The following is a 990,319-nucleotide window of genomic DNA, read 5'->3' on the forward strand; positions in this document are numbered from 1 at the left end:
AGCGGGCAGGGGGTTCCCCGATCGATCTCCACGTGGCCTATGGCGTCGGAGGGCGAGGGCGCAAAGAATCGCTCCCCGGACTGTGTGTGCGCGTCTAGCGGGATGCGGGGGTTTTAAAGTCTGATTCGCCCTTGTTGGGTGTCAGTTTGGAGGCCGGTCAGTGTCCTGGGTCTTCCTCCGGTGCAGCGGTTTTTCCCGCCATAAACGCCCATCCCCCGCTGCTCGCCTCCGCCATCTTGGCCGGCCACGCTGCTCGGACGGCTTCTTCTTGGGCCGCCCTTGAGGTGGGAGACGTTAATGCCATGGCCACCCTTGATTTGGGCAACGGCAAAAAAGCGGCTAAAGTTAAGCGCCGTTCTTCCCGCGCAGCTCCTTCGTGGAGTGTCGCCCCGGACGCCATCTTGGATGCGCAGCATGTTTCTCCCCCGCTCTTGCGAGCGCCGGTTGAGGGTGCGTCTAGGGCTGTGGCCCAGGCTGCTGAAGTGCACAGTCTGGGGGGTTTCTCCCCCGAGTTTATTTTGCTGCTGCATCAGGCCTTCCTTATGCACATTGCCGGAGCCATGAATGTCAAGGCGGACTTTCTCAGTTGCCATACCTTGGATCCCGGAGAGTGGCAGCTATCTGCTCAGGCGTTCTTGGACATCACGAAGCGCTGGGGCCAGCCGAGCCTAGATCTGATGGCGTCATCGGCCAATTGCCAAGTGCCACGTTTTTTCAGCAGAGGACGGGACTCTCGATCCCTGGGAGTAGATGCTCTTCTCCAACAGTGGCCGACACAGGAGCTTCTCTATGTGTTCCCGCCCTGGCCCATGTTGGGCAGGGTGCTAGACCGGGTGGCAAAGCATCCGGGCCGGATAATCCTGGTGGGTCCGGACTGGCCCAGACGTCCATGGTATGCGGACTTGATCAGGCTCTCAGTGGACGATCCTCTGCGGCTGCCAGTGGAGCAGGGCCTGTTGCATCAGGGTCCCGTGGTGATGGAGGATCCCTCCTCCTTTGGTCTTACGGCCTGGCTATTGAGCGGCAGCGTCTGAGGAAGAAGGGATTCTCAGACAAGGTCATCGCCACTATGCTGAGAGCGAGGAAGCGCTCTACTTCTACTGCTTACGCCAGGGTTTGGCGTACCTTTGCAGCGTGGTGTGAAGCAGGCTCACTTTTTCCCTTCACTGCTCCAATTTCTTCAGTGTTGGCGTTCCTGCAAGAAGGTCTGGAGAAAGGCCTGTCGCTCAGTTCCCTTAAAGTCCAGGTAGCGGCTCTGGCTTGCTTCCCTGGCTTCGCAGCCAGATGTGGTGCGTTTTCTCAAGGGAGTTAATCACCTGCGCCCTCCTCTGCACTCAGTGGTGCCTGCGTGGAATCTCAACCTGGTGCTAAGAGCCTTGCAGAAGCCGCCTTTTGAACCCTTGTCGAGGGCATCTCTGAAAGACCTGACTTTGAAAGCAGTCTTTTTGGTGGCTATCACTTCAGCCAGAAGAGTTTCCGAGCTCCAGGCACTCTCATGTCGAGAGCCCTTTCTGCAGTTCACTGAGGCAGGAGTGTCTATTCGCACAGTGCCTTCCTTCCTGCCCAAGATTGTTTCTCGCTTCCATATGAATCAGCAGCTCTGTCTCCCTTCCTTTCGTAGGGAGGACTACCCAGAGGAATACTCTGCTCTCAGATATCTGGATGTGAGACGAGTCATCATCAGATACTTGGAAGTGACCAATGATTTCCGGAAGTCGGATCATCTGTTTGTCCTGTTTGCAGGTCCTCGTAAGGGTCTGCAGGCTGCTAAGCCTACAGTGGCAAGATGGGTCAAGGAAGCCATTGCAGCGGCTTATGTGGCCGCGGGGAAGGTGCCGCCTATCCAGCTGAAGGCTCATTCCACTAGAGCTCAGGCGGCCTCGATGGCAGAGGCCGGGTCCGTCTCCTTGGAAGAGATTTGCAAGGCGGCAACTTGGGCATCGGCCCATACCTTCTCCAGACATTACTGCTTGACTGTGGCTGCTCGGGCGGAGGCCCGGTTTGGAGCTTCAGTGTTGCGGTCAGGGATTTCAATGTCCCGGCCTGGGTGAGTACTGCTTCGGTACATCCCATCAGTCTATGGATTGATCAGCATGATGATATGGAAGGTAAAATTATATATCATACCTGATAATTTTCTTTCCATTAATCATAGCTGATCAATCCATAGCCCCTCCCAGATATCTGTACTGTTTATATTCCGGTTGCATTTCAGGTTCAAGTTTAGTCTTCAGTTCCTGTTCAGGAGGACTTCGTGTTCAAGTTTTTTTCAATTGGATTCTTCAAGAGTTGAGACGAGTTTGTGTTACAGTGAGCTGCTGCATTCCTCTCCCCTCCGTTTTACGGGGCTGGATTGAGACTTAAATTCTGCCGGCGCTCCCTCCCGCTTCGTGCGGCTGTAGGGCAGCTTTGTACCCCTCCCGCTTCGGCAGTGTTAGGATCAGTCAGCTCCTCCCGCGGTTGCGGTTGCAGGATTAGCCAGATCCCCCCGCATCGGCGGGTGTGGTGTCCCTCCCCCGCTCCGCGGGGATGAGCTGGACGGATTCCCCTCCCCCACTTGTGTGGAGATGAGCTGGGTTAATTCCCCTCCCCCGTTTCGGCGGTGGTGAGCTGGGCAGAGTGTCCCTTTGTGGGTGTAATTCTCTAAGTGCTGAGTCCTGCGGATGGAGCTTGGATATCGACATACTGAGGAGTTTCCGGCAGCACATGACCATATATAGGGAGGCAAAAGGATTGCTCTCTATCTTCACCTGCTGGTAGATGGACACAACCCACCACCAGTCTATGGATTGATCAGCTATGATTAATGGAAAGAAAATTATCAGGTATGATACATAATTTTACCTTATAGAGTCGGCTTAGTAGGGATGGTTCACTCTTGGCAAGCAGTGAGCTTGAAAGGCCAAAGAGTGAGGGTTTGTTTGTTTGTTTTTTCAGACAGTACATCCTACTACTTAACACTAAACATTTCTAAAGCGCTACTAGGGTTACGCAGCGCTGTACAATTTAACATAGAAGGACAGTCCCCAATCTCCAGGGTGTAAATCTAGAATGATTCAAGTGGTAGTATTAATTTGTAAATTAATTAAAGCAGCGTTAAATGATACTGGCTTTGCTTTCCAGCCTCTGAAAGAATACATCGTGAAGAGCTGAAAATGGTCTTCCACCTAGTAGTTAAAAAGTATGTAGACTGGTTTCAGAGCACATACATGGAGTAAAAGGGAAAAGAACAGAGCAAGGGGAAGCAGTAGAAAGAAAGGTGTGCTCACATGTCTTCCTACTAGTTGGACCACTTGCAGGCTTATTTTCAAAAGAGAAGGACGCCCATCTTTCGACACAAATCGCAAGATGGGCGTCCTCACAGGGTCGCCCAAATCAGTATAATGGAAAGCCGATTTTGGGCGTCCCCAACTGCTTTCTGTCATGGGGATGACCAAAGCTCCCAGGGGGCGTGTTGGAGGCATAGCGAAGGCGGGACTTGGGCGTGCCTAACACATGAGCATCCTCGACCCATAATGGAAAAAAAGGGCGTCCCTGATGCACACTTGGACGACTTTACCTAGTTCTGTTTTTCTTATGACCAAGCCACAAAAGGTGCCCAAACTGACCAGATGACCACCAGAGGGAATCGGGAATGACCTCCCCTTACTCCCCCAGTGGTCACTAACCCCCTCCCACCCTCAAAAATATTTTTTTAAATACTTTTTGCCAGCCTCAAATATCATACCCAGCTCCATGACAGCAGTATGTAGGTCCCTGGAGCAGTGTTAGTGGGTGCAGTGCACTTCAGGCAGGCGGACCCAGGCCCATCCCCCCCTACCTGTTACACTTGTGGTGGTAAATGTGAGCCCTTCAAAACCCACCACAAACCCACTGTACCCACATCGAGGTGCCCCCCTTCACCCATAAGGGCTATGGTAGTAGTGTACAGTTGTGGGTTTTGGGGGGCTCAACATACAAAGTAAGGGAGCTATGCACCTGGGAGCAATTCATGAAGTCCACTGCAGTGTCCCCTAGGGTGCCCGGTTGGTGTCCTGGCATGTCAGGGGGACCAGTGCAGTAGGAATACTGGCTCCTCTCACGACCAAAGAGCTTGCATTTGGTCATTTCTGAGATGGGCGTCCTTAGTTTCCATTATCGCCGAAAATCAAAAACGACCAAGTCTAAGGACGACCATCTCTAGGGATGACCTAAATGGCAAGATTTGGGCGTCCCAGACCGTATTATGGAAAAGAAAGATGGACACCCATCTTGTTTTGATAATACAGGTTTCCCTGTCCCTTTGCCGGGATGTCCTGCAAGGATGTCCTCAGGAAAACGTGGACGCCCCTTTCGATTATGCCCCTCTTGATTTACTTCTCTAAGGCAGTGTTTCCCAAGTCCAGTCCTGGAGTACCCCTTGCTCGTTAGGTTTTCAGGAAATGAATATGCATAAAAGAGACTTGTATATAGTAGAGGCAGTGCATGCAAATCCAGTTCATGCATATTCATTGTGGATATCCTGAAAACCTGACTGGCAAGGTGAACTCCAGGACTGGACTTGGGAAACACTGCTGTAAAGCATGCCTCTCATGAAAGCAGTGATCAAGATCTGTGCACTGGTACTGAAGCTTGGTTTTGTGAAGGGAAGTCTTGCCTCACCATCATCGCTTTGAAGCTGTGAATAAACATGTGGATAAAGGTTGATGTAGTATATCCTGATTTTCAAAAAGCTTTTGACAAAGTTCCTCATGAGAGACTCCTAAGAAAATTAAAAAGTCATGGCATAGAAGCCAATGTCCTTCTGTGGATTATGAATTGGTTATTGGAAAGAAAACAGAGGGTAGGTTTAAATGGTAATTTTTCTCAGTGGAGGAGAGTGAACAGTGGAGTGGCGCAGGGATCAGTTAGTGGGACCTGTGCTATTAAATATATGTATAAATGGAGCGGAGGAGTAGCCTAATGGTTAGTGCAGTGGGCTTTGATTGTAGCAACCTGGGTTCAAATTCCCACTGCAGCTCCTTGTGACCTTGGGCAACTCACTTAACCCTCTGTTGCCCCAGGTACAAAAAACTTACATTGTAAGCCCCCTAGGAACATAGAAAGTATCTGTATATAATGTATGCAGTGCTGTGTACATCTAGTAGCACTATAGAAATGATTAGTAGTATAAATAATCTGGAAATCGGAACAAGTGAAGTGATTAATGTGCAGATGACACAAAACTGTTCAAAGTTGTCAGAACGCGAGCGGATTGTATTGCAGGAAGATGACATTTAATGTGGACAAATGCAAAGTGATGCACATTGAGAAAAATAATCCGAATCACAGTTACCTGATGCTAGGGTCCACATTGGGGGGTCAGCACTCAAGAAAAAGATCTAGGTGTCATTGATGGGGCATTTTCGAAAGGTCGTCCAAATCTGAATTTGGACGTCCTCACGAAGTCATCCAAAATCAGGTAGGTAAAATTGAAAAATAGTATGGACGTCCTTAGACATTCCAAAATCACAGTGCGAAACGTCCAAATCAGGGACGTCCAAAGTGTAGTAAAAAGGACGTGTTTCTCGCAGAACTGTAGAAGGACGTCCATCTTATAGAACCACCATCCTTTGGCAGTTCTGCGAGAAACACGTCCTTTTTACTGTACTTTGCACTATGAATGTTATTTATATTTCCCGTACCTGGATGTTCCGCAACTACATTTACTGTACTTGCGGAACATCCAGGTACTAGAAATATAAGGAGCATTCATATTTTATTGTATATATAAAGAGGTTTGCACACTTGATAATGATCCATATAAGGAAGGCTCCGCACGTATGAACACATATTCATCCATATAAGGCCCTGCACGCGTGACGACAGTCCATGCACGTCCATGCGTGATGGTCGTCCATGTGCGGACCCATCATATATGGGCCAGGACATCCACGTGCTGACCCGTCCATATATGGAACTGTGCATGTAAGGACCAGTGGCGTAGCCAGACAGCCAATTTTGGGTGGGCCTGAGCCTAAAGTGGGTGGGCACAAAATTATCTCTGCCCCGCCAAACCTCCACCTCAAAATATAAATACTTTAGCTAATGAGGATCCTCAAGCTCTGTTAGCTGAAGACTTTCTCCGAAGGCAATTAATACCAATCGGTCCACCACTTTTCTCTCTTCCCCGCCTCTAGTCCCCGGTCTGGCACCTCTCCCTAGCTCCACCCCATTGACAATTAATACCTTTAATTAAATTTAGATATTAGATATGTATCAAATGTCAAAGAATTTTAGATATTAGAGACGTGTCATATGTCAAAGAATAAAGTGGTTGCTCAAAGCATATACTAACCACAATCGCTCAACTGCAAAACACTATGCACAAATTTGTGCAAAAACACACTCAGAACCTTACCGTATCATAAATATTACACTGGGCAGACCCTAATACACCAATATACCGAAACGGAAAATGCAGACCGTCAACAATATGAAACAAGGGATCATATCACAATTCTCACGTAGAGCCACTAAACACCTTTTTAGGGTGGATAGTGTTCACAATGAGCTCCTTTTATTAATGACCATATTTTATAACGATCCTTCAAGAGGTAGTGTGTCATGATTTAGGCTCTACACCATTTCTGATGTTTTGGTGCCACCTCAGTAAGGCCAACACACAATCTCTCCACTGCAAAACACTATACACAATCTTGTGCAAAAACACACTCATAACCTTACCAAACCATAACAGCACTAATTCTAAGGGCAGGACGAGCTACAACCTTATACGTGGAAAGGCAGCACTATAATTACACCGGGCTCTAAAACACCAGTACACAACCTAGTGAAACAAAAAACAAAACAAAAAAGGCTGCAAATACTACACGCTAGCAGAATACTGCACCTTGATTACACATGAAAAACACATGACACAGCAGTGTAGCGCTCTAGAAATGTTAAATAGTAGTAGTAGTAGTAGTAATATGAAGGCAAATTTCTGAACTGGAAAGTTACCTCAAGAAGTCAAACTCAGCATGCAGCACTACTAGAAAAATTGAAACTTACATGCAAAATATCACAGATGCACATTTCCAAAAGCTGACATATTCCAATTAATAAATTCTGAATTAAAAAAATGTTTTCTACCTTTGTTGTCTGATCATTTAGTTTTTCTATTCGCTTTGGTCCCAGTGTCTTCTGTTTTATGGAGTGTCTTCTTTCTATTTGATATTTTTTCACTCACCATGTCCACCATCCTCCTGTGTCCTTATGTTCTCTCCCCCTGCCCTCCCCTCTCCTCATCCATGTCCAGCAATTTCCTCTCTCCCCTCCATCCATCCATCCATGTCCTGATGTCCAGCAATTTCCTGTCTCCTCTCCCCTCCAGCGATCCGTTCTCTCCCCACCCCCGCCCTCCTCTTCATGTCCAGCGATCTGTTCTCTCTCTCTTCCTCCCCCTGCCGTGATGGCCAGCGATTCTCCCTGCCCTCCCTCAGCTCCCCTCTCCCTGCCCTCCCATCCCATCCATGGCCAGCGATTCTCCCTCCCATCCCATCCATTCTCCCTGCCCTCCCTCAGCCCCCCAACAGCCCTCCGAGTCCTCTCCGTTCCCCCTCCCATCCATGGCCAGTGATTCTCCCTGCCCCCCCTCTCAGCTCCCCAACAGCCCTCCGAGTCCTCTCCGTTCCCCCCTCCCCTCCCATCCATGGTCAGCGATTCTCCCTGCCCTCCCTCAGCTCCCCAACAGCCCTCTGCGTCCTCTCCGTTCCCCCCTCCCCTCTCATCCATGGCCAGTGATTCTCCCTGCCCTCCCTCAGCTCCCCAACAGCCCTCCGAGTACTCTCCGTTCCCCCTCCCCTCCCATCCATGGTCAGCAATTCTCCCTGCCCTCCCTCAGCTTCCCAACAGCCCTCCGAGTCCTCTCCGTTCACCCCTCCCCTCCCATCCATGGCCAGTGATTCTCCCTGCCCTCCCTCAGCTCCCCAACAGCCCTCCGAGTACTCTCCGTTCCCCCTCCCCTCCCCTCCCATCCATGGTCAGCAATTCTCCCTGCCCTCCCTCAGCTCCCCAACAGCCCTCCGAGTCCTCTCCGTTCACCCCTCCCCTCCCATCCATGGCCAGTGATTCTCCCTGCCCTCCCTCAGCTCCCCAACAGCCCTCCGAGTCCTCTTCCTTCCCCCCTCCCCTCCCATCCATGGCCAGTGATTCTCCCTGCCCTCCCTCAGCTCCCCAACAGCCCGAGTCCTCTCCATCCACCCCCCCCCCCCCGTGCACACGAGTGTGTTGAACCTGTCCTTTTTCTTTCAGTAGCAGCGAGCGACGTGAAGAAACTGCAAGTTCGCCAGCTTCAAGTTCTCCCTTCCCTGTCTTCACACAGTGTCCGACCCGCCTTCGTGGAAACAGGAAATACCTCATCGTAAAGGCGGGACCGACATTGTGTGAAGAGGAAAGGGAGAACTTGAAGCTACTGAAAAGAAAAAGGACAGGTTCAACGCTCTTGCGTGGGGGGGGGGAATGGAACGGAGGGGGGAACGGAATGGAGGAGGAGGAGCGGAGGAGAGCTGCCGGTCGGGCCGAGGGAGGGAAGGAGGCACGCCACGCGGGGCCTCGTAGAGCGCGAGGCCCTGTCACCCGCACCGCCCTAAGACCGGCTCGACTCGGGGTGCACCATTCCTGGGTGGGCCCTGGGCTTAAGTGGGTGGGCCTGGGCCCACCAAGGCCCACCCATGGCTACGCCCCTGGTAAGGACGTCCATCACACATGGACGTCCATATAAGGCGATGCACGTTTTCCAACGGTTATTCACTGAGAAACATGGCGTTCCGACGAGAACCCAACTTCAGCGTCGCTGAAAGCCTGGTTCTCGTCCAGCTGTGCCTGAGGCATCCTCGCTCTCTGTTTATGCACCACCACCACCTGCCCCCCAGGACTGTCTGTATTCGAGCCTGGACTCAAATAAGAGACAGGTTGGAAAGGTAACTGTTTCTCCCCCCCCCCCCCCAACCCCCCTGGTCCTGGGCTATCAGGTCCCCCTCCTGTAGCTACACATATAAGAGCTCCCTCAGCAATGTAAGCACTAACTGTAGTCTGCATGCAAGAGTAATCAGTATGTGCACACGCACATTCATTAATAGAATCAATGTACTAGAAAGGACAAACATTCCCACTTCCCAACAATACTGCACACAAACAGTACTCTCTGTCTTCATGTCCACCTCAATGACATCACCTGTACCAATGCAATGTCGTCCGCCCCCCCCCCCCCCCCCCCCCCCCCCCCATCATCAGTGTTGTGTGTCTCTACAATTTGGCTGCCAAATAAATTTATGTTGTGAAGGCAAGAAGGGCCATCCCATGACTCCTGGTGTACAATCTTGTATCTTGCAGACGTTTTGGCATATGTCGGGACCTCGAGTCCCTGAGACAAGGGTTTCTTTGCATACAGCGGGACAAACCCGACATAATTCAGAGCGTACAGTGGCACCTTAGGGCTCGACATAAGTATTATAAACAGGGCACCTGTAGATCTTTGTAAATGCATTTATTGAATAATGCAAATTTCATGTACAATATCAGTTTCCATGTGGCTAATAGGCAAATGGTAAGTCATTTTATTTATTTATTTACAGCATTTATATCCCACAATTTCCCACCCATGGGTAGGCCCAATGTGGCTTACAACAGTCTACATAAACACACAGCAAGTCAGTGGTCAAACAATTAATGTCCTTGAAGTATAATGGGGAAAAGGCAAAAGCGAGGTAAAGAGAAAGAGCAGCGGTGATTAATATGACACCGGGGTAAAGACAGATCAGAAGGGAGAGATGCCAGCCGGGAGTGGTGCATATGCTTTGCCAAATAGAAAGCTCTTGAGGCGCTTTTTTAAGGTAGGGTGATCAGTAGTAAGTTTCACCAGTTTAGACAGATCATTCCAGAGATGAGCGCTTGTGTAGGAGAAAGTTGATGCATAGGTGCTTTTGTATTTAAGTCCATTATATACTGGGTAATGGAGGTTTACGTACGATCACGCGGATCTGTGAAAGTTCCTTGGTGGCAAGTTGATTAGGGTGTCCATGTATGCTGGGGCTTCACCATAGATGATTTTATGCACCAGAGTGCAAATTTTAAAAGTGGATAGGTCCTTGACAGGAAGCCAGTGCAGTTTCTCTCGCAGAGGTCTTGTACTTTCAAATCTAGATGCACCATAAATTAGCCTGGCAGCCGTATTCTGAGCTGTCTGTAGTTTTTTCAGGAGCACATCTCTGCACCCTGAGTAGATGCCATTGCAATAATCAAGACGGCTAATGACCAGTGATTGTACTAAAGTGCGAAAGATGTCTCTAGGGAAATATGGTTTTATACGTTTAAGTTTCCAAAGAGTGAAGAACATGCTTCTGACGGTAGAAGTCGTATGTTGCTCTAGCGTTAAGTTTCGATCGACTATCCTAAGATTTTCAGGGATTTAGAGATTGAGAGGGCAAGCTCAGGAGTAATTAATGCTTGTGGTGCGTATTTGTTATAAGGGGAGGAAAGAATGAGGCAATGGGTTTTCTCAGTATTGAGCTTGAACTGAAAGGAGTTGGCCCAATCGAGCATGGTGTGTAATCCAAGTCTTATTTCCTCATTGATCTCGCTAAGGTCTGTTTTAAAAGGAATAGAGATAGTGATGTCATCAGCATAAATAAACGGGTTAAGACCAAGTTTGGATAGGGCAGTGGCCAGAGGGACCAGCATGATGTTGAAGAGAGTCGGCGAAAGTGGGGAGCCCTGTGGCACACCACTGGCTGCCTTCCAGATAGGAGATAAGCTTGAGCTGGAGTTCACTTGATAGGTTCTTGATGTTAAAAAGCCTTTCAACCATGCTAATACATTTCCACTTGTGCCAAAGTAATTGAGCAACTGTAGTAAGATGCGATGGTTCACCATGTCAAAAGCACTGGACATGTCAAATTGCAGTAGTAGAATGCTCTTCCCGACTGCTATTTCCCGCTTAAAGTTGGTCAGGAGCATGACGAGCACCTCTGTCCCAGATCAAGACCTGAGGTTGCAGCTACCCTCCCATGAGTGTGGCTGCAACTTCCAACTAACCTCCTCTGAGATAAATGAGATGACATGAGGAACATTGCAACAGCTACGGCAGGGAAGGGTGTCTCACTTCCGTATTCCCCTTTCTGGGGTGGATACTGTTTCATGGTATTCATGCTTGAGGTCCTGCTTTTAGTGGATATCATAGCATGATTTTAAAGTAATGTAAAGCAATAGTGCATACACCCCCCTCCCCCCCCCCCCCCAAAAAAAAAGGAAAAAAAATGCTGATCATCCAACCATAGTCACAACTCAAAATGATAACATGCTGCTGAGGAATAAGTGTGCCCTGCCAACACATGCTGTGTACTCTGTGTCAGACCAGCTTCCAAGGTTCCCTGTCATGTCATCTCATGCATCTCACACCCCATGTGTATAGCCCAGGGCTCAGCACCTTTCCCCATCCCTGCCTCATGCCAGCCCCAGCTCCTGCACTATGCAAGCCATGTTGAATGTGCTGATCTCAAGGACAATCCTTTTACATACACAGGGTGGTAGCAGGAGCAGGAGGAGGAGGCAGGATTGGCCGCATCGGTGGTGGAGAAGGAGGTGGCAGCGGTGGTGGAAGGGCCACAGTGCGTGGTGGTGGTGGACAAAGGGGAATGGGAGGTTCCCCCTGAAGACCCCTTCCATGATATGCCTCCCCTTGAGAGGGATGAGGAGGAGGAGGATGATATTCAGCCCCCAGCACCACCAGCCCTCTCCACACCATCACCAGTACCATCACCACAACCACCAGCACCAGCAACTGCAGCAGCCGAGCATAATGCAACTGGTTGATACCCAAAACCAGTTGCTGCAGGAGGTGGCAGCAATGCGGCAGGCTAACGAGCAGCACTTTGGGGCACAGAGGCAGCTCCTGGTGCTGCTCGTTAGCCTGCTGCAAAGGGCCATGCAGGGAGGAGGACAAGGCCTCCATTAAAATATATATATTTGTACATAGTTCTATTGTTTTTTTGTTGTTAAATACACATATTGATATTTTTGATATAACAGGGTGTGTGTCTCTACTTTGTGCACTACATATTATCAAATGCTGGGGTTGATGTGAGAGGAGGCAGCAATCTGGGTTGCATGACGTGAACTGTGACAGAGAAACTTTGGTACATATGTGTCATAAGTGTGGCCATACAGAAGGCCACCTATTCCTTCCAAACTGCATGGCTGTATGGTAAGGAGGGGGAGACTGGGTGGGCATTTCTATTGAGGAACAGAAGTGCCCATTCAGCCTCTCCCCCCTTACCATAGAGCCCCATAGCACAGAGTTGTGTAAATAATAGGTATGTTGTCTAGCACTAGTGATCTGCCAAGTAGAAACTTGCAGATAACCATAGGTAGTGCCTAGACTATGTTTGCTCTCTGATCAGCAGACACCCTTACCCACAACCAAACCACATTAGTGAGGGCCAGGAAGGAGCTACAAACGCGCCCCCTGTGAGGACGTCTTTACGGCCCTGTTTTGATTATTGGATTTGGACGACCTTCTTTCACAGGGACTTTTGTGTTGCTTTTTGGACGTCCTTCTCTTTCGAAAATGAGCCCAACTGTAGACAGTATGCTGAAATCTTCTGCCCAGTGAGTAGTGGCAGCCAAAAAATCAAACAGAATGCTAGGAATTATTAGGAAAGGGATGGTAAATAAGACCAAGAATATTATAATGCCTCTGTATCCTTCCATGGTGCAACCTCACCAAGAGTACTGCATTCAATTCTGGTGATCTTATCTCAAAAAAGATATAGCAGAATTAGAAAAGGTTCAAAGAAGAGTGACCAAAATGATAAAGGTAATGGAACACCTCTTATATGAGGAAAGGCTGAAGAGGTTAGGGCTCTTCAGCTTGAAAAAAACAGACAGCTGAGGGGGATATGATTGAGGTCTACAAAGTCTTGAGTAGTGTAGAACAAGTAGAAGTGAATATTTTTTACTCTTTCAAAAAGTACAAATACCAGGGGACACTCAATGAAATTACATGGACATAGGCGCCCGGTATAAGAGGCTTGGAGAGGCTAAGCCTCCCCTGCTGTGCTCTGAGGGGTTTAAATTGTTGATTTACCTCCATCTTCACAGCAGGAGCTGCAGTGAAAGCCCTCTAGCCTTGTCCAGTTGTAGAAATTGGTTTATGGTTTGTTTACCTTACTGCTGGGAGAGGGAGGGGGTTGGCTGGAGGTGTCCTGGGTTGCCAGGGAGATATTTAACGAGGATGACTTCCTGACCTGCACTGAGGACAGATAGCAGCAGAATCGGATACTGGACCAGCATGAGCAGAAAAAGTCACCAGACAACAAAGGTAGAAAAGATCATTTTATTTTCATTATAGTGTTTGGAATATGTCCACTTTGAGAATCAGGTGCTCAACATTAAAAGTTTATATTTATTTACTTATTTATGGCATTTTATCCCACATTAATTAGGGTGTTTTGTGGCTCTACATGAGAATTGTGATGATCTGATCCCTTGTTTCATATTGTTGACAGTCTGCATTTTCCGTATGGGTGGTATATTGGTGTATTAGGTTCTGCCCAGTGTAATATTTATGGTACAGTAAGGTTCTGAGTGTGTTTTTGCACAAAGTTGTGCATAGTGTTTTGCAGTTGAGCGATTGTGCTTAGAATATGCTTTGAGCAACCACTTTATTCTTTGACATATGATACATATCTAATATCTAAATTTAATAAAGGATATTAATTGTGACTTTTATTTTATTTATTTTTTCTGTGTGTTATCAGACAATTATGGATTTAAGTTCCACCCCCTGGCCCCACCCCTAACCCCGCCCCCTTTAGCCTCCCCAAACAGTTGGGCCACCAACCGCCTATGTACATGGAAATACTTTTAAAACAAATAAGAGGAAATATTTTTTCACTCAAAGAATAGTTAAGCTCTAGAACTCGTTCCCAGAGGATGTGGTAACAGCAGTTACCTTATGTGGATTTTAAAAAATGTTTGTACAAGTTCCTGGAGGAAATGTCCACAGGCTATTAAGATAGCCATGGGGGAAGCCACTGCTTGCCCTGGGATTCGTAGCATGGAATGTTGCTACTTTTTGGGTTTCTGCCAGGAACTTGAGAGCTGGTTTGGCCACTGTTGGAAGCAGCATACTGGGCTAGATGGACCATTGGTTTGACCTATTATCGCTATTCTTATGTTCCTATGCAATTCTGATGAGTGAGAAATAGGGCTTAAGAAGTGAGAGAGCTTTCTGAAATGAGTGTGACACACTCCTAATTAGCAAGACAGCATCTCTGCAATTCGCAGCACAGAAAAGAATGACAGACAGACAATTCCTGGCCTATGTTGATGTAGTTTTTTTTTTTTTTTCCACTTGTGCTACATGCAGTCTCTGGCTGCTTGATAACCCCACCATCACCACCATATTAAACAGTCTGGAAGCCTTGTGGTAAGCCCTGGTGTTAGAACAGTTTCAGCGTGCTTGTCTGACATTGCTGTCTGGATGTCTCAACGCCACCTGAAATTAAATATGACCAAAACCGAGCTTCTCATTTTCCCCCCCAAACCCACCTCCCCGCTCCCCCCATTTTCTATTTCTGTTGATGGCTCTCTCATTCTCCCTGTCTCCTCAGCTCGAAACCTTGGGGTCATCTTTGACTCTGCTCATATCCAGCAGATCGCCAAGACCTGTCGTTTCTTTCTTTACAACTTCCATAAAATCCGCCCCTTTCTTTCCGAGCACTCTACCAAAACCCTCATCCACACCCTTGTCACCTCTCGTTTAGACTACTGCAATCTGCTTCTTGCTGGCCTCCCACTTAGTTACCTCTCCCCTCTCCAGTCGGTTCAAAACTCTGCTGCCCATCTCGTCTTCTGCCAGGGCCGCTTTACTCATACTACCCCTCTCCTCAAGACCCTTCACTGGCTCCCTATCCGTTTTCGCATCCTGTTCAAACTTCTTCTACTAACCTATAAATGTACTCACTCTGCTGCTCCCCAGTATCTCTCCACACTCGTCCTTCCCTACACCCCTTCCCGTGCACTCCGCTCCATAGATAAATCCTTCTTATCTGTTCCCTTCTCCACTACTGCCAACTCCAGACTTCGCGCCTTATGTCTCGCTGCACCCTATGCCTGGAATAAACTTCCTGAGCCCCTACGTCTTGCCCCATCCTTGGCCACCTTTAAATCTAGACTGAAAGCCCAGCTCTTTAACATTGCTTTTGACTTGTAACCACTCGCCTCCACCTACCCTCCTCTTTTCCTTCCCGTTCACATTAATTGATTTGATTACTTTATTTATTTTTTTATTTTTTTTTTGTCTATTAGATTGTAAGCTCTTTGAGCAGGGACTGTCTTTCTTCTATGTTTGTGCAGCGCTGCGTACGCCTTGTAGCGTTATAGAAATGCTAAATAGTAGTAGTAGTAGTAGTACGCTAAGCTAATGGCACATAGCATTCTAACACAAGCTTTACTGAAAATATCCCTCTGCTTGATGACTCTAAGATAAAGATATATATAAATATCTTGGAGTGGAAAAAGGCCTGACAAGCATGATCACTAAGAAAAAAGATCAGTAAAGACTGTTACAGGAGACTAAGAGGGTTTTTTACTAAGGCGTGCTCACATTTTTGGCGCGTGCTAAACGTTAGAGACACCGATGCATTCCTATGGGCATCTCTAACGTTTAGCGCGTCCACAATTTAGCACGTGCTAAAACGTGAGCGTGCCTTTGTAAAAGACGCCCTAAAATTGATAGTGGAGAGTGCATTAATATAACAGAAGAAGATACAAACCTTTAATCAGCTCCGCTAAAAACGTGAGCGTGCCTTAGTAAAAGACGCCCTAAAATTGATAGTGGAGAGTGCATTAATATAACAGAAGAAGATACAAACCTTAATCAGCTCAAATTCCCTACTCTCATACCTCTTTTTAAACTTTCCCCTTAAAGTTCTTGAAAAACTGAATGCACAAATAAGAAAACTCCTTCATGCCCACAAGGTCCTTTAGTGTATGCCAAGACTGCACATTCCCCAAGCTGAAGAAGGAATGGGCTTCATAGAAATAGACTGTACTTATCAAGCTACTATCATAGACCTCCAGGCTTACTTAACAGCGTTATCAGATCCAAACACACAAAGGGTGTTGTAATATTAAAGCTATCATCCAGTCTCCTTCATTAAACTTTGACAAGTCGTCCGACAAATAGAAGGAATGAGTGAGAGTTCACTGGTTACCAACAGGGTTTACAAAGGAAGAGAAAAACTCTCCAAGGATTTAGACCACCAAATGGGAAAAACAACTGACACGTGAATTGGTTACAACAGAAAATAGAAAACATTACTTCAGGAACCATTAATTGATCGAACGTTCGAACCTGAACACGTGAATGGTTAAAGAGAGGTGAATTGAAAGCTAAGGATGAGTAATTGATCATTTCAGCCCAGGGCAGCAGATTATGGATGAGATAGTTTACAGCAAGCATAGAAAAAAACTGATATAACAGACAACTGTAGATTCTTTAAGAAAAAGCTGAAAACAGTCACTCGTGTCGTAGCTGGCTGTGAAGTTCTGATGGAAGAAAATTTCTGTACAAAAGGGTGGCAAATAACATAGTATATGATGGCAGATAAAGACCTGAATGATCCATCCAGCCTGCCCAACAAGATAAACTCATTTTACATGGTATGTGATACTTTATATGTATACCCCGAATTTGATTTGTCCTTGCTTTTCTCTGGGCACAGACTGTAAATGTCTGCCCAGCACTGTTCTTGTACTAAAAGTTCTGAAGCTAACATCGAAGCCCCTTAAAATTTATACTCCAGCCCATACATATCTATGCAGTTACGATCAGGGTGTAGACCATAGAAGTCTGCCCAGCACCGGTTTTGCTTCCCAATTACCGGCGTTGCCACCCAATCTTCGCTAAGATTCCGTAGATCCATTCCTTCTAAACAGGATTCCTTTGTGTTTATCCCATGCATGTTTGAATTCCATTACCTTTTTCATCTCCACCACCTCCCGCAAGAGGGCATTCCACGTATCGACCACCCTTTCCGTGAAAAAATACTTCCTGACATTACTCCGGAGTCTGCCCCCCTTCAACCTCAATTCATGTCCTCCAGTTCTACTGCCTTCCCATCTCCGGAAAAGGTTTGTTTGTGGATTAATACCTTTCAAATATTTGAACATCTGTATCATGTCACCCCTGTTTCTCCTTTCCTCCAAGGTATACATGTTCAGGTCGGCAAGTCTCTCCTTGTACGGTTTGCAATGCAAATCCATACCATTTTTGTAGCTTTTCTTTGCACCGCTTCCAGTCTTTTTACATCTTTAGCAAGATACGACTTCCAAAACTGAACACAATACTCCAAATGGGGCCTCACCAATGACTTGCAGAAGGGCATCCACACCTCCTTTCTTCTGCTGGTTATACCCCTCTCTATGCAGCCTAGCATCCTTCTGGCCACGGCTGTTGCCTTCACGCAATATTTCTTCACCTTTAGATCATCGGACACCAACACCCCAAGGTCTCTCTCCTAAGTCTCATCCACTGGTAACTTTGTAAACACTACAACTTTGTTGTACTGGAAAAGCACTTGATCATGACCCTATGAGCGTTACAGATAGTGTAGAGTTAATGATCACCTGAGTCATCCCCATTCTGACCAATGAAAAGCTAGATGCAAGGAAACTGGACATAATGGTACAAGAGAAAAAACACCAGAATGATATAAAGGTGTCAGTTCCAAATGATTGTGAATCGTGCAAAGAGAAATAAGATCAAGAAAAGCAGTCTGAGATCAAGAAAATGTGGCAGAAAGAACCAGAAATATTTCCCATTGTTTTGGTTGCCACAAGCTTGATTAAAAGAATTTTCAAGCACATATGGATAAGTTGCCTATACATTTGACATCTTATGGACTGCAGAAGAAAGCTCTCTTTGGCATGATGTAAGTATAACAGCAAGTATTACCAGTAATACAGCAAGTATTACCCTGAGCTTAGAGTGAGATGCATAACACTAACCCATATGGAGATATTGCCACCCCTCAGACACTCAATACAACTAATAGCGTGCAGATTACTGTAGTATTAAAAATGTGCACAACAGAAAAAAAAATAGCACAGAGCACTGTGGTAGCTTGACAGAGTTTGCTGCACCAGAGTGCATGAGAGAAGATTGATAAATGAATGAATGAAGATATTACAAGAACAAGGTGGGACAGACTCCCCCACTTCTAGCTGGACATTTGAGTACTTTAGTTTTCAGGAAAGAAAGGGACCGGACCATAATACTCTTCTTCATTACTGTAGTTTTCATTCCAGACATTTGAGATCAAATATCCCATGGGACAATTCTTGCAATTAAGGCAACTCTGTACTATAACCAGTGAATTTAAAACTCATGTTATATGTATTATAGATTTTTGGAACAAGGAACCCCAGGAATATAGTGAAACTAGCATACAAGAAAGCTTTGTATGTACATCAGGAATCATTGCTATAACCTCAACAAAAGAGTGAGTTGAATTCTTTAGCATGTGTACTTCCTTACTGCACACAAGCTTTTGCCATTCATAGAATTATAAAGAAACATTGGCAGATTTTACAATATCATCTGGTATTGTAGCAACAGCCTACATTTGAATGTCAAAGGGGCAAAAATTGGGAGGTATCCTGATGAAATAATATATGGATACATCACACGAGAACAAACAAGACATTAAAGATTATTTTAAATGTACTTCCTGTGTATACTGTAATTATGCATGGAAGACTTCCCAAATGCTATTAAGTATTATCAGTTGAATCAATATACAGATGGCAATATGGCACAGGTTGTAGTGTATATGCATAAAATGTCCTTGTAATTCTTTCAAAGGTCACACCAAGAGAAAAATAAAGATTGCTGAACATCTGAGAAATGTACACCTGAAGAGGAAGAAAGCACCGGTAGTTGATCACTGGCAAAGTGTTGGAGTACATACAGCTTAAAAGAGGAGGTGTTATTACTGTTACAGAAAGCACAGGGAAGGATATATATATATGTGGGAAAGTGTAGTCCCTAGAGGCTACAATAGAGAAGTGGAATGGTCAAGTTTGTAAACTAAAGAAATAATCATGTGGAGGGGCATAATCAAAAGGGACACCCAGGTTTTGTTGAGGACATCCTCGCAAAACATCCCGATGGAGGGGCAGGAAACTCGTATTATCGAAGCAAGCTGGACGTCCATCTTTCGTTTCGATAATACAGTCGGGGACGCCCAAATCTTGAAATTTAGGTCATCCTTAAAGATGGTTGTCTCTAGATTTGGTCGTTCTGATTTTCGGCGATAATGGAAACCAAGGACGCCCATCTCAGAAACGACCAAATGCAAGCCCTTTGCTCATGGAAGGAGCCAGCATTTGTAGTGCACTGGTCCCCCTGACATGCCAGGACACCAACCGGGCACCCTAGGGGGCACTGCAGTGGACTTCATAAAATGCTCACAGGAACATAGCTCCCTTACCTTGTGTGCTGAGCCCCCCAAAACCCACCTAAAACCCACTACCCACAACTGTACACCACTACCATAGCCCTTACAGGTAAAGGGAGGCACCTAGATGTGGGTACAGTGGGTTTCTGGTGGGTTTTGGAGAGCTCGCTGTTTCCTCTACAAACGTAACAGGTAGGGAGGGGGATGGGCCTGGGTCCACCTGACTGAAGTGCACTGCACCCACTAAAACTGCTCCAGGGACCTGCATACTGCTGTGATGGACCTGAGCATGACATCGGAAACTGGCAGGACATATTTTTAAAGATGTTTTTTGAGGGTGTGAAGGGGTTAGTGACCACTGGGGGAGTAAGGGGAGGTCATCCCTGATTCTCTCCAGTGGTCATCTGGTCATTTCGGCCACCTTTTTGTGCCTTGGTCATAAGAAAAAAAAAGGACCAAGTAAAGTCGTCCAAGTGCTCGTCAGAGATGCCCTTTTTTTTCCATTATGGGTCGAGGACGTCCATGTGTTAGGCACGCCCAAGTCCTGCCTTCACTACACCTCCGATCCCCTTGAACTTTGGCCGTCCCTGCGATGGAAATCAGTTGGGTACATCCAAAATCAGCTTTCGATTATACCGATTTGGACGACCCTGTGAGAAGGACGCCCATCTTGCGATTTGTGTCAAAAGATGGGCGTCCTTCTCTTTCGATAATGAACCTGATAGGATGATGCAAATATGAAAAAGAGATTCAGTATTTCTTGTCAGTTGAATCAATATGCTTGGGCGTCTTGCTGTTCCCAGTCCTACCCTCCCAGAAGTGACATCACAAGCTCTCCAGACCTCTCTCTGGCTCTGTCATAAGCATTCATTGATCTATGACCTCATTATATCAAATAGGCTAGATATTATTTTCCTTACTGAAACTTGGTTAACACACAAATGCTGCAGACATTAACCAAACAATCCCACCTGGTTATAAATACCTTCTTTGTAACCATCAAACACGTAAAAGGAGAGGCATAGCCATCATTCTTTCAGAAAGTTTAACAATTACAAATTTTTCCGTCTCCCCTAATCCACTGTTAACATCACTCAGTTTTCATATTAAAAGCTCTTCTCTGTTAGACTTTTTGTTACTTTATCATCCTCCACCCCCTTCAGCTACCTCATTCACACTTCTGCAGGCTTTGATCACCGACTTCTGCCTTAACCCAATCATTTTGGGTGATTTTTAACATTCTCTATGATGACCTAGCCCCATTCTCTAGGGATTTTTCCGAATTCTCATCTGATCTTAATGTCCAGTTTGTTGTGGGCCCTACTTACCATGGAGGTCATATCCTTGATCTCATCTTATCTATCCGTGACCCATCCATTTCTTTAACTACCCGTTCGATTCTTCCCCTGCCTTGGTCTGACCATTCTTTATACTTTCGCCTGTTCTATAAATGCTAGTCTCTTACCATCTTTATGTGATTTGAAAAGTTTCATACCAACCTCTTTGCTATCCAACTCGCATCTAGATTTGGATTCTTTTAAGGAAATCCCACTCTCAGAGCAAATCAGATCTTGGAATGAGGAACTCTTTGGGGCACTAGATATAGTGGCCCCTTTATGTACTAATAAACCGGCAGCTCATTCAAGACCACATAACCCGTGGTATACCAACATACTTCAACAACATAAACTAACATAAACTTGTCAACTAAGACAAGTGGAAAGGAGGTGAAGATGTAATCCTTCTCCTGTAACTGTCCATTTATCGGAGTACAGCCGATTCTTATAAACAGGCAATACTTGCGGCTAAAAAAAACCTATTACACTGCATTGATAACTAACATACCTAACTCCTCTATTCTTTACTGGACTTTGCGTTCTCTCATGACATATCAGCCTCATGTAGTATCTTCAGAGTTACTACCTTCTGCACAAGCTCTGGCCACTCACTTTATGACCAAAATTTCTAGTCTGCATACTAACTTCCATTCTCTGATATTGCGCCCATTTTCTTCAGATGAAACAAATTCCGCTGTCATAACTAGCACATTCAGTCAGATTAATATACCATCCCTCTCAGATCTCAGCAGAATTATTAAAAGCAAGAGAACAACCACAGCACCCACTGATCTGATACCATCTAACCCTAATCAAACGATTTCTTAGCTCACTACTTCCATTTATACATGTTATGATCACTTTTAGTCTTTCTTCAGGACTAGTCCCTGACTTTTGGAAACTGGCAACTATTCATCCCAGAGCAAAAATACCTCTGGAGCTGTTACTGATTTAAAGTATTACAGCCCAGTTGTGAACCTTTCTCATAAGACCAAAATTATTGAATACATGATAGTCCATACACAGCTTTAATGACTTCATATCCAAAAACCTATGTACTACACCCCAACGAAATGAAACTTCTTTACTTGGTTTCACAACACATATCTACGCTTTTTGTCAGTTCAAATCGGTTCTACTTTTATCATTAGACCTTTCTGCAGCTTTTGATCTGGTAAACCACTCTCTTGGAATCACAGGTACAGCTTTAGAATAGTTTATTTCTTATCTTTCTGACTGCACCTTCACGGTTCTCTTCAATGGTTCGACTTCAGCTCCATTCCACCCAGGCATAGGTGTATCTCAAGGATCTATACTTACACCGACTCTGTTCAACATCTTTCTGACCCCTCTTCTTTTTTTTTCTTATTATTTTATTTATTCATTTTATATTACATTTATGTCCAATACATAAATGGGAAAGAAAAGAGAAAATATCAATTAAAACAAACATTAAGGAAAAATATAATCTTTGTTAGTCCACATTATTGTCCACAATTGGGGGATCCAAGATCAGGAAAACAATCTCAAAGAAAATAAGAAAAACACAGAATGGTTAATCTTACAATTCATATTTTCTGATTGAGAAAGGTTAATCGGTAATTGCAGCCGGTACAGTGGTAACTTAAAGGAAGTTGCTGCAGAGGGTTCTTCATCTGTTCTTTTAACGCCACAAACTCTTATAATTTCCTGGGTTCAACAAATAAGTAATCAGGAAATAAAACACTTACAAGGGAATCGCTCTAGGAAGGTCCCACCTAGGGCAATGATTCTTGGCTTAAAAGCCAAGAGTTCACACCTCCTAGTCTGCGATTCCCTTGATATGTCAGGAAATATATCTATCTTTGAACCAAAAAAAACTATCAGCCATATGTCGGAAATACAATTTCAAAACATTGTTCCTATCTAAATCAAAGGCAAAAGTCACTAATAATATAACTCTGTATACAGGGTATTTTAGGAAAATTTATCTTTCTCAAGTTATTTTTCCTTAATTGGTTCTCCAGAAGTTCCAATTTTTTACAAGAAACATAATTGTCCTTCATTACCAGATTAACTGATTTTCGTAGAGAAACCATTTCTGAAATCAAAGTCTTTATTTTTTTTATCTTGGACTTCCACTTTGTTAGGTAAGTATTGATATAATCACATATTTATTCCTAAAAAAATTTTGACATCTGAAGAAGAGAGTTATTCACACTCTGCAGCACTTCCCTTAGTGCGTCCATTGTGACATTGTTTGGCTTCACCAGGTCCAATTTCTCCACAGAAACTGCTCCAGATATCTTCGGGGGGAAGAGCTCACTCTCCAATCCCCCAGTTGGTTTATTATCCGGAGTCAATGCTACGGCAGGACCTCCTCGGATCGCGTGAAAATCCTAACCCACTTCGGGCGTTTCCACTGTCGACCTCCATAGCGAAGCGTTACTGTTTCCAGGTCTTGGAGAGGTCATGCCAACAGGGGGACTCAAAGTCACTCCCTCTCCACTGAGATTCGGCAATAAAGCCTTGCTGTTCCCCGAAGCAGGAACCAATATCCCCGACGTTATGACCCCAAATCTCTCCAAAGTAGACTGAGAAGTGGTAGGAACCCCAGCCGTGTTCGAGGAGGACAACACCACGGCTTTGCCTTTCTTCTTCCCCATTCTCTGGGGAGCGCGCCTACTTCTTCAGGTATTCTGGTGTAAAACGGGAACTCAACTAACGTACATCCTCCCTCGACGCCATCTTGGATCCTCCAGTTTGGGACACTCTTTGTCTGGTTTCTCCTCAGAGACCTGTTTGATATGGGTAACCCTTCAGCATAGCCCTCTGAGTCATTGAAACACGGAAGCCCCTCCACCACTTACAAGGTGGTGTCCCTTCGGAGGGGACTGGCCCCTCTTCTTAAACTTGTGCAGTCTCTGGAATTAACAATGTTTGTCTACGCTGATGATATTCAGCTACTGTACACTTTAGACACCTCTACTTCTACAGAAATTGCTACACTTAACTTTAAGCTTTCAGCTATCACTAATGACCAGATGACCACCGGAAGGAATCAGGGATGACCTCCTGTTACTCCCCCAGTGGTCACTAACCCCATACCACCCTCAAAAAACATCTTTAAAAATATGTCCTGCCAGTCTCAGGTGTCATACTCAGGTCCATAACAGCAGTATGCAGGTCCCTGGAGCAGTTTTAGTGGGTGCAGTGCACTTCAGTCAGGCGGACCCAGGCCCATCCCCCTCCCTATCTGTTACGTTTGTGGAGGAAACAGCGAGCCCTCCAAAACCCACCAGAAACCCACTGTACCCACATCTAGGTTTCCCCTCTTCACCCGTAAGGGCTATGGTAGTGGTGTACAGTTGGGGGTAGTGGGGTTTGGGGGGTTTGGGGGGCTCAGCACACACTGTAAGGGATCTATGTACCTGGGAGCAATTTATGAAGTCCACTGCAGTGCCCCCTAGGGTGCCCGGTTGGTGTCCTGGCATGTCAGGGGGACCAGTGCACTACAAACGTTGGCTCCTCCCATGTCCAAATGGCTTGCATTTGGACATTTTAGACATGGACGTCATTGATTTCGAAAACCACCAAAAGTCAAAGATGTCCATGTCTAAGGACATCCAAACCCAAGGACGCCCTTGGTATTTTCAAAATGAAAGATGGACGTCCATCTTTTTTTGAAAATACGGTTTTCCCCACCCCCAGATTTGGACATTTTACAAAGATGTCCAAATCGCAACTTGGACGTTTCCTTCGAAAATGCCCCTCTATGTTGACTAGAGGTTTAAGAATCTATGTAAAAAGCTTTGTTAAATTCAGAGGTGTTTTATTTTAGACTGTATATTGTTGATTTCCAGGATTATCCTGACCATTTTTTGTTTATTGTTTTCTTTGAATGCATCTGGTTCAATAAAGAAAACATTGACAAACAGACACTTATGCTATTACTTGATTTTCAGACTGTTATTCAAGCAATAATCTTACAAAATTGTATTAGTACCACTTGCTCTACCTAGGGTTATTAAATGGCACAGAATGCCACAGTTTGTCTTTTCATGGGCTGTGGACATTTTGAAATTTCACCTTATCTTTCTATGCTATCTGGCTTCTGGTATCCTTTTGTATTAAATTTAAGGTACTGGTATTACATTATAAAGCCTTATATGATTTGTCTACAGTTTACCTGATATTAGTTCTTGCTTTGCAACACTAACTGTCATTTATGGTCATCAGCACAGAATGTTTTTGGCAGTGCTTACTGATAAAAATTTCTATGAAAGCTATAATGCAGTAACTAATCATTTTCTGAGAAAGCCTAAGCTGCGGAGCAGTTCATCAGCTGGTTTGTCACTCTGGGGGTCTTTTACTAAAGCTTAGCTCGAGTTATCTGCAGCACGGCCCATAGAAATAAAATGGGTCCTGTTGCAGATAACCTTTTAGAATATCACTTATTAAAGGCATTCCCCTAGTAATGTCCATCTCTGCTGTTGTATCACTAAGGTTTTTTTGTTTTGTATATTTTGATTATTTGTCAGTTGTGTTGTAGGTGCAGCAAAGGGCGACTAAAATGATAGCCGGGATGGGACGACTTCCCTATGAAGAAAGACTAAGGAGGCTAGGGCTTTTCAGTTTGGAGAAGAGACGGCTGAGGGGAGACATGATGGAGGTATATAAAATAATAAGTGGAGTGGAACAGGTGGATGTGACGTGTCTGTTCACACTTTCCAAAAATACTAGGACTAGGAGGCATGCGATGAAACTACAGTGTAGTAAATTTAAAACAAATTGGAGAAAATGTTTCTTCACCCAACGCATAATTAAACTCTGGAATTCGTTGCCAAAGAACATGGTGAAGGCGGTTAGCTTGGCAGAGTTTAAAAAGGGGTTAGATGGTTTCCTAAAGGACAAGTCCATAAGCCACTACTAAATGGACTTGGGAAAAATCCTCAATTTCGGGAATAACGGGTATAGAATGTTTGCACGTTTGGGAAGCTCGCCAGGTGCCCTTGGCCTGGATTGGCCGCTGTCATGGACAGGATGCTGGGCTCGATGGACCCTTGGTCTTTTCCCAGTGTGGCATTACTTATGTACTTATGTTTTTACATTTGTTTTTATGTTGAATTTATTATCTGCTTAGACTGTTAGTTGTGCAGAATAAAAACAGTTTAAATAAATAAATACATTATGCCAGAGTGAATGAAGGAGAGATGAGATGGGAATGAGAAAGGTGATGTGATTATACCAGGGAGTAGCAGATGAGGAAGGTGGATATGCTAGGGGATGGGTAGGGCACCTGACAAGGGAAAATGACTTCACAGGAAGAGTCAATGGGAGTAAAGTTGATGGTGCATACAATGAAGTGAATCTTGTACTAGGTGTGCACGACATAGGAAAAATTAGGAACCGCTGGGTTCGTTAAAAAAAGGGTTAGACTAATCATCTAGGAACTATGGAAACAAAATCTTGCAACTCTTGCTTGTCTCCCTGACACACCTTCAGGCTCATTTTCGAAAGACATGGATGTCCAAAAAGTGACATAAATCAGCACTTGGACATCCTTCTCACAGAGACGTCCAAATCGGTATAATCGAAACCCGAGTTTGGACGTCTTTGTCAGAAGTCTGTTGCAAGGACGTCCAAATCTCAAGGGGGCATATCGGACGAGTGTTCGAGGCGGGACTTGGGCGTTCCTAAGACTTGGACGTCTTTGACCCATAATGGAAAAAAGCAAAGACATCCGTGACTAAAACTTGGACGTTTTCACCTGGACCTGTTATTATTACGAATAAGGCACAAAACGGTGCCCGAAATGACCAGATGACCACTGGAGGGAATTGGGGATGACCTCCCGTTACTTCCCCAGTGGTAACTAACCACCTCCCACCCTCAAAAAACATGATTAAAAATATTACTTGCCAGCCTCTATGCCAGCCTCAGATGTCAAACTCAGGTCTATAACAGCGCATGCAGGTCCTTGGAGTAGTTTCGTAGTAGGTGCAGTGCACTTCAGACAGGTGAACCCAGGCCCATACCCCCCCCCCCCCACCTGTGACATTTGTGGAGGAAACAGTGAGCCCTCCAAAACCCACCAGAAACCCTCTGTACCCAGATATAGGTGCCCCCTTCACCCGTAAGGGCTATGGTAGTGGTGTATAGTTGGGGGTAGTGGGTTTTGGAGGGGCTCAACACACAAGGTGAGGGAGCTGTGTACCTGGGAGCATTTTATGAAGTCCACAGCAGTGCCCCCAAGGGTGACCGATTGCTGTCCTGGCATGACAGGGGGACCAGTGTACAACAAATGCTGGCTCCTCCCATGTCCAAATGGCTTGAAATTGGACGTTTTAGACTTGGACATTTTTGGTTTCAAAAATGGGCGAAATCAAAGACGTCCAAATCCAAGGATGTCCAAATCCAAGGACATCCATGGCATTTTCGAACACAAAGATGGACGTCCATCTTTTTTCGAAAATGACCTTTTTCCCACCTCTGAATTTGGGCGTTTTACAAAGACGTCCAAATTCCAACTTAGATGTTTCTTTTGAAAATGCCCCTCTTGGTCTCCCAGCATCTTGCACTTTCAGATTAAGCAATTATTTCATCAACTGAACGTTCCATATTTTGAAAATCATTCACAAGCCTTGACCTTTTCCATATCCCTGCAATTTTATGCAAGCACTGCTAGCAGTGTGTAATGATGTGGCCTATTTTTACACAATATAATGTACTTGAGCAGCCCAATCAACATGCTTTGCTATTATTGAAGCATTAGTCAAGCTAATTATTTGCAATTAAATTAATTCTTTCAAACAGTTTCTACAGGTTTTTGTTTTTTGCTGTATGTAGGAGAGATTGGATTTTTGCTGACACCATATGATTTAGAATAAGAGAGACAGAGACCTTCTTCTTGTAAAGTTTGGCGCTGTGCCATAAATATGCACAGAGATTTTTAGATACAGTGGAACAATAATGATGGTGATGACTGATATCTTCCCGGAATAAACTGTGCATTCTGAGTTAATAAATTGGGTACAGAGGCATAGAAGCTAGCTCTGTGGGTGCCAGTGGTTTCTGAGCACCTCCAACATCCTTCATTGTGTCCGGGCAGGAGTATTGTGTTTGGCACCCTAATCATTTTGAAATTTTGACACCTATGCATAGAGATATAGGATTAATGCAGCTTAAACATTTTTATAATTAGCTCTTTTGGAGGTATGCACTCCAACTCTGCAATTATACCATAAAAGTATGGTAAAAGGAAAAGGAATGTTACCAAGCATGTTCTCAACTGCTTAATGCTACTATGAAGTCACATATTTCCAGAAGTTCAGAAAGAGAACATTAGCTTATCTCTCTCACACACACAGTCCTTTAATCTGTCCTCTTCTCCTCTCATCTATACTAACACTGCCTCCAGCTGTGGCTATTCTTAAACACGTAATACTCGAAGCCCTTAAATACTCAAGAAAGGCATTCACAGTTGACATGGTACAAAACTATGAAACACATTTGTTAACACAGGGGTTATGATGCCTTGAATGGACCTTCCTCCTTTCCACCACAGAACAGCTATTTTCTTCTGCTAGCACTCCCAGGCCGACCTCATAGTCTTTCAAAACTTAAAACCACAAGACTAGTTCAGGAGTTTAGGCAACTTGCAGCTCAAACTTACTGAAACCTATGGTGCTGCACAGAAAGCAGCTATAGTGACAACCTACAAGACTAGGTGAGGGGTGGGTGTGGTTAGAAAATGACTGGAGCCACCTGGCTTCCTGGGGAAAGGAGGGAGAGATGACTCTTTTGGGAAGCTGAGGGGCCGATGATCAAATTCTCTGTGCTGTTCAGAACAGCACTGAAAAATTAGCGCTGGAAGAGCATGGGGAATTAAAGCCCCAATGATCAAAACTACTAGGCTGATGATCAGAAGCAAACGTGGGTGCTAGAGGCTATTAGCGCCATACTAGTACCCATGTTTGCTCCCGCCCCATGATCACAGCCAGCGAGTGTGTGAAACAACGCAAGTAGCATGCAAATGCATGCTAAACAGGGCATTAACTATTCCTCCCCAATGCTCAGTGGGCAGCATACCAAACAAAGACGCTGTTGCCGCAGCAAACCCTGAGGGTCTTTTACTAAGGCGCGCTCACATTTTTAGCACATGCTAGAATTGGGCATGCGCTAAATGTTAGAGACACCCATAGGAATGCACTGGCATCTCTAACGTTTAGCATGCGCCAAAAACGTGAGCATGCTTTAGTAAAAGTGGGTCCCTATGACAGCTTGGAGCTGGCGTTAGGGTTTATGGAGCATTAGGGAGGAATGGGGAGCCCTGTCCAGCATGCATTTGCATACATATAGGCCCCCACCCCCCAGGACACAGGGGCTGGAGGTCCGGTGGACTTACAGCTCCCCTAACCCCCCAGGACAAGTTTCCCTGATAGTCCAGTGGCCTTCTTCCCCCACCCCCAACCTCCTCCCCTTGAGGTTGAGGTGCCTAGAGGAGATAATATGTTTTTGTAGGAAGACCAACAGATCATGATGGATAGATGAATGTGAAGAAGAGTGCAAGAGGCCTCTCTAAATCTGACCCTTAGAGCAACAGCTGAATAGATGGAAGCGTGTGTTCTTACGGGCAGAAGCCAGGTTTTAGTAGATTTAAGGTGATGTTAACATCTTTATTTTTTAAACAGGCTTTTGATATTGATTTAGAACAGACTAATAGGATATATTAATAAGGAGTACCAGCTTTCTGCAGGACACATGAGCTATAAGAAATGTTATATTGATGTGTGGTCTCTTGGGTGTGAGTTTTTAGGCTTTCCTATTTTGATAATGGAGTTCTTATTTTATATTTTTATTGCTGTATGTTATAGTTTTTGAAAATTGTAAACCACTTTGTTCAATGTAAGTTAAACGGTAGAAATTTTTTTAATAAATAAACATAAACACTTATATCAAGAATCTAATAAAATATAATACATACTGTAGGAGTATTTACCTGCGATCTCAACTTTGCTGGTCTTGGCCTATACAAGCCGAATGATTCTGTTATAACAGTATGGATTTTACAGCCTGTGGCCTGCATGCATCTGTAACCATCAGAAACCAGCTTTGTTACAAAAAGGAAAATTACTGCTGAGCATACCATGATGACTTCATCCAAGGAGATATTATTTGTTGCATACTAGCCCAGTTATCTCCTGGGAAGAATGGAGGAGAGAGACACAGATGGCTCCAGGAGTATTGGAGTTCTGAATAGGATCACCCCCAGTCCCCACTACCTGGTAAGTTATCTGTATCTTGGTAAGTAATAAAAGAATTGCTTTTCTCATACGCATGGCCTTCCTAGTCTTTTAGCTCTCTAAATTGTGGGTGGCTGGTGAGTACTACATAAGTACATAAGCACTGCCACGCTGGGAAAAGACCAAAGGTCCATCAAGCCCAGCACTCTGTCTCCGACAGCGGCCAATCCAGGCCCCAAGAACCTGGCAAAAACACAGAATTTAATAACGATCAATGGACTTTTCCTTCAGGAATCTGTCCAGACCCCCTTTAAACTCAGAAAGGCCAGCTGCCGTCACTACCTTCTCCGGCAATGAGTTCCAGAGTCTAACCACACCCTGAGTAAAGAAAAACTTTCTCTAATTTGTTTTAAACCTACCACATTCTAATTTCATCTTCTGTCCCCTAGTTCTATTATTGTTAGAAAGCGTAAACAAACGCTTCACATCTGTCCGCTCTACCCCACTCATTATTTTGTAGACCTCTATCATATCACCCATCAGCCGCCTTTTCTCCAGGCTAAAGAGTCCTAGCCATCTTAACCTCGCCTCATAAGGTAGTCGTCCCATCCCTTTTATCATTTTCGTCACCCTTCTCGGCACCTTCTCCAATTCCTTTATATCTTTTTTGAGATGAGGCGACCAGAACTGAACACAATACTCCAGGTGCGGTCGCACCATGGAGCGATATAACGGCATTATAACATCCTCATGCTTGTTTTCCATCCCTTTTCTAATAATACTCAACATTCTGTTCGCCTTCTTAGCCACCGCAGCACATTGAGCGGAAGATTTCAACGTTCTATCCACGATGACTCCCAGATCCCTTTCTCGGTCCGTAACTCCTAAAACGGAACCTTGCATGACATAGCCGTAATTCGGGTTCCTCCTTCCCATGTGCATCACTTTGCACTTGTCAACGTTGAACTTCATCTGCCATTTAGACGCCCAATACCCCAGTCTCACGAGGTCCTCTTGTAATCTTTCACACTTCTCCCGCGACGAGACGACCCTGGATAACTTTGTGTCATCTGCGAATTTAATTACCTCACTAGTTACTCCCATCTCAAGGTCATTTATAAATATGTTAAAAAGCAGTGGTCCCAGCACAGACCCCTGAGGGACCCCACTAACTACCCTTCTCCATCGAGAATACTGACCATTCAACCCTACTCTCTGCTTCCTGTCTTTTAACCAGCTCTTAATCCATAATAATACACTGCCTCCGATCCCATGACTCTCTAGTTTCCTTTGGAGTCTTTCATGAGGCACTTTGTCAAACGCCTTCTGAAAATTTAGATATACAATATCCACCGGCTCCCCTTTGTTCACATGCTTGTTCACCCCCTTGAAAAAATGCAGTAGATTTGTGAGGCAAGACTTCCCTTCACTAAATCCGTGCTGACTTTGTCTCAGCAGCCCATGCTTTTGTACATGCTCCGTAATTTTATTCTTAATAATAGCCTCCACAATTTTTCCCGGCACCGACGTCAGACTCACCAGTTCTATAATTTCCCGGATCTCCTCTGGAACCCTTTTTAAAAATCGGCGTTACATTGGCCACCCTCCAATCTTCCGGTACCACACCTGATTTTAGGGGTAAATTGCATATTACTAACAGCAGCTCCACAAGTTCATTTTTCAGCTCCATTAATACTCTGGGATGAATACCATCCGGACCCGGCGATTTACTACTTTTTAGTTTGCAGAACTGCCCCATTACATCCTCCAAGTTTACAGAGAAATCATTTAGTCTTTCCGACTCATCCGCTTCAAATACCTTTTCCAGCACCGGTATCCCTCCCAAATCCTCCTTGGTGAAGACCGAAGCAAAGAATTCATTTAATTTCTCCGCTACAGCTTTGTCTTCCCTGATCGCCCCTTTAACACCACCATCGTCCAGCGGCCCTACCAATTCTTTAGCCAGCTTTCTGCTTTTAATATACCTAAAAAACTTTTTGCTATGTGTTTTCGCTTCTATCGCTAACTTTTTTTCAAAGTCCTCCTTAGCCCTCCTTATCTCCTTTTTGCATTTGGCTTGACATTCCTTATGCTTTATCTTATTGTCTTCCGTCGGTTCCCTTCTCCATTGTTTTTTGGCTCTAATAGCTTCCTTTACCTTACCGTTTAGCCACGCCGGCTGACGTTTGGTCTTTTTTCCTCTTTTTCTAATATGCAGAATATATTTGTCCTGTACTTCTAGGATGGTGTTTTTGAACAGCATTCACGCCTGATTCAAGTTTTTTACCCTTTCAGCCACTCCCCTCAGTCTTTTTTTCACCGTTCTCCTCATTTTATCGTGATCTCCTTTTTTAAAGTTAAACGCTAGTGTATTTGATTTCCTGAGTTCACTTACTTCGTAGCCAATATCAAAACCGATCATAATATGATCACTGTTATCAAGCAGCCCTCGCACCGTTACCCCCGAACCAGATAATGAGCCCCACTAATGATTAAGTCTAGTATTTTCCCTTCTCTCGTCGGCTCCTGAACCAGCTGTTCCATTAAGCCGTCCTTGATTTCATCAAGAAATTTCACCTCCCTTGCGTGTACCGATGTTTCATTCACCCAGTCTATATCCGGATAATTGAAGTCACCCATTAATATTACATTGCCCTTTTTATTCGCTTCCCTAATTTCCCTTGTCATTGCCGCGTCCGTCTGCTCGTCTTGGCCAGGCGGATGGTAGTACACTCCTATCACCATCCCTTTTCCCTTTTCATGTGAAATTTTAATCCACAAGGATTCCAGTCGGGGTTTTGTCTCCTGCAATATTTGCAGCCTATCTGAGTCAAGGTTCTCATTTACATACAGCGCTACTCCTCCTCCAATCCTATCCACCCTATCGCTGCGATATAATTTGTAGCCCTGTATGACTGTGTCCCATTGGTTATCTTCCTTCCACCAGGTCTCAGAGATGCCTATGATATCCAGTTTTTCATTGTGCGCAATGTACTCCAGCTTTCCCATCTTATGCCTCAGGCTCCTGGCATTTGCGTATAGACATTTCAATGTATGCTTGTTGTTCTGATTATTATAAGTTTAATACGTTTAATTTGGGGACGTGGTAAAAAGACTAGTGATTTAAAACATTGGTAACCCCCCGACGTCGATAGGAGGGATATTTGACTCCCCTCAGAGGTCAAGGTACCTATATATATATATTTTTTTTAATCAATAAAGACCATAAAAAGTAAAAAAAAATAGGAAAAAGACAATAAAAAGTGGATCCAAGTTTTTAGTTTTATACTTGGATAGAGTTGGACAGAACCTCGATCTGGGACGCTGGACGAGGTCATCCGACTAGCTGACTACGTGACGAGTAAAAATAGTCTTCAGTTTTCAAGCTGCAGGACTTCTGGAATCCTGATAGTCCATGTTAGGACGAAGAGTGGTAAGTAGAACATTTATTTTTATTATATTTTGTTCACAGTACTGAGTGTAAGATGGCCATGTCTTGTGAGATAGTAATTAAATACTTTCCACTAGATACATTTTTTTTTACTAAGACCCGTACTAAATTACTTAAATGGAACCAAAAACAAACTGATTTTTGTTGGCCAGTGCATGGATCTTTTGATCCGCCCACTTTAAACGCATTAATTGATTATAATGAAAAACATAAGAAGGGCAAATCTCATGTCAAACACTACTAAGATCAAAATTGTTCTCATTTTGACAAGGGCGAAAAAGACCACAATTTTGTTTTTTATATGAATGGCAGAGATGGACCTAGTCCGTCCCGCCACCATAACATTCAGTGCTGGCAATGTAACAACTTTGGACATTATGCCTCTGAATGCAGAGATACATGGGTTTTGGTCGGTAAATTCCCACCTCCTCCACCTGAAGCTACGGCTTCACCAGCACCTCCACCATATGATAGCCCACCTAAAGGTAATTTTCATGGGAGACAGAGATGCTTTGGTTTCTCTGGCCACAGCAGAGCTGGACAACCTAGTTCATCTCGCCGACCCAATATTCAATGTTGGCAATGCAATAATATTGGTCATTATGCTTTGGAGTGTAGGAGCGGCCCCCAGACACGAGGGAGTTCCCATAATAATTACTTTCAGTCCCGTACATAGTTTAGTTTTGGCCAACGCCCCTATGAAATTACTAAAAATAATTAAAATTATCCAATGAACATGTTACCAAAATGGGTTTTAATGGGGTCCCTACTTATATACCTACTTGAGGTTGTTAAAATTAATTTCTCTGGATAAGAAGTCATAGTTCTTTTATTGTCTGCCCTACTGTGCCCCGTATATTTACTAGGCAGAGACTTATTGACACAATTTCACTTTTAATTCATTTTGACATCCCAGAGCCAACTCAGAATAACTGTTTGATATTTGCTGTAATAATTCTTGTTAAAAATATTTTTATGTAACTTGAATTCTATTCAAATCTCATTCTTTGCATTTTCTTCTTTGTTCCTAACCATGCTTTTTTTTCTGACTCCTTGGATTACCAAAGCTACAGTGCTTGATAAAAAAGAAAAAAAAAACGGCACAGGATTCTAGAGGAAATTCTTCGTGGCCACAGGACATTTATTTACTTTCTTGTTTTTTAAAATGTTTGATTTCATGGCTCTAAAGCACTGTAACTAGGGATATATTTCATTTTAGGTGTAGGGCAGCTTCTTTTTTTTTAACACATTTTTTTCTTTTCCTGCTTAGAGGGAAAATTTCTGAGAGTATAGATGAATTGTTTATTTTGTCTGGGATGAATTAGCAATATTCCTTTGTAAATAACTTTGTCTTCAGTTAAATGATAAACTGGTTTTACCAGTCTGGTTATCAGGCTATCTCTTTGTGTGAGCTTTGAAATCCAGTACTACTGATAAGGATTAAATTACCTTTTGTTCTTAGCCTGAAGTAATTAACTGCTGCCCTGGCATTTCCTAAGTTTGTCTTACAGTTTTATTTCTCTTGGCTTAAATCTAATATTTATTAGATACAATGTTATTTCAAATTTTTCTTTTGTATACAATTCTATTTCACTGTTTTATTTTGTGTATTCTAGATAACAATTTTGTTTTTCTGCTACGAATTTTACAATTTTATTTTCAGAATATTTAACCTATTATAACTATTTCGTCTACATTTCATTATAAAAATTTATGGTATTTTTCCCCTGCTTCTTTTTATGAAACATGTACATGTGAAAAATGACATAGCTAGACCAGTGGAATATAAAGAAATATTATTTGTAATATACTCCACCGAGACTTTCTTTATTACCTGCAGAAATAAAGAAACTCCATGGATCATTTAAACAGTACTGTTGTACATTTTCCCCCCTTCCTTCTGGAGTAGCTATTTCATATTATTTCATGCACATAAGAAGTACTTCTAGCCCTAAGACACGGTTATAAAATGTTTGAGGCATTACAAGAATGCCATAGGAAGCAGTTACATACAGCCATTAAATGAATTAAAGCCCACCAAGAAACTGTGTTCTCTTATTAAATTAATGGTAATCATATGGCTGATGAGTTAGCTACAGAAGTAACTGAAATTCTCACTGGTCTGATTGATGGTACTGATGTAGCACTGTCTATGTTCGCTGATTCTCCCAGACCCTATATTTCTGAATCACTCATCAGACGATGAGTGTTTACAAGCCCAAATATCTCTGTCTTGCCTTTCCCAGGAAAACTCCAGACAGAAGGGGGGATGGTAGCAAAGCATTGTAAACAGGAGACCTAATCATGTTAACTACTTATATTCTGTCTCTTATCAACATTTCTAATGCATTAGTTACAGCTAAAGTGTAATGTTCATTCAGTACAGAATTAGGGTCTTCCTGCCTGTGTATTTCTGTTATTTCTACATGCTTTATTGTTCCCATATGTTTACATTCTTGTATCCCTGAGCAATCGGCTGTACTTTGCAAGTGGGATTAATCAACACAGGATTTGTGGCAGTCCTGCTGAAACGTTTGTTTTGCTAATAATGCAAGGTAACATTTGTATCCTGTTTTACTTAATGTGTTTAGTTCATTAATATCTGTGTTACTTTATCTCAGCTAACTGAGATTCTAGAGAAACTGCCCCACAGGAAAAGTTAATTTAGATGAATGTTTAGATTAAGAAGAAGTTAAGAAATGTTTTGTACTGCCCCAGAACAAGGACAGAACCTAGTTTGCCCCAATTGGTCTAAATTACCTTCTCTTTCACCATATTATTTCAGTAACATGAGGGATGTTTCAAAATAACATATATACAATTTTTGATGGTATGACCTTTGTTTAGTATAAATGGAGAAATTGTGCTCCTAACTACTTGATGCCCTAATCTTCTTTGTTAGAATTAGTTTTCTTAGTACACATATAGAACTTTATTTTCCCTAATTTCTACTGTTAATACTTGGATACTGATGTAATTTTTTATTTTTCCCTAATTTGTTTTTCTATTAATGACATATGCCTGTCTAATGATTTTAAAGCAAAGGCTTGTTTGTAGCAGACCTGATTACCCAGAAAACCACAATGGTAAAGATTTAAAATTATGTTTTGAATTGAATGGAGAAACCTTGTGAATAAGTTGGAAGCGATTTCCCAATCAGTTTTGGAAAATTTTATTTAGAAAGTTACAAAAATGTTTAAACAAATGAGAAGGTCTATTTGTAATGAGCTAAAATAGGCAAGTTGTGTGAACTGTTTAACAGTACATACTGTGAATAGTCACATGGGAGGAGTGCAGGCTAGTAGAACAGCATGTATAGAAAAGCTATTGCAAGTTAGCTAGAAAGAATGAGAAACGTGAATATATATGGAAGTCTTTGAACAGGGATATGTATATGAATTATGATATATTCTTTTAGTTAAGACCAGAATAGCAATTGATTTTATTCTAAATTAACTAAAACCAGAATTGCATAAAGTATAAAACCTGAAAACAGCATTGTGCTAATGGCATTTTGTTAAGGAACTGGGCAGACATTAAGTACATTGATCTATTTAATTGTTTAATTGTTTTCATTCAAAGCCCCCTTATTTACTCTAAAGTTGACACCTTTCAGAAGCATCATGTTATCATGTTGCCACTACCCTTTGGCACCTATCAACCAGTTTCAATCCCATTTCACCAATTTGGGTCCTAACTGCAGCCACTCAGCTTATTCACAAGCTTCCTGTGAGGAGCCATATCATAGGCTTTACTGAAATCCAAATATACCTCATCCAGTGCGTGTCCTTGATCCAATTCTCTGGTCTGTCAAAGAAATCAGATTCATTTGGCATGAACTTCCTTTGGTAAAACTATGTTTTCTTGGATCTTGTAACCCATTGGATTTTCTGAAGTTCACAATCCTTTCCTTCAGCAGCATCTCCATTAGTTTTTGACTACCAAAACAAGGCTTACTAAGCTGTAGTTTGCTACTTTTCCCCTGCCATCATTTTTGTGAAGGGGGTTCACATCTTCTCTTCTCCAAACCTGCAGAACTTCTCCAGTCTCTAAGGCTCTATTAAATAAAAGTGTAAAGGATTTGAGCTCTCCTTTCTGTGGTACAATCAAATCTTTAAGAGAACCCATCAGGATCTCTGAGCTCCCTCGATATCCTAGGATGTATCCCATCTGGCCTCATGGCTTTGTCCACTTTCAGTTTTTCAAGTAGTTCATAAACACTTTCTTCAAGAGTGCAATATTTACTCCATTCCAGTGGCGTAGCCACAGGTGGGCTTGGGTGGGCCAGGGCCCTCCCATTTAGGGTTCAGGCCCACCCAACAATAGTATACGTTTAGTGGTAGCTGGTGGAGATCCCAAGCTCTATCAGCTGAAGACTTCCCTTTGATGGTAAGCCAAGGTGGAAAGAAGCGTTTTCTCGCCAGATGAGATATTTTTTTGGTGGTGGTGAAGAACACTTGGTGCCCACCCACTTCTTGCCTAGGCCCACCCAGAATCTGTTGTCTGGCTACGCCCCTGCTCCATTCTCATATATATATATATATATATCCTTGCCATCCAACCATGGTCCTTCTCCAGGATTTTCCTTCATGAATACAAATATTTGTTTAGCTCATCAGCCTTTTCCTCATCATTCTCCACTTAGCGGGTGTTACAAACTTTCAACCTTACAATTCCATTTCTAGTTTTCCTCCTTTAACATATCAAATTCTATTCACCTCTCAAAATCTCTGGTTATTTTTTCTCCACCTGTACTTTTTCTAGCTATATCTCTTTTTGCTTCTTTCAATTTTAGCGAGTACACTTTTTAATGTTCTATTTGTGTTCTTGTGTAATTCTTGAACGCTACCTCTTATTTTTTTAGCCACATGCTTGGAGAACCATATTGGTTTCCTTTTTCTACTACTACTACTATTTAACATTTCTAAAGCGCTACCAGGGTTACGCAGCACTGTACAATCTAACAAAGAAGGACAGTCCCTGCTCAAAGGAGCTTACAAGCTAAAGGACAAAAAAGTGCAATCAAATTGGGGGCAGTCTAGATTTCCTGGATAGAGGTACAATGGTTAGGTGCCGAAAGCGACATTGAAGAGGTGGGCTTTGAGCAAGGATTTGAAGATGGGTAGGGAGGGGGCTTGGCGTATGGGCTCAGGGAGTTTATTCCAAGCATAGGGTGAGGCGAGGCAGAAAGGGCGGAGCCTGGAGTTGGAGGTGGTGGAGAAGGGTACTGAGAGGAGGGATTTGTCCTTTGAGCGGAGGTTACAGGTAGGAGCGTAAGGGGAGATGAGGGTAGAGAGGTAATGAGGGGCTGCAGATTGAGTGCATTTGTAGGTTAGTAGGAGAAGCTTGAACTGTATGCGGTACCTGATCGGAAGCCAGTGAAGTGACTTGAGGAGAGGGGTGATATGAGCATATCGGTCTAGGCGGAAGATAAGACGGGCAGCAGAGTTCTGAAAGGATTGAAGGGGGGATACATGTTTAAGTGGGAGGCCAGTGAGGAGTTTCTTGCGTTTGTTTGCTTCCTTACATTATTGTTACTATGGCATTTATATCCCACATTATTCTGAAAATGGGTTTGAGGTCAATGTGGCTTACAGATGGTAATTTGAGATAGAGTATTAAGTGAATCAATATTACAAATGATATTCTATAGTGATAGAGAAATTTGGCATTTGTAAATATTGATATATTCATAAATGAACAAGTAATTTAGTAAATAGTGAGTCGTGATAATATCTAAAGACTGGAATTATCAATTGTTCATTATAGTATAATCTAGTGAGATGGATCTTGAAAAGAATTTGAAAAGAAATGGGATTTCAACAATTTGCAGAATTGTGGAATAGAGTTCCAACATTTGGGTTCAATAAAAGTGAAATCTTATTACATATTTAAAAGGGAGCCTCTGATAAACAAAAATCTGTTGCCATATTTATAGCTTTCAGCTTGGATCACTGTCCTTCCACTTCTATATTTATCCACCCTGTCAGCTCTGAGCTATTTCAGACCTTGAATTCACTGGAGCAGTTTTCTTCGGCTATAATATGATTTTAACTTTTAAAATCACTTAGTACTTGCCTTGTATCTTCCAATTACCTGTGTTTAAACAACTATTATGTTTATGTTCAGTTTTTGATTAATCGCCGATTCATGACAAAGCCAAATCTCAGCTATGTACAAAGTATACAATCAGACATGAACAAACCCTCATGAAGGAAAGCCCAATGTACAAACACAGTATAAAAAGAGCCAAAGCAGAACACCACTACAGCTCATTTGTACGCCCAGAAGAGATAAACATAAAAAAAAATAAACTAATGAATAAGGTACTGAACACACAAGCTCTACTAACATCAAACCAAACACCATCAACAGCAGATAAGCTTGATCAACATTTTGCGGAAAAAATAATAAAAATTATATCAAACCTAGCTGTAACACAAACATCCTTTACAGACTTCCTACACGAATGTGAAATCAACATTGATCACATCAAGGTAGACAGAATCTGGTCCGCCTTCAAGATACCCACAACAAGCTCAGTAAAAGTTCTATTGACAAAATATGCACATGCCAATTGCCTATTAGATAGCTGCCCAAACTATATGATGAAAAATCCACCAGACTGGTTCATTACACAATTAACTGAACATGTAGAATACATGTTCTCAAAAGGTCACTTTCCTTCAAAGGCGACATCATACTTACTCCAATCCCTAAAAATGCCACCATAAGATCAATGAACTCTCAAACTATAAACCCGTGGCCTCTATATCACTACTGACTAGTAGCTCAACAACAAATGGAATATCTAATGCATTTCTGTCCTACACTGCTCTCAGTCAGGTTTCAGACCATCATACAATACTGAAACAGTCATAACCACCCTGATAACAAAATTCAGAAGAATAAGCCAAGGTCAGTCCGTACTACTACTATAATTTGATATGTTAAGCGCCTTCAACCTAGACCACACAGAGATAACTGGAACAGTAGAAGCATGGTTCAGCAGTTTTCTAAAATCCAGATCCTATATTGTCAAGATGTCCAATCAATTTCAGACTCCTGGATGTCGGAAAGTGGGGTGCCACAGAGTTCCTGATATGACCTATATTATTCAATGTCTTGATGGCTCCACTCGGCAAGAGACTGGAATAAATAGGATTTAACCCATTTATATATGCCGACGGTGTTACCATCTACCTACATTTCAACAACAGCATCACCGAGATACTGGATAAAATCAAAATAGGGATGGACCTTATGGAAAACTGGGCCACAATTGTCAAACTCAAACTAAACCGAGAGAAAACCAAACTCCTGATCTTATCCAGCTCTCACAATCCCACTACATACCAAAACCTCACAACAGACCAACAAACGTATCCTATCGAAACACAATTAAAAATACTAGGAATCATCCTCGACAAACATCTGTCTCTCGAAAACCAAGTTTCTGCAGTCATATCAAAAAGCTTCAAAACATTATAGAAATTGAGAAGAATTACAGACTATTTCCCCAGACAATCATTCATTCTTATAGTACAGATGCTGACATTGCCCCAACTAGACTATCGCAATGCAGCATAAGTAGGGTGTAAAGAAAGTGTACTAAAATCACTGCAGACTGTCCAAAACATAGCAGCAAGATTGATATTCAAAAAGTCAAAATATGAAAGAGCAGCCCCACTACTCGTAATGCTACACTGGCTCCCCATCAAAGCCAGACTATTTTTCAAAACCAGCACAATCATTTTCACATACTATTTGGCATGTCTCCAGACTACATGCTAGACCTGATTGCATTATCACCAAGAAACACAAATCCAGGAACCAGGGGTTACTTACTACTACACCTGCCCAATTGCGAAAACATATGTTACAAATCTATCTACATGGTAGGATTTAGCTACCTGGGCGCTAAATGGTGGAACTAAATTCCAAAGGTCATAAGAAGCATCACAAACTACCTCCAGTTCAGAAAAGAACTAAAGACCTACTTTTTCAGGAAATTCTCTCTCTGCGCACTAAAAAATTCTCGCTAATCACTCTGCGATAACACTGTACCATACAACCTACAACTGAAATGTACCAATGAAACCATATTGCATCAATGTAATCTCCAATCAACTGCTAACTGTAAGCCACATTGAACCGAAACTTGTTTCGGATAATTGTGGGATTACAAGCAGGAATAATAATATAAATAAATAAATAAATAAATAAATAAACTCAAAGATCTACAAACATACAGCAATAAAACACTGAATCTGAACCTGATCGCTGCTGCTGCTATAAAAGGCAGCGCTAACTCATGCCAAAAGTCAGAGATAAAAGGTAAGCTTTCAAATTAACTTTGAACTACTTTAGGGAAGACTCCAAGTGTAGCTTCAAGGGGTAACTATTTCAAAAATAGAGTGCAAGAAAATAAAATCTGAAGCATGTGTGATCTCCCAGCACGCCTGCGAAGGTGAAGAGAGTATCAGTCTATGGTCATTAAGAGATCACAAGCATCTAATTGGGATACAGGAATGGTACATCTAGAGAGGTAATCAGGGTCCCATCTCAAAAGGCCCTAAACGCTAGAACTAAGATATTAAATTGTATTCGGAACTGTTTTGGTAGCCAGTAAAGGAGTATAAAAAGAGAAGTGACTGAATCACGATGACGATGTTTTACTCTACAGAGGAAATGGGCAGCGGTATTCTGTAAGGACTGCAATTATTTAAGATTAGTTATAGATTATCTAGACATGAGGTAATGTAAGCATGATATAGTGTGTGCAGGACTGCATTATCCAGAAAAGCGCATACTAAGGAGAGTTTGTACAAGCTGCAGAATCCTGATTGGAAGACAGATGAGATATGCTGGGAGTCAATAGGTGACCTCTAAATAGCGAAAGAAAGCTACTGGTGTAACGGGTATTTCAAAAAGAACCAGACACATGAGCAGGAATTATAGCAGTTATTTTTCACCGTAGTGCAGTATTCACAAAGTCATTTGGCGTTTTGTAACTGACAGCTGTGTATCAGTTGGTACAAAGAAAAGTTATGTTCTCTAGACGTGCTGAAAACTATGCTAGCACTACCATTTCCCCAATCTGAGATAATGAATTTAGTTTTTATTATTTTTTACAGTTCCTGTACATACATTTAAGAAATAGTGTAGCTTTAGAGTGCTTCAGTGCTCTAAGCACATCAGGTTTTTGGATTTATTTTATAAGTTTTGCAACCACTGTCATGCTTCTCTTTAAACTACAAGACATAACTTTTAGCAGTGTTACCCATATTTGAGCATTACCTATGCATTCTTTATTATTTCTGTGCAATGACAAGGCAGTTTTAATATTGTAAATGCTTGAATAGCTTCTTTCATACTAGATCATTTCAGATCATTGTTGAGACACACTATAGTTATTACAGTAGGCTGCATTCTCTATCTTGCAGAGCTGAGTGTTGTTTTCATACTTATGTACAAACATTAATATTGTGCTCCAGTCTGCATTCTAACGTCAAATTGGGTGTTTTTATTTAGTTGTGCACACACTTACTATGCATGACATAGGTATTATGTTTATCATGTATCATTTTTTAATAGAGGATGTTTAATGATCGATGCATTTATTTATTCTATTATTTATTATAATTTAACAAGCTATTTTCTTAATATAAAGCGAATGCTACATACCTGTAGAAGGTATTCTCCGAGGACAGCAGGCTGATTGTTCTCACTGATGGGTTGACGTCCTCGGCAGCCCCCTCCATCGGAAAGTTTACTAGCAAAGGCCTTTGCTAGTCCTCGCGCGCCCATGCGCACCGCGCATGCGCGGCCGTCTTCCCGCCCGAAACCGGCTCGAGCCGGCCAGTCCAGTATGTAGCAAGACAATACACTTCAAGGGAAGACTCAACTCCAAAGGGGAGGCGGGCGGGTTTGTGAGAACAATCAGCCTGCTGTCCTCGGAGAATACCTTCTACAGGTATGTAGCATTCGCTTTCTCCGAGGACAAGCAGGCTGCTTGTTCTCACTGATGGGGTATCCCTAGCCCCCAGGCTCACTCAAAACAACAACCATGGTCAATTGGGCCTCGCAACGGCGAGGACATAACTGAGATTGACCTAAAAAATTTACCAACTAACTGAGAGTGTAGCCTGGAACAGAACAAACAGGGCCCTCGGGGGGTGGAGTTGGATCCTAAAGCCCAAACAGGTTCTGAAGAACTGACTGCCCGAACCGACTGTCGCGTCGGGTATCCTGCTGCAGGCAGTAATGAGATGTGAATGTGTGGACAGATGACCACGTCGCAGCTTTGCAAATTTCTTCAATGGAGGCTGACTTCAAGTGGGCTACCGACGCAGCCATGGCTCTAACATTATGAGCCGTGACATGACCCTCAAGAGCCAGCCCCGCCTGGGCGTAAGTGAAGGAAATGCAATCTGCTAGCCAATTGGATATGGTGCGTTTCCCTACAGCCACTCCCCTCCTATTGGGATCAAAAGAAACAAACAATTGGGCGGACTGTCTGTGGGGCTGTGTCCGCTCCAGGTTGAAGGCCAATGATCTCTTGCAGTCCAATGTGTGCAGCTGACGTTCAGCAGGGCAGGAATGAGGACGGGGAAAGAATGTTGGCAAGACAATTGACTGGTTCAGATGGAACTCCGACACAACCTTTGGCAAGAACTTAGGGTGAGTGCGGAGGACTACTCTGTTATGATGAAATTTGGTGTAAGGGGCCTGGGCTACCAGGGCCTGAAGCTCACTGACTCTACGAGCTGAAGTAACTGCCACCAAGAAAATGACCTTAAAGGTCAAGTACTTCAGATGGCAGGAGTTCAGTGGCTCAAAAGGAGGTTTCATCAGCTGGGTGAGAACGACATTGAGATCCCATGACACTGTAGGAGGCTTGACAGGGGGCTTTGACAAAAGCAAGCCTCTCATGAAGCGAACAACTAAAGGCTGTCCTGAGATCGGCTTACCTTCCACATGGTAATGGTAAGCACTGATTGCACTAAGGTGAACCCTTACAGAGTTGGTCTTGAGACCAGACTCAGACAAGTGCAGAAGGTATTCAAGCAGGGTCTGTGTAGGACAAGAGCGAGGATCTAGGGCCTTGCTGTCACACCAGACGGCAAACCTCCTCCAATGGAAGAAGTAACTTCTCTTAGTGGAATCTTTCCTGGAAGCAAGCAAGATGCGGGAGACACCCTCGGACAGACCCAAAGAGGCAAAGTCTACGCCCTCAACATCCAGGCCGTAAGAGCCAGCGACTGGAGGCTGGGATGCAGAAGTGCCCCTTCGTCCTGTGTGATGAGGGTCGGAAAACACTCCAATCTCCATGGTTCTTCGGAGGACAACTCCAGAAGAAGAGGGAACCAGATCTGACGCGGCCAAAAAGGAGCAATCAGAATCATGGTGCCTCGGTCTTGCTTGAGTTTCAACAAAGTCTTCCCCACCAGAGGTATGGGAGGATAAGCATACAGCAGGCCCTCCCCCCAGTCCAGGAGGAAGGCATCCGATGCCAGTCTGCCGTGGGCCTGAAGCCTGGAACAGAACTGAGGGACTTTGTGGTTCACTCGAGATGCGAAGAGATCTACCAAGGGGGTGCCCCACACCTGGAAGATCTGTCGTACCACACGGGAATTGAGCGACCACTCGTGAGGTTGCATAATCCTGCTCAACCTGTGGCCAGACTGTTGTTTACGCCTGCCAGATATGTGGCTTGGAGCCCCATGCCGTGACGGCGAGCCCAGAGCTACATGCTGACGGCTTCCTGACACAGGGGGCGAGATCCGGTGCCCCCCTGCTTGTTGACATAGTACATGGCAACCTGGTTGTCTGTCTGAATTTGGATAATTTGGTGGGACAGCCGATCTCTGAAAGCCTTCAGAGCGTTCCAGATCGCTCGTAACTCCAGGAGATTGATCTGCAGATCGCGTTCCTGGAGGGACCAGCTTCCTTGGGTGTGAAGCCCATCGACATGAGCTCCCCATCCCAGGAGGGACGCATCCGTGGTCAGCACCTTTTGTGGCTGAGGAATTTGGAAGGGACGTCCCAGAGTCAAATTGGAGCAAATCGTCCACCAATATAGGGATTTGAGAAAACTCGTGGACAGGTGGATCACGTCCTCTAGACCCCCAGCGGCCTGATACCACTGGGAGGCTAGGGTCCATTGAGCAGATCTCATGTGAAGACGGGCCATGGGCGTCACATGAACTGTGGAGGCCATGTGGCCCAGCAATCTCAACATCTGCCGAGCTGTGATCTGCTGGGACGCTCGCACCCGCGAGACGAGGGACAACAAGTTGGTGGCTCTCGTCTCTGGGAGATAGGCACGAGCCGTCCGAGAATCCAGCAGAGCTCCTATGAATTCGAGTCTCTGCACTGGGAGAAGATGGGACTTTGGATAATTTATCACAAACCCCAGTAGCTCCAGGAGGCGAATAGTCATCTGCATGGACTGCAGGGCTCCTGCCTCGGATGTGTTCTTCACCAGCCAATCGTCGAGATATGGGAACACGTGCACCCCCAGCCTGCGAAGTGCCGCTGCTACTACAGCCAAGCACTTTGTGAACACCCTGGGCGCAGAGGCGAGCCCAAAGGGTAGCACACAGTACTGGAAGTGGCGTGTGCCCAGCTGAAATCGCAGATACTGTCTGTGAGCTGGCAGTATCGGGATGTGAGTGTAGGCATCCTTCAAGTCCAGAGAGCATAGCCAATCGTTTTGCTGAATCATGGGGAGGAGGGTGCCCAGGGAAAGCATCCTGAACTTTTCTTTTACGAGATATTTGTTCAGGGCCCTTAGGTCTAGGATGGGACGCATCCCCCCTGTTTTCTTTTCCACAAGGAAGTACCTGGAATAGAATCCCAGCCCTTCCTGCCCGGATGGCACGGGCTCGACCGCATTGGCGCTGAGAAGGGCGGAGAGTTCCTCTGCAAGTACCTGCTTGTGCTGGAAGCTGTAAGACTGAGCTCCCGGTGGACAATTTGGAGGTTTTGAGGCCAAATTGAGGGTGTATCCTTGCCGGACTATTTGCAGAACCCACTGATCGGAGGTTATGAGAGGCCACCTTTGGTGAAAAGCTATCAACCTCCCCCCGACCGGCAGGTCGCCCGGCACTGACACTTGGATGTCGGCTATGCCCTGCTGGAGCCAGTCAAAAGCTCGCCCCTTGCTTTTGCTGGGGAGCTGCGGGGCCTTGCTGAGGTGCCGCTGCTGACGAGAGCGTAGCGCGCTGGGGCTTAGCCTGGGCCGCAGGCTGTCGGGAAGGAGGATTGTACCTACGCTTACCAGAAGCATAGGACCAGTCTTCCTTCCCCGAAAAATCTTCTACTGTAGAGGTAGATGCTGAAGGCTGCCGGCGGGAGAAACTTGTCGAATGCGGTGTCCCGCTGGTGGAGAGACTCTACCACCTGCTCGACTTTTTCCCCAAATGTTGTCCGCACGGCAAGGCATGTCCCGCAATCGCTGCTGGATTCTATTCTCCAGGTCGGCGGCACGCAGCCATGAGAGCCTTGCGCATCACCACACCTTGAGCAGCGGCCCTGGACGCAACATCAAAAGTGTCATAAACTCCTCTGGCCAGGAATTTTCTGCACGCCTTCAGCTGCCTGACCACCTCCTGAAAAGGCTTGGCTTGCTCAGGGGGAAGGCATCAACCAAGCCCGCCAACTGCGCACATTGTTCCGCATGTGTATGCTCGTGTAGAGCTGGTAGACTGGATCTTGGCCACGAGCATAGAAGAATGGTAGGCCTTCCTCCCAAAGGAGTCTAAGGTTCTAGGGTCTTTGCCCGGGGGCGCCGAAGCATGCTCCCTAGAACTCTTAGCCTTCTTTAGGGCCAAATCCACAACTCCAGAGTCATGAGGCAACTGAGTGCGCATCAGCTCTGGGTCCCCATGGATCCGGTACTGGGACTCGATCTTCTTGGGAATGTGGGGATTACTTAATGGCTTGGTCCAGTTCGCAAGCAATGTCTTTTTCAGGACATGGTGCAAGGGAACAGTGGACGCTTCCTTAGGTGGAGAAGGATAGTCCAGGAGCTCAAACATTTCAGCCCTGGGCTCGTCCTCCACAGCCACCGGGAAGGGGATTGCCGTAGACAATCTCCCGGACAAGGAAGCGAAAGACAGACTCTCAGGAGGAGAAAGCTGCCTTTCAGGAGAGGGAGTGGGATCAGAAGGAAGACCCCCAGACTCCTCGTCAGAGAAATATCTGGGGTCTTCTTCGTCCTCCCACGAGGCCTCACCCTCGGTGTCAGACACAAGTTCACGGACCTGTGTCTGCAACCTCGCCCGGCTCGACTCCGTGGAGCCACGTCCACGAGGGGGCGTCGAGAGGTAGACTCCCTCGCCCGCATCGGCGAAGCTCCCTCCGCCGACGTAGTCGGGGAGCCTTCCTGGGAGTGGCCGGCGGTCGGCACCGCACGCTGGTACCGACGTCGGGGACCTCAACCTGGGCGATGGACCAGCCGGCGCCACGCTCGACGGTACCGGAGGTGCAAGCACCGCCGGGACCGGAGGGGTAGGGCGCAACAGCTCTCCCAGAATCTCTGGGAGAACGGCCCGGAGGCTCTCGTTCAGAGTGGCTGCAGAAAAAGGCTGAGAGGTCGATGCAGGCGTCTGACGTCAGAACCTGTTCCGGGCGGAGGAGGCTGTTCCGGGCTGTCCAGAGTGGAGCGCATCGACACCTCCTGAACAGAGGGTGAGCGGTCCTCTCGGTGCCGATGCCTGCTGGGTGCCGACTCCCCTCGGCGACCCAGAGCTCTCGGTGCCGACACGGGGAGGAGACCGGTTGTCGATGCTTCTTCGACTTCTTCCGAAGCATGTCACCGGAGCTCCCGGCACCGCGAGGAGGACGTAGAATCCATCCGTCGCTTCCTCGGGGCCGAGACCGAAGAGGGTCGATCCCGGGGGGCTGTACCGCAGGAGCCCTCAGGGTAGGAGGAGACCCACCCGAAGGCTCAACCGCCACCAGCAGGGGAATGGACAGCCCTCACCTGCACTCCTGACGATGCACCTCCGTCCGACGACATCAGCAGACGAAGTCTCGGTACCACCGACGTCGATGCAGTCGCCCGATGCCTCGGCGCCGATGCAGAGGTCCTATGCCTCGATGCAGTCGATGGAGCGGCAGCCAAGGAAGATGGTCCGGACGCTGACGACGTCGATGCACTCGATGCCTCCGGTGCCGATGCCGACGAAGAGCCCGAGAACAAAACGTTCCACTGGGCTAATCTCGCTACCTGAGTCCGCCTTTGTAACAGGGAACACAGACTGCAGTTCTGAGGGCGGTGCTGGGCCCCCAGACACTGAAGACACGGAGAGTGCCTATCAGTGAGCGAGATTACCCGGGCGCACTGGGTGCACTTCTTGAAGCCGCTGGAAGGCTTCGATGTCATGGGCGGAAAATCACGCCGGCGAAATCAAAGGCCGAAATGGCGAAAATTGAAGCACCAAAATTTAAAGGGAGAAAAATCTCGACCGAGGCCAAACTAGGCCTACCCCGACAACGAAAGAAAACTTACGGGGCAAAAGCTGTGAAAATTACGGGAAGGGCAGAAAACCGAAAGGGTCTTCCGGAAACACTTCCGGAGCGCTTCTGAACTTTTTCAACGAAAACCAAGGAAAAAAACACGTCGAAAGGACGCGCGAGGTCGACTCTCTGGGGCACGAACGGCGTAACACGACCGTTACCGAGCGCGGACGAAGAAGACTGGCCGGCTCGAGCCGGTTTCGGGCGGGAAGACGGCCGCGCATGCGCGGTGCGCATGGGCGCGCGAGGACTAGCAAAGGCCTTTGCTAGTAAACTTTCCGATGGAGGGGGCTGCCGAGGACGTCAACCCATCAGTGAGAACAAGCAGCCTGCTTGTCCTCGGAGAAAGAATTTTTAGCATATATATATCTAAGTTTTTATTGTTTATGTATTTTTTGATGGTTCATTGTTGTAGTGCACGTGGACTTCTGATGCAGGCACCATTGACAAAACACAGCCTGTGTCGAGTTATGTATGTTTATTGAGGAAGCATTGACCACTTGTTGGATGATCTATTTGTAATAAATATAGCCTTTTACTGGATACCTTGAACTCCCTTTCTTTTGTGCCTCACTTTTTTGCTTGCTGGTAAAAGGTCTCAGCCACTGGCTCCCAAGTTTCTGAGCTGGCTCCTTCAAAGAAAGTTTTCTAGGCCTGTTTTTAAACAAAGTTATATTCTAGGTATATACTCAATAATTGGTTGCAGTTTGTCTATCATACATTATCTTCAACAACCGTTGTATTTAATTATCAATCTTTATTAAATGTTTAATTCAAATTATAATAGGCCTGTTGTTTAGATACAAATACTATACAAATTATTTTATCTATAGGTCATTCCAAGTAAAATGGTCCCCACTTCACCATTTCAGAAACTGATAATAATCTACCAGAACTGAGACCAATATATCAGATGGAAAACTGCAAAATTTCAGAACTCTTCCATGAAGTGTCCTACAAATGTGAAATTTGCAACACTTATTCAGAAATTTGTGTAGATTCAGAAATTGCAAACCACTTTCAACTGGGACACCCATGGTTTCTGAGATATCTGTCAACAATGGAATTTTATTCAGTCTATCGTAACAAAGTGCCCTCTGCTCCCACCCCCCCTCACTCTCTCCTCAATCACTAGCTGACTACTTCCGCGACAAGGTCTAGAAGATCAACCTAGAATTCACCACTAAACCTTCTCCTCCTCTTCATCCTATCACCCACTCCCTCAACCAATCAACCCAGGCCTCCTTCTCCTCTTTTCCTGATATCACCGAAGAGGAAACCGCCCATCTTCTCTCCTCCTCGAAAAATCCACCACCTGCTTCCTCAGACCCCATCCCCACCAACTTACTTATCACCATCTCTCCTACTATCACCCCCCCATTCTGTCATATCCTCACCTCTCTCTCTCCCCGCTACTGTCCCTGACACCTTCAAGCATGCTGTTGTCACACCTCTCCTCAAAAAACCTTCACGACCCCACCTGTCCCTCCAACTACTGCCCCATCTCCCTCCTATCCTTCCTCTCCAAAATACTTGAACGCGCCGTTCACAGCCGTTGCACTGATTTTCTCGCCTCTCATACCATCCTCGATCCACTTCAATCTGGCTTCGCCCACTTCACTCGACAGAAACGGCACTATCCAAAGTCTGTAATGACCTGTTCCTCGCCAAATCCAAAGGTCATTACTCCATCCTCATTCTCCTTGACTTATCCGCCGCTTTTGACACTGTCAATCACAACTTACTTCTTGACACACTGTCCTCTTTTGGGTTTCAGGGCTCTGTCATCTCCTGGTTCTCCTCTTATCTCTCCCATCGTACCTTCAGAGTACATTCTCATGGTTCTTCCTCCACCCCTATACCGCTCTCTGTCGAAGTCTCTCAGGGTTCTGTCCTTGGACCCCTTCTTTTCTCTATCTACACCTCTTCCCTGGGCTCCCTGATCTCGTTTCATGGCTTCCAGTACCATCTTTATGCTGACGACACCCAGCTTTATCTCTCCACACCTGACATCACTGCGGAAACCCAGGCCAAAGTATCGGCCTGCTTATCCGACATTGCTGCCTGGATGTCCAACCGCCACCTGCAACTGAACATGGCCAAGACCGAACTTCTTGTCTTCCCACCCAAACCCACTTTTCCTCTACCTCCACTCTCTATTTCGGTTGATAACACCCTCATCGTCCCCGTCTCATCTGCCCGCAACCTCGGTGTCATCTTCGACTCCTCCCTCTTCTTCTCTGCGCAGATCCAGCAGATAGCCAAGACCTGTCGCTTCTTCCTCTATAACATTAGCAAAATCCGCCCTTTCCTCTCTGAGCACACCACCCGTACTCTCATCCACTCTCTTGTTACCTCTCGCATTGACTACTGCAACCTACTCCTCACTGGTCTCCCACTTAGCCACCTATCCCCCCTTCAGTCGTTCAGAACTCTGCTGCACGTCTTATATTCCTCCTGAACCAATACACTCTATCACCCCTCTCCGCAAGTCACTTCATTGGCTTCCGATCAGGTACCGCATTCAATTCAAGCTTCTGCTACTAACCTACAAATGTACTCGATCTGCTGCCCCTCCTTACCTCTCTACCCTCATCCCCCCTTACGTTCCTACCCGTAACCTCCGCTCTCAAGACAAATCCCTCCTTTCAGTACCCTTCTCCACCACCGCCAACTCCAGGCTCCGCCCTTTCTGCCTTGCCTCACCACACGCGTGGAACAAACTCCCCGAGCCCATACGCCAGGCCCTCTCCCTGCCCATCTTCAAATCTCTGCTTAAAGCCCACCTCTTCAATGTCGCTTTCGGCAACTAACCTCTACACAGGAAAGCTAGACTGCCCCAAACTTGACATTTCATTCTTTAGATTTGTAAGCTCCTTTGAGCAGGGACCGTCCTTCTTTGTTTATTTTGTACAGCGCTGCGTAACCCTAGTAGCGCTCTAGAAATGTTAAGTAGTAGTAGTAGTAAAATGCCACTTCAGCAAACGCTGTGCCAAAGAAGGAAAAACTTTCATATCTTATCTGTTAGAAGAACTGGTTAAAATGAGCTGGAAGCTATAGTTTTTCTGATATGCCTCACCTGAAAATGTCATACTGTGAGTCCACTTTGGAGGCAATTTGTCACATGGGACACGTCATACAAAAACAAGCTTTACATCATTTGAAAGTGCAAAAAAAATCCCCTTCCGTTTGATGCCAGTTTAATTTTGTTTCGCTCAGGATTTATATGTTTAATCTTAAGAGCCAAAAATCATCTCATAGAAGTATATGTGCATCACGAGTAACTGTAAAAGTTATAGTATTGTGGAGTGGAAGAGTAGCAGTGCAGTGGCCTGAGAACTAGGGGAACTGGGTTCAAGTCCCACTGCAGCTCCTTGCAACTCTGGGCAAGTCACTTAAGCCTCCATTGCCCCAGGAGTACAAAATAAGTACCTGCATATAATATGTAAACCACTTTGTTTGCAACCACAGAAAAGCAGTATATCAAGTCCCATCCCCTTTCCCTTATTGGTTGCTTGAATTAAGTGAAGTTGTTTTTATATAATGTTTAGATGCAATTTTATGATAATCATAACTTAGTTAAAAAAAAAATATATATAAATCAGTCAAGTTCTCTCAGACAACCTTTTGCACAAAAGGACCACAATTAGTTTGTCTAAGTTGTACAGATCTGTCTACAGGCTCGGTAACTTCTAAATTGCCAGGTTTGCTATTTCATGTTTCTAAAGGTAAATCAATGTTACAAACAGAGAAACCATGGGTAAAAAAATTACTAGAGTCTTTGCATTTGGTTTGGCAAATAGGTCAAGCCAACAAAATTCTAGCAAATATGAAATTCTGACCAATGAGATGCTTGGCAGATTTATTTGACTGAGCATGGACACATGTCACATGATTACTTTTCAGTTAAGACTCCATATTGACACTGTTCAGTGATTTGTTATACAAGTGATCTCTGGACAATTTTTTTAAACAAATTTTATGTGATTTTTTTACACTCTTTGGCTCTGTAGTGACAATAAGGCTGACAAATTAGGGTCTTGCTCTGTTGGAATTTATTGTGAGGACAGTTGTCTCCAGAAAACTTACTGCAGGAAGGCCGGTCTGGTCAGTCTGTCTTCTTTAACTAAGACTGAGAAGGATCTACTATTTGCAAGAATCAGTGGACTAGAAGGCACATTATACTACTATCACAAAAAAGTTTACTTGGACAAGTATGAATTCAGGCACGCTGATCCACTTGCAGTTCATGCTACTATAAGTAAAGGGTGCTCTGAGAACAGTATCTAAGGATCTTGCTAGGAAAATTTCTTACAGCAACAGATGTCAACAAGAAATTAAACCTGGCTAGAACCTTTGTCCCCATGTTTAACACTAGCTTCTGCAGCAAATTATTCGGGCGACAGTGGTACTGTATCAGAATATGAAGAACAAAGAAAATCTGAAGAGACTGCTCTTTGTATGAAACCTGGAAGAGTAAGCAGAAGATACCATGTTTGCTATGGCAAAAGAAAACGTGAGCCAACAAAAGAAACTTTGAAGACAAAATTTGCTTGCGCACTGGACGTTGAAAAAGAGGATCTACAACCAGAGTCGGCACAAAATTGCAAAAAGAAGGGGATTCTATATATGGTGCCTAAAAAATCCATGTGGTAAATGTTTCCGCCCAAGTGCCTATAACCAGTGCCTAGATTTAGGGCGCAGCACATAGAATACGACTAGGTGGGAATTACAGCACCTAAAACTATGCAAACGCACTTACACCTGTCACCAAAATGTAGCAACAAATGTGTGAATCACAAGTACATTAAAACCCTTATTGCTTGACATGCAGCAGTGCACAATGCCTACTAGTCGAGTCAGCACTCTTACCAAAGCAGGATTCTCATAAGATTTTGACTCCTAATGCAGACTCGTTGGCGCTGAAACACGGGCCCATGTCAAGTCCCTTGATAATCTGCTCCTATAGAATCCTGATATTATTTGCCAGTAAAGACATTTTTTTTTAATTCTTTATAAGTTTCAATTTTACATTCATGTGTCATGCATTAAACATAAATATATGGAAATATAGAAATTTGCAAATACACCAATAAACAAAGGTAAATTATCCAATAATTAGTCCCCAACATGATCCAAGTACAAAGAAATTAATCAATAAAATAAGAAATAAAAAAGATTAGCAAAACAATGCTAGAACAGAAGCATACATTTTGAACGCAGCCAGTACATAGTGTATATTATTCAGGTATTAGGAGCTCGCTCTTTGCTACAAATAAATTCAAGTAACTTTACTGGGGTCAAAGAAAAGATAATTTGAGGAATCATATACTATCATACAGCGACAAGGGTATCTAAGCAGAAAAGTTCCACTCAAATTAAGCACTCTAGATTTAAGCTGAAGAAATTCTTTCCGTCTTTTCTGAGTATCCCTGGCCAAGTCAGGGAATATTTGAATGAATAAAGACATTTTTATTCATTTAAGTGTGCCCCTTGTATTCTACTAGAAGACCATTCGTCCATCGCTACTTTTATTTTGCCTGGATTGTTTCCATAGGGTTCTGGTGCCCTCTTTGCCAATGAAAACATGGTATAAATCCCTGCATGTAGATTTACGTGCACTGGGCTGTATTCTGTAACAGTGAACATAAATAAATTTTGGAACGCCCATGAAATGCCCATTTCTTCACCCATAACCAAGCCCCTTTTTGGCTGCATGCATTAAAAGTGCTGTTAACAACATTATTGGCTTTTTAAGCGACATTACACGTTGGTACAGAATCTGCTTGGATTTCAGCATGGAACTCTAGGCGCCCTATATAGAATCTTGGGGAAAATGTTCTGATCTGGGATGACATAATTAAAAACATGAAGGATAGTTGCTAAGTCCCCTAAAAAAAACAGGAAGATTCAGATACTGACAAAAGAGCAAACTTGTAGAATTAGTTTTGAAACATATAGTTAAAGCTCAAAAGCTATGGAAAACTACTGGTTTCATGGCTGAGCTTAAATGCAGTAAAGGCAAAGAACTGTCACCTGAAGTGATGTCTAAAGTAGCAGTATTTTATGAGGATATTTCCCACATCTGCCCTGGAAAATAAGTGTTTGTAGCGAGTGCATCCACAAGCAGAAAAGACTGCTCCTAGCAAATCTTCATAAACTATACAAAATATCTAAACAGAAGACGAACGGAATGCACAAGATTGGAATTCCTAAATTTTGTGAATTGCGATCACCTTAGTGCATTACTGTTGCCACTAAAGAAGCTCATTCAGTGTATGTTTGACAGATTCACCAAAATGTCAAACTACTGTTGTCAGCCATCAATAAAACAGACTACAAATTGCTGATGTCTTTAATTGTATGTGATATAGAAACACAAGACTGTATGGGTCATCAGTGCCAGAACTCTCCAGGCAAAGCATCTCTCCATAGTTATCTACTTCGTTGCATAGTGCTTCAACTCAGAAGAAAGCGATGAAATCTCATTCAAGCAGTGGGGTCACACAGATTGCACATTATTCACAAGTGACTGTTGAGAACTTCATCAACATACTCTGCAACCAGATCGACGATATCTCTGTGCATCACTATACAGCTGCAACTCAAGCTGCCTTTCTCAAGCAGTAAAGAAAATTTGAAAGGAGATACAGCCTTAATTCTACTAGACTGCTCCAAGAGCTGCTCATTTGTTGTGCAGGATTCTATTTAGGGGTTTTACTGGGAAAACATTCTATTGCTATTTACCACATGTCGAACACAGTCCGTTTTGTATGCATTTCAGAAAGCATTCAACATCTGAAAGAGATGCTACGTAATATTACATACATTAAATACTTCAGTGATGGTAGTGTAGCTCAGTACAAGAATTACAAATCTGTGCACATGCCAAGATTTAACTCTGCAGCAAAATGGCATTTTTTTTTACAAGCCATAGAAAGTGTGTGTGACGGCATCAGTGGCACTGTGAAGCATCTTGCCACATGAAATGGTCTACAAAATGCCAACAAGTCAGCATATTTTGACTCCTGATCTGTTCAATTGGGCAAAGAAGAATAATGAATATAAAATTCCTTTTCGTTTCTTCTGCCAATGTTGGAAAATTGATCTGCAACTGCAAAAACAATACCTGGCACAAGAGGCCACCACAGCTTCATCCCACTCAAACAAAAAAAAGTGAGCTCAAAATTGGCAGAATATCTGCAGATGCCGCAACAGTAATAGTGAAAGAAAAGAGTGGCATTTCTCTACAGTAACAAGTGTGGGCAATATGTTGCTCTTCATGATGGGATTGGTATTTGGGAACCAACATGGAACTTGCAACTGGTCATCAGTACCATCTGAACAAGGGAAATGAGATTTTTATTTTTGTTAAACCTTACACAGCTTTTAAAGTTGAACACTTTAAACCTGTCTCCAAAGATACTGCTGATGACTGTTGTTCAGAATGTTGAATTTTTGCTATTATCTTTGTTATGGATAGCTTGGGAGAAGCAAAATGAAACTGGCATCAAATGAAAGGATTTTTCTTGCACCTTCTGATGATGCAATACTAATTTTTGTACTACCTGTCTCACATGAGGAAAACTGCCTCCAAAATGGACTCACTTTCAGAATATGACAATTTTCAGTGAGGCATATCAGGGAAAACCTATAGCTTCCAGCCACACAATACATATTGCTTTTTTAACCAATGCTACTAACAGATAAAATATGAAAGCTTTTTCTTTAACATATTTAGCACAGTGGTTTCCTGAAAATGACATTTTGTTACACAAGATTAATTATCAACAATGGGAGTTTATTCAATCTCAGAAATCATGGGGCTCATTTTCAAAGCACTTAGATTTACAAAGTTCCATAGGTTACCATGGGGCTCATTTTCAAAAGAGAAAAACGTCCAAGTGTCATAAAGCATCATTTGGGTGTTTTTCTTCTAAAAATGTGCAACTGGTATTTTCAAACCCTATTTTGCAGACATTTATCTATGCATCTGCATTGCATCCAAATCACAAGGGGTGTGGTCAAGGGCATTTGAAAGCATAATTAGGGCGTGCCTAACACTTAGGACATTTTACAGCCATAACAGAAAACAGGACTAAAACTAAGACATTTTGGTCCAGACCTGTTTACCCCCCCCCCCCCCCAAAAAAAATGTGAATAAAAATATGACTTTTACCAGCCTCACTGAAAGCCTTAGAGGTTAAAGTCAGGAATATTAGAACAGCAAAGTCACCAAAACCCAACTGTAGGTGCCCCCATCACCTATATAAGGGCTATTGTAGTGGAGTACAGTAGTGTTTTGGAGGCATAAGGGACAAGGGAACAAAGGTGAGATATGCACCTGACAAAATGTTCATGAAGTGCACAGAAGTGCCCTCTAGGGCATCCCATTGCTCTCCAAGGATGTCTGGGGGACTAGTCTACTAAAAATGCTGGCTCCTCCTACATCCCAATGGCATGAATGATTTTGCAATTGTGTCCCCCCCCCCCCCCCCCCCCCCCCAAATAGAAAACATCCAAAGCACAAAACCTTGTTTGAAACAGTATTTTTGGAAAAAGACATTTTTCTTTTTGAAAATGACCTTTCCTATTTGGATTTTGGACATTTTGTGCAAAACATCCAAAGTCGGCCTTAGATGTTATATAAAAAATGCCCCTCTATGTAACTTTGTAAGTGTTTTGAAAATATGTTTCCACGTGTTGCAGATCAAAATCAATGGCAGTTTCTGAATCTACACAAAATTCTGAATACGTGGTGCAAATTTCGCAGTTGTAGGCCACTTAATGAGAGTTAGTAAGACCTAAAATGTGCCCAACCTCCTGTTAAATAAAAAGCTGATACCTGTCTGAAAGTTTGCAGTTTTTCATTGTCCATATTTGCCTCCATTCTGGTAGATTACTATCAATTTCTGAAATGGTGAGGTGGGGATGTTTCCAAATTTTGGTTGAACTGACATGGAATGACCCTATATAAATGAAATGTAGTAGTATATGGATATGGGAAAACAATTCCAATGTTATTTAGGAATTCCAACCACTAGCATACAAAATAAATAAATATTGTGTGTGTGTTTTTTTTTAATATTGCAAATTAAAGAAATTATATGCATGCAATCCAATATTGATATTCTTGGAGAATCTCTAAGCATCTATTTAATACTTTGAGGAAAGTAAGGGGGTAGTTATTATAGGCACTAAGGGAATAATGCAAGGTATTTGTCTTAAGGCACATTTAATTAGCAAAACCATGTTTATTTTACCACAATGCATTTTGGTTTACATCAATGTGTATTACATAATGCGATGTAAAGCACATCATTTTGCAAACTGAATAATGCGGCTTGCATTGAACTTTGAAACCTGTGTTATTTGTGGAAAAAATACAGCAACTGAGCTGGCATTAACATGAACTCCCTTCCCCCACCCCAAAATCATTTTAAAAAATGCCAGTTAAACCCCTCCTCCCCCAATCTCCTTTGCCAATTCCTGGTGTCTAGTGGAACAGGACAGGAGGTTCTAATGTGTACCAGCTCATCTGCATCTGGTTTCAAAATGCTCTCTCTCAACTCCTAGTGGTAGTCTTATGGTAGGGGTTGAGAGGACTATTTTGAAACCAGAGCAACTGGGGAACATTGATCATTCCTGCCATGTTCCCCTAAATACCAAAGACTGGCAAGCAAGATCGAGGGAGAGGGAGGTCTAGGGGGAGTTTGGACTGGAGGTCTCAAAAGTGTTTTTCGGGGGTGGGGGGGGGGGGGTGTCTGCGCTTCTATTACCAATATATTGGCTCCTTTAAGGAAGCTCACCAGGAGAATCAGGCCACAATAATGCTGCTTGCAAGACTGATTGTAAGTTGTGCTATTCATAAACTACAGTTTTTGATTTGTGGTACTGATGGTAAATTAAGATGCAGAAAGTGTGAGATTTTTTAGTATCTAGCCTCCTAAATCTGAATTCATGTTCTTGCTAGATGCACTATTAAAGAGATTCATACATTAAATACAGAAACCCCATTAAAGTAGCAAAGTTATTTTGAAATTACTATACACAACAAAATCACACATATTAGAAGTGTTCTTCACAAACTTCTAAGCTTTCAAATGAACCATGGCCCCGATGTCAAAATTCCATTTATTATGCAAAATTTTCATTTCATCAAAAAATTCACAATGACAATGTATTTAAACAACTTTATTAACATAGTCAAGCAGTGATTAACATTCACATCTATTATGTCACATCATACAAATGTAAATACAAAATTACTACAGTACAATATATATTCTCTGCATGATCCAAAATATTTGGTGGCCCCAAAAATCTATTTAAAATTCAGCAGCTTATCAAAAATTAAAACCATATTCTATTAAAATGAAGTTTTGTTAGCACAGAGGCAGACTTCAAGAAATATCACTATTTATACGGCTTGAGAGGTTGTAGAAATACATGTTTGACGGAAACATTCTAACATTGTGGCAGGTAAAGAAACATTAGAATTAAAGCTTCCGAGCAAAAAAACAAAAAAAAAAACCTCACCCAACCTAAGTTGTCAGCAGAAAGAGAAATCATTTTTGGAAGATTCTAAGCTGCCATACCACTGTATCCTATGTAAAAACAGGGTCAGAATTCAAAAGTTTCAGTGGCTTAGAAAGTTCTACCCATTTCTCCTGGCAACATGCCTCAGCTAAGTTAGCTTCCTGTTGCTGCATAAACCAATTATGCAATAGTGTGTAATCACAGTGCAAGATTTAAAAACATTTTCTCTTTTTTTTTTTTTACAAAATCAATAATGGCTATCTATTCCAATGTTGCTATTACCCCCCCCCCCCCCAATCTGTAGAGAAACTAACCCTATATTTAAAGATTAAACCTGTCAACTTGGCATCAAAGAAAGATGTGTACAGTATGAAAAAAATGGAGGCAAAGTGTGGCACCTAAATCTTTATTAGTATTCCCTAACTGCTGGTTTAAAAGCAGGCTTAGCTTGCTCAGAAATACATGGTCCAGCACACAGATCATGGGAGTATCTTTAATCTGCCATCTCCCCCTGAAATAACATCAGATTCTTGTAAAGTCTATTTGTTTTCACTTAACTTACAAAACAGGTCACAGTGCACCATCCTGTGGTTTTCTAATGTGACTCAAAATAGACTTGCTCAGCAGATAAGCAGAAGGAACAGAAACCTGCACTAGTATTATGGTAAATGAAACATGGAGTGTCCACATAAATAGCTATGGCAAGAACCTTTCCTTCTGATGTGCCAAAATAACTAAATTGTAATGTTTCTTATGCAAATATGTCCAGTCAGTAACGTCATGCAAAATGAAACAGCACATTTAATACAGAATCCACAAGATCTGAACATAGAACTACTAAACACCCATGCACACCTTCCTACCAGAACACAGAATAGATTATCAGTAAGTTTTACAACTTCTGCTTAGCACGTAAGGTGTTCATAGCCACTTAGTACTACATTACATAGCTATTTTTCAAAAGAACTAGTAGTTAATATCTTTTTTTTTTAAAAAAAGCATATTTTAAAGGGAAAACTCACGCTGTAATAATGTGTACATAATCTTCTCTAGGGAAGAGCATTTTTGCATCGATTTAATAATACATTCAATATGAATAAAATAGTTCTTTAATATGATGCAAAAAGTATTCCACAGTGAACATTTTATTTGACATAAGCTTTTAAGATATACTAAAAAAATATGAAAATACATCCTAAAAATGGAAATTACACATGCTTTATAAGCATGTGTTTTGAACACAATAAAGGGTCTGGAGAGGGTACACACAAGTTTAGTCACCTGAGATAAACTATGGTGTATCTGAGTATTTTATATCTGCTAGCAGGGCAATATTTCAGGAGAGCCACTTGAAGTATGATTCTGTCTCACAGTATATGCAGCTTAGGTACACAGATGGCTGCAGGAGAAGAGTCTGCCCAGTTCATGCTGGATGCTAGAAAGACCCTAATTTTACTTTTACATCACAGAATTTTTGATATTAATTTTAGATTCAGTTTTCTCAGATGAGGTAATCAGATCTTCAAACTAAGTGAAAAAGCACCAATAAATCAAATTCTCAGTTGTCTTGTATTTATATCCAAATAAGCAACCCCCATATTCATTCCAAAATAAACTCAACTGAATTAAACACTACATAGCAAAAATGAACAGACTTCTCTCCTGGTGCATAAGTAAAATGAATATGGCAAACTTTCATTTTACAAATAGTAATAAAATGTCCCTTGAACTGCCAAAGATACATTCAAATTGTTTAACTATACTTTCTGTTACCAACTTAGGTTGATTGGCAGTTTTTGTTCTTGTTAGAATCCTTCAAAGAGGGAAGCTCAAACAGGAAAATGAAGGCATATTAAAAAAACAACAACAACAACAAAAAAAAAAAACAGTAAACACAGACCTCCTGAGGTTCCTACAACATACAAATATTCAAGTAGAAAATCTACATCACTTAGCAGCGGCTATTTCTGTAGTTGAGCACACTAACAGCACTTTATTCAGTGTGTAAGGAGCAGACAAACTAAGCCGTGCATTTAGCATGCCAAGAGACAGAAACACTGGAATGTAACAAGACAACACACACAATTCTAAACACATTCAGTCAACATTCAAAACTGTCAAGACTATACCACAAGAGTTAAGACACTTTGTATATCCCATGATGCACTTAACCTATTGCAACTATTAATGCTGAATCAGAATGCTTGTTCAAATTTGATTAGACAAATAGCACAGCCTTGTTGCACTGTGCATAAAGCTATTTTTCAAAAGAAATCAAAGATGTCAAAATTCAGTGTATTCTCAGACAGCATTAATTTACTTTGCACTGTATTTTGAATGAAGTTACTGCTTTCTGAATTTAACTATGTCAATTAGCCCCCACTTAAACAAATTACAAACTTATATACAAATATTTGGATAAATACACAGAAGGATTTGATGGGGAATTCTTTAAAAATTGACTCAGTGTGCCTTCTTGTAACTATCAGTTTAAATAAACTAGCTAGACTTGAGTTAACACTGCACTATAATCATGACCATTAACCCCTTACAACATTCTACCCATATACTGCAAGTCATTTCAATGAGAAACTTTTCCCAGTGTCTTTACCTACAGAGAAATTAACGTATTAGTCAATATCCTTTTATCAAAAGCTATTAGCAATTTATAATTTTGCTTTATTTAGAAAATGACCACCTAAGAAGCACTCTCCCCTTCCCCAAATATTGACTTGGGCAGTAATTGCCAGCTTGAGTACTAATTAATGAAACTGAACAGAGATTTGAAAGCAAATGTCATATACCCTTTGGATAAGATTTAATAAAAATGACCCTCTCTTACTGCCAGCTTTAACTACATTTATGCATGCTAAAATCCACCACCCATCTAGTTAGAAAAAGGCAAAGTAAGTAGGAATGTATGAAACTTTGCATGCATTTTAAACACATGCCACAAATTAAAATTCTCATGTATGGCTCAGAAGATCACTGCAATGGTTATATAGTTCAATTTTTGAAGAATAAAACCATGCAGAGAAAAGGTTTTTTTCCTTTTTTATAAAGCTTCTTACTCAGTACTTATTCTGTAAAGCAAAAGGTGAGAAATGTAGAATGCTAAAATAATGGGGTTATGGCTTAATTTGCTTCTCATGTTAAATATGCAGCATTGGAATAATGGGAAAACATCACTTCTGACCAGCAGAGTTCTGTTCTCTCCATTTTCCTCTCTCATCATGGGATAATTTTCAGGCAATCTAAATTAAAAACTTGCATGGTTCATGTGGACACAAAATCAAGTGTACCAGTTAGGGTTTCACATTCATAGTACATAAGAAAATACACATGGAAGGAAAAGTAAAAGGTTAAATTAACATGGATTTATTCACAGGAATACAAAGAGAAAGCAACAGAAAAACTAAACAAATGAAATGAAGAGGGATCCAAACTAACTCATTTTGTAGCTTTTTACTTGCACCCGTGTGCATAGAAGAAAGGGCACAAAGGGCCACCAACATGTGCCAATACAGTGTAGGTACCCTGCTGTACATCCATTAGCAACTCTTAAGATCATGCTTTGAACAAAAAAGAAGCACAGAATGCAAATGTTGAGTGGGATTAAACACTGAAATATATCAATCTTGTTGTCATCTTCTACAATTGTCCTTACCTGCCAACTAACATTTAAGCAGCCTTTTAACTGATCTTTACCTTCTAACTTCGTCTGAGAGGTCTTGATAAAATCCAATAGTATATAACCATGCAGAAAGCACATCACATTGACAGCACAGAGGCAAAGATTTTGAACAGGTATACCAGCTTTCCACATTGTGCAGGTTACACACAATACAATATCAATCTTATTTCTAACAGATCCTAAAAAGATGTTAAGGCCTAACTGTATCTACAGTACTATATATCTATAGTCTTAAAATAAAATCCATAGTAACTTAAAAGGTATTTTAATGCAGGGCTATAGTAATTGGTAAACTGCAACACAAAACTGGCGGAACATAGGTAACATGAATACCAATCTCACTCCGTGATGCAAGCATGCTTACTTACTTACCCAACTAACTTTTGTTACTTTCAACCGCTATGAGCCTGAACACATGCCCAAACCCTGTACTGCATATTAACAAGGATGCCTTGGTCTAGAAATTAAATGTCTAATAAACTATGTCAATCAAATAATTTCCACTATATATTAATGTAGAACTAAGATGTAAATCTTTAGCTGGATATGCCAAACAAGGTAAAGACTGGCCTCTTGTTGGTTGCTTTTATTTCTAATTTGATTTTTGCAACACTTTGGGACATCTACATTACAGATTGCATGTGCCTGCTTCTACTTTGGGTAGCAAGTTGCATTTTAACTGTACTAACTTCATTTGTATAGTTCTTCATTAACATGCAGATACCTATAAATCCCATCAGAGGGAAGACACAAAGAAAACCCTTGCTTTAAAATAATGCCTTTTACTGTTTGTAACCCCCATTCTTACGGTTTCCTTTATTATGTGCTAAAGAATTTTCCCTCTCACTTTATCCCTATAGTTCAATTAGCAGTTCTTTTTAAGTACAATTCCCAGTTATTTTCCAGAATGTCTGTTTTGTGAATTGATTCTCTTTTGCATCTTCACATCCAGTGCAGAGTTGTAAGAAGACAGATTTCCACCCACAAAGGCTCCAGATGTTAAAACGTTTCCCAACATCGACTTAATACAGTGACGGCAACACCTCCCTCCCGCCCCTCCCAGTAGGGTTGGGATTGTACTGTATTCCCTACTGGTTCACCCTTCCCCCCAGTAAAGGGTAACATTTTCCCTGGGTGCAGAGGCTCCCTCGTCGTCTCCTAGACTGAAGGACCTACAAGAAGAAAAGTTAGTGTTTAGGGCTACATCAAGATCTTGATAAAACACAAAAGTAGAACATTAAGTCAAACAGCACCTAAACCTTGATATTTAATTACTGAATTTATATTCTCTCTTTTTTACCCAATTAAGCAAGAAAAAAAGGAAGAAAGATATTTCATAAGGTAATCAGAAAAAAAAGCATATTGGTTTTCTAAGGTGTAAAAAGTTGCCAAAAGATTTGGAGAAGGGACAAGAGAAGTGATGTGCCCACACGTTCTTCCACTCATTGTGTGTGTTAAAATCTATTTAGATCAGTGGTTTTAAAGGGTCGTATTGCAAATGTAATTGCTTAAAATGAGATAGTCAGAGCTGAGATAAAAGACTATTTGGCGAGAGAACACTGAATAAGTGAGAAATACTTAAGTACTGTACATTAATTTTTGCTGCTGTCAGCAACCAGCATATTTTTGGATGGATTAAAATGCTTTTGTTTGATTTCTTGCTAGCTGGGGAATCTTCTTTTGAACATATTTATGTATGAGCCTATGCTTTAAAAAAATCAATAGAGGCAAAACCATTTAAAAAATGGTGAAATGTACTTCTCATTGTTAATTTTTGCCAACACATGAAATAAGTAAAAGGGGTCTGTGTCCTTCTGGAGTCAGTATCTTATGAGAAATGAGCCTCCCCCCAAATCCCCATTGCTTTACTACAGGTTATAGAGGCTGTGTAATATTGACAGGGAGGTGGCAACACACACACCAATAAAACCCTGAAGCAGCTAGCAAAAGGATGGAATATTTCAAACCACATCAGACCACACCCCCCTCCTTCACTCCCAAACCATTTAAAGCCATATCTAAACTACTGAATTTATCTTGGTTAACATGCTTCTACATGTAGTCCACGTTTTCTGGCTTTCTAAAGTATGAATTTAAACCAGTATGTTTGTCTTAACTGAGAAAACTGGGATACTGCTTCAGTTTTGCTCCGGGTGAAGGTGATGATAAAAGGGAGTGGGATAAAGTGGCAGCAACTTTTGGAATAGCGCATTTGCCAACATTCTGCAACATACAACTGCATCCTATAAATATCACAACCCTATTTAAGGCAATAAAGACAAATACACAAGGTGTCTTCCAAACTGCTTTCATCCCCTCCCCACTAATGTCACAAGTGGAACATGCTGCTACAAATGGAAAAACCATATTAAAATACAGAGTGTACTACAATACATAATGTAAGAATACCACCTCCCCATGTTTTTCCCCTCTGCATGTTTTACACACTTAAACTTATACATAGATATATCCATCTGTTACACTGATTGCTATGAATGTGAGCAAGCACTATGCTGATCGCATGATGACAACATCAGCTGCTCAAGAAATATTTTACTGCAAGAGTAAGTTTAAAAAGTATGTAAAAAAATGTTTTTACATGGTTAATGAGAGGAAAACCAATATTTGGGTGGGGAAAGAGGGTGGGTGGTGAAGGTATGGTAGCAAGGAGCTCCAAATCAATCACACATCAGGCCGTACTTTGAGGGTTATTTTTCATCACAGTTTAAGCTAGTCCTGGAATACCCATACCCCCTGACTAGTTTGGTTTTCAGGATATGTACAATGAACATGCCCGAGAGATTTGCAAACTTGATAGCAGTACTCCAGGACTAGCTTGAACCCCCCCCTCCCCAAATACATTTAACATCTTCTACTCAAACGGTTTAAAAACTTACCCCTAATGATGGGATTGCAGCTAGACCATACAATGTTAAACTCCATAGTAAGCTGCAAGCCGTTCTTTCAGGGGAAGAGGAAACTGGTCAGAGAAACGGCTCCAATTTTCATCCCCTACTTGATTCTTAAATCCATGAAGAATCTAAATGCAAGCAAGAATATTTCAAAAGCAAATAAAAAATAGAAAAATCAGATTACACATTTCCATCTACATGCCAGACGTAGGGCTTGTGGTTAATGGTTTTTCCTCCTAGGTTTTGGGTTCTTTTTTACATTAACTGTGGGTCCTTTTGAAAATGGTCCAATGATAAGATTAGCTCCAATAATAGCGTGGCTGCTCATTTAAACATTGAGCAAAGTGTGATCTCTTTGAGACCAGTCAAGCTTGGAAGCATTGAGGTCCAACTGAATAAAAATAGTAATTCAGACATGTGTTGGGATAGCAATACTCAAGTACCAACTGGGAAATAGAGTAAGGAATTAGATTAAAACCAGCGGTTCCCGTAATTTAGATTGTGTTGAGACACAAAAAATAATGAAATATTCTTAAAAACAATCAATCTTGAGCTTTCCTTTGGTGGATTAATTGTAATTAATGAGGAAAACACACATTCTAATCCTTTACTATCAAGCGCTATATTGAGAGGCAGAGACTGAGCTATTTAATTGGTTCTTACTTGAACTCCTTGTATAATAAGCTTCAGAAGGGAATCAGTTAATTGGAGATCTGGTCCTATTTCAAGCTTTCAAAGAGCAGTTTACAATGATTTTCTTATTGAGCAAGCTCACAGTTGAAATATGAAGTACAAGAAAAACACACAGACTATTGGTGTCCTCTCTATGGAAGCGGAAAAACACTACTGCAATTCTTACCTAAAATATAAACTGTAGGCCACTTTGAACCGAAACTCGGTTTTGGATAACAGTGGAATACAAGAATGCATAAATAAATAAATATATACATAGTAGCTGGTTTCAGCTATTATCCCTCAAAAGCAGCTATAGACCCCAGACGCTGCATTGTAAAGTTTATCTTAATATTTACTTTACTTTATACTACATAAACTTCAAACGATCTCTTAGACAGTGAAGAGACACTTTATATTTATTTATTGCATTTGTACCCCACATTGATATTTTAAAGGACACTAAAAAGAGGTTCAGAACCTTTTCTAGTAAAAAGCATAAATGCGCCTCTTGGAAAATTTACTTACTGCCACCAAGGTGTCAGGCCAAAAGACGCAAGTAGGCACTGGTCAATTTCCATGCTTACAAAGCCAGAGACTTGAAGTTGGAATAATGCATGCCCTCATTCTGTGCTAAGGTTGGAAAGATTCAGAGCCTGAATGGAGGGAAAACAGTCTTTTGTGGAATGGAAATCAGTTTTGAGGTGGCCAGCACGTTACCAGAATCACTGTGCTGGTTCTTTGGAACCTGTACAGGGTTTTCACTACCACTGGATTAAGTGGATAAGCATAAAGGAGGGGCCTACACTAGTCATGAAGGGAGAACTAAACAATCATTTTCAGAATTTGAGCATAAATGCCTTTTTTTTATGAATATAAAAATGGCTTTTTTATAATTACTCCTCCAACCAAAGTGGATATTAAAGCTAATACCAAACCATCTATTGTATTACCTTACCAAAAGGGAAGAAAGGGAAAAGGCCTCAGAAGTCTGTGGTAATACAGCACCCTATGGACCGGACCGTGGAATGCTCACATAGTGTTCAGCGAAGGCTGTATCCACTAGACCTCAGTCGATCATTAGCCAAAAACTCTTTCAAAAACTTTTATTATTAATTTAACTTATAATCATATAAACATATTCAAAATCATCGAGATAAACTTTGTGTGTAGAATGCAGCGCACTTATCTGTTCCCAACAGGGCACGTTTCACCCTCAGGCTTCTTCAGGGATGCAGTGCTACAAAATGAAAACAAATTATAAAATCCTATTTCTCTCTTCTAAACTTGATTATGGTTTGATATCAGAAACTGGCACGCTCCTTACAAACCTTTAACTGACCGTCACCATTTTCATTCCCTGCTGACCTCAGCATGTCTCTGGCGGCACCCTATATCTGTGCACCAATCAAACAAGACATGAGGTCACATTATGCTAAGTATTTCACTGAATCAGCTCATGGGATGAAAAAACACACAGAAAAAAAAAAAGCCCATTCTATCATAGAATTCAAACCAGAGGTTTCCACTGATCCTAGTCTATAGTTCCAGCATTGTTCACTCTGTTTTAAAGACTTCCCTCTTTAACCCCCACATACTGATGGTAACATCTGCTCAATCACCTAACACTGAAAATCCTCAAAAGTGTGTTTAAAATGTATACAATGTGTTACCATCAGGGCTATTGTACGTTGATTCAACATGCAGGAGCGATGCTCACTCAATCAATCTTGTACTTATATTTAAGAAATGGGTATACCGAACTTAAAACCTCTTTTAAGATTTCTCCCCTTGAAAAAGCCACTCAAACTCTGCTTCTCAAACAAAGGGTGGGAATGAACAATGTCCCAATTCTTTCGAACAATATTAGCCACTACTCCCCCCCCTCCCACCCCAACTGAAGAACCTTAAAACACAGGAGTGTCATCTTCGGATTTAGGTCATTGGAAGTGTGGCTCATGTAAAGTTTGTGGCATAATGAGAGAATGCCAACAGTTTGAAAATCCCCTTAATGGTGAATGCTTCCAACTTAGACAATATAAGGATTGTCAATCCAATTTTGTTATATACGCTTTGCAATGCCCACGTAGGAACTTATACATTGGCAAACCCATCAGAAAATTAAGTACAAGACTGAGTGAGCATCGCTCCTGCATTTTGAATCAGTGTACAACAGCCCCGATGGTAACACATTCAAGCTCATTTTCAAAGCACTTAGCCTCCCAAAGTTCCATAGAAACCTATGGAACTTAGCCTCCCAAAGTGCTTTGAAAATATGCCTCAATGTATACGTTTTAAACACACTTTCGAGGATTTTCAGTGTTGAGTGACTGAGTAGATGTTACCATCAATACATGGGGGTGATAGAGGGAAGTCTTTAAAACGGAGTGAACAACGCTGGATCTATAGACTAAGATCAGTGGAAACCTCTGGTTTGAATTCTATGATAGAATGGGCTATTTTTCTTTGATTTATTTTCTGTGTGTTTTTTCATCCCATGAGCCGATTCAGTGAAATATTTAGCATAATGTGACGTCATGTCTTGAATGGTGTACAGATATATGGTGTCGCCAGAGACGTGCTGAAGTCAGCAGAGAATGAAAATGGCGGCAGTCAGTTAAAGGTCAGCAAGGAGCGTGCCAGTTTCTGATATTATTTATTACATTTGTATCCCACATTTTTCCACTTATTTGCAGGCTCAATGTAGCTTACAATAGTACCGTAGAGGCGTTCATCAATTCCGGTATGAACAGCTTAGAAGACAGAAATAGGATTTTATAATTTGTTCTTTTCATTTTGTAGCGCTGCATCCCTGAAGAAGCCTGAGGGTGAAATGGGCCCTGTTGGGAACAGATAAGTGTGCTGCACAAAGTTTGTCAATGATTTTGAATATGTTTATATAATAATAAGTTAAATTAATAATGTGGTGTACTTGGATTTCAGCAAAGCCTTTCACACAGTTCCGCACAGGCGACTGATAAATTGAGTGGCCTCTGTATGGGCCCTAGAGTAACTGATTGGGTAAAAAATTGGTTGAATGGAAGGAGACAGAGGGTAGTGGTAAATGGAACTTGCTCTGAAGAAAAGGATGTTGTCAGTGGAGTACTGCAGGGATCGGTCCTTGGGCTGGCTCTTTTTAATGTCTTTGTGAGTGATACTGCAGAAGGGCTGTCTGGTAAGGTTTGTCTCTCTGCAGATAATAGCAAACTCTGCAACAGGGTGGACAACCTGGAGGGTGTGAATGACATGAGGAAGGACCTAGCGAAGCTGGAGGAAGAGACTGATATTTGGCAACTAAGATTTAATCCCCAAAAATGAAGGATCATGCATTTGGGTCGTAAGAATCGGAGGGAACAGTACAGTGTAGGGGGTGAAGTGCTTCAGTGTATGAAGAAAGAGTGGGACTTGGGGGTGTATGTGTCTGATGACTTTAAAGCTTCCAAACAGGTAGAAAAAGCTACGGTCAAAGCCAGGATGCTTGGGTGGATAAAGCGAATGCTACATACCTGTAGAAGGTATTCTCCGAGGACAGCAGGCTGATTGTTCTCACTGATGGGTGACGTCCACGGCAGCCCCCTCCAACCGGAAACTTCACTAGCAAAGGCCTTTGCTAGTCCTCGCACGCCGATGCGCGGCCGTCTTCCCGCCCGAACCAGCTCGTGTTCGTCAGTCCCATATGTAGCAAGACAAAGACAAGGGAAGACACAACTGCAAAGGGGAGGCGGGTGGGTATGTGAGAACAATCAGCCTGCTGTCCTCAGAGAATACCTTCTACGGGTATGTAGCATTCGCTTTCTCCGAGGACAAGCAGGCTGCTTGTTCTCACTGATGGGGTATCCCTAGCCCCCAGGCTCACTCAAAACAACAAACATGGTCAATTGGGCCTCGCAACGGCGAGGACATAACTGAGATTGACCTAACAATTTATCCAACTAACTGAGAGTGTAGCCTGGAACAGATTAAACATGGGCCTAGGGGGGTGGAGTTGGATTCTAAACCCCGAACAGATTCTGAAGCACTGACTGCCCAAACCGACTGTCGCATCGGGTATCCTGCTGCAGGCAGTAATGAGATGTGAATGTGTGGACAGATGACCACGTCGCAGCTTTGCAGATCTCTTCAATAGTGGCTGACTTCAAGTGGGCCACTGACGCTGCCATGGCTCTAACATTGTGAGCCGTGACATGACCCTCAAGAGCCAGCCCAGCCTGGGCGTAAGCGAAGGAAATGCAATCTGCTAGCCAATTGGATATGGTGCGTTTCCCCACAGCCACTCCCCTCCTGTTGGGATCAAAAGAAACATTTGGGCGAACTGTCTGTTGGGCTGTGTCCGCTCCAGATAGAAGGCCAATGCTCTTTTGCAGTCCAATGTGTGCAGCTGATATTCAGCAGGGCAGGAATGAGAACGGGGAAAGAATGTTGGCAAGAAAATTGACTGGTTCAGATGGAACTCCGACACCACCTTTGGCAAGAACTTAGGGTGAGTGCGGAGGACTACTCTATTATGATGAAATTTGGTATAAGGAGCATGAGCTACTAGGGCTTGAAGCTCACTGACTCTACGAGCTGAAGTTACTGCCACCAAGAAAATGACCTTCCAGGTCAAGTACTTCAGATGGCATGAATTCAGTGGCTCAAAAGGAGGTTTCATCAGCTGGGTGAGAACAACATTGAGATCCCATGACACTGTAGGAGGCTTGACGGGGGGCTTTGACAAAAGCAAACCACTCATGAAGCGAACAACTAAAGGCTGTCCTGAGATCAGCTTACCTTCCACACAGTAATGGTATGCACTGATTGCGCTAAGGTGAACCCTTATGGAGTTGGTCTTGAGACCAGACTCAGACAAGAGCAGAAGGTATTCAAGCAGGGTCTGTGTAGGACAGGAGCGAGGATCTAAGGCCTTGCTGTCACACCAGACGGCAAACCTCCTCCATAAAAAGAAGTAACTCCTCAATGGAATCTTTTCTGGAAGCAAGCAAGACACGGGAGACACCCTCCGACAGACCCAAAGAGGCAAAGTCTATGCTCTCAACATCCAGGCCGTGAGAGCCAGAGACTGGAGGTTGGGATGCAGAAGCGCCCCTTCGTTCTGTGTGATGAGGGTCAGAAAACACTCCAATCTCCACGGTTCTTCGGAGGACAACTCCAGAAGGAGAGGGCACCAGATCTGACTTGGCCAAAAAGGAGCAATCAGGATCATGGTGCCTCGGTCTTGCTTGAGTTTCAACAAAGTCTTCCCCACCAGAGGTAAGGGAGGATAAGCATACAGCAGGCCGTCCCCCCAATCCAGGAGGAAGGCATCCGATGCCAGTCTGCCGTGGGCCTGAAGTCTGGAACAGAACTGAGGGACCTTGTGGTTGGCTCGAGATGCAAAGAGATCTACCAAGGGGGTGCCCCAAACCTGGAAGATCTGGCGCACTACTCTGGAGTTGAGCGACCACTCGTGAGGTTGCATAATCCTGCTCAACCTGTTGGCCAGACTGTTGTTTACGCCTGCCAGATATGTGGCTTGGAGTAACATGCCGTAATGGTGAGCCCACAGCCACATGCTGACAGCCTCCTGACACGGGGGCGAGATCCGGTGCCCCCCTGCTTGTTGATGTAATACATGGCAACCTGGTTGTCTGTCTGAATTTGGATAATTTGGTGGGACAGCCGATCTCTGAAAGCCTTCAGAGCGTTCCAGACCGCTCGTAACTCCAGGAGATTGATCTGCAGATCGCGTTCCTGGAGGGACCAGCTTCCCTGGGTGTGAAGCCCACCGACATGAGCTCCCCACCTCAGGAGAGACGCAACCATAGTCAGCACTTTTTGTGGCTGAGGAATTTGGAAAGGGCGTCCCAGAGTCAAATTGGACCAAATCGTCTCTGGAAGATAGGAACGAGCCGTCCGAGAATCCAGTAGAGATCCTATGAATTCGAGTCTCTGTACTGGGAGAAGATGGGACTTTGGATAATTTATCACAAACCCCAGTAGCTCCAGGAGGCGAATAGTCATCTGCATGGACTGTAGAGCTCCTGCCTTCGATGTGTTCTTCACCAGCCAATCGTCAAGATAAGGGAACACATGCACTCCCAGCCTGCGAAGCGCTGCTGCTACTACAGGTAGACACTTCGTGAACACCCTGGGCAGAGGCGAGCCCAAAGGGTAGCACACAGTACTGGAAGTGACGTGTGCCCAGCTGAAATCGCAGATACTGCCTGTGAGCTGGCAATATCGGGATGTGCGTGTAGGCATCCTTCAAGTCCAGAGAGCATAGCCAATCGTTTTCCTGAATCATGAGAAGAAGGGTGCCCAGGGAAAGCATCCTGAACTTTTCTTTTACGAGATATTTGTTCAGGGCCCTTAGGTCTAGGATGGGACGCATCCCCCCTGTTTTCTTTTCCACAAGGAAGTACCAGGAATAGAATCCCAGCCCTTCTTGCCCGGATGGCACGGGCTCGACCGCATTGGCGCTGAGAAGGGCGGAGAGTTCCTTTGCAAGTACCTGCTTGTGCTGGAAGCTTTAGGACTGAGCTCCCGGTGGGCAATTTGGAGGCTTCGAGGCCAAATAGAGGATGTATCCTTGCCTGACTATTTGAAGAACCCAACGGTTGAAGGTTACAAGAGGCCACCTTTGGTGAAAAACTTTCAACCTCCCCCCGACCGGCAGATCGCCTGGCACGGACACGTTGATGTCGGCTATGCTCTGCTGGAGCCAGTCAAAAGCTTGTCCCCTGCTTTTGCTGGGGAGCCGAGGGGCCTTGCAGAGGCGCACGCTGCTGACGAGAGCGAGCTGGGGCTTAGCCTGGGCCGCAGGCTGTCGAGAGGGAGGATTGTACCTACGCTTACCAGAAGAGTAGGGAACAGTCCTCCTTCCCCCATAAAAACATCTACCTGAGGAGGTAGATGCTGAAGGCTGCTGGCGGGAGAATTTGTCGAAAGCGTTATCCCGCTGGTGGAGCTGTTCTACCACCTGTTCGACTTTTTCTCCAAAAATGTTGTCTGCTCGGCAAGGGGAGTCCGCAATCCGCTGCTGGATCCTATTTTCCAGGTCGGAGGCACGCAGCCCTGAGAGTCTGCGCATCACCACACCTTGAGCAGCGGCCCTGGACGCAACATCAAAGGTATCATATACCCCTCTGGCCAGGAATTTTCTGCACGCCTTCAGCTGCCTGACCACCTCCTGAAACGGCTTGGCTTGCTCAGAAGGGAGCTTGTCCACCAAGCCCGCCAACTGCCGCACATTGTTCCGCATATGAATGCTTGTGTAGAGAGCTGGTAGGACTGAATCTTGGCCACGAGCATAGAGGAATGATAGGCCTTCCTCCCAAAGGAGTCTAAGGTTCTGGAGTCTTTGCCCGGGGGCGCCGAAGCATGCTCTCTAGAACTCTTAGCCTTCTTTAGGGCCAGATCCACCACATCAGAGTCGTGAGGCAACTGAGTGCGCATCAGCTCTGGGTCCCCATGGATCCGATACTGGGATTCGATCTTCTTGGGAATGTGGGGATTAGTTAGTGGCTTGGTCCAGTTCACCAGCGATGTCTTTTTTAGGACATGATGCATGGGTACTGTGGACGCCTCCTTAGGTGGAGAAGGATAGTCCAAGAGCTCAAACATTTCAGCCCTGGGCTCATCCTCCACAACCACCGGGAAGGGGATGGCCGTAGACATCTCCCGGACAAAGGCTGCGAAAGACAGACTCTCGGGAGGAGAAAGCTGCCTTTCAGGGGAGGGAGTGGGATCAGAAGGAAGGCCATCAGACTCCTTGTCAGAGAAATATCTGATGTCCTCCTCCTCCTCCCACGAGGCCTCACCATCGGTGTCAGACACAAGTTGAAGCCGTGCCCGACTCGACTCCGTGGAAACACGGCCACGGTAGGAGCGTCGAGAGGTGGACTCCCTCGCCAGCATCGGTGAAGCTCCCTCCACTGACGTCGTCGGGGAGTCCGCCTGGGAGGCGGCCGTAGCCGGTACAGCACCCCCGGTACCGGAGGGGAAGGGCGCAACTGCGTCGATGTCAGAGTCTGTTCCGGGCTGTCCAAGGGGGAGCGCATCGACACCTCCTGAACAGAGAGTGAGCGGTCCTCCCGGTGCCGATGCCTACTGGGTGCCGACTGCCTCGGCGACCCAGAGCTCTCGGTACCGAGACGGGAAGGAGACCGGTGACGATGCTTCTTTGACTTCTTCAAGCGAAGCATGTCACCGGAGCTTCCCGGTACTGACGAGGAGAACGTAGAATCCAGCCGTCGCTTCCTCGGGGCCGAGGCCGAAAAAGGTCGATCTCGGGGGGGGGGGGGGGGGGGGGGGGCTGTACCGCAGGAGCCCTCAGTTCAGGCGGAGACCCACCCGAAGGCTCACCGCCACCAGCAGGGGAATGGACAGCCCTCACCTGCACTCCAGACGAAGCACCACCGTCCGACGACATCAGCAATAGCGGAGGTCCCGGTACCACCGACGTCGACGCAGCCTTTCGATACCTCGGTACCGACGATGCCGAAGGTAGGGGCCTCGATGCAGTCGATGCCGAAGCTGTCGACATCGATGCCCGTGCTGTTGTCGTCGAAGAGCCCGAGAACAACACGTTCCACTGGGCCAATCTCGCTACCTGAGTCCTCTTTTTTAAAAGAGCACAAAGACTGCAGGCCTGCGGGCGGTGCCCAGCCCCCAGACACTGAAGACACAAAGCGTGCCTATCAGTGAGCGAGATTACCCGGGCGCACTGGGTGCACTTCTTGAAGCCGCTGGAAGACTTCGATGGCATGGGTGGAAAAATCACGCCGGTGAAATCAAAATTCACGATGATGACGAAGGGCACCAAAAAGAAGGGAAAAAAACCCGAATCGAGGCCAAATAGGCCGGTCCCGAAAGCGAAAGGAAACTTACTCGGGAAAAGCTGGAAATACGGGAAAAGGGTAAAGACCGATCGGTCTCTTTTTTTTTTTTAGCGAATATTGCGAAGACGCGCGAGGGTCAACTTGAGGGGCACGAAAAGGCGGTAAAACACGACCATCCTGAGCGCGGACAAAAGAAGACTGACGAACACGAGCCGGTTCGGGCGGGAAGACGGCTGCGCATGCGCGGTGCGCATTGGCGCGCGAGGACTAGCAAAGGCCTTTGCTAGTGAAGTTTCTGGTTGGAGGGGGCTGCCGTGGACGTCACCCATCAGTGAGAACAAGCAGCCTGCTTGTCCTCGGATAATAAGAGAGATGACTAGCAGGAAAAAGGAGGTGATAGTGCCATTGTATAAGTCTCTGGTGAGGCCATATTTAGACTACTGTGTGCAGTTCTGGAGACTGCACCTAAGAAAAGATATAAACAAGATGGAGTCAGTCCAGAGGGCAGCTACAAAATTAGTAAGCGGTCTTGAACACAAAAAATACAAGACAGGTTTATGAACCTCAACATGTATTCGCTGGAAGAGAGGAGGGAGAGAGGAGACATGATACAGACGTTTAAATATCTCAAGGGCATTTATGTACAGGAAGTGAGCCTTTTTCAACTGAAGAAGAGCTCTGGAACGAGGGGGCATATGATGAAGTTAAGAGGGAATAGGCTTCGTAGTAATCTAAGAAAGTATTATTTCACGGAAAAGGGTGGTGGAGGCGAGGAATGGCCTCCCAGTGGAGGTTGTGGAGTCGAGGACTGTGTCAGAATTTAAAAAGGCATGGGATAAGCATGTGGGATCACTTAGGAAAAGGAAGAATTAGGGGTTACAGAGGATGGGCAGACTGGATGGGCCATATGGCCTTTATCTGCCATCACGTTTCTATGCTTCTAAAAGTTTTTGAAAGGGTTTTTGGCTGATGATCAGCTGAAGTCTAGTGGACACAGCCTACTCTGAGCTCTAATTGAGTACTATGTGAGTGTTCCATGGTCCGATCCGTAGGGTGCTGTATTACCAAAGACTTCTGAAGCCTTTTCCTTTTCTTTCTTTTTGGTAAGGTAACACAATAGGTGGTTTGGTATTAGCTTTCATATCCACTTTGGTTGGAGGTTTGATCTTATTGTTTGTGGATTGTGGAATCAACTTGGTTGAAAGTATTTCTTTTATATAATCACCCCAGGAGCTACACATGAGGTATGTGTTAGTGAGTGGCTGAGAGGAAAGAAAGCAACAAAGGTATTGTATAAACAAATTTCAGCCTGAGGATAAAGGCAATACCAGTGATGTGCCGCAGGGATCAGCCCTTGGTCCAGATCTTTAACATTTTTGCAAATGGAATTATAGAAGGGCTGTTGGGTATGGTTTATCTCTGCAGATACCACCAAAATCTAAAAGGTATGAACAACATGAGGGACCTAGTAAAACTAAGAATTGTCTAAAATTTGGCAGCTAAAATGTAACGCTAAAAATTTTAGGGTTATGCATTTGGGCTGCAAAAACCCAAGGGAGTGGTACAGTATAGTGTATGAAGTACTTTGTGCATGAAAGCAGCAGCGGAACCATTGTGAAGTAGCCAAATATGGGAGATCATTTGATACACTGAGCTGAGAGCCTCCTGAGTTCCTGAACCCATTCGTGGTTCTAACCTCATGGGTCTAAGGTTGATAAGCCTTCCACAGACTTTAAAAAGACAATGAGCATCTGTTTTGTTTTTTTCCTTAAAGATTGGCTCTTGACTGAATTGCTTAAGGATGCAACCCTGGGCTTACACTGAGGTGTTGTGACGCATGGGGAAGCCACAACAACTAGGTCTTGAGTAGTCATTCCTAGAATTTTAAACTTCACACAAAGAACTTCAACTCCTTCAGTTGTGCAGATGTAGTACAACAATTCCCACATGCTTTTGTTTCAAGACTACTCAAAACCATGTTGTGGCAATATGTCGTGGCTACAGTATGGTATATGAAACACTGGCGGATCACAACATGCATTTCATACTTCCAATTTCCTGCATATTTGAGAGCATCCTATGACAGAAAATTCCATCTGCTCTCCACGAGCTAAGCAGCTCAGAAACAGGTTAAAGTGATTCCCAGGAGAAGTGCTTCACATGGTAGTTAAAGTGTCTTTGGAATGGCATGTACCAGTTGTGAAGCGAGTGTGGCCTTGCCCTTGTTTATCAAGCCCTCTGCACATAGTACAGACTATTTCAATTTCTTTTCACTTGGAAAAATCGTTCTAGCAAAAGTTTTAGCAGACACTGCTAGTATGTTGAGCTGCTAGTGCTGCTCTTGAAGTTTGGAGGTCTTGAACTGTTTTACTTATCTGCCTCCTTGGGAGATACACACAAGGCTAACCTTTGCAAGACTTACTGGCTTACTTAGAATGTTGTGTTCATGATGGCAAAGAGACCGTTCCCACAATATTAGCTGAGTGTTAGGTGAGGTGTGTGATTAATTGGGGTTGGATGAAAGGGGTTCATATTGTGCATTATGATGTGCGAGTGTGGCTCTGACATGTATGTATGGCATGTGGGGGTGTGAGGGATTCAGCAATCGGGATCTGTTTTCAACAAACTGTGGTTCCTGGTAATGATTCCTATAAATAATAGCCCTGGGGGCTTTATTTTATAAAAAGGGATTCTATGAGCTATAATCTAGATTCCATTTTTTTGAGTGATGAAAATCGTGTTTTGGAATGCTTCAGGCATAAATTCACCTATAAGTGCCTCTGAACACCAGAAATTATAGCAATTCTGGTTTGGGCAATGCTTTTATGCTTCTTCCAGCTCCAAGAAAGAAGGGGTAGCTATCTTGAATACTAAACGAGCTTCTTTCAAGATGCCAGATATGATCATAGATGGAGCTTTCAACTCCGTGTTGGATCCCTCCGCAGATACATCTGCTGGTCACTCTAGAATGCATCTGAGATCTGATCATGGACTTAAGGTTCTTTTCAAAAGCTTGTGCTTCATAGATGTGTGGAGGGTTTTATACCCATCAGAGCGGGTCTATATACATATCCAGAGTCCATAACACTATGTCCCTTAATTGATTCTCTCTTTATGACTAACTCTGTTTACAAAACTGACCGATTCTGTAATTGGACCTCTGGAGATATCAGACCACACCTTACTTTGGATGGTCTTGGAGGGGCTGGGGCACACTTGGGTCACTAGAACTCGCTGGGAATTCATAGTATAATAGTATAAAGACCTAGACTTTCACAAATATTTGACTCAAAGATGACAAAATTGTTGTTTTTATATTAAACATATGAATAAATGCCTCTCTTTTTTGAGAAATTGTAACTGTAATCATATTTATGTTAGTAAATGGAAAAAAATAGACAATCAAATCTTGGCTTTGGAAACTAAACTACATTATGGAAATGCACTTTCAACAGGTGCCATATCTGACTAATAAAAATGCTTTACTTAGAACTCAGCTAACCCTTAACCTAATTCACAAATATAAAAAAAATCCCATATTTTATCACAAGTACAAATTATTCAGGTTTAGAAATAAGTCAGGCAAATTAGCTAACCTTATGAAATCATACTTTTATTCCAACACTCAGAAATGGAGCTGGACAGCTTGTATCCCCTTCCTGATGACTTGAAAAGGGTATTTTCTAATTTTGTATAAGAAGCTTTATACTTCCGAGTAGGCTTGCTTTTCTGAAGTTGGCTCTGAAAATTGTGAGGCTGTCTATAGCTATTCTGCATGCTGTTTTAGATTCTTTACATTGGTATTTTTCAGATGGTATTTTATATTTATCTTTACTTTCCATTCTTTAATTTTAGGGCTGAACAGAGAAGGGGCAACAAAAACGATAAAGGGGATGTGATGACTTCCCTATGAGGAACGGCTAAAATGGCTAGGGCTGTTCAGCTTCTAGAATAGACGGTGGAAGGAAGATAAGATAGAGGTCTATAAAATAATGAGTGGAATGGAATGGGTAGACATGACTCGCTTGTTTACTCTTTCCAAAAATGCTAGGACTAGGGAGCTCTCAATGAAGCTTCAAGTAGTAAATTTAAGATGAACCAGAGAAAATATTTTTTCACTCAACGTGTAATTAAACTCTGGAATTCATTGCCAGAGAATGTAGTAAAAGCAGCTAGCTTAGTGGGGTTTAAAAAAGGTTTGGATAGCTTCCTTAAGAAAAGTCCATAAGCCATCATTAAAATGACTTGGGGAAAATGCACTGCTTAAAATAAACAGCACAAAATGTATTGTACTGTTTTGGGATCTTGCCAGGTACTTGTGACCTGGATTGGCTACTGTTGGAAAGAGGATACTGGGCTTGATGGACCTTCAGTCTGTCCCAGTATTTATTTATTTATTGCATTTGTACCCCACATTTTCCCACCTATTTGCAGGCTCAATGTGGCTTACATAGTACCGTCAAAGGTGTTTGCCCAGTCGGTGGATAACAAATACAAAGTTGTATAGTGATCATATGAGGTATAAGTGGAGGGTCGAAATGGATGAAGATTGTGTGTTGTTCTGTGCGATCATAGTCATGCTGTGTTGGTAGGTGAAGAGGGTTACGTGGGGTCATTGTGATTTCCTGAAGTTCAAGTGGTCGTGGATTGTTTTCACAGCTTTTGGGAGCCCATTCTATAGTTGTGCGCTTATGTAAGAGAAGCTGGCTGCATAAGTTGTTTTGTATTTCAGTCCTTTGCAATTTTGGTAGTGTAGGTTTAGGTAGGATCTTGATGATCTGACTTTGTTTCTTATTGGTAAGTCTATGAGGTCTGTCATGTATTCTGGGACTACGCCGTATATGATTTTCTGGGACTACACCGTATATGATTTTGTGGACTAAGGTGCAGATTTTGAAGATAATCCGTTCTTTGATTGGGAGCCAATGCAACTTTTCTCGGAGGGGTTTGGCACTTTCGAAGCATGTTTTGCTGAATACCAGCCTGGCTGCTGTATTTTGGGCAGTCTGGAGTTTTTTTATGAGTTGTTCTTTGCAGCCCGCATAGATTCCGTTGCAATAATCTGCATGGCTTAGGACCATTGATTGTATTAGGTATCGAAAAGTTGCTCTTGGGAAGAAAGGTTTTAATCGTTTGAGCTTCCACATTGAATAGAACATTTTCTTTGTTACAGAGTTTACTTGACTGTCGAGGGTAAGGCTGCAATCGAGTGTGACACCGAGTATTTTCAAACTGTCCGAGGTAGGGAGGGTATGTCCTGGAGTATTTATGGTTGTGGGTTTGTATTTGTTATATGGAGAGGAGAGGATGAGGCAATGTGTTTTTTTCGGTGTTCAGTTTCAGTTGGAATGAGTTTGCCCAGGAGTCCATGATGTTCAGACTATCGTTGATTTTGTTGGTTATTTCTGTCAGATCATGTCTGAAGGGGATTTATATTGTAACACCATCTGCGTAAATGAATGGGTTAAGGCCTCGGTTGGATAAGGACTGTGCCAGTGGAATCATCATCATGTTGAAGAGTATTGGTGGTAATGGTGATCCTTGAGGTACTCCACAGACTGCTTTCCACGATGGTGATATGTTTCACTTTGATTTTACTTGATAAGTTTTGGTGGTTAGAAAGCCTTTGATCCAGTTAAGTATGCTTCCTTCAATCCTGAAGTGGCCTAGTATTCTTAGTAGTATGTTGTGGTTTACTATGTCAAATGAGCGCGACATGTCGAACTGGAGGAGGAGTATGCTTTTGCCTGTGGCAATCTCTTGCTTGAATTTGGCCAGGAGGGTGACTAGGACAGTTTCGGTGCTATGGTGGGATCGGAATCCTGATTGTGAATTATGTAGTATTGAGAACGTATCCAGGTATTCCGTAAGCTGTTTAGTAACGAAGCTCTCCATCATTTTTACTACTAATGGGAATTCCAGTCGGTAACCTTATCAGGTCCAGGACCCACTGATCTGAGGTAATCTTGGTCCACTCCTTTAGAAAGAGGGAAAGACAGGAGGAAGTGACGTCAGCAGAGCGAATGGCCGCATGATCGCGGAGCTCCGTCGCACCAGAGCTAAAAAACGCATCTTTCCCCCTCCGATAGCGGCGAAATCGATAGCAAACTGTCGCGGAGTGTAGTTGAATGACAGTATAATATCGCGAAGAGATGCAGGCGAGCCAGGCGGAGCCACCTCCCGACACTCAGAGCAATGGGGAGGCAAGCACAGGAGTAGACCTCTTCCAAACGCAAGAATCGACCCCGCGAGTAAATGATTTCCCGGAACTCCAGGAGTGGATGCAGGAGATGCGATCGAACCTCAAGGCAGTCCGACAGGAGATCGCCAACTTGGGGGCAGAACTGCGGGGAGAAATAGCAGGATTAGGCCGTAGAGTAGATGTGGCGAAATCCCGAATAGATGACCAAGGAGAAGCGCTGCAATCGCTATATCTACAGGTATCTGATCTTAGACTTGGTCAACAGCAAATTAACAACAAACTAGAGGACCTTGAAAACCTTGGCAGACGCTGCAACCTACGTTTTAAGGGCCTGCCAGAGTCCCCGCTCTACCAGGATGCAGAAGCAGTGGTCCAGAAAATAGTCAGTACCTTGCTGTCCACACCGGATGCCCTGGTGGCGCCAGAGTTAATAAATCCTGAAGAGATCCCACAGGGCATTGGGCCTGATGAGAAACAATCGACCAAAAGACATTATTGCCTGTTTCTGCAATTTCAAGCTGAAGGAAAGAGTGCTGAAGGCAGCAAGGCAAACAAAAGACTTCCAATGGGATTCCTATAACATCGAAATTTATCAAGATTTAGCCGCAGCTACGTTAAAGAGGAGAGTGGATTTAAAACCTGTAACGGCGCATCTACGCGAATTGGGCATACGATACAGATGGGGCCATCCCTTTGCTTTGATTTTCTATAAGGATGGCAAGCAGCACCATGTCCAGACGGCAGCGGAAGCGCGTGCAGTGGTCCCAGATAGAGTCAGAAACAACCCCGATGCTAGAAGGGCGCCGATGAGATGGCGAGCAAGATTGCCGCCCAAAGTGGCAACGAATGGGGCGTAAGAGACTCCAGTGACAGCAATCCACGCATCGCCTCACGTGAGATCGGGAACTGCTATGACGGAAGACCCTGAGAAAATTGCGATTGGCGGCGACAAGATGAAGTCAATTAAAGGATATATCAGAGATAGACATAAGATGATGCATAGAGGGATGTTTCGTGAAGAATCTTGGCGCTGAGTTGCTCCGGCACCCAGACATGTAAGCAGTGGATATATATGTGAAGATGATGCTGAGAGAGGGGGGGGGGGGGGGGGAAGGTAATTCAAGTTGGAGAAAATGAAGGGTGCAGGATGGTCATTTCCAATCCGAGTACCATCCGCTCGAATATGGAAGCGGTGCTCAGATTTAGAGGGGGGAGGGGTAGGAGGGTAGAGGGAGTTCAGGGAGGGGGGGAGTGGGTGGCGGGTTGGAGGGGAGATGGGGGGACAGAAGGGAACACTACAGGGGGCGGCGGACAGCATAAGAGAAGACCACAGAGAAGGGTTGATGACACTTAGACTCGCGACTCTGAATGTGCGGGGCCTTAATTCACCTCAAAAGAGGAGTCAAATGTTTAGAGACATGTTACGCCTGAGGGTAGACATCATGTTTGTCCAGGAGACGCACCTGCAGCACAGATATGAGAAGTTATTAAGACACAAGCGATACCCTCAACTGTACTGTGCTTCAAGTACAGATGACAAAAAAAAAAGAGAGGAGTTCTCATCGCGCTTTCGGGTGCGTACCCGTGGATCATACAGGACAGTATAAGGGATAAGAAGGGGAGGTATTTGGTGATTGCAACTTTATATAATGTATATTATACATTGATATGTGTATACGAGGGGCAGGCCAGCTTTTTGGAGGGTCTTGAAAAAGTGATACAAGAAAAAGCAAAAGGCTCCCTATTGATTGCAGGAGACTTTAATCTTACATTAGATCCCCAGGTAGACAACTCGGGAGGCCAGGCGGGGTACGCCCAGCGGGATCGCCATAGGATATGGGGTTGGATGGGGCGCTGGGGGCTCATAGACTTGTGGGAGATTACACCCACTACTCCCCAAAATATAAGTCTTATTCTAGAATTACTGGTTAGGAGATAGAGGGGTGTGGGATAACAAAGGACATACAGATTGAGCCATGCACTTAGTCTGACCACTGCTTAATATGGATGGAGGTACTAATAGGGGGAGGGCATAAAGTGCGCAGAAATTGGAGAATGAATGAAGCTATGTTGTTAGAACCCCAAACAGTCCAAGAGATAGAAAAATATATAGTAGAGTATATTGCTATCAATGATATAGATGAGGTCCATCCTACCAGCTTGTGGGAGGGACTCAAAGCGGTACTGAGAGGAAATCTTATTGCACTGCAAACCCACATACATAAGACTAAGAAAATAAAGGAGGAGGCGCTTCGGGAGGAATTGGCACAGCTAGAAAGAGATCATAAAGCGAATATCCTAGACAATCAAAAAATAGGGGAGATTCGCCAAATCAGGGGGCAACTCAATGAGATGCAGATGGCAGATATTGCGCTGCAATTACAGGCTGCGCAACAAGAACATTTTGAATTTGGTGACAAAGCCAGCAGGCTACTGGCACTTAAACTTAGAAAGAAAGAGCAGCGTAACTATATAACAGCTATTAAGGATAGCGGGGGAGCCCATCTAACGGAAACAGACAAAATACAAGAGTCCTTTTGGGACTTTTACTATCAATTATATCAGGATGAGCACACAACAACCCAGGAGGAAAAAGAGGTATACCTGGAGGGAGTGGCGCCACAGCAGGTATCAGGGGCGGAGGCAGAGAAAATTTCAGGGGACATCATACTAGAAGAGGTGGAAGAGGCCATAGCTGACCTATCAAACAACAAGGCCCCGAGCCCCAATGGATTTCCCATTAGGTTTTATAAAGTGTTCAGTAAGATACTAGCCCCTGTCCTGTTGAAGGCGATTTCCTCCTTTGGTAATGTTCAGAAACGACCTTATTCGTGGAGAATGGCGGAGGTGGTCCTCATATTAAAACCAGGAAAGGACCCACAACAATGCAGCTCATATAGACCAATCTCGCTGCTTAATACAGATTATAAGATTTTCACAGAACTTTTGGCATGTAGGCTGCGGAGGCTGATGCCGCACCTGATTCATGAGGATCAGGTGGGCTTCATTGAAGGCCGGCAAGGCTGTGATAACATTCGATGCCTCCTACATGTGATCCAGCAGGTTAGAGATGAGACCACCCTGGTAATACTGCTCTCAGTAGACGCCGAGAAGGCGTTCGACTGGGTGGACTGGACCTTTTTGTTTAAAATGCTGCGCCAGGTGGGCTTGGGGGACAGGTTTCTCCATTGGGTGACGCTGCTGTATACTAGCCCCCTGGCGGCACTGAGAATTAATGGTTCGAGGTCTAGGCTGGTTGAGCTCCATAAAGGTACGTGGTAGGGATGCGCACTCTCTCTCTTGCTATTCGCCTTGTCTATAGAGCCCTTAGCTAAAACAATAAGGGAGCATGGGGGTATACGAGGTGTGATCAGAGGTAGGAAAGAACATAAGATTATGCTTTTTGCAGACGATGTCTTGATGACGCTGGCCAATCCAACCCGGTCCCTCCAATCTGTCATGGCAGTGTTACAACAATATAGCCGTATGTCAGGTTTTAAAATTAATGTTGCAAAATCGGAGATACTTAATATCTTGACGACCCCGCATGAGGCAGAGATGATAAAAAGGACTTACCCATTTGTGTGGGCAGCAAAGTCCATAAGATATTTAGGTGTCCAGATTACCGCCAAGGCGGAGAATCTTTTCTCTGCTAACTACCCAAAGAAGGCCCAAGAGCTATTTACAGAACTAGACAGGTGGGAGGGTCTTAATGTATCTTGGACAGGAAGGATCAACGCAGTCAAAATGATTCTTCTGCCAAAGCTACTATACCTGTTTGTGGCGCTGCCAGTGCCGAAACCACGCTCCTTTTTTAGGCAACTTAACTAAAGAATGTTCGCGTACATCTGGAAGAAAAGACCTCCCAGGGTGCAAGGTGCAGCGATGTACCAACTGCCAAAGGTGGGGGGCATGGGAGTACCCAATTTTATCTCTACTATCAGGCGGCTCAGTTAAGAGTGCTGGCTGAGTGGGAGCCGCGAAATACAAAACAAATGGCTCCATTGGGAGAGGGCATGGATGGGCATTCGTTACTTGGGTAATACGCTGTGGAGACGGAAAGAGGACATACTGGCCGCAGCACGTAGGCTCCCGATAGGAATGAATCACCCGCTCTACACCTGGCTCTCAATAAGGAAGAAGGTATTCCCCGATAGACTGTATTTGTTGCAGACAGCTATCTGTGCTGCCCCGGGTTTCTCATGGGGTGAGACTGAAAAAGCATATCAAATCTGGGCGACTAAGGGCCTATGTACACTAGGGCAAGTGTGGGAGGACGGGAGAGTAAAGGGATTTGAGGGGCTAAAAGATGACTATGACCTAGGTGAAAGAGATATGGTCTATTATCATTGCTTGAGGAGCTATATGCTTAAGAAGGCTAGCGAGGAATTGGATCTTGCAGAAACTGGGCTGGAGCGAGCACTGAGAGGGGAAGGGGGAAAGGGGAGCATAACGAGGATTTATCGGGCACTATTGCTCCTGACTGCCCCTGTAGAATCGTATACCCGTAGATGGGAAGATGTCTTACAGAAAACACCCTCGGCGGAGTGGTGGGGGAGTAGCTTCAGATACTTGTTAAAGCCGTCTATAGCCCAACCACTGATTGAGAACGAATATAAAATATTATACTGGTGGTACTATACTCCAGAGAGGTTACACAAGATCTACCCAGGGGTCCCCACAGACTGTTGGAGAGAATGTGGAAACTTTTATACATATCTGGTGGGAATGCCCAAAAGTGCAAACATTCTGGCAGCAAGTGCTGGCAAAGGTCATTAGTCTGGGTAAAGGGGTATATCCGGCCAGTGCAGAATATTGCTTGCTACATGTGCGTCCACCAGGTTGCTGTGCGCAGGACCATAAGCTCGCTATAATTATATTTGCAACAGCTAGATTAGTCCTGGCGCGAGCATGGAAGCAGGTAGAGGTTCCATCGATGCACAGGGTGGGTCTTAAGTTGGACCATATATATCAGATGACAAAATTAACAGCACTAAGGACAGGGCACATTCAGAAGTTTCAAAAAGTGTGGGAGCCTTATGAGAAGAATAAAGATGTCTTTGGCCCGCTGACTGATAGAGGGGGGAGGGTTTAGGGATTAGGGGCTTGAGAATGAGGTGATTTGCATATGCTAGGAGCAACATGTTAGATTGTTAAGACGTTTTGTATTAAATGTTGCACGGGTTTGCGCACCCAGAAAGTTGTTGCTTTTGAAAATACAATAAATTAATCTTAAAAAAAAAAAAAAGAAAGAAAAAAAAAAAGAAAGAAAGAAAGAAAGAAAGAAAGAAAGAAAGAAAGAAAGAAAGAGGGAAAGACATCCTCCTATTGCAGGCAAGGAGGAGGGGACCGGCGTCCCATCGTTGTGGAGGACCCCCTGAACTCCTGGCCTTGAACTGGCCCCTGCAGAATGTTTGTATGAGCGAAAGAAGTTCCTCTGCTGAAAACGGGCACGTTGAGAAAACCCAGCAGAGCTCCCCCGGCGATACCTGCGAGCTTCACGGAAGCGAGGTCTGGAAGAGGAGGGAAACACAGAACCCTTGGAAGAAGGCCTCAGCCTATCCTCAGGTAACTGCTGGAGTTTAGATTCCTCCAGGTCTTTCACAATCTTCTCCAAATAACAGGAGGCCCCGAAAGGGTAGCCTCACTAGCCTTTGCTTAGAAGCCATGTCAGCCGCCCAATGCATCCACTTTAGGCATCCCCAAAGGGGCCAAGTGCTCCTCACGCAGAGGGTAAAGCTGACCCATAGCCCTGGCCACTTTCACCGGGGTCAGACCATTGAGCAGAAATAAGCTCTTGGATGGAGTCATGCACCGGAAAGGCCCGAGTAGGTTTCTTAGTACTTGCCATCCTAAGATTAACAGGGGAGGCCTCGCCTTCAGCAGGATCATCAATCGAGAGCGCCTGCAAGGCGTCAGTAATGAGAACTGGCAGCTCTTCGCGGTGGAAAATCCGAACTGCATTGGGATCATCCAAATCCAGTGGCAAAAAGGCACCCTCCTCTGGATCATCCGTCCCTGAGGGCTTGCCAGATCCCTCAATAAGGAGCACGCTTTACATAGCCCTGCTGCTGATCTGCGTTTACCACAACGGGAGCAGCGCTTAACTCCTTCAGCAGCCATCGTCCAACAGGACGGGAATATAGCAATAAAATGGCAGCTTCGCGCCAAAACTTACCACAATCGGAACAGCATCCGCGGGACCTCCATGGAGGAGCTGGGCACCACTCTCACCTCAGAGGATCAAGTCAACGAACTACGATCAAGCTGCACAGAACCAGAATCACTGTAAAAAGCCTCAGAACAGCCACGCAGTAAAAGCGTGCTCTTTTTTTTTTTTTTTTTTTTTTTAACGCTGTAAGGAAAGTTGGAGGCAGGCAGCAACAGAGGGACTCCGGGAGGCGGGGGGAATAGGTAAGGCAGGGAAAGGGCGAACATATATGCCTTTAAAGTGGGCACCACCAGCCACAACACCACTGCTCAACTGGCAAAGCACAGGAGCCACCCCAGGCAGTCTGAAATCCAGGAGCTGATCAAGCTACGTCCACACCTGCTGGGAGATAGAGAAATACTGAAGGAAGTTGGGGCTAGCCGTCCAAGAGGCACTATGGTTTTTCAGTGTTCTCTATCTCCACCTGCTGGTAGGCGGATACAACCCATCAGTTAATGGATAAATCTGCTGCTGATGACAAGGAATGTACAGTATTTCATGGTCTTCTTCCCTCACTCAGACACATTAGCACCCGCTTTAGCAATACTTGCACATTGGTCCATAGTCCAGACCCCACCTCCACTTTTCGAGGGGAACTACAAAAAAGTCAATGCATCCTATTGGCGGGCCTGGAAGTTCGGAGGAATTTCTTGTTATAGGGTTTCGCCTCTACCACCACTTAGCTCTTACCCCCCAATGTTATTTCACTGTGGGGGTCAACCAGGCTACAATTTCCAGCAGCTTCCGTTTTGGGGTAATTAAGATCCAAGCATATCCAAAGGTCCCAGTCACTGCAATAGATTCCCCAGATCACCGGGGTCATTAAACTTCCTGTTGCCATAATGCCAACATAATGTCCGTCCAGCACTTTGACCCTCTTTTGAGGCAACTCCGTCAATGCTTTAGAGGTCTGCATTTAACATCAGTTTCTCATCCATATGAGTTCTGGCACTCAGACCTGACAAAGAATTCCATATAGGGTAGATTAGGGTCTTAGCCCTTTCTCCGCTGCCTGATCTTTTCTCCGATCTCAATTCCCCTTATCAAAGGAGTCATTTCCAACTTTCAAACATCCTCCATTGACATCCAATTATATCCTTGAGTTATTAGTTATTATAACCCAAAGTAAGCTGTAGTCATGTCATCGCCACTGCAACCAATAATCAAAGTTATAGCAATTAGTCACTCATCTCGGTTGCTTAAAATTTGCTTTACAAATTGTTGAGCTTCTTGAACCGAGCTGTATATTTTTGCAGTGGACTGGTAAAAAATCTTCAGCTTTGCCGGATATAATAGTGCAAACTTGATTTTGTGCTGCACCAACTGGGAACAAACCAGCGAGAAATTCCTTCTCTGTGTAGCTACCGCCATTGAATAATCTTGAAAGCAGAGGATTTTATGGTTGTTGTAGCTCAACCCTGCTCCTCCACGTATAGCTTGCATAATTGCAGTGTTGTGCACAAAACTGAGCACTCTGCAGATCACGACCCTTGGTTTTGTGGAGCTCTGTCTCAATGGACCCACACGATGTGCCCGCTCAATTATCAAGGGCCCCATATCTGCTGATAATTTGAGTTCTTTCATCAGCCACGACTCCAAAAAGGTGCGAAGCTCCTTGTCCCCTAACTCCTCGGGGAGACCAACGAAGCGCAAATTATTGCGCCTAGACCTATTTTCAAGGTCTTCTATTTTTTTCTGCTTGAGTTTCCACCATCTTAAGCATTTTGGAGTATTTATGTTCCATGACAGAAACCTGGTCCTCCAGGACCCCAGTTCGCTGTTGAAAGTTTACCATGTCCTGGCTTAATTGTGACATATTGTTTTTTAAGCCCTCCAGTTTTGAGTCCAAACCCTATAATTTTTTATCTAGAATCGCTTCCAGGGCGATTGTCACTTCCCCATAATTTCGGCCGCCCACGCTGAGCTGACCGCTGATCCTGGCTGGCTTGACGGGGCCGCCATCTTGTCCTCCACGATTTTACTTTTTTTCTTTGTCCCTTCGGATCGATTTAGCCGCCATCTTGAGTGCCAGACTCCAGCTCCAATCGTTAGTCAATCAAGGAAGGTTTACTAGCAGGTACGACTCGAGAACAGCACTCTGTATTGGGGTTTAGTATCGGGAATTGCCAGAAGGAGCATGGAGCAGAGCTTTCAGCGACCGCTCTCGTGCATCGTGTCACGTGACTCCCGAAAATTTTACACTTTAATTCAATTACAATATGTGAAAGCTGTGTCTTAAGAAGCTGGTCCTTTATGCATAAGATAAATTTACTCTTGGGTTTTAAGACACTAGATGCAGTTACTGGTCTTTGCCACATACAAATCTGCTGCAAAAAGCAGCTGAAGGCAGAACAAATAAGTCCTGAGAACCACACAAAGAATAAGCATGCACTTTTACCCAGAAAACAAAGTTTGATTTTCAAGTTAAGTGTTTTTATGGAATTGCTGTAGGATGATAATTGTAGAGTTCAATTGTCAAAATTTTAGAGGGTGGGGCCAACAGGCTAAGGACCTGAAAATTGAGGGATAGCACAGGCAGGGCACCCAATACTCTTGTTATTTTGTGGTCAGATCTGTGCAATTTGTCAAGGATGTCGATGCTTAAATCAAGAAGTATCAAAGTAGAGAACATATGGCACTTGCTTTTCACATCTGGACTCAAAGTCACTGCATAAGACTGAGGCAAGATCAGAAGAGGAACTGCCAGAGTGTTCCAACAAAACCTTGTGCTCTGCTTTCTATTCAAGTTACTTTGTGGTGAGCCTGGAGTCAGTTCAGCCTGTCTCTTCAGGCTCACAAGGCCATATGTTTATAGCACTTCATAGCACTTGCGCTCCTCCTGATTATGTTCTAAAGCCAAAAAAAAAATAGAGAGAGACATTTTGCCTTGGTGCAATCATTCACAATATTTCTTTCACATGTCATATGCACGGCCTGAAGCCTGGTTTCATTTACACTGTGGACCATTATTTCTCAAGAGAAAAGAAATACTTGAAGAACACTTTTTCTAAACTCAGTCTATCAGCAGCAATTTTCAGAAAAATAGGTAGAGGCTTTTGGACTGAGTTGAGCTTTGCATAGTGTATTCAACCCAAGGCCATTAAAGTACCATGCACTTCTGAGTTTTGACACAGGAATAAGACAGAGTAAAATGAATCTTGCCTTGAATAATTGTTTATCACATAACTCAAAACTGACAAACAATGGATGAGTTTTGGAAAAGTGCTCTTCAATTAACAGTTTAAGATTGTCTTTATTTGAAGACGTGAATAGAAAGAAAAAAAGACAAAAAAAAGTTTGAAGACTATGAAGAATGTATTCTTTGAAAAGTATCTGTAATATTTTGTTTTTAATCTATTCAGCAAAGCATAAAAAAAAAGAAAGCTGATAGGCTGAGATTACAGCATGCAAAAAGGGACACACATGCATGCTCAGGACATCACACTAGTTCTAAGCTCTGGTATAGCCGTCATTAGACAGAGCCAGGATGATCACTACCCAGCTGTATGCCCAATTCAATCCTAAATGTCAATGGAGAAAATTACTTGTAAATAGCTTTGATCTGACCCAGATAAGGCAGTATAGAAAGTTCATGAACATCTGAACTGGTGTGCAGGTGTTTCAGGGTAGGGTTAGGTAAGGGTTCACATTTATGTGCACACTTTTCAAAATATACACATAAATTATCCCAGATTTGTGCATGCTGCATACATACTTTTTCAAAAATTTGATGGCACCCACACAGAAAGGTGTGTGTAAATACTTGCTCAGTTATAAAATTACCCCCAAAGTGTCAATTTCAAATGAAATGGTCATTATATATAATTTATATTTATCCAGCTATGAAAAGTATAACTTGTGGGATTACTATCACTTTCCATCTTAAACACGAGAAAATTCAAACCTGTAGGCAGCCAGTCCATACCCCATAACATTTTGTTTCCTACAGCAGCTCTGATGGTCAACTATGCAGCAAGGATTTACAAAACTGTGCTGCAAAACAGAACTGTACATGCAAAGAATTTTGACTGAAAATCTACTTTAAACCGGTCCCTTAAAAAAAATGGAATCCAAAAGTTTTCTCTTTACTAAATTGCCTTTTTGTGCCCTCCTTTTCCTTCTCTTCCCTCTCACTGCGATCAATCCTCTCTAAGACAGGTTTTCTTTATCACTTCTCTTCCCTTTTATTTCTCTATACTTAATTCTTATGCCTCCCTTTTTAAATTTTTTTATTTTATTGAAAATCATTGAAAACATACAAACATAGTCCAGCTAGCAAAGATACACAAAAAGAACACACCAAATCCTGATCCTCCCCTCTACCCCTAAACACAACCCTGAGGTCCCTTCCAGAGAAAGTATGTCAGGATGGCAATAAGAAGATTAACAGCTGAGTAAATAAGGCTCCATTCATGCACGGTTTGATGGATTAGACCTACAAGTCTGGTAACCATCCCAGGTCCTATGGAACCAGGTTAACTGCTCAGTATTAATAGTTGTGACTTCCAACGCCACGCAAAATAATCCAATTTAATTCTTATCCCTCCCCAGTCTGTTCTGCTTACATACTCTCCCTTATGCACTTACCCTACTGCTCACATCACTGCAGTTTTGAGCTTTTACTGGTATTAGACTTGGTTTATAATTTTAACAGTATGGCGGGGAGAAAATAGCTTAGTGATAAGAGGTGAGAGAATATGCAGCCTGACCAAGAAAGAAGCATAGAGACAGGGTGGTAGTTGGGGAGAAGGGCACTAAAAAGAAAGACTGCAGAGAAAAACTGGAAAAAAAGAAAGAAAAAAGTTTGCAAGAAAAAAGGAAAAAATGCGCAACAAAGCACAGTGCTGAGAAAAACATCTGTGAACTCCAAGTATAACCACCATGATGCCCATGCAAATCTCTCTCATGAATATTCATTGTGGGTATCTTGAAAACCTGACTGGCTGGGGTGCCTCTAGGCCCAGGTTTTGGAACCACTGCATTAGGGTATAAAATTAAACAGTTATGTATATTTTGAGACAAAATAATGTATAAGACTTATTAATAATCAAAGGATGTGAAATAGTATATGAATCACTATTTTCCAGTTAATTGGTTAATCAGAATCAGCTGCCTAAACAATTGGGAAACTGTTGTCCTATCTTGAAGAAGTTCAAAAGTCTTTTTTTCAGGATTGGTAAGATGCCATGATGAAAAGAAATTCCAGAGGACCCACAAAACAGAGTAGTTACACTCATCTGTATGGACAGGGTTAGAAGATAATTTCTAAATACTTGGGACTTCAATGTTCTCCCTCTCTCTTCTCTCAAATGTCTTCCGTTCTCCAGTATACAGCTGTTAAGTTTTAACTTGGCAGCTATCACTTTGCCCATGTTTCCCCTCTATCTCCCAACACTGGCTTCTTTTCTCTGCAAATCTTAAAATTTAAGATTCACACCACTGTTTACTGAGCTCTCTTCATCAGTTAACTCCCCATCTTAATGGGCTAATGCTACGTTATACTCAGTCACTTTCCCTACATTCCTCTTGGTTTCTCTCCTTTCTTTCCCTTCTCCTTTGCTCCTCCATCTGGTCATTTCTCAGAACTCTTGTCTTTTCCTACCTGGGTCCTCCACTGTGAACTCCCTTCCACCTTATATTTGGTCGAGAAATCGTTCCACAAGTTTAAAAAAAGTTATCAAATAAGAGTCAAAGCTCTCCACTTTGTTTAGACTGTTCTATCATTTGTATCTCCAGCATACTTTACTGTTTATATAGTATTTTATAAATTAAAAACATTGAAACTAAAAAGACTATCAAGACCTGGAGGTTTAAGCATGCATTTTGCTTAATTTGTGGTGCTGAGTGGCAACACATCCTGACCATCCACCTTTGCCTTTCCCTACTTCTCATTCTTTTAACAATTGCATTTCCTTTTCCTGATTTTATATTTTGTGAACCACTTTGCTGCACTTTTTGCCTGATGGGAGGTTTAGTAATCCCTGAAAAATAAACCAACTCACACTTACAAATGAAAAAAGATTACAGCAACTCTTCCAGTTTGCTCTTTGGGTAAGCTAGGCAGAATATTTGCAGACATCGCTCGCTGTGGATGGTATGTAGGTTCATTCATCAACGGAATGGGAATGGTATTCATTGGAGCACTGAAAAGTTCTTGTACTCACAAATCCACCTCAGAATGATGTGCCTACGTAGTGCTTGTCCATGTCGTGACCTCAAACTCAGCACGAGCAACTCCCTTTGGCATCGCAACCCACAGTTTGTTAAGTGCTGCACTGGAGGATAGCTATGAAGAAACCACTGTACTCTAAGACTACTGTTTACCTTAGGTCAGCCAAAACGTTTCTGAAATAATGTGCTCTGAACAAATGAATTATATATTGAACTCTTCAGTCACAACAAAAATTGATTTATTTGGTGAAACCCAAACATTGTCTTCCAGTGTAACAACCTCATTCTACCAAGCATGGTGGTGCAGATTTAGTGAGGTGCTACTTCAAGACCTGGGTGGTTTGCCATCATTGCAAGAACCAGGATTTGTCAAAATCCTAGAGACTATTAGACAATTCATCCATGAACTGAAGCTTAACTGAAAACGGGCAATGAATAAAGACTGACTATAAACATTCAAATACAGAAACAAAGAAAACAACAGCAGATAATGACCATATGGCCTATCCAGCCTGCCCATCCATACCAACTATTAGTTTCTACATCCTTTCCTCTCCCTTAGAGATCTTCTGGGCTTGCCCCATGCTTTCTTGTATTCAGATACAGTCTTTGCCTCCCTTACCTTCACTGGGAGGCCAACCCATATATCCTCCACCATTTCCTTAAAGTATTTCCTTAGATTACTCCCAAATCTATTCCTTTTTACCTTCATCTTATGCTTGCCTATTACAGAGTGGCTGCATACAAGTTTTTGTTTTTTGGATTGGCCAGTTTCAAGCCCCAACCTAAACCTTATTCAAATGTTATGGCAAGATCTGAAGTGAGCGATTCATAGGAAGCAATCCTCAAATGTCACAGAACTGAAACATTTTGTATGAAAAGGGTCACAATTACTTAAGGCCAATGTGAGTTGGATCAGTTACAGGAAATGTTTAGTTGAAATTACTGTTCACAAAGATGCCAGCAACTACATGTTTTCACGTAAGAATACTTAGTCAACAAATATTCAACCATAACCAAAATACATACCTTTTGAGTTAATTATTCAATAGTTTTATATTTCTCTTTTATAAGGGTTTAGATTACCTAATCACATTTTGAGTATAAAATGGACTAAAATACAGACCACTCTAGAGGTTTCACTAAAATCTTCAGCATTGTACAGTATACCCTGCAGTCATAGTTTGGGACTTAATACATTCTTAATCTCTGAAGACCATGTCTATTTTCTCCCCAAACCACAAATGTGACAGATGTCAATGATTCATGTGTAATTGTTTTTATGATTCTATACTTCCATTTATTATATTGAAGATGTTTATCACACATTTTCAAAAAGCATTACAGTACCTTATAGAACATGTCTCGCAGGTCATCCTTTGGACTAATCCACGATGCAACAGCATCACAAAAAAATATAAAATCCTGAAAAATAAGTACTATATCTCAATCCCAAATGTCAAGTTTTGTCATCACATATTAAATGCCAATATAACATTTTTACAAATCACCATATTATGATCCAAAACATTTACATAGTAACGTGTTACAATCTATAAAGAAAATAGAAGTAGAAAAAGCAATGTAAACTATTTATATTTATGGAAACAAAGAGGTGATATTTTTAAAAATATATATAGTAAACTTTATAAATATTATCCAGTACCAATGATAGACTTAAAGTTCCATAGCTTACTATGGAACTTTGTAAGTCTAAGTGCTTTGAAAATACACCTCTATGTATATTAACTCATTCTAACTTTACTCATACTAGTAAATAGAAGCAACCGTCTTTGTATATTGAAATAACAGCAATTTAGTAACTGAAATTCATAATTTCTTCTATTAAAATGACAGCCTTAGGCTACTGTTAAATTCTTTGATTAGGTGATTAGAAAATAAAGGCTAATCTTTACAGCACAAATATGCTATTGTTCGATTCCCCATCCTCATAGTATACTAAAATATGGATGTCTCTTGTTATCCTAGTATGTAATTTCAAGCCAAAGAGCTGCCAAGCAACTATTACTCCAAACACACTGCCTGGCTCATACTTCAAATTTTGAGGCAGCGTTTATATTTTTTTCTTAAGTGCTCTACAATAAACTTAAGTAATTCACTGCAGCATAGCTCCTAATTGAAGGAAGAAGGAAAAAATTGTGGCTGAAGGTGACACACAACTCAATGGACTCCATTACAGCTCTGCTTCTCTCTTCAGTTCTGGTAACAGAGTTTTGACTGGAAAGAACTCCTCCAAAAATGGAAAGTGAAACTAATATCTTCATAGAACAGATGTTACAAATATATATATATATATATATATATATATATATATATATAGATAGATAGATAGATAGATACATACCTGTATCAGGTGTTCTCCGAGGACAGCAGGCTGATTGTTCTCACGACTGGGTTGACGTCCACGGCAGCCCCCACCAACCGGAAGAAAAACTTTGCGGGCGGTCCCGCACGCAGGGCACGCCCACCGCGCATGCGCGACCGTCTTCCTGCCCATGTGCGACCGTTCCCGCTCAGTTGAATGACAAGCAAAGGAATGAGTAAAACGCAACTCCAAAGGGGAGGAGGGAGGGTAGGTGAGAACAATCAGCCTGCTGTCCTCGGAGAACACCTGCTACAGGTATGTATCATTCGCTTTCTCAGAGGACAAGCAGGCTGCTTGTTCTCACGACTGGGGTATCCCTAGCTCTCAGGCTCACTCAAAACAAGAACCCAGGTCAATTGAACCTCGCAACGGCGAGGGCATAACAGAAATTGACCTACGAAGAACAACTGAGAGTGCAGCCTGAACAGAATAAATCGGGTCCTGGAGGGTGGAGTTGGATTCAAACCCCGAACAGATTCTGCAGCACCGACTGCCCGAACCGACTGTCGCGTCGGGTATCCTGCTGGAGGCAGTAATGTGATGTTAATGTGTGGACCGATGACCATGTCGCAGCCTTGCAAATCTCTTCAATAGTGGCTGACTTCAAGTGGGCCACTGACGCTGCCATGGCTCTAACACTATGAGCCGTGACATGACCCTCAAGAGCCAGCCCGGCCTGGGTGTAAGTGAAGGAAATGCAATCTGCTAGCCAATTGGAGATGGTGCGTTTCCCGACAGCGACCCCATTCCTATTGGGGTCGAAAGAAATAAACAATTGGGCGGACTGTCTGTGGGGCTGTGTCCGCTCCAGATAGAAGGCCAACGCTCGCTTGCAGTCCAATGTGTGCAACTGACGTTCAGCAGGGCGGGTATGCGGTCTGGGAAAGAATGTTGGCAAAACAATTGACTGGTTAAGATGGAACTCCGACACCACCTTTGGCAAAAGCTTAGGGTGAGTGCGGAGTACTACTCTGTTATGATGAAATTTGGTATAAGGAGCATGAGCTACCAGGGCTTGAAGCTCACTGACTCTACGAGCTGAAGTAACTGCCACCAAGAAAATAACCTTCCAGGTCAAGTACTTCAGATGGCAAGAATTCAGTGGCTCAAAAGGAGGCTTCAACAGCTGGGTGAGGACGACGTTGAGATCCCATGACACTGCAGGAGGCTTGACAGGGGGCCTTGGCAAAAGCAAGCCTCTCATGAATCGAACGACTAAAGGCTCTCCAGAGATGGCTTTACCCTCTACATGATAATGGTAAGCACTAATCGCACTAAGGTGATTCCTTACTGAGTTGGTCTTGAGACCAGACTCTGATAAGTGCAGAAGGTATTCAAGCAGGTTCTTTGCAGGACAAGAATGAGGTTCTAGGGCCTTGCTCTCACACCAAACAACAAACCTCCTCCACTTGAAGAAGTAACTCTTCTTAGTGGAATCCTTTCTAGAGGCAAGCAAGACACGGGAGACACCCTCAGACAGACCCAATGAAGCAAAATCTACGCCCTCAACATCCAGGCCGTGAGAGCCAGAGACTGAAGGTTGGGGTGCAGAAGCGCTCCGTCGTTCTGCGAAATGAGAGTCGAAAAACACTCCAATCTCCACGGTTCTTCGGAGGACAACTCCAGAAGTAGAGGGAACCAGATTTGACGGGGCCAAAAAAGCGCTATCAGAATCATGGTGCCGTGGTCTTGCTTGAGCTTCAGCAAGGTCTTCCCCACCAAAGGTATGGGAGGATAAGCATACAGGAGGCCGTTCCCCCAAGGGAGGAGAAAGGCATCCGACGCCAGTCTGCCGTGTGCCTGTAGTCTGGAACAGAACAGAGGCAGCTTGTGGTTGGTCTGAGAGGCGAAAAGGTCCACCGAGGGGGTACCCCACTCTCGGAAGATCTTGCGTACCACTCTGGAATGGAGCCACTCGTGCGGTTGCATGACTCTGCTCAGTCTGTCGGCCAGACTGTTGTTTACGCCTGCCAGGTATGTGGCTTGGAGGAGCATGCCGAACTGGCAAGCCCAACGCCACATTCCGACGGCTTCCTGACACAGGGGGCGAGATTCGGTACCCCCTGCTTCTTGATGTAATACATTGCAACCTGATTGTCTGTCCGAATTTGGATGATTTGGTAGGACAGCCGATCCCTAAAGGCCTTCAGTGCGTTCCAGACCGCTCAGAGCTCCAGGAGGTTGATCTGAAGATCTTGTTCCTGGGGGACCACACCCCCTGCGTGTGGAGCCCATTGACATGAGCTCCCCACCCCAGGCGAGATGCATCCATCGTCAGCACCTTCGTGGGCTGCGGAATTTGGAATGGATGTCCCAGGGTCAAATTGGTCCGAATTGTCCACCAGTGCAGCGAATTGCGGCAACTGACGGACAGGCGGATGACATCTTCTAGATTCCCGGTGGCTTGGCACCACTGGGAAGCTAGGGTCCATTGAGCAGATCTCATGTGAAGACGAGCCATGGGAGTCACATGGACCGTAGAGGCCATATGGCCCAGGAGTCTCAACATCTGCCGAGCTGTGACCTGCTGAGACGCTCTGGTCTGGGAAGTGAGGGATCGGGAAGAAAGGCCTGAGCCGTCTGAGAATTCAGCAGAGCTCCTATGAATTCCAGAGATTGGACTGGCTGGAGATGGGACTTCGGGTAATTTATCACAAACCCCAGCAGCTCCAGAAGGTGAATAGTGTACTGCATGGACCGAAAAGCTCCTGCTTCCGAGGTGCTCTTGACCAGCCAATCGTCGAGATATGGGAACACGTGCACCCCCAGCTTGCGTAGATATGCCGCAACCACCACAAGACACTTCGTGAACACCCGTGGTGCAGAGGCGAGCCCAAAGGGCAGCACACAATACTGAAAGTGCCGTGTCCCCAGACGGAATTGGAGATACTGTCCGTGAGCTGGCAGTATCGGGATGCGAGTGTAAGCGTCCTTTAAATCCAGGGAACATAGCCAATCGTCTTTCTGAATCATGGGGAGAAGGGTGCCCAAGGAAAGCATCCTGAACTTTTCTCGCACCAGATACCTGTTCAGGCCTCTCAGGTCTAGGATGGGGCGCATCCTCCGTTTTCTTTTCCACAAGGAAGTACCTGGAATAGAATCCCTGCCCTTCCTGCCCGGGTGGCACAGGCTCGACCGCATTGGCGCTGAGAAGGGCGGAGAGTTCCTCTGCAAGTACCTGCTTGTGATGGGAGCTGAAGGACTGGGCTCCCGGTGGGCAATTTGGTGGAGTGGAGGCCAAATTCAGGGTGTATCCACACCGCACTATTTGGAGAACCCACTGGTCGGAGGTTATGAGAGGCCACCTTTGGTGAAAAAGTTTCAACCTCCCCCGACCGGCAGGTCATCCGGCACGGATACTTTGATGGCGGCTATGTTCCCCTGGATCCAGTCAAAAGCCCGTCCCCTGCTTTTGCTGTGGAGGCGCAGGGGGCTGCTTAGGCGCACGCTGTTGACGGGAACGAGCGCGCTGGGACTGTCCCTGTGCCTGAGGAGGCCTTCGGGCCGGCTGGGTGTACCTACGCTTGTTGTAGGTGGATGCTGAAGGCGCCCGGTGGGAGAGCTTGTCCAGAGCGGTTTCCCGCTGGTGTAGGTGGTCCACCAACTGCTCGACCTTCTTGTTGAAAATGTTATCCCCTCGGCAAGGGACATCTGCCAGCCACTGCTGGGTGCGGTTCTCCAGGTCAGAGGCACGCAGCCATGAGAGTCTGCGCATCACTATACCTTGGGCCGCAGCTTGAGATGCTACATCACAGGTGTCATAGTTACTCCTGGACAGGAACTTTCTGCACGCCTTCAGCTGCCTGACCACCTCCTGAAAAGGCCTGGACAGCTCCGGAGGGAGCTTGTCGACCAGGTCCGCCAATTGCCGCACATTGTTCCGCACGTGGATGCTCGTGTAGAGCTGGTATGATTGGATGCGGGTCAAGAGCATGGAAGATTGTTAGGCCTTCCTCCCAAACGAGTCCAGAGTGCGAGACTCCCGCCCAGGGGGCGCCGAGGCGGTATCCCTCGAACTCTGTGCCCTTTTGAGAGAAGAGTCCACGACCGCCGAGTCATGACGCAATTGAGGCCGCATCAACTCTGGGTCTGAGTGGATCCTGTATTGGGTCTCCGCTTTCTTGGGGATGGTGGGATTAGATAGTGGCTTCAACCAGTTCTGAAGCAGTGTCTCCTTAAGGACATTGTGCAACGGCACCGTGGAAGACTCTCTAGGTGGTGATGGATAGTCGAGGACTTCGAGCATCTCTGCCCTCGGCTCATCCACAGTAACCACGGGACAGGGAATGCTGATGGACATATCCCTGACAAAGGAGGCAAAGGAGAGGCTCTCAGGAGGCGAGAGCTTCCTCTCCGGTGAAGGACTGGGGTCGGAGGGAAGGCCCACAGACTCCTCTGAGGAGAAATATCTGGGGTCCTCCTCCTCCCCCACAAGGTCTCCTCCTCGGTGTCGGACATGAGCTCTCTCAGCTCAGACCTCAACCGGGCCCATCTCGACTACGAGGAACCACGTCCTCGATGATAGCGTCGAGCGGTGGACTCCCGCGCCGGCGGGGACGAATCTCCCTCCATCAACGTCGACTCCACCTGCGTGGCGGTCGTCACTGGCGCCGCAAGCGGCGTCGGAGGCCTCAGCATCGGGTCAGAACACACCGGCGCTTCCATCAATGGCTTGGAGGCACTCGTCAAGGCCCGCTGTCGGGAAAGGCAGAGGGGCCGGTGCAAGAAGCTGCTCGGGTCTAGGAGACGGTACCGAGGTACCCGCGGACTCACGCAGCGACACCTCTTCGACCGAGGGGGAACGCTGCTCTCAGCACTGCCGCTTCCTGGGCGTCGAGTCGTCCCTCGATGTACCGGAGCTGGCAGTCCTGTGCGCCGTGGGCTACCGATGACGGTGCTTCTTAGCTTTCTAGCGATGCTAGTCATCTGTGCTCGGTGGAAGAGACGAGGAGGAGGTAGAACCCCCCCCGGCCTCGAGGTATCGGATCCGACAGGGTTCGGTCTCCGATGGCCCTGAGCAGAGGGAGTGGCCGGGGCAGACTGCCCGCGCGGCCGCACACCCCCGCCGTCACCGGCAGGCCAGCGAGCCAAAGGTACCTGTACTCCTGGGGTCGATGCCAGAGTTGGCGCCGACTTCGTCGAGATCGGTACCGAAGACCCGGCCGTCGACACCGATGCCGTAGAGGTCGACGTCGAAGGGCCGGCGCAAGTTCCAAAAAGACGTTCCCGCAGAACTTACCTCGCCACCTGTGTCCGCTTTCTTAAGCCGAGACACAAGGTGCACGTCTTGGAATTATGCTCCGGGCCGAGGCACTGGAGACCCCAAGCGTGAGTATCGGTCTGCGAGATCTGCCGGCCGCACCGACCACACTTTTTGAATCCGCTCGGGACCTTTGAGGACATCGACCGAAAAATCGCGTCGGCGAAGTCAAAATCGTCGATGGTGGCGGTGAAAAGCACACCCGAAAAAGAAGAAACGACCGCGCGGCCACAAGGCCGCGACGATGCGCCCTCGCGGCTAAAGAGGAAAACTCTTTTTCGCTGTGTTTTTTTTTTTTTTAAAGAAAATAAGACGCGAACGCGTACTCAAAAAGAGAAAAAACCGTGGCTAGGCCACAATCCGGTTTCCGGGGCTGACTAAGAGAGAGACGGGAACATGTCTCTCTCCAGCGCGGAATAGAAAAAAAACTGAGCGGGAACGGTCGCGCACGGGTGAGAAGAATGCCACGTATGCGCAGTGGGCATGCCCTGCGTGCGGGATCGCCCGCGAAGTTTTTCTTCCGGTTGGTGGGGGCTGCCGTGGACATCAACCCAGTCATGAGAACAAGCAGCCTGCTTGTCCTCGGAGAAATATATATATATATATATATATATATATATATATATATATATATATATATATACACACATACATACACATATAATCTTTTTAAAAAATCTAAAAAAAAAGAAAAGGAAAGCCATTGTGTTGTGATGATCTATAATAGTAAACATGGATTAGATTTTTTTTTTTTTGATATGCAGCAGTAGATTGCTTTTGTTTTTAAAATAAATAGCCAGCGGGAAACAGGAGGTGATAGTGCCTCTGGTGAGACCCCACTTTTAGAGTGCTGTGTACAATTCTAGAGACTACACCTTCAAAAGAAAGGTACAGTATGGGGTTGGTCCACAGAGTGGCTCCTAAAATGGTCAGTTGTCTTTGTCAGAAAGAGTATGGGGACACATTTAACTCCCCCCCCCCCCCAAGAGTCTCTTATAGGATTAAGGTGAAATGGGAGATTCAGGAGTAATCTAAAGAAATATTTATTTAAGAGAAGAGTGGTGGATGTGTGGAATATCCTCTTGGTGGACGTGGTAGAAACAAAGATTATCTGAGTTCAAGAAAGCATGGGCTAAGCACACTGGATCTCTAAGGGGGATGAAAGAATAGAATGGAATAGCAGACTGGATAGACAATATGTTGTACTAGTAAAAAAGGCCTGTTTCTTAGCGCAATGAAACGGGCGCTAGCAATGTAATGAGTTCCTGCCATTAATGTTTCCACGGTTGTATTCTGAATATAATTGTTGTTTACATGTGTAAGATTTCTTTATATACAATATTTTTTGTGTAAACTGTGTTACAATGTGGTAAAAATTTTCCTTGTTCAGGCCCTTCAATCAGTTTAACAATCACATCAGAAGAGCTCCTTACTCGTGAGAATGCAACATACAGTTGCCCATGTGAGAGAGAGTGACAGTGTGTTTTACAGTGTAAGAGAGAGATACACAGAGTGACTGAGTGTGTGTGTGTGTGTATGTGTTTGAGTGACAAAGTGATTAAATGTTTGTCTTCCCTTCCGTTCTGTGCACTTGCCTCCACTGATGTTCATACCTCCCTGATTGTTTGTTAGAGATTCAATCCACTCCACTTCCCCCCTCCAAGTTCCGTTCTGTCTGATTGGTTCTTCGTTCCTGTGACGTTGTGTTTGTTTGCTTGGCAACTATGCAGCGTTCCATTTCCTCGACGTGAGTGCGGGGACAGTGAGAGCCAATGAAACGCCGAACTACAGACTTATGAACCCTACACTGCAACAGTGCCACAGAGTCAGCTTCAGAATGTTGGAGGTGCTTTTTATTATATAGATTTGTCATAATTTGATATGTTTGTATGTATTTGTAGTATTCTGGAAACATAATCAGGTACTTTAACACTTGGTTCCCGAGGAGATCACGTGATGTGCTGAGGAGAGCGGAGGCAGGAAAGCTCACCTCTTAGGCCGAATCCCCCATCCCGCCGACAAAATAGCAGCCTAGCACTCCTTCGAGCCAACATTCGCTGAGGTAGGGGTCGCGCAAGTGAATGGACCCTTTTATTACGCGATTGGAATCAAAAATGCCTCCGAAATCGACAAAAAAAGAAGCGGAGAGGCCCCGCGCCGCAGACTCCAAAATGGCGATGAGCCCGCAGCCTGAGGCGCCAACCTCGATGTTCTCTCCGCCACAGCTGCAACAAATTACCGACGCAGTTAAGCAAGCCCTGGAACCGCAATTACAACAGCTCTCTGGGCAAATGAAAGCGGTGGAAAGCTTGCTGGCTGACACGACCCGACGAACCGGAGAATTAGAACAGAGAGTATCATCTGCTGAGGATGAACAGGCGGGCATGACAACGGAGCTTGAAGATCTAAGACAAACGGTGAAAAAACAATCGCAACAACTTGATGATCTAGAAAATAGATCGAGAAGGGGAAACCTTCGAATTATAGGAATACCAGAAACAGTGTCAGATCGTTCCCTGCCCTCTGTATTAGAAAAATGGCTCCAAACGGAATTTGCCTTGTCTGATAGTATTGGCGCGCTTTGCCTTGAACGAGCACACCGCGTGGGCCGCAAGATAGACAGTAACCAGAGACCTAGAATGGTAATGATAAAAATACATAACTTTATCCACAAAGCAGAAATCCTTAGAGGAGCACGAGAGAAACGCAATACACTGGCTTTTGAGGGGTCGCCAATTAAAATCTTTCAAGATTACTCTCCTGCGTTGCAAGAGCGACGGCGAGCTTATGGACCTGTTTGCCAAACACTGGTGGATGCTAATCAAAAATTTATGTTAATATACCCTGCCACACTGCGAATCAATTTCCAAGGTACATGGCGAACATTCTTAACCCCGAAAGATGCGCAGGACTGGCTGGCAGCGAATCTCAATGTCAAAGAAAATAAGATTTCCTTTACATGAAACATGGCGCCAGGCAGATCTGGAGAATGCAACTGTAAAACAAGAAAGCGATCCTGAAAATAAGGAGGTACTGGGCAAGACTGGAACATTCAAAGTAAGGGGGGGGGGAGGGAAAGCCTCACATTATTGATCCCCATATTTTTCACATTAGATAGGAGGAAGGGTAAATAGTGATGCAAGGGAAAGGGAATGGGAAGAGACAAGGGGGGTGGGTAAGGGAGGGTATAAAGGCAAGAGATAGATACTGGAGAACCAAGCAAATCAACCAGGAGGGTAGACCACAAACAAAGTCCAAATTGAGTAAGCTTTATAGGAAGTCATACATTACAGAACAAGGTGTATTTGCAACCCTGGGTGGGGCTGGGCACCCGGGGACGGTTATAGGTAGACAGAAACAGCAAATGAACACATATAGAATAACCCCACATTAAGACCACAAGATTTGCCTCATGGAACGTGGGGGGGATCTCTACACCAGTAAAGCGGGCAAAAATACTTATGTGCTTAAAGAGACACAAAGTAGATATAGGATGCCTGCAGGAGACAAAACTCACCATGGAGGAACACAATAAATTAAAGAGACAATGGGTGGGCGAGGTCCATGCAGCATCCTCCGGGGATCGTAAAGGGGGGGTAGCAGTAGTGATCCGTAAAGGGATTGCCTCAAGATCAGAACTAATAAGAGCAGACCCAAACGGACGCTATGTCTTGGTTCGCCTTTGGATCCATCAGAGGGAGCTCCTGATTCTAGGGGTGTATGGCCCCAATGTATATGATGCAAAGTTCTATACCAGCCTTGTGCAACTTTGTCTCCCATATAAATCCATACAGCTGCTGGTGATGGGAGATTTCAACTTAGTGGTGGATCCTAAAGCAGATTGTTCGAACCCCAGGGCGGCTTCTAGGGGGGGACCTAGGGCCCATGCGCTCTCATTTTTTCAACGGTCTCTAGGCCTAATAGACACATGGCGCTGCTTACACCCTGAGGAGCATGATTACACCCACTTATCAAGAGCACACGGGACTTATTCCAGACTAGACTACATATTTATCTCCCAACCGGCGTTTTCCTGGGTGCTAGCATCGGAGATAGGCCCAGAAGAGGTCTCGGACCACTCCCTAGTGTGGGTTGACATTGAAGTGCCATTATTTTACCAGCAGACACGTAACTGGCGTTTCCCAAATTACCTAGCAAAGAACAGTGAATTCCAAGACTTTCTTAAAAAAAAATGGTCAGATTACCTTTATAACAATAGTGGCCACATAGATCAACCAGAACTACTCTGGAGTGCAGCTAAGGCTGTCCTTCGAGGCGAGATCATTGCCTTTGTTCATGCCAAAAATAAGAAGCAATCCATAGCAATAACACGATTAGAGCAGAGTCTACGGAAAGCTAAGTCCCAATTTATTAAACGCCCGACCGAAGAGACTAAAGAACAATTGCGAGCAATTCAAGTAACACTGAATGCTTTATTACAGGAGAGGGGACAGAGATTTTTAGCGACTCAGCGATGTAAATTTCAAAGATTTGGGAATAGGCCAGGAACACTACTATCACACCTAGTCAATGCATGGGGACCCCGCAAGCCAATAGTGACACTCAGAGATTCGACAGGGAAGGTATATAATAAAAGTGACAAAATAGCTGAGCTTCTCTCAAAATTTTTTGCCAACCTGTACAGCTCACCTGTCGAACCAGAAGTAGGGCAGATAAACCAGTTTTTAGATAAGGCTGGGCTACCTAAATTATCAGAAAAAGAAAAACTCGAAATGGAGGCACCCCTGGAGGCAAAAGAGATTCAGGAAGTCATCAAGTCAATGCCTACAGGTTCGGCTCCAGGTCCAGATGGATATTCTGGGGAGTTTTACAGGCTATTGCCCAGCTCCTTCTACCCAGTGATACATGCATTTTATGAGCAAGTAATAGAAGCAGGCCACTTCCCACAACACGCAAACTTAGCTTTAATAACTTTAATTTTGAAACCCGGGAAGTCAGATGACCTGGCCGACTCCTATAGACCCATATCACTTATCAATGTGGACTTAAAAATCCTAGCCAAGATTCTTGCCAACCGGTTATCAGGGATACTACCCAGGGTGGTGGGAGAGGAGCAGGTGGGATTCGTCAAAACCAGACAGGCAACTAAGAATGTACGTAGGCTCTTACTGGCAATGGCAGCGGGACAGCTGACAGAGACACCAACTGCTTTATACTCACTAGATGCCGAAAAAACATTTGATAAAGTGAACTGGACATATCTGTTCGCCGTCCTGCGGTACATGGGCATTGGGGGATGGTTCTACAGTGCAATCGTAGCACTATATACAGACCCGTCAGCTGCAGTAATAGTAAATGGGATTAGAGACAAGCCTTTCGAGATAGCGAGGGGTACAAGACAGGGCTGCCCACTGTCCCCAGCATTGTTTATCCTGTCATTAGAGCCCCTGCTGAGAGCTTTGAAGAAATCAGAAGAAGTCTCAGGAGTGCAGGTGGGGAATAAAATTATCAAAACCTTAGCGTTTGCAGATGACTTGATGATTGTGACAACTCATCCTTCAGCCTCGCTAGACCAGATTATACAGAAAACTGAGGAATATGGCCGAATCTCAGGGTTTACTTTGAACAAAAAAAAATCACTGGCCATGGAGGCATATCCAGACAAAGGAGGCCCGGACCGGGAGGACTGCCCTCTGACCAAAGTAAAAGGGAAAATTAGATATCTGGGCACCAACATAACACAAGATCTGGGCAGACTATACCAAGAGAATGTTGAGCCCCTGCTGGAGACCACACGTCTAAAACTAAGAATGTGGGACTCATATCCTCTGTCGCTGTTGGGGCGCATCACTGTCTATAATATGATGATCGCGCCCAAGTGGATATATGTTTTCCAGACTCTCCCTCTGTTTCTGAAAACAGAAGATGAAAAACAGTTAAATAAGCTCATTCAGAGATTTCTATGGAGAGGACGAAAAGCAAGACTGCCGATACAATTATTGCACACCCCGCGAGAATATGGAGGCTTGGGCCTATTGAATATGCGTTATCTCACCATTGCCAGTGGCATGCGACATATCACAGATTGGTATAGGAATACCACAGAATTTTCAGACACACCCTTAGAAACTTCACTAACTCAAGGAGTTCATTTTAGCTGCTGGCTACATATGGGAATGGGCCAACAGCCTAGGCTCCTCCAACAATCATACCTACTTCCAACAGCCAGATCAGTATGGAGATGGGTATGTAAAAAGCACAACTTCTCGTGGAGAGTGACCCCATATCTATCTATTTGTGAAAACCCGCAGTTCCAGCCCGGAATCATGCATGATGGGTTCCGTATATGGAGGCGAAGCGGTCTGGCATATATTCATCAAGTGGTAACAGAAGAGGGGCAAATGAGAACTTTTGAAGAACTACAGACACAATTTACCCTCAAACCAAGGGATCGTTTTCACTACTGGCAGTTGACTCATTATGTAAAAAGTTTGCCCTGGGAGTGCCTCACAGAGGATGTGCAGGAGGAACTTTCATCGGCATACTCCCTGCAGTCCCAGGGCAGAGTGTCATTGTCCATGAATCATCGTCATCTAAAAGACAGGACAGAAGAACCGGACTACCAGTTGCTGACTGAACAGTGGAACACGGACCTAGGCACGATCTTGCCACCAAATATAATACAGGAGTATATCAACAAGGTCCAAAAAGCTTCCAAAATGGTTCAATACAGCGAAATGGAATACAAATTTGTAATGAGGGCATATATCCCTCCAAGGAGAGCCTTCCACATGGGAATATCCCCGGATGGTGCATGCCCTAAGTGTGGGGCGCACGGGGCGACACTTGGACACATGTTTTGGTCATGCCCCAGCATCCAAAAATTTTGGACAATACTTACCCAGTCGATCTCACAGATGTGGGGTGCTACCTGTAAGAAGGGACCACAGATGTTATTTGGAAAACCCATGATGGTGCACCCGATTCCGACAGGGTTTAAGGGATTTACTCATAGAGCCATAATGATTGCAAAAAAAGTTATACTTACTGAATGGATTACAAATAAAACTCCAACCTTGCAGCAGTGGCGTGGTTTGATGATAGACTACATGAAGTTTGAAAAGAAATTGGCAGACTATAAAAGTGAAAGAAGATTTACAGAAAAGGACTTCCATCGGATTTGGACTGCCTTCTGGCAAACTATCCCCTTAGGGGGAAGAGGCCGGATCCTGAATTTGTAGCAGAACTGCTTGGACAATCCAGTACAAACTGATCGGCTAAGGACATAAGAGCATAAGGGAGGGTGGACGTGGGAGGGAAGGGGGGGAGGGGGGGAGATAGGAAACAAGGTGCCTACGGGAAATATCACAGGAATATCAATAAGGACATTTGGAAAAGGTTTTAGGTCATGATAGATTAGAAGTTGATGTTAGTAAAATTGAGAGATAGTTGAAGTTATAAATAACCTGTTTATGTTAGACATGAAAATTGTTTAGAGCCTTTTCTGAATATGATATGGAATTTTCCGTGCAAATCAATAAACAAATTTAAACATAACACTTGGTTCCCAGTCAGCCCTAGCTCTCCAGTCTGGCACCTTCCTGATTGCTATGTGAACAGTGGCTTTCAGCAGCACTAACAAAAATCCTGCGACTACTGGCAATGATAAAATGTTTTGCTTAATTTTGTGTGTGTGTGTGGGGGGGGGGGGGGGGGGGGGGGGGGTAAATTGCCAAAAGGCCACTACACTTCAGATCTGCTGGCCTTTTAGGTTTTACTGTTAAGGGTTACCAAACGTTTGCAATTTTTTTTTTATTTTTATTTGGATTTTGATCATACCTTTTTACAGTAGTAGCTCAAGGTGAGTTACATTCAGGTACATGTATTATCTGTATTCCTAGTGGGGTACAGCAGCAGGCTGAGAACCAGAGAAGCCAGGTTCAAATCCCACTGCCGCTCATTGGACAAGCCATTTAAGCCTTCCCTCAGGTACAAACTTAGACAAGCCTGCTGTAGAGCTTACAATCTAAGTTCACTCCTTGAGGATTGCAAACAGGCCAGGTTTTCAGGATAGCCCTAATGAACATGCATGGGAAAGATTTGCATGTCCATCCATTGTATGCAGATCTCTCATATGCATATTCATTAGGGATAGCCTGAAAATCTGGTCTGTCCTCAAAGACAAGCAGACCAGATTTTCAGTGATGGTATGGCACACTCTGTAGGTTCTAAGTAACATTTTGTAGTGTTTGGTATTACTACTTAGCATGCCTGGGTCTTTTTGGATTTGGATATAGATCACACCCTTCTCAGTAATAGCTCAAGACAAATTCTGTTCAAGTACAGTATATATTCTCCTGATTCTGTATAGTAGGCTTGTCCAAGTTCACAGAATCCTTAAGCCGGGCAAGCCACAAGACCAGGTTGAGGAGTATAGACCCATATCGCTCCTCAACGTAGACGTTAAAATACTGTCCCGGGTGTTGGCAGAGCGACTCATGCATCATATACCTAGCCTTATCGGAGAACATCAAGTGGGATTTGTGAAGGGGCGGCAGGCCACTCAGCATATACGTAGGGTGCTTTTAAGCAGGGGCATATGGACAAGTAACGGGAGACCCACTATTAATGGTAAGCTTAGATGCTGCCAAAGCTTTTGATAAGGTGAACTGGGACTATTTGTTTCAGGTGTTGGACTACATTGGGATGGGAGGCTGGTTTCTGGAGGCGGTGAGAACGCTATACAAAGATACGCGGGCAGAGATCTTGGTAAATGGAACCAGACATGACACCTTTCGGGTGGAGCGGGGGGGGGGGTTAGGCAGGGTTGCCCTATGTCACCGCTGTTATTTTTGCTGTATCTAGAACCCCTTCTCTGCACTATTTTGTTAGATCCAGAGATACAGGGGGTAGCCCTATACAAACATAAAACCAAAATACTGGCCTTCGCAGATGACATGTTCCTCACACTCACACAACCGAGTACATCCGTAGTGAGGCTGCTGGAAGTGATAGATGAGTTCAGTTTCTTTTCTGGGCTACAGTTAAACCTACAGAAATTGTTGGCCTTACCGATCCAGTCGACGCTGTGATCGGAGTGGGGGGGAACATCCCCTTTTCAGTGGGCTACAGAGCACATTAAGTACCTGGGGATTACTGTTACGGCAGACATAGCCAATTTGTACCGAGAAAACATAGGCCCCTTGCGGAGGCAAACACAAGAACTTTTGCAGGGGTGGCAGGGGTTGCCATTATCCTTACAGGGTAGAATCACGTTATATAATATGTCTATTTTCCCAAAATGGACATATGTTTTTCAAATGATCCCGGCGACGTTGGGGTATAAAGAAGAGTGATGGCTATACAAAGCACTGAATGGGTTCTTGTGGCAGGGTAAGAGGGCCCTTATAGGGCTAAAAAAATTAATGAGAAAACATAGCAAAGGGGGCTTGGGATTGTTAGATCTGAAACTTTTCACGATAGCCAGCAACCTCCGGTACCTAACTGATTGGTTCCGCGCAAAAGAGTTCTACTCATGTACAGGGGCGGAAACATGACTAATGACACCACTAGACTTTGCTTATTGGTTACATGCCCCGTCGGTTGAGTTGCCCACGGTGGAAGCCTATGGGTATATAATAAATTCGCTGCAGAAAGTGTGGCGATGGTTGAGCAAGACTTTTACTTGGAACAGAGAGGTGTCACCCTTGCTCCCACTGAGGGGCAATTTGGCATTTCCTGAGGGGGGGGGGGTCATCAATACTGTTTCCGAGATGGACCTCCCGGGGAATCCATTACTTATTTCAGGTAGTAACAGAACAGGGGACCCCCCCAAGCCCTTTCAGAGTATCTGTGAAGAGTTTGGGCTACAGAAGGCGGACCATTTTGCCTATTTGCAGATTAGTCACTAAATCAGGTCCTTACCAGCCAGCTGTTTGACCCAAGCAATATGGGACAATCTGAATGATCTACTGGGCCTGGAAGCGCAGCTGAAAGTGCCACTGAAATATTTCCATCGCAATTTAAGAGATTTACAGGACACAAATGACTACACTATAGTGTCAAGTCTTTGGCAACAGGAGCTGCAGTGGAAGCTTGACCCAGGATAGGTTGCAGCTTGCTTGTCCACAGTACAAAGAGTAGCAGAGAATATAACCTGGAGGGAAATGCAATATAAATTCGTGATGCAAATGTATATATTGCCTCACCAAGCCTACAGAGCGACTTTGAGACTGACTGATGATTGCCCAAAATGTGGGAGTGTGGGAGCCACCTTGGGATATATGTTTTGGGCCTGCCCAACATTAAAGATTTTCTGGACAGAGCTGGGAATGCGGATCTTACAGATGTGGAAAGTCAGGTGGCGCCCATCCCCGGGACAATTGTTTGCTAAGTTCAATGTTCAAGGACGGTCATCTGAGGGGATGAGAGCCTTTCTGAGGAGGACCGTTTTGATGGGAAAACGAACAATCCTGCAGTTATGGCTACAGCAAGAGGCGCCCAGTGTACCACTGTGGCGAGGAGCCATGATGCAGTGTTGTATGTTAGAAAAGAGAGGAGTTGGGAACTTGGCCTCCCGAAGGGGGGACCAGTTTTGCAAGACCTGGTCACCACATTGGGACACTTTGACGCTGGTCGCCAGAAGTAGACTTTTGAACTGCTAATAACCCATGCTAAATATATAGGGGAATAAGATCTTTTTGGTGTCGGAAGGTTTTGTTGCAATGTTTTGCTGTACACTAGAGTTTGCTATCTCGAAGATCAAAATGATAAATTACCATAGATAAGGGGGGGGGGGCGGGTTTAGGGGGAGGGGGTAAGGGGGAAATAAGAAAAAAAAAAAGCAAATAGCAAAAGGTCGATGGTTGAACAATTAATGTGAGCTCCAATATTGTCTAACGTTGCCATCATGACTGTATGTTTGAAACGTTTTGTTAATAAACAAGATTTAAAAAAAAAAAAAAGGTGAAAAAAATCAGACAGACACTACGGGATTTTTTTTTATATAGACAATTGAAATAAAATTAAGAAAATTAGAACAAAAAAGCGAAAAAAACTCGAACACTCTTTCCTGGGCCTGAGAAGAGCGCAGATATAAACCTACCACACCTCAATGCGGAGAAAAGAAACTGACGAGACATGCTCAAGCAACGGGGGTGGGGGGGGGTGAGGGGAATCAGTGCGCGCTGCACACGCCAGAAGACTCTGGCAAAACTTTGTTTTATTTTGCGTGCAAAATGCCAATTCTTGGGCCAACGCGGATGTCGACCCACGTGAGAACAAGCACCCTGCTTGTCCTCGGAGAAAAATATTTACATTGGTATAATATATAGATCACCTTCTCGGTTGGCAGAAATGGACAGACTTAATTGAAGATATCCACAAGATAGCTAGGAAAGGGGAAGTAGGTGATTTTAATATGCCGGATGTCGATTGGGGCATCCCATCTGTGGGGTCATCTAGAAGTAAAGGGATCTTGGATTCTCTGCAGGAAGAAATGTTTCAGCAGTGGGCAACGGAACTGATGAGGGATGGAGCTATTCTTGACCTGGTGCTTAGAAATGGGGACAGTGTTTCTAAAGTTACAGTGGAAGATCACTTGGCATCTAGTGGTCACCGGTATGGTTTAATATTAAGACAAAGGAGGAGAGAGCTTATTTGAGACTGAAGGTCCTAGATTTAAAAAAAAAAAAAACAACTTTGTGGAGATGGGGGAATTTCTCAAGGAAGAGCCAGCTGGATGGGAACAGCAGAGGGCAAAACTGAAAGCTTATTGGACTCCTACTCGAGTGGCCAGAATCACTAAGAGTATCAACTTCAACTGCTGGTCTTGTCAGGAAAGAGATGGCTCACTGGCACATATGGTTTTCTACTGTAAAAATGTCAGAGCTTACTGGCAATTAATTTGGGCAAAAATGTGTCGTATCTTTCATTTGCCTGAGACCACTGCGATCTCTTATGAGGTTGTGATCTTACGAGCTTCTTGTCCTACTATCCCTCTTTTGGAGTCTGATAAGAAATTGTATAACATACTGCTAGCTGTTGCCTTACATTTAATTGTCTCCAATTGGAAAAATAATGTGTACCTGAATTATAATGAATGGTGGAGTTATGTATGCGTGATCAGAAAATATGAAATAATTTTGGCTCATAGACGCCGAAATATTAGGTCTGTTTTGAAGACCTGGGCTCGTTTAGACCTTTTTTGTCAGGAGCCACATAGCACGCCTTGAACTTGAGTAACTCTGCAATTTGTCTCCAGGTATTGCCTTTTAATAACGATTTTTTTTTTTTTTTAAGGGGGGTTTTGTTTGATTATGTGTTTACTTTTGCATTCTATGTAAGGCAAAATCTTTAATAAAAATATAATTTAAAAAAAAAGAAAACAAAAAGAAAATATCACATAAAAGTAGGAGGAAAAGAAGGCCGCTCTGGTTCTCCAATGTAGTAGCTGAAAAGGTAAGGGAAAAAAGGTTAGCCTTCAAACATTACAAGACATTGCAGAAAGAGGAAGACAGACAAAAATACCTGCAAAAGCTAAGAGAAGCTGGAAAAGCTGTCCGGAAAGCAAAAAGGCAAATGGAGGAAAAGATAGCCAATACGGTAAAATTGTGGGACAAGACGTTTTTCAGATATGTGACAGGATAAAGTGCCATAATAGCATTGTGAGGCTCAAAGCTGAGGGGGAGGAATATGTAGAGGCTGATAAGGATAAAGCTGAACTGCTTAACAATTATTTCTGTTCTGTGTTCATGGAAGAAAGGCTGGGGATAGGACCTCAGAAAACATATGCTAAGGAGGATGGATGCATGGTACACCAGGACCGATTCTCAGAAGACTGTGTTCGTGAGGAGCTAGCTAAACTAAAAGTGGACAAAGCAATGGGGCCTGATGGGATACACCCAAGGGTACTCAAGGAAATTGGAGATGTTCAGCTGGATGCACTGTCTGACCTCTTCCTTAAAGTCTGGAGGGTCCCGGAGGAGTGGAGAAGGGCGGATGTGGTCACTCTGCACAAGAGCGGAAGCAAGGAGAAGGATGGGAATTACAGACCTGTCAGTCTGACCGCTGTGGCAAGTAAACTAATGGAAACACTTCTACAGCAGAGGAGCCCAAGTCTTCACAAATCAACAGACTGCAGGACCCGAGGCAGCATGGCTTCAATAGAGGCAAGTTGTGTCAGATGAATCTGATTGATTTCTTTGACTGGGTGACCAGTTGGATGTGGGAGGGGTGCTAGATGTGGTGTACTTGGATTTTAGCAAAGCCCTTGACACAATCCTGGATAGGCGACTAACTGCCCTTGGTGTGGGAACTAAAATGACTGGGTCAAAAACTGGTTAAATGGGAGGAGACAAGAAGGTAGTGGTAAAATGGAGCTTGCTCTGAGGAAAAGGATGTTATCAGTGGTGTACTGCAGGGGTCAGTCCTTGGGCATGACATGAGGAAGGATCTAGTGAAGGCTGAAGAATGTCTGAAAATTGGCAATTAAGATTTAATACTAAGTGCAAGGTCATGCACTTGGGTTAAAAGAATCCAAGGGAATGGTACAATATAGGAGCTGAAGTGCTTCTGTGTTCGAAAGAAGAGCGGGACTTGGGGGTGATTGTGTCCGATGGCCTTAAGGTGGCCAAACAGGGTAGAAAGGGCGACGGTCAAAGCCAGAGGGATGCTTGGGTGCATAAGGAGAGGAATGACAAGCAGGAAAAAAAGAAAAAGAGGTGATATGATAGAGACATTTAAATACCTCAGTGGCGTTAATGTACAGGAGGTGAGCCATTTCCAAATGAAGGAAAACTCTGGAATGAAAAGGCAAAGGATGAAGATAAGAGGAAGCAGGCTTAGGAGGAATCCAAGGAAATACTTCTTCACAGAGAGGGTGGTGGAAGCGTGGAATGGCCTCCTGGCGAAGGTCGTGGAGACGAGGACTGTGTCTGAATTTAAGAAAGCGTGGGAGAGGCATGTGGGATCCCTTAGGAAAAGGAGGAGTTAGTTGTTGGTGAGGAACAGCAGACTGGATGGGCCTTTTGGCTCTTATCTGTTGACAGCAAGAAAGAGAGGGTCCAGAAGTGCACAAATTACAACAGTAAAAGAAAAAAAAAAAAGCACATTATTAACAAAGACTATCATCGTTCCAGCTCTGGAGGCCCATTTGTGGCTCTTATCTGCTGCCATGTTTCTAAATGGACCACTGGTCCGACCCAGTATGGCTATTCTTATGTTTTTATGTCCTTATTGTAGTCTCGGAAAGCTAGTCAAAGAAATTAGTCCAGTACAAATGCACTATTTTTCCATTTTATTTTACCTTTAGAATGCAGTAACAGCTACCATACTACTTTACCTTAAACTAACTTTATTTTCTATCTGTATCAGATGGCCATTTAATTTTTCTCTGTTTGGTCCCAGTCTCTGGTTTCTGCTTTCCTCTTATCAAGGTTTCCCATCCATTTCTCTCTCTCCTGTCTTTTTCACTTCCTCCACTACATACATCTCCAAACTGATCTTTTACTTTCAGCTTTCTTCCATTTATTTTTCTGCCTCTGTCCAGATACCATTCATTCTTACTATAGAGCATGACACCCCTCACTGACCCTTCCCATCCAGCATCTCTCCTCTCCCCCCAAACCACTGCTGCTTTCTGGGACTAGCAGCGGCAATATAACAAAAAAAGCATGGATTCTTGGGCTTTATGTACATGGCTGCTGGCTCTGCCAGTCCTGTTCCCTTCGAAACAAGAAGATGGGAGGGGTGGGACTAGCAGAGCCAACAGCCATACGCATAGAGGTTGTGGTTCCATGGCTGTTCTCTGTTTTGCTGCTGCAGGTCTCAAGTAACAGCAGAAGCTGCAGGGAAGTGGATAAGGTCATGTTTAAGGCTGGGAAGGCTTAGTCTCCACAAGCCTCTTTAGAACATAAGAGTAGCCATACTGGGTCAGACCAATGGTTCATCTAGCCCAGTATCCTGTTTCCCAAACAGTGGCCAAGCTAGGTCACAAGTAACTGGCAGAAACCCAAATTGTGACAACATTCCATGCTACAAATCCCAGGGCAAGCAGCTGCTTCCCCATGTCTGTCTCAATAGCAGACTATGGACTTTTCTTCCAGGAACTTGTCCAAACCTTTTTTAAACCCAGACGTTCCTACATCCTCCGGCGAAGACTTCCAGAGTTTCATTCATTGAGTGAAAAAAATATTTCCTCCTATTTGTTTTAAAAGTATTTCCATGTAACTTCAAGTGTCCCCTACTCTTCATACTTTTGGAATGAGTAAAAAAAAATCGATTTACTTCTACTCATTCTACACCACTCAAGATTTTGCAGACCTCAATCATATCTCTCCTCCTCCGTCTCTTTTCCAAGCTGAAGAGCCTCAACCTCTTTAGTTTTTCCTCATACAAGAGGTGTTCCATCCCCTTATCATTTTGGTTGCTCTTCTTTGAACCTTTTCTAATTCCACTATATCTTTTTTGAGTTACGGCAACTAAATGCAATACTCAAGGTGCGGTCGCACCATGGAGCGATACAAAGGCATTATAGTATTTTCGGTCTTATTCACCATCCCTTTCCTAATAATTCCTAGCATCCTGTTTGCTTTTTTTGGCCACTGTAGCACACCGAGCAGAAGATTTCAGCATTATTATCTATGACAACACCTAGATCTTTTTCTTGAGTGCTGACCACCAAGGTGGACCCTAGCATCAGGTAACTATGATAAATGTGGGTGTTAATGGCCTCTAGCACCCACGTTTACTTTTGAGCATCAGGGCCTTAGTGCAGAACTATACTTATTTTACTTATGCTGTTGGGAGCTGGTGATCAATTTTATTTCTCATGTATGCAGGATTGATATTTAGGTCTGAATTCTCGCTTTCTCAAGTTAAATTGTGAATAGGGCCAGCAAGCTATCTCCATTCAGGTTACTCCACTTCTGATTTTATCCCTGTCTATATAGACTAAAGTCCTATTTATTTTTTTATCTTGATTTTGCTCACACCTTTTTCAGTAGTAGCTCAAGGTGAGTTAAATTCAGGTATACTAGACACCTATGACAAGAAACCACAGGTCAGAAACAAACATGCAGCCAAACACTGCAATGGAAACCCTCAAGGCTGGTCTTAGCAATTGCGGAGCCCTGTGCAGACCAGTTCGGTAGGACCCCCTCCCCCGTCCCATCTAGCCCCACCCCTGTTGACAAGATGTGTTTTAAACATTTTTTTTATTTCAAATAAAGGCAAATCAAGCAAAACTTCTACAGAAAAACTAATTCAAATATGCATAATGCTATCATAGAAACCTTTGGGTTTAAAAAGCAAAACCATGTGCATGTAAGGACTGGATAAATGAACTGAAAAATTCCCTTAATATATAATACTTGGTAACAATAGTGAAACAGTGATTGAATAGTCACGTAGCAAGAAGCCTAAGCCAGCAGATCTATTTTTCACTTAACATAATTAACTTTGTATGAACTTGGCTACTAATAGTTTGCTGAACTGGACAATGTTGGCACATTTAGCCTGATTCTGGACAGTTCTGCAAGAAGGAAGCCCTTCCCTCATTAATCAATACCTTCTATGTGAAATAGTAATAATAATAATAATAATAATAATAAAAAAGGCAAGTGCATTTTTATAATATACCAATGCATTCCTCAAAGCAAAAGAAGCATGCTCCCACATGCCATTTTTTTTCTTCTGATGTAGGAACAGGAAAAAAAAGAAGATTTTAAAAGCTCCCAGGTTTCAATCTAATTCATGTTTAATGTGGGATAAAATGCCAAAAATAAGTAAATAGATAGATAGATTGAAACTCTGATTCTCATAACATGATGTCTGTTTAGTGGCCCTTCGCCAGGAGAAAAAATATCTGCCTCAACTCTACAGAAATCTCATATATATGTGCAGATATCCCAAAATCCAGACTGAGTTGGTGGGTCACAAAGGCAGTCAGAACTTACATTCCTTACCCTCTTTCTCCTGTTTGGGTTTACTGTTAAACTAGAAACCCATGCACAGCACTGGGGTCTGTGCGCGAACAGTGAAAAGAGGTCCTGTGCTCAGTGCAACTGTTGGCACCACTAAAGTCTTCATATTTTTTGGATAAAATGAAAGACAGGAGGGAAATGGAGATCTATTTTATTTTTGTTATCTGGGGTCACATGAAGTTTAAGTGTTAGAATGGGGTCATATCAGATAAAGTTCATGAAGCACCGAAATGCTTGAAACTTCTCCAGTTGCTGATAAAATTTGTGAGCAAAATATTGAGTTTATTGCCTGCCTCTGTGTACATGCTTCCACAGCAACTGGTATGATCTCCCATGTTCACGTACATTTTTTTTGCACATGACTTGGTTACAACAGTGAACACAAAAAATGTTTTACATGTGTTAGTGAGTTGTGCAGAGAGTTCAGTGCATAGCTCAACACAAGGATGAGTACATCAGCCTCAATCTCTGTTGATAGAGTCACTAGAAGTTATCAAACTAAACTTTTCATATTTTATCTAATTTAGTTGTGGAAGAAAAAATTACAAATACAACTTTGTATGTATAAAAGCCAAATTGTACCTGAACGACTCCACCAGGATTAACACTGATCATGGTGCAAATCCCACGAAATGCTGAATCCTTTTCTTCATTGTCTCTTATGTTCCGCAGAGATGTGCACCTATTAAATTGTAGAATCATATTATTAGCATAATATGTGATTTTAATTCTAAAACAAATGTTTCACCTAGCCACAGTATTTGATGGAATAAGAGCCACAATAAACCTTAACACATAAAACAGAAGTAAAGGGTTTACTAAAATGCCTAAAAGGTTTCTACAATCTGTGTAAGTACATTATGTATATGTCTCATGATATTCACAAATTCACGTACCGTGTTTAAGTATTCAACAGTATTCATATTGAACCTGGCTCGTATCCTGATTCTATACAAGTTTACTATACTTGTTTGCTCTTTGATATGTAAAACTATATGCATACTTGATTCATGGAACTGTTAAAGTGACCTGTATTCCATTAAATACCATTAACACCATTATGAGAAGAATACAGTATCACAAAAATATTTAAGACACCACTTATAAAGAATTTAACTGACAGCAGCAAGCAAATTATACAGATCAAGTCTATAAATAGAGTTTTGTAACAATTTAAATCTACTGTATCAGACTAATGCACGCTCTCTCATTTTCAATACTGGCATGCGTTGTCATTCTGATGGATTTTATAATGCTCTTTTATAATCAAGCTTTAACACAGCAAGCATGTGACAATCTTATCCCATGCATCTATTAGTCATTAGCCACAACATAAGATAAATATACATGACAGTGCTACTGAGAAACTCACAAACCTGATAGGACAAGATTAGTCACATGGTTGGCAATGATTAACGACTGATTTTGTAACCAACTGAAAATATATCTAAGTGAGATAGAAAGGAAGAAAGAAAGTGAAAATGAATTAAATAAAAGATTGAATAATACACACCAGGGTCTTATAAACTGCTGTAGCATGGGGGCCACCTCTTGAGGACAAACGTAACCAAGACGACCAATTGTTATTGCTAAGGTAACGCAATCACGGTTATACACCACCAAACGCCAATCAAGACATGAGCAAATGAGGGGGGAGGAAGGAGAAAAAATAAAGAAAAACAACAAATAACTCAGAAACAGAAACCAACAGAATCTGTGTATGATAATAAACATAAGATCTTACTAATGTTCTTTATTACCACCCCTAAAATAAGGGGCAGCAACATGTATGGCATACTCTTAGTCTAAGAGGGGATGAGGGAGGGGGGAACAAAGGAGAGAACACCCAGAACACAATTTAGACTCCTGTAATAAAATGCATGTTCAGCTATATTGTCTGCTAGTGGATAGCATGATGAAAAAATAATTGTATGATCCAAGTCAATTTAGCTTAGCAGTAAACAGAACACTTTCCACAGAAATGTATGTTATGCAAACAAAAGCTTTCCTGTTTTCTCTTTGCCTGCTTTCTTGTATTTCATCAGATTCACTTTAATTTCCACAATGATTGTTTAATTGTTAAGACAAAAAGTATTTTATATAGCATCTCTCAAAACATTTATTTTAATGTCTTCAGTCTCTGGCTACTTTTAGCAAAGACATGATGTTCTTTTCTGGTCTGAACCCACTGCAGTCAAAGCACTAACCACCAATATAAGGATGCATTCAAAATGTGTGCTATTTTCTAGATCTAAAAAGGGGGAATGTACACAACCAGTGATCATGTATCATTCAATTCAAGATATTCGATCATATAATACCTATTTTCCAAATCTGGAACACAACTCTGGAGGTTCCCAAATAGTGGGTCCCACCAATGTAGTGTCTAAAGCAGGAAAACTAAAAGCACCCGGAGAACAGAAAGTTATGAGCTCCAGGAGTTTCAAGGGTACACTTAACATTTACCACACTACAGCTATAAAAGGCAAATTTTGAACTGAACTTAAATGTTCTTTTCTATTAGACCCTCCAGGTTATCACAGCTCGAAACAGGATATTAAGCAAAACAGCTATGAATTCTTCTTTATAGCTTTTCCAAAAACATTCGTCACCATAATGCTTTTTATTCATCATCTTCTTTATGAAATACTACACTGTTACTTTTGGTACTCACAGTGTTAGTGTACTTTTCTTTTGATATCAATATCCAACAAATACAGAGTATATATTTTACTACTTTTGAATATATTCCCATTTGTAGCAACTAAATTTTGGGAAAATGGTATTGTACCTCAAAACTAACACAATCTTCTTAAAGTCACCTATCAAACATAAGATTTAAACTGTGCCTCTATGGAAGCACCTAAAAAGCAGGTTACATGTTAGGAAAGAAACATTGCCAAGAACACAACTGTGGACACCAGTTGTGTCAAGACCCCAGAAAGTCCTACTAGGGGCAGCTATAAAACTTTAAGTCCATATGAGAAGCATGCACACCACTGTGGAGGGAACCAGGATTCTGACCTCTATTACCTCTAAATCACTGGTAATACATAAGCTTGTTTTACTCTAAGGGTCCATATTCATAATATTAAGGAGGAGCATATTAACCTACTTCACACTGTTAAATCACACATTCATATTTCCTGAAAACCTTGCCTTGCTATGCCATGTTGCTAACTTGCATATGAAAGCCTTAGAGGAATGAAGTTGTAAAATAAAAAAACATTAACATATTGTTTCACATTTAAGCTGATTAAAATAGAATATTTTTTTAGAATAACTGGGAAAAAAGCTCTCAAAAGCAAGATCTTAAGGACAAATGGGATCCAACTATGTATAATAATCAATACATCTACCAGCATGAAGAATAAGTTAATGTTTCAATTTAAGTGTTAAGGAAAAATTGTGTTTTAATGGCGCTCTCTCAAACTCACAATTTATTTTTCAGAGGAAGGAAGGGTGGGAAAAGAATGTTTAAGACTTACTTAAAGCAAAGTACACAAATAAAAACAGATTTATATGAAGCAAAGAAAAATCTATGTTCAAAAGACAAACTGCAACATTCTCATTAAATCAGGCATTTATGAACAATTTGATGACACATGCAATAAAGCAGATGTTTTCAGAGAAAGTTCAGTGTAGGATATATCACATGACAAATTTGATGATCTTGTACAGTCATGTTAAGTCAAAGCAATTTTTTTGTGAATTAATGATCATTGAAAATATAACTCACAAAACAGGGGAAATAATTAATCTTCTCTTATACACTACAATTTTTTAAATTTTTTAACATATAGCTACCAACTGTTAGCATTAGTTGCTTACAGTTCTTTAAAAAGCAACTGTTCTCTAATATAAAGAAAATTTATCTTCTAATATTAATTCAGTGTCTGATGCAAAACCACAGGTTTTGGACATCCCACAACAAACTTTTGCCACAAATACATCACATTGAACATTTACAGTAATGCATACACATAAAATACTCCAATAAAAAAACTAAGATAGATTTTCATTTGATATTTCATTAACAAGCATACAAATAATGCTTGAACTCTAGATGCATGTCAGTTGCAGGTACTGGACAGTTACCCATGTGGAAGGGGAAGGGGACACACCAGTTGCATAGTATGATCACATCTGTACATACAAAAATTGTAAAGTGAGAATCTAGTCAAGTTTTTTTAATTTTTATTATTATACACAACAGTACCTGCAAGTGCCATGCAGCCAGATCCCCTTCCACAATATGTGAAATCATGGAAAAATCAGTACTAAAGAGTTACTGCAAACAGCTTTTTACTTCATAACTATTATTCTAAATCTCTCCAGGCAACGTAAATGCAATTGTACTGACCATGCCAATTACAAATTAAAATTATTTTCACATGAATCAGAACAAAATATAGGATCATGAAAAGAATCAGCTGCAGTTAGGAGAAAATATTCTTTGTTATAAGCCATAGATTACATTTTTTTTTCTTTTTAATATGGAAGGGTCACTTTAAACAATGCTTTCTAAAATGCAAAAGGTTCAAGCCTCAGTAACAAATACATATGCCACTTCAGATGCTTTCTAATTAGAAAGCCAACTACAGTATGGCAGCTAAGTTTGCAGACTATTACCACTATCATCATACATGATCAAGAGATTAGGTAAAATATGTTACAGTAATAACTACATGCTAGTTAACTGTTTAACTAGGGAATGTGATTGCATATTTGAAATAAAATTCTGAATACAACTGCAATGCTTTTATAAATATATACAAAGAAAAAAAATGAGAATATCAGACATACAGCCAACCAACCAAGAAAGGCTTACATTTATTTGCTTCACTAATAAGTACTATACACTAGAACTGAACTACCTTAACAGTAACAAGTACTGACTGCCAAACTTCTGGAGGATGGCTCTATATGGCAGAAAAAATATTTGGGATTTAGCTGGGGATCTTGAAACTTATCTGCCTAGACTTGATGGTCCTTAGTATGACATCCGTAAGACATGGCTCCAAATGTGATTTTGTCTCAAGAGGTAGCTCAAACACTTCTTGTATACTGTAGGAACAATGTAACCCTAATTCCCAGGGAATGCTAACATTGCCTCAAATCATTCAGGATTTTAGACATATTTGATGTTGACTTAATATTTTTCTCTCTTTTTAGAATTTGAAACGTTCACTTTTTTTTTTTAACACAAACAATAGACAGACGTGTGTGTGTGTGTGGGGGGGGGGGGGGGGTGTTAATTTTAGAAGTGATGCTAATTTTATACATGGAAAAGGCCTTTTGATAAATTGTGCATATATATATATATATATATATATATATATATATATATATATATATATACACGTGCCTACAAAATTGCATGGAATTATATCCATGCTGATCACAGACGTTCCCCGGGGGAGGGGGGAGAGGAGAGGAGTATAGTTTGGGCAGAAGTGGGCACACATTAGTACCAAATTTGTGTGTTGGTATTTGTGCACTACTTGCAGAGGTTCTGGAAACCTAGGGGCACATAGGTCTCTATATTGCCTCTGGAAAATAGGTATCTTTTTGCTACTTGGACATGGGGCATCCTCTTATAAAATTACGCTTATACTGAACACGTGTGAACACTAAGCTATATACAACACAACCTGGCATTATATTTAAAGCTCAATATATATAAAAAAACAAGTACTTTTTTTTTAAATACTTCCAATGTCAAAACATATTAGCCACATGCACAGGAAGTCTGAACCTTATGAACAGTAGTATCACGTTTCAATCCTAGCTACAGTGCATTCATACATATCACAAGAATTTGTGATTTCATTACCCCAAGCTAGTGTTGAAACCTTGTTGTTTGATGTATGCTAGGCATCCAAGATAAATCAAGGAGTTTATTAGTTAAATTAAAATGATGCCCAGCACAGATCTGTTTCACCTCGTATGGGCTGCTTCAGGGGCAAAAACATACTGTAGGACAAATAAAAACAAATATAAAATCATAAATAAGCATAGATAACAATTGTCTAATCTTAGCAGAATTATTTCAGACAACTGAATAAGACCATTGTAAAGCATGATATATAGAAGAACTATAATAAATGCCAAATTAAAAAGGGAACTAAATAAGTAATAAATCTAAAAACATGCAAAGTGACAGTACAATACCACCAGAAATAAGAGAACCCCAAATAAAAAGCAACGAAAATAGGTAGGAACTAATCATGTGCAAGCTTACTATATGGGGGGCATCAGTGATTAGTTAAAAATCTCTATATAAAACGCACCACCAACATTCTGAAGCCTCACTTTTCCAACGTTCTAAATGTGAGGCGCCAGAGATCAATTTTTCATCCATGACTGTCAAACGTGATGACCTCGTGGGCAGAGCAATGACACTCACAGACCGTGTCGCACGTCTGATTGGCTGAGTTGGGTGAAGCCAAGGATGACGTCGCCAGCACAGCTGCTCCACAAAAAAACAAGGAAAGGGGGAGGAGTAGGGAAACACGCTCCTACTCCTCCCCCTGCCTAGGAATTCATGCAACTCAGCAACCCCCTTCCGATACAAACACAAAACAAAACTCCCCCCCCCCCCCCAATGCATCTCATTTTACAACTACAGGCAACGCGCAAACACGAAGATCCGCCTCCTTTCCTTTCCAGGGTCACAGTTCAAATTCCTCAACTCCACCCATGGATCTCATTTCTCATCTACAGGCAACGCACAAGCACGAAGATCCGCCTCCTTTCCATCCCAGTGTCAGAGTTCAAATTCCTACAGCTCACCCACAACCCCCCCCTTCCGATACCAAAACTACTACTTATCATTTCTATAGCGCTACTACACGTACGCAGCGCTGTACACTTGAAACCCCTCCCCCCCATGCATCTCACTTTACATCTACAGGCAACGCATGAGAACGAACATCCGCCTCCTTTAAGTTATGACAGCAAGCAAGGAATCACCCTGACAGCAACAAATCACCCACTCTTTTTCCTAGCAACCTAGCATGCAGGAAGAGATTTTGCAGCCAATCAACGATGGTCTTATTGTTGGTGCTCCTGCGCTTGGGGCTGACTACTACTCTGTGCTCTGAAGAATTGTTTTTGCGAGGCGGGGTTACAAATGACACAGCTTCCCCGTGGCAGATTGGGAAACACTTAACATGATCCTTAAAGAAGCAACTCCTCCTCCCCTCTTCCAACAGCAAGCAAACCAGCCAAGCAAGCTTGCTCCTGAAGTGTTAACGTTGATGTGGCAATAAAAGGGTTAAGGGCTGCAGTCGCTGACATGGTACCATTGTGCTTCTGAGGGGGAGACGGGACAGAAAACACAGATTTCTTTTACATTCAGTGTGTATTTCTCATGTTAACATGAAAAATACTGAGGGTTTGGTTGGCTTTTTAGTTTTCCACTTCGCAATTCGCTTTGCTGCGGTTCTGCTTCCTTGGGAAGTACTGTGCATGGTAAAGCACTTTCAGCACTGCTTTTGCACTTAACCTGCAGTTCACAAAACAACATTTTTGAAAGCTTTCTTGCCTTTTACCATATACTTACAAACATTTAATTACTTGAAAGGAGTATTGACAATTCTTTTCCAAGCATTTCATTCCTGAAATACCTCAGTCAGTAATCTCTTTTCTTCACACACACTCACTATCGGTCTCACACAGTCTGTCTCTCTGTCTTACTCACACAAACACTCTGTCACAGTGACCGCCCCTGTGGTCCACACACACACACTCTCTCTGTATCTCTCTGTCACACAAACACACTCTTTCAATCCCTCTGTCTCACTCTCACACACACTCACTGTATGATTCACACAGTCTGTCTCTCTGTCTTACACACACTCACAGTCTCTATCACACACACACACACACACTTTCAATCCCTCTGTCTCACTTTCACATACACTCACTGTATGATTCACACAGTCTGTCTCTCTGTCTTACACACACTCACAGTCTCTATCACACACACATCCTCAATCCCTCTGTCTCACTTTCACACACACTCACTGTATGATTCACACAGTCGGTCTCTCTGTCTTACACACACTCTCACTCACACAAACACTCTGTCACAATGACCGCCCCTGTGGTCCTGCACACACACTCTCTCACATCAGATGGAAGGACAGCAAGGGAAGGAGGGGGTCATGGAACTCAGTTCCACACACACACACACACACACACTCTCTGTATCTCTCTGTCACACAAACACACAGTCTCTATCACACACACAGAGACACACTCTTTCAATCCCTCTGTATCACTCTCACACACTCTCGGACTCACACAGTCTGTCTCTCTGTCTTACACACACTCTCACACATACAAACACTCTGTCAAAAAGGACCGCCTCTGTGGTCCTACACAGGGCCTCCTCCTTCCTCATTAAACACCCTTCACTATTACTCCATCTCATTACAATAATTTAATATTAAATATTTGGTTAACAAAAAACAACTAATCAATATAACCTTGCTAGCGCCCGTTTCATTTGTGTCAGAAACGGGCCTTTTTTTACTAGTAAATAAAGAAGTCTAAGGACTTAACTCAGGGAGAAGACCTTTAGTGATCGTCCAGACCTAATTCACTCTCAGAGCAACATTTCATATAAAAATTTGACTTTTCAAAAGTTTAAAAAGTCAAGAAAATTTATTTTTCACATTATGGTGTTACTGTTACACATATTTCGGAGCATATGATTGTGTGCACGTGAATTAGTATGGACGATTACTAAAGGATTTGTCCCTAATTTTAATCGCTGATGCCCCCTTTATAATATAATATATAGTAAGCTTGCACATGTTTGTATTTTTGATTAGTTTCCACCTATTTCCATTGATACTACGATAAACAAAAAGTGAGTCAGGACCATAGTATCAATCGCCACCAAAAGGTAGTATTGTGAACAATTCAAAACAGATAATTAAAATTAAATGTGTGCCATCTAACAAAAATTGAAAAAAAAAAAAAAAAAGGGGTCCCGGACAAAAACAAAACTAAAATCACTTTCTATGACCTCCAGACTCCAGGGGTGTCTGTTCAGACAACATACTCAGCTGTTAGTAGAAGGTGCTTCCTTATATCACAAGACAATTATTTGTTATCTTATGTTTATTTATGATTTTATATTTGTTATTTTTTTTATCCTACAGTATCTTTTGCCCCTGAAGCAGCCCATGCCGGATGAAACATGGCTTTGTCAGGCATCATTTTAATTTAACTACTAATAAAATTCTTGTTTTATCTTCCAATTGTGTCTGCTTCAATGGATTCTTTCATCCTGGAACTAGAAGACCGCCTGCCTGTTTTGTTTGTTAGGTATCTAATACATGTGCACATATACTTCAAAACATTTAAGAATCTTAACCTTTTGGATTCTAGATACAAATGTGGAGTAGAAAACTGAGGCTTGTAAAACCTTATGCAAATAAAAAGCATGTTGTGCTATAGAAGTATGTTGGATTTAAATTGTGTTTTTGCTTCCAGAATTCAGCTACTGAAAAGAACCATTTAATTTCCTGAACAATTCTGCTGTATGATACCTGTGTTCTCTAATAATGTCTTTGGTGTGTTGGGTCGGTTAATGATTTCTACAAGCTGGTGCAAAACCATTGGGACATAAGGCTGCATTTCAATACCTGGAAAAAATTTACAGAAAAGATATTAGATGGTAATGCTTTGTTAAGCACATCTTCTGTGCCAACAAAACTTGTGTCATATTTCACTGCACTGAACAGTATTCTTTTAAACCAGCCACTGATTTAAACACACTTACCTTGAACTCTGTTTTAATGTATGGGAAACTTTATGAAAACTGTTTAAAATATGCATTTGAGTTCTGCTGACCAATATCATTTACAGCATCTTTGGCAATCTCTGACTCCAGAAAAATAAAGTCAAGAGAGTTTAGATTCAGGGATACTCAGATGATTGCATGCCATTTAAGGACCAGCTATCATCTTATTTAAGAAAACAAAATAATAAAAGACAAATACATTGTATATTGTTAAAAATCTGTTATGTGGAAATATAGACAGTGATGTAGTGTGATCACATTTTCTGAAGGTACAGAACTCTCCATTAGGATATTATATAACCTTTCAATAGATGGAACATTAATAAGTTCACTACCATGTCTCCCCAAGGGCTTGAAAATGAAATTACATATCTTTAATGCTCATTCTTTGAGAGCAACTCAATAAGTTAACTTGGTTACCAGACCATGCCAAATGCTTTGGAGAATTATATAGAGCTTTTCAAGAAAGTTTTGGATACTTGTGACAAGAAACCTGCACAACTAATGGACCAACTGCCACTCATTTTAAAGCTGAACGAAGACAACAGATCAACAACAAACTCAAAGGCTGTGGGAGTTAATGGATTGTATGACTCAGTCAAATAATGAAAAGTGAAAGTAATCAAACTCAAGCAAGCAGCATCAATGGAGGCAACACATGACTAGCTAAGTACTGTGTCTTCAAACAAATATAAGATGGGGGAGGCTGAGAAAGAACAGCTTTTACTAGTTTTACTCCTCAAATTTCTAATGGCTTTCGATTTAACTGATAGATGCAGACAATAACCCCTGAAATCAAACAAACAATAAAAGGGTGAAAAGCTGGACTTTATGCTAAAGATCTTGTAACACTACTAAGCCAAATTTTTAGTTCTGACAAGAGACAGTACAAAGGCAAATAGTACAGGATGAAATATGTGGATTGGACTCAATGTTGCAGTCCTGCAAATATTTTCTAGGTTTGAAGCCTTTCCCTCTACAATTGAACTGCTTTAAATGACATACTTAAGCATATATAGTACCTTGACAATCTAAGCTGTGATCCTTACAAGATTTATGACAATTTACATCCTGCTGGTCTCTGTTTTGTTACACACTAGCAGAAAATAACATGGACAATTAACTCAAATCACCCAAGCTCAACACTCAACATGCCCTCTAGCAATTAGTCAAAACTATTATCAATGAACTCCCTTCAAAGACTCCAACAAGTTTATCCAAAGAAAAAGGTCTTTAACTTCTTCCAGAAAAGTGAAAAATTGCATCTCTTGATGCAAAGGCAATGAATACCACGAGGCCAAACCAAGAAAGCCTGTCTCTAGTTTTCTGACAAATTATTAGTCTTGATAGAATGTGGAATGCAGTGTTCTCTAGTGTCCCTGAAAAGTAACCAGGAGCCTCATCCTGAAGGGCCTGAAAAACAAAAATAGTCAGCCAAAGAGGGAGAGATGCATCACAAGTGAGTGACTGTAGCCATCTTGAATCATCTTCAGCTGCATATCCAAATTTGAAAGTGTCTGCGAGCAGCAACTTGTGCATCACTGTATTTTTCCAACTCTTTATTAACCTTATCAAATAGGGACAGACATGTGTCTGGCATTATATCCATATTAGTCACTTACATATAAATTATTTCCATAAAACAAGAGGAGGATAGGTATCTCGAGCCACAGCGGCACAGAAACAGCAGAGGTGACACAAGTTTCTTTATTATAAATATAAAAAGACGTGACACAGGTCATGTTTCGGCCTGCTTCAGGAGACTAAGACAGAACACACCACTACATAAAAATAAATATCATAATAGAAGAGAAACGCATCAGAAAATTAATGTAAAGATGCATAATAAAAGCCCTATGGCACTTTTGCATGTTCAAAATTTGTTGGTACAAAATACATCAATATATAAAAGCGTGAAAACATAATGGAAAAATGTAAAAATATTTTCATTTTACTAAAATATAACAGACCAAAGGTACCTCCTGATAGGATCACTCAACTAGCACAATAAATACTACTAAAACAGGTACAAGACCAAAAAGGAATACAGCAATATATGAAAATAATCTAAGAATATATAATCCCCAGGATTTTGTTTTTTGAAAATATTGTTATTATCTGGAGAAACAGCAAAAAAATCAAATCAAAACAAAACAAAACAAAACACAATACATCAACAGTTGTGTACAAATACAGCATATCATACAGGGATACAATGGTACAATGATGCCCCTGTTTATACAACACAATGCGTACCCAACACCCATTATTGTGACCAGCTAGTCAGACATCATTCACAAAGGTCTGTCTCTCATTTTACTTTTCCCCCCAGAGAATAGGAAGAATACCCCCCAAGCTACCACCCTCCCTCCCCCCTGCCACTCCCCTCCCCCCTCTGGCTGAATAAGACTCTCATACAACTGAGTGGGTTGTACTTTATGTGGGAGACACCTGCAATATTTTTTCCTGGCAGTGCTGCTAAAGGCTGTTGTAAATAGTATCACGCTTATGGGCTGGATCAGGGGTCTCCCCCCTCCCACTCCACCATCTGCAGCATACTAGCATGCCATTTAACTATGGGAGGTGGAGTTTTATCTACCCACTGCTGCAAAATGACTCTTTTAGCTAGCACTATGGCCAGGAGAATGAGCTTGCAGTGATAAGCAAAAAACTCTTGGGCCACAAGATCTGAGCCTGAGCCTAGCAGCAAAATTCCATAGAACCACTCCAGCGGGGAGAGGAGGACCTCCTCCAATTTAGCACGAACTCCCCTCCAGAAATCCTGCAAGACGGGACATTCTAAGAAATGGTGTACTATGGTGCCTCTGCCCTTCAAAACTTTCCACAATCCTTGGAGTCCCAAAGGCCCATCGCCTTGCCCTTGTATCTAGTGACATATGCATTGTGTAGAATTTTAAGTTGGATTTCATGAAGCCCTGCATTAGGAGTAATCTTGAATGCCAAGAAGAAGCATTGAGAAAGTTCCTTCTCTGTCACCTCCACCTAGGGTTACCATATGTCCGGATTTACCCAGATATGTCCTCTTTTCTGGACAAACGGGTGGGCAGGCGGCGGACCTATCCTAGCCTCCCCTTACTTACTATCTACTGCCCTAGTGACCTCTTCGAGACAGGAAAGAGCCCCCTCTTTCCTGCCCGGAGCGCTGCCCTTGTACTGCATCCTGTTGCTGTGTGACGGTCTTGGGGTTCAAAATGGCTGTCGAGAGCTGAAGTGGCCTCGCGAGACTTCCACTCTCGGCGGCCATTTTGAATCCCGAGACCGTCACAGCAACAGGATGCAGGGCAAGAGCAGCACTCCGGGCAGGAAACAGGGGGCTCTTTCCTGCCCCAAAGAGGTCACTAGACCACCAGGGCAGTAGATAGTAAGGAGAGGGGAGGTGACAGGGGAATATGTGACCCGGGGGGAAGGGAATATGTGGCAGGGGCGGGGTGAGAGCGAGAAAGGGCGGGGTGAGGATGTGAAAGGGGCGTGGTGTAAACGGGGCAGGGAGGCGTGACATGTGTCCTCTTTTTCAGAGGACAAAATATGGTAACCCTACCTCCACCCCCAAGATTAAACTTCATTGCCCCACTAATTGAGCATAAAAAGGGCAAGGTCGCCAAGCCTTTCCTATCCGGTACCAATGGGATAGTTTATTGTGTTCAGTAGGTATCTGTGTTAAAAACTGTATCTAATGTAGTGAATGTAGGATATTTATTATCAGAGGTTCTCTGAGTTTGAATATAATGCACAAGTTGTAAACAAGAATAGTTTCTGTGCAAGGTGCCAATTGGCCCGGCAAACTGGAAAGGAGGGGGGCCGCCACCCCCACCCGCAACAGTCAACGGACCTACATAGCGGCACCCGAGTCTAGCCCATGCCAAGAAAGGCGATCTACCCTGCCCTGCAGAAAACCGTGGGTTATTCTGTATTTCCAAGAACGGAGAAGCACCAACCGCCCCTCCCAGCCTAGTCCGCCACCAATTCCAGGCCAATCTTAGCGGTCTCATAAGTGGTGATAACCTAACCTGCGAGCCCTTGTTATGGAGAGCAGAAAAAAAAGGAAGAGGGCGCTGCAGCAGTCTCTCACACACCTTGGGGGTGGGGGGTGGGGGGAGAAATACAAAAATCCCTGTATGTAACTCATGAATCCATCTTAAGACCGCTGCCACATTTTCCCACCTATTTGCGGGCTCAGTGTGGCTTACAATACATTGTGAATGATGGAAATACAGTTTGTTACAGTGCGATTATGGGTTACATTGTGAAGAGTTATGGTGAGACAAAGTCAAGTCAAAACATCATTAGGGGCATAGAAACTATGGAATGTAACACTGGGGAGATAATAGGGCAATCGAATAATAGCAAGAGAGCGTTAGGGTATAACAATTTTATCTGTGGGTAGATTTTTAAGTGTGGAGAAAATACAGGGGAAGAGAGTTCAGAAGAGAGTATATTGATGCATTTCTATTAGTGTGCATGGAGTTGACTCCCCCCCACCCGCCTCTCTCTCGAGTCAGTTTATTATGCCCAATTCGTGCTCTCCGTGTTCCCCATATAAAGGAAGAAATCACTCCTCTGAAAGCTCTCTCATCCTTACTTGTTATCCACAAAGGCATCATCTGGAGAAGGTACAAAGCCTTGGGGAAAAGAACCATCTTAACCAATGCCACTCTGCCTAAAAATTATATGGGGAAGTCCTTCCATTTACTACAAAGCGCCCGGATTGCATCTAACTTGTCAGGCATATTCTACATAAGGGAAAAGTCTAAATGCAAATACACTCCTAAATATTTCATAGGGCCCAAAGACCAGGTTAGGGGAAAATTAGGCAGCTGCCTATAGGCACAAGTAGTTGACAGCGCCAGAGCTTCTGATTTTTCAAAGTTGATCTTGAGACCTGAAAAAGGTCCCAAATTGCTGAATAAGGTCTATGAGAAAGGGGAGCCCTCGAGACGCATGGTCCAAAAATATCAACATGTCGTCTGCAAAGAGGTTGACTTTATATTCGTACGCTCCGTTATTCCCTGTAGCTCTAAAGATTGTCTAATTTTGCAAGCTAATGGTTCATTGGCGAGGACGAACAGAATGGGGGACAGAGGGCATCCCTGTCTGGTTAATCCGCAAACGAACCTTTTCCGGAGATGGGAGGGCGGTAGAACGAGAGGACATGATATGAGAGTGAAGGGGGGGCAGACTCAAGAAAAATGTCAGGAAGTATTTTTTCACAGAGAGAGTGGTAGATACTTAGAATGCCCTCCCGCGGGAGGTGGTGGAGATGAAAACGGTAGCAGAATTCAAGCATGCGTGGGATAAACATAAAGGAATCCTGGGCAGAAGGAATGGATCCTCAGAAGCTTAGCCAAGATTGGGAGGCGGGGCTGGTTCTGGGCAAGACTTCTACGGTCTGTGTCCTGAAAATGGCAGATACAAATCAAGGTAAGGTATACACAAGAAGTAGCACATATGAGTTTATCTTGTTGGGCAGACTAGATGGACTGTGTAGGTCTTTTTCTGCAGTCATCTACTATGTATGTTACTATGGTGCAGGTATACACAAGAAGTAGCACATATGAGTTTATCTTGTTGGGCAGACTAGATGGACTGTGTAGGTCTTTTTCTGCAGTCATCTACTATGTATGTTACTATGGTGCCCCTTTCTAATGCAAATGTGTTCGACAACTCTCCATTTATCAATATCTGTGCTGTAGGATTACTATAAAGTGCTCTCACACCAGTCAGAAATTCGTCCTATATGCCAAACTGCGGCAAAATCCAAAATAGGTGGTCCCAGAGTATTTTGTCAAAAGCTTTTTCTGCGTCTAAGCTGGCAATAATGGCATCCTCAGGTCATCCTGCCTTTACCTGTTGAGCACTTAAAGCATGCAATATATTTGTAGAAGCATTACTTCCTGGTATAAACCCCGATTGATCTCCATGAACCAGGAATAGAAGGACTTTTCCTAGTCTGGAAGCCAAGATACTGGCAAACATCTTAATATACTGATTTAATAGGGATATAGGGCGATATGACCCCAACTGCTCCTTATCCCTTCCCGGTTTGGGTAGTACTATTATTGAGGCATGGGTCAAAGTGCTCATGGACTGACCCGGGGAAAAAAACGCCTGACCCAAATCACTAAATGGACCCACTATATGGGACCCTAGAAGCTTGTAGTACTCAAGACCCAGTCCATCTGGACCAGGCACCTTCGCTAGCTTGAGCTTCTTAAGAGTAACTTGAATTTCCATACCCTGTATAGGCGCATTCAGAGTGGACAGCTGGTCTGGGGTCAGAGTCAAGATACAGAGCCCCTGAAAAAAAGCTGCTTGCTGAGCTATGTCACAATGCCTGGAGTCATACAATGATTTGTAAAACTCCACAAACGCTGCCTGAATCCCTGACTCCATTGCCAGCATCTTTCCCAACGAGGACTTAATACGGATAATCACCTGTTTCGCAGGTCTGTTGCACACTAAAGTTGCTAGTAACCTACCCACCTTATTTCTCCATCTGTGGAGTTTGTGTTTATATAGTTGGATATCTTTCAGGGCCCTTTGATTCAGGATTTCATTGATTCTACCTTTCAAAACCTTATAGATGTCCCTCTCTGCTGAATCTCCCCGTGAGACAGCCACTCTTACATCTTGCAGTTGCTTTAACAAAGTGAGGATTTCCCCATCTCACTTCTTACGCGTACGGGCCGTGTAATCTATGATTTTGGCCCTCATCACCGCCTTCTCCGTTTCCCAATATGTGACTGGGTCTGTGCCCTTAGGGTCGTTATCCCCAAGGTAATGTTGCCATTCCTCCAGTAAGTAAGATCTAAACTCAAGGTCCAGATATAACGTAGGGTTCATACGCCACCCTGACGACATCTTCCCCTTCAAAATACCCAGATCTACCCATACCATGCTGTGATCTAACACGGCACCCGCTTCAATGTCCGCAGAGTAGGCCGCCGAGAAAAGAGAGGGAGATATCAATATACAGTGGTGGAAATAAGTATTTGATCCCTTGCTGATTTTGTAAGTTTGCCCACTGACAAAGACATGAGCAGCCCATAATTGAAGGGTAGGTTATTGGTAACAGTGAGAGATAGCGCATCACAAATTAAATCCGGAAAATCACATTGTGGAAAGTATATGAATTTATTTGCATTCTGCAGAGGGAAATAAGTATTTAATCCCTCTGGCAAACAAGACCTAATACTTGGTGGCAAAACCCTTGTTGGCAAGCACAGCGGTCAGACGTCTTCTGTAGTTGATGATGAGGTTTGCACACATGTCAGGAGGAATTTTGGTCCACTCCTCTTTGCAGATCATCTCTAAATCATTAAGAGTTCTGGGCTGTCGCTTGGCAACTCGCAGCTTCAGCTCCCTCCATAAGTTTTCAATGGGATTAAGGTCTGGTGACTGGCTAGGCCACTCCATGACCCTAATGTGCTTCTTCCTGAGCCACTCCTTTGTTGCCTTGGCTGTATGTTTTGGGTCATTGTCGTGCTGGAAGACCCAGCCACGACCCATTTTTAAGGCCCTGGCGGAGGGAAGGAGGTTGTCACTCAGAATTGTACGGTACATGGCCCCATCCATTCTCCCATTGATGCGGTGAAGTAGTCCTGTGCCCTTAGCAGAGAAACACCCCCAAAACATAACATTTCCACCTCCATGCTTGACAGTGGGTACGGTGTTCTTTGGGTCATAGGCAGCATTTCTCTTCCTCCAAACACGGCGAGTTGAGTTCATGCCAAAGAGCTCAATTTTTGTCTCATCTGACCACAGCACCTTCTCCCAATCACTCTCGGCATCATCCAGGTGTTCACTGGCAAACTTCAGACGGGCCATCACATGTGCCTTCCGGAGCAGGGGGACCTTGCGGGCACTGCAGGATTGCAATCCGTTATGTCGTAATGTGTTATCAATGGTTTTTGTGGTGACAGTGGTCCCAGCTGCCTTGAGATCATTGACAAGTTCCCCCCTTGTAGTTGTAGGCTGATTTCTAACCTTCCTCATGATCAAGGATACCCCACGAGGTGAGATTTTGCGTGGAGCCCCAGATCTTTGTCGATTGACAGTCATTTTGTACTTCTTCCATTTTCTTACTATGGCACCAACAGTTGTCTCCTTCTCGCCCAGCGTCTTACTGATGGTTTTGTAGCCCATTCCAGCCTTGTGCAGGTGTATGATCTTGTCCCTGACATCCTTAGACAGCTCCTTGCTCTTGGCCATTTTGTAGAGGTTAGAGTCTGACTGATTCACTGAGTCTGTGGACAGGTGTCTTTCATACAGGTGACCATTGCCGACAGCTGTCTGTCATGCAAGTAACGAGTTGATTTGGAGCATCTACCTGGTCTGTAGGGGCCAGATCTCTTACTGGTTGGTGGGGGATCAAATACTTATTTCCCTCTGCAGAATGCAAATAAATTCATATACTTTCCACAATATGATTTTCCGGATTTAATTTGTGATGTGCTATCTCTCACTGTTACCAATAACCTACTCTTCAATTATGGGCTGCTCATGTCTTTGTCAGTGGGCAAACTTACAAAATCAGCAAGGGATCAAATACTTATTTCCACCACTGTATATAGTCTAACCTAGCTTGGACCTTGTGCACATGAGAATAAAATGTGTAGTCTCTAGTGTCCGGATGAAGCACCCTCCAAATATCCACCAATCCCAACTCATGATGCAGTAAACCTATGCCTTTTCCCTCCATCCCCTTAGTCCTCTTTTTTGGAGGGTTGCAGTCAACAAGAGGGTCTGCTGTAATATTAATGTCCCCTCCCACCACTAAGTGATAGTCGCATAAGGGTACCAACGCAGCCAGCAATGAGGGAAAACAATCTCTGAGAATACACATTAGGGGCATAGACAGAACAAAGGGCCACTCTGCTTCCCTGCAAAACTCCAGCCCATATTACAAACCGTCCGTTAGGCTCCTGTATAATCTGTCGATTAAAGTGTGAATTTGTATTTCCAAGGCTCCAATTCGATTCTCTGCTGCAGTCAACAGATCTTCCTGGTCGGAGATGCATTCTTCTGCCTGCAGAATCCGCACTGCGTGGCCCGCGACATTGTCTTTAATCGCCTCCACTCCTGCGTGAAGTTTAGCTAATTTATCATCCAAAAGCTGGGATAAATGTCTCATCAACACTTGCACAGCATCTTCTTGCAAGACCGGCGGTGTCATAGGAAGCTGTGGTGGTGGGGATGGCGACGCCATCTTTTTCAGGGCTGTGCTTGATTTCTGCTGCCCAGGCCGCAGTGATTTTACTGGCATCCTGTAACTGCTGCGTGAAAAAACACCAATTGCCTCACCACAAATGTGGCCCCCAATCCTCATGTAGCACTCACGAATATTAGGCAAGCCAAACCATGGGAAATCGTCAGTTAAGCAGGTTTAAGGCGAGAAGGAGCCGAGCCGAGCCAACAGACGTCTGTTCAGACTGCAACCACCACGTGACCCCCAATCCCCGGGATTCTATATATCACACTGAAATTTCCACGTGAAAATCAAAGCATATTCCATAACACTGTGCAGAAGCCAATTAATTTTAACAAGCTAATCAGCACTCACTAATTGGCATTAATTAGAATTTACATGCACTACTTGCTAAGTGCATTCTGTTAACATGGTGCATGTAAATTTTAAGTCGCATTGTTGAAAAAGGGGCATGGCCATGGAATGGGCAGGTCATGGGTGTATCTAAAATCTATGAGCATTGCTATAGAATACACCTGCTCCAAACTAATTTAGATGTAATTTACACCAGGTTTTACTTGACATAATTGGATGCAACTAAATTTAATCGCATGGACTGGCGCTTGGTGTCTTCCATAAACCACACTGAAATTTAGGCTTATTTTATCAAATACGCCTAAATTAAGGTGTACTTTATAAACATGCTTAAGTGAATTTCATTTTAGCGCCAAATTATAGAATCTAGTCTAATATGTTGCTGAGAAAAACTAAACCTTAATACAGGGCAGAAGTAACTACTCCTAGCATTTATTCTCCACATTATATCTGAGACCAATAAAGGACCATAAATGAAAACAAAAGTTATATATACTTATTTACTGTAATATCCATCACCACAGCTGACATTTCTAGAAGCCTAACACCAACCCTACTGAAGCCTATATTTGTTAAAACCATATAAAACTAAAAGATAATATGACTGCAAAGTTTAAAAATAATCCATTTAAAGCTGAGTTACCTTTAGTATTCCTCAACCTTACCTACATAATAACTGCTTCACTGGTATGTGTCACTGGGATAAACCTATTTAGGAGATATTTTGTGTACAGAAAAAGTACCAATGCCTGAATTATCACCAATAAAACTATTCACAGAAATTGCAATATGTGATGCAGCAACAAAACACGACAGCCTGGATTATATCATCAATAGAAACTATTCTGTAACAGAAAGTGCAATAAGTGGTGCAGCAATAAAACACAAAACCCAAAATACCATAAGAAACAATGGAATATATATATATATATATATATATATATATATATACACATAGATAAAAAAAAGAAAAACAAATCCAGCACCGATAAGCTTAGGATGTCGAAATCACATAAAAAAAAAAGCTGTCGCTATTTAAAAAATCCAAACAGTAGCACCACATAGCATTTTAAGACCCTTTAAATATTCTATAAAACATGCGGTTGAGCCTAATTGAACAAATTACGCCGCCATTATGTAAAAACAAAAAGAAGTGAACCACTGCACAAGTTGTGGCAGTGATGCAGAAAAAAATTACCAGACACTGGTTGAATCGATTGCTTGACTACCAAACCATGCCACTGTCTATGCGCTGAATGGCTGTAAAGTTTAGTGGCAACAATGGTGATTCAAAAGGTCAAATTGAAAATAGAAATAGCCACAAGACAATAAAACAAACTGACTTACCACTTAGTTCGGCCATCAAAATGCTAATCCACCAATGCAGGAATGACATGCGTACATGTATCCTTTTTTTATTGGCTGATGTTCCATTAAAAAGTGACCCAGGGGAACTTAATTCCTCCTCCCACAAGTCCAACTGACACATTTGCCAGGTCCCTCCACCAAATGACTATATGAATCCCTAACACCACCCTCCAGAAAGTTGATATATTCCATAATTACCAACTCCACTAATCTTTCTTGTGTGAGGTGTGTTCAATCAGCCACTTCTCATACGATTCCCAAACTCTTTCTCCTCCTACAGCTTATATACAATGCAATTAACCATATGATACACATTTTCTCTAAAGGAGAGGAATCCACTTGCTTCCAACATACCATACATACATACACTGATGTCAAACATCCCCTCTCTGATTTCCTCTATTATTGCATATATGTTAACAGTGAATGATTTCAGATTTTTAAACATTAGACATTAGGTAACATTAGACAACAATAACAGTTTTTGTGAAGATACTCACCTGTAGTAGGTGGTCTCCGAGGACAGCAGGCCATTCATTTTCACATACAATCATGTATTCCATTACCATGCAACCCCAAATCCTTCTGTAATACCAAATGTCTATTCTCTTCTTATTTCCACTATCTATGATGTATTGTAAGCCACATTGAGCCTGCAAAGAGGTGGGAAAATGTGGGATACAAATGCAATAAATAAATATGGGTGACATCACCTGCTTCGCCCAGTGTAGAGCATTAACAAGTTCTAAATGTCTTTAAGAGCATGCACAGTGCCCCCACTGTGCCTGTGCCTTCCTATCCGCCGCTAGATAGCAGGATCATTAGTTCAATACTCTAACTTGAAAAAGAGGAGACAATTCCAAGGGGAGGCGGGAGGGATATGAGAATGAATGGTCTGCTGTCCCTGGAGAACACCTGCTACAGAAGAGTATCTTCACTTTCTCTGAGGACAAGCAGGCCATATTCTCACATATAGAAATCCCTAGCTACCAAGCTCACTGAAAAGAAAAAACAACCCAAATAAATGACCTGGGCAACGCCGAGGGAAAACACAAATTACTGAAAATATATACATTCTTGTGAGTGTGCAGCCTGGGACAGAACAGAATAGTGGGCTAGAATGGTGGAGTTGGAACCTAGACCTGAATAAATTCTGCAGCACTGCCTGCCCAAAACGACTATCATGTCTGGTATCCTGATCAAGGCAGTAGTGGGAAGTAAGACCATGTTGCAGTCTTGAAAATTTCTTCAATGAAGGCCGAGCACAAGTGGGCTACTGACGCCGTCATAGCTCTGACTTTATAAACCATGACATGACCTGCAAGAGTCAAGCCAGCCTGGGCATAAGCGAAGGATATGTAATTTGCCAGCCAACTGGAAATAGTACATTTCCCAATAGCTACTCACATCCCGTCAGTATCAAAAGATACAAAAAGTTGAGAGGACTGCCTGTAAGGTTTAGTCCGTTCCCAATAGAAAACCAATGCTCGCCTGCAGTCCAAGGTGTGCAGTGTGCTCTCACCAGGACGAGCATGAAGCCTAGGGAAGAATGTTGGTAGAACAACTGACTGGTTGATACGAAAATCTGATACAACCTTCGGTAAGAATTTAGGGTGGGTAAGGAGGACCACCCAGTTGTGGTAAAACAGTGTAGGGTGAAGTCATCACCAAATCCAGAAGCTCACTGATTCTATAAGCTGAAGTTATAGCCACTAAAAAGGTGACCTTCCAGAACAAGAATCAAGCAGCTCAAAAGGAGGTTTCATCAGCTGGGTGAGGACAACATTGAGATGCCAAGACACAGGTGGATGTTTGAGAGGGTGCTCTGTTAACAACGCTCAGGAACCAAGCCATTAAAGGAAGTGCAGAGATAGGCTTACCTTCAACACATTGTGTAGTACATTGCCAGAATGAGAACGTGATTGGACAAACAATCCTTGAAAGCCTTCAGAGTGTTTCAGATTGTCTATAGCTCCATGAGATTGATCTGAAGCAAGGATTCCTGGGCTGACCAAGCATTCTGAGTGTGAAGCCCTCCTGTGTGAGCTCCCCACCATAAGTGGGAAGCATACATCGTGAGCACCTGTTGAGACCAAGGAGTCATAAATGGGAGCCCCAGAATCAAACTGGAAAGAAATGTCCACTAAAGCAGGGACTGGACTAATTCGGGTATCACACAGATGAGATCTACTGAGGCCTGAGAACATTGGGAAACTAAGGTCCACTGAACTGCTCGCATGTGAAGACGCGTCTAGGGAGTCACATGAAAAGTAGAGGCCATGTGACCCAAAAAGTGCAACATCTGCTGAGCAGTGACTTGCTGGCTGGCACAAATTCATGCAGCAAGAGTTACTACAGCATATGCCCTCCTCGGCAGAGGAAGAAAAACTTTCACTTGTCACGTGTCAAGCAGGGCTCCAGCGAATAACTGTTGAACAGGAAGCAGATGAGACTTGGGGTAGTTCAAGAAGAAGCCAAGAAGCTCCAGCAGTTGAATAGTCCACTGTATAGACTGCTGAGCCCCATCCCTCGACATTGTTTTCACGAGCCAGTCGTCCAGATAAGGGAAATCATAGATCCTCAGTCTGCATATTGATGTTGCGATTACCATAAGACACTTGGTGAAAACCCTGGGAGCTCAAGCCAGACCAAATGGCAGCACCAGGTACTGGTAGTGCTGCACCCCTAGAAGAAAGCGAAGATACTTCCCCTGTGTGAATGAAGTATTGGAATATGAGTATAAGCATCTTTTAAAACTAGAGAACATAGCAAATCACGTTCTTGAATCATAGGGCAAACAGAATCCAAAGAAACTACTGTGAACTTTTCTCTGACTAGATACTTGTTCAGAGCTCTTAAGTCCAGAATAGGACGCAATCTGCCACTTTTCTTCAGCACAAGAAAGTACCCTATTCTCTTGTACTGGAATGGGCTAGACTACAAGTGCTTGCAGAGGAACTCTCTGCTCTTCAATCAAATCACCACTGTCATTAGTCTGTCTAAAATCCTGACTAGTTTGACAAACTGCCTCCCTTACCTGCTTATCAACCAGCAAGGACTGTCTCCAAATTTATGCCCCAGTGACTTCCCCATCCTCTAAGCTTGGTCTAAACTGGTGCATGATTTGTAATCTGTATGTTTCCAGTGTTAGCCTCACCCATCATACTCCACATATTCTGATGGATCAGGCGACCCTCAGGGGGAGGAATGCTGGCTTCGGCCTAACCCCTGGTAAGCCTTTCCTCAGCTGAGAGGTGCCCACCTCTACCACCGGCTGCCTTTCAGGTGCTGTGGAGGACTTGCAGCTCATCTGCATATCCTTACAGCCTTCTCCGGGGTGACACCCAGGTCCACCCCGATCCACTCAGGGCCTCCGCTCTAGGTGCCGCGCACCTAACGGCGCGCGGGGCATTTTTCTCTTTGTATCTAATCTTTTTCCAGTTGCTAAAGTACCTTAATCGTTTATGGCCCCTATTCACATTCTCTTCCTAGCTCTGTCCCTTCCTAATCTTTTCCCTCACCCCCTACCTCTCCCCGCTACAGGAACTCACTTCCCATCCATTGACTTCATCACCTCACCTTCTCTCCTACCCTCTTCCTCCCTCTTGGCTTTTAATCTCCGTCTCTTTCTTCCCTCCATTTTGCCTTCCCCATTCCACCTAAATACCTCTCGCCTTCGTGGCCACACCTCTCCTACTCTCCTCCGCTCTCTTTTACTCCTTCTCTTACTCTCAGCTGGTGACATCAATCCCAATCCTGGCCCTCCTCACCAACTATTATCCCAACTCTACAGATCTCACCGTGACCTCTCTAACCTCATCTCTATTCCTCTACTCCCCTCCTCTTCTCTGCCCTTCTCTTGCGCCCTATGGAATGCCCGCTCTATCTGTAACAAACTCCCCTATATCCAGGACCTCTTTATCTCGCGTCACCTCCATCTGCTCGCCATAACAGAAACCTGGCTCTGCCCTGATGACTCTGCTTCAGTAGCAGCCCTGTGCCATGGTGGTTATCTATTTTCACATACTCCTCGCCCTGCTGGCCGTGGGGGCGGTGTTGGACTACTTCTCTCTCCCTCCTCCAGATTTCAACCCCTTCTTCCACCTCAATCTCACTGTTTTTCCTCCTTTGAAGTCCACTCTATCCGCCTTTTCTCTCCTCTGCCTCTTCGAGTAGCGGTCATTTATCGTCCCCCTGATAAGTCCCTTTCATCCTTTCTCAGTGACTTTGATGCCTGGCTTGCCTTCTTCCATGATCCTTCCTCCCCCTCTCTCATCCTTGGTGACTTTAATATTCCTGCTAATGATCCTTCCAACTCTTATATTTCCAAGTTACTCGCTTTAACGTCGTCCTTTAATCTCCAACTATGCTCCACCTCCCCCACTCATCAAAATGGTCACTGTCTTGATCTCATCTTCTCCTCCAACTGTTCACCTTCTAGTTTCCTTGCCTCTGATCATCCCTCCTCTGATCACCATCTTATAACTTTCACCCTTAAATCTCCTCCCTCCCAGTCCCGTCCTATCCTATCTAATTTATCTAGGAATCTTCACGATATTGACCCTTCATCTCTATCCTCCCATGTTTCAAACCTCCTCTCTACTGTGGCACCATCCACGTCTGTCAACGAGGCTGTTTCTTCTTACAACAATACTCTATCCTCTGCCTTAGACACTCTTGCACCTTTGATGACCCGCCCTGTAAGGCGTACAAAACCCCAACCTTGGCTGACTTCTAATATCCGCTACCTACGTTCCTGTACCCGCTCCGCCGAACGCCTCTGGCGGAAATCTCGGGCCCTTGCTGATTTCTTACACTTTAAGTTCATGCTGACCTCCTTCCAATCTGCTCTTTTACGTGCCAAACAGGATTATTATATCCAACTGACCAACTCTCTTGGCTCTAATCCTCGACTTCTCTTCACCACATTGAACTCTCTCCTCAAGGTGCCCCCTCCCCCAACTCCCCCTTCATTATCTCCTCAGACCCTTGCTGAATTCTTTCACAACAAGGTTCAAAAGATAAACCTTGCTTTCTCTACCTCACCAGCTCTCCCTCCACTAGTCCGTTCCCCTCTCTCTCCTTCCCCTCATTCCCTTTCCTCCTTTCCTGAAGTTACTATTGAGGAAACTACACTTCTCCTTTCTTCCTCAAAATGTACCACCTGTTCCTCTGATCCCATTCCCACCCACCTTCTTAATGCCATCTCTCCTACTCTTATTCCTTTTATCTGTCACATTCTCAACCTCTCACTTTCTACTGCGACTGTCCCTGTTGCCTTTAAACATGCTGTGGTCACACCTCTCCTTAAGAAGCCTTCACTTGACCCTACTTGTCCCTCTAATTACCGACCCATCTCCCTCCTTCCTTTTCTCTCCAAATTAATTGAGCGTGCTGTTCACCGCCGCTGCCTTGATTTTCTCTCCTCACATGCTATTCTTGACCCATTACAATCTGGTTTTCGCCCTCTCCACTCAACCGAAACTGCGCTTACTAAAGTCTCCAATGACCTATTACTGGCTAAATCCAGAGGTCAATATTCCATCCTCATTCTTCTTGATCTTTCCGCTGCTTTTGACACTGTCGATCACAGCATACTTCTCGATACCCTGTCCTCACTTGGATTCCAGGGCTCTGTCCTTTCCTGGTTCTCTTCCTACCTCTCCCTCCGCACCTTTAGTGTTCACTCTGGTGGATCCTCTTCTACTTCTATCCCTCTGTCGGCGTACCTCAGGGTTCTGTTCTTGGTCCCCTCCTCTTTTCTATCTACACTTCTTCCCTTGGTTCATTAATCTCATCCCATGGCTTTTCCTACCATCTCTATGCTGATGACTCCCAAATCTACCTTTCCTCCCCTGATATCTCACCTTGCATCCAAACCAAAGTTTCAGCGTGCTTGTCTGACATTGCTGCCTGGATGTCTCAACGCCACCTGAAATTAAATATGACCAAAACCGAGCTTCTCATTTCCCCCCCCCAAACCCACCTCCCCACTCCCCCCGTTTTCTATTTCTGTTGATGGCTCTCTCATTCTCCCTGTCTCCTCAGCTCAAAACCTTGGGGTCATCTTTGACTCTTCTCTCTCCTTCTCTGCTCATATCCAGCAGACCGCCAAGACCTGTCGTTTCTTTCTTTACAACATCCGTAAAATCCGCCCCTTTCTTTCCGAGCACTCTACCAAAACCCTCATCCACACCCTTGTCACCTCTCGTTTAGACTACTGCAATCTGCTTCTTGCTGGCCTCCCACTTAGTCACCTCTCCCCTCTCCAGTCGGTTCAAAACTCTGCTGCCCGTCTCGTCTTCTGCCAGGGTCGCTTTACTCATACTACCCCTCTCCTCAAGACCCTTCACTGGCTCCCTATCCGTTTTCGCATCCTGTTCAAACTTCTTCTACTAACCTATAAATGTATTCACTCTGCTGCTCCCCAGTATCTCTCCACACTCGTCCTTCCCTACACCCCTTCCCGTGCACTCCGCTCCATGGATAATCCTTCTTATCTGTTCCCTTCTCCACTACTGCCAACTCCAGACTTCGCGCCTTCTGTCTCGCTGCACCCTACGCCTGGAATAAACTTCCTGAGCCCCTACGTATTGCCCCATCCTTGGCCACCTTTAAATCTAGACTGAAAGGCCACCTCTTTAACATTGCTTTTGACTCGTAACCACTCGCATCCACCTACCCTCCTCTCTTCCTTCCCGTTCACATTAATTGATTTGATTTGCTTACTTTATTTATTTTTTGTCTATTAGATTGTAAGCTCTTTGAGCAGGGACTGTCTTTCTTCTATGTTTGTGTAGCGCTGCGTATGCCTTGTAGCGCTATAGAAATGCTAAATAGTAGTAGTAGTAGTAGGATCCAAAGCCTGTCAATACGGGCATATATTGTGTAGCATTGAGTAAACAGTATAATTTTACTGTGTTTCATGCAGTAACCTCCATCAATCAGCCACTTCTAAATCCTTCAAAAGAAGTAAAAGCTTTACGATTAGGCCCACTGTAAAGACCTCCCCCAGTGGAGTGATCCAAATGAGCATTGGGCGGTACACTGAAATTCCCACCTACCACCACCTCTCCTCGAACAAACCCCTGGATCTTCCCCAGGAAGGTCCAGAAAAGAAATCTGACAGACAGACATACATACATTCAGAGCATACAAGTTAATTAAGGTAAAATTATGTATCATACCTGTTAATTTTCTTTCCATTAATCATAGCTGATCAATCCATAGACTGGTGGGTTGTGTCCATCTACCAGCAGGTGGAGATAGAGAGCAAACTTTTGCCTCCCTATATGTGGTCATGTGCTGCCGGAAACTCCTCAGTATGTCGATATCAAAGCTCCATCCGCAGGACTCAGCACTTAGAGAATTACACCCACGAAGGGACACTCTGCCCAGCTCACCACCGCCGAAACGGGGGAGGGGAAATAACCCAGCTCATCCCCACACAAGTGGGGGAGGGGAATCCGTCCAGCTCATCCCCGCGGAGCGGGGGAGGGACACCACACCCGCCGATGCGGGGGGATCTGGCTTATCCTGCAACCGCAGTCGCGGGAGGAGCTGACTGACCCCAACACCGCCGAAGCGGGAGGGGTACAAAGCTGCCCTACAACCGCACGAAGCGGGAGGGAGTGCCGGCAGAATTTAAGTCTCAATCCAGCCCCGTAAAACGGAGGGGAGAGGAATGCAGCAGCTCACTGTAACACAAACTCGTCTCAACTCTTGAAGAATCCAAGTGAAAAAACTTGAACACGAAGTCTTTCTGAAGTAACTGAAGACTAAACTTGAACCTGAAATGCAACCAGAATAAAAACAGTACAGATATCTGGGAGGGGCTATGGATTGATCAGCTATGATTAATGGAAAGAAAATTATCAGGTATGATACATAATTTTACCTTCCATATCATCATGCTGATCAATCCATAGACTGGTGGGATGTACCGAAGCAGTACTCACCCAGGGCGGGACATTGAAATCCCTGACCTCAACACTGAAGCTCCAAACCGGGCCTCCGCCCGAGCAGCCACAGTCAAGCGGTAATGCTTGGAGAATGTATGGGCCGATGCCCAAGTTGCCGCCTTGCATATCTCTTCCAAGGAGACGGACCCGGCCTCTGCCATCGAGGCCGCCTGAGCTCTAGTGGAGTGAGCCTTCAGCTGGATAGGCGGCACCTTCCCCGCGGCCACATAAGCCGCTGCAATGGCTTCCTTGACCCATCTTGCCACTGTAGGCTTAGCAGCCTGCAGACCCTTACGAGGACCTGCAAACAGGACAAACAGATGATCCGATTTCCGGAAATCATTGGTCACTTCCAAGTATCTGATGATGACTCGTCTCACATCCAGATATTTAAGAGCAGAGTATTCCTCTGGGTAGTCCTCCCTACGAAAGGAAGGGAGACAGAGCTGCTGATTCACATGGAAGCGAGAAACAATCTTGGGCAGGAAGGAAGGCACTGTGCGAATAGTCACTCCTGCCTCAGTGAACTGCAGAAAGGGCTCTCGACATGAGAGCGCCTGGAGCTCGGAAACTCTCCTGGCTGAAGTGATAGCCACCAAAAAGACTGCTTTCAACGTCAGGTCTTTTATAGATGCCCTCGACAAGGGTTCAAAAGGCGGCTTCTGCAAAGCTCTTAGCACCAGGTTGAGATTCCATGCAGGCACCACTGAGTGCAGAGGAGGGCGCAGGTGATTAACTCCCTTGAGAAAGCGCACCACATCTGGCTGTGAAGCCAGGGAAGCACCCTTCAGGCGGCCCCTGAAGCAAGCCAGAGACGCTACCTGGACTTTAAGGGAACTGAGCGACAGGCCTTTCTCCAGACCTTCTTGCAGGAACGCCAACACTGAAGAAATTGGAGCAGTGAAGGGAGAAAGTGAGCCTGCTTCACACCACGCTGCAAATGTACGCCAAACCCTGGCGTAAGCTGTAGAAGTAGAGCGCTTCCTCGCTCTCAGCATAGTGGCGATGACCTTGTCTGAGAAGCCCTTCTTTCTCAGAAGCTGCAGCTCAATAGCCAGGCCGTAAGACCAAAGGGGGAGGGATCCTCCATCACCACAGGACCCTGATGTAACAGGCCCTGCTCCACTGGCAGCCGCAGAGGATCGTCGACTGCGAGCCTGATCAAGTCCGCATACCAGGGACGTCTGGGCCAATCCGGACCCACCAGGATTATCCGGCCCGGATGCTTTGCCACCCGGTCTAGCACCCTGCCCAACATGGGCCAGGGCGGGAACACATAGAGAAGCTCTTGTGTCGGCCACTGTTGGAGAAGAGCATCTACTCCCAGGGATCGAGGGTCCCGTCCTCTGCTGAAAAAGCGCGGCACTTGGCAATTGGCCGATGACGCCATCAGATCTAGGCTCGGCTGGCCCCAGCGCTTCGTGATGCCCAAGAACGCCTGAGCAGATAGCTGCCACTCTCCGGGCTCCAAGGTATGGCGACTGAGAAAGTCCGCCTTGACATTCATGACTCCAGCAATGTGGGCCGCTGACAGCTGTTCCAGGTTCTCTTCCGCCCACTGGCATAGAATCATGGCCTCCTTGGCTAGAGGGGCGCTCTTGGTACCTCCCTGGCGGTTGACATAGGCCACAGCCGTGGCATTGTCCGACAGGGCCCGTACTGGCTTCAACGCCAGTACCGGGATGAACTCCAAAAGCGCCAACCGAATGGCTCTGAGTTCCAGGAGGTTGATAGACCACTTTGCCTCTGCAGGAGACCAGAGCCCCTGCGCTGTCCTTCCCAAGCAGTGGGCTCCCCAGCCCGACAAAGAGGCGTCCGTCGTGACGACAATCCACTCCGGGGTCACCAGAGGCATTCCTGCAGACAACTTCTCTGTCTGCGTCCACCAGCTCAGCGCCTTGCGCGCTGCTGGGTCCAAGGGAAGGCGCACAGCATAATCCTCCGACATCGGAGTCCAGCGCTGCAGCAGAGAGTGTTGTAGTGGTCTCATATGAGCCCTGGCCCAGGGCACTACTTCCATTGTGGCCGTCATAGAGCCCAACAGCTGCACATAGTCCCAAGCCCGAAGAGGAGAGGCTACTAGGAACTGGTCCACCTGAGCCTGAAGCTTGACAATCCGATTGTCTGGCAGGAACACTCTGCCCACTTGGGTGTCGAATCGAACTCCCAGATACTCCAGGGACTGAGTTGGGCGCAGCTGGCTTTTCTCCCAGTTGATGATCCACCCCAGGGAGCTCAAAAGAGCAACCACCCGGTTCACAGCTTTGCCGCACTCTGCATAAGAGGGGGCTCGGATCAACCAGTCGTCCAGATAAGGATGGACTTGTACTCCTTCCTTCCTCAGGAAGGCCGCGATGACCACCATTACTTTGGAAAAGGTCCGCGGAGCAGTAGCTAACCCGAACGGGAGGGCTCTGAACTGGAAGTGTCGGCCCAGTACTGCAAAACGCAGAAAGCGTTGATGAGGAGGCCAGATGGGAATATGCAAGTACGCTTCCTTGATGTCCAAGGATGCCAGGAACTCTCCTGCCTTCACTGCCGCTATAACAGAGCGGAGGGTCTCCATGCGAAAGTGCCGAACTTTCAAGGCCCGATTGACCCCTTTGAGGTCGAGGATAGGCCGTACAGAACCTCCTTTCTTTGGTACCACAAAGTAAATGGAGTAACGTCCCTTGCCAAGCTGATTTTCTGGCACCGGAACGACCGCACCCAGGCGGATCAGATTATCCAAGGTCTGCTGCACTGCCACAGCTTTGACCGGAGACTTGCAGGGAGAGAGTACAAACCCGTCTTTTAAGGGTCGGCAGAACTCTAGCTTGTAGCCGTTTCTGATGACTTCCAGCACCCAAGCGTCTGAAGTTATTGTGGTCCACTCGCCCAGAAACGAGGACAGCCGCCCTCCAATCTGCACTGGGGCGTGGACCAAGGCCCCGTCATTGGGTACGAGACCCTGGGGGAGGACCGGAGGGAGCACCTCCGGGACGGCGGTCTCTGCGAAAGGAATGCTGCTTGGGGGAGAAGTTCCTCTTGAAGGAAGAGGGGGCAGAGGAGCCCGACCTGCCCGGGCGGTACCGACGGGCTTCTTGAAACCGTCCTCTGGAGGTACCGGGACGAGTACTAGCCCGAGCCCTGACCTCTGGTAACTTCTTGCCCTTAGACGTGCCGAGATCGGTCACGATTTTGTCCAGCTCGACCCCAAAGAGCAGCTTGCCTTTAAAAGGCAATCTAGCCAGGCGGGATTTAGAGGCGTGGTCCGCAGACCAATGCTTCAGCCAAAGCCACCGCCGCGCAGAGATTGTCTGAGCCATGCCTTTAGCTGAGGCCCTCAAGACATCATACAGCAAGTCTGCCAAATAGGCTAAGCCCAATTCCAGGGCCGGCCAATCAGTCCTCAAGGAATGATCCGAGGGGGAAGCCCGCTGCACCATAGTCAGGCACGCCCTGACCACATAGGAGCCGCAAACTGAGGCCTACAAACTTAAAGCAGCCGCTTCCAATATTCTGTCTTGGGCGTCCTTTAGAGCCGTGCCACCTTCCACTGGCAGCGCCGTTTTCTTAGTCACCGCAGTGATTAAAGAATCCACGGTAGGCCACAGAAAGGCCTCACGTTCACTTGCAGGCAAAGGATAGAGGCGGGACGTAGCCCTAGCCACTTTAAGGCTCGCTTCCGGGACATCCCATTGAGCCGAAATTAAGGTGTGCATGGCATCATGCACGTGGAAGGTTCTAGGCGGGCGTTTCGTCCCCAGCATAATGGCAGAGCCAACAGGGGTTGAGGGAGAGACGTCCTCCGGAGAGGAAATCTTCAAAATGCCCATGGCCTGCACTAACAGGTTGGGCAAATCCTCTGAGCTAAAGAGCCGCGCTGCAGAGGGGTCATCCGCTCCATCCGAGCGGGGATCCGTCTCCTCCAAGGAATTCGCAAAGGACCGTTGGGAGAACTCAGATACGCTGCCCTCATCTACATCGGAGGAGACAAAGTCCTCCAAGGCCTGGGAATCAACCAGAGGGCGTTTACCTCTGGGCACCTCAACCTCTTTATCAGACGAGGGAGCAGGGGCAGCGTTTTGCATAAGGAAGGCCTGATGCAGCAGCAAAACAAACTCGGGGGAGAAACCCCCCAGACTGTGCACTTCCGCAGCCTGGGCAACAGCCCTAGACGCACCCTCAACCGGCGCTCGCAAGAGCGGGGGAGAGACATGCTGCGCATCCAAAATGGCGTCCGGCGCGACACTCCGCGAAGGAGCCGCGCGGGAAGAGCGGCGCTTAACTTTAGCCGCTTTGGTGCCGTCGCCCAAATTAAGGGCGTTCATGGCATTAATGTCTCCAACCTCAGGGCGGCCCAAGAAGAAGCCGTCCGAGCCGCGTGGCCGGCCAAGATGGCGGAGGCGAGGAGCGGGGGATGGGCGTTTATGGCGGGAAAACCCGCCACGCCGGATGAAGGACCGGGACATTCATCGGTCACGAAACTGTCACCCAACAAGGGTGAATCAGGCTTTAAGACCCCCGCATCCCCTCTAGAAGCGCTCAAGCGATCCGGGGAGCGACTCTTTACGCCCTCACCCTCCGACGCCATATGCCACGTGGAGATAAATCGGGGTATCCCCTGCCCGCTATAAAAAGGTAAAAATTACCTGCTTTCCGCTCCGAGCTGTAACGACCTGGTGTCCCAGTGAGTAGCTGCAATGAACGTTTAAATAAACGTCGAAATAAACGCCTTTAAGGACGTTCAAAATTTTTTTTTTTTTTTTTAACGGAGCCAGCGGGAGGGGGGAGAAAAGGAGGGACCTGGCACCACCAGGTTTGCACTTGCTCAAAAGAGCCCTCAACCCCAGGCACTCAACAAAACCTAAAAATTAGGCTTGGAGGCCTAGCCAGAGCTGCTGCTGTGTGTGACCACCACCTGCTGAGATAGAGAACATACTGAGGAGTTTCCGCAGCACATGACCACATATAGGGAGGCAAAAGTTTGCTCTCTATCTCCACCTGCTGGTAGATGGACACAACCCACCAGTCTATGGATTGATCAGCATGATGATATGGAAAGCGAATGCTACATACCTGTAGAAGGTATTCTCCGAGGACAGCAGGCTGATTGTTCTCACTGATGGGTTGACGTCCTCGGCAGCCCCCTCCATCGGAAAGTTTACTAGCAAAGGCCTTTGCTAGTCCTCGCGCGCCCATGCGCACTGCGCATGCGCAGCCGTCTTCCCGCCCGAAACCGGCTCGAGCCGGCCAGTCCAGTATGTAGCAAGACAATACAGTTCAAGGGAAGACTCAACTCCAAAGGGGAGGCGGGCGGGTTTGTGAGAACAATCAGCCTGCTGTCCTCGGAGAATACCTTCTACAGGTATGTAGCATTCGCTTTCTCCGAGGACAAGCAGGCTGCTTGTTCTCACTGATGGGGTATCCCTAGCCCCCAGGCTCACTCAAAACAACAACCAAGGTCAATTGGGCCTCGCAACGGCGAGGACATAACAGAGATTGACCTAAAAAATTTACCAACTAACTGAGAGTGTAGCCTGGAACAGAACAAACAGGGCCCTCGGGGGGTGGAGTTGGATCCTAAAGCCCAAACAGGTTTTGAAGAACTGACTGCCCGAACCGACTGTCGCGTCGGGTATCCTGCTGCAGGCAGTAATGAGATGTGAATGTGTGGACAGATGACCACGTCGCAGCTTTGCAAATTTCTTCAATGGAGGCTGACTTCAAGTGGGCTACCGACGCAGCCATGGCTCTAACATTATGAGCCGTGACATGACCCTCAAGAGCCAGCCCCGCCTGGGCGTAAGTGAAGGAAATGCAATCTGCTAGCCAATTGGATATGGTGCGTTTCCCTACAGCCACTCCCCTCCTATTGGGATCAAAAGAAACAAACAATTGGGCGGACTGTCTGTGGGGCTGTGTCCGCTCCAGGTAGAAGGCCAATGCTCTCTTGCAGTCCAATGTGTGCAGCTGACGTTCAGCAGGGCAGGAATGAGGACGGGGAAAGAATGTTGGCAAGACAATTGACTGGTTCAGATGGAACTCCGACACGACCTTTGGCAGGAACTTAGGGTGAGTGCGGAGGACTACTCTGTTATGATGAAATTTGGTATAAGGAGCCTGGGCTACCAGGGCCTGAAGCTCACTGACTCTACGAGCTGAAGTAACTGCCACCAAGAAAATGACCTTCCAGGTCAAGTACTTCAGATGGCAGGAATTCAGTGGCTCAAAAGGAGGTTTCATCAGCTGGGTGAGAACGACATTGAGATCCCATGACACTGTAGGAGGCTTGACAGGGGGCTTTGACAAAAGCAAACCTCTCATGAAGCGAACAACTAAAGGCTGTCCCGAGATCGGCTTACCTTCCACACGGTAATGGTATGCACTGATTGCACTAAGATGAACCCTTACAGAGTTAGTCTTGAGACCAGACTCAGACAAGTGCAGAAGGTATTCAAGCAGGGTCTGTGTAGGACAAGAGCGAGGATCTAGGGCCTTGCTGTCACACCAGACGGCAAACCTCCTCCAATGAAAGAAGTAACTTTTCTTAGTGGAGTCTTTCCTGGAAGCAAGCAAGATGCGGGAGACACCCTCTGACAGACCCAAAGAGGCAAAGTCTACGCCCTCAACATCCAGGCCGTGAGAGCCAGAGACTGGAGGTTGGGATGCAGAAGAGCCCCTTCGTCCTGCGTGATGAGGGTCGGAAAACACTCCAATCTCCACGGTTCTGCGGAGGATAACTCCAGAAGAAGAGGGAACCAGATCTGACGCGGCCAAAAAGGAGCAATCAGAATCATGGTGCCTCGGTCTTGCTTGAGTTTCAACAAAGTCTTCCCCACCAGAGGGATGGGAGGATAAGCATACAGCAGGCCCTCCCCCCAATCCAGGAGGAAGGCATCCGATGCCAGTCTGCCGTGGGCCTGAAGCCTGGAACAGAACTGAGGGACTTTGTGGTTTGCTCGAGATGCAAAGAGATCCACCAAGGGGGTGCCCCACTCTTGGAAGATCTGACGCACCACTCGGGAATTGAGCGACCACTCGTGAGGTTGCATAATCCTGCTCAACCTGTCGGCCAGACTGTTGTTTACGCCTGCCAGATATGTGGCTTGGAGCACCATGCCGTTCCGGCGAGCCCAGAGCCACATGCTGACGGCTTCCTGACACAGGGGGCGAGATCCGGTGCCCCCCTGCTTGTTGACGTAGTACATGGCAACCTGGTTGTCTGTCTGAATTTGGATAATTTGGTGGGACAGCCGATCTCTGAAAGCCTTCAGAGCGTTCCAGATCGCTCGCAACTCCAGAAGATTGATCTGTAGATCGCGTTCCTGGAGTGACCAGCTTCCTTGGGTGTGAAGCCCATCGACATGAGCTCCCCATCCAGGAGGGACGCATCCGTGGTCAGCACCTTTTGTGGCTGAGGAATTTGGAAGGGACGTCCCAGAGTCAAATTGGAGCAAATCGTCCACCAATGTAGGGATTTGAGAAAACTCGTGGACAGGTGGATCACGTCCTCTAGACCCCCGGCGGCCTGATACCACTGGGAGGCTAGGGCCCATTGAGCAGATCTCATGTGAAGGCGGGCCATGGGAGTCACATGTACTGTGGAGGCCATGTGGCCCAGCAATCTCAACATCTGCCGAGCTGTGATCTGCTGGGACGCTCGCACCCGCGAGACGAGGGACAACAAGTTGTTGGCTCTCGTCTCTGGGAGATAGGCGCGAGCCGTCCGAGAATCCAGCAGAGCTCCTATGAATTCGAGTCTCTGCACTGGGAGAAGGTGGGACTTTGGATAATTGATCACAAACCCCAGTAGCTCCAGTAGGCGAATAGTCATCTGCATGGACTGCAGGGCTCCTGCCTCGGATGTGTTCTTCACCAGCCAATCGTCGAGATATGGGAACACATGCACCCCCAGCCTGCGAAGCGCCGCTGCTACCACAGCTAGGCACTTGGTGAACACCCTGGGCGCAGAGGCGAGCCCAAAGGGTAGCACACAGTACTGGAAGTGGCGTGTGCCCAACTGAAATCGCAGATACTGTCTGTGAGCTGGCAGTATCGGGATGTGTGTGTAGGCATCCTTCAAGTCCAGAGAGCATAGCCAATCGTTTTGCTGAATCATGGGGAGAAGGGTGCCCAGGGAAAGCATCCTGAACTTTTCTTTTTCGATAAATTTGTTCAGGGCCCTTAGGTCTAGGATGGGACGCATCCCCCCTGTTTTCTTTTCCACAAGGAAGTACCTGGAATAGAATCCCAGCCCTTCTTGCCCGGATGGCACGGGCTCGACCGCATTGGCGCTGAGAAGGGCGGAGAGTTCCTCTGCAAGTACCTTCTTGTGCTGGAAGCTGTAAGACTGAGCTCCCGGTGGACAATATGGAGGTTTTGAGGTCAAATTGAGGGTGTACCCCTGCCGGACTATTTGCAGAACCCACTGTTCGGAGGTTATGAGAGGCCACCTTTGGTGAAAAACTTTCAACCTCCCTCCGACTGGCAGGTCGCCCGGCACGGACACTTGGATGTCGGCTATGCTCTGCTGGAGCCAGTCAAAAGCTCGCCCCTTGCTTTTGCTGGGGAGCCGCGGGGCCTTGCTGAGGCGCACGCTGCTGACGAGAGCGAGCGCGCTGGGGCTTAGCCTGGGCCGCAGGCTGTCGGGAAGGAGGATTGTACCTACGCTTGCCAGAAGAGTAGGGAACAGTCTTCCTTCCCCCGAAAAATCGTCTACCTGTAGAGGTAGAAGCTGAAGGCTGCCGGCGGGCGAATTTGTCGAATGCGGTGTCCCGCTGGTGGAGAGACTCTACCACCTGTTCGACTTTTTCACCAAAAATATTGTCCGCACGGCAAGGCGAGTCCGCAATCCGCTGCTGGATTCTATTCTCCAGGTCGGCGGCACGCAGCCATGAGAGCCTGCGCATCACCACACCTTGAGCAGCGGCCCTGGACGCAACATCAAAAGTGTCATAAACTCCTCTGGCCAGGAATTTTCTGCACGCCTTCAGCTGCCTGACCACCTCCTGAAAAGGCTTGGCTTGCTCAGGGGAAGAGCATCAACCAAGCCCGCCAACTGCCGCACATTGTTCCGCATGTGTATGCTCGTGTAGAGCTGGTAAGACTGGATCTTGGACACGAGCATAGAGGAATGGTAGGCCTTCCTCCCAAAGGAGTCTAAGGTTCTAGCGTCCTTGCCCGGGGGCGCCGAAGCATGTTCCCTAGAACTCTTAGCCTTCTTTAGGGCCAAATCCACAACTCCAGAGTCATGAGGCAACTGAGTGCGCATCAGCTCTGGGTCCCCATGGATCCGGTACTGGGACTCGATCTTCTTGGGAATGTGGGGATTAGTTAATGGCTTGGTCCAGTTCGCAAGCAATGTCTTTTTCAGGACATGGTGCAAGGGAACAGTGGACGCTTCCTTAGGTGGAGAAGGATAGTCCAGGAGCTCAAACATTTCAGCCCTGGGCTCGTCCTCCACAACCACCGGGAAGGGGATGGCCGTAGACATCTCCCGGACAAAGGAGGCAAAAGACAGACTCTCGGGAGGAGAAAGCTGTCTCTCAGGAGAGGGAGTGGGATCAGACGGAAGACCCTCAGACTCCTCGTCAGAGAAATATCTGGGATCTTCCTCTTCCTCCCACGAGGCCTCACCCTCGGTGTCAGACACAAGTTCACGGACCTGTGTCTGCAACCTCGCCCTGCTCGACTCGGTGGAACCCCGTCCACGGTGGGGGCGTCGAGAGGTAGACTCCCTCGCCCGCATCGGCGAAGCTCCCTCCGCCGATGTAGTCGGGGAGCCTTCCTGGGAGGTGGCCGCGGTCGGCACCGCACGCGGTACCGACGTCGGAGACCTCAACCTGGGCGATGGGCCAGCCGGCGCCGCGCTCGACGGTACCGGAGGCGCAAGCACCGCCGGTACCGGAGGGGTAGGGCGCAACAGCTCTCCCAGAATCTCTGGGAGAACGGCCCGGAGGCTCTCGTTCAGAGTGGCTGCAGAAAAAGGCTGAGAGGTCGATGCAGGCGTCGACGTCAGAACCTGTTCCGGGCGAGGAGGCTGTTCCGGGCTGTCCAGAGTGGAGCGCATCGACACCTCCTGAACAGAGGGTGAGCGGTCCTCTCGGTGCCGATGTCTACTGGGTGCCGAATCCCTCGGCGACCCAGAGCTCTCGGTGCCGACACGGGGAGGAGACCGGTGTCGATGCTTCTTCGACTTCTTCCGAAGCATGTCACCGGAACTCCCCGGCACCGACGAGGAGGACGTAGAATCCATCCGTCGCTTCCTCGGGGCCGAGACCGAAGAGGGTCGATCCCGGGGGGGCTGTACCGCAGGAGCCCTCAGGGTAGGAGGAGACCCACCCGAAGGCTCACCGCCACCAGCAGGGGAATGGACAGCCCTCACCTGCACTCCTGACGATGCACCTCCGTCCGACGACATCAGCAGACGAAGTCTCGGTACCACCGACGTCGATGCAGTCGCCCGATGCCTCGATGCAGTCGATGGAGCGGCAGCCAAGGGAGATGGTCCGGACGCTGACGACGTCGATGCACTCGATGCCTCCGGTGCCGATGCCGACGAAGAGCCCGAGAACAAAACGTTCCACTGGGCTAATCTCGCTACCTGAGTCCGCCTTTGTAACAGGGAACACAGACTGCAGTTCTGAGGGCGGTGCTGGGCCCCTAGACACTGAAGACACGCAGAGTGCCTATCAGTGAGCGAGATTACCCGGGCGCACTGGGTGCACTTCTTGAAGCCGCTGGAAGGCTTCGATGTCATGGGCGGAAAAATCACGCCGGCGAAATCAAAAGCCGAAATGGCGAAAATTGAAGCACCAAATTTAGAGGGAGAAAAATCTCGACCGAGGCCAAACTAGGCCTACCCCGACAACGAAAGAAAACTTACGGGGCAAAACTTGAAAAATACGGGAAGGGCAGAAAACCCGACAGGGTCTTCCGGAACACTTCCGGAGCGCTTCCCAAACTTTTTTAGAAGAAAATACACGAAAAACACGTCGAAAAGGACGCGCGAGGTCGACTCTCTGGGGCACGAACGGCGTAACACGACCGTACCGAGCGCGGACGAAAGAAGACTGGCCGGCTCGAGCCGGTTTCGGGCGGGAAGACGGCTGCGCATGCGCAGTGCGCATGGGCGCGCGAGGACTAGCAAAGGCCTTTGCTAGTAAACTTTCCGATGGAGGGGGCTGCCGAGGACGTCAACCCATCAGTGAGAACAAGCAGCCTGCTTGTCCTCGGAGAATGTTAGTTCCTTTCCTTGTAGCATCTCTTGCAGCGCCACTCATCTACCACTCGAATCTTTAAACATCTGTTGTATACTAAAACCAAAGCTCTGCCTAAGCAGTATTGCTACCCCCCCCCCCAGTGCGCTTACCCCCTTACGCTAATTGATCACCACCTCACCAGAGGGGCGGTTAAACACATGGGCACCCCGGGAATGCAGGTGGGTTTCCTGCAAGAATATAACATCCCACTGCAATCTCCCTAGTTCTTTAAAAATCACACTGCATTTCCATGGATTATTAAGTCCATTTACATTCCAGGATCCAACTACAACCTCCCCTCCCTTCTCACCCCATCACTCTTACCCCCTGAAATTTGCAAAAGTCTTGTATAACTGCCACACAATTATTGAATGGCTCAGTTTCAGGAATACCTCTGAATTGCAAATTGCATCTTCCAGACCTGTTTGCCAGGTCTTCCACTTGTTCTCGCAATTTCTGTATAGCCAAACTATCTTTGGTGACTGAGCTTTTTAGTAAGTTCACTTCATCCTGAACCAAGCTTAACTTGTCTTCACTCTCCCCTACTCGGGTGCTGAGTTCTCCCATTTCAGCCTTGATATCTTTTAAGGTGTCTTGCACATCTCAGCGTACATCTGCCAAGTCAGCTTTCAGTTCTTGAAACCAGCCCACCACATTAGATTTTGTAATCTCAGCACGATCCGCCTGGACCTCACTCTGCTCCTCTTTCTCCAAATCGGAGAGAATCTGTGCAATCTTTTTCAAGCCCGTCCCTGACCATGCCGGGTCTGACCTCTTTTTCGCCCTGCTCTGCAGAATATTTGAATCTTTCTAGGCTTCTCTTAGGTGGCATGTCTGCTTTTATCATTCCAGCACAACTTTGCCGATTTATCTCCAAAACACCAAGGGAATTGCTTTTAGAATCAGTTGCCCTGACGGAGACTTGTGGCTATGCTGCCATCCTAGAAAGTGATGTTACTTCCTCCTACCTGCTCATCTATTATTGCTAATAGTAAACCTTTTATTTTAATTGGGGGTTGAATCTATGTTTATGTGATGTCACTAGGATTACAGACTATGATTTTTAGCTATTCCAGACCAATAATGCAGTATGTTTTTTCACTAACCTATTATACCCACTCCTGAACAATTACCTATTCCTTTAGGTTTTAAGGAAACGCACAGAATCAGTATGCGATCACTACTATATTGTCACGTCTGTGGCCATGACCCCTCTCAGACTCACCTTATTTCCAGTGGCCAGCTTCTGAGCTGGCTTCTGGCTGTTCTTTGTGAGTTAGTTCTGTCTCTGTCTTTGTGTGCAGGCTGCATTAGATTGTCTTTGTGCTGTCACCTGTTCCAGATTTCAGCCCAGTCCGGTCCGGATCTTCCAGACCTGCTTGTTTTGTTTGAACCTGCACAGCACCCTTAGTGTCCTGGTGATTGCTGCAGCTCAGTCTCAGGTGCTGCTGGGCTTATTAGCCATTTTGATACTCTCTGCCTTTGCATTGCGTCTAAGGCCCTGGTATGTTGGTGCTTTTGCACGTCAGTCTGCTTCCTTGCTCTAGTTCTTGCCTGAAGTCTTGCCTGTTCTAGGTAGTCTATGTTTAGGGTATTGCTTGTTTACTGTATTGCTTGTTTCCCAGTCTTGTGTCTTGTTTGTATGTCTTTGTCTAGTTCTGGGTTTATCTGTGTTTGTTTCCTGTTTCAGTGGCTGCTCGCAGCTTTCAGTCCTGTCCTTTAGCCTATCCTTTCCATGCCTTGCTGTCCCTGTGCTGCCTAGCTGTTATCCAGTCCTGCCCTGTCCAGTAAGTCCTGCCTGCCACCTGAAGCCTGGAGCTCAACTCTTGGTGAAAAGTGGCCAGGTGCAGGTGAAGCCTGTTTGTCAGAGATCTGCTCTGTCTCTAGCGTGGGGTGGTTTTGCCTGCCACTGCTGCTCCTCGGCAGTGGCCCAAGGGCTCACAAACCCAGTTTCCAGCTTTGAAAATGTGGCATATATAGAGGTCCTTGGAGGGATTTAAAAAGGTAAAAAAAAAAATTGTAACTGAGAAAATCACCAAGGATACAAAATTAATACACCAGTTAGCTTCTAAAATAGGTAATATAGGTAACGATTCATGATGAGATATTTTTCTTGGAAACCCACAAACTGGGAATACTGTAATAGACAGATTATTTTATTCCACTGATTGTATTAATTGGGCAGTTCCTCACTTATGCTCATGATTAGGCTCGCATGATGGGTTAAGGCAAAATTTCACCAGACCAGAAGATAACGTCTCACAACCAGACTTACAATGCTATTCCATGAAGATATTGTGAGCCATAAACTTGGGGAGTGGGAGTGACTATGTCCCTGAAGTTGCTGCAAAAAAGGAGCTGGTCTCTGGGGTAGTGAATATGATACCTGCATGACTGAAGGCCACAAAACTGCCTGGCCATGAATGGATGCCCAATGGAGTGAATGTTGGATGACCACAGACAAGCTTGATCCATGGTGAATACCTAGCAACCCAAATGTAAGGACCACAAAAAAGTTTATAATGAATGTCAACTTACAGTAGTTAATTCCTGTTAAATGACATTTACCAAGGTTCAATATCTACAATTCATCCTTTCAAAAATATCACAGCACTGAAACAACAGAAATATGTGTGTAAGCTTATAGGCATAACACCCACTTCCCCATCCCAATCACCCCACATCCCTGCCCCCCATCCCAATCCCCACCCCTCTGGTGACAGTACTAGATTATCAAGCATTCAAAACACGGCTGTGTGCTGTCGGTGTCAGAGTAGCCCAAAATAGGGACCAAGTTAGACAGAAGCAGTTGCTCTGCACTGTCGAAAGGTCCACAATACCCTTATTTCCTTTCAGAAGTACCATGGTAGATCTCCAATGTGACACAGTGGGGGCCTCCGGAGACAACCACAGGGACAGAATTGTCTTTTTCACCATCAAGAGAGTGCATCATAAAAAGGCTTGTATTCCTGCTGGGCGTGGGCTCTGAGTGGGGAAAAAAACCCAAACAGCTGAGCTGAAGATGGGGTCCAGGTCACACTCCAACGGTGTAATACATGTCTTGTCAACTGAGACCAGAACAGGACCAAAACATGTGCCACAAATACGTCTCTTGCGCAGAGTACTTGGGAATACATCATCGGAGCGAGGAGTCGCTTGAAAGGTCCTGTGGGGAGATATGTACAGCCGATGCACAAATTTAAACCAACTCCCAATGGCCAGCATTCTAAATGAGGCTGGAGATGTGGATAAAACAAGATTGGAGGTGCTGTGGTTGTATGAGGGAGGGCAATTCCAAAGATCATTTTTGCGCAAGAGCGGTGTAGGGTCAGAGATCCACTTTCGTAATTGTCCATGATAATATTTCAGTGGAATAGCGAGTTGTGTATCCAAACCCAACATGGTGTTAGAGTTCCCATGATTCTTCCGTTGGGGAAGTCGCAGGCAGGGGATCTCATGTAGTGTTGTAATTGCATATATGCAAACCGGACCTGGTTTTAATCATTCCAAATCTGTTTCCTGCCGCTGCCCAATGCCAGAAGAGGTATTTCCCACTGGGAAAGCTGCATTACCAGCAAGGGGCAATGGGAGGAGGTCTCCCTAGACAGGTCATGATATCTGCACAGCCATCTCCAAGTTCTAAGGTGCGGAGCAAAAAGAAACATAAAATGCAGGGATGTACGGGATTTACCCAGAGGTGCCTGGAACCAGTAGTTAAAGTGCTGAGGCCGCAAAAAAGAAAGTACTGCATCAGTACATGAAAAAAAAAAGATGTCCCCCAGTACCAATCAGTAAGATGGCGCATACATGCAGCAACATAAAACAATTTGATATTTAACAGGCCCAGTCCTCCTGCATGTGGGGTACCATGAGACAGGCAAGAGTGCAACGCACCCTCTTACCCTGCCAAAGAAATGAGGACAAACATTTGGCCAGAAATCTTTCATCTCTGTGCTGAAGCAAAATAGGCAAGATTTGAAAAACATGTCAATTTGGGCACAATGACCATGTTAAAAAGTGCAACTCTCCCTATCAAAGTGACTGGAAGTGCCCTCCAACTCTGCAAGACCCATTGAGATTCACGACGCAGAAGACCAGGAGGCATATTTTCAAAGCACTTAGCCTTCCAAAGTTCCACAGAAACCTATGGAACTTTGGAAGGCTAAGTGCTTTGAAAATATGCCTCCAGGGGTCCTAGGAGAGATAAATTCCCAAGTACTTCAATTAACCTGTGCCCACTGCAAAGGAAAAACTCCCCTCCAACAACTCTTTATCAAGGCCTGAATGGGAAGGGCTATCGATTTTTGATAATTTAAACAGACCCCCCCCCCCCCCCAAATTCATCCAACACACTTGGTAAGTGCGGCACGGTTAAGATGAGGATGTGCGAGTATAAGCAATGAATTGTCTGCAAAGGTGAGAGACTTTACAGAAAGGTCCCAGCAGCTTCATCCCAGTGACTTCCAGATCACAGTGGATAGTGCAGAGCAGAGGTTCAAGGTATAGCAAAATGAGGAGGGGGAAAGAGGGCAACCCTGGTGCCTCTTCCTCTGCACCAGAAGAGGTACAGATTCCATTAATCAGTAAAGCAACCCAGGGGGCTTGATACATGGCATGTACAGCTAATCCAAACTAACCCCCCTCCCCCCAGACAACAAAATCCAAAATTTGGAAGAAATAAGGCCAGTCCACCTTGTCAAACATCTTTTCAACATCCAGACTAATAGAAGAAGGACTCCCGCTGCTTGGCTCCATGCTACAGACAGCAAAGCTTTGCAGACATTCAACACAGTGGCGACCCTGCATAAAACCCACCTCGTGTTCCCCCACCAAGGTCGGAATGTGAACCGAAGTCTATTAGCCAATACTCTGGATAATATTGAGCAAAGAAATAGGGTGAAAAGGGTCGGTTGGGGGTTTCCCTGGCTTTGGAATCAGGGTAATGAGTGCTTCGCAGTGCATTTTTTCTAGCAAAAAAGGTGCTGGTACTCAAAAGCTAGGCTACCCTTTAGGGGTGGGGTGATCACTGAGGGACCTACTCCACAATAGCCAGGCTCCCTGCAACTAGTCACAGAATCTATGACAAGGCAGAATTGGTGTGTAGAGCCTGAGCTCTTTCATTAAAACTTGGAGACCATGGGTCAATTTTAGCAGACAATGGAAAAGGTGCCGGTACTCAGTACCCCCAAGTAACCCCTCAAAAAAAGCCCTGGTGCTTCGTTAGAATGGTTGGGGAAAACACCACCAGCTGTCACCGCATCATAAAAGGCTGTTAATGGGGCACAAACATGCGGAGCGAAGATAAGAACATAAGAGTAGCCATGCTGGGTCCGACCAATGATCCATCTAGCCCAGTATCCTGTTTTCCAAACAGTGGCCAAACCAGGTCACAAGTACCTGGCAGAAACCCAAACTGTGGCAAAACTCCTTACTACAAATCCCAGGGCAAGCAGTTGCTTCCCATGTCTGTCTCTATAGCAGACTATGGAATTTTTCTCCAGGAATTTGTCCAAACCTTTTTTAAACCCAGATAAGCTAACCCCTGTTATCATATCCTCTGGCAAAGAGTATTTCCATGTAATTTCCTCGAGTGTTCCCTAATCTTTAAACCCAGATATGCTAACCACTGTTATCACATCCTCTGGCAAAGAGTTTCAGAGCATAACTATTCATTGAGTGAAAAAAATATTTCCTCCTATTTGATTTAAAAGTATTTCCATGTAACTTCCTTGAGTGTCCCCTAGTCCCTGTACTTTTGCAATGAGTAAAAAAAAATCAATTTACTTCTACTCATTCTACATCACTCAGGATTTTGTAGACCTTAATCATATCTTCCCTCATCCATCCAAGCTGAAGAGACCTAACCGCTTTAGTCTTTCCTCATACGAGAGGAGTTCCATCCCCTTTATCATTTTGGTTGCTCTTCTCTGAACCTTTTCTAATTCCGCTATATCTTTTTGAGATACGGTGACCAGAACTGAATGCAATACTCAAGGTGCGGGCGCAACATGGAGAAATACAAAGGAATTATAGTATTTTTGGTCTTATTCACCATCCCTTTACTAATAATTCCCAGCATCCTGTTTGCTTTTTCGGCTGCTGCTGCTGCACACTGAACAGAAGATTTCAGCGTTTTATCTACGATGACACCCAGATCTTTTTCTTGATTGCTGACCCCCAAGGTGGACCCAAGTATCAGGATTATTCTTTCTGACGTGCATCACCTTGCATTTGTCCACATTAAATTTGGTCTGCCATTTGGACGCTCAAGTCTTTTAATTTCCTAAGGTCTTTCTAAAATATTTCACAGTCCACATGTGTTGTAACAACCTTGAATAGTTTTGTGTCATCTGCAAATTTGATCACCTCACTCCTTGCTCCGATTTCCATATGATTTATAAATATGTTAAATAGTACCAGTTCTAGTACAGATCCCTGTGGCACTCTACTGTTCACCCTCCCTCCATTGAGAGAAATGACCATTTAACCCTATCCTCTGTTTTCTGTCAAATAACCAATTTCCAATCCACACCAGAAACTTGCCTCCTATCCCATGACTCTTAAAAATTCTCATGAGCCTCTCATGAGGAACAAAAGCTTTCAGAAAAACTAGATACACTACATCAACCGGCTCACCTTTAAGCCACATGTTTATTCACGACTTCAAAGAAATGAAGCAAATTGGTAAGGCAAGACTTCCCTCAGCTGAACCCATGCTGACTGTTCCATTAAACCATGTTTGTCTACGTGTTCTGTAATTTATTCTTTATAATAGTTTCCACTATTTTGGCCAGCACCGATATGAGGCTTACCAGTATATCATTTCCTGGATCACCCCTAGAACCCTTTTAAAAAAAAATTGGTGTCACATTGGCCATCCTCTAACCTTCAGGTACTACGGATGATTTTAACGACAGGTTACATATTACTAACAGCAGATCAGCAATTTCATGCTTGAGTTCTTTGAGCACTCTTGGATGTATGCCATCCGTTCCAGGTGATTTACTACTCTTTGTCAATTTGGCTCAGTACATCTTCCAGGTTTACCAAGATTTCTTTCAGTTCCTCTGCATCATCACCCTTGAAAACCATTTCCGGTACAGGCAGAACTCTTACATCTTCTTCCGTAAAGACAGAAGCAAATAATTCATTCAGTTTCTCTGCTATGGCCTTGCCCTCCCTGAGAGCCCCTTTTGCTCCTTTGTGATCTAATGGTCCCCCATGGATTCCCTCACAAGCTTTCTGCTTCTGACGTACCTTGTTACTGTGATTTTTAGCCTCTGCAGCAAGTTTCTCTTTATATTCTCTTTTAGACTCCTTTATTAATGCTTTGCATCTGACTTGCCAGTGCTTATGCTGCTTATTTTCTTCATTTGAGTCCTTTTTCCATTCCTTGAAGGAGGACAATCTTTTGGCTCTAATAACCTCTTTTACTTCACCTTTTAACCATGCTGACTGATATTTTCTTTTCTTTCCACCTTTGCAAAATACATTGAATGCATCTGGACTGGGCTTCCAAGATGGTATTTTTGAACAACGTCCATGCCTGATTTAGTGTCCTAACCTTTGTAGCCGATCCTTTTAGTTTCTTTTTAACCATTTCCTCATTTTATTATAGTCACCCTTTCGAAAATTAAATGCTGCTACAGTAGATTTCTTTTGCGAGTTCATTCCAGATAGCACTGTTTCCCAGGGGATCCAACACCGCCACCTCTCACACTATGCCCTGCTCCCCCTCTCGTCGGTTCCTGGACCACCTGCTCCAAGAAGCAGTTGTTTATTACATATAGAAATTTTATCTCCCTGGCACTCCCCAACGTAACATTTATCCAGTCAGTATCGGGGTAACTAAAATCACCATTATAGCGTTGCTCAATTTGCCAACTTTCCAACTCTCTGTAAGCATCTGTCTGTTCGTTCTCTCCCAGTGGACGGTAGTACAGCCCTATAAGAATACTCCTTCCCTTCAAACATGGAATATCTATCCATAACGATTTTACACTGCTATCTGTGTCATGTGGAATGTTTATTTTATTTGACTCAATTCCCTCTAAGATATAGTGCAACCCCTCCCCCCCATTGGATAAGCCATCCAGGCTGAAAACAGTACCCTGGGACAGAGACTTAAATTTTTTCCCCTCCAAGGCCTATAAGGGAGCACCAAGCTGGACCCGTGCTGCCTGACAGGCACGGGAGACCAGAGAGTCTAGGACTGATGGACCCTGGTTGATGGGTGGGGCTGAATACATGCTAGAAAAGTGATCATAAAACACTTGGGCAATGGCATCAGGTTGATGAATCTGAGACCCATCTGATACCTGGATGGCTGGAATAATCTACTAGAGGATCGCTTTTTTATTAAATGAACCAAAAGCATACCCAAATTGTTACCAAAGTGGTGAAATCAGTGGTGCTTATAGAACATACTCTTTCTCCTTTTCATGTAGAAGATAATTCAGGGCTGCCAATGAAGCCATCATGGCATCTTGCTTGACCCAAGTGGGATCATGGACAGAGGACAGCTTGGCAGCTCTGTAGTCCTGTCCAAGCAAAGAGTACCCTGAGCCAGTCTTCTGGAACTAGTAGCAATCACATTCCCCAGCAGAATCACCTTAGAGGCTTCCCAGAACAGTATGGGGGGAGTTGGCATGCACCAAGTTAAAATCAGAGTATTGCACCCACTTTATTTATTTGGATTGTGCTCTTTTTTTTTTTCCAGTAGTAGCTCAAGATGAGTTACATTCAGGCACACTGGGTATTTCCCTGTTCCTGGAGGGCTCACAATCTAAGTTTGTACCTCAGGCAATGAAGGGTTAAGTGACTTGCCCAAGATCACAAGGAGCAGCAGTGGGGTTTGAACTGGGCACCTCTGGTGCTCTAATTACTAGACTACTCCTCCATGCCCACTTATTAACCAAAAACTGTTGAAATTCGGGGTACTGAGCTAAATAGGTGGGGAAGCGCCAAGCTACCCCGGGTCTTCCTCTGATCCAAAGCCAGATCTACCCACATCAAGGCATGGTCTGAAACTTCCAATGGACCTTTGCCTGCCATTAACATCTGAGCAAACAAGGGAAGGAAGAGCAGTATATAGTCAATCCTAAACCAGGAGTGTAGGACCTGGGAATACTGGGTGTAAATCTCAGGCCGTTGGGTTAAGCAGGCGCCCCTTGACTCCTCCCCTGAATACCCCTGACCCCAGCAGATCTATCCAGAGAAGGGTCAAAGAACTGCAAGGCAAACCCCCCGTACCAAAATAGCTACACCACCCTGCTTTTTGCCTGAAGTAATAGCATTTCCCCAACAATTGCTGTTGCAATTTGGCATGTTCCGCATCCGTAAGCTTGGTCTCTTGTAAGCATGCAATTGATGCCCCATGGCGTTTCAAAGCAGACAAAAGTTTTGACCGTTTAATTGGGGAACTATTATCAGACACATTCCATATAAGGAGGTGAGGCGCTGTAGGGCTAGCCAGGAGCACTCAATAAGAGTTTGAGACCATCAGAAAGTCTCCATAGCAGTGCCCCCGAGGCACCCAGCCCCAAACCGGGGAAAGAATACCCCACAGAAAAAACCCCCCATCCCAACCAGCAGTAGAACTCTCACCAGAGTGAAAAACAGGTGAAACAAAAACAACCTCCAAGGTCCAAACCCTTCCACTCCCACCCACCTTCACACCACCAAAACTTGTTAATCCTCCCCATGGGAAGGATCACAAAGGGGCGCACCCATGCTAGGGGCAGCCCCCTTCACCCCACCAACTACAGATCACACCTGAACAGAGTACTTAAGGGCAACCCCCCTCACACAACAGTACCGTGTCCAAGTTGGACTCCACTGCACCATAGAGCCATGTCCATCAGTATGTAGGCTCCTCATAACAGCTCATAATAAAGTATTCACCATTCACCTGCTACGGTGTGGTGAAGGACATCCACTTCCCTTCATGCAAATTCACAATGCAGTGGGATATTGCAAAGAATACTTCAGCTTCTTGGCACTAATGTCGTGAATGTGGCTGAAAACACCCGGCACTTTGTAGAAAGTGCTATAGAGTAGTCTTGAAAAATCCGAACAGAGTGGCCCTCAAAATGCGCCTCCTCCCTATTATTTTTGTAGTGGTGCAGGACATTGACCTTTTGAGTGGATTAGTGAAACTTGGAAAAATCACTCGAGGACTAGTATCTCCCGCATGCAGGGCCTCACATTGTGCACTCTATCAAGCCATATGATATTCAAGACCCCCGCCTGAGGGAACCGCACCTGCAGCCAGGTTTCCAAAGTTGAGAGCAGCAAGAAGTCAATAAATATTTCTGGGAACCCCACAAGCCACAAGTTCTCCCGATGGGCGCAGTTCTCAAGGTCATCAAGTTTTGGACACATTCAAACAGGGCTTCCAGGCGCACCATGTCAGCATTATGGGCCTGAATTGTGTCCTCTACATCTGATACTCAGCACTCCGACTCTCCGGGTTAACTCAGAGGTAAGCTCTGCCAGGCCAGCTATTTGCTCTGATAATTGAGCAAGGAACCAGGGCTTTCACCACCATGTCTGTCAGTTCTGGGCACTACATCTCAGGCAAATGGGATTTAGATCTAGTCACAGTGCAGAAACTACAGTTACTACTTTAATTAGTGACACACACTATCATAGAAAAAGGAGATATGGCACTTCTTGTACCAGTCAATTTGTCAGCCGCCTTTGATCTATCATCCACTTTTACTTGCTTATCAGTCTATTGAGCTCTCTAGCTGTACTTTTGCTTGGTTTAAGCCATTTCTTTTTATTCAAGGTTTTTCTGTTTCTACTTCTGGAGATCTAACCTCTAAGATATCCCTTAGCGGTGGTATGTGTCAGGGATCCTCTTCCATTACTGTTTAATATCTCTCTCAGTCCTTTGGTGCTTCTATTACAAGATCACAACATTCGAGTTTTCGTTTATGCAGAAGACATCCTACATCCCTTCCCTCATTAAATTTACTCCACTTCAGAAAACGTTGCCTGTCACTATCAGACTGGTTAGTGGCCCATAAACTCATTTTAAATCCTTCCAAAACCACTGCCTGCTGAATTTCAGGACCATTAAACACACCAACTGCACCACTTACACTCTTTGATTTATCATCTCTTCATTAAGTTCCTTTTGCTATCTAGGTATCACTGATTCTTGACTCACCCTTGATAAACAGAATTCTCAAGTAGTTAAGAACATAGACAGAGGAAACCTGTCAGATGCTATCTAGATTTTTTCCTCATTTCACACTTTAATATATGCCTTTATCATATCCCATTTAGATCATTGCAACACTGTTTATGTTGCCTGTCCCAAGTTCAATTATGCTGCCTTCAAAGTTACAAAATCTGGCAATTCGTATGCTCTGTGAGGCTAAGCGTTTTGATCCATTTACTCCACTTCTCATTAAACTATACTGCTTACTGGTCCTCTATTATATTTGGTTTAAAGCCCTGCTTCTCACACATAAGACATTACATTTAAGAAAGCCATCTTGTAAGTCTGCATTAGTTATTCCCTTCTAACCAATTAGTACTCCCCCCTCACCCCACCCCCAAACAAGCTCACTATGAATCTACCCGCACCTCAGGTTTTCTCTTCTTATCCCCTAGTCTCTGGAATGGTCTTTATCCAGATATCAGGAGTGAACCTTTCTTTACAAAATTTAAGATTAAACTTATTACTTTAAGATGGCTTTTAGGACCATTAACCTGACAGCAGATCCTGTGGCTGTGCTTTAAGGCTTTATACTTCATTTCTTTTACATCCCTTCTCCTGTTGTGAATGCATGGAAGTACTCTTCTCAAATGACATTCTATTTCCTATGATTTTATATAAATTTGAATTACTGTTTAACTGCTTTGACCTTTAAGGCGGTATATCAAGTGTTAAATAAATAAATATTCTATTATACTTATTTGTGATTCTTCACTCCAATATTAATTAATTACAACTGGTCTCAGAATATAAATACAGAAATTTACACATTTTTTGTTGCTAGCTAGAATTGACCAATAAAACTTGACCAGTGAAACTTGCCCTGCTCTGAGAAAGCAGATGATACCCTTCCTCCACTTAATGATCATATACTGGGCAGAATCTTATCAAGCACCCTGGATGTCTATTTCAGCACCTGGTCAGCTACTCTTTCATATACATAACCAGATATAACCATTTCCAACTGTCTTTACACTGCCATTGGATTACTACACCAACAGGTGACATCAGGCTAACAAGATTACAAGTGAGATTCCACTTCACATTCACTATCTGGACTTTCCACCTACACAGAGGGCAAAACATTTTCCATTCTCACACATGACCAGTGTTTTTTTTTTTTTTTTTTTTGGGGGGGGGGGGGGGGTGAACAGGGCAGCTGCTCTGGGCCCCACAGCTCCAGAGGATCCCCATGGGCCAGCATGTCTTCCCCTTCTCTCCACCCCCATCTGGTGTCTCCCTCACCTTCCCGGTCTAACTTTAAATTTTATTTTTTAATTTCACAAAGGGTTTCCGGCACAGGAGCAATTGAAACATGCTGCCTCCTTGGCACTCTTCTGCTGGGCCCACCCCACCTCTGATGCAGCTTCCTGTTTCCGTCTGGATGGACTACAGCAGCAGGAGAGTGCCAAAGAGGCTGAAGGCGCTTGTCTGAATTGCTGATGTGCCAGCAACCCTCTATGAAGAAAAAAAACATTTTAAAGTTAGACTGGGAAGGTGAGGGAGACACCAGATGGGGTGGGGGAAGGGGCCCCCTGGAACAGCTGTTTTTGAAGTAGATGGGAGAGGGGTTCTAAGAGAGGGGAAGATGCTAGAACAAGGATAGGAGGAGATGATGGGGAAGAAATAACGGATTTTGAAACAGAGGAGAGGGAAAGAGGTGGTGGACAAAAGGATGGAGGGAGGCAAGAAAAAGGGAGAAAAGCTGGACCCAGTGTGTGGAGGGAGAGGGACAGATAATGGATGGGAGGGCAGATGGGAAGAGGAAAGAAGAGATGGCGGACCTGGGGGTGGTGTGGAGAGAGGGAGAGAGATACTGGATTGGAGGGCAGTTGGGAAGAGAAAGAGAGGTGGTGGACCAGAGGTGGTGGGGAGGGAGGGAGAGAAGGGGAGGGCAGTTGAGAAGAGAAAGGGATAGCTGACAGGCGTGGTGGGTAGGGAGGGAGAGGATGCTGAATGGGAGGGGTAGTCTGGAAGAAAGAGAAAAGTTTGAACCTGGGGATGAAAGGGAGGAAGACAGAGGGAGAAATGTTGAGTCTAGGAGTGTGAGGGATAGATGTTGAACAATGGGATGGGAGGGAGGGAGGGAGGGAAGAATATTAGAGAGAGAGTAATGTAGGACCACTGGGTGGTGAGAAAGAGGAGGAGAGATAGACCCACGGGGGGGGGGGGGGGGGGCGGAGGGGCAGAAGTGAAGAGAGATGGGAGAGAAAGACTAGAGGTTGGAGGGAAAGGTACGGAGATGTCCAGCAATGAGACTAGGATGGGTTACAAGAGTGGAGAGGGAGAGAAGATTCTGGAAATGGTGGAGCTATGTGGGAGAAGTCAAACAGGGGTGGCAAGAAGATGAGCGAGAGGAGAATAGTGAGTACAGAGGTAGAAATGTGGTAATGGGAAGACGATGGAAGGAAACAGGCTGGGAAGAGCAAGATGGAAAATGGGAGAGCTAGGGACTGCGAGGAGATGGAAAACTGATAGGTAACAGAAAATTAAAAAGAAGAGTGTGAGTGAAATTTGAGTGGACAGAGGCAAAAAAGGAAAAAAAACGGGACGAAATAGCTGAAAGGGAAAATCAATATGTTATACGGGTGTAGAGAGGGAATAGAACAAGAAAGAAGAAAATAAAATTGGACAGCAGACACTGGAAAGAGAATTAGCAGAAGACAGAAAAAGAAGAAAAAGAGAAACTGAGACTAAGATGATGGAAAAACAAAATGTCCACACAACAGAAGTAGAAAAAAAGTGTTTTATTTTGAATTTATTACCTGACATATGTTAGCTTGAGATATATGCATCACAGATGGGTTTTGTATTGTATTCAGTGGAATAGCCAGATGGCTGATTTGGGGGAGGGAGGGGGCTTGAGCCCAAAATAGGCAGGCACCAAATTCTCCCTACCTGAATGCAAAATATAAATACTTAAGCTGGCAGGGATCCCCCAGGCCACGCCCAACTGAAGATGACCTCCTACAGTTTGGCAGCCATTAATCTCCAAGCTCTGAAGCTAGAAGCAACCTGAGTTGCCACTGCCACTCCCTCCCCCTACCACATGTATGGTTTTTATGAATGCATGAAAAATGAGGTGTGGGTGGGGGGCAGCAGCAGCTCTGAAATATTGCTGCTAGCTGCAGAGCTTGGAGAATTCTGGTCGCTGGACCTGAGGAGGGGAAGGTGGTGGTCATCAGTAGGTGAGGCTTGGGGAGCCCCACCAGCCACAGCAAGGGAGATACTACTTTTTTTTTTTGAGGGGGTCCTAATTTTTTTTTAGGGGGGGTCCTAAGTCCTCCTCCCCCCCTTCATGGTTATCCCACTGATTGTGTTCAGTATACAATTAAGTGCATTTCTACTTTTATTTCTCCAGTGTTGCAGTACTTGCCGAGTTTAACTTCCTGGGGTTAAACTTCAGGCCAACTTCCAGCACATTGATATTTTGTTGTCTTATTTTTTTGTGTTTTCTTATGTTTATCTACCCCTCCTTTTGTGTTGCTTAGTTTTTTTTTACTTACTATAGAACATGGTATTTTTGATTACACAATTTATTGCAACCTAGCTCCCTTAAATTTTTTTTAGCCTTCCCATTTTTTAAATTTTGGTGTAAACTGCTTTAATATTTTTTTTAATTTAGCAATACATTAAAATAAAATGAACATATAAATTTACTCTTTAGTACAGCTGTCAAAACTCTGAGTTCTGACCCCATGTTCGAGTTCCAGATATATTTCTATCTCCCTGAGGATTTGATTTTTTTACCTGACAGCAAACCTTCATTCCATCTCCAGTATTGCATACCCCACTCTTGAGCTCTTGAATATTCTCAAACCACACTGAGATATAACCTATGCAGATTACAATCTCTGTCTTATTACCTGCAGTAAGTCTGCATTTAATAACCAATGGTCGACTCTGGAATATGAAGCATGCACATCTGAGTAGAATGAGTAACTCCTATGTGGTGGTTGGGGGGGGGGGGTGTCTTTTGCCTGCAGACATCAAATTGCTTAAGTTGGCCAAGTATTCTCCTATAACTCCCCCCTGAATTGTCCAGAGACGGGTTAATCCTGACATGAAGTTACTTCCCATAAGTAGACAACCCTTTACAAGTCTTAATAATTTAGTTATCATTCAAAAAGCACTTCTTGATATTTATTAGATGCACTGATGTTCACTGAAGAGCTGTTCTTGAGTGGTGAGTTTCACAAAAAGATAACACCTTTTATTCTCAGACCATTTGATGTATCTAAGCCCTCAAGTCATATATACGCCGATGATGTAACGATCTTTATCCCATTTAAACAAGATCTAAGAGAAATCTCCAATGAAATCAACCAAAGCCTACATATTATGAATTCCTGGGCAGATGTATTTCAACTGAAACTTAATGCAGAAAAAACCCAATGCCTAGTACTCACCTTGCAATACAATAAGAATAAATTTACCACCATCAACACACCTAAACTAAGTCTACCAGTTTCGGATACCCTAAAAATTCTTGGAGTCACCATGGACCGACACCTAACACTTGAGAATCATGCGAAAAACATAACTAAAAAGATGTTTCATTCAATGTGGAAACTAAAAAGAGTCAAACCATTTTTTCCAAGGAATGTCTTCCGCAACCTGGTGCAATTATTGGTACTCTCTGGACTATTGTAACTCACTCTACGCTGGCTGCAAAGAGCAAATACTTAAAAAAACTTCAAACAGCCCAGAACATGGCAGCCAGACTAATATTCAGCAAATCAAAATACGAAAGCGCAAAACCCCTACGAGGAAAACTACACTGGCTCCCACTCAAAGAACGCATCACGTTCAAACTTTGTACACTAGTCCATAAAATCATCCATGGTGATGCCCCAGCCTACATGTCAGACCTAATAGAACTACCACCCAGAAACTCAAAATAATCTTCTTGCACATTCCTCAATCTTCATCCCCCCAAGTGTAAAGGACTGAAATACAAATTAATGCACGCATCTACCTTTTCCTTTATGAGCACGCAGCTCTGGAACGTGCTGCCACGCAACCTGAAATCGGCCCATGAATTGACTAATTTCCGCAAACTATTGAAAACCTCTCTCTTCAACACAATATATCACAAAGATCAACATGTGTAACTGTATAATCTTGAATATATCCAGAAATGTTCTATAATGTCTTTTGCTCTAACACTCAAGTCCAAACAAAAAAAAACAGCACCACGGGCCTTTAAAAATGGAACACAGTTCTTTAATGAATGAGCCTTGACAAAAAGACCCGACACGGGCCGTGTTTCGGTGACTAGCACCTGCGTCAGGGGTCTACATAGAATCCAGGTCACAAATACCTGGCAAGATCCCAAAAAAGTTCATGCTGCTTATCCCAGAAATAAGCAGTGGATTTTCCCTAAATCCTTGAATAATGGTCAATGGACTTTTCCTTCAGGAAGCTGCCCAGACCTTTTTTTAAACACCGCTAAGCTAACAGTCTTTACCACAATCTGTGGCAACAAATTCCAGAGTTTTTCTCCAATTCATATTAAATTTACTACTTTGTAGCTTCATTGCATGTCCCCTAGGCCTAGTATTTTTGGAAAGAGTAAACAAATGATTCACATCTACCTGTTCCACTCCAGTATTTTATAGACTTCTATCACATCTCCCCTCAGCCGTATCAGATGAATATAATGATCCTTTTGACTGGTGTAATTTGCAATTTATTTAGGGTTTGCTTCTTAGAACCTAATTAAATATAATTCAGACTCTAATGAAAATTCCCCTCTTGTTGTCTTAATTAGAATAACTGACTATAAATGAAGAGTTGAGCTACGGGTGGGTGGGAATGAGGACTAAACTGGGCCCTTCTGTGCCTTCTAGAGACTGTTAATGCTGTGGCAGAAACATCAAGTATTAAAACTATGGGGAAAAGGGTATAGCTAATAAAGTTTGCTTGCCTTTTTTTTATTTTAAAATTCTGTGTCCTACAATTCCTCTTTTAAACCCTAATCTTTAAGCTGTGACAGAAATTTCAAGTTTCAAAACTATGGGGAAAAGGGTATAGCTAATAAAGTTTGCTTGCCTTTTTTTTATTTTAAAATTCTGTGTCCTACAATTCCTCTTTTAAACCCTAATCTTTAAGTTACCAAGCTCAGAATAAAATAAAGCGAATGCTACATACCTGTAGAAGGTATTCTCCGAGGACAGCAGGCTGATTGTTCTCACTGATGGGTGATGTCCACGGCAGCCCCTCCAATCGGAATCTTCACTAGCAAAAGCCTTTGCTAGCCCTCGCGCGCCATGCGCGGCCGTCTTCCTGCCTGAAACCGGTTCGTGCCTGCCAGTCTCATATGTAGCAAGACAAAGAGAAGGGAAGACACAACTCCAAAAGGGGAGGCGGGCGGGTTTGTGAGAACAATCAGCCTGCTGTCCTCGGAGAATACCTTCTACAGGTATGTAGCATTCGCTTTCTCCGAGGACAAGCAGGCTGCTTATTCTCACTGATAGCCCCCAGGCTCACTCAAAACAACAAACATGGTCAATTGGGCCTCGCAACGGCGAGGACATAACTGAGATTGACCTAACAACTTATCCAACTAACAGAGAGTATAGCCTGGAACAGAATAAAACATGGGCCTAGAGGGGTGGAGTTGGATTCTAAACCCCGAACAGATTCTGAAGCACTGACTGCCCGAACCGACTGTCGCGTCGGGTATCCTGCTGCAGGCAGTAATGAGATGTGAATGTGTGGACAGAAGACCACGTCGCAGCTTTGCAAATCTGTTCAATAGTGGCTGACTTCAAGTGGGCTACCGACGCTGCCATGGCTCTAACATTATGAGCCGTGAAATGACCCTCAAGAGCCAGCCCAGCCTGGGCGTAAGTGAAGGAAATGCAATCTGCTACCCAATTGGATATGGTGCGTTTCCCCACAGCCACTCCCCTCCTGTTGGGATCAAAAGAAACAAACAATTGGGCAGACTGTCTGTTGGGCTGCGTCCGCTCCAGATAGAATGCCAATGCTCTTTTGCAGTCCAATGTGTGCAGCTGACGTTCAGCAGGGCAGGAATGCGGACGGGGAAAGAATGTTGGCAAGACAATTGACTGGTTCAGATGGAACTCCGACACAACCTTTGGCAAGAACTTAGGGTGAGTACGGAGGACTACTCTGTTATGATGAAATTTGGTGTAAGGGGCCTGGGCTACCAGGGCCTGAAGCTCACTGACTCTACGAGCTGAAGTAACTGCCACCAAGAAAATGACCTTCCAGGTCAAGTACTTCAGATGGCAGGAATTCAGTGGCTCAAAAGGAGGTTTCATCAGCTGGGTGAGAACGACATTGAGATCCCATGACACTGTAGGAGGTTTGACAGGGGGCTTTGACAAAAGCAAACCTCTCATGAAGCGAACAACTAAAGGCTGTCCTGAGATCGGCTTACCTTCCACACGGTAATGGTATGCACTGATTGCGCTAAGGTGAACCCTTACAGAGTTGGTCTTGAGACCAGACTCAGACAAGTGCAGAAGGTATTCAAGCAGGGTCTGTGTAGGACAAGAGCGAGGATTTAGGGCCTTGCTGACACACCAGACGGCAAACTTCCTCCATAGAAAGAAGTAACTCCTCCTAGTGGAATCTTTCCTGGACGCAAGCAAGATGCGGGAGACACCCTCTGACAGACCCAAAGAGGCAGTCTACGCTCTCAACATCCAGGCTGTGAGAGCCAGGGACCGGAGGCTGGGATGCAGAAGCGCCCCTTCGTTCTGTGTGATGAGGGTCGGAAAACACTCCAATCTCCACGGTTCTTCGGAGGATAACTCCAGAAGAGGGAACCAGATCTGACGCGGCCAAAAGGGAGCAATCAGAATCATGGTGCCTCGGTCTTGCTTGAGTTTCAACAAAGTCTTCCCGACCAGAGGTATGGGAGGATAAGCATACAGTACACCTTCCCCCAGTCCAGAAGGAAGGCATCCGATGCCAGTCTGCCGTGGGCCTGAAGCCTGGAACAGAACTGAAGGACCTTGTGGTTGGCTCGAGATGCGAAGACATCTACCAAAGGGGTGCCCCACACTTGGAAGATCTGGCGCACCACTCGGGAGTTGAGCGACCACTCGTGAGGTTGCATGATCCTGCTCAACCTGTCGGCCAGACTGTTGTTTACGCCTGCCAGGTATGTGGCTTGGAGCACCATGCCGTGACGGCGAGCCCAGAGCCACATGCTGACGGCTTCCTGACACAGGGGGCGAGATCCGGTGCCCCCCTGCTTGTTGATGTAATACATGGCAACCTGGTTGTCTGTCTGAATTTGGATAATTTGGTGGGACAGCCGATCTCTGAAAGCCTTCAGAGCGTTCCAGACCGCTCGTAACTCCAGGAGATTGATCTGCAGATCGCGTTCCTGGAGGGACCAGCTTCCTTGGGTGTGAAGCCCATCGACATGAGCTCCCCACCCCAGGAGAGACGCATCCGTAGTCAGCACTTTTTGTGGCTGAGGAATTTGGAAAGGACGTCCCAGAGTCAAATTGGACCAAATCGTCCACCAATACAGGGATTTGAGAAAACTTGTGGACAGGTGGATCACGTCTTCTAGATCCCCAGCAGCCTGAAACCACTGGGAAACTAGGGTCCACTGAGCAGATCTCATGTGAAGGCGGGCCATGGGAGTCACATGAACTGTGGAGGCCATGTGGCCCAGCAATCTCAACATCTGCCGAGCTGTGATCTGCTGGGACGCTCGCACCCGCGAGACGAGGGACAACAAGTTGTTGGCTCTCGCCTCTGGGAGATAGGCACGAGCCGTCCGAGAAGATGGGACTTTGGATAATTTATCACAAACCCCAGTAGCTCCAGGAGGCGAATAGTCATCTGCATGGACTGTAGAGCTCCTGCCTCGGATGTGTTCTTCACCAGCCAATCGTCGAGATAAGGGAACACATGCACTCCCAGTCTGCGAAGTGCCGCTGCTACTACAGCCAAGCACTTCGTGAACACTCTGGGCGCAGAGGCGAGCCCAAAGGGTAGCACACAGTACTGGAAGTGACGTGTGCCCAGCTGAAATCGCAGATACTGTCTGTGAGCTGGCAGTATCGGGATGTGCGTGTAGGCGTCTTTCAAGTCCAGAGAGCATAGCCAATCGTTTTCCTGAATCATGGGGAGAAGGGTGCCCAGGGAAAGCATCCTGAACTTTTCCTTAACCAGATATCTGTTCAGGGCCCTTAGGTCTAGGATGGGACGCATCCCCCCTGTTTTCTTTTCCACAAGGAAGTACCTGGAATAGAATCCCAGCCCTTCCTGCCCGGATGGCACGGGCTCGACCGCATTGGCGCTGAGAAGGGCGGAGAGTTCCTCTGCAAGTACCTGCTTGTGTTGGAAGCTGTAAGACTGAGCTCCCGGTGGGCAATTTGGAGGTTTGGAGGCCAAATTGAGGGTGTATCCTTGCCGGACTATTTGAAGAACCCACTGATCGGAGGTTATGAGAGGCCACCTTTGGTGAAAAACTTTCAACCTCCCTCCGACCGGCAGGTCGCCCGGCATTGACACTTGGATGTCGGCTATGCTCTGCTGAAGCCAGTCAAAAGCTCGTCCCTTGCTTTTGCTGGGGAGCCGAGGGGCCTTGGTGAGGCGCACACTGCTGACGAGAGTGAGCGCGCTGGGGCTTAGCCTGGACCGCAGGCTGTCGAGGAGGAGGATTGTACCTACGCTTACCAGAAGAGTAGGGAACAGTCTTCCTTCCCCCATAAAAACGTCTACCTGTAGAGGTAGAGGCTGAAGGCGGGAGAACTTGTCGAAAGCGGTATCCCGCTGGTGGAGCTGCTCTACCACCTGTTCGACCTTCTCTCCAAAAATATTATCCGCACAGCAAGGCGAGTCCGCAATCCGCTGCTGGATCCTATTCTCCAGGTCGGAGGCACGCAGCTATAACAGCCTGCGCATCACCACACCTTGAGCAGCGGCCCTGGACGCAACATCAAAGGTGTCATACACCCTTCTGGCCAGGAATTTTCTGAACGCCTTCAGCTGCCTGACCACCTCCTGAAATGGCTTGGCTTGCTCAGGAGGGAGCTTATCCACCAAGCCCGCCAGCTGCCGCACATTATTCCGCATATGTATGCTCGTGTAGAGCTGGTAGGACTGGATTTTGGCCACGAGCATAGAAGAATGGTAGGCCTTCCTCCCAAAGGAGTCTAAGGTTCTAGAGTCCTTGCCCGGGGGCGCCGAAGCATGCTCCCTAGAACTCTTAGCCTTCTTTAGGGCCAAATCCACAACTCCAGAGTCGTGAGGCAACTGAGTGCGCATCAGCTCTGGGTCCCCATGGATCCGGTACTGGGACTTGATCTTCTTGGGAATGTGGGGATTACTTAATGACTTGGTCCAGTTCGCCAGCAATGTCTTTTTGAGGACATGATGCATGGGTACTGTGGATGCTTCCTTAGGTGGAGAAGGATAGTCGAGGAGCTCAAACATTTCAGCCCTGGGCTCGTCCTCCACAACCACCGGGAAGGGGATGGCCGTAGACGTCTCCCGGACAAAGGCCGCAAAAGACAGACTCTCGGGAGGAGAAAGCTGCCTTTCAGGGGAGGGAGTGGGATCAGAAGGCAGGCCATCAGACTCCTCGTCAGAGAAATATCTGATGTCCTCCTCCTCCTCCCACGAGGCCTCACCATCGGTATCAGACACAAGCTCACGGACCTGTGTCTGAAGCCATGCCCGGCTCGACTCCGTGGAACCACGGCCACGGTGGGAGCGTCGAGAGGTAGACTCCCTCGCCCGCACCGGCGAAGCTCCCTCCGCCGACGTCATCGGGGAGCCTTCCTGGGAGGCGACCGCAGTCGGTACCGCAAGCGGCACCGATGTCGGAGACCTCACCCCGGGCAAGGGGCCAGCAGGCGCCTCACTCGACGGTACCGGTGGCGCAAGCACCCCCGGTACCGGAGGGGAAGGGCGCAACAGCTCTCCCAGGATCTCTGGGAGGACGGCCCGGAGACTCTCGTGCAGAGCGGCTGTGGAGAAAGACGTGGAAGCCGATGAAGGTGTCGATGTCAGAGTCTGTTCCGGGCGTGGAGGTTGTTCCGGGCTGTCCATAGTGGAGTGCATCGACACCTCTTGAACAGAGGGTGAGCGGTCCTCTCGGTGCCGATGCCTACTGGGTGCCGACTCCCTCGGCGACCCAGAGCTCTCGGTGCCGATACGGGAAGGGGACCGGTGTCGATGCTTCTTCGACTTTTTGGAACGAAGCATGTCACCGGAGCTTCCCGGCACAGAGGAGGACGTAGAATCCAGCCGTCGCTTCCTCGGGGCCGAGGCCGAAGAAGGTCGGTCTCGGGGGGGCTGTACCGCAGGAGCCCTCAGGGTAGGGGGAGACCCACCCGAAGGCTCACCGCCACCAGCAGGGGAATGGACAGCCCTCACCTGCACTCCAGTCGAAGCACTACCGTCCGACGACATCAGCAGAAGAGGAGGTCCCGGTACCACCGACGCCGACTTCCGATGTCTCAGCCCCGATGCAGAGGGTCGATGTCTCGATGCAGTCACGGCCGAGGACGGAGGTCTGGACGCTGTCGACGTCGATGCACTCGATACTCCCGGTGCCGATGCCGACGAAGAGCCCGAGAACAAAACATTCCACTGGGCCAATCTCGCTACCTGAGTCCGCTTTTGTAAAAGGGCACATAGACTACAGGCCTGCGGGCGGTGCCCAGCCCCCAGACACTGAAGACACGATGTGTGCCTGTCAGTGAGCGAGATTACCCGGGCGCACTGGGTGCACTTCTTGAAGCCGCTGGGAGACTTCGATGACATGGGCGGAAAAATCACGCCGGCGAGATCAAAACTCATGATTGCGTAAGGCACCAAAAAGAGGGGGAGAAAAAAATTCGACCCGAGGCCTCAAAAGGGCCTACCCCGAAGACGAAAAGAAACTTACCGGGTTAAAAACTGAAAATAGAGGAAAGGGAAAAAGACCGAAAAGGTCTTCTTCCGAAATCCTTTTTTTTTTTTTTCTGTAGCGAAAAGTCAAAAGAGACGCGCGAGGTCAACTTAAGGGGCGCGAACGGCGTAACACGACCGTACCGAGCGCGGACAAAAGAAGACTGGCCGGCACGAACCAGTTTTGGGCGGGAAGACAGCCGCGCATGCGCAGTGCGCATCGGCGCGCGAGGGCTAGCGTCACCCATCAGTGAGAACAAGCAGCCTGCTTGTCCTCGGAGAATGTCAATTACCCACAGAGATATCTTCTCTCAGAACTTCTCTATATAGTTTGGATTCTAGGGAGAATATTTCAAACAAACCCATTGAAGCCTGCCCAGTAATCAAACTGCCATTAGTAACCTTAGCAACCATTCTACTTCCTCACACCTTAACATCTAATTCAGGTCAACTGCAGTGCTACCTCTCCAGCAGGCAAGAAGTTGATTTTTTACTTGTTCCAAAAGTACAAAGACTAAGGGACACTCAAGGAAGTTACACAGAAACACTTTTAAAGCAAATAAGGAGGAAATATTTTTTCACTCAATAAATAGTTAAGTTCTGGAATTCTTTGCAGGAGGATGTGGTAACAGCGCTTAGCATATCTGGGTTTAAAAAAGGTTTTGAGAAATTCCTGGAGGAAAAATCCATAGCCTGCTATTGAGACAGACATGGTGAAGCAACTGCTTGCCCTGGGATTTGTAGCATGGAATGTTGCCACAATTTGGGTTTCTGCCAGGTATTTGTGACCACTCTGGAAGCAGGATAATGGGCTAGATGAACCACTGGTCCGACCCAGTATGGCTACTCTTATGTTCTTAACATCTCTAATGTCTGAGATGGCCACAGAAAATGCTCCCAGAAACCAAACAAGGTTTTCCACAGAAAATTCACATAAAGAAATCATATTGGAGGTAACAGAATAATCTGCAAGGTGGCAATATGGTCCTTGATCCCACCAAGAGATCTCCTTGAATGGCATGTTAGCAATCTTACCTTGTGTACCCACTCTAAAGTAGCTGCTCATGAGAGTGTATGGCCATAACAAGTGTTATTAAAATCTCAAAGTCATCATAGGCCTAACAGATCATAACCAATATTTTTCTTTTATCCCAAATATTAGTGTGTGCTGGTCTTTAGTTAAACACTAAGGAAAGGAGTTCACACATCATGAAGACCAAACTTGCTCTGCAGGCAGATGACATGGCATCTTGGCAAAACTTCCTCGTAAGACTATGTGAAACATGAAAATTTGGATACTGAGTGGCTCAAACTCACTTAGAGTACATGAAGCAGAAAGAAACAGAATAGCTCTCCCCAGGGTGGCACTGGCAGTAGGAATCTATAAAATATGAGGGAGCATTAACAAATTGAGTAGAGATGTAGCTTGGAGAGAGAGGGGACACAAATAGAGATAGCCTAAGATAGGGTTGGGACAGTGGGTACTGGGGAGACAGTTTTAGAGGAAGTGTATGTTAGGGGAGACAAGATAGACTTAGGGACAGCCAAAATGAATGCATCAATGCAGGACATCCATTTATTTCATTGCCTGATGCACTGGGCACCAGAAATTTTGTCTAGCAGTGATTCTGGTTCTCACACTGAAGTCTTTTTGGCAAGATGGCTTCTGTTTTGCCCATTCTAAAGTTGCTGGAAAACTTTCATGCTGTCTCAGTTGAAAAGTAAGGGCACTGAAGTTGAAATTATTCACTTATCCCAGAAACAGGCATTTCAAAGCAAGAAAGATGAATATGGAATTAATTTAAACTAACTTGATTCAGCAAAGTAGTTGGCTTACTGTAATCATGGAAGGACAGAGAATGGTGGAAACATACAATATCACAAACAAATCTTAAGGAATTGGCTTAGGTCATTGTACAAGAAAAAAAGGAAGAAATCTAGCTCTAGTGATCTTCAAATGCAGTTGGTCCAGCAGTCATGTGGGTTTCCTACTACTCTGCACAAAACGTTTAGAAAGCTCCACATGATTCTCCATCAATGAACACGTCAGCCTCTACTATGTTACTATGTTAAAGTTCTTTATACAGGCAGTCCAAGTAGCATAAGTTTTCAGGTATAATTAATTAGCCATCTTTGGAATACAAGAGAAGCTCCCTGTTGCCAGCAGTACAGATTTCCTCTTGTTGACAGTAGCTGCAGAACTTAATGCTGCTGGGATCAAGGAGCCTGTCACCATCTAAAGATTGTAAAATCTTTGAAAATCTGAAGTATATGCATAAAGAGATGTGCACAAACTGAACAAAATACATGGTGTATAGGTCTATACAGAATTACTCAGCAGCTTCAGAGGAAATAAGGATTTCACTTACACAGAAATAATTTTATAAAGCATTTTCATGCTAGTTTTACATAGTAGCTTAGTAAATGACAGCAGATAAAAACCTGCAGAGTCCATCCAGGCTGTCTAACAAGGTAGTCAGAGATGCATTACTGTTATGGCTGCAGCATAGTCACAATTCAGTATCAATACATGATTAAAAGCATAATATTGCTAATGTTTTGCTCGCTAATTTCAACCAGTGAATGCATACCTCGCCTGTGTATTTTCAAAACTTACACAAATACCAGGACATTTAAATGGCTGTACAGCTCAATACTATCTGCATAACAAGGGACCAAGCACGGGGCAGAATGAAATTGTCTAGAAAGTAATATTCAGCCACAATTCAATGTGTTATACATTTAGTTTGTGCCTGCGGAACAGCAGGCCTAAACTAAATGGATAATGCCAGCATAGTGACACACTATATTATGTATGTTCTGCAATACTACCTATACAAATAGCGGTATTGAAGGGAAAACTAGTTAATCACCTGATAATTTTCTTTCCTTTAGTCCCAAAGGATCAGTCCAGACAAATGGGTTGTGATCATCCACCAGCAGGTGGAGATAGAGAACTCTAATGAGTTGTGCCTTATAAGCTCCTGTGCTTAGCAACCAAGCCAGTATTCAATAAGAAAGCAGTGAAAAACAGCAACTTTCAGAGAAAAAAAACTTTAGCCTCTAGATAGAAAAAGAACTATGAAATAAAGGGCAAAACACGTGCCTTAGCAATAATGGAATCAGAATACAACACACCTGAAATTACACAGAACCCGGAAAAACCAAAACCATCGCAGAAGGGTGGGCTCTAGACTGATTCTTTGGGACTAAAGGAAAGAAAACCATCAGATAATTAACTAATTTCTCTTTCCATTACGTCCCAAGGATCAGTGAAGACAAATGGGATGTAGAAAAGTAATCCTTAAGAGAGGAGGGACTGATATTTCTGCAGTGAGAGCCGTGGCCCCAGAGGAAGCATCTGATTGAGCAGATACATCCAATTGGTATTGCTTAAAGGAATGAGAAGACCATGTCGCTGACTGACAAATCTCTGCCAACGAAATTGCCCTAGACTCCGCCAACATCGTCACCAAAGACTGGTAGAATGAGAACCAATGTGAATGGGAGCAGTGGAGGAGTGGCCTAGTGGTTAGGGTGGTGGACTCTGGTCCTGGGAAATGAGGAACTGAGTTCGATTCCCACTTCAGGCACAGCTCCTTGTGACTCTGGGCAAGTCACTTAACCCTCCATTGCCCCAGGTACAAATAAGTACCTGTATATGTAAGCCGCATTGAGCCTGCCATGAGAGGGAAAGCATGGGGTACAAATGTAACTAAAAATAAAAATAAAAATCTACCTCTCAGAACGTAAGCCAAAGAAATAGCCTCCTTAAGCCACTGAACCATTGTTGCTTTAAATGCCGGCAAACCCTTCTGGGGTCCCGCAAAGAGGACAACAAGATTAGACTGCCTGAAATAGCTGGTAGCAGTAAGATAGCGCATAGGGACGCGCTTCATATCCAACAGTTGCAGGAAAGTATATTCTGCAGAAGATGTCCCTGGGTAAGAAAGAAGAAACAGTCTGATTGACATGAAAAGGAGATACAATCTTCGGCAAAAAGAAAAAGAACGGAGCTGTCCGTATGGAAACTCCAGAGTCAGAAAATGGAGAAAGGGATCCCTGCTGGAGAGCTTGAAGCTCTCCGTGACAATGAAATAGCAACTAGAAATACTGCCTTTAAAGTGAGATCTTTGATAGTCGCTGAACTAAGGGGCTCAAAGGGGGCTGACTGAAGAGCCTTAAGACTCCACTGACAAATACTGTGGACAGGTGGACGCAGATGAGTGACTCCCTTGAGGAACTGCACTATATCAGGGTGAGCAGCCAATGAGGCATTTTGTATTTTGCCTCTATGACACGCCAACACTGCCACCTGAACCTTCAACAAATTGAGATCCAAGCCTTTTTCAAATCCCTCCTGAAGGAAGGCTAAAATCTGAGACAAGGAAGCATGAAATGGAGAAACACCATTCTGTGCAGACCAGCTCTCAAAAGTTCTCCACATTCTAGCAAAAGAAGAAGAAGTGGACCATTTTCGGGCTTGGAGAAAGGTAGTAATGACATCATTCGCTTAACCCTTCATCCTCAATCATGCTCTCTCAAGAACCAGGTTGTAAGACTAAAGCGAGAGGGATCCTCCATAAGTACAGGACCTTGGTGCAATAAGCCCGTCTGTGGAGAAAATCAACCGATGAGCGATATGAAGACAGATGTCTGCAAACCAAGGATGTTTGGGCCAGTCTAGAGCTACAAAAATCACCTTCCCAGGATGACGTAAAATCCTGTGCAACGTCCTTCCCATTAGAGGCCATGGAGAAAACACATGAGCAGGGACTGTCTTTCTTCTATGTTTGTGCAGCACTGCGTACGCCTTGTAGCGCTATAGAAATGCTAAATAGTAGTAGTAGTAGGCCATCCGACGGCCAAGGACGTACCAGTATATCCATTCCAGGGGAGTTTTTCTCCCTGAAGCAGTCGTTGAATCTGTGTACTTGCGCATTGAGTCTGGAGTGAGGCTATGACAGAACGAAGAGTCTCCATGCGCAAGTGTAACACTCTGAGAGGCTTGTTCACCCCTCTGAGATCTAGAATGGGAGATTTTGTGATCAACAGAGGCAACTACACTCTCAAAAACAGCCTAGATACAGTAGGATCATCACCCTCGTCTGCCTCTGAAATGTCCAAGTCAGGGCCATCAGCAGAACTAGGACAATCAGAATACACAGATAAAACCTCCTCTGAGTCCCGAGGAGAAACATTCTCCAAATCCTGTGAAACAGAAAGTTTCTGTTCCTTAGGAAGCTGTTTCCTCAAAAGCAATGTGAGGGCAAGGAGGAGAGGCAGCTTGAGCTGACTTTAATAAAAAGGCCTGTTGTAATAACAGAACAAATTCAGGCAAAAATGGCAGGGCAGAGAACCCCTGCAAAACCAACATCCTGGGACACGGTAACAGGCAAGGAACCCGCTGACAAAATGGTCACCAAAGCCACAATTGGATCGGGGCCCGAACTGAATTCCGAGTACTGATGGCCAAAATAGGCAAAATCGGGCATGTCCACAGAAGTAAAGCAAAGCATGCAGGAACCAGTAGCCGAGCGCTTACCCCCGGCAGCATGCACAAGACTTAATAGGCTCAGAGAATAATATACTCACAGAAAACGGCCAGACTCGTGACCTCCAAGGCACTGAAGCCCCACAATCTTCCCACAGTGCGAACGCTAAACGCAGTGGCTTTTTTTTTTAAAGATAGAGACAGGAGAAAAAGAGAAGAGAAGACTGAGGTGAGATAGCAAGTGGCAACAGGGTGAAGGGTGGGACCTAGACTACTAGGTTTACACCTGAGGCACAGGAAATTCTTAACCCCAAACTCAACTGAACCTGCAAGCAGGACAGAAGTCACCACAGCCCACAGAAGCTGTACCCCACCTGCTGGCGACAACAAATACTAGCTTGGCTGCTAAGAGCAGGAGCTTATAAGGCACAACTCATTAGAGTTCTCTATTTCCATCTGCTGACAGATGGTCACAACCCATTTCTCTGGACTAATCCTTGGGATGTAATGACATATACATTTTAGGTTAAATGCCAGCATTTAACTTAGTGGGGTTACCACTAAATACAGACCCTTATTACTTGAATTCATATGGGTAACTTTGACCTGGACTGATCACTATTGCAGAGACGATACTGGGCTTGACAGATTTTGGTCCAACCCAATATGGTACATCTTATGTTCTGAAGCACGTTCATCAACTTGCATGGTTCCCTGGATTATTATGTATAGTGTATTTTCTGTATCTTAACAAGTTTTCATGGATTAGATACTTTCTAGCCATCGCCAACCAGAATTTTACAATACTTTCCAAATATCTGAAATGTTACCCATACTCATTTAGCAATATTTATTCTTCCCTGGTTCAAATCTTTCTCCGGAGAAGGTAAAGGATGCTAATATTAGGTATAAACCCCTATACACTCAAAATTCTTGACTTTAATTTAAACTACTAATTTGAACAAAAACTTATACATCATTGCATCACATTATTAAATTTAACTTGCCCAGTTAAATAAGCATTCCATAATTTTTCTTAGACAAAATATTTCCCCATACCAGGCCAAGTATCATGAAGAATAATGTGCTTATATCAATAAGAACACTTAAATGCCAGAATTATGAACATCTTTCTGGAAGGTTTTATTACATCAGAAATGTTACAAGGATATAAAGTCTCAAATTCCAGCTAATTCAAGAGATTCCATATATAATTGATACAAAGCTTAAATAACTCAGTAGTTTTAGTTCACCTAGGTGATGATGTTTACTGATATAAAATTTTAACTTTTGTTCTTTATATACAATCTCATTGAACCGCTTATCCAGTTTAGAGTAGTGTGCAATATGTATTTTCAATAAGCAAAGGAACCAATACAATCTTCCATTTTGAGCTGTTTTCTCTCTCCCCTTCAATTTGAAATCTTGGTATTTATTGTATACTATCTTGAATAGGTTAATGAAATATTTTACTAGGAAGCTTCAGTAAAATCTTTGAATAGGAGACAAATTCTTACTCATCTGAATGGAGATCTCGCCAATTGCCCACGTAGCATTGTTACACACAGAAATGAATTCCGGGTTTAGGTTGGTTCCCAAAATTGGCATGAACTCAGCTAGGAAAAATGAAAACATTAAACCATTTTGTAAGCTGGCCAACATTTTTGTGATGCAATAATTTTGCTTTTGCCAACACTGCATATTTCCAAAATTCATTTAACAATTTAGATCAGCAGTTCTCAGTTGGGTGTTGCGAGCACCCTGAAGGTGTGTCATGGACTGGCACACAGCATTTTTATTTTGTTTTGTAAAGAGTGCAGCTCGTCTTCCTCTTCTCTCCCCTTCTACCGTGGAACCAGCACTTCCCCCATAAGCCATTCGCCCACCCCACCCCCACATCCATGAAATTGCACCTCTTTGTCAGCAGCCATAACAAGCTGCCTGGGCTGACCTAGAGTCTTTCCTCTGCTAGATCTTGTCCTTGCATAAACAGAGGTTGCAGCAGAGAAAAGGATCTGGGTTGGCCCAGGTAGCCTGTTATTGCTGCCAGTGAACAGGTGAGGTTTCATGGACTGGGGAGGGGGGCAAGGGAAGAAAAGAAAGAAAGAGGTGCTGTACCCATCTGAGGGGAGAGAGAAGTAGTGCAGAGGGAACAGTGAAAAATGCTGGACTTGTGTGCGTGTGGGGCAGCCCAATGAGAAAAACTGGAGTATGCTAAGTAAAATACGAAGCCAGAACAGCAATTGTACATTATTAAACCTCAAGCAAATCAAGTCTTGTATCGTCAAGTCTTGTATCCTCAACAGAAAAAAAAATCTAAAGCAATCATACTGTCAATCAGTTTTTAAACGGATCAAAAGAGGTCTGTTTCTGACCACACTCAAAATTTAACAGAATAGGACCAAATTTGGCACACAGGAGAAATTGGTGAAATGGGCTAGATTGGACTGGGTTCCAAAGTAATAAAGTCCCTCCTCACCCCCCCCCCCCCCCCCAGCTTTACTATGCAGACACTGATTCACTGTAACACAGCAGTTAGGGAGCTGCACCATTTAAACTTATCTCCTATCTCCTGCCCTGGACACACACACAACCAACAGATATGCACAATCATGAATATACACATGCGGAAAGGTTGGATTTTTCATTAAGAACCCTTACCCCACTGCCCTATTCCTGTTAAGCCAGCTCTTAGTGATTCAAGTGCATATTTCATTTTCTTCCTTGCAAATTATACTATGAAACCTAGCAACTGAACTATACAGTATTTCAAGAACAGTCTCTTGTATTTGTATATAGTTCTATGTATGTTTAGTATGCTACAGAAACAAGTAGTTGTAGTTGCTAGATATGGTAACACCAGTGACTGAACTGTCTAGTTTGCTATTGTGCGCTATGTATACAGCTCCTACAGGCTGTCCTTGGCCAGTGGTGCTTTGTGGTTCAATCCCAAAAAATGCAGGGTCATGCACTTGGGTCGCAAAAATCAGAGGGAACGTACAGTATAGGGGTTGTAGTGCTTCAGTGTGCGAAGGAAGAGCGGAACTTGGGGGTGATTGTGTCTGACGACCTTAAAGCTTTCAAACAAGTAGAAAAAGCGACGGCCAAAGCCAGAAGGATGCTTGGGTGCATAAAGAGAGGCATGACCAGCAGGAAAAAGGAGGGTGATAGTGCCGTTGTATAAGTCTCTGGTGAGGCCTCCTTTGGAGTACTATGTGCAAGTTCTGGAGACCGCACCTACAGAAAGATATAAACAGGATGGAGTCGGTCCAGAGGGCGGCTAAGAAATTAGTAAGTGTTCTTGAATGCAAAAATTGTAGGGACAGGCTTATGAACCTCAACATGAATATATGAACCTCAACATGTATACGCTGGGAGAGAGGAGACATGATAGAAACGTTTAAATATATCAAGGGCATTTATGTACAGGAAGAGAGCCTTTTTCAAATGAAGGAGAGTTCTGGAATGAGGGGGCATAGGACAAAGTTAAGAGGGAATAGGCTTAGGAGTAACCTGAGGAAGTATTATTTCACAGAAAGGGTGGTGGAGGCATGGAATGGCCTCCCGGTGGAGGTGGTGGAGTTGAGGACTGTTCCAGTGGGATCGCTTAGGAACAGGAAGAATTAGGGGTTACAGAGGATGGGCAGACTGGATGGGTCATATGGCCTTTATCTGCCGTCATGGTTCTAATTACAGAATCCATACTTTTAAATCTGTTGACACTGACATATAATGGTTTTATATATATATATATTATCACACATTTATTTTATTATTCTTTCTAAACTAAGGAATTATTTGGGTAGTGCTCTATTCTAATCACCCTTCTTCAACCTTGCCTTCAAGTTAGACTCACATAGACACAAAACAGACAACTGTTGTATGCACAGGACTGGAAAAAAAGATGCAGTGATACAGGGGTTTCATGTACACAAGAACAGTATCTAATATAATAAAACCCACCCTCAACGTTCTGAGGACAACGTTCTGAAGCCATCTGACGTCACTCCCAGGCTGAAGGGTTCGTGGATTCGTGGTGTGAAGCCTTCAAGCCAGCCAGCCGTCTCTGCCCCGCCCTCGCCTCAAACCAAACAAATCCGGAAGCGAAGCGTCAGGGAAGGAGGCGGCGCTCCCGACGTCTAGCCTTCCCTTCGCTGTGTTCCGCCTTCAAAAGAAGGCGGAACACAGCGAAGGGAAAGCTAGACGTCATGAGCGCCGGTTCCTTCCCTGACGCTTCGCTGCACGAACCGCCACGGAGGTAAAGTTAAAAAGAAGAAGAAAAAAAAAAGGGATGCATGGATGCGAAGGGGGGGGAGGAATGGATGCGAAGGGGGGGAGAAGAGGGCGGGCCAGGCTGGGACATGGGAGAGAGAGGAGCATGGATGCGAGGGGGGATCATGGAAGGGAGAGAGGGGACTTGCTGGAAAAGGATGAATGGAGGCGGCAGGGGACAGAGGAGCATGGATGGGCATGGATTGGGAGGGCAGGGCTCAGGGAGAGAGGGGAATTACTGGAAATGGATGAATGGAGGGGGCAGGGGACAGAGGAGCATGGATGGGCATGGATTGGGAGGGCAAAACTCAGGGAGAGAGGGAAATTGCTGGATAGGGATGAATAGAGGGGACAGATGGGCATGGATTGCAGGGCAGGCCTCAGGGAGAGAGGGCAATTGCTGGATAGGGAAAAACGGAGGGGCCGGGTGACAGATGAGCATGGATGGGCATGGATTGGAAGGGCAGGACTCAGGGAGAGGGGAATTGCTGGATAGGGATGAATGGAGGGGACAGATGGGCATGGATGGATATGGATGCAGGACAGGCCTCAGGCAGAGAGGGGAAATGCTGGATAGGGATGAATGGAGGGGGCAGGTGACAGAGAAACATGGATGGCCATGGATTGGGAGGGCAGGGCTCAGGGAGAGAGGGGAATTGCTGGAAAAGGATGAATGGAGGGGGCAGGGGACAGATGGCCATGGATTGGGAGGGCATGGCTCACACTCTCTCTCTCATATACAATGTCTTTCTGACTCTCACTCTCACACACTCTGTCTCACACTGTATCACATTCACTCTCTATGTGCCACACAGTCACTCACACACTCGCTTGGTCTCATACACTCACTCTCACAGAGAATCTGTGTCTCACACACACACTCTCTCTCTCGCCCACACACACACACTCTCACACTGTGTCTCACATACACACTTGCACACACTCTCATTCTCACACACACACTCTCTCTCACAAACACACTCACACCCAGACTCACTCTCTCTCTCACACACTCACACTTTCACTCTGACTCTCAAACAGTCACTCTCACATACACTCTCCCAAACATACACACTCCAAGGAAAACCTTGCTAGTGCCCGTTTCATTTGTGTCAGAAACGGGCCTTTTTTACTAGTATTTTTATATTTTAATTTTATATTTAAAAAACATTTATAACTATCATTCTAGGTTGCTTACATAATCAAAATACTTGAGCCATGTTCTGCAAGCTTTCCACACTTTTAATTAAATGCTAGGAAGAATCTGTTATATAGGTCTTCTATAAAAAGTAGGACAAATCAGACAACTAGGACAGAATTTTCTGAGCATGCATAAGGCTTCCTTTTCAGCTGCTACCTCATCAGTCTTCTAATGAACAGCTTAGGTGTCAACTCAATAGGAAACAAGGTGGGTGCATATCTGATTTATCCAGCAATATATGGAGAACCCTTATTACAGGGTAAGCAACTCCCGGCTATCAAGCAGAATGACTTGCCTCCTCCCCTCCATCCCAGGAAATCCTTATAGCTGAGCTTTACCCTATTTTAACTTGCTTTCAAATCCTAAAGTCAAGCAGGATATGTAGATATACATACAAGAAGAGCAAAGGAGCCCAGGCTGAGACATTAGACTGTAATGAGCTGTAAAGGTGTGCATAGACAATCATGCTGCAGCTTGTTTCTTTTCTGGAAACTGAGCAGAGACGGGCAACCGACATTACCATGGCTTATGTGCCTTCACTCGATCATTTACTTGCAAGTCCTATTCGGCTGTGCAATGTGCCTTCCATAAGTCAAATAAGAAAGTTCCTTTACCTACTGCAGTTTCTAGTTTATTAGAATGAAAAATATGGAAAGCTCAGCTGACTGATGGTACAAGCTATGCTTTTTCCACCTGGAAAACCAGGGTCCCTTTATAGTCCAGCATGTAGAGAGCCTATCTACCTTTATGTATGAGGTTATTATGGGAAAAAAGGGAAGCATTACAGACTGAACTGCAGATACGAATAAAAAAAAATAGTACTTAATTTTTCCAATTACATAGTTTTGCACAGAACTTCCGTAGGCTGAGTACGATTTGTACTGAGGTCCCACGAGTCAGTGGCTTCCTGATTAGCAGTCATGTCCTTCCACACCCCCCCCCCAAAGAAAAAAACACCAAGAAATGCAGTGATACAGGGGTTTCATGTACACAAGAACAGTATATTATTTTTATATTTTAATTTTATATTTAAAAAACATTTAAAACTATCATTCTAGGTTGCTTACAAAATCAAAATACATAATATAAAAACATACAAAAAAACCAGAAGACACATCGTACAGTCTCAATTACATTCATCTTTCAACACTTCAACCATTGCAAAATAAATTATAAATATACTATGCCATGTTATACTATTATCAAACATTTCATACTGTAATTAGTTCAGAGAGGTGGCCTTCAGAAAAAAGGTACGCCTTACACTTCTTCCAAAACACTGTGATATGAGTGACAGTTCTTAAAATCGTCAGGTAAAGAAATTCCAGAGTTTTGGTTCCTCAATAGCAAATACATAAGGCTAGGGTTTCATCACGATGCACACAATGAAAAGGGACATAGCAAAGATACTTACCCGTAGCAGGTATTCTCAGAGGATAGGAGGCCTTATATTCTCACACATGGGTAATGCGATCCCACATTGCCCAGTCTAGAGCTTATAACAAGCTAGTAAGAGCTTTGCAAAACGTGAGACACGTTCCAATGCCCATGCGCAAGTGCCATCCCGCCTGCCACGAGAGCACGGTTACTGCAGGTTAATACTACAGCAAAGAAAAAGAAAAAGGAGATGGGGCTGCCAGAATGGAGGTTGGGCTTCTCTATGTGCCTGTACACCTCCTCTATGTCTTCCTCAGCTCCTCCAAGTCTGCCACTCTAGCCTCAAGAGAACAGACTTGTTCTCTGGGAGCTAGGAGTTCTTTGCATCAAGCATATACATATAACCTCTCACCAACTGGGCAACATTCATACATGTGACACTCGATGCAAAAAATTGGATAGCATTCCTCTCTCTGCTGGACTGCATCTTAGTATTATAGAGTTGTTTAATTAAAACAAGGTACTAGGGATATTAAATGAATATAAAGAGCCTTAAGATTATAGTATAATATGCAATTTATTTAGTGTTTAATGAAAACTCTCTTGTTATCCTAATTAGAATAAACTGATTATAAATAAAGAGATTTGCCATGGGAGGGTGGTTGATGAACACTAATTGCACCGAGAACCCTTACAGAGTTGGTAAGGTCAGACTTGGAAAGGTGTAGCAGGCATTCAAGCAGGTTCTGTGTAGAGCAAAGGGGATATAGGGCTTTGCCCTCATACCAGACAGCAAACCTCCACCATTTAAAAGAGTAACACTTTTTAGTGGAATCTTTCCTGGAAGCCAGCAAGACCGAGACACCCCCTCTGGAAGACCCAAGGAAGCAAATTCAAGGCTCTCAACATCCAGGGAGGGACAGAGACTGGAGATTGTGAAGAAGAGATCCTTTGTTCTGTGAGATTAGGGTTGGAAAACACTCCAATTTCCACAGTTCTTTGTAGGATAAATCCAGAAGAGGTAACCAGATCTGTCGAGGCCAGTAAAGAGCCATCAGAATCATGGTCCCGCAGACTTGCTCGAGTTTTTGTAAAGTCTTCCCCACTAGAGGTATGGGAGGATACACATACAGAAAACCTGTCCACAATGAAGAAGGAAGGCATCCGACACTAAACTGGAGCCTGGAACAGAACTAAGGGACCTTGTGATTGATGTGAGTGGCAAAGAAATCCACTGAGGGAGTGCTCCACACTCTGAAGGTCTCTCGGGCAACACATGTTGAGAGATCACAAAACTCTGGATCATATCTGAGAACACATAAAACTAATAGAGAATTGGATCTTAGTATGGTAACCAGGAAAGTAGACTTTCTTTACCAAATGTCCAAGCTAACAGCAATGCGAAGAGGGTCTGTGCTATCTTTTAATAAGATTTGGACACTTTATGAACAATATAATGATCACAATCAGTCACCACCTGGGTAGGGAGGGAGGGTAATATATGGATGGTTAGAGGGAGGGGGAATTAACAAATGAAAAGCAAATTGTAATTGAAGTGTTGGATGTTTATATGCTGTTTATTTGATAACAATTTCAATTAAAAAAAAAAAAAAATTGGATCTTAGTTCATCGCCTTAAAATTAATAAGAGAAACCAAGTTTATGGTTGGGGGCCAGTAATGACCCTAGGTTTACATAAGATCTTATTATTAATGGTAATATTTTCTCACTGTATTTACACTAAAATTTTAGGAGTTGAAACTGGATAATTTAGCAACAATGCAACATCATGTAAATTTGATTAGAAATTGAGTTCTTGGGGGTCACAAGATACAGTGAGAGCCTGGTCAACACGAGTCAGACCAGCTCCGGGCCCCCAACCTCTTAAAACAGCTTTATTTATAGAATTTTGGTCTACCTACTGTCCCCTTGTGTGGTGGTTACAGAGGAGTTTTGCATGGACAAGTTTCACTTGCGTTCTGGCAGAGATTTGACAGCGAAATCCCCTTGACAAGACCACGGCCAACCCAGGAGGATGGCGGAGCCACTACAGACTGCAGTGTCACAGTGCACAGAGTACGCGCTGGCGGAGCAGTGGCTTTGGCTCTCGGTCGGCGGTTTGAAACCTCATCCTCCCAGATCTTGCATGTGGAGAAATTATTATCTGAGATGCAATCCCACACAGATAAGCTGGAGCAACAAGTCTTGGCTTTGGAGGATCAGTCTCAGGCAGCGACTGCTGATATCACGGCACTGAAAAAGCAGCTGCGCCAGCACGCTGACAAATTGGAGATTCTGAAAAACTGATACCGCCAAGGGAATCTACATATATTAGGTATTCCAGAGAAGCTGGTGGATGTTCAACCAGTTCCGGCCCCAAGACCTGGTTGGCAGCAGAGTTCCTGATGTGGGAAGGTTTAGGTCCTGCATGCTTGGAGCGTGCACATTGCCTAGGCCCATCAGCATCCTGAGACTTGCAATGACTGATTATTGTGAAGCTGCATAACTATATCCACAAAGTTGAAATTCTGCAATGGTACAAGGCTAAAAGAACAGAGTGGCGAGGGTATTTCAGGATTACTTTCCTGCATTATCTGAGCGACGTTAACAGTTTTATCCACTCTGTGCGGCACTTAATGCGCGGGATTTTCTCAACACTGTCTAACTGGCTGAAGACTCTGACAACACAGAATGACTTCTATGAGCCTTCTGTGAGAGTTTACTGGTCACAACACTACTTGTACATTTTGTGTGATATGGGAATGGGGGTTGCCTGTTACATTTGCAATTTGCAGGTTGGGGCCCTGTTATACATCCTATATGCTCCCCTGTGTTTTACCTGGTTGTTCCAGGTATAACGTTTTTGTTGATTGGGGGTGGGGGAAGGTTGGTTGGGAAGGGTGGGGTTGGGTAAAGCTAGTTGTTTTGTTTCTGATAGCATTTGTACTTATGCAGTTATTGCGGCTTTTTGGATCTGGGTTACCCTTGCTGTCTTCAACATTGTTTGTACTATTTCCTGGTATTTTATGCTCTCCCCTTGGGTGGAGGCTGGAACCCCAGGAGTTTTGACACAGATAGTATTGGGCCACGATTGGGTTACCATTAGGCTGCATTATGGACAGATATTGTTTCTTGGAATGTTTCGAGGATAGCCTCCCCAGTTAAGAGAAACATTTTTAAAAACTTTTTTAAAGCATTATAATGAAGACATAGCTTGTTTACAAGAAACCAAATTCACTGATCTTAAACATATGAAATTGCAGCAAGGATGGGTGGGTGAATTGTATTTTTCATCCTCGGACCGTAAAAAAGCTGGGGGTGGTGGTACTAATCTGTCAGAATCTGCCCTGTGCAATGAAATTAGTGTGCAAGGATAATCAGGGCAGATATATTTTGTTATATGTTAATTATGGTGGGGCAATTTTCCACTTATTAGTGGCTTATACTCTGAGTATGACCATGGGTATTTTGTGGAATTGACCAACCTGGGAGCTCGTGATCTGTCCACCCAGATGATTCTGGCTGGAGATCTTAACCGTGCTTTGGATTATATGCTGGACAGATCGGGTGGTAAACTGGCAGCTGCTGAAAAGTGAGTGGCTGGGGAATCCCTTATGTGTTCTACTATGAGCTTGGTGGACCCCTGACGGCTGCTGCAACCGACCAATTGACTATATTCTGTTGTCTCAGTCTCTGATTCCATGAGTGCGTGTGTGTGGGGGCGGAGATTGGGCCGGTGAAGGTATTTGATCACTCTCTCGTCTGGCTGCAGATAGATATGGGGAGTAGTTGTCAATCCCTGTTGGAGATTTCTTGCCTATTTGTGGTATGATAGAGACTTTCAATCTTATCTCAAGAATGGCAGGATTTTGTTTCCTTTAACAGGCAGCACCAGGATGACCCTCTTTTGTTTTGGGAAGCCGCCAAGGTGGTTTTGCTGGGTGACATCATTGCCTACACTGCCACTCGGAAGAGGCGTTTGGCCCAGGGTATTATTCATTTAGAGAAAAAGCTGGCTCTATTGAAGCGGGAGTCTAAACACCATCTTACCAGAGACTCAGAGGATCTAATACTAGCCACCCAGCTGAATGTGCTTATTCATGAGCGCATACGTAAGATGCTTTTTTATCTTATCAATATCACTACCGCTACGGAAATCGTCCGGGTCGTTTACTGGCACATGTGACTAAGCGCTGTCATGGCTTGTGCTATATTACCAGTTTACATAGGAATGGCTGGAACCTCACTCACGCATTGGAGATTGCGTCTCAGTTCTGTGACTATCGAGCTTTTTACACGGCACCTGCGGAGCAGGTTGATCCTTCAGTTGGGGACTATTTATAGGATTCAGGCTTACCACCTTCTTTCTCCTTCAGATCAAGCTCGTTTGCTAGCACCTTTGTGAGCTAAAGATATACAGCTGGGTATTAAACAGCTCCAGGTTCAGAAGGCTTATGAATTAAAAAAAAAAAAAAAAAAAAAAAAAAAAAGAGTTATCTACTCCTTTAGTTGGTCCTTTGCATGCTTACTACGAGGCTTGCATTGAGTGCGGATCCTTTCCCTTGGGTGCTAATGATGTTTTTATATCCCTTATACCTAAACCTAGTAAACCCAGTACACATCATGCTTCTTATAAAACCAATATCTTTACTGAATGTTGATATCAAGTTGTTGGCCCGCATTCATGCTAATTGGCTGGCACTCGTACTGCCTTTGTTAATAGGAGATCATCAGGTCGGATTTATACCTCATAGATATTCCTTGGTGAACGCTTGTAAGATCTTGTTGGCAATGTTGAGAGTACATTCAGAGGGCAAGTTAGGTGTATTGGTAGGGTTTGATACCAAAAAGGCATTCGACCAAGTGAACTGCTCTTATTTCATATTTGCGTTATGTGTGCGTCTTGAGTTGGTTTTATCAAGCTATTTCTACCCTATACTCTGATCTGTGGGCTTAGGTTCTGGTAAACGGTGTGCGTACTGAGCCCTTTGATATCAAACACAGCATGTGTCAGAGCTGTCCACTCTAGCCTTTGTTTGCTCTTTACTTGAGAGCCCCTTTTGTGCATGATATGATTAGATCTGGATATCCAGGGTCTCCATCTCGGTTCAACTTCGTTAAAGGACAGGTGGTGAGGATATTTCAGCTTTTGACAATATAGGGAATGCCTCATACCTGTAGAAGGTATTCTCCGAGGACAGCAGGCTGATTGTTCTCACTGATGGGTGACGTCCACAGCAGCCCCCTCCAATCGGAAACTTCACTAGCAAAGGCCTTTGCTAGCCCTCGCGCGCCATGCGCGGCCGTCTTCCCGCCTGAACCGGCTCGTGTTCGTCAGTCCCGTATGTAGCAAGACAAAGACAAGGGAAGACACAACTCCAAAGGGGAGGCGGGCGGGTTTGTGAGAACAATCAGCCTGCTGTTCTCAGAGAATACCTTCTACAGGTATGTAGCATTCGCTTTCTCCGAGGACAAGCAGGCTGCTTGTTCTCACTGATGGGGTATCCCTAGCCCCCAGGCTCACTCAAAACAACAAACATGGTCAAGTGGGCCTCGCAACGGCGAGGACATAACTGAGATTGACCTAACAACTTATCCAACTAACTGAGTGTGTAGCCTGGAACAGAATAAACATGGGCCTAGGGGGGTGGAGTTGGATTCTAAACCCCGAACAGATTCTGAAGCACTGACTGCCCGAACTGACTGTCGCGTCGGGTATCCTGCTGCAGGCAGTAATGAGATGTGAATGTGTGGACAGATGACCACGTCGCAGCCTTGCAAATCTCTTCAATAGTGGCTGACTTCAAGTGGGCCACTGACGCTGCCATGGCTCTAACACTATGAGCTGTGACATGACCCTCAAGAGCCAGCCCAGCCTGGGCGTAAGTGAAGGAAATACAATCTGCTAGCCAATTTGAAATGGTGCGTTTCCCCACGGCCACTCCCCTCCTGTTGGATCAAAAGAAACAAACAATTGGGCGGTCTGTCTGTTGGGCTGTGTCTGCTCCAGATAGAAGGCCAATGCTCTTTTGCAGTCCAATGTGTGCAGCTGACGTTCAGCAGGGCAGGAATGCGGACGGGGAAAGAATGTTGGCAAGACAATTGACTGGTTCAGATGGAACTCCGACACTACCTTCGGCAAGAACTTAGGGTGAGTGCGGAGGACTACTCTATTATGATGAAAACTGGTGTAAGTGGCCTGGGCTACCAGGGCCTGAGGCTCACTGACTCTACGAGCTGAAGTAACCAAGAAAATGACCTTCCAGGTCAAGTACTTCAGATGGCAGGAGTTCAGTGGCTCAAAAGGAGGTTTCATCAGCTGGGTGAGAACGACATTGAGATCCCATGACACTGTAGGAGGTTTGACGGGGGGCTTTGACAAAAGCAAACCTCTCATGAAGCGAACAACTAAAGGCTGTCCTGAGATCGGCTTACCTTCCACACGGTAATGGTATGCACTGATTGCGCTAAGGTGAACCCTTAAAGAGTTGGTCTTGAGACCAGACTCAGAAAATGCAGAAGGTATTCAAGCAGGGTCTGTGTAGGACAGGAGCGAGAATCTAAGGCCTTGCTGTCACACCAGACGGCAAACATCCTCCATAAAAAGAAGTAACTCCTCTTAGTGGAATCTTTTCTGGAAGCAAGCAAGACACGGGAGACACCCTCCGACAGACCCAAAGAGGCAAAGTCTATGCTCTCAACATCCAGGCCGTGAGAGCCAGAGACTGGAGGTTGGGATGCAGAAGCACTCCTTCGTTCTGTGTGATGAGGGTCGGAAAACACTCCAATCTCCACGGTTCTTCGGAGGACAACTCCAGAAGGAGAGGGAACCAGATCTGACGCGGCCAAAAAGGAGCAATCAGAATCATGGTGCCTCGGTCTTGCTTGAGTTTCAACAAAGTCTTCCCCATCAGAGGTATGGGAGGATAAGTATACAAGCAGGCCGTTCCCCCAATCCAGGAGGAAGGCATCCGATGCCAGTCTGCCGTGGGCCTGAAGTCTGGAACAGAACTGAGGGACCTTGTGGTTGGCTTGAGATGCGAAGAGATCTACCAAGGGGGTGCCCCACGTTTGGAAGATCCGGCGCACTACTCTGGAGTTGAGCGACCACTCGTGAGGTTGCATAATCCTGCTCCACCTGTCGGCCAGACTGTTTACGCCTGCCAGATATGTGACTTGGAGAAACATGCCGTGACGGCGAGCCCACAGCCACATGCTGACGACTTCCTGACACAGGGGGCGAGATCCGGTGCCCCCCTGCTTGTTGATGTAATACATGGCAACCTGGTTGTCTGTCTGAATTTGGTGGGACAGACGATCTCTGAAAGCCTTCAGAGCATTCCAGACCGCTCGCAACTCCAGGAGATTGATCTGCAGATCGCGTTCCTGGAGGGACCAGCTTCCCTGGGTGTGAAGCCCATTGACATAAGCTCCCCACCCCAGGAAAGACGCATCCGTAGTCAGCACTTTTTGTGGCTGAGGAATTTGGAAAAGGTGTCACAGAGTCAAATTGGACCAAATCGTCCACCAGTACAGGGATTTGAGAAAACTCGTGGACAGGTGGATCACGTCCTCTAGATCCCCAGCAGCCTGAAACCACTGGGAAGCTAGGGTCCATTGAGCAGATTGCATGTGAAGACGAGCCATGGGAGTCACATGAACTGTGGAGGCCATGTGGCCAAGCAATCTCAACATCTGCCGAGCTGTGATCTGCTGGGACGCTTGTACCCGGGAGACAAGGGACAGCAGGTTGTTGGCCCTTCTCTCCGGAAGATAGGCACGAGCCATCCGAGAATCCAGCAGAGCTCCTATGAATTCGAGTCTTGTACTGGGAGAAGATGGGACTTTGGGTAATTTATCACAAACCCCAGTAGCTCCAGGAGTCGAATAGTCGTCTGCATGGACTGTAGAGCTCCTGCCTCAGAAGTGTTCTTCACCAGCCAATCGTTGAGATAAGGGAACACGTGCACTCCCAGCCTGCGAAGCGCTGCTGCTACTACAGCCAGGCACTTCGTGAACAACCTGGGCGCAGAGGCGAGCCCAAAGGGTAGCACACAGTACTGGAAGTGACATGTGCCCAGCTGAAATCGCAGATACTGCCTGTGAGCTGGCAATATCGGGATGTGCGTGTAGGCATCCTTCAAGTCCAGAGAGCATAGCCAATCGTTTTCCTGAATCATGGGAAGAAGGGTGCCCAGGGAAAGCATCCTGAACTTTTCCTTGACCAGATATTTGTTCAGGGCCCTTAGGTCTAGGATGGGACGCATCCCCCCTGTTTTCTTTTCCACAAGGAAGTACCTGGAATAGAATCCCAGCCCTTCTTGCCCGGGCTCGACCGCATTGGCGCTGAGAAGGGCGGAGAGTTCCTCTGCAAGTACCTGCTTGTGCTGGAAGCTGTAGGACTGAGCTCCTGGTGGGCAATTTGGAAGCTTCGAGGCCAAATTGAGGGTGTATCCTTGCCGGACTATCTGAAGAACCCAATGGTCGGAGGTTATAAGAGGCCACCTTTGGTGAAAAACTTTCAACCTCCCCCCGACCGGTAGATCGCCCGGCACGGATACGTTGATGTCGGCTATGCTCTGCTGGAGCCAGTCAAAAGCTCGTCCCCTGCTTTTGCTGGGGAGCCGTAGGGCCTTGCTGAGGCACACGCTGCTGACGAGAGCACGCGCGTTGGGGCTTAGCCTGGGCCGCAGGCTGTCGAGAGGGAGGATTGTACCTACGCTTACCAGAAGAGTAGGGAACAGCCCTCCTTCCCCCATAAAAACGTCTACCTGAGGAGGTAGATGCTGAAGGCTGCCGGTGGGAGAATTTGTCGAAAGTGGTATCCCGCTGGTGGAGCTGTTCTATCACCTGTTCGACCTTTTCTCCAAAAATGTTGTCCGCTCGGCAAGGGGAGTCTGCAATCCGCTGCTGGATCCTATTCTCCAGGTCGGAGGCACGCAGCCATGAGAGTCTGCGCATCACCACACCTTGAGCAGCGGCCCTGGACGCAACATCAAAGGTGTCATACACCCCTCTGGCCAGGAATTTTCTGCACGCCTTCAGCTGCCTGACCACCTCCTGAAACGGCTTGGCTTGCTCAGGAGGGAGCTTGTCCACCAAGCCCGCCAACTGCCGCATATTGTTCCGCATATGGATGCTCGTGTAGAGCTGGTAGGACTGAATCTTGACCACGAGCATAGAGGAATGATAGGCCTTCCTCCCAAAGGAGTCTAAGGTTCTGGAGTCTTTGCCCGGGGGCGCCGAAGCATGCTCTCTAGAACTCTTAGCCTTCTTTAGGGTCAGATCCACCACACCAGAGTCGTGAGGCAACTGAGTGCGCATCAGCTCTGGGTCCCCATGGATCCGATACTGGGATTCGATCTTCTTGGGAATGTGGGGATTAGTTAGTGGCTTGGTCCAGTTCGCCAGCAATGTCTTTTTTAGGACTCCCTCGCCAGCACCGGCGAAGCTCCCTCCGCCGACGTCGTCGGGGAGTCTGCCTGGGAGGCGGCCGTAGCCGGTACCGCAAGCGGTACCGATATCGGAGACCTCACCTCAGGCAAGGGGCCAGCCGTCGCCTCACTCGACGGTACCGGTGGCACAAGCACCCGCGGTACCGGAGAAGGGCGCAACAGCTCTCCCAGAATCTCTGGAAGAACGGCCCGGAGACTCTCGTGCAGAGCGGCTGTGGAGAAAGACTTAGAAGCCGATGCAGGTGTCGAGGTCAGAGTCTGTTCCGGGCGTGGAGGCGGTTCCGGGCTGTCCAAGGGGGAGCACATCGACACCTCCTGAACAGAGGGTGAGCGGTCCTCCCGGTGCCGAGGCCTATTGGGTGCCGACTGCCTCGGTGACCCAGAGCTCTCGGTACCGAGACGGGAAGGAGACCGGTGACGATGCTTCTTTGACTTCTTCAAGCGAAGCATGTCACCAGAGCTTCCCAGTACCGACGTAGAAACCAACCGTCGCTTCCTCGGGGCCGAGGCCGAAGAAGGCCAATCTCGGGGGGGGGGGGGGGAGGGCTGTACCGCAGGAGCCCTCAGGGCAGGGGGAGACCCACCCGAAGGCTCACCGCCACCAGCAGGGGAATGGACAGCCCTCACCTGCACTCCAGACGAAGCACCACCGTCCGATGACATCAGCAATAGCGGAGGTCCTGGTACCACCTACGTCGACGCAGCCTTCCGATGTCTCGGTACCGATGATGCAGGAGGTAGAAGCCTCGATGCAGTCGATGCCGAAGACGTCGATGCACTCAATGCGTCCCGTGCTGTTGTCGTCGAAGAGCCCGAGAACAACGCGTTCCACTGGGCCAACCTCGCTACCTGAGTCCTCTTTTTCAAAAAAGCACAAAGACTGCAAGCCTGCGGGCGGTGCCCAGCCCCCAGACACTGAAGACACGAAGCGTGCCTATCAGTGAGCGAGATTACCCGGGCGCACTGGGTGCACTTTTTGAAGCCGCTGGAAGACTTCGATGACATGGGCGGAAAAATCACGCCGGCGAAATCAAAATTTGCGATGATGACGAAAGGCACCAAAAAGAAGGGAGAAAAAACCCGTACCGAGGCCAAATAGGCCGGTCCCGAAAGCGAAAGGAAACTTACGCGGGGAAAAAGCTGGAAATACCGGATCGGTCTCTTCTTTTTTTTTTTTTTGCGAAAATCGCGAAGACGCGCAAGCTCAACTTGAGGGGCATGAAACGGCGGCGAAACACGACCGTCCCGAACTCGGACAAAAGAAGACTGATGAACAAGAGTCGGTTTGGGCGGGAAGATGGCCACACATGCGCATCGGCGCTCAAGGGCTAGCAAAGGCCTTTGCTAGTGAAGTTTCCGATTGGAGGGGGCTGCCGTGGACGTCACCCATCAGTGAGAACAAGCAGCCTGGTTGTCCTCGGAGAATTCAGGATTACGCAGATGATATGCTTATTGCTCTTTAACACCCTCAGGAGTCCTTGCCCCGGCTTTTGGAAGGAGTGGATGAATTTAGTTTTTTCTCAGGATTGTCTCAATCTTTGGTCTTCCCTTTGTAAGCCATGGTTCAGCAAGATTGGGTGGTGGTGGTGGCGTCCCCTGACTTGGGTTCCTGTTATCTTTAATCTATCTTGGCTTAAAGTATCCCATGTGATCTTGCCCAGTTGTATTCTCTGAATATGCAGCCCTTGTTGGACCTGATTATGCAGAAGCTTCAGTTATGGCAACATTTTCCTCTTTCGCTGATGGGGTGTATAGCTCTTTACAATATGATGCTTGTGCCGAAATGGCTCTATGTGATTCAAATGCTCCCTTTACACCTTTCTATCGTCATACTCAGCTTTTAGCTTGGGCCCTGAGTAAATATTTACTTCAGGGTAAGCAAGCACGTATTCCGTTATCGGTTATGATGTTGCCAAACAGTAAAGGGGGTCTGAGTTTATTGAACCTTAGCTTATTTTTTCTGGCTTGCAGGATGAGGCACATATCAGATTGGTACCATGGCACCTCTCACTTTTTGGTGCCTAGCGAGGAGGTTCATTTGGGAGATCTTTTACATTTCAGTTGCTGGCTGCATGCTCCACCTTCTGCCCCAGCTTACACTCGCTCTCTATTTTATGGTCCTCTCCAGATGGTTTGGCATCGAGTAGGTACAGTTAGGCTTAAATTCGCATGTTACCCCAGTGTTGTCAATTGGGTTCGCATGTTACCCCAATGTTGTCAATTGGGTAATGAAGCCCCCCCCCCCCCCCCAGGAATGATGGAGGTTCCATTTGAGTGCTGGGCCTGGCAGGGGATATGGTATTTGTTTTATGTTCCATTTGAGCAGGGGATACGGTATTTGTTTCATTTGATGTTTATCAGTTTAATGAAGCCCTTTCAGGACTTACATGAGGAATATGGCTTGGAAGGCAATGCACTATTTTCATACTGGCAATTGCGTCATTATGTGATGTCCTTTCTGAGGGTTTCTCTTGCTATCTGTCCAGGATAAATTATTGGTTGGATGCTCAGAAGATGGTATCTTTAAAATGCTATCACAAATATTTACAAGACACACCCCCTGAGTTAGATCACTCTCCCTACATTCAACATTAGAATGCGGACTTGGGGACGCATCTTTCTTGTGACCGTTTCAAACACTGTTTATTGCACTGTGGTCAAATGACTAGAAATGTTTTACATGGAGGGGCATTTTCAATATGACGATTAAGTCTGAATTTGGATGTTTTACACAAAACGTCCAAATCCAGAACAGGAAAAAGAAAAACGTCTATTTTTTTCAAAAATACTATGGACGTTTTATTTTTTGGTCCATTTTCAAACAAAAACCGTCCAAATACAAAACGTCCAAAATAGAGGAGTGGATTAATGGTTAGTGCAGTGGGCTTTGATCCTGGCAACATGGATTTGATTCCCACTGCAGCTCCTTGTGAATTTGGGCAAGTCAAATGCACAAGGGGCATTTTTGGATACGACGTCCAAGCCTGAATCTGGACGTTTTTTGTAACAAGTCCAAAATCAGAAAAGGAAAGGTAATTTTCTACAAAAAAAACGTCTATCTTTTCCTTTTGAAAATGCTGTTTGGAAAAACATATTGTGATTTGGATGTTTTATTTTGGGGCCATTTTCAAACAAAAAACATCCAAATGCAAAACGTACAAAATACAAAAGAAAATCCACAATAGAGTGAAATCATTCACATGATCTAAGTGTGGTAAAAGCTTTGGTTGTAACATAAATCTCAAAGTGCATCAGAAAGTCCACACAGGAGAGAAACCATTTGCATGTATAGAGTCTGGTAAAAGCTTCAGTCAGAAGGTAAACCTCACAATGCACCAGAGAATAAACACAGGAGTGAAACCATTTACATGTCCTGAGTGTGGTAAAAGCTTTAGTTGGAAAGAAAGCCTCACACGGCATCAGAGAATCCACACAGGGATGAAACCTTTTACATGCATTGAGGAGGTAAAAGTTTCAGTTGTATTGGGACAGGTAATTAGGGAATGCACACTCTTACTATGAAGTATGGAAAAATAGCACTCTGGTATTTAGATATATGTAATGAGACCTCCTTTTCATCTATAGATCTGAATTCAAAGCCCAAATCTAATGATAAACAATAGACACAAGACTCAGATGTTATAAAAAAATAGAAAGCTTGGCATCAGGTAGAATAGTGGAAAAGTGACATCCCAGGAAAGCAATAGGGCATCCTTGGGGGCACTGCAGTGGACTTTATAAAATGCTCCCAGGTACACATCTCACCATTGCTCTCTTACCTTGTCTGCTGAGCCCCCCAAAACCCACTATCCCCAACTGTACATTACTACCATAGTCCTTACAGGTGAAGGGAGCACCAATATGTTGGTATAGTGGGTTTCAGGTGGGTTTTGGAGGGCTCACAGTTTCCTCCTCTTGTGTAATAAGTAGGGAGAGATAGAAGCCTGGGTCCACCTGTCTGCAGTGCACTACACCACTACGAGACTACTCTAGAGACCTGCATGCTATTCTAATGGACATGAATATAACATCTGAGGCTGGCAAGTAATATTTTTAAAAATAATATTTGAGGTGGGAGGGGGATAGTGAGCACTGGGGGAGTAAGGGGAGGTGATTTCCGATTCCCTCCAGTGGTCATCTGGTCATTTGGGGCACCTCTTGTGTGGAGTAGAGGAGTAGCCTAGTGGTTATTGCAGCAGACTTTGATCCTGGGGAAGTGGGATCAATTCCCACTGCAGCTATTCGTTATAAAAACAGGTCTAGCTCAAAACGTCTAATTTTTAGTCCTGGACGTTTTTGTTTTGTTCCATTATGGCTGAAAAACATCTAAGTCTTAGGAACGCCCAAGTCCCGCCTTGAACACCGTCTGCCCTCTCTCTCCCTTCCATCCACCATTTGCCCCAGTCTGCCCTCTTTCTCTCTCCCCCTTCCACCCACCATCTGCCCTTTCTCTCTGCCCCTTTGATTCGTCTGCCCTCCCTCTCCCATCCATCCAGGGTCTGCCCTCCCTCATGCTCCCCCCCTTCCATCCAGGGTCTGCCCCTCTCTCTGCCCCCTCTTTCCACCTGCACCTAGTTCCAGTTCCAGCCAACATCTCCTACCTGCCACCCTTTTCAGCCCCACTATCCCACCAGTCCCCAGCCCTTTTCTCCCATCAGTCCTGGGCTTCAGCCCCCAGCCACTTCTCCCTGTCCCCTTTTCAGCCCCTAGTTTCAACCCCAGCCCTTTTCTCTCACCAGTCCCGAGCTTCAGCCCCAGCCAGTTCTCCCTGTCCCCTTTAAAGCCCCCAGTCCCCACAGTTTCAGCTCCTGCCCCTTTTCAGCCCCCAGTTCCAGACCCCTTCTCCCATGAGCACTTCCCTCCCCAGTCCCCTTATCCCCTCTGAGCACCCCCACCCCTCCCCAATCCCCATTCTCCCCTCTGAGCACCCCCACCCTCCCCAATCCCCTCTGAGCATCCCTCCTCTGAACTCCCCCACCCCTCCCCAATCCCCTCTGAGCACCCCCACCCCTCCCCAATCCCCATTCTCCCCTCTGAGCACCCCCACCCTCCCCAATCCCCTTCTCACCTCTGAGCATCCCTCCTCTGAACTCCCCCACCCCTCCGCAATCCCCTTCTCACCTCTGAGTACCCTTCTGAGCTCCCCCACCCTCCCCAATCCCCTCTGATCACCCCCACCCTCCCCAATCCCCTTCTCATCTCTGAGCACCCCTCCCCAATCCCCCTTCTCCCCTCTGAGTACCCTTCTGAGCTTCCCCACCCTCCCCAATCCCCATTCTCCCCTCTGAGCACCCCACCCTCCCCAATCCCCTTCTCACCTCTGAGCTCCCCCCACCCTCCCCAATCCCCTCTGAGCACCCCCACCCCTCCCCAATCCCTTCTCACCTCTGAGCACCCCTCCCCAATCCCCTTCTCCCCTCTGAGTACCCTTCTGAGCTCCCCCACCCTCCCCAATCCCCTCTGAGCACCCCCACCCCTCCCCTCCCCAATCCCCATTCTCCCCTCTGAGCACCTCCACCGTCTCCAATCCCCTTCTCCCCTCTGAGCACCCCTCCTCTAAACTCCCCCACCCCCTCTCCAATCCCCTTCTCCCCTGAGCTCCCCCCTGACCCAGTCCCGTCCCCCCTCCATTGAGAGCCACAGAGCCCTCTTCTCCTGCCACCGCCTGCCTTTTTCTTTTTTAAATCCGTGCAGCCACGCAGGCAGTGCTTCGCGTCTGCCCTGCGTGTGCTGTGAAAGAAGTAAATCGCCAGTGCTGGCGTCGGGCCTTCCCTCGATGTCCCGCCCTCAAGAAAATAGGAAGTTACCTCACAAGAGGGCGGGACATCGAGGGAAGGCCCGACGCCAGCGCTGGCGATTTACTTCTTTCACAGCACACGCAGGGCAGACGCGAAGTGCTGCCTGCGTGGCTGCACGGATTTAAAAAAGAAAAAGGCAGGCGGTGGCAGGAGAAGAGACGCGATGGAGCACCCCCCACCCGCGGACACCCGGGGCGGACCGTCCCCACCGCCCCGCCCTTGCTACGCCACTGTCTGCAACACAGGCTATTAAGTGATCCGCCGACTATTCAACAATGGAGATTTTTTATGACACTGCAAGCATCTTTAGAACAACAGGAATTCTCTGATCTGGACTCTGTGGCAGGAAAGAGGTTTTGTATATTGTGGGAACCCTTTTGGTCTTCTCTTACTGTTTTAGCCCGCGGTCGCTTGCTTAATGCCTGACTGGATTTTGGTTGGTTGACTTATGAAGAGTGAATGGGGATGGGGGGTTCAGGGGGAGTGTTTTCATATACTGTTTTTGTTCTTGATGTTTCTCAAGCTTCTGTATATTACTGATGATGGAGACTAGCATGTTTACTTGTTGAAAAAAAAAATAAAAAAAAATAAAAGAGTACTATAAAAAAAACACTTTTCTGATTATACATTCAGGGTTTTTGTACAATTGCTTTTGTTTGCAAGCTTCGATTTTTGCAACCTTACCTTGGTAGGCTTTTCTAAAGCCTTGATAAACCAGCTGCAGATCATTCAAAATACAGCAGTAAGGTTGATTTTTGGTTTACATAAATGTCAATCCGTCAAAAGTTTTTATTCTAGGCTGCACTGGTTGCCTATTAAGGCAGGGGTGCAATTTAAGTTATGCACCATGTTTAACATTTTGGTCGGGGAAATATGATGCCTACTTGTTAAGTTCAGTCACCGCACTGAATGGCAGCCTAGCTCCTTTGGTCCTGCTCCTCACATGCGAGTAATTCCTTTATCCAGTGCCATTGGCTATTTCTTGAAATGTATCGGCTGTTGTGAACTTGCTGATCATCTAGGAGTATGAGTAAATCATCATCTTTACGGAAAAAGGACATGGAGCAGACACCGAGCTGAGCAGGGAGCAAGGCTGTGAGTTGCCATGTGTCACCAGTGCGCCTCTCTCCATCGGATTCGGACTCGGCATTATCTTTGGCAGAATCGAGGTTGCCCCCCCCCACAAAAAAAGGAATTTCTAGCGAACTGCAAAACTGCCTTTCTGGGATTCAAGCGGATATTAAATCTTCTAGAGGAAATTTTGGAACGCATAGGTACATTAAGTTCAGAGCTCCAAGAGCTGGGGAGAAGGGTGGAGGACACTGAACTGAAACTAGACGAGCAGGCAGAGTCCACTATGTCTCATACTTCAAATATTCAAGATCTTGAGAAGCAATATGCAGCTTGTCCTATAAATTAGATGATTTAGAAAATAGGGGCCGCCGAACAACCTCCGTTTTCAGGGTGTGCCTAAAGGCGGACCAACTGAGGATGTTCCGCTTATTGTAAGATCTCTCTGCCTCACCTTGCTTGGTTCCGAAATGGGAGCGGCCGCAATTGAGCTGGAAAGAGCGCATCGCTTGTCAAGCCAGCGTTTGGACAAGAAGCCGCGGGATATTGTTGCACAGTTTCTCAGATTAGCTGACAAAGACCTTATATTTACTCACGCTCATCAGAAGCCTGACCTGGAATACAATGACTCTAAGGTTTGCGTTTATCAAGACCTCTCCCAATTTACTCTACAGCAGCGACGGTTGATGAAACCTTTTCTGAATATCTTAATCAAGGAGCAAATTACATACAGATGGGGATTCCCCTTTTCTCTGAACTTTGTTCTGCAGGGTGCAACATGAGAGCATGCCCTGGCAGGCGCATGGAAGATTTTGCATGCAGCGGGTCTGGTTACTTCTGCCTTTCACCCAAATTCACTGGCCCCTGCAACAAAAGCTAAATTTCAACAATGGCAAAGAGTACCTGTGCGTCTCCCGAGAAAAAGGGGCAGAAAGCTGCGGTTCCAGTTGCAGAGCGTTGACTTGGACATCATCTGCATTTACTGTTAGCCCTTTTGTTCGCTTAATGTGATGGAGTGATTTTTCTCTATCTTAATCCCCCCTCCTCTCTCCTTTTTTTTTTCTCTCTTTCTTGCAGTTGGGGAGATTCCCTCCCTTGCTTGCCTATACTATTTCCATATGTTTGTAGAATGTGTACATGCTAACGCATAATTTCTCTGGTTGTAAGCTATTTGGTTTGGGCATATGAAGATGGGCTGGGGGAGGGGGGTTTGACTGTAATTTAATGAGGAGTGCGGGAGAAGGGCTCAGTTCGGGAGTGATTCTTCATCTTTATACTTGTGTGAGTGTATGGATGTTGTTATATGCCGGGCTGCGATAAGCAGTTGAGAAGGGATATTAATAGGTTTGTGTGTGTAGGGTTGCATGTGGGGGGTGGGAGGTGTTTGGGGGTGGGCATGTCTGAGGTGTGGTGGTTCAGTTCCTCGATATCTCATTTAGGGGTTATACACCCTCTGATTGGTGTTGACTATGTGGGTTATGGGGAGGGGGGTGGAGGGATCAATGTTAATGATTTGCGTGAATTGTTTGGTTTACTCTTTCCAAAATTACAAGGACTAGTGGCACACAATGAAGTTACTAAGTAGTAATGTAAAACAAACTGGAGAAATTATTTCTTCACTCAACACGCAATTAAACTCTGGAATTCATTGCCAGAGAACGTGGTAAAAACCGCTTAAAAAAGGTATGGATAATTTCCTAAAAGGATTTGAGGAAAATCCACTGCTTATTCCTGGGATAAGCAGCATAAAATCTGATTTATTCTTTTGGGACATTGCCAGGTACTCATGACCTGGATTTCTACTGCTGGTAATGGATACTGGAATTGACGGACCTTCGGTGTGTCCCAGTATGGCAACACTTATGTTCTTATGTAATCATCTTGTAACTAAAAAAACAACAAAAAACCATTATAGAAAGGGGGAAGACTGCTTTAGTTCTTTTCTCCTCTTTTGAAAGAATTAAAAATGTTGTTTCTCTTAGGCCATGCCACAGCTTTGTTTTTAAATAAATGACCGTAAGAGAACGGATCCAGATCAACTTGAGGGATTAACTCTTGTCATTTGGAAGCTGATCAGGAGGTAACTGGGTATGTCCTCTGAAGCATTAGAACAGACTTTCTTAAGCTTTTCCATATGGGTCATTCCATGCCAAGTGTTCTAAACCTTCCCACCATCATGTTCTCCAATTTTGTTCAAATTTTATCTGTTACGCAAGTCAGGTGTTAAACGAAGTTTCCCAAAATTTGAGGTCTCTAACTGCAATAGTTGCAGATCTAGACCCCCTTTTCTGAAAGGCTGCCAGTCCATGAGCACTTGACATTTACCAAAATGCCATTTTTGGGGTCTAATAAAATCCAAACACATTTATAAGAATGGATAAAAAATTCAAATCCTGTACAGTTTTTGATGCTAATTCCGATGAAATACATTTTAACATTATGGATGCAAAATCCAGTCAAACAAGTTGACTCAAAGTGTGCATCAAAATTGGTCGCGACTCATCGGAACATATTTGGACCAATATTCAGACCGCAACAACTTCCATGCAAACAAAGATACGGACTCGAACAAGCATTATGCTTGTGCTGGACATAATACTGCCAGATTTGCAACTAACCACATCTATAACCACCCTGCAGGATCTCTTCAAAGTTGGCACTGTCAGCGCAAATGGTAAAATGTACCAAAGTTCAAAGCCAATTATTTAAAAAGAGTCTGCCTGAATCAGCTTGTGAACAGTATCATCTGAAAGAGAAAATTGTGCTCTACAACACTGATATGTTTTTGTTTTGCAATGCCACCATTAAGTAGCCATTTTCTCAGGTCAAAGTATGTTATATTTAGTACGCTTGATGCGCTAATTTTTCTTCATTTCTAAGAAATTGAGTCTTAATAGTCGCTTAAAAGTATTGATATAATTATTCATTCATATTTTATTTGTTGATTGTCCAATCGTTTATTGTGCACTGTTATCAGTTTGGTCGTGCCATCTCAGGTGAATATTCCAGCTTAATAAATTAGTGATGCTGAACAAATAGATAAAGTCAGAAATCTTCAGCCTGGGCAGTATGTTGCTTGCATTTATGGTGGATTGGAAACGTTTGTGAAACGTCAGTTGAACAGAAAGATGCTTTCATAAGCTTTATGCATCCTCATGGTCTCGCTACTTCATTTTATTGGCCAGTAAGACGCGATACTTGCTGGATCCCAGAAAAACTTATCATTGCTGTTATTCCAGCTCCATCAGTGACATCATCTGGTCGGCAATATAGTTTCCCTGAAACTGTTCTCTTGCAGATCAATGATGCTTTCAGAATGATGAAGTAACTGAAGAAGGCAGGCTTGGGAACCTGCAGTGAAGTAACTGAAGAAGGCAGGCTTGGGAACCTGCAGTAAAGAAACACACAATCAGGCATGGGATCCTGCAGTCAAGATACCCACCCGTGGCTATTACTGCATGGCTATCGGGTGTGGCCCCTATGGCAATGGGGATGCTGGTTTCAATGTGATAACCAGTAATGGCTCAGCCATCATGGACCAACGCAATACATCACACACACAAAATATAACATACTTTGACCTGATTAAATGGCTACTAAATGGTGGCATTGCAAAACAAAAAAATATCAGTGTTGTAGAGCACAATTTTCTCTTTCAGATGATACTGTTCACAAGCTGATTCAGGCAGACTCTTTTTAAATAATTGGCTTTGAACTTTGGTACATTTTACCATTTGCACTGACAGTGCCAACTTTGAAGAGATCCTGCAGGGTGGTTATAGATGTGGTTAGTTGCAAATCTGGCAGTATTATGTCCAGCACAAGCATAATGCTTGTTCAAAATTTCGAGTCCGTATCTTTGTTTGCGTGGAAGTTGTTGCGGTCTGAATATTGGTCCAAATATGTTCCGATGAGTCGCGACCAATTTTGATGCACACTTTGAGTCAACTTGTTTGACTGGATTTTGCATTCATAATGTTAAAATGTATTTCATCGGAATTAGCATAAAAAACTGTACAGGATTTGAATTTTTTAGCCATTCTTATAAATGTGTTTGGATTTTATTAGACCCCAAAAATGGCATTTTGGTAAATGTCGAGTGCTCATGGACTGACAGCCTTTCAGAAAAGGGGGTCTAGATCTGCAACTATTGCAGTTAGAGACCTCAAATTTTGAGAAACTTCGTTTAACACATGACTTGCGTAACAGATAAAATTTGAACAAAATTGGAGAACATGATGGTGGGAACTTTTTTTAATTTTAGACCACTTGGCATGGATGGAATGACCCATATGCTCCTTTACTTAAAGCTTGTGAGCTTTTAAATTATATTTTGTCTTCCTTGTTAACCTTTAATTTGACCATTTTTGGATCCCATAGTCTTTTGGAAAGCTTAAAATGTAGACCTGTGGAATTATATATTGGATGTTGACTTGTTTATAGTTACGTTTGTATATTACTCACTGATAACTATGAATATTTCTCCTCATGTCCTCCCCGACTAAATTCAATTTATAAAAACAATTTAAATTATTTTCAGTGTAATTTGACAATCAGTACTTTTTGCAATTTCAAGACAGCAGTTTTGTTATTTTTTTTTTTTTACCTAAAAAGAGTATAGCTAAGTAGTGGTTTGGACTCATATCTGGGACTGGTTTGATACCCAAGATGTAGGTGGGTCCTCACTTAGTTGTCAGTAAGGCTCTAATCAAACAGTGATCACCCAACAGACCATGTTAAACATAATTAAGATACAACACAGACAGGAAATATATCATGGAGCTCTAGAAGAGGTAAACCTGAAGGATTAAACATTTTGAAGATTAAAATGAACAGCATACATACCAATGCAAGGCTTAACATGCTGAAAGCACGCTTTTGTTAGGTCACCTAACAAGGCAAATGAACTCTGTCGTACCTCTGGCATTTTATCCTACAAAAGAAATGGGCATAATTGCTTTTCATGCCAATATTCCACTATCTTCTAATTACACTGATGCAACTTTAATTGTCCTCACCTGCATGCACTGGTACATTAATGTAAGAATGTTGCTTCGAGCCACCAGTTGTTCAATATTACCTCCAAGGCCTTCAGCCAGGCCACTGAGCAAATCAAGAGCTACAATCATGAAATCCTTATCTGGAGACTCATATTGATCTGGCTGACCATTGTGCAGCTGAAACAAAAGAACAAAAATGTATGTGCACCTTCATTTCTTAAGAATCAGTTCTACAAACTGATGTCTCATTTTACAACACTAGCACCAATGGTTCTCAAAGTTAAAATCAAGTTTCCAGAAAGTGTTTTAATTCCAAGATTGCCTCCAACTTAATGACATCATGGCATTAATACTACAATTAAACCAACAAGAGCAGTTAAAAACATCTAATGCTACAATATATTTGCAGTGCAATTATCAATTGGAACAATGGTGGAGTGACCAAAGGTTGAGATTCAAAATAAGGCAACATGGAAATGCCCTATTAAGAAGGCTCTTCAGTCTCTGTTCTGTTCTTCCCAGGAACATATTTGTGTTTGCTTTAACTAATACAACAAACAAAATTGAGCCAGCTCAGAGGCTTAGAAGCCAAAGTCTGTGTACCACCATGAAAAATTATCCATGTAAAATATATATTCAGTTTCCCCTAGGGGATTGAATAAGGAAATTGAGTGGATCATTTAGTGGTATTGATGGAGGTCTACACCTAACAGATTTAGCATTGGGGTGTTTAGAACAGATAAAAGCCAAGTAGCATACAGCGCATGTGCCAGCATTGCAGTGAAGCAGGGAAGAGAGCAGGTTTGCGATACCACTCCCTAGGATAGCCGAAATTCAGATATTTATTTTTATATACGATTAATTTTAGTTGTAGGCAAGCCAGTAGAGTGTTATTAATATATTTTTGGATTGCAGTGCTGTTCTCCTGATGATGCCACTTTATGGCGAAATGCAATTCTGCTTCGAGAACAGTTTTGTGAGTTGGAGCTTGATTGTCATGGAATTGCACATTACACCAACCATACACCAAAAAACTCTGGGAAATTTTGATTGGAATTATGACATCAGTGAGATTCACATCTGGAGTGCCGTCTTCAGATAAGTGCTACAATCTAAGCTTTTTTTATGGTACTTGGAGCAATGAAAGGTTAAGTGACCTGCCCAGGGTCACAAGGAGCTGCAGCGGGAAGTATGGAGTATTGTGTTCAGTTTTGGAGGCCGTATCTTGCTAAGGATGTAAAAAGAATTGAAGCGGTGCAAAGAAAAGCTACAAGAATGGTATGGGATTTGCGTTATAAGATGTATGAGGAGAGACTTGCTGACCTGAACATGTATACCCTGGAGGAAAGGAGAAACGGGGGTGATATGATACAGACGTTTAAATATTTGAAAGGTATTAATCCGCAAACAAACCTTTTCCGTAGATGGGAAGGCGGTAGAACTAGAGGACATGAAATGAGATTGAAGGGGGGCAGACTCAAGAAAAATGTCAGGAAGTATTTTTTCATGGAGAGAGTGGTGGATACTTGGAATGCCCTCCCGCGGGAGGTGGTGGTGGTGATGATGAAAACGGTAACGGAATTCAAACACGCATGGGATAAACATAAAGGAATCCTGTCCAGAAGGAATGGATCCTCAGAAGTTTAGCAGAGATTGGGTGGCAGAGTCGGTGGTGGGAGGCAGGGCTAGTGCTGGGCAGACTTCTACAGTCTGTGCCCTGAAAATGGCAGATACAAATCAAGGTAAGGTATATACAAAAAGTAGCACATGTGAGTTTATCTTATTGGGCAGACTGGATGGACTACGAAGGTCTTTTTCTGTCGTCATCTACTATGCTACTATGTAGTATGTCACAAAAGAGAGAGATAGTAAAAGCTGAATAGATGAAAACATTTTGGTTATAAAAGAAAAATTTAAATTCAAAATGAAGGGCCCCAGCTGTTAGGTAGGTCACAGGCTGACAACTGTTCTACAAATGGCAAAAAATGTGCATCGGCCCAAGTCACTAAATCGAGCTGAGCTCTGGCGGTCTTCAAATCTAGATTAAAAGCCCACTTTTTTGAGGCTGTTTTTAACTCCTATTCACTTGTTCAGTATCCATGTTTGTTTTATCATTCCCACCTTAAGTAATTCCCCTATCCCTTATTTGTCCTGTTTGTCTATCTTGATTAGTCAGCTCTGTTGAGCAGGGACCTTATTAAATGTTTAGTGTGCAGCGCTGCGAACGTCTAGTAGCACTATAGAAATAAGTAGTAGTGAGTGGGGGCGTTCCAAGATGGCGGACATGTGGTGCTAAGCTCTGGGCACCATGTCTTTTTTTTTCTTCTTTTACCTTTCACCTTTATTTTACCTGATGGATAAAAAACACAAATGAGATCAGCGTCTGTTGTCGAAGGCTTCAGCCCTAGTTGTTTCCGGGCTGATGGACAGCTTCATTCACCAACCCGTGGTAGAAGGACAGAGTTCGGGCAGCTTGGGACTGTAGTGACAGAGGGGTCCGCTGACTTTCCCCTGGAGCTGGAAGTCTCACTATCCCGGATTTGCAGCTTATCCCACTTATGCCGTAGGGGAGTGCTGTGCTGCTGCTTGATTTGAAAAGCAAAGACGGAGAGGCCCCGAAGCAAGCTACAGCTGTTGGAACTACTGTGGGGTTTGAGATCAAGCTGGCACATGGGGAATCGAAGCATGTAGAGGAGCAACCCTGGGTTTTGGGCAAGATGGAAACTCAAGGTGCAGACTTTGCCTCTTTTACTTTCGTGCCAGGTATTTCTTAACCCTCTACTTCACACTGGTGAGACCTAAACTATTTACTTTTGATTAGGTGACCCTCAGGGGGAGGAATGCTGGCTTCGGACTAATCTCTGGTAAGCCTTTTCTTTGCTAGAAGGTGCATGGTGGAGGTGCCCAGTGCTCCCAACAGTTGCCTTCCAGGTGCTGTGGAGGACTTGCAGCCCATCTGCATTATCCTCACAGCCTTCTCCGGGGTGACTTCCAGGTCCACTCCTATCCACTCAGGGCCTTCGCTCCAGGTGCCCAGCGCTCCCACCAGCTGCCTTCCAGGTGCTGTGGAGGACTTGCAGCCAATCTGCTTATCTTCATAGCCTTCTCTGAGGTGACTTCCAGGTCCACCTTGATCCTCCCAGGGCCTTGGCTTCAGGTGCCCACAGTGCTCCCACCAGCTGACTTCCAGGTGCTATGGAGGACTTACAGCCCCATTTGCATACCCTCACAGCCTTCTCCAGGGTGACTCACAGGTCCACCCCGATCCTCCCAGGGCCTTCGCTCCAGGTGCCGTGCATGAAGCATTTTCTCTATACACTTTGTATTTTCTCCCAGTTACTTCTTTTGGCTCCAGTACACTTTCTCTTCCTGGTACTGTCTCTTTCCAATCTCTTTTTCCATATGAAACCACTGTATACTGCAAGAACACATTGCCAATCTTCTGCTTTCATCTCACCATCTCTTTTTTCTTCTCTCTTCTCAGCTCTCGACCTTTAACATTTTCTTCCTTCCATTCAACCATTTCCATTCCGAGTACATCTCACCTTTGTCGCTGTCGTCCTACCTCTCCTCCTCTTCTCCGTACTCTCTTGCTCATTCTTCTGCTCTCCGCTGGGGATATTGATTTCAATCCTGGTCCTCCACATCAGCTCTCATCCTATTCGTGCAGGTCACACCGTGATGTCTCCAATTTAATTTCTGATCCTCTCCTCCACCCTTCTTCCCTGCCTTTCTTATGCGTTCTGTGGAATGCCCGCTCTGTCTGCAACAAACTTTCCTACATCCACGACCTATATATCTCTCATACTCTCCCATCTGCTTGCCCTGACACTTAGCTTTGCCCTGAAGGCTCTGCTTCAGCCGTGGCTTTGTGTCATGGAGGTTATCTTTCCTCCCATACTCCTCGTCCAGTTGGCCGCAGAGGTAGTGTCGGGCTACTTACTTTCACCCTCTTGTAGATTTCAACTTCTTCCACCTCAGTCTCACTGCTTTTCTTCCTTCAAAGTCCACTCCACTCTTCTGCCTCTCCAAGTAGCAGTCATTTATCGATCCTGATAAGTCCCCTTCTTCCTTTCTCACTGACTTTGATGCCTGGTTTTCCTTCTTTCTTGAACCCTCATCTCCTTCCCTCATTCTTGGGGATTTTAACATTCATGCTAATGATCCCTCTGATTCTTATGCTTCTCAGTTTCTCGCTTTAACATGCTCTTTCAATATTCAACTGTGTTCCACTACCCCCACTCACCAGAATGGCCACTGTCTTAATCTTTTCTTCTCCAGCTGCTCACTTTCCAGTTTCTGCGCCTGTTATTTCCCTCTCCGACCAGCATCTGATAACTTTCACACTTAAACATCCTCCTCCCCAGTCCTGTCTAATCTCAATCAATGCATTTAGGAATCTTCAAGCTATTGACCCTTCTACTCTGTCCTCCAATGTTTCAGATCTCTGATCAAACACTATGTTATCCAAGGCTGTCTCTTCCTATAGTACTACTCTCGCCCCTGCTCTGGATACTCTCACTCCTCCCATTCTCCGTTCTGAAAGGTGTAGCAAATCCCAGACTTGGCTGCTCTCTAGAATCCGCTACATACGTTCCTGTGCCCGCTCTGCTGAATGCCTTTGGCTGAAATCCCGTGCTCATGTTGACATCATACATTTCAGATTCTTGATGACCTCCTGCCAGTCAGCTCTTTCACTTGCCAAACAGGACTACTACATCCAGTTGACAAATTCTATTCGCTCAAACCCTTGATGTCTTTTGCCACACTGTCTCCTCAAAGTGCCTTCACCTCCAAATCCCCCTTCACTTTCTCCCCACACTCTGGCTGAGTACTTTCATGATAAGGTTCACAAGATTACCAGGTCACCTCCACCTCTTCTTCCCTCAGTCCATTCTCTCAACCTCCTTCAAACCCTGCCTCCTTTTCTGAAATCATTGAAGAGGAAACTATACATTTTCTTTCCTCCTCCAAACTGACTACCTGTTCCCACCCATCTACTTAGCACTCTCTCTCCTACTGTCATCCCTTTTATCTATCGTATCTTCAATCTTTCACTTTCCACTGCGACTGTCCCTAATGCCCTCAAACATGCCGTAGTCACACCACTCCTCAAAAAGCCTTCATTGGACACCATCTGTTCTTCCAACTATCGCCCCATCTCCCTTCTCCCTTTCCTATCCATGATACTTCAGCGTGCTGTTCACTGCCGTTGTCTTGACTTCCTTTCATCTCAAGCTATTCTTGATCCACTTCAATCTGGCTTTCGCCCTCTTCATTCAACTGAAGCCCTTACAAAAATCTCCAATGACCTGGTTCCTGGCCAGACCCAAAGGTCTCTATTGTATCCTCATCCTTCTTGATCTGCTGCTTTTGACACTGTTGATCACTGCCTACTCCTTGATACTCTGTCATCACTTTTTTTTTAATATTTAAATTTGTTTATTGATTTTAAACATCCTAGCAAGAAGTCACTTGCTATTGAAATACAGCCATTATTCAAAATAAATTGTAGTTTTAAATATTAAACATAGGAAATAAAATAATATTACTTTCATCCTTTCACATAAAATAATTGCTTTCTTAGCCCTCATCATAAATGGAGGCGGTAGGAATTAGAGAAGATAAAACTAAGGGGCAACTAAAAACAAAGATAACATGGTGGCGTAATATTCCCACATATATATTATTCTATTTTAACTGTTTCGAATCAAGAAATGATTTTAAATGTTCCCGTGCATCAAAGGTATACTTAACCTGGCCCAATTTAACTATACATTTACATGGAAACGCTAGAAAGAAGGTCCCTCCTATATCAGATGTTTGTGATTTCAATTCCAGGAAGGCCTTCCTTCTATGTTGGGTTGATTTCATGACGTCAGGAAAAATCTGAATCTTAACTCCACCAAAGCACGTTTTAAAAATTTTAAAGTACAGTTTCATTATATTATTTAAATCTTGTTCAAAAATTAGTGAGACAATCAAAGTGGATCTTGGTGAATTTTCATCCAGTGTTTGTTCTGGGATTGCTGAAATGTTGTTTAAATCCAATTTACCGTCTCGAGGTTCTTGTGTTTCCCCCGCCTCACCCTTGGGATTAGGAATATAGTATAACTTGTTTATAGGTGGAATTGCATCCTGTGGAATTTTTAGTACTTCGATTAAATATCTTTTAAACATGTCATAAAAATTAATCCCAGGGAGGTTAGGGAAATTTAACAAGCGCAGATTTAACCTTCTATTTAAGTTTTCGATCTGATCAATTTTTTTCCGAATGTCAGTATTGTCTTTAATTACCGTTGTTTTAAAGTCTTGGAGAGAGTCTACATTTTTTTGTATTTTTTTTAGCGATTTCTTCATTAAGTCCACTTTAACATTTAATTCTTGAAATTTGGTATTGAAGGCTCTAACCTCTCCCGAAGTCTGTTGAAGCATAGCATCCATTTCATTCAGTTTTTTCCAAATCATTTCAAGATTAATCCCCGGTTCTTTCTTAGAGGCAGCTGCCTCTGCTCCTGGCGTCTTTCACGGTGCTACCTGACCCTCACTGGAAGCAGCAGTCGAAACACTTCCGGTAGACTGATGCTGTCCTTCCAGGCACGCCGTCGATGCCAGGCACGGGGTATTCAACATTGATGGAGGTAAGAGAGACACTTCCTCTCCTGGCAGGATCGCTGCTTCCTCGGATAATTCCGCAATGGGATCCGCATCTCGTCCAGCGTGGGAAATAGGCACGAAAAAGCGCTCGAGCCCCGAATTACACGATGAGGGCATCGAGGTAGTACATAAGTACATAAGTACATAAGTAGTGCCATACTGGGAAAGACCAAAGGTCCATCTAGCCCAGCATCCTGTCACCGACAGTGGCCAATCCAGGTCAAGGGCACCTGGCACGCTCCCCAAACGTAAAAACATTCCAGACAAGTTATACCTAAAAATGAGGAATTTTTCCAGTCCATTTAATAGCGGTCTATGGACTTGTCCTTTAGGAATCTATCTAACCCCTTTTTAAACTCCGTCAAGCTAACCGCCCGTACCACGTTCTCCGGCAATGAATTCCAGAGTCTAATTACACGTTGGGTGAAGAAAAATTTTCTCCGATTCGTTTTAAATTTACCACACTGTAGCTTCAACTCATGCCCTCTAGTCCTAGTATTTTTGGATAGCGTGAACAGTCGCTTCACATCCACCCGATCCATTCCACTCATTATTTTATACACTTCTATCATATCTCCCCTCAGCCGTCTCTTCTCCAAGCTGAAAAGCCCTAGCCTTCTCAGCCTCTCTTCATAGGAAAGTCGTCCCATCCCCACTATCATTTTCGTCGCCCTTCGCTGTACCTTTTCCAATTCTACTATATCTTTTTTGAGATACGGAGACCAGTACTGAACACAATACTCCAGGTGCGGTCGCACCATGGAGCGATACAACGGCATTATAACATCCGCACACCTGGACTCCATACCCTTCTTAATAACACCCAACATTCTATTCGCTTTCCTAGCCGCAGCAGCACACTGAGCAGAAGGTTTCAGCGTATCATCGACGACGACACCCAGATCCCTTTCTTGATCCGTAACTCCTAACGCGGAACCTTGCAAGACGTAGCTATAATTCGGGTTCCTCTTACCCACATGCATCACTTTGCACTTGTCAACATTGAACTTCATCTGCCACTTGCACGCCCATTCTCCCAGTCTCGCAAGGTCCTCCTGTAATCGTTCACATTCCTCCTGCGACTTGACGACCCTGAATAATTTTGTGTCATCGGCGAATTTAATTACCTCACTAGTTATTCCCATCTCTAGGTCATTTATAAATACATTAAAAAGCAACGGACCCAGCACAGACCCCTGCGGGACCCCACTAACTACCCTCCTCCACTGAGAATACTGGCCACGCAATCCTACTCTCTGCTTCCTATCTTTCAACCAGTTCTTAATCCATAATAATACCCTACCTCCGATTCCATGACTCTGCAATTTCTTCAGGAGTCTTTCGTGCGGCACTTTGTCAAACGCCTTCTGAAAATCCAGATATACAATATCAACCGGCTCCCCATTGTCCATTGTAGGTGGGGGAACTATTCTCGTTGTCCCCTTTCGTTTGGTATCAGGCATTTTGAAAGAAAGAAATTACTAGTTCCAGACGGGACCTCAGAGCTATCTCTTAACGCAACCTGCTACGCTGCCATCTTGGTTCCGCCCCCTCTGTCATCACTTCTATCCCACTATCAGTTGGCATACCTCAGGGATCTGTTCTGGGACCTCTTCTTTTCTACATCTATACTTCTTCCCTTGGTACTCTGATCTCACCTCACTGTTTTCAGGTCCACCTTTATGCTGATGACTCCCAGATCTACCGCTCCAAACCAAAAATTTCAGCAGGAATCCAGGCCAAATTATCAGCCTGCCTGTCTTGACACTGCTGCGTGGATGTCTCACTGCCGCCTGAAACTAAACATTTCTCTGGGTAACTGACGCTTCACATCTACCTGTTTCACTCCACTCATTATTTTATAGACCTCTATCATATCTCCCCTCAGCTGCCTTTTCTCCAAGCTGAAGAGCCCTAGCCGCTTTAGCCTTTCCTCATAGGGAAGTCGTCCCATCCCCTTTATCATTTTTGTCACCCTTCTCTGCACCTTTTCTAATGCCACTATATCTTTTTTGTGATACGGCGACCAGAATTGAACACAATATTCGAGGTGTGGTCGCACCATGGAGCGATACAAAGGCATTATAACATCCTCATTTTTGTTTTCCATTCCTTTCCTAATAATATCTAACATTCTATTTGCTTTCTTAGCCGCAGCAACACACTGAGAAGACGGTTTCAATGTATCATCAACGACGACACCTAGATCCCTTTCTTGGTCTGTGACTCCTAACGTGGAACCTTGCATGACGTAGCTATAATTCGGGTTCCTCTTTCCCACATGCATCACTTTGCACTTGCTCACATTAAATGTCATTTGCCATTTAGACACCCAGTCTCCCAGTCTCATAAGGTCCTCTTGTAATTTTTCACAATCCTCCCGCGATTTAATAACTTTGTGTCATGAGCAAATTTAATTACCTCACTAGTTACGCCCATCTCTAGGTCATTTATAAATATGCTAAAAAGCAGTGGTCCCAGCACAGACCCTTGGGGAAACCACTAACTACCCTTCTCCATTGAGAATAATGACCATTTAACCCTACTCTCTGTTTTCTATCTTTTAACCAGTTTTTAATCCACAATAGAACACTACCTCCTATCCCATGACTCTCCAATTTCCTCTGGAGACTTTCATGAGGTACTTTGTCAAACGCCTTCTGAAAATCCAGATACACAATATCAACCGGCTCACCTTTATCCACACGTTTGTTCACCCCTTCAAAGAAATGTAGTAGATTGGTGAGGCAAGACTTCCCTTCACTAAATCCATGTTGACTCTGTATATGTGTGCTCAATGCAAAGAGCTCCTAGCTCTTAGAGAATGAGTCCATTCTCTTGAGGCTAGAGTACAAGACTTGGAGGAGCTGAGGGAGACAGAGAGGTAGAGGAGGCCTACAGGGACATTGTAGAAGTGTCCCACCTCCAATATGGCAGCCCCTGTGCTGTCTTGGAGGAGGGGAGGCCTTCTAAAAGGACAGCATCACCATGGTGCAGCTGGAAGTAATCCTATAGACAGGATCAGCACACAAGGGGATGCAACATCCTCTCGCACAGAGGATGCGTCTCCAGGAGCTACTGCCCAGGAAGGAAGGGTCAGGACGGCTGTTCTAGTTGGTGATTCGATTATTGGGCATGTAGATAGTTGGGTGGCTTGTGGATGTGAGAATTGTCAGGTCACTTGCCTGCCTGGTGCGAAGGTGGTGGACCTCACATGTCACCTTGATAGGACTTTAGACAGTGCTGGGGAGGAGCCGGCTGTCTTGGTACATGTGGATACCAATGACATAAGAAAATGTGGGAGAGAGGCTCTGGAAGCCAAATTTAGGCTCTTAGGTAGAAAGCTCAAATCCAGAACCTCTAGGGTAGCATTTTCCGAAGTGATATCCATTCCATGCACAGGGTCCAAGAGACAGGAAGAGCTCTGGAGTTTCAATGCGTGGATGAGGCAATGGTGCAGGGAGGAGGGTTTTAGATTTGTAATAAACAGGGCATCAATCTAGGGAAGGTGGAGCCTACTCCAGAAGGATAGGCTCCACCTTAACCAAGATAGGACCAGGCTGCTAGCATCGGCATTTAAAAAGGAGATAGAACAGCTTTTAAACTAGAAACTGGGGGAAGGCAGACAGTCGTTCAAAAACACATGGTTCAGAATGAGGTATCTTTCAAAGGTATCACCAAAACAGGGACGATAAGGTATCCCAATAGCGAGGGTGCAAAAGAGACCATAGTAGATCAGATATCCTTAAATAAAAATCAGACAAAAGAGTGCAAATTAACTCCATCAGCTACTGAGCAATATGTAAATAGGCACAACAGTTTAAAATGTCTATATGCGAATGCAAGAAGCATAATAAGACGGGAGAGTTAGAATATATTGCACTAAATGAAATATTAAATATAATTGGCATCTCTGAGACCTGGTAGAAAAAGGATGTCTACATGTGAATGCCAGAAGCCTAAGAAATAAGATGGGAGAGTTAGAATATACTGCACTCAATGAAAAATTAGATATAATAGGCATCTCAGACCTGGTGGAAGGAGGATAACCAGTGGGAACTGTCATACCAGGGTACAAATTATATTGTACAGATAGGGTGGATCGAATTGGGGGAGGGGTAACATTGTATGTTAAGGAGGGCCTTGAATCAAATAGATTAAAAATTCTGCAGGAAACAAAATGCATCTTGGAATCCCTATGGATTGAAATTCCATGTGTAATGGGGAAAAAGATAGTGATAGGAGTGTACTACAGTCCACCTGGCCAGGATGAACAGACGGATATAGAAATGTCAGGTATTAGGGAGGCTAACAAACTGTGCAACACAATAAAAATGGGTGAGTTCAATTACCCCGATACTGACTGGGCAAATGTAACATTAGGGCATTCTAGAGGGGTAAAATTCACTGACGAAATCAAGGACTGCTTTATGGAGCAGCTGGTACAGAAGTCAGCGAGAAGGGAAAATTCTAGACTTAGTCCTTAGTGGAGCGTATGATCTGGTGCAGGAGGTAATGGTGCTGGGGCCGCTTGATTAACAGCAATCATAATATGATCACATTTGATATCTGCTTTGTAAGTATACACAGGAAATCCAATGTGTTAGCATTTAACTTTCAAAAAGGAGACTATGATAAAATGAGAACAGTAAAAAACCAAACCAAAACAAAAAAAAACAGAGGAGCAGATGCGAAGGTCAAAAATTTACATTAGGCGTGGATGCTGTTCAAAAATACCATCCTGGAAGCCCAAGCCAAATATATTCCGTTTATTAAAAAAAGGAAGACCAACGACAGCCTGCAAGGTTAAAAGGTGAGGTGAAGGAAGCTATTAGAGCTAAAAGAAAATCCTTCAGAAAATGGAAGGAACAGACTGAAAATAATATGAAACAGAATAAGGAATGTAGAGTCAAATGCAAAGTGCGGATAAGGAAGGCAAAGAGGGATTTAAAAAAAAAAAAATTGCATTGGAGGCAAAAAACAGAGTAAAAAAAAAGTTTTTAGGTATATTAAAAGCAAGAAGCTGGCAAAAGAATCCGTTGGACCGCTAGATGACCGAGGGGTAAAAGGGGCAATCAGGGAAGACAAAGCCATGGCGGAGAGATTATGAATTCTTTGCTTCAGTCTTCACCTAGAAAGATGTGGAAGAGATAACGGTGCCAGACATGGTATTCAAAACTGACGAGTCGGATAAACTGAATGAAATCTCTATAAACCTGGAGGATGTAATGGGGCAGTTCTACAAATTGAGTAGCAAATCTCCTGGACCGGATGGTATTCATCCCAGAGTACTGATAGAACTGAAAAGTGAACTTGCGGAGTTAAGTTAGTAATATGTAATTTATCCTTAAAATCGAGCATGGTACCGGAAGATTGGAGGATGGCCATTTTTAAAAAAGGTTCCAGAGGAGATCCAGGAAATTATAGACCAGTAGTCTGACGTCGGTGCCAGACAAAATGGTACAGACTATTAAAAAGAACAAAATTATAGAGCATATTCAAAAGCACGAATTAATGAGACAAAGTGGACATGGATTTAGTGAAGGGAAATCTTGCCTCACCAATCTACTACATTTCTTTGAAGGGGTGAACAAACGTGGATAAAGGGGAGCCGGTTGATATTTTGTATCTGGATTTTCAGAAGGCGTTTGACAAAGTACCTCATGAAAGTCTCCAGAGGAAATTGGAGAGTCATGGGATAGGAGGTAGTGTTCTATTGTGGATTAAAAACTGGTTAAAAGATAGAAAACAGAGAGTAGGGTTAAATGGTCAGTATTCTCAATGGAGAAGGGTAGTTAGTGGGGTTCCCCAGGGGTCTGTGCTGGGACTGCTGCTTTTTAACATATTTATAAATGACCTAGAGATGGGCATAACTAGTGAGGTAATTAAATTTGCTGATGACACAAAGTTATTCAAAATCGTTAAATCGCGGGAGGATTGTGAAAAATTATAAGACTGGGCGTCTAAATGGCAGACGACGTTAAATGTGCAAAGTGATGCATGTGGGAAAGAGGAACCCGAATTATAGCTATGTCATGCAAGGTTCCACGTTAGGAGTCACAGACCAAGAAAGGGATCTAGGTGTCGTCGTTGATGATACACTGAAATCTTCTGCTGAGTGTGCTGCTGTGGCTAAGAAAGCAAATACGTTAGGTATTATTAGGAAAGGAATGGAAAACAAAAATGAGGATGTTATAATGCCTTTGTATTGCACCATGGTGCAACTGCACCTCGAATATTGTGTTCAATTCTGGTCGCCGTACCTCAAAAACAGATATTGTGGAATTAGAAAAGGTGCAGAGAAGGGCGACAAAAATGGGGATGGGATGACTTCCCTATGAGGAAAGGCTAAAGCAGCTAGGGATCTTCAGCTTGAAGAAAAGGCGGCTGAGGGGAGATATGATAGAGGTCTATAAAATAATGAGTGGAGTGGAACGGGTAGATGTGAAGCATCTGTTTACACTTTCCAAAAATACTAGGACTAGGGGGCATATGATGAAGCTACAATGTAGTAAATTTAAAACAATCAGAGAATATATTTCTTCACTCAACGTGAAATTAAACTCTGGAATTCGTTGCCACAGAATGTGGTAAAGGCTTAGCGGAGTTTAAAAAATGTTTGGACAGCTTCCTAAAGAAAAAGTCCATAGACCATTACTAAATGGACTTGGGGAAAATCCACTATTTCTGGAATAAGCAGTATAGAATGTTTTGTACTTTTTGGGGATCTTGCCAGGTATTTGTGACTTGGATTTGACACTGTTGGAAACAGGATGCTGGACTTGATGGACCTTTGGTCTTTTCCAGTATGGCAATACTTATGTATTTCCTGGACAGGGTGTAGATGAGACTTTGGGTAGTTTAAAATCAACTCTAGTAGCTCGAGCACTGGAATAATCCTCTGCATGGACGCCTGAGCACCGGCCTTCGCTACCAGTCTGTGCAGCGCTGCTGCGATTACTGCTAGACATTTTAGTAAAGGCTCTGGGAGCTGACGAGAGGCCAAAGGCCGCACATGGTACTGGAAGTGCTATGTTCCCAGCCGAAATTGTGGATACTTCCTGTGAGCTGGAAGCATCGGGATGCGTGTGTAAGCATCTTTCAAGTCCAGAGAAAACCCCCCCAATCATTTTCCTGAATCACGTAGAGAAGGGTGACCAGGAAAACAGTCCTGAACTTTTATTTGACAAGGAATTTGTTCAGGGCCCTTGGTTTATGATGAGGCGCCCCCTCCAGGTTTTCTTTTGCACAAGGAAGTACCTGAAACAGAATCCCCACCCTTCTTCCCCTGGTGGAATGGGCTCGACCACATGGGCCTTCAGAAGGGCTGAGAGTTCCTCTGCAAGTATTTGCTCATGCTGAGAGCTGAAGTAATGAGCTCTCGCTGGGCAATTTAGTGGTCTTTGTTGCCAATGCAGGTTGTAACCGAGATTGACAATTTGAAGAATCCATCGGTCTGAGGTTACAAGGGGCCACCTGTCGTGAAAAATCCTCAGCCTCCTCCCAACCGGCAAGTCAGGGCTGAGAGTTCCTCTGCAAGTACTTGCTCATGCTGAGAGCTGAAGTAATGAGCTCTCGCTGGGCAATTTAGTGGTCTTTGTTGCCAATGCAGGTCTTAACCGAGATTGACTATTTGAAGAATCCATCGGTCTGAGGTTACAAGGGGCCGCCTGTCGTGGTGGGAGGCCAGAAACAGCTGGCAGTGGCAATTGTGTGAGAGGAGGCAGAGAGATGAACAGGCTGGCCATGTTCACGGAGTGGGGGGGGGGGGGGGGGGGGGAAGGAGTTGGCTATATGTGTGTGGTGGTGGGGAAGACAAATATTCTGGTTGGAGGTGTGCGTTTAGGGCAGAAAGAGGTGGCAGTGTGCATTTGGGAAAGAGAATTTATGTTGATGTTAGCAAGATTACACTGGAATCAGAAATGTTTCTGTATGGTGAGTTTTAAGGGGGAAATTTTCTAGCTCTGCACCCATTGTTGGGGGAGGGCCAGGGGGTTCTATGGATGCAGAACTTATTTGGCTATAATACCTTATAGGGGAAACCTGTGTGCTGCTGAGGGCTATGCCTCTTTGCTTCACCTATCAAGGCAGTGCTGTCACACAGCTGACAGCATGCTTTGGGAAGGGAGACTGTAGGATTCTGGGACTGATTTACTGAGGTTTCTTTGCCCACAAATAGAAAAAGAGCCTTAATAAATCAGTTTGTAGAAGAGCTACTGTTGGTCTCCTTGCCCGCCCGCCCCCCCCCAAAAAAAAACAAAAACTGCAGACAGTATTGGAGGAATGGGGACGAAGAGGCAGAAAGTTCTCGATTGATGGGTCCTAGGTTTAATAAAAATATGTCAAGGCCTGTTGTAATAGGTGCTCTCAATAAAACAGTAGAATTAATGAGGCACACAAAAGGATGTCATCGTATGCTGCTGGGATGGAACAGCTACCTAGAGAACAAATTCAGTGTAGCTCTTTCTGCACACTCCTGTCACCTTTATCCCCTCAGTTTCAAAGCTCAGGGAATAATGCTCTCTGAGAGGCAACAGGGTTTGTGCACTTGACTAATCCTTTTGAAAGGCACAGGCAAACAAGGCATGTTCCTAAGGCCCAAAGGCTTAGGGGAGCACTATCAGATGTGCTCAGGACACAAGTGGCTAGGAGTACCATCTGTCCAAATTTTTTCAGCACTCTACGGAGTTATAAATAACTGTCCCAAAGCCAGAATGATTAAAAAGTATAAATTAACTGTCCAAAAACCAGAATGATTAAAATGTATCTAGACACTTGAGTTTCTCTCTCTCCACAGTTACCCCTCACAGTGTAGAGACAGTGGTGGGATCCAGTCAAAGATAAGGCTGCTCTAGCCATAGGATGGAGGGTCTCAGCTGCAAGCTCTGTGTTGGACATAGAGTTCTGCACGGGGCCTTGGAGCCAGCCAGTGGAATTAGTGAGTGTGTTGGTAGAAGGGGGATTTAACAGAAATGGGATTAAGTATGAGGGGTGTGCTGAATTTATTTACTGGCTAAGTTGAGAAAAAAAGTTGGCAGTAAATTCAAGAACTTTACATAATAGTGGGTAGACCTGGTGTGGGTGACTAAATGAACAGTGAGCAGCAGGACAGTGCCAGGAGAGAGAGCACGCATGTGTATGTATCTGAAGGATATGTGTGCATGTGTATGTACCTAAAGAATGACAGCATGATTGTGTATGACTGAAGAGCAAGAGAGCATGTGCATATGTTGATAATACAATTGTTCCAATGGATTATTTATAGATAATTTAAGTTCCTCCATATATAAAGAAAAACAGGAAAAAACTGTACAAGTGTACAAATGTTTACTGTGTACCATATATAACAAGTTATTCAACTTACACATAACAGTACAGTGAAGATTCACTGCAATCTACTTTGTTTAGGCATTATGTAGGATAGGAGAAGCTGTTGCACCTTGAAATGTGACAGATCTTCAGGGGGTATTTTCAAGTTGACTTAGGGGGTTTTTAGGGGGTTTAGGTGGTATAGTAAACAACTGTGAATATGCACCTAAGACTATGACTAATTTCATCAGTGCCTTCTGCTTCCTAGTATTAGGCTTTTGATTTCTAAGCTTGTCCTTTGCTGCACAGTAAGATTTTTTTTTTATATTTTCCAGATAATGTAATACATACCATACCCAATTTTAGCTTGGGTAAAACATTAAAAAGTGCTCTACTAGATATGTTTTTATTTTTTAAACAACTTTATGTATTACTTTGTTAATAAATGTACAAACAGTCATGCCCATATAATTTTCTGAATATCCTCAAGGGCTGAGACACAAAGTGAGACAGAGCTGACAGAAAAACAGGCTCAGAATTTTTTAATGTATTACATTTAAAGCCATGATTTTCTGCTGGCTGAAAATTGATCACCTGGTTCCAAGCCTAGGGATTGGCATAGTTACAGCCATTTTGCTGCCTTCTCACTGCTGCTGATAGTATGCATACCAAGAAGCTTCTTTTGGTGATCTCAATGTGCTGTTTCCTACACAGCCTAAGAGGTAACAGTGCACATCAGGAAACTTTGCCACTTTAGGTCTAATCTGTCTGTAATATTTCATATTTTATTAACAGTGCATTGCTCATCATTCCTCACATCAAACCCCACCCCACCCCCAATATAAAGATACTAGATAGAAGATGGATTTGAGAGAATCCACTGATCACTCAAATTCAAAATTCTAGACTAGCTCCACAAGGAAGTTTACTCATACTATCTATATCAAATTTTCATTCAATACTTAAATTCTGCAAGTCAAAATGTCTATATAGTTAAGCTGTTATTTGGCCTAGCCAAGATGAACGTAAGTTATAGATAGCAGCTGAATTTTATCACTTTCTGTATAAAACTTTAAAACTGGTCCTCGGCTTGTCCCAAGCTGAGTTAATTTTTACCTTTTGGCTACTTGAAATGGGCAAAATGTATGTTCCCCTGTGGTCCCAAATAAACTACATAAGTGGTTTAATTATCTGCCAAAATAACAACAAAAGCCCAGGAAACAAAAACCTGCCAAAACTTGGAAACAGGTTTACCTTCTAAAGTACATCATCAATAGTGTTACTAAATAAAATATACACTATACCATGGCTTGTGCTAGAGTCTTCTGTACTAGGTTTACACAGCGTTGATATACAGGCTCACAGTATGGAAGGAAGCCAGACTGCAAAGCAGTGGCAACCGAAGACAGGCACTGAAATGTAAAGGCAAAAGTTTTAGTAGTAGAATGTTTCTTGACATCAGAGTAAATGATCTCTACATTTTTATGTTGCACATCATGTAAGCATAGTATTTAATAGGCCAGACTACTAGCAATTACGCTGAAGAAATAGATTGAAGGTCTCTATTTTAGTTAGTCTCCGTTGCTTCTCACAATTTAGCAATTCTTATCTGCGGTAAGAGGCCCAAAGAGCTACAAGTGACATGAGTCACTTATTACTTTCTAAGCATTCTTTATATATTCCAAAACCTAAGACTAAAATCATTTTTGTTACATATAATCAACTGGAAGGGTATACCTTTGAAATTGCATTAAAAAGGGTTACCCATTATACTTTAAGACAGGGAAATAGAAAGGTTTCAAAGATGGGCAACCAAATTGATATGATGGAACACCTCACATATGAAAAAAGGCTTAAAGGTTAGGGCTATTCAGCTTGAAGAGATAAGGGAGGAGGATATGATAAAAGGTCAGAGAAACTTTTTCTTCACTCAACGTGTAATTAAACTTTGGAATTCATTGCCAGAGAAGGTGGTAAAGGCGGTTAGCTTAGCCGGGTTTAAAAAAGGTTTGTTCGGCTTCCTAAAGGAAAAGTCCATAGACCATTATTAAAATGGACTTGGGGAAAATCCACTGCTTATTTCTGGGATAAGCAGCATAAAATGTTTTGTACTTTTTTGGGATCTTGCCAGGTATTTATCTGAATTGGCCACTCTTGGAAACAGGATGCTGGGCTTGATGGACCTTCGGTCTGTCCCAGTAAGGCAATACTTATGTACAACATCGTGAGAAGAGAACTGGTTTAGCGCACATGGATTGTTTAGTCTTTGTACTCTTTGAAACAATAAGGGACACACTGAACTTATATGGTAATACTTAAAACAAATAAAGTATTTTTTCTCTCAAATAATTAAAACCTAAAATAAAATTACCTGGCTATTAATTATTCCTAGCCTTGACCACATCCTGCAACAACAAATTCTAGAGTGCAATTGTGCATGAACTGGAAAAATATTAAATCTGCTACCAGTTTCATCACCACTTAGAGCTAGTACTATTTAAGAGAGAGTAAACAACTGCGTCCTATGAACTTGATCCATATCCCTTGTGCAGCCTATCTTAAAGAAACTCACCTCATCTACTTTATAAACAGGATAGAAAGATTTTCTTCTGCCTTTGTAAGAGGTTAACTCAGACCAACAAGCTAATCACTCAGAGCATGATTTTTAACCAGCACATGAGCATCTTTTCACTGCTGCCATATCTCTTGATGACAACCAGAGCTGCACATAGTACTCAAGATGTGGTCACATTTATACAACCTACAACACTTAACTACCCAACTTCTTTCTTTAGAAGAACTTTATCAAATGCCTTCTGAAAACCCAGAACCACTATATATTGGCTGGCTCCTTCTTATTTATAACCTCAAGCAGTTCTCACAGATAAGTAATATACAATATCCTTTTGCTATATGCATACTTGATTTCTCCTTAGACCAACTTTTACAAAATGGCTCCAAGGCTGATCTGGGAAAGTGAATGATACATACCTGTAGCAGGTGTTCTCCGAGGACAGCAGGCTGATTGTTCTCACGACTGGGGTGACGTCCGCGGCAGCCCCCACCAACCGGAAAGAAGCTTCGCGGGACGGTCGGCACGCAGGGCACGCCCACCGCGCATGCGCGGCCGTCTTCCCGCCCGTGCGCGACCGCTCCCGCCAGTTGAATGACTAGCAAAAAGATGAAACACACAACTCCAAAGGGGAGGAGGGAGGGTAGGTGAGAACAATCAGCCTGCTGTCCTCGGAGAACACCTGCTACAGGTATGTATCATTCACTTTCTCCGAGGACAAGCAGGCTGCTTGTTCTCACGACTGGGGTATCCCTAGCTCTCAGGCTCACTCAAAACAAGAACCCAGGTCAATTGAACCTCGCAACGGCGAGGGTATAACAGAAATTGACCTACGAAGAACAACTAACTGAGAGTGCAGCCTGACCAGAATAAATTCGGGTCCTGGAGGGTGGAGTTGGATTTACACCCCAAACAGATTCTGCAGCACCGACTGCCCGAACCGACTGTCGCGTCGGGTATCCTGCTGGAGGCAGTAATGAGATGTGAATGTGTGGACAGATGACCACGTCGCAGCCTTGCAGATCTCTTCAATAGTGGCTGACTTCAAGTGGGCCACCGACGCTGCCATGGCTCTGACACTATGAGCCGTGACATGACCCTCAAGAGTCAGCCCAGCCTGGGCGTAAGTGAAGGAAATGCAATCTGCTAGCCAATTGGAGATGGTGCGTTTCCCGACAGCGACCCCTAGCCTGTTAGGGTCGAAAGAAATAAACAATTGGGCGGACTGTCTGTTGGGCTGTGTCCGCTCCAAGTAGAAGGCCAATGCTCTCTTGCAGTCCAATGTGTGCAACTGACGTTCAGCAGGGCGGGTATGCGGCCTGGGGAAGAATGTTGGCAAGACAATTGACTGGTTAAGATGGAACTCCGACACCACCTTCGGCAGGAACTTTGGGTGGGTGCGGAGCACTACTCTGTTGTGATGAAATTTGGTATATGGAGCATGAGCTACCAGGGCTTGAAGCTCACTGACCCTACGAGCTGAAGTAACTGCCACCAAGAAAATGACCTTCCAGGTCAAGTACTTCAGATGGCAGGTATTCAGTGGCTCAAAAGGAGGTTTCATCAACTGGGTGAGGACGACGTTGAGATCCCATGACACAGTAGGAGGCTTGATAGGGGGCTTAGACAAAAGCAAGCCTCTCATGAATCGAACGACTAAAGGCTCTCCAGAGATGGCTTTACCTTCCACACGATAATGGTAAGCACTAATCGCACTAAGGTGATTCCTTACTGAGTTGGTCTTGAGGCCAGACTCTGATAAGTGCAGAAGGTATTCAAGCAGGTTCTGTGTAGGGCAAGAACGAGGTTCTAGGGCCTTGCTCTCACACCACACGACAAACCTCCTCCACTTGAAAAAGTAACTCTTTTTAGTGGAATCCTTCCTAGAGGCAAGCAAGACCCGGGAGACACCCTCAGACAGACCCAACGCAGTGAAGTCTACGCCCTCAACATCCAGGCCGTGAGAGCCAGGGACTGAAGGTTGGGGTGCAGCAACGCTCCGTCGTTCTGCGAGATGAGAGTCGGAAAACACTCCAATCTCCACGGTTCCTCGGAGGACAACTCCAGAAGAAGAGGGAACCAGATCTGACGGGGCCAAAAGGGCGCAATCAGAATCATGGTGCCGCGGTCTTGCTTGAGCTTCAGTAAGGTCTTCCCCACCAAAGGTATGGGAGGATAAGCATACAGGAGGCCGGTCCCCCAATGGAGGAGAAAAGCATCCGACGCTAGCCTGCCGTGTGCCTGAAGTCTGGAACAGAACAGAGGCAGCTTGTGGTTGGTCTGAGAGGCGAAAAGGTCCACCGAGGGGGTGCCCCACTCTCGGAAGATCTTGCGTACCACTCTGGCATGGAGCGACCACTCGTGCGGTTGCATGACTCTGCTCAGTCTGTCGGCCAGACTGTTGTTTACGCCTGCCAGGTACGTGGCTTGGAGGAGCATGCCGAACCGACACGCCCAACGCCACATCCCGACGGCCTCCTGACACAGGGGGCGAGATCCGGTGCCCCCCTGCTTGTTGACGTAATACATTGCAACCTGATTGTCTGTCCGAATTTGGATAATTTGGCAGGACAGCCGATCTCTGAAAGCCTTCAGTGCGTTCCAGATCGCTCGGAGCTCCAGGAGGTTGATCTGCAGATCCTTTTCCTGGAGGGACCACAGACCCTGGGTGTGAAGCCCATCGACATGAGCTCCCCACCCCAGGCGAGAGGCATCCGTCGTCAACACTTTCGAGGGCTGTGGAATTTGAAATGGACGTCCCAGTATCAGATTGGTCCGGATGGTCCACCAGAGCAGTGAAGTGCGGCAACTGGTGGAGAGGCGGATGACATCTTCTAGATTCCCGGTGGCTTGGAACCACTGGGAAGCTAGGGTCCATTGAGCAGATCTCATGTGAAGACGAGCCATGGGAGTCACATGAACTGTGGAGGCCATATGACCCAGAAGTCTCAACATCTGCCGAGCTGTGATCTGCTGAGACGCTCTGGCCTGCGAAGCCAGGGCCAGGAGATTGGTGGCCCTCGCTTCGGGAAGGTAGGCCTGAGCCGTCTGGGTATTCAGCAGCGCTCCTATGAATTCCAGAGACTGGGTTGGCTGGAGATGGGACTTTGGGTAATTTATCACAAACCCCAGCAGCTCCAGAAGTTGAATAGTGCACTGCATGGACCGGAGGGCTCCTGCCTCCGAGGTGTTCTTGACCAGCCAATCGTCGAGATATGGGAACACGTGCACTCCCAGCTTGCGTAGGTAGGCCGCTACCACCACGAGGCACTTGGTAAACACTCGTGGGGCAGAGGCGAGCCCAAAGGGCAGCACACAATACTGAAAGTGCCGTGCGCCCAGGCGGAATCTGAGATACTGTCTGTGAGCTGGCAGTATCGGTATGTGAGTATAAGCGTCCTTTAAATCCAGGGAACATAGCCAATCGTTTTTCTGAATCATTGGCAGAAGGGTGCCCAAGGAAAGCATCCTGAACTTTTCTTTGACCAGGAATTTGTTCAGGCCTCTCAGGTCTAGGATGGGACGTATCCCCCCTGTTTTCTTTTCCACAAGGAAGTATCTGGAATAGAATCCCTGCCCTTCCTGCCCGGGTGGTACGGGCTCGACCGCATTGGCGCTGAGAAGGGCGGAGAGTTCCTCTGCAAGTACCTGCTTGTGATGGGAGCTGAAAGACTGAGCTCCCGGAGGACAATTTGGAGGCAGGGAGGCCAAATTCAGGGCGTATCCGCACCGCACTATTTGGAGAACCCACTGGTCGGAGGTTATGAGAGGCCACCTTTGGTGAAAAAATTTTAACCTCCCTCCGACCGGCAGATCGTCCGGTACGGACACTTGTAGGGCGGCTATGTTCCCGTGGATCCAGTCAAAAGCCCGTCCCCGGCTTTTGCTGTGGAGGCGCAGGGGGCTGCTTAGGCGCACGCTGTTGACGAGAACGAGCGCGCTGGGGCTGTCCCTGTGCCTGACGAGGCCTTCGGGCCGGCTGGTTGTACCTACGCTTCGCAAAAGAATAGGGTGCAGCCTGCCGGGCCCGGGAAAAACGTCCACCTGTGGAGGTGGATGCTGAAGGCGCCCGGTGGGAGAGCTTGTCGAGAGCGGTTTCCCGCTGATGCAGTTGGTCCACCATCTGCTCGACCTTCTCACCAAAAATGTTATCCCCCCGGCAAGGGACGTCGGCCAGTCTCTGCTGGGTGCGGTTGTCCAGGTCAGAGGCACGCAGCCATGAGAGCCTGCGCATCACTATACCTTGGGCCGCAGCACGAGATGCCACGTCACAGGTGTCATAGATACCCCTGGACAGGAACTTTCTGCACGCCTTCAGCTGCCTGACCACCTCCTGATAAGGCCTGGACTGCTCCGGCGGGAGCTTCTCGACCAGGTCCGCCAGTTGTTGCACATAGGTCCGCATGTGGATGCTCATATAGAGCAGGTACGATTGGATGCGGGTCACGAGCATGGAGGATTGGTAGGCCTTCCTCCCAAACGAGTCCAGAGTGCGAGACTCCCGCCCCGGGGGCGCCGAGGCGGTATCCCTCGAACTCCGTGCCCTCTTGAGAGCAGAATCCACGACCGCTGAGTCATGGGGCAATTGGGGCCGCATTAGCTCTGGGTCAGAGTGGATCCTGTACTGGGACTCTGCTTTCTTGGGAATGGTGGGGTTAGTTAATGGTCGCACCCAGTTCCGAAGCAGCGTCTCCTTAAGGACATTGTGCAGCGGCACCGTGGAGGACTCTCTAGGTGGTGATGGATAGTCGAGGACCTCGAGCATCTCGGCCCTTGGCTCTTCCACAGAGACCACGGGGAAGGGAATGCTAATAGACATATCCCGCACAAAGGAGGCAAAGGAGAGACTCTCAGGAGGTGAGAGTTTCCTCTCCGGTGAAGGCGTGGGGTCCGAGGGAAGGCCCGTAGACTCCTCTGAGGAGATATATCTAGGGTCCTCCTCTTCCCCCCACGAGTCCTCATCCTCGGTGTCGGACATAAGCTCATGCAGCTGAGTCCTAAACCGGGCCCGGCTCGACGTCGAGGCACCAGGGTCTCGGTGTCGTCGAGCGGTGGACTCCCGCGCCGGCGGGGATGGAGCTCCCTCCATCGACGTCGACTCCACCTGCGTGGCGGTCGAGACCGGCACCGCAAGCGGCGGCGGTGTCGACGGCCCCGGCGCCGGGCTAGAGCTCGCCGGTGCCACAGTCATCGGCCCTGGCGCATCAGCCCTTCCAGGATCCCCGGAAGGATGGCTCTGAGGCACTCGTCCAGGCCCGCTGCCGGGAAAGGCGGTGGGGCCGGTAGGGGTGTCGGTGCCAGAAGCTGCTGGGGGCCAGGAGACGGCACCGAGGTGCCGGAACCCCGACGCGTCGGTACCTCCACAACCGACGGAGACCTCTCCTCTCGACGATGACGCTTCGGCGTCGCCTCCTCTCCGATATCCGGATGCACCGAGGGCGACCGGTGACGACGCTTCTTATCTTTCTTACGATGCCCGTCACCGGCGCCGGAGGGCATGGAGGAGGAGGAGGTCGATCCCCCTCGGTCTCGAGGTACCGGGTCAGACAGGGTTCGGTCCCGTGGCCCACGAGTTGAGGGAGTGACCAGGGCCGACTGCCCACGCGGCCTCTCACCCCCACTCTCACCGGAGGACCGGCGGGCCGACGGGACCTGTTCTCCTGGGGTCGCTGCCATCGGTGCCGATGTCTCGGGCATCGATACCGGTACCGAAGGACCGGGCGTCGATACCGATGCCTTCGAGGTCGACGTCGAGGGGCCGGCGCAAGTTCCAAAAAGACGGTCCCGCAGAACTTGCCTCGCAACCTGAGTCCGTTTCCGGAGACCGAGACACAGAGAACACGACTTGATATTGTGCTCCGGCCCGAGGCACTGGAGGCACCAAGCGTGGGTGTCGGTCTGCGAGATCGGCCGGCCGCAGCGACCACACTTTTTAAATCCACTCGGGACCTTCGAGGACATCGACGGAAAAATCGCGTCGGCGAAGTCAAAGTCGTCAATGGTGGCTGAAATCACACCACGAAAAGGAAAACGACCGTGCGGCCACTAGGCCGCAACGCGGCGTCCCCGCTGGAAGCGAGGGAAAAAGGGAGCGCGTGCTGCACACGCGCAAGGTTTCTTTTCTTTTTTTTTTTTCAAAAAAGAAACCGGACGGTAACTATTACCGAAATAACAAGAAAAAAAAACACGATCGGCGTAAACGCGATCGAAAATCCGGCGGCTGAATCAGAGAGAGCGGCGAGGCACGACTCTCTCCAGACGCGGAAAAAAAGGAACTGGCGGGAGCGGTCGCGCACGGGCGGGAAGACGGCCGCGCATGCGCGGTGGGCGTGCCCTGCGTGCCGACCGTCCCGCGAAGCTTCTTTCCGGTTGGTGGGGGCTGCCGCGGACGTCACCCCAGTCGTGAGAACAAGCAGCCTGCTTGTCCTCGGAGAAACTACAGAACCATGAGCTGACATTAGTAAAGGGAAAGGGGTTAAAAGGCAGAAGTTATATTAAAAAAAAAACTGCACAAAAAAAATCACAGACATGGCACAATGGGAACGAATCAGCACAGGTTTAGCAAAGTGAAGTCTTGCCATATTTTATTAGATTCTTTTTTGGAGATGTACACCAATATATGGACAAGGTAATGTGGCAGATACTGTGTGTATGGATTTTCAGAAGGCACTTGACAAAGACTCTCACAAGAGGCTTTTCAGTAGATTAAAGTAGTAAGACTGGAGACAGTGCACCAACATGAATAGATAGGAAACAGAAAGACTAAATAGTCAGTTTTCCAAATGGAAGGGGTATTGAAAGGCGTGCCCAAGGATCTGCACTGGGACCTGTATGTTTAAGGTTCAAAAATAATCTGGAAAAAGGAGCTAGGAGATGATCAAGTTTGTGGATGAGACAAAATTATTCAAAATCAGTACAACAGCAGGGAACTGAGGAATTGCAGAATGATCTTTTGAGACTAGAAGACTGGGCCTCAAAATGGAAGATTAACTTTTTCGTTACAAAGTGATGCACAAAGGGAAAAACGATCTCAACCACAGGTACAAAATGCTATATTCTGCATTAGGGGTCGCCATCCAAGAAATATTCTGAAATCATTGAGGATACTGTACTGAGATATGGATTTATTATTTTAAATCTGCCTTTGTCCAAGGAGGCTTATTAAAAGTACACACATACACACAAAATCATGTAAACACATACCAGCCCAGTGTGCTGTGGCTGCTGAAAAAAGCAAATAGAAAGTTATGGATTATTTGAAAGGGATTGGAAAACAAGGCAGAGAATATCCATCCCTCTGCAATATGTCTAAAGTGCAATTGAACCATGAGCACTGTATATTGTCCTTCTCATATCAAAAAGGATGTAGAACTAGAAACAATTCAGAGGAGAGTGACAAAAAGGGGGGGGGGGGGGGGGGAAATGAAGCACCTTCCCTTATGAAGACAGGAAAAACAGTTTAGAGATCTTCAGTTTAGAAAACTTACAAATGAGAATGGACATAAGAAGTTTATGAAAGAGTGATGTGAAACAGTTAAACTGAAAACAATCATCCCTGAAACTAATCACCAGCATACTGAAAACAAAATCATAGAAAGATTTTCCCACACATAAGAAAAGCCATACTGAGTCAGGCCAAGGTCCATCAAGCCCAGCTTCCTGCCTCAGACTGGTCAATCCAAGGTGCAAATATCCAGCAGATCCTGAAGGTAAAATTATGTATCATACCTGATAATTTTCTTTCCATTAATCATAGCTGATCAATCCATAGACTGGTGGGTTGTGTCCATCTACCAGCAGGTGGAGATAGAGAGCAATCCTTTTGCCTCCCTATATGTGGTCATGTGCTGCCGGAAACTCCTCAGTATGTCGATATCAAAGCTCCATCCGCAGGACTCAGCACTTAGAGAATTACACCCACAAAGGGACACTCTGCCCAGCTCATCACCGCTGAAACGGGGGAGGGGAATTAACCCAGCTCGTTCCCACACAAGTGGGGGAGGGGAATCCGTCCAGCTCATCCCCGCGGAGCGGGGGAGGGACACCACACCCGCCGATGCGGGGGGATCTGGCTTATCCTGCAACCGCAACCGCGGGAGGAGCTGACTGACCATAACACTGCCGAAGCGGGAGGGGTACAAAGCTGCCCTACAGCCGCACGAAGCGGGAGGGAGCGCCGGCACAATTTAGGTCTCAATCCAGCCCCGTAAAACGGAGGGGAGAGGAATGCAGCAGCTCACTGTAACACAAAATCGTCTCAACTCCTGAAGAATCCAATTGAAAAAACTTGAACACGAAGCCCTCCTGAACAGGAACTGAAGACTAAACTTGAACCTGAAATGCAACCAGAATAAAAACAGTACAGATATCTGGGAGGGGCTATGGATTGATCAGCTATGATTAATGGAAAGAAAATTAACAGGTATGATACATAATTTTACCTTCCATATCATCATGCTGATCAATCCATAGACTGGTGGGATGTACCGAAGCAGTACTCACCCAGGGCAGGACATAGAAATCCCTGACCGCAAGACTGAAGCTCCAAACCGGGCCTCCACCCGAGCAGCCACAGTCAAGCGGTAATGTCTGGAGAAGGTATAAGCCGATGCCCAAGTTGCCGCCTTGCAAATCTCTTCCAAGGAGACGGACCCGGCCTCCGCCATCGAGGCCACCTGAGCTCTAGTGGAGTGAGCCTTCAGCCGGATAGGCGGCACGTTCCCCGCGGTCACATAAGCCGCTGCAATGGCTTCCTTCACCCATCTTGCCACTGTAGGCTTAGCAGCCTGCAGACCCTTACGAGGACCTGCAAACAGGACAAACAGATGATCCGACTTCCGGAAATCATTGGTCACTTCCAAGTATCTGATGATGACTTGTCTCACATCTAGATATTTGAGAGCAGAGTACTCCTCTGGGTAGTCCTCCCTACGAAAGGATGGGAGACAGAGCTGCTGATTCACATGGAAGCGAGAAACAATCTTGGGCAGGAAGGAAGGCACTGTGCGAATAGACACTCCTGCCTCAGTGAACTGCAGAAAGGGCTCTCGACATGATAGCGCCTGGAGCTCGGAAACTCTTCTGGCTGAAGTGATAGCCACCAAAAAGACTGCTTTCAACGTCAGGTCTTTCAGAGATGCCCTCGACAAGGGTTCAAAAGGCGGCTTCTGCAAGGCTCTTAGCACCAGATTGAGATTCCATGCAGGTACCACTGAGTGCAGAGGAGGGCGCAGGTGATTAACTCCCTTGAGAAAGCGCACCACATCTGGCTGCGAAGCCAGGGAAGCACCCTTCAGGCGGCCCCTGAAGCAAGCCAGAGCCGCTACCAGGAACGCCAACACTGAAGAAATTGGAGCAGTGAAGGGAGAAAGGGAGCCTGCCTCACACCACGATGCAAAGGTACGCCAAACCCTGGCGTAAGCAGTAGAAGTAGAGCGCTTCCTCGCTCTCAGCATAGTGGTGATGACCTTGTCTGAGAAGCCTTTCTTCCTCAGACGCTTCCGCTCAATAGCCAGGCCGTAAGACCAAAGGGGGAGGGATCCTCCATCACCATGGGACCCTGAAGCAACAGGCCCTGCTCCGCTGGCAGTCGCAGAGGTCCGTCCACTGAGAGCCTGATCAAGTCCGCATACCAGGGACGTCTGGGCCAATCCGGACCCACCAGGATTACCCGGCCCGGATGCTTTGCCACCCGGTCTAGCACCCTGCCCAACATGGGCCAGGGCGGGAACACATAGAGAAGCTCCTGTGTCGGCCACTGTTGGAGAACAGCATCTACTCCCAGAGATCGAGGGTCCCGTCCTCTGCTGAAAAAGCGCGGCACTTGGCCGATGACGCCATCAGATCTAGGCTCAGCTGGCCCCAGCGCTTCGTGATGTCCAAGAACGCCTGAGCCGATAGCTGCCACTCTCCGGGATCCAAGGTATGGCGACTGAGAAAGTCCGCCTTGACATTCATGACTCCAGCAATGTGGGCCGCCGACAGCTGTTCCATGTTCGCTTCCGCCCACTGGCATAGATTCATGGCCTCCTTGGCTAGAGGGGCGCTCTTGGTACCTCCCTGGCGATTGACATAGGCCACAGCCGTGGCATTGTCCGACAGGACCCGTACTGGCTTCAACGCCAGTACCGGGAGAAACTCCAAAAGCGCCAACCGAATGGCTCTGAGTTCCAGGAGGTTGATAGACCACTTTGCCTCTGCAGGAGAGACCAGAGCCCCTGCGCTGTCCTTCCCAAGCAATGGGCTCCCCAGCCCGTCAAAGAGGCGTCCGTCATGACGACAACCTACTCCGGGGTCAAAAGAGGCATCCCTGCGGACAACTTGTCTGTCCTCAGCCACCAGCTCAGCACCTTGCGCACCGCTAGGTCCACGGGAAGGCGCATAGCTTAATCCTCCAACACTGGAGTCCTGCGCTGCAGCAGAGAGAGTTGTAGTGGTCTCATATGAGCCCTGGCCCAGGGCACTACTTCCACCGTGGCCGTCATAGAGCCCAACAGCTGCACATAGTCCCAAGCCCGAAGCGGAGAGGCTATTAGGAACTGGTCCACCTGAGCCTGAAAGCTTGACAATTCGATTGTCCGGCAGGAACACTCTGCCCACTTGGGTGTCGAAACGAACTCCCAGATATTCCAGGGACTGAGTCGGGCGCAGCTGGCTTTTCTCCCAGTTGATGATCCACCCCAGGGAGCTCAGAAGAGCAATCACCCGGTCTACAGCTCTGCCGCACTCTGCATAAGAGGGGGCTCGGATCAACCAGTCGTCCAGATAAGGATGGACTTGTACTCCTTCCTTCCGTAGGAAGGCCGCGATGACCACCATTACTTTGGAGAAGGTCCGCGGAGCAGTAGCCAACCCGAACGGGAGGGCTCTGAACTGGAAGTGTCGGCCCAGGACTGCAAAACGCAGAAAGCGTTGATGAGGAGGCCAAATGGGAATATGCAGGTAAGCTTCCTTGATGTCCAGGAACTCCCCTGCCTTCACTGCCGCTATAACAGAGCGGAGAGTCTCCATTCGGAAGTGCCGAACTTTCAAGGCCCGATTGACCCCTTTGAGGTCGAGGATAAGCCGAACAGAACCTCCTTTCTTTGGTACCACAAAGTAAATGGAGTAACGTCCCTTGCCAAACTGATCTTCTGGCACCGGAACGACCGCACCCAGGCGGATCAGATTGTCCAAAGTCTGCCGCACTGCCACAGCTTTGACCGGAGACTTGCAGGGAGAGTGTACAAACCCCTCTCTTAAGGGTCGGCAGAACTCTAGCTTGTAGCCGTCTCTCATGACTTCCAGCACCCAAGCGTCTGAAGTTACCCTGGTCCACTCGCCCAGAAACGAGGACAGGCGTCCTCCAATCTGCACTGGGCCATGGACCAGGGCCCCGTCACTGGGTACGAGACCCTGGGGGAGGACCGGAGGAAGCACCTCCGGGACGGCGGTCTCTGCGAAAGGAATGCTGCTTGGGGGAGACGTTCCTCTTGAAGGAAGAGGGGGCAGAGGAGCCCGACTTGCCCGGGCAATACCAACGGGCTTCCTGAAACTGTCCTTTGGAGGAACCGGGGCGAGCACCACTGGCCCGAGCCCTGACCTCTGGTAACCTCTTGCCCTTAGACGTGCCGAGATCGATCACAATTTTGTCCAGCTCGACCCCAAAAAGCAGCTTGCCCTTTAAAGGCAACTTAGCCAGGCGAGACTTAGAGGCGTGGTCCGCAGACCAATGCTTCAACCAAAGCCACCGCCGCGCAGAGACTGTCTGAGCCATACCTTTAGCTGAGGCTCTCAAGACATCATACAGCAAGTCTGCCAAATAAGCCAAGCCTGATTCCAGGGCCGGCCAATCAGCCCTCAAGGAAGGATCCGAGGGGGAAGCCCACTGCACAATCGTCAGGCATGCCCTGGCCACATAGGAGCCGCAAACTGAGGCCTGCAAACTTAAAGCAGCCGCCTCGAAGGACGACCTTAAGGCTGCCTCCAATCTTCTGTCTTGGGCATCCTTTAGGGCCGTGCCACCTTCCACCGGCAACGCCGTTTTCTTAGTCACCGCAGTGATTAAAGAATCTGCGGTAGGCCAAAGAAAGGCCTCCCGTTCACCTTCAGGCAGAGGATAGAGGCGGGACATAGCCCTAGCCACTTTGAGGCTCGCTTCTGGGACATCCCATTGAGCCGAAATCAAGGTGCGCATGGCCTCATGCACGTGGAAGATTCTAGGCAGGCGCTTCGTCCCCAGCATAATGGCGGAACCAACAGAGGCTGAGGGAGAGACGTCCTCCGGAGAGGAAATCTTCAAAATGCTCATGGCCTGCACTAACAGGTTGGGCAAATCCTCTGAGCGAAAGATCCGCGCTGCAGAGGGGTCATCCGCTCCATCCGAGCGGGAATCCGTCTCCTCCAAGGAATCCCCAAAGGACCGTTGGGAGAACTCAGATACGTCTGGAAATCCACCCGAGGGCGTTTGCTTCCGGAGGCCTCAACCCCTTTATCTGACAGGGGGGCAGGGGCAGCGTTTTGCATAAGAAAAGCCTGATGCAGCAGCAAAATGAACTCAGGGGAGAATCCCCCCGAACTGTGCACTTCTGCAGCTTGGGCCACGGCCCTAGCCGCACCCTCAACCGGCGCTCGTATGAGCGGGGGAGAAACGTGCTGCGCATCCAAAATGGCGTCCGGCGCGAAACTCCGAGGAGCCGCGCGGGGAAGAACGGCGCTTAACTTTGGCCGCTTTCTTACCGTCGCCCGAATCAAGGGCGACCATAGTATTAACGTCTCCCGGCTCGAGGGCGGCCTAAGAAGAAGCCGTCTGAGCAGAGTGGCCGGCCAACATGGAGTGGGCGAGCAGCGGGGGATGGGCGCTTATGGCGGGAAAAACCGCCGCACCGGAGGAAGAACCGGGACACTGACCAGACTCCAAACTGATGCTTAACAAAGGCGATTCAGGTTTTGAAATCCCCGCATCCCCGCTAGAGGCACCCACGCGTTCCGGGGAGCGAATCCTCGCGCCCTCGCCCTCCGACGCCATAAGCCACGTGGAGACCGAACGGGGAACCCCCTGCCCGCTATAAAAAGGTAAAATTACCTGCTTCTCGCTCCGAGCTGTAACAAACTGGTGTCCCAGTAAGCAGCTGAAATAAACGTTGACATAAACGTTGAAATAAACGCCCTTAAGGACATCCAAAATTTTTTTTTTTTTTTTTAACGGAGCCAGCGGGAGGGGGGAGAAAAGGAGGGACCTGGCGCCACCAGGTTTGCACTTGCTCAAGAAGGGCCCTCAACCCCAGGTACTCAACAAAACCTAAAAATTAGGCTTGGAGACCTAGCCAGAGCTGCTGCTGTGTGTGACCACCACCTGCTGAGATAGAGAACATACTGAGGAGTTTCCGGCAGCACATGACCACATATAGGGAGGCAAAAGGATTGCTCTCTATTTCCACCTGCTGGTAGATGGACACAACCCACCAGTCTATGGATTGATCAGCATGATGATATGGAAAAGTCCATTTCTCATAGCTCCAATCCAGAAAAAAAGCAATAACTCTCCTGTGATCATTTTTAATGAACTTTTCCTCTAGGAATTTATCCAACCCTCGTCCGAGCCTCGTTATGCTAATCAACTTGAACAAAATCTCCAGCCACAAATTCCTCACTAATTATACACAGCATAAAAAAAACAAACACTTTCTACAATTTGTTGTCAATCTGCTGTTTGTTACTTTCATGGGGAGTCATCTTGTTTTAAGGTCTGAACTTCCCCTATTCCAGTACTTCTCAAATCCTTAAGGAACACCCATCTAGTCAGGTTTTCGGATATCCAGAAGGAATATACATGAGATAGATTTGCATAATCAAGGAGGCAATGCATGCATATCTATCTTGTGCATATTCATTATGGATATCTTGAAAGCCTGTGTGCCATGAGGACTAGGTTAAGAAGTACTACCATATTTAATCATTTAGCTCCACTTGTGAATTTTAAAAATCCTATCATAGCTCCTTCAGTTGCCTTTCCTTCAAGCTGAAGAGTCCTAACCCTTTTAGTTCCTCTCTGAATCTTTCCTAGTTCCACTGTGCCCTTTTTGAGATAGTGACAACCAAAACTGCACACAATACTCCCAACATAGACCTACACAAAAGCATGATGACACTCACGTTTGTCATCTATTCTTTTTCAAATAACCCTTTTCGCTTTGTCAGCTATAACACACACTGGGCTGAAAATGTCAACATATTGTCCACAATGACTTCTTTTCTATGGGTGGTGATGTTTTCTCTATGTGCACTAGTTTGTACTTATTTACATTAAATTTCATCTGCCATTTAATTGCCCAATCTCCTACCTCTTACAAATTCTTCACAATACTTTACTGTTTTAATTGAATAATTTTGCGTCATCTGCAAATTCCATTAATTCACTCATCATTCCTATCTCCAGATCATTTATGAATATTAAACTGCACAGTCCCAGTACAGATCCTTGGGGTATGCTACTAATAGCTTTTTTTTCCTTTTTCAAGTGGATAAATATTTAGTCTGATTCCAAAATTCCCGTTTTCAGTCAGTTTCCAACTATGGTACCATTGTAAGGCTCACCATTTTAGTTTTCTAGAACACATCTGGAGACCTTTTTAAAAATTAATGCTTCATTGGTCTACCTCAGCAACTATAGCAATTTTAAATGATAGGTTACAAATTAACCTAAGAGATAAATCTCTGGCAGAATACTATATATATAAATGCATTCCAAGTGAAAACACCAAAGATCACTGTTACAAATGATCTGATATGGCCATAGTTTGGCTCTCTCTTGCTTCATGGGTCTAAATCACCCTCCGACCCCCCCCCCCCCCCGCATTAAGCTTACAAGGAGAAAAAAAGATATAGTAGAATTGGAAAAGGTACAGCGAAGGGCGACGAAAATGATAGTGGGGATGGGACGACTTTCCTATGAAGAGAGGCTGAGAAGGCTAGGGCTTTTCAGCTTGGAGAAGAGACGGCTGAGGGGAGATATGATAGAAGTGTATAAAATAATGAGTGGAATGGATCGGGTGGATGTGAAGCGACTGTTCACGCTATCCAAAAATACTAGGACTAGAGGGCATGAGTTGAAGCTACAGTGTGGTAAATTTAAAACGAATCGGAGAAAATTTTTCTTCACCCAACGTGTAATTAGACTCTGGAATTCGTTGCCGGAGAACGTGGTACGGGCGGTTAGCTTGACGGAGTTTAAAAAGGGGTTAGATAGATTCCTAAAGGACAAGTCCATAGACCGCTATTAAATGGACTTGGAAAAATTCCGCATTTTTAGGTATAACTTGTCTGGAATGTTTTTACGTTTGGGGAGCGTGCCAGGTGCCCTTGACCTGGATTGGCCACTGTCGGTGACAGGATGCTGGGCTAGATGGACCTTTGGTCTTTCCCAGTATGGCACTACTTATGTACTTATGTTCCATGAACATATTGCTTCCAGTTCATCAAAATGTTTTGCACATAACATGCACAAATAGCCCATAAAAGAATTATATATATACTAGTAAAAAAGGCCCGTTTCTGACACATATGAAACGGGCACTAGCAAGGCTTTCCTCATAGTGTGTATGTTTTGGAGAGTGTATGTGAGAGTGACTGTGTGTGATAGAGAGAGTGAAAGTGCGAGTGTGTGTGTGTGTGTGAGAGAGTGAGTCTGGGTGTGAGTGTGTTTGTGAGAGAGTGTGTGTGTGAGAATGAGAGTGTGTGCAATTGCGTATGGGAGACACAGTGTGATAGAAAGAGAGAGAGAGTGTGTTTCACACAGATACAGTGTGTGCGAGAGTGAGTGTGTGTGAGGCACAGATTGTCTGTGAGACTGAGTGTATGAGACCAAGCGAGTGTGTAAGTGAATGTGATACACTGTGAGACATAGAGTGTGTGAGAGTGAGAGACAGAAAGACATTGTCTGTGAGAGAGAGAGTGAGTGTGTGACAGAGATACCTCCCTCCCTCTCTCTCTATGGTGTCAGGCCCCCCTCTTTCTCTGGTGTCTGAGATTGCTGCCACTGCACCTAAGCAATTGGTGTGCTGGAGGAGAGGAAGAGAGAGAGAGAGTGTGTGTGTGTGTGTGGTGGGGGAGGGGGGTGTGGGGGGATGTGTTGGAGGGGTTCAGCTTGGAAGAAGAGGGGTGTGGGGGATTCAGGATGCGCTGCCAGATGAAAGTGAGAGTGTGAGTGTGTGTGTGTGTGTGTGGGGGGGGGGGGGGGGGTTCAGGAAGCAATGCCAGATGACAGAGTGAGGGAGTGTGTGTGTGGGGGGGGGGGGGGGGCAGGGGGTTCAGGAAGCGCTGCCAGATGAGAGAGAGAGTGAGTGTGTGTGTGTCTGTGTATGGGGTTTCATGAAGCGCTGCCAGATGAGAGAGAGTGAGTGTGTGTGTGGGGGGGTTCAGGAAGCGCTGCCAGATGAGAGATAGAGTGAGTGCGTGTGTGTGTATGGGGTTTCTGGAAGCGCTGCCAGATGAGAGAGTGTGTGTGTTTTGGGGGTGTGGGGGGTGTGTTGGGGGGGTTCAGCTTGGAAAAAGAGGGGTGTGGGTGGTTCAGGAAGTGCTGCCAGATGAGTGAGTGAGTGTGTGTGTGTGTGTGGGGGGGGGGGGGGGGGGGGGGCGGTTTTTCAAGTTTTGCCAGATGATAGTGAGTGTTTGTGGCGTGTGTTCAGGAAGCACTGGCAGATGAGAGAGTGAGTGTGTGTGTGTTGGGGGGGGGGGGGTTTCAGGAAGCGGGGCTAAATGAGAGTGAGTAAGTGTGTGTGTGTGTTGGGGGGGGGGGTTTCAGGAAGCGGGGCTAAATGAGAGTGAGTAAGTGTGTGTGTGTGTTGGCGGGGGGGGGGGGGGGGGGGGTTCAGGTACGGCTGCCAGATTAGTGAGTGACTGTGTGTGGGGGGTGGCAGGGGTTTTAGGAAGCGCTGCCAGATGAGAGAGAGAGTGTGTGTGTGTACGGGGTTTCAGGAAGCACTGCCAGATGAGACAGAGTGATTGTGTGGGGGTGGGGTGCGTGGAGGGGGGGTTCAGGAAGCGTTGGCAGATGAGATTTTGTGAGAGTGTGTATGTTGGAGGGGTGTGGGGGGTGTGTTGGGTGGTTCAGTTTGGAAGAAGAGGGGTGTGTGGGGGGTCTGGAAGCGCTGCCAGATGAGTGTGTGTGTGTGGGGGGGCGGTTTATCAAGCGTTTGCAGATGAGAGTGAGTTTGTGTTTGTGGGGGGGTGGGGGTGGTTCAGGTAGCGCTGCCAGATGAGAGTGTGTGTGTGTGTGGTGGTGGTGGGGTGGTTCAGGAAGTGTGGCTAAATGAGAGTGTGTGTGTGTGTGTGTGTGGGGGGGGGGGGGGGGTTCAGGAACGGCTGCCAGATTAGTGAGTGACTGTGTGTGGGTGTGGCAGGGGTTTTAGGAAGCGCTGCCAGATGAGAGTGAGTGTGTGTGTATATGTGTGTGTGTGTACGTGGTTTCTGGAAGTGCTGTCATATGAGACAGAGTGTGTGTGGGGGGGGGGGGGTTCAGGATGCGCTGGCAGATGAGATTTTTAGAGAGAGAGAGTGTGTGTGTGTTGGAGGGTTGTGGGGGGTGTGTTGTGGTGTTCAACTTGGAAGAAGAGGGGTGTGGGGGGGGGGGGCGGTCTGGTAGCGCTGCCAGATGAGTGAGTGAGTGTGTGTGTGGGGGCAGGGGTTTCTGGAAGCGGTGCTTTGAAGATGAGTGAAGGAAGCACTGCCAGATTTCAGGGGTTTGTTTTTTGCCGTCACTGCCTCCTCCGCACAATGTTCTCCCCCCCCCCTCCCGCCGCCATCCCACCCACCGCGATGGCCCCCCTCCGCCGCCATCCCACCCACCGTTGCGTAGTTTTGCTGGCGGGGGACCCAAAATCCCGCCAGCAGAAGTCCTGTGTTGTCTGCTGACTCAGCATGTTCTTCAGCATTGCTAGCCTCTGCTGGGCGGGGTTATGTGCGTCTGACGTCCTGCACGTGCAAGACGTCAGACGCACAGAAGCCCTGCCTGCAGAGGCTAGTAATGCTGAAGATCACGCCAGAGTCTGAAGACAGGACTTGTGCTGGTGGGGTTTCGTGTCCCCCGCCAGCAAAGCTACGCGACGGTGGGTGGCTTGGGGGGGGTGGGCGGCTTCGGGGGGGGGGGGGGTTTTGCACCTTCTGCTTTTTGTGGGATTGTCTTCTTTTCTTCTGTTGAGCTTTGTTGGTTGTTTTGGGGGGGGGCGTTGCGCGAGGGGGGCGTTGCGCGAGGGGGGGCGGGGGGTGTTGGACCTCGGTCATTCTGTTGGCGGGGCTTCATTTTATCTACGTAGCTTTCGGGTGGTTTTCGAGGTTGGTGGCCAGCGTTTCCTTGGCAGGGGGAGGAGTAGGGAAACTCCTCCCCCATCCTTGATGCGGTCCCTTCTTTCATTTTTCTGTTGGTTTTCTGCCCTCGACGTCATGACGTTTGACGCGAGGGCGGGGCAGCAAGTCGTTCAGTGGCTTCACCACCATGAACTTACGAACCGTTCTGGGAGTCTGAGTGACTTCAGAACGTTGTCCTCAGAACGTTGAGGGTGAGTTTTATTATATTAGATATATATATATATATATATATATATATATATATACAGTGGTGGAAATAAGTATTTGATCCCTTGCTGATTTTGTAAGTTTGCCCACTGACAAAGACATGAGCAGCCCATAATTGAAGGGTAGGTTATTGGTAACAGTGAGAGATAGCACATCACAAATTAAATCCGGAAAATCACATTGTGGAAAGTATATGAATTTATTTGCATTCTGCAGAGGGAAATAAGTATTTGATCCCCCACCAACCAGTAAGAGATCTGGCCCCTACAGACCAGGTAGATGCTCCAAATCAACTCGTTACCTGCATGACAGACAGCTGTCGGCAATGGTCACCTGTATGAAAGACACCTGTCCACAGACTCAGTGAATCAGTCAGACTCTAACCTCTACAAAATGGCCAAGAGCAAGGAGCTGTCTAAGGATGTCAGGGACAAGATCATACACCTGCACAAGGCTGGAATGGGCTACAAAACCATCAGTAAGACGCTGGGCGAGAAGGAGACAACTGTTGGTGCCATAGTAAGAAAATGGAAGAAGTACAAAATGACTGTCAATCGACAAAGATCTGGGGCTCCACGCAAAATCTCACCTCGTGGGGTATCCTTGATCATGAGGAAGGTTAGAAATCAGCCTACAACTACAAGGGGGGAACTTGTCAATGATCTCAAGGCAGCTGGGACCACTGTCACCACGAAAACCATTGGTAACACATTACGACATAACGGATTGCAATCCTGCAGTGCCCGCAAGGTCCCCCTGCTCCGGAAGGCACATGTGACGGCCCGTCTGAAGTTTGCCAGTGAACACCTGGATGATGCCGAGAGTGATTGGGAGAAGGTGCTGTGGTCAGATGAGACAAAAATTGAGCTCTTTGGCATGAACTCAACTCGCCGTGTTTGGAGGAAGAGAAATGCTGCCTATGACCCAAAGAACACCGTCCCCACTGTCAAGCATGGAGGTGGAAATGTTATGTTTTGGGGGTGTTTCTCTGCTAAGGGCACAGGACTACTTCACCGCATCAATGGGAGAATGGATGGGGCCATGTACCGTACAATTCTGAGTGACAACCTCCTTCCCTCCGCCAGGGCCTTAAAAATGGGTCGTGGCTGGGTCTTCCAGCACGACAATGACCCAAAACATACAGCCAAGGCAACAAAGGAGTGGCTCAGGAAGAAGCACATTAGGGTCATGGAGTGGCCTAGCCAGTCACCAGACCTTAATCCCATTGAAAACTTATGGAGGGAGCTGAAGCTGCGAGTTGCCAAGCGACAGCCCAGAACTCTTAATGATTTAGAGATGATCTGCAAAGAGGAGTGGACCAAAATTCCTCCTGACATGTGTGCAAACCTCATCATCAACTACAGAAGACGTCTGACCGCTGTGCTTGCCAACAAGGGTTTTGCCACCAAGTATTAGGTCTTGTTTGCCAGAGGGATTAAATACTTATTTCCCTCTGCAGAATGCAAATAAATTTATATACTTTCCACAATGTGATTTTCCGGATTTAATTTGTGATGTGCTATCTCTCACTGTTACCAATAACCTACCCTTCAATTATGGGCTGCTCATGTCTTTGTCAGTGGGCAAACTTACAAAATCAGCAAGGGATCAAATACTTATTTCCACCACTGTATATATATAAACATTAAAATTACATATATTCTATTTATGGTTTTTCTTATGTATTTTATCTGCGTTTATTATTTGAAATTTTTTTAGGTATGTATTCAGTTATATCTTCCTTCTGTATGCATTGTGTTCCGTGTATGTATGCATAAATCTCTTACTTGACCTATTATCTTCTCCCTTTTTAAAATTACAGTAAATTCTTTAGTTGTATGGAAGTTTGCTTTTTTCCCCTCTACTAAAGAACCCTGTTTTAATATTTATTTAACAGTGATGTGAAAAAAAAAGACTCCCCTCCCCCCATGTCACACTAAATGTTTTCTGATATTTAAACAAAATGTAATATTAGACAAAGGGAACCTCAGTAAACACAGCAGTTTTTTAATTTCTTCATTTGTTAAAGGAACAAAGATATCCAATACCCATAAGTAATGTGAAAAAGTAACTTCCCTTAATCAACCAACCAACCAAATTTAATTGATAACTAGATTCAGTTTAACACAGCCAGACTTGCAACTATCCTTGCTGAACCTAAACTTCACTATACACTGAACCTCACCATGAGTGTGAAGTGGTCACCACAAAGATTCTAAAAGAACACTACGCTAAAGTCAAAGAAAATTCCAGAAGAGATGGGGAAAAAAAATTGTTGATAGTCTGGAAAGGGTTACAAAGTCACTTCTGTCACCCCACCCCTCACCTACCCACCCCCATCCTGTTAGAATATCAATGATATGCTTTGATGTCCCCATGCATACCTCCGACCCACCCCCATCCTCCCACCCTGTCAGACTGTCATAGTAATGCTTGAATGTTTTCACTTATATACACTGTCAGCTAGCACATTTGCTTATTTCCGATCTGACGAAGAAGGGCAACCTTCGAAAGCTAATCAAGAAATGTATTAAGTTATGTCCAATAAAAAAAGGTATCATCTTATTTTCTTTTCCATGTTTTATTTTGTTTGATTTCTATTGATAAAGTCACTTCTAAAACTCTTGGACCTTCACCAAACCACAGCGAAAGCCATTATCATCAAACCGAGACAAGGGACTCGCCTCGATGTTAATACTTTTTTTTTTTATTACATTTGTACCCACACTTTCCCACTCATGGCAGGCTCAATGCGGCTTACATGGGGCAATGGAGGGTTAAGTGGCTTGCCCAGAGTCACAAGGAGCTGCTTGTGCCTGAAGTGGGAATTGAACTCAGTTTCTCACTGCTAGATTTCTCAGCAGCATTTGACACTGTGGATCATGATATCATGCTAGCACAACTGACAGAAACAGGTATCAGTGGAACAGTACTTGCCTCGTTCAGATCCTATCTATCAGACAGGCAGCAATCCATAATGTTTGGCAGCAACTCACCACCACCATGGACACTGACCTGCGGGGTACCACAAGGATCGATACTGTCACCTATTCTGTTCAATATCTACCTCAAGCCACTAGCTGAGCTGATTCGGTCAATGGACACTCAGTTCTACATCTATGTGGATAATGTGCAGCTACTCATACCCACTGAACCTGACTTACCTACAAGCCTTGAATGAATTGATTACCTGTAACATCAATTCCTAGGTCCCTAACACAAGTGGATACATACCTGACATCAAAATCCCTTTTGGGAAGTACGAACTCCCCCTCAAATCACAAATCAGGAACCTTGGAATACAGTTAGATTCAACACTTACTGATTCCCCAAATCCAAGTAACTTTCAAGAGCTGTTTCTACTATTTGCGACAGCTACGCTGCCTCTCTCCTTACATCGAGAAGGTAAATCTTATCCCAGTTGTGCATGCCATCCTAATATCAAGATTGGATTACTGCAATACACTATACAATGGTCTGACTACAAAGGGCCTGCACCAGCTCCAGTTGATTCAGAATGCAGCAGCAAGAAGGTTGCAAGTGATGCGACCACATCACACCATTTTTGCAAAAACTTCATTGGCTACCAGTACAATAGTGGACTGAGTGGAGGAGTGGCCTAGTGGTTAGGGTGGTGGACTTTGGTCCTGGGGAACTGGGATCGATTCCCACTTCAGGCACAAGCAGCTCCTTGTGACTCTGGGCAAGTCACTTAACCCTCCATTGCCCCAGGTACAAATAAGTACCTGTATATAATATGTAAGCCGCATTGAGCCTGCCATGAGTGGGAAAGCGCGGGGTACAAATGTAACAAAAAAAAAAAATACAGGGCTAAATTTAAAACTCTGTCTGATCTTCAAGGCCCTGAAAGGGAAAGGCCCCAAGAACCTGAAGAATAGGATGATCCTCCACAGACCGCCAAGGACACTTCTTCTGTTACCCTCCTGTTCTATTTTTTTGTCTTTTTTGATCTGCTTTTTTTCTTTTGATTTGCCTGTGCTCTTCAGGGCACAGACCATATAAGTCTGCCCAGCACTATCCCCGCCTCCCAAACACCAGCCCCTCCTCCCAACCACCGGCTCTGGCACAGACCGTATAAGTCTGCCCAGCACTATCCTCACCTCCCAACCACCAGCCCTGCCCCCCAACCACCGGCTCTGGCACAGACTGTACAAGTCTGTCCAGCACTATCCCCGCCTCCCAACCACCAGTCCCGCTTCCCACCACCAGCTCTGGCACAGACCGTATAAGTCTGCCCAGCACTATCCCCGCCTCCCAACCACCAGCCCCGCCTCCCGATCTTGACTAAGCTCCTGAGGATCCATTCCTTCGGCACAGGATTCCTTTATGCTTATAACCATGCACTCCACTAACTGGGAAATAATATGCCATGTATCCTTAGCACACAAATGCTCTGAAAGTGGTATCCTGCCCTGACCCGAACATACACTGCAATTCTAGTAAACAATACAAGATTGAGCATGTCACCCTAAGGATCTTCCACCCCTCCCCCCCAATAAATAAATCACTTGAGGTCTAGCTGAATAAGCATGTAGCTCCTTTGAAACTACTTGAACCCTACCATGTAAGCGGAAGGGATGGTCTCTGAGCCTCCTAGATGCTGAGACCTTTGATGCCACCTCATCCTTCCTTGGGCAACACAAATAAAACAAAAAAAGCAACTGAGCCTCCGGAAAGTGTTTGTGACTGCCAAATAGTGCGCGCAAGGAATCTACATATACAGGAAATCTGGAACATTTCACCATAATTTGGAAAGAAGTGTGAACTACTACCTAAGACTCGTGCCTCTGAAAAATAGGAAAAGCATTCCGTACAGCAGATCACCCTCAGGTTTTGAGACCCTCTTGGCCAAACAAATAATTTGAAACAACATGGGAAATGTTACGTTTTTGTCATTTCAATATATTTTCCCTACTGTTTCTAACCTGAAACAGGAATAAATCCCAAAATGATGGGTTTCTTTCCAGTCATTAAAATTTCAGCTTTTTCCTATCAGGTATCAGCCTTCTTTGAACCTGTGACCTTCAGTTTGGAAGGCTGCTGCCTTCAGGAGGAGGTACTCTGCCTCTTGAGAGCATGTTATAACCAGCCCACAACTAGCTGTCTCTTGTATTTCTAGGTATCTTAGCTCCTGTTTATTGATTAGCTCTTTGCTTTCAGTAATTCTTGTGGGCTCTTATGCTGAATGCAGTTCTTGGAGGTACAATGCTTAAGACTTTACTTGAGCAATCTTAGCTTTTGTTCCAAATAAAAAGCTGATAGAAGAATTCAGCTAAATCTGAGTCTAACTCGAAGGGACAGAACCCCCCCCCCTCCGCCTGAAATGTCAGGTTTCTTTCCAGTGTCAATAAATTTCAACTCTGCTGTCCACACCCCCCCCCCCTCGCGTCCATGTAAATAGCTAATCAGGTACAAATCAGTCCTGAACCTGTAAACTTTGGGTTAGGAAACAGCCACTTTCCAGGAGCAGCAATTCCATCTCTGCTTTGGCCAGACTGTACCTAGCTGTGCCTGGTATTTCTGCTTTAGTGCTGGTCTTGTCCGGTTCTGTCCTAAAAATGTTTTATAAAAACAAAATGAAAAGGCCTGCAAACACAAGAAACTAAGTATGTTTCACGCCTACACATCCCTACAAATCAGCACCAGAAAGATGGTTTAAGATCCTTCAAGGATACCCACTCTAAGGACTAAAAGAGGAAGGAACAAAATAACTACCACAGCACTAATTCTAAGTCTCAAGACAGAACTAATGTTCTCACCAGAAGATGAAGAAGGTGCTTTTCTCCCTTCAAGAAAAACGGAGACCAAGACGGCAGTCAGGAGTATGTACTGTGTGCTGAGCTCCATGGCTCTTTAGTCCAAATCAATATGTTTAAGCTGAAAAACCTTCTCTTTGGCTCTGCAAAGCCTCCCCTACTGAAGCAGTCTACTTTGGAATCCTTAAGGCTGGAGCCCTCTTTAGAGGCTTCTTCAGATATGGGCAGCCCAAGTGCTCGATTGGACAGAGTTTGGATGGGGTTTCATTAAGCCCAGCATTTCTTGCTGTGCCGCCACAACCCAGAAGTGGTGCGCTGAGTATTTTAGCTGTTTTTCCCATTCTAAAGGGGAGTCGAGAGGTTGTGGCATCGGAGGGCTTACTACTGAATGTGTCTTCTCTGGTGGGTCGAGAAGGAAGAAGAGACCCAAGCAGCGATGTTGCACCAGTGGCGAACCTCTCTAGAATATCACAGTTCTCAGGCGATCTGTGACAGCTAGAAAAGCCAGCAGTAATCATTTTAGACAACTTATTGGAGACTATGCAAGAAATGTAGGATTCAACGAACGTAAGAAATAAGAGTAGCCATACTGGGTCAGACCAATGGCCCATCTAGCCCATTATCCTGTTTCCAACAGTGGCAGAAACCAAAATCATGGCAACACTCCATGCTATCAATCCCAGGGCAAGCAGTTGCTTCCCATGTCTGTCTCAAAAGCACACTATAGACCTTTCCCTCCAAAAACTTGTCCAAACCTTTTTTAAACCCAGATATGCTAACCACGGTTACCACATCCTCCGGCAAAGAGTTCCAGAGCTTAACTATTTGCTGAGTTAAAAAATATTCCTCCTATTTGTTTTAAAAGTATTTCCATGTAACTTTATTGAGTGTCCCCTAGCCTTTGTTCTTTTGGAGCAAGTAGAAAACCGATTTACTTCTATTAATTGTACACAACTCAGAATTTTGAAGACCTCAATCATATCTCCCCTCATCTGTCTTTTCCAAGCTAAAGAGCCCTAACTTCTTTAGCCTTTCCTCATATGAGAAGAGCTCTGTCCCCTTTATCATTCTGGTTGCTCTTCTTTGAACCTTTTCTAATTCCTCTATATCTTTTTTTGAAATACGGCAACCAGAACTGAACATAGTACTCAAGGTGAGGTTGCACCATGGAGCGATATAGAGGCATTACAGTATTTTTGGTCTTATTCACCATCCCTTTCCTAATAATTCCTAGCATCCTGTTTGCTTTTTTGGCTGCCGCCGCACACTGAACAGAAGATTTCAGCGTTTTATCTACAATTACACCCACATCCTTTTCTTGAGTGCTGACCCCCCAAGGTGGACCCAAGCATCAGGTAATTATGATTTGGATTATTCTTTCCAATGTGCATCACATTGCATTTGTACACATTAAATTTCATCTGCCATTTGGATGCCCAGTCTTCCAATTACCTAAGGTTTTCCTGCAATATTTCACAGTCCATACATGTTTTAACGATCTTGAATAGTTTTGTGTCATCTGCAAATTTAATCACCTCGTCATTCCAATTTCCATATTATTTATAAATATGTTAAACAGCACCAGTCCCAGTACTCTCTGTGGCACTCCACCGTTCACCCTCCTCCATCGAGAGAAATGACCATTTAACCGTACCCTCTGTTTTCAGTCCAATAACCAAATCCTAATCCACACCAGAACCTTGCCTCCTACCCCATTATTCTTTAATTTTCTCAGGAAGTCTCATAAGGAACATTAACAAAAGCTTTCTGAAAATCTAGATACACTATATTAACCAGCTCACCTTTATCCAAATGTTTATTCACTCCTTCATAGAAATGAAGCAAACTAATGAGTCAAAACTTCCCTTGGTTGAACCCATGCTGTGTCCCATTAAACCATGTTTGTCCACGTGTTCCGTTATGTTATACTTTATAATAGATTCCACTATTATTCCTGGCACTGACATCAGGCTTACTGGTCTGCAATTTCCAAGATCACCCCTAGAACCCTTTTTAAACATCAGCATCACATTGGTCACCCTCCGATCTGCAGGTACTACAGAAGATTTTAACAGCTTACATATTACTAACAGATCAGAAATCTCATACTTGAGTTCTTTAATTACCCTTTGATGTATGCCATCCAGTCCAGGGATTTACTACATTGTAGTCAGATTATTAAAAGACTGGGTAACTTTACCTTCTGGTGTTCGGAACAAGCTCAAATTCAAAACTAACAAGAGGCCACAATAGACCTTCTTAAAATATAACTGTGAGAGATCCAGGATTTTAAGGCTGTTCAGATCAAGGAGAGAGACTTATTACAGAGAAGAATAGAATATCTAGATAATCAAAATAGAAAAACAATTTGCGGTTTTTTAAAATTTTCTGAAGTCTCCCTCGATTAATCTACAGATATGATAAAAAAGGTTCTTTAAAGAAATTCTGGGCATGCCTGAGTCTAAATTACCTCTGGCTTTTAGGATAGTACATTTGTGCATTTCTGATACAACCACTGGAAGGAGCAGCAGGTAGCCCAGTAGTTCAGGATTCTCTCAATTTGACTGAAGTTTTGGAAACATCTATGGAGCTTACAAAAGCTAGGGACAAAAGTACTTTTGCTTTTTAACAGGACTAACACTGTTTAGCTTTACTTTAGGCATTTAACAGAATTGTTCTTGGGAGTCTATTGTTTGAATTTTTCCTGATACAACGCATATGGCCCAATCAGGGCACTGGGCTTTCTTGGGGTTAAAACCAGGAGTTCTAGATCTAGTGACTACGTTCCTACTGAAATTTCCTTGCAGATGTTTTGTTTATGTTTGGTGGGCAAAAGTCTGTGTTTTGGCAGTAAGCAAATGCTGGCTTTTAACAGTAAGAAAATCTCCAAAATGTTGGCTAATCTTATACACTCCTTAACCAGCTGCTGAAGTATCCCGGCATTCCTTCTTTCAGTTATATTTCCTATACGTTTCTTTTTTGTGGGCTATTAAAATTTAAGAGTTGATTTTGTATTTCTTGGTTTAAGTTTATTTCCTGCTTTATATTTGAATTGCCTTCATTCACGTAGTATATTTAAACGTAAACTTTGAAATTTCATAAATAAATTTTAAACATATCCAGATATACCAATAAGATACTCTTTGAATCTAACCCCTATAACATGATATCACCACCACCTAGATTCTCAATGAGTCCAATACCAGGATGACTTAGGGGCCAGTGAACAAAGGCATCCATTAAATACAGGTGCCACGGGAAAAGTTACCGAGTCGCAGATAGCAACAAATGCATTAAGGGGATGGCATGCAAATAAGATGCAGAGATCTTCCTTTGTGCATCAGTCATTGTTTCTGACTCTAAGCTGTGAAATCCAGAGTTGCACGGGGGATCCCTCCCTCTCTTGCGCCCCCCCCCTGCAACTCTAAAGCAGGGCCGCTAAGAGACTGAGACGGGCCCGGGGCAAGGCCGCCCCTCCCCCCCCCCCCCCCCCAATCGCTACCACTGTCCCCTCCCTCTCCTGCTCTCAGGCTGCCGGCACCGCAGTCCCCAATCTCCACCCGCCCACCCCCAGCCCTGTTGACAGGCCCCCTACTTTCAAATCGGCAGCGCCTCACCTCTGTGCGAAAGTGGCAGATCGCCTCCCTTCGGGCCCTCCCTCACTGTGCCCCGCCCTTGCGGAAACAGGAAGTTACATCAGATGAGGGCGGGACACAGTGAGGGAAGGCCCGAAGGGAGGCGATCTGCCGCTTTCACACGGAGGTGAGGTGCTGCCGATTTGAATGCAGGGGGCCTGGTGGCAGACGGAGGGGGGCTGTCGATGGAGCCGAGGGCAGGCAGGTAAGACCAGGGACAGAGACCCCGGTGCCGGGTCCCCCTTGGAGGCCCAGGGAATTTTGTCCCCCCTACCCCCACCTCTCTGCGGCCCTGCTCCAAAGACTCTGTGGTGGTCTAGTGACCCCTCCACTACACCTCCAAAATCCCTGGTGGTCCCAGTGGACCCCATCCTCACACCCACAACCAGACCTAGCAGGCCTTCAGACAAACTGAGCCAGACCCCCTGGTGGTTTAGTGGGATTTCTTCCCTCTACCTCCCCACCCCTAAGATTCTTCCATATACCTTTTAAGTTGGAAGCAGAAGGACCACCTCCTCCCTCCGGGCCCGCCCAGAACAAAATGGTGACACCTAGCCCCTGCCCAGTGCATCATGGGATGCATTGGGAGGGGCCTAAGCACCATATAGAGCGTTTTGGGCACTCTGGGTCAGCTCAGGAGACAAGCAGGCAGCCTTTGCAGCTGCCCGTGTTTCCCTCCTCTCTGACAGCTCCAGAGCTGCCGTAAAATCTAGCTCGTAAAGCTAGGTGCTCTGGAGAATAAAGCGAATGCTACATACCTGTAGAAGGTATTCTCCGAGGACAGCAGGCTGATTGTTCTCACTGATGGGTTGACGTCCACGGCAGCCCCCTCCATCGGAATCTTCACTAGCAAAGGCCTTTGCTAGTCCTCGCGCGCCCATGCGCACTGCGCATGCGCGGCCGTCTTCCCGCCCGAAACTGGCTCAAGCCGGCCAGTCCCATATGTAGCAATACAAATACAAGGGAAGACACAACTCCAAAGGGGAGGCGGGCGGGTTGGTGAGAACAATCAGCCTGCTGTCCTCGGAGAATACCTTCTACAGGTATGTAGCATTCGCTTTCTCCGAGGACAAGCAGGCTGCTTGTTCTCACTGATGGGGTATCCCTAGCCCCCAGGCTCACTCAAAACAACAACCATGGTCAATTGGGCCTCGCAACGGCGAGGACATAACTGAGATTGACCTAAAAAATTTACCAACTAACTGAGAGTGCAGCCTGGAACAGAACAAACAGGGCCCTCGGGGGGTGGAGTTGGATCCTAAAGCCCAACAGGTTCTGAAGAACTGACTGCCCGAACCGACTGTCGCGTCGGGTATCCTGCTGCAGGCAGTAATGAGATGTGAATGTGTGGACAGATGACCACGTCGCAGCTTTGCAAATCTCTTCAATGGTGGCTGACTTCAAGTGGGCTACCGACGCAGCCATGGCTCTAACATTATGAGCCGTGACATGATCCTCAAGAGCCAGCCCCGCCTGGGCGTAAGTGAAGGAAATGCAGTCTGCTAGCCAATTGGATATGGTGCGTTTCCCTACAGCCATTCCCCTCCTATTGGGATCAAAAGAAATAAACAATTGGGCAGACCGTCTGTGGGGCTGTGTCCGCTCCAGATAGAAGGCCAATGCTCTCTTGCAGTCCAATGTATGCAGCTGACGTTCAGCAGGGCAGGAATGGGGACGGGGAAAGAATGTTGGAAAGACAATTGACTGGTTCAGATGGAACTCCGACACAACCTTCGGCAGAAACTTAGGGTGAGTGCGGAGGACTACTCTGTTATGATGAAATTTGGTGTAAGGGGCCTGGGCTACCAGGGCCTGAGGCTCACTGACTCTATGAGCTGAAGTAACTGCCATCAAGAAAATGACCTTCCAGGTCAAGTACTTCAGATGGCAGGAATTCAGTGGCTCAAAAGGAGGTTTCATCAGCTGGGTGAGAACGACATTGAGATCCCATGACACTGTAGGAGGCTTGACAGGGGGCTTTGACAAAAGCAAACCTCTCATGAAGCGAACAACTAAAGGCTGTCCTGAGATCGGCTTACCTTCCACACGATAATGGTATTAACTGATCGCACTAAGGTGAACCCTTACAGAGTTGGTCTTGAGACCAGACTCAGACAAGTGCAGAAGGTATTCAAGCAGGGTCTGTGTAGGACAAGAGCGAGGATCTAGGGCCTTGCTGTCACACCAGACGGCAAACCTCCTCCATTGGAAGAAGTAACTCCTCTTAGTGGAATCTTTCCTGGAAGCAAGCAAGATGCGGGAGACACCCTCTGACAGACCCAAAGAGGCAAAGTCTACACCCTCAACATCCAGGCCATGAGAGCCAGAGACTGGAGGTTGGAATGCAGAAGCGCCCCTTCGTCCTGTGTGATGAGAGTTGGAAAACACTCCAATCTCCACGGTTCTTCGGAGGACAACTCCAGAAGAAGAGGGAACCAGATCTGACGCGGCCAAAAGGGAGCAATCAGAATCATGGTGCCTCGGTCTTGCTTGAGTTTCAACAAAGTCTTCCCCACCAGAGGTATGGGAGGATAAGCATATAGCAGACCCTCCCCCCAGTCCAGAAGGAAGGCATCCGATGCCAGCCTGCCGTGGGCCTGAAGCCTGGAACAGAACTGAGGGACTTTGTGGTTGGCTCGAGATGCAAAGAGATCTACCAAGGGGGTGCCCCACACCTGGAAGATCTGCCGCACTACACGGGAATTGAGCGACCACTCGTGAGGTTGCATAATCCTGCTCAACCTGTCGGCCAGACTGTTGCTTACGCCTGCCAGGTATGTGGCTTGGAGCACCATGCCGTGACGGCGAGCCCAGAGCCACATGCTGACGGCTTCCTGACACAGGGGGCGAGATCCGGTGCCCCCCTGCTTGTTGACGTAATACATGGCAACCTGGTTGTCTGTCTGAATTTGGATAATTTGGTGGGACAGCCGATCTCTGAAAGCCTTCAGAGCGTTCCAGATCGCTCGCAACTCCAGAAGATTGATCTGCAGATCGCGTTCCTGGAGGGACCAACTTCCTTGGGTGTGAAGCCCATCCACATGAGCTCCCCACCCCAGGAGAGACGCATCCGTTGTCAGCACTTTTTGTGGCTGAGGAATTTGGAAAGGACGTCCCAGAGTCAAATTGGACCAGATTGTCCACCAATACAGGGATTTGAGAAAACTCGTGGACAGGTGGATCACGTCTTCTAGACCCCCCAGCGGCCTGATACCACTGGGAGGCTAGGGTCCATTGAGCAGATCTCATGTGAAGGCGGGCCATGGGAGTCACATGAACTGTGGAGGCCATGTGGCCCAGCAATCTCAACATCTGCCGAGCTGTGATCTGCTGGGACACTCGCACCCGCGAGACGAGGGACAACAAGTTGTTGGCCCTTGTCTCTGGAAGGTAGGCGCGAGCCGTCCGAGAATCCAGCAGAGCTCCTATGAATTTGAGTTTCTGCACTGGGAGAAGATGGGACTTTGGATAATTTATCACAAACCCCAGTAGCTCCAGGAGGCGAATAGTCATCTGCATGGACTGCAGGGCTCCTGCCTCGGATGTGTTCTTCACCAGCCAATCATCGAGATATGGGAACACGTGCACCCCCAGCCTGCGAAGTGCCGCTGCTACCACAGCCAGGCACTTTGTGAACACCCTGGGCGCAGAGGCGAGCCCAAAGGGTAGCACACAGTACTGGAAGTGGCGTGTGCCCAATTGAAATCGCAGATACTGTCTGTGAGCTGGCAGTATCGGGATGTGTGTGTAGGCATCCTTCAAGTCCAGAGAGCATAGCCAATCGTTTGCTGAATCATGGGGAGAAGGGTGCCCAGGGAAAGCATCCTGAACTTTCTTTTACGAGATATTTGTTCAGGGCCCGTAGGTCTAGGATGGGACGCATCCCCCCTGTTTTCTTTTCCACAAGGAAGTACCTGGAATAGAATCCCAGCCCTTCTTGCCCGGATGGCACGGGCTCGACCGCATTGGCGCTGAGAAGGGCGGAGAGTTCCTCTGCAAGTACCTGCTTGTGCTGGAAGCTGTAAGACTGAGCTCCCGGTGAGCAATTTGGAGGCTTTGAGGCCAAATTGAGGGTGTATCCTTGCCGGACTATTTGAAGAACCCACTGGTCGGAGGTTATGAGAGGCCACCTTTGGTGAAAAGCTTTCAACCTCCCCCCGACCGGTAGGTCGCCCGGCACTGACACTTGGATGTCGGCTATGCTCTGCTGGAGCCAGTCAAAAGCTTGCCCCTTGCTTTTGCTGGGGAGCCGAGGGGCCTTGCTGAGGCGCACGCTGCTGACGAGAGCGAGCGCGCTGGGGCTTAGCCTGGGCCGCAGGCTGTCGAGAAGGAGGATTGTACCTACGCTTACCAGAAGAGTAGGGAACAGTCTTCCTTCCCCCGAAAAATCTTCTACCTGTAGAGGTAGATGCTGAAGGCTGCCGGCGGGAGAACTTGTCGAATGCGGTGTCCCGCTGGTGGAGAGACTCTACCACCTGTTCGACTTTCTCTCCAAAAATGTTGTCCGCACGGCAAGGCGAGTCCGCAATCCGCTGCTGGATTCTATTCTCCAGGTCGGCGGCACGCAGCCATGAGAGCCTGCGCATCACCACACCTTGAGCAGCGGCCCTGGACGCAACATCAAAGGTGTCATACACCCCTCTGGCCAGGAATTTTCTGCACGCCTTCAGCTGCCTGACCACCTCCTGAAAAGGCTTGGCTTGCTCAGGGGGGAGAGCATCAACCAAGCCCGCCAACTGCCCTCACATTATTCCGCATGTGTATGCTCGTGTAGAGCTGGTAAGACCTGGATCTTGGCCACGAGCATAGAAGAATGGTAGGCCTTCCTTCCAAAGGAGTCTAAGGTTCTAGGGTCTTTGCCCGGGGGCGCCGAAGCATGCTCCCTAGAACTCTAGCCTTCTTAGGGCCAAATCCACAACTCCAGAGTCGTGAGGCAACTGGTGCGCATCAGCTCTGGGTCCCCATGGATCCGGTACTGGGACTCTTGGGGATGTGGGGATTAGTTAATGGTTTTGTCCAGTTCCGCCAGCAATGTCTTCTTGAGGACATGGTGCATGGGTACTGTGGACGCTTCCTTAGGTGGAGAAGGATAGTCCAGGAGCTCAAACATTTCAGCCCTGGGCTCGTCCTCCACAACCACCGGGAAGGGGATGGCCGTAGACATCTCCCGGACAAAGGAAGCGAAAGACAGACTCTCAGGAGGGGAAAGTTGTCTTTCAGGAGAGGGAGTGGGATCAGAAGGAAGACCCTCAGACTCCTCGTCAGAGAAATATCTGGGGTCTTCTTCTTCCTCCCCACGAGGCCTCACCCTCGGTGTCAGACACAAGTTCACGAACCTGTGTCTGCAACCTCGCCCGGCTCGACTCGGTGGAACCACGTCCACGATGGGGGCGTCGAGAGGCAGACTCCCTCGCCCGCATCGGCGAAGCTCCCTCCGCCGACGTAGCCGGGAGCCCTTCCTGGGAGGTGGTCGCAGTAAGCACCGCACGCGGTACCAACGTCGGGGACCTCACCCCGGGCGATGGGCCAGCCGGCGCCATGCTCGACGGTACTGGAGGCGCAAGCACCGCCGGTACCGGAGGGTAGGGCGCAAACAGCTCTCCCAGGATCTCTGGGAGAACGGCCCGGAGGCTCTCGTTCAGAGCGGCTGCAGAGAAAGACATGGAGGTCGATGCAGGCGTCGACGTCAGAACCTGTTTCCGGGCGTGGAGGCTGTTCCGGGCTGTCCAGAGTGGAGCGCATCGACACCTCCTGAACAGAGGGTGAGCGGTCCCTCGGTGCCGATCCCTCGGCGACCCAGAGCTCTCGGTGCCGACGCGGGGAGGAGACCGGTGTCGATGCTTCTTCGACTTCTTCCGAAGCATGTCACCGGAGCTCCCCGGCACCGACGAGGAGGACGTAGAATCCAGCCGTCCGCCTTCCTCCGTGGGCCGACGTCGAAGGAGGTCGATCTCGGGGGGGCTGTACCGCAGGAGCCCTCAGGGTAGGGGGAGACCCACCCGAAGGCTCACCGCCACCAGCAGGGAATGGACAGCCCTCACCTGCACTCCTGACGATGCACCACCGTCCGACGACATCAGCAGATGAGGTCCCGGTACCACCGACGCCGATGCAGCTATCCGATGTCTCGGCGCCGATGCAGAGGGCCGATGCCTCGATGCACTCGATGCACCGGCGGCCGAGGATGAAGGTCTGGACGCTGACGACGTCGATGCACTCGATGAGCCCGGTGCCGATGTCAACGAAGAGCCCGAGAACAAAACGTTCCACTGGGCCAATCTCGCAACCTGAGTCCGCCTTTGTAACAGGGAACACAGGCTACAATTCTGAGGACGGTGCTCGGCCCCCAGACACTGAAGACACGAAGAGTGCCTATCAGTGAGCGAGATTACCCGGGCGCACTGGGTGCACTTCTTGAAGCCGCTGGAAGGCTTCGATGTCATGGGCGGAAAAATCACGCCGGCGAAATCAAAATCCGAAATGACAAATTTGAGCACCAAAACTTTGAGGGAGAAAAAATCTCGACCGAGGCCGAAAAGAGGCCTACCCCGACGACGAAAGAAAACTTACCGGGGCAAAGACTAGAAGTACGGGAAGGGGCAAACGAAACCCAAGGGGGTTTGCGGAGCACTTTCCGAACGAAAAGAAACTTTTCCGAAGAAAAAAACACGTCTATTTTACAACAGACGCGCGAGGTCGACTCTCCGGGGCTCGACACGGCAAAAACACAGCTGTACCGAGTGCGGACGAAAGAAGACTGGCCGGCTTGAGCCGGTTTCGGGCGGGAAGACGGCCGCGCATGCGCAGTGCGCATGGGCGCGCGAGGACTAGCAAAGGCCTTTGCTAGTGAAGATTCCGATGGAGGGGGCTGCCGTGGACGTCAACCCATCAGTGAGAACAAGCAGCCTGCTTGTCCTCGGAGAATCATTATAATACATTTGCATAGGTTTCTCGGTAGCTGCAAACGGCGTATGTTAGAGTCACAAAAAACCCCTTTGTCCATTACTCATTAAGTAACATTTGCTTTAGACTGGATACAACTGGTCTAAAGCAAATGTTGAAAGCTCAGTAAGCTTTGTGCACTGGGTCCTCAGTCCTTATACCAGGACTCATTCTCCGCTCCTTGACAAATAACACAGATATGTAGGAGCAAAACACAGACAAGAGAACGCTGCCAAGGGTGTCAATGTACCAGAATAACAATGTTATCAGCACAGATGTCATGGGCAAAACTGCACGTTGTTTATGAAACCCCGGCTCATTGTCAAGGTGACCCCTTCAACGTGGCACCAGTGAGATATTGTGGCTCTTGAAGTCACAAAATTTGGGATAAACAAAGATATTTTGTGCATCAACAATGCCAGAATATACGTCATTAGCCCAGCTTCTGCTCATGATTTCTGTATAAAAGAGGCTCATATCTAAGGCAAAAACCTGCTGCTGTTTTGCATGCCATCTGAAGTGTAGCCCCTGCTTTGCGTCTGACTGACCATCAGAGGAACACACTGCCATCTGCTGCAGGTCTCCCTTCAGGTTGTATAGTTGCCATGTATAGCTGTTTTATGAGTGTTGTGGGTTTACAGTAACTATATAGGAATTTGTGTGTGTTTACTTTGAGCTGTTTGTATGATATGACAGTCAAAGAGGATAATGAAGAGTACATACCACCATCACGGAGTACCGACTGCGGAGTACCCCAGGGTTCACCTCTCTCACCCATATTATTTAATCTGATGATGATCCCCCTTGCTCATGCCCTATACAAGCAAAATCTTAATCCTTTTCTGTATGCGGATGTCGTCACCATTTACATACCGTTCAACTCTAATTCAACAGAAATCACTGTTGCAATAAAGACTAGTTTAAGCTTAATGGATGCCTGGGCATCGGCATTCAAACTCAAACTCAACAAGGAAAAAACTCACTGCCTTATTCTCTCTTCTCACCACTAAACAAACCTCCCTTCATCCTTAAAAACCCCGGAACATACTCTCCCAATATAGGACAAACTGAAGATCCTTGGAATTACTATTGACACCAACCTAACCCTGGAGAGCCAAGCCTCTGCCACCACTAAGAAATGTTCCATGCAATGTGGAAACTCAAACGGATCAAACAATGCTTCTCAAGAGAAACTTTCCGTAACATAATTCAAACAATGGTACTATCCATGTGACTATTGACAGATCTTAAGGAAACTCCAGACCGCGCAGAACACGGCAGCCAGACTCATTTTCGGAATGACAAGATTTAAAAGTGCTAAACCCCTACGTGAAATACTGCACTGGCTACCAATCAAGGAACAAATAGCCTTCAAAATTTGCACTCTGGTCCATAAAATAATCCATAGTATGGCCCCAACCTACATGACCGAAGTTATCGACTTACCAACTAGAAACATCATCGAATATCAAGAACATTTCTAAACCTGCATTACCCAAACTGTAAAGGACTAAAATATAAATCAACATATGTATCCAGCTTTTCCTACATTTGCACCCAGCTCTGGAACGCATTACCTAGAAACAGAACTGTGAACACCCATCTAAAATTCCGAAAAGACCTCAAGACTCACCTCTTCCGGAAAGCCTACCCAGCAGACCCGAACTAATTCATGAACAATGCATCACATCTATCGAACTAAGAAATGAACAATACCCCTTCCAAATAATCATATTACTTCAAACTGTACAAATTTTACCACTCCAGTTATAATTAAGTGTACTTCTACCCTTATCCTACTTTGTATTGCTCACTAGAAGCTGTAGTCCCATCCACGGAGACTTATCAGCCTCACTGGGATTACTTCTCTCTATATGCTACTATACATTCGTCCCAGAGTTGTATTCTTTTTTCCGGCTTCCTTGCACCTACTGTTACTCATTTTCCACTCTGTATATATGGCATTCATCATTGGTCTAAAAAAACCTTGTAACATTTTTTGTATTTATTTTAATGATTACTTTGTCTATTTATTTATTTTTTTTACTTTTTATTAGTCCTTTGTTAAAATATGTACTTGACTTTCAAAATAATCCTTAAAGACAGATGTAAAACAGGAAAAGTCGAGGATTTAACTGACACCTGACGGTGGCCAAACCCTGTTCACTCCAACGGCTTTCATCAGGGGTTGTTCATCGACATTTGAAATAACAAAGGATGGTATCATTCATTAAATATCACATTTCATTTTGCTGTCAGGTGTCAGTTAAATACATAGCTGCCATTGCATTGTTAAAAAGAGTATGACTTTTGTGCCAAAAGTAAAAAAGAAAAAGGTATTTTAACAAAGGACTATTAAAAAGTAAAAAATAAATAGACAAAGTAATCATTAGAATAAAATATATAAAATGTTATGAGGTTTTTCAGACCAATAATGAATGCCACAACCCCAGTCAAAGACGTCGAAATCATAGTAAGCGTTTGAGTGTTTTGAGGTCTTTTCCTCGGTTTTTTTTTTTTTTTCAAAACTAGTACCATATATATTAGTACTGGACTCTTCATTATCCTCTTTATCTTGATTTTAGAGTCGTACTTTGTCTTCACTATTTCTTGTTACCGAGTATATGATAAGACTGTCATCGTTCCTGCACATCTTTTACCGCTTTTGCTGCTATTGTAAATAAATCTATTTTTATAATACTCTTGGATGTGGAGCTGCAAGGAAGTACATTTTAAGCTCTCAACATCCAGGCCATGAGAGCCAGAAACTGGAGGTTGGGATGCAGAAGAGATCCCTCGTTCTGCGTGATGAGGATTGAAAAACACTCCAATCTCCAAGATTCTTTGAAAGATAACTTCAGAAGAGGGAACCAGATCTGCCAGGGCCAGTAAGGAGCAATCAGGATTGTGGTCCAGTGGTCTTGCACGAGTTTTAGCAAAGCCTTCCTCACAAGAAATATGGGAGGATATGCATACAGAAGACCTGTCCCCAATGAAGGAGAAAGGAATCCGATGCTAGTCAGTTGGGGGCCTGGAGCTTACAACAGAACTGAGGGACTTTATGATTGAAATGAGTGGCAAAGAGATCCACCAAGGGGATGCCCCATGCTCGGAAGATTTTGCAGGCAACGCCCATGTTGAGAGACTACTCGTGCAGTTGCATGACCCTGCTTGGTCTGTCAGCCATGTTGTTGAATTTTCCTGCCAGATAAGTGGCCCTGAGGAGAATTCCATGGCAGGCTGCCCAGTGCCATACCCGGACTACCTCCTGACAGGCCCCTCTGCTTGTTGGTGTAGTACACTGTTACTTCATTGTCCGTTTGAATGAGTTTGATTATCCAGCCGATCTTTGAAAGCCTTTAGTGTGTTCCAGATTGCCTGTAGCTACAAAAAGGCTGATGTGAAATCTGTCTCCTGGGCTGACCAAGCATCCTGAGTGTGAAGTTTGTCTAAATGAGCACCTTCCAGGGCTAAGGAAATTTGGAACGGGAGTCCCCGAGTCAAACTGAATCGAATTGTCCACCAAAGCAAAGAATGAACCAGATTCGAGGACATCCTCCAGGTTTCCCGTGACTTGACACCACTGGGAAGCTATGGTCCACAGGGCAGTTCTCACGTGAAGACGTTTCATGTGTGTCACATGGACATGGAGGCCATGTGACCCAGCAACTGCAACATCTGTCGAGCTGTGACCTGCCGACTAGCTTGAACGTTAGAAGCAAGGGAGGCAAAGGCATCTGCCCGTATTACAGAAAGAAATGCCCGAGCCCACTGGGCATCTAGCAAGGCTCCAATGAATGACAATTGTTGAACAGATCAGATGGGATTTGGGGTAGTTTAAAATGAACCCTAGTAACTAACACCAGAACAGTCCTCAGCACAGACTCTTGAGCACCGTCCTTTGACATGCTCTTCATTAGCCAATTGTCCAGATAGGGGAACACATGAATTCCCAGTTTGCATAGCAACGCTGCGACTACTGCAGCACACTTGTTGAAGACCTTGGGAGTGAACGCAAAGCCAAAAGGCAACACGTGATACTGGAAATGATGCATTTCTCAGCTAAAACAGAAGATATCTCCTGTGAGCTGGAAGTATCAGCACAGTTTATATCTAGAGAGCATAGCCAATCGTTCTCCTGAATCATGGGGAGAAGGGTGCCCAGGGAAACCATCCTGAACTTTTCTCTGATGAGGAATTTGTTCAGGGCCCTTAGGACTAGGATGGGACTTATCCCCCCGTCTTCTTTTGCATAAGTACCTGGAATAGAATCACTTCCCTTTTCCCCCTGGTGGAATGGGTTCAATCACACGGACCTCTAGAAGGGCGGAGAGTTCCTCTGCAAGTACTTACTTGTGCTGAGAGCTTAAGTGATGTGCTCCTGGTGGGCAATCTGGTAGTCTCTGCTGTCAATGCAGGGTATAAATGACTATTTGAAAAACCCACCGGTCGGAGGTTACAAGGGGCCACCTTTCTTGATAAAACTTTAGCCTCCGCCTGACAGGCAAGTCGTCCAGAACGGTCACTTTTACTGCAGCTATGCTGTGCTGGAACCAGTCAGAAACTTGCCCACTGCTTTGACTGGGGAGCTGCCTGGGTCTTAGGCACACGCTGTTGACGAGAATGAGCGCACTGGGATTGAGCCTGCTGAGGTTGGTGAGAAATGGTGTACCTACACCTATGTGAGTAGTAAGTACACATCTTTGACTTGCTGAAAAGCCTCCTGGATGAGGACGCAGTTGCAGAAGGCACCCAGCAGGAGACAGTATTGATGTTTATCAGTGTGCTTCTTGAAAAGATCAGCAACCTCCTCCACCTTCCCTCCAAAAAGATTATTCCCTGCCCCCCTAGTGTCCATCAATCTCTGCTGGACCATGGTGTCCAAGCCAGAGATAAGCAGCCATGAGAGTCTGTGTATCACTATACTCTGAGCAGAGGTCCTGGACACCACATCAAAAGTGTTGTAGGTGCCCCTAGCCAAGAACATATGACATACCTTCCGCTGCTTGACCAGCTGGCGAACATTCAGCCTAATCTGGTGGGAGAGTGTCTGCCAATTCAGACATATCGAATATACAGGCTTGTGTAGAGCTGGTACAACTGAATACGGGAGATGAGCACAGAGGCCTGATACATCTTCCACCCAAAAGAATCCAAGGTTCTAGCTTCTCTGCCAGGGGGCGCCGAAGCACAGTCCCTAGAACTCCTGACTCTTTTGAGTGCGGATTCAACAACTAGGGAATGAGGTGGCAAATCCAGGGGAAGGCTGAATCCAGTACATAGTATCGATTTTTTTTTTTTAGGGAGGACAGGGACCAACAGAGGGGACTCTTAGCTCTTCACATGAACGTCCACATAAGATCTCTTGAAATGGGACAGTCACAGCCTCTCTAGGAGAAGACAGTCCAAGACATGTAGTCTCTTAGCTCTGGTCTCGTTCTCCACTTCTAAAGGAATTGGAATAGCAGCCGCCATTTCCTTGAGAAAAGATGGGAAGAAAAGGCTCTCAGGTGGAGACTTCCTCCTTTCCTGTGGAGGGGAGGGATCATCTGGGATGCCATAGGACTCCTCCTCTGAGAAGTACCGTGGTTCCTCATCTCTCAAGAGATAGAGATTTGGTACTACACTCAGATCAAAAAAAGGATATATTCTCTTAATACAGTAACATCGTCGGGTCACATTCAGCAGACTATCAAAACCTGTCGTTTCTTTCTCTATAACATCAGCAAAATCCGTCCCTTCATCTCCGAGCACTCTACCAAAACCCTTATCCACACTCTTAACACCTCCTGTCTTGATTATTGTAACCTACTACTCATCGGCCTCCCTCTTAGCCATCTCTCTCCTCTTCAATCAATCCAAAACTCTGCTGCGCGACTCATTTTCCGCCAAAGTTGCTATGCCCACATTAGCCCTCTCCTTAAGTCACTTCACTGGCTCCCTATCCGTTTCTGTATTCTACTCAAACTTCTCCTATTGACCTATAAGTGCATTCACTCTGCCGCTCCCCAGTACCTCTCCACTCTTGTCTCCCCCTACGTTCCCCCTCAAGTGCTTCGTTCTGTTGATAAGTCTCTCTTGTCCGTCCCTTTCTCCTCTACTGCTAATTCAAGACTCCGTTCCTTTTATCTCGCTGCACCTCACGCCTGGAATGGACTTCCCGAGCCTGTACATCTAGCCCCGTCTTTAGCCGTTTTCAAGTCCAAACTCAAAACTCACCTCTTTACCACTGCTTTTGACGCCTAACTCACTTACCCTGTCCTTTGTCCTCACCTCTTTATTCCCTTACCCTTAATTGTACTGTCTGTCTTATCTAGACTGTAAGCTCTTTGAGCAGGGACTGTCTTCTGTGTATGGTGTACAGCGCTGCGTATGCCTTGTAGCGCTATAGAAATGATAAGTAGATAGATAGATTAAATCAAGGACACTTAAAAATCAGAGTTTTAAAATACAATCAACCCACGATTTAACGGACTTCAGATTTAACAGACAAATTACCAATGTTTGGTTGCATGTATTATAAAGTCAGTGCCGACGTTAATTATTTGATGGTCATGGCCAAGATTTCAGAATTCAGAAGCAGAATTTCAAAACAAATAAAATTTATGGTATGTATGTCTAGTATATATTAATGCATGACATGTAATGTTCTCTCATATAGCTAAATTTGTGGGTTTAATGTGAAAATTAATTGCATTTTAAAATATATAAACAACCACAAAAATGCTCTAATCAGTGGTTTTAGCCCAGAACATCATATATATCAGGCTTGTTGGGGGGTGGGGGGAGCATAGATAACTATATATAACAATATATAACACATCAGTTACCATATATGTTCTTTACTATGCCACTGCTGTATATTATTGCAAACCTAATGTACTGCTTGTGTTGTTGTAGTATGTCAGTAATACAGTATTCTTGCTGTAGTTCTTGTAAGCCACATTGAACCTGCATCCAGTGGGAACATGTGAGCTATAAATGCTTGAAATAAATATATAATAAATTTAAATAAAGAAAATCTCAAAAGCCCGGGGCACCTACAAAGATGGTCTTCCCCTTAAGTAGGCTCTCATCATGGGTTTCAATAAAACCTCTGAAACAAACTGCAGTGCAAAACTCCTCCCTAATGGAGAAAAAAAAAACACTGCAGCAAAAAAAAAAAAAAAAAAAAAAGAGGAAAATCTTAAATAATCATGTGTTGGGTTAATACCACAACTACTGAAAAAGATAATCATCAACTAAGTAACAAGTGCACGGGAAAAATATAATCACTTAGCTTCTCCACCCGGCAACCTTTGGCGGATTATCCTGGATAATCCAACAACCAACACTAAACCGGGATGAGCTCTGATTATATCTGCTGTAACATCATGCCATTTCCTTGACAAAGGGTCCCCTCTGTTTCACTACTGCCTCAGGAGGAGTTAACCAGAAACGAAGAATATCTTTCAGTCACAAAGTAGTAGCAAAAAAATGGTGACAAAAATAAATGCTCTAATGGGGAGCCATCCCTTATTTTGATGTCACATCCATGACCAATCAAAACACAGTCTTTAGTGTAAATCCAATCAAATCACAGTTCTGTTGTTTCAATAGAATGCTTCCAATTCTAACTGTCCATTCCACCCTCTTGGAAACATACAGTAGTTTTCAACTGAAAAATCCACTTTTGTTCCTTTTGATGGAGGCAATGGGAAATATCTCCTCTATGCCCATTATCTAACAACTGTTCAATGACCATATATCGCAGCTGGTCAAAGAAATGCTACAAAAACACACAGTATTTCACCAAAGGCATGTGCATTTTTTCAGTATTAATACCATGTTTATGATCTATCATTCTGGTTTTTAACATGCGTTTAGTTTGACCAATATATTTCAATCCACATGAGCATGTTGTAAGATATATAACAGCCCTCAAAGTGCAATTAGTAGAACATCTGATGTAAATCCATTTCTTGTTAAAATCATCCCAAACTTTAGTAGTTTCCTCCATAACATCATAAACTACACAGTGGCCACATTTAGAGAGAACCGGATTTTGAATAGATCTAGTTGACCAAACATCTGTATGATACAAGAGGTCTGCAAAGTTAGCCTGTCTCAAATAGGCAATCATCCATTTCTTCTGAGCAAAGATCTCATGGGTTGATAAAATATTCCAATGTATCTGAACAATTTTAGCTATTTGTGGCGACAAGGAAGTGTACTGTAATATGAATGGAATATCCAAGACTGAAGATTTGTGCATTTTTTCTTCTAATGGAAATTCACGATTATTAAACAAAGCTCTTTTATAAACATGTTTTATCAATTTTTAGGATACCCAGTGCCTGCAGTTTATTTTTCAGTTGTGTGGCAGCTTCTTTATACTTGCTTGAATAATTACATATCCGCCTATAGCGCAAAAACTGAGCAAAAGGAAGGCAGTTTCTTGTATGATAGGGGTGCATACTATCAAATGCCAAAAGTGTGTTACTACCTGTACTTTTAGTGTAAATATCTGTTTCTAACCGACCATTCGCTTAGTTATTTTCACATCCAAAAAGCAAATTTCCAAAGGATGTACCACACACTGAAACTTTATAGTAGGATGACAATCATTTAAAGACGGCATGAAGTGATCCAAACACTCTTCACTAGCATACCATATCATGAATACATCATCAATAAAGATCCACCAACAAAAATCGTGTTTAAAAAGGGGAAGCTTGTAAATACTTTTTGATCTTCCAAATTGGCCATAAATAAATTGGCCACTGAAGGGGTAAACCGCCCCTATATCAAGCCCAGAAAGTTGTAAGTAAAGATCTCCATTAAACAAAAAAATGGTTATTTTGCAAAGCTAATTTAGCTAATTGAAGGAGAAAAGCTGTAGGTATTAACAGGTCATTGACATTGATTTTAAAATTTCTCAAGTACTTCTTCTTCTGAGGAACGGCTGTATATAATGATTGAACATCCATAGTTACCAATAAAACTGTAGTGGGGATTAAAGTTAACCCACGAATCTTGTTAAGAAAATAAGCTGTATCTTTCATATAATAAGTAGAAAGAACCAAAGGAGCCAGAAAACAGTCAACATATTTACAAGATCTTTCCAAAAGAGAATCTCGAGCTGATACAATGGGACGTCCTGGTGGGTGCACCAAAGTTTTATGAATTTTTGGAAGAAGATAGAAAATTGGTATCTTAGCCTGTTTATAATTCAAAAAAGCATATTCATTTTTAGTTAAGAAGCCCTGTTAAACAGCTTCTGATGTAATGTGTATCACCTGTTGGAGAAGATAGTCAGTAGGATCTGTAGATAATTTCCGATATAATTTAACATCAGTCAACTGATGATTTGCTTCATCTAGATAATCTTGTCTATGCAACAGGACAACTTCTGGATCATCAATGAATGGATAGCATTTCTTTCCTGAGCAGTTAAATTCTGATGAACATATGGGCGCACTTATTCTAGATCCTTTAAATCTCTGAGAACATGTCTATAAAAGGTATAACCGGATCCATAGGTCCTGGGGGAGACCATCTGCTTTTTTGACGGAAGTTTGAAAAAGTACTTATCAGCCTTGGAAAAATAAAGTTTCAACTGTAAAGTTCTGATAAACGTAGCTAAATCCACCCTTACTTGAAAAGAATCATGATAATTAGGTGGATATAAATGTTAGTCCTTTAGCCAAGACTTGCAATTGTATAGAAGGTATTTTCCTGATAAATTAATTGCAGGGAATCGACCCTCTGTCGTCTCATCTGTGTCTTGACTTGTTTGAACGTCACTGTGGGTGTCCCCCAGTTCTTCCCGAATCCCCTGCCTAAACTTCTTATTGTCCCTTGAATAATGGGCACCTTCGATTTTTCTCCTGTATCCTCTTCTCCATTCAAGGTACTGGAGTATAAAATCACCAAAAGTTTTTTTCAATGAAACCTGCTTAGGTTCTTGAGTTCTCATCCATGTATAAACATATCCATCTGAATCATTCTTATCTTGTGCTAATTTATTTTTATGTTTAACTGTCTGAAGGTCCCTAGTAAATTTATCCAATTTTATACTGAACTCCTCAAGGGACTTCTCAAAGCCCTCAATTGAAAATAGAGCTCTTTTTTCATTTTTCGATTACTGGTTTTTCAAATGCCATTTTCTGTTGTAATGTCTGAATCAATAATAACATGAGATCTAAAGAGCATTAGTTCAGAATACTATTCCAATTTTTTTTTATTTGCATGAAGTCTTTATTGACAGTTAATACAAGTATCATCAAGAAACATAAAACAAAGTGAACCGCACATTACAGTCCAGTCCATTGCAACAGAATTCACTGGAAAAGCTAAGCTGAGGTTTCCCCAACCTGTTAGGCAGCCAATACATTTTCTAAAATATTCACAATGAATGTACAGAAAAATCTGCAATATATTCTAATTTCTCACACATTTATTGTGGACACCCTGAAAAGCTGACTGGCTACAGAGCTACCTCAACAGATTTTGGATGCCCTCTTTTTACATTCTTTTAGATGTACTATATACACATGAACACTTAGGCGCAATTTACCTCAAGTAAAGGAAAGAGATCTTTATCCTCATCCTTCAGCATGTTCCATTTCTGAATGAGTGGAGGCATAAGCATCTGAATATATTCCTGTTAAAAGAAATAAACATATAAAATTAAGGAAAAAATCAATTTCCATTCAATACATTTATTACAGTGCTTTCCAAACTTGCATTCAATATGACCCCATTTTAATAATTAAAAAAAATTTGTGACCTCAAATGATCAAAACAAAATAGCAGACCTCCACTCCACTCATTTTTCCCCTCTCTCATCCAGTTACTCTGCCCCCCCCCCTCCACACTTACCCAAAGCATTAAGCAGCAGTGGTGGCAACCACAGCAGTCAGCACAGGGTCCAGTGCTTCAGTAGGCTAACATGAAGCCTACACAGCAGGCAAAAGCTGTGAACATTCATTCATTCACAGGCCCCATGCCAACTACGACTACTGGTCACAGTTGAGATCCAGAAGGTAGGACAGCAGCCCTGTTTTTGTGACCCCCTATCACTGATGTGACCCTATTTGGGGTCCTGACCCACAGTTTGGAAATCACTCATTTATTGCTACGTGTTCAGCACCATATTGAGGGAATATTTCATGCTATTTATCATTTTAACCAAATGTAAATGTGAAATGTAATGTGCAACAGGTGATGGCCTGTACTTTGGATATAAATTACTTCCAGGAAGTAGTTACAGGTAACAGTTTCCACATTTATAGAAAAATAAAACACTAAGGGTGTTACTATGGTGCGCTGACAGATTTAGCATTCGCTAAATGCCAAACAGCTCACTAATATGGGCTGCATGGCACTAATTTGTAAGTGCACCTTAGTGGAAGGACTCCTAAGTGACCAGCAAGGTAGACTGCCACTTATTGCTCCTGTTGGAAAGAAAATTACACAATGATTTAATAAGTTCCTAAAACAAAAATAAAATTTTAGAAAATAGCATCCATTCTCTTCTTGCATGCATTTCTGCTATGAATAGCTTTTTCATCCCTTTTCTAGCTCTCTGAATTGAATGCATAGCATTCCAGTCTTGCTAAGCTAATATGAAGAGCAGAAGTACCATGTTTAAATTTGTTGGGTTACAACCATTCCAGTGTCTCAAATTGCAAAAAAATAAAATAAAATAAAAAAATAACAAAAACAAAGAAACCCTCCCTCCATGTTCCTATAGCTCCCTGAAGTCTGAAAATTGTAGCCCTGGTGTTAATGGCACTGCTAACAGAACTGAAGCTTCTATTGCTACAATGGATTCACTGAAGATAAAGTGCTTCTGATTTGGCCTTTTGTGGATTCAGTTTCACATCTACTAGAAATTTCTCTGGTTGGGGTCTGTGGATCATCCTTTTAGCAGTCTACAATTTAATACTGGCACAAACTGTTTTTGTTTTGATAAGTCAAGAAGGGTATGTGTAGAGATTGATAATATGCTTAATATGCAACCACAAATCAACTTGTTAAGAAGTCTTTTTTCTTCTTGAAAAAATTGCGGTACATTAAGAAACATTTCATCACCTCTACCTTTAGATTCTTTAGTTCTTTCTAGGATCAATTATGGTTTGCACCAAATCTTCATTGCATAGGCTGCAGATAATATAGAATACAGCGGCCAAGCTGATTTATTCTCCAAATCGATTTGATTCAGTTGCACCATATTTGTTTGATATGCACTGGCTGCCAGTGGAGTTGAGGGTGAAGTTTAAACTTGGGATTCTTGTTTTTAGGATATTGCACGGTGAGCCCCCTTTACTATCTTGTAAAAATTGTTAATATTTCCATTGGTTATAAATCTGATTAAGAGGACACTGTTGTATGTCCCGTCTGCACGTAAAGCGAATGCTACATACCTGTAGAAGGTATTCTCCGAGGACAGCAGGCTGATTGTTCTCACTGATGGGTGACGTCCACGGCAGCCCCTCCAATCTGAAACTTCACTAGCAAAGGCCTTTGCTAGTCCTCGCGCGTCCATGCGCACCGCGTATGCGCGGCTGTCTTCCCGCCCGAACCGGCTCGTGTTCGTCAGTCCCATATGTAGCAAAAACAAAGCAAGGGAAGACACACAACTCCAAAGGGGAGGCGGGCGGGTTTGTGAGAACAATCAGCCTGCTGTCCTCGGAGAATACCTTCTACAGGTATGTAGCATTCGCTTTCTCCGAGGACAAGCAGGCTGCTTGTTCTCACTGATGGGGTATCCCTAGCCCCCAGGCTCACTCAAAACAACAACCATGGTCAATTGGGCCTCGCAACGGCGAGGACATAACTGAGATTGACCAAAAAAATTTACCAACTAACTGAGAGTGCAGCCTGAAACAGAAAAAACAGGGCCCTCGGGGGGTGGAGTTGGATCCTAAAGCCCGAACAGGTTCTGAAGCACTGACTGCCCGAACCGACTGTAACGTCGGGTATCCTGCTGCAGGCAGTAATGAGATGTGAATGTGTGGACAGATGACCACGTCGCAGTTTGCAAATCTCTTCAATAGTAGCTGACTTCAAGTGGGCTACCGACGCTGCCATGGCTCTAACATTATGAGCCATGACATGACCCTCAAGAGCCAGCCCCGCCTGGGCGTAAGTGAAGGAAATGCAATCTGCTAGCCAATTGGATATGGTGCGTTTTCCTACAGCCACGCCCCTCCTGTTGGGATCAAAAGAAACAAACAATTGGGCGGACCGTCTGTGGGGCTGTGTCCGCTCCAAATAGAAGGCCAATGCTCTCTTGCAGTCCAATGTGTGCAGCTGACTTTCAGCAGGGCAGGAATGAGGACAGGGGAAGAATGTTGGCAAGACAATTGACTGGTTCAGATGGAACTCCGACACAACCTTTGGCAAAAACTTAGGGTGAGTGCGGAGGACTACTCTGTTATGATGAAATTTGGTGTAAGGGGCCTGGGCTACCAGGGCCTGAAGCTCACTGACTCTACGAGCTGAAGTAACTGCCACCAAGAAAATGACCTTCCAGGTCAAGTACTTCAGATGGCAGGAATTCAGTGGCTCAAAAAGAGGTTTCATCAGCTGGGTGAGAACGACATTGAGATCCCATGACACTGTAGGAGGCTTGACAGGGGGCTTTGACAAAAGCAAACCTCTCATGAAGCGAACAACTAAAGGCTGTCCTGAGATCGGCTTACCTTCCACACGGTAATGGTATGCACTGATTGCACTAAGGTGAACCCTTACGGAGTTGGTCTTGAGACCAGACTCAGACAAGTGCAGACGGTATTCAAGCAGGGTCTGTGTAGGACAAGAGCGAGGATCTAGGGCCTTGCTGTCACACCAGACGGCAAACCTCCTCCATAGAAAGAAGTAACTCCTCTTAGTGGAATCTTTCCTGGAAGCAAGCAAGATGCGGGAGACACCCTCTGACAGACCCAAAGAGGCAAAGTCTACGCTCTCAACATCCAGGCCGTGAGAGCCAGGGACCGGAGGTTGGGATGCAGAAGCGCCCCTTCGTCCTGTGTGATGAGGGTCGGAAAACACTCCAATCTCCACGGTTCTTCGGAGGACAACTCCAGAAGAAGAGGGAACCAGATCTGACGCGGCCAAAAAGGAGCAATCAGAATCATGGTGCCTCGGTCCTGCTTGAGTTTCAACAAAGTCTTCCCCACCAGAGGTATGGGAGGATAAGCATACAGCAGACCCTCCCCCCAATCCAGGAGGAAGGCATCCGATGCCAGTCTGCTGTGGGCCTGAAGCCTGGAACAGAACTGAGGGACTTTGTGGTTGGCTTGAGATGCAAAGAGATCTACCAAGGGGGTGCCCCACACCTGGAAGATCTGTCGCACCACACGGGAATTGAGCGACCACTCGTGAGGTTGCATAATCCTGCTCAACCTGTCGGCCAGACTGTTGTTTACGCCTGCCAGATATGTGGCTTGGAGCACCATGCCGTGACGGCGAGCCCAGAGCCACATGCTGACGGCTTCCTGACACAGGGGGCGAGATCCGGTGCCCCCCTGCTTGTTGATGTAATACATGGCAACCTGGTTGTCTGTCCGAATTTGGATAATTTGGTGGGACAGCCGACCTCTGAAAGCCTTCAGAGCGTTCCAGATCGCTCGTAACTCCAGAAGATTGATCTGTAGATCGCATTCCTGGAGGGACCAGCTTCCTTGGGTGTGAAGCCCATCGACATGAGCTCCCCATCCCAGGAGAGACGCATCCGTGGTCAGCACTTTTTGTGGCTGAGGAATTTGGAAAGGACGTCCCAGAGTCAAATTGGACCAAATCGTCCACCAATACAGGGATTCGAGAAAACTCGTGGACAGGTGGATCACGTCCTCTAGATCCCCAGCAGCCTGAAACCACTGGGAAGCTAGGGTCCATTGAGCAGATCTCATGTGAAGACGGGCCATGGGAGTCAATGAACTGTGGAGGACATGTGGCCCAGCAATCTCAACATCTGCCGAGCTGTGATCTGCTGGGACGCTCGCACTCGCGAGACGAGGGACAACAAGTTGTTGGCTCTCGTCTCCGGGAGATAGGCGCGAGCTGTCCGAGAATCCAGCAGAGCTCCTATGAATTCGAGCTTCTGCACTGGGAGAAGATGGGACTTTGGGTAATTTATCACAAACCCCAGTAGCTCCAAGAGGCGAATAGTCATCTGCATGGACTGCAGGGCTCCTGCCTCGGATGTGTTCTTCACCAGCCAATCGTCGAGATATGGGAACACGTGCACCCCCAGCCTGCGAAGTGCCGCTGCTACTACAGCTAAGCACTTTGTGAACACCCTGGGCGCAGAGGCGAGCCCAAAGGGTAGCACACAGTACTGGAAATGACGTGTGCCCAGCTGAAATCGCAGATACTGTCTGTGAGCTGGCAGTATCGGGATGTGCGTGTAGGCGTCCTTCAAGTCCAGAGAGCATAGCCAATCGTTTTGCTGAATCATGGGGAGAAGGGTGCTCAGGGAAAGCATCCTGAACTTTTCTTTGACCAGATATTTGTTCAGGGCCCTTAGGTCTAGGATGGGACGCATCCCCCGTTTTCTTTTCCACAAGGAAGTACCTGGAATAGAATCCCAGCCCTTCTTGCCCGGATGGCACGGGCTCGACCGCATTGGCGCTGAGAAGGGCGGAGAGTTCCTCTGCAAGTACCTGCTTGTGCTGGAAGCTGTAAGACTGAGCTCCCGGTGGACAATTTGGAGGTTTTGAGGCCAAATTGAGGGTGTATCCTTGCCGGACTATTTGAAGAACCCACTGGTCGGAGGTTATGAGAGGCCACCTTTGGTGAAAAGCTTTCAACCTCCCTCCGACTGGCAGGTCGCCCGGAACTGACACTTGGATTGCGGCTATGCTCTGCTGGAGCCAGTCAAAAGCTCGCCCCTTGCTTTTGCTGGGGAGCCGAGGGGCCTTGCTGAGGCGCACGCTGCTGACGAGAGTGAGCGCGCTGGGGCTTAGCCTGGGCCACAGGCTGTCGAGAAGGAGGATTGTACCTTCCCTTGCCAGAAGAGTAGGGAACAGTCTTCCTTCCCCCGAAAAATCTTCTACCTGTAGAGGTAGATGCTGAAGGCTGCCGGCGGGAGAACTTGTCGAATGCGGTGTCCCGCTGGTGGAGCTGCTCTACCACCTGTTCGACCTTCTCTCCAAAAATGTTATCCGCACGGCAAGGCGAGTCCGCAATCCGCTGCTGGAGTCTATTCTCCAGGTCGGAGGCACGCAGCCATGAGAGCCTGCGCATCACCACACCTTGAGCAGCGGCCCTGGACGCAACATCAAAGGTGTCATACACCCCTCTGGCCAGGAATTTTCTGCACGCCTTCAGCTGCCTGACCACCTCCTGAAAAGGCTTGGCTTGCTCAGGGGGGAGCGCATCCACCAAGCCCGCCAACTGCCGCACATTGTTCCGCATGTGTATGCTCGTGTAGAGCTGGTAGGACTGAATTTTGGCCACGAGCATAGAAGAATGGTAGGCCTTCCTCCCAAAGGAGTCTAAGGTTCTAGAGTCTTTGCCCGGGGGCGCCGAAGCATGCTCCCTAGAACTCTTAGCCTTCTTTAGGGCCAAATCCACAACTCCAGAGTCATGAGGCAACTGGGTGCGCATCAGCTCTGGGTCCCCATGGATCAGGTACTGGGACTCGATCTTCTTGGGAATGTGGGGATTAGTTAGAGGCTTGGTCCAGTTCGCCAGCAATGTCTTTTTTAGGACATGATGCATGGGTACTGTGGACGCTTCCTTAGGTGGAGAAGGATAGTCCAAGAGCTCAAACATTTCAGCCCTGGGCTCGTCCTCCACAACCACCGGGAAGGGGATGGCCGTAGACATCTCCCGGACAAAGGAAGCGAAAGACAGACTCTTGGGAGGAGAAAGCTGTCTTTCAGGAGAGGGAGTGGGATCAGAAGGAAGACCCTCAGACTCCTCGTCAGAGAAATATCTGATGTCTTCCTCTTCTTCCCACGAGGCCTCACCCTCGGTGTCAGACACAAGTTCACAAACCTGTGTCTGCAACCGCGCCCGGCTCGACTCCGTGGAGCCACGTCCACGATGGGGGCATCGAGAGGTAGACTCCCTCGCCCGCATCGGCGAAGCTCCCACCGCCGACGTAGTCGGGGAGCCCTCCTGGGAGGCGGCCACAGTCGGTACCGCACGCGGCACCGACGTCGGAGACCCCCCCCCCCCCGGCGATGGACCAGCAAGCGCCCAGAGGGGTAGGGCGCAGCAGCTCTCCCAGAATCTCTGGGAGAACGGCCCGGAGGCTCTCGTTCAGAGCGGCTGCAGAAAAAGGCATGGAAGTCGATGCAGGCGTCGACGTCAGAACCTGTTCCGGGCGTGGAGGCTGTTCCGGGCTGTCCAGAGTGGAGCGCATCGACACCTCTTGGACAGAGGGTGAGCGGTCCTCTCGGTACCGATGCCTACTGGGTGCCGACTCCCTCGGCGACCCAGAGCTCTCGGTGCCGACACGGGAAGGGGACCGGTGTCGATGCTTCTTCGACTTCTTGCGAAGCATGTCACCGGAGCTTCCCGGCACCGACGAGGAGGACGTAGAATCCAGCCGTCTCTTCCTCGGGGCCGAGACCGAAGGGGGTCGGTCTCGGGGGGGCTGTACCGCAGGAGCCCTCAGGGTAGGGGGAGACCCACCCGAAGGCTCACCGCCACCAGCAGGGGAATGGACAGCCCTCACCTGCACTCCAGACGAAGCACCACCGTCCGACGACATCAGCAGACGAGGTCCCGGTACCACCGACGTCGATACAGTCGTCCGATGTCTCAGCGCCGATGCAGAGGTCCGATGCCTCGATGCACTCGATGCACTGGCGGCCGAGGATGAAGGTCTGGACGCTGACGACGTCGATGCACTCGATACCCCCGGTGCCGATGCCGACGAAGAGCCCGAGAACAAAATGTTCCACTGGGCCAACCTCGCTACCTGAGTCCGTAAAAGGGAACACAGACTACAGGCCTGAGGGCGGTGCTCAGCCCCCAGACACTGAAGACACGATGCGTGCCTGTCAGTGAGCGAGATTACCTGGGCGCACTGGGTGCACTTCTTGAAGCCGCTGGGGGACTTCGATGTCATGGGCGGAAAAATCACGCCGGCGAGATCAAAAGTCGAAATGGCGGAAAAAGGCACCACAAAAACAAGGGGAAGAAAACTTCGACCCGAGGCCTAAAAGCGGCCTACCCCGACGACGAAAGAAAACTTTACCGGGGCGAAAAGCTGGAAATATCGGGGGGGGGGGGGGGGGGGGGGGGGGGGAAAGAGACCGGTGTCTCTTTCCACACACAGGATCTCTGTTTTTTTTTTTTTTAGATCACACGAAGAGAACGCGCGAGGTCGACTTTGCGGGGCACGACACGGCGAAAACACGACCGTACCGAGCGCGGACAAAAGAAGACTGACGAACACGAGCCGGTTCGGGCGGGAAGACGGCCGCGCATGCGCGGTGCGCATGGACACGCGAGGACTAGCAAAGGCCTTTGCTAGTGAAGTTTCCGATTGGAGGGGCTGCCGTGGACGTCACCCATCAGTGAGAACAAGCAGCCTGCTTGTCCTCGGAGAATGTAATACTTAAGAGATTATTGTCTACTTCTATTTCTTATAAGACAGTATCATTTTGGAACTCATTCCCATTAGAACTTAGATTGATAGGAAACTACTTATTTTTGTTAGGAAGACACAAGAGTTTTTTATTTCAGAAAGTATTTCAATATATAGAAATTGTTTTTTTTAATGTTCTTTCATTATTACTGTACTTATTAACTGAGTGATATGTAACACCTGAATATGTGGTTCACTCTTGCTTAACATGTAACCCTGCTTGGAACTATTCAGGGTATTAGTGGGATATGTCTAGTATAATGTAATGTAAATGTAATCTATTCAACAGGTCAGATAAAAATATTGCTAGTATCAGATACAGTGATATGGCAATAAGGTAGTGTTAACTAGTGAAGCTGCTTAACAGGTGTTCTCTATTAACAGTATGATTAATCATACTCCAAAGGGAATTGTGTCATTTAAAGGTGCCAGGATGAACGGCTCTTCCAGAGATCAGAATTAGTGGAAAAGTTATGAGCATGCATGGATTCAGCAGTCCTCTCAGTCTCTTCAGTTTAAAACTCATGATCAACTCTTGGGAGGGCAGATTGGAAAAGGTAAGTAATATTGCTTTCTCAGTTGCAAAGACTGGATCAGAATATAAAAGAGGTGACTCTCAAGCACAAAGTTGTTCCAGTTAGTTAAATGTCAATGTTGAGTAGGCAACAGCAAACAGCAGAGGTGGTCCAAAGAAGGAGAAGACAACCATGGACGACACATGCAATTTATTATTTAATGACCTGACTCGGCCAAAAAGTTCAACAGAACGTCTTCATCAGGTGTCAGTGTGGCAAAACAGGGGACTCATGCTTGTGACTTGTAATGTTGCATTATGACACTTTCCTCTTCAATGCATTTCCCTTGTTTGGCCAGCAGGTGGTGTTTGAGGTCTGTTTTCTTTTTAGCTTACCTTCCCCCGCAGGAGAAAGAGGAAACACCCTGGGGAAGAGTAACATAGTGCCATTAGCCAGAAACCCATTAGTGTTAGTGCTCTGGGCCTTGATTTGCCCTGAAGCCTAAGATCTAACCAGAATATGCTGCGATTTCTCCAGAGGGGGGAGTGTGGAGAATGACGATATCTGCACCGAGACCCTGTTGAAATCCTATGAGCAGTTATTTTTCCTGAACTTCCCAGGTACTACTTAGGTGCTAAGACAGTGTTTATTTAGTTTTAATGTTGATTCCTGTTATTTTACCTGTTACTATTTGCTGGCCACCTTTAAATCTAGACTGAAAGCCCACCTCTTTAACATTGCTTTTGACTCATAACCACTTGTAACCACTCGCCTCCACCTACCCTCCTCTCCTCTTTCCTGTACACATTAATTGATTTGATTACTTTATTTTTTGTCTATTAGATTGTAAGCTCTTTGAGCAGGGACTGTCTTTCTTCTATGTTTGTGCAGCGCTGTGTACGCCTTGTAGCGCTATAGAAATGCTAAATAGTAGTAGTAGTGTTTGCATCTTTTTCGTGTTCACTGTTCTACATTTTTTTATGATAATAAACCTAATAGTCTGTTAGTTCTGCTGTCCTGGACTAAGAATCCTGGTGGTTTGTGTTCTTGGTCTGTGGGTGTTTTCTAGGAACTGTGGGATCCCTGGGATTGTGGCCCCAGGGTCCTTAGAAACCATCAGAGAATAACTGGCAGGTAGGAGACTTGCCCAGAGGCAAGCAGGACCCAGTCAGTGATTGGATGGTGTGCCAGTGTAGAAGAACGTGCACAGGTACGATCGGGCCTGGGCAGTGCTGGGACAGATCTTTTAGGTGGCCGCAAGGTTATCCCAAGGTGTGGGCTGGGGTAGTGCTTAGGAATCATGTGACAAAAGTTCTTGAATGTTGAAAAAAAGCAAATGGCAAGTATAGATACATATTTTGTGAATCCGCTCAATGCACAGACTCTCACTGGGTACCCCTGGGGAAGGCACTTTATCAAAACTTGGCCAAGTCAGGTCATTAAATAATAAACTGCATGTGGCAAATCCATAGTTGTCTTTCTCTGGACCACCTCTGCTGTTTGCTGTTGCCTGTGTTGATACTGCAGAGTGTTTTCTCCTGTCTCTGTGTTACTGTTGAGTAGCCCATTCTCTTCATAACATAATTGATAATAGAACACTAACCTATTAGTGTATGCTTTGCCACTGGAATACAAAGTCTGTTAGGTGTCAAAAAAACAAACATTGCCAAGACTGATGGACTATCATTAAGATAGTAAAGGGGTGCCCATTTACAGTCCAGAGAATAGAATGTTTGCTAACACTGGTGCTTCTGATGTTTAAGAAGTGGATATTTTACAGAACTAAAAATTATAAAGATATTGAATACATCTGAAGAATAAGGAGAAACAAATTGATAAAGAAACAAAATGAGGAAATGGAGGTTTTTTGGGGCCAATGATATGTTGAGGTTCTGTTGGTTATTGTATTCATTGGAGTGAGTACCGCAGACTTGCACAGGCTTTTTCCACCGTTCCATTTTCTTCTTTTTGTCCTTTTTCTTCATTGATATTTTAACACAGGGTGTTTGAATCACAATATGTGTTTTATGAACGAAGGTAGTCAGTTCTATTTCCTTATTAGTATGAAAAGAACTGCCTCTGGCATGAATATACAATTTTATAGGACTAACTTATGATGAAATTGTAGTTAAAGGCTTTAAGTTTACTAATTCTTCTAGTCAAAGTGACTGTCTCTAAGAAAACAGTATTTTGTTAGATTCTTCAATGAGCAGTATTCCATCAGCTCAACAGTGGTTCCATGAGAGAAGGAACCTGAATGTTTCATGTATGAGGCTCCACCACTGGCCTGCACAGGTTCCACTAGGCTGGCTGTCTCAGTCTCTGTCAATGGCCGACATTTCCTCTCCGAGGCCATCATCTTCCTGTGACATTTATATTTAAACCCAGTTTTGATTTAAGCTCTCTGCCAGAGTTTGGTTGCCATTGCTTCAATATTACCTTTATTTCTATCTTTCTGTACTACAACTTCTATTTATTGGGATTCAGATTCTACTGTGATGTCCTCTTCACTCCAGTATGTGTTTTCAAGCCCGGTATTCGTTTTATTTCCGTTCCAAGACTTCCTGGTGAATACCAACTGTCCCCAATTTCAGGCCTTACAGACATGCAGTTGAAGCCTGAAAGCCACCAGCAGTACAGGGGTCAACCCAAAGGGAAAACAGACACATGACCACACCTGTACCCTGGGCTTGGAGTTGCTACATCCCATAAGCATTCTATGCCTGTAGACTTTAGCCTGCTCTTTCTCCAGTTCACCTCTTACTGACAAGAGCCATTATACCACAGGGACTGAAGGGCTTCTGCAGTAGAAAATTCACATAAGGCCTCTCATTAATTTGGATACGAGACATTGGGAAGCCAGAATTCAAACAAACTATAGCCTGCAAGAGCACAGAGATGCACTCTAATAGAAGGCACCTGAAATCCTAGCTGGTAGAGATGGGACAGGTACTGGAATATGGACTTGGTGGGCATCAAGAGCCAAATAAAAATATAACAGACATACTGGGTCAAACCAATGGTCCACCTAGCCCAATATCCTGCTTTGAACAGTGGCCAAGCCAGGTCACAAGTACCTGGCAGAATCTCAAAGAGCAGCAAGATTTCATGCTACCAATCCCAGAGATAAGTAGTAGCTTTCCCCAGGTCTATCTTAATAGCAGATTATGGCCTTTTCCTCCAGGAACTTGTCCAAACCTTCACTTAAAACTCAGGTAGTTTGATGTTTATCACATCTTCTAGCAATGAGTTTCAGGGCTAAACTATATGTTGAATGAAAATTTTTTTTGTATTTAAAAGTATGACCATGTAACTTCTTGGAGTGTCCTCTAGTCTCTGTACTTTTTAAAAGAGCAAACAAATCGATTCTCATTTAACCATTCTACTCCATTCAGGATTTTGTAGACACCTGTCATATCCCCTTCTCAGCCATCTATTCTCCAAGCTGAAGAGCCCTAACCTCTTAAGCCTTTCCTATGATAACTAATAGGAGATCAGGAGCCAATGTTATTTTTCAAGGGTGTAACATTATACTATTTTATACTTAAGAGAAGTTTAACAGATGTACTTAGGAACAACTGTAATGTCCCAATAGTTGATAACTTTGAACCTGTAAGTTACAATAGTCTAAATAGGACAGCACTACAGAGTGAAGAAAATAGAGTAAAATGATCCAAAGTGGAGTGGGTTACGCAGCTGTTTTACCACAAAAAGACCAGAGATATGTTGATCAAAAGTAAAGTTATTCCTAAACCTTTAACAGAGTGTTGAAATGGGATGATATACCAAGAAGCAGCAAATATGAATTAGGTGCACATTTTAGCCAGAGAAACCAACCACAACAGATTCAGAAGATTTTCGTTTGAGATTACTTGAGAGCCAGCAAACAATTTCCTTCAATTGCGGTGAAACAGATAAAAGGCAATAGTGGTTAGAAGCTGGATGCCATCAGTATAAATAAAAAATGCAAGACCTAGAGACTAAATTATCAAGTAAAGGGAGCCAGAAAAATACTGAAATGTATGGGGCTCAGGACTGAATCCTGGAGCACACCAAAAGATAAAATCATATAGAGTTGAGGTAGATCGTGACCAATATACCTTACAGAGACAATGACTTGGCTAAGAGAGAGCACAGCGCCCAAAATGTGAAGGTGAGAAAGTCTCTGAAGCATGGTGTGGTCCACTAGGTCAAATGCTGCAGATTACATTCTTACCTCTATCCAAATTAGTCAAACTAAAGTTAGTAAGACCAAGAAGAGAATGTTCCACATTGTGACGTTCACAGAAATCAGTTTGTCTTGAATGTTAAAGGCATTGATTTTATCTAAATAAAGTGAGGAGTGAGCAGACATTAGATTTTCAACAACTTTAGAGATAAACTGTAAATCTGAGACTGGTCAGTAATTAGGCAACTATTTGAAGATAAGCATTAGGGTATTAACCGAGGTGAATAATTGTTTCTATGATAAAGGGAATTCTCCCTCCCTTAGACAAGTGGTGACTAGAGTGGAGTAAAGAAAGAAAAGCAGTAAGAGATTGCTTTAAGAGACAAGAGTATTGGTTCCAATAATGCTGCTGAAGAATTCATAGCTAGCACTATATGCTCAACCTCAAACATTGAGGGCAGCATGAAGACAGGAAGGCAGTAGCCCCCCCCACCTTAAGACTTTTGAAGATGCTCTTAATACCTCCTCCGATTCCTCTTCTTTTCTTTCTTTCTATTGCTTCCTCTCCCTCCCCTCAAGTCCCTGTTAGTACAGGAAAAGCTAGCAATAGAAGGAAAAGAAGAATAAGAGTGGGTGTTATCTTCAAAAGTCTTAGTCAACCTGGGGAGAGTAGATTGAAAGTATGACACTATCTGTAAAAGTTGGGGCAAGGTCATTAGCAGTTAGGTTTGAAAAGTTAGCAGAGACAGAGGGAGTGTTAAATTGTAGAACACTTTTCTAAAACTCACTTAGTCCCTTTTTTTCCTGTCAGTTTTGAGCTATGCGATTAATTTTGGTCATCAAGGCAAGATTCATTTACTGTAGCTTACTCTTGTGCCAAAACTCACCACGACTTTTGGAACAGGAATAAGCTACAGTAACTGAATCTCGCCTTGATGAACAAAATTAATCGCATAGCTCAAAACTGATAAAAATGACCACCTTTTGGAAAGAGCTCTTTAATTGTTTAACCAACATAAAAAGTCTGGATGTATTGGTGTCTCTGAAATAAAGTACGATAATATTCCTGCTTAGCACTGATTGAGGTTCTGTAGAGCTTTGCTTGTTCCTCATATCTGATCAAGAAACTAAAGAATGGGACTTTGCCACTGATGATAGTAATGGCACAGCTAGAATTTAAGAGATTTTAGATCTTGCTAATACCACTGGCAGGACTGCCTTAGTGGCTACTCCTGTAGTGGAGCTACGCGACCCAGAGCAGATAGCAAAGTAGTGTTCCATTAGTCAGTTTGAGTGGACCGCAGTGGGATAGAAAAATCCTTAGGGAAGGGATCACAGGAGGACAGAAAAGGATCTACAGTGACTGTACTAATATCTCTGAATTTGCTCAAGGGAGGAGTGTGACTGATAACAGTCCATAAAGAACTAGAGGAAGGAAACTAGGAAGTGGTCTGACCAAGCTACAGGGGATATATTAATGGACTTCTGCCTTCATTATGAAGGCAGCACTATCATTAGTAATGAGGTGGTCAAGCATAATGACCTACAGAATGTGTTGGTTCAGACTTGTATTAAACTTGAAATCAATTAAGGAAAAGTCCTTAGCTATGAGGCTTGAATTATTAAGGAGATGTAAAATAAAATTCCCTAAAATGACCACTGTAGAAAATTCAAGTAGAATGGGACATAAGTTAGAGATCTTGCAAGGGGCTTAATATAGAAAACCAAACTCTCAAAAGTTGGGGTAACTTTAAGTTATAACAAGATGCACTGAGATTATTTGAGAACAGCCAAACCACTCCCACTTTTATGATTAGAAAAGAGACAATCGTATCCTTGTGGCCAGGCCTGACAGATTAAAACTGGTGGCACTATATTTAAATTTAAGGAGATAATTAAATCGGGAAACAAAAACAGACTTTAAATGTAAGGATCAAAAAAAATATGATAGTGCTACACCTCTTCTACTGAAACTGCACTGGCTCCCTATCATGGCCCGCATTACCTTCGAACTTTGTACTGTGGTCCACAAGATACTCTACGGTGCAGCCCCTGGTTATATGATTGCCCTGATTGATCTTCCAGCCAGGAATAGTATCAGATCATCTCGTACCTATATGGATCTTCATTATCCTAATTGCATTGGTCTTAAATATAAATCGTCCTACGCATCCAATTTCACCTACTTAAGTACTCAAATGTGGAATTCATTACCAAAAAGAGTGAAAACGATACATGACTATCTAGAATTCCGGCAAACTTTAAAGACCTATTTGTTTTGTAAGGTCTACCCTTCTGCATCTGCTTAGCTGCTTCATCCCTGCACTGATTTAAAAGACAATGTTATTTCTTATTTCCTTTGTCATTTATTGTTCCCATCTACCGCTACCTTCCCTTACCCTATTTCTGATTGTATTTAACATCGACCCAATACGGTGTCTTGTAAACCACATTGAGCCTGCTAGTGTGTGGGAAAATGGGGGATACAAATACTGCAAATAAATAAATAAAATAAACATTCAGTAACCCTAATTATAGGATGGATTCCCAGCAGCACAAATTAGTAGACATTGAGGAGAAACAAGTGGTGCATTTACCCCCTCAGAGGGGTACACCACTGAGAAATATAAGCAGGCAGTGACTGATTGCAAATTTTGAAGGATTCTGAAGGCCTTTCTGCTAAGTGGTTTTGTTCCTTGTGACACAAGGTAGCATAAATAATATTCAAAAAGGACTCTACAGCTCCTTGCAGACATTAAAAAAATTGCTATGATTACCTGTTCAGATTAGTACTGACTAATCCTGCAGTGAATACTTAATGGTAAAAATATCACTCAACTCTTCAACATGGAACATGTTTGGCTTTCAACAGACACCCTTTGTGAATTAAGGGCCAAAATATGCTTCCAGCAGACTAGGGAACCTGTATGGTAAACACATAATGCTTCTGAGGTGTTAAGAGGAATTCCTTGAGCAAGTTGGCTTCTGTGGTTCAACACTGCAAAACGGTTTTAACTAAGACAAACAGGTACATCTTGGAAGATGAAGGCTGGTACTTTTGATTCCAATCAAACTTGAGAAAAGGACTACGTACAATATAGAGGCTTATGGCATAGCATTTCTAAGTAAGTTCTTTCATTCTGTTACTGAAATATCCTGAATTGGTATGCCCATGGCAACAACTTAGTGAACACAAAAAAGAAGAAGGGGGTAGACCAATGTGGTTCCAACACCAAATGCTGCATTTTCTATGCTGTCAGGGTGAGTGATCCGAGATGTGGATATAGAACGAAGCATTTGTTCTGAGCTATCAGTGATGTAAACATTTGATGCCTACACTTGAAAGCACACACTCTTTGTAAGAGGGAACCAGTTTTGACAAGCCCAATATAGTGTTATGAAAATCACAGTCAAGCCATTTGAAACTTGCATGGTAAAATTATGCCTTACCTGCTGATAATTTTCTTTCCTTTAGTAGCAGCAGATGAATCTAGGAACTGGTGGGTTGTGTCCATCTACCAGCAGGTGAAGGTAGAGATTACAAACCTGAAGGCAGTGATACCAGACGGTCAGCTCCTCCTTCACTACAGTATATCTCATCACCAGGCAGAATCAGACAAGAAACCAGAAAGCCTTCTTCACCAACCAAATACAACAGAAACTCGTCAGTCCAACTTAAAGAAACCATGACCGTGATGGACTCCTTTTCAGTGGATTCTGTTCTCTCTCTTTTTTTTTTTCTTTTTTTGAATCTAAAGACCAGGACAAGAACAGACATGCAAAACAAGTGCGGCTGACAGATCCTGGATTCATCTGCTGCTATTAAAGGAAAGAAAATTATCAGCAGGTAAGGCATATACCTTCCTTAACGTATGCAGCACATGAATTCAGGAAATGGAGGGATGTACCAAAGCAATCCCTAATTAGGATGGGAAGTCGCCGCTCCCCGAGACAGAACAGCTGCTGCAAAGGAAGCATCCGAACAGCGAAAGCATACCCGTTCCACCCAAGAGGTAGTTAGCAACCTTGAGGAACAAGCCTGCAACACTACCAGCAGGATGCAACCTTCCAAAAAAATCCATGGAAACAAGTATCTGCAATCCAACGAGAAATAGCCGGATCAGAGGCTACCGTCCCCATGAAAACAACCAGCGAGAAGGACAAAGAGAAGATCAGAATGCTGAAAAACATGCGACATCTGAATATGCTGGAGAACCCTCCAAACATCCAGAAGATAAAGCGCCAAGTACTCCGTATGAAAATCCCCCTCCCGAAAGGAGGGAAGAAAGAGAGGCTGATAAAGAAGAAAAGCCAAACCACAGCCAGTAAGAAAATGAGGAACCGTATGCAAGGTCACTCCAGAGTCAGTAAATTGCAGAAAAGCAGTTTGGCACGACAGCGCTAAAAGTTCAGACATTCTGCGTGCTGAAGAATTGACAACCAAGAACACTGCTTGCGAGTAAGCTCCTAAGCGAAGCCTTCTACAAAGGATCAAAAGGAGTCTGAAGCAATGCTCAGTAGACAAGGAGCCCTAAGCTAGGCTCAGAGAACAAGAACAAGGTTTCAGGGCAAACAAGACATGAATGCACTGCCAGGCCCGAGGACTTCGCGCCCCAGGCAGACTTCGCACCTGAGTCTAAAGCTAGATCCTCCAGTCCTTGGTGAAGAAAAAAATCATACCAGAGCTGTATGGGACGCGATGAGGTGGCTCATTTGAAGGGTGACCACCCAGTCCAAGGAACAGCAAGAAGACTCAGGAAGATTAACTCTCGGTACTCGTCTAGAGCGGGGTGCACTCTGATGCCGACCTTGCAGAGAATGCTGCAATACTCCCAAATCTAGGAAAAGGTGCATGGAGCCATAGCCGTGCCTATATGAAAAGCCTGGAACTGAACATGAGGGTCCAGAACGACCAACCAGAGAAACCACATATGAGGGGGCCAAACAGGAAAGAGCAGAAATGCTTCCTAGAGGAGAAGTGCAGGGAAGAATGCTAAATTGAAGTAGCTTTGCAATATAGCTAGCTGTCCAATACAAAGAAAAAAATGCAAAAGGGCAGAGTTTAAACAGTTTCCTAAAGGACAAGTCCATAAACCACTACTAAACGGACTTGGGAAAAATCCACAATTCCAGGAATAACGTATAGAATGTTTGTACGTTTGGGAAGCTTGCCAGGTGCCCTTGGCCTGGATTGGCCGCTGTCGTGGACAGGATGCTGGGCTCGATGGGCCCTTGGTCTTTTCCCGGTGTGGTATTACTTATGTGCTTAATAAAAGCCTTCGAGACACTGCAACATACAGCTAGCTACAGGTGCCACAGATACAGTGGAAACTGGAGCTGATATGCAATAGTTTGTCCAGTGTCAGAGTGCAATATTAGAAGAACAGAACATAGTGTAAGCTGTCCCAGCTATGCAACAAACTGTTTGCAAGGCAAGCAGTATGGGAGTATGAATTAAAATATGCCCCATATGAAACGGAGCTGAGGGCCACAGCATCTAATATGATGTCCAAACCAGCCTTAAACCTGTGACCTTCAGGTTGAAAGCCAGCCATCTTCTAGAAAAAAAACTATTTGCTGACAGTATTGCACCTGGAGATAATGCCCCCATGGCAGTACTGAGGTTCCATGGTTACCAGAGCACTAGCCCCAGAAAATAAAATGTAACATTTCCCGCAGAAACCTGGAGCCAAAGGCACTAAGCCTAGAAGCTCCCTTGTAATGGTGCAGAAAAAAAGAAAACCTACAGCACCTGGTATTCCCAGGCAATCTCCCATCCAAGTAGAAATCAGGTCCAACCCTGCTGAGCTTCCAAGATCAAAGGAGACCAGGCACACTCAGGGTGGTGTGCCTGTAGGCAATACCTATACTGCCAAAATAAAGAGAGTTCCACAAAGGATGTGAAGGAAACTTTCAGGGTGTTTAAGCAACTGCTCTCAGAGAAAAAACTGAGGGGACTGAAAAATCTGTAAATAAAAAATACAAAATAGGCCCTTTCAGAGGGCCAACACACAAGGAGCCTACTCTGATGCTGTTCACTGTTTCCCACACCAGGAACAGCCTTTAGCCAACACAGGAACTATAAGAAAATCTTAACTCAGCACAGACAGTGAGGCCTACTGGAGACTGCTGCCATCAATGCACCCATTTAGGCAAACATGGCTTTCCAGCTCAGGTGATTCCTGCTGCCTCTGTGCAGAAAGGCACTGCCCTGAAAAGACTCCCTCTGAATAGAGGAAGACGGGAGCAATGGCCCCTACTGCTGAGCTGGAGAGTAAACATCCTCTCTTCGGGGCAGGGTCCATCAGTGGAGACCGAGACAAGGAACAAGCCACAAATCTCCAAAAGGCTGAACTAAAAAGGAGCTGTCAGTTCCCCTACCAAGATTCTGCAACATAAAGGCATATGGAGCAGCAGAATAAAATCGGGGTGGAAGGTCAGAAGTCTCTAGCCCAAGGGGCACCGCAGAAGGATCATCAGATTCCTTCTGGAAAACCTTGCCATCTAGAACCCATCCGCCCAAGATGGGCATAAAAACTCTCCTGAGCCCAAAGCTAACGAGGGGGAGCCAGGGAGGGGTCCCAATGACCCCACCTCCAACACGGCACCCAGCTGCCTCTCCTGGAACACAGGATCTACCGCAGAGGGTAGCAAAGCCATTACTGTATCCAAAGAAACCCTCAAAAGGGGTGGGCTATAGACAAATGCTGAGGGGCAAAAGCTACTTCAACCAGTGGACATGGAGAACAAGGACGATGAAATCTGGGCACAAAACAATTCCCCCGAATCAGCAGAGGTTGGTACAAAGCTGGAAGGGGTCCCCACAGCAGAGGCGAAGCCGCCAATACTTCCAACAGCAGAAAGCGGGAGCCACATTGGAAGGAACCAAAAGAAAATGGCGCATACACCCGATGCCTCAGAGCAGGAATCTTGTTTCAGAAAAATAAATACCTGGTGCCTGCCTGTGCCTCTGTGCACCCGGCAACACACTTCCCCGCTACCACCAATGATTGCTCAGAACATAAGCCTCCTATGGTGGCCTCCGCCACCAATACAGTGCGTCCACCAATGGCATAAAAAAATGCACTCGCCGGAGACGTGCAGCCAGACTTCCCGTGCAGGCTACACACACACAGTGACTCCAGAGAGGTTGCATCCACTTTTTTTAAACAACTGATAACAGCAGTAAACAGAGATCTGTTGTGGACTAAAGGTTTTTTTTTTTTGGTTTTTTTTTTTAAGTGAGGAAGGCTACAGTCCAAACTCTGGGAGGAAAGGGACCATGGAGTAAGGCAGGGGACCCAGGCCACCAGGTATGCCCCCAAGTTGGCACAGAGCCCAAACACCCCTTAAGTTCAACTGGCCAAAAGGCCCAGGAGCAGGCCCAAGAGACGAATCCGGGAGCTGCAGACACCCCGTCTACCACCTGCTAGAGATAGAGATATACTGAAGTGAAGAAAGAGCTGACTGTCTGGTATCACTAACTTCAGGTTTGTAATCTATATCTTCACCTGCTGGTAGATGGACACAATCCACCAGTTCCTGGATTTATCTGCTGCATATGCTAAGGAAAAAAACTTTGCTTTGAGAGGGATTGGAGGATAAGTGTAGAGAAGAGGCCAGGGTCCACATCATGGCTAGTATATCCATTACCAGCAAATCCAGAGATGTGTGCACTAGACAATAGAAGTGTAGTTTTACATTTTTACTACTTGAGAATATATCTATTTGAAAGGCTCCCCAGGCCAATAAAAGAAAATGCCCTCTGTGGTCTACTGGGCCAGAGACCACTTGTGATGTTGAACTGTGCTGAGTATCACGGCAGTGTCAAGAAAAGAAGGTGAAACAGTCCTTAATGTGTTCATCTAGACAGTCTGATGGTCTTCAGGACACAGGCTTATTTTCGAAAGAGAAGGACACCCATCTTTCGACACTAATCGGAAGATGGGCATCCTTCTCACAGGGTCACCCAAATCGGCATAATCGAACGCTGATTTTGGGCGTCCCCAACTGCTTTCCATCGTGGAGACGACCAAATTCACAGTGGCGTGTCGGACGCGTAGCAAAGGCGGGACTTGGGCGTGCCTAGCACATGAGCACCCTCAACCTATAATGGAGAAAAAAAAGGGGCATCCCTGATGAGTACTTGGACGACTTTACCTGGTCCTGTTTTCCTTATGACCAAGTCACAAAAAGGTGTCCAAACTGACCTCCGGAGACAATCGTGGATCACCTCCCCTTACTCCCCCAGTGGTCACTAACCCCCCTCCAACACTCAAAAAACCATCTTTAAAAAAATTTTGTGCCAGCCTCAAATGTTATACTCAGGTCCATCACAGCAGTATGCAGGTCCCTGGAGCAGTTTTAGTGGGTGCAGTGGACTTCAAGCAGGCGGACCCAGGCCCCCCCTACCTGTTACACTTGTGGTGGTAAATGTGAGCCCTCCAAAACCCACCCAAAACCCACTGTACCCACATCTAGGTGCCCCACTTCACCCATAAGGGCTATGGTAGTGGTGTACAGTGGTGGGCAGTGGGTTTTGGGGGGGCTCAGCACACAAGGTAAGGGAGCTATGTTCCTGGGAGCAATTTCTGAAGTCCACTGCAGTGCCCCCCTAGGGTGCCCGGTTGGTATCCTGGCATGTCAGGGGGACCAGTGCACTAGGAATACTGGCTCCTCCCACGACCAAAGGGCTTGCATTTGGTCGTTTCTGAGATGGGCGTCCTTAGTTTCCAGTATCACCGAAAATCAAAAACCGACCATCTCTAAGGATGACCTAAATGTCAAGATTTTGGAGTCCCCAACCATATTAACGAAATGAAAGATGGACGTCCATCTTGTTTCGATAATACGGGTTTCCCCCGCCCCTCCACTGGGATGTTTTGTGAGGACGTCCTCAGCAAAACTCGGGCGTCCCTTTCGATTATGCCCCTCACAGTATCTCCTAACCTTTTAACATCCATGAAGGCGGAAGTACACAGACATACAAAAATGTCTGGCAGGAACATGGGAAGCTGATATTCTGGAAGCCGTATTTATTATACCACCTGCTAAACCTATAAGATAGATTTTGACACTCATCTGTTTAGGCTATACTTGCAGTCAAATCAGACTGACTGGAGAGAGACATGCTGAATGAGAAACCGTGTACCTTGGAAAACAGTATGCATATGCTGAACCATGTAAAGTTGATGAACTTCAAATTCAAACCTTAATGTTTTCTGCATTCTGCTAAGTTTTCAAGAAACAGCTATAGAAGGCAAAGAGTATTTTGCAAATAAAAGATTGCACAGGTTCCAAACAATTCATATGGTCATAACATAGCATATGAATAGCCATATTGGGTCAGACCAATGGTCCATCTAGCCCAGTATCCTGTCACAAGTACCTGACAAAAACCCAAACAGATGCAATCCCAGGGCAAGCAGTAGCTTCCACGTGTGTCTCAATAGCAGACTATGGACTTTTCCTCCAGGAGGTTGCCAAACCTTTTTAAACCAGGATACGCTAACCACTGTTACCACATCCTCTGCAAAGAGTTCCAGAGCTTATCTATTCCTTGAGTGAAAAAAATATTTCCTCTTATTTTAAAAGTATTTCCATGTACCTTCATTGGAGTGTCCCCTAGTTTTTGTACTTTTTGAAAGAGTAAAATATCAATTCACTTTTGCTCATTCTACACCACTCAGGTTTTGTAGACTTCAATCGTATCTCCCCCTCAGCCGTCTCTTTTCCAAGCTGAAGAGCCCTAACCTCTTTAGCCTTTCCTCATGAGAGTCATTTTGGTCTCTCTTCTTTGAACCTTTTCTAATTCCGCTATATCTTTTTTGCGATATGACGACCAGAAAAATACTCAAGGTATGGTCGCACCATGGAACGATAGAGACAGCATAGTATATTTGGTCTTATTTACCATCCCTTTCCTAATAATTCCTAACATCCTGTTTGCTGTTTTGGTTACCACTGCACACAGGGCAGAAAATTTCAGCGTCCTGTCTATGAAGACACCTAGATCTTATTCTTGGGCGTTGACCCTCAAGGTGGACCCTAGCATCAGGTAACTATGATTTGGATTCTTCCTCCCAATGTGTATCACTTTGCATTTGTCCACATTAATATTTCATCTGACATTTGGATGCCCAAGGTCTTCCTGCAATGTTTCGCAGTCCATATGTGTTTTAACAACTTGAATAGTTTTGTATCTGCAAATTTAATCACCTCACTCATTGTTCTGATTTTTAGATCATTTATAAATATATTAAATAGCACCAGTCCCAGTACAGATCCCTGCGGCACTCCACTATTCACCCTCCTCCATTAAGAGAAATGGTCATTTAACCTTACTCTGTTTTCTGTCCATAACCAGCTCCTAATCCACAACACAACATTGCCTCCTAACCCAGGACTCTAATTTTCTCAGCAGTCTCTCATGAGGAACTTTGTCAAAAGCTTTCTGAAAATCTAGATACACTACAAACGGCTCAACATGTTTATTAATGCCTTCAAAGAAATGAAGCAAATTGGTGAGGCAAGACTTCCCTTGGCTGAATTCATGCTGATTCTGACCTATTAAAAACCAGGTTTATTTTCCTCAGCACCGAAGTCAGGCTTACCAGTCTGTAATTTCCCAGATCACAACAGTTTCGTGTTTAAAAATTGGCATTACTTTGACCACCCTCCAATCTTCAGGTACTATGGAGAATTTTAATTACAGGTTACAGATTAATAACAGCAGATCAGCAATTTCATGTTTGAGTTCTTTCAGTACCCTTTTGATACATGCCATCCAATACAGGTGATTTATTGCTCTTTAACTGGTTGATTTGGCTCAGTACATCTTCCAGGTTATATTTGTCAATTAACTTGCAATATGGAACCACCAGTGAACAGAAGAACTGAACCAAAGCAGAATTAGCAGAATACTTTAATAGTACAACTACTTGGTGTAAACGGGTCAAGAGCCATTAACACCACCACGTTTCTCAGTGGGAACCTTTTCCTCTTACAACCAATAAATGTAGATGTTTGCTTAAATAACATTAAAAAAAAAAAAAGACAAGGATCCAGACTGTTTCCTTTAGTCAGAAGTTGTAGCAAACACCAATGCTGCCAATTTTACCTATCATCAATGGTGTTTTACAAGATAACTGCTATCCATTTAAAAAGTAGATAATTCAGCCCTTGTACAAGATACGCAATACTAATATTGACAACTCAAATTCCGGACCTCTCAGCAGTTTCATTAAAAAATGTTACTTTCAGGCTTATTTTCGAAAGAGATAGGCGCCCATCTTTCGACACAAATCGGGAGATGGGCGTCCTCTCAGGGTCGCCCAAATTGGCATAATCAAAAGCCGATTTTGGGCGTCCCCAACTGCTTCCCGTCGCGGGGACGACCAAAGTTCCCGGGGAAGGGGGGATGTGTTGGAGGAAAAAAGAAGGGCGTCCCTGACTAGCGCTTGGCCAACTTTACCTGGTCCATTTTTTCTTACGACCAAGCCTCAAAAAGATGCCCGAACTGACCAGATGACCACTGGAGAGAATCAGGGATGACCTCCCCCGACTCCCCCAGTGGTGACTAACCCCTTCCCACCCTGAAAAAAAACCAGCTTTAAAAACCTTTTTTTGCCAGCCTCAAATATCATACTCAGGTCCATCGCAGCAGTATGCAGGTCCCGGGGGGGGGGGGGGGGGGGAAGAGGTGTGTGTGTGTGTGTGTCAGCGGAGGCATAGAGAAGGTGTGGACGTCCTTCTTTCAAACATTTTGGATGTCCTGAACTGCCCCCCCCCCCCCCCAACAGGGTCTCAGACTTGATACCGTGGGAACAGCTTCAACTTCCAGTGGCACATGGCTCCCTCAACCTCATGGCGTGCGGAAACCAGTCTCAGCAGAGAAGCAGATCCTGTAGGAGTACTTAATCAGCAGCTTCTATGGGCCACTCACAATAGGAAAGCAAGTCTCCTCACAATTAAAGATGCGCAGTACAATGCAGGGTGCTGGTTGTGCCCCCATTGAGATTTGGAATTTGCTGCAACTCCTGGTATGTCGTTACATGTTTCATGGTCACAGTGAATTTATTTAGAACTAGGTTTGTTATTAATATATTTTCTTAATTGAGATGCAATTTGTTCCAAAGTTAAAATTCATACACAAATATCCTTCAGTTTCCACTAGTATAAAAACATTTTTAAATGGTGTTGCAAATGTTAATATACCAGAAATAATTTGGAATGTACAGCCTTAAATCAGCTATATGTAGATGTACATACTGAAGCCATAGCATAAAACAAGACAACTTAAAGCAGAGGAAGAATATCAGCTCCCAAGTACACACACATTGCAACAAGTGGGTGAGCAAAATAAGCAGCCCATCAGTGTTGTATGGTATCTGGTCTGGGCTTGAAGGGGCAGGAGAGGGCTTCATTTTCTTTCTGCTCCTGGTATGTGGGTTAAAAGTATGCAGTGTGGGGCTTCTTGGGGGTTCACAAAGATGCTGGACTAGAAAGCTAAGTGTTAACATACACTTGGATATAGTTCCTGAATACTGTAAATATTGTTGCATTATTTTGATTTTTTTTTTTAATTAATTCATGGAGTATATTCAGTGAAGGCTAAGGGGGGGGAGGGGAACAAGAGAGGGAGGGTGAACCTATTTCTGCTCATTTCTTATCAAGCCACACTGTTCAATTTAAGAACTCTCTGCATTTCTTCTGATTTTTTTGTATTTTATGTTATTGTAGTGTACACCATCTAAAATGGGCATGCAAATTTTGATAAGTAAATTAATAATGTGTAATTCCAATTTTGTTCTGTGTTCTTAGGGAGTATGTGATTCTCAGAAAGAGCATTAGTGAATGCGTGTTTCAGTCCTCTGAATGTCACAAAATATAAAATGTGCTCCCCGATAGGAAAAGGTTGGACAACTGCCCTAGAGGAAAGGAGAGACAGAGGCAATATGATACAGATGTTTAAATATTTGAAAGGTATTCATATACTAATAAGCCTTTTCCAGAGACAGGGAAGTGTTAGAGCTAGGAGGGGGGAGGGGTTTGACTTAGGAATAACGACAGGAAGTACTTGAAATACTCTCCTGAGAGAGGTACAGATGAAAAACGTTAATGCAATTCAAAAATGCATGCGATAAATGCAAAGGAATCCTATATGGAAAGAGAATGGAATCAAAATAAACTAACTTAGATAGCAACTTAAGTAACTGGAAAATAATGCCAGTACCAGGCAAAGTTCTACAGTCTTGTGTCCCAAAAATAGATAGTATGCATGTGTCATATCACATCATACCATATTGCTATGAGTTTATCTTTCTGGGCAGATTGGATGGACCATACAGGTCTTTATCTGCTGTCATCTAAAAATAAAGATAAATTTATATAGTAAAAATTGATGTAGTTAAAAATCAGTGTTTCAAATTTAATGAGCTAAACAGCTTTATTTTATTATCACAAACTGATCCTTCCTAGTTATATTTTTGTTTTTTGCCATACTATGTTAAAAAAGCGAGACACTGCCTTCACAATTCTTTAAATAGTCCGGTGATTTTGCCTTAGGTAGACCAGGGGTTCTTAATCCAGTCCTCAGGACACACCTAGCCAATCGGGTTTTCAGGATACCCACAATGAATATGCATGAAGTAGATCTGCATACAAAGAAGGTATGGCATGCAAATATACCTCATGGATATTTATTGTGGGTATTCTGAAAACCCAACTGACTAGGTGTATCCCGAGGACAGACTGGAGAACCCCTTTGTTAGACGTATCAGTTTTTGACATGGACAAACCATCTGATCTTACCAGACTGCTTACAAGCCCTAAGTCTTAGTTGAAAAGTATTTAGGTGGTTTCAAATTTTGCCTCTTGCAAAAGTAGCATAGCAGAATGCCAATGTAAATTGTGGGGATGTGAGATCACGAATGCTGCAAGGCTCTTTTTGTCAGTTATGCTTTTTAATACATTTAGCAATTTGTTACTTTACTAATATTATAGGGATATAACAGGTTTTTTTTTTTTTTTTTTGCTGATATACAAATTTTATTACCCTTGGAACACACTTCCGATTTCAGTGTTTGCTACCACTTTAAAGACAGGGAGTAAAATGTGCACGGAAATCAGACTGGTTATAAAGCAAATCAATCAGATTTGAATCTTAAAAAAAAAAAAAAATTCACTTGAAATCTGGGAGGTTCAGTAGATACAATGAATGGTATATCAAAATTCTATTTCAGTGATACAAAATTTAGGTGTCAGAATGGAGAGTCAATTATTAGGTAAGTAGCAATGAAGTTGTTGTTTAAGACACTGTCAGTTGAGAATAATTTTAGAACCTCAGGATATTCAATCTGTGTTCCCGTCAATTTTGACCTTGGATTATTGTAACATTCTGTATCTGGATTTACCATCAATAAGACATATATAAAAACGGTTCTCAGGTAAGATAGATTTTATTTTTGTCTATTTGTCTTATTAGTGAAGGTTAATGTTTTTATGGATTTTCTTTTAGCTCTTATTTGCTTTTTTTTTTCTTTTAAAGGATATGATTGTTGTCCCTAGTCTAATTTTGGGGGCTGCCATTTTTGAGTAATAATCCATTTAGTTAAGTATTATTTTAAGAATAGTGTAGTGACTTATTTTGTTCTTACTTATAGTAAGGGAGAGAGGCGCTTTTGCACTTCTATATGCTCATACATCCACATCTATCTCAGTACCATCAAATCAATGACAAGGAAATCTAGTTAACTCTAGATAAGATTCTTATTTATTGGACTGTAGTATAGCGAATGCTACATACCTGTAGAAGGTATTCTCCGAGGACAGCAGGCTGATTGTTCTCACTGATGGGCTGACGTCCACGGCAGCCCCCTCCATCGGAATCTTCACTAGCAAAGGCCTTTGCTAGTCCTCGCGCGCCCATGCGCACTGCGCATGCGCGGCCGTCTTCCCGCCCGAAACCGGCTCAAGCCGGCCAGTCCCATATGTAGCAATACAAATACAAGGGAAGACACAACTCCAAAGGGGAGGCGGGCGGGTTGGTGAGAACAATCAGCCTGCTGTCCTCGGAGAATACCTTCTACAGGTATGTAGCATTCGCTTTCTCCGAGGACAAGCAGGCTGCTTGTTCTCACTGATGGGGTATCCCTAGCCCCCAGGCTCACTCAAAACAACAACCATGGTCAATTGGGCCTCGCAACGGCGAGGACATAACTGAGATTGACCAAAAAAATTTACCAACTAACTGAGAGTGCAGCCTGGAACAGAACAAACAGGGCCCTCGGGGGGTGGAGTTGGATCCTAAAGCCCAAACAGGTTCTGAAGAACTGACTGCCCGAACCGACTGTCGCGTCGGGTATCCTGCTGCAGGCAGTAATGAGATGTGAATGTGTGGACAGATGACCACGTCGCAGCTTTGCAAATCTCTTCAATGGTGGCTGACTTCAAGTGGGCTACAGACGCAGCCATGGCTCTAACATTATGAGCCGTGACATGACCCTCAAGAGCCAGCCCCGCCTGGGCGTAAGTGAAGGAAATGCAGTCTGCTAGCCAATTGGATATGGTGCGTTTCCCTACAGCCACTCCCCTCCTATTGGGATCAAAAGAAATAAACAATTGGGCGGACTGTCTGTGGGGCTGTGTCCGCTCCAGATAGAAGGCCAATGCTCTCTTGCAGTCCAATGTGTGCAGCTGACGTTCAGCAGGGCAGGAATGAGGACGGGGAAAGAATGTTGGCAAGACAATTGACTGGTTCAGATGGAACTCCGACACAACCTTTGGCAGAAACTTAGGGTGAGTGCGGAGGACTACTCTGTTATGATGAAATTTGGTGTAAGGGGCCTGGGCTACCAGGGCCTGAAGCTCACTGACTCTACGAGCTGAAGTAACTGCCACCAAGAAAATGACCTTCCAGGTCAAGTACTTCAGATGGCAGGAATTCAGTGGCTCAAAAGGAGGTTTCATCAGCTGGGTGAGAACGACATTGAGATCCCATGACACTGTAGGAGGCTTGACAGGGGGCTTTGACAAAAGCAAACCTCTCATAAAGCGAACAACTAAAGGCTGTCCTGAGATCGGCTTACCTTCCACACGGTAATGGTATGCACTGATTGCACTAAGGTGAACCCTTACAGAGTTGGTCTTGAGACCAGACTCAGACAAGTGCAGAAGGTATTCAAGCAGGGTCTGTGTAGGACAAGAGCGAGGATCTAGGGCCTTGCTGTCACACCAGACGGCAAACCTCCTCCATTGGAAGAAGTAACTCCTCTTAGTGGAATCTTTCCTGGAAGCAAGCAAGATGCGGGAGACACCCTCTGACAGACCCAAAGAGGCAAAGTCTACACCCTCAACATCCAGGCCGTGAGAGCCAGAGACTGGAGGTTGGGATGCAGAAGCGCCCCTTCGTCCTGTGTGATGAGAGTTGGAAAACACTCCAATCTCCACGGTTCTTCGGAGGACAACTCCAGAAGAAGAGGGAACCAGATCTGACGCGGCCAAAGGGAGCAATCAGAATCATGGTGCCTCGGTCTTGCTTGAGTTTCAACAAAGTCTTCCCCACCAGAGGTATGGGAGGATACGCATACAGCAGACCCTCCCCCCAGTCCAGAAGGAAGGCATCCGATGCCAGCCTGCCGTGGGCCTGAAGCCTGGAACAGAACTGAGGGACTTTGTGGTTGGCTCGAGATGCAAAGAGATCTACCAAGGGGGTGCCCCACACCTGGAAGATCTGCCGCACTACACGGGAATTGAGCGACCACTCGTGAGGTTGCATAATCCTGCTCAACCTGTCGGCCAGACTGTTGTTTACGCCTGCCAGGTATGTGGCTTGGAGCACCATGCCGTGACGGCGAGCCCAGAGCCACATGCTGACGGCTTCCTGACACAGGGGGCGAGATCCGGTGCCCCCCTGCTTGTTGACGTAATACATGGCAACCTGGTTGTCTGTCTGAATTTGGATAATTTGGTGGGACAGCCGATCTCTGAAAGCCTTCAGAGCATTCCAGATCGCTCGCAACTCCAGAAGATTGATCTGTAGATCGCGTTCCTGGAGGGACCAACTTCCTTGGGTGTGAAGCCCATCCACATGAGCTCCCCACCCCAGGAGAGACGCATCCGTTGTCAGCACTTTTTGTGGCTGAGGAATTTGGAAAGGACGTCCCAGAGTCAAATTGGACCAGATTGTCCACCAATACAGGGATTTGAGAAAACTCGTGGACAGGTGGATCACGTCTTCTAGACCCCCAGCAGCCTGATACCACTGGGAGGCTAGGGTCCATTGAGCAGATCTCATGTGAAGGCGGGCCATGGGAGTCACATGAACTGTGGAGGCCATGTGGCCCAGCAATCTCAACATCTGCCGAGCTGTGATCTGCTGGGACACTCGCACCCGCGAGACGAGGGACAACAAGTTGTTGGCCCTTGTCTCTGGAAGGTAGGCGCGAGCCGTCCGAGAATCCAGCAGAGCTCCTATGAATTTGAGTTTCTGCACTGGGAGAAGATGGGACTTTGGATAATTTATCACAAACCCCAGTAGCTCCAGGAGGCGAATAGTCATCTGCATGGACTGCAGGGCTCCTGCCTCGGATGTGTTCTTCACCAGCCACTCGTCGAGATATGGGAACACGTGCACCCCCAGCCTGCGAAGTGCCGCTGCTACCACAGCCAGGCACTTTGTGAACACCCTGGGCGCAGAGGCGAGCCCAAAGGGTAGCACACAGTACTGGAAGTGGCGTGTGCCCAATTGAAATCGCAGATACTGTCTGTGAGCTGGCAGTATCGGGATGTGTGTGTAGGCATCCTTCAAGTCCAGAGAGCATAGCCAATCGTTTTGCTGAATCATGGGGAGAAGGGTGCCCAGGGAAAGCATCCTGAACTTTTCTTTTACGAGATATTTGTTCAGGGCCCGTAGGTCTAGGATGGGACGCATCCCCCGTTTTCTTTTCCATAAGGAAGTACCTGGAATAGAATCCCAGCCCTTCTTGCCCGGATGGCACGGGCTCGACCGCATTGGCGCTGAGAAGGGCGGAGAGTTCCTCTGCAAGTACCTGCTTGTGCTGGAAGCTGTAAGACTGAGCTCCCGGTGGGCAATTTGGAGGCTTTGAGGTCAAATTGAGGGTGTATCCTTGCCGGACTATTTGGAGAACCCACTGATCGGAGGTTATGAGAGGCCACCTTTGGTGAAAAGCTTTCAACCTCCCCCCGACTGGTAGGTCGCCCGGCACTGACACTTGGATGTCGGCTATGCTCTGCTGGAGCCAGTCAAAAGCTCGCCCCTTGCTTTTGCTGGGGAGCCGAGGGGCCTTGCTGAGGCGCACGCTGCTGACGAGAGCGAGCGCGCTGGGGCTTAGCCTGGGCCGCAGGCTGTCGAGAAGGAGGATTGTACCTACGCTTACCAGAAGAGTAGGGAACAGTCTTCCTTCCCCCGAAAAATCTTCTACCTGTAGAGGTAGATGCTGAAGGCTGCCGGCGGGAGAACTTGTCGAATGCGGTGTCCCGCTGGTGGAGAGACTCTACCACCTGTTCGACTTTCTCTCCAAAAATGTTGTCCGCACGGCAAGGCGAGTCCGCAATCCGCTGCTGGAGTCTATTCTCCAGGTCGGCGGCACGCAGCCATGAGAGCCTGCGCATCACCACACCTTGAGCAGCGGCCCTGGACGCAACATCAAAGGTGTCATACACCCCTCTGGCCAGGAATTTTCTGCACGCCTTCAGCTGCCTGACCACCTCCTGAAAAGGCTTGGCTTGCTCAGGGGGAAGAGCATCAACCAAGCCCGCCAACTGCCTCACATTATTCCGCATGTGTATGCTCGTGTAGAGCTGGTAAGACTGGATCTTGGCCACGAGCATAGAGGAATGGTAGGCCTTCCTCCCAAAGGAGTCTAAGGTTCTAGGGTCTTTGCCCGGGGGCGCCGAAGCATGCTCCCTAGAACTCTTAGCCTTCTTTAGGGCCAAATCCACAACTCCAGAGTCGTGAGGCAACTGAGTGCGCATCAGCTCTGGGTCCCCATGGATCCGGTACTGGGACTCGATCTTCTTGGGGATGTGGGGATTAGTTAATGGTTTTGTCCAGTTCGCCAGCAATGTCTTCTTGAGGACATGGTGCATGGGTACTGTGGACGCTTCCTTAGGTGGAGAAGGATAGTCCAGGAGCTCAAACATTTCAGCCCTGGGCTCGTCCTCCACAACCACCGGGAAGGGGATGGCCGTAGACATTTCCCGGACAAAGGAAGCGAAAGACAGACTCTCAGGAGGGGAAAGTTGTCTTTCAGGAGAGGGAGTGGGATCAGAAGGAAGACCCTCAGACTCCTCGTCAGAGAAATATCTGGGGTCTTCTTCTTCCTCCCACGAGGCCTCACCCTCGGTGTCAGACACAAGTTCACGAACCTGTGTCTGCAACCTCGCCCGGCTCGACTCGGTGGAACCACGTCCACGATGGGGGCGTCGAGAGGCAGACTCCCTCGCCCGCATCGGCGAAGCTCCCTCCGCCGACGTAGCCGGGGAGCCCTCCTGGGAGGTGGTCGCAGACGTCGGGGACCTCACCCCGGGCGATGGGCCAGCCAGCGCCACGCTCGACGGTACCGGAGGCGCAAGCACCGCCGGTACCGGAGGGGTAGGGCGCAACAGCTCTCCCAGGATCTCTGGGAGAACGGCCCGGAGGCTCTCGTTCAGAGCGGCTGCAGAGAAAGGCATGGAGGTCGATGCAGGCGTCGACGTCAGAACCTGTTCCGGGCGTGGAGGCTGTTCCGGGCTGTCCAGAGTGGAGCGCATCGACACCTCCTGAACAGAGGGTGAGCGGTCCTCTCGGTGCCGATGCCTGCTGGGTGCCGACTCCCTCGGCGACCCAGAGCTCTCGGTGCCGACGCGGGGAGGAGACCGGTGTCGATGCTTTTTCGACTTCTTCCGAAGCATGTCACCGGAGCTCCCCGGCACCGACGAGGAGGACGTAGAATCCAGCCGTCGCTTCTTCGGGGCCGACGTCGAAGGAGGTCGATCTCGGGGGGGCTGTACCGCAGGAGCCCTCAGGGTAGGGGGAGACCCACCCGAAGGCTCATCGCCACCAGCAGGGGAATGGACAGCCCTCACCTGCACTCCTGACGATGCACCACCGTCCGACGACATCAGCAGATGAGGTCCCGGTACCACCGACGCCGATGCAGCTATCCGATGTCTCGGCGCCGATGCAGAGGGCCGATGCCTCAATGCACTCGATGCACTGGCGGCCGAGGATGAAGGTCTGGACGCTGACGACGTCGATGCACTCGATGACCCCGGTGCCGATGTCGACGCAGAGCCCGAGAACAAAACGTTCCACTGGGCCAATCTCGCCACCTGAGTCCGCCTTTGTAACAGGGAACACAGGCTACAATTCTGAGGACGGTGCTCGGCCCCCAGACACTGAAGACACGAAGAGTGCCTATCAGTGAGCGAGATTACCCGGGCGCACTGGGTGCACTTCTTGAAGCCGCTAGAAGGCTTCAATGTCATGGGCGGAAAAATCACGCCGGCGAAATCAAAATCCTAAATGACGAATTTGAGCACCAAAACTTTGAGGGAGAAAAAATCTCGACCGAGGCCGAAAAGAGGCCTACCCCGACGACGAAAGAAAACTTACCGGGGCAAAGACTAGAAGTACGGGAAGGGGCAAACGAAACCCAAGGGGGTTTGCGGAGCACTTTCCGAACGAAAAGAAACTTTTCCGAAGAAAAAAACACGTCTATTTTACAACGGACGCGCGAGGTCGACTCTCCGGGGCTCGACACGGCAAAAAACACAGCCGTACCGAGTGCGGATGAAAGAAGACTGGCCGGCTTGAGCCGGTTTCGGGCGGGAAGACGGCCGCGCATGCGCAGTGCGCGCGAGGACTAGCAAAGGCCTTTGCTAGTGAAGATTCCGATGGAGGGGGCTGCCGTGGACGTCAACCCATCAGTGAGAACAAGCAGCCTGCTTGTCCTCGGAGAAACATATTAAATGTAAGAAACAGAAACCAGAGAAGACCCGGAGTCCAGAGAAACCTTTATTGAAATAGATCAGACATGGCCACATTTCACCAAACAGACTGCATCAGGGCACTTACAAGGGGATATAGGAGTGCTTCCTCTACCTAGTAAAATAGGTATCCAAGACTGCAGATAGCAGCTCCCAAAAACCAGAGAAAAAAAGACCAATATAATGCAGAGTAGAAGCTTCCCACCTCTCTCAAAACATTGCTCTTTTTCTCTGGTTTTTGGGAGCTGTTATCTTGGATACCTGTTTTACTACCTAGGGAAAGCACTGCTCTATCCCCTTGTTAGTATAATCCCCTGATGCAGTGGCGAAATGTGGCCACGTCAGGTCTATTTCAATAAAGGTTTCTCTGGACTTCGGGTTTGCTCTGGTTTCTGTTTCTTGTTTACTGCGGACTTGGAGTCTCTTTTGGTGTTGTGTACTTATTAAAATCCCCATTATAAATCACAAGGAAGCTTCTAGAACTCTTTTTCCCTGTTTGTATATAAATTCACAATTTGCAGTAAGCAAAACTGAGATACTCCACGACTTAACAGAATCACATCAGTATGGTTTCTTCTTTTTAACTGAAACATGGTTTTCTCTTACTGACGACCTTAGAATGAAGAATATCTGTCCACTGGGTTATAAGGTTACTCACTTACCCAGAGAGGGGAAATAAGATGGTGGTCTGATGTTAATTTATAAATAATGTTTCAGGACTACCCTGCTAGATTCTATTTCTTCTCCTAATTTGGAGGTACTTGCTTGTGATATTACTGACAATGCATATCAAGGTTCTATGACTTATTTTGAGTTAGATACCTCCTGCAAAATCGTCTTCTGCAGAGGAAGAACTTTTTGAATTTGTATCTAAATATGCTACGAGATTAGATTTCACCTTATTAGTAGGGGATTTCAATCTACATCTAGACAATAGAGTTCATATTCAAATTAAGAACTTCTAAATTTCCTAGATTTGGGTTTTTGTTCTTCATTTAATATCACACATGAAAAAGGCCATCAGCTTGATCTTCTGACAGTTACTGACTTATCTTACCATTAAAGTGCCATGGTCTGATTATTTTTTGCTTAATTTTTTCCTCTGCTAGCTGGAGAAAGTTAAGAGTATATCTAAAAGGGTTAGTACTAGGCAGTTTAGAGGCAAGGAAGAACTTCCTCAATTCTGGTCAGAGGTAGATCTACAGTTGTCTGATACTTACAAGGTTGAGCATTTCCTAGATCATTGGAAACAAATTGGTACAAAACTTTTGGATAAACTGGCTTCTATTTGGAACAAGATTAAATGACAAAGAATATGAGAGAAAGTGGAGGAAAGATCTGCCTATGTCTAAGCAGTATGGCAGGAGCAGAATCACAATTACAATTTTCTCAACAGCTAAGAAGCAAGCTTTTTACTTTAAATTGGTGGGGGTGGAACAGTTGGATATTAAAAAATTATTCTTGCTTTTAAAGAATTTTAACTAATATGCATTCTGTTATGAACAATTCAAATATGTCGCTAGCAGCCTCAGAGTTAGCACTGTATTTTGTGGATTAGATCGGACAGACTAGAGTTCAACTATCAACTAGTATTGGCTGGTTTCCTAAGGAACTTTCATCTGGACAGGGCACACCTGTTGACAGACTATTGCTGAAATTTGAGGACATTGATCCGTCTTACTACAACAAGGTTCGAAAGATCTTTTTGTCAGTTGTTCATCTTGGGCCGCCTTATTCTATAAAAGGTTAAGTTCCTAAATTACAAGCATACTCTATGCTCCAAAATGGGTTATGCTCATAACTTAGGAGGGTAAGTTATGCTCATAAATTAGGAAAATAAATTTTAGCAGCATAATCTTTATAGAATAAGGCCCCTTATATGTTTAAAACTCCCTCCTCAATATTTCTGAATTTATGTGACTGGATACATTTCTAATTGGGGAAGGACTCTTCCTTCCGTCAGGAGGCTAAATAGTTCTTACACCGATTCCAAAGAATCCTAAGGTCAGTCTCTCCGAGGTCAAAAACTATAGACCTGTAGCCTCTACACTCTTATTTATTAAAGTAATAGGGTTAGTTACTGAACGCTTAACTAGCTATATTGATCATCATGAGTTTCTTTACCCCACTCAATCTGGTTTCAGGAAAGACCATAGCACCAAGACAGTGATTGGAATGCTGGTAGCATAGGATAAAAGGAAGCTGAGCAAGGGACAATGTGCTGTTTTACAGTTTGATTTAAAACCAACACGTTAGACTTGGTGGATTGGCAAATTTTAACCTCCATCTACTATCATTGTAGAATTCAGGACAGAGCCCTTTCTTGTTTACAGGAATTTCTGATGACAAGATGTTATATGGTTAGGAAGGATTGTGTCCTATCGGTAAAACGTAGTGCAACAAGTGGTGTCCCTCAGGAATCACACTACTGTTGAATTATGAGATCTTGGGTATGTTATTAGATAAATTTCACAGTTTTGCATTACATCTCTTCCTGCCATGTGCTGCATCTTGGACGGAAACACTGTCTTGTACACATAGTACTCCCTTAATTGATTCTTGGATTTCCAACCACTGCCTAAAAACTGAACAAAGAAAATCTAAGTTTCTCTGGATAGGCTCAGATCAAGATGAAAAAGTTACATCTATGTTTGTAATTCATGGAAATGAGTTTACATTAGACCTTCAGTCTAAAAATTTAGCGGTTGACCTGGAGTATTGTGTTCAATTCTGGTCGCCGCATCTCAAGAAAGATAGAGCAGAATTGGAAAATGTGCAGCGAAGGGTGACTAAAATGATAGCGGGGATGGGACAACTTCCCTATGAAGAAAGACTAAGGAGGCTAGGGCTTTTCAGCTTGGAGAAGAGACGGCTGACGGGAGACATGATAGAGGTATATAAAATAATGAGTGGAGTGGAACAGGTGGATGTGAAGCGTCTGTTCACGCTTTCCAAAAATACTAGGACTAGGGGGCATGCTATTAAACTACAGTGTAGTAAATTTAAAACAAATCGGAGAAAATGTTTCTTCACCCAATGCATAATTGAACTCTGGAATTCGTTGCCGGCGAACGTGGTGAAGGCAGTTAGCTTGACAGAGTTTAAAAAGGGGTTAGACAGTTTCCTAAAGGACAAGTCCATAAACCACTACTAAATGGACTTAGGAAAAATCCACAATTCCAGGAATAACATGTATAGAATGTTTGTACGTTTGGGAAGCTTGCCAGGTGCTCTTGGCCTGGATTGGCCGCTGTCATGGACAGGATGCTGGGCTCAATGGACCCTTGGTCTTTTCCCAGTGTGGCATTACTTATGCACTTAACAATGCAACATTATGTCTCAATGATTCTGAGAAAAACCTTTATCATCCTGCGAAAACTCAGATTAAGAGATATTTTGCGACAGACACTTGCAAACTGTTCATACAGGCGCTGTTCAAACAATTCTTGTATATCACTAATATCCCCCCCTTTCCAGGGTTCAGTGTGCTTACATTCTAAGTGCGACAAAAGAAGATAGTGTTAGTGTGAGATATGAGAAACAGCAACTGTTGGTGTAATGCATGAGACTAAAAACATTACAGGAAAGGATAATGGATAAACCTAGGAAGTAGAAGTCATAGTGGATTATTATGAAGCAGTCTTTGGGAAGAGAAAGGTTTTTAGCCTCTTCCTGAAGTTGAGGTAGCTGTTTCCTGTTCTGATGAGAATAGGTAGAGAGTTCCATATACTGACTCCAAGTATGGGGAACAGAGAGCTGAAAATCTTCTGATTTCAAATGGTGATGCTATGATTAGTTGTTGTTTCAGTCTGTTAGATTGGACCAGATATAGCAAAGCGTTCTTAGTCAGCAGTTCAGAGGTGAAGCCCTGTAAGATTTGAAAAACTAAACAAGCAGCTTTGAACCTGAGTGTCTGCTATGGGAAGTCAGTGCAGTTTGTTTAGATGAGATGAAACACTAGTATATCTATTCAATCTGTATATTAGTCTTGCAGCTGTATTCTGTATGATCTGTAGTTTTTCTGATATTGACACAATGCCAAGAAATAGAATGCTACAATAATCTAAGTGAGGCAGGACTAACATTTGGACTAGTAGTGTGATGCTTTTTGGCTGATGAACGGTCTGACTAGATGTAGCTGTCTCATTTTGAATAGTGTTTTTTTTCCATAGCTGACTAATATGAGAAGAGAAGGTGACTGAAGAATTGATCAATACCCCTAATACTCTGGTTTCAGATTTGACTGTAAAGCTTTGATCACTAGATAAAGATATTGATGGTGGGACCTCAACTCCCTGATTTCAGAAGCACAGGACCTTGGATTTTTGCGCAGTTTCAGTTTATTGGTCAGGGACCAGGAACTAACAGCAGTCATACCATTTGCTACAGACTGAGTTGGATCTTTGTTTGATGCTGTTACTGGTAAGAAAAGCAGGATGTCATCCGTGTTGGATAATAATAGTTCATTAAGTCCCAGGTGTATTGAGGAAAGGGATGATATAAAGAGGTTGAACAGGATCAGTGAGAGGGGAGATCCCTAGACCAGTAGTTGGAAAGTTGGTTGTTTAGCTCGATGGAATAGCTTTGATCGGAAAGGAATTCGCTGAACCATTTGAGCACAGTCCCTGTTATTCCAATGTGTGGTCGACCGCATCAAACGCCTGGAGAAGAATTACTTGGTCGCCTTTGAATAGATGTTGCTTGACATATGTAGTTAGAACTAGCAATAACGTTTCCATACTATATGACAATCTGAAGACAAAATGTGACTAGTGCAAAATAGAAACTTTTTCCTGAAAAAAAAAAAGAATTGTTTACTAAGTAGGTTTCTAAAGTTTTAGTAAAAAGGGGTATTTGCCACTGGACGGTAGTTTGCAGGCAATGTTACATCTAGCCCTTATCCCTTCAGTAGTGGAGCGAGAACAATTCTGCCATATCAGGAGGAAAAGAGCCAGTTCATTGAGATCAAGCAACCAGTTTACTACTTCCATAGGGATGGATTTGAGTAGGTGTTTTGGGCATTGATCCAGGCAGCAGTTGGCTCGGGAACATTTCAACAGTATTGATCTTACATCCTCAGCTGTTATTGGTTGCAAAGATTCCCAGTTTTGAGTCCTTGGGTTGTAAGATCTCTGGCGATTAAGCTTGAACCACAGAATTTGAAAACATTTCTGTTTCCATGTTTAGAGTCTTGATTGTTACATTAGTAAATATTTGATCAAATATTTAAATGTTTTATTGTCATTCCTAGAACAATTGTTTCTGGTTTTGTTTGTTTTTGTAACCCGCTTTGAACTTAAGGTATATGGTGGGTAGGAAGCATGTTATAACATAACCAAAGACTTAGATCTATTCCAACTACATAGTAACATAGTAGATGACAGCAGAAAAAGACCGGCACGGTCCATCCAGTCACTATACAGAAAGCAATGGCATGGCTGGTTTTTGGATATGTCACATCTAGAGAAGTTACATAATGAAAATACGCACAGTTTAAATTAAAACTGCCTGATTTTGCACCTTGAAACAGTAAGCCTGAACACCTTAAGGCTCTACTGAAACCAACAGCTTGCTATTAAATTTGTGGTCCAATAGAGGTTAGGCTAGGCATAGTTATTTATTTTTATTTTATTTGTTGCATTTGTATCCCACATTTTCCCACCTTTTTGCAGGCTCAATGTGGCTTACATATTACTATTAACGGCGTTAGTCGATTCTGTTCTGAACAAATACATGGTATGAATGAATACATGGTAAGATTGTAGTAGATAAGGTACATGTATGGTAGGTACAATTGGGGGGAACTTAAGAGGGAGGGGGCGAGGAAGAGTCAGGTAATGTCCTTTACAGTCTTTGGTTGCATTGTGTCGCAGGTGTCCATGTATTTTTATGTTGGGTCAGTGGGGTATGCCCTTTTGAATAGGTCTGTTTTTAGTGCTTTCCAGAAATTAAAGTGGTCTGGCATAGTTTTGACAACTTTTGGCACTGCATTCCATAGTTATGCACTTAAGTAGGAAAAGCTGGATGCATAGGTGGATTTATATTTGAGTCCTTTGTTGCTTGGGTAGTGGAGGTTTAGCCACTACCCAGGTATGATCATGCAGATTTTGTGGTGTTTCTGGTTGGCAGGTCAATAAGGTCTGTCATGTATCCAGGTACCTCGCCGTAAATAATTTTATGAACAGTCGTGCAGATTTTGAAAGTGATACGTTCTTTGATAGCCAATGCAGTTTTTCTCAGAGTGGTTTGGCGCTGTCAAAACGCGTTTTTCCAAATATAAGCCTGGCTGCTGTGTTTTGGGCGGTCTGAAGTTTGTTTTAATGATTTGATCTTTGCATTCCGCATAGATTCCATTACAGTAGTCTGCGTGGCTTAGTACCATTGATTGTATCAGGTTACAAAATATTTCCCTCGGGAAGAATGGTTTCACGTGTTTGAGTGTCCACATTGAGAAAAACATTTTCTTTATGGTGGACTTCGTTTGGGTCTCTAGTGAGAGGTTACAGTCGATTGTTACTCCAAGAATTTTCAGGCTGTCTTTCAGTGTTGTGAATTCTATTTCTTGGAATGCCTCACCAGGGGGTCCTTTTACAAAAGCATGCGTTTTTAGCATGCACTAAAAATAAGCGCATGCTAAACAGACACACCCATAGGAGTATATGGATGTCTCTAGCGCACCTTTGTAAAAGACCCCACAGGAGCACTGCACATCTGTTCTATTTTTCATTTAAAAAATTGTTGAAGAATCAGCTGTTTCAAAAGGCATATATATGTATACAAGTATGCTCATTTTAGTTGGTTCAAGTTCATGTTCCAATTTAAAGGCAATTGTCAGTAATAATTGTAAAGTACAGTCAAGCTATATTATGTGAATTGACATTTTTAGAGGACACTTTATGATGGACAATTATTACTATATGCTTGCTTGCTTGCCTACCTACTATGTATGTCCTTGGACCCTGTTGAACAAAAGTATGAAAGATTTGTTGAATAAAAGTATGAAAAATGCGGAGTGGAAGGCTCCATGATTACAACAAGCTGTTTTAACACTAACCCTCCTGAGGCATGAAAAGAATGTGGCAACACATTAGCCAAAGGCAGGCTCCAGAAAGTCTGTGGGCTAAAAGGTAGGGGGGTAATAGAAAGCAGATGTTCTGCACATGATTAACAGTTTGTGGTATTCAGAGACTTGCACAGGAATGTTGTATGAGAGAATTAGTCAGAGGCCCGGTATAAAACTAGAGGGGAACAAAGAGGTAGTAAGCATTTTTGAATTTTTCTTTGTCTGTGTATAGCATTTTGATTTGCCTTAAGCTTGCTGTAAATTGCTTGTGTGTGTAGATATGCTTTGAGTATAGAAATGCTTCCTGACTACCCCTATTGATGGTAATCAGCTTGTACACTAAACAAATGAGTAAATTTTTTATATTAAATATGAAATTCGTCTAGCCGTCTCTTCAAGTGGCGAGCCAGCCAGGAGTAGGCCGCACACGGAAAAGAGAAGGCGAGACGAAGGACAAATTAAGTTGTTGTTAATGAAGTTTTTTACAGGATTGAAAGTAAAGCAAGCGTTGTTTAAACCTGATGATTTCTGTGCTCCACTGATGTGGGATTGATCAAACTACTGACGTGGACATACAGGTGATAACTCCTGGGCTTGCTAAAAAGAGAAATAAGAAGACGCGTGAGTAAGCTTACACTGTGGCCTTATTACCGATATATTTGTTTAGCTTTGTAGTTTTCTTTTTTGTATATTTTCTTTGTTTAAGTGCATTAGTATATTTTTGTAGATTGTGGCTTTATAGGAGAAATTGTAATAGTCAGAATACAATGAAAGGGAAAGGGGCAGATAAGAAAGAAAAGCCTCCTGTGTATGCTATGTATTTAGATTTAGATAGTTCAAAAAAAATGCTCCCCTTTGCAGCATGTCATAGAATTATTCCCATTAGAAAAAAAACAGATTGAAAAAATACATGAGAAATGGGTCAAATATGAAGGAAAAGATTCTGTTTTGAGCTGGTCTCAGGATGGATCGTTTGATCGTCCAAAATTATTATCTCTCCTGAGCTATTTACAAGAAAATAAAAATAAAACTAGGCAGAAGAAAAGCTTAGAGAAGCATCTTACAATTTGGAATTTATTTTCTTTAGCAGCAGATCTGTTTCATGCTGATGTAGATAGGATACAAAAAGAGGCAGAAAGAAATAATCCCCCGTCGTATGAATCTAGCAGGGACACGTTGTGCCCCATAAGGGCGACTGATAAAATGAAGAAATCAAAGTCAAAGCGCCCTGTGCCATGCGCTGGGTATTCGGCTCTTGATGACCCCCCCAGTGAGTCAGAAAGTGAAAAGGGAGGGGATAATGAGGACAGTGATGTGGGGACTAGGGAACAGAAAAAGGAGAAAAAACGGGTGAGACAGAAAGAAAAAGGAAAATCTAGTGCAGAATCAGGCACTTACCCTGATTTGAAAACCCTAATTACATCAGAACAATATGACCTGGCAACTCAATTTGAAATTGAGGGACGACTGCGGATGTACTTCGAGCCTCCCATGACCATGTCAACCCCAACTCATAAGCGAACAAAAACTATGCCAACATCTTTAACCCCAGGGCCCCCCAGGCCAATTTTTCGAGGCACGCATGTGGCTGCAGAGCTTATGAGACTGAATAATACTAGATATGGTGAGGAATGGTGGGGGGCTACTAGACACTTGTTAGATGTAAAACGGCTCCCCTTGCCGTGCGATGAAAATGGTCCTAGTACACATGAGGACATTCAGGAATTATTAAAGGCTGTCCACAAAAATTGCCCGGGTATAGGGACTGGAACATTTGTAAAAGAGGGATTGGAATTCTGGGATAATTGGTTCCACAAAATAAAACGTGATTTGGAAGAAGAGGTGGAAGAGGAAGGTAAACAGGAGATTTGCAGCGCTTTAGATAGTAGTGCTTTACACATGCCAGTTATGACGCGCTTAGACGCAGCTGGCAATCGAATACAACAGTACAAACCATACACCCCCGTAGATGTTACAACTTTAGTTGCAAAAATTCCCAGTATAGTGAAAGGAGCTCGTATGTGGTTAGATGGGATAGAACAGGCAACTGCAGGGACTCAATTGACTATTGGAGATTTTAAAGCCCTGTGTGCAGCGTCAGGTATTAGTATTTCTCAACTGGCAGTGCAGTGTGGATATCAGCGCCTGCCATCACATACTGTGGATGGGGATGTATACGCAGGGAATAGTAAGGCTGCTCTTTCTGCAGCTCTGCATGTGATGTATCCAACACCGATTGATTTTTCAGCCATAACGGCAAATAAATGGGACCCTAAAACTGATTTTTCGGCACATTTGACAAAATGTATAAATTTGTATAAGGCTCAAACAGGGCAAGATGCAGATGTGGATCATAATGTAGCAGTATTTTTACACCTATTTATGTCCACACTGCCTGATAATATGCGTAAAAATTTAGACGCTGTCATTGCCCTGTCCTCAAAGCCATGGCCAGAAATAAGAGAGACATTGATGCATTTTAGTAATGTGCATCGTAAACTGATAGAGACCCCACAGAAAGAACAGGCTAAATTAACTTCTAAGTTAATGACTATGCAGTTAAAGGATTTGGAAAGCAAGGAACAGGATAGAAATAAAAAAACAGGAAACAATGGTAATGCCCTCTGCCTCACCTCCACAGGTCATTTACTATGTACAACCGGGATATAGCCGGCCGTACCAACCAAGGGGACGAGGCATGGTTAGAGGCAGGGGTAGGGGTCGAGGGATGCAAGGATCAGGACTATCACCTAATAGAAGGGCACATGTACAATGTTGGGGATGTCAGCAATTTGGTCACTATGCTTCAGAATGTTATCAGAATGCAGGAATGCCCCAAGTACAAATGCAGACGCAGCAAGGATTAATGCCACAAGTAGTAGGGATACCTGCGAGTGCCCCGCAGACTGCAATACAGCAGCCGGCGACGCAATCACAGGGACCAGGGGCTGCAGTACAGAGACAGGGTACTGTAAATGCTTTTCCAACTTGGCAGAATATTCCAGACCAATGCTATTGACTGGAAGCAAACCCGTGTCAGGAAGAGGGAATGATTTTCAGGTTAGACACAAGGGAACCCTTTATTACATTGACAATTGGCAAATATGGAACTCCTGTGAGATTTTTGATAGATACAGGGGCGAGTACCTCTGTGTTGTGTGCAAAACCACAGGGAGTTAAACTTTCAAATCAGTATAGAACAACAGTGGGATTTACGGGGATAGAACAAAGAAAAAGGCTAACAGAACCCACTCTGGTGCGCTTGGAATGCCAACCGCACGGTTCAAGGGAGGCTGTGGTACCCTTTTTAGTGGCACCTGATTGCCCAGTAAATTTGTGTGGTAGAGACTTATTGTCTCAATTAGGATTGTGTTTAGATTTTGGAAATAAAGAAATACCAAGTTTGCTCACCATGGTTCAACAGTTGAATAATGAAAATAAAGTAAGGGTTATGGAAGAATTACCACAACATATTTGGAGTACAAGTGATTCACCATATGGACTAGCCATAAATGCAAAACCCCATAAGATAGAATTAATAGAAGGGGCAAAGGGGCCGAAGCAAGACCCTTACCCCATATGACCTAAATTAGTATCCAAAACCTTGGAACACATTGATAAATTATTGAAATGTGGTATTATTGAACCTTCAGTATCCCCATACAATACAGGTGGACTAGGATGCCTCAAGGCTTTACTGATAGTCCATCGGTATTCTCAAAACAACTAATGATGGATTTAAAGGATTTCAGGAGTCAATTGCCTGACACGGTGTCATTGTTTGTCTATGTAGATGATATTCTACTGTCTGCTGAGACTGAAGCAGAATGCCTAGATTGGACTACAAAATTATTTTTGTTATTAGGAGAGTTAGGATATAAATGTAACAGGGAAAAATGTGTTATAGCTCAGTCTACTGTCACCTTTTTAGGACAAAATGTTTCAGCAGAACATAAGGTCATTATACCGGAAGTTATATCTATTTTAAATGAAACTCCGGTACCGCAAACAGTTACCCAGTTACGTGCTGTTTTGGGAATGTTAAATTACTGCAGACAATGGATACCAAATTATACACAAAAAGTAATGAGGCTTTATAAACATTTGAAACTGCCCGCAGCCACACCAAAGAATACACTAATTGTATTGGAAGAACAGGATAAGATGGTATTGGCTAAGATTGTGAGGGATTTATTATCTCCAGGACCCTTAGCAGTAATAGATATCCAATCACCTGTGCATTTGTGGGTAAAAGACATGGGAAACAGTTGGGCAGCTATGATTAATCAAAACAATGAAGTAAATGCACCAGTAGCTTTTTTGTCAGGCTCTTTTAATCATGTGGAAAAGGGAATGAAAGAAATACCAAAGTTACTGACAGCTATAGTGGCTGCAGTAGGTAAATGGAGAGCACAAATGCCTTTTGTTCCTATTGTAATACATACCAACCACACGATTAAAACGCTGTTGAGCCCTAGCCAAACAGCATTGACAGCCACTAGATTTGGAAAATATCAAGCAGTACTTTTAGGACAAGATATAAGAATAATACCATTAACTAAAGAACAGAGAAATAAGATAGATCTGCTTTTTCCTGTTGATCAAGAGATTGAGATTGATACTATAGAAATCCCTACATTTCACTGTCTTACTTTTGAACCCTTATCTGATGGGTTAATATGGTTTACAGATGGAGCTTGTGAAAGGACTGTTGCAGGCTTTGCCTGCGTGCAGGTAGATGAGAATCTAAGAAAGATAATGCAAGTACAATATAAAACCCCTCCTGATCATACTGCACAGCATGCTGAACTTTTAGCCGTTATTACAGCCTTACAACACACTGATATGACTCAAAATGTCACTATATATACTGATAGTGGTTACGTTGCAAGTTCACTACAGTATCATATATTAAAATGGCAGCGTAGGGGGATGATAACCAGTGCAGGTAAAAATTTACAACATTACACATATTGGAAATTGCTGTTTGAAATTTTGGCAAGAAGGGAACGTGAAGGTAGAAAAACTGCACTTGTGTGGACCCCGGCCCACACTGAAAAGCCAACCTTTGAAGCACTAGGTAATGCAATGGCTGATGCAGCAGCAACGGAGGTGGTTAAGCAAAGTGAAAAGATTTTGTATAATACTAGACAGACACAGGAAGGGCCACTTACGAATGTAGATAAGATTGAAATGTGGCAGCCAGAGGGACAGGAAAGTGAAAAATGGTTGAAGAGAGGATGTATAAAATTGGGAAGTGAATGGTTTAATGCAGAAGAAGGATTACCTTGTATGCCAATGAGCCAGGCGATTAAGGTATTGGCTGGTTGGCATGCAACCATGCATTGGAATAAGGAAACAATGAGACAACAGTTTGAACAAAGGTTTTGGACCTTGAAAATTGATAACTTGATTCAACAGGTTGTGCAAAATTGCATGGTATGCAATATTAACATACCTAAACGAGGTCCTAAAATATCACCTGGGACACTTCCAATACCAGAAGGCCCAGCAAAAGAATGGTATATCGATTTCACTGATATGATTGTTCCAGTGCAGGGAAAAAGGTATTTGTTAGTTTGGGTGGATGCTTTTTCAAGGTGGATAGAAGCATTTCCATGTAAAAGGGAGACAGCACATGAAGTGGTACAATGCCTGGTAACTCATATTATGCCAAGACATGGGTGTCCGTCTAGAATAATTTCTGATAACGGGACACATTTTAATAACAGTGTTTTGAAAGAAATGGAAACGATTATGGGTTTAACACACAGAAAAGTATCAGTGTATCGCCCCACCTCCAATGGTTTGGTGGAGCGCTACAATGGTATTTTAAAAACTAAATTGAGAGTATTACTGAAGGCTTTAAACAAGGAAACAGCAGGTAAACCATATACCTGGCTTGATTTGTTACCATTAGCTTTGATGGTTATAAGGGCCCAACCTAATGGGCGTACTAAATTGACCCCATTCCAAATTCAGACAGGACGTCATTTCTTCCCGATGCAGACAGCAAGTACTGATAGCACAGCTCAGTACTGGCAAAAGCTACAACCTATGTTGAACCTGACAAGTGATATGATCCGAACAAATGTAGCATCACAGGCAGGGACTACTAATGATGTTTGTGCTTTTAAAGTAGGTGATCTAGTACTGCGAAAGAACTTTACACATAAAACATGGAAGGATCCTGTGTATGTAGGACCTTTTGCTATCACGGCCCTTACTCAGACCGCTGCCCGTCTGGAAGGTCATACTTCTTGGATACATTTAGCAGATATTCGACGAATTAATAACATTGAACAAAATGTTGAATTTGACTGATTGTATCATATGTGCCCACTGATTGACATCATCCTTGTCCTTGCCAGCTATGATGAATGGGACTACAATGATAAAATTGAGTGGGCACCATGACTGTGATCCCAATAATACCTGTGTAAGAGATGATGAAAACCTTCATTGGACAAATGAGACTATTTATAAGCAAGCCTTGCTTATGGACAAGTACCCACAGACATCATGTTGGTGTCTGATTAATAGTATGACAACTGAACACATTCCCCCGATAAAGTGCACTTACATGCAGAATGTTGTAACAACTGATTCAATGAATGTTATGCTTTTAATTTGTGTAATTTTTAATGCCACATTAACTAATGCAATTGGGCATTATCCTTATAATTGTTCTTATATGAAACATAAGAATGACAGTGTACTTCCCTTTGATGAAACTCACTGTCTGTATTCAAAAGAAATATAAATTTTGTACCCTAGTACAATTGAATCTGTTTAATGCAACATGTATTAGCATGTTTGCAAAGATGTGCCAGGATGCTTTTAAAATAACAATGATAACTGAAATCAAGAATAAATAGAACTTTAATATCTCAGCCAAAAATATTGAAAAAGCGTGCAGAAACTGAATGCCACAAACAAGGGGGGAGGAAATTTAGAAGGGAGGTAAGGATACAGACTGGAGCTAAAACAGATGTTTGAGTCCTGGAATACCAGGCCTCAAAAGGGAGGATTTGTTGAACAAAAGTATGAAAGATTTGTTGAATAAAAGTATGAAAAATGCGGAGTGGAAGGCTCCATGATTACAACAAGCTGTTTTAACACTAACCCTCCTGAGGAATGAAAAGAATGTGGGTGATTCGATCATTAGGCATATAGATAGCTGGGTGGCTGGTGGACGTGAGGATCGCCTGGTGACTTGCCTGCCTGGTGCGAAGGTGGCGGACCTCACGTGTCACCTAGATAGGATTCTAGATAGTGCTGGGGAGGAGTCTGCTGTCTTGGTACATGTGGGTACCAACGACATAGGAAAATGTGGGAGAGAGGTTCTGGAAGCAAAATTTAGGCTCTTAGGTAGAAAGCTGAAATCCAGATCCTCCAGGGTAGCATTTTCTGAAATGCTACCTGTGCCACGCGCAGGGCCCAAGAGACAGGCAGAGCTCCAGAGTCTCAATGCGTGGATGAGACGATGGTGCAGGGAGGAGGGCTTTAGATTTGTTAGGAACTGGGCAACATTCTGGGGAAGGGGGAGCCTATTCCGAAAGGATGGGCTCCATCTTAACCAGAGTGGGACCAGGCTGCTGGCATCGGCGTTTAAGAAGGAGATAGAGCAGCTTTTAAACTAGAAATGGGGGGAAGGCCGACAGTCGCTCAAAAGAGCATGGTTCGGGATAAGGTATCTTTCAAAGATATCACCATAACAGGGAAGATAGAGTATCCTGATAGTGAGGTTGCAAAAGAGATTGTAGTAGATCGGGTATCTTTAAATAACAATAAAAATCAGACAAAAGATTGCCAATTAATACTGTCAAGTACTAAGCATGATGTACTTAGGAACAACAAACATAGTTTGAAATGTCTATATGCGAATGCCAGGAGCCTAAGAAATAAGATGGGGGAGTTAGAATATATTGCACTAAATGAAAAATTAGATATAATAGGCATCTCTGAGACCTGGTGGAAGGAGGATAACCAGTGGGACACTGTCATACCGGGGTACAAATTATATCGTAGTGATAGGGTGAATCGGATTGGTGGAGGGGTAGCATTGTATATTAACGAGAGCCTTGAATCAAATAGATTGAAAATTCTGCAGGAAGCAAAACACTCCTTGGAATCACTGTGGATTGAAATTCCATGTGCAAAGGGGAAAAGGATAGTGATAGGAGTGTACTACCGTCCGCCTGGCCAGGACGAACAGACGGATGCGGAAATGTTAAAGGAAATCAGGGACGCAAACAAACTGGGCAACACAATAATAATGGGGGATTTCAATTACCCGCATATAGACTGGGGTAATGTAACATCTGTACATGCAAGGGACATAAGATTTCTTGATGAAATCAAGGACAGCTTCATGGAACAGCTAGTTCAGGAGCCGACAAGAGAAGGAAAAATACTAGACTTAGTCCTTAGTGGTGCTCATGATCTAGTGCAGGGGGTAACGATACGAGGGCCGCTTGATAACAGTGATCATAATATGATCGGTTTTGATATTGGCATTGAAGGAAGTGAAACTAGGAAATCAAGTACGCTAGCGTTTAACTATAGAAAAGGTGATTACGACAAAATGAGAAAAATGGTGAAAAAAAGACTGAAAGGAGCAGCTCGCAGAGTAAAAAACTTGCATCAGGCGTGGATGCTGTTTAAAAACACCATCCTGGAGGTTCAGGACAAATATATTCCACGTATTAGAAAAAAGGGAAAAAAAGACTAAACGTCAGCCGGCGTGGCTAAACAGTAAGATAAAGGAAATCATTAGAGCCAAAAAACAATCCTTCAGAAAGTGGAGAAGAGAACCAACTGAAAGTAACAGGATAGATCATAAGGAATGCCAAGCCAAATGCAAAGCGGAGATAAGGAGGGCAAAAAAGGACTTTGAGAAGAAATTAGCGTTGGAAGCAAAAATACATAGTAAAAACTTTTTTAGATACATTAAAAGCAGGAAACCGGCCAAAGAGTCGGTTGGGCCGCTGGACGAAAATGGTGTTAAAGGGGCGATCAAGGAGGACAAAGCCGTAGCGGAGAAATTAAATGAATTCTTTGCTTCGGTCTTCACCGAGGAGGATTTGGGGGGGACACCGGTGCCGGAAAGAATATTTGAAGCGGGGGAGTCGGAGAAACTAAACAAATTCTCTGTAACCTTGGAGGATGTAATGGGTCAGTTCAGCAAGCTGAAGAGTAGTAAATCACCGGGACCTGATGGTATTCATCCCAGAGTATTAATAGAACTAAAAAATGAACTTGCGGAGCTACTGTTAGAAATATGCAATCTGTCCCTAAAATCGAGTGTAATACCGGAAGACTGGAGGGTAGCCAATGTTACTCCGATTTTTAAGAAAGGTTCCAGAGGAGATCCGGGAAATTATAGACCGGTGAGTCTGACGTCGGTGCCGGGCAAGATGGTGGAGGCTATTATTAAGAATAAAATTGCAGAGCATATACAAAAACATGGACTGATGAGACAAAGTCAGCACGGATTTAGTGAAGGGAAGTCTTGCCTCACCAATCTAATGCATTTTTTTGAGGGGGTAAGCAAACATGTGGACAATGGGGAGCCGGTTGATATTGTATATCTGGATTTTCAGAAGGCGTTTGACAAAGTGCCGCACGAAAGACTCCTGAAGAAATTGCAGAGTCATGGAATCGGAGGTAGGGTATTATTATGGATTAAGAACTGGTTGAAAGATAGGAAGCAGAGAGTAGGATTGCGTGGCCAGTATTCTCAGTGGAGGAGGGTAGTTAGTGGGGTCCCGCAGGGGTCTGTGCTGGGTCCGTTGCTTTTTAATGTATTTATAAATGACCTAGAGATGGGAATAACTAGTGAGGTAATTAAATTCGCCGATGACACAAAATTATTCAGGGTCGTCAAGTCGCAGGAGGAATGTGAACGATTACAGGAGGACCTTGCGAGACTGGGAGAATGGGCGTGCAAGTGGCAGATGAAGTTCAATGTTGACAAGTGCAAAGTGATGCATGTGGGTAAGAGGAACCCGAATTATAGCTACGTCTTGCAAGGTTCCGCGTTAGGAGTTACGGATCAAGAAAGGGATCTGGGTGTCGTCGTCGATGATACGCTGAAACCTTCTGCTCAGTGTGCTGCTGCGGCTAGGAAAGCGAATAGAATGTTGGGTGTTATTAAGAAGGGTATGGAGTCCAGGTGTGCGGATGTTATAATGCCGTTGTATCGCTCCATGGTGCGACCGCACCTGGAGTATTGTGTTCAGTACTGGTCTCCGTATCTCAAAAAAGATATAGTAGAATTGGAAAAGGTACAGCGAAGGGCGACGAAAATGATAGTGGGGATGGGACGACTTTCCTATGAAGAGAGGCTGAGAAGGCTAGGGCTTTTCAGCTTGGAGAAGAGACGGCTGAGGGGAGATATGATAGAAGTGTATAAAATAATGAGTGGAATGGATCGGGTGGATGTGAAGCGACTGTTCACGCTATCCAAAAATACTAGGACTAGAGGGCATGAGTTGAAGCTACAGTGTGGTAAATTTAAAACGAATCGGAGAAAATTTTTCTTCACCCAACGTGTAATTAGACTCTGGAATTCATTGCCGGAGAACGTGGTACGGGCGGTTAGCTTGACGGAGTTTAAAAAGGGGTTAGATAGATTCCTAAAGGACAAGTCCATAGACCGCTATTAAATGGACTGGAAAAATTCCTCATTTTTAGGTATAACTTGTCTGGAATGTTTTTACATTTGGGGAGCGTGCCAGGTGCCCTTGACCTGGATTGGCCACTGTCGGTGACAGGATGCTGGGCTAGATGGACCTTTGGTCTTTCCCAGTATGGCACTACTTATGTACTTATGTAGCCAAAGGCAGGCTCCAGAAAGTCTGTGGGCTAAAAGGTAGGGGGTAATAGAAAGCAGATGTTCTGCACATGATTAACAGTTTGTGGTATTCAGAGACTTGCACAGGAATGTTGTATGAGAGAATTAGTCAGAGGCCCGGTATAAAACTAGAGGGGAACAAAGAGGTAGTAAGCATTTTTTAATTTTTCTTTGTCTGTGTATAGCATTTTGATTTGCCTTAAGCTTGCTGTAAATTGCTTGTGTGTGTAGATATGCTTTGAGTATAGAAATGCTTCCTGACTACCCCTATTGATGGTAATCAGCTTGTACACTAAACAAATGAGTAAATTTTTTATATTAAATATGAAATTCGTCTAGCCGTCTCTTCAACCCCTTCTTTTTTCAATCTACACCTTTTCCCTGGGCTCCCTGATCTCGTCTCATGGTTTCCAATACCACCTTTATGCTGATGACACCCAGCTTTATCTCTCCACACCAAACATCACTGCGGAAACCCAGGCCAAAGTATCGGCCTGCTTATCCGACATTGCTACCTGGATGTCCAACCGCTACCTGAAACTGAACATGACCAAGACCGAGCTTACTGTCTTCCCACCCAAACCCATTTCTCATCTCCCTCCACTCTCTATCTCAGCTGATAACACCCCCATCGTCCCAGTCTCATCTGCCCGCAACCTCGGAGTCATCTTCGACTCCTCCCTCTCCTCTGCGCATATCCAGCAGATAACCAAGACCTGTCGCTTCTTCCTCTATAACATTAGCAAAATTCGCCCTTTCCTCTCTGAGAACACCACCCGAACTCTCGTCCACTCTCTCATTACCTCTCGCCTTGACTACTGCAACCTACTCCTCACTGGCCTCCCACTTAGCCATCTATCCCCCCTTCAGTCCGTTCAGAACTCTGCTGCACGTCTTATCTTCCGCCTGGACCGATATACTCATATCACCCCTCTCCTCAAGTCTCTTCACTGGCTTCCGATCAGGTACTGCATACAGTTCAAGCTTCTCCTACTAACCTACAAATGCACTCGATCTGCAGCCCCTCCTTACCTCTCTACCCTCATCTCCCCTTACGTTCCTTCCCGTAACCTCCGCTCTCAAGACAAATCCCTCCTTTCAGTACCCTTCTCCACCACCGCCAACTCCAGGCTCCGCCCTTTCTGCCTCGCCTCACCCCATGCCTGGAATGAACTCCCTGAGCCCATACGCCAGGCCCCCTCCCTGCCCATCTTCAAATCCTTGCTCAAGGCCCACCTCTTCAATGTCGCCTTCGGCACCTAACCACTATACCTCTATTCAGGAAATCTAGACTGCCCCAACTTGACATTTTGTCCTTTAGATTGTAAGCTCCTTTGAGCAGGGACCGTCCTTCTTTGTTAAGCTGTACAGCGCCGCGTAACCCTAGTAGCGCTCTAGAAATGTTAAGTATAAGTAGTATGTTTTTACATGAATGTAGAACTATGAATTTATGGTATGTAAGAGTAAAATATATGAAAGTGAAGTATCAAAATTCTCTGTATTGTCTCACCTCTGCCGATTCAACTTCCAAGGAATTTTAATGCTTTGAAGTTCAGTTAGTACTTGGTTTCAAGTGAACCTTTTTCCAATGCAGGATGCATTATTAGTAGGGATTGCCACATACAATGATGTTGCTGAAAGAAGTCATGGACTGCAATGGCCACTATGGCCTTTGGCACCCCAACACATTTTAGGAGGCCAAACACATCCAACCAAGGTTCTTCCTCCTGCTTCAAATAGAAGGGAACACCTCGAGAATGTGCGGAACTAATCTTATGTACGAAAATAAGGAAACTCATTTGACAGAGGAGAAAATGGACCAGAGGGGTTAACTAGCATCATAAGGCCCTGGACGAAGCAGGAGCAAAACCTGCTCCCCTCTAGACCACCAAGGAAACAACCGGTAAGGTCCAGAGGTGCTCTGCTTGATTATCAGAGATAGAAGGTGATGTGATGCCCATCACTGGCCCCTGAACAGCAGGACCACAATGTTTTTGACTGCAGCGATGCTTATTTTCAGGCGTTGAGGCGTAGTGTTCATATTTTTTTGTAGAATCACTAATCATGCTAGACATGTCGGAACATGGACACGTATCCTACTAATTTCTATAGCACTACTAGACATACGCTACGCTATACAGAATTTATGCAGGTATGTCCTCTGTCCCTAGTGGGATCACAATCTAAGGTGTTTTTTTTGTACCTGGGGCAATGGAGGGGTTAAATGACTTGCCCAAGGTCACGAGTGGGAACTGAACCCCATTTCCCAGGATCAAAGCTCACTACACTAACCATTAAGCTACTCCTCCACTCTATCCCCACACTTTTAAGCATTTTACAAAAGGCTTTATATTTGACTGAGTGTTTTGTAAATTCCTCCCTCGACATCAAACAAGTGTTATTTATCCTTATGTAAAGTTTGGTCACCTTTCAGGTCTTAGTAACTCTGCCATTCAGTTTCCTACAGTTGAATTTGCACCACTTATTCAGAATTGTGGGTAGATTCAGAAACTGCAATCCATTTTTATCTGGGACACATGGTTTCCAAGATATTATCAAAAATGGGATTTTATTCCATTTGCATAACAAAATGGCACTTTCAGCAAAGCACAGTGCCAAATATAGTAAAGGAAAAGCTTTTATATTATATCTGTTAGTAGCACTGGTTAAAAAGAGCAACGTGTGTTAATTCTGTGCAGCTGGAAGCTATAGGTTTCCCGATATGCCTCACTGAACATTGTCATACTCTGAGTCATTATTGTGATGTGATTCTTATAACCCGTCAAATCCCAACTAGTGGTTCAAAGCGAGATACAAACAAATGAAAAAAAATAAAATTGAATAAAACTAATAAATGAATATTGAATAAAAAAACCAACAGAATTTCCAAAACAAGTTTTCAAATGTTTACGAGAGCTCAAATATATTGCTGATATTCTAAGAGAAACAGGTAAAGAACACCAAAACTTAACTACTTGATAAGGAAAATAATGGCAATTTTTATTTAACATCAACTAACAAAGGAAAATAGAGAAGACGGGTCATTCCTGATCTATAGAAAACCAAGCACACAGAAAAGTAAACAATCTTACTACATAATCAGAACTATAGCCATCGGAAGCCATGCAATTTTCATACTGTGGGACAGTATAAAAATGAGTTCAATGTCAAGCCAGTTTTATTTTGCTTCTCCAAGCTATTCATAACAAAGATAATAGCAAAAATTCCAAATTCTGAACAATTGTCATCAGCAACATCTTTGCAGACAGGTTTATCAACTGCATCAATTCAAGAGTCCAGTAAGATTTAAAACGCTCAGTTTTAAAAGCTGTATATAGTTCAAAAATTTATATCCCTCATTCATATGGTACAGATGACAGGTTGCAGTCAGATCATCAACAGTCATGAGCACCTGGATAATGGGTAATCCAGCACTCATCGCTGAGGTTTGGCCAGAAAATGACAATGCAGGATTCTTAAGCTGCATCAAGGTAGCCAATATATCTGCATTTTCTTCAAAAAGTTCCAAGATGATTCCCAAATACCAACCGCAGTCATAAACAGCAACATATTGACCACACCTGAATTGTTGTACAGAAATACCACTCTTTTCTTTCACTGTTACTATTGTTGCTGCATCATCTGCAGATATTTTGCCAATTTTGAGCTCTTGTTGAGTGGGATGAAGCTGTGGTGTGGCTTCTTATGGCAGGTATAATTTTAGTATTTACAAATCAATTTTCCAACATATTGCGAGCAGAATCAACATCGGCAGAAGAAACGAAAATGAATTTTTATATTCATTATGCTTGTTTGCCCACTGGAACAGATCAACAAGAGTCAAAATATGATGACTGGTGGCATGTTGTAGACTTTTTAGCAAGACGCTTCACGGTGCCACTGATGCCATCATACACACACTTTCTGTGACTTCTGGTGGAAAAAATGCCATTCTATTGACAGGTTAAAAGCTTCTAGGTGCATACACAGATTAATAAGCACCTTCACTGAAGTATTTAATGTGTGAAATTTTAGGCAGCATTTCTTTCAGATGTTGAATGAATGCCTTCTGAAATGCATACACACAAACTATCGTACTGCATGCAATGACTGATGACACACATGGAAATAGGACCTCATTTGACATGTGGTAAATAGTAATAAGATGGAGTGTTGCTTGACTGTTTTCTCAGTAAAACCCCTGAACAGAATCCTGGACAACAAACGAGTAGTTCTCAGAGAAGTTTAGCAGAATTAAGGCTGTGTTTGCTTTCAAGTTTTCTTTACTGCTCTTGAGAAAGGCAGTTTGAGATGCAGCCGTGTAGTAATGCACAGTGAGACCATCGATCTGGTTGCAGAATGTTAACGTTCTCAATAGACTTCTCTTGTGAATATTCTGCGATCTGTGTCCCTCACTGCTTGAATGAGACTTCATCTCCATTTTCAAAGTCAAAGCAATGTGCCACTTGAAATAGATAGCTGTGGAGAGTTGCTTTGCCTGGACAGTTCTGGCACAGATGAATCATACAGTCTTGTGATTCTATATCACATACAACTAAAGACATACTATTTCATACTAATAGAAATGCATCAATACACTCCCTTCTGAACTACTCTCACCCTGCATTATCACCACACTTCAAACTCCAACCACAGATACAATGTTATACCCTATGTTCTCTTGAAATTGTTCTATCGCCTATCTTTTCCCCACTGTAACTTCACATGGTTTCCACGCCCTCATGATTTTTGACTTGACTTTGTCTTCCCATAACTCCTCACAATGTAACCCATAATCGTATTGTAACAATATATTTCCATCCTTCACAAGGTATTGTAAGCCACACTGAGCCCGCAAATAGGTGGGAAAATGTGGGATACAAACGCAATAAATAAATAAATAAATTTGTAATCTAACTTCACTTCACTGTGGCTGACAACAGTAGTTTCACATTTTGGTGAATCTGGCAAACACACACTGAATGAGCTCCTTTAGCACCAAGGTGGTTGCAATTCACAGAATTTAGAAATTCTAAACTTGTACATTCTTTTCGTCTTATGTTTAAATACTTCGTATAGTTCATGTCTTTTCTGCTTGTGGATGCACTATCATCGATCTTCACAGAGGCAGATTTTCTATGACAGATTAGGGAAATATCCTATATAATAAAACGCACCTCCAACATTCTGAAGCCGAGAAAGTGAAGCCTTCAAGCCTTGAAGCATTCCTGCAACGTTCCGGAACTACGTGTTGTCAATTGAGGAGATGGAGCCTTACAGAGCGCACAAATGCTTCAAGGCTTCACTTTCTCACACACACACACACACACTCTCTGTCTCTAACATACACTCTCTCTCACACACAGACTCACACACACACTCTGTCTCATACACTCTCTCTCTCTCTCTCTCATTCTTTCTCACATACACTCTCTCTCAAACATACACACTCCGAGGAAAGGGGGGCATGGAACACGCTGGGGAGGAGAGGGAGGGGGCATGGAACTCAGAGGGAAGGGGGGGCCTGGAACTTGGGGAGAAGAGGGAGGGAGGGAAGGAGGGGGTCATGGAACTTGGAGCCCCACACACACACACACACACACTCTCTTTCACACACACACACTCCCACACACACATACACTCTCTCTCTGACACACACACACAGTCTGTCTGTCTCTCTCACTCATTCTCTCTCACACATACACTCTCTCTCTCTCAAACATACACACTCCGAGGAAAACCTTGCTAGCGCCCGTTTCATTTGTGTCAGAAACGGGCCTGTTTTACTAGTCATGCTCATAAAATTCGGCCACTTTAGGCAACACTTCAAGATGACAGCTCTTTACCTTTACTGCACTGGAGCTCGGTCATGAAACCAGTTTTCTGTAACTTTTGAGCCTTCTTAACTATATGTTTCAAAACTCCAAGGGTGAGCTTGAGTCATCTAGAACCACCTTTGAGGTTGTCCTAGAAAGAGGGGTTCCACAACCTAAGTTTATTTATTTAATTACATTTGTATCCCACCTTTTCCCGCATAGCAGTATGCTCAATGTGGCTTACTGGTTGCAGAGAGGAGAGTACCAACTCCGGAAATATATACAGAGTGGAAAATAGAGTAACAGTAGGTGCAAGGAAGCTGATAAAGTTCCGGAAAAGAGAATGCAACTCTGGCACGAATATACAGTAGCATATAGAGAGAAGTAATCCCAATGAGGCTGATAAGTATTCGGGGATGGGACTACAGCTTCTAGTGAGCAATACAGGGTAGGATAAGGGTACAGCGCTGCGTAACCCTAGTAACGCTCGTAGTGTTAAGTAGTAAGTACACTTAATTATAACTGGAGTGGTAAAATTTGTACAGATTGAAGTAATAGGATTATTTGGAAGGGGTATTGCTCATTTCTTAGTTTGATAGATGTGATGCATTGTTCATGAATTAGTTCGGGTCTACTGGGTAGGCTTTCCGGAAGAGGCGAGTCTTGAGGTCTTTTCGGAATTTTAGATGGGTGTTCACAGTTCTAAAGTTTCTAGGTAATGCATTCCAGAGCTGGGTGCAAATGTAGGAAAAGCTGGATGCATATGTTGATTTATATTTTAGTCCTTTACAGTTTGGGTAATGCAGGTTTAGAAACGTTCTTGATGATTTGATGATGTTTCTAGTTGGTAAGTCGATAACTTTGGTCAAGTTGGTTGGGACCAGACCATGGATTATTTTATGGACCAGAGTGCAAATTTTGAACGCTATTCGTTCCTTGATTGGTAGCCAGTGTAGCATTTCGCGTAGGGGTTTAGCACTTTTGAATCGTCTTTCTGAAAATGAGTCTAGCTGCCGTATTCTGCGCGATCTGGAGTTTCCTTAAGATCTGTTCTTTGTATCCCGCATATATGGCATTACAATAGTCAACATGTGATAGTACCATTGTTTGAATTATGTTACTGAAAGATTCCCTTGGGAAGAATTGTTTGATCTGTTTGAGTTTCCACATTGCATGGAACATTTTCTTAGTGGTGGCAGAGGATTGGCTCTCCAAGGTTAGGTTGGTGTCAATAGTAATTCCAAGGATCTTCAGTTTGTCCAATATTGGGAGAGTATGTTCCGGGGTTTTTAAGGATGAAGGGAGGTTTGTTTCGTGGTGAGAAGAGAGAATAAGGCAGTGAGTTTTTTCCTTGTTGAGTTTGAGTGCCGATGCCCAGGCATCCATTAAGATTAAACTAGTCTTTACTGCAACAGTGATTTCCGTTGGATTAGAGTTGAACGGTATGTAAATGGTGACATCATCCGCATACAGAAAAGGATTAAGATTTTGCTTGTATAGGGCATGAGCAAGGGGGATCATCATCAGATTAAATAATATGGGTGAGAGAGGTGAACCCTGGGATACTCCGCAGTCGGTACTCCATGATGGTGATATGTTTGAGTTTGCTTTTACTTGATAAGATCTCGTGGTTATGTTAACATCCAAGCTTTATAACTTATTGGAATCTACGTCAGGTACCCCCCCCCCCCTTTTAATATTACTCAGTGAGAGAGAGATATGGGCAAATCACTATCTGTTAAGGTCTGGGAAGCCATCTATCAAGACACGTTTAGGCTCTCTATATCAGCTAATCTTGTGAACAAGTCATACTGTTGTATCGGTGGTATTTTTGTCCCACTATACTTAATCGTATTTCCACATACCACTACGGATTATACTGGAGAGCTGGTGGAGAAGTAAGATCCTTTGCACAAATCCAGTGTTCATACCCCATTATTCAGAAATTTTAGTCTGAGGGGCGACAAATGTTTTCCACTATTTTTCAATTACAGATTCCTCTAGATCCCAAATTGTTTCTCCTCCAGAATCACCCAGATTGCATATCCAGTGAGGTTGCATGAGTTATTTCCATGTGTTGCAATACTGAGATTGTGAAATATGGTGAAAGTTCCTTCGATGTCATCTCTGAGACCCCCATTTGTGGCAGGCCTATTATCTTAGATATTTACTGGGACACGAGAATAAGTTTGAAAGGCTTAGAAGCCTTTTCTTTGTTGGTTCAATGCGAAGAAATGCAAAGTGATGCACTTAGGAAGTAGAAATCCACGGGAGACGTATGTGTTAGGCAGGGAGAGTCTGATAGGTACGGACGGAGAGAGGGATCTTGGGGTGATAGTATCTGAGGATTTGAAGGCGACGAAACAGTGTGACAAGGCGGTGGCCGTAGCTAGAAGGTTGTTAGGTTGTATAAAGAGAGGTGTGACCAGCAGAAGAAAGGGGGTGTTGATGCCCCTGTATAAGTCGTTGGTGAGGCCCCACCTGGAGTATTGTGTTCAGTTTTGGAGGCCGTATCTTGTTAAGGATGTAAAAAGAATTGAAGCGGTGCAAAGAAAAGCTACGAGAATGGTATGGGATTTGCGTTACAAGACGTATGAGGAGAGACTTGCTGAACTAAACATGTATACTCTGGAGGAAAGGAGAAACAGGGGTGATATGATACAGACGTTCAAATATTTGAAAGGTATTAATCCGCAAACGAACCTTTTCCGGAGATGGGAAGGTGGTAGAACGAGAGGACATGAAATGAGATTGAAGGGGGCAGACTCAAGAAAAATGTCAGGAAGTATTTTTTCACGGAGAGAGTAGTGGATGCTTGGAATGCCCTCCCGCGGGAGGTGGTGGAAATGAAAACGGTAACGGAATTCAAACATGCGTGGGATAAGCATAAAGGAATCCTGTGCCGAAGGAATGGATCCTCAAGAGCTTAGTCAAGATCGGGAGGCGGGGCTGGTGGTTGGGAGACGGGGATAGGGCTGGGCAGACTTATACGGTCTGTACCAGAGCCGGTGGTGGGAGGCGGGACTGGTGGTTGGGAGGCGGGGATAGTGCTGGACAGACTTGTACGGTCTGTGCCAGAGCCGGTGGTTGGGAGGCAGGGCTGGTGGTGGGGAGGTGAGGATAGTGCTGGGCAGACTTATACGGTCTGTGCCTGTGCCAGAGCCGGTGGTTGGGAGGTGGGGCTGGTGGTTGGGAGGCGGGGATAGTGCGGGGCAGACTTATACGGTCTGTGCCCTGAAGAGCACAGGTACAAATCAAAGTAGGGTATACACAAAAAGCAGCAAATATGAGTTATCTTGCTGGTCAGACTGGATGGACCATGCAGGTCTTTTTCTGCCGTCATCTACTATGTTACTATGGTATGAATCTGGGCAGATAGCTGGTTCTTCTGCTTCAGCTGATTTATGAATGTAGATATATTATACCTTTTCTATTACAATCTGTCTTATTACAGTTGTGTTTTTGATTTAGGATGTCTTTTGGAGATATAAATACCATTATGTTCATTTGATAATTGAATTTTGTACTTTTATTTGTTAGAGGAGGTTGGATAATGGACTGCGAGCAGTTCACTGATAGGTGTTATGTTTTTTTTAATGTCGAACCTTTGGCTAGCACTTCACTGAGGGATGAGGGAGGGGGATTAGGGTATTGTATTTTCAGTAACTTTCTTGATTGTACATGGGGGTCACTTTTGGGGGTTTTGTAATATTGAAAATCTTTAATAAAAATTTTAAATGGGGAAAAAAAAAAGATAGAAGGGCTGGACATCCTGTGTATCTGCATGACGGTACATCTGGGACTTTTTTTTGTTGTTGTTGGCACTCACCTTACATTGGATAGGTAGAATTATCCCGATTTCCTGTTGGAAAATCGCTTGATTACTGTTCTTTACTGACTTGTCTTATTTCAGATACGCTTTGTATTTTATTGTCACTAGTTGGCAATTATAAAAAATGTGATTAAAACAAGGCAAGAATGTCTTTGAATTAGATTCTATTCACTATACATTTATTTATTTATTTGTAGCATTTGTATACATTCTCAGAAAGCATCTGAACAAGATGCACAGTGGCATTTTTCTAAAACGTCTGATAGTCTGATGGAATACAGAATTTCATGTTTTTATGCTGATAGAAATAACCCCATGCATTACAAATTTGTTATACATGCAGTTTTGTAAAAGACACAGGTACTTTATTGTGTTTAGTTTGGGTTTTAATATCTGGTAATAGGAAGCTCAAAAACAGTTAATGTACTGTGCTAAACAATGCATATTAATGGCTGTGTTAAAAACCTAAGGCAGAAATTCATATTAGCAGGCACAAAGTGACATGCACCTTGCTGATAAATCATGCTGAAACTTGTGACAAAGGACAGTTAATTGCACCTCTTATAATACTGTTAGTTGCATTCTGCATTAGCTGCCTCACGACAACTGGTCCACCTTAGCGGAAACTGCCTTCCCAAGTGCCAGAACACACTCAATTATCAGAAGGTTCAGAAGCTACCACTGGTTAACTTTGAACCCAGTCATAAAATATAAATATTAAAAAGCAGAACTTACTGGCTTATTTAAATGATGTCCAACAGAATCTGCTAAAGTTCCTATGGCATCGTAGAGAATAAGGAGATTTTTATGCTGGTATTTACTAAAAGCAAAGACCAGAGTATCAAGTATATAAGCAAGGTAGGGAACAAGTTCTGTACAAGCCTCCTCTTCCAGAGTAGCAAAGGCACTAGAATAAAACAAGATGTTAGTCTAGCAATACACATTCTACAAATAAACTGTTCACATTCCACACAGATATTACTTATAATATTCCAAAGTATGTTTCTATAGATATTGTATATTATTAAAAACATTGTATCCAGTTATGTTTTCCCATTATGCATAGAAAAACTCACTGAAAAAAAATGAAGACCTAAAGACCCAGATGAGAATAAATTCGTGTTCATAAAAAAAAAAAAGAAAAAAAAGTATGCTCTCCTAAAACAATTAGACAACGTGACTATGTTAAAGTCTTCACATATACCATCCACAGACTAGATAGTCTCCAAAGAGCTGGAGAGCATTATAGACAAAGTAAATATGGGCATTTAGTTTCTGTCATCAACTATAATTAAAAACTAAAAAGACTAAGCTAAGAATGATTACAAATCTCAAGACAGGCTTGGTTGACGAGCATCTTATGCTAACTCTGCAGGCATGATATTGCCAATGACCTAGAATCTGAATGCCAAGTAAGCGCTGCAAGGGATAGGGAAACAGAAGCAGGATCAGTCCCAGGAAACAAGAATGTATCTAGGATCAGGGAGAGATCACAAAAGTTCACCAGTTGCAGAAAGTCATACGAGTGACTTTCTTTGGAGTGCTACCATATCTCTGTCTTCATCCTGACTCTACAGTCCCTCCCTACCCACCACTCAGTTAACTCTCCTATATAAGAAAATCAAGAGATAGGTACCCTCAATACACCCTATATTTGTCAACCCTACTCATTCATAGCCCTTACCACAGTTCTGAATCACATCAATATGACCTTCATTCAATGCAATACATATTGTGCTTTAGTCCTTTGTCAAACCATCTGGAACCTTAAAGACTGCCCCAAACTGTCTCCAAACATCAGCTATGAAAGATGAAATCAACACCCTCAAGAAGGAATTGGCTACAATTAAGAAAGCATCCAGGATTACACAATTCCCAACCAATTTACCACCAGCACTGCCACAGAGAATAAAGCAACAGATGGGTCACAGTAGGTTCGGGTAGATTATGACCAGTGACAGAGGCATTCATCCTCCCAACCTTTGCCCCATATATAATTCCTTTACTGCACTGGATCATTACGATGCTGAGAAATGAAGTACTGATGTGGAACCAGAGGCAAGAAATGTAACACAATCCAAAAGACAACCCCAAAACAATAACAGATTGGTACAAAGCAGAACATTCTTACTGCTAGGAGACTCCATTATCAGGGGCATTAACTTAGAAACACAGTTTCAAGGGTCCCAATCTAATAAAATGCCTTCCAGGATCCTCAGCTACCAGATGTACCAACCAAATGCTGAACGCTTTAACAGAACATACCATAATGATCCATCATTTGAACTTTAGTAAAGCACCATCTCATCTGCTATTCCATAAATGTTCTCTCTATAGATGTTACTTTATACACTATATTTCCCTTGTTTCCTATGCAATTACTAATTGTATATGTTTATTCAGTCATGATGATACCATGACGGAGCAATACATGCCACATTGAGCCTGCAAATATGTGGGAAAATGCGGGATACAAATGCAATAAATAAATAAACATGATCCAAGAGGAGAGTAAGCATTCTAATACTGACGTTGCAATCCACCTAGGGACAAATGACCTAAATAAATAAATAAACTTTATATTGTTGGCTAACACATTTATATCCCACATTTTCCCACTTAGATTAGGGCTCAATGTGGCTTACACAATACCGGAGAGGCAGGTTCCGGTTCAATAAAATACAAATACACAATATATTAATCAACTTGCAAGAAACAAGTATAGAACAACAAAGAAATAAAGTTTAGGAGAACAGACAGTGTTCCAGAAACTTGGGGAGGGACTGAAGTCTTCGGTCATGTAAATATAGAAAACCACTCAAACTCACTAGCATATAGTCAGCAATGGGGACAAATGCTTGTAGTTTAAGTAAAAATGTTAAAGATTTGCAAGCCCTGATGTTTGAGGAAAACTTGGATATTGTTGCTATTACAGAGACATGGTTCAATGATTCCCATGAATGGGATGCAACCATACCAGGCTATAATCTACTTAGAAAAGGATAGGAAGAGGCTGAAGAGGTGGAGGAGTGGCACTGAATGTGAAAAAATATCAAAGCGGCTGAAATGCAGGGAACCTGGGGAAAGAAGAAGCTATATGGATAAGGATCGAAAAGAAGATATTCATAAGCTTGGTATGAAAGAGGAGGCACTATTACTGCAAAATTTCACCTTCCTGATATGGATCAGAAAGTCCCGTCGGCAGAATTGGAAAATGGAGAGATCTTGGATGCCTATCAAAACTGCTTTGCTCAGACAAATGGTGACAGAACCCATGAGGGAAAGGTCAATGCTGGATCTAGTGCTCACAAATAGAGGAAACGTTTCCAATGTCCATGTGGGTGCCCACCTAGGTAATAGTGATCACCAGACAATATGGTTTACTATCAGAGCAAAAGCAGAGTGAAGACGCACAAAACTCAAAGCAGGGGCGTAGCTACGGGTGGGCATGTGTGGGCCCAGGCCCACCCAATTTCAGCTCTGGCCCACCCACCCACCCACTTTTCCTTAAGGCCCGCGCCGGCGCCAGCCCCAGCTCCCATTGCCAGCCACTGCTGCTTTTCCTGATGAGCAGCAGGGCCGGCGCTACAAAAAGAAGAAGCGCTCAGCTGACTGAGCTGAGCATCAACGCAAACGACGACTCGACGAGAAAAAAATGTTAAAAAAAAAAACGCGGCACCGCAGGCAGCCTCGAAGCATTGGCTGCTGGCTCTGCAGGCTCCGCCCGTCTCTTACGTCACTGCCCCTGGAGCGAGGCAGGGCAGGTAAGAGACGGGCGGAGCCTGCAGAGCCAACAGCCAATGCTTCGAGGCTGCCTGCGGTGCCGCGTTTTTTTAAAAACATTTTTTCTCGTCGAGTCGTTTGCGTTGGCGCTCAGCTCAGTCAGCTGAGTGCTTCTTCTTTTTGTAGTGCCGGCCCTGCTGCTCATCAGGAAAAGCAGCAGTGGCTGGCAATGGGAGCTGGGGCTGGTGGGCCTGAATCAGGAGAGGGAAAACGGATGGCAGGATGGGGAGAGAAAGAGGGAAAATGGATGGCAGGATGGGGAGAAAGAGGGAAAATGGAAGGATGGGGAGAGAAAGAGGGAAAACAGATGGGAGGATGGGGAGAAAGAGGGAAAATGGAAGGATGGGGAGAGAAAGAGGGAAAACAGATGGGAGGATGGCAGAGAAAGAGGGAAAACAGATGGAAGGATGGGGAGAGAAAGAGGGAAAATGGAAGGATGGGGAGAGAAAGAGGGAAAACAGATGGGAGGATGGCAGAGAAAGAGGGAAAACAGATGGGAGGATGGCAGAGAAAGAGGGAAAACAGATGGAAGGATGGGGAGAGAAAGAGGGAAAACAGATGGAAGGATGGGGAGAGAAAGAGGGAAAATGGAGGGTGGGGAGAGAAAGAGGGAAAACAGATGGGAGGATGGCAGAGAAAGAGGGAAAACAGATGGGAGGATGGCAGAGAAAGAGGGAAAACAGATGGAAGGATGGGGAGAGAAAGAGGGAAAACAGATGGAAGGATGGGGAGAGAAAGAGGGAAAACAGATGGAAGGATGGCAGAGAAAGAGGGAAAACAGATGGGAGGATGGCAGAGAAAGAGGGAAAACAGATGGGAGGATGGCAGAGAAAAAGGGAAAACAGATGGAAGGATGGCAGAGAAAGAGGGAAAACAGATGGAAGGATGGCAGATAAAGAGGGGAGATGGATGAAAGGATGCAGAAAAAAAGGGGAGAGACTGGAAGGATGTGGAGAGAGAAGGGACACTGAACAGAAAAGGGTAGAGAGATAGACAATGGTTAGAAGGAGGGAAAGAGTCATTAGATGGAAGGATCAGGAGAGAGGGTAGATGGGTAGAAGGATGGGGAGAGAAAGAGGGAAGACGCTGGATGGAAGGGTAGGGAGAAAGAGGTGACACTGGATGGAAGGATGCAGAAAGAAAGAGGGGAGACTATTGGAAGGATGGGGAGAGAGAGGGGAGACACTGGAAGGATGGGGAGAGAAAGAGGAGAGCTGCTGCATGGAAAGAAGGAGTAGAGAAAGATTGGAGAATAAGAGGAAGGGGCATGGGGAGAACAAGGGTGAGAAAAAGATGAAAAGCCATAATTAGATGAAGGAAATTAAAGAATGGATAGTAAGAATGAATTAAATCTGGGCACAGAGAGAGGCAGAAAAATATTGAAGGAGAGAGGGTAGATGGGTAGAAGGATGGGGAGAGAAAGAGGGAAGACGCTGGATGGAAGGGTAGGGAGAAAGAGGTGACACTGGATGGAAGGATGCAGAAAGAAAGAGGGGAGACTATTGGAAGGATGGGGAGAGAGAGGGGAGACACTGGAAGGATGGGGAGAGAAAGAGGAGAGCTGCTGCATGGAAAGAAGGAGTAGAGAAAGATTGGAGAATAAGAGGAAGGGGCATGGGGAGAACAAGGGTGAGAAAAAGATGAAAAGCCATAATTAGATGAAGGAAATTAAAGAATGGATAGTAAGAATGAATTAAATCTGGGCACAGAGAGAGGCAGAAAAATATTGAAGAAAGCAAAGAAAAAGGAGAGAAAAATGACAAATGGCCAGGAAACCCTGGCAGAAGAGTTAAGCGAAAACGAAGGAAAGCAGAATCTAGAGACTGGGAGCAACACAATGAGAAAAAGTAAATGGCCATACAACAAAGGTAAAGAAAATAATTTTATTTTTAATTTAGGATAAAGTAATATGGTGTTAATAAAGTTTCAGAGACCAATACTTCCTTCCTTAGGTCAGGAGAGGATACCGTAACAGCATTATACTGACCTGAGGCAGGAGGTTTTGGCCTCTGAAAGCTCACTGAAAAGGATTAGGCTATTAAATAAATTGTCTGAAATCGGATGCACTGAAAAGCAGCACTTTACCCTGTGTGACAAATGCATCTGAGTGTGACTAAATTTTGCTGGGGGTGGGGGGGGGAGGTAGAGAGAAAATTTTGTGCCCACCCACTTTGGGTTCAGGCCCACCCAAAATTGGCAGTCTGGCTACGGCACTGACTCAAAGTACTAGATTTCAGAGGTACTGATTTTGATAATATGGGGGAAGACCTGAAGACGGGAGTTAATGGAGTGGGTAGCCATAGGTAACGTGGAAGTGCAGTGATCAAACTGAAAACGGCTATAAATATGGCAACTGATCTTTACACAAGGAAAGTAAACAAAAATAAGAGAAACAGCAAGCCTATATGGCAGGAAAAATAATGACGTAAATGCTGAAAGAATAGATAATAAACTTTGTAGAAGCCAACAGGTTACATGATCTGAGGCAACATGGCATTACCAAAGGAAAATCCTGTCAAATGAAATCTGATTTCTTTGACAGGGTGACCAAAGAACTGGATGAAGGGCATGCACTAGATGTAATCTACTTGGATTTCAATAAGTCTTTGATACCGTTCCTCACAGAAGACTCATGAATAAGCCAAGACAGCTGAACGTAGGACCCAAAGTGAACTGGACTAGAAACAGGTTGACTGACAGGGGACAGAAGGCGATGGTAAACGGAATCCACTCGGAGGAAAGGAAGGTGAGTAGTGGAGTGCCTCAGGGGTGGGTGCTGAGGCCGATTTTGTTTAACATATTTGTGAGAGACATTGCTGAAGGGTTAGAAGGAAAAGTTTGCCTTTTTGCAGATGACATGAAAACAGTCAATATAGTGGATGCCCTGGAGGGAGTAGAAACCATCAGAAGGGATCTCCAAATGTTGGAAGAATGGTCAAGGGTTGGCAGTTAACATTTATACCAAGAAGTGCAGTGATGCACTTAGAGATGTACCAGATAAGAGAGGAGAGATTGGTAAGCTTGGCTCAGGAGAGGGCCATTGGGGTGATGGTGTCCAAGGATCTCAAGGTGACCAAACAATGTCCGCAGTCAGAAGGATGCTAGGCTGCCTAGAGAGGGGTATAACCAGCAGAAGGTATGAAGTGTTTATGCCCCAGTACAAGCCATTGGTGAGGCCCCACTTACGTAAGTACATAAGTATTGCCATACTGGGAAAGACCAAAGGTCCATCAAGCCCAGCATCCTGTTTCTAACAGTGGCCAATCCAGGTCACAAATAACTGGCAAGATCCCAAAAAAGTACAAAACATTTTATACTGCTCATCCCAGAAATAGTGGATTTTCCCCAAGCCCATTTAATAATGGTCTATGGACTTTTTCTTTAGGAAGCCATCCAAACCTTTTTTAAACTCTGCTAAGCTAACCGCCTTTACCACATTCTCTGGCAACGAATTCCAGAGTTTAATTACACGTTGAGTGAAGAAACATTTTCTCCGATTCATTTTAAATTTACTACATTTTAGCTTCATCGCATGCCCCCTAGTCCTAGTAATTTTGGACAGCGTAAAAAGACTTTTCACATCTACCCATTCAACTCCACTCATTATTTTATAGACTTCTATCATATCTCCCATCAGCCGCCTTCAGCCCTAGCCGCTTTAGTCTTTCCTCATAGGGAAGTCGTCCCATTCCCTTTATCATTTTCGTTGCCCTTCTCTGCACCTTTTTTTAAATTCCACTATATCTTTTTTGAGACGCGGCGCCCAGAACTGAACACAATATTCGAGGTGTGGTCGCACCATGGAGCGATACAAAGGCATTATAACATCCTCATTTTTGTTTTCCATTCCTTTCCTAATAATATCTAACATTCTATTTGCTTTCTTAGCCACAGCAGCATACTGTGCAGAAGGTTTCAACGTGTCATCAACGACAACACCTAGATCCCTTTCTTGGTCCATGACTCCTAACATGGAACCTTGCATGACATAGCTATAATTCGGGTTCCTCTTTCCCACATGCATCACTTTGCACTTGCTCACATTAAACGTCATCTGCCATTTAGACACCCAGTCTCCCAGTCTCATAAGGTCATCTTGTAATTTTTCACAATCCTCTTGCGATTTAACGACTTTGAATAACTTTGTGTCATCAGCAAATTTAATTACCTCACTAGTTACTCCCATCTCTAGGTCATTTATAAATATGTTAAAAAGCAGTGGTCCCAGCACAGACCCCTGGGGAAACCACTAACTACCCTTCTCCATTGAGAATAATGACCATTTAACCCTACTCTCTGTTTTCTATCTTTTAACCAGTTTTTAATCCACAATAGAACACTACCTCCTATCCCATGACTCTCCAATTTCCTCTGGAGTCTTTCATGGGGTACTTTGTCAAACGCCTTCTGAAAATCCAGATATACAATATCAACCGGCTCACCTTTATCCACATACTTGTTCACCCCTTCAAAGAAATGTAGTAGATTGGTGAGGCAAGTTTTCCCTTCACTAAATCCATGTTGACTTTGTCTCATTAATCCATGTTTTGAATATGCTCTGTAATTTTGTTCTTAATAATAGTCTCTACCATTTTGCCCATCACCGATCCGCTACGGCTTTGTCTTCCCTGATCACCCCTTTTACTCCTCGGTCATCTAGCGGTCCAACCGATTCTTTTGCCGGCTTCCTGCTTTTAATGTACCTAAAAAAAACTTACTACTATATGTTTTTGCCTGCAACGCAATATTTTTTTCGAAGTCCCTCTTAGCCTTCCTTATCAGCGCTTTGCATTTGACTTGACATTCCTTATGCTGTTTCTTATTATTTTCAGTCGGTTCCTTCTTCCATTTTCTGAAGGATTTTCTTTTAGCTCTAATAGCTTCCTTCACCTCACTTATTAACCACACTGGCTGTCGTCTGGTCTTCCATCCTCCTTTTTTAATACGCAGAATATATTTGGCCTGGGCTTCCAGGATGGTGTTTTTGAACAGCATCCACGTCTGGTGTAAATTTTTGACCCTCACAGTCGCTCCTCTAAGTTTTTTTTCCCACCGTGCTTCTCATTTTATCATAGTCTCCTTTTTTAAAGTTAAACGCTAATGTATTTGATTTCCTATGTATACTTACTTCAAAGCTAATATCAAATCCGATCATATTATGATCACTGTTATCAAGCGGCTCCAGAACCATTGCCTCCCGCACCAGATCATGTGCTCCACTAAGGACTAGGTCTAGAATTTTTCCTTCTCTCGTCGGCTCCTGTATCAGCTGCTCCATAAAGCTGTCCTTGATTTCATCAAGGAATTTTACCTCCCTAGCGTGCCCCGGTGTTACATTTACCCAGTCAATATCGGGGTAATTGAAATCACCCATTATTATCATGTTGCCCGGTTTGTTGCGTCCCTAATTTCCTTTAACATTTCTGCATCTGTCTGTTCATCCTGGCCAGGCGGACGGTAGTACACTCCTATCACTATCCTTTCCCCCTTTACACATGGAATTTCAATCCACAGTGATTCCAAGAAGTGTTTGGAGTGTTCAGTTTTGGAGGCTGATGTAAAAAAACAAACACAAAAACAAACGCTTGAGGAGGTTCAGAGAAAAGCGACGAAAATGTTATGGGATTTGCATTTGCAAGACGTATGAGAGACTTGATGACCTGAACATGTATACCCCTGGAGGAAAGGAGAAACAGGAGCGATATGATACAGACATTCAAATATTTGAAAGATATTAATTGGGGAAAAAAAAAAAAACACTTTCCAGGGACAAGAAGGCAGTAGAACCAGAAGACATGAATTGAGGATGAAAGGGGGCCAATTCAGGAATAACGTAAGGAAGTATTTTGTTCACCGAGAGGAGATACAAGTGTTAATGGAATTCAAAAATGCCTAGGATAAACAAAAAGGAATCCTGTTTAGAAGAAATGGATCCATAGAAGCTTAGCAGAGATTAGGTAGCAATACCGGTAGCAATACCGGTAATTGGGAAACAAAGCCAGTACTGCGCAGACTTCTATGGTCTGTGCCCTGATCATGGCTGAATAGTCTTGGATGGGCTGGAGTGGAGCTTTTCAGAAACTTCAACAACAACTTCAGAAATTTTAGACAAGGACAACGCCAGGCAGACTTCTATGGCCTGAAAATGGCAAGAACAAATCAAGATTAGGTATACATATGAAGGATTACATACCATATGCAATGAGTTTATCTTGTTGGACTGGATGAATTGAACCATGCCACCATCTACTATGTTACTATAAGGGCATAGCAACAAAAGAATTTCTCTAGTGATTCTGGTAAAAATGTAGAATTCTTTGCTGTACGTTAGCAGAACTCAATAGCCCCTCTTAATCTCCAAATAGCCAAGCTTACAAAACGAGAGAACTCTTTTCGAAAACTGGATTCCTGGTTAAGAATGATCTTTATTAATAAAAAGGAATAATATGATTGTTACAACAGGCAAAAAAAGCATGCTTTTGATGAGGGAAAAAGTCCATTTTTAACAGTGACAGTAAGACAACCTGCTATAGGTCCAACAGGGGTGGGGGGGGGGGGGGGGGGGGGGGAGGGAGTGGAAGGAGTAGGGAATATAGAAACTAGAGGCTGACAATTTCAGTTTCAGTGCCAAAAATAGCCCAAAATCCTTTTTCTGCTCATTTTGGTTTGGGCTGAAACCAGACATGTGTTTTCAGTAGAAGCTAAAAATTTGTGCTTTGTGCCATTTGTCTTCCCTTCAACTCCGGAATGCCTTCTTCCGCATCCACCTGTAGGTGCCCCCACTCGGGCTATTTTATAATCCCAGGCTGTCTAGGGGTGTAGTCAGGAGTGATTACCAGTCGCCCCTGCCCATGCTGGCTCTGCTCTCAAAATGGCTGCCATGACCTCTAGTGGCATTCTCTGTGAGACTGCCTTCAGGGCCGCCGAGAGCCAGAGCCGGGCCTGGGACAAGGCCGCCCTGGGCCCCCCCACCACCCAAGGTCATCATCGTCGCCGCTGGGCCCCCCCCACCCACCACCGGGCCCTGCACTAACCTTAAACGCCTCCTTTCAGCACGTTTGCAGCAAGCAGCAGCAGGGCAGAACTTTCCTTCGTTCCGTGCCCCGCCCTCGCGGACGTTACATCAGGCGAGGGCGGGACACGGAAGGAAGGAGTGGCCTGCCCTGCTGCTGCTTACGTGGTGAAAGGAGGCATTTAAGGTTAGTGCTGGGAGCGATGGAGGGAGGGCGGGTCGGACTTCGGTGTCGCCCGGAGACTTTTGTCCCGCCGTCCCCCCCCCCTCTCAGCGGCCCTGACTGCCGTCAAGAGGTCACATGGGCAAAAGAAACTGGAGATCACTCCTGCCCCGACTACTCTCTGCATTCTTTTTTTGTGCGTAATGTGATTGCAAAGTAATGTACTTATGATCTTCCATAGTAGTTTATATGGTAAATAGAGTGCTCTAAATAAGACATTTTACAAAACAGCTGTTCCGTAAGAATACATTAACGTGAAAAAGGTATTATATTTTTTTTTGGGGGGGGGGGTCCCCCCCTAATAATCCCCTATGTTTATCTTAGGATCACATCACATGTATACTAAGGAGAAGTGTTGCTAAGGCTGACATACCTGCAGGCAGCTTCTTGTACTCTCTTGTTGCTGTCCAGGATACGTTTTAGCAACTCTGTCATTAATGGCTTCAAGTACGTGTCCGGAGGCTGGCTCACTACCCAGTGTGCATAGCGACTAAGAGTCCAGCAAGTAATAGAGCGCACGAGAGCCTTTTTATCAGACAGGCACTGAATAAGGTGAGGAATGAGTTCAGGAAGGTATGGAATCATGCCCTGCATGCATCCTGTGAGGAAAACCCATTTTGAAATGTATGAATGCATCCACTACATAACTGTATGCTGCTAAGACAGTTATCCAAATCATAAAGAGGGCAAATGCACTTGAGAAACTCTGAAAGGAAATATCAACTATGAAAACAACAAAAACCCCACAGAGTATTATCCGCATACGCAGAACCTCATACACAATATCCCAAGTCATGCTTAGTAAAAGGACTTAATATGATTATAGTGTTCTCAAATTCTGAAATGGACCACCACTGACCAAAAACTGACTTACAATAATCACAAATGACCAACATTCAACCTCGCAGTCGAGTCCCATAGGCTCCATGGTGCCCCAACTGTATATCCACTTTTGTTCTGTCTCCAAAGATGCCACAAAAAGTTGAATCCTCTAAAGTATCGGGACTTCCAACACCACAAATAAGTCCTTCAATGTGTGCTCTTGACTGATCAAATAATGTACTAATGGTGCATCCATTATGCTTCTGCATGTACAACTGAAATGCTCAGAGATCACATAAAGCTTAACACACAGACACACAATCATGTACACAACACTGCTTGTGGAGCAACTCATCCTTGATCTTAAATGGAAACATTTGGAAGTCATTGGATGTTGAATCATCTGAGTAACCATAGCAAATTAACAAATATTGCAATATCCACAACTGTGTATGAGGTTATGCATGTGGTAATACTCTGTGGGATTTTTATTGTTTTCATCTCTACCATACAGTTAGGCATTAATAATCTTGATACCATTAAGCACATTTTGTAACTGGAGTATATATTCTATTACATTTTCCACATAAACCATGAAAGATTTAATACCAAACAGGTCACTATTACCGCTGAGATAAGCAGCATATCAGATTTTTTTTTTATTTTTTAGGGGGATAGAAAAGGGATCAGGAAAAAATAGTGAAAAGCAAAGACACTTACCTGTAGCATGTACTCTCAGAGGACAGCAGGCTTCATATTCTCACAAGTGGGTAAACGCTGATCCGCGCTGCCTGGTCCAGCAAATGCCAAAGTAAAAAAAATTAAAGCTTTGCAAAGCACGAGCCACATTCCACCATGCATGCGCAAGTGTCTTCCCACCCGTCGCATGAACAAGGTCTCCTCAGTTCAATATTAAAGCAAAAACAAAATAAAAATAACCAAGGGGACAACTCCAAGGGGAGGTGGGCGGGATTGTGAGAATATAAAGCCTGCTGACCTGGAAGAATATCTACTACAGGTAAGTATCTTCACTTTATCCGAGGACAAGCAGGCTCCAATATTCTGACAAGTGGGGAATCACTAGCATCTAGGCTCACCCAAAACAACAAACATTGGTTAATTGGGCCTCGCAACGGTGAAGACATAGCACAGATTAACCTGAAACTATATACCAAACTAGATGAGCATGCAACCAGGAGCAGAATAAAATGGGCCTAGGAGGGTGGAGTTGGATTCTAGACCCCAAACAAATTCTGCAACAATGAAGACCACATCATAGCCTTGCAAATTTCTTCAAAAGAGGCTGAAGTGGGTTACCAACGCAGCCATGGCTCTGACATTATGAGCTGTGACGTGACCTCTAGGGCCAGCCCAGCCTGGGTATAAGTGAAGGAAATGCAATCCAAAAGCCCAATTGAAATGCTGCGTTTTTCGATGGCGACCTCCATCCTGTAGGGATCAAAAGAAACAAGAAGCTGGGTGGACTGTCTGTGGGGCCTTGTCCGTTCCATGTAGTAGGCCAATGCTCTCTTGCAATCCAGGGTGTGCAAGCTGCTTTCACCAGGATGGGCACGAGGTCAGGGAAAGAATGTTGGAAAGACAATCGACTGGTTTAGATTGAGCTCTGACAGCACCTTCGGCAGGAACTTTGGGTGCGTGCTGAAGACTACTCTGTTGTGATGAAACTAAGGCCTGAAGCTCACTGACCCTATGAGCTGAAGTAACAGCCAACAAGAAAATGACCTTCCAGGTCAAGCACTTCAGATGGCAGGAATTCAGTGGTTCAAATCTTTCATCAGCTGGGTGAGAACGACACTGTGATCCCATGACACAGGTGGAGGTTTGAAAGGGAGCTTTGACAAAAGCAAAACTTCTCATGAAGCGAACTAGAGTCTGTCCTGAGATGGGCTTACCCTCTACACATTGATAAGCACTAATTGCAATAATGTGAACCCTTACTGAGTTGGTCTTGAGACCAGACTCTAAGTAACATAGTAACATAGTAGATGACGGCAGAAAAAGACCTGCACGGTTCATCCAGTCTGCCCAAGAAATGTGCCACTTTTTTGTGTATACCTTACTTTGATTTGTACCTGTCTTTTTTCAGGGCACAGACCGTACAAGTCTGCCCAGCACTATCCCCGCCTCCCACCATTGGCTCTGGCACAGACCGTATAAGTCTGTAGGACAAGAGCGAGTGTAGAAGGTAGTCAAGCAGGGTCTGTGTAGTGCAAGTAAAGTGATCTAGGGCCTTGTTCTCACACCAGACGGCAAACCAGCTCCATTTAAAAGAGTAGCACCTCTGAGTTGAACCTTTTCTGGAAGCCAGCAAGACCCATGAGACACACTGCAAAAGACCCAAGGAAACAAATTCTAGGCTCTCAACATCCAAGCTGTGAAAGCCAGAAACTGGAGGTTGGGATGTAGAAGCAACCCCTCGTTCTATGTGATGAGGGTCGGAAAACACTAATCTCCATGGTTCTTCAGAGGATAAAGACCAGAAGAGGGAACCATATCTGCCACAACCAATATGGCATGATCAGAATCATGGTTCTGCGATTTTGCTTGAGTTTCAACAAAGTGTTTCCCACTAGAGGTATTGGAGGATATGCATACAGAAGGCCTGTCAGCCAATTGAGGAAGAAGGCATCTGATGCTAGCCTGCCGTGGGCCTGAAGCCTGGAACAGAACTGAGGGACCTTGTGATTGAGTTCAGAGGCAGATGCACTAAACCTTAATGAGCATTTAACGACCCGCCAACGAGGAAATTTTGATCCACTGCATGCAAAGGGCTTTTACCGACGAAGCTAGCAGCTAACGAAAACGGAATGCAGATGAGGGATTCTTCTACAAACCTACTACTACTACTACTACTATTTAGCATTTCTATAGCGCTACAAGGCATACGCAGCGCTGTACAAACATAGAAGAAAGACAGTCCCTGCTCAAAGAGCTTACAATCTAATAGACAAAAAAATAAATAAAGTAAGCAAATCAAATCAATTAATGTGAATGGGAAGGAAGAGAGGAGGGTAGGTGGAGGCGAGTGGTTACGAGTCAAAAGCAATGTTAAAGAGGTGGGTTTTCAGTCTAGATTTAAAGGTGGCCAAGGATGGGGCAAGACGTAGGGGCTCAGGAAGTTTATTCCAGGCGTAGGGTGCAGCGAGACAGAAGGCGCGAAGTCTGGAGTTGGCAGTAGTGGAGAAGGGAACAGATAAGAAGGATTTATCCATGGAGCGGAGTGCACGGGAAGGGGTGTAGGGAAGGACGAGTGTGGAGAGATACTGGGGAGCAGCAGAGTGAATACATTTATAGGTTAGTAGAATAAGTTTGAACAGGATGCGAAAACGGATAGGGAGCCAGTGAAGGGTCTTGAGGAGAGGGGTAGTATGAGTAATGCGACCCTGGCGGAAGATGAGACGGGCAGCAGAGTTTTGAACCGACTGGAGAGGGGAGAGGTGACTAAGTGGGAGGCCAGCAAGAAGCAGATTGCAGTAGTCTAAACGAGAGGTGACAAGGGTGTGGATGAGGGTTTTGGTAGAGTGCTCGGAAAGAAAGGGGCGGATTTTACGGATGTTGTAAAGAAAGAAACGACAGGTCTTGGCGGTCTGCTGGATATGAGCAGAGAAGGAGAGAGAAGAGTCAAAGATGACCCCAAGGTTTCGAGCTGAGGAGACAGGGAGAATGAGAGAGCCATCAACAGAAATAGAAAACGGGGGGAGCGGGGAGGTGGGTTTGGGGGGGGAAAATGAGGAAGCTCGGTTTTGGTCATATTTAATTTCAGGTGGCGTTGAGACATCCAGGCAGCAATGTCAGACAAGCACGCTGAAACTTTGGTTTGGATGCAAGGTGAGATATCAGGGGTAGAAAGGTAGATTTGGGAGTCATCAGCATAGAGGTGGTAGGAAAAGCCATGGGATGAGATTAATGAACCAAGGGAAGAAGTGTAGATAGAAAAGAGGAGGGGACCAAGAACAGAACCCTGAGGTACGCCGACAGGCAGAGGGATAGAAGTAGAAGAGGATCCACCAGAGTGAACACTAAAGGTGCGGAGGGAGAGGTAGGAAGAGAACCAGGAAAGGACAGAGCCCTGGAATCCAAGTGAGGACAGGGTATCGAGAAGTATGCTGTGATCGACAGTGTCAAAAGCAGCGGAAAGATCAAGAAGAATGAGGATGGAATATTGACCTCTGGATTTAGCCAGTAATAGGTCATTGGAGACTTTAGTAAGCGCAGTTTCGGTTGAGTGGAGAGGGCGAAAACCAGATTGTAATGGGTCAAGAATAGCATGTGAGGAGAGAAAATCAAGGCAGCGGCGGTGAACAGCACGCTCAAGTAATTTGGAGAGAAAAGGAAGGAGGGAGATGGGTCGGTAATTAGAGGGACAAGTAGGGTCAAGTGAAGGCTTCTTAAGGAGAGGTGTGACCACAGCATGTTTAAAGGCAGCAGGGACAGTCGCAGTGGAAAGTGAGAGGTTGAGAATGTGACAGATAAAAGGAATAAGAGTAGGAGAGATGGCATTTAGAAAGTGGGTGGGAATGGGATCAGAGGTGGTACATTTTGAGGAAGAAAGGAGAAGTGTAGTTTCCTCAATAGTAACTTCAGGAAAGGAGGAAAGGGAATGAGGGGAAGGAGAGAGAGGGGAACGGACTAGTGGAGGGAGAGCTGGTGAGGTAGAGAAAGCAAGGTTTATCTTTTGAACCTTGTTGTGAAAGAATTCAGCAAGGGTCTGAGGAGATAATGAAGGTGGAGTTGGGGGAGGGGGCACCTTGAGGAGATGACATTGAAATGACATGCACTAACCTTTTTCGATTCGTTTAACGCACGAAAACACTGTGAAATCTAACGAGAGGTCTGTACCTCTCGTTAGGGCTGTCTGCTACAAGTTTACAAGTGAAATCTATTAAAAAAAATAACTAGGGGGGCGAAAACGCGCGTCAGGGGCGTCCTTTATTGACGCCCCAGGTCGCCGCTGCGCCCCTCTCCCTCAGCACCAAAAAAGAAAAAAAAAAATCGGGAGGGGGCAAGAGCGCTCGTCATGAGCATCCTGTATGGACGCCTTGCCTGCCCCCCGCTTCCCCCCCACCCCACGAAAAATCTCCAATTTTAGCAGCCCCGGGCCGGCCCTCCTCCCTTCCTGTGTATTCTCCCACACTAGCTCCGCCTCCCGCCATGCTCCGGTCCCGTGCCCCGTCCCCGCCGCCCCCCCCTTAGGTCGTCACCGACGCTCCCCCCCTCCAACGACCCCCCCTTTGCCTTACCGGCCCGTGCAGCGCCTCGCACCTCTGCTGTAATCTCCCACACTTGCTCCGCCTCCTGCCATGCTCCGGTCCCGTGCCCCGCCCCGCCGCCCCCCCCCTTAGGTCGTCGCCGCCGCTCCCCCCTCCAACGACCCCCCCCTTTGCTTTACCGGCCCGTGCAGCGCCTCTCACCTCTGCTGCACGGGCAATAACAGCTGATCGGTGATTCAACAGGCCTCCTCAGACGTCTCTTTCTTCCTGGGCCCGCCCTCCTCTGACGTAGGCGGGGGACAGGACCGGAGCATGGCGGGAGGCGGAGCAAGTGTGGGAGATTACACAGGAAGGGAGGAGGGCCGGCCCGGGGCTGCTAAAATTGGAGTTTTTTCGTGTGTGTGTGGGGGGGGGGGGGGGGGGGGAGCGTGGAGCAGCGGGGGGCGGGGGGGCAAGGCGTACATTCAGGACGCTCATGACGAGCGCCCTTGCCCCCTCCCGAAACACACGTGTTTTGTGGGGGTTTTTTGTTTTGACATCTGTGACATCTTTGTGGCATGCACAGAGCAGCCAGCATAACGCTCGGCTGCTCTGCGCATGCTTTTGGCTCTGATCAACGACGGGTTTAACGATTCTGTGATAAATCCTACTTTGCAATACCGATCCGAACATTTCTGGAGCGTTTTTGTACTGCATTCCTCGTTTTTTAAAAATCCTTAAGCACTTTTACGTTTTTTATTTTTTAACATTTGATTGACGCATCTCCCCCTGAGTGACAAAAAAGATCCACCAAAAGGGTGCCTCATGCTTGGAAGATCTTGCGGGCGACGCCTATATTGAGAGTCCACTTGTGCGGTTACATTATCCTGCTCAGCCTGTTGGCCAAGGTGTTGTCTGCGCCCACCAGATGTGGCATGAAGAAACATGCTGTGTTAGCGAGCCTAATGCCACATACGGCCTGCCTGCTGACACAAAGGGTGAGATTCGCTACAAATGGCAACATCCTTTTGCACTGGTATTCTACAAGGAGGGCAAGCTGCATCAAGTTGGCTCGTTAGAGTAGGCACAAGAATTTCTACCTGCATACAAATGAGGATGAACCCTCTGCAAAGGCCTCCATGCCTGACTGTAAGACACCTCATCACCCAAAATGGCAACGAGTATCCCAGGGAAAGGGTTGAATTCAGAGAGAAATATCTGGGAAGCAGCTACCATCCCCGCAACGACCAGGATGAAGCACCTGTTCTATGGAAGTTTGGCATTTTGCATACCTTGGACAACTGGACGATTTTTACCAGCACTAATCCTGGATGGCTAAAGGAAAGACTTGCAGAAGCTATTATCTGGAACAGACTGAAAGACAGCAGGGAGACCTACTTCCTTCTCTTATAGGCATGACATGGTTAAAAATACTGCCATGACTTAGTTGGTTTGGGGGGGGAGGGGGGATCTGGGGTTATGGTTTGGGAATCGGTGGTTGCTGATTAGGCACTTTCGATGGTATAAGTTACATGTCTGAATTTAAATGTGTTACTCTAAATGTCCACGGTCTCAATTCTCCTGTGAGGCGTAAACTGAAGTTTAAAGAAATGCAACACCTGCGGGCCAATGTAATGGTTATTCAGAAGACACATTTGAAGCCACAACATGAATACTGATAAGGCATAAACAATATCCCAGTATCGTGTTTGTTTCAAATCGCTCCAACATGAAATCCAGAAGGATTCTTATAGCCCTATCCTCTGCCCTCCTATGGCAAGTGCATCAGGTTATCCCAGATAAGGAGGGTAGATATCTGTTAGTTAAAGTGACTTTGAAAAGCACTCTCTATATCTTACTATCGATCTATGCCCCTAATGAAGACCAAGGGGACTTTTTAGAAGACCTAGAACAGGTTTTGCAGTGCTATGGAGATCAGATAAGTTTGGAAAAACTACACAAGGCTGACCCCTCTGATTCCACGAGAGCTGATACCCTGCATCAGCTTCGGGTGCAACTCAATGAAGTCCAGATGGCTGGGCTCTCTGCCCAATTGTAACAGGTGCAACAGGAATACTTTGAATTTGGCGATCGGGGTTGGTTGTTTGCTGGCCTCCAAGCTTAAAAACCAGGCCCAATGCAATCATATCTTTAATATCTTGACTGACTCTGGGGCGTTGTGTTCCTCACAAGAGCAGATAAAGGCAGAATTTTATAAATTTTATGAAAAGCTATATACACCAGAGCGGGTGCCCACCCAGGCAGATACTGAGAGGTATCTCAGTGAGGTCAATCTTCCCCAGGTGTCACAGGGAGAGGCAGAACAACTATCTAAAATTATAACCCTGGAGGAATTGGGCTATAAAAACTCTCCCTCATAAGGCAGCCCCGGGCCCCGATGGATTTCCCAAGTTTTTAAAAAACATTTTGCTAAGCATCTGGCACCCCTATTGTTGAGAGCTTTTGAGACCTTTGATACTGCACAGGGATTACCCTATTGCTGGCGGTTGGCAGCTGTCACATTGCTGCTAAAACTGGGTAAGGATCCCCAAACCTGTAGTTCCTACGACTGATTTCTCTTTTGAACTCTGATTAAAAAATATTCACAAAAATACTGGCCAAGAGGGTCTCTGTGCTGTTTTTCTACGATATGCCTAAACGGAGAAGCTGGGCCGCTGCTACTACCCCCAACGCCAGGATTTACCGACCCGACCTGAATCTATTCTTCAATATTTTCACAGGACTCCAGATTTAGAACCGTCGGGAGCAAGCCCGCTTGTTCCCCCCGGGGAAAGTGGAGACACGGAGTGAAACTATGGCCTCAAGGTCACCTTAAGCCCCGACATTAGAGTTCCTCCCCTACAACCGCGAGGAAGTAGTTCCCCTGTTGTGGCGCCCTCAACCCTGGAGTTTACAGAAGCTGTGGGACGGGAGGTACGTCAGGAACAGTCAGGGGAGCCGGGGAGTTTTCGGACTCCTCGAGATACTACGGAGACGGAGTCGTCAGCTGAATCTCAGACCTCCAGTTCAGGGGCCAAACTATCTTCTCAACAATCCGAGGTACAGACCAATCAACTTGCTGTTTTCTTTAATAAACCTACAGAAGTGACTTTAGAAAGCCTTTGGTTATTAATTGCAGACTTTGCCAAAGTAATATGCCCAAGATATTGAATCTTTAAAAGGGAATTTAAAAGAGACTGAAGGAGAAGTAAAAGCTTTAACTCAAAAAAAACTTGTAAACAAGAAAAGGATATACAGAGTATTTAACAAATTCAGAATAATATGCTTAAAGATTTATCGAACCTTAGAAGAAAAACTAAAATTTTTTAAAATTATTCAAAAAGTAACAACCTACACTTACAGCAGTCAATCTCTCCTAGAGAAATGCTAAGACTGAAAGCCCACCTCTTTACCATTGCTTTTGACTCGTAACCACTTGTAACCACTCGCCTCCACCTACTCTCCTGTCTTCCTTCCCGTACACATTAATTGATTTGATTACTTTATTTTTTGTCTATTAGATTGTAAGCTCTTGAGCAGGGACTGTCTTTCTTCTATGTTTGTGCAGCGCTGTGTACGCCTTGTAGCGCTATAGAAATGCTAAATAGTAGTAGTAGTAGTAGTAATCTATTTTAAAGAGTCTTTGGGAATTGGGGAAGACACTATCCCCCCAATTACCCAGGCATATTATCTTCCTATTAAAGAATTAGAGAAACAGCAATCTCAGAAAAATCAAGCATTAGATGTTTCAGCTTTGCTGGAAATATCAGAAATGGATCAACAATGGCTACCTTAGTGGCTACTTTGGCTTTTCCTCCGGATAAAATCTGGATTATACGACTTTTCTTTAGAAATAGAGAAAAGATATTTAAAGGTGCCAAAGTCCGGATTTATCCAGATCTTGCGAGGGATACTCAAAAAAGACGCAAGCAATTTCTACAATTAAAAACACAAACACTTCAAATAGGAGCAACATTTTTCTTAAAATATCCCTGCAAGTGCTTGATCGGATACCAATCACAGAAATATGTATATTAGGAGCCCTCTCAACTGGAAGCCTTTATATCAGGATTTCCATCTAGAACTCTTAAATATATAGTTAAATCTGTACATGTCCAAATTTTCTATTGGATTTGATGTTGAATTCTTTTCCTTTTTTTTTTCTCTCTTTTATTCTCCACTTATTTAGGCACTCTTGGATCTTCATAGGGCCTTTTGTGAAGTTAAAAGATATAAATTTCCTCATAAATCTCAGTTTTTCTTTTTTTTTTTTTAATTCTTTTTTAGAGAATATTGTTACTTAACTGAACAAGTAACATAGTAGATGACGGCAGAAAAAGACCGGCACGGTCCATCCAGTCTGCCCAACAAGATAACTCATATGTGCTAATTTTGTGTATACCCTACTTTGATTTGTACCTGTGTTTTTCAGGGCACAGATCGTATAAGTCTGCCCAGCACTATCCCCACCTCCCATCTCCCAACCACCAGCCCCGCCTCCCAACCACCGGCTCTGGCACAGACCGTATAAGTCTGCCCAGTACCTCCAGGTCCTCAAAATGAGCCCCGAATTCACGCATATCCTTATGCATAGTGTCAATGTGTGATGACAGTTCCCCACACATCTCTTTCAGCTCTGACCGTAATTCTGTGAAACACTTAACTTCCTGGGTAATACTCTTCAAGTTAATAGGCTCCACATCCTCCTCATCCTCTGAGCCATTATGAGAAAACCCCAGTTGTGGCTTTTCAGGAGAAACAGGCTGCGAGGCCTGTGTCAAAACATCACCAGATTCAGTCCGCCGAAATTGACGGAGTCTCTAATATCCACAGGTTTTGATTTTTGGGCCATCCTGAATAATCAGCAAGACAGACCCATGTAAAATTGTGCCTTACAACTGCAGATTTTTATTTATTGCATTTGTATCCCACCTCTTTGCAGGCTCAAATAGTTAGAGGTGTAAGCTTATTTTGGGAGGAAGGGCTAGAGACTTGGGGTAGTCTAAAATGAACCCTAGTAGCTCTAGCACCCAAATAGTAATCCGCATTGACTCCTGAGCACCGACCCTCTGAGGTGCTCTTCACCAGCCAATTGTTGAGATATGGGAACACATGGACTCCCAGTCTGTGTACTGATGCTACAACTACCACTAGATACTTGGTGAAAACCCTGGGAGCTGACGTTCTGCCAAAATGCAACACGTAATACTGAAAGTGATGTGTTCCCAGCCAAAATTGAAGATACTTCTGGTGGTCTGGAAGTATCGGGATGCAAGATATGCTTCCTTTAAGTCCAAATAGCATAGCCAATTGTGTTCTGAAACACTGGGATAATGGTGCCCAGAGAAACCATCCTGAACTTTTCTCGGACTAAAAGTTTGTTCAGGGCCCCCAGGTCTAGGATGGGACGCATCCCCCTCCCCTAGGAATAGAATCCATGCCCTTCTTCCCCTGGTGGAACTAGTTTGACCACACGGGTCTTTAAAAGGGCGGAGTTCCTCTTAAAGTACCTGCCTGTGCTGAGAGCTGAATGAACAAGTTCTCAGTGGACAATCTGGAGGATTGGAGAGCCAATTGACGGCGTACCTGAGATGGACTATTTCAAGAACCAACTGGTCAGAGGTTAGACAAGGCCACCTTTGGTGAAAAAATTTGAGCCTCACCCAACCAGCAAGTTGTCCAGGACGGACACTTTTACTGTGGCTATGCTCTGCTGGAGAACCAAATGTTCTAAGTCAGAAACACGCAGCCATGAGAGTCTGCACATTGCTATACTTTGAGCAGAGATCCTGGCTGCCATATCAAAAGTGTCTAAGTGCCCCTGGCCAAGAACATTTGACACTCTTGCTCTTGACCAACTGGCAAAAATGCTCAGCCTGCTCTGGATGGAGTGTACTGACCAAGTCTAACAGCTGTATCACAGAGTTTCGCAACTAAACGCTCATGAAGAGCTGGTATGACTGTATATGGGAGATCAGCATTGAACGGTGGTACATCTTCCTCCTAAAAGAATCCAGGGTTCCAGCTTCTCTGCCTGGGGGTGCCAAGGCATAGTCCCTAGTACTCCTGACTCTTTTGAGAGCGGATTCTACCACCAAAGAACCGTGAGGAAATTGAAACCTTACAAACCCAGGTTCACTGGGGATCCGATACTGGGTGTCAATCTTCTTGGGACAACATGGACCAACAGAGGGGACGCCCAGTTCCTGACGAGGACTTTGAGTAGCTTGAGGAGAGGTGCCATCACAGCCTCCTTAGGAGGAGATGCGTAGTCCAGGACCTCGAGAATTTTGGACTTGGGCTCCTCCTCAACCTCTAAAGGAAACGGAATGGACTCAGCCATTTCCTTGACAAAAGATGGGAAAGAAAGGCTCTCCAATGGAGACCATCTCCTTTCAGGTGGTGGGGATCTTCCTCCAATTTCCATGAGTGCTCATCCTCGGTGTTGGACAGGATCTCCCTATGGGATATTAGAGACCAAACCTGCCTCGATGCCGAGAAGCAATGTCCTCGAGAGCAGCGTCGAAAAACCGGCTCCCGCCTTCACTCCGGCGAAGCTTCCTCCATCGATGTTGAGGGGGTACTGGCTTGGGTGGTAGTCGATACCGGAGCCGCAAGTGGTGCCAGAGGCCACACCGCAGGCTGAGGGCCTGGTAGGGCTGCAGTGGAAGGTATGGCAGGCACAAGAACCCCCGATACCGATGTGCATTGCAGTGTAAGGCCATCCAATAGCTCAGGGACCAATGTCCGGATGCGTTCATCGACGGCCAACACCGGGAAAAGCTGAGGTGCCTGTTAGGACTCAAGTTGCAGAACCGCTGGGGTCGATATGGAGCAGGATCTCGGCTATTTGGAGACAGTCACATCTGCACCTCCTGTATGGAGGGAGAGTGGTCCTCCCAGCGCCAACGCTTCTCGGGTGCCGAATCCATTGATGCCCTGGAACTCCTGGCACCATGTATCGAGGTTTGACCGAAGACGATGCTTATTGGACTTATCCCAAAGCACGTCACCCAGACTCCTCGGTGCCAAAGAGGACAACGTTGAATCCTCACATCACCTCGAGGTCGGGTCAGATGATGGATGGTCCCGGGAGGCCTGCACAGCAGGATGCCTCCAGACAGGTGGAGACCCATTCGACACCTCACTGCTCCCAATGTCTAAAAGGTATCAAAGCAGCCATGCTTACCAAGGCTCCCAATGCCAGTGTGATGCTCAACGCTGATGCCATTGTTGAGGAAGTGGACTTGGTTGCAGAAATCTTCTCTCATTGGGAAACCTGGGTCCTCTAGAACACAGTTAAGCAGGGCTATGGTGGGCCCAAGACACTGCAGACAAGAATGGGTGTCTTTTCCCGAGAAAGTCTGACTGCACCAGGTATAGCGCTTGAAGCCACTGGGAGTCTTCGTGGACATGGACGGGAAAACCTCGTCGGTCAAATTAAATGACTTGATGGTGCTTAAAAAGGGGCAATGGCACAAAAAAAAGGGGGGGGGGAGGAGAATCCGACCGAGTCACGGCCTAAAAACGGCCCGTGACGTCAAAAAAAAAAAAAAAAAAAAAAACTCAGGCAAAACTTGCTAAAAGGCCAGGTTTTAAAGGGTTAAAAAAAAAAACCACAATGAAAATAGGGTGAGTGAGGAGAGTACAGACACAAAGAACTGAGACCGCGTTCACGTGAAAAGCAGGAAGCCACTTGCGCATGCGCGGTGGAGCGTGGGTCATGCTTCACAAAGCTCTTTTTTTTTTTTTTTTAAATACTTTGGCATAAAAGCCGGACCGTGCGACGCGGATCGGCATCTACCAACTTGTGACAATATTGGAGCCTGCTTGTCCTTAGAGAATGTATACTATTTTACTAGCAAATGTAAGAAAATATTCATCCAGCTTTAAACAACCTTGTTTACAGTTTGTTGTTTTTTTTGTTAGGCATTTAACAATACATAGAACAAAAATAAAATAAAATAAAAAATAAACCACATATTCTTATATGACACATGAGACTCAAAATTTCTTTCAGATATTTAAGTGCCAATGGTAGCATACTTGAAGCGATAAGGAAGCAGGTCATGAAGTCTGAACATCATTCTGAACATATAACATTTAAATTATATATCTAACTTCTTAATATAAACTATACTAATGTTTTTGTCTAATCTAGTAAGCCTTAGGTTATGGTTAAAGAAAACATTTCAAGCAACATTAAGTTTATATAAAGAACTGTTTCTTTAGGCTGAGGCTAGTTAGATGCTCTGTTAGGAAAGTTAATACCTGTAAAACAAATTATGGCATTACATATTCTTTCCTATTAATGCTTTTTAAGTACTGCTTAATATGCATAGAATCATATCTGAATCTACTGTAAAGTGATTTCCCTTGGCAGAAAATATAAAATGTTCTCTTCAAGTCACACCATAAGAATATATTTTTTCTAAGACTGTAGTATTCTTATATATTGTATTGAACATTTATAACCCGCGCTTTCCCACTTGTTAGCAGGCTCAATGCAGCTTACATAATATAACAAATTTACAAGATAACACAAAATGGAAAAAACATCTAATGAAATTATGAGTCAGAAAGCAGATCTTAAGAAAAAAAAATTAAAATGAATAGCTTGTCTTTCAGCAGTTATAGTAATATAGCATATCATCAGATAAACTGAAATGACCAATCTAATCTTCCTAATAAGGCAGTTATAACCCTAACTGCTGTTCCATGCACATTAACCCTTCACACTCATCTTAGAAGCTCAAGTCATAGCTCTGCTGTTTTGACCTGCCGCACCTAATGCTTGGTTCCCATCATGCTACTAAAGGGATCTTCTATTTAGTCCACACTATTGAATTCCATCACTGTTGCCTCTACCATCTCTTCCAGGAGGGAATTTCAAGCATTACACTGCCCTAACATGAAAAAAATTCTTCCTGAGGTTGCTGGTCTACTTCCTTCAGTCTGTAGTTTCACAGTGGGGGAAACAAATTCCAAATGGCTTCAATCAGCCCAGCACCAACATTAACATTATTACTTAATATATAGCGGGTATACTGATCTCAGCAGTGACTCTTTTCACACTGAGACATCGCTCAATGATTCACTGTGATCGTCATCAGTCCACCCGAATCTTTAATTATTTTTATGAACTATTTATACTTTTTTATATATTTCCGTTACTTAGCTTTCTCAGCCGTTTCAACTTAATTCTGATGGACCCAAACTGATATGGTCCATATTTCGAGAACCTGCTTCAGGGTCTGGTTCTACAAAAACATACCAGTAGTAATCACTTAAGAATTGTGCTACAAATCATTTTTACATTTCCTTGCTAACTAATGCTTACCAATATTGCCTCAGCACGTTCTTCTAATACATATTGCTTTTCAAAGATGGCAACCGGGTTCAAACTGCAGCTATATTCTGTCATTCCATCACCACCCATAGCTCCACCTATGCAAATGTCCTACCGCAGAATTAAACAATGCCTTGTCCTGGATGCAGCCTGGGCCCTAGTGGAATGTGTTTTCCAAGGCTGAGGGCACCAGGTGCCCCAATTGATGTATGCCAATACTATGGCCTTATAAATCCACCATACCACTGTTGGTTACTGGTCACTTCTCCCTTCCTAGCTGCTCCAAACACAAACAGATGTTCCAAACATAGAAAATTCAGTTTTCAGCAACATCCTATGAACAGCCAATCAACGCAAGTGTCTGCTGCATTTCCTACCTCCACAACACTGAAATCCAAATTATCTAGTTAACATGGAGGGGAGACATTACCTTAGGCACAAGAAAGCGAATGATACATACCTGTAGCAGGTGTTCTCCGAGGACAGCAGGCTGATTGTTCTCACGACTGGGTTGACGTCCACGGCAGCCCCCACCAACTGGAAGAAAACTTTGCGGGCGGTCCCGCACATAGGGCACGCCCACCGCGCATGCGCGGCCGCCTTCCCGCCCGTGCGCGACCGTTCCCACTCAGTTGAATGACAAGCAAATGATCAAAACGCAACTCCAAAGGGGAGGAGGGAGGGTAGGTGAGAACAATCAGCCTGCTGTCCTCGGAGAACACCTGCTACTGGTATGTATCATTCGCTTTCTCCGAGGACAAGCAGGCTGCTTGTTCTCACGACTGGGGTATCCCTAGCTCTCAGGCTCACTCAAAACAAGAACCCAGGTCAATTGAACCTCGCAACGGCGAGGGTATAACAGAAATTGACCTACGAAGAACAATAACTGAGAGTGCAGCCTGACCAGAATAAATTCAGGTCCTTGGCGGTGGAGTTGGATTTAAACCCCAAACAGATTCTGCAGCACCGACTGCCCGAACCGACTGTCGCGTCGGGTATCCTGCTGGAGGCAGTAATGTCATGTGAATGTGTGGACAGATGACCACGTCGCAGCCTTGCAAATCTCTTCAATAGTGGCTGACTTCAAGTGGGCCACCGACGCTGCCATGGCTCTGACACTATGAGCCGTGACATGACCCTCAACAGTCAGCCCAGCCTGGGGATAAGTGAAGGAAATGCAATCTGCTAGCCAATTGGAGATGGTGCGTTTCCCGACAGCGACCCCTTTCCTATTGGGGTCGAAAGAAACAAACAAATGGGCGGACTGTCTGTGGGGCTGTGTCCGCTCCAAGTAGAAGGCCAATGCTCTTTTGCAGTCCAATGTGTGCAACTGACATTCAGCAGGGCGGGTATGCGGTCTGGGAAAGAATGTTGGCAAGACAATTGACTGGTTAAGATGGAACTCCGACACCACCTTTGGCAGGAACTTAGGGTGAGTGCGGAGGACTACTCTGTTGTGATGAAATTTAGTATATGGAGCATGAGCTACTAGGGCTTGAAGCTCACTGACCCTACGAGCTGAAGTAACTGCCACCAAGAAAATGATCTTCCAGGTCAAGTACTTCAGATGGCATGAATTCAGTGGCTCAAAAGGAGGTTTCATCAGCTGGGTGAGGACGACGTTGAGATCCCATGACACTGCAGGAGGCTTGACAGGGGGTTTTGACAGAAGCAAGCCTCTCATGAATCGAACGACTAAAGGCTCTCCAGAGATGGCTTTACCCTCTACACGAAGATGGTAAGCACTAATCGTACTAAGGTGATTCCTTACTGAGTTGGTCTTGAGGCCAGACTCCGATAAGTGCAGAAGGTATTCAAGCAGGTTCTGTGCAGGACAAGAGCGAGGTTCTAGGGCCTTGCTCTCACACCAAACGACAAACCTTCTCCACTTGAAAAAGTAACTCTTTTTAGTGGAATCCTTCCTAGAGGCAATCAAGACACGGGAGACACCCTCAGACAGACCCAACGAAGCGAAGTCTACGCCCTCAACATCCAGGCCATGAGAGCCAGAGACTGAAGGTTGGGGTGCAGCAACGCTCCGTCGTTCTGCGAATTGAGAGTCGGAAAACACTCCAATCTCCATGGTTCTTCGGAGGACAACTCCAGAAGAAGAGGGAACCAGATCTGACGGGGCCAAAAAGGCGCTATCAGAATCATGGTGCCGTGGTCTTGCTTGAGCTTCAGTAAGGTCTTCCCCACCAAAGGTATGGGAGGATAAGCATACAGGAGGCCGGTCCCCCAATGGAGGAGAAAGGCATCCGACGCTAGCCTGCCGTGTGCCTGAAGTCTGGAACAGAACAGAGGCAGCTTGTGGTTGGTCTGAGAGGCGAAAAGGTCCACCGAGGGGGTGCCCCACTCTCGGAAGATCTTGCGTACCACTGTGGAATGGAGCGACCACTCGTGCGGTTGCATGACTCTGCTCAGTCTGTCGGCCAGACTGTTGTTTACGCCTGCCAGGTATGTGGCTTGGAGGAGCATGCCAAACTGGCAAGCCCAACGCCACATCCCGACGGCTTCCTGACACAGGGGGCGAGATCCGGTGCCCCCCTGCTTGTTGATGTAATACATTGCAACCTGATTGTCTGTCCAAATTTGGATAATTTGACAGGACAGCCGATCTCTGAAAGCCTTCAGTGCGTTCCAGACCACTCGGAGCTCCAGGAGGTTGATCTGAAGATCCTTTTCCTGGAGGGACCACAGTCCCTGGGTGTGAAGCCCATTGACATGAGCTCCCCACCCCAGGCGAGATGCATCCGTCGTTAGCACTTTCGTGGGCTGTGGAATTTGGAATGGACGTCCCAGGGTCAAATTGGTCCGAATGGTCCACCAGCGCAGTGAAGTGCGGCAACTGGTGGAGAGGCGGATGACATTTTCTAGATTCCCGGTGGCTTGAAACCACTGGGAAGCTAGGGCCCATTGAGCAGATTTCATGTGAAGACGAGCCATGGGAGTCACATGAACTGTGGAGGCCATATGACCCAGGAGTCTCAACATCTGCCGAGCTGTGATCTGCTGAGACGCTCTGGTCTGGGAAGCCAGGGACAGGAGGTTGTTGGCCCTCGCTTCGGGAAGGAAGGCCTGAGCCGTCTAAGTATTCAGCAGAGCTCCTATAAATTCCAGAGACTGGACTGGCTGGAGATGGGACTTTGGGTAATTTATCACAAACCCCAACAGCTCCAGGAGGTGAATAGTGCACTGCATGGACCGGAGAGCTCCTGCCTCCGAGGTGTTCTTGATCAGCCAATCGTTGAGATATGGAAACACGTGCACTCTCAGCTTGCGTAGATACGCCGCAACCACCACGAGGCACTTGGTGAACACCCGTGGGGCAGAGGGGAGCCCAAAGGGCAGCACACAATACTGAAAGTGCCGTGTGCCCAGACGGAATCTGAGATACTGTCTGTGAGCTGGCAGTATCGGGATGTGAGTATATGCGTCCTTTAAATCCAGGGAACATAGCCAATCGCTTTTCTGAATCATTGGCAGAAGGGTGCCCAAGGAAAGCATCCTGAACTTTTCTTTGACCAGGAATTTGTTCAGGTCTCTCAGGTCTAGGATGGGGCGCATCCCCCCTGTTTTCCACAAGGAAGTACCTGGAATAGAATCCCTGCCCTTCCTGCCCGGGTGACACGGGCTCGACCGCATTGGCGCTGAGAAGGGCGGAGAGCTCCTCTGCAAGTACCTGCTTGTGATGGGAGCTGAAAGATTGAGCGCCCGGAGGACAATTTGGTGGAGGGGATGCCAAATTCAGGGCGTATCCGCACCGCACTATTTGGAGAACCCACTGGTCGGAGGTTATAAGAGGCCACCTTTGGTGAAAAAGTTTTAACCTCCCCCCGACTCGCAGATCGTCCGGTACGGACACTTTGATGGCGGCTATGTTCCCATGGATCCAGTCAAAAGCCCGTCCCCGGCTTTTGCTGTGGAGGCGCAGGGGGCTGCTTAGGCGCACGCTGTTGATGGGAACGAGCGCGCTGGGACTGTCCCTGTGCTTGATGAGGCCTTCGGGCCGGCTGGGTGTACCTACGCTTGTTGAAGGCGTAGGGCGCAGCCTGCCTGGCCCGGGAAAAACGTTCACCTGCTGAGGTGGATGCTGAAGGCGCCCGGTGGGAGAGCTGTCGAGGGCGGTTTCCCGCTGATGTAGTTGGTCCACCAACTGCTCGACCTTCTCACCAAAAATATTATCCCCCCGGCAAGGGACGTCGGCCAGTCTCTGCTGGGTGCGGTTGTCCAGGTCAGAGGCACGCAGCCATGAGAGCCTGCGCATCACTATACCTTGGGCCGCAGCATATATACCCACTGGACAGGAACTTTCTGCACGCCTTCAGCTGCCTGACCACCTCCTGAAAGGGCCTGGACTGCTCCGGGGGGAGCTTGTCGACCAGGTCCGCCAGTTGCTTCACATTATTCCGCATGTGGATGCTCGTGTAGAGCTGGTAAGACTGGATGCGGGTCACGAGCATGGAAGATTGGTAGGCCTTCCTCCCAAACGAGTCCAGAGTGCGAGACTCCCGCCCCGGGGGCGCCGAGGCGGTATCCCTCGAACTCCGTGCCCTCTTGAGAGCAGAGTCCACGACCACCGAGTCATGAGGCAATTGGGGCCGCATTAACTCTGGGTCCGAGTGGATTAGAGAGCTGCACGGCTTCCGAACCCGTGGGATCTCCGCGGGGACGGGGGCAGTTCCTGTGGGGTTCCCGCGGGGATGGAAGCAGTTCTGCGGGGTTCCCGCGGGGACGGAAGCAGTTCTGCGGGGTTCCCGCGGGGACGGAGGCAGTTCCTGTGGGGTTCCCGCGGGGACGGAGGCAGTTCCTGCGGGGTTCCCACGGGGATGGAACCAGTTCTGTGGGCTTCCCGTGGAAGTGTAAGCTGCACCTGCACCAGCCTCTCATCTACCGAATACCAATTGATTTGAGTGCTGTCTCCTCCTCCTCTTCTTCCTTGCTTTAACAGCATAAATGTGGAAAGTCTTCCATTAAGGAGGTGGTAGAGTCACAAATGATGACGGAATTCAAAAAGGCGTGGGATAAACACAGAGGATCTCTAATTAGAAAATGGAAGTTATATAAAAGCTAACCTTAAATGGCTGCATGTGTGTGGATATGTCAAGTGACACTTAGATGGCAACTCTGACTGTGATGAACTAGAGCTGATACCTGGCAGACTTGTATGGTCTGTGTCTCATACATGGCAATCTGGTGTAGGATGGGCTGGAAAGGGCTTAGACAGCAACTTCAGTGGCTGGAACATGAGGACAGTGCTGGACAGACTTTTACGGTCTGTCCCACACAAATGAGAACATGAATAGGCTGGAGTGGGCTTAGATGGCAACTCCAGCAGTTGGAACATAAGGATGGGGCCAGATAGACTTCTGTGGTCTTTGTTCCAGAAACACGAAAGAAAGACCATAATCAAGTATATAATATCACACTCGTTGATTTAATGATGAATTGATCATGAGTGTGACTATTGGGCAGACTGGATGGACCGTTCAGGTCTATTTGCTGTCACTTACTATGTTACTATTAATCCTCTTTGCTCCCAGGCTGGTGCACAGATCTCAGCTCTGACACAGGCACGAGAATCAGATGTCACCTGACCTACTGGCGCGTGCAAGTGGCGGCCTCTCAGCACACACTGCCAGTGAATCAGAGACAAATCTTACATGTGCTCACCAGACAAGTTCCAACTTCCGTTCCTTCCTTGCCTACAGTGCTGTGGCTCAAATCCAGAAAGAGACTGAGGGAGCTGACTGGATCTTTCTTTTATGTACTATTAAATTCTTAGGGGGTTGGGTGGGGATGGGTTAAATTCTTACGGGGACGGGTTGGGATGGTTTAAATTTTTGCGGGGATGGGTGGGGATGGGTAAGATTCCAGTGGGGATGGGTGGGGACGGGTAAAATTCCAGCAGGGACGGGCGGGGATGGGTAAGATTTCTGTCCCCGTGCAACTCTCTAGAGTGGATCCTGTATTGGGACTCCGCTTTCTTGGGGATGGTGGGGTTAGATAACGGTCTCAACCAGTTCCGAAGCAGTGTCTCCTTGAGGACATTGTGCAACGGCACCGTGGAGGACTCTCTAGGTGGTGATGGATAGTCGAGGACCTCGAGCATCTCAGCCCTTGGCTCATCCACAAAGACCACGGGGAAGGGAATACAAATAGACATATCCCTGACGAAGGAGGCAAAGAAGAGGCTCTGAGGTGGCGAGAGCTTTCTCTCAGGTGAAGGAGTGGGGTCGGAGGGAAGGCCCACAGACTCCTCTGAGGAGAAATATCTGGGGTCCTCCTCCTCCCCCCACGAGGCCTCTTCCTCGGTGTCGGACATGAGCTCCTGCAGCTCGGTCCTCAACCGGGCCCGGCTCGACGTCGAGGCACCGAGACCTCGGTGGCGTCGTCGAGCGGTGGACTCCCGCGCTGGCGGGGATGAAGCTCCCTCCATCGACGTCGACTCCACCTGCATGGCGGTCGAGACCGGTGCCGCAAGCGGCGTCGAAGGCCTCGGCACCGGGCTAGAGCCCGCCGGCGCCTCCATCAACGGCTGGTCTGGCACATCAGCCCTTCCATGATCCCCGGAAGGATGGCTCGGAGGCACTCGTCCAGGCCTGCTGTCGGGAAAGACGAAGGGGCCGGTAGAGGTGTTGGTGCCGGAAGCTGCTCGGGTCCAGGAGACTGCACCGAAGTGCTGGCACCCTGACGTGCTGATACGTCTACGACAGAGGGGGACCTCTCCTCTCGACGCTGCCGCTTCCTTGGCGTCAACTCATCCCTGGCGACCGATGACGGTGTTTCTTCGCCTTTTTACGGTGCCCGTCATTGGCGCTCGGTGGGACAGAAGAGGAGGAGGTGGATCCCCCTCGGCCTCAAGGAATCGGGTCTGACAGGGTTCGGTCCCGAGGGCCCTGGGTAGACGGAGTGACCGGGGCCGATTGCCCACGCGGCCTCTCACCCCTGCCGTCTCCGGAGAGCCAGTGGGCCGACAGGACCTGTGCTCCTGGGGTCGATGCCGTCGGTGCCGATTTTGTGGACATCGATACCGGTACCGAAGATCCGGCCGTCGATACCGATGCAGTCGAAGTCGACGTCGAGGGGCCAGCGCAAGTTCCAAAATGACGGTCCCGAAGAACTTGCCTCGCTACTTGTGTCCGTTTCCGGAGACCGAGACACAAGGTGCACGTCTTGGTATCGTGCTCCGGCCCGAGGCACTGGAGGCACCAAGCGTGGGTGTCGGTCTGCGAGATATGCTGGCCGCACCGACTATTCTTAAATCCACTCGGGACCTTCGAGGACATTGACTGAAAAATCGCGTCGGCGAAGTCAAAGTCGTCGATGGTGGCGGTAAAAATCACACCTCGAAAATAAATCGACCAGGCGGCCACAAGGCCGCAACGAGACGTCCCCGCTAAAAGACGAGGGAAAAACGAAGTTCAGCGGTTTTTTTTTTTTACACAAATTAAAAGAGAAAAACGGAGAACAACGAAGAGAAAAAAGTTCGCGGCGAAAGCACGATCCGGTTTCCGGGGCTGACAGAGAGAGACGAACGCGGCTCTCTCCAGCGCAGAAAAGAAAAGACTGAGCGGGAACGGTCGCGCACGGGCGGGAAGGCGGCCGCGCATGCGCGGTGGGCGTGCCCTGCGTGCGGGACCGCCCGCGAAGTTTTCTTCCGGTTGGTGGGGGCTGCCATGGACGTCAACCCAGTCGTGAGAACAAGCAGCCTGCTTGTCCTCGGAGAAAGGAACTGGACACAGCACTACCTTTTCACGTGACATAACCAGGAAGGGCTCCCAACAAACAGAGCTGACAACTCCAAAGTCCTCCTGGTCAAGCAAATGCCCATGAAAAACACCATCTTCAGAGTGGTCATCTTTTAGGGTTGCTTAAGTAACTCAAATGGTGTCTGCACCAATGTAGTTACCACCAAGTTTGGATCTCATAGTGGCACCACTAGCTTCTGGAGGGAGCCTCAGATGGAACACATCTGGATGAGCTACTAAGGAACCTTGCTCCATCCCCTGTATCATGCCACAGCCAGTAACTGTATGCTCAGGGAAACCAGGGTCAAGCCTTTGTCCAGACCATCTTGTAGGAATTCAAAAATCTGTCCCACAGATACTGATCTGTGCTTATGGGATGGGGGGAGGATGTGAGTTCTGGGTACACCCTGCTTGTCAGATTTGTGTAGCGCATGATAAATTGTCACTACTATTACATTCCGCATTACTTTTACATTCCTTACATTACCCATTACATCTCACTGCCATTACTATGTATTACAACCTATTTGCTAAAATTTGGGCTCCACAAATGATGTCTTTGTGTCAAGACAGTCTGAGGGTGTTATACTTGTTTCCTTAATACCCCCAAACGAGGAAACGTGGTTCCCCCAGGCCATTTGCCCATAGTCCAGGGACCTGGACTGCACTGGTACTGTGATTTCACTGATATGACAATACCTGTAAAAGGAAAGCGATTCCTACTTGTATGTGTTGATGCTTTTTCTAAATGGGTTGAAGCAATCCCTTGTACCTGACAAACAGGACAGGTGATGGTACAAGTGCTGTGCAATGATATTATTCCTAGATTCGGTATCCCTTTTAAAATTACTACCGATAATGGTTCACATTTTGTCAATGAGTTAATCCATGCCCTTACTGCAAAATTGCAAATCGCCCACTGGACGGTGAGCATTTATAAACCTACTAGCAATGGTCTAGTGGAAAAATATAATGGGCTCTTGAAAACAAAACAACTCATGGCAAATTGAATTAAAAACTGGCTGGATGCCTTACCACTTGCCCTGTTAACCATACGGATTACACCCTCTGTAACCTTGAAATTGACCCCATTCCAGTTATGCACTGGACGCACAATGCGCCTTATTTTATTTGTTTGTTGCATTTGTATCCCACATTTTCCCAGGCTCAATGTGGCTTACAATATTTGGTTATGGCATTCGCCATTCCAGGGTAAAAAATGACACTTGGAGTTGCACAGAGAATAAGATAGTAGGCATAGAGTGAAACCAGTTGGAATAAAAGGAAGGTGTTGATGTGTTGCCTTACAATTATTGATCGTTGTTGTGGTATGCCTTATTGAAGAGATATGTCTTCAGAGATTTGCGAAAGTTGGCTAGTTCGTAAATTGTTTTTAAGTTACGTGGTAAGGCGTTCCACAACTGTGTGCCCGTGTATGAAAAGCTGGACGCATGTGTTAGTTTGTATTTCAGTCCTTTACAGCTGGGGAAGAGTAGATTGAAGAATGTGCGGGCTGATCTTTTAGCATTTCTGGGTGGTAAATCAACAAGGTCTGACATGTAGGCCGGGGCATCTCCGTGAATGATTTTATGAATTAATGTGCAGATTTTGAATGTGATACGTTCCCTAAGTGGTAGCCGGTGTAGCTTTTCTCTTAGTGGTTTTCCACTTTCATATTTTGTTTTTCCAAATATGAGTCTGGCTGCAGTGTTCTGGGCTGTCTGAAGTTTCTTTATGATTTGTTCTTTGCAGCCAGCATAGAGTGCATTGCAGTAATCGAGGTGGCTCAGCACCATTGACTGTACCAGGTTGCAAAAAATGGCTCTTGGGAAGAATGGTTTTACTCTAAGTTTCCACATTGAGTGGAACATCTTAGTTGTGTTCTTTACATGACTTTCAAGTGTAAGATTTCGATCGATGGTAACTCCAAGAATTTTTAGTGTATTTGATACTGGAAGGGAAAAGTTTGGTGTGGTTATAGTGGTGAATGTATTTATGTTGTGTTGTGAAGTAAGTATGAGACATTGTGTTTTTCCTGCGTTAAGTTTTAACTGAAATGCATCCACCCATGAATACATGATATGGAAGCTTTTTGTTGACGTTGTTGGTGATTTCCATTAGATCATGTTTGAACAGGCTGTAGATCGTGACGTCATCTGCATATATGTATGGATTGAGGTTCTGATTGGATAATAACTTGGCCAAGGATGTCATCATTAGGTTAAAGAGGGTCGGTGAGAGGGGGGAACCTTGAGGGACTCCACATTCAGGTATCCATGGGGCTGATGTAGTCGAGTTAGACGTCACTTGATATGACCTTGTGGTCAAAAAGCCTTTAAACCAACTAAGAACATTGCCTCCAACTCCGAAGTATTCTAGGATGTGTAGCAGTATTTCATGGTTAACCATGTCGAAAGCACTGGACATATCAAATTGTAAGAGAAGTATGTTGTTGCTAGTTGCAATTGTTTGTTTAGTCAGGAGAGTAACTAGTACTGTTTCGGTGCTGTGGTTAGCCCTAAATCCTGATTGGGAGTAGTGAAGAATTGAGAATTTGTGTAGGTAGGTGTTAAATTGTTTGGTAACCATGCTTTCCATTAGTTTAATTATCAGCGGGATTGATGCTACTGGGCGGTAGTTGGTTACACTGGCACTTTTCTTTGCATCTTTAGGTATAGGGGTAAGTAGAATGTTAACTTTGTTCTTTGGTAAGAATCCATTTTGTAACATATAGTTCAGATGCTTTGTAAGGTCCGATGTGAGTTGTTGAGGGGCGGATTTTATAAGGTTGTTAGGGCATACGTCTAGTTTGCAGTGAGACTTGGCAAATTATTTTGATCGATTGGGAGATGATATCCTCCGGGAGTGTATCGAAGTTGTTCCATATTCGGTCAGCTGGATGTTCACCAGGGATTGGGTCTAGGCAATCAAGGACTTTTATGTAGTCAATGGTATTGTTGGGTAACGTGAGTCATAACTTTTCCATTTTCTCTTTGAAGTATTTCGCAAGATTGCCTGCTGATGGTGTGTCTATGCTGTTAGAAGTAACCGGTGTAGTATTTATTAATTTGTTGACGAGTTGGAAATTTTTATGTGTATCCTTGTAGTCTGGTCCAATTTTAGTTTTGTAATATGATGTTTCAGTTTATCTAATGGTGTATTTGTATTTTCTTTGTAGTTGCTTCCAGGCATTCAGTGAGGAGTCGTCTTTCCTTTTGTTCCATGCTCGTTCTAACCTCCTAACTTGTGTTTTTAGTTTTTTCAGTTCTTCATTGAACCAAGGTATTGAGTTCTTTCTATGTGAGGTTCTGGTTTGAAGAGGTGCTATGTTGTCTAATATGCTTTTGCATCTATTGTCCCATTCTTGAAGAAACTGGTGTGAATCTGTTAGTGCTGTCCATTCGTTATTATAGAATTGTTGCCAGAATGTTAATGAATCTATTTTACCTCTCGTGGTATAAGTTAATCGTTCTTGTTCGTGGTGTAGATCTTTTATACGCCATTGAAGGGTGAGGTTTGCTTTGTAGTGGTCGGACCATGGTATAGCTGTCCACTTTGTGTCTATTAACATGATGTTTAGGTCTGAGGAGAATTTATGTGTAATGATGTCTAGTGTGTGTCCTTTAGTGTGAGTTGACTGCATGTTTGGCCAGTGAAGATCCCACAGTTGGAAGAGATTCCTGCATTCACACACGTTTCAAGAGTTCAGATCCTCGAGGTTGATATCTCCTACTATAAGAAGGTTGGAGACAGAAACACATGTATTCGATATAAAGTCAATAAAGTATGTTTGGCAGTCCTGCCAGTTACCTGGTGGCCTATAGAACAGCACTACGTTTAGGTGGTCATGCAGGGTTACATGATTTATTCTAACTGAGGCAATTCCTGGAAACCCTAAACATCACCTGCCCGACACCTACTTGGTGTACTGGGATCAATTGCAATCTGTCATAACATCTGTCTGCCTTTTCCCAGGAATCATAAGACAGAAGGGGGGTTACTAGCTTGAAGGGTTCTGAGAATCCCAAGACCATGAAGATAGGAGACCTAGTCCATAGGAATTAGTACACCCATAAGACCTGGAAGGATCCTATATATGTGGGACCATTTAAAGTTGAAGCAATAACTGCCACTGCAGCAAAACTACAGGATCACACTTCTTGGGTCCACCTGAAAGATATTACAGTTTTCAGTGAAATACACGCCCCAGAAGCAGCAAGTGCAACAGACCAGACCAGTGACAAGCCAGAATCAGGAAGTGTCATTGACGTTACAAAATCCAGCACAACTAGAACATCAGATTAACCAAAAACAAACTGTAAAAATCTATGGACTTATAACTGGCTTCAATCCTATTCTAGCATCTACTTTGTATTTACTACATTAGCTTAATTAACTGGTAATCAACTTTGTGTCATAGCATCTGTATTGAAAACTGTGCACAACCAGTTTTAGGCCTGCCTAGAGTACTGCCTGAAGTTTTTCACTCCCCCCCCCCCTTTTTTTTAATGCAAGACCCAAGGTACACCTATGAACCTCCCCCAAAAGGAGAGGCAGTTACCAGTTTTCTTCATGATCTGGACTGCACAGCAGTTTACCTACCATCTCTGCTGGAGACCAAGAAATACTGACTGGTTCTAGACTGCACAGGATCCTCTACAAAATGAAGGCATTGAACCAGTAGTGTTCAGTTTAGCTGCAGATAATATGACTTGCCCAAAGAGCATTAATGGAAGTAGCAGGAATTCAACCCTAGATTCCCTGATTTGTAATTCACTTCTTTATCCAATAAGCAATGCTAATACCTTGAAGTGTTTGAACATCTGTGTATTCCTACCCTTCCTGTCCACTACAGCATACATATTTTTGCCCAGGTTATTTCACCTTTTCGGTTGTTTTTAATCAATTCTATCCTCTATATATGCTTGCTGAGATATGGTAAGGATATAGAAAGGTTAAGATGATAGAGAAAACACTGTTTTATTTTGTGTTATGTAAATAATTCTACTGACCTATCTACCTAATTTCTTACACAGTAATATGTTAAACTAGACCATACCTCTTACTCTGTTTATGATTATACCTTTTGCAACATACTGTAAGCCACATTGAGCCGGCAAATAGGTGGGAAAATATGGGGTACAAATGCAGCAAATAAATAAATAAATACATACATACATAAAAATGGTGTGGATCCACACCAAAAGACACAAGTTTTACTGAAAAGCGTGACAAAACTGATTTGTTAACTCAGGAGGGATTTTGGATGTATTTCATGTCTTTTTCAGTTGAAGCTCGAGTTACATTCTGGTACAGCAGGAATATTCTTGTCCTCAAAAGACTTACAATCTAAATCTGTACCTTGAGACAAGAGACGTTAAGTGACTAGCACAAGATCACAAAGAACCACAATGGGATCTGGAACTGGGCTTTCCTGGTTCTCAGCTTGCTACTGTATGCCATCTTAAAAGGTCAATAATTTTCAAAAAATTGTTATTTGTTTTTACTGACCAGTTTCATTTCCCATCTATATGAAAAATACTTGTAAAATGACCAAACAACTCATGTACAAATATTTACAGAGATTTAAATACTTTATAAGCAAATTTCATTCAATAAAATCTAGTCAAATACATTGGTGTTAATTTTTCATATCTTAAAAAAATATTAATAATAATAAAAAGATTCAAGTGTTTTTTCCACTTAAGCTATATTTCAACCTACCTTCAGCTATTGCTCCTAGAACTAAGATACCAGACTCCTTGACTACCCATTCTGGATGAAATAGCAGTTCTTTTAGAAGGGGTAGAATCTGTGGCAAAAGTTCATCTCGGAATACATTGGCTAGAACATCCAAGGCAGCAGCAGAGCATTTTCCTTAAAATAAATGAAAATTAAGCAAACACTCATTAAATTGTAAATCTCTGTATGTTTATGTGTTTATTTTAATTATATATACACACACACATCTGCTTGAGATACAGGATCAGATAGAATGTGTCTTCTCTTTTGGGGATTACAAGAAAATACAAGGACTATCTGTCAATTTCTTGCTTGTCTACAGAACTGGACTACCACTTCTAGTTGCAACAATCTGCTCAGCAAACCAATGTCATTTTGAGAGAAGACCAGCAGGACAACACATACACACACACACCCCCCTTTTAACCTCAAGTAAAAAAAAAAAAAAAACACCAATTTTACCACTACACTGAATGGAAAACAAAACACTTGATAATTCACTGCATCTTTTGCACTCAAAGAACATAGGTTGAAGGAAGTATCATCCAACAAAATGGCTGCTTGAGCCATTCGCTTCTTTTCACCTTCTCTTAAGTTTGCAGTAACCCCAACCACAGTAGTGTGCTGCACACACAGTAGTGTCCAAGCACAGTGGAGCAAGTATAATTGGGATGGCGATGAATTGCAAGTGCTACATAATCAATCTGTAGAAGTGCTCTTGGGCCACGGCAGTTGTGCACAACCACAGTGAGAACAGAGGGTCTGTACCAATGAATGACAAGACTGAGCTGCAGCCTGAGGCATTAACAGAGGTACAATGGTAGATATTAAGGCAAACCTTAAAAGTTGCCCAAGAAGAGATAGCAGGCATGGGGCAGATTTAAGAGCAGAGTTTGCGGACTCTACCATCATATCAAAGAGGCTGAAGGTAGAGTAGAAGAGCAGCTGAAGACACACTGGAGTTCCTATGAAGAATTGAAATTAAAAGTGGAGGCTCTGGAGAACAGGAGCCATCGATGCAATCTCAGATTCGGGGATGTTCAAGAAACCCTATAACGTGGACTGCATACAAGCAGAGCAGAATATCATGGCTACCCTTATGTCTGGTACTAAAGACTGACCAGTGCTTAATGCTCTGAAAACAGAGGTGGGGATTTGTCAGAGGCCGAATTTACCCAAGGACACAACACAACACCTTGTCATCACAGTTATAGTGAGAAATAGACTGTTGCATCTAAAGCTTACACAATGGGAGGAGACAGGAGGGAGACTTACGATTTTGAGATTTACCAGGATTTGGCGGTATCTATCCCATTGAGATATTAAGGGTATAACAGAGAAGCTGACATAGAAAAATTAGGTATCACTGGCTGCACCTGTTTGACCTTGATTTTACCTTCAAGGGTAAGGCCTACTCGATTAACAGGAAAGAGGAAGTGCTTGCCCTGATGGAGGCAAATGTAGCTAACATGGACAGAAAGAGCTGCAGTACCTGCTCAAAATTTACCCTCGGTGGTAGACAGTATCCACCGGGAGATGCAGGCTCCATCATTCCATGGAGCTGAATTTAGAAATACTTGTTCAATACTTACTTCGATCAGCCCTTGGGAGACTTGCCCTGCTGACTTCAGAAACTTTGGACAGACACAGACATTTGGGATTTGAAATATTCTGGCTGTTGGATTGAATCTATGATAGGTGGGAAGTGTGTCATGAATGTGGACAATTTGGTTGGTGTTTCAGAGATTGGGTGGACTGGGGGGGGAGGAGAAGAGAAGGTGAGAACATAGGTGAGTTCTTGTTGAGTTGGGGGGCTTGGAAGGGGTAGAAATAGTGTAGGGGGAAGAGAGGAGGAAGGGAGGGAAATAGGATGGGAAGTTCTCCCCAGTGTCGGGTAGTAGATTGAGGATCCTGTCATTGAACACGAAGGGCCTGAACTCTCCTTTTAAGCAATGGTTATTGCTTGAGGCAGGCCTGCTCATGGGCATCAGTAGTGATAATATAGGAAACCCATCTGGTTTCAAAGGATGAGAGGCTACTTAGATCACCTCAATACCAGAAACGAAGAGCAAAAAAGGGGAGAAATGGGCATTCTGTTTCAGCAGGACCTTCATTCATGTCAAGCTTATCAGGTCCAACACCCTTGGGGAGGGGGGGGGGGTTAGCACTAAGGGTCAGCACTGGTACTCAGATCTACAATTTAGTTACTGTGTATGTTCCCAATACCAATCAAATAGATTTCTAGATTTCTATAAAGAGCTGGAGTAAACTGTTGGGGATGGAAGTGGGTGGATTATGGGTGGGTATTTTAATATCACATTTATGACTAGGTTAGTGGGGATGGGATTTTAGGAGAACAGATAGGAAGGTATTCTGACATTCATTCACATTTTAGAACTAGATGACATCTGGAGGTCCTTATATTCAACTAGGAGAGATCATACCTTCTACTTAGCAGTCCATGAAACATTCTTGAATACACTACTTTTAGACAGAAAATTAGATTCGGTCATTCAGGATGTGGGGATTCAGGAGAGATTATGGTCAGATCACATTCACACCTAGAAGCTTAATCAGACTATCTTGGGAGACCAAACTGTAGTGGATAAGCTGCAGACAAAATGAATATTTTGAGGAATTGGGGGGGGGGGGGGGGGGGGGAGGTCATGCTATCAGTAGTGTGGGATACGTATAAAGCCTTTATTAGAGAACAGGAAAAAAGACCCAACAGAAGGCTGAATGGGAACAGAAGGCAGAACTTGCAAAACCTTAATAGCCAAGAACCTTCATAGGTGCTTCACAGAAAAACAGAAGTACTTTAAGGGCAACTTCAGGTCCCTGGGTGGAGAAGGCATAATAGGATCTACATTGGGTTTGCCAGGTACAATTCTGAGGAAGGGAATCCGGTAAGCAGGCTGGTGGCTCATCAATTAAAACAAAAGGGAAAAAATGTTATTTTTCAGATGAAGTGTATGACTACTACCCTGAGGGTCACAGAGGACTTAAGAGTATTGTTTGTAACCTATCATTAAAAGCTTTATTCTTCAGAGTTTGAAGATACTGCCTTCCTCAGTTGTCCCCGGCCCAGAGGGAAGGGTTGGAGTAGGAAAGACAAAGAGAAGACCTTAAAGGCAATAAGGGAGCTTAAGCCAGGGAAAGCACCTGGTTTATATGTGCTCTCAGTGAAAATTTATAACATTACGGTCTCTGCTGCTGGCACCACTGACTGATCTGTTCAATTCTAGGTGGGGAGGCTCTCGCAATTCCATGTCTACAGTAGGGATTGCACTTATTCATAAGGGAGAGATCTGATATTATGTGAATCGTATAGACCAGTGATGGGCAACCTTTTGAGCTTGGTGTGTCAAAATTCGCCAAAAAACCGAGCATAACTTGGGTGGTGTGTCACTTCGAGAAAAAAAACATAATTTCGCGATATTTATCATGGCATAACCTGCTGTTATATTACTTATATTTATCCCAAACAATTTATCATGGGAGCCCATTCTTAAGAATCTTACCTCACTGTTATGGCGGCGGATAAGCAAGGGGCAGGCAGGGCACAACAAGAGAAGAGTCAGAAGACAGAGACCAGACCGTTCCGCTGCAGCCTCGTGCTCTCGTCGACTCGCGATTATTATGGCAGCGGCTGAAGAGAAGGCGGCAGGCTGCAGACAGTAGAAGTAAGCCGCTGTGCCTGCGTGAAGCGTGCAGGATTATCACCAGCTGATGCTGAGCAGGCAGGCGCTGGCTGGCACGCGCAGAGACGCTGCCTCTAGCCTGCCTGTGTCGCCGTCGCGCGTGCATCAGAGCAGAGGAGTTAAGAAGGTGAGGTGGTCGCGTGCTCATCGGAGGATTCTGTCGGGGAGTGCGGGGCGGATTTGTCGAGAAATCTGGACAAATCAAGGAAATGCTGAAATCCGCCACGTGTCAGCGAAAATGGCACACGTGTCAGTGCTGACACGCGTCATAGGTTCGCCATCAGGGATATAGACCCATCTCGTTATTGAACCTAGACATCATATTGATGGCCAAAATTTTGGCTAATCATCTGTTTAAGGCTATCCCACAGATTATTCACAAGGACTAATCAAGGTTTATCCCACGGGAGTCACAGCTATTCTAAGTCACAAATATGATTTAAATTACCTCCCCTTTATTTAAAACATTGAGATCAGATCAGGAGTAATGGGTTAAAATGAAATCATTCCTGGGTGGGTTGGGTGGCTTGTCTCAAACTGGTGTTCTTTTTGAAATTTATATATATTTCATTCCCCCCCCCCCCCCCCCCCCCCCCCCCGCCACTGAAATTTTTATATATCTGTCAGCCTCTCCCATTGAGAGTTCCGTCCTTAAACATTTCAATAGTGTTACCAGAAATATATTTCACTATACATGGAAGAGGAGACCCTCTCAGATAGCATGTAGCATCTTACTTGGTTCTAGAGAAAGGGGTGGGAATGGAGACCCATATTTGTGGCACTATTATCAAGCAGCTCAGCTGAGGGCCATCCTGGAATGGCAGAAAGTTTTCCCTAAGCCAGGTGTGTCCAATCTTGGCCCTCAACCAGCTTGGGCTTTCAGAATTTCCTCAATGAATATGAATTACTCAATTCAAAACTGGACTACCTCAAACTATTTCACAATAATAATCAAAAAAATATATAGATTTAGTCTCACACAAAAATCTCAACTTTATTAATAAAATAGCTGTAAACCTAAAATCCCTACTACTGTCTGTCTAGTTGGCTGAAAACCCCTCCTGATCACTTATCTTGCTCTCATAAATACTAATTATATGTCCTAATAAACAGAACAAAAGATATGTTGCATAGAAAATCATCACAATTCACAAATCAAACAATTTAAAACTTCTTACCTAATCAAGCTTTTTCAAAATATTCAGACATCTCCAGACTGGCAATTACTCCACAAGGGCTCATAACCCTAGAGTCCTGCTGGTGTCTGATGCCAACAGCGGAAACAGCACTTCAAATACATTTTATAATGCACTCTCCCATCTGTGTCCACTCAATGTCCTTATTAAGGCCCCACGGTTTTACCATCTTCCAACTGAAAATCATCCGCTGCTCAAGTCTTACCAAAATTGCTGACATCTCCTCCTCTAAATGTATGAACCTGCTGCAAAACCACAAACTGCAGGTCTTAGATCATGTAACCTGTGGTTTTGCCAGTGATCCACAAGTAGCACTTTACTCCTATGGATCCGCAAATTGCTTAAATGCTGTGCTATTCTATGCTTAATAGATCTTTTAGTTTGGCCCAGATACCACTTATCACAGAGGGCATCGTATACCATAAAGAACTTGCCGTGAAGTACAAACTGTATTGTGTCGAAGCCTGAATTCTCTTCCATTATTATTGAGAACTATAACTATCGGTAACCATAGCATAAAGGCAATGAACACAATGACCACACACTGCATGGCCATTGACTACTCCATTCACCTGCCTATAATTTGGCTTTCTAACCAATTCCCCCAAATTCTTCTCATAAATGCAAACATAGGGATCTGCTAAAACACTGAATGCACTGTAAGAATATTCCAATATGTACATAAAAATTGTTGCACTTGAGAGACCTGTGAAAAATAAGGGAAAAACACATGTTAAGATGCCATTGTCGTTTATCGCTACCTTTTATTGGACAGAGAGGACTTTTCCCCAATATCAAAGCCACACAGATCAGAAGGAAGAAATAATGGAGTTGGTCCAGAGAGTGGCTACTGGAATTGTGAGTGGTCTTTGTCAAATCTTATAGGGACAGACTTACAGATCTCAATATGTATACTTTGGAATAAAGGCACAACAGGAGAGATGATAGAGAAGTCTAAATATATCTGTAACATAAATGTACAGGAGGTGAATCTTTCATTTGAAAGATCTGGAATGAGGAAGCATAAAGAGGAAGGTGAAAGGGATAGACTCAGAAGTAACCTGAGGAAACACTTCTTCATGGAATGAGTGGTTAATTCATAAAACAGACTCCCAGTAGAGGTGGAGAAGAAAACCATAACTCCTGGGACAAATAGACAGGATTTCTAAGGGAGAGGAAGGGATAGTAGATGGCATGGATGGGCAGACTGGATAGGCCATATTTATCTGCCTTCATTTTTCTGTTTCTATGTATTTTTGAAACTGGGGATTCTTTGCTTAAAGGCTTTATTTTGGTTACATTTTTCCTGTAGATGTGTAATAAAAATAGTGGTATGAAATTACATATTTTATGGGACCACTTAAACAGTACATCCCTGAAGCTGTCAGACTTCCTCTCCAGCTAATAAAGAGTTGGCATACAAACAAGCATAATATGCAAGGATCTCTTTGGCTAGTTGCATGATGTTCCTTATAATTTGCTAGATTTTAACTTATTATAGCTTTGCATCTCCTTAACTGGGCTGCAAAAACACTGATCCCCTTAGAGATTACATTTCTTGGGATTTCTCTGGAGATTCAGGAGCCAACACACTAAAGTCCCCAGAAGCAACTGCCCACTATTCCCATCCTGGTAAAAATTAGAGGTGGAAATTGCAGGCGAGTCACTAAACAGATTGCATGCAAATTAGCTGCACGGACTTTTATCCTGCAGCTCAGTAGGGAAAGCACCAGGGCAGTACGTGTGGCTGCTATGCGCATGCCCTGACCGTGGCTCTATGGTACACACACACAAAAAAAAAACAACCAACAGTGGCTCTTTCTTGAGAATTCCTCTCACTTCACAAGTCTCTACCTGATCAGGGTGGCTGCAGCCATTCCATGTATAAAAGCCATGTGCTGATGTTTCTTTCCTCTTTCTCTTCATGTGCTTCTCCATCCCTCCTTGGGACTACAATTGGAGCAGAAGGGAAACCCTGGGAACCTCACCCACACAACTCAGCAGCAGCCCTGCAGGAAGTTTGGGTCCAATCAATAAAAGGGATCCCAATGATGCTGGAGGAGGTGCCCTTATTTGGATAGGAGTGTGACATCAGCAGGGAAGCCAAGCTAAGAGGAGTCGTCTGCTGCTTGTTTAGCCAATCAGGGAGGCAGCTTGTTGACATCACTGCCTACACAAGAGGCTCCCCAAACCCAGGGAGCCAATGGGACCAGGAGGGGAGAGAGCATAGGCCACAATTTTTTTATTTCCCCACATAGGTAAAGCCCTGGCCATCTCCACAGCAGAACAGGCTTTCTAGCTGCCTACAACATGTTGCTCAGCTCTCAATGAGCGCGTGACATGGTACAGGAAGAGCATGTTGATCTTATTTTAAATCTTACAAGATCAGTACTTTCAAGCATAGAGAGAGGAGTTTGATTCTTAGCTGGTTGACTTTACCCTAGACAGCTGCACAGGAACGGGGTTAGCAGAAATCCTGCAGGGATCCCCTCCAGGTTCATCGCACTCCCGCAGGGATGGATGCAGGTCCTGTGGTGTTCCCGCAGAAAGTGTTCCAGGCCAGCCTACTTATCCTTTCCTTGTGTTTCAAAATTAGCTTACCAACTATAATAGCACTTAAAAAATTAATGTATATGGCTGATAGCATTGAAATCCTCATAAGCACCGAGAGGGGAAGTTATCTTAGTACAGGGGATGAGTGAGGATGGAGGAGATTCCAATGGGGATGGGTTAGATTCTGGCAGGGACGGGTGAAACTTCTGTCCTTGTGCAACTCTCTACTTTACCCTCTTCTGTAAAGTCTCAGAGACTACCTTAAAGATGCTCCTGAGGAACTGAGTTCAGCATTACTTGCTTAGAGCTAACAAATCAGATGCCCAATGAAGAACTAGCCAGGTTTGGAACAAACTCTGAGGCTTACTAGCAGCTAAGACTACCTAGGTACTCTGCTGCTCCTTCCTATACTGACTGCCAGCTTGCTGATGACATATTAGCTGCCACTGTGGCCTCAAAAACAGCCAGACGCTAATGCCCACAGATTTGGAATGTTTTGTGTGGCAGTATGCATCCTTTCGCAAATTACTGAAGAGACATGGTAAAATTATGCCTTACCTGCTGATAATTTTCTCTTTTAGTAGCAGCAGAAGAATCCAACAACTGGTAGGTTGTGTCCATCTACCAGCAGGTGGAGATAGAGATTACAAAGCTTAAGGCAGTGATACCAGCCAGCCAGCTCCTCCTTCACCTCAGTACATGTCTCATCACCAAGCAGAATCAGACAAGAAACCAGGAAGCCTTTCTCACCAACCATACAAAACAGAAACTTGTCAGTCTGACTTAAGAGAAACCACGACTGCAATTAAGTCCTCTTCAGAGATTTCTGTTCTCTTTCCTCTTCTTTTTTTTTTTTTTTTTTTTTGTGGAAACTAAAGACCAGGACAAGGACAGGCAGGCAAAACAAGTGCAGCTGACAAAGGGCGAGATCCTGGATTCATCTGCTGCTGCTAAATGAAAGAAAATTATCAGCAGGTAAGGCATAATTTTACCTTCCTTAGTGTATGCAGCAGATGAATCCAAGAACTGGTGGGATTTACCAAAGCAATCCCTAACTAGGGTAGGAATTTGCCACTCCCCAAGACAGAACCGCCACTGCAAAGGCGGCATCTGAATAGTGAAAGCACTGTTGGTTCTGTCCAAGAGGTAGATAGCATTCTCATGAAACGAGCCTGCAATGCCACCGGTGGGATGCAACCTTTCCAAAAAATCCACAAAGTATCTGCAAACCAACAAGAAAAAAATCAGATCAGACCAGAGGCTGCCGCCCCATGGAAAGAACCAGCGACAAAGACAAAGAGAAGATCTGAACACTGAAAAACATGCAACACCTCCCTCCTCCAACTGAAGGTAGTGGGGTGGGGAATGGCCGCTAGGTCACTAGGTGTGGGGGGGGGGGGGGGGCACCAGGGTCACTGGAGGGATGCTTGGGGGGGTTGGTTAGGGAAGGGCTGGTGACCCACCGGATCTCCAGTCCCCCTGAACCTATATGCTGGGGGGGGGGGGGGGGGGGGAAGAATAGGGGGACCGAAGGTCCTCCGGACATCTGGCCCCCTGTTGCTGGGGGGGGGGGGGGGGGGATTGGGGTCGTGGCTCCTGCGGGGGGTTGCTGCATTGGAGGGAATGGGGGCCTGCTAGCATGCAAATGCATGCTGGACAGGGCTCACCATTCCTCTCCAATGGTCTGCAAACCCCAACGCCAGCACTGGTGAGTACCTGGCGATAATTGGGCAGTGCTGCTGGGGTAGTGCAGGAGCCCTTACCGCCACTTCAATGGGTGACAGCAAGTGCTCCCACCAGAAATGGGCGCGCAGCAAGTGCTTCACTTTTGCTGCAGCTTCGTAAAAGGAAACTAAAGTGATTAAACAGATGTCGCATACTAGACCAGGTGCCCAGGACAACAAAGACAGAAAAGGGCCAGTGAAAAAGAAAAGAAATTTTAAACACTCAAAAAACCTAACAAAAGTGACTACACTGGTGGAAAAGAAGCTCCCCATTTGACAGCAACCAGACTTGCACAAAATAAGAGAGCTTTACAAAAATCACAAGTTGACGCAGGCTGAGAGGGAGCACTAGTTCAGTGAGACCCTTCTGCTTAGTAGAAAAAAAACAGCAACTGGCTAGGTCTGCGCAATAGCAGACAGGAAGGTGTGCCATTATACAGTGCATCATTCTCAAAAGCTATGGTCAACAAGCCTGAGAGCAGTTCTCATGCAAAGCGTCATCTGACATCACCCACTGTCAGACTATTGGTGGTCCTTAGAGAAAACAGGTTCCCAGACCAGTTCCTTTATAGTATACATAGCAATGTACAGGTGTAAATGTGTCTGTACTCTACTTATGCACTTGTATATTTAATAGAACACATAGGTACATCTTTTTGCATAATTTCTTTATTGTTATTATATTATACAGCAGAAAACAATATAATATTGCAATTTGTAATATTCATCACAATAATGGAAATGCAATAATTGAAATAAACTTTTAACATTTTCGTCCAATACTTTTAAGAAATATGGATCCAAGAGAAATAATTATTATAATCATGTTAACCAAATTTGGGAGTGATGCTGGCCCATTGTCTCCCTCCTAGCTATCTTATGCAGTTTACATTCTGTCACTTGACTATTACATGTACATTCTCCTCTTCTTTAGAAGTCAAGAAATCAATGAACTGTCTAGGTTCGAAGAATTGGTAATTTTTTGATTGAAATAATTTTCGACAAATACATGGAAATTAGAGAACAAAGTTTGCTCCTATGTCCAAAGTCCTTTGACGTAAAGCTAAAAAAGCTGTGCGTCTTTTCTGTGTTTCTCTTGCGAGATCTGGATATATTCTTATCTTGAAACCTAAGAACAGGGAATCTAAATGTCTGAAGAATAATCTTAATACTGTATTACAGTCCATTTCTAAGGCAAAAGAAACCAATGCAGTTGTCCTTTGAGTAATAACTTCTAATGAGGATTCAATAAAGGAAGTTCATACTTTCTCCCATATGTGCTTGAGAAATAATAGCACCTTCAGTATTAGTTTGAAAATATTGTACTCGCACTATGGGAGGTAGTACATCACTTGGCATTCCCAACACCTCTGTCAAGTATTTTTTAACCATCTCCACCGGTGTAATTATTGGAGACCTAGGAAAATTAGTAAAACGTAAATTCAATCTTGTGGACTGGTTTTCTAAATATTCTATTCTCCGTAGGGTTTAAAGTTTTTCTTTTGAAAAAGTTTGATTTAAAGATTCTAGCTTCTTTAGGTTTTCTCCAATTTGTTCCACCTCGGAGACCTGGTTTGCTATTGTTGACTCCTGACATAGTATTGCCTCAGAAAGTACCTTAATCTCCTCAGAATGCTGAAGTGTACATAGGTACATTTCAACTTTGCCCCTGCACTGTCCATCTACACTCCTAGAAACAACTATAAGTGGCACACCTATAGTATGTGCTGTCTTGTCACTGCATATTAATTGCTGTGCATAGCAAAGGGTAAACGTATTAGACATCTTTTCAATGTGTAATAGTCTTCATACATAAAAAAAAACAGTATATAGGTGGCAACAGATAAACCCATCCAATATCTATAAAAGATGTATGCAATTAGAAACCTCAGGAGCCTCAAAAACGGTCGCAGTCTTACTTTCTGGGATTATCAAATATGAAAAATAATTTATATGTATATAAATGCAGTTAAATATTCATATGACTATTAAAAAATCAAGACCTTTTTGCAAGCTTTGAAGGTCAGATTGCACAATTTAAATACATTCTAACCCCCCCCCCCCCCCCCATTTGGTTTTTAGACAAAGTGTAAAATATGGTACAAATTACTTACTTATATTCCAATCAGAGATGGTGTCGTCATCATCAAGCTCATCATCATCATCATCTTCCTCAATACCATCCTCTTCATGTTGCTGAGCAACAGTCCGTGACCGATGGAAACGTGGTCTAATATCTTGTTCATTATCAGGAATAGCTTCATCTTCTTCAACATCTCCCTGCAACAGAGACAAATATACCTGAAGGATCCATCAGCTAGCGTCTGAATCAGCTTTTCATATAGGACTTGGAAAATCCTGGAACCTTAATATTTAGCACCTGGCAGAAGACCAAATATGGAAAATAAAAGGTGGAAAGACAAAATATAGAGCAAGATTACTTACCTGTAACACTTGTTCTCTGTAGAAAGCAGGATAAGTGAGACACTTACCTGGATGGTGTCACCTGACAGTGCCAAATGGAGTAGCACTCCGAGCTCAAAGTACAGGAAAGCGAAGTTACTTACCTGTAGCAGGTATTCTCCGAGGACAGCAGGCTGATTGTTCTCACATATGGGTGATGTCCGACAGCAGCCCCAGGAACGGAATCTTCCTAGCAACAAAGTTTGCAGAGCACTCGCGTGCCCGCGCCCGAATCGCAAATGTGCCTCAGTCAAATCACAAGGAAAAAGAACTCCAAAGGGGAGGTGGGCGGGTTGGTGAGAACAATCAGCCTGCTGTCCTCAGAGAATACCTGCTACAGGTAAGTAACTTTGCTTTCTCCGAGGACAAGCAGGCTGCTTGTTCTCACATATGGGTATCCCTAGCCCCCAGGCTCACTCAAAACAACAAACAGGGTCAATTGGGCCCCGCAATGGCAAGGACATAACATACATTGACCTGAAAAATAACAACTAACAGAGTGCAGCCTGGAACAGAACAAAAATGGGCAGGGGTGGGGGAGTTGGATTCTACACCTCAAACAGATTCTGCAGCACCGACTGCCCAAACCGACTGTCGCGTCGGGTATCCAGATGAAGGCAGTAATGAGAAGTGAATGTGTGGACAGATGACCACGTCGCAGCCTTGCAAATCTCCTCAATAGTGGCTGACTTCAAGTGGGCCACTGATGCCGCCATGGCTCTAACACTATGAGCCGTGACATGACCCTCAAGAGTCAGCCCAGCTTGGGCGTAAGTCAAGGATATGCAATCTGCTAGCCAATTGGAAATGGTGCGTTTCCCGACAGCTACTTCTCCCCTTCTGTTGGGATCAAAAGAAACATTTGGGCGGATTGTCTGTGGGGGCTTGTCCGCTCCAGATAGAAGGCCAATGCACGCTTGCAGTCCAATGTGTGCAACTGACGTTCAGCAGGGCGAGTATGAGGACGGAGAAAAAATGTTGGGCAAAAACTTAGAGTGAGTGCGGAAGACTACTCTGTTATGATGAGATTTAGTATGTGGAGCATGGGCTACCAAGACTTGGAGCTCACTGACTCTACGAGCTGAAGTAACAGCCACCAAGAAAATGACCTTCCAGGTCAAGTACTTCAGATGGCAGGAATTCAGTGGCTCAAAAGGAGGTTTCATCAGCTGGGTGAGAATGACATTGAGATCCCATGACACTGGTGGAGGTTTGACAGGGGGCTTTCACAAAAGCAAACCTCTCATGAAGCGAACAACTAAAGGCTGTCCAGAGATAGGCTTACCCTCTACACAATAGTGATAAGCACTAATTGCACTAAGATGAACTCTTAAGGAGTTGGTCTTAAGACCAGACTCAGAAAAGTGCAGAAGGAATTCAAGCAGGGTCTGTGTTGGACAAGAGCGAGGGTCTAGGGCCTTGCTGTCACACCAGACGACAAACCTCCTCCATTTAAAAGAGTAACTCTTTTTAGTGGAATCTTTCCTGGAAGCAAGCAGGACTCGGGAGACACCCTCCGACAGACCCAAGGAGGCAAAGTCTACGTTCTCAACATCCAGGCCGTGAGAGCCAGGGACTGGAGGTTGGGATGCAGAAGTGCCCCCTTGTTCTGAGTAATGAGGGTTGGAAAACACTCCAATCTCCACAGTTCATCGGAGGACAGCTCCAGAAGAACAGGGAACCAGATCTGACGCGGCCAGAAGAGAGCGATCAGAATCATGGTCCCGCGATCCTGCTTGAGTTTCAGCAAAGTCTTCCCTACCAAGGGTATGGGAGGATACGCATACTGTAGGGGTATTTCCCTGTGATCTAGCCTGAGCTGGTCTTGGCCTATACAAGCCTATGACATCTTGGTATAATAAGATGGCTGCTGCACATCTCTGCGTCAGCAAGATCCAGCTTCAGCTTGTGGAAAATCACTGACAGGCTTGCTGAAGCCAAGGACATTCTGTGTTCCAACCATCCCCCTTCTATCTCTGAGACGCTGGGAAGGGAGTCATACTCATGGCACCAGAAGTTACCATCTCCAAGGTCACAAAACAAAGAACTCTTCTTACCCATGCACTGTACAGAAGAGAATTGGTCCAGGCTATCACCCGAGAGAGAGGTCTGAAAGAACGCGGGGAGAGTGAGAGAAGAAAGTCGTTAGGGACCCTCGTAGGAGGAGTACCTGGGAAGGACCTGAGAAATCCAGCAAGGCTCGGGGTGAGCTAGAGACTGTATGATACGAACCTTGTGACCTGCATAACTGGTGGCAGAGATACCTGTGGCAGAGGGCTCTGATAACCAAAGGAGAGACGGGAACCTACTTGATTGCTGAGAAAGACCTGCACTACAAAAGACACAGACAGCTGAGATAGCGTCTGGGGAGATTCTGCTCCGGTCTTATCTGAAACTGTCATCAGGACAGCGTGGTAAGATCACAGTGATATATTTCCAAGTCTGGGGTTAGGCAGTGGTTTTATCTAAGTACGACTGGTTTATGTCAGCTCTTGGTCAGGGACAGCTGCTAATGTGTATTTTGCATAAGATGTGATAAGTTTTCATAAGGATCATCAGGATATCATTTGTACTGTTCTAATCATTACTGTACGTAGTCTCAGGATAATCAAGAGTGTAGTTAGACAATATATTTTGTTAGTGTGCCTATCAGTAAGAGATATTATATTGCATATAAGCTATTGCAGAGTGTCTATTTTTCTACCTATAATAAATAATATATAATTATCATCTGTGACGTGGCTTTGGTTCTTTGGCGAAGAACAAAACCAGCACAAGGTTTCTTTATAATATTTCCCCTAGACTGAGCGGAAACCTTGTAATAAGTTTTATCAGGGAATAATTATTGCCCTAATTACTTATTTTCACCCTACAATACAGGAGGGCCCTTCCCCCAACAAAGGAGAGGGTAGTAGCATTTGATGCTAGTCTGTCGTGGGCTGAAGTCTGGAACAGAACTGAGGGACCTTGTGATTGGTCTGAGCAGCAAAGAGATCGACCAAGGGAGAAAGATCTGACGTGCCACTCTCGAGCTGAGAGACCACTCGTGAGGTTGCATTATCCTGCTCAGCCTGTCGGCCAGACTGTTGTTTACGCCTGCCAGGTACATGGCTTGGAGAAAGATGCCGTGGCGGCGAGCCCAAAGCCACATCTGGACGGCTTCCTGACACAGGGGGTGAGATCCGGTGCCCCCCTGCTTGCTGATGTAATACATGGCAACCTGATTGTCTGTCTGAATTTGAATAATTTGATTGGACAGACGATCTCTGAAAGCCTTTAGAGCGTTCCAGACCGCTCGCAACTCCAGGAGATTGATCTGAAGACCTGATTGCTGGAGGGACCAACATCCTTGAGTGTGAAGCCCACCGACATGAGCTCCCCACCCGAGAGACGCATCCGTTGTCAGCACTTTTTGTGGCTGAGGAATTTGAAAGGGACATCCCAAGGTCAAATTGGATCGAATTGTCCACCAATGTAGGGATTTCAGAAACCCCGTGGACAGCTGGATCGCGTCCTCTAGATCCCCGGTAGCTTGAAACCACTGGGAAGCTAGGGTCCATTGAGCTGATCTCATGTGAAGACGGGTCATGGGAGTCACATGAACTGTGGAGACCATGAGGCCTAGCAATCTCAACATCTGCCGAGCCGTGATCTGCAGAGAGGCTCATACCCAGGAAACAAGAGACAGAAGGTTGTCTGCCCTCGCCTCGGGGAGGTAGGCATGAGCCGTCTGAGAGTCCAGCAGAGTTCCTATGAATTCTAGCTTTTGAACTGGAAGAAGGTGGGACGGTGTAATTTTTGACAAACCCTAGTAGCTCCAGGAGTTGAATAGTCATCTGCATGGACTGTAGAGCTCCTGCCTGCGAGGTGTTCTTCACCAGCCAATCGTCGAGATAAGGGAACACATGCACTCCCAGTCTGCGCAGCGACGCCGCTACAACCGTCAGGCATTTTGTAAACACCCGGGGCGCAGAGGCGAGACCAAAGGGCAGCACACAGTATTGAAAATGCCGTGTTCCCAGACGGAATCGAAGATACTGCCGGTGAGCAGGCAGTATCGGGATGTGAGTATAAGCATCTTTTAAGTCCAGAGAGTAGCGCTCTAGAAATCTTAAGTAGTAGTAGTAGTAGCATAGCCAATCGTTCTCCTGAATCATGGGAAGAAGGGTGCCCAGGGAAAGCATCCTGAACTTTTCTCGGACCAGATATTTGTTCAGGGCCCTTAGGTCTAGGATGGGACGCATCCCCCCGTTTTCTTTTGCACAAGGAAATACCTGGAATAGAATCCCAGCCCTTCCTGGTGGCACGGGCTCGACTGCATTGGCGCTGAGAAGGGCGGAGAGTTCCTCTGGAAGTACCTGTCTGTGCTGGAAGCTGAAGGACTGCCCTCCCGGTGGGCAATTTGGAGGTGTTGAGGTCAAATTGAGGGAGTATCCTTGTTGGACTATTTGAAGAACCCACCGATCAGAGGTTATGAGAGGCCACCTTTGGAGAAAACATTTTAACCTCCCCCCGACCGGTAGATCGTCCGGCACGGACATTTTTATATGGCTATACTCGCCTGGAGCCAGTCAAAAACACCTCCCTTGCTTTTGCTGGGGAGCTGCTGGGGCCTGTGGAGGCGCACGCTGTTGATGTGAACGAGCGCGCTGGGGTTTAGCCTGGGCAGGCTGTCGAGAAGGTGGATTGTACCTATGCCTATTAGAAGCATAGGGAACATTCTTCCTTCCCCCATAAAAATGTCTACCTGCTGAGGTAGATGCTGAAGGCGTCCGGTGGGAGAGCTTGTCGAAAGCGGTATCCTACTGGTGGAGCTGTTCGACCACTTGTTCGACCTTCTCACCGAAAATGTTATCCCCCCGGCAAGGAGCATCCGCAATCCGCTGCTGGACTCTATTTTCCAGGTCAGAGGCAAGCAGCCATGAGAGTCTGCGCATCACGATACCTTGAGCAGCGGCCCTGGATGCGACATCAAAAGTATCGTAGGCACCCCTGGACAGGAATTTCCTACACGCCTTCAGCTGCCTGACCACCTCCTGAAAAGGCTTGGCCTGCTCCGACGGGAGCTTATCGACCAAGTCCGCCAGTTGCTGCACATTGTTCCGCAAGTGGATGCTCGTGTAGAGCTGGTAGGACTGAATTTTGGACACGAGCATAGCAGAAAGCGAATGCTACATACCTGTAGAAGGTATTCTCCGAGGACAACAGGCTGATTGTTCTCACTGATGGGTGACGTCCACGGCAGCCCCTCCAATCGGAATCTTCCTAGCAAAGTCCTTTGCATGGCTTGTGCCGGCCAGTCTTATATGTAGCAAAACAGAGACAAGGGAAGACACAACTCCAAAGGGGAGGCGGGCGGGTTTGTGAGAACAATCAGCCTGCTGTCCTCGGAGAATACCTTCTACAGGTATGTAGCATTCGCTTTCTCCGAGGACAAGCAGGCTGCTTGTTCTCACTGATGGGGTATCCCTAGCCCCCAGGCTCACTCAAAACAACAACCATGGTCAATTGGGCCTCGCAACGGCGAGGACATAACTGAGATTGACCTAAAAAATTTACCAACTAACTGAGAGTGCAGCCTGGAACAGAACAAACAGGGCCCTCGGGGGGTGGAGTTGGATCCTAAAGCCCAAACAGGTTCTGAAGAACTGACTGCCCGAACCGACTGTCGCGTCGGATATCCTGCTGCAGGCAGTAATGAGATGTGAATGTGTGGACAGATGACCACGTCGCAGCTTTGCAAATTTCCTCCATGGTGGCTGACTTCAAGTGGGCTACCGACGCAGCCATGGCTCTAACATTATGAGCCGTGACATGACCCTCAAGAGCCAGCCCAGCCTGGGCGTAAGTGAAGGAAATGCAATCTGCTAGCCAATTGGAAATGGTGCGTTTCCCTACAGCCACTCCCCTCTTGTTGGGATCAAAAGAAACAAACAATTGGGCGGACTGTCTGTGGGGCTGTGTCCGCTCCAGATAGAAGGCCAATGCTCTCTTGCAGTCCAATGTGTGCAGCTTTCAGCAGGGCAGGAATGAGGACGGGGAAAGAATGTTGGCAAGACAATTGACTGGTTCAGATGGAACTCCGACACAACCTTCGGCAGAAACTTAGGGTGAGTGCGGAGGACTACTCTGTTATGATGAAATTTGGTGTAAGGAGCCTGGGCTACCAGGGCCTGGAGCTCACTGACTCTACGAGCTGAAGTAACTGCCACCAAGAAAATGACCTTCCAGGTCAAGTACTTCAGATGGCAGGAATTCAGTGGCTCAAAAGGAGGTTTCATCAGCTGGGTGAGAACGACATTGAGATCCCATGACACTGTAGGAGGCTTGACAGGGGGCTTTGACAAAAGCAAACCTCTCATGAAGCGAACAACTAAAGGCTGTCCTGAGATCGGCTTACCTTCCACACGATAATGGTATGCACTGATCGCACTAAGGTGAACCCTTACAGAGTTGGTCTTGAGACCAGACTCAGACAAGTGCAGAAGGTATTCAAGCAGGGTCTGTGTAGGACAAGAGCGAGGATCTAGGGCCTTGCTGTCACACCAGACGGCAAACCTCCTCCATTGGAAGAAGTAACTCCTCTTAGTGGAATCTTTCCTGGAAGCAAGCAAGATGCGGGAAACACCCTCTGACAGACCCAAAGAGGCAAAGTCTACGCCCTCAACATCCAGGCCGTGAGAGCCAGAGACTGGAGGTTGGGATGCAGAAGCGCCCCCTCGTCCTGTGTGATGAGGGTCGGAAAACACTCCAATCTCCACGGTTCTTCGGAGGACAACTCCAGAAGAAGAGGGAACCAGATCTGACGCGGCCAAAAAGGAGCAATCAGAATCATGGTGCCTCGGTCCTGCTTGAGTTTCAACAAAGTCTTCCCCACCAGAGGTATGGGAGGATAAGCATACAGCAGACCCTCCCCCCAGTCCAGGAGGAAGGCATCCGATGCCAGTCTGCCGTGGGCCTGAAGCCTGGAACAGAACTGAGGGACTTTGTGGTTCACTCGAGATGCAAAGAGATCCACCAAGGGGGTGCCCCACACCTGGAAGATCTGTCGCACTACTCTGGAACTGAGCGACCACTCGTGAGGTTGCATGATCCTGCTCAGTCTGTCGGCCAGACTGTTGTTTACGCCTGCCAGGTATGTGGCTTGGAGCACCATGCCGTGATGGCGAGCCCAGAGCCACATGCTGACGGCTTCCTGACACAGGGGGCGAGAACCGGTGCCCCCTTGCTTGTTGACATAGTACATGGCAACCTGGTTGTCTGTCTGAATTTGGATAATTTTGTGGGACAGCCGATCTCTGAAAGCCTTCAGAGCGTTCCAGATCGCTCGCAACTCCAGAAGATTGATCTGTAGATCGCGTTCCTGGAGGGACCACAGTCCTTGGGTGTGAAGCCCATCGACATGAGCTCCCCATCCCAGGAGAGACGCATCCGTGGTCAGCACCTTTTGTGGCTGAGGGATTTGGAAAGGACGTCCCAGAGTCAAATTGGACCAGATTGTCCACCAATACAGGGATTTGAGAAAACTCGTGGACAGGCGGATCACGTCCTCTAGACTCCCAGCAGCCTGATACCACTGGGAGGCTAGGGTCCATTGAACAGATCTCATGTGAAGGCGGGCCATGGGAGTCACATGAACTGTGGAGGCCATATGGCCCAGCAATCTCAACATCTGCCGAGCTGTGATCTGCTGGGACGCTCGCACCCGCGAGACGAGGGACAACAAGTTGTTGGCCCTTGTCTCTGGAAGATAGGCGCGAGCCGTCCGAGAATCCAGCAGAGCTCCTATGAATTCGAGTTTCTGCACTGGGAGAAGGTGGGACTTTGGATAATTTATCACAAACCCCAGTAGTTCCAGAAGGCGAATAGTCATCTGCATGGACTGCAGGGCTCCTGCCTCGGATGTGTTCTTCACCAGCCAATCGTCGAGATATGGGAACACGTGCACTCCCAGCCTGCGAAGTGCCGCTGCTACCACAGCCAGGCACTTTGTGAACACCCTGGGCGCAGAGGCGAGCCCAAAGGGTAGCACACAGTACTGGAAGTGGCGTGTGCCCAACTGAAATCGCAGATACTGTCTGTGAGCTGGCAGTATCGGGATATGTGTGTAGGCATCCTTCAAGTCCAGAGAGCATAGCCAATCGTTTTGCTGAATCATGGGGAGAAGGGTGCCCAGGGAAAGCATCCTGAACTTTTCTTTTACGAGAAATTTGTTCAGGGCCCTTAGGTCTAGGATGGGACGCATCCCCCCTGTTTTCTTTTCCACAAGGAAGTACCTGGAATAGAATCCCAGCCCTTCTTGCCCGGATGGCACGGGCTCGACCGCATTGGCGCTGAGAAGGGCGGAGAGTTCCTCTGCAAGCACCTGCTTGTGTTGGAAGCTGTAAGACTGAGCTCCCGGTGGGCAATTTGGAGGTTTTGCAGTCAAATTGAGGGTGTATCCTTGCCGGACTATTTGCAGAACCCACTGATCGGAGGTTATGAGAGGCCACCTTTGGTGAAAAGCTTTCAACCTCCCCCCTACCGGCAGGTCGCCCGGCACTGACACTTGGATGTCGGCTATGCTCTGCTGGAGCCAGTCAAAAGCTCGCCCCTTGCTTTTGCTGGGGAGCCGCGGGGCCTTGCTGAGGCGCACGCTGCTGACGAGAGCGAGCGCTTTGGGGCTTAGCCTGAGCCGCAGGCTGTCGGGAAGGAGGATTGTACCTACGCTTACCAGAAGTATAGGGAACAGTCTTCCTTCCCCCGAAAAATCGTCTACCTGTAGAGGTAGAAGCTGAAGGCTGCCGGCGGGAGAACTTGTCGAATGCGGTGTCCCGCTGGTGGAGAGACTCTACCACCTGTTCGACTTTCTCTCCAAAAATATTGTACGCACGGCAAGGCGAGTCCGCAATCCGCTGCTGGAGTCTATTCTCCAGGTCGGCGGCACGCAGCCATGAGAGCCTGCGCATCACCACACCTTGAGCAGCGGCCCTGGACGCAACATCAAAAGTGTCATACACTCCTCTGGCCAGAAATTTTCTGCACGCCTTCAGCTGCCTGACCACCTCCTGAAAAGGCTTGGCTTGCTCAGGGGGAAGAGCATCAACCAAGCCCGCCAACTGCCGCACATTATTCCACATGTGTATGCTCGTGTAGAGCTGGTAAGACTGGATCTTGGCCACGAGCATAGAGGAATGGTAGGCCTTCCTCCCAAAGGAGTCTAAGGTTCTAGAGTCTTTGCCCGGGGGCGCCGAAGCATGCTCCCTAGAACTCTTAGCCTTCTTTAGGGCCAGATCCACAACTCCAGAGTCGTGAGGCAACTGAGTGCGCATCAGCTCTGGGTCCCATGGATCCGGTACTGGGACTCGATCTTCTTGGGGATGTGGGGATTACTTAGTGGCTTGGTCCAGTTCGCAAGCAATGTCTTTTTCAGGACATGGTGCCAGGGAACAGTGGACGCTTCCTTAGGTGGAGAAGGATAGTCCAGGAGCTCAAACATTTCAGCCCTGGGCTCGTCCTCCACAACCACCGGAAGGGGATGGCCGTAGACATCTCCCGGACAAAGGAAGCAAAAGACAGACTCTCGGGAGGAGAAAGCTGCCTTTCTGGAGAGGGAGTGGGATCGGAAGGAAGACCCTCAGACTCCTCGTCAGAGAAATATCTGGGGTCTTCTTCTTCTTCCCACGAGGCCTCACCCTCGGTGTCAGACACAAGTTCACGGACCTGTGTCTGCAACCTCGCCCGGCTCGACTCCATGGAGCCACGTCCACGATGGGGGCGTCGAGAGGTAGACTCCCTCGCCCGCATCGGCGAAGCTCCCTCCGCCGACGTAGTCGGGGAGCCTTCCTGGGAGGTGGCCGCAGTCGGCACCGCACGCGGTACCGACGTCGGGGGACCTCACCCCGGGCGATGGGCCAGCCGGCGCCACGCTCGACGGTACCGGAGGCGCAAGCACCGCCGTACCAGAGGGGTAGGGGCACAACAGCTCTCCCAGGATCTCTGGGAGAACGGCCCGAGGCTCTCGTTCAGAGCGGCTGCAGAGAAAGGGCATGGAGGTCGATGCAGGCGTCGACGTCAGAACCTGTTCCGGGCGTGGAGGCTGTTCCGGGCTGTCCAGAGTGGAGCGCATCGACACCTCCTGAACAGAGGGTGAGCGGTCCTCTCGGTGCCGATGCCTGCTGGGTGCCGACTCCCTCGGCGACCCAGAACTCTCGGTGCCGACGCGGGGAGGAGACCGGTGTCGATGCTTCTTCGACTTCTTCCGAAGCATGTCACCGGAGCTCCCCGGCACCGACGAGGAGGACGTAGAATCCATCCGTCGCTTCCTCAGGGCCGAGGTCGAAGCAGGTCGATCCCGGGGTGGCTGTACCGCAGGAGCCCTCAGGGTAGGGGGAGACCCACCCGAAGGCTCACCGCCACCAGCAGGGGAACGGACAGCCCTCACCTGCACTCCACTCGATGCACCACCGTCCGACGACATCAGGAGACGAGGTCCCGGTACCACCGACGTCGATGCAGCTATCCGATGTCTCGGCGCCGATGCAGAGGGCCGATGCCTCGATGCACTGGCGGCCAAGGATGAAGGTCTGGACGCTGATGACGTCGATGCACACGATGACCCCGGTGCCGATGCCGACGAAGAGCCCGAGAACAAAACGTTCCACTGGGCCAATCTCGCTACTTGAGTCCGCCTTTGTAACAGGGAACACAGACTACAGTTCTGAGGACGGTGCTCAGCCCCCAGACACTGAAGACACGAAGAGTGCCTATCAGTGAGCGAGATTACCCGGGCGCACTGGGTGCACTTCTTGAAGCCGCTGGAAGGCTTCGCTGTCATGGGCGGAAAAATCACGCCGGCGAAATCAAAATCCGAAATGACGAATTTGGAGCACCAAAATTTTAAGGGAGAAAAATCTCGACCGAGGCCGAAAAGAGGCCTACCCCGACGACGAAAGAAAACTTACCGGGGCAAAAGCTGGAAACACGGGAAGGGAGAAACGAAACCCAAGGGGGTTTCCGGAGCACTTCCCGAACAAATTAGAACTTTTCCGAAGAAAAAACACGTCTATTTAAAACGGACGCGCGAGGTCGACTCTCCGGGGCTCGACACGACAAAAAACACAGTACCGAGTGCGGACGAAAGAAGACTGGCCGGCACAAGCCGGTTTCGGGCGGCGCGCGAGGGCTAGCAAAGGACTTTGCTAGGAAGATTCCGATTGGAGGGGCTGCCGTGGACGTCACCCATCAGTGAGAACAAGCAGCCTGCTTGTCCTCGGAGAATGATAGTATCAGGATGCGAGTATAAGCATCCTTTAAGTCTAAAGAGCATAGCCAATCGTTTTCCTGAATCATGGTAAGAAGGGTGCCCAGGGAAAGCATCCTGAACTTTTCTCGGAGCAGATATTTGTTCAGGGCCCTTAGGTCTAGGATGGGACGCATCCCCCCGTTTTCTTTTGCACAAGAAAGTACCTGGAATAGAATCTCAGCCCTTCCTGCCCTGGCGCTGAGAAGGGCGGAGAGTTCCTCTGCAAGTACCTGCCTGTGCTGGGAGCTGAACGACTGAGCTCCCGGTGGGCAATTTGGAGGTGTTGATATCAAATTGAGGGAGAATCCTAGCCGGACTATTTGAAGGAACCACCGATCGGAGGTTACAAGAGGCCACCTTTGGTGAAAAAACTTTAACCTCTCCCCGACCGGTAGATTGTCTGGCATGGACACTTTTGTAGCGGCTATGCTCACCTGGAGCCAGTCAAAAGCCTGTCCCTTGCTTTTGCTGGGGAGCTGCAGGGGCCTGCTGAGGCGCACGCTGTTGACGTGAACGAGCGCACTGGGGCTTAGCCTGAGCAGGCTGTCGGGAAGGTGGATTGTACCTACGCCTATTAGAAGCATAGGGAGCATTCCTCCTTCCCCCATAAAAACGTCTACCTGATGAGGTAGATGCTGAAGGCGTCCGGTGGGAGAGTTTGTCGGAGGCGGTGTCGCGCTGGTGTAGCTGCTCTACCACCTGTTCAACCTTCTCACCAAAAATATTAACCCCCCCCCCCCCCCCCCCCCCCCGGCAAGGAGCATCCACAATCCGCTGCTGGACTCTATTTTCCAGGTCAGAGGCATGCAGCCATGAGAGTCTGCGCATCACTATACCTTGAGCAGCGGCCCAGGACGCAACATCAAAAGTGTCGTAAGCACCACTGAACAGTAATTTTTGACACGCCTTCAGCTGCCTGACCACCTCCAGAAAAGGCTTGGCCTGCTCCGACGGGAGCTTATCAACCAAGTCCGCCAGCTGCCGCACATTATTCTGCAAGTGGATGCTCGTGTACAGTTGGTATGACTGAATCTTGGACACGAGCATAGCAGAATGATAGGCCTTCCTCCCAAAAGAGTCCAGAGTTCTAGACTCCCGCCCCGGGGGCGCCGAGGCGTAATCTCGAGAACTCTTGGCTCTTCATCAACTCTGGGTCCCTGTGGATCCGATACTGGGACTCAATCTTTTTAGGGATGGAGGGATTAGTTAATGGCTTCGCCCAGTTCGTCAGCAGTGTCTGCTTCAGGACATTATGCAGAGGAACAGTGGACGATTCCTTAGGTGGCGAAGGATAGTCCAGGACCTCGAACATCTCGGCCCTGGGCTGATCACTACTACTTAACATTTCTAGAGCGCTACTAGGGTTACGCAGCACCGTGCAAATTAACAAAGAAGGACGGTCCCTGCTCAAAAGAGCTTACAATCATCAGTAACCACAGGGAAGGGAATGGCCGTAGACACTTCCCGGACAAAGCAAGAGAAAGACAGACTCTCAGGGGGAGAAAGCTTTCTCTCTGGTAAAGGAGTAGGATCAGAAGGAAGACCATAAGACTCCTCATCAGAGAAATATCTTGGCTCTTCCTCTGCTTCACACGAGGCCTCCCCTTTGGTATCGGACACGAGTTCTCTGACTTCAGTCTGAAGCCGAGCCCGTCTCAACGCCGAGGAACCATGTCCTCGATGGCGATGCCGAGAAGAAGACTCCCGCGCCGCCGGCGATAAAGCTCCCTCCAGCGATGTCGATGGGGAGTCAACTTGGGTGGCAGCCGAGGTCAATGCCGCAAGCGGTACCGGCGTCGCAGTCTGCACCACGGGCGGGGAACCAACCGCCGCATCTCTTGACGGTACCGATGGCGCAAGCACCACCGGTACCGGAATAGATGGTCGCAGCAGCCCCTCCAGAATCCCTGGAAGGATGGCTCAGAGGCGCTCGTCAAAAGTGTCTGTCGAGCAAGGCTATGGGGTTGGTACAGGCGACGAAGTCAGAATCTGCCTGGGGCGCGGAGGCAGTACCAGGCTGTCCGAAGAAGAGCGCATCGACACCTCCTGAATGGAGGGTGAGCGGTCCTCCCGGCGTCCACGCTTCACGGGTGCCGAATCCTTCGGCGCACTGGAGCTCTTGGTACCGTGATGGGAAGGTGACTGATGACGATGCTTCTTTGCCTTCGCATGAAGCACGTCACCAGTACCTCCCGGTACCAACGAGGACGTGGAATCCACACGCCTCCTCGGGTCCGGGTCCGAAACAGGTCGGTCCCGGGGGGGGCCTGTACCACAGCAGTCCTCGAGGCAGTCTATTGTCTTCAAAAATAATTAGAGAGGATGGTAATGCTTAACAGATTTTAGACATATTGGCAATTCTAGAAGCTTTTGCTGAAGAAATACGAGAGTGGGTCACTCTATTAGGGAGCTTTGTCTTTGAAAAAGATCTAAAGTTACTCTGAGACTTACTTTAGAAATCCAGCTACTTTGTTTCTCTGGCAGAGAATATGTATCTATCCAGATGGCTCGTGCCACATAAGAGAAACATAGATTTTTGCCATGCATCAAGAAACTTTCACTAGGTGTATTTTTTTTTCTTAGACACCCATGTAAATGCTTGGTGAAATATTTAAATTCCTAATGTGTTTTCTCTCTCTCAGAACAATTGTGTTCTTTTCAGGATGTTAAGAAGGTATTCAGACAAACCACTTTGCATATTATTAATAACTAGTAAAAAAGGCCCGTTTCTGACAAATGAAATGGGCGCTAGCAAGGTTTTCCTCGGAGTGTGTATGTTTGAGAGAGTGTATGTGAGAGTCACTGTGTGTGAGAGAGAGAGTGAATGTGCGTGCGTGTGTGTGTGTGAGAGAGAGAGTCTGGGTGTGAGTGTGTCTGTGAGATAGAAAGAGTGTGTGTGTGTGAGAGAATAAGAGTGTGTGCAAGTGCGTATGTGAGACACGGAGGGGCATAATTGAACAAAAACGTCTATCTCCATGGGCGTTATCTCCGAGAACGGGTCCGTGAAGGGGCGGACCGAACCGTATTTTCGAAAAAAATAGACGTCCATGTTTTATTCGACAATTTGTGAGCTGGGCGTTTTTTTCAGTGATAATGGAAAATGAAAGCGCCCAGCTCAAAAACGAATAAATCCAAGGCATTTGTTCGTGGGAGGGGCCAGGAGTCGTAGTGCACTGGTCCCCCTCCACATGTCAGGACACCAACCGGGCACCCTAGGGGGCACTTTTACAAAAACAAAAAAAAAGGTAAAAAGAGCTCCCAGGTGCATAGCACCCTTCCCTTGGGTGTTGAGCCCCCCAAATCCCCTCAAACCCACCGCCCACAAGTCTACACCATTACTATAGCCCTAAGGGGTGAAGGGGGGCACCTACATGTGGGTACAGTGGGTTTGGGGGGCGGTTTGGAGGGCTCCCATTTACCAGCACAAGTGTAACAGGTGGAGGGGGGATGGGCCTGGGTCCACCTGCCTGAAGTCCACTGCACCCCCTATTAACTGCTCCAGTGACCTGCATACTGCTGCCAGGGAGGTGGGTATGACATTTGAGGGTGAAAATAAAAAGTTGTGAAATGGCATATTTTGTGGTGGGAGGGGGTTTGTGACCACTGGGGAAGTCAGGGGAGGTCATCCCCGATTCCCTCCAGTGGTCATCTGGTCATTTAGGGCACTTTTTGGGGCCTTATTCGTGGAAAAACAGGGTCCAGGAAAAGTGCCCTAAATTCTCGCTAAAATCGCATATTTTTCTTCCATTATCGGCGAAAGGCGCCCATCTCTGATCGCCCGATAACCACGCCCCAGTTTCGCCTTCACCACGCCTTCGACACGCTCCCATCAACTTTGTCCGCATCCGTGACGGAGTGCAGTTGAAAACGTCCAAATTCGGCTTTCGATTATACCGCTTTATTCGTTTTTGTGAGATAAACGTCTATCTCCCGATTTGGGTCGCAATATAGGCGTTTTTCTTTTTCAATTATAAGCTGGACAGTGTGTGTTTCACACACATACAGTGTGTGCGAGAGTGTGTGTGTGACTGTGACACATAGAGAGTGAATGTGATACAGTGTGAGACAGAGTGTGTGAGAGACAGTGTGTGAGAGTGAGAGAAAGACACTGAGTGTGTGTGACAGATACCTCTCCCCCCCCCCCCCCCCCTCTCTGGTGTCAGCTCCCCCCCCCCTCTCTCTCTCTGGTGTCTGAGCGTTACTGTGCAGGACACTGAGCTCTGGCTGTGCCTCAAGGAACTGACCAATCCTATTTAATAGAATGCACCTCCAACATTCTGAAGCCGAGAAATCTCGTGTGGTTGGTCACTTCTGCTTGTGACAAACCCGGAAGTACGTGATGTCAATTCAGGAGATGGATACAGAGAGCAGGAATGCCTCAGCCATGCAGTCAGCTTCAGAATGTTGGAGGTGCGTTTCATTATATAGGATTAGTGAGTTAATATATAGGAAGTAGTAATGCAATATGTATGAACTCCGCCTCCCCTTATTTTTTCAAGTTGGAAGTTTAAGGGTTAAGTCTTTTCCTTGAATATAATTCTTGTATCTGAATGTACCTTTTCTTTTTCAGCATTTGCTAGCAAGTGGATGCTTGTGATGATTCCACAAATATATATTTGTTTTTAAAGCCGCCAGTGGACAGCATAACCCCCTCCCCATGGACCAAAAACCCACATATCTAAATTCAAATGCCATGCAGGCGGCCATGGAATCTCAATTTTCTTTTTGAATCATTCAAGACTCAAGTCACCAATTGGATACTTAAATAAACTAGGAATAACTCCCCCAAAACACACACACACACACAAAAAAAAGACTACGTTAATTTCTGCAATTTTTTTTGTTTATATTTCAGAACTCTCCTACATAGCAGTTACTACTAGAAATCAAAAATTGCCAAACACCGCTAAAAACCACTCTCTCACCTTGAGCAAAATAATATCTATTTCTGAGTACTTCATGCCATTCACCAACACAGGTATCAATCTAAAGAAAAACAAATGAATAAGTATTAGATTAAAACCTTACATATATAGACAAATCACAGAACTCTGACAATGCTTTTAGGTATAAATGTAGGTTATTTGATATTTTTAGACAAGAAAGCAAAACACTTCCAGTTGTGCTCCATTTGAAGAGCTTATTTCCAAAATTATCTAAGTCCAATACAACTAATATGGACTTAGTGGGTTTTGGAAATAAGCTCTTCATTTATTTTTCACAAAGCTTATACTATATAACAGATAGGATAGCCAATTATGCTTAATGAGTAACTTGCTTATAAAGTCTACACCTACATATATTAGTGGAAAATTATGCAATATTCAAAATACTAACATGACTAAATTAAATATGAAGCCTCTTCTAGGGTCAGGTTTTATTTTAGACACTTGATTGGCCTTGGAGCTCCAAGTGAATTAAGTTTTTTTTTTTTTTTTGTCAGTTAAAACCAATTAGAATGATTTTTTCCAGAATATTTTCAAATATTGGTTCAGGCAATAACTTCTCCAATTGACTATTACAATTCTTTTTATACATCAATATACATCAGAGACTGTATAATAGATTGCAACTATTGCAGAATATTGCAGCAAGGTTGATGTTTGGTCAATGAAAATTTGATCATGCAACTCTGTTGTCAAGAAACTTATACTGGGTACCCCTCAGTGCTCGCATTTTAAGGTGGCCTGTCTAGTGCTTAAAATTATACATGGTTGCTGTCCACTTTCTCATATTCAACTTTAAACTACTCCTGTTGTCAGGACTTAACATTTTGGATTGTCATTTAGGCTGGGGTTTCCTGCTATTAGGCATGTTTGTTACAAAAACTTTCATGATAGCTCTTTTAAATTACCAATATTTGGAATTCAATACCACTTCAAATCCGGAAGTTAACTACTTATTTAGGGGTCCTTTTACTAAGGTGTGCTGAAAATGGCCTGCGCTGGTGTAAATGCATGTATTGGACGCGCACAGGGCCATATTTCAGTGCACCTGCAAAGAAGGTCTTTTTTTGGCCAAAAATGGATATGCAGCAAAATAAAAATTGGCGCACTTCCATTTTGGACCTGAGACCTTTCCGCCACCCACTGACTTAGCGATAAGGTCTCATGTATTAACTGGGTGGTAATCATCAGCTCACATACACTGTCAATTACCGCCCAGTTAGCGCCATGTCCTGGAAAATTTCCGGCATGCATAAAAAATGAAATTACTGCCTGAGCCATGTGGTAGTTGGGTGGTAGTTCCGAACTGGCGCTTGTTGGGCACACGTAGATGCCTACGCAGCTTAGTAAAAGGGTCCCTTAGTGTTTCGTAAAGCTCTGAAGAGTTATTCTTTTTAGCAAATACTTTGGCAGGGCCAGCGCAACCTGGTAAGCATGGCAGGGAGAACACCAACATTTGGAAGGCGCTGCAAGCCATGCTTACCACCGCCGCTGGCTCACAGTTCCAGTCTCAGCCCCCTGGTTCCCACCTGCCCGCCCTCAGCTCCCCCAAGAGCCCTCTTTTAGTTCCTGCCGCCCTGCGTTTACATCTTTTACCTAAAAGTCAAAGTGGCAGCAGCAATGAAAGAAGCAGGCTCGCCTTGAGCTGTCCCTTCCCTCTGTGTTCCACCTTCCTCTGATGTAATTTCCTGTTTCCATGAGGGTGGGACACTGAGGGAAGGTACAGCTTGAGGTGAGCCTGCTTCTTTCACTGTCTGCTGCCGCCGCTGCCACTTTGCCTTGAAGTAAAAGACAAACGCAGGGCGGCAGGAACAAAAAGGGGGCAATCGTGGGAGAAGAGGGCGGGCAGATGGGGGGCTGAGGTTGGAACTGGAACTAGCAGCAGCTGAGGAGGCTAAGGCTGTCTGTGGCTGAAAAAAGGGGCAGGGACGAATTGCTGGACATGGGGGTGGGGGCAGGTAGGGGCCGGGAAAAATCAATGGACATGGAGGGGAGGGGAGAATCGCTGGACATGGATGGAGGAGAAGATGGGGAGAGAGGAGAATCACTGGACATGGATGGAGGGGAGGGAAGGGGCGCGAGGAGAACCGCTAGACAAGAATGGAGGGGAGGGCAGGGGAGCGAGAATCGCTAGACAAGAATGGAGGAGAGGGCAGGGGAGCGAGGAGAATCGCTAGACAAGGATGGAGGGGAGGGCAGGGGAGCGAGGAGAATCGCTAGACAAGGATGGAGGAGAGGTAAGACAGGAAGGAGATGTACATGGATGGATGGGACAGAGGAGAAATGCTGGACATGAATGGAGGAGAGGGAGAAAATGCTGCATATGGATGCAAGGGATGGGAGAGAGGAGAAATGCTAGACATGGATGAAGGGGAGTGAAAAGAAGAAGACATACATGGATGGAGATGAGGGAAAGGGAAAAATTGCACAAGGATGGAGAAAGTAAGACAAAAGCTGGATCCACTCTATACCTCCTCCAGTCAAGTCCGCAGAGGACATAGCTTTTACTTATGGGTGTACTTTAGGTTGGATTAGAAGATTTTAGCTAAATGATTTGCCAAGATTGAAGATTTATTTTCCATAAATACTTTGGGTTGGATTAGTAAGTTTGATGATCTTAATATTTTTGTAACCTGCTTTGATTCCCCATCGATATAAGCTGATGTACATGCTGAGAACAGAATAGAATGCAAAAATATTATGCAATACCAATTTTAATCTATCCCTTTCTTGTTAAAGAACCAGCTTCCCCTCCTTTTCTGCTCGTTACCAATTTTAATCTATCCCTTTCTTGTTAAAGAACCAGCTTCCCCTCCTTTTCTGCTCGTTACAGCAACTAGTCTAGAAAGAATAGCCTGCTATTCTCAAAACATCGGGCATCTTGATCAAGGCAGTAGTGATACATGAATGTGTGGATAAAAGCCCAAGCTGCAGTCTTGCAAATTTCTTCAATGAGGCTGCCTCCTTTTCTTCCTTTTCTGAAATCACTGAAAAGGAAACTACACATCTTCTTTCCTCCTCGAAACTAACTACCTGTTCCTCTGATCCTATTCCCACCCATCTACTTAACACTATCTCTCCTACTGACATCCCTTTTTTTCTGTCATATCCTCAATCTTTCACTGTCCACTGCAACTGCTCCTGATGCCTTCAAACATGCCGTAGTCACACCACTCCTTAAAAAACATTCATTGGACCCTACCTATCCTTCCAACTATCGCCCCCATCTCCCTCCTCCCTTTCCTATCCAAGATACTTGACCGTGCTGTTCACCGCCGTTGCCTTGACTTTCTTTCATCTCAAGTTATTCTTGATCCACTTCAATCTGGCTTTCGCCCCCTTCATTCAACTGAAACAGCGCTTGCTAAAGTCTCCAATGATCTGTTCCTGGCCAGATCCAAAGGTCTCTATTCTATCCTCATCCTTCTCGATCTATCTGCTGCTTTTGACACTGTTGATCACAGCCTACTCCTTGATACACTGTCCTCACTTGGATTTCAGGGCTCTGTTCTTACCAGGTTTCTTCTTATTCTCTCCAGCGTACCTTTAGTGTATACTCTAGTGGATCCTCTTCTACTTCTATCCCACTGTCAGTTGGTGTACCTCAGAGATCCGTACTAGGACCTCTTCTTTTCTCCATCTATACTTCCTCCCTTGGTACTCTGATCTCATCCCATGGTTTTCAGTATCATCTTTACGCTGATGACTCCCAGATCTACCTCTCCACACCAGAAATCTCAGCCGAAATCCAGGCCAAAGTATCAGCCTGCCTGTCTGACATTGCTGCATGGATGTCTCAGCGCCATCTGAAACTAAACATGACCAAGACTGAGCTTCTCATCTTTCCCCCTAAACCAACCTCTCCTCCTCCCCCATTCTCTTGGATAACACACTCATCCTTCCTGTCTCATCAGCTCGTAACCTTGGGTCATCTTCGACTCCTCCCTCTCCTTCTCTGCACATAATCAACAGACTGCTAAAACCTGTTGTTTCTTTCTCTATATCATCAGCAAAATTCGCCCTTTCCTTTCTGAGCACACTACCAGAACCCTCATCCACACTCGTATCACCTCTCGCTTAGACTATTGCAACTTGCTTCTCACAGGTCTCCCACTTAGCCATCTCTCTCCTCTTCAATCTGTTCAAAAATCTGCTGCATGACTAATATTCCGCCAGTGTCGTTATGCTCATATTAGCCCTCTCGTCAAGTCACTTCACTGGCTTCCTATCCGTTTCCACATACAGTTCAAACTCCTCTTATTGACCTATAAGTGCATTCACTCTGCAGCTCCTCAGTACCTCTCCACTCTCATCTCTCCCTGCATTCCTCCCCGGGAACTCCGTTCACTGGGTAAATCTCTCTTATCTGCACCCTTCTCCTCCACTGCTAACTCCAGACTCCATTCCTTTTATCTTGCTGCACCATGTGCCTGGAATAGACTTCCTGAGCCGGTACGTCAAGCTCCATCTCTGGCCGTCTTCAAATCTAAGCTAAAAGCCCACCTTTTTGATGCTGCTTTTAACTCCTAACCCTTATTCACTTGTTCAGAACCCTTATTTTATCATCCTCACTTTAATATTCCCTTATCTTTTGTTTGTCCTGTTTGTCTGTCCTAATTAGATTGTAAGCTCTGTCGAGCAGGGGCTGTCTCTTCATTTTCAAGTGTACTACTACTAAACATTTATAAAGCACTACCAGGGTTACGCAGCGCTGTACAATTTAACACAGAGGACAGTCCCTGCTTGAAGGAGCTTACAATCTAAAGGATAAAAAAGTGCAGTCAATCAAAATGGGGCAGTCTAGATTTCCAGAATAGATGAATAATGGTTAGGTGCCGAAAGCAACATTGAAGAGGTGGGCTTTGAGCAAGGATTTGAAGATGGGCAGGGAGGGGGCCTGGCGTATGGGCTCAGGGAGTTTATTCCAAGCATAGGGTGAGGCGAGGCAGAAAGGGCGGAGCCTGGAGTTGACAGTGGTGGAGAAGGGTACAGAGAGGAGAGATTTGTCCTGTGAGCGAAAGTTACGGGTAGGAGCGTAAGGGAAGATGAGGATAAAGAGGTAATGAGGGGCTGCAGATTGAGTGCATTTGTAGGTTAATAAGAGAAGCTTGAATTGTATGCGGTACCTGATCGGAAGCCAGTGAAGTGACTTGAGGAGAGGGGTGATATGAGCATATCGGTCTAGGCGGAAGACAAGACGCGCAGCAGAGTTCTGAATGGATTGAAGGGGGATAGATGGCTAAGTGGGAGGCCAGTGAGGAGTAGGTTGCAGTAGTCAAGGCGAGAGGTAATGAGAGAGTGGATGAGAGTACGGGTGGTGTGCTCAGAGAGGAAAGGGCGAATTTTGCTGATGTTATAGAGAAAGAAGCGACAGGTCTTATCTGTCTGCTGGATATGCGCAGAGAAGGAGAGGGAGGAGTCGAAGATCACGCCGAGGTTGCGGGCAGATGAGATGGGGAGGATGAGGGCGTTATCGATTGAAATAGAGAGTGGAGGGAGAGGAGAAGTGGGTTTGGGTGGGAAGACAATGAGTTCGGTCTTGGCCATGTTCAGTTTCAGGTGGTGGTTGGATATCCAGGCAGCAATGTCGGATAAGCAGGATGATACTTTGGCCTGGGTTTCCGCAGTGAAGTCAGGTGTGGAGAGATAAAGCTGGGTGTCGTCAGCATAAAGATGATATTGGAAACCATGAGATGAGATCAGCGAGCCCAGGGAAGAGGTGTAGATTGAAAAAAGAAGGGGTCCAAGGACAGATCACTGAGGAACACCAACAGAGAGCGGGATGGGGGTAGAGGAAGATCCATGAGAATGTACTCTGAAGGTACGGTGGGAGATAAGAGGAGAACCAGGAGAGGACAGACCCTGGAATCCAAATGAGGATAGTGCGGCAAGGAGTAGATTATGATTGACAGTGTCAAAAGCGGTGGATAGGTCAAGGAGGATAAGGCTGGAGTAGTGACCTTTGGATTTTGCAAGGAACAGGTCATTACAGACTTTAGTCAGTGCCGTTTCTGTCGAGTGTAGAGGGTGAAAACCGGATTGAAGCGGATCGAGGATGGCATGAGAGGAGAGAAAATCAAGGCAGCGGCTGTGAACGGCGTGTTCAAGTATCTTGGAGAGGAAGGGTAGGAGGGAGATGGGGCGGTAGATGGAAGGACAGGTAGGGTCTAGTGATGGTTTTTTGAGGAGTGGTGTGGTTACAGCATGCTTGAAGGTGTCAGGGACAGTTGCAGTGGAGAGAGAGAGGTTGAGGATATGACAGATGGGGGGGAGGGGTGACAGTAGGAGAGATGGTGTTTAGTAAGTTGGTGGGGATGGGATCGAGGAACGGGTGGTGCATTTGGAGGAGTAAAGAAGGTGGGTGGTTTCCTCCTCGGTGGTATCAGGAAAAGAGGAGGCGGCCTGGGTTGGTTGGTTGAGGGAGTGGGTTAAAGGTTGAAGAGGAGGAGGTGGCTTGGTAGTGAATTCGAGGTTGATCTTCTGCACCTTGTCGCGGAAGTAGTCAGCCAGTGATTGAGGAGAGAGTGAGGGGGGTGGGAGCGAAGGACACTTTGAGGAGGGAGTTGAGTGTGGCGAAGAGACGACGAGGGTTGGAGCCGAGAGAATTAGTCAATTGGGTGTAATAGTCCTGTTTGGCAAGGAATAGGGAGGACTGAAAGGAGGATAGCATGAATTTGTAATGAATGAAGTCGGTATGGGTGCGTACATCTAGCAGCGCTGCGTATGTCTAGTAGCGCTTTAGAAATGATAAGTAGTAGTAGTAGCTGATCTCAAGTGAGCTACAGACACAGCTCTGACATAATAGAAACATATAAACATGATGGCAGATAAAGGCCATATAGCCCATCCAGTCTGCCCATCCTCTGTAACCCCTAACTCTTCCTTTTCCTAAGCGATTCCACATACTTATCCCATGCCTCTTTAAATTCTGACACAGTCCTCGATTCCAGAACCTCCACCGGGAGGTCATTCCATGCCTCCATCACCCTTTCTGTGAAATACGTTCTTAGATTACTCCTAAGCCTATTCCCTCTTAACTTCATCATATGCCCCCTCATTCCAGAGCTCTCCATCAGTTGAAAAAGGCTCGCTTCCTGTACATAAATGCCCTCGAGATATTTAAGTATCTTTAACATATCTCCTCTCTCTCTCTCCTCTCATCCAGCGTATACATGTTGAGGTTCATAGCCTGTCCCTATATTTTTTGTGTTCAAGACCGATTACTAATTTTGTAGACTCCCTCTGGACCGATTCCATCCTGCTTTTATCTTTTGTAGATGCGGTCTCCAGAACTGCACACAGTACTCTAAATGGGGTGTCACCAGAGACTTATACAATGGCACTATTGCCTCCTTTTTCCTGCTAGTCATCCCTCTTTTTATGCACCCAAGCATCCTTCTGGCTTTGACCGTAGCTTTTTCTACCTGTTTGAAAGCTTTAAGCTCTTCAGAAACAATCACCCTCAAGTCCCGCTCTTCCTTCGTACACTGAAGCACTTCACCCACTATACTGTACCATTCCCTTGGATTCTTGCTACTCAAATGCATGACCCTGCATTTTTGGGGATTAAATCTTAGATGCCTAATATCAGTCCATTCCTCCAGCTTCCTCATGTCATTCACACCCTCCAGGGTGTCCACCCTGTTGCAGAGTTTGGTATTATCTGCAAAGAGACAAACCTTACCAGACAGCCCTTCCACAATATCACTCACAAAGACATTAAAAAGAGTCAGCAGGACCGATTCCTGTGGTACTCCACTGAAAACATCCTTTTCTTCTTCCATTCAACCAATTTTTTACCCAATCAGTTACTCTAGGTAACATACCGAGAGCACTCAATTTATTTATTAGTTGCTTGTGTGGAACCGTATCAAAGCTTTGCTGAAATCCAAGTACACCATATCAAGCGCCCTTCCCACGTCCAACTGTTTGGTCACCCAGTCGAAGAAGTCAGATTCGTCTGACACGACCTGCCACTGGTGAAGCCGTGCTACCATGGGTCTTGCATTCCATTCAGTTCGAGAAATCTCATAATCCCCCACTTTAGTAATGTAATGAGCTACTAAAGTAATGAGCCTTGACATGACCTTCAAGAGTCAGCCCAGCTTGGGGTTAAGTGAAAGAAATGCAATCTGCCAGCCAATTGGAGATTGTGTGCTGCCCAAAGGCAACCCCCATCCTCTTGGGATCAAAAGAAAAAACGCTGGGCAGACTGTTTGTACGGCCTAGTTTATTCTAAGTAAAAGGCCAATGCTCACTTGAAGTCCAAGGTGTGCAGTACACTTTCGCCAGGTAGGAATGTGGTTTGGAAAAGAATGTAGGAAGAATGATCGACTGGTTCAGATGGAACCCAACACAACCTTAGGCAGGAACTTAGGGTGCATGCAGAGAACTACACTGCTGTGATGAAGTTTCATGTTAACGTGGATCCGCTACTAGGGCCTGAAGCTCACTGACCCTGCGAGCTGAAGTAGCAACCAAAAGAAGAACTTCCAGGTCAATTACTTCAGATGACAGGAATCGAGTGGCTCAAAAGGAGCTTTCATCAGCTAGGTGAGGACAACGTTGAGAGTCCATGACACAGGTGGAGGCTTGACAGGGAGGTTTGACAAAAGCAAACCTCTCGGAGAGATGACTAGAGGCTGTCCAGAGATGGGCTTAACCCTCTACAGGATAAGCACTAATTGCACTAAGGTGAACTGTTAGAGAGTCTGTTTTGAGACAAGACTCAAAAGTGAAGAAGGTATTCAAGCTCGGTTTGTGTAGGGCAAGAAAGTGGATCTAGGGTCTTGGCCTCACACCAGATGGCAAACTTCCTCCATTTGAAAGACTAACACTTCTTAGTGGAGTCTTTCCTGGAAACAGACAAGATACAAGGAAGCAAATTCTAAGCTCTCAAAATCCAGGCCTGGACGCACAAGTTGGGACGCAGAAGAGATCCCTTGTTCTGCGTGATGAGAGAAAACATTCCAAGGTTCTTCAAAAGATAACTCCAGAACAAGAGGGAACCAGATCTGTCTTGGTTAGCACGGAGCAATCAGGACCATGGTTCCTTGGTCTTGCTTGAGTTTCAACAAAGTCATCCCCACAAGAGGGATGGGAGGATGCACATACAGAACGCCAGTCCCCCAGTGAAGGAGGAAAGCATCCAATGCTAGACTGTCGTAGGCCTGGAGCTTGGAACAGAAATGAGGGACTTTATGATCCATGGAGGGGGTGTCCCATATTTTGAAGATCTCGAAGGAAACACCCATATTGAGTGACCACTAGTGCAGATGCATAACCCTTAAAAAATCTTTTTGCCAGGTTTCTGAGCTCCTTCCTTCCCCCACCCCATCCTCAGCTCACCTGAAATTTTTCTGCAGCCATTTTAAAAGCACAAGTGTGTTTTCTGTGGAGAGCTGTGTTTCTGGTCTCTGGCTGGGAGAAACTCAGGTAAGACTTGTGCTGGCTATATTTGTGGCTTTTCCTACCCTAGAACTGTGGTTTTTTTGCACATCTCTACCTACTATCCTTGTCTTCCCCTTGTCCCAATCAGCTTTGTAGAAAAGAGGCTTAATACAGGCCTAAGATAGGTTTTACAGCAAACACATTCTACAAGTTTAGGTTTATACCCACCCACCCCAAGACTGACACTTCCTAAAACCCTATTCTAACTATACTACTTATCACAACTTAACTCCACCCGAATTACAAATCCTGAATACCAAAACTCATCTACTGAGCTCAAAAGACGTGGTAAAGACAGTTGCAGAGAAGACAAAATAACAAATCATGAGTAAATGCTAATACTTTGATAGTTTCAGTCCCTATTAGTATAACAGAGATCTCTTCAGCCCTTAAAACCATACATATAAAGGGTTCCAAATAAAGAAGAAAAGCTGGGACAAAGGGTAACCCTGCCACATGCCACGACCAATGGAAAAGGATGGAGTGGGTTGACCACTCACAAATACTGCTGCAGATGGATTGGCGTACAAAATTTGCAAAGCTCTTAAAAGCCAACCAGACAGGCCCATATATTTCAAAACTGAAAACAGATAGTTCCAGTCAACCAAGTCAAACACCTTTTCTGCATCTAGACTAACCAGCATAGCTGGGACTCCATGACGCTGACTATGAAATATCACAAGTAAGGGACTTCCGAACGTTCAGTACCGAATGGCATCCCTTCAAAAAACCTGTCTGTTTAGGACCTATCAAATTGGGAAGATGGAGAGCCAATCTGCCAAAAGACAAAAAAAAAAAAAACCCAAAAAACTTTAGATCCACATTAAGAAGGGAAATTGGATGGTATGCTTCCGGTAAATGTCGGGTTTACCCAGTTTTAGGATAAGTGTAATCAAAGCAGTGTTATCATATGGCAGCAGAAATCCAGAATCCAATGCTGCCTAGTAATACGCCTCCAAGGGGCCACATAGACGAGGTTGCAACATTCTGTAAAACTCCAGTGAATACCCATCGGGACCTGGAGCCGTACAACATTTAAATATCTTAATAGCTTTTTGAATCTCAATGGCTCTGAACGGGGCATTCAACTGGGTAAGAGCTGCAGAAGGAAAGCAGGGTAGTCCAGCATCCTCTAAATCTGTAAATCTAATTTATTTGACCTCAATAGGGGTAGCAATGCAGCTATAGCATGACCCACCAGTCAGTCCAGCCTGTGCAGTATGTTTCTAAGATATGGATAGGATCACTTAAAAACAGATTTTCAATCCAGTTCTTGGGGCACACCCAACCAGTTGGGTCTTTCAGGATATCCCCACTGAATTTAAGTAACAGCAGCTCAGTCAAGTTTCTCTTTGCTAATAAACTGTCTACAGAGTGGAAATGCTAGCATATTGAGGCACCCATGTAATCAGATAGGAGCACTGCATTTATATGAGGGGTAAAGCACAGGGGCATCTGGGCAATTAAATCTCCTAACTAGCTTTCTGGCACTGACTGGTCTTTGCCCTAGAACCCTAATCCTGCAGCTCTAAGAAGTCTGAAAGTACAGGGGTCCTCTCTCTATTGGTGGGGGTATCCTGACAGGTACCCTCAACTATACTTTCATTTATGCTAGATCAGAGGACTACAGTAACCAGAAATAGATGCATCCAGCCCCTGGCTAACAGACCATGCAGGACAACTTAGCCAGTCAAATTTTCAAGATATCCAAAATAAGTATGCATGAGATAAATTTGTATGCACTACCTCCACTGTATGAAAATCTTGTACATATTCATAACAGATTTGTCTACAACGGAGGTAGTGTGTGTACATTTATCTCATGCATACTTATTATGGATATCCTGAAACCTGACTAGCTAGGTGTGTCCTGAGGACTGGGTTGAGAACCCCTAGACTAGGGTGAAATCTCTTGTGAACTACAGGTAGTCAAACAACATTATGTTCTTAAAGAAATTGCAAGAATCTAGGATAGTTATCTTATTCTTTCAAACCTATTTTAGTACAAAGGCATGTTTCAATTAACTGAATTTTTATGCAAGTTCAAGTATAGTCATAGTTCAATGGAAAAAAAAATTATTGCATGTATTTGAGATCTGCCAATATGGTATTGCATACAAGAGGCATTTTATATAGTCTTGTACAGTCTGGAATATGTAATGGAAAATGAACTTACTTAGAAAAATGGCGACAAAGAACATCTTTGCAAATAGGCTGCTCAGCCAAGGTTAGCCAAAACTCACAAGCCTCCAAAGCTACATTTTCATCTTGGTCCTGGGTCCTTTGCAGCATATACTGCAAAATAAAAATTATATATATGTATACACACACTTGACTTTAATACATTACTACTCTACTTAACATATTCTATATCTAACAGCTGTAAGCAAATAGTAGGCTTTTTTTTAAATTTGTGCCAATTCTAACACAGCAAACTGTGCTGTTTGTTACAATGCACACACTGGACTTCTTTTATAGGCTGATAACCAATTCATTCAGCATGTATGGAATATTTTAAATTCCAATTTACAAAGTGAAGGTAAGGTGTCAAACCAGATAAAAGCATGGAATTGTGGTGAAACAGGGCACATGCTTGTGATTTGTAATGATGCCCAGACACCTTTCTTTCATTCCATGTATTTCCCTTGTTTGGCCAGCAGGTGGCATCTGCATTACAGCTGTAGCAGAGGTCTGTTTTCTTTTTTTAGTTTATATTCCTTAAAAGAACAGGGGAAAAAACCCTGAAGAGAAAAGTAACCTGCAGTGCCAATGGCCAAACACCCTTAGTGCCCTGAGTGCCGCTGAAGCCAAAGACCTAGCCCAGAACATGCTAGAACTCAGTCTGAGAGCTGGGAGTGTGGAAGGAGTCAAGGAGGTTAGATTGAGAACAGGAGATGGCATGGGCCTATCTAGCCCATTGTGGGGGCTAAAGCCAGTAAGGCGGAGCTTGCTCCCGTTTTAGTTCACCCAAAACAATGGCAAACACTATTGAAAATAGCAAAAGCTTATTAAAAATATAACGGACTGCCTATGCATAGCCCATGTGTAAAAAGTCTAAAACTGTAACAGTTGGATACAGTGCCTTAAAAAGTGGATAACGGATTTTCTTTTTTTAATTTGATAACTTTTTATTATTTGAAAGCTTCCCATATCTAGATTTCTAATTTTTATTTCATGATATTTATATCACTAAAACAGCTTAAAAAGTGATTATAGCTGGTAGAAACAGTAGTAGTAAACTATTTTGTGTTCATTTTTCTACACTGCTCTATAGAATACAACATGGCCAAATCTCAGTGAGGATATCCTGTTTCCTCATGGGCTCAGACATAATCTAAGTTTTTCTCAGTCTCTTTAAAGCTCGCTTTATGCTATTTTGAGTATTGCGATTCAAATTATGGATAAGCAATAATGAACATTGCTATGATGCCAATCTATATCGGCTGGTGATATTCAGGTTGATAGGAAAAACTGATAAAGCAAGTTTCAAATTAAAAAAAAAAAAAAAAGTTAAAAAGAAGAATTTTGTTCATTTCAATAAATCCAAATATGGAGATTTTTATGAGACAATGATAGAATCCAGCTGATTGAAGGAATTTTTCTTAGGGAGTACAATTTGGATACCTTAATTACAATGCCTGCATGCAATGGGGTAAACCGAGGACTGAGTAACCAGTCAGTTAAATGTGGTGCCCCTACCTAGGGAAGGAAAGAGGTGCACACAGCTCCGGAATTCTCTATCAAAACGCCTGAAATGTACGAATAATCATCTAGAATTCCAAAAAAAAAAAAAAACTCACCTATTCAAGAAGGCATACCCCACAGTATCTGACAAACACCGAATAATGAAATATGGCATGTTAATCAGGAAACTGAATTATGTAAGCCACTTTGAGCCTACTAATAAGTGGGAAAAGGTGGGATACAAATGTAACAAATAAAATAAATAACCTCTGAGCAAGTCCCTCTTTCTTACACAGATTCAGCTACTGTGCTCACTCCTGGAGCCAGAGACAGTAGCTGTTCCAATCAGTGCTACTCCTCCCATCTAAAGATGTAATGGGAATGTCAGCAACCATAATTTTTATTAGAATAGAGTACACATGGGGGGGGGTGGGGGGGAGCAACCTAACAAATCCAGTCAGAGCGCAGAGAGGCCAACAGCACAAGTTAAAATGTTAGTAGTATGACCTAGAACAATTACCTCAACAATATTGTGCATATGAGGAAGAAGACGATCCATTCGTACTTCCAGCAGCATTACAAGTGCCCGACACACATTTTTACGAACTTCAGATTCTTCATCAGAAGCCAATGCGAAAAGATTCTATTGAAAAAGGAAAGCACATATCTTAATATACAGTAATGGATGAGTTACATAATTTGGGCAAAAAGTTATCCACCAAGTGTGAATACCAATCCATCATGGAGCCTCCTTTTTAAGGTTTACAAGACTAACATTTCGTATGTGTTCTCTACTGTGCTTTAGAACTACTACAGAAAGTAAAAAAAAAAAAAAAAATTTGTACTAACTTTAAAAATGCTCTGCATTCCAGTATGTGTTCCAGTGACTGCTTACGCTGTACAATGCAATATGAAAACACTGCTCTGTACAGCATATGATATCATGGAACATATGCAGGTATTGGAATGCATGGTGTTTTAAAAATATTTTGGCATTTTTCTTAGTAAAGTTTTTCATATGTGACCACTTCCAAGTTTGCTTGGATTTATGCTGGAAGTCGTTTTATGTAAGGATTCCATATAATTATTTAAGAATGGCACCAGTTAAAATATTTATGTTTGTGGCTATTTTAAGAAAAATGTTTTGAAACCGTCGTTTGTTTTTATTTATTTTTAATAACTGATGTTGGCACTGACAGTGCATACAAACTTGATAAACATTAGGGTTCTCAGATCCCGTATGCCAACTCTGGGTGCTGCCACTTACATGCTAAATTGGCCTGTTACTGGGTGAGTTTTCATCCAATTATACTCTTACCTGCAATATAATTATTCAAAGTATTAGGAATAATTACATTATTTTCATCCCTGTTTTTAGCTTTTGCTATTCCTATTCCAACTGCTTTAAGAACACACTTTGTAGAAGTACATACATAAGTACATAAGTAATGCCGCACTAGGAAAAGACCAAGGGTCCATCGAGCCCAGCATCCTGTCCACGACAGCAGCCAATCCAGGCCAAGGGCACCTGGCAAGCTTCCCAAACGTACAAACATTCTATACATGTTATTCCTAGAATTGTGGATTTTTCCCAAGTCCATTTAGTAATGGTTTATGGACTTGTCCATTAGGAAACCGTCTAACCACTTTTAAAACTCTGCCAAGCTAACTGCCTTCACCACGTTCTCCGGCAACGAATTCCAGAGTTTAATTATGCGTTGGGTGAAGAAAAATTTTCTCTGATTTGTTTTAAATTTACTACACTGTAGTTTAATAGCATGCCCCCCTAGTCCTAGTATTTTTGGAAAGCGTGAACAGACGCTTCACATCCACCTGTTCCACTCCACTCATTATTTTATATACCTCTATCATGTCTCCCCTCAGCCGTCTCTTCTCCAAGCTGAAAAGCCCTAGCCTCCTTAGTCTTTCTTCATAGGGAAGTCGTCCCATCCCCACTATCATTTTAGTCGCCCTTCGCTGCACCTTTTCCAATTCTGCTATATCTTTCTTGAGATGCGATGACCAGAACTGAATACAATAATCAAGGTGCGGTCGCACCATGGAGCGATACAACGGCATTATTTATTTATTACATTTGAGCCCCGCTCTTTCCCATATATAGCAGGTCCAGTGCGGCTTACATAGTAAAAAAGTATCTTATAACATCCTCACAATACCTTTTCTAATAATACCCAACATACTATTCACTTTCCTAGCCGCAGCAGCACACTGAGCAGAAGGTTTCAGTGTATTATCGACGACGACACCCAGATCCCTTTCTTGGTCCGTAACTCCTAACGTGGAACCTTGTATGACGTAGCTATAATTTGGGTTCTTTTTTCCCCACATGCATCACCTTGCACTTGCTCACATTAAACGTCATCTGCCATTTAGCCGCCCAATCTCCCAGTCTCATAAGGTCCTTCTGTAATTTTTCACAATCCTGTCGCGAGTTAACAACTTTGACTAACTTTGTGTCATCAGCAAATTTAATTACCTCGCTAGTTACTCCCATCTCTAAATCATTTATAAATATATTAAAAAGCAGCGGACCTAGCACAGACCCCTGAGGAACCCCACTAACTATCCTTCTCCATTGTGAATACTGCCCATTTAACCCCACTCTCTGTTTCCTATCCTTCAACCAGTTTTTAATCAACAATAGGACATTTCCTCCTACCCCACGACCCTCCAGTTTCCTCTGTAGCCTTTCATGTGGTACCTTGTCAAACACCTTTTGAGAATCCAGATACACAATATCAACCAGCTCCCCTTTGTCCACGTTTGTTTACTCCTTCAAAGAATTGAAGTAAATTGGTCAGGCAAGATTTCCCCACACAAAAGCCGTGCTGACTTGGTCTCAGTAATCCGTGTCCTTGGATGTGCTCTGTAATTTTTGTTTTTGATAATAGCCTCTACCATTTTCCCCGGCACCGACGTCAGACTCACCGGTCTATGATTTCCTGGATCTCCCCTGAAACCTTTTTTAAAAATCGGCATTACATTGGCCACCCTCCAATAGGTCATGTATTCTTATTTAGAAATATTATTTGTACATTTTTCAAGTTTTAGCATTGTCTATTACTTATTATTAATTTGAATGTGTTTATATTTATTATTATTGTATTAACATTAACCCCTGATGCAGCCATTCGGTGGGTGAAATATGGTCATGTCAGGCAACTAATATGCGATTTTACTTTGAGGAGCATAAACAATTTTTTTCTTCTGATGTGTGACCCGCTGTTCTAATTTCCCAGCTTGTTGTCTGCAGATTACTGATCCTCTGTTAATGCTTATCATATTCATCAGCTATTTACACTGCATATTAGATAACTTCTTGCAAATATAGTTGAGAAACTGAGGGTCTGGAAAGCTCTGCCTCTTGTGTCGTCTGGTTGTATATTTCTCTATAAAATGCTGACTGTACCTACATGACTATATTCTACAGATGCTTCCTGTAAATTTGTGGCAGAATGATTTACAACAGTTATATAAAAAGCTTTGTTAGACTTTAGGGAAAGTAAGAGGGCTATAATCCTGCTTCAGACATTGATGCTAACCATGGAAAAAGGAGGTCTTAATATTTTAGACTCTGGGTTCTACAATGTAGTGTGTGGCCTCTACCAAATAACAGATGTTTCAAAATACACCTGAATTTACACCTGTTTTTGAATCTAAACTTCTATACCCCTGCACAGCTTGGCAGGTAAGCTGTAATAAGTCAATATATGACTGATTTGGAAACGACTGAAGATTGCAAGGCAAAAGTCCATATATCTCCCAACCCGCTCAAACCCCCATACCTTTTATAGATAATTACAACTTTGCACCAGGCCTAGACAGTGTAGTGTTTCATAAATTTACAGAGAAAACCGATGTATGGGAGATGTAGTACATACTCAGTGTTTTATTTTCTCCATTTCAATGATTCATTCAATACAATCTACATAATCTATCTATATAAAACGCACCTCCAACATTCTAATGAAGCCTCACTTTCCCAACATTCTAAAGTGAGGTGGCTGAGACCGCTTTTTGCTCCATGAGTGTCTGCCCCGCCCACATGTCAAACGTTATGTCGTCGGGGGCGGAGCAATGACACTCAACCAATCGCATGAGGCAGCCTCAGTGATCGAAAACAAACAAAAAAAACCTGCTGACACGAAGGGCAGGGACAGCTGGAGAAGGTCGCCCACCCAGCCACACCCCCTCCCTAACGACTCACTCACTGAGGCATGATGAGTGATAGAAAAAAAAAACCCAGCTGAAGCAAATGGAACGGACAGCAGCACAGCCAAGAGAAACAACGTAAAACAAACTCTGTCTCACAGCACGATCCCAGTTCCCCCCTTCACACACCCTATAACCCTCCCCCTGTCAATCTCTAAAGAGGACAGCGAGGAGAAACAAGGAAGGTCCGCCCACCAAGCCACACCCCCTCCCCCATAACAACTCAATCACTCAGACAGGATGAATGATAGAAAAAAAAAAACCCATCAAGTAAACGGAAGGCAGAGGACCACAGCCAGCACAAACAAAGAAGGTAAGGCTGAAAAAAAAAATCTGTCTCAAAAAGCAATACAACAATGCAGCCTCACAGTTTCCAAACCCTGCCCCCACCTCTGATACTCTCCTCTGATACTGGCACACACACCAACACAGAAATACACTGCAGCCTCACAATTAGCAAAGCCTGCCCCTAACTTCCACCATCAACCCTCTCACTCACATACACACTGATGAACGATCCCAGTTCCACCCTTCCCAACCCCCAACTTGCTGTAAAAAAAAAAAAAAATGACAATCATCTGACTTGGCTCAGAATTAGCCCAAACACATGAGGTGAGCCAAAACCAGATCCCAGTTCACACCCTGCCACCATCAACCCTCTCACACACATACACACTGATGCACGATCCCAGTTCCCCCCATCACACCACCCCACCACAACCCCCCCACCCCTCCCCCTGTCAATCTCTAAACAGAAGAACTGCTAAGCTGCTGTAAAAAAATATGGACACACATCTCACTTCCCTCACAATGAGCCCCGACACCAGTGGCGTTCCTAGGGGCGCTGACACCCGGGGTGGATCGCCGATGCACCCTGCCCCCCCGGTGCAGTGCGACCCCCCCCCCCCCCCCCCGGCGAAAGGACACCCCCATCCCGGCGAACAACCCCCCCCCCCCCCCGGGTGCACGCCTCTGGGGGGGAGGGGGGGGTGCTGCAGGCCGGTCAACTTCGTTGGTTTCCATTCTCCCTCTGCCCCGGAACAGGAAGTAACCTGTTCCCTGTTCCGGGGCAGGCGGAGCATGGAAACCAACGTAGCTGACCGGCGCGCAGCACCCCCCCCCCCCCCCCCCCCCCAGCGGCATACAACCGAAGCAGAGGTCTAGGTGATTCGGCAGTAGGGGTTCAAGGTTCTCTGCTTCGGTTGTATGCGTCTCTCAGCAGCAAGGATCCGGGCCTGGAGGCCCCGGTGGCGCAGAGTCTTATACACAGCCTGGGCAAGGAGTGTGTTACCAGCAGCGGTGACAGTGTGTTGGCCTTGCAGACTTCATTAATCTTTTCTAAGGATAACGGATTACTTGCATTCATCCACAAATCTCTCGGCATTGAAGAATTTCGTGATTGTAGAGAAGAAACGCTGACATTTCTGTGTATCTTCTTGGAAAAGATTGGTCAGAAGGTTCAGCCCTATGCATGTGATATCAAGAATACTTGTGTTATTGTTTATACAAAAGAAAAAGCTGCAAAATGTAAAGTTCCTGCATTGGAGCTTCTGATTAAGGTACTTCAGATATTGAAAAATTCCTATGAGACTGAAGAACTCAAAGTGAGAGAGATATTTAACAAATTCTATAGTGAGCTTGGTGTGAAGAGTAAAGTTCCAGATACAGACTCGTGAGGCAGGCCTGTGGCCGAAACACAGTTTCTGTGTCAAGTCACTGAATAAAGTGGTATTCTGAAATTTTATCTCCCGTTTCCCTGGAGTCATTGGTCCACTTCCCACTCTCTTTGCACTGTTATATTTACGTGGGAGTCAGTGTTCATCCACTTAGGTGGATTACTCTCTCCTTGACTTCAAGTGAGCCACCGACACCGCCATGGCTCTAACACTATGAGCCTTGACATGACCCTCAAGAGTCAGCCCAGCTTGGGCATAAGTGAAGGAAATGCAATCTGCTAGCCAATTGGAAATGGTGCGTTTCCCGACAGCTACTCCCCTTCTGTTGGGATCAAAAGAAACAAACGTTTCGGCGGACTGTCTGAAGGGGCTTGTCCGCTCCACGTAAAAGGCCAATGCTCTCTTGCAGTCCAATGTATGCAACTGACGTTCAGCAGGGCGGGTATGAGGACGGGGAAAGAATGTTGGCAAGACAACTGACTGGTTCAGATGGAACTCCGACACAGATGGAACTCCGACACCACCTTCGGCAAGAACTTAGGGTGCATGCGGAGGACTACTCTGTTGTGATGAAACTTGAGAAAAGGAGCATGCACTATCAAGGCTTGAAGCTCACTGACTCTACGAGCTGAAGTAACAGCCACCAAGAAAATGACCTTCCAAGGTCAAGTACTTCAGATGGCAGGAATTCAGTGGCTCAAAAGGAGGTTTCATCAGCTGGGTGAGAACAACATTGAGATCCCATGACACTGGTGGAGGTTTGACAGGGGGCTTTCACAAAAGCAAACCTCTCATGAAGCGAACAACTAAAGGCTGAGATAGCTCTACAAGACAATGAAAAGCACTAATTGCACTAAGATGAACCCTTACGGAGTTGTTCTTGAGACCAGACTCTGACAAGTGTAGCAGGGTCTGTGTAGGACAAGAGCGAGGATCTAGGGCCTTGCTATCACACCAGATGGCAAACTTCCTCCATTTGAAAAAATAACACCGCTTCATAGAATCTTTCCTGGAAGCAAGCAAAACCCGGGAGACACCCTCAGAAAGACCCAAGGAAGCGAATTCTACGCTCTCAACATCCAGACCATGAGAGCCAGAGACTGGAGGTTGGGATGCAGAAGCGCCCCCTTGTTCTGAGTAATGAGGGTTGGAAAACACTCCAATCTCCACGGTTCTTTGGAGGACACCACCAGAAGAAGAGGGAACCAAATCTGACGCGGACAGCAGGGAGCGATCAGAATCATGGTTCTGCAGTATTGCTTAAGTTTCCGCAAAATCTTCCCCACCAGAGGTATGGGAGGATATGCATACAGAAGGCCCGTCCCCCAATGAAGGAGAAAGGCATCCAACGCTAGTCTGTCATTGGCCTAAAGTCTGGAACAGAACTGAGGGACCTTGTGATTGAGCTGAGTGGCAAAAAGATCAACCGAGGAGGTGCCCCACTCTCGGAAGATCTTGCATACAATGCCCAAGTTGAGCAACCACTCGTGAGGTTGCATTACCCTGCTCAACCTGTCAGCCAGACTGTAGTTTACGCCTGCCAGATACGTGGCTTGGAGAAACATGCCGTGACTGCGAACCCAAAGCCACATCTGGACGGCTTCCCGACACAGTGGGCGAGATCCAGTGCTCCCATGCTTGTTGATGTAGTACATCGCAACCTGATTGTCTGTCTGAATTAGGATGGTTTGATTGGACAACCGATCTCTGAAAGCCTTTAGAGCATGCCAGATCGCTCGCAACTCCAGGAAATTGATCTGAAGACCTTTTTTCTGAAGGGACCAAACTCCCTGAGTGTGAAGCCCATCGACATGAGCTCCCCACCCCAGGAGGGATGCATCCATTGTCAGCACTCTTTTGTGGCTGAGGAATTTGAAAGGGACGTCCGAAGACCTTGGGTCGAATTGTCCACCACTGAAGGGAATTGTGAAAATCGGTGGACAGCCGGATTGCATCCTCTAGACCCCCCGCAGTTTGATACCACTGGGAAGCTAAGGTCCATTGAGATGATCTCATGTGAAGATGCGCCATGGGAGTCACATGAACTGTGGAAGCCATATGGCCTAGAAGTCTCAACTTCTGCCGAGCTATGATCTGCTGAGACGCTCTGGCCATGGAAACTAGAGACATAAAATTGTCTGCTCTCGCCTCAGAAACAAAGGCGCGAGCCATCTGTGAGTCCAGCAGAGCTCCTATAAATTCCAGTTGCTGAACAGGGAAAAGATGGAACTTGGGGTAATTTATAACAAACCCGAGTAGCTCCAACAGTTGAATAGTCATCTGCATGGATTGTAGAGCCCTTACCTCTGAGGTGTTCTTCACCAGCCAATCGTCGAGATAAGAGAACACATGCACTCCCAGTCTGTGTAGCGATGCTGCAACTACTGCCAGGCATTTTGTGAAGACCCTGGGCACAGACGCCAGACCAAAGGGCAGCACACAATACCGGAAGTGCTGCGCTCCCAGACAGAATCGAAGATACCTCCTGTGAGCTGGAAGTATCAGGATGTATGTATAAGCATCCTTTAAGTCCAGAGAGCATAGCCAATCGTTTTCCTGAATCATGGGGCGAAGGGTGCCCAAGGAAACCATCTTGAACTTTTCTCGGACTAGGAATTTGTTCAGGGCCCTTAGGTCTAGGATGGGATGCATCCCCCCTGTTTTCTTTTGCACAAGGAAGTACCTGGAATAGAATCCCAGCCCTTCTTGCCCTGGTGGAACAGAATCGACTGCACTGGCCTTGAGAAGGGCGGAGAGTTCCTCTGCAAGTACCTGCCTGTGCTGAAAGCTGAAAGACTGAGCTCCCGGTGGGCAATTTGGAGGCCTGGATATCAAATTGAGGAAGTATCCTAACCGGACTATTTGAAGAACCCACCGATCGGAGGTTATGAGAGACCACCTTTGGTGAAAAAATTTTAACCTCCCTCCGACCGGTAAGTCATCCGGCAGACACTTGAACAGCGGCTATGCTGCACTGAAGCCAGTCAAAAGCCCGTCCCTTCCTTTTGCTGGGGAGCCACAGGGGCCTGCCTTGGCGCACGCTGCTGACGAGAAACAGCGCGCTGGGGATGAGCCTGAGAAGGCTGTCGAGAAAGAGGATTAGGCGTAGGGAGCATTCTTCCTTCCCTGGAAAAATTGTCTACCAGATGAGATAGAAGCAGAATGTGCCCGGCAGGAGAGATTGTCCATAGCGGTTTCCGGCTGCTTGATCTGATCAACCACTTGCTCGACCTTCTCACCAAAAAGGTTATCCCCCTGGCGAGGGACATCTGCAATCCGCTGCAGGACTCGATTGTCCAGGTTAGAGGCACGCAGCCAAGAGAGTCTAAGCATCACTTTACCTTGGGCAGCGATTCTAGATGTAACATCAAAAGTATCGTAAGCACCCCTGGACAGGAATTTACGACACACCTTCTGCTGCCTGACCACCTCCTGAAAAGGCTTGGCCTGCTCTGGAGCGAGCTTATCAACCAAGTCCGTCAGCAATTCTAGATGCAACATCAAAAGTATCGTAAGCACCCCTTGACAGGAATTTACGACACGCCTTCTGCTGCCTGACCACCTCCTGAAAAGGCTTGGCCTGCTCCGAAGGGAGCTTATCAACCAAGTCTGCCAGTTGCTTCACCGTGTTCCTCAAGTGAATGCTCGTGTAGATCTGGTAGGATTGAATTTTGGCCGCGAGCATAGAGGCCTGATACACCTTTCTTCCAAAAGAGTCCAGGGTTCTAGATTCTCTTCCCGGGGGCGCCGAGGCAAAGTCTCTAGAACTCCTGGCTCTCTTGAGTGCGGAATCCACAACCATAGAGTCGTGAGGTAACTGCGACTTCATGAACTCAGGTTCTCCGTGAATCTGATATTGAGACTCAGTTTTCTTGGGAATGGTGGGATTACTTAATGGTTTCATCCAGTTCCGCATAAGTGTCTCCTTGAGCACATTATGCAAAGGAACCGTGGATGGCTCCTTAGGTGGCAAAGGATAGTCCAGGACCGTGAGCATCTCAGTCCTGGGCTCATCCTCAGATACCACTGGGAAGGGAGTGGCCACAGACATTTCCCGGACAAATGAAGAGAAAGAAAAACTTTCCGGGGGAGAAAGCTTTCTTTCTGGTGAAGGAGTAGGATCAGAAGGAAGACCATAAGACTCCTCAGAAGAGAAATACCTGGGATCCTCCCCTTCATCCCACAAGGCATCCGCCTTGGTGTCGGAGAGGAGTTCCTTAACTGCAGTCCTAAACTGGGCCTGCCTCGACGCCGAGGAACCATGTCGAGACATTGACTCCCATGCTGGCGGTGATGACGCTCCCTCCATCGATGTCGACGGGGAATCGACCTGGGTGGCAGGTATAGAGGTATAGAGCCAGATGCTGCTTCCACCAACGGTACGGAGGGCGCAAGCACCCCTGGCACCGGAGCAGAATGACGCAGCAACCCCTCCAGAAGACCTGGAAGAAGGGCTTGGATGCGCTCGTCTAGAGTCGCTGTCGAGCAAGGCTGCGGGGTCGGTACAGGAATCGGCGTCAGAATCTGTAGAGGTCAAGGAGGCGGTACCGGGCTGCCCGAAGACTGACGCACCGACACCTCTTGAATGTAGGGTGAACGTTCCTCCCGGCGTCGGCGCTTCACGGGTGCCGAATCCTTTGACGCCCCAGAGCTCTCGGTACCGTGCTTGGAAGGAGACCGATGACGATGCTTCTTCGCCTTCGCTCAATGCACGTCATGCAGACTCCTTGGTACCAACGAGGAGGATGTGGAATCCACATGCCTCCTCGGGGTCGGGTCCAAATCTGGTCGGTCCTGTGGGGCCTGTAGAGCAGGAGGCTTCGAGACAGGTGGAGACCCACTCAACGACTCAGTGCTCCCAGCGTGTGGTGGTCTCTGGACAGCCATTACCTGCGCTCCTGAAGTCGATGCCATCCCCAGTGCCGATGTCAACGTCGAGGAACCGGTCGAAGCTCCGAAAAGTCGGTCTCAAAGAGCTTTTCTCGACGCTTGTGTCCACTTTTTCAGGTGGGTGATGGTCGGGCCCAAGGCACTGAAGACACCACGCGTGGGGATCGGCACCCGAGATCGACCAGCTGCACAGAGTACACTGAAGACACCACACGTGGGGATCGGTACCCGAGACTGACCGGCTGCACCGAGTACACTTAAACTTAACCAGGCCAAAAAAAAATAATAATAATAAAGGGAACAGGGTAAAAGAAATAAAAGAAGAAAAAAAAACGAAGTAAAACTTCGAAAAACAGCGAAGGCTCGTTCCAAGGGCTGAAGAGAGAGACCACAAACGCAGCCGTTCTCTACCGCGGAAAAAAGGGAACTAAGCGGGAACACTCACGCGAACGGCGGGAAGATGGCCGTGCATGTGTGATGCACGCGCCCTGCATGCCAGAAGGCTCTGGCAAAACTTTGTTGATTTTTGCTTTGAAAAATTGCCGTTCGTGGGGCCGCCGTGGACGTCGACCCGAGTGTGAGAACAAGCAGCCTGCTTGTCCTCAGAGAACAATACAAACACGCAAAATTACATATAACCCAGAAAAACTGAACCCACCATGGAAGGGCAGGTTCTGAACTGATCCTTTGGGGCTAAAGAAAATTATCAGGTAATTAACTAATTTTTCTTTCCATTATGTCCCAAGAATAAGTCCAGACAAATGGGATGTACAAAAGCAATCCTTAAGAGGGTAGAGACTATGATATCCCTGTAGCGAGAACCATGGCCACAAAGGAAGCATCTGCTCGAGTAGACACATCCAAACAGTAATGCTTAAAGGAATGAGAAGACCATGTCGCTGACAGCTCTCTGCCAACAAAATTGCCCTAGACTCTGCCAAAAGAAATCACCATAGACCTGGCAGAATAAACTTTGACGTGCATAGGAACAACATATCTACCCCTCAGAACTTAAGTCGAAGAAATAGCCTCCTTAAGTCATAGAGCCACTGTCACTTTGGAGGCCGGCAAACCCTGCTGGGGTCCTGCAAAGAGGACAAAAAGATGATCAGACCACCTTAAATCACTGGTAGTGGCAAGATAGCGCATAAAGACATGCTTCACATCCAACAGTCACAGGGAAGTGTATTCTGAAGAATAGACCTCCTTGCAAAAAAAAAAAAAACAGTTTGACATGAAAGGGAGATACAATCTTTGCCAAAAAGGACAGAACTGTCCATTTGGAAACTCCCGAGTCAGCAAAGCGGAGAAAGGGATCCCTGCAAAAAAAGAACTTGAAGCTCTGAAACTCTCCTTGCCGACAAAATAGCAACTACAAATACTGCCTTTAAAGTAAGATCTTTGATAGTTACCGAACGAAGGGGCTCAAAGGGGCCGACTGAAGAGCCTCAAGAACTACTTGAAGACTCCAATGAAAACAAATATTGCGGAAAAGGTAACGCAGATAAGCGACTCTCTTGAGGAATCACACTACATCAGAGTGAGCAGCCAATGAGGCATTCTGTATCTTGCCTCCGACATGTCAACGTTGCCACCTGAACCTTGAGAGAATTGAGATCCAAGCCTTTTTTTTTTTTAAACCCTCTTGAAGGAAAGATAAAATCTGACATAAGGAAGCATGAAATGGAGTAACAACATTCTGTGCAGACCAGCTCTCAAATGTTCTCCACACTATAAGAAGTGGACCACTTTCGAGCTTGAAAGTAGTAATAGATTATTGTAACCTGCTTCTCAATGGCCTCCCTCTCAGCCATCTCTCTCCCAGTCCAAAACTCTGCTGTGCGACTCATTTTCCGCCAAAGTCGCTATGCGCACATTAGCCCCCTCCTTAAGTCACTTCACTGGCTCCCTATCTGTTTCCATATTCAGTTTAAGCTTCTCTTATTGACCTATAAGTGTATTCACTCTGCTGCTCCCCAGTACCTCTCCACTCTCGTCTCTCCCTATGCCCCCCCCCCCCCCCCCCCATCGGGTACTCCGTTCTGTAGATAAATCTCTCTTATCCGTCCCCTTCTCCTCTACTGCTAACTCTAGACTCCGTTCCTTTTGTCTTGCTGCACCTCACGCCTGGAATAGACTTCCAGAGCCTGTGCGTCTAGCCCCGTCTTTGGCCGTCTTCAAGTCCAAACTTAAAGCCTACCTCTTTAACACTGCTTTTGACTCCTAACCTCTACTCACTTGCCCTGTCCTTTATCCTCACCTATTTATTCCCTTACCCTTAATTGTTCTGTCTGTTTACCTGTCTTATCTAGACTGTAAGCTCTTTGAGCAGGGACTGCCTTTTTTGTGTATGGTGTACAGTGCTGCGTATGCCTTGTAGCGCTATAGAAATGTTAAATAGTAGTAATAACATAAAAGCGTAACCCTTCTTTCTCAACTGCCAAGCCGTAAGACCAAAACGGGAGGGATCCTCCATAAGTACTGGAGCTTGGTGAAACAAGCCAGTCTGTGGAAGAAGAGTCAACAGAGGAGCGATTTGAAAACGGACAAGGTCCACATATTAAGGATGTCTGGGCCAATCTGGAGTTACAAGATCGACCTGCCCGAGATGACGTGCAATCCTGTGCAAAGTCCTTCCCACGAGAGGCCACGGAGGAGGCTGTCCGACAGCCAAGACTGTACCAGTGCATCCATTCCTAGAGAGTCTCTCCCTGAAGTGGCCATAGAATCTGTAAACTTGCGCAATGAGTCTGGATGCCATGAGGTCCAGAATCAGAAGGCCCCACAGTGTGCAAATGAAGTGAAATGCAGTCTGACAGTTGTTATTCTCCCAGGTCCAGACACTTTGGTGAGGAAATCTGCTTGTAAGTTCAGTAAACCTGCTATGTGAGAGACTAATTGGAATGTTCGATTCCGCCCACTAAAAAAATATAACGTGCCTCCTAAGCTAGAGATACACTCCTTGTTCCTCTTTTGTCTGTTGATGGCTGTGACACTGCCCGAGAGCACGCACACCAGCTTCCCGTGAAAAAGAGGCGCAGAGGCTAGTAGAGCTTTCTGGACAGATCAAAGTTCCAATCTGTTGATGGACCAGGAAGCCTCCAATTAGACCAGGGCAGAGTGGTGGAGATAATTCATTTAAATATTTAGAGCTAAGTGGTTTACAATTTTCATTTTACAGGTCTCCCCATCCGAAGAGGCTGGCATCAGAGGTGAGAACACACCTAGGAGTCTAAGGGCAACCCCGCCTGAGTGTGCACAGGGAGAACCACCAAGTCAGACTCCATCTGGCTTGTGATGTTCATGGCACAAGTTGGTCATAAGTCCCCAAGACCGGAGACCACCAGCTCAATAGAGATGCCTGTAGGGACAGCCATGTGGAACTTTACCCAAGGCAGAACATCAGAAGTTGTTGCCACAGAACAGAGAACCTACGCATAATCCTACAACTGCAGGCAGGAAAGAGAAAATCCTGAGAATTTGCTGCTTGAGCCAACGATGCTAAGGCAGGAAAACCTTCCCCATCTGAGTATTGAAGCATACTCCCAGAAACTCCAGGGTCTGGGTGGGGGGCAAGATGACTCTTGCTCTAATTCACCACCCAACCCAGTGCAGAAAGAAGAGACAGGACTGCCTGTGTACTGCGAAGACTCTCTTGATAAGAAGGCGCCCAAATTAGCCAATCGTCCAGGTAAGGATGTACCTGGATTCCTTGCCAGCAAAGAAAAGCTACTGCCACCACAACTTTTCAAAATGTGCAAGGTACTGTGGTGAGGTCAAAAGGCATGGCCTTGAATTGAAAATGATCTCCCAGGATTGCGAACCGGAGAAATGTCCTCTGAGGAGGCCAAATTATGATATGAAAATAAGCCTCCTGAGGTCCAATGAGGTGAGAAACTCACCTGGCTGGACTATGACAGAATAAAAAGTCTCCTTGCGGAAGTGCAGCACCGAGAGACTCGTTCACCCCTCAGATCCAGAACTGGGCAAAGAGAGTCTTCTTTCTATGGGATAAAATGATGGAATATCAACCCATGCCCTCTGCCAGAGGAATGGACTAAATGGCCCCCAGTTGCCTTAAAAAGACTACAGTAGTTAGCACTGCCCAACTCTGCAGAGCTGCTGTAAGGGGAAAGCATGAAAAGATCTGCAAGTGGCTTTGAAAATTAGCTTGTAGACATGGAGAAGGATATCAAAGACCCTCTGATCTGCAGTAATGGTGGTCCACTCGTTGTGAAAGTGGGAAAGACGCCCACCTATGTCTACATACAAGTGAACCTTGATCCCGTCATTGTGAGGGCTGCGAAGAGGGAGAGGTTCTTGAGGAAACGAAAAAGGGCTTCTTGCCCTCTAAAGGAAGTCCGAGTCTAAGGAAAGCGATGTTCTTGAGTGGAAGCACTAGCCTTCCCTGGTCTATACCTCCATTCTTCTCAAAAACAAGACTTAGCCGCTCAGAGATAGGCTTGTCCTCCGGTAGCCACTGGACCTTGGAATCTCCCAGGTTTTTAACAATCTTCTCCAAATAAGCAAACAGTAGTTTCCCCAAAAGGGCAACTTTGCCAGATGATATTTGGATGCCACATCAGCAGACCAATTCCTCAACCATAGTCAGCATCGCACCAAAACGGCCAAGGACATACCCTCAGCTGACATTCGGAGAATATCATGAGGAGTGCCTGACAAATAGGAAAACCCACCTCTAAGGTGTGGAGAAAGTCTGGAGCCGAGTCTAACATGGACAATTATTGAATCCACAATAATGAAACCTTGGCTACAAAAGAAGAAATTGCTGCCTGAAAATTTAATGCAGCTAGTTGAAAGGCAAGCTTCAAGGAAGCCTCAGCTTGCAGTCATGCATATCCTTTAATGCAGTGCCGCATTCAACAGGGAAAGTGGTATGTTTAGTAACCGCCATAATAACAGCATCCACTTTAGGCAGAGCAAACTGCTCTAAGTCAGATGGCAGAAGGGGATATAGCTTGGACATACCCTGTTTCCCCGAAAATAAGACATCCCTTGAAAATAAGACCTAGTAGAGGTTTTGCTGAATTGCTAAATATAAGGCCTCCCCCAAAAGTAAGACCTAGCAAAGTTTTTGTTTGGCCCCGATGGGACATGGACACAGAAATCTTAATTTTTTTTTTTTTTTTTTTTTTTTGCTGCAACCCAAAGACGAAATAACATTAAAGAAATGCAAGAAACAAGACTGAGGTGGAAAATCTATCGTCCAGCGGACTCCTACCATCCTCCTTCACGCTTTTGTGAAGATCAACTACCAGTAAGTGAGCCCGGAAAGAAAAGAAACATCCCCCTTGCAGAAATAATAAAAGAAAAGAAAATGAGTAACCGAGCCCTTTCGGCGCTGCTCCATTGCCCAAGAGCTAAGTCAGACTAGAAGGATGAAAAGTGTTGCGAATGTACAGGAGGAGTGCATAAAGCACCACCAACAGGGAACGGAGTTACCGTAGAATTTTTTTTAAACGTTTGTAATACAGTAGGGATGATCCTGCGCCCTAATCCCTCTCACAACCTCCCGAGACCCCCAGCCAGAGCAGCCCGGCCCCACATTCCATTACCTTTCCTAGTGCATACCCCTCCTCCATTCCCAGCCCAGCCAGGGTGGCTCTGCTCGAGTCCTGCGGTCACTGTGGGCAGATAGGCGAGCCACGGCCTACTCCTGCAGGATACCGCCCCCCACTTCAATACTGTTCCCGACCGCCACAGTCCCCCTACTACTCCCGAATAAGACATCTCCTGAAAATAAGACCTAGCGCATTTTTTGGGAGCAAAAATTAATATAAGGCCCTGTCTTATTTCGGGGAAACACGGTAGCACAAACCAGAGGTTAGAAACAGGGGTCTCCCAATGAGCTGCAAAAAGCTCCTTCATAACCACATGAATATGAAAAAATACAGGCGGTCTCTTAGTACCTCCCTCAACCAACCAATCCAGACCTCCTTCTCCTCTTTTCCTGATATCACCGAAGAGGAAACCGCCCATCTTCTTTCCTCCTCAAAATGCACCACCTGTTCCTCTGACCCCATCCCCACCAACTTACTTAACACCATCTCTCCTACTGTCACCCCCCCCATCTGTCATATCCTCAACCTTTCTCTCTCCACTGCAACTGTCCCTGACACCTTCAAGCATGCTGTAGTCACACCTCTCCACAAAAAACCATCACTTGACCCTACCTGTCCCTCCAACTACCGCCCAATTTCCCTCCTACCCTTCCTCTCCAAGATACTTGAATGCGCTGTTCACAGCCGTTGCCTTGATTTTCTCTCCTCTCATGCCGTCCTCTATCCGCTTCAATCCGGCTTTCGCCCCCTACACTCGACAGAAACGGCACTATCTAAAGTCTGCAATGACCTGTTCCTTGCCAAATCCAAAGGTCACTACTGCATCCTCATCCTCCTCGACCTATCCACCGCTTTTGACACTGTCAATCATGATTTACTTCTTGCCACACTGTCCTCATTTGGGTTCCAGAGCTCTGTCCTCTCCTGGTTCTCCTCTTATCTCTCCCACCGTACCTTCAGAGTACACTCTCATGGTTCTTCCTCCACCCCCATCCCGCTCTCTGTTGGAGTTCCTCAGGGATCTGTCCTTGGACCCCTTCTTTTTTCAATCTACACCTCTTCCCTGGGCTCCCTGATCTCATCTCATGGGTTCCAATATCATCCAGTGGCGTAGGAAGGGGGGGGGCCGTGGGGCGGTCCGCCCCGGGTGCACGCGCTGGGGAGGGGGGGGTGTCGGCTCGCTGGTTCTATGTTCTTTCTGCCCCGGAACAGGTTACTTCCTGTTCTGGGGCAGAGAAAGCAGGGAAGCAGCAGAGCCGACGCAGCTCCCAGTGACATGCATGGGGGGGGGGGGGGGGGATCGGCCCTCCCGCCTGCCCCCCGCTGCAAGGTAGGGTGCGTTTCGGGGGGGGGGGGGGGTCACAGCAGCGACCCGCCCCGGGTGTCAGGCACCCTCGCTACGGCACTGATATCATCTTTATGCTGACGACACCCAGCTTTCTCTCTCCACACCGGACATCACTGCCGAAACTCAGGCCAAAGTATCGGTTTTGCTGCCTGGATGTCTAACCGCTACCTGAAACTGAACATGGCCAAGACCGAGCTTATTGTCTTCCCACCCAAACCCACTTCCCCTCTCCCTCCACTCTCTCTCTCAGTTGATAACACCCTCATCGTCCCCGTCTCATCTGCCCGCAACCTCAGAGTCATCTTCAACTCCTCCCTCTCCTTCTCTGCGCATATCCAGCAGATAGCCAAGACCTGTTGCTTCTTCCTCTAACATTAGCAAAATTCGTCCTCTCTGAGCATACCACCCGAACTCTCGTCCACTCTCTCATTACCTCTCGCCTTGACTACTGCAACCTACTCCTCACTGGCCTCCCACTTAGCCATCTATCCCCACTTCAGTCCGTTCAGAACTCTGCTGCACGTCTTATCTTCCGCCTGGACCGATATACTCATATCACCCCTCTCCTCAAGTCACTTCACTGGCTTCCGATCAGGTACCGCATACAGTTCAAGCTTCTCCTACTAACCTACAAATGCACTCGATCTGCAGCCCCTCCTTACCTCTCTACCCTCATCTCCCCTTACGTTCCTACCCGTAACCTCCGCTCTCAAGACAAATCCCTCCTCTCAGTACCCTTCTCCACCACTGCCAACTCCAGGCTCCGCCCTTTCTGCCTCGCCTCACCCCATGCTTGGAATAAACTCCCTGAGCCCATACACGAGGCCCCCTGCCTGCCCATCTTCAAATCCTTGCTCAAAGCCCACCTCTTCAATGTCGCCTTCGGCACCTAACCACTACACCTCTATTCAGGAAATCTTGACTGCCCCAACTTGACATTTCGTCCTTTAGATTGTAAGCTCCTTCGAGCAGGGACTGTCCTTCTTTATTAAACTGTACAGCGCTGCGTAACCTTAGTAGCGCTCTAGAAATGTTAAGTAGTAGTAGTACCTGACATAATAGATGAAGCAGGGAAAAAATTTTTTAAATCCTCCATAGAATTTGTGAACAGCGGCAACTTCACTCTCAAAAACAGCCTAGCGACAATAGGATCACCACCCCCATTTGCCTCTGAAATGTTCAAGTCAGGGCCATCAGCAGAACTAAGACAGTCAGAACACACATAAAACCTCCTCTGAGTCCCGAGCTGCCTGAGAATTTAACACAGCTAGTTGAAAGGCAAGCATCAAGAAAGCCTCAAGCTTGCACTCATGCCTTCAATGCAGTGCCGCCTTCAACAGGAATAGTGGTACATTAGGTAGAGCAAAATGCTCTATGCCCAGGCACAATCCTCCCACGCTTTCCCCCGATGATCAATGACCTTGTCCAGGGATGGGGGCTCTCCTCCCCCTCCCCATTTCCTTTTGGCAATGGAAAGGGAATGGGACTTGATATACTGCCTTTCTGTGATTACTATCAAAGTGGTTTACATACTATAATATAGGTATGTATTTTGTACCTGGGGTAATGGAGGGTTAATTCACAAGGAGCTGCAGTGGGAATCAAACCCATTTTCCCTGGTTCTCAGGAAAAATGCACCAACCATTATGTATTTGTGACATTTATATCCCACATTATCCCAATCAAGTTTGAGTTACAACAAACAGTACAGGATACATAAAAATAATGCATAAGAAAGTAATTTGTTGTAAGAATCCAATTTTACAATATAGTGTCATGAACATACTGCTATATTTCTATTATGAAAGAGAAATTGTACATGAAGCAAAGAGAAAGTTAATGGTAAGTAGAGTAATAACCAATTCAGGTAATAATTGTTTGAGATAGTTGTTCTTTGTGAGGGTTTGTATGAATAGGAAAGATTTGAGGATTTTGCAGAACCTAGTGTATTCCTGTATATTTCTTATTTTGGGTGGTAAGGAGTTCCACCATTTGGTTCCTAGGTAAGTGAAGTCTGCAGAATGGACAGTTTTGTAGATCACTTTTTTGAAATTTGGGAGGTGTAGTCTGAGATAGTTTCTTGCCTCATATTTAGTGTTTCTTTCATATAGTCTGGAAATGTCATTTAGTACTGGAAAGATAAAGGTACATAATTTGAAGGTGATTCTCACTTTGATGGGAAGCCAGTGTAATTTGATTAATAAAGAAGAGGCACTTTCAAAACGAGAGATTTTATATGTGAACCTGGCTGCAGTGCTTTGAGATCTTTGGAGTTTTTTCAACAGGTACTCCTTACAGCCAGCATGTAAGGCATTATAATAATCGAGTTGGGATAATGTTAATGATTGTACCAACAGTAAATGTTTCTGATGAGAAATAGGGTCTGATCCTTTTTAGTTTCCAAAGAGACCTAAAAGATTTTGTGATTACTGAGGAAACTTGAGAATAAAATGTTAAATGTTTGTCTATAATTATACCTAGAATTTTCAGATTGTCAATGGGGAATGAATTGTTGTCACTTGTGAAACTGTTGTAGTCGTTTTGGTCAAATAGGTTGGTAATGACCATGAATTTAGTTTTTTTCTTTAATTTGCTTGGATTCTGAGACCAGGTTTCCATCAAATTTAAGCCGTTTTGCCTTTTGTAAGATGTCTTGAATGTTCTTTTTAAAGGTTATGTATATGGTAACATTGTCAGCATATATGAATGTTTTGAATCCTGCTGTTTCTAGTCTGCTACCTAGTGGTGACATCATTACATTGAACAGAATGGGCGATAATGGAGAGCCCTGAGGGACGCCACAGTCCGGTGACCAAGGAGAGGACAAGGTTCCTTTCATTTTCACTTTGTAAGATCTTGATTTCAGGAATCCTTGAAACCAATTGTGCACTATGCCACATATACCGAAGTTGTCTAGTGTGTTTAGTAGGATATTATGATCTACTACATTGAACACGCTAAACATTTCGAACTGCATTATTAAATCTTAGACCCTATGCTAATTTCTTTTCTGAGATTTGATACTAGGATAGTAAGGACAGTCTTGGTGTTATAGCATGTTCTGAAACCTGATTGCAATTTGTGTAGTAGGGAGAAATGTAAAAGATAGACCATAGTTTGTGCTACTATTCCTTCCATCACCTTTATCAACAAAGGAATGAAGGCTACTGGTCTGTAGTTTGTTACATCAGTTATGGTGATTGAATTGTGTTCTGGTATTTGTGTTAGGATAATAGAAACTTTATCATCAGGGAAAGTGCCATGGAATAGTAGGAAGGAGATATGCTGCTGAAGAAAACTGATGCATATATTAGGAGCTTCTTCATAAGGTAACTAGGACAAGGATCTAGTATGCATTGTGAGGTTGAATATTTTAGGAGGTAATGCTTTACTGTGTCATGGGTTGGTGGTTGGAAAGACCAGATTCTGTTGGTGGCTATTCCTGTATGTGTGTCCGTTTTTCGTAAGTATCTTGCAACCCTGACCATCCCCTACACAATTGCCCATACTCTCCATTCATTAACTGATAATATGGAGTCCTGCCCCGCCTTCGAAAGCAAGACAGGACTCACTCGTACATCAGCTTTCTATTTTTTATCCCCAGGATTATGGAATTCGCTGACTAGAAGAAACATATTCTTGTTTTCAGGAAGCGCTTAAAACACACTACCACCGCATCAATCTTCATCACGGGTGAGCTCTGCTGACTAGCTGACTACACAGGTCTCCAGACGGTTTGTTTTATTTATTTATTTATTTTTAATTGTTGTTAGTCTTTGATGTATGACTATTTACGCTGATTGATTTTATCTTTTAGTTTGAAAGTTTTGTCTGTTTTGTATCCTATTTTAGATGGAATTCTAAACAGTTTTAATTTTTATTTTATTGTATTACATGTTATGTGAACCGTTCTGATTTGCCACACAATAAAGTGACGATATAGCGAATGCTACATACCTGTAGAAGGTATTCTCCGAGGACAGCAGGCTGATTGTTCTCACTGATGGGTGACGTCCACCGCAGCCCCTCCAATCGGAAACTTCTCTAGCAAATGCCTTTGCTAGTCGTTGCGCGCCGATGCGCACCGCGCATGCGCGGCCGTCTTCCCGCCCGAACCGGCTCGTGTTCGTCAGTCCCATATGTAGCAAGACAAACAAGGGAAGACACAACTCCAAAGGGGAGGCGGGCGGGTTTGTGAGAACAATCAGCCTGCTGTCCTCGGAGAAAGTGAATGATACATACCTGTTGCAGGTGTTCTCCGAGGACAGCAGGCTGATTGTTCTCACGGCTGGGTGACGTCCGCGGCAGCCCCCACCAACCGGAAGAAGCTTCGCGGGCGGTCCACACGCAGGGCACGCCCACCGCGCATGCACGGCCGTCTTCCCGCCGGTGCGTGACCATTCCCGCCAGTTGAATGACAAGCAAAAATGATGAAACGCAACTCCAAAGGGGAGGAGGGAGGGTAGGTGAGAACAATCAGCCTGCTGTCCTCGGAGAACACCTGCTACAGGTATGTATCATTCACTTTCTCCAAGGACAAGCAGGCTGCTTGTTCTCACGACTGGGGTATCCCTAGCTCTCAGGCTCACTCAAAACAAGAACCCAGGTCAATTGAACCTCGCAACGGCGAGGGTATAACAGAAATTGACCTACGAAGAACAACTAACAGAGTGCAGCCTTACCAGAATAAATTCGGGTCCTGGAGGGTGGAGTTGGATTTACACCCCAAACAGATTCTGCAGCACCTTCCTTATCGTCTCCAAAGGTAAGAGTCCATACTTGTGGGACATATGAAAACAGTTCTCAAGTTGGAAACAGAAATGACAAAGAAAGTCTCTTCTCTAGCTGCCACATCAATGATAATGGGAAGAATAATCCGAATCATAGTTACTTGCTAAAGTCCACCTAAGAAGTCAGCAATGAAGAAAAAGATCAAGGTGTCATTGTAGACAATACACTGAAATCTTCTGCCCAGTATGTGGCGGGGGCCACAAAAGCAAACAGGATGCTAGGAATTATTAGGAAAGGGATGTAAAATAAAACCAAGAATGTTATGCCTCTGAATTGTTCCATTGTGTGATTTCACCTTGAATACTGCCTTTAATTCATGGCCGCTGTACCTCAAAAAAGATATAGCAGAATTAGAAAAGATTCAAAGAAGAGTGCCCAAAATGATAGAGAGGATGAAACTCCTCCCATATGAGGAAAAGTTAAAGAGGGTAGGGTCTTCAGCTTGGAAAAGAGATGGCTGGGGGGGGGGGGGGGGGGGTATGATTGAGGTCTATAAAATTATAAAATCCTGAGTGATGTAGAATGGGTAGAAGTGAATCGATTTTTCACAATGAAATTACATGGAAATACTTTTACAACAAATAGGAGGAAATATTTTTTCACTCCAAAGAACTCTGGCACTTGCTGCCAGAGGATGTGATGATAGCAGCTAGTGTATCTGGGTTTTAAAAAAAAAAAAGGTTTGGACAAGTGCCTGGAGAAAAAGTTCATAGCATTATTGAGATGGACACAGGGGAAGCCACTGTTTGTCCTGGAACTGTAGCATGGAATGTTGCTATTAATTGGGTTTCTGCCAGGTACTTGTGACCTGAATTGGACATTGTTGGAAGCAGGATTCTGGGACAGATGGACCATTGGTCAGACCCAATATGGCTCCTCTTATGTTCTTAACCAATGCGCAATAGTATGTTTAAGCAGCCCAAAAACCATTCTTGGGTCCTGAAAGAAAACAATCAGAATGCCTGAAATCACCGGTGACCACTATGTAGCACAAAAGAACCCTTTTCACATCAAGCAGACGCAAGAATTCCAAGCAACAATCCTTCTCACAAAAGGAAGGCAAATAGAAAGTTGATTAACGTGAAAAGCAGAAACTACTTTATGTAGGAAAGGTGGCACCTTCCGAATTACTCCAGCTTCTGTAAAATACTCTGCAAGACTAGATTTAATCACTAAGATAACTTTCAACCTAAGACAGTCTCTCTATATAGGGGTTCCGAAGGGGCTTTTGAGGCGCTCTTAGACCGAGATTAAGGTTCCACTCAGGATCGACTTCCCTAGGAGGCCAAAGCTGATTAGCACCTCTCAAATACACTACATCTGGATGTGCTGTCAATGAAGACTGTTGGAAATGTCTGTGAAAACAAGCCAGGGCTGCTACCTGAACTTTGTGCAAAAGGAGACACCTTTAAGTCCTTCTTGAAAGAAGGCTAGAAACTGTAGCAGTGATGCTTTAGAAGTGATAAAGCTTCCTCCCAAGCATCAACATTCAAGGCTTTTCGTACCCAAGCGTACGTTGTGGAAGTAGTTCTTTTACAGGCTTGTAATAGTAATGACTTCTTCCAAGTAACCTTTCTTCCTTAGGCATGACCGTTCAAGAGCCATTATATGTTAATGGACGGATCGTCTATTGGAATCAGACCCTTGATCAGAAGGCCTTGGTAACTGGGCATACACAAAAGAGAAGCATCTACAACCACATTAGAAGGGTGATTTGGCAAATCAGGAGACACAAGGATCACTTTCCCTGGATGATGAGCAATGTGAAGAAGAGTTCTGCCTATCACTGGCCAAAGAGGGAAGACACTGAAGGTCAGTTAATGGACATGGTTGTAGAAGGGCATCCAATCCCTCCAAATTAGGGTCCTTCCAACAGTTGAAGAATCTGTAGACTTGAGCATTCTTCCTTGATGCCATTAGGACTACCTCCAGGACTTCCTAACATGATGTGATCAGATGGAAGGCTTTTAGTGATAGCTACCACTCCCATGGATCCAGAGAAACTGTGCTGAGAAAATCTGCTTGCGTATTCAGGTTTTCCCAAATGTGAGCTGCTGAAATCAGAGGAATGTGGGATTCTGCAGAACAAAATTTCTGCTTCTCTGGCTAGGTGAACACTTTGTTGTTGAGGAGCCACCCCCCCCCCCCCCCCCCCCCACACACACACACACCATTAACATATACTACTGTCACAGAATCTTCACTGATATTTTTTGAAGATGTGAGGAAAAGGAAAGCAAGGCCTTCCAAATCGCTCTGAGCTCTAACCGGTTGATGAGGTTTCAATCGTAGACCATGAGCTCAGGGCCAACTGATGGAGAAAAAGGGCTCCCTAGCCCAATAAGCTGGCATCAGTTATGATTACAATCCAATCCTGTACTGCCACAGGAAGACCACATTGAAGATTTGGAGAACGAATCCACCAGTTCAAGCTGAGTTTTGCTTGAAGGGTCAAAGAGGCAAAGATTGTAATCCTGAGATGTCGGGGACCAATAACTGGGAAGGGACAGCTGACGTGGAATCTGGCCCAAGAAAGGAAGTCCAAGGTAGAAGCCACTGTGCCTAGAACATAGTCTCAAACTCGGACATGGGAGGAAGAATATATTTTTGACGGTTTTGAATTTTTTGCTGGCAAGCGAAGGGTAGAAAATGTCTTCCCTAAGTTTATGTTGGCGTCAACTGATTCTTGGTGAAATAGATTACCCATCCTAGTGTTTGAAGAACAACCTTGGATGATGCTTGCGGAAGAGGCGCAAATCAGCCAATCATCCAGGTAAGGATGCACCCAAATTCCATCACTGCTACAATGACAACTTTGGAAAAGTGTCCTTCGTGCTATGGAAAGGACAAAACAGCATGGCCACAAATTCATGTTTCCTAAGAATTGCAAATCGCAGAAATAGTCTGTGAGAAAGCCAAATGGGAATATGAAAAGTATGCTTCCTTGAGATCCAGTAAGGTTAGAAACTCTCCCAGCTGATCTGAGGCTATCTCCATTCTGAAGAGCTGAACTTTTAAACACTGTTGACTTAAGATCCAGAACCGGGCAGAAGGAACACCCTTTCTTTGAACCACAAAGTACATGGAATACATTCCTGCTCCCCACTCATATCAGGGTAAGGCTATACTATACCTAACTGAAGCAGCATTTGCAAGGTGTCTCGAACTGCTTGACATCTGGCCAGAGCTTTGCATGGAGATTCCGAGAAAAAAAAAATCTGTGACAGAATGGGAGAAATCTAGTTTGTAAACCTGCCTTATTTTCAAGACCCACTGGACTAATGTAATTTTGGTCCACTCCTTATAAAACATGGGGAAACATCCTCCTATAATGAAATCTGGGGAGTGAATCAAGACCCATCACTGGAAGGCGCAGGAGTCACTGGAACACTTGGGGTTTGAAGCAAAGGTCTTTCTGTTAGCACAAAGATAGCTTGCCTATGCTAAAGTTAGGATGTTGAAAGAAGATGAGTTATGATTTCCCTGGTTTGCAAGCCCTTGACATCACAAAATCTGACAAGACTGAGAAGATTTAAAGGAGCCTTTAGGTTTGTCTTTTGGCAACATCCAAGACTTAAGAGTCTTCTAGGTCCTTAAACAGCTTCTCAAAACAAAGCTTACCTCTAAAACGTAACTTTGCCAAACATGACTTAGAAGGCACATCAGCTGCCCAATGCCTAAGCCAGTGCTATCTCCTTGCTGAAATTGCCAAGGCCATTTTTTTAGCAGAAGCTTTAAGGAGATCATATAAGACAGCAGCCAAGTATGATCAGACACTCTACAAGGGTGGAAGAAATTCTAAGGAAGAGTAAGTTAGAGAGCTGTAGAAACCAAGAGAGGCATACTCTTCCACACAGGAACCAGAGATAGCGGTTTGAAGACATAAGGCTACAAACTCAAAAGACAATTTTTATGAAGATTCTAATTTATGATCATGTACATCTTTTAACACAGCTCCATCTTTTACCGAGATAGTGGTTTTTTTTTGTTGTTAGTGCAGTAATTAAGGCATCAACTTTTGGCAAACAGAACTTGTCTATCTCAGAAGACTGGATAGGGAAAATAGCCCTAGCCACCTTTAAACTAGCTTCGTCCTTTTGAACTGATATTACTTCCTGTAATGCCTCATGAATATGAAATGTTTTAGGTGGCATTTTGGTACCAGACAGAATTAGAAGAAGTAAAAGTTTGAAAAAAAGGGGAGGGGAGGAAATTTTAAGAACTTCTACAGCCTTAGTAATAAAAGTTCCTCCCTATGAAAAGGTCTAGCAGCTGTGGGATCATATCCCTCCAGCATTTTGAATGACAACTTCTTCCCTCTCAGGAGATGAGTGGTCTAAAACAACTGATAAAACTCATTAGTCACAGAAACATTGTCAGTATCTGAGAATATCCAGTCTACACTTCTTTGAAGTTTGCTTCTCAAGGGCATGCTGCAAGGGAGCTGCATCAGACAGAGGCTGTGCCCATTTTAATAAATATGCATGGAGAAACAAAAGTATAACTTCTGGAGAAAAAGAACAGCTTATGAATCCAGGGCAATGTGAGATGTCAGAAGTTACATTACAATACATCTAATATTTATATGCCGCAAATAACCAAAAAAATTGGAATCAATGCAGCTAAGAAATATGACAAACATCAATCAGCAATAACCTAATTATATATAGACGTAAATACACAATACATACAAATGTCAAGTTAGTGCCAACTTTTTAAATAACCAAATTTTCAAAGCTTAACTAAAAATAACAGTTAAATTGATTGCTGACATTTGGTAGTTTATTCCACCATTTAGCAGCTTGATAAATGAAAGAAGCTTCCAATATAAGAATTGCATTTAGGAGGAAGTGACGTCATCGGCAGAGATGGCTGCCTAAGTTTTAAGCTCCGTCGGAGCAGCGGAGAAAACAGTGAATTCCCCCACAAATACTGCGATCGCAACCGCGAAATTGAGCGGCGGAGATCGGAGACCGATGGCGACCCGCAAACGCTTGGAAAAATTTAAATTTGTAGCGGATCAGCGGGACGGAGCGGCGACTTCGAGCCGCACACAGCGCAAAGCAAAAGACAAAATGGCGGATGCGGACTCGGGCTCCGAGACAGAGGGGTTGATGGAGCAGCAGGAAAGCGAATCCGAGCTATCCAAGCAGGAGGTAACGCGATGGTTCAAAGCGCTTAAAGCAGAGATGGCGGCAGTGCGGAAAACGATTAAAGAAGCAGTGGCTGATATTCAAAAGGAGGTGAGAGACATCAGATCCAGGGTGGAGCAGGCAGAGGAGGTGCTGGAGCACGTGGAAGGGGACATAGTGGAACTACAATCTGAAGTTAAAACACTGCGTGCAGAAAAAGAAAAGATGCAACTGGACCTTGAGGACTTAGAGAATAGGTCCAGGAGGAACAATTTAAGATTTAAAGGGGTCCCTGAAATGGATGAGAATATGGACTGTGCCAGAGTTGTTAAAGAAATCTGTGCAACTATTATGGCAGCAGCTGAGGGGGCACCAATACCCGGTGATGAAACTGTGATATTGCTGGACAGAGCGCACAGGAGCCTGGGACCTCGAAGAGATAAGCAGCCCAGAGATATAGTGGTATGCTTTAAGGACTATCGGATTAAAGGCATGATTTGGCGCAAAGCACGCAGGCTGGGAGAGATCCCGTGGGACAATCAAAAAGTACTAGAGTTCCAGGATCTGGCTCTGGGGACGCTGCAAAGAAGAAGGGAGTTTCGGGATCTGACCAAATACCTTCAACAGTCAAATTACAGATACCGCTGGGTGTTCCCTTTCGGCCTCCAATTCACAGTGGAGGGCCAGACGAGGCAAGTGGTTACATTGAAGGAAGCGTGGAGATGTCTGAAAGAGCTGGGATGTACTAACATGCCTCCAGAGGACGAGACAGGGAACCCAGGCACCGCAGCTAATGGACGGAGAGGAACTTCTTGGCAGAAGGCGGGACCTAGTAAAAAATCTGGTCCACAGAGGCCTGAAAAGGACAGAGTGCCCTGAAGGGAAGTATGTGAGACTGCCAGTTCTAGTCTGATAAAGTTTCAAGCTGCATGAGGCCCAGAAAGGCCACAAGGCGAGCTCTTATTTGAAATAATCTGTTTTGAGTTGAAATGTTGGTTGTTCATTGCACTGCACTGTTTTGATATGTGAAAGAGTTTTGTTGTATGTTGGAGGCTGGGGAACGAAGGGTTTTAGGGCGGGGGGGAAGGAGAAACAGGGAGGTTTGTGGGCGACAGCTCTGGCGAGGGGTTATTTCCTCAGGTCTCTAAGCTGGCGGATAGCAACACCGCTCAGCAACAAAGGGGGGGGGGGACAGGGACGGGGAGGGTGGGGTCTTGGAATGTGAATGGGTTAAATTCACAAAGGAAAAGAAATTTGGTGTTTCGGGAACTACGGAGAAGTGGCTGGGATATTGCCCTGCTGCAGGAGACACATATTAGGCGCAGGGAAGCCCATCTTTTAAACCAGAGGACATATAGTGAATGTATAATGCACTTTGATAAACGAGGGGGTAAAGTGGGTGGATTAGCCATCTATATTCGACGAGGGGTTGCATTTGAAATTGAAGACATCTATAGAGATGATTTGGGACGATGCTTAGCAATTAGAGGGTGACTGCATGGAATAGCTGTGACCATAGCAAATATTTATGCACCCAATTCAGGACAGGGAGAGTTCTTTGCACATATTAAGGAAGAGCTCCTTCACTTTCAAGGGGGGGAATGATTATGGGGGGAGATTTTAACATTTGGAATACTGCCAGTGATCATTCAAAGGGGTCCACCACTCCACATATGTCTCATGCTCGGAGACTGAAGTCGCTTACCTCGACACTGGATTTACTGGAGGTGTGGAGACTTTTGCACCCGACTCAGAAGGCTTATACATTCTTCTCGAATTCTCAATGCTCCTATACGAGGATTGATATGATCTGGTGTAGCCGTTCATTCTGGGAACATATTAAGGATGCAGATGTGGGATCTATTTCCATCTCAGATCATGCTCCAGTGGAAATAGACCTGAAAGGGTTGGGAGTAGAAGATAGGCAGCGATATTGGCGACTTAACGAGGGGCTTTTAGGAGAGAAAAAGGTATGTGAGGACATCCGTAAGGTGATTAAAGATTACTGTAATACGAATGATGTAGGGGTAGTTTCAGAGGGAACATTATGGGATGCTTTAAGGCAGTAGTACGAGGGCACCTAATTAAATGGGGGGCTAGGAAAAAGCGAGAAAGGGAGGCTAAGGAACTGGAGGCCAGGGAGAGGTTAGCATATTGGGAACACCGACATCATGAGGGGGGTACGGAGGAGGAGCTGCGGGAGGTTCGCAAGTGGAGGGGGGTCCTGGATCAAATACAAGTAGACAGGGTGGAGTTTATGCGAAAGCGCCTCCAGCAAAGTTCTTTGAGTTTGGGAATAAATCGGAGAAGATGTTAGCTAATTGTTTGCGCCACAGACAGCGAGACTCTCTGATCACGAAAATTAAGGGACAGGGTGATCAGCTGTTGTATAAAGACAAGGATATCAGGGATCAATTTCTGCAATTTTATCAAACATTGTATACTAGTGAATTAGGTGTTGAAAAAGACTAAATCAGAAGAGTACTGCGTCATCTTCATCTGCCTAAGCTATCAGAGGTTGATTGCGCAAAATTAGAGGCTCCCTTCCATATAGAAGAAATTAAACAGGTCATTAAAGGACTTAAAGGGGGGAAAGCCCCAGGGGTGGATGGGTATTCTGCCAAGTTTTATAAGATATTTGCTGGAGAGGTGGGTCCCCTATTAATGAGAGTGGGTAATGCATGCTTTCGAGGTTGCTCACTCCCAACCAGTATGCACGAAGCGGGTATATCATTAATCCTGAAGCCAGGCAAGGATCCATCAGTTTGTGGGTCATATAGACCAATTTCATTAATCAATTTAGATGTCAAGATTTTATCCAAAGTCCTTGCAAACAGGGTGGGGAGGATACTACCAAGGTTGATACACCCAGATCAATCAGGGTTTGTGGAGGGGAGACAGGTGGCTGATAATATACGTAGGGCACTCCATCTTGTTTGGGAGGCCCAACAGCGAGGGAGGCCTTTGGTATTGTTAAGTACAGAAGCCGAAAAGGCCTTCGACAGGGTGGAGTGGTCTTATCTTTGGGAGGTCATGAAACATCTGGGATTTGGGGAGGGCTTGATAGGATGGTTACAACGCCTATATGAGAGATCCATAGCGCGGATTAAGGTGAATGGGGGCTATTCGGAAGCTTTTCAAGTAAAGAGGGGGACAAGGCAAGGCTGCCCATTGTCTCCCTTACTATTTGCGTTGGCGATTGAACCATTGGCACAAAAGATAAGGGAGATGAGAGATGTAAAAGGAATTACAGTAGCTGGCAGAGAACATAAGTTGGCCCTATTTGCTGATGACATCCTCTTTTTTGTTATGAATCCTATACTGACCCTTCCATAATGGCTCTTGAACGGTCATGCCTAAGGAAGAAAGGTTACTTGGAAGAAGTCATTACTATTACAAGCCTGTAAAAGAACTACTTCCACAACGTACGCTTGGGTATGTTGATGCTTGGGAGGAAGCTTTATCGCTTCTAAAGCATCACTGCTACAGTTTCTAGCCTTCTTTCAAGAAGGACTTAAAGGTGTCTCCTTTTGCACAAAGTTCAGGTAGCAGCCCTGGCTTGTTTTCACAGACATTTCCAACAGTCTTCATTGACAGCACATCCAGATGTAGTGTATTTGAGAGGTGCCAATCAGCTTTGGCCTCCTAGGGAAGTCGATCCTGAATGGAACCTTAATCTCGGTCTAAGAGCGCCTCAAAAAGCCCCTTCGGAACCCCTATATAGGAATTACAGTAGCTGGCAGAGAACATAAGTTGGCCCTATTTGCTGATGACATCCTCTTTTTTGTTATGAATCCTATACTGACCCTTCCAAATCTAGTAAAGGAGCTAAATCAATTTGGTAAGATTTTGGGTTATAAAATTAATTATGATAAATCTGAAGTGCTGGGGGTGGCTATATCACAAGATCGACTTTCCGAGGTCATTAGGGGGTTTTCGTTTCGCCTTAATAAGAGGAGCATCAAATATCTAGGGGTTCAGATACCCTCGGAACTGAGCCAACTGTACCATCTTAATTATGATCCTTTATTTCAACAGGTTTGTAGGGACATGGTGGGTTGGAAAGGGACTTGGCTATCCTGGTGGGGAAGAATAGCCTCAGTACAAATGAATATCTTGCCCAGAATCTTGTTTCTGTTTCAAACCCTACCCATACAGATACCTAAAAAAGAACTACAAAGGATACAGAGAGAGATTTTGAAATTTATATGGGGGGGCAGAGCACATAGATTAAAATAAGAAATTGATGTGGAGGTCGGTGGACCTGGGGGGTAGAGGTGTGCCAAATTTGGAATGGTATTTTTGGGCAGCACAGGTGAAGTTTGTAGTGGCATGGAGTCAAGAGTCTCCATCGGTGGTGGCTATATTAGACCAAGGGATGGTAAGAGGACACAATTTAAAATCAGTTCTCTGGGCCTCAATGGAGACGAGGCTATATGGAACGATGACAACGAACCCATTTGTCAAACACTTGTTGTCTCTATGGGCCTCCTTTAGAACACGGTTTTGGCAGAATAGACACACCTCCACATTAGCATTTATAGGGGGGGAACCAGCTTTCCCAGCAGGTAAGGGACATCGGGTTGCGGGCTGGTGGGCGGAGGAGGGGTTGTTATGCTTCAGGGATCTTTTAGATGCTGGGGAGTTAAGGCCGCTAGATGAGATCCAGGAACAATGTGGGGGTGGGGCGGGGGATAGTTTCTTCTATCTACAAGTCAACATTACATGAGCCAACAAGGGTGGTTGAGGAGGGATCCGGAAGATTATGAAGAATTGGAAAATTTGTGGGGGTCCTTGGGGAAAATGGGCCGAGTTATCTCCTTGCTGTACAAATTTATTAGAGGTCGATCTTTTGAGAAATGTAATTACATGATGCAATGGGAACATGACCTCCAGCAGGAATTCACGATAAATGAGTGGAAAGCTATAGTAACAGAAGTTAAAAAAGCTTCAAACTGTGTATTGTTAAAGGAAAATGCTTTTAAGGTATTGACAAGGTGGTACTATACTCCGCAGCGTTTACATGCCATGTTTCCCCTGGTCGCCTCACTTTGCTGGAGATGCGGTGACGAGGAGGGGACTTTTCTACATATATGGTGGTCTTGTCGACTTCTGAGACCATTTTGGACACTTGTTACGAAAAAAATCTCTGAAAACACGAATAAGCAGTTCAAGTGTACGCCGCAATGGTGTCTGCTAGGACTAGGCAACAGGAGAGGTAACAAATGGCAAAGGCGTCTTAAGAGGATGTGCTTAACAGCGGCTAAGAGCGTTATTGCTTTGCACTGGAAAAAGCAAAGGGCTCCATCACAACTGGACTGGATTTTGAAACTCTCCATAGTTGGAGAATTTGAGCAGCTTACGGACAAAAGAGTGGGCATGTACAACCCCGCTTCTGAACTGTGGTCTCGATTTCATCATTTAACCCAAGCAGGACAGTTGGAATAAGGGGGAGGGGGTGGGAAGGGAGAAATGTCTGGGATAAAACTGTTCATGTTTCCAATGTTTGTATTGTGATGTTACCTAATAAAATATTTAAACAGTAAAAAAAAAAAAGAATTGCATTTAACCCCTAACGGCGAAGGAAATTATAAGGTCAAATAATGCAATGAGCTAGGTGCATAATTTTTACCTATTAACGTATCAGTGGTGGTATGTATAATGGAGCAAGACCATGCAAAAATCAAGAACACCAGACAACACAGCTTGAAAACCGTATGGGCATCAATAGCAAGTCAGTGAAGCCTCACAAGTACAGGTATGGCGCTCTCAAATCTAAAAACTTAAAAAAAAAAAATCAGGCATGCTGCTGTGTTTTGCAGTAATTAAATCCTCCTATGGATAGCTTCAGTACAGCCTACATATATATTACAATAGTCTACGTGGCTCAACATAAAAGTGTCTGAATTATCAGGCGAAAAACATCACATAGGCCTTAAAATACAAATCCTATACATCTCAACTTCCAAAGTAGTCGAAAGCCCTTAATGGACAATTGAACATGGGGTTCAAAAGAAAGTGTGCTGTTACCACCAATATTTTCAGCAGTTTCATTAATTACTACCTTATCAATTTGATTTGAATTATGAGGGTGAGTAACCAACAAAAATGTGGTCTTTCAGTGTTAGTTTTCAATTTAGCCTAAATTGAACTGCAGGAAATCTCCAACTACAGGGATAAAGGTATTAATATCTGCATAAATGAACAGGTGTAAACCCAGAGCCTCCAAAGTCAGTCTCAAGGGGGGCCACCAGAATATTAAATAAGGTTGGGGACAATGGGGAATCCTGGGGGACACCACACAAAGATGTCTATTCCTGAGAAATTTTTCCCCTCATTTTTACTCGATATTTCCTTTTGGAAAGGAAACTTCTAAACTATTCCCAACATTGCTCCAGTCATGCCAAGCCCGTTTATTAGAATTAACAAAATATTATATCAACCAAGCCAAAAGCACTTGACATGTTGAACTGGAGCAGCAAAACTTGTTTACCCAAACAAACCTCACTTCTAATATTGACCATTAATGTTGTCATAACAGTTTCAGTACTATATCCGCTCCTAAACCCAGATTGGGAGTAGTGAAAAATGTCTTACTGATCTAGAAACTTACATAATTAAGCTGCCACTATTCCCCTCTGTTACCTTGGTTAGAAACGGTATAGATGCAATTGGTCTGTAGTTAATTACCTCACTGCTGGGAAGAGTAGGATTTTTAGAAATAGGTGTTAGAATAAAAATTTTCCTGTCCTCTCAATGAAAGCACCCTTGTTTGAGGTTTCTACCAATTGCTTCTTTAACTGAACTGACAAATTTTGGAGAGGCTAGCTTCATTAATGATGGTGGACATACATCAAGAATGCAATAACATGCTGAAAATAAGCAGACATTATCTGCATAGTAGATGGAGAAAAACCAGACTAAATCCTATCTACTGCTATCCCTTGACAACTCCCATCAACATGCTCTCCAAAATGTTCTTCATCTCTACTTAAAAGAAAGCACTGATGTCCTAATTTCTGTGGCCGAGTTAAAAGAAAACAGTATTAAGGGGCAAGCTAATTGCCACGAGAACACTTGAAGGGGCACCTGTTTGAACACAGGAAGCCTGAGAGGAAAAATCCAACATGGATGCTGCAGCCACACAATTCACTATCGCTACAGCAGAGCCTGCCAACATTAGACTCAGCACTAGAACCCAGAAAAACAGAGGAAACTGGAACAATGTGGTTTCAGACATTGTGCACTGCCCGGATGCTGTTCACCAGCTCCCGCACTGAGAACAGCATTTAATCAACTCTGCAGCAATAAATAAAAATAGAAGAAACTTACCACAGTATAGAAAGAGGCGATTTCTGGTTCCACAGCAAAAAGAACTGCATTAAAACAATTTGCAGAGAAATATTTCCTTTAACAGAGTGCCTAGTCTCTAAGAAGAGAACCGTAGGCTCAGATTCAGAGAAGTGGTGGTGGGGAAGGGAAGGGACCTCAAAAAGCAGAGATAAAGCCTTTGCCCCAGAAGCTCAACTTAAGCCTCAACAAGTAGCCAGCCATCCACCACAGGAACCTGAGACAGAGCTGTACAGTGAGTTTCTACCACCTGCTAGAGATAGATATACTAACTGGAACCTAATGCAGAATACCTGCTCATAGATGGGCAGAAGCCACAAGTATGGATTGATCGTTTGGAGACGATAAGGAAAGCATGCATCTCTTAAAGCAAGTTTTTTATTTGTGGTTTTTGGGGGGGAAAAGTTTTTGACTGTTCCATTGGACTGTGAATTTGGAAGCACTTTTTTTTTCTATTTTCTGTACTGAATGCATATTACGAGTCTTAAGTACCAAACTACTAGAAAAAGAATTATATATCAAATATTGTGGACATCAACAAATGTTCATAAAGCAAAAAGGTCTAGTCAAGATTATCTCAAATAAACAAAAAGCGAATGCTACATACCTGTAGAAGGTATTCTCCGAGGACAGCAGGCTGATTGTTCTCACTGATGGGTGACGTCCACGGCAGCCCCCTCCAACCGGAAACTTCACTAGCAAAGGCCTTTGCTAGTCCTCGCGCGCCGATGCGCACCGCGCATGCGCGGCCATCTTCCCGCCCGAACCGGCTCGTGTTCGTCAGTCCCATATGTAGCAAGACAAAGACAAGGGAAGACACAACTCCAAAGGGGAGGCGGGCGGGTATGTGAGAACAATCAGCCTGCTGTCCTCGGAGAATACCTTCTACAGGTATGTAGCATTCGCTTTCTCCGAGGACAAGCAGGCTGCTTGTTCTCACTGATGGGATATCCCTAGCCCCCAGGCTCACTCAAAACAAGAAACAATCAATTGGGCCTCTTAACGGCGAGGACATAACTGAGATTGACCTAACAACTTATCCAACTAACTGAGAGTGTAGCCTGGAACAGAATAAACATGGGCCTAGGGGGGTGGAGTTGAATTCTAAACCCCGAACAGATTCTGAAGCACTGACTGCCCGAACCGACTGTCACGTCGGGTATCCTGCTGCAGGCAGTAATGAGATGTGAATGTGTGGACAGATGACCACATCGCAGCTTTGCAGATCTCTTTAATAGTGGCTGACTTCAAGTGGGCCACTGACGCTGCATGGCTCTAACATTGTGAGCCATGACATGACCCTCAAGAGCCAGCCCAGCCTGGGCATAAGTGAAGGAAATGCAATCTGCTAGCCAATTGGATATGGTGCGTTTCCCCACAGCCATTCCCCTCCTGTTGGGATCAAAAAAAAACAAACATTTGGGCGGACTGTCTGTTGGGCTGTGTCCGCTCCAGATAGAAGGCCAATGCTCTTTTGCAGTCCAATGTGTGCAGCTGACGTTCAGCAGGGCAGGAATGCGGACGGGGAAAGAATGTTGGCAAGACAATTGACTGGTTCAGATGGAACTCCGACACTACCTTCGGCAAGAACTTAGGGTGAGTGCGGAGGACTACTCTATTATGATGAAATCTGGTGTAAGGGGCCTGGGCTACCAGGGCCTGAAGCTCACTGACTCTACGAGCTGAAGTAACTGCCACCAAGAAAATGACCTTCCAGGTCAAGTACTTCAGATGGCAGGAGTTCAGTGGCTCAAAAGGAGGTTTCATCAGCTGGGTGAGAACGACATTGAGAGCCCATGACACTGTAGGAGGTTTGACGGGGGTCTTTGACAAAAGCAAACCTCTCATGAAGCGAACAACTAAAGGCTGTCCTGAGATCGGCTTACCTTCCACACGGTAATGGTATTCACTGATTGCGCTAAGGTGAACCCTTACAGAGTTGGTCTTGAGACCAGACTCAGACAAGTGCAGAAGGTATTCAAGCAGGGTCTGTGTAGGACAGGAGCGAGGATCTAAGGCCTTGCTGTCACACCAGACGGCAAACCTCCTCCATTAAGAAGAAGTAACTCCTCTTAGTGGAATCTTTTCTGGAAGCAAGCAAGACACGGGAGACACCCTCCGACAGACCCAAAGAGGCAAAGTCTATGCTCTCAACATCCAGGCCGTGAGATCCAGAGACTGGAGGTTGGGATGCAGAAGCGCCCCTTCGTTCTGTGTGATGAGTGTCGGAAAACATTCCAATCTCCACGGTTCTTCGGAGGACAACTCCAGAAGGAGAGGGAACCAGATCTGACGCGGCCAAAAAGGAGCAATCAGGATCATGGTGCCTCGGTCTTGCTTGAGTTTCAACAAAGTCTTCCCCACCAGAGGTATGGGAGGGTAAGCATACAGCAGGCCGTCCCCCCAATCCAGGAGGAAGGCATCCGATGCCAGTCTGCCGTGGGCCTGAAGTTTGGAACAGAACTGAGGGACCTTGTGGTTGGCTCGAGATGCAAAGAGATCTACCAAGGGGGTGCCCCACACCTAGAAGATCTGGCGCACTACTCTGGAGTTGAGCGACCACACGTGAGGTCGCAAAATCCTGCTCAATCTGTCGGCCAGACTGTTGTTTACGCCTGCCAGATATGTGGCTTGGAGCAACATGCCGTAACGGCGAGCCCACAGCCACATGCTGACGGCCTCCTGACACAGGGGGCGAGATCCGGTGTCCCCCTGCTTGTTGATGTAATACATGGCAACCTGGTTGTCTGTCTGAATTTGGATAATTTGGTGGGACAGCCGATCTCTGAAAGCCTTCAGAGCGTTCCAGACTGCTTGTAACTCCAGGAGATTGATCTGCAGATCGCGTTCCTGGAGGGACCAGCTTCCCTGGGTGTGGAGCCCATCGACTTGAGCTCCCCACCCCAGGAGAGACGCATCCGTAGTCAGCACTTTTTGTGGCTGAGGAATTTGGAAAGGGCGTCCCAGAGTCAAATTGGACCAAATCGTCCACCAGTACAGGGATTTGAGAAAACTCGTGGGCAGGTGGATCACGTCCTCTAGATCCCCAGCAGCCTGAAACCACTGGGAAGCTAGGGTCCATTGAGCAGATCGCATGTGAAGACGAGCCATGGGAGTCACATGAACTGTGGAGGCCATGTGGCCAAGCAATCTCAACATCTGCCGAGCTGTGATCTGCTGGGACGCTTGTACCAGGGAGACGAGGGACAGCAGATTGTTGGCCCTTGTCTCCGGAAGATAGGCACGAGCCGTCCGAGAATCCAGCAGAGCTCCTATGAATTTGAGTCTCTGCACTAGGAGAAGATGGGACTTTGGGTAATTTATCACAAACCCCAGTAGCTCCAGGAGTCGAATAGTCATCTGCATGGACTGTAGAGCTCCTGCCTCGGATGTGTTCTTTACCAGCCAATCGTCGAGATAAGGGAACACGTGCACTCCCAGCCTGCGAAGCGCTGCTGCTACTACAGCCAGGCACTTCGTGAACACTCTGGGTGCAGAGGCAAGCCCAAAGGGTAGCACACAGTACTGGAAGTGACGTGTGCCCAGACGAAATCGCAGATACTGCCTGTGAGCTGGCAATATCGGGATGTGCGTGTAGGCGTCCTTCAAGTCCAGAGAGCATAGCCAATCGTTTTCCTGAATCATGGGAAGAAGGGTGCCCAGGGAAAGCATCCTGAACTTTTCCTTGACCAGATATTGTTCAGGCACGCATCCCCCCTGTTTTCTTTTCCACAAGTAAGTACCTGGAATAGAATCCCAGCCCTTCGGGCTTGACCGCATTGGCGCTGAGAAGGGCGGAGAGTTCCTCTGCAAGTACCTGCTTGTGCTGGAAGCTGTAGGACTGAGCTTCCGGTGGGCAATTTGGAAGCTTCGAGGCCAAATTGAGGGTATATCCTTGCCGGACTATTTGAAAAAACCCAACGGTCGGAGGTTACAAGAGGCCACCTTTGATGAAAAACTTTCAACCTCCCCCCGACCGGCAGATCGCCCGGCACGGACACGTTGATGTCGGCTATGCTCTGCTGGAGCCAGTCAAAAGCTCGCCTCCTGCTTTTGCTGGGGAGCCGTGGGGCCTTGCTGAGGCGCACGCTGCTGACGAGAGCGAGCGCGCTGGGGCTTAGCCTGGGCCGCAGGCTGGCGAGAGGGAGGATTGTACCTACGCTTACCAGAAGAGTAGGAAACAGCCCTCCTTCCCCCATAAAAACGTCTACCTGAGGAGGTAAATGCTGAAGGCTGCCGGCGGGAGAATTTGTCGAAAGCGTTATCCCGCTGGTGGAGCTGTTCTACCACCTGTTCGACTTTTTCTCCAAAAATGTTGTCTACTCGGCAAGGGGAGTCCGCAATCCGCTACTGGATCCTATTCTCCAGGTCAGAGGCACGCAGCCATGAGAGTCTGCGCATCACCACACCTTGAGCAGCGGCCCTGGACGCAACATCAAAGGTGTCATACACCCCTCTGGCCAGGAATTTTCTGCACGCCTTCAGCTGCCTGACCACCTCCTGAAACAGCTTGGCTTGCTCATGAGAGAGCTTGTCCACCAAGCCCGCCAACTGCCGCACATTGTTCCGCATATGGATGCTCGTGTAGAGCTGGTAGGACTGAATCTTGGCCACGAGCATAGACGAATGATAGGTCTTCCTCCCAAAGGAGTCTAAGGTTCTGGAGTCTTTGCCCGGGGGCGCCGAAGCATGCTCTCTAGAACTCTTAGCCTTCTTTAGGGCCAGATCCACCACACCAGAGTCGTGAGGCAACTGAGTGCGCATCAGCTCTGGGTCCCCATGGATCCAATACTGGGATTCGATCTTCTTGGGAATGTGGGGATTAGTTAGTGGCTTGGTCCAGTTCGCCAGCAATGTCTTTTTTAGGACATGATGCATGGGTAACTGTGGACGCTTCCTTAGGTGGAGAAGGATAGTCCAAGAGCTCAAACATTTCAGCCCTGGGCTCATCCTCCACAACCACCGGGAAGGGGATGGCCGTAGACATCTCCCGGACAAAGGCTGTGAAAGACAGACTCTCGGGAGGAGAAAGCTGCCTTTCAGGGGAGGGAGTGGGTTCAGAAGGAAGGCCATCAGACTCCTCGTCAGAGAAATATCTGATGTCCTCCTCCTCCTCCCACGAGGCCTCACCATCGGTATCAGACACAAGTTCACAAACCTGTGTATAAAGCCATGCCCGACTCGACTCCGTGAAAACACGGCCACGGTAGGAGCGTCGAGAGGTGGACTCCCTCGCCAGCACCGACGAAGCTCCCTCCGTCAATGTCGACGGGGAGTTTGCCTGGGAGGCGGCCGTAGCCGGTACCGCAAGCGGTACCGATACCGGGGACCTCATCTTGGGCAAGGGGCCAGCCGTCACCTCACTCGACGGTACCGATGGCGCAAGCACCCCCGGTACCGGAGGAGAAGGGCGCAACAGCTCTCCCAGAATCTCTGGAAGAACGGCCCGGAGACTCTCGTGCAGAGTGGCTGTGGAGAAAGACTGAGAAGCCGATGCAGGTGTCGATGTCAGAGTCTGTTCCGGGCGTGGAGGCGGTTCCGGGCTGTCCAAGGGGGAGCGCATCGACACCTCCTGAACAGAGGGTGAGCGGTCCTCCCTGTGCCAATGCCTACTGGGTGCCGACTGCCTCGGCGACACAGAGTTCTCGGTAACAAGACGGGAAGGAGACCGGTGTCGATGCTTCTTCGACTTCTTCAAGCGAAGCATGTCACCGGAGCTTCCCGGTACCGACGAGGAGGACGTAGAATCCAACCGTCGCTTCCTCGGGGCCGAGGCCGAAGAAGGTCGATCTCGGGGGGGCTGTACCGCAGGAGCCCTCAGGGCAGGGGGAGACCCACCCGAAGGCTCACCGCCACCAGCAGGGGAATGGACAGCCCTCACCTGCACTCCAGACGAAGCACCACCGTCCGACGACATCAGCAATAGCGGAGGTCCCGGTACCACCGACGTCGACGCAGCCTTTCGATGCCTCGGTACCGACGATGCAGGAGGTAGAAGCCTCGATGCAGTCGATGCCGAAGACTTCGATGCTGTCGACGTCGATGCAATCGATGCGTCCCGTGCTGTTGTCGTCGAAGAGCCCGAGAACAACGCGTTCCACTGGGCCAATCTCGCTACCTGAGTCCTATTTTTCAAAAGAGCACAAAGACTGCAGGCCTGCGGGCGGTGCCCAGCCCCCAGACACTGAAGACACGAAGCGTGCCTATCAGTGAGCGAGATTACCCGGGCGCACTGGGTGCACTTCTTGAAGCCGCTGGAAGACTTCGATGACATGGGCGGAAAAATCACGCCGGCAAAATCAAAATTCGCGATGATGACGAAAGGCACCAAAAAGAAGGGAGAAAAAAACCGTACCGAGGCCAAATAGGCCGGTCCCGAAAGCGAAAAGAAACTTACGCGGGGAAAAAGCTGGAAACACGGGAAAGGGGTAAAGACTGGATCGGTCTCCTTTTTTTTTTTCAGCGAAAATCGCGAAGACGCGCGAGGTCAACTTGAGGGACACGAAACGGCGGCAAAACACGACCATCCCGAGCGCGGACAAAAGAAGACTGACGAACACGAGCCGGTTCGGGCGGGAAGACGGCCGCGCATGCGCGGTGCGCATCGGCGCGCGAGGGCTAGCAAAGGCCTTTCCTAGTGAAGTTTCCGATTGGAGGGGGCTGCCGTGGACGTCACCCATCAGTGAGAACAAGCAGCCTGCTTGTCCTCGGAGAATAATAAATTCATAATAAAACTAAGGTAAAATTATGTATAATCATACCTGATAATTTTCTTTCCATTAATCATAGCTGATCAATCCATAGACTGGTGGGTTGTGTCCATCTACCAGCAGGTGGAGATAGAGAGCAAACTTTTGCCTCCCTATATGTGGTCATGTGCTGCCGGAAACTCCTCAGTATGTCGATATCAAAGCTCCATCCGCAGGACTCAGCACTTAGAGAATTACACCCACGAAGGGACACTCTGCCCAGCTCACCACCGCCGAAACGGGGGAGGGGAATTAACCCAGCTCATCCCCACACAAGTGGGGGAGGGGAATCCGTCCAGCTCATCCCCGCCGAGCGGGGGAGGGACACCACACCCGCCGATGCGGGGGGATCTGGCTTATCCTGCAACCGCAACCGCGGGAGGAGCTGACTGACCCTAACACCGCCGAAGCGGGAGGGGTACAAAGCTGCCCTACAGCCGCACGAAGCGGGAGGGAGTGCCGGCAGAATTTATGTCTCAATCCAGCCCCGTAAAACGGGGGGGAGAGGAATGCAGCAGCTCACTGTAACACAAACTCGTCTCAACTCTTGAAGAATCCAAGTGAAGAAACTTGAACACGAAGTCTTTCTGAAGTAACTGAAGACTAAACTTGAACCTGAAATGCAACCAGAATAAAAACAGTACAGATATCTGGGAGGGGCTATGGATTGATCAGCTATGATTAATGGAAAGAAAATTATCAGGTATGATTGTACATAATTTTACCTTCCATATCATCAAGCTGATCAATCCATAGACTGGTGGGATGTACCGAAGCAGTACTCACCCAGGGCGGGACATTGAAATCCCTGACCTCAACACTGAAGCTCCAAACCGGGCCTCCGCCCGTGCAGCCACTGTCAAACGGTAATGCTTGGAGAAAGTATGAGCCGAAGCCCAAGTTGCCGCCTTGCATATCTCTTCCAAGGAGACGGATCCGGCCTCTGCCATCGAGGCCGCCTGAGCTCTCGTGGAGTGAGCCTTCAGCTGGATAGGCGGCACCTTCCTTGCGGCCACATAAGCCGCTGCAATGGCTTCCTTGACCCATCTTGCCACTGTAGGCTTAGCAGCCTGCAGACCCTTACGAGGACCTGCAAACAGGACAAACAGATGATCCGATTTCCGGAAATCATTGGTCACTTCCGAGTATCTGATGATGACTCGCCTCACATCCAGATATTTAAGAGCAGAGTACTCCTCTGGGTAGTCCTCCCTACGAAAGGAAGGGAGACAGAGCTGCTGATTCACATGGAAGCGAGAAACAATCTTGGGCAGAAAGGAAGGCACTGTGCGAATAGTCACTCCTGCCTCAGTGAACTGCAGAAAAGGCTCTCGACATGAGAGCGCCTGGAGCTCGGAAACTCTTCTGGTTGAAGTGATAGCCACCAAAAAGACTGCTTTCCACGTCAGTTCTTTCAGAGATGCCCTTGACAAGGGTTCAAAAGGCGGCTTCTGCAACGCTCTTAGCACCAGGTTGAGATTCCACGCAGGCACCACTGAGTGCAGAGGAGGGCGCAAGTGATTAACTCCCTTGAGAAAGCGCACCACATCTGGCTGCGAAGCCAGGGAAGCACCCTTCAGGCGGCCCCTGAAGCAAGCCAGAGCCGCTACCTGGGCTTTAAGGGAACTGAGCGACAGGCCTTTCTCCAGACCTTCTTGCAGGAACGCCAACACTGAAGAAATTGGAGCAGTGAAGGGAGAAAGTGAGCCTGCTTCACACCACGCTGCAAAGAAATGCCAAATCCTGGCGTAAGTAGTAGAAGTAGAGCGCTTCCTCGCTCTCAGCATAGTGGCGATGACCTTGTCTGAGAAGCCCTTCTTCCTCAGACGCTGCCGCTCAATAGCCAGGCCCTGCTCCACTGACAGCCGCAGAGGATCGTCGACTGAGAGCCTGATCAAGTCCACATACCAGGGACGTCTGGGCCAATCCGGACCCACCAGGATTACCCTGCCGGGATGCTTTGCCACCCGGTCTAGCACCCTGCCCAACATGGGCCAGGGCGGGAACACATAGAGGAGCTCTTGTGTCGGCCACTGTTGGAGAAGAGCATCTACTCCCAGGGATCGAGGGTCCCGTCCTCTGCTGAAAAAGCGCGGCACTTGGCAATTGGCCGATGACGCCATCAGATCAAGGCTCGGCTGGCCCCAGCGCTTCGTGATGTCCAAGAACGCCTGAGCAGATAGTTGCCAGTCTCCGGGCTCCAAGGTATGGCGACTGAGAAAGACCGCCTTGACATTCATGACTCCGGCAATGTGGGCCGCTGAAAGCTGCTCCAGGTTCGCTTCCGCCCACTGGCAAAGATTCATAGCCTCCTTGGCTAGAGGGGCGCTCTTGGTACCTCCCTGGCGGTTGACATAGACCACAGCCGTGGCATTGTCTGACAGGACCCGTACAGGCTTCAACACCAGTACCGGGATGAACTCCAAAAGCGCCAACCGAATGGCACTGAGTTCCAGGAGGTTGATAGACCACTTTGCCTCTGCAGGAGACCAGAGCCCCTGCGCTGTCCTTCCCAAGCAGTGGGCTCCCCAGCCCGACAAAGAGGCGTCCGTCGTACGACAATCCACTCTGGGGTCACCAGAGGCATTCCCGCAGACAACTTGTTTGTCTGCATCCACCAGCTCAGCGCCTTGCGCACCGCTGGGTCCAAGGGAAGGCGCACAGCATAATCCTCCGACATCGGAGTCCAGCGCCGCAGCAAAGATTGTTGAAGTGGTCTCATATGAGCCCTGGCCCAGGGCACTACTTCCATCGTGGCCGTCATAGAGCCCAACAGCTGCACATAGTCCCAAGCCCGAGGAGGAGAGGCTACTAGGAACTGGTCCACTTGAGCCTGAAGTTTGACAATCCGATTGTCTGGCAGGAACACTCTGCCCACTTGGGTGTCGAATCGAACTCCCAGGTACTCCAGGGACTGAGTCGGGCGCAGCTGGCTCTTCTCCCAGTTGATGATCCATCCCAGGGAGCTCAAAAGAGCAACTACCCGGTTCACAGCTTGCCGCACTCTGCATAAGAGGGGGCTCGGATCAACCAGTCGTCCAGATAAAGATGGACTTGTACCCCTTCCTTTCGTAGGAAGGCCGCGATGACCACCATTACTTTGGAAAAGGTCCGCGGAGCAGTAGCCAACCCGAATGGGAGGGCTCTGAACTGGAAGTGTCGTCCCAGGACTGCAAAACGCAGAAAGCGTTGATGAGGAGGCCAGATGGGAATATGCAGGTACGCTTCCTTGATGCCCAAGGATGCCAGGAACTCTCCTGCCTTCACTGCCGCTATAACAGAGCGGAGAGTCTCCATGCGAAAGTGCCGCACTTTCAAGGCCCGATTGACCCCTTTGAGGTCGAGGATAGGCCGGACAGAACCTCCTTTCTTTGGTACCACAAAGTAAATGGAGTAACGTCCCTTGCCAAGCTGACTTACTGGCACCGGAACGACCGCGCCCAGGCGGATCAGATTGTCCAAGGTCTGCTGCACTGCCACAGCTTTGACCGGAGACTTGCAGGGAGAGAGTACGAACCCGTCTTTTAAGGGTCGGCAGAACTCTAGCTTGTAGCCGTCTCTGATGACTTCCAGCACCCACGCGTCTGAAGTTATTGTGGTCCACTCGCCCAGGAACGAGGACAGCCGTCCTCCAATCTGCACTGGGGCGTGGACCAAGGCCCCGTCATTGGGCACGAGACCCTGGGGGAGGACCGGAGGGAGCACCTCCGGGACGGCGGTCTCTGCGAAAGGAATGCTGCTTGGGGGAGAAATTCCTCTTGAAGGAAGAAGGGGCAGAGGAGCCCGACTTGCCCGGGCGGTACCGACGGGCTTCCTGCAACCGTCCTCTGAAGGTACCGGGACGAGTACTAGCCCGAGCCCTGACCTCTGGTAATTTCTTGCCCTTAGACGTGCCGAGATCGGTCACGATTTTGTCCAGCTCGACCCCAAAGAGCAGCTTGCCTTTAAAAGGCAATCTAGCCAGGCGGGATTTAGAGGCGTGGTCAGCAGACCAATGTTTCAGCCAAAGCCACCGCTGCGCAGAGACTGTCTGAGCCATGCCTTTAGCTGAGGCTCTCAAGACATCATACAGCAAGTCTGCCAAATAGGCTAAGCCCGATTCCAGGGCCGGCCAATCAGCCCTCAAGGAATGATCCGAGGGGGAAGCCCGCTGCACCATAGTCAGGCACGCCCCGGCCACATAGGAACCGCAAACCGAGGCCTGCAAACTTAAAGCAGTCGCCTCAAAGGATGACCTTAAGGCCGCCTCCAATCTTCTGTCTTGGGCGTCCTTTAGGGCCGTGCCACCTTCCACCGGCAAAGCCGTTTTCTTAGTCACCGCAGTGATTAAAGAATCCACGGTAGGCCACAGATAGGCCTCACGTTCACTTTCAGGCAAAGGACAGAGGCGGGACATAGCCCTAGCCACTTTGAGGCTCGCTTCCGGGACATCCCATTGAGCCGAAATTAAGGTGTGCATGGCATCATGCACGTGGAAGGTTCTAGGCGGGCGCTTCGTCCTCAGCATAATGGCAGAGCCAACAGGGGCTGAGGGAGAGACGTCCTCCGGAGAGGAAATCTTCAAAGTGTCCATGGCCTGCAACAACAGGTTGGGCAAATCCTCTGGGCTAAAAAGCCGCGCTGCAGAGGGGTCATCCGCTCCATCCGAGCGGGGATCTATCTCCTCCAAGGAATCCGCAAAGGACCGTTGGGAGACCTCAGACACGCTGCCCTCATCTACATCGGAGGAGACAAAGTCCTCCAAGGCCTGGGAATCAACCCGAGGGCGTTACCTCTGGGAACCTCAACCTCTTTACCAGACGAGGGAGCAGGGGCAGCGTTTTGCATGAGGAAAGCCTGATGCAGCAGCAACAAACTCGGGGGAGAAACCCCCCAGACTGTGCACTTCCGCAGCCTGGGCAACAGCCCTAGACGCACCCTCAACCGGCGCTCGCAAGAGCGGGGGAGAGACATGCTGCGCATCCAAAATGGCGTCTGGCGCGACACTCCGCGAAGGAGCCGCACGGGAAGAACGGCGCTTAACTTTAGCCGCTTTTGTGCCGTCGCCCAAATTAAGGGCGTTCATGGCATTAATGTCTCCAACCTCAAGGGCGGCCCACGAAGAAGCCGTCCGAGCCGCGTGGCCGGCCAAGATGGCGGAGGCGAGGAGCGGGGGATGGGCGTTTATGGCGGGAAAAACCGCCACGCCGGAGGAAGGACCGGGACATTCATCGGTCACTAAACTGTCACCCATCAAGGGCGAATCAGGCTGTAAAACCCCCGCATCCCCTCTAGAAGCGCTCCAGCGATCCGGGGAGCGACCCTTTGCGCCCTCGCCCTCCGACGCCATATGCCACGAGGAGAAGAATCGGGGAACCCCCTGCCCGCTATAAAAAGGTAAAATTACCTGCTTGCCGCTCCGAGCTGTAACGAACTGGTGTCCCAGTGAGTAGCTGCAATGAACGTTTAAATAAACGTCGAAATAAACGCCTTTAAGGACGTTTAAAATTTTTTTTTTTTTTAACGGAGCCAGCGGGAGGGGGGAGAAAAGGAGGGACCTGGCACCACCAGGTTTGCACTTGCTCAAAAGAGCCCTCAACCCCAGGCCTCAACAAAACCTAAGGATTAGGCTTGGAGGCCTAGCCAGAGCTGCTGCTGTGTGTGACCACCACCTGCTGAGATAGAGAACATACTGAGGAGTTTCCGGCAGCACATGACCACATATAGGGAGGCAAAAGTTTGCTCTCTATCTCCACCTGCTGGTAGATGGACACAACCCACCAGTCTATGGATTGATCAGCTTGATGATATGGAAAGTAGCATTATGCTCACAATGACAACTTGAACACAAACATTAAATATGTGTGTGATGTGCTCAGCCCAAATTAATGTGTTCATCAGCAGCACGAAAACAAAACTTAAGCATCATCACAGTGTTCTTAAACTGAACAGAATATAATGGCATTAATTTTAATGAAAACAAATTTGCAACCTTGTGCTACAGCAAACTTATTTATAATGTATTTATCCAGTCAAGGCTGGTGGTATTTCTTATGAACAGCAAACGGAAAAAGCACAGAGGCTTGTAGTCCATAACTGTAATAGATGCAAAACACAGCAGCAAGACTGATTAAAACACTACATTGGCTACCAGTCAAGGTAAGAATATTTTTCAAAGCAAGCACCTTAATTTTCAAGATACTATTCGGAATGGCACCCAAATACATGCTTAACATGATTTAATTATCCTCAAGAAATGCCAGCCCAGAAAAACTACCTACACCTACCCAACTGCAAAAACACCATCTACAAAACTAACTACACAGCAGGATTTAGCTACCTGGGTTCCAAATGGTGGAACTCTATACCAAAAGCCATAAGAAGCATCACAAGTCTCCTCCAAGTCAGAAAAGAAACTAAAATCTACCTCTTCAAAAACATTCTACAGCTATCACAAAGATATCATCACCATCCTTTCAAATCTACCTCTTCAAAAACGAAATGCATAAATATCACCAGAACTCTACACAACTGAACACAAAAGCTACCACTACCTTTTCAACCACCAAAATGTAAATTGTAAGCCACTTTGAACCGAAACTTGTTTTTGGATAATAGTGGGATACAATACATAAATAAAATAAAAAATAAAATAATTCAGTCCATGCCCACTCTGTAGCCACAAAACAGCCCTTAACACAGATCTGAGTTTCACCAATAGGCTTCATCAGGAAGGTACTAAAATTCGGATGGGCATCCTAAACACTGGTACTTTGATGTGCCATGATAGTGCTTAAGTTATGCTGACAATATCAACTTAAGCTAAAACATTAAATAATTGTTTCACCAGCAGTGTGAGCAAAATATTGTTACTTTTAAAGATCAGAGATGAACTGAGAAAGGCTCACTGCAGACTCTTCTCTACAACACTCAAATCTATCAGTCCCAAAAGAAAATCCCTGAAGGTGTGCCCTAAGCTCAAGCAAGGGTGACCTCAAGCATTTTGTGATTGAATTCCAAAGTAGTGGGGCCAAAATACAGAATGCTGAATTGTTAGTAGTCTCCAGACACACTTGGGAATAATGTGAAATCTTAGGAACCAGCTCTGTGGGTGAAGGATGCTGAGCACCCCTAATATTTTGAGTGAGCTCTTTCACTGTGTCCAGGAAGTGGTAGTTTGCCTTATGTTTGGCATCTCCAATAATTTTAAAATGCTGGCTGTGAAAAACACAAGACATTACATGAATAGAACGTGTTTCCAACAGTGGCCAATCCAGGTCAGAAATACCTGGCAAGATCCCAAAAATGTACAAAACATTTTATACTGCTTATCCCAGAAATAGTGGATTTTCCCAAGTCCAACTTAATAATGATCTATGGACTTTTCCTTTAGGAAGCTGTCCAAACCTTTTTTTTAAACTCTGCTAAGCTAACCGCCTTTACCACATTCTCTGGCAATGAATTCCAGAGTTTAATTATTTATTTATTGCATTTGTATCCCACATTTTCCCACCTCTTTGCAGGCTCAATGTGGCTTACAATACCTCGTGATAAGTGGAAATACAGTTAGAAAATATACAATTACTGGTACAGAAGGATCTTGGGTAACACTATAATAAGAGACATGATAGTATAACAAGCAGATATAGTTGAGTGAAGAAAAAAAGTTTCTCAGATTTGTATTAAATTTACTACTTTGTAGCTTCATCGCATGCCCACTAGTCCTAGTATTTTGGAAAGAATAAACAAATGATTCACGTCTACCCGTTCCACTGCACTCTTTTATAGACCTCTATCATTCCCTCAGCCATCTCTTCTCCAAGCTTAAGAGCCGTAGACACTTCTGCCTTTCCTCATAGGGAAGTCGTCCCATCCCCTTTATCATTTTCGTTGCCCTTCTCTGCACTTTTTCTAATTCCACTGTATCTTTTTTGAGATGCGGCGACCAGAATTGAACACAATATTCGAGGTGCGGTTGCACAATGGAGCGATACAAAGGCATAACGCCCTCATTTTTGTTTTCCGAATCCTTTCCTAATAATACCTAGCATTCTAAATTGCCAAGAAGTGCAGTCATGCACTTAGAGATGTACCAGATAAGAGAGGAGAGATTGGTAAGCTCGGCTCAGGAGACGGACATTGGGGTGATGGTGTCCAAGGATCTCAAGGTGACCAAACAATGTCCGCAGTCAGAAGGATGCTAGGCTGCCTAGAGAGGGGTATAACCAGCAGAAGGTATGAAGTGTTTATGCCCCAGTACAAGCCACTGGTGAGGCCCCACTTACGTAAGTACATAAGTATTGCCATACTGGGAAAGACCAAAGGTCCATCAAGCCCAGCATCCTGTTTCTAACAGTGGCCAATCCAGGTCACAAATAACTGGCAAGATCCCAAAAAAGTACAAAACATTTTATACTGCTTATCCCAGAAATAGTGGATTTTCCCCAAGCCCATTTAATAATGGTCTATGGACTTTTCCTTTAGGAAACCGTCCAAACCTTTTTTAAACTCTGCTAAGCTAACCGCCTTTACCACATTCTCTGGCAACGAATTCCAGAGTTTAATTACACGTTGAGTGAAGAAACATTTTCTCCGATTCGTTTTAAATGTACTACATTTTAGCTTCATCGCATGCCCCCTAGTCCTAGTAATTTTGGACAGCATAAAAAGACGTTTCACATCTACCCATTCAACTCCACTCATTATTTTATAGACCTCTATCATATCTGCCATCAGCCGCCTTTAACCCTAGCCGCTTTAGTCTTTCCTCATAGGGAAGTCATCCCATCCCCTTTATCATTTTCATTGCCCTTCTCTGCACCTTTTTTAATTCTACTATATCTTTTTTGAGATGCGGCGACCAGAATTGAACACAATATTCGAGGTGCGGTTGCACAATGGAGCAATACAAAAGGCATAATGTCCTCATTTTTGTTTTCCATTCCTTTCCTAATAATACCTAGCATTCTAAATTGCTTTCTTAGCCACAGCAGCACACTGAGCAGGTGGTTTCACTGTTTTTTATACATATATGTATATATATATATATATACACACACAAGACCTAGGTTTTACTTTTGATGCCCTTTAAGCTGAATTAATATACTGCTCAGATAGTTTAGGAGAACTTTAAGCTTCAGTGTTTCAGACAGCTTTTTTAATTTTCTGTATTGCGACACAAGCCTTGATTCTGGTCTCATTTGGCTATCCTTAAAATATATCATTTGACTAAGCCAACCAATAGTAGAGTCAGACAGTGGCCTCAAGGCCACCAGGCAGACAAGCAAATTGACATGTATTAATGTATTCTCTGTCTGGTTGACCCCATTGGGGTGGATCACCTCTGAAGCCTCCATGCCATTTGTCAAATGCTCACTGACCATAGCCCAACTAAAATTGCTTTAGTTGTGACCACAATCAATGTGGAAGGTTCCAGCCAGACTGATGACTTCCTGATCTAGTACAAGACTAGAACTGAGTGCCTCTGTTGGTTGTCTCTTCTACCACAGTCCTTATATGGTCAGGTCTGGATCTAGGTCTGAAAAGTGATCTCTCTACAACAAGCATCTTGGAAGGGGGTTGTACATGTCACAGTGAAAAGGAAATTTTAGGATTTCTATGATCCCAGCGAGTAAACTAGCTGTGGCTCTCCAACAACACAAGGTAGGAGCAAGTGGAAATCAGTAGGTCAGACTGTCACTAATAATGCGCATTGTGGAATTTAGCTGTGTATACACCAAATGCAAATAAGCAGATTGGACTCACACTGGCATATAATACTCCGTTATAGAATAAGATCATTGGAGTGCTCATTCACTTTCTTCGTGGATGCTCCCCAATTTGATCCACTCAACTTTGAGATCAGTTATGGGACTTTTAGTTGAACTGCCAACTTAGTAAATGTTTTGGGGTTTTTTTTTTAAGTGACAGTGCAGTCTAAAGTGACTCCAAGATACACTAGATTTGGTTCACATTGCAGTTTATGACCAAGAAAAAAATATTAAGTTCTTTTGCTGTATTTGTATGATACAAATGAAACACTGAGAAAGAAAATGTTGCTGAAACTTTATATCACTAGGTTTGACAACATTGTTGAATTGTGATCATATCCAGGGCCGTGCCGATGCGGTAAGCGGGGTAAGCACCGCAGGAGGGCGCCCACCTCTGGAGGGCGCCGCCGCAGTGCTTACCCTCGCCCCGCGCCGCCGAGGCCTTTAAATCTTTTACTTGCAGTCGCAGCAGCGTCTGTGAAAACGGAGCGCTGCCGAGGTCTCCCTTGCACTCGTTGGTTCCCTCAGTGTCCCGCCTTCTTCTGACGTCAGAAGAAGGCGGACACTGAGGGAACCTAGAGCGCGAAGGGAAGGGAGACGGCGGCGGCTTTCACAGGGCGCGCAGCGATCATCTTCACGGGGGGGGGGGGGGGCGCGCGCCAGCTGTTCTTCTGCGGGGCGCCAACTGTTCTTCTGCGGGGGGGGGGGGGGGGGGGGGGGGGGGGCGCCAACAGTTCGTCTGCGGGGGGGCGGCATAGACCCTTGGCACGGGCCTGGTCATATCTGTGTTCAGACTATCCCAATTGAAAGAAGTTGTATGCTTGCAAGATAAGTGATTAAAAATATTGCTGCTTGAGAGGTACACTGCCAATCAAAGCGTGCTTCTAATTTGCCTTTATTGTGTTATGCAAATACTGGTTATCAGTTTCTGCACACAGATACCATTTCAGATCTTAACCTCTGTATTCCATGTTCTACATAATGACAGGCCCTATAATTTACAGGAAAGCTGGTATGCCATATTCTTTTTTTCTTTGCTTGAACCTGGACACACTACTTATGATTCTAACAATAAAATTTGAGGGAGGCCAGGATTAGAGCTTAACTTTCTACTGATGTGCCTATAAGTTGGAATAAACTTCTTAATAGCAGGAGATCTGAGCATACCTACTTGAAATTCTGTAATCTTTTCAATGTTTGGCACTTCCCTTAATGAGGGTTTAGTCACTGTCTTAATACTTGTTTGTAATTTGACATCATTGCTATTACCAATTTACTGTTTTGTTGTTCCATTAAAAAAAATTAAATATACTATGTTGCCATTTGTTGTATTGTGGTTTGTTTTAATTTAACCATGGTGATGTGTTTTCTCCATCCATGTTTATCATCTTATGATATATACCGTTTTGGGATGTCAGACCTTGAAGGTGGGTCCAAAAGGGTTTTGTTTGTTTTAATGCATACAGTTTTTATTTTTAGTTTATAAATATATTCATTTGCAGAATATCCTGTATTAAAAGGGTGCACTAGGTTTACCATCATTATCAACTTACCTCAATAAAAGAATCAATATGCAGCATCAGAGCTTGGGTCCTACTGATGATAAACTGATTGACACACGCAACAGCATGTGACCTACAAGAAAAAAAAAAAAAAAAAACATTTTGATGATCTAAAATTAATTTATGTCTCACAGGGCTGATTCAGAATTCATTATTTGTCCACTTAGAATGAAAGATACTATTATAGAAGATACTGACCTTGGCAAAACATTCTTTAGTTTATCCAGCATAAAGTATTAGGAACTTGGTTTCTCTAAAAAGCTTACAGAACAAATTCTTAGTCTTCTTGGCGATTAGTACAGTAAAATGAAAATTACTTTGTAATACTTTCGGTTTTATTGAGACATTAAATAGAGAAAGAAAAGCTAAACATTTTGTGGCATATCTACATATATTCTTACATTCCACAAATACCCCAAGGATTTTATACGGAATACATACGAGTCCAGCAATACCTGAGAACAGCAGTTAGAAATCAACATTTGTATACATTCTTAAAAATCTAACAGCTACTAATAAATTGCTTAAACAGATAGGTTTTCAAAGCTTTTGTGAAAAGAAAATAGTTTTGCAATGGTCTTCACTCAATAGTTAAGCTCTGAACTCTTTGCTGGAAGATGTAATAACAGCAGTTGGCGTACCTGGGTTTAAAAAAAAAGGTTTGGACAAGTTCCTGGAGGGAAAAGGAGAGAGACCTGGAGAAGCCACTGTTTGCCCTGGGATTGGTGTCATAGATGTTGCTACTATGTGGGTTTCTGCCAGGTAACTTGTGACCTGGATTGGTCACTGTTGGAAACAGGATACTGGGCTAGACGGACTGTTAGTCTGACCCAGTATGGCTACTCTTATGTTCTGATTTCAAAAGGAAGATCATTCCAAACGAAAGGCACTTGGTAGAAAAAAAAAGCATTGTAACTATTTTTAGATTACAAGCCTTTTGGACAAAGAAAATGAAAAATCACAGCATCACAAATGTTATATTTTAAAGAATGAACTCTAATTAGATCACTTAAGAAGGGGCCAAACCATATAGAATTCTATAGACTGTTACACAGACTTTAAAACAGCAACAGGCCTCCATTGGCAGCCAGTGCAGCTTCTTTCAACAATGGGGACACACAAATTTTTGGGCTTAATAAAATTAGACTGGCCTCAGTGTTCTGGGTAAGTTGTAGTCTCCTAAGCTGTAATTTAGTAAGTCCTGCATAAATGATGTTACAGTAATCTAATAAAGATAAAGGCAGTTTATTTCCTTTCCTCTAGTCCTGCAGGACCAGTCCAGACCAACAGGTTGAGTCCTCCTACTAGCAAATAGAAGCAGAGTTACTGAACTATTCCAGTGTCATCACCAGTTTAAGGGCTGGTGAGGTCTGGAATTCTCCAGTACGCCACTGCCAAAGCAGAAATAGGTCCTCTAACAGAAACATTGAAACCACTGTAAAATATGATAGTCACTTCCAATTAGCTATGTACAAAGAGGGCAATGCCCAAAGGATGTCCGATACACAAAGTATTCCAAGGCAGGTCTTGGACTGGACTAACAGGACTCAATGAAAGGAAAACAGGTGTGAATAAATGTCACCTTCCTTAGACCAGTCCAGACCAACAGTATGTACAAAAGTAATGTTACTAGGAGGAAGAAGACAAGGTCCCTGAATCACTGCTCTGCCAAAGACGGCATTGCTTCTACCAAGCACATCAAGCTTATGTTTCACAACCGAATGCAGTGACAACCACATCATTGCCTTACAGATTGTCATCAAGTGATACCACCTTGGCCTCAGTCCAGAAAATGCCAGTACCCAGGTAGAATGGGCCTTCCGGCCCACCAGAACCACCATTTCCCCTTGTTGATGTAGGCTGTCTCAATGACAACAATAATACACTGCAATATCGAAGATTTGGAGGCTGCTTGACTTTTGTGTGGCCCCTGAAAGAGAACAGCCAATCCGACAGGTTGAAGGACTTGGCCTCCTCCATATATTGGAGCAAGACCCTGTGTACATTCAGCTTGTGAAGCTTCCTTGAAATCCCCTGGCTGACTCCAATCTGAAAATGACGGCAGATCATCTTGTTCACATAGGAATGGATAGATTACTTTGAGGAGGAATGATGGCACGTTGGAGGGAACCATCTTAGCATGACAAGTATGGATCTTTGCAGGAAAGGCCTGTGACTCAAACCTGCCTGACAATGGCCACAAAAATCCTGTCTTCAGTATAACATCCTTCAATCAAGTGCCTCTCAAGGGCTTGAACAGATGCCCTGTCAAAACATTTAAGGACCAAATTAAGGCTTCACTGCAGAAGAAAGGACCATGCCACAAGAATTGCTACCATAAGGGAAACCATAAGAATCCTGTCTCTGAAGCACAAAAGGGCCACTACCTGTCCCATTAGGGAGATGCAAACCAAGCCCTACTCCAGTCCCCTCTACAAAAATTCTAGGCTAGTTGGGACTTCCACTCTCTAGGGAGAAAGGATTACTCAGAGAAGCAGAACTGAAAAAGCTGCCAGACCTGAACATTCACCTGGGATGCTGACCGTCTCCAGGTCCTCAGGAGCGTGGAAACCACAGGCACCAAGTAGTCCCTTTGCCTCAGACAATGCCTCTTAAAGCACAGGCTATAAGTCAAGAGATATCTGGATCTTCCATCACCACCAACTTCATCTCAGGATCCTCTGGTCTGCAGCAGGGGGAAAGGGGGCCCCACCAGGAACCAGACAAGGTCTGTGTACCAAGGCTAGCAGAATCAGTCTGACGTGATCAGAAGTAGAGGAATGGATGCCTGGCTACTCTCTAAAGGATCCTGCCAATTAGCAGCCAAGGAGATAATATGTAGAGGGATTCCTGCTGGACCAGGGATGCACTAGAGCATCAATCCATGCCAAACTGTTCTTCCTGCAGCTGAAGAACTGAGCATACTTTTGAGTTCTGATGTGTCACCATCAAGTAGAAACATAGCCAGCCCCAGTGATCCACCAGAAGCTGAAAGCCAAGGAGCTCGGCTCTCACTTCCATGAGTCCAGCACATTTTGGCTGAGACACCCACTTCACTGGGTCCAGAAAATTTTGGCTAAGTAAGTCTGCTTATGCATCCTCAATTCCTCCAATATGGACATCAGAGATTGCCGAGAGATGATTGTCAGTCCAAGTGCAAGTTTCTGGCAGCTTCCAGGGCTAATGCAACAAGCCAGGTTCTTGCTTGCTTACTGATGACTACTACTACTGTGGCATTGTCTGATATCAGCCTTTCCCTTCACGCAGGAAAGAAGCTCATGAAGTGCCAAATGAATGGTTCCAGCTGATTGATGGGCCATCCCATGCAGGACCACTGGAGTCAGTGAGCTCCCCACCCCTGGCATAAGAGACCACCAGTATCCACTCAGGAGAATCCAAGGTCATCCCCTTGAGCAGATGGCAGGGATTCTCAATTCAACTGCCTGCCTATAGCCCCCTGATAGGAGAGCCGCACCTCAAACTTCTGAGGTCAGAGGGCCCACTGAGAATACAACACCTGTTGGAGGGGGTACATGTTAGCTCCTGTCCAAAGCACTACCTTCTAGAGTCCCTACCATAGATCCGAGTGCTGCAAGTATTCCGGGGCCTTTGGCGCCACACAGCCTCCATTTCTGAAGCTGCAGCTTGTGCTCCTCTGAAAGAACCTAGCACCCCATTCCAAGGTACTCAAACTCTTGAGCTGGTGACAACCAGCCCAAGCACTCAAGGCGGCAAATGATTACTGTCATGGTTGTCCAAATCTGCCTCTAAATAGACCTGTATCAATCATCCAGGTACAGCTGCACCCAGGTCCCCTTGTATGTGGAGATAGCAAGCTACTACCACTACCATGACCTTAGAAAAGGTCCAAGGCAAGGCACAAGGGAAGAACCCTGAACTAAAAATGCTTGTTTAACACACACAAGCATAAAATCATTCATGAAGCTCCTGGATGGCAATGTAGAGGATACACCTCCACCAAGTCCAGGAACTCACTTAGCTATACCAGTGCTATGACCAAATTCAAAGTTTCCATCCAGAAATAAGAGACTCCAAGGAAGGCATCAACTCCCTTAAGGTCCAGAATGGGTCTGTAACAGCTGCCCTTCTCAGGAATCATGAAATAGATGGAGTAACACCCCCAGTCCTGACAGAGGATTGGCTCTATCGCTCCTATTTTTAAAAGAGCATTGAAGAGTATCCTCTTCTCCCTTGTCTTTGAAGTTGGAGCTGCAAGGGGACACAAAGGTTGCTGGAAACCATTTGACAAACTCGGAACCCACTGACTGAAGATGATGTAGACTCTGTTCCACGACAAGTTGTCTACATCTCACCTACAACAGTGAAAGTCCATGCTGACTTTCACTGGAATGCCTTTGTGGAATTCAGGTCCCTCCTCCTCCTCCTCAAGACCGGCTATCTCCTTGCCTCCTGAAAAAGGACAAGTCCTTCTGAAACTCAGATGCAGAAGCAGCAGCCAAAAGACTACTGTTTCAAGGGATGGTGGGCATTTCTCTTGGCCTAGCTCCCCCCCCCCCAGTCCTCCAGAGGGTATAAGGGGCTGGATATGGGTGGGCTTCTGGGAGTCATCGTGGCTTGGCCTCACCCAGGTCATCAATTACTCCAAACAGCAATTAACACTGAAAAGGGAGTTTACTTACTCTTGCCTTAGAGATCGGTAAACAAAGGAGAGCTCAGTCCACTGTTCACTCAGCTGTCACCCCTCTTGGGCCTTGATCCTGTGCAGGAGAGGCCCAAGTCTCTCCCCCCGCCCCCAAGAATGCCTGATGGACCTTCCAACTACAGGTGGCAGCCAATTGGCCCAGAGCCCCAGCTTTGGGTGGTAGAGGGACCATTGCCCTCCCCAGGCCAAAGGGAGCTCTGTCACTTGCTGGATCCCCCATGCCTGCCTGCCTGCTGCCTCCTCCTGGCAACCTCAAAGTTATTCTTTGGTATATCTTTCTTTCAGTCTTATTTGACGATAAACAGGGGAATTTAAAAAAATGAGTTTGTCTTCTGCAGGGGAGCAGATTACAATGGTGGGGGGGGGGGGGGGGGGAGGGAGACAAAGACCCATACACAACCCCACCGGAAGGAGATGCCATGCTAGACTATGCCTGTGGGCTTTAGCCTGGGGTTGTGGAGGAATGACAGTTTCCACGCTCTATAGTGGTAAGAAGAGTGGTCCAAACCCCACAGCTCCAGTCAATGAACTATCTTGGGGGGTCAGGCCTAACAGGGACCTGGTACAACAGACCCACACCATCTGCTGGAGGTAGAGAAATACTGGAGAATTCCAGGCTGCACAAGCCCTTATACTAGTCATGTCAATACAGTAGTCTAGTATTCTCTACCTCATCTGCTGGTATAGAGGGACTCAACTTGTTGGTCTGGGCTGAACTAGCAGGTTAAGGAAGATAAAGACTGCACAGGCCACGGAGAAGTGCTCCCTTCCCGAGAGCATGATGTGCACTAACACTGCTACTGCTTGTGTTGCACTAAAGCAGCTATAAGCATAGGGGTGGACTCTTTCCTGTATGGAAGTTTAAAATTCATGCTAAATAGTTGTTGTCTTGGGGTTTATTTTAAAAAAAAATTAAATTAAATAAAAAATAAAAAAAAGACAACCCCCCCCCAAAAAAAAAAAAAAACAAAAAACTATAGCCTTCTGTTCTCTCCTTCCAACCCTTAGTGAGAAGGGTCAGGACAGGACACTGACATTTTAGATCTGATACAGCTCTCCAAAATGATATTTTCATTGTATAGTTTAGTTTCCACAAGATAATTCAAAAAACTTTTCCAACATACAAATTCAACACATGAAATGTAAACAAACAGAGGAGGTGAGCAACTAAACATTTAACCATCAGTTAAAGAAAAAGCACAAAAATATAGTTGCCAATGAAGAATGGAAATATATTCAAGAATATAATAGCCATAGCCATACTGGGTCAGACCAATCAGACCAGTATCCTGTTTCCAACAGTGGCCCGGGCCAGGTCACAAGTACCTAGCAGAACCCAAATAGTAGCAACATCCCATGCTACCAATCACAGGACAAGCAGTGGTTTCCCCATGTCTGTCTCAATAGCAGACTATGGACTTTAATGCCACACCTTTTTTAAACTCAGATACACTAACTGTTACTACATCTTCTGGCAAAGAGTTCCAGAGCTTAACTCTTCACTGAGTGAAAAAAAATATTTCTTCCGTTTTAAAAGTATTTCCATGTAATTTCATTGAGTGTCCCCTAGTCCTTGTACTTTTCTAAAGGGCTAACAAAAACACAAATCACTTCAACTCATTCCAGATCACTCAGGATTCGGTAGACCTCAATCGTATCTCCCCTCAGCAGTCTCTTTTTCAAGCTGAAGAAGCCCTAACCTCTCTAGCACTTCCTCATATGAGAGAAGTTCCATCTCCTTTATCATTTTGGTCGCTCTTCTTTGAGTCTTTCATAATTCTGCTATATCTTTTTTTAAACATGGTGACCAGAACTGAACGGAATACTCATGAGGTCACATCATGGAGTGATAGAGAGGCATTATAGTATTCTCAGTCTTATTTACCATCCCTTTCTTAAATTCCTAGCATCCTCTTTGCTTTTGTGGCCGCCACCACACACCGGTCAGAAGATTTCAGTGTATTATCTACAATGACACCTAGATCTTTTTCTTGGGTGCTGACCCCGAAGTGGAACCTAGAATCAGGTAACTGATTTGGATTGTTCTTCCCAATGTGCATCCCTTTGCATCTGTCCACATTAAATTTAATCTGCCATTTGAATGCCTAGTCTTTCAATTTCCTAAGGACTTCCTGCAATTTTTCAAAGTCTGCATGTGTTTTATTTAACAGCCTTGAATAATTGTGTCATCTATAAATTTAAAATCACCTCACTTGTCGTTCCAATTTCCAGATCATTTATAAATATGTTAAACAGCACTGGTCCCAGTAAATCTGTTCATATTACTCTTCTCATTTTGAAACAGTGTTGATATTTCAGAGGCAACTGTTTAACAGGACACCTAAAGAGTGTGTGGTAGGAACCTATACTATAAAGGAATGGAGGCATCAACTTTTCTTTACAGAATACAGCTCAATCCTGTTATAACGCGGTCCTTAAGGTCCAAAGAATCATATCGTGGTATCAGCAGATCACGTTAGAAATTTGAACCCATTTTTCTGCATTTCAGCTTATACCCAGTACCTGCTGTTTCACATGCATGCGACAACTGAAGTACTAGAGAATAACAATATTGTATATAAACCATGTTTCAATCTTTTATTTTAAAGGGAAAACACAATGCACTCCATATTTATTCAATACCCGCTATCTTGCCCATACAAAACAAGTATTCAAGCCAATAACTGTTTTTAAATTAACTGTGCCTCATCTAAACATACATAAGCAAACAAACTTTACAGTCTACTTTAAAAGTGGTTCATTTCTTGTTTAAAAAAAATGAAGGTTGTTTTGATTGTGCGTCTCTGCTTCTTTTTAATGATTTCAATCAAGTGTAAAACTAAATCTACCTTTTCTGTTTGAAGCAATTTTAGTCCCATTTGATCTCAGGTGGTGGCTCAGGTTCCTCAACCTCGTCTTCGGGTGTATCCAAATCATGATTTTCACCATTAACGTTATTTCCAAATCGGTCATGTGCCTATATATAGGACAGCAGTTATCCCCATCTATCCAAGTTGTTTTATAGTGGTCAGACTCTCCCTATCAACGAATGCTTCCAGGACTCTTTCTGCATTTTCCGTGAGACCTTCAGAAGTGTATCTTTCTAAGAACTGTTTGGCGGTGGCAACATCTTCCTCTGTGAAACCTTCAAAGTCATTCTTCTTCATCGCTGTCACTGGCTATCTGTGAGTTATCCAGGACTATAGCTGAAACCAGTTAGGTTTCTCCAATACTTGGAAAATGCAATTTTTTGTATTACATCCCAGGCTTCACCACTAATGTAAAAAACGTTTTAGGTTTAGTTTCTTTAAAAATGCAGTAAATCCTCATTCATGATTATTCGCTATATTAGCATCTTTCATAAGTTCATGCTGAATGTTATGATACTTTGATCAAGTGGCTGTATTTTAAATGTGATGTCTTTGGGCAAGTAGCCAACTCAGATTTTGCGATCTCTGCTTATTAGGTTATCTACAGATGGGTGGGCAGGGCAAGGCAGTTATCTAGAAACAGAGCTTTGGCATCAGAACCTTGTTCCCAAAGTACCTCAGATACAAACTGCTGATGAAACCAGTTCTCGAAAATTTTGTACGTTATTCATGCATTTTTGCTAAACACATAGGAAAGAGGCATTAGAGGTCATGTTCACATGATGGAAGCACCATGGTGATTTAAACTTGTCTAAACAAAGTGGCTTCAGTTTGCGATTTCCTGTTTGATAAACACAAGAGAATAGTAATTCTGACCTTCATTTGTCTCAAGCCTTGCTTTCACTGATAGTCATTCTTATAGCCAGTAACATTTTATAACACAGTCTACAGTTATAAACCTGTTCTGTGGTAAAGCCACCATCTCTAATTATCATCTGAAGCTGTATAGGGTACAAGCATGCAGCCTCATCAGCTTAACATCTCTCTCCAGAAATAGTGGTTCTGGTTATCCCATGATACCTTTTAAAACGACTTAGCAATCCACTACTTGCTGTAAATAACAAGGACCCATTTCCGTGAAGTTCTTTGTTAAATTCTTTGGCTTGCATTTGAAGATGGAGTGCAAACAGAGGAATGCCCTTGGATCATTCGTGGACAAATCACTAAACAGCTTTATTCAGCTGGCTGTTCTGAGGTAGCCACAAATGTTTTCATTTCAGTCCATCATCTGTTTCCATGGACTTAGCTGCATCACGAAGTTTCTCCTTTTTCCATCCACAAACCGAATCGTTAACTGCTAGGTCTCTAGCCACTTGGGTTTGCTGGACTCCAGATTTGATTCTATCGATAGCAGCAATCTGTTTGAGGTTTCAGACATTTCTTTGATCAAAGAAAGTATGATTGAGGTATGAGAGGGCATGCTCTGCTCTGAGTTGGTGGAGACAGATTTGATGTTGTGACATCACACTATTTCCTGTTAATCAAATCGGGAGCCATGCTTGCATCACGTTATAAGCTGATTCACTTTATAACAGGGTTGAGCTGTACTAGCATAACTAGGGATTTAATGCTCAAGTAGAGCACCTTTAGTATGTGGTGGATGGAGGCAATGTTATGTAACCACGTATAAATGGAGTGCTTATAACCGGAACGATAAAATAGCATCAAAACACAAAGTGTGAAAACATTTACAGTACTGAAAATATATACAGTATTTCTGCAACAATTGTTTACATAGTAGATGATGGCAGATGAAGACCTGTATGGTCCATCCAGTCTGCCCAACACGATAAATTCGTATGTGCTATTTTATATGCATACCTGACCTTGATTTATCCTTGCCATTTTCATGGCACAGACCGTAGAAGGCTGCCCAGCACTAGCTTTGCTTCCCAATTACCCAGTGTTGCCACCCAATCTCCACTAAGCTTCTGTGGATCCATTCCTTCTGAACAGGATTCCTTTGCGTTTATCCCACACGTTTTAAATTCCGTTACTGTTTTCATTTCCACCATCTCCCGCGGGAGGGCATTCCAAGTATCCACTACTCTCTCTGTGAAAAAATACTTTGACATTTTTCCTGAGTCTGCCCCCCTTCAACCTCAATTCATGTCCTCTAGTTCTACCGCCCTTCCGTCTCCAGAAAAGGTTTGTTTGCAGATTAATAACCTTTCAAATATTTGAACATCTGTAACATATCACCCATTTCTCCTTTCCTCCAGAGTATACATGTTCAGGTCAGCAAGTCTCTCCTCATACGTCTTTGTAACGCAAATCCCATACCATTTTTTTAAGCTTCTTTTTGCACTGCTTCAAGTCTTTTTACATCCGTAGCAAGATACGGCCTCCAAAACTGAACACAGTACTCCAGGTGGGGCCTCACCAATGACTTGTACAAGGGCATCAACACCTCCTTTCTTCTGCTGGTTACACCTCTCTCTATACAGCCTAGCATCCTTCTGACTACAACCACCGCCTTGTCACACTGTTTCGTCGCCTTCAGATCCTCAGATACTATCACCCCAAGATCACTCTCCCTTGTCTGTGCATATCAGACTCTCACTGCCTAACATATACATCTCCCATGGATTTCTACTCCCTAAGTGCATCACTTTGTACTTCTTTGTATTGAATTTTAATTGCTAAACATTAGACCATTCTTCTAGCTTCTGCAGATCCTTTTTCATGTTTTCCACTCCCTCCGGGGTGTCCACTCTGTTACAAATCTTGGTATCATCCGCAAAAAGGCCAACTTACCTTCTAACCCTTCGGCAATGTCACTCACAAACATTGAACAGAATCGGCCCCAGCACCGATCTTTCAGAAACTCCACTACTCATCCTTTCCCTCCTCTGAGTGAATTCCATTAGCCATCACTCTCTGGCGTCTGTCCGTCAACCAGTTCACCACATTGGGTCCTATCTTCAGCCTGTCAAGTTTGTTCAAGAGCCGCCTATGAGGAACCGTGTCAAAGGCTATGCTGAAATCTAAGTAGATTACATCTACCGCACGTCCTTGATTCAGTTCTTTGGTCACTCCGTCAAAGAATTCAATGAGATTTGTTTGGTAAAACCATGTTGTCTTGGATCTTGCAACTTATTGGATTCCAGGAAATTCACTTTTCTTTCAGCATCGCTTTCATTACGTTTCCAATAACCAAAATGAGGCTTACCGGCCTGCAGTTTCCAGCTTCTTCTCTGTCACCACTTTTGCTTAGAGGGACCACATTCAATCTTCTCCAATCCCACAGAACCGCTCCCGTCTCCAAGGATTTAACAAATCTTTAAGAGGACCCGCCAGAACCTGTCTGAGCTCCCTCAATATACTGGGATGGATCTCGTCCGGTCTCATGGCTTTGTCCACCTTTACATTTTCAAGTTGTTCATAAACACTGTCTTCGGTGAATGGTGCTATATCCACTCCATTCTCATATGTAATTTTGCCAATCATTGTCCTTCTGTAGGATTTTCTTCCGTGAAAACAGAAGTATTTGTTTAGCACATTTGCTTTTTCTTCATCATTTTCCACATAGCGGTTCACAGCATCTTTCAGTCTCACAATTCCATTTTTAGTCTTCCTCCTTTCAGTAATATTCCTGAATAAATTTTTGTAATCCCTCCTTACATTTCTAGCCATTTTTTTTGTTACATTTGTACCCCGCGCTTTCCCACTCATGGCAGGCTCAATGCGGCTTACATGGGGCAATGGAGGGTTAAGTGACTTGCCCAGAGTCACAAGGAGCTGCCTGTGCCGGGAATCGAACTCAGTTCCTCAGTTCCCCAGGACCAAAGTCCACCACCCTAACCACTAGGCCACTCCTCCACTTTGTTCTTCTGCTTGCGCTTTCGCCAGACGTATTTCAGTTTCATCCAGTATTCCTGTGTTCCTCTTCTTGAGTTTTTCTGTATTTCATGAAGCCAACTCTTAGCCTTTATTTTCTCAGCCACTTGCTTGGAGAACCATATTGGTTTCCTTTTTCTCTTGCTTTTATTTACTCTCCTTACATAAAGGTTTGTAGCCATATTTATAGCTTCTTTCAGCCTAGACCACTGCCCTTCTACTTCTCGTATGTCCTCCCAGCTCATCAGCTCCTTCCTTAGGTATTCCCCCATTTTACTAAAGTCAGCATGCTTGAAATCCAGGACTTTTGAGTTTTGAGTGGCCACCCTCCACTTCAGCTGTTATATCAAACCAAACTGATGGTCACTGCTGCCCAGGTAGGCACCCACTCGGATATTTGACAAACTTTTCACATTTGCGAGTACCAGATCCAGATCCCTTGTGGGTTCTGTCACCATTTGCCTGGAGCAGAGCACTTTGAAAAGCATCCACGATCTCTCTACTTCTTTCAGATTCCGCAGATGGAACTTTCCAATCCGCATCTGGCAGATTGATCTCCCAGCAACAGCACCTCTTCTTTTTCCCAACGTTTGGATATCTGTAACCAAATCTTTAACTAGTTCCTCCGATTGTGTCTGAGGTCTGTAGACGAAACTCATGTGGATAGAGGTTCCATCATCTCTTTTTAAGGTGATCTATATCGCTTCTTCCTTTCCCCAGGCCCCTGTCATTTCAGTCGCTGCGATATCACTTCTCACATACAGAGCTACTCTTCCACCTTTACGACCATCTCGATCCTTCCTAAATAGATTATAACCTGGTATGTTTGCATCCCACTCATGGGTATCATTGAGCCATGTCTCTGTGATTGCAACAATATCTAAGTCTGCTTCTAACATCAAGGCTTGCAGATCATGCACTTTGTTGCTTAGACTGCGATCATTTGTGGTCATCGCTTTCCATCAACATTTCAGTGGCATTTTTGTCTTTTGTTTAGTTTTTCATTTAGTCTCAATTCCTGCTGTGTTGGTTAAGAAGTGATTTGCTAAGATTGTTGCTTTCATTTCTACTGTCACATCTTGTCTTTAATTTTAGCTGGGGGTGATCACTTGAAGTGACCTGCCTCCATATGCCACCCCCACCTTCTAGTTTAAATGCCCAGAAACATATTGTCTACATTTCTCCCCAAGGATTGTTTTCCTGCCACAGTGAGATGCAGCCCATCGTTACAATATAGTCTTTTGTTTTTCCATATATTGCCTCATCCCCCTATGTACCTAAAACCTTCTTGGTGACACCAGGCTTTGAGCCAGCTATTGAAATTTTCAGTACTTTGCAATCTTTCCTCTCCCTTTCCAAAAGTAGGTAGTACTTCAGAAAAAGCTATTATTTGTGCCAAAGGTTTTAACCCCTCTCCCAGCTCCTGAAAAGCTCTCTGCGCTGCAAGTGGAGTATTAATGGACAAGTCATTTGTTCCAAGGTGGATAACAACATCAGTGTTTGACTTCTTAGTTTCTTCTCTGATTATAGTCATTATTTGCTTGGTACTCCTGGTAGCTAAGGAGCCTAGAAGGCATTTCGCTTTGCATGGCCCCTTGAACAGTGTTTTTGCTTTGCATGGCCCCTTGAACAGTGTTTCAAAGTTAATGCCTCTGATAATGGAATCCCCTAGTAGCAATAGTTTCTTGGTATGAGTTTCAATATTAGTGCTTTGGGGGTGCCTTTTCTCTTTGGGCACTTTCATTGCTTTTTGTTCTGCCTCAGTTCTATTTTCAGGGGTATTAATGTGCTGTACTGGAGCAAAAGAATTCTGTAGGGGCAACAATTGTGAGGGTGGATGCTTCTGTGCCACATGTCGTAGTCTGCCTGAGTTTACTGTGAACCATCTATTCTTAGGTGATTTTAACCTTTGGGGCAGCAGTGAGAAGTTGGTGATTCTATGCAGTAATAAAAGCTGCTTTAAGTGAATCCAAATCCTGCTTTATTTCCTGAGCTCCTGTTTTAAACTAACAAGCTGAAAACAGATAGGACAAGCCTTAAGTCTACAGATGGTTTGCACTGGAACTAAACCATCACAATTACAGAGAATAAAAGTCATCTTGATTGGTTGGAATGGGTATGAACAGGTGTACTATGATATGGTTAACAGCTTGCAAGATTGCCTGTGTATGACTGAGCAAAGTTAATGATTTTTGGTTTGTCTATATATGACTGGAAAACCCTGGGGAGGTTGGGTGGGACTATAAGTCCCAGTGAGTCAGCCAAGTGCTGTATCAAAAAAGTTCTTTAGGTGTGACCAGCAATGATACAGTCTGATAAAACAATTTCAGTTTGATTCAGCAATCAAACTCAGCTAGAATATAAAACTTTCCTTTAGTAAATCTAAATATTCCCAATAATTATAGCAGTTTCATCAATGTAAAATGCAAATTTAAAAACAGTTGGGAGACTAAGATAGGCGTATTTTCAAAGCACTTAGCCTTCCAAAGTTCCATAGAAACTATGGAACTTTGGAAGGCTAAGTGCTTTGAAAATATGCCTCTAAGGCTGTTTTTTTTTTTTTGCCTAGGTCTGGCAGAACCTGTCCACAAAGTTAGAATGCTACCGCAAGAGTCAGCAGTTAGAAAACCCTATCCTCTACTATCAGAGGAAGGAAAAGGGTTTTTTTTTTTTTTTTTTGTTATTTTTGTCTTTTTTGGAGTGCAGGGTTAGAAAACAGAAGTATACCACAATACAGATTCACAGGACAAATTAAATTAAGCAATAAATTCAAGAGAATAGATATATCAGGTAGCTAAACTTATAGCCACAAAGTTGAGAAATTACAATAAAATAATCAGAAATCACTTAGCAGTATTTTGGTTCAGGTCCAGCAAAACAAAAAGGTTTCAGGTTTACAAAACAAAACATAAAAACTGTACAGTACAGTATTATAAAGTCTTACGTTTGAAACTAAACTAAATGCAAACCATACTTATTTTTTAAAGTCAGTAATCTTTAGGTTAGCAATACTTTTTTCCCCCCTCGCAAAATCTGTCATTTGACTTAGGTGCATGATTTCTAAAGGTTCTGCCCCTTGGTTCCTTCATAAATCCAATGTCAAAAGCAGCAATTGCTTCAACAGGTGAAATTTTCATAGTTAGCACATCGTCATCATCCTCGTCACTGGTGTTGCTCTGTGGGATATCATGCTGTGGTTAAACAGCCTGTATGTCTTCCTCAGACAAATTCTACATTGGGAACATCTGCATCATTATTTTCAACCCACTCAGCCTCTAATCGTTTCTACAGAAGTTTCTATATCAAAGTCTTAACAATAAGGCAGCTTTTTGTTCATTTGCCTTCAAAATCATACCTGGTCCCAGATTCACCACCCTAACCACTAGGCCACTCCTCCACTCTATTCCTAAAAACAGGGAAAAGGGCTACACAGGGCAATTTGGGGAGAATTTAAGCACCCAGGAGTTGCAGAAGGAGTCCATGGGGGGACATACCCAAACAGGTTGAATGGACAAGAAGGGTGGGGGGGGGGGGGGTGGGAAGGGGACCCACAACCCTCAGGTGAGTTCCCTTTGGACCAAGTCAAAGCCTCGCCAGAGGTACTAAGTAGTACAACTGGGGGCTGCACAGCTAAGCTCTGAGCTCAACCAGGTACAGTCTTGAAACTGTGACCTGGGAGCAGCCAATAGACTCTACCACGCTGTGCGGCAATGGCCAGTGACACAGCAACACAACACAACCTACCACCTGCTGGAAGGTAGAGAAAAATACTGGATTGTTCCAGAGAGAACCACAGATTTTAACTGGTGATGTCACTGGTTGAATTCAGTTTTCTCTACCACCATCTGCTGGTGGGAAAGATAAAACCAGCTAGTTCAGAACAGTGTAAGCTGACAATAAGAAATATACTTTTAAGGAAACAGAATAGTTTACTTAGTTTACACTTAAATTTACCTTATTTTAGGGCTGCTGTGTTTGAAGAACTGTAAAAATTTTGGAATCATAACATTGAGCGGTCTATCTAACACATCACTATCCAAAATTTCAGCAGAATCTTCACAAATCTTTTGAAGGGCTCCAAATGCTCCCTTAAAAAAGAAAAAAAAATGCATATCATTGGTAATTTCAATACACGGAAAACATTTATATCAGAAATGTAAGCTGTGTAACACTTAAATGTTTTCTGAAACTTATCTTTTGATTTATTTTATTTATTTTTACACAATACCAAATCAGTTTCAGGTTAACTTAAGTCTCCAACTGTTTCAAGCACAACACACACTACCCTCCGCAAAACAAGCAGTGTGGACATGAGAAATGACTCATGCACAAAAGGAAACTAAAGAAGAACTGGAAGCTCTATCAGAGGGAGGAAAGATTCAGGTGGAGATCAGGAGAGGGAACTGAATGCACTGTGTTGCACAAAGCAGGATCCACAATTTAAAATCTGTAGTTAATGGCTATCTAACTAAAAGAACGGACATGACAAATATTGCCAAAATGTGTCCTAAATCGAGAACAAGTTTCATTTAGTCTTGATATACCACCCTAAATCGAGAACAAGTTTCATTTAGTCTTGATATACCACCCTAAATCGAGAACAAGTTTCATTTAGTCTTGATATACCACCCTAAATCGCACTGAGCGGTTCACAATAAAGTAAAGATACTTACCTGTTAACAGGTATTTGAGGACAGCAGGCCATTCTTTCACACATGTGGATGACATTAATGTTGCCTGGTGTGGAGTGCTTTTAAAGCATATATGTCAAAAGAGCATGTACTTGCTGCGCAAGTGCGAGTGCATTCCCACCCACCGTGAGAGTGCAGGACCAGCAGTACAATAGCATAGAAAATAACACCATGAGCAGGGAGGGTATATGAGAATGAATGCCCTGCTGTCATTGGGGAAAGAGAACGAATGCCCTGCTGTCCTCAGGGAAAGAGAAGATGCTTACCTATAACAGGTATTCTCCGAGTAAAGCAGGCCTTATATTCTCACAATTGGGTAACGCGATCCTGTGTTGCCCAGTCCAGAGCTTTTAACAAGCTTCAACAGAGCTTTTGTGGAGTGCAATGCACACTCCACTGCTCATGCGCGAGTGCCCGCCTGCCTGCAGCAAGAGCAAGTTTGCTGCAGTTAAATAGTATAGCATAAAAGGGGACAACTACAAGGGGAGGTGGGAGGGTTTGTGAGAATATAAGGCCTGCTGTCCTTGGAAAATATCTGCTACAGGTAAGTATATTTGCTTTCTCCAAGGACAAGCAGGCCATTATTATCAAAAACTAGTAAAAAAAAAAAAAAGCCCCGTTTCTGATGCAAAAGAAACGGGGGCTAGCAAGGTTTTCTTCTGTGTGCATGTGGGAGTGTGTGTGTCCCTGCCCTCTGCCCTTTCTCCCTTCCCCTGTGCTGTGTGTCCCCTCTGCTCTCTGTCCCCTCCCCCCTCGGAGTTGAGTCCTTCAGTGTTAAGTTTCCTGCTGTGCTGTGTTTGTGTTACAGAGATAATGAGGGCTTCTGCCTTCTCTCCCCTCCCCCCTCTGAGTCCTTCACTGTTACAGAGAGAGCGATTTGATTTCGTGCTTTGCTGTGTTTTCCTTCACTGTTTGTGTTAGAGACAGCGAGGGCAGGGCAGACACTCATGGGGAAACTGGATATCTCTCCCCATTCACACTTCCGGCTGGAGGCTTCATTTAGAACGTTGGTGGTGCCTTTTATATATAGAGATGGGGTATCCCTAGCATCCAGGCTCACTGAAAACAAACATTGGTCAATTGAGCCTTGCAACGGCAAGGACAGTACTCAGATTACCCTGAATATATACAAACAGAGTGCAGCCTGAAACTGAATAAAATGGGCCTAGGAGGGGTGGAGTTGGATTCTAGACCCCAAACAGATTCTGCAAAACTGTCTGCCCGAACCGACTGTTACGTTGGGTACCCTGGTCAAGGAAGTAGTAAGATGTGAATGTGTGAACTGAAGACCATGTCATAGCCTTGCAAATTTCTTCAATGGAGGCTGACCTCAAGTGGGCTACTGACGCAGTCATGGCTCTGACACTGTGAGCCTTGACATGACCCTCCAGAGTCAGCCGAGCCTGGGCTTAAGTGAAAGAAATGAAATCTGCCATCCAGAGACTGTGCGTTTCCCAATGGCGAACCCCATCCTGTTGGAATCAAAAAACAAAAAGTTAGGCAGATTGTCTGTGGGTCCTAGTCTGCTCCATGTAGTAGGCCAATTCTCGCTTGCAGTCCAAAGTGTGCAAGATGCTCTTGCCAGGATGGGCATCAGCTCAGGGAAAGAGCATTGGCAAGAAAAATCGACCGGTTCAGATGGAACTCAGACACCACCTTTGGCAGGAACTTAAGATGCGTGCGGAGGACTACTCTATTGTGATTAAACAGTGTAAAGTGCATCCACTACCAAAGCCTGAAGCTCGCCGACTCTCTAAGCTAAAGTAACAGCCAAGTCTAGTACAGGTGAAGTACTTCAAACGACAGGAATCCAATGGCTCAAAAGAAGCATTCATCAGCTGGGTGAGAATGATGTTGAGGTCCCATAACACAGGCTGAGGTATGACAGGGGGATTTGACAAAAGCAATTTCTCATGAAGCGAACAACTAGAGGCTGTCCAGAGATGGGATTACCCTCTACATGTTGACAGTAAGCACTAATTGCACTGAGGTGAACCCTTACATAGTTGGTCTTAAGACCAGACTAAGAAAGGTTTAGAAGGTATTCAAGCAGGGTCTGTGTAGGGCAAGAAATGGGATCTAGGACCTTGTCCTCACACCCACACCAGACAGCAAACCTCCTCCATTTAAATAAGTAACACCTCTTAATCGGATCTTTCCTGGAAGCCAGCAAAATCCAGGAGACACCCTCTGAAAGATCCAAGGAAGCAAATTCTAGGCTCTCAACATTCAGGCTGTGAGGGCCAGACACTGAAGGCTGGGATGCAGAAGAGATCCCTTGTTCTGACAGTTTCAATAATGGTGAAAGCAATCCAGGAGTGTTCAATGAGAGAACGGAGTAAAGGGTGCAAATTATCCCCATTTAGCTTCACAGAAGCCTGCAGATGCAAGGAAAAAAAAATTGAAGTGTCTATATGCAAATACTAGAAGCCTTAAAAATAAGATAGGGGAACTGGAGTATATAGCACTAAATAAAGAGGTAGATATAATAGGCATTTCAGAGACCTGGTGGAAGGAGGACAATCAATGAGACACTTAGTAGGGTACAAATTATATCGCAATGATAAGAGTGGGTCAAATTGAAGGGGGGGTGCGATATATGTTGGAGATGGGAGGCGGGACTGGTGGTTGGGAGGCGGGAAATACTGCTGGGCAGACTTGTACGGTCTGTGCCCTGAAAAAGGCAGGTACAAATCAAGGTAAGGTATACACATATGAGTTTATCTTGTTGGGCAGACTGGATGGACCGTGCAGGTCTTTTTCTGCCGTCATCTACTATGTTACTATGTTAACATGAAACAGATAGCAGCGTGGAATCCTTGTGGATAGAAATTCCTTATGTGAAGGGAAGGAGTATACGGTACGGCTGTACTACTGTCCACCAGGACAGAACGAACAGTAAATATGTTTACACAAATTAGCAAAGTTGGCAAACTGGGCAACATTATAATAATGGGTGATTTCAATTACACTAATATTGACTGGATACGTGTTACATCAGGGAGTGCTAGGGAGGTAAAATTTCTAGAGGTAACAAATGACTGCTTCTCAGAGCAAATGGTCCAAGAACCAACGATAGGAGAGCTATTTTAGATCTAATCCTTTATGGAATGTGTGGCATGAGAAGTAACAGTGTTGAATCCGCTGGGAAACAGTGATTATAACATGATCAAATTTGATCTGATATCCAGAGTGAAGTCATTAAGGAAATCTACTGCAGCAACTTAATTTTCAAAAGAGCGACTATGTCAAAACAAGGAAAATGGTTAAAATAAGCTGAAGGGATCGGCCAAAAAGGTTAGGACTTTAAATCAGGTGTGGACATTGTTAAAAAATACCATTGTGGAAGCCCAGACTAGATATATTCCACATATTATCAAAGGTGGAAAAAAGAGCAAATGATAGCCAGAATAGCTAAAAGGTGAGGTGCAAGAGGCTATTAGCGCCAAAAGAACATCCTTCAAAAAATGAAGAAAACAAACATAAGCACTATCAAGCCAGATGCAAAGCATTCATAAAGGCGTCGAAGAGAAACTTGCCGCAGAGGCTAAAACTCACATTAACAACTTTTTTGGACACATCACATGCAGAAAGCCTGTGAGGGAATCTGTGGGACTGTTAGATCACGAAGGAGCAACAGGGGCACTTGGGAGGACAAGGCCATAGCGGAGAGACGGAATGAATTCTTTGCTTTGGTCTTTACAGAAGATGATGTAAGTGATCTGCCTGTACCAGAAATGGTTAGTCAAAAATGTATTAAAATTACTCCAATAAAGTTATCACCTTATTTCCATTTCTTGCATTTATTAACACAGCTACCATACTACTTTATTCTAAACTAAACTAAAATTCATTTTTCCTACCTTTGAGTCTAGCCGTTTACTTCTTCTAATTGTGTTGGTCCCAGTCTCTTGTTTCTTCTTAATTCTCACCAGCATCTGCCCCCTCTCTCCCCCCTTTCCATCCAGCGTCTCCCCCCTTTCCAACATCTGACCCTTCTCACTTCCATCCAGGGTCTCTCCTCTTTTTCTTCCTCCTCCATCAAGCATCTGGTCCCTCTTCTCACTTCCATCCACTCAGGCCCCTCTCTCCTCCCCCCCCCCCCAGTTCCATCCAACATCTACATCCTTTCTCCCCCTTCCAACCAGCATCTATCCCCCTCTCTCCCCCATCCAGTGTATGTCCCTCCTCTCCCCATTTCCATCTGACAAGTCCCCTCTTTCCTTCTCATCCAGCATCTGTCCCCCCTCCCCCCTACTCCCATCCAGTATGTCTTTTTTCCAGCTCCCACCCAAACCCCCCCCCCCCCCAACTGGAGTACCAGGCTCTCCCCACTCCCACTGCTGCTGCTGTTTCAGCAGTGGCAGCAAAAACAATGAAAGAATACGGGGGTCACACTGTTCCCACTCGCAGCTGACCGGCTCTGCCCCAGAACAGGAATGATGTCAGAGGAAGACAGGACTGGCAGCTGTGAATAGGAACACTGTAGACTGATCTTTTTTTTCTGTTTTCGCCACCACTGCTGAAAACAGCAGCAGCAGTGGTGGCCACAGCAGGGGGGTATTGGGTGGGAGTGGAGAAAGCGGTGGGCATCCAGGCAGATCCTCTGGGCCCCCAGGCACTGCCTGGTTGGTCCGCCTCTGCATCAAGACCAGAATCTGTTTCCAACAGTGGCCAATCCAGCCCACAAGCACCTGGCATGATCCCAAAAGAGCGATAAATCACCTGGAATAGATGGTATATACCCCAGGGTATTTAAAAGAACTGAAAAACATGAAATTGCTGATCTGCTGCTAGTGATCTGTAACCTGTTAAAATTGTCTGTAGTACCCGACAACTGGAGGGTGGCCAATATGATGCCAATTTTTTTAAAGGATTCAGGGGTGATTGGGAAATTACAGACCGGTAAGCCCGACTTCAATGCTGGGCAAAATAGTGGAAACTATTATAAAAAAAACTACAGAACATGTAGACAAACATGGTTTAACAAGACAGAGTCAGCATGGATTCAGCCAAGGGAAGTCTTGCTTCACTGATTTGCTTCATTTCTTTGAAGGCGTAAACAAATGTGTCGATAAAGGTCAGCCAACTGGTGTAGTGTATCTAGATTTTCAGAAAGCTTTTGACAAAGTACCTCATGAGAAACTCCTGGGGAAATTAAGGAGTTACAGGATAGGAGGCAATATCCTTCTGTGGATTGGTTATTGGACAGAAGACATTAAAAGGGGTACAGGCTGGCTGTGCTCACATCAGACTCCAGCAACTTACATTAAATACTCTTTTTCCTTATTTACAACTCAAACCTTTACAGATTTCTGCTCAGCCTATGTTGAGGCACCTGTCCTAACTTTTACTTCAAACTTCTTTCATTTATTTTGTCTGGAGAAAGACAATTTTATCTTCCTTTCATGTCTTGTTATCGGAGCTGGATCTATATTTACATTTAACCCTCTTCCTGGGCAACAAAGAAAAAGCCTACAGCAACCTGTCTCAACTGAACTATCCAAGGATATCAGAACCAGAAACTACAAAATTCATAACTACAATACACGAGTTGACGTTTTATTTTAACTACATAACTATTTCTAAGATTCTAAATCTTACATTCTGTTAAAACTGAAGTCCACCATTATCCTCTGTATTAAGTCTCCAAAGAATTTCACATAGAAGTGCAAAATGAAGTCATTTGTTTCTCTATTACTGGAAGCCTTTGACCTCCCAGGCCTGGTCTGAATTTACAACTTTAAAAAGGTCTGTTCTCTTAAGCCTTTAAATCCTACTTTGCCAATTAGTTAGATTGGATTGCAGTGCCACCTAGTGAAATCTGTCTAAGGAACTTGTGACACAAAGAATGTGCCTTGGCCCAGCAGACCTAGAGACCAAAGGGATCCCAGTAGTGTGTGAGAGGAAACTATAATCCCCACCAACCAAAAAGACAAAAGAGATCAAACACCTATAAAACAGTACTTAAAAGATCACTTCACTGCCATACCAAAGCTACCCCCAGCACCGCCAGACCACCCTTGGGAACTATAGGACTGGTGAATGCCAGATCAACTGCAAAGAAATCCTCAGTGATACATGTCATCCACGAACAGTATCTTGATATGTTAAGAATAAGTGAAACCTGGCTAGATGAAAGCAGGGCTGAAACTATGCCCAACAGGTTTCAACATCCAATATCAACTAAGACCAGGAAGATGGGGTGGAGGGGTAGCAGTCTCAAGTCAGGATACAATCAAACTGTGCATAATTGCCATCCCCCAATTAAATGAATCAGAATATCTTTTAATCCAAATAGAAGAGGAGAAACCAATCTGGTTACTCATGGTAACCAGGAGGAGGAGTGGCCTAGTGGTTAGGGTGGTGGACTTTGGTCCTGGGGAACTGAGGAACTGAGTTCGATTCCCGGCACAGGCAGCTCGTTGTGACTCTGGGCAAGTCACTTGACCCTCCATTGCCTGCCGCATTGAGCCTGCCATGAGTAGGAAAGTGCGGGGTACAAATGTAACAAAAAAAAAATGGTATACCAAGCACCTACTACCACCACATAATCTGTACAAGAATTTCTTGATCTGATTACACAAGTGACCCTGATACCCTAGGATGTTGGATCATAGGAGTTTTCAACCTACACATTGAAACCCCAGATACCACCACAGCTGTCTTCCTAGACACAATGACAGCACTAGGATTTAAGAGGATCAATTCTCCAACCCATGAAAAGGGTCACATACTAGACTTGGTATTCTACAAAGGAGTTGATATCCCAGAGTACCATGATAGCAGTATTGAAATATATTTACATTTAACCCTCTTTCCTGGACAACAAAGAAAGCCTACAGCAACCTGTCTCAACTAGACCATCCAAGGATATCAGAACCAGAAACTACAAAATTCATAACTAGAATCCATAGGAAGGGCTTGACAAAATCCTAAGAGACCTTCGAACAACTACCAGTCCCTTTGACCCCTGCTTATCAAAGATAGCGCAGCAGGCAAACAGGGCCCTCATAGAAGGTGCCACAAAAATTGTAAACTCCTCTTTTTCTAATGGTCAACTATCAACAGCATTAAAAAGAGCAGTGGTGCATTGTTTGCTAAACAACCTTGACCAAGATTAACTTGAAAGACACCAGCCAGAGTCCAACATACTGTTTTTAGGAAAACTTATAGAACAGACTGATCAACTCAATGATTGGCTAAATCCATGTCAACTGGGATTCAGAACTGGCTAAATCCATGTCAACCTGGATTCAGAACCAGTGGCACAGCCAGAAGGCAATTTTTGGGTGGGCCAACAGGTTGAATGGGTAGGCACTAGAGAAACACCTACCACCTGATGCACCCATGCCCTGCCTCTACCACACACCTACCCCACTCTCAATAACTTCAATGGGAATAGCAGTGCTGGCCTCAGTGGCTGCAGGCCACATTCAGAGCTAGGGGAAATACAAGAAGGTACACTTCATCCTCCACTGAGCCACAGTCCTCCAACACACATGCTTCCCCCAAATATGCCCTAAATATTACAGTGGGGCCCTAAAATATCAATATATCTATCAAGAAAACTGAGTAAACCAAAGTATTATAGAATACTATTTAGAAAAATCATGCTAACAGAATACGTTGGTCACACATACAGAACATAAATGCCAAACAGAATAAATGACCATAAACAAATTAAAATGAAATCCCAAGAGGTCAGACCTTGCATGTAGCACAGCACAGAGAATACAAAGAGATGCATTTTCTCCTATACTGTGCAAAATAGAATGATAGCACATGCAAGAGATGGTGCTAGGAGGGTACAACTACATAAGTACATAAGTATTGCCATACTGGGAAAGACCAAAGGTCCATCGAACTCAGCATCCTGTTTCCAACAGTGGACAATCCAGGTCACAAATACCCAGCAAGATCCCAAAAATGTACAAAACATTTTATACTGCTTATCCCAGAAATAGTGGATTTTCCCCCAAGTTCATTTAATAACAGTCTATGGACGTTTCCTTTAGGAAGCCGTCCAAACCTTTTTTTAAACTCTGCTAAGCTAACCGCCTTTACCACATTCTCTGGCAACAAATTCCAGAGTTTAATTACACATTGAGTGAAGAAATATTTTCTCCGATTTTAAATTTACTACATTGTAGCTTCATCGCATGCCCCCTAGTCCTAGTATTTTTGGAAAGCGTGAACAGACGTTTCACATTTACCCGTTCAACTCCATTCATTATTTTATAGACCTCTATCATATCCCCCCTCAGCCGCCTTTTCTCCAAGCTGAAGAACCCTAGCCGCTTTAGCCTTTCCTCGTATGGAAGTCGTCCCATCCCATTTATCATGTTAGTCACCCTTCTCTGCACTTTTTCTAATTCTACTATATCTTTTTTGAGATGCGGCGACCAGAATTGAACACAATATTCGAGGTGCGGTAGCCTCATTTTTGTTTTCCATTGCTTTCCTAATAATACCTAACATTCTATTTGCTTTCTTAGCCGCAGCAGCACACTGAGCAGAAGGTTTCAACGTATCATCAACGACAACACCTACATCCCTTTCTCGGTCCGTGACTCCTAATGTGGAACCTTGCATGACGTAGCAATAATTCGGGTTCCTCTTTCCCAGATGCATCACTTTGCACTTGCTCACATTAAACGTCATCTGCCATTTAGACGCCCAGTCTCCCAGTCTCGTAAGGTCCTCTTGTAATTTTTCACAATTCTCCCGCGATTTAGCGACTTTGAATAACTTTTTGTCAGCAGCTAATGTAATTACCTCACTAGTTACTCCCATCTCTAGGTACAGTTGTGTGCAAACATTTAGGAACTACTGGTCTAATTGTATGTTTCAGAGAATCTTACAGTGACCCTGGGCATGCTTCCCCTTGCAATGTGCGCCCCAGCCTTTCAGACTGGCATCTGTCACCACTAGGCACCAATCGGGGAGCGCCAGCGGCATTCCTCGCCGCAGTATGCTGTCTGAGAGCCACCATTCCATGCTGAGTCGGGCCGCAGGGAGCCAAGAGAGTCTACATTGGTAATCCTGTGATACTGGAGACCATCTTTGGAGTAGAGCATACTGTAGAGATCTCAGGTGCGCTCTCGCCCAGGGCACCAGTTCCATGGTGGCCGTCATCGATCCAAGCAGCTGGACAATGTCCCAAGCTCACGGGCGGGGCATCCTCAGGAGCAGACGGACCTGATTCTGAAGCATGCATCGCCTTTGCTCGGGTAGGTACACATACCCCGAGGCTGTGTCGAACCTGGCCCCCAAATATTCTAGAGACTGCGAGGGGGTCAGGTGACTTTTGGCCAAATTGACGACCCAGCCCAGAGATTGAAGTACTGAGACCACTCTGGCTGTTACGTGCTGACTCTCTGCAGCAGAGTTTGCTCGAATGAGCCAGTCGTCCAGGTACAGGTGAACCAGAATACCCTCTCGCCTTAGAAAGGCAGCTACTACCACCATAACCTTCGAAAAGGTGCGGGGAGCTGTGGCGAGGCCAAAAGGCAAGGCCCGGAACTGGAAATGCTTTCCCATCACCGCAAACCTCAGAAACTTCTGGTGCGGGGGCCAAATTGGTGTGTGCAAGTAAGTTTCTTTCAGGTCCAGAGACGTGAGAAACTCTCCTGGCTGTACCGCCGCAATGACGGAGCACAGGGTTTCCATGTAAAAATGCCGCACTCTCAGGGACTTGTTTAATTCTTTTAAGTCCGGAATAGGGCAAAAAGACCCTCCTTTTCGCGGCACCACAAAGTAGATGGAGTAGCGGCCGCAGCCGTGTTCAGCGGGAGGTACCGGGGACACGGCCCCTATCTGAATCAGACCTTGTAAAGTCTCCTCTACCGCCACCCGTTTGGCGGCAGAACCGCATCGGGACTCCACAAACACGTCTCTTACAGGGGAGTCGAATTCTATTCTGTAACCGTCTCTGATCAGGTCCAAGACCCACTGATCTGAGGAAATGTTGGCCCACTCCTCGGCAAAGAGGGAAAGACGTCCTCCGATGACAGGACTCGAGGAGAGGGCCGGCGCACCATCATTGAGAGGGTCGCCCCTGAACTCCAGGCCTTGAGCCAGTGGCTGTGGAACGTTTGTCCGAGCGAAATGAGTTACTCTGCTGAAAACGGGCACGAGAAGTGAACCCAGCAGAATGCCCCGGGCGGTACCTTCGAGCTTCACGGAAGCGAGGTCTGTAACAGGAGTGGACCGCCGCACCCTTAGAGGAAGGCCGAGGCCTATCTTCGGGCAAGCGCTGGGGTTTAGCCTCTCCCAGGCCCTTCACAATTTTCTCCAACTCCTCACCAAACGAGAAGGCCTTGAAAGGGCAACTTCACCAACCTTTGCTTAGAGGCCATGTCTGCCGCCCAATGCCGTAGCCAAAGAAGACGGCGAGCCGCCACTGCTACTGCCATGTGTTTAGCCGAAGCTCTGACAATATCATAAAGGGCATCAGCAAGAAAGGACAAGGCCGACTCCATCCGCAGAGCCACATCTGAAAAGGGCTCCGCTCCATCACCAGGCTGTTCCACTGCCTGTTTGCAACCAAGCCAGGCAGGCTCTAGCAGCATAACAACTGCATGCAGACGCCCCGAATAGTGAGACCTGCAATTCAAATGACCGTTTAAGTGCTGATTCCAGTCTACGGTCTTGAATATCCTTCAGGGCAACACCTCCTTCAACAGGGAGGGTAGTTCTCTTTGTCACAGCTGTGACTAGGGCATCCACTTTAGGCATAGCAAAGCGAGCCATATGCTCCTCAGAGGGTATATTGCCCCATAGCCTGGAAACTTTCAAAGGTCCCTCGGGGTCAGCCCATTGAGCCGAAATAAGCTCTTGGATGGAGTCATGCAAAGGAAAGGCTCGAGCAGGCTTTTTGGTACTAGCCATCCTAGGATTCACAGAGGAGGCTGTGTCACTGGCAGGGTCCTCAATAGAAAGAGCCTGCAGGGCATCAGAAATAAGCGCTGGCAGCTCATCACGGTGGAAAATCCTCACCGCGGAGGGATCGTCCAGATCCTGAGTCACTTCTGCACCAGACTCTGGCTCCTCAGACCATGAAGGCCTGCCAGAGTCCTCCAAATCCCGCAGCCCGACCACGGGGGGGAAAATGGAGGTGCAGCAGTCTCTGAAGGGGAATGAGCCCTTCTGCGCTTCATATTCTGCCAATTATCAGGGAATAACGCCTCAGAGGGCATACCCAGGCTAGAATCCACCGGGGGGGGGGGGGGGGGGGGGGGGGCATTAGAAGAGGCCCCTGCAGGGCTTTGTGGGAGATCTCGTTTAAGCATGTATGCTTTATGCATTAATAAGACAAAATCAGGGGAGAAAAACTCACCCTGGGCACCCAGATCTCTGCCGGGGCTAGTAGCTCCCATATCAGCCTCACTCTGAGGCCTCCCCCCGGGCTCAGGACTCTCCGTCTCAGCGGAGGTCGCGCCATGTGGTAAATTCAAAATGGCGCCCGCTGCCAGCTCAGAGCGCAAAGAATCGTCGCTTGCCATGCTCGGGCCGGCTCTAACGTCTGTACAGCACGATTTATAGAGCCCCGCTGCTGATCTGCACTTGCCACACTTGGAACAACGCTTTACTGTCTCCGCAGCCATTGCCGAAAACGGTGGTAAAATTCAAAATCACCCCGATCGCGGGCCCATCCCGGAGGAGTCAGAAAATACTCTTACCTCACTGGACCAAGTATCACAGCTCTGGTCCCACAGAAAAAGGCAAGGAAAAACCTCTGTTCCAGCGTCTAAGCGCGACGCAACTTTTTTTTTTTTTTTTTTTTTTTTTTAACGCTGTGAGGAAAGCAGAGGTAAATAGAACTCCGGAGGCTCAGGTGAGTGGGAAAGGCAGGGAAAGGGCGAACCTATGTGACTGCATCCACTGTTGGTGGGGAAGGACAGGGAAAGCTAAGCAATGTGTCCACATCCACGGAGGTATGGTTATGGCAGGGAAAGGGCGAACCTATGTGCCTTTAAAGTAAAGCTGCTATAGCCTCCAACACCCCTGCTAACAACTGGCAAAACACAGGAGCAACCTCCAGGCAGATTTTAGATGGAGCTCAAAGAAGCTGCAGCCACTCTGCTAGGGGAGATAGAGAATACTGAAGAGAGGCAGTGGAGCAAGCTGGTATGAGGCACTGAAAAAAGTGTGCTCTCTATCTTCCTCTGCTGGTTGATGGACACAACCCATCTGTAATGGCTGCATCTGCTTGATGACAAGGAAAGTCTGTTATTGAGATAAACATGGTGGAGGCCACTGCTTGCTCTGGAATTGGTAGCATGGAATGGTGCTACTAATTGGGTTTCTGCCAGGTACTTGTAACCTGGACTGGCCACTGCTGGAAGCAGGATACTGGGCTACATGGACCAATGGTCTGACCCAGTATGGGTATTCTTACATTTGGTTTGTCCCAGTAAGGCAACACATATTCTAATACTGGGGACCTTGTGGCTGCAGTGTACTATATAGGGTGGTGCTCAAGTGTCTGTTCTCTATTCATCTGTTGGATGAGAGGCATAACCCATTGGTCTGGTGGACAAAGCAAGACATTTAAATACCTCTGCGGCATAAATTGAAAGAAAGATCTGGAATGAGGACTCACAGGATGAAGGAGAAATATCTCTATTTAAAAAATGGTGTTGAATGGAATGGTCCCCCCACTTGCTGTCAAAAGACCATACTTTTACTTGATCAGTCTGCTCATTTAAGATATACCAATAATGCATCAAAAGTTATTTATTCATTTTAAGATAATGCAGTCAGAACTATGATTTCTTCCTTAAGGGATGCATTACAGATATACAAGTAAATTCTTACCACTTCACTAGGAAAACTAATACATTAGTGTTTGATGCTTGGTCACCAACTATTGAGGGCAGATTTTAATATGCACAGAATACAGTCAATAGTATTTAACAAAAAACAAAAATAAAGGATCTCACCTCACAAGTGTTGTAATCTTCAGAATCCAGCAGCCCACAAAGTTTTGGTAAGAGCTCTGGCCAATTCTGTAACTCTCCCTTGGATGCAATAGTCGTGATAAGGATACCTAGAAAGAAATATAATTGTCTTTAATACACAAGCGACAGAATTTAGTTCAATTCATCAACACTGGAGAGGGAAAAAAAAAGGTGTATCCATACCTGTTGATTTCCTCTCTTTGAATTCTGCTAGATCAATCCATACCATAAAGTTCTGTCCTGTCCCTTCCTAACACGTAGATGGGGGAAGAAAGACCAGTAAAAAGGGGCTGGTGCAGGCTGGCATCTTTCAGTACCCAAATGTCAAAAGTAAGACAGGAACTATATTCTCTTTAATAACAAGAAGGTAAATACAACTATATATAGATAAAAAAAATTCCTCCCAACTCCCATAGGAAACCTCTGCAAAAACCCAGGGCATACATCTACACTCTTGCACAGCACAGACCAAGACCCCACATTGTAGTCTTCCAAAATGGGTCCCTCTACTAGTCAAGTATGACTCAAAGAAAGGAAATTTAACAGGTATTAATACGTTTCTCCTTTATCATCCTACTAGATCAATCCACACCATCAGCATATACCTAAGCAGTCCTTTATGGAAAGAGACAATGAGACCACGAACAACAGACCTTCCAGAAGGTCAAATCCCATCTGGTGAGGATGTCAAGTTTGCAATGCTTCATGAAGGAACATGGGACGATTATGCTGCCATCCTGCAGATACCTTCTGATGTTACTGCTTGGGCCTTTGCCAAGGTCATTACCTCTGCACTAGTAGAATGCACTAGCTTGCCACAAACAATGTACACCAACTCCATGACAGACTTGATCCAGTATTAACTCATGGACGTCGCCCTCTGTGTGGCCCATGGAGAACAAATAACTTATCTGATTTGCAGAAGGATTTGATGACCTCTAGGTACCTCAGTAAGGCTCTTGCAACACCAGATTGTACACTTATGTTACAAAGTATGAGCTTCTTCTGTAAAGAAGGCAGAAGAGCCACCTGGTTTAAGTGAAAAGAGACACCACATTTGGCAGAAAGGAACAAACTGTCCTAGCTGAAATAAAGTCCTCCAAAAAAAAAAAAAAAAAAGAGACAAATATAGTTCCCTGCAGGATAGGACCTGGAGCTCTGACATGTCAAGCTGAAAAAATTGGCCACCAAAAACAATGTTTTTATGACCAAGTCCTTGAGGGAGGCTTGCTTCAAATGCACAAAAACAGGGCTGCTCTAAGTGGGGGTCAGGGGAAATAAGATTCACACAACTCAACTGCCCCATACACAAACGAAACCCATTATATCTGGGTAAAAAGCCAAGGCCACCCTTGGTAGCACACAACAAGTGGCGCCACCTGGACATTCAGGGAATTCAGCACTAAACCCTGATTGAGGTCCCTCTGGAGAAAAGCTGGCAAGTGTTACTGTCCACAACATCAATGCACAAAAAACCTCCAGACCCTAATGTAGGCTAAGGTCAACTTAGTCTGATGTAGGCTTGGAAAAGTAATTACATTTAGCAAAGCCTTTGGATCTTAAGTGGTGCATCTCAAGGCCAAGGCAGTAAGCCACAACAGATCCAGGTCTTCCATCATGCAACTTGACTCAAACCCCGGCTCCACAAGCATGGAAGCTAGAGGCCGTGCCAATAGGCTCATCAGATCAGCATCTCACAGACAAGGCCAGTCTGGGGCTACCAGAAGTGATGACCTGATATCCGTCTGAGAACTCTTCTTATAAGTGGCCCAGAAAATAATGCATATAGGAGCTCTTGATTGGGCAAAGGTACCCTCTGATCTGGCCTCCCTGCTGGCTGTAAAGTGAAGATACTTACCTGTTGCGGGTATTCTCCGAGAACAGCAGGCTTTATAAACTCACGTGTGAATAGACGCCAATCCACATAATCCGGGTTTGGCATTTATGACCAAGTAAAAAAAAAACAGAGCTTTGTGAAGCATGAGCCACACTCCACTACGCATGCGCGAGTGCCTTCCCGCCCACCGCGAGAACACAGTCCTCTCAGTTTAATTTTAAAGCGAAAATAAAATAAAGAAAGAGACAACTCCAATGGAAGGTGGGCAGGATTGTGAGAATATGAACCCTGCTGTCCTTGGAGAATACCTGCTACAGGTAAGTATCTTTTATTTCTACGAGGACAAGCAGGCTCTCATTCTCACGTGTGGGGAATACCTAGCATCCAGGCTCACTGAAAACAATGAACAGTGGTCAATTGGGACATAATACAGATTAACCTGAAATTATGTACAATCTGAAATGAGTGTGCAGCCTGAAACAGAATAAAACGATGGTGGAGCTGGATTGTAGACACCAAACAGATTCTTCAACACTGACTCTCTAAACCGACTGTCGCATTGGGTACACCCTGCTCAAGGCAGTAGCGAGATGTGAATGTATGGACTGAAGACCACGTTGCAGCCTTGCAAGTTTCCTCAATGGAGGCGGACCTCAAGTGGGCTACCAATGCAGCCATGGTTCTGACATTATGAGCCGTGACATGAACCTCCAAGGCAGTCCAGCCTGGGCATAAGTAAAAGAAATGCAATCTGCCAGCCAAATTGAGATGGTGCAGTTCCCAATTGCAACCCCCATCCTGTTGGGATCAAAAGAAACAAAAATGTGGACAAATTGTATGTGGGTCTTCGTCCGCTCCAAGTAGTAGGTCAATGCTCTTGCAGTCTAAGGTGTGCAAACTGCTTTCACCAGGACGGGCATGAGGTCAGAGAAAGAAAGTTGGCAAGACAATCGACTGGTTCAGATGGAACTCCGACACCACTTTTGGCAGGAGCTAAGGGTGCGTGTGGAGGACTAATCTGTTGTCATGAAACTTAGTATAAGCTGCATTCACTACTAAGGCCTGAAGCTCATTATCCCTACAAGCTGAAGTAATAGCCACTGAGAAGACAACCTTCCAGGTCAAATAATTCAGATGGCAGGAATTCAGTTGCTCAAAAGGAGCTTTCATCAGCTGGGTGAGAACGACGTTGAGATCCCATGACACTGATGGAGGTTTGACAGGGGGCTTTGACAAAAGCAAACCTCTCATGAAGCGAACTAAAGGCTGTCCAGAGATAGGCTTACCTTCTGCATGTTGATAAGCACTAATTGCACTAAGGTGAACTATTATGGAGTTGGTCTTGAGACCAGACTCTGACAAGTGTAGAAGGTATTCAAGCAGGGTCTGTGTAGGACAAGTAAGAGGATCTAGGGCCCTGCTCTCACACCAGACATAAGTACATAACTATTGCCATACTGGGAAAGACCAAAGGTCCATCGAGCCCAGCATCCTGTCTCCAACAGTGGCCAATCCAGGTCACAGATACCCGGCAAGATCCCAAAAATGTACAAAACATTTTATAATGCTTATCCCAGAAATAGTGGATTTTCCCCAAGTCCATTTAATAACGGTCTAGGGACTTTTCCTTTAGTAACACCTCTTAGTGGAATCTTTCCTAGAAGCCAGCAAGACCCAGGAGACACCCTCCAAAAGAACCAAGGAAGCGAATCCAGAGCTTAACTATTCTCTGAGTGAAAAAAATATTTTCTCTTATTTTAAAAGTATTTCCATGTAGATTCATCGAGTGTCCTCTGGTCTTTGTATTTTTTGAAAGACAAGAATCCGTGAGAAGAAGCCATAGATCTGCAAGGCCAATCGGGAGCCACCAGCAATACCAGATGAGAAATAAAAACCCCACACAATCCTGTGCAAAAGGCGCCCTATGAGGGACCACAGAGTGAAGACAAAGGGACTCCCACCTCTGGCCAGGGTTGGACCAGGGCATCGATCCCCTAAAAGGCTAGATCCTCCCATCTACAATCAGCAATCCACCTTCATGTTGGCTCATTTGCCATCATGCAGAAGAGTGGGTGACCCCAGCGGTCCAGACTGAGTTGAAAGGCCTGACCGCTGAAAGGGCCAACAAATGGGACTCCAGAGCCACTGCCTGACTCGGGCACCACCCTGCCTGTTGATGTACACTACAACTGTGGCATTTTCGGACATCGCTCTGACCACCTTGCCCTCAGCAGCAGCTGATATTCCAGCAAAGCCACGAGCAACTACTATTATACTATTTAACATTTCTAAAGCGCTACCAGGGTTGTGCAGCGCTGTACAATTAAAGAAACACAGACCCTGCTCAAAGAAGCTTACAATCTAAAGGACAAAAAGTGCAGTCAATCAAGATCGGGGCAGTCTAGATTTCCTGGATAGAGGTACAATGGTTAGGTGCCGAAAGCGACATTGAAGAGGTGGGCTTTGAGCAAGGATTTGAAAATAGGTAGGGAGGGGGCTTGGCGTATGGGCTCAGGCAGTTTATTCCAAGCACAGGGTGAGGCGAGGCAGAAAGGGCGGAGTCTGGAGTTGGAGGTGGTGGAGAAGGGTACTGAGAGGAGGGATTTGTCCTGTGAGCGGAGGTTACGGGTAGGAGCGTAAGGGGAGATGAGGGTAGAGAGGTAAGGAGGGGCTGCAGATCGAGTGCATTTGTAGGTTAGTAGGAGAAGCTTGAACTGTATGCGGTACCTGATCGGAAGCCAGTGAAGTGACTTGATGAGAGGGGTGATATGAGCATATCGGTCTAGGCGGAAGATAAGACGCGCAGCAGAGTTCTGAATGGATTGAAGGGGGGATAGGTGGCTAAGTGGGAGGCCAGTGAGGAGTAGGTTGCAGTAGTCAAGGCGAGAGGTAATGAGAGAGTGGATGTGAGTTCGGGTGGTGTGCTCAGAAAGGAAAGGGCGAATTTTGCTGATGTTATAGAGAAAGAAGCGACAGGTCTTGGCTGTCGGCTGGATATGGACAGAGGAGAGGGAGGAGTCAAAGATGACTCCGAGGTTGCGGGCAGATGAGACGGGGAGGATGAGGGTGTTAACTGAAAAAGAGAGTGGAGGGAGAGGAGAAGTGGGTTTGGGTGGAAAGACAATGAGCTCGGTCTTGGCCATGTTCAGTTTCAGGTGGCAGTTGGAGATCCAGGCAGCAATGTCAGATAAGCAGGCTGATACTTTGGCCTGGGTTTCCGCAATGATGTCTAGTGTGGAGAGATAAAGCTGGGTGTCGTCAGCATAAAGATGATATTGGAAACCATGAGATGAGATCAGGGAGCCCAGGGAAGAGGTATAGATTGAAAAAAGAAGGGGTCCAAGGACAGATCCCTGAGGAACTCCAACAGAGAGCGGGATGGGGGTGGAGGAAGATCCATGAGAATGAACTCTGAAGGTACAGTGGGAGAGATAAGAGGAGAACCAGGAGAGGACAGAGTCCTGGAACCCAAATGAGGATAGTGTAGCAAGAAGTAAATTATGACTGACAGTGTCAAAAGCGGCGGATAGGTCAAGGAGAATGAGGATGGAGTAGTGACCTTTGGATTTGGCAAGGAACAGGTCATTACAGACTTTAGTGAGTGCCGTTTCTGTCGAGTGTAGAGGGCGAAAACCGGATTGAAGTGGATAGCGGATGGCACGAGAGGAGAGAAGAATCAAGGCAGCGGCTGTGAACAGCGCGTTTCAAGTATCTTGGAGAGGAAGGGTAGGAGGAAGATGGGGCGGTAGTTGGAACGGTCAAAGCCACTTCTTGGCTTGACCAAAGGCCCTGAGCTACATAAACCAGGAAGTTAGCCCCCCCCCCCATCGAGAAGACTCGCATCAATGGTGACCAAAACAGACTGAGAGGAATACAGAGAAACCCCTTTCAATAGATGGGCCCATACTGTCCCACCAGTCCAGACCGAGGCGTGCCTTGGGTGTGAGAGGAAAAGGATGGTGAAAATCCTGATCAGCCAGATACCACCACGTCAAAAGGGCCTGCTGCAAAGGATGCATGTGGATCCTTGCCCAAGTGCAACCTTCAGAATTGCCAGAAGCTGCAAGTAGTCCCAAACCATGGGCATCTGAAGGTTGCACAACTACTGTTTTAGTGCTGGCTCCTCCGAGAGGAATACCATCCCCTGGACTGTGTCGAACCGGACCCCATATACTCCAGCATCTTAGAGGGCACCAAGTGACTCTTAGGCTTAATTGTGAATTGACCCAAGGATTCCAGAAGAGAAACCACCTGAGCTGTGGCTTGAACAAACTCTGCCTCTATTGGCCATGTACAGGGTGAACTCGCATCCTTTGTCATCTCAGGTGCGCAGCCACCACCATAACCTTGGAAAAGGTGCATGCTGCCATAACCAGGCCAAAAGGCAAAGCTCAAAACTGAAAATGCTGTCCCTGCACACAGAAGCACAAATACCTCCTGTGGAAATTCACAATGGGGATATGCAGGTATGCCTCCGTGAGGTCCAGGGAAATTAAAAACTCCCCCAGCTGAACAGATGCAATGACAAAGCACAGAGTCTCCATGCGAAAGTGCTGAACCTGCATGCAAGTGTTCACCCCTTTGAACAGGCCAGAAGGAACCCCCCCTTTCTTTGGGACCACAAAATAGATGGAATACCAGCCCTGACTGGGCTCTGCTGGTGGTACAAGCTCTCCAAGAGAGCAAACGTACTGAAGATTGAGAGAGAGAATGACTGCTTACTATTTTAGGGCGCAGCCACAGAGATCACGAAAGCATTGGGAACAGGACCCCTTTCTATCACCTCCAGGACCCACTGATACAAGGTGATGTAGGCTCACTCATCCTGAAACAGGACAGCCTGCCCACACCGGACCACCGAGGGGGCCCAACACATCCTCTTTGAAAAGGCCAGGCAGCTGCTCCTCTCCAGAGGAGCCAGCGGCACTGGACTTAATAAGTACTGCCACACTGGGACAGACCAAAGGTCCATCAAGGCCAGTATCCTGTTTCCAATAGTGGCCAATCCAGGTCACAAATACCTGGCAAGATCCCAGAAAAGCTCAATACATTTTGTGATGCTTATCCCAGAAACAAGCAGTGGATTTTCCCAAGTCAATTTAATAATGATCTATGGACTTTTCCATTAGAAAGCTGTCCAGACCCTTTTTAAACCCCACTAAGCTAACTGCCTTTACCACATTCTCTGACAACAAATTCCAGAGTTTAATTACAAGTTGAATGAAGAAACGTTTTCTCAGATTCGTATTAAATTTACTACTTTGTAGCTTCATCACATGCCCACTAGTCCTAGTATTTTTGGAAAGAATAAACTAACGATTCATGTCTACCCGTTCAATTCCACTCATTATTTTATAGACCTCTATCATATCTCCCCTCAGCCATCTCTTCTCCAAGCTGAAGAGCCCCAGACTCTTCAGCCTTTCCTCAAAGGAAAGTTGTCCCGTCCCCTTTATCATTTTCGTCACCTTTCTCTGTACCTTTTCTAATTCCACTATTTCTTTTTTGAGATGCAGTGACCAGAATTGAACACAGTATTCGAGGTGCGGTCACACCATGGACCGATAGAAAGGTATTATAGCGCCTTCACTTTTGTTCTCCATTCCTTTTCCTAATAATACCTAGTATTCTATTTGCTTTCTTAGCCACCACAGCACACTGAGCAAAGCATTTCAACGTATCATCATCAACAACGCCGAGATCCCTTTCCAGGTCGGTGACTCGTAACGTGGAACCTTGCATTATGTAGCTACTATTCAGGTTCCTCTTTCCCACATGCATCACTTTGCACTACATTAAACGTCATCTGCCATTTAGATGCCTAGTCTCCCAGTCTTGAAAGGTCCTGTTATAATTTTTCACAATCCTCTCACGATTTAACAACTTTGAATAACTTTGCGTCGTCAGCAAATTTATTTACCTAACAACTCCACACGACACCCTCTGAAGACCTATAGACCTAGCAGGACTCGGTGCCTGCAACCGGCACAGGCTTCCAATAGTAGAGCGCTAACAACATCCAATTATGGACAAAAGAAAGAAAGTAAGCAGGAACAGCAGAGAGATCTGCGAAAGCAGCTGTGCTCAAGCCAGCTAGAAACAAGAACAGCATGGCAACCAGGAAAACTTAAGAGGAGAGCCTAGCTGCACCCAAACCACTGTCCTCCGTACAGTGGGATCAAACCTGATTGCCCACCAGTAACCTCTAAAAAGAGGAGCGTAGGCAAGCACACCCATGTGCTGCCCCCGCATGCACATCTGCAGCTAAAAATGATAGCGGCGCTAGTCAAGTCAGCCAGGGAGGGAAGCTGAGGGAATAAGACCTCACCCCCCACAAACATACAGCCGCAAGGAGGGGAAAAGTGCCCCCTATCACACTGCCAGAAGGACCGGGAACCAAAGAAGAATAGCGCAGGCAAACCTAGACAGGCGCAAATAAACATCCCGTTCTCTTGCTGCCAAACAACGCTGCCCTAAAGAAACCCAAAAAAAGGCATCAGCTACCTTCCCAGAGTCACCAGCCGTCCCAATAGGGAAACAAGGGACCACCCTCGCAAATTTCTCACCGCAAGAGAAGTCGGGCCGGACAAGCTCCTATCGCCCCGTTTTCCAGCCCGCGCGAATCAGTAAGGCCCAGCACAAGATGGCGCCCGCAATGGTGAACTCTCCAAAAGCACAACGCAGTATGGAAACACGAACGGAGCTCTAATAATGCCCCCCTGCCAGCGCCCAAAATAAACACATCCGCGTCTAGGGCCACGAAAACGCTCCCAAGTAAATAAGAAATTAATACTCACCTCAATAGAAAAGTAACACCACAGCCCAAAGAAAGAAAAACACCAACCGCTGGCGTGTCCAATGAACAGCTGAAAAGTTCTTTTCACCTTCTGCTATGCTTTAATTTTATCTTCGTCTTTTTTTTTTTTTTTTTTTTTTTAAGAGGCAGGAGTTGCAGAGAGAATCAGAGACTGAGTGCCCAGGAGTTATTCCAAGCCTGGCACCAGAACAGGGGTAGGGGAGGGACCTGGCCCCACCAGGAATACCCCTTACTGGCTCTACATGGCCACAAACCCCTAGCTCAACTAATCCTGAGGGAACAGGCTAGGAGCAACCTCAATCCAGAGAGCCGCACAGGATATGTCCATCCACCTGCTGAGATAGAGAATACCGAGAGTAAGCTGGCTGCACAGGTCTACATATACTAAGACTCTGAAGTTCTCTCTATCTCCACCTGCTGGTAGGGGGACATAACCCACTCGTCTCTTGATTGATCTGTGGCACGCTATGGAAATTTCCTTTCCCTCCTGCTAGACCAGTCCAATATTATCTATATATCTCTATATATATCTATATCTATCTCAATATCCTACTGAGCAGGGAAAGCTAAGGCCCCCTGTATCACAGCTTTGTCAAAGGCATCTCAATGCTACCTACCCAAGTTGTCATGCCCATAAAAGAAAACTGGGCTATACCCTACACACTGTAAATTAAAATGTTCTATTACGTATTGTGTTGACCTTGTAAGTAGTGTACTATCCCATACTTTGTATTATTTGAATATTTGTATTGCTGCAATTGTCTATTGTTTGATGATACGTTGAAACCCTCTGCTCATTGTGTGACAGAGACTAAGAAAGCAAATAGAATGTTAGGTATTATTAGGAAAGGAATGGAAAACAAAAATGAGGACATTATAATGCCTTTGTATCGGTTCATGGTGCGACCACACCTCGAATACTATGTGCAATTCTGGTCACCACATCTCAAAAAAGATATACTGGAATTAGAAAAGGTACAGAGAAGGGCAGTGAAAATGATAAAGGGCGGGGCTGGTGGGTGGGAGGCGGGGCTAGTGCTGAGCAGACTTATACGGTCTGTGCCCTGACCATGGCAGATAAAAATCAAGGTAAGGTATACACAAAAAGTAACACACGTGAAATTATTTTGTTGGGCAGACTGGATGGACCGTGCAGGTCTTTTTCTGCCGTCATCTACTATGTTACTATGTCACCCTCAGCTAGAACAATCTTGTAATGCTTCACGAATGAATGTAATGACAAGCAACACACCATCTTTCAAATATCTTCAGGTGTAACTAGGCAGGCCTCCACCCAGGGCATTTCCTGTACTCACGTGGGATGTGCATGCTCTACCCAACCAAAATCATTTCCAATGAAAGGAATTATAACACTTCAATTGTTGCCTTAATACAGTGCACCAGAGACCACAGAAGTCACCTCCCCTTTGCATGGACTGAAACAAAATAGAATGCGTCTTCCAGAAGGTTATTTATAACTTCTGGATACTGCAAACGTATTCTGCGGACATCCAACCTCTGGGAGCTTCTGGACAGAATGAGTCTATCGAGAAGGCCGGGAAGCGGCACCACCTAATTTACATGAAAGGGCGAAATCATTTTTGGCAAGAACCATACGAAGGAAAACAGCCTCATCCACTATGAAACAAGGATGCCTACCGGACAGATCATGAAACTAAGACTATCCTGGACAAAGCAAATGGCAACCAGAAAAACAGTCTCAGGGGCAAGATTGTTCAAGGAGACCTGTCTCAAGGGCCTGAACTGCGGCCCCATTCAGGTGTTGAGATTGGATTAAGAGAAGAACGAGAAAATTAGGTTCTTACCTTGGTAATTTTCTTTCCTTTAGTCATAGCAGATGAAGCCATTATGTATGGGTTGTGTCCATTAACCAGCAGGGGGAGATAGAGAGCACTCAACTTTTCACAGTGCCTCATGGCCAGCCAGCTCTACTGCCTCTTCAGTATTTGAAGCTTCCAAAGCAGTATGGCAAACCGCAATGGGAATAACATGAACTTTCCTCACAGCGAACGATGGCCCCTTAACAAGGGCATGAACTCAAAATGAGGGAATGAACACATCCTCCTGGAGGGAATAAACTCGTCCTTCTTATTGTATAACTGGAGGGGATACATGCAACCTCCTGGAGGGGATAAACTCATCCTCCAAAACATAAACTGGAGGGAATGGACTCATCCTCCTATAAGTGAGCATGAATCCTGGAGACTGTTTTCCAACTTTCTCCCAAGGAAGGAACTTCAGGAAACAACAACAGAACCTGAAACAGATTCACAGCATACAGACAATCATACAGGGAGGGCTCATGGCTTCATCTGCTATGACTAAAGGAAAGAAAATTACCAAGGTAAGAACCTAATTTTCCCTTCCTTGTCATCAAGCAGATGAAGCCATTACGCATGGGATGTATCAAAGCAATCCCTATATAGGGTGGAAACAGGTCACCCCACGCGCTAGCACTTGTGCTCCAAAATGCGCATCCCTTCTAGCAGCCACATCCAGCCTGTAATGTCGGGCAAAAGAGAGCTTAGAAGCCCATGTTGCTGCACTGCGTATCTCTTGACGAGAGAGTGCTCCAGTTTCAGCCCAAGAGGAAGAAATCGCTCTGGTAGAATGTGCCTTAAAGGCTACAGGCGGAGACCGGCCGGCAAGCAGATAAGCTGAAAAGATAGTTTCTTTGAGCCAGCGGGCAATAGTTGCTTTAGACGCTGGAGACCCTCTGCGAGGACCTGATAGCAAAACAAACAGATGATCATAGATCCTGAAAGAGATAGTAACTCGCAGATACTGCAGCAGAGTCCTGCGCACATCCAACAGGTGCAACTGCCCAAAAGATTCTGGAAACTCCTCCTTACCAAAGGAGGGCAAGAAAATAGGCTGGTTTAGGTGAAACGCTGAAACCACCTTAGGCATGAAAAAAGGCACGGTCCGAACCGTGACCCCGGACTGTGAGAATTGCAGAAATGGGTCTCTACAGGACAGCGCCTGGAGCTCTGACACCCGTCTCGCCGAAGTAATGGCCACAAGAAAAACGGCCTTTAGTGTCAAATCTTTCTCCGATGCTCACCGAAGCGGCTCAAAAGGAGAAGCCTGCAGGGCCTTCAAAACTAGCCCCAGGTTCCAAGCTGGACAGGGTGCTCGCACGGAAGGCCGGAGCACCCCACTAAGAAACCGTGCCACATCTGGATGAACAGCTAAAGACATGCCTTCAACCTTACCACGAAAGGAGGCCAACGCTGCCACTTGCACCCGCAGGGAATTACAGGCCAAGCCTATTTGTACACCATCCTGCAAAAGTCCGGAATCGGCGAGACAGGAGCCCACATGGGTGTGATCGCTTTTGAAGCACACCAAGACTCAAACTGGCGCCAAATCCTGGCATAAGCCACGGACGTGGAACACTTGCAGGCCTGCAGGAGAATGGAAATGACTGTGTTTGAATCGCCATGACATAAGACCAAAGCAGCAGGCGTCCTCCATGGCTACCGGGCCCTGTGACAACAGGTTCGGTACCAGAGGTAAAGAAAGGGGAGCCTCCACTAGCATCTGTCGGAGGTCTGCATACCAAGGGGCGATGAGAACCACTTCTCCTGGGTGCAGCCGAATCCGCAGGAGCACGCGCCCTATCAAGGGCCATGGAGGGAACACATATAGTAGGCCCGAGGCCAGGGCTGAGTCAAGGCATCCAACCCTGCCGAGCGAGGATCTCTCCGTCTGCTGAAGAAGCATGGGACTTTGGCATTTGAACTTGTCGCCATAAGGTCCATCACGGGCTTGCCCCATTTGGCACATATCTGCAGGAATACTTCATCTGCTAGTTCCCATTCTGCTGGATCGATCTGATGCCTGCTCAGATAATCGGCTTGCACATTGCTCTGACCTGCAATGTGAGCTGCCGACAGAAACTGAAGATGCAGCTCGGCCTAGTGTCAAATCTGTTCAGCCTGCGCGGCCAGTGCTCTGCACGGAGTGCCGCCTTGTCGATTTATGTAGGCCACTGCTGTCGTGTTGTCCGACATCACTCTGACAGCCAATCCTTCCAGGGTCACTTGAAAGGCCAGAAGCGCCTGAAACACCGCTTTCAACTCCAGGCAGTTGATGGACCACTCTGACTCCTTGGGTGTCCATAGACCCTGGGCATGCTTCCCCTTGCAATGTGCGCCCCAGGCCTTCAGGCTGGCATGTCACTACTAGACACCAATCGGGGAGCGCCAGCAGCATTCCTCGCCGCAACATGCTGTCTGAGAGGCACCACTCCATGCTGAGTCGGGCCGCAGGGAGCCAAGAAAGTCTGCATTGATAATCCTGAGAAACTGGAGACCATCTCTGAAGTAGGGAATACTGTAGAGGTCTCAGGTGCGCTCTCGCCCAGGGCACCACTTCCAATGTGGCTGTCATCGATCCCAGCAACTGGACAATGTCCCAAGCTCGCGGGCGGGGCATCCTCAGGAGCAGACGGACCTGATTCTGAAGCTTGCACCGCCTTAGCTCGGGTAGGTATACATAGCCCAAGTCTGTGTCGAACCTGGCCCCCAAATATTCTAGAGATTGCGAGGGGGTCAGGTGACATTTCGCCATATTGACGACCCAGCCTAGAGATTGAAGTACTGAGACCACTCTGGTTGTAGCTTGATAAGTCTCTGTTACAGAGTCTGCTCTGATGAGCCAGTCGTCTAGGTACGGGTGAACCCTGATACCTTCTTGCCTGAGCAAAGCAGCTACTAACACCATTACCTTGGAAAGGGTTCGGGGAGCTGTGGCAAGGCCAAAAGGCAGGCCCGGAACTGGAAATGTTTTCCCAACACCGCAAACCTCAGAAACTTCTGGTGCAGGGGCCAAATTGGTATGTGCAAGTAAGCTTCTTTCAGGTCTAGAGACGTGAGAAACTCTCCTGGCTGTACCGCAGCAATGACAGAGCACAGGGTTTCCATGTGGAAATGCCGCACTCTCAGGGACATTTTTAATTCTTTTAAGTCCAGAAGAGGGCGAAAAGACCCACCTTTTCGCGGCACCACAAAGTAGATGGAGTATCGGCCGTAGCCGTGTTCGGCGGGAGGTACCGGGGACATGGCCCCTAACTGAATCAGACCTTGCAAAGTCTCCTCTACCGCCGCCCGTTTGGCGGCAGAACCGCATCGGGATTCCACAAACACGTCTCTTACAGGGGCGTTGAATTCTATTCTGTAGCCATCTCTGATCAGGTCCAGAATCCACTGATCTGAGGAAATATTGGCCCACTCCTCGGCAAAGACGTCCTCCGATGACAGGAAGCGAGGAGGGGGCCGGCGCACCATCATTGAGAGGGTCACCCCTGAGCTCCAGGCCTAGAGCCGGTGGCTGCGGTACGCTTGTCTGAGCGAAAGGAGTTCCTCTGCTGAAAAACGGGCACGAGAAGTGAACCCAGCAGAACGCCCCGGGCGGTACCTTCTAACTTCACGGAAGCGAGGTCTATAAGAGGAGTGGACTGCCTGGCCCTTGGAGGAAGCCTCGGCCTATCTGCGGGCAAGCGCTGGGGTTTAGGATCTCCCAGGCCTTTCACAATTTTTTTTTCCAACTCCTCACCAAATAGGAGAAGGCCTTGAAAGGGCAACTTCACCAACCTTTGCTTAGAGGCCATGTCCACTGCCCAATGTCGTAGCCAAATAAGACGGCGAACCGCCACTGCTACAGCCATTTGTTTAGCCGAAGCTCTGACAATATCATAAAGGGCATCAGCCAAAAAGGACAAGGCCGACTCCAGCCGCGGAGCCACATCCAAGAAGGGCTCCGCTCCATCTCCAGGCTGTTCCACTGCCTGTTGCAACCAAGCCAGGCAGGCTCTAGCAGCATAACAACTGCATGCAGACGCCCGAACAGCAAGACCTGCAATTTCAAAGGACCGTTTAAATGCTGCTTCCAGCCTACAGTCTTGTATATCCTTCAGGGCAACTCCTCCTTCAACAGGGAGGGTAGTTCTCTTTGTCACCGCAATGACTAGGGCATCAACTTTAGGCATTGCAAAGCGAGCCAAATGCTCCTCACGCAGAGGGTATAATTGCCCCATAGCCCTGGAAACTTTCAAAGGTCCCTCGGGGTCAGCCCACTGAGCGGAAATAAGCTCTTGGATGGAGTTATGCAAAGGAAAGGCTCAAGCAGGCTTTTTGGTACTAGCCATCCTAGGATTCACAGAGAAGGCCGTGCCACTGTCAGGCTCTTCAATAGAAAGGACCTGTAGGGCATCTGAAATAAGCACTGGGAGCTCATCACGGTGGAAAATCCTCACCACAGAGGGATCATCCAGATCCCGTGGTAATTCTGCACGACTCTAGCTCCTCAGACCACGAAGGCCTGGCAGAACTCTCCGAATCCTCACAGCCCGACCACGGGGGGGGGGGGGGGGGGGGGGGGGGGAGGAAGTGCACCACAAACTGAAGGGGAATTAGCTCTTCAGCGGGCAGTCCCAGGCCACAATCCACCGGGGGGGTGGGGGGGGGAGACAATAGAAGGGCCTCAGACGACCCTTGGCAGCTCTTTTCAATATGTATGCTTTATGCAATAACAACACAAAATCAGGGGAGAAAAACTCGCCCTGGGCACCCAGATCCCGTCCGGGGCTAGCCGCTCCCTGAATAGCCTCAATTCGAGGTCCCCCCCCCGGGCTCATGCGGAAAAATCAAAATGGGGTCCGCTGCCAGCTCTGAGCGGGAAGAATCATCGCTCGCCAGGCTCGGGCCGGCTCTTACACCTGTACAGCACGATTTACAGAGCTCTGCTGCTGATTTGCGCTTGCCACACCGGGAAAGTGAATGATACATACCTATAGCAGGTGTTCTCCGAGGACAGCAGGCTGATTGTTCTCACGACTGGGTGACGTCCGTGTCAGCCCCCACCAACCGGAACAAAAGTTCGCGGGCGGTCCCGCACGCAGGGCACGCCCACCGCGCATGCGCGGCCGTCTTCCCGCCCGTGCGTGACCGTTCCCGCTCAGATGAATGACAAGCAAAAGTGATGAAACGCAACTCCAAAGGGGAGGAGGGAGGGTAGGTGAGAACAATCAGCCTGCTGTCCTCGGAGAACACCTGCTACAGGTATGTATCATTCACTTTCTCCGAGGACAAGCAGGCTGCTTGTTCTCACGACTGGGGTATCCCTAGCTCTCAGGCTCACTCAAAACAAGAACCCAGGTCAATTTAACCTCGCAACGGCGAGGGTACAACAGAAAATTGACCTACGAAGAACAACTAACTGAGAGTGCAGCCTGACCAGAATAAATTCGGGTCCTGGAGGGTGGAGTTGGATTTACACCCCAAACAGATTCTGCAGCACAGACTGCCCAAACCGACTGTCGCGTCGGGTATCCTGCTGGAGGCAGTAATGTGATGTGAATGTGTGGACAGATGACCACGTCGCAGCCTTGCAAAGCTCTTCAATAGTGGCTGACTTCAGGTGAGCCACCGACGCTGCCATGGCTCTGACACTGAGAGCCGTGACATGGCCCCTCCAGAGTCAGCCCAGCCTGGGCATAAGTGCAGGAAATGCAATCTGCTAGCCAATTGGAGATGGTGCGTTTCCCGACAGCGACCCCTATCCTGTTAGGGTCGAAAGAAACAAACAATTGGGCGACTGTCTGTGGGGCTGTGTCCGCTCCAAGTAGAAGGCCAATGCTCTCTTGCAGTCCAATGTGTGCAACTGACGTTCAGCAGGGCGGGTATGCGGTCTGGGAAAGAATGTTGGCAAGACAATTGACTGGTTAAGATGGAACTCCGACACCACCTTCGGCAGGAACTTAGGGTGAGTGCGGAGCACTACTCTGTTGTGATGAAATTTGGTATACGGAGCATGAGCTACCAGGGCTTGAAGCTCACTGACCCTACGAGCTGAAGTAACTGCCACCAAGAAAATGACCTTCCAGGTCAAGTACTTCAGATGGCAGGTATTCAGTGGCTCAAAAGGAGGTTTCATCAGCTGGGTGAGGACGACATTGAGATCCCATGACACTGTAGGAGGCTTGATAGGGGGCTTTGACAAAAGCAAGCCTCTCATGAAGCGAACGACTAAAGGCTCTCCAGAGATGGCTTTACCTTCCACAAGATTATGGTAAGCACTAATCGCACTAAGGTGATTCCTTACTGAGTTGGTCTTGAGGCCAGACTCTGATAAGTGCAGAAGGTATTCAAGCAGGTTCTGTGCAGGGCAAGAACGAGGTTCTAGGGCCTTGCTCTCACACCAAACGACAAACCTCCTCCACTTGAAAAAGTAACTCTTTTTAGTGGAATCCTTCCTAGAGGCAAGCAAGACACGGGAGACACCCTTCGACAGACCCAACGCAGCGAAGTCTACGCCCTCAACATCCAGGCCGTGAGAGCCAGAGACTGCAGGTTGGGGTGCAGCAACGCTCCGTCGTTCTGCGAAATGAGAGTCGGAAAACACTCCAATCTCCATGGTTCTTCGGAGGACAACTCCAGAAGAAGAGGGAACCAGATCTGGTGGGACCAAAAGGGCGCTATCAGAATCATGGTGCTGCGGTCTTGCTTGAGCTTCAGTAAGGTCTTCCCCACCAAAGGTATGGGAGGATAAGCATACAGGAGGCCGGTCCCCCAATGGAGGAGAAAGGCATCCGTCGCTAGCCTGCCGTGTGTCTGAAGTCTGGAACAGAACAGAGGCAGCTTGTGGTTGGTCTGAGAGGCGAAAAGGTCCACCGAGGGGGTGCCCCACTCTCGGAAGATCTTGCGTACCACTCTGGAATGGAGCGACCACTCGTGCGGTTGCATGACTCTGCTCAGTCTGTCGGCCAGACTATTGTTTACGCCTGCCAGGTATGTGGCTTGGAGGAACATGCCGAACTGGCAAGCCCAACGCCACATTCCGACGGCTTCCTGACACCGGGGGCGAGATCCGGTGCCCCCCTGCTTGTTGACGTAATACATTGCAACCTGATTGTCTGTCCGAATTTGAATAATTTGGTAGGACAGCCGATCTCTGAAAGCCTTCAGTGCGTTCCAGATCGCTCGGAGCTCCAGGAGGTTGATCTGCAGATCCTTTTCCTGGGGGGACCCCAGACCCTGGGTGTGAAGCCCATCGACATGAGCTCCCCACCCCAGGCGAGATGCAACCGTCGTCAGCACTTTCGTGGGCTGTGGAATTTGGAATGGACGTCCCAGGGTCAAATTGGTCCGAATGGTCCACCAGTGCAGTGAAGTGCGGCAACTGGTGGAGAGGCGGATGACATCTTCTAGATTCCCGGTGGCTTGAAACCACTGGGAAGCTAGGGTCCATTGAGCAGATCTCATGTGAAGACGAGCCATGGGAGTCACATGAACTGTGGAGGCCATATGACCCAGAAGTCTCAACATCTGCCGAGCTGTAATCTGCTGAGACGCTCTGGTCCGTGAAGCCAGGGACAGGAGGTTGTTGGCCCTCGCTTCGGGAAGGAAGGCCTGAGCCGTCTGGGTATTCAGCAGAGCTCCTATGAATTCCAGAGACTGGGCTGGCTGGAGATGGGACTTTGGGTAATTTATCACAAACCCCAGCAGCTCCAGGAGTTGAATAGTGCACTGCATGGACCGGAGGGCTCCTGCCTCCGAGGTGTTCTTGACCAGCCAATCATCAAGATATGGGAACACGTGCACTCCCAGCTTGCGGAGATACGCCGCTACCACCACGAGGCACTTTGTAAACACCCGTGGGGCAGAGGCGAGCCCAAAGGGCAGCACACAATACTGAAAGTGCCGTGCGCCCAGGCGGAATCTGAGATACTGTCTGTGAGCTGGCAGTATCGGGATGTGCGTGTATGCGTCCTTTAAATCCAGGGAACATAGCCAATCGTTTTTCTGAATCATTGGCAGAAGGGTGCCCAAGGAAAGCATCCTGAACTAGGAATTTGTTCAGGCCTCTCAGGTCTAGGATGGGACGCATCCCCCCTGTTTTCTTTTCCACAAGGAAGTCCCTGGAATAGAATCCCTGCCCTTCCTGCCCGGGTGGTACGGGCTCGACCGCATTGGCGCTGAGAAGGGCGGAGAGTTCCTCTGCAAGTACCTGCTTGTGATGGGAGCTGAAAGATTGAGCGCCCGGAGGACAATTTGGTGGCAGGGAGGCCAAATTCAGGGCGTATCCGCACCGCACTATTTGGAGAGCCCACTGGTCGGAGGTTATGAGAGGCCACCTTTGGTGAAAAAATTTTAACCTCCCTACGACCGGCAGATCGTCCAGTACGGACACTTTGAGGGCGGCTATGTTCCCATGGATCCAGTCAAAAGCCCGTCCCGGCTTTTGCTGTGGAGGCGCAGGGGGCTGCTTAGGCGCACGCTGTTGACGAGAACGAGCGCGCTGGGACTGTCCCTGTGCCTGACGAGGCCTTTGGGCCGGCTGGGTGTACCTATGCTTGGGAAAAGCATAGGGCGCAGAATGCCGGGCCCGGGAAAAACGTCCACCTGCTGAGGTGGATGCTGAAGGCGCCCGGTGGGAGAGCTTGTCGAGGGCGGTTTCCCGCTGATGCAGTTGGTCCAACAGCTGCTCGACCTTCTCACCAAAAATATTATCCCCCCGGCAAGGGACATCGGCCAGTCTCTGCTGGGTGCGGTTGTCCAGGTCAGAGGCACGCAGCCATGAGAGCCTGCGCATCACTATACCTTGGGTCGCAGCACGAGATGCCACGTCACAGGTGTCATATATACCCCTGGACAGGAACTTTCTGCACACCTTCAGCTGCCTGACCACCTCCTGAAAAGGCCTGGACTGCTTCGGTGGGAGCTTGTCCACCAGGTCCGCCAGTTGCTTCACATTATTCCGCATGTGGATGCTCGTGTAGAGCTGGTAAGACTGGATGCGGGTCACGAGCATGGAAGATTGGTAGGCCTTCCTCCCAAACGAGTCCAGAGTGCGAGACTCCCGCCCCGGGGGCGCCGAGGCGGTATCCCTCGAACTCCGTGCCCTCTTGAGAGCAGAGTCCACGATCGCCGAATCACGAGGCAATTGGGGCCGCATTAACTCTGGGTCCGAGTGGATTCTGTATTGGGACTCTGCTTTCTTGGGGATGGTGGGATTAGATAGTGGTCTCACCCAGTTCCGAAGCAGTGTCTCTTTAAGGACATTGTGCAACGGTACCGTGGAGGACTCTCTAGGTGGTGATGGATAGTCGAGGACCTCGAGCATCTCAGCCCTCGGCTCATCCACAGAGACCACGGGGAAGTGAATGCAGATAGACATATCCCTGACAAAGGAGGCAAAGGAGAGGCTCTCAGGAGGCGAGAGCTTTCTCTCTGGTGAAGGCGTGGGGTCGGAGGGAAGGCCCACAGACTCCTCCTGAGGAGAAATATCTGGGGTCCTCCTCCTCCCCCCATGAGGCCTCTTCCTCGGTATCGGACATAAGCTCGTGCAGCTGAGTCCTCAACCGGGCCCGGCTCGACGTCGAGGCACCGAGGCCTCGGTGTCGTCGAGCGGTGGACTCCCGCGTCGGCGGGGATGAAGCTCCCTCCATTGACGTCGACGGGGACTCCACCTGCGTGGCGGTCGAGACCGGCGCCGCAAGCGGCGTCGGCGTCGAAGGCCTCGGCACCGGGCTACAGCTCGCCGGCGCCACAGTCAACGGCGCCGAGGGCGCAAGCACCCCCGGCGCCGGAACCGACTGGCGCATCAGCCCTTCCAGGATCCCCGGAAGGATGGCTCGGAGGCACTCGTCCAGGCCCGCTGCCGGGAAAGACGGGGGGGCCGGTAGAGGCGTCGGTGCCAGAAGCTGCTCGGGTCCAGGAGTCTGCACCGAAGAGCTGGGACCCTGACGCGGTGGTACCTCTACTACAGAGGTGAACCTTTCCTCTCGACGCGGACGCTTCCTCGGCATCGACGCCTCTCCGGCGCCGGGGGCCGGATGCATAGATGGCGACCGATGACGGTGCTTCTTTGATTTCTTGCGATGCCCGTCATCGGCGCTAGGTGGAATGGAGGAGGAGGAGGTAGATCCCCCTCGGCCTCGAGGGACCGGGTCCGACAGGGTTCGGTCCCGAGGGCCCTGGGTAGAGGGAGTGACCGGGGCCACCTGCCCACGCGGCCTCTCACCCCTGCCGTCACCGGAGGACCGGCGGGCCGACGGGACCTGTGCTCCTGGGGTCGATGCCATCGGTGCATATTTCGCCGACATCGATACCGGTACCGAAGAACCGGCCGTCGATACCGATGCCGTCAGCTGGGCTGGAGGAAGTGGAGGCTTCTGCCGGTGCCGATGGCTGTTGAGTATTGGTATCTTCTGCCTAACTTTGTTCTTCAGTCAGCAGGATGGTTTTTGCACTTTTGGGGGCTGTTTCTTCCCTTATTTTGACTGCCATTTCTATGGATTTTTTTTGTTGGAGTCGCCGGTTTGCTGCTTAGTCAGCAAATTCTCTTAGGCGTGAAACTTTGTTGGCAGTCGCCATTACAATTTTATTTCGGTGCCTTGCTTGTAGGTCTTGCAAGGGTTTATTGATGCTGTGGGAATCTGTTTTTTGTCAGAAGGGAGGGCAGGCACGATTTTTCAGTGTCTGCTTTGGCTGAAACAGCCACAGATTTGGTTTCAGCCATAACACAAACCAGTTTCGGTTGGTCTCTATTCTCCATCCTCATGAGATGAATTTATGTCCATCTGCACAGCACTTGGTTTCCAGTGCCAACACAGCACTCATGGTTCCTCCTTACCTCTATACGTTAAATCACTGCTGTGATATTGTGACATCACCCAGACTGGTTTCCCACTCAAGAGGGCAAACTGCTGTAGTGGTAATTGAATTGCCTTCACCTCTAAGTGTTTGATGGACCAACACACTTCCAACTGTGAATACTAATCTTGTGCAAGTTACCAAAGGTCATGAATTGCCAACCCCCAAGACTCGACTCACCAACAGGATAGTAGAGCTCTGCTCCCCACCCCCATAAAAAATAAAACCAGGTCCCTTATAGCAAATTTGAAAATTAAAATACTATCCTCCTCGTTTCTTATATTTTGGAAGTCAATGGGGTAAATCTCAATACAGAGCCTGTTCCACCCACACTTAAAAAAAAAAATAAAAATAAAAAACAAACACATACATAGTGACACATTTTGCACAAAACTTGTTTATAGAATCAGTATAGAACAATGCAAAAACTCTGAAGATGAATTCAATTGCCCCATTCCTCAAATGCACAGAAAGACAAACACATAGCTGGCAACTCACCAACAGTTGCTCTGATTAATGGAGAAGAGTCACCAATATTATTGAGACATTCACTTTTAATGAAGTCTGTCACCCCATTTGGAAAATTTTGAAAATGTGCTTTCACATTATTTTTCAGTATCAGTCCACTCAGAGACCGTGTCGGTTCATCTGCAAGAAAACAAAACTGCATTCAGCTTTCAATTAAAATTATACATCAGCAAATTCTTGACATTAAATGCCAGTTGAAATTCATACAGAAAGCTACACACTTTACAGCCAATTTTCTGCAGCATGGTCCATGGTCATCATAAAGCAAGACCAAGATCTCAATAAGTATTACTTTGAAAGAAAGGCAGAAGAAAATAAAAACACATTTAAAAACCTCCTTAGCATAAGTGAACAGGTGAGTTTCAAATGAAAGAAATCTTTGGAATGAGAGAACTAGGATGACCGTAAAGGGGACAGACTCAGGAGTAACTTGAGGAAATAAAGGGTGAATTCATGGAATAGCCTTCCAATGGAGATGGAGACAAAAACCTACCTGAATTCAAGCAGGCTAGGAAAGTACACAGGATGTCAAGGGAGAGGAAGGGATAGTAGATGGCATGGATAGGCCATATAATCTTTAACTGCCTTCATTTTTCTCTGTTTCAATATTTCTATCTTTCTTACTAATGTATCTTCAATATACTCAACAGATTTATCTTTTTATGGTGAGTTTAAGGAGGGGGGGGAACCAAAAAGAACAAACAAAGCCGAACCTAAAGCCATATATTTTGTTAAAAGGAAAAGCAAACAAAAGTTCGAAAGGTAGAGAATTCCATTGCCCAACAGATTCTGAGTTCACTGGGACATCTTTCCTGTTCAAAAACTGCAGAGAGATGGGACTTCCTGGAAATTATGAGCAGGACGTCCCAATTCTAGCTTGTATCTTCTTTTGAAAATGCCTAAGTGCTTCCCCCCCTCCCCCTCTAACAAGCACAGGAGTTCCAGATCAATCACACTGAGCCTTCATAATGCTATGCAGCATCCAACTCTAAGGTGAGAAGGGAAAATTAGATTCTTACCGTGATAATTTTCTTTCCTTTAGTCATAGCAGATGCAGCCATTACAGATGGGTTGTGTCCATCAACCAGCAGAGGGAGATAGAGAGCACACTTTATTCAGTGCCTCATACCAGCTTGCTCCACTGCCTCTCTTCAGTATTTGAAGCTTCTAAAGCAGTATGGCAAACCGCAATGGGAATAACATGAGCTTTCCTCACAGCGAACGATGGCCCTACAACAAAAGGCATTAACTCAGAATGGAGGGAATGAAACATCCTCCCGGAGGGCATAAACTCATCCTCCACTGAGACATAACTGGAGGGAATAAACTCATCCTCCAAAACATGAAACTGGAGGGAATTAAGTCATCCTCCTTTAATTGAACAAGAATCCTGAAGACTGTTCTCCGACTTTCTCCCAAGTACGGAATCTCCAGGAAACATGAACAGAACCTGAAATAGATTTACAGCAGATAGCAATCAGACAGGGAGGGATCATGGCTGCATCTTCTATGACTAAAGGAAAGAAAATTATCACAGTAAGAACCTAATTTTCCCTTCCTTGTCATCAAGCAGATGCAGCCATTACAGATGGGATGTATCAAAGCAATTCCTAGATAGGGTGGGAACAAGCCACACCACGCGCCAGCACTTGCGCTCCAAAATGTGTGTCCCTCCTGGCAGCCACATCCAGCCTGTAATGTCGGGCAAAAGAGCTTAGAAGCCCATGTTGCTGCACTACAAATCTCTTGAAGAGAGAGTGCTCCAGTTTCAGCTCAAGAAGAGGAAATTCCTCCAGTGGAATGCGCCTTAAAGGCATCAGGCGGAGGCCGGCCAGCAAGCAAATAAGCTGAAAAGATAGATTCTTTGAGCCAGCGGGCAATAGTGGCTTTAGACGCTGGAGACCCTCTGCGAGGACCTGATAGCAAAACAAACAGATGATCAGAGGTCCTGAAAGAGTTAGTAACTCGCAGATATTGCAGCAGAGTCCTGCGCACGTCCAACAGGTGCAATTGCCCAAAAGATTCTGGAAACTCCTCCTTGACAAAGGAGGGCAATAAAATAGGTTGGTTTAGGTGAAATGCTGAAACCACCTTAGGCAAGAAGGAAGGCACGGTCCGAACTGTGACCCCGGACTCTGAAAATTGCAGAAAAGGGTCTCTACAGGACAGCGCCTGGAGCTCTGACACCCGTCTCGCCGAAGTAATGGCCACTAAAAAGATGACATTCAGTGTCAAATCTGTCTCTGAAGCACGCCGAAGCGGTTCAAAGGGAGCACCCTGAAGGGCTTTCAGCACTAGCCCCAGGTTCCAAGCTGAACAAGGTGCACGAACGGGAGGACGGAGCCGAAGCACCCCTCTGTGCCACATCTGGATGAGCAGCTAAAGACACGCCTTCAACCTTGCTACGAAGGGAGGCCAACGCTGCCACTTGCACCTGCAGGGAATTATAGGCCAAGCCTTTTTGTACACCATCCTGCAAAAAGTCCAGAATCGGCGAGACAGGAGCCCGCAGGGGTGTGATCTCTTTGGAAGCACACCAGACTTCAAACTGGCGCCAAATCCTGGCTTAAGCCACGGAAGTGGAATGCTTGCGGGCTTGCAGGAGAGTGGTAATTACTTTATTGGAATAGCCTTTGCCTCTCAATTGCGCCCTCTCAATCGCCAAGCCATAAGACCAAATCGGCCGGCGTCCTCCATGGTCACCGGACCCTGTGACAACAGGTTGGGAACCAGAGGTAACTGAAGGGGATCCTCTATGAGCATCTGTCGGAGGTCCGCATACCAAGGCCTCCTGGGCAACGAGAACCACTTCTCCTGGATGCAGCCAAATCCGCAGGAGCACTCGCCCTATCAAGGGCCACAGAGGGAGCACATACAGTAGGCCCGGAGGCCAGGATTGAGCCAAGGCATCCAACCCCGCCGAGCGAGGATCTCTCCGTCTGCTGAAAAAGCACAGGACTTTGGCATTGATGCTTGTCGCCATTAGATCCATCACGGGCTTGCCCCACTTGGCACATATCTGCAGGAATACTTCATCTGCAAGTGCCCATTCTGCTGGATCGATCTGATGCCTGCTTAGATAATCGGCTTGCACGTTGCTCTGACCTGCAATGTGAGCTGCCGACAAAAACTGTAGATGCAGCTCGGCCCAGTGGCAAATTTGTTTGGCTACAGCTCTGCACTGAGTGCCGCCTTGTCGTTTTATGTAGGCCTCTGCTGTCGTGTTGTCCGACATCACTCTGACAGCCAATCAGTGGAGTGGAGGAGTGGCCTAGTGGTTAGGGTGGTGGACTTTGGTCCTGGGGAACTGAGGAACTGAGTTCGATTCCCGGCACAGGCAGCTCCTTGTGACTCTGGGCAAGTCACTTAACCCTTCATTGCCTGCCACATTGAGCCTGCCATGAGTGGGAAAGCGCGGGGTATAAATGTAACAAAAAAAAATCCTTCCAGGGTCACTTGAAAAGCCAGAAACGCCTGAAACACCGCTTTCAACTCTAGGCGGTTGATGGACCACTCCGACTCCTCGGGTGTCCATAGACCCTGGGCATGCTTCCCCTTGCAGTGTGCGCCCCAGCCTTTCAGGCTGGCATCTGTCACCACTAGGCACCAATCGGGGAGCGCCAGCGGCATTCCTCGCCGCAGCATGCTGTGAGAGCCACCACTCCATACTGAGTCGAGCCGCAGGGAGCCAAGAGAGTATGCACTGATAATCCTGAGATACTGGAGATCATCTTTGGAGTAGAGCTGTTATGGCGCTGTTCATACTATGTAACAAGGACTTGTAAGTAACATAACTTTTGATCTAGACCAGCTACTTTACTTAAGCACAGATTATCTGTAAAGATCTGTAAGACCTACCTCTCGTTTGGTTTACATGATTTGTATATTAAATCAACCTTTTTGAAGCTAAAAATACAGTCTCTTTGTGTTCTGAGTATATGGTATCTTTTATATATACTTAATTTATTGCAATTATCACCTTTGGTGATTGGTGGAGAAATTAATATCCTAAAACGTATAAATACAGCGCCTGCTCTTAAATTATAAACAGTAGCGAGTGCTCTAGAGCTCTTTCCCCAAAGACAAATCATTTCTTATAATAGAGCATACTTTAGAGGTCTCAGGTGCGCTCTCGCCCAGGGCACCAGTTCCATGGTGGCCGTCATCGATCCAAGCAGCTGGACAATGTCCCAAGCTCACGGGCGGGGAATCCTCAGGAGCAGACGGACCTGATTCTGAAGCTTGCACCGCCTTTGCTTGGGTAGGTTGACATACCCCGAGGCTGTGTCGAACCTGGCCCCCAAATATCCTAGAGACTGCTAGGGGGTCAGGTGACTTTTGGCCAAATTGACGACCCAGCCCAGAGATTGAAGTACTGAGACCACTCTAGCTGTTACATGCTGACTCTCTGCAGCAGAGTTTGCTCGAATGAGCCAGTCGTCCAGGTACGGGTGAACCAGAATACCCTCTCGCCTTAGAAAGGCAGCTACTACCACTATAACCTTCGAAAAGGTGCAGGGAGCTGTGGCGAGGCCAAAAGGCAAGGCCCGGAACTGGAAATGCTTTCCCATCACCGCAAACCTCAGAAACTTCTGGTGCGGGGGCCAAATTGTTATGTGCAAGTAAGCTTCTTTCAGGTCCAGAGACGTGAGAAACTCTCCTGGCTGTACCGCCGCAATGACGGAGCACAGGGTTTCCATGTGAAAATGCCGCACTCTCAGGGACTTGTTTAATTCTTTTAAGCCCAGAATAGGGCGAAAAGATCCTCCTTTTCGCGGCACCACAAAGTAGATGGAAGCGGCCGCAGCCGTGTTCGGCGGGAGGTACCGGGGACACGGCCCCTAACTGAATCAGACCTTGCAGTCTCCTCTACCGCCGCCCGTTTGGCGGCAGAACCGCATCGGGACTCCACAAACACGTCTCTTACAGGGGAGACGAATTCTATTCTGAAACCGTCTCTGATCAGGTCCAAGACCCACTGATCTGAGGAAATGTTGGCCCAATCCTCGGCAAAGAGGGAAAGGCGTCCTCCGATGACAGGACTCGAGGAGAGGGCCGGCGCACCATCATTGAGAGGGTCGCCCCTGAACTCCAGGCCTTGAGCCAGTGGCTGTGGAACGTTTGTCCGAGCGAAAGGAGTTCCTCTGCTGAAAACGGGCACGAGAAGTGAACCCAGCAGAACGCCCCGGGCGGTACCTTCGAGCTTCACGGAAGCGAGGTCTGTAACAGGAGTGGACCGCCGCACCCTTAGAGGAAGGCCGAGGCCTATCTTCGGGCAAGCGCTGGGGTTTAGCCTCACCCAGGCCCTTCACAATTTTCTCCAACTCCTCACCAAACAGGAGAAGGCCTTGAAAGGGCAACTTCACCAACCTTTGCTTAGAGGCCATGTCCGCCGCCCAATGCCGTAGCCAAAGAAGACGACGAGCCGCCACTGCTACTGCCATAGGTTTAGCCGAAGCTCTGACAATATCATAAAAGGCATCAGCAAGAAAGGACAAGGCCGACTCCATCCGCGGAGCCACATCTAAAAAGGGCTCCGCGCCATCACCGGGCTGTTCCACTGCCTGTTGCAACCAAGCCAGGCAAGCTCTAGCAGCATAACAACTGCATGCAGACGCCCGAATAGTGAGACCTGCAATTTCAAAGGACCGTTTAAGTGCTGATTCCAGTCTACGGTCTTGAATATCCTTCCGGGCAACATATCCTTCAACAGGGAGGGTAGTTCTCTTTGTCATAGCTGTGACTAGGGCATCCACTTTAGGCATAGCAAAGCGAGCCATATGCTCCTCAGAGGGTATAATTGCCCCATAGCCCTGGAAACTTTCAAAGGTCCCTCGGGGTCAGCCCATTGAGCCGAAATATGCTCTTGGATGGAGTCATGCAAAGGAAAGGCTCGAGCAGGCTTTTTGGTACTAGCCATCCTAGGATTCACAGAGGAGGCTGTGCCACTGGCAGGGTCCTCAATAGAGAGAGCCTGCAGGGCATCAGAAATAAGCGCTGGCAGCTCATCAAGGTGGAAAATCCTCACCGCGGAGGGATCGTCCAGATCCTGAGTCACTTCTGCACCAGACTCTGGCTCCTCAGACCATGAAGGCCTGCCAGAGTCCTCCGAATCCTCACAGCCCGACCACGTGGGGGGGGGGGGGGGGGGGAATGGAGGTGCAGCACTCTCTGAAGGGGAAAGAGCCCTTCTGCGCTTCATATTCTGCCAATTATCAGGGAATAAAGCCTCAGAGGGCATACCCAGGCTAGAATCCACCAGGGGGGGGGGGGGCATTAGAAGAGGCCCCTGCAGGGCTTTGTGGGAGATCTTGTTTAAGCATGTATGCTTTATGCATTAATAAGACAAAATCAGGGGAGAAAAACTCACCCTGGGCACCCGGATCTCTGCCGGGGCTAGTAGCTCTCATATCAGCCTCACTCAGAGGCCTCCCCCCGGGCTCAGGACTCTCCGTCTCAGCAGAGGTCGCACCATGTGGTAAATTCAAAATGGCGTCCGCTGCCAGCTAAGAGCGCGAAGAATCGTCGCTCGCCATGCTTGGGCCGGCTCTAACGTCTGTACAGCACGATTTACAGAGCCCCGCTACTGATCTGCGCTTGCCACACTTGGAACAACGCTTTACTGTCTCCGCAGCCATCGCCGAAAACGGCGGTAAAATTCAAAATGGCGGTTCGCGCCAAATCGCCCCGATCGCGGGCCCACCCCGGAGGAGTCAGAAAACACTCTTACCTCACTGGACCGAGTATCACAGCTCCGGTCCCACAGAAAAAGGCAAGGAAAAACCTCTGTTCCTTTTTTTTTTTTTTAACGCTGTGAGGAAAGCAGAGGTAAATAGAACTCCGGAGGCTCAGGTGAGTGGGAAAGGCAGGGAAAGGGCGAACCTATGTGCCTCCATCCACTGTTGGTGGGGAAGGACAGGGAAAGCTAAGCAATGTGTCCACATCCACGGAGGTATGGGTAAGGCAGGGAAAGGGTGAACCTATGTGCCTTTAAAGTGAAGCTGCTATAGCCTCAAACACCCCTGCTAACAACTGGCAAAAGCACAGGAGCAACCTCCAGGCAGATTTTAGATGGAGCTCGAAGAAGCTGCAACCACTCTGCTAGGGGAGATAGAGAATACTGAAGAGAGGCAGTGGAGCAAGCTGGTATGAGGCACTGAAAAAAGTGTGCTCTCTATCTCCTTCTGCTGGTTGATGGACACAACCCATCTGTAATGGCTGCATCTGCTTGATGACAAGGAAGTGTGCAACATGTTGCTGAATATATTGATATCCGCAGACAACAGAAGTTAGCAAGAACAGCTTCTCCATGTACAAGCAAGATAACTAAATCACACAAATGAGTGTTCCATGTGAAAAGTTGCCTTCCAACAGAAAAAGGAGGGGGGGAACTGCAACAGCAAAAGAAACTGACAGACTAATTTTCTTTTAAACAACATGAAAGAAACTGGGGCATGGGAAGAAAGATGTTCCTAACCAAAGACACTCTGATGGGCAGATAACCAAACCTGTCATGTCAGATTTCAGAAGACCGTGTCCAAAAAGCAATGATATGAACACACAATCTGAACTTCCAAATCACCTCACTGGAGGCCATCTTAGATGGGCCACCACCACTGCAATATTATGAATTTTAAAATATGCATTCTAGAGTTAGGCCTGCTTGAGCATAAAACAAGACCCAATATAATTTATTTAGGACCTACAAAACTAGGTCTAGTAGGATCAAAGAAAACAAAAAGCTGGTTGAAATGCTGCATGCAGAAAAAAATGGAATCACACTGGATAAGTTTAAACACAAGGAGATTCATACAACCCAAGACACCAAACAAGCAAAATAGCCGATGTGCACTCTCCCAAACTTTAACTACTCACTCATGCAAAGTGAGAACGTAGAATGGCAGCTGTAGCATCCTATTTATTTGTGCATGCTCAGACACTGCAGCTACTGTGTCTTGACGGACATCAATGAGGTAAGGGGTTAGCTCTGTTCTCGTGACTAAATTTCCTAAGGAGTCTCATGAACTTAGCACCTTTTAATATCCAAAAGACACAGCAAAGCAGTTTATGGCTGATATAAAAGAAGATGTACAACCTTCACAGAAAATAAATTGGACAATAGTGAGTGCTCACCAGGTCTCCCTGACCACTTCACGCATCTCCACAAGCTGGCATGATTAGGTTTCCTTCTTATTTAAAAGATATTTATCATCCATTCTCTCCACAATTTATTTTGACATTTATACCCCACATTATCCGCCAATAAGCTCTTCCTAAACCTCGCAAGATTTTCTTGGAAAATGAATCAGCATCAGCATGAATCAGATAAACTACTTGTCTTCAGAAAAAAAAAAAATAACCAAATTTATAGAATATTTACCAAGTTATTGGAAAAACAAACAGAAATCTACAACAATTTTAATTTTTGTTGTACCAATTTCCAGGGCAAAATTCCTAGAAAAAAAACAAACAAACCATACCTTCAGACTTCAATTTTGTAAGAACAAAGATCAGGTAGTTATTGAAATCCGGATATTGATTCAGCTGTTCCAGTCTCTGTAGGTAACGTTAGTTAAGGAGATCTTTCTGCCACCCACTTGAAAATAAAATACACACACACACCCCCAAACACAAAAACATTTGCTATATCTTTAAAAAAACAACAAAAAATAATTCAAATATTGTATGAGCTTCTAAACTTTGTGAAGAGATCTATGAGCTCAAAATCTCATGTACAGTGTTCTATATGTGGATCAACCAGGGGGGAAAAAAAACCAATGCTTTTCAACAGAGCAAGCTAATAAGCTTAATGTTTCATTTTTCAAAAAAAAAAAAAAAAATTATGTTTGGGTATATTTTAAGATTAAAAGAACAAGCTCTGTTGCAGTAACAAGTTTTAGAGCTTCGAGCCTAATTAGTACAGCAAAAAAAAGAAACTGCAAACCATCAGAGTTACCTGCTCTGCTGTTTTATCACCACTTCTTAGCTAAGGAACCTGCATTTATTCATATTTCCTTGGATTCTAGTGCATGCACATAAGTTTACTTATAAAAAGAGACTCAAATTTGCAAATCAAATGTTCATGCAATAAAATACACAGTAACTCAATGTAATAGCATCAACATGTTATACTTGCTGTAACAGAAAAAGGAGAAATCAGTTATTTCAGCTAAGGATTGCTGGAAAAATTGTATACTGCATTTCAAAGAAAAATGTTCCTTATACTACCAATCTGCTGTTCCTGCTCCTATTACTCAAGCCAGAGGATGGGAGAGCTGCTGAAGGAATTTTCCCATCAGCATGAAAAGCATTCAAGTGATATCAATGACTAGCAAAACAAGTAGCAGCAACGAACTGTATCCAGCAAATCACAAGTTAAAGTACAGCAATCTGTATCATTTCTGAGAGTGGCAAAGTTTTATCAGGTAGGCAAAAAAGTGCATTACACAGGTCAACGCGACCGACCTCAAGATAAAAAACATAACTTGGTCCTCAATACAGAATTCCAAATGCAAGTCTATCATTAACATTAGATTACAGCAAGGATATCAAGTCCACTACACACAAATATTGAAATTAAGGGTGAGGATCTTATGTATCAAATTCAAATTAACAGAATTCCAAAGATGGAGCAGGTATCCTCAACTATAGATGAACATGGATCTCACTTGAGCCATGTCTTACATCGATACTTTAATTAAACCAGTACCACTTTATTCAGCCCCATAAGGTCTAATTTCTTCATTGAATTTGTCTGCCTTAAACCTCTAGTCCAGTTATAAGGCAGTCTTGGACTCAACATGTAAACTATGCTGCTCCACACTGATGCAGCTAAACCCTGCAAGCATATGTCCCGTTGATTTGGAGGGGTGGGGAGCAATCTCCCATTATAACCCCAAACCAGCAGATGGCAATAATACACTCTCATTCTAATACACTCCCTCAAAGGGCACATACAGGGAGAAGACATCTCTGCTGAAGCCTTTGTTTATTAATAGCCAAATAGCTGACTGCTGCTGCACATTATATGTTACCTAATAGCTGTGGTGGGGTCAGTGGAAAAAAACAAAACTTATCCCAAATCTGTGCATAAAGTTAAACCTGGCAAATCAGTATTGCTTCCTGTTTACAGTCACTATTACATAGCTTTCATATTTATTTAGATTTTGCTCACACCTTTTTCAGTAATTGCTCAAGGTGAGTTACATTCAGGTACTCTGTCCCAGGAGGCTCACAATGTAAGTTTCTACCTGAGGCAATGGAGGGTTAAGTGACTTGCCCAAGATCACAAGGAGCAGCAGTGGGATTTGAAGCGGCCACATCTGGATTGCAAGACCAGTGCTCTAACCACTAGGCCACTCCTTCACTCCACTGGTAAGATCAAGCCATTTGAAATTACCATCACTATACCAATGTTCCAGGCTGCAAAACCACCATTTACAATCCATAACTGTAGATGAAGTTCCAACTCATTATCAATACTTAGATATGCAACAATATCATGCAAGAGTCATCTTGTCCATCAAAGGATAAGTTGTGCACATCCAATTCATACTTGCAAGACCATACTGCAACCTAAGTATGGCAATGGGCAAGTCCACTGCCTTCCCAAAATACAATTTCAGACAATCCACCCAATCACCGCCTGACCAGACTTCTAAAGACAGCAAAGACAGTTAAAACTCACATCATGACATCAGAACTAATCTCAGTATTTGAAATGTATGTATTACCTATTTATAGTACAGTTTCTTCTCTTTGGTGCTTACCTTCTTAGCGAAGGCAAGCTGCCATCATTTAATTAAGATTTTGTGAAGTTTGTAACAGAGAACATGGTTAGAATCCAGAAGATTAAGATCTTAGCAATGTCTTGGATTTAGGATATGAATACATTAAGAACGCACGACCTAACAATCTTCCGTAAGCTACTGAAAACTGACCTATTCAAGAAGGCATACCTAAACGACCATCCTAAATACGAAACTGACTCTACAACACCTAGACAAAACCAAACTCTCTCCACTCTACTAGTTAACCTCATTGCTATTAACGAAAGCACGCTATATGGACTACCACTTTATTCCCCATGCTGGAAATGAACTCTTTATAGTTGATTATCCAATCTATGTTGTAAATCACTCTATCATTCAGGAACCTATACGTTATACCATAATGTACTTAACTTTACCATGTATATAAGTGCCTTAGAGGCATATTTTCAAAGCACTTTGGGAGGCTAAGTTCCATAGGTTTCTATGGAACTTTGGGAGGCTAAGTGCTTTGAAAATGAGCCTCTTAATGTAATACCATCTGTAATCCTCAACCCGGTAATGGCCATCGCCATTACAGCATAGTGTAAGCCACATTGAGCCTGCAAATTGGTGGGAAAATGTGGGATACAAATGCTACAAATAAATAAAAATAAATAAATACAGGATAAGTCTTCAGGAAAGAAAGATGTAAAAAGTGGTTTGCCACTTGTGTAAATACTTCTAGAAGAAATACTTGCATTCATCTGGATTGATGTGAACTAATCATTCTCTACCTTTATGTATTTCCAGTTTTCCAACTAACTTCCATCTAAATTAAACCGGAGTGCAACTTACCACTTTTAGCACTAGGAACCCTCATTTGCAGTTACCTGTAGATTTTTTCCCCTTGAAGCAACAGTCCTGAAACCAAAAGCCATGTAGTAGTGTTTCTTCTGCATTTCAGCCACTCAGTTCAACCACTACAGAAAAAATGACAGTAACATCCAACCCCACCTCAAGGGGCTGCAAATTCTGTCTTCACATTTTCCCCAGCTGACTAGTGTGCAGAAGACCCAATCCTAGAATCAAAGTAGGAATCTTTTGAATGGAAATGCACAACACACTGCCACTAAACCAAACTACTGCATTAAACCAAACTAGCCCTTCTGGATTCCTCTTCCCCAAGCAATATTCTTCATCTGCAACAGAACTACCCAATTTTTTCACTGGATTTGTCTGCCTTAGCAACCACCTAGTCTTGGGCATCAGACTGCTAGAGATGACCAAGATGAAGTTTGCCCTTACCTATCAATTTTCTTTCCTTGACTCCTGCTAGCGCAGTCCAGACTGATGTATTATAATACCCAACCAGCAGAAAACAGTATTTCCAATGACATCACATGTTTAAGGAGCAGTGCAGGCCTGGGGTTTTCCAATATAGTATTAAAGCTATGAATGAAAACAAGAGAAACACAAAGACCAAACACCACAAGAGGAGAACCAAGCTCCTGAAGTCTGTAAGGATAAAACACAGCTCAAGTTCCCATCAAAATGAAATTTAACCTTGGGGAATAACCTCAACAGCCTGTGTCTTCCCCAAGTCCTGAACTCATCTAGCATGAATCAAGGGAAGGAAATTAGCACCCAGTGATAGACACACATGGCAGCCTTAGACAAGACAAAAAACAAAAAAAACCACTAACTACCCCTTCCGAGGCAAGATTCCATAGTCAGAGAGAAACAGAGCCAACTAGGAAACACCTAGGGGACTTTCGATATCATCTGAAAATGAGGAACATCGACTCCCTGAAGGCAGGAACTGCCCGCACACAAAGGAGGGGGCCACTCACCGGAAAACGAGAGTCATGCGTGCCAATCAAAGACAGAAGTCCGCCAAAAAATGCTGGAACCTAGCCACGCTCGAGTTCCGAGACAGAAGCCCGGTGCCGGGCCAGTAGCTGAACCAGGCAGCACAACTCAAGATGGAACCACGCCCCAGACAGGGACAGAACAACGCTCTGACCAGAAAGGGGGCAATGCCCCCAAAGTCAGGAAAGAATAGATACTTACCTGTATCAGGTATTCTCCGAGGACAGCAAGCTTCATATCCTCACAAGTGGGTCCACAATCTGTGTTGGCCCGGGAACCAGAATAATGGATAGCAAAAAGTTGATAAAGCTTTTTGACGCGTGTGCTGCGTTCCACCACACATGTGCGGAGGACCTTCCCACCCATCGCATGACCCTCCTCAGTTTAATTCAACAGCATAAGAAAAGAGGGGGGAAAAACAGCACCTCCAAGGAGAGGTGGACGGGATAGTGAGAATAATAAGCCTGCTGTCCTCGGAGAATACCTGCTACAGGTAAGTATCTACTCTTTCTCCAAGGACTAGCAGGCTTAATTATACTCACAAGTGGAGAATCCCTAGCATCCAGGCTCACCCAAATCTCTTCATTGGAGGCTAAGTGAGCCACCGACAAAGTCATGGCCCTGACATTAAGAGCCGTGACATGACCCTCCAGAGTCAGCCCAACTTGGGCATAAGCAAAGGAAATGCAATATGCTAACCAAATGGAAATGGTGCATTTACTGATGACCACTCCCCTCCTGTTGGGATCAAAAGAAAAACAACTGGGTGGACTGTGTCTTGCTCGAGTTTCAACAAAGTCTTTCCCACTACAGGTATGGAAGGATACAAATACAGGAGGGCCTGTCCCCCAATGAAGAAGGAAGGCATCTGATGTTAGTCTGTCATGGGCCTGACGCCTGGAAGAACCATGGGACCTTGTGTTTGAGATGAGTGGCAAAAAGTTCCACCGAGGGAGGTTGCATTATCCTGCTCAGTCTGTCAGCCAGGCCAGTGTTTACGCCTGCCAGATAAATGGCTTGAAGAAACATGCCGTGAAGGAGTGCCCAAAGCCACATCTGGACTGCTTCCTGACACAGAGGGTGAGATCCGGTGTCCCCCTGCTTGTTGGAGTAATACATCACAACCTGATTGTCTGTTTGAACTAAGATAATCCGTCAGCACTTTTTGTGGCTGAGGAATTTGAAATGGAAGTCCCAACCCTACTTTTTTAAGGGGTTTGAAACATGCTCTAATGAAAATGATTAAAAAGAGTTTCCAGAAGGTCTTTTTTTGTAAAAGTGGGCTAAAAATACCCTATTTTTGGCGTTTTTGCAAAAATCATCAAATTTACACTCAATTTGTGAACTAATGACAAACATTAAGAGAATGAAATTTTATATTCAAAAACCTTGTGCTGATAAGTTGTTGTGTGCAAAGTTTCACATTATCACACCTTTAATTCCAGAGATATAAAAAGCCAAACTTTACAATTTTTTCGTGCCACAAATTTTTCAGACCAAGTTTGCTCCAAGTTTTCTTCATGGAAATTGCTCATGAAGATTTTTTTATTTTGTTTAATAGCGTGCAAAACGTTGTACAAGATGGCCAAGTTTTGTTTCTCTCAACAAAATACTGCCGGAGATACAGTGTCTCAAAGTTGCCGAAATCTCGGAGTCATACCATAGAAGGCTGCAGTATGGGGTCAAACAGATTACTATATCTCAGCAAGTATTGCATCGGCGAACGTAAAACTTTACTAATGTTGATTGGGGACATGTATGAATGTTCACAGAAAATTTCATCGAAATCCATGATGGTCGAGCAGGGCACTTCTCTGAAATCAGACCACTTGACATGGAATGACCCATACTACAAAGATCTCTCTGGCGGGAGAGGAGAACGAGACTACTTTTCTCTTATCTTGCATATACCGGTGGAATATGAAGGCTTAGGACTCTTTAGCTTGTGACACTTAACCATTGCGAGTGCATGAGGCACATCAACGATTGGTTTCATTCTATACAAGATTTTTCAACTACTTCGATTGAGACTAATTTGTCTCAGGATGCCCACTTCAGTTATTTGATGCATGTGGCAGGTGGAAGAGTATCACCAGTGCTACGCACCACCTTCATTCTCCCAACAGCTGAAGCAGTTTGGCGCTGGGTCTGCCGTCATCACCATTTTTCATGTAAGGTTACACCATTCATACTTATTTGTGGCAATCCAGACTTTCCTCTTGGATTAATATATTGTGCATTTCACAGATGGCGCTGAAAAGGCCTGGCTTACTTGGTATGCCTTAACGGAGGAAGGCCGGATAAAATCATTTGCTGATTCGCAAAGAATTTTCTCTATTACAGACGGACCTTTTCCATTATTACCAATTGAAACATTATATTGCCAGCCTGCCTTGGGAGTCCTTAACTGAGGATGTACAAGAGGAATTGGCCACTGCGTTTTCGCTGGGTGCACAACAGAAAGTGCTGTTGTCGTTCCATCATAGGCACATTAAAGACACGACACCTGAGTTGGCCTTTCCTAGACTTGCTAAGATATGGAGTATGGAATGAAGAACTGGGTATTGCATTATCTACAGCAATGTTTAAAGCACATCTTAGGTCTGAACAAGCATTAACAACGGCCCACTGGGAACTTCAATATAAGTTTGCTTTGCGCACGCATATTTCTCCACGACGAGCCTTTCATATGGGAGTCACCTGATGGAGCATGTATGAAGTGTGGAACAGAGGATGCAAACTTGGGACATATGTTCTGGAACTGTCCGAGAACATCAGTTTTTTAGAAAAAAACTTCTAAAACTGATCTCAACTATTTGATCAGCCAGGTGGTATTATGATCTAATCTTGCTAATTGGACAGCCCCGACTGGGGCCACCTATACCTCAAGGTTTTAGAGACTTTTGTTGCGTGGGCCACAATCATTGCCAAGAAAACAATTTTATCAGGGTGGCTCACTATTCATATCCCACATTGGCGTTGTCAAATGCTAATCTTGATGGAACTCAAAAGGCTGGAGGTGTGCAACTCTACCCCTGCCAGAGTCTCGCACTTTCAACATAGATGGTCCCCCTTTTGGGAGACCCTTACACCCGCAGCTAGAGGACATTTATTGAATTTGTAACTACTATCAAAGGACTAATGGTATTGGTTGTTAACAGTTGAGTAATGCATCTTGTATTGGGGGAAAAGGTGGGGGAGGGAAAACAGAGAAGTTTATCTAGTCCTGTAAAGTTCATTGATACTAAAAGTTGCTGGCTGATTATATATTTTTCAATAAAAATAATTTGAAACATAACACTGGAGTCAAATGATCATCGTACCTAATCTGTATTTTCCTAATTACTCTCTCTTCCTGACAAACTCCATTTAGATACTTCATCTCCACATTTGTGGACTTAAAAATAACCATGTGTAATATTTGTTAGGTAACACCTCCATACAGAAGGGAAAATTAGGTTCTTACCTTGGTAATTTTCTTTCCTTTAGTCACAGCCAGATAAATCCATTACGAATGCGTTGTGTCCACCTACCAGCAGGGGAAGATAGAGAACACTGAAAACCATAGTGCCTCTAGGATGGCTAGCTCCATCTGCCTCTCAGTATTTTGAAGCTTCCAAAGCAGTGTTAAACCGCAAAGTAACATAACATGAACTTTCCTCACAGCGAACGAACGCCCCAGAACAGGAGCAATAACACAAAGGAGGGACAAACTCAACCTCCTGTAGTAGAACAGAACTCCTGAAGACTGTTTTTCAACTTCTCCCAATGAGGGAACATGTCTGCAGGAAAAACTGAACACAAAACAGAGTCAATCAGGGAGGGATCATGGATTCATCTGCTGTGACTAAAGGAAAGAAAATTACCAAGGTAAGAACCTAATTTTCCCTTCCTTGCCATCAGCAGCAGATGAATCCATTACGAATGGGATGTATCAAAGCAATCCCTAGATAGGGCGGGAACAAGCCACACCACGCGCAAGCACTTGTGCTCCAAAAAGCGCGTCCCTCCTGGTAGCCACGTCCAGCCTGTAATGACGGGCAAGAGAGAGCTTAGAAGCCCAAGTAGCTGCACTACGTATCTCTTGAAGAGTGAGTGCTCCCGTCTCAGCCCAAGAGGAAGAAATTGCTCTTGTGTATTGTGTCTTAAAGGCGTCAGGCGGAGGCCGGCCAGACAGCAGATATGTAGAAAAAATGGCTTCCTTAAGACAACGGGCTATAGTGGCTTTAGACGCTGGAGACCCTCTGCGAGGACCTGACAACAATACAAAAAGGTGATCAGAGGTCCTGAAAGCATTTGACATCTGCAGATACTGCAACAGAGCCCTGCGCACATCCAGAAGGTGCAACTGCCCAAAAGATTCCGGAAACTCCTCCCTAGTAAAGGAGGGCAGATAAATAGGCTGGTTTAGGTGAAACGCTGAAACCACCTTAGGCAGGAAAGAAGCCACTGTACGTACCGTTACTCCGGACTCTGAGAATTGCAGAAATGGGCCTCGACAGGACAGCGCCTGGAGCTCAGACACCCGTCTCGCCAATGTAATTGCCACCAAAAAGACTGTCTTTAGAGTCACATCCTTCTCCGAAGCTCGCCTCAGCGGCTCGAAGGGCGAACACTGAAGAGCCTTTAATACTAGCCCCAGGTTCCAAGCCGGACAAGGGGCCCGCACGGGAGGTCAGAGCCGAAGCACCCCTCTAAGAAACCGTGCAATGTCTGGGTGCGCAGCCAGGGACAGGCCAGCGACCTTCCCCCGAAAACATGCCAAGGCTGCCACTTGAACATGCAGAAAATCATAGGCCAAGCCTTTTTGTATACCATCCTGCAAAAAGTCAAAAATCGGCAAGACAGAAGCCCACATGGGTGTGATCGCTTTAGAAACACACTAAGCCTCAAAGTGGCGCCAGATCTGAGCATAGGCAACGGAAGTGGAACGCTTGCGGGCCTACAAAAGAGTGGAGATGACCTTGTTAGAATAGCCCTTCTCTCTCAATTGCGCCCTCTCAATAGCCATGCCGTAAGACCAAAGTGACATGCATCCTCCATGGTCATCGGACCCTGCGTCAACAGGTTCGCTACCAGAGGCAAAGGAAGGGGAGCCTCCACCAGAATCCACTAGAGGTCTGCATACCACGGCTGCCTGGGCCAATCCGGGGCAATGAGGATCACCACTCCTCGATGCAGCCGAATTCTCAGGAGTCGCCGTCCAATTAAGGGTCAAGGAGGGAACATACAGGAGGCCCGGGGGCCAGGATTGAGCCAAGGCATCCAACCCCACCGAGCGAGGATCCCTCCCGTCTGCTGAAAAAGGACGGGACTTTGGCATTTGTGCTTGAGGCCATAAGATCCGCTACGGGTGTTCCCCATTTGGCACAGATCTATCTGAAGGAACACTTCGTCTGCCAGTTCCCACTCCGCAGGGTCGATTTGATACCTGCTTAGAAAATCAGCTTGCGCATTGCTCTGACCTTGCTGACAGAAGCTGCAGATGTAGCTCGGCCCAGTGGCATATCTGAGCGGCCTCTGCGGCCAGTGTTTGACACTGAGTGCCGCCTTGTCGATTTATGTAGGCCACTGTTGTCGTGTTGTCCGACAGAACTCTGACAGCCAGTCCCTCCAGAGTATTGTGAAAGGTCAGAAGAGCCTGGAATATCGCTCTCAGTTCCACGCGATTGATCGACCACCCCGTTTCCTCGGGTGTCCACAGACCCTGGGCATAGCTTCCCTGGCAATGTGCTCCCCAGCCCTTTAGGCTGGCATCCGTTACGACTAGGCACCAATCGGGAAGCGCTAGCAGCATTCCTCGCCGCAGCATGCTGTCTGAGAGCCACCACTCCATACTGAGTCGGACCGCAGGGAGCCACGTGAGTCTGTGTTGATAATCCTGGGACATAGGAGACCTTCGTTGAAGCAGGGCAATCTGCAGAGGTCTCATGTGCTCTCTCGCCCAAGGCACCACTTCCAAGGCGGCCGTCATCGACCCCAACAGCTGGACAACATCCCAAGCTCGCGGGCGAGGCATCCTCAGGAGCAGACTGACCTGATTCTGAAGCTTGCACCGCCTTTGGTCGGGGAGAAAGACAAACCCCGAGGCCGTGTCAAACCGGACCCCCAAATATTCTAGAGATTGAGAGGGGGTCAGGTGACTTTTGGGTATACTGACGACCCAGCCCAGAGACTGCAATACTGAGACCAATCTGGCTGTTACATGACGACTCTTTTCTGCAGAGTCCGCTCTGATGAGCGGGTGAACCCGGATACCCTCTCGCCTGAGAAACGCAGCTACTACCACCACCATTACCTTGGAAAAGATTCGGGGAGCTGTGGCGAGGCCAAAAGGCAAGGCCCGAAACTGGAAATGTTTTCCCAACACAGCCAACCAGAGGAACCGGTGGTGCAGGGGCCATATAGGATTGTGCAAGTGAGTTTCTTTTAGGTCCAGAGACGTGAGGAATTTTCCTGGCTGTACCGCCGAAATGACAGAGCGCAGGGTTTACATGTGAAAATGCCGCACTCTTAGTGACTCATTGACTTTCTTTAAGTCGAGAATGGGCCGAAAAGACCCGCCTTTTCGCGGCACCACAAAATAAATGGAGTAACGACCGCAGCCGTGTTCGGCAGGAGGCACGGGGATCACCGCTCCAAGGTGCAAGAAGACTTGTAAGGTCTCCTCTACCGCCTACCGTTTGACGGCAGTGCCGCACCGAGACTCCACAAACATGTCTCTCACCGAATTCCAAATCGGTAACCTTCTCTGATCAGGTCCAGGACCCACTGATCTGAGGTAATCTTGGTCCACTCCTCGAGAAAGAGGGAAAGGCACCCTCCTCCAGCTATAAAGGAGGAGTGGACCGGCGTCCCATCATTGTGGAGAACAGTCCTGAACTCCTGGCCTTGAGAGCCTGCTGCTGTGGAGCGTTTGTCCGAGCGAAAGGAGTTCCTCTGCTGGAAGCGGGCATGCTGAGTAAATCCAGCAGAGCACCCCGGGCGATACCTTCTAGCTTCACGGAAGCGAGGTCTGGAGGAGGAGGGAACCACTTGACCCTTGGAAGAAGGCCACAGCCTATCCTCAGGTAACCGCTGGGATTTAGCATCCTTCAGGTCAATCTTCTCCAACTCCTCTCCAAATAACAGAAGGCCCCGAAAGGTCAACTTCACCAGCCTTTGCTTAGAGGCCGTGTCAGCCGCCCAATGCCTTAGCCATAGAAGGCAGTGGGCGGACACCGCCACAGACATCTGTTTAGCCGAAGCTCTGACCAGATCATAGAGGGAGTCAGCTAAAAATGACAAGGCCGACTCCATGCGCGGTGCAACCTCAGCGAGGGACTCTGCACCATCCATGGGCTGTTCCACTGCCTGTTGTAACGAAGAGAGGCAGGCTCGAGCTGCATAAGAACTGCAAACAGACGCCCTTAAAGCTAGGCCCGAAATCTCAAAGGACCGTTTTAGAGCGGATTCCAGCCGCCAGTCCTGAATGTCCTTCAGGGCAACCCCTCCTTCTACTGGGAGGGTGGTCTTTTTTGTCACCGCCGTGACTAAGGCATCCACTTTAGGCATCCCAAAACGGGCCAAGTGCTCCTCACTCAGAGGATAAAGATGCCCCATCGCCCTGGCCACTTTCAAGGGCCACTCGGGGTCAGCCCACTGAGCAGAAATAAGCTCTTGGATGGAGTGATGCAAAGGAAAGGCACGAGCAGGCTTCTTAGTACCCACCATTCTCGGATTGCCAGAGGAGGCCTCGCCTTGAACAGGGTCATCAATAGAGAGGGCCTGTAAGGCATCAGAGATAAGTGCTGGCAGCTCATCGCGGTGGAAAATCCGAACCACAGTGGGATCATCCAGATCCAGTGCCAAACTGGCACCTTCCTCTGGCTCTTCAGGCCACGAAGGCGTGCCAGATCCCTCAGAATCCCCACAGCCCGACCACCGGGGGGGGGGGGGGGGGGGGGGGTTGCGCCACTCTCCAACGGGGAATTTACCCGTCTATGCTTAGCGTGCATCCAACACCCAGGGGCATCCACATCAAACATCAGCCCCGGGCCATCATCAGTAGGAGGGGGACCAGGTAACAACACAGTGTCAGACACCTGCGGCAGAGTTCTTTTCAGAATGAAGGCTTTATGTCAAATAAGCACAAACTCAGGGGAGGAAAAACTCGCCCTAACCTCCCGTCTCCGAATTAGGAGCCACGGGGAATGGAACTCCTCTGGTAGCCTCGGCCCGAGGTGCCCCTCTGCTCTCAGACTCCTCCCGCAACCGCGGGGGGGGGGGGGTCGAGCCATGCGGCGCTTCCAAGATGGCGCCCGCTGCCAGCTCCATCGAGCGGGAAGAATCATCGTTCGCCATGCTCGTACTGGCTCTACCATCTAAACAGCACATTTTACAGAGCCCCGCTGCTGATCTGCGCTTGCCACAACAGGAACAGCACTTAACTCCCTCAGCAGCCATCGCCAAAAAACGGCGGACTAAAATTCAAAATGGCAGCTTCGTGCCCAAATCACACTGATCGGAACGTCGTCCTTGGGCCCTCCCCAGAGGAGCTGAGTATCGCTCTTACCGCCAAGGACGAGTCCACGAGCTCTGGTCACACCGCGCAGTCAGGAAAAGCCTCAGAAATAGTGCTGAAAAGCGCGTTTTATTTTTTTTACGCTGTGAGGAAAATTGGAGGCAAACAACTACAGAAGCACTCCGGAGGCATAAGAGGGTGAGAAAGTCAGGGAAAGGGCGAACCTATGTGCCTTTAAAGTGGGCTCCACTTAGCAACAACACCCCTGCTACAACTGGCAAAAGCACAGGAGCCACCCCAGGCAGTGTCCTGTTTCTGCTGTAGGTGAGCCCTTAGGTTCCCCGAGGCCCCGCAAGACCTCAGAGGACAGCCGCGCACCCCGAATCTTCACCCGCGGCGACCGCCGTTCACCAAGGGTTGAGCCCCCAGCTGCAGGCGGCCAGCAGGACTGCTGGAACCGCGGGGTGACGGCCGACCTGGCTGGTAGTCAGCAACTCAGTCTCTGAAGGCGGCTAGCAAGGACGGCTAGCACTGAAGATGGACCCAGTCTCTGAAGGTAGCTAGCAAGGACGGCTAGCACTGAAGATGGACCCAGTCTCTGAAGGCGGCTAGCAAGGACGGCTAGCACTGAAGATGGACCCAGTCTCTCTGAAGGCGGCTAGCAAGGACGGCTAGCACTGAAGATGGACCCAGTCTCTGAAGGCGGCTAGCAAGGACGGCTAGCACTGAAGATGGACCCAGTCTCTGAAGGCGGCTAGCAAGGACGGCTAGCACTGAAGATGAACACAGTCTCCGAAGAGCAACACTCCGAGATCCACTGTGTCGGCTTCTGACATCTGAAACGGAAGCACTGGACCCTTCCAGTTCCGTTGTTTAAATCTCCCGCCAGTCCATCCCTTCCCTGGAAGAGGAGCCAATCCCCCCGGCCCTGGCAGGCAAGGAGCGCCTGGATTGGCCAGCCTGCCTTGCAGGCTGAGTCTCAACTTCAACGCGCCAATCCGGCGCGAGTAGGCGGAGCTTCCTCGCTGGTTCGTTCTGGGCCAGGGAGACGACGACGCCGGCGCCGCCATCTTGGCTGGCGTGTTCCCTTCTCCGAGGCCGGCGTTCGCTCCAGCGGGTCGCCGGCCTCGGGCCGACCCGCGGCAGTGCTGGCTCCATCGGCAGCTCGTCTCCGCCGCCCTGGACACCGCGAGCCCCGCCGACCATCGCTCTCCCCCGTGGGAGTACAGGTAAGGGCCCGGGACGGGACAGGCAGAATCTTGAAGGAGCTGAACAAGCTGCATCCAACCCTGCTGGGAGATAAATACTGAGAGGCAGATGGAGCTAGCCGTCCTAGAAGTACTATGGTTTTCAGTGTTCTTTATCTCCCCCTGCTGGTAGGTGGACACAACCCATTCGTAATGGATTCATCTGCTGCTGATAAGGAAGTTTAAATGATATATAATGGAAATACTTAAAGTACCTGCTCAATCCTTATCACCAGTTTCCAGGGTCTTCTATTTACTATCTTATAAAAAGAAATCTGGAGGAGAGGGTACTGATATCCTAACTCCTATTTCACAGGATCGTTTGGATTTAACTGCATTTCTTATATATATATTTTTTAAGGTCTGCTATTCCATCCACTGTTCTAGTGACAATGACTTTGGACTATGATAGAGATTATTAAGGTTATACTTTAGAAATTGTAATTCCACTTTTTGTACTTTGAACATTAATGCTTTCCCTGGCGTAGCAAAAGCTACCCAAAAGCGTTGTAAATAGTTTCTATTGATGTGTCCCAGTGTTTTGGTCCTGGGAGCATTATTTCTTTTGAAACTTCCTGTGTCATTAAGTTATCAGGATTAATCTTTCGTTTTCTTTGAACCTGCACAATCCACAATGTTTTTTTCAGTACCATAATAAGAGGGGTATTCTGGCCAGCTGCAACTGTCTAGATGGGAGAGGCCTCACATTATAAATTCAAATGTCCAGCCCTAGGTCCTTTTCCTTCTGGTAAGTTGATATATTTTATTATCGTTTGATTTCTTGCCCAGCTCATATTATGGACTTAATGTCAAATTCAAACTTTTTTGTTTTGCCATGACAACCGATTTCCAATTTCAAGTGTTTTATCTTGAAAATGAGAAATTTTTCAATAAATATAAAAGTTAAATGTGCTATGTAACTTGATGGAGTGCCCCCTTACTCGTTATCAATTTGTATTTCTGTGTTCATAATTTTATAGAGTTCAGAAGAGCATTAACTTCTTTAGCCTTTCCCCATGAGATTAGTTCCAGCCCCTTAATCATTCTAATCACCTAACATAGTAACATAGTTGATGATGGCAGAAAAAGACCTGCACGGTCCGTCTACTCTGCCCAACAAGATAAACTCATATGTGCTACTTCTTGTGTATACCTTACCTTGATTTGTATCTGCCATTTTCAGGACACAGACCGTAGAAGTCTTGCCCAGAACTAGCCCCGTCTCCCAATCTCGGCCAAGCTTCTGAGGATCCATTCCTTCTGCACAGGATTCCTTTATGTTTATCCCACGCATGCTTGAATTCCGCTACCGTTTTCATCTCCACCACCTCCCGCGGGAGGGCATTCCAAGTATGTACCACTCTCTCCGTAAAAAAATACTTCCTGACATTTTTCTTGAGTCTGCCCCCCCTTCACTCTCATATCATGTCCTCTCGTTCTACCGCCCTCCCATCTCCGGAAAAGGTTCGTTTGCGGATTAATACCTTTCAAATATTTGAATGTTTCATATCACCCCTGTTTCTCCTTTCCTCCAGGGTATACATGTTCAGGTCCGCAAGTCTCTCCTCATACGTCTGATAATGCAAATCCCATACCATTCTCGTAGCTTTTCTTTGCACCGCTTCCATTTTTTTTACATCCTTAGCAAGGTACGGCCTCCAGAACTGAACACAATACTCCAGGTGGGGCCTCACCAACGACTTATATAGGGGCATCAACACCTCTTTTCTTCTGCTGGTCACACCTCTCTCTATACAGCCTAGCAACCTTCTGGCTACGACCACCGCCTTGTCACACTGTTTCATCGCCTTCAGATCCTCAAATACTATCACCCCAAGATCCCTCTCCCCGTCCGTAACTATCAGACTCTCCCCACCTAACACATACTTCTCCCGTGGATTTCTACTCTCTAAGTGCATCACTTTGCATTTCTTCGCATTGAATTTTAATTGCCAAACCTTAGACCATTCTTCTAGTTTCCGCAGATCCTTTTTCATGTTTTCAACTCCCTCCCGGGTGTCCACTCTGTTACAAATCTTAGTATCGTCCGCAAAAAGGCAAACTTTACCTTCTAACCCTTCGGCAATGTCACTCACAAATATATTGAACAGAATCGGTCCCAGCACCAATCCCTGAGGCACTCCACTACTCACCTTCCCCTGCTCCGAGCGAATTCCATTCACCACCACCCTCTGGTTTCTGTCCGTCAACCAGTTCCTAATCCAGTTCACCACTTCAGGTCCTATCTTCAGCCTATGTTACCTTTTCTAGTTCCACAGATTTTTTTTTTAAAATGTGGCATTACGTACAGTACTTAAGATGCAGCCACACCAAGGAACAATAAAGAGACATTTTGCTTTGCTCTCTATTCCTTTCCTAATAATTCTTAACACTGTCTGCTTTTCCTCGGTGGCGACAACTAATGTGGAGCCTATTATCATGAAGCTAAAGTTTGGGTTATTCTTCTCAGTGTGCATCACTTCGCACTTGTCTATATTAAATTTCATCTGCCATTTAGATGCCCAGCCTCGCAGACCATATGCAACTGCAAATCTGTTCAACTCACTTGTCGCTCTCATTTCCAGATCATTTATAAAATGTGTTAAAAACGTACCAGTACATATCCTTGTGGCACTGCACTATTCACCTTCTTCCATTTAAAGAATTGTCCATTTAAGGATCTTAACCATGTCTCAATCCACAATAGAGAACTGCCTCCTATATATGACACTTTAATTTTCTCAGGACTTTCTCATAAAAGACTTTGTCAAAACTCTTCTGAAAAATGTAGACACTATATCAAATGGCTTACCTTTATCCATGTTTATTTACACTTCAAAAAAATATATAGCAAATTGATGAGGCGAGACTTCCCTCAACTGAATCCACGTTGACATCCCCTTTAAAATGTGTATTTAGCAATTTTGTTTTTATAGATTCTACTTGCTTGCCCAACACTGATGTCAGGCTTACTGGACTGTAGCTCCCCAACTCCTGCAACCTTTTTTAAAATTTGGAATTACACTGGCCACCTTCAATCTTCAGGTACTGTGGACAATTTTAATGACAAGTTATAGATTACCAAGTTAGATCTGCAATTTCATTTTTGAGTTTTCTAAACTCTGGTTTATGGTATCCAGTCCAGGTGATTTGCTGCTCTTTAACATCTACAATATGGCTTAATACATCTTTCAGGATCAAAGAGATTTTTCAGTTCCTCAGTCACCTTTAAATACATTTTTAGTAAGGTAACTCCCTTACATCCTCCTAAACAAAGGCCAAAGCAAACAATTCATTTAGGGGTCATTTTACTATTCTGTGGTAAAAGGGGCCCTGCGCTGATGGTGGTGGCCATTTTTGCTGCACACCAGGGCCCCTTTTACCACAGCAGGTAAAAAAAAAAAAGGAAAAAATGGCCTTGCATTAAGTCTGCATTTGCCACACAGCCATTTCCAGGGGGGGTGGGGGAAGCATTTACTGCCACCCACTGAGGTGGAGGTTAAGGGTTCTCATGCTAGCCACCGCGGCGGTGGTAGTCCCCTGTGGAAATATTTTTTAAACATTTCCGCCACCAAGGGAAATGGAACACGCTGGAGGTGAAACTACTGCTGGCAACTGTGCTGGGCCAGCAGCAGTTCTAGACAGATACTAAAGGTACGTGTGGCAAACAGCCCAACTCCCTCCCTCACAGGCTTTCTACTTCTAATTTACCAGAAAATGTTTTCTTTTGCTACGAGTTTTTGCCTCTACAGAAGCTCCTTTTCAAATTCTCTTTTGGCCTTCTTTATCAATGCCTTGCATTTTATACTGCGTCCTATTTTCTTCAGATTCTTGTTGGGGGGGTGGGGGTTGTTTTTTTAAATATTTGGTACATTTTGAGCATACCTTTTTGAAAGGTCAGCCTTTAAGCAAGAAGTCAAATTCTATGAGACATAATGATTACAACCTCTTATTGTAGAGAAGAAATAAGATTCTCATTTGGTTAAAAACATGAGATCAGAACCTATATTTCAAAATGCAATACTATTCTGTCAAAATCCCCTCTCTGGACATTCTAAACAACCATCTATAGGAAATTGGCAGACAAAACACCTATTTACATTATAATAGTTCACACCATAAGAGATTAAAGAATCATTTACCCTAGTCATAGTTTTTGAGAGACTCAGGAGACTGTGCACAGATCTAATGGAATATAAAAACAGGCCACTCAGATGGACATGCACTTTACAAACAGAGGGTACCCAGATTCCTATATCTGAGAAATTTATACTAAAGCACTTGACTAACAGAGAAATACCTCTAAACAACTAAAATGTAAACACCAGCCCTTGTCTGCTCTTTCAAGTTTTCACATCTAGCTAGCGCCTTTGAAAAGATAAGGAAGCACTGGCACATTTTAGAAAGCCACTCTTGTTTTAGAAACAAAGATGTAACCATTGCCTACTCTCAAGATAGAAACTCGAAGGAATTACTAGTGTCATCTACATTACCTGAACCTATTCGTCAGATTATCAATTTACAGGACATCAGCCTTGTGGTCATTGTTCAGTATGCGTACATGCATTAACCATTACTAATTTCACTGATCCCCAAATCAGAAGGGAGTGCTCTCTCAATACACTTGTTTGGATAACACATCCAACAAGATCTATATTGTTTGCCCATACAAAATACTATATGTGGGAAACTCAAAAAAAAGATGGTGAGAACCTGTATCATAGAACACTAGAGTTGTATAAAAACTATAATATTCATTCAGTCCTCTTAATCGAACATCGATATACAACAGAACCCTCAGTGGATGATAAAATGAGGAAGCTAAAAGGAGCAGCAGCAAAGGTAAATAGTTTGAATCTAGCATGGATGTTTAAAATACCATCTTGGAAGCCTAGACCAGTTGTACTCCACATATCAAAAAAGGTGATAGGAAAGCCAGATAGTTGGCATGGTTAAAAGGTGATATGAAAGGTTATTGAAGCCAAAAGTATCTTTCAAAAAAAAAAAAAGGAACAAGAATCCAAATGGAGAAAACAGGAAATCAGCATAAGGCATGGCAAGTTAAACGCAAAGTTGAAAACAGTCCAAGAAAGTGAGGCTCAATGAGCAGGCGACACCCAGGATGTTCACAGTCACTTTATTAGTAGCAACCAAAGCAGAGTGTGACAAAGGGACTTGAAGGACAACAGGACAATTTTGGCAGATGTGCTTGCGTCACGAATCGAATAACCTCTTGTTCTCAGTCATTTAGAACAGACTTATGCTATTGTTTTCATACATTTGATATTATGTGGCAATTTATGAGTGGGTAGTAAAAGATTAGATATTTAGTAATATGTTCAAACCTCAACAAAACAAATAACAAGCTACTGAGTTCTGAACTATCTGCAAATAGAAATTAGAAAGTTCTTACAATGTTGCCATCTACCGAGGGTCTCCCCTTCAGTGGGAAAGAAATTATGAAACATTTGAACGTTTTGACAGGTATCTCTGTCCTTAAATGATCAGACTGCTTCAGTTGTAAAGGGCTTCATCACAAGTTTACAATTACATAGGCATCTATATTTTCTTGGATCAGGGCTAGGCAACATTTATCCATGCATTTAATACAGTAATCCAGCCTCAATATAAAAAAAAAGTCTCTATTTTGGGCTTCTGACGTACCAGTTGAGAAGGTTACAGCTTGTTCATAATACAGCTACATATCTATCTATAAATGAATAAAGTCCTCAGATATTTTTCTCCAGTCTCATTGGCACTCCATTTGGAAAATCTGATCAAGCTTTAAGCTTCTATGCTTGGTATTTTGTACTGTTTTTCAGATGGTCCTTTGAACTTGCATGAGTTACTTCAGGTATATGAGCCTTCTAAGAGTCTGCATTCGTTGCAGATTGTTCTTGGTCCCCAGCAATGCAAGGTTAAAGACTTACCGAAGGGCGACTAAAAATGATAGCGGGGATGGGACGACTTCCCTATGAAGAAAGACTAAGGAGGCTAGGGCTATACAGCTTGGAGAAGAGACGGCTGAGGGGAGACATGATAGAGGTATATAAAATAATGAGTGGAGTGGAACAGGTGGATGTGAAGCGTCTGTTCACGCTTTCCAAAAATACTAGGACTAGGGGGCATGCGATGAAACTACAGTGTAGTAAATTTAAAACAAATCGGAGAAAATTTTTCTTCACCCAACGTGTAATTAAACTCTGGAATTCGTTGCCGGAGAAAGTGGTGAAGGCGGTTAGCTTAGCAGAGTTTAAAAAGGGGTTGGACGGTTTCCTAAAGGACAAGTCCATAAACCGCTACTAAACGGACTTGGAAAACTCCAAAATTCCAGGAATAACATGTATAGAATGTTTGTACGTTTGGGAAGCTTGCCAGGTGCCCTTGGCCTGGATTGGCCGCTGTCATGGACAGGATGCTGGGCTCGATGGACCCTTGGTCTTTTCCCAGTATGGCATTACTTATGTACTTATGTACCTGCTCACAGACATTTGTAGTTCTTGGTCCTAAGTTATGGAATGCTTCACAAGAGGTATTATCCAATATTCAAAAATTTAAACACATGGTTTTATAAGTAAGGCCTCTGTGCACCTAGAAGAGCGTTCCATATGGGAGCATCACCGGATGGAGCGTGTGGGAAGTGCCATCAAGAAGGGGCCACGTTGGCTCATATGTTTTGGACCTGTGCAAGAGTAGCCTGATTTTGGAGAAGCATACTAAGGCAAGTAACAGAGCTCTTGGTCTCGAAGATGGAACTATGATCCACAGCTGCTTTTTGGACATCCAAGGCTAAGCAAGCCCACGCCGAAAGGACTTAGACTTTGTAAAAAGAGCTACAGTGGTAGCAAAAAAAAATCAATTTTACAGGAGTGGCTGGGAATAAACCACCATCACTGCAATACTGGCGAACTCAAATGTTCATGTTTTTACGTACAGAACATTTGGAAGTGCGGAGCCAGCCTCAGCTGAGAAAACAATTTGAATGCAGATGGGCACCCTTTTGGGACACTTTGACCCCAACAGCCTGGAGCCAGATACTGAACCTATAATCCTAGATGCTGCTGCTCACGCTGCCTCTGCTTGTTATTGGACATAGAAGGGGAAGGAGGGGAGGAAGGGGGGGAATAAAAAGATAAAATACAAATATGATGGTATGTCAACAGTAATTGTGGAAACAATTATGCAATGTAAAATGTAACAGCTGATTGTGTGAACTTTAATAAAAATGATTGAAACATAAGTAAGGCCTCTGTTGGCAAATAAGATCTGTTGTAGTTTTTATAAAGGCTATTGTCAGGATATGGGTTGGAGGGGAGGCTGGACATGGCAACGTAAGCAGGAGGGTGGGTTTGTGTGTTTTTCTTTTGCCTGTAAAACTACAGGCTTTTTACTGATACATGCTATCAAATTCAGTAAAAACTATATAAAAGTGTACTGAAAAATGGAAGGTAAAAAGAATTATTAAATGTCAATTTGGGAGAAAACACACTTATGGGTTGAGAAGAATCCCATTTTAATGCCTTCTGAACTTCAGGGAGGGGGGGATTAGTCTTTGTATTCATTCTAAAATCAGTTTGAGTGTATTAACAGATTCTGCATTTTGTTGGAGGATCCAAATTCTGCTTTTTTTTTTAAGAAGATATTGGAGAGCATTAAGAATGAAGCACATCTATGTTCTTCTTAGCAAGCCTAATCTGAAGCAATTAGTTTATGCCAGTGATTCCCAAATGCAGCCCCAAAGAGGAACAACTGAACTTGGCCGGGGGAGGGGGGGAAGGTTGTTTAACACCTTGAAGAAACCTAGCTCATAGGAGCCAACTTTTCAAAATGATTGGGGGTGCTGAACACAATCCAATATTCTCCCTCCACCTGCCACCACAAAAAAAGAAATAGTCCCAGATTGCATTCACAGATAATATGATGCTCCATTTCCTGAACCTTAGAATGCACACCACTCCTTATTCCTGAGACATTACTACAAAGCACTGTCCTCTGCAAGTTTAAAATCCAAACCACACCTTAAGACATCTTTAACAGTATACACCAACCTGGGCAAAGACATACTCAGAACATTACCATAATAGCACTAACTGCTAGGACATGAAGAGCTACAACCTCATGGGTGAAAAGGCAGCAGTATAATTACTACACTGGGCCCTAAAACACACTACCTAATGAAAAACAAAACAAACAAGATCTCTATGCAGAATACCATACCGTGGTCATACATGAAAAACAAAACAAACAAGATCTCTATGCAGAATACCATACCGTGGTCATACATGAAAAACACATGACAACAAATATATCACAAGGGACCAGAGATCAATATGAAGGCAAAAGAACTGAACTAGAGACCTCAAGAAGTCAACTAAAATGGAAAAAATCAGAGATGTGCATTTCCAAAAACTGACATATTCCAATTAATTAATTCAGAATAAACACAGTTTACACCTAATTGTTCAACCACCCTTACGATTCACCTTTGAGTTTAAAAAGCAAACCATGTGCATGTAAGAACTGGATAAATGAATTAAAACAAAATTTAAAGTAAATGCCCTTAATATGTAATACTTGGCCTTTAGATTGTAAGCTCCTTTGAGCTGGGACTGTCCTTCTTTGCTAATTGTACAGTGCTGCGCAACCCTGGTAGCATTTCAGAAATGTTAAATAATAAATAGTAGTAGTACCGTGTTTCCCCAAAAATAGGACCTACCCCGAAAAAAAGACCTACCGGGGTTTTCCTGCAAATTTAAAATATAAGACATCCCCCCTCCCCCCCCCCTCCCCCAAAAGTAAGACCTATCAAACTTTTTTTTTTTAAGCAGAGCCGCCAAGAGCCACCCGAGGTCACCGCCGGGCCCCCCCTCCATCGCTCACGGAACTAACCTGAAGCTCCTTTCACCTTCGCAAGTTCGGATTCAGAGCAGCAGCAGGGAGGGCGGGACACGGAAGGAAGGAGAGGTGTGCCATGCTGCTGCTCCGAATCCGAACTTGCGAAGGTGAAAGGAGCTTCAGGTTAGTTCTGTGAGCGATGGAGGGGGGGCGACCGATGTTTCCCAGAAAATAAGACAGCCCCCGAAAATAAGACCTTGCGCGTTTTGGGGAGGAAAAATAAATATAACAGTGTCTTATTTTCTGGGAAACACAGTAGTAGCAATAATAATGGACTATTCACATAGCAGGCCGCCTGAGCCAACAGATTTATTTTCCACTGAAAATAGTTTAACTTTGTATGGACTTGGTGGCTAACAGTGTGCTAAACTGGACAATGTTGACACATTTAGACTGCCTCTGGACACAACTTCTGCATGAAGGAAGCCCCTACCTCATTATTCAATACCTCTCTGAAATAGCAATAATAAAAAAAAAGGCAAGTGCATTTTTTATAACCACCAGTGCGCATTCCACAAGACAAAAAAGGCGCAAGTTTCCACATCCCATCTTTTTCTTCTGATGTAGGCACAGGGGAAAAAAAAAAAAAAAAAAAAGACATTAAATGCTCCCAGGTCTCAACTTAATTAATATTTTGTATTTTCTTTTAAATTGTAGTTATAAATAGTAAGTGATTTTTAAGCATCAGATTTTCATAACATGATACCTGCCCTAGTGGCCCTTTAGCAGGCGAATACTTCCTCTGCATGAATACAGAGTCCCCATAACCAGACCCTCCAAATAACACAATGACTAACAATTTAGAATTACCCAATACTTCCCCTGTGTACATCCGTCCACCACAATGTCAGCACGTTTGAAAAAACGAGCAAGATCAAATAAAATGTTCCCAACAATAAAGAACAATGCGGATACAGCGGTCCACAGGCCTGCCCGCCCCATCCTGTGTAAAAAAGGATGACCAAAAGCTGCATGGAGAGGGAAAAGTAGACTCACCCAATTGGCTTCAGCCTCTTAACGTTGCCTGTTCTGGTTCTCTGTACCGCTGCCCTTCCTCAATTCTCCGCACCACCAGCAGTATCAGCGAGGCAAGCACACTGCCCCCCTCCCCCCCCCCCGGCAGCTCTCCTTCTGCCGCAGCGTCCCGCCTATGCAGGACAGGAAACTGCAGCAGAGGGAAAGCTTCTGGGCCGCCGAAAATAGCACGCCCACCCCACTGACAAGAATGCTGGCAACCCAGAAAACCGAAGGACAGCAATGCAGGGAGTGGGAGAGCAGCCAGTAGTGCCTAAACACAGGCACTTTACGTCACTGCCCCAAATTATTGGGGGTGCTGGAGCACCCACAGAGTCTGCACCTATGACCTAGCTAAATTTGGATAAGAACCAAAAAGAACCCTCGGCACCTCATGCCAAAAGCCAGGGATGCTATCTGAACCTTACGCAAGTTGAGAGTCATGTACTCATCAAAGCCCTGCTGAAAAAAAAGACAGGATGAGGGGGAATATCAGCCAAGAGGCCCGAGCCCTCAGATCGGCATACACCTGCTCAAATTTCTTCCACACACATGTAAGCCAGGGTGGCTGAAGATCTACATACTTTCAGGAACAGTGACTACAACTTGAGAATAACCCAAGTTAAACACTGCCTCTCCAGAACTAAGCTATAAGCCAAAAGGGATCCAGATCCTCCAGAAATACTGGACCATCACAAAGGTGGCCTAGAGCTTGATCGGAGCCACATATTAAAAAGGGCAGTACAGCCAGTGTGGAGCCACTAAAATGACTAGAAAGGGATGCTTTGCAATCCTGCAGAGAACTTGAACAACAGTCAAGGGGGAACACATACAAAGACTCCTGCTGAGGCCAAGCTCGAATCAATGCACCTTTCACCAGCCTTCCTTCCTTCCTTTCACTGAAGGTGGCAGGGCACATGGCATTCCTCCACTCCAACTAGCTAACCCCAGCAACCTGACCTACAACTGGAAGGCAGTAAGATTCAGCTCCCACTCAAATGGATCCAGCATTTGATAACAGAGCAAAGTCTGCTTACATCTTTTCTGTGCAAGCTGCAGAAGGCACTAGGAAATTTTCCATCCATGCATATGATTTGACTTCCAGGGTTACTTCTGCAGCTCTGGTGCCCCACCCCCATTTGCTGACACAAGCTACCACCCAGCATTGTCTGACCTCACATGACAGCATTCCCCTAAAAACTGGGAAGGAAATAAAAGGAAAGCAAACGGCCCTCGATTCCAGTTGATTTATTGACGTTGCTTCCTAAGCCAACCAGCAAGCCAGGCTACATGATTAAGGAAGCACCCTATCTGGGGTCCGTCACCACAACCATCTAGTCTGAAGAATCTAGAGAACCCCTTTCAAACGGCGACTGGTCTGCCAAGAGAGAGTTGTTCCTCGAGGAACATGGAAGAGAAAATCTGATGTTGAAATTCTGTGACTCGGGGACCAGAAGGACAACAGGGCACACTGTAAAGACTGCATGTGTGCTCTTACCCAAGACACCACTTCCAAGATTTATCTTCAACTTTTGGATTTCATGGTGACAATCCCGGGCCCTCAGCACCTGCAGGGAAAAAAAACCACCTCCACTGATTCAAGTTTGAACACTTGAGTCAATATGACTTTTCCTAACTTGGTGCTGAATAGAAGCTCCAGGTACTGCAAGACTTGGGTTGGAACCAAATGACTTGATGCAGTTCACAACCCAACCAAGACTCTAGACAACCCGCTGCACTGCTACACAAGAGGCTGCTTCCGAGTTCACTTGAATCAAACATCATACAGATAATGATGACCTCCTTACACGAAGATAGAAAAAAAAAAAATATATATATATATATATATCAAGCCACCATGACCATAAGGTTTGAGGAGCTGTAGCTAAACCAAAAAGGAGGCCCAAATTGATGTCAGACCAGACAAAGCAGCTAAGGAACTTCCTGCTCGACTTGATGTAAGTAGGCTTCTGAAAGAAATAAAGATGTCAAAAGTTTCCGACTGTACTAATGTGATGACTGACCTAAGAGTTTCCATAAAGAAATGGGGAATTTGAAGAGTGAAAGAGATCCAATATAATGGTTCCTGAGAAGGAGTGAAATAGTGACCAGAACACTGCTCTAGAACAGGTTCTACTAAGCTGAGGAACAGTAAACAAGTATAAGTCAACTGCACCCCCTTGCTTGTTTTTGGATAAGAACCTCAGGGAGAAATCATAGAGGTGCCAGAGACAGGTTCTGCAAAACTCCAGAGCTTAACCCTTACAAACATCCTAAGAACCGACTGGACCGAAGTCACTAAGACAAAGGAGCAGGAAAAGTCAAACCACCCACTTGAATCTCCGAAGAGCAAGCCTACAACCCTTCACTGGTGACCTTTACTAGTTGAGAAGGAATGGCCACTGTCCCTGCTCCTCAAAAGGGCTGACTCCCAAGAAGTCTTGCTCCAAATACACAAGCAGAGGAACCCTTATGAGCATACTGCCAACAAGACCAGTCTCTGGAATGATTCCTAGGACCAGAAGCCTGAGGAGTGACTTGCTGGATTCCCCTAAGTTTTTAACCAGCTTCTCCAAGGTTTCACCAAACAATAGGCCCCCCTTTGAAGGGGAAGGGAAGGGAAATGGGACTTGATATACCGCCTGTGTTTTTTTGCAACTACATTCAAAGCAGTTTACATAGTATATTCAGGGACTTATTTTGTAGCACGGGCAATAGAGGGTTAAGTGACTTGCCCAGAGTCACAAGGAGCTGCAGTGGGAATTGAACTCAGTTCCCCAGGATCAAAGTCCACTGCACTAACCACTAGGCCACTCCTGAAAAGGAGCTTCATCCACCAACTAATTATGGCGCATAGCTAACATAGGCAACCAAAGCTGCAACTGAGCAAGTGGAAATCCTGATCAGATCATAAAGGATACCTGCTTAAAAAAAAAAAAAAAAAAACTGCCCCTGCCACCAATCTAGCCACCTTGAGAGAGGATAGGAGCTGTTAAACAAGCCACACCTAAAATTACCTCAGGACTACTTTTTTAATTTTTATTTCTAATTTTATTTACATTACAAGTTAACACACTTGATATGAAAAATGATACTAATACAAGAAAAAATATATCATAGGATATTTCCAACACCTTATCAATTAAATATCTTATTAGATCATATAAGTCCACAATATGGGAGTCCATGATCAAATCCTGGAGAAATAAAAGGAAAATTTATAATAAACTTAAATCGAGAGGTATACGTTTACAAGCTTTCAATTACAATCTTATGCGGCCTTCTTAGTTGTTAAAAATGAGGACAATTGCGACAGATCAAGATATACATATTTTACCGATTGATAGGTAACCAAGCACTTGCAAGGATACTTCAAATAAAAAGTTCCCCCAATCTGTATTGTTTCCTGTTTCAGTTGAAAAATTTTCTGTCTACGCCTTTGTGTCTCTCAAGCCAAGTCTGGAAATACTCGAACCAAAATACCTTTAAATAATTTATCTCTTACTTGAAAAAATGTTTTAAGTATCCAGGTCTTATCTGTATGTAACACGAACGTTACTAACAAAGTAGATGGTGTCACTTGCTCTGAATCAGATGTTTCTAGGATAGCCAAAACATCTAATGGCTGTCCTTGCGTTTGTAAATTCCTTTCAGGTTTTTTGGGAATGTAAAAGATCTGTGCCACTGGAGGAATAAAATCTTCATTTATATTCAAAATCTCTTTACAGTAAGATTTTATCATTGCCCTTGGAGAAATCAGCGAATAAAAAGGAAAATTTATAAAACGTAGATTGTTGCCTCGACAGACATTCTCAAGAAACTCTGATTTCCTCCTCAGGCTCATCAAATCTTTAATCACCGTCGTTTGCACAGTTTCTATTTGTTGAATTTCCTTCTCAACTTTATTCATCTGTGATGACAGGGTCTTAATTTCAGAGTCCATTTCTTTCACTTTCCCTTCAATAACCACTATTTTTTCTTTCATCTGGTTTATTTGGGGGCATAAAGCCTTACCCAATTCCGCTATTAACATCCATAAAGTATCTAATGTTACTTCCACAGGTTTTTTTTTTTAAAGTTGTTAATAAAGTATCCAGTTGCTCACCAACTCGTATCATTTTCTCCGACACTACTGCTCCTCTATCCTCCTCTGTTGATCTTAAAACAGGGTGTGCAGTTAAAGATGGGGTTAAAATACTCCCGCTTTCTTCCGATATTTGTAGAATTGCCTCTAGTCCTGAAGATCCCGCTAACACCTCGGTATTCGGGTCAACTGGGGCCGATATCGGAGAACTGCTAAACACCGGTTGAGGAGGTGGCTCGCGTCCATCGGGGCTTAAGGTGGTATCCGGCCCAATGCTCCGCTCGCTAACTCCACTCGCAGCTTCAGCTTGCAGGCCGCTCACTGACGGCTTTGCCGAGCTTGCGCCCCTCTGTATATACTGGGTAATCAATCCCGAAGGGGCAGAGGTCCTTTGCTGCTGGGAGGCAGCAGCGACAGCTCGTCCTCTCCTTTTCAGCATTTTTAGAAACAAAAGGAAAAGTCTCAGCAGAAACAGAGGGAAGCTCAAACGCGTCCTCCTCGATCGGCGGCCATCTTGGACTCCCTCAGGACTACTTTTATTTAAAGAGTCCCTGACGGAAGACTGGAGGTGGGAGTAAGAAAGAAAAAGCACAGTACAGACTCACCCTAACACCAAGAGGTGCTGGGTGCCACTGCCAGACCCCTTGCAACTGAGAAAGCTCACATGTTCAGGAGCATCGACAAGAAAAATGCTTCACACTCCACTGAAGAAAAAGATCGTTGAAGAACTCTTGGAAGTACTGACTGCAACTACCACAGAACAATCCTGCATGAGTCTGACCTGCACCATCCGCTGGAGGCAGAGAAATACTAAAGAGTTCTGGAATATACCATTCCTTATACTGGCGATATCCTCTCTGCTTGTACCAGTACGCAACACCAGTTGGGACTGATCTAGCAGGATAAGGAAACAAATTTAATTTCAATACCAAATAGTTTCCACTAAGACTAGGGTCTTTTACGAGGCTATTCTTTTTGTGGAATTCCTTGCTCTCTGTGCTGTGAAAAGACTTCCAGAGAAGGAGAGATCCTCACTTGTAAGAATTTGTTTAGAAATTGTTTTTTTTATACTTGGGGAAAGGTAAACTTAGAAATTAAATAAGTAACCTCAGGGATTTTAAGTTACTCTGCACACTTTAAAAAAAAGTTTAAGGAATAGTTTTTCTTAGAATATAAAAGTTGCTGTTATAGTTCCATAGGCTAGTATTTTATGGGGGGGGGGGGGGGGGGGGCGCTATTCTACAGTTATTATACTTTCAATATAAAGTACAGCTAATAAGCACAAGAAGCCTCAGGTTTTTTTAGACTATAATCTCTTGAATAAGTACACACAGGAAACCCAATACACTAAGCATTTAACTCTCAAAAAGGAGGAGACTATTATAAAATGAAGAGCATGGTTCAAAAAAAAAAAAACCACACCTTAGAGCAGGTGCAAAGGTCATTTACATCAGGCATGGATGCTATTCAAAAACACCATTCTGGAAGCCCAGACCACATATATTCCATGTATTAAAAGAGGAAGGAAGGCCAAACAACAGATGGCATGCTTAAAAAGTGAGGTGAAGGAAGTTATTAGAGATAAAAGAAAATCATTCAGAAGATGGAAGAAGGATCTGATTGAAAAAATAATAGGAAACAGCATAAGGAATGGCAAGTCAAATACAAAACGCTGATAAGGAAGACAAAGAGACTTTGAAAAAAAGAAGATTGCGATGGAAGCAAAATCACATAGTAAAAATTTCTTTATTTATATTAGAAGGAAAAAGCCAGTAAAAGGAATCAGTAGAACCGCTAGATGACAGAGGGGTAAAAGGGGCACTCAGAGAAGACAAAGCCATAGCAGAGAGATTAAATTAATTCTTTGCTTCAGATTTCACCAAGATATGGGAGAGAGATCGGTGCCAGAAATAGTATTCAATGCTCATGAGTCAGAAAAACAAACAAATCTCTGTAAAAGGGCAATTTGACAAACTGAAGAGTAGCAAAAATCACCTGGAGGAAGAGTGAAAAATGAACTTGCAGAGCTATTGTCAGCAATATGTAATTTATCTTTAAAATCAAACACGGTACCAAATATTGGAGGATGGACAATGTTGATGCCAATTTCTAAAAAGGGTTCAAGCCGATTTGGGAAGTTAAGAGACCAGTGAGCCCGAAGTCGGTGCCAGGCAAAACTGTAGAGACAATTATAAAGAACAAAAATTACTGAGTATAATAAGCATGGATAAATGAGAAAGCCACATGGATTTCGTCAAGAAAAGTCTTGCCTCACCAATCTACTACATTTCTTTGAAAGGGTGAGCCAGTACTGTGTTACCTGGATTTTCAAAAAAGGCACATGAAAGACTCCTGAGGAAATTAGAAAGTCATGGGATAGGAGATTATGCCCTATTGTGGATTAGAAACTGGTTAAAAAGTAAGGAAGGGCAATTAGGGGGTCTTTTACTAAAGCTTAGCTCGAGTTACCTGCAGCATAGTCCATTTTATGGGCCCTGCTGTAGAGAACTCAAGCTAAGCTTTAGTGAAAGTCCCCCTTAACATGTTAACGCTATTAATGTGTTGCTTTAGTAAATGACCCCTTAATACACTAACGCTATTAATGTGTTATTTTAACAAAAGTGGTACTTTTTAATACTTTTTTTTTTACACAGACCTTCCCCTTCTCCCCCATTTACCTTAATAAAATCTGGAGCCTGAGCCCAGCTGCTGATGTGAACATGGGGAGAGGGAGGCGGTTCTGCATAAACAAGGGGGGAAAAAAAAAAAAGAATTGGGGGGCATGACAGAATCTTGAGTGAAGGCTGGATAGGAGGGCATGACAAAGAAACAGAGGGGGAGAGAGAGGATTGTGTTAACAGGAGAGAGCCAGTAGGAAAGGGCGAGAGAAATGCCCAAAATGCATGCCTTGATTAAGCACAATTTATCATGCGATTAAAATTTGTAGATGAGTGGTTAATCATGGCTGGAATTCGCGCTCGTTGCCCATCCCTACTTAAAAGATGGGAAACAGAGCAAGGATAAATGGTCAGTATTCTCAATGGAGAATAGTAGATACTAAGGGACTGCTGGTTTTTAAAAGTTATAAATTATCTAGAGATGAGATTAACTAGTGAGGTAATTAAAATTGCAGAGAACACAGAGTTATTAAATCACAAGAGGATTGTGAAAAATTGCAAGACCACCTTACGAGACTGGTAGGCTAGTCATTCAAATGGAAGATGACGTTTAATGTGAGCAAGTGCAAAGTGATACATGTGGGAAAGAGGAACCCAACTATAGCTATGTAATGCAAGGTTCCACATTAAGAGTCACCACCCAGGAAAAGGATTTAGGCTGTGGCGTCGATACGATGAAACCCTCTGCTCAGTGTGCAGCGGAGGCTAACAAAAGCAAGTAGAAGTTATTAGGAATGGAATGGAAAACAAAAGTAAGAATGTTATAATGCCTTTGTATCGCTCCATGGTGCGGCTGCAGCTCAAATACTTTCTGCAATTCTGGTCACTACATCTCAATTACAAAAAGGTACAGAGAAGGGCAACAAAAATGATAAAGGAGCTGGGATGACTTCCTATGAGGAAAGGCTAAAGCGGCTAGGGCTCTTCAGCTTGAAGAGACAGCTGAGGGGAGATATGATAGATCTCTGTAAACTACTGAGTGGAATGGAACAGGTAGAGGTACATTTCTCGTTTACCAAGTCCCGCCTTCTGACGTCATTTCCTCTTTCCGCGAGGGCGGGACTCTGAGGGAACGAACTAGAAGGGAAGGCTAGAGATGGGCAGGGCTTTCAAAAACACGGCCGCTTCGACGGAGGTAGATCAGGGGAGCGAGGAGAATCTCACACACTCTCTCTCTCACAGACACACTCGCACCCAGTCTCACTCACTTTCTGTCACACACACACACTCGCACATTCATTCTCTCTCTCTCACATACTCTCTATCAAACATACACACTCCGAGGAAAACCTTGCTAGCGCCCGTTTCATTTGTGTCAGAAACGGGCCTTTTTTACTAGTTTATAATAAAGCAATCTTTTTTTATATTTAAATCTGTTTATTGATGTAGTATATAAAACATGTATACATAATATCCAACAAATAACCTTCAACTACAACAGTCAGCTTGCAATCCGTCCACATACATCAAATCATTTTCTTCTTTTATCCCCGACCCCCCCTCCCCCCGCCCTCCCTTCCTTTTGGTTTATATATCAACATTTTATTGATCGTAATTATGTGCTTATTGCAGACAACAAACAAATCTATAATACAAGGTGTATATGTATAATTCCTTATACAGTGTAACTTATCTACCATCAAACTTTCTAGTTTCTCCCCCCACTCTCCCATCCTCCCTCTTACAACACATAACTTCTTGTGTATATCCGTTACCGTTACATATCACAGAAACCAGAACTACACCCTCAGCTTACAACAGAAATATATCATCTATAACTTCTCCCGTTATTGTAGTCACTAACCGTTGTATACCTTCCTCCTCAACTTGCTCCCCCCCCCCCCCCCCACCCCCCACCCCATCTGAGAGCCCAAAATTGCTGTTTTACTTATTTTGGCTTGCATCCCTCCTCATGTGACCCCTTGTGCCTCCTCTCTCCCATATATGCCTTTTGAGTTCCCCTCAGAGCTTGTTGAATATTAAGCTGCGAGCTTTTGGTGCCAGTGATTGTATATAAGGCTCCCAAACAGCTAGAAATGCCTTTCGCCTCTTGGGGGAAGACCCTACTCCCCTACGTTCCATCAGGAGGAGATCGTGGAGCTTGTTCCTCCAATGCCAAAAGTCTGGTGGAGACTCATTCGTCCAGACGCCCATTATGATCTTTTTCCCCACCAGGCTTGCCCTGCGAACGAGCTGCTGGGTCCCCTTACCATGAAGCCTGAATACCTCATATTTGTCCAGTAATATTCCCTGGGGCGAGAATGGGATCCGCATGCGCACCAGAGATTCAAGATATTGGAATATCTGCTTCCAGAAAGCTTGAGTCTTGTGGCACGTCCAGAGAGCGTGCCCCAACGTGCCTTCCCCCTGCCCGCATTTCTGACATAACGGGTCTGGGACCCCCCCAAACCTAAATAATTGGTTTTTGGTCATATATGCCCTGTACATGATTCTGTATTGGCATTCCCGTAAGCCCGCATTTACTGAGATCTGAGGGACACGAGCTATCAGTTTGCGAAAATCTAGTTTTAAGTGCGGTTGCCCCAGATCTCCTGCCCATCTTTGACAGACAGCAGACGTGTCTCTCTCTCCTTCCAGCTCCCCGAAAGCTCTTTGCAAACTTGAAACTGTCAGCCTGTCTCCTGTAATCTTTCCAAAGAAGGCCCTAAGCTTCCTGCCGTGACCACTCCCTAATTTACTGTGGTCCAAGGACCCAACATAGTGCGCTAGCTGATTGTATGCAAATATGTGGTTCATACTTATACCTACTCCCAAAGCACCCAAGGACAGGATCTTCCCTCCTGCGTCTAGCACATGCTCCAGTCTCGTGATCCCCAGCATCGCCCATCTATGAAATATTTTGTTCTCTGTACCGGGGCCGAATTGTGGGTTATCCTGCAACGGCAATAAATCCGAAATATCTGCCTCCAAGCCCCATTTCTTATTCAAATCTCTCCACACCTCCCTCAAAGGGCCCAGAAGTACACTGTGACGAATATAGGCCGGTACCATTTTCCCATCCCCATGCAATAGGTAGTGCGGGTGGAATGGTTTAAAGAAATCATACTCCATACTACGTGGTGTATAGTCTTGCCTACCTAGCAACCAGTCCCCCAAATGTCTCAACAGGCAGGCCTGATTGTATCTACGAATATTTGGAAGGCCCAAACCTCCCTCTTTCCAGGAACCCATGAGTAAATTCAGTGGCATTTTTGGTTTCGCATTCTTCCACACAAATCTCCTCAGGTGTCCGTGTATCTGTTTTAGATCTCTGCATCTAAGTCGCAAGGGGAGTACCTGGAGCGTGTATAGCCACCTCGGAAATTCCACCATGCGAAATAAATGTATCCGCCCGTGCAATGTTAGTGGTAGCGCCCCCCACCTAATTAGTCTACTTTTCATTTTATCTAGCAAGTTAGTGAAGTTTAGGTGGTATAACAGGGAGGTTTTCATAGCAATCTTAACTCCCAAGTATGGAATAAATTCCGAAGCCCACTTGAGTGGGAATCCGGCTCCCCATTCTGTCTTTACACTTTCATGAGCTGTGAGTGCCACCGATTTAGAGTAATTTATTTTAAACCCTGCAAAGTCACCGTACTCCTGAAACAGTTCCAATAGGGCACGTAGCGATCGACCGGGATGAGTAATATGTACCAATATGTCGTCCGCAAATGCAGACACTTTAAACATGGAAGATCCCCATCTTACCCCCTCCACCTCCGGGTGAGACACGATTTCCCTAATCAATGGGTCCAGGGCGAGCACAAACAGCAACGGGGACAGGGGGCACCCTTGTCGGGTGCCTCTTCTAATCTTAAACTGCGCCGACTGTTCCCCGTTAATCCACATGAATGCCTGTGGGTTTGAATAGAGTGCCCCCACTGCCATTCGAAAGTGACCTTCCACCCCTACTTTTTCCATTAGTGTAAACACAAAATTCCATACGACACGATCAAAGGCCTTCTCTGCATCAAAGCTGACCAGCATAGAAGGCCTTTTTTGCCTTTCCATAATCTCTAGGGATGCCAAGAGTGCCCGGACATTGCTCCCAACCGATCTTCCTTTTACAAATCCCACCTGCGGGGCTGCGATCAAGTCTGGCAGAACCCTTGCCAGACGATTAGCCAGGATTTTTGCGTAAATTTTTACATCACAGTTTAATAGGGAGATGGGCCTGTATGACCCTACCTCTGTGCTGTCCTTCCCTGGCTTTGGTAGCACTATCACTTTTGCTACATTCAATGCTTCAGACATTACCCCAGTGGTTGCCATCTCATTATAGAGTTTTAACAATGGTGGTGTCACCTGTTCCTGGACTAACTTGTAGTAGGCTATAGTGTACCCATCTGGCCCTGGTGCTTTTTGAATTTTGCTCTGCTGGAGTGCCAGCATCAGTTCGCCTTCCATTATGGGGCCGTTTAGGTACTCTTTCTGAGACTCTGATATCTGTGGCAGGGCTTGATTGCTTAAATAAAGCGTACTATCTTGCATAATCTCTGTGGGCTCCCTATATAATTTTTCATAATACCTCTTGAAACAATTTGCAATGTCTTTTGATTCCCTGAGAGGTCGGCCATCCTCGTCCTTGACTTCCAAAATACCCTGACACCCCCGTTTTCCCCGTATCAGTCTCCCTAATAATGCCCCAGCTTTATTGCCATGAATGAAATATTGGTATTGGTAATATTTGTGTGACTTTACCGCCCTCTGGTGCAGTAATTCATTCAGCGCTTTTTGGGATGCTAGTAGTGCTCCCTTCTCCTCCGATGACATGCGTGCCCCACACCTAACCCTCTGGTAACGAACTTCTTTCTCCAGTCTGATGATCTCCTTATCTCTCGTTTTCTTAGCTCTGGCCCTATATGCAATGATTTCCCCCCGTATCACCGCCTTAGATGTTTCCCAATACAAACTGGGCTGGCACTGATGTTGTTTATTGTATTCCGCATATTCCATCCATTTTTCATGTAGATATGCCTTAAAGTGTGGGTCCCAAAATAACTCAAAAGGGAATCTCCAACTGCCCCCTCCCTCCCTCTTCCCTGGTCTCTCCAGCAGTATCCAAATGATAGAGTGGTCTGATACTTCACTCGGCCCTATTTCTGCTGTTGTTACCTTTGGGAAATAATAAAGCAATCTTTAAAAGCATGCCACTTGGTATCAATCATATCTCAAACTGTCTAATAGACAAAGCATTCTATTTCTATGTATTCAGCCTCTTAAAACACTCTTTAAAGATGTACATTTCCAAAGGCATTCTTAGGTGACAGCACAAGCATTCTCCTTTACCCTGTACAACACAAACAGCCAATGGCCGTTCCTGCACTAAGCCAAGGTCTGGAACTATAACTACAGCCTTTGGGTAGCACCGAATTGCTGGTGGAACTATGGAGTTAAGGCTACTCCGGGACACATATGGTGGGGGTGTCCCAAATTCAAAGCCTTTTGGAAAGTATACAATTTTGGATCAAATGGCTTACTTGGTTATTGGTTCCTTGGGATCTTTTTGTTTATTAAAGAAATACTGGGCTTCAAACTAGCACAAATAAGATTAGCTACATACAGAATGTCTTACAAAATTGACACTTGCTGCAAGCTGGAAAGATGTTGATGTCCCCTTGCTGCAGAAGTGGTGGGACAAATTGAATTATTTATATCAAATGGAAAAACTGACATCTTAATGCACAAAAATTATGGCGCAATGGAACAAATTATGGTGACAACTCAGAGTTCTTGCTTTTGGTTAACAACTGGAAAGGACATAAAAGATGTGAGCTAATGGTACCTAGAGGGCAGAGGAGGGAATCAGGTAGTAGGATTTAAGAGGAGGAGGTTGGGATCTGTTTGATTGTATTTAAACTATAAAACTGAACATCTGAAAAGAGCTGCCTGTGCAAGTGGTAAAAGCTATAACCAAAAATTGGGCATGTTGTATACTGGGTAAGTGGATATACTTTGATGCTCTGCAATTTGGATTTTGTAGTACCATTGTACTTTTTCAAGCTCTGGTTTATTTAACTCCTTTAAATAAAATAACTATGGACATTAGAATAGCCATAATGGGTCAGATCAATAGTCTATTTAGCCCTGTAATCTGTTTCCAAAAGTGGACAATCCAGGTCACAAGTACCTGGCAGAAATCCAAATAGCAAAACTCCATGCTACCAATCCCAGGGCAAGCAGTTTCCCCATGTATCTCAATGGCAGACTAAGGACTGTTCCTCCAGGAACTTGTACAAACATTTTTCAAACCCAGAGCTTCAAAGAATTTAAACAGGCCAAAAGACATTTGCTCTAGATTTCCACTTCTTAATGTAGAATAAAGGCAATAACACTTGGCATGCACTGCACAAGCTAGGATAAGAGATGTCTTCAGAAGTTTAAGGAAGAGGAGGAGAATCAGAAAAGATACTTATAGAATGTTTTGAGAAGATCCTTTCCCTCGCCCCTAGAGGTGCAAAAAAAAACTGAGCCCCCTAGGGACAGAGAAAGTACCTGTATATAATGTGTACAGAGCTGCATACGTCTAGTAGCGCTATAGAAATTAGTAGTAGTATCTACAGAATTTTCAAGCCAAGTCTGAAAATATTACCATTGGGAAGATGGAGATAAATGCATTGCGATTCAAGACCATGCGGTAAAGGGTCACTATATGACCAGGGAAGAACAAAGTTACTACCGAGTTGATATACTAGAACTGGTAGATTCTTGCAATGGCCTTTGACAAAGCCAATGAACTACTTCAGCATGAATACATAGGGTTGTTCAACAAACCTAATGCAACTGAAAACAAGGGAGTCATTAACCATTACAATCATTTCTATTTTCTAAACATATAAATTTGGTGAGATGGGGGTTAGGGGCCTAAGAAACTAGACCCCCAAAATCTCATCACTGAAAAACCTTGTGCACGGCTTCCATTAATTAAAACTGCCTTTCCAAAATGACATTAAAGGTGATAACTACATTCATTGCTGATTACTTTACCAGATAAATATCAAAAAATATCTCTGTATCAATCACTGCACCAAAACCCCAACCTGTCAAGTATTATAAGTATTTCCAAATGCCTCAGACAGCTATCCTATCATTTCTTTGTTATATTTCTCCAAGTCCAATAAAGCAGCAGGACAAAAAGACATTTTATTTTTCACATTCTACAGGCAAAGACTACTGATGCTAAATATTTCATGGGCACATTTTACTTTTCAGTACACTATAAGGTAGACAGAGTCCAGCCAAGCTGACTAGGTTAATCTATATTTAATATCAGAACACATTATAATCTACTTTCCTGTATTCCTAGAAGCAGGTGGTAATGCAGTGGTTCCCAAACTGTGGTTTGGGTCTTTTTCACTAGATTATGTCCCAGAAACAGGGCTGTTCACTCTCCCTCTAGACCGCCATAGTGACATATGCCTAATAGCAGTCAACATGGGACCCCAGTCAGTGAATGCTCACTATCCCTGCCCCCTCCTCCTGTATGGGCTTCCCATTAAACTGGAAAACCATGCAGAATACAGGGGTCTGAACACACACTCAAGCACAGGACCTTGTGCTGAGTGCTAATACTGTTTTTTGGGTTTTTTTTGTTACATTTGTACCCCACGCTTTCCCACTCATGGCAGGCTCAATGCGGCTTACATGGGGCAATGGAGGGTTAAGTGACTTGCCCAGAGTCACAAGGAGCTGCCTGTGCCTGAAGTGGGAATTGAACTCAGTTCCTCAGCTCCCCAGGACCAAAGTCCACCACCCTAACCACTAGGCCATGTTGCTACCACTACCTTCAAGTTTTGGTAAGGAAGCAGTGAATGAAAACAAAATAACACCTTTTCCATCCTCATTTGGGATGACGCGTATTTAAGTGCTAAAACAGGGACATATTGGACAAAGGTTTGAAAGCACTAGGTTAAAGATCCCTCCTCTCAGTACCCTTCTCCACCACTGCCAACTCCAGGCTCCACCCATTCTGCCTGCCTCACCCTATGCCTGGAACAACCTTCCTGAGCCCTTAGGTCAAGCCCCCTCCCTGCCCATCTTCAAGTCTCTGCTTAAAGCCCACCTCTTCAATGCTGCCTTCGGCACCTAACTCTTACCTTCAGGATATCCAGACTGCCCCAATTTGACTGCCCCTATCGAATTGACTACTCACTTGTCCTTTAGATTGTAAGCTCTTTGAGCAGGGCCTGTCCTTTTATGTTAAATTGTACAGCGCTGCGTAACCCTAGTAGCGCTTTAGAAATGTTAAGTAGTAGTAGTACTAGGTTAAAGATAACCTAACAAGTGAAATACCTGACTAATGCAGCAATTTGTAAAAGATATTTACAGTAAGTAGGCACTACATGTTAACATAATTAGTAACAAATCCCACTGCATAAATGGGAACTGTGGCAAAATACCAGTAATGATATTAGCATGCATCAACGCAGTAGCACACAGTACATAAAACTTCAACTAGGTTATATTTATATAGGCCTACCACATCTAAATGTAAAAAGCAAGCCAAGGCTCCCTTTGTCCTCTGAAAATAAGAAAATTCAGGTACTGTGTAATGTAATCTGGTTTAAATGGAGCACAGATAACCCAGAAAATTATATAGATCATTCAGGACTAAAAAAAAATACAAAAATTGAATTGGTGGGCGGCATGTCCTTAAGTCATTAATTTAGTAATGGTGAAACGAAAAGCCTGAAAAGTGTCCACCATAGCAACAGCGCACTGACTAGGACGAATGCGTTCCACCACGTGCTGCTGCTCTTCCAAGGAAGCAGACAATTAAGAAGAAAACTGGGCCCGTCGCGCCTTCTTACTAGTTAGAAACACAGTCCTGAACAGTTTTAACACTAGGAAATATTGTACAACCAAGCAAATGCTAACGCGCCGCAGTATGCAAAATTTACACTTTGTTCTGGGCTTGCAACAAATAAACTATATATGTGCAAATACAAATACTCTTTTTACTTTCAATTTCTCTCTCTACAAGCTGAGATCTCGGCCGGCTCGGTCCCCCAAGCGCAAGGCCTAGTGCTCTGGGAGCAGAGCAGGTCCCGGACATAGGCAGCGCAGCTCCCGCCAGTACCGGGCCTTCTCTCTTCACCCCCGTACAAAATCCCGGCCGCCGCCATGCAGTTTCATTGTTCACTTCGGCACAAAGACAAAACCTCCGCAGGGAAGTCAAACACCGTGGGGTTGGGAGGGGGGGTGCAGGGACCCAACGGAGATCGCAGCTCTGAAGCACCCTTCTCCCACCCAGCACGTCACAGCGCGGGGCTGGCCGCACTCCAACCCGGGGCTCGAGTTCACGCGGCAGGCCTCAGAGCTCGCTCTGGCGGGAGCAACAGTAGAAAGGATACTTGTTGAACGGATCGCTGGGTGGACGTGTCCGGAGACTGTGATTCCTTTAGAAGCTGTAAAATTTGCTGGAGTCCTTGCTCGTCGGGTTTCCACTCATACTCCATCTTGGTTTGCTGCAAAACCAAAAGAAAAAAAAAAAAATCAAAGACCTGGAAAGACGAATTAAACGTTACTAGAAATAAAAGGCCAGCGCCAAAACGCTTCGCTCAGTACATTCCCTGTCGCACAGCCCTGACTGAAATACACTTTTCCGGTAAGCGCTCAACTACTTGCCTTTTTGTGTCTGGAAAGAATACTTTTACCGGCTATCCTCACTGTAAATGAAACACAGACTCCTAAGCATGGAGCGGAGCCGACACTGAGAAGCACTGGCAGGGCAGCCCAGCAGCAGCGCCGAATATGCAATCTCCTGGTCTCGAGAGCGGCCCCCAAACACAGCCCTCTAGGTCCTAGTGCCTGGCCAGCTCACATGCACAAGGAAGACAGCACCTCCAGTCCTCCCTGCATTCACCTCTCCCGGCCACAAACCGAAACCAGAGCACTGCCTTTTCCTAGAAGCACTGGACTGGACAGCTTCTTCAAAAAGCTTTACTCTTGGCAGACGGCATTAATGTGGCAACTTGCTAGCAGTGCTCTTAATTACTAATAAAGTTGTTGTATTTGTTGGGGGGGTGGGGGAGTCAAAAATGTTCACCAACAGAGGTCAAATGTTACACTAAAATTGTCTGAACGCTTTTAGTCCATTCTGTATGGCCTGATCATTAACGTTCCTACTTATACACAAGACCTTTCCAGCAGTAATTTTGGAGAGTGTAGCTTTAAAGACTAAAGGTTATAATTCAACTTTCATACCTACTGTCCTTAACCTCTTTCCTGAGAATGCCAAATTGTTAATATTTTTATGATGTTCATGCTAGCTAGCTTCACCAAGAGTAACAGCTTTTTCTTTAAAAAAAACAATGCAGCTTTCAGACAGTAGCAATCTCAATTCCAAGATTCTCTCCAGCGGTGGTAATTTTGGTTCGGGCACCTTAGTCATAAGAAAAATGCGTCCAAGAGAAGGACGCCCATCACAAAATCTGAAGAAAAAAACCATCCACATGTTCGTCAGGGACATCCTTTTTTTTTTTTTTTTTTTGAGTGAAGGACATCCAAGTGTTAGGCACTTGAAAGGATGTCCCTGACGAGCACTTGGACGGTTTTTTTTTTCTTCCGATTTTTTGCGATGGCCGTCCTCTTCTGCATGGGTCACGCTCACAGCAGCCCCAAGAGGTGGAGACCTCCCGTTAGGTTTTCCACGGTGCATGGGATTGGAAAACGGCTGTACATCTGCCTTGCATGTGCATTATAATACTAATTAGCTCATTTGAATTCCGTTTTCATTAGCTCCTACCATAACAGGAAAATAGCCCTAGATCCCTGGTGAGGTGAATGGTTATTTATTTAGCTATCAAACCATTAAGACAATCTTCTTGTCTTCTTAATCAGTGGCACAGCCGGACCTTCAATTGAGGGGGGGGGGGTGCTGAGGCCAAGGTGGGTGCACAAAATTTTGCTTCACCCGGCTCTCCCATGCTGCTCTCCGTACCCCTCCACTTACAGCCCCCAACTCAACCTTTAACTAACTGAGCTGGTGGGGATCCCCAAGCCCCCCACCAGTGGAAGAGGTCCTCACTTGGCAGCCAGAAACTCCCTAACGCTAGCAGTCAGCAGCACTTTGCATGGGTCACCATTGCACTGCACCTTCTTCCATGCATATGCTTAGCTTTTGCACATGCAAAAAAACAAGCATGAGCAGGTGGGGCCAGGGAAGCGGCGGCCCATGGAAAGAGTCACTGACCACAAGCATTTGGGAGAGAGAGAGCAGAGCCAGGTGCATGGAAGCAAATCAATCAAGGAGCCTGCAGCCAGTCAAGTGTGCGTGTCGACGGGACCCTGCGCAGCCTGAGGACGCCGCTTGCGTTGAGGTAGGGGACATGACAGTACCCCCAACGTAAGGACCCCCCTCTGCCTAGGTCCGGGTTTGGATGGGTAGCGGGTATGGAACTCCCGGATCAATTCAGGTGCAATGACATTGGCAACGAGCTCCCAGGAATTATCCTCGGGACCAAAGTGCTTCCAGGATAGCAAAGAGAACAGCCATCCCCTTTGACATTTGGAGTCCAGAACCTCATTAATCTCAAATTTAGGACCCGGCTCGGAATCAGGAACGATGATCTTCTTTGACTCAGGGTGCCATTTTGAGGTCAAGAATGGCTTTAGCAGGGACATGTGGAAAGCGTTGTGGACCTTGAGATTACCTGGTAACTGGAGACGATAAGTGAGGGCTCCCACCCAAGATCGTACTGAAAAGGGTCCAATGTATCAGGGTGAAAACTTGAAGGAGAGTAATCGGAGTCTCAAGTATTTGGTACTAAGCCAAACTTTTTGTCCAGGTTGAAAGGTCGGAGCAGACCACCTCTTACGATCTGCGAAAAGCTTGTATCTAGCAGCGGCTCGCTGAAGATGTTGGACCCTGCTCCAAATGTCCCGGATATCAATGAAGGTCTGTTGGAGCTGAGTGAGACTTGAGTCTGAGGGATCGGAAGTGGTAGTCGTTAGTGGCGCCAGTATACTGTAAAAAATGGTGACAGTACGAGAGGCAGTGTGGAGACCGTTGTTATAGGCGAATTCTGCCCAGGGGAGTAACGTGGACCAATCATCCTGTCGGTTATTAGAATACATTTGCAGGAAGGCCTTGAGAGTTTGATTCACCCGTTCCACCATTCCATTGGTCTGTGGGTGGTATGGGGATGAAAAATGGGTGGTGATGCCAAAAGCAGAACACAGTGCTCTCCAGAACCTAGACCTGAATTGAGATCCCCAATCACTTATGATCCGGAGAGGTAGACCATATAAACAAAAAATATGCTGGATGAAATTCTTGGCAAGAGTAGTGGCCGAGGGGTGAGATTTCATGGGAATGAAATGGGCCATACGGGAGAATCGATCCACCACTATCCAAATGACCATATGTGACCTTGGGACGGTGGTAAATCAGTAACAAAGTCCATGGATACTTCCTGCCAAGGGAGCTGTGGAACTGGCAGTGGCTGTAAGAATTCCCACGGCTTGCCAGGAGAGGATTTGTTTCGGGCACAGATGGGACAGATGGAAACAAAATGTAACACATCCTGAGCCATGCGTGGCCACCAATAGTACTGAGATTAAATGAAAAGTCTTGCGGAATCCAGAGTGACCAGCAAACGTGGAGGAGTGTCCCCATTTGAGAACCTTCTTCCTGGACTGGGGTGGAACAGAAGTCTTCGTGCTGGCGGAAGAAACTACAGTTGTGGAGGCAACACAGACAGGATTAAGCATGGGGTAGGATTCCTCGGGTTCTTCAGGAGGGTTGAAGGCCCTGGATAACGCATCAGCCTGAATACTCTTTTCAGCAGGTCAAAGAAAAGAGACCAGCGTGCCTGTCGCAGGTTTAGTCTCTTAGCATCCTGAAGGTATAGGAGATTCTTGTGGTCAGTGATTACTGTGATGGGGTGCAAGGCCCCCTCCAGGAGATATCGCCATTCCTGGAGAGCCAATTTAAGGGCCAACAATTCCCGGTCCCCAATGGTGTAGTTACGCTCTTCCGGAGAAAATATTTTGGAAAAAAAGAAACAGGGATTACGCTTGCCAGAGTCTGAGGTTTGAGACAGAACAGCCCCTGCCCCCAGCGAAGAGGCATCCACCTCTAAAATGAATGTTTTTTTGATATCCGGGCTTCGAAGCACAGGAGCAGAGAAAAAGGCTTGCTTTAAGGTGTCCAGTTCCTCACATCAGCACCCTTCCTGGTCAGTGCAGTAAGAGGGGCAGTGATAAGGGAATATTGATGGATGAACTGCCGGTAGTAGTTAGCAAACCCCAAAAAACGTTGCAAGGCCCGGAGACCCTGTGGCATGGGCCAATCCCGGATGGCTCGGAGTTTGGTGGGGTCCATTTGGAGCCCCTCTGAAGAGACGATATATCCCAAGAATGGAACAGACCATTGATGAAACGAACACTTCTCTAGTTTGGCAAAGAGACGGTAGTCTCGGAGGCGTTGGAGAACGATGCGGACATGACGAGGGTGGTCTTGAAGAGAAGCAGAAAAAAAACAAAATATCATCCAGGTAAACTATGACTGAGGAGTACAGGAGATCTTGAAAAATTAAGTTAATGAATTCCTGAAAGACCGCAGGTGCGTTACAAAGGCCAAATGGCATGACTAGATATTCGAAATGTCCTTCATGGGTATTAAAGGCGGTCTTCCATTCGTCCCCATGTCGGATTCAAACCAGATTGTAGGCACCTCGGAGATCCAGCTTGGTAAAGATTGATGCTCCCTGCAGACGGTTGAAAAGTTCTGGAATCAGAGGGAGCGGATACCGGTTCTTAATGGTTAGACCCCGGTAGTCTATACAAGGTCGCAGAGAGCCGTCCTTCTTGGTTACAACGAAGAAACCTGCCCCTGCCGGAGAGGAGGAGGGTCTGATGAAGCCCTTTTGGAGGTTTTCTTGAATGTATTCCCGCATGACTTTAGATTCCTCCCGGGAGAGGGTATACAGCCTACCCCGAGGAGGTGTCTTGCCCGGAAGTAATTCGACAGGGCAGTCAAAAGGACGATGCGGAGGAAGGGAATCAGCCTCCTGGGCACTGAAAATATCTTGGAAATCTTGATATTCCACAGGAAGGGAAGCATCGCAGGAAAGCAATCCCGGGGGAGGCAGAAATAGTCCTCGAAGGAGGAACCACCGGCATGAGACAGGAAGCAAACCATTGGGAACCCCAACTGTCGATATCGCTAGTGGTCCAGTTGATACTTGGTGTGTGTTGTCGTAACCAAGGCAGGCCTAAAATAACAAGATGGATGGCCCGGGGAAGAACCAGAAGCTGAAACTCTTCCTTATGTAAAATTCCTACTTGCATCTGCAACGGCTGAGTGACACGGGTAATGGAATAGGGTAGAGTCAGTCCCTGAATGGAGGTCACTTGTAACGTAGGTTTACAGGCCATTGAGGGAGTTCCAAGCTGGACTAGGAGACTGGCATCAATAAAATTCCCTCCGGCCCCTGAATCGATCAAAGCCATGGTGCTAATACAAAGTTCATTCCAGCGCAGGAAAATAAGGACGGAGACAAGATTATCCAACAGAGGTGAGAATCGACCCAGAGCCACCCCCTTCAGAGGCCCTGGGTCAACGCATTTCCCAGTTTATTCCGGCAATATCTCAGGAAATGGCCAGCCTGCCCACAACAGAGGCAGAGTTGATTGTCCTGATGGTGAGCCCTTTCCTTTTCAGAGAGGCGATGCCGCCCGATAACCATCGGCTCTTCAGAGATTCCAGAAGTGGTGCCAGTAGCTCCTTTAGGAGAAGAAGGACGCGACACCCGAGGTGATGGTCTCTGTGATTGACGCTGAGCAGAACGTTCCTGTGTCATCTCTTGAAACCGAACGTCGATACGGACGCAGAGAGTAATCCAATGTGGTCAGAAGTTCCAGGCCTGCCAACTCATCTTTGATTCGGCCCGTTAACCCCTTTCAGAAGATGGCCGCGAGGGCTTCCTGGTTCCATCTCACCTTGGAGGCTAGGGTTCGAAAGCGTACAGAATATGCCCCTACAGAGCAATTGCCTTGTTGAATCTGTAGAAGTTCTCCGGCTGCCGAGGAGGGACGTCCAGGCACGTAAAAAACTAACCTAAAGTGGCAAAGAAATTCCCCAAGATCAGTGAGTAGAGGATCTCGCTGCTCCCAGAAAGGAGAGGCCCAAGCTAGGGCTGGGTCTGGAGAGCAGGGAGATTATATAAGTGATCTTGAGTTTATCGGAGGAAAAGACTCCGGGTTGCATTTCAAAAAACATAAGACATTGGTTGAGGAACCCTCAACAAGCAGAAGGGGTACCGGCAAACTGGGGAGGCTCACGGAGCCTTAACCCAGGAATGAGTAAAACTGGTCCGGACGGTGCAGCAGGAACTTGCCATTGGTACTGAAAAGTAGACAACTGGGAACAAATGTTCTGCAGGACTCCGGACGGACGATTCAGCTGGGCCTGTTGTTGCTGAAGAACCTGGACCAAATTCACCAAGTTGGGTTTGTCTGGCGAACTCATGGCTTCGGCTTACTGTCAGACCTGTGAGTTCTTGTACCAAGTAGAGCGCTGCCGAGCCCGGTTCTTGGCCGGACAACCCCGGGTTTCACCTGCGCTGACCGCTGTTCCCCAGAGATTGAGCCCCTAGGTGCGGGCGGCCTGCAGAGCTTATGAGATGGAGCAGGAAGTGGGGTGATGAATGTGATGGCCAGACAGGCAGCAGGCAAGAGAGTGATCCAGGTACAGGCAGAGTCAGTAGGCAGGCAGCAGGCAAGAGAGTGATCCAGGTACAGGCAGAGTCAGTAGGCAGGCAGCAGGCAAGAGAGTGATCCAGGTACAGGCAAGGTCAGTAGGCAGGCAGCAGACACAAGAGTAATCCAGGTACAGGCAGAGTCAGTAGGCAGGCAGCACACATGAAAGTAATCCAGGTACAGGCAAGGTCAGTAGGCAGGCAGCAAACACAAGAGTAATCCAGGTACAGGCAGAGTCAGCAATGAAGAACAAAGTAGAGGAGAAGCACACTACTGTGCAAGTAACACCTACCAAAGTAGAAGCCGAAGCAAGGAGTCTAGGGAGAGCTCAGCTGATAGTGCTGGCGCCTGATATCAGCAGGGAGAAGGGGCACAGCCATAGGACAAGAGCAGGGGAAGGAGGAACCAGAAGACCAACAGGAGAGAAGGGAAGCCAGGCAGATGAAGAGCAGACCCAGGTGGATGGAAGCAAAGCAATCAAGGAGTCTGGAAGCCAGGCAGAGAGCAGAGCCAGGTGCATGGAAGCAAAGCAATCAAGGAGCCTGCAGTCAGAGAAGAACTACACACACATGGCTCAGGGCTGTGCCAGTCAAGTGTGCGTGTCAACGGGACCCTGCGCAGCCCGAGGACGCCGCTTGCGTTGAGGTAGGGGACGACACTTTTCAAAATGATTGGAAGTGCTGAAATTTTTTTTTTTACAGGTGGTGCATTCCCCCCCTCTCTCTCCTCCCAGTTCCAGGCCCCCTCCCTCTCCTCCCAGTCACAGGCCCCCTCCTCCAAGTGCCAGTCCGACCCCAGCCCAACCTCTTCTCCCACAACAGTCCTCTGCCCTCGACTTCCTGCGTGCCGCCAGAATTTAAAACTCATCTTACCTTGGGGTCCCGGCAGCAGCAGTGAAAGGTGAGCAGGCTCAACGCTTAAGCCTTCCCTTCTCTCTCAGCTCTGGTCCCGCCCTTACGGAAACAGGAAATGAGGGCGGGACCAGAGCTGAGAGAGAAGGGAAGGCTGAAGCGCCGAGCCTGCTTGCCTTTCACTGCTGCCGCTGGGACCCCGAGGTAAGATGAGTTTTAAATTCTGGGCGGCACACAGGAAGGCGAAGGCGGGGGACTGTTGAGGGAGAAGAGGGTGGGCACCAGGCAGGTCGGGCTGGCTGGGAAGGGAACTTCCGGCGGGTCAAATATTGGGGGTGCTCGAGCACCCACAGCATCAGCGCCTATGCTCAGTGCTGATGACATCACCAGCTTGGCCTCCACCACTCTACAGTGACCCCACAGGTCACTGACTGGAACTGCAGGTAATTTTAGTAGGAAGAAAGAGGAACAGAGCACAGACGAGCAAGGCACGGATGTCGGCGACGACGATCGTGACAACGCCCCATTGTCTCTCTACCATCTACTCATTTCCATCTTCGTCTCCAGGTTCTGATATTTCACAAAGTGGACTGGAGGAGTTCTCAGATCCAAATATTATTCCACAGAATAACTTCTGATCTGTCCCTACCTCTTCTGAGGAATAAGTCTCCATATGATGACATCTCTTATCTGACGTTTATTCAAAACATGACATCGGAGGTACCATTCCCACTACAGCAGGAAGCAGAAACATAGCCAGATGATTTTGGCCTTCTAAGGTTTATAGAGGTCCCAAAGGCCATTGTCTCAGTAGCTATTCATGAGTTACTATAATATCAACAGTCTTGCATGTGGCAAACTTCACGTCTCATAAAGCCTGTTTCTAAATAAGTAGATGAGATATATATGGCCAACTGGAACCTGGTTTCATCAAATTTCCACTCTTATACCCTTCTGTCATGGTTAAATCATCCATGACAGAAGCTAAGAAAGGTTTCCAGTACTCCTCCTGGTAAAGGAGGAGTTCAAGGGAACCTTGCTGTTGGCACACACTGCTGCTCATCAACTTTATAGGGTACAATATATAATGCACATTTTTTTTTCAAAAGGTACAAGTATTCTCATCCAGCTTCTCAATATAGACTCAGGCTCATGCTCAGACTCAGCTAGAAGCTACCCAGCTGACTCCCACTGACCTAGAGGCCAACCAAAACTATCTAAACACTTTGGGCTGAAACTTATCACCTGGTTTCGGCCAAAGCCAAATCTGAAAACTAAAGTGTGGTTGTGTGAATGTGAACCAATGAGGACCACTGGGGATTGTCAGAACTTGTTGTCGGCAGCCCTCTGCTAATCCCACAGGAGATTATTACCATCCAGTCCCAGAAACTGTGAGCCCAGGCTGACAACTGAGAAAGCTATTTTAACAAGGACTTCTCAACAAGTCTGGCACATTTAGGTTCCCAAGTCAATGCAGATGTAGTTAAATATCTTCTGAGATAGGACCTTTGAGAGAACATGTACAAAAATTAATGATTGGAACTGTGCACAAGTAACAAAAGAAAAGTAGCATTGAGATGTTTCCCATTTCGTATTTACTTATAAATCTGAATAAGGACATTGTCTGGGTAAAGGAGTCCAGACACTAATCTAACAGCAGGCATTATACTAGCCTGATGCACAATCCAGAATTAAAAAAAAAAAAAAAGAACACTGTTGTTACTATATGCGAGGACTACACGCTTTGAAAAATTACAATCAAGAGCAATAAATTTCTCAAATTATTTTCTAATATATAAATTTAATTTCATATTAATATCTTTTCCCTTATAACATTATCAGGCTTATTTTCGAAAGAGAAGGGCGCTCATCCTTTGGCACAAATCGGGAGATGGGCATCCTTCTCTCAGGGTCACCCAAATTGGCATAATCGAAAGTCGATTTTGGGCATCCCCAACTGCTTTCCGTCGCGGGGATGACTAAAGTTGCCGGGGGCATGTCGGAGGCGTAGCAAAAGCGGGACTGGGGTGTGCCTAACAGATGGGCGTTCTCAAGCAATAATGGAAAAAAGAAGGGCGTCCCTGACGAGCACTTGGGCGACTTTACTTGGTCCATTTTTTCTTATGACCAAGCTCAAAAAGGTGCGCGAACTGAAAAGATGACCACCGGAAGGAATCGGGGATGACCTCCTCTGACACCCCCAGTGGTGACTAACCCCCTCCCACCCTGAAAAAAACAACTTTAAAAACTTTTTTTGCCAGCCTGAAATGTCATACTCAGGCCCATCGCAGCAGTATGCAGGTCCCTGGGAGGGGAGGTATGTGTGTGTGTCAGAGGAGGCATAGCGAAGGCGTGGACGTCCTTCTTTCAAACATTTTGGACGTCTTGAACTGCCCCCTCCCCCCCCACAGGGACGGCCAAATTTCAAGGCAGTGGAGTGGAGTGGCCTAGTGGTTAGTGCACTGGTCTTGCAATCCAGAGGTGGCCAGTTCAAATCCCACTGCTGCTACTTGTGATCCAAAATCCAAATAAATAAAGGGGGTGTCAGAGACATAGCAGGCACGGACATCCTTCTCACAGAAACATCCAGGCATGGACATCCTTCTCACAGAAACATCCATATTTTGGACATCCTCAACTGCCGTTGCAGGGATGGAGGCATAGACATACTCTAAATATGTCTGTATGTATGAAGCAGTCTTTGGCATGCGCACAGCAGCCACGCATAATGCTTGGCTGCTCTGCACTGGCTTCCCCTCCTTAGGAAGGAAATCGTGTGCAAATGAGCTAACAGTGAGCAGCTCATTTGCATGCGATTTCCTTCATGCATGCTCGTTCCTTTCCAAATCGCTAAGGGATCGGTAAGGGAAGGTCCTTTTCCGTTCAGTTAGTGCATCAGTTAGTCCACTGCAGTGCCCCTAGGGTGCCCGGTTGGTGTCCTGGCATGTCAGGGGGACCAGTGCACTACGAATGCTGGCTCCTCCTATGACCAAATGAGTTGGATTTGGTTGTTTTTCAGATGGGCGTCCTCGATTTCCATTATGGCCGAAAACCGGGGACGACCATCTCTAAGGTCGACCATCTCAACATTTATGTCGACCATCTATGTCATGGTTGACTTTGACTTGTTTCCCCAAAATATGTTTGACTTCGACTGTCTTCCCATAACTCCTCTCTATATAACCCATAACCATATTGTAACCAATGTAATTCCATGACTCACAATGTATTGTAAGCCACACTGAACCCGCAAATAGGTGGGAAAATGTGGGATACAAATGCAATAAATAAATAAATAAATAAATAAAATCTCTAAGCGTCCCCGACTATATTATCGAAGCGAAAGATGGACGCCCATCTTGTTTCGATAATACAGGTTTCCCCGCCCCTTCGCAGGGACGTCCTGCGCCCTCAGGAAAACTTGGGCACCCCGTTCGATTATGCCCCTCCATGTTGACCAGTACTTGTGATAGAAAACAATCACTGCAGGTTACTTTCTCATAGAATCTAGTTTCTGCATGCCACAATTTTGATTAAAACCCTGCATCTTCATCATTCTTTGGAATCACTCAAATAGTATTGAAGCCGGAATATATATAATAATTTAAATAATGAAAGACCATATTTTACCTCTAAGCAAAATCGCCTCCACACACACGGACTTCAGCTAATGAAAACTGAAACTAAAAGCCACAATATTTTTACAATGGCTGACTTTATGCCACATTTGTTGTGTCAGCTGATGTCATATCTCCACAGAGAGGCTAATTCTTTAGGAGCTTATCATCCCAAATTTACAGTCTTAAATTCCTGCTAAGCGTTTGTATCAAAAGCAATTATTTGGAGCACTCTATTTACCATATAAACTACTATGCAAGATTATAACTGCATTACTTGCAATTAAATTACACACACACCACAAAAAAAACAAAAAAAAATGCCCCCCCCCCCAGACTTCCTTACAGTGTAGTCTAGTGGTGTAGTAGTCAGGGCAGGAGTGATTCCCAGTCACTCTCGCCCATGTTAGCTCTACTCTCAAAATGGCTGCTGTGACCTCTTGCAGCAGTCTCACGAGATTGCTGCCAGAGGCCGCAACTGAAATCGAGCAGAAAAAGAATTTTGGGACAGTTTCAGCACCAAAACTGAAATTCGGATTAATCTACTTGTTAGAAGTGTACTTTTTAAAAGTATTAATCTTTATGTATTCTATTGTAATCTTTAAATGTATGAGGTTTGAAATCATTGTAATCTGCCTTGTTCTTACTATGATTTGTAAAGTGCAGAATATAAATATATTAAATTAAATGTAGTTATATTTTCAAACTATTTGGGAATGTCCTCTGGTGATGATTGATTTCCTAAGGCGGTGGGAAGTGCTATGAAGAGAAATGCTTCGCAATATTATTTATTATTTATTAGGATTTATCTATCGCCTATTTGAAGCAAATCACTTTGGGCGGTCTACAGCAAGAGTAATTCAAACATAGACAATTACAGCAGTAAAAATATTCAAATAACAATAAAAGGTATTGTATAGTATGCTACATTACAACGTCAACATAACACATATGGAAGAAGTCTGAGCCAAGAGCTGTTGTCATCATGGGGATTAATAGGAAACTTGCCTGGAATCAAGGCACAACTACTCATTCTAATGTGGCTGATCTGGTCCTTAATGGGATCGGTCTTGCATGAAAATTAGATTATGAGCCCTCAAGGGACAGAGAAATACCCAGGGTACCTAAATTTAACTCACCTTGAGCTACTACTGAAAAAGGTGTGATAAAAATCCAAATAAATAAATAAAATAAGATCTGGACTGACATTAATACTGACATGCCTGAAGCCTATGATGAATCTTTAGAGACATATTATTTTGTTGTGTGTTGTGTCCATACATGTTAAATTGCCAGAAGGAAGTATTTCAGTTCCTTGAAGTGTTAATCTAGCGCTTCACTATCTAGCTCCAACTGGAACTTATAAAGTGACATTTTTCTCACAGAAACGTCCAAATTGGTATTTTCAAAACCAATTTTTAGATGTTTTTCTATGAAGTCCGTCAGAAGTGTGTTCAAATCATAAGGGGGCGTGTCAGGAGCATTAAGGGTGGGATTTGGGCGTTCCTAACACTTAGACATTTTTCAGCCATAATGGAACAGAACAAATCTGTCAACACTAACACGTTTTGAGCTTGATCTGTTTTTATAAAGAATAAGGCACAAAAAGGTGCCCTAAATGACCACTGGAGGCAATTGGGGTGACTTCCCCTTACTTCCCTAGTGGATACTAACTCCCTCCCACCCCCCAAAAATGTGATTAAAAACATTACTTGCCAGCCTCTATGCCAACCTCAGAACAGCATGCAGGTCCCTGGAATAGCCTAGTGGTGGGTGTTGTGCACTGCAGATAGGTGGACCCGGGCCCATACCTCTCCCTAGCTGTTACACTTGTGGAGAAAACTGTGAGCCCTCCAAAACTCACCAGAAACCCATTGTACCCATATATAGGTGCCCCTTCACCCGTAAGGGCTATGGTAGTGGTGTACAGTTGGGGGTAGTGGGTTTGGGGGGGGGGGGGCTGGGGGGGCTTAACAGACAAGATAAGGGAGCAATGGTGAGATGTGTACCTGGGTGCATTTTATGAAATCCACTGCAGTGCCCCCTAGGGTGCCCTAATGCATTCCTGGGATGTCAGGGGAACCAGTCTACTAAAACTGCTGGCTCCTCCTATATCCCAATGGCTTGATTTTGTGTGTTTTGCACTTGGACGTTTTTTGTTTGAAAATGGACCAAAAAACAAAACGTCCAAATCGCAAAACCTTGAATTTTCGAAAAGAACAGATAAACATTTTTCTTTTTTTAAAATTACCTTCTTTCCTATTCAGATTTTGGACTTCTTTTGCAAATGTCCAAAGTCGGACATAGACCTCATATCGAAAATGCTCCTCCACGTAACCTAAGGAACTTTGGGGCTCTTTTACTAAGCCGTGTAGGCGCATACATGCGCCCAACACGTGCCAATTTGGAGTTACCGCCTGGTTACCACGAGGCCCAGGCAGTAATTTCGTTTTTTATATGTGTCCGCTATGCGCGCCGTAAAATAATTTTTGTTTTTCTGCACGCAGTGGAAACCGGGCGGTAATCGTTATTCTATGAGTGTAGATGATTACCGCCTGGTTACCATATGAGATCTTACCGCTAAGTCAATGGCTGGCGGTAAGGCCTGAGACCCAAAATGGACGCGTGCCAATTTTTATTTTGCTGCAAGTCCATTTTGAGCAAAAATAAATAAGACCTTTTTTACAGGCACGCTGAAAAATGGATCTGTGCGTGCCCAAAACACACGCCTACACTAATGCAGTCCATTTTTCGGCGCACCTTATTAAAAGGACCTTTGTAAGTCTAAGAGCTTTGAAAATGAGCCCCATACTAACGTGGAGGGGCATTTAAAAAAAAATGTTAGTCCAAAAAACCACATCCTGCTTATAAAGTCCAAAAAAAAACAAAACTCGGCCATCTTGCAGCCATAATCAAATAGGAAAAACATCTAGATTTCCTGTTTGTCCATCTCACAGCCATATAATAAGTTTTGTATTGAAAACATCCAAAATGAATAGCTACTTTCCAAATTGAAACATCCAACTTTTGAATGACAAAAAAAACAAGAAACGTGAACATCTGCTGAACAGAGAAGTAGCCTAGTGGTTAGTGCAGTAGGCTGTAAACCTAGGGACACAGGTTGAAATCCCACTATAACTCTTTATTAGTAAATATGATCCCTCCAGGACCTGAAAGCAGGTTTTGAATCGAGCATGCTTGACGTGAGAGAAAAAGCAGCCGCAGGGGCAGGGCATGCAATGCAATGCAGTGAAGAAAAGCACTGGAGGAAGACTTCTGCTGGCAGGGCCTGGGGATCCCCGCCTGCCAAGGTATTTGGAGTTGCGGCAGGGAGGGGGGCGGTAGTAGTGATCCTGGGTGGGGAGCGGTGGTGATCCTGGGGGAGGAGGCCCAGCTCAGTCTCTCAGCAGCCCTGCTGCAGAGTCCATCCAGTCTGCCCAACAAGGTAGCAAGAGTTGTATCTGCCATTCTGCAGAGGTTTCACTTATTAAACACTGGTATACTTAATCTCTATCTTTCCCTGCCAATTTTAGGGCATACACCACAGACGTCTGCTCAGCACTGGTCCTATTGCCCAACTATTGGAGTTGCCGTTGAAGCCCACTCCAGCCTTGATCCTAATCTGTTTATGCCACTTGCAAGTCCCAGACTGTAGAAGGCTGTCCAGCATTGGCCTTACTTCAAAAACTCTGAATCTGCCGTCTGCCGTCAAAGCTCACTCTAGTTATCAGGTCATTTAATTTTTACTTTAATTGGATTCCATTCTTTTTCTATATAGTGTTCTTCTATGTTTATCCCACACATTCTTGAATTCCATCACTGTTTTTGTCTTCACAACCTCTTACTTGTTTGTACTTCGCAGAGTCCAAGTGTTTTTTTCATTGTATATCAATAGGAAGCAGTAAGGCATTAGACACCACATACATCCAATAGAAGACTCCTGAAGAAGGCCTTTTTAGGCCACAACTCATGTCAAGTCTTGGATGTTATAATAAAGCCAGCTGTTCGATGGAGGTCACATGACGCCATGGTGCAGGGCTGATGCTGGGTAGCTAGGCTCCGCGCACATTCGCCCAAAAATCTGCAAAGTTGACGGGCCCAAGGGGAGAAACGGCGCTGCCTTGTGTGCTGAAGAAGCGGGAATTGCTGTGTGATCGGAGGAACGGTGCAGAGACCCGGCATGGCAGCAAAAACAGTCCACAGAGAGAAAGACAAGTCTAAGCCGACCGATACCAAGATGGCCGACCAGCGCGACCATGGAGAGCTTGCTGTGGGCTCCACATGGCTAGCGGAAATCACCGCCGAGGTAACTGCAGCGGTGGAGGCAGCGCTGGATAAGAAGCTCCAGCAACTTTATGATTGCACGGAGGAGGCTCATGAACGCATTGACAGCATGAGCTTAGAGTTGGATGAAGGACTGCAGCGCATATCGGAGGTTGAGGAGAGCATGGAGGTGCAGAAGGAGATAAATAAGAAACTGGAGAAGCGGGTGCAGGATCTGGAAGTAAAGGTGGACGATTTAGAGAATCGAAGCAGGCGAAATAACCTGCGCCTGATTGGACTCCTGGAGTCACTCTTGGATAGGGATCTGCCTAACATTTTGGAAGAATGGCTGCCACAGACACTACAAATAGAGGATAAATTACAACAATTTTGCGCGGAGCGGGCCCACCGGGTGGGGCCTATGCAGCAGCCAGGGAACATGCCAAGGGTGGTGATCTTAAAAACCCTTAACTTCAGGCATAAGCAATATATTTTGGATGCGCTCCGAGGTGGACAATCGCTTACCTATCAAGGGAGAAAAATCCTCTGTTTTCAAGATTATTCCCATCAGGTGCAAATGATGAGGAAGTCCTTTGCGCCATTATGTACGGAGCTATATAACAAGAAGATAAAATTTGCACTCCTCTACCCTGCCAAGCTAAGACTCACCATAAATGGTGCAACTAAATTTTTTGATCGAGTGGAGGCAGCCAAAGAATACATTCAACAACATGGAGAGACACCAGAGCCTCAGTGAAGTAGAGGAAGCTTGCAGGATGGTAAAGAGATTCAATAGAGGACACTGGAGTTTACAGTACAGGTTTTACAGTGGAGAGCAGGATATGGAGAGTGATGTTGAGAATTTAAGGTTTGAACACTTAGCTGTTGGAATTGTGGCAGATTGGGAGGATGCGATCTGGGAATGTATATAAGACAGTATCCAAGGTGTGCTCAGATCTTCTCTGCTCCCTTTGGCATCAGATGCTGATAGAATGGCGAATCTGACTGGATTGCATTGAGGCCACTGGGCCTGAAGTGGAAACCAGAAACCTGCAGGTTACTGTTTTACAAGAACTACATAAAATTGACCACCAGAGGATCTTCACAATATTGGGAGCGTGAGACAGCTAAGAACTGATATTAGAGATATGACACATAAGCTTATGCATGTTTTGGATGTTGGGGAGGAGGCATGGGGGAAGGGGGGCTATGAGATATGTTGTAGGGCGAGTGCAGGTGTTACAGCGTGACTGGTTCTTGGAACAGGAGGGACGGGGGAGGGATAGCGGAATGGGAGATGGGCAGGGACCATATGGGGGGGAGGGGGGGAGGATAGGGCTTGGGTAGTAGGGAACCGATTAGCAAAAAAGGTTAGGGGGAGATATGTGAGTGAGTGGAATGTGGAGTGGCTGCGGGATAGAATAGTAGGGGTGGTGCTGCTGGGACACCATGCCTGCTTACTGCTAGATGAGATGTATGAGTTGCTGTACGTGAGAGCTGCTGTGGGCTAATGGGCCTTAAAGTGTACTCCTGGTACGTTGGGGGAATATCCTCCCCCATTAAACGAAAGAAAATACTTCATAGTCTTAAAAAGAAAAGGGCTGATGTAGTGCTCCTTCAGGAGACACATTTATCAACGCAGGAGCATGAGAAGTTGAGAACCTGGTGGGTGGGGACCATATTGGAGGCCCCGGCAGTGGGGAAAAAAGCGGGTGTTGTTATTCTATTCCATAAATCGTTACAAGTGGAGGTGGGGCAGGTGTGTGCTGATCCTGAAGGGAGGTATATTCTGGCACAGGTAAAGGTGAATGGTAATTCATGTCTCATTAGTAATGTCTATGCCCCAATGTGTACTGTAAGCAATTTTATCATACACTTATCAGCAAGATACAGCAATTTAATATCCAGCAGCAGATAATAGGGGGAGACTTTAACGTGGTTGCGGATCCCATTTTGGATAGATCACATGGGGTAGCGGGTTCTGTAGTGGGGGCAGATAAAGGCATAAAACTGTTGTGTGGAGCATTGGGAGTGGTTGATGTGTGGAGGGTGTTGCATCCAAACACCAAAGACTATACACACTACTCAAGAGCCCATCACACTCAATCGAGAATTGATTACCTATTGATAGATGAAGGGAGTTTTACACATATATCGGAGGCCGATATTGATCCTACGATTATATCAGATCATGCGGCAATATATATCAAATTTCGAGATCAGACTCCACAAAATAGACAGTTTAGGTGGGTCTTTCCTATGGACCTGTGTTATGATCCTGAGTTTTGGACGTATATTAGAGGGAAGTGGAAAGAATATTCATTACATAATGCATCTCATATGCATACCCCGATATTGTTTTGGGAAGCTGGGAAGGCTGTTTTAAGAGAAGAGATAATAGCTTATAGTGCTAGGAAGAAGAGACGAAGAGATATGGAGATTATCAGATTAGGAGATCGCTTGGTACGTCTGAGGAGGGCTTATGGGCAACAGTCTGCAGACCACCTTCGTGAGCAGTTATTAGCCACGCAGGCATCTCTGAATGAGTTACTGCATCAGCGCGCTAATAAATCGGCTGAATATTATAGATATCAATTGTATAGGTTTGGCAATAAGCCTGGGAAGCTGATGGCGGGTCTACTGAGAAGAATGAAGGGACAGCGGAGAGTGCTCGCAATTAGGACGCGGTCTGGGGGACTGGTACATACTGATGCAGAGATACAGGACGTGTTTCACGACTATTATGCTAAGTTGTATACTAAGAATGAGATAGATGACTTAGATCCAGATATGTATCTTGAGAATGTTAATATGCCGAAGATCACAGCGCAACAGCAGAGGGAGTTAAACAAGCCGACAGAAGTGGAAGAGGTCCTGAGAGAAATCAGAGGTACTGCATTACATAAAGCTGCAGGGCCAGATGGATTTCGGGCAGAATTGTATAAAATCTTAATGCAGGATGTAGGGGAACCTCTGGCTAACGCCTTCAATAGGTCAGTTGAATTAGGGGAGCTACCGCAATCTTTGTGTATAGCGGATGTTATGGTTTTTTTGAAACCAGGGAGAGATTCGACCTTACCAGGCTCATATAGACCAATATCACTCATTAGCTATGAAGCTAAATTATTGGCTCAGATTTTGGTCTCTAGGCTGGCGAAAGTGTTGCCGCATATAGTGGCGTCCCCTCAAGTGGGATTTGTGCAGGGGAGACAGAGCGGGAAGAATATCAGGCTGATATTGCCCACAATGGAGAGAGTGCGAAGGGAGGGAGGGGACTCCCTCTTGATCAGTTTCGACGCCGAAAAGGCGTTCGATCGGGTTGAGTGGGAGTTCCTCTTTGCATCACTGAAGGCGTATGGATTTGAAGGATATTTTACACAAGCGATATCCATATTGTACAAGAATCCGGCAGCGAGAGTGTTGGTAAATGGAGCGTACGCTCGATGTTTCCGAATAAATCGGGGAACCAGACAGGGTTGCCCTCTGTCCCCATTACTTTTTGCCATCACCCTGGATCTCCTGATTAGGGAAATTCTAGGAAATGTGGAGATAGAGGGGATTAAACTGGGACCTCGAGAATTTAAAGTATCGGCATTTGCCGATTACATTTTGGTTCATCTGGCGAGACCGGAGAGATCATTGCCAGTATTGATGGAAGTATTTGAAGAATATGGGGCCTTCTCGGGTTTTAGTCTGAATTTTCAAAAATCCGAAGGCTTACCCACTAGCAACACAGTAAGGAAGACGTGGAAAGGCACGTTTCCACTGAGATGGGCAGATCAGGAGTTTAAGTACCTGGGCATTACACTAACTGGGGATTTGAGAAGATTATATAGAAGAAATGTTGATGAGTTACTAAACCCTACAAGGAATCAATTGGCACTATGGGAGGGGTTGCCCTTAACACTGAGTGGTCGAGTTGGTTTGTTCGCCATGATGCTGTTCCCGAGATGGCTGTATGTCTTAAGACAACTGCCGATCTTATTACAGAACAAGGATCTAAAGAAACTTAGGAGAATGGTGACCCGATTCTGCTGGAGCGGAAAGAAGGCCAAAGTTAAAATGGAATATATGTATGGGAGTTGGAAAGAGGGAGGCCTTGGGATGCCAGATATCAAACAATATAATTGGGCTTGTTTAGCTAGACATCTAGCGGATTGGATATTAGACACTGAGGATCATACAGTAAGGAGTATGGAGTGTGTATTGTTTAAGCCTTATCATCCCTATTATATGCTGCATGTTCAGGGGAAATTGTTACCTAAGGGATGGAGCCAACATATTTTACTACATCCAATGCGCCGCATATGGCAGTATATACTAAAGTGTTTAAATAAGAATCCACAATGTACGGATCTGCTTCCTCTGGTGGGGAACGGCGCCTTTGGTCCTGGGAATATACAACCGAGGTTTAAAAATTGGGCACAGGAAGGGGTTGTACTGGTGGCGGATGTTATGCAGGATTCGGGGAAGATTATATCTAGAGAGGCATTAGAGGATATGGTGGGAGCAGAGAATGTGACATGGTATGACTATTATCAATTACATAGCTATATTAAGCAGTTAAATAGTGCTGGGTGTGAGAGAGGGATATATGACCTATTGGTGAATTTATTCCTACCTCAGGGCAGAGAACAGACCTCGGTGTCAACACTTTATAAACAGTTGCATATGATTTCCCCGCACCGTGGATATGAGGAGGTAGCCCGGAGGTGGTCTGAGGGTGGAGATTAGAAGTGGAGATATAGCCCAGTTTTTGAAGGAGATAGTACATAAAGTGACTAGTGCACGACACAGGGAGATCCAATTCAGAATTATTATGAGAGCATACTTCTCCCCTGTACTGGCCTACTATGCTGGTAGGATTCAAGCACCACATTGCAGTAAGTGTAACTTTCAGAGAGCATCGTTGTATCATATGCTTTGGGAATGTCCAGACATTAGGAAGTTCTGGGATAACATTATGGAATTCTGTGAGACATTAATTCATAAGGCAATCCGATTGCCACCTAAAAATTTAATCTTGGGTCTAAGGGGGAGTGGGTTAAATCTGAGGCATACAGAGGGCCTATTCCTGTATCAGGCAATAATTATAGGAAAACAATGTATTTTACAATTTTGGACTCAGGATATTGGGCCCTCTTTCTGGCAGTGTAGGAATTTGCTTCATACCTTAGTGCAGTGATGGGCAACCTTTTGAGCTTGGTGTGTCAAAATTCGCCAAAAAACCGAGCATAACTCGGGTGGTGTGTCACTTCGAGAAAAAAAACCATAATTTCGCGATATTTATAGTTTAAATAACAAAAATGTATAATTGTAATATAAAACTGTATTTAATAAACCAAAAACTAATTATTTAACTTACCTACTTAGTGACTTCTTTGTTCATCTGTCAGTCGGTTTCTTTTGTTGGTCTTGATATTATTTAACTTGTGTGGGGTGCCATGAACTAAGATAAGTGAGGGGGAGGGGGAATTCTTTAACTAATCTGCCTATTAGTGACTTTTTTGTTGCTGAATTTCATTGGCTAAATCTTCAATTGAAGGTTGGTATTTTGTACACTTCAAGCCCAAGCAAGCGCTACTAACTTCATCTGTCAATCTGTTTCTTTTGTTGGTTTTGATATTATTTAACGCTGAGAATAAGGTTTCACAAAAGTACGTAGAGGGAAAAATTGTGAGTAAAGCCATTGCTATATTTTTCAGGGTGCTAAAAGTGTCTGGTAATCGGATCCAGGCACTCCAAATTTCCTGGTAACTCAGATATTCTCTTAATAATTGCATCTTTATTCTGCATATCGTGAAATAGAACTGGTGCACATCTTAGGAGAGTTTCTTTAATAAATTCTCCCTCACTGAGTGCTTTTCCATGCTGAGCTATGGAGTGAGCAATGCTCAAACTTGCAGATGTTAAATTTGTAGAACCTTTTACAAATTTAAGGATGGACTTAGATTGGCTCTTATAAAAGTGTAGCTGCCTGGAAATGTATTCCTTCCGTTCATCCTCACTTTTTTTCAAGAGCTGGGAATGATTAGTTTCAAAATGTCTATTTATATTCCACGTTCTGCTTACTACAGTTTCAGTACATAGAACGCAAATTGATTTGCCATTTTTTTCTATAATGCCATACATCTCGGTCCATGTCTCTTGAAAGGGTCGGCTACTGCTACTACCACTTCCTTTACTTAACCTTGGTTTTTTATTTTTTGAGTTCTCCATCAGGGGAGCAGAGACAGAAGATAGAATTATAGATAGCCTGTTAGCCCTAACTAGCCTAACTGACCACCTTATGTAAATTAAGATGGCTGCCGCTATTTCTAATGGCGGGAAACGGCACCCATAGCACATGCCCTCGCCTCTCCCAGCCTCCCCCTCACCTATCTCAGTAATGGTGGTCAATTACAAATCCACGACACCCCAGAACAGTAGATTGGATGATGGTTGCTGGTAATGGTGATCACAGGGCCCTCAGAGATGCGTCCCCCACGGCATTCCGCTGCTCTCTGCTCCGCCGGCCGGAAGTGAGGAGCCGGGGCAGAGGGAGCAGCAGGGAGGGAGCCAATAGGAGCGCACACGGCACACCCCCAGCGGGTAAACATGCACCGGGTGATTTCGCCGGGGGGGGGGAGGTCGCGCTGCACCGGGGGGGAGGGGGGGCGCATCGGTGATCCGCCCCGGGTGTCAGCAAGGAACTCCGCTGCTTCTCTGTATGCGGCCACATGCGGCCGCGTGTCACTGAAAATGGCTACGCGTGTCAGTACTGACACGCGTGTCATAGGTTCGCCATCAGGGCCTTAGTGCTTCTGGAGGCACATGGGGTGTACCGTAGTCCTAGGAGTAAACAACGTTTCTGGGAGATTTGGGAGCCGTACGTGCAGGCCTTATCAGGCAAAGCTCGCAACTTACTAGTGAACTCACTCACGTTGTAGCTTGATATATGAAAGAAGGGCATGTTAGAATATTCTTGCATGGGAGGGAGGTGGGTGGGTTAGGAGTTGGGGGGAGGGGGAGGGTAGAGGGGGCGGAGGAGGGAGGTGGGGGATGTGTGCTTTATGCTTAAACATATGAAGACTGATTCAAGTTAAAGATGTGTTGTATTCGTAGTAGGTTTAAGAATATGCTGTAGTGATTCGGCATTAATCTGTTGGGTTTTCTTTGTTGGGGGGGGAAGGGGGTTTGAATAAAAAAAGGGAAAACGAATTGTATCATATGCTATTTGATATATTGCTATGATTAGAAGATACTAAGAGTGATGATCTTTCTGTATCATGGCATGTGATGTTTCCAATAAAAATAATTTAAAAAAAAAAAAAAAAAAAGCCAGCTGTTCTTTTGGACATCGTCTGCTGCTCCTTCTTTTGTCACCCTCGCAGTGATTGACTTGTTTGCGTGACTGCAAGGGATACTGTTCTTCTGTTTGTTTGCCAAAAGTATTTCCCGACATTGCTCTTAAGTCTCTCACCCTGCAGCCTCAATTAATGACCTTTAGTTCTACCACTTCCATGTCTCTGAAAAAGATTAGTTGCATATTATTACCTAAGTATTTACAGAATCAGGATCGGTCTTAGAGGAGACTGAAAATCCATGACAGTTGAGAAAAGGAACTCTCTGAAGCTTTGGGAGTAGCTCTTGTGAGATCAGCATGGATCAAATTTGAAGCAGGAAACCAGGTGGTCCTAGTATAGGCAAGGCCACTTCAGAGTGTGGGGCATTTCCATCAAATCCAAGCCCTTAGATCCACTGGGCAATGGAAAATGCCTGTAACCGGGGCCTACTCTTCAATTCAGCTCAGCTCAGTTCCTTCTACATCTGACCCGGGTCACAGGGATACTATTACTCTTACCATACCACATTTGCGCTCACTCCAAACTCTCCATTCAACATAGTCCTTCCAGTTCGAGCTTGGGAGTGGGTAAATGGTCAGGAATAGAGATCCGGGGGATTGGGAATTTAAGTGGGGCTTCTTTACAGTATCTCACCAGTCCCAGAAGCAAGCGCCCTTACTCCCACTTCAAAGGAATCACAAAGCACTCCAACGGTGTCTTTTGATGCAAATTCAACTTTACTGAACTTTCTGCAAACTGCAATCAAATCAATGTTTATAACTTCATCTGTACTGTAGAAGTCCTCCTGTCCAAGATTGTGTATTAGAAACTCAACCCTCTTTTTGAAACTTGAGCTTCTTAGTAGTTTCAGCATTTACACATTTACAGATACTGCTGTCCTTTACCCATCTCAGAGGATGGTAATAATCCAAGGCTGCTCCTGTATTTCCTTGATCACAATCCACTTCCTCAGGCACACAGAGGATGAAGAGCAGGAGCAATTAGTGGGGGCACCCCCCCTCCAGTGGCATCCGCAGATGGCCCAATAGAGACAGAGGAGGCACACATCCACAATCTCTCCATGGGCATTACATTCGACCTGCATGTTCATAGAGTGAAGTGATTTTCTATTTTATAGGTCTTCTTGTGTGCCCGGGGGGGGGGGGGGGGGGGGGGGGGGGGGGGGTCTCAGTGCAACCTGTGTGCAGTAGATGCTGCCTATGCCCAAATGGAAGCGGTCTATGGCACAGAATTGAGTCATGTTGCTCTGAAGTGCCTGGGTGGTAGTGGGGAAGGTAATATAGTCAGAGGTGTGGGTGAGAAAAAAATCAAAGAACTGGTTAAGGCAATTGGAGATGGCAGGCTGGGTGAGGCCTGAACTGACAGGCTGGGTGAGGCCTGAACTGACTGCTAGTACTTACCGGAAGGCACCGGTGACCTTCAGGTGGACTGGCACAGGATTATTCCTGCGTGTCCTGGGCTGCAGGAGGGGTTGTAGATGTTCATAGAGGTGCTGTATGGCAGCCCTATCAAAGCAGAACCTAGTCAGGCATTCCTGGTCAGTAAGGTCCAGGAAGCAGGTGCAAGACCTGAAGACTCACTGATAGGGAAATCTTCTCCGGGGCCTCCCCACCAAATGCTCATCCACCTCCAGGAAGGCGTGAGCCACCAAAGCATTCAGAACATCCATGATTGGCATGCAGGTGTCCCACCACCACAAGTGCAACCCACTGATCCCAGAAATACCACTGTGCACACCTCCACCTACTGCACCTCATGAAACCCAACACCAGCCTCCGCACCAGCAGAGTTGTGAGCCACACACCAGCTGCCCAAAACATTCACTTTCCCACCTCCAACAAACAATCCAGACACACACAGCTGCAGCACTAAGCACTCACTCTCCCAGCACCAGCAAACAGTCCTCACACACACAGCAGCAGCACAATGCACTCACTCTCCCAAGAACAGCACACAGCCCTCACACAAACAGCAGCAGCACAGAGCACAGTGACAAACTAGGAGTGGACAAACAGAAGAACAATGAGAGACAAAAGACAAGCAGGTAGGGATATAAAATGGGAGGTGTGGAGGTTTGGGGACAGTGAGGGTTTGGATGAGGGAAGGGGGCAAGATACAGATGAAGGGATGGGTGTAGCTGGGGGGCTAGCAGGTGTGGGTAAGGACCTGAGGAGGTGAGACTAAGAGGAGGCAAATCAGGAAACGTAAAGGTCAAAAGGTTCAGACTGGGGCAGACAAAAGTAACAAGGCAATCGTGAGCCGATGATCAATTTCCCTGCTCTGTTCTAAACAGCACTTTAAAATTAGCACCGGAACAGCACAGGGAAATAAAGCCCCAATGAACAAAGCTAATAGCTTGCAAATTTATGTGCGCTATTATCTTTGATTAGCTCTAATCATAGGCTGGCAGGCAAACACGGGTGCCAGTCTGGCACCTTTGTCTTTGATCATCTGCCCATCAGCAACTCTCTATTTCTCACAAATGACCACTTCCACCTCTCCAGTCTCCAACTCAGTAAAACCACAAATGGTTCTAAAGACAGGTTTGGCTTTACCCTAGACACTTTTAAAAAAGGTCTAATTCTGGACATTCTTCTTCCTGTCCCTAGGAAGTCCTTTTGCAATCCGTTATGGGCAGAAAATGTTCATCACATAACCCTGCCCATGGAAATCCTCCTCTGGGAACGTTTTCTTTTAAGAGACTAGCGGACTTTAACATTTTTTTTTGGTGTGATTACACATTTTTTGTAGTGGACTTGAATATTTATTTTGGTGTAATTACACATTTTGTGGATGTTTCCGATTCAAAAATGTGCCCATTAATCTCTTTTAGTGACTCAAACATATATCAACATACAGCCCGATTTATTACACACTGTGCAAAATCACCATATCATTCTAACCATTACGTTTAACTAAATAATGGATAATTGGGAAGCTGGTGGTCTTAAATAATTGCAAGGCTACAGTTAACATTCCAGCAGGATACATACATTTCACATCCTTGCTCCTATTTTGTTGTATATTGAATTATTGGCTCAGGCCCAGATGCACAAAGATCCCTGTTAAGAACCTCTCTGTATTTCCAATTTGGTAAAAATTACAAATTTGGAAATACAGAGGGATTCCGCATGCAAATGGGCTGCTCGTTGCTTTTGCGAACAGGCTCATTTGCATGCAATATGAGGGAAGTCAGTCGGCCAGCTGAGCATGCGTAGAGCAGCTCATCACTAAGCGTGGCTGGTCTGCACATGCCACAGACGGATGTCATACACACAGACAAGCTGCATGTATGAAAGCAGTAGCAGTAGCCTTTTTTTTTTGGGGGGGGGGGGGTTGCTGACTGCATGGGGCAAGTTAGATCCTTAACTCTGCTTTCCAATGTCCAGTTGCATAAAGATTTGCTGCTCGGATCTTTTGTTCCCCAGAAGGGCCTCCGGGGGGGGGGGGGGGGGGAGATTGCACAGCTTCTGGCCAGTGCAGCCACTAATGTTAATGGATGTGTTTGCAAGAGAGATTCCTGATAGAGGTGAAAGATGGCACAAACCCATTTGGTGCTGTCCAGCCAGATTTTAGCTCCTTTTTCTCTGTAACCTTTGGCTGGAGTAGTTGGGTGACACCTGTGCTGGATCCTTCCCCTCCGCAGGTGTGCAGTGACAGTATGTGGACTTTTTAGAGGCTTCTGTTCTTTCTTGTTTGAATTTTCCTGCAAATACATTTTCCCATCATATCCTTCATGCGGCTCTCTCCCATCTTTATTCACATGGCTGGAGCTCTTCCCACGCTGTTCCTAATTGTTCTGCCTCTTTTAAGAGCACAGAGCAATGCAATCCACAGGGAGAAAAAACAGAGGCGGTCAGAAAACGGCTGTGCATCGCTTTGCATGCACATTCGTATTGTAATAAACTCATTATAAAAGCTTGCTTTGCATTCCATTTTCCTTAGCTGCTACCGTGATAGGTAAAGAGCTCGGAGAACCCTTTTGTGCATGTCTTGCTGTACTCCTTGCTCGTTAAACCGGCTAGAACCACTTTAAAAACCACCTTGATGGCTCATTAGGTTTTGTGCATCTGGGTCTCAGTGAAAGGTCACGCAGCTGGTATGTACCTGTAATCCTACCAATACAATAGTGCCCCCCCCCCCCCCCCCCCCCGTCTGTGTTAACTGATTTCTTGAGTGAAGGTGGAGATTTAGGAACTGCTGCTCGTTTCTTGTGCTCCCATCTTGTGGAAAGCAGCTACACAGACCTCTTTAACCGTCCTAATCCACATCGATTTGCCAATGCCACCCGCGATCTGTCACAGTACAGCGCAGCTCTCTCGCCCTCCCAAGCTCTGGTGAAACACAGCAATTGCACACCTAGGAAATAACAGTCTGAGCGACCGAAATGAGCTGAGGCAGACGAAAGCGCGTCGTCGGTACAAAAAAACATCGCAGGTTAGGGACGGAGCGGGGAGAAAGTGCTGGAATTAAAAAACAAAAAAAAAAAAAAAAAACCACTCACCCAAACCATCACAAGGACCTGGAGACGAAATTGAAGTGGTGGTGACGGCGTTGGGTACCCTTCTCCTCGTTCTGTCTCGCAGGCCTTCCCACCCGCTTCCTGCAGTAGACGCAGGAATCTCTCACCTTCGCAGTCTGAGAGGCTGAACAAAAGGAATTCGGCAGACGTGGCTCACCGCCACCGCCGTCGCTATTGGACGAGAGGCGGGGCGACAGCGCACAAGTACTGTAGTAGTCCTGCAATCACCATGGTAACAGAGTGCCAGGAGAACAACTATGGCCAGGACTGGAATGGTAATTGCTCTTTTACTGTAGCTGCCAGAAAAAAAAAATATCGGATTGTATTGCTCGTGTATATACGGAGATGTCTTATGAACATGATTGGACTTCGGAGGGGGGCGGAGGGTTGTGCTTACCATCTTTTAAAAATGCGTTGGGTGTTTGAGGCAAGTGTACATACTTTGTATGTGGGAATGGGGGAATTTGTTCGCAAATAATGTCATCTTACATGTTCAGATTTACTGTCTCACTCATCTTCAGGTAGATAACGTAATTTTAAGGCTGCTACACAGGATGTCCCCCCCCCCCCCTCCCCAATTCGGTTTTGTTCCCATGACAAAATACTTATTTTTCAAAACTGCAAAATCCATGCAAACAAATTTAACCAAAATCACTTCTGAGATAATAAAAAGACACAAACTAATAAGGAACAAGAGTGGAAGTTCATTTGCAGCACGCTTTAGAAGTGACAACAGTAATGCTCAGAAATGTAGAAAACGGCGTAACATCCTGCTTCGTTTTCACTGTGTGCCGTTCTTAACATGGAATATAGAATTTAGGTGAGGGGGGGGGGCCTTGAGGGTGGTGAAAGGAAAGAGATGACAAAGAATGGTTATGGGACAAAAGATAAAGATAGACAAGAGTACTCCTCATTTAATCTACCCAGTACCACCCAACTTCTCAAGCCTAAGCATCTCCCTGACATTCATCTGACTAGGGACACAAACTTTAAGATAGCTACCTGATAAGCAGGCTCCCTGAATGGTTTGCACTTGGTCTATATCGTTGCAGAGTGGGTAGAAATTTTTGGAGAGAGTGTAGGTCTGGGAGGTTTTTTTTTCTGCCATCATTTACAATAGGCCTATATTTTATCTATTTATTTGTTTATGGAGTTCATATACCATTTCTTCAGACCAATGTCTATTTACAGTGATGTACAATAATAAACATGAAAATGACAGCAACAGGTACAATTGCAATGCAATCAAAATCACAAAAGAATGAAAGCAAAAATATTTCAAAGAAAATAGAAAGATATTATAAAAGCAAAACTGTAAGCATTCACAAACATCTATTCAAGAATCCAAGTTTTCATCTGTTTTCTAAAAGTTTAATTGGTTTATTGTTTAAGAGACAAAAGTAAAGTGTTCCAAAAAGTTAGAGCCATAAATTAAAAAAATACTCTTTCAATATTTGGCAAGTGTCAGTTTCTTAACGGAAGGAACACATAAATAAGACTGAATCAAAGATTGAGAGATACAAGCTTGATGCATGTTCGGGACATGTACCATGCAACACTTTAAAAGTAAGAAAGAATATCTTAAATTTCACTTGCTAATTGATTGATAATTGGTTCAATCTTAAGAGTTTCCAGTTTCAGAATCAGAAAAATTTAAGTCTCAATGAGCGAAAAAAACATATATATTTGCAAATGTCAAATGAATCATAGCTGTAGGAACATAAGATAAACCCAAGTTCAACACTTGCAATTGTTGTGTTAATGATTTAGATGATAAATTGAACACACTAACATCTGTTAATGACGACCCCGATTGTTTTGCTTTCCTCTGATGGGGAGATGCATGAAAGAAACGTAGAAGAACCGAAAACTTAAAGGTCCACGTTACAAGACACCGATTATGAAAAAACAATGGATGCTCAAAAAAAAAATCATGTGCAAAGAGCCGCGTGGTAATACAAAGGTCGATGTTAAGTATCAGTATCAGTGATTTGATATGTGAATATACTCAGTATACATTCATGCTGTTTTTAACATAATAGCTATCATCAGCTTTTCTGTTGGTGACTAGAACATATTGGAATGTACTATCATTGTATTTTGTTGCGTGTACATTCTTATTGTGTTAACATTTACACGACTGGCTCGTAAGTAATAGATAATGCCAGCATACTTATGCTTGTAATCTCTGTTTTATATATGCGTTTTTAGATGTGTCTATTTAATGATTGGAACCATAATTAGAAGCTTGAGATCAATTACATTCCTCCTTTTAAACCCTTTTGGGTCATTTTCATATATATATATTTATTTATTTTGTATTATTTTTATCTTTTGTATTTTATTATCAACATTTATAGTTTTTAGTTAAATGTATCTTTTAGTTGTGTCTTTTTATTTAATACTATATGCAATGTATTTCTAATCTCTCTATATAAAAGGCAACCCCAACGTTCTGAAGCCTCCACGGAAGTTGAGGCGCCCGAGATATCCGGTGTGCCCTGGACTGTCTGCACCGCCCTCGCGTCAAAACGTCATGACGTCAAGGGCGGAGCTATGACACTCGAGGGCCGAAACGGAAACGCCACAGGCACGGCCACAGAGGCGCAGCAAAAAAAAACAAAACCCTCCCCACACACAGCGACGCGAACCCCGAACAAGGCAAGTAGCTCGGAGGGACGGAGAGAGGGGGCCCCTTGCTAGCGCCCGTTTCATTGCGCTCAGAAACGGGCATTTTTTCCTAGTATATATATGTTTTTATTTAGAACTTTAGGACTCCTGAGGCAGGCCGGTTGGCCGAAACACGGCCGTGTCCAGTCACCTTGAGTTCCCACATTGTTCTGGACTCACTCAATAAAGTGGACTTTTTACACATCATCTAAGACCTTCTTTTCTGTGTCATCTTCACTGTGTTCCTTGTTGCTGCTTTGAGCTTGCGAAGATCGTGTTCTTCTGTGTTTACATCTACAAACTATTCAGAATACTGCAGCTCATATCATCTGCTGGGCCTCAAGGTATGATAGGATCACTCCTCTCCTACAACGTCTTCACTGGATCCCTATCAAACTCAGAGTGAAATTTAAAATTCTTACTATGACACATAAGGTGCTTCATACTGCTACCCCATCTTATCTTGCAGCTCTGACTATTCCATACACACCTGCTCGAACACTTCATTCATTAACTGACAATAGACTGGTTTTACCCCCGCCATCTAGGGCTTTATGGGAATCAACCTGTACGTCAGCTTTTTACTTTTTATCTCCAGTGCTATGGAATTCTTTACCACAGCCAATCAGATTAGAAAAATCATACTCTCTTTTCCATACAGCATTGAAAACTTATTACTATTAAATAGCTTTTGCCATCTAACGCTACTATATTTTAGTGGGAAGACCGCACAAGTACCTAGATTATTGCAAGGGGGTTTGTGTTGGGTATTACGTATGAGTGTCATGTGAGTTGATTGTTTGTGCTGTTATCTCTAGTATGGAAGATTTGTCTGTTGTTTCCTATCATTTAATGGAGATCCTAAATTAAATTAATTTGTGTTTTATTATATAATTTGCACTGTGAACCGTTCTGACTTGCTTAACAATAAGTGACGGTATAACAAAATAAATAAATGATAAATGATGAACGACAATGGGGAGAGCTCACAACCTGGAGTGAGTCCTACCAACACCGCTTCCTTGACCCAGTGTTCCCGGCTATGCCCACAGCCACTATTGGGATGGAGGTTCAGGAGGGGCTACCTCAGGCATATAGGGCTTATGCCAATGTGTTCTCCAAAAAACAGGTCAAGACCCTTCCCCCACATTGGGAATATGATTGTCCTATCGAACACCTGCCAGGCAAGATGCCGCTTAGGGGAAGGGTTTACCCGCTCTTCATTCCTTATCCTATGTCTGCCTATATTGCGGATAACCTACAGAGGGTTTTCATCTGTCCACTTCTCCAGCCAGTATGGGTTTCTTCTTTGTAGGAAATAAGGATGGCATCCTATGTACTTACATTGACTATTGTAGATTGGATGCCATCACAATCAAGAATAAATATCTGCTCCCTCTGATAACCGAGTTGTTTGATTTCCTGCAAGGGGCCCACATGGTCACCAAGCTGGACCTGAGAGGAGCCTACAACTTGATTCACATCTGAGAGGGAGATGAATGGAAAACTGCGTTTAACACCAAGGATAGTCGCTACGAATTTCTAATTATGCCGTTTGGACTCTAATGTCTCAGCTGTCTTTCAAAATTTTGTGAATGACATCTTCTGAGACCTACTACAAAATTGTGTCCTAGTGTATTTAGATGGCATTCTTATATTCTCCAAGACGCTTCTCCAACACCGGGAACAAGTCAAACAGGTCCTGCAGCGCCTGCGTGAGAACCACCTGTATGCCAAATTATAGAAATATATCTTTGAGCAGAATGAGCTACCTTTCTTGGGCTACAATATCCAACCAGGGCTTGAAGATGGATCCTGCAAAAGCTCTCAGCCATTCATGATTCACCTCGCCCCCAGGGGCAATGAGCCCTACAGCGGTTCCTGGGTTTTGCAAATTACTATTACCAGTTTATCCAGAACTACTCCTCTACTGTCGTGCCTCTTACAGCATTGACCCAGAAAGAAGCTAATACCCAAGACTGGCCAGAGGAGGCAATAGCGGCCTTTGACCTCCTGAAACAAGCGTTCATGAGAGCCCCAATACTCCACTATCCTGACCCGGAAAGGCCCTTCTTCGTGGAAGTTGACATATCTTCCATAGGGGCTGGCATCATCCTGTGCTTTCTTCTCTAAGAAGTTCTTATCTGCTGAGAAAAATTACACTATCGGAGATCGGGAGCTAGAGGAATGGCGTAGTCTTCATAAGGAAGCTAAACAATCTTTCACCGTGACTACAGACCATAAGAACCTCCTGTATCTACAGGAGGCTTTGAGACTTAAACCCTGCCAAGCTCAGTGGTCTCTGTTCTTTTCTCAGTTTGACTTTTGGGTGGTCTTCTGTCTGGATGAGAAGAATGTCTGGGTGGACACCCTCTCCCAGTGTTTGGAAGCTACTGATTAGAGCCCCGACCTTCAGACCATCCTGGATCCTGCCAAGATTCAGGCCACCATTTCTGTGCTGGTTCCTCCGAACAAGACTGTGATACCCAAGTAGCTTTGGGACTTGGTACTGAAATGGGAGCATGAATCCAAGATCGCTGGTCATCCAGAAGTTCAGGGAACATTGGAGCTCATTTCTTGAGTTTACTGGTGGCCACAGCTGAGGAGGGATGTACGTAACTATGTGACATCTTGTCCCATCTGTGCCCATCATAAGCCATCCAACTCCAGCACATGGGAGCTTCTCCAAATGCTCCTGGTACCTGAGGCATCATGGGTCCACAAAGCCAAGGACTTCATCACAGACCTCCCAGTGTCTGATGGATTTACCACTATATGGGTCATTGTAGATTGATTCTCCAAGATGACTCATTTAATTCCTCTGCTCAGTTTACCCTCTGAACCCACTCTGGCCCAAAACTTCTTTAAGGAAGTCTTCTGCCTACATGGCCTACTGGAGTCCATTATTTCTGACTGGGGGGTGGTGCAATTCACATCTATAGTTTAGAAAAGTCTTTCTGGGACCTTGCAGATCAAGCTACACTACTCCAGATATTATCCTCAAACTAATGACCAGACTGAGAGGGTTAATCAGATTCTGAAGTCCTTCCCACGCAACTATGTCTCTTCTCAACACAATGACTGGTCACCTACCCTGGGTGGAGTTCTACTATAATAACCAAGTGGGGCATCACCGTTCAAGATTGTTTTCGGGTGACACCCGAGGGTACCCCTGACCGTACTTCTAACTTCTACTGTGCCGGCTGCGGAGGCTGACACTGAATCGCTTTCTAACCTTTGGGAAACCACACAAGAGCTCTTGGTTCAGGCCACTGAGAGGTACAAGAGGCAGGGAGAAAAGAAGAGATATCCTGTTCCTCAGTTCCATCCTGGAGATCTGGTCTGGCTACCCACCTAGAACTTGTGTCTTAAGACTCCTTCCACCAAATTTGCCCCGTGATTCGTTGGGCCTTTTCTGGTAGTCCATCAGGTGGGTCCTGTGTGAAGGAGTGGCTTAGTGGTTAGAGCACCGGTCTTGCAATCCAGAGGTGGCCAGTTCAAATCCCGGTGCTGCTCCTTGTGATCTTGGGCAAGTCATGTAACCCTCCATTGCCTCAGGTACAAACTTAGATTGTGAGCCCTCCTGGGACAGAGAAATATCCAGTGTACCTGAATGTAACTCACCTTGAGCTACTACTGAAAAAGGTGTGAGCAAAATCTAAATAAATAAAAAAATATCAACTGAAGTTACCCTCCACTCTGCTTATTCATAACACGTTTCATGTCTCTCTTCTTAAGTTGCTCGTAATGAGAGGGAAAAACAGAACCCCATTGACACCATTTCCCGTTGCCACGGATCCAGATGCTGAATATGAAATCCAGAGTATTCTGGACTCTAAAGAGTACCTCATTGTCTGGAAGGGTTACAGACCCAAAGAGGAAACCAGCGAGTCAAGTCCGCGCTCAATCTCTCCTCTGGAAGTTCCATCACATGTTCCCTCATAAACTTAAACTAGGACGCTGCCAGGGATGGCATTTGGGGAGGATGTACTGTCATGGCCTGAGCCGTGCCCTGCACCCCAACTCACCTGCGGGGCCTCGGTGGGGATTGGAGAGGAGTTCAGCAATCTCAGAGGGTTCCAGGCATGCTTCTTTGGTGCGGCAGGCTGCTGGTGCCACTACCTCCACTTCTGGACACTCACCTGTCTGCTCCTCGTGCTGGTGGGTGCGGTTCCCCTGGGTGCATGCATTAAAGGAACTTTTAAAGGGCCAGTGGTGGGAAGGATTTGGGATGCCGCCTTTTGACGTCACTCCTGCAGGCCTGTTTCAGGGGCCCTGAGTCCTCTCAATGTTGCTTTTGCAACTGCTTATCTTGCCTGTGTTGGTGTCCAGCCTCAGTGTACCGGTCTCCAGCCCTACCTTAGTGTACCTGTCTCCAGCCCTGTTGCAGGGTTCCTGTCTCCAACCACCTCAGGGTTCCTGTCTCCAGAGCCACCTCCAGGTTCTGATCTGTCAGGCCTGCCCCCAAGGGCTCTTTTCAGAGCCATCTCCAGGTCCTGATTCATTAGGCCTGCCCTCAAGGCTCTTTTCAGAGCCACCTCCAGGTCCTGAACTATCAGGCCTGCTCCCAAGGGCTCTTTTCAGAGCCAACTTCAGGTTCTGATCTGTCAGGCCTGCTCCCAAGGGCTCTTTTCAGAACCATGTCCATGTTTTGATCCATCAGGTCTGCCCCCAAGGGCTCTTTTCAGAGCCACCTCCAGGTCCTGACCCATCAGGCCTGCCCCCAAGGGCTCTTCTCAGAGCCACACACAGGTTCAGCTCCCATTGAGCCTGTCGCCAAGGGTTTGTGTCTGACATCTTGCATAACCTAGTTCACCCAGGTGTGTCTTGCCTGTTGTTGGCTGGGACTGCTAGGCCACCAGCTTGAGTCTCTGCATTTCCCAACTGCGGTCCAAAGGCTCACCAACCTAGAATTGTGACACAACTGGATCAAAGAAAGCTGTAGTCAAACCTTTCTTTAAAAAATTGTGTATTAGATATGAATGTAGTAGACAATTACAGGCCTATTTCCTCTTTACCTTTTTTGGCAAAAGTGATGGAAAGAATAGTTTATGATCAGTTAATTGACTTTCCTGGATCCTAATTAGTTTGGTTTCTAAACAAATCATGATACAGAAACATTATTACTTTCCTTATTTGTTATGGTCATAACAGGCTTTGATAGGGGTCAGCGTTTGTTGTTGTTGTTGTTGTTGTTGTTGTTGCATTGGACATCTCTGTTATGTTTTGCACTACTGACCACACTGTTCTAATCAATAGATTACAATCAGTGGGTCTGAGTGGGGAGTGCTCTGAGTCGGTTTTCTTCTTTTCTTCAAAATAGACAATTTTGTATGATTCAGAATTTTGATAAATCTGACTATATTAATATTTCAACAGACGTTCCCCAGGGATCAAGTTTGTCAGCTGTTTTATTTAACATCTTTCTTTTACCTCTATGTAGATTGTTAAAACTGTTAAATGTACACTTCAAAGAATCTACGCAGATGATATCCAGTTTCTGCTTTCAATCGATTAGTCTATTAAAGTAATTATTGACAAATTAAGATTATATGTGCAGTCAATTTGACAATGGATGAAGGACAATTATTTAAAACTGAATATCGCCAAAACTCAAATCTTGATCTTGTCTGGCTATCCGTGTTCTGCTATACCAAAGACATTTGTATTTGATAGGCTGTGAACTTTGCTATTTGGTACATCCAAGTTTCTGAACTTGCTGGCAGCTCTAAACATTTATGGCTGCAAAATGTCTAGGCCTGCCATTTTGCAAAGCCAGCAGCTTCTCTGCCTCAGTACTGAAATGTGAGCCAGTTGTTTATAGAAGATTTGTGTGGTACAGCTTTCTTTGATGCTCTTTATATTTGCTAATGGTATTCTGTTTCTGTGCAATGCTGAGTAAATAAAGGTAAAAAAAAAAAAGAAAGAAAAGCTTAGTGGTTAGAGCATCAGCCTTAACATACAGGGGTGCCTGGTTCAAATCTCATTGTTGCTCCTTGTGACCTTGGGCATGTCACTAAATCTAGTGTTTAATGTACCTAAATGTAAAACTCAGGTTGAGCTACTGCTGAAAAAGGTGTGAGCAAAATCCAGTAAAATAAATAGTTTGCAACCCAGGGCTGTGCAAAACATTTTGCCGTGCTAAATGTATTGCACACACTATCTCCCAGATTCTATAAATGGCATGGAAATTTCCACACGCAAAATTGCAGTTATTCTAAGATGTGCACATAACTAAATTGACTAATGAGCCAATCAGCATCAATAATTGGGTGCTAACAATCAATTATTGGCATTAATTGGCAACAATTTGGATTTGCACATGCATCTTGCTACGCGCTATTCTGTAAAGAGCCACTTGCAAATCTTTTAGTGCATAGCTCAAAAGGGGGTATGGCCATGGGAGGAGCATTGGTGCTTCAGGAGCATTCACTAAAGATGTGTGCAGTATTAATAACTACGTCGATCTGTGCCTAAATTACATGCCAGTATTTACACCAGGTTTCAGTTGGTTGGGTTATACTAGACTCTAAACTATCCTTTGAAGAGCAAATCACAGCATTGATAAAAAAAAGTTTAATTTCCGACTACATCAATTAAGAGCAATTAGATCTAGTTTGTGTGGAATGTTTTTGCAGCATTGCTCAGTCAGTCCTCTTACCATACTTAGACTATTGTAACTCACTGTATGGAGGACAGACAATAAAATTGCTGCGAAGATAGCAGCTGCTTCAAAATACTGTTGCAAGATTGATTTATCGAGTTAGCAGATTTGAGAGCGTAACCCCTCTTTTTTGAGAAATTGCATTGGCTTCCGGTTTATCCCTGTATCAAGTTTAAAATAACTTGTTTGATTTTTAAAAGTTTGTCAGGGCAAAATTTGGTTTGTCTTGCTTAATATTTAATATTTACTTGGTGAATTTGTTGATCTGTTTGTTGTAATTCTCTGTTGTTTCCAAGTTTTAAGGGGGTTAAAATTAAGGGTTACTTGACTAATTCTTTCCAATTCTTAGGAATACACATTTGGAATAATATTTAATATCAAGTTCGGTCTATTCAATCTTATTTTTTTGTTTAGAAAACAACTGAAATCTCTTTTATTCTCCGATACTCATCTTGTTTGATATTATATAATGTTGTTTTGTAATTCCATCTAAATGAGATGTTTCTTATCTTGTAAACTGCAATGAATCCTATTGGAGATATGGCAGAATATAAGCTATGAATAGAATAGAAGGCCACCCTATAACCCTCTCCCAGGGTCTCACAATGTACTTATTGTAAACTGCCAAGAGCTCTACGGATTGTGAGGGTTACAAATGTTTTAAATAAATTTCATGGTTCCTTTGACACACATAAATGCTGTTCTATTGATGTTGGAGTGGAGGAGTAGCCTAATGGTTAGTGCAGCAGGCTTTGATCCTGGTAACCTGGGTTCAGTTCCCACTGCAGCTCCTTGTGACCTTGAGCAGGTCACTTAATTCTCCATTGTCCCAGGTACAAAAACTTAGATTGCGACAGAAAAGTACCTGTATATAATATGCACAGCACTGCATATGTCTGGTAGTGGTCTTGTAGTAGTAAATGGTGCCTACCTCTAGGTGCCACTTTATAGAATTGTCTTCAGTACTTATTGGGGCCTCACCAGTGACTTGTTCAGGGGCATTAATACCTCCTTTCTTCTGCTGAATATATGGGAACAGATTGGTAAGAATGAAGCTATGATGTATACTTTTTTATATGTTTATTTGATACATATAAAGTTTAGGACCCCTTCAGATAATAACATGAACAGAAGTTAGAAGGGATAACACACACCCCTACTGGCAAAAGCCACTTACAACCCAGCTGTTAGTGATTACAAATTATCTTACAGCCTCAGTCTGTTGGTATCGGCTCATCTCGTCATGTTGCCAGTGTTGGATTATTTATAGTAAATAATTAGCAGATTTTAGTACACACAGCTTCAGCTTTAGAAATGTTAATTTCTTTCTTCATCTCTCTCTCATTCACCCCTGAATGATTCACTGCTGAGTCACTTTAAAGTTGAAGTAACAAAACATCTGTTTACTCACAGTTTGTAGTTAGATTATAATCAGACAGGCTTATATTTACATATTACTATACATTTGTCTTATCAGCTCCTTCCATGTGCTTAGATGGTAATGGATGCTCACACCACCATAGATCCTCTCAGGTTAGGAGAGATCATGAGCTCCATGTGCTCCATGTGCTGCATCTGCTGCATCTATCCCCCACAGGAAGTTGCATAGCTGTGTGACCTCTCTAAGTAATTCACATCAGAGGTCACAGAGTAATCACAGAGAAATAATAGGTGACAGGCAATGCATGTAAAATACAATTACATTCCAACAAACCCCCTTCTCATGCATAACTGTCATGCAATTATTTATTCATACAAAGTCCAAGCTTTATACGCAGATTCACAAAATGTTCTCTGGGTAACGGTTTGGTCATGATGTCAGCTGTCATCTCACTGGTGTGACAATAGTGTAGACTGATGACCCCTTCTTTTGCCAACTCTCGCACGTTGTGGTATTTCGTTGCGATGTGCTTGGTGCGTGACTGAACCTTGTCATTCTGTGACAGTCGGATGCAGCTCTGATTATCTTCCATTATCTGGATTGGTCTCTTTTCAGCTATTCCGAAATCCAGCAAAAGTTTTTCAATCCACATCAGTTCTCTGCACGCTTCCGATACAGCCACATATTCAGCTTCTGTAGAAGACAGACTCACAATACTTTGTTTATGACTGGCCCATGAAATTTGTACATTTCCATACATAAACACATATCCACTTGTGGATTTATAGTCAGAATGATCCCCTGCCCAATCTGAATCACAGTAACATATTAGTTTTGGATTACTATTGGCTGAAATCTTTAATTTACAATCAATGGTACCCTTTAAATACCTTACCATCCTTTTAACTGCAGTCCAATCTGATTTGGTAGGTGAGCTGACCCTTCTGCTCAAAATTCCTACTGCATTTGCTATATCAGCCCTGTACGTGGTAGTTAGATATAAAAGCTTACCTATGGCTGATCTATATTGGATGTTATCTGGTAAAGGTTCTCTTACTGTTTCATCCTTCAGAAAATCAGTGATCATGGGAGTGCTTACAACTTGGGCATCTTGCATACCTAAACTTTCAATAAGCTCATTTATTTTCTGCTTCTGGCTTAGAAGATAAGAACCATCATTTTGTTTCTCAATTTCTATACCAAGATAGTATGACACATTACCAAGTTCTTTTATCTCAACATTGAGGTTTAAACACTTTACAATGTCCTTGTACTCTTGCTCACTTTTGCTTGCAATGAGCAGATCATCAACAAAAGCTAAAATGTATGCATATTGTCCATTTGTGCACCTAGTGTACAAGCATTTATCTGCTTCACCTTGCTTAAATCCTAAATTTGTCAATATTTCATGCAATTTGTCATTCCAACATTTTGCACTTTGCTTTAATCCATAAAGACCTTTGTTTAATTTACACACTAGCTGTCTTTGTTTTGTATTTATGAAACCTGTTGGTTGTTCCATGTACAAGTCTTCAGTTATATCTCCGTGAAGAAATGCTGTTTTCACATCAATGTGGTTGACTTGCATGCCTTTTGAGACTGCAATGCTCAGAAGTGTTCTTATTGTCGTGTGTTTCACTACAGGTGCAAACACTTCATCAAAATCTTCTCCATATTTTTGAAGATATCCCTTTGCCACTAATCTGGCTTTATACCTTTCCACTTTTCCTTGTGCATTCCTTTTTAACTTGAATACCCATTTGCATCCTATAGCTTTCTTGCCAGGAGGTAATTTTGTAAGAATCCAAGTATTATTTTTATCCAATGCATCAATTTCTTCTTGTGCAGCTTTATGCCATTCAGCAGCTTCTTCTGCTGGCATTTTCTCAATCTCATCCCATGTTAAGGGCTCTTGAGCTTCTGCTGACTTTGTTAGGTAAGACAGTCTTGGGGGTGGAACACCTTTGTTTTCCCTGGATGAGCGTCTGACAACAGGTTGGTCTGACCTTTCCGCATCCTCAAAATCTGAGAGTACTTCTCCAATTGATTCCCCTTCTCCAACTGTACTGTCTTCTTCAATGATCCTTTCTGTGTCTGTTTCCTCTGCCTGTTCCTCGTTAGATACAGATGAGTTGCTTTCAGACATCTGCCTTGGTATGGCATTTATATACACTGGCATGTCTATTATGGTTCTAGTTTCATATTCTGGATGATAAGGCTCATCTGGGATAATCCAGCCTTTATCAACCCTCTTGTTTTCATCAAAATATGTAACATGTCTTATGCCAACAATGCCAGTTTTCAGATTCAAAATTCTATATCCTTTGTGTCCTGGAGCATAGCCAACTAAAATGCCCCTTTCTGTTGTGGAATCCAGCTTATGCCTTCTTTGCTTTGGTACATGAGCATATGCTGTACTTCCAAATGTTCTTATGTGTGACAGGTTTGGCTTCCTACCATGCCATGTCTCATGTGGTGTGCGCTCAGCGCCTTTAGTTGGCATTCTGTTTTGTAGGTACACTGCTGTGAGAATGGCTTCCCCCCATAGTCTTTTAGGGAGATTGCTATCTGACAGCATACATCTGGTCATTTCCACAAGTGACCTAAATTTTCTCTCTGCAACAGAATTTTGTTCTGGTGTATAAGCTACTGTTGTGATATGTTGAATGCCTTCTTGTTTTAGAAATGTGCGCATGCTTTGTGAAGTGAACTCACCACCATTGTCGGTCTGAAGAACCTTTGGTTTTCTTTCAAATTTATTTCTCACCATGGCTACGTATTTCTTCAGCATGTCTGTGACTTGACTTTTCTCTTTCAGCAAATAGGCCACACAGTATCTAGAGAAATCATCCAAGAATATTAGCACAAATCTGTTATTTCCCAATGATGGGATATTAAACGGTCCACATAAGTCACTGTGTATTAAGTCCAGCACTTTATTACTCCTATTTCCTGTGTGTGCAGGAAATGAGGGTCTTACACCTTTTTGAGTAACACAGTCTATGCATTTCTCCATTTTACCAGCATCTGCACTTATCTGAATGCCGGTGGCCAGTTGCTTACTGTAAAGATCCTGGATCACCTTAGAATCACGATGTCCCAGGCGGCGGTGCCAGATTTCCAGACTACATTTACCATCATTCTTCCTTACTTGCGCCATATGTGAGGCTTCACCTGAAATGCTCAGTTTATAAACATCATTATGCATAAAAGCTTCAGCATACACTTCATCATTTTTAGAGATTGTGCACTTACTGTTTTCAAAATGAATCACAAATCCCTTCTTATCTAATGTAGATACACTAAGCATATTGCAAACTGCTTGGGGAATATACAAGACATCACTTACAGGAATTTCTTTAACTTCATTAGACACTTTGCATTTTAAGAATCCAATACCTTTTGCTTGGATCTTAGCAGTCCCTGCGTTTGCAGTTTTAAGAATACCTTCCTCTGGACACATTTCCTGAAAGAAATCTTTAGAATTGGTTAAATGGCATGTGCTCCCCGAATCCAAAATCCAAGTACTTTCATTTGAATTATTATTTACCATAGTCAAAGATTTTTCTGCCATTAGAAAGCCCTTGTGTTTATCTTTGTCCTTCATACATTTCCTGGTTTGAAAATTCTTTAGTTCCATTGGCTTAGGTGAGCTAGAGGGAGTGTTTTGTGTTTCCTTACACCATTTAGATACATGTCCCTCCTTTCCACATGAGTAGCAAATCAGCTTGCCCTTGGGTGGAGTTTTCCCATAGCTCCGCCTTCCTCTGTTCTTTGCCAAGAAATTTGTTTCATTTCTCTCTGACTTGCTTTGAGAACACATCTCCTCAGAATCATTTATTATGCATTCCTGCCTTAGTTTTGATGTTGTCTGTTCAAAAGATTGCCCTTCAATGGCCTCATTTACAGACCTAAAAACATCAAACTTCTTTGATAGTGAGGTAAAAAGAAATGCTCTTTTCAATGCATCACACATGGGAATTCCAGAAAGTTCTAACTTTTGAAATGAAGACATAAGATGCATAATGTGATCATTACATTTACTTTTATCCCTTAATTTGGTTTCATTCAACTCTGCCAACCAAATTGGTTGCTGCTTTGCATATCTACTCTCTCAAGGTGCCTAGATTAACTGAGTTTAATTATCAGCAGTGGGAACTAAGATTCATATGTCTCCTTCGAGCAAAAAGATTACATATATGCTTAGACCAAGACAGAACAGCTGAAAATATGGCTGAATGGGACAATGCAAACTATTATGTGAAGTGCATGCTTTTGGAAGCTCTCTCAGAGAAACAAGCCATATTAGTGGAGGGAAAAGATACACCAAAGGACATTTTATATAAACTGAGAACTATGTATGCAACTACATATGCAAAGCAGCAACTAATTTGGTTTCATTCAACTCTGCCAACCAAATTGGTTGCTGCTTTGCATATGTAGTTGCATACATAGTTCTCAGTTTATATAAAATGTCCTTTGGTGTATCTTTTCCCTCCACTAATATGGCTTGTTTCTCTGAGAGAGCTTCCAAAAGCATGCACTTCACATAATAGTTTGCATTGTCCCATTCAGCCATATTTTCAGCTGTTCTGTCTTGGTCTAAGCATATATGTAATCTTTTTGCTCGAAGGAGACATATGAATCTTAGTTCCCACTGCTGATAATTAAACTCAGTTAATCTAGGCACCTTGAGAGAGTAGAACAATGGTGAATTTCTTCCCTCAGCCATTTTCTTAGCCTTCTGTCTGCTGTGTGGGGGGAGAGAGAGACAGACTGAATCTTTCCTTTAAAACTTAAGAGAAAAATGTTGCCTTTTTTTCTGCCTGGTAATATTTCTCTTCTTTTTCAATTCCTGAGCCTGGGCCCATAACCCTTTTGTTGGATTATTTATAGTAAATAATTAGCAGATTTTAGTACACACAGCTTCAGCTTTAGAAATGTTAATTTCTTTCTTCATCTCTCTCTCATTCACCCCTGAATGATTCACTGCTGAGTCACTTTAAAGTTGAAGTAACAAAACATCTGTTTACTCACAGTTTGTAGTTAGATTATAATCAGACAGGCTTATATTTACATATTACTATACATTTGTCTTATCAGCTCCTTCCATGTGCTTAGATGGTAATGGATGCTCACACCACCATAGATCCTCTCAGGTTAGGAGAGATCATGAGCTCCATGTGCTCCATGTGCTGCATCTGCTGCATCTATCCCCCACAGGAAGTTGCATAGCTGTGTGACCTCTCTAAGTAATTCACATCAGAGGTCACAGAGTAATCACAGAGAAATAATAGGTGACAGGCAATGCATGTAAAATACAATTACATTCCAACAGCCAGACAGAATGGTAGGTGCAGGTAGTGGTAACCTTCTTTTGTTGCTGTTGTTTTATCAGTGAAAGTCATGGTTGTGGTAGTGGTGTTGCATTGAAGTTGTACTCTGTATATGCCCTTTGCAGGTGCACCTTATATATGATTTCTTATCAGAGGCGGCCTTCAGGTCATGATATCATCATGATAGGCAATTGGTCTGTGCCCTATTGTTGTAGTTATGGCAAACCACAAAATGTCTTTGATGTTATCTTGGATATTTCCTCCAATTCCTGGGGCATCAAGTAGTCTGGAGCTTCATAAACAATAGTCCTTGTCAAAAATTATCTGCATGCCTCTGGACTGACCTAGATGTGCCACTGGATAGACAGTTCTTCAGGATAACATCCAGGAGTCCTTCTCGGATGCAAGGCAGGCACAGATCTTTCAGGCACAGAGTTTTCAAGTGATGTCATAAGCCAGCGCCACAGGCTCAAAATAAATCAAGGTCTGTGATTCACTGGTTATATTGTGGCAGGCAGATTTGCCCCTTACAGTTAATTGGATCAGAAATTGGTTGACTGTCAGGTAACAGAGTGTGGTGGTAAATGGAATTAATTCAGAAGAAAGGTGAGTAATGGAGTGCCTCAAAGATCTGTCCTGGGGCTGAATAATATTTTTTGTGAGCAATATTGTTGAAGGGTAGAAGGAAAAGTATGTCTTTGTGTGGATGACTCAATGATTATCATCAGAGTGAACATATCAGAGGGAGTGGAAAGCATGCCTGCAATGATATACAAAAATTAGAAGTGTGAGCGAATAGTTGGCAGTTAAGCTTTAATGTATAGAGTGATGCGTTTGGGGTGCATAAACCCAAAGGAGCTATATGTGATAGGAGGTGAGAGGCAGACATGCATGGTTCAGGAAAGGGACCTCAGAGTGATTCTGAGAATCTGAAGCTGGCAAAACAATATGGTAAAGTGGTAGCCAAGCCCAGAAGGATGATTGGCTGCATAGAGAGGAGCATAACCAGACATAGGCAGCAGAAAAGAGAAGTGTTCAGTTCTGGAGGCTATATCTGGCGAAAGACAAAGGAAAGTGACCAAAATGTTATGCAGTCTCTGCCAGAAGATGTGTAAGAATAGACTTGAAGACTTGAATATGTATACTCTAGAGGAGAAGAGAGAAAGTGGAGATATGATACAGATGTTTAAACACTTGAAAGATATAAATGAACAGTCATACCTTTTTAAAAAAACATAGAGACTATAGAACTAGAGATATAAAAAGAAGCTGCAAGCAAATTCAGGACATTTTTTTTTTCATGGAAAGGTTGGTCTTCTGTGGTAGGTGGTGGTGATGAAAATGGTGAAGGAATTTAAAATGGTGTGGGATATACGCAGAGGATCCCTATATCAGAAGAGAATGGAATAAAAGTATAGACTATTTCCAAACAAGTAAAACATAACTGACTCATATAAAAAGAGAGAGAGAGAGAGAAAGTGTGCGTGTGTGTGTGTGTGTGTGTGTGTGTGTGTGTGTGTGTGTGTGTGTGTGTGTGTTTGTATGTAGGGGGGGGGGGCGTAGTCTGTACAGAGTGGCAGGCACAATCCTAAAAGCAAAGGAGGGAGACTTGATGGACCATTCTAGTCTTCATCTGTCATCATTTACTATGTTTCTATGTTACTATTTACAGTTTTTCCTTTAGATAGGACACACAGTAAAAACTGAAAGAATTTACAGGTGAAATACATTTCAGTACACAATCTGTTATTTGTCGTCTTGTTGCAATGCTGATGGAAAATATAGGCCTTCTGACAAGCTAATTTTAAGTTGAAGTAATGCTGTCAGTGTTTAAATGGCACAATCCTAATTTTGAGGCTGACTGGAAGTTAAATGTAACTAATTATAAGGTGGAAGTTAAGTATAACTAACACCTCTGACCACTGAATTGGAGGCTGACTGATTCAGTTCTGAGTTATTCAAGATCTTCGAGGCAAGAAGGCTTTTCCCTGGGATTCCAGAGGCAGAGAGATTGGCCTAGGATCAGAGAGCCCCGCACATGTGTCAGCACTAACGATCCCACTCACTAAGCCCTCACACTCATTCTAAAATGTTCCCTACCCATCTAGCCCCCCAACACCTACCTACCTAACACCTGACACTCATTAACCTACCCCCTATACATCGACCAACACCCCTAGGGTAGATGGGTGGGGACTATTTTAGAATGAGCGTGAGGGCTTAGTGAATGGGATTCTTAGTGCTGGCACATGTGAGAGAGGGAAGAGTGATTATGGTTTATTTAGGTGGGGGGGGGGTGTGTGGGATATGTGTTAGGGTAGATGGGTAGGTTGTTGGATATATGGGTAATGAGATTGGTGGATGGTTGGATAAGGAGTTGAATTGACGTGCTGGGGAGGGAGTTAGTAATTATAGAGGGGGTTAGGTAGGTGGGAGATAGGTGAGATTATGGGAGTATGGCAGTGGTCTCAGGCTTTGGTTGTCTAGGTTCAGGATCCTTGAATCAGAACTTTGGTCTCAGGGGTCTTGGCTTAGGGAGTTTCTAAAATGAGAATTACACCTCCAGGGGTCCCAAATTTGAGGATCTCAGATCTATGGTGGCAGACATTTTAGTTTTCAGTTCACTTCCCATTGAAGTAAATTGGAAGTTAAAACTTTATTTCACCTCAGGAGAAGTAAACAAGTGTGCTTTTTTTGTTTATGAAGAAATTGGTAGGAATGGAATAAAGAAACAATCTGGGTAAAATTATGGGAGCCATTTTGGATATATGATGGAAAAAAGGGGTCTTGAAAGGGGGAAGAAGGGTTGTGATAGAGGAAGGGGGACTTCCATATTTAACTTCCACTGAGGTGCACCTCCAAGTGTACTAATTTTTAACATTCTTTCCTGTTTTGGAAGTAATTCCATATATAGGTCATTAGCATGCATTAGCTTGTTGCTGGAAGAGGTGGTAATAGCAGTTAGTGTATCTGGGTTTTAAAAAGTTTTGGACAAGTTCCTGCAGACAGACATGAGGAAGCAACTGCTTGCCCTTGGATTGGTAAAATAGAATGTTGCTACTATCTGGGTTTCTGCCAGGTACTTGTGACCTGGATTGGCCACTGTTGGAAACAGGATACTGGGCTAGATACACCATTGGCCTGACCCAGTATGGCTGTTCTTATGTTCATGGGAAATGTGCTAAAATTAGCTCACTCCTTTACTTCCTGTTTAGTGACCATATTCATGCACTCAAAGATTTACTACATTGGAAGTAATTTTAGCCCAAGTATGCACTAAAAATGGAAATAAAAATCTGTGCTAAGTCTTGAACAGGTTACTACATCGGTCCACCTATGAAAACAAAAGTGACTTCCTTAACATGATGGAGTCACTGTCTTGATGAGACTAAGTTCTGATATATGAAAATACTGTCATGCTTGGGTAAATATCCCAGTTCTTTTTTGAGAGAGATGAATCACTGTTTGGACCCTTGCAGAAAAGAAAGGAAGCAGAGTGTCTTGATTGTACCTCTCTGTATATTAATTCTGGTTGCTACTGCTCCTCTTTTTTCTCTTTGGCATTTTACATTCCATACATTCCTGTCAAAAAAGGAAACAGCAACACTTGAAAAACTAGGTCAGAAAACTGGAACTTGGTGGTTGAAATAGCAACATATATGACAATATCGGGTGGTTGCAGTGAAAATCTTGGTATCTCTGACTGTCATATTTCCTATCTCAATTAGACAGCTTTACATACGACTTCTAGATTATGCTTTGACGTTTACTAGGTAAATGGGTATTATATTTCCTCAGTTAATTTACAAGGAGAATGATTTGTGAAAGTAAAGCAGTATCTTCCCTGCTCATGGTATTGCCATAGAGTGAACTATGAGGAATAGGAACAACATCTGAGTTAAGCAATTGATTGCAATAGAAATAAAGGTACAATGTTAATTTATTTTAAATAAGAACATAAGGATCACCTTACTGGGACAGACTAAAGTTCTTTCAAGCCCAGTATCCTGTTTCCAACAGTGGCCAATTCAAAAGAGTAAAACAGATTTTATGCTGCTTGCAGTAGAAATAAGCAGTGGATTTTCCCAAGTCCATCTTAATAATGATTTATTTCCTTTTCTTTTAGGAAATTATCCAAACCTTTTTTCAACCCTGATAAACTTTTACCACATTCTCTGGCAACGAATTCCAGAGTTTAATTACACGTTTGTTTTAAATTTACTACTTAGTAACTTCATTGTGTGTCCCCTAGTTCTAGTGTTTTTGGAAAGAGTAAACAAGTGATTCACATCTACCCATTCCACTCCAGTATTTTATAGATCTCTATCATATCTCCGGTCCAGTGGCGTAGCAAGGGCGGGGTGGTCCGCCCCGGGTGTCAGCGGGTGGGGGGGTGCTCCGGTCCCGCTACTCCCACCCTGTCCTCTCTTAAAAAAAAAAAATTGAAGCGCCGGATGGCAGGCAGCGCCTCCCGTCTGCCCTGCTTCTAAAAATCTCTTCAACGTCGTCGTCGGGCCTTCCCTCATTCAATCCCACCCACCTCTAAGGTAACTTCCTATTACCGCGAGGGCGGGCGGGACTGATTGTGGGAAGGCCCGACTACGACGTTGAAGAGATTTTTAGTAGCAGGGCAGACGGGAGGTGCTGCCTGCCATTCCGGCACTTTGATTTTTTTTTTAAAGAGAGGACAGGGTGGGAGCAGGCGAACGGAGGTGCCTGGTAGGTGTGTCGGGTCGGGTCGGGTGGGAGGGGGGACTCAGATTGGGGAGGGGTGGGGGAGCTCAGAGGGGAGAAGGGGATTGGGGAGGGGTGGGGGTGCTCAAAGAGGATTGGGGAGGGATGGGGGAGCTCAGAGGGGAGAAGGGGATTGGGGAGGGGTGGGGTGCTGAAAGGGGATTGGGGAGGGATGGGGGAGCTCAGAGGGGAGAAGGGGATTGGGGAGCTCAGATGGGTGCTCAAAGGGGATTGGGGAGGGGTGGGGAGCTCAGAGGGGAGGGGATTGGGGAGCTCAGAGGGGAGAAGGGGATTGGGGAGGGGTGGGGGAGCTCAGAGGGGAGAAGGGGATTGGGGAGGGGTGGGGGTGCTCAAAGGGGATTGGGGAGGGATGGGGGAGCTCAGAGGGGAGAAGGGGATTGGGGAGGGGTGGGGTGCTGAAAGGGGATTGGGGAGGGATGGGGAAGCTCAGAGGGGAGAAGGGGATTGGGGAGGGGTGGGGTGCTGAAAGTGGATTGGGGAGGGATGGGGGAGCTCAGAGGGGAGAAGGGGATTGGGGAGCTCAGATGGGTGCTCAAAGGGGATTGGGGAGGGGTGGGGAGCTCAGAGGGGAGGGGATTGGGGAGCTCAGAGGGGAGAAGGGGATTGGGGAGGGGTGGGGAGCTCAGATGGGTGCTCAAAGGGGATTGGGGAGGGTGGGGGAACTCAGAGGGGAGAAAGGGATTGGGGAGGGGTGGGGGAGCTCAGATGGGTGCTCAGAGGGGAGAAGGGGATTGGGGAGGGTGGGGGAGCTCAGATGGGTACTCAGAGGGGAGAAGGGGACTGGGGAGGGGAGTGCTCAGATGGGAGAAGGGGTCTGAAGCTGGAACTGGGGTCTGACAAGGGGGCAGGAGGGAAAATGGGTCCATGCCTGGGGCAGGTGGGAGAACGGGTCTGGGGCTGAAAAGGGGGGATACAAGGCATGTGGTGGATGAAGGGGGCTGGAACTAGGAGCTGAAAAGGAGGGTAGTTGGGATAAGGGGGCTAGTACTGGAACTGGGGGCTGAGTGGAGTGGCCTAGTGGTTAGGGTGGTGGACTTTGGTCCTGAGGAACTGAGTTTGATTCCCACTTCAGGCACAGGCAGCTCCTTGTGACTCTGGGCAAGTCACTTAACCCTCCATTGCCCCATGTAAGCCGCATTGAGCCTGCCATGAGTGGGAAAGCGCAGGGTAGAAATGTAACAAAAATAAAAAAATAAAATAAAAGGGGCAGGGGCTGAAACTGTGGGGACTAGGGGCTTTAAAGGGGACATGGAGAACTGGCTGGGGCTGAAGCTCGGGACTGGTGAGCGAAAAGGGCTGGGGTTGAAACTAGGGGCTGAAAAGGGGACAGGGAGAAGTGGCTGGGGGCTGAAGCTTGGGACTGATGGGAGAAAAGAGCTGGGACTGGTGGGATAGTGGGGCTGAAAAGGGGGGCATGTGGGAGATGTGGGCTGGGGCTGGAACTAGGGGCAGGTGGAATAAGGGGGCTGGAACTGGAGGCTGAAAAGAGGGGGCAGAGAGAGAGGGGACAGACCCTGGATGGAAGGGGGGAGTGTAAGGGAGGGCAGACCCTGGATGGATGGGAGAGGGAGGGCAGACGGATTGAAGGGGCAGAGAGAAAGGGCAGATGGTGGGTGGAAGGGGGAGAGAGAAAGAGGGCAGACTGGGGCAAATGGTGGATGGAAGGGGCAGAGATAGAGGGCAGATGTGGATGGAAGAAAGAGAGAGAGATGGCAGATGTTGATGGAAGGGGGAGAGAAAGATGGCAGACTGGGGCAGATGGTGGATGAAAGGGGCAGATGTGGATGGAAGGGGCAGAGAGAGAGGGCAGACAGTGGATGGAAGGGACATTAGAGAGGGCAGACACTGGATGGCAGAGAGAGAGCGAAGACAGATGCTGGATGGAAGGAAGACAGTGAAAAGAAGATGAGGAAAGCAGAAACCAGAGACAACAAACTGTAAATATATATTTTTATTATTTTGCTTTAGGATATAGTATTGTAGCCGTGTTTAATAAATGTTTATAAATAGAACATGTAAATAAGGTAATCTTTTTATTGGACTAATTTTAATACATTTTTACTTAACTTTCAGAGAACAAAACCCCCTTCCTCAGGTCAGGATAGGATACTGTAACAGCACTATACTGTATTGACCTGAGGAAGGAGTTTTTGGCCTCTGGAAGCTAAATGTATTAGTCCAATAAAATGGTATTATTTTATTTTCTGTATTTGTTTTATTTCTATTTGTTAATTTGTAAAGTGGTGATTGGTATTTGCTAGTTTTTTCAAATTTACATCTGCTGTCTTTATATTTTGCACAGTACACCAGGGGACATTTTCTGTTTCTGTGGTGTTGCATTGTATGCAGAGTCTGGCATTGGGGGTTCAGTTTAATTTTTGTCTAAATAGAAAGTTTATTATTACTTATTCTATAGTGGATTAGGGTGTATCTGTGTTTGTGAAAAAGACATGGCTTTCGGTTGGCATTGACTGTGCAGGATTGACGATCTGTACTAATCTGTCTGTTTTCGTTTTACAATAGGTGAATTGATGTTCTAGTGCTCACTGTAGTGTTTAAGATGCTTTCCTTTTCCTTGTGTGACTCGTAGAAATGACTGCTTATGGTATGGTAGAATTGCTCTATAGGTCCTGAGTGTTTTGTATTCTCGGTATGCCTAGTACTGGATTTGGGGGGGGGGGGGTGTTAAAAAATGACCGGCCCCGGGTGTCAACTACCCTAGCTACGCCACTGCTCCGGTCAGCCATATCTTCTCCAGGCTGAAGAGCCCTAGCAGCTTTAGCCTTTCCTCATAAGGAAGTCATCCTATCCCCTTTATCAATTTCGTCACCATTCTCTGTACCTTTTCTAATCCTACTATATCTTTTTTGAGATGCGGTGACCAGAATTTCACACAGTATTCGAGGTGGAGCGACACAAAGGCGTTGTAACATTCTCATTATTGTTTTCCATTCCTTTCCTAATAATTCCTAATATTCTATTTGCCTTCTTAGCTGTCGCTGCACACTGAGCAGAGGGTTTCAATGTATCATCAACAATGATACCTTGATCCTTTTCCTAGGCAGTGACTCCTAATGTGGAACCTTGCAACACCTAGTTATAGTTTATGTTCCTCTTTCCCACATGCATCACTTTGCACTGGCTCACATTAAACGTCATCTGTCATTTGGATGCCCAGTCCAGGGGCGTAGCTATGGGTGGGTTAATTTTAACCAGGGCACAGCAGAGCCTATTCCCACCTAGAAACCCACCAACATTAAATACAAAAACGTTTTAAAAATTATTTTAACCTTTTGTATTAATATAGGTGGGTTTCTGGGTGGAGGTGGGCTCTGCCATGCGCAGGACATTAAAATACAAAATGTTTTATATTTAATGCTAGTGTGCTTTAAGGTGGGGTCGGGGTGAGATTAGGAAGGGCAGGGGAGAAGCAAGACGGGGGATGGGTAGGGCTTAGGACAGGGCTGATGTTGGGCTACAGGGAGGGGTGGGGGTAGGGTAGGGTAGGGCTAATGCCTAGCTACAGGATGGATGGTGCAGGGGCGTAGCTATGGGTGGGCCCACCCAGTTTAGCCTCAGGCCCGCCCACCCAGAATCCGTGTCATCCAATCAATCCTCGCCCTCTCCCACTTCTGCCGCAGCGCCGCACCTCACAGTCTCCCACCCCCGAGGCAGCACTTACTCTTTGCTGATAGCAACTCGCGGCGCCGACGTCCTGCTCTGGGGCCTTCCGCATCCCGCCTCCGTAAACAGGAAGTTACATCAGCGCGGCAGAGGGAAGTCCCCGGAGCAGGACGTTGGCACCGCGAGTTGCTATCAGCAAAGTGTAAGCGTTGCCTCGGGGGTGGGAGACTGACAGAGCTCCACTAGGGCCGAGCGAACCGGGCGGGATCCATAAGAGCAGGAGGAGTCCACAGGACCGTAGTGCACCGGCACCAGTGACCCGTCCCGGTGAGAGCACACCGGCAAGAGAGCTTGCGACGACCATAGTGATGGGGAAGGAAAAGGATCTCCCAGGGATCGTAGTGATGCAAGGAAGCTCCGAAGTGACGGTGGGAATAGGGCGCTTGGGGATTATAGTAATGGAGAAGACGGGGGTTGTAGTACTGGAACTGTTTCTTGGGGGGGGGGGGGGTCCTAGGGGCTCCAGTGATGGGAGGGGGTCCTAGGGGCTCCAGTGATGGGAGGGGGGTCCTAGGGACTCCAGTGATGAGAGGGGGGGTCCCAGGGACTCCAGTGATGAGAGGAAGGGGTTTTAGTGATTGTGATTGTGGAAAGGGGAGAATGGGGGTTCCTGTGGATTCTATGGGAGAATCTTGCCCTGTACTGTTTATCCCCACCTCTGTAATTCCCTTACCTCTTAGTTATTCTGTCTGTCTGTGTCCTATTTAGATTGTGAGCTCTGTGAGCAGGGACTGTCTTTTCATGTATGGTGTACAGCACTGCGTATGCCTTGTAGCGCTATAGAAGAGAGAAGTAGGTGCAGGAGCAGTGCAGACAGCATTAAATGCAAGTGCTGCGGCTGGTGTCGGAGAGGGTGAGAAAGTTAGTGGGATGCTGCTGGCCCTGCAAGGGGAGGGGGCTGAAGGGAAGGGAGAGGTGCTGGACGGGGAGGGTGAGGAAGACAGTGGGGTGCTGGCCCTTCAAGGGGAGTGGGCTGAAGGGAGAGGTACTAGGTGCTGGACTTGTTGGGGGGGGGGGGTAAAGAAGATTTGAAGGTGCTGGCCCTGAGAGGGGAGGGGCCTGAAGGGAACAGAAAGGTGTTGGACTTGCCAGGGGCAGAGGTTTGGAAGGGAGAGAGGTACTGGACTTGCAGAGGGGACAGGGGAGAGGTTTTGGATTTGCAGGGGGAGGTGGAGGGAAGGGAAGAGGTGCTGGATATGCAAAGGGTTGAAGTGAAGGGGAGAGGTGCTGGACATGTTGGGGGGCTGGATGAAAGGGAAAGAGGTGTTGAACATCTAATGGGGGCTGGATGAAAGGGAGAGAGATGCTGGACATGGGGGGGGGGGGCTGAAGGAGAGGTGCTGGATATGCAGATGATGGCTGAAGGGAAAGGAGACAGATGTGGACCTGCAAGGAGGGCTGGAGCAAAGGGAGAAAAGGTGCTGGACCTATGGGAGGGGTTAGAGGGAAGGGAGAGAGATGCTGGGAGAAAGAGCCAGATACCTAAGGGGAAGGAAAGAGAGGAAGAGAAGCTGGTTGGGGGGGGGGGGTGGGATCAGGGAGGAGAGAGAAAGGGGACATGGGGAAGTATACAGATACAGAAGGGAGATGATAGGCATTAGGTGGGAGCATGGGGACAGGGACACAAATGTGAGATGCTGTATGGGGATGGCACATGGGCACAGAGGGGTAATGCCTGACAAGGGGGGGAACAGGGATATGGAATAGAGATAAAATGCTGGACACTGGAGAGGGGGGTATATGGACACGAGGGGGGGGGGGGAGATACCAGTCAAGGGGGAGAATAGGAACACAGAAGGGATTTGCTGGGCATGGGGTACATAGATGCACAGAAGAATGATGATGGGTGAGGGGATATGAACACAGGGGAGATACTGGACAAAGAAATGTAGGAAAACAGAGATGGATGATGGACATGAAGAAATGTCAAATAGACAGGAGACCCTGGCAAGTGAGTTAAGAGAAGACAGAGGGAAGCAGAAACCAGAGATTGGGACCAATATGATTTGAGAAATAAATTGACCAGACAACAAAAAGGTATACAAATTATTTTATTTTCAATGTTGTGAATATAATATGTTGGATTTGGAATGTACATCTTGCCAAAGTTGATGTTAAACATGGCTGGGATCCAGGACAGAAATCTAGGAAACGACCCCAAAGTCCATTACCAGGCTGCGCCTTCAGCTTCCAGCATGCAGGCTTTCTCTAGCCAAGGAACCAAGCACAATTGCCCTAGTTGCAACCCCTAACACCATCCCTGGCATGTGCCATCTTTATATTTTGCACAGGAGCAAATGCCTTTCTTTCTTGTTTCTCTAGTGTTGTACTACATGCAAGGGCTAGTTTCTTGGGGTTTCCATTTAATTTATATTTCTAGAGTTTGTGGTCACTTATTCTGTATTTGGCATTTATGTCCTGTGTGTGTGTGACTGAGGTATTCTGTTAGCATGAAGTTTCCATGTAGCATTCTGTAGTAATTTGGCTTGTTCAGCTTTCCTGATAAATGTATTTGTATTTTGGGGCCCCACTATAATATTTAAGGCACTTCTTTTTCATAGGTAGGATCTTTGTTTTTGGAAGTTAGTGTTGGCATGGTAGGTTTGCTCTAGGTTCTGAGTGACTTTTGTTTTATAGATTTTTTTAAAATTAATTTATGTGTCTGTAATTGAGATTACACTAGAAACCAAAATTTCTTTGTATGATGAGTTTTATGGAGAATTGTCCTTGCTGTGCTCTGTATCCATTGTTGGTGGAGGGCCAGGAGGTTCTCTTGATGCAGAATGTGTTTGGCTTCAATACCATATATGTGTTGGAGGAGCATGACTCAATGGGGCTGAATAGTGCAGTCTATTGTACTTACCTTAGGTCTCAATTGGCCTGCAGCCACTGAAACCTGCACTGCAACCCTCATTGAAGTTATGGGGAGTGGGGTAGGGACAGAGCATGGGTGCATCTGGTTGCTGTTTTTTTCTCTTTCAAAAAAGTTGGCAACTCTAGTGCCCACCCATCCAACCTGTAGGCCCACCCAAAAATTGCCTTCTGGCTATGCCACTGGGATGGTGGAGATCTTGTCATATGTTGAGGTGTTTGCCATTATAGTAGACTTATGTCTGGTCAAGCTTAAGATACGGGATAATGTAACTATATAAAAATATTGCTTTTTCTATTAAGTATGTATGTGGTTTATGTTGATGCAGGGCAGCTGTTGGCCAGACTACTTAGAAATTCATGATCAAATGCATTCCAAGGCATTATTTTGTAGTATTTCAAGAAACACTACTCATACTTATATACATAGTGCCCACCCATATTAGCTCTGGGCCCACCCAAAATGTCAGGTCTGGCTACACCACTGGTTCCCACAAGCCTTGGGGTTAGAAGGCAGCAAAGGGTACTTTTTAAACTTTTTTTTAACACCCTGGAAAATCAAAACTATGTGGGGGAAATGCCTGAGGAAAAAGTGCTACAGCACACATACAAGTCAGGCATGCTCTAAAGGGTGACAAAATGCAGGTGTGTGACTACTTGTCAATGCTGTCATTTTGAACAGACATCTACACATCTTTTTGCATAATACATAAACATGCATATATGTCAAAAGCAGAAAGTATCAGGGGTTTCCACAGTGGTGTACTAATGTTGAACAGCAGAGAGAGAGAGAGAAGTCGATTGGTGGCTGCTGGTTTTACTAAAGGAGAGAAGGGAGGCTACAGGCTGTTTCATCTTACACAGGCTATACAGTATGGTTACAAATCAAGCAGTTCACAGATTGTGGCTTTTGTACAACACAGTAGTTATTTTGGAAAAGTTTGCTAATCTGCAACTGTTTTCCTCAGTTATGTTGGCAGGGAGGTCCCTGTAAATTTGCTTATCTGTAATGCAAAACAACCCCTGTTTAAAAAAAAACAAAACATTTTTTTTTCTGTCTCACTGCAGCCTCTTGGGCTTCTGGTTTTACTATACCTGTATTCTAGAATTCACAGACCAGGATATGGCTCTGTGTGGGGGAGGGGATTTTCCTGCCTGTGTGAGCAGATCTCCAAACAGCCTGGCTTTTGTCTATATGTACCCTTTAAAGCAAAGAGAAGAAGGAGGAGGAGGGTCATCATCCTTTTGTTTTTTAAAATCTAAAATGGCTGTCATTCAGCAATCAGTCTGTCATTGTTAAAAACAGAAGATCCAGCTTAAAAATAAGGATGAGGTATCCTTTTGTTTTAAATCCTAAAAGGGCTGTCATTTTAGCAATCAGTATCTACAGGCTGTTTGATCTTACATAGGCAGTACAGCATGGTTACAATGCAGAGTTCACACATTGTCATTATAAAGGCTTTTGTACAACATGTTAGTTCTTCAGGAAAAAGTTTGCTTATCTGTAACTATTTTCCTCAGTTATGTTGGCAGGGAGATCTCTGTAAGTTTGCTATCTATAACACAAAACAACCTCTGTATAAAAGCGTTTTTTATGTCTCACTGCAGCCTCTTGGGCTGCTGGTTTTACTATCCCTGTATTCTAGAATTCACAGACCAGGATATGGCTCTGTGTGTGAGAGGGGGTTTTCCTGCCTGTGTGAACGGATATCAAAACAGCTAGGAGCCCATATTCAAAGTGAATTAAGGGGGCAGGCTTACCCATGAATATCCACGTGGTGCCTACCCCTGGGTATTCAGCAGCACTTGACAGTGCCGTGCCGTGAGTATCCCCTGAGACCGCCCCCCCAAAAAGTGGGCAGGTCAGGGGCAGTGCTGAGGATGGCACTGGGAAGGAGCCCCAGGTTATGCAGGTGCTGTCAATAATCAGTGCCAGAACCCGCATAATTGTTTGGTTAAAAAAAAAACAATAAAAGCACCAGAGCCCCCTTCCATCTCAATGTCCCCTCTTTCCTTCCTTCCCTACCCCCATGCATTAAGACCCTCCCCCTGCAAGACTCCCCGCCTTCCCCAAGGGTAAAGGTAAGCCCTATCTGGGTTTACCTACATCCCTGGTGGTCCAGCAGAGTCATTGGGGACAGGAGTGCAGCTCCCTCACTCCTGCCCCCTGCGGCGCCTCGGGAAAATGGCTGCTACAACATCTCGGCAGTTCGTGTTGCTTCGTGGCAAGGCAGGTGAGAGACTGTCATCTCTTTGCAGGTGTTCAACATTCAGTAGCATAGGATATTGAACTGTGGGTATATAGGGGTATAGGGAGGTCTCAGATGTGGCTGGTTGACTCATGGTGGCCATATTGGGTAGTGGTGGCTCTGCATCATTGGTGGAGGGAAGAGACAATACAGAAGAGACACCTAGTTGTGATGCTGTTCATTCACATTTAATACAGTTTGGGTTCAAAATCATATTTCTTTATGTGGTCAAGAAATGTGCATGGCATAACTTCTGCTTCCTTTTAAACACTACATTATGTGTGCGGGTCCCTGTCCAGCTGGTGTAGGAGGCTTATACTCCAGACCTCCTTGTTTGTGTTGCAGTTACAGCGTTCTCACATTACATATATCTATACACTAGTGTCTCTGTTGTCAAATAGAGCAGGATGCAGTAGCCACCACACTTGACCATACATTGTAGGTGCATTACAGCTGCCAGCTCCTAGACCACTTAAGGCACCAGAATGTTTCCAAACATATTACTAAACATATTTCAACTCCAGACTACTTTTTTGGGTCTGACCAGTCTTAACTTAATGCGCTTTATGATTTTCTTGGGATGATTGTTGTTAGGAAGCATATCTTATTCAGCTATTTCTGAACAGGTAGCTGAAAAGGAGAATGAGATACATAGGAAATAGGGTTAGTGGGAGGGTTTGACTGGGTGCTGGGGATCAGCCACACCCTAACACACATTGGAGGTGGGGGAACATTCTGCCATTGCTGTGAGTGTGTAGGTCTGGGTACCTCTTATGTCATCTGCCTCCTCCTCTGCTTTGTGTGGTTTGAAGATTTTCCAATAAGGTGCTATGCATCTGGATGCTTTACTCCAAACAGGATGCAGGACATCCGGAGAATCATATGGCCACTGTTTTCAAACCTCATGTCTGTTTGCTTTCTGTTGGTGGACAGCTCAGGGTAGGTGAAGCCTTAGGCTTTAGTTGAGTTTATACTGCCTACCCAACCTGAAGGTTAAGCGGGACTCAAATTACGGCAGGCGAGTGGCCATTAAAAGAGCCCTTGGGGGTTGTCCAGACAGAATATAGGCCAGGGTGTAGCTTTGAAAAGAGCACTTCAGGGGCAAACTGACACATCAGGGTGGAGGGTGACTTATGAGAGCCCTTGGGGGCTGGCCAAATGGAGTCAAGATCAGGGAGCAGCAGGACCCAAAGACCCAAAAAACAGTGGCCATGGCCAGACTGGAACTTATTGAAAGAATCATGATTGACACCACAAACTGAAACAGGTTGTAAACAAGCTGGAGATGAGGACTGGAGCTGGATTTCAGCAAGGCTGGAGTTGGATTAGAGCAAGAAAGGAGTAAGGCTGGAGCAGGATTGGACCAAGGCTGGGCAGGAATTGGAGCAAGGCTGGAGCTGGATTGGAGCAAGGCTAGAACCGAATTGGAGCAAGGCTGGAGGAAAGTTGGAGCAAGGCTGGAGCCAGATTGAATCAAGGCAGAAGCCAGATTGGAGCAAGGCTGGACTGGGATCGGAGCAAGGCTGAAGCCAGATTGGAGCAAGGCAGGAGCTGGATTGGAGCAAGGCTAGAGATGAAGACTGGAGCAAGGCTGGAGCTTGATTGGAGCAAGGCAGAAGCTGGATCAGAGCATGTATGTTAACATGTATGGATGCACCTTAACGCAATACCATTTGTAATTCTGTTACCTGGAAATGGCAACCGCCATTACGGCAAATGTAAGCCACATTGAGCCTGCAAATTGGTGGGAAAATGTAGGATACAAATGCTACAAATAATAATAATAATGGCACGTGCAACAGTGATTCCTACAGCCATGTTCCTCAACAACCATTCCAACTGTGGAACGGTTTTCAGAGAAGCACCTGATGACATGAAGCCAACATGGGAATACACTGCCACAGGCAGACACTGAGCTTCACATCCTCATCCTTCTGCTTTTGGACATGTCTCATGAAGATGTGACACAGTGCTTTTCTTTTCAGGTGCAGCATTAACCTAATGGTTAGTGCACCTCCTTTGATCCTGGAGAAATGGGCTTAGGAGTTATATTGGAGTCCTTGCTTACTTATGAATTATAGAAGCGAACCTTTTATCGAATGAGGCAGTTGCATCTTATTAGGTCATATTTTTCTGAGTCACATTTTGCTGTACTGGTCCAGATATTGGCACTGTCACACCTGGACTATTACAACTCTATATTGGATGGTGCTAAATTTTTATATATGTTACAGATGATTCAAAATACAGCTGCACGCTTGGATTTTAGGCTGAAAAAATATGAGAGTGTATCTCAATATGTTAGAAATTACATTCGCTTCCTCTTAAGGCAAAAATTAGTTTTACATTTATTTGTGTGATTTTTCAAGTTTTAAATGGTTGTATTTTGAAGTTGCTTATTTTATTGTTTTCAGACCTTTTTTTTCTTCTTGATTATGAGATAATTATGTCTTAAAACTTCCTGCATGTAATGGTATTCGATTGAAGCATCGTTTTGAGGCTGTGTCTTCTTCTCGAGCTGTTAAGAGCTGGAATGCGCTTCCTCAGTGTATTCGCTCTGAGCTAAATTATATGCAATTGAGAAATTGAAATCATTTTTATTTGACAAATTGTAGATTGTTTTTATGTAGCTCCTCAGGTTTTGTGAGTCATTTTGCTTTGTTCACTGCCTTGAACCTCATTTTGGGAGTAGCACGGTCTACAAATCTCAGATTAGATTAGATTAGACTTCCACAAGTAATTTACAGTGTTCTATGCATATATCTCTGTCATTTAGGCATGAGCACTGATGCCAGCTTTATGACTGGCATAAGTGCTCACATTTAACCACATACACCTGCATATACCGAGTTACATAACTATTCTATAAAGGAAAGAAGGTGTATATCTTACATTTTCTAGGTAGGCATACACAAAGGCAGTGTTTGGGTAGGACATGGGCAGGACTCATACACACACAACTTTTAGTATTATACACCTTTCGGTGTGAGCCAACTCTATGGCTGGTATACTCGCTCACACCTAACTGCATACACTTGCATTTACTCCATTCTGTTAGTATTCTCTAATGAAAAGTAGGCACCACATATGTATCTTTTGGGTACCCAAATATAGGTGCATTGTATTGGAATTACCCCCAAAGTGTTTACAATCACCAGCCTAGTTGATTGTTTGATCAACTGTATTGAAAGATGTGTGGTTTACCTTAAAGTCACTGAATTGTCCAGTTAGTTGTTCAAAACATTACTAAAGTGTTATTGATATACTTTCATGGTATCAGTATATATGTCTCCAGGATTTACGGTAGGTTTCATGTTTTTGCTTTTTCCTGAATTTTATGCAAGGGATCCTCTAGCACAGAGCTCTCTCTGGAAGTGCTTTCCTTCTGGTGCTCAGGAAATAGTACCAGGTCTTAGCAGTGACAGCTGTTATAGTCTAGTGTTTTTTGATTTACTGCTGAATTTTTATAGATGTATTCTGCTGTAACCTTTTCACTTACACAGGTCAGCAACCAGAAAGTCAACTCCTTATGTTAAGAAAAAAATGTCTACTCAGTCTTCTGACTAGTTATACAGAAAACAGAATAGCAGAAAACATATGTGGAAGTAGAGTAGATGACACAGATACAGTATCTGCCTCTGAATGAAATTTGACCCAAAAACATTATGTGGATGACTCTGCAGAGAAATATATTTGCAGAGCAGAAATGAGCAACAGTTAATGAGCCAAATTTAGTAACTTAAGTAGTGGGAGGGTTTGCTTCTCATGTTGGTATAAAAATATATTATCAGCAGAGATCAGCTTAGAGGTTGCACTATGCCAGTTCATTCATTAGCTCTTGGCACCTAACCAACAACAGTGGACAAATTTCATTAACAGTAGGGATGGAGGGATCCAATATTGAAAAGCACCCTATGTGGCTTACAGTTGTTAATGCTTGCACAATTAGAATGGTTTAGGGCATTGGTTCCCAAATCTGTCCTGGGGGAACCTCAGCCAGTCAGGTTTTCAGGATATCTACAATGGAGGCAGTGCATGCAAATCTAACTCATGAATATTCATTGTGGATATCCTGAAAAACTGACTGGCAGGGGTTTCCCAGGACAGATTTGGGAACCATTGTTGTAGGGGTAATTTCGATGGGCTGTTATAGAATTGCCTAGGTGTATACACATGTAAACAGTAGGAGCATAGACACATAGAGGTCATAAGTACATAAGTATTGCCATACTGGGAAAGACCAAAGGTCCATCAAGCCCAACATCCTGTTTCCAACAGTGGCCAATCCAGGTCACAAATACCTGGCAAGATCCCCAAAAAGTACAAAACATTTTATACTGCTTATCCCAGAAATAGTGGATTTTCCCCAAGTCCATTTAAAAACGATCCATGGACTTTTCCTTTAGGAAGCCATACAAACCTTTTATAAACTTCGCTAAGCTAACCGCCTTTACCACATTCTCTGGCAACGAATTCCAGAGTTTAATTACACGTTGAGTGAAGAAAGATTTTCTCCGATTCATTTTAAATTTACTACATTGTAGCTTCATCACATGCCCCATAGTCCTAGTATTTTTGGAAAGCGTGAACAGACGCTTCACATCTACCCGTTCAACTTTACTCATTATTTTATAGATCAGTCAATTCTTTTTTTTTTTTTTTTATGAGTGGAGAAACACATAGTACAAGGATCAGAACCAAAGGGTGCTAAAGCTTAGGGCCAAAAATTTGGGTGCTCAGCTAGTATTCTTTAATGAAATGTTTTTGTGCCAAAACTGTTATAGAATGCTAGCATAATTACCCAGTTTTGTGCCCAAATTTGGGCATTACCACTTATACCATGTCTATGCATAGTGTAAATTGTTGCACCTAAATGCAGCAGTTGCATGTGTAAATATGGGAATTCTATGAAGTGCACACAAGAATAGCAGGAACGTCCTTGCTCCTCCCAGGTGACTGCCCTTTTGCAGTTACATTCAAGAACACTTAGACACCCACTTATAGAATTGCGCCTAAGTGCACGTTCGTGTCTAATTGCTATTTCACTCCCGTTTTGGTTCTTAACTACCATTATCGCCCATTATCACACCTAACTAATGATGCACTATGTAGAACTGCCCTAATAGCATGGTGGAATAGCCTAGTGGCTAGAGCACCAACCTTGATATCTAGAGATGGCTGGTTCAAATTCCACTGCTGCTCCTTGTGATCTTGGGCAAGTTACTTAACCCTCTATTACCTGAGATACAAAATTAGATTGTGAGCTCTTCAGTAACAGAAAAATACCTACAGTAACTCACCTTGAACTGCCACTGAATAAGGTGGGAGCAAAATGCAAATAAACAAATTATATCATAAAGACACTGGGGCCAATATTCAGACCACAGGAGTTGCCAGGATGCCTCCCACAGTAGGCACTGAGCCCAGATATTCAATGATAGGATTTATTTTTGACTGGTTTCAACCAGGGCAGCCAAGAGACTGAGCCGGGCCTGGGGCAGGGCTGCCGCCACCAGGCCCAGGGCAGAATCATCATCGCTGCTGCCGCCGCCACCCCCCCCAAATCATCATTGCCACCGCCCACCTGAACTACCTTGGCTGACCCTGCCAGCTGCAGGCAGCGTGGCTCCTTCCTCTGCTCACCATTACCTGCCCCTGCAGCTGCTTTCCTCAGGTCACACATGCTCAGTGTCAAAACTGAGCATGCACAGCCTGAGGGCCCAGCAGCTGCTAGGCAGGCAATGCAAGGGGGAGCCTGGCGCCGGAGTTTTCTCTCTCCTGCTCCTGTCGGTAAGCAATCACCCGGGTCCTGTCAGGAGCAGGAGAGAGAGAGATCCCTGTGCTGAGCCCCCCCCCCCCCCCGGAGGCTTGGACCCGGGGAATTTTGCCCCCCCCCCCCGCCCCTCCCTCTCGGCAGCTATGATTTCAACTTAACTGGACAAGTTGATATTCAGCTCTGGCCAATTAAGTTTGAACCAGCCAAAGATAGGCCTGCTATTTCAGTGATATAGCCGGCCATATCACGTGATATAGCTGGTTATACGCTAAGCACTGACCATGAATATTCAGTGGAAATAATCAGCTATCTCACGCTGAATATTCGCAGATAGTTGATTATGCACTATTTAACCAGCCAGGAGCCATTCCTGGCCAATTAAATCGTTCTGAATATCAGGCAGACTGGTTATAGTGGAGAAACGTAGAAGCCTATTTGAATTTATATTTGTATTTATGTTCAAATTGGTATTTTTTAAACCTGTTTCGCAGATGTTTATCTATGCATTCCCCCAGTGGTCACTGACCCCCCCCTCTCACCCCCTCCCACCCTCCAAAAATGTGAATAAATATAGTACTTTCCAGCTTCTATGACAGTCTCAGATGTTATAGCCAGGTTCATTAAAGCAGCAAGCAAATCCCTGGAGTAGTGTAGTAATGGGTGCAGTGCACTGTAGGCAGGAGAACCCACCTCCATACCTCCCCCTACCTATTACATTTGTGGTGGAAACTGTGAGCCCTCCAAAACTCACCAGAAACCCACTGTACCCACATATGGGTGCCTCCTTCACCCATAAAGGTTATTGTAGAGGTGTACTTCAACCCCTCCCCCTCACTAAGCAATATGTCCCCATAGAGCATCATAGTGTATAGTATAGGCTATAGGAATGTAGTAAGTCTGGCACAGTAGCTTCATGGGAATTTGCAGCACTGGTTTATTTCTATTTATATAGATTAATAGGGCAGAGAGGTAGATATTTTTAGTCAATTTTATAAAGACACAGAGGTGCCTATTGGGCTCATTTTTGAAAGAGAAGGACGCCCATCTTTTGACATAAATTGGAAGATGGACATCCTTCTCCCAGGGTCGTCCAAATCGGTATAATCAAAAGCCAGTTTTGGACGTCCCCAACTGCTCTTCGTCGCAAGGACGGCCAAAGTTCAAGGGGGTGTATCGGAGGCATAGCGAAGGCGGGACTTAGTCGTGCCTAACACTTGGATGTCCTTGACCCATAATCGAAAGAAACAAGGACGTCCCTGACGAACACTTAGACGTTTTCACCCGGACCTGTTTTTCTTACGACTAAGGCACGAAAAGGTTCCTGAAATGACCAGATGACCACTGGAGAGAATCAGGAATGACCTCCCATTACTCCCCAGTGGTCACTAACCCCCTCCCACCCTCAAAAAACATCTTTCAAGATATTTCGTGCCAGCCTCAGCTGTCACATTCAGGTCCATGACAGCAGGATGCAGGTCCCAGGAGCAGTTTTAGTGGGTGAGAGCACTTCAGACAGGCGGACCCAGGCCCATCCCCCCCTACCTGTTACGTTTGTGGAAGAAACAGCGAGCCCCCCAAAACCCACCACAAACCCACTGTACCCACATCTAGGTGCCCCCTTCACCCGTAAGGGCTATGGTAGTGGTGTACAGTTGTGGGTAGTGGGTTTTGGGGGGCTCAGCACACAAGGTAAGGCAGCTATGTACCTGGGAGCAATTTATGAAAATCCACTGCAGTGCCCCCTAGGGTGCCCAGTTGGTGTCCTGGCATGTCAGGGGGACCAGTGCACTACAAATGCTGGCTCCTCCCACAACCAAACGGCTTGCATTTGGTCATTTCTGAGATGGACGTCCTTCGTTTCGAAAATCGCTGAAAATCAGAAATGACCATGTCTAGGGATGTCCATCTCTAAGGACGACCAAATTTAAGGATTTGGACGTCCCTGATGGTATTTTCGAAATGAAAGATGGACATCCATCTTGTTTCGAAAATACGGGTTTCCCCGCCCCTGGATTTGTCGTTTTGCAAGGATGTCCAAATCAAAACATGGACGTCCCTTTCGAAAATGCCCCTCCATGTGTCTTTATAAAATACTAACACAAATCCTGCAGAAATTACACTTAGATTGAAGGTGAGGACATTACACCTATTCAAGAGTAGATGTACATATTTATTTATTTATTTATTTATTGGGATTTGTTAACCATCTTTATGAATAAATTCACCCAAGGAGGTGTACAGCAGATACAATTGAACATAAAACTTACAACTGTGTTAACAGCATAACAATAGTAAAATAACCAAGAATAAATATAAATACAATAAATGGGGTAAACTTGAAAAAAGTAGATTGAAACCTAATAATAGAACTACCATGAAACAGTATAAAAAATATACACATTTAACAGCACTGCATTACCAACCCAGGAGTCGCTAGAGCAGCTTGAAAAAAGAGGCCCTAAATGAATTGTTTGCTTTGGTTTTCACTGAGGAAGATGTGGGAGAGATACCAGCCCTGGAAATGGTATTCAATGCTGATGTCACCTCCCTCCTGTGCTCCGTCGTATCTGAGGTGGTTTACCCAACACCAGTTGTTTGTAGTCATGTTTTGTGTCAGGTACTTCACAGAGCTCAGGTGAAGGTGCAGGAATACTAACCTCGTCCCTCACACCAAACGGTGATGCGGGAGGAAAATAAACTAAATTGGATACTTACTTAAATTAAACAGAACCACACCACTATTGAATCTTACAATAAAATGACGATTTTAATTTAAAAAATAAATATAACATTACTAATAACAGTAAATGCTAATGTCTATCACAAGTCAGTATTCAGTTTAACACTTTGCTGTGATACTTAACTTTAAATTTCTTTTTCTCTCTTAGGTACTCATCTGCTCCCCTCAGGACAAGCCCAATCTCAGATAAGTAAAACTTAACATCAGAAATCTCAATTACTTTATGTGTTTTTATATCCTATATATTTATTTCCTGAATTTGATTCTTTGGCTTTCCTTCTTTTCAGGTTTCCAAGGACAACCCACCCTTCTCTCTAAGGAAATAAGGTAATGATAGTTTTATGTGCGTGTGTTTGTGTCTCTCTCTTTCTTTTTCTTTTCTCTTTTCAACAATGTCACTTAGCTGCGCTCAGTATTCGCTCCGTTCTGCTGAAGTCTTTCTTGCGCAGGGGCCCTTGAAAGTTGTCCGGTTTCCTTTGATGTCATCCGGTGTTCTTCTTTCTGTAATCTTCCTCCTACACCTGCCCTTAATAAATTAAATAAAGGCAAAACCCTCTCTTCCTGCTTGAACTGGAACTCTAAGGGATTGAACCTCAAAAACTGTGGCCAACTATTTAAAAAAACAAAATTAACTAAATGCCCTGTCTTCCAAACCTAAACTATATTTTTGGGGGTCCCTATACTTTAGTTGTGAGAGATTGACAGTCCCACTCTCGCTATAACGCTCACACAACCTTTTATCTCTATTTTTCCCAACCCCTTAAATAAACCCCTAAATTTAACTCTAAAACTCTACCCAAAAACTTATTCAGTCCCCACTACTGCCCTAATAACACCCCCTTTAACAAACTCCCCTTAATTTCTACCCTTTTCATCAATTCTCCCAAACCTCAAAAATTTTAAAACTTATTTTGCAAATTTCACCTTCTTCACACACCTGGCACTCATTCACCATCAATCACTTCAAAATTTTACCCAATATTTTAACTTTAACCTCTAAAACACTTCCCACTCTGCTAACACCTTCACAGCACATCCACACTCTCCGACCGTCAATCTCGCTCTGCCAACTGCCCACTCCCCAGTTGCCTTGGTTACCAGCCTCGGCTTGCCTTCCAAATCAGCCTTGGCTTGCGTTCCAAGACCCCCGTGGCCAATCCCTGACCATTTTCAATATTCTAAATTCCACTGCTGACCAGCAGAATTCTGGCCAGCACTGCAAAATCCCCATTTTAAACCCATAAGAAATAATGGAAAAGTAATAAAATTAAATAAAAACCCAATAAAACTTTTTCTAAATCACCCCAAAATTTCCAAACTAATAAAGCTTCCTGTCCTCTATTTAATCCTGCTTTTAAAATTTAAAAATACCAATTTTTACAGTCCGCCTGCAATTATCACCCATAAACTCCTCTCAAAAATCCCAAATTTCTTAAAAACCAATTCAAAAATTAAATTAACTTTTCCTTAACTTAACCCATCGAATAAATTAATTTAACCCTATCAGAACCCCTCTAAAATTAACTCCCCCCCAAAAGACCCCTAAAAATATTCAAATTTAAAATCCAACCCACCACAAAAATAAACAAAAATACCCCGATCCCAAATATACAAAAATAAATCAAATCCGTCGAACCCCTGATTTTTAAAAAATAAAAAACGCTATTTATGCAAATTAAAAATTAACCAATTAAAATTTTGGGTTTTCAAACCCCTTACCTTATAGTAGAATTTCCATTCACCTGACGCCTGCCCTCGGTTCCGGTCTCCGACGTCCTGGCATGAAAACGGAGCAAAAACCAAAAAGCTCCCCAAAAATGGCGTTTCTTCTGGAGCTCCGGCTTAAAAATCGAGGCCCAGGCTTGTAGACCTCGCCGGAGCCCCCGCCCAAAAAACTGTTCATGTGCGTGCGCGCACTCCTCCCAGCGTCTTCTTCGCCGGCAGCGCTAACTCTCAGCTGCTGGGCCCCCTTCTCCAACGTGGCTGGACGCCTCCCAAACCCTCCGGTCCACCCGAAAATCGCGGGAACAAGCCCGCAAATGCCAGCCCTACCCCGGCACTTCCCCACTCCCGGGAACACGCTCACTCGTTCCCGGGAGTCCGAAACATTTGGCGCTGCCCATCTTTTTCGCCGACCCGAGGACGTTCCCACTCATCCCCGGGCCACAGAAACAGCTGTGCTGCTCCTCCTGCGCTCTCCTCGCGTCTCCCTCTCCTCTTCGTTCCCGGGGACTTGCCAACTCATCCCCGGGAGTCCAAAAACAGTGACGCCGCTTCTCTCTCCCGAAACTGGACCCGAACCCTACTGCCAGGCCCGAAAATACCGGAAGAACCCGGTTCACCTCCCGGCAGCCTTTGGACATGTTCCACTGTCTCAGGTCACCTAAAACAGCAGCACTGACTCCGGACTCTCCAACCTCCCCCAGCCCTGCTCTCCCTGGTTTAAAAACTGGCCCGAGGTCACCGGAGCAGCACTACAAAGTCGGGACGCCCGAAAACTCCCTCAATCGTTCTCCCTCCTTCTTCCTGCCACCTTAAAGCTCTCACCCGTCTCAGGTAAGTACATATATTTTTTTTATTATTAACCCCTTAGTTACACTGATCAGTCAGAGAAACTGAAACAAATCTCTATAAACCTGAAAGATGTAATAGGGCAATTTAACAAACTGAGTAACCAATTACTTGCACCAGATGGTATACATCCCAGAGTACTGAACTGAAAAATGAACTTGCACACCTATCTCTCTATATAAAAGGCAACACCAACGTTCTATGAAGCCTCCAGACGGAAGTGTGAAGGGGGAGAGATAACCGGTTTCCCCATGAGTGTCTGCCCTGCCCTCTCTGTAACACAAACAGTCAGTGAAGGAAAACAGCAGAGCAGGAAATCAAATCCCTGGCTCTGTAACAGTGAAGGACTCAGAGGGGGGAGGGGAGAGAGGCCAGAGGGCAGGGACACACACACTCCCATATGCACACAGAAGAAAACCTTGCTAGCCCCCCCCCTTTCATTTGCATCAGAAACAGGGCTTTTTTACTGAAGGACTCAGAGGGGGGAGGGGAGAGAGGGCAGAGGGCAGGGACACACACACTCCCACATGCACACAGAAGAAAACATTGCTAGCCCCCGTTTCATTTGCATCAGAAACGGGGCTTTTTTACTAGTTGTCAATAATATGTAATTTATCTTTAAAATCAGGTATGTTACCAAAATATTGGAGGGTGGCCAATATAATGCCAAATTTTAAAAAGGGGGGGTTAAGACAGAACACAAGATGGAATGGGAAACAGAAAATGCGCAATCTCTAAGGATTGTTAAGCGAGAAATGCTAGCATAAAGACCAATCCAAAGATTTTGAACATTGAAATAAACTTACAGCAAACCCCAAATCGCAGTCGCCTGGATTCGGTGTTATGCATCATTCACACAACAAGCACAGTCTTGCGCACATCACGCAAATCAAAGAGATGGACAAGATAGGAGAAAGAAAAAGGGGGTGAGAAAGAACAGAACAGAATATAGAAGTGAAAGTTAGAACACAAAGAATCATCCCCAGTGGATTAAAAATTAGGGAAAGAGATCAGCATAGAAAAGGGCAGAGAAGTAGGTGTGTTAGTGCAGCGCAAGGCATGCAGATAGAAGAGTATGTAAGATAGGTGTCAGAAAAAGTGTGCAAGTAGGGAGAAGGAGAAAAACGATAGGTGCAGTGAGAGGAGGACAGAGAATAAAGAAAGACAGAGATGGGACATCATAGAACCCTTACAGGCAAAAAAAGGACAGCAATCAATTGGAAGATAAAACAACAGAATTTTAGTCAAGAGCTAGAATCAATCCCCACTTTGACAAAAATTCTAATGGCGTGTTCAAATCGAACGCTGGGTCACCAATGTTCAGAATTAAGGGGTCCCGAGCCCCCCCAAGAAGGCTTAAATGACCTTAATCTGACTCCATCTCTGAATAGCCCTAGAACTGGGGCAATCAGGGGGTTGTGAAGTTCTAAGAGGAGTTGCCACTGAGAGAGACGTTAGACCTAAGAGACCCGCATTAGTCCGCCTCTCAGCACTGGCAAGAAACAGATACCAGCCTTATGACAAACTGGATTTAGGTTACAAGTTATATAATGCAGCGAGTGATAGCCTGATACAGCAGAAGCATTTATACTTACAGCCTTTCATCATTAAGTTAAGCCCACAAATCATCATTTGGAATAAGGATTTTATTTGCACATCAGACTTTAATCAGGTACATTCAGCAGACAGATTCTGGGTACATCCGGACAGAGCCCTGCCGTCTGACAGAAGCGTTGGGGAAAATTCCAAAGCTATGGCAATTTGTCCCCTCTTTTATACACAAACCTCTCCATAGAAGTCTATGGTGAGATACCTAGCTCTCAATTTCTGAGATGATACTTTCCCACACAGTCTTATCAGCATGTTTTGGGAAGCATTGAGATAACAGTTCCACATCTGTCTGTGTCGCAATACTTTTCACACCATCTTGAGAACTCTGTATAACCTCTGTAGCCTTCTATACAAAACTAATAAACTCCATTTTGTTCATCTGATTTAAAGTGACAGTTGTACCAGTTTGTGTCAGGACTCATTGTTCAGACCTGCTTTTTGCAGATTCTCAAATATTAAATCACTTTCTTGTTGTTTGGCCTAGTCAGTACTTTTTCAGTTGTTTTAGCTATTTAAGGTATGTAAATTGACCCACCACTATTCCAGTGGATGGATCCCAAGCGGGGACACATATTAACTTACAGGAAAAGCAAGTCCTTGCGCAGCCAGTCATAGATTTTTAAACCTAGCTGGTATTTTTACAGCCTGAGTCCTAAAATCTGGCCTTCCACCCTTCCGGTGGATCCAGTGAGGGTCTCTTGCTGTAGTATAATTATACATTGTCAATAATATGTAATTTATCTTTAAAATCAGGTATGTTACCAAAATATTGGAGGGTGGCCAATATAATGCCAAATTTTAAAAAGGGTTCCAGAGCTGATCTGGTAAAATGGGCAAAATGGTAGAGACTATTATAAAAAACAAAATTACAGAGCATATATATAATCATAGATTAATGAGACAAAAGGAAATCTTGCCTCACCAATTTACTATATTTCTTTGAAGTGATGAATAAAGGTGAGCCAGATACTGTGTATCTGGATTTTCAAAAGACATTTGAAAAAGTACCTCATGAAAAACTCCTGAGGAAGTTAGAATGTCATGGAGTTGGAGGTAATGTCCTATTATGGATTAAAAACTGTCTAAAAGATAGAAAACAGAGAGTAGGATTAAATGGCCAGTATTCCCAATGGAGAAGAGTAGATAGAGGGCTTCCCAAGGGGTCTGTGCTGGGACTGCTGCATTTTACCATAACTATAAATGATCTAGAGATAGGAATAACTAGTGGGGTAATTAAGGGCTCCTTTTACAAAGTGGCACTACTGATTAGTGTGCGCTGAATGCGAAAAAGCCCAGGGTAATTGACAGTGGCATAGCCAGACCTGACATTTTGGGTGGGCCCAGAACTAATATGGGTGGGCACTAGGTGTGAGTAGTGTTTCTTTTTTTAGACATTTTTTATTACATTTTAATAACAGGGGTAGGAAATACAAATTACAAGAAATAATCAGGTAATCACACCAAAGAATATCAGCGGACAGGTAACAGAGGGAGGAAAAGGAGGGAAGTAGGAGGAGGGTAGGGGGGAAGCAATTTGTGAATGCATTCAAAGCAAAACCTGCAATTTACACTTGAGTACTATGAAGACCCCATCTGAGCCCCCCTCCCTGACCCAGTCCCCACCTGCCTACCAGCTCCGTCGATGGAGGGCCAGACCGACCCTCTTCTGCCACCCGGTACCCAGCCTTAAAAGAAGAATCGGTGAAGCGCCTCGCGTCTGCTGCTCTCTCTGCCCTGCTCTGCCTGCAGCTGTAAGCGATTTGCTCGTCGGCCCTTCCTTCACTGTGTCCCGCCCTCGCGGAAATAGGAAGTTACATCAGAGGGCGGGACACAGTGAAGGAAGGGCCAATGAGCAAATCGCTTTACAGCTGCAGCAGCGCAGAGCAGGGCAGAAAGAACAGCAGACATGAGGCGCTTCACCAATTCTTCTTTTAAGGTTGGGTTCTGGGTGGCAGAAGAGGGTCGGTCTGTTCCTCGACGGAGCTGGTGGGCAGGTGGGGACTGCGACGCCGGCGAGGCGGATCACCCCGCCTTGGTACGAGAATGTTGGGGCGGGCCTGGAGGGAAAGTGGCTGGGCCTGGGCCCATCCAGGCCCGCCCGTGGCTACGTCCCTGGTGGGAACTTGCTAAGCTTTGTGGGCAGAAAATTTAGAGAATCAATGAAGTGAATTCCCAGCGCGTCAACACCGTTTTGTAAAAGATTACAGCCCTTGGCTAACAAATATATATCCATCATTTCCTGCAACAAATGACTGATGACAAAATAATCGTCGTAACCTTTTGAATTGTGCTCTATGAAAGTGTTGTCATTGAACCGCTTGTCAATAAAGGAACCTATGAACTCGGTGAGACAGTTCACCCCCCTTGAATTCCCATTCATGCTCATGGTAAAAATCCATTGCAAAAGATGTAGTGAAGACATTTTAGTAGATCTAAACAATGTGGGTAATAACTTTTGCTTTGCGAGGAGTCTCAAGGCACTCGCAAGTGTTATTATGCTAAAAGATGTAGAATTGTTACAAGATGCCAAAACAAGCCGAGCTAGGATGATCAGAAAACAAAAAGTTATGTTGAGCAACATAGTGACTTTGGACAACATACGGGCATAAACATACGGATCCTATACCATATAGACAGAAACAGCTGTGGCTGTTTGTATAAGCAAGAAGAAGAACCAGAAATCAAAGCCAGACAGGAATAACAGACAACAACCAAACAGTAGAACAAGAATGTTCAAGGGTTAATGCAATGATCAAATTGAACCTTTTAACAGATTTTAAAAGTGTGGCACTCAAAAATGTTACAGTCTCACAAGAGAGATGGGAAAAATTTTTTCATTTTTCATTTTTTCTCCACACTAAAGTTATCAGATTGAAGCAAAAGGAAATGCTGCTACCAATATTCTCTCAGATGTCATGCTTTAAATATAAACAGTAGAGCATCACCCGAGGATAAGATTCGAGTGGCGTTGCAATACTTTCATTTCATCTTGTTCAATTAGTTAACTTAATGGCACATAGAAAAAAACACCAAAATGCAAGAGAGTGTAGAAGACACTGCACAAGCATGCTGTTTTTATGTGCCCATAGATTAAGCTAGCTCCACAGTTCCACTTTTTCCTCCTCTCCTCTTTCTGGCTACCCTATGATTAAAAAAACATTGAGTTGTGGTACTGCAAGGATAGTTCTTTTTGACACTGGGGGCCAGCAATACATGCATCAACAAATAGCATACGTGCATCCAAGCTACCTGCTGAAACATGTCACATGCATATGTGGTTATTGTCTGCCCAGTGTGGTAAATGCTGGACAGAGATACATGACTGAAACAGGCCAGAGTTTGCTACCACTAATGACAGTTTTGCATAAAAAAAGGCTCATATCTGAGGTTGTTTGAGGGACATTCTGTCTTCATCTACATCTAGGTTATATGGTTGTCATGTAATTGCTGTATAGTGCTCTGGGGGTAATATAGCTGGCTGAACTAGAAGCCTATTTTAAGGTTTTGTGTGTGTTTGCTTTAGGCTGAATAAAGATAAGAACATCTGTGTCATTATTCTTGCATCTCCCTCACTGTTCTTGCTGCTATTGTAAATAAAGAAGCAATTTATTTTTATAATACCCTCGTGTGTAGGGTTAGTTGTGTTATTATTTGGGAATTATGAATTCAGGTCTATAGATAAAGGGAACATAATTACTTTCCAGACACTACACTGTCTAATATCAAAACGTGGAGATGTCACATTTTTCTGTAATCCATACTGTCATGTTCCCACTTACGCCCCAGAAAGAGTGTAACTGTGTACACCTCACAGAAGTAACAGGAGCTGCCTGCTGCTTCAGCAAGTCACCATTGGCAAAGACCCACAGAGAACTCACTGGAGTGAGCAGTAAGGTTGGAGAAACCTCCCTCTCAAAGCAGAACTGCCTCTCCACTGGCGGGAGTCACTGCGGAAGACTGACCCAGCTATATAGAGAGAAGCAGCTGAGCAAACTGCTTGAACTTAGATTGAGAGTTGTGTTGCCCAGAATCAGCAGGTGGGTAAACCCAAATCTTGTCGCACTGTTCAGGAGCCATGAAGGGTAACAAAATTCAAAGGTAAGAGCAGAAGCTCTCAGCATGCTACAGCACTACCGCCATCTTGATCACCCTGAAAGAGTAGGTAAAAAAGCTTTTATATTAACTCTAACAGAGACTTTAAATGCTAAACTATTCTCTAAACTGCTCTTGCCAAATAAGCAGAGTAACTTAAAAAAAGACATTGGAATTACCTATTTAAGGCCAAGTCTGCCTTTCCCCTAGTTTGAATGCAATTTCCCAGCAGGTAATATATTCTCTCAGCACCTTTTTAGGAGGTATCCAAATGCCTACACAACTGCCCCATTGTATATTTGAGAATTCACACTCATAGTAAACAACTAGATGGAGTATTTGAAGAGTAAAGTGCGTGTGTTAGCAGTGGTGGAGGGCTTGTAGGGGCTAAGATACAGCATGGGCAAGAGCTATGTTGTCAGCAATGGCAGATGCATGGTAGGGGGCATCAGCAGGAGATGTTGGGCACCATAGTACTAGGGGAGGTATCAGCAGTGGTGATGCCAGTGAAGAATGGAGACTGCAGGTCATATTCTGGCCCTGCATTTTTTAACTGCTGTGACTTTGAATACTAAGAAAGTCTTGTCAAGATAAACTGGCCATTGTACAATATATATTTTAAGATTTTGGCATGATCCACAGATTTGTACCATGATTGATATTTTATATAATAATTCTTGGCCTCCGATTATGCTAATGGATTACTGCCTACTCTGCTTCTTTTTACTAGATCAATTATGCAGGTTGCCTTCTTTATTTATTATTGTTTGACCTATCTTTGAAACCTGACTTGGTTTTGGTTAGGTAGGAGTAACTAATCTTTGCAATTTTATATAAATATAATACCATTTGTTATAGTACACAGATAATGTCTGGACTCTTGTTTGAAGCCCGAAAATCTCAGAACAAAACTAAAATGTTGGCATGCTTACAGGGTACAAAATGAACTGGCAGAAACCCAAGATGCTTTCCACATCCAAAACATGTAATTTATCTCTCTTCTTCAGTATGACTTTCCTTCTCCTATTGGACTATATCTCATTGTAACTGTTCAGGCATATTGTTTCAACAGATATTTTATCATTAGCCAAAGCCAGTTTTGAAAATCTGTCAATTAGAAATAAAGATAACACTGAAAGATTAAATCTTTTTTGGAGGATACAGCAAACACATATACAGTGCACATTTGAACCAGGATGATATAAGTTTTTAGCAATCTACTGAGGAAGGCCAGTCTTTGCCTTGTTAGAAACACACTGGAACAGCTGAGCCCAGAGACAGAAAATTGTATCGGCAGTTTTCATTTCTTGCACTGGGAGAATGATGGCACTGAATATTGCCGGCACCCACATAACCACTGGCTCCTCCCCAGTGTTGTCCCTTGTACTGCCCCTGACCTGCCCACATTCAATATGGGTAGTCAGAGAAAATATTCTATACAAAACAGTAATACATGGCCAAATTTAAGTGAGGATATCCTGTTTACTGATGGGTTCATTTTAACTTGTGGTAATGTGCCTTGGGAAGCCTGGAGTTTAAAGATTGGAAGTAAAATTAAACTCTCCTTTCATTGGGGCACATGGATTCACATGTTCACGTCATCTCTTTTGTACAAATGGATTATTCTGTTTTGAGCATGCTTCAGAGATGTGATTTTTATAAGTCAAAATAATCAAATTAGATATTTTCTTTCATGCAGATCTATCATTTGTTTAAACATTACTAAATGGGCTATAAGTCCCTAATACAGTCTATTGGTTTTCTTATATTTTGTCCTTGTGATGACTTATATTGTGCCAAAACTGGAAATACAGTGAGACAGAATAATTTAATTCAGTAACATCCAAAATGTATTAATTAACATTATAATTGTATTTGCATTTGGGTAATAACTGAGAAAATGCTGTTGAGAAATGACTTGAAGAAGAAATAAATATATATCACAGAACTGGACTTTTGCAAGAAGGTAGCTCTGCCCTCATTATCGAATATCTCTCTTTTAAATAGTAGTAATAAACAATATTAAGTGCATTCCACAAAAGAAGAGGAAAAGTTTCCACAAACTATCTTTCTTTTTTGATATAGGCACAGGAACAAAAAGATTTTAAATGCTTCAAGGTTTCAACCTAATTCATGTTTAATGTAGGATATAAATGTTATAAATAAGTACATAAATAGATAGAAAGAAACTCTGAATGTCTGTTTTAGTGGCGCTTTACTAGGAGAAAAAAAAATCTCTGCATGAATATAACACATGCTAGAGTGTCCCTATAACCAGCCACTCCAAATGACACACTGATCATGATTTATAACAAATTACTACTGTACCTATGAAAAGTTATTCCTTTATTATACTTCTTCTGTGTACATCCGTATGCTGCACAAGCTGGCATGTTTGAAAATATAAGTGAGATGAAATAAAAATGCTACCAACAATAAAGAACAACATTGTGGATGCAGCAGCTCATAGGTTTGCTTGCTTTGCTTTGCGTGTACGTAGAATGACGGCTGCGCGGGGAAGGGAAACACAGACTAACCTAAGTGGCTTCAAATTTTTAACGTCATACCGTCTCCTGTTCTCAATCAAATCTCCTTGAGCTCCACCCCGCTTTCTCTCTGAGTTCCTTCCCAGCTCCAGTCCTGTCGTGTCTGTTTTGCCTTGCCTTGTCTTATATAATACTTTGTCATGTATGCATCCAGTTCTTGCCCTGCCTTGCCTTGTCAGGACCCAGTTCTAGTCTTGCTTCCTTGTCTTGTTTTATCCTGACTGGGGGCCAGATGCACTAAACTTAACGAGCCATTAACAAGCAAGTCGTAAACCCTGGCATGCACTAAAGACTTTTTTCCGACGACGGCCGATGAGAGGCAGTTCAATGCGGTGAAGTCTGAAAGATGGAAGATAGCTGTCTGTATTAAAGTTCTGGCCCTTGAAACAGCCTAATTGTGGCGAAACAGGGTCTCCTGTTGGGCTTCGTGAACGCTGTATGCTGCTGGAGACAGTTTTGGATTGACAGCTTTAAGAATATTTAAGCTAAGTAATATTTGATTCACCGAATGTATATAATTAGTAGCCTTCACCATTGAGTATTGTGGAAGGTGTATGTGCATGTATTACATGAATAAGAAGAGTGGAGTTTTTTTTGTGAAGACTAGCGATTGAAGAACAGGAGTACTCGAAAATTGAAAGGTGGTTTCCACACAAGGAGTATTCTCCAGGGTTTCTGAAGTCTTTTTTTCTCCACATTTCATATATACTAGCGATTGTACACCTCCAATACTCGGTTATATCTTAGTAGAATTGCATTGTTATAAGTGTTGATATTATTCTACTATCCCTTTGGGAATAATCAGTGATAATTGAAATCACCCATTATTATTGTGTTCCCCAGTTTGTTAGCCACCTGCGATGCCAAGGAGATTCCAAGGATCTTCCCCTTGTAACAAGTGAGCACAGCCACCTTATCCTTCACAATGGGCTAACATCTGCTGAAACCCTTTCTGGAGGAACTCCAGCACATTCAGAACCTACACTTTCCAAGAGGAGAGGAAATATTACCTATACCAGAACTCATGGATTTTCCTAACCTTTAGAAAAGTGGCTATCAATAAAGAAGAGAATCCCCTTCCTCTGAGGTGCTATCTCTGAAGGACTAAACCAATAGCCAGAAAGGATCGAGATTTAGGATTTACCACACCTTGATTAGTTTGGATGAGGTATTGATGATTCCTGAGTCTGTTCAGCCTTCTGCTGAAAAGTTAGAAATTCATTTAGTTTAGCAGTAATGGACTTAATTAATAAACGAGTTTTGAGAGAAAATGATCAGCTAGAGGGAATACCTACTCAGACTTTGGGATAAATTTGCTCCAGTCTCATCTTATCTAGAAATGAGGATTCTTAAATAGCTAGCAAGTAAAGGTTGCTCCTTGGATGTATGTTTACAGTGACTGACTAGCTTTGTTAATATAACCTTGTCTGATGGATCTTATCTTAAGAACATTGCTAGAATTATGCTTACCCTGATACCAAAGAACATTAGGGCAGATTTGACTATAGTGGATAACTTCAGGTCTGTAGCAAGCATTCCATGGATTGCTAGACTTTTGTAATTTATTGTCAATATACAATTTTCTGATTATCTAGATGCATCAACATATTTACACTCATCTTGATTTGGATGTTTTTGTGAGAAAAATGCCCAAACACTGCTTTATGCCACTTTTTAGACGTTTTTCTCTTTAAAAAATGAGCCCCTATGTAACTTTGTAAGTCTATAGGCTTTGAAAATGGGCATCATAATGTCAGAAAAAAATGGAGAAGAATCTACATTTTGGATATCAACTTATGGGGTTCCACAAGAATCTCCGCTGTCCCCCTAACTGTTTAACATATATTTGAGTTATTTGGGTAGGTATTTGACTGAATAAAAATTTTGTTTTCATTATCCTTTGCAGAAGAAAACACTTTTGATGATACTCTTCTTTATGTAAAGCATTGTCCTCCAGATTCTATATAGTGCAACTTGAGTTGTGCATACAATTCAGGTCGTATTCTGTACTATACATGCAACTTAATTATCTTAACAAGCCAATCAGCACCGATAATTGCCAATTAACAGGCAATTATTGACACTAGATTTAGTCGCATGCCTAAAGTTAGGCATGGTTTATAGAATGCGCCTTGGTGCAATTTTTTTCAGTGCCAATGTTTAGGGCGCCATATATAGAATCTAGCTCTATACTACCATAGTAGATAATTGGACAAATTTAAAAAAAGAAAACTAAATTACTGTGGTTTAGAGATTTGCAAGCAATCTCTCCAACTAATGTTATTTTGTCCTCAGGGGAATCGCTCAAATTCAAAAGTAAATCTAAAGTCTTAGATGTGATCCTAGATTCACCATTGACCTTTGAATTTCAGATCAATGAGCAGGCCCTTTAATGGCAGAGTTCCCCTGTCCCCCCCATTGGTATCTCTACAGCAAGGCATGCCCTCTACTTGCTACAATATGTCTGAATATATAAAAGCAAATGAAATGTATATATTTACAGCTAATAATGATAATAACAATACATCATCACAATATAGTGCAACATCCTGATGCAGTCACTAAATTCAATTCAAGCTGGGAAAGTCCCTCCATCCAGCTAGTGAATCAGGAGTGATATTGCAGGAAGAGCCTGGCAACTCGTCATCCCCGGGCATGAGACTTCAGCTTCTGGAACTTTACAGCCCAATTAAATAATAGTGTCTCTTCACATCCTGCCTGTCTGGGTCAACTGACAAAGGTCCAGACAGGCATGCCTTGCTTAATTCCTTGTATGGGTCTTCCTCTCATTGAGTATACAGTGATCATGTGTATACTGCATGATCTGAACAAAACATCTTATATAACATATAGCAACAGAGCATGCACAAGATACTAAGGTCAGTTAAAGGACAGCAGATGTTCTAAGAGCCAGCTGACCTGCTTACATAGTATAGGCCAGAGGGCAATGGACAATAGTCTAGGCTATTACCACTACATTTGGTGAAACTCAAAGATTATTGTCTACTGCTTTACTGTAAGTCAGTCACTGTTTGATGTGTGTTCATTAACTAAAAAAGCAGGGATTTGGATTCATTGTAGGGGCTCTTTTCCTGTTTTGTGATGTTGCAGTTTCATTAACTAAAAGCCATTTACACATTTGCTACAATTAAATATTTCTTTAGCAAAGGTAGCAACCATTTAAAATTTTTGTCCTCTTTTTTTGTCTCTGCAAATATGGTATCCCTACCTAAGGTACACTGCCTCCTCCTTCCACACACGTGTGTGTGTGTGGTGGTGGTGGGGGGGGGGGGGGGGGCTGGTGCTGCAGAGCCTGTTAGAGTGTGAGGGCATACATACCCCACACTGACTCTTTGAAATATGTTTGTTGCTGCTGTTGCTCTGGGATTAATCCATTGAAGGAGACTAGTGCTGGTCTACATTGAGGCATGGCAGCAGTGGTAATGCTTCAGTTCCTATCAGAAGTTGGCAGATGACTACACTGTCTATACCTAAATTTAGGCTTAGGGGAAGTAGATTTTTTCAGATGTTTATTTATTTTACTTATTTTATTTATTTTTGCTGCAGGGGTGTGTTATTAGTGTAACATAACATAGTAACATAATAGATGACAGCAGATAAAGACCTGTACAGTCCATCCAGTCTGCCTAACAAGATAAATTCATAGTATAAGGTATGATGTCATACTACATACGTATACTTGATCTTGATTTGTCCTTGCCATTTTCAGGACACAGACAGTAGAAGTGTGCCCAGCACTGGCCTTGTTCTCCAGTTACTGAAGCTGAATCTGTCCAACCATGACCAGGGCATAGACCGTAGAAGTCTGCCAGCACTGGCTTTGCTTCCCAATTACTGGTGTTGTCATCTAATCACCACTAAGCTTGTTTGGTTCAATGGCTTCAATACAGGATTCCTTTGTGTTTATCCCACGCATTTTAAAATTTCGTTTCAGTTTTCATTTCTACCACCTCAAGGCATTGGAATTATAGAATGACCATATTCAAAATCTGGATATTTATATAGAGAAGCAATCTTGTTAAATCAATTGCTTATTGGTGATAAAGAAATTGGGTTTTTTTTCAGTTTGAGGATTTGTATTTTTTGCAGTTTAAGGGAGTAGCTATGGGGGCAACTGTAGCCCTGACCATAGCATGCCTATATATAGCTGATTTTGAAGATAATTTTTTAATATCAGTCCAGCTACATGCTCTATATCCTGCTTCGGAAGTATTTCATTGATGATGTAATTTTAATTTGGAAGGGAGACATCACTACTCTCAGTTCATTTATTCAGTACTTGAACTCATGTGATCCTAACATTTGGTTTGAATCTCATATAAGAGAGCAGAGTTTAGATTTTTTGGATATTTGTATTGTTTATCAGAATAGATTTGAGACATTGGTTTTCCGAAAAGCAACACACCATTATTTTTCCTACCACTGACGTGAGGCTTACTGGCCTATAGTTGCCCATTTCCTCCCTGTCCCTGCTTTTGTGAAGAGGGACCACATCCACTCGTCAATCCCGCAGAACTTCTCCTAACTCTAAAGATCCATTAAATAAATTCTGAAGAGGTCCCACCAGGATTTCTTTGAGTCCCCTGAGTATCCTGGAGTGTATCCCAGCCGGCCCCTTAGCTTTGTTCACTTTCAGATTTTCAAGTGAAAAAGAGGACTTCCAGAACAGAACAAGTTATTTATTGGGAAACTAGGAAAAAATGCCCGTTTCTGAGCGGAATGAAACGGGCGCTAGCAAGGGGCCCCCTCCCTCCGTCCCTCGAAGCTACTTGCCTTGTTCGCTGTGGGCCGTTTCGGCCCTCGAGTGTCAATAGCTCCGCCCTCGACGTCATGACGTTTTGACGCGTCATGACGTTTTGACGCGAGGGCGGTGCAGACACTCCAGGGCACACCGGATATCTCGGGCGCCTCAACTTCCGTGGAGGCTTCAGAACGTTGGGGTTGCCTTTTATATATATAGATATGCTTTTAAAGTTGGGAAAGGTAGATTTAGAGTTAAATAGGTTATCTCAGTGTCTTTATTTTTAAGTTACTCTACTTATTTAGCAAAGGCAGTTTAAGGACTGAAGGATTTCTTTGTTTGTTTAGCATTTAAAGTCTCCATTACAGTTCCATAGGCAAGCAGTTAAGGGGCTATTCTAGATTTTACCATAGCATCAGTAGAGAGCAGAGCAGATAGTCACAGAAACTCCAATATAGAGTTTTAACTTTAGTTTTGCTGCACAGTTTAGCCAGTTCAAATATGGAATACAGAGCTGGTAGTCACAGGAAACCCCAGTTTAGAGATTTAACTTTAGTTTTTCAGCACAGCTTAGTTTCCATAGTATAAAACCATTTTCCCTATAGTTTTAAAACTTGAACTTTCTGCCATAGCCTACATTAACAGATAGCCTCTAGAAGGCACAGCAGGGTCTAGTTTAGTCTTCATTTGTAGTCAGTTATTTTAATTAGGATAACAATAACAAGAAGGGTCCTCTTACAGTGTTTTAATTACATTTCATTATTTTCTAAGAAAAAAATACTAAATAAATCATACAATATACCATATAAGCTAAAGGATTTATTTTGTTCCAGACTAAGAACCCTTGTACTTTAGCAAGTTTTAAACGACTGGAAAAACTCAACAATACTAAGATGGAGACAGAAGTCCAGCAGCAAGAGTGGTACTATCTAGCCTTTTGCATCGAGTGTCACATATATGATTATCTTCCAGTTGGTGAGAGATTATATATGTGTGCCTGATGCAAAGAGCTCTGAGCTCTCAGAGAATGGGTCTGTTCTCTTGAGGCTAGAGTAGCAGACTTGGAGGAGCTGAGGGAGACAGAAACATACATAGAGGAGACCTACAGGGATGTTGTAGAAAGCCACCTCTGATCTGACAGCCCTTGTGTTGCCTTGGAGGAGGGAAGTCATCTAAAAGAGAGCATCACCCTGGTGAAGTAGGAAATACTTATGCAGCTAGGGCCAGCCCACCAGGGCATGCAATATCTTCTTGCAGCTAGGATATGTCTCCAAGAACTTCTGTCCAGGTGGGAAGGGCTAGGACAGGTGTTGTAGTTGGTGATTCGATCACTAGGCATGTAGATAGCTGGGTGGTTGGTGGACATAAGGATTTCCTGGTCACTTACCTGCCTGGTGCGAAAGTGGTAGACCTCATGCTTCACCTAGATAGGATTTTAGATAGTGCTGGGGAGGAGCCAGCTATCTTGGTACTTTTGGGTACCAATGACATTGGAAAATGTGGGAGAGAGGTTTGGAAGCCAAATTTTAGGCTTTTAGGTAGAGAACTGAAGTCCAGATCCTCCAGGGTAGCATTTTCAGAAATGCTTCCTGCTCCAAGCGCAGGACCCAAGAGGCAATCAGAGCTCTGAAGTCTCTATGCATGATTGAGATGATGGTACAGGGATAAGAGATTTAGATTTGCTAGGAACTGGGCAACATTCTGGGCAGAAGTTCTTGGAGATACATCCTTGATGCGAGACGATAGTGCATCCCCTGGTTTGCAGGTCCTGGTTACAGGAGTACTTCCTACTTCACCAGGGTGATGCTCTCCTTCTAAAAGACCTCCCTCCTCCAAGGCAGCACAGGGGCTGCCATCTTGGAGATGGGACTTCTCTACAACATCCCTATAAGTCTCCTTTATGAACCTCTCTGTCTCCCTCAGTTCCTCCAAATCTGCAACTCTAGCCTCAAGAGAATGGACCCACTCTCTGAGAGTTCGGAGCTGCTTGCATCGGGCACACACATAGAACCACTCATCAACTCAGAGATAATCATACATTTGACACTCAATGCAAAAAACTGGATAGCACCCCTTTCACTGCTGGACTCCTGTCTCCATCTTAGTATTTCCGAGTTTTTCAATAATTTAAAACTTGCTAAGGTATTTAGGATATTAGTCTAATATTAAAAAAGCCTTTAGGTTATATGGTATATTGTGTGGTTTATTTAGTGTTTCCCCCCTTCATTATCTCCTCAGACCCTTGCTGAATTCTTTCACGACAAGGTTCAAAAGATAAACCTTGAATTCTCTACCTCGCCACCTCTCCCTCCACTAGTCCGTTCCACTCTCTCTCCTTCCCCTCATTCCTTTTCCTCCTTTCCTGAAGTTACTATAGAGGAAACTACACTTCTTCTTATTTCCTCAAAATGTACCACCTGTTCCTCTGATCCCATTCCCACCCACCTTCTTAATGCCATCTCACCTGCTCTTATTCCTTTTATCTGTCACATTCTCAACCTCTCACTTTCCACTGCAACTGTCCCTACTGCCTTTAAACATGCTGGGTCACACCTCTCCTTAGGAAGCCTTCACTCGACCCTATTTGTCCCTCTAATTACCGACCCATCTCCCTCCTCCCTTTTCTCTCCAAATTACTTGAGCGTGCTGTTCACCACCGCTGCCTTGATTTTCTCTCCTCACATGCTATTCTTGACCCACTACAATCTGGTTTTCGCCCTCTCCACTCAACCGAAACTGCACTTACTAAAGTCTCCAATGACCTGGAGTGGAGGTGTAGCCTAGTGGTTAGTGCAGCGAACTTCGGTCCTGGGGAACTGGGATCGATTCCCGCTGCAGCTCCTTGTGACTCTGGGTAAAAGTCACTTAACCCTTCATTGCCCCAGATAAACTGCTTTGGATGTGGTTGCAAAAAGTGTAGAAAAGCAGTATTACTGCTAAATCCAGAGGTCTCTATTCCATCCTCATTCTTCTTGACCTTTCCGCTGCTTTTGACACTGTCAATCACAGCATACTCCTCGATACCCTGTCCTCACTTGGATTCCAGCGCTCTGTCCTTTCCTGGTTTTCTTCCTACCTCTCCCTCTGCACCTTCAGTGTTCACTCTGGTGGATCCTCTTCTACTTCTATCCGTCTGCCTGTCGGCATACCTCAGGGTTCTGTTCTTGGTCCCCTCCTCTTTTCTATCTACACTTCTTCCCTTGGTTCATTAATCTCATCCCATGGCTTTTCCTACCATTTCTATGCTGATGACTCCCAAATCTACCTTTCTACCCCTGATATCTCACCTTGCATCCAAACCAAAGTTTCAGCATGCTTGTCTGACATTGCTGTCTGGATGTCTCAACGCCACCTGAAATTAAACATGACCAAAACCGAGCTTCTCATTTTTCCTCCCAAACCCACCTCCCCACTCCCTCGGTTTTCTATTTCTGTTGATGGCTCTCTCATTCTCCCTGTCTCCTCAGCTCAAAACCTTGGGGTCATCTTTGACTCTTCTCTCTCATTCTCTGCTCATATCTAGCAGATCACCAAGACCTGTCGTTTCTTTCTTTACATCATCCGTAAAATCCACCCCTTTCTTTCCGAGCACTCTACCAAAACCCTCATCCATACCCTTGTCACCTCTCGTTTAGACTATTGCAATCTGCTTCTTGCTGGCCTCCCACTTAGTCACCTCTCCCCTCTCCAATCGGTTCAAAACTCTGCTGCCCGTCTCATCTTCCGCCAGGGTCGCTTTACTCATACTACCCCTCTCCTCAAGTCGCTTCACTGGCTCCCTATCCGTTTTTGCATCCTGTTCAAACTTCTACTCACTCTGCTGCTCCCCAGTATCTCTCCACACTCGTCCTTCCCTAGACCCCTTCCCGTGCACTCCGCTCCATGAATAAATCCTTATCTGTTCCCTTCTCCACTACTGCCAACTCCAGACTTCGCGCCTTCTGTCTCGCTGCACCCTACGCCTGGAATAAACTTCCTGAGCCCCTACGTCTTGCCCCATCCTTGGCCACCTTTAAATCTAGACTGAAAGCCCACCTCTTTAACATTGCTTTTGACTCGTAACCACTTGTAACCACTCGCCTCCACCTACCCTCCTCTCCTCCTTCCTGTACACATTAATTGATTTGATTTGCTTACTTTATTTTTTGTCTATGAGATTGTAAGCTCTTTGAGCAGGGACTGTCTTTCTTCTATGTTTGTGCAGTGCTGCGTACGCCTTGTAGCACTATAGAAATGCTAAATAGTAGTAGTAGTAATAATGAAATGTAATTAAAACTCTGTAAGAGCACTCTTCCCTTGTTATCCTAATTAGAATAACTGACTTTAAATGAAGAGTTGTGCTAGAGGTGGGCGGGAGTTGGGTTTATTCCGGTAATCTTTTCCATGATCCTCCTCTTCTGTATTTCTTGAATGCAGGCCTCTTTTGCCCTTATTTTCAGCCACTTGTTTGGAGAACCATAGAGGCTTCACGTTTCAGTTAACACCTAAAATCAGAAGCCTTATTTATTTACCTCACAATTTTCTCCCTCTCTGCCCAAACTCTGAGGCCCAGATGCATGAAAGACATCGGTAGGGAACAGGAATGGATCAACGATAGGGAATGCAAATGAGCTACTCGTTGTAGCTCACTTGCATTCTCTAGTCCTTCGGTACCTGAGTCGGAGAATCGGGGCGTCCCTTTAGATTAGGCTCCTCTTCCTGGTCTCTTCAGCCAATCAAAGCGGGCTTAGCTGGCTGTTGTCAGCGAAACGCGCTCTGATTGGCTGAAGAGACCAGGAAGAGGAGCCTAATCTAAAGGGACGTCCCGATTCTCCGGCAACCAGGAAAATAGAAAAATTTCGCTGTGGAGGGGTAAGTGGCGCGGCGAAGACTCTCAAGAAGGGGGAAAAAAAACACGAGCGCCGGCAGAACAAAAAACTGCAAAAAAAAAAAAGACGTCTCTCAGAAGCGCAGGGAGAGTACGTCCTTAAAGGACGCCCCTCACATGCGCTCCCTGCTTTTTTTTTTCTTTTTAACCTTTTTTGGGGGCCCTTTTCCTTTCCGATTCCCTCACAGGAGCCCTAACAAGAGGTCAGACATCTCGTTAGGGTTCCTATGGTAAGGGAATCGGAAAAACGGTAGTGCATCTGATTATAATGGGCTGCAACGGTACTGCAGCTCATTATAATAGCTTTTCAAACATTTGCATTCCGTTTTCGTTGCCTGCTACCGTGGCAGGGAAAATGCCCTTAGTGCATGCCCGGGGTGAACTACTTGTGTTTTAAACTGGCTGGAACCAGTTTAAAACGCAAGTTGTGGGCTCGTTAGGTTTTGTGCATCTGGGCCTGAGCCTCCAGTGGTGCCTATTCAATGTGTGAGTAATGCAGACCTGCCAAAGGGGCCCGATCTTTAAAAGGGAGATCTACACTGCATTCCACCCAGCCATGCTCCAGACCTGCCCACTCCACCTCTTGGCTCCACCCTTGACAGACCTTAGTGGTAGCATTAACAAGCTACCTCCCCCTCTGGCAGCAGGAAACATCTTAATAAAATGCCATCTCCTGCTGCTCGTCCAGTTCTGTGATGAGAGCTGTGACATTTTGCAGTTCTTTTCATGAGGTTGGTCTGCGGCATCAGGAGATGACATCTAAGTAACACATCTGCTGTTTTATTTTTATTTTTTTTTGTTACATTTGTAGCCCATGCTTTCCCACTCATGGCAGGCTCAATGCGGCTTACTAGGGGCAATGGAGGGTTAAGTGACTTGCCCAGAGTCACAAGGAGCTGCCTGTGCCTGAAGTGGGAATCAAACTCAGTTCCTCAGTTCCCCAGGACCAAAGTCCACCACCCTAACCACTAGGCCACTCCTCCACTGGAACGCTGCTCAGTGGGAGTTCTTCGCTCCCCAGCAGGAGTGTGGGAGACTTGGCCAGTCTGGTGATTGCACATGTGTTCTTTTCAGCATACATTGTGGCACATGCATATATACCCACACAATTTTATAACAGCACTTTACTTTAAAACATGCTTTAAACTTGGGAAATATTTATAGAATTAGTCCCAATCCCTGGGATTCTATATATGGCACCTTAATTTTCAAGCGGAAATCGAAGTGTATTCTATAACAATGTGCATAATTTAATTGGTTAACTAGCTAATCAGCGCTGTTAATTGGAATTAAGATTTATGCGCAGAACTCGCTAAGCTTATTTTGTGACATGGTGCACCTAAATTCTTAGTTGCTTAGTTGAAAAGGGGGCGTGTCTATGGGCAGGATGTGGGCATTTTAAAAATCTATACGCTTTGTTATAGAATACACCCACTCTGCACCTAATATAAGCGTTGGGATTTACGCCAAGTAAAACATGTGGAGAGGTGCTTAGCATTATTCTATATACTGTGCGGAAATTTAAGCCTATTCTAAAATATTTAGGCATACTTTACAGAATATGCATAGGCGTATTTTTTTTCTGCGTGGAATTTTCAGTGCCATATATAGAATCTAGCCCAATGTGCCTTACTATTATTACCTGTTTGAAAAATATACATATATGAGGATGACTTTGCCTAAAATTAAAAAGTAATATAGGGAACAAGTGAATTCTGAGAATCTGAATAACATCAAACTGTGTTTTTTTCTGTGCTATACACTGATTGGCAGTAAGCCTGCCGCTTCTGAGAATGTGATAATGTTGTTCACTGCATGATGGATGACAAGACCTTTCCCCATCTGGTTCGAAAAAGATTTAGTTGAGTCAGGCATTTTAAAAAAAGCAGCTATCAGTTTACGTGTCCGATCCAGAATGCAAAACTCATTTCTGCAGCCTAGGACTGCAAAAGACAATTAAAGCATTTCAAAACACTCCCACTAGTGTGTTAAAAAAGGATGTTACTTTTGTTACCTTGGAAACAGAGCAATGGAAGATTTAAAACTACAAAAGCATTCATGGATTTCTTATGTTAGGCTCTAACCCATTAAGGCTGTGATATACTGTAGCTCCTGCAAACATTCATGATAGGAAGAGAGAAAAATGTAAAAAGTAAGCTGAAGTTCAGTTATTTTTAATAGCAAAACACTGTACTCACCACTTTTGGAGTACATGAAGGCCTTTTGGGGGTAATCTTTGAAAGGTTTGTTCATGTGTATATAACTCGATATGTGTGTAAAAGTATGTACAAGTACATACTATATTAAGTAGGAGCAAATTTGTGTGTGGCCCGGGTATAGGCATGTTCAGGGGAGAAGATTGGGCAGAGCACAGGTGGAGTCATGAAGTATGAGTTGAGCATACTTCAGCTGCATATATTTACATGCATTCTTGAGCAGGTGTAAATTAATATGATTAAGAAATAGATGTGATTTCAGCAAGTTTTGTGCTGGTATATTATAAAAGTACAGAGGTGACTATTATGGTACTCATTTTCAAAGCAGATAGATGTCTCAAAATGGCCAAAGAAACCTCATAAAAATTTTAAAATCGTGATTTTCTAAAGGCAGAATTTGGACATCCTATACTGCAGTTTGTTCAAATAGCAAGGGTGTGTGTGTTGTGGGCGTGTTTACAACAGGACTAGGAAGGACCCAAATTTAGGACCTCCAACAGTGATAATCGAATGGGAAGAAACACCCAAGTCAAAAAAGAAGGAAATCTTTTTTCAGTCACGTCCAGGGTATAAAAAGGTGTCCTGATTGAATAGCTGACCACTGGAGGGATTAAGGCATGACCCCTCCTTAATCCCCCCGTGGTGACTGTACCCTCCCTCGCCCCTAAAAGTGACACTGGGAAGGGAAACTAGGCTCCCTGACAATATCAGGTATTATGGGCAGTCTGAACACAGCAGCAAGCTGGCCTGAGGGTAGCCTAGAGGTTAGTGCAGTGGGCTGTAAAGGAGGGGACCCAGGTTTAACTCTCACTTCAACTCTTGCTTTTTAAAAAAAAACATTTTAATTGTGAGCCCTCCAGAAACATAGATATACCTACTGTATCTAAATATTAAAGGCATCCTCAAGCCTGAGGGCTATTGAGTTGATGCACATTCAGGTATAGTAGGTATTTCCATGTCTCTGGAGGGCTCACCATGTAAAAGAACAGAGTTGCAGTGGAATATGAACCTGGGTACCCTGAATTAAAGTCCACTGCACTGACCACTAGGTGGCTCCTCTGCTCTGCAAGGACATCTGTGTGGTCATTTTTGTACAAATGCTGCCAGACAGATGTCCTTGTTCCTGGTTGTTAGGGGGTTTATAATTTGAATGTTTTTTGGGGAAAATGACTATTCAATTTGGACGTTCTTGCGTATTTTCAAACAGGAAACCCCAATGTTTTTCCTGTTCGAAAATGGCTGTGAGATGGACTTTTTTGTTGGACATTATGAGTGGGATGTTCCAATGCTGACTTGGGTGTTCTTTTGAAAATGCTCCTCCATGTGTCTTTAAATTGGGCTAGGGGTGTAGATTCATTTGAAATGGCAAGGATCCAACATGACAGGGAAAAAGCTGAAATGTAATCTTTTATGTGCCATCAATATTGTACACTATTGCTCAAACAATGCACACAATAGCTTGATAGTGCAGCCTATCAATGGGATCACTATTGAAGAACAGTGCATAGTACTGAGTAATAGGATGCACTATTGATTACAGTGCCCATGAAAATAAAATAAGAATAAAAACAACAAATATGCAGGAGAAACTAAACAAAATGAACACTCTTAAACTAGGCACTTACTTGACCTCTTAACCTAGGTGGCCTCTTATAAATGTAACCCTTGTTTGGCCTAGTGAGCATCAGGAGACATGTGGAATAAACATTTCTCAGAACCCTGTAAACTAATGTGTGAAGTGCTCCAGGGTTCTGTGTTAGCACCGGTACTATATATTTGTGGCCTCATTACTCATGCTTATCCAATTGCTTGATCTGACACCCTTTACTTATGCTTATAACATCCAGATCATGTCTACACTCAACTTCCTGGAGCCTCAGGAATTTGCCTCCCTACATGCTAAATTTTCTTTGATAGCTAATTGGCTTCTTTTGCATAAAATGAAACCAAACCCTGAGAAATCTAAAGACTTGGGGACCAATATTCAGCCAGCGATGTTCAGTCTTTTGTTGACTGCCCTGGTGTTATACTTGGAAATTCAATGCTGGACCAAGTCTAGGCTCCGGCATTGAAACTCCAGATATAGTGAGCTGGCTAAAATATAGCCAGTTAATTGCGATATTCACATTTAACCAGCTATGAAGAACCGCGTAAAGATGGGATTGCATTTTATGCGGTCCTAGCTAGAACATAAGCATTGCCATATTGGGACAGACTGAAGGTCCATCAAGTCCAGCATCCTGTTTCCAACAGTGGCCAATCCAGGTTACAAGTGCCTGGCAAGATCCCAAAACAGTCAATACATTTTATGCTGCTTATCCTAGAAATAAGCAGTGGATTTTTAATGTGGTTATCTTAATCAGTTAAGTGCTGAATATCGGCACTTAACTGGCTAAGTGCTGACTCTGCCTCTGGACGCCCATAAAATAGCAAGTTTCAGCTTGAGCGCTAACTGGCCATTTTCAGTGGCACTAACCTGTTAAGTGCCAATGAAAATGCCTGGTTAGGTTTGGACAGGCAACTTAAACTGGCTGTTTAAATCAGTTTGAATATTAGGCCCATGGTGTTTAATAGAAGGGTACCTTCAAAACTGATCTCCTTTATAATTATTGCAGGCTTACCAGTCACCATGCAGGCTTATTTTTGAAAGAGAAGGGCGCTCATCTTCCGACACAAATCGGGAGATGGGCATCCTTCTCCCAGGGTCGCCCAAATCGGCATAATTGAAAGCCGATTTTGGGCTTCCTCAACTGCTTTCCGTCGTGGGGATGACCAAAGTTCACGGGGGCATGTCGGAAGCATAGCGAAGGCGGGACTGGGGCTTGCTTAACGGGTGCCCTCAGCCAATAATGGAAAAAAGAAGGGTGTCCCTGAAGAACACTTGGCCAACTTTACCTGGTCCTTTTTTTTTAAACGACCAAGCCACACAAATGTGCTCTTAATTACCAGATGACCACCGGAGGGAATCAGGGATGACCTCCCCTTACTCCCCCAGTGGTCACTAACCTCCTCCCACCCTCAAAAATAATTTTAAAAAATATTTTTCCAGCCTCAAATATCATACCCAGCACCATGACAGCAGTATGCAGGTCCCAGGAGCAGTTTTAGTGGGTACTGCAGTGCACTTCAGGCAGGCGGACCCAGGCCCATCCCCCCCTACCTGTTGTGGTGGTAAATGTGAGCCCTCCAAAACCCACCACAAACCCACTCTACCCACAGATAGGTGCCCCCCTTCATCCTTAAGGGCTATGGTAGTGGTGTACAGTTGTGGGGAGTGGGTTTTGTGGGGCTTAGCACACAAGGTAAGGGAGCTATGCACCTGGGAGCTTTTTCTGAGGTCCACTGCAGTGCCCCCTAGGGTGCCTGGTTGCTGTTCTGGCATGTCAGGGGGACCAGTGCACTACGAATGCTGGCTCCTCCCACGACCAAATGGCTTGGATTTGGTTGTTTCTGAGATGGGCGTCCTCTGTTTCCATTATTGCCGAAAATCGGGGACGACCATCTCTAAGGACAACCATCTCTAAGGTCGACCTAAATGTTGAGATTTGGGCGTCCCCGACCGTATTATCAAAACGAAAGATAGCCGCCCATCTTGTTTCGTTAATACGGGTTTCTCCACCCTTTCGCAAGGACGTCCTGTGAGGATGTCCTCAGGAAAACTTGGGCGCCCTGTTCGATTATGCCCCTCCATGTGTCACTTCTTGTGTGTGTGCGACTAGCAAGTTAGTTACTTCTTCCATTAAAAACCTGGTTGAAGAGTTAAGCTCTCACCTGCTTCTTCAAATAGAGATAGTCTTGTGTTAAGCATAGCCTTTCAGGTAGTGCATTCTAAAGTGTCAGAGCTACTCCAGAGAAGTCTTGCTGGTGGATATCACATCATATGATGCCCTTTGGAGAGGGTGTGGTTAGGAAATACTCCTTGGGAGGACCTTAGTGACTTTGGAGGTGTGTAGAGGGCAGTGCTTTTTTTGTGCCGGTACGCAACGGTACGGCGTACCGGCACCTTTTTTTGCCCGCCCCGCCCCCCGCAACACTCCGGGTGAGTCTTGCACTTAGTTTTTTTTTTTAAGACTCAGAACGCGTGAACGATGCAGCCGGCAGCGATTGAAAGAGGCTGTTTGGGCTGGCGTCTGCGTCGGAGCTTCCCTCACCCTCTGCGAATCCCGTGAAACAGGAAGTTGTAACAACGAAGGCGGGACTGGGGAGAGAAAGAGGGAAACCAACAGAGGGAAGGATTGGGGAGAGAGGGAAAGAGGGAAACCAACAGAGGGAAGGATTGGGGAGAGAGGGAAACCAACAGAGGGAAGGATTGGGGAGAGAGGGAAAGAGGGAAACCAACAGAGGGAAGGATTGGGGAGAGAGGGAAAGAGGGAATCCAACAGAGGGAAGGATTGGGGAGAGAGGGAAACCAACAGAGGAAAGGATTGGGGAGAGAGGGAAAGAGGGAAACCAACAGAGGGAAGGATTGGGGAGAGAGAGAAAGAGGGAAACCAACAGAGAGAAGGATTGGGGAGAGAGGGAAACCAACAGAGGGAAGGATTGGGGAGAGAGGGAAACCAACAGAGGGAAGGATGGGGAGAGAGAGAACACGGAAGGATTGGGGAGAGAGGGAAAAACAGATGGAAGGATGGGGAGAGAGAGGGGGAAAAACAGATGGAAGGATGAGGAGAGAGAGGGGGAAAACAGATGGAAGGATGGGGAGAGAGAGAGGGAAAACAGATGGAAGGATGGGGAGAGAAAGAGGGAAGATGCTGGATGGAAGAATGCAGAAAGAAATAGGGGAGACACTGGAAGGATGGGGAGAGAAAGCAGAGCTGCTGGATGGAAAAGGGGAATAGAGAAAGACTGGAGAATAAGAGGAAGGGGCATGGGGAGAACAAGGGTGAGGAAAAGATGAAAAGCCACAGGTAGATGAAGGAAATTAAAGAATGGATAGTAAGAATGAATTAAATCTGGACAGAGAGAGAGCCTGAAAAATATTGAAGAAAGCAAAGAAAAAGGAGACAAAAATGACAAATGGCACAGAAGAGTTAAGCGAAAACAAAGGAAAGCAGAATCACAGACTGGGACCAATATGGAAAGAAAAACAGTCACCAGACAACAAAGGTAGAAAAAAAATCATTTTATTTTCATTTTAGTGTTTGTAATATGTCCAATTTGAGAATTTACATTGGCTGTCTTATTTTGCACTGGGTATACTGGAGCTGTAAGAGCTTACAGAGATTATTTATCATGAAAAAAAATCACATTATTTTTTTCTCCTATAGTACTATAATATTTTCAATGATGTCTGTTTATATGCGCCATGGCTGGTATAGGGTGTGTGGTTAATGTGGGTGTGGCTATCATAGGGGTGGAGCCATATGTGGTGACCCCGCCCATAATGAGTACCGGCACCTTTTTTTCTACAAAAAAAGCACTGGTAGAGGGAGATCCTGTTCAAGTATTCTGGGCCATTTCCTTTAAGGGCCTTGAAGATCAGACATAGAGTTTTAAATTTGCCAGTGAAGTTTTTGCAAAAATGATGTGATGTGGTCATGTTGCTTGCAACCTTCTATTAATTTTGCTGCTGCATTCTGAATCAATTGGAGCTGGTGTAGACCCTTAGAGTGCATTACAATAATCCAGTCTTGATGTTATCATGGCATGCAGAACTGAGACAAGACTTGCCATCTCAATGTAAAGAGAGGCAGCATAATTGTCGCAAATGATAGAAACTGTTCTTAAAGGTTCCTTGGATTTGGGGGTTCAGAGTAAGTGTTGAATCTAGCTGTATTCCAAGGTTCCTGATGTGATTTGAGGGGGAGTTCAAATTTCCCAAAAGAGATTTTGATGTCAGGTATATGCCCACTTGTATTAGGGACCCATAGAAGCTTGGTTTTATTTAGGTTCAGGTAAAGTTTCTTATTTTTAGCCCATTCTTGAATTGATGTTAGATAGGTAGTCAGTTTATTCAATGCTGAGGGTAAGTCAGGTTCAATGGGTATGAGTAGCTGCATATATCCGTGTAGATGTAGAATTGAGTGTCCATCAACCTAATCAGCTTGGCTAGTGGCTTGAGAAAGATATTGAACAGAATAGGTGACAGTATCGATCCTTGTGGTACCCCACAGGTCAGTGCCCATGGTGGTGATGAGGTGCTGCCGAACAGTATGGATTGTTGCTTGTTTGATAGATTGGATCTGAATCAAACAAGTACTGTTCCATTGATACCTGTTTCTGCCAGTCATGCTAGCATAATACATGAGCCACCAATGCCCCCCTCTCATCCAAAAGCAGTTTAGTAGCTGTTTTCTTCTCTCACTGAAGTCCCCCTCCCCACCAAGGTCTGTAACACAAAACTATTCAAAGTTGTTAAAACACATGCAGACTGCAAACAATTGCAAGAAGACCTTAGGAAACTGGAAGACTGGGCATCCAAATGGCAGATGAAATTTAATGTGGACAAATGCAAAGTGATGCACATTGGGAAGAATAATCTGAAACACAGTTACCTGATACTAGGGTCCACCTTGGGAGTCAGCACCCAAGAAAAAGATCTAGGTGTAATGCAGGCAATATGCTGAAATCATCTGCCCAGTGTATGGTGGCTACCAAAAAAGCAAACAGGATGTGAGGAATTATTAGGAAAGGGATGGTAAATAAGACCAAGAATACTAGATTGCCTCTGGGGTGGAGGAGTAGCCTAGTGGTTAGTGCAGTGGACTTTGTTCCTGGGGAACTGGGTTAAATTCCCACTGTAGCTCCTTGTAACCCTCCATTGCCCTAGGTATAAATAAGTACCTGTATATATTATGTAAACTGCTTTGAATGTAGTTGCAAAAACTACAGAAAAGCAGTATATCAAGTTCCATTCCCTTTCCATAATATCATGATCCACAGTGCCAAAGGCTGCTGAGAAATTTAGCAGTACTAATACCGACGCATATCTCCTGTCTTAGTTTCTGTGAAGATCATCATCTAGTAGGGGTACAAGGACTGCTTATGTTCCATAACCAGGTTTGAATCCAGATTGACATGGCTCTAGCCAGTTTCTCTCTTCTAGTCAATCACTGAGTTGAACACAGACTGTTTGTTCTATTTCATAGAAATGGGATGCTATAAAGTGGCCGGTAATTTTCAAGTTTGCTTGGTCAAGGTTGTTCTTCTTTAGCAAAGGCCACACCATTGCTCTTTTTAATGCTGTTAGTAGTTGCCCATTAGAAAGAGAGGAGTTCACAATTTTGTGGTGCATTCTATGAAGCCCCTGCTTGCCTGCTGCTCTATCTTTAATGGACACAGGTCAAAGGAGCAGGTAGCTGGCCGAAGGTCTCTTAGGATTTTGTCAATTGGGTTAAAAGTGTCCCATATGTCTGGGGACTTCTGGTTAGCTGATTGGGACTGGATGGGACTGTCTGTAAATCCTGGCAGAGACTTTTAATTTTGTTGGCAAAGTATGCAGAAAAATCATTGCAGTTCAATTTTGACTGGGCAGGCTGGTTCTGTTGTGGGTGTTGCAGTAGGCTTTTTACTATGCTGAACAGGCAATCTGTTCAATGTATTGAGAGAAATGTGTGTTTGGGCTGCTGTTAAAGCTTGGTGGTGCTTTGTCATGTGTTTCCTACAGTTTAGCCTGTCCTCATCCACGCAAGATTTATACCATCTCCTTTCCAGTTTCCATCCTTTGTGTTTAAGGGTTTGAAGTTTATTTATTTATTTATTCCATTTATATCACACATTTTCCCACCTCTTTGCAGGCTCAATATGGCTTACAATACATCGTGATAAGTGGAAATACAGTTAGAAAAGATACAATTACTGGTACAGAAGGATCTTGGGTAACATTATAATAAGAGACATGATAGTATAACAAGCAGATATAGTAAGACAGTTCTGAATATATATGGAGGAGTTACATATGTTCATATTTGTTACTCTTTGTGGTACGCCTTGTTAAAGAGATGGGTCTTCAGTAGTTTGCGGAAGTTAGTTAGTTCGTAGATCGTTTTTAAGTTCTGGAGAAAACCAAAGTGAGCATTTGTGAATGGGGGCATAAGACCCTTTTAAGTGGTGCCATTTTTTCTAAGGTCTTAGCTAAGTGTGAATTCCAAATATCAACCTGTTCTAACATCGTAGTTGTCTTTTCATCCATATGTGGATAATCCAGGGCCTCTAGAAAATTCTCAGCAGTCAGCCTTTTCTTGTCTCTGATCTCCTTCCAAACTCTGGGAGGTACTATTTGTTTCAGGTGGTCACTTAGGGAAAACTTAGTTAGAAAATGGTCTGTCCATGATAGGGGTGCTATTTCAATACTGCTATCCCTGTATTCTGGGATGTCAATCCCTTTGTAGAATACCGAGTCTAGTATATGACCCTTTTCATGGATTGGAGAATTGATCACCTGTGTGAATCCTAGTGCTGTCATCATGTCCAGGAAGTCAGCTGCGGTGGTATCTGGGGTTTCGATGTGTAGATTGAAATCTCCCATGATCAACATCCTAGGCCATAGGAGCCGACTCTGTGGGTGCTTGAGCACCCCCAATATTGAGAAAATCCCTTGTTTGTGTCCAAGGAAGGGTTATTTTCATTGGGCTTAGCACCCCCAATAATTTTGAAAAGTTGGCTGCTATGTCCTAGGCCATTCGGGGTCACTTATGTAATCAGATCAAGGAGTTCTTGCACAGATGATGTGTTGCTATGAGGTGAATGGTATACCATCAGCAGCCAGATTGGGTTCTCTTCTCCTAGCTGGACTAAAAGATATTCTGATTCGTTTAGATATGGAATGGTGATTCTGTGCAGTTTGTATCCTGAGTCAGGATTGCCATCAGCAATATTGATTACTGTAATTCTCTGTTCTCAGGCCTTTGATAAATGGATATCTGTTGCCTTCAAATAATTCAAAATACAGCAGTAAAACTTGTTAAAGGGGCTAAAATATGGAATCATGTATCTACGCTATTGAAGAATGAAGAGTGACTACCAATCCCATGTAGGATTATATGCAAAATACTTATATTAGTTTACAAGATTCATTATTCAGGACTTTCATCTTTCATATCCCATTTGTTAATACCATATTCTTCATCTAGAGCATTCAGACTGACACAGCAAAACCTGTGGTGCCTTCTTTTAGACATATTCATCTAGGCATCATCTGTCATTCTATTTTTAGGGTTGTAGGTCCTTCACTTTAAAAACAACTTCATAATCTTTTACAAATGGAGCTTGTGTATCAGACATTTAAGAAGAGTCTTAAGACACATTCTTTATAGTTGCCTTCTGTTCAGACTAAATTTAAAAGCTTTCTCTATTCTTTGCAGCAAATTATTCTAATAGGCTGGAAGAGTTGGGTGGCTGGACCATGTTCGACCTCAGCAATGCAGCAATTATTTTCTTTTATCTTTACTTTACATGGTAATTATTTTTTTCTTATTTAAACCAAGATATTGTTTGTAAACCACTATGACAATATACCAAAGGGCAGTATATCAAATTCTAAATAAACTGTAAACTTTAGTAAATATAGGGAGATCAAGGCCAGGACCAGCTTGGGAAAGGAGGCCAACTGGCACAGTAATCCACTCACTCAGTACTCTTCTTTCACTCAATAAGGTAGTCCAGGCCAGAATTTTAGTTCTAATCCATAGAAGGGTTTATTTTAGCTTAGATTTTTCAATCATACTTGGGGCAATAGTTAGTAGCAACTACTGTATATACAGGCAGAAGTAAAGTAGAAAACTATTGTTCAACACTTACAGCCTCTTAGCAGATTGTCTTCTGCAGCCTCTCTTTGAAGGAAGTTCAAGATAAAGTCCTTTTTTTTAGCTCTGCACTGCAGCCTCTCTCTCTTCAGATGTTGAGCTTCTTTGCAAGTCCTTTATTTTTTTAATAGGGATCTCTGAGTCTTCAAACACAAAGTCCTTGTTAGGTGTAAATATTCCTAGATGGGACTCTAGTTCTGGTTCGTTATCTCTATTTTTCTGGGACATTCCTTGGTCCCCTCTTTCTTCTTCAGGCTTGATCTTTAAAATGCTTCTCTTCTCTATCTCTTGTGAAAACAGTGGTAGTGGTCTGGTTCCTACCAGTGGAGTAGCTAGATAGGCACTGTTACTGTTTTCTCCTTCCTTTTCTTCCCCTTAGTTCTAAGGTGCAGTGGCCAAGGAGCAGGAGACAAAGACAAGAAACTCTCCCTGGGCTTGGGTTTTCCTTCCAAGGGGTGACTCCTTCCTACACTATCAACCCAGGCAGAAGGGGTTATCCCTTGTTCTAGAATAGTTAGGTTAAAAACAAGATCAATTACAGTATACTTGTAGAGCCACTAGAGGTCTCTCTGGATGCTTAAGGGAACATAACCTGGGTGTCTCTACATCAAATTACCCTCTCCGTGTTCACTCCTTTAATGGGAGTCATACTTGATTTGCAACACTTACATACAACTTACACTACGAGAGGGCAAATAGACCCACAAGCATTCTGGCAAATGATATATGACAACGAACGGACAACACGAATGGATTCCATACATTATCTCAATCACTGGGAGGATAGATGCAGAAGCGTACTAAACGAAATAGCACCCTTAAAGACAAGAACATCAAGAAGACAAAACGCGATACCATGGTTCAATGACAAATTAAAAAAACTCAAAACACAAACCAGGAAACTTGAACGAGCATGGAAATAAATAAAAGACGAACATACACTGAATGCATGGAAACAAATACATAGAAAATATAAATATGCAATAAGACAAACCAAAAGGTCATACTACAAAACTAAAATAGGACTGGGTTACAAAGATATGAAGAAACTATTCCAACTTGTAAATAAGTTACTAGACACCACCCCTATCACCACAACCAACACAGACATCCCACCCGCAGACAAACTTACTAACTACTTTAACAAAAAAATAATAAAATTACGCAGCATACTTCCTTAGCACAACACTGACATCGAAAACTTCATCAACGATCTGGACCTAATCCCTGGTAGATACCCAGCTGACCGTATCTGGACAACATTTAACCTCCTCACCATTGAATCAGTTACACAAGCGACACATAGGTTCGCCAACACCCACTGCAAACTGGATATATGTCCCAGTCATCTACTTAAATCCACCCCCGGCCACTTCATAGCAGACCTCACATTCCACCTTAACGTCATGCTACAACAAGGTCTCTTCCCAGAGGAATATGGCAACATCCTAGTCACCCCAATACCAAAAGACACTAAGGAAACCCACAAACAACCTCACCAATTACCGCTCAGTTGCGTCTATCCCACTAGTAGTCAAACTGATGGAAAGCTTAGTGACCAAACAGGTTACAGAATACATGGACAAGTTCTCAATACTACACGACTCACAATCAGGATTCCGCCCCCACCACAGTACTGAAACTGTCCTAGTCACTCTCCTGGTGAAATTCAAGCAGGAAATAGCCACAGGTAAAAGCATACTTCTCCTCCAATTCGACATCTCGAGTGCATTCGACATGGTAAACCACAATATACTACTAAGACTCCTCAGCCACTTTGGGATTGATGGAAGCATACTTAATTGGATCAAGGGTTTTCTAACCACTAGAACATACCAAGTAAAATCAAATTCAAACATATCGCCACCATGGAAAGCAGCCTGCGGAGTACCCCAAGGATCACCATTATCACCAATACTCTTCAATATAATAATGATCCCACTGGCAAAGTCCCTATCCAATCGAGGCCTCAACTCATTCATCTATGCAGATGACGTTACAATCTACATTCCCTTCAAACATGGCTTAACAGAAGTAACCAATGAAATCAGGGTTAAGCAGCGCTGTACAATTTAACAAAGAGAGACAGTCCCTGCTCAAAGAGCTTACAATCTAATAGACAAGTAGAAATGTTAAGTAGTAGTAGTAGTAAATCAATGACGGCCTGAACATCATGGACTCTTGGGCAAATTCATTCCAACTGAAAAAACACACTGCCTCATCCTCTCATCTCAACATAACAAGTACAAACCCACAACCATAAACACCCCAGGACCAGGGGCGCAACCAGACCTGTCATTTTGGGTGGGCCCAGAGTTTGGATGGGTGGGCCTTCTAAAGTCCCCCCCCCCCTTTTGTCCTGCATCTGTCTCCCTCTCCTCTGCCTCCAGATCCAGCACTTCTCTACCCCCCCTCGCAGCCTAGCAATACCTCTTTCTCTGAAACAACCCCCATACCTTAGTACTTTCGACAGCAGCAACAGTAGTGATGTACATCCACTGCCTGCACCAGCCCTGTAGACTTCCCTCTGCCGCATCGTGCCAGAGAGGAAACAGGAAGTGACAAAGAGAAGACTGAGTTTGGCGCAGGCAACAGACTGCATCGCTGCTGCTGCTGTTGGGAAAGGTGCCGAGTTAGAACAAGAAAGGGAAGTGTTGCCAAGCTGTGGGTGTAGGGCAAATGCCAAATCCACGGGTGGAGGAGAGGGAGAGAGGCGAGTGAGGCAGCTGCTGCTGAACTGTTTTGGAGGCCAGACAGGGTGGGCCCCAGCCAAAAATGGGTGGGCCTCTGCCCACCCAGGCCCACCTGTAGCTACGCCACTGCCCAGGACACACCCTCCCTACCACAGAAAGCCTAAAAATACTCGGAGTCACAATCGACTACAACCTTACCCTTGAGAGCCAAGTAAACTCCGTAATAAAGAAAATGTTCTACCCAATGTGGAAACTTAAATGATTAAAGCCTTTCTTCCCGAGAGAAATTTTTCAAAACCTAATACAATCAATGGTCCTAAGCCATGCAGATTACTGCAATGGAATCTACGCGGGATGCAAAGAACAACTCATAAAAAAACTCCAGACCGCTCAAAACACAGCAGCCAGGCTGATATTTGGTAAAACATGATTCGAAAGTGCCAAACCCCTCCGAGAAAAGCTGCACTGGCTCCCAATCAAAGAAAGGATCATCTTCAAAATCTGCACCCTGGTCCACAAAATTATCTACGGTATAGTCCCAGGATATATGACAGACCTCATAGATCTACCAACCAGAAACAGAAACGGATCATCACGATCATACCTAAACCTATACTACCCAAACTGCAAAGGACTTAAATATAAAACAACTTATGCATCCTGCTTCTCCTACATAAGCGCACAACTATGGAATGGACTCCCAAAAGCTGTGAAAACAATCCATGACCATCTAAACTTCAGGAAATCACTAAAAACCAACCTCTTCAAAAAGGCTTACCCCACGATCCACCGTAAATCCCCACACCCAGCAACACACCATAACCAATGATCTTACTGGACAATATACAATCTACATTCCCTTCAACCCTCATGTTGCCTGATACACACCTACTTCATTAGACCACAACATAACCTGTATTTGTTATCAACCGAATTGGCAAATGATATTACGGTACTATGTAAGCCACATTGAGCCTGCAAATAGGTGGGAAAATGTGGGGTACAAATGTAACAAATAAATAAATAAATAAATAAATAAAAATACTGGTTTATAGTTTAGTGGGCCTCAATCCAGTTCTCAGGTACTGGCTGATCACTACGGTTTTCAGGACATCCACAATGAATACAAATGTATGAGATATGTTTGGATGCATTGCCTCTGTTGTATGTAAGTATAAGAAATCACAGAGGTAGGTGGCACCTTATAGACTAATGTAACCAATTTATTGATGCATGAGTTTTTGAGGACCAGAGTCAACTTTGTCAGAAGCATAGTTAGTCCATAAGATGCCATGAGCCTCTGTTATTTTTGTTATATCAGACTAACACAGCTACCCCTTTGAAAATGTATGTGCCGCATCGCCAGGCAGTCTCTAAAGATATGTTGAGAACCACTGCTATAGTTCTTTAGACCAGGCACATTTTTCCTTCTGATGGCTTGTTACCATTGCCCAATGCAGGCCCAACCCTCCTGTCTCAGCTGTAGTCTTTGGGGCTCAATGCTTTGCTTTCAGGTGTGTAGTGGTAATACCTTCTAAAAACTGCATGGCAGCTGAGAAACGCATGCCATCATGGTTTATCTGGGGAGGAAAACAGGGACTTGTTACTATTGTCCCATGAAGGCTTGACCTTTATGTGCTGGCTGTGCTATCCTGACTTGAAGTCCTGTTCCTATAAGTGTGAAGATGAGGCTTCTGCTCCCACTCTCCAGCAGTCCTCACTGGCCTGTGGCCTCTGAGCAAAACTCCAACCAGTCTCATCCCAGCATGCTGAGCACCCAACCTCAAGATTCTGGTCCCCTTTTCCACTCAGGGTGAGCTGGTTCTCAGTATGCAAATTGTATGCAGATTAGCATGCTACCCTTTCTCGCTCAGGGTGACCTGGTTCTCCAGAGGCAAAATTAAACAGGTCTCACCAACAGCATATTCCTCAGGCAATTCTTTATTCCAGCCCCTGGGCACGCTTCTTCTAGCTTAAATACTTTATACATTCACATGTCTTCACCCTGAGCCTCCCCACACAGATACCCAGGCTCAGTACTAAATTCAATACTTTGGGGACTTCTAACCCCAGGCTTTGCAGCCTGCTTCTCAGTACTGGGAGACACAGCCCCCCCGCCTTTGGACACACAGTCCCACTTCTTCTTTGGACACCCAGTCCTTCCTTCTTTGGACACCCAGTCCTTTCTTTGAACACACAGTTCCTCTAAGTACTGAGGCTACACAGTCCAACACTAATGCTTTAGGGACTTCTTACCCCAGTCTGCTTTTCTTCCTTGAGCACGCCGTCCACCACAAGTCCATAGGGTTTAGCCAGTTCTTTCCAGGGGGATCCTCTTGCTTCAGCTACCAGCTCTCTTCTCTTCCTTTCACAACTCAGGTGGGGTATAAAGTGGTTAATAGCTAAACAGGACCCAGCCCATAACCGCCTGCACCTGTAGCCATCCCAGGACTCTCCCCGGTCCTAGCAACCTCCACTATGCACTCCCCTACTGGCACCCTCTAGTGACACACCCGGACATTCTGGACATTTTTAGGGGAACAGAGCCATCTAGGGCCCTGCCCAGGATAGGACCACCTCTTACTTATCACATAAGACATCACCTGCATACCAAAGCTGTTCTTTAAAAATCCAACTCAGCAGCATACAGCTGCTGGCACATGCCAAAGGAGCATGCCCTTTGGCAGTTCTTTAGGGAATAATTAGTGCCTGGTTCCTTGATGCTTTCGCCTTGGTATTCTTTGGCTTCTTTGATTTAAAGCAATCCATGTTTATTTCTTTCTGAGTTGGACAGTGCCAACAGTATGGTACCTATCCCACTGGTGATTATGGTACAATGTAATGGGTGAAAGAGGCTATTCCTTTCCTTTTTTACAGGTCATAAGACTGGTGCAGACAACTGTAGACCAGTTTTCTAATTCTGGTATGCCTGAGGAGGGATTAGGGCTCAGTGCAGGATTAGGTAGTGAAGTAGCCATTACAGAGGAAAATGTCATCTCTCTTTGTTCAAGTGTGCATTCTTTCCCTCTCAGACTGGAAGTGAAGATGTTCAGGCTCCATTATACCTGTATGGGGCTTTCTCTATTAGCTCTTAAAATTTCAGATTCTACTGTATCTATGTCAGTATCTCTTCGAATAGTGAATGTTGGGTTGTTTTTTGGTGGGGGGGGGGAGGGGTTGGGCTCCTCAAGCTAGAAGTGCTGTTAAAACCTCAAGGACACAGGCTCTATCAACTTATAATATGGCTACCTATCCAAAACCCTGTGTAGTCACTTTAGACTCTGAAATGCTTATTTCATTTTGGAGAAGTCTATTCTGGACACAATTGATTGTATCTCAATAGTAAAATTTAGATTCAGTTACTGTCTATTCCAGATCTGAGTTCAAAGCGAGCTACAAGCAGATACCCTAGTTATTTTACTGTCCAAGTGGGTTTCCGATCCTAGTTGTTGTACCCAAGGCAATAGAGGATGAAATGACTTGCCTAAGGTCACAAAGAGCATTAGTGGGAGAAGCAAGATATGAACCTTGACTTTCCTGATTCTCACTCAACTCCTCTAACCCCTAGGCTACAACTTCACATGTAGAAACTATACAGCAAAAGATTGTAGACTCTGAGAAAAAGATTGAAGAGAATGAGAATGGCAGGTGAAAGATGGATGCTGCTTTGGATAAGGACAACACTTTAGTCTACTGTAGGATGGATGTTTTATGAAATGTATTCTAAGAAAATTTGAAGTTTCTTAACTTTATCAAGATGTTTATTAGCATTTATCTCTATTTTAAGAGTGCTAAAGGGAGGAAACAAGAAGCTGAGGGCAGTGGGTTAGATTCAATAAATAGCACCCAAAGTTAGGCGCCGGGTTGATCCAAGCTAAGATAGTATTCTGTAAAGGGTGCTCTACGTGAAGCGTCCATTATAGAAAACTAGCTTAGTGTGCATTTTGCACCTAACTTTGGGTGCAAACATTTTTGCCTACCAAAGACTGGTGCAAAATGGCTGTGCCCAACTACTGTCAATTAGATGTGCAAAGTATTCTATAACCTCACGCCTAAATCCTGGGAATGTTCCTGACCAGCCCATGCCCCTTCCAAAGCCATGCTTTTTCTGGAGTTGCCTGCTATGATATTTAGGTACAGATGTTATAGAATAGGGTGTAGGCCAAATCCATAGCTAACTCCTAATTACCATTAATTAATGTGCAGATGCTCAAAACTCTGGCACTGTTCTGAACAGCGCTGGATAAATACAGCCCAGTCAGTGTGCAAAACAGCTCCCTAATGTTCAGGGCTAATGACATGCAAATATAGGCATGATGTCAGCGCTGAATATTAGGGAGCTGTTTCCAGTTCTGCAGGAGAATTGTGCCTGTGCATGCACTCACGAGCCCAGGCATAATCTTCCTGCAGAAGAGGATTGACAGGTCCAGACTTTTCTCCCGCAGGAAAAAAGCATGGACCTATCAAGCCCTGGTGGTATGATGGACCTCCAGACCCTCCAACTCTACCAAACTCAAGGGCCTGGATGTCTGGTGGACCCATAGACCCCCACAAACACATAACCCTCCCACCACAATGCAAAGAACCCTGGTGGTCCAGTGGGTCCCTTGCTGGGCTGACCTGGTCTAGCAGTGGTTCCCCCAAAACCTTCTCATACCTTAAAGCAGAAGGAGGGACTAGCACTCCCTCCCTCCTCCTATAGGTGCCACTCTGCCCCATGCTTTCTGGGATGTGCTGAGTGGGGCTTAACTATCATATAAGGATGCACTGGCCATGGAGCCGCCATTTTGAGGCAGTGCCTGCAGGAGGGAGAGAGTGCTAGTCCTTCCTCCTGCTTTAAGGTATGAGGGGGTTTGTGGGGGGTACCACCACTAGCCCACCAGGACTAGCTTTTGGGAGGGAGGTCAGGTCAGCTCAGCAAGGGTCCCACTGGACCACCAGGGTTCTATGTATTGCAGTGTGGGGGGGGGGGGTATGTGGTTGGGGAAGGTGAGGGTTCTGGTGGTCCACTGGACATTCAGGCCCATGTTTGGAGGGATGGGGGCCTGGTGATCCTGTAAAGCTAACCAGGGTCTTCCAATTCCTCCCCAGTGCCCTGGCAAACCCTTCCGCCAGCTTCGAGCTGGCATAGAGCTTTGCTGCGGGAGCAGCACCCTTATTTGGTGCGCTGCTCACTAAGCATTGGGGAAGTATACTAATGACCCTGTTTAGCAAGCAATTAGCATTCAGAGCCGGCGAGCTCATTGTTTCACTTGGTCACCGGCTCAGAGCATTCCATGGGAGCAAATGAGGGTGCTAGTCTGGCGCTAATGGCCTCTAGTGCCTGCATTTGCTTCTGAGCACTGGGGCATCACTGCTTGTTAACTGCAACAATTGACTGTTAATGTCTAATTGGCTAATGAGTTTACAGATCTGCATGCAAATTTGGGTAGGTTATACAGAAATTGGGAGAGCGTGTCTCTGTCTGGTAACAGTTTGGATGTCCAAAGAGACAGCAGAGGTGGCCCAGTAAAGAAGGAAATAACCAAGGGTTCACAAAACAAGCATTTTATTGAAGAATGAACCTACTTGGCCAAGTTCTGGCGATAGTCTTCATCAGGGTTCATCACAATCTTCAATGTCAACTCAAATGAACACAAGTCCATGCAAAATCTCCTTTTAGAATAGATGATCCTCCGTGCTACTGTTGCAACTGACCATTATGCAACATTAAAAAAAAAAAAGAGTTGGATGTTACAGGAATGTTGGAAGACTCCCATATTCTCTGAGTCCTTTTAAAATCTGAGCTCTTAAGATGCTTTTCAAATTTACAAAGTATTGACTTCAAGGACGCCCATATGTTTGCACCAGCCATACTCATTTCTTATTTTGAAGCTGTGAACACCTGCAAATAAATAGCAATTATGCATTAAACACTGCAGAAAGATATCAGGGCTGACATTTAAAAGTATTTATCAGGGGAGCAGCATATGCTACCTGGTTAAATGTTGCTGAGAGAGATATTGCAGGTAACTTAGGACAGATGAATGTAGCCAGTATTGGATAGTGCTGCCAGCTCACTGCTGTATGTGGATATTAAGCAGTAGCCACTATCCGGATGCTGTAGCTGAATATCAGGATTTCTTTTGTCCACAGTGGTCAATGTTAAACACTGGCTATCTCAGGCTCAGTGGTTAACTTTGTACCATGTTGAGTTTCTGATCACTGTAAGATTCTCTGAAACATACAATTAGACCAGTAGTTCCTAAATGTTTGCACACAACTGTACCTAGAGATGGGAGTAACTAGTGAGGTAATTAAATTTGCTGCTGACAAAAAGTTATTCAAAGTCGTTAAATTGCGGGAGGATTGTGAAAAATTACGAGACTGGGAGACTGGGCATCTAAATGGCAGATGACATTTAATGTGAGCACTTGCAAAGTGATGCATGTGGGAAAGAGGAACCCAAATTATAGCTACGTCATGCAAGGTTCCACGTTAGGAGTCACGGACCAAGAAAGGGATCTTAGCGTCGTCGTTGATGATACATTGAAACCTTCTGCTCAGTGTGCTCCTGCGGCTAAGAAAGCAAATAGAATGTTAGGTATTATTAGGAATGGAATGGAAAACAAAAATGAGGATGTTTTAATGCCTTTGTATCACTCCATGGTGCAACTGCACCTCGAATATTGTATTCAATTCTGGTCGCCGTATCTCAAAAAAGATATAGAGGGGCATAATCGAACAGAAACGCCTATCTCCATGGGCGTTTATCTCCGAGAACGGGTCCGTGAAGGGGCGGAGCGAATCGTATTTTCGAAACAACATGGACGCTTATCTTTTTTTGAGCTGGGCGTTTTTGTTTTTCAGCGATAATGGAAACCGAAAACGCCCAGCTCAAAAACGAATAACTCCAAGACATTTATTCGTGGGAGGGGCCAGGATTCGTACTGCACCAGTCCACCTCACATGCCAGGACACCAACCGGGCACCCTAGGGGGCACTTTTACAAAAAAAAAAGGTAAAACAGCTCCCAGGTGCATAGCACCCTTCCCTTGGTTGTTGAGCCCCCAAAATCCCCCTCAAAACCCACTGCCCACAAGTCTACACCATTACTATAGCCCTAAGGGGTGAAGGGGGGCACCTACACGTGGGTACAGTGGGTTTGGGGGGCGGTTTGGAGGGCTCCCATTTACCAGCACAAGTGTAACAGGTGGGGGGGGGGGGGATGAGCCTGGGTCCACCTGCCTGAAGTCCACTGCTCCAGTGACCTGCATACTGCTGCCAGGGAGGTGGGTATGACATTTGAGGGTGAAAATAAAAAGTTGTGAAACGGCATATTTTGTGGTGGGAGGGGGTTCGTGACCACTGGGGGAGTCAGGGGAGGTCATCCCTGATTCCCTCCAGTGGTCATCTGGTCATTTAGGGCACTTTTTGGGGCCTTATTCGTGGAAAAACAGGGTCCAGGAAAAGTGCCCTAAATTCTCGCTAAAAACGCATATTTTTTTTCCATTATCGGCGAAAGGCGCCCATCTCTGATCGGCAGATAACCACGCCCCAGTTCCGCCTTCAACACGCCTTCGACACGCCCCCATCAACGTTGTCCGCATCCGCGACGGAGTGCAGTTGAAAACGTCCAAATTCGGCTTTTGATTATACCGCTTTATTCGTTTTTGGGAGATAAACGTCTATCTCCCGATTTGGGTCACAATATAGGCGTTTTTCTCTTTCGATTATAAGCAGGATAGTGGAATTAGAAAAGGTGCAGAGAAGGGCAACGAAGGGGATGGGACAACTTCCCTATGAGGAAAGGCTAAAGCGGCTAGGGCTCTTCAGCTTGGAGAAAAGGTGGCTGAGGGGAGATATGATAGAGGTCTATAAAATAATGAGTGGAGTTGAACGGGTAGATGTGAAGCGTCTGTTCACGCCTTCCAAAAATACTAGGACTAGGGGGCATGCGATGAAGCTACAAATTTAAAACGAATCAGAGAAAAATTTTCTTCACTTAACGTGTAATTAAACTCTGGAATTCGTTGCCAGAGAATGTGGTAAAGGCGGTTAACTTAGCGGAGTTTAAAAAAGGTTTGGACAGTTTCGTAAAGGAAAAGTCCTTAGACCGTTATTAAATGGACTTGGGGAAAATCCACTATTTCTGGGATAAGCAGTATAAAATGTTTTGTACATTTTTGGGATCTTGCCGGGTATTTGTGACCTGGATTGGCCACTGTTGGAAACAGGATGCTGGGCTTGATGGATCTTTGGTCTTTCCCAGTATGGCAATACTTATGTACTTATGCACTTATGTATATCTGGTGCCAGAAAATAACTGGGTCTATCTGGCCTCTCGTGGTGTGAGTTGTGTGTTCTCGTGTGTGGGGAGAGCCCCTTTTTCGCCATTTTAGGGATAGGCTTAGTTTGTAATGGTCGGACCATGGTGTTTCTGTCCATCTAATTTGTGTTATGGTTAGGTTCTGATCAGTGGACAGTTTGTGTGAGAAGAGGTCGAGTGTATGACCCTTCGCATGGGTTTTTTTGCATGTGTGGCCATGTAAGTTCGCACAGATGAAGGAAGTCCTTGCATTCTTGTGCATTGGTAGAGTTTGGGTCTTCAAGGTGAAGGTTAATGTCTCCTAGTACTATTGTGTTGGAGTTGGATACACATATGTTTGAAACAAAGTCCTTGAAGTCTGCCTGGCTTTTGTTCCAGTTGCATGGTGGTCTATAGAATAGTATGAAATTTAGGTGGTCAAGCAGGGTTTTATGGTGGATTCTGATTGAGGCTATTTCGAGGTGGGTTGTTATAGGTTCTGCAGTGGTTTCAATCGTGAAGTGAGATTGGTATATGAGCGCTATGCTCCCTCCTCTTTTTGCTTTCCTGATCCAGTGGGTGATTTTATATCCTGCAGGACATAGGTTTAAGATGATAGGGTCCTTTTGATCATGGATCCATGTTTCAGTGGTGAAGAGTAGATCAAGTTTCGCTGTTGTTCCCTTGCTGCCTGTCCATCTGTGGCACATCCAGCACCACCACCGTTGGCTCCGAATGGCGGCGGGATTCTCACTGGGCCGATCCCAGCCCGAGAGCCCAGCACCACACACTCGAGCCTCCACCCCAGCAGCCCCAGGCTTCCCGTCAGGGGAAAGGACCAGGAGACCAATCACGCGGCGATCTCCCCCATCAAGCTCGGCTCCGCCGCCGTCGCAACCCGGCACTGACCTGTCGCTCCGCTCCGGCGTCTGTACCTCCGTCGCTTAGTCCAGTCCCCGACAAGGGCGCAGAGTCCCCGGGGCCAGTAGCTACCGTGACCCCTGCCTCACAAGCTCCTGCCGGGCAGGAGCTTCTTCTGCCCAGTTAAATTGTTTTAAATATCAGGCCCATTATTTTTCTACAATTTCCTGTATGCTTTCTTTTTCTCTTATTTTCAAAGAATCTTTGCTACTAAATTTTAAGTAAGATATGTGATGCTAGACTTTAGTATAAATTAGAAATCCAAAATGTATTACTTTTCTAGTCCCAATGATGAATCCAGTTTCCCAGATGTGGGATTGCTGGTTCTGCCAGCAAGCTCAATATAAGGTTCTCACATACATTTCGATTTTAGATGTTAATTATTTGACTTTTTACATCCAAGCTGAAGTTACAAATCCACTTATAGTTGGTAGGTTCATTCCCAAGAGGGTTTACAATCGAAGGTCCTCATTTACTAACTTTTTGTGTTAATGTGCATTAATGTATGTTATGCGCTTAGTCATAGGCGCCAACTTTTCAGAATTATTGGGGGTGCTAAGCTCAAAGGAAATAACCCCTTCCTAGACACATACAAGGAATTTTCTTAATACTGGGGGTGCTCAAGCAACCACAGCACCCACAGAGTCGGCTCCTATGTGCTTAGTTAATGGAGAATATTAGGCTTGTATTAAATAACATGTTAAGTTGCATGAACTTGCTAACATGTGTTCATAAATGAGGCAAAGGAGGGTAAAGTGACTTGCCCAAGGTCATAAGGATCATCAGTGGGAGAAGCCTGGCTTCCATAGTGTACAGCCTACTGCCGTAACCACAAGGTTACTTCTCCAGTTCAGTCCAGCATAGCATAAGATCATCAGTGCCCTCCAGTGGCTGAGAGGGCAAAGTACCAGCCTCTTAGCCATTCATGCCCCTGATTTGAGACCTGCCAATAGTCAACCCTGACAGGCAGTAGGATCCTGCTTTAGCTATGCATCAGATGTTTACACAACATTTGTAAGGTACATACCAAATGATGGTTGAACTTCTAAAATGCAGGAAACAGCATGATTCAGCCTTCTTGAAAGCTTTAAGTACAATTTTCCTGAAACTAAAAGCTCAAACAACCACATTAATTCATGCTAGCACACTTGCTAAATAGCAGCATAACCACAAAGTGCTTAGAGTGTATGCAGTAGTTGCTGTTAAGGGCACACACATGCTTATGAGTAAAAGAATATGCAAATTTTTATATAATGAGATCACTAAGAGTTATCACTTAAGGCAGCCATTCCCAACCTAGTCCTCGAGGCACACCTAGTCCCATTGGGTTTTCAGGATATCCACAATGACTATTCATGAGTTAGATTTGCATGCCATTGAGGCAGTACATGCAAGTCTATCTGATGCATATTCATTGTGGATATCCTGAAAACCTGATGGGACTAGGTGTGCTCCAAGGATTGGGTTGAGAATGGCTGCCTCAAGGGGCAATATTCAGCCTGCGGCAGTAAGCAACTTGTAAGTCGCTCACAGCCGCAGGTTGAACTAACCCCAGATATTCAATGCCAGGGCATGTGCGGCTCCCAGAACTGGATATCTGCTGACCTGGAAATTAACCAGGCACTGACCGATATTCAGACCAGTACCTAGTTAACTCGGTGCATAAAGTTAAGACAGTCTTTCGCTCTCCTAACATTATGTGTTTACTTAGTGGACTGAATATTGCTGCTAACAAACTAAATTGTGGCTCTATCCTCTGCCCCCGGACCACCCCCAACCTAGCAAATTAGGGAATGGCCTGCTAGCGGAGAGATTCAGTGCACAACTGCCTGGCTAAACCCCTTGATTATTAAATCTCTCTTTATTTAGTGATTGCATGCAAAAGGCAAAGTTTATCATTCATTCAAAAGCAGATGCTATTCAATGTGTGTGCTTTGTTTTAAAAGAGGAGGCAGTTTGGAAGGAGGGGATTTTGAAATTAGCTTATGCCTTGTTCAGTTGTAGCTCAAGGTGAGTAACATTCAGGTACATTAGGTGCTTTCTTGTCCACATAGGGCCAGATTCAATATATGGTGCCAGTGCCAAAAAAACTGCGCTTACCCACAGATTCTATATAGCGCGCCTAGAGTTCCACGAAGTTCTGCATGTAAATCTAGGCATATTCTATAACTATGTGCATAGATTAATTGTTTTAACAAGCTGTTAATCATTGTTAACAGCTCTTAACAAGCAATAATGGGCACTAATTGGCAAAAATTAGAATTTACGGGCTTACATTGCTAAGCATATTCTGTAATGCACTGTGCCTAAATTCTAACACGTGCAGGCATAAGGGGGTGTGCTTAAGTGCATGGAAATGGGCATTTTATGGTATTCCAAAATCTACGTATGTTGTTATAAAATATGGGCCAGTGCACATAAATCTACGTGCAGGGATTTATACCAGCTTTTCGTTGGTGTAAATGGACGCGTGTAGATTTAGTCACATGAACTGCACCTAAGCATATTCTAAATACTGTGCGTAATGCCAAATGCACGTTAATTTTAGGCGCCACGTATAAAATCAGGACCTTAGAACTATTCTATAAACCTTGCCTACAGTTAGACGCGGTTTATAGAATATGCATAGTGGCTGTCCCGTGACTAGCAGGAAATGCTGCTGCAAGCAAGGAGAACAGAGAGAGAGAGAGAGAGAGAGAAAGAGAGAGAGAGAGAGAGAGAAAGAGAGAGAGAGAGAGAGAGAGAGAAAGATTGAGATTGGAGAAGAAGAAGAAAGAAGATCAGGAGAAAGAAAAGGAATAGTGAAGAGAAGGAGAAAGAGATCATAGTGATGAGCAAAAAGGTGACCGTGCTCTCAAATTTTTAGGTTCAGAGTTACTTTACTCGGTATTCCTGATTTAGAAGTAATTTTTTCCCATTTCCAATTGTAACCTGTGTTTCTTTATAAAAAGACCCAAAGCGGCTTACAGCAGCAATAAACCTAATAATACAATCACTAAATACATGAAAAAATTTAATAAATATAATAAAACATCAAGATAATATAATACATAATAATAAAATCATTAAATATATGAAATATAATTAGGGCTTCTGTTCATAAGTACATAAGTATTGCCACACTAGGACAGACCAAGGGTCCATCAAGCCCAGCATCCTATTTCCAATAGTGACCAATCCAGGTCACAAATACCTGGCAAGAGCCGAAAAAAGTTCAATATATTTTATGCTGCTTATCCCAGAAATAAGCAGTGGATTTTCTACAAGTCAATTTAATAATAGTCTATAGACTTTTCTTTTAGGAAGCTGTCCAGACCTTTTTAAAACCCTGCTAAGCTAACCACCTTTACCACATTCTCTGGCAATAAATTCCAGAGTTTAATTACACGTTGAGTGAAGAAACATTTTATCTAATTTGTATTAAATTTACTACTGAGCCTTCACACAGGGTGAGGGCAAAAGGGACCCGAGCAAGAACACTCATCGCAGAGTCTGAACCTTCACACAGGGTGGGGGCAAAAGAGACTGGAGCAGTCGCTCTCAAGCAGGATATCGGCTGAACTCCCTTGGCCTAAACCAGAGGGAGCTGGACAGCCACACTCCTCATCAGGCTTCCGAAGAGCACAAGCCAACCAACCAGAAGTGACGTCAGCTGCTCGACTTGAAAGCGCAGCAAGAGATGAGCCAGCAGAGTATCGGGCTAGCAAAGATCTGAGGAGCGCAGAGCTTACCCAATTCTATGACCGCCCTGAGCGTTACAAGGCATGGAAACCCGATTCCAAGGGTACCATAGAGAGTATGAGGCTTACTCCTAAGCAAGAGATACGATGTATACGATGCCACACGGGCTGGGAAAGGAAACAGCCGCACGTGTAGAAGAATTGAACCCAGATCATCTCGCCAAAGATTGCGAAGTACCTATTAAGTGTACAGAACATGGCAACGACCAGAGAATCTATGCCGTACACCCAAATGATGCCGAACCGAACTCTAACCCCGAGTCGAATCATGGCGGGGAGACAGAGGAAGAGAAGGAACCAACATTCCAAGCCACTCCAAGATGCACGAAGGTGTGTGAAGGAGACCGCGAAGGGAGATCCTGCACCAAGACATGCCTGACCGAAGTGCACCTTGAAGGACGATGTGACAAAGCAGCCAAAATGTACGTCATCATAGATGAGCAGAGCAACAGGTCCCTCACAAGATCAGAGCGCTATGACCTGTTCAACATCCACCACAACTACTCCCCACACAGTATCAAAACTTGTGCAAGGGCCGTACAGGCGGCAGGGCAAGCAGCAAGCGGTTACACGATAAAGGCTATGAATGGTCACTCACACGGGTCGAATGTGACCAGAGACCAGATGACAAGGGTGAGACTCCCACGCTACAGGCTGCCCGGAATCATCCCCACCTGAGGCCCATAACCAGCCAGCTTGCACACTTGAATCCAGATGCTGAGATCTCGCTCCTGCTGGACAGAGATGCACCAGAACCCCTGGACATCCGTGAATCATGCAAGGGCCCACGCAGTGCTCCCTATGCACACCCACTTAACTTGGGTTGGACAACAAGTGAACAAGGAAGTCAAGTGTTGATGTACTTTCCACCAGTGTCCTAGAAAGCAGGTGCTCTTCCTTGTTCGAGCCACATACCAACCATTTAACCACCAAAGAAGCTCCCGCCAAGAAGGAACAGAGCATTGTCCCAACACTCTACAAGACAGTCTCTCCAGCAGACTTAGATCACCTGGGAAGCTCAATGTTCCAGACCACTGAAGATGGAGACAAACCTGCTTTCTCCATAGAAGATAAAGAGTTCCTGAACATGATGAACAAAGAGTTCAGTAAAGATGAGTCATTCCTTTCAGTAGACCGTGCCAGAGACCTGAAGGACCTAGACTTGGGTGTGGACACACCCTCATTTCAACGCTGCCTTGGCCTAAGCTGGGAATTCACCTTTTGGGTCTCCACCCAACCGCAACAGCGCACCCAATGAAGCATCTTGTCTACAGTGAACGGCCCGTATGACCCACCACCAAGATTTTGCTTCTTGGACCACCCGAAGAAGCACAAGCATATAGAGTCGCCATCCTCCCATGAAGACCAGAGACTCTCTCTCTCTCTTTTGTGTTGTCTAGTATTGTTGTTGTCTGTCTCTCGTTTCAGCTCCTGTGTGATGAAGAAGATGATGATCCTACAGCCCGTGTCATGACTGTGGTCGTCACCCCCTTGTCCCAATGGTCAGCTGCTGTGCTGGCTACTGTCTGCATTGTTTCTTTCCTGTGTGTTTCAAGCCTCACTTTGGGTTCCGTGTATTTCCTGCCTTTGTCTTGTTTATAAGGAAGTGTAGCACTTCTACCTTGTTCATAGTCTGTGTGCCTGTGGGCACTTCTGCTTCTGTTCTTCTCGATCTGTTTGTGTGCTAGGTTTAGCCTTCAGCCATAGTCCTGTTGTTTGTCTGTGTTGGTCAGCTTTGTGTCCTGCCTAGTCTGCCTTGCTTATTCTAGTCCCTCTGTACCTTAGCTTCAGCCTTAGTTCTGTTGTTGGTCTGTGTGGGTCAGCTTGTGTCTGTCCTGTTTGTCTTCAGCTCCAGTCCCCTTCCTGCTTCTCTCTGCCCTGTTTGCTTTCAGCTCCTGTTCCTGCCAAGCTTGTGTGAAAATCCTGAATCCTGCTTGAGTATCCTGAATCCTGTTCCTGCCAAGCGTGTTTGAGTATCCTGAACCTTGTTCCAGTATCCTGAATCCTGTTCCTGTCAAGCCAAGTCCATCCCAGCATCTGGTTCCAGCTAAGCCATGCTTGTTAGTCCAGTCCTGCTTGGGAGGTTTTGCTTCCTGCTGCCGCTCGACGACAGTAGGCCAAGGGTCCACGTTGTTCCAGAGTTTGTGACTGTTTGTTTAAAGCTTGGGATCGTGACAGCCGATGGACAGCCTGAATGCAAATAATGGACTTTGCATGCTATTAATTTGATAAATTGTGATAATAATGATAGTGGTATCTACCGATACCAGGCAGGGAGTGTTCTGTCCTCTGACAGCCTCGCACTAGTTTATAATGTGATCCTAAAATGTGTGTAATGCCTTTCTGTTATTCTCATTTCTAAGGATTTTCATGGCTGCAGTTCTCACCCTACAAAGATACGTGAGCAAGGCATTGTGTGTAATGTAGTTCACAGGCAATGCAGCCACACTTGTCTGTCTGTATAAGAACGGTTACCACTGGTTGTGAGGCTGCCCAGACCTTCTCTCTCTCTCAGCCAAGCTTGGCCCCTTTGTCTACCTGCTATCATTTCCTGGTCATTCTTACTGTCTCTGTCCTGAGAGGTCTGCCAGGTATGACCTTTCTCTCCAATCAAAAGCCGTCCTCTAGCACCTCCCTAGCCACCTGGTGGCAGGCTCTGTCCCTATTGGTCATTACCTGCTCCTCCCTTTCGCCATGAAGCATTCACCATCTTGCTTCAGACAGCACTGTCCTGCTGAAACTCCCTGCAATAAACTTGTTTTTTTACCTTGAAAATATCTCCTCCCTAATGAGATATCGCATGTTCCAGTCACCCAGCTCTGAGATACTTCTATCTGCTCAACTATTTCTCACCTCCAACCACTGAAACAGCTCTCAGAATTACGGAGTCTCTGTACCCTGGGGCTGCACTTCTGAACATCTGACTGTGAGTAAATTACCTGTGATTTATTTATTAAAAAAGACTTCATAAAAATAATAGAGACTTCAGGTGTGACTGGTGTGCCAAGGTTATACTTTCAAGATATCAAGACTTTGTAGTCTAACAAGTCCTGAGAGGCTTGAACAAATAGTACATTGAAAATGTAAAAAACAAATCAAGTTACAGTAACAATTAAATGCATGAGATGTAAATGATGAATATAGTCAGATATAGTTATTAACTTGGCCCAAAGATAATCAAACATAAAATTCTGATAATGTGTAAGCCAATAATGAGCCTGCAAAGTACAAATATATAATGCCATACCTCAAATTGGATATATGCTGATACATGGTTTTACCATGTCTGCTATCTTTTTCAGAGGGATTGTATGCAGTTTTAGTTTAATAATTTGTCCGTATGTATTGGGTGTCTCATGTAACATGGCCATTGTGTTCATTTAGCCTTTAGCGCTTGTCTTTTATTTTGCGGGTTTTGATTTCCAAGGTGTTTTTCTTCCTTATCTTTTGTTTAGTTTGTCGTAGGATATTTAGTTATAGTTGATGGTTTTGAATCCATGTATTATTATTATTGAGTTTTTTTAGTTAGTTTAGTTTTTTTAGTTTGTTATTATGCGCATTTGATGTTCTACCCTCTTCATTCTCCGTACATGTAGTTTCAGTTTTTCACTTCTAAATAGTTTAGAGCTTTAAAAAAAAAAACCACATATATATATTCATATTTCTATGATACAATTTATTTCTTGTCTATACCACATAATACTACTATACAACTTATATAGTTTACAGTACATATTGACACAAATATTTTATTAAAAATTTTTTTTTTACAATACAGGATTAACCCTTTATTCAGACATTGAACATTTCTCTAGTTAACCGAGATTAGATAGCAGAGCCGGTAGTGGGAGGCGGGGCTGGAGGTTGGGAGGCGGGGATAGTGCGGGGCAGACTTATACGGTCTGTGCCAGAGCCAGTGGTGGGAGGCAGGACTGGAGGTTGGGAGGCAGGGATAGCGCTGGGCAGACTTATACGGTCTGTGTCAGAGCCGGTGGTGGGAGGTGGGGATAGTGCTGGGCAGACTTATACGGTCTGTGTCAGAGCCGGTGGTGGGAGGCGGGGATAGTGCTGGGCAGACTTATACGGTCTATGCCAGAGCCGGTGGTTGGGAGGCGGGGCTAGTGCTGGGCAGACTTATATGGTCTTTGCCCTGAAGAGCACAGGTACAAATCAAAGTAGGGTATACAAAAAAGTAACACACATGAGTTGTCTTGTTGGGCAGACTGGATGGACCGTGCAGGTCTTTTTCTGCCGTCATCTACTATGTTACTATGTTACTATGTTAGTTGTATCAGTATACATCCAATTTGAGGTATGGCATTATGTCAAGTCCTGGATGATCAATAAAGTGGAATTTCTTTACATCATCTGCTGTTCCTCCCCCCTTTTTTTCTGTCGCCCTTGTTGTGACTGTTTTGTCCTAAGTTACACAAACATGCATATTTGATTTCATTGGAAAAGGTACCCAGCAATTGTATCTATGGTACGAAAACACTGATAAACATCAATTTTTGTACCCTCAAAGGACCCCTAATTAGCTGGAAGCCTTAATATAATCAAATAAATACAATTGTTTTAATTATGTTATGATTTTAGTGATGCAATTATTCCCAAGAATGCCCAGATTCTTTGACACGTAAGCCGCACTGCACTCATGAGTCATGTGTGGGGTATAAGTGTCCTGTAATGTAATGTAATATCAACATAGTACAATACCGCCCCATATATCACATTTGTCATAGAGGGGTCTGGAAGTAATTTCTCTCCTCCTCCAAACATCAGACTATTGCTGTACATGTAAGTATCTGTTGAGGTCAGAGTCTAAGAGGACGACTACCATGGCAGAAGCTAACATCTTGCACAAAAGGTGGGGATCCCTCTGTATATGTTAGCCAGGAAACAGAGTAAAGAAAACCTAGCAAAATCCATCCCATTTCAAGACAAGCTACCTATCCCGCTACAATTATACATGCCCCAGGTGATAGAGAAACCTAGGATACTTGCAATCTTTTTTTTTTACTGTCCCAGCAGTTTCCTCCTGCTCCTATGTACTTTCAGTTCAGACAGAACCAGGGCTGAGATCTTGCTCCATGAGTCTTGATTCACAAGCACGAGGGTTAAATAAAAAGTAATGCCTCTACCTCCATAATTCATCAATAGATGGCAACACTGATGTGCTACATGTGTTCACTTGTTCTTTTAAATCTCTTCCTTCTCCTCAGATGGTGAGAAGTGTCTGAGTGAAGAGGCTGTTTTGCTTTTGCTTCTGAAATGGAAACATGCAGGGAACACTCATTAGTGTGATTTAAGCAATCTACTGTAATAGAATTTCTGACTGTTGAAGGAGTCCCTCCAATTGAAATTTGGAACTGCATGCAGATTGTTTATGACAATGAATGTATGAGGAAAGACTAAAGAGGTTAGGGCTCTTCAGCTTTGGAAACACACAGCAGCGTGGGTGGGGGGGGGGGGGGGGAGGGAGGGAATGATAACAATATAAGAATAGCCATACTGGGTCAGACCAATGGTCCATCTAGCCCAGTATCCTGTTTCCAAAAGTGGCCAATCCAGGTCACAAGAACCTAGCACAAACCCAAATAGTAGCAACATTTCATGCTACCAATCCCAGGGCAAGCAATGGCTTCCCTATGTCTGTCTCAATTCAAGTCTGGAATTCATTTCCAGAAAATGTGGTAAAGGCGGTTAACTTAGCAGAGCTTAATAAAGGTTTGGACGGCTTCCTAAAGGAAAAGTCCATAGACCATTATTAAATTGGACTTGGGGAAAATATTTCTGGGACAGCAGCATAAAATGTTTTGTACTTTTTTGGGGATCTTGCCAGGTATTTGTGACCTGGATTGGCCACTGTTGGAAACAGGATGCTGGGCTTGATGGACCTTTGGTTTGTCCCAGTATGGCAATACTTATGTACTAATGATTTTACCCAGATATGCTAACCGCTTTTACCACATCCTCTGGCAACAAGTTCCAGAGCTTAGCTATTCTTTGAGTGAAAAAATATTTCCTCCTATTTGTTACAGTGGTTAGCATATCTGAGTTTAAAAAAGGTTTGGACAAGTTCCTGGAGGAAAAGTACATAGTCTGCTATTGAGATAGACCAAGTGTAAGCCACTGCTTGCCCTAGGATCAGTAGCATGGAATCTTTCTACAATTTGGGATTCTGCCAAGTACTTGTGACCTGGATTGGTCCCTTTTGGAAGCAGGATACTGGGCTATATGGACCATTGGTCTGACCCAGTATGGTTAGTCTTATGTTCTAATGTGAGTACTGTGTATCACTGAGCAAAACAAATGTAAAGATTGTGGACTGGCAAGGGCTAATTTGTGTGATCAAAAATGGATGACCTGTGGCAGCAAAGGACAAGTCTCACATGAGATAGGTTGATGAACTCATAAAGGAGAATCAGAGAATCACTCAAAGTATTACGTTACAACCCTGAGAATCTTGAAAGAATGAGCTAAGCTTCACAAAGCACTAAATACCACAGAATACAGTCCAGACTTAGCACCATGCAATTTCTATCTTTTTTCAAAGTTGAAGGAATACCTTTGGGGGCATCTGTTCGACTCAAATGAAGAGGTGGAAAGGACTTTAAGTAACTGGTTGAAGAGACAAGATGTGCAGTTCTTTTGCAATGGTTTTCAAAAAATTCTCCACTGTTGGCAAAAATGTATGGTGAATGGTGGTGACTATGTAAAAAAGTAAATACATGTAATAGTCACCTCTCCCCTCTCCAATCGGTTCAAAACTCTGCTGCCCGTCTCGTCTTCCGCCAGGGTCACTTTACTCATACTACCCCTCTCCTCAAGTCGCTTCACTGGCTCCCTATCCGTTTTCGTATCCTGTTCAAACTTCTTCTACTAACCTATAAATGTACTCACTCTGCTGCTCCCCAGTATCTCTCCACACTCGTCCTTCCCTGCACCCCTTCCCGTGCACTCCTCTCCATGGATAAATCCTTCTTATCTGTTCCCTTCTCCACTACTGCCAACTCCAGACTTCGCGCCTTCTGTCTCGCTGCACCCTAAGCCTGGAATAAACTTCCTGAGCCCCTACGTCTTGCCCCATCCTTGGCCACCTTTAAATCTAGACTGAAAGCCCACCTCTTTAACATTGATTTTGACTCGTAACCACTTGTAACCACTCGCCTCCACCTACCCTCCTCTCCTCCTTCCTGTACACATTAATTGATTTGATTTGCTTACTTGATCTTTTGTCTATTAGATTGTAAGCTCTTTGAGCAGGGACTGTCTTTCTTCTATGTTTGTGCAGTGCTGCGTACGCCTTGTAACACTATAGAAATGCTAAATAGTAGTAGTAGTAATAATAAAAGAGCAAGTTGCAAGCATTATTTTCATCTTTTATTCATTACATTATCTTGATTTCAACAAAAGCTATGGAGGTGAAGGCATTGCTTTTCATTAAACCTTTGTATCAGTCAGGTAACTGAAGCAATGGCCTTAGTCAGAGACCATTCCCCAGTGTTTCTTCTAGAACCCTGAAATCATGGGCCTGGAATTCAGTCATTCCAAAAGGAGCCACTTAGTTTTAGGCCACAAGAACTTGTTCCTAGAGATTCTCCTTACAGATGAGCACTGTTACATCAAGCTGTGGCCAGTATGGACTCCACCAAGCTGCTTTCCTGAACCAGCAGCAACAAACCAAAATATACCAGATGCGCCGGGACTTTCCTGTACATAACTGCGACTGCCGGCTCTGGAACAAGAAGTGACAACGGAGGGGGGTAGACCGGCAGCCACGTGTGTGTACAGGAAGGTCCACGTGTGTGTACAGGAAGGTCCCGTGACTGCTGAATTTTTGTTTTTTGCTGCAGATTCGGGAAGACAGCACCTCGAATATTGTGTTCAATTCTGGTTGCCGCATCTCAAAAAAGATATAGTGGAATTAGAAAAGGTGCAGAGAAGGGCGACGAAAATGATAAAGGGGATGGGCCGACTTCCCTATAAGGAAAGGCTAAAGCGGCTAGGGCTCTTCAGCTTGGAGAAAAGGCGGCTGAGGGGAGATATGATAGAGGTCTATAAAATAATGAGTGGAGTTGAACTGGTAGATGTGAAGCGTCTGTTCACGCTTTCCAAAAATACTAGGACTAGGGGGCTTGTGATGAAGCTACAATGTAGTAAATTTAAAACGAATCGGAGAAAAGGTTTCTTCACTCAACGTGTAATTAAACTCTGGAATTCGTTGCCAGAGAATGTGGTAAAGGCGGTTAGCTTAGCGGAATTTAAAAACGGTTTGGACGGCTTCCTAAAGGAAAAGTCCATAGACCGTTATTAAATGGACTTGGGGAAAATCCACTATTTCTGGGATAAGCAGTATAAAATGTTTTGTACTTTTTTGGGATCTTGCCAGGTATTTGTGACCTGGATTGGCCACTGTTGGAAACAGGATGCTGGGCTCGATGGACCTTTGGTCTTTCTCAGTATGGCAATACTTATGAGGGTGGCAGAGTGGTGTGGGAAGTCCTGGTGTCCCGGCTCTGTGACTTCTTATCAAAAGGTGCATGGCTGCGCACCAGCTTAGAGGAAACAGCGATTCCAACTCATAATTTCAGCAAATAGCCATCAGTTTCTGTGGCAGCATTCTGCCATCTGACTCCTGTCCATGACAACAGATGAGAAATGCTCTTAGGTGAGTCAGCTCATCGCCCAGGCTGCTGTCCAGGTCTGATGGATACGTGACTGACAGGTGCCTGACCTTGTTGATGATTGAAGGAGTAGGATCTGCCTCTGTAGCAAAAAGTACGCTAAATAGCATAAACAGATGCTTATGAGCATCAGAATGGTGCCTGAGACTGATTAAGTTGTCAAGAGCCACATTAAATGTCTCTATCTGAAATGTTCTCCTGCCTTTGAGAGTAAAGTATGAATCTTCATCATCAGTTTCATCATCAAAATACTTGTGTTTCCTTCTCTGCTGGATGTTCTTTTTGTAGGATTGATTAACACTAGGCACATCTAGAGCTTCGCTTTCATAGCTGTCGAAAAGTAGAGGAGTGTGGTAGCCGTGTTAGTCCACTCTTAAGGTTATCAATAGAAATCAAACAAAATAAAACATGGAAAAGAAAATAAGATGATACCTTTTTTATTGGACATAACTTAATACATTTCTTGATTAGCTTTCGAAGGTTGCCCTTCTTCCTCAGATCGGAAATAAGCAAATCAATACATACCCCACAGGAGGAACAAAACTACAAACTGGATAATTACATAGAAAGTTTCAGACATAGGGTTAAATCACAACTCTCCAACAAACAAAAAAGAAGTCTGTACAATCTTACCCCACCAGAAAGAGCGGCCATAAGAACCCTACAAACTAACGAACGCATTATCATCAAACCCGCAGACAAAGGAGGCGCAGTGGTAATTATGGACATACAAAAATACATTGAAGAGGGGCACAGACAGCTCTCAGACAATAATACTACAGGAAACTAACTGAGGACCCCACACAGGATTACACAAAACAGCTGAAAGACCTTATCAAAACATTTCCTACACAAGCGCAACCTCACCTGAAGAAACTCATACCAAATCAACCTTCCGTGGGCACATTTTACATGCTACCCAAGATCCACAAACTGGGAAACCCTGGCAGACCAATCATATCAGGTATTGGCACACTCACGGAAGAAATATCTGGATTCATAGAGGGAATTCTGAAACCTCTCGTACACAAAACTAACAGCTTCATACAAGACACCACAGACTTTCTGAATAAATTGAAAAATATCAAGCAACTACCACCTAACACCCTTCTGGTCACGATGGATGTAGAATCACTATACAGCAACATTCCACATGCGGATGGCATAGCTGCATGTGGAAGACTCCTAAAAAAATCCACACTGGACCATCAATACTCACCAGAAACTATTACAAAATTAATCAAATTCATCTTAACTCACAACTACTTCCACTTTAACAATGATATCTATCTGCAAATAATGGGCACTGCGATGGGCACCAGGACAGCACCCCAATATGCCAACCTTTTTATGGTTGAGCTGGAAGAGACATTTCTGAATACACACCAGACTAAACCTTCTAAAATACTACCGGTACATCGATGACATTTTTATGATTTGGACGGAGGGTGAAGAAACTCTGAAACAATTTTATTCTGCATTCAATACATACCATCCTACAATCAGATTCAAATTGACTACTCCCCAGAAAAAGTCAATTTTTTGGACACCACGGTCTCAATCAGTGATGGCTGTATACAAACATCTATATACAAGAAACCCACAGACAGATGTAGCTATCTCCACAACTCCAGCTTCCATCCTTCACATACAAAAAGATCCATCATTTACAGCCAAGCCACAAGATACCACCGTATCTGCTCTGACCCAGGGGACAGAGACAGACACCTTAAAACCCTGACTGAATCCTTCAAACAGAAGGGCTACAACCCCAAAATAATCTCCAAGAATATTGCCTCCTCCCTCAAAACACCCAGGGAGAATCTGCTACAGTACAAAAAGAAAAAATCCACAGACAGAATCCCGCTTGTAGTGACATACAATCCAGAGCTGGAAAAACTGAGGAAAATCATAAGAGATCTACAACCTATACTCCAGGAGGATGAATTACTGAAAGAGATATTCCCATCCCCACCAGTACTGGCCTTCCGACAGCCACCCAATTTAAAACACAAGCTAATCAGAAGTAAACTTCCTTCACAGACTGAAAAGGAACAGAAGGGCACACTTCCCTGTAATTTATCCAGTTGCAAACTATGCCAAAATATTTCACAGGACCCCAAAGTCATCCACAAAGGAAAGATATTCAACATAAAGGGATCTTTCACTTGCTCATCGTCCAATGTGGTATATATCATTCAGTGTAAAAAATGTAACGAAGGATGCTATATTGGAGAAACAGGCCAGATGCGTAAGACAAGATTCAATTTACATAGACATCATATGAACAGAGCATATACAAAAACATGGACTGATGAGACAAAGTCAGCACGGATTTAGTGAAGGGAAGTCTTGCCTCACCAATCTAATGCATTTTTTTGAGGGGGTAAGCAAACATGTGGACAATGGGGAGCCGGTTGATATTGTATATCTGGATTTTCAGAAGGCGTTTGACAAAGTGCCGCACGAAAGACTCCTGAAGAAATTGCAGAGTCATGGAATCGGAGGTAGGGTATTATTATGGATTAAGAACTGGTTGAAAGATAGGAAGCAGAGAGTAGGATTGCGTGGCCAGTATTCTCAGTGGAGGAGGGTAGTTAGTGGGGTCCCGCAGGGGTCTGTGCTGGGTCCGTTGCTTTTTAATGTATTTATAAATGACCTAGAGATGGGAATAACTAGTGAGGTAATTAAATTCGCCGATGACACAAAATTATTCAGGGTCGTCAAGTCGCAGGAGGAATGTGAACGATTACAGGAGGACCTTGCGAGACTGGGAGAATGGGCGTGCAAGTGGCAGATGAAGTTCAATGTTGACAAGTGCAAAGTGATGCATGTGGGTAAGAGGAACCCGAATTATAGCTACGTCTTGCAAGGTTCCGCGTTAGGAGTTACGGATCAAGAAAGGGATCTGGGTGTCGTCGTCGATGATACGCTGAAACCTTCTGCTCAGTGTGCTGCTGCGGCTAGGAAAGCGAATAGAATGTTGGGTGTTATTAGGAAGGGTATGGAGTCCAGGTGTGCGGATGTTATAATGCCGTTGTATCGCTCCATGGTGCGACCGCACCTGGAGTATTGTGTTCAGTACTGGTCTCCGTATCTCAAAAAAGATATAGTAGAATTGGAAAAGGTACAGCGAAGGGCGACGAAAATGATAGTGGGGATGGGACGACTTTCCTATGAAGAGAGGCTGAGAAGGCTAGGGCTTTTCAGCTTGGAGAAGAGACGGCTGAGGGGAGATATGATAGAAGTGTATAAAATAATGAGTGGAATGGATCGGGTGGATGTGAAGCGACTGTTCACGCTATCCAAAAATACTAGGACTAGAGGGCATGAGTTGAAGCTACAGTGTGGTAAATTTAAAACGAATCGGAGAAAATTTTTCTTCACCCAACGTGTAATTAGACTCTGGAATTCGTTGCCGGAGAACGTGGTACAGGCGGTTAGCTTGACGGAGTTTAAAAAGGGGTTAGATAGATTCCTAAAGGACAAGTCCATAGACCGCTATTAAATGGACTTGGAAAAATTCCGCATTTTTAGGTATAACTTGTCTGGAATGTTTTTACGTTTGGGGAGCGTGCCAGGTGCCCTTGACCTGGATTGGCCACTGTCGGTGACAGGATGCTGGGCTAGATGGACCTTTGGTCTTTCCCAGTATGGCACTACTTATGTACTTATGTACTTACTTATGTACTGGTGCCAGCAGGGTTCACACGCCTGTTGGTCAACATTTTACAGGACCAGGACACTGTACCAGTGATTTCACAGTGAGAATCCTCAAAGGTAACTTTAAAACCATACAAGAACGTAAGACCTTTGAAGTCAGAATGATTGAATATTTTAACACCCAACAGAAAGGACTTAACAAGGATCTGGGGTTCCTAGCCCATTATAAACCATAAAGCTGTATGTCTCTGTTGATCACCCTCCCCTCACCTATCCACACCCACCCTGTTAGAATATCAATGATATGCTTTGATGTCCCCATGCATACTTCCTACCTACCCCCCTCCTCCCACCCTGTCAGACTGTCATAGTAATGCTTGAATGTTTTCACTTATATACACGGTCAGCTAGCACATTTGCTTATTTCCGATCTGAGGAAGAAGGGCAACCTTCGAAAGCTAATCAAGAAATGTATTAAGTTATGTCCAATAAAAAAGGTATCATCTTATTTTCTTTTCCATGTTTTATTTTGTTTGATTTCTATTGATAGCTGTCGAACAAATTTCTTTGCTCATCCAGGAAAGTCAGCAGTGACTTGAGGGTTCCAACACTCGTGGCAAGTTTAACATTGCTTTTCTGCAGTACAGCAGATGTTCCATTGAGTCGAGCTAGAATAGTATTACAGAAATTTGCCATGAAAGCTAATTTATACAGTGGCTAACAGTCCACAGAGTCCATCAGCTTCTCTCTGTGTGTCGCAATTTTCAGCTACATCTCCTGCAATGTTGACTTTATATTGCTATAGTTATTACGAAGGACTTGGGAGAATCTGCCTGAGCACTCCATCATGTGGTCAACAGAGATTTTAACGTTAGAGTGACAGGCAAATTGGCATTTGGAAACACCATGTTCCAATGATTGGTGGTAGAAGATGTATACTCATAGAGAGCTTGCAGCAGGTCAAAGTAGTTATGAACTACTGTCTTGCATGGATCAATACTGTTCACACCAACTAAGTTCAACAAATGTGCAGTACAAGGGATATATTGGAACAAAGGATTCTTTTTCTTGAGCCGTGCTTGCAAGCAGACGTGTAGCCAGGTTTTGATGTCAGGGGGAGCAGACCTTTTGTAAAAAAGGTGCCGGTGCAAGGCTGAAGGGACAGTCTGCATAGGCACTATTTCATTCAAAATCTGTTTGGAGAGCAGCTGCTCCCCTTGAATCCCACCTAGCTTTGCCTCTGCTTGCTAGACATTGTAGGTTCCAGATATATTACTGGCATTATCACACATCTGGCTGTGGCAGTTCTGTGAATCTATCCCTAAATCTTAATAAAAGATTATTATCAACTCCATACAATCTGCCAAACTTTCTCCGGTGTGGCTTTAGATTGGCTAGAACATTACATATCATTCTACAGCTTTACTGTTGCTGTTCACAAATCTGAAAATAAATGTTAAATGGACCTGGGTAACTTGGTAGTTCTCCACTTCAATCACAAACTATTATGCTATCATACTCACAGCTAGGCTTTGCATTTTCCCCTGCTACTTCTGGAGAGGAAAATGCAGTGGGGGGGGGGGGGGGGGGGGGGGGAGAGAGGGCAGAGGTGAGAAAAGAAGTAAATCTGGGAAGGGGCCCATGGTAGGGCCATAGGCCCACAAATATATGTTTGCCTAGGGCCCAATACAGTGTTAATCTGGCCCAGTTGTGACAAAATGTCAATGACGTAAGCAGAAGTTGGTTACATTGCATAGAGTACGAACTGTATACATTGGTAGATGGAAGAAAATATTTTGCTTGGTCAAGTTACTGTTATAGAGTATTGATATGAGCATTAATAAATGGTAAACATCAGGGTTTCAGCAGATTCAGGGTTTATAAATAGATTTATCATGTTCCTGAAAAACACAACCACTGGATTTTTTTTTTGTTACATTTGTACCCTGTGCTTTCCCACTCATGGCAGGCTCAATGTGGCACTGGAGGGTTAAGTGACTTACCCAGAGTCACAAGGAGCTGCCTGTGCCTGAAGTAGGAATTGAACTCAGTTCCTCAGGACCAAAATCCACCACCCTAACCACTAGGACTGCACATCTTGTCTCTTCAACCTGTTACTTAAAGTCCTTTCCACCTCTTCATTTGAGTCCACCACCCTAACCACTAGGCTGCTGCTGCGCAAAGCCCACCTCGATAATGAAAAGGGCCCCCCAGAACTTTGGGCCCCTGGGCCCAGTAAACCCGTGCGGGGACCCTGCTCATAAGTACATAAGTACATAAGTAGTGCCATACTGGGAAAGACCAAAGGTCCATCTAGCCCAGCATCCTGTCACCGACAGTGGCCAATCCAGGTCAAGGGCACCTGGCACGCTCCCCAAACGTAAAAACATTCCAGACAAGTTATACCTAAAAATGCGGAATTTTTCCAAGTCCATTTAATAGCGATCTATGGACTTGTCCTTTAGGAATCTATCTAACCCCTTTTTAAACTCCGTCAAGCTAACCGCCCGTACCACGTTCTCCGGCAACGAATTCCAGAGTCTAATTACACGTTGGGTGAAGAAAAATTTTCTCCGATTCGTTTTAAATTTACCACACTGTAGCTTCAAACTCATGCCCTCTAGTCCTAGTATTTTTGGATAGCGTGAACAGTCGCTTCACATCCACCCGATCCATTCCACTCATTATTTTATACACTTCTATCATATCTCCCCTCAGCCGTCTCTTCTCCAAGCTGAAAAGCCCTAGCCTTCTCAGCCTCTCTTCGTAGGAAAGTCGTCCCATCCCCACTATCATTTTCGTCGCCCTTCGCTGTACCTTTTCCAATTCTACTATATCTTTTTTGAGATACGGAGACCAGTACTGAACACAATACTCCAGGTGCGGTCGCACCATGGAGCGATACAACGGCATTATAACATCCGCACACCTGGACTCCATACCCTTCTTAATAACACCCAACATTCTATTCGCTTTCCTAGCCGCAGCAGCACACTGAGCAGAAGGTTTCAGCGTATCATCGACGACGACACCCAGATCCCTTTCTTGATCCGTAACTCCTAACGCGGAACCTTGCAAGACGTAGCTATAATTCGGGTTCCTCTTACCCACATGCATCACTTTGCACTTGTCAACATTGAACTTCATCTGCCACTTGCACGCCCATTCTCCCAGTCTCGCAAGGTCCTCCTGTAATCGTTCACATTCCTCCTGCGACTTGACGACCCTGAATAATTTTGTGTCATCGGCGAATTTAATTACCTCACTAGTTATTCCCATCTCTAGGTCATTTATAAATACATTAAAAAGCAACGGACCCAGCACAGACCCCTGCGGGACCCCACTAACTACCCTCCTCCACTGAGAATACTGGCCACGCAATCCTACTCTCTGCTTCCTATCTTTCAACCAGTTCTTAATCCATAATAATACTCTACCTCCGATTCCATGACTCTGCAATTTCTTCAGGAGTCTTTCGTGCGGCACTTTGTCAAACGCCTTCTGAAAATCCAGATATACAATATCAACCGGCTCCCCATTGTCCACATGTTTGCTTACCCCCTCAAAAAAATGCATTAGATTGGTGAGGCAAGACTTCCCTTCACTAAATCCGTGCTGACTTTGTCTCATCAGTCCATGTTTTTGTATATGCTCTGCAATTTTATTCTTAATAATAGCCTCCACCATCTTGCCCGGCACCGACGTCAGACTCACCGGTCTATAATTTCCCGGATCTCCTCTGGAACCCTTCTTAAAATCGGAGTAACATTGGCTACCCTCCAGTCTTCCGGTACTACACTCGATTTTAGGGACAGATTGCATATTTCTAACAGTAGCTCCGCAAGTTCATTTTTTAGTTCTATTAATACTCTGGGATGAATACCATCAGGTCCCGGTGATTTACTACTCTTCAGCTTGCTGAACTGACCCATTACATCCTCCAAGGTTACAGAGAATTTGTTTAGTTTCTCCGACTCCCCCGCTTCAAATATTCTTTCCGGCAAGATATCCTATATCCTATGTCCAGAAGATATCCTATGGTGGCCATTGCTTGAGTGTAGGAAGAAACTGTGCTTTGTGGAGATTGGGTAAGCTGGTGTTAAAGAGCCTTTGTTACTGCTGCTGTTAGAGAGAGCAGGACAAGGTGGGAGTTAGCACCAAGCTTCTTGAAGAAGGGTGAGTTTTATTCTGAAACCTTCTTAGAGGATATTCCTCCAGGGAAGAGGGGGAGCAGAGATGGGGTTGTTACTTTTTAAATGTACTTAAGTAAAAAGTAAAAGTACTGGCTTCAAAAGTAGTGAAGTAAAAGTAGAAAGTCTTACCCCAAAAAATACTCAACTAAGTTATAAAGTACAGCCTCTTAAACTACTTTTTTATTACAAAGTAAAAAGTATTCTTAACAAGTTGAACAACAGAATCTTACATGTTTACAAGCAGTACTGTATTACAATTATGCACACATCAATTTATAATCTGTCTAGATCTCTGTGGGTACAATGGAACAGAAACTTAATTAATGAAATTGCAAATTTAAAGTAATACCTTTTTAACAAGCTTGTTAAATTTATTTGTGAGCGGGTGAAGGAGGGAAGGGGTGTGTGTTTTACATTTTCAAATGATTCCTGTTACTACATCTTTAATAACTATGGGCCTCTTTTACAAAGCCACGCTAGCTATTCCCATGTGGCAAATGAGAGGAAGCCCATAGGAATTGAATGGCCTTCCTCTCATTTGTCGCACCGAGAGTCGATAGTGCGGCTTTATAAAAGAGGCCCTATCTGCACAGCATTTTTCAATGTAGATTAATTTTACTTTTATAAATGTTTTGTCTTTTAGAGTTTCTGGACTCCTGATGCAACAGAGAGACGTTGATTCAAAAATTTGCAAGGATCATGTGTACATATGAAGTCGTAATCTGTCTAGATCGCTGAGGGTACAATGGAACAGAAACTTAATAAATGAAATTACAAATGTAAATTAATACCTTTTTAACGAGCTTATTAAATTTATTTGTGAGCCTGTGCTGAAACTATTTTGGTGGAATATGCCCCTTTCCCTAAACTCATATTGAATGCTGAGGAAAACCAGAAACCACTGTTTCTAACTCTAATCTGCATTAGTGTGATACTTTTACCTAAGGAAAAGAAACAGAATCCACATCTTTGTCTCAACATGATAAACACAAGTACAAGCAGAATCAGGGACTACAAATACCAGGTCTGACCAAAAATCTGTCATTCCCCACCCTCCCAGTCCCCGTGATGTGTGCTGAGGTTATTGAACAAATTGGGCATGTAATTATTTTAGTCTTTCTCATTTGAGTTTTTATCAACTGCTGAGTTAAGGCTCAACAGTAGCTGAGGTTCAAAATGGTCATCAGTCTTTTTACCCCTTTTTGGACTAAACAACTGTCCAGCAGCATTAAACAAACATTCACATGCGGCACTGGCTGGTAAAACAGTGTTTAGTTCAGAAAAGTCGTCTTTGAGAATAGGATATCCAACAAGTTCTGACAAAGAATTTACATTGTTCATGTAGGTAGACAGAATAGCATTGACACTTGTGGTGCTGGTGTTTACTGTGTTGAAAGTGAAGAAATTATCATCCACATTGAACTGCGTCTGAGCCCCTGTGGCATCTGCAGTAGTTTTATCTGTGACTAAATTTTTGGCTTGTTTTTTTTTTCAACAGCAAATCCAGTCCTAGCTATTTCTCCCTAGAGTTCTTGATCCATGCAGTCTTGAGCTTTGGATGTACAATTGCATGGAAACAGGGTTTGCAGGAATCTCGCAGGAATCCCTTCAAGTAGGGCCGCCGAGAGGGGGGGGGGGCAGGGGGACAAAATTCCCTGGGCCCGGGCTTCCAAGGGGGTCCTGGCACCGCAGTCCCTGGTCTCACCTGCCCACCCTTAGCTCCGTCGACAGCCGCGTTCCATCCGCCATCGGGCCCCCTGCATTCAAATCGGCAGTGCCTCATTTCTGTGTGAAAGTGCAACGGCAAATCGCCTTCCTTCTGGCCTTCCCTCCCTGTGTCCCGCCCTCATCTGATGTAACTTCCTGTTTCCGTGAGGGTGGGACACAGGGAGGGAAGGCCCGAAGGGAGGCGATCTGCCACTGCGCTTTCCACGGAGGTGAGGCGCTGCCGATTTGAATGCAGGGGGCTCGATAGCGGATAGAGGGGGGCTGTCAATGGGGCTGGGGGTCAGCGGGTGGAGACTGGGGACTGTGGCACCGGCGGACTGAGTTGCGATTGGGAAGGGCGGCGGCAGGGCCCCGGGGGTGGCCTTGCACCGGGCCCGGCTCAGTCTCTCAGCAGTCCTGCCTTCAAGGGATTTCACACACTTGTCTCGAGCACATCAAACTCAGTCTCGTATAGATTATCTTCTGGTAAGTGAGGGGTTATTTTCTAGAATCTGCTCTGCTACCATTGATCCCACTGTGATATCAGGTCATGCCCAATGAGAACAGTGCTGCTTCTCACCTAGCCTGAAGCATCTCTCTGTAACAGGAAGTTCTGAGGTGAGAAGAAACATAGTAGAAACATGACGACAGATAAAGGCCAACTTCCTTTTCCTAAGGGATCCCACGTGCTTATCCCATGCTTTCTTAAATTCTGACACAGTCCTCAATTCCACGACCTCCACTGGGAGGCCATTCCACGCCTCCACCACCCTTTCTGTGAAATAATACTTTGTTAGATTCCTCCTAAGCCTATTCTCTCATAACTTCATCATAAGCCCCCTCGTTCCAGAGTTTTCCTTCAGTTGAAAAAGTTGATTTTCCCTGTACCCCAAGAAACACAGAGCTTCAAAAATTGCTTGTCTGAAATCCATAGACCGCTACTAAATGGACTTGGGGAAAATCCACAATTTCGGGAATAACATGTATGGAATGTTTGTACGTTTGGGAAGCTGCCAGGTGCCCTTGACCTGGATTGGCCGCTGTCGGGGACAGGATGCTGGGCTTGATGGGCCTTTGATCTTTTCCCAGTATGGCATTACTTATGTACTTTCAACAAGGGCTGCAAAACAGTGACTAATGGTAGCTTGTTTTTTGGTTTCACTTTGGGAAAATCTTGGATTGGTTGAATGGAAACCTGCTTGCAAGGAATTGGTCCTGCTCCATTCCCTCTCCCTTACCGGTTTTAGGGGCCCTTTTACTAAGCCACTTAAGCATCTACGTGTGCCCAACGCGTGCCAAAATGGAGTTACCGCCCAGCTACCGCATGCTCTTGCAGTCATTTCATTTTTGGTGTTTGTTTGATATGCGTTGCCGAAAAAAGTTTTACTTTTAGACGCGCATATCGGATGCGTGCCAAGTGGCATTTGGCATGTGCAGGTCATTACCACTTGGTTACCGCGTGAGACTTTACCGCTAGGTCAATGGCTGGCAGTAAGGTTGCAGACCCAAAATGGACTCGCAGCAATTTTGATTTTGCCACACGTTCATTTTTGGCAAAAATTTTAAACTGGTCTTTTTTACAGGTGCGCTAAAAATGGATTGCGTGCGCCCAAAACCCGTGCCTACACTACCGCAAACCATTTTTCAGTGCACCTTTTAAAAGGATCCCTTAGGCTGCTAGGGTTGACAGTAAGCATACAGTGCTTTTGTTTCATAATAGACTTTAATTGCCCATGGACTAGAATGGCAAATAAACAACAATAAAAAGGAAATGAAATTAATATTTCATTACTTTCAAAATGACCCAAAAAGAAATAGCCTGTTTCATTGTGTTTTCATTTCATTTTCAGACAAATGCACATTCCTTCAGACCATTTTCCACCTTCTTCCTATTAACCATTTATGAAGAGAGGCAGCATCCACTCATCTCGTCTTTCAAAACTACTTCTTATTCCACAGATGTATTGAATAATTTCTTCAACAGCTCTGCCAGAACCTCTGCATTCTCATAATATTCTGTGATGTATATACTATGTGGGCTACCGTTCAGACTTGTTATTTTATAATACATTTTACACTTCTATACCACAATGTCCCCTAAGAGTTCACGCGGTATACAAAATCACAGAGGCAGGAAATACATTTTATCACTAACTTGTTCTATTTTATGTATAATTATTTGGCACAGGTCCCATTTTATGCAATGAGAATTAGGGGCCCTTAGTGGCTACAGGTATAAAAGGTATTGCTACATGGAGTGGAGAAGTAACCTAGTGGTTAGAGCATCAGTCTTGATATCCAGAGGTGGTTGGTTAAAACCCCACTGCTGCTTCTTGTGATCTTGGGCAAGTCACGTTACCCTCCATTGCCTCAGGTACAATCTTAGATTATGAGCTAGAGAATGACATGGGGGACAAAGTTTGTTCCCAACCCATTCCTGCAGGCTCTGTCCTCATCTGCTGAAGTCTTAAACACTCATGATTTTATATTTAAATCTTTTTATTAAAGTATAAAAAGGAACAATATGCTGTATAACTACTGTTTATAAATCACAAATAGAAAACAATAATAACAATGAGCAACTATAATAAACCCTCCCATCATCATCACCCTCTACCCTTCTAACCCCAACAACAGCTGACTTCTACTATCCCAAGGAATTCTAATCCACCCTGTTAAAATGTATAGGGGTACAAAATACAACCCATTTTGTATGCCCTAGCAGGGGACAAATATGCCCTATGAAGCACTGCTATGATTTTTTAATCGGTGGATGAATAAGTCATCAACAGTCTCAGGATTCAGTCTAGCTCTCCTGCCTTCCACAGTCCTTCCTGCAATAGAAGATGTTTTCTTAGAAGATGTGCTGGTAGCAGGAATGTACAGAGTCCTCCATGCAAATTTTGCCAGTTGTGGCCAGCATGTTTGCTTGTTTTTCCAAAAAATCAAAATATCATTGTCTGCATTACTCAAACATAAATAATGGTCCAGTTTATGAACAGGCTTCAAAGTAGAGAATGACATGGGCACAAAGTTTATCCTCATCCCCAGAGGCACTGTCCCCATCCCTGCCCCCTCCCTGCAGGATCTCTTCCTGTCCCCGCCCCATCCCCTCAGGCTCTGTCCCTGTCCCTGCAGTTGCGGGGGGGGGGGGGGGGGGGGGGTTGGTCCCTATCCCTGTGCCCTGTGTCATTCTCTATTGTGAACCCTCCAGGACAAAGATATACCCCTGTACATGAATGTAACTTACCTTGAGCATCTACTGAAAAAGGTGTGAGCAAAATCTAAACAAACAAGTGGTTCAGAGTGCAGCTGGAAGGTTAATTGTGGGTGTATCTAAGTTTGTTCATATGGCTCTGATACTTAAACAATTACATTGGCTGCCTATTAAACAAAGGATACAGTTTAAGGTGTTCGTACTTGTGCATCAGACTCTTTATCCAAGTGCTCCTTTTTATTTTAAACAGATATTTCGTGCTTATTGTCCAAGCAGGTCATTAAGATCTGGGACTGCTATGCGCCTCCCTGTGAGTGATATTGTTAACATTCCCTATGCTGTGACCAGAGCTTCAGCCTTCTCTGTGGCAGGGGTATCTTTATGGAATGCCTTGGCAGGTCAACTGTGTTCATGTAATAGCACATTGCAGTTTGCGTTTTTACAGTTACAGTTAGTTCATTTATAGTCTGCCGTTTCCCATGAATATAGTTCACAGCGGATTACAGTAAGATTCCAGAGCACAATTGTCTATGAAGTTACATAATATAAATGCAACAATTACTTTAACCTTAAAATAATATAATATACTAATAATAAGAAAGAAAGAAAGACAGAAAGCAGCTATGGATCAAATAGATCTGAAACAGTAGTGTCTTCAGACCTTTCTTAAATATGGTATAATTGGTAATATTTCTAAGATTGGTAAAAATTTCCAGAATATTGCACCTTGAAAAGCAAGCAGAAAATTAAAAAGCTTCTGTGAGGTGATGCCTTTAGGACTCGGGAGATCAAATAATGACAAATTCTGGAAATTATATAGATAGCTCGTTAATGTATAATGTACAATGTACAAGATTGATCATATATAATGGAACTTGTCCAAATGTAATTTTCTATAACAAACAGCCCAGCTTAAAAAATATCCTCGCCTCAACAGTCAACCAGTGAACCTTAATAAAATAAAGAGTAATTCTATCTGTTTTATGTAAAGAGTATATTACGTGTAAAGCTACATTTTGAACTGTTTGAATTTTTCTTATTAGATGTTTTGGTAGTCCCAAGTAGATTATATTACAGTAGTTGAGTTTACTAAGAATCAGGACCTGCACCACCAATTGAAACAAATGTGCTGTTAGGTATTTATGGATTATTCTTAATTTTCTCATTGTATAGTACACACTCCTTACTTTGGAATTTATTTGGTGCAGTGGTGTACCAAGGGCGGGGCAGTGGGGGGCGGTCTGCCCCGGGTGCACGCCGCTGGAGGGGTGCAGAGAGCAGCCACACGCCTATCGGCTCTGCTGGTTCTCTGCTCCCTCTGCCCCGGAACAGGTTACTCCCAGCAGCTAAGAATGCACCCGGGGGGGCGGGGGGAGGGTTTGATGCACCGGGGGGTGGTGGTGGTGGTGTCATTGCACCAGGGGAGGGGTGTCATTGCACCAGGGGGGGTGTTGTGCTGCACCTGGGGGGGGGGGGAAGTGCGCATCGATGATCCTCCCCGGGTGGCAGCCGACCTAGGATCGTCACTGATTTGGTGTCTCATAGATAATTTATTATCGAATATAACACCCAAAATTTTTATGGGTTTATCAAGCACAAAATGGTTCCCATCAATCAACAGATTTGATCTTAATTCTTTGTTATGTTGTGCCCCTACTAATAAAAATTTAGTTTTTTCTTTATTCAATTTCAAATGGTGAGACGACATCCACTTAGCAACAGCAAGAAAACAGTGAGAGACAGTATCAGTTAGTTACGTAATAGTAACATGGAAGATTAAAGTAATGTCATCAGCGTAAATAAAGCTTGTATAACTGTCTTCTTATGTATGTTTTTATGGAAACCACCTAGGTTTAAGTGGTATATAAATTAAAAAATAAATACATACATACATACATGAATAAGCGTGTTAAGCACTTAGGACTAAATTCAGTAAATGGTGACCAAATTTGGGCACTGAAAAAAATGAGCACTGAGCACTATTCTATAAATGGTGCTCTGAGTTGGGCACAATTCATAGAATAATGCTTGGTGCCAGGACCTGCGCCCAATTTTAGGCACAAGGATTTACACCAACTGAACCCTGGTGTAAATCTTCATGACTAAACCCCTGTTTATTAAACTGTGCTAGCGGCTGCCACACAGCAACACTAACAAAGTGAATGGGCTGTGTTGGCATTAGTGAATGGCAGCTGCTAGTGTGACTAAGTAAACAGGGGTGTAAGTTAGATGTAGATCATCTGTATTCTATAATACTGCACACATCTGTAGTGAACACCCCTGACCCACCCATGGATCCATTTTCTCTAGTTAAAAGACCCTCGAAAATGTCTGAGTTAGGTAGGACAATTCTGTAAAGATATACGGTAACGGAAGTAGGAGGGACCATAAGTAAGACGTAAGACATCCAAAGTCCTTTTAAAACATCCGCCATTTCCTAGGAAGGGCTTCTCAGTAGCGACTGCCGGCTTAATTGAGCAGAGGTAGACACATTAAATTACATATGAATAATGAATGCCGTTTATCTCCTAATATCATACTGATTTTGATTTTCAGAACTTTTTGCCTGTGATCCTGAAGCAGAAGCAGTAATTCGAAACGCTGGCCGACATGATCACAGTCACCGTCTGGAGAAAGGCATTGCGACCAGGACTGTTAAACTAAGTGTTAAAGCTACGTTTAGAATGCATTGATAGTCCAGAATTTTGAAACACAGTATAGCATTAAAATCTGACCCAGGAGGTTTTTTAGCCGATGATGAGGAAGTCCAACTCCTACTAAACCATTGGTTGTAGTTAAACAGGAGTTTGCTCGAGGCTTTTGCCTCCTTAACATACACATGTGTGCAGTATTAATTCATTTAGAAACTTGTGTAGAATGGAACACCCAATTATTGGCATTGATTGGTTTGTTACTCAATAAAATTGCACACGCAAATTGGGGGGCCCTTTTACTAAGATGCGGAGGCGCCTACATGTGTACAACATGCGTCAAATTAAAACTACAGTACCACCCATCTACCACATGCCCCTGGCGGTAATTCTAATTTCTATGTGTGTCCAAAACACGTGGCAGAAAATAATGTCTATTTTCTACCGCATGGCGCTAACCGGGCAGTGTACACGTGGTGACGATTACCGCCCGGTTAACACGTGAGACCTTACCGCTAAGTCAATAAATGGTGGTAAGGTCTTAGGCCCAAAATGGACGCCTATTGATTTTTATTTTGTTGCACGTCCATTTTCAGCAAAAAAGGCCTTTTTTTACAGGTGCGCTGAAAAATGGACCTGCACGCGTCCAATCCAAGCATCTACACCAGCGCAGGCCATTTTTCAGTGCACCTTAGTAAAAAGGCCCTTGGGTGCACACCCAAGATGTGCAATTTTGAGCGCCATTTATAGAATTTGGGGGTTAATGTGCAGTTGGCGCATGGTAACAGGCTACCACAGAAACACGTTAAGGGGTTCTGCAGTAGTTTGCTTGTTAAAAACATGTTAAACCATGAGTTACTACATTTTTCTGAAATTTTCTTTGAGAGGACATGGAAGTGTTAGCCAGCTAGCATGTTCTATTTAGGGGTCCTTTTACTAAGGTGCGCTATAGATTTAGTGCGCACTAATGATTAGCATGCGCTAAATGATAAGACAGCTATTATATTCCTATGGGTGTTTTATCATTTAAGGTCCTTTTACAAAGGCATGTAAGGGCCTACACACGCCCAGCGTGTGAAAAATTGTCATTACTGCCCAGCTACTGCATGTCCCCAAGGTAATACAGAATTTGTCGTATGCCGAAAACACACAGTAGAAAATATTTTATATTTTCTACCGCGGGGTGCCTACCCAGCGGTAAACGGCAGTTGGCATGCGCTGCATGCTTACTGCCCAGGTAGTGTGCGAGACCTTACCGCTAAGTCAATGGGTGGCGGTAAGGTCTCAGGCCAAAAATGGATGCATGCTGGTTTTCATTTTGCTGCACATCCATTTTCTGACCCATTAAAATAATGCCTTTTTTCCACAAGGGGTACAATAAAGGTCCGGCAGGTGCCAAAAACATGCACCCACATTGCCGCAGGCCAGTTTTTGGCATGCCTTTGTAAACGGGCCCCTAAGTGCATACTAAATCTCTTAGCGCACCTTAGTAAAAATGCCCTTTAGTGTGTGCTAATTGGCTAACACAGAGTTAATGCAGGAGCACTTATCTCCTGCAAGGTGATGCATGTGGGAAAAAAGAACCCGAATTATAGCTACGTCATGCAAGGTTCCACGGTAGGAGTTACAGACCAAGAAAGGGATCTGGGTGTCGTCGTCGATAATACACTGAAACCTTCTGCTCAGTGTGCTGCTGCGGCTAGGAAAGCGAATAGAATGTTGGGTATTATTAGGAAAGGTATGGAAAACAGGTGTGAGGATGTTATAATACCGTTGTATCACTCCATGGTGCGACCGCACCTTGAGTATTGTGTTAAATTCTGGTCGTCGCATCTCAAGAAAGATATAGTAGAATTGGAAAAGGTGCAGCGAAGGGCGACGAAAATGATAGCGGGGATGGGACAACTTCCCTATGAAGAAAGACTAAGGAGGCTAGGGCTTTTCAGCTTGGAGAAGAGACGGCTGAGGGGAGACATGATAGAGGTATATAAAATAATGAGTGGAGTGGAACAGGTGGATGTGAAGCGTCTGTTCACGCTTTCCAAAAATACTAGGACTAGGGGGCATACAATGAAACTACAGTGTAGTAAATTTAAAACAAATCGGAGAAAATCTTTCTTCATCCAACGCATAATTATATACTGGAATTTGTTGCCAGAGAGCGTGGTGAAGGCGATTAGCTTGGCAGAGTTTAAAAAGGGGTTAGACGGTTTCCTAAAGGACAAATCCATAAACCACTACTAAATGGACCTGGGAAAAAATCCACAATTCCAGGAATAACATGTATAGAATGTTTGTACGTTAGGGAAGCTCGCCAGGTGCCCTTGGCCTGGATTGGCCACTGTCGTGGACAGGATGCTGGGCTCGATGGACCCTTGGTCTTTTCCCAGTGTGGCATTACTTATGTACTTATGTAAATAAGAGGCAGTAAGGGGTCCTATGTTAATATCCTGCAGGTACCTTGCACCAGTGGTAACATTAATGCATGTCCTGCAATAAAAAGTAGAGGGAACACCTCCAGAAGGTGCCTTATAAAATCTGGGCCTAATGTGCGGTGAAATCTTGTGTTACAATGCGTTAAGCCCATATTTTAGGGCCCCCTAGTTACTAATAACTGGAGTTAACAGTAAAATAACACTGCTTAATGGTAGCCTACATTGATTAAATTTCCCCCTCAGTGGATTATTTCTGTTTCTCTTTTGTGTGGATATTTTGTACAGGTCTTGTACAGTGGACACTTCTGCTATGACAAGTTCAACTTGGTAGTTAATTTTTAAATGCAGAATGAAGAATGAAAGCACTGTTCATTACTATTCTGTGAGCAACCCAAGTAGCTGGAAAATCCATCAATTAATTATTAGGCTGGTTGATTCCAGCATACACAATATTATGAAGTTTAAAATGATTATGACTTTTGCTAAAATTGCAGTGTGAGAATGAGCTGAACTAAAAAAAAAAATCAGGATGGGATTTTCAAACACATAAAGTAATAGAGTCATTATATTCTTTCAGCAGCTATATTCAATGAAAAGTCTAATCAAACCATATTGAAGATACTTGAAAACATAGAAACATAGTCAAATGTAGGCAGATAGAGACAATATGGCCATCCAATCTGCCCATCCATGTCATCTACTTTCCTTACACTCCCTTTAGAGATCCTATGTACTTGTCCAAAACTCAACCAGATTCAGATACTGTTTTCGTCTCTACCACTTCCACCGGGAGGCCGTTCCACGAATCCTCCACCATTTTTGTGAAGACGTATTTCCTCATGTTACTTCTGAGTCTATCCTCTTTCACCTTCATCCTATGTCCCCTCGTTCTAGAGCTACCTTTCAATTGAAAGAGACTTGCCTTCTGTGCATTAATGCTGTATAGGTATTTAAATGTCTCTATCATATCTCCCCCTCCCGCCTTTTCTATTTCTATTCTATTTCTATTTGTATTCATATTCTATATACTGCAAACTCTCTCAAAGGATCTGAAGCAGTTGACAAACAGATTAAACCTTCACATAAAAGGGAATTGCGTTTAGTTAACTATAAGTTACATCAAACAAGTACAATTATGTCATAACTCAAACAAAAATGTTTTAAAGGCATTTCTAAAAGCAAAATGTGATGGAATAGATCTAGAGCCTTAGTCTATAAAGGTTATGCTCCTAAATTATGCTCCTAAAATTTATGCTCCTAATTTATGAGCATAATTTACGCTCCTAAATTTGGGTTCATAAATTAAGAGCATAATCTATTTTGGAGCATACAGTATGCTCCTAATTTAGGAGCATAAATTTAGGAGCTTAATCTTCATAGAATAAGGCCCCTAATGTCTCGAGGGAGATCATTCCAAACCTTGACTGCCTTAAAAAGAAAATGAATTCTCATGAACCCTTTCTAAACGTATGTTTTTAGATGTGGGATAGCCCATTTGTAAAGTGTGTAAGAAACAATTACTCTGCCCAATGGTCAGAAAAACCAAAAGATCTATTACATCTTCAGAATTCAAGCTGCAAATTGCTTTAAAAACCAAGCAAGCTAGTTTAAATCTAATCCATTGTTTAATAGGCAACCAGTGAAGATCTTTCATAAAGCTAGGCACAGAATCAAAGCGACCTGTACTAAATATCAGTTTAACTGCTGTGTTTTGTAACAGTTGTAACTGATGTTGCAATTTAACTGAGATGCCACCATATAGAGTGGAGGAGTAGCCTAGTGGTTAGTGCAGCAGACTGTGGTCCTGGGGAATTGGGTTTGATTCCCACTGCAGTTCCTTGTAACTGTGGACCAGTCACTTAACCCTCCATTGCCCCAGGTACAAAATAAGTACCTGTATATATGTAAACCATTTTGAATGTAGTTGCAAAAATACCACAGAAAGGCAGTATATCAACTCTCATTTCCCTTTCCCATGTAAGGAATTGCAATAATCCAACAGTAACAACAAAATCACCTGGGCTAAGATCCTAAAATTATGTAGGTGGCATGATGCTCTGTTTGCTTGGAGCTGCCTGAACTTGAAATGTAATTTCTTCCAAATTATACATATTGAGATCTTTAAGTCTGTCCCCATACACTTTATGATGAAGACTGCTGACCATTTTAGTAGCTACCCTCTGGACCAACTCCATCCTGTTTATATTCTGTTTGTAACAATTGATTAGTATTAGAAATTTAAATAAAATGCCATAGTATCTACAGGTACTGATAGTGGAGTAAATGTAGATGGCCCAGGATTGAAAAAGCTCTTATCTATCTATCTATCTATCTATCTATCTATCTATCTATCTATCTATGGCGTAGCTAGGAATTTTCAATAGGCAGTGCATCTCTAGGCCAGCCTCCAAAGCTCTTGCAATTCCCTCCCTCCCATCCCCACCCCCATTTATAGTCTGGTATCTTCCCTTCTCAGCCTGCAAAGCTCTCATAATTCCTCCCTCCTATCCCTCCACCCCTGTTTAGAGTCTGGTATCTTCCCTTCCTGGCCCACAAATCACTCGTAATTCCCTCCCTCCTACTCCTCTATTTACAGTCCGATATCTCTCCATTCCCTTCCCAGTGCACAAAACTCTCACAATTTCCTCCCTCCTGTGCTCCCCCCTTCTGTTTAGAGTCCAGTATCTTTTCCTTCCCTTCCCAGCCCACAAAGCTCTTGTAATTGCTTCCTTTTCTCTCTCCCCTCCTGTACCTTAAAATCACCTCCAGTTTTTGAAAGGGCAGTAGAAATCATAGGCTGCCTGCGGCCTGCACTGGGGCTTTCTCTCTGAACTGTCCCACTGATAGAAAACAGGAAGTTGTATCAGGAGGGACGGGATGGTTGAGAGAGAAAGCTCCAGTGCAGTCTGGAGGTGATTTTAAGGCATGGATGGGGGGAGTGGGGAGATCGGGGAGAGGGAGGGAATTGTGAAAGCTCTGCAGTGCCAGAAAGGGAAGGCAGAGATGCCGGACCATGTGTGGAGGGAGAAGAGAGAGAAATGCAGGATGGCACCATTAATAATACTTGTCTGATAGGGAGTGCATACGAATTGCACGCACCTTGAATGGTTACACCACTGCTATCTGCCTATATAATCTATCTATTAGTATTTATTTACTGCCTTTTTGAAGAATAAGTTGGACTTAGTCAATAGACAATTACAGCAGTAAATGGATTCAAATAACAGTACATATTATGGCATAGTATACTACTTACAATTAAACATTAAAACATCTTAATAGACAGCACAGGGTGTAAGCAGAGGTGGAACATACAGAGAGAGATAACAGAGTTATATTCAAGTTAGATAGAAAATAAGGGTGGTAGCCATGAATTTTCAGGAGCATTGGCTAGATGGTGCTACTGAAAAGTTTTACATGCCACCCTAGCACTATCCGAATGGTGCTGGGGTGGAGCATAGGCATTCCACCTAACTCTTTGGATAGGAAAGCCACTAGGGCTTTCTAACTTAAACTGCATAGCTATACATGTCCCCCCAAATTCTATAAATGGTACTTAAAACTGTGTGCACAAATTTGGGCACATGCCTAATGTGCACACACAATTTAATTAAATAATAATTAATTAATTTATTTGGATGATCACACCTCTTTCAGTAGTAGCTCAAGGTGAGTTACATTCAAGTATACTGGATATTTCTCTGTCCCAGGAGGGCTCACATCTAAGCTTGTACCTGAGGCAATGGAGGGTTAAGTGACTTGCCCAAGATCACAAGGAGCAGCAGTGTTTTTAAAATTGAGATTATAACATTTTACCATATGATATATGTATATAAGAAAATTAGACATTAACAAAGAAAAACTGTGGAGGGGCATTTTCGATATAATGTCTAAGTCCGACTTTGGACGTTTTGCAAAAAATGTCCAAAATCCGAATAGGAAAGGCGGCCATTTTCAAAAAAGAAAAACGTCTATCTTTTTTTTTCTTTTCTTGAAAATACCGTTTTGAATAAGGTTTTGTGATTTGGACGTTTTCTTTTTTGGTCCATTAAAAAAAACAAAACAAAACATCCAAGTGCAAAATGCACAGAATCAAGCCATTGGGATGTAGGAGGAGCCAGAATTTTTAGTAGACTGGTTGCCCTGACATCCCAGGAAAGCAATAGGACACCCTAGGGGGCACTGCAATGGACTTCATAAAATTCTCCCAACAAGCTAATTTGCACCAATAATTGAGCCCTAACAATCAATTATCAGTGCTAATTGGCATTAACCAGGCAAAAACCATTTCTGGCAGGTTAAATCGCTTTGAATATTGACCTGTGTGGTTGTCAGGAACTATTTTGCTGTCTCTGCAGCTGCTCTCTGTCGCTGCCCCTTGCCCTCCAGCCCTGGAAGCGCTACCCTAGGCAACTGCCTAGTTTGTCTAATGGTTAAGCTGGCCCTAAGGATACCTAGGTGAAAAATCAAAAAGGCACATTTTTAAAGCTTATTTTATAAAGGGGAAATAAGCACCTATGTGCTTTTATAAACTAGATACCCAGAACCAGCCTTAATGGCATACAAATACCGAAACAAAAATTTACAACTGCTCTAGAAAGGTCTAAGATGTGGGTATACCCTATAGGTATGCATAAGTAGATTATAGAATATGTGCATACATCACAATTCTGCCTTTCCCTCTGCTCCAGGGAGCACAGATCATGTAACATAGTCTAGGACAGCAGATAAAGACCTGTGTGGTCCATCCAATCTGCCCAACATGATAAACTTATTACACATAGTATGTGATATTTCATATGTATATCTGTCTTGATCTGTCCTTAGAAACAAAACAAACCAGTGAGGTGAGTCCAACTATATGGCCACTGTTTTTTCAGCACATCCGCAAGACAGAAGATAATTGAAGGACTTTACAGCTAGATCCTCACAACAATTTATCCTGTTGTCAAGCCCTATTTTACAACATCAGAGATTCATCAAGACCCCTGAGGCAGGCCTTTGGGCTGAAACATGGCCGTGTCGGTCATTTTTATGTATTTTCAATAAAGGATCTTTTATTATCCTCCTTGGATTCACCTCACTGGTTTGTTTTGTTTCTCATGGCTTCGTGAGGTCCTTATTTATTTATTTATTTATTGCATTTGTATCCCACATTTTCCCACCCATTTGCAGGCTCAATGTGGCTTACAGAGTTTTGTTATGACATAGTCATTCCATGATATCAAATACAGTTGATATTGTACAAAGGTTAAGTAAGAGAAGAGAGAAGGAAGGTGTTAGGCAGGATAGTATAGACTGTGAACTTTAATAACTGGCTGGGTTGGTGGTGAGGTAGTTTTGTAAGGCTATGGGTTCTCTTTGTAGGCGTGTTGAAGAGATAAGTCTTCAGAGATTTGCGAAAGTTGGTTATTTCGTCAATGGTTTTCAAGGCTGTAGGTAATGCATTCCATAACTGCGTGCTCAGGTAAGAGAAGACGGTGGCGTGTATCAGCTTGTATTTTAGTCCTTTACAGCTGGGGAAGTGCAGATTGAGAAATTTGCGGGCTGATCTTATGGCGTTTCCTCCTCTTTGTTTGTTTTTGATCTGTCCTTGCCATTTCCAGGGCACAGACCGTAGAAATCTGCCCAGCACTGCTCTTGTACTAAAATTTCTGAAGTTAATGTCGAAGCCCCCTAACAAAATAGGTGGTGCAACCTTCACATGTGCATACTTTCTATGTGAATATGCTGTCATGCAATGCTGTAGAAGCCCTTTTTTGTACGTGAAACAAGCATTACATGTGGAAAATCTCCAAAAAAATACCCCCCCCCCCCCACAAAAAACTAGGTATAGATTTCTAGGCCATTTCTAAGCATTTTTAGGTTTCTTATCTTTGTATCTGTGCTCTTATGCCTGTCCTCCTTTTTTGTTCTTGTCTCTTAAAGTGAGCACTGTTCACTTTATGGACTATCGAGCAGTCTATGATCCTAAAAGCTGTATTTTCTAGGTGAGAGTTGTATTGTGAGATTCTCTGGAGGCAAGCATCTATGAAACTTGGATGGCTATGTCATGTTTATGAGTTATTATGCAAGCATAACGTAGTACTTTTCTAACTGTGATTGATAATCATTGAGAATGGTTGTTTTTCTTGTCCTTTGATCTAATAGATTTTGTTTAGCTAGTTCTGATAACTATAATTTGTGTATTAAATATATTTTCTAACTTTGTGGTTTAGTCTCTTTTTTGACATTCTTGTACATTAGTTTTTGCGTGTATTTTTAGCCACGGAACCCCTGCACTAATTTGTGCACCATTTCCACTGTGGGATTTAAAAAAATCTTTTTGTCTTTCTTTGCTCAACAGTTTGGAGAATCTGGGAAATCCCAGATACCCAGTGTGGGGCTTTTGATGGAGAGTCCCTGGGCCAATCACAGCGTTCTCAAGTATGACCTTCAGTACTGAGTTGGGGATGAGGGTAAACTCAGGGGTGAACAAAAGAATGCAGTTCAGCTGTCAAATAGAAATGGTGTCCACATAAATACAGATTTAATTTAGTGTAGGAGTACAATGATCTCCTGGGGCAATGTTTATGCTTATTAAAATTTGCTATACTGCCCATTTGAACAAACAGGTCAGGGCGGTTTACAAAACTAAAAACAATGCAAAAATAATGCATTTTAAAACAGATAGAGAAGGAAAAAGAAAAAAAAGAAAAAGAATTCCATTGAGACAGGAAAGATAATATGAAAATAGGGACATACAAAATCTTAAATAATATTCATAACGGAAAAGCCCAAGTCAAAAAACAAAGTCTCACTAGGAGTTGATACCAAAGGCGTTGGAGAAAAAGTGTGTTTTAAGGAGAGTCTTGAAAATTTTTTTAAGGAGGGTTCCAAGCATGTGGTGGTGGTGGTGAGGGGGGGTAGGGAGACCATTCCAAAGTTTATGGCCAAGAAAATAAAAGGCAGAATGAGGTGTGGATTCCAAATGTGCTAACTTAGGAGTGGGAAGAACCAAACGGTGAGAGTGGAGGGAATGCAGTAATGTTGCAGCTGTGTAGGGAATGATCACAGAGGAGAGGAAAGAGGGGAAACCAGTGTGATGCCTTATAAACTAAACAGAGAATCTTGAAAAAAGACTGATAAGGGAAAGGCAACAGAGGAGTGCCATGGTCAGAACGTTTGGCCTTGCAGAGAAAATGAGCAGCTGAATTGTGAAGAATTTTTAGTCTTTTCAGTTGAGAATTTGGGAGGCCTGTGAAGACAGAATTACAATAATCGATTTTGGAAATGACAAAAGCATGAACCAGAGTATGTAATGATTCAAAGTCAAAGTAGGAACGAATAGAGTGGAGCCGAAGAACAGAAAAGAATCCTGATTTAAGAATAGAAGAAATGTGTTGAGAAAAGAAAAGGTTGAGTCCAAAATGATACCTAAATAGCGGAAGGAGCTATAAGGAGCATTATCAGGAGCTATGAGGAGGAGGAGGAGGAGGAGGAGGAGAGAGACTGAGAACATACATGAACTGGAAAACGAAATTTCCATACTCATGCCAATGTCCTCCCTACTCACCTCAAAATAGCCTTGCCATTGTTGCTTTTGATTCTTCCAGGCCATCCCTATTGCCTTCACCACCACCCCTCCTGCCAAAAAAAAAAAAAAAAGAAAAGGAGGTTTCAAGAAGGTCTTTTACTTCAGGGAGTGGGGGCCTGATGGTCAAAGGTACTGTGAACATAAATGAGCAGTTAACACTGGATGTGTGCTCACGTTACTGTATGCTGAATACTCAGAGAGCTTGAGTGTGGGTGTTAACGTGTGCAATAAAGATGGCTGCAAATTGTACTAAAATGTATTTAAATAGATATTAATGAGGTCAGTTAGCATTTCTTCACAATGCACAGGGAAGAAAGAAATGATGGCCTCTAACGATGAAAGGTTTTCACCAGGTTAGGAGCAGTGTTGAAGGTTTTGAGGACAGGATTTATTGTCAAATTTTCACATTGACTTGCTGGTTTTTGTCTTCTTTTACAAGCAGAAGGAGGCTCCTGCAAGTTTTAAAGATAGACAGGAAGTAATAAACATATATAATCTGAGCAAAACCAAAAGAAAAAGAAGACATCCTTGCCTGTTCTTCTGTGCCTGAATATGAGCCTTGCAAAAGTTAATATGCTAGTAATATTTGTGAGGCTCATATTTAGCTGCTGAAGAAAATGCGCTGATGTGTGCTGACACTTCCGTTTTTGTCTGGGCATGTGCACAAGAGCCACGCTTACCGTAAAACCTTTCTGTACCTGTGCCAGGCACTTTCCTCCTCCCACTTTTGGTTTAATAGCACAATTTAACCGTGCATAAAATTTAAATGTGATTTGTTTTGAGCATCGCTGTGCTGCTGTTTTGCATTGCTGTTGCATTGTGGGTGTTGAGCATTGGCCCCAGGAGCAGGGGCAAAGTGGGGAGGGGGTAGAGTGCCATTCCTGCAGAGAATGGGGGGTGGCAGTGGGAGTGAGGGCAGGAAGAAGGGTACTGCCATGCATTTTAAAAAACAAATAAATAAATAAATAAATAAGGGTCCATTCAGGATGCCCCCCCCCCACCAGAGCCTTCCCCTGCATAAATGCATAATATGAACATACAAAGCATAGGAGAAGCCCAAGAGATCATTAGCAGCTGGGAAGCAAGATAAGGGCACTAGGTAGTTTTTCAGTCTTTATTTACCTGTGACTACCCTACAGGGAGTGAAGGGCATTCAGTAAAAAAGAAACTTTACTTCACCAAATGCTTATAACAAAATGCATTGTTTGCAGCAGGGGAAGAGATCTTTCTTCATGGTCTTCTGTTTCATTTCTGGAAACAGAAACATTCACAGAGGGATGATCAGAAGCAAACACCGGCGCTAGAGGCTGTTAGCACCATACTAGCGCCGGCGTTTGCTAACGCCCCTTGATCAGAGCCCTTGAGTGCATGAAACAATGCGCTAAAGGCTCTGAATGCAACTAGCATGGAAATGCATGCCAAACAGGGCAAAACATATTCATCCCCAATGATCAGCGGCCAGCGTGCCAAAGATTGGGTCGCTGGCCGCGGCAAACCCTACGCTAGCTCCGATCTAGCGTTAGGGTTTGCAGATCATTGGGGAGGAATGGTGAGCCCTGTTCAGCATGCATTTTTATGCTAGCAGGCCCCCATTCCCCCCAACAGCAAACCTGCCAGTGACAGGGGACTGGAGGTCCGGCGGACCTCCGGTCCCCCCCCCCCCCGAGATCCTCCCAGGTTCAGGGAGGGCTGGAGATCCGGTGGGTCTCCAGCCCCCCCTAACTCCCCCAGCAAAAGGTCCCTGGTGGCCTAGTGGGCGACCAACCAACCCCCCCCAGCGACAGAAACTCCCTTATATGGTGTATAGCCCCGCCCAGCACATCCCAGGATACACTGGGCAGGGCTGGCGCCGCCATTTTGCGACATCGCAGGAAGAGGAGGGAGGCAGGCTACCCTCCCTCCTCCAACACACAAGGAAGGGGGGTAGGGGGGACTGGACCACCAGGGACTCCTTGTTGGGGGACTGGGGGGGGCTGGAGGTCCACTGGATCTCCAACCCTCCCTGAACCTGGGGGGGGATCGTTGGGGGGGACCGGAGGTCCAGCGGACCTCCAGTCCCCCTGTCACTGGGGGGGGGGGGGTTGGTTGGCCACCCACTAGGCCACCAGGGACCCTTTGCTGGGGGAGTAGGGAGGGGGCTGGAGACCCAATGGATCTCCAGCCCTCCCTGAACCTGGGGGGGGGGGATCGTCAGGGGGACCGGAGGTCCGCCGGACCTTCAGCCCCCTGTTGCTCGGGGCAGGGGTAGTTGGGGCCTGGTGATCCCATGGACCTCCAGCCCCTGTGTTTTACAGATTTGGACTTTTGACAGCCCAGACCTGTCAAACAAGTGCGGGAGGATTGTGCTGAGCACATGCTCAGGCACAATTCTCCCGCACTTCTACCCCATTATCAGAGATAATTGCGTGCTTAAATTTGCATGCAATTATCTCTGATCACAGGTCTATTAACGCCTAACGCTGTTCCAGCACTATTTTTAGAGTGCTGTTTGGAACAGCGCGGGGTTTTGATAATCTGTCTGTCAGTAAACGAATTTGTGCATCTCTGGGGTTATTATTGCTACACAAAACCTCTTAAAATGGGCTTTGCTTGGTCCCTCCTTCCAGCTACATTTTTAAAGACAGATACAAATCTAATAGTTATTGAAATATCAAACACTACTACTACTACTACTACTACTTAACATTTCTAGAGCGCTACTAGGGTTACGCAGCGCTGTACAATTTAACAAAGAGAGACAGTCCCTGCTCAAAGAGCTTACAATCTAATAGACAAGTGAACGGTCGGTCCGATAGGGGCAGTCAAATTGGGGCAGTCTGGATTCACTGAACGGTAAGGGTTAGGTGCCGAACGCAGCATTGAAGAGGTGGGCTTTAAGCAAAGACTTGAAGATGGGCAGGGAGGGGGCTTGGCGTAAGGGTTCAATAACTTTATTTAGCAACCTATAAGGCAGTTTAATCCAATGATGCAGACAACAAAACTATATGAAAAAGCAACTCAACATTTGTGAGCATCTGGCACTGTAAAGGAAACAAACAGGTTTCTGTCATTGCTGTGCTTGCTCAGAATCACTTATTCCAGAACGGAAAGTGTCCAGTTTATGGCTTATATTTCTATTGGTTGCGCCTGATTAACTGAAGCAGACAGTTTCTGGGCACAGTGGCACTCCTCTGGGGATTTTCAGGCAGTCACAGAACAGATAGTGCTGTTTGTGTCCTCTCAAAGGGCAGAAGTGGTTTCAGGCCCAGTAGCAAGTAGACACTGGAGCTGTTAACAGGAGACGACAAAAGCTCACACTGGTTCCTGTTTCTCTCTTCACCCTCAACCTGTCCACATCTGGTCGATTTACAGCAAATCCAAATGCAGTTCATATCACAGCTCCACAGAGGAGGCAGAGGGCGTCACCAGACCACTGAAGCAGCACTTCTGCTGAAAAATCCAGAAGAAGCTCCTGGCTCCCTCTTCTTTCTTCCTTCCACAGATGCAGCTCTGTCTGCAACTGCCTCACATATAGTGTTGCCAGATTTTAAAAGGGATTTATAACCTCAAGTAAAACAAAGCTTAGTTCAGAAGTACAGTGGGGGAAATAAGTATTTGATCCCTTGCTGATTTTGTAAGTTTGCCCACTGACAAAGACATGAGCAGCCCATAATTGAAGGGTAGGTTATTGGTAACAGTGAGAGATAGCACATCACAAATTAAATCCGGAAAATCACATTGTGGAAAGTATATGAATTTATTTGCATTCTGCAGAGGGAAATAAGTATTTAATCCCTCTGGCAAACAAGACCTAATACTTGGTGGCAAAACCCTTGTTGGCAAGCACAGCGGTCAGACGTCTTCTGTAGTTGATGATGAGGTTTTCACACATGTCAGGAGGAATTTTGGTCCACTCCTCTTTGCAGATCATCTCTAAATCATTAAGAGTTCTGGGCTGTCGCTTGGCAACTCGCAGCTTCAGCTCCCTCCATAAGTTTTCAATGGGATTAAGGTCTGGTGACTGGCTAGGCCACTCCATGACCCTAATGTGCTTCTTCCTGAGCCACTCCTTTGTTGCCTTGGCTGTATGTTTTGGGTCATTGTCATGCTGGAAGACCCAGCCACGACCCATTTTTAAGGCCCTGGTGGAGGGAAGGAGGTTGTCACTCAGAATTGTACGGTACATGGCCCCATCCATTCTCCCATTGATGCGGTGAAGTAGTCCTGTGCCCTTAGCAGAGAAACACCCCCAAAACATAACATTTCCACCTCCATGCTTGACAGTGGGGACGGTGTTCTTTGGGTCATAGGCAGCATTTCTCTTCCTCCAAACACGGCGAGTTGAGTTCATGCCAAAGAGCTCAATTTTTGTCTCATCTGACCACAGCACCTTCTCCCAATCACTCTCGGCATCATCCAGGTGTTCACTGGCAAACTTCAGACGGGCCGTCACATGTGCCTTCCGGAGCAGGGGGACCTTGCGGGCACTGCAGGATTGCAATCCGTTATGTCGTAATGTGTTACCAATGGTTTTCGTGGTGACAGTGGTCCCAGCTGCCTTGAGATCATTGACAAGTTCCCCCCTTGTAGTTGTAGGCTGATTTCTAACCTTCCTCATGATCAAGGATACCCCACGAGGTGAGATTTTGCGTGGAGCCCCAGATCTTTGTCGATTGACAGTCATTTTGTACTTCTTCCATTTTCTTACTATGGCACCAACAGTTGTCTCCTTCTCGCCCAGCGTCTTACTGATGGTTTTGTAGCCCATTCCAGCCTTGTGCAGGTGTATGATCTTGTCCCTGACATCCTTAGACAGCTCCTTGCTCTTGGCCATTTTGTAGAGGTTAGAGTCTGACTGATTCACTGAGTCTGTGGACAGGTGTCTTTCATACAGGTGACCATTGCCGACAGCTGTCTGTCATGCAGGTAACGAGTTGATTTGGAGCATCTACCTGGTCTGTAGGGGCCAGATCTCTTACTGGTTGGTGGGGGATCAAATACTTATTTCCCTCTGCAGAATGCAAATAAATTCATATACTTTCCACAATGTGATTTTCCGGATTTAATTTGTGATGTGCTATCTCTCACTGTTACCAATAACCTACCCTTCAATTATGGGCTGCTCATGTCTTTGTCAGTGGGCAAACTTACAAAATCAGCAAGGGATCAAATACTTATTTCCCCCACTGTAGCTAAATTTTCAGAAACCAAAATGAAAGCTAGTATAAATGGTGGGGTGATATTCAGCACTAGTTAACCAGGTAGGACAGGGCCTCTTACCTGTTATCTAGTGCTGACATGACCAGGTGCTGATAGTCAGCTTTACCAGATACAGCTGCTGAATATCAGCTGGGACCGCCATGGCACTATTTGGGTTGTGCTGGGGCAGTCCAGGGGTAGAGATGACAGAGCTTGGAGTTACTTAGGCATTGCTGATATTTGTGGTACCCAGATAACAAAAAAAAAAAAAAAAGGAGAAGGTCCAATCTTCACAGATATGCAGCAGCGAGACGCTGCTCCTCCTTAGACTGTTGTTGCTTCGCGTTCGATACAAATTGTGTTATTCCTGGTTTTGCTTTGATTATACTGATTGCCGATCGATAAGGGATAATGACTCCTGATGCGGGCACACTTGCCAAAACGTGTCCGTGTCAAGTCTTCCCACAATAGGCCTTTGGATGTGATACATATAAAAGATTTTTGGTACTGTATGCTTGGAATCCTCATTTTTTTGTTACCTCACTCCTTTTTCTTGTTGGTACCCAGATAACTACACAGTTAGCATTGAACAGAAAAAGGCTCTTTTAAGCTATCTGGGTAGCACCATTGAATATCAGTGGTACCTGGTACTCCCCATGGCTGCCTTGTGCTTGGATATTTAGTGCCACTGCCCGAATAGGACCCACCACTACACAGCTGGGTCTAATTTAGCCGCGGACTATTTTTATTAATTCAATTTCTGATGTATTACAACATATCGGCAACACTTTCTGAATGCAGGAGTAGTAGAGTGGTTAGAACAAGAGGCTGAGAGTGAAGGATCAAATCCCAATGACAGTCCTTGTGACCTCTGTCAAGTCATCCTACAGGTACAAACATAGGGGCTTTTTTACCAACCTGTGGTAAACTAGTACATTTGTGTGCTACTTGATTGTTGAATTAAACTAACTTGCGGTACCTCAATGCTGTACATTATTGAACTCTACAGCAAATTTGGTTGTGCATTGTTGCAGCTCAGAATTCTTTATGTTCCTAGCTGCAGAAAAGCAAAGATAATGGGTCCCAGATCGGTCCCGCTATCTTTTGAAGAGCCAGCTCATGATGAAAAATGTAGGCCGTCCACCTCCAATCCCTGTGAAAAATGGCAAGATCCCTCAAAATCACTTCCACTCCTATTCTCTTTGAAAAGACAAGACCCCCCCTCTGGATACCCACAATTTCCTGATCTGTTTGAATCACAAGTACCTTAGTGGTTAGTGCAGTGGACTTTGATCCTGGGGAACTGAGTTCGATTCCCACTGTAGCTCCTTGTGACTCTGGGCAAGTCACTTAACCCTCCATTGCCCCTGGTACAAAATAAATACCTGAATATATGTAAACCGCTTTGAATGTAGTTGCAAAAACCTCAGAAAGGCGGTATATCAAGTCCCATTTCCCTTTCCCTAATAGCCTCCTCCCACTCCCTGATCCCATTGAAATGAAAAGACCTCACACCTGCTCTAGCACCTACTGGTGATACCCCTGATGAGTAGTGGAGAAGAAGAGTTATCTGTGGTCACTTCTGCCCCAGTGGCTCCCTCTGTAAAAATGGCAGCCTCGGACCCCTAGTGGTAGTCTTGCTATACTACAGCTGTCAAACATGGCAGTGTTCCCTTATTTGGCAGCTTGATACCTAGCCTGAAACTTAGTTTATTTATTTATACAAACAACTTACTAACATGCACCTGGAAGTTTTTTTAAATCAGTCTGGTTGCACCTAAAATAATTGGGATAACTTATTTTTATGTTTATTAAATTGTTAATAAACTGCCCAAACGAGAACACACAGAGTGGTTTACAGACTAACCAATAAAGGAAGAAAGGAAATCCATTTGCAAATAATTCAGAAAAGAATACAAATCAAAAGAAGATTAATAAAGGAAGGGAAGAAGACCATCGGCCATCCGGCCAGGTCCCAGACTCCAGCAGGTTGTAAGCCATATTGAGCCTGCAAAGAGGTGGGAAAGTGTGGGATACAAATGCAATAAATAAATAAATAAATAAATATATAATTGTTTTGAATGGAGGGGGATAAGGAGAGTGTTCCATAATGTAGGGGCCATACAGAAAAAAAGTTGCTTGACGAGTCAAATCAAGTCAGGAGCAGTAGACAGATGGAATAGAAAAATGAGACTCATAGGCTGGATGCAGTGTTCTAACCAGGGCATATGTAGAGATTAAAGAAGAAACATAAGAAAAGGCAGTAGAAAAGAGAGACTTATGTGTCAAAATCAGAATTTTGAACTGAATTCTGTACGATAGAGGAACCCAGTGTGAGCATATGAGAAGCAGAGAAACCCGATCAAACCTCCTAGCTCTGAAAAATAAAATATGGACTGCTGTGTTTTACACTGATTGAAATCATTTTATGCTGTGTTATAAAAACATAAGAGTAGCCATACTGGGTCAGACCAATGGTCCATCTAGCCCAGTATCCTGTTTCCAAGTCAGGTCACAAGTACCCAAATCATGGCAACATTCCATGCTACAAATCCCAGGTCAAGCAGTTGCTTCTTCATGTCTGTCTCAATAGCAGACTATGGATTTTTCCTCCAGGAATTTGTCCAAACCTTTTTTAAACCCAGATACGCTAACCGCTGTCACCACATCCTCCGGCAAAGAGTTCCAGAGCTTAACTATTCGCTGAATGAAAAAATATTTCCTTCTATTTGTTTTAAAAGTATTTCCAGGTAACTTCTTTGAGTGTCCCATAGTCTTTGTACTTTTGGAATGAGTAAAAAATCAATTTACTTCTACTCATTCTACACCAATCAGGATTTTGTAGACCTCAATCATATCTCTCCTCATCCATCTCTTTTCCAAGCTGAAGAGTCCTAACCTCTTTAGCCTTTCCTCATTTAAGAGGAGTTCCATCCCCTTTATCATTTTGGTCACTCTTCTTTGAATCTTTTTTAATTCCACTGTATCTTTTTTGAAATATGGCAACCAGAACTGAATGCAATACTCAAGGTGCGGTCGCACCATAGAGCGATAAAGAGGCATTATAGTATTTTTGGTCATATTCACCATCCATTTCCTAATAATTCCTAGCATCCTATTTGTCTTTTTGGCTGCTGCCACACACCGAGCAGAAGATTTCAGCATATTATCTACAATCTAGATCTTTTTCTTGAGTGCTGAACCTCAAGGTGGACCCTAGCATCAGGTAACTATGATTCGGATTATTTTCCAATGTGCATCACCTTGTATTTGTACACATTAAATTTCATCTGCCATTTATTTGGATGCCCAGTCTTCCAATTTCCTAAGGTCTTCCTGCAATATTTCACAGTCCGCATGTGTTTTAACAACCTTGAATAGTTTTGTGTCATCTGCAAATTTAATTACCTCACTTGTCGTTCCGATTTCCATATCATTTATAAATATGTTAAATAGCTCCGGTCTCAGTACTGATCCCTTCGGCACTCCAGTGTTCATCTTCCTCCATTGAGAGAAATGACCATTTAACCTTACCCTCTGTTTTCTGTCCAATAACCAATTATTAATCCGCACCAGAACCTTGCCTCCTATTCCATGACTCTTTAATTTTCTCAGGAGTCTCTCATGAGGAAGTTTATCAAAAGCCCTCTGAAAATCTAGATACACTACATCAACTGGCTCACCTTTATCCACACATGTTTATTCATGCCTTCAAAAAAATGAAGCAAATTGGTGAGGCAAGACTTTCCTCGGCTGAACCCATACTGACTCTGTCCCATTAAACCATGTTTGTCTATGTGTTCCATAATTTTATTCTTTATAATAGTTTCCACTACTTTGGCCGGCACTGATATTAGGCTTACCTGTCTGTATTTTCCCGGATCACCCTGAATAGACAACATTGCATTAATCCATGTGTGAGAGGTCTAGGGCAAATAAAGCTAAGCGGCATGCTGTTTCATCAAAGGAAGGGCGTATGACATGACAGTATCAGAGAGCTGCAACACAGGATTTTATTGTGTAGAAAACATGAAGATCAAAACTATGCTTTTGATCAAAAATAACACCAAGATATCCGAAGGACTTTGTCAGGGGAACAGGGGTACCGTCAATTGATGGGGGGGGTCACCTTCGGACAGAAAGGATGGCCTGTTAGCCAAGAAACTGAGGATTTGTCTGGACCTTGACCCAGCATACCACAGATGCCGTGATTTATTTATCTCTGTACCACATTTCTTTTGTCTCTGATTGCATCTCTTGGCACTTTGTTCTTTTCACTCTGTACCAAGTGCAGAATAGTTACTCGGTGCAGATACTTTCATCAGCAGTATTTTCCTTGTGTTTTCTCCTGTACAAGTAAGTCTGGTTTTCTAGCATCAAACTTTTTAAATTATTGGTGTAGTGGGAGGAAGTGATGTCACCCGATGAGATGTTAGCTTGACTGCTCTGCTCCGGAGTCCCCTGCTTCATATTATGCGTTTATTGCTCCAGCTTCCTGGGTGGTTGAGGATGTCCACAAGGAAATGATAGACCGAGCTTAAATCCTCCTCGAGTGTCTCCCCAATGTTGGCAACACACCATGAGGGCAAGATGGTGACGAGTGATGCAGGACCACCAGGCCCCGCTGTGTGGTCTGATGCCAAACTTACTCTCCTTCAGACAGAGATGAAGGGTTGGTTCCAGGAAATGAAATTGGACCTTACCTCCGTGCGGTCAGAGCTGCAAGATATCCAGGAGGATTTGCACAAGGATATTGGTGACGTCAGGCTTAGAGTAGAAGAGACAGAGGTGCAGTTGGAGGCTCACAGGGAGGACCTGGTGCGCCTGCGAGAGCATGTGGGTCAGCTTGAGCAGCAAGCTGAGGCAGCAGCGCTCAAGATGGAAGACCTTGAGAATTGCTTGAGGTGTTGCAACATTCACTTCTGGGGAGGGGGGCCCCAGACATGGTGATGGACACGCTCTGCATGGAGGTAGTAAGCATTATTTTAGAATGTGAGGGGACTCTACGCCTCTGACTCCTCCGCCTGTGTTGGATCAGGCACATTGTGCAGTGGGTCCTCATGGTGATAATCGCCCTAGGATATTATCATCTGTTTTAACAAGTATGTGGAGCGAGAACAGATCCTGCAGGCGGTTCACCACAAGGGAAGTGTTGTGCGCTAGGATGAATTCAATGTAGAATTTTACCCTGGCATTGCCCCAGCCACATTGCTCCTTCGGAGGGAGTATCGGGGCTGGACTCAACTACTACGGGAGAAGCAGGTCCGGTATCGGTGGCTGTTTCTCATCGGGCTGGCATTTACAGTGCAGCAGGGTAAAACCTATACAGTCACTACTGTTGCTACTGTTAAGGATCATTTGGTTGTAGTGAGCCTGGTGGCTTTCACAGATTCAGACCCTTCTCCAGCCATCTGCAGCCTAAGTGCTCCCTGTGTGGACCTGGCTGGCAGCAGGTCTCAAAGTCTGGGAAGCTTGTTTGATTCTCTAATCCATTTGTGCTTTGCTTTTGCTTTCTCTTTGCACCTCTGTTCGCTGTCAATGGACTGGTTTGCTAAGGGGTACTTTGCACTTTTGCATGTGTGATTTATCTTGATATTTCAAAGTTTTTTTGGTTAGCTTTGCCTAAGCAGTTTCTGTGTTTGTTTTGTTAAGCTATGGGGTGGCTCTATAAGTTGGATACTTGCTCTTCCTCTTTTGGTGGGCCCTCTAGTTGAGTGATGGGTCCTAATTTTTGTGTGAGGTGAGGAGGAGGAGGGGGAAAAGGGGGACAAGGAAAGAGGGAGGGATGAGAATGGGTTGGGGTGGGTGTTGTGTTGTCTATAATATCTCAGTCTGATAGTGGGGTGGGGGGGGGAGGGTGGGACTGGTGTGCTTGAGTGGTTGGATGGAGCTTTGGATTTTGTGCATGTAATGGGGTGTTTGGATAGTGTGGGGTGTGTGTGTGGAGGGATGCTGCTTGGAAAGCTGTGTTTGTTTGGTTCCTGTTTCTGTTTGGCTTTCACTTTCTCACCTTTAATGTTAAAGGCCTAACTTCACCCCAGAAGCAGAAGCTCATTTTTAAGGAAGCTCTTTGCACCAATATGTCTGTGGGGTTTCTTCAGGAGACTCATCTGCTTCCACTGTATGAAAAGTTGCACTATCCCTTTATTTTTCAAGCTACTACTAAAAGGTGTAAAAAGACCAACGGGGTATCAATTTTGATCCATAAGATGGTCAGGTGTGTGGTCCGTGATACTTTGGCCAACCCAGAATGTCGTTATTTGTTTGTGAAGGCTGAGCTACAAGGTCGACTCTATGTCCCTAATACTGATCAATGCTCTTTCTTTGAATGTATAGAGCAGAAGATTTTGGAGTTTCAGGAAGGTGTCCTGTTAGTGGGCGGAGACTTTAATCTGACTTGTGATCCTTGCTATTATAATTCTACTTTGCAGATTCATTATGTTAAATGGGATAGGGCTTGTCTACGTGGGCTTGTGGGTTGGATTAGTCTGGAGGACGTGTGGCGCCTTTATCACCCAGGTGAGCAGGACTATAATTTCTATTCAATTAACCATAGTTCTTATTCCCAGATAGAACTCTGGCTGCCTGAGCAGGGTTTTTGCTCTATGTTCTCTGGAGTGCATGTTGATCCTCGCATTTGGTCTGACCACGCCCCAGTTGCCCTGCATCTTGTTCCTGCTAATGGTTTTGGGGGTCACTGGTTTTGGAGACTTAACGATCAGTTATTGTTGGACTCCCCCCCAGACACTGCTTGAATTAGAGGCTGATGTTAACGAGTTTTTTGTTTTCAGTGATACTGGTGAACTGGGACCTGTGACAGTGTGGGAGAGCTTTAAATCCTAAATGAGAGGAATGTGCATTTTGCAGCAGTTTTCACAATTGTAGGTGTTGGGAGCGTTGGTTGACTCTATGGCTTCAGCATGGTAGGCTTGACCTTTTGCATAAGGCTCAGCTATGGTGTGCAAAAGTTCTCCAGGATTTAGGGAGTTGTCAGCGGAAGCTTTTGAAGCTTGATCTTGATGATGCTACTACTTATCATTTCTATAGCGCTACTAGACGTACGCAGCGCTGTACACTTGAACACGAAGAGACAGTCCCTGCTCCACAGAGCTTACAATCTAATTAGGACAGACAAACAGGACAAACAAGAGATAAGGGAATATTAAAGTGAGGATGATAAAAATAAGGGTTCTGAACAAGTGAATACGGGTTAAGAGTTAAAAGCAGCATCAAAAAGGTGGGCTTTTAGCTTAGATTTGAAGACGGCCAGAGATGGAGCTTGATGTACCGGCTCAGGAAGTCTATTCCAGGCATATGGTGCAGCAAGATAAAAGGAACGGAGTCTGGAGTTAGCAGTGGAGGAGAAGGGTGCAGATAAGAGAGATTTACCCAGTGAATGGAGTTCCCGGGGAGGAATGTAGGGAGAGATGAGAGTGGAGAGGTACTGAGGAGCTACAGAGTGAATGCACTTATAAGTCAATAAGAGGAGTTTGAACTGTATGTGGAAATGGATAGGAAGCCAGTGAAGTGACTTGAGGAGAGGGCTAATATGAGTATAATGACACTGACGGAATATTAGTCGTGCAGCAGAATTTTGAACAGATTGAAGAGGAGAGAGATGGCTAAGTGGGAGACCTGTGAGAAGCAAGTTGCAATAGTCTAAGCGAGAGATGATAAGAGTGTGGATGAGGGTTCTGGTAGTGTGCTCAGAAAGGAAAGGGAGAATTTTGGTGATATTATAGAGAAAGAAATGACAGGTTTTAGCAGTCTACTGAATATGTGCAGAGAAGGAAAGGTAGGAGTCAAAGATGACCCCAAGGTTACGAACTGATGAGACAGGAAGGATGAGAGTGTTATCCACAGAAATAGAGAATGGGGGAGGAGGAGAGGTTGGTTTAGGGGGAAAGATAAGAAGCTCAGTCTTGGTCATGTTTAGTTTCAGATGGCGCTGAGACATTCAGGCAGCAATGTTAGACAGGCAGGCTGATACTTTGGCCTGGATTTCGGCTGAGATTTCTGGTGTGGAAAGGTAGATCTGGGAGTCATCTGCGTAAAGATGATACTGAAAACCATGGGATGAGATCAGAGTACCAAGGGAAGAAGTATATGTGGAGAAAAGAAGAGGTCCCAGGACAGATCCCTGAGGTACACCAACTGACAGTAGGATAGATGTAGAGGAGGATCCACTAGAGTATACACTAAAGGTACGCTGGGAGAGGTAAGAAGAAAACCAGGAAAGAACAGAGCCCTGAAATCCAAGTGAGGACAGCTTATCAAGAAGTAGGATGTGATCAACAGTGTCAAAAGCAGCAGATAGATCGAGAAGGATGAGGATAGAATAGAGACCTTTGGATCTGGCCAGGAACAGTGCAAGCGCTGTTTCAGCTGAATGAAGGGGGCAAAAGCCAGATTGATGTGGATCAAGAATAGCTTGAGATGAAAGAAAGTCAAGGCAACGGCGGTGAACAGCTCGTTCAAGTATTTTGGATAGGAAAGGGAGGAGGGAGATGGGGTGATAATTGGAAGGACAGGTAGGGTCCAATGAAGGTTTTTTAAGGAGTGGTGTGACTACGGCATGTTTGAAGGCATCAGGAACAGTTGCAGTGGAAAGTGAAAGATTGAGGATATGACAGATAAAAGGGATGACAGTAGGAGAGATAGTGTTAAGTAGATGGGTGGGAATAGGATCAGAGGAACAGGTAGTTAGTTTTGAGGAGGAAATAAGATGTGTAGTTTCCTCTTCAGTGATTTCAGAAAAGGAGGCAGGGGTTGGAGGGTTGACAGAATGGACTAAGGGAAGGAGAGGAGAAGGTGACCTGGTTGAGAATTCAAGTTTAATCTTGTGAACCTTATCATGAAAGTACTCAGCCAGAGTCTGGGGGGAAAGTGAAGGGGGAGCTGGAGGTGAAGGCAATTTGAGGAGAGAGTTCAGTGTGGCAAAGAGACGTCGAGGGTTTGAGCCAAGAGAATTTGTCAACTGGATGTAATAGTCCTGTTTGGCAAGTAAAAGAGCAGACTGGAAGGAGGTCAGCAAGAATTTGAAATGTATGAAGTCAACATGGGCACGGGATTTCAGCCAAAGGTGTTCAGCAGAGCGGGCACAGGAACGTAGGTAGTGGATTCTAGAGGTCAGCCAAGGCTAGGGTTTGGTACGTTTTATAGAACGGGGAATGGGAGGAGCGAGAGTATCCAGAGCAGAGGAGAGGATAGTATTATAGGAAGAGACAGCCTCATTGACAGACTTGGATAACATGGTGGTAGAGAAGAGATTTGAAACACTGGAGGACAGAGTAGAAGGGTCCTGGATGTAGACTATACGCTTGAGTGGGTCCGTTAAGAGTTTTTTGAGTGGTTGCTTGTCACTCAGCTTAAGAAGCAACAAGTGTGAAATTTGATTGTGCCTGTGAAAGACTCAGCAGGCCATGTGGTGCAGGGTGATACAGCTATTGGTAACGCTTTTGCGCAATACTATGCTCAGTTGTACTCGCTGGAAGCTGAGGGTCCGCTTAGCGACACTGAGACATACTTGGTGGAACTTATGCTTCCAGAATTATCCTCAAATGTGCAGGATTTTTTGTCAGCTTCAGTGGTGATGGAGGAAGTCCTGGAGGCCATAGCTTATCTGCCTTCTTCTAAGGCCCCTGGGTAAGTTGGCTTTACTAATCTCTTTTGCAAATGTTTGTGCATCTGCTGGTGGAGCCACTGATGCATATGTATAACTCTTTGCTTCAGGAGGATCTGCTTCCCCTGTCCTTGCATCAAGCAGGAGTTACTTTGATACTAAAACCCGTTTGCTGTGCCTCTTAATGGCGTATTTCTCTGCTGGGGGTCAATTATAAGTTACTGATTTGGATATTGGCTGCCCAGCTTCAGTGTTTCCTTCAGGAGCTTATTCATGGTGATCAGTCCAACTTCATTGCCGGTAATAAGAATGACAATGTTTGACGGGTTCTGGACCTGGTTTGGGTGGCTGGTCGGAGGCCTTCTCCAGTGGTGTTGTTGGCAGTGGATGCAGAGAAGGCTTTTGACTGGGTCTGCTGGCCCTTTATGATGGCTACCCTTCGGTGTTTTGGTTTTCATGGGCATTTTTTGAGTTGGATCTCTTTGATTTATCAGGACTCGGTGACCTGTCTGCAGGTGACTGGGGCATATACGGACTCTTTTGCCTTGCACCACTGCGCCCAACAGGAATGTCTGCTCTCCCCATTAATTTTTGCATTGGTCATGGAGCCTCTAGCCCAGGTGATTCAGGATAGTCTGGAAGTGTGTGGGAAATGGGTAGGTGATCAGGTCCAGAAACTTTTACTTTATGCAGATGATGTTCTTTTTATTCTTACTGAGCTCCCCCAGCCTTCCCTGCAAGTCTCTTGCTTTATGTGAACTTGCTAAAGGTTTCCATTGCCTCAAACTATGTGGAATATTGGTACATGATACTCTTTCAATGGTACTATACCCCAGCCCGTCTTAAGCGCATCGTTGGTGTGGGTACTGGATTAGGGTTACCATATGTCCAGTTTTACCCGGACATGTCCTCTTTTTGAGGACACCGCAGGGCACCCAGGCAGGTTTTGTCATCCTGCCCATTTGTACAGGTTTGCAGGCGGACAGGCTTGCTTGTGGGTGGCCCTCCAGGTGTCCTTTTCTCCCCTCACCTTCTGTACCTTACTGTTGTGCCCCGGTGGTCTAGTGGCCTCTTCAGGGCAGGAAAGAGCCCCCACTTTCCTACCCGGTGCTGCTGCAGACCTCTCACTCCTGGCGCTGCTTCAAAATGGCTGACGAGAGTTCTACTGTGGATTCAGCGCGTGCCAAACTCAGAATTACCACCGAGTGCACACACTACCCCAGCGGTAGTGATGATTTGGCATGTGCTACCCGCATGTTAGCCCTCCCACGGCTTTGTAAAAGGGCCCCTAAAAACAGTGGATTGAATTGTAGAGCAATAAAGTTGTTGGGATAAAAATGTTAACAATACTTGCTGTCATTGTTGATTTCTATTTGAAAAAAATCAATAAACATGATTTGGAAAAAAAAAGTATTATATCAGGCAATAACTTTTTTACTTTCACTTAATGTGTTTTTCACTGAACGTTTACTTTTACTTACATATTAAAACATACCTTTATTTTTACTTTGACCTAGTACTCTGAACAACACTGCATGCTGGATGTAGCCAGCACATGGATGTCCATTTCTCATGTATTTTGGAACAGGCTGTATGTCAGCAGGCCTTGCTCTAAAATATATGAGAAATGGATGTCCATATCTGATATACAGACTTGGATGCCCATATTCTGAGCTGGACATCCTTTCTAAAATTCCGTTCCACTGTACTATGTAAAAAGAAAACCAAGCTAGAACAGAACCCCAAAATCTAAGTGAGGCGAGCAAATCAAGGAGTAGGTAGTGATTAACAGTATCAAAAATAGCAGGTCATGAAGGATGAAGAGTGAGTAAAGGCCATTGGACCTTTGAAAACTGGATGAATCCCAATTGGATACTGAAGTATTACATTTACTGATGCAATATGAAATGAATAAAATGATTCTAGCTAAGCAAAAATGTTGAAGTATAGTTACAGTCAGTTCAGGAGAAGCTGAACTCCTAAATGCTTCCCCACTCTTTCTATAACTTCAGTGCCTAAATTTAAGTGCTATTTGTGCGTAAGTGATAGTTGGGTGCTAACCCCTGGATTCTATGAAGGGCGCTCAAAATTGGGTGCAGATCCCAGATTGGTGCCCAAATTAATTAGTTAATGACTTCCAAAGATTTAATTATTAGAATTAACAAGCACTTAATGTTATTTATTTATTTATTTGTTACATTTGTATCCCACATTTTCCCACCTCAATGTGGCTTACATAGTTCCGGAGAGGTTGTTACAGACTCTAGTGTGAACAAATACAAAGTAGATCGTACAATTTAAAGATTTAGGGCGGTTTGCTCTATGCAGGCTGCAAGGGTGGTATCGTTCGGTGAGCGATTGAGTATTGCCCGTTACTTAGTTAATTGTTATGTTACTTAGTTTGGAGTTTTTGTTGGTTATGTGGGGTTTGCACTAATTATGATTTGGGTGCCAATCTGGCTATGCAGTATTCTGTAAAAATGGGTGCCTAAATTGGATTGTGTGTAACTCAAAAAGGGGCGTGGCCATGGGAGGGACATGGGTGAGCCAGGGGCATTTACGGAGTGGATGGAAGTTCAAGATATTTGAAAGTGTTCTAAATTAAACTTCAACCGCTCAATTTTCGGACCACAGGAGATAGCCGGGCTGTCTCCCACAGTCCACGCTGAATCCAGATATTCAATGCCAGGCCATTTCTGGTGATCAGCATTGAATAACCAGTTTAACTTTGGCCAGTCCGACTTTAACCAGCCAAGCTGATATTCAGCACTGGCCAGTTAAAGTCAGACCAGCCAACGTTATTCCACCTATTGTGGCGGTCAAATATGGCCACCAAACTCGGCTGGTTTGACTTTTAAAATCAGCGTATAGCTGGTTATATCGCGTGATACAACCGTCTAACTTTAAGTCGCTTACCAGCGATATTCAGCACCAGATATCCAGTTATCCAGCGCTGAATATCGCCAGATAGCTGCCTATGTGCCATTTTAGCGACCATATTCTTCTGAATATCGGCCTCCTTAACTATATGGGTGAATATCACTACTATCCATCTAGTCACTGATGGTGAGCACTGTCCATGTATGTTTATTGCCATCACTTATTCATATAGGAGTGCTGAATATACATATTTTTATGTGTTGCATGTTAGCATGTTCTGGGATAGAATTTTTTTAAAAAAGGAATATTTACTTATTTATTTACAGTAAGTTGCACGTGTAAGTAGCAGCACTGCCCATGCCCCTCTCATGTCTTGCATTTACAACTGTGGGGTAAATTCAAGCAAGAGCGCCAGAATTTAGGTGCCAGGATGATGTGTGCTAGCTGTGAATTCTATAAATGTTCTGTGTGGAACTGCCATTATAGAATACTATTGTAAGTCTGCAGGTTTGCACCTAACTATACGTGCAAATACTTATACCACGTCAAAGGCTGGTATAAGCGCTTGCACCTTAACTGTTGGCAGTTAGGCATATAACTTCCATAATTCTATAACATGTGTGCTTAACTCCCAGGCATGCCCCGGATCTGCCCATGCCTCTCCCACATCTAAACCTCCTGGAAGTTGAGCGCAATAGAATTTCCACGTAGAACTTCTAGAATAGCAACTAAGGGCATTTGGGTGTGCAATTGCCAATTGGTGCCAATTAACACCAATTTAAGCCAATAATTGACTGCTAATTCCAATTAACAGCCAATTATTAAATTAAGTTGTGTGCTAAACTGACCTTATTCTATAAATTGTATGTACAAATTTGTGCACTAAGCATAAGAACATAAGAATGGCTGTACTGAATCAGACCAATGGTCCATCTAGCCCAGTATCCTGTTTCCAACAGTGGCCAATCCAGGTCACAAGTACTTGGCAGAATCCTAAATAGTAGCAACATTCCATGCTACCAATCCCAGGGCAAGTTTATAGAATTAGGGGGTGTGCCACTTGCGCGTACCCTTACAGAACAGTGCTTAGTCGATTTGCTGCCATTGACCTGTGTAAGTGTACGCTTATCTGCCAAAATACTAGTGTTCTGTACTTTTAGGGGTGCTAATGGCGCAGAAATGCAGGCGCTGAGTGATAGAATTAAGCCTTGGAATGTGCACATTTTAGCGTCAAAACCAAAACCTATCTGCAGAAAATGTGCTTTGAAGGAATCGCATATAGTTTACCCATTTTGTTTGTTTGTTTTGTAAAACCAATGTAGACGCTCTAATACTTGTGGAATTCTTTTCATTTCTCTATGCCAAACATTTTTTTGTCCGAGGAGCAAAAGATGTCTATCTGCCATTTCCTTATTTTTTTTTCAGGAAAGCTAAGGGTTGTTGACTTCCTCTCCCCTCCCTTCCTTCCTTCTTTCCGAAGGTACTCATCTAAGAAAAAAAGAGAAGCAAGTGACCATTCTGTTCTCTTTCTTAAGTCACATTAAAGGCTGTCCCTGCTAGCTCCTGTGACACTGCAGTCTCTGCACAAGACGGTGACAGAAAACTGGGAAGAGCAGGTAGGAACCCTGGGGTGTCTTCTTCATTGGCTGATATGAGTGAATTGACTTTATTTATAAGTGCAAAATATGTTATATACTGATACTTAGTACTAAGTTAAAAGGGCGTTCTATGATTTATTTTGGTTGAAGGCTATAGTGTTTGCTAAGTTTAGAGATGTCATGCAGTACTGCAGACTGATGCCATGACCTAGAGCATGGTTTGTTTTTCTAAGATATTGTACTTATGTTCAGAAAGAGAGGTTGCACTACAAATGCTCATGCTCATGTCAGTAGTTTAGCATTATAGGGGCGATTTTATACAGGGTTTCCCATGTGCAAGGCTGGTTTTATGCACAGAAAAGGCCTTTTATAAAATTGTATAACCATTTATGTGTGTGCATGCATATCTATGTGTGCCTACATAATCATGTGTACCGCTACATGTACCATTAGTAGGTGGGGGCAGAGCTGCAATGCACACGTGTATTATATAAAATACACATATGGGCTAATGCTATAAATTGATGCTTAGTTTTAGACGCTAGCAACTAGGGATGGGCAACCAGAAAAAATGTTGTTTCGTTTTGTGTCCTGTGTCATTTCCGGGGATGTTCATTTTTTTTGGCCATTTTTTTCATCAGAGGAGCAAAGTTATTGAACAAGCTTTCTTTTGAAAGAGGGCGCACTATGCGGTCAGCTGAATAAAAGGACGCTCAAACATAGACACCTAAAGTTAGAGTGCTCAGCTGCTATTCTATAAGGGCACATTAGTGCATCTAGTCTGTTATAGTGCTCAGCCAGTGGCGTTCCTTGGTCGGCTGTCACCCGGGCCGGATCGCCGCTGTGCACCCTCTCCGGGTGCAGCATTGCCCGTCCCCCCCAGGTGCAGCATGACACCCCCCCCGGGTGCAGCATCCCCCCCTGGTGCATCACCGTCCCCCCCCCACAGGTGCATTCTTCTTATCTACTGGGGTGCTGGGAACAGCCGTGTGGCTGTCGGCTTCGCTGGTTCCCTGCTCCCTCTGCCCCGGAACAGGAAGTAACATCAGAGGAAGCAGGGACTCAGCAGAGATGACAGCTGTACAGCTGCTCCCTGTACCCCTCCTGCAGCGTGCACCCGGGGCGGACCGCCCCCACCACCCCGCCCTCGGTATGCCAATGTGCTCAGCTAGTATTCTGTAGTGGCACATTAGTGCGTCTAATCTGCTATAGTTCTCAGCTACTGTTCTATAAGGTCACATTAATGCATCTAGTCTGTTATAATGCTCAGCTAGTGTTCTAGAATGGCACATTAGTGCATCTATGGGCCCTTTTACAAAGTCACGGGAGGGTTATCATACGGGTAGCTTGCGGCAAATTGGCACTACTGCCGGGGTAGCGTGTGCAACCAGCGGTAATTACATAAGTACATACGTAATGCCACACTGGGAAAAGACCAAGGGTCCATTGAGCTCAGCATCCTGTCCACGACAGCGGCCAATCCAGGCCAAGGACACCTGGCAAGCTTCCCAAACGTACAAACATTCTATACATGTTATTCCTGGAATTGTGGATTTTTCCCCAAGTCCATTTAGTAGTGGTTTATGGACTTGTCCTTTAGGAAACCGTCTAACCCCTTTTTAAACTCTGCCAAGCTAACCGCCTTCACCACGTTCTCCGGCAACGAATTCCAGAGTTTAATTATGCGTTGGGTGAAGAAACATTTTCTCCGATTTGTTTTAAATTTACTACACTGTAGTTTCATCGCATGCCCCCTAGTCCTAGTATTTTTGGAAAGCGTGAACAGACGCTTCACATCCACCTGTTCCACTCCACTCATTATTTTATATACCTCTATCATGTCTCCCGTCAGCCGTCTCTTCTCAAAGCTGAAAAGCCCTAACCTCCTTAGTCTTTCTTCATAGGGAAGTCATCCCATCCCTGCTATCATTTTAGTCGCCCTTCGCTGCAACTTTTCCAATTCTACTATATCTTTCTTGAGATGCTGCGACCAGAACTGAACACAATACTCAAGGTGCGGTCGCACCATGGAGCGATACAACGGCATTATAACATCCTCACACCTGTTTTCCATACCTTTTCTAATAATACCCAACATTCTATTCACTTTCCGAGCCGCAGCAGCACACTGAGCAGAAGGTTTCAGTGTATTATCGATGACGACACCCAGATCCCTTTCTTGGTCCGTAACTCCTAACGTGGAACCTTGCATGATGTAGCTATAATTCGGGTTCTTTTCTCCCACTTGTATCACCTTGCACTTGCTCACATTAATTCTGAGTTTGGTGTTCACCGAATCCCACAGTAGAAAATATATTTCTATTTTCTACCATGGGGGGCATTTGCAGTGGTAATCGGCAGCGTGGCCTCCTTTGCATATGCTGCATGGCTACTGTGTGGTAGTGCATCAGCCCTTACTGCCAGGTCAGTGGCTGGTGGTATGGGCTCAGGCTGTAAATAGGTGTGCGCTAGGTTCAATTTTTGTGCACGCCCATTTCCCGGCCCTTTAAAAAAAATGGCCTTTTATCCAGCTGCGGTAAAAAGTGGTCCAGTGTGCACCCAAAAGATGCATCCACACTACTACAGACCACAGAGATAATAGCGCCCATAAATTTGCCTGCAATTAGCTTTGATCATAGGGGCATTATTGCCCTGCGCTGTTTGGGTGCTAATTTTAGAGCACTGTTTGGAACAGCGTGGGGCTTATGATCATCTGCACCTAGGTGCACAGTTTATAGAAAAGGGTGTAGATCAGTTATGCACGTAACTGCTAATTTGTGCCAATTTGCACTTGATAAGACCAATTATTGATAGTTATCACCAATTAAGGGGTCCTTTTACAAAGGCGCACTGAAAAATGGCTTGCGGTAGTGTAGGCATGGGTTTTGGGTGCACGCAGATCCATGTTTTAGCGTGCCTGTAAAAAAGGCCTATTTTTTGCCAAAAAAGGACTTGTGGCAAAATCAAAATTGCCGCCCTTCCATTTTGGGTCTGAGACCTTACTGCCAGCCATTGACTTAGCGGTAAAGAATCTGGGCGGTAATGACCTACGCGCGTCAAATGCCACTTGGCGCATGTCCATTACGCGCACCAGAAAATAAAAAATATTTTTCAGACGCGCATAGCAGATGTGCACCAAAGTAAAGGTTTTTATTTTATAATTGGGGCTTCATTGTTTGGAGAAAGAGGGGGCAAAAGTAATTAACTTCTAATTACTTCTGCCCCTCTTTCCTTATGCTTTTTTGTGGATGATTTCCTGATCTGATGAAGAAGGGCAACCTTCGAAAGCTAATCAAGAAATGTATTAAGTTATGTCCAATGTTTTTTTTAATATAATCTGACTTTTTTAATTGATGTTACCTGGATTTGACCCTACAAGTTCTATGACTGGCTTCCAAATATCTGCAGGTAATCAATAGAAATCAAACAAAATTAAAACATGGAAAAGAAAATAAGATGATACCTTTTTTATTGGACATAACTTAATACATTTCTTGATTAGCTTTCGAAGGTTGCCCTTCTTCATCAGATCAGGAAATCATCCACAAAAAAGCATAAGGAAAGAGGGGCAGAAGTAATTAGAAGTTAATTACTTTTGCCCCCTCTTTCTCCAAACAATGAAGCCCCAATTATAAAATAAAAACCTTTACTTAGATGTTTTTTATTTTCTAATTTGGGGTTTCATTGCTTTTTAATTTTCCAAAGACAAGAGAAACATGAAAATATTTTCAGACCATGCAATTTTGAATTTCTGTAATGTAAACATTCATTGGATCCTTGTAAATATGTTTTCTGACTTAGGGGATCTCTTACTAAGGCAGGCTAGCGTTTTTAGTACGCGCTAATATTTAGGGTTCGCTAAACGATAGAGATGTCCATATATTCCTATGGAAATCTCTAAAGTTTAGTGCACCCTAAATATTAGCACATGCTAAAAACGGTAGCTCACCTTAGTAAAGAGGCCCTAAATTACGAATACTTCAGTTCAACATCAGACTCAAATTTTATTCCACCTGAAGCAACTGAGTAAACCTGACAGATAAAGGGATCAGAGAAATTTTCTGACTCTGATGTGAATGTGAACTTTACTGATTTGGAGAGTTTTGTTAGTAGGGGCAGTTGGCTTTCTTAGAAATGCTGTCACACCATAACTCATAGTTACAGTAGTAGATTTTATAATTGAAAGATAAATTCGCAATTCATCATTTGTGTGAAAATCAGAACAAGTTTTGTGTGCACATTTACATATTAGCACCTATTTCTATGGCCCTGATGTGATAGAAAGTCCTTGCTAAGTCCAACAAATTAAAACATGTTTTTTTTTCTCTCAGTGATTTGTGATCAATATATGATCAAGATGGTACCTTTTTGAACCTACAGAAAAATTAATGCAAACATCAAGCATCTAAAGGATAAAAATGTATTGGGCTTTATACCTGGGGGATTTTCTCTTTCAAAGCACACTGCTTGCACTGTGGCAAAGTTCACGGGTACCTTTTCTTGTGCATCAGTTTAAAACACGAGAGCATGGTCTGTTTAGATAATAAGTTTTCTATCACAAGCTTTAAACAGGGTTAAATTATCTACTGTATTTACATAAAATGTTTGAAAGACTATTTTACAGTTTTGGAGAGGTTACCATTCCTTTTATCTCGCCGCACCTTATGCCTGGAATAAACTTCCTGAGCGGCTACGTCAAGCTCCATCTCTAGCCGCCTTCAAATCTGGACTAAAGGCCTACCTGTTTGATGTTGCTTTTGACTCCTAACTTTTCACTTGTTCATAACCTTTATCTTGTCTTCCTTTCTTCAATAGTCCCTCATCCCTATGTGTCCTATCTGTCTGTCCTACCCTTACCCTTAATTGTCCTGTCTGTCTGTCCTGATTTAGATTGTAAGCTCTCGAGCAAGGACTGTCTCATCTTCATGTTCAATTGTAAAGCGCTGCGTATGACTGGTAGTGCTATAGAAATGATTTGTAGTAGTAGTAGTTCAGGCATTGTTCAGTTTGCTGATGATTGTTATAAGCAGATGAAATATAATAGTATAATAATAAGTTTATATGTACATTGTACTTCAGTGTCATGTAAGTGAAATATTTTTATGGATAATTTCTAAAATCTATACTTCTGTTTTCTAAAAGAATTTATCTAGAAGATTGAAGAAACTGTGGAGCCCTTTTACAAAGGCGCGGGAGCATCTTTAGCATGCATGAAAAATAAGCATGTGCGAAATGCTAGAGATGCCCATTTATTCCTATGGGTGTCTGTAGCATTTAGTGTGTGCTAATCATTAGCGTGCACTAAAACCTTTAATGCACCTTGGCAAGAGACACCCTGTATGCCTTGAGTAGAAATACGTAAACAATTTAGGAGGGACTTTATCAACATAGACTACCAATAAGTTGGGTTATTTTACCACACATCATACCAGTTTAGCACGGGGTCACATTGCGTGAAATGGCAACGCTATTGTTAAAACAGCATGACTTGTGGTAAAGTAACCCATCTTAATGGCAGTCCATGTTGATGACTTCCCCCCCTTACAGTCTAACTTGAACCAAGCATTTTTCAAGTGAATTGAAGCCTGGTTTCCTTAGATTTACCAGAGAAATGCTTAACTGTGCAAAATCTGAATTTGATTTTTTTTTAAATGCACTTTTAATCTTTGGAAAATACCAAGCAGACACACTGATTTAACAAAATCCAGTTCCAAGATTTTAAAGATCTGAAGCAGATTGTTTGACACACTCAAGATCTTGCTGATTTTTGTTTTAATTCATTGAGTTACTTTAATAAACCTGTAAAATTGTTTAAGGTTCGGTGAACCTATTTCCAAAGATCTTTGTAGCTGTCATAGAACTTGTAGGGTCAAATCCAGGTAACATCAATTAAAAAAGTCAGATTATATAAAAAAAACATGGTGATAATCAGAATAAAATGTGATGGAGTCATGAGTGTTGCAGCCTGTAGTTTAGATGTTAGATTGGTTGCTTCTGTCATTAATAAATGATCTTATCAGGTGTGTCTTTAGCAATCTGTGAAATGTGAAATATTCAGCAGTGTGATGTAATTGCTTACGCAATGAATTTCCTTCTCTTAGAACATTGATAGGAGAATCCAGCAGTGTGAATTATTTTATATTTAATTTTATTGCATTGAGGGAAGTGTAAGACAAGGAAGTCTCTTGAGGATTTCTTAGCGTTATGTGTTGGTAACTCAATAAGGTTCTGCATATAAGATGGAGATAGGCTATAAATTATTTGATAAATGAGCACACATAATTTGAATGTGATGCGTGTGTTTATTGGAAGCCAATGTAAGTTTAGAAGTGAGGTTGCTTTAGAATAACGGGGAACTCTGAGTACAAGGTGAGCTGCAGTGTTCTGGGCAGTTTGTAATTTTCTGATTAATGAGGTTTTAGACTTGCATAAATGGCATTGCAACAATCAAATTCAGATAATACTAGTAATTGAGTTAAGGATCTGAAAATTAAATTTGGAAAGTATGGTCTCAATCTTTTAATTTCCACAGTGATTTGAAGACACGAGTCACTACTGTGGGTACTTGTGGTTCAAATGATAATTGTTGATCAATAGTTATTCCTAGGATTTTCAGATTGGACTCCAATGGATAGGTTATATTGTTTAAAAGGTTTTGGAAAATATTGGATGATAAGGGTTTATTATTATTAAAAACTTAGGGCCCTGTTTACTAAGGTGCGCTAGTGTTTTTAGCACATGCTAACCATGTAAGCGCCCATAAGAATATTATGGGCATCTACACGGATACCGCGCTAATGCTTAGCGTGCAGTACAAATGCTAGCATGGCTTAGTAAACAGCAGGGGTGTAGCCAGACTTCGGCGGGAGGGGGGTCCAGAGCCCGAGGTGAGGGGGCACATTTTAGCCTCCCTCCCGGCGCCGCCGCCACCACCAACTTTGACCCCCCCGCCCGCCGATGACCCTCTTGACCCCCCTCCCGCTGCCAACCTGCCGTCGCCGTCTGCTACCTTTGCTGGCGGGGGACCCCAACCCTCGCCAGCTGAGGTCCTCTTCTTCCTTCGTTCTGAGTCTGACATCCTGCACGCTGTACGTGCAGGAGGTCAGACTCAGAATGAAGGAAGAAGAGGACCTCAGGTGGCGGGGGTTGGGGTCCCCTGCCAGCAAGGGTAGCAGACGATGACAGCAGGTCGGTCCAGGGCCGGGAAAGACCTGTATAAAGGAAAGGGAAATGGGACTTGATATACCGTTTTTCTGAGGTTTCTGCAACTACATTCAAAGCGGTTTACATATATTCAGGTACTTATTTTGTACCAGGGGCAATGGAGGGTTAAGTGACTTGCCCAGAGTCACAAGGAGTTGCAGTGAGAATCAAATTCAGTTCCCCACGATCAAAGTCCACTGCACTAACCACTAGGCTACTCCTCTACTCCATGTTAAGGCCACTTTTTACCACAGCTTAGTAAAAGGACCCCTATGTAAGTTAACTGTATTTATAGAATAGTGCTTAGGCAGACTTTTGGCAGTTACATGTGCATGTGAATACATATACATGTAAATGCCATTATTCTAAACATTTACATATATAACAGACATGTAAATGTTAGCACCTATTTCAATGTGGAGGAGTGGCTAGTGGTTAGGGTGGTGGACTTTGGTCCTGAGGAACTGAGTTCAATTCCCACCTGAGGCACAGGCAGCTCCTTGTGACTCTGGGCAAGTCACTTAACCCTCCATTGCCCCATGTAAGCCGCATTGAGCCTGCCATGAGTGACAGGAAGTCCTTGCTAAGTCCAACAAATTAACAGATGTTTTTTTTTCTCCTTGTGATTTGTGATCAATACATGATCAAAATGGTACCTTTTTGAAGATACAGAAAAATTAACGCAAACATCAAGTATCTAAGGAATAAAACTGTATTGGGTTTTATACCTGGTGGATTTTCTCTATCAAAGCACACTGCTTGCACTGTGGCAAAGTTCACGGGTACCTTTTCTTGTGCATTGTGCATCACTTTAAAAAATGAGAGCATGGGCACACTTGCACTTTGAAAACTGCCTGAGGAAAAAATCCACACAGGCATTGATCTCTACTTTGTCCTGTGGGGCCTGTGCTATTTTAGAAATAGAAAAGCATGTGTGTTATTGCAATTCATGCCCTAACCCTGAGCTGGGGTAAAAGTACGCATGTGGTCTAAATCCATGCCCTAACTTTATGCCCCCAGAAATTCCTCCACTCAGGTTAGATAAACATACACATTGCTGATCAATGCATGCACTATTTACCTACAAGAAGGGAGGAGCAACTGTTAAATGACCAATTTTGCAGATAAAATGCTATTTTGCTAGCAGAAATGACTTTGAAAATTGTCCTCCATTGCAATACTCCTGAACAAAGCCAACTTTTGCTTTACATAATGTTATCTCCTCTGGTTTGCATATTGGAAACTGACTTCTGGCCTTAGGTCCCTTACAGGACAAAGAATATTTAGCTCATAATATTTTACTTTCTATTATTCAGTAATAAATGGCTTAACACATTATATATAAGGAAAGAATGACCAAATAAAAATAAATCAAATCTCTGACTAGATAGAGATTTCAAGGTCCTTTTACTATAGCTTAGAGAGCAGAGAACTAACAGTGCATGCTAAATGCTATGAAGCGCATTTTATATCTATGGGCTTCTTAACATTTAGCACACAATCATTCCATTAGCAGACATTGAGGGGCCCTTTTACTAAGCAGCGGTAAAAAGTGGCCTGTGGTAGTGTAGGTGAGTATATTGGGCACACGCTGGGCCAGTTTTTACCACATCTACAAAAAAGGGCTACTTTTTAATGGGACAGGAAAAGGGCCTGTGGTAAAAATGAAACCAGCACGCGCCCAAAACCGGCCTGAGCCTGTAACACCACCCATTGATCTAGTGGTAAAGACTCACGCACTACATGCACAGTGACCGGTTGGTACCGCCAGAACTGGCACGCATAGATGGAAATAAATAAATAATTCATCCATGCATTATGGGCGCGTGCCAAATCTGAAATTTCCACCAGGAGGGTGAACTGGCCTCGTGGTAGTCTCATTTGAGCATGCACTGCATGTGCGTAGAGCCTACAGCGGCTTAGTAAAAGGGTCCCTAAGCTCTATACCTGCAATATAACTTTCAGATTGCAGGGTATGGATTGGTTAAAACCAATGTCCCTTCTGGGACTGTGGTGTGAAAGTAATTTCTACTCCTACCACTAGATGTCACTGCCACCTCCAAGACTATGATGAAACTGCAGGAACTCTACAGAAAATCACAGAGAAAAAGTCCAGAGATCACTGACTACAGGCAGCTGAGATATGTGTTTTGTTGTGCACTTGGAAAGACAAAAAGGTTGGCATATATGTATTTTATTTACAAACTTTAGACCACCTTTCTGACTGAAATAAGTTGTCCAAAGTGCTTTACAATATAAACATTGAGAACAACCCATAAAATCAAAACTACACAGAACATTATAATTAAAACATTATAGTGGCAATTCTACAAAGTAGCACCAAGAATTAGGCACCCCAATCCCATATGATTATTCCCTAATTGTATAAAAAAGTTGCAAAGAATTGCGCATGCAAATTTGGGTGCATACCTAATTTGAATGCACAATTTAATTGAATAACAAGTGAATTAGCACCAATAATTGGCTTAAAAAAACAATTATTGATACTAATCAGATTTAATTGGAATTTACGTGCATACATTTAGGTGTGGGATCCATGCCTAAATTTTAAGTGTGATTAAATAAAAAGGTGGTGTGGAAATGGGAGGGTCATGGGCCAAAAAGGGGCATTCCTAGCATTTATGCATGTTGTTATAGAATAAGGGGATACGCGCCTGATTTAGGTGCATAGATTTGCATGTCTTGCCCTCATACCTGGGGGGAACATCAGGGGTGTCTTCAACCCAGCAGATCTTTGAGGGCCGACACAGGGGCAAGGGATATTCTGCAACCGTGCAGGCTTGTGGCTTCCTCCCACAGCACTGGGCCCACTCCAGCGCGCCACCTTCACTCACGCGCAGAATCCTCCAACCCGTATCATTGGTGATGTCAGGCCGTCGGGTATCCTCTGACATTGGCTGTGTGTCCCTTCTTCTTACACCTCCACAGCTCGCTTGTGGCTTCGCCAACTGTCTCTTGGCGCTGTGGCTGCATGTGCCTTATCTTCTGCTTGGTGTTTGCTGCCAGTTCCTGACCCACGCTGCCTTCTGACCACACTTTCTGCTGCCTGTCCTGACCCCCCCACTGACTTCTGACCATGCTGTATCTACTGCTTGTCCTGACCCTTGCTGACTTCTGACCACACTTTCTGCTGCCTGTCCTCACCCCGCTGACTTCTGACCATGCTGTATCAGCTGCCTGTCCTGACCCACGCTGACTTCTGACCATGCTGTATCTGCTGCCTGCCCTGGCCCACACAGACGTCTGATCGCGCTGTATCAGCTGCCTGTCCTGACACATGCTGACTTCTGACCATGTTGTTTCTACTGCCTGTCCTGCCAGCTTATAATCGAAAGAGAAAAATGCCTATATTTTGACCCAAATCGGGAGATGAGTGTTTTTCTCGCAAAGGCGCCCAAATCGGTATAATTGAAAGCCGATTTTGGGCATTTCCAACTGCACTCCGTCGCAGAAACGAATAAAGTTGACGGGGGCGTGTCGGAGGCGTGGTGGAGGCGGGACTGGGGCATGGTTATCAGCCAAGGAGAGATGGGCGTCTTTAGCTGATAATCGAAAAAAAAGGCGTTTTTACCGCGATTTTGGGTCACTTTTTTTGGACCCTTTTTTTTCACGAGCAAGTCCCAAAAAAGTGCCCAGATGACCACTGGAGGGAATCGAGGATGACCTCCCCGGACTCCCCTAGTGGTCACTAACCCCCTCCCACCAGAAAAAAACCCACTTTAAAAACTTTTTTCCAGCCTCTATGCCAGCGTCAAATGTCGTACCCACCTCCATGACAGCAGAATATGTTCGATCCTGTCACAGCCTTTCCCTGGGTCAGATGTGGTTCTCGGGTGCACTACAGGGTCACATCAGCATTGCATTGTGGTGGGTGTAAGGTATTGGGCTCCGTGATTTCATTAGCTTCTGTTACAGTCTCACGATGTTGGTAGTTGGTAGGCTCTTCTCTCATGGTGCTTTTCCCCCTGCCTACTGGGTCAGAGTGTGCCCTGTTGTGTTTCCGGTAGTCCATGAGGTAGTGGCCATTTTTGTAAGCCAGTTTTAGATCCCTTCCATGTGTTAGCCATGTTAGAGAACTTAGTTCTTACCTTGAATGTGGCTAAAAGAGGGCATTGTACAACATTCTGCCAGCTCTGACCTGCTAATCTCACTACCAGGGAGACTCGTTGCCAGTGGTGGGGCACAACCTCTGATCTGCAGTTAACTGTGAGTAAGCGTGCTTATTCCAATAAAGGATGTTTTCGGAGAGATTAGTCTTCAGGTGTAAACTGGTGTGCCAATGTTATACAGCAGTAACAAGTCCTAGAGGCCTGCATGTATGCAGGTCCCTGGAGCACTTTTAGTGGGTACCGCAATGCACTTCAGCCAGGTGGACCCAGGCCCATCCCCCCCACCTGTAACACTTGTGCTGGTAAATGGGAGGCCTCCAAAACCCACTGTACCCACATGTAGGTGCCCCCTTCACCCCTAAGAGCTATGGTAGTGTTGTACATTTGTGGGTAGTGGGTTTTGGGGGAGGGGGTTGGGAGCTCAGCACCCGTGGTAAGGGAGCTATGCATGTGGGAGCTTTTTCTGAAGTCCACCACACTGACCTAGGGTGCCCAGTTGGTGTCCTGGCATATCAGGGGGGCGAGTGTACTACAAATCGTGGCCCTTCCCACAACCAAATGGCTCAGATTAGGACGTTTTTGAGCTGGGTGTTTTTAGTTTTCATTATCGCTAAAAAAAACCAAACGTCCATTTTTTCGAAAATACGGTTCGGCCCGCCACTTCACGGACACGTTCTCGGAGATAAACACCCATGGAGATAGGCGTTTCCATTCGATTATACCCCTCCTGACCTACACTGACTTCTGACCACACTGTTTCTGCTGCTTTCCCTGACCCATGTTGACTTCTGACCATTCTGTTTCTGCTGCCTGTCCTGACCCATGCTAACTTCTGACCATGCTGTGTTTGCTGCATATCCTGACCTATGCTGATTTCCAGCCACGCTGTGCTCGCTGCCTGTCCTACTCTGTATTGGTTTATTATCATCTTCTAGTGTGGCCGGTCTGACATATGCCTTTTCCCCTAAGGATCCCAAGTCCTGCTGGCTGCCCACACCCAAGGGTTCAACCTTCAGGGAATGGTGGCTGGTCTAGGCGAAGAACTAAGGGCACTGTTGGCTGCCTCTCGCCCTCTGGATGACGGCACTCTTCCAGGTCCATGACAGGACATGATATTGCACCATGTTTCAGTTGGTGCACATAGCAACGGCTAAACTTAGGCGTAATTCCTGGGTATAAGAGCTATTCTATAAACTGCGCCTAACTTTAAGCATGACTTATAGAATAGTGCTTTTTTCAGCGTCAGTTTTTTGGACACTATGTATAGAATTCACTCCTTAGTGCAAATTCTATAATGGCTTTTCGTGCTAAGATTCCATAAAGCAATGCTGGCTTAAGTTGGCACTGGGGAGCCTAAAGTTAGGTGACAACAGTTACAAGTCAATGATAGTTGTAACTGTTGGTGCCTAATTGTAACCCGGTCCTACTATCCAGGGTTAGAAGGGGCTCAAGAGGCACTGAATGTTTTTATCACTTACTCACTTACTCTGGTCCCATCAGTCCATCTACTCAGGAACCATATGACACTCATAGGATTAAAAGAACTGGAACATTTCTTAACTGATGGTTCACTGCATTGGTCTTCTTGCAGTCAATTATAGATCATATTGCTTTCCAGATGATCATAAGCAATAATACATTTTCTGAGTTAATACACATGCTTAACCCTCATGCCTGTCCTGCAGCTCAGTTACAACCCAGAGCGGATTTCACACTCCTGATATACTTCAGTACCATCAGGTCTAGACTTCCAGTAACTGCATACTCCCTTCGGGCTGCCACCCCAAAGGTCTCGCTATCAGCCAAGGTACACTACAATTCCACCCTAGCCCTGGTTACGGACGGACTCCCAAATCCTCCAAGTTTCTGGCTCCTCTAATGGCTGATGCAATATAACAGCTTACTGTCCAGGTAATCTATCCACTTGTCACAATACTACAGGACTTCCCCTTCTCTTTAGTGGGTCATTTGGCAGGGGAACTAACAGTAACACCTAACTCCCACACCACAGCTGGTTACTTATTCAAGAGGCAGAACCAGAGACAAAATCCTTCCCACAGGGTTTCCCTTATATACCCTCTGAGCTCCTCCCAGGTCCTCCAATCACTCCCCTAATGACCTGCTACCCGGAGGCCCACTCTATCATGTTCTTAGACAAACCATGGGTTACATAATAGTGCCCTGAAGTGCGTGTAACTTAGAGTATTTTGTAAGTCATGTGCATATTCCAGAGACATTTTCATGACCCACCCATACTCCTCCTCATTATGTGGTGTATTGGTCATAAGTACATAACGGAAAAGAGGATATTTTCTTAAAAACCTGGAGGACATATCTGAAGGAGTCTAAAAGGAGGGCATGTCCTCTTAAAAGAGGACTTATGGTAACCCTAGAGTTAGGAATGCCATGGTGGGCCGGAAAATACATATAGAGGTTTGTTTACTAAAACTTAGCTCCAGTTATCTTCAGCAGGGCCCATTTTATTCCTATGGGCCCTGCTTCAGATAACTTGAGCTAAGCTTTAGTAAACAACCCCCACGGTTTGTATGCATAGGCACTATTTTGTCTCTATTCCTCTAATTCTATAAAAGTGGCCAAAAATTGCATGCACAAATTTGAGTGTGCACCTTAATTGAAAAATGAGCTAATTAGTGCTAATAATTGGCTTCTTAACAAGCATTATTGTCACTAATTAGATTTAATTGGCATTTATATGTGATTTGAAAAAGGAGGTGTGGAAATAGGAGGGTGTAATAGGGGTGTTCTTAAAATTAGCACGTATTGTTATAGAATAAGGGGGCTATGTGCCTTATGTAGGTGTGTACATCTGTACTATGCTTGGTGCAAATGGCTGTGCCTAAAGTTAGGTGTGATTCTACTACTACTAATAATTATTTCTATAGTGCTACTAGATGTATGCAGCACTGTACACATTATATGCAGGTACTTTCTCTGTCCCTAGAGGGCTCACAATCTAAGTTTTTGTACCTGGGGTTAAGTGACTTGCCCAAGGTCACAAGGAGCTGCAGTGGGAATTAAGCCCAGGTATCTAGACTGCCCCAATTTGACTGTCCGCACATACTGTCCATTAGATTGTAAGCTGACTTCACATGTTATCCTTTAGATTGTAAGCTCCTTTGAGCAGGGACTGCCCTTTGTTAACTGTACAGCGCTGCGTAACCCTAGTAGCGCTTTAGAAATGTTAAATAGTAGTAGTAGTAGTAGTAGGATCAAAGCCTGCTCCATTAACCATTAGGCCACTCCGCCACTCCACAGACATAAGTGCTAACTTTAAGTGTGGCTTATAGAATAGCACTTTTTTTGTGCTGATTTTTTTGGTGCCATATATAGCTTATATATTTGGCTCAGATATAAAAATAAAAACAGGGCGAACCTAGGACATCCAAGTAGAGGCAGATTTTGGAAAGGGCATTCCAATCAGAATTGAGATATCTAGGTCAGGACATCTCACATTCTAAAATTCATGGAGAAATTGACATTCATGTGCTGGTTATGTGCAGCAGCATCCATTTTAGACTCTTAAATTTCTAAAATACCAACAGATCAACATGGGCACATTAACGTTTATGACAGCACATAAATGCTTCTTATGAAATAGCAAACGAATTCACAATATCAATGTCTCTGGTAACATTCAACTGCTTGTATACACAAACCAGGACTTAAAAGCCACCTACTTCAAAAAAGTGCTTTAACCAACAGTTGTTTCACCAGTATTTCACCAATATTCCACCAATATAATATGTAATTTTTATGTGTAGAGTACCCTCAGATATAAACCACTGTAACTGCAGTCAATAATGCTGCTAAAACGTGGCATAGCACCTCTTTCATTAGGTAACTCTCACTCTGTTTTTTGGGAGAGAGCAATCTCTGCTCACATTTTTTTATGCTTCCCAATCACCACAGTGCTATAAAATCATTTATTTCTTTTAAAATATATACTAGGTGAAAAAACTGTGCACTTATCTCGTGAGTTCTTGCCTCCCTGGCAGAACTATGTTGCCTTGCTGACACAATAAGCAATTGCCTTCCCCTGGAACCGCCCAGGGGAAGGCAATTGCTTATTGTGTCAGCAAGGCAACATAGTTCTGCCAGGGAGGCAAGAACTCACGAGATAAGTGCACAGTTTTTTCACCTAGTATATATTTTAAAAGAAATAAATGATTTTATAGCACTGTGGTGATTGGGAAGCATAAAAAAATGTGAGCAGAGATTGCTCTCTCCCAAAAAACAGAGTGAGAGTTACCTAATGAAAGAGGTGCTATGCCACGTTTTAGCAGCATTATTGACTGCAGTTACAGTGGTTTATATCTGAGGGTACTCTACACATAAAAATTACATATTATATTGGTGGAATATTGGTGAAATACTGGTGAAACAACTGTTGGTTAAAGCACTTTTTTGAAGTAGGTGGCTTTTAAGTCCTGGTTTGTGTATACAAGCAGTCTTATGAAATAGCAACATTAATGTTTGTGTGGTGGGAACATAAATATTTATGTCAGCCATTTTAGAAACGTAAATGTTTATTTTTCCTGAAGCTTGTCATAGAGACTAGTATCAATTGCCAGTTACTACTACTACTACTACTACTATTTAGCATTTCTATAGCGCTACAAGGCGTACGCAGCGCTGCACAAACATAGAAGAAAGACAGTCCCTGCTCAAAGAGCTTACAATCTAATAGACAAAAAATAAATAAAGTAAGCAAATCAAATTAATTAATGTGAATGGGAAGGAAGAGAGGAGGGTAGGTGGAGGCGAGTGGTTACAAGTGGTTACGAGTCAAAAGCAATGTTAAAGAGGTGGGCTTTCAGTCTAGATTTAAAGGTGACCAAGGATGGGGCAAGACGTAGGGGCTCAGGAAGTTTATTCCAGGCGTAGGGTGCAGTGAGACAGAAGGCGTGAAGTCTGGAGTTGGCAGTAGTGGAGAAGGGAACAGATAAGAAGGATTTATCCATGGAGCGGAGTGTTTTTGGGAGGAAGGGCATAGAGGATTAAGAGGGCAGAGATGGATTCATTACTTTTTAAAAGTATTTAAGTAAAATTAAAAGTACTGGCTTCAAAAGTAGTGAAGTAAAACCAGAAAGTCTTAACCAAAAAATGTACTCAAGTAAAAGTAATAAAGTACAGAGTACAGCTCTTAAAACTACTTTTTTTTTATTATAAATAAAAAGTATTCTTAACAAGTTGAATCACAGAATCTAGCATGTTTACAAGCTAACTTCTAGGGGGATCATACAAGGTCCTTCCCAGAAAAAAAAAAACACCCTGAACCTTGCATTGGGCAGAAAACCATTAATACACCTATTGGAAAACAAAACATACTGGATTAGTACAGATTAGTCCTACATAGACACTTGATGCTAACAGAATACCCCACCTTTTTCACATATGAACAGTGGTAGCCCCCCATGAAGTATAGAATAAGTAACCACAAACTAAAAATAGAAATATGTAGACAAAAATTAAACTGAACCCCAAGAAGCCATACTCTGCATGCAGTGCAAAACCAAAGAAGCAGAAACAGTGACACATCCCCTTTGTACCATGTAAAATATAAAAGAGAGCAGATGTAAATTTCAAAAACTTACATATTCAATTGCTACATTAAAAATGAACAAATAAAACAAAAGCAGAAAATAAAATGATGCCATTTTATTGGACAAACATTATGGGCCCTGTTTACTAAGCCGCTAACTTTTTAGCATGTGATAATGCTAGAGACGCCCATTAGGAATATACGGGTGTCTCCAGCATTAGTGCGCCTACAGCCCAGCTTAGTAAACAGGGCCCTACATTTTTTGACTAGCTTTTGGTGGCCAAAACTTCCTTCCTTAAGTCAGGAGAAGCATACTATTACAGCGGTATACTGTCCTGACCTGAAGAACTAGGGTTTGGTCTTCGAAAGTTAGTAAAAAATGTATATAGTCCAAAATAAAGGTGTCACCTTATTTTTTTTTGTATTTTTCTTTTCTTTATATTTATTAATTTTTAAGGTGGACTAACACGGCTAGTGCACCCCCCCCCCCCCCCCCAAATCTTTTTACCTTTGCTGTTTGGCCATTTAATTTTTCTAACTGTGTTGGTCCAAGTCTGTGGTTACTGTTTTCCTTTCTTCTTTTAACTTTCTATCCAAGTTCTCCTGTCCATGTGCCATTTTTTTCTCCTCTTCTTCACCTCTTTCACTACAATACTGATCTGTTCCGATTCTGTGGATGCTTGAGCACCCTGAATATTGAGCAAACCCTTTGTGTCCATGGAGGGTTAATTTCTATTGGGTTTACCATCCCTAATCATTTTGAAAAGTTGACTCCTATGTCCCCACCTATCCAGTCTTGCCCAATTTCTTTCCCTGTCCCCAGCCCATACCCTCTGTCTCTCCTCCTCTTTAATCCAGTATCGTTCCATCTCTTTCTCTCTCAATCCCCATCCAGTCTTGCCTCATTTCTCTCTCCCTCCCCATCTGTCCAATCTTGCCCAATTTCTCTCACCATCCCCAGCCCATAGCCTTTGTCTCTTCCCCCCTTTATCCAGTATCGCTCCATTTCTCTTTATCACTCTCTCTCTCTTCCTTCTCTCTCATCTAACCTTGCCTTGTTTCTCTCTCCCTCCCTATCTATCCAGTCTTGCCTAAATTCTCTCTCCCCAGCTCATAGCCTCTGTCTCCCCCCCTTTCCTCCAGTATCATCCCATTTCTCTCTGTTACTCTATATCTCCATCACCGTCCATCCAGTCTTGCCTAATTTCTTTCTCTCTCTCCCCCCTCCCATCCACTGCGGCTCTGCAGCAGTCTCATTTCCTCCCTCCCGTGCACCTCTGCTGGGACCTCGCTAATAAACTACTATGGGAGACACGCAGGACCCGGCTCTCTGCAGCGCCACTAGTACTTCTTGTGCCAGTCCAGGAAGTTTACATCAAACATGTAAATGATTATCGTTTAGAAATGTGCTCCTATGCTGTCAGTGATTTTCTTTTGAAATATCTCCCAAAAAGCACACCATAATTTTCCAATATCAGCTCCAGAATGTGATTGTTTTCTTCTTCAGTGATGAGCATCAAGCACCAATACCTTGCATGCCTTGCCTTCCATTGTAATTTTTAGGATAGCCTCTGTCTCCTGTTCCTCCCTCTCTCTCTCTCTCTATTTCCACTTCTATGCGGAGCTTCATATGACTCTGGGCAAGTCATTTTACCCTCCATCGCCCCAGATACAAAATAAGTACCTGTATATAATATGTAAACCATATTGATTGTAACCACAGAAAGGTAGTATATCAAATCCCATCCCTTCCCTTTCCCTATGTCCTCTACCTTCATGGGAAACATAGGAGACACATGCTGTTGGGAGTCCTTGTGTAACCCTTTGCTATACTGGAACCTGGATAGGAGGAGTCTAACATGGAAGTGAGCCATGAGTCCATCTCACACTTGAGGATGTCCTGATTCTTAGAATTTCAGTGTGGGGTGGAGCTGATGATCTCTGTATAAGGGAGGACAGTACTGTAAGATTTGTCCTTGATAGCCTACTACTACTTATCATTTCTATAGCGCTACCGGACGTACGCAGCGCTTCACACTTGAACATGGAGAGACAGTCCCTGCTCAATAGAGCTTACAATCTAATTAAGACAGACAGACAGGACAAGTAAGGGATAAGGGTTAGGACAGACAGGACATATCAGGGATAGGGGACAGTTGAAGGTTTAGGTTTAAGAGTTAAAAGCAACATCGAAGAGGTGGGTTTTTAGCCTAGATTTGAAGATGGCCAGAGATGAGGCCTGTGTTAAGAAGTCTATAACTCCCGCCAAGTGACCCGTTGGAACAAAAAAGGGGTACCTGCAGAGCCAACCCTGATAGAGGAGCAGGATCAGGGTTATTTCTGCTTAGGGTTACCATACATCTGATTTTACTCGGACATGTCCTCTTTTTGAGGACATGGCTGGGCAACTGGGCGGGTTTTGCCAGCCTGTCCTTTTGTCCAGATTTACGGACAAACGGGAAGGCTGGCGGGCGGATGGGCAGGCGGGCGTCCTCTCCTCTCCTCTTCTCCTTTACCTTAGTGTGGTGCCCTGGTGGTCTAGTGACCTCTTCGGGGCAGGAAAGAGCCCCCTCTTTCCTGTCCAGTGCGTCTATCTTTCTCCCGGCACCAATTCAAAATGGCTGCCAAAAGTTCAAGTGGCGGCCTCGTGAGACTTTTGCCAAAGTCTTGCAAGGTCACTGCTTGAACTCTTGGCAGCCATTTTGAATTGGCGCCGGGAGAAAGTCTACCCCAGCGGTAGTGCCAATTGGGTGCATGCTACCTACGCGTTAGCCCTACCGCTGCTTAGTAAAAGGGCCCCTAAGTTCATTCCTGAGACAATGGAGGGTTAAATGACTTGTCCACAGTCGCAAGCAGTGTCAGTGGGATTCGATCCCTGGTTTCTTTGGTTCTCAGCTTGCTGCTCTCTTCTCCTCTGCACTGATACCCAGATCCTTGTACCTAACTTTTATAGAGCTTTCGAGCACAAAAACTGAGCTACAATGAAAAGGGAATTGATGCTGCTTAGTTTAGTACCCAGATGTTATTTTTACAGCAGCCACATATAGTATTTAGTGCTCAAGCAGACATGGGAGGTGATTTTAAAAGGCTTGCATTGCATCAGTAGCGGCATTTACACCTGCAAATGACTAACACATTTACTAAGCATTTTTAGAAAATCTCTGCTTGTGAAAAAGTCACAGAGTGCATAGTTTGGAAAGGGTTGGGTTGTGGGCATGTAATGGACATGTTTGAGCGGGGCAGAGACCTCAGCAACATAACTCCTTTGCTTTTGAAGATGTAACTGTATTTTTTCTTTTTCACCTCTTTTACCATTAATATAACAGTTGTGAACCGCTGTGGCAAATTTACAAACAGTGGTTTTATCAAGTACAAATAAACTAAATGAAGTTAACTTATGCATATATTCTCAATTTTATAATGCAAATATACCTATATGTAGAAAAAAATGAACATTAGCATTTACACTTGTTTTGGGCCAGGCAGGGATGGACTGACTATTGGAACAATAGGGCAGTACCTGAGGGACCACAACAGTAGGGGATCCCATGCTCCCATAGCTTCCATATAATTTAATCATTTTTGATAGTGGTTAGGGGTGCACAAGCCTTAGTGCCTGGGGGCCTAGATCACTGTTAGTCCACCCCTGGTGCCAGGCATGTGTGTTAGGGAACTGTTTGTACCAAGGGTTCACACTAGTGGTGTTCCATGGTTGCCGCTGCGCAACCCCCTCCCCCCGATGCAGCTTTGTCCCCCTCCCCAGGTGCAGCATCGTTATCCCCCAAGTGCATCACCTCCAAACACCCTCCCCCCTGGTGCATTGCTTTTACCTCCTGGGGTGCTAGGAGCAGCCGCACGGCTGTCAGCTCCACCGGTTCCCTGCTCCCTCTGCCCTGGAACAGGAAGTAACATCAGAGGGAGCAGGGAACCGGCGGAGATGACAGCTGCGCAGCTGTTCCCTGCACCCTCCCCTGCAGTGTGCACCCGGGGCGGACAGGAAGTAACATCAGAGGGAGCAGGGAACCGGCGGAGACGACAGCTGCGCGGCTGTTCCCTGCACCCTCCCCTGCAGCGTGCACCCAGGGTGGACCGCCCCACCGCCCCGCCCTCGGTACGCCACTGGTTCACACCATTCATTGAGATGTCAATTGTGTTTAATTCTATGTTAGGAGCTAAACAACTTACGCATCCAGCTTCTCCTACATAAGCGCACAACTATGGAACGGACTCCCAAATGCTGTGAGAACAATCTGTGACCACTTAAACTTCAGGAAATCACTCAAAACTCACCTCTTCAAAAAGGCCTATCCCACCGATCCAACATAAATCCTCGCACCCAGCAACACAGCATAATTAATGATTGTACTGGACAATTTATAATCTTCACTTCCTTCGACCCCATGACGCCTGATCCACACCTACCTCATCTGACCACAATATAACTTTGTATCTGCTATCAACCGAATTGGCAAACGCCTCTATGGTACTATGTAAGCCACATTGAGCCTGCAAATAGGTGGGAAAATGTGGGGTACAAATGTAACAAATAAATAAATAAATTAGGAAAGAAAAATAAAATAAAACAAAGGACATTTATAATGCCTCTTTATCACTCCATGGTGCAACTTTACCTTGAGTATTGTGTGCAATTCTGGTTAAACCTCCTAATTCGATTTATGGTGATCAAAAGTGTATGCACAATTTAATTGCATAATGAGCCAATTAGTTCAGATAATTTGGTGTCAACAATCAATTACTGGTGCTAATTGCCAATAATATGAATTTACATATGCATCTTTATAGTCGCTATTCTGTACGCATGGATCTGAAAAACGGGCTTGGCCATGGGATGGGCATGGGCGGGTCAGGGACATTCCTGGAATTTGTGCACTGTGTTACAGAAGAAGACAGATCTGCACCTACTTCAGGTGTGAGGATTTACTCCAGGTTTTAGTTGGTGTAAATTTGAATGTGGAGTCTGGCGCCAAACTCTGCTCTGTAAATGGTGCCCAACTCAGAGCATCATTTATAGAATAACGCTTAGCACTCTCTTTTTTGTGCTCATTTTTTAGTGCCATATATAGAATCTAGCCCATAGTGGCATTAGAGAAGGTACAGAGAAGGGCGAGCAAAATTATCAATGTGATAGAACAAGACTCATGTGAGGAAAGGCTAAATAGATGTCTTGGAGAAGAGACGGCTGATGAGGGATATGACAGATGTCTACAAAATCCTGTGTAGACTTGAAAAGGTAAACACAAATTGATTAAGAACATAAGAATAGCCATACAGGGTCAGACTAATGGTCCATCCAGCCCAGTATCCTGTTTCTAACAGTGGCCAATCCAGGCCACAAGTACCTGGAAGAAACCCAAATAATAGCAACATTCCATGCTACCAATCCCAGGGTAAGCAGTGGCTTCCCTCATGTCTGTCTCAATATCAGACTACAGACTTTTCCTCCAGGAACATGTCCAAACCTTTTTAAAACCCAGATGCGCTAACTGCTGTTAACTACATCTTCTGGCACGATCTAACCAAATATCAGCATTACTCATTTTTGTGCTTCATTTAAGGTCCCTTTTACTAAACTGCGCTAACGATTCCCATGCAGCAAATGCGATGAAGCCCATTAAAATTGAATGGGCCGCATTGCATTTGCCGTGCTGGGAATCACTAATGCGGTTTAGTAAAAGGGGCCCTTAATTCATAACATGACCATCTTTCCTCTTTTGTTCCCTTATTTCTTCAAAAGCATATGAAGGGTAATTCTATAAAGAGGTGCCTATTTCTAGGTGCCAAGAATGCACCTATTTGCAGTGTTATATAGTAACTAAGTAAACGTAACTAGTTACTGTACTTAAGTAAACGTTTTTTCACAGGATAACACAGGGGTGGACTGAGAGTGATCTGGGCCCCCTCCACCGCTGTGCTGCTGCCACTCTTACCACCACAGCTGCCGCTCCCCTCCCACACACCATAGTCCCCCAAGCCTCAGTGGACCCTTCCCGGTCCTATCTTGGCCCTGGTGATCTAGTAGCTTTCTGCCCACTACCTCTATTCTGCCCAGTGCCACCATGTTTTCAAAATGGTGATTGAGACTTCCCACGGTAGTTTCTTGCGTCTCGACAGTCTCGCGAGACTGCCTTAGGGAGTCTTGGTAGCCATTTTTAAAACATGGTAGCACTGGGCAGAATAGCGGCAGTGGGCAGGAAAGAGACTTGTTCTTTCTTGCCCCCCTGCAGAGGCCACTAGACCACCAGGGCCCTTCAAGGTAGGACCGGGAGGGTTGTAGTATGAGGAAGCAGTGGCGGCGGGCAACCTGTAGGCCCCTTAGAGCCTCTGGTCCCTCAGGCACTTCCTGGTTGCCTGAATGGTCAGTTCACTACTGGGATAACATTTGTTACTTTTACAAAAGTAATAATTTTTCCAATTTTTCCATTTTTTCCTACTTTTACTCAGTTACATCCGATGTTTGCACTTAAAAGTAGAAAGTAAAAATGGAAGCGAAATGTAAATGATAATTCCACAGTAAACTAAATGAAACCAAAAAAACCTGGAACAAGATTTTGCTATTGCAAACCTTGTCACACAAACAGAGATCATCTCATCTTAAATTTTATAGTTCAGTGAATATATCCTATAAGAACAGTGAAGTTGCCTGTGTTTGTTGAACTGGTTACTGGTCTCCAGCCAAACAGAAAAGTGATGCGTTTGGTCACTTTAAAGTGGAGATGAAGCTGAAGCATTTAGCAATTCTTGGTGAACAGACATATGTTTATATCTGATCATCCCATGAAAAATTTTACATTGGGATGACTGTCCACTGCATTGATAGAGTCTTTAGAGAGGAAGTCTACTTGATAAATTATTCTTTTCTATATGGAAGTCAAGTGTTTCAGAGATTCCTTTGATCAAAACCTGCAGACCCAGTCAGAAGGCATCAGTAATATTGCAAACTGACCTGATTTGAAGGAACTTCCTGCTAGTGCAGTTAAACACCTTTTTAGCTGTGCTGGACTAATGACTCACTGGCATGAGTGACAGTCATTTAAACAAATTTAGTTTACTAACAACAAAGTGGATTGAATTGTAGAGCAATAAAGTTGATGGGCTAAAAACGTTAACAATAGTTGTATTTATTGTAGTTGTGGTACTTTTACTTTTTACTCAAAAAGTATAGTATTAGGCAATAACTTTTTTACTTTTACTTAAATATTAAAATGCACATTTATTTTTACTTTTACTTAAGTACTTTGAACAACATTGCCTATTTGGAGCGTGTTCCATAAGAAAAAGCAAGTGTCTACTTTTCTTTATAGAATGCAAATGCAATAGGTCAAAAACATACCTATATTTTAAGTGCAATTACTTACAGCAGCCATAGAGCTGGTGTAAAAGCTCATACTGAGATTTTAAAGGAATGCATGTCCATTATAGTGTTTTATACTGTGCATCGTGCTCATGCTTTGCCCAACTCTGCCCATGTGAACAGCCACCGGCAAAATATTCACCAAATATTGGCATTTAGCTAGAAAATGATATTTATGGGTGTGTGTCCACTTATGCATATATGTGACTAGAATACTGGCATTTATGTGCATTTCTGTTGTCTAAATTTAGTGGCTCTTTAAAGAATTACCCCCGGATTCTATATATGGTGACTAAAGTTGCGTGCGCAACTTCATTGTTTAAAAAGCCAATCAGTGCCGATAATTGGCAACTAACAAGCAATTATTGGCACTGATTGGTGCAAAGTGATGCACTTAGAGAGTAGAAATCCACGGGAGATGTATGTGTTAGGCGGGGAGAGTCTGATAGGTACCGACGGGGAGAGGGATCTTGGGGTGATAGTATCTGAGGATCTGAAGGTGACAAAACAGTGTGACAAGGCGGTGGCCGTAAGTAGAAGGTTGCTAGGCTGTATAGAGAGGGGAGTGACCAGCAGAAGAAAAGAGGTTTTAATGCCCCTGTATAAGTCGTTGGTGAGGCCCCACCTGGAGTATTGTGTTCAGTTCTGGAGGCTGTATCTTGCTAAGGATGTAAAAAGAATTGAAGCAGTGCAAAGAAAAGCTACGAGAATGGTATGGGATTTGCATTACAAGACGTATGAGGAGAGACTTGCTGACCTGAACATGTATACTCTGGAGGAAAGGAAAAACAGGGGTGATATGGTACAGACATTCAAATATCTGAAAGGTATTAATCCGCAAACGAACCTTTTCCGGAGATGGGAAGGCAGTAGAACTAGAGGGCACGATACGAGATTGAAGGCGGGCAGACTCAAGAAAAATGTCAGGAAGTATTTTTTTACAGAGAGAGTGGTGGATGCTTGGAATGCTCTCCCACGGGAGGTGGTAGAGAGGAAAATGGTAATGGAATTCAAACATGCGTGGGATAAACATAAAGGAATCCTGTTCCGAGGGAATGGATCCTCAGAAGCTTAGCTGAGATTAGGTGGCAGAGCCGGTGGTGGGAGGCGGGGCTGGTGGTTGGGAGGCGAGGACATTGCTGGGCAGACTTATATGGTCTGTCCCAGAGCCGGTGGTTGGGAGGCAGGGATAGTGCTCGGCAGACCTATACGGTCTGTGCCCTGAAAATGACAGATACAAATCAAGGTAAGGTATACACAAAAAGTAGCACATATGAGTTTATCTTGTTGGGCAGACTGGATGGACCATGCAGGTCTTTTTCTGCCGTCATCTACTATGTTACTATGTTACTATGCTACATGCACAACTTTCTAAGCGTATTCTGTAAAGTACAGCACGTAAATTCTAACGTGTGGTGCTCCAAAGGGGCGTGGCCGTGGGAGGGGCATGGGTGGATCACGGACATTCCTAAAAATGACACACACTGTTATAGAATATGCCTGATCCATGTCTAAGTTAGGTGCAGGCATTTACACTAGGTTTTAGTTGGCATGAATGGTTGCACCTAAATTTTAGTCATGGCAATGGACACTATGCATATTTTATAAACTGCACCTAACTTAAGGTGAGATTTATAGAAGAGTGCTAAGCATGTTTTTTTTTAGTGCCAATTTTTTAGGCACCATATATAGAATCTGGTTCTTAGTGTCAGAATCATGTTGTGAGGGCTGACTTAACCATTAGGCAAGATTAGGTGTTTGCCTAGGGATTGGTTTGGCAGCAAAAAACAGCTGCAGTCAAAGCAAAACAGCCACACAAACTCAAAGAGCCATACACACACACACAGACACAAACAGGCATGTGCAAAACAATGCAATATTTTAAAGTATGATGTCCAATTATGCATTTTTACGGGCTCGCGATGTTGGGATGATCAGGATCCAAAGCAAGAGTACAAAGAAAATATATGAAATTTACAAAAAGATGCTATATTTGAAGGAGGATTCAGATCTATGTGTTCTATAGTTTGGCTGTATTCCCAGGGTTCAGTTTGTTTTCAATCAGAATAAAATCTGAGTTGATGATCAGGTGCTATTCAGTAAGAGGCTCCTCCCATATTAGACCAAGAGTGGGAAACCATGGTCCTACAGGGCCACAACCCAGCCAAGTTTTCAGGATTTCCCCAAAGAATATGCATGCGATTTATTTGCATACAATGGGGACAGTGCATACAAATAGATCTCATGCATATTCATTGGGGAAACCCTGAAAACCTGACTGGGTTGCAGTCCTCGAGGACCGAGGTTGCCCACCTGTGCTTTAGATGTATCTCCACATGTTTGTAAAATGGGATAGCTACACAGGGAAGCGGTGCCACTTACAAATGGAAGTAGCAAAACATCTGGTTCCAGTGGAAGTCTGGACAGTTTCATGTGGAAGCTGCCAGGTTTGTGCTGGTTTGTTTCCCACATATATATTTGTGAAATGGCTGCTCCTACTGTGTGTGCCGGGAAATACAGATATTCATTTATTTATTGAAACTTGATAATACCACCACTCATAATGATTCAAATCTATAATGCCTGATTGGACATAGGTGTGTCATCAAGAATGATACCTTCAGGCCCAAAGAGGGAGGGAAGATGGCTGGGCTGACTAATAAGTAGTGCTGAGACAGCCCTTAGGCCAGTAAGCATTTCCTGAGATGCTATAGAGTAAAAAGGGAAAAAAGACAACAAAGAAATGTATGCATTATTTTAGAAGCTCTATTCGCAATTTACCCATGTAAAACCCAAATACCCAATTTTAGAAAGCCGGGGTTTATATGTGCAAAGGACTGTGGTTTGTGTGGGATTAGGGAAGGGCCAAACTATAACATATATTTCCCATTTCAGAAGGGGAATGCACATCTTTTGGGAGTTGCAGGGGCAGAGTCAGCACTTAACTGGTTAAGTGCAATAAATAAATAAATAAATAAATAAATAAATAAATAAATAAATAAGTGCCAATATTCAGCCCTTAGCCAGCTAAGATAACTACATAAATAGGACAGCATAAAACAGTCCTATCTTTCTGCAGTTCATCGTAGTTGGTTAAATGCTGAATGTTGCATTTAACTGGCTATGACTTTGCCGACTCCGTAAACCTAGAAATTTAATGCTGGTGCCCGGACATGGCCTGGCATAAAATTTCTAGGTATAACGCTGGTGGCAATCAGCAAAATTCTGAGTGTTGCCGGCTGAATATCGACCACTAAATGTGCACGCTGTGTTCACTCACTCACTTGTGCTGTGATTTCCATATTAAAATCAAGAACAGATAAAAAAAAATAACAGGCTGTTTAATACAAGTTCCAAATGAAAATGTTGGCTGCAAAGCCCAGACCTCATTGCACTCCAGGATTATGTTTTTTTTCCAAAGTATGAGGCTTGCTCCACACAATTATCCACTTAGGACTATTACCAAGCTTCCTATCTTTGTAGAAATTGTTGGGAAAAAGCCTTTTTCCAGTAGGACTCTGATGTATAGAGCTGAGGTCAGTACTGGTGCACTAAACAGTGCTGGCATCAGATCAGGCTGCTTGTAATTTGCACCTCATTTATAAATAGCCAGGGCATGCATAGATTTTACAATATGTGCTCCTTTCAGCCAGGGCCTTACACAAGGGATTAAAGGAAGAACAAAGTCTCTGTTGTATTTGATTTATTAGCTGAGAAGAGACCACAATCGTGGTTATTAGAGGCTGATTCTGTGCTATTAAGTTAATTATGTCCACTCTCTTATTCAATTGTATATTTATTTATATTATTTATGCATTCTTGTATCCCACTGTTTTCCAAAAACAGGTTTCAGTTTAAAGTGGCTTACAATTTACATATTGGTTGAAAGCTACAGTGATGGTTTGGCAGTTTACATTCTGGTTGAATTTACAAAGATGGATTTCAAATAGGAAGTGGGGGACATCGATAGCTAAGTTATTGAATTGTAGAATTTCCTGAAGAGATATGTTTTCAGTTCTTTTCTGGACTGTAGATAGCAGGTGATGCTGCTTGTGATCTTTGGTATTGAGTTCCACCATTTTGAACCCAGGTAACTAAATCCAGCCATGTATACGGATTTGTAGATTATGTTTCTGCAGTTGGGTAGCTAAAGAAGTAGGTAGTCTCTGGTTTCTGGGCTTGCATTTCTTGGGGATAGTTCGATCCTTGTGACTCTGGGCAAGTCACTTAACCCTCCATTGCCCCATGTAAGCCGCATTGAGCCTGCCATGAGTGGGAAAGCGCGAGGTACAAATGTAACAAAAATAAATAAATAAAATAAATCATATCTGGCATATATTCTGGAGACATTATCTTGAAGCCATAGACTGTAAAATGGGGACATGATATTTTTGCAAATTATAAGAGTGTATTTAACTTTCTGACATGAATTTGAGGGAAACAATGAAACCCTTCATGAGGTATGGCTCCTAAAATTATCTATTGCCCATGTTTGACTTATTCTTGCTGTATACTGCCTTGAGTGAGTTCCTTCAAAAAAAGTGGTAAATAAATAAATGAATAAAATTAATTAATTTATGTGTAGTTTATTGTCCTCCTACCCTGCTGACTTATTTTCATTAATTGAAAGGTCTGTTTTTGATCACGTGCATTAGTGCCACTAATTTTAGGTGATTTTAGTTTACATTTTCATAATGTATCTCTATCATCTACTTGTGAAAGCTTGCTTCAGTTAATGGCCTCCCTGGTCTATTCCCAAATGACAGTGTCAAACCTACATATGTGGATGGTCAATCTCTCGATCTGATTGTTTTTCTTAAGGAATTAGTTGATTCAGTTCTCCTATTGTACTGTATATGATCCACTATTTAATTTCCCTTTTTTTAGACCGCTGTAATTCTTGCCCTTACAATCAAAACAATGCATAGTCCTAATGATATCAAAGATTTAAAGGATTTCATGATTCCTTGACTTCCAAATCTAGATGTGTTGAATGTGTCCACTAGATGTGTTGAGTGATACCTTTAATGATGTATTGGATAAAGTTGCCCTGGTTAGGCAGCTGAAGATGCAAAGACAGCATTAGGGTCCTTGACATACATCTCAACTGAGATTACTTAAAAGACAGCTACGTCTACATCTGATGTAGTTCTTTAAGCAAATTACTTAAATACTTTGAGGCTATATCAGGAGTCAATAAACTTCACAAAAGAGCTCTTCATGTGAAAAATAATGCCAAATACTGGGAAATATGATATTTTGTGCTATTTTTCATGCAAAGAGAACTTTTTTTGAAGTCGCTTTGAAAAAGTAGATCTTGCTGTAGTAAACTTGTACAGTCTGTTTCACATGAAAGTTTATGTGAATTTGAAATTAATGGGCTGCTGCAGTGCAAAATCATGCAAAGCAGCTCATTATGCTTAAAAATGAGCATGTGAAAAAGGCTTCATAGGCCTTTTTTTCACTGAGAAAATAACCAGTGTAATAGTTGTAGTTACTTTTTCCAAATTTGCAAAACACAAATGATGTCTCCTCACATGGCGGCTACTGAAAATTAAAGGGTCTGCCAGCCTGAATCAGAGATTCCCTTGGACTGCCTCCTCCAGGGTGACTTGAACACGAGTGGCCTAGTGGTTCCTGGTAATACTCTCCCTCCTCAACCCTGATGTGGGGGTTAAATGATTTAAAACTCTCTTCGTCCTGAAGTCCCACCCCTTATGAGGTGAGGATTGGCCTAGCATTCTCTCATTCCTTTGACTCAACCGAAGGGGTCCAGGGGATTGATGGGGGCAGGATCGATCCCCTCTCGTTCTTGCTCCACAAGCTACAGCTTCAAAATGGCTCACACTCACCCCTGCCAGTAGTTTTGTAGTACCACTGCTATGCTCAGTTTGCCAAATAAGGAGCACATGCACTTGTCTTGCAATCTGACCATTTGTGGTAGCACAAGACCAGTGATAAGGGCTGCCCTGCACAATTTTACAGCCAGCAGACTACAGGGCAGGAGCCTTGGGGATTGCTCTTCCCCTCCTCATCCCCTTGACCCTTTGGAGTCAGCTGAGCTGCAGGGGAAGATGAGGATACTGGGGAGGGGATATGGGGGGACCAGTATGATCTTCATTCATAAGGGGGGGCCTTTGAGGGAAAGCCACTTTGTTTTTATCTCTAATAAAGGTTGTAAGGTGATATAATAAGTCCTCAACTAAACTAAACTAAATCTTTTATCCTCATGTCGTGGCTGGGAAGGGGAGGCATTGAGCCAATTAGGCCACCAGTGCATCAAGGTCTCCCAGGAGAGGAGGTCCAGGGGTCCTGGGCCCTTTAATTTTACTATACCACCATGTGAAGAGAAATTCTAAAAAACACTTCTCACTTTTCACAGCAAGAAATATGTGAAGTTTCTGGCTGTGTCAGTGCATGAGAAATTACCTCCAGGCTTACCTAATCACATCATCAGACCCCAATGCATAAAAGGTGTTGAAATATGAAAGAAAACTTCCAGAATCCAGTTCCATCATTAAACTTGGATAAGTGTTCTGAAGAGTAGATGGAATGGGTGAAAATCCATCAGTGCCAAAAGGAAAGGAAGCAACAGAATTTGCAAAGGAAGAGAAAAAATTCTTCAAGGAATTGGAGCAGCAGGGGAGAAACAATAAGTGGTAAATGCCTAAGTACAGTGGGAAATTCAAGATGCTACTCTAGGAACCATTCGTGGATCAACATTGGACACATGAATGGTTAAGGAGAGGTGAATTGAAACCTAAGGGTGAGCAATTGATAGTTGCAGCCCAGGACAGCAGATTAAAGATGAGATGGTTTACAGCAAGCATTGAATAAACTGGTGCCGCAGATAACTGTAGACTCAGTAAGAAAGAGCTAGAAACAGTTACTTATCTTGAGGCTGGCTATGAAATGCTGATGATGGAAACTTTTTACACAGAAAGACACAATAAGGTGGCAGGTCTCATTCATTGGAAACTCTGTAAGCATTAAAACATCAGTGTACCGGAAAAGCATTGGGATCCTGACCCTGAAAGAATTGTGGAAAACAAAGAGGTTGTGATCACCTGGGACATCACAATCCCGACTGATAAAAAGCTGGATGCCAGAAAACTGGATATAGTGGTACAAGAGAAAAACATCAGAACTTTGTTGATTATAGAGGTGTCAGTCCCAAGTGATTACTTGGTGATTTGCGTGGAGAGAGGGAAGATCCTCCAGTACCAAGAAATGCAATCTGAGACCAAGAAAATGTGGCAGAAAGATATGGAAATATTTCCCATCATTTTGGATGCCACAGGCCTGATTGAAAAGAACTTCCAAGCACACCTGGATAAATTGCCCATACAAATTACATCTTATGAACTCCAGAAAGAAGCTCCCTTTGGCATAATGCAAAATACTACTGCGAGGTTAGCATTAAGTTTGAGAGACCGAGATCATACTCCACATATCCTGGCTTAGGAGTGAGGTTTGGTCCTGTCATTGTATGTGCAAAACTAAAATCGAAGTCCACCATGGTGGAAGAACACTGAATTCTCACGAGAGGTACCCAAGAAGAGACAGACAGTGGGAAATCAGCCATGAACTTGAAAGACAGGGACAGCAAGCTTAAACTTCTCATTGATTTTGTTGATCAGAGACTTGACACAGTACTGTGTTTTGGCGTTTTGCTACTTTTGGCACTACGATGATACTATAGGGCTCATTTTCAAAGAAAAAAACATCAAAAAAGTGGCATAAGGCTGCATTTGGATGTTTTTCTCACAAAAATGTCCAAATCAGTATTTTCTGAACCTATTTTTAGACGTTTTTCTCTGAAGTCTGCCAGAAGTGCCTCCAAATCTCAAGGAGGAGTGCCAGGGGCATGTTCAGGGCGAAACTTAGGCGTTCCTAAGATTTAGACGTTTTTCAGCCATAATGGAACAAAACAAAACCATCCAGGGCTAAAGCTTAAGACGTTTTGAGCTAGACCTGTTTTTATTACGAATGAGGCACAAAAAGGTGCCCTAAATAACCAGTTGACCACTGAAGGGAATCAGGAATGACCTCCCCTTATTCCCCCAGTGGTCACTAACCTCCTTCCATCCCCCCAAATGAGATGAAAAACATTACTTACCAACCTCTATGCCAGCCTCAGATGTTATACTCAGGTCCATTAGAGCAGCATGCAGGTCCCTGGAGTAGTCTAGTGTTGGGTGCAGTGCACTGTGAACAGGTGGACCCAGGCTCCTACCTCCCCCTACCTGTTACACTTTTGGAGGAAACTGTGAGCCCTCCAAAACTCACCAGAAACCCACTGTACCCACATATAGGTGCCCCCTTCACCTGTAAGGGCTATGGTAGTGGTGTACAGTTGGGGGTAGTGGGTTTTGGGGGGTTCAGCACACAAAGTAAGGGAGCAATGGTCAGATGTGTACCTGGGAGCATTTTATGAAGTCCACTGCAGTGCCCCTTAGGGTGCCCTATTGCTGTCCTGGGATGTCAGAGGGACCAGTCTACTAAAAATGATGGCTCCTCCTACATCCCAATGGCTTGATTTTGTGCGCTTTGCAGTTGAACTTTTTTTTTGAAATGGACCAAAAAACAAAATTTCCAAATCACAAAATGTTGTTCGGAACAGTATTTTTGAAAACAAAAGATAAGACGTTTTTCTTTTTTGAAAATGACCTTTCCTATTCGGATTTTGGACGTTTTTTGCAAAACGTCCAAAGTTGGACTTAGACGTCATATCGAAAATTCCCCTCCACGTCATCCAATAATCCTTCAGAAAGTGTCTTTTTCAAGACCAGGTTTTACAACTACTATTCAAGCATAAGCGCATATTGGATCTTTCGATACTTTCCAACAAGCTTAGAAGACTCCTGAAGCAGGCCTGTGGCTGAAACACAGTACTGTGTTGAGTGTCTGATCAATAATATCAGCATAAGAAGTTTAAGCTCGCTGTCCCTGTCTCTCGAGTTCATGGTCAGTTTCCCACTGTCTGTCTCTCCATGTGCAAAACTAACCCATTTGTAGAAATTGCTCCCAAGAAACACGTGAGGTTTGTGGCTGTGACAATGTGTAAGAAATTATCTGCAAAGTTTAGCTAAGGAATCAAATGAGCTAAGAGTTCATTTGCATCTCATAGCTCAAATTGTGCAGAGATGGGTAATAACCCATGAACATTTTCAAGAATTAATGCGTAGGGCCCATAAAGAGAAACAAAATAAAGTTAGCCTCCCTCCTAAAAATAAATTGGACCAAGGGATACAATGAAAATAGGAAGTAACAGAGTCAAGGAATAGGCAGTTCGATAATTTGAAGGCTCATGTGTGTATGCTATGAGTTTATCTTGTTTGGGCAGACTGAATGGACTGTATAGGTCTTTATCTGCCGTCATCTACCAGGTTACTATGGGGCTTATTTATTAAAGAGAAAAACATCCACAAAATGGCATAAAACTGCATTTGGACGTTTTTCTCACAAAAACATCCAAATTAGTATCGAAACCAATTTTTAGATATTTTTCTATGACGTCCATCAAAAGTGCATTCAAATCACAAGGAGGCGTGTCAGGGGTGTGTTATGGGTGGGATCTGGGTGATCCTAACATTTGGAAGTGTTTCTGCCAAAATGGAACAAAACAAAAACATCCAGGGCTACACCTGTTTTATTGATGAATAAGCCACAAAAAAGTATCCTAAATGACCACTGAACTCCTCCCACCCCGCAATGATGTAAATGAAAAAATAAATAGTAGCCTCTATGACAGCTTCAGATTTTATGGCCAGTCCTATTACAGCTGCAAGCAGGTTCCTGGAATAGCCTAGTGGTCGGTGCAGTGGATTGTAGAGAAAGTGACCCAGGCCCATAATCCACTCTAACTATTACACGTGGTGTCTGCCCACCCCCAAAGAAACCCCCCAAACCTACAGTACCTACATATAGGTGACACCTGCAACCATAAGGGCTATTGTAGTGGTATATATTTGGGTATAGTAGGTTTTTTGTTGGTTTTGAAGGGCTCACCATAAGGGGGGTAATGGTGAGATGTGTACCTAGGACCTTTTATGTGAAATCCACTGCAGTGTCCCCTAGGGTGCCCCACTGCTCTGCTGGGATGTCTGTACAGCCAGTCTACTAAGAATGCTGGCTCCTCCTATGTCCAATGGCTTGATTTTGTGTGTTTTGCACTTGGACGTTTTTTTTTTTTAATACTCCAAAAAGATAGACATACTAAGCACAATATCTAGGAAATGGTTATTTTCATAGATATTTTTCTAGTCTGAAAATAGTCATTTTCACTATTTGATTTTTGGATGTTTTCAGTAAAATATCCAAAATCGGATTTAGATGTCATATCGAAAATGCCCCTCACTGTATGCTGTATTTCAATGCTACATCTTGCTTCTCTTTTTACAGAAACCACAACAGACCAAACAAAAACCTTAAAACTAGCTTTTTGCAGAAGTGCACCAACTGAAGTACCACTTGTTCTTTCCAATTTAGCTTAATGACAGGCAAATCATCTACTTAGCAAACCCATACAGAGCATTCACTCTTTGTATGTGCAATGGCAGATGGCGCTATAAAAAGACAGTTCTGGGTATTCTTTTTTCGCTCTCTCCTCAAAGAATACAAAATCTCTCAAAATAAAACTGACTGATTGCCAATGGATTCTTTTGTATGTCTATGACTCAATTCATTACAAAAATTACTTGTCCCTTCCTATTCCCTTTAGCCAAATAGAACAAAAAAAAAATGTCTCTAGTGTTCTCATTACTTTTCCTGATAGCTCTCTTTGGGCTGCTTTTACTAAAGTGTGCTAATGGATTTAGCGCACATTAATGATTAGCGTACGCTAAATGCTAAGGAGCCCATAGGAATAAAATAGGATTCTTAGCACTTAGGGCCCTGTTTACTAAGCCGTGCTATAGGTGCGTTAGTGTTTTTAGCGCTCTAATGCTAGAGACACCTATAGGAATATATGGGTGTCTCTGCATTCATTGTGAGATTTACTTGCAAATAACTAGATAGATCACTTTTAGTTATTCAACCTTTCATATATGGAATTCATTATTATGTGAAGTCCATTTCTTTGAAGGGGTGAATAAACATGTAGATAAATGTGAACCGGTTGATATTATGTATCTGGATTTTCAAAAGACTTTTGACAAACTACCTCAACAAAGACTCTGGAGGAAATTAGAAAGTCATGGGATAGCAGGTAGTGTTCTATTGTGGATTAAAAATTGGTTAAAAGATAGAAAACAGAGAGTAGGGTTAAATGGTCAGTATTCTCAATGGACAAGGGTAGATAGTGGGGTTCCCCAGGAGTCTGTGCTGGGACCGCTGCTTTTTAACATATTTATAAATGATTTAGAGATGGGAATAAATAGTGAGGTAATTCAATTTGCTGATGACACAAAGTTATTCAAAGTTGTGAAAAATTACAAGAGGACCTTACGAGACTGGGCATCCTAATGGCAGATGATGTTTAATATGAGCAAGTGCAAAGTGATGCATGTGGAAAAGAGGAACCCACAATATAGCTATGTGATGCAAGGTTCCACATTAGGAGTCACTGCCCAGGAAAAGGATCTAGGTGTCATCGTTGATGATATGTTGAAACCCTCTGCTCAATGTGCAGTTGCGGCTAAGAAAGCAAATAGAATGTTAGGTATTATTAGGAAAGGAATGGAAAACAAAAATGAGAATGTATAATGCCTTTGTATCGCTCCATGGTGGGTCCGCACCTCGAATACAGTGTGCAATTCTAGTCACCTCATCTCAAAAAGATAAAGCAGAATTAGAAAAGGTAGAGAGAAGGGCGATGAAAATGATAAAGGGGATGGGACAACATCCCTAAGAGGTAAGGCTAAAGTGACTAGAGCTCTTCCATTGGAGAAGAGATTGCTGAAGGGAGATATGATAGAGGTCTATAAAATACTGAGTGGAGTGGAAAGGATAGATGTGAATTGCTTGTTTACTCTTTCCAAAAATGCTAGGACTACGTGGCATGCAATGAAACTTCTACACAGTAAATTTAAAACAAACCAGAGAAAATATTTCTTCACTCAGAGCCAAATTCTATATTTGTCACTGAAAATATCAGTGCCGATGTGGAAAACATGCCTATGCGTATTCTACAAAACAGCGCCTAAAGTTAGACACATTTTGCAGAATACGCATAGCACTGTCCACACAACTAAAATTTAGATGCAGTCATTTACACCAATGAAAAGCTGGTGTAAATGCCCATGCCTAAATTTATCACAGCAGTATCCAAAACTATTTATAGCTACACATTGTTTTTTTTTCTTTTTATTCTAAACGGGGATCGTCAGATTTTTTGACCACCTCCACCATCTGGGGAAACCCCCAGCATTATAATGGTGACGCCCACTTCTTCATTGATCAACCCATATAAGATCTCAAGTCGCTTTGCTATTTTTTTCTTCTCCCTTATTTTTCCAAAAATTCATATATAGTTCAATTTGCTAAGTGTCCCCAGTGGGCTTCTAATATCTTATATGTATAAAAGACAGAACACTTATCTTTGTCAGCTCAGGGGTAAGTAGTACTGAGCTGACAAACATAAGTGTTCTGTCTTTTATGCATATAAGGTATTAGAAGCCCACTGGGGACAACATTTAGATATGAAAAATGAAATATATGTAAACAAAGACCAATGACAAAGTGAGTGCTTAATTCTTGATGGTATGAGTGGAATCCATCAAATTGGACAACTGAGCTCTTGACAAACTCATCAAGAACAATCAGTTTAAATTCCAATGCTATTGACAAAGGTGGTTATTCTATTTTTGTAACTGAAATTTTTTTTTTGCCATTTACATAATGTTTAGAATACTAACATTTATGAGCGTATTAGAACATAAGAACATAAGCGTTGCCATACTAGGATAGACCGAAGGTCCATCGAGCCCAGTATCCTGTTTCCAACAATGGCCAATCCAGGTCACAAGTACCTGGCAAGATCCCAAAGTAGTAAGAACAGATCTTATGCTGCTTATCCTAGAAACAAGCAGTGGATTTTCCCACGTCCATCTTAATAATGGCTTATGATCTTTTCTATTGGGAAACTATCCAAACACTTAATATGCATAAATACTATAATTGTGCCTAAACACTATTCTGCAATTATCAGCTTAACTTACATAGTGCATATTTGCAAGGGGGTGGGGTGTACACAGGAGTGGGGAATGGACAGGACGTAGGTAGGGTTCCTATTTACAAACATAGGGTAAGATTCTATAAATGGTGCCTAAAAAATTGGTGCTGAAACCCTCCCCCCCCCCCACTTGAGCGATGTTCTATAAACCACACCTAAAATTCAGCGTGGTTTATAGAATAACGCTTATGCAGAGAGGTCGTGCATAAATTTAGGCACCATTATTTGCACTAATAAAGACGTGGTGCAAATGTCCACGCCTAAATTTACACGTGGAGCACCTATACTCTGTAATAATGCACGTAACTCAAAACCATGCCCCTGATCCACCCCAAAATGCCCATGACTCTCCTATTTACATGTCCCCATTTTTGGGCTGTGCATAAATTTAGGTGCAGATTCCATGCCTAAATTTACTCAATTAAATCTAATTAGTGCCAATAATTGCTTGTTAAAAAGCCAATTATTGGCACTAATTGGCTCTTTATTCCATTAAATTGTGTGTGCAAATTGAGCGCACACTTAAATTTGTGCACGCAATTTTTGGTGACTTTTATAGAATCAGGGGGATAATATCTAATACTAGTAAAAAAAGCCCCGTTTCTGATGCAAATGAAATGGGGGCTAGCAAGGTTTTCTTCTGTGTGCATGTGGAAGTGTGTGTGTCCCTGCCCTCTCTCCCTTCCCCTGTGCTGTCTGTCCTCTCTGTCCCCTCCCCCCTCGGAGTCGAGTCCTTCAGTGTTAAGTTTCCTGCTATGCTGTGTTTGTGTTACAGAGATAGTGAGGGCTTCTGCCCTCTCTCCCCTCCCCCCTCTGAGTCCTTCACTGTTACAGAGAGAGCGATTTGATTTCGTGCTTTGCTGTGTTTTCCTTCACTGTTTGTGTTACAGAGAGAGCGAGGGCGGGACAGACACTCATGGGGAAACCGGATATCTCTCCCCCTTCACACTTCCGGCTGGAGGCTTCATTTAGAACATTGGTGGTGCCTTTTATATATAGAGATTATAGTTTGCACACCTTTTTACCACACTTGGGCACATGAACTTACAATAGCTCTATCATAAATGGAAGCACTTAAATTAGGGGCATGGGTATGGGCGTGGAAATGGGTGTTTTATGGGCATTCCAAAATTTAACGTATTTATAGAATATGGCCCAGTGCGTATAAATCGACATGCAGGGATTTATGCCACATTTTCATTGGTGTCAATGGATGTGTAAAGTTTTAGGCACTGGGATATCAACTAAGCATATTCTATATACCCATGCCTAAATCCAGGGCCGCCGAGAGACGGGGCTGGGCCCGGGGCAAGGCCGCCCCTAAGGCCCCGCCCCCGCCATCGCTGCCGCCCCCGAGGTCGTCATCGTTGCCGCCCCCCCTCCACCTGCCCCCCTCCATCCACCACCGGGCCGGGCCCCCCTGAATTCATATCATAGCGCCTCACCTCGACCTCGCTCCGTGTGAAAGAAGCGCAGCAGTGGCAGTCTGCAGATTGCTTCCCTTCTGGCCTTCCCTCCCTACGTCCCGCCCTAGCGAAAGTTACGTCAGACGAGAGCGGGATACAGGGAGGGAAGGCCCGAAGGGTGGAGGGGACTGCGGTGCCGGGCCCCCCTTGGAGGCCCGGGCCCAGGGAATTTTGTCCCCCCTGCCCCCCCTCTCGGTGGCCCTGCCTAAATCTAGGCGCCGTTTATAGAATATGCTTAGGCAGAAATGTTTACTGTGCGGATTTTTTAGGCACCTTTGGGCCAGATTCTATACATGATGCCTAAAAAGTCCCATGGAAAACATTTCCGACTAAGCATATTTATTTATTTATTTATTTGCTGCACTTGTATCCCACATTTTCCCACCTATTTGCAGGCTCAATGTGGCTTACAAAATGTTATAGCAACGTGTACACATTATAGGATAAGAATTTCAGAATATAGATACAGATGGGTACATAGAATATCATAGCAATCATATTAACGGAATAATAATTTTATAATTATTACAAATAAGAGTGCATAAGTAAATCATATTGGATTGGAAGTGGATTGAAAGATTAACATAACATAACATAACATAATGATATCAGGACAAGATATAATATTCAGTCATGAGGATGTAATTAGGTTGAACAGATAGGAGGGTTCCTTAATAGTTGTGATTGGAATAATTAGGAAGTCAGATCGTTATGGGGAATCTTATACATTTTATAAACAGTACCTAGGTTTAACCGCAATATATATAATATGCTTAGTCAATATCCCAGTGTCTAAAACTACGTGCCTCCATTTACACCAATGAAAACGTGGCGTAAATCCCTGCAAGTAGATTTAAACATACTGGGCCATGCCATATTCAATAACTTCACATGTAAATTTTGGAATGCCCACGAAACACCCATTTCCCTGCCCATAGCCATGCCCCTTTTGAACTGTGTGCATTAGAATTTAGGCACAGTTCATTACAGAATACGCTTAGCGAGTTGTGCGTGTAAATTCTAATTATTACCAATTAGTATTTATTATTGCTTGTTAAATGCTGTTATCAATTCTGATTAGCTTGTTAAGTCGATTAAGTTACGAGCGCTATTATAGAAAACGCCTATATATTGGCACGGATATCTAGGCATTCCATATGGAATCCGTGGGTTTATACCTATTGGAAAGTGCTTAGTACTTCTGATCCTATGCCACATTAAAATAATCACAGGCTTAAGAGCTGTGACGCATCAGCTACACAGCAGAAAAGTTTTCATGGTAATGTCTGTTATTTCAGAAGTCAGTGGGAAAGTAATTTGGTCCCTGATTCTATGAGCAGCAATCAGAGGCAGCTGCCAGTCATTCTGTTCCACTTTTAAACATACAGTAAAAATGAGGATCTGAAATTTTTTCATTTCAAAAAGAGAAGTTTTTTTCATCTATCTCAATCAGTAAAGAAAGGTAATTTCCCAGACAGAAGTGAAAAACAAAGCAGCTGCTCTTTGATCATCGGAGGGAGATTCACAATCAGAGAAAGAGCAGAGTAAATGTTCAGTCACATCCACTTGTCAATTTCTTTCTAATTAATTAATGGCTCTTCTTTTAGAAGCCCTAGTCATACAACTACCTGAATTTACATGTGTATATCACATACATGTGTAAAATCCAAGTTTGAAAGCCAGTATTTACATGTGTAAATCCTCACAACGTGTAGATTTCTAGGGGGTGTGGTTTGGGCGGGACTTGGGCAGAACTAGGGAATGCACGTGCATGTCCTGACATATCAATGTTGAGAATTCCAGCTGCTCCCTAGCACGTATACATTTGTAAAAATTGCTCATTTGGGCAGCCTTTTACTGGAAGGTCTACGGGATTTCTCTCCCTTGATCTCTGTTGCTTATTTTGCCCTCCAAAATGAAAATAAATAAGGACTGCAGCCTTGGTTGCTAATTACAGTAATGTTTTACAGCTAGGAAGTGGTGTCTTAGGCTGTTAGTTACAAAATGTTTGAAAAGGTGGATCTTCAGCTCTCTCCTGAACTGTAGATAGTTAGTAATGCTTCTTATGGCTTTGGGTATTGAGCTCCACCATTTGGAACCCAGATAACCAAATCCAGCTGTGTAGATGGTTTTATAAGTTATGCTTCTGCAGTTGGTAGGTGAAGAAGTAGGTAGCCTGTGGTTTCTGGGCTTGCATTTCTTGCGGATAGTTCAACCAAATCTAGCATATATTCTGGAGGCATTTTGAAATAAAACATTACCGTAATCTCGCCAGATTGTAAATTGTAAGCCACTTTGAACCGAAACTTGTTTTGGGAAAATACAAGAATGCATAAATAAATAAATTAGTGGCATAGGTTTGCAAAATGGTAAGCATACACATATAGCTGTTAGTTGTAAGTCACACGTGCCAGCTGGTACTTCACAACATACGTGTGTAACTTGCATATGTAAGTTCGGAGACAACAACTTGCATGTGCAATTTTGTATGTTTTAGTTGCCAAGTTCCTCCATTTAGTTTTTCCAGCATGTATCTTAGTAAAATGGTTGCTTCCACTGCACATGCAGGCAAAAACATGTGCACTCCTCCATGTGTTTAGAAAAGGCTCCGGGGCCCTTTTACAAAGTGGTGGTAAACACAACACGGGCTAACCACTCACTAAAAGGGAAGTACCGCCGGGCTACCACAGCAGCCCGATGGTAGTTCTCTCCCCCAGCGCATGCCATTTGCAGCACTATAAAAATATTTCAATTTTTGTAGCACCGGTGTGTATCCGGCGGTAATTGTGCAGTGCCGCGTGTTGCCCGGTGGCTGCGTGACAACCTGCCAGACGGCTATTTCTTGAAAAAAGCAAAGACCTGCCTTTTACCTGCTGCGGTAAAAGGGGGCCTTGGCATGCGTCAAAAACACGCGTCAATACCAGCGCAGGCCCCCTTTTGCTGCAGCATCGTAAAATGACTCCTGATGTTGGCAGATCCTTTTCTAAAATATCACTGGAATTGTACATGTCACAAGCAGGATGTATCAATTCCAATTTCTATGTCCTGTCTAAAACGGGCTTGCACAGCTGTTCTCTCCTAGCCAAGAACCTTCAATGCAAAAAATAAATAATGTAGATGAAAACATTTTTGGTCATTCATAAAACGTATAATTTTGAGTGACTATTAAATAACAGCAATTCTATAAGGAGAGTGCCAACACCAAGATAATGCATAAATGATGGGAATATTGGTGTGCACACACATGCATGCCAATATCTGGTGTGCACTATACATGACACCTAAATGTGATGATGCAGAGAGTTAGCAGGCACACAGTTATGTATGTGAATTATAGAATACTATTATTTCTGGGTTTTTTTTCAATCTAGGTGCAAACAGTTACACCAGCTCTATGATTGGTATAAGGGGGCATGTCTACAAAATACTGAGTGGTCTGATGTGAATCACTTGTATACTCTTTCCAAAAATGCTAAGACTAGGGGACACACAACGAAGCTACTAAGTAGTAAATTTAAAACAAGCCAGAGAAAATATTTCTTCACTCAATGTGTAATTAAACTCTGGAATTTGTTGCCAGAGAATGTGGTAAAAGCAGTTAGCTTATCAGGGTTTAAAACCGGTTTGGATAATTTCCTAAAAGAAAAGTCCATAAGCCATTATTAAGATAGACTTTGGAACATCACAAGCACAAAAGTATTGCTACACTGGGACAGACCAAAGGTCCATCAAGCCCAGCATCCTGTTTCCAACAGTGGCCAATCCAGGTCACAAATACCTGGCAAGATCCCAAAAAAGTTCAATACATTTTATGCTGCTTTTCCCAGAAATAAGCAGTGGATTTTCCCTAAGTCAATTTAATAATGGTCTATGGACTTTTCCTTTAGGAAGCCGTCCAGACCTTTTTAAAACCCCGCTATGCTAATCGCCTTTACCACATTCTCTGGCAACAAATTCCAGAGTTTAATTACACGTTGATTGAAGAAAAAGTTTCTCCAATTCGTATTAAATTTACTACATTGTAGTTTCATCGCATGTCTCCTAGTCCTAGTATTTTTCAAAAGAGTAAACAAACAATTCATCCACTGCTTATTTCTAGGATAAGCAGCACAAAATCTGTTCTACTGTTTTGGGATCTTCCCAGGTACTTGTGACCTGGATTGGCCACTGTTGGAAACAGAATACTGGGCTTGATGGACCTTTGATCTGTCCCAGTATGGCAATGTTTATGTTCTTAAATATAGGCACATATTTGACATGTTATGCTAATCAAACATATAAATGACAAGTGACCGACTCACCTGCAAATGCGCAGTAGAGACTTCCTTCTCTGTCCCGCCCTCGCGTCAAGACGTGATGACGTCAGAGGGCGGAACAGAGAGGGAAACGGATGCTGCCACTGCCGCTGGAGCCTGGAGATGAAGGAACATCGCCGGCGCACCAACCTCCACCCCCCATCCCCGATGTTGTCGCTGCCGCCGCTCCTGCCCCCCTCCATATTGGGCCCCCCTGCACTGACATGACAGCACCTCTCACCTCCGTGTGGAAGTGCTGCAGGCAGCAGCAGAGCGATCTGCTGCTGCCTGCAGCGCTTTCACACGGAGGTGAGAGGTGCTCTCATGTCAGTGCAAGGGGCCCGGCACGGACGGGGGAGGGAGCGGCGGCAAGGAGGGTAGCTGGACATGGGGGGAGGGCGGGGGGAGAGAGGAGGGTTGCTGGACATGGGGACAGAGCAGGGCAGAGAGGAGGGTTGCTGGACATTGGGGGAGGGCAGGGGAGAGAGCAGGGTGGGGGGGGGAGGCCAAGGGAAAGAGGAGGGTTGCTGGATATGGGGGAAGGGCAGAGGAGAGAGCAGGGTTGGTGGACGGGAGGGGGGAGGCCAAGGGAAAGAGGAGGGTTGCTGGATATGGGGGGAGGGCAGGGGAGAGAGGAGGGTCGGTGGACAGGGTGAGGCCAGGGGAGACAGGAGGGCTGCTGGACATGGGGGAAGGGCAGGGGAGAGAGGAGGGTTGCTGGACATGGGGGGAGGGCATGGGAGAGAGCAGGGTTGGTGGACGGGGGGGGGGGGAGGCCAAGGGAAAGAGGAGGGTTGCTGGATATGGGGGGAGGGCAGGGGAGAGGGGATGGTTGGTGGACTGGGGGAGGCCAGGGGATACAGGAGGGCTGCTGGACATGGGGGGGGGAGGGCAGAGGAGAGAGCAGGGTTGCTGGACATGGATCGGGGGAGGGGAGGGCAGGGGAGACAGGAGGGCTGCTGGACATGGGGGAAGGGCAGGGGAGAGAGGAGGGTTGCTGGACATGGGGGGAGGGCATGGGAGAGAGCAGGGTTGGTGGACGGGGAGGGGGGAGGCCAAGGGAAAGAGGAGGGTTACTAGATATGGGGGGAGGGCAGAGAAGAGAGCAGGGTTGCTGGACATGGATCGGGGGAGGGGAGGGCATGGGAGAGAGGAAGTTTGCTGGACATGGATGGATGGAGGTCAGAATTATTACATTTTGCAAAACACAAATCTCGCCCATTTTAATGGGCTTAACGGCTAGTATTCTATAAAGGAAAGTAGATGCCTACTTTCCTTTAGAGAATAGGCTCAAAATAGATGCCTTTTAGCTCCTAAAAATATGTGCTCCTTTATTGTTCAGTCCAATTTATATAGTATCAGTGTTTTCTCAGTGAGGGGGTCATTTGTATCATCCACAATATAATACCCAACTCATCTATTATTTACTTAAATAGTACTTAGATAGTACTTTAAACCATTTTAAGCGGTATTCCTTGTGTAAGATCTATCAGATACCTCTGTCACCACCATTCCACTGTTCCACTGGCCTAATATACAGCCCACCCACAAACACGGACACACCTTAGACATTATAACTCACAAAGTTTCATCAGACACGAACCTCACAATCAAGGACACAAGATGGACAATTACACCTTGGTCAGATCATTACAAAGCAAATACATCCCTCCTTTGGAAAACAAAAGAAAAAAAACAACACCAGGAAAAAAGAACTTACAATACAAGAGGCAAAATAGACCCTCTAACATTCTGGCAACAAATTTATGCCGCCGAATGGACAACAACCACAGAATCACCCCAATTCTTACAGGAATGGGACAACAGATGCAGAACAGTTCTAGACAATATAGCTCCGCTCCAAACTAGAACCTCGCATAGAACTGACTCTATCCCATGGTTCAACCAAGATCTGAAAGAACTAAAAACAAAGGTCAGAAGACTAGAAAGATCATGGAGTAAAAAAAAAAAGATGAAAACACACTTAAAGAATGGAAACAATTACAAAGAAAATACAAATACAGCATCAGACATACCAAAAGAACGTACTACAAAACCATAATAGGACCAGACTACAAGGATACACACAAACTCTTTTCACTCGTAAATAACCTCCTAGACACCACACGAGTCACCTCAAATAGCACAGAAACCCCATCGGCAGCCGACCTAGCGAACTATTTCAACGAAAAAATTACAAAGCTCCGAAGCATGATACCAAGCAACACCACTGAATATTCAACTATCCTTGAATGCCTAGAACCAAAACCTGGGGAATATCCAGCTGACCGATCATGGACCAACTTTAACCCAATTACAGTAGATGAACTCACACACTGGCTTAAAAAATATGCCAAATCTCAGTGCAAACTAGACATCTGCCCCACCAACCTAATAAGAGCAGCACCCAAACAATTTAAACATGACCTCACGAAACAGATAAACTATAGACTCCTATATGGTCTCTTCCCCACGGAAACTGGAAACATACTACTCACGCCGCTACCGAAAGATGCCAAGAAAAGCACAATGGACTTAACCAACTACCGACCAGTTGCCTCCATCCCACTCACTACAAAGTTGATGGAAGGCACAGTGACGAAGCAACTCACAGACTACCTGACCAAACACTCAATTCTACACGAATCACAGTCAGGATTCCGCGCAAATCATAGCACCGAAACCATACTAGTGTCTGCAAGGAACTCCTTCAAAAAAACAATTGCAATCGGCAAGAACATACTCATATTACAATTTGACATGTCCAGTGCCTTCGACATGGTGGATCATGAAATACTATTACACATTCTAGAATACTTCGGCATTGGAGGCCCAGTCCTGAAATGGTCCAAAGAATTCCTCACCACCAGATCCTACCAAGTTATAATAAATAATACCAGATCACCGTACTGGTCACCGGCATGTGGAGTCCCTCAAGGATCCCCCCTTTCACCCACAATCTTCAACTTAATGATGATTCCACTAGCCAAACTCCTGGCCGACCAAAACCTTAACCCCTACATATACGCTGATGATGTCACAATCCACATTCCGTTTAAGAAAGACCTAAACGAAATAACCAACGAAATCAACCAGAGCTTCCAGATCATGCACTCATGGGCGGACTCATTCCGGCTAAAGCTCAATGCTGAAAAAACTCAATGCCTAGTCCTCACATCCCAATACAATACAAACATATACTCCACTATAACCACACCTTACTGCACACTACCTATATCAGAAAACTTGAAAATTCTGGGAGTTACCATTGATCGAAACCTCACACTCGACACCCACGTGAAGAATACAACGAAAAAAAATGTTCCAATCGTTGTGGAAACTCAAAAGAATTAAACCTTTCTTCCCAAGAAATATCTTTCGCACCCTAGTCCAGTCACTAGTTATAAGCCACCTGGACTACTGCAATGCCTTGTACGCAGGATGTAAAGTACAGACCATAAAAAAACTCCAGACAACTCAAAACACAGCAGCTAGACTCATCTTTGGAAAACCTAAATATGAAAGCGCGAAGCCCTTGAGAGAAAAACTACATTGGCTTCCGCTCAAGGAACGAATTAAATTCAAGATATGCACAACCGTGCACAAAATCATCCATGCAGATGCCCCACTCTATATGCTAAACCTAGTAGACCTGCCGCCCAGAAACGCCAAAAGATCGGCCCGCAAATTCTTAAACCTGAACCTTCCCAGTTGCAAAGGAGTGAAGTACAAACAAGCATATGCCACGACCTTTGCATACAAAAGTACACAGTGCTGGAATGCACTACCTAAAACCCTGAAAACCACGAACAATCTAACCAGCTTCCGCAAAGCTTTGAAAACGCATCTCTTTAACAAAGCTTACAAAAGTCTTCATCAATGATACAACTCTTCCCCCAATTCACCCAAACACACCTAAACACCTCTCATATAATCTACCCAAGCTTCCGCCCAACTACCACCTCTCTTACCTCTGCTTTTGATCAATTGTATTTAAATTAGGCACTGTCTTTATCATAACCTACTCTGTAAGCCACATTGAGCCTGCAAAAATGTGGGATAATGTGGGGTACAAATGCAATAAATAATAAATAATAATAAATAATTCAGGCTAATGTGAGCCAGGCACTTTTATGGTGGGCAGATACTCCTCATTTGATCTTTTTTTTCCCCATTACAAATTCAATTCAAACTTTAATTTAAATTCTACTTAGCTTTAAAATTGTAGTATTACTATATCTATATCTCTTCCTTCAATATTTCTTCAGTTTTATTATGGAGACAGTCAATCCGACATGATCTCATGTTTCGCAATAATAGCTGTTTCAAGGTATGTCTCCTACAAAATAGAACATAAATGATTAAACTCTATATCTTCTTATATCTTTACTATATGATAGATTTAAACTGGAATCTATGACCATGCTTTTTTTCTCCATATGTCAAAATGGCCGCGGCATTTTTACTATTTATATAGCGCATTACGTAACAGCTTTACGTCCAATCATCTATTGTACCAATCCCAGAGCCCGCTTTTATAACTACTCCCCTTAATTCAAATGAGTGACATCCATTCGATCTCCCGATTTAACCCATTTGGTTGTACAGAATTTAAAGTAGGAAAACAAAAAAGAGCAGATCGTGTGAAAATAAGATGTACAGTGGGGGAAATAAGTATTTGATCCCTTGCTGATTTTGTAAGTTTGCCCACTGACAAAGACATGAGCAGCCCATAATTGAAGGGTAGGTTATTGGTAACAGTGAGAGATAGCACATCACAAATTAAATCCGGAAAATCACATTGTGGAAAGTATATGAATTTATTTGCATTCTGCAGAGGGAAATAAGTATTTAATCCCTCTGGCAAACAAGACCTAATACTTGGTGGCAAAACCCTTGTTGGCAAGCACAGCGGTCAGACGTCTTCTGTAGTTGATGATGAGGTTTGCACACATGTCAGGAGGAATTTTGGTCCACTCCTCTTTGCAGATCATCTCTAAATCATTAAGAGTTCTGGGCTGTCGCTTGGCAACTCGCATCTTCAGCTCCCTCCATAAGTTTTCAATGGGATTAAGGTCTGGTGACTGGCTAGGCCACTCCATGACCCTAATGTGCTTCTTCCTGAGCCACTCCTTTGTTGCCTTGGCTGTATGTTTTGGGTCATTGTCGTGCTGGAAGACCCAGCCACGACCCATTTTTAAGGCCCTGGCGGAGGGAAGGAGGTTGTCACTCAGAATTGTACGGTACATGGCCCCATCCATTCTCCCATTGATGCGGTGAAGTAGTCCTGTGCCCTTAGCAGAGAAACACCCCCAAAACATAACATTTCCACCTCCATGCTTGACAGTGGGGACGGTGTTCTTTGGGTCATAGGCAGCATTTCTCTTCCTCCAAACACGGCGAGTTGAGTTCATGCCAAAGAGCTCAATTTTTGTCTCATCTGACCACAGCACCTTCTCCCAATCACTCTCGGCATCATCCAGGTGTTCACTGGCAAACTTCACGCGGGCCGTCACATGTGCCTTCCGGAGCAGGGGGACCTTGCGGGCACTGCAGGATTGCAATCCGTTATGTCGTAATGTGTTACCAATGGTTTTCGTGGTGACAGTGGTCCCAGCTGCCTTGAGATCATTGACAAGTTCCCCCCTTGTAGTTGTAGGCTGATTTCTAACCTTCCTCATGATCAAGGATACCCCACGAGGTGAGATTTTGCGTGGAGCCCCAGATCTTTGTCGATTGACAGTCATTTTGTACTTCTTCCATTTTCTTACTATGGCACCAACAGTTGTCTCCTTCTCGCCCAGCGTCTTACTGATGGTTTTGTAGCCCATTCCAGCCTTGTGCAGGTGTATGATCTTGTCCCTGACATCCTTAGACAGCTCCTTGCTCTTGGCCATTTTGTAGAGGTTAGAGTCTGACTGATTCACTGAGTCTGTGGACAGGTGTCTTTCATACAGGTGACCATTGCCGACAGCTGTCTGTCATGCAGGTAACGAGTTGATTTGGAGCATCTACCTGGTCTGTAGGGGCCAGATCTCTTACTGGTTGGTGGGGGATCAAATACTTATTTCCCTCTGCAGAATGCAAATAAATTCATATACTTTCCACAATGTGATTTTCCGGATTTAATTTGTGATGTGCTATCTCTCACTGTTACCAATAACCTACCCTTCAATTATGGGCTGCTCATGTCTTTGTCAGTGGGCAAACTTACAAAATCAGCAAGGGATCAAATACTTATTTCCCCCACTGTAATTTATTTAAACAGTATAGCAATACTCATGTAAATACAAACAGCTCGACACAGGCCGTGTTTCGCCCAACTGGGCTGCTTCAGGGGCTATACAAGGGTCCTTTGCTGCCAAATATAATTTAAAGTATAAATCCATGATTGCTCTCTATAATTTAAAAGACTTTCTACATTACCACCCTCCCACCCTACTCTAACATGATCAATCACTCTCCATTTTATGTCTGTGATTTTATGTTTACATTCGGTCCAATGTTGGACCAGTGGAGCTTCCTCTTTATTGGTTTGAATCCGAGATTTATGTTCATTCAAACGGATTTTAATCTGTCGTTTACTCCTGCCTACATATATCTTCTCACATGGGCAGACTATCACATAAATCACCATAGTTGTCACACAATTAGTTAAGGTATGTGCTTTTATCACTCGTTTAGTTTGAGGGTCTATCTATTTTGGACCTGATATCATTTGCTCACACCATTGGCATTTTCCACAGCAAATTTGTTGCGGACTATTAACATCATCCCTAATTTTTCTATCCTTCCTTTTAGAGAATAGTTCTCCCAGATTTTTAGATCTAGAAAAAGTTATTAAAGGTTTTTCAGGAAACATTCCATCAATTTGCAATACATGCCAGTTACTCATAATAGATTGTGCCACAAATTTCGCTAAAGATGAATATGGAAGAATACAGATCAAATTTTCTTCTTTTTCTTCTTCCCTATTTCGTTCCTTAAGGAGCAGACTTCTCTGTGCAAATCGTGCATGCAAATATGCTCTTTTTAAAGATTTCTCCGGGTATTGTTTCTCCCTAAATCTAGTTTTCAAAATTTCTGCTTGCCTTTTAAACTCTAATGTAGAGGAACATAATCTTCTCAGCCTCAAAAATTGTCCAATAGGTAAGTTGTTTCTTAAATGATAGGGATGAAAACTACTAAAATGGAGGTAGTTGTTTCAGTCTGTCTCCTTTCTATAAAGTGAAGTAACCATTTTACCTGCAGTTTTGCAAATCTGAATATCTAAAAAGTTGATATTCTTTTGATCATACACCGCTGTAAACTGTAAATCTGGGTTTAGAGTATTCATCCATGCTATGAATTCAATTAATGCCATCTCTGATCCGGTCCAGATTATAAAGATATCATCTAGGAACCTTTTCCACATCCTAACTGATGTAAATCTTGTGAATGTATATATTAATGTCTGCTCAAAAGCTGCCATGTACAATGTAGCCACCGAGGGGGCTAACGTCGCCCCCATTGCTATACCATGATATTGTGAATAGTATACATTGTCATACCAGAAATAGCTTCTTTTAATCACCAATGAGGCAAGTTCCAACAAAAATGTGGTAGAGATTCGCTGTAGAGGGGGACGTTTTTCCAAATTACTTTTGATGATATCCAAAGCTGCATTTTGGGGGATATTCGTATAGAGAGCAGAAACGTCCATAGTGACAAGCCAAGCTTCATCTGATATCCCATTTAGTTCTTCCAAACAGCGCAACATATCTGAAGAATCCTTTACGTATGATCTAATTTCTTTAACCATAGGTTGAAGAAATATGTCCACAAATTTGGACAAAGGTTCTAGCGCTGAATTTATTGTAGATACAATAGGTCTTCCTAGGGGTTTATTTTTATCTTTATGTACTTTCGGCAAGAAGTATATTTATTGTTCAGAGCATGCAAAGTTGTAAGCTAGGATTTTAAACCAGACCCACTATTTCACCTTGGATCTTTTGTACTGGACAGGATTGTAGCTGTTGTGACAGTATGGTGCTTATTTTAGAAGCTCTAGCCATGTTTTGGACGTCTGAAAATTGGCATTTAGACATTCATATTGCATAGACATTCAAATACCAGTTTTATATATGGATGTCTAAAGCTGCAGGGATGTGTTTTGGGTGGCTCTAGGGAGAGGCCAAAAAATGGATACCCACCTCCAACTGCAGAAGGGGAAGAACCGTCCATGTTCAAAAAGATGGATTTCTGTATTTAGACCTGGTACTTGACATGTTGAGGTTACAGAAACTTGCTCTGATTGAGCAATTCTCCACAGAATGGAGCTAAAAGAAGCCATAGCAAAGGTGGTTGGTGACTCAGATATTTGGAGAGGCTAAATTGGGGCGGGGCTGGGGTGGGGATAGGGCGTGATGATATAGGGTATGGTGGTCCAAGTTAAAATCCTTTGGGTGTCAGCAGTAAAGGGACAGTGGGGGCACTTTTGAATACAGCTATCTTCCCTCACCCCAACTAGTACCTATATTAACTCCAGGGAGTAATGTGCCAAAAATCAAATTCAAAGCAATGCACCAAAATAATACAACATATTAAACAAAACAGTATTTGCATCATTCTGGAAATATATGGAGATAATTTAACACTTGGCTCCCAGTCAGTCCTAGCTTCCAAGTCCAGTCTCTTCCTCTTGGCCATGGGAACAGTGAGCTACACTGAGCTAACAATTTAGAATGGCATGAGCTAAATCCAAATCCAAAATCGAGTATTAGGCATAATGTGAAGTAATATAAAACTTTAAAGTCACACAGGACAAAGAAAGCAAAGCTACCATCTCCTATAATAATTTGTCAATCTGCGGCCCTGGATGGCTGGATTTGTAACCGTATGCAAATGAGCTACCACCACCACACACTGCTCCAGGGAAGCAGAAGCACACTCCAACCTACTGTACATCACACGCCATCTACTGCAACACACCTTAACTACTATCCACCAGGATCTGCCAAATTTAAAATAGTGTCTCTGTTGGTTCTGAAGTGCAGAACTGACTCCACGTGTTTTCATCTAACGCAGACCTCCCATTTACATTGCGTCGAAAGCAGTTTCCTGTAAAATTGGCTTTTGCAATGACAATTAACACATCACAAGGGCAGACTTTTAAAAAAGTTGGCATTTTCTTGTCAGAACCAGTGTTTAGTCATGGACAACTGTATGTGGCATTTTCCCGAGTTCGAAAGTCTTCGGATGCAATTATAAAAGTCATAGATGGTCCTGAGCAAGGAAAGCCTTGCTGGGGCCCATTTCATTTTTTCGTGAAACGGGCTTTTTTTGCTTGTACCATAATAAGACTTACTTCCAGAAATCAAAGAACAAGGGCCTACCTAGGAAAAGGTAATGCTGTAAATGTATCAGTGGACACAAGAACATTAACCCATTAGTGCCCAATGTTCCCATATGGGCACTTATTATGGGAACATTGGGCACTAATGGGTTTATTTATTTGTTGCATTTGTACCCCACATTTTCCCACCTATTTGCAGGCTCAATGTGGCTTACACAGTACCGTAAGGCGTTTGCCAAATCCGGTAGAGAGAACAGATACAAGGTTATGTTGTGTTCGAATAAGGTAGATGTGTTTCAAGCTCCAATTAGGGTCGAAAGGAGGGAGGTTGTATATTGTCCAGTACGGTCTTTGGTTTAGTTGTATGGCCGGATGTGGGGATTTAAGTTGGATCTGTAGAGTAGGCCGTTTTGAAGAGGTTGGTTTTTAGTGATTTTCTGAAGTTTAGGTGGTTGTGGATTGTTTTCACAGCTTTTGGGAGTGCGTTCCATATTTGTGCACTTATATAGGAGAAACTTGATGCATAGGCAGTTGCATATACCTATGCATAGGTATTTAATATACCTACTAAACAAACTGGATTAGTATAGATTGATTCTACACAGACATTCAATGCTATCAGAATAACTGGCCTTTTTCACAAATGCAGCACACAGATATAACCGATAAGTAACTACAAACTGAAAATAGAAATATGTACACAAAATTAAACTGAAACCCCTAGAAGCTGGACACAGAGAACTAGAAACAGTGATGCATTTCCTTCTGTACTGTGCAAAATATAAAGATAGCAGATGTAAATTTAAAAATGTATGTATTCTACTCACTAAATTAAAAATGTATACATAAAAATAAAACTAAAATAGAAAATAAGATTATACATTTTTATTGGACTAATTTAATAAATTTTTGATTAGCTTTCAGAGGCCAAAACTTCCTTCCTTAGGTCAGGATAGTTTACTTACCTGAGGAATGTATGTTTTGGCCTGGTATTGTTTTATTTTCTGTTTTTTTTATTTTTATTTATCAACTTTAATGTGGACTAACATGGCTTACACATTATTTCACCCTAAATTTAAAAATAAAATTTACAATTCTTTTTTCTACCTTTGTTGTCTGGCCATTTAATTTTTCTAATTGTAGGTGGCAGTCTCTGGTTACTATTTTCCTATCTTCTGTTAACTCATTCCATTTGTCATTTTTCTCTCTCTTCGTATCTTCTTCACCTCTTCCACATACATCTCCGACACTGATCTTTTCCATTCAGCTTTCTTCTATTTTACTGTTTCTCTGTCCACTCAGATTTCATTCATGCTTAGTTTACACTCTTCAATCTACCTACAGTTTCCCATTCCACCCTGGTCTCCCCATTCTGCGTCTCTTATTTCCTGGTCTTTCACTAACTGTTCCCTCTCTTCGCTCTGCCACACAGCATCGTGCACGCAAATATGCTCTTTTTAAAGATTTCTCCGGGTATTGTTTCTCCCTAAATCTAGTTTTCAAAATTTCTGCTTGCCTTTTAAACTCTAATGTAGAGGAACATAATCTACATTATATCTCTCTTTCCTCCCATCATGCAGCATCTTCTCTCTGTATCTCTCTTCTATCACCTCAGTCATGCAGCATCTCCTATCTCCCCTCCTCTTCCCCCAGAACCATGCAGCATCTCCTCTGTCCTCCTCCATCCAGAATCTCCTGTTTGTCTCTCTGCCTGCTATACAGCATCTCCTCTCTTTCTCTCTCTCTCTCTCTCTCTCTCTCTCTGCCCGCCTGCCCATACCGCACCCATGCAGGATCTTCTCTTTCTTTCTTTTCCCCTACTCCAGCCATCCAGGATTTCATCTGTCTCTCTTCACCTGCCATGCAGTATCTCTTCTCTCTCTGTCTCTCTCTCAGCCATCCAGGATCTCCTCTGTTTCTCTCTCTTTTGCCCCTACCCAACATTATCCCTTTATCTCTTTCCCCCTCTCCATCCTGCATCACCTGTCTATCTCCCCCCAACAGTCCTTTTTTCTCTTTTCTACCATGAGTCCCATCTCTCACCATTGTCCCATCTCATTCCCTCATCCCACAATCACCCCATCTCTCCCTCTGTCCCCCTTCACTCACTGATACATCCATCAGGCTGCTGCCTGCCCGAATCCAGAGTGGCAAGAATAAATAAGAACAGTGATCGTCCCTTCCCTTCCCTGCCACTGTCTCACCAACTTGCAAAGAAAATGAAATCATGTGTGGGACTGGAGCCCTATGCGCACGGCTGCCAGATCTGCTTGTCTCCCTCCTCCCTCACTCACCCTTGATGTAACTTCCTGTTTCAAGGAGGGAGAAGGAGGAGAGAGACTTTAGGAACAAGACAAGCATTATAAAGCACTACCTGCCAATATAACAAAAGTATATGGGCTCCAATACATGGCACTGTTTGGCATTTCCAACCTGACATGAAAATACAGACTTTTGCTAACTTCATCCTTCACTGTTGAAGCCTGTTGCTAAGGCCTGTGAATATGTATGTAGTCAGCAATACAAACCTCATCAAGGACTGCCAGCCAGCTGGCTAAGGACTCCTGGAAATCCCCTTGGTGACTAAAATGACATAATGGCTGGAGCAGCAGAATGACACCAAGCCTATTGTTCTAGACTTAGTGGCACCTTTGCACCCCAGAAGAAATATTGACCTCATAGTTAAAGTGCCCTTCACTGTGGTGCCAGCAGGACAATATTGTGGACCCTAGAGCCACAGCATTGGTGACAAATAAGTTGTTGTGCATTGACAACAAGGCCAAGAATGTATGTTATCAACCTAGCCTCAGTTGGGCTCTTTTCAGTATAAGAGAGCTTGCAAGCTAGGATAGGTGAGGATTACATCTGGAGTACGGCCTATCTCCACATCTGTTTAACCATCTGAAGAACGCACAGACGTCAAACTTTACCTTATTTTGGAACGCACTGCCGTGCAAAACTTAAAAACGATCTACGAACTAACAAACTTCCGCAAACTACTGAAGACCCATCTCTTTAAAAAGGCATACAACAAAGATCAACCAATGTGAATATACGCAGCTCCCCCACATACATTAGAACTATCTTACAATATCTGCATGTCTTACTACTATCACATTTTCTCATTACTATGTTACCCAAATTTCCTTCTTGTTATACTACTAGTATGTTTTTTCATTAGCATGTTGCACAAGATCCTTCTATAACACTAAATGTCTATTTTCTAATATATGTACACTACTCATGATGTATTGTAAGCCACATTGAGCCTGCAAAGAGGTGGGAAAATGTGGGGTACAAATGCAATAAATAAATAACAAATACATAAATATGCCTGTATCATCTACTAAGGTTATATAATTGCCATGTATTGATGTTTAGAAGTGCTGTGGGGGTAGAGTAGCTGATGGATTTATAAGTCTATCTAGGGTAATGTGCATTTACTCTGAGCTGTTTCTGTGGTGAGATTTTCATTGTTTTTATTCTTGTCTGTTTATTATTTCTGCTACTGTTGTAAATAAATAAGCTCTATATTTTTATAATATCTTTGGTGTGGAGCTAGTTCTTTCAGTATTTGGGTGTTTGGGCTTGGATCAAAGATAAGAAGGAACATATTATTCTTCTGACACTTCATTGCCTAATGCTGGTAGCTGGTAACAAAGTTCCGTTCCTCTGTGATTTATATTAAGTGCCAGGTTCCCCAATAACACCCCAAAAGGTCGTTTTCTGTGAATGCTCCAAATAAAGACAAATCAAGCAAAACTTGTATACAAAAACTAATTCAAACATGAAAAATGCTATACTAGGAAACCTTTGGGTTTAAAAAGCAAAACCATGTGCACGTAAGGACTGGATAAATGAATTAAAACAAATCCCCTTAATATGTAATACTTGGTAGCAATAATGAAACAGTGATTGAATATTCAGATAGCAAGCAGCCTGAGCCAACAGATTTATTTTCCACTAAACATAATTAACTTTGTATGAACTTGGCTGCTAATAGTGTGCTGAACTGGACAATGTTGGCACATTTAGCCACACCCTTTCACCAGCCATGGCGCATGTAAACAGTAATCATTGAAAATATTACACCAGTACAGGAGAAAAAAAATAACTTTTTTCATTATAAATAATTTCTGTAAGCTGTAAGGTTCCACATTAGGAGCTATGGACCAAGAAAGGGATCTGGGTGTCGTCGTCGATAATACACTGAAACCTTCTGCTCAGTGTGCTGCTGCGGCTTGGAAAGCGAATAGAATGTTGGGTATTAGGAAAGGTATGGAAAACAGGTGTGAGGATGTTATAATGCCGTTATATCGCTCCATGGTGCGACCGCATCTTGAGTATTGTGTTCAATTCTGGTCGCCGCATCTCAAGAAAGATATAGTGGAATTGGAAAAGATGCAGCGAAGGGCGACTAAAATGATAGCGGGGATGGGATGACTTCCCTATGAAGAAAGACTAAGGAGGCTAGGGCTTTTCAGCTTGGAGAAGAGATGGCTGAGGGGAGACATGATAGAGGTATATAAAATAATGAGTGGAGTGGAACAGGTGGGTGTAAAGCGTCTGTTCACGCTTTCCAAAAATACTAGGACGAGGGGGCATGCAATGAAACTACAGTGTAGTAAATTTAAAACAAATCAGAGAAACCTTTTCTTCACCCAACGCGTAATTAAACTCTGGAATTTGTTGCCGGAGAACGTGGTGAAGGCGGTTAGCTTGGCAAAGTTTAAAAAGGGGTTAGACGGTTTCCTAAAGGACAAGTCCATAAACCGCTACTAAATGGACTTGGGAAAAATTCTCAATTCCAGGAATAACATGTATAGAATGTTTGTACGTTTGGGAAGCTTGCCAGGTGCCCTTGGCCTGGATTGGCCGCTGTCTTGGACAGGATGCTGGGCTCGATGGACCCTTGGTCTTTTCCCAGTGTGGCATTACTTATGTACTTATGTACAGCTCCAGTATACCAAAAATGACACAAACCAAATTAGCATACAGACTCTGCATGCAGCACAATATCAGAAAAACAGAACATTGCTATACATTGCAAAATAAGACAGCAGATGTATATTCTCAAATTGGACATATTCCAAACACTAAAATGAAAATAAAATGATTTTTTCTACCTTTGTTGTCTTGTGACGTTGTTTTTCTGATCATGTTGGTCCCATTCTCTGATCCTGCTGCTCTCTATCTGCTCCCTTAACTCCACTTCCAGGGCTTCCTTTCCATTTATTTCTTTACTTTCCTCCTTTCTTCTTTATTTCTTGCCCTACATCCATAGGTAAAAGCTGGGTCCTCTGCGGACTTGACTGGAGGAGGTATAGAGTGGATCCAGCTTTTGCCTATTTTCTTCAGCCATGTGCAGTTTTTCTCCTCTTTTCCCTTTCCCTCATCTCCGTCAGTATTTATTTTATTTTTGTTACATTTGTACCCTGCGCTTTTTCCCACTCATTGCGGCAGGCAATGGAAGATTAAGTGACTTGCCCAGAGTCTCAAGGAGCTGCCTGTGCCAGGAATCAAACTCAGTTCCTCATGACCAAAGTCCACCACCCTAACCACTAGGCCACTCCTCCACATGCATCTCCTTCCTCTTTCTTCCCTCCCCTCCATCCATATGCATCTCCTTCCTCTCTCTTCCGTCTCCTCCATCCATGTCCAGCATTTCTCCTCTCTCTCTTCCCCTCCATCCATGTTCATCTCACTTCATCTCACGTCCTCTCTCTTCCCTTCCCTCCATCCATGTCCAGCATTTCAACTCTCCCCTCTCCTCCATCTGTGTCCAGAATTTCTCCTCTCCCCTAAATCCATGTGCATCTCCTCCTTTGTCTTCCCTCCCCTCCATCCATGTACAGCATTTCTCCTCTCCCCCTCCCCTCTATCCATGTGCATCTACTTCCTCTGTCTTCCCTCCCCTCCATCCATGTCCAGCATTTCTCCTCTCTCCTTTCCCATCCATTCGTGTGCATCTCCTTCCTCTGTCTTTTCTTCCCTCCAACATTTCTACTCTCTTCCCTGCCCTCCACTCCATCCATGTCCAGCATTTCTCCTCTCTCCCCTCCCCTCCATCCATGTGCATCTCCTTTCTGTCTTCTCTCACCTCCATCAATGTCCAGCATTTCTCCTGCCCTCCCCTCCATCCATTCATGTCCAGCAACTCTCCACTCTCCCCTGCCCTCCCCACCTATCCATGTCCAGCAATTCTCCTTTGCCCTCCCCTCCCATCCATGTCCAGCGATTCTTCTTTGCCCCCTGTCCTCCCATCTCATCCACATCCAGTGATTCTCCTCTGTCCCCTGCCCTCCCCTCCCCTCCCTTCTCATCCATGTCCAGCAATTCTCTTCTGCCCTCCTCTCCATGTCCAGTGATGCATTCCAGGCCCCAACTTACCCCCCCTTTTCAGCCCCCGAGTTTCAGTTCTCAACCCCAGCCCCACCTGTGCCCTCAGTTTCCCACAGCCCTCCTTTCCTTCCAGTTGCCTTGTGTTTAAAAAGTTGCAGCGGCAGCATGCTTGCCTCTAAGCTTCCCTTCTCTCTCAGCGTGCACTGTGCCGCCTTTCTCTGATGCAATTTCTTGTTTACGGATTCCATGAAGGCGGCACAATGCACGCTGAGAGAGAAGGGAAGGCTAGAGGCAAGCCTGCTCTTTTGCTGCCTCTGCCGCCACTGTGACTTTTTAAACGCAGGGCAGCTGGAAGGAAAGCTGAGGATCAAATGGCAGGGAGTGGGAGGAAGCGCCGTGGGGCCCCTGGAGGCACGAGGCCCTGTGCAACCGCTCCTATCGCCCCTGCCTAAGACCAGCCCTGCCAGCAGCAGGGAAAGGAAGGGAAGATCACCGTTCCTATTTGTTCTTGCCACCGTGGACTTGGGTAGAAAAGGGAAGTTAATACTTGGGGCTAGGAGGCTTAGCCTCCCCAGTCCTCTTATATGTGGCGCCTATGAGTCACAGTAGGTATTTTTCTGTCCCTGGAGTGCTCACAATTAAAAAAAGAAATACAAAAACTTCAGTAGGACTTGAACTGGCTAGGTCTTAGTTCACTATTTTAACCATTAGGTTATTCTCCCATATCAATATCTGTGTGGCCATTTTCTAATATGGATGTTCTTCTGTTGTCACAAAGATGCTCATGTCCCTCATTTTGTGCCATTCATAATTTGGATACTTCATTTTGTAAAATGGATGTTCATGCTGCATGTTTCCAGCACATGAACGTCCATCTCATATGTATTTTAGAACAGTTCTCACATTAATTTTATTTATTTATTTATTTGTAGCATTTGTATCCCACATTTTCCCACCTATTTGTAGGCTCAATGTGGCTTACATTTGCCGTACTGGTGGATGCCATTTCCGGGTAACAGAATTACAGATGGTATTGCATTAAGGAGCATACATATATGGTAACATACATGGTGCATACATACATGGTAACATATATGGAACATTGTGTATATGGAACCGATCGTGGTATATATATATATGCCATGTGAATACATACATGGTAAAGAATACGTTATGGTAGTGCAAGAAGGTTCCTGAGTAATAAATTAGATTGCGACAGACATTAGGTCATTGAATGTAAAGAAGTCCTATTCAACATAAGGTTTAAAGTGGTAGTGCTTGATCATTAATAGTAAAGAGGTTAAGCAGTCATGTGATCAAAGTTCGGATTTGTATAGATCGTGTATAATGTTAAGATTTAGTAATTAATGAGAAGGTGCAATGCAACTTCAAGCAAAGCAGCTGACAAATTTGGAAATTTGTGAAAAACTTTGCATAAAAGGATTCACACCACTTTTTGCCATAATAAGGAGGGGGGGCGAGGAGTTATCAACCTGGGCTACAAGTTATTTCACTGGTAACCCAGGTCATTATTAGCTAGGATTCATTGCATAAAATGGGACCTGTGCTAAAGTAGCCTGAGTTAGTAGTAAAGTAGCCTGTCTTAATGGTAGCCCATGTTGATGACTTCCCCTCTAATAATTATGACTCAGGGGCTGCTATTATTTTTCTAAGAGCCCTGCTTCTGGCCTGGATTCAGAGTTCTTCCATCTATGGAGGAGTGGGGCGCACATCCCAGGTAGGCTAGCTTTTTTTATTTACCTTAGCTTTTTTTTGTTTGTTTGTTGTACTATACCTTTTCTTGTGAACAGTAAATGTACATGCAACAGATGACTTGATTTCCAACAAGGAATGCTGTAAATTCAATGTCCCTTTTGATTTTTTCTTCCTTGTTTTTTTTTTTTCTCTTTATATATGTTGGGAATTGTATGAAGCCTGGATTATTCTGTTGTATATATTGGAAATAAGAAGGAGTAATAAAAAGGTTTGCAACAACAAAATAAGTCTTATAAAAAACCTTATGCACGTCTTACATGCCCATTGATTTCATCCTAAATTACAGTTTTTATTGATTCAACACCTCCTGTTGGAATTGGCTGGGCCTGAATTAATTTTGTGTAACATAGTAACATAGTAGATGACGGCAGAAAAAGACCTGCATGGTCCATCCAGTCTGCCCAAGACAAACTTATATGTGTATATCTTACCTTGAATTTGTACCTGTCCCCTTCAGGGCACAGACCGTATGAGTCTGCCCAGCAGTATTTCCCGCCTCCCAACCACCAGTCCCGCCTCCCATCATCGGCTCTGGTACAGACCGTATAAGTCTGCCCTCCCCTATCCTAGCCTCCCAACCACCAACCCCTCTTCCCCTCACCTGCTCCACCACCCAATTTCAGCTAAACTTCTGAGGATCCATTCCTTATGCACAGGATTCCTTTATGCATATCCCATGCATGTTTGAACTCCGTTACCGTTTTCATCTCAACCACCTCCCGCGGGAGGGCTTTCTAAGCGTCCACCACCCTCTCCGTGAAAAAATACTTCCTGACATCTTTCCTGAGTCTGCCCCCCTTCAATCTCATTTCATGTCCTCTCGTTCTACCGCCTTCCCATCTCCGGAAAAGATTCGTTTGCGGATTAATACCTTTCAAATATTTGAAGGTCTGTATCATATCACCCCTGTTCCTCCTTTCTTCCAGGGTATACATGTTCAGGTCAGCAAGTCTCTCTTCATACATAGTGTAGGAACTTTGTGCATTGGCTAACTTCTCACTTGAAGTCTAGACTGATTTTAACCTGTGGTTTTAGAGAAGAAATGAACTATGTATGGGTGTAAAGGTTTGCTCAGGGCCAGCTCAAGGGTCTGTGGCACCCTGAGCCAACTTTTGGATTTGTGCCCCCCCTCCCCCACCCAGGGATCTGGTATTTCTCTCCATCCCCACCCCACCTATGATCCGGTATCTTCCCCTCTCTCTCTAATCTAATCTAATAACACCTCTTCCCTGAAAACAGAGCCCGAAGTGGTTTTCAAAGTAAATAAAAGAAATAAACAGAGTAAGAAAATAATAAAATAACATATAAGAGTTAAGCATTATTTTCTAAAAAAAAAGAAAAGTCTTTACATTTCTACAAAATAGAGGGTAAGAATTACAGTTCTGAATATAAAATGGTAGGGAATTCCAGACAGAGACAGTCCTATAGGAAAATGATTATTCCAGAATCCTTTTAAAACAGATTGATTTAGAAGAAGGAAAAATTAATGCAGAATTGCAGACAAGCCACCAAGCTTGAAGGAAAGCACCAAAAGCTCATCTGGGACTAATCCATTAAAATTTTAAAAAACGAAACAGGAAATTTTAAAAGCAATCCTTGCCTGTACAGGGAGCCAATGGAACTTCCTTAGGAGTGGAGTAACAGGGTCAAACTTTGACTGTCTAAAAATCATATGAGCAGCGGTGTTTTGGATCAGTTGCAATTTCTTTAGAACTCCTGCTGCAATACCCCCATAAAGGGAGTTGCAGTAATCAAGCTGTGATAGAACTGTAAATTGAACTAATACTGCAAAGTGAGTAGAGTTAAACAGAGAATGGATAGATCTTAGTTGTCCTAATTAAAAAAAAATGCTCATTAACCCATTAATCTGTGGCTGAAATATCAGCATTGAATCCAAGATAACTCCCAAATATTTGGAGGAAGAATCTGGGGTATTTATTTATTTATTAGGATGTATTTATCACCTTTTTGAAGGAATTCACTCAAGGCGGTGTACTGCAAGTATCTCAAACATAGCAATACACAACACAAAATATATGCTACATGACAATGTCAACACAATACACAATAAAACATTTTAATAGACAACATAGGATATAAGCAAAGATGGAACATACAGATAGATAAGATAGAGTAACAGGGGTAAGAAAACAAGGTACTAATTTAAAGAAAGTTGCAAATGAGGTCAGAAAGGTGCTTGAATATTAGCTAGAGTAGGAGTGGATAACTTGTGCTGCTCTAGTATGTGCAGCCGGTGTCACTCTTTGTCTGTGTGTGTATGTATGTGACTAGCAAGTTAGTTACTTCCATTAAAGGCTTGGTGGAAGAGCCAAGCTTTAACCTGCTTCCTGCAGTAGAGACAGTCTTGTGTTAGGTGGAGTCTTTTAGGGAGTGCATTCCAGAGTGTAGGGGCTACTCTGGAGAAGGCTCGCTTGTGGGTATCACATCGTGCAATGCTCTTTGGAGAGGGTGTGGCTAGGGATACTCCATGGGAGGACATCAGTGACCTTGGAGGTATGTAGAGCGAGATTCTGTTCTTCAAGTATTCTGTGCCATTTCCTTTAAGGGCCTTGAAGATCAAACCTAGAGTTTTAAATTTGGCCCTGTGTTGTTCTGGTAGCCAGTGAAGTTTTTGCAAAAATGGTGTGATGTGGTCACGCTGTTTACAACCTTCTATTAGACTTGCTACAGCATTCTGAATCAAATGGAGCTGATGTAGACCCTATGTAGTTAGATTAGTGTAGATTGCATTACAGTAATCCAGTCTTGATGTTATCATAGCATGCACAACTGAGACAAGAGTTGCCTTCTCAGTGTAAGGAGAGAGACAGCGTAGCTGTTGCAAGTGATAGAAGCTGCTCTTGAAGGTTGCTTGGATTTGAGGGATCAGAGTGTTGAATCTAGCTGTATTCCAAGGTTCCTGACTTGTGATTTGAGGGAGAGTTCATATTTCCCAAAAGAGATTTTGATGTCAGTTATGTGCCCACTTAGAACATAAGAGTAGCCTTACTGGGTCAGACCAGTGGTCCATCTAGCTCAGTATCCTGTTTTTCCAACAGTGGCCAAGCCAGGTCACAAGTACCTGGCAGAAACCCAAATTGTGGCAACACTCCATACTACAAATCCCAGGTCAAGCAGTTGCTTCCTATGTCTGTCTCAATAGCAGACTATGGATTTTTCCTCCAGGAATTTGTCCAAACCTTTTTTAAACCCAGATACACTAACCACTGTCACCACATCCTCCGGCAAATAGTTCCAGAGCTTAACTATTCATTGAATGAAAAAATATTTCCTCCTATTTGTTTTAAAAATATTTCCATGTAACTTCCTTGAGTGTCCCCTAGTCTTTGTACTTTTGGAACAAGTAAAAAATTGATTTACTTCTACTCATTCTACACCACTCAGGATTTTGTAGACCTCAATCATATCTCCCCTCATCCGTCTCTTTTCCAAGCTGAAGAGCCCTAACCTCTTTAGCCTTTCTTCATATGAGAGGAGTTCCATCCCTTATCATTTTGGTCGCTCTTCTTTGAACCTTTTCTAATTCCTCTATATCTTTTCTGAGATACGGCGACCAGAACTGAATGCAATACTCAAGGTGCAGACGCACCATGGAGTGGTACAAAGGCATTATAGTATTTTTGGTCTTACTTACCATCCCTTTCCTAATAATTCCTAGCATTCTGTCTGCACACTGAGCAGAAGATTTCAGCGTATTATCTAGAATGACACCTAGATCTTTTTCTTGAATGCTGACCCCCAAGGTGGACTCTAGCATCAGGTAACTATGATTCAGATTATTCTTTTCAATGTGCATCACCTTGCATTTGTCCACATTAAATTTCATCTGCCATTTGGATGCCCAGTCTTCCAATTTCCTAAGGTCTTCCTGCAATATTGCACAGTCTGCACATGCTTTAACAAACTTGAATAGTTTTGTATCATCTGCAAATTTGATCACCTCACTCATCGTTCCGATTTCCACATCATTTATAAATATGTTAAAAAGTACCAGTCTCTGTGACACTCCACTGTTCACCCTCCTTCATTGAGAGAAATGACCATTTAATCCTATCCTTTGTTTTCTGTCCAATAACCAATTCCTAATCCACATCAGAACATTGCCTCCTATCCCATGACTCTTTAATTTTGTCAGGAGTCTCTCATGAGGAACTTTATCAAAAGCTTTCTGAAAAACTTGATACACTACATCAACCGGCTCACCTTTATCCACATGTTTATTCTCGCCTTCAAAGAAATGAAGCAAATTGGTGTTAGGGACCCATCGAAGCTCGGTTTTACTTGGGTTCAGGCAAATTTTGTTGTTTGTAGCCCATTCTTGAATTGATGTTAGACAGGTAGTCATTTTATTCAAGGCTATGGGCAAGGCAGGTTAAATGGGTATGAGTAGCTGCATATCATTTGCATAGATGTAGAACTGAGTGTCCATTAAATGAATCAGCTCAGCTAGTGGTTTGAGTAGATATTGAACAGAATAAGTGACAGTAACAATCCTTGTGGTACCCCACAGGTCAGTGCCCATGGTGGCGATGAGGTACTGCTGAACAATATGGACTGTTGCCTGTCTGATAGGATCTAAAGCAGGCAAGTACTGTTTATTTATTTATTTGTTGCATTTGTATCCCACATTTTACCACCTATTTGCAGGCTCAATGTGGCTTACATTATTCCATAATGGCGATTGCCGTTTCTGGAATGAGAAATACAAAGTGGTATTGCATTAAAGTTCATAAGTGACAGAGTAGATTAAACAGTCAAGTATCCACTGATACCTGTTTCTGACAGTTGTGCTAACATGATATTGCGATCCACAGTGTTAATGTTTTGGCTGGAGAAAAGACTCCTCATGCCCTGTGATCAGTACTGGATCTATATTTACATCTAACCCTCCTTCTGGACAACAAAGAAAAAGCCTACAGCAACCTGTATCAATTGGATCATCTAAGGATATCAGAACTAGAAATTATAACGTTCACGCCTACAATCCTCGAGTTAAAGTTTTATCTTAACTACATAACAATTTCTAAATCTGTTAGATTCCTTAAAACTAAAGTCATCCATCAATCTTTTCTGCATTAAGTTTCCAAAGATATTCACATAGAAGTGCTAAGTACAGCCATTTGTTTCTCTATTGCTGGAAACCTTTGATCTTTGACTCTCTTTGCTTGTAAAATAAGCTGAATTTACAACTGAAAAACCTTCAGAAAGCTGCATCAATTGGAGCAAAGGACACCAGGATCAGAAACTGCTAACTGAAACCACCACTACAACTTGTGAGTTAAAGTTCATATCTATAACTTATACTATCTCTAAAGCTCTGTTATCTTGCAGAAGCTTCATCAGCATTAAAACTTCAAAATAATTTCACATATCCATTTGATGCATGTCTCTAATGAACAGAAGTTTCTCTTAAGTATTAGATACTGGACTTTAAAAACCAAATTACCACGCATTTCCCCTGGCTACATTCCAATGTATGGTTAAGGTCAATGACGCCACATTGTCTCACAAATACCTGAACTACTCAGATCATCTCCTCCTCCCCTCTCCATTGCCTGCAGTAAATCCAAGCCTGTATCTTGAATATATAGTAACATAGTAGATGACGGCAGATAAAGAACTGTATGGTGCATCCATTCTGTCCAACAAGATAAACTCATGACATGTGATACTTTATATGCATACCTGACCTTGATTTGTCCTTGCCATTTTCAGGGTACAGACCATAGAATTCTGCCCAGCACTAGCTTTGCTTCCCAATTACTGGTGTTGCCACCCAATCTCCCAATCTTTAGTGGATTCATTCCTTCTGAACAGGATTCCTTTGGTTTATCACACATACTTTTGAATTCTGTTACCATTTTCATCACCACCTCCCGCGGGAAGGCATTCCAAATATCTACCACCACCTCCGTGAAATAAAACTTCCTGACATTTTTCCTGAGTAAATAAGAGAACTATCTGGATTTACAACCATGAGAGCCACACTGTGGCCCGGTATTTGGCCTAAACTCTCCCTTCAAAGCTGCATGACTGACTATGGAAGAATGGCAGCCTGTTAGAGGAACCCAAGGAATGCTTAAGGTCAATTCTCTCCAAATACGTGAGCTGCTCAGCTCTGTACTTATAGACATACTTCAAACAGCAAACAAAGGAAATCAACAACTCTATAACAAGAGAGATACACTGTGGTCTCTTGCCCGATATAAACTCTCCCTACTGCTGCATGACTGACTTTGGAAGAATGGCAGATTAAATGAGGAACCCTACCTAACTGCAGCGAGTCATAGCGTCATTTTGAAGTCTGCCACACTGGCACATCCACAGCTCCCCACCTTATGAGTCCCTGAGACACCATGACTTCTCCTCACCACTGGTAGCTTCTACCTACAAGGAGAACTCAGTTCTGAAATCTTTAACAGTGCACATTTAAAACTGATAAAAGAGTGCTAAACCTAACTGACTTAAACTAGCTCCAAAAGCTATCACCATGAAGTGGCTCACATGGATTTGCTTAGCTCTCTTGAGCACATCGGGCAGCAACCTACCAGATAACTTCATGCCTAATCCTATCCCCCTAATTTATAATCAGTCTAGAAAACCCTGTACTACAAAAGACCCTAATTGTAATGTCAGATATCTGCTAGACAATGCCAAAATGTATCATCAGAATAATACTATGGTTACAGACTAGAACAAAATGGCTAACATTCAACAGCCTAAAACACCTCGCTACCCTTTGCAATTAACCAAACAACTCTCCTTTTTGGAACACAAGTCTCAACTCACTCCTGTCCCAGCCATCTATATCAGCACTAGATCTATGGGGAAATAAGGCTCATTTACTCAGGGATCTGCTAGAATCTTCAGATCTGGGCTTTTTGTTTATCTCAGAAACATGGCTCATAGAAGTTGATAGTCTGATACTGCCCCACATCTATCTACCCGGTTATGATATTCTTCCTTCTCTAAGAAAGGGTAAAAAAGGAGGTGGACTTGCTCTTATCTTTAAGAGATTTTTTCCACGTGTTTTTAGTTAGTTCTGGGGTTTTCCCGGAACTGGAATACATGCTATGCAAATTCTGTGATGATTCAAAAGAGGCTAATCAAATCACCCCATTCCTCATTTACCATCCTCCAGGAGCTTGGTCCAAGGCAGAACCACTACTTGTAGAGATTACTTCCTTTGCCATAGTCACAATTCTCAAGGATTATCGTCCCGGGAGACTTAAATTTACACTTGGAAAGTGGGGGGGTGTTCCCAAGATGGCGGATGTGTGACCGCGTCTGGGAAGAGAGCTCTTTGCCTGCACGAGTGGAACAGATTTTTCTTACCGCAAAATGCCGCATACAAAGCGGAAAGGAGCTGTGAGGCTTCCTCCGCGACCCACAGCTGCTTCCTCTCCACTTCAAGGCAGCATCGAGCCCTTCCTTTCGCGTTTGTCTCATAGAATAGAGACGGAGACGCCTGCTTTAGGGGAATTCGGTGGAGCGGCTCCCCTATTGGGCCTTGAAACATCGTTGTCTCCGCCTCCAGAATCAAGTTGCCCTCCGTGCCCGGCGTCTGCGATGGTGGGGGGAGCAAGCACCCGAGACCCTATGGAGGTGATCAAGGAGGCTGCGAGCGGAGACCCCACACCACAAGAAAGAAGCCGAGAAAGAGGAGCCCCTGTGTCTGAAGGACCCGGAACAACTCAGGAGGTCAATCTGGAAAGGATATGGCTGATGCTGGGAAAAATCGATTCAACTATTCAAAATACCTCTGAAAAGGTAAATATTTTATCCCTGAAATTTGAAGACATGGTGAAAAATCTAGAAATGGTGAAAGAAGAGCTGACTACACAAGTTAAAGATTTAAAAAAAGATGTTGTTCAATTACAAGAATTTAAAATCACGGTAATGAAAAATCAGTTGGCAATGCACAAAAAAATCGAACAAATTGAGAATTTCAATAGAAGATTAAATCTCCGAGTACTAAATTTTCCTAAAATTCCTGGTAAAACACCTATTGACTTATTTAAAAAATACTTGTTGGAAAATCTAAAAATTCCTCAAGAACTTATTCCCCCTATAAATAAAATATACTACATGCCAACAAGACTTGGTGGAAAAGAAGGAAATAAAGATGGCCTCGGAGTAGAAGGAGTTGACTTCAACAATTTATCAGCAATTTTAGAACAATCTATTGAAATTGCTCCGGAAAGGGCTACCCTCCTGGTCTCCCTAGTATTTGAACAGGACTTTAACACAATACTAAAGTTGTATTTTAAATATTCAAAAGAACTGTTCTTTGGTAATAAATTGTGGATATTTCCCGATGTTACTAAGGTAACCCAGGAACGGAGAAAATTATTCTTAGTGATGAAACAAGATGTTATTAAATTAGGGGGCTCATTTTTGTTAGCATACCCTTGTAAATGTTTGATTAAGCTCAGTGGGATAAAATATGTATTTTTCGACCCAGAACAGCTGAAATCCTTTCTGGATATGAAACAACTACATGTAAACATAGTAAAATGATGTGAGACGAAATAGTACACATAAACCGCATTACGTATAATTTAGTAATAATGCCTTTAAATCTCCACTGATTATGTAATTTCCCCCCCCCCCTTAATTGAGGTCTAAGAAAGCTGTTAAACTTATTCCTGTTTAAATTTTTTTTCCTTTGTTTTGGAAATTGATTTGGCTGTTTTTTCTGTAACAAGTATTGTACTTGTAAGAAATTAAAAATTTATAAATAAAAAAAAAAAAAAAAAAAAAAAAAAAAAAAAAATTTACACTTGGAAAATGATGCAGATACCAATGTCCACAACTTCAAATCATTCCTGAAGGACTGCGAACTAACTACATTCTCTGAGGGTGCAACTCATGAAAAAGGACATATGTTAGACTTCGTGACGTCTTATCCTAATAGCTTGATTAGTTCATTCAAATGGAAGTCAGTACCGTGGTCTGACCATTTCCAACTAGATTCACCATTGATATCTGTATGTTAAGCTTAACCAGACACAAGTCATCCAAACTCATCTCCACTAGAGGTAAAATCAACAAGGCTACTTTCTGGTCTCCTACACATGGTTCGATCAAATCCCACTGAAACACCAAGAGGGGCATAATCGAAAGGGACGCCCAAGTTTTGTTGAGGATGTCCTTGCAAAACGTCCCGATGGAGGGGCGGGGAAACCCATATTATCGAAACAAGATGGAAGTCCATCTTTCGTTTCGATAATAAGGTCGGGGATGCCCAAATCTTGAAATTTTGGTCGTCCTTAGAGATGGTTGTCCCTAGACTTGGATGTTTCTGATTTTCAGCGATAATGGAAACCAAATCTCAGAAACGACCAAATGCAAGCCCTTTGGTCATGGGAGGAGTCAGCATTTGTAGTGCACTGGTCCCCCTCACATACCAGGACACCAACCGGGCACCCTAGGGGGCACTGCAGTGGACTTCATAAAATGCTCCCAGGAACATAGCTCCCTTACCTTGTCTGCTGAGCCCCCCCAAACTACCCCAAAACCCACAACTGTACACCACTACCATAGCCCTTATGGGTGAAGGGGGGCACCTAGATATGGGTACAGTGGGTTTTTGGTGGGTTTTGGAGGGCTAGCTGTTTCCTCCACAAATGTAACAGGTAGGGGGGATGGGCCTGGGTCCGCCTGCACTTCACCCACTAAAACTGATCCAGGTACCTGCATACTGCTGTGATGGACCTGAGTATGACATCTGAGGCTGGCACGACATATTTTTAAAAATGTTTTTCGAGGGTGGGTGGGGGTTAGTGACCACTGGGGGAGTAAGGGGAGGTCGTCCGCGATTCTCTCCAGTGGTCTTCTGGTCATTTCAGCCACCTTTTTGTGCCTTAATCATAAAAAAAAACAGGACCAGGTAAAGTCGTCCAAGTGCTCATCAGGGACGCCCTTTTTTTTCCATTATGGGTCGAGGACGTCCATGTGTTAGGCATGCCCATGTCCTGCCTTCGCTACATCTCCAATATGCCCCCTTGAACTTTGGCCATCCCTGTGACGGAAAGCAGTTGGGGACGTCCAAAATCGGCTTTCGATTATACCGATTTGGACGACCATGGGAGAAGGACGCCCATCTTCTGATTTGTGTCGAAAGATGGGCGTCCTTCTCTTTCGAAAATGAGCCTGTAAGGTAAAAGCCATACTAGACAAAATTGCTCCATTTACCATTAGAAAGGTCAAGACATCCAGAAATTCATCATGGTTTACAGAGGAACTATCCATCCTATAAAAGGAATGTTGGCGCCTTGAGAAGCGATGAGAAAGAACACAGATACTACTGATAAATCCAAATGGAAGTCAGCCTTCCGACGCTACAAAAAGAAGGCAGCTGACTCAAAACACCAATACTATAGCTGACAAATAGGTCAAGATAATCTTGACAACAAAACTTGGGCATAAAATGTAGAGGCGGATCCTGCACCTAAATTTATTCCAACTAAATCTAATTAGTGCCAATACTTGCTTGTTAACAAGCCAATTATTGGCACTAATTAGCTCATTAGTCAATTAAATTGGGCTCAAATGATTTATTTATTTATTTGTTGCATTTGTATCCCACATTTTCCCACCTATTTGCAGGCTCCATGTGGCTTACATAGTACCATGATGGCGATCGCCAATTCCGGTAAGAGAAATACAGAGTGGTCTAGTGTTAATGTTCATAGATGATAGAGTATATTAAGTATTCAAGGAGAGAGAGTTAAGTTTTGTCCAGTTCTGGTAAGAGTTTCGATTATGTTGCAGGGTTCAGGTGTTTAGGTTGGATCTTTCTGGTATGCCTTTGTGAACAGGTTGTTTTTTAATGATTTCCGGAAGTTTGTTAGGTCATGCATTGTTTTCATGACGTTTGGAAGTGCATTCCATAGTTGCGTGCTTATATAAGAGAAGCTGGATGCATATGTTGTTTTATAAATAAATAATTATTGGTGCTTACAAGCACTTAATTGGCACTAATTATGACTTGGGTGCCAATCTGGCAATGCTGTATTTTTAACAATGGGCGTCTAAATTAGATCACGCACAACTTTTAAAAGGGGGTGTGGCCATGGGTAGGGCATGGGCTGGTCAGGGGCATTCATAAAAGATGCACAGTGTTGGTTTTAGCTGGCATAAGTCCTTGTGCCCAAAGTTGAGTGCTGAACTCAGTGCCCAAATTGAGTACCAAATTTGGCACCAAAGCTATCCTGAAGTATCCTTAGTGTTGACCACCAAATTTGATTAGTACTGAATTTTTGGTGCCGTTTATAAAAATCTGGCCTTATGCGTATACAGAGATGAATCATTTTTACAGAATATGTTTTACTTACAGGGAGAGAGACCTCCCTTTTCATGAGTAACATGATAAATCAGATAATTAGGCATTTCCTACTACAAGTGGTGCTGCTTCTTTATGCCAGTCATCACACTACACAGAGAAAATGAAAATGACTTTTGCTGTGCCTCTCTGGAATTTGCATTGATTCAACACTGGAGGTACAGAAGATATTAAACGAGCAGCATGGGGACTGAAAACGGGGGAGGGGGGAGAAAACTGAACTGGGTACTGGGACAGTTCAGGGAGCAAGTATGCATGGAAAGTAATGAGTGAGAAAGCTCTGAAGCACATTAGGGAATGCTGGAATGGATTCCATCATTGTTCAGCCAACGGGAGCACCAGTGACCATGCTATTTGCAATTATACTGGCAACTATAGCAGTGAACTAATTGCTTGATGCCCAAAGCTTACTGTACTTGCAACACTTAGCGTCTAATGCACAAAAGGGTTCTGCATTACTTTTACCGCTCCTCATAGCAGCTAGAGACAACCCTAGGCAAATGCATTACAATGAGCTCATAAGTATTAAAATGAGCATTTCTGTGCCATGAGGCCCCGATGCACAGAGGTTGTCATTAAATACAGCAGCAGTGGGTGAGCTTACTGAGTCGCAAACAGCAATTGATGCACAAAGGGAAATTTAATGGCCAATGCACAAAGGTCACTGTTAAATTTTCATGCATGCCATCCTCTTTGTGCATTGGTCAGTGTTTGCTACTGGTAAATTGTCAAATGCAACCACCATGGAGGTTTTTGACTTGCGCGGGGGGGGGGGGGGGGGGGGGGTGGGGGGTTGCTATCTGTCTGTGAATGTATATCTTTATTTGAATATCAGCTCATTAGATTGTAAGCCTTCTGGGGACAGGGAAATATTCACTGTACCTGGATCTAACGTACCTTGAACTAAAAGTGGAGAAGCATGGGCTACATTCAAGAACACAAAAATTTGCTAAGGTTAGGAAGATCAAAGTAATGAAACTGTTTTACCCAGGCTTTCCCCGTGAATCACCACGTTTCTTATAGATCAGTTTGATATCGTAGCTGCTTCCTACTGGCTTTTAGGACAGATTCTGGTGGATCCATTAGCAACATGTTGTCTTTCTTTCACTGTCTTGTCTCTGCTCACTAAGGGGCCCTTTAAGGCGCGGGAAGGCTAACGCACAGGTAATAGGTACCAAATTGGCACTACTGCTGGGCTAGCGAATGCGCCCGGCGCAAAATCTAAGTTTGGCACGCGCTAAATCCTGTGGTAGAACATAATTTTATATTTTTTACCGTGGGGGGCATTCCCGACTGTAATCAGCAGTTGGCGTGTGTTGCATGGTAACTGTGCAGGAATCGCGTGAGCCCTTACTGCTAGGTCAATGGGTGATGGTAAGTACTTAGGTCATAAATAGTATACAATGCCATACTTTGTATTGCTATTTGAATATTTTTACTGTCGTAACTGTTTAATACTCATGTTTGATTTATTCATACTGTACACTGCCTGGAGTGAATTTCTTCTAAAAGGCAATGAATAAATCCTAATAAATAAATAAAATAAATAGGCTAGTTTTAATTTCAGCGTATGCCCATTTCCCGGCCCATTAAAAAAGCCCTTTTCCCAGTCACGGTAAAAAAATGACCCAGTGCACACCCAAAACATGTACCCTCACTACCACAGGCCACTTTTTACCATGACTTAGTAAAGGGACCCCAAACTCCCTTCCTTTGGTATCTTAGCAGCAATGTCATTTTAACCTATTTTTCTTTATGTTATTGACACTATGGTCCTTATTTTCGGAGGTCTATTGATGTTTTGGATGTCTGAAAACCAGCATTTAGACATCTATATTGCATGGATGTCCAAATCCCCTTATAAAGTCAGGATACAGATGTCTAAAACTGCAGTACGACCTTATGGCATGGGGGCATTGTCTAGGCCTGTTTTGGGCAGGACTAAGAAGGAGTCAAAATACGTATGTCCTACTGATTTCATAAGGGGAAGGAATATTGGTATGTAGACCTAGTACCCAGCACGTCCAAGTGGTAGAAAGGTCCTCTGAATGAGCAACTCTTAACTGGAGATTATGGGAAGTCACCTCCTTAATTCCTCTGTTGTTGCTGTTCTCTCTTCCCTGAATGTGAAACTGGCAAGGGATATTGGACTCTGTGATAGCTTCAGGGACTATGGATGTTTATGCTTCTAAAATGCTTTTTTAACACCAGAATAGACCTTTATGTAGAGTGGAGGTACAGCCTAATGGTTAGAGCAGGGTGCTGAGAACCAGACAGTCCTAATTCAAATCCCACTGCAGTTCTTTGTGATTTTTGTTTTTTAATTGTGAGCCCTTCAGGGACAGAAAAATGCCTGTTCCTGAATGTATAAGAAAACCGAAAACCTGAAGGCTACTGAAGGTGTATATTTGGGTACAATAGATATTTTTCTGTTTCTAGAGAACTCACAGTTTAAAAAACAAATCACCAAGAGCTGAAATGGGATTTTAGTTGGCATTCCCTGTTTCTCAGCCTTCTGCTCTAACCACTAGGCTACCCCTCCACTTCACATGGATGTTTTTGTGGTCATTTTATAACATGGATGGTCCTATGCTGCCACAATGATGTCCAAGTACCTTATTTTGTCCCATTCATAATTTGGATGTTTCAGTTTGAAAAAAGAATGTTCATGCTGGACGTCACCAACACTTGGAAGTCCATTTCTCATGTATTTTAGAACAGGTTGTATCCAGCTCATTTTCAAAAAAGATTGCCAGCCATCTTCCAACACAAATCGGAAGATGACCGGCGATCTCCTGAAACTGGCCAAATCGGTATAATCGAAAGCCGGTAGGGTAGTGAAGGCGGGACGGGGGTGGGATGGGGGCGGGATGGGGGCGTGCTCACGAGATGGCCGGCTTCACCAGATAATGGAAAAAAGAAAGCCGGTCTTGATGAGCATTTGGCCGGTTTTACTTGGTCCCTTTTCTTTCCACAACCAAGCTTAAAAAAGGAGCCCCAACTGACCAAATGACCACCGGAGGGAATCAGGGATGACCTCCCCTTACTCCCCCAGTGGTCACCAATCCCCTCCCACCCCCCAAAAAAATAAAAATAAAAAATCCAAGTGCTCGTCAGAGATGTCCTAAATCAAAGCTATTTTTGCTCAGCTTTTTCAGTAGCACCAGTGGGATTTGAACTAGCCACCTCTGGATTACAAGACCAGTGCTCTAACCACTTGGCCACAGCTCCACCTACTTGGATGTCCCTCCCTTTTGATTATGCCCCTTCAGGTCTCTCTCAGCCAATCACAGACAGGGGTCTCTCAGCCACTCACAGACAGCTAAATGCGCTGTGATTGGCTGAGAGAGACCTGAAGGGGCATAATCAAAAGGGAGGGACATTCAATTAAGTGGAGCTGTGGCCAAGTGGTTAGAGCACTGGTCTTGTAATTCAGAGATGGCCAGCCAAAAAAAGTGCATATCCAATCCAGAAGTGGCTGTGCAAAAAAAAAAAAAAAAAAAGGATGTCCCTGACAAGCACTTGGATTTTTTTCCACTTTTTTAAAGTTGTGTGAAGTCTTTATTGAACATTTATCAAAACAGCATCACAAAATACAGCACTCCAGAACAAGTAAGTCATAGCATAACTGATCAGCAAGATCTAAACATCCAGAAGTACCATATCCCAACAGCGTGGGCGTCCTCCCGTGCATGGGTCTCACGCAGCCCCAACGAGAGGTATAGATCTCCCGTTTTTTCCACGGTGCATGGGGTTGGAAAACGGCTGTGAATCTCTTAATTAGCTCATTATAATAACCTGTAGATCATTTGCATTCCGTTTTCGTTAGCTGCTACCATGACAGGGTGCCCGGTTGGTGTCCTGGCATATGAGGGGGACCAGTGTACTACAAATGCTGGCTCCTCCCATGACCAAAAGGCTTGCATTTTGCTGGGTTTGAGATGTCTGGGCCCAGTTTCCATTATGGCTGAAAACCGAAGCCGGCCATTTCTAAACCCGCCGATCTCAACATTTGACCTAAATGTTGAGATTTAGCCGGCCCCAACCGTATTATAGAAAGAAAAGATGGCTGGCCATCTTTTTTTATAATACGGTTGGCTCCGCCCCTTTGCAGAGCCAGCCCCGAAGATGGCCGGCCATATAGATGGCCGGTGCCGTTCGATTATGCCCCTCATTGTCAGCAGACCCTGGTCTAAAATACTACCACCGCTGGCAAAGTACTTCCTGGAGGTCCTTATTTTGAGTTGGATATTACGCTCCTTTCTAAAATGCTGCTTGACGTTGTAACCAAGGCCTCCCCTTGTGTTCTCCTTGCCATCTTTTCTCCCTTATTTTATTACTTTTTATTACTTAGATATTCATTTGATGAGTGTTATATCGAATAAAGATGACTATTATTACGACTGTGGTCATCTGGTCAAGCTTGAATGTGATTTTATACAAATAGTGTAAAAACAAATCTATGTTCAGAATTTAAAGTACATTGTAACAGGTTGCGTTCAATCTGTTCTCATGGCCTATGATCCTTAACACTTTCTTGCCTGCATTATCAGGAGATAAAACCTGCACACTTATGAGGCTGCTCTTTATGGTTTCTGTTTTTGAATGGTTATTTCTTCGTTTTCAACAGGCAGGAACCTATCGTTAACTTAGAATCATCTTCTTTGTTTTGTTTTAGAAAGACACCGTTACTTTTTGGGTTGTTTGATTCATTTTTTAAAGGTGCATGTCTAAATAGTATTTATCCAAGGAGAGAGGGCATTAGCAATTAGAACTATTTTTGCTTGTGCATATAAAGATATTCAGTATTACACTTTGGAAAAGGGGATTATAAATACTTATTTGATGATTCCAAATTAGAGACCACAGAAGCCTGAACAGAACTTTGAGACAGATCATATAATTATAAGCAAGTGTCAACCATATAATTAGATAACTGCATATGTACTTAAATAGCTGGATTGGCATGAGCGTGGGAACAGCAAACACAAAAGTCACTTATTAAAACTAATTAGGGCCTGATTCACTAAGACTTTTTCCTCATTCAACATCTATGGTGGGAAAAGTAAATCAGGCCAGAAGACCCATATCATTATCCATCCAACAGTTCATGTTCAATGTGTCTTTCGTGGACTCATGTTATCCTTTATAATGAAAACCACATAGACCATCCACTAAGTGTATTTTTTTTGGCACTGATTTTCTTGGCTATATATAGAATCTAGTCCTTTATGACAGTTTGAATGCTCCATATAATTTGTAACAGTTGGGGTGGAGTCAATATGGTGGCAGGTGCTGTTAGCATTCTGAGAGCTTCTGCTCTTACCATTGGATTTGTTACCAGAATCGACTGATGGGTAAACCTGAATCTTACCAAACAGCATGGTAAGATTCAGGTTTACCCATCTGCTAAATCTGTGCAGCAGAGCTCTCAATCTAAGATCTAGTGATTTGCTCACCCACTTCCCTCTGTGCAGTCGGGTCAGTCTTCTGCTGCAGCCCCTGCTGGTGGAGAGGCAGTGTTGCTTGGAGAGGGAGGTTTATCCAACCTGACTGCTCACTCCTTTCCAGTGAGTTCTCTGTGGGTTTTTGCCAGTGGTGACTTGCTGAAGCAGGAGGCAGCTCCTGTTAATTTGAGTTCTAGAACATCAAGGGATCTTGCAATGGTGGCGGTAGGAAACCCTGCCAACATGGGAGAAGTTGGTGTTTGAGGTCAATATTCAGTAGGATATCTAATGCATTTTAAACAAATAAGTTTAGTTTCGTTTAGTTTCTTGAGTGCTTGATATACTGCCCTTCACAGGCATCGGAGCGGTTTGCAATAAATATTCAAAGGGGAAAGGAACTCCATCCAAAAAATTTAGAAAAGGACAGCAAGAGAAAACCCCCCCACATGTTGGCCCAGGACCGACGGTCAAACATCAGCGTGCAACAACTCAAGAGGGGAAAGCTATGGTGAAGAGGTGGGCCTTCAAGAGCACCCACAAACATGGATAGGACTGTTCAGCATAAAGGACTAGAAGGAGTGCATTCCATAGGGAAGGGGCCAAACAATAGAAGGCTGAATGCTGGGTGAGCAGAGTGGGTAGGAGGGAGGGAGAGGCAGAAGGTTAAGGCAGAACGTAAGGCTTGGGCTGGGGTATAGGAAGAAATTAGGGCAGACAAGAAGGACGCACAACCAGTATAGTGGATCTTATGAACCAGAGTAAGAAGCTTAAACTGGACCTGGAGTGGGACAGGCAACCAGTGGTGGTGGGCCAGCAAAGGTGAGACATGGTCAAACTTGCAGGCATGAGCAAGCAGCCTCACTGCGGTATTCTGAGTAGTCTGAAGTCTTTAAAGTGGAGCCTGAGGAAGACCGGGGAAAACAGCATTGCAGTAATCAAGCCAGGTAAGAACCAAAGAACAGAGCAGCGTCACATAGGATGTGTCATCTAGGTAAGGGCACAGAGAACAGATAAACTGAAGGAAACCTAAGTTATCTGTTTACAGTTATGGAAATACGTAGCGGAACTTTGCATTTAAGTGTGAATGCAGAAAATGCTCGCATAACTTTTGAATGAATAACTTATCCATTTAAATGTTTTTCTATTTTTGCATTCAGACTCGAATGCATAAGTTATCCAGAAAATGGCTGAATTTTGCTACTGTCTGTGTAATTTTTGGTACTGCCTCTAGACCAACACAAATTCCACCCCAATTTTAAACAGATAATTTTGGGCATGTGAAGGGCAATTCGATAATCTTGGCGCCTGCATTTATGCACCCCTTGTGCAGGTGAATGTCTAGAATACCAGCACTTACAAGCACAGGACTAGATTCCTCATTGAAAATGGGACCTGCAACCTCTAGCAGTATTCTTGAAGTATCACAAAACTACCACTAGAGGTTGAGGTGGCCATTTTCGATGAGGAACCATGTCGGGCAGGAATGAGTGGGGTTTCCTATTGCCCCAAGGACCGCTAGACCACCCAGATCAGTAATTAGGCCCAAGAGGCTCTTCTGGGCTCAGGGGTAAGGTGGGAGGGGGGATCAGAGGTGCTCCAGGAGAGTGGGAGGGGAGATTGGAGATTCTTTAGGGGGACAGGAGAGTGATGAGCTTTGAGATATGTGAGTCCTGGCTGATATTCAACTGGGACCCATATAAGTATCTTATGCAGGTCCCTGCTGAATATCATTTGGGACCTGCAAAGTTTTAGCGTCCAGTGGCGTCCAGTCAGGCCCAGATATTCAATTCCAGTGCTTGCACATGGCCCTGCATTGAATATTCAGGACTAATTTAGTTGGTGACAGTCAGTGTTTAAAAAAATGCTGACTGCCACTGGCTGAATATTGACCAGGTGAATTATAAAATCTTGTAATCTACATGCTGTTTTTTGCTATCTAGGAAAGAGTAGTTATACCAGTTCTATGATGCAGTGTAAATGTTTTGCCTTAAATACAGGGGTGTTTTCAGCCATTTATGATAATATTTTATAAAGAAAAGTAGGCGCATACTTTCTTTAATAGAAAAGGCTTCAAATAAGCACTTTCCTAGTCTCTAAATCTAGGTGCTTCCATGTAGAATTACACTTATGGGGTGATTCCATCAGAAGCTGCCTAGTTTTAGGCATCAGGACCATACATAAATGGTAATATTCTAGTCATTTCTGCATTTAAATGGCCACTTACGTACAAAAATGTCTTCTTATAGAATATTGACCAGCAGAAAAGTAGGCGCCATGTTTTGATGGAATGTACGTTGCCTGTGACTAGTCCCTCCAGTCCAGACCATTCCAGAACCCACTGGGGATCTGCAGTTAAAAGATTGTTTCCTAGAAGAATAAAGGCAGAGACTTCAGACTTGCATGGTGTTTATTTCTGTGCTCCTTGGTTTTATTTGGGCACAATGTGTGGTGTAGTCTGTTGCTGATTGTTCCCTAGTTTATGGGGTTAAGTTATGATTACTTGATAGATTTGTTAGATTTGGTATGAAATACTGGCTGGCTGTGTACTGCACAGGATATTTATAAGATGACTTTGAAGCCAGTTGTTCTCAATCCATCTACTGGTAGGAGTGCATAACCCACATGTCTGGAATGTTCTGAAGGGACTAAAGGAAAGAAAATTAGCAGGTAAGATCTCATTTCTCCTTAGAAGCTTTGGAATGAGAACCCATGGGTGAAATCAATTTTATAGGAAACCATACTCTATCCATAGAATTATGATGGGGGGGGAGCATCACTGCAAAAATTCCTTGCATACTTGCTGTTCCCGACAATTGATGGCATCAAGTACATCACATCAGTCTACAAAACCATCTCCTTCAACAAATTCTTACAAGTTAAAGAATTTTAAAACTTACATAAATAAGTGCCTGTGGGTATGGACATGGATGGAGTTTAGATGGAACATGGGCAAAGCATACAAACATGCATGTAAATTAAAGCATTCTATAATTTATGCATGCTCTGGCTAACATCCAATCATTTACAGTGATTGTGCCATAAATGTAAATGTGTTTTCTGCCACTTATGCTAGTATTCTACAAAGAAAACTAGGCACCTACTTATAGAATAGACTCAAAATAGGAGCCTGTGTACCCTCAAATTGAATTACCCTCACAGCTGCCTACATAGCGAATAGTTATCTATTACAAATATTGAAACATTTTTTAAAGTATTTATGTAGTCAGCATCTGCTGCTTTTGAATATTGGGCCTTTTGTTTTCTGTACAACTTTTAATTACTTGTTCTAAACTTTAAAACTTCAACAAATATAGAAGGGAAAAATAACAACTGTACTAATGTTCAATAAATGTCATTGTCCACTCCAACTGCTTTCAGTATATGTGGATTAAATATCCTGGAATATCACAAATTTGGGTGTAGCATTGCCTCTAGGTGCTATTGTGAGCACCAGTGCAAACAGGAACATTACATCCTTGCAACAGGTTGCAGAATGCTGTAATTTCTTATTCTTAAAAAGGTGATAAATTGTCCAGGTTCCCCATATGATTAAATACTGAGGGTAATTTTCAAACTATCTACCTGGCTTCAGTGTCCATAGATACTTTTACTGGCAGACTTTGCATTAATTTTCCAAGTATGTATGCATAGTTTTACAATCAAAATTGCCTAAGAAAAACATACTCACACACACTCATTCCTGTTTCTTGTGCAGAGAATTTGGTCTACTAAAATTACAAGTGCTTTTTAAAATTCCACTCCCCAAAAGTGAGTAAAAGTGCATGCATATATAGGCTGGCAATTTCCAAACGGCTGATTTATACAGTCAAATGTTTTTTACCTGTAGAAATTGCTTTGAAAATTGGCCTCCTGATACATAACTTTCAGCAGTATCATATCTTTGAATTTAAAAATGTAAATATTTTTTAACTAAAAATAAATAACTGGAGCTTTGATCTAGTTTTATTTGATAGCCTATTTCCCTATTTAGATCTGTATTCTGCAGTCTATCTATACATTTTAGATATGTCCAGTTTTTTAATCTAAAAAAATTAAGGAATGAATTTGTAAAACTTTTTATTTTTGAAGGAAAACAGCTATGCAGAAGGAAGTTCATCAGGCCAGAAATGAAATCACAAGCTTTAATGTGGACATTAAGGAAGCACCACCTCCCTTTCTACACGGCCTGCAACAACTGCCCTCCGTCATGAAATGTAACAGATTTTCACCATTTAGTGAAGAATGCAGACAACAACTTATACCATTCCATTACGGCCCTTCTTTGGTGGATTTAGAAAAAGTTCATGGATCCCTAGAAGGAGGATCTCGAAAGCGAAAGCCTTCTAAGATGCCTTATGGCAGTGATTCTGAAGATTACAATGCATCTTTTCATGGATCTATGAATGATGATAATGTGGGAGCTCTTCCTTTAATATTTCCACAACCTCAGCCACCTAAGTGTAATTCCCGGATGATCAACTTGTGTAACATTGGACTTCAATTATATAGCAATCTGGAACATCTGGGAGCTAAGCCAATAAAACAAGAGCCTATAAGCCCAAGTATGATGTGGTATAACAGTCATGCTTTCCTACAACCTACCTACCCTTACTATTCTAAAGTCCACCCTAATATGATGTTTCCTTTCTTTATGCCTTCACCCAACATGTACTTCAGACATCCCTTCCACTTAAAAAAATCAGAAGATCAATCATTTCAAAGGGCTGTATCTAAAGAGAATGATGACAGTAAGCAAAATGTGGAAAGGATAGATGTCAACATTCAGATCGATGACAGCTATTATGTTGATGTAGGAGGTGACAAGAAACGGTGGAAATGTTCAATGTGTGAAAAGTCCTATACATCCAAATACAACTTGGTAACTCATATCTTAGGACACAGTGGCATAAAACCACATGCTTGCACCCAGTGTGGCAAACTTTTTAAGCAGCTAAGTCACTTGCATACTCATATGTTGACCCACCAAGGCACTAGACCCCACAAGTGCCAAGTTTGTCACAAGGCCTTTACTCAAACTAGCCACCTTAAAAGACATTTGATGCAACATAGTGATGTCAAGCCATACAATTGTAGAATCTGTGGTAGAGGTTTTGCATATCCAAGTGAACTGAAGGCCCATGAGCTGAAGCATGAGAGTGGACGAGAAAATATATGTGTGGAGTGTGGTCTTGACTTTCCAACCTTGGCACAGCTAAAGAGGCATTTAACCAGTCACCGAGGCCCTATCCAATACAATTGCACTGAATGTGACAAAACGTTCCAGTATCCAAGCCAACTACAGAATCACATGATGAAGCACAAAGATATTCGCCCTTATATCTGCACTGAATGTGGCATGGAATTTGTACAACCTCACCATCTCAAGCAGCATTCTTTAACACACAAGGTAGGTCCCAGAGATAGATTACTTCATCCATGTTTTCAACAAGCTCTTCAGTTTTATGTTGTGGGTGGTGCAAAAGATCTTACAAAGTCCATGTCTAAGTTTTGTTCAATGAATGAATTATGAGACCTTATAGCAGGGGCAGATTGACCACCGGGACAATAGGGCAGTGCCTGACGGCCCACAACAGTAGGAGACTCAACTGTGCCCTAATTTCTATCTACCGTAATTTAATTACTTTTAATATTAAAATTTAATAGTCACCCAGTACTTTAATTTTCAAAACTGTTTAGGCAAGCAAAGGGTAAGTTACTCATCTGAACTGTCCATCTGAAAATTGCCCTCCTACACTGTGGCTAAATGTCATACAAATTGTCCTACACCATGTACACGTTTAGCCACATTTGAGAGAGGCATTCACACATTTTGAGGCCTGTTTATTGAAGAGTGATGGAGATTTGCAATTATGATGCATTTGTTGCAAATGTTAAGAACATACTGGGTCAGACTAATGGAACATCTATCCCAGTCTCCTGCTTCCAACAGTGGCCATGCCAAGACAAAAGTACCTGGCAGAATCCCAAAGAGTAGCAACATTCCATACCACCAGCCTCACAGTAGCTGCAAAGCCTATGCAGTTACTGTTGGGGACATAGTTAGCATCTGTACTATTGGCAATACTTGTAGAGGGCAATTCTAAAACTGTGCACCCGTAATTAGATACTCAGAGGCTGCCTAATTGGAGCTTATTATATAAAGGAATATAGGCACCTACTTTCCTTTATAGAATGCTATATACATGCATATGCGCTTAGGTGTAAGCACATATTCCAGTCACGGAGCTGGTGTAAATGCGTTCACCTAGTTCTGGGAGATACACACATAATTTATACTATTTATAAGATATACACACAATTGTGAATCCCCACTCATGCTCTGCTCTGAATCCATCCATGTGTATTTATCAAAGATATGTCTGTGGTTGTAGAATAGTGCTGAAGCAGAATACTGGCATTTACGCACACATCTGGTACATAAATATAAGTATTAGGTCTCTTTAAAAGATAAGAGCAGCACTGTCCTGGCGTTGTTTTTCATATATAAATTGAACTTAAAAGTAGTAAAATAATTTAAACAAAGTAAAGAGAAAGATTAAAAAAAAACTGTCTTTATGGACAGTGATTGAAAGTTAGCTGCTCATGAGAATGCAGCCATGCTGCTAGTGTGTATGCAGCTTGTTGGCGAAGATTTCTGAGGCCTTTTCTCCTCTGACCACCCATGAGTTGAGCATTTCTATGGTGTATTATTTACCTGGCAACACAATTGCAGTATATGTTGTATAGTTGTTACATAAATATAAGTGCCATTGTATAGAAGTCCCCCCCAAAAGTGCTGTTGAAAAGAACCCCACCCTGCGAATGTCCTCCCAATATCTCCCCCGATATCAATGCCAGATGCTCCCTACCCTCCCGGCAGGTTACAGCAACTTTCTCATTCCCTAGACTCCCCATCCCCACCCCCACCCCAGCTCTTACTTGGTGGCTAGTTAGAGGGCAAGATTGATGCCAGGATGCTCCTGCCCCATCGGTGGCCTAAGTTCAAAATGGCATCCCTGACCCTAGCAATAGTCTCGCAGTACTACTAAATAAGGAGTGCGTTAAAGCATTAGCACTTGGTAACACAGGAACACTAGTAAAACAAACCCTTAATTATCTACCTTTCACAGCAATTTTTATATAATTATAGCCATAATATTCTTCATCAGCAGCTAAGACAATACATTATTGACTACCAGATATTGCTTTAACAAAAAGCAAACATAAATAAACGTTACTACTCACTTTACTATCTCTTTCAAAGATCACCAAAATAAGATCGATGTTTTCAATCTTCACCATATTGGTGTGATAATTAAACATCCAAAGTTCCTCATTGGTCCAATTTTTTAGCATATTTTTTGTCTTCATTCAACTATAATCGTTCAATTCTGTTTTTCTAGTGCCATTAGTTCCAGAGATGCTATCAACTCCCTGTGTTTGGTGTATTTCTCAGCTTCCTATTGAGATATCTTCAGTGCTGTGTGGTAAATTACAGGCTTTTAGAGTACTTCATTTTAGTTTGCAAGGACCTCTGATGAAGGCAATTTCTTGCCGAAACACTGCAGTGTTGGGTTACTTTCATCTTGAAGTACATTACTACTACTACTACTACTACTATTTAGCATTTTTATAGCGCTACAAGGCATACGCAGCGCTGCACAAACATAGAAGAAAGACAGTCCCTGCTCAAAGAGCTTACAATCTAATAGACAAAAAATAAATAAAGTAAGCAAATCAAATCAATTAATGTGAACGGGAAGGAAGAGAGGAGGGTAGGTGGAGGCGAGTGGTTACAAGTGGTTACGAGTCAAAAACAATGTTAAAGAGGTGGGCTTTCAGTCTAGATTTAAAGGTGGCCAAGGATGGGGCAAGACGTAGGGGCTCAGGAAGTTTATTCCAGGCGTAGGGTGCAGCGAGACAGAAGGCGCGAAGTCTGGAGTTGGCAGTAGTGGAGAAGGGAACAGATAAGAAGGATTTATCCATGGAGCGGAGTGCACGGGAAGGGGTGTAGGGAAGGACGAGTGTGGAGAGATACTGGGGAGCAGCAGAGTGAGTACATTTATAGGTTAGTAGAAGAAGTTTGAACAGGATGCGAAAACGGATAGGGAGCCAGTGAAGGGTCTTGAGGAGAGGGGTAGTATGAGTAAAGCGACCCTGGCGGAAGATGAGACGGGCAGCAGAGTTTTGAACCGACTGGAGAGGGGAGAGGTGACTAAGTGGGAGGCCAGCAAAAAGTAGATTGCAGTAGTCTAAACGAGAGGTGACAAGGGTGTGGATGAGGGTTTTGGTAGAGTGCTCGGAAAGAAAGGGGCGGATTTTATGGTCGTTGTAAAGAAAGAAACGACAGGTCTTGGCAATCTGCTGGATATGAGCAGAGAAGGAGAGAGAAGAGTCAAAGATGACCCCAAGGTTTCGAGCTGAGGAGACAGGGAGAATGAGAGAGCCATCAACAGAAATAGAAAACGGGGGGAGCGGAGAGGTGGGTTTGGGGGGGAAAATGAGAAGCTCGGTTTTGGTCATATTTAATTTCAGGTGGTGTTGAGACATCCAGACAGCAATGTCAGACAAGCACGCTGAAACTTTGGTTTGGATGCAAGGTGAGATATCAGGGGTAGAAAGGTAGATTTGGGAGTCATCAGCATAGAGATGGTAGGAAAAGCCATGGGATGAGATTAATGAACCAAGGGAAGAAGTGTAGATAGAAAGAGGAGGGGACCAAGAACAGAACCCTGAGGTACGCCGACAGGCAGAGGGATAGAAGTAGAAGAGGATCCACCAGAGTGAACACTAAAGGTGCGGAGGGAGAGGTAGGAAGAGAACCAGGAAAGGACAGAGCCCTGGAATCCAAGTGAGGACAGGGTATCGAGAAGTATGCTGTGATCGACAGTGTCAAAAGCAGCGGAATGATCAAGAATAATGAGGATGGAATATTGACCTCTGGATTTAGCCAGTAATAGGTCATTGGAGACTTTAGTAAGCGCAGTTTCGGTTGAGTGGAGAGGGCGAAAACCAGATTGTAGTGGGTCAAGAATAGCATGTGAGGAGAGAAAATCAAGGCAGCGGCGGTGAACAGCACGCTCAAGTAATTTGGAGAGAAAAGGAAGGAGGGAGATGGGTCGGTAATTAGAGGGACAAGTAGGGTCGAGTGAAGGCTTCTTAAGGAGAGGTGTGACCACAGCATGTTTAAAGGCAGCAGGGACAGTCGCAGTGGAAAGTGAGAGGTTGAGAATGTGACAGATAAAAGGAATAAGAGCAGGAGAGATGGCATTAAGAAGGTGGGTGGGAATGGGATCAGAGGAACAGGTGGTACATTTTGAGGAAGAAAGGAGAAGTGTAGTTTCCTCAATAGTAACTTCAGGAAAGGAGGAAAGGGAATGAGGGGAAGGAGAGAGAGGGGAACGGACTAGTGGAGGGAGAGGTGGTGAGGTAGAGAAAGCAAGGTTTATTTTTTCAACCTTGTTGTGAAAGAATTCAGCAAGGGTCTGAGGAGATAATGAAGGGGGAGTTGGGGGAGGGGGCACCTTGAGGAGAGAGTTCAATGTGGTGAAGGGAAGTCGAGGATTAGAGCCAAGAGAGTTGGTCAGTTGGATATAATAATCCTGTTTGGCACGTAAAAGAGCAGATTGGAAGGAGGTCAGCATGAACTTAAAGTGTAAGAAATCAGCAAGGGCCCGAGATTTCCGCCAGAGGCATTCGGTGGAGCAGGTACAGGAACGTAGGTAGCGGATATTAGAAGTCAGCCAAGGTTGGGGTTTTGTACGCCTTACAGGGTGGGTCATCAAAGGTGCAAGAGTGTCTAAGGCAGAGGATAGAGTATTGTTGTAAGAAGAAACAGCCTCGTTGACAGATGTGGATGGTGCCATAGTAGAGAGGAGGTTTGAAACATGGGAGGATAGAGATGAAGGGTCAATATCGTGAAGATTCCTAGATAAATTAGATAAGATAGGACGGGACTGGGAGGGAGGAGATTTAAGTGTGAAAGTTATAAGATGGTGATCAGAGAAGGGAAGATCAGAGGCAAGGAAACTAGAGGGTGAACAGTTGGAGGAGAAGATGAGATCAAGACAGTGACCATTTTGATGAGTGGGGGAGGTGGAGCATAGTTGGAGATTAAAGGAGGACAAGTACATCTTGTATACCGCTGTTTTTGTCCACTGACATTGGATATTTGCTTCAGGAAAACTGTGTTTTGTTTTATGTTTGAATAAATTGAGTCTATTTTACATCGTCCTGGCTTGTGAGTTTTGGATCCTTCCATCCCATCCCCCCTTTTGTTCTTTCAGCTTTTGACAAGGACATCAATAACGTAACAAATAAAAGATGACTTGCAAGTGGTAGAGGATTTAAAATATTATCACGTCTTTGCTGTAACAGGGTTTATCCAATGTAGATTCACAAATGCTACATTCCCCACACGACCATGACCCTTTTTCATGCCTCCAATTACGTATCTAAAGGGGGAAGTATCACATATATATTTGCCCCTAAAATAGGCAATATTTGGACTTGCATGATAAACTGGATGTATAGCTAATATATGCCAGTGATGAAAAATAATCCTGGCTATTCAGGGAGCTAAATTTAATACCCCAAAACACACACAAACTTATCCATAGCTTCACATGATGAGCCAGACAATAACACGGATCTTTGCATGCATATGGCTCTTTAAAAAGCAGGACAAATAATGTTTAGGGGATACCACCTAGATAGCAGTCATTGAAATAGGGATCTGGCACAAGCTGATCCTCAGGAGAACAAATGTGTTGAATCATTTCATTTCATTTTCATTTATTATCATTTATATACCGCCCTTATCCAGAGCGGTGTACATAACATACATTCATAATCAAATATTACAAAAAAGAAAAACAGCTACAACAACAACCCAACAAAACAGAACAAAAGCCAAATCAACACATACATAAGGTCCATAAGGCCTAAGTCACTGTTTAGCCTGTGCCAACAAGTGCTGCTTCAGCAGTTTCTTAAACAATCCTGAATTCTTCTGTGTGTCCTGAGATGTTCTGGCAACATATTCCACTCTTGCGGTCCAGCAACAGAAAAGATATGCCTCCTTGTCTGTTCCAAACGAAACAATTGAAAGTCTGGAACTTTTAACAAACAAGTATTGTCCAAACGAAGTGCCTGCTGTGGGCAATATAGATGAATACAATCTGATAAAAACTGAGATGAATCATGATGCACACAATAATGAACCAGCATTAACACTACTACTACTACTACTATTTAGCATTTCTATAGCGCTACAAGGCGTACGCAGCGCTGCACAAACATAGAAGAAAGACAGTCCCTGCTCAAAGAGCTTACAATGTAATAGACAAAAAAAAAAATAAAGTAAGCAAATCAAATCAATTAATGTGAACGGGAAGGACCTTGTATTTAATTCTATCATGCATGGTTAACCAATTTAACTTCTGAAACCAAGATATAATGTGTTCATATTTTGACAGCCCATATAACAAGTGGACTGTCGAATTCAATCACAACCTGGAGCACTTGTATACGTGCAGCAGGTAGCCCACATAACAAATACTGCAATAATCCAAACCTTTCAACACTAAACTCTGTAGTACCTTACAAAAATCACCTTGAGAAATTAGTGGATGCAATTTAGTTAACAGTCATAGCTTATAAAACGATCTTTTCACCACAGAACATATCTGAGATGAAAAAGACGGTGTAGTATCAATCAATACTCCCAAATTTTTTACAATAGTAGATATCGGAAACACAGTACCTGATATTACCACTTCAGATGGAAAAGATATTATTGATTCAGTAGTAGCCAACAGTAATTCATATTTAGGGATAAATTGTTCTGAAGTACCCAATGATGCAATTCCTCCTAAAATTACCTGCAATCGAGTAACCATATCAGGCACCGGCTCTGTCAGTGGGAGAAAAAAATTGAACGTCATCCACATAAATGCAGTATGCCACTCCAAACTTCCTGAGAATCTTGCACTACTACTACTTATTTCTATAGCGCTACTAGACATACGCAGCGCTGTACACTTGAACATGAAGAGACAGTCCCTGCTCGACAGAGCTTACAATCGATAGATTCTATAGATATTAAACAACATCCCAAACAGAGCTGAGCCTTGAGGCACTTTACATTTCATAGATCTCATAGTAGACAGTTCATTCCTAACCCTTAAAACTGTCCTATAGGCAAAGCCTTACATAAAGATTGAGGGTGATGAATTTGATAACTCAATAAAGTTTTCTAATTAACAGGCTTATGATATACTATAGTAACCAAATAAAAGCCCTGTTTTGACACCATTGGGCATAGCATATTTAACAGCGAAATAATTAAAGTTGAATTGATGGTAGTTGCCAACTTTTTATGAGAAATCTCTAATAACTGATACATATGTCATGAGGAACGGCTGAAGCATCTAGGGCTCTTCAGCTTGAGGAAAAGATGGCTGAGGGGAGATATGATAGAGGTCTATAAAATAATGAGTGGAGTGGAACGGGTAGACATGAATCGTTTGTTTACTCTTTCCAAAAATACTAGGGGGCATGCGATGAAGCTACAAAGTAGTAAATTTAATATGAATCAGAGAAAATATTTCTTCACTCAACGTGTAATTAAACTCTGGAATTCATTGCCAGAGAATGTGTTAAAGGCGGTTAGCTTAGCGGAGTTTTAAAAAAGGTCTGGACGGCTTCCTAATGGAAAAGTCCATAGACCATTATTAAACTGACTTGGAGAAAATCCACTGCTATTTCTGGGATAAGCAGCATAAAATGTATTGAACTTTTTCGGGGTCTTGACAGATATTTGTGACCTGGATTGACCACTGTTGGAAACATTGCTGGGCTTGATGGACCCTTGGTCTGTCCCAGTGTGACAATACTTATGAACTTATGTACTATTCAGTGGGATATATTTTGTTTTGACTGCCTGATTACAATGACATGATATCACCAAGTTATAAGTTAATTAAAATAAGGATCCCCCAGCAGGTCTGAGAGTGCTCAGGACTGCGATAATGGTGATACGTTGATGCACCTGGTTGGTGAACTTGGGGTGGAGGTTTGTGTAGGAAGGTAGCTGCCACTGTAGAAGTGACCTCCATTGACACAACAGCAATACTAGAGATTTCAATATGAGGTGTCCTCTTGAGCTTTTAAACAACTAGAGCTTCTAAATCAATCATTGAGAAGAAGAAGAATAAAGACCCGGGGTAAAAAAAGAAAGGCCAAGGAAAAAGAAGAATCCATTACATTGTAACCTAAATTTGTTGGAATAATGTATTGTATTTTACATGCATTGTGTGTATAAAATCTGCTAATTATTTACTACAAATAATCCAACAAAATTAAATTCCTACCTCAAATATTACAGAATGTGTAGTGTTAATAGGATGCTGTTAACCAGTTTGGAGAGCCCACATTAATTTGTTGTTACCTTGAAGTACTGAATTTTGGTTACAGGATTGCTGAATTTTGTTTCTTATATAATTAAGACTTCAAAACAATTCCTGTTATAATCAGCTAAACATATAGACATTCTGTGGAGTCACTGTAGTTGTAACTGAGTTGGTTCATGCCCCAGCCAGCTGACTTGCCTAAATGTTATCCTAATTGACTAATTCAGACTTTCAGAATCACAACTCTGTTTAAGCAACAAGATATTTATTTTGTTGAAAAAGTTCTTAAGTACATAAGAATTGCCACATTGGGACAGACCAAAGGTCCATTAAGCCCAACATCCTGTTTCCAACAGTGGCCAATCTAGGTCACAAATACCTGGCAAGATCCTGAAAACGTTCAATACATTTTATGCTGCTTATCCCAGAAATAAGCAGTGGATTTTCCCCAAGTCAATTTAATAATGGTCCATGGACTTCTCCTTTAGGAAGCTGTCCAGACCTCCCTCAAACCCCGCCAAGCCAACCTGCCTTCACCACATTCTCTGGCAACGAATTCCAGAGTTCAATCACACGCCGAGCGAAGAAAAATTCTCTCCGATTTGCATCAAATGATCACAGTAAATCTTTGAAAACTGTACACTGCTTTTATTTAGAATTGATAAGTATGTTTGGTTTTGTCTATAGTGTTTTCTGACATAGCGTCACTGGTGTTACTCAGCATTTCTGAGTAAGCAAAATCCCCTTGTCCCAAGGGCCTAATTCTATAAGCTTTTTTTCCCTATAGTCACAATGGGATGAAAACCTTACTAAATCATTTCTATAAGATTACAAAATCCTTGCTTCAAACAAATTCTTCATGCTGTACTGTGCTTCTCTTATTATTCTGTTTTCAAGTGTGTATTATTCTTTTAGGGTGTGAAAGAGCATAAATGTGGCATCTGTGGTCGTGAGTTCACCCTCCTAGCTAACATGAAGAGGCATATCCTCATCCACACCAATATCAGAGCGTACCAGTGCCATCTCTGCTTCAAAAGCTTTGTGCAGAAACAGACCCTTAAGGCACACATGATTGTCCACTCTGATGTCAAACCTTTTAAATGCAAGGTAGGTAATGCACATCTCTTTTGAAGTTATACAGAAACCTCAGCATGTCTTTTGCTATATCTTTTTGGGTGCAGGACATCTTTATGTTTTGTTTATTCCTGACGGCTTCCTTCTATTCCTTTTTGGCTTCAAAGTCAATTAAGTAATTGTTCCTGTAGGGGCCATGGTGCTTTGAACCTCCTCCTGCAATGTTCTTCCCCTACTTTAACCCTATCTTTGCCAACTAGCTCAGCCAACCCGGTAAGAATCCTCAGGCTCTCTCCAGAATCTAGTGAGTGTACACCATGAATGTAGCTAGCATGTGTTACTCTTTGCATGATGAGAGAGGGACTTTGAACTTTGACTCCAAAGTATTCCCAGACTCTGCTGGCCTTAGAACTAGGGGTTAGGCTTGGGAATGAAGCCTGGGTTTTCTACCTAACAACATGGAGCACTGCTAGTAGGCCTTCAGATCTACCAAGAGGGGCAGGACACGTTCCCTTTGTAATCCCCTCCTAGGAGGTAATTTTATAAACCATTTTCTCTTGTAAATGGGATCTTGTAAAATTAGGTCACGCCGAAAAGTACGCATGGTACAAACCAGCATGAACTTGTACAGTAGGTATGCTCAGGGGCGGAGTTTGGGCAGAGTATTGATCTATGTGCATATTTTATAAAACACACACAAAAGTGCATATTGTATGTACATGCATTTATACCTGTTCTTGAGCAGGCAAAGTGTTCATGCCTCCTATCTAAGCTTGATTTCTAAAAACTATTTGTGAAATTGTGGAAATTCATCACTGAAGACTCACTTGAGCCTAAGAGTTTAACATGAAATTGCCAGATTGATAGGCCATTCAATGTGCTCTCCTTACATCACAGAAATTTCCATATCTATTTAACTATCAGTGAAATGTGTCTATAAATCAAAAACAGTCCACAATTCATGTTCAAAATACAAAATTACTCCAATAGACAGCCATCGCTTCAGACAAATGTGTATAAAAAATGCCCATATATACAGTCAAGCAACACTTATCTGAATGAATAGAAGCAGGACGCTGCTCAACAGAGTTTCCGTTTCGTGTTCTTCTTCAGGAGCAGATCCCCTCTGAAACAAACTTTGGCGTGCTACCAAATTCAGCCATGGTGTCTTGAATTGAGAACCAGTGCAAGCCAACTTCAAAATTACTGTTTGGTGCCTGCGCTACCCGGACGGTAGTGTCAATTTGGCGTGCATTACCCATGCATTAGTCCTACCACTGCTTAGTAAAAGGGCCCCTCAGATCGGTAAGATAGAGTAACAGGAGTAAAAAAAATAAGGAGACTAATTTAAAGACAGTTGCACATCAAGTCACAAAGGTGCTTGAATATTATCTTAGCTAGGGTAGGAGTGGGTAAACAGGTCCTGTTGTGGAGTTCACACAATACATGGGCTTCAAACACCAATCTGGGTCTCTGGGCTTCCCACTTCTGAGCAGTAGGCACCAGGCTACATTGCCAGTCTCACAGCATATGGCACCATGCGGCAATTTTTTTTAATTTATAGAAGTCTTTATTAAACATTGCTCAAGATAAGCTTTACGTACTCAGAATAGCAAAGTACACTTTTCTTCACACACTATAAATCTAACATTAATTAATGAGATTAAATTTGTGCAGAGTCATTTGCTGGCATGTGTCAGGTACTGGCAGTTGTAGAGGCTGACCGAACCTATCTGAACACTGTCAGCTGAAACTGAAACTACTGTTGAAACTCATTGAAACTGAAGCCAAAACCCAAACTTTTGTTATGTGAACTAACAGCAGAATTAACAAGTTTAAGCAATACTTTTGAGTTTATTCATGTCTCTGTATACTGCTGCATCCAAGGCACAAACACACAGGAAATTTCAGCTGAAACGGAAAGCAGGCCGAAACTTTTAATTTACTTTTTGTTGAAAGGAAAATCATGCCAAAAATGGATTTTGGCGGACAACAGCAGAACAAAATCCCTTGTACTACTACTACTACTACTACTATTTAGCATTTCTATAGCGCTACAAGGCATACGCAGCGCTGCACAAACATAGAAGAAAGACAGTCCCTGCTCAAAGAGCTTACAATCTAATAGAACAAAAACCCTTGTAGTCGCACTGACGAAACAGTCACAACAAGGGTTAGAAAAGAGAGGGCAGCAGATGATGCCTTGTGAAGCGCTTGAAGTTTGTGCTCTAGAGAGTTCAAGCATTTCACAGGGCTTATTGGAAGAAAACAGCAAGGTTTCAAATATTACCTACATCACATTGGACTTAGCTGTACATCAGCATACATCCAACCAAAGACTCCTGAGGCAAGCCCTTGTGGGCCGAAACACGACTCGTGTCGAGTCCTAGATGTTTAATAAAGGTGTTAGTTTGAACATTGTCTGCTGCCCTACCCTTTGTCACCCTTGTTGTGACTGTTGGATTTTGGCCAGTTTCTGTGCCAAATCTGAAACTGAAGGCAAAATTTGGTTGCCGTCTAGACAGTTGTGATGTCTGCACTGATTTCAGTGAAGCTGCCAAGACTACATGTAAGTTGGCTGTGGGCTACCCTTTCCAAACACCACCAATGTATCAGCAGTGAGTAGTGGCAAGTTTGTGGTTATGTGTAAAGATAAATCTTATGGTGAAAATTAGAAAAACTTTCTTCTCTTTCTTGGCTTCTATATTTTTCCTTTGACCACTCAGTAATTTTTCCATTATATCAGTGTAGCAAGTTACAGTCCGACTTCCCAACTGTCTTTCCCTCTGGCTATTTAAATAGATGTTACCATTTCTATTAAAGCTGCTGCAGACCAGTGAAAAGGAGAGTTCAGTAGATCCAATGCCAATAATCTTCTATTAAACCCCTGCACAGCCCAAGTCCTGTCACATTTTAGTCCCAGTGAAGCCCGTTCTAGTGAAAGATGACATAAACCGGAAATTCATTTAAAGGGCTAATATAGTGACAATACTTGTTTGTTGCAGAAGATTTTATTAACATGCAGTGTTTTTCCTCTGTGTTTGTCACTGATTTTCTGCAAATTTCTAAATGAAGATCTTGGAGTCTATTTGATTGTAGTGCCTAGTAGTATACAGTGCTTGCATAGACTGGGAGGAAGCAGATGCTGCAATGTGGTAGGGCCCATTTCCATTAGCAACATATACGGTTGTGTGTTTAAAGTTTAGGCACTCTAGCATAATTGTATATTTCAATTACTCTCTAAGGGGCCCTTTTACTAAAGGGTTGGTGTGCAGCAACAGGCTTGCCATGCACAAATCCGGAAGTACCTCCGGGCTACCGCAGCAGCCCAGCAGTAGTTCCCGCCACCAGCGTGCACCATTTCCGGTGCTACAAAAATATTTTCTATTTTTGTAGCACCGGTGCTTACCCAGAGGTAACCACTGGGTTAGCTCGGGAGTCCTTACCGTCACCTCAATGGGTGGTGGTAGGTACTCCACCCCCCAAAATGGCAACATGGCAAGTGGTGTCAAAAACACGTGTTGACACTAACGCAGGTCCCCTTTTACCACAGCTTAGTATAAGGGGACCCCAAAGTTTTGACTGTGAGGATGTATAACGCTGACTGAGTCAGAGGAAGGAATGGATGGATAATAGGTATGGAAAAGGTGGGGAGGGAGGGGTGGGTAAGAAAGGAGGAATGGGAAGGAAGGGTTGAAAGGGTTAATGGTACATTATAATAGGATAGCAACTAGAAAGAAGCGGATTGGAGGATTATGAATGGTGTTTGATTGGTGGTTGGCATGGAGTTGGCTTGGGGAAAGCTGAAAGATTTTGGCAGTTTCTTGTTAATCTTTGGGTGGGCAGGAGCGGATGTGGGTGGCTGGGGTGGTTAGGAAATTTTGCCCATCTCTACCCACCCTATTGATCTTATACGTCTGTTGTCTTGGTTTGTTATGTTTTGTCTGGTATTAGGAGTGGTAGTGGGTTGGGGTGGGTTAGTATTTTGTTGAGGTTGAATTTTCTTGTCTGGGGTTTGGGGGTGGGGGGTCAGTCGCAGCTTGTAGTCGGTGGGATTTGAGGAGAGAAAGAGGCTCCAGATGTGGTGAAATTAATGTTTGGTTAAAGAATGTTTGATTAAAGGGTAACTCGTGAGTGGAACCGCCACGAGTGAACTGTGGCTTGACGGTACCATGAGTCACATGGACTGAAGGGGGGTAATTGAGGATAAGGTAGGGAGCTAGTTTCATTAACTAATGGTTCCAAATTGTTCAAAATCGCTTTGTGGATGCCAACATCTTACTAGAAGAAGTTAATGTATTGTGTTAAAGTTAAAGTAATATCACCGAATTATATAATTTTAATAAAGCTGTGGCCAAATTTATGCCAAGGAAGACTAGTAGTGTTATTTGTTGAAGTTAGGTGAAGGAAGGGAAAATGAATGACGATGTGCGAATGTCAGTGTTAGGACCCCTAAGTGAATTGATTCTGACACAACCTCTAAATGGGCCCAGAGTTAAAAACTGACATCTTTTGGTGATTTTTTTTAATGAATAGACACTATAGCAGGTCCATAATATGGACAACCCTTTCAGTCAGTACTTCGTAACAACTCCTTTGGCAGAAATAATAGCTTTGCAAATGTTTCCTGTAGCCAGTTGAGAGCCTTTTGATTTTTGCTTTTGGAACTTTTCCCACTCTTTTTTGCAGAATTCTTCTAGTACTGAAGCACTTTTAGGCCTCCTTGCATGCACTGCTTGTTTGAGATCTCACAGATTTGAGGACTGTGATGGCCATTCACAAACCTTCATCTTTCTTTCCTAGAAGTACTTCAAGGTTCATTTTGAGTTCTGTTTTGGATGATTGTGTTGCTGAAATATCCAGCCACTTTTCAGCTTCTGCTTCTTCACTGACTGAGGAGCAGTCTCTTCTAGGACATGTTGATATTTAGTTGAATCCACTCTTTGTTCCACCTGCGCAGTATTCCCTGTGCTGACTGCTAGCACACAATCCCAAAGCATAACAGTTCCACTCTAGCGCTAATCAGTTGACAAGGTATTCTTTTCTTGAAATGCTTCACCCTTCTCCTTAAATGTATCTTGTATGGTCGTGAATGAGCAGTTCAATTTTCATTTCAAAAGTCCAAAACACTTCATTTTGCAAGGTTTTAGGTTTATCAATGCTTTCTTTTGCATACTTTATAGGTTGACTTTTATGATGAGGATGCAGAAAAGGTTTTCTTCTGACAATAGTCCCTTGCAGAACATTGTTGTATGTTTATTTATTTATTAGGATTTATTGATCGTCTTTTTGAAGACATTCACTCATGGTGGTGTACAGTAAGAATAAATCACACATAAGCAATAGACAATGACAGCAGTAAAAATATTCAAATAACAATACAAAGTATGGCACAGTATACTACTTACAATGTCAACACAATAGCAAACATTGTAATAGACTGCGTAGGTATAAGCAAAGATGAAACATATAGACAGGTAAGAGAGTAAAAGGTAAGAGAGTAAGAGAAGTTAGAAAATAAGGTGACTAATTTAAAGAAAGTTGCATATGAGGTCAGAGAGATGATTAAATATTATCTCAGCTAGGGTAGGAGTGGATAAACATGTCCTACTTCAATATATACAGCCTGTGTCACTCCTCGTGTGTATGTGTGAGACTAACAAGTTAGTTACTTCTTCCGTTAAAGGCCTGGTTGAAGAGCCAAGTTTCACCACCTTCCTGAAGTAGAGATAGTCTTGTGCTAAGTGGAGCCTTTCAGGGAATATATTCCACAGTGTGGGAGCTACTCCGGAGAAGGTTCGCTTGCGGGTATCACATTGTGTAATGTTTTTTGGAGAGGGTGTGGTTAGGGTTAGTTCTTCAAGTACTCGTGGCCATTTCCTTTAAGGGCCTTGAAAATCAGACTGCGAGCCCTGTTTACTAAAGTGCACAAGCATTTTTAGCGTGCGCTAAACGCTAGAGACACCCATATATTCCTGTGGGCATCTTTAGCGTTTAGCACGCACTAAAAATGCTACTGCACCCTTTAACTAAACTTTTCAGCAGGCCATTTGCCATGATCTATCCATTCTGTTTTGCAAGTCTGACCAGTTTTTGGGCAGTTCTATCAGAGATTGTTTTGGGCCTTCCAGATCTTGCATTGTCTTCAGCAGTTCTATGTAACTTCCATTTCTTAAAAATGTTTCTGACATTGAAATTGCTGGCTGGAAATGCTTAAAGATTTTTATAGCATCTCCCTGCTTCGTAGGAGTGAATTATCTGTGTAATGGGCAATGCATTTTCTATTCTGCTTTTCTGTGGTAAAACCAAAGTGGTTTACTTATTATATACAGGTACTTTCTCTGTCCCTAGTAGGCTCACAGTTTGTTTTCATTTTCAAATTAGAAGAGCCTATGGTTGTTGAAATAGATAAAGCAACAACCATAGCCAGAGAAGTTAGAAGGGTCAGAGTGTTCTGCTTTGGAATTGTATTCACATAATTAATTAATAAGCACAATAGTTTATTGACTCATTGGGTCTTCAATATTAAAGTAATAATGAATTAATGGGACCACACCCGCATTGTTGCATATGCCATACTCACTTTAATCTTATTTTCAATCTATTAAAATCAGCAAATAAATAGTAGTAGTTTAAATTAAAATTGCAAAATGATGTTATATTTTGTACAATGTAGAGTTTGTATCAGTTTCTGTTCACTTAGCAATTAAATGAAACCTTTATACACAACTATATATGCCCAAGCCCTTTCCATTTTTATTATGGATCAATTAAATATGAAAAAAATACATATTTTATGTAGCTATAGACCAAAGGCTTGATGGACCTTTGGTCTTTTCCCAGTGTGGCATTACTTATATAAATATATTTTGAAATAACTGTATAAAAAATATTCAGTTTTTCCACCAATTTTCACAATGTGAGAACTTCTGGCCCCTCAGCATCTTAGAAACAACGACAAACCAAAGCTGTTCATAACCCTACAGACTCCGCACATTGCTGTAAACATAATTCTAATCTATGTTTTGGTATTTTTCTTTATGAGTGCAACATTTTTGTCTTTTTCATAACTTCACACGTGGAATGAAGTAATGGGACCAGAATTTTGACTAAAAAAAATAGGCACACTGGCATAAAATGAAATTTGTTATTACCCCTAATGAGGTCTCATGATTTTTATTCTTGTTCCTTTATAGGCACATTTTGCTCATGTGATAGCGCCTGTTGGAGAGGGTCAATCCATAGGCAAACCTATGCATGTGAATAAAGACAGTAAAAGTCAGAAACAGAAGTCAGTGGGGCAGTGGGGAAATCAATCCCTTAGAAAGTTGGTGCTGGAGGTAAGGCCAACCCTTGAAGTACCATAAAAGTGAAAAGAAAATAACCCATGGCAATACTATTATTTGTGTGCTGCCAGGGACATAATCTCTGATGGCAGGAGAAGAGGAAGCCATGAATGCAGCAAAATTAGTTGCAGGTTGCTGCCTGGGTCTCAACCCCAGGAGGCAGAAGAGAAGATTGGACTCAGATGCAGAATAAGGTACTGAAAATGGAGGGAAATCCAAATGGGAGAGGAGGGAAGGGGAATACAAGGAGGGTGAGAGTGCAAAGGGGAGTGGAGGGAGGGATGGAAAAGTGAGTACAAGGATGGCGATAGTACAAGGGGGAAGAGAGGGAGGGATGGAAGAGTGAGTGAAGGATAAATATAGGACAGGTGTGCAAGGTGGGAGAGAATATAAGAGGGAGAGGGATGGGAAGGAAGACAATGCAGTGCAAGGGGGGGAGATTGAGGAATTGAGTTTATGGGGCAGGGGAAAGAATATCTATACACATAAAGAGCAATTCTAAAAAAGGTACGCACTTTAATGGGGACGCACCTAAATAGCAGCTTCAAAATGTGCACATGTATTCTATAAAGGGTGAGCAGGCAGGTGCGCACTTTACAGAATTGGTGCGTATAATGAAAAATGGAAGCACTCAAATGCTGTGGGGCATCTAGTGATCAGCACATGCATGCGTGCATGTACACATGTGGGTGGATGCCATAGGGACACTCACAAAATGGCTGCACTAACATGACTACAGTATTTTGGTGGTATGGGTCTGGGGAGACTGGGATTAATGTTTAATAGGCAATCATCATGCCCCAGAAAGGGCCAGAACTGGGAAGAGAGGACTAAATGATTGGATATGCAAGGGAAATAGACATGACTGAAAATATATGCATGCATAAAATTGGTTTGCATGGGTTTGATTTGCAGATGGGCCAGAGACATATCACCAGCACGTATGAAGGGAAAGGAAATGGAAAGAGAGGCGACACCACATTTGGACAGGACATATATGACCTAACAGCATTCACAAGGGCATATTCCACCTCACTTGCCCAAATACAAGCCCTCACATGCAGCCACTGCAAATATGTTCTGTATTCTGACAACTAAGCTAAAGAGGATCCACATGCGTGGAGAACTCAATAGATCCCACGGGGCAGCAAACAGAAATAAAAGAAGTGGGAAAAGTGAACCAGGCTTGTCCAAATAACTGGGACCAAACAAATAATTAATTAATAATAAAATCAAAACAGTTTATTAATATTTCCTTTAATTCAGTGGATAGTCCTTTATTTATATGGATATATCTTATTTATTTTTTGTATGATATTCTTCATGTTATAAACCTTTAATGATACTGTTTCTCTTTTTTTTGACCATTGTCACTCTTATCCTTAATTTTATTTTCATTTTTGTTTTAAGTTTGTTGTATTTACACATTGTTTGATGTTTTTATTTATAGACTCCTGATGCAGGCCATCAGGCCGAAACACAACGTTGTGTCGAGTGTTTTCTAAGGAAATATTAATAAACTGTCTTGATTTTATTATTAATTATTTGTTTGGTCCCAGTTATTGGACAAGCTTGGTTCACTTTTCCCACTTCTTTTATTTCTGTACTCTGACAACACATGCATGCTAATTAGTTAGTACATGGTAATGAAGACACACTAACTGATTAGCACAAAAACATCCATTCTGTGCTCCAGACATGCCCCCTCCCAGAAACATACAAAAACATACATAAAAACTTACTGCAGGATGCCTCGCCGTGCCCCGTGATAAGCCCTTTAAGCTGCAGTACGCACACAGTAGTAAGTAATTCTGTTTGGCGCACGCCAAATCCTGTGGTAGAAAATATTTTTCTATTTTCTACTGCGAGGGGCATTCCTAGTGGTAATCAGCAGCATGGCCTTGTTGGCACCCACTGCATGGTTACCATATGGGTAGCATGTGATCCCTTACCACTAGGTCATTGGCTGGCAGTAAGGGATCAGGCAATAAATAGTTATAATTTTTGCGCATGCTCATCTCCTGGTCCTTTAAAAAATGGCCTTTTTCCCAGCTGTGGTAAAAAGTGGCCCAGCATGCACCAAAAGGACACGCCCACACTAATGTAGGCCACGTTTTACCATGGCTTTGTAAAAGGACCTGAGAACAAGGAGGAACATGTATTTGAAAGAGGGCAGAGCTTAGGCGATACATAGGCAGGGGGGCTTCCACTTACATGCTTAGTGCACATAGGCGCCGACTTCGTGGGTGCTGTGGGTGCTCGAGCACCCCCAATATTTTCTAACCCACCATCACCTGAGCCAACCAGAACGAGTCGTCAGAAGCTCCGGTTCCAACCCCAGCTCGACTTGCCTGCCCTTTTCTCCCTCAACAGTCCTCCGTCCTCACCTTCCTGCCGCCCAGAATTTAAAACTCATTTTACCTCAGGTCGCGGCGGCAGTGAAAGGCAAGCAGGCTCGTCTTCAGCCTTCCCTTCTTTCTCAGCTCTGGTCCCGCCCTCATTTCCTGTTTCCGCAAGGGCTGGACCAGAGCTCAGAGAGAAGGGAAGGCTGAAGACGAGCCTGCTCGCCTTTCACTGCCACCACGACCTGAGGTAAAATGAGTTTTACATTCTGGGCAGCAGGAAGGCGAGGACAGAGGACTGTTGTGGGAGAAGAGGTCAGGCTGGGGTTGGAACTGAAACTCGGGGGGGGGGCTGAAAAGGGGCAGGTGGTATTTGGGGTGAGTTACTGGACATGGAGGGGATGGGAGGGGAGGGCAGGGGAGAGAGGAGAAATCGCTGGACATGGAAGAGAGGGTAGGGGAGAGGTAAAACTTGTTGGACATGGATGGAGGGAGGGAGGGGAGGGCAGGGGAGAGAGGAGAAATCGCTGGATGAGAGGGGAAAGAGGAGAAATCGCTGGACATGGAGGGGAGTGCAAGGGAAAGAGAGGAGAATTGCTGGATATGAATGGAGGAGAGGGCAGGGGACAGAGGAGACTTGCTGGACATGGATGGATGGAGGGGAGGGCAGGGGAGAGAGGAGAATTTGCTGGATATGGATGAGAGGGTAGGGTAGGGGAGAGAGGAGAATTGCTGGATATGAATGGAGGAGAGGGCAGTGGAGAGAGGAGATTTGCTGGATATGAATGGAGGAGAGGGCAGTGGAGAGAGGAGAATTGCTGGATATGAATGGAGGAGAGGGCAGGGGAGAGAGGAGAATTGCTGGATATGGATGGAGGAGAGGGCAGGGGACAGAGGAGACTTGCTGGACATGGATGGATGGAGGGGAGGGCAGGGGAGAGAGGAGAATTTGCTGGATATGGATGAGAGGGTAGGGTAGGGGAGAGAGGAGAATTGCTGGATATGAATGGAGGAGAGGGCAGTGGAGAGAGGAGAATTGCTGGATATGAATGGAGGAGAGGGCAGGGGAGAGAGGAGAATTGCTGGATATGGATGGAGGAGAGGGCAGGAAGAGAAGAGGGCAGGGACAGGAGAGTTGCTGGACATGGATGGAGGGGAGGGCAGAGGAGAGAGGAGAGTTGCTGGACATGGATGGAGGGAAGGGAAGACAGGAAGGAGATGCACATGAATGGAGGGAAGGAGATGCACATGAATGGAGGGAAAGGGAGAAAGGAGAAATGCTGGACGACATGGAGTGGAGGAAAGACAGAGGAAGTAGATGCACATGGAGGGGAGAGGAGAAATGCTGGACATGGATGGAGGGGAGGGAAGACAGAGGAGGAGATGCACATGGATGGAGGGGAGAGAGGAGAAATGCTGGACATGGATGGAGGGAGTAGAGGAAAAATGCTGGACATGGATGGAGGAGAGGGAAGAGAGAGGAAGGAGATGCATATGGATGGAGGGGAGGGAAGAAAGAGGAAGGAGATGCATACTGACTGAGATGAGGGAAAGGGAAAAGAGGAGAAAAATTACATATGGATGGAGAAAATAGATGCTGGATGGAAAGGGGGAAGAGAGGGGGCAAACGCTGGATGGAAAGAGGGAAGAGAGGGGCAGATGCTGGATGGAAAGGGGAGAGAGAGGGGGTAGATGCTGGATGGAAAGGGGGGGGGGGGGAGAGTTAAGATCAAGGAACAAAGAAACAAGAGACTGAGACCAACACAATTAGAAACTGTAAAGGGCCAGACAACAAAGGTAGAAAAAAATGAATTTTATTTTAGTATAAAATAGTGTGGTAGCTGTGTTAATAAATACTGAAAATGGAAATAAGTTAATATCTTTATTGGACTAATTTTAGTACATTTTTGACTAATGTTTGGAGACCAAACCCTCCTTTCCCATGTCAGAACAGAATACCACAACAGCAGTATACTGTCCTGACCTGAGGAAAGAGGTTTTGGCCTCTTAAAGCTGATTGAAAAATGTATTTAGTCCAATAAAATGATATTATCATGTTTTCCATTTTTTGTTTTATTTATATTTGTTAACTTATAGTATAATATTTGCACAATACAGGGGGACTGAGGGGCGGGACTGTTCAGGGAAGAAGTCCTGGTGCAGGTTGCAGGCAGCCTATAAGTGGCGCTGCCACTGCTCAGGTGCAGACTGCAGCAGATAGGCTGTTAAGGTACCGGGGTGGGGGGGGGGGGGGGGGGGGGGGGAATGCACCACCTGTAAAAAAAAAAAATTTTCAGCACCCCCAATCATTTTAAAAAGTTGGCTCCTATGGTAGTGCACATACTGAAAGTTACACAGGTACCTGCCACACTTAGGCACACACGCATACTCCAGCTCTATGACTAGAATAAGTACAAACTCCTGAATGTTAAGCGTGTATATACAGGTTATGCTAGTACTCCATAAAGGAAAGTAGGCACCTACTGCAAGCCCTCCAGACGCCTAATCCTAGGTGCTCTGTTATAGTCTCACTTTCAAAACACCTCACAGTGCCTGAACCAGGGGCGTAGCCAGACTTCGGCAGGAGGGGGCTCCAGAGCCTGAGGTGAGGGGGCACATTTAGCCCCCCTGATGCCGTCGACCCCCCCCCGCCATTGCTGACCCCCCCCGCAGCCACCACCACCAACAACTTTGACCCCCCCCCGCCGACAACCCTGCTGAGAGTCTCGACCCCCCTCCCGCCGCCAACCCTCCCTCGCAGTCGCCTACATTTGCTGGCGGGGGACCCCAACCCCTGCCAGCCGAGGTCCTCTTCTTCTGGCGCAAGGCTTCGTTCTGTTTCTGTGAGTCAGAAGAAGAGGACCTCAGCTGGCGGGGATTGGGGTCCCCCCCCAGCAAAGGTAGACAACGGCAAAGGCGGGGGAGGGTTGGTGGTGGGAGGGGGGGGTCGAGAGGGTCATTGGCAGGGGGTCCAGGGACAAATCTACGGGAGCCCAGGCCCCCGTGGCCACACGTAGCTACGCCACTGGCCTGAACATTCCAAGCTATAAATTCCATGTGTAAGATTCACAAAAATCCAATGGAGACTGCAATAGGCAAAGATTAACTATACAGGGATTTTTAACATTTGCCCATTTCCAAAACCATCTGTTTGCAACATTGTTGTTTATGTCAGATTTCAGCTGTCAGATAAATGTATGGAAAGGCAAGGAAGCCACAGAGGTGGAAGGAAGTGAAATACTATAGGTGAACAGTCAACAAAAAAAGTAGTGTGGCCAACATAACTCTTCCAAGGACCAAGGAGCCGATCTTAAAAAAACCTCTTTATTGTATCGAGGACTTGGACTCAACTTGACACGGCACCGTGTTTCGGCTGTCTGCCTGCTTCAGGAGTCTACAAGCAAATACATAAATAATTAAATAAAATTTACAACAGTTGATATAGCTGGAACACATACAACCTTAAAAACAAACGTAAGACACAGGAATCAAATAAAAGGTGTCGTGTATTGACAAAAGCAATGTTGATTAATAAAGACTTTGAAATACTAAAACTCAGATAAAAAAGATAGAATAAAAATTGTACATATGAGATTGTAAATATCATGTGATATATAAAATAAAATACATTGTGAAAAGGAACCATAGCATAAAGAATGGAACACTGCCAGAGTGAGATGGAAGGCTGTTTCTGGGATTTTTGTTGATATGCAGACTGTGTCATATCTTTGTGAATCTGAGAGCCATGAGCTTCAGCCATGAACGTTTGGAGATCACAAGGCTTATGTGTCTCTTTGCTTGGAGCATGTTTTCATTTTTTTAACTTGCTTTTGAAACATATTATGCACCTGAGATATGAAAGTATGGATAAAAGGTGTTGTATATTATGCATGTGGAGGATGTGTTAGCATGGATGACAATTAGTTAACAATATAAGTAAATATTTAGAGGGAAATTTAAAAAAAATCCCATCCTGCCTGACAATTGTGAATTGTTAGCCACTTTGCAAATTGGCAGAATAAAAAGGTGGCATGTAGGTATTCCTATTAAATTAAATTGCATGAAATAGATTACCCCTTCTAAATATTTATGGCAGAGTTGCTCTATATCACTTGCCATCAGTCATTAAATTTATTTATTTATTACTCCAATAGTATTACATGGCTAATCATGAAAAGTGTTCTACACAAGATACAACAGCTAGCAGAGCTATAACTTAGTCATGTGACTGGTTTGTTGTGAATCTTGGATTGGTCTCGCCAGTCATCTCCAGGCCCATAAATAGGAGGATTATCCTCGACTGCAAAGGAGTGAGGATAACAACGATTTCTCCTAAGAAAAACAGATGCATAAGTTTACCCACACTGTCCCTCCACTGTTCTCTCTAAGCTGAGTGGGAGTCCTCCATCTACAGTCCTGTCAGTGGGGTGGGGTGTGGGTGCTGTTTCACTATCAAGTTTTCGACAGTTAGGGACAAGAAAACACAACATTGAAACACCACCCCCTACTGGCAGCAATGCAGTTGGAGGTCCCCCCCGCTCAGCTTAGAAGGAACATTGTGACCTTCTCATTCTCTAACTTGGTGCCCAAATTTGTTCACCGATTACACAAGTAGATTTATAGAAGACTAGCATTTACCAGGTTAAGTGCACACTTATTTATTTATTGCATTTGTATCCCACATTTTCCCACCTCTTTGCAGGCTCAATGTGGCTTACAATACATCATGAATGGTGGAAATATATGAGAAAATAGACATTTAGTATTACAGAAGGATCTTGGGTAGCATGATAATGATAAAACATGATAATAGTGTAACAAGCAAATGTTATAAGACAATTATAAGACTTATATGTGTAAGGGCTAGATTCTATATATGGTGCCTGAAAATTCCGCTCAGAAAAAAAGTATGCCTAAATTTTAAAGAATAGGCTTAATTTCCGACTTAGAATATGTCGAGCGCCTCTTCACGCGACAAAATTTAGTTGTAGCCATTTACGCTATGCTTTACTTGGCGTAAATCTCGATGTCAAAATAAGGTGCAGAACAGGTGTATTCTATAACAACGTGCATAGATTTTAGAAACATCCATTCCCCGCCCCCTTTTCAACTACGTGACTTAGAATTTACGCACACCACGTTACAGAATAGACAGCAATTTGTGCGCATAAATGTTAATTAATGCCAATTAGTGCTGATAATTGCTTGTTAACATCCAATTAACAATGTTGATTAGCAAGTTAACCAATTAAGTTATGTACATTGTTATAGAATACTCTTCTATTTCCACGTGAAAATTAAGGTGCGATATATAGAATCTAGCAGTAAGTGCTATTCTATACATTACATGCACAGTGCACTCAGATGTAAATGCAAGGGGGTGTTCACAGGGGAGAGGTATGGGTGGGGCATAGGCAGGACAAACATCGACATACATAACTTATAGAATACTGTAAATTACAGGTGTAAGGCCACGTTTAGGTGTGCCCACTTACACCTGATTTTGGCATTGTGTAAGTGGGCATGCCTAAATGTTGGCAGGAAATATGATAGAGGTCTATAAAATACTGAGTGGAGTGGAGTGGAATGGGTAGATGTGAATCGTTTGTTTACTCTTTCCAATAATATTAGAGCTAGGGGACACACAATGAAGCTACTAAGTAGTAAATTAAAAAAAAAACCAGAGAAAATATTTCGTCACTCAACGTGTAATCAAACTTTGGAATTCGTTGCCAGGGAATGTGGTAAATGCTGTTAGCTTAGCAGGGTTTAAAAAAAGTTTGGCTATTTCCTCAAAGAAATGTTCATAAACCATTATTAAGATGGACTTGGGAAAATCCACTGCTTATTCCTAAAATATTATTGACACTATAAAAGTGGCCTCACTCAGGTATAGACTTATATCACAAAAAGTGGCACTGAGAGTATAAAGATGAGTAACCTTACAATAAGAGCTGTTGTAATAACTAGGTGGATTAGAGTCTCATACCTTGCACGTGATTATTCACATCACACCCAATGGTGCATCACTTTTACGTGCCCATTTACTAATCATTGACTCAACCTCCACCGCCCCATAGTTACCATTACATTCAGCCCCGTTAGTTCACGATTATTACGGCTGAATGATGTAAGAAACTTGTGACTTGAAAGCACTCAATGCAAAATATAACATATAATCAGCACTTAGCTTGTGCCGGCTGGCGAACTCTTACACCCCGACAGGTCCACGTTTCGTTAATCTTTTTCAAGGGGGAGTAACGCCGCATCTAGCAACAAAAAAAGTATAGTCACATCTATAATTTATGTAATCTTCAACAATACTCACTTAAAACACTTTTACTCAATTTTTCTACATTGTTAGCATGCCCCTGGCTTACCGAATTTCAGCATAACTTAGCTTAGCTGTGTGTGCTCAACCGCTTCTCTCAATGAAAAATGGCGCTCAGCGTTCTTATTAATGCTTTCAACCGGAAACAGCTGTCTACTAACCCTCCCCCCAGGATGCGTGACTATAATAGAAGAGTGTTGCAACGTGAAACCTTTTGGACTTTCACCTTAAATACCATTGAACCTTATGGTTTGAACACTTACTCACAGTGGGGCTGTTTTTTCTGATGGTCTGACAGATTGCTAATATAACTTGTGACGCATCCTGGGGGGAGGGTTAGTAGACAGCTGTTTCCGGTTGAAAGCATTAATAAGAACACTGAGCGTCATTTTTCATTGTGAGAAGCGGTTGAGCACACACAGCTAAGCTAAGTTATGCTATGTAGAAAAATTGAGTAAAAGTGTTTTAAGTGAGTATTGTTGAAGATTACATAAATTATAGATGTGACTATACTTTTTTTGTTGCTAGATGCGGTGTTACTCCCCCTTGAAAAAGATTAACGAAACGGGGACCTGTCGGGGTGTAAGAGTTCGCCAGCCGGCACAAGCTAAGTGCTGATTATATGTTATATTTTGCATTGAGTGCTTTCAAGTCACAAGTTTCTTACATCATTCAGCCGTAATAATCGTGAACTAACGGGGCTGAATGTAATGGTAACTATGGGCCGGTGGAGGTTGAGTCAATGATTAGTAAATGGGCACGTAAAAGTGATGCACCATTGGGTGTGATGTGAATAATCATGTGCAAGGTATGAGACTCTAATCCACCTAGTTATTACAACAGCTCTTATTGTAAGGTTACTCATCTTTATACACTCAGTGCCACTTTTTGTGATATTCCTAAAATAAGCAGCATACAATCTATGTTACTGTTCTGGGATCTTGCCAGGTACTTGTGACCTGGATTGGCTACTGTTAGAAACAGGATATTGGGCTTGATGAACCTTTGGTCTGTCCCAGCATGGCAACACTTATGTTCTTATGTAATGTTGGCACCAAGATACCATTATAGAATTAGCAGTCAGCATGCTGCATCTAGGCGCCTAACTTGAGGTGCCCAGTTAAAGAATAGATCCCAGTAGGAGGACAAAACCAGGACCAATTCCTTCATGACATGTAGACATTTGATAGCACCAAGCCTGAGTGTCCCTGACAGTTCAACATCACTTTTATTCTTGATCTATAGTTATGTAACAACACTAACGCCTTGCGGTTCTATGTAAGCCACACTGAGCCTGCAAATAGGTGGGAAAATGTGGGATAGAAATGTTACAAATAAATAAAATAAATAACTTTAAGTTATCATGGACAAGCATGCCAGTATCTTGTGTTCTCGGATTTCCACTGTTCATTTCTTTAGGCAAAACAAGATTACCGTTTGCAGAATTCATTATGATGCCAATTTAGAATAAAAAGGTCTTGATGCCACTTTCTAATGACCGTAAGCCAGTATGAAGGACTCTTGGTCTTGTCCAGTGGACTTAACTGGTGTTCAGAGGGTTAAGGCAATGACCAGATAGCAGCCTTTTGGCAAAAGATTGCCCCTCATCAGAAGGAAGGATATAGCTGCATAAGCTCCCGACTTAACAATGGCTCACATATCCCTGAGGGACAGCCTGCAAACAGATTTCATCTTGCTTTCTCTTGTACTTTTCAAAGCTTCCTGTTTTCTCACGGCCCTTTTGCACAGTTTACAGTCTCTTGTTCTTTCTCTCTCTCTCTGTGTTTGAGGAAAGGAACACCCTTCTTATTCGAAAAAAATAATAAAAGAAGGCAAGGGAAGGACAGCACAGCAGTGGCCTTTGTGCCTCACTGCAGGCTTCAGTCTTCTTCTGTTTCTCACAAGAAAATCAAAGCAAAAGGAAAAAGACCTTACAGTACACACTGACCTGCATGGAGCATAATCTACAGCAAATCAGGTTCTTATCTATAACAATCACAAGAACACAGGCATTGCAGGCCTTTTCATCCTTATCAAGCACAGTTGTTGGAACACATGTTACTAGTTAAAAATGGTTTTATCTACTAATTATCTACAAAGGGCACATGTTAAATTTTGCCCCATGTGCAAAATGGACTACTGTGAGTGGTAACCCCCCTTAACACAGTTAAGCAGAAAACAAATAACAAGGGTGAGCTAAATTTAACATGGTGACATTTGTAAAACATGCAAATACCATGGCATTTAGCTCATTAGTCATTTCCACCCACAGAATTTATAAAATTACAATAAATTTATTACTAGCATATTCCAGAGTAAATTTATCACCATATTTGGAAGCGTAGGTAAGGTGCACCAACTTGGTCAGTGTGCTAGACATTTGTACTGCTATGGATTTACAGCCTGCTTCACTAACACAGACTACTCATAAGTACATAAGTATTGCCATACTGGGAAAGACCAAAGATCCATCGAGCCCAGCATCCAGTTTTCAACAGTGGCCAACCAGGTCACAAATACCCGGCAAGATCCCAAAAATGTACAAAACATTTTATACTGCTTATCCCAGAAATAGTGGATTTTCCCCAAGTCCATTTAATAACGGTCTATGGACTTTTCCTTTAGGAAGCCGTCCAAACCTTTTTAAAACTCCGCTAAGCTAACCGCCTTTACCACATTCTCTGGCAACGAATTCCAGAGTTTAATTACACGTTGAGTGAAGAAACATTTTCTCTGATTCGTTTTAAATGTACTACATTGTAGCTTCATCGCCTGCCCCCTAGTCCTAGTATTTTTGGAAAGCGTGAACAGACGCTTCACATCTACCCGTTCAACTCCACTCAATATTTTATAAACCTCTATCATATCTCCCCTCAGCTGCCTGTTCTCCAATAATTACTGTGGATTCTTTTGAATTCGTATTAGGTAAATGAGACCTTTATTAGAGGTGCTAAAATCTATAATGATTAAGATATATACAATGATTAAGACATATACAATGATTAGCTATATACACACACAATGATTAGCTATATAACTAAAAAGAAGCAATACCTATCTATAAACAATCATTACATCACTGGTCTCTACATCTAAGCAATGCTAAGAGTTCCTTGACCAGGAAAAGAAGCAATAATACACTATATACAATCCACTGGTCCTTACATCATCCAGGCTCTTATCATCAGCTGGGGGGGGGGGGGGGGGGTGGGGGGCCTGTTCAAAGCGAAAGCCAGGAGCTTCTTTGACCAGGAAACAAGGTTCTCTGCGCAGTTCGTACGTTATTCATAGATGAGCTCCCAATTTCATTGAAAGAAACTCCCCTTTTTATTAGGCTTAGAACTCATGTTCAGAGCTACGGAATATTACAGATTGCTTGAGAATACGTAAACAAACCATACTGTGGGAATGTGGTCACATGTTTCCAAATCCAGGTGGCCAATCTGAACTCGAAAACAAGTTCCATCTTTCCCTTCACATAACAAATTAATTAGAGCTACATTCCAACTTATTTTCACACAATCAAAGTTAAAAAATCATTTTTAAACAAAATTACTTATCACAAATACAGACCCCTCAGTGCACTTGTTGGTCAAGGCAGATAGAGTTGAAAAGCAATCTCTAAAATCCTTTTTATTACAACGTTACAATGGAGAAAGGCAGTGTTCTGGGCCTTCATTCTGAAAGGAAATCCACTAAAGTCTTGACCAAATCCCTGGCCCTTTCCAACTTTTACCCCCCAAACTGATGATCCTCATTCCCTATATCTGCATTCCCCCAAAATAAAGGAAGGTCCCTGATCTCACATCTCACGTGAAGAAAGGCCCATGATTCTTTCATCTGCCAACACACACACATCTTTCCAGTTTGTAGTAAATAAAGGAAAGCCCACCCCTTTTTCTATTTGTATCCCGTGTAGATTCCGTTTCAGTAATCTGCATGTCTTAGGACCATTGATTATATTAGGTTTCAAAAGGTTTCCCTTGGGAAGAAAGGTTTTAGTCGTTTGAGCTTCCACATTGCATAGAACATTTTCTTTATCTCAGAGTTTACTTGGCTCTCGAGAGTAAGGTTGTGGTTGAGTGTGACGCCGAGTATTTTCAAGCTGTCTGAGGTAGGGAGGGTGTGTCCTGGGGTAGTTATAGTTGTGGGTTTGTATTTGTTATGTTGAGAAGTGAGGATGAGGCAGTGTGTTTTTTCAGTGTTCAGTTTCAGTTGGAATGAGTTTGCCCAGGAGTCCATAATGTTCAGGCCATCGTTGATTTTATTAGTTATTTCTTTCAGGTCATGTCTGAAGGGGATGTAGATTGTAACATCATTTGCGTAAATGAACGGGTTGAGGCCTCAATTGGATAGGGACTGTGCCAGTGGAATCATCATCAGTGGATCAGTGGAGGAGTGGCCTAGTGGTTAGAGTGGTGGACTTTGGTCCTGGGGAACTGGGTTCAGTTCCCACTGCAGGTACAGGCAGCTCCTTGTGACTCTGGGCAAGTCACTTAACCCTCCATTGCCCCAGGTACAAATAAGTACCTGTATATAATATGTAAGCCAGAAAGCGTGGGATACAAATGTAATAAAATAAAATCATGTTGAAGAGTATTGGTGATAATGGTGATCCTTGAGGTACTCCACATACTGCTTTCCACAGTGGTGATATGTTTGAGTTTGATTTAACTTGATAAGTTCTGGTGGTTAGAAAAACTTTAATCCAATTAAGTACGTTTCCTTCAATCCCGAAGTGGCTAAGTAGTCTTAGTAGTATATTGTGGTTTACCATGTCAAATGCACTCGACATGTTGAACTGGAGGAGGAGTATGCTTTTACCTATGGCTATCTCCTGCTTGAATTTGGCCAGGAGGGTGACTAGTACAGTTTTGGTACTTTGGTAGGAGCGGAATCCTGATTGTGAATTATGTAGTATTGAGAACTTGTCCAGGTATTTCTTCAGCTGTTTAGTCAACATACTGTCCATCATTTTTACTACTAATGGGATAGACACAACTGGGCTTTAGTTGGTGAGATCGTTTGTGCTTTTCTTGGCGTCTTTTGGTATTGGGGTGAGTAGGATGTTGCCATATTCCTCAGGGAAGGGACCTTGTTGTAACATGAAATTTAGGAGGGATGTGAGGACTAATATGAAGCGATCGGGGGCGGATTTTAGTAGATAACTGGGGCATGTATCCAGTTTGCAGTGGGTCTTGGCAAACCAGTGAGTCACTTGTGTAACTGATTCGGTGTTGATGAGATTAAATACTGTCCAGATACGGTCAGCTGGGTATCCGTCGGAGGTTAGGTCCAGTTCATTGAGGAAGTTTTCGATGTTAGTGTTGTGATGAGGAAGTGTGCTGCGTAGTTTTATTATTTTTTCGTTGAACTAGTTAGCAAGTTTGTCTGCGGGTGGGATGTCTGTGTTGGTTGTGGTGATAGGGGTGGTGTCCAGTAACTTATTTATGAGTTGGAATAGTTTCTTCATATCTTTGTAATCCGGTCCTAGTTTGGCTTTGTAGTAGGAGCTTTTGGTTTGTTTTATTGCATATTTGTATTTCCTATGCGTTGAGTGTATGTTCGTCTTTTATTTTTCTTCATGCTTGTTCAAGTTTCCTGGATTGTGTTTTGAGTTTTTTTAGTTCGTCATTGAACCATGGTATTGTATTCTGTCTTTTTGATATTCTTGTTTTTAAGGGTGCTATTTTGTTTAATACGCTGCTACATCTGTCATCCCAGCAGTTAAGAGTCCATTCGTGTTGTCCATTCGTTGTCGTATATCTGTTGCCAGAATACTTGTGGATCTATTTGCCCTCTTGTAGTGTAGGTTGTATGTTCTGGTTTGCGGTTTGAACCCTTCTTCCGCCAGTTTAAAGTTAGGTTCAATTTGTAATGATCGGTCCAAGGTGTTGCTGTCCATTTGATGTCTGTCATTAATAGGTTGTGATCTGTGGACAATTTATGTGATAGGAGGTCCAATGTGTGTGACCCTTGATATGGGTTGGTTGCATGTGAGGCCATTTGAGATCTGAGGACTGTAGAAATTCTTTACATTTTTGTACGTTGGTGGAGTTGGGGTCCTCTAGGTGAAGGTTAATGTCACCTAGTATTAGTGTGTTGGAGTTGTTTACACAATTGTTTGATATGAAGTCTGTGAAAATGGGCTGGGTTTCATTTCGGTTGCTAGGTGGTCTGTAGAACAGGACACAGTTCAGGTGATCGATCAGGGCATTGTTATGGATTCTAAATGAGACAATTTCTAGTTGGGGTGTTATGGAGTCCGTGATGGTTTCGATGGTGAATTGTTCTCGGTAGATTAATGCTATGCCCCCGCCTCTCTTTTCTAGTCTGGTCCGATGAGTGATTTTGTAGCCCGGAGGGCATAGTTCAAGGATTACGGGGTCCTTTTGGTTATGAATCCATGTTTCATTGATAAGGATAAGATCGAGGTTTTCTGAAGTAATCCAGTCTGATATTTAAAAAAATATAGGCACAGCTGTGCAAAGGACTTCGAGTCAGTTATTAAAAAAATACAGCTTTTAATTGTGTATCTTGTGCTCAAGGCCTTAATTTCCTGCAATATCTGAAAGGACAAAAGCTTAAAGAAAAATTATGCAGGGTCTGGTCAAGTTTTGCTACTTAGTGCTGGATTTGGAGGAAAACATTGTATAGGATGACTCGGTAGCAGGGGCGGACTGACAGTGATGTGGGCCCCTAACCATCTATCAAAAATGATTAAACTAGATGAAAACTAGGGGAAAGTGGGCCTCCCCACTGTTGTGGGCCCTTAGGCACTGCTCTATTGTCCCAATGGTCAGTCTGCCCCTGCTAGGTAGGAACATGAGGGGTCCTTTTACGAAGGCGCACTAGCGTTTTTAGAGCGCGCTAAAAATAAGGATGCGTCAAATGCTAGAGACACCCATAGGAATATATGGATGTCTCTAGCATTTAGCCTGTTTTAAAACATAGCATGCACTAAAAACACTAGCGCTACTTTGTAAAAGACCCCTTGAATGTCTAGTTACATGTGTTTAGAAAGCCCTATGAGGTTAATATTCAAAAGTATTTATGTGGTTGGGGCAGTGACCGCTGCAAAAGTGCTCTTAATTAAAAAAATTCTTGGGAGCTGACTAAATAATTTTGGATATACAAATTGTTATACAGTCAAAGTTAGCCATCCAAAAGGGGGCAGGTTAGGGTGATCTGGGAGCAACAATATTCACTATTTAAACATTTGAATTAAAAGTCTAGGAGGGCTGCACAAATGTTTAGTAAAAGACTTGATATCCTGTTGTTACTGTGCACAGAACGCAGCAGCTCACAATAAAATACAAATTACATAAAGAAAGAAAGGAACTCCAACCGAGTGTAAGAAAGAATAGGATCAAACAAACAGACAGAGATAATGATAAGACCAAACATTCAGCACCCCGGTTGTCGATTGATTTTTTACTATTTCACAAAATACACTCTATGAAGTTACATAGAAATACTTTTAAAACAGATAGGAGGAAATAATTTTTCACTCGACAAATAGTTAAGCTCTGGAACTCATTGCCGGAGGATGTGGTAACAGCGGTTAGTGTATCTGGGTTTGGACAAGTTCCTGGAGGAAAAGTCCACAGTCTTGCATTGAGACAGACATGGGGAAGCCACTGCTTGCTCTGGGATTGGTAGCATGGGATATTGCTACTATTTGGGATTCAGGTATTTGTGACCTGGATTAGCCACTGTTGGAAGAAGAATACTGGGCTAGATGGACCATTGGTCTGACCCAGTACAGCTATTCTTATGTTCTTATGACAAGCCAGCGGCTCAAGGTCAGGGGTGCCAAAAGCCAATTGGAAAAAATGGGGTTTTAAAAAAACCTTCAATTTAGGAAAAGACAATTCAGACCTAGTATGGGTGGCAAATTATTCCAAAGAAAATGGGATTTAAAAAAACGGCAGGTTTACAAGTAGACTCATGAGCAGATTTAGGAGGAGGGAACACAGTATGCGAGAGGTGGTGTATGGAATTGTTAGAGAGGAAAGATGGGGAACCTAGGTGAAGGACTTTGTGGGTAAGACAAAGAACCTTAAATCAACATCTATATTGAAAGGATAACCAATGGTCCTGTTGTTTTGCATTACATAAGAACCTGACAGCAGAATTCTGAAGAGTTTGAAGATGATGGAGCAAATAAGAGGAAATTGCACAATAAATTGACTGCATGGTATTCTGTAAACCTGGGCACCCAACTCCCATAGTGGAGGAGTAGCCTAGTAGTTAGTGCAGAGGGTTAGATTCCCACTACAGCTCCTTGTGACTCTGGGTAAGTCACTTAACCCTCCTTTGCCCCAAGTACAACGCTTAGATTATGAGCCCACTAGGGACAGAACATGGACCTGTATATAATAATAGTTAACTGCTTTAATCATACCATAGAAAGGTGGTATTGCAAACTCCATTACCCCAAATGGGGTCAGGGACTTTCTAAAATAATACATGCAAAATTATATAATTCTGGGGCTTTGCAGGCCACTGTCCTTGTGCCCAAAGTAAGCACAGGAATCCCCACCAGGTGCTACTCTAAAGAGACCCCCTGTTATAAACGCAAGCCCATACATGTCCAATTGATAATTTTTTTATATCAAAGTCCAATGTATGGTGGTTTCTGATCTGCAAATGGACATCCATTTTTACACTTTTGTTAGAATATCACAGGGTTACTCATTTTTCTCTCTTTGTTTTTGACAGCTGTGTGGAAAGGAATTTAACAGAATGCACAATTTAATGGGTCATATGCACTTGCACTCAGACAGCAAACCATTCAAGTGTCTCTACTGTCCCAGCAAATTCACCTTGAAGGGAAATCTTACAAGGCACATGAAAGTCAAACATGGCATTATGGAAAGAGGATTTAGTTCCAAAGGTAAGAATAATTAACCTGACTGTCCAGGAATTCAAATCAGTGCCAATCCGTAAGGTAAATAGCTTCCTTTGCATATCACAGTAATGTAAATGTAACCTTGGTCTCATGCACAATTCCTGGGCAACAGCAAAGCTCTCGGATCAGGTATCTGAGACCAGAGTCACAAACAACAGTTCTGCTTTACTGAGCTGGGTGCAGGCTGGGGCCAGGCTTGATTATTTACTCTTGTAGACTTTGAGCAAATTGACGTCACTCACACTCTGAAGAAACTCTTTACTCTACAACTTGTATTAAATGCAATAACTTTACTGCAACACTGCCACAGGCAGATATCCAAACTACATCTACTCGCTTAACAAACAGTCCACGTTATCGATAAAGACATTAACAGCAGTCTCTGTCATTAGTAGAGGCATTGGTAACAGTCTTTGTATTGGTAACAGTCTTGTGGTAGAGGTCTTAATAACTGAGTTGATATTCACTTGAAAAAAATCTTAGAGTATTTGCATATTTATAAATCTCTCTCAGTGTGCAGCAGCGGCTAAGAAAGCAAATAGAATGTTAGGTATTATTAGGAAAAGAATGGAAAGCAAAAATGAGAATGTTATAATGCATTTGTATCGCTCCATGGTGCGACTGCACCTTGAATACTGTGTGCCATCCTGGTCACCGCATCTCACAAAAAGATATAATGGAATTAGAAAAGGTACAGAGAAGGGCAATGAAAAGGATAAAGGGGATGGGACGACTTCCCTATGAGGAAAGGCTAAAGCAGCCAGGCTTTTCAACTTGGAGAAGAGAGAGTTGAGGGGAGATATGATAAAGGTCTATAAAATAATGAGTGGAATGGAATGGGTGGACGTGAATGACTTGTTTACTTTTTACAAAAATAATAGGACTAGGGGCATGCAATGAAGCTACTAAGTAGTAAATTTAAAACTAATTGGAGACATGAGAAGCAACTGCTTGCCCTGGGATTTGTAGTAGGAAGTGTTGCCACAATTTGGGTTTCTGCCAGGTACTTGTGACCTGGCTTGGCCACTGTTTGGAAAACAGGATACTGGGCTAGATGGACCACTGGTCTGACCCGGTATGGCTACTCTTATGTTCTTATGTAAAATATTTCTTCACTCAACATGTAATTAAAATCTGGAATTCAATGCCAGAGAATGTGGTAAAAACAGTTAGCTTAGCAGGGTTTTAAAAAGGTTTGGATAACTTCCTAAGAGAAAAGTCCATATGCCATTATCAAAATGGACTTGGGGGGAAATCCACTGCTTATTTCTAGGATAAGCATCATAAAATCTATTTTACTGTTTTGGGATCTTGCCAGGTACTTGTAACCTGGATTGGCCACTGTTGAAAATAGGAGACTGGGCTTGATGGACCTTTGGTCTGTCCCAGTATGGCAACACTTATATTCTTATCCTTTCTGGCAGAACAATCCAAGGCTGTGGCTTCCTACTTCTTCTGTGGCAAGCATCCCACTGGGCATTTTCCCAGCCACTGGACCCACTCAGGATTGGACCGCCTTGTCAGTTTTTTTTTACCTCCAGAGGTGCACTTCTCTGAGCTGATGCCTCTGGCACTGAACAGGCTTCTTTCTGCTCTGCTCCCAGGGTGGGGGTGGGGTTACCCTTTCTACTCTCCTGGAGCTCTCTTCTCAGCTACTGCTCTTGTGAGCAGAATCTACCTCTTGATTCAGCCTTAAGTTATTGGGCCTGACCAGGATGCTTCCTGTCCTCATGGGTCCTGGTTGGGGTGAAGGCAACCAAGGATCGTATGATCTCTAATACTACAACAACATCCAAACCCCTCATATGACATCCCTTGTCACTTAACTCCCAATATCTCCATTTCAGCTGGGTTCTTCACCCTCCCACTTCACCTTGAAGACCCTAACTCTACCAACGCACGAGATTGCAAGGACTTCCTTCACCTATATGGCTTTACATGGCCAAACATGCAAACAACCCACGTGAAGGGTCACACACTCGACCTCATCTCATACAAATTGTCCACTGATCAGAACCTAACCATAACACAAACTAGTTGGACAGAAACACCATGGACTGACCATTACAAACTAAGCCTAGCCCTAAAATGGCGAAAAAGGGGTTCTCCCCACACACGAGAACACACAACTTATACCACGAGAGAATAAATAGACCCGGATACTTTCTGGCAATAGATATACAACAACGATTGGACAGCACAAACGGAATCCATATATTACCTCTCAGAATGGGACAAAAGATGCAGACACATACTAGACGAAATAGCAACCTTACAAATAAGAACTTCACGTAGACACAACTCGATACCATGGTTCAATGAAGAACTGAAAAAACTAAAAACACAATCTAGGAAACTGGAACGCGCATGGAAAAAAATAAAAGACGAACAAACACTCAACACATGGAAACAACTTCAAAGAAAATATAAATACGCAATAAAACAGACCAAAAGGTCGTACTACAAAACTAAAATTGGGCCGGACTACAAAAACACGAAAAAACTATACCATCTCGTGAACAAACTACTAGACACAACACCGATCACCACAACCAACACTGACATCCCATCTGCAGACAGCCTTGCTAAATATTTCAATGAAAAAAATCATAAACCTACGCAAAACCCTACCTCAGAACAACATGGACACAGAAAACTTCATTAATGATCTAGACCCAACCCCGGGTGAATACCCTACTGACCAATATGGTCAAATTTTGCTCTACTCAGCACTGACACAGTTACCCAAGCGATTAAACAATACTCAAACAGCCATTGGCAACTGGACATCTGCCCCAGCTACCTAATACAATCTGCCCCCCACCGCTTCATAATAGATCTCACATCCCACTTAAACTTCATGCTTCAACAGGGTATCTACCCTCAAGAAAAAGGAAGCATCCTGCTCACCCCAATACCAAAAGATACCAAGAAAAAAACAAACGACATTACCAACTACTGCCCAGTAGCATCTATCCCATTAGCACATAAGCACCGCCATACTGGGAAAAGACCAAGGGTCCATAAAGCCCAGCATCCTGTCTCCGACAGTGGCCAACCCAGGCTTCAAGAACCCGGCAACCTCCCCCCACCCCAAAAAAAAAAATATATTTAATAATATTCAATGGACTTTTCCTTCCGGAATCTGTCCAAACCCCCCTTAAACTCCATAAGGCCAGCTGCTGACACCACACACTCTGGCAACGAGTTCCAGAGTCCAACTACACCCTGAGTAAAGAAAACCTTTCTCCTATTTGTTTTAAATCTACCATATTCTAGCTTCATCTTGTGTCCCCTGGTTCTATTATTTTTTGAAAGTGTAAACAAATGCTTCACATCTGTCATCTCTAATCCGCTCATTATCTTGTAGACTTCTATCATATCACCCCTCAGCCGCCTTTTCTCCAAGCTGAAGAGCCCTAACCATCTTAGCCTTTCCTCATAGGGAAGTCGTTCCATCCCTTTTATCATTTTCGTCACCCTTCTCTGCACCTTCTCCAATTCTTTTATATCTTTTTTGAGATACGGCGACCAGAATTGGACACAATATTCGAGGTGCGGTCGCACCATGGAGCGATACAATGGCATTATAACATCCTCGTGTTTGCTTTCCATCCCTTTCCTAATAATACTCAACATTCTGTGCACTTTCTTAGCCGCTGCAGCACACTGAGCAGACGTTTTCAACGTCTTATCAACGATGACTCCCAGATCCCTTTCTAGGTCTGTGATTCCTAACGCGGAACCTTGCATGACATAGCTGTAATTCGGGTTCATCTTACCCACATGCATCACTTTGCACTTGTCAACATTGAACTTCATCTACCACTTGGTTGCCCAATCCCCCAGTCTCGCGAGGTCCTCCTGTAATCTTTCACACTCCTCCTGCGACTTGACGACCCTGAATAACTTTGTGTCATCTGCGAATTTAATTACCTCGCTAGTTACTTCCATTTCTAGGTCATTTATAAATATGTTAAAAAGCAGTGGTCCCAGCACAGACCCCTGAGGGACCCCACTAACTACCCTTCTCCATTGAGAATACTGATCATTCAATCCTATTCTCTGCTTCCTATCCTTCAGCCAGCTCTTAATCCATAGTAATACCCTACCTCCGATCCCATGACTCTCCAGTTTCCTCTGGAGTCTTTCATGAGGCACTTTGTCAAACGCCTTCTGAAAATCCGGATACACAATATCCACCGGCTCCCCATTGTCCACATGTTTGTTCACCCCCTCAAAAAAATACAGTAGATTGGTGAGGCAAGACTTCCCTTCACTAAATCCGTGCTGACTTTGTCTCATCAGCCCATGTTTTTGTATGTGCTCTGTAATTTTATTCTTAATAATAGCCTCTACCATTTTGCCCGGTACCGACGTCAGACTCACCGGTCTATAATTTCCCAGATCTCCTCTGGAACCTTTTTTAAAAATCGGCGTAACATTGGCTACCCTCCAGTCTTCCGGTACAACACCTGATTTTAGGGATAGATTGCATATTACTAACAGTAGCTCTACAAGTTCATTTTTCAGTTCTATTAATACTCTGGGATGAATACCATCTGGTTCTGGTGATTTACTACTCTTAAGTTTGCAGAACTGACCCATTACATCCTCCAAGTTTACAGAGAATTCGTTTAGTTTCTCTGTCTCGCCTGCTTCAAATACCCTTTCCGGCACTGGTGTCCCTCCCAAATCCTCCTCGGTGAAGACTGAAGCAAAGAATTAATTTAATTTCTCCGCTATGGCTTTGTCTTCCCTGATCACCCCTTTAACACCACTTTCGTCCAGCGGCCTAACCAATTCTTTAGCCGGCTTCCTGCTTTTAATGCAAATGATGGAAATAACCCGATGAAAGAGAAGACATGTTCACCTCAAGGTGTCTAGTTAATCAGGCACTATCCCCCTGATTCTGTAAAGTGCGCCAAAAATTGTGTACACAAATGTAGTCGTGGTGCCGATTTGCGTGTGCAATTTGATTAACAAGCCAATTAGTGCCAATAATTGGCTTTTTAACATGCAATTATTGGTGCTAATTAGATTTAATTAGGTGTTGTGTGCATAAAGTTAGCCCTAAACTTTATGCACAGTCTGAAAAAGGGTGCGCAGAAAGGGGATCATCATTGGCATTTCAGGGTGGAACAGGGATGTGGTTTTGTTACACTTGCAATTACAGAGTAACGGTGTTCCGCACTTAAATTTAGGCATGGGCATTTGCATCACATTTGCGATAGCTCAAATGGTCGCGCCTACATTTACACGCAACCATTACTCTTAAGCATTATTCTATAAACTGCGCCAAACTTTAGACATGGCTTATAGAATGCCGCTTAAGTGTGGGGTGGGGGGGGTGTTTCAGCACCAATTTTTTAGGTGTCATTTACTGAATCTAGCCCTATAAGTGTGAATTTATAATTTGAGGGTATCTCCAATAACAAAAAATGTATTTATTTATCTTAGTTTATTTATTATTTTCTGGCAATATTTAAAGTTTATAGTGTGCCATGACCGCATTAGCTATTTTGCTGGTTTGTTACATTGTGTATTGGATGTTCAAAAACAAGCGGTTTTGGAACATGATTATTCATTAGATTTGCTCCCCTTTGTGGCAGCGTGGCTAGCGACTGGCTGCAGGACTTCACACAAATGTGGCAGACTCACACACAGGTTGCAGGTAAAAGTCAAAAGTGCTTTATGTACACAAAAGGTCAGCTCTATTACTTCACAGGCTTAGTCCTTTTAAGTAGAGTCTCTCTCTCTCTCTCTCTCTCTCTCTCTTAACACATTCACAACCAGTACTCTTCATGGGGCTGGCTCCTAGCCAGGCTCAAACACTCTGGCAACTAATGCCACCTCAGGTCCCTTCTGGACACACATCAAATTTATATACTTTAGGAATATTCTGCAAGGTTCTCTTCTACCTTGGCAGTCTTCTATCTATGTATCATTTATTCCTGGAGGCTGACTTGACTGCTTACAGTTTCTCATCCCAAGGAAACACTTATTCACCGCTAAGACTTCTTTGTTCACATAACAACTACCGCTTCGTTCTTCCTAGACCTAGATTAGCAAAATTGGAATCTACACTGCCTTCTTGTTCTTGCTCCTTCTGTTTGGAATAGGCTTCCGCTCACTTTACAAAGCAATTCGATCTTCAAAATGTTTAAGTGTGAATTAAAGTCCTGGTTGTTTGGCCAGGCATATGGAGATGGCACCTGATGGCCTTCAAAATGGAGCTTGCCTGATTAGTTGTTTACTCTTCTTTGCCTTGTCCTTCTTTTTTGTCCTTTCTGTATAACTGTATGCTGTCCTATAGTTATTGTAGTTCCTTTTCCTTTTCTTTTTATTGTTTGTTGTTTTTTAATTAGTCTCTACACCACTTTGTTCTGCTAGCCAGTTTAAGTGGTATAGCAAATTTAATAAACCATAACCATAAACCAGAGCTGCAAGCTCTAATGTTGAAAGAGGACTTAGATGTAGCCACTATTACAGAAATATGGACTTTTCTCTTTGGAAGTTATCCAAACCTTTTTAAAACCCCACTATGCTAACTGCCTTTACCACATTCTCTGGCAACGAATTCCAGAGTTTAATTATATGTTGAGTGTTGGCTGGCATAGCTAGTATTTTATAATGGATCCTAGGCTCCTTGGTTCTGTTATAGAATAGGCTTCTCCTACGCAGTCTCAGGGTGCCTAAAAGGTAGCACCTAATAATAGGATTACCCCAGTGAAGGGCAATTCTATAATCTAGGTGCCTGCATTTGCGTGCCCTTTGCTGGCATACATGTCTAGAATACTAGCATCTAAATGAAGGCACCCAGTTATAAAATTGCCCCCGTAGTGTCTAATGTCTGAATAGCAGTGGCGTAGCGAGGGGGGCTGCCACCTGGGGTGGGGCGGTTCGCCGTTGCACCCCCCCCCCCGGGTGCAGCACAATGACATACCCCCCCTCGGTGCATCGACACCCCCCCCGACCCAGTGCCCGCCCTCTTCCGTCCAACCAGCTCCCTACCTTTAAAAAAATATCAGAATCCAAAGCGAGGCGCAGTGCCTCGCACCTGCACGTAAAAGAAATGTGCACCATCTCATCGGGCCTTCCCTCGCTCTGTCTGTCCCGCCCTCTGCTGACGCAACTTCCTATTTTCGCAAGGGCGGGACAGACAGAGTGAGAGAAGACCGATGAGACACTGCACATTTCTTTTACGTGCAGGCGCGAGGAGCTGCGCCTTGCTTCGGATTCCGATATTTTTTTAAAGGTAGGGGGAGCTGGTTGGACGGAGGAGGGTGGGCACTGGGGGGGGGTGTCGATGCGCCGAGGGGGGGAGCTGGCAGGGAGCACCCCCCCTGAGCTGACACCCGGGGCGGACCGCCCCTCCCACCCCCCCTTGCTACGCCACTGCTGAATAGGGACCCACCTGGGTGCAGTAATCAATATATTGCATGAATATTGGATTTCTAATATGCTGACTTTAACAAAATGAGACAATACCTGAAAGAAATGTTGGTAGGGTGGGAGAGGATAAAGAAAGTAGAAGGACAGTGGGACAAATGAAAAGGAGCTCTAAAAGGGGACATGGACTTTTTAATGCAAAGGGAAAAGAAAATCATTATGGTTTTTGCAAGGTGGTGGCTGAGAAAATGAGGGCTAAAGCTAGTGTTCACAAAGGACAAAGCATCACAAAAGGAAGAATATTGAAGAGAAATCAGGTAAAGCTGAAAGAAACAAATAGAGAAATCAGAAAGGTGAAAGCAAGAGCAAAAGAAAGGATGACCCAAGATGTAAAAAAAAAAGTGACAAGACTTTCTGTAGATTGTAAATGATCCTCCCTTCCACCTGAAGGTCCTCGGGATCTCCCCTTCACCCTTGCTACTCCACCTCCTGGTTCACTGCAGTCCACAGGGCAGGGCTCAAAGAAATCAACTTCAAAGCAAACCTAACAAGTTCTTTATTTTGCTTGGGATCCAACAGTCCAGCAGTTCAAAAAGACAAAATACTTGAAGCGAAAAAAAAAAAACCCCTCCCAATTCCCCCTGTTGCTCCTCTCAGGGGTACAACCACAGCAAGGAAAAAAAAACCAACTTTTAACTCCCAGGCTTCCAGCACCCAGCTGGTTCCTTACAGACAGTTTTTTTAGCCCTGGGTCTTCTTTCTCCCCCCCCCCCTCCCTTTCTCTCCCTTGGGAGGGGGCAAAACACTGCAAGCAGTTCCAGCCCAAAAAAAACAAACACAGTTCTTGAGGCTTCAGCACACAGCTCAAAACCCCTTCAGCTTCTTTTAGGCTTTTTAGCCACAGTTCACACTCCACCTTCCTCCTGCTGGGGCTCAGCCCACTCCGAGAAAATCTCTCATCCCTCTTCAACCAGAACTCTTTAAACTCACAGTTCAATCACAGCCTGAGCTCTGGAAAATGAAAAGGCCCCACCCATCTGGGTCACTCTCTCTAAGCACTGACCCATCCTCCCACATGACCTTTCCTCTTTCCTCTCTTAGCCCAGCTACCATACCATGAGGTTACCTGCTCTCTTATTTTGTTACCTAAGGAGTGAGCCCAGGCTGAGAGGTCCATAGGCTGTTCCTCGCTCTCCTCTCTTTCTCTCTGCCCAGCTTCTTGATACTCCATGGGCTCCCCATCCCACCCACTTGGCAGCTGTTCCTCTTTCCCTTGATTACCCTGCAGGGGCACCACCCTTTCCTTGTTAGAGTTCTCCCCCTGTTCCTGCTGGGGAAGGTAATTTCTGTACCAGGCTTTGCCCCGAGGTTGCTGGGAAATGTAGTCTCTTCCTCTCCTCCATTTTGCAGGGGTCACGAACCTTTCTCTGCTCTCTCTCTCTCGGGGGATGCTGGGTAATGTAGTCCTTTTCCCTCCACCCTTTTCTAGGGGGCATTACTACTTCTCTCGCTCTCTGGGGGTGGAATGGAGGCAAGGCTCTGTTCTGCCTACGTCTGCTCATGAGCCGCCTCCCTTCTTCCTCTTCCACTTCCATCTTATCTACCCCTGTCTGTGAAAGGAGGAAGACCATAAGTGGAATTCTAAAACTGAAAGAGGATGAAGACTGATATGTGGAGAATGATGAGGAAAAAAGCAGAAATGCTAAAAAAAATTGCTTTTGTTTGGTTTTACAGAAGAACGATCTGGAGAGAATCCAAAAGTAACTAGCAAAACAACATATCCAAATGAAGTAGATATGGTACCATTCAAAGAAGAAGATGTTTGTGAAGAATTTGTAGGGCTGAAAGCAGACAAAGCCATGGGACATTATGAAATACAATCCAAGATAATGAGAGAGAAGTTCTGGCAGGTCCCCTGATGGACATATTTAGCAGATCTTTGGAGATGGTTCCACATAACTGGAGAAAAGCATATGTGGTCCTTCTTCACAAAAGTGGTAACAAAGAAGAGGTGGAAAACCTCAAGTTAGTAAGCCTCACCTTGGTGGTAGAAAAAGATTTACAGTCTAGTGGATTGCAAGATCCAATGCAACATGGTTTTACCAGAGGGTAGATCATACCAAATGAATCTGATTGACTTCTTTGTCTGGTTGATAGATTATCAATAGAAATCAAACAAAATAAAACATGGAAAAGAAAATAAGATAATACCTTTTTTATTGGACATAACGTAATACATTTCTTGATTAGCTTTCAAAGGTTGCCCTTCTTCGTCAGATCGGAAATAAGCAAATGTGTTAGTTGATAATATATATAAGTGAAGCTTCAAAGCATTTCAATGACAGTCTAGCAAGGTGGGGGTGGGTAGGAGGTATGCATGGGTACATCAAAGCATTTCATTTCATTGATAGTCTAACAAGATGGGTGTGGGTTGTTGAGAGGAGAGTGATAAACAGAGAAATACAACTTTATGGTTTATAATGGGCTAGAAAACCCAGATCCTTGTTAAGTCCTGTCTGTTGGGTGTCAAAATATTCAATCATTCTGACTTCAAAGGTCTTACGTTCCTGTATTGTTTTAAAGTTACCTTTCAGAATTCTTACTGTGAAATCACTGGTGCAGTGTCCTGGTCCTGTAAAGTGTTGGCCCACAGGGGTGGGAATCTGACTGGCACCAGCTTTCTTCATGTTGTGTCTATGTAAATTGAATCTTGTCTTAAGCATCTGGCCTGTTTCTCCAATATAGCATCCTTCGTTACATTTTTTACACTGAATGATATATACCACATTGGAAGATGAGCATGTGAAGGATTCCTTTATGTTGAATGTTTTTCCTTTGTGAATGACTGTGGGGGTTCACCGAGGGTTTGAAGCCAAGCCATGTTTTGCATATACTAGGGGGCAAAATATTGGAGAGAAATTAACAGGAAAGCACATCAATGTGCATCAGATAGGGGGTCACACCAGTGGCGCAGCCAGTATGGGGCCTCGGGGGCCTGGGCCCCTGTAGATTTGCCTCTGGACCCCCTGCCGATGATCCTCTCGACCCCCCCTTGCAAGGCTTTGTTCTGTTTCTGTGAGTCTGATGTCCTGCATGTACAACGTGCAGGACGTCAGACTAGAATGTAGCCTTGCGCGGGATTGGGAAGAAGAGGACTTCAGCTCGGCTGGACTCTAGGACTTGTTGCTGCTGTATAACCTTGGCACACCAGTTGACACCTGAAGACTAATCTCTTTGAAAAAGTCCTTTATTTGAATAAGCACGTTTACTCACAGTTAACTGCAGATCATAAGTTGTGCCCCACTGGCAAAGAGTCTCCCTGGTACTCAGATTAGCAGTAGGTCAGAGCTGGTAGAATGGTGTACAATGCCCTCTTTCAGCAACATTCAAGGTAATAATTAAGTTCTCTAACGTGGGTAACACATGAAAGGGATCTAAAACTGGCTGACAAAAATGGCCACTACCTCATGGACTACCGGAAACAAAACTGGACACACTCTGACCCAGTTAACAGAGGGGGAAGCAACATGGGAGTAGAGCCCACTACCCTACACCCACCACAATGCATTGCTAATGTGACTCTGCAGTGCACCTAGCAGAAAAGGTGTCACACTCACCCGAGAGCCACATCACAACCAGGGAAAGGCTGTCAGAACACATTCTGCTGTCATGGAGGTGGGTACGGCATTTGAGGCTGGCATATAGGCTGGCAAAAAAGGTTTTTAGTTTTATTGTTTTAGTGTGGGAGGGAGTTGGTGACCACTGGGGGAGTACGGGGAGGTCATCCCCGATTCCTTCCGGTGGTCATCTGGTCAGTTGGGGCACCTTTTTGAGGCTTGGTCGTGAAAATAAAAGGACCAAGTAAACCCGGTGAAATTCTGCTGAACGCCGCTTTTTTCCCCCATTATCGGCGAAAGCCGGCCATCTGGTAGCTAAGCTACCGACACGCCCCCTTGAACTTTCACCGGCGAAGCGATGGGAAAGCGGCGATGCTGTCAAAAATGCCGCATTCGATTATACCGATTTCATCGCTTTTAAGAAATCGCCGGCCGTCTCCCAATTTATGTCGGGAAATGGCTGGCGATCACTTTTGAAAATGAGCTGGATAGTAACATAGTAGATGACGGCAGTAAAAGACCTGCACGGTCCATCTAGCTTTAGATTGAAGAATGTTTACTAATAACAGGAAGGTGCCATATAGTGGAAAATAACAAGGAGAAAATAAAATAAAATAAGTATTATTATATGTATGGGATATCTCTGTACCTTTTTAATTAATCTGTGCGAGGTGGAGTGTATGAATGTGGTAGGTTGTGAAAGAAGGTGTGTTAGAGTTGTGGATGTGTAAGATAGGAAAGCAGGAGAAGTTGGTGAATTGTATTATAGTACTGTGAAAAAAATGTTTTAAATATTTTTTTGATACTAATAAAGAATTTATACTTATTTATGGTAGTTACTTTATAAGGAGCATCATGAATATGCATGAGATAAATTTGCATCTCCATTATATGCAAATATCTCTCATGCATATTCATGAGCGGTATCCTGAAATTCCGACTTGATGTTGGTCCTCCAGAACAGGTTTCAGAATCACTGCCCTTGAGGAGAGGAGGAACAGAGGAATTATGATACCGACCTTTAAATATTTGAAAGGAATTACTGAACAAATGAGTGTTTTCCATATGAGGAGAAGCTCTAGAACTTGAGAACATGATATGAAGCTACATGGTAGTAGAGTCAAGAACAACATCAGGGAAATATTTTATCACAGAAAGGGTAGTGGATGTCTAGAATGCCCTTTCAAAAGAGATGGTGGAAGCAAGAACAATGCAGGAATTAAAAAAAGAGTGATATATACACAGTGTAGAGCAGTTCAGCTACAGATCTGCACTTCTAAGAAATCATGGGGAAAGGAACTTGCATGGCACAGCAGGTACAACTCCAACAGTAGAAGCATTGGGAAAGTAAACTGTGCGGCAGGCACAACCCCAGCAACCTTCTTGGGTAGACTCAATGGGTCATATTGGTCTTTCTTTGCCCTCATTTACAATGTTACTTTGTTAGTATGTATGTAAAGAGTGAAGGGAGGCGTGAAAAGAAGCAAAAGGCATCTGAAGGGACGGAGAAAGGGGCTGAGAAGAGAGAAAGAGTATGCAGAAGGAGGAAGGGGTAAAAAGAAGGAGAATATCTGGAAGGGGAAAATAACAGAGGAATAGCTGAGAGAAAGAGGGAGAGATTGTGAAGGGCTAAGAGTCAAGGAAAGGAGGGGTGATGAGGGATCATGTCTGGAAAGAGAGAAGGGGTGACAAAGGGGGAAAACCTTGAGAGAAAGATGGGGTGAGAAGGGGGAATAGCTTCTGGAAAGATGGAAGGAGAGAGAAAAGGTAAGAGGCTCTTTAAAGTAGAAGGGATGAGAAGAGAGAAGAGCATCTAGAGGGAGGGGAAATATAGAGAAGGATCTAAAGGAAATGTGCAGGAGGCTGTGGAAGGGGTATTAGACAAAGGAAAGGGACAGTATGAAAATGGGACTGAAGAGAAAGTGAAAGAGAAGCAATAAGAAAGTGGATGGGAGGTAAGAGAGAAGAAAGTTGCTGTATGCCAAGAGGAGATGAGAAATTGGAAAGGAGCTGTGGCTAGTGAGAAAATGAGACTCATAGGAAGCAGTTTGAGAGATAGGAAGGACATGAATACTGAGGGTGGAAATGGGGTTAGGGAATAGGTGAAATTCAGAAGGGGAAATATGAGGCTGAAAAAAGGAAAGATGGAAATGGGAAGAGGTGAGAATGGAAGACAGAAAGCTGAGTAGATAGAAATATTTAGAGGGGTAGTCTATAAGTGGTCCTATTAATAGCTGTGGTAAAAAATGGCCTGCGTTAATTTGGACGTGTGAAATTGGCGCTTGCCGGGCCATTTTTTTACCATGGTGGGTAAATAGGCCTTTTTTAAAATAGGGAAGTAAATGGTTGTGCGCTAATATTAAAAGTAACACCTATTTACTTGGTGGTAAGGGCTCATGCGCTACTCGTGAAGTAATCAGGCAGCACTTGGCAATGTGGCCGTGCTGCCGATTACTTCTGGGAAACAGCGTGCATGCCAGCTTCAGAATTACCACCAGGTGCCCACGCTACTGGTGGTAGTGTCAATTTGGCACGCGTTTCCCTCGAATGAGCCTTACCATGGCTTAGTAAAGGGCCCCCAAATGATTTTAATCAAATTGAAAATACAGAGAATGAAGACTGGAGGGTCTGAAAGGAAGAAAAGGAGGGGCGAAATTTAGCTTTGCGTAGATAGGTAGATGAAATAGAGAAAAATGATGAAATGGAACGATTAATGCAAGAGACAGATGTAGGGAAAGAAGGGGAGAGAAAAGTAGACAATGGAAAGAAATTACTGGAAACCACCTAAGGAGAAGATCAACAAGAGAAAAGTGGAAAAGAAAGTCTGAGACCAACCCAATTAAAAAAAAATACAAAGGTAAAAAAGAGAACATTTTATTTCTAGTTAATAGAGATTGGAGTATGTCAATATTGGGAAATGTACATCTCTTTTATTTTTTTATATTTTGCAAAGAACAGAAGAATGAATTTCTGTTTCTTATTCCTCAGTACTGCACTGCTCACAGAGTCTAGCTTCTTAGGGTTTCTCCTTCTATCTGCCATTATTTTCTATGGGGGTCTTTTACTAAGCTGCGGTAGCGTGTTTAGCACATGGTAGAAATCAGCTGGCAGTAAACGCCGAGCGCTCATTATATTGTTATGAGCCAGTGGCGTTCCGTGCTTGGCTGACACCCGGGGCGGATCGCTGCTGTGCGCACCCCCCCCGGGTGCAGTGCAACATGGCACCCCCCCTGGCGTGGACCCTACTCCCCCCCCCCGGCGCAGCGCCTCTCACTCCCCCTGACAGTCCCCACCTGCCTACCAGCTGAGCTCCGGCCGGCACCTCCAATCTGCAGCGCTGCTGACTTTAAATGAAGAAAACCATCTCATCGTTGGCCCTTCACTACTGAGTCCCGCCCTCGAGGAAATAGGAAGTTATATCAGAGGGTGGGACTCAGTAGTGAAGGGCCAACGACGAGACAGTTTTCTTCATTTAAAGTCAGCAGCGCTGCAGATTGGAGGTGCTGGCCGGAGCTCAGCTGGTAGGCAGGTGGGGACTGTCGGGGGGAGAGGCGTTGCGCCGGGGGGGGGGGGGGTGGACGGAGCACCCCCCCACCCGTTGACACCCGGGGCAGACCGCCTCCACCGCCCCGCCCTTGCTACGCCACTGCTATGAGCATCTCGGCATTTACCACCAGCTCATTTCTACCGCAAGCTAAAAACACTTCCACAGCTTAGTAAAAGACCTCCTATGTCTCAGTTGGTTTTATTGAGTCAATTATACCAGGGACAGATCATAGTATTTGTTGGATAAATAAAGTAACAACATTTTTTATGCACTGGACACAGGGTATGGAAGAGGAAGAATGGTACCGTCTCAAGCAGATGTCGTGAGGAACTTAGAACAAGAGGAGCCCTTTGACCTCTCCAAGAAAAGAAGAGCGCAGCTGACTTCATTTCATTCAGATGGAGAGAGTGCTAAGGGCAGTTCCTGTCATGAGGAAGAGGACGACAGCTCTTATAGTCCTGGTACATACCGCCATCGTGACAAGGTGTATCTGCCAGAGGGCATATCTAACAAACCTGCACACATCTTTAGAGAACCCTACTGTGATGAAAAGGAGGACATGTTAAGTGAAGAAGATGGACTGGAAGAGAATGAGAGAGCAAGTCAGGAAGAAGAAGAGGACAACGATAAAGAAGAATGTCTGAACTTAAGATGCTTTGAAAATAGTAGCCGGAGACATTCAACCACTGATTACCCTTATTTTAAACACAGGAAAGGGAGTTTAAGGAAATTATTTGACAAGAAAATGCAGAATGTCATTGAAAACCAAACAGCTCTTTTAGGAATTTAAATGAAGAGGTTTTAAAGTACATTTAGGAAACACAGAAAACTTGAAAATGTCAAAATCAAAGGCCTATTTTGACTCGAACTATAATTTGCTTTGGGCTCTTAGCTCGAAGGGTGTTCATGGATGAACAAATGAAAACAATCTCTATACCTTAAAGTAGCAAAACCCTGATGCAATCGGAGAATCATTTCAGCAGAATGCTTTACAGTACTTCAATTATTAACATAAAATATAACAAACTTATATGTATTAATTGTATTATGTTATTTTTAGGAGATCTAGAGCAAGTGATAAAGTGTACATTTCTTCTTTCTAGAGCTGCCCTGCATATACAAGTATGCATCCAACCAAAACATTTATCTATAAATACATTTCTGGCTGCCATTAAGGAATAATAGATGACCTATAAGAAGGATAAGAAATATAACAAACTAGTAGACCTCTAGATAGCAGAAAATAATTGGTGTGGTCTGCAATCAGACAAAAATGTTGAAAATTGAACATTAAGAACAGCTTTAGATGAAAACTGCCATTAACTTAGGGGCCCTTTTACTAAGCTGCTGTCCCCGGATTCTATATAGTGTGCTTAGATTTAGGCGCCAGAATCGGCGCAGATTCTATAACACCACGTGTAACTTAATTGGCTTAACAAGCTAATGAGCACTGATATCAGCACTTAACAAGCAATATCACTTGATTTCTTCACCGGAAAAAACTTTTACACTTGATTGCTTAACTTACTTTATCTAGTTTGACCTTTACTTTAATAACATTATGTATTTCTTGATCCGGAACTGGCGATCGCCATTACATTACAATGTAAGCCACATTGAGCCTGCAAATAAATAAATAATGAACACCAATTGGCACTGATTAGAATTTAGGCGCACCACTCACTATGCGTATTCTGTAACCATGTGCACCGAATGTCTAACGCATGTAGGCAAAAAGGGGCGTGGTTATGGGGAAGGAAATGGGCGTTTCAGGAGCGTTTAAAAATTTAGGTGCCTAGTTATAGAATATGGCCCAGGGCGCCTAAATCTACACGCTGAGATTTACACCAGGTTTTCATTGGTATAAATGCATGCGCACAGATATTGATGCTGAAATATCAACTAAGCAAATTCTATAATCGGCGTCTAAATCTAGGTGCCGATTATAGAATACAAAATCAGTGCTGATTTTTTAGGTTGCATATATAGAATCTCCTCGTGTAGGGCTAACATGCGGGTAGCGCGTGCAAACTCAACACTGTTTCCCTTGGTAGAAAATAATTTTCTATTTTCTACCAAGGGGGGCGTTTCTGATGGTAATTGGCAGCATGGCCGCATTGCCGCTCGCTGACTGATTACTGCATGAATTGCTTGTGAGCCCTTATCACCAAGTTAATAGGTGGCAGTAAGGGCTCAGGCAGTCAATAGCCTTGCGCTACTTTTAATATTAGCGGACGGCCATTTCTTCCCCATTAAGAAAAGACCTTTTTACCTGCCGTGGTAAAAAATGGCCCAGCACGTGCTAATTTCACGCGTCCAAACTAATGCATGCCACTTTTTACTGCAGCTTATTAAAAGGGCCCCTGAGGCAATATTAATGTGCTGGGTCAGAATGCAACCGAATCATAAATGTGCAATCAAATTATTTTCCACTGCCAAATTAATGCTTGTTACACACTTCAGCATTCAGGGGTCCTTTTACTAAGCTGTAGTAAAAGGGGGTCTGCGCTAGCATCAGTGCATGTTTTTGATGCGTGCTGAGACCCCCTTTTACTGCAACGGGTAAAAGGCTGATTTTGTTCTCAAAAAGAAATGGCTGTGTGGTAAGTGAAGCACTTGCCACGTGGTCATTTCGGGGGGAGCACTCACCGCCATCCATTGAGGTAGCGGTAAGGATTCTCTTGCTAACCTAGCAGTAACTGGGCAGTATGTGGTGCTGCCCGATTACCGCCGGGTAGGGACTAGCGCTACAAAAATAGAAAATATTTTTGTAGCGTTGGAAATGGCACATGCTGGAGGTAGGAACTACTGCCGGGCTTCTGCGGTAGCCTGGCAGTAGTTCTAGACTGGCACGCGGTAAGCCTGTTGCCGCATGCTAGCCCTTTAGTAAAAGGGCCCCTCAGTCTGATTAACACAAAGACTGTTATCATGTTTAATAGTAATATCATCAATGATATGTTATATTAAAGTGTTAGATAAATTCTTGAAAATATAAATCATGGAAGTTTCAATGCAGTTAGGTTGCTATGAACTATGATCATGTTCTGAGCTAATGACAGCTCTCTTTGAAATCCTACTGAAGCCCCAGATGTCAAACAACTGAGAAATACTGGAGGTGTTTAGATTATGGCAGCTGTTTGTAAAAAGATATGGGTATTGAAGCAAAGACTCAAGAGTAAATTGATACATGAGAGCCAAAGAATAAAGCTATAGCTGTTGTTAGTGAGAATAGTATTCTTGTATTTTTAGCTAGCAACCAGAAAAATGACCACAGAATATAATATAAGAAATAATTTTTGTATGAGTAGCCTAAGGTAAAAGTTAGTTTACTGAGATTATTCTAGGATAATACACTCATATTTTGCTTACTGATATTAATGGTTACACTTTGTTGTATCTTGGACTATATGAATACATCATTAGTCAAACACCTTTGCCTTAATGTATGCTACTGCATTGTGCATTTCATTTGGAACTGTATTATTAATCAAAGCAGTGTATTAACAACCATTACACAGTAACAATACAAACATTACTCTTTAAATTCACATTTATGGTTATACCATCTGTAATACACCCCCTCCATTCATTTTGTTTAGAGGAACAATATAACCATAAAATTAAGCAGGAGATATGTTAATTCTGTTGATATCCTACTTGCAATATAGTTAACAATAACTAGGGTCTTTTATTACCCCACTATATCCCAAATTCCCTCTCCCCAATCAAAGGGTAGTACATTGATGGATTCGCACCTCATGGCTCCCATAGAACACTTATTTCTTCCTGGTTCCCTCTCCTCTTTTAGCATGCATACTTTCAGGTAGGGGAACAGGTTCTCTCCATGGGGAAGGGATTTCTTTTCAAGGCTCTGCAGTAGAAAGTCTCTCCAAAGGATAACTAAGAGAGAGAGATGGGGTATTCCATCTCTCTTTACTGAAAATACATACAAAACAAGTATCGCTTTGAGGTAGCCTTTCTTTCCTGAGGTTGTACAGCATTGCATATACACTGCAATACTCCACTTTCTTCCTTTACCTGAGTCTGTGATCCTTTTTTAAAATAATTTCTAAAGCATTTAAAAATTAATTACAAGACACTTCTTGATACAGAAATGCAGACGTACATATAACATAGGAAACACAAAACCATAGAGATAATTTACAACTCTTCTTTAGACCGCTATAAAAGAAGAGCAGGTAAATAAAGACAGGGAAGTCAAAAATAAGAAATCAAATAATTACACAGGATGTTTCACCCATTCTAGAAATCATGCTCATATTTGGAAAAACCAAATACAAAAATGCAAAACTCTTAAGAGAGAAACTTCACTGGCTCCCACTTAAGGAATGCATTGCGTTCAAAATCTGTACGATTGTACACAAAATCATCCACGCAGACACCCCAATCTACATGCTAAACCTCGTGGACCTGCCTCCCAGGAACGCCATAAGATCATCCCGCAAATTTCTCAACCTGCACTTCCCCAGCTGTAAAGGACTAAAATACAAGCTGATGCACGCCACCACCTTCTCTTACATGAGCATGCAGTTGTGGAACACACTGCCTACAGCCCTGAAAGCTATTGACGAGATAACTAACTTCCGCAAATCTTTGAAGACACATCTCTTCAACAAGGCATATTAAGAGAACCCATACCCTGTACAACATTACCACACCAATATTTCCAATTATTAAAGTCCACCTTCCACACTATCCTGTCTAACACCTTCATTCTCTCTTCCCTTACTTAATCTCTATACAATACTAAGTGTATTTGATATCATGTAATGACTAAGCCATAACAAACTATGTAAGCCACATTGAGCCTGCAAATAGGTGGAAAAATGTGGGATACAAATGCAATAAAATAAATAAATAAATTAAATGCTCCAGTCTTGCTCCAGTTCAGCACATATTGTGCAGAGGACATAACACAGATGCAGTGTATCACTTCAGCTCAAATATGGCATTCAGCTGGAACTTGTACATTGGGCCTTTATTAGCAGTTTGAAGAACAGTTTCATCAGTAAACTTCTGGCTTGGAAATATATTTTGTTGTCTAAATAAATGTAGTTTTAAAAAAATAATCAAGTGTGTGTTAATGTCTATCTTCTTTGGCCTTCTCTCTTTCTGTTATAAAACAGCACACATAATATGTACATAAGCTTTTCTTTCGACAAGCAGGACTGAGTCAGGCACACTAGCTGGTGATATCATTGGATGGCACACGGATGGAACTGCTCTTTCAAAGCTCAGAACCTCAGTTCAGAGCTCTGAGCAATGGTCTCCTCAGTTCTTCCACTCTAGTGAACAGACACAACTTGAAACTCTCATTGCTTTAGCCTTTTATCTTTTCAAGAAGACACATTTGTGCATTTGGGAGGAGTCAAGATGGCAGCAGGCTGATGACTTTCTTCCCTAGGGTATTTTGCCTTTTTGAATTACCTAATAGGGAAGCAGAAAGGCAGGACTTGGGTTTTTCCCTTGCAGGCCCTGTTACTTTCACCTTCCGGACCAATGTTCAACATGAGGAAACTCAAGCAATTAGCTGTGGTGATATTTGGCTGCTGGGGGCTTCCTTGAAGACAGGAGGACTGATGAGCTCTCCTGGCCTGGATACTATTTTGAGTCTGGAGCAAAGAACTCTTCCTGCACAACCATATGCCTCGTTGCCTAATGCTGCAGAAGCCATGTAGGCATCTACCATTGTTTTTGGTGCCTCTGTGGACTGAGGTGGTGAATTCTGAGTAGACTTCTTAGACAATGTCAACCTGTGTTCTACAGTTGGGGAAACGGATGCTGATAGGATAACAGAAAAGAATGGAGCTTCAGACTTGGTGGCAATTGAATATAAGCATATAAGAACATAAGCATCGCCACACTGGAACAGATTGAAGGTCCATCAAACCCAGTATCCTGTTTCCAACAGGGGCCAATCCAGGTCATAAGTACCTGGCAAGATCCCAGAACAGTATAACAGATTTTGTGTTCCTAGAAATAAGCTGTGAATTTCCCAAGTCCATCTTAATAACGGCTTATGGACTTTTCTTTTAGGAAATTATCAAAACCTTTAAAAACCCTGCTAAGATAACTGCTTTTACCACATTCTCAGGCAATGAATTCAAGAGTTTAATTACATGCTGAGTGAAGAAATATTTTCTCCAGTTTGTTTTAAATTTACTACTTAGTAGCTTTATTACGTCCCCCTAGTCCTAGTATTTTTGGAAAGAGTAAACCAGTGATTTACCTCTACCCATTCCACTCCATTCAATATTTTATAGACCTCTACCATATCTCCCCTCAGCCGTCTCTTCTCCAGGCTGAAGAGCCCTAGCTGCTTTAGCCTTTCCTCATAGGGAACTCATCCCATCTTTTTTTTTTTATAATTTTTGTTGCCCTTCTCTGTATCTTTGCTAATACTGCTATATTTTTTTTTGAGATGCAGTGACCAGAATTGCACACAGTATTTGAGGTGCAGTCCCACCATGAAGTGATACAAAGACATTATAACATAGTAACATGGTAGCATAGTAGATGACGGCAGAAAAAGACCTGCACGGTCCATCCAGTCTGCCCAACAAGATAAACTCATATGTGCTACTTTTTGTGTATACCTTACCTTGATTTGTATCTGCCATTTTCAGGGCACAGACCGTAGAAGTCTGCCCAGTACTAGCCCTGCCTCCCAACCACCAGCACCGCCTTCCACCAACAGCTCTGCCACCCAATCTCGGCTAAGCTTCTGAGGATCCATTCCAAATGGAACTGGCTTTGCTTCCCAATTACCGGCGTCGCCACCTAATCTCTGCTAAGATTCCGTGGATCCATTCCTTCTGAACAGGATTCCTTTATGTTTATCCCACGCATTTTGAATTCCGTTACCGTTTTCATCTCCACCACCTCCCGCGGGAGGGCATTCCAAATATCCACCACTCTCTCCGTGAAAAAATACTTCCTGACATTTCACTTAAGTCTGCCCCCCTTCACTCTCATATCATGTCCTCTCGTTCTACCGCCCTCCCATCTCCGGAAAAGGTTCGTTTGCGGATTAATACCGTTCAAATATTTGAACGTCTGTATCATATCACTCCTGTTTCTCCTTTCCTCCAGGGTATACATGTTCAGGCCAGCAAGTCTCTCCTCATACGTCTTGTAACGCAAATCCCATACAATTCTTGTAGCTTTTCTTTGTACCACTTCAATTTTTTTTACATCCTTAGCAAGATACGACCTCCAAAACTGAACACAATACTCCAGGTGCATTCTCATTTTTTGTTATCCATTTCTTTCCTAATAATCCTATATAATAAAACGCACCTCCAACGTTCTGCAGCCGAGAAAGTGAAGCCTTCAAGCCTTGAAGCATTCCTGCAACGTTCCGGAACTACATGCCATCAATTGAGGAGATGGAGCCTTACAGAGCACACAAATGCTTCAAGGCTTGAAGACTTCACTTTCTCACACACACACACTCACTCTCTGTCTCTCACATACACTCTCTCTCACACACAGACACACACACACTCTGTCTGTCTCTCTCTTTCTCACTCATTGTCTCTCACATACACACTCCATCTCTCACCCACACACTCTCTCTCAAACATACACACTCCGAGGAAAGGGGGACATGGAACACGCTGGGGAGGAGAGGGAGAGGGGCATGGAACTCGGAGGGAAGGGGGGGGGCAAGAACTCTGAGGGGAGGAGAGGGAGGAGGGAGAGGGAGAGGGAGGGAGGCCTGCACCTCGGACAGAAGGGGGGCCTGGAACTCGGAGGAGAGGGAGGGAAGGAGGGGGTCATGGAACTCAGAGCCCCACACACACACACACTCACATACACTCTCTCTCTCTCACACACTCTATCTCTCTCTCACACACTCTCTCTCTCTCTCTGACACAAACACACACACACACTCTGTCTGTCTCTCTCTCACTCATTCTCTCTCTCTCTCACTCTCTCTCTCTCTCTCTCTCTCTCACACACACACACACACACACACACACACACACACACACACACACTCCATCTCTCACACACACTTTCTCTCTCTCTCAAACATACATACTCTGAGGAAAACCTTGCTAGCACCCATTTCATTTGTGTCAGAAAAGGGCCTGTTTTACTAGTTCCTAATATTCTATTTGCTTTCTTAGCCACCGTTGCACACTGAGCAGAGAGTTTCAACGTATCATCAAACATAGTAACATAGTAAATGACGGCAGATAAAGACCTGTACGGTCCATCCAGTCTGCCCAACAAGATAAACTCATTTTACATGGTATGTGATACTTTATACCCAAGTTTGATTTGTCCTTGCCATTCTCAGGGCACAGACCGTAGAAGTCTGCCCAGCACTGTTCTTCTACTAAGTTCTGAAGCTAACATCGAAACCCCTTAAAATTTACACTCCAGCCCATCCATATCTAGTCAGCCATGATCAAGGCATAGACCGTAGAAGTCTCCTCAGAAATGGCTTCGCTTCGCAATTACCGGCGTCGCCACCTAATCTCCGCTAAGATTCCGTGGATCCATTCCTTCTAAACAGGATTCCTTTGTGTTTATCCCATGCATGTTTGAATTCCATTAACGTTTTCATCTCCACCACCTCCCGCAGAAGGGAATTCCATGTATCCACCACCCTCTCTGTGAAAAAATACTTCCAGATATTACTCCTGAGCCTACCCCCCTTCAACCTCAATTCATGTCCTCTAGTTCTACCGCCTTCCCGTCTCCGAAAAAGGTTTCTTTGCGGATTAACACCTTTCAAATATTTGAACGTCTGTATCATGTCACCCCTGTTTCTCCCTATCCTCCAAGGTATACATGTTCAGGTCGGCAAGTCTGTTCTCATACGGTTTGCGTTGCAAATCCCATACCATTTTCGTAGCTTTTCTTTGCACCGCTTCCAGTCTTCTTACATCTTTAGAAAGATACAGCCTCCAAAACTGAACAGAATACTCCAAGTGGGGCCTCAAGGATGACACATGGATTCTTTTCCTTGGCGGTGACTCCTAATGTGGAACCTTGTATCATGTAGCTATAATTTGGGTTCCTCTTTCCAACATGCATCATTTTGCACTTGCTCACATTAAACATCATCTGCCATTTGGATGCCCAGTTTCCCAGTCTCGTAAGGTCTTCTTGCAGATTTTCACAATCTTCTTGTGATTTAACAACTTTGAATAACTTGTGTCATCAGCAAATTTAATGACCTCACTAGTTATTCCCATCTCTGGATCATTTATAAATATGTTAAAATGCAGCAGTCCTGGCACAGACCCCTGGGGAGCCCCACTATCTACTCTTCTCCATTGAGAATACCGACCATTTATATTGGCTAATAGAATTGGAATTGCTGGACTCCCTTCAGAAGATACAGGTTAGTCATCTTTGACACAGTCACAGTTTCAGTTTGTACTTTCAACCTGGAACAGTTTACATTGGAGGCTATTTGGCAAGCAATTTCACAACTGGAGCAAGCCTTAGCTCCACACATGCATACTTTGGCTTTGAGAGTGTAAGATCAGGAAATTAAGGGGTTCTTTTACAAAGGCACGCTGAAAAATGGCTTGCGGTAGTGTAGGCATGGGTTTTGGGCGTGCGCCAATCCATTTTTCAGCACGCATGTAAAAATGCCTTTTTAAAATATTTGCCGAAAATGGACATGCGACAAAATGAAAATTGTTGTGCATCCATTTTGGGCCTGAGACCTTACCGCCAGCCATTGACCTAGCGGTAAAGACTCACGCAGTAACCGGGCAGTAATGACCTACATGCACAAATGCCAGTTGGCGCGCGTCCGAGCCGCGCGTCTAAAAATAAAAAATATTTTTCGGACATGCATATTGGATGCATGCCAAAAATGAAATTACTGCAAGAGCCACACCATAGTTGGGTGGTAACTCCATTTTGGTGCGTGTTGGGCGCGCATAGATGTTTACCCGGCTTAGTAAAAGGGCCCCTAAGATTTGTGCTGTGGATCTGGTGAATTTGGAACAGATGGTGGAAGAGACTAAAACTTCCATAGCAGGCTATTCAGATTTGATTTATCTCTGATTAAAGATTGTTTGCTCCTTAAATCGAAGAAGGAGGTATTAGAGAATGAAGCAAGACCTTCAAATGTTCATTTGATAAACTGCCATCATTTGCCCTTGAGGGCACAGAAAGAAATTGTTCTTAGTTATACAACTGAGACTTAGAAGATAACTCCTGAAACGGTGCCTCCTATATCTATTATTTGCCTGAGGCTAAGAAGAAACTTGTCTGCCAATCACAGCGCGTTTAGCTGTCACTGGTGTCAACTAAACGCACTGTGATTGGCTGAGAGAGAGACCTGGGTCTCCATTGGATCGTTTAGTTCTCTTCAGGGTCCCAATCTTTCCCTCTGCTGTACAATGCCAAAGACGGCAATTTATTGTAGATGGCTATTATACATGCAGCTTGCCTGCATTTATGAAGCTGTCTTTGGCATGCACAGAGCAGCCACGCATAACGCTGGGCTGCTCTGCGCATGCTCAGCTGGCCGACTGGCTTCTCCTCCCTAGGAAGCAAATCGCGTGCAAATGAACTAAGAGCGAGCAGCTCATTTGCATGCGATTTCCTTCGTGCATGCCCGTTTTTTTCCGAATCGCTAAGGGATCGGCAAGGGAAGGGCTTTTTCCGTGGAGTTAGTGCATCTGGCTTTCAGTGGAAAAGCTATTGAGACTGTGCCATCTCCTAGGTTAGATAGTTCTGATATTTTGGAGTCAACAGATGTGGATTTGGCTACACAAACCACATTGTTAATGTCATTTGGCACTGAAATTGTATAAAGACTGGCTGCTACATGTGTTTTTTTTTAAACACAGAACGGGACTATTCTTAATTGTAAAGTCAGGATTTTCCTGATATTACCACAGACACTCAGAAACACTAAAAAGAATTTCTTCTCCTGCATCCTGGAGGTTCTTCAGTTGGGAGCTCTTTTTCCCCTCAAATGTTCTGTACAAATGTTCTTTAAGTATAAATTTACAAAATATGTTTTGTTTGAACTTGTACTATTGAATTCTTTCTTAACTGCAAATCACCCATTGGTTTCTGTAGCTCCGGATCCCTTGCTAGCTGTGGATGTAGTTGATCCTAAGTAATGAGTTTGATAGCCCTCAGACTGCTTTGTTGTAGCTCTTATAGAACAGGAAATGATATTGTAATCTCCTTTTCTTTCTTTCTTTCTTTCCCCCCATTTAATCTGTAATTACTTCTTCCCTGTATTATGGACTTGAATGCATTGATATGCAATGCTTTTTCTGTATTATTCTTAAATTTATTTTTTCCTATCATTCTAAATTCTGTCCAAGCATTTTTACTTGGTTATTTTTCTTCTAAAATTTTCAATAAAGTGAAAACAAAAGAAAGAGACATTTGTTTACTTTATTTTTCTTTTTAAAAGTGGGGTTTTTTTTTTATTAAAATGTGCTATGTTTTTGCAATTAGGGCTTCTTTTACTAAGCTGTGCTAGCAATTCCCATATGGCAAATGAGAGGAAGCCCGTAGGAATTGAATGGGATGAGCGTCCTCTTATTTACCGTGCTGGGATTCACTAGCATGATTCAGTAAAAGGGCCCTTAGTGCGCTTTAACAGCAAAAAATAAAGGGGCCCATTTACTAAGTTGCAGTAAAAGGGGGCCTGCGCTAGCATCAGCGTGTGTTTTTGACGCTCGCTGATGCCCCCATTTACCGCAGCGGGTAAAAGGCTGTTTCTTTTTCTCAACAAGAAATGGTCATACAGTAAGTGAACCATTTTGCTGGGGAGTATTTGCCACCACCCATTGAGGTGGTGGTAGGGGCCCCCACACTAACCTGGCGATAACCGCGCTGCCTGATTACTGCCGGGTAAGCACCACCACTACAAAAATAGAAAATATATTTGTAGTGCCGGAAATGGTGCATGCTGGGGGTGGAAACTACCGTTAGGCTCCTGCAGTAGTTCCGGATTGACTTGCAGCAAGTCCATTGCCATGCGCCAATCCTTTACTCAAAGGGCACCAAAATGCGCTAAGTGCAAAAGCTGTGCATGCCAAGCATGTCTTCAGCAATTACGCACTGAAAGCTGTGCTAGTGCATGTAAATCTGGTTACAATGAGCACTGATGCACATGGAGGGGCATAATCGAACGGGGCGCCCAAGTTTCCCTGAGGGCGTCCTCGCAGGACGTTCCCGTGAAGGGGCGGGGAAACCCGTATTATCAAAACAAGATGGGCGTCTATCTTTCATTTTGATAATACGGTCGGGGACGCCCAAATCTCAACATTTAGGTTGACCTTAGAGATGGTCATCCTTAGAGATGGTTGTCCCCGGTTTTCGGCGATAATGGAAACCGAGGACGCCCATCTCAGAAACGACCAAATCCAAGCCATTTGGTCGTGGGAGGAGTCAGCATTCATAGTGTACTGGTCCCCCTGACATGCCAGGACACCAACCGGGCACCCTTAGGGGCATTGCAGTAGACTTCAGAAAAAGCTCCCAGGTGCATAGCTCCCTTACCTTGTGTGCTGAGCCCCCCAACCCTCCCCCAAATCCACTCCCCACAACTGTACACCACTACCATAGCCCTAAGGGATGAAGGGGGGCACCTAGATGTGGGTACAATAGGTTTATGGTGGGTTTTGGAGGGCTCACATTTACCACCACAAGTGTAACAGGTAGGGTGGGGATGGGCCTGGGTCCACCTGCATGAAGTACACTGCAGTACCCTATAAAACTGCTTGAGGGACCTGCATACTGCTGTCATGGAGCTGGGTATGACATCTGAGGCTGACAATGATAGTGGTGTACTTCCACACCACAGTCATCTGATATTTCCACATATCAACGACTGGCTCCTAGTGTTCTATTCAAAAGCATAGCTCTAGCAAGTAAGACTGTATATTTTATCTGTTCTCTAGGGCAGTGGTTCCCAAACCTGGTCCTGGAGGCACCCCAGTCAGTCAGGTTTTCAGGATATCTACAATGAATATTCATGAGAGAGATTTGCATGCAGTGAAAATAATGCATGAAAATCTCTCATGAATATTCGTTTTTATTTTTAATTTATTGCATTTGTACCCCACATTTTCCCACCTCTTTGCAGGCTCAATGTGTATCCTGAAAATCTGACTGGTTGACGTGCCTCCAGGACCAGGTTTGGGAACCACTGTTCTAAGATTTCTGATCAAATTTCAGAGGTCATCTTTATAGCCAATAAACTCCATTTCCTTCTCATGTGTGTGATGTGATGACTGCACCCAAGGTTTCAGCCAAAAATTATCTTTAAATACTAGGTCATATTGTTGCAGCAGTCCTCATTATGCCTTTTACCTTTCTAAAAAGGAGGTATCCACAATGGACCTAAAATTACAGAGAAATCAACAATCTCAGCCTCTCTTATCAGTTATTTATCTACCATCTTGATTCCAGATAATAGACCACTGGTAGACCTCCACTGCCAATCTCTCTGCCAGAATTCCTTTTCAACAAAGCCATTATCAGTCAGTTCTGACTACAGATGCATCACCCCTGGACTGGGGAGCTCACTGATGCTTATTAGACCCAAGGAAGTTAGTAAAATTCTGAGAGATTGCTCCACATCAAGCACTTGGAATTCAGGGCAACCTATTATGCCCACTCAAATATATTGCAGTGCCAAATGGTGTTGTGCTAAAGTAAAATATTACAAGACCAATTATCAACACCAGAAAATTTGCAAATGTTCCACAATTATGAAACAACAAGTTTTAAAACTCTCCTTAAACTTTTAAATACTTTTCTTCAAAAATTTGTTTATGGAGAAAATGGAGACCTCAGAGATCTGTAGGAAAAAACTATTTAAAGAGAGTTTTAAAACTTGTTGTTTCATAATTGTGGAACATTTGCAAATTTTCTGGTGTTGATAATTGGTCTTGTATTATTCAACCTATTATGCCCTTAGGGTATTCCTTCACATTCATCACGGTGTGCTAGTGTTGATACACGTTGCCAAACAGGTGGCAATCTTTTATGTCAACAAAAAAAGGAGGGACAAGTTGTCAGCCCCAGGACCTACTTTTCTGCTTGAGCTGCCTGGGACCATTCTTTCTGGATGGCTCTTAGCCACTAAAGCCCTCTCACTTGGGGCTGTCCTTTCCAGGAACCTCTCAGCTGCTGAATCTCACCTTTGCTGGGAGGGGTTGATGCTCCTCCTGCCTCTCAGCCATGGATCCCTTCTACCTAGGAGTCATCTGCTCCAGCCCATCTCAACCACTGGACTCCTGATTGGGGCCATCAGCTCCAGGCAGCAAAAAATTGCATCCTGTGGTAATGTTGCCATATGCGTGCGCCACCCAGGTGCTAAAAAATAAAATTTATTTTTTGGTGTAGAGGGCATGTATGGGGCAGAGAGTGGGCGTGTATTATGCTAATCAATTAGCACAGGTTTAGCAGGGGAGTTCCTACTGCATCAGGCGGTAGGGGTTCACACACTAATGGCCACATGCTAATTACGCTAATGGGAATGTTAATGCGAAGCCATTATTCAAAAATTCAGAAAATCGGCAAACTAAGGCCACTTTTTCCACTATTTGGTAAAAGGGCCCCTAAGATTATTGTAAACCATTTAGGAATACTATAGTGGAATTCAAGGTATATGGAGTCTCTGTTAATAAATAAATAAAATAAATATTCTTTTAAGGTGCCTTTCCACTGCAACTTGAAATCTGGTAGTCTCTTCCTCCTTATATGAGATTTTTAGACTCCTTTTACAAAGCGGTGCTACAGATTAGCATTTTACTGAATTCAATGAAGCCCATTCAATTCCCATGGGCTTCTTTGCATTCAGCATGTTAATCAGTAGCACTGCTTTGTAAAAGGATCCCTTTGTTTTTATTATTATTTTGGTCTTATATTATTGATGTTGTATGAGTTGTTTTTTTTTTTTAAATTTTGTATTTATTTAAAAGATTTCTAATCCGCACCATCTACTATTTCTGGGCAGAGTACAAATTATACCCATAATCATAATCAAAATATCATAAATCACAATACAGACATAAATTCACATAAATCATGTACACAATTGAAAAAATATTGACAAAACAGCAATCAGAAAAAAAATACCTATTAAGTAGAATTATTAAATGCTCGCAGAAACAAAACAGTCTTCAAAGCTTTTTAAAATTCATTCCAATTTCTTAAGGCCCTAATGTCTTGAGACAGAAAATAGAAACAAGGAGGCAGAGCTTGTAAAAAACCACAGTCTTTTACTCAGTAAAAGGCTCCCAGGTTATCAATCATCTGTGCCCGACATGGCCATGTTTCGCCAGGAATATTCTTTTTCTAAAAGCAATTCAACCCCGTCTATAACACAAGACTCCAGAACATCTGCCAACAGAGCATCAGACACAAAAATAACCTGAGTCTTCAACATATTCAAACTAAGGTAGTTCACTCACATCCATTGATTAATCGTTCTCAAATACAGGCATAACAACTGGATACATTCTCTCATCGAATTATCAATTTTAAATAAGAATTGGATGCCATCTGTATATATACCTTGTAATGAAGACCCAAACCCTTCAATAAAGTACAGAATGGAAGAAGAAAAATATTAATCAAGGACAGAGCCTTGAGGAACACCTGTAGTCAGATTTATAATTTAAGATATGTTTTTACCTTGAATCATGTGATATTTTCACTGTTCTAAAAAGGATGTGAACCACTTTCCAACCATCCCAGCAATCCCAATTAAATCAAATACAGCACAGATATCCAACGACGCTAGTATAAAAGAAGCACTGATGTTATATTGGCTGCTTATGATTGTACTTTTATATTACTGATATTGTATTGGCTGCTTATGATTGTAGACTGCCTTAGCATCGCATGTGAAAAGTGATGAATATGAAGACATTAAACTAGGGAAAAGGTTATATCACCAGGGGTTACATTCCACAAACAGTTAACATAAATTAGCCAATACCAAAGCTCAAATGTCATAATGCATTAAGAAGCCCTTTTACAAAGGGTCGGTAAGCCCAACATGGGCTTACCGCACACTAAATCAGAACTACCACTGGCCCAGCGCAGCTGCTGGCAGTAGTTCTGGTTCAAGCATGCATCATTTCTGATGTACCATTAAAAAATGTTGTTTTTCTAGTGTGGCGCTAACCTGGTAATTGAGCATCGCTGTACACTGCCCAGTTACCACCAGGTTACCATGGAAGCCCTTACTGCCACCTCAGTGGGTGGTGGTAAATGCTTCCCGCCTCATGGCTGCGCAGTAAGACTTATCTTGCCACATGGCCATTTTATTTTTGGGCTTTTTCTTGCTGCAGTAAAAAGGGCCCTGGTGTGTGGGAAAATGGCCCCCACTGCTACTGCAGGGCCCTTTTTCTCGCAGCTTGTAAAAGGACCTCTAAGATTTCCAATCTCATATCTAACAGCATTCCAGATTTCAAAATAACCAATAGGCGTCGTTAGACACACGACAGAGCTGTCAAATCAACATTCACAGTCAATTGCTCTATACTCCAGAAAGCCAATAACTTTTTCTATTCAAAAACTGTGAATACTTACCCATCATAGTAACATAGAAAATGACGGCAGAAAAAGACCTGCATGGTCCATCCAGTCTGTCCAACAAGATAAACTCATATGTGCTACTTTTTGTGTATACCCTACTTTGATTTGTACCTGTCCTCTTCAGGGCACAGACCGTATAAGTCTGCCCAGCACTATCCCCGCCTCCCAACCACCAGCCCCGCCTCCCACCACCGGCTCTGGCACAGATCGTATAAGTCTGCCCAGCACTAGCCCCGCCTCCCGCCACCGGCTCTGCCACCCAATCTCGGCTAAGCTCCTTAGGATCCATTCCTTCTGAACAGGATTCCTTTATGTTTATCCTATGCGTGTTTGAATTCTGTTACCGTTTTCGTTTCCACCACCTCCCGCGGGAGGGCATTCCAAGCATCCACTACTCTCTCCGTGAAAAAATACTTCCTGACATTTTTCTTGAGTCTGCCTCCCTTCAAGCTCATTTCATGTCCTCTCGTTCTACCGCCTTCGCACCTCCGGAAAAGGTTCGTTTGCGGATTAATACTTTTCAAATATTTGAACGTCTGTATCATATCACCCCTGTTTCTCCTTTCTTCCAGAGTATACATGTTCAGGTCATCAAGTCTCTGCTCATACGTCTTGTAACGCAAATCCCTTACCATTCTCGTAGCTTTTCTTTGCACCGCTTCAATTCTTTTTACATCCTTCGCAAGGTATGGCCTCCAAAACTGAACACAATACTCTAGGTGGGGCCTCACCAACGACTTAAACAGGGGCATCAACACCTCCTTTCTTCTGCTGGTCACACCTCTCTCTATACAGCCTAACAACCTTCTAGCTACGGCCACCGCCTTGTCACACTGTTTCGTCACCTTCAGATCCTCAGATACTATCACCCCAAGATCCCTCTCCCCGTCCGTACCTATCAGATTCTCCCCGCCTAACACATACATCTCCCGAGGGTTTCTATTCCCTAAGTGCATCACTTTGCAATTCTTTGCATTGAATTGTAATTGCCAAACCTTAGACCATTCTTCTAGCTTCCTCAGATCCTTTTCATGTTTTCCACTCCCTCCCAGGTGTCCACTCTGTTGCAGATCTTAGTATCATCCGCAAATAGGCAAACTTTACCTTCTAACCCTTCGGCAATGTCACTCACAAATATATTGAACAGAATCGGTCCCAGCACCGATCCCTGAGGCACACCACTACTCACCTTTCCCTCCTCCGAGCGAATTCCATTCACCACCACCCTCTGGCTTCTGTCCGTCAACCAGTTCCTAATAAAGAAAAAGAGCTCATCACAAGGTTGGCCACTCAATCTCACAATTCAATCCACTGGGGTGTATAGTCTGCCAATTAAAAATCCATCACTGCTCCCATCCCCATATATTGATTTTTTAATATTGTTTCTGGGTGTATATAGTTTTTGATAAGATTCATAATTTTGATGTATTAGGCACACTACTAGAGGTTATTTTGCTTTCTCCCTAATTACCATTGTTCCCTGTTTTTCTTTTTTTGTTTGTGGTAGGCTTTTCCAGACATCCATCACACTTTCAGTAAGAAATGTTTTCTCGTATTTCCTCTAAGCCTCCTTCTTATGAACATAAAAATATGAGAATAGCCATACTGGGTCAGAAAAATGGTCCATCTAACCCAGTATTCTGCTTTCAACAGAAGCCAATTCAGGTCACAAGTACCTGGAATAAACCCAAATAGTAGCAACATTCCATGCTACCAATCCCAGTGCAAGCAGTGGCTTTCCCCATGTCTGTCTCAATTGCAGAAACTTGTCCAAACCTTTTTTAAACCCAGGTATGCTAACTGCTGTTACCACATCCTCTGGCAATCTCCAGAGCTCAACTATTCATTGAGGGGCCCTCTTACAGAGTGATGGTAAGCCCAACACGGGCTTACTGCTCGCTCTTCTGGGACTACTGCCAGCCCAACATGGCCATAGGTGGTAGTCCCACCCCGAGCATGTGCCATTTCTGGGGGAAAAAGAAAACCCCTGGAAATGGCTTACGCGGTGCTAATTGGGCAGGTTACCGCCTCTTGTTTTCTTCATTTGGATCCTTTTTCCATTTTTTGAAAGATGTTCTTATGGATCTAATTCACTTCACCTTTTAACCATGCTGGCTGTCGTTTGCCCTTCCTTCCACTTTTATTAATATATGGAATACAATATTAATTAAAAAAAAATGTCCATGCCTGATTTAAAGTCCTAACCTTTGTTGCTGATCCTTGTAACTTCTTTTTAGCTCTGTGCATTTCCGGTTCCAACCAGTGGCGTAGCCAGACCTGATATTTTGGCTGGGCCCAGAGCTAATATGGGTGGGCACTATACATATATATATATATATATATATATATATATATATATATATATATATATATATATATATATATATATATAGTGCCCACCCATATTACCTAGGGCAATGAGGAGCCCATCCCCACCCAGAAATTCCCCAACAATAAATTTTAATAGTGACCACCAGCCCCAGGCAGGCAGCAGGCCCCAGCTAGCTCAATTTAAAAAAAATTACACAGCACATGTCACACAATGTTAAAAATTATGATGAAAAAAAAAAGTATTTAAATTTTTATTACCGACTCCTATTGCTGCTGGGCTCGCCTTGAAATAATGTCGAATCATGAAGAAGAACCTTCCAGGGCCAGGCTCGTGCTCCTCACCTCCGCTCCGCAACCCTCCTGTAAAAAGTGCACTGCATGGCGTGCACGTGGTGGTGGTGGGCTGGACTGGAGTCCTGGACTGGCAGCTGAGCGGGTGCCACCATTCATTCCAGGCAGCTCCGCACTCTGGAACTTTCATCCGATCTGGGCGCATTCAGAGCTACCAAGGAGTCCCAATTTTTGAGAGGGAGATTTTTAGTACACACCCCAGCCCTGCCCTACTCTGTATTGGCTCCACTCCCTGACACACCTTAATCCCACTGCCATTTCAGAAAATATTTTATTTAATAGTCTAATACCCTTTTCAATTAACTTTCAGAGGCCAAATCCTCCTGCCTCAGGTCAGGACATCCTCTCCTGACCTGAGGAAGGAAGTGCTGGTCTCTGAAGACTAATCAAAAGTGTTTTAAAAATCAGTGAAGGTATCACCTTATTTTCTATTTTATGTTTTATTTGCATTTATTAGCCTTCATTAACACAGCTACCACATTGCTTTATCCTAAATTAAAAATAAAATTATTTTCTGTACCTTTGTTGTCTAGCCATTTACTTTTTCTAATTGTGTTGGTCCCAGTCAAGATTCTGCATTCCTTTGTCTTGTCTTAACTCTCTTGCCAAGGTTTCCTGTTCATTTGTAATTTTTCTCTCCTTTTTCTTTGTTTTCTTCAATTTATTTTTCTGTCTCACTCTCTGTCCAGATTTAATTAATTCTTACTATCCATTCTTTAATTTCCCTCTTTTTACTTCATCTACCTATCCCTTTTCATCTTTTCCTCACTTTTGTTCTCCCCCTGCCCCTTCCTCTTATTCTCCAGTCTTTCATTAACTCTATCCTCTCCCCCTTTCTCTCCCTATCCTTTCAGTGTCTCTCCCTCTCTCTGAATCCAGCATCTCCTCTTTCTCTCCTACCCTTCCATCCAGTGTCATCCCTCTTTCTCTCTCCATCCTTCCACCTATTACCCTCTCCCAATCCATCCATCCATTGTCTCCCTCTATCTCCCCTTCCTTCTAGACAGTTATCTCTCTACCCTTTTCCATTCAGCATGTCCTCTCTCATCCTACCAGTGGCTTTCCTCTTCCTACCCTTCCATCCAGCGTCTTCCCTCTTTCTGCTCCCAGCATTTTCCCTCTTTCTCCCTCCTTTCATCCAGCATTTCTCCATTTGACCAGCTAAGGTCTCCCCCAGTTTCTCTCCAGCAGCTTCTCTCTCTCTCCTGCCATTTTCCATGTCCCCTCCTTCTCTCCCCCATCTTGCTACTCATCTGACTCTCTCTCTGTACCCCTCTTCCATCTAGCATCTTCCCTCTTTCTGCCCCGCCTTCTAGCATTTTTCCTCTTCCACCCTCCTTTCATCCAGCATTTCTCCTCTTTGTCTCTCCATCTGACCAGTCAGGGTATCCCCCTTGTTCCCCTTCCTTCTCCCCAGCAGCCTGTCTCTCCCCTGCTCTTTTCCATGTCCCCTCTTTCTCTCCCCATCTCTCTCTGGCTCTCCCCTGCTCTTTTCCATGTCCCTTCTCTCCCCATCTCCCACATGGCTCTCCCCTCTTTCTCTCCCCTGCTCTTTTCCATGTCCCCTCTCTCCCACTCTCTCTCTGTACTCTCCAGCGTCCTCTTCTTTTTTTCTCTCCCCTCTGCTCTCTCAGACACCCTTCCCCTACCAGCCACGTTTCCTCTCTCACTCTGGCCCTCTGAAGCAGGAGCAGCAGCAGCGTCGTCGTCAACACAAGAAGAAAAACAAGTGCGGGGCCGCCCGCAGCAGCCTTCAGTCATGCGCTTTCGGCTCTCCCATCCTCTGCCCCCGCTGATGTCAATTTCCCGTTCCGGGAGCAGAGGACAGGCAGAGCCGACAGCGCATGACTGAAGGCTGCTGTGGGCGGCCCCGCGCTTGTTTATCTTCTTATGCCGGCTGAACTGAAGTGGTGGCTCGGCGAAGCACCTGTTTTTGTTCCTGCTGCTGCTTAGGAGAGAAGTGGCGGCGGCGGCGGCGGAGTTCAGTGGGAGACCGGAACGAAGGTGGAGATGTCGATGGGTGGGCCTGGAGGGAAAGTGGGTGGGCCTGGGCCCACCCGTGGCTACGCCCCTGGTTCCAACATTATGTAATGTTGTGGACCACTAAGGATAGTACTGACATCCATGAGGCCCTCTGTGAATACAGGCTGCCCACCTGTGCTCTAGAGACCCAATAAAGTCCTGAAGATACAGGTGGCAAGGCGGGGCAACACATAGCAGCAGCTAATGATGCTACCTCTTTGTGGACACTGCCTTAATGACTTTAGGGAAGTGCCAACTCATAGCGCTAACTGATAACATAAGTGGCTAATGATGCTGCCTCTTGTCCAGTATGGGCCAATGCAGCAGTCATGACTGATGACATCATGTGTTTCTTGCACAAGTTCGAGTAGGTCCATATTAAGACCTATCTGAATGAGCCCCAACATTAGTGAAGCTATTCTTGGTGGTGGGATTGGAGGTGGATTAGTGCTTATTCATACTTTATAAAATATATACATAGGCATGACAACTGATATAATTTGTGTGGCAGATATACACATACATTACAAGTTAGGTGGCCTGTTATGAAATTACCCTCCTCATATAGGGGTCCTTTTACTAAGCCGCGTAAGCATCTACACGTGCCCAGTGTGTGCCAAAATAGAGTTACTGCCTGGTTACCGCGTGGCTCTTACAGTAATTTCATTTTTGGTGCACGTTCGATACGCACAGCTGAAAAATTATTTTCAGATGCACGCCAAGTGGCATTTGACACGCTTAGGTCGTTACTGCGTGAGACTTTACCGCTAGGTCAATGGCTGGCTGTAAGATCATAGACCCAAAATGGACGCGCAGCAATTTTGATTTTGCTGCACGTCCATTTTTGGCAATTTTTTAAAAAAGAGGCCTCTTTTACAGGTCCACTGAAAAATGGATAGGCGCATGGCCAAAATCCACACCTATAGTACCACGTCATTTTTCAGCGCACCTTAGCAAAAGGACCCCATAGATGGCCGAGTGCATCAACGTCTCTCATTTTAATACCAGCAACTTTCTGGTCATCAAAAGAAATCTGATTGCTAATTAATTCTGCTTCCTGGACCGCATTGCACACACATACTGAAAATACACTCTCTGTAGTGAAAAATCTGTTCTATGGACTTGTTTTGGCATATGATGAGAAAGCTACAGAACATACTGTACTTTCTCCTTTTGCTCGTTTTTTTTTTTCACTTTGCTTTCTCAAATTAACTATTTCTGTAAGCTCCCATTGTAAGTGACTTCAGTGAATGTTTCGCTTTTTTGCAGGAGAACCGTCAGCAGCACACTGATCTTTTCCTCTGACTTATTTTAAACCACTGCTGGAATGTCATTTGAAGTCTTTTCATGTGCACATACTAAACACTGCTTGAAGAAAAAGGATATATCCAACTGTGACAAACAATCACAAATGTTGGCAGCATCTGGAACATTCTGTGATGTTCTAAGTGCATGGTGACAGCTCCAATTTGCAGATCATTATTCTAAATAAAGTCTCAGGTTTAAACTTGTAAGAATGCTTACATTTTGCTTTTATTTAAAGAATTACAGAAAGGAAGGAAAAGGATTAATTTGACACCGGAGACCACATGCTGTATTATACACTCAATTAGAATGCTGTAAGCAGAAAGCTGGAAAGAGAATTTATATTCTCACTTGCGCATCTCACAGGATGCTTGAACATTTTGTCACCAAATGTAAATATGTTAAATCCTGGTGGCACGGAGGCTCATTTTCAAAGCACATAGACTTACAAAGTTACATGAAGGTGTATTTTCAAAGCACTTAAATTTACAAAGTTACGTGGAGGGGCATAATCGAACGGGGCGCCCAAGTTTTCCTGAGGGCGTCCTCGCAGGACATCCCACGAAGGGGCGGGAAACCCGTATTATCGAAACAAGATGGGCGGCCATCTTTCATTTCGATAATACGGTCGTGGACGCCCAAATCTCAACATTTAGGTCGACCTTAGAGATGGTCGTCCCTAGAGATGGTTGTCCCCGATTTTCGGCGATAATGGAAACCGAGGACGCCCGTCTCAGAAACGACCAAATCCAACCCATTTGGTCATGGGAGGAGCCAGCATTCATAGTGCACTGGTCCCCCTGACATGCCAGGACACCAACCGGGCACCCTAGGGGGCACTGCAGTGGACTTCAGAAAAAGCTCCCAGGTGCATAGCTCCCTTACCTTGTGTGCTGAGCCCCCCAAAACCCACTCCCCACAATTGTACACCACTACCATAGCCCTAAGAGATGAAGGGGGGCACCTAGATGTGGGTACAGTGGGTTTGTGGTTGGTTTTGGGGGGCTCACATTTACCACCACAGGTTTAACAGGTAGGGTGGGATGGGCCTGGGTCCGCCTGCCTGAAGTGCACTGCAGTACCCACTAAAACTGCTCCAGGGACCTGCATATTGCTGTCATGGAGTTGGGTATGATATTTGAGGCTGGCATAGAGGCTGGAAAAAATATTTAAAAACATTTTTTAGGGTGGGAGGGGGTTAGTGACCACTGGGGGAGTAGTGGGAGGTCATCCCCGATTCCCTCCGGTGGTCATCTGGTCATTTAGGGCACATTTTTGTGGCTTGGTCATAAAAAAAAGGACCACATAAAGTCAGCCAAGTGTTCGTCAAGGACACCCTTCTTTTTTCCATTATTGGCTGAGGACGCCCCAGTCCTGCCTTTGCTATGCTTCCGACACGCCCCATTAACTTTGGTCATCCCCGCAACGGAAAGCAGTTGAGGACGCCCAAAATCGGCTTTCGATTATGCCGATTTGGGCGACCCTGGGAGAAGGACGTCCATCTCCCGATTTGTGTCAAAAGATGGGTGCCATTTTCTTTAGAAAATAAGCCTGATAGTAATTTATGTAGCTTTGTAAGTCTCTGTGCTTTGAAAATGAGCCCCATAGTAACATAATAGATGACAGCAGATAAAGACCTGTATAGTGCATCCAGTCTGCCCAACAAGATCAACTCATAGCATAAGGTATGATGCGAGTGAGCCCTGTAGAGACAGAGAAAGTACCTGACTCTGGATACAGGTCCACCTTCCCTCAGTTAAGAAAAGACAAGGACCATAATTTTACTCATTCTTATAAGGTCAGAGTCTCTTTATAAATTATATGTGCCTTGGCAAAGCAAGACCTATCTAACTGATGATGTGTATTTCTTTCACATCTGGTAAGATGTGTTTCCAAATTATTTGTCTTTCAGGCTCTGTTACCTCCAGATTTTTACCTGCTGTGCATCGTGATATAAATCTTTTTGCTAACATAGCCACTCATAAAGAATTTATCAATGATTAATGTGTATTATCTGATGAATTCACAACCAATGATGATTATTAATTATGCATGCTTATCTTGTAAAGCATCTGTGTCAACCATCAAACCTAAAGTTGATGTGGCAGAGTAGCCTAGTGGTTAGAGAAGTGGGTGTGACAGTAACATACATAGTAACATAGTAGATGATGGCAGAAAAAGACCTGCACAGTCCATCCAGTCTGCCCAACAAGATAAACTCATATGTGCAACTTTTTGTGTATACCTTACCTTGATTTGTATCTGTCATTTTCAGGGCACAGACCCTAGAAGTCTGCCAAGCACTAGCCCCGCCTCCCAACCACCAGCCCCGCCTCCCACCACCCAATCTCGGTTAAGCTTCTGAGGATCCATTCCTTCTGAACAGGATTCCTTTGTGTTTATCCCACACGTTTGAATTCCGTTACCGTTTTCATCTCCACCACCTCTCGCGGGAGGGCATTCCAAGCATCCATCACTCTCTCCGTGAAAAAATACTTCCTGACATTTTTCTTGAGTCCGGTCCCCCTTCAATCTCATTTCATGTCCTCTAGTTCTACCGCCTTCCCATCTACGGAAAAGGTTCGTTTGCGGATTAATACCTTTCAAATATTTGAATGTTTGTATCATATCACCCCTGTTTCTCCTTTCCTCCAGGGTATACATGTTCAGGTCAGCAAGTTTCTCCTCATACGTCTTGTAACGCAAATCCCATACCATTTTTGTAGCTTTTCTTTGCACCACTTCAATTCTTTTTACATCCTTAGCAAGATACGGCCTCCAAAACTGAACACAATACTCCAGGTGGGGCCTCACCAACGACTTGTACAGGGGCATCAACACCTCCTCTTTAAATCCCCTTGGTGCTCCTTGTGATCTTGGGCAAGTCATTTGACCTTCCATAAAAATAAGGGGTCTTTTCCTAAAGATTAGCTCATGTTATCTGCCACAGAACCTATTTTATTCCTATGGGCCCTGCTGTACAAAACATGCCTTAGGGCCCCTTTTACTAGGCCGCATAGGTGCCTACGTGCACTAAACATGCACCAAATTGGACTTACCACCTGGTTACCATGTGACCCTTGCGGTAATTTCAATTTTGGCGTGCGTCCGCTACGCGCATCTGAAAAATAATTTTTATTTTCTGGCACGCATAAAGGATGCGCGCCAAGTGGCATTTGATGCGCTTAGATCATTACCTCCCAGATTCTTTACCGCTAGGTCTATGGCAAGCGGTAAAGTCTCAGACCCAAAATGGATGCGTGGCAATTTTGATTTTGTCACAGGTCCATTTTCAGCAACAAAAAAAGAGGCCTTTTTTACAGGCACGCTAAAAACTGGATCGGCGCATGCCCAAAACCCGCGGCTATACTACCGCAAGCCATTTTTCAGCGCGCCTTTCTAAAATGACCCTTTAGTCTTTAGTAGAAGACCTCCTTAGATTGTGAGCCCTCCAGGAAAAGAGAAATAATTAGTGTACCTGAATGGACCTTGACCTACTACTGAAAAAGATGTGAGCAAAATCGAAAATAATATTTAGATGTGCTGTGAGTAGGAGACAAACTTGTAAGAGTACAGCTTTGGGGGGAATAAAACAGTTTTACATAAATTAACTGTAAAATAAAACATGACTGGCAGAATAGTCTTCCTGGCCTTCTTCCTCTTTGGCTTCTGTTCTAATCCAACAAACAGGGTGATAGCTCCCAAAAGCTAGTTGAGCTAGGAATAAACAAATCCACTAAAAAATATCATGGTTTTAATGCGTGGCTTTTCCGCACACTGAGGCCACTTTTAGCACAGCGGTGAAATGGCCGCATTTTCTGTTTCCCTTAAGGCAACAAGGCAGTGGGTAAAGAACCAGGAGTCCCAGAGTGGAGATGAACCAAACTTTATTAATCAATATATTGACTCGACACAACGTTGTGTTTCGGCCAAAAGGCCTACATCAGGAGTCTAAAAATAAAAACAATATGTGAACGTAATGTAATCATAATGTATATGAAGAAATAATACTTAAAAATAAAACAGAACAGAAAATACAAAAAATACATATATTGTTTAGAATGTAAAATGAAGACCAAAACAGCAAAAAACATTCACATTATAATGGTCACTAAAAATTAAAAGTTAAAAACATGTATATAAGAAATAAATTAAAACAATTTTTTATACAAAAAACATTAATAGTACACATATGTGCTTGCGGTAGTGTAGCCGCGGGTTTTGGGCGTGCGCCGATCCATGTGTACTATTAATGGGGTTTTTTTTAATAAAAAATTGTTTTAATTTATTTCTTATATACATGTTTTTAACTTTTAATTTTTAGTGACCATTATAATGTGAATGTTTTTTGCTGTTTTGTTCTTCATTTTACATTCTAAACTATATATGTATTTTTTGTATTTTCTGTTCTATTTTTAAGTATTATTTCTTCATATACATTGTGATTACATTACGTTCACATATTGTTTTTATTTTTAGACTCCTGATGTAGGCCTTTTGGCCGAAACACAACGTTGTGTCGAGTCAATATATTGATTAATAAAGTTTGGTTCATCTCCACTCTGGGACTCCTGGTTCTTTACCCACAGCCTTGTTGTATTGTGATTATCCGTGGGACTTCGTTGAGTTCTCCACATTCGTGGATTCTCTACTGTTTCCCTTAGTGGCCATGTACTGATTTCCCAATTAGTGTGTGGCTATTAGCTTGGGAGACCTTACCACCATCTATTTTTTAGGCGTTAATCTTGCGCTACTCGGTTGGCGTGCGGCAATGCCCCTATGTTTATTTATTTATTACATTTGTATCCCACATTTTCCCACCTATTTGCAGGCTCAATGTGGCTTACATAGTACCATAAAGGCGTTTGCCAATTCCGGTATGAACAAATATAGTAATGTTGTGGTAGAATATGGTTCGTGTGTACAGACACATTAGAGAATCGTAGAGAGGAAGAGTTATTATATGTCCATTATGAGCTTTGGTTTCATTGTGTTGCAGGGTACAGGCATTTAAGTTGGGTCGGTAGGGTATGCCTTTTTGAACAGGTTAGATTTAATTATGCTAACCAATCAGTACAGGGAATGCCTACTCTCTGCCCATAAACAAGCCTCCTGTGCTAAAAAAAAAAAAATCTATTTTTTTAGCATGGAATTGGCATGCGTCGATTGGTGAACTACTGCAGGATGCTCAGTGCGTCCTGTAGCAGTGCTTTTTGGCGTGCTGTAGGTACACACTAATGCCTACTGCTGCTTAGTAAAAGGGCCCCCTTTATTCATTAACCTTTATTTCTGTCCTCTTTTTTTGGTTATACTCTTGAATGTCACTTTTCAAAGCAAATTAATGTTTTGACCGAGATCCAGGTATAAGGTCTGAGCCATAAGCTTAGGATGTTTCATTTGTTTTTCTGGGACCTGGAACTTGTATAGATAATTAGGGGTGGAGGAAAGATAACAGATTTCCAATTAACCTTATGGAGGACACAATTACATACACTGTGGAAACAGAAGAATTAAGCCTCCTATTAAAAATATATTAATATCTAATTATGCTTAGCAGGATAGCATTGCAAGAAAACTTGGCAGCCTGCAATACATTTTTGCAGATGGCATTGGGCTGTTTACACAATTAATTTTTGTAACTAATCCCTTCAGTTACTTCCATAAAAAATGTGAATTTTTGAATTTTCTTTTGGCAAAGATGAACAGACACACATATTGGTACATAATTAATTCATCAATTTCAATTTCAAGACATATCCCAACAAATTAAGGGCACTAATGTCTGCCTGCATTGCAGAAATTATACTGTAATTCATGTTATCATCCTTGATTTGGGAAATACTGATAGAGATACTTGTAGTCCATCAATTCTATGAATGCAATATTCTATGTTAAACCTAGTTCAGCTTTGTAATTCCTCAGGGTTATGCAATGTTTCATGTAAGCTTGCTATCTCTGCTAACTACAAAGCAGGTCATCTGTTTTATCCTTCAGCACATTGGTAACAAAATACATGCTCACTGGAATTGCCTCAGCCAAATGAGGGCTCCTTTTACTAAGCGGTGGTAAGCCCAACGTAGGCTTACCGCTTGCTGTACAGGAAGAACCACCGGGCTACTGCAGCAACCCGGCGGTACTTCCCACCCCTAGTGCGCCGTCATTTCTGGTGCTACAAAAATGTATTTATTTTTGCAGCACCGGAATGTACCTGGCTATAATCCGGCAGTGTCGCGCGCTGCCCGGTTACCGCCAAGTTAACACGGGAGCCCCAACCGCCACCTCAGTGGGTGGAGGTAAGGGCTCCCCCCTTAAATGGCCGTGCAGCAAGAGCTTTACTTGCCGCCTGGCCATTTCCTGTAGGAAGATGAGACTTCCTTTTTACCAGCTGGGGTAAAAGGGGGCCGTGGCACGTATGTAAAACACACACTGACACCAGCGCCGGTTCCCTTTTGCCGCAGCTTGGTAAAAGAGGCCCTGCCAAACACCTGGAGAACAAACTTATACTATTACCAATATATTAAAGAAAGTTTGTTAAATTGTATTTATTTGTTTGTTACATTTGTATCCCACATTTTCCCACCTTTCTGCAAGCTCAATGTGGCTTACATATTACCGTTATCGGCGTTTGCCGGTTCCGGTCTGAACAAATATAAGGTATGAATGATTATAAGGTGATATTATGGTAGATAAGGTACATGTATGGTAGGTACAATGGGGGGGGGGGGAACTTGGAGAGGGAGGGGGGGGGAGGAAGAGTCAGGTAATGTCCGTTACGGTCTTTGGTTGCATTGTGTCGCAAGTGTCCAGGTATTTTTATGTTGGGTCGGTGGGGTATGCTCTTCTGAACAGGTCTGTCTTTAGTGCTTTCCGGAAATTTAGGTGGTCTAGTGTGGTTTTTACTGCTTTTGGCAGTGCGTTCTATAGTTGTGCACTTAAGTAGGAGAAGCTGGATGCGTAGGTGGATTTGTATTTGAGTCCTTTGTTGCTTGGGTAGTCGAGGTTTAGGTAAGATCGTGCAGATCTTGTGGTATTTCTGGTTGGCAGGTCGATAAGGTCTGTCATGTATCCAGATGCCTCTCTGTAAATAAATTTATGAATGGTCGTGTAGATATTGAAAGTGATACGTTCTTTGCAATATTTGCAAATATATAAGGAAAAGCTATCCAGCCTTGCTTTTTTAAACTTTGTTAAAAATTAGTGTTGTTAGAACTTTGCACTTTTATTGAAATAACAGAAGCCGCGGGATCTGAATATTTTGAGATCAGCATGGACTCTGTAATTCTTTGTTCTTGTCTTTGTTTTCCAGATTTGTTTCTGCCTGGTCTCTTGTTTGTTTATTTTACCAAGATAGCTTCTATTGAGCTGAGTTCCCTTAAGAGTCAGGTCCTGGCAGACTATAACACCAACTGCAGCACAGTGTTATTCATGCTAATAAATAAGGCACCAGGGCAGTCTAGTTAAACAAAAGTTTTGTTTTGCGTGACAGTCTATACATAGCAGGTGATTCTCCAGTATTCTTAGTGTAGCAATATAGACACTGACAATTAAAATGTTCTATTACGTATTGTGTTGACATTGTAAGTAGTATACTTTCCAGCTTATAATCGAAAGTGAAAAACGCCTATATTTCGACCCAAATCGTGAGATGGGCGTCTTTCTCTCGTGGGCGCCCAAATCGGTATAATTGAAAGCCGATTCTGGGCGTTTCCAACTGCAATCCATCGCGGAAACGGGTAAAGTTGATGGGGGCGTGTTGGAGGCGTGGTGAAGGCGGAACTGGGGCGTGGTTATCGGCCCAGGAGAGATGGGCGTCTTTAGCTGATAATCGAAAAAAAAAAAGGCGTTTTTACCGCGATTTTGGGTCACTTTTTTTGGACCCTTTTTTTTCACGAACAGGTCCCAAAATAGTGCCCCAAATGACCAGATGACCACTGGAGGGAATCAGGGATCACCTCCCCAGACTCCCCCAGTGGTCACTAACCCCCTCCCACCAAAAAAAACCCACTTGAAAAACTTTATTTCCAGCCTCTATGCCAGCCTCAAATGCCGTACCCACCTCTATGAATGCAGAATGTGTTCTATCCTGTGACAGCCTTTCCCTGGTTCTGATGTGGCTCTCGGGTGAGTGTGACACCTTTTCTGTTATGCGCACTGCAGAGTCACATCAGCAATGCATTGTGTTGGGTGTAGGGTATTGGGCTCCGTGATTCCACTAGCTTGTGTTAAATGCTCACGATGTTAGTAGTTGGTAGGCTCTACTCCCATGGTGCTTTTCCCTCTGCTTACTGGGTCAGAGTGTGCCCTGTTTTGTTTCCGGTAGTCCATGAGGTAGTGGCCATTTTTGTAAGCCAGATTTAGATCCCTTTCACGTGTTAGCCACGTTACAGAACTTAGTTCTTCCCTTGAATGTGGCTGAAAGAGGGCATTGTTCAGCATTCTGCCAGCTCTGACCTACTCAGTACCAGGGAGACTCGTTGCCAGTGGGGCACAACCTCTGTTCTGCAGTTAACTGTGAGTAAGCGTGCTTATTCCAATAAAGTACGTTTTCGGAGAGATTAGTCTTCAGGTGTCAACTGGTGTGCCAATGTTATATAGCAGCAACCAGTCCTAGAGGCCTGCGTGCATGCAGGTCCCTGGAGCACTTTTAGTGGGTACCGCAGTGCACTTCAGCCATGTGGACCCAGGCCCATCCCCCCCTACCTGTAACACTTGTGCTGGTAAATGGGAGGCCTGCAAAACCCACTGTACCCACATGTAGGTGCCCCCTTCACCCCTAAGAGTTATGGTAGTGTTGTACATTTGTGGGTAGTGGGTTTTGGGGGAGGGGGTTGGGTGCTCAGCACCCGTGGTAAGGGAGCTATGCATGTGAAGTCCACCGCCTAGTTGGTGTCCTGGCATGTCAGGGGGGCAAGTGTACTACAAATCGTGGCCCCTCCCACGACCAAATGGCTCGGATTAGGACGTTTTTGAGCTGGGCGTTTTTAGTTTCCATTATCGCTAAAAAAAACAAACGCCCAGCTGAAAAACGTCCATTTTTCCGAAAATACGATCTGTCCCGCCTCTTCACATACCCGTTTTTGGACATAGACGCCCATGGAGATAGGCTTTCGCGTTCGATTATGCCCCTCCATGCCATACTTTGTATTGTTATTTGAATATTTTTACTGCTGTAATTGCCTATTGCTCATGCTTGATTTATTCTTACTGTACTTCGCCTTCAGTGAATTCCTTCAAAAAGGCGGTAAATAAATCCCAATCCTATGTAATAATTCTCGCCACCAACGTTCTAATGTCTTGCCTGTGTCCGTGGCTCCTTCGGTGTTGCTGAGCTAGGATCCGTAGCCAGGCTGACGTCACTCACAGCTGATTCTCCCCCCCCCCCCCCACACTGCCACGCGCAAATCTGGCATCAAACAACACAGCAAAAAAACCAAACAGCCTCGTGCCCATCAGCTGTCGTGCTCCTAACCGGGAGAAAAAAACAACTTGAGAGAGATGGGGGAGGAGGGATCCATGTCCCAGAAACCGGAACATAAACGTCTTGCGATTGTGAGCAGGTTGCGAGGGAGGGAGAGAATCTGGGTGAGTGAGTTATGTAAATTGCTGTGTTACTGTTTGGGAAGAGAAATGGTTTTCTGATTTCATTGTACAAATTCAAAACGAGACATGACAGGGTAGTTTTAGCCCTCATCTCAGGCCCCTAAATAGACAAATTTCTGCTTTTCACATGGAGAACCTTAAAGTTTGGGTTTATTAATTATGAAAAAACCCCAAAACAATAATTTGTTTTATTTTGTCTGTGACATCTTTGTCGTAGTGGCGAGAAGAGCAAGGGGAGGAAAAGAAATATGTGTTTCAGCCAAACAGGTTTTTTTTTAGCTTTCTTCATCGGATTCCTGGCACTCGGAGGGGGGGGGGGGGGAGGCAACCCTGGAACAGGGAGGGAGGGCCCTGGCACACACACTCATTCTTACACACACACTCTCTCTCTCACAGACACACTCGCACCCAGTCTCACTCTCTCTCTGTCACACACACACACTCGCATATTCACTCTCTCTCTCTCTCTCACACAGAGTCACTCTCACACACACTCTCTGAAACATACACACTCCGAGGAAAACATTGCTAGCGCCCGTTTCATTTCTTACAGAAACGGGCCTTTTTTACTAGTAAATAAATAAATTTAGAAAACTATACAATGTATTCTGACAATAGCCATAAAAAACCATAGAGGTGCAAATGAAACACTATGTCCATTGTAAGAGAAAACCAGCATTACTGGTATTGAAGTGGTCACAAAGGACTTTTGATATAGAAATTCAGCAGCACACAAAAATCTTCATGCTGCACTAGCCTGATCATTTCCCCTACATATTGAAATAACACATACTCTGCTCATTCTCTATGCCCCTGGATTCTATAGATGGTTCCCTACGCTGGGTGCTCATTCAAGGAGTCCTTTTACTAAGCTGCGGTAAAAGACTTTATAACTCTATTTATTATTATGTAAGCCGCATTGAACCTGCTGTGTGTGGGAAAGCACGGGGTACAAATGTAATAAATAAATAAATAAAAGGGGCCTGTGCTAGCGTCAGCACATTTTTGATGACCGCTGAGGCCCCCTTTTACCTTAGTGGATAAAAGGCTGTCTTTTTCTGAAGAAATGACTGCATGGTAAAACATTTTTTTTTGGGGGGGGGGGGGGGGAGACCTTACCGCCACCCATTGAGATGGTGGTAAGGGCTCCCGTGTTAACTCAATGGCAACTGGGCGGTGCCCTGCCGGTTAAGTTCCGGCACTACAAAACTAGGACATATTTTTGTAATGTCGGAAATGGCTCGCACTAAGGGTGGGAACTACCGCCAGACTCCAGTGGTAGTTCTGGATTTGCACATGGTAGGCCCACATTGGGCTTACTGCTGCTTAGTAAAAGGGCCCCTAAATTGGCTACCGTGCCAATAATTGGGAATTGGCACTAATTGGCATCGATTTGGATTTGCAAGCACATCTTGCTCCATGCTAGTCTACAACAATGTGCGCCCAAATCCCATAGTGCAACCCAAAGGGGGCGTGGTCATGGGAGGTGCATGGGCGGGTCAGGGACATTCCTAAAATTTGCCTGCACTGTTATAGAATACCGGGATGTGCTCCCAAAGTGGGTGCTGGAAATCACACCTATTTTTGGCAGGCATAAGTCTTGGCACCCAAATTTGGGTGCTAAAAATTTATTTATTTATTTGTTACATTTGTATCCCACATTTTCCCACCTATTTGCAGGTTCAATGTGGCTTACATAGTACCGTAAAGGCGATCGCCAATACCGGTATTAACAAATACAGAGTGATGTTTTGGTAAAGTTCATGTGTGACAGACACATTTGGGAATCGCAAGGAGGAAGAGTTATGTCCAGTACGAGCTTTGGTTTCGTTGTGTTGCTGGGTTAAGGCATTTAAGTTGGATCGTTAGGCAAACAATGTTATTCTATAATGGGCGCTAATCCTTTACTGACCATTATACAACAGCATTGAGTACCGATTTTTTAGTACCATTTACTGAATCTAGCCCTCTCTATGTAAATTGAGTAGGGAGGGGGAGTCATCAAAGTGGGCTAGCGTTAAGACATATCATTTTACTGTTAACCCTATTATTAGTAACTAGGTTTCATTGCATAAAATAGGACCTGTGCTATAATAACATGATTTAGTGATAAATTAGCATGTCATAACAGTAGACCACATTGATAACTATGTACCTGCATCTATGGCTTCTGACTATAGGCATTTATAGAAAGAAAAACTATTTTCCAGATAATTATGAGATTTTTGAGGATGCATAAAATTACTGTTTTCACATTTTAGGGATTGTTGTGAAATTGCTGTTTGATTTTTCTTTGATGTCCAAAAATCCCATGAACTATTCCCACCACCAAGCCTTCCTCCCAAAGTTGCTTCCACTATTCACTCACCACCTCTCCCACCAGACACAGACTACTTCCAGCACTTAGTAACCCTTGCCCAGCCTTCCTTCCTATATTCTTCCCAACATTCTTTGCCATCTTCAACTTACCTTCCTGCATCTCTCTACCTGTACCTTCATTTTCTTGTCTCTTTGATTCTCTTCTCATTCTTTTGCAATTATGGGAGTCAACTGGGTCCAGATTCATCTGACAGGGTTTATTCCATTCCTGGCCTGCTTCATTGCATGCAGGGACTTGTAGTACGGATTTCCCAAATGCATTCCTAAGAAAAGAACCCTATTGGGTGAATTTGGAGCCAATTGATCTGGGGGAAGGGAGAAAGACCTGGAGGAGAGCACAGGGAAGAGGAAGGGGGAGAGAGAGAGACCTGGAGCAAAGGGGGGGGGGGGGGGACGACAGATGTTGGCCATGGGAGGGGAGAGAGAGTGAGAGACCTGGAGGAAGCAATGCTGGACTGGGGGATTGCTGGAGGGCAGACACAGTTTGGACCAGGGGGACAAGATGCTAGACCAAGGGAGGGAGAAAGCAAGGCTGGACAAGGAATGAGGATGCAGGAGAAAGGGAAGAGAAAGGGGAGAAGCTGGATAGGGTGAGGGACAGGGACACAGAGAAGAAATACAGACCATGGGGGGAGCATAGTGAAAGGGACACAGAGGAGAGATGCTGAATATAGAAGGATATGGACACTAAGAGGACAGTTGCTGAACATGGAAGGAGGATAAGGACACAGCCCCTCCCCAGGCAGATCCCCCACAATGGTGGGAGCATACTTCTTTAGGTCAGCCACTGTGTTCTTCTTCTGCATTGTGCCGGGCTGTTGCCATCACCATAGTTAATTTTAACTGCAAGAATCGCCACTTCTTGTATTCTCATGGGAATGCAGTAAGTGGAGGTTCTCATGCTTAAATTCAACAACACTGGAAAAATGCAGGTGAGCACAGTGATGGGAGTGAAGGAATCAGCTCCTGCTGCTGTGAAGAACCAGCCAGTGAGAGAGGCTTTCAGTGCCCTTGAGTCTTTAGCTCCCTGAGCCAATGTCTCACTTGCTGTCCCTTTAAGCCTGACGACAGCGTAAAAGTATATGTTTTCACATGATAGGAAGTACTTTCTGATAGGTGTGTACAGGGAAAGAATTTGGGTAGAACATGTATGTATGTGCACAGATTATAAGATTCACTAATCTTTCTGCTTATTTTTTAAAATTCTTTATTTGTATTTTTAATATACAATTAACAAGGATAACCTTGCAATAGAAACACAGGCAAGTAATAAGTAATAGTAATATTCTCATCCTACATCTATTCAAAACCTTGAATTAAAAGAAATATCTTATACAGGACAAGAAAATTAGAATTAAGTAATCAATAAACTAAGGAAATACATTAGCCTTTCTTAGACCTCAAAAACAGAAGGGGGGAGTGATAGAGTTAGAGAAGTATTCAAAATAGGTAACATATACTAAAGGTAAAAGCTGCCTATCTCCAGATTATTTCTACATTTACTTCAGCTGTTTCATTTCTAGAAACGATTTCAGTTGTTCCGGTGAAAAGAAATTATATTTAGTTTGACCTAATTTTACTACACATTTAGACGGATATGCCAAAAAAAAGGAACCCCCCAATATCAATTGTCTTTTGTTTCAAAGCAAGAAACGCCTTTCTTTTCTGTTGTGTTTGTTTAGTCACATCTGGATACATCCAGACTTTAGATCCACAGAATTGAGCCTTTGAGTTCCGAAAATAAAGTCTTAAGATATTATTATAGTCTTGCTCAAAAACCAAAGAGATTATTAACATGGCTCTATCAAGTATTATTTCCGTTGATTGTTCCAATATTTCAGAGATATTTTGTAAGTCAGGTATATTGTGTTCAATTCCTCGTAATTCCCCCTTTGGTTTAGGAATAAAATAAATCTTGTTCACTGGAGGAATAGCCTCTGGGGGAATTTTTAGTTCAGTCAGATATCTGCGGAATGTATCTATCGGGGTTACCCCCGATAGCTTAGGAAAATTTAAAAGACGGAGGTTAAGCCGTCTATTATAATTTTCTAGTTGCTCAATTTTCCTTCTCATGTCCATATTATCTTTAAGAGCCACATCTTTAAAATCCTTAAGTGAATCTACTTCTTTTCTTAAAGTTGTCACTTGCTTTGTTAAGTCTTCTTTAACTGAGTCAACAGTTATTTTTAAGTCCTCAAATTTGGCATTTAAATTTATAACATCACCTGAGGTTTTCTGAAGTGTAGTATTCATCCGGTCCAACATCACCCAAAGTGTTTCCAGTGTCACCTCCGAGCTTTTCACTGAGGGAAGCAAAGTTCCATCAGCCTTCAGGGTCATTTGTTGCAGGCTTGGGTCCCCTTTCTGATACATTTCCGGGATTGGCGGGGTTTCCCTCCAGGGCCGCCGTCGACGCTGGACAAGGAGGGATCGTCGAGATAGATGGTGGTGAGAGGGAGGTTTCCTCTCCCAGCGGGGAATCCGTTTCTCCGGTAACCCCCGCTATGGGATCTTCCTCCCTCTGAGATCTGGAGAAACCGGGGAAGTATCGTTCCAAAGACGCTTGGGCAGGGGAAGATGTCAAGATAGGCTGAGGAACTATCCTTAACGTTCTCTTTCTTTTCAAATGAGGCATTGTGCGCTAAAGTGGAATAAATTTTCCCAAAGCGCTCAGAGCTTTCTACCAACCAACTGATCAGGCAGCCATCTTGACACGCCCCCTCTTTCTGCTTATTTAAATATTATAGGAGCAGACATTTATACCTGCTCCAGGGTAGATGTAAATATCAGCGCCTGTAATGTAGGCACAATTTCTGCCACTTAGCCTTGTATTTTATAAAAACTCATCAAAACCCAAACAGTGAAGAATGACTTTTCAAGGAGGAAAAAACAGCTCATACAACTGTGGCAATTAATTAAAAATTCTTCTGCACACAGTGCAAAAAGTAATCATAGATCAACCCCCCCCCCCCCAAAAAAAAAAATATATATTTTTTTAATCTTGCACTATAAAATCTTTTCATCTCATATGTCATTAAGGCACATCATACGCACTGCCCCACAATCGTTTACATACAATGCTGTTCAAAAATGCACTTGACTTTGAAAGTAAAAAACTTATCTTTGTGGTGCTGCGCAGTTCATGTGAAACGTGATTATACCCCAGCTGGCTGAATTAACATGTGTGCGGGCCCAACGGTCCCGTTTCGCATCCGCTTCTTCAGGAAACCACACCGATGACCATTTTGATTTCTGGCTTGCTGGAGGGTTGACTACCCACTGCCCCACTTCTGGTAACTGATTTCAGTGAAGTTGATCTGTGTTGTGATTCATAAAAATGGTATTTTATAAAGACACATATGTCTATTTGTCTTTATAAAACTGACTTAAAATATATGCCTGACAATGGGTTGACCCTAGGCCCTCCCTTATAAAATCACCTTTTTTTTTTTTACATAGATGTTTAGTAAAAATGCAGATACATTTTCATCCTTGTAGCTAAGAAGTTGGGGGGTATTACCTAAGAGTTGTAAACATGTACAAATGCAATAAATAAATAAATAAATAAATAAATAAATAAATAAATAAATAAATACTCTGTGTTTTGCAAAAGGTTCTTTTCTTATAGTTTTAACTTTCTTTCTTTCCCACCCCCCAACCTCTGGGTCCTCATTTCTCTACTATCAGATTGAGCTCATTAAGAAATAAATCTCAAATATGACGGTTAGGTACATTGTTCTTCTTTTGTGACATGCACATTGTGTCAGAAGCTTCAAATAACTAGTGCTTACAAAAATTAATCCACTCCACAAGGTAGTAAAAGTGCACAAGATTGGAGCCTGTGGTCAGAATTTCCCCAGTAAGTACCTAACCACAGAACAAGTTTGTAAATTCATCACTTCATTCCCATCAGCATGCTTCTCTGTTTCTCTCACTCAGATGTAAAAAATATGTCTGAAACTAATACTTAAACAAGAAGTTACAAATTATGGTTTTACCTACAGTTCTCCTTTTTATTAATATGGTAAAATGATGGCAAGGGTTATCAGAAACCATGCTAACAGACAGATACCTCTGTTAACTTCAACTAAGATTTAATTTACTCATGCCACATTTCTTTATTTTTTGGAAAGTGAGGATCTCACAGTGAAGGGAAGGGGGCAGGCATGAGGCTACAGGAAGAAAAGACAGGGCAGAGGGAAATTATAAAAAGGATATGAGGGCAAATGGGTATCTCATGTTGGCCTGTACTAGTAGAGACTTGCAAAATAAATATAGGATTTCTAGTTATTGTTTCACTGATTTGAACAGAAATAAAAATTCAGAGGAGGATCAAAATTACGCAAATAACACAGGTTAGTGCCCTAATGCAGCTTGATAACCAGTAACAAGCCATGATGAAAGAAATACAAACTACCAAGCTGTGAACTGCCTAGCAATTTTGAAGAAAGTAATTTATTTGTATGTATACCCAGTGGCATTTGAATAAATTGTTCCATTACTCTGTGAGCACTAATTTGTATTTATGGAAAAGACAAACTGGATAATGGATTAAACTCTTTGAAGGTATGAATAAACATGTGGATAAAGGTGAGCCGGTTGATGTAGTTTTTCTAGATTTTCAGAACGTTTTTGATAACGTTCCTCATAAAAGACTCCTGAGAAAATTAAAGAGTCATGGGATAGGAGGCAGTGTTCTGATGTGGATTAGGAATTGGTTATTGGACAGAAAACAGAGGGTAGGGTTCAAGGATCATTTCTCTTAATGGAGGAGGGTGAACAGTGGAGTGCCACAGGGATCAGTACTGGGACCAGTGCTATTTAACACATTTATAAATGATATGGAAATTGGAATGAGTGAGGTGATTAAAAACACGTGTGGACTGTGAAATATTGTAGGAAGACTTTAGGAAATTGGAAGACTGGGCATCCAAGTAGCCAATGATGTTTAATGTGGACAAATGCAAGGTGATGCACATTGGAAAGAATAATCCAAATCATAGTTACCTGATGCTAGGGTCCACCTTGGGGGTCAGCAACCAAGAAAAAGATCTAAGTGTTGTTGTAGATAATACATTGAAATCTTCTGCTCAATGTGCATTGGAAGCCAAAAAAGCAAACAGGAAGCTAGGAATTATTAGGAAAGGGATGGTGAATAAGACCGAAAATATTATAATTAACCTTTTTCGGAGACGGGAAGGTGGTGGAACTAGAGGACATGAATTGAGGTTGAAGGGGGGCAGACTCAGGACTAATATCAGGGTATAAATGTTAAAAATAAATAAATAAAGTATTTTTTCATGGAGAGGGTGGTGGGTATGTGGAATGCCCTCCCGCGGGAGGTGGTGGAGATGAAAACGATAATGGAATTCAAACATGCGTGGGATAAACACAAAGGAATCCTGTTTAGAAGGAATGGCTCTGCTGAATCTTAGCGGAGATTGGGTGGCGACGCCGGTAACTGGGGAAACAAAACAGGAGCTGGGCAGACTTCTATGATCTACGCCCTGATCGTGACTGGATAGGGATGGGCTGGAGTGTAAATTTTAAGGGGCATCGACGTTAGCTCCAGAACTTAGTACAAGAGCAGTGCTGAGTAGACTTCTACGGTCTGTGCCCTGAGAAAGGCAAGGACAAATCAAACTCTGGTATACATATAAAGTATCATATACCATGTAAATGAGTTTATCTTGTTGGGCAGACTGGATGGACCGTACAGGTCTTTATCTGCTGTCATTTACTATGTTACTATGTATTGTTCCATGGTGCAACCTCAACTTCAGTACTGCGTTCAGTTCTGGTCGCCGTATCTCTAAAAAGATATAGCGGAATTAGAAAAGGCTCAAAGAGTGAACAAAATAATAGAGGATGGAACTCCTTTCATATGAGGAAAGGCTAAAGAGGTTAGGGTCTTCAGCTTGGAAAACAGATGGATGAGGGGAGATATGATTGAGGTTCTCATGAAAATACTTTTAAAACAAATAGGATATATTTTTTTCACTCAACGAATAGTTAAGCTCTGGATCTCTTTGCCAGAGGATGTAGTAACAGTGATTAGCGTATCTGGGTTAAAAAAAAAGTTTGGGCAAGTTCCTGGAGGAAAAGTCTATAGTCTGTTATTGAGACAGATATGGGGAAGCCACTGTTTGCCCTGGAACTGGTAGCATGGAGTACTGCCACAATTTGGGTTTCTGCCAGGTATTTGTGACCTGGCTTGGCCACTGTTGGGAAACAGGATTCTGGGCTAGATGGATCATTGGTCTGACCCAGTAGACCTACTCTTATGTTCTTATGTACATCTGCACTATCTTCCCATGTCTCTGAGTACTGGAGGGTAGAACTCTTATGCCAATCTCTGATGAGCTCTGACAGATGTACATTCCAAAAACTGATATATTCTAATCACAAAAGAGAAAATAAAATTACTTTTTCTACCTTTGCTGTTTCATCATTTTATTTTTCTATTCATGTTGGTCCCAGTATTTGATTTCTTCTCTCATCTGTCTACTCTTAATCTATTGCCAAAGCCTTCTGTCCATTTGACATTTCTTCTCTCTTCATGTCCACCATACATTTCCCTTCTCTGTCTCCCTCTCTTTCTCCATGCCCAGCATCTCTCCTCTCTTTATAACCTGGACTTTTCCCATGCCCAGGATCCCTTCTGTGTCCCTAGGCTCCCTCCATCTGTATTTCTATTTCTCCATGTGCCCAGCTTTCCCCCTCTCTCTTCAAATCTAATCTAATCTCTGTATTTATCGACTGCTTCCTCCCAGTAAGGTCCAAAGTGGTTCACATTAAAAAAAAAATCCACGGTTCAAAAGTACAGAATATAACATAGCTACCCCAACATGGTCCTTCATCATAAGAACATAATAAGTGTTGCCATACTGGGACAGACCGAAGGTCCATCAAGTACAGTATCCTGTTTCCAATAGTGGCCAATCCAGGACACAAGTACCTGGCAAGAACAGTAAGACAGATTTTATGCTGCTTATCCTAGGAATAAGCAGTGGAGTTTCCTAAATCCATCCTAATAATGATTTATGGTCTTTTCTTGTAGGCATTTATCCAAACCTTTTTAAAATCCTGCTAAACTAACTACTTTTACCACATTCTCTGGCAATGAATTCCAGAGTTTAATTATTCATTGAGTGAAGAAATATTTTCTCTGATGTGTTTAAATTTACTGCTTAGTAGCTTCATTGCATGCCCCCTAGTATTTTTGGAAAGAGTAAACAAGTGATTCACGTCTACCTATTCCACTCCACTCTATGTTATAGACCTCTATCATATCTCCCCTCAGCCATTTCCTAGCCTACTCCTATCCCCCACTGCATAGGTCCAGAATCTCTGATCATCTCTTCCTTCCTTGCAGCTATCTCCTCTTTCTCTCTCTCTTCCTCCCACTATGCAGCTATCCTCTCTCTCTCTGGCATACAGTCATTTCCTCTCACTCTCTCTGCCATGTAGCCATCTCCTTTCACTCTCACACACTTTCTCTCTCTCCCCTTGCCATACAGCCATCAATTCTCTTTCTCTCCCCTTGCCAGCCATCATCTCTCTGTCCCTGCTATGGTACCATCTTCTCACTCTTTTCCCAGCCATACAGCCATCTCCCCCCTCTCTTTCCCTTATTTGTAGTCATCTCCTCTGCCATACAGCCATCTCCTTCCTTTCTTCTTTCTCCCCCTGCCATGCAACCATCTCCCCTCTCTCTTTCTCTCCTCCTGTCATGCAGCCACCTTCTCTCTCTGTCCCTCCATCATGCAGTCATTTGCTCTCCTCTGCAGCCATCTCCTCTCCTCTCTCCCCTCTTCTGCAGCCATCTCCTCCTCTCCTCTCCCCCTGCTAAGCAGCCATTTCTGCTCTATCCCCCCTGCCATGCAGTCATCTCCCGTCTTTTTCCATTTGCTTCCCCCATCCAGCTTCAGTCCATCGGAGCCTCTTCTTAGGAGTGTCCTACATACTATAATGCAACTTCCTGTTTTCCGCAGAGGTGGGACGTGCCTGAGAGGCCCTGATGCTGGCAGAAGGCTGACTACGTGAATGCCTGTGCCGGAGGGAGAACGCTTTAGGGCAGTGAAAATGACCACGTGGATGGGAGAGAGCGGGGAAAGATGGTAAGCGATAGCAGCTTGAGTGACAGCAGGAGGGAGGGAAGCAGTGGCTTGGGTGACAGCGGGCGGGTGGGACAGAGGTGGGGAAATCCCGTATTGAGACTTCTGATTTTTTAACAAAACGAATTGATAAATCGATTCGAATCATGAATTGGACAGCACTAGTAGTGACTAAAAACACAATACTGTAGCTCTACTACCCACTGGCAGTAATGCAGTTGGAAGACTCCCGCTCAGCTTGGTGCAAACGGCAATAGGAGCCAGTTTATCAAGCACATCCTTACGCGGATCATTCCCGTTTGCTAAGGCCATTTTTACCTCCGGGGTAAAATGGTTGATTTTCCTATTTTGCCTATTAATGGCCACTCGCTAAATTGTAGGCGGTAAGGGCTTACATGCTAACCACTTACTAATTGGTTAATGCGTGGCAGTGTAGCTGCACTAACCAATTTTAGCTGTGCTAAGCACTTTGGTCGTGGGAGGAGCCAGCATTCGTAGTGCACTGGTCCCCCTCACATGCCAGGACACCAACCGGGCACCCTAGGGGGCACTGCAGTGGACTTCAGAAATTGCTCCCAGGTGCATAGCTCCCTTACTTTGGGTGCTGAGCCCCCCAACCCCACTCCCCACAACTGTACACCACTACCATAGCCCTAAGGGTTGAGGGGGGGCACCTAGATGTGGGTACAGTGGGTTTGCGGTGGGTTCACATTTACCACCACAAGTTTAACAGGTAGCGGGGATAGGCCTGGGTCCGCCTGCTTGAAGTGCACTGCACACACTAAAAACTGCTCCAGGTACCTGCATACTGCTGTCATGAGCTGGGTATGACATTTGAGGCTGGCATAGAGGCTGGAAAAAAAATGTTTTTTCATTTTTTTTTTTTTAGGGTTGGTGACCACTGGGGGAGTAAGGGGAGGTCATCCCTGATTCCCTCCGGTGGTCATCTGGTCAGTTCAGGCACCTTTTCGAGGCTTGGTCGTGAAAAAAATTAGACCAAGTAAAGTTGGCCAAATGCTCGTCAGGGACGCCCTTCTTTTTTTCCATTATCGGCCGAGGATGCCCATCTCTTAACCACACCCCCATCCCGCCTTCAATACACTGCCCACACGCCCCCTTGAACCTTGGTCATCCCCGCGACGGAAAGCAGTTGAGGACACCCAAAATCGGCTTTCCATTATGCCGATTTGGGCGACCCTGAGAGAAGGACACCCAGCTCCCGATTTGTGTCGGAAGATGGGCGTCCTTCTCTTTCGATTATGCCGCTGATAGTGTCCTCCCCCTTCCCCCCCCCCCCCCCCCAAGGGAACTAGAAGACCCAACAAGAATTCACCCCCGTCTATCTTTAAGATCACTGGTGGTCTAGGAGTCCAACAGGCCGGAGTGATGCCCACTGCTTCTTGTCCCTTGCAGATCTGGCATCAAAATGGCTACCATGATCTCTAGTGGCAAGCTCGCTGTACTAGCAGAGGAAGGGAAAACCATGGCTGCTTTTGGGTCAACACCTGCATAGCTAAGTGGGAATAGTTAGGACTGCTTTGCACTGGCACTGAATATTGCCGGCACCTGCATAGTGGGTGCAACCTGGTTCCAGAGTGGTTGGTTAGTGCCAATATTAACCAGGCACTGCTGCTGAATATTGGCAGATAGCTGGCCCCAAGCAATTTAAGTGAGCAGGTGCTCCTCCATCCCACTTAAATCACTTTGATTATTGACTCCTGGGTGGTGGTGAATGGTGGAGAGTTGGGGAGAGGGGGCTGGCTGCCATGAGGACACTGTCTACCTACTTTGGTGGTAGGCCCACTCTAAATTGGAGATCTGGCTATACCACTGCTTCTGATTACATATATTACTCCTGGGGGAATTCTGCGTAATTGTACAATGCAGAATTTGTGTAGAATTCCCCATCTCCTCAGAATGTGCAGAATTCTGTGCAGTCTGCTGTTGCAGTGCAGCGCAGCACAAATGCTCAGTTTCCAGATGCTTCCCTCCCTCCCTGCACACATATCACTCCAGGGCAGCAAGAGGAGGAGCTGCACAGCGGGCTGGTTTCTTGCCACCTTGGTCCCCAGCTGTTCCTTTAAGCCACACAGCTGTACAGAGGCCCGCATGGCTCAAGGAACAGTTGGGTCCAGGATGGCAGAGGAGGAGAAGTAGCTCAACATACGACTGAGCAGCAGCTCCTCTTGCTGCAGTGGAGTGGTGTGTGTGAAGGGAGGGGGAAGGGTCTGGAAAAAGATGGATGGAGTGGGTGCTGAAAGAGTGGATGAGGTGTGTTTGTCATGAGAAGGGTGGAAGGCTGCAGGAAGGTGGATGAGGTGGTCTGTGACGGGCAGAGGTGTGTGTAGAGAAAATGGATTGATTGTGTGTGTGTGTGTGTGTGTGTGTGACATGGGTGGGGTGCCATACTGGGAAAGACCAAAGGTCCATAAAGCCAGCATCCTGTTTCCAACAGTGGCCAATCACAAATACCTGGCAAGATCCCCAAAAAGTACTGCTTATCCCAGAAATAGTGGATTTTCCCAAGTCCATTTAATAATGGTCTATGGACTTTTCCTTTAGGAAGCCGTCCAAACCTTTTTTAAACTCCACTAACTGCCTTTACCGCATTCTCTGGCAACGAATTCCAGAGTTTAATACACGTTGAGTGAAGAAATATTTTCTACGATTCGTTTTAAATTTACTACATTGTAGCTTCATCGAATGCCTCCTAGTCCTAGTATTTTTGGAAACCGTAAACAGACGCGTCACGTCTACATTTTCCACTTCATTTTATAGACCTCTATCATATCTCCCCTCGGCCACCTTTTCTCCAAGCTGAAGAACCCTAGCTGCTTTAGCCTTTCTTCGTAGGGAAGTCATCCCATCCCCTTTATCATTTTCGTTGCCCTTCTCTGCACCTTTTCTAATTCCACTATATCTTTTTTGAGATGCGGCGACCAGAATTGAACACAATATTCGAGGTGTTATTTCACAAGATAAATGGTGTTTATACTTTTCACAAGTTATCTGCTAAGTTTGGAGGGTTTTTAATGGACCTATGAGGTATTTGTCCTTTCTAAGCCATCAATAAGTTTGATCATTTTGACTGGGGCTCTGAGGCAAATCTTTCCTCCGCACAGAAATATTTTTGTTATTATATGTTTATGGGAAACTTTACTGAAAATTATAGGGCACTGAAATTGGTTCAAGTGAGATTCCAGTGTTGGTCATTATATTGATATCACTTTCTCTATTTGTTTATTATAACAAAGTCCTGCAGTAAACCCAGATTTTACCACAGCTTAGTAAAATGAGCTCTTAGTGTCCTGCTTTCTGGACTACATTTAAATGTGTGCTATTAAGTTTCACTTGAGCTGAAAAATATAAAATCTACTCTTTACTCGGATTTTATAACAGGAATACAGAGACATAACCAGAAGGTCTGAACCATCTTTTCCATTGATCATTAGTTAAAACCTTTAAAAGGGTATGTTAATATTGGAGAGGTACACAGTGTAATGGCAGCTTTCTTGTTTTAAGAGCATTACGGGATTCAGAACAACGCATGTATTTACATCAACACCATGTAAGAGAAAATATATCCAGGCTAAAAATAAAATGTAAATGGCCATTCTAGTATACAACACAACAATGCATGTGTGTGTATATACATATACACATGACTTAATTCTCAGTTTTCTCATTTCATATGCTCCTCCATGTCATATGGCATGCCCTAGTGCTATATAGAATTTTAGCAGCCAGGAAGGCAGTTTCTTTTGAAACTTAACCTTAACACCCATTCTCTGGTATGCATCAGCATCTATATTTTTTCTCCTTTCCCATTTTTAACAGCAGTCACTTTGTGGCAAACAAGCCTGAACATCACCAGAAGACTCAACCTGCACCACTGCAAACAGGGTGGCAGCCTGCTCCATGGGTGGAGCCCTCAAAATATAACTTAAAAGCAAAATTAATACAACTATTAGTGAATAAATAATAGGGCCACCCTGTTATCTCAACAAGGTAGTTCAGGACAAAGACTGATTGCAGCAGAGACCTGTCATGCTTAGTCTTGACCGAGTTGGAAACCCAACCGCCAAACAATACCCAACCAAATACATAATTATATCCACAAGCAATTTATTTTGGATTGGCCTCATAGCACAGTATAGGCGATAGTGTGCACTCAGGCTGAGGGAGAAGATGGTTGCTGCTAACATGCTTTTTCTTAAGAGGTGCCTAATATTTTTTTTAACCCCTAATGAATCACCTGCTAACTTTATGAAGAGTCAGGAAAACACCTTAATTTTGTCCCCGGAAATACCCTAGAGCTGCCATATGAAGACGTTGTTGTACCGCTACCCCTGGATTTTAAAAGGGAAACTACCGTAAACTGCCCGGAATGCAGGTTGGGGTTAGAAAGCAGCAGAGATTGCAGGGGAAAAAGAATAAAATGATTTGTATTTGTTTGTTATAATAAGCATAATGATCCTTAAACCAAGTTCACAGAGCTCTTTAATGCATTATGAAACACTTAAACTTAGTGAAGTTTAACATGATCATTTTACTGCATCCAAAATTTAAGAATTAACAAGTTTACACTGTTTGAACTAATACGCAAACTCTCCTGAAAAGTTCTGAAACTACAAGAAGCATATTCTTCAGTCCATCTGTACAGAAAATGTACTGAACCCCCCCCCCCCCCCCCAATTTGCTCTGAGATGAACTGTAGAACTACTCAGCCAGCAGTGCTGAGTGGAGTGGCTGAAATGTCCTCCGGCTTATCTTCCTCTGGTTTAACAGAAGTATGTGATGCTTTCTTGCACTTGGTGTTTGGCACAGCATATCATCCAGTGTCAGTGGGGTTACCTGTCCGGACAACTGCAACCTGGTATAGATATCGTTAAATTGGTAATGGAGCACGGGATCGTTACTCATCTTCTCTCTGACCGTAGCTAGCTGTAAAAGAGATGACATGGTATACAGACTTGCAAAGTAAAATATAACCTACAGCATTACTAAGTGCTTTTGAAATAGTACCGTACTGAAAATGACAAGCAATACCATTAATCGATCAGATTTACAGATGTTATTCCATTCCAGGCACTGTAGAACTAAAACAGCCAGTCATCTCTCAAATACTACTTTTATCAAAATTATCTTTTTCTAAAGGAAGAGATGTTGTTAAGTAACTAGACCTCGGGAGGAAGAGTCAAGTTACTGTGGTAAAACCAAGGATAACACAACCTGCCAATTCTGTGATGGTTATGACAGCGAGATGACCACAGAGTATATAATAAAGCTCCAAATTTTGTATTTAAAATATTTTTGTCTTCCCCACTGGAATACATTTTTCAAGGAACTGGGCATTCGTTTCTTGAAGTGGAGTCAGTCTGATGCTGGGGGAGTTCTAGTGGATTTAGTAAAGCCCAGAGAACATGAGGTTATGTCTGGAAACAGACCAAAAAGATTTATGATCTTCACGCATTCTAAGCAGATAAGCAGAGAGGTGAACTGATGGCTATAGAGAAGAGTCTGATGGATTAAAGAGGGTCAAACTCTCAAACAGAGAAGAATGGCTTAATGTCATAGCTATAATGCCTTAAATTAAACACAGGATCTCTGTTTGAATGCAGACACAGCTAGCTTCTGGGAAGTTAGAACAGGACTGGTTAAAGAGAGAAAGCCAAGTTTGTATGGAAATAGATTTGTCTATGTAGCTATGAAAAATGCCCTGCTGTGTATTAAGCCAAAAAGGCTGTAAACTTAATTAAAAATTAAAAGCTCAATTTTTTTCAATGTATTTATTTACTTACTTGCACTTATATACCATTTTCCTGATCAAAATAGTTCAAAATGGTTCATGAGCATATAAAACAATAACAGTGCAGAACAGAGAGATAAAAGTTACAGAAAACAAATAATAAAAACAAAATAACCAACAATAATCAACTCACTTCAGTCTAACATTCTAAGAGTCAAATTGTGGGGGGGAACAGAAATGTTTTCGGCTTCCTTCTAAGATTCCTCAGTTAAAGGTTACAAATGGTGTCAAGTGTCCTGCCTCACCTCTAACAGAAAGCTGGTGAGTTTTCTACCCAAACAGCTGACACAGGGGCCCTTTTACAAAGCGGCAGTAAGCCCAACACGGGCTTACCATGTGCCAACATGGAGCTACAACCCGTCCAACGCGGGCGCCGGCGGCAGTTCCAGCCCTAGCGCGCACTATTTCCCACGCTAGGGAAAATAGGGCACTGTTTTCTAGTGCGGCAGTTACCGGGCAGTGCCGCGCGCTACCCGGTTAACACTGGGGTTAGCATGGGAGCCCTTACCGAATGCCCCCCCTCACATGGCCACGCGGTAAGAGCCCGCTGCTGTATAAAGGGCCTCAGCATGCGGCAAAAATAGCCCCCGCTGCTAGCACAAGGCCCTTTTTACTGCAGCTTAGTAAAAGGACCCCTCAGAGAGACTCCAAGATTGTACGTGAAAAAGGAGAGTATTCAGGAAGAGATTTTTTAAATGAGTTAAATATTTATTACACAAAAAGACTGCTTGAAATACTCCTAACACCACTATCCTGCTGCCCTCTGTCATTTATTAGATTGTGAGCTTCAAATAAGCAGGACCTGTCTATTATGTAGTAACTAGGAAAAAATGCCCGTTTCTGAGCGGAATGAAACGGGCGCTAGCAAGGGGCCCCCTCCCTCCGTCCCTCGAAGCTACTTGCCTTGTTCGCCCTCCCTCCGTCCCTCGAAGCTACTTGCCTTGTTCGCTGTGGGCCGTTTCGGCCCTCGAGTGTCAATAGCTCCGCCCTCGACGTCATGACGTTTTGACGCGAGGGCGGTGCAGACACTCCAGGGCACACCGAATATCTCGGGCGCCTCAACTTCCGTGGAGGCTTCAGAACGTTGGGATTGCCTTTTATATATATAGAAGATTTTATAACTGGTCACCTGGACTGAACGGGTCAAAAGGTGCCTATTTACAACCTATTTTATAAAAGGTGCAATTTCTTCCCCCCCCCTCTTTATTGGTTCTAGTATTTCATAAAGACACAGACACCCACCATATATACTCACATATAAGTCATATACATGTATAAATCACCCCTAACTTCCACCACTAATTTTTACCCCCATCCTGTGATTTGCATATAGGTCATGTGGCCATCTCTCCTTCCCTTCCCTCCTCTCCAGTGTCATATCTCTGGGTCCTGGAGGCAGCAGCAGCCAGTCGATTCTCCTCAGGCTGAAGAGTACTCATCCCTTGGGTACAATGAACTCTCTTCATCATCTGTACTGACTCTGAAGCAGAGGCATCATTGGAGTGATCTGTGGGGGAAAAATTGCCTGCAGGCTCTCCAGATCTGGATACAACCTTGAGCCTTGAGCAGTGGTTCCTCCTGGTCTGCTGGTAAAGGAGGCTTCCAATGCAAGTTTGGAGCAGATGGATGCCATCAGAGGCCTGACAGGCAGGGACAGGAAGCACGGGATCTATTGTGACTGGGAGTCACCAGCTCCAAAATGGTGGAGCACTACTCGGGAGTTCAGTAAGAGATCATCAGCTGAGCTTAGTTGACAAGGAGCAGTTGGAAGTGCTGGACCCAGATTTTCTGACTGCAGGATACCCAGGAGACCAATATAATTATGAAATTGTTTAAACTGGTATTCTGAAGGCCTAAGATTATTTCCCTAGATAGGATTTGGGAAGCCTTGGCTACCTTGAAAAAAATGAGCTTGCAGAACACCCAACTTTTTCAACACGTTTCAGACATCTCTGAGAAAATACCTATGTAGGAGAATTATTTGAATGTTTGTAAGTAAGCAGAAAATGAATTTGGTTGAAACCAAAGTGGGGGAAGTTTCAAGAAAAATCAATTCTGATGTAAGGCAATTTGAGTCTACAAGGTGATGAAAAAGAATGGGAGACTGGTGGAAACCATGTGCTATAGCTGATAACTGACCCAAAGAAGTAAATCATCTCTGGCAGAAGTATTAGAGAGCCCTGGCATTATGCTAACAGCACATGTGAGGAAGTGGGTCTGCTGGCTTCTACCAGTGCTGTGCTGTGGTGCATTAAGAACCTAAGTTACTAAGCTCTTTTTTCATTTGGAAACAATGGGAAAAGTCTTAGTAAATAGGCCCCAAAAGAGTTGCAGCAAACCTCTGAGAGGGTCCACCCTCCATTCTTGAGCTTGGGTCAGGGCAATGGGGGGCTGAGGGGAAAATGAGAGGTCTCAGACTCTGGCCCCTAAGTTTTTGATCTGGCTCCTGGATTGAAAGAGAATTTGTCAAGGCCTGGTTTATAATATCTGTGATGAAACAGTGGGTTTCTAAGCCTATGAACTGTATTATTTTACTGTATTTCTCCTAATTATTTTACTGATAACATGTATTTCTCCTAACTGGCCAGCAGATGGCGATTGTCTTTTTTTTGTAAAGCTGTACCAGAACTGCCAGTTTCTTCTTTTTTTTTTTTTTTGTTACATTTGTATCCCGCGCTTTCCCACTCATGGCAGGCTCAATGCAGCTTACATATACAAGTACTTATTTGTACCTGGGGCAATCTTCCTGCCAAAAGCTCTTAGTTTAAGCTGTGAAGTCATTTTTTTTAGTTTCAGATAAGGGAGTGGAAAGAGAAGTACATAAGTACATAAGTAATGCCATACTGGGAAAAGACCAAGGGTCCATCAAGCCCAGCATCTTGTCCACAACAGCGGCCAATCCAGGCCAAGGGCACCTGGCAAGCTTCCCAAATGTACAAACATTCTATACATGTTATTCCTGGAATTTTGGATTTTTCCAAGTCCGTTTAGTAGCGGTTTATGGACTTGTCCTTTAGGAAACCGTCCAACCCCTTTTTAAACTCTGCTAAGCTAACCGCCTTCACCACATTCTCCGGCAATGAATTCCAGAGTTTAATTACACGTTGGGTGAAGAAAAATTTTCTCCGATTTGTTTTAAATTTACTACACTGTAGTTTAATCGCATGCCCCCTAGTCCTAGTATTTTTGGAAAGCGTGAACAGACGCTTCACATCCAGTTTCTCTTTTCCTGAGACTCTGTGAACAGTTAGATTTCATAACCTGTGAGTAGGGTTACCATATGGCTCCAGCAGCTATATTTTGCTCCTGAGCTCCCCAGGTACTATATAGGTAGTAGATAAATATTTAGTTTTATATGTGATCCATATTCAGTTATCTGTTATTACCTGTTCTTTTCCATTGTTCTACTTTGACAATAAAACTGATTAGTTTATTGACTCTGTTGTCCTGGACTGACTAAGAATTGTGGTGGTTTGTGTTTTGGTCTATGAGTGCTCTCTGGGAACTGTGGGACCCTTGAGAATGTGGCCCCAGTAACCTAGAAATCACCGGGAAATAACCTGACAGTGGGAGACTTGCCCAGATGCAAGTGAGACCCAGTCGGTGGGGAGAAGGGTGCTAGGGTAGAACACAAGTGGCAGGTGCAGGCAGATCTGAGCTGTGCTAGGACAGACACTCCAGGTGGCTGCAGGGTTAGACCCAGGTGGGTGGCTAGGCGTTCTGTCACAATATCCATTCATATGCTTTTACAGGGTTGTTCTGGGAGGTGTGCTGGTGGAGTCATCATGACTATCCAAGTTCAATTAACAAAATTCAGGGTACTGGGAGTGACCAATGGGCCTAAAATGTAATGCTGGGTTTTTTTGGGGAAGTGTTGTGCATGTGGGGCCAAGGTTTTGCCTAAGGTGTCAAAAATCCTTGTACCAGCCCTGAAGCAATGTTCTTTGACATCAAGAAAAATATCTCTCTCTCTCTAAAAATTTCCATTTCTAATGCAACTGAAATAAAATGTGAATATATGTACTTCATTTCATTTTGGCTTATACTCCTAACTAGCTATATTGGGCATAACATTTCTTTCAAGTTACAATGAAGCATTCCTGGTATTTGGCATGCTATGCCACAGCACTTATGTACTCACCACCTGTTCAGAAAACTGCAGTCTCTTCACAAATTTTGGTGTAACAGTTTCTATCGCTGCCTCCAATATATACAGAACATTTTGCAAGGTACCCGACAAGGCATGAATAAGAATCTTGAAAAAAAACAAATGCAAAACAATGATGGAAGCATTTCTGCCTATAATAAGCTAACTGATCTCCATTTTACTATCTTTGGCTTTAAAACTCAACCATAGTAACTGGAAGAATAATTCCTTTCTAGAGATACAGAAGGTCATTTTAGAAGGGATAGATGGCATTTAAATGTATAAAAAGCTATTTACATATAAATGGGCATCATAACACATAAGTAGCAATTTTAGAAAAGCTGCTACTTTCACGTTAATCTGTAGCACGGACAAAGTGACTGAATGTAGTGTTGGCAGACTTAAAAATAAGTGTACTTCCCCATTTTACTATGGGGATACACATTAAAAAAACAAGTTTCCCCCACTGGCATGGGGTAAAGTAAACATAGTAACATAGTAAATGATGGCAGATAAAGACTTGTACTGTCCATCCAGTCTGCCCAACAAGATAAACTCATTATACATGGCATGCAATACTTTATATGTATACCCGAGTTTGATTTGTCCTTGCCATTTTCAGGGCACGGACTGTAGAAGTTCTACCACCTTCCCGTCTCCAGAAAAGGTTTGTTTGCGGATTAATACCTTCCAAATATTTGAACTTCTGTATCATGTCACCCGTTTCTCCTTTCCTCCAAGGTATACATGTTCAGGTCGGCAAGACTCTCCTTGTACGGTTTGCAACGCAAATCCCATACCATTTTTGTAGCTTTTCTTTGCACCGCTTCCAGTCTTTTTACATCTTTAGCAAGATACGGCCTCCAAAACTGAACACAATACTCCAAGTGGGGCCTTACCAACAACTTGTAGAGGGGCATCAATGCTTCCTATTGCCAGAGGGCTTACAATCTAAGGCCCTGATATTCAGCCTACACTGGAAAAAGGCTGATAAACAGAGGCATACATGGCTCCCAGCACTGAACATCTGGGTATGTCTGCCGACCCAGAAGTTAACTGGGCACCGGCTGATATTCAGACCAGTGCCTGGTTGGTTTATTTATTTATTGGGATTTATTAACCGTCTTTAATGAAGTGATTCACCCAAGGCAGTGGTTAACTCGGCACAGAGTTAGAACAGTCGTTATGGTATCCTAACTTTATGCGGTTACTTAGCCGACTATAGTGGACTGAAAATTGCCGCTAACCAGCTAAGCTAACGTCTCCCCATAATTCCTGTTAAGTGCCGTTGAATATTGGCTCCAGGCTTGTTCAGCGGGGTTTAACTGGGCAGGGGCCTCTGTTGCTTGGTTAAACCCTTTTGAATATCTACCCCTAAGTTTGTATCTGAGGCAATGGAGGGTAAAGTGATTTCCCCAAGATCACAAGGACTAGCAGCAGGATTTGAACTGGCCTTCCCTGGTTCAGGGAAACGCTCTAGCCACTAGGCTACTCCTCCACTCCACTCATCTGAACCAAAGATTCTGAGGAGTGAGGGGCATAGGCATTGCTACAGGGGGTGGGGTGGGGGTGCACTCCCTTTGCACCCCTAGTAAAGTGGTGTGCTGGAGCCAGTTATTAGAGCTGGTGCGGGAGCAAGACTGGCAATAAGTCTTGCTCCCGCAGTAAAAAAAGAAAAAAAAAAGAGCAAAAAAAAAAACTGTGAATATCGCTGGTATCTTCTTTCCTCCCTTCTCCCCTCGCCCTCCTGGTATCTCACTTATACAGAAAGCAGCAGGATCCCTACCTGCTGTGGGGTTTTCTTTGTGCCGGGTCCCACCTTCTGATGCAACATCTCTGGCCGTCTTCAAATCTAAGCTAAAAGCCCACCTTTTTGATGCTGCTTTTAACGCCTAACCCTTATTCACTTGTTCAGAACCCTTATTTTATCATGCTCACTTTAATATTCCCTTATCTCTTGTTTGTCCTGTTTGTCTGTCCTAATTAGATTGTAAGCTCTGTTGAGCAGGGACTGTCTCTTCATGTGCAAGTGTACAGCGCTGCATATGTCTAGTAGCGCTATAGAAATGATGAGTAGTAGTAGTAGTTTTTTTTTTACAAAAATAGGAAGTTGCATCACAAGGCGGGGCCCGGCAGAGGGAAAACCCCGGAGCAGCCTTGAGTGGGGATCCTGTTCGTGGCTGCTGGCTGCATAAGATACCGCGGCAGTAAAGAAGATAGTGCTGGACTGGGGGAGGGGGGCTGGAGCTGAAGGAAAGGGAGCGAGGTGCCGGACAAATGGAGGTGCTGGACTGGGGGAGGAGCTAGAGGAAAAGGAGAGAGGTGGTGGACCCATGGGGTGTTGGACCCATGGAGGGCTGCTGGAAGGAAGGGGACTGCTGGAGGGAAGAGGGAAGGGGCTGAGCGGGAAGGAGAGAAATGCTGGACTGTGGCGGAGGGAAGGGACAAAGGTGCTGGACCCATGGGGGGCTGCTGGAGGGAAGGGACAGAGGCACTGGACCCATGAGGGGCTGGAGGGAAGGGAGAGATGTGCTGGAGCCATGAAGGGGCTGGACCCGGAGGGAGCGGCTGGACCCATGGGAGGGAGGGCTGGAGATGGAGGGAAGAGAGAGAGGAGCTGGACCCATATAGGGGGGGGGGGGGGGGCTGTGGAAAGAAGGGAGAGAGGCGCTGAATCCATGGGGGGGGGGGGGGGGGGGGGGTGCTTAACTGAAGGGAGAGAGCTGCCGGGAATCAAACCCACGCCCCTGCTTTGGGGGTCCACAACCCTAACCCCTACGCCACACACGCAGATTTTTTCTAGGTTAAACACATACACCTGTAGTTTCAAAAGCATACATACATCACTAGCTAGAAGATAAACTTATGCATAAACAGGCTGTAAAAGCATAAGTCTACCTGCATATAGGTGAAGAATTAACACCTGTGTCTGTGGGTAAGACACTGCTTTACCTATGAAAATGGTTTTCTAAAAAAAAACCAAAACAAAAAACCCTTAAAATATCTTCATAGGAGCAATGAACTAAGTCTAGACAATCATGTGATAAAATCTAAGGGATAGACTTACATCAAGATTACTGCATACTCTGGTTTCTGTGTTCGTCATCTTAGAATATATTGTCCTGGCGTTCGAGATGTCATTCTGCAAAGAAGAAAGAAATAATCTAAATTAATCCCTGTAGCACAAATTCTTTTGTACACCATTTATCACTAGAAATAGAAAAGCACACAACCCTAATTCTGTGCTTCTGCATTTCATTTTACCATATTACAAACAAGAGAAACTGTGCCAATGAAAGAAATCCTATAGAACACAATATTCAAGTTCACCATGAAACAGACTAGTACTTTGTAGGATGGGCAAAGGAAGTGTGTGTGTGCGTGCGTGCGTGGGGAGGGGGGTAAGGAGGAAGAGGGAGTAGAAATGGGTCTGTATGTACATCTACCAAAAGTAGACACCTTGCTGCTAGACAGATTAGATGGGCCATTTTGGGGGATGTAGCTGATTTTAAAAACTTTTGTTTCCTCACTTTCACATTGTGAGCCCAACGTTTTGCTGATACGACAGTCATCAATATAATTGTCAAAATGAATCTTATATAGTACAGAATAGGAAATTAAATGAGATAGTCTAGAAGTTTTTTTACCCTGAGACAGCTATTAATGTTTCAGATAACAATTGAAGGGCCAGGTTGCCTGAGAAATTCAGCGAAGGAGGAAGCTAGAGACAGCTAGAGAAAAGCTGGCCTGGCACCTTGTGCCACTGCATGAAACAGTTGATGAGTATGCCCAGAAATGTCAGGAGGAATGCACATAATAGGATAAGCTGGGCTTGAGTGCTGAAACACATGCAAGACAGTAAAAGAAAATAGAATCCATTTACTGCAGACAATACCAGCTTATACATCAGTACACAGTTCAGCGATGAATCCCAAACTTCTCAAATCTGCATCTACATTATTTACCTTGTGAGCAAATACAAACCTAGGCCAGTGATCTTCCCTCTCTTCAGCTCTTGAGTTTCAACATGTTCTTCCTTTCATTTAGCCATCTCCATTCTGTCTCAGCACATCTAATCTTTCTCATGCCTTCCCTACTCATTTCTATATTCTCCTGCTTCTTCTCCACTGGGGATATCAATACCAATCCTGGCCCTCCAAATCGACTAACTCCACCTGTGCGGATCAAACCACAACCTGTGTAATCATATTCCCATTCCTTTCTTTCCTCCTTCTCTCCATTTCTTATGTGTCCTGTGAAATGTCCGCTCTCCTACACATTGCCTACATTCACGACCCCTCTCTCTCCTATACTCTGCACATTCTTGTGCTGAAACTTAGCTTTTTCCTGAAGACTCTGCTTCACTTGCTGCCCTCTGTCATGAAGGCTATCTTTTCTTCCATACATCTCATCTGGAGAGCTGTGGCAGTGGAGTCAGGCTGCTACTCTCCCTTTCTTGCAGATTTCAATCCTTTCTTTCCTTAGTCCATGCCATTCGCCTTATTCATTTCACTTCCTCTCCAGGAAGTTATTATTTAATTGACCCCATCATAAGTCCCTCTCATTCATTCTCACTGCCTTTGACTACTTTCTTGAACCATCATCCCATTCTCCCACTCTTGGGGTCTTTAACATTCATGCTGATCACCCCTTCTAACTCTTATGCCTCAAAGATTCTTGCTTTAACTTCCTCATTCAATTTCCAGGTATCTTCCACTACTCCTACCCCTACACACAAGCATGACCACTGCCTTGATCTTTTCTTCTCTAACTCCACTTCAGTTCCTCTCCTCTTTGACCATCATCTGATAACTTTCACACTTAACCACCCTTCTCCACAGACTCATCCAATCATCACCAATCTTCAGGCTACTTTGCCCCTTGAACTTTTTTCACTATTGTTTCCACTATCTCCTCATTCACTATCTGACAATAAGGCACTCTCTTCCTATAATACTCCACTCTCCTCTGCTTTGGACACTTTGCTCCTACCATTCCTTATTCTGTGAGGCATACCAAACCCCAGCCTTGGCTGATTTCCAGAATCTGCTACCTACATTCCTGTGTCTGCTCTGCAGAGTGCCTTTGGATAAAATCCCAAGCCCATGCCAACATACATTTCAAATTTTTGCTGCCTGCCAATCTGTTCTTGTCCCTGCAAAATAAGAGGTCCATTCTTGACTCCAACCCTTAATGTTTCTTTGCTACACTGAACTCCCTTCTCAAAGAGTTCTCAACTCCAACCACCCCCTTCACTTTCTATATTGAGTTCTCTAGCAGGTCACGTCAATCTCTCTTTCATTCACTTCATTCTAACATCCTTCCTTCAATCCATGCCACCCTTTCTTCTTTTTCTATTTTTTTTCCTTTGAGTAAAGTGGTTAAATCACATAAGAGAAAACTACACAGCTTTTCTCCTACTCCAAATTCACTACCTGTATCTCTGATCCCATTCCCACACATCCACTTAGCTCTCTCTCTCTCCTACTGTCAACCATTTTATCAGTCATATCCTCAATCACTTTCTACTGTAGCTGTGCTTGATATCTTCTAAGAAGCTGTGATTATGCCATTTCTCAAAAAACATTTACTGGACCCTATCTGCCCTTCCAATTATTATCCCATTTCCCGCTTCCCTTTTACAACCAAGCTACTTGAACATGCCGGTCACTGCAACTGTCTTGACTTTCTCTAATCTCCAGCTATTCTTTATCCACTAAATGCTTTCTCCTTCTATGCTGTAAGTAGTAGTAGTAGTACAGAAATAGTTCTCACCAAAGTCTCCAATAACCTATTTCTGACCAGATCCAAGGGTTATTCAATCCTCATTCTTCTTGAACTATCTGCTGCTTTTGACACTTGATCACTACCTACTCCTTAATAGGTGTCTTCACTTGGATTCAGGGCTCTGTTCTGTCTTAGTTTTGTTTTATCATCTCTCCCATTGCATTTTTAATATATGCTCTGGTGGATCATCTTCTACTGCTATCCCACTCATAGTTGGTGTACCTCAGGGCTCTGTTTTGGGATCTCTTTGCTCTCTATATTTGTTCCATTGGTGCTTCGATCTCCTCTCGTGATTTTCAGTACCATTGACACCCAGATTTACCTCTCTAGACCAAAAAATTCACCAGGAATCCAGGCCCAAGTCTCAGAGTGCTTGTCTTGACACTGCTACCTGGATTTAGATTGTAAGCTCTTTTGGGCAGGGACTGTCTCTTTGTATCAGGTGTTCAGCGCTGCATGTGTCTGGTAGCGCTATACAAATGCTAATAATAATAATGCCCCACCGTCTTCTGCAACTGAACAGGGCAAGACAGCTTCTTATCTGTTTCCTTAAACCTACTTCTCATCTTCCCCTATTTTCTATTTCTGTGGGTAACACCGTCATCATTCCTTTCTCCTTAGCTCATAAGTATCACACTCCTCACCTGTTCCACAGTCTCCAGCAGCATTCTATGCCAGAAGAATCTGATTTACTTCCTGGAAACTCTGCACTTCCTTTATAGTCCTACAAGAGGGTGTTGGTTGATGTCATCACTTCCTGTCTAGTAGTATAAAAGGAAGTTCCTGTCTCCCAGCTAGTGCCTTTGCAACGGGTTGCCTAACCTGGTCATGTGGGTCTTCGTAATTGTAATGATGGAGTGGATAAAATTGGAGGGTGGGGAGGAGGTTGCACTATATGTTAAAGAGGGAATTGAATCAAAATATTCTACATGAAACAGATAGCAACGTGGAATCCTTGTGGATAGAAATTCCATGTGTGAAGGGAAAGAGTATACTGGTAGGGCTGTACTACCGTCAGCCAGGACAGAATGAACAGACAGATAAACAAATGTTTACACAAATTAGGAAAGCTGGCAAATTAGGCAACTTTGGAAGGCTAAGTGCTTTGAAAATGAGCCCCTAAGTGTCCTTGTTTACCTTGTTCCTTTCTTTAACGGGATCAGAGGAAGGGAGGTCTTGGGTTCCTAATGTCTTTTGGTATTACAAGGCCGCTCAAGCACATGCTACCCTGGAGTGGTTTCAATCAAGCTCTCACAAGCTGTGGATTTATTTGGAACAGAGCTCGGTTGGCTCTCGTCCTCTGCGATTTCTTAAGTGGCTTCCGTGTAGACATCGCAGACTGCTGGGGGATATCTGCCCTTCCGTTCATACTACCTTTTACTACTGGGAAGCAATGTTTTCCAAGCCTGACTCCATTTTGTCTAAATTGACACCTATAGCGTACAACCCTCTTTTTCCTCTTGGCCTTGTTCCAGAGCCGTTTACCCACTGGGTTTATCTTGACCTTGAAGTCTGGGGTAAATTAATTGATGATGACACCTGATCCCTTTTGTTACTTTGGCTCAGGAATATTCCATTCCTCCTCATGAGATCTATGCCTATACCCAGCTGTAGCATTTTCTGTCTTCTGCTGTTGGAAAGGCACAGGTACTTCGGGAAGACTCTTTCCTTCAAGATCTTTGTGAGGACTCCAGGCCATTATGTGGCTCTTCATAAAGGGGGTCTTTTAACTAAGGTGCGCTCACATTTTTAGCGCTCGCTAAAAATAGGTGCACACTAAACATTAGAGATGCGAACGCATTTCTATGGGTGTCTGTAACGTTTAGCATGCACTAAAAATGTGAGCGTGCCTTAGTAAAAGACCCCCCAAAGCTAGGCTGTGCCTCTGTGAGCTGAAACTCCTTACTATCAATGAGCAAATAAAGCACTCTAAACAGGAATATTTTGAATTTAATAATAAGGCAAGCAGGTTATTGGCACCTGAGGAATCAAAGAAGGATTCCCTACTGAGAATTAACCCATCCAAAGAAGTAGGGAAGGGATGTAGGATGAGCAAACCTGGCAAAACTCCAAAGGTCAATTATAGTGGAAAACATTTATTGAGAAACCAGATACAATGGTCTGAACATGGTCTTCTGTTTCGGCAACAAATGCCCGCTTCAAGAGTCACAGTATCTGTATACACAATAAAATGTGCTCTCTCAAATTGGTAAAGTGTAAATCAAGCGAACACCACACAGGTTATACTTGAGAAGGAAGGAAGAAAGAGAAAAAAATATATATGAAGAGATAAATATATATAAAGATATATATTTTAGTTTATTAATCTTTATTTCCAAGTAAAAGAGACTGACATAATCATTCATGCTCAGAATTATAGCAGATCGACAAGCTTCTGTTTCCAAGCATCGTAATTCATCAACAGTGCTCTCTCATTCTGTGCCTATGCTGTACAGCAGGAGTTCTCAGCCTAGTCCTCTCCTCAGGACACACCTAGCCAGTCTGGTTCTCAGGATATCCAAAATGAAAATGCACTAAATGGATTTGCATGCAATCTCTTTCATGCATATTTCACTGTGGAAATCCTGAACACCTGACTGAATTACAGGCCGTTTTACTAAGGCGCATAGGCACCTATGTGCGTACAACACGTGTCGAATTAGGACTACTGCCCAGCTACCGCGTGCCCCAGGCAGTAATTCTAATTTTGACAGGAATCCAAAATGCGCAGCAAAAAACAATTTCCATTTTCTACCGCATGGCGCTAACCGGGTGGTAATTGCCAGTTTATGTGCGCTGACGATTACCGCCCGGTTAATGTGTGAGACCTTCCTGCTAAGTCGATGGCTGGCGGTAAGGTCTCAGGCCCAAAATGGACATGCGCTGATTTTTATTTTGCTGCACGTCCATTTTCGGCCAAATAAAAGGCCTTTTTTGCAGGTGTGCTGAAAAATGGACCTGTGAGCGTCCAATACACGCGCCTACACCAGCGCAGGCTATTTTTCGGCTTGCCTTAGTAAAACGGCCCCTTAGTATATCCCCAGGACTGTAATATGGTGCATACTCCACAAATGGGAAGAAAAGAGGAAATCAAATACCTGTTTCAGAGCAAATGCAATGGCGAAGCAGTACGCTTGTCTGGGAATATAATCTCCTTTCAGTTCTGATTCTTCCAGTAACAGAGAACAGATTTTGCGTGATTCTGTGCTGTTCTGAAAATGAAAAGAAAAAAAAGGTATCTTTTCTATTCATTTTTGTACCAGGTTTAACCCTTTTGCTTTGGAAATGGTCATAACATCATTGTTCTCCTAATGAGAATGGGTGGCTTGGAAATAACCTCTTCATATTCAACAGGGTTCAATCTCAGCCAAACGGACATCAAGATATTAACCACAGCTCACAGTTCCAACCATGAGTGCAGATCTTAGTCAAAAGAACCCAGCTCCCCAGGACAATTTTAGGGGGAAAACAGGTGAATACAGACATTACAATCATGTCTTAGAGAATATCAGATTCAATAAATGCATACTCCCAAAGTTTTACAATGCAGAAGGTAGACTCCAACCCAAACTCGGTTCTCTCACTGAGCTACTTCACTGGCCCTATGTAAAACAACAACAGACTACTCTACTCGGGGAAAAGCACTATACAATTAACCCTATACAGGTTAGCAGTCATTTGCTATACTGGCGGGGGCGTAGCCAGACTTCGGCGGGAGGGGGGGTCCAGAACCCGAGGTGAGGGGGCACATTTTACCCCCCCTGGCGCCGCCGCCCCCCCCCCCATTGCCGACCCCACCGCCACCACCAATTGCCCCCCCCGACCCCCCCCTCCCGCCGCCTGCCTTTGCTGGAGGGGGACCCCAACCCCCGCCAGCCAAGGTCCTCTTCTTCTCGCAAAAGGCTTCCTTCTGTTTCTGACGTCCTGCAACGTTGTACGTGCAGGACGTCAGAAACAGAAGGAAGCCTTTTGCGAGAAGAAGAGGACCTCGGCTGGCGGGGGTTGGGGTTCCCCGCCAGCAAAGGAAGGTGACGGCGGGTTGGCGGCGGGAGGGGGGGGGGGGTCGGGCAGGTCGTTGGCAGGGGGTCCAGGGCCAAATCCGTAGTTACGCCACTGTAATACTGGCATTATGTTTGGTGCCCTCTATTTGAATAAGCTCTCTCACCTGTGTTCAACTCCTTTGTATGAATGTGCTAACAGAGGCTCATTTTCTGCTAGTTCATACAGTGGACGGTAATTTATGTGGGTAAAACAGTGCTTTAGTAGCAGAAACGGCTTTTTACAAACTTGCTTGTGTTATATGCAACATGCATGTAGTGCCTGTACATGCATAAGTTTAACTGCAGTCTGGAGAGATATTACTGGGAGCAGGCTGGGGAGGTGTTTGCACCTGTACACGGTTTTGAATTTTCAGAAATATGCACGTATTTTTGCCTCCGCAAAAAAAAAAAAAAAAGGTTAGTGGGTGTAAATATGTGTGGGTAGGTTTCTTGGGAATAATTTTTAAAAGTGAACTTACACATGTAGTTCACTTTGAAATTCAGTTTAAAGCCTTTAGGTAAAATTTTGCCATAGCCTCATGCCAATGCTGGCAGTTTCAAAACTATCGCCTTTAGTCTAAAAGCTGCCTTTGTATCGCTCCATGGTGCAACCGCACCTTGAATACTGTGTGCAATTCTGGTCACTGCATCTCAAAAAAGACATAGTGGAATTGGAAAAGGTACAAAGACGGGCGACGAAAATGATAAAGGGAATGGGATGACTTCCCTATGAGGAAAGGCTGAAGCAGCTAGGGCTCTTCAGCTTGCAGAAAAGACAGCTGAGGGGAGATACAATACAGGTCTATAAAATGACTGGAGTGGAACGGGTAGATGTGAATCGCTTGTTTACTCTTTCCAAAAATACTAGGACTAGGGGGCATGCAATGAAGCTATAAAATAGTAAATTTAAAACAAATTGAAGAAAATATTTCTTCACTCAACGTGTAATCAAACTCTGGATTTCGTTTGCCAGAGAATGTGGTAAAAGCAGTTCGCTTAGTGGGGTTTAAAAACAGTTTGGATAGAGGCAAGATGGCGACGGGAAGGAAGTGCTGAGAAGCGCTCCGAACCACGCACCTTTAATTTCCTGAAAACAGTTTATTCTTTGTATGCTAATATGCCTAAGAGGAGGGGAAGACAGAGAACCGGACCCGCGGTCTCTGCTTTGCCAGTACCTGGTTTGATTGAACGCTTCTTGGTTCCAGGAACAATGTCGGGAGCGAGAGCTCTGCAGACGGAGACTGCGGGGAGAGGAGAGCCGCATTCCCGTCCAGAGATGGAGACAACGTTGAGCCCCGAGCAGAGGTCAGCTCCTCCCATGCCGGCAGACACGCCGAGGAGGGACCGAGAAGCCCCAAGTTTCCTAGCGGCGACGGGGTCTCCCGGAACGGGACCCAACCCGGAAGTTAGCCTGCCAATGCTAACTGCACAGGCAGTGCGGGAATTGAGTGGAGAGCCTTGACTGAAGAGCCATCGATGAGAGAAGCAGGCTTGATGGTGGAAACTTCACAAAGGGAGTTACCAAGTAAGTCTGCTTTAGGGGAAAAGCCAGAAAATATCACTTTGGAAGCTATCTGGGAAGCTTTGAAGAGTTTGGAAAACTCTTTATCTAAAAAATTTCCTCCATATCTGAACAATCTCAAATTTTCCTAAATAAAATACCTGTAATGGAGACAAAGTTGCAAAATCTGGAAACACTAACGGAGAATAATTCAAAAGAGATACAAACTATCCAACAATTACAAGTTAATTTGATAAAAGAAAATTTATATCTCCAGAACAAGATAGAAAATCTGGAAAATGCTCAACGATCTAACACATTAAGATTGATAAATTTTCCAAAACAACCTATGATTGCACCTGCATTAACTTTTAAAAATACATGTGTGAAGTTCTGGAAATTCCTGAGACTGCATTTCCTCCTATATCAAAAATCTACTATTTATCACCATATAAAAGAAGGGAACAAGAACAAGTGGAAGGTCAAAGACCCGAAAGCGTCTTTCGATGTTTGGATTTGAATCTAACACAGACATTAGAAGATGACAATTTAGGTTTGGTGCCAATGACTTAATAGTCTCCTTTGTGCTGCAGCCAGATAGAGATTGGATTCTGAAGCAATTGTTTCTTCATAGAGACCAACTTTTTATGAACTTTAAGATAAGAATGTTTCCGGAGTCTCCTAAGGCAACCCAGAGAAGGCGTAAAGAATTTCTTAGGTTACGATCTAAGGCTTTTCAACTTGGGGCACTTTATTGGTTAAACTGCCCTAGGTAAATGTGTTGTTAAATTGAATTCCATTAGATATGTTTTCCTTGATCCTAAAACAACTGAATTCTTTTCTGGGACTCTAAAATAGCCTTGCTACCCTCAAGTCAGCCAGACAAATAGTAACATCCTACTCCGTAAATATTAGGAATTCCTGGAACTTCCTCCCCTGTCCCTAAAATTCCTAAAGTAAAGGTTTTCAAAACATAAATAAAAGGCTTGAGATATGCCTTCACTGTTGTGGACTACAGATGTATAAATTTAGAATACTTATACTCTAGATTGCAAAATTGAATATATATTTTTGATTTTCTTTTGTTAAAGTATAGACTTATTGATAATCAATAATAGGATGTAAAATATTTGAGTTGTTTGTCTTTATAAATCATCTTTGCTGATTTCAAGTATTATCCTTGAAGTTATTTGTAAAATTTAAAATAAATAAATAAATAATAAAAAACAGTTTGGATAATTTCCTAAGAAGAAGTCCATAAGCCATTAAATTGGACTTGGAAAATCCACTGCTTATTCTAGGATATGCAGCATAAAATGTATTGGTATTGTGTTGGGATCTGGCCAGGTACTTGTGACCTGGATTGACCACTGTTGGAAACAGGAGCCTGGGCTTGATGGATCTTTGGTCTGTCCCAGTATGGCAACTCTTCTGTTCTTATATTCTTATGATGTGTTACACACTGGGTGTGAATTTTGTAACAGGATGCTTACGTGAGATGTCCAAAAAGGTGCCCATTTTAACAAAAGCAAACAATATAGACAATAACTTTGGAACCATCCACAATTAGATCTATCAACACACTGATATTGCCCTGAAAACTCAGACCGTCAGCAACGCAGTTATCATATCTCAACACTTCATTGATGAATCTTACACCCCCACCTCATCATCGGTAATGTGGGTGTAGGAACTTTTTTCACTTTTTCATTTATAGCTTAACTGATCAATATGTTTTATAAATCTTAACTCTAATTCATATATCAAAAATAGGTACTCATCTTTCAAACGTAGTATAGTGTTTAACCCAGGGGATTTTCATCTGACACAGACTATGTTTTACTAGAAACAGCTGTATCAAAGCAATCCCTTAAGCCGTTGGGCATATGAAAGCCTCCAAACTCTAGAAGCAACTGGCAGGCAGAAGAATGTCAGTGTAGGAACACATGCGCAGATAGACACAGGGCCTAGGCAGGTTTACCCAAGTGTCTACAGGGTTAACCCTGAGTGAGTAGTAGGGAGACCAATAAGATGCTACATGACATTGATTTAAAAATAATTTTTTTTAATGTTTGGAAATTTTCCTGTGTGATGTGTAAAATTATTGTAAATACCAAATATAAAAATATGGAAAATCCCCCCCGTAAAACAGCAGTAATAGCAAATCCTATTTTTAAATAACCCATTACAATCTCCCTTTTTGTTTCCCTTTTTACTTGCTGCAGATATCTCTCTTACTTGGCCACACCTATCAACATGAATCTAAGGAAATCATTCAACCGAGCCGAGCTTCATTGTGAGGGGCTGGGGACTTAAAAATGAAAGCGTTGTCACCCGGGCTAACAGCGCTTTAAGCATGATGCACATGACATATTTGTTATATCATTAGAAGATCAACCTTTGTTAATTATAACACAAGTCTAAGGCCCCTGTTTATAAAGCTGCGCTAGCGGCTGCCGCTCAGCAATGCTGACACAGCCCATTCAAAGTGAATTCGCTGTTTCAGCATTTCTGTACCGCCAGTTGCTAGTGCGGTTTTGTAAACAGGGGAGTTAATGTGTTAAAAGCTTGTGTTATCTAAGGCATGTAAGCTAGTATTAGCTTTAATGCACAATCTATGCTGGTCAAAATGCAAAATTGTTCAAAATAGGTCATTGTCAGCAATCGTTGTCTAGGGTTGGTCCTGAGTCCAGTTCACAGAGGCAGTGGGTTCCCAAAGAATACACACTCCACACGGGTTTAGATATATAAAGTATATTATATTTTGCAGATATATATAGGCTCACAGCACTTAGTACAGGTAACTGGTACAGGCTGTCTCTGGGTGTGTGTTTAGAGAGAGATAGAAAGGATAGGGTGTTTGTTCAGAGGAAGAGAGAAGCCTTGGGGTTGTGCTGCAAGAGGTATATGTGTGCAGAGAGAAAGAGAGAGAAGGGCCCAAGAAAACAAAGCCATGTGCTCTGGGAGAGAAAGCTTTGGGGAAGAAAGAGGGGCCAGAGCCAGAGCTCTGGTGGCTGGAGATGGGGGAAAGACAGAGAGAGAAGTAGTGCATGCAGAGCCCTGTGTGCTCTGCTTGCAGGGAGACAGAGAGAGGGGGCGAGGTGCCCCGGACAGAGAGCAGTGCCCTGGACAGAGAGCAGTCCCCTGAGCACCATGTGCTCTCCTTTATACCTCCAGAACAGAAAGAGATCAAAAACTTATCTTCCTTCCCAGCCAAACTCCAATTTGCTTAGTCATGACCTATTAGCCAGCCTAAAAATACTGCGTTAAAAATGTGCAGAAATGTTAATTTTCTGTCTTATTGCATTGGTTAATTAACACCGTTAGGAGGTGTATTTAAGTGTTTGCGTTACTGTCCGCATTAATGTATGTACTTTACCATCTGTGCTAATAATGTCTTACTTGCATCTCATTAACATCAGCAGTTAATATGCATAATTAATAGCCGATACTAATGCAGGCTAGTACACTGGTTCCCAGCTTGCTAAGGGGTCCTTTTACTAAGGTGTGCTGAAAAATGGCTTGCGGTAGTGTAGGCGCGGGCTTTGGGCATGCACCAATCCATTTTTCAGTGTGCCTGTAAAAAAAGCCCTTTTTAAAAACATTTTGCCGAAAATGGACGTAAAATCAAAATTGCTGCACGTCCATTTTGGGTCTGTGACTTTACCGCCAGCCATTGACCTAGTGGTAAAGTCTCATGCGGTAACCGGGCGGTAATGACCTATGAACACCAAATACACTTGGCACGCGTCCGATACGCACGTCCAAAAATAAAAATTATTTTTCGACCGTGTGTATCGGACGTGCGCCAAAAATGAAATTACTGCAAAAGCCACATGGTAGCCGGAGCGGCAACTCCATTTTGGAGCACGTTGGTCGCACGTAGAGCCTTACGCAGCTTAGGAAAAGGGCCCCTAAGATTGGGACAATTATCAAAAGGCATTTACCTGGGGAAAATAGCTTCATAAAAAATTGCCTTCTTGAAATGAAATTTCCATTGTACTGTATTTTTAGCTGCACTAAAAAGGCATTTCTGTGTTTAGGTCTTGAGGTGGTGCAAACAAATGAGATTTCTTAAAGTACATGCACTACTTTGCCCCTACTCATTCACCCACACCAATGGCAGAGGCAAGATACGTGAACATTTTGCAGCTGCTCATTTGCAAAAAGGAACACAGATTGTTGCTCTTTGAGAACTGGAGAAGTGCACATGGGTTTTTTTGCACATAAGGTAGGCTATTGAAAATTGCCCTCAGTGTGTTTCTTAGCACATACAGGCACCAGAATCATAGGACAAAATACAAGGGACGTAGTCAAAACAAAGTGTATACCTTTTAGTTTAATCTGAAAGTGCAAAAATGTGACCACCTCTGGGGAAAAGGTGACCAAAGTCACAAAAAGAGGTTTTAATAAATTCTGTTAGAGCCAACAATTTGTAATATAACAGTTCAAACCCCATCCTTTTATGTGAAAAAATAAAAAGTTACAAAAATTCAAATATGTAACTTTTATAGACTGCATATGGACCCACAACATGAAAAAAGAAAATCAGCCATTCTTGACATTTTGGATCTGAGAGACAGTTGCACATAAGAAATAAAAATAGATTATGATATGACAAGGAAAAATAATGATCCAGAAATAAGGCCAAAGGAGAGCTGGTACTGCTGTTTTACAATAACAGTTTTCATAAACACTACAAACATCTGCTTACCAGTTTGTAGCATGTTGCAAATGCAAGCATGTATGTATCTTTGCTAAATTTGATTCTTTGGTTTTTCATTTCTATCAGCACCTCTAATGCACCTGCAAAAGACAAGAGGAGCAGATATTAATTCCTTTGAAAGTTAAAAGAACTATGTAACAGCAGATCCCACCAGCTGACAAAGGAAATCTACAAATGCAAACAGACATTCTGAACTGTCATTGAGTTCCTTAAGCCACTGTTTAAAATTAAGAAAGAGGCATCTAGACTTGTGAAGAGCAATATTTACATGTCTAGACTGCATATATGTGCAAACAGCAATTTTATTAAGTTGCAATTTGCTCATGTTTCACATCTGGAGGAGAGGTGTCTAGTAATCTTGTGTAGTTTCTGGAACTAACTGATAGTAAGCATCATTTAGTGGGAGGGGTAAGGTGCTGGGTGTTCCATTGTTTAAAAAGTTGATGACTGTGGACAATGTTATATTGTTTCTTCAAGGATCACTGCTGTTTGTATTGTCGTCTGTTTCATCAATAAAAATTATTGAAACATAAGTTGCAATTTGCATGTTTCATCCGTGAGATGCAGAGATTTTAAAGGGACATGGTGGGGAGAGTGGTTTGGGTGTAGCCACAAAGGAGATGTGGACTTCCCATTTTACAGTGAGAATGCACGTCTTCAATTAAAAAAAATAAAAAAATTCCCTATTGGTTTTTGCACCTGCCCAGAAGCACACCGAAGTGCCAGTAGCCTCTTTTTAATATTAATACTATTTGGGTTTCTGCCAGGTACTTGTGTCCTGGATTGGTCACTGCTTGAAGAAGGATACTGGGCTAGATGGACTATTGGTCTGACCTAGTATGGCTATTCTTATGTTCTTAAATAAGTCACCCCTGGTGGAACAAAATCAACCTTCCTCCTGAATCCCCTCTCCCCAACACCACCCCTTAAGACCCTCAGATCTTACCAAGGATTTCCCCGATAGCTACTGAGGGGCAGGAGAGATCCCTGGATGCTCCTGACTTGTCAGTAACTGGATTGAAAATGGTGCTTTGGAGCCCCTAGTGGTAGCCTTGCAGTACTACCACTAAGGGTCTAGAAGCCAAATAAGGGTATGCAGAGCCTTTTGTAAAATAAAGGGGGAACTGCCTCCTAACTGGTTTCCTGACTGTCTATGGAAAGCATGTCAGTTCCTGAAAGTGTAACTTGGCAGCTCTATTAAAAGTATAGATGAACTAAAACAAGCTGTGCCTGCATCTGTGAGAAGTATTTATTTATTTACTGACTGGGATGTATTAACCACCTTGATGAAGAGATTCACCCAAATCGATGTTCAGCAGGTATAGCTTGACTTAAAAATTACAATGCTGTTTACAGCATTGGAAGAAATAGATAAAGACCTGATCGCAGATATTCAAAAGTTGGGAAAGAAGAGAGAGGTGCTGTTGCTGGGAGATTTCAATCTGCCGGATGTAGATTGGAAGGTTCCGTCTGCGGAATCGGAAAGAAGTAGAGAGATTGTGGATGCTTTCCAAAGTGCTCTGCTCAGACAAATGGTCATGGAACCCACGAGGGAGGGAGCGACACTGGATCTGGTGCTCACAAATGCGGATAGCGTGTCAAATGTCCGAGTGGGTGCCCACCTGGGCGGCAGTGACCATCAAACGGTTTGGTTTGATATGACGGCTGAAGAGGAGGGTTGCCACTCAAAACTCAAAGTCCTGGATTTCAAGCGTGCTGACTTTAGTAAAATGGGGAATACCTAAGGAAGGAGCTGATGGGCTGGGAGGACATACGAGAAGTGGAAGGACAATGGTCCAGGCTGAAAGAAGCTAAAAATAGAGCCACAACCTTTATGTAAGGAAAGTAAATAAAAGCAAGAGAAAAAGGAAACCGCTATGGTTCTCCAAGCAAGTGGCTGAGAAAATAAAGGCTAAAGAGTTCGCATTCCAGAAATACAAAAAAACTCAAGACGAGGAACACGGGGAGGAATACCAGAGGAAACTGAAAGAACCAAGAGAGAGGTACGTCTGGCGAAAGCGCAAGCGGCTAAAAAGGTAAGGAGGGTGACAAAAATTTCTTCAGGTATATTAGTGAAAGGAGAATGACTAAAAGGGAATTGTGAGACTAAAAGATACTGCAAACCGCTATGTAGATAATGATGAAGAAAAGGCAAATTTGCTAAATAGATACTTTTGTTCTGTTTTTACTGAAGAAAAGCTGGGAGAAGGACCATGATGGACTGGCAAAAGTTCATTTGAGAATGGAGTGGATATAGCACCGTTCACAGAAGAGAGTGTGTATCAACAACTAGAAAAACTAAAGGTGGACAAAGCCATGGGACCGGATGGGATCCACCCCAGGATATTGAGGGAGCTCAGAGATGTTCTGGCGGTCCTCTTAAAGATTTGTTTAATAAATCCTTAGAAACGGGAGAGGTTCCGAGGGATTGGAGAACGGCGGAGGGGGTCCCTCTTCACAAAAGTGGTGATAGGGAAGAAGCTGGAAACTACAGGTCGGTAAGCCTCACTTCGATTATTGGAAAAGTAATGAAGCGATGCTGAAGGAAAGGATATGAATTTCCTGGAAAAATGAGTTGCAAGATCTGAGACAACATGGTTTTACCAAGGGAAATCGTGCCAAATAAATCTCATTGAATTCTTTGATTGGGTGACCGGAGAATTGAACCATGGACGTGCTATAGACGTAATCTACTTAGATTTCAGCAAGGCTTTTGACACGGTTCCCCACAGGAGGCTCTTAAATAAACTGGATGGGCTGAAGATAGGACCCAAAGTGGTGAACTGGATTAGGAACTGGTTGACGGACAGGCCCAGAGGGTGGTGAATGGAGTTCGCTCAGAGGAGGAAAGGTGAGTAGTGGAGTGCCTCAGGATCGGTGCTGGGGCCGATTCTGTTCAATATATTTGTTGAGTGACATTGCCGAGGGTTAGAAGGTAAAGTTTGCCTATTTGTGGATGATACTAAGATTTGTAACACAGTGGACACCCCGGAGGGAGTGGAAAACATGAAAAGGATCTGAAAAAGCTAGAAGAATGGTCTAAGGTTTGGCAATTAAAATTCAATGCGAATAAATGCAAAGGGATGCACTTAGGGAGTAGAAATCCAAGAGAGGCGTATGTGTTAGGCGGTGAGAGTCTGCTAGGTATGGATGGGGAGAGGAATCTTGGGGTGATAGTATCTGAGGATCTGAAGGGATGAAACAGTGTGACAAGGCGGTAGCCGTAGCTAGAAGGTTACTAGGCTGTATAGAGAGAGGTGTGACCAGCAGAAGAAAAGAGGTGTTGATGCCCCTGTACAATCGTTGGTGAGGCCCCACCTGGGTATTGTGTTCAGTTTTGGAGGCCGTATCTTGCTAAGGATGTAAAAGAATTGAAGTGGTGCAAAGAAAAGCTACAAGGATGGTATGGGATTTGCGTTACAAGATGTATGAGAAGACTTGCGGACCTGAACATGTATACCCTGGAGGAAAGGAAACAGGGGTGATATGATACAGACGTTCAAATATTTGAAAGGTATTAATCCGCAAATGAACCTTTTCCGGAGATGGAAAGGCGGTAGAACGAGAGGGCATGAAATGAAATTGAAGGGGGGCAGACTCAAGAAGAATGTCAGGAAGTATTTTTTCACGGAGAGGGTGGTGGATGCTTGGAATGCCCTCCAACGAGAGGTGGTGGAGATGAAAACGGTAACGGAATTCAAACATGCGTGGGATAAACATAAAGGAATCCTGTGCAGAAGGAAGGGATCCTCAGGAGCTTAGCCTAGAATGGGTGGCAGAGCTGGTGGTTGGGAGGCAGGGCTAGTGCTGGGCAGACTTATACGGTCTGTGCCGGGGCTGGTGGTTGGGCGGCGGGGATAGTGCTGGGCAGACTTATACGTCTGTGCCAGAGCCGTGGTGGGAGGCAGGGATAGTGCTGGGCAGTCTTATACGGTCTGTGCCAGAGCTGGTGGTGGGAGTCGGGACTAGTGCTGGGCAGACTTATACGGTCTGTGCCGGGGCTGGTGGTTGGGCGGCGGGGATAGTGCTAGGCAGACTTATACGGTCTGTGCCAGAGCCGGTGGTGGAAGGCAGGGATAGTGCTGGCAGACTTATAGGGTCTGTGCCAGAGCTGGTGGTTGGGAGGCGGGGTTGGGGTTGGGAGGCGGGGATAGGGCTGGCCAGACTTATACGGTCTGTGCACTGAAGAGGACAGTACAAATAAAAATAGCACATATGAATTTATCTTCTTGGGCAGACTGGATGGACCGTGCAGGTCTTTTTCTGCCGTCATCTACTATGTTACTATGTAAGTGCCCAAATACATAAATCAATACATAATTTAGGTAAATTTGGAAACAGGCAAATTGAATCCTAGTAGTAGGAACATGATACAGTGTCAAAATATACACATTAACACAGCACCATAGAACCCATATAATATAAACATTAGCACAGTGGATACACCATAATAGGTAGAATGGGGGAGCATAATATAACAGAGCTAAGATACTAATGTCAGTACAATTTAAATTAAACCTCTTAATAGACAGCATATTAGAAAGATAAACAGTATCAACACAATACCAATGACATACCTTAATAGGCATATGTCACCCAACACTAAAAACTCAATTATCAAAACCATACCATATAAGACTTCTGGACCTCAATAGTAACTTTTTTCACACAGACCACACAATCCACAGTTTGCCTGCTTCCTCATCGGTCACTGTTAACAAAAGAACATAAGAGTAACCAACTGGGTCAGACCAATGGTCCATCTAGCCCATATCCTGTTTTCCAATCGGTGGCCAAGCCAGGTCACAAGTACTTGGCCAAAACCCAAATCGTAGCAACTACAAATTCCAGGGCAAGCAGTTGCTTCCCATGTCCATCTCAATAGCAGACTATGGACTTTTCCTCCAGGAATTTGTCCAAACCTTTTTTAAACCCAGATACACTAACCACTGTTACCATATCTTCCGAGTTCCAGAGCTTAACTATTCGTTGAGTGAAAAAAAATGTCCTATTGTTTTAAAAGTATTTCCATATAAAACTTCAAGTGTCCCCTAGTCTTTGTAGTTTTGGAACGAGTAAAAAATCGATTTACTTCTACTTGTTCTACACCACTCAGGATTTTGTAGGCCTCAATCATATCTCCCCTCACCTGTCTCTTTTCAAAGCTGAAGAGTCCTAACCTCTTTAGCCTTTCCTCATATGAGAGGTTCCATCCCCTTTATCATTTTGGTAACTCTTCTTTGAACCTTTTCTAATTTCACTATATATTTTTTGAGATACGGTGACCAGAACTGAACAATACTCAAGGTGTGGTCTCATCATGAAGCGAAACAAAGGCATTATAGTATTTTCAGTCTTATTCACCATCCCTTTCCTAATAATGTCTAACATCCTGTTTGCATTTTTTCCTCTACCGCACACTGGGCAGAAGATTTCAGTGTATTATCTACAACAACACCCAGATCTTTTTCTTGAGTGTTGACCCCCAAGGTGGACCCTAGCATCAGGTAACTATGATTTGGATTATTCTTTCCAATGTGCATCATCTTGCATTTGTCCACATTAAACTTCATCTGCCATTTGGATGCCCAGTCTTCCAATTTCCTAAGGTCTTCCTGCAACATTTCACAGTCCGCATGTGTTTTAACAATCTTGAACAGTTTTGTGTTATCTGCAAACTTAATCACCTCTCTCATCATCTGATTTCCATATCATTTATAAATATGTTAAATAGGTCCCAGTACAGATCCCTGCAGCACTCCATATGGGTATATGGCGTGGAAATTGAGACTCCGCTGCGGACAATAAATTGTCCTGAAGATGTGATTGGAACCAGTTGTAGACAGTGTCTGAGATGTCTATATCTCATAATCGTTGGGGTCTCCCAGCTTTTTATTAAAGTACTTTTCATAACAGAATAGAGGGGGAATGTAAAACCCTCTCTAGGTGGAACTTCTGTGCATACTCAGAAAGTCTTAGGTCTTTGAGTAAGCTGGTTCTGAGTCAATGATTGCTGAGGTCACCCACTTGTTGCTTAATTCATTCTGTTTGCTCACAGAGAACCCAAAAAATAATCCTCTCTATCCAAGTTGTCCCTTCAGGAGTGATCTGCTCTTGTAAAGGGTTAGTTTTTATAGTTGGTTTGCAATGACGGGTGTGAAGGAGCAGAAGCAACCAAAAGAGAGGACTTAAAGACATTATCCTTAAAACAGTTTTTCAAATGGCATACAGCACAGATATGGAAAAGATACTTACCTGTAACAGGTATTCTCAGAGGACAGCAGGCTTTATATTCTCACAAGTGGGTGACGCCGACTTACATTGCCTGATCCTGGAATCATAAATAGCAAAACTAGAGCTTTGTGGAGCGAAAGACACGCTCCACCGAACATGTGCGAGTGCCTTCCTGCCTGCCTCTACAACACGGTCTCCTCAGTTTTATACTACATCAAAAAAGTAAAAATAAAAAAGAAGACAACTCCAAGAGGAGGTAAGAGGGATTGTGAGAATTTAAAGCCTGCTGTCCTCGGAGAATACCTGCTACAGGTAGTATCTTTGTTTTCTCCGAGGACAAGCAGGCTTATAGATTCTCACAAGTGGGGAATCCCCGCATCCAGGCTCACCAAAAACAATAAACAGTGGTCAAATGGCCTTGCAATAGCGAGGAAATAGCAGAGATTAACCTGAAACTATATACAATCTGAATGAGAGTGCAGCCTGGAACAGAATGAAATGGGCCTAGGAAGGTGAAGTTGGATTCTAGACCCCAAACAGATTCTGCAACACTGTCTGCCCAAACCAACTGGCATGTCAGGTATCCTGTTCAAGGCAGTAGTGTGATGTGAATGGGTGGACTAAAGACCTCATCGCGGCCAGCATTTCTTTAATGGAGGCTGATCTCGTGGGCTATTGACGCAGCCATGGCTCTTACATTGTGAACCATGAAATGACCTTCTAGGGCCAGCCCAGTCTGGCATAAGTGAAGGAAATGCAATCTGCCAGCCAATTAGAAATGTGTTTCCTGATTGCGACCCCCATCCTGTTGGGATCAAAAGAAATAAAAAGTTGGGTGGCCTGTCTATGGGGCCCGGTCCTTTCCATATAGTAGGCCAATGCTCTCTTGCAATCCAAGGTGTGCAAGATGCTTTTGCCAGAATGCGCATGAGGTCGGGGAAAGAATGTTGACAAGACAATCGACTGGTTCAGATGGAACTCCCGACATCACTTTCAGCAGGAACTTAGGGTGTGTGTGGAGGACTACTCTGTTGTGATGAAACTTAGTATAATGTAATAAGTAGCATCCATCACTAAGGCCCGAAGCTCACTGACCCTACAAGCTGAAGTAACAGCCACCAAGAAAAGTCAAGTTTTTTAGATGGCAGGAATTCAGTGGCTCAAAAGGAGCTTTCATTAGCTGGGTGAGAACGACATTGAGATCCCATGACACGGGTAGAGGTTTGACAGGGGGCTTTGACAAAAGAAAACCTCTCATGAAGTGAAAAACTAGAGGCTGTCCAGAGATGGGCTTACTTTCTACAGGTTGATGATAAGCACTAATTGCACTAAGGTGAACCGTTACGGAGTTGGTCTTGAGACCAACTCAGATAGTGTAGAAGGTATTCAAGCAGGGGCTGTGTAGGGCAAGCAAGGGGATCTAGGGCATTACTCTCACACCAGATGGCAAACATCCTCCACTTGAAAGAATAGCATTTCTTAGTGGAGTCTTTCCTGGAAGCCAGCAAGACCAGGGCGACACCCTCTGAAAGATCCAAGGAAGCCAATTTTAGGCTCTCAACATCCAAGCTGCGAGAGCCAGAGACCGGAGGTTGGGATGTAGAAGAGACCCCTCGTTCTGCATGATGAGGATTGGAAAACACTCCAATCACCACAGATCTTCTGAGGATAACTTCAGGAGAAGAGGAACCATAATGCCGCGGCCAGTACAGCAAGATCAGATTCATGGTTCTGCTTTCTTGCTTGAGGTTTAACAAAGCCTTCCCCATTAGAGGCATGGCCGTCTTTTTGATACCCACCTTTTTGATGCTGCTTTTAACTCCTAACCCTAATTCACTTGTTAAGAACCTTTATTTTTCATCCCCACTTTAATATTCCCTTATCTCATGTTTGTACTGTTTGTCTGTCCTAATTAGATTGTAAGCTCTGTCGGGCAGGGACTGTCTCTTCATGTTCAAGTGTACAGCGCTGCGTATGTCTAGTTGCGCTTTAGAAATAAGTAGTAGGAGGAGGAAGGCACCTGATGCTAGTCTGTCATGGGCCAATCCTGGAACAGAACTGAGGGACCTTGTGGTTGATCTGAGTGGCAAAAGATCTACCAAGGGGTGCCCCACACTCGGAAGATCTTGCGGGCAATGCCCATATTGAGAGACCACTTGTTTGGTTGCATTATCCTGCTCAGTCTGTCGACCAGGGTACTGTTTGTGCCTGCCAGATAAGTGGCTCGAAGGAACATGCCATGGTGGCGAGCCCAATGCTACATCCGGATGGCCTCCTGACACAGAGGGCGTGATTCGGTGTCCCCCTGCTTGTTGGTGTAACACATTACAACCTGAATGTCTGTTTGGATGAGCAGAATTTGATGGGATAACTGATCTCTGAAAGCCATTAGAGCGTTCCAGATCACTGAGAGCTCCAGGAGATTGATCTGAAGACTTGTTTCCTGGGTGTACCAAACACCTTGGGTGTGAAGCCCATCTACATGAGCCCCCCCCCCCCCCCCAATCTCAGGAGAGATGCATCAGTCACTAGCACCTTTTATGGCTGAGGAATTTGGAATGGAAGTCCCAGAATCAAATTAGATCAAATGGTCCACCACTGAAGGGAGCACACAACCTCTGGGGACACTTGACATCTTCCAGGCTCCCCGTGGCTTGATACCACTAAGAAGCTAGGGTCCATTCAGCTGATCTCATATGAAGATGTGTCATGGGTGTAACAACACTGTAGGAGCCATGTGGTCCAACAATCTCACATCTGCCAAGTTGAAACCTGCTGAGAGGCTCGAACAGTGGAAGCGAGTGCGACAAGAGTGACCTCTCATCTCCGGAAGGAAGCCTCGAACCTTCTGAGTATCAAGCAGGGCTTCTATGAACTCCAATTGTTGGACAGGGCGAAGATGGGATTTGGGATAGTTTAAAACGAACCCCAGTAGCTTGAGCACCTGAATAGTCATCCACATGGACTCCTGAACATCATCTGAAGAGTGCCTTTACCAGCCAATTGTTGAGATATGGGAACACATGGACTCCCAGTCTGCACAGCGATGCTGCAACTACCACTAGACATTTAGTGAAGACCCTGGGAGCTGACACGAGGCCAAAAGGCAACACACAGTACTGAAGTGATGTGTTCCCAGCTGAAATTGTAGATACTTCTGGTGGACTGGAAGTAACGGGATGTGAGCATATGCATCCTTTAAGTCCAGAAAGCATAGCCAGTCATTTTTCTGAATCATTGGGAAGGGTGCCCAGGGAAACTATCCCGAACTTTTCTCAGACTAGGATTTGTTCAGGGCCTTTAGGTCTAAGAAGGGACACATGCCCCCGTTTTCTTTTACAAGAAGTAATTGAAAATAACAAGAAACAGCATAAGGAGTGTCAAAGCAAATGCAAGGCACAGATTAAGAAGGCCAAGAGGGAGTATGAAAAAAAGATAGCATTAGAGGCAAAAAACATAGTAAAAATTTTTTTCGGTATATTAAAAGCAGGAAGCCGGCAAAAGAATCGGTTGGGCCGCTGGATGACCGAGGGTAAAAGGGGCGATCAAGGAAGACAAAGACGTAGCGGAGAGACTGAACGAATTCTTTGCTTCGGTCTTCACCGAGGAAGATTTGGGTGGGATACCGGTGTCGGAAATGGTATTTCAAGCGGACGAGTCGAGAAACTTACTGACTTCACGGTAAACCTGGAGGACGTAATGGGCAGTTCGGCAAACTGAAGAGTAGCAAATCTCCTGGACCGGATGGTATTCATCCTAGAGTACTGATAGAACTGAAAAACGAGCTTGCGGAGCTACTGCTAGTGATATGCAACTTATCCTTAAAATCGAGCGTGGTACCGGAAGATTGGAGGGTGGCCAATGTAACGCCCATTTTTAAAAAGCTCCAGGGGATCCGGGAAATTATAGACCGGTGAGTCTGACGTCGGTGCCTGGGAAAATGGTAGAGGCTATTATTAAAAACAAAATTACAGAGCACATCCGAGAACATGGATTACTGAGACCAAGTCAGCATGGCTTTTGTGTGGGGAAATCTTGCTGACCAATTTACTTCAATTCTTTGAAGGAGTGAACAAACATGTGGACAAAGGGGAGTCGGTTGATATTGTGTATCTGGATTTTCAAAAGGCGTTTGACAAGGTACCTCATGAAAGGCTACAGAGGAAATTGGAGGGTCATGGGATAGGAGGAAATGTCCTATTGTGGATTAAAACTGGTTGAAAGATAGGAAACAGAGAGTGGGGTTAAATGGGCAGTATTCACAATGGAGAAGGGTAGTTAGTGGGGTTCCTCAGGGGTCCGTGCTAGGACCGCTGCTTTTTAATATATTTATAAATGATCTAGAGATGGTAACTAGCGAGGTAATTAAATTTGCTGATGACACAAAGTTATTCAAAGTCGTTAAATCACGACAGGATTGTGAAAAATTACAAGAGGACCTTACGAGACTGGGAGACTGGGCGGCTAAATGGCAGATGATGTTTAATGTGAGCAAGTGCAAGGTGATGCATGTGGGAAAAAAGAACCCGAATTATAGCTACGTCATGCAAGGTTCCACGTTAGGAGTTACGGACCAAGAAAGGGATCTGGGTGTCGTCGTCGATAACACACTGAAACCTTCTGCTCAGTGTGCTGCTGCGGCTAAGAAGCGAATAGAATGTTGGGTTATTATTAGGAAAGGTATGGAAAACAGGTGTGAGGATGTTATAATGCCGTTGTATCGCTCCATGGTGCGACCGCACCTTGAGTATTGTGTTCAATTCTGGTCGCCGCATCTCAAGAAAGATATAGTAGAATTGGAAAAGGTGCAGCGAAGGGCGACTAAAATGATAGCGGGGATGGACGACTTCCCTATGAAGAAAGACTAAGGAGGCTAGGGCTATACAGCTTGGAGAAGACGGCTGAGGGAGACATGATAGAGGTATAAAATAATGAGTGGAGTGGAACAGGTGGATGTGAAGCGTCTGTTCATGCTTTCCAAAAATACTAGGACTAGGGGGCATGCGATGAAACTACAGTGTAGTAAATTTAAAACAATCGGAGAAAATTTTTCTTCACCCAACGTGTAATTAAACTCTGGAATTCGTTGCCGGAGAAAGTGGTGAAGGCGGTTAGCTTAGCAGAGTTTAAAAAGGGGTTGGACGGTTTCCTAAAGGACAAGTCCATAAACCGCTACTAAACGGACTTGGAAAATCCAAAATTCCAGGAATAACATGTATAGAATGTTTGTACATTTGGGAAGCTTGCCAGGTGCCCTTGGCCTGGATTGGCCGCTGTCGTGGACAGGATGCTGGGCTCGATGGACCCTTGGTCTTTTCCCAGTATGGCATTACTTATGTACTTATGTACTTATCCCTGCCCTTCCTCCTGTGGTGGAACGGCTCAACTGCATGGGCCTTCAGAAGGGCTGAGAGTTCCTCTGCAAGTACCTGCCTGTGCTGAAAGCTGAACGAATGTGCCCTCGGTGGCAATTTAGAGGTTTAGATACCAAATGAGTGCAAATCTGAGATGGACTATTTGAAGAACCCACTGGTTGGAGGTTATAATGGCCCCTTTCGTGGAAAAACTTCTGTCTCACACCGACTGGCAAGTCATCCGGGACATACACAATTAGTGGGGCAATGGTTGGGCCTGAGACACCAAGAATGGTTACCTTTCCCAAGATTGTCTGACTGCACTGGGTACAGTGCTTAAAGCCACTGGAAGCCTTCATGGACATGGAAGGAAAAACTTCCTCGGCTAAATTAAATGAAGCAACGGTGCCTGAAAAGGGGAAAGGCATAGCAAAATGAAGGGAAAAACCCCAGCCGAAGTCAAGGCCTAAAAGTGGCTGAATGACAACAAACAAGAAAGGAAACTTAAAACTGGGCAAAATAAACTAGAAACTAAAGGAAATATTTAAAAAGGGGGTTCCACAAATGGGAACACAAAAAACCCCCGAAAAGAGCAAAAATGAGGAGATGGTTAAAAAAACAAAACAAAACCACCCCTCTTCTCACCATGGTAGAAAAGAACTGAGGAGACTGTGTTCTTGTGGCAGGTGGGAAGGCACTCACACATCCACGGTGGTGCATGTGTTGCACTCCACAAAGCTCTACTTATACTACTCATAAGTTCGGGACTAGGAAACAAGGGTCAGCGTCACTCACTTGTGAGAATCTATAAGCCTGCTCATCCTTGAAGAATAGGGCTTAGACTGCTTAATTAATGTTTCTAAACTGGGTTGGCATGGCCCATAACACACTGATCTATAATAGCAAAATAATAAACGGTGAATTTGCACCATCTACTGGACAACACTATTATGAGGACAATTTAATTCTAAATTAGCTCATACCACAGGTATTCCTATCCCCTAAAACCTTATAGGCCATCATCTAGAAAGAGAGTAGATGTCAATATCCTGTCTATAAAATATCAGAGAAACAACCATTTTTATATTTCCCCCCACTCCTTTTCACATTTCTCACTCTAGACAGCATAATTGTGTAACACCACAAAACCATGCTAGATCCAGGGGGGCATCTTCTGAGTTGTTCCCTCAGTGTTACTCTTTACAGCTGACCCAAGCTGCCACAGTAGCAACAACTGCCTTAGTACCTGCCTCAGGATCAAGTGTATTACATCTATAATGTGCCCAACCCTGACCAGTCCCAAAACTACAGAACTATGGCCTGAGCTACAGAGTCCAACCTACACATTTGAGACAGCAATTTGGTTGGGATTAAAATAATACCATAAACCTATAAGCCTAAATACCACCTCAACACAAAAATGCCTATCTTCCAAGATTTTCCTCCTGAAAGCCCTATGATTTTTAAGAGTTCTAACATTAAGCCTAGAAAACCTACAGTAAATTGAATCACTGCCTCTCAGCATAAGTTCAAAGACGCCTGTTATGACTCATTTATTCCATAAACAAGTATTTTATGAAAATGGATAGTACTACTAAGGTACTGGGAATAAGATCCTAATAAAATTTTCCACATTATCTTATAGTCATATTGATTCTATGCGTAAGAACAGTTAAACAAGTTTTGAAGACAAGCTAATTTTCAAAGAAAAAGCATAGGCATACTTTCACTGTAAAACTTACCATGAGTACAAGGAACCAAAGAATCTATGGAATTTTGTACAATATTCATATTTCTGACTGCATGGTAGGCAAAAAGTGGCTTCTGTAATGGGCAGGGCCCCTGGTCTCCCATGATTCCACTGCTGCAAAATTTGTCTCTTCCTGCAGAATGTACTGGTTTCAATCGTTACAGGGCACCAGGAACTGGATTTTGAGGGGCTGGACATCCCATAGTGTTGGTATATTCGAACTTCCTTCTCTATACGCTGATCATGCAGCAAGAAGGAAGAGGATAACTGCATGTTAGTCTATGTCCTTCTCTCTTACTGCCCTAGGTCTGACTGCTGATTTGAACCACCAAGGACACCAGCCAGCCCACAGTTCAAATAGGCAGTCAGACAGCAGAAGAAAATATGGCCCAATATGCATCACCTCCATGTCCTCTCACCATGTGATCATTGTGGGGGATTGGGACAGGAAAGACCATGAAACATAGCGAGGAGTAAGTTAGGTACGGAAAAAGGGGCCTTGTAAGACAGAGGATGGGAAAAGAAAGGATGTGAATAGGAGAGGGGCTGGACAACTCCATCTCTTCTTTTCAGATACCTTGCCTTTCCCAAAATACCAAACCACTTTCTCCTCCCATCCTCCATACTCCCCTATGAACCCCAAACCTTCTTTTCTTTCTGCCGTGTTCTTTCAAGACCCCAGAATCTACCTTCCCTCTCCTCCCTCCTTTCCTATCACAATCTTTTCTCCTTCTCTTCCACCATTCTGCATCTGGTGACTGAGTAATTTCTTCTACAATGGGTTTCGGAAACACCAGGCCCCTGAACTTGGAATCTTCAACTTTTCTGGTATTTTATCTCCAATGTGCTACTAGTCAGCTCATGAAATGATGGTGTGTACTTTGCTGGTGGGCACGCACAGGGTTTGAGTGTAGACAGAGAACACATGCATTTGTATAGATTACACACTATTATAGTTTACACACATATCTGATAAACATTAGAACAGAATTTCACACCATCTTTAGGAGCACACAGCTTAACCTGTTTGTTAACCCTTGAAGCACTTGCAGATGTGTTGCCTATTTTTGCACAACACATGCCGATTTATTGAAAATATTTGTCACTGTCACGGGGAATCTTCCCTCAAAGCCTGGTAAATCATCATTACACCAATACCAAAAGATCCCAACCACCCAGAAAACTGGGTTCTAACTACAGACCGGCGGCCTCCATCCCATTCTTTACTACTAATGGAAGGTACGGTGACTTCAGAGCTCAACCACTACCTGGACTTGTACAGTATCCTTCCAGCATCCCAATCCAGATTCTGTGCACTTTTCAGCACAGAAACAGTTTTATGTTCCTTGCTGGACCACATCTGACTACTGCTAAGTGATGGAAAAGGCGCACTCCTATTCCAATTTGACTTATCCTTAGTGTTCGACCTAGTGGACCACACCCTCTTACTAAGGAATCTCAAGGACATGGGGATCACAAGAAGGGTTCTAAAATGGTTCAAAGGTTTCCTGAAAAGTAGGTCATATAGGGTCAAACTGCACACGAACTTATCCTTTAACTGGCGCAATAGATGCAGGGTCCCACAGGGCTCCCCACTCTCCCTGGTACTATTTAATGTTTTCCTCTGATCCTCAAGCTCACAATTAGACAGCAATGGCTTCATCCATTATATCTACGTGGATAATATCTCAGTGTTAATCCCCATCCAATCAATCTTCAAATTGACGTACCCATCAATGAATCACCCTGCTAGAAATGGATGTATGATCACACACTAAAGCTCAACACTGTAAAACCAAATTCTTATGTTTCAACTCAAAACCAGAACAAATCTCCAAGATGATTACCATCAACCAAGTCGACTTTACCCTTTCTACAATAATCAAACTTAAAGGCGTTCAAATTGATAGCGCACTTTCCCAGGAGGCACAAGTTAATGCCTTAACTAAAAGTATTTCTTCCTAATTAGAAAACTCCATTTGGAACCACTTCGAAATCAACCACTTTGAACGATTGGTGCAGCACTGTTACTATCATCTATTGACTACTGTAAATCAATATACTTGGGCTGCACAAAAACTTTACTGAAGAGACTACAAACTATTCAAAACACGGTAATCAGATTAATCTTTGATCTATCAAATTTGACAGCATCTCCCCTTTCTACATCAAACTACACTGGCTACCCATAGAGGCAAGAGTATCCTTCAAATTGGCATGCTTCCTTTTCAAAACACTAGAAGGACTGATCCCCAGCTACCTACTAGCTCACTTCTGCATCACAACCTCTGCAAGAACCAGAAGACAAGGAACTGCCAACTTTTTCACCTTCCCCTCGTCCAAGGGTAAGAAGAGACACATGCTCTTCGACAAATCTCTTGCCATCCAAGCAGCTAGACTCTGGAAAGACATTGCTGGAACGTTCTCCCCTTCACAATCATACCTCAGGTTTCGAAAAAAAGATTACAACTCTTTTATTTAAGATGCATGTGTTACATTAGAATCCCAATGAACCCCAAAGCAATCCACTGTAAATCTCAAGAGGAATGTTCTGATCTCTACAACCCTTTAAGATGTCCGCTTAGAACAGGTGTTAGCGGGATATAAGCCCTAATGTAATGTAATGTAATATACATGAGTCGGACAAATTTCTTTGCTAGCTTTTGTTACTCCTGAGGCAGATGTTTACAACTGAAACACAGATCTGTGTCAAGTATGGAAATATTTTGTGTACCCCGCAAACTCCTTTTTTAAGTAATAGAAATCAGGCAATCTTTTTATGTATTTGTTCATTTTAGAACATTTTGCCATCATTGATTTTATTGTCTACTAATAAACACAATTTTATGTATGTTAACTCACCTCTGTAGTTGGCTGGAATTTAACTGGTCCCTTCCTAAGACTGTTCTTTTGATTTGTATATATTCATAGGGGTTGTTTCTCCTTTCCTTTTTTTGCTTTCTCTTGTAATGTTCACACCTGCCACTTACACAACTATGTATCTATTTGTCTTTATAAAACAGGCCTCACATAGGTGCCTTAAATGGTATTTTAAATAGGTGACCCCTGTATAAAATGACCCTCCACATATGCAATTTAACCCAGAAAAGTGTGTGTTCCCATATAGCAGGTGGACATGCAAGCACATCATTTTCCTGAGTTAATTTTCAAAGTGAAAGTACACACACTTTCACTTTGAAAATCAAGCGAAGCCTGAACAGTAGAGCCAGAGGTGCCAAAAGGCTGCAGCGCTTATGTGTGTTGGGAAATAGCTGGTATTTTTGGCCCTTAGTTTTGCTTAGGTCGATCAACTGCTCAGCATTTATAATTAGGTTACTATCAGATGTAAATATTTTTCTTCTCACTTTATCTTAAGTGGGTTTTCACATTTCAATGTCCCAAACTGTTAAGGTGTGGATTTTAACAACAAAACACTTACGTTCATAGTGACCCTTTGAAAATGCCATATCCATCAAAATATTGAATGACGTACAATCTGAAAAGAAGCCTTTCAGTTCCTGGAAGATGACAGAACAGTAAGTCAGATAAATTATTTTGATGTATTTGACCACATGTATCCTAAACAGATCTCCCAAGTTGCAATATGCTGTAATACTACAGAATTATACAAGCAGCTGTCTCCAGGGTGTATGGTCCGGTAAGAAAATGTCTGGCACATGGGCACCATCAAAATCTCCAAAGATAAAGACAAAAACAGAACGCTCTTGTTACTATCCAATTCTAGATTTTTGTAAACTGAGGCTCGGTTTACTGAAGCTTTTCTCACATGGTTTATACATTGTTTTTAAATTAAGTAAATACATGTCTGTATCTAAGGAGAAAAAAGTCTAGTAAATCATACCCAAGGTGACTTGCTCAATGTCAGACAGCGAGTAAGAAGTAGAAGAGATGTCTCCTTGTGTCTCTAGTGCTGATTTATCTTTCCAATTTCTAGTCATTAAAGTAGTTTAAATAATGAGGTGACTCATAGGTATAGCTTCACATATACAATCTTTGAATTGTATATCTGCAAAGAATACAAGGTAAAATATATTTATTAACTGTTAGTAAAATGATCCTCCCACAACTGTTAGTGCTTGGATTTCTTGCTTAGTTAACATAAATGGAGGAGATGTCTAATGGGTTGAGCAATGACCAAGACCAGGCCGTGCCGATGCGGTAAGCGAGGTAAGCGCCGCAGGGGGGCGCCGCCGCGTGCTTACCCTCGCCCCGGCGCCCCAGCCCAATCGTGGACTTCCCTGCTGCCCTCACAAGCGTAGCACTTTTGCGAGGCAGCTCGGGCTCTCCCTCCTTCCTTCCTTGGTTCCCGCTCTGGCTCCCCGATCAGCAGCCCCCCCCCCCCCCCCGCGTTTTAACCTTTACGCGATGTCAATCAATGAAGAACGCACAACAGACTCGTTTCCAGCTTCTCTCTTCACACAGTGTCCCGCCTTCAGCGTCAGCGATGATGCATTTCCTGTTCCCGCGAGGGCGGACACTGTGTGAAGAGAGAAGCTGGAAGCGAGTCTGTTGTACGTTCTTCATTGATTGACATCGCTGCCACGTCGGAGAGTAAAGGTTAAAACACCGGGGGGGGGGGGGGCTGCTGATCGGGAGCCAGAGCGGGAACCAAGGAAGGAAGGAAGAGCCAGAGCTGCCTCGCAAAAACGCTGCAGCCTGCCACATGTAGGGGGAGGGCAGGGGAGAGGAGAATTGTTGGCCATGTATGGATGCAGGGCAGGAGAGAGAAGAAATCACTGGACAGGAGGGGAGAGGGCAGAGCAGGGGAGATAATTGCTGACATGGATGGAGGGAGGGCAGGGAAGAGAGAGAATTGCTGGGCATAGATCGAGGGGACAGGGGAGAGAGGAAATTATCTGGAGATAGATGGAGAGGGCAGGGAGAATGGAGAGTTCCTGGACATGGATGGATGGATGGAGGGGAGGGCAAGGGAGAGGAGAATTCTGGACATGGATGATGGGAGATGGGAAGATGGATCTGGAGATGGGAAGGTGGTAGAACAAGAGGACATGAAATGAGATTGAAGGGGGGCAGACTCAAAAAGATGTCAGGAAGTATTTTTTCACGGAGAGGTGGTGGATGCTTGGAATGCCCTCCCGTGGGAGGTGGTGGAGAAAAACGGTAACGGAATTCAAACATGCGTGGGATATGCATAAAGGAATCCTGTGCAGAAGGAATGGATCCTCAGAACTTAGCCGAAATTGGGTGGCGGAGCAGGTGGGGGGAAGAGGGGTTGGTGGTTGGGAGGCTAGGATAGGGGAGGGCAGACTTATACGGTCTGTACCAGAGCCGGTGATGGGAGACGGGACTGGTGGTTGGGAGGCGGGAAATACTGCTGGGCAGACTTATACGGTCTGTGCCCTGAAAAAGACAGGTACAAATTCAAGATAAACTCATATCTTGGGCAGACTAGATGGACCATGCAGGTCTTTTTCTGCCGTCATCTACTATGTTACTATGGATGGATGAATGGGGACAGGGGAAGAGGAAATTTTCTGGAGATGGATAGGAGAGGGCAGGGGAGAACGGAGAGTTCCTGGACATGGATGGATGATGGATGGAGGGGAGGGCAAGGGAGAGGAGAATTCTGGACATGGATGGATGAATGGGGACAGGGAGAGAGGAAATTTGCAGGATATGGGTGGATGGATGGAGGAGAGGGAAGGGAGAATGGAGAGTTGTTGGACATGGATGGATGGAGGGGAGGGACGTCAGGAAGGAGATGCACATGGATGGAGGGGAGGGAAGAGAGGAGAAATGCTGGACATGGATGGAGTGGAGGGCAGGGAAGAGAGGAGAAATGTTGGACAAGGATGGGGGGAAGGAAATAAAGGAAGATGCACACGGATGGAGTGGAAGGGAGAGAGGAGAAATGCTGGACATGGATGGAGGGGAGGAAGACAAAGGTTTAGATGCACATGGATGGAGGGGAGGGGTGAGGAGAAATGCTTTATATGGATGGAGGGGAAATTGCTGAATTTAAAGGCTGGATTGGAACACTTTGAGGGCAGATGTTGAAACTGGAGAAAGGATAGGGTGGTAGACAGGACGCATAAGGACACAGAAAGATGGTGGACATGGTGAGAGAAAAAAATATCAAATGGAAAGAAGACACTGGGACCAAAGCTAATAGAAAAACTAAATGCTCTGACAGCAAAGGTAGAAAACATTTTTTATTCAAAATTTATTAATTGGAATATGTCAGCTTTTGGAAATGTACATCTGTGATATTTTGCATGTAAGTTTCAATGTTTCTAGTATTGCTGCATGCTGAGTCTGACTTCTTGTATTTTGCCTTCATATCTGTTAAGCCATGTGTTTTTCATGTGTGATCAAGATGCAGTATTCTGCTAGCGTGAAGTATTTGCAGCCCTTTTTGTTTTATTTTGGTTTCACTAGGTTGTGTACTGGTGTTTTAGAGCCCGGTAATTATAGTGCTGCCTTTCCACACATAAAGGTTGTAGCTCGTCCTGTCCTTGGAATTAGTGCTGTTATGGTTTGGTAAGGCTATGAGTGTGTTTTGCACAAGTTTGTATATAGTGTTTTGCAGTGGAGAGATTGTGTGTTGGCCTTACTGAGGTGGCACCAAAACACCAGAAAGGGTGTACAGCGTAAATCATGACACACTACCTCTTGAAGGATCTACATATGGTCGTTAATAAAAGGAGCTCATTGTGAACACTAGCCACCCTAAAAGGGTGTTTTTTGGCTCTACACGTATCATGATATTATGATCCCTTGTTTCATATTGTTGACGGTCTGCATGTTCCGTATGGTGGTATATTGGTGTATTAGGGTCTTCCCAGTGTAATATTTATGGTACAGTAAGGTTCTGAGTGTGTTTTTGCACAAAGTTGTGCATAGTGTTTTGCAGTTGAGCGATTGTGTTTAGTATATGCTTTGAGCAACCACTTTATTCTTTGACATATGATACATATCTAATATCTAAATTTAATAAAAGGTATTAACTGTGACTTTTATTTTTACTTATTTTTTTTCTGTGTGTTGTCAAACACTTATGAGGTAAGCTCCGCCCCTGGCCCACCCCTAACCCCGCCCCCTTTAGCCTCCCCAAACAGTTGGGCCACCGACCGCCTATGGCAGGCGGATGGGAGGGCAGAGAGGCATGGATGGGAGGGCAGCAGCAGGGCCCAGGAGAGGACAAATTGCTGGAAGGGAGGGGAGAGAGGAGGATTGCTAGCTATGGATGCAGCAGGGAAGGGCAGAGAGGACAAGGATGGACATGGGGGCCCAGGGAGAGTACAATTTGCTGGAGGGAGGGGAGGAGAGGATTGCTGGCTATGGATGGAGGAGGGAAGGGCAGAGGGACAAGGATGGACATGGGGCCCAGGGGAGGACAAATTGCTGGAAATGGAGGGAGGGGAGAGAGGAGGATTGCTGCTATGGATGGAGGGAAGGGCAGAGAGGGACAAGAATGGACATGGATGGGAGGGCAGGACCCAGGGAGAGAGAAATTGCTGGAAATGGATATAGAGCAAGAAATGAAGAAGAAAGGAGGAAAGTAAAGAAATAAATGGAAAGGAAGCCCTGGAAATGGAGTTAAGAGGACAGATAGCAGCAGACTCAGATACTGGGCCAGCATGATCGGAAAAAAAAGTCACCAGACAACAAAGGTAGAAAAAAATTTTATTTTCATTTTAGCGTTTGGAATATGTCCACTTTGAGAATTTACATCTGCTATCTTATTTTGCAATGTATAGCAATTTGTTTCTAAGAATATTGCTGACAATTCCTGTCAGTGTGGCAAGTGGTGAGCATCATTTTCACCGGGGGGGGGGGGGGGGGGGGGGGGGGGGGGGGGGGGGGGGGGGGGGGGGGGGCGTGATCATTTTCGCAGGGGGGGGGGGCGCCAACTGATAGTCTGCAGGGGGGCGCCAGAGACCCTAGGCACGGCCCTGACCAACACCCAGGAAGCCTGGTTCAAATCCCATGGCAGCTCCTTTTGATCTTGGGCAAGTCACTTAGCCCTCCATTGTCTCATGAAAAACTCAGATTATGAGCCCTCCAAGAATAGAAAAATATCTACTGTACCTGAATGTACACTGCTTCAATGGCTTTTGGGCTATTTGCCCCTAAGCTCATTTTTATGCAACTGACCCTGTGGCACATAAAGTATGTTAATGGCATTGGCATGCATTATATAAAGGACCCCCGCACCCCCATGTTGTCTACACATACTAAAACCATAGCTAATCAACTGAAGCTTCAAGATGAACTTTATTAACTCTCAGTGGGGAAAAGTTTTAGATAAGACTGCATAAACTTTACATAGGTTTGACTGCTACAGAATAATGCATATTGTCAAACTTTGAAGACTGAAGAAAAACAGAGGTCCTCACTGCAGCGCTGTGAAGAAGTCTACCAAACGGACATTTTTTACATAACGATGCTACTACTGACAACTGTGCCACTTTCGGGTCTAACTTTGCAAAGTTTGAGAAACCAGACTAGGCCAGATCTGCCAACACACAGATTGGAGAACTGGCTCAGGAAGGAACATACTCTCCTCCTAAGCTCTACTGAAATAATGGCCGAATACATTATACAAAAACACTACATTGCCAAGGATACCTCTTTATACTGCAAACATGAAAGGTCCAAAAGCTTTTATTATTGTTTTAAACAGAGTGATGTTAACTTGTACGTTATAGCTGCAGTTCAACAGCATGTTGAACAACTTCGTTTGCTAGGATTACCTCCGTATGAAATATATAAATTAGGTGCAAAAATTACAGTGGAGCCCTTTTCAAAAGTGCAGTTTGTGCCCAGAGTACTGTATTGCAACACAAGTTAAATGAATTGACAGATAGGAGATGAAGTGCATCTGTGCTATTGAGGTGGAATTAACTGATGTGTGCTATGGGGTCCTTTTACCAAGCTGCAGTAAAAAGGGCCCTGCGGTAGTGGCTGGGGTGCAACGGGTACAAAGCCCCTAAAAGACATGGCCTTGTGGCAAGATTATTGTTACCGCTGGCCATGCGGGGAGAGCACTTACTGCCACCCATTAAGGTGGCGGGTAAGGGCTCCCGTGGTAACCTAGAAATTACAAACTATTTCCGTAGCGCATGGGTCCAAACTCTGAAAGCATGTAACTGAGAAGGGGGTGTGGCCATGAGAGGGGCACAGGCATGTCAGGGGCATTCTGAAAAGTTACGCACATTGTTACAGAATACTGCCTCAGCACCCGTAACTTGGGCGCCAGCATTTACAACAGGTTTCAGAAGGCGTATGTCTGGAATAGGAATCGGCACTAAGTACATGCGCCTGCCATAGAATTGTGTTTAGCACCAATTTTTTCCGGAGCCAAATTTTGAGCGCCATTTGTAGAACTGCACCGTTAGCATAGAAATTAGTGTATACTAAGTGGAAAGCCAGTGCAGTAACTGTTAGTGCAGCTCTGCAGTGCAGTAATTCATACAATGAGTGCTTAATGTACTTCAGTAAAAGGGCCTCAATGTGGCAGGCCATGAGCTTTAGAAATCAAACAGATCTTTTTCAAATATTATCTAATGCATACTTGTATTATTACTGCTGCACCACACTTTACACAAAGGCATCATTAAAAGTACCAATGTGCTTTAACGTTATCATCTGAGAAGAACTAAAACACAAATATCATTTTCATATTTCATACAGGTGTTAGAGATATAAAATTAGACATCTCTATCACATGTAAGCATATTTCGAAAAATTTTTGCCTTTAAAAATACTGGGCCCGATATTGGCTGGTGCTGATCAGCATTTTGCTGACTGCCACTGGTGTTAAACCCGGAAATTCAATGACAGGCCATGTCCGGGCTCTGGCATTGAATTTATTGGTACAGGGAGCCGGTTAAAATATAACCAGTTAAATGCAATATTTGGCACTTAACTGGCTATGAAGAACCACTTAAAGACAGGATTGCATTTTATGCACTCCTATTTATGTAGTTAACCTAACCTGTGTGAGGGTTTACTGAGAAGACGGTCTCAAGGAAAGCGAGAGCAGCCCCGGAGGGAGATAGGGAGGCATTCACAAACCTCTCATAGAGGAGCACGCCCTCCGGTGGCCAAGAGACTGTTTAGAATAAGGAATAAGCCCAGGGACCACCATTCCCACAATGCCCCTGACCCAATACAGGACTCACAGGAAGTGAAGAAGGAGGGGCAGGATTGGGAGATGGTTTCTAATCAGGGAGATGAGGAGCAGCTGGGGGGCTCTGGAGGAGGAAGAAGAGATGGAATGGGATAAAAGGAGGATTATAGAGGAGAGCCAGGAGGAGAGTATGGAGGTGGCTACATGTGTACAAACTGCTAGTGCTAAGGTGAGAGGTTTCTGGGCTGCGGTACTTCCTCAACTGTCTAGAATTGGTAAGACAGGATTGATGCAGCTGGGAAGGAACCTGTGGTAGCAAGTAATTCAGAAGGTTCAGCTTGGGGGAAGAGTAAAAGGCTGTGTCATGTAAGGAACTGGTGATTAACAAAGTAATCAGTGGCTAACTGAGGAAGAAAAGGTGGTGTTAAGCACCGAACTGTGATCAGCCAGTTAGGGGATGAACCCGTTTGACATTGTGAATGTGAACAAAGGTCAAAGAGACTAAGATGAGACAATATAAGTGCTGCTGAAGTGATTACAGCTGACTGATGTAAATAAAAGAAAATCCTTTATTATAAGAGGGTTGGAGTGTCTGTCCGTTTGTTGGGAAGTACCTACTAAGGGCACAGTGACTGGAGGTAGCTGTGGTTGTTGAGAGCTGAGGAGTGGAGCGGGCCACTGTAAGAGAGCCAGAAGCCAGCATTGAAGCATATCGGCTAAGCAGGGTCAGCCTGGACCAAAGACTGAAAGGGGGACCTGCTGACACCTGTTAAGTGCCAACTCTGCCCCCAGAACGCCCTTGGGCTCTAACTGCATATATTCAGGGGAACTATCTGGCTATGTGCCACTGAAAATGCCCAGTTAGCCCCAGACAGGCAATTTAAACAGCCAGGACTGAGACCTGGGCGGAGCTGGTGAGAACTGGAAGGCCTCTGCTTTTTTTGTTTTGTTCTACAGGTGCCAGCCAATATTCAGCAGGAACCTGCTTAGCTGTGCAACTGCAGACGATGAATATTGTCAGCACCTGCATAACTGCAGTTCCTCCCTAACCCCTCCTACTGTACCACCCCTGACCTGCCCACCTTTTGATGGCCTATCAGAACAGATATTAACCAGGAAGTGCTGCAGTTGGCCCATGAGCAATTTAAACCTCCCCTGCCCACTTAACTCACTTTGAATTTTGGCAGATGTTTCTGCAGGCAGCGAGTGCTCTTTTATAGAATACTATGGATGCTTGGAATGCCCTCCCGCGGGAGGTGGTGGAAATGAAAACAGTAACAGAATTCAAACACGCGTGGGATAAACATAAAAATCCTATTCAGAAGGAATGGATCCTAAGGAGCTTGGGTGGCAGAGCCAGCCGGTGGTGGGAGGCGAGGATAGTGCTGGGCAGACTTATACGGTCTGTGCCAGAGCCAGTGGTGGGAGGCGGGGCTGGTGGTTGGGAGGCGGGGATAGTGCTGGACAGACTTATACGGTCTGTGCCCTGAAGAGGACAGGTACAAATCAAAGTAGGGTATACACAAAAAGTAGCACATTTGAGTTTGTCTTGGTGGGCAGACTGGATGGACCATGCAGGTCTTTTTCTGCCGTCATTTACTATATTACTAGTAAAAAAGGCCCGTTTCTGAGAGCAATGAAACGGGCGCTAGCAAGGTATTTGTTTTGTGCAATGAATGTTTAGAAAGGGATTTTTTGGATAATTTTTTGTGTTGGTAATGAAGAATTGACATGTTGAGGATCAGTGTGTGTGTTTTGTTTTGTAAGGGGTTTTTTTTTGGGCCCACTCCCCAGGGTGGCCCCCTTCCCTCCCTCCCAGATGCAAGTGTGTGTGTGAGGGTCACTTACACCGCACAGTCACTGGGCCCGTCTGATAATAGGTTACTTTGTTAGTGGCACTTCTCACCCATTTGAACCCTCACACTACTGGGTCATGGGCAATTAACACCCAAGAATAGGTTAATGGCACCCTCCCTCCAACTGGATCTTTACTGCTATGATAGCATAAACGTTTATGCGCAGTATCTGTTGTCAAGAGTGAGTGTCTCTTCCTGCTCTCCTTTCCCAATACTCCCCACTTCTTCCGCTCTCTCCCTCTTGCAGAGCTTTTTGTGCCCTTTCTGTTATCTGGATCTCCAGCTTCCCCTGGATTTATCTTTGGCCAATTCCTTCCTGGATTTTGCTCTCCCCTTTGATGTGTTTCCTGGATTTCTACCTCTCTGAATCGATGTTTGTATTTCCTGGATTGCTCTCTCACTCTCTCTCTCTTTGTTGGATTTCTCCCTCCCTGTATGTGTGTCTGATGGATTTCTTTTTTTTTTTTTTGCCTCCTCTTCCTGTTTCTTTCCGGAATTTTTGTGCTTGTACCTCCCTTCTTGAATCAGTATTTTCTGTTTTTTTTTTTTTTTTTTTGGATATGTTCCCCTGATCTGTGGCTCCGGGTTTTCTTTCTCTGCCTAGCTAATTTACCATCCGGCTGTGATCCGTGTTCTGCATCGTTCTAGTCTACCGATCTCGGTCTGGTAGTGACGAATGCCGCCTCTTACCGATCGATGGAACCGTTAATTGCGTTCCTGAACCGGCGCGTTGAAATTCTGAACGCCAAGCAATCATGCTTCTAGATGCGGGCCCGGAGGGGAGGAGCACGCAGGAAAGCAGGCACAATATCGACAGGGAGGGGAAAAAGGGCTTCCATTAGTGAGGAGAGAGCACGCGCGCCTCCGCAGTCACTGGTGGTCTCCCGAAGTGTGTAAGGATGGGCGGTGTTCCAAAACCTTCTCTGAGATGGGGTTAATTGTGGGACCTGAAATCTTGCTTGGCTGTGGGGTATTCAGGAAAGATTTGTGAAGCATTGCTGAAAAGGGGGGGGGAGGTTGTGGGGAAAGGAAGCGCTTTCTGCTCCATATGATCGGGTGGTAAGCAAAACCTTTTGGGTTAGGCTTGTTCGTCGGGTGGGGGGGTTGGTTTTGTGATGCAGCGAGGGGGGGGGGTCTGTGTTGCCCCGTTCCCTGCCACTTGCTCCGAAGTGGCAGGGAGCGGGCACTGACAGCTGATTCCCCTTGCTTTGGAATCAGCTGTCACCTACTCAGTGCGTGCCTGCCTAGCAGGCCACCTCAGAGGGAGGAATGGTCCCAGGCACATTAGAACGTTGGAGGTGAGAATTATTATATAGGACTAATACTGTATAAACAGATATTAACCTAATCTAATCTATATCTTGAATACTGCTCTATCTCAACAGGAGGTTCCAGGCGGTGTACACAGAAGCTCAGCCAAAAAAGTGAGAATTACAAAACCCATAATACTAAATTGCAAAAAAATTAATCATAATTACCAATTTAAAAAGTTTTCAACCTTTTATGCACGAGCATATAATTTTGATCTAGTTAAATTAGATTTGGTAAATTATTCCAAATTGTAACAGCTTGAATAGGAAACAGAAAACCACGCTGATGTCTAAATCAAATATTTTGAAAAGTAAGAACTTTCAACTGCAAATCACGAACTCGGGTTAAATTATCATATTCTATTCTATTATCATATAATATCTGAAAAACTAAACATGTATCTTTAAAAATCCATTTACTTACATGAAGTCAATGAAGTATTTTAATAACCAAATACACTTTCCCACTTCCTTAACCGGAAAATCATCTGGACAGCTGTATTCTGTAGTAGTTGTAGTTTATATAGCAACTTATTACTCAATCCAACATACAGTGAGTTGCAGTAATCTAACTTAGACAAAGCCAACATCTGAACAAAAAGGGCAAAGTGAGAACTTTGAAAAAAAAAAGAAAGTCCCAATCAACCTCAATTGATGTAAGCAGAAAAAAGACTTCTTTCAGACTTGATCTGGGCTTCATAAGACAATGAATAATCCAAAAATAATACCTAAAACCTTAGATTCCTTTTCCACATTTAAAATTATGCCATTTGATAATGTAAGATTCAAAGGAATATCTGTCTAATCATTACTTATTTGGATTTTGCTCACACCTTTTTCAGTAGTAGTTCAAGGTGAGTTGCATTCAGGTACACTGGGTATTTCCATAATATTTTGTTTTCACCTGATTTAACTGAAGCATATGTTCAACAGTCCATTTTTTCCATAGCAACAGAAATGTTGGCTTATGTTTCACTTATAACGGGACAAACTGGAATCAGCATTAAAATATCATCAGCATAGGAAAACAAATGTTCATTTTTAACTAAGGTAATACATAAAAGAGAACTCATAAACAGGTTACAAAGCACTGGAGACAGAGGTGAACCCTGAGGCACTCCACAAGTAGACCTCCAAGAATTTGACATCACACCTCCTTTCTAAACAGTATAAGACTGATTCAACAAGAAATCTTGGAACCAATTCAATACTCAGCCAGTCAGACCTAAACCACTCAATCTAGTTAGCAGTAATTCATGGTCCACTGAATCGAACGCAGTCAAATATCATATTGAAGCAGAACAATCTGCCTACCCCTACTTAAATACTCTAATAAAATTTAGGCGTACACATTTACTATAATGGGCACATCTATTCTGTAAGTTGAAGTCAGCCCCTCCTAGGCCCCATCCCTGTGAATGCCCACCCTAATTATACGCTAAGCCATTTCAGTGTGTAATTACAGAGTAGTGATTAGGCGTGATGCTGCCATTTTTGTGCATAAGTGTATACTTACCCGCGTGAATGACAGTATTCTATAAATTTAAGTGTGTAGAAAGCACCTAAATCTGGGCGGGCTGTTACACAACGATGGGGTATCTGTTTAGTTTAAGAATGCTATTCCTCAGGTCTAAACGTTTGGCTATCGCTACTATCCAGATACTTTGAAAGCCCATCGCTCTGTCCCAAATCCTGCATAATTCAACATCAGGAAGAAAGGCAGCAAGCTTCCCATAGCCGAACATACAAGACAAATGATATATCATGTCTTTCATGTCTCTGAACTTTTTTACTCCCTGGAGTGTGCTAAATAAAAGTCTAATTTACAAGTCATGAAGGGGTGAGGAGGGGGGAGAAGGGAGGAACTTACTTTGTCCTTGATTAAATCCAGTGCCATGTTCTCAAGATTCAGCTCATAACATAACCTTATAAAAAGGGGCCCAAATTTAAACTCGCCAAAAGCTACGTTTTGTTTTCTGCATGGTACCTGAAAGACAAAAAAAACCAGGTCATATTGCTTAAAGAAGAGAAAATGACAAAGGGAACAAGATTTGCAGTACAAATATTACACAGAAATGGTATGTTTGCTAAGGAAAAATAGAAATATGGTAGTGTTTGCTGTAGACCTGCATAGTGCTTACTTTAGGAAGCACAGCACAGACAGAAGAACGAAAGGGAAGACTTCAGTTATGTTTGTATTCCAAAATTAGGGCTGCAGTAGAAAAACTGCATGAGTCCTTTAAGAGTAGTTGTGAGCTAATGGGTAAAGCATGGAACTGGGAGCTGGCAAGTTCTATGCTTGAATTTGCACAATTCGCTTCACTAGACCATGAGTGGGAAACAATATTGCAATTGCTATGGTTGTTGATGCTACCCTTTCTTTCACCGCATAAATGTTTGCCTGTTACTGCAAGCTTCTCTTCTATTCTGGCATACCAAAGCTAGTGGCGTAGCTATGGGGGGGCATGGGCCCCCCTAAATTGGCTTGGGGGCCCCTGGTTTGGCTGTCGGGGGTTCCCAACCCCCGCCAGCTGAAGCATTTGTCCCACACTGGTCTCACCGCATTGCCTACCCTGCTCTTCACAATCGCACCGTGTACGCTCAGTTTCATTAAAATGAGCGTGCACAGCATGACTGAGAACAGACCAGGCCAGGCAATGTGAGACCAGCGGGACAAACGCTTCAGCTGGCGGGGTTGGGGACTCCCGCCAGCCAAAGTACCATCATGTGACGGTGGTGCGGGGAGTGGCAGACCAAAAGGTGCCCCCCTCCACTTTGTGCTCTGGCCCCCTCCCCGTCGAGGTCTGGCTACCCCCGTGACCAAAACTGCTTTATGCCAATGGTGGCTACCGTTAACTTAATTCATGGTAATTCTTCCTCAAAGATTATTATCCTAAATGAACCCGGCTATGACTTTGGAAACTGTATCTTAAAAGCAGTCCTTTTTATATTTTTAATGTAGGACAGTATTAATAGAAACTTGGAGGACAGTACTCAGACACACTTATGTGGTCGGTAAGAAGTGAATAAAAGCTATCTTCTAAAAATAATCCCAAGTAGTGCAAAACTTTCAACCATTTAAGTCACTCAAGGCCAAAGCTATCTGTTTCAAATCTGAATGGGATAGGAGGCAGGCTGAGGGTAGTATTATATCTATGAATAATGTAAAAAGTTCACTTCAAATAAACAAATATCCATTTAAAGTTATATGCGTATTTCAGTGATCCTACTTATATGTTTAGGATTGCTGAAAAGCCACATAAATTTAGAAGATAAATTATCTCTGTTTCCAGTTACAAAAGTAGCTATCCCTCTTAATATGGACATAGCAACACGGCTTTTAATGCTATTGCAGGCATAAAATTCCTATAGTGCCATCACTTTCATTCTCATTTATGGAGCTGCATTCCTGCAGTAGCAAGAGCAATCTAGCTGGAATCAATATCAAGCACCCAATTAAAACAACAACAACAACAACAAAAGGACTGATTTGTAAAACAATGTTGTTTCCAAAACCTTATTCTCCTACATTAAGGGGCCCTTTTACTAAGTCACATAGAGGGGTATTTTCGAAAGAAACGTCTAAATCAGAATTTGGACGTTTTACAAAGGCGTCCAAATTCCGAGGCGGGGAGAAGGTCATTTTCGAAAAAGATGGACATCTATCTTTTGTGTTCGAAAATACCATGGACGTCCTTGAATTTGGACATTTTGCGATCTGGACATCTTTGATTTTCGGCCATTTTCGAAACAAAGACGTCCAAGTCTAAAACGCCCAAAGTCAAGCCATTTGGACATGGGAGGAGCCAGCATTTTTAGTAGACTGGTCCTCCTGACATGCCAGGACAGCAATCGGGCACCCTACGGGGCATTGCATTAAACTTCATAAAATGCTCCCAGGTACACAGCTCCCTTACCTTGTGTGCTGAGCCCCCCAAAAACCCACTACCCCCAACTGTACACCACTACCATAACCCTTACAGGTGAAGGGGGCACCTATATGCGGGTACAGTGGGTTTTGCAGGGCTCACAGTTTCCTGCACAAGTGTAACAGGTAGTGGGGGGATGGGCCTGGGTCCACCTGTCTGAAGTGCACTAAACTACTCCAGTGACCTGCATACTGCTGTCATGGACCTGAATATGACATCTGAGGCTGGCATAGAGGCTGGCAAGTAATGTTCTTTACCACACTTTTTGGGGGTGGGAGGGGGTTAGTGACCACTGGGGAAGTAAGGGGAGGTCATCCCTGATTCCCTCCAGTGGTCATCTGGGACACCTTTTTGTGCCTTATTTGTAACAAAAACAGGTCCAGCTCAAAACGTCCAAGTTTTAGTGCTGGACATTTTTGCTTTGTTCCATTATGGTTCAAAGACGTCCAAATCTTAGGAATGCCCAAGTCCCGCCTTGAACACGCCTCCGATATGCCCCCCTTGAGATTTGGACGTCCTTCCGACAGACTTCCGAGAAAGACATCCAAAATGCGGTTTCGATTATACTGATTTGGACGTTTCTGTGATATGGACATCAAAGTCCCGATTTATGTCACTTTTTGGATATCCATCTCTTTTGAAAATGAGCCTGATAGGCACCTACGCGAGCCCAACATGCGCCAGTTCAGAACTACTGCCCGGCTACCGCGTGCCCCGGGCTGTAATTTCATTTTTTTATGTGTGTACATATATTTATTTTTGGCGCTAACCAGGCAGTAATCGGCATTGTATGCACGCAGATGATTACCACTCAGTTAACGTGAGAGACCTTACCGCTAAGTCAATGGGTGGCGGTAAGGTCTCAGGCCCAAAATAAACGCACCCAATTTTTATTTTGTCGCACATCCATTTTTGTCCCCCCCCTTCCCCCGAAAAAGGCCATTTTTGCAGGCGCGCTGAAAAATGGACCTGTGCGCTTCCATTACACGCGTCTACAACAACGCAGGTCATTTTTCAGCGCACCTTAGTAAAAGGACCCCTAAGTAATTTGAAGATTTTTTTAACAACAACAACAAAAAAATATGAATAACATCGTCACCCCACCAGTTCCCTCTGCTTCTAAAACTTGGGGGCCTGACTCTTCTCTTTTTCTCTACACCAGTGATTCCCAAACTGGTTCCTGGGAACCCTGGAGTTCCTCAAACTCTCTTCAGGGTTCCTCAAGAAATTAAGAGTGTAGAATCTTTTGTATGAACATCTTCTATATATAAAAGGCACCTCCAACGTTCGAATGAAGCCTCAAGCCGGAACTTGAGGCGCCCGAGATATCCGGTTTGGCCTTAAGTGTCCGCCCCGCCCTCGCGTCACAAAGTTATGATGTCGAGGGCGGAGCAAAGACACTCGACGATTCAAGGAAGCCCAGCTCTGTTTCCACGCCCCACGAGGTTCGTCACCCTCTCTCCACCCCGCCCCAAGTACGCAACTTCCCCGCCCTCTCCACTCGCCCACGAGGTCGCCGCTTCCCCTCTCCACCCCCCCCCAGGTCGCCTCTTCCATTCGCCACCCCCCCCCCAGTTCGACGCTTCCCTTATCCATCCGCCCGCGAGCGAGGTCGCTGCTTCCCCTATGCTAGGCACCCCCCCAAGGTCGCCTCTTGCAAACTCCGCCCCCCCCCCCGAGTTCGCTGTTTCACCTCTCAACCCCACCCCCTGAAGTCGCCGCTTCCCATATCCACCCGCCCCCCTCAAAGATCACCGCTTATCTTAAAAACAAACAAACAAAAAACTGAAACGCAGGCAGCCTTCAGCCATTGGCTGTCTGCTCGGCAGCCACTCATCTCTCTCTCACTTGGAAAGCTAAAGGTGGACAAAGCCATGGGACCGGACGGGATCCACCCCAGAATATTGAGGGAGCTCAGCGAGGTTCTGGAGGGTCCTCTTAAAGATTTGTTTAATAAATCCTTGGAGACGGGAGAGGTTCCGAGGGACTGGAGAACGGCGGAGGTGGTCCCTCTTCACAAAAGTGGTGATAGGGAAGAAGCTAGAAACTACAGGCCGGTAAGCCTCACTTCGGTTATTGGAAAAGTAATGGAAGCCATGCTGAAGGAAAGGATAGTGAATTTCCTAGAAGCCAATAAGTTGCAAGATCCAAGACAACATGGTTCTACCAGAGGGAAATCGTGCCAAACGAATCTCATTGAATTCTTTGATTGGGTAACTGGAGAATTGAATCATCAACGTGCTATAGACGTAATCTACTTAGATTTTAGCAAAGCTTTTGACACGGTTCCCCACAGGAGGCTCTTAAATAAACTAGATGGGCTGAAGATAGGTCCCGAAATGATGAACTGGATTAGGAACTGGTTGAAGGACAGACGACAGAGGGTGGTGGTCAATGGAGTTCGCTTGGAGGAGGGAAAGGTGAGTAGTGGAGTGCCTCAGGGATCGGTGCTGGGGTCGATTCTGTTCAATATATTTGTGAGTGACATTGCCGAAGGGTTAGAAGGTAAAGTTTGCCTATTTGCGGATGATACTAAGATTTGCAACAGAGTGGACACCGGGAGGGAGTGGAAAGCATGAAAAGGGATCTGAGGAAGCTAGAAGAATGGTCTAAGGTTTGGCAATTAAAATTCAATGCGAAGAAATGCAAAGTGATGCACTTTGGGAGTAGAAACCCACGAGAGCCTTATGTGTTAGGGGGGAGAGTCTGATAGGTACTGAGGGGGAGAGGGATCTTGGGGTGATAGTATCCGAGGATCTGAAGGCGACGAAACAGTGTGACAAGGCGGTGGCCGTAGCGAGAAGGTTGCTAGGCTGTAGAGAGAGAGGTATGATCAGCAGAAGAAAGGAAGTGTTGATGCCCCTGTACAAGTCGTTGGTGAGGCCCCACCTGGAGTATTGTGTTCAGTTTTGGAGGCCGTATCTCGCGAAGGATGTTAAAAAAATGGAAGCGGTGCAAAGAAAAGCTACGAGAATGGTGTGGGATTTGCGTTCCAAGACGTATGAGCAGAGACTTGCTGACCTGAACATGTATATCCTGGAGGAAAGGAGGAACAGGGGTGATATGATACAGACGTTCAAATACTAAGGTATTAATCCGCAAAAAAATCTTTTCCGGAGATGGGAAGGCGGTAGAACAAGAGGACATGAAATGAGATTGAAGGGGGACAGACTCAAAAAAGATGTCAGGAAGTATTTTTCACGGAGAGGGTGGTGGATGCTTGGAATGCCCTCCCGCGTGAGGTGGTGAAGGTGAAAACAGTAACGGAATTCAAACATGCGTGGGATGTGCATAAAGGAATCCTGTGCAGTAGGAATGGATCTTCAGAAGCTTAGCCAAAATTGGGTGGCGGAGCAGGTGGGGGAAGAGAGGTTGGTAGCTGGGAGGCGAGGATAGTGGAGGGCAGACTTATACAGTCTGTGCCAGAGCCGGAGATGGGAGGCGGGACTGGTAGTTGGGAGGCGAGGATAGTGGAGGGCAGATTTATACGGTCTGTACCAGAGCCGGAGATGGGAGGCGGGACTGGTGGTTGGGAGGCGGGAAATACTGCTGGGCAGACTTGTACGGTCTGTGCCCTGAAAAAGGCAGGTACAAATCAAGGTAAGGTATACACATATGAGTTTATCTTGTTGGGCAGACTGGATGGACCGTGCAGGTTTTTCTGCCGTCATCTACTACTACTCACTGGCCCTGGAGCGCAGGAACAGGAAGTTCAAAACAACTTCCTGGTACCTGTGCTCATATGGGGACAGAAAGAGGAGAGAGGAGCAACAACACAGCACACAATCAATGCCTGGATGCTGCATTCAGTGCCTGGGAGCAAAGAACAGGGAGAGATGAGGGCTTGGGGTGAAGAGGGGGGCAGGGGTGAAGAGGGGGGAGGGAGGGCTGACTGGAAAGTTGACGGTGAGCAGAGGGGGAGGAAGAGGAGCACAGAAGGGGAAGGGGAATGCACCACCTGCTTAAAACTCTCACACATATACACACAACACTCTTTCAAACACATACACTCACTCTGAGGGGGGGAGGGTGGCCTGGAACTTGGAGTGTGACTGGGCCGGTGAGAGGAGGGAGAAGAAGAGGGGCACGGTAGGGGGAGGGGAATGCACCACCTGCTTAAAACACTCACACTCACACATACACAGAAACACACACACACACTTTCAAACACACACACTCTCTCCCTCAATCAATCACTCACACCACACACACAAAGTCTATATCAAACGCACACTCACATTCTTTCTCACACACACTCTCACACAGACAGCCTCACTCTATGTCACACACACTCGCACATTCACTCAGTCTCTCTCACACAGTCACTCTCTCAAACATACACACTACCGATGAAAACCATGCTAGCGCCCGTTTCATTGCTCTTAGAAACGGGCCTTTTTTACTAGTATATATATATATATATATATATATATATATATATACATACATACATGTTTATATAAACTGGTGCATGAAAAATATTTTAGGGATTCCACCATAGTAAAAACTTTAGGAATCGAAGCTCTACACATATGCAAGGAAGTTGCCAAATGCCACAGCTGGAACCTTATCTGTACTCTCATCGTCTCTAGCTTAGACTATTGAAACCTACTCCAAGGTCTCCTACCCCCTTCAATGTATCCAAAACTCAGCTGCACTACATACTGCACTAAATGTCATTCCTTTCACATAACCCTCTTTAAGGCACTTCAGCAGCTCCCCACTTGCTTCTCCATACAGTTTTACAGCTTCTCTTTAATCGCTGTTCACTGTCCCCCCGCCCTCTTTGTTATAGGACACTGTTTCAACTTTTTAAAACTTTTTTATGTTTAAACACGCATTTAATCCTTACTTGTGTATAATCTGTGACATTTTTTGGATATAATTACAGACTTTTTGGTTTTAAGCACTTCAGTTATTCAGTCTCAAAGCACTTAAAATGTTTTGCCTTTATGCATAAGTGCTCATTTACATCCACACCAATGTTATCAACGCAACTACACTTTTATATATTTTTTATTACATAGTTTTTAACGCTTAGCTTTTATGTATGAAAAGCACGATGTTTAAACATTTATGCTTACTCATGCACATTATTGTCAATTGCCAGATTAATTTTAAATTTCATAAAATGTTTTATGCATAAAGCAATTAAGCACTAAAAGGTTTGTGCCCCTCAGCACAAAATGAACTTGATCACACTTACACACAGAAGTTATTCATGTGCTTTTTCATATACAGTTTTTATGGGCTCAAAGAATTTTTTTGTTTTTATTCCATAGCACTCCAATGATTGATTTTTGCATGAAATGAACTCATTTACACTTATGCTTGGGTGCATAAAGAGAGGCATGACCAGCAGGAAAAAGGAGGTGATAGTGCCAGAGGGCGGCTACGTAATTAGTAAGCAGTCTTGAATGCAAAAATCATAGGGACAGGCTTATGAGCCTCAACATGTATACGCTGGAAGAGAGGAGGGAGAGAGGAGACATGATAGAAACATTTAAATATCTAAAGGGCATTTATGTACAGGAAGAGAGCCTTTTTCAAATGAAGGAGAGCTCTGGAATGAGGGGGCATATGACAAAGTTAAGAGGGAATAGGCTTAGGAGTAACCTAACTACTACTACTACTTAACATTTCTAGAGCGCTACTAGGGTTACGTAGCGCTGTACAGATTAACAAAAAGGACAGTCCCTGCTCCAAGGAGCTTACAATCTAATGGGCGAAATGTCAAGTTGGGGCAGTCTAGATTTCCTGAATAGAGGTATGGTGGTTAGGTGCCGAAGGCGACATTGAAGAGGTGGGCTTTGAGCAAGGCTTTGAAGATGGGCAGGGAGGGTGCCTGGCGTATGGGCTCAGGGAGTTTATTCCAGGCATGGGGTGAGGCAAGGCAGAAAGGGTGGAGCCTGGAGTTGGCGGTGGTGGAGAAGGGTACTGAAAGGAGGGATTTGTCTTGAGAACGGAGGTTACCTAAGGAAGTATTATTTCACAGAAAGGGTGGTGGAGGCGTGGCATGGCCTCCCAGTGGAGGTGGTGGAGTCAAGGACTGTTCCAGAATTTAAAAAGGCATGGGATAAGCATGTGGGATCGTTTAGGAACAGGAAGAATTAGGAGTTACAGAGGATGGGCAGACTGGATGGGTCATATGGCCTTTATCTGCCATCATGTTTCTATGTTTATATACAGGTGGTCTTCATGCACACACTCAGGGGTCCTTTTACTAAGCTGCAGTAAAAAGGATTCTGCGTTAGCAGTGGGGACCCATTTTTGCCACACATAAGGGGCCTTTTTACCGCAGCAGGTAAAAAGCCCCTAAAAAAAGACATGGATATGCAGTAAGATTATTCTTACCATGTGGCCATGCGGGGTGGGGGGAGCACTTAACGCCACCCATTGTGGTGGAGCTAAGGGCCCCTGGGTTACTGCTGCACTAGAAATTACGGAATTATTTTCCGTAGCGCCGGAAATGGTGCACGCTCGAGGCGGAACTACCACCGGTGGCTGCATTGGACCAGCGGTAGTTCCGGGTTGCCACAAGGCAACCCTTTAGTAAAAGGGACCCTCAGACTTTTAATATTTATTTTTTATGCATCTTCTTCCAACCAATCAATCAATCAATCAGAGGACAAGTCACAGGACAAGGGAAGAAGGAGCACCCTGGTTTGTCAGTGATTTTATTTAGTAAAATTTGGGTATGAACAGGAGAATGTGGGATTAAGATTTAAAGGTAACCTCCAAAAGATGGGCTGTGAGGCTGGATTTTAATAAATAAAGAAGGAAAATGCCCATAATAAATGAAGCACCCTAATTCCCATATTTTTCTGTCTTGAATTGACTACATGGCAGGGCCTACTCTTGCTTGCATTGTGTATGGCACTCTTCTCTTTAGTAGCACTACAGAAATTAGTAGTATTCATCCTTTAAATTACATGCAAGTTCATAGCCAATCCACTCCGTTTCTTGTTAACCTGAAGGAAACCAGACAAAATGGCCTTCATCTCCTTATGGCTTTAGCAGATTCTGACGCAGTAAGAGAGTCTTTACTAAGGCGCGTTCACGTTTTTGGCACACGCTAAAATTGTGGGCGTGCTAAACGTTACAGACACCAATGCATTCCTATGGGCGTCTCTAACGTTTCACGCGACAAAATTTTAAAGCACAAAAAAAAAAAAACGTGAGCGCGTCTTAGTAAAAGACGCCCTAAGTCATTAACGATATAATGCTGAGCACCAGCTGGATCAGGGCACATTGAAGCCTCTCAGGATTTATTTCCATTGTACCTGTAAATAACATTTTTAGCTAGTTCCACCTCTGCTGGCGTCTGGCATAGATGCAGTAATGTTTTTAACTCATCTCGAAGGATTAGGACATTTTTCTTTAACTTTTCTTCAAGGTTTCTAAAATATAAATCTGAAAAAGAAATCATCATTAGCCAGGTAAAGTCATTCTTAACTGGAAGCAATGAACATTTTCCAAAGCAATGGGGGCACAACTTGTTCCCTATTAAAGATGGCTTTTAAATCATATTATAATCCAAATCTTCTAGATGTTACTCTGGACCCATAACCATCTTGTGCGTCTTCTCCAATATTTGAAACCTACCTTTTACTATCTACAAAATATTGCTTTTGTTATTTTGCCTCTGCTTCTGTAGAGATCTTCACATCCACTTCATGTCTTGCTGAGCGTAACTCAGTTCCACTGTTTCTCTAGGCCCTATCGTGTGTCTCTATCATAGTTCTAGGTAAATGCTTATTGCTTGAAATGCTACATTCACATTCTCCTGCAAATTCCTTCGCAAATATCGAGGGAGAGGATTCCACAAAGATGGTGCAAGACAAAAATAAAGCCCCCTTTCTGGTAGCCATCAAATCAGCATCCTTCATTGAAGGTACTATCAATGTAAGCATACTCTGTAATTGTAAATTTCATGCCGGTAAACACAAACTCACAAAACCAGCCAATGGTTCAGGCAGTTTTTCATAGATCACTCTGTAAGTAAGAGCCATCAACTTAAATCTAATCCTGTAACAAACAGGTAAACAATGGTAATACAAATAAAGAGAGGTAACATGATCAAACCTAGCTGCCCTACCAAAAATCTGAATGGCTATATTGTGGAGCATCTGCAACTTCCTAAGGTTCTCCTGAGGGTATTAGCATAACCCATAAAGACAGCATGACTTTTATTTTCAGAAAAGGTGGTACAGCAAGTTTAAATAAACATAAACATGCAATAATACCAAAAATGCACTACTGTCCCTAAACAGCCTGTAATTTATGAAGGGTGGCATAACCACGCCCAATCAAAAAGTGTTAATATAAGGGGTAAAACACAGTTGGAAATCTATTAATACCCCTAACTATCAAAAACTGTCAACCACTGCCAACACTTTACTAAATAAAATCACTGACAAACCAGGGTGCTCCTTCTTCCCTTGTCACCCAACAGGCTACCATCTTATCAATATTCAATACCATTCAGTGCTCCCTTAACCAAATGGTCAATGCTGACAAACAATCCAGCAGACATGTCAAATCATTAGTTAATTTTGAAACTTTTGCCACCAATAACAAATCATCAGAATAAACATATGGGTTCATCCCGTAGCGCTGGATCACTTCGAATGATGGGCATAAAAAGATGTTAAACAAGATTGGTGACAACATCAACCCTTGAGGTATCCCATTGGCCAAAGATCTCCAGGCTTTCTACTACAGAAAAAGTATGACCCGATAAAAAACTAGCAGAGCAGGCTAATACCGTAACATGAAGCCCTAGGCGATTCAAAAGAAGCGTATGATCCACCACATCAAACGCAGATGCAAGATCCAGCAACACCAGTAAGACCAGATCACCCATATCAAAAATCTTTCGTAGTTCACTAATAAGTTCAACCAATATGGTCTCTGTGCTATATCCTGAATAAAACGCTGTTTGTCCAGGATGTAATATCCTTTTAGCATCCCCCCCCCCCAAAAAAAAATAATACACCAACTGTCTTAACACCATCTTCTCAACCAATTTTACCAAAACCCAGAAATTTTATATAGGTCTATAAAGTTTTGGCCTCAAAGGGTCCAACACATGCCCCTTCAAACCGGCAGTATCACTGAGGGCCTGAAAAGCGAGTAGGGTTAGGCTTAACTTTATAAACCCTCCCCCACCAGGGAACCTATCAGTTCTTTATCCTAGATTCCCCTGAGGAGGTCAAGTGAAATGGAAATAAAGCACATACACAAAATATATATATAAAATAAAAGTAAAGGCAAATGCGGAGCAAACTCCTGAGTCTCTTGAACTGCAGAGATTCTACAGGGCTGGCTCAGAGAAACACTTCAGCCCTCTTCTTTTTATTGGTAAGCAATCAATGCCACATCATCATTAGATTCAAGAACCAATCAGGTTAGCAGCATCATATGGAAAACATTACTCATTAATCATTACCTTTCTCATGAAAGTTCAGCAGAATCATGGAAAATTGTTGTAATATCAGAATGTGTCAGTAGTTGTCCTTCCAGCATATAAGTAACAATCTGACCTATTTTTATCTTTCTAATTCAGTGTCAAGTGTTTGGTCAGGCAACGGATCTTAAGTCACTTAACGCTGACAAATCTATGATTTCCCAAAAAACAAGCTGTAATTAAATTTACTGATCAGGGACACAGTTTTGTTCTTTATCATTCTGCTAACTTCAGAAATATGTGTTATGTCTATTACCTATATTAAGTTATTTCAACATTAGCTCAATGTTCAGTAAACTATTATCATTTTAGTTGCTGTAAGCAGAATCATCTAGCTACAAGCTTTTTGTTTCCCCTGATTTAATTGTTACATTAAATTCCTGGGCAGCTCTTCATAATCATTTTCAACCAGGACCCGGGGGTCTCTATTCTCAGACAGATTTTCCAGACCATCAGGCCCCTTTTACTAAGCGGCGGTAAGCCCAATGCGGGCTTACTGCTCGCTAAACACGAAGTACCACCGGGCTATTTTTGTAGCGCTGGGGTGTACCCGGCGGTAATCGGGCAGTGCCACATGCTGCCCGGTTAGTCGGGTTAGCATGGGAGCCCTTACTGCCACCTCAATGGCGTGAATCAAATTTGTGTATGCAATTTTTGGTGCTTTTTAAAGAATCAGGGGTAAGGGCAAATTCTATAACAGCAATTAAGCTATTATTCTGTAATGGCAATTACAAACGTTAAGTCAGCCTTTACGCACCAGCATTGAGGCACAGCTGCTTACACCATGGCATCGGCTGGTGTAAATTTCCTTAAGCAAATGTTACAGCTGTGGGAGTTCTGTTGGTGTTCTATAAACTTAGTATGTATGTTCTGGGCACAATCCTGACCCACCATAGTTGTCCCATGTCCCTCCTCCCCCTTTGAAGTTATGCACTACAGAAAATGCATGCTAAGGTTATAGAATGCTAAGTGCAGTTACACGCATAACTGAAAATTCATGCCAATTGATGCAAATCACCAATAATTGGTGGTTAGGGTCAATTACAGCTAATTTGTCAAGTTATGTGCATAACTGTAGGAATTCTATAACCTGCGACCGCAATTTTGCATGCTAGGCATAAAACTGTATGAACAAGATTATAGAATGAGGGGCTAAATGTTAAATCAATACCTTTATTTTCCAAATTAAGTACTGCATATTATTTTTATGAAGAAATGGATGAATATATAAACTGGTGCTCAGATGTGTTTGCATGATCTCAAATGTACTTCAAAGAAACATGATAGGATAATAAATTTACTTTTAAATGAAATACCTTTTTCTCCATAAATCTGAGATATGACAGCTACTTTCTTCTGTTGAAATTCTTGAAGTTTCAATACATCATCTGTTAAAAGGTACCGTTTAGCTGGAAAAAAAATCAATTCATTTTTACCACAGTAAAAATCACCAGGAAAGTCTCACATTCTCTCCACCTCCTATCCTAGGGGTGGGTAACCATTGCTCTCGAGGGTCCAACCTAGTCGTGTTTTCAAGGTTTCCACAATAATTATGCATGAGAATGCATACAATGAAATTAGTACATGCAAATCAAATAGATCTCATGCATATTTATTGTGGAAATCTTGAAAACTTGCCACCCCTGACCTATCCCTTCTAGCAGTCACTTTCACTCTCTCAAACTCACCCACCCAAGGGCCTCCTTTCCCCTTGAGTGCTCAAGAACTACCACATACAGTTTTCACCCCCTCAAAATCCCCAAACTAATGCCCAAGGACATTGTAGTATCATATTTCAGCTGGTATATCCATTGTTTAATTATGAATCACAATATGTCGGATTCAAGATGCTTGTTATGGACCAGGTTAAGGATATGTTAAGGGGAGGGGAGCGGGGGAAAATGATATCAACTCGAACAACGTTGGATAAATAGATTGCATTCAATTAAGATACAGGGTTTAACCTCCGCAATTGAATGGCAGGCATTTTTTTGAAGTTCCGGGTGACGTTATGTTTTAAATATTTTAGCATTTTCATCATTACAAGCGCCATTTTTGAATGCAGTGATGAAAAAGCATCTGTTAAGCTTTCAGTAAGACAGTATAATTATATTTCATTTGCTGTTTTTAGAACAATATTTTGACTAAAATTTGTCTTTTATTCTTTTAGACAATTAAAACTCAGCTCTCCAGTCCTTTGATATAGAGTGGATGGTGTTTGCTCCAAAGGAAGCTGTTATGGGTGAAATGGACAGTTCCGTTGAGCTTTAATATTGGTTTATGAACATATTTATTTATTTTATTTATTTGTTGCATTTGTATCCCACATTTTCCCACCTTTTTGCAGGCTCAATGTGGCTTACATAGTTCCGTTTACGGCGTTAGACGGTTCTGGTCTGAACAAATACAATGTATAACGAATACACAAGGTGGTGATGTGGTAGAATGAGGTACATAAGTGATAGGTATAATTGGTGGGAAATTAGAAAGGGGGAGGAAGAGTCAGGTAATGTCCATTACGGTCTTTGCTTACGTTGTGTCGCAGGTATCCAAGTATTTTTATGTTGGGTCGGTGGGGTATGCTCTTCTGAACAGGGGATAATATGGGACATATGGGAAAATGATTCACTATTTCTATTAATATTGAAAATATAAAAGGCATATATTACACAAGTGGAATGTATGTAAAAATAGAGAAATTTTTTGACCGATGATGGTGGTTTGAATGTAAGGTTCTTCCATGGTCTCCTCCTAATTAAGGAACCGAGAGAGCCACTGAGGTCTTTTTACTTCTATTTTAATATTGAGATACTTGAAGTACAAAAGAATAATTGGTCTGGGAATCAGTTAGAGTTGGTAAAACTACAGTAGGCCGATTCCTATAGTCCATCAATTGGTAATAGTACTTCTCTACCTGTTCTTCAACTGTTGTAACGGTTTCTTCAGTGTTAGCTGATCAGGCCCTGTTGCTTCCTGATGGTGAATCAGTTGAGCCCGTTTCTTGCAAATTCAAAACATATTCTACGCTTATCCTCTTCTATCTCTTTTCTGAAAACTCTTGCACCAGTCTACGAGAACCATAACCTTTCTCCAGCTATACTATATTATACTTTATGGCAGGGTTTGACACAGTTTCTTAAGATCTAGGAGCCAGCTCAAAAATCTAGGCACCAGACTTGTAATGAGCCAGCATATACACACATGCATAACTCTATCTCTGCCTCTCCCCGGCATGCACGCACCCACCCATAGATTTGTCAATCACCACCTCATATACCCTCCTGTGGCATACATTCGCCCCCACCCTTGCTGGTAGCTGTCTCCCAATGATGACTCACCCCCTCAAACTGAATTCTCAGTACTGCTCTCCAGCTTTTCATCTTCTCCACCTGCACATACCTCCCCAGCTCCTGTAACCCAGCACAGTTTTTGCTCCCCTGTCCCTCCCCCTCCCTCCAGTAGCACAGACATCCAGTTCATTCTCCCCCCATCCCCAGCGATACTAGAAAAACAGAAATGGAAATGAAAGATATCAGAGATGCACATTTCCTAAGGTTGACATGGTCCAACTGATAAATAAAATATTTTTTTCTACCTTTGTAGTCTGAGCATTTTATTTTTCCATTCGATTTGGTCTGTCTCTCTTCTGCTTTTCTCTTTTTCCTGCCTTTCCAAGGTCTCCTGTTTATTCAACATTTCTTCTCTTTACATGTCTGCCATCCATCTTCTCTCCTCTGTTCCTATCTTTTCTGCATGTTCAGCATCTGTTTTTTAGTATCCCTATCCTCCTCTTATATTTAGCATTGTCCCTCTGTGTCCCTATCCTTCCCCCTGTGATCAACAATGCTCCTTGGTGTTCCTAACCCACCCCTTTTCCACCACTGCCCTGTGTCCTTGTCTATTCTTACTCCATGCCCAACATCTCGTCTGTGCCCTGTTCCCTCCCCTTCCACACCCCAGGTTCAGCATCGCTCCCACTCTCTCCTGACCCCCCCCCCCCTTTGTGGTCTCTCTCTGCAGGTGGGTGCAGCCCTTTTGGGGGAAATGATTGCTGATGCTGAATCCAGGGGAGCTGCAACACTTCCGGATGAAAATAGTGCTGGATCAAAGTACATGCAGACTTTCTTGGGGGGGGGGGGGGGGGGGGAGTGATAGATCCAGGGCAATGCAGCCCTTCTGGGGGGGGGGGAGCGTGGTGGATCCAGGGGAATGCAGCCATTCTGGGAGAAAATAGTGCTGGATCCCGGGGGGGGGGGCGGGGAAATATAGCCCTTCTGGAGGGAATGAGTGCTGGATCCAGTGGATTGAACCCTTCTGGGGGAAATGAGTGATGGATCCAGAGGAACTGAGCCCTTCTGGGGGGGAATGAGTGCTGGATCCAGGTGCACGCAGCCCTTTTGGAGAAAACTGTGCTGAAACCAGACTGATAGGGCCCTTCTGGGGGGAATGATTGCCGGATCCAGGGGGAAACTGTTCTTCGGGGGGGGGGGGGGGGGGAAGTGCTGGATCCAGGTGGAAGCAGCCCTTCTGAATGAAAACAGTGGTAGACCCTGGTAGATAACAGCAATTTTGGAGGTGGATGAATGCTGGATCCAGGAGGAATCCGTTCTCGGAGGAATTAAACTACTACTGCTTCAGATTAAGAAGAAAATAAATTTAGCAACAACAGACCAGCATTTAACTCGGTCTACTAACGGCGTGGTGTCCACCCACATTCCGTACCTCCGCACGCACAACTCCAACAGCTCTCTGTGGGTAACAGCCGTGAGCCAGACAATCCGTAGCCGAACATCCGCGGCAATACTGTTCTCCATGCTTGCGCCGTCATGCTGTCCCCTGACTGTACCAATCTAAATTTTGCAGGGGTAATGGTTTAGATATCACCACAGCAAACTTAACCTGGACATCGCGGTTCCTTGGTGTCTATAATGTAGGTTTACTTATTTTTAATGAATCAGCACTAGACTAGCTCGGCTTTTCGGACCGGATGTTTGCATCTTGCAGACTCCTGCGTGCCCCCGAGTCAGCCTCAGCCACTTCCGTGGCACTTTCCAAGATGGCGACCTCCATCGTACGACATTGTCGGTTGTTGCACAGGAATGTGTTGGGAGGATTTCGTAGAATGGTACCAGGTGCGAGGGAGCCTGCAGGGTGGTTTTTAATTAACGGTCACAGTGGTCAGCCGGGGTAGATGGTCACTGGTGGGGAATTGCTATCAGGAATACAGCGGGATTACTGCGGTGCTGCAGTCGCGCAGACTAGAGCTGTATCGGTTGGGTTTGCAACAAACATCAATGGGGTATTGGGGTTCTTAACAGTGTACCTCGTGCACTGTGGGATTTGCAGTTCTCAAGTTTTCAATTATTCCTAACAATATAGGTGGATGAATTCATAGGGCTGGTCGAAATTGCTGGGCAGAGAGTCTGCCCCCATTGAAAATCTCAGCAATTTGCAGTAAGGAGAGGGACTGACCCCCCCCCCGCTTAAGTGAGGCGTCCACTCCAACCAGCAGCCGCGTTAAAACCTTTTAACCGATTTGATCAGTATTATGTACCCAAACTTTCAGTAGCGTATTTATGCTAATCTACTACCTGTCCACACCAGAAATTTCATAAAGAACACAGTTCCAAATCTCAACTTGCTCTTCTCTGATACTGCTTCCTGAATGACCCACCATTTGAATCTTAGCATGGCTAAAAGACAGCTTCCTGTATTTCCTGAGAAACCTACCATCCTCTTTCTGTGGGTAATATTCAGGCTATTTTCAAAGCACTTAGCCTTCCAAAGTTCCATAGAAACCTGTGGAACTTTAGAAGGCTAAGTGCTTTGAAAATGAGCCCATTGTCATCCACTTGTTTTCCCTGATCTCATAATGGTCATTTTGACATGGTTTCTCAGCACATATACAGAAAGTTTCTAAACACGTTACCAAGGCCCTTATCCAACTCTCATCACCTTTTGCTTGGGCATTTACAACCTACTCCTTATAGGTCTTCCATTAGCCATCGTTCTCCAGGTGAATCTCTTCAGTTCTGCTGTAACATATTCTGCCAGTGTAATTCCACTCACTTAACCCATCTTCTCATGTCACTTAATACATTGCGCCCTATTTGTCTTCATATAGTTCAGACTTCTTATATGCACTTACAAGTACACTTATTCTGCAGCTCATATTTACACCTCTCATCTCGCAGAACTTTTCTTCCAGAGTTCTACTCATCAAGATGCCTACGCAGTAAGCTTATGTTACACTGTGATCTACAGCTTTATGCAAAGTTTCCTATTACAAGTGTAAAGAAAAAAATGTTGCTCCCCAAGGCAGTAATAGTACAGAACAGTCTCGATTACCTGATGTAAATGGGACCGACCCATTGTCGGATAAGTGAAAAGTCAGATAATACGGAAAACACTGCATAAACCCCTTAAACAATGCATAAACAAAGGCATAGTGTTCCCAATTTTCAAAAATTGTTCTAAAACAAAACTTTTTAATAGAAATAATGTGACAACATCACCAGGCTGTCTGTTGGATATGCTGGCTGGTTGGCTATGAGAGTTGTAGGTTTTTTTTGTTTGGTGGTGTTTTTTAGCAAGTATTGGCTGGCCTCTTGTTTCACTTTTGACTAAGGGGTCACATCTAAAGGGTCCTTTTACTAAGCTGCGGTAAGCACTAATGTATGCTTACCGCAGCTTAAAAGAGCTTACCGCTGGATGCACTGAGGTGTCCCACAGTAAATTAAACTTGTGCATAAGATACCCATACGCTAACATTTTAGAAAACATTTTGCCTGAGGGGGCGTGTCTGGGAGCAGAGAACAGCATTTTTGTGCTGATCAGTGCACTGACATTGCCACACGCTAACTGATTAGTGTGTGAGCCTTTACCGCCTACAACATAGGTAAGGGTTCAATCGCTAATTTTGTTAATGGCCATGCGCTAATGGCAACATTAGCACATGAAACTCACATCACGAGAATGCTAGTAAAAGGCAGAGTCACTCCAATCAATATTCAAAAGTGGAGAAAAAAAAGACCTCGGAGTACGACCAAGCGGGACTACTCAATACCATCATGGGCCAAAGACAAAAACTCCACTTACACAAGAACAGAACGGAGTGAAAACTGTAATGGCATATAAGAGGAACAGAGTTCAGGCGTGATGTGCAAGCTGATTTCAAAACTACATTTAGCTTGAGTCGTACATCCACACGTCCAAGGCTTCCAAAAGTCCACATGACACCTACTGCAAGGACCAAAACACATGAATTCACACACACTATAGAAAAGCACCAATTCACTCTCTTCTGAATTCTCTTCCCCATACTTTCACCACACTCAAAACCACACTCACAGAAAACTGTTACACCCTAATATCCTTTCGTTATTGTCCTATCTCCCTATCATTTCCCCATTGTCACATTCCATTGTTCTAATCCTAGATGATATTTTGACTTTGTCTTCCCACAACTCTTCACAATGTACCCATAATCGTATTATGACCAATTGTATTTCTATTATTCACAACGTATTGTAAGCCACACTGAACCCGCAAATAGGTGGGAAAATGTGGGATACAAATGCAATAAATAAAATAAATAAAATAAAAATAATCCAAACCCGATGAAGAATCTCTATTTCACTTGTGCTGCTCTAGGGCATAATGTCCTGTTTCCTGAGGCAGTGCAAGTGAAACGGAGATTCTTTGTTGGGTTTGGATTACAACGCTATAACAAGGTTTATTCTAAAAAGAAATGTAACAATATACAAAAATAGGCTTGGCAAAAGACAGAACACAGCAAATAAGATCATAAGAGAAAGGAATAAATCAAAAAATAGGCAAGTTAATGTATTGAAGGATTAAATGGTTCTTTTGCTTTAAGGCTATCCTCTTTTCTCTCACCAGATGCTTTAGATTTGATATTTTTGTTGTTATGTCACCTGTATAGCTCAAAATTCATTTGAGGCATCATGCTTGTGATATTTATTAGAATTTATTTATCGCCTTTGTGAAGAAATTCACCCAAGGAGGCGTACAGCAAGAACAAAGTGGCATAGGCAGTAGACAATTCCAACAAAAAAATTTCAAATGACAGTACTGTATTTCTATTCTGCTTAGTCCTAAGTATTTTACAGTACAACATACACTATTGAAAACATTAACCCCTCCCCTGCCGTTTGCTAATGCCGACACAGCCCATTCACTTTGAATGGGCTGTGTCAGCATTGCCGTGCGGCAGCCGCTATCACGGCTTAGTAAAAAGGGGAGTAAAAGAGAAAACAATTTAACAAATTAAGGGGCCCTTTTACTAAGCTGCGCTAAATGGTGGCCTGCAGTATGATTAGCACGTGGGTTTCCCCCGCATGCTGCGGCCACTTTTAGCGTGGCTGTAAAATGGCCACATTTCCATTTTCCTATTAATAGCCAGGCATTCATTTCCAAATGAGCGCGTGAGCCCTTACCGACACCTATTTAGGCAGAAAGGGCTTACGCGCTAACCGGTTAGCAAGCAGCAATGTAGCTGCGCTAACCGATTAGTGCTGGGAACGCCTTCCGATGTTTCATCTAAGGAATGGCCTGGTGTGTGCAATTTTTTTTTGTGTGAGCAACAAAGTTTTATAAACCAACAATTTTTGAGTGCCAGTATTAGCAATGCATTTCTGTATATAGCATTAAAACTGTTGTGATCAACCATGTAAAATCTGTGAGTGACACTCCTAAAATGTATGAGCAGTCGCTCATGGGCGTTGCTTAGAGGGTACATTGACGCCTACTCTCCCCTCCCAAGCACACCCCCAGCTGAGGATTCATGCGCAGATGCCTGAACTACCACAGAGTGCCTGAGCACACCCCATGTTAGTGCATTTTAGTGCTTACTGCCACTTAGTAAAGGACTCCTAAATAAAAGAGGCATGGACAAATGCATTCATATAATAAAACACAGTTTGAAACCATTAAGGAGTTATATTTAGTAAAGTAGCCAAAAGAACCAAATAAATAATATATCACGACAATTAAGACCTGCAGGCTCATTTTCGAAAGAGGAGGACGCTCATCTTCTGACACAAATCGAGAGATGGGCGTCTTTCTCTCAAGGTCGCCCAAATCGGTATAATCAAAAGCCGATTTTGGGCGTCCTCAACTGCTTTCCGTCACGGGGACGACCAAAATTCATGAGGGTGTGTCGGCACCGTACCGAAGGCGGACTGGGGCGTGATTTAGAGATGGGCGTCCTCGGCCGATAATGGAAAAAAGAAGGGTGTCCCTGACGAGCATTTGACCAACTTTACTTGGTCCCTTTTTTTTCATGACCAAGCCTCAAAAAGGTGCCCGAACTGACCAGATGACATCCCCTTACTCCCCCAGTGGTCACCAACCCCCTCCCACTCCCCCCCCCAAAAAAAATATTATTATTTTTTTTTTGCCAGCCTC

The 990,319-nt window shown here is 44.4% G+C and overlaps 3 protein-coding genes across 4 annotated transcripts; 1 reads left to right on the plus strand and 2 right to left on the minus strand.

Annotated features, from left to right (window-relative positions):
• Positions 1–59,551: 59,551 nt before the first annotated feature.
• TNPO1 (transportin 1) lies at positions 59,552–601,267 on the minus strand. Of its 2 annotated transcripts, none has more exons than XM_030193299.1 (25): positions 601,134–601,267; positions 574,201–574,314; positions 534,287–534,362; positions 525,777–525,926; positions 503,927–504,033; positions 490,243–490,376; positions 474,826–474,907; positions 422,293–422,415; positions 420,265–420,383; positions 408,618–408,678; positions 392,060–392,225; positions 380,754–380,906; positions 352,271–352,496; positions 341,615–341,786; positions 279,600–279,686; positions 232,871–232,978; positions 215,619–215,777; positions 215,446–215,533; positions 188,945–189,043; positions 128,400–128,495; positions 120,347–120,422; positions 119,416–119,515; positions 95,595–95,669; positions 66,155–66,297; positions 59,552–64,429 (listed from the first exon to the last, which is right to left on the minus strand). In XM_030193299.1, the coding sequence occupies exons 1-24, from the start codon at positions 601,140–601,142 to the stop codon at positions 66,190–66,192; spliced, it is 2,688 nt and encodes an 895-aa protein (XP_030049159.1). In that variant the 5' UTR covers positions 601,143–601,267; the 3' UTR covers positions 59,552–64,429; positions 66,155–66,189. The 2 variants fall into 2 exon arrangements, with proteins under 2 accessions (XP_030049159.1, XP_030049160.1); XM_030193300.1 differs by lacking the exon at positions 601,134–601,267 and adding an exon at positions 574,475–574,658.
• A 139,412-nt stretch (positions 601,268–740,679) lies between these two features.
• On the plus strand, positions 740,680–873,027 carry LOC115462290 (zinc finger protein 366-like). Its single transcript, XM_030192300.1, has 5 exons — positions 740,680–740,751; positions 822,293–823,610; positions 832,531–832,722; positions 857,433–857,607; positions 872,460–873,027. Exons 2-5 carry the CDS (start codon positions 822,303–822,305, stop codon positions 872,966–872,968), a joined length of 2,184 nt encoding a protein of 727 aa, XP_030048160.1. The 5' UTR covers positions 740,680–740,751; positions 822,293–822,302; the 3' UTR covers positions 872,969–873,027.
• Positions 873,028–919,349: 46,322 nt separating this feature from the next.
• On the minus strand, positions 919,350–985,763 carry LOC115462291 (pentatricopeptide repeat-containing protein 2, mitochondrial-like). Its single transcript, XM_030192301.1, is given in 11 exon segments — positions 919,350–919,805; positions 924,812–924,925; positions 927,885–927,959; positions 933,703–933,816; positions 940,860–940,951; positions 957,649–957,727; positions 969,363–969,457; positions 969,460–969,479; positions 978,705–978,834; positions 982,207–982,299; positions 985,613–985,763. Coding segments are annotated over 11 exon segments (1,143 nt in total). The 5' UTR covers positions 985,719–985,763; the 3' UTR covers positions 919,350–919,580.
• Positions 985,764–990,319: the final 4,556 nt, after the last annotated feature.

Source organism: Microcaecilia unicolor, chromosome 2 (assembly GCF_901765095.1).
Source record: "Microcaecilia unicolor chromosome 2, aMicUni1.1, whole genome shotgun sequence".
In the NCBI taxonomy this organism is placed as follows: domain Eukaryota; kingdom Metazoa; phylum Chordata; class Amphibia; order Gymnophiona; family Siphonopidae; genus Microcaecilia; species Microcaecilia unicolor.

Coding starts and splice junctions, on each gene's coding strand:
- TNPO1 (XM_030193299.1), bottom strand. Junction 341,787..352,270: donor GTACAAGAAGCTGCCTGCAG/GTATGTCAGCCT, acceptor GTTTTATTCTAG/TGCCTTTGCTACTCTGGAAG. Junction 120,423..128,399: donor GACATTATTAGAGAACACAG/GTATCATACAGC, acceptor GCGTTACCTTAG/CAATAACAATTGGTCGTCTT.
- LOC115462290 (XM_030192300.1), top strand. CDS start 822,303: ATGCAGAAGGAAGTTCATCAGGCCAGAAATGAAATCACAAGCTTTAAT. Junction 823,611..832,530: donor AGCATTCTTTAACACACAAG/GTAGGTCCCAGA, acceptor TTATTCTTTTAG/GGTGTGAAAGAGCATAAATG. Junction 832,723..857,432: donor TCAAACCTTTTAAATGCAAG/GTAGGTAATGCA, acceptor TGTTTTTGACAG/CTGTGTGGAAAGGAATTTAA.